The sequence below is a fragment of the Ovis aries genome, chromosome X (genome assembly GCF_016772045.2).
Source record: "Ovis aries strain OAR_USU_Benz2616 breed Rambouillet chromosome X, ARS-UI_Ramb_v3.0, whole genome shotgun sequence".
Lineage (NCBI taxonomy): Eukaryota > Metazoa > Chordata > Mammalia > Artiodactyla > Bovidae > Ovis > Ovis aries.
In genome coordinates this window covers 77,734,161-78,887,593 of record NC_056080.1, presented here as the reverse complement: position 1 = coordinate 78,887,593, position 1,153,433 = coordinate 77,734,161, and the positions used below count along the sequence as shown (strand labels likewise).

The following is a 1,153,433-nucleotide window of genomic DNA, read 5'->3' as shown; positions in this document are numbered from 1 at the left end:
CACAGAGACAAAAACACACTGAGAGACACACTGAGACACTCACACAAACACTAAAAACAGACACACAACCCTGAGGTAGACACACAGTGAGATAGACACACACACATTGAGAGACACAATGGGAGACACATGAACAGGGACACTCTGGGAGTCACACAGAGACACACACACACAGAAACACACTCTCAAGACACACACACACATACACCCTGAGAGTTCTCCACGAACAGTGAGAGAGAGACAAACACACACACGTTGAGAGACACAAACAGAGAGACATACACAGTGAGAGAGAGATACAGAAATTTTGAGACACACACACTTTGAGACATATACATAGAGAGAGAGGCACACACACACACTGAGAGATAGAGAGACATCCACACTGAGAGAGAGAAGCACACGCAGAGAAAGATTTAAACACTGAGAGAGAGACACAAAAACATAGAGACAGCATAGAGAAATGCACACTGAGAGACACACACTGAAACATATGCACATACAGAGAGAGACACACTGAGAAACAGACATACACACACTGAAAGAGACATGCACACAGACACTCACTGAGACATACAATGTCAGAGAGCAAGACACATACACCATGGGAGACGCAAACACTTAGAGAGACATACACAGTGAGAGAGAGACAAAGACATTGTGAGACATACACACTGAGAGATAGACATCCACACTGAGAGAGAGAAACACACACAGAGAAAGACTTAAACACAGAGAGAGAGACACACAAAAACAGAGAGATAATATAGAGAAATGAACACTGAGAGACACACATTGAAACATATGCACATACAGAGAGAGACACACACAAACAGACACAGACACACACTGTGAAACAGACACACACACTGAAAGAGACACACACACAGACACTCACCAAGACCTACAACATCAGAGAGTGAGACACACACACTGTGAGCATCACACACACTGATAAGAGAGACAAAAACACACTGAGAGTCACACAGACTGAGAGAGACACACAAAAGAGAGAGAGACACACATTCACAGGAAGACACACACATTGAGAGACATACACAGAGAGAGAGACACACAGGCTAAGAACCAGAAACACTCACACTGAACTAGACACATACACTGAGGGAGACACACACACTGAGAGAGAGACACAAACACACTGAGAGACACACATTCTGAGAGACACACAGAAACACACAAATTGAAGTGACACACATGCTGAGAGAGACACACACACTTAGAGACATACACATACAGAGAGAGATACGCACACATGCTTAACTAGAGAGAGACATGGACACGGAGAGAGAGAAACACACACAAAGAGAGACTTAAACACTGACTGAGAGACACAAACATGGAGAGGCAACACAGAGACACATAGAGACACACACACTGAGACACATACACATACAGAGAGACACACACACAGAGACACAGATACATACTGAGAAATAGGCATAAACACACTGAGAGTTACACACACCCAGGGACCCACAGAGACATACACACTCAGAGAGCACGACACAGAGACTAAGAGAGTCATACACATTGAAAGAGAGACACAAACACACTGAGAATCACACAATCTGAGGCACTCACACACACAAAAATAGACACACAATGCTGAGGCAGACACATAGTGAGACAGAAACACACACTTATGGGGGAGACACAATGGGAGACACAAGAAAAGAGACACTGTGGAGACACACAGAGACACACACACACAGAAACACACACACACTGAAAGATACACACACACTGAGAATTACCCATGCACATAGTGAGAGCGAGTAAAATGCACACATACTGAGAGACACACAAATTAGAGAGAGACACACACAATCACAGGGAGAAATACACATGGAGGGGCATACAACAGAGAGACACACAACCCCTAGGAAAAAGAAACACTCACACTGAAAGAGACATACACACTGACAGAGTCACACACTGAGAGAGAGACACAAACACACTAAGAGACACACATTCTGAGAGATACACACAGAGACACACACATTGAGAGTGGTACACACAGACTTAGAGACATGCACATACAGAGAGAGAAACAAACACACAGTGAGAGAGAGAAATGCACACTGAGAGAGAGAAACACACACAAAGATACACACACAAAGAGATACTTAGACTGAGAGACAGAAACATGGGGAGTAAACACAGAGACACATAGAGACACACACACTGAGAGACCCACACTTAGAGACACACAGACACTCAGAAAGAGACAGACACAGTGAGACACAGATACACACTGAGAAACAGACACACACACATTGAAAGAGACACACACACAGGGACCGACAGAGACACAAACACTCAGAGAGCAAGACATATATACTGAGAGAGTCACACACACTGATAGAGAAACACAAACACACTGAGAGTCACACACACTGAGAGGCCCACACAGACACTAAAAAGAGACACACTGAGGAAGACACACAGTGAGAGAGACAAACACACATTGAGAGACACAATGGGAGACACATGAACAGAGACACTGTGGGAATTACACAGAGATACACACACACAGAAACACACACCCTGAAAGACACACACCCATACACTGAGAGTTCTCCACACACATTGAGAGGGAGAGACAAACACACACACACTGAGAGAAACATACACAGTGAGAGAGAGAGAGACCCAGACTTTGTGAGACACACACATTGAGACACACAGACACACACACTTAGAGACATATACATACAGAGAGAGACACACACACACTCAGAGCTAGAGAGACTTCCACACTGAGAGAGACAAACACTCACAGAGAAAGACTTAAAAACTGAGAGAGAGACACAAAAACGAGAGACAACAGAGACACACAAACTGAGAGACACACACTGAGACACATAAACATACAGAGAGAGACACACACACACACTGAGAGAGTGACATCCACACTGAGAGGGAGAAGCACACACTGAGACACACATGCAAACAGAGACTGAAACACTGACTGAGACACAAACATGGAGAGGCAACACAGAGACACATAGAGACACACACTGAGACACAACACATACAGAAAGACACACACACACACAGACACAGATACACACTGAGAGGCAGAAACACACATACACAGAGAGACACACACACAGGGACCCACATAAGCAAATACACTCAGAGAGCAAGACACACAGACTGAGTGAGTCACATACACCCAGAGAGAGAGACAAACACACTGAGAGTCACACACACTGTGATACTCTAACAGACACTAAAAGGAAACACACAATGCTGAGGCAGACACACAGTGAGACAGACAAACACACATAGAGGGAGAGACACAATGGGAGAAACACAAACAGAGACACTGTGGAGACACACACAGACACAAACAGACACTCACGCACACTGAAAGATATAAACACACAGAGAGTTAGCTGTGCACACAGTAAGTGAGAAATACGCACACAAAATAAAGAGACACACACACTGAGAGGGAGACAAAAACAAACTGAGAGACATACTTTCTGAGAGACACACAAATTGAGACGGACACACATGCTAAGAGAGACACACACACACTTAGAGACATACACATACAGAGAGAGAGAGACACACACACCGAGTGAGTGAGACAACCACATTGAGAGAGAGAAACACTCACAGAGACAAACACACCAAAAGAGACTGACATACTGACTGAGAGTCACAAACACAGAGAGGCAACACAGAGACATAGAGAGACACACACACTGAGAGGCACACACTGACACAGACAGATACAGAGAGACACACACACACAGACAGAGACACAGTGAGAAACAGACACAAAAAAACTGAGAGAGACACACACACAGGGACCCTCAGAGACATACACACTCGAAGAGCAAGACATACAGAATGAGGGAGTCATACACACTGAGAGAGAGACACAAACACCCTAAGAGACACACACAAGAGAGAGACACACACATTCACAGGGAGACACACACACACTAAGAGACATACACATTGAGAGCGAGACACATACACACGCTAAGAACCAGAATCCCTCACACTGAATGAGTCACACACATTGAGAGAGACACACAACCTGAAATTGAGACACAAACACTCGGAGAGTCACACAATCTGAGACACACACACGGAGACACAAAAATTGAGACTGACACACACATTCACAGAGACACACACACACTTAGAGAAACACATGCAGAGAGAGATACACACTCACACTGAGAGAGAGACATTCACAGAGAGAGAGAGAAACAGACAGAGAAACACACACAAAGAGAGACTAAAACACAGACTGAGACATATACATGGAGAGGCACATAGAGACACACACACTGAGAGACACACACACTGAGGTACATGCACATAGAGAGAGAGACACACACACACGCTAAGAACCAGAAACATTCACAATAAAGGAGACACAGTCACTGAGAGACACACACACAGAGAGACACACACGGTGAAAGAGTGAATGCAGAATATTCAGAGACACAGACACACTTAGAAAGACAAAACAATGAGACAGTCATCCACACATAGAAAGAGAAACAGGCACTGAGAGACACACCCACTGAGAGAGAAATACACACTGAGTGAGAGGCACAAACATTGGGAGACACACATGGTGAAAACCACACACAGGCTTAGAGATATAGACATACAGAGAGAGAGATTAACAAACCCTGAGAGACACAAACACTCTGAGAGACAGACACACTGAGACACTCACACAATCACTAAAACCAGACACGCAACACTGAGGCAGACACACAGTGAGACAGACAGACACACATTGAGAGACACATGGGAGACACACAAACAGACACACTGTGGAAGTAACACAGAGACACACACACACACACAGAAACACACACCATAAAGACACACACACACACTGAGAGTTCTCCACACAAACTGAGAGAGAGAGACAAACACACACATATGCTGAGAGACACACACAATGAGGGAGACATACACAGTGGGAGAGAGACAGATATTGTGAGACACACACACTGAGACAGACACACAAACTTAGAGACATATACATACAGAGAGAGACACACACTGAGAGATAGGGTGACAAACACAGTGAGAGAGAGATACACTCACCGAGAAAGACTTAAACACTGAGAGAGAGTCTCCAAAAAGAGAGAGACAATAGAGACATGCACACTGAGAGACTCACACTGAAACACATACACATACAGAGAGAGACACACACACAGACACACATACACACTGAGAAACAGACACACACACACTGAGACAGACACACACACAGGGACTGACAGAGTCACGCACACTCAGAGAGCAAGGCACACAGACTGAGAGAGTCACATACACTGAGAGAGAGACTCAAACACACTGAAAGTCACGTATACTGAGAGAGAGAGACACAAACACACTGAGAGACACACACAAGAGAGAGACAAACACATTCACAGGGAGAAACACACACACTGAGAGACACACACCCTGAGAGAGAGAAACACATACACACTAAGAACAAGGAACCCTCACACTGAAGGAGTCACACACACTGAGAGAGAACACCACTTGAGAGAGTGACACAGACACACGGAGAGTCACACATTCTGAGAGACACACATGGAGACACAATAAGTTTGAGTGACAGACACACTGACAGAGACACACACACTTATAGACACACATACAGAGACACACACACACTGAGTGAGAAAGAGACATCCACAGAGAGAGAGAGAAACATAGTCACACACACAAAGTGAGACGAAAGCAGACTGAGAGACACAAACACGGTAGACAACACAGAGACACACACATAGAGACACATACACATACAGAGAGAGAGACACACAGTCTAAGAACCAGAAACACGCGCAATGAAACAGACACACTCACTGAGAGAGACACACAGAGAGAGACACACAGTGTGAAAGAGGGAACAGAGAATATATAGAGACATAGACACATTTAGAAAGACAACACAATGAGACAGTCATCCACACAGAGAAGGAGAAACAGGCACTGAGAGACACACCCACTGAGAGGGACTTACACACTGAGTGAGAGGTACAAACATTGGGAGACACACAGGGTGAAAACCACACACAGGCTCAGAGACATAGACATACAGAGAGAGAGACTCACACACATGAGAGATACAATCTGAGAGACAGACACCATGAGAGACTCACACAAACACTAAAAACAGATACACAACACAGAGGCAGACACACAATGGGACAGAATCACACCCATTGAGAGAGACAACTGGAGACACACGAACAGAGACACTGTGGGAGTCACACAGAGACACATGCACACAGAAACACACACCCTGAAGGATATACACACACACACACACTGAGAGTTCACAACACACACTGAGAGGGAGAGACGAACTCGCTGAGAGACACACACACACACAGGGACACACAGAGGCATTCACACTCAGAGAGCAAGACACACAGATTGAGAGAATCACATACACTCAGAGAGAAACACAAACTCACTAAGAGTCACACACATTGAGAGTGAGACACAGACACACTGAGAGACAAACACATAAGAAACAGACACACACATTCACAGGGGGACACACACACACTGAACGACATAAACACAGAGACACAGAGAGAGACAAACATGCTAAGAACCAGAAACATTTTCACTTAACGAGACACACACACTGAGAGAGACACACACTGAGAGACACACATTCTGAGAGACACGCACGGAGACAAACAAATTGAGAGTAACTAACACACTGAGAGACATACACATACAGAGAGAGATACACACACACAGAGAAGCACACAGTGAGACTCACACACAAAAAGAGACTGAAACACGGACTGAGAGACACAAACATGCAGAGGCAACCCAGAGACACATAGAGACACACACTGAGACCCAACACATACAGAAAGAGACACAGAGACACAGAGACACACTGAGAAGCAGAAACACACACACTGAGAGAGACACACACACAGGGACACACAGAGGCACACACACTCAGAGAGCAAGACACACAGACGAAGTAGGTCACATACACTCAGAGACAGACACAAACACACTGCGAGTCACACACACTGAGAGAATCTAACAGACACTAAAAAGAAACACACAACCCTGAGGCATACACACAGTGAGACAGACAGACACACATTGAGAGATACAATGGGAGAGACATGGACAGAGACACTGTGGGAGTCACACAGAGAGACAGACACAGAAACACACAACATAAAGAAACACCCACACACTGAGAGTTCTCCACACAGACTGAGAGAGAGAGACAAACACACACAAGCTGAGAGACTCACACACTGAGGGAAATATACACAGTGAGAGAGAGACACAGATATTGTGAGACACATGCACACACAAAAACATATACAAACACAGAGAGAAAACCACACACACTGAGAGATAGGGAGACAAACACAGTGAGAGAGAGATACACTCACAGAGAAAGACTTAAACACTGAGAGAGAGTCTCAAAACAGAGATAGACAATAGACACATACACTGAGAGACTGACACTGAAACACATACACACACAGAGAGACACACACACACAGACACACATTCACACTGAGAAACGGACACACACACTGAGAGAAACACACCCACAGGGACTGAGAGAGTCACGCACACTGAGTGAGAAAGAGACATCCACACACAGAGAGAGAAACAGTCACACACATAAAGTGAGACGAAAACAGACCGAGAGACATAAACACGGACAGGCAACACAGAGACACACACACAGAGACACATACACATACAGAGAGAGAGACACACAGTCTAAGAATCAGAAACACTCACAATGAAAGAGACACACTCACTGAGAGAGACACACAGAGAGAGACACACACTGTGAAAGAGGGAACACACAGCATACAGAGACACGGACACACTGAGAGAGACACACACAATGAGACAGACATCCACACAGAGAAGGAGAAACAGGCACTGAGAGACACACACACTGAGAGAGACGTACACACTGAGTGAGAGGCACAAACATTGGGAGACACACACGGTGAAACCCACACACAGGCTTAGAGACATAAACATACAGAGAGAGAGACTCACACTCCCTGAGAGACACAAACACTCTGAGAGACAGACAAACTGAGACACTCACACAATCACTAAAAACAGACACACAACACTGAGGCAGACGAACAGTGAGAGAGACAGACACACATTGAGCGACACATCGGAGACACATGAACAGAGACACTGTGGAAGTCACACAGAGACACACACAGAAACACACACCATAAAGAACACAGAAACACTGAGAGTTCTCCACACAAACTGAGAGATAGAGACAAACACACACATGCTGAGAGACACACACACTAAGGGAGACATACACAGTGGGAGAGCGACAGAGATATTGTGAGACACACACACTGAGACACACACACACACACTTAGAGACATATACATACAGAGAGAGACACACACTGAGAGATAGGGTGACAAACACAGTGAGAGAGAGATACACTCACAGAGAAAGACTTAAACACTGACAGAGAGTCTCCAAACAGAGAGAGACAATAGAGACATGCACACTCAGAGACTGACACTGAAACACATACACATACAGAGAGACACACACACACAGACACACAAACACACTGAGAAACGGACACACACACACTGAGAGAGACAGACACACAGGGACTGACAGAGTCACACACACTCAGAAAGCAAGGCACACAGACTGAGATAGTCACATACACTGAGAGAGAGACTCAAACACACTGAGACTCACACATATTGAGAAAGAGACACAAACACACTGAGAGTCACACACATTGAGAGAGAGACACAAACACACTGAAAGACACACACACACAAAAGACACACAGACACATTCACAGTGAAACACACACACATTAAGAGACTTACACACACAGAGAGCCATACACACACAGAGAGCCAAACACACACAGAGAGACAACACACAGGGTAAGAACCAGAAACACTCACACTGAATGGTACACACACACTGAGAGAGATACACAACCTGAGGACACAAAGAGACACGTACACATACAGAGAGGGCACACATACAGAGACACAGATACACACTGAGAAACAGACACAGAAAAACTGAGAGAGACACACACACAGGGACCCTCCGAGAGACACAGACTCAGAGAGCAAGACACACAGATGGAGAGAGTCACACACACTGAGAGAGAGACGGAAACACCCTGAGAGTCACAAACACTGAGAGAGACGCAAACACACTGAGAGTCACACACCTTGAGAGAGAGAAACATACACACTGAGAGACACACACAAGAGAGAGACACACACATTCATAGGGAGAAACACACACACTGAGAGACATAGACCCTGAGAGAGAGAAACATATACACGCTAAGAAGAAGGAGCCCTCACACTGAAGGAGTCACACACACTGAGAGAGAACACCACTTGAGAAAGTGACACGGACACACGGAGAGTCACACATTCTGAGAGACACACATGGAGACACAAGAAGTTTGAGTGACACACACGCTGACAGAGACACACACACTTATAGACAAACATACAGAGACACACACACACTGAGTGAGAAAGAGACATCCACACACAGAGAGAGAAACAGTCACACACATAAAGTGAGACGAAAACAGACTGAGAGACACAAACATGGACAGGCAACACAGAGACACACACACAGAGACACATACACATACAGAGAGAGAGACACACAGTCTAAGAATCAGAAACACTCACAATGAAAGAGACACACTCACTGAGAGAGACACACAGAGAGAGACACACACTGTGAAAGAGGGAACACACAGCATACAGAGACACGGACACACTGAGAGAGACACACACAATGAGACAGACATCCACACAGAGAAGGAGAAACAGGCACTGAGAGACACACACACTGAGAGAGACGTACACACTGAGTGAGAGGCACAAACATTGGGAGACACACACGGTGAAACCCACACACAGGCTTAGAGACATAAACATACAGAGAGAGAGACTCACACTCCCTGAGAGACACAAACACTCTGAGAGACAGACACACTGAGACACTCACACAATCACTAAAAACAGACACGCAACACTGAGGCAGACGAACAGTGAGAGAGACAGACACACATTGAGCGACACATGGGAGACACACGAACAGAGACACTGTGGAAGTCACACAGCGACACACACACAGAAACACACACCATAAAGAACACAGAAACACTGAGAGTTCTCCACACAAACTGAGAGATAGAGACAAACACACACATGCTGAGAGACACACACTAAGGGAGACATACACAGTGGGAGAGGGACAGAGATATTGTGAGACACACACACTGAGACACACACACACACTTAGAGACATATACATACAGAGAGAGACACACACTGAGAGATAGGGTGACAAACACAGTGAGAGAGAGATACACTCACAGAGAAAGACTTAAACACTGACAGAGAGTCTCCAAACAGAGAGAGACAATAGAGACATGCACACTCAGAGACTGACACTGAAACACATACACATACAGAGAGAGACACACACACACAGGGACTGACAGAGTCACGCACACTCAGAAAGCAAGGCACACAGACTGAGAGAGTCACATACACTGAGAGAGAGACACAAACACACACAAAGACACACACAAAAGAGACAGACTCACACATTCCCAGTGAAACACAGACACATTGAGAGACTTACACCGACAAAGAGACATACACACACACAGAGACAACGCATAGGGTAAGAACCAGAAATACTCATATTGAATGATACACCCACAGTGAGAGAGACACACACCCTGAGGTACACAAAGTGACACGTACACATACAGAGAGGGAGACACATACAGAGACACAGATACACACTGAGACACAGACACAGAGGAACTGAGAGAGACACACACACAGAGACCCTCCGAGAGGCACACACTCAGAGAGCAAGACACACAGATGGAGAGAGTCACACACACTAAGAGAGAGACACAAACACCCTGAGAGTCACAAACAGTGAGGGAGACGCAAACACACTGAGAGTCACACACTTGAGAGAAAGACACAAACACATTGAGAGACACACACAAGAGAGAGACACACATTGACAGTGAAAAACACACACACTGAGAGACACACACCCTGAGAGAGAGAAACACATACACACTAAGAACACGGAACCCTCACACTGAAGGAGTCACACACACTGAGAGAGAACACCACTTGAGAGAGTGACACAGACACTCGCAGAGTCAGATATTCTGAGAGACACACATGGAGACACAATAAGTTTGAGTGACACTCATGCTGACAGAGACACACACACTTATAGACACACATATAGAGAGAGAGACACACACACACTGAGTGAGAAGGAGACATCCACACAGAGAGAGAGAAACATAGTAACACACATAAAGTGAGACGAATACACAGACTGAGAGACACAAACCCAGACAGGGAACACAGAGACACACACACAGAGACACATACACATACAGAGAGAGAGACACACACACTAAAAACCAGAAACATTCACACTGAAAGAGACACACTCACTGAGTGAGACACCCACTGTGAAAAAGGGAACATAGGATGTATAGAGATATAGAGACATTTAGAAAGACAACACAATGAGACAGTCATCCACACAGAGAAGGAGAAACAGGCACTGAGAGACACATTCACTGAGAGGGACTTACACACTGGTGAGAGACACAAACATTGGGAGACACACACGGTGAAAACCACACACAGGCTCAGAGACATAGACATACAGAGAGAGAGTCTCACTCACATGAGAGATACATTCTGAGAGACAGACACCATGAGAGACTCACACAAACATTAAAAACAGATACACAACACAGAGGCAGACACACAATGAGACAGACTCACACACATTGAGAGAGACAATTGGAGACACCCGAACAGAGACACTATGGCACTCACACAGAGACACACACACAGAAACACACACCATAAAGACACACACACACAAACTCAGAATTCTCCATACAAACTGAGAGAGAGAGAAAAACACACACATGCTGAGAGACACACACACTGAGGGAGCCATACACAGTGGGAGAGACACAGATATTGTGAGACACACACACTGAGACACATGCACACACTTAGGGACATATACATACAGAGAGAGACACACTGAGAGATACGATGACAAACACAGTGAGAGAAAGATACACTCACAGAGAAAGACTTAAACACTGAGAGAGAGAGTGTCCAAACAGAGAGAGACAATAGAGACATGCACACTCAGAGACTGACACTGAAACACATACACATACAGAGAGACACACACACACACAGACACACATACACACTGAGAAACGGACACACACACACTGAGAGGGACAGACACACAGGGACGGACAGAGTCACGCACACTCAGAAAGCAAGGCACACAGACTGAGAGAGTCACATACACTGAGAGAGAGACACAAACACACACAAAGACACACACAGAAGAGACAGACTCACACATTCCCAGTGAAACACAGACACATTGAGAGACTTACACCGACAAAGAGACATACACACACACAGAGACAACGCATAGGGTAAGAACCAGAAATACTCATATTGAATGATACACCCACAGTGAGAGAGACACACACCCTGAGGTACACAAAGTGACACGAACACATACAGAGAGGGAGACACATACAGAGACACAGATACACACTGAGACACAGACACAGAGGAACTGAGAGAGACACACACACAGAGACCCTCCGAGAGGCACACACTCAGAGAGCAAGACACACAGATGGAGAGAGTCACACACACTAAGAGAGAGACACAAACACCCTGAGAGTCACAAACAGTGAGGGAGACGCAAACACACTGAGAGTCACACACTTGAGAGAAAGACACAAACACATTGAGAGACACACACAAGAGAGAGACACACATATTCACAGTGAGAAACACACACACTGAGAGACACACACCCTGAGAGAGAGAAACACATACACACTAAGAACACGGAACCCTCACACTGAAGGAGTCACACACACTGAGAGAGAATACCACTTGAGAGAGTGACACAGACACTCGCAGAGTCAGATAATCTGAGAGACACAGATGGAGACACGATAATTTTGAGTGACACTCATGCTGACAGAGACACACACACTTATAGACACACATATAGGGAGAGAGACACACACACACTGAGTGAGAAGGAGACATCCACACAGAGAGAGAGAAACATAGTAACACACATAAAGTGAGACGAATACACAGACTGAGAGACACAAACCCAGACAGGGAACACAGAGACACACACACAGAGACACATACACATACAGAGAGAGAGACACGCACACTGAAAACCAGAAACATTCACACTGAAAGAGACACACTCACTGAGTGAGACACCCACTGTGAAAAAGGGAACATAGGATGTATAGAGATATAGAGACATTTAGAAAGACAACACAATGAGACAGTCATCCACACAGAGAAGGAGAAACAGGCACTGAGAGACACATTCACTGAGAGGGACTTACACACTGGTGAGAGGCACAAACATTGGGAGACACACGCGGTGAAAACCACACACAGGCTCAGAGACATAGACATACAGAGAGAGAGTCTCACTCACATGAGAGATACATTCTGAGAGACAGACACCATGAGAGACTCACACAAACATTAAAAACAGATACACAACACAGAGGAAGACTCAAAATGAGACAGACTCACACACATTGAGAGAGGCAATTGGAGACACCCAAACAGAGACTCTATGGGACTCACACAGAGACACACACACAGAAACACACACCATAAAGACACACACACACAATCAGAATTCTCCATACAAACTGAGAGAGAGAGACAAACACACACATGCTGAGAGACACACACACTGAGGGAGACATACACAGTGGGAGAGACACAGATATTGTGAGACACACACACTGAGACACATGCACACACTTAGGGACATATACATACAGAGAGAGACACACTGAGAGATACGGTGACAAACACAGTGAGAGAAAGATACACTCACAGAGAAAGACTTAAACACTGAGAGAGAGTGTCCAAATAGAGAGAGAATAGAGACATGCACACTCAGAGACTGACACTGAAACACATGCACATACAGAGACACACACAGAGACACACATACACACTGAGAAACGGACACACACACACTGAGAGAGTCACACACACAGGGATTGACAGAATCACTCACACTCAGATAGCAAGGCACACAGACTGATAGAGTGACATACACTGAGAGAGAGCCACAAACACACTGAAAGACACACAAAGAAGAGACAGACACAGATATTCACAGTGAAACAGACACATTGAGAGACATATACAGACAGAAAGACCTACACACACAAGGAGACAATGCATAGGGTAAGAACCAGAAACAGTCACACTGAATGATACACACACACTGAGAGCGACACACGCTGAGGTACACAAAGTGACACATACACATTCAGAGAGGGACACACATACAGAGACACAGATACACACTGAGACACAGACACAGAGGAACTGAGAGACACACACACAGAGAGACCCTCCGAGAGGCACACACTCAGAGAGCAAGACACACAGATTGAGAGAGTCACACACACTGAGAGAGAGACACAAACATCCTGAGAGTCACAAACAGTGAGGGAGACGCAAACACACTGAGAGTCACACACCTTGAGAGAGAGACGCAAACACACTGAGAGACACACACAAAACAGAGGGACACACAGATTTTCAGGGAGAAACACACACACTGAGAGACACACACCCTGAGAGAGAGAAACACATACACGTAAAGAACAAGGAACCCTCACACTGAAGGAGTCACACACACTGAGAGAGAACACCACTTGGGAGAGTGACACAGACACTCGGAGAATCACACATTCTGAGAGACACAGATGGAGTCACAATAAGTTTGAGTGACACACACGCTGACTGAGACACACACACTTATAGACACACATACAGAGACAGAGACACACACACAATGAGTAAGAAAGAGACTTTCACACAGAGAGAGAGAAACATAGTCACACACATAAAGTGAGACGTAAACACAGACTGAGAGACACAAACACGGACAGGCAACCCAGAGACACACACACAGAGACACATACACATACAGAGAGAGACACACACAGTCTAAGAATCAGAAACGCTCACAATGAAAGAGACACACTCACTGAGGAGACTCACAGAGAGAGACACACACTGTGAAAGGGGGAACACACAGTATACAGAGACACGGACACACTGAGAGAGACACACACAATGAGACAGACATCCACACAGAGAAGGAGAAACAGGCACTGAGAGACACACACACTGAGAGAGACATACGCACTGAGTGAGAGCCACAAACCTGGGAGACACACGGTGAAACCCACAACAGGCTTAGAGACATAAACATACAGAGAGAGAGACTCACACTCCCTGAGAGACACAAACACTCTGAGAGACAGACACACTGAGACACTCACACAATCACTAAAAACAGACACGCAACCCTGAGGCAGACGAACAGTGAGACAGACAGACACACACTGAGTGACACATGGGAGACACACGAACAGAGACACTGTGGAAGTCACACAGAGACACACACACAGAAACACACACCATAAAGACACACAGACACACTGAGAGTTCTCCACACAAACTGAGAGATAGAGACAAACACACACATATGCTGAGAGACACACACACTAAGGGAGACATACACAGTGGGAGAGGGACAGAGGTATTGTGAGACACACACACTGAGACACACACACACACTTAGAGACATATACATACAGAGAGAGACACACACTGAGAGATACGGTGACAAACACAGTGAGAGAGAGATACACTCACAGAGAAAGACTTAAACACTGACAGAGAGTCTCCAAAGAGAGAGACAATAGAGACATGCACACTCAGAGACTGACACTGAGACACATACACATACAGAGAGAGACACACACACAGACACAGATACACACTGAGAAACGGACACACACACACTGAGAGAGACAGACACACAGGGACTGACAGAGTCACGCACACTCAGAAAGCAAGGCACACAGACTGAGAGAGTCACATACACTGAGAGAGAGACACAAACACACTCAAAGACACACACAGAAGAGACAGACTCACACATTCCCAGTGAAATACAGACACATTGAGAGACTTACACCGACAAAGAGACATACACACACACAGAGACAACGCATAGGGTAAGAACCAGAAATACTCATACTGAATGATACACCCACAGTGAGAGAGACACACACCCTGAGGTACACAAAGTGACACGTACACATACAGAGAGGGAGACACATACAGAGACACAGATACACACTGAGACACAGACACAGAGGAACTGAGAGAGACACACACACAGAGACCCTCCGAGAGGCACACACTCAGAGAGCAAGACACACAGATTGAGAGAGTCACACACACTGAGAGAGAGACACAAACACCCTGAGAGTCACAAACAGTGAGGGAGACGCAAACACACTGAGTCACACACTTGAGAGAAAGACACAAACACATTGAGAGACACACACAAGAGAGAGACACACATATTCACAGTGAGAAACACACACACTGAGAGACACACACCCTGAGAGAGAGAAACACATACACACTAAGAACACGGAACCCTCACACTGAAGGAGTCACACACACTGAGAGAGAACACCACTTGAGAGAGTGACACAGACACTCGGAGAATCACACATTCTGAGAGACACAGATGGAGTCACAATAAGTTTGAGTGACACACACGCTGACCGAGACATACACACTTATAGACACACATACAGAGAGAGAGACACACACACACTGAGTAAGAAAGAGCCTTCCACACAGAGAGAGAGAAACATAGTCACACACATAAAGTGAGATGTAAACACAGACTGAGAGACACAAACACGGACAGGCAACCCAGAGACACATACACATACAGAGAGAGACACACACAGTCTAAGAATCAGAAACACTCACAATGAAAGAGACACACTCACTGAGAGAGACTCACAGAGAGAGACACACACTGTGAAAGAGGGAACACACAGTGTACAGAGACACGGACACACTGAGAGAGACACACACAATGAGACAGACATCCACACAGAGAAGGAGAAACAGGCACTGAGAGACACACACACTGAGAGAGACATACGCACTGAGTGAGAGCCACAAACCTGGGAGACACACACGGTGAAACCCACACACAGGCTTAGAGACATAAACATACAGAGAGAGACTCACACTCCCTGAGAGACACAAACACTCTGAGAGACAGACACACTGAGACACTCACACAATCACTAAAAACAGACACGCAACCCTGAGGCAGACGCACAGTGAGACAGACAGACACACATTGAGCGACACATGGGAGACACACGAACAGAGACACTGTGGAAGTCACACAGAGACACACACACAGAAACACACACCATAAAGACACACAGACACACTGAGAGTTCTCCACACAAACTGAGAGATAGAGACAAACACACACATATGCTGAGAGACACACACACTAAGGGAGACATACACAGTGGGAGAGCGACAGAGATATTGTGAGACACACACACTGAGACACACACACACACTTAGAGACATATACATACAGAGAGAGACACACACTGAGAGATACGGTGACAAACACAGTGAGAGAGAGATACACTCACAGAGAAAGACTTAAACACTGACAGAGAGTCTCCAAACAGAGAGAGACAATAGAGACATGCACACTCAGAGACTGACACTGAAACACATACACATACAGAGAGAGACACACACAAAGACACACAGACACACTGAGAAACGGACACACACACACTGAGAGAGACAGACACACAGGGACTGACAGAATCATGCACACTCAGAGAGCAAGGCACACAGACTGAGAGAGTCACATACACTGAGAGAGAGACACAAACACACTGAAAGACACACACAGAAGAGACAGACACAGTTATTCACAGTGAATCAGATACATTGAGAGACATACACAGACAGAAAGATCTACACACAGAGAGAGACAATGCATAGGGTAAGAACCAGAAACACTCACACTGAATGATACACACACACTGAGAGAGATACACACCTGAGGTACACAAAGTGACACGTACACATTCAGAGGGGACACACATAGAGAGACACAGACCCACACTGAGAAACAGGCACAGAAAAACTGAGAGAGACACACACACAGAGACCCTCCGAGAGGCACACACTCAGAGAGCAAGACACACAGATTGAGAGAGTCACACACACTGAGAGAGAGACACAAACACCCTGAGAGTCACAAACAGTGAGGGAGACGCAAACACACTGAGAGTCACACACTTGAGAGAAAGACACAAACACATTGAGAGACACACACAAGAGAGAGACACACATATTCACAGTGAGAAACACACACACTGAGAGACACACACCCTGAGAGAGAGAAACACATACACACTAAGAACACGGAACCCTCACACTGAAGGAGTCACACACACTGAGAGAGAATACCACTTGAGAGAGTGACACAGACACTCGCAGAGTCAGATAATCTGAGAGACACAGATGGAGACACGATAATTTTGAGTGACACTCATGCTGACAGAGACACACACACTTATAGACACACATATAGGAGAGAGACACACACACACTGAGTGAGAAGGAGACATCCACACAGAGAGAGAGAAACATAGTAACACACATAAAGTGAGACGAATACACAGACTGAGAGACACAAACCCAGACAGGGAACACAGAGACACACACACAGAGACACATACACATACAGAGAGAGAGACACGCACACTGAAAACCAGAAACATTCACACTGAAAGAGACACACTCACTGAGTGAGACACCCACTGTGAAAAAGGGAACATAGGATGTATAGAGATATAGAGACATTTAGAAAGACAACACAATGAGACAGTCATCCACACAGAGAAGGAGAAACAGGCACTGAGAGACACATTCACTGAGAGGGACTTACACACTGGTGAGAGGCACAAACATTGGGAGACACACGCGGTGAAAACCACACACAGGCTCAGAGACATAGACATACAGAGAGAGTCTCACTCACATGAGAGATACATTCTGAGAGACAGACACCATGAGAGACTCACACAAACATTAAAAACAGATACACAACACAGAGGAAGACTCAAAATGAGACAGACTCACACACATTGAGAGAGGCAATTGGAGACACCCAAACAGAGACTCTATGGGACTCACACAGAGACACACACACAGAAACACACACCATAAAGACACACACACACAATCAGAATTCTCCATACAAACTGAGAGAGAGAGACAAACACACACATGCTGAGAGACACACACACTGAGGGAGACATACACAGTGGGAGAGACACAGATATTGTGAGACACACACACTGAGACACATGCACACACTTAGGGACATATACATACAGAGAGAGACACACTGAGAGATACGGTGACAAACACAGTGAGAGAAAGATACACTCACAGAGAAAGACTTAAACACTGAGAGAGAGTGTCCAAATAGAGAGAGAATAGAGACATGCACACTCAGAGACTGACACTGAAACACATGCACATACAGAGACACACACAGAGACACACATACACACTGAGAAACGGACACACACACACTGAGAGAGTCACACACACAGGGATTGACAGAATCACTCACACTCAGATAGCAAGGCACACAGACTGATAGAGTGACATACACTGAGAGAGAGCCACAAACACACTGAAAGACACACAAAGAAGAGACAGACACAGATATTCACAGTGAAACAGACACATTGAGAGACATATACAGACAGAAAGACCTACACACACAAGGAGACAATGCATAGGGTAAGAACCAGAAACAGTCACACTGAATGATACACACACACTGAGAGCGACACACGCTGAGGTACACAAAGTGACACATACACATTCAGAGAGGGACACACATACAGAGACACAGATACACACTGAGACACAGACACAGAGGAACTGAGAGACACACACACAGAGAGACCCTCCGAGAGGCACACACTCAGAGAGCAAGACACACAGATTGAGAGAGTCACACACACTGAGAGAGAGACACAAACATCCTGAGAGTCACAAACAGTGAGGGAGACGCAAACACACTGAGAGTCACACACCTTGAGAGAGAGACGCAAACACACTGAGAGACACACACAAAACAGAGGGACACACAGATTTTCAGGGAGAAACACACACACTGAGAGACACACACCCTGAGAGAGAGAAACACATACACGTAAAGAACAAGGAACCCTCACACTGAAGGAGTCACACACACTGAGAGAGAACACCACTTGGGAGAGTGACACAGACACTCAGAGAATCACACATTCTGAGAGACACAGATGGAGTCACAATAAGTTTGAGTGACACACACGCTGACTGAGACACACACACTTATAGACACACATACAGAGACAGAGACACACACACAATGAGTAAGAAAGAGACTTTCACACAGAGAGAGAAACATAGTCACACACATAAAGTGAGACGTAAACACAGACTGAGAGACACAAACACGGACAGGCAACCCAGAGACACACACACAGAGACACATACACATACAGAGAGAGACACACACAGTCTAAGAATCAGAAACGCTCACAATGAAAGAGACACACTCACTGAGGAGACTCACAGAGAGAGACACACACTGTGAAAGGGGGAACACACAGTATACAGAGACACGGACACACTGAGAGAGACACACACAATGAGACAGACATCCACACAGAGAAGGAGAAACAGGCACTGAGAGACACACACACTGAGAGAGACATACGCACTGAGTGAGAGCCACAAACCTGGGAGACACACGGTGAAACCCACAACAGGCTTAGAGACATAAACATACAGAGAGAGAGACTCACACTCCCTGAGAGACACAAACACTCTGAGAGACAGACACACTGAGACACTCACACAATCACTAAAAACAGACACGCAACCCTGAGGCAGACGAACAGTGAGACAGACAGACACACATTGAGTGACACATGGGAGACACACGAACAGAGACACTGTGGAAGTCACACAGAGACACACACACAGAAACACACACCATAAAGACACACAGACACACTGAGAGTTCTCCACACAAACTGAGAGATAGAGACAAACACACACATATGCTGAGAGACACACACACTAAGGGAGACATACACAGTGGGAGAGGGACAGAGGTATTGTGAGACACACACACTGAGACACACACACACACTTAGAGACATATACATACAGAGAGAGACACACACTGAGAGATACGGTGACAAACACAGTGAGAGAGATACACTCACAGAGAAAGACTTAAACACTGACAGAGAGTCTCCAAAGAGAGAGAGACAATAGAGACATGCACACTCAGAGACTGACACTGAGACACATACACATACAGAGAGAGAGACACACACACAGACACAGATACACACTGAGAAACGGACACACACACACTGAGAGAGACAGACACACAGGGACTGACAGAGTCACGCACACTCAGAAAGCAAGGCACACAGACTGAGAGAGTCACATACACTGAGAGAGAGACACAAACACACTCAAAGACACACACAGAAGAGACAGACTCACACATTCCCAGTGAAATACAGACACATTGAGAGACTTACACCGACAAAGAGACATACACACACACAGAGACAACGCATAGGGTAAGAACCAGAAATACTCATACTGAATGATACACCCACAGTGAGAGAGACACACACCCTGAGGTACACAAAGTGACACGTACACATACAGAGAGGAGACACATACAGAGACACAGATACACACTGAGACACAGACACAGAGGAACTGAGAGAGACACACACACAGAGACCCTCCGAGAGGCACACACTCAGAGAGCAAGACACACAGATTGAGAGAGTCACACACACTGAGAGAGAGACACAAACACCCTGAGAGTCACAAACAGTGAGGGAGACGCAAACACACTGAGTCACACACTTGAGAGAAAGACACAAACACATTGAGAGACACACACAAGAGAGAGACACACATATTCACAGTGAGAAACACACACACTGAGAGACACACACCCTGAGAGAGAGAAACACATACACACTAAGAACACGGAACCCTCACACTGAAGGAGTCACACACACTGAGAGAGAACACCACTTGAGAGAGTGACACAGACACTCGGAGAATCACACATTCTGAGAGACACAGATGGAGTCACAATAAGTTTGAGTGACACACACGCTGACCGAGACATACACACTTATAGACACACATACAGAGAGAGACACACACACACTGAGTAAGAAAGAGCCTTCCACACAGAGAGAGAGAAACATAGTCACACACATAAAGTGAGATGTAAACACAGACTGAGAGACACAAACACGGACAGGCAACCCAGAGACACATACACATACAGAGAGAGACACACACAGTCTAAGAATCAGAAACACTCACAATGAAAGAGACACACTCACTGAGAGAGACTCACAGAGAGAGACACACACTGTGAAAGAGGGAACACACAGTGTACAGAGACACGGACACACTGAGAGAGACACACACAATGAGACAGACATCCACACAGAGAAGGAGAAACAGGCACTGAGAGACACACACACTGAGAGAGACATACGCACTGAGTGAGAGCCACAAACCTGGGAGACACACACGGTGAAACCCACACACAGGCTTAGAGACATAAACATACAGAGAGAGACTCACACTCCCTGAGAGACACAAACACTCTGAGAGACAGACACACTGAGACACTCACACAATCACTAAAAACAGACACGCAACCCTGAGGCAGACGCACAGTGAGACAGACAGACACACATTGAGCGACACATGGGAGACACACGAACAGAGACACTGTGGAAGTCACACAGAGACACACACACAGAAACACACACCATAAAGACACACAGACACACTGAGAGTTCTCCACACAAACTGAGAGATAGAGACAAACACACACATATGCTGAGAGACACACACACTAAGGGAGACATACACAGTGGGAGAGCGACAGAGATATTGTGAGACACACACACTGAGACACACACACACACTTAGAGACATATACATACAGAGAGAGACACACACTGAGAGATACGGTGACAAACACAGTGAGAGAGAGATACACTCACAGAGAAAGACTTAAACACTGACAGAGAGTCTCCAAACAGAGAGAGACAATAGAGACATGCACACTCAGAGACTGACACTGAAACACATACACATACAGAGAGAGACACACACAAAGACACACAGACACACTGAGAAACGGACACACACACACTGAGAGAGACAGACACACAGGGACTGACAGAATCATGCACACTCAGAGAGCAAGGCACACAGACTGAGAGAGTCACATACACTGAGAGAGAGACACAAACACACTGAAAGACACACACAGAAGAGACAGACACAGTTATTCACAGTGAATCAGATACATTGAGAGACATACACAGACAGAAAGATCTACACACAGAGAGAGACAATGCATAGGGTAAGAACCAGAAACACTCACACTGAATGATACACACACACTGAGAGAGATACACACCCTGAGGTACACAAAGTGACACGTACACATTCAGAGGGGACACACATAGAGAGACACAGACCCACACTGAGAAACAGGCACAGAAAAACTGAGAGAGACACACACACAGAGACCCTCCGAGAGGCACACACTCAGAGAGCAAGACACACAGATTGAGAGAGTCACACACACTGAGAGAGAGACACAAACACCCTGAGAGTCACAAACAGTGAGGGAGACGCAAACACACTGAGAGTCACACACTTGAGAGAAAGACACAAACACATTGAGAGACACACACAAGAGAGAGACACACATATTCACAGTGAGAAACACACACACTGAGAGACACACACCCTGAGAGAGAGAAACACATACACACTAAGAACACGGAACCCTCACACTGAAGGAGTCACACACACTGAGAGAGAATACCACTTGAGAGAGTGACACAGACACTCGCAGAGTCAGATAATCTGAGAGACACAGATGGAGACACGATAATTTTGAGTGACACTCATGCTGACAGAGACACACACACTTATAGACACACATATAGGAGAGAGACACACACACACTGAGTGAGAAGGAGACATCCACACAGAGAGAGAGAAACATAGTAACACACATAAAGTGAGACGAATACACAGACTGAGAGACACAAACCCAGACAGGGAACACAGAGACACACACACAGAGACACATACACATACAGAGAGAGAGACACGCACACTGAAAACCAGAAACATTCACACTGAAAGAGACACACTCACTGAGTGAGACACCCACTGTGAAAAAGGGAACATAGGATGTATAGAGATATAGAGACATTTAGAAAGACAACACAATGAGACAGTCATCCACACAGAGAAGGAGAAACAGGCACTGAGAGACACATTCACTGAGAGGGACTTACACACTGGTGAGAGGCACAAACATTGGGAGACACACGCGGTGAAAACCACACACAGGCTCAGAGACATAGACATACAGAGAGAGAGTCTCACTCACATGAGAGATACATTCTGAGAGACAGACACCATGAGAGACTCACACAAACATTAAAAACAGATACACAACACAGAGGAAGACTCAAAATGAGACAGACTCACACACATTGAGAGAGGCAATTGGAGACACCCAAACAGAGACTCTATGGGACTCACACAGAGACACACACACAGAAACACACACCATAAAGACACACACACACAATCAGAATTCTCCATACAAACTGAGAGAGAGAGACAAACACACACATGCTGAGAGACACACACACTGAGGGAGACATACACAGTGGGAGAGACACAGATATTGTGAGACACACACACTGAGACACATGCACACACTTAGGGACATATACATACAGAGAGAGACACACTGAGAGATACGGTGACAAACACAGTGAGAGAAAGATACACTCACAGAGAAAGACTTAAACACTGAGAGAGAGTGTCCAAATAGAGAGAGAATAGAGACATGCACACTCAGAGACTGACACTGAAACACATGCACATACAGAGACACACACAGAGACACACATACACACTGAGAAACGGACACACACACACTGAGAGAGTCACACACACAGGGATTGACAGAATCACTCACACTCAGATAGCAAGGCACACAGACTGATAGAGTGACATACACTGAGAGAGAGCCACAAACACACTGAAAGACACACAAAGAAGAGACAGACACAGATATTCACAGTGAAACAGACACATTGAGAGACATATACAGACAGAAAGACCTACACACACAAGGAGACAATGCATAGGGTAAGAACCAGAAACAGTCACACTGAATGATACACACACACTGAGAGCGACACACGCTGAGGTACACAAAGTGACACATACACATTCAGAGAGGGACACACATACAGAGACACAGATACACACTGAGACACAGACACAGAGGAACTGAGAGACACACACACAGAGAGACCCTCCGAGAGGCACACACTCAGAGAGCAAGACACACAGATTGAGAGAGTCACACACACTGAGAGAGAGACACAAACATCCTGAGAGTCACAAACAGTGAGGGAGACGCAAACACACTGAGAGTCACACACCTTGAGAGAGAGACGCAAACACACTGAGAGACACACACAAAACAGAGGGACACACAGATTTTCAGGAGAAACACACACACTGAGAGACACACACCCTGAGAGAGAGAAACACATACACGTAAAGAACAAGGAACCCTCACACTGAAGGAGTCACACACACTGAGAGAGAACACCACTTGGGAGAGTGACACAGACACTCAGAGAATCACACATTCTGAGAGACACAGATGGAGTCACAATAAGTTTGAGTGACACACACGCTGACTGAGACACACACACTTATAGACACACATACAGAGACAGAGACACACACACAATGAGTAAGAAAGAGACTTTCACACAGAGAGAGAAACATAGTCACACACATAAAGTGAGACGTAAACACAGACTGAGAGACACAAACACGGACAGGCAACCCAGAGACACACACACAGAGACACATACACATACAGAGAGAGACACACACAGTCTAAGAATCAGAAACGCTCACAATGAAAGAGACACACTCACTGAGGAGACTCACAGAGAGAGACACACACTGTGAAAGGGGAACACACAGTATACAGAGACACGGACACACTGAGAGAGACACACACAATGAGACAGACATCCACACAGAGAAGGAGAAACAGGCACTGAGAGACACACACACTGAGAGAGACATACGCACTGAGTGAGAGCCACAAACCTGGGAGACACACGGTGAAACCCACAACAGGCTTAGAGACATAAACATACAGAGAGAGACTCACACTCCCTGAGAGACACAAACACTCTGAGAGACAGACACACTGAGACACTCACACAATCACTAAAAACAGACACGCAACCCTGAGGCAGACGAACAGTGAGACAGACAGACACACATTGAGTGACACATGGGAGACACACGAACAGAGACACTGTGGAAGTCACACAGAGACACACACACAGAAACACACACCATAAAGACACACAGACACACTGAGAGTTCTCCACACAAACTGAGAGATAGAGACAAACACACACATATGCTGAGAGACACACACACTAAGGGAGACATACACAGTGGGAGAGGGACAGAGGTATTGTGAGACACACACACTGAGACACACACACACACTTAGAGACATATACATACAGAGAGAGACACACACTGAGAGATACGGTGACAAACACAGTGAGAGAGAGATACACTCACAGAGAAAGACTTAAACACTGACAGAGAGTCTCCAAAGAGAGAGAGACAATAGAGACATGCACACTCAGAGACTGACACTGAGACACATACACATACAGAGAGAGACACACACACAGACACAGATACACACTGAGAAACGGACACACACACACTGAGAGAGACAGACACACAGGGACTGACAGAGTCACGCACACTCAGAAAGCAAGGCACACAGACTGAGAGAGTCACATACACTGAGAGAGAGACACAAACACACTCAAAGACACACACAGAAGAGACAGACTCACACATTCCCAGTGAAATACAGACACATTGAGAGACTTACACCGACAAAGAGACATACACACACACAGAGACAACGCATAGGGTAAGAACCAGAAATACTCATACTGAATGATACACCCACAGTGAGAGAGACACACACCCTGAGGTACACAAAGTGACACGTACACATACAGAGAGGGAGACACATACAGAGACACAGATACACACTGAGACACAGACACAGAGGAACTGAGAGAGACACACACACAGAGACCCTCCGAGAGGCACACACTCAGAGAGCAAGACACACAGATTGAGAGAGTCACACACACTGAGAGAGAGACACAAACACCCTGAGAGTCACAAACAGTGAGGGAGACGCAAACACACTGAGTCACACACTTGAGAGAAAGACACAAACACATTGAGAGACACACACAAGAGAGAGACACACATATTCACAGTGAGAAACACACACACTGAGAGACACACACCCTGAGAGAGAGAAACACATACACACTAAGAACACGGAACCCTCACACTGAAGGAGTCACACACACTGAGAGAGAACACCACTTGAGAGAGTGACACAGACACTCGGAGAATCACACATTCTGAGAGACACAGATGGAGTCACAATAAGTTTGAGTGACACACACGCTGACCGAGACATACACACTTATAGACACACATACAGAGAGAGAGACACACACACACACTGAGTAAGAAAGAGCCTTCCACACAGAGAGAGAGAAACATAGTCACACACATAAAGTGAGATGTAAACACAGACTGAGAGACACAAACACGGACAGGCAACCCAGAGACACATACACATACAGAGAGAGACACACACAGTCTAAGAATCAGAAACACTCACAATGAAAGAGACACACTCACTGAGAGAGACTCACAGAGAGAGACACACACTGTGAAAGAGGGAACACACAGTGTACAGAGACACGGACACACTGAGAGAGACACACACAATGAGACAGACATCCACACAGAGAAGGAGAAACAGGCACTGAGAGACACACACACTGAGAGAGACATACGCACTGAGTGAGAGCCACAAACCTGGGAGACACACACGGTGAAACCCACACACAGGCTTAGAGACATAAACATACAGAGAGAGAGACTCACACTCCCTGAGAGACACAAACACTCTGAGAGACAGACACACTGAGACACTCACACAATCACTAAAAACAGACACGCAACCCTGAGGCAGACGAACAGTGAGACAGACAGACACACATTGAGTGACACATGGGAGACACACGAACAGAGACACTGTGGAAGTCACACAGAGACACACACACAGAAACACACACCATAAAGACACACAGACACACTGAGAGTTCTCCACACAAACTGAGAGATAGAGACAAACACACACATATGCTGAGAGACACACACACTAAGGGAGACATACACAGTGGGAGAGGGACAGAGGTATTGTGAGACACACACACTGAGACACACACACACACTTAGAGACATATACATACAGAGAGAGACACACACTGAGAGATACGGTGACAAACACAGTGAGAGAGAGATACACTCACAGAGAAAGACTTAAACACTGACAGAGAGTCTCCAAAGAGAGAGAGACAATAGAGACATGCACACTCAGAGACTGACACTGAGACACATACACATACAGAGAGAGAGACACACACACAGACACAGATACACACTGAGAAACGGACACACACACACTGAGAGAGACAGACACACAGGGACTGACAGAGTCACGCACACTCAGAAAGCAAGGCACACAGACTGAGAGAGTCACATACACTGAGAGAGAGACACAAACACACTCAAAGACACACACAGAAGAGACAGACTCACACATTCCCAGTGAAATACAGACACATTGAGAGACTTACACCGACAAAGAGACATACACACACACAGAGACAACGCATAGGGTAAGAACCAGAAATACTCATACTGAATGATACACCCACAGTGAGAGAGACACACACCCTGAGGTACACAAAGTGACACGTACACATACAGAGAGGGAGACACATACAGAGACACAGATACACACTGAGACACAGACACAGAGGAACTGAGAGAGACACACACACAGAGACCCTCCGAGAGGCACACACTCAGAGAGCAAGACACACAGATTGAGAGAGTCACACACACTGAGAGAGAGACACAAACACCCTGAGAGTCACAAACAGTGAGGGAGACGCAAACACACTGAGTCACACACTTGAGAGAAAGACACAAACACATTGAGAGACACACACAAGAGAGAGACACACATATTCACAGTGAGAAACACACACACTGAGAGACACACACCCTGAGAGAGAGAAACACATACACACTAAGAACACGGAACCCTCACACTGAAGGAGTCACACACACTGAGAGAGAACACCACTTGAGAGAGTGACACAGACACTCGGAGAATCACACATTCTGAGAGACACAGATGGAGTCACAATAAGTTTGAGTGACACACACGCTGACCGAGACATACACACTTATAGACACACATACAGAGAGAGACACACACACACACTGAGTAAGAAAGAGCCTTCCACACAGAGAGAGAGAAACATAGTCACACACATAAAGTGAGATGTAAACACAGACTGAGAGACACAAACACGGACAGGCAACCCAGAGACACATACACATACAGAGAGAGACACACACAGTCTAAGAATCAGAAACACTCACAATGAAAGAGACACACTCACTGAGAGAGACTCACAGAGAGAGACACACACTGTGAAAGAGGGAACACACAGTGTACAGAGACACGGACACACTGAGAGAGACACACACAATGAGACAGACATCCACACAGAGAAGGAGAAACAGGCACTGAGAGACACACACACTGAGAGAGACATACGCACTGAGTGAGAGCCACAAACCTGGGAGACACACACGGTGAAACCCACACACAGGCTTAGAGACATAAACATACAGAGAGAGAGACTCACACTCCTGAGAGACACAAACACTCTGAGAGACAGACACACTGAGACACTCACACAATCACTAAAAACAGACACGCAACCCTGAGGCAGACGCACAGTGAGACAGACAGACACACATTGAGCGACACATGGGAGACACACGAACAGAGACACTGTGGAAGTCACACAGAGACACACACACAGAAACACACACCATAAAGACACACAGACACACTGAGAGTTCTCCACACAAACTGAGAGATAGAGACAAACACACACATATGCTGAGAGACACACACACTAAGGGAGACATACACAGTGGGAGAGCGACAGAGATATTGTGAGACACACACACTGAGACACACACACACACTTAGAGACATATACATACAGAGAGAGACACACACTGAGAGATACGGTGACAAACACAGTGAGAGAGAGATACACTCACAGAGAAAGACTTAAACACTGACAGAGAGTCTCCAAACAGAGAGAGACAATAGAGACATGCACACTCAGAGACTGACACTGAAACACATACACATACAGAGAGAGACACACACAAAGACACACAGACACACTGAGAAACGGACACACACACACTGAGAGAGACAGACACACAGGGACTGACAGAATCATGCACACTCAGAGAGCAAGGCACACAGACTGAGAGAGTCACATACACTGAGAGAGAGACACAAACACACTGAAAGACACACACAGAAGAGACAGACACAGTTATTCACAGTGAATCAGATACATTGAGAGACATACACAGACAGAAAGATCTACACACAGAGAGAGACAATGCATAGGGTAAGAACCAGAAACACTCACACTGAATGATACACACACACTGAGAGAGATACACACCCTGAGGTACACAAAGTGACACGTACACATTCAGAGGGGACACACATAGAGAGACACAGACCCACACTGAGAAACAGGCACAGAAAAACTGAGAGAGACACACACACAGAGACCCTCCGAGAGGCACACACTCAGAGAGCAAGACACACAGATTGAGAGAGTCACACACACTGAGAGAGAGACACAAACACCCTGAGAGTCACAAACAGTGAGGGAGACGCAAACACACTGAGAGTCACACACTTGAGAGAAAGACACAAACACATTGAGAGACACACACAAGAGAGAGACACACATATTCACAGTGAGAAACACACACACTGAGAGACACACACCCTGAGAGAGAGAAACACATACACACTAAGAACACGGAACCCTCACACTGAAGGAGTCACACACACTGAGAGAGAATACCACTTGAGAGAGTGACACAGACACTCGCAGAGTCAGATAATCTGAGAGACACAGATGGAGACACGATAATTTTGAGTGACACTCATGCTGACAGAGACACACACACTTATAGACACACATATAGGGAGAGAGACACACACACACTGAGTGAGAAGGAGACATCCACACAGAGAGAGAGAAACATAGTAACACACATAAAGTGAGACGAATACACAGACTGAGAGACACAAACCCAGACAGGGAACACAGAGACACACACACAGAGACACATACACATACAGAGAGAGACACGCACACTGAAAACCAGAAACATTCACACTGAAAGAGACACACTCACTGAGTGAGACACCCACTGTGAAAAAGGGAACATAGGATGTATAGAGATATAGAGACATTTAGAAAGACAACACAATGAGACAGTCATCCACACAGAGAAGGAGAAACAGGCACTGAGAGACACATTCACTGAGAGGGACTTACACACTGGTGAGAGGCACAAACATTGGGAGACACACGCGGTGAAAACCACACACAGGCTCAGAGACATAGACATACAGAGAGAGAGTCTCACTCACATGAGAGATACATTCTGAGAGACAGACACCATGAGAGACTCACACAAACATTAAAAACAGATACACAACACAGAGGAAGACTCAAAATGAGACAGACTCACACACATTGAGAGAGGCAATTGGAGACACCCAAACAGAGACTCTATGGGACTCACACAGAGACACACACACAGAAACACACACCATAAAGACACACACACACAATCAGAATTCTCCATACAAACTGAGAGAGAGAGACAAACACACACATGCTGAGAGACACACACACTGAGGGAGACATACACAGTGGGAGAGACACAGATATTGTGAGACACACACACTGAGACACATGCACACACTTAGGGACATATACATACAGAGAGAGACACACTGAGAGATACGGTGACAAACACAGTGAGAGAAAGATACACTCACAGAGAAAGACTTAAACACTGAGAGAGAGTGTCCAAATAGAGAGAGAATAGAGACATGCACACTCAGAGACTGACACTGAAACACATGCACATACAGAGACACACACAGAGACACACATACACACTGAGAAACGGACACACACACACTGAGAGAGTCACACACACAGGGATTGACAGAATCACTCACACTCAGATAGCAAGGCACACAGACTGATAGAGTGACATACACTGAGAGAGAGCCACAAACACACTGAAAGACACACAAAGAAGAGACAGACACAGATATTCACAGTGAAACAGACACATTGAGAGACATATACAGACAGAAAGACCTACACACACAAGGAGACAATGCATAGGGTAAGAACCAGAAACAGTCACACTGAATGATACACACACACTGAGAGCGACACACGCTGAGGTACACAAAGTGACACATACACATTCAGAGAGGGACACACATACAGAGACACAGATACACACTGAGACACAGACACAGAGGAACTGAGAGACACACACACAGAGAGACCCTCCGAGAGGCACACACTCAGAGAGCAAGACACACAGATTGAGAGAGTCACACACACTGAGAGAGAGACACAAACATCCTGAGAGTCACAAACAGTGAGGAGACGCAAACACACTGAGAGTCACACACCTTGAGAGAGAGACGCAAACACACTGAGAGACACACACAAAACAGAGGGACACACAGATTTTCAGGGAGAAACACACACACTGAGAGACACACACCCTGAGAGAGAGAAACACATACACGTAAAGAACAAGGAACCCTCACACTGAAGGAGTCACACACACTGAGAGAGAACACCACTTGGGAGAGTGACACAGACACTCAGAGAATCACACATTCTGAGAGACACAGATGGAGTCACAATAAGTTTGAGTGACACACACGCTGACTGAGACACACACACTTATAGACACACATACAGAGACAGAGACACACACACAATGAGTAAGAAAGAGACTTTCACACAGAGAGAGAGAAACATAGTCACACACATAAAGTGAGACGTAAACACAGACTGAGAGACACAAACACGGACAGGCAACCCAGAGACACACACACAGAGACACATACACATACAGAGAGAGACACACACAGTCTAAGAATCAGAAACGCTCACAATGAAAGAGACACACTCACTGAGGGAGACTCACAGAGAGAGACACACACTGTGAAAGGGGGAACACACAGTATACAGAGACACGGACACACTGAGAGAGACACACACAATGAGACAGACATCCACACAGAGAAGGAGAAACAGGCACTGAGAGACACACACACTGAGAGAGACATACGCACTGAGTGAGAGCCACAAACCTGGGAGACACACGGTGAAACCCACAACAGGCTTAGAGACATAAACATACAGAGAGAGAGACTCACACTCCCTGAGAGACACAAACACTCTGAGAGACAGACACACTGAGACACTCACACAATCACTAAAAACAGACACGCAACCCTGAGGCAGACGAACAGTGAGACAGACAGACACACATTGAGTGACACATGGGAGACACACGAACAGAGACACTGTGGAAGTCACACAGAGACACACACACAGAAACACACACCATAAAGACACACAGACACACTGAGAGTTCTCCACACAAACTGAGAGATAGAGACAAACACACACATATGCTGAGAGACACACACACTAAGGGAGACATACACAGTGGGAGAGGGACAGAGGTATTGTGAGACACACACACTGAGACACACACACACACTTAGAGACATATACATACAGAGAGAGACACACACTGAGAGATACGGTGACAAACACAGTGAGAGAGAGATACACTCACAGAGAAAGACTTAAACACTGACAGAGAGTCTCCAAAGAGAGAGAGACAATAGAGACATGCACACTCAGAGACTGACACTGAGACACATACACATACAGAGAGAGAGACACACACACAGACACAGATACACACTGAGAAACGGACACACACACACTGAGAGAGACAGACACACAGGGACTGACAGAGTCACGCACACTCAGAAAGCAAGGCACACAGACTGAGAGAGTCACATACACTGAGAGAGAGACACAAACACACTCAAAGACACACACAGAAGAGACAGACTCACACATTCCCAGTGAAATACAGACACATTGAGAGACTTACACCGACAAAGAGACATACACACACACAGAGACAACGCATAGGGTAAGAACCAGAAATACTCATACTGAATGATACACCCACAGTGAGAGAGACACACACCCTGAGGTACACAAAGTGACACGTACACATACAGAGAGGGAGACACATACAGAGACACAGATACACACTGAGACACAGACACAGAGGAACTGAGAGAGACACACACACAGAGACCCTCCGAGAGGCACACACTCAGAGAGCAAGACACACAGATTGAGAGAGTCACACACACTGAGAGAGAGACACAAACACCCTGAGAGTCACAAACAGTGAGGGAGACGCAAACACACTGAGTCACACACTTGAGAGAAAGACACAAACACATTGAGAGACACACACAAGAGAGAGACACACATATTCACAGTGAGAAACACACACACTGAGAGACACACACCCTGAGAGAGAGAAACACATACACACTAAGAACACGGAACCCTCACACTGAAGGAGTCACACACACTGAGAGAGAACACCACTTGAGAGAGTGACACAGACACTCGGAGAATCACACATTCTGAGAGACACAGATGGAGTCACAATAAGTTTGAGTGACACACACGCTGACCGAGACATACACACTTATAGACACACATACAGAGAGAGAGACACACACACACTGAGTAAGAAAGAGCCTTCCACACAGAGAGAGAGAAACATAGTCACACACATAAAGTGAGATGTAAACACAGACTGAGAGACACAAACACGGACAGGCAACCCAGAGACACATACACATACAGAGAGAGACACACACAGTCTAAGAATCAGAAACACTCACAATGAAGAGACACACTCACTGAGAGAGACTCACAGAGAGAGACACACACTGTGAAAGAGGGAACACACAGTGTACAGAGACACGGACACACTGAGAGAGACACACACAATGAGACAGACATCCACACAGAGAAGGAGAAACAGGCACTGAGAGACACACACACTGAGAGAGACATACGCACTGAGTGAGAGCCACAAACCTGGGAGACACACACGGTGAAACCCACACACAGGCTTAGAGACATAAACATACAGAGAGAGAGACTCACACTCCCTGAGAGACACAAACACTCTGAGAGACAGACACACTGAGACACTCACACAATCACTAAAAACAGACACGCAACCCTGAGGCAGACGCACAGTGAGACAGACAGACACACATTGAGCGACACATGGGAGACACACGAACAGAGACACTGTGGAAGTCACACAGAGACACACACAGAAACACACACCATAAAGACACACAGACACACTGAGAGTTCTCCACACAAACTGAGAGATAGAGACAAACACACACATATGCTGAGAGACACACACACTAAGGGAGACATACACAGTGGGAGAGCGACAGAGATATTGTGAGACACACACACTGAGACACACACACACACTTAGAGACATATACATACAGAGAGAGACACACACTGAGAGATACGGTGACAAACACAGTGAGAGAGAGATACACTCACAGAGAAAGACTTAAACACTGACAGAGAGTCTCCAAACAGAGAGAGACAATAGAGACATGCACACTCAGAGACTGACACTGAAACACATACACATACAGAGAGAGACACACACAAAGACACACAGACACACTGAGAAACGGACACACACACACTGAGAGAGACAGACACACAGGGACTGACAGAATCATGCACACTCAGAGAGCAAGGCACACAGACTGAGAGAGTCACATACACTGAGAGAGAGACACAAACACACTGAAAGACACACACAGAAGAGACAGACACAGTTATTCACAGTGAATCAGATACATTGAGAGACATACACAGACAGAAAGATCTACACACAGAGAGAGACAATGCATAGGGTAAGAACCAGAAACACTCACACTGAATGATACACACACACTGAGAGAGATACACACCCTGAGGTACACAAAGTGACACGTACACATTCAGAGGGGACACACATAGAGAGACACAGACCCACACTGAGAAACAGGCACAGAAAAACTGAGAGAGACACACACACAGAGACCCTCCGAGAGGCACACACTCAGAGAGCAAGACACACAGATGGAGAGAGTCACACACACTGAGAGAGAGACACAAACACCCTGAGAGTCACAAACAGTGAGGGAGACGCAAACACACTGAGAGTCACACACTTGAGAGAAAGACACAAACACATTGAGAGACACACACAAGAGAGAGACACACATATTCACAGTGAGTAACACACACACTGAGAGACACACACCCTGAGAGAGAGAAACACATACACACTAAGAACATGGAACCCTCACACTGAAGGAGTCACACACACTGAGAGAGAACACCACTTGAGAGAGTGACACAGACACTCGCAGAGTCAGATATTCTGAGAGACACAGATGGGGACACAATAAGTTTGAGTGACACTCATGCTGACAGAGACACACACACTTATAGAAACACATATATAGAGAGAGACACACACACACTGAGTGAGAAGGAGACATCCACACAGAGAGAGAGAAACATAGTAACACACATAAAGTGAGACAAAAACACAGACTGAGAGACACAAACACGGACAGGCAAAACAGAGACACACACACAGAGACACATGCACATAAAGAGAGAGAGACACACACACTAAAAACCAGAAACATTCACACTGAAAGAGACACATTCACTGAGTGAGACATACAGAGAGAGACACCCACTGTGAAAAAGGGAACATAGAATATATAGAGACACAGAGACATTTAGAAAGACAACACAGTGAGACAGTCATCCACACAGAGGAGGAGAATCAGGCACTGAGAGACACATTCACTGAGAGGGACTTACACACTGGTGAGAGGCACAAACATTGGGAGACACACACGGTGAAAACCACACACAGGCTCAGAGACATAGACATACAGAGAGAGAGTCTCACTCACATGAGAGATACATTCTGAGAGACAGACACCATGAGAGACTCACACAAACATTAAAAACAGATACACAACACAGAGGAAGACTCACAATGAGACAGACTCACACACATTGAGAGAGACAATTGGAGACACCCGAACAGAGACACTATGGCACTCACACAGAGACACACACACAGAAACACACACGATAAAGACACACACACACACACTCAGAATTCTCCATACAAACTGAGAGAGAGAGAAAAACACACACATGCTGAGAGACACCCACTGAGGGAGACATACACAGTGGGAGAGACACAGATATTGTGAGACACACACACTGAGACACATGCATACACTTAGGGACATATACATACAGAGAGAGACACACTGAGAGATACGGTGACAAACACAGTGAGAGAAAGATACACTCACAGAGAAAGACTTAAACACTGAGAGAGAGAGTGTCCAAACAGAGTGAGACAATAGAGACATGCACACTCAGAGACTCGCACTGAAACACATGCACATACAGAGACACACACAGAGACACACATACACACTGAGAAACGGACACACACACACTGAGAGAGTCACACACACAGGGATTGACAGAATCACTCACACTCAGATAGCAAGGCACACAGACTGATAGAGTGACATACACTGAGAGAGAGACACAAACACACTGAAAGACACACAAAGAAGAGACAGACACAGATATTCACAGTGAAACAGACACATTGAGAGACATATACAGACAGAAAGACCTACACACACAAGGAGACAATGCATAGGGTAAGAACCAGAAACAGTCACACTGAATGATACACACACACTGAGAGAAATACACACCCTGAGGTACACAAAGTGACACATACACATTCAGAGAGGGACACACATACAGAGACACAGATACACACTGAGACACAGACACAGAGGAACTGAGAGACACACACACAGAGAGACCCTCCGAGAGGCACACACTCAGAGAGCAAGACACACAGATTGAGAGAGTCACACACACTGAGAGAGAGACACAAACACCCTGAGAGTCACAAACACTGGGAGAGACGCAAACACACTGAGAGTCACACACCTTGAGAGAGAGACACAAACACACTGAGTGACACACACAAAACAGAGGGACACACAGATTTTCAGGGAGAAACACACACACTGAGAGACACATAACCTGAGAGAGAGAAACACATACACGCGAAGAACAAGGAACCCTCACACTGAAGGAGTCACACACACTGAGAGTGAACACCACTTGAGAGAGTGACACAGACACTCGGAGAATCACACATTCTGAGAGACACAATTGGAGTCACAATAAGTTTGAGTGACACACACGCTGACCGAGACACACACACTTATAGACACACATACAGAGAGAGAGACACACACACACTGAGTAAGAAAGAGACTTCCACACAGAGAGAGAGAAACATAGTCACACACATAAAGTGAGATGTAAACACAGACTGAGAGACACAAACACGTACAGGCAACCCAGAGACACACACACAGAGACACATACACATACAGAGAGAGACACACACAGTCTAAGAATCAGAAACACTCACAATGAAAGAGACACGCTCACTGAGAGAGACTCACAGATAGAGACACACACTGTGAAAGAGGGAACACACACCATACAGAGACACGGACACACTGAGAGAGACACACACAATGAGACAGACATCCACACAGAGAAGGAGAAACAGGCACTGAGAGACACACACACTGAGAGAGACGTACACACTGAGTGAGAGGCACAAACATTGGGAGACACACACGGTGAAACCCACACACAGGCTTAGAGACATAAACATACAGAGAGAGAGACTCACACTCCCTGAGAGACACAAACACTCTGAGAGACAGACACACTGAGACACTCACACAATCACTAAAAACAGACACGCAACACTGAGGCAGACGAACAGTGAGAAAGACAGACACACATTGAGCGACACATGGGAGACACATGAACAGAGACACTGTGGAAGTCACACAGCGACACACACACAGAAACACACACCATAAAGAACACAGAAACACTGAGAGTTCTCCACACAAACTGAGAGATAGAGACAAACACACACATATGCTGAGAGACACACACACTAAGGGAGACATACACAGTGGGAGAGCGACAGAGATATTGTGAGACACACACACTGAGATACACATACACACTTAGAGACATATACATACAGAGAGAGACACACACTGAGAGATACGGTGACAAACACAGTGAGAGAGAGATACACTCACAGAGAAAGACTTAAACACTGACAGAGAGTCTCCAAACAGAGAGAGACAATAGAGACATGCACACTCAGAGACTGACACTGAAACACATACACATACAGAGAGACACACACACACACAGACACACATAAACACTGAGAAACGGACACACACACACACACTGAGAGAGACAGACACACAGGGACTGACAGAGTCATGCACACTCAGAAAGCAAGGCACACAGACTGAGAGAGTCACATACACTGAGAGAGAGACACAAACACACTGAAAGACACACACAGAAGAGACAGACTCACACATTCCCAGTGAAACACAGACACATTGAGAGACTTACACCGACAAAGAGACATACACACACACAGAGACAACGCATAGGGTAAGAACCAGAAATACTCATACTGAATGATACACCCACAGTGAGAGAGACACACACCCTGAGGTACACAAAGTGACACGTACACATACAGAGAGGGAGACACATACAGAGACACAGATACACACTGAGACACAGACACAGAGGAACTGAGAGAGACACACACACAGAGACCCTCCGAGAGGCACACACTCAGAGAGCAAGACACACAGATGGAGAGAGTCACACACACTGAGAGAGAGACACAAACACCCTGAGAGTCACAAACAGTGAGGGAGACGCAAACACACTGAGAGTCACACACTTGAGAGAAAGACACAAACACATTGAGAGACACACACAAGAGAGAGACACACATATTCACAGTGAGAAACACACACACTGAGAGACACACACCCTGAGAGAGAGAAACACATACACACTAAGAACACGGAACCCTCACACTGAAGGAGTCACACACACTGAGAGAGAACACCACTTGAGAGAGTGACACAGACACTCGCAGAGTCAGATATTCTGAGAGACACAGATGGAGACACAATAAATTTGAGTGACACTCATGCTGACAGAGACACACACACTTATAGAAACACATACAGGGTGAGAGACACACACACACTGAGTGAGAAGGAGACATCCACACAGAGAGAGAAAAACATAGTCACACACATAAAGTGAGACGAAAACACAGACTGAGAGACACAAACACGGACAGGCAAAACAGAGACACACACACAGAGACACATGCACATAAAGAGAGAGAGACACACACACTAAAAACCAGAAACATTCACACTGAAAGAGACACACTCACTGAGTGAGACACACAGAGAGAGACACCCACTGTGAAAAAGGGAACATAGAATATATAGAGACACAGAGACATTTAGAAAGACAACACAGTGAGACAGTCATCCACACAGAGGAGGAGAATCAGGCACTGAGAGACACATTCACTGAGAGGGACTTACACACTGGTGAGAGGCACAAACATTGGGAGACACACACGGTGAAAACCACACACAGGCTCAGAGACATAGACATACAGAGAGAGAGTCTCACTCACATGAGAGATACATTCTGAGAGACAGACACCATGAGAGACTCACACAAACATTAAAAACAGATACACAACACAGAGGAAGACTCACAATGAGACAGACTCACACACATTGAGAGAGACAATTGGAGACACCCGAACAGAGACACTATGGCACTCACACAGAGACACACACACAGAAACACACACGATAAAGACACACACACACACACACTCAGAATTCTCCATACAAATTGAGAGAGAGAGAAAAACACACACATGCTGAGAGACACACAAACTGAGGGAGACATACACAGTGGGAGAGACACAGATATTTTGAGATACACACACTGAGACACACGCACACACTTAGGGACATATACATACACAGAGAGACACACACTGAGAGATACGGTGACAAACTCAGTGAGAGAGAGATACACTCACAGAGAAAGACTTAAACACTGACAGAGAGTGTCCAAACAGAGAGAGACAATAGAGACATGCACACTCAGAGACTGACACTGAAACACATGCACATACAGAGACACACACAGAGACACACATACACACTGAGAAACGGACACACACACACTGAGTGAGAAACACAGGGAATGACAGTATCACGCACACTCAGAGAGCAAGGCACACAGACTGAGAGAGTCACATACACTGAGAGAGAGACACAAACACACTGAAAGACACACACAGAAGAGACAGACACACACATTCACAGTGAAACAGACACACTGAGAGACATACACAGACAGAAATTCATACACACACAGAGAGACAATGCATAGGGTAAGAACCAGAAACACTCAAACTGAATGATACACACACACTGAGACAGATACACAACCTGAGGTACACAAAGTGACACGTACACATTCAGAGAGGGAGACACATACAGAGACACAGATACACACTGAGAAACAGACACAGAAAAACTGAGAGAGACACACACACAGAAACCCTCCGAGAGACACATACTCAGAGAGCAAGTCACACAGATTGAGAGAGTCACACACACTGAGAGAGAGACACAAACACCCTGAGAGTCACAAACACTGGGAGAGACGCAAACACTGAGAATCACACACCTTGAGAGAGACACACAAACACACTGAGAGACACACACAAGAGAGAGACACACACATTCACAGGGAGAAAAACACACACACTGAGAGACATACAGCCTGAGAGAGAGAAATACATACACGCGAAGAACAAGGAACCCTCACACTGAAGGAGTCACACACACTGAGAGAGAACACCACTTGAGAGAGTGACACAGACACGGAGAGTCACACATTCTGAGAGACACACATGGAGACACAATAAGTTTGAGTGACACACACGCTGACAGAGACACATACACTTATAGACACACATACAGAGAGAGACACACACACACTGAGTGAGAAAGAGACATCCACACAGAGAGAGAGAAACATAGTCACACTTCCACACACAGAGTGAGAAACATAGTCACACACACAAAGTGAGACGAAAACAGACTGAGAGACACAAACACGGACAGGCAACACAGAGACACACACACAGAGACACATTTGACATACAGAGAGAGACACACACAGTCTAAGAACCAGAAACACTCCCAATGTAAGAGACACACTCACTGAGAGAGACACACAGAGAGACACACACTGTGAAATAGGGAACACACAGTATACAGAGACACGGACACACTGAGAGAGACACATACAATGAGACAGACATCCACACAGAGGAGAAACAGGCACTGAGAGACACACACACTGAGAGAGACATACACACTGAGTGAGAGCCACAAACATTGGGAGACACACACGGTGACACCCACACACAGGCTTAGAGACATAGACATACAGAGAGAGACTCACACTTCTTGAGAGACACAAACACTCTGAGAGACAGACACACTGAGACACTCACACAATGACTAAAAACAGACATGCAACACTGAGGCTGACGCACAGTGAGACAGACAGAGACACATTGAGAGACACATGGGAGACACACGAACAGAGACACTGTGGGAGTCACACAGAGACACACACACAGAAACACACACCATAAAGACACACACACACACTGAAAGTTCTCCACACAAACAGAGAGAGAGAAACACACACATGCTGAGAGACATACACAGTGGGAGAGAGAGACAGATATTGTGAGACACACACACTGAGAAACACACACACACTTAGAGACATATACATACAGAGAGAGACACACGCTGAGAGATAGGGTGACAAACACAGTGAGAGATACACTCACAGAGAAAGACTTAAACACTGACAGAGAGTGTCCAAACAGAGAGAGACAATGGAGGCATGCACACTCAGAGACTCACACTGAAACGCATGCACATACAGAGACACACACAGAGAGACACATACACACTGAGAAACGGACACACACACACACTGAGAGAGACACACACACAGGGATTGACAGAATCATGCACACTCAGAGAGCAAGGCACACAGACGGAGAGAGTCACATACACTGAGAGAGAGACACAAACACACTGAAAGACACACACAGAAGAGACAGAAACAGATATTCACAGTGAATCAGAAACACTGAGAGACATACACAGACAGAAAGATCTACACACAGAGAGAGACAATGCATAGGGTAAGAACCAGAAAAACTCACATTGAATGATACACACACACTGAGAGAGATACACACCCTGAGGTACACAAAGTGACACGTACACATTCAGAGAGGGACACACATACAGAGACACAGACACACACTGAGAAACAGGCACAGAAAAACTGAGATTGACACACACACAGAGACCCTCCAAGAGGCACACACTCAGAGAGCAAGACACACAGATCGAAAGAGTCACACACACTGAGAGAGAGACACAAACACCCTGAGAGTCACAAACACTGAGAGAGACACAAACACACTGAGAGACACACACCATGAGAGAGAGACACAAACACACTGAGAGACACACACAAAACAGAGGGACACACAGATTTTCAGGGAGAAACACACACACTGAGAGACACACAGCCTGAGAGAGAGAAACAGATACACGCTAAGAACAAGGAACCCTCACACTGAAGGAGTCACACACACTGAGAGAGAACACCACTTGAGAGAGTGACACAGACACTCGGAGAATCACACATTCTGAGAGACACAGATGGAGTCACAGTAAGTTTGAGTGACACACACGCTGACCGAGACACACACACTTATAGACAGACATACAGAGAGAGAGACACACACACACTGAGTGAGAAAGAGACATCCACACACAGAGAGAGAAACATAGTCACACACATAAAGTGAGACATAAACAGAGACTGAGAGACACAAACACGGACAGGCAACCCAGAGACACATACACATACAGAGAAAGACACACACAGTCTAAGAATCAGAAACACTCACAATGAAAGAGACACACTCACTGAGAGAGACTCACAGAAAGAGACACACACTGTGAAAGAGGGAACACACAGTATACAGAGACACGGACACACTGAGAGAGACACACACAATGAGACAGACATCCACACAGAGAAGGAGAAACAGGCACTGAGAGACACACACACTGAGAGAGACATACGCACTGAGTGAGAGCCACAAACCTGGGAGACACACACGGTGAAACCCACACACAGGCTTAGAGACATAAACATACAGAGAGAGAGACTCACACTCCCTGAGAGACACAAACACTCTGAGAGACAGACACACTGAGACACTCACACAATCACTAAAAACAGACATGCAACCCTGAGGCAGACGCACAGTGAGACAGACAGACACACATTGAGCGACACATGGGAGACACACGAACAGAGACACTGTGGAAGTCACACAGAGACACACACACAGAAACACACACCATAAAGACACACAGACACACTGAGAGTTCTCCACACAAACTGAGAGATAGAGACAAACACACACATATGCTGAGAGACACACACACTAAGGGAGACATACACAGTGGGAGAGCGACAGAGATATTGTGAGACATACACACTGAGACACACACACACACTTAGAGACATATACATACAGAGAGAGACACACACTGAGAGATATGGTGACAAACACAGTGAGAGAGAGATACACTCACAGAGAAAGACTTAAACACTGACAGAGAGTCTCTAAACAGAGAGAGACAATAGAGACATGCACACTCAGAGACTGACACTGAAACACATACACATACAGAGAGAGACACACACAAAGACACACAGACACACTGAGAAACGGACACACACACACTGAGAGAGACAGACACACAGGGACTGACAGAATCATGCACACTCAGAGAGCAAGGCACACAGACTGAGAGAGTCACATACACTGAGAGAGAGACACAAACACACTGAAAGACACACACAGAAGAGACAGACACAGTTATTCACAGTGAATCAGATACATTGAGAGACATACACAGACAGAAAGATCTACACACAGAGAGAGACAATGCATAGGGTAAGAACCAGAAACACTCACACTGAATGATACACCCACAGTGAGAGAGACACACACCCTGAGGTACACAAAGTGACATGTACACATTCAGAGGGGACACACATACAGAGACACAGACCCACACTGAGAAACAGGCACAGAAAAACTGAGAGAGACACACACACACAGACCCTCCAAGAGGCACACACTCAGAGAGCAAGACACACAGATCGAAAGAGTCACACACACTGAGAGACACAAACACCCTGAGAGTCACAAACACTGAGAGAGACGCAAACACACTGAGAGACACAAACCATGAGAGAGAGACACAAACACACTGAGAGACACACACAAAACAGAGGGACACACAGATTTTCAGGGAGAAACACTCACACTGAGAGACACACAACCTGAGAGAGAAAAACACGTACACGCTAAGAACAAGGAACCCTCACACTGAAGGAGTCACACACACTGAGAGAGAACACCACTTGAGAGAGTGACACAGACACTCGGAGAATCACACATTCTGAGAGACACAGATGGAGTCACAATAAGTTTGAGTGACACACACACTGACAGAGACACACACACTTATAGACACACATACAGAGAGAGAGATACACACTGAGTGAGAAAGAGACATCCACAGAGAGAGAGAGAAGCATAGTCACACGCATAAAGTGAGATGAAAACACAGACTGAGAGACACAAACACGGACAGGCAACACAGAGACACACACACAGAGACACATACACATACAGAGAGAGAGACACACACAGTAAAACCAGAAACATTCACACTGAAAGAGACACACTCACTGAGAGAGACACACAGAGAGAGATACTCACTGTCAAAGAGGGAACATAGAATATATAGTGACCTAGACACATTTAGAAAGACTACACAATGAGACAGTCATCCACACATAGAAGGAGAAAAAGGCACTGAGAGACACACACACGGAGAGGGACTTACACACTGAGTGAGAGGCACAAACATTGAGAGACACACAGGGTGAAAACCATACACAGGCTCAGAGACATAGACATAGAGAGAGAGAGACTCACACACATGAGATATACACTCTGAGAGACAGACACCATGAGATACTCACACAAACACTAAAAACAGATACACAACAGAGTGGCAGACACTCAATGAGACAGACTCACACACACTGAGAGAGATAATTGGAGACACTCGAACAGTGACACTGTGGGAGTCACGCAGAGACACATGCACACAGAAACACACACCCTGAAGGATACACACACACACACACACACACACACACTGAGAGTTCAGAACACACACTGAGAGGGAGAGACAAACACAAACACGCTGAGAGACACACACACACAGGGACACACAGAGTCATACACACTCAGAAAGTAAGACACACAGACTGAGAGAATCACATACACTCAGTGAGAAACACAAAGTCACTAAGAGTCACACACATTGAGAGTGAGACACAAACACACTGAGAGAAAAACACATAAGAAAGAGACACACACATTCACAGGGAAACACACACACACTGAACGACATAAACACAGAGAGAGACAAACACGCTAAGAACCAGAAACACTTGCACTTAACAAGACACACACACTGAGAGAGACAAACACTGAGAGACACACATTCTCAGAAACACGCACGGAGACACACAAATTGAGAGTGACTAACACGCTGAGAGACATACACATACAGAGAGAGATACACACACACACTGAGAGAGAAGCACACAGTGAGACTCACACACAAAAAGAGACTGAAACACGGACTGAGAGACACAAACATGCAGAGGCAACACAGAGACACATAGAGACACACACTGAGACCCAACACATTCAGGAAGAGACACAGAGACACAGAGACATACTGAGAAGCAGAAACACACACACTGAGAGAGACACACAGAGGTACCCACAGAGGCACAAACACTCGTAGAGCAAGCCACACAGATGGAATAGGTCACATACATTCAGAGACAGACACAAACACACCGAGAGTCACACACACTGAGAGAATCTAACAGACACTAAAAAGAAACACACAACCCTGAGGCATACACACAGTGAGACAGTCAGACAGACATTGAGAGATACAATGGGAGACACATGGACAGAGACACTGTGGGACTCACACAGAGAGACAGACACAGGAACACACCACATAAAGTAACACACACTCACTGAGAGTTCTCCACACAGACTGAGAGAGAGAGACAAACACACACATGCTGAGAGACACACACACTGAGGGAGATATACACAGTGAGAGAGAGACACAGATATTGTGAGATACATGCACACACACTTAGATACATATACATAGACAGAGAGAGACACACACACACTGAGAGATAGGGAGACAAAAACAGTGAGAGATACACTCACAGAGAAAGACTTAAACACTGAGAGAGAGTATCAAAACAGAGATAGACAATAGAGACATGCACTCAGAGACTCACACTGACACACATACACATACAGAGAGACACACACACAGACACACATACACACTGAGAAATGGACACACACGCACTGAGAGAAACACACCCACAGGGACTGAGAGAGTCACACACACTCAGAGAACAAGGCACACAGACTGAGAGAGAAACTCAAACACACTGAGAGTCACACATATTGAGAGAGAGACACAAACACACTGAGAGTCACACACATTGAGAGAGAGACACAAACACACTGAAAGACACACACACACAAAGAGATACACACATTCACAGTGAAACACACACAGATTAAGAGACTTAGACAAACAAGGAGTCATACACACACAGAGAGACAACACACAGGGTAAGAACCAGAAACACTCACACTGAATGGTACACACACACTGAGAGAGATACACACCCTGAGGTACACAAAGAGACTCGTACACATACGGAGAGGGGCACACATACAGAGACACAGATACACACTGAGAAACAGACACAGAAAAACTGAGAGAGACACACACAGGGACGCTCCAAGAGACACAGACTCAGAGAGCAAGACACACAGATCGAGAGAGACACACATACTGAGAGAGAGACAGAAACACCCTGAGAGTCACAAACACTGAGAGAGACGCAAACACACTGAGAGTCACACACAAGAGAGAGACACACATATTCACAGGGAGAAACACACACACTGAGAGACACACAACCTGAGAGAGAGGAACACATACATGCTAAGAACAAGGAACCCTCACACTGAAGGAGTCACACACACTTAGAGAGAACACCACTTGAGAGAGTGACACAGACACACGGAGAGTCACACATTCTGAGAGACACAGATGGAGACACAATAAGTTTGAGTGACACACACGCTGACAGAGACACACACACTTATAGACACACGTACAGAGAGAGAGACACACACACACTGAGTGAGAAAGAGACATCCACACAGAGAGAGAGAAACATAGTCACACGCATAAAGTGAGATGAAAACACAGACTGAGAGACACAAACATGGACTGGCAACACAGAGACACACACACAGAGACACATACACATACAGAGAGAGAGAGACACACACACTAAAAACCAGAAACATTCACACTGAAAGAGACATACTCACTGATAGAGACACACAGAGAGAGATACTCACTGTCAAAGAGGGAACATAGAAGATATAGAGACATGGACACATTTAGAAAGACTACACAATGAGACCATCATCCACACAGAGAAGGAGAAAAAGGCACTGAGAGACACAACCACTGAGAGGGACTTACACATTGAGTGAGAGGCACAAACATTGGGAGACACACAGGGTGAAAACCACACACAGGCTCAGAGACATAGACATACAGAGAGAGAGACTCACACACATGAGAGATACACTCTGAGAGACAGACACCATGAGAGACTCACACAAACACTAAAAACAGATACACAACACAGAGGCAGACACACAATGAGACAGACTCACACACATTGAGAGAGATAATTGGAGACACTCGAACAGTGACACTGTGGGAGTCACACAGAGACACATGCACACAGAAACACACACCCTGAAGGATACACACACACACATGCACACACACGCTGAGAGTTGACAACACACAGTGAGTGGGAGAGACAAACACAAACACGCTGAGAGACACACACACACAAGGACCCACAGAGTCATACACACTCAGAGAGCAAGACACACAGACTGAGAGAATCACATACACTCAGCGAGAAGCTCAAAGTCACTAAGAGTCACACACATTAAGAGTGAGACACAAACACACTGAGAGACAAACACAAGAGAAAGAGACACACACATTCACAGGGAGACACACACACACTGAACGACATAAACACAGAGACACAGAGAGAGACAAACACGCTAAGAACCAGAAACACTTGCACTTAACGAGACACACACACTGAGAGAGACACACACTGAGAGACACACATTCTCAGAAACACGCACGGAGACACACAAATTGAGGGTGACTAACACGCTGAGAGACTTACACATACAGAGAGAGATACACACACACGGAAGGAGAAGCACACAGTGAGACTCACACACAAAAAGAGACTGAAACACGGACTGAGAGACACAAACATGCAGAGGCAACACAGAGACACATAGAGAAACACACTGAGACCCAACACATTCAGAAAGAGACACAGAGACACAGAGACACACTGAGAAGCAGCAACACACACTGAGAGAGACACACACACAGGGACCCACAGGGGCACACACACTCGGAGAGCAAGACACACAGATGGAATAGGTCACATACACTCAGAGACAGACACAAACACACTGAGAGTCACACACACTGAGAGAATCTAACAGACACTAAAAAGAAGCACACAACCCTGAGGCATACACACAGTGAGACAGTCAGACAGACATTGAGAGATACAATGGGAGACACATGGACAGAGACAAAGTGGGAGTCACACAGAGAGACAGACACAGGAACACACCACATAAAGTAACACACACCCACTGAGAGTTCTCCACACAGACTGAGAGAGAGAGAAAAACACACACGTGCTGAGAGACACACACACTGAGGGAGATATACACAGTGAGAGAGAGACACAGATATTGAGAGACACATGCACACACACTTAGAAACATATACATAGACAGAGAGAGAGACACACACACTGAGAGATAGCGAGACAACACAGTGAGAGAGATACACTCACAGAGAAAGACTTAAACACTGAGAGAGAGGCTCAAAACAGAGATAGACAATAGAGACATGCACTCAGAGACTCACACTGACACTCATACACATACAGAGAGACACACACACAGACACACATACACACTGAGAAACGGACACACACACACTGAGAGAAACACACCAACAGGGACTGAGAGAGTCACACACACTCAGAGAACAAGGCACACAGACTGAGAGAGAAAACCAAACATACTGAGAGTCACACATATTGAGAGAGACACAAACACACTGAGAGTCACACACATTGAGAGAGAGACACAAACACACTGAAAGACACACACACACAAAGAGATACACACATTCACAGTGAAACACACAGATTAAGAGACTTAGACAAACAAGGAGTCATACACACACAGAGAGACAACACACAGGGTAAGAACCAGAAACACTCACACTGAATGGTACACACACACTGAGAGAGATACACACCCTGAGGTACACAAAGAGACTCGTACACATACGGAGAGGGGCACACATACAGAGACACAGATACACACTGAGAAACAGACACAGAAAAACTGAGAGAGACACACACAGGGACGCTCCAAGAGACACAGACTCAGAGAGCAAGACACACAGATCGAGAGAGACACACATACTGAGAGAGAGACAGAAACACCCTGAGAGTCACAAACACTGAGAGAGACGCAAACACACTGAGAGTCACACACAAGAGAGAGACACACATATTCACAGGGAGAAACACACACACTGAGAGACACACAACCTGAGAGAGAGGAACACATACATGCTAAGAACAAGGAACCCTCACACTGAAGGAGTCACACACACTTAGAGAGAACACCACTTGAGAGAGTGACACAGACACACGGAGAGTCACACATTCTGAGAGACACAGATGGAGACACAATAAGTTTGAGTGACACACACGCTGACAGAGACACACACACTTATAGACACACGTACAGAGAGAGACACACACACACTGAGTGAGAAAAAGACATCCACACAGAGAGAGAGAAACATAGTCACACGCATAAAGTGAGATGAAAACACAGACTGAGAGACACAAACATGGACTGGCAACACAGAGACACACACACAGAGACACATACACATACAGAGAGAGAGAGACACACACACTAAAAACCAGAAACATTCACACTGAAAGAGACATACTCACTGATAGAGACACACAGAGAGAGATACTCACTGTCAAAGAGGGAACATAGAAGATATAGAGACATGGACACATTTAGAAAGACTACACAATGAGACCGTCATCCACACAGAGAAGGAGAAAAAGGCACTGAGAGACACAACCACTGAGAGGGACTTACACATTGAGTGAGAGGCACAAACATTGGGAGACACACAGGGTGAAAACCACACACAGGCTCAGAGACATAGACATACAGAGAGAGAGACTCACACACATGAGAGATACACTCTGAGAGACAGACACCATGAGAGACTCACACAAACACTAAAAACAGATACACAACACAGAGGCAGACACACAATGAGACAGACTCACACACATTGAGAGAGATAATTGGAGACACTCGAACAGTGACACTGTGGGAGTCACACAGAGACACATGCACACAGAAACACACACCCTGAAGGATACACACACACACACGCACACACACACTGAGAGTTGACAACACACAGTGAGTGGGAGAGACAAACACAAACACGCTGAGAGACACACACACACAAGGACCCACAGAGTCATACACACTCAGAGAGCAAGACACACAGACTGAGAGAATCACATACACTCAGCGAGAAGCTCAAAGTCACTAAGAGTCACACACATTAAGAGTGAGACACAAACACACTGAGAGACAAACACAAGAGAAAGAGACACACACATTCACAGGGAGACACACACACACTGAACGACATAAACACAGAGACACAGAGAGAGAAAAACATGCTAAGAACCAGAAACACTTGCACTTAACGAGACACACACACTGAGAGAGACACACACTGAGAGACACACATTCTCAGAAACACGCACGGAGACACACAAATTGAGGGTGACTAGCACGCTGAGAGACTTACACATACAGAGAGAGATACACACACACACGGAGGGAGAAGCACACAGTGAGACTCACACACAAAAAGAGACTGAAACACGGACTGAGAGACACAAACATGCAGAGGCAACACAGAGACACATAGAGAAACACACTGAGACCCAACACATTCAGAAAGAGACACAGAGACACAGAGACACACTGAGAAGCAGCAACACACACTGAGAGAGACACACACACAGGGACCCACAGGGGCACACACACTCGGAGAGCAAGACACACAGATGGAATAGGTCACATACACTCAGAGACAGACACAAACACACTGAGAGTCACACACACTGAGAGAATCTAACAGACACTAAAAAGAAGCACACAACCCTGAGGCATACACACAGTGAGACAGTCAGACAGACATTGAGAGATACAATGGGAGACACATGGACAGAGACAAAGTGGGAGTCACACAGAGAGACAGACACAGGAACACACCACATAAAGTAACACACACCCACTGAGAGTTCTCCACACAGACTGAGAGAGAGAAAAACACACACGTGCTGAGAGACACACACACTGAGGGAGATATACACAGTGAGAGAGAGACACAGATATTGAGAGACACATGCACACACACTTAGAAACATATACATAGACAGAGAGAGAGACACACACACTGAGAGATAGGGAGACAACACAGTGAGAGAGATACACTCACAGAGAAAGACTTAAACACTGAGAGAGAGGCTCAAAACAGAGATAGACAATAGAGACATGCACTCAGAGACTCACACTGACACTCATACACATACAGAGAGACACACACACAGACACACATACACACTGAGAAACGGACACACACACACTGAGAGAAACACACCAACAGGGACTGAGAGAGTCACACACACTCAGAGAACAAGGCACACAGACTGAGAGAGAAAACCAAACACACTGAGAGTCACACATATTGAGAGAGACACAAACACACTGAGAGTCACACACATTGAGAGAGAGACACAAACACACTGAAAGACACACACACAAAAGAGAGACACACACATTCACAGTGAAACAAACACAGATTAAGAGACATACACACAGAGAGTCATACACACACAGAGAGACAACACACAGGGTAAGAACCAGAAACACTCACACTGAATGGTACACACACACTGAGAGTGATACACCCCCTGAGGTACACAAAGAGACACGTACACATACAGAGAGGGGCACACATACAGAGACACAGATGCACACTGAGAAACAGACACAGAAAAACTGAGAGACACACACACAGGGACCCTCCGAGAGGCACACACTCAGAGAGCAAGACACACAGATGGAGAGAGTCACACACACTGAGAGAGAGACGGAAACACCCTGAGAGTCACAAACACTGAGAGAGACGCAAACACACTGAGAGTCACACACCTTGAGAGAGAGACACAAACACACTGAGAGACACACACAAGAGAGAGACACACACATTCACAGGGAGAAACACACACACTGAGAGACATACACCCTGAGAGAGAGAAACACATACATGCTAAGAACAAGGAACCCTCACACTGAAGGAGTCACACACACTTAGAGAGAACACCACTTTAGAGAGTGACACAGACACACGGAGAGTCACACATTCTGAGAGACACACATGAAGACACAATAAGTTTGAGTGACACACATGCTGACAGAGACACACACACTTATAGACACAAATACAGAGAGAGAGACACACACACACTGAGTGAGAAAGAGACACCCACACAGAGAGAGAAAAAGATAGTCACACTTCACACAGAGAGAGAGAAACATAGTCACACACACAAAGTGAGACGAAAACAGACTGAGAGAGACAAACACGGACAGGCAACACAGAGACACACACAAAGAGACACATACACATGCAGAGAGAGACACACAGTCTAAGAACCAGAAACACTCGCAATGAAAGAGACACACTCACTGAGAGAGACACACAGAGAGACACACTATGAAAGAGGGAACACACAGTATACAGAGACACGGACACACTGAGAGAGACACACACAATGAGACAGACATCCACACAGAGAAGAAGAAACAGACACTGAGAGACACACACACTGAGAGAGACATACACACTGAGTGAGAGGTACAAACATTGGGAGACACACACGGAGACACCCTCACACAGGCTTAGAGACATAGCCATACAGAGAGAGACTCACACACCCTGAGCGACACAAACACTCTGAGAGCCAGACACACTGAGACACTCACACAATCACTAAAAACAGACACGCAACACTGAGGCTGATGCACAGTGAGACAGACAGACACACATTGAGAGACACATGGGAGACACACAAACAAAGACACTGTGGAAGTCACACAGAGACACACACACACAGAAACACACACCATAAAGACACACACACACACTGAGTGTTCTACACACAAACTGAGAGAGAGAGATAAACACACACTTGCTGAGAGACACGCACACTGAGGGAGATATATACAGTGGGAGAGAGATACAGATACTGTGAGACACACACAATGAGACACACACACACTTAGAGACACATACATACAGAGACACACACTGAGAGATAGGGTGAGCAACACAGTGAGAAAGAGATACACTCACAGAGAAAGAGTTAAGCACTGAGAGAGAGTCTCCAAACAGAGAGAGACAAGAGAGACATGCACACTTAGAGACTCACACTGAAACACATACACATACAGAGAGATACACCTACACAGACACACATACTCACTGAGAAACGGACACACACACACTGAGAGAGACACACACACAGGGACCTAGAGATTCACACACACTCAGGGAGCAAGGCACACAAAATGAGAGAGTCACATGCACTGAGAGAGAGATACAAACACACTGAGAGTCACACACATTGAGAGAGAGACACAAACACACTGAAAGACACACACAGAAGAGACAGACACACACATTCACAGTGAGACACGCACACATTGATAGACATACACACACAGAGAGACAACACACAGGATAAGAACCAGAAACACTCACACTGAATGATACGCACACACTGAGAGAGATACACATCCTGAGGGATACAAACTGACACATACACAGAGACATAGATACACACTGAGAAACAGACACAGAAATACTGAGAGAGACACACACACAGGGACCCTCCAAGAGACACACACTCAGAGAGCAAGACACACAGATGTAGAGAATCACACACACTGAGAGAGAGACACAAACACCCTGAGAGTCATCAACACTGAGAGAGATGCAAACGCACTGAGAGTCACACACCTTGAGAGAGAGACACAAACACACTGAGAGACATACACATACAGAGAGAGAGACACACACACACAGGCTAATAACCAGAAACACTCCCACTGAAAGAGACACACACACTGAGAGAGACACAGACACTGAGAGACACACATTCTGAGAGACACCCACTGAGACGCACAAATTGAGCATGACTCACACACTTAGAGACATACACGTACACTGAGAGAGATACATACACACACACTGAGAGAGAGACATCCTCACTGAGAGAGAGACACAGACACTGACACACACACAAAAAGAGGCTTAAAGACTGACTGAGAGACACAAACATGGAGAGGCAATACAGAGACACATAGAGACACAAACACTGATAGACATACGCTTGCACATACACATACAGAGAGACACAAACAGATAGACCCTGATACACACTGTGAAACAGACACATAATCCTGAGAGAGACACACACACAGCGACCCTCAGTGACACAAACACTCAGAGAACAAGGCACACAGACTGAGAGGGTCAAACACACTGAGAGAGAGACCCAAACTCCCTGAGAGTCACACAAACTGAGAGAGACACAAACACACTGAGAGTCACACACGTTGAGAGAGAGACGCAAACACACTGAGAGACACACAGAAGAGAGAGACACACACTTTCACAGGGAGACACACACATACTGAGAGACATGCACTCGTGAGAGAGAGACACACACACGCTAAGAACCAGAAACCCTCACACTGAACGAGTCACACACTATGAGAGAGACACACAACCTGAGAGAGAGACACAAACAGTCGGAGAGTCACACATTCTGAAACACACACATGGAGACACGCAAATTGCGAGTGACATACATGTTGACAGACACACACACACACAGATACAGACACACACTGAGAGAGAAAGAGCCATCCACAGAGAGAGAGAGAAACACAGAAAGAGACACACACACAGAGACTAAAACACTGACAGAGAGATACATACACATAGAGGCAACACAGAGACACATAGAGACACACACACTGAGACACATACACATAGAGATTAACACACACACGAAGAACCAGAAACACACACTGAAAGAGACACACACACTGAGAGAGACACACAGGCACCCTTAGAGACACACACACACTCAAAGAGCAAGGCACACAGACTGAGAGAGTCACACACACTGAGAGAGAGACACAAACACACTGAGAGTCACACACAAGAGAGAGACACACACATTCACAGGGAGACACACACACACCGAGAAACATACACACTATGAGACACACATGCTAAGAACCAGAAACCCTCACACTGAACGCGTCACACACACTGAGAGAGACACACAACCTGAAATTGAGACAGAAACACTCGGAGAGTCACACATTCTGAGACACACACACAGAGACACAAAAAGTGAGAGTGACACATACGTTGGCAGAGACACACACACACTTAGTGACACTCATACACAGAGAGATACACAGAGAGATACACAGACACACTGAGAGGGAAAAAGCCATCCACACATAGAGAGAGAAACACAGAAAGAGACACACACACAGAGACTAAAACACTGACTGAGAGATACACACACGTAGAGGCAACACAGAAACACAGAGACACACACACTGAGATACATACACACACGGAAATTGACACAGACATGCTAAGAACCAGAAACACTCACACTGAAAGAGACACATACACTGAGAGAGACACACACAGTGAGACAGACATCTACACAGAGAAGGAGAAACAGGCACTGAGAGACACACACACTGAGAGAGACATACACACTGAGTGAGAGGCACAAACATTGGGAGACACACACAGTGAAACCCACACACAGGCTTGAAACATAGACATATATAGAGAGAGACTCACACACAGTGAGAGACACAAAGACACTGAGAGACAGACACACTGAGACACTCACACAATCACTAAAATCAGACACACAACACTGAGGCAGACACACAGTGAGACAGACACACACACATTGAGAGATACAATGGGAAACACACAAACAGAGACACTGTGGGAGTCACACAGAGACACACACAGAGAAACACACACTATAAAGACACACACACACACTGAGAGTGCTACACACACATGAGAGAGAGACAAAGATACACACGCTGAGAGACATATACAGAGGGAGACATACACAGTGGGAGAGAGATACAGATATTGTGAGACACACACACTGAGACACACACACATACTTAGATACATATACATACAGAGAGAGACACACACTCACTGAGAGATAGGGAGACAAACACAGTGAGAGAGAGATACACTCACAGAGAAAGACTTAAACTCTGGGAGAGAGTCTCAAAATAGAGAGAGACAATAGAGACATACACACTCAGAGTCTCACGCTGAAACACATACACATACAGAGAGAGAGACACACACAGACACACATACACACTGAGAAACAGAGACACACACACTGAGAGAGACACACACACAGAGACCCATAGAGGCACACACACTCAGAGAGCAAGGCACACAGCCTGAGAGAGTCACATACCCTGAGAGTGAGACACAAACCCACTGACAGTCACACACTTTGAGAGAGAGACACAAACATCCTGAGAGACACACACACAAGAGACAGGCACACACATTCACAGTGAGACACACACACACTGAGAGACATAAACAGAGAGAGTGACACACACACACATGGTAAGACCCAGAAACACTGACACTGAGAGAGACACAGACACAGAGAGACACAGACACTGAGAGACACACACACTGAGAGAGACACACACACTGAGAGACACACATTCTGAGAGTCACACACTGAGACACACAAATTGAGAGTGACTCAGACACTTAGAGACATACACATACAGAGAGTGATACACACACACACACACACACACACACACACTGAGAGAGAGACATCCACACTGGGAGAGACACACACACTGAGACACACACACAAAAAGAGACTTAAAAACTGACTGAGAGACACAAACATGGAGAGGCAACACAGAGACACATAGAGACACACACACTGAGAGACCCACACTGACACATACGCATACAGAGAGAGACAAACACACAGACACACATACACACTGAGAAACAGACATACACACTGAGAGAGACACACACACAGGGACCCACAGAGGCACACACACAGAGAGAAAGACACACAGACTGAGAGAGTCACATACACTCAAAGAGAGACACAAACACACTGAGAGTCACACAGACTGAGAGACTCTAACAGACACTAAAAAGAAACACAAAATGCTGAGGCAGACACACAGTGAGACAGACACACACACATAGAGGGAGGGACACAATGGGAGACACACAAACTGAGACACTGTGGAGACACACACAGACACAAACAGACACTCACACACACTGAAAGATACAAACACACTGAGAGTTAGCCATGCACACAGTGAGAGAGAGAATACGCACACAAAATAAAGAGACACAGACACTGAGAGAGACATACACAGTGAGAGAGAGACACACAGATATTGAGAGACACATACACACTAAGAACTAGAAATACTAACACTTAATGAAACATACACTGAGAGAGAGACAAAAACACACTGAGAGACACACTTTCTGAGACACACACAGAGACACAAATTGAGAGTGACACACATGCTGAGAGAGACACACACACTTAGAGACAAACACATACAGAGAGAGATACACACACATACTGAGTTAGTGAGACATCCACACTGAGAGAGAGAAACACAGAGACAAACACACAAAAAGAGACTGAAACACTGATTGGGAGATACAAACATGAAGAGGCAACACAGAGACACATCAAGACACACACACTGAGAGACACACACTGACACATACACATACAGAGAGAGAAATACACATACAGAGAGAGACACACAGACAGAGATACACAGATACACACTGAGAAACAGACACTCTTAGAGTCTTACACACTGAGAGAGACATACAAGTGAGAGATAGACACAGATATTGAGAGACACACACATGCTATTAACCAGAAACACTCACACTGAAAGAAACACACGCACTTAGAGAGACACACACACTGAGAGAGAGACAAAATCACTCTGAGAGGCACACATACTGAGAGACACAGACAGAGACACACAAATTGAGAGTGACACACACGCTGAGAGAGATACCCACATCAATGAAGAGAAACACATCCCAGAGAGTGAGACACACACACACACATTGAGGGAGAGAAACATTCACACAGAGAGCGAGACATGAACTCCCACACTGAGAGAGACACACAAAGACTGAGTGACACAGAGAAACATAAAAAATAGACACACATCACTGAGGCAGACGCATGAGACAAACACACACACACATTGAGAGAGAGACACACTGGGAGACACATGAATGGAGACACCGAGAGTCACACAGAGGCACACACAGAGAGAAACACACAAACACTGACAGAGACACATTATGAAAGCAGGAACCCACAACATACAGAGACACACACACAATGAAAGAGAGAGACATCCCCACTGAGAAGGAGAAAAACACGCTGAGAAACACACACACTGAGAGAGAGACACGAAAACAGAGAGACAACATAGAGACATGCACACTGAGAGACACACACTGAAACACATACACATACTTTGAGAGACACGCAAACACAGAGACACAGACACACACTGAGAAACAGACACACACACACACTGAGAGAGACACACACACTCACCGAGACCCACACTGTCAAAGAGCAAGATACACACACTGTGAGAGTCACACACACTGAGAGAGAGACACAAACACCCTGAGAGTCACACACACTGAGAGACTCACACAGACACTCAAAAGAGACACACAGCACTCAGGCAGACACACAGTGAGACAGACACACACACATAGAGGGAGAGATACAATGTGAGACACACTAACAGAGACAATGTGGAGACACACACAGACACTCACACACACTGAAAGATACAAACACACTGAGAGTTAGCCACGCACACAGTGAGAGAGAGAAAAATGCACACACACTGATATACATATGCACTGTGAGAGACATACACAGTGAGAGAGACACACAGATATTGAGAGACACAAACATGGTTAGACCAGAAACACTCACACTGAAAGAAACACACACACTGAGAGAGATACACACAGAGAGAGAGACAAAAACACACTGAGAATCACATACTGAGAGACACAGACAGAGACACACATGCTGAGAGAGACACCCACATCCAGGAAGAGAAACACACTCCTGAGAGTGAGACACACACACACACACATTGAGGGAGAGAAACATACACACAGAGAGCGAGACACAAACTCCCACACTGAGAAAGATATACAAACACTGAGAGAGACCTACCTACACAACTTGGAGGGAGAGACACACATACTGAGAGACACACAGAGACACTAAAAATAGACACACAACCATGAGGCAGACACACAATGAGACAGACTCACCCACATTGAGAGAAACACACACTGGGAGACACACGAACAGAGACGCTGAGAGTCACACAGAGACACACACACAGAGAAACACAAACACACACTGACAGAAACACACGCTGTGAAAGCAGGAACATGCAACATACAGAGACACAAACACACTGAGAGAGACACACACACACTGAGCGAGACAGACATCTGCACTGAGAAGGAGAAGAACACACTGAGAAACACACACACTGTGAGAGACATACACAATGAGAGAGAGTCGCAAACATTGTGAAATATGCACACTGAGACACACTCACACACATAGAGACACAGACATACAGAGAGAAAGACCCACACACACCGAGAGAAAGAGAGAGAGATCCACACTGAGAGACAGAAACACACACTGAGAGACACACCCCATGAGAGAGAGATACACAGTGAGAGAGAGACACAAACACACTGATAGTCACACACACTTTGAAAAAGACACAAATGAACTGAGACACACACATACTGAAATACACACAGACACTAAAAATAGTCACACAACATTGGGGTAGACAAACAATGAGAAAGACACACACATTAAGAGAGACACACCAGGAAACACATGACCAGAGACACTGTGAGAGTCACACATGGACACACACACACACACACACAGATACACACACACACACACATACACTGAGAGTTAGCCATGCACACTGAGAGAGAGAGAAAAACACTGAGAGACACACATTCTGAGAGACACACAAGAAACACACAAATTGAGAGTGACACACATGCTGAGAGAGACACACACACACTTAGAGATATACACATACAGAGAGAGAAACACACACACACTGAGAGAGAGAGAGACATCCACACTGAGAGACAGAAACACACACAGAGACACACACAAATGGAGACTTGCACAGTGAGAGAGAGACACAGACATTGTGAGACACACACACTGAGACACACACACACACTTAGAGACATATACATACAGAGAGAAACACACACACACTGAGAGACAGAGAGACATCCACACTGAGAGAGAGAAACACACACAGAGAAAGACTTAAACACTGAGAGACACAAAAACAGAGAGACAACATAGAGAAATGCACACTGAGAGACACACACTGAAACACATACACATACAGAGGGAGACACGCACACACAGAGACACAGACACACACTGAGAAACAGACACACACATACTGAGAGAGACACACACACAGGCACTCACTGAGACCCACACCATCAGAGAGTGAGACACACACCCTGTGAGAGTCACACACACTGAGAAAGAGACAAAAAACACCTTGAGAGTCACACACTAAGAAAGAGACACAAACACACTGAGAGTCACACACATTGAGAGAGAGACACAAACACACTGAGAAACACACACAAGAGAGACACACACATTCACAGGGAGACACACACACACTGAGAGACATACACAGAGAGAGAGACACACACACACACTCAGAATCAGAAACCCTCACACTGAACGAGACACACAAACTGAGAGAGACACACACACTGAGAGAGACACACAAACACACTGAGAGACACATATTCTGAGAGAAACACACAGAGACACTCAAATTGAGAGTGAGACACATGCTGAGAGATACACACACATACTTAGAGACATACACATACAGAGAGAGATACACACAGAAATACACAGAGACACACTGAGAAACAGAAACACACACACTGAGAGAATCTCACACACAGGGACCCACAGAGACACACACACTCAAAGAGTAAGACACACAGACTGTGAGAGTCACATATACTTAGAGAGAGAGACAAACACACTGAGAGTCACACACATTGAGAGACTCACACAGATACTAAAAAGAGACACACAACTTTGAGGCAGACATACAGTGTGTCAGACACATACACATAGGAGGATAGACACAATGGGAAACACACCAACAGAGACACTGTGGAGACACACAGACACACACACACACTGAATGATACACACACTGAGAGTTAGCTACACACACAGTGAGAGAGAGAAAAAGACACACATACTGAGAGACACACATACTGAGAGAGAAATACACAGTGAGAGAGAAACACAGATATTGAGAGACACACACACACTAAGAACCACAGACACTCACATTGAAAGAGACACACACACTGAGAGAGACACACACACTGAGAGAGAGACAAAAACACATTGAGAGACATACATACTGAGAGACACAGACAGAGACACACAAATTGAGAGTGATGCACATGCTGAGAGAGACACCCATATCCAGGAAGAGAAACACACTCCTGAGAGTGAGACACACACACACATTGAGGGAGAGAAACATTCACACAGAGAGCGAGACACAAACTCCCACACTGAGAGAGATACAAAAACACAGAGAGAGAGACCCACCTACACAACTGCAAGGGAGAGATACACATACTGAGAGACATACAGAGACACTAAAAATAGATACCCAACACTGAAGCAGACACACAGTGAAACACACACACACACACATTGATAGAGAGACACACTGGGAGACTCACGAATAGAGACAGTGAGAGACACACACAGAGAGAAACACACACACACTGACAGAGACACACAATGTGAAAAAGGGATCATACAACATACAGACACACACACACTTAGAGAGACACACACACACTGAGAGAGACAGACATCTGCACTGAAAAGTAGAAAAACACACTGAGAAACACACACTGAGAGAGACATACACACTGAGAGATAGACACAAACATTGTGAGACACACACACTGAGACACACACACACACACATAGAGACATAGACATACAGGGAGAGAGACCCACACACACTGAGAGAAAGAGAGATCCACACTGAGAGATAGAAACACACACTGAGAGACACATCAACTGAGAGAGACATACACACTGTGAGAGAGACACAGACACACTGAGACACACACATCCTGAGATACACACAGACACTAAAAATAGACACACAACCCTTAGGTAGAAACACTTAGAAATACACACACATTAAGAGAGAGACACACTGGGAGACACACGAACAGAAACACTGTGAGTGGCACACATAGACACACACACACAGAGACACGCACACAGAAAGAGACACACACATACCGAGAGTTAGCCATGCACACTGAGAGAGAGAGACAAACACAAACACTGAGAGAGACACACATGAGAGGAACACACACTGTGAAAGAGTGAACACACAATATACAGAGACACAGACACACTGAAAGAGACACACACAATGAGTCAGGCATCCACACTGAGGAGGAGAAACACACACTGAGTGACACACACACTTAGACATACAAACTGAGTGAGAGGCACAAACTTTGTGAGACACACACTGTGACACCCACACACACACTCTCTAAGTAGACATAGAGAGAGTGACACACACACTGAGAGACACTAACACACTGAGAGACAGACACAATGAGAGCCTCACACAGACACTAAAAACAGACACACAACACTGAGGCAGACACACAGTGAGACAGACACACACACATTGAGAGACACAATGGGAGACACACAAACAGAGACACTGTGGGAGTCACGCAGAGACACACACACAGACACACAACCTGAAAGAGACACACACACAGACTGAGAGTTATCCATGCACACTGAGAGAGAGAGACAAACACACACACGCTGAGAGACACACAGAGAGAGAGACATACACCATGAGAGAGAGACACATTCATTGTGAGACACACACACACACTTAGAGACATATACATACAGAGAGAAACACACACATACACTGAGAGTCACATATATTGAGAGAGAGACACAAACACACTGAGAGACACACACACAAGGAAGAGACACACACATTCAAAGGGAGACACACAGACTGAGAGACATACACAGAGAGAGAGACACACACACACACGCTAAGAACCAGAAACACTCACATTGAATGAGACACACACACTCAGAGAGACACACACTGAGAGAGAGATACAAACACACTGTGAGACACACATTCTGAGAGACAAGCAACAGTAGAACTCAACATGTAACAGACTTGTTCAAAATTGGGAAAGGAGTATATCAAAGCTGTAATTATCACCCTGGTTATTTAACTTATATGCATAGTACATCATGTGAAATGCCAGGCTGGATGAATCCTGTGCTGAAATCAAGATTGCTGGGAGAAATACCACTCTTATGGTAGAAAGCGAAGAGGAACTAAAGAGCCTCTTGATAAAAGTGAAATAGGAGAGTGAAAAAACTGGCTTAAAACTCAACATCCACAAAAATAAGATCATGGCATCTGGTCCCATCACTTCATGGGAAATAGAGGGGGGAACAATGAAAACAGTGACAGATTTTATATTCTTGGACTACAAAATCACTGCAGATAGTGACTGCAGCCATGAAACTAAGAGACACTTCTTCCTTGGAAGAAAAGTTATGACCAAACTAGATAGCATAGTAAAAAGCAGAGACATTACTTTACTGACATAGGTCTGTCTAGTCAAATCTATGCTTTATCCAGTAGTCATGTATACATGTGACAGTTGGACCAGAAAAAAGGGTGGGTGCCAAAGAATTGATGCTTTTGAACTGTGATGTTGGAGAAGACTCTTGAGTGACCCTCAAACTGCAAGTACATCAATCCACTCAATCCTAAACGAAATTGACCCTGAATATTCATAGGAAGGACTGATGCTGAAGCTGAAGTTCCAATACTCTGGCCACCTGATGCCAAGATTTGACTCACTGGAAAATAACCTGATGCTGCAAAAGACTGAAGGTGAGAGGATAAAGGGGCGACAGAGGATGAGATACTTGGATGGCATCATCGACTAATGGACATGAGATTGAGCAAGCTCTGGTAGATGGTGAAGGACAGGGAAGCCTGGAGTGCTACAGTTCATGGGATCAAACAGAGTCTATACAACAATTGTATTAAATCATGAAAGCTGTAACAACAAGATGAATTGACCTCTCCTGAGTGCCTTCTATGCATCAGGCACTGTGTTATGAAATCTACACCTATTAAGTGATTCTTATAGGTTTGATAATACTTAATAGATGAGAAAACAGGATTCAAGATGCAAAGTAACTCTATTTTTAGCTCTTTATTAAAAAAACTGAATCTGGCTTGTCATTAATAAGAATATGAAGACAAGCTTCACATGTACTTCAATTTTTATATTTAATTCAGCAAATATTTTAAAGGTAAACCTATTAAGCACTGAGATCAGACTTGGGGAAAGATCAGAAGAGTGAGATAATTGGTAAGACTATGGACTGTCCCCAGAGGCTGACTCTGTAACTGGGAGAGTGGAGAAATTGACCAGGTACAAGGAAGAAAGGATACATCCAGATGCAGTGCAAAGCCTTGGGAGAACTTTGGCCAAAAGGACACTGATCCCTACAGAGAGGAAGTGGGAAAGCTTGGAGGTGCAGTTCGTACTGAGCTGAGTAAATTGCAGGAGAACACATGGAAGCAGGCGAGTTCCCCGAGTCTCTCTCCATTCTTCAACAGCATACATTCATGAAGCTGAGCAGACAGTTTAAGCCAGGTGGGAGCACTTTCAGACAGAAGATCAAAGTCTGAGAGCAAATCCCTGGCAGGGGGCAAACTGTGCGGATCCAGTGCAGTAGAGGAAGGAGAGGGCTACTTGTAGGCTCTGCGTGAGTGGCAGGTGTAGGCAGCTGGTGTGGAGAGTGCTTTTATAAAATGAGGAGCCAACATTCAAAAACTGGGAGATCTCTTACTGAACTTCAGCTTTTTTGGCCATTCTAGATAAATCAAAAGTCCTGGCACCTGGCCCACACACCCTCCTATTATGAGTGGCGGCTCCTTCTGGGCTAGATCGTGTTCTCTGCATGTGTTCCAGCCCCCTTGCTTCCTGTGGTTTGTACCCACTGACCTCACTTCTTCAAGTTGCCTGCCAGGGCCCTGGAGCAACAGGGATGCTTTCACTTGGCTCAGTCTCATGCTGAGTCAGAGGACTAAAAAGGTCAAAAGGTTCTGTGCTTAAATCTTGTTAGTACGACTTTACTACCTGTTACCTTAGCTTCCTCATCTGTTAAGTGGGCATAACAGTATACTCAAATCTATAGCAACCACTCAGAATGTGTAATTTGCTTAACATAGCATCTGGACCCATCAGTTCAGTTCAGTTGCTCAGTCATGTCCAATTCTTTGTGACCCCATGGACTGCAGAACGCCAGGCTTCCCTGTCCATCATCAACTCCCAGGGCTTGCTCAAACTCATGTCCATCAAGTCAGTAATGCCTTCAAGCAACTCATCCTCTGTCACCCCCTTCTCCTCCTGCCTTCAATCTTTCCCATCATCAAGGTTTTTTCCAATGAGTCAGTTCTTTGCATCAGGTGCCAAAGTATTGGAGCTTGAGCTTCAGCATCAGTTCTTCCAATGAATATTCAGGACTGACTTCCTTTAGTATTGACTAGCTGTACCTCCTTGCAGCCCAAGGGACTCTCAACAGTCTCCTCCAACACCATAGTTCAAAAGCATCAATTCTTTGGCCTTCAGCCTTCTTTATGATCCAGTTCTCATATCCATACATGACTACTGGCAAAACCATAACTTTGACTACACAGACCTACGTCGGCAAAGTAATATCTCTGCCTTTTCTATGCTGTTTATGTTGATCATAGCTTTTCTTCTGAGGAGCAAATGTCTTTTAATTTCATGACTGCAGTCACCATCTGCAGTGAGTTTGGAGTCCAAGAAAATAAAATCTGTCACTGTTTCTATTGTTTCCCCACCTATTTGCCATGAAGTGATGGGACCGGATACCATGATCTTATTTTTGTGAATGTTGAGTTTTAAGCTACCTTTTTCACTCTCTTCTTTCACTTGCATCAAGAGGCGCTTCAGTTCCTCTTTGCTTTCTGTCATAAGGGTGATGTCATCTGCATATGTGAGGTAATTGATATTTCTCTTGGCAATGTTGCTATGCCAATAGCAAGCTGCTTAAAGATAGTCCTCAGAACCCCAGAGGGACACAACAGCAGGCTGGCAACAAGGTGGCTTGGAGCACTTTTTTTTTTCTGCCCTTGTCAGCCAATGGTAGGTCCCAAAAGCAAATGAAAGACCCTGGCATAATTTTCCTGGTTCCCTTCCCCATAACAACTTTGTGCACCAAGTTTAACCAAGCCTTTCAACTTATGGAACCCTCCCTGCTGTCCTAGTGACTGTGTACTGTTTATGCACCCAGCACACAGATGTGAAACTTGAGGCTGGAAAAGGGTCATCACTGGCTCCAGATCTTAAACCCTGGCCACTGAGCCACAATACCACAATGCCAAGGACAAACCCAGGCAAGGACACTGATCTGGGCTGCTCAGCCTTGCACTGTGAGGCTGATGGCCATATACCCTCATGGGTAACAGGGTACCTGGAGGGACACTGGGGCACAGAAGCTGGGGTGGGCAAGCAAGAGACAGCCTCCAGATAATGGGCTGATCGGAAATCACAATTTTGCATAGGGAAAACATGGCCTTTGCAATTTAGGGTCCAGGTTAATTCTAAGAATATGATTAGCTACCAAGCATGGAGTAGGTGAGGCCTGGGTGCCATGCCCTAAAGGTAGCTTTCCATCCTGTCCAAAGCTAACACACAGGCTTCTCTGAGACAGACGGGAATGCCCAGCAAGGCAAGCAGCGCCAGCAGCAGCACAATGCCCCTTCTCCTCATCTCCTCTACTCGCATTGCCTATTGGCGCTTGAGAAGTGTGCTATGAAAGCAAGTCAACCAGGTGAGCCTAATGCTGCTGAGCTTCTGGTGTCATTGCCTGTGTCTCAAAACCAGAGACTTCTGAATCACGTTAACACCCCAGAATTGTGTGGGTGGACCCAGGTTTTCTGGTGCTGTACTGAGAGACCGCACAGGGCTCTTTCAGCTCTTGTCCTGAAACAAGATGGTGGACAGGTGTCCAGAATTACAAACTAGTGAATACACTAGCTTGCCAAGCATCCTCCTTCTTTTTAGCTCTAGGTTCCACCCATGTCTACCACAGAAGACCGTGGTTGGTATCAAAAGATTCCACATTCTGAGGCTGTTTGGCAGATGGTGTGGTGTATAGTCATCCAGGTTGACCTGGAGCTGGCCCTCAGTCCTGCCTGTCCCAGGAAGGGCATCCCTCTAGGCCAAAGATTGGAGGAAGGTAACAGAACCAGTATCCCTGGGCCTCTGTCAGTCCTCTGAAAGCATTGGCTCTTATTGGGGCTAAGATCACTTGTGTCTAATGCTTTGTCCAAAACCTTTGGGGGCCACAAGAGTTTAGGGATTTAGAAATCATTAATAGTGACACAGAGATCAACACTAAGGCAGGTGCATGCAAACACTGACACAACTGCAGTGAACCATGTGACTGTTAATACCAAGTGGGCTACATAGCAAAAATTCAGGATATTATAAATAGCTTCTTGTTATCATTCATTTTTGGTTTTACTACCAAAAGGGTTTAGGTCAAGCTGGTGAAAACCCTTGGCTGCTGAGGTGTTCTGGGTGATGGAATGGTGGACAGTAGATCATGGACCTGAGGCAGCAGGCAGATGTTGACTCCTGCACAGTTCAGGGAAGAGGCTCACAGCTTCATGGATTCCTAGTCCTGCTAAGAACTTGTGATCCTAGCACTGGTCCCCCCAGTTAACAAATCCTGGCAGTTTGACTCAGCTCACAATGCCTCTGTCTCCAGGGGCCACTATATACATCCTTGCTCAAAATCCACCAATGGCCCTCAAGCCCAAAACCAGGCCACATCCTATAGAATCTTTGACACTGGGGGCCAATGGTGTCCATGTTCTCCTCCTTTCCTAATCTGAGGCTCCTCACTATCTCCCTGTCTCCCAGCTGCAGACTTCAAGGTACATGCCTGCATTCCCACTCATTCCGGGGAAAGCTTTCTTGGCAAAAGAGATGCCTCTTCAACCAGTATTCATAGTAGGTGCTTTCTGGTTTACAGACTGCTTTTGTGTGAATCATCCAGTGACTGCCTCACTCCCATCAGATACACAAACAAATAGTATTACTAGTAATGGGCACGTTACACACTGTGCTCATCCTTCAGATAAACAAATGGAGACTCTGAGAGGGAGTGATTTGCTGAGACTCACACTCCAGCAGTGGTGGTGCTGGGGACCAATCCACGTTTGAGATGGCAGAACAGAGTGTCTGCTTCCTCCCACAGCACCTCTGTGGAGGACCAGAGCATGCCCAGCCTACCTGGCTGCTGCACATACCTGCCTGCAGACTTGCCTCTGCAGGCAATGGATGAAACTTCACAGCACATCAAAGTCTCTAGAAATCCTTTGCCAAAAATCCCTCAGAGGACCTATACAGATGGTGTCAGGCTGCGGGCCTTCCATAAGCTCACCTGCTCCAGCTACACACCTGGGCTCAGTTCACTCCATGGGTCTAACCCTTGGGGGCCTTCCCCCATTTCCCAGCCAAGGAGACCCTCTTCACTACAAGACCCAGCTAAGATGGCCCTCCCATCTAAAAAGCTCTCCATGGTCCCTTGATGTGAGTCAGTGTTTGGTCCCCCACATTTCATGCTCCCCAACCTCTGCCTCGTTTCAAGCTCTGCACTTTACAGGTCTGCCTGGAAGATGCGCTCCAACCTCCCCACCCCCAGCCCTGAGTGATGCAGGTATGAGGGAACACCTGATGGCCTGCATGGTGGAGGAGCCTCTTACAGGACAGGTGTCCTTGGACTTGAATGCACTTTTTCTTTTGAGGTCTGGCACCCAGATCTGTCCTCTCCCATCAGATTGTGCTTACACCATGGCTAGCATATGGCTTGTGACCAGCACACTGGAAGCAGTTCTCTTGCCCAACCCAGCAGTCTTCTGATGCAAAAGATGCCAAGAGCCCCTCCCACCAGGCTGCATGCAGAGCAGAATGTGGTGCCACCTGGGCAAAAGCACTTGGCGTCCTGTATGTACACATAGCCACTGCTTGGGCACCAAATCCTGGTTTCAGTTTTCCTGCTTGGTCAATAGCAATCACGAGGCCTCAGGCAATGTGAGGGCCTGACCACCAGGGCTCACTGTGGACACCTCCAATGCCTGTCTGTCCTCTGAACGTCCCAATGGGCTGGCAGGAACTGTAAGGTCAACATCACAGGTGAAGGGATGCCCTGTTCAACCATGCCTGCTCCCTGTCCCCTTGGTGGTGAGTCCCCAGCCAGCCTCCAGAACCAACTCCCCACCCTCTCCACCCGTGCAAACAGTCTCATGAAGGACCCATCCCAAGAAGGCTGGCCCTGGAGTGGTCCAAGTAGAGGTGGCAAGATGGGGCCTTGGTACCGGGTTGACATCCCTGTCCCGCTGGTTATGAGGACCCATCCTGGGGGTAGTTGATGTGCACTCAGACCTGGGCTCAAGACTACAGTCCAGCTTCTAGAACTTTTCTGGGCTGGCAAGGGGAGAGGAATTCCCCAGCAAGTGAGAAGATCCAGGCGTGTGGAACGTGGGGTGAATTGAGGGGAGTGACTTCTTAGCTTTGCTGTATGCAGGCAGATGACCAGCCTAGGATGAAGAACAGTGAGAACCAAGCAAGGATGTGGCCAGGGTCTCTCCAGAAGCTGACAAAGCTTCAGGCAATGGACAAACATCAGCCCAAGATTTGATAGGAGTGGCTGAATCTCAAAGACACTGAATGTTCCGCCAAGGCAGACCTGAGCCACTGGCATTGGATGTCCTCTTGGGAAAACATGCATCCCTGACACGAAGGCCAGGGAGACTGGGAGGCATGTCCCAGAAGACTGGGGCATCCCAGACATCTCTGAACTTCTGAGCCTGCAGGAGCAGCCCATTTCCCCACCCCATAAAGAGCTGGTCCCCTGCCCAGGGAGCAAACTGGACCAGAGTCCTCCTTCACAGCCCCTCTGTCCCAGAAATCAGGGGAGCTGGCTGCCCTGATCTGCAGCAGGACCCATGGCACTACCAGCATGAAAACCAAGGAAGCACGGGAAGAGCTGATCATCTACTGCCCGGCTGCCAAGCAGAGCAAAGTCACTGTGCAACACGTGCTGGGCATTCCGGGCCTGGTGATGGAGGAGATGGACAACACCCATCTTCCCCCATACCTGCTGCCCAGGGGCTGCAGCAGAGGTCATGGGGTTGCACTGAGCTGCCAGGAGCCAGGGACCATGATGAAGGCTGCCACAGGGCAAGTGGTCAACACAGCATGGCCTCCTGGAGGCTTGATAGGTGAGTAACCAACCAAGGTATAGTCCCAATGACACTGAGGCCTAGAGCAGCCACCCCAGTAAACAGGTGAAGATCCCTCGCCCAGGTTCAGCCGCTGATCCAGTTCTCAGGTCTGGAACTGAGGAACAGGAATGGGGCAGGTCCCCAGGAGAAGGATGCTGCCACACCCCAGCAAACAAATATGGGAATGACCCCGTCCCCTCCCAAAGGGACCATGGGCTCTGAGATGGTGAACCCACATAGTGAGATGGGACCACCAGAGGGGTGGAGGTTACCAGACACACAGTCAATGTGACACCGACATGAGAGACATTGTTAACTCTGACTCTGCGGCCCCTTCTGGACAACCCCCTGGGCTGGGGTTTCTGGGCACAAGGGATCAAGGGGCAAGGGACACGGGGCCAGTCCCGAGGATTTGTCAGTTGGTCTTGAGCTGGGGGGCCTGGAATGCAGTATCCCCCACAGCCAGGTGCAGGGCTTAGTGAGACATCTGTCGAGGAGTCCTTCAGAATCTGGGGAAACGTGATATGAAGGAAAGATGGTAAGGCCGAATGAAAACCCAGTGTGAACTCCATCAATTAAAAGAGAAATGCATAGAAAAAGAAGGGGCATACACGCCCCATTCATGAACTGGAGAACCTTCTCACTTCTGGTGGTGCCTCATGGGCATCCTCTGCTCCTGACTCCTCACACCCTCTCTGTGCTTGGCCAAGTTGCCATGGTGGGCACACAAGTATTCAAAGAGTAGCCACACAGGGCTCCCTCCCAGAGCACGATAGTCCACTCACTGAAGTCCTCTCACCATGAGTATGGGATGGCAATGCACACTCTAGTCCACACTCCCTTCTTCTCATTCTTGCAAACTAAACAGCTGGATCCATTCTGTGGGCCACAGCCTGGTGTTCAGAAGCCCCCTCCAGTGCTGGTGGTTGTGGCACCCAAGTCATGGCCAACCTGCCCAGATGGAGGACAGTGAAGGCCACATAGACCCCAGAGCTTGGGAATGATGGACATGTGTAAACCAGTATCTCTCACCCCCGGGTCAGACATGATATAAAAGCCTGTGATGTGAATGCTAGCAGGGCAGCGTCAGATGGACACAGAATATCCCCCAGGCCCACTAGGTGGTGCCCCATCCCCTGGGCAGTCAGCACCCTGAGGAGGGGCAGCAGAGTGGCCACCTGTGTCCACAGGTTCCATGTATGCCATGTCCTCTCAAAGAACTGCAGCAGAACTGAGATGAAATCAGAATTACATCCAGCTCTCAGGCTGGCCCCTCCATCTGGGCCATATGGAGAGGGGTGCGGTCAACAAGAGCTGTCCTGGGAACAAAGGGGAAGTAGGTCTGGCTGACCTCCTGGAGCTACATGGCTACCCCTGGGCTTGTCCTGCACGTGGGAGTCTAAGGCCCAGAACCAAAGCTAAGTAGGTACCGAGGGACCAAAACAGATGTGAAGGAGCCCTCTCTCACGGGCAGAGTGCTGGATGCCAGGGCAGTGTCTCCTCAGGGACTGCTCGCTCCAGGTGCCAAGCCTGGGGTTGGATGGTGGCCCCTGGCGGGAGGACCTGACAGACACAGGCTGACCTGTGGGGCACTTATGGCTCTGAGACACCAGGTAAATACTGAGTCCATTGCTAGCCCACAAACAGAAGAGGGCAAATCTGCAATACAGACACCAGGGCAGGATGAGCACCCAGACCCTGAAAGAAGTGCCCACAACTTGGTACAAATAGGACATAGAGCTCAGCGGAGAGATGGGTAACAGACATTTTGGAGAGGAAACCACATCGGCCAAGGAGGACACAAGGGAAACCCAGAATCTGGGTTGAGCCTGTCCCAGGTCAGTGCTGCCCACAAACGTACATCAGGGACAAAGTGGAACCCTCACAAAGCCTCAGAGATCCAGGTGGGGTGGGAGGCAGCACTCCCCATGGCTCGGTCCTCACATCTGGGTATGTGAGGAGAGCTGGGGCCAGCAGCAGGGAAGGGATGGGTGTAGAGAAATGCCATGGAGCAGGGCCTCACAGCTGCCACCATCAGCAGGCACACTTCATGGTATCCAGTTCACTGGGCAAGGTCTAGTTCAAAACCAGGATGCAGGAAGAACAGCAGCAGCCCACCCACAGTTCACAGGACCCTCCCTCATGATCTGAAACTGCTACTGGTTTTGGATGTGTCTGGGGTGTCTGGAGGCAGCTGGTAACCAGTCTTAGGGCGAGGAGTAGGGCACCAGCATGAGGGAGTTTGTGGTGATCACTTGGGTCCCCACAGTGCTGAAGCCTCAAATTCAGGAGGCAGCCCCTGCCCCTCAACTCATGGTCAAGAGGCTTCTGCAAGGAGAGAGCAGGTTGCTTGCTGGAAGGGAAAGCACTGCTCCAACTCAACATTCCCACGGCAGCAGTTGTGTGGGTACCCAGCTAATAGGAACCAGGGAGATCCCGGCCTTGCCTTGCTGGGTCTTGGTGACCCTGTGGGGGTCTGGACTAGTGCACAGCTGCCACAGTCTGGGAGAAAGTAGGGGACAAAGGCGGGCAGCAGGAAGATGCAGGATGTCCCAGAACTCCCAGATGAGAGTTCCTGATACTTTGGCAGATGGAGAAATGGGTGTTACAGTCGTGCCTGGAGGGAGGACAGTAGGTGGTCAGGACAAGAGGAGCCAGAGGTCCAAGGGCAGGACAAGAGGAGCCAGTGGTCCAGGGGCAGAACTGCATGAGAAAGTTTGGGGGCTCGGATGAGCTCTGCACAGAGCCCAGGGCCAGCACAGCCACCAGAGTGCTGGGTGACAAGGAAGGAGACTTGGGACTACTGGAAGCCCCCCAGGGTACCACGGATGGGTTGGGGCTTAAATAGGAGAGGGCTCTGCTGTGCTTTCCATCCAGGGTTGAGGACAGATGTGCTTGCAGCATGACACAGAATTAATGGTGTGTGCAATACTGGCTGGAGGAGGAGAGACAAGAGGGGTCCAGACTGACAGGGGGCTGTAGGCTAACAGCACCAGCCCCAGGCCATGAGGCCTGAGCTCATCTAGTAGCAGTGAGGACAGGAAAAGGAATATTTACTGTGATCAGGCACTTGGGAAGCAGGGACACAGCAGGCAGGGTGGCGGTCAGGAGCAGAGTCAGGTGGCTGCCCTGGGTGGGCTGAGCCCCCAGACGAGAGGAAGAGGACAGGAAACAGTTTTGAAGGTGAAGCTGCCTTTTTCTGAGACATCTCAGGTTCCAGGGGCAGCAGGAAACACAGTGAGGATTTTCCTTCACATCTGCAAAAAAACAGATAGACTGTTGCTCAGCACTGGGCCAGCAGTCCCAGGGTGGCTTGGAGAGGAGCCAGCCTGGGCTTTCAGCCCAGGGATGGGAAATTGCACCCAGAGGCTGTGCCTCTACCTGCTTCCCTGGCCCCTGGGGTCCACTCTGAAGCTCAGATGCAGTTGCTGAAGACCCTGGGTGCGGTCATTTTGAATCTCACTGAGTCTCACGGACTGGACACCTATGGCAAGGACTCAAAAGGACACAGCCTGGCCTCTGCCATGAAGCTGGACAGGCCCACTCTCTATGGGTTCCCTGGGCCCACAGCTTCAATCCTGTCAGCCCCACCCACCTCTGATAGCTCCACCCAGGCCCAGCCCTGCCCCACCCTGCCTCCCTCTCCAGAAGCTCCTTCTCACCCAGGTCTTTCCCACACTTCAGCCTCTGACTCCTTGCCCTGTTCCTCCTGCCTCCGCCCCTCTCTTCTGCCCAGCCGCTCACTTCCTGGTCCTCCTCTGGGCTCTGCTCCAGGCCACTGATCTGGAGGATCCTCCTGGCCTGACCTTCCAGGTGCCTCAGGGTGTGGTGGATCCTGTTTCATCTCCTAGCAGATAGGGCTGGTGAGGGAATGCACCTTTGTTCATATGTGCATGTCTGCATATGTGTATGCCTATGTAAATGTGTGCATGTGTACCTGCATGTGTATGGGCAGCCGTACACACCAGAAACGACAGGTGTCAGTGTTTGTGGGTGCCATGCAACTGAGGCCAGCCAGTGCTCTCAGCAGTCTCAGTCCTGGTGGTGGACCACTGTCCTGCCTGGTGGCCACAGCCCGGCCATCCCAAAGTGCCTGTGACTCACTCTGTTTGCAGGAAGGGGGGGACCTGCTTCATGTATGGAGTTTACCTTCAGGCAGGGCTTTCCAGGCTCTGGGACCAGGAGCGCCTGCCATGCGGCCAAGCAGCACCTTCAGGTTCCCTCCATGGCCACAGTCCCCACCTGCTTTCTTTCCACATGTGTGTCCTGGTGATGCCTTGGGACACATGTGAAGGCATCCTTGACCTCCTTCCAGTCTCGTACTCTGCCCCCAGACTGTGACCCCAAGCGAGACCCACCTGCCCCCTATGTGCAGCCCCTACCCAGGCCTGACCCTGCAGGGCTCAGCTGCTTGTTCACAATTCCCCTCCTGGTGGGGCCCAACCATGAGTCCATGGAGGGCAGCCAACTGAATATGGTGACCCCAGGATCCTTCCAGAGTGGCAGTGTGAGGAGAGGAGTCATTTTCTCTGGTTCCTTGTGGGGGTCTCCTGGACTATAAATCACCATCATTCCTGGGGGATGGGTTTCTGTGCTGCTTACTGAGGCATCGTGGAGTCCCTACCCAGCCACATGAGGACAGGCCAGCTGCTGTGATGAGCAGAACCAAACCTAAGGGAACCTGCACATGTGTTTCTCATCAGTTGGGCCCTACTGTTTCCTTGTGGTCTGAGGCCTCTGCTGAGGAGCAGACCATGGTGGCTTGTTCTCCAAGATTTGTGTGTTGTCACTGATGATTTTCTTCCTGTCAGTCAAGCAGGCAGAAATGTGTTTTCTCCTCTGGCCACCAAGCAGGCACCCTCTGCTTCAAGTGGTAGAAGCACTTGAGCCCCTTCTTGCTCAGGGATTCCACCCACACTGATGAGATTTGGAGGCACCCAGGAGGGGATGAGTTGGCTGAGAAACTGAATGGTGGAAACTGGCAAGCCTGGGATCCAGTCACATACCCTAGTACAAGGCATAGCAATGGCCAAGCTCCAGGGGCCAACCAGGCTACCTGGGAACCAAACCAGACCCAGTGAAAAATGTGACCCTTTGTCACTCAGCAGGTGGGCAAAGTTTCAACCAAATGATGCTCAGGGCCAGCCAGGGCATGAGGACATAACACCCTTGCCTGTGGTTGCTGGAGTGGAAACAGGGGATGCCTTTGTGGAAGGCCATTTGCTGGTGTATGTCAGCACCTTGGATGTGTGTCCTTTGCCCCGGGCCTCCTCCTGCATGGCTCTTCAGTGAGTGTGTGGTCATTTTGAGTGACTGTATTGGCAGAATGAGTTTTCCCTTCCCTTCCATCAGGGGAAAGCATCAGTAACTTGTTGGATCCCTGAAACTGGGAGATGTAAACAGACACCATGTAAGATGAAAACATGCACATGAAGTTGTGCAGATGAGGAGGAGTGTACCCGAGGTCCTGGGACTGGAGAAGACATCCCCCACTCCCCCCTTGCCCTGGCAGAGAGATGTCAGAGCAGGGCTGATCGTCTGGCTTCATTTGCCGGCAGCCGCAACAGGATGGCACCTGGTGGCTCAAAGTAGAAACCTTGTTGGTTCAGGAGGCCGGCAGCCGAGGTTGAGGTGTTGGCTGACGTTAGCTCTCATGAGGGCTGTGGAGAGAGTCTGTCCCATTTCTTCCCCCCTCTCTTCCAGGGCATTGCTGGCCATGGTGAGACTGTCTGGACTTGGAGAGCTCTGCCTTCCTCTTCACCCCAGTTCTCCTGTGTGCCTGTCTGTCTCTAAATATGTCCTTTGTATGAGGACAGCCGTCCTGTTAGAGGAGGGTCCATCCTGTTGAGCTCACTTGACCCCATCAGCTCTGTGAAGACCTTTTCTTTGTATGTAATATCACACCAAGGTACTTGGGATTGAGACTCCAGCACCTGACTCTGAGGGGACACAATGTGATTCCTCACCCCCTACAAAGGCTCTGAGGAAGGAACACACTGGAATGTTCCAAGGATGGAAGGATGCCCTTCATGGCTACTGGGGGTAAATCCAGGGGCAAAGAGAGCAGGCTGCCAGGTTAGGAGCCAGATCATGTGGGGCCTTGTGGGCCTGTGATAACTATGGCTCTGCTGTGCTCAGGGAAGGAAAGGCCCCGGAGGCTCTGGGCTGGGTGCCTCTGGGACTGTATCCCTGTCGTCACAGCCACATGGAAACAGAGGCTTCCAGCCAGGTGCTGAGACCCTGCTCAGGTTCAGGCTGGCGCCTCTGTTCCTCCCCCTCCAACCCCTTCCAGTGAACAGGGACTCCCTTCCAGGTATAAGGAAAGAGGTGAGGATGGAGGTGCGTATGGTCAGGTCCCCTGCAGTCATGGGGTATTTCTCCGTCTTTTGGTGCCTCCTCAGGTGTCAAATGAGTTGACAGTAACCTAGCAGGTTATTTGAGGTTTGAATTCTGTGATTCCCTGCATGGTGCTGTCCCAGGCCCTGGCAAGGACAGGGAGTGCACTCATCCCAGAGGTTCCTTCTCTTTGTTCTTTCTCTAGGCTCTGGGCAGGGGCCAGGGCATCTGATGACAGTGGAGGCTGTGGTGTGGGAAGGGCTGGGAGGAAGGTGGCTCCCAAAGGCATGGTGAAGATAACTGGCAGGGCAGTCTGAGGTCCAGGGCAGCCCCAGGACTGAGGCTAGGTTGGTTAGCACAGATCTGCCCTCATCAACCTTGGTTTAAGATGGGGGATATGCAGAGCATGGGCAGGGATGGGCCCAGGAGCTGAGGGGTGGGGTAGCGTCTGGGGTGGGGGAAGTCAAGTCCAGGACAGTGCCCGTCTGTGCTGGGAATGGACCAGAGCCTGCCCACTGCACTGTGAAGCCAGGGAACCCACCCTCCCTCCTCAGTGCTTCTAGGGTTTCAGTGCCCTCTGTCTTGGAACTCACCAACTGCCTCTCTCCTGCTGTCCTGCCCTCCTTGTTGACCTCCCAACAGGCTGCATGTGATGGATGGGTCCTCTGGGTCACCACCCTCCTATCAGTGGACCCCGTGGAGACAGATGAAAAAAGCCAGACCTCTCTGACCCCCTCACAGGCTTAGAGGATGCTCGGGCATGTGGGGCTGAGGTCCGGCCCAGGGCTGTGAGCTTGGAGGCTACTGTGTCAGGCTCCTGAAGTTTGTGGTTCTGTGTGTCTGCAGCCATGTGAGGCCCTGGGAGCCCTGGGAGGTAAAATTCAGCTGTCTGTCCTTCTGACAGCCTTATGGAGTTCTCATCTTAAATGGTGTCAAGCTCCTGGAGCGGCAGTGGAGGCCCGTGTTACATGACCACTGGCACTGTACCCTGGCCGTCCACATAGCACATTGGTACTGGATGGATGTGGCCTGGAGGGACCTGCTGGGGCAGAGGCTGGGGATGAGCCCCACCCAGATCCAGGCCTTGCTGCAGGATGGGAACAAGTTCAGCCTCAGTGATCATCGGCAAGTGAGGCCCTGCCCCACGCTGCCTTCATGGCCCCCAGTGCTGACCTGGATCTCAGCCAGGTTGTGTCCGTTTGTTTTCTGTTGAACCAGTTGATGGGGGGTGGGGAGGCTAAGATTTCTTCAGAGGGACAACGAGGTACCTTGGCTGGGAGACAATGGCACGAGGTGCCTGACCACCTCCCTGGCCTCAGTCTCCTTTTGTGCTCTGAGCAGAGGCGGGTCCAGGTCTACACATGGCGCTTTGTATGTGTGTGCGTGTGTGTGTCCCCACATATGTCTGTGTGCCTGGCAGAGACTGTGAGAGGCAGGAAAGCACCCAGCCTGTGTTCAATACCCGCAGTGCCAGCAGCTGGGCCTGAGCAAGTCCCCTGATTCCCCAGGAGTGAGGCCCCACAGCAATACCTCTCTGCTGGTAAATCCCTTGGGGACCTGATGCCTGCCGGCTCTGCTGGAGCCCTCCTGCTCTGTCCCTGTAGCCTGCAGTGGTCAGACTGAGAGCTGCCCATGGCCAGATGGGTTCATGGAGCACCAGGCCTCAGTCTTTCATTTCGCCACCTCCCTGGCTTGGCCAAGGTGAGCCCATCTGAAAATGCTCATCCAGAGGACCCAGTTCACCTCAGGTTTCCTCCGTGATATGGTCTTAGTCTCTAGCAGGCATGACTTTGAATCACCTTGTTCTCCTTCTGTGTCCTGTCTTTGCACACAGGTCTCGTGGAAATTGGGGACACTTTACTGTGCCCAGAAAACCTAGATCCTGAAGAGGTAGAGGAGCTGGAGAATCAAGCCCTGCTATGCAACCTTTGACAGAAGTACCTGACTGTGCTCGACAAGCCCTGCTGGCTGCTGCAGCCCATCCCTGGGAGGGGTGGGAAGGACATCTTCCAGGTGGACATCCCCAAGCACCTGATCCCCTTTGGGCAGGAGGCCTGTCCAGGATCGGCTGTCAAGAGGAAGGTGACCAAGAGACCTGCACATGGTGACACTGTTCAGTCACCACTGCTCCCTGAACGTGCCCATCTGGTTCTGTCTCAATCGGCCCCACCCTGGGGTGTGCTGCCAACTTGATATGGGTCGGGGGTCTGGGATACCCCTTGTGTGGTGCTGCTTGGGACTCAGCATGAGTCTCTAGAACCTTGACTTTTATAATAAGATGGCATCGCCACTCATTTTGGCCCTGCTGGGTCTGGGTGGTTGAGAGAAATGTGTTGTTATGAAACCAATTAGTGTTTTTCCCTCTTTGTTCTGGTCCAAACTCCCTGATGTTGAAACAGTGTCTGGGGGTGATGGAGGAAGACCGGGGGTGGGGCTGAGCATGAGCAGCTGGTAAGGCTTCTGGCAGGTGGAGAGGCCCACAGGCCCAGAAACAGGCTGTGGTTTGTCCTTGCAGGTGACCCTTGCCCTGCTCTAATGTGTCCCTTGGCTCACAAAGCATGTGTGTTGGATGTGGTGCCTGGCCACCTCACATCCAAAGACAGACTCCTAAATACACCTGCGAGGGCAGAGTGACAAGGGCTGGTGTTCACTTTGTGGAAACCTTGTACTTGTCTTTGGGTTTGATGTCATGTGTTTGTAAGGCCCTTGGTGGGTAGGGTGACCCTGCTTTCTTGTCAGCCTCTTGAGGGGTGGCCCCTGGATCAACAGCTGGAGATGCTCAGCTACTGAACAGAGACTTGTGGCACCATTGGGGGACCCAGGAGAAGTCCCTTCTGCTTTAGGGTGCATGACTCAGGGAAGGTGACACCCCCAAGGTCAGAAGCCTGGCTGGGCCATCTGCTGAGCAGTGACCAGCCTGTCCTGGCTGGCCTCAGCACTTGGCTAGTGAGCCAGACTCTTGGCCAAGCATGTGAAATGCTGCTGCTTCAACTGAAAAGGGACCATGGGGGCCAGACAGAAGCCTGCATGGGGCGTGGGCTGCCAGCCTCATCTGGCTCGCCCTGTGCCGTGTGAATAGTGTGGACAGACAGAAAGAACACAGACTTGCAGTCCTCATTCTTTATTTACTCCTGTGTAGTTTTGTTCCACTTCATTAGAGCCAAAAATCGATTTTTGATTACAAGAGAGTACTTTTGAGTGTCCTTAGGAACGTGAGAGGTCAGGGATTGGGCTTGTCCTTGACCTGCTCACAGAGTACACATTTGTAATCTGAGGACTCTCCCTGCTCCTCCTCTGCCTCAGGGGCCTCATTTGGGGCCGTGAAGGAAAGAGCTGCCGTCAGGATGGAGTAACAGGTGTTGTACAAAGCCATCACTGAATCATAATCTGGGTACTCTAGGGGGCTCTCGGGCATTTGCCCTGTACCCTCCCTCCCAGAAGTAGCTGGGGGTGCAGACGTGGTATTGCTGGATGTGCCCTTTCCACTGGGGCCGCCCTCCTCCCTGGGGAGATGGTTTGCCCCAGCCTGCCTGGGTACACTGCCCATGGACCAAAGGTGAGAGAGCACAAATGATCGCCGGCTGGGGGTTCTGCGAACAGGTGGGGTTCTCTTCTGGACTTTCTTGTCGGCCTCTTGGGTGCACTGGTTGTGGTGGAGTCGAGGAGAGTGTCTGGTTGCCACCGCTCGCTTCTTTCTCTTTGGGATGTTCTGCAGGAGGAGAGGCTTGTCTTTCTGAAAATTGGAGTTGCGATAGATCTGAAAGAAAATGAATCACTTTAGAAAGCAAGGGGGAGAAGAGGCCTTCCTCGCTGCCCTCCTCCCCACCACCGTCCCAGCCATGTCTATGTATAGAGACAAGATCTCTTCATTCCGGAAGGTTATGAGGCTCTAGCATGTTTCTCCTTAGAGCACCCCTGGGGCCATCCTCACTTGAGGTATTACTGGTGGTCCCTGATATTCAGTGGCCACTCAGGATCTGGAGTCACCCCTGTGGATCCTGTCTAAGGTGGGTGGTGGAACAAGACAGACCTTGTGTTCTCCTCTCCTTAACCACCCTCTCATGAGAACAACATTCCCCTGGGAAATGAAACCCATCCAGCACTCAGCTTATCTAGTCTAGCCTCCCCAGAAGGACTTTCTACATTACCATCATCTTCTTCCCTGCAGAGTGACCCAAAGGGGAGATTTTACTGAAACCGTACAGGTTCAGTTCACGGATGAAGCTTTTGATGTTGTCTGTCTCAAAGATCTGGTCTGCACCTCTGCGCTGGAGGACCTCTGTCTGGAAGAGATCTGCCTCAATGACCACCATGTCTCCCTCATCGTTCCAGTGCACAGAGGTGAAGGCCTCATCCTCCACAATTCTCCAGAGCTTCCTGGGGAAGGACAGCCCGAGGAAGGTGTGGTTCTCTTCCTTGTTGGCTATTTGTGGCTTCAGGCCCTGTTGGGGCAGATTGTCATGGAGGCCTGAATCTGGGCTCTTGGGTTGGTCACCCTGCTTCTCCAAAGTCTCCGCTGAATCAACATTTGGATCTTGGGAGGACTCATGGGGGTCCCCTGCTGCAGGCTCCCCATAAGTTAATGGGGCCAGTGGGGCTGTGTGTGCCTTCTGGGAACTCTGACTAGCCATGGAGCCAGTCTAGCTCAGGAGCATTCTCTACCCCAGCGGTGAATGCTCAGGGCAGAAAGGCCTCAGGCAAGGCTCGGGGTGCCCCATAAATACTCTCTGGAGATTCTAGAATCTGGGTCATTGGCCAGGCAGCCAATTAAGTGGTTAGCTTCCTTAACTGTTTCATGATGTCACAGAGGTGATGTGGAGAGGCAGCCCTGGCTCAGTGTGGGGGAGGTGTCTGGGGACAGAGATGGATCCCCAGCTGGTCTCTTTTCTTAAAGAACAGAAAATAATGTTTCAGGTTGCCTGCAAAGGCTCACATCTGCTTCCAGGTGCCTTGTTCCAGGGGGCCAGGCCCTGTATGGGTTGACAAATGTGCCCCTGGCCCCACCCCCTCCCTACCAATGGGCAGGCCTGTGGTTGGCTTTTGCTTAAGGGCCAGGTCCTGGTGAGTCCTGGCTTGGTTACCACTGTGAGAGATCCCAGGGGTCAGATGGGCCCCTGGCAACTGTCCCTCCCAGAAGATGGAATCCATAGCGGGCTGGTTAGCCTAGCCTTTGTTGGTGGTCCCACCTCCCCACCCTCGGGCCTTGGCCTTGCCCCTTTTCTGGCTTTGTTGTCTTCTGGCTGGTGCTGCCGGTCGTTCTGTCCCACTCAGATGGCCCCAAAGTCAGAGTCCTGTTGTCCTGCCCCTCCACTCCCTAGGTTGAGCTCTCCCCAGAGTAGGGCTCTGCTTGAGCACAGTGTGAGCAACCTAACATTCCACTTGACTGTTCCCCAAGTACCTGAGACACAGACTCCCCAGGATGCCATGTGGGAAGGCAGAGCCATGTGCTTTGCTGAGTTTGCAGCCTCCCGAGCTCTGCCCACGTCTAGACATCATCCCACTGCAGATCATAGGCTGCTGTCTTCAGTTTCCATTTCTTCCCATAAAGACTGCTTTCCTGGCCCTAAAGTGCTCACTTTTGGAACACCTGTGTGTGTGCTTTTCTTGTTCCCTGCCCAGAGCCTTGGATTCAGCCTCCCTGGAGGCTGCCTCAAAATTATTGTTTCCTTCATCAGTGGGTTGATTGGGCTTCTGCTACTCCTGATCCTGGCCTCCCATGTCCAACTTGGGTGTCCATGGGTACCTGCCCTTTGAAGAACTTGATTGGGAGCTCAAGGTACAGCTTGTTCTATTGAAAACAAGCATTTCACTGGTCCTCTCTGAGGCCAGCTCTGATCTTGTCCACCCCTGCCCCTGTCCCCACCACCACTGTGGACCTGTTCTCCCTTACCTAGATGGGAGATACATCAAATGATTTTGTTGGCTCACTCGTTAAGCACCTTTCAAGGGGCTTCCTTTACAGACACTCACTCCCAGGGACATGTCAGACTTTTTGAGCTAGGTGTCACCAGAGGAAGCCCCCATCTACCTGTATTTGAAAATGGATGAGTGTCCATGTGTGGGAATGGACAAAACTCCATTGAGAGTCACCTGTCTTCAGCGCACATGGGTGATAGGGCAGTGGGTTTAGAGATGTCTTCTCTGACCTTTGTGGGCCACTGTTCTTCAAAATCACCATGTAGGGAGCAGACTGGCACCTTGGAAAGGCCCTTGTGTGAGGACCCTTGGGCACTGTCCCCCTAGAGAAAGCACCCCCCCAGTTCTGCCACTCAGCAGGGTCATTTGCCCTGTGTGAGGGCCACTGCCTGGTGTCTGAAAGGGGAGAGCTAAGAGGGTGTGGAAGAGGCTTGCCAAGGGGCCTTGCAGCCTGAGAACTGGAGGCTAGAATGGAGCTTGCAGGCCACAACCTGCACTTGCTCCCTTGCCTTCGTGCTGCTAAACAGGTTGACAAAACATTCCTTCAGGTCGGTTCATCTGACTGGGACATGACCCTGAAGGCTGTGATCATCAGTGGGGGTCCCTGGTGGCTCCTCTGAAGGGGACCAAAGACCGTGGTATCTGTGGCAGCCTGGCTTGATGGCCTTTCTTGCCTGACCCCTCTCTGGGCCCCTCTTCATCCCCTGTGTTCTGAGGCAGCTGCTTTTTCTGGTCCCCCTCCTCTAGGCACCATATGGGCCCTGGCAGTGTGTTTGTGTGGCATCAAGTTTTGTAAGCTGTGACTCAGGACACTTGTGTTGTGTACACAGAAGTACTCATGATGTCCAAGGCCTGCCTTTCTCCTCCTCACTCTCCTGCCTCTGCCCTTGGCATCCCCACATTGGAGTTCCCCAGCCCAGAGGCCCTCCAGCTACTCCCCACCCTCACTGCAGCTGGTATGAGGATCCCCATGTGTTGGGCTGCAGGATGCACCTGAGGGATGCGTTGCATCTGGCAGGGCCTGGCCTCTGTTGGCACTGTGATGGTGGGGCAAGAATCTCTCACACTGTTGTCTTCAGACACTCCTCCACTCTCCACTGTGGAAAGGGGTTGGTTGGTTTGTGTTCCAGGCCATGTCTGAGAATATGCACTTCAATAGGATGTGGAATAGCTAATCAGCCAAACATGATGATTCATATATAAAACTAGTTAACTTTTCCAGTTAGACCATAGTGGACCATAGTGTTATTAGCTCAGCTGTGTTCAATTCTTTGAGACTCCATGGGCTGTAGACCACCAGTATCCTCTGTCCTTGCAATTCTCCAGGCAAGAATACTGGAGTGGGTCGCCATGCCCTTCTCCAGGTGATCTTCCTGACCCAGGGCTAGAACCCAGGTCTCCCACAGTGCAAGCAGGTTTTTATCCTTTGAGCTATCCCAGAAGCCCCATTTCCAGTTAGAGCGCCCATTAACTTTGGTTGTTGAGGAGTGTTCCAGCAGGAAAAACTTGCTCCAGGAAAATCAAGAACCACTCTTTGTCTCTGTCCCAGCCTGTCTTCCATCCAAACCATTATATTCCTTCACTGCAGCCCCAACAAAAATCAAGTCGTTGATTAATGGCCAATTATAAAATAAGATAATTTAAAGCTGATTAACACATTAGGCTCTGGATCCCTGGCACCAGGAAAGAGAGGGTAGTTCCATGGATTGCTTGGGCATCACTTGAAAGGCAGTGTGGCCAAAGTTCTGCAGGATTCTTTGCAGATATGGGTGGAAAACACATTCTTTATCCCTGTGGTCAATAGCAATGTGCTAAGAGCCAGGACCCCTTCCTTCCTGCCCGAGAAGGAGATGTCGCTGGGGTTTATCCAAGATGCAAAAGGACACCTCACATCAATGATCCCTTTCATATTTTCCAATCACCCCTAAGACATTATGCAATACTGAAGGGTGCCACCACCCAGCCTCATCAGACTCACCCCTCACAGAAGAAACCCAGCTTTCCAAAGCCCCAAAATGACCTGGCTCAGACACCAACTCCAGGTTGCTTCTCCTGGAACCCCACTGCCCTGCCCCGTGTTGCCTTGTTCTGTGGGACTAGAGGATGTCTCTTCAACTTACTCCTGTGACTCTGGCTCCTAGACCATCGCTCTAGGAGTGGGGGTTGTCCTGCTTCTCCTAGCATCCTCACGGCTAACATGGCCTTTCAGGGAGCAGAGGTCTGTAAAGGTCTTCAGAATCAATGAGCCAGTGGGCAGGGGCTCAGATTAATTGCTTGCTACCTCCTTAAATAACCCAGACAAATCCAAGTAAAAAGAGATAATGTAGTTTTTTGAAAATGATACACAAAATGACAGAAACATAAATTCACTATGATCACCTTTATTATTATCTAAATCTCACCCATCAATATTGCTGTTAAGTAAGCTCACATTTCCAAAACAGTTCTAATTGCAATTCCAATGTATCCCTTTCAGGGTCACAAATCAAAATGGAAGAGTGCCCAATCTCTTTTACAAAGGAGCAAAACCCTTGTACCTGAACTGGGTAACCACAAACACATTTTGATCCTCATCATTCACAAACTAAGACATTAAAGTTTATTTAGCCTTCTGTTCAGAGAAGGCAATGACAACCCACTCCAGTACTCTTGCCTGGAAAAATCCCATGGACAGAGGAGCCTTGTAGGCTGCAGTCCATGGGGTCACTAGGAGTTGAACATGACTGAATGACTTCACTTTCACTTTTAACTTTCATGCAGTGGAGAAGGAAATGGCAACCCACTCCAGTATTCTTGCCTGGAGAACCCCAGGGATAGGGGAGCCTGGTAGGCTGCCGTCTATGGAGTCATACAGAGTTGGACATGACTGAAGCAACTTAGCAGCAGCAGTAGCAGCCTTCTCTTAAATTATCAGTTTGGAAATTTTCTAAAGAAAACAGAGATGAATCTCCATGTCATCGTAGAGAACAGGAACCCAAAGATGCTACACAGTGGTTCCCTCAACTGGCCCTGGCCCTCACTTCTGAAGGCTGACTGCTCCATCTTCAATCACAGAGGGAAGGATCACCTGGCTGCTGCTCTGACTCAGGCCCCCATTTCCTCCTCCCTTACTGCCACTGCAGACAGGGGTGGGAAGGCCCCCTGTCTTTGGTTGACTCTGAACAGAAACACCATGACTTGCCACTTGCTGGTCTCTGCCTAGGCTTGCAGACCCCACAGGAACTCATAGCAGCAGAGTGGCTGCCCTCCTCAGGTGCAGAGGAGGCCGAGGAGGATGCAGCCTCCACCCCCTCAGCCCCAAAGAGCTGCAACTCCACAGGGCCCTGAGCCTCTCCTGGGTCCTGAAGGTCTTCCTTGGCCTTGCTTGGCTTACTCAGGTCACTCATCTCGACCACAAGCATGATTTCTAGGATCAGACCACAGACAGGAGTGATTCAGGGGAACAGATCAGGACCACGGGCCTTGGCTGAGAAACGCACCCAGGATGGTCTGACACAGGCGGCTTAAGTCTCCTCTTGAGGGGTCCCCTAAGTTCTCCCCCAGGGTCCTCACCTAAATTCCTTCAGAATCCAAGAATCTCATCACCAGTCTATGAGGTCCCACTGCTTATATCAAGTCTTCAATGTTCCTGAGACCTTGTGCTTATGCAGCCACCAGAATTGCCCTGGGCTGACAGCAGGTCCTGGGACCTGTGGGGTCCCCTGTGTCCTCTTTCAAGGTCCTCATCTTGAGCCCTGGTATTTCCAGGGATGCCCCTTGTGTTGATCGGAGGTGGGGCCCTCACCCCAAGGCTGCCACAGCACCAAGACCCTTAGGGACAGTTGTGGACATGACATCAGGGTTCCATGCCCAGGGTTTCCCAGAGCTGAGAGGATATACCCGGCCATCTTCAACCCTCCTACTCTTCACTTTGACTCTCAGTAGGTCTGGGCACCTCTTTCTCACCCTGACATTGCTCCCCTTAGAACCAGGCCCTCCCCAGCCAGGACCCCTGAGAGGCAAGCGGGAGTAGGGGGCTCATTCCCACAACACTGCTGGGGACCAGGGTCTGAGAGCATTGAAAACCTGGATGACCTGGGGCCCAGAGCCCCCCACAGGGTTCTACCTTGACTCATAGCACAGCTGGATTCCTTCACTCTGCTGACCTGAACCTGGGCACCTGACCTAGGCCCTCACTTCTTCCCTCCCACTGGGATCAGTGACGTCACATCTGGACGCCATTCCCCCAGTCCCCCAGGTCTGTTGGGAGAGTAGTACATGTATCTCCTGGGGACCCTCAGTCTCCTCGAGTCTCCGCAGGATGTGGGCCCCTCTGTCTGCCCACCTGTGACTGCACCACAAAGACCAAGCCTCTGAATCCCTGAGTTCACTGAGGAAGTGAGGGGGCATGGGGTCTCAGCTTGCCAACCCAGACTGGGTCCCCCAGGATGCCTAGTAGGAGTGGAGTGTATTCTTTGGGACTCTCTGTTCTGTGGTGCCTGGACCCTCTTGTCCTCACTCAGGAGGGGGCCTCCTTAACCCTTGAAAGAAGGCTACAGTCCCAGCACAGATGCTGGATGGGACCTGCTGCACCCATGACCATGGGGGAGCACAGGGAACCACTCACCTTCACATGGGGGCCTCTCTTCAGTCACCAGATTTGTAAACTTTTGTAAAAAAGATGCTGTTTTAGCCAAACAGATTGAGGAGTGGCAGGTGAGTTAGCAAGAACTCAGCTGCCTGGAGATGGCCTTGGGCCCTCATAGTGACTTTAGACTCCCACTCTAGGTGTGGGGGTGTCCTGCTTCTCCCAGTGTCCCCACTGCTAACACAGGGCCTTCCACAAAACAGAGGATCCATGAAGGTCTGTGAAATAAATGATCCAGGGATCAGGGGGCTTATTAATCTCATCAATTTTCTCCTACTTTCTTAAATAATATCTGGCAAAATCCAACTAAACAGACATGGCTTAGCTGTAGAAAAGAACAGACTAAAAGTATAAGAAGAAAGATCACAGGGGCGGTCCTAAGATGGCAGAGGAATAGGACGAGGAGACCACTTTCTCCCTCAAAAATTCATCAAAAGAACATTTCAACTCTGAGTAAATTCCACAAAACAACTTCTGAATGCTGGCAGAGGACATCAGGCACCCAGCAAAGCAGATCATTGGCTTCAAAAACAGGTAGGAAAAAATATAATAAGATGAAAAAAGAGACAAAGGAGGTAGGGAGGGAGCTCCATCCCGGGAAGGGAATCCCGTCCCGGGAAGAGACTCTTAAAAAGAGAGGTTTCCAAACACCAGGAAACATTCTCGCAGCCAAGTCTGTGGTGAGCTTTGGAAGCACAGAGGGCAACATAACAGGAAGGAAAAATAAATAAATAATTAAAACCAACAGATTACGAGCCAAACAGTAATTCCCCCAGCGGAAAAGCAGCGCAGATGCTTACATCTGCACTAGCAAGTGGGGGCTGGGCAGGGAGGAGCGGGAGGTGCAGCCGGCAGTGCTTTTTAAGAATCAGGCCGTGGGAGGCGTGGGCTGCAGTGCTTTTTTGAGAATCGGGCCAGAACGCCCCACGGGTGGACAGAGTGAACTAACTTGGGCTAGCAAACCAGACTGTGGGATAGCTACCACGTGAAACACTCGAACATAAGACACCGCCAGGACCACACACAGAACAAAGGATGGATCGGATATAGCAGGCTGCAGACTATCCCCCTCCAGTGACAGGCAGCCAGAACCTTAAGGGCTGGAAGGGGGCAATCGCAGCCCAAGAGAGACATTACCTACCAAAATGCAAGCAGGCTTCTTTGTTAACTAAGACTTCTGGGGGTTCTGGACAGTCATCATCTGCCTGAGAAGGAACGCCAGCGGTACACCCTGAAAACTGAGCAACAGGGAAAGGCCATAGTTGCAGTGATTGCGCTCGCCAAACTCCTGAGCTACTCGGACCTGGGAAGGGCACAAAACGCAGGCCCAACCAAATCTGCGCCTCTGAGGGCTTCCTGAGCGCCGAGCCTGAGTGACTTAGACTGGGGAGGTGCATGAAGCCTAGGGCCGGCCTCAGACGGTTCCCCGGTGGAGCTACGTAGAGCCTGAGTGGTGTGTACCACGAGCAGGGGCAAGCCCAGAGTGGATGAGACACTGCAAGCACACGCCAGTAATATTTGTTTGCAGCATCCCTCCCTCCCCACAGCGCGACTGAATAGTGAACCTAGTGTGTCCAACACCACCCTCCCTGTGTCAAGATGGAAATCAGACACTGAAAAGACCAACAAACAGAGGAAGTTAAAAGGAGGGAACCGCTTTGGAAGTGACCCCACACAACCCACAACACCAGAGAAAGGGCCAGATATACCTTTACTACTTATACAAACTTTTTTTTTTTTTTGAGTTGATGGGGTTGCGTGATTGTTTTTTCTTCTTTTTTTTTGTTTTTCCTCTTTTTTTAAACTTTCTTAAAATTTTAAGTACTCTATTTCTCTAATTAACATTTTTAATAATAATTCTTGTGGCTTTTTTGTTTGTTTGTTTGTTTTTCCTTCTTTTTTTTTCCTCTTCTTCTTCTTTTCTTTAATATTGTATTTTTGAAAATACAATCTCTACTCCAGATTCTTAATCTTTGCTTTTTGGTATTTGTTGTCAATTTTGTACATGTAAAAACCCAATCTTCAGTACCCAATTTTACCTGATAGCGAGATTACTGGTTTGACCACTCTCTCTTCCTTTGGACTCTCCTTTTTCTCCACCAGGTGTCCTCTGTCTCCTCCCTCCCCCTTCTCTTCTCTACCCAACCCTGTGAATTTCTGTGTGTTCCAGATGGTGGAGAACACTCAGGGAACTGATTACTGGCCGGATCTCTCTCTCTCCCTTTCATTTCTCTCTTTTATCTCCTGGCCACCTCTGTCTACTTCCTCGCTCTCCTCTTCCCTGTATAACTCCATGAACACCTCTGAGTGGTCCAGACTGTGGAGCGTACATAAGGACGTGATTACTGGCTAGCTTGCTCTCTCCTCTTTTGATCCCACTTCATCTCATTCCAGTCACCTCTAACTACCCCCTCCCTCTTCTCTTCTCCATGTAACTCAGTGAACCTCTATAGGTGGCCCTCAATGTGGAGAAACCTTTCATCTTTAACCTAGATGCTTTATCATCAGTGCTGTATAGATGGAGAAGTCCTAAGGCTAGGGTAAAAATAAAATTGAAAACCAGAAACAGGAGGCTTAAGTTCAGATCCTAAGAACAACAGAGAAATCCTGAATCCAGGGAACATTAATCAATAGGAGCTCATCAAATGCCTCCATACCTACACTGAAACCAAGCTCCACCCAAGGGCCAACAAGTTCCAGAGCAAGACATACCATGCAAATTCTCCAGCAACACAGGAACACACCCCTGAGCTCCAATATACAGGCAGCTCAAAACTACTCCAAAACCATTGACGTCTCACAACCCATTACTGGACAATTCATAGCACTCCAGAGAGAAGAAATCCAGCTCCACCCACCAGAACTCCAGCACAAGCCTCCCTAACCAAGAAACCTTGACAAGCCACTGATACAACCCCACCCACAGTGAGGAAACTCCATAATAAAGAGAACTCCACAAATTCCCAGAATATAGAAAGGCCACCCCAAACGCAGCAATATAACCAAGATGAAGAGACAGAGGAATACCCAGCAGGTAAAGGAACAGGAGAAATGCCTACCAAACCAAACCAAAGAGGAGGAGATAGGGAATCTACCTGAGAAAGAATTCCGAATATTGATAGTGAAAATGATCCAAAATCTTGAAATCAAAATGGAATCACAGATAAATAGCCTAGAGACAAGGATTGAGAAAATGCAAGAAAGGTTTAACAAGGACCTAGAAGAAATAAAAAAGAGATAATATACAATGAATAATGCAATAAATGAGATCAGAAACACTCTGGAGGCAACAAATAGTAGAATAACGGAGGCAGAAGATAGGATTAGTGAAATAGAAGATAAAATGGTAGAAATAAATGAATCAGAGAGGAAAGAAGGAAAACGAATTAAAAGAAATGAGGACAACCTCAGAGACCTCCAGGACAATATGAAACGCTCCAACACTCGAATTATAGGAGTTCCAGAAGAAGAAGACAAAAAGAAAGACCTTGAGAAAATTCTTGAGGAGATAATAGTTGAAAACTTCCCTAAAATGGGGAAGGAAATAGTCACCCAAGTCCAAGAAACCCAGAGAGTTCCAAACAGGATAAACCCAAGGCGAAACACCCCAAGACATATATTAATCAAATTAACAAAGGTCAAACGCAAAGAACAAATATTAAATGCAGCAAGGGAAAAACAACAAACAACACACAATGGGATTCCCATAAGGATAACAGCTGATCTTTCAACAGAAACTCTTCAAGCCAGGAGGGAATGGCAGGACATACTAAAAGTGATGAAAGACAATAACCTACAGCCCAGATTACTGTACCCAGCACGGATCTCATTCAAATATGAAGGAGAAATCAGAAGCTTTACAGACAAGCAAAAGCTGAGAAATTCAGCACCACCAAATCAGCTCTCCAACAAATACTAAAGGATATTCTCTAGACAGGAAAAACAAAAAGGGTGTATAAACCCGAACCCAAAACAATAAAGTAAATGGCAAAGGGATCATACTTATCAATAATTACCTTAAACATAAATGTGTTGAATGCCCCAACCAAAAGACAAAGACTGGCTGAATGGATACAAAAACAAGACCCCTATATATGCTGCCTACAAGAGACCCACCTCAAAACAGGGGACGAGCCTACAAGAGACCCACCTCAAAACAGGGGACACATACACACTGAAAGTGAAGGGCTGGAAAAAGATATTCCACGCAAATAGAGACCAAAAGAAAGCAGGAGCAGCAATACTCATCTCCGATAAAATAGACTTTAAAACAAAGGCTGTGAAAAGAGACAAAGAAGGACACTACATAATGATCAAAGGATCAATCCAAGAAGAGGATATAACAATTGTCAATATATATGCACCCAACATAGGAGCACCGCAATATGTAAGACAAATGCTAACAAGTATGAAAGGGGAAATTAACAATAACACAATAATAGTGGGAGACTTTAATACCCCACTCACACCTATGGACAGATCAACTAAACAGAAAATTAACAAAGGAACACAAACTTTAAATGATACAATAGACCAGTTAGACCTAATTGATATCTATAGGACATTTCACCCCAAAACAATGAATTTCAACTTTTTCTCAAGTGCTCACGGAAACTTTTCCAGGATAGATCACATCCTGGGCCATAAATCTAACCTTGATAAATTAAAAAAATCGAAATCATTCCAAGCATCTTTTCTGACCATAATGCACGAAGATTATATCTCAATTACAGGAGAAAAACTATTAAAAATTACAACATATGGAGGCTGAACAACACGCTTCTGAATAACCAACAAATCACAGAAGGAATCAAAAAAGAAATCAAATTATGCATAGAAACGAATGAAAATGAAAACACAACAACCCAAAACCTGTGGGACACTATGAAAGCAGTGCTTAGAGGAAAGTTCATAGCAATACAGACATACCTCAAGAAACAGGAGAAAAGTCAAATAAATAACCTAACTCTACACCTAAAGCACCTAGAAAAGGAAGAAATGGAGACCCCCAGAGTTAGTAGAAGGAAAGAAATCTTAAAAATTAGGGCAGAAATAAATGCAAAAGAAACAAAAGAGACCTTAGCAAACATCAACAAAGCAAAAAGCTGGTTCTTTGAAAGGATAAATAAAATTGACAAACCATTAGCTAGACTCATCAAGAAACAAAGAGAAAAATCAAGTCAATAAAACTAGAAATGAAAATAGAGAGATCACAACAGACAACAGAGTAATACAAAGGATCATAAGAGACTACTATCAGCAATTATATGCCAATAAAATGGACAACGTGGAAGAAATGGACAAATTCTTAGAAAAGTACAACTTTCCAAAATGGAACCAGGAAGAAATAGAAAATCTGAACAGACCCATCACAAGCACAGAAATTGAAACTGTAATCAGAAATCTTCCAGCAAACAAAAGCCCAGGTCCAGATGGCTTCACAGCTGAACTCTACCAAAAATTTAGAGAAGAGCTAACACATATCTTACTGAAACTATTCCAGAAAATTGCACAGGAAGGTAAACTTCCAAACTCATTCTATGAGGCCACCATCACCCTAATACCAAAACCTGACAAAGACGCCACAAAAAAAGAAAACTACAGGCCAATATCACTGATGAACATAGATTCAAAAATCCTCAACAAAATTCTAGAAATCAGAATCCAACAACACATTAAAAAGATCATACACCATGACCAAATGGGCTTTATCCCAGGGATGCAAGGATTCTTCAATATCCGCAAATCAATCAATGTAATTCACCACTTTAACAAATTGAAAAATAAAAGCCTTATGATTATCTCAATAGATGCAGAGAAGGCATTTGACAAAATTCAACATCCATTTATGATAAAAACTCTTCAGAAAGCAGGAATAGAAGGAACATACCTCAACATAATAAAAGCTATATATGACAAACCCACAGCAAACATTATCCTCAATGGTGAAAAATTGAAAGCATTTCCCCTAAAGTCAGGAACAAGACAAGGGTGCCCACTTTCACCACTACTCTTCAACATAGTTTTGGAAGTTTTGGCCACATAAATCAGAGCAGAAAAAGAAATAAACGGAATGCAAATTGGAAAAGAAGAAGTAAAACTCACTGTTTGCAGATGACATGATCCTCTACATAGAAAATCCTAAATACTCCACCAGAAAATTACTAGAGCTAATCAATGAATATAGTAAAGTTGCAGGATATAAAATCAACACTCAGAAATCCCTTGCATTCCTATACACTAATAATGAGAAAGTAGAAAAAGAAATTAAGGAAACAATTCCATTCACCATTGCAACAAAAAGAATAAAATACTTAGGAATATATCTACCTAAAGAAACTAAAGACCTATATACAGAAAACTATAAAACACTGGTGAAAGAAATCAAAGAGGACACTAATAGATGAAGAAATATACCATGTTCATGGATTGGAAGAATCAATATAGTGAAAATGAGTATTCTCCCCAAAGCAATCTACAGATTCAATGCAATCCCTATCAAGCTACCAGTGGTATTTTTCACAGAACTAGAACAAATAATTTCACAATTTTCATGGAAATACACAAAACCTCGAATAGCCAAAGCAATCTTGAGAAAGAAGAATGGAACTGGAGGAATCAACTTGCCTGACTTCAGGCTCTACTACAAAGCCACATTCATCAAGACAGTATGGTACTGGCACAAAGACAGACATATAGATCAATGGAACAAAATAGAAAGCCCAGAGATAAATCCACACACATATGGACACCTTATCTTTGACAAAGGAGGCAAGAATATACAATGGAGTAAAGACAATCTCTTTAACAAGTGGTGCTGGGAAAACTGGTCAACCACTTATAAAAGAATGAAACTAGATCACTTTCTAACACCACACACAAAAATAAACTCAAAATGGATTAAAGATCTAAATGTAAGACCAGAAACTATAAAACTCCTAGAGGAGAACATAGGTAAAACACTCTTCGACATAAATCACAGCAGGATCCTCTATGACCCACCTCCCAGAATACTGGAAGTAAAAGCAAAAATAAACAAATGGGATCTAATTAAAATTAAAAGCTTCTGCAGAACAAAGGAAACTATAAGTAAGGTGAAAAGACAGCTTTCTGAATGGGAGAAAACAATAGCAAATGAAGCAACTGACAAACAACTAATCTCAAAAATATGCAAGCAACTCATGCAGCTCAACTCCAGAAAAATAAACGACCCAATAAAAATGGGCCAAAGAACCAAATAGACACTTCTCCAAAGAAGACATGTGGATGGCTAACAAACACATGAAAAGATGCTCAACATCACTCATTATTAGAGAAATGCAAATCAAAACCACAATGAGGTACCATTTCACACCAGTCAGAATGGCTTTGATCCAAAAGTCTACAAGCAATAAATGCTGGAGAGGGTGTGGGGAAAAGGGAACCCTATTACACCACGGTGGGAATGCAAACTAGTACAGCCACTATGGAAAACAGTGTGGAGATTCCTTCAAAAATTGCAAACGGAACTGCCTTATGACCCAGCAATCCCACTGCTGAGCATACACACCAAGGAAACCAGAATTGAAAGAAACACATGTACCCCAATGTTCATTGCAGCACTGTTTATAATAGCCAGGAAAAATACTGTTGGTAGTTTGATTGGGATTACATCTCTAGATTGCTTTGGGTAGTATACTCATTTTCACTATAGTGATTCTTCTGATCCTTGAACAGGGTAAATTTCTCCATCTATTTTTGTCCTCTTTGATTTCTTCCATAAGTGTTTTATAGTTTTCTATATTTAAGTCTTTTGTTTCTTTAGGTAGATGTATTGCTAACTATTTTATTATTTTCGTTGCCATGGTGAATGGAATTGTTGCCTTAATTTCTCTTTCTGTTTCTCATTGTTAGTGTATAGGAATGCAAGGGATTTCTGTGTGTTTAGTTTATATCCTGCAACTTTACTATATTCATTGATTAGCTCTAGTAACTTTCTGGTGGAGTCTTTTTTTTTTTTTAGTATGATTATATTTTAATATACAACCAAAATACAAAACACAGTAAATTGACAGCAATAAAATATGGTATTTCATTTGCACCACACTAAGACATTGATATACCAAGGAAAATGAAAAGGAAAAAAAAGAGAAAAATGAAATAATGCAAGAGACTGGTAAGGACTAAGCATATATGAAAATGATAGGCTCAACAGTAACAGAAGAAAAGGCAATTTCTTTGTAACATCATATTGCCAAAGAATAAAAATGTAACATTTATACACTTTTAGGAACTATATCCATATAAACACTTGTAGATAAGATTGATGAAATCCTGTCTATATAATAGAGGAAAATCTATTTTACTTTGGACTTGAAACTATAAATTTTGGGTATCCTTAGTCTTCATAGTTTCATTGGAATTATTTCAACAAATTAGTTGGATAAATTTACAATTCATATATAAACAATGCTTACTGCATAGAAAAATCTGTGGCTAGTATATACAGATCCCCCAAAATGCCATGTGTTAACTGATCAATAAACCCATAAGATATGCACAAAATTTCATCAATAAGTAGATAACATAGACAGAGGTGGCAGAATCAGAGGAGGAAAAACAGCATTTAAGAAGTAAAATGTTACACTTAAAATTTTCCATATCCTTTGAAATCTTGAAAATTGTGATTTTTTATGAATCAATTTTAAATTTCCCCATGATAAATGAAAATTTTAAATATATGCAATAATGCTTTTGGGTGCAATGAAACGAAGCTTTGACATTACAAGGTCCTGGGCATAACACTGTCTCCATCATTCAAGCTCCTGAGATTCAGTCCAATAGCAACAATGAAAACAGTCCACATGCCTGGTTACAATTCTCTCCAATATCACCCTTTAAATTTGAGCCTTCTCAGCCTGTTTTTCTGGTGGAGTCTTTAGGGTTTTCTATATAGAGGATCATGCCATCTGCAAACAGAGTATTCTTCTTTTCCAATCTAGATTCCTTTTATTTCTTTTTCTACTCTGATTGCTGTGGCTAGAACTTCCAAAACTATGTTGAATGGTAGTGGTGAGAGTGGGCATCCTTGTCTTGTTCCTGACTTTAGGAGAAATACTTTCAATTTTTCACCATTGCGGATCATGTTTGTGGGTTTGTCATATATGGCTTTTATTTTGTTGAGGTATGTTCCATCTATGCCTGCTTTCTGGAGAGTTTTTATCATAAATGGATTTTGAATTTTGCAAAAGCTTTCTCTGCATCTATTGAGATAATCATATGGTTTTTATCTTTCAATTTGTTAATGTGGGGTATCACATTGATTGATTTGTGAATTTTGAAGAATCCTCCTATCCCTGGGTAAATCCCACTTGGTCATGACAAGTATTATCTTTTTAATATGTTTTTGAATTCTGTTTGCTAGAAATTTGTTGAGGATTCTCGCACCTATGTTCATCAGTGATATTGGCCTATAGTTTTCTTTTTTGTGGCATTTTTGGTTTTGGTGTTAGGGTGATCGTAGAATGAATTTGGCAGTTTATCTTCATCTGGAATTTTCTGGAAGAATTTGAGTAAGATAAGTGTTAGCTCTTCTCTAATTTTTTGATAGAATTCACCTGTGCAGCTATCTCATCCTGGGCTTTTGTTTGTTGAAGATTTTTTATTACAGTTCCGATTTCTGCACTTATGCTGGGTCTGTTAATATTTTCTATTTCTTCCTGGTTCAGTTTGGAAAGTCATACTTTTATAATAATTCATCCATTTCTTCCAAGTTGTCCATTTTATTGTCATATAGTTGCTGATAGTAGTATCTTATGATCCTTTGTATATCTGTGTTATCTGTTGTGGTTTCTCCATTTTCACTTCTAATTTTGTTTATTGGACATGAAAATTTTTAACCTGAGGTGACCCTGAGTATCTGTCTCATGTGCTCTGAAAACCAGCCTCAGCATAATCGCAAAGAAGGAATTCCAAAACACCCTGACCAGTGACAGCAGCGTGGGGATAAGGCAACAGTGATAAGTGTGAAACCCACATACTCCTGTCTGTGTTCACCCTGTTCCGCCTCTTAAAATTGTAGTCACTTGACAGCAACACTTCATACAATCTTTTATCAGATAAAATCATGAGATTTCTTCTCCATATTTGTTTCTCTAATGTAATCGTGAGTTTAACTCAGCTGTGTGTTACATTTTCTTCTAGTTCTAACTCCAACCCTAAATAGCTGCTGAGGTGGGCTTCCAGAAGCCCTTCTACCAAGGGCTAAGGAAGCTGAGAAACACTTACTGAAGGAAAGGATTGGGACTCAACAGGGAAACCCACACAGCTATACCATCATCTGCATTACACACGGGACATTAACAATAAGCAGACAATGGACCAGGACCAAAAGAAAGTGAGAGTGCTGGGCACTCTAAAGCACTTTGATATTTTTTTTTAATCAAAGCCCTAAACAGTTTTAAGTGGTGCAAAAAAAAAGTGTGCTCTTTTGTCTATACATCATTAACTGCATGGTTATAATAAAATCATTGCACAAGATACTATATTTAGTATTTGATTTCTCATAAGTTTTAAATATTTCATAAGTAAAGCCTTCAAACAAACACATATGCCGCTCAAGGGTAGAGGCAACATTTTTAAGGAATGAGGTCTTTCAATGCATGTTTGTGGAGCTGCCTTCAACTAACAACGCCTGACACTGGATGGCAGTGAATGATTATAAAAGACAGATAAGGGGGAAGATGGTCTTTCCCCTCCCAACCACCCCTACCCCCTGCCCTCTGTATTAGTTTCTTTTTGTTGCTATAACATATTACCACAACATTAGTGGCTTAAAAGAACACAAACTTATTATCAAACAATTCTGTATTTCAGAAGCCCAACAAAGGCATCACAGGGCTAAAACCAAGGTGTCAGCAGGGCTGTGTTCCTTTCTGAAGGCTATAAGGGAGAATCTGTTTTCTTGACTTTTCTGGCTTCTCTCAGTTGCCTGATTCTTTGGCAAATGTCCCCCTTCCTTCATCTTCAGAGCCAGCAATGGCCAGCGGAGTCTATCTCACATGACATCACCATGACATTGACTCTTCTGCTGCTCACTTCCATTTTTAAGGATCCTTGTGATTACCCTGGCACCACCGAGATAAACCAGGATAACTTCTCTATTTTATGATCAGCCATCTGCATCCTTAATCTTCTGTTGTAACAACTTATTCACAGGTTCCAGGGGTTAAGGCATGTGCACATCTCAGGGGTCATTATTTGCCTACCAGACTGTCAAATAGATAACCAGTGATAAGTCTTCAAAGGCATGGCAGAGAAGTCAGAAAGAATTCACACATGCACTTCTTGCTCCTTATTGTCTACCTCTCTTCCTTCTTTGTCATTTAATATTGTAAAGAGAGCTTTCCAGAGCAAACTGAGTTGGGCTGCTGCTGCTACTGCATGTGCATCTTGACCAGTGCTGGCAGTGGGGAGTCTTGAGGACTCCATAGAGCAGTAACAGGAGAGATAAGAGAACTCACAGGCCGTTCATTCACTCGTGACAGTGTTCCTGACAGCAACCAAAGCAAACTAAGGCCCTGGGTTTCTGGAATGTACATTCCACGAAGGAACAAAGCAATAAAAATAAGTTGGTGAATTTTAAAGTCTATTAGAAAATGTTGAGAGCTATGGAGGACAATAAAACTTGGGAGAAGGTTAGGGAAGGTGGAAAGGGGACTAACCTCCTAAAAGGACACTCAGTGAGGTGTTCGTGTTATTTTACAGTGAGTCAGGCCTGGTGAAAAGTGCTTTACAAGATAACGCTCACCTCAGCCTGAATCATTCCATCTTCTAGATGAGGAAAAAGAGGCTCAGAGGTGATGTCCCACGAATGATGAGTGGCACAGGCTGGTTGCCATCCACATGTCCATCCTCCCCAAGCTATAGGGGTTTCCCAGCCCAGAGTCACATTCAGGAAAGCAGGAGGTGGAGGACTAGATCCCTATGCTGACACGTACCTGTTATTCCAGGGAAGAGGAAGTTCTGACTCCTGGGAGAGACGGTCTGGACACTGAGGCCCAGGGATGGGGCTCTGTTAGGGGGAACCACATGGCCACCTGGGATAAGGGAGCCATCAGGTTTCTGTTCAGTTCTTAACCTGGCTAATTCCTGGCTAAAAGACCACTAAAGGTTGGGTGGAAAAACGTGGGATGTATTCCTTTGTCTTATTTAACACGAATGTAGACAGTCCTTGCTATGTGTCCAGGTCTTCCCTAAGAGCTATACAAATAGGAACTGATTGTAATTTATATAATACACTACCAGGCCAGTGCTGCTATTGTCCCAGTCACAGATGAGGAAACCGAGGCCAAGACAGTTTCAAGTGTTTCCCTGGTCATGCGGCCATGGGAATTCCAATCCTAGTGGCACCAAAACGAACATTATGAGTTGCTACCACATATCAGGGACTGCGTGCTGTACCTTCAATGCATTCATTAACCTTAGTTCCAATTGTGGACTCATCTGGAAAAGTTACATGGCTAATCCATGGAGTCTCATCATTTCAGAACAAGGTATGAATCACTGAGTCATTGAGCCAAGGCTTGCATAGGTCCTTCCCGCTGTAGGCCCTGTATTAAATGATTTTCCTGGTTTTTCTCAGGAAACAGGTGCTGGAATAGGCACCATTTCATGAATGAAGGCACAGAGGCTCAGGGGCATGAACTGATTTGTCAACAAGGCTGAGTGGCCGAGTCCAGATGCGAGCCCAGGTATGGCTGTGGCTGGCCTCTGTGATGTTGATCTACACAACTACACAACGTGGCTTCGGAAGGTACCAAGTCCAGGCATGATGACAACATCAATCATAGTTGATGATTATTGCAATGGGGATCAGAACCGTCCATTTGCAGTCAGTGAACATCAGGCTGTGTTCTAAGCCTTTTCATACATTAGTTTATTAGCCCTGTCAACAGCCATGTGAAGTAGATAACATATTACCCCATTTTACCAAAGACATAACTAAGGCACAGGGAGGTTAAGTCACTTGTCCAGAGTCACAGAGCTCATGAATGGCAGAGCTGGGATTGGGCACCAGGCAGCGTGGCTGCAAAGCCCAGGCTCCTGAATGCTAATCAGGGAAGAAACAGCTCAGAGCCTGGCATGAGGCCAGCAGCTTTGGAGAAAGTGGGCCATAGAGATGAAGGACTGTGAGTGGGAGGATTCAGTTCTGGGAAAATAGGGGCCAGTGTGAGTGGCTAATATGGTGACTGCCAGAGCTCATGGGCATTTCATAAACTAGTAACAAAGTGGAGGCAAGAAATCCAGGGGTCTCAGAGTTAGAACTTGGATAGCCAAATCCTGCTTCAAATTCATTGCAGGAGAAAGAGCCACCCACCTAAGAGTACCACAAGTGACACAGAGAGACGCCCTAGTGATAGACCTCAGGGCCAAGGCAGATCACCATTCCATTCAGTTCTTGATTTCAGTCTTTCCAAGGCCTAGCTAGACATTTGGCCCTTGGCTTCTGGAATATACTGCACTATATCCTATTCCCTTCTACTAGTAATAAATCCTCCCTTTGTTTTGAATCATTTTGAAGGGGACTTGATTCTAGCCCCATCAGTCCATGGTAGAGACACAGGGAGACCAGGCAGGATGTGAGAGCCAAACAGGCCAGGAACTATAGGGAGGAGGGAGGGCCAACCGACCTGGAGCATGAGGCAGATTGGAGGAAGCTGTGGGTTCCCTTGGGAGGTGTGGAGGTGGACCTACCCAGTCAAAGCTGGTCCTCCAGCTCTGCAGCACCATCTCCTGCTACAGAGCCTTTGGGGCTAGGTTTTCTAGGCCAGGAACTTGAAATGAAGGACAAGGCCATATCCTCAAGGGTCACTGATCCCTAGAAAGTCAAAGAGAGGCATGGATGTCACCCTTGTGGCTAACAGAATGAGGCTAGAGTCAGTCACTCAGTCACTGGAACAATCTAAAAGGATCCTAGCTCTAAATCCCATGGAGGTGTGTACCTCCTAGGGGCCTGGCTCCGTGCTGAGCACTTTCTGTGCCACATCCAACTGATTACATGTCCCCAGCACTGGAGCCAGACTCCTAAGTCTGAACACAGCTTCTTCAACCTGACATTTGCCAGCTGTGTGGCCTTGGGGACATCACTTCATTTCTCTGAGCAGTGATTTCTGCATCAATACCCTCATCGTTCCCACTGCCAGGTTGCTGTGAGTGTGAAAGAGACAATGGTTATCAAGTGAACCCTGGTATGCCCAGCGTAAGTCTGGCGGTGCTTGATGTGTGTTTTTGTACTTGGATTGCCCATGAGGCCAACACTGTCAGCATGTCAATGTCACAGTCAGTGTGCTGAGGCTCAGGGACAGTCAACCAGAAGTCAAACAGAGTCAGATGTCAAATAAACAGTGATCTGAACTCAGACAGGCCTCTCTGGTTCAGAGCCAGTGTGTGTAACCCCCATCCTCTGCCAGCACCAAAGGGTGGGATGAATATCCAGGACATCATATCACAATCAACCTTCAGAGACACATCTCAGCAGATGGAGGGAGCAGTTAAACTCCATTCAGCACCCCGCAGAGGCCCTCTTCTGCCTCCTCAAACAATACATGTGATACTCTCTGCCTGGAAGGCCCCCTATAACATCCTCATACCTAAGCCTAAACCTGGCCTGCAAAGTTGACTTTAAGTGTTGCCCTGAGGCCTCCCCAGCCCGCAGTGGGTATTATCATGGTTAGAGTGGAGGCTCTGTTGACTGACATATGGATTTTGAATTTCTGCCAATGAAGAGCTGTGTGACCTTCAACAGGTAACTTTTCTAAGACTCAAAGTTTCTGTTCTGTAAAGTAAAGATGATCAGAAAAACTAATCCTAAGGAGATGAGAGTTAAGCGAGGAAGTCATTGTACCTTGGCGCATAATAAGTGCTCACTTCAGTTCAGTCGCTCAGTCATGTCTGACTCTTTGCAACCCCATGGACTGGAGCATGACAGGCTTCCTGTCCATTACCAACTGCCGAGTTTACTCAAATTCATGTCCATTGAGTCGCTGATGCCATCCAACCATCTCATCCTCTATCATTCCCTTCTCCTCCTGCTTTCAATCTTTCCCAGAGTCAGGGTCTTTTCAAATGAGCCAGTTCTTCATATCAGATGACCAAAGTATTGGAATTTCAGCTTCAACATCAGTCCTTCCAGTGAATATTCAGGACTGATTTCCTTTACAAGGACTGCTTGGGATCTTCTTGCTGTCCAAGGGACTCTCAAGAGTCTTCTCCAACACCACAGTTCAAAAGAATCAATTCTTCCGTGCTCAGTTTTCTTTATAGTCCAACTCTCACATCCATACGTGATAACTGGAAAACATAACTCTGACTAGATGGACTTTGTTGGCACAGTAATGTCTCTGCTTTTAGATATGCTGCCTAGGTTTGTCGTAGCTTTTCTTCCAAGGAGCAAGTATCTTTTAATTTCATGGCTGCAGTCACCATATGCAGTGATTTTGGACTCCCCAAAAGTAAAGTCGGCCACTGTTTCCCCATCTATATGCCATGAAGTGATGGGACCAGATACCATGATTATAGTTTTCTGAATGTAGAGTTTTAAGTCAACTTTTTCACTCTCCTCTTTCCCTTTCATCAGGAGGTTCTTTAGTTCTTCAATTTCTTCCATAAGGGTGGTGTCATCTACATATCTGAGGTTATTGATATTTCTCCAAGAAAACTTGATTCCAGCTTGTGCTTCACCCAGTCCAGGATTTCTCATGATGTACTCTGCATATAAGTTAAATAAGCAGGGTGACAATATACAACCTTGATGTACTTCTTTCCAGATTTGGAAGCAGTCTGTTCCATGTCTAGTTCTAACTGTTGCTTCCTGACCTGCATACAGATTTCACAGGAGGCAAGTCAGGTGGTCTGGTATTCCCATCTCTTGAAAAATTTTCCACAGTTTTTTTTTTTTTATCCACACAGTCAGAGGCTTTGGAATATTCAATAAAGCAGAAGTACATCACTTTCTGGAACTCTCTTGTTTTTTCGATGATCCAATAGATGTCGGCAATTTGATCTCTGGTTCCTCTTCCTTTTATAAATCCATCTTGAACATCTGGAAGTTCACGGTTCATGTACTGTTGAAGCCTGTCTTGGAGAATTTTGAGCATCACTTTTCTATCGCACTGGCAGCCCACTCCAGTATTCTTGCCTGGAAAATCCCATGGATTGCAGAGCATGGTAGGCTACTGTCCATGGGGTCGCAAAGAGTCGGACATGACTGAGCGACTTCACTTCTTCACATAACTTTCCTAAGGCACAAACTGAGACGAGCACAATTGTGTGGTAGTTTGAGCATTCTTTGGCATTGTCTTTCTTAGGGAATGAAATGAAAACTAATCTTTTTCAGTCCTGTGGCCACTGCTGAGTTTTCCAAATTTGCTAGCGTATTGAGTGTAGCAATTTCACAGGATCATCCTTTAGGATTTGAAATAGCTCGACTGGGATTCCAACAACTCCACTAGCTTTGCTTGTAGTGATGCTTCCTAAGGTCCACTTTACTTCACATTCCAGAATGTCTCACTCTAGGTGAGTGATCACACCATTGTGATTATCTGGTTTGTGAATATCTTTTTTGTATAGTTCATCTGTGTATTCTTGCACCTCTTCTTAATATCTTCTGCTTCTGTTAAGTCCATTCTATTTCTGTCCTTTATTGTGCCCATCTTTGCATGAAAAGTTCCCTGGCAATATGTAGTTTTCTTGAATAGATCTCTAGTTGTTCACATTTTATTATTTTCATCTATTTATTTGCACTGATCATTGAAGAATGCTTTCTTATCTCTCCTTGCTGTTCTTTGGAACTCTGCATTCAAATAGGTGTATCTTTCCTTCTCTCTGGAATGGGTAAATTTAACTCAGATGACCATTATATCTACTACTGAGGGCAGGAATCCATCAGAAGGAATGGAGTAGCCATCATGGTCTAAAAGAAGAGTCCAAAATGCGGTACTTGGATGCAATCTCAAAAACGACAGAATGATCTCTGTTCATCTCCAAGGCAAACCATTCAATATCACAGTTATCCAAGTCTATGCCCAAACCAGGAACGCTGAAGAAACTGAAGTTGAATGGTTTTATGAAGACCTACAAGACCTTTTAGAATTAACACCCAAAAAAGATGTCCTTTTCATTATAGGGGAATGGAATGCAAAAGTAGGAAGTCAAGAAACACCTGGAGTAACAGGAAAATTTGGCCTTGGAATGCAGAATGAAGCAGGCAAAGACTAATAGAGTTTTGCCAAGAAAATGCGCTGGTCATAGCAATCACCCTCTTCCAACAACACAAGAGAAGACTCCACACATGGACATTACCAGATGGTCAACACCGAAATCAGATTGATTATATTCTTTGCAGCCAAACATGGAGAAGCTCTATACAGTCAACAAAAACAAGACTGGGAGTTGACTGTGGCTCAGATCATGAACTCCTTATTACCAAATTCAGACTCAAATTGAAGAAAGAAGAGAAAAATGCTAGACCATTCAGGTATGACCTAAATCCAATCCCTTATGATTAAACAGTGGAAGTGAGAAATAGATTTAAGGGCCTAGATCTGATAGATAGAGTGCCTGATGAACTATGGAATGAGGTTTGTGACATTGTACAGGAGACAGGGATCAAGACCATCCCCATGGAAAAGAAATGCAAAAAAGCACAATGGTTGTCAGGGGAGGCCTTACAAATAGCTGTGAAAAGAAGAGAGGTGAAAAGCAAAGGAGAAAAGGAAAGATATAAGCATCTGAACGCAGAGTTCCAAAGAATAGCAAGAAGAGATAAGAAAACCTTCTTCAGTGATCAATGCAAAGAAATAGAGGAAAAGAACCGAATGGGAAAGGCTAGAGATCACTTCAAAAAAATTAGAGATACCAAGGGAACATTTCATGCAAAGATGGGCTTGATAAAGGACAGAAATGGTATGGACCTAACAGGAGCAGAAGATATTAAGAAGAGGTGGCAAGTATGCACAGAAGAACTGTACAAAAAAGATCTTCACAACCCAGATAATCACGATGATGTGATCACTAATCTAGAGCCAGACATCTTGGAATGTGAAGTCAAGTAGGCCTCAGAAAGCATCACTACGAACAAAGCTAGTGGAGGTGATGGCATTCCAGTTGAGCTTTTTCAAATCCTGAAAGATGATGCTGTGAAAGTGCTGCACGCAATATGCCAGCAAATTTGGAAAACTCAGCAGTGGCCACAGGACTGGAAAAGGTCAGTTTTCATTCCAAATCCAAAGAAAGGCAATGCCAAAGAATGCTCAAACTACCGCACAATTGCACTCATCTCACATGCTAGTAAAGTAATGCTCAAAATTCTCTAAGCCAGGCTTCAGCAATACGTGAACCGTGAACTTCCTGATGTTCAAGCTCGTTTTTGAAAAGGCAGAGGAACCAGAGATCAAATTGCCAACATCTGCTGGATCATGGAAAAGCAAGAGAGTTCCAGAAAACATCTATTTCTGCTTTATTGACTATGGCAAAGCCTTTGACTGTGTGGATCACAATAAACAGTGGAAAATTCTGAGAGAGATGGGAATACCAGACCACCTAACCTGCCCCTTGAGAAATCTGTATCCAGGTCAGGAAGCAACAGTTAGAACTGGACATGGAACACCAGACTGGTTCCAAGTAGGAAAAGGAGTATGTCAAGGCTGTATATTGTCACCCTGCTTATTTAACTTCTATGCAGAGTACATCATGAGAAACGCTGGACTGGAAGAAACACAAGCTGGAATCAATATTGCAGTAATAATATCAACAACCTCATATATGCAGATGACAGCACCCTTATGGCAGAAAGTAAAGAGGAACTAAAAAGCCTCTTGATGAAAGTGAAAGAGGAGAGTGAAAAAGTTGACTTAAAGCTCAACATCCAGAAAACGAAGATCATGGCATCCAGTCCCATTGCTTCATGGGAAATAGATGGGAAACATTGGAAACAGTGTCAGACTATTTTTGTGGGCTCCAAAATCACTGCAGATGGTGACTGAAGCCATGAAATTAAAAGACGCTTATTCCTTGGAAGGAAAGTTATGACCACCCTAGATAGTATATTCAAAAACAGAGACATTACTTTGCCGACTAATGTCCGTCTAGTCAAGGCTATGGTTTTTCCAGTGGTCATGTATGGATGTGAGAGTTGGACTGTGAAGAAGGCTGAGTGCCAAAGAATTGATTCTTTTGAACTGTGGTGTTGGAGAAGACTCTTGAAAGTCCCTTGGACTGCAAGGAAATCCAACCAGTCAATTCTGAAAAAGATCAACCCTGGAATTTCTTTGGAAGGACTGATGCTGAATCTGAAGCTCCATGGCTTTGGCCACCTCATGTGAAGAGTTGACTCATTGGAAAAGACTCTGACGCTGGGAGGGATTAGGGGCAGGAGGAGAAGGGGACAACCGAGGATGAGATGGCTGGATGGCATCACTGACTCGATGGATGTGAGTCTGAGTGAACTCCAGGAAATGGTGATGTACTGGGAGGCCTTGCATGCTGCAATTCATGGCGTTGCAAAGAGTCAGAAACGACTGATCGACCGAACTGAACTGAACTTGCCTTTCAATTCTCTTCTTTTCATAGCTATTTGTAAGCCCTCCTGGACAATCATTTTGCCTTTTTGCATTTCTTTTTCTTGGAGATGGTCTTGATCCCTCTCTCCTGTACAATGTCATGAACCTCAGTCCATAGTTCTTCAGGCACTCTATCAGATCTAATCCCTTGAATCTAGTTGTCACTTCCACTGTATAATCGTAAGTAATTTTGTTTAGGTCACATCTGAATGGTCTAGTGGTTTTCCTTACTTTCTTCAATTTAATTCTGAATTTGGCTCTAAGGAGTTCATGAAATGAGCCACAGTCAGCTCCCGGTCTTGTTTTTGCTGATTGTATAGAGCTGCTCCATCTTTGACTGTAAAGAATATAATCAGTCTGATTCCACTATTGACATCTGGCGATGTCCATGTCTAGAGTCATCTCTTGTGTTGTTGGAAGAGGGTGTTGCTATGACCAGTATATTCTCTTGGCAAAACTCTATTAGCCTTTGCCCTGCTTCATTCTGTACTCCAAGGCCAAATTTGCACATTATTCCAGGTATTTCGTGACTTCCTACTTTCGCATTCCTTCCCCTATGATGAAAAGGACATCTTTTTTGAGTGTTAGTTCTAGAAGGTCTTGTAAGTATTCATAGAACTATTCAACATCAACTACTTCAGCATACCAGTCAGGGCATAGACTTGGATTACTGTGATACTGAATGGTTTGCCTTGGAAACAAACAGATCAGTTCACTTCAGTTCAGTTTAGTCGCTCAGTCGTGTCCGACTCTTTGTGACCCCATGAATCGCAGCAAGCCAGGCCTCCCTATCCATCACCAACTCCCGGAGTTCACTCAGACTCACATCCATCCAGTCAGTGATGCCATCCAGCCATCTCATCCTCGGTCGTCCCCTTCTCCTCCTGGCCCCAATCCCTCCCAGCGTCAGAGTCTTTTCCAATGAGTCAACTCTTCGCACGAGGTGGCCAAAGTACCGGAGCTTCAGCTTTAGCATCATTCCTTCCAAAGAAATCCCAGGGTTGATCTTCAGAATGGACTGGTTGGATCTCCTCGCAGTCCAAGGGACTCTCAAGAGTCTTCTCCAACAGCACAGTTCAAAGGCATCAATTCTTCAGCTCTCAGCCTTCTTCACAGTCCAAATCTCACATCTATACATGACGACAGGAAAAACGGTAGCCTTGACTAGACAGACCTTAGCCGGCAAAGTAATGTCTCTGTTTTTGAATATACTATCTAGGTTGGTCATAACTTTTCTTCCAAGGAATAAGCATCTTTTAATTTCATGGCTGCAATCACCATCTGCAGTGATTTTGGAGCCGACAAAAATAGAGTCTGACACTGTTTCTACTGTTTCCCCATCTATTTCCCATGAAGTGATGGGACCGGATGCCATGATCTTCGCTTTCTGAATGTTGAGCTTTAGGCTAACTTTTTCACTCTCCACTTTAACTTTCATCAAGAGGCTTTTTAGTTCCTCTTCACTTTCTGCCATAAGGGTGGTGTCATCTGCATATATGAGGTTATTGATATTTTTCCTGGCAATATTGATTCCAGCTTGTGTTTCTTCTAGCCCAGCGTTTCTCATGATGTACTCTGCATAGAAGTTAAATAAGCAGGGTGACAATATACAGCCTTGACATACTCCTTTTCCTACTTGGAACCAGTCTGGTGTTCCATGTCCAGTTCTAACTGTTGCTTCCTGACCTGGATACAGATTTCTCAAGGGGCAGGTTAGGTGGTCTGGTATTCCCATCTCTCTCAGAATTTTCCACTGTTTATTGTGATCCACACAGTCAAAGGCTTTGCCATAGTCAATAAAGCAGAAATAGATGTTTTTCTGGAACTCTCTTGCTTTTCCATGATCCAGCAGATGTTGGCAATTTGATCTCTGGTTCCTCTGCCTTTTCAAAAACGAGCTTGAACATCAGGAAGTTCACGGTTCACGTATTGCTGAAGCCTGGCTTAGAGAATTTTGAGCATTACTTTACTAGCATGTGAGATGAGTGCAATTGTGCGGTAGTTTGAGCATTCTTTGTCAATGCCTTTCTTAGGGATTCCAATGAAAACTGACCTTTTCCAGTCCTATGGCCACTGCTGAGTTTTCCAAATTTGCTGGCATATTGCGTGCAGCACTTTCACAGCATCATCTTTCAGGATTTGAAAAAGCTCAACTGGAATTCCATCACCTCCACTAGCTTTGTTCATAGCAATGCTTTCCAATGCCCACTTGACTTCACTTTCCAAGATGTCTGGCTCTAGATTAGTGATCACACCATCATGGTTATCTGGGTCATTAAGATCTTTTTTGTATAGTTCTTCTGTGCATTCTTGCCACCTCTTCTTAATATCTTCTGCTTCTGTTAGGTCCATACCATTTGTGTCCTTTATCAAGCCCATCTTTGCATGAAATGTTCCCTTGGTATCTCTAATTTTCTTGAAGCGATCTCTAGTCTTTCCCATTCTGTTCTTTTCCTCTATTCATCCAAATACTGCCTTTCAGACTCTTTTGTTGACCATGATGGCTACTCCATTTCTTCTAAGGGATTCTTGCCACAATAGTAGATATAATGGTCATCTGAGGTAAATTCACCCATTCCAATCCATTTTTGTTTGCTGATTCCTAAAATGTTGATATTCACTCTTGCCATCTGTTTGACCACTTCCAATTTGCCTTGATTCATGCACCTAACATTCCAGGTTCCTATGCAATATTGTTCTTTAAAGCATCACACTTTACTTCCATCACTGGTCATATCCACAACTGGCACTGACTGACCTGGGGAATTCATTTTTCTTGTCCTATCTTTTTGCCTTTTCATACTGTTCATGGGGTTCTCAAGGCAAGAATACTAAAGTAGTTTGCCATTCCTTTCTCCAGTTTATCACGTTTTGTCAGAATTCTCCACCATGACCCGTTCATCTTGGGTGGCCCTTCACCGCATGGCTCATAGTTTCATTTTGTTAGACAAGTTTGTGGTCCATTTGATCATATTAGTTAGTTTTCTGTGATTGTGGTTAAGCACAATGAAGGCCAACTCTAAAGGCTGTTTTGTTATTAATATTTTCCCTATTTACTCCTTCAGCAACTTGAACAAGCACAACTAAACCTGCATTTTTGCTTTTGTTATGCCAAATTCCCTGCACACACACACACATGCACACAAACACAATTCCAAAATGAGGGCGGGTGGAACAGGGGATATTTTAGCTAGAACACTCTTCAAAGAGGTGACATTAGAACACTGGAAGGATGTGAGAGGGTTCCAGTGTGAGATCTGGTGACGGTGTCCCAGGTAAAGAGAACCCCAATGGCAAAGGCTGGGATGACGGGAAGAGCTTGGCACATTCAGCTCTGTGTGCCTGGGAGGCAGAGGGCAAAGGGAGAAGAGAAGGAGGCATGGTCAGAGGTGGTCCTCCAGGACACAGCATCAATTACTGACTGAGCACCTGGTTCAGACCATGCTTTTCCTGAATATGAGCTCACACTCCAGAGTCAGAGACAGATCATACATAGGAACTAAGCAAATGACCAAGAGAGTCTTTATGACAACAGAATAAGAATAAGGCAGCAAAGATTGGTCATCTGAGTTAAATTCATCCATTACAGTCCATTTTAGTTTGCTGATTCCTAGTATGTTGACGTTCACCCTTGCCATCTCTTGTTTGACCACTTCCAATTTGCCTCGATTCATGGACCTGACATTCCAGGTTCCTATGCAATATTGCTCTTTACAGCATTGGATCTTGCTTCTATCACCTGTCACATCCACAACTGGGTATTGTTATTGCTTTGTCTCCATCCCTTCATTCTTTCTGGAGTTATTTCTCCACTGATCTCCAGTAGCATATTGGACACCTAATGACCTGGGGAGTTCCTCTTTTGGTATCCCATCATTTTGCCTTTTCCTACTGTTCATGGGGTTCTCAAGGCAAGAATACTGAAGTGGCTTGCCATTCCCTTCTCCACTAGACCATGCTCTGTCAGACCTCTCCACCATGACCCACCCATCTTGGGTTGCCCCGCAGGCATGGCTTGATTTCATTGAGTTAGACAAGGCTGTGGTCCTAGTGTGATTAGATTGACTAGTTTTCTGTGAGTATGGTTTCAGTGTGTCTGCCCTCTGATGCCCTCTCGCAACACTTACCATCTTACTTGGTTTCTCTTACCATGGAGTGGGATATCTCTTCACGGCTACTTCAGCAAAGCACAGCTGCTGTTCCTTACCTTGGTCGAGGGGTACCTCCTTACCGCCACCATTCCTGACCTTCAACGTGGGATAGCTCCTCGAGGCCCTCCTGTGTCTGTGCAGCCACCACTCCTCGGGTTGCTCCTTCCGGCCTCTGGCCCTGGCCTCGGGTGTGGATGGCTCCTCCCAGCTGCCGCCCCTGGCCTCGGGCTCGGGGTGGCTCCTCAAGGTCACTGCCCCTGGCCTCGGGTGCCAGGTGGCTTCTCCTGGCCACCCCTTATCTCGGATGCAGGGTGTCTCCTCCCGGCCACCACTGACCTCAGATGCAGGGTAGCTCCTCTCCGCCGTTCCCGCGCAATTGCAGCCTGGCACTCTAGGCCACTGCCCCTGACTTCGGACGTGGGGTAGCTCTTCTCGGCCACGCTTAGCGAGCCGGCTTGCCACCGCCCGCACTTAGTGAGCTGGCTCGGGAGATCCCTCAGAAGAAATGAAGTAGCCATCATGGTCAATAAAAGAGTCTGAAATGCGGTACTTGGATGCAATCTCAAAAACGACAGAATGATCTCTGTTCATCTCCAAGGCAAACCATTCAATATCACAGTTATCCAAGTCTATGCCCCAACCAGTAATGCTGAAGAAGCTGAAGTTGAATGGTTCTATAAAGACCTACAAGACCTTTTAGAATTAACACACAAAAAAGATGTCCTTTTCATTATAGGGGAATGGAATGCAAAAGTAGGAAGTCAAGAAACACCTGGAGTAACAGGCAAAATTGGCCTTGGAATGCGGAATGAAGCAGGCAAAGACTAATAGAGTTTTGCCAAGAAAATGCACTGGTCATAGCAAACACCCTCTTCCAACAACACAAGAGAAGACTCTACACATGGACATCACCAGATGGTCAACACCAAAATCAGATTGATTATATTCTTTGCAGCCAAACATGGAGAAGCTCTATACAGTCAACAAAAACAAGACCAGGAGCACACTGTGGCTCAGATCATGAACTTCTTATTACCAAATTCAGACTTGAGGTGAAGAAAATAGGGAAAACCACTAGACCATTCAGGTATGACCTAAATCCAATCCCTTATGATTAAACAGTGGAAGTGAGAAATAGATTTAAGGGCCTAGATCTGATAGATAGAGTGCCTGATGAACTATGGAATGAGGTTTGTGACATTGTACAGGAGACAGGGATCAAGACCATCCCCATGGAAAAGAAATGCAAAAAAGCAAAATGGCTGTCAAAGGAGGCCTTACAAATAGCTGTGAAAAGAAGAGAGGTGAAAAGCAAAGGAGAAAAGGAAAGATATAAGCATCTGAATGCAGAGTTCCAAAGAATAGCAGGAAGAGATAAGAAAGCCTTCTTCAGTGATCAATGCAAAGAAATAGAGGAAAAGAACAGAATGGGAATGACTAGAGATCTCTTCAAGAAAATTAGAGATACCAAGGGAACATTTCATGCAAAGATGGGCTCGATAAAGGACAGAAATGGTCTGGACCTAACAGAAGCAGAAGATATTAAGAAGAGGTAGCAACAATACACAGAAGAACTGTACAAAAAGATCTTCACAACCCAGATAATCATGATGATGTGATCACTAATCTAGAGCCAGACATCTTGGAATGTGAAGTCAACTGGGCCTTAGAAATCATCACTACTAACAAAGCTAGTGGAGGAGATGGAATACCAGTTGAGCTGTTTCAAATCCTGAAAGATGATGCTGTGAAAGTGCTGCACGCAATATGCCAGCAAGTTTGGAAAACTCAGCAGTGGCCACAGGACTGGAAAAGATCAGTTTTCATTGCAATTCCAAAGAAAGACAATGCAAAAGAATGCTCAAACTACCACACAAGTGCACTCATCTCACATGCTAGTAAAGTAATGCTCAAAATTCTCTAAGCCAGGCTTTAGCAATACGTGAACCGTGAACTCCCTGATGTTCAAGCTGGTTTTCAAAAAGGCAGAGGAACCAGATATCAAGTTGCCAACATCTGCTGGATCATGGAAAAGCAAGAGAGTTCCAGAAAAACATATATTTCTGCTTTATTGACTATGCCAAATTCTTTGACTGTGTGGATCACAATAAACTGTGGAAAATTCTGAGAGAGATGGGAATACCAGACCACCTAACCTGTCTCTTGAGAAAAATGTATGCAGGTCTAAAAGCAACAGTTAGAACTGGACATGGAACACCAGACTGGTTCCAAGTAGGAAAAGGAGTATGTCAAGGCTGTATATTGTCACCCTGCTTATTTAACTTATATGCAGAGTACATCATGAGAAACGCTGGACTGGAAGAAACACAAGCTGGAATCAAGATTGCTGGGAGAAATATCAATAACCTCATATATGCAGATGACACCACCCTTATGGCAGAAAGTGAAGAGGCGCTAGAAAGCCTCTTGATGAAAGTGAACGAGGAGAGTGAAAAAGTTGGCTTAAAGCTCAACATTCAGAAAGCGAAGATCATGGCATCCAGACCCATCACTTCATGGGAAATAGATGGGGAAACAGTAGAAACAGTGTCAGACTCTATTTTTGTCGGCTCCAAAATCACTGCAGATGGTGATTGCAGCCATAAAATTAAAAGACTCTTACTCCTTGGAAGAAAAGTTATGACCAACCTAGATAGCACATTCAAAAGCAGAGACATTACTTTGCTGACTAAGGTCCATCTAGTGAAGGCTATGGTTTTTCCTGTGGTCATGTATGGATGTGAGAATTGGACTGTGAAGAAGGCTGAGTGCCAAAGAATTGATGCTTTTGAACTGTTGTGTTGGAGAAGACTCTTGAGAGTCCCTTGGACTGCAAGGAAATCCAACCAGTCCATTCTGAAGGAGATCAACCCTGGAATTTCTTTGGAAGGTATGATGCTAAAGCTGAAGCTCCAGTACTTTGGCCACCTCATGTGAAGAGTTGACTCACTGGAAAAGACTCTGATGCTGGGAGAGATTGGGGGCGTGAGGAGAAGGGGATGACCGAGGGTGAGATGGCTGGATGGCATCACCGACTCGATGGATGTGAGTCTGAGTGAACTCTGGGAGATGGTGATGGACAGGGAGGCCTGGCATGCTGCAGTTCATGGGGTCACAAATAGTCAGACATGACTGAGCGACTGAACTGAACTGAGGAAAGACTGGGGTCCATTTTCTACATGGTAACCAGGGTAACCATGCTAAATGCAGGCCTGGGTGAAGCACAAGCTGGAATCAAGACTGCCAGGAGAAATATCACTAACCTCAAATATGCAGATGACACCACCTTTATGGCAGAAAGAGAACTAAAGAACCTCTTGACGAAACTGAAAGAGGAAAATGAAAAAGTTGGCCTAAAACTCAACATTGAGAAAACTAAGATCATGACATGTGGTCCCATCACTTCATGGCAAATAGATGGGGAAACAATGGAAACAGTGACAGACTTTATTTTCTTGGGCTCGAAAATCACTGCATATGGTGACTGTAGCCATGAAATTAAAAGAGACTTGCTCTTTGGAAGAACAACCTAGACTGCAAATTAAAAAGCAGAGACATTACTTTGCAGAGAAAGATCTGTCTAGTCAAAGCTATGGTTTTTTCAGTAGTCATGTATGCATGTGAGAGTTGGACTATAAAGAAAGTTGAGCGCCAAAGAATTGATGCTTTTGAACTGTAGTGTTGAAGAAGACTCTTGAGGGTCCCTCGGACTATAAGGAGATCCAACCAGTCAATCCTAAAGGATATCAGTCATAAATATTAATTTTAAGGGCAGATGCTGATGCTGAAACTCCAATACTTTGGCCACCTTATGTGAAGACCTGACTCATTTGAAAAGACCCTGATGCTGAGAAAGATTGAAGGCAGGAGAAGAATGGGATGACAGAGGATGAGACGGTTGGATGGCATCACTGACTCAATGGATGTGAATTTGTGTAAGCTCTGGGAGATGGTGAAGGACAGGGAAGCCTGTGGTGCTGCAGTCCATGGGGTCGCAAAGAGTCAAACATGACTGAGCAAATGAACTGAACCAAGGAAAGCTTCTCCAAGGAAGGGATATTAGAGTGAGCCTGGACAAAGTGAAGCATGAAGTCATGTGGACAACTAATGAAAAAAAAGTAGGAAGGTGTAAATCCTGATGGCCATCACGGCTGTGGTGAGAGTAAACGAGATGACTGAGACTGGTGTATGTTTACATCCAAAGGGACACTTGGCTTCAGATTACAGCTGCATGAACTTGCATAAGGACTCAACCTCTCAGTCCTCTTTGAGGACTGTGCCTCAAAGTCCTCCTCTGTCTAATGAGTATAAAAATAGTTCCCATTTATAGGGCTGCTGTTGGTTTGAAACATGTACATGGCAAGTGCTACATATCAGCTTTTATTTTCCACAGGATTAGCACTTTGGTGAATGTTTTTGCTGTAAATACGGTAATGAAATTTTGAAAATGTGGGTGGCTTTCTTGCTTTTTAAGCATTTAAATGACTGTGATATTTCAGACTTTTGATTTTAAAATTTATAGGTACGGTAACTCTTCCAACTGTCAGTAAGAATTTGTCTACATTTAACTAGTTAAATCCATAAGCTTTAAATATCTTTTTTGTGTTTTTTCTTTGGAGAAATGTTTAAAGAAGCAATTATTTCATAAGTAAATTCTGGAGAATGGGTCTGGACAGACCAGTGGGATGCTAGATGTTTTACCACTGAAGGGTTGTTGTTGAATCACACAAAGACACCAGGATTCTTGGCCCCTGGAGGAGAATAATTCAATCCAGGGCCAGAGACAAGGCTTGATCGCTCAGAGCTTTTGTGTAATAAAGTTTTATTAAAGTATAAAGGAGATAGAGAAAGCTTCTGACATAGACATCAGAAGGAGGGAGAAAGAGTACCCCCCTGCTAGTCTTCAGCTGGATGTTATATAGTCACTAGCAGTCTGTTAATGAAAGAAAGGAATGTCTTAAAACTCAGAATGGCACCAGGCCCCTCGCCCATAAGATGTATTTTGGGATAATCTTGGCACCAAATGGTTCATCCTGGGCCATACAATGATTAAATTGAATCTTACAAAGGGCAAATCACCATTCAAATAGTTTCATTTACATAGATTAGAGGAACAATATCTGAGTATAACATACTGGTTTGTCAAGTAGGATCTGAGCCTAAACTTGAAGACAGAGTTTGGGGTAAATGCATAGTACATTAGCATAGTTTAAGATAAACATTTCCATAAGAAAAAGGCATTGATTATCTCTAGGTTTGAGAATAGTTAACTTCAGGTGAAACCAGGTGTTGTTATGGCAACACAGTATTTTAAGAGAAACCTCCTTTTAAATTTGTATAGAGAAGGAAAAAATGTCACTAGTTTGTTTCCTCTTGCCTCTGAAGAGAGATAAAAATGTCTGACACTTTGCCAGGAGCCAGCATAGGAGATCCCATCCATGACAAGGTCATGTGGAAGAGACCTGACGAGCAAGGTGGATCAGGACTCGAGGGACCCCCTGTACCTGTTCAAGCATCTACCCCGAAACCAGAATCTGTCTGTCTTACTATTTTACGCCTTTCACCAACTCTTCTGACATTAACAGGGGGCTATCCCCGACCACCTTTCTCTGGAAAAAATCAACTTAGGGCTCTAGTTAAGTCTCTTGAGGATGAAAGGAATATTTCAATTCAAACCCACCTCTGTTGGCATTCTAGCTTGCTTGGCAGTTTATCCAGACTCTTGCAGCTACACATGTGATTATTCACAGCCTCCAAACTGTGAGAGGCATGGGAAGCCCAAAACATTCTAAAAATATGGAGCCTTTTAAAGAGTTAAAAACTATTAGAATAGTGCTGGTGTAGGATTTCATTGTTGAGCCAATGATTGCTGCTAAGTTCCCATATCTCTTATCCATTGTGCACCTGGGAGTGCAACAATTAATGTAGCTGGAATTTAAGAAAAACAAGCAGTAGCCTTGGAATTAACCACATCAGACCTTTGAGCTAATTGGCTCTTTCTTTGTTGTAACTCACTGCACCTTTGCTCCATGAGAATGTAACTCTGTTTAATACTTTCTGAGGCTGACATAGATTAGAAATATAAAGAAAAAAAAAACACTTCAAGGGAAAATAAGTTTTCTGGTTGAGTAGCCTTTACCAAAAAAGGGTCATAAAATGTCCACAGGCCTCCAAGGCCAGAAGATAATGTACACAACATTGTTTATGGGAAAGGAATGCAGAAAAAATCCTGGTTTTGATAAAGACAAAACAGATGTAATGTTTGGGCTGACTGTGTATGACATTGCATCTTTCATTTCCCTCTATGTACAAGTCAAGGTATAAAAGTTCCTTTTGAAAATAAAGTTCAGGCCTCGCTCACCAAAGCTTGATCTCCCTGTGTCAATCATTCTTTCTCTCTCTTTCCCTTTGTCCCTCCCCCTCACTCTCTTTTTCAGGCTGATCCCTTGGAGCACAGAGCCTCTCTGTGCCTTCATTCTAGCTAGAAGGTGCTCTGAGTCTTCATTTCTGGATAGAAGGCACTCTGCATCTTCACTCCGGTGAGAGGGCTCCTGTGGCCTCTGTGAACAGAGCAAGTCCCTTGTCTGGGGCTTTATTAGCTTTCTGTGTGAACCAAGGAATATCAGGTTCTATTCTTTCCTCTCTCATTCATTCAATTGCCGACACCATTCATCCTGAGGGTATCCCTGGATCCTGAGGGGGCTGGACCCTGGCAACACTTGCAGGCTATTTCCTCCATTTTGAGACCCCTGGCCTTCCTGCCTGTTACCCTTTCACTACTGCAGCTGGCCTTGTGCATGTCCATCCCCAAAGGTCAGCCTGCTCAAGGAAATTTCCATCAGAACACTGGATCACTCCTCCTGACAAGGGGCTTGTTGTGGTGGAGGAGCTGACACACTGGTCTGGCCTGGCTGATGCTTCTCTTGTTCCCAGGGAGTAGATTCAATGTCTTGCTGAGTCCACACAGCAATGAACATAGGCCATTCCCTAGCTCTGGCTCCTGACGCACATGGGCCTCTCTTCCCTCAGGTAACAGCCAGAAGAACTGGGACTGAGGGCCCCTCCCTCCTGGTGGCAGTTTTGGGGCTGCCCACCTGAGGTATCTAACCTCCAGCCCCTCCCTCTGTCACTTCAGGCCCACTTGAAGCAACCTTAAGATTCCCTTGCCTAAATCTGATCCCCTGGCTATGCCCAGGTCCACATCTAAAGTTCTCTGAATATCTCCAGCCTAGACCCCTGCTAAAACTGCAGACATGCTTGTCCAGATGTCTATGTGACACACACACTTTTGGACATCTCAGAATCACCACATCCAAAAGTCAACCTCTGACCTTCCTCCAACACACAACCAGCTCCCTCCACCCAACTTCTCCATCTCCATTCTCCCAGAAGTTTGGGGGGGGGGGAGTAAAGGAAAAGAAAGAAAAAGAAACAAATAGAAAACAATGTTAGGATGGTCCTTCACTCCCTTCCTTCTTTCTTCACTGTATCTGATACAGCAGGGAACCCTGAAGGCTTGACTGTCCTCCCTGCCATCACTCTGGCCTGGCCCAGCCAAACTGCCAGAAGCCTCCTCTTTGGTTTCCCTGCCTCCAACTTCATCACTACTCTCTCCACCTCCTTATCTTCCCTGAGCAACCCTTGGGAAAATTTGAAAATATTAACCCAGATTGTGTCCGTTTTCTGATCACAACTCCCCAGGGCCTGCAAAGCCCTAGGAATGAAGGTTCCAGATGTGACTCTTCCCCTCAGGCTCAGTTCCTTGCAGATGGCACACAGATCCTAGGTTTGCCAGATGCCCCGACTCAATCACACAGCCAAGCCTTTGCACATGCTGGTCCCTCTGCTTGCAGCTGTCCCACATATTTTCTCACTGGCTGTCAGGAAGGGACATCACTCACGAGCACCACTCTGTCCTGGACACCGTCGCCTGCACTTTAGTGCCCTGAGCAGGCACTTTCATATAGGGGCTTTAGGATTTGGGTGATGATCTGGGAATGGCAGCACACAACTGTGCAGGTCTATCAGCACAGAGACTGCTACCAGAGCCAGCAGAGGCAGGTGACAAGGGCAGCGAACCGGGCTTTGTAGTTCCCAATACGGGACACGGGTAGTGAAGCTGCCAAGCCTCAGATCCACCTCTGTGCAGTGTGGACCATGCTTTCTCTTCCACCACCTTGGCTGTGACACTGCTTGGGAACCTCTGAGCCTCAGGACCCAACCAAGAAAAGATAAAGTAACCGCTTGGAGGACCCGGCCAGAAGCCCAGCCCCGAAGTGCCCCCCGGAAGGCATGGAAACGTACCTCCTCCACTTCCTCGTTGGTTCAACTATGCTCAATTGCAGCCCCTTCTGGGTGATGTAGTTCCCACAGCGCCAAGCTGAGGCCTTTGGTCTGGAGCTCACAGACCAATACACATAATCCTAAGGGTGAGAGTTTTGCAAAGTTCAGGATTTTCAGTCAGTGCAAATAGACTTCAGACAGGACCATGGTGGTGAATATGGAGGAGGTGTAGACTGAAGAAAAACACACAACCTAAAAGTTGTGAGTTATGTTTGGACTGTACTAGAGCCCAGGAAACAGCCTCTCAGAGGGCTCTGAGGAACTGTTCAAAGAGGTAAGGGAGAAGCCAGGGCATATACGAGTTTTTGGTGGGGAAAAAAAAAATGTAATGGAACAAGAAAATGTTACCACTAAGCACAAAATGAACATCCCTGTGAAAGGTTGTTGTTGAATCACGACACCAGGATTCTTGGTCCCTGGAGAAGAATTCAATCTGGGGCCAGAGACGAGGCTTGATCGCTCAGAGCTTTTGTTTAATAAAGTTTTATTAAAATATAAAGGAGATAGAGAAAGCTTCTGACATAGACATCAGAAGGAGGCAGAAAGAGTACCTCTTTGTTAGTGTTAGCAATGAAGTTACATACTCTCCAGTAAATCCAAAGAATGTCTGGATGTTGTAAAGACCTCACCAGACCTACTCCCATAATTTACATTTTAAGATAACAGAATTAGCCAGAAGATTTAATCCAGAGACTGTCCTCTGGCAGAATACATTGAAGTTATACAATCCTTATAAAGAGCAGGTCTACTCCCATAATTTACAGAATTAGCCAGAAGGTTTAATCCAGAGACTGTCCTCAGGCATAATACATTGTTGTTATATAATCCTAAGGAATGTAGAGAAGGAAAAAATGTTTGTCCTTTCTTCCTCCTTGAGAATTCCAGACCCCTCTCTCCTTGGGGACCCCTAGACTTCTTATCAACCTGCCTAGGAAATGACTCTCTCACCTGGTTGAGTAATTTAGTGCTTTTCATTCTATGGAAATATTCAAAAGCCTGGGCTCATGGAAATCATTCCTTTGATGTTCATCTCAGCTATCTAGGGCCAGAATCATGGTGTTTCCCACCCCGGGCCATTCAGGGTGCACCTTCAGGGACGGTTTCAGTGGCTGTTGACAGGCTGGACAAAACATCCTTTGTTTGCTGAACTGACAGGTGAGGTTGTTTGTCGATGGAGGCATGCCAGGTCATCCTGAAGCTGGTAGACAAGGGCGGCTCCTGCCTCTGCTTCTGTCAAAAAATAAAATCTCCCCTGTATAATTGTAAACTGTGTCACAGACCAGCGAGTGATACTGTTGTATCCAGGTACAGTTCTGTTTAGGAATATGAGAACTATCTCGGAAAAAAATGTGACTTACCAGGTGCCATTTCCTGTGGGGTAGTGGCTGCACTGGTCACAGTCAGCAGGTATGGAAAGCGGCAATTTGAGCCCTGAGTAAAAGTTGGGGACACCATGATCTCATTCCCTTGCTGGAAAGTGATTATAATTCCCCCTGAAATTTTAGTGACAGTGTCGGTGTTGTGTAGGGAACTGAGATTATCTCTGAAAAACCATTGTGCAATAGCTGCTTATTTAAAGCTATGGATCATCATTATGTAGTTATTCTAAGAGAGTAGCAGAAAGAGCTCTGGGTAAAAATGTCTGTGATATTTGAAAAGGTTAGGATCTCACTGAAGTTTGACCAGGGAACTCTGAAGCCTGAGAAGCTGAGGTCATGGTTACACTGGAAACTTGGCTATCCTGAGGCTTTGACTTTCTAAAGTTGATGTTTTTATCATTCTTGAGATCACTGAGCAATACTGTTTCAGAAACCAGTAATCGAGAAACCAAGCACCACACTTGGAGAGTTGGAGAACTCAGATTTATTATGCCAGTGGGCCCAGAGGAGTTAACACTCCAGCTCTGAGCCCTGAACAAAGGGGTTATAGGGTTTTTATAGACAGACTATAGTGGGCAACACTGCCTGTTAACAGGATGGTTTAACCTAAGGGGTTTCATGTGTGTGGGAACAGTGGTCAAGATGGGTAGGGGGATGCCTGACCTGGACAGGCATGATTAAGCAGGTTCACAGGGGATGGACGATTGTAAACAGCAGGACAAGGGTGAGTGAGATAAATTCCAGTTCCTAGTATTGCAAGTCCCCACTTTCTGAGACTACATGAGCTATGTGATCCAGACTTTGCAAGGAGAAGGCTGAGTTACAGAGGCAGAACAAGCAGGAGATTGTGTAAAATTTTAATTTTTCCTCTTCATTATCAACATGAAGAGAGAGGCAAAGTGGGAATTAGGAAAGATTTTTCAAAACAGTAATGGCTCACACAGTTAGCTACTCAGAACTTATCCATTGGTTTGTCTACTAACAAAATGCACAACATAAAAGTTGAGAATTATGTTTTACTTGCTGGACAAAACTGAGGATTTAAGCCCTGGAGACATCCTCTGAGATGGCTTTAAGGGACTGCTCCAAAGAGGTAAGGGAGGAGCCAGGATATATGGGAGTTGTGCAATGAAAACTAGGTAGCCAGAACATCAAAAGATGACTGTTAATTAAAGAAAGCCAGACATCTCAAGTTAATAAATGTACCACTTTTCTGTGTATAGGAAGATGCAAGAGTCTGGGCTCATTGAAGTCATTGAAATCATTCTTTTGATATGCATCTTAACTATCTAGGGCCAGAATCATGCTTTTCTCCCTCTTGAGTCCCCTCAGGGTGCACAGGGTTGGGAGGGGTTGGCTGCTGGCTTAATGGCTGCTGCATCCTTTGTTTACTGATGTGGCAGGCCAGTTTTCATCCACAGGTTTGACCAAATGTTATTCAGGCTTCTCTCCACAAACCCCACATTTTGGCTCACCCTCAAGCTTAAGCAAGCACTAAGATACAACTCACTGCTGGCTGTCCACAAGACAAACATTTTCTGTTAAACTACCCTACTCATGCTGCCTTCTCACCCCCACAATCTCCTCACACTCCAGCAAAGTTCCCACTAGTCCTACCTATCCCTCTATTAAAAAAAAAAAAAAACAAAAACAAAACTTTTTTGTTTAATTTTGAGATGCCTGCAGCTTTTGTGGTCAGTAGACTTTCCCTATGGCAATGGTCTTTTTGATTGACTGGATTTTTTTTTTTTTTGGCAGTTTCATATAGCCAGGAGTTAGATCAGAATTGGACTTTCCTTATGGGACTCTGTCATTCCTGCCCAGATAACTAACTGCACCTTGCAGATCCTTTGAACTCTCTTGTTCATGAATTTGGGAATCCAAGCAGTGCTCTGGAAGTCAAGTCTGTTACAGCATAATAAGGAGTTATTTTGATTCTTTTGAATAAAGAAGTTTTTTTCTGGCATTTTGAATGGGGACTCATTCCTTATCTCTTGAGCAGGAAACTTTCCCTACTCTTCAGTATGAAGACTCTAGTAGTTTTCCTTGACTCACCTAATGGGAATTGGGGGAGGAAATATTTTTGGCACTTCAGACAGGGACTGTGCAAAGGGATAATAGAGCAGGACTTTTTCCAGGCTCCTTTAAGGTCTTATCTCTGATTTGATTAATAAATCTGATCTCTGGTACCCTGGGCCTGCGATAACTTGAAGTGGGGCTTTGGTTCCCAGCTAGAGATTGAGGCTGGGTCACAGATGTGAGAGTACCAGATCCTAGCCACTAGATCAGTGGTCAGTGACAAGGGCCTGGCCCTTAGGCTTTGAAGAAAAGAATTCCCATAAAGACAAAAAGTAGTAAAACAAAGTATTTATTAACAGGAAAAGCATAGAGTACATATGGATAGGCACAAAGGCAGACACAGAGCGAGAGTTCCTGAGTTTGTGCCCTCACGGTAGTTTGAATTACTTTTATGAGGCATTTCTTCTGGGTTTCCTTTGGGACAATCATTCTGATTTGCCTGGTTCACAGTCCATTTTGGTATATCTCAGGATTCTCTCATGTGTATGCACACATCTCTTAACCAAGTGGATTTTACCAAAAAGGCATCTGGGTAGAGACAGCATCTCTTGACATTGTTCCCCTTTTAGCCTTCAAGGAGTCTTTTCTGTGCATGTGTGGCAAAGGGAGGTCTCCTGATTTCTTCAGGAATGAGAGATATGTGGTCTTGGCAGGGCCCAGCCTCCTCCCTTAATTGTCTTCCTATTATCCTCTCGGAGTTTAATTCAATAGGGAATTAATCTCCAACTGCTTTACCCTAGGAGGGCCATCAACCTCCTGACTCAAATCCTGTGGGTAAATCCTTACTCTATTCTGTTTGCTCCCTTTTATTTTTCTGCTCTACCATTATGACCTTAATTCAGTTCAAAATCTTTAAAAACTGGCAAAAGTTTTTGCTAAAGACAATTTAGAATTCCAGTGGCCTCAGAAACATGGGCTCTCTGCCTACTAACTTAACAAATACCTACCTCTTCCCATCTCCCTGCATCTTCTCCTCCTTCCTTCTTCTAGCCTTGGCCCAGGCCTTGAGAAGCAGTGAATCTCTCCACCATTCCTGTCTCTGCAACCTACTAGCAGTGGCCATCTTTCTGGGTCTCAGTCTTTGAGAACTGATCTCCCCATTTGGACGGCCTGAGGAGACTGAGGACCTATTGGGTAGAGCGCCTGGATCCGTCAGGCATGATAACTGGGCAGAATATGGGAAGTGGCCCTGAAGGAGCTGCTGACTGAGATCTGATTCCCCTTAACAAGGACTGGGATATTGATAGGTGAAAGCTGTGGCTTGAGACTTCCCTTTGTTGTCAAGACAGAGAATAACATTCATCTGGTAGAGATTTACAGGAACATCATTACCTGACCATGACCTTACCTTAAGAACTAAGGATCTGACACCAAGAAGTCTTCAACAACGAACTACACCCCATTCTCACATTTGCTTTTAAAGGGACTTGCTGAAACTTTGGGTTCTTAGGGCATGAGCCACCCTGCTCCATGTATGCATCTGTAATAAAGCTTTCCCTGTTCCAAACTCTACTGTTTAGTTTTCATGGGTCTCATTCTGTGCCAGGCACATGGACTTGTGATTTCAGTAACAACAATTGTGTCTAAGGACAGACTTTGCCTCTCTTAAATAACAGCAGAGACTGGCCAGTTCAGTTCAGTTCAGTTCAGTAGCTCAATTGTCTCTGACTCTTGGCAACACCATGGACTGCAACACACCAGGCTTCCCTGTCCATCACCAGCTCCCAGAGCTTACTCAAACTCATGTCCATTGAGTTGGTGATGCCATCCGACCATCTCATCCTCTGTCATCCACTTCTCCTCTTGGCTTCAGTATTTCCCAGCATCAGGGTCTTTTCAAATGAGTCAGGTCTTTGCATAAGATGGCCAAATTATTGGAGTTTCAGCTTCAGCATCAGTCCATCCAATGAATATTCAGGACTGATTTCCTTTAGGATTGATTGGTTGGATCTCCTTGCATTCTAAGAGACCCTCAAGAGTCTTCTCCAACACCACAGTTCAAAAACATCAATTCTTTGGAACTCAGCTTTCTTTATAGTCCAACTCTCACATCTATACATGACAACTTGAAAAATCATAGCTTTGACTAGACTAACATTTGTTGGCAAAGTAATGAAAAAGTAAAGTAACATGTGCAAAGTAAAGTAAAGTAACAAGTGAAGTAATGGTGAAGAGTCTGGCCAAGTGCTCACAGTTATCCATAAAATACCCATTGACTTTGCTTGACTCATCTTTAGCCAAGCTTCTCTCTTCTGAACTTCAGCTTTTTCCCAATCTTGAGCAAGCACTAAGATTCAGGCATTGCTGTCTCCCTTAACAGCTCATTCTGAGAATCATCTCACTACAGAGGGAAATACTTCTTGTTAAACTGTTCCATCGTACTGTCTGCTCATCCATTCCCACAACTTGTCCCATCTCAGACACACACACACACACACACACACACACACACACACACACACACACACACACACACACAGAGCGAGAGCGAGAGCGAGAGCGAGAGCGAGAGCGAGAGCGAGAGCGAGAGCGAGAGCGAGAGCGTTCCTGCTTGCCCTGGTTATCCTTCCGTGTAAAAGAAACTTCTTTTTCTGTTCTATTTCAAGACATGTGAAGACCTTGTGGTCAAAGTATTCTCCCTATCACTATCAGTTCAGTTCAGTCACTCCGTTGTTTTGGACTCTTTGTGACCCCATGGACTGAAGCACGTCAGGCTTTCTTGTCAATCATCAACTCCAAGAGATTGCTCAAACTCATGTACATCAAGTAGGTGATGCCAATCAAACATTTCATCCTCTGTTGCCCCCTTCTCATCAGACTTCAGTCTTTCCAGTATCAGGGTCTTTTCCAATCAGTCAGTTCTTTGCATCAGTTGGCCAAAGTACTAGAGCTTCAGCTTCAGCTTCATTCTTTCCAATGTATATTCAGGACTGATTTCCCTTAGGATGGACTGCTTGTATCTCCTTGCTGTCCAAGGGGCTCTGAAGAGTCTTACTCAACACCACAGTTCAAAACCATAAATTCTTTGCTGCTCAGCTTTCTTTATGCTGCAACTCTTGCATCCATACATGACTACTGGAAAAACCATAACTTAGATTATATGGAGCTTTGTTGGCAAAAGAATGTCTCTGCTTTTTAATATGCTGTCTAGGTTTGTTCTATTTTTTTCTTCTAAGGAGCATGGCTGCAGCCACCATATTCAGTGATTTTGAGCCAAAGAAAATAAATTCTGTCACTGTTTCCATTGTTTCCCCATCTATTTGCCATGAAGTGATGGGACCAGATGCCATGATCTTCATTTTTTGACTGATGAGATTTAAGCCAGCTTCTTCTTTGTTGCATTGACTAGTCTGTTGCATTTTTAGACACCACATACAGATAATATTACAGAGTATTTGTCTTTCACTTTCTCTAATTTGTCTTCTTTTACTGAGGAATTTTTCACAAAAGTCCATCCATATTGTTGCAAATAGCAAATTTTCATTCTTTTTTGTGACTGAGTAATATCCTATTGTGTGTGTGTGTGTGTGTGTGTGTGTGTGTGTGTGTGTGCATGCAGCTGTGTATACAATCAGTCAGTTTAGTCGGTCAGTCGTGTCCGACTCTTTCTGACCCCATGAATTGCAGCACGCCAGGCCTCCTTGTCCATCACCATCTCCCAGAGTTCACTCAGACTCATGTCCATCGGGTCAGTGATGCCATCCACCCATCTCATCCTCGGTCGTCCCCTTCTCCTCCTGCCCCCAATCCCTCCCAGCATCAGAGTCTTTTCCAATGAGTCAACTCTTCACATGAGGTGGCCAAAGTACTGGAGTTTCAGTTTTAGCATCATTCCTTCTTTTTTTTTTGTCAGAAAATTATTTTAATAGTTACAAAACTTTTTTTTTTTTACAGAGTCAGTATAAAATAGCAGTTGATTTCTCCATAATTATCAGAATTATTTATATGTGAGGTCTTGGCTAAGTGGGGCTGAAATCAAAAAAAGGTCTTGGACTGTTGGCTCAGAAAGCTTCCTGGGAAGCCCACCACGTTGATGTCTGTCATGCTTGACTCTTTATGAGATGACCCGGTCCATCTTAAAAAAAAAATATGTATCTTTTTATTCATTCTTTGGAGGCTTGAAGTGAATTCGGCAGCGTTCATTAAACACCTTCCAGCTCCTGTCATTTACCACTTCTTCAACATTCAGCTCTGACTGCATCCATTTCAACTTTGTCTGTTCTTTTCTAAGTTGCTTTAATAACGTTAAATCATCCAAATTATTTTCTCTCTCTTCTCGGAGCTGTTTTACTACTGATGAGGTCTGAGCTATACAGTTTTTTATGACTCTGTCCCTACTAGCGTGGGCCTCCATCAATGACTCGTAAAGTTGTTTACAGGTTTGGCTGGCATCAATTTTCCCTGCAAAGGAAGCTGTTGGAACCGTAGTGTTTAATTCATGTACTATTCTGTCATCAATCGTCCTCATCACCTTGAGTAATTCCTGGAACTCGGCGAACTCCTCACAGTTCACCAGCATCATTCCTTCTAAAGAAATCCCAGGGTAGATCTCCTTCAGAATGGACTGGTTGGATCTCCTTGCAGTCCAAGGGACTCTCAAGAGTCTTCTCCAACACAACAGTTCAAAAGCTTCAATTCTTCGGTGCTCAGCCTTCTTCACAGTCCAACTCTCACATCCATACATGACCACAGGAAAAACCATAGCCTTGACTAGACAGACCTTAGTCAGCAAAATAATGTCTCTGCTTCTGAATATGCTATCTAGGTTGGTCATAACTTTTCTTCCAGGGAGTAGGCATCTTTTAATTTCATGGCTGCCATCACCATCAGCAGTGATTTTGGAGCCCACAAAAATACTGATACTGTTTCCATTGTTCCCCCATCTATATTTCCCATGAAATGATGGGACCAGATGCCATGATCTTTGTTTTCTGAATATTGAGCTTTAGGCCAACTTTTTCACTCTCCACTTTCATTTTCATCAAGAGGCTTTTTGTTCCTCTTCACTTTCTGCCATAAGGGTGGTGTCATCTGCATATCTGAGGTGATTGATATTTCTCCCGGCAATCTTGATTCCAACTTGTGTTTCTTCCAGTCCAGCGTTTCTCATGATGTACACTGCATAAAAGTTAAAGAAGCAGAGTGACAATATACAGCCTTGACGCATTCCTTTTTCTACTTGGAACCAGTCTGGTGTTCCATGTCCAGTTCTAACTGTTGCTTCCAGGCCTGCATACAGATTTCTCAAGAGGCAGGTCAGGTGGTCTGGTATTCCCATGTCTTTCAGAATTTTCCACAGTTTACTGTGATCCACATAGTCAAAGGCTTTAGCATAGTCAATAAAGCAGAAACAGATGTTTTCCTGGAAATCTCTTGCTTTTTCGATGATCCAGCCTATGTTGGCAATTTGATCTCTGGTTCCTCTGCCTTTTCTAAAACCAGCTTGAACACCAGGAAGTTCACGGTTCTCATATTGTTGAAGCCTGGCTTGGAGAAATTTGAGAATTACTTTACTAGCATGTGAGAAGAGTGCAATTGTGTGGTAGTTTGAGCATTCTTTGGCATTGCCTTTTTTTTGAGTTTGGAATGAAAACTGCCCTTTCCCAGTCCTGTGGCCACTGCTGAGTTTTCCAAATTTGCTGGCATATTGAGGGCAGCACTTTAGCAGCATCAACTTTCAGGATTTGAAATAGCTCCCTTGGAATTCTATCACCTCCACTAGCTTTGTTCATAGCGATGCTTTCCAAAGCCCACTTAACTTCACATTCCAGGATGTCTGGCTCTAGATGAGTGATCACATCATCATGATGATCCGGCTCGTGAAGATCTTTTTTGTACAGTTCTTCTGTGCATTCTTGCCACCTCTTCTTAATATCTTCTGCTTCTGATAGGTCCAGACCATTTCTGTCCTTTATCGAGCCCATCTTTGCATGAAATGTTCCCTTGGTATCTCTAATTTTCTTGAAGAGATCTCTAGTCTTTCCCATTCTGTTCTTTTCCTCTATTTCTTTGCATTGATCGCCGAAGAAGGCTTTCTTATCTCTTCTTACTATTCTTTGGAACTCTGCATTCAGATGCTTGTATCTTTCTTTTTCTCCTTTGCTTTTTGTTTCTCTTCTTTTCACAGCTATTTGTAACCCTCCCCAGACAGCCATTTTGCTTTTTTGCATTTCTTTTCCATGGGGATTGTCTTGATCCCTGTCTCCTGTACAATGTCATGAACCTCATTCCTTAGTTCATCAGGCACTCTATCTATCAGATCTAGGCCCTTAAGTCTATTTCTCACTTCTACTGTTTAATCATAAGGGATTGGATTTAGGTCATATCTGAATGGTCTAGCGGTTTTCCCTACTTTCTTCAATTTAAGTCTGAATTTGGTAATAAGAATTTCATGATCTGAGCCACAGTCAGCTCCCGGTCTTGTTTTTGTTTACTGTATAGAACTTCTCCATGTTTGGCTGCAAAGAATATAATCAATCTGATTTTGGTGTTGACATCTGGTGATGTCCATGTGTAGAGTCTTCTCTTGTGTTGTTGGAAGAGGGTATTTGCTATGACCAGTGCATTTTCTTGGCAAAACTCTACTAGTCTTTGCCTGCTTCATTCTGCATTCCACGGCCAAATTTGTCTGTTACTCCAGGTGTTTCTTGACTTCCTACTTTTGCATTCCATTCCCGTATAATGAAAAGGACATCTTTTTTGGGTGTTAGTTCTAAAAGCTCTTGTAGGTCTTTATAGAACCATTCAACTTCAGCTTCTTCAGCATTACTGGTTGGGGCATAGAGTTGGTTTACTCTGATATTGAATGGTTTGCCTTGGAAACGAACAGAGATCATTCTGTCATTTTTGAGATTGCATCTAAGTACCACATTTTGGACTCTTTTGTTGACCATGATGGCTACTCCATTTCTTCTGAGGGATCCCTGCCCACAGTAGGAGATATAATGGTCATCTGAGTTAAATTCACCCATTCCAGTCCATTTTAGTTCGCTGATTCCTAGAATGTCGACATTCACCCTTGCCATCTCTTGTTTGACCACTTCCAATTTGCCTTGATTCATGGACCTGACATCCCAGGTTCCTATGCAATGTTGCTCTTTACAGCATTGGACTTTGTTTCTATCACCAGTCACATCCACAGCTGGATATTGTTTTTCTTTGGCTCCATCCCTTCTTTCTTTCTGGAGTTATTTCTCCACTGATCTCCAGTAGCATATTGGACACCTGATGACCTGGGGAGTTCCTCATTCAGTATCCTATCATTTTGCCTTTTCCTACTGTTCATGGGGTTCTCAAGGCAAGAATACTGAAATGGTTTGCCATTCCCTTCTCCAGTGGACCACATTGTGTCAGACCTCTCCACCATGACCCACTCGTCTTGGGTTGCCCCGCGGGCATGGATTGGTTTCATTGAGGTAGAGAAAACAGTGGTCCTAGTGTGATTAGATTGACCAGTTTTCTGTGAGTATGGTTTCAGTGTGTCTGCTGTCTGATGCCCTGTTGTAACACCTACCATCTTACTTGGGTTTCTCTTACCTTGGGCGTGGGGTATCTCTTCACAGCTGCTCCAGCAAAGCACAGCTGCTGGTCCTTACCTTGGACAAAGGGTATGTCCTCACTGCCGCCCTTCCTGACCTTCAACATGGGATAGCTCCTCTAGGCCCTCCTGCACCTGCGCAGCCACCACTCTTTGGACATGGGTTGATCTTCCCAGCCATCACCCCTGGCCTTGGACATGGGGTTGCTCCTCCTGGCCCCGCCCCTGACCTCGGACGTGAGATGGCTCCTCTCGGGCATTCCTGTGCCATCGCAGCCTGGCACTCTTGGCCGCTGCCCCTGACCTCGGACGTGGTATAGCTCCTCTTGGCCGCACCAGCCGCTTGCGCTGAGTGCGCCGGCTGTCACAGCCGATACTGCTTCTTTATTCATTTATCTGTTGATAAGCATTTGGTTTGCTTTCATATCTTGGCTAGTGTCTTAACTAGTGGAATTCTTCCTCTCCCACAAATTCTTTCTTCTTTTCTATTTAGAGAAGATCCTCTAACATTTATTTCAGGGTTAGTTTATTACTGATGAACTCGTAATTTTTGCTTGTCTGAGAAGCACTTTATCTCTCTTTTCTGAATGATAATCTTACTGGGTAGATATTCAGGTTGTAAGTATTTCTGTTTCAACACTTTAAATATCAACATAAAATGCCACTCACTCTGGCCTGCAAGGTTTCTATACAAAATTTAGCAGATAGCCTTACAGTGTTTCCCTTTTATGTAATTCTGTGATTTATCTTGCTGCCTTTAGAATCTTCTCTTTATTTCTAACTACTGTCATTTTAATTATACTGTGTCGTAGTGTGGGTTTGTTTTGGTTTATTTTGTTTGGTACCCTGTGTGATTTCTGTACTATCTTCTGGTTTGGGAAGTTTTCAGCCATAATTTCATCAAATAAAATTTACCATCTTTTCTCTCTTTTGTTTTTTTCAGACACCTATAATATGAATACTGATAAGGTTAATGTTATCCATAGGTCTCTTAAACTCTTGTCATTTTTTTTTGGGTGGGGAGGTTTCTTTTAGCTATTCTGATTGGTGATTTCCATTATTATTCACGCCTGTGTTATTGTCAGGTCTGCTGCTAATTCTAGTTTGTTTTTAATTTCTGTTAATGTATTCTTCAGCATTGTCTGGTACTTTTTTATATTTTCTGGTTCCTTGTTAGTATTTTCACTGTGTTTGCCTATTTTTTCTAGTTCAGTTAGCACTATTATTACTAATTCTCTGACTCTTTACCTAGTTAATTATTTATCTGTTATTTAGTTGTTTGGTCAGATGTTCAAACTGCAGCACAATTGCACTCATCTCACATGCTAGTAAAGTAATTCTTAAAATTCTCCAAACCAGGCTTCAGCAATATGTGAACCGTGAACTTCCAGATGTACAAGCTGGTTTTAGAAAAGGCAAAGGAATCAGAGATCAAATTGCCAACATCTGCTGGATCATTGAAAAAGCAAGAGAGTTCCAAAAAAAAGGTCTATTTCTGCTTTATTGACTACATCAAAGCCTTTGACTGTGTAGATCACAATGAACTGTGGAAAATTCTAAAAGAGATGGGAATACAAGACCACCTGACCTGCATCTTGAGAAACCCCTATGCAGGTCAGGAAGCAATAGTAGAACTGGACATTGAATAACAGTCTGGTTCCAAATAGAAAAAGGAGTACGTCAAGGCTGTATATAGTCATCCGACTAATTTAACTTATATGCAGAGTACATCATGAGAAACACTGGGCTGGAGGAAGTGCAAACTGGAATCAAGATTTCTGGGCGAAATATCAATAACCTCAGATATGCAGATGACACCACCCTTATGGCAGAAAGTGAAGAAGAACTATAGAGCCTCTTCATGAAAGTGAAAAAGAGAGTTAAAAAGTTGGCTTAAAGCTCTACATTCAGAAAAAAAAAAGATCATGGCATCTGGTCCCATCACTTTGAAAGGTTGTTGTTGAATCACGACACAAGGATTCTTGGCCCTGAAGGAGAAGAATTCAATCTGGGGCCATAGACAAGGATTGATCGCTCAGAGCTTTTGTTTAATAAAGTTTTATTAAAATATAAAGGAGATAGAGAAAGCTTCTGACATAGACATCAGAAGGGGGCAGAAGAGTACACCCTTGTTAGTGTTAGCAATGAAGTTATATACTCTCCAATGAATCCAAAGAATGTCTGGAGGTTGTAAAGACCTCACCAGACCTACTCCCATAATTTACATTTTAAGATAACAGAATTAGCCAGAAGGTTTAATCCAGAGAATGTCCTCAGGCAGAATACATTGTTGTTATATAATCCTTGTAAAGAACAGGTCTACTCCCATAATTTACAGAATTAGCCAGAAGGTTTAATCCAGAGACTGTCCTCAGGCAGGATACATTATTATTATATAATCCTAAGGAATGTAGAGAAGGAAAAAAGTTTGTCCTTTCTTTCTCCTTGAGAATTCCAGACCCCTCTCTCCTTGGGGACCCCTAGACCTCTTAATAATCTGCCTAAGAAATGACTCCCTCACTACCCCCTTTTTCTTTTAGGAGAATTATGTTGCCTAGGGAAAAAAGGCGTCATTTTTTTCCCATAACTGCTTCCAAGCTGAGAAGGGGGATTGTCCCTAAATTGGCGAGGCACCATATTCTCCTAATCCTCATATTGAGGATATCTGATCCAGGGGCCCCAAATAGAAGTTGGAGAAAGTTGCAGCAGTAGCAGGACTTTGAGCAACCATTTGTAACTTAAAAGCTTTCATGCAGCTAGAAACAAATCCAGTTATACAGTTACAGATGCAGGGCAACATAGTCATTAAAACAAGTTAGAAATCAAAATTAAAAGTGACATTATGTCCGTATTTAAAGTACAAAGTGTTGCACCAGTCCATTTTAGGGTTGGTAGATGTCATCAGATGAAGAAGAGGCATTGTATGTGATTGTTTTTGAAGGTATTCACAGACTTGGAGAAAGTTTTTTCCTTGAAGTGGAGATGTCCACCACGGGAATCCTTCCACTGATGAAGAGGGGAGTACTCCACAGACCCAGCATTTAGACTGATTGTGGAATGAGTGTAGGAGTGAGCCCAGGACAGGAAGGCATTGTCTTGAAAATCAAACAGCAGACTTAGGATATTTGGAGTCAGCAGAAGTAAGCTCACATAGGTTATCAGGCCCATCTGAAAAGTACAAAGTCAGAGCATAGAGAGTAAAGACATAAAAAGATGTCACTTAGTTCTGGTCAGGGTGCCACCTCTTAACTCAAGTATGACGTACCCACGAATCAATTTCTGGCACTTTGACAGCTGTGGGAGAAGAAAGAATAACCTGGTAAGGGCCTTCCCAGAGGGGCTCGAGGGATGGGCCCCCAGATCCCAATGTTTTTATGAGGATGTCAGCTCCTGGCTCAAATAGAGACTTGCTTGACTCAGAGTTGGGGTCAGGAGTTGTCTACCGGAATTCTGTTAATGCCTGTTGAAAAGCTGAGAGCCGAGTTACATAACTCGTTAATTCCAAAGCTTCAGGGTCTATAATGATGTCTGTATGTAAGAAAGGCCTTCCATAAATACATTCAAAGGTGGACAGTCCCTCCTTTTTTGGGGCAGTTCGAGCCCTCACTAAAGCTATGGGTAGGACTTTAATCCGATTGTCCTGCGTATCTTGAGTTAATTTGTGCAGATTTCTTTTGATAATGTCATTAGCTTTTTCAACCTCTCCTGAGGATTGGTGTTTCCAGGAACAGTGTAAGTGATATTCTGGCGCACTAAGCGCAGGTGGCTGTGAGAGCCAGCGCACTAAGCGCAGCCGAGAGGAGCTACCCCAGGTCTGAGGTCAGGGGCAGTGGCCTAGAGTGCCAGGCTGCGACAGTGCAGTAACAGCCGAGAGGAGCTACCCCGTGTCCGAGGTAAGGGGCGGCAGCCGAGAGGAGCTATCCCACGTCCGAGGTCAGTGGCAGCTGGGAGGAGCTACCCCGTGTCCGAGGTCAGGAGCAGTGGCCGGGAGGAGACACCCCGCGTCCAAGGTCAGGGGCGGCAGCCAAGAGGAGGTACCCCAAGTCCGACGTCAGTGGCGGCCAGGAGGAGACACCCTGCATCCAAGGTCAGGGCGGCAGCTGAGAGGAACTACCCCTCGTCCATGTCAGTGGCGGCTGGGAGAAGCCACCTCACATCTGAGGCCAGGGGCAGTGACCCTGAGAAGCCACCCCGAGCCCGAGGCCAGGGGCGGCAGCTGGGAGGAGCCACCCACGCCCAAGGTCAGGGCTGGTGGCCAGGAGGAGCAACCCGAGGATCGATGCCTGAGCAGGCACAGGAGGGCCTAGAGGAGCCATCCATGTTGAAGGTCAGGAATGGTAGCGGGAGGAGATACCGCTCGTCTAAGGTAAGGAGCAGCGGCTGTGCTTTGCTGGAGTAGCCGTGAAGAGATATCCCATACCCAAGGTAAGAGAAACCCAAGTAAGGTGGTAGGTGTCACAACAGGGCAGCAGAGGGCAACACACTGAAACCATACTCACAGAAAACTAGTCAATCTAATCACACTAGGACCACAGCCTTGTCTAACTCAATGAAACCAAGTCATGACTGTGGGGCAATGCAAGATGGGCAGATCATGCTGTAGAGATCTGACAGAGTACGGTCCACTGGAGAAGGGAATGGCAAGCCACTTCAGTATTCTTGCCTTGAGAACCCCATGAACAGTAGGAAAAGGCAAAATGATAGGATACCAAAAGAGGAACTCTCCAGGTCATTAGGTGTCCAATATGCTACTGGAGATCAGTGGAGAAATAACTCCAGAAAGAATGAAGGGATGGAGCCAAAGAAAAACAATACCCAGTTGTGGATATGACTGGTGATAGAAGCAAGGTCCGATGCCATAAAGAGCAATATTGCATAGGAACCTGGAATGTCAGGTCCATGAATCACGGCAAATTGGAAGTGGTCAAACAAGAGATGGCAAGGGTGAATGTCGACATTCTAGGAATCAGCGAACTAAAATGGACTGGAATGGGTGAATTTAACTCAGATGACCATTATATCTACTACCGTGGGCAGGAATCCATCAGAAGAAATGGAGTAGCCATCATGGAAGAGTCCGAAATGCAGTACTTGGATGCAATCTCAAAAACGACAGAATGATCTCTGTTCGTCTCCAAGGCAAACCATTCAATATCACAGTTATCCAAGTCTATGCCCAAACCAGGAATGCTGAAGAAACTGAAGTTGAACGGTTTTATGAAGACCTACAAGACCTTTTAGAATTAACACCCAAAAAGATGTCCTTTTCATTATAGGGGAATGGAATGCAAAAGTAGGAAGTCAAGAAACACCTGGAGTAACAGGAAAATTTGGCCTTGGAATGCAGAATGAAGCAGGGCAATGACTAGCAGAGTTTTGCCAAGAAAATGCACCGGTCATAGCGAAAACCCTCCTCCAACAACACAAGAGAAGACTCTACACATGGACATCACCAGATGGTCAACACCAAAATCAGATTGATTATATTCTTTGCAGCCAAACATGGAGAAGCTCTATACAGTCAACAAAAACAAGACCAGGAGATGACTGTGGCTCAGATCATGAAATTCTTATTACCAAATTCAGACTTAAATTGAAGAAAGTAGGGAAAACCGCTAGACCATTCAGATATGACCTAAATCCAATCCCTTATGATTAAACAGTGGAAGTGAGAAATAGATTTAAGGGCCTAGATCTGATAGAGTGCCTGATGAACTAAGGAATGAGGTTTGTGACATTGTACAGGAGACAGGGATCAAGACCATCCCCATGGAAATGAAATGCAAAAAAGCAAAATGGCTGTCTGGGGAGGGTTACAAATAGCTGTGAAAAGAAGAGAAGCAAAAAGCAAAGGAGAAAAGGAAAGATACAAGCATCTGAATGCAGAGTTCCAAAGAATAGTAAGAAGAGATAAGAAAGCCTTCTTCAGCGATCAATGCAAAGAAATAGAGGAAAAGAACAGAATGGGAAAGACTAGAGATCTCTTCAAGAAAATTAGAGATACCAAAGGAACATTTTATGCAAAGATGGGCTCGATAAAGAACAGAAATGGTCTGGACCTATCAGAAGCAGAAGATATTAAGAAGAGGTGGCAAGAATACACAGAAGAGCTATACAAAAAAGATCTTCACAACCCAGATAATCATGATGATGTGATCACTCATCTAGAGCCAGACATCTTGGAAAGTGAAGTCAACTGGGCCTTAGAAAGCATCACTACTAACAAAGCTAGTGGAGGTGATGGAATTCCAGTTGAGCTGTTTCAAATCCTGAAAGATGATGCTGTGAAAGTGTTGCACTCAATATGCCAGCAAGTTTGGAAAAATCAGCAGTGGCCACAGGACTGGGAAAGGGCAGTTTTCATTCCAATTCCAAAGAAAGGCAATGCCAATGAATGCTCAAAGTATCACACAATTGCACTCATCTCACATGCTAGTAAAGTAATGCTCAAAATCCTCCAAGCCAGGCTTCAGCAATACCTGAACCATGGACTCCCTGATGTTCAAGCTGGTTTTAGAAAAGGCAGAGGAACCAGATATCAAGTTGCCAACATATGCTAGGTCATCGAAAAAGGAAGAGAGTTCCCTAAAAACATCTGTTTCTGCTTTATTGACTAAGCCAAATTCTTTGACTGTGTGGATCACAATAAACTGTGGAAAATTCTGAAAGACATGGAAATAGCAGACCACTTAGCCTGCTTCTTGAGAAATCTGTATTCAGGTCAAGAAGCAACAGTTAGAACTGGACATGGAACACCAGACTGGTTCCAAATAGGCAAAGGAGTACATCAAGGCTGTATATTGTCACCCTGCAAGTTTAACTTATATGCAGAGTACATCATGAGAAACGCTGGACTGGAAAAAACACAAGGTGGAATCAAGATGCCGGGAGAAATATCAATAACCTCAGATATGCAGATGACACCACCCTTATGGCAGAAAGTGAAGAGGAGCTAAAAGCCTCTTGATGAAAGTGAAAGAGGAGAGCGAAAAAGTTGGCTTAAAGCTCAACATTCAGAAAACGAAGATCATGGCATCCGGTCCCATCACTTCATGGGAAATAGATGGGGAAACAGCAGAAGCAGTGTCAGACTTTATTTTTTTGGGCTCCAAAATCACTGCAGATTGTGACTGCAGCCATGAAATTAAAAGATGCTTATTCCTTGGAAGAAAAGTTATGACCAACATAGATTTTATATTCAAAAGCAGAGACATTACTTTGCTGACTAAGGTCTGTCTAGTCAAGGCTATGGTTTTTCCTGTGGTCATGTATGGATGTGAGAGTTGGACTGTGAAGAAGGCTGAGCGCCAAAGAATTGATGCGTTTGAACTGTGGTGTTGGAGAAGACTCTTGAGAGCCCCTTGGACTGCAAGGAGATCCAACCAGTCCATTCTGAAGGAGATAAGCCCTGGGATTTCTTTGGAAGGAATGATGCTAAAACTGAAACTCCAGTACTTTGGCCACCTCATGTGAAGAGTTGACTCCTTGGAAAAGACTCTGATGCTGGGAGTGATTGGGGCCAGGAGGAAAAGGGGACGACAGAGGATGAGATGGCTGGATGGCATCACGGACTTGATGGACGTGAGTCTGAGTGAACTCCGGGAGATGGTGATGGGAGGGAGGCCTGGCGTGCTGCGAATCATGGGGTCACAAAGAATCGGACACGACTGAGCGACTGAACTGAACTGAACTGAGAGCTTTAGATACCCCCTGAGTTACAGCAGCTTTAATTTATTTTTATTTTTACTTTATTTTAATTTACAATACTGTATTGGTTTTGCCATACATTGACATGAATCCACCACGGGTGTACATGCGTTCCCAAACATGAACCCCCCTCCCACCTCCCTCCCTATAACATCGCTCTAATGCGGAGCCTTTATCACTCTGAAGGCTCTTGGCAGGCCAAACCTGGGGATAATTTCATAGATTAAAATCTTTATAACCTCCTTCGCCTGTTCACCACGACAGGGAAAAGCCTCAATCCATTCAGTAAAAGTATCTACCCAAACTTGTAAGCAAGAATATCCAGTAGCTTTTGGCATATCAGTAAAATCAATTTCCCAGTCCCCCCCAGGATACTTCCCACTTCGTTGTAATCCAGATTATGCTAGCTTTTTAGTCTTTGGGTTATTTTTCTGGCAAATCTGACACCTTTTGATAATATTCTTTAAAGTTTTCATTACATTTTCACCTTCCAACAAACAAGAAGCCATTTGGTAAGTACTCTATGCACCCAAATGAAAACTCTGATGTAAACCCTTAAGAATTTCCCATTAAGCATTTTCAGGAATTATTAATCGTCCATCCTCAGACTGTAACCATCCTTTATCAGTAATCTTTGTTCCTCTTTTCTCATATATTTCTAATTCTTCCTCAGTATATTGTGGTTTTTCCTGTTCCACAGGATCTGTCCAGATCAAAGGCATCTGCAGTGAAGGGGTTTCATAAAGTGCTGCTTTTCTGGCTTGACAGTCAGCCAGCTGATTACCTTAGGCTACTTTACTCCTATCCCTGCTGTGCCCTTTGCAAAGCATAACAGCTACTTCTTTAGGACAATATATAGCAGTTAAAATTCTCTTGATCTCTCTGAAATGCTTAATAGGTGCTCCTGTTGCCCTTTTTAAACTGTCTTTCTTTCCATATTGCAGCATGAGCATGTAAAGTCAAATAAGCATACTTAGAATCCATGTAGATATTTACCCGCTGCTGTTTGCTTAACTCTAGAGCTTGGGTCAGAGCCACAGGCTCCGCTAACTGAGCACTGGTTCCCTGGGGGAGAGATTTTGCTTCCAAAACCTGTTCAGCAGTCACCAGGACATAACCTACTTTACGCTTTCCATCTCGAACAAAAGAACTGCCATCTGTAAATATTTCCATGTCAGGATTGTCTAATGGGGTATCCATTAGATCTTCCCGAGCTGCATAGTTTAAAGTTAGGAATTGAGAACAATCGTGATCAGGTGTTTCATTTTCCTTCTCAGGACGGAAAGTAGCAGGATTTAAATTTCCACAAACTTTAAGCTTAGTTATTGGTCCTTCTAACAACAATGACTGATATTTAAGAAACCTACTGTCTGTCATCCAAATATTAACCTTAGAATTTAATATTCCACTCACATCATGAGAAGTCAATACAGTAAAGTTTTGTCCATTAGTTATTTTTAAAGTTTCAGGTTCTAAGAAAGCCGCTGCCCCAAGTACTCATAGGCAGTGGGGCCACCCATGTGAAATTACATCTAATTCTCTGCTTAGATAAGCAATAGATGCTGGTGAGGCCCTCAGGGTTGTGTCAAAACTCCCAAGGCCATACCTTTCCTTTCAGTGACAAACAAATTAAATTCTGACCCTGTGGGCAAGCTCAGAGCTGGAGCTTGCAGGAGAGCAGTCTGAAGAACCTTAAAAGCCTTTTGAGTTTCTGGAGACCAAACCAGTTTGTCAGTTTGGGCCTGTTGAGTTTCAGCTATAAGTTTATATAAAGGCCGGGCAAGTTCCCCATAACCTGGAATCCAAATGTGACAGTAACCTGTGATTCCCCAAAATCCTCTCAATTGTCTTAAAGTCATAGGTAGGGGATGATTTAGTATAGGCTTAATTCTCTCAGGGCCTATGGCCCTAGTTCCTTCTGATATGATTAGGCCCAGATACCTAACCAATTGTTGACGAAGCTGAGCCTTTTCTCTTGATGCCTTGTAATCACAGTCTGCCAGAAAGTTTAAGAAATCTTCTGAGGCTCGCAAACAAGCTTCCTCTGTCTCAGCACAGAGCAAAATATCATCTACATATTGTAACACCACCGCTTCAGAGCTATTAAAATTTTGTAGATCCTGTGACAAACTTTGTCCAAATAAGTGAGGACTGTCACGAAATCCCTGAGGCAAAACTGTACAGGTTAACTGAGAAGCTGGCTGCGTAGGGTCTTCAAAGGCAAATAGAAATTGACTTTCCTCCGCCAAAAGCACTGAATAGAAGGCATCTTTTAAATCAATTACTGAGAAATATTTGGCTTGTTCAGGAATTTCAGACAATAGAGTATAAGGATTAGGCACCACAGGGTGTAAAGATACTACAGCCTCATTTATTATTTGTAAATCTTGAACTAGTCTCCATTTACCATTTGATTTCTTTATACCCAAAATAGGAGTGTTGCAAGGACTGTTACAGGGAATTAATAGTCCCTGTTCCTTTAAATTTTTGATGATGGGTTTTAACCCTTCCTTAACCTCAGGTTTCAGTTCATACTGCTTCTTATGTGGAAATAAGTGTGGGTCTTTGAGCTTGACAACTACAGGAATAGCATTTTGTGCTCGACCCACAGATTTTCTTTCAGTCCATACTCTAGTATTTACATTTTGTTCAACTAGAGAGAGAGAAAGGGAGGGCTCCATGCTGGCGACGCAATGAAACACCAACACTGCAGAGTGGTTTGAATCTTTCTACTTTAACCCCCTGATTCTTACAGCTGCTTTATTTTATATCCCTTGCACAACAATCTACAGGGAAAGTTGCCAAGCACTATGATTCAGTGACTATACAGTGTGCAGGTGCAGGGCAAGATAACCTTTACCTTGACTTATTTACTGCAGCTAAGACTTTGTTTTGGGGAACTTCCTTATCAACTTAGAATCCATTTTGTCCCTGGGTCTGTTCCTTTTGAGGAATCAGACAAACATCCTTGTGTGCAAGAAATGTTCTTTTCCCACAGGAACAAACAGAGGATTCTTAGCTGAACATCTCGTTTGCAAGAATGTTCAGCCCTGGTTGCAAGCACTTCTCAACCTTCCTTATACCTTGTTCCCTACATCTCCCCCTTTCTTTTCTTGTAGGTGCTGAATAAGCGCTTGAATAGGCAAAGCTTCTTCTTTCAATTGTTTCCCTTTTCGCCAGCGCTGGTAGACTATAAAAGCAATAAAACATAAAGCAACAATTAACAAAGTATTTACAAAGGATGTTGTTAACAACGTAGATACATGCCCTAAAGGATTAAGGTTATCTAATCCTTCTTGAAGACTCTTCAGTATATCAGAACCAAGAATATCAGGCAGCGTCTTACTAAAAGTTGACAATATAGTTTGTTCCAATTCTATAATTTTAGCAGTTAAATTTTGGTGTCCCACCAAAGACCTTTTCATTTTTTCCCAACCCTCACTCATATTAAAGGGAACAGGGGTTACACATAGGTGAAATGAGTTCCAATCACATTTTAACACACTTTGTAGCTAACACAGTAACTTGATCTCCTAACCAGGAAACAGTGTGTTGTAAATTTAATACATCAGTAGCCAATTGAGAGTCCAAATCATGCTGTTGTTGCCACAATAAATGAGCATCCTTATGCCACTCCCTGACAAAATCAGCAGTCTGGATGCCCTGATGCAAAGCAAGACCTGCTACAGTTGCTGTTGCTGTTACTGAAGCCACGGCAAGAATTGATGTGATGACAATGCCAAGCATTCTTCGGAATCGATGGAGAAGAGTTTGTACAGCATTCACAAGATGAGTGACAGCAAGCGTCCGACCGAGGTCGAGTAAGTTTAACAGGCAACCAGAGTTCAGTCCGTGCTTTCACAATGACCAAAGAGTAATTACTGGAATGGACCATCTTGTTTTCAACATTTTTCCACCAGGAACGGTTTATACATTGAATCAAGTTACAATCAGAACATGATATAACTCCCAAAATTTCATTCCAAATCCATTGCCCATACAGTAAAGAATAAGGAAATTTTATATATGCTGTAGCAGAGTAAGATTTATTAATATGCAAATGAACTTGAAATGGCCATCTAGGATCATTAATATTTAAAGTAAAGTTTCCCGTCCATATAATAAGGTTACCTGACACTGCACATGATTATACACTGGAATAGTAAAAGCAAATTTATTTTTATCTTTTATTTGCAAAGGAATAATAAAAAAACAATCCTTCAAATCTAAAACCATCAAAGACCAATTCTGTGGAATCAAGGCAGGAGAAGGGAGACCTAATTGCAAAGCTCCCATAGGTTCTATACATTTGTTAACTTTCCTTAAATCAGTCAACATTCTCCATTTACCAGATTTTTTCTTAATGACAAAAATAGGAGAATTCCAAGGAGAGGTGGAAGGTTTGATATGGCCAGACTGAAGCTGTTTTTCTACCAATTGTTCTAAAGCCTCGAGCTTCACTTTTGGAAGCCGCCACTGCTCAACCCATTTAGGGACATCAGTTAACCACTTCAATGGGAGAGCTCGAAGAATCTGAGCAGTGGCTACAAGTTTTCCAACGAGATGGTGAGCGTTGTTCCTGAAGAAAATAAAAGATCCCTTCCCCAGATATTAATAGGTATATTAACAATGTAAAAATAAATAAATACTTTCTTTCCATTAGACAATTGGCATGACAAAGATTGAGCGCTTCTCCACACATCTGCTATAGATCCTAAGCCTGTTAAAACAAGAGGACTTTTTTCTTTTTTCCAGTCATTAGGCCACTGCTGGAGAGAAATAACCGAAACATCTGCTCCTGTATCCACTAATCTTCCAAACTGTTTATCTTCAATAATCAGTGACATTAAAGGATGAGAGTCATTAATAAGCATTTCCCAAAATATACTTTGTCCCGTACTTCCAAAACCATTGACTTTCTCTCCCTACCTCAGCCTTGTCAGCAGCTACTGGAAATAGGGATGCGTAAGGTGGTGTAGAAGGGTTAACAGCCTTGGAAGTTCATTTTTTATTTAATAAAACCTTCCAAAAGGCAGCAGTCATTGCCTCTACAGAATCTGAATCCTCCCCAGAACTCACATCTCTATCTGTCTCAGTGGATGAATCTGTACTATCATCCGGAGGTTTGGGCGGAGGCCGAGATGAAGCCCCCCTTGACCTTCGTCTTCCTTCTCCTCACTCATAGGCACATCCTCATACAGGGGATCTTCCTTCTTAAGAGAACATGAGACGGCCTCACTATCAGCAGCCATTAATTTTAAAGCCTGTGTTATAGCGCTACATAGAGTCCACAGCCTTAAAGGAATCACATTTCCTTTTTGATGCTGCCTTCTTAAATCCTTCTGCACCACTTTCCATTCCTTCAAATTCAGCTGTACTTCTGTTTGATATTGAAATCAATAGCAATGCTGCTCTATAAGACAGAACAACTCACTCAAGCGGCGAGTAGACGTTTTAATTCCTATAGAATGCAGGAGTCCCTTAACCAGCTCCATATATTGTGACTTTAAAGACGGGGAATTCCCCAAGGTCTTTTCTTTTTCTTTTCTCTTTTTTCTGTTCTTTTTCTCTTATTTTTCTTTTCCCTGAAAGTCCCCCTTTCAGCGTTTCGCCCCGGGGTGCTTACCCTTTCGGTTCCGTTGTGCCCCGCGCTGGGCACCAGATGCTGGCAATGGAATGAAACATCAACACAGCAGAGTGGTTTGAATCTTTTTACTTTAAGCCCCTGATTCTTACAGCTGCTTTATTTTATATCCCTTGCACAACAATCTACAGGGAAAGTTGCCAAGCACTATGATTCAGTGACTATACAGTGTGCAGGTGCAGGGCAAGATAACCTTTACCTTGACTTATTTACTGCAGCTAAGACTTTGTTTTGGGGAACTTCCTTATCAACTTAGAATCCATTTTGTCCCTGGGTCTGTTCCTTTTGAGGAATCAGACAAACATCCTTGTGTGCAAGAAATGTTCTTTTCCCACAGGAACAAACAGAGGATTCTTAGCTGAACATCTCGTTTGCAAGAATGTTCAGCCCTGGTTGAGAGTCTCGTTTGCCAGCACTTCTCAACCTTCCTTATACCTTGTTCCCTACAGCTCCATATTCATGAAAATAGAAGCATAGACCTTGCTCACTATATCCCTCCCCAAAAGGGGTGAGGGAGATTCTGGCACAATCAGAAACTCGTGTGAAAATAGCACAGAATCCCAGTTGCAAGATAAAGAATAACTGAAATAATACCTTTTGGCTCATCCAGACAGTCCCATTACAGAAGCAGATGGGGAAGAATGTGGGCCAGAGGCTTCAGTAAGCACAGAGTAAGTTGCCCCAGTATCTAAAAGGAAATCGATGGATTGGCCCCCCACAATTATTAATACCTGGGGTTCCTCAGGTGTAATTAGGACGGGAGCTTGTGTGGGGACCCCCGGGCACCTTCAGGCCTGATTTTGAGAGTCTGACCCCGGAGACCTACACCTCTTAGAGCAGTCTCTCTTCCAGTGTGGTCCTTTGTAGACTGGACATGGAGCCAGGGGCGGCATAGATGCGTGAGGACAATCTCGCTTAAGGTGCCCCTCCTTTCCACAGTAATAGCAAGCCCATCCCTTTTCACCTGGGTCCCTCTGGGCATCTTTCTCAGGCTGTTCAAGGATGTTTTTCATAGCCATTGCAAAGGCTTCCACCTTTTCCTTTGTCTTTTTTTGCCTTTCTTTCTTTTCCTTATATTCCCTACCATAATAGACTGTCTGAGCCAGTTGTAACAGAGTATCTAAAGACTGTTTTGGTCCATCCCCCCTTTTTTGTAGCTTATGGTGAATATCTGGAGCCGACTGAGTGAGAAATCTATCTTTTAAGATCACTTTTCCTTCTTCACTTTTGGGATCAATCTCAGTGAATCTGCAAAGGGCTTCTCTTAGTCTATCTAGGAGTTTACCAGGAGCTTCTTTCTCCTCCTGTTCTATGCCTGCCAATTTGCTATAGTTTAAAGGCTTAGAACACACCTGCCTGAGTCCTTCAAGAATACATCTGACAAAATGACTCTGATCCCATCTTCCTTTAGCTGTGTTGTAGTCCCAGTCTGGTTCTATAGTTGGGACTGCCTGATTCCCAGTGGGGAGGGCCGCTATCTCATCCTCCCTCTTCCCTACTGATTCATTACCAAGCCATTCATCTCCATAAGCAACTGCTTTTCCCAAAACTTGAGTCTTTGAGTAGGGAGTCAGCATTTGTCCCAAGATATACATCACATCCTTTCAAGTAAGGTCATAAAGCAGAGTAACACCTTTAAAAGCTCTAATATATTTTTCTCGGTCCTCTAAATAGTCTCCCAGATCCTCCTTGATTCTTTGTATTTCTTGATAAGAAAAAGGCTTATTAACTCTCATAGACTGATTATTTCTCCCAGTGAGTGTTTCATGAAGAGGCAACACCTTGTGTGGTTGTTCCTGTCTGGCTGCTCTGTGCATATGATCCCAGGGATAGACTTTAGAAACCTGTTTTTCTTTTTCTCTTTGTCTCCTGTCCTCCATCTCATCTCTTACTTTGATGGTCTGAGTTTCTACTGAAACCAGAGTAGTCTGAGGTCATACTGAGACAGGAGTTGTTTGGACCTCCACGTGGGCAGTTTGAATCTCAATTTGGATTTCCACTGAGACCAAAACAGTTTGAATCTCAGTTTGGATTTCCACTGAGACAAAGGCAACCCTTCTGAGGGGGTTCTCTGGTTTTCAGTTTGCTCCGTGTGGAGCCCCAGGTACGGGGGCAAAGTAGGAGAACAGGAAGGAGCTGCAGGTTTCATACCCAAATCTATACCCTTAGGACATAAGTCTGGCATATTTCTCAGAGAGAAAAAGGGCAACACATATGCTACTTCTACCCACTTCCCTGTTCCTTACAGAACTGGTCTAATTGTAAAACAGTATTACACTTAAGAGACTTTCCAATGGGCCACCTTTTGCAGTCCTCCAATGGATACCGTGGCCATGCAGTATCACATAGGAAGACCAGGTGTGTCTTCTTTAAGCCCTGGGGATCAAATTTATCCCAGTTTTTCAGGATACAGTTCAAAGGAGTGAGGCTGGAATTGTTAGCTCCCATCTGAAAGAGAGAGAAAAAAGCGACCAGTGCCATTTTCTACCAGAGGTGTCCCTCGCTGCTGTAGATGTGGGTGTAGACAGACTTTACACCAAAAACTTTTCCTTCCTGGTCGAACTTAGTCTGTCCCTTACTGATGCAGGCGCCATCTTTGACCCTCTCGGTTCTACCACCGAGTTGAGGTGGGGATGTACCAGGGGTAGACCTGATAGCATCTCTACCTGACATCCAGCTCTTCAACTTTAACCTTTCTTGTCTCTGATGCCACCTGGGGTGCAATCAAAGTAACCTTCCGGAATGCCTCCCAAGCTAAGACCACTGGGCGAAACACTGGTCACCTGAGTGCCTGTGCACGACCCTGAGTATATTCCTGACCACAATAAGACTGGTATGAACATAAAGCAGAGATGTTCTTTTCAAGCATCACCACACCAGTATAAGAGCCTCCTCTGGTCCACTAAGAGCCAGCATTACCAAAGGAAAAAACCCATTTCAGTCCCAATCTGAGTAACCTTTGACCTCAGAGATGTTCTTGGGGCTAGAGCTCCATCTAGCTTCTGAACTTCTGATTCCTAGTGAGGCTAGGCGCTTTCTTGACTACCAATCCAAGTTTGGGACCTAAGTCACAGTACACAGTAACAGTATAGATCACAAGTCCCTTGAAAATCTATGATCTGATAGAGTAGGTTAGTAGTTCTAATTCCCAAGGAGTTATGAAATGGTCAAAGAGACCGAAAAGTTTGACTGAGAAAGGAGAGTTCAGTCCACATGTTTTGCCCATTTCTGGTCAGTTCCCAAAGGAGACATTGGGTGCCTCTTGGCATTGGCAGGTCAGTATAAACTCCCGACAGGTTTCTGCCATAAGCTGTATGAGATCACCGTGGAACCGCAGAGCAGGGCTCCTTACTTGGTTCATGCAGGACATGTCATTCATTCACACAAGCACACCGTAGAGTTAGTAAAGCACAGCAGAAAACGTGTTCGCTAAGAGAACAAAGAACTAGAGCTACAAGCATCCTTACCTTGTCCTGAAGGATCCCAGACGAGCCCCCAAGATGAAAGGTGGTTGTTGAATCATGACGCAGGGATTCTTGGCCCCGAAGGAGAAGAATTCAATCCGGGGCCAGAGACAAGGCTTGATCGCTCAGAGCTTTTGTGTAATAAAGTTTTATTAAAGTATAAAGGAGATAGAGAAATCTTCTGACATAGACATCAGAAGGGGGCAGAAAGAGTACCCCCTTGTTAGTGTTAGCAATGAAGTTATATACTCTCCAGTGAATCCAAAGAATGTCTGGAGGTTGTAAAGACCTCACCAGACCTACTCCCATAATTTACATTTTAAGATGACAGAATTAGCCAGAGGGTTTAATCCAGAGAATGTCCTCAGGCAGAATACATTATTGTTATATAATCCTTGTAAAGAGCAGGTCTACTCCCATAATTTACTGAATTAGCCAGGTTTAATCCAGAGACTGTCCTCAGGTAGGATACATTATTATTATATAATCCTAAGGAATGTAGAGAAGGAAAAAAAAATGTTTGTCCTTTCTTCTTCCTTGAGAATTCGAGACCCCTCTCTCCTTGGGGACCCCTAGACTTCTTATCAACCTGCCTAGCAAAGGACTCTTTCAACTAGGGGAACTAGATGGGGAAACTGGAAACAGTGGCTGACTTTATTTTTCTGGGCTCCAAAATCACTGCAGATGGTGATTGCAGCCATGGAATTAGAGGAAGCTTACTTCTTGGAAGGAGAGGTATGAGTAACCTAGACAGCATATTGAAAAGCAGAGACTCTGTGGGAGAGGGAGTGGGTGGAATGATTTGGGAGGATGGCATTGAAACATGCATAATATCATATATGAAATGAATCATCAATCCAAGTTCAGTGCATGATACAGGATGCTTGGGGCTGGTGCATTGGGATGACCCAGAGGGATGGTACGGGAAGGGAGGTGGGACGGGTGTTCAGGATGGGGAATACATGTACACCTGTGGCAGATACATGTTCATGTATGGTAAAACCAGTACAATATTGTAAAGTAATTAGCCTCCAATTAAAATAAATAAATTTATATTAAAAATAAAATAAAAAGCAGAGACATTACTTTGCCAACCAAGGTCTGTCTAGTTAAGGCTGTGGTTTTCCAGTGGTCATGTATGGATGTGAGAGTTGGACTGTGAAGATAGCTGAGCACCAAAGAACTGATGCTTTTGAACTGTGGTGTTGTAGAAGACTCTTAAGAGTCCCTTGGACTGAAAGGAAATCCAACCAGTCCATCCTAAAGGATATCAGTCCTGGGTGTTCATTGGAAAGAGTGATGTTGAAACTGAAACTCCAATAATTTGACCACTGAATGAGAATAGCTGACTCATTGGAAAAGACCCTAATGCTGGGAAAGATTGAGGGCAGGAAGAGAAGGGGAAGACAGAGGATGAGATGGTTAGATGGCATCACCAACTCAATGGACATGGGTTTGGGTGGACCCCAGGAGTTGGTGATGGACAGGGAGGCCTGGCGTGCTGTGGTTCATGGTGTCACAAAGAATCAGACACGACTGACTGAATGAACTGACTTTCTCTCAGTCTTTCAATGGAGACCAGTCATTTGGTCTTCCCATTTTTCTCTGCCTTTCTGAATTTAAGTGCATCAATTATCTATTATGGTCTTGAAGGGGTGATCTTGTGGGGGAGCATCACTGTACAGTCTGTACCATATTCAGCAGGGGGTGGGGGTGGGGTGCGGCTGGATTTGATGGACCACAAGTCACATCTTTCCTTAGGGTGTGCCAGCAGCTATCGCCTGGGAAGTTCAGCAGTGCCAGTTCTGAAGCAAGATGTGAGGCAGAGACTTCCTTTTTTCTCAGTGGCTTTCCCTGTCCTACTGGGGGCAGGGTGGGGTCCCAAGTTTCTGGGGCAGAAGCCCTCAATGTCAGGCCAGATCTGGCTGTGTTCCCTCAAGTATCTATGCTCCCTTCTCCAGCACTGCAACCCTTGCCACAGAGGGACAAGAGGAGCATGTTCTGGTTAGAAAAAAAAAGGAGCAAATCTACAGGCTGACTGCTTACAGAGGTCCAGGCTACCTCCAACTTGCCATCTGTGCCAGCATCAGCAATAGCGTTTCCTGCCCTGCTTAAACATAGCTTTTGGGCTGAGACCTCTTGGTCCCTCACAGCTGATCACTTCCCTCAGCCTCTGCTATCCCTGCCCTGTTGAAGAGGGGGTGCTATTGGGAAGGTGAGGCCCTCATGGGCTCTGGGCACATACTGGGTCATCTGTTGTGGCAGTCTGGCCTCCATCAGAGATCAGGACTTCTCCAGATACGCTGCCTATGTAAGTGCCCTCCATGAGCATGGCCCTGGCCCTCCCACTCAGATGCCGCCCTGGGCCAGATGCACCTCTGTTTCCCACATTCCAGCTCTCTGCCTCATCATGGCAGCCCCTGCTCCAGTGCAGATCGGCCACACGAAGTAAGCAGGGCATGTGTAGGGGTGGACAGTTGTGGGGAAAACAGGCATCCACAACTGCGGTCTCAATCTGTTCTCTTCACTGTGGCTTGGGAGCAAGCCCCAGAGCACATGCTCCTGGAGGGGGTGTCCAGGCTTCCCACAGACCTCCTGTTAGTCCGCATGGCCTTGCAACCAGCTAAGGGTGTTTCTCTTCCCTGTGTCAGACCCCAGGACTTGTGTGTCCAATATATGGCTCAAACCACTCACCCCCAGGGCATATCTCTAACCGTGTAATGTCCCTTATATCCTGAGTCCTCTCCCATGGGCACAGGTCAGGACTTGAATGATCCTTTTCCCTCCCTACCCTATTCCCCATGGATCTTTCTTTGAGAGTAGGTTTAGGAATTTTTCTGCATTTTTTGATTAGTTTTTTGAGCTCATTGTTCTACATGTTGATGTATTCTTTTTTTTTTAATTCGAGTGTATTTGATATACCATGTTGTATTTCAGGTGTACAGCAAAGTGTGTCAGCTTTACATATACGTGTATTCGGGCTTCCCACTTAGCTCAGTTGTTAAAGAATCACCCTGCAATGAAGGAGATTTGGGTTCAATCCCTGGGTTGGGAAGATATGCTTAGAGGGTCATGACAAGCCACTCCAGTATTCTTGCCTGGAGAATCTCATGGACAGAGGAGCCTAGCAGGCTACAGTCCATAGGATCACAAAGATTAGGGCACATCTGAAGCAACTGAGCTTGCACAGGCATGCATACATACATCTATTCCTCTACAAATTCTTTTTCCATTTATGTTGTTACAGAATGTCTAGCAGAGTCGTCTGTGGTTTTATAGTAGGTCCTTTTTGGTTATCTATTTTATAAATAGTGGTGTTTATATATATGTTAATCCCCAACTCCCACTTTATCCCTCTCACCCCAACTTCCCATTTGGTAACCATCCATTTGGCTTCTATGTAGATGTGTTTTTGATGTTCTTTGTGGGAGGCAGTTTAATCTTTTGAAGTAGTCCTACTTTTCTATGTTTGCTTTTGTTCCCTATGCTTTTGGTGTCACATACATAAAATGACTTCTAAGACCAATGTTTACAACTTCTCCAGGATGTTTTCTTCTGGTTGATTTATACTTTCAGGTCTTGTATTTAAATCTTTAATCAACTCTGAGTTTAGTTTTTTTTTTTTTTTTAACTTTACAAAACTCTAGTTTTTTATATGGTATAAGGTAAGAGTCCAATTACAATCTTTTGCATTCAGATTTCTAGTTGCCCACTGTGATTAATTGAAGAGATGGTGAGTTGAAATTTAATCATGATCATCTCAAGGCAGAAATGAGTGACAAGTCTATAGGAAAGGCAGTGGAGTGAGGGACTTGGCCAGGAGCATGTAAAGTTTGGGGACTCCCACTTAATTCTGGCTGATACGTGGATGTGATCCTGGGCAGATGGGGTCTGACTCTTGGCATATAGACTTGCTCTTGACCTCTGCCAAGCCAGAGAAGCCTCTGGGCCAGCAGTAATGTGCTCTTATCATGAGTCCATGGGCACTGCTTTGGCTTTTGCATTTGGTGTCATGCAAATGGGTGGTCTTAATACAAAGACATAGACTTCCTCTTGACTACTGATAAAATAAGCTTCTCATTTAAGTTCTTTTGACTTCTGATCCACTCTCTAGTTTATGGTTGTTACTAACAGATTTTCAAACAGATTCTTAGACATACCTGGCAGGGAGAGTGATTCTCTCCCTTACAGTCTTAGATAATTTAACTTCTGATAATATTTTACATCACCACACTGTTGATTTCTAATCTGTTTACCTCTCTGGCATGCATTTCTGATAAGATACATACTCAAAAATCTATCATACAAGCTTCATGTAATAAACTGCAAGTGATTAGAGAACGTGAAAAAATTAATACTCAGGAGAATGATTAAGAAAATTTCCTTGGGAGGTGACCATTAGGCTGGCCTCAGATGGTTGCTAGTTTCTGAGTCACAGAAGATAGGATGGACACAGGCATAGAGGAAAGTAGAAGGTCTTAGGGAAATCATTGTATCAGTCAATAGAGGTTGTTATGGACACAGCTAGAGAGGTCAGCAGGAATCTATTCCTTGGGAACCTGTATAAGTGGAAGTATAAAGAATTTCTACTACTCTTTGTAAGTGCTAATGACCAAACCCCACCCCCTCTCATAAAACACAGCTTTTGCAATAGGACCTGACATGTCTGAATCACAATATACCGTCCCTTTCCAGTAGAGCTATAAGCGTCTGGTATTGATTTATTGTTGTTGACTACTTGGATATACCCTTCCTCAACTCATGACTTATTATTTATGTTTTTCTCTTTTAACCCTAAGTGTCTTTGGATCCTTTTTAAACTCTATGCATCCTCACTTCTCTTTGCAAGGTGGCAGTATATCCATGGACATTAAAATATATACCAGTGCCACTTTAGGGAAACAAGGGCCTCTAACATCCACTTTTGGTCCACCTCAGAACTTTCCTGATAGCTCAGTTGGGAAAGATTCTGCCTGCAATGCTGGAGACATCAGTTCAACTCCTGGGTAGGGAAGATCTGCTGGAGAAGGGATTAGCTACCCACACCAGTATTCTTTAGCTTCCCTTGCAGCTCAGCTGGTAAAGAATCCGCCTGCAATGTGGGAGACCTGGGTTTGATCCCTGGGTTGGGAAGATCCCCTAGAGTAAGGAAAGACTACCCACTCCAGTATTCTGGCCTGGAGAATTCCATGGACTGTGTAGTCCATGGGGTCACCAACAGTCAGACACGACTGAGCAACTTTCATTTTCAGCTCTTCAGGCCTAGCAATCTGTTACCTTCCCCTAACAGCAAGTACTTCAGTAAGTCCTACAACAGGGCATAAAAGTGTGATAGTGTTAAATGGTGATAATATATACAGATCTGGAATCACAGCACTGACCTATATGTAAACATAAGGTCTCTCTGTCCATATCATCCTGGTAGCTCCTTTAACTGATTAATTTTCAACAGGCAGGGATGATAGTTCTCCCACTTCCTTTGAAAGGACAACAAACCCAGGGTCTCCTTCACTCTTAATGATTTTAAATCACATTCAGTGACTGACTTTGAATCATCAACTGTGTCTCTGAGGAGTTAAAGTGCCAGAAAGATTTAATTAGGGAGCTGCAGTTCAGATAAAAGATACAACATCATTGACTTAAAACCTGAACTCAACCCTTTTGATGCTGATGGTGAAACTCTGTGTGTTAGTTGTTTCTAAAATGTTTTCTGAAGACACACTGGATTCCTCTGGTAGAGACTCTGCCTTATGTATTTCCATATTTGATTGACTACTCCTTGAACCTGTTTAAACATTTCAAAATGAAAAATATTCCATACTCTTATTTTTAAACTACAAAAACTTGTAGAACTTGGACTAACAAAAGACTTTATTGGGGAAGAATGTTTTGACTGTAGTTATCCGATGCAGGATACAGCATGCTTGGGGCTGGTGCACGGGGATGACCCAGAGGGATGTTGTGGGGAAGGAGGTGGGAGGGGGTTCATATTTGGGAACGCATGTACACCTGTGGTGGATTCATGTCAATGTATGGCAAAACCAATACAGTATTGTAAAGCAAAATAAAGTAAAAATAAAAAATTTAAAAAAAGAAATACTAGGGGATGGCAATAAATATAAGATGAGCTTTTACTCAGTCTTATATTAATACTTGTATCAAAAGTCTGTCCTGACTTCTCTGGCTGTCCAGTGGTTAGGACTCCGTGCTTTCACTAGAAGGGGAACCAGTTTAATTCCTGATCAGGGAACTAAGATCCCACAAACTGCATGGTACCCTCACCCAAAAAAATTATCTGTGTGTGGTGATCCTGTTTATCATCTGCACCGGGATTGAGCCACCTCCTGCCCTGCCCTTGGGAACACACTGCTCCCACCAATTTCTTAGGATAACAGTGGCCTAATTGATATTTGGTCTGTTCCCTCCAAACATTATTTTAATCTTTGGGAGTCCTAGTTGTGGATTTTAGTTATATCAGCATTTTGTGCTTCCTGAGCACCTTTAGCTGACAGCATATGCAAGTGATGCTACAAAGCCCATTATGACATAAGTGGCCAGGATGTGATTTCTGCCTGCCTCTCTCAGGGGAAGTATGACATTCACTATCCCTATGTGAAACCCTCTTCCCATCTGGGTTCTGACAATCTTTACCCTAATGTCATTCCACACCCCAAACAATGGCAGTAACACCACACCACTACTCCTTGCCGCTGAGATCAATTGTTAAGCAGGGTTATCCATCTTCAGTGCAGACTCCTGACCCAGTCCAGACCTCTATTCTCTGACTAACTGGGGACCTGAGGGTCTGTTCCCCAATCTCTCGGGATGCCACGTCCCTCCCCACTCAGGTGCCCATCTATTTTCTTCCTTCCCTCCCTTCCCATCAGAAAATTCACACACACACACACAAATATCATCTTTTCACCATTTGATGTTTAATTTCAGCCATCAGTTTACTATGTTAGTGTAAGAGTCAGTCTTTTCCTGGCTGGCCATTTCTAAGAAAGCAGACCTCCGGAGATACAATTCTAAACTGTCTGACCTTTTCTATTCAGTTACTGGCTGCCCAGGGTCTCTCATTCTGGGGTGGCTGAGCTTATCTTCTCTTTTGACTCTGCCTCATATTTTGGTACCTTTTTCGGCTTTGATTCAGTTTCTTACGTGCACAGGAACAGAAAAAACAGTTTGGTTTTCTTGTTTTCTTCACCTTCTTCGACTGAGTGGCATACAATCGGATTTTCTTTCTCAAGGTTCCTTTTAGAGGTCTTCTGACCCTCATGGTCATATTTCGTGCCTTGAAAGACAAGAGAAAGGTATTAGTTTTGAGGAAAGAGTATAACAACTGAGTTGGAAGGGATATTTCGTGAAAAGGGATGTGGCCTGATGAGGACTTTTGTGCCAGGCAAGGGCAGTGTAGAGGTCTTGGGCAGTAAAGTCAATGGAGAACCTGGGGAGCATAGATGGAATCATCTTACCTTCACACTGCCTCTGTATCTCCGTTGACAAAGGGTCTTCTTTCTTCCTTTCATCCTTGAAGCAAACTGCATTGCAACTCTTCTTGGCTGCTGTGGCTTCCTGGTTACCTTAGTCATGATGACACCATGAAGTGGCCTAACCCAGAATCTCTGCCTCTGACTTCCCTATATATACCTTCTCAGGACAATGAGGAGCCACACCCTTCAATCTGATTGGTCAGCTAGGCACTCCCCCAGCCAATGGTGGCTTTGGGGTCTTAGACATCACAATGTACCACTGTGCCCATCAACATGGGTTAGTGGGTGCTGAGGGAGGCTATGACACACCTTTCCCACACCTGACACCTCTGTGTGTCTGATTCTGGGGAGTGGTGATTCAGGGGCATGGTGTTTCTTCTCATGACCCTCAGACTTTCCTTCCGTGCCCTTTATTCTTTGACTCATATGTCCCCCTTCAACACTCCTGCCTCCTCCATCCCTGTATTAACCTCTGCCAAACACTTTTCATTCCATTTCAGCACGTTAGAGTCCTCTAGTCACTTCATCTTCAGACCACCCTCTTCCTACTGGGGGCTCTTTAGAGGCTTAAGGAAATTTAGAGCAATCACTTAACATGGAAAAAAGTAATTAAGAACAGGTTGGATGTTATTTCTACTCCAATGAGCTTTAGAGATTCCAAGACTTAGTGAATCCTCAGTCTGTTGCCTCAAGGTCTATACACTGTCTCCATAAGATTACACATCAGAGCAAAAAAAGTGTTAAATGTCTCCTCCAGTAATATTGTTGGGGACACTTCAACTCTCATATTGAGTAGGGAAACTCAACTTGCCCCATCTACCAGAAATACATTACTGATTTAAAAAAAAAAAAAAAAAGTAAGGTGCCCAAAGGCGAGAGTCAGATGACCACTGCACCACTGACTCTTGACTGAATCAGTTCCCCAGTGTTGGCAAGTTACAACACAGCCTCTCAGTTTTCTTGGACTGCACATTTATTTCGAGTGTAAGATTTTCTTTTACAATTTTACAAAAACATTAGGTCAGAGGTTTGACATTTTCAGTTCCCTGTCACCCAGATTTATTATCTCCATAAATCAGTGTTGCCCTTCAAACAGAGATCCTGCTTCAGCAATTCTCTCAGAATCAGCTTTACCATCTATTATCTACTTCCTCTTATGTGTCCTATAGTAAACTTGTGATTACATTGTAACTCATGCTACATTCCTCAGTTTATTTCTTATCTTTCTAAATCCTGTTTGCCCCTAACATCCTAAACTCACTATCTCTTAAAAAGGCTTCTAGCTATTAGTATCTCTAAAATTCCTAACCTCTATAAGCTATAGTAAAATATGCCAATATTACAACATTCCTTAAATCTTTAATTTCTAACTATTTTAATTATTTCTAAGCCCTAAATTCAGTGAACTCCTTTGTCATAAACATTTTCCTCACAAATAGGCTTCAAATAGCAATCCCTCCCATGGCCTCAAGTTGCAGTCTATGTGCTCATCCTGGAACACTCTTTTGTAAAAGTCCTTGAACAAATGTCAATGATTAACTTTATGAATTATTCTCTGAGAAAAGCTGTAGAAGGCTCTGTGCCTTCTCATGCTCCTCTCAAGAACGATAAGCACCTTAATATTCCTTTTCAGTCACTCAGCTGAGGAGAGGAAAAAACAAGTCAGAATCACAAGGCCTAACTCTTTCATCCCGGGTCCATACCTGCGGGACAAAGAGAGGGGCTTGGGGCCATGCCTCCATTTTGTCAGTAGTGCCTAATGTGGCTCCTGACATGACTCTGTGCAACCTAATGGACTACAGCACACCAGGCTTCCCTGTCCATCACCAACTCCCAGAGCTTGCTGAAACCCAAGTCCATTGAATCCCCAATGCCATCCAACCATCTCATCCTCTGTCATCCCCTTCTCCTCTGGCCTTCATTCCTTCCCAGCATCAGGATCTTTTCCAATGAGTCAGTTCTTTGCATCAGGTGGACAAAGTACTGGAGTTTCAGCTTCAGCATCAGTCCTTCTAGTGAATAATCAGGACTGGTTTCCTTTAGGGTTGACTGGTTTGATGTCCTTGCAGGCCAAGGGACTCTCAAGACTCTCCTCTACCACCACAGTTCAAAAGCATCAGTTCTTCAGTCCTCAGCTTTCTTTATGGTCTAACAATCATATTCATATATGGCTGCTGAAACAACCTTAGCTTTGACGTATGGACCTTTGTCGGCAAAGTGATATCTCTGCTTTTTGATATGCTCTCTGGGTCAGTCATGGTTTTTCTTCCAAGGAGCAAGCGACTTTTAATTTCATGGCTGCTGTAAGCATCTGCTGTGATTTTGGGGCCCACAAAAATAAAAGTCTGTCACTGTTTCCATTGTTTCCCCTTCTATTTGCCATAATGTGATTGGAGCGGATGCCATGACCCTGGATTTTCAAATGTTGATTTAAGTTAGCTTTTGCACTATCTTCTTTCACCCTCATCAAGATGTTAGTTTCTTTATGCTTTCTGCCTTAAGCATGGTGTTGTCTGCATATCTGAATTTATTACTATTTCTCCTGGCAATCTTCATTCCATCTTGTGCTTCATCCAATATGACATTTAGCATGATGTACTCTGAATATAAGTTAAATAAGCAAGGTTACAATGTACAGCCTTGATGTACTCCTTTCCCAGTTTTGAACCAGTCCATTGTTCCATGTCCAGTTCTAACTGTTGCTTCTTGACCTGCATACAGATTTCTCAAGAGTCAGGTAAGTTGGTCTGGTATACTGATCTCTTTAAGAATTGTCCACAATTTGATGTGATCCACCCAGTCAAATGCTGTGGCATAGTCAGCAAAGCAGAAGTAGATGTTTTTCTGGATTTCTCTTGCTTTTTCTATGAACCAACCGATGTTGGCAATTGGATCTCTTGTTCCTCTGTCTTTTCTCAATGCAGCTTGAACGTCTGAATGTTCTTGGTCTATGTATTGTTGAAGCTTATCTTGGAGAATTTTCAGCATTACTTTTGTTGTGTGGGCAATGACCCTATCACCATTGTCATTTCAAATCAAGTTCCTTCTCACATTAGTCTGGATTTGTTTTATTTAATTGCAAAATTGGACATAAATTGTTTGGTGTAATGTTTATTTCCCCCTTAAAAGGTATTAATTAACTCCCAGTATGGAACACCAGACTGGCTCCAAATTGAGAAAGGAGAATGTCAAAGCTGTTTATTGTCACCCTGCTTGTTTAACTTATATGCAGAGTACATCATGCAAAATGCTGGACTGGATGAAGTCCAGATGATAAGCTGGAATCAAGATTGCTGGGAGAAATATCAATAATCTCAGATATGCAGATGACACCATACTTATGGTAGAAAGTGCAGAAGTAGTAAAGACTCTGTTGATGAAAGTGCAAGAGGAGAGTGAAAAAAAGTTGGCTTAAAACTCAACATTCAGAAAACTAAGATCATGGCATCTGGTCCCATCACTTCATGGGAAATAGATGGGGAAACAATGGAAAAAGTTATTGAATGTATTTATTTATTTTTTGGTCTCCAAAACCACTTCATATGATGACTGCAGCCATGAAATTAAAAGACCCTTGCTCCTGGAAAGAAAGTTTATGACCAACCTAAACAGCATATTAAAAAGCTGCGAGATCACTTTGCCAACAAAGGTCCATCTAGTCAGAGCTACGGTTTTTCCAGTGGTCGTGTATGGATGTGAGAGTGGTACTATAAAGAAAACTGAGTGCTGAAGAATTGCTGCTTTTGAACTGTGGTATTGGATAAGACTCTTGAGAGTCCCTTGGACTGCAAGAAGATCCAACCAGTGCATCCTAAAAGAAATTAGTCCTGATTATTGATTGGAGGGACTGAGGCTGAAGCTGAAACTCCAATACTTTGGCCACCTGATGAGAAGATCTCACTCATTTGAAAAAACCCTAATACTGGGAAAGACTGAAGGTGGGAAGAGAAGGGGATGATAGAGGATGAGATGGTTGGATGGCATCACCAACTCAGTGGACATGAGTTTGAGTAAGCCCTGGGAGATGGTGATGGACAGGGAGGCCTGGGATGCTACAGTCCATGGGGTCACAAAGAGTCAGACACAACTGAGTGACTGAACTGAACTGATTGAACCCTCTGCAGTAAAGGATAGATTATATCCAAACTTCTTAAACTGTTCCAAAAAACTGAGAAGATGGAGTGCCTCCAAATTCTACAAAGCCACCATTATCCTGACACCAAAACCAGACAAAGACACCATCAAAAAAGAAAATTAAATACTAATATTTCTGCTGAAGACAGATGATAAAATTCTTAACAAAATAGTAGAGAACCAAATTCAACAACACATTGAAACCATCACACACCATGATCAAGTTGGAGTTATTCAAGAGGTACAAAGATGGTTCAATATCTGCAAATCAATCAATGTGATACACCACATTAGGAACTAGAAGGAGAAAAATTAGATGATTATCTAAATAGATGCTGTAAAACCATTTGGCAAAACTCAATATTCATTCATTACAAAAACTCTCATCATACTTGATATGGAGGGAATATATCTGAACATAATAAAAGTCATTTATAACAAACACAATTAATATCATATTCAGTGGCAAAAGCTGAAAGCTTTTCCTCTAAAATCAGGAACAAGGCAAGGATGCCCACTTTTGCCACTTCTAAAATGATGGATGTTCTAGCCACAGTAATCATTCAAGGAAAAGAAATAAAAGTCCTCCAAATTGGTAGGAAGAAGTAAAACTGTCACTACTTGCAGTTGACATGATACTATAAGCAGAAAACTATAAAGCACCACCAAAATACTATTACAATTAATAAATGAACTCAAAATGAATTCAACCCCAAAATGAAAGATTGGAAACTATGAAATTCCAAGAAGAAAAATGTAGGGAGAACACTCTGACATAAATCATAGAAAAAAGCTTTTTTTTTTTTTTTTTAATCTGTCTCCTAAGGCAAAGGAAACAAAAGAAAAAAAATGAGATCTAATTAAACTTAAAAGCTTTTCCACAGCAAGCAAAAATTTGACAAAATGAAAAAAACAATCTATTGAATGGGAGTAGATATTTTCAAATGACAAGACAATAAGGGGGTCAACATAAAAAATATATAAACAGATTATACAACTCAATATATGTGTGTCTCTCACTGTCTTTATGTGTGTGTGTGTCTATCTATCTCAGCGGGTGTGTGTTTCGCATTGTGTGAGTTTCTCTCTCAGTGTGCATGTCTATCTCAGTGTGTGTGTGTCTCTGTGTCTGTGTCTGTGTGGGAGTAGTAGTGTGTGTCTCTCTTTAGGTATTTGTGTGTGTCTGTCAATGTGTGTATCACTCCTAGTGTGTGAGTCTGTGTGTCTGCCAGTGTGTGTGCGCACATCACTCTGTGTGTGTGTGTCTCAGTGTGTGGGACTCTATTTCAGTGTTTGTGTCTTTCTTTCAGTGTTTCCATCCAATTCAGTGTGTGTGTGTGTGCATATCCCTCAATATGTATGTTTTTCTCTTATTGTGTATGTTTCTCTCTAGGTGTGTCTGTCTCTATGTTTGCATCTCTCTAATGCATTTGTGCCTTTCTCTCGATCTGTGTGTCTCTCAGTGTGTGTCTCTTTCTGTTTGTGTGTCTCTGTGTGTGTGTCTCTGTCAGTAACTCTGTGTGTGTTTGTCCCCACTGTGTGAGTTTCTCTCTCAATGTTGGTCTCTGTGTGTGTGTCCTTGTCTCAGTGTGTGTCTCTTTCTCAGTGTATGTGTGTGTCTCTCCCTTCTTCTGAGTGTCTCTCTCACACAATGTGTGTCTCTCTCTCACTGAATGTATCTGTGTGTCTCTGTATATGTGTATGTGTCTCTCAGTGTGAGTCTCTCTCAGTATGTGTGTCTCTCTCTCAGAATGTTTCTGTGCATGTCGCTCAGTGTGTACGTGTATCTTTCAGTGTGTGTGTCTCTCTCTGTGTTTTTGTCTCCCTCTCTATATTGCATGTGTTTCTCTCATAATGTGTGTTTCTGTCTCTCATTGTGTGTGTCTCTCTCTGTTGTCTGTGCTTCCCATTGTGTGTGTCTCTCAATGTGTGTGTGTCTCTATTTGTATCTGTGTGTCTCTCACTCACTGTGTGTCTTTGCATCTCGCTCATTGTGTATGTGTGTCTTTCAGTGTGTGTGTCTCTTTCTGTGTATTTGTCTCCCTCTAAGTTGCATGTGTTTCTCTCTCAATGTGTGTTTCTATCTCAGTTTGTGTTTCTATCTCTCGTGTGTGTCTCTCTCAATGTGTGTGTGTCTCTATCTGTATCTATGTGTCTCAGTGTGTGTGTATGTCTCTCCCTGTGTGTTTGTATCTTCCTCAATGTGTGTGTGTGCCTCGCTCATTTTGTGTGTGTTTCTCAGTGTGTGTGTTTCTCCCATTATTTTGCATCTCACCCTGACTATGTGTGTGCCTCTATCTCAGTGTGTGTGTGTCACCCTCACCATGTCTGTTTCATTCTTTCACATTATGTCTCTCTCAGTGTGTGTGTTTTCATTCAGTGTGTGAGGGTCTCTCAGAGTGAGTTTGTGTGTTTCTCTCAGTATCTGTGTGTCTCTCAGGGTGTGTCTCTCTCTTAGTGTGTGTGGCTCTCAGTGTGAGTGTGTTTCTCTCTCAGTATGTCTTTCTATTCCATTGAGGTGTCTCTCTCAGTGTCTTTGTGCGTCTCGCTCAATGTGTGTGTCTCTGTGTGTTTCTGTGTGTGTTTAATGGATGTATCTCACTGCATGTGTGTCTTTCTCTGTATGAGTAAGTCTCCCACTGTGTGTGTGTCCCTCAGTGTGAATGCGTGTCTCAGTGTATCTCTCTCTCAATGTGGGTATGTCTGTCTCAGTGTTGTGTGTCTCTTTCCTAGTGTCTGTGTGTGTCTCTCACTCAGTGTATGTCCCTCCCTCGCAGCTGGACTGTGTACCTCTCTCTGCTTGTGTGTGTCTCTCAATGAGTGTGTGTATCTCTCAGTGTGTGAGTATGTGTCTCACGGGTTTTATATTCTTCTTCCTTTCAGTGTGTGTGTGTTGCTCTCAGTTTGTGTGTCTCTGTGTGTTGTCTCACTGATTGACTCTATGTGTGTGGGTGTGTCTCCCTTTCAGTGTGTATGTCTCTCAACATGTGAGGTTCTCTCTCAGTGTGTGTGTGTCTCTCTCTCAGTGTGTGTGTGTCTCTGCGTCTGTGTGTGTGGGAGTAGTAGTGTGTGTCTCTCTTATCGTATTTGTGTGTGTCTGTCAATGTGTCACTCCTAGTATGTGTGTGTGATGCTGGCTGCCAGTGTGTGTGCGTGCATCACTCTGTGTGTGTCTCAGTGTGTGGGATGCTCTTTCAGTGTTTGCAAATCTCTTTCAGGGTTTAGATTCAATTATGTGTACTCACATCTGCTTCTGTGTACACTGTCGCATGCTGACGCAGGAGCTGTGGTGGCCTCCTGCATAAAGAAATTACCTGTTTTTAAATCGAGATAGAATTGTCATTCCATACATGTCACTCTTTTGAAATGGAAAACTCAGGGGCATTTAGCACATTCACAGTGTTGTGTAGCCTTCATTCTGTCCAACTACAGGATATTTTCCTCCCCCCAAACAAGACTTCATCGGCATTAGGCAATTCCCATACAATTCCTGCCAGGCCCTGCTAACCACTAATCTTTCAAATTCTGGACATTTCACATTAATGGAATCAAACAATATGTTGCATTTTTCATCTTTTACAATATTTCCAAGGTTAATCCATATTGTAGCATATATTGGTACTTTTTATTTAATTAATTTTTAATATGTATCTCTATTCACATTTTATATTATTATTTTTAAATTTATTTAATTTATTTGAAGGCTAATTACTCTACAATATTGTAGTGGTTTTGCCATACATTGACATGAATCAGCCATGGGTGTACATGTGTTCCCCACCTTGATCCCCCCTCCCACCTCCGTCTCCATCCCATCCCTCTGGGTCATCCCAGTGTACCAGCCCTGAGCACCCTGTCTCATGCATCAAACCTGGACTGGCGATCTGTTTCACATATGAAAATGTATATGTTTAATGCTATTCTCTCAAATCATCTCACCCTCGTCTATACCCACAGAGTCCAAAAGACTGTTCTATATATCTGTTGCTATTTTCTTCTGCTGTCTCACATATATTGTTATCATTATCATCTTTTTAAATTCCATATATATGCATTGGTATACTGTATTGGTGTTTTCCTTTCTGGCTATTTCACTCTGTATAATACGCTCCAGTTTCATCCACCTCATTAGAACTGATTCAAATGTATTCTTTTTAATGGCTGAGTAATATTCCATTGTGTATATGTTCCACAGCTTTCTTATCCATTCCTCTCCTGATGGACATCTAAGTTGCTTCCATGTCCTGGCTATTATAAACAGTGCTGTGATGAACACTGGGGTACACGTGTCTCTTTCAATTCTGGTTTCCTCAGTGTGTATGCCCAGCAGTGGGATTGCTGGGTCTTATGGAAGTTCTATTTCCAGTTTTTAAGGAATCTCCACACTGTTCTCCATAGTGGCTGTACTAGTTTGCACTCCCACCAACAGTGTAAGAGGGTTCCCTTTTCTCCACACCCTCTCCAGCATTTATTTTTTGTAGATATTTGGAGAGCAGCCATTCTGACAGGCGTCAGATAGTACCTAATAGTGGTTTTGATTTGCAATTCTCTGATAATGTGCATCTTTTCATGTGTTTGTTAACCATCTGTATGTCTTCTTCAGAGAAATGTCTGTTTATTTCTCTAGCCCATTTTTTGATTGGGTCGTTTATTTTTCTAGAATTGAGATGCAGGAGTTGCTTGTATTTTTTTGAGATTAATTCTTTGTCAGTTTCTTCATTTGTTATTATTTTCTCCCATTCTGAACGCTGTCTTTTCACCTTGCTTATAGTTTCCCTCGTTGTACAAAATCTTTTAAATTTAATTAGGTCCCATTCATTTATTTTTGCTTTTATTTCCATTACTCTGGGATGTGGGTCATAGAAGATCCTGCTGTGATTTATGTTGGAGAGTATTTTGCCTATGATTTCCTCTAGGAGTTTTATATTTTCTGGTCTTAAGTTTAGATCTTTAATCCATTTTGAGTTTATTTTTGTGTGTGGTGTTAGCAAGTTTTCTAGTTTCATTCTTTTATAAGTAGTTTACCAGTTTTCCCAATACCACTTGCTAAAGAGATTGTCTTTTCTCCATTGTATATTCTTACCTCCTTTGTCAAAGATAAGGTGTCCATAGGTGCATGGATATATCTCTGGGCTTTCTATTTTGTTCCATTGATCTATATTTCTGTCTTTGTGCCAGTACCATCCTGTCTTGATGATTACAGCTTTGTAGTATAGCCTGAAGTCAGGCAGGTTGATTCCTCCAGTTCCATTCTTCTTTCTCAAGATTGCTTTGGCTACTCAACGTTTTTTGTATTTCCATACAATGTGAAATTATTTGTTCTAGTTCTGTGAAAAATACCATTGGTAGCTTGATAGAGATTGCATTGAATCTATAGATTGCTTTGGGTAGTATACTCATTTTCACTATATTGATCCTTCCAACCCATGAACATGTTATATTTCTCCATCTGTTTGTGTCCTCTTTGATTTCTTTCATCAGTGTTTTACAGTTTTCTATATGGGTCTTCTGTTTCTTTAGGTAGATATATTATTAAGTATCTTGTTCTTTTCATTGCAATGGTGAATGGAATTGTTTTGTTAATTTTTCTTTCTGTTTTCTCATTGTTAGTGTATAGGAATGCAGGGGATTTCTGTGTGTTGATTTTATATCCTGCAACTTTACTATATTTATTGACTAGCTCCAGTAATTTTCTGGTGGGGTCCTTAGGGTTCTCTATGTAGACCATCATGTCATCTGTAAACAGTGAGAGTTTTGCTTCTTCTTTTCCAATATGAATTCCTTTTATTTGTTTTCCTGCTCTGATTACTGTGGCCAAAACTTCCAAAACTCTGTTGAATAGTAGTGGTGAGAGTGGGTACCCTTGTCTTGTTCCTGACTTTAGGGGAAATGCTTTCAGTTTTTCACAATTGTGGATAATGTTTGCTTTGGGTTTGTCATATATAGGTTTTATTATGTTGAGGTATGTTCCTTATATCCCTGCTTTCTGGAGAGTTTTTATCATGAATGGATGTTGAATTTTGTCAAAGTCTTTCTCTGCATCTATTGAGGTAATCATATGATTTTTGTCTATCAATTTGTTAATGTGGTGTATTACCTTGATTGATTTGCAGGTATTAAAGAATCCTTGCAACCATGGCATAAGGCCCACTTCATCATGATGTATGATTTTTTAATATGTTGTTACAGTCTGTTTCCTAGAGTTTTGTTAAAGGTTTTTGCATCTATGTTCATCAGTGATATTGGCCTGTAGTTTTCTTTTTTTGTGGCATCTTTGTCTGATTTTGGTATTAGGGTGATGGTGGCCTCATAGAATGAGTTTTGCAGTTTTCCTTCCTCTGCAAATTTCTGGAAGGGCTTGAGTAGGATAGGTGTTATCTCTTCTATAAATTTTTGGTAGAATTTAGTTGTGAAGCTGTCTGGTCCTGGGCTTTTGTTTGCTGAAATATTTCTGATTACAGTTTCAATTTACATGCCTGTGATGGGTCTGTTAAGATTTTCTATTTCTTCCTGGTTCAGGTTTGGAAAGTTAAACTTTTCTAAAAATTTGTCAATTTCTTCCAAGTTGTCCATTTTATTGGCATATAGTTTCTGATAGTAGTCTCATATGATCCTTTTATTTCTGTGTTGTCTCTTGTGATCTCTCAATTTTCATTTCTAATTTTGTTGATTTGATTCTTCTCCCTTTGTTTCTTGATGAGTCTGGCTAATGGTTTGTCAATTTTATTTATCTTCTCGAAAAACCAGCTTTTACCTTTGTTGATTTTTCTATGGTCTCCTCTGTTTCTTTTGCATGTACTTCTGCCCTAATTTTTAAGATTTCTTTCCTTCTATTAACCCTGGAGTTCTTCGCTTCTTCCTTTTCTAGTGGCTTTAGCTGTAGAGGTAGGTTATTTATTTGACTTTTTTCTTGTTTCTTGAGGTATGCCTGTATTGCTATGAACCTTCCCCTTAGCACTGCTTTTACAGTGTCCACAGGTTGTGGGTTGTTGTGTTTTCATTTTCATTCATTTCTATGCATATTCTGATTTCTTTTTTGATTTCTTCTGAGATTTGTTGGTTATTCAGCAGTGTGTTGTTCAGCCTCCATATGTTGGAATTTTTAATAGTGTTTCTTTTGCAATTGACATCTAATCTTATTGCCATCAGGTCAGAAAATATGCTTGGAATGATTATAATTTTTTTGAATTTACCAAGGCTAGATATGGCTCAGGATGTGATCTATCCTGGAGAAGGTTCCATGTGCACCAGAGAAAAAGAGGAAATTAATTATTTTGGGGTTAAATGTCCTATAGATATCTATTAGTTCTAACTGGTCCATTGTGTCATTTAAAGTTTGTGTTTGTTAGTTAGTTTTCAGTTTAGTTGATATATCCATAGACGTGAGTGGGGGATTAAAGTTTCTCACTATTATTGTGTTATTGTTAATTTACTCTTTCATTCTTATTAGCATTTGCCTCACATATTGTGTTGCTCCTCTGTTGGGTGCTTATATATTTATAATTGTTATATCTTCTTCTTGGATTGATCCTTTGATCATTATGTAGTGACCTTCTTTGTCTCTTTTCACAGCCTTTATTTTAAAGTCTATTTTATCTGACATGAGTATTGCTACTCCTGCTTTCTTTTGGTCTCTATTTGCATGGAATATCTTATTCTAGCCCTTCACTTTCAGTCATTATGTATCCCTTGTTTTGAGATAGGTCTTTTGTAGACAACATATATAGGGGTCTTATTTTTGTATCCATTCAGCCAGTCTTTGTCTTTTAGTTGGGGCATTCAAACCATTTACATTAAAGGTAATTATTGATATGTACGATCCCATTGCTATTTACTTTGTTGTTTGGTGTTCAAGTTTATACCCCCTTTTTGTGTTTCCTGTCTAGAGAAGATCCTTTAGCATTCGTTGGAGAGCTGGTTTTGTGGTGTTGAATTCTCTCAGCTTTTGGTTGTCTGTAAAGCTTTTGATTTGTCCTTCATATTCGAATGAGATCCTTGCTGGGTACAGTAATCTGCATTGTAGGTTTTTCTCTTTTATCACTTTAAGTATGACCTGCCTTTCCCTTCTGGCCTGAAGTGTTTCTATTGAAAGATAAGCTGTTATCTTTATGGGAATCCCCTTGTGTGTTGTTTGTTGTTTTTCCCTTGCTGCTTTTAATATTTGTTCTTTGTGTTTGATCTTTGTTAATTTGATTAATATGTGTCTTGGGGTTTTTCGCCTTGGGTTTACCCTGTTTGGGACTCTCTTGGTTTCTTGGACTTGGGTGACTATTTCCTTCCCCATTTTAGGGAAGTTTTCAACTATTATCTCCTGAAGTATTTTCTCATGGTCTTTCTTTTTGTCTTCTTTTTCTGGAACTCCTATGATTCGAATGTTGGGGCCTTTAACATGGTCCCAGCAGTCTTGAGTTTGTCCTCATTTCTTTTAATTCTTTTTTTTTCTTTTTTCCTCTCTGTTTCATTTATTTCTACCATTCTATCTTCTACCTCACTTATCCTATCTTCTGCCTCCGTTATTCTACTGTTGGTTCCCTCCAGAGTGTTTTTCATCTCATTAATTGATTTATTCATTATATATTGCCCCCTTTTTATTTCTTCTAGGTCCTTGTTCAACATGTCCTGTGCACCTGCTCAATCCTTGTCTCCAGGTCATGTATCTGTAACTACGTTTTGTTTTCAAGATTTTGGATCATTCTTACTATCATTATTCTGAATTCTTTTTCAGGTTGATTTGCTATCTCATCCTATTTTGTTTGGTTTGTTGTGTCTTTATCTTGTTCCTTTACCTACTACCTTTTCATCTTGTTTAGATTGCTGTGTTTGGAGTACACTTTCCATATTCTGGCAGTTTGTGGTTTCTTTTTATTGTAGAGGTTCTTTGCTGTGGGTGGTGTGAACGGGTGGCTTGTCAAGGTTTCCTGGTTAGAGAAGCTTGTGTTGGTGTTCTTGTGGGTGGAATTGGATTTATACTCTCTGGAGTGCAATGAAGTGTTCAGTTATGAGTTTTGAGATGCCTGCGGGTTTGGTGTGACTTTGGGCAGCCTGTATATTGAACCCAGGGCTATGTTCCTTCGTTGCTGGAGAACTTGCATGGTATGTCTTGTTGTGGAACTTGTTGGCTCTTGGGTGGTGCTTGGTTTCAATGTAGGTATGGAGGCTTTTGGGTGAGCTCTTATCAATTAATATTCCCTGGATTCAGGAGTTCTCTGGTGTTCTCAGGTTTTGGACTTAAGCCTCCTGCCTCTGGTCTTTAGTCTTATACTTACAGTAGCCTCAAGACTTCTCCGTCTATACAGCACCAATGATAAAACCTCTAGGTTAATGATGAAAAGTTTCTCCACAGTGAGGGACACCTGGAGAGGTTCACAGAGTTACATGGAGAAGAGAAGAGGGAGGAGGGAGATAGAGGTGACCAGGAGGAGATGAGGGGGAATTAAACAGGGAGAGAGCAAGCTAGCCAGTAATTGATTCCCTATGTGCTCTTCACAGTCTGGATCCCTCAGAGTTGTTCATGGAGTTACACAGAGAAGAGAAGGGGGGTGAAGGAGACAGAGGTGACCAGGAAGAGAAAAGTGGGAATCAAAAGTAGAGAGACAGATCCAGCCAGTAATCAGTTCTTTAAATGTTCTCCACAGCCTGGAACACACAAAGAGATTAACAGAGATGGGTAGAGAAGACAAGGGGTAGGGAGGAGTTAGAGGCGACCTGGTGAAGAAACAGCTACTGCTGCTGCTAAGTCGCTTCAGTCATGTCCGACTCTGTGCAACCCCATAGACGGCAACCCACCAGGCTCCCCCGGGATTCTCCAGGCAAGAACACTGGAGTGGGTTGCCATTTCCTTCTCCAATGTAGGAAAGTGGAAAGTGAAAATTGAAAGTGAACCCGCTCAGTCGTGTCCGACTCTTAGCGATCCCATGAACTGCAGCCTACCAGGCTCCTCCATCCATGGGATTTTCCAGGCAAGAGTACTGGAGTGGGGTGCCATTGCCTTCTCTATGGTGAAGAAAAAGGAGAGTCAAAAGAGGGAGAGAGCATTCAAGCCAGTAATCACACTCCCGAGTAAAAGTGGGTACTGAAGATTGGGTTCTTAAGGGTACAAAGTTGATAACAAATACCAAAAAGCAAAAATTTTAAATCTAAAGTAGAGGTTACACTCTCAAAATTACAGTATTAAAAAAAAAGTAACAAAAAATTTAAAATATATATATGAAGTTTGTTTTAAAAATAGGGTCTTTTTTGTTGCAAGGTAATAGTAGGTTATAAAAATGAAAATTAAAGGCATAATGGAGGATTTAAAATAAAAAAATAAATTAAATAAATGATAATAGTAAAAATATATCTAGGAATTTCTCTGGAGCTGTTGTGGTCAGTTCAGTTTCAGATAGCTCCTTGATCCGTGTTATACTTTTCAAGATCTAAAGGCCCCTTCCAATGTAGTCAGTGCTAACTACAGGGTTTTAATCTGTTCCACCTGTCACTTCCAAAGCGGTTCTCTGTTTATTTTAGCTTCTTCGGTTTGGTGATCTCTTCAGTGTCTAATTTCTGCCCTGACACAAGGGGGCGAAGGTGCTCACTTATTAGGCTCACTTGTTCATTCGTGCTGTGGGGAGGGAGGAATGTTGCAAACAAATATCACTGGTATGTGTGTGTCTCGGCCTCACTGGGATTGCCCCTGTTCACGGTACGTGGGCTTTTCCAGTCTACACTTCTCAGGTTCTAGGTTGTTCTGCCAGGGAACTGTCTGAGGTGGGCCCTGGGTTGCATGCACTTCCCAGGTGCCACTCAGGTTCAGGTTCTTGGGTACTCCACAAAGGCACAGACTTGGTTGGGCTTGTGTTTTCTGCTCTTCCCAGGTCCAAGCAGCTCAGGCGACTATGTGCTTGGCAAATGCAATCTCCCACAGGTGGGGTGTGTGTCTTATCCCCTCCCCGTCCCAGCTGCTCAGTTTTCTGGGTGTGCAGCAGGCGTGCCTCCTGAGGTGTGCCATGTGTCTCTTCTGGGGAGCTGATCTCTGGCTGCAACCCTTCTGGAAGATGTTAACCACCCAGAATCCCAAGAAGTCTTGGTTAACAATGGAGCCTGCTTGCAGTTTGGTAAAGGATGCCTCTCTGGGGCTGAGATAGCCACTTTCTGGCTCTGGCTGCCCCCTGCCTGCATGTCTCTGGTTTGGGATCTGCTGGTATGCAGCCTGCTATCTCTCCTCTGGCATTCACTCAGTCCTTTGTTCTTGTAGGAGGCCTGGCAGTGCCTTACCTTAGGGCTTTTCATGGGATAGTTCTCTCTCTCTCTCTCTCTCTCTCTCTCTCTCTCTCTCTCTCTCTCTCTCTCTCTCTCTCTCTCTCTCTTTTTCTCTCTTTCTCTGGCTATCCCACAGTTTGGGTTTCTATCTCACCTTAGTTCCCTCAGACTGCCCTCAGAGTATTAGGGCCCGGTCCTTACCCTAAGTAATGCTGCCCACGTCTCCCTGTTCAGCCCCCACTTGCTGATGTCAGCTGTGAGCACTGGGAGTTGCCATTAGGCACTTAATCTGTGGGGTTTATTTATTTATTTATTTATTTATTTTTCCTCCCAGTTATGATGCTGTCTGAGAGTCCAAAACTCCCCACAGACATGCCAGTGGGAGTGTTTCCTGGTGTTTGGAAACTTCTCTTTTAAGACTCCTTTCCTGGGACTTATCTCCAGCCCTACATCTTTTGTCTCTCTTTTTATCTTTTATATTTTATCTTACCTCCTTTCAAAGACAATGGGCTGCCTTTCTGGGTGCCTGAGGTCCTCTGCCAGCATTCAGAAGTTGTTTTGTGAAATTTGCTCAGCGTTCAAATGTTCTTCCAATGAATTTGTGGGGGAGAAAGTGGTCTCTCTGCCCTATTCCTACACCATTTTAGGACTACCCCACCGTATTGGTACTTTTTAAATTCTTTCTGTTTGAATAAAAATTTGTGTGGATAAACTATATTTTATTCATCCCTTCATCAGTTACTGAACATTTGGATTGTTTTCAGGTTTCATCTCTTATGCATAATGTTGCTATGAACACCTTACTTCAAGTCTTCTGTAGACATATATTTTCATATATATGTCATATATTTATTTATTTATTTATTTCATGTATATGTTGACATATATATTTGTGTCAAAGTATGTTTTCATATGTACCCTTGCATAAGTACCTAGAAGTGGAATTGCTGGGTCCTATTAAACTTTATGTTTACCTTTTTGAAGAACTACCAGAGTATTTTCCAAAATGGCTGCACCATTTTATGCTCCCACCATTTTATGTATGAGAGGTCCAACTTCATCGCATCCTCACCAGTACAATTATTGTCCATCTTTTTGATTCCAGACATCCTGGAAGGTATCTGACTGTGGTTTTAATTTTTATCTCCCTAAAAACCAATGATGTTGAGCATCTTTAATCAATTGAGTTGGACACAACATAGCAACTGAACATCAACATTGAATGTAATTCCTGATAACACAGGGTTATATCTACCTTTCTTTTCTATATGTCATAGTGAGAGTTGCTCAGTCGTGTCTGACTCTTTGTGACTCCATGGACTATACAGTCCATGGAATTCTTTAGGATGGAATACCAGAGTGGCTAGCCTTTCCCTTCTCCAGGGTATCTTCTCAACCCAGGGATCAAACCCAGGTCTCCTGCATTGCATGTGGATTTTTAACCAGCTGAGCTACAAGGGGAGCCCTGCTATATGTCTTATGTCATTTTTATTCCATTGTTCCTCCATTATTCCTTTTTTGTGTTAAATAGGTCATTTTTAATGTACTCTGTTAAACTTTCTCATTTCTTTTACTATATTTTTGAGTTATTTTCTTAGTGGTCGTGCTGGTGAATAGAATTCAAGTCCTCTGCCTTCCTTCTGGAGCGTCTTCCTTCTCTTGCCCCACCCCAGCCCCAGGTCATGAGTCATGGGTGGGAGTCACTGGGTCTGAGGCTACAGCAAAGGCAGAGAGTGTGGGTGAAGGGACAGGACTGGGTCCTGCTTGCAGAGCAAGGATCCTAGAGGAAGGGGTGAGTTCCACAGGGTGGAGAGAAAGAAGCGGAGAAAGAGGAATGTGGTCTATATGGGGAAGGACAGAGGACCCTTCCAAGGAGTGACAGGGGCTGCCTGGACGATGCCCCTGGGCCTAGCTCTCTTCTCTGTGACCTTAGGAAGAGACCCTGCCCTCCTGCACCCTTGAGCCCTGTGCACAGCTTAGAGCTGCACCCCTTGGAGACCCAGGAGATGGAAGAATAGTCCTGAGCCATCAGAAATACACATGAGAAGTTTGGGTGGGGGGCAGGGAAGTGCCCTGGAGGCTGTGCCCAACAATGCTGAGGGCATCCAGGGATAGGGTATGTGCTTGGCTCTGGGTCAAGGAGGCACAGTTCTAGGAACATCAAGTACAGCTCAGGGGGACGGCAGCAACTTGTTTCAAACCACACGGGTGCTGCAGCTGAGGGCAGCCACCCATAGCCTGGCAGAATCACAGGGTCTGGAGAGCATGTGTGGGCAGTGGTTTGTCCCTGTTAGACCCGAGGCCCTGCTGCCAGTTGGAGCCTTCCCTAGGCCTACCCCTGGGACCAGTCCTGAACCAGGAAGGGCCCCACAGGCCCCAGGATGCTGTGGTCAGAGGCATCCCTTCAGTCAAGATCAGCCCAGCATGGGGACCTCCCCCATCAACTGCTGCCTTCTTGCAGAGCCTCACCTTACCCCATCCTCACTGGCCCCAGGCCCCTCTGACTACAAGGCTATGACAGGACCCTTCTTGTCCCCTTCCTTGGCCTCTACTGTGGAGCCTCACTCCCAAGATGGGTGGGGTGCAGGTGGAGTGCATTTGGGGGCCTGAGTCTTCCCTGCCTGCTGTGCAGGGCACACCTGCACCACCTCACCCTGGGCCCCCACAGAGCCCAGGCACTGGTCACTACATCCTGTGGCCTGAGGGAAGATGCAGCCTGAGATAGCAGGCCAGGGAGGTTGCGGGACACTCAAGGTCAAGATCAGGGGTCACAACCCATATCTAGAGGCCCCTAGCTGACATGCACTGTGCTGTCCAGAGCAGGGGCTCAGGTAGGTGAACTGAATGCCTGTCTCGGTTCCAGCTGAGCCCTCTGCTGCTCTCTTCCTTCCCATTTTCCATTTTCTGCAAGACCTGGCCTTCCTCGCTTGTCCTCACACTTGCACGGGGCAGTCTTGTGTGAAACAAGCTCAGCCTGCCTGAGAGCCATCTGGGTCATGTGCACAGAGTACAGAGCACAAGGAGACACAGAAAAGGGTCCTGAGTATGGGAGGGTTGAGAGCCCAGGGGATGCTGGAGAGACACCCCAACACCTGCCGCAGAAGAGGCAGCAGCAGGACTGGCTGGAGGCATTTGGCTGGCCACAACAGGGCCTTGCTTGGGAGCAGGCAGGCGCAGAAGGCCAGAGGCCACAACCCCTTTATCACCACTAACAATGTGCCCCACAGCCCTCAATTGCATTTCTGGATTGTCACTACTAGCCACGTGCCTCTAACCAGTCCTGTGGCTGTGTTTCCAGGGCCTGAGCCATGCAATGTGTGGGCCTGGACTGGAATCCTTGTGCCTCTGAGGAGGAGCTGGGGCATTTTGGACAAGTCTCTAAACCCTCCTGTCCCCACTGTCTTCAATAGGAGCAAGGGTCCTAACAGTGCCCACCTCCCCCCAGGGATCCTCTGAGGACTCAAACAGTGACTGCAGGCTGAAGGGGTCAGCCCATGGCCTGGTGCAGTGTCAGTGCTCAGAGACGCAAGCTCTTGGGGGTGGAGCCGATTCTTCTCCAGTGGAGCTGATTCTTCTCCCAGGCTCTAAATCTTTCAGCACCTAAGTAGTGGTGCAAGGCCATTAGTACCAGGTTTCTGCTGTCCCTTATTTGACCAGATGGCATTGTGGGTCTCAGGCTGCCTTGTGGGAGTGCCAAGGATGGCACTGTGATGAGCAGCACACAGAAGCACAGTGTGGTGGGCATACAGAGAGGGGATCACCCTATTACAAGGCCCAGGTAGGCTTGTAGTAGGACACCTGGATCTTGCCTCAGGGACAGGGTCAGTGTCCAGTCCTCAGCAACACAATGAGTCCTGGGACAGAGCCCCAGGTCACAGGGTTCTCAGTGGTAATCTGGGCTGGCTGGCAGCTCTGATGAGAGAAATTGGCCCTAGTCATACATACTCTGGCATAGGGAAACAATCTGCTTAGGAGCTAACCTTACATTATTGTGATGGGGACCAGGTGCTAGGGGATAGGGAGATATGGCTTTCTACTGTGAGAATGGGAGCCATTAGTTTGATCCCAGGGGGGTAGCTGGGAAAGAAGCAGGGCACCCAAGGAGCTATCAGGCCAAGTGCTCATGGGAAGGACTCCCAACCAAGCCCAGGGACAGCAGGCTCAGAATCTGGAGTCAGGGCCTGCTCCAGCTCAAGGAGGAGGATGGGATCTGCAGCAGGATGGTGGCCTTGAGAAGGGCTACATCCCCAAATGGGGACAGCAGAGCCAGCTCTTGGCCTGGCCAGGGGAGAATGTCAGGTGCACAACTCTGGGGGCCCCCAGGAACTAGGAGATATAGGTCCCTCTGCCAGGTCTGAGGAAGTGTCTCCAGATTGTCTGCTTTGAACCTTGCCTATTGGCCCTAGGTGAAGGAAACAGTGGGTATGGGGTGGGGGTGGGCCATTGGGCAAGGAGGGCGTGCTCCCACTGAACAGGCAAAGGAAGAAGAGCCAATGGGGGTAAAGTGAACATTTATCTTTTCAAATTCTCCCCCAACCAGGGAAAGGCTGGGAAGGAGTGGCCCCCACAGAGCTGCCAGGGATCCTAGAGCATGGCATCCTACCTGATGACCCTGCCCTTCCCCCACATCTAACCCACTTATTCCTGGGGGCTCCCTGAGGTTCCTGGGGACCCAGTCAGCCACAATCTCTGCCCACAAGTCCCTGTCGCCCAGCTCCGTCCAGTCCAGGGGGCCACACAGACCATCTCGGACCCTGATGGGACTGTACCAGATTGCTGACTCGGAGTACCAGGCCACTGCACCGCACCCCAGCAGCCCCTCCCCTCAAGTGTCCAAAGCAGAGACAAGACTCGCTTAAACTTTCAGGAAATTTTATTGAAGAGCAGAACTGACTGAAACCATTGAAGACAGGGAAAGACAACACAGAGAAGAACTTCTAAGGGCCACTGGAGATCATGGTCCCAGCCCCCCTTGTCCCAGGGTCACTAACAAGGTGCCCTCACTATGCCAAAACTTTCCCTTCCTGAGGGCCTCACAGGAGGCGTCTTGCCCAGATGGTAGGAGCTGGCAATGCCTGATCACCCCAGGGCAGCCCCTCCCACTCAGACCCACATGGCCTGTGGTAGGCACAGGACAGTCATACGGCAGGGCATGCTGGACCAAAGCTAGGACGTGGAGTCCTGAGGAAGAAGGGTTGGCTCAGCGGAGCACAGGTCCTGGGCGGGCCTCCCAAAGCCCCCCTGAGAAGCCCCAATGCAGATCTTCCTTCCTGAGGTCCCAGGGTGGGCGCTGGCCAAGCCCTTGTCTGTGCCCTAATTCCCACTGGTTTCTGGGAGTGGGTTGGGGTGTCTCTGTGCCATGGTGGGGGGAACTGCTCAGAGAAGAACACACGCACATCTCCAGGAGAACAAGCAGAACTGGGCCTGTATCTGCAATGGGGAAGCATATGCTGAGCAGAGGACATGGAACCACAGTGGGCAGGGCCTTGGCTATTGCTGAAGCTCAGGGCACATAGCAGGGCCCAAGGCCTTGGGGTATCTGTGCAGGGCCAACAGCTGTATCAGGAGAGCATTTGAGGTGTCAGTCAGTGTTGCCACCAGGGGACCTGCCTAGGAAGGGCTTGAGGTGGTAGGGCTTGGAGCCTCTAAAAGTAACAGGCACACCCATTGACCAGCAACAAAGTGGCCTCCATCAGCAACTGTCCCAAATGTGAGGGATGGGATGCTGGAAAGAGGAACCTAATAACAGGCCCCACCCTGCGCTCATATCCTGCCCTCAAGAAGCCTGGAGTCTTTTTATTTTTTTATTTTATTTTATTTTATTTTATTTTTTGCTTATTATAAAGGAACATCTTTAAACTCAAATTTATTTTTTTATTTTTTATTTTTTTGTGTGTAAACTGTCTTTCTTTCTTTTTTTTTTTAATCCTGTTTCTTTTTTTTTTTTTAAACACTTCTTAAACACACGAGTGCTGTGGACACTTGAGGGGAGGGGCTGTCGGGGTGGCAGTGCAGTGGCCTGGTACCCTGAGTCAGCACTCTGGTACAGTATCAACAGGGTCCGAGGCGGTCTGTGTGGCCTCCTGGACTGGACACAGCTGGGTGACAGGGACTTGTGGGCAGGGACTGTGGCTGACTGGGTCCCCAGGAACCTCTGGGAACCCCCAGGAATAAGTAGGTTAGATGTGGGGGGAGGGCAGTTTAATTCTCTTAAACATACAGAACTTGGGTGTTTCCAAGCCAGGAGCCCCACTACACCTCTCTGCATTTGAAAGTCTTACCTCAGTCAACCAGGGAGCTGCTGCATTAGATATGTGTGGGCTTTGGTTTACATGAACATAAAGTCTCCTGAAACCCGGCTGGCCTAAACAAGTCACTGAATATCTGGGCCTCACATGTGTATGACATCATATGCAGTATATATGATATCACATCCACTCTATAACATCATACCACTGTATTTATGACATCACATACACTGTATTCCTGACATCACACCCACTATATGACATCACATCCATTTTATATGACATCACATCCACTATACATGTGAAATCATATCCACTGTATCTATGACATCACACCCACTGTTGTAATGACATCATATCCACTCTATATGACATCACACATACTCTGTTTATGACAACACAACCACTATATCTGACATTACACCCACTATATCTGACATCATTTCCACTGTATTTGTGTTATCAAACCCACTGTATCGATGATATCAGATTCACTGTATGTATGACATTGCAGGCACTGCATGTGTGGGATTATATGCACTATAGATAACATCACACCCATTTTTTATGACATCACATCCACTGTATTCATGACATCACAGCCAATATATATGACATCATATACACTGCATATGACATCACATCCACTATACATGTGACATCTCATACTCTGTATCTATGACATCATGCCCACAATGTTTATGACATCATATTCCCTATAAATGACATTACAATGTGTTTACAACAACACAAACACTGTATCTGACATCACGTCCACAGTATCTTTGTCATCACAGTCTTGGTATAGCATCACACCTACTATATATATGATGTCATATGAAGTATGTGTGACAACACATCCACTCTTTATGATATACCATGGATTTTATGACATCACATCCACTGTATTTATGACATCACACCCCATATATATGACATCAAATCCACTGTATATGACATAACATCCACTACACATGGGACATCACAGTCACTTTATCTGTGCCATCACACCTAATGTATTGATAACGTCACAACCACTCTATGTATGACATTACACTTGCATACGTATGACATCATATGCACCATACATGATATCACACCCAGTTTTTATGACTTCAAACTACAGTATTTATGACATCACATCCACTGTATTTATGACATCTCAACCACTATCTATCACATCAAATCTATCGTATACAACATCACATCCGCTATACATGCAACATCACAGCCACTGTATTGAAGACATCAAACTGACTGTATGTATGGAGTCAACCTAACATGTGTGTGACATCATATTCACTATATGACATCACACCCACTCTTTATGACATCAGGTAATGTCACACACACTGAGAGACACACACACTGAGAGAGGGAGACAAACACTGACAGAGAGAGACACACACAGAATGAGTGACACACACATACAGAGAGAGAAACACATACACACTGAGAGACATAAACACACAGTGAATGCGATGGACTCACTGAGGGAATGACACACTCTGAGAGAGAGACCCACACACTAAGAAAGACACAAACACACACACTGAGAGACACACACATACAGAGAGAGACACAACATACACTGAGAGAGACACACACACTGAGATACACAAACACACACTGTGAGAGACACACACACTGAGAGACACACACAGAGACACTGAGAGAGAGACACACACAGTAATAGACAAACACAGAGAGACCAATACCCTGAGAAACAGACACACAGTGAGAGAGATACACACACAGTGAGAGAGATGCACACACACGCACACTGATATAGAGACACACAGTGAGAGAGACACAAACACACTGAGAGACACACATACACACATTGAGAGAGACACACACACATGGAGTGAGACACACACTGAGAGACACATATACACATACACATATACACACTGAATGAGACACACAATGGAGAGAGAGACACACACAATGGAGAGAGAGACACACACACACTGAGAGAGACACACATTGAGAGCCACACACATACAGAAAGAGATACACACATTGAGAGACAGAAACACACACACTGAGAGATACACACACTGAGACACACACACAAACACAGAGAGAGACACAAAAACATCAAGGTAGACACAAACACACTGAGAGATACAAAAATACACACTGAGAGAGACTCAGGCACACACATGAAGAGAGACACACACACTGAGAGACACATGCACAGGCTGAGAGAGATGCATACACTGAGAGAGCCTCACACACACTGAGAGAGATACACACAAACAGTGAAAGAGACACAAACACACTGAGGCATAGAGACACACACTGAGATACACACATATTGAGAGAGAAAAATGTACATTGAGAGAGAGAAGCACAGACACACTGAGAGAAACACACATACAGAGTCACACACACACTGAGAGATGCACACACACACTGTGAGAGAGACAGACACACTGAGGAACACAAACACTGAGAGAGACTCACACACTGAGATACACCCACACACCCTGAGAGAGAGACACAGACACTTACACTGAAAGAGATACACACACACTGAGATAGAAACATAAGCACACTGAGAGAGAGAGAGACAAACACACTGAGAGACACACACTCACACACTGAGAGGGATGCACACACTTAGAGAGAGACACACACTGAGAGAGACAGATACACAGAGACATACACACCCTAAGAGAGACACACACAGACACTAAGAGAGATACATAGACTTTCAGGGAGAGACACGGATACTGAGAGAGACACACACATTGAAAGAGACACTGCACACTGAGAGAAACACACACACACTGAGAGACATACACATACAGAGAGACACACATTGTGAGAGAGACACACACACTGAGAGAGACACACACATGCTGAGAGACACACAAACACTAAGAGACACACACATACATACAGAGACACACAAACACACACAACGAGAGATAGACAAAGACACATACACTGTGAATGAGTTACAAACTGAGACAGAGACACACACACAGAGACACACACAGTGGGAGAGACACAAAAACACTGAGAAAGAAGCATACAATGAGAGTCAAACACATCCACTGAGAGAGACATGCACATACACATTGAGAGAGACACAGACATACTCAGAGACACACACACTGAGAGACACATACACATATAGAGACACACACAGACATACACAGTGAGACAGAGACACACACACTGAGGTAGAGACACACACACACTAAGAGAGACACACACTGAGACAGACACACACACACAGACACACATGCTGAGAGAGTGACACACACACAAACACTGAGAGACACACTCAAAGACACTGAGAGATACACATATTGAAAAACACACACACACACTGAGAGACACACACATAGATACAGAGAGATACAAACATAGAGAGAGACACACACACTGTGAGAGAAACATACACAATGAGAGAAAAACACACACACTGAGAGACACACACAACCACTGAATTGGATGGAAACACTGGGAGAGAGATAAAAACGCTGAGACACACACACATACAGACCTACCCATGCACATACACTGAGAGACACACAAACTGAGAGAGACACACACACTGAGAGACACACACATACTATGAGAGATACACACAATGAGAGGCAAAAAGACAAACAGTGATAGAGATATACACACACACTCTCTCAGTTTGTGTATGTGTCTCTCTCTCTCAGTGTGTGTCTCTTTGAATGTGTGTGTGTCTCTGTGTGTTTTTCCTTCTCAGTGTGTGTCTCTCAGTGTGTGTGTATATTTGTCAAGTGTGTGTGTCTCTCTCACACTGTGTGTTTGTCTATCTGTATGTGTGTCAGTGTGTGTGTGTCTCTCTCAGTGTGTGTTTGTCTCTGTGCATGTGTTTCTCCCTCTGTGTGTGTGTGTCTCTCTCTCATTGTGTGTTTGCTTCCCAGGGTTTTTTGTCTATCTCTCAGGGTGTGTGTGCCTCTCTCAGTGAGTGTGTGTCTCTCTCTCAGTATGTGTGTGTGTCTCAGTGTGTTTGTCTCTCTCATTGTGTGTGTCTCTCAGAGTGTGTGTCTCTCTCACTCTGTGTGTGTTTATCTCACTCACTATGTGTGTATCTCTAAGAGTGTGTGTCTCTCTCTTTCAGTGTATATATGTGTGTCTCTGTTTCAGTGTGTTTTTCTGTCTCTCAGTGTGTATGTTTCTCTATTGGTGTGTGTGTCTCTCTCAGTGTGTGTCTCTCTATCTCTCTCAGTTGTGTGTGTCTCTCACTGTTTGTGTGCCTATCTCTAAATGTGTGTGTCTCTGTGTGTCTATATGTGTGTGTGTTTCTCTCATTATGTGTGTGTTTCTCTATCATTGTGTGTCTCTGTCTCTGAGTGTGTGTGTGTCTCTCAGTGTGTGTGTGTCAATTTAAGTGTATGTCTCTCTCACTATGTCTGTATCTCTCTCAGTGTGTGTGTCTTTGTGTGTCTCTCTATGTGTCTGTGTGTGTCTCTCAGTTCATGTGTCTCTCTCTCAGAGTGTGTGTGTGTCTCTCTAAGTTTCTATATGTGTGTTTCAGTGTGTTTGTGTGTCTGTCTCAGTGTTTCCATCCCATTCAGTGTGTGTGTGTCTCTAAGTGTGTCTGTGTCTCTCTCAGTATGTGTGCATCTCTATCACTGTGTATGCGTGTCTGTGTGTGTGTCTCTATCAGTATATTTGTTTCTCTCTCTCAATGTGTGTTTCAGTATTTTAGTGTGTGTCTCTCTCAGTTTGTGTGGGTTTCTCTCTCAGTGTGTGTGTGTATGCAACTCTCAGTGTGTGTGTGCATCTCTCAGTGTGTGTGTGCATCTCTCAGTGTGTGCATTCATGTCACTCTCTGTGTGTGTGCCTCTCAATGTGTGTGTTTCTCTTACTCAGTGTGTATGTTTCTCTCTCTCTCAATGTGTGTCTATCAGTGTGTGTTTGTCTCAAAGTGTGTCTCTCTCCATGTGTGTGTGTCTCTCTCATTGTGTGTGTCTCTATATGTTTCTCTCTCAGTGTCTCTGGGTTTGTGTCTCTCAATGTGTGTGTATCTCTCTCAGTGGGTTTTGTGTCTCTCTCTCAGTGTGTGTGTGTCCCTCTCTCAGTGTGTGTATCTCTGTCTCTCATTGTATGTGTGTCACTCTCACTCAGTGTGTATGTCTCAATCTATGGGTGTGTGTGTGTCTCTCAATGGTTTTTTATCTCTCACAGTGTGTGTGTCTTTTTGTATCTCTGTGTTTGTGTTGCTCTCTCAGTTTGTGTCTCTCTCACCCTATGTGTGTGTTGATCTCTCTCAGTGTGTGTGTGTGTCTCTCTTTCAGTGTATATATTTGTGTCTCTGTCTCAGTGAATTTTTCTGTCAGTTTGTATGTTTCTCTCACTATCAGTGTGTGTGTCTCTGTCTCAGTATGTGTTTCCGTCTCTGACTTTGTGTGTGTGTGTCTCTCACTCTGTGTGTGTGTCTCTATCTCAATGTGTGTGTGGGCATCTCTCATTGCGGGTGTCTCCCTCTCAGTGTGTGTCTCTCTCTCAAAGTGTGTGTGTGTGTGTCATTATATTTGTTCACTCTCCAACAGTGTGTATGTCTCTCTCAGTGTGTGATGCCAGGAGCCAGCACAGGAGATCCCACCCATGACAAGGTCATACAGAGAGACCAGACGGGAAAGGCGAGTCAGGTCTCAAGGGGTCCTCTACCCCAGCATCTACCCCAAAACCAAAATCTGTCTGTTTACTGTCTGCTATACTATACTCTTCTGACATAACAGGGGGCTATCCCCGAAAGAGTTAATTCAGAGCTCCAGTTAACAGTCTCCTGCATATAAAAAGAATGTCTCCGTTTAAAGCCCTCTGATAGCTTTCTAACTTACCTGACTGGTCTGTCCAAACTTTTCCAACTTGTGAATTGTTTACAGCCCCCCAACCATGAGAGGCACAAAGCTTAAAGCATCTTAAAGATACAGAGCCTTTCCTAAAGAGCTAAAAATTATATTGGTGATGGGTTTCACTGTTGAGTCAATGACTGCTGCCAGGCTTCCATATTCTTTATCTTTTAGGCACCTGAAGGATATTAATCAATGTAATTGGGATATAGAAAAAGGAATATAGTACTTTTGATGTTAGCAACACTAGACTTTTGAGGTAATTACTTTTCTCTTTGTTATAAATCACTGTACTCCTTTTCCTTGTTATAAATTGTTGTGTCCTTGCTATGTAAGAATGTAACTTTATTTAGTGCTTTCTGAGAATGGCACCAGACTTTGGGAAGAACAACACTAATAAGTTCTCTGGTTGACAGACCCTTATCAGAAAAGGGCCATAAAATGTTAATTGGCCTTCTGGCCAGAAGATGATGTAAATCACCTAAGACTTGTGTATACAACTTGGTATACAGAGAAAAAGCCTAGTCTCGATAAAAGTCAGGGCTGCTGATGCTGCACAATTTTGTATTATCCATTGATCTCTATGTACAATCAAAAGTATAAAAGGCCTTTCCGGACAACAGAGGATGGGCCAGTCACTGGAAAGACTGGATCCCCCGTGTCTTTTCTTACTCTATTTTCTGGCTGAATTCCCGTCTGAGGTGTGGAGGCTCGCCATGTCTACTTACTTGCCCTGGCTTCCTCTTAGAAGCCATGAGAGAAGGAGCCCAAGGTGGGGCACCCTCCACTATTCAAACGGGTGCTGGTGGCCTAACGTAGATGGTGAAAACCTCTTGTCTTGAGGTTTTATTATTTCTCCATGTAAACCAAATTATTCAGCCTCTTTTATCTACTAAATTTTCCTACTACACTATTTCTTCCTAATCTCTCTTTATATTTCTAAATAAATAAGTTTTTCCTTGCCATGCTGTCCCTGCTTTGAATTACCCTGGACCACTGGGGCTAGACCCCAGCAATGTGTGTCGCTCAGTGTGTGTTTCTCTCTCTCAGTGTGGATGTCTGTGTGTGTGTCTCTTTTATGTGTATGTCTCTCAGTGTGAGTGTGTGTCTCTGTATGTGTCACTGGGTGTGTTTCTCAGTGTTTGTGTCTCTCAGTGTGTGTGTCTCAGTGTGTGTGTCTCATTGTGTCTGTCTCAGTTGTGTGTCTCTATGTGTCTCTTGTGTGTCTCTCAGTGTTTAAATCTCTCTCCGTGTGTGTGTCTCTCTTGATGTCTATTTCTCTCAGTGTGGATGTCTCTCTCTCAGTGTGTGTGTCTCTCTCAGTGTGAGTGTGTCGCTGTATGTTGTGAGTTCACTCTTTCAAAGTGTGCGTGTCTCTCTCATGTATATTTCACTCTCAGTTTGTGTGTGTGTCTCTCAGTGTGTGATTCTGTCTCTCAGTGTTGATGTCTCTCTCTCTGAGTGAGTGTGTGTGTGTGTGTGCCTTTCTCAGTGTGTGTGTTTCTGTGTGTCTCTGCGTGTGTCTCTCTCAGTGTGAGTGTGTCTGGTTCTCAGTGTGTGTTTATGTCATTGTGTGTATGTCTCTCTCTGTATGTGTATATCTCTCAGTGTGTGTGTCACTCAGTATGTGTGCCTCTATGTGTCTCTGTGTATGTCTCTCAGTGTTTGTGATTCTCTCTCAGTGTTTAACTCTCTCTCCGTGTGTGTGTCTCAGTGTGCATTTCTCTCTCGCAGTATGGATGTCTCTCTCTTTCTCTCAGTATGTGTGTGTGTGTCTCTCTCTCTGTATGTGTATGTCTCTAAGTGTGATGTGTGTGTGTCTCTCAGTGTGCATGTCTCTATGTGTCATTGTGTGTGTCTCTCTGTGTTTGTGTCTCTCTCTCAGTGTGTATGTCTCTCTAAGTGAGGGTGTGTCTCTCAGTGTGTTTCTCTCTCAATGTGCATCTCTCTCTCTCCCAGTGTGTGTGCATGTTTGTTTCTCAGTGTGTGTATGTCTCTTTATGTTGTGAGGAATCCCTCAGAAGAAATGGAGTACCCATCATGGTCAACAAAAGAGTCCAAAATGCAGTACTTGGATGCAATCTAAAAAACTAAAGAATGATCTCTGTTCATCTCCAAGGCAAACCATTTGATATCATGGTAATCCAAGTCTATGCCCCAAGCAGTAATGCTGAAGAAGCTGCAGTTGACCAGTTCTATGAAGACCCATAAGACCTTTTAGAACTAACACCCAAAAAAGATGTCCTTTTCACTATAGGGGACTGGACTGCAAAAGAAGGAAGTCAAGAAACACCTGGAGTAACAGGCAAATTTGGCCTTGGAATGAAGAATGAAGCAGGGCAAAGGCTAATAGAGTTTTTCCAAGAAAATGCACTGGTCATAGCAAATACCCTTTTCCAACAACACAAGAGAAGACTATACACAGGGACATCACCGGATGGTCAACACTGAAATCAGATTGATTATATTCTTTGCAGCCAAAGATGGAGAAGCTCTATACAGTCAACAAAAACAAGACCAGGAGCTGACTGTGGCTCAGATCATGAACTCCTTACTACCAAATTCAGACTCAAATTGAAGAAAGTAGGGAAAACTGCTAGACCATTCAGGTATGACCTAAATCAAATCCCTTATGATTATACAGTGGAAGTGAGAAATAGATTTAAGGGCCTAGATATGATAGATAGAGTGCCTGATGAACTATGGAATGAGGTTTGTGACATTGTACAGGAGACAGGGATCAAGACCATCCCCGTGGAAATGAAATGCAAAAAAGCACAATGGCTGTCAGGGGAGGCCTTACAAATAGCTGTGAAAAGAAGAGAAGTGAAAAGCAAAGGAAAAAAGGAAAGTTATAAGCATCTGAATACAGAGTTCCAAAGAATAGCAAGAAGAGATGAGAAAGCCTTCTTCAGCGATCAGTGCAAAGAAATAGAGGAAAAGAACAGAATGGGAAAGACTAGAGATTTCTTCAAGAAAATTAGAGATACCAAGGGAACATTTCATGCAAAGATGGGCTTGATAAAGGACAGAAATGGTATGGACCTATCAGAAGCAGAAGATATTAAGAAGAGGTGGCAAGGATACACAGAAGAACTGTACAAAAAAGATCTTCATGACCAAATTAATCACGATGGTGTGATCACTCATCTAGAGCCGGACATCCTGGAATGTGAAGTCAAGTGGGCCTTAGAAAGCATCACTATGAACAAAGCTAGTGGAGGTGATGGAATTCCAGTTGAGCTATTTCAAATCCTGAAAGATGATGCTGTGAAAGTGCTGCACGCAATATTCCAGCAAATTTGGAAAACTCAGCAGTGGCCCCAGGACTGGAAAAGGTCAGTTTTCATTCCAAATCCAAAGAAAGGCAATGCCAAAGAATGCTCAAACTACCACACAGTTGCATTCATCTCACATACTAGTAAAGTAATGCTCAAAATTCCCCAAGCCAGGCTTCAACAACATGTGAACCATGAACTTCCTGATGTTCAAGCTGGTTTTAGAAAAGGCAGAGGAACCAGAGATCAAATTGCCAACATCTGCTGGATCATGGAAAAGCAAGAGATTTCCAGAAAAACGTCTATTTCTGCTTTCTTGACTATGCCAAAGACTTTGACTGTGTGGATCACAATAAACTGTGGAAAATTCTGAAAGAGATGGGAATACCAGTCCACCTGACCTGCCTCTTGAGAAATCTGTATGCAGGTCAGGAAGCAACAGTTAGAACTGGACATGGAACAACAGACTGGTTCCAAATAGGAAAAGGAGTACGTCAAGGCTGTATATTGTCACCCTGCTTATTTAACTTATATGCAGAGTACATCATGAGAAATGCTGGACTGGAAGAAACACAAGCTGGAATCGATATTGCCAGGAGAAATATCAATCACCTCAGATATGCAGATGACACCACCCTTATGGCAGAAAGTGAAGAAGAACTAAAAAGCCTCTTGATGAAAGTGAAAGTGGAGAGTGAAAAAGTTGGCTTAAAGCTCAACATTCAGAAAACGAAGGTCATGGCATCTGGTCCCATCACTTCATGGGAAATAGATGGGGAAACACTGGAAACAGTGTCAGACTTTATTTTGGGGCGCTCCAAAATCACTGCAGATGGTGATTGCAGCCATGAAATTAAAAGACGCTTACTCCTTGGAAGAAAAGTTATGACCAACCTAGATAGCATATTCAAAAGCAGAGACATTACTTTGCCGACTAAGGTCCATTTAGTCAAGGCTATGATTTTTCCAGTAGTCATATATGAATGTGAGAGTTGGACTGTGAAGAAGGCTGAGCACCAAAGAATTGATGCCTTTGAACTGTGCTGTTGGAGAAGACTCTTGAGAGTCCCTTGGACTGCAAGGAGATCCAACCAGTCCATTCTGAAGGAGATCTACCCTGGGATTTCTTTGAAAGGAATAATGCTAAAGCTGAAACTCCAGTACTTTGGCCACCTCATGCGAAGAGTTGACTCATTGGAAAAGACTCTGATGCTGGGAGGGATTGGGGGCAGGAGGAGAAGGGGACGACCGAGGATGAGATGGCTGGATGACATCACTGACTCGATCAACTTGAATCTGAGTGAACTGCTGGATTTGGTGATGTACAGGGAGGCCTGCCATGCTGCAATTCATGGGGTTGCAAAGAGTAAGACACGACCAAGCGACTGAACTGAACTGAACTGATTACCTTATGTGAGACTATTGTAATGAACGGGGGTCTATTACTGCTGACAGGGACTATTACAATAGGAAAGGACTACTGAAATTGAGGAAGACTATTACTATAGAGTGAGGACTACTATGATAGAGAAGGGACTATTAATATAGTGTAGGGACAGCAGAAGGGGACTGTTAGTGTACAGGGGAAACTATGACAATAGAGGCAAGACTGTTATAGTAGAAGTGGTACTTTGACTGTGGAAGGGGAATAGACAATAGACGGAGATTATTAGATGAGAGACTATTACCACAGAGACAGACTTATTACAATAGTGAGTGGACTATGGTAGTAGAAGGGGACATTTACTGTAGACAGAAATTATAGCAACGGAGAAGGTTTACTCAAGAAGGGGTAATTAGAGGCAGACTATTATAATTTAAGGGGACTACTACAATCAAGGAGGACTATTATAGTGCAGAGGGGACTATGACAGTACTACTGCAGAAGGGAAACTTTGACAATAGAGGGGGGACTATCACTATATCGTAGGACTATGGCATTAGAGAAGGGATTATTTCAGTAGAGGAGAGACTTTTACTACAGAGGGGGGATTATACAATAGAAAGTGAACTATGACAATAGAGAAAGGAATATTAGTGTATGGGGTAGAGGACTATGACAATAAAGGAGAACTATCACTCTATTAGTTCTCTAATAGAGAACTGTTACCCTATAGGGGAAACTGTTACTATGGCAATTGAGGGGAACTAATGCTGTGGAAGAGGAACTATTACTGTATGGGAGGCTATGACAATAGAAGGGGAGTAGTAGAATTAAGGAGGACTATTATTACTGAGGGGGTACTATGGCAGTAGATGATCACAGTTACTGTAGAAGTGTTGGTCATTCAGTCGTGTCCAACTCTTTGTGATTCCATGGACTGACCAGATGGAGCCCGCCAAGCTCCTCTCTCCATGGGATTCTCCAGGCAAGAATACTGGAGTGGGTTGCCATGCCTTTCTCCAACTGTTATATTAGAGGGGGCTATTACTATAGAAGGGGAACTATTACTGTAGAGGGGAGAGTACAACAATATAAGGGGAGTATTACTGTAGAAGGGGAACCATTACAACAGAAGGGATCTATTACTATAGAGAGGGGACCTTAAGAATAGAGACAACCCCAGTCCATGGAGAGCAGTAAACAAACAAAAAAAAAGGCCCAAGCATGTGTTTGCCATGAAAGGAATCCTGATGGCATGTGGATCACAGGCCCTGGCTCAGGAGGAGCTCTGAGGGGAGGCTTCTGCCCATGCAGGGACAGTGGCTGTAGTTGGGCCTGGGCAGGTGGAACCAGTGGGTCACAGGCCCATGTTCTGACTAGTCCTGGGAATGACTGGGTCAGCCCCGACTGATGATCCTGGTGAGGAACTGGTCTGTGTGGCTGGGTCAGGGAAGTGAGGATCTGGATCTGAGTCTCTGTAAGGATGGGTCTTTGCATGTGGGTGAGGGATGGTGTTCCTGGACCCTCAGATCACCTTCAATACCATTGAACAGGGCTCTGTCCCCTCTCCCACATGGAAAGACAAGGCACAGAAGCTTGGGAGTGAGATCGGGGTCTGGGTGGGTGGACAAAAGTCTGCAGCCACCACTCAGAAGTCATGGTTCATGTCTCCAGGTGATTGTGTTTTAAATCATCTCCTTGCATGATGGGATGGCCACGACGTCAGTAAAGACTCTATAGTGATTTTTCTCCTCTGTCCCTGCTCCACCAGGACACCCACCCATAACAGGAGAGAAGGGACACTCAAACTCTGACCAGAGGCATTCCCAGCTTCTTAGCTGCTCAGGTGGGTGCTTCATCCTGTGAGGCTATCCAGTCACTTTTACTGCAGCAAAACCCACCAGATGGAGAGAGCGCCTCTGGGGAATGAAGGGGATGTGACCTTGTGCCTGGGCTCCATCTGCCCCTAGGATGGAGCCTGGAGACCCCACAGGCTCAACTGGGCCCCTTTCAGCCCCAAGAGGAAGGGGCTGGTGCACAGCACAAGGAAGGGGGACCCTCTGGAGGGGGACGCCAGCTCTAGCCTCAGGGAGAACAGACTTGAGCTGCTGGGGTCTGTCTGTTGGTCCCTGTCTCCCCCTTCCCTTGCTCCCCCTCAAACCTTCACTTCACTTCCTGTGTCTCTCTCTCCCCTCGCTCTGTTTCTTTTCATGTCTCTGTCCATTTCCCTTTTTGTCTCAGTCTCTCTGTCTCTAGAGCTCTTCTCCCCTCTCCACCACCCCATCCTCATTTCTCTTGGACAGAAGTCCGCAGTTTCCCGTTTCTCAGAGCCACGCTTCCACACCACCAGCACCGAGTCTTCTGTATGTCCTGTTTTAATTATGCAATGCCTATTTCCTCCCCCAGATCTCCCAGGCTCAGCCTCCAATGGGCTGGCAGGTGAGCTTGCCTTGCTCCTTCCTGTGTCACCAAGGCGAATGCAGACTGGATATCAGTGCTGAGTTCTCGGCTCTGGGACATGCCCCTGCACCACCTCTCCATCCCAGGTGAGGCCCTGCAGGCTCGGCTTGGTGGGGATGTGGCTGTGAGACAGGCCCAAGTGTGGGAAGCCTCAATGCCAAACATGCACACATGCAGGCACACACAGGGACACTGAATACACACACACACACACACACACACACACACATGCATTCACACTGAACACACATGCACACATACACCAAACACACATGCACACATACTGCACACACATACATACACACACCAGTACCTTCCCTTGTCTGTCCACTTTATCCCATTTAACCTGGAAGGTACACGAACCCCTGAGAGCCTGTCTTCAGGACACATGCCAGCTACCCTAGGGGGAGGGGTTGTGTTTTCTCAGCCACTCTGTCCTACTCCTGGGGACCCCTCATCTTTCCACCCACGTTTTCCATCACAGCTTTTGCATCACCTTCTGCACTTGAGCCTGGAGTGCCCAAAGTATAAGGGGGCCACCTGCCCCCAAACAACTCAGTAAGTCATACCAGAACTATCTAATTAAAATGAGGAACCTCTGACTCCAGCCAGTTTGGTTGCAAAAAGTGCTGCAAAGCTCAGCCATGGGCGGGCATCTCGACTTGGGGATGCCCGGTGGTGACCAGGCAGGCAGGCACTTCCAAGGTGACACTGCTGTTCTCAGGCCATCAGAACGGTGGCCACCAGACGCCATGGCCTGGGAGGGAAGTGTCCCTGCCAGACAGCACTCTGCTCACCTCATCAAGGTGCAAACGTGCCCCATTCTCCACCAGCATTCCTCTGGCCCTGCAGACACTGGGCCCTGCCCTGGCTCTGTGACCCTGGGCACTGCCCGCTGGGAGTGTACATGGACAGTTGGACAAACAGGAAGTGCTTTTTTCTATGGAAGGCAGCTTTAGACTCTTTCTCACCCTGTCAACAGCTGTGGGGTTCTATGACGGCCACCCCCCACCCTGGGAGGAGGGGCCCCTACATGGCCCTTCCCTTGAGGGTGTGGAACAGACAGGGAACCATGGACCCAGTCTCACAGCCCTTCCTGGTGCTTCCCCATGGGGAAGGCTCTGGGGGCCCAACAAGGAGGAGGCTTCCAAGTCTTCAGGCCTCCTCAATCCACAGAGGGGCCCTTGATCTCTCTCCTTCCTGTACCCCTTACATAATAACTCATGATACCACTCCCCCAAGCCTGGGCACCACTCATCTGTTTCTGTCTTTGTAAATTTGCCTGTTCTGGACATTTCTTATAAATAAACACATAAAATGTATTTTTCTGTGTCTGCTTCTCTCACTGACCATCGTGTTCAAGGTCTATCCACGATGTAGGCTGTGTCAGAACTTCACTCCTTTTCATGGTGAGTCATACACCACTGTGTGGATGGACCACATGCTGCTGACCCACCCATCCATCCCTCCACCCACACACCCACCCATCCACTCACCCATCCATCTAACCACCCACTCATCTACCCACCCATCCATCCATAAATCCACCCACCCATCATCCACCCATCCATCCACTATTCCGTAAAATCATCAAATCAAATTATATTATGAACTTGTAAATCCTCCTTCCCATCCCTTGACCCTGAGAATAAATAAGAAAAAGAGAGAGAGAGAGAGAGAGAGAGAGAGAGAAATAAAGCTAGTCCAAACCTATGTTCAGAGATGGAAGGGTAAGATTTCTGGATTGTCCCCAGGTGACTGTTAAAGTGTGAACCTCTCCACACTGTCTCTAAAACAGGTGACACAGATTTAAAAGGAAAAAGAATAAGTGAAACCACATATAAATGACCATAAATAAATGACCACAAAACTGGCATCATAAAGCACCTGAAAATACTATGAGTAACTTCAAAGTACTTGTAACTAGAGAGGGTCTGTCTGTGCTCAGTCATGTCTGACTCTTTGCAACTCCATGGACTGTACCTGCCAGGCTCCTCTGTCCATGGGACCCTCCAGGCAAGAATAATGAAGTCGGTTGTCATTCTCTTCCCAGGGGATCTTCCCAACCCAGGGATCACCCCTGCATCTTTTGTGCCTCCTGCTTTGGCAAGCAGGCTGCTTGCCACGAGCACCACCTGGGAAACAACAAACCATAAAATCAAAAGTGTTTCCTGTCCAAAAACGAGATTCCTTAAATAAATTGACTTTCACTTTCTCACATCTGCAGAGACCCCATTTTGAGACAAGATTCAGTTCCCAGGACTCAGTGGATATGACTTTTAGGACTCCCCCATGCCCTGAGGCGCTATAGCTGTGCACCCTTAGGGCAGCTTGTGGGCACAGAGGACAGGCTCAGGGGGTGACGTGTCCCCCGCCTGGTTTGCCTGCAGGGAGCCACGGCACGATGATATACTGCCTGAACAAGAAGTCACAAGAAGTCTCTCACAAGGAGTCGAGGCTGCTGCAGCTTCTGGGCAAAGTACTGCCATGTGTCACACTGCCCATGGTGCTCAAGTGGTCCACCACCCAGGGAGGGTCTGCAGGCACGCTCAGGCCCTGGACCCAGTTCCAGCCGCTAGTGTCACCCACATGGGGCGGTGGCCTTATCCCTGTTGGGGAAATGGGATTGAGAACAAACCTGCTGTAAACCAGAATTGTTGTTCAGTCACTCAATCATGTCTGACTCATTGCAACCCCATGGGCCACCAGGCTTCTCTGTCCATGGGATTCTGCAGGCAAGAATACTGGAGTGGGTTGAAATGCCCTCCTCCAGGAGATCTTTCCCACCCAGAGAGCCTCCCAGAAACGTAGGAAAGGACACAGCTTTACTGCGGAACCAGCCTGAAGCCAGATCAGGGACCCATGGACTAACAGCATCATTGTCTAAAGTCACAGAGGCTAGGGGAGCTGGGAGGGGAAGGGGGAAGCTAGGTTCTGCCCTTTGTGCAGCTGAGCTGATACCAGAGCTCCTTCCTGGTCCCAGATAAGCAATAGCTGTGTTGAGGTGTCCTCTGAGGTGGGTTTGCGTTTGCACCCCGGCACCCCCTACAGGGAGACTTTCTTGGTGGTTCAGACGGTAAAGAATCAGCCTGCAATGCAGGGGGCCCGGGTTTGATCCCTGGGCTGGGAAGATCCCATGGAGGAAAAAATGGCACCCCACTGTAGTATTCTCACCTGGGAAATCCCATAGACATAGGAGCCTGGAAGGCTAAGTCCATGGGGTCACAGAGAGTGGAGATGACTGAAGAGACTGAAAACACAGGCATGCATTCACATCCCTCCCCTGTAGTGCTTCCCCAAGGTGGATCGGGGGTTTTATGGGGTGGAGAGAAGCCAGGGTGGGAGGCAGTCATTGTGGAGGATGGAGAGGAGTCAATGGCAGGGTCCCTGTCTGTGGGGAGGGGGCACCCAATTGACAGCAGTCCTATCACTGGCACACACATTAGCTAGGGGATGGATGCCAGATGGGGCAGAAAACTCTCCTGGGCCTAGGTGTCCACAGGAGCAGGGGCCCACCTAAAGGGGACAGATGGCCCCTGCGTTCCTGTACCCACACTTGAAGGGCACTCATATTCCTGGTTTTTCTGCTCCCAGGTTGGTCCTCCCAAGAGGATAAGAGGCTGTCAAGCACAGCTCTTGCCTTGTGTAATTGCTTCCTCCTGGGAGGTTCCAGGTTGCTGGAATCCTCCTCAGGGGATCTGATTGGCAGAGAGCCAGGGCTCGAATGTGGACAAACTGAATTCCTGCTTGCATCATGTGCCTGCAGCCTGGCCTTATGAGCTCACACCCAGAGGAGGGAGCAAGCAGGAGGGGGTCCACCAAAGCCCTGGATTCCTGCAGGACTGGGGTCCCTCTGCCCTGAAGGTCCCCTGGTGCTTGGCCCCTCTGTTCTTCATCCCTGCAGGGCAAGGTCCCTCCATCCTGGGGGGTCTTGGTGCCTTGGTCTCAAGTGTATGGCTGCCAAAGATATCTGGGAGTGTGTAGGGTGGGGGGGTTGGGTGGTGGTCTTTCAGGGGGTGTTGAAGATCAATGGCTGCAGCAGAACTTCATTTAAGCCTTGTAGAGGTTGATGGCAAGTACCTGTGTGTATCTGAGAATATTCATATGAATTTTTGCCTTTTCTTTTAATTTGGATGGGGGGGTGTGTGACTTTCTTTTCCACTTTTTATCCCTATATGTATATTTTTCTTTTTCCATTATGACTCTGTGTAGAGAACACAGTACCATTTTCTGCTACTGGTTTATGTTAATATTAGTTTTTGCTTTTTCTTTTATTTTGGATAGAGAGAATCTATTATTTTCTTTCCCATTTTTTTAATCCTTATGTTCTTTTTTCTTTTTCCATTATGACTCCTTGTAGAGGACACAATACATTTTCTGCTATGAGTTTATATTAGGACTTCACTGGTGGCTCAGTTGATAAAGAATCTGCTTGCAATGAGGGTGATATGGGTTCCATTCTTGGGTTGGGAAGATCTGGAGAAGGGAATGGCAACCGACTCCAGTAATCTTGCCTGGATAATTCCATGGACAGAGGGGTCTGGTGGGCTATAGTCCATCAGATCGAAAATAGTTGGAAACAACTGAGCAACTTTCACTTTTCAATTTATGTTAAAGTTATTTTTGTTTTTTTCCTATCTTGTTTGTGTGTTGGACAGATGTTTCTTCCCTTCATTCTCTCCCCTTGATTCCTTCTTGCCTTTACTAGTGCTGTTTGTGGGAGTGGGCACAGACCTCTGTGGGTCTTGTGTGTCATGTCTGAGGGTCCAGCTTGGGTGTCGTGGAGCCTGGGCTGTTGAACCCACAGGGAGCTTCCACCCAGAGACTGCCTGAGAGGAGGGTGAGGCTGGACTCTGCAGGAACACCACCCCCCCAAGACCACAATCTGGACCTGGGCTCTGTGCTCCATGTGACCAGTGACCCTGGAGACCCTGTTCCCAGAAGCAGGGCCTCAACCCCGGCAGCACCAACACTGTTGACTTCACATTGGACAATGTGGCCCTCAGTTGGGTGTCCTCAGTGCATGCCCAGCCCCTGAGGGGGGGGCGCCCTCTGTGCCCAGTACAGGTGACCAACCTCTGTGTGCAGATGCTGAGCATCATGAAGCAGCTGGATGTTGGTGGGAGGACCTGTGGATGGCACACATGGAGGAGGGCACTGAGAGGAACCTGCACTCTGTTCATATGGTGTACATGATGGCCCTCATGGAGGTGGGGGTGGGGGCAGGGGGTATGGATGGGGGGGGGTCTGCCAGCTAGGGACACCCACGTCTGGTCCAGGAAGGAGGGGGAGGGCCTCTGAGGGTATGGGCACACATCACTCAGATGGACATATGGCCACTCCAGGCAGGAGAGGCTGACATCTAAGGGGAGAACACAGGTCCACTTCCGTTAGAAGATGCTGACCTCTAAGGGGATGGACACACATCCACTCAGACAGACACACGTCCACTCAGATGGACACACGGTCACTCCAGGCAGAAGAGGCTGACCTTTAAGGGGACAACACAGGTCCACTTCCATTAGAAGATACTGATCTCTAAGGAGACAGACACACATCCACTCCAGGTAGGAGAGGGCTGACCTATGGCATCAGTCACTCAGAATTCCCTACCAACGTGCATTTCTGAACTCACACCTGTGCCCTTGGCCTCTGGCGTGTCTCCCAGAATTTGGCTATACCAGGTCCCTGACACGTCTTTTCCTGTGTCCAGTTTTGGGGTGTCCAGTCCATTCTCTCAGCCAATGGCCAAGTCACTTAATGTTCCACTCTGACCTCGGCCCCCTGTTTCCCCACCACAGAACCTAATGACCCTTGGGGTCTGGAGGTTCCGTCCTGGGCCTCAGTGTGCATGTACCCTGCTGGCCTCACATGCTCCCTGGAGTACAGACTTCACACAATATTAAAAGTACTGCTCTCTGCTGCTGTGCACACACACACACACACATGCATATCCATGCACACACAGACCCTGAACACATGCACACCTGTGCGTGCACCTTTACCTACAGGAGCGTGTACATACACACACAAATGCAAACACACACACACACAAAAGAGCAATGCCACGGCTCCCCACTGCCACTCAGAAGAGGCTGGGTCCCTTGGGAGCAGGCGCCATGCTTTATGTCTTTGTGTGTCAGGACCCCCCAACCCATCTGTAGAGTGGCTGTGCTGGGGGAAGTCCCCACCCATGAACCTCTGTCTCTCACTACAAGGCCCTTCTCCTCCACCCCCACCCAGAAAGCCCTTACAGAGATCTTGGAGAGGCTGGAGAACCATCCCCAGGAGGTGGTTATCCTGGTGTGCAGGAACTTCAAGGGCATGATGGAGGACCTGCACGAGTACCTGATGGGCTGTATCGAGAATATTTTGGGGGACATGCTGTGTCCCCGTGGGGTGAGCGGGGGCCACAGGCTCCCCATGCTCTTGGTAGCAGGGGCAGTGGGAGCACTAGGCTTCACTGTAATCAGACTATCCACTCGCTGTGTGAGGGTGATTCAGGCACCAGGTGATGCTGCTCACAGAACCCCAGTAATCGACCCACCACTGTCTCCACTCAAATACCCCAATAAACAGCCCATCACTGGTCACAGGCATCCCCAATAATCCATCCTGCCAAGTCTCTATTCAGATACCCCCCAAATCCATCAATCACACCTCAAGATGCCCCAGTACTCCTCCCGACATTTCTTATCAGAAACCCCAATAATCCACTCACCTCTGTTTCCACTCAGGCACCCCAGTAATTGACCCATAACTGCTCAAGACACCCAAGTAATCTACCCACTAGTGCCTCTACTCAGACATGCCAATAACCCACCCTTGACTGTGTCTTCTCACGGAGAACCCAAGAACCAGCCCATCTGAACTTCAGTTCAGTTCAGTCGCTCAGTCATGTCCGATTCTGTGACCCCATAAATCGCAGCACACCAGGCCTCTCTGTCCATCACCAAATCCAGGAGTTAACTCAGATTCAGGTCCATCGAGTCAGTGATGCCATCCAGCCATCTCATCCTCTGCCGTCCCCTTCTTCTCCTGCCCCCAATCTCTCCCAGCATCAAAGTCTTTTCCAATGAGTCAACTCTTCATATGAGTTGGCCAAAGTACAGGAGTTTCAGCTTTAGCATCATTCCTTCCAAAGAAATCCCAGGGCTGATCTCCTTCAGAATGGACTGGTTGGATCTCCTTGCAGTCCAAGGGACTCTCAAGAGTCTTCTCCAACACCACAATTCAAAAGCATCAATTGTTCAGTGCTCAGCCTTCTTCACAGTCCAACTCTCACATCCATGCATCACTGCTTATAGACACGCTAATAATCCATACACCACTGTAGCTCCTCGTACACCCCCAATAACTGACACATTGTGTCACAAGGCACCCCAATAACCCCTGTGTACACATCTCATGGGGACCTGGGTGATTCTCACCCAGAAGGTGCCAACTCTGCACCAGCTGTGGTCCCAGGGCCAGCAGGTCATCCTGTCATACAAGGACAAGACATCCATGAGTCAGCATGCAGAACTGTGGCCCAGTATCCCCTACTGGTGGGGGGACCAGTTGGAGCCCCAAGACTTTGTCCACTGCCTGGAGTGCATGAAGAGCTGCAGCCACCCAGGTGAGTGCTGCCTTCACACCAGGACACCTGGTCACATGCATATGCTAACACATGGGGCTGGCTTTGGGTTCAAGTGGAGAAATGGAACAGGATGTATTAGGGGACGTTATTCTGTTCACCACATGGGAAACAGGGTGTGGACATCCTTGGGGATGTTACTGTGCCTACCACAGGGGGTCAGGATGTAGACAGGATGTGAACATCTGTGCGGACATTATTGTATCCACCCCACGGGGCCAGGACGTGGACATCTTCGGGGTCACTGTCTAGCCCACCTGCCCTCTGTAACAGGAGAAATTCATTAGTCAATACCCCTGTGAGCCCCAGTTGTTTGAACTTTGGTCTCTGTTGGACATCTGAATCTCTGATTGCTGCAGAGGCCAGAAACATCTGAATCTCTGATCGCTGCAGAGGCCAGAGTCTGGGTGGGTGTTGGCACAGCTTGGTGACTGCATGGTCAGGTGACCCCATGGGTTAGGGGTCACGGGGTGGATGACTGAGTGGGTGGGTGACCCCATGGGTTACTGGTCACAAGGGTGGGAGACCATGTGGGTGGGTGACCAGTTTGAGTTGCTGACTGCAGGGTGGGTTACCATGTGAGTTGCTGACCAGTTAAGTGGGTGACCACGTGGGTAGGTGATGGTGTGAGTGGGTAATCATGTGGACAGGTGACCATATGACCTCGCAGGTTAGTGACCCCATAAGTGGGTGACCACGTGGGTTGGTGGCCACGTGGAGAGATCACCGCATGGGGTAGTGACTCTGTGGGTGGGTGACCATGTGAGTCGGTGACCACATGGTTTGGTTGGCCACATGACTCTGTGAGTTAGTGACTGCACACGTGGGTGGCTGACCCCACAGCCGGCACCATGAACAGCAGCCCCTCTCTTGTCCCAGGTAGGCTGTTCATGGCTGGCATCAACCTCACAGAGAACCTGGAGTTTATTTGCATCCACCTGGTCAGTGGAGAAGCTGGCCCAGTGGGGGCTCCCCTATCTATGTGCATGGGTGGGGGGCCAGCACCCAGGTTCAGCTGCTGGCTGTACCAACACCATTGCAGGCCACTTCATCTGGGCCGATGGGTTTGTTGGCGACCATCATCAAGTTGAACTGGAAGCTGCTTCAGGCTGACAGACGGTGTGTGTGTGTGGAGCTGGGCATCAAGGAGGCTGCGTCTCAGTCACGTGCTGTGACGTTACCCACCTGAACCAGAAGTCATTTAGGGGCTGATAGACAGAGAACTGAGGAGCTTGGCATTGCGAAGGCTGCTCCTCATTTGCATCCTGTGACATCACTGGGCTGAACCAGAAGCTGCTTTGGGGCTGAGGGACGGTGCAAGGGTGGAGCTGGGTATCGCAGAGACTGTGTCTCAGTCACGTCCTCTGATGTCACTGGCCTGAACCAGAAGCTGCCTTGGGGCTGCCAGAAGGCATGATGAGGAGCTGGGCATTGCAAAGTCTATTCTCAGCCCTGTCCTACAGGGCTGGTCATCTGTCTGCCCATCCACTGAATGTGGGTGATTGCAGAGGTGGGGCCAAGTGGCAGGGTCCATGGTCTCCTCGGTCCTCCGTGTGTCTCTCGGCGAATGCAGGGTGTGAGGTAATGATTAAAGGTGAGTGCATGATTTGTACAATCACATCCTCAGGGAAACACATGTGGGTCTCGGGTTTGTGGCCTCTCATTGGAGAGGCTGGGGTGCCCCCTCCCCCTGGGCGCTGAGAGTAGCAGACCATGACCCCTAGCTGGGGAGAGGAGGAGGCACTATGACAGTGTCCATAGGAGGGGAATGAGAGCATAGTCATCCCACTGAGAAATCCCTTTTATTAGATAAGTTGCTTCCCTGGTGGCTCACTTAAGAAGGCCTTCTTATCTCTCCTTGCTCTTCTTTGGAACTCTGCATTCAGGTGGCTATATCTTTCTGTGTCTCCTTTGCCTTTCTCTTCTCTTCTCATCTATTTGTAAGGCCTCCTCAGACAACCACTTTGCCTTTTTACATTTCTTTTTATTGTGGATGGTTTTGATCACACCTCCTGTACAATATTAGGAACCTCCATCCATAGGTGTTCTGGTATTCTGTGTGCCAGATTTAACCCTTGCATCTATTTGTCACTTCCAATGTATAATCACAGGAGATTTGAATAAAGCAAAGAAACAGGGGAAAACAATAGAATGGGAAAGACTTAGAGATCTCTTCAAGAAAATGAGACATGCCAAGGGAACATTTCATGCAAAGACAGGCACAATAAAGGACAGAAACGTTATGGGCCTAACTATAGCAGACGGGATTAAGAAGAGGTAGCAAGAATACACAGCAGAACTGTGTAAAAAAAAGTCTTAATTACCTGGATAACCATGATGGTGTAATCACTCACCTAGAGCCAGCCATCCTTGAGTGCAGAGTCAAGCGGGCCTTAGGAAGCAGCAGTACAAACAAAGCTAACAGAGGTGATTAAATTCCACCTGAGCTCTTTCAAATCCTAAAAGATGAAATTGTTAAAGTGCTGCACTCAATATGCCCGCCAGTTTGGAAAACTTGGCAGTGGCCGCAGGACTGGAAAAGGTCAGTTTTCATTTCAATCCCAAAGAAGGACAATGCCAAAAAATGTTCAAACTACCTCACAACTGCACTCATTACACATGCTAGCAGGGTAATGCTCAAAATCCTTCAAGCTAGGCTTCAACAGTATGTGACCCGAGACCTTCACAGTCCACACATTCAAACGGTTGATTCTAAATGCACAGTGATGCCACAAAGATGGTCAAGACAAAGACACATGATGTGATTTTATCTGTGTCTAAATCAGTGAAACAAAATATTCACTGCAAGGTACAAATTTTTTAGCATGAGAAATCTTATATTTGAATATGAAATATCCTGCTGAAATTAAAAAAAAATTGTTTTAAAGTGAAATTAATTCCTAATTGTCAATTATTTTGAAACTATGGAAAAAAGAAAATAAAAGTATGTTCATTGGGGCTGCTTCTGTTCAGTTCAGTCGCTTAGTCATGTCCAACTCTTTTCATTGGGGGCCGCTTAAACTTTCACAGATTTTTTTTTTCTTTAAAATTCCCTTACAGTTTTACAGTCTTAATTAGATATAAAATGATCTGTAGATTTTATACTATATTTGCTTTCTGGGCATTTTATGAATGTAAAATTTAATTTATGAATGTAACTAAAATGTTTTTCTATTGAGTGAGTATTAAAAATTACTACTCTCTCTTGTGTGGAACACACTGTTTACACTACTGTTAGGAGACATTTTATTGACTAAAACCTTTTATAATTCAGCTCTACAATCTAGGTTTTTTTGTTTGTTTGTTTTGCTTTTTTTCGCTGAGAATTTTCTCATCTATTTTTAGTATCTTCAGAGTTTCTGTTAGGAATATGTGTCTGCTGTTTTTTATTTGCACAGTCGTGTCCAACTCTTTGCCACCTCATGGACTGTAAGCCCACCAGTCTCTTCTGTTCTCGGGGATTCTCCAGGCAAGAATACTGGAGTGGGTTTCCATGCTCTCCTTCAGGGGATTTTCCTGACCCAGATATGGAATTCACATCTGCTACAGCTCCTGCATTGCAGGAGGATTCTTTACCACTAAGTGAAAATAGATCTTGTATACATGAAACTCACTTTAATTATGAAGATTCACAATTGGTGAAAAACAAAGATGGAGAAGCCCAAACAAGCATTTATCTTTTGCCAATTAATAATAAGAAAAAAACCCTTCATTTCAATTTGCCTTCATTTATTTTTTCAATTAACTTTTCATTGAAGGATAATTGCTTTCCAGAATTTTGTTGTTTTCTGTCAAACTTGTCTTTCTTTTTTTTTTTTTTTAGTATTTTATTTTTTTAATTTTGAAATCTCTAATTCTTACATGCATTCCCAAACATGAACCCCCCTCCCACCTCCCTCCCCATAACATCTCTCTGGGTCATCCCCATGCACCAGCCCCAAGCATGCTGTATCCTGCGTCAGACATAGACTGGCGATTCAATTCTTACATGATAGTATACATGTTAGAATGCCATTCTCCCAAAGCATCCCACCCTCTCCCTCTCCCTCTGAGTCCAAAAGTCCGTTATACACATCTGTGTCTTTCTTAACTCATAGTTTCTCTTCAATATCATCTTATTCTGTGTAAATAACTTCTTTTAACATTTCTTACAGACAAGGTATCTGCTGAGAATGAATTCCCCGAATTTTTGTTCATATGAGAATCTCTCCATCTCCTTTGTTTTTGAAGGATAATATTTCTGGAAGTAGAAGTTAATTTCAGTAGGGTTTTTTTTAACATTTTATTTATTGACAAATTGTACCTGTAGCTTTGTAGAATGAGTTTGGAAATGTTCCTTCCTCTGCAGTTTTTTTTTAAAGAGTTTTAGAAGGATAAGTGCTGGAGTCCAGCTCCAGCAGCCAGGGAATCAGCCTGAAGAGATGAGTGGTATTGGCAGAGAATGATGCAGCCTCTGACTCAAGGTGTGGGACTGCATGTTTATTTCAAGCATCAGGTTCTTCTTTTATACTTTGACAAAAGCATTAGGTCAGAGGTTTGACATTTACAGTTCCCCCTCACCCAGATGTATTGTCTCATTTTTGCCCTTCAAACAGAGTTCCTGCTTCACTGATTCTCTCAGAATCATGTTTACTTGTGATTACATTGTAACTCATGCTTATGTCTGGGCTGCATACCACATTCCTCAGTTTACTTCTTATCTTTCTAAATCCTACTTGCCCGTAGTATCCTAAGCTCACTTTCTCCTAAAAAGGTTTTGAGCTATTAATATCTCTAAAATTCCTAATCCCTACAAGCTATAATAAAATATGCTAACACTACAACATTCCTTAAACTTTTAGCTTCTAACTATTCTTAATTATTTCTAAACCCTAAACTCAGTAAAATTCCTTTCCCATAAACATTTCCTTTACAAACAAGTCTCAGATAACAATCCTTCCCATGGCCTCAAGCTGCAGGCTACATGCTCATCCTGGGACGTTCTTTGTAAAGATCCTTGAAGATCATTGGTTACTTTATAGATTATTTTCTGGGCACAACTGCAGAAGGCTTTGTGATTTCTCATGCTTCTCTCAAGAACAATAAGCATCTTAACATTCTTTTCAGCCAACTCAACGGACCTGACTCTTTCATCCTGGGACCATGCCTGCAGGACGAGGAGAGGGGGTTGGGGCCATGCCTCCATTTTGTCAGCAATGCCTAACGCAGCTCCTAATATCTCCCCCTTTCTTATTTTTTAGAGCATAAGTACGAAACTCAGTAGATAAAGCAGAAACACTTCTGTTGAGTCTTCTGAAAAGGCACGGGGCTATTACACAAATCAGAACCAACAGGCATAAGCACATAGCCACATTAATCTTTATTGTAAAAAAGGATCCATGGGAAAGATACCCCTCCAGATTTTTAAAATGGGAATTAGAAAGCTATTGAGAGGAATAGTCAGACCCCCATATACTTCATACTCTGAATATCCTGATGTAACTTAGAAATATCAATACTAAAATCTGAATTATTCCAGATGCCTAAAATATGATTCCTAATGTGTTCCCAAGAATGTATGGAATCATTCACTTGTAGAGGGGTAACGCACATCCATTTAATTTCAGCATGGCACTTTAAAGACAACTTAATTTTTAAATTTGTAATTTCTTGCCCTATAAGCAGGAATGCTTCTTCTAAAGCATTGACTTTATTTTCTATTTTCCCATCTATAACTTCCTGTGTAGTAAGAGCTACAGAGACATTTTTGGACAGCTGATCGACAAACGAGGCAATATGCACTTCTTTTGACAGGGCAACAGCAGAAACTGTAACTGAAACAATTATGGCAATCAAGGCAGTTATTCCCACAATTAGAGCTGCAATGAGTCTCTTAGGTTGAGAAATTAAGCCATTAAATTCATACAAAACTTTCAATGCATAATCATCAAACCATTGTCCCTCTAATTTTACAAGGAACGATCAAATATGGTGGTTGCTTTACAATCATCACAGTCTTATAATTACTATAATTCCCATCAACAAAATTTGATACAAAACAATTCACACATTCAACATTATAAACAGTTTCTCCTTCAAAAACTCCCAAATCACTCTGATTTTTGGCCAACAAAAAGGCATGCCCGTACAATATATTTTTGTTCATTTAAAGGTCTATGTTAAGTCACATGTGCCATAGCAGCCAATACTCTCTATAATTCAGGCTGCATGGGACCTGTTCCATCGAAACTCACTAAAGGAGGAACCCATCCATTAACATGCCACCTAGTAACTGCTAAAGGATAAGGGATAAATAAATCATTCCATATGGATCTATAAGACGGTTCAAAAGTCAAGCTCAATTGTTGATCTGAAAGATAGGGGCACCCTCATTCGATCAGAGAATGTCTGGTGGCAACAATGGGAATAGATAACTTCAGGGCATACATGCATTCTTTCCAACAAGGAAAGCCAGAAATTTTACTTATGCTTTCCCAGGCCTGTAGCTTTTGTTCATCAGAATCTGGAGGGGGTAGTGCACAGCTCGGAAAGTCCTTTAAATGAGGGGCTGCCTGTTTTATGACATCATATTGTTTTTCTTCCCCCCCGCACCCCCCCCCCCGGCATCAGCAGCTGTAAGGACCAAAAGTCTCTCTTGCCATTGCTTCTTGGAGAATCAGTAAGCATGCCTTTCAAGGAAGTGCTAAAGCATCCATTCAAAACCAGAGCTGATCCTTTTAAGGAGGAAGGTATGGCAAAGCAAATAGGTAGATAAACGGACAAGCCTGAAAAATTGAAGGGAGCAGTGACCACTCTTTAGGATAGATGGAAGCCCCGCCCAAAAGATGAGTATCATTAACAAAAACACGAATGGGCTCATTTATCCAATCAACAAGCTGAAAAGAAGGTGGATTAGGCAAATAGGCCCAATGAACTTTTTCTGTGCTGGAGGGCCTCGGCTGACAAGCCAACACAGCAAGCATAGCCACCAACATTGCCATAGGAGTGGCCTCATGTTTCCCCCTTTCTTTTAATTCTTCAGCCTGCTGAGTGAGATGTTTCAGCTGGTCACAAGTTGGCACTGTGCTGGAGGTAGTTGCATGAGTATGATGATGGTGACAAGATGGAGCAGAATGCGGTCAGACTCGATCAGCATGTCTCTCCTGAATTGCCAGGTGTACTAGTGGTGAAGCCTCAGGTGAAGGGTCACTCGCCCTTCGACTTCTCCTTGGCTCCCTCAGGTCTGGACTCAATGAGCTTCTGATCGCCCCATCTTCCCTCAGTCTCAAATTCTAGGACTCCAGGGATCTCAGTGACCTAGGGTGTCTTCGTGATCTTGGAGATCTCATGGGACTGGACATGTAGAATCAGTCTGTCAGGAATCCAAACAGAAGAAGTGGAATCCTGTGGAAACACACAAGCATACCCTCTCCTGCAGGTTGACAGCACATCTAGCCCTTTCCACTCTCTGGTAAGGAGGTCCTTCCACTTGATCAGGGGCCGAGTCATAGCCCCTTCAGGAATCCAGTGTCTCATCATTGCAGTCTTCCCCTGTGTGTCCACGTTTAAATGATTAATTATAAACAAAGCATGGTGTAGAACATTATGTGGAGAGGAATACTTAAATTTTCCCTGCCTTAATTTAGCTCTCTGATTTTTTAAAGTCTGGTGTGCCCTTTCCACTATGGCTTGGCCTTGGAGATTATAAGGTATTCCTATTGGATGCACTATAGAAAATTGTTGACAAAATCTCTTAAAAGCAGCAGAAGTATAAGCTGGGGCATTATCTGTTTTTATCTGTTATGGGAGTCCTATTTGGGAAAAGCACTGAAACAAGTGTTGAATTACATCTTTTGCTATTTCACCTGATCTAGCAGAGGCTGTAATAACATGAGCAAAGTATGCATGGTAACATGCACAAATGACAGTTTTCCAAAGGCTGGGGTGAAAGTTGCATCCATTTGCCAGAGAGCATTAGGCCTAAGGCTTCAGGGATTTACTCCTAATGGTGGAGATGGATTAGATGTTGGGCAATTTGGACATAACTTAACTATTTGTCTAACTGCCTCCCTAGGGATATGAAATTTATACCTTAAACTAGCTGTATTTTGATGGTGAATTTTGTGAGAATTTTTGGCCTTGTCAATCTTTTCATGTAAGTTTAAAGCAATCACTTTAGTTAATGCATCTGCCAAAGCATTTCTTTCATGTAAAGGGCCGGGCAAGCCGGAATGGGCTCTAATATGTCCCACAAAATATATCTTATCTCTATGCTTAATCTCCTTCTGTAAATCAAATAACAAGGAGAAGATGGTAGTCTTATTTTCTGGAATATTAGCAGTCTCAGTATGGTGGCTCAGAGGTTAAAGCGTCTGCCTGCAATCCGGGAGACATGGGTTCAATTCCTGGGTTGGGAAGATCCCTTGGAGAAGGAAATGGCAACCCACTCCAGTATTCTTGCCTGGAGAACCCCATGGTTGGAGGAGCCTGGTGGGCTACAGTCCACGGGGTTGCAAAGAGTCAGACACGACTGAGCAGCTTCACTTTCACTTTCTTTCAATATGAGGAAACAACCTTACAATGTATCAGGAGTCAGTCAAAAGATTGAAGTTACGGTCTCTCAAATGTTGAAAAGCCCAAATAACTGCTCTTAACTCAGCTCTATGGGCAGATGTCTCTTCAGTTACCTGAACATGGGATTTCCCATTAATAATTGTGACTGCTTTACCATTAGAAGAACCAGCGGTGAAAACTAAAATTGCCCCTTCCAAACGTTGAATAGAAAATGTCCTCGGAAAAATCACAGGATGTGTTTTCAAAAAATGCAAAAGGGGGCTTGAGGGCAAATGAAACAAATTTGACCCCTGAAACCTATCAGGGCAACTAACCAATCATCACTATTTTGAAAAAGAAATTGCAGTTGATCACTATTAAATGGAATCGCTATATTTGCTACTTCCTTTCCAAAAAGTTACACACTTCTTTTCCTACCTTTTATAATTAATTGTGCCACCAAGCTGGGATAAGGCAAAACTATTTTTCTTGGGGTCACTGGTAGATGGAGCCATTCCAATGAGCCTTCTTGCCACAAGCATCCTGCAGGTGTATGTTCTGTGGGGAGAATAATTAAATCCCACTATCTGGTAATATTACTCTTAATTAACTGATCATTCAAAGCCTCATCCACTTTGACAAGAGCCGACTCTGCCTCACTAGTCAATTCTCTCTTAGAACTGGGATTAGGATTGCCCCTTAAGCAGTCAAACAAAGGCTTTAAATCTGCATTAGTCAGTCTTAAATGTAGGTGTTTCCAATTAATATCCCCTAATAATTTCTGGAAATCATTTAAAGTTAGTAAACAATCTCTCCACAGCAGCAAAGGGGCATGACTCACAGTATGGTTATTTAACACCCTCCCTAAATAAGAAAAAGGAGGATTTACTTGCATCTTATCTGGAGCTATCTTCAAACCCCAGTTTTCCAAGGCTTCAATCAATTCAGATAAGATTTGTTGCAACAAGGCTCTATCCTTATGGGCAGCCAAAATATCATCCATATAATGTATCAAATATAGATCTTTATACTTTACTTTAACACTTTGTACAGCTTGAGCCACAAATTTCTGACACAAGGTGGGGGTATTTTTCATTCTCTGAGGCAAAACCTTCCATTCCAACCTTCTAAAGGGCTGTATAGAATTAGCTGAAGGGAGACTGAAAGCAAAGCTTTTACAATCCTGAACAGCCAGGGGGATGGTAAAGAAACAATCTTGTAGATCTATAACTATCACATTATATTGAAAGGGCACAGCTACTGGGGAAGGGAGACCTGGCTGAAGGGCCCCCATTTCTTCCATAGTTGCATTTATAGCTCTCAAATCTTGTAACAATCTCCATTTTCCTGATTTTTTTCTTAATGACAAAAATAGGAGTATTCCAGGGGCTATTAGAAGGCTCTATATAGCCGGTTGCCAGTTGTTCCATAACTAAATCCTCAGCTGCCTGCACCTTTTCAGCTGTTAAGGGCCATTGCTCCACCCATACCGGATCATCAGTTTTCCAGGTAATAGGGTCAGCAGCAAGAGCAACAGCCGCTAGGATAAATTTGACTATCCTAAACCGTCTCTATTCTTGTTAGGAACTGTTTCTAATGGAGAAACAATTCCCTGATGATCTTTACCAAGCCTCTTGTCAGTATTGCACCTCATTTGCAGCATTTGGTTAGTAACCTTTCCATCTGGGCTGTTTGAAAGCATTTCTATCTGAAATAATATATCTCTCCCCCATAAAGAAAAAGGTAGTGTAGGAATCACATATGGACAAAAGGTGTCCTGTGCCCCGTTCTCATCTGACCCTGTCAAAATTTGTGAGCTCTTAGCAACCGAGGGCACTGACCCTATTCCTACCAAGCCGGCATTGGTCAAACGTGTTGGCCAGGACAAGGGCCAATCTTTTCCAGCAATGCAAGAGACATCTGCTCCAGTATCCAACAGCCCTGACATTCTATTTCCTTGAATTAAAGGATCTTTCAAAGGCCTTGAAGCTGTAATTTCCTGCACCCAAAAGGCTAGATCATTAGATCCAAATCCTCTGAGGCCCCTAGCTTGAGAAGTCAAGGTTTTTCTTGTCTGATAATAAGGTAAAACCAAAAGCTGTGCTATTCTTTGACCTTTATTAATTTCAACAGCTTTGGCAGGTGGCAAGATCAAAACTTCAATTTCCCCAACATAATCAGGATCTACTGCACCAGGCACCACCAAAATTTCCTGAAGAGAGAGCGAGCTATGCCCCAGCACAAGTCCTACAATGCCCTCAGGTAGCGGACCAGCCACTCCTGTTGGAATCAGAGTAACCAGTATGTCTGGGGTCAATATTTTTGTGGTGGTGGAACTGAAGTCCAGTCCTGCACTACCTGGGGTTGCTCTGAGGAGTTCTGAGATGGAACAAAGGGGGGAAAGTGATTCAACACAACTGCCCCTATTATTGTTGGGGGCTGGGGCTGCCCCTGCTGCCTGTTTCCCTGAAACTGGGAAAAATTACTTCCTTGTACTTGGGGGGTGAGCATAGTCCCATCCTTATGGAATTTAGATCTACAGTCTTTTTGCCCAATGATACCCCTTCTGGCATCGGGGGCAAAGTGTCTTTGAAGGGTTTGTTTTAGTTTGTATTGGCATGGCTTGTTGTCCCTGCTTGGCAGGACATTGCTGGCAAAAAATGCCCCATTTGACCACAAGAGAAACACTTTTTATTTGTAGAATCATTTCCATTAGGATTAATCTTCTTTCTCATTCCCTGAATAACTTGGGCAGCAGGTTCTCCCCTCAAGGCTGTGGCTAAGGCACCCCCCTGCATAAAGGAAGTTCCTACTTCCTGGCAGGTCTGTATGTAAGTCTAAAGACTTCCTTTACTTCTAACAGGTCTAAGCAATGCCTGACAGGTAGAATTGGCATTCTCATGAGCCAGTTGTTTTAAGAACTATCTCTGGTGGCTTAGTACTCTTAATAGTTCTTTCTACAGCAGTTTTCAGTCTTGCCACAAAGTCTTCATATCTCTCACCAGGTCCCTGTTTGATATTACTCAAAGTGGATAATTTTCCATCTGAAGGGGGCAAAGGTTTCCATGCCAAGATACCTATGGCCATAATCTGATGAAGTGCTTCAGACAACCTTGCTTGGGCTATGTTAGATTCATATTCTCCCTCTCCTTTTAATGCCACAGATCCCACTGTCCTGAGCTGTGTATCATTAGAGGTTTTGTTTTCCGCTGACTGTAGTCTAGCCAACTTATCATACTCTGTCAACCACAGGAGGAACTCTCCTCCAGGAAAGCAAGCCTTTGCAACCATTCTCCAATCATATGGTGTCATCCATCTTCCAGTCAAGGCATCTAGCAGGGTGAGTGTATAGGGGGAGGTAGACCCATAATCATGACAAGCTTGTTTAAACTCTTTCAGTAGCTTATATGGGACAGGTTCCCATTTTCCCTCTTCCTTGTCTCCCTTTTCTGTTTTGGTAAAAACTACTGGAAAGGCCATAGAGAATTCCAAGTCCCCCTGTTGTTCTGCTTCTCTTCTAGCCTGGGTGAGGCCCCCCTGAGGGGGTTTTCTCCAGGGAGCATGCTCTGTATATTGTGCATGTGTCTGTTTCAAAAGCTCCTATGTTTTAGAAAACTCTTCATCTTCCTCAGCCTCAGACAATGCTCTTGGGAGGCTTTGGGGGCAAAGTGGGGAACTCCTGGGCCTGGGAGGCACAGAGGTGGCGGCAATCACCTTAAATCAGAAAATTATGGATAAATTTTCACAGGTTTGCATAGAGGAAGAGGGGTCTTGTTAGGGTGCTAGGCCGCAGCATCCTGCAAGTCTTCCCCCTCCTCAGGAGGTAGAGCACAGTCTCCCTCCTTTTCTTCGTCAATGGCAGAAAACATGATCTACGCAGAAGGCAGAGACCCACCATCCACCACTCTAGCCTCTCCCATAGGCTATCTAACAGCCTCATGCCAAAGGTCCAGGACGTCCCTAATATTCCACAGTGCAAAAGCATCCACAGGAACCTTTTCTGGCCCATGCAAAGTATAAAACAAATGTAACTGATCTCCAACCTTAGTCCAGTTTTCTAGATTTATGGTGCCCTCCTCAGAAAACCATGGGCATTGCTCTTGGACAAAAATTAGATATTTAGACAGTCTTCCATTGCTTACCTTAATGCCTCTATGGGCTAACATGTGAAGTAATATTTCAAGAAACATTTGTCTATTCTTGGATGCAGAAAGACCCATTTTCCTAGAGAATATTCTTATTCCTTCTGGACCCTCCTCACCTTGCCTAAACTTCAGAGGGGTGCCGGCCACCCACAGGTACAATGCTAACCACTCTGCATTGCAGTCACAAAGTTACTTAGCCTTCAGATGTCCCTGTTCAGGCGCCACTTGCCGGAGTCCAGCTCCAGCAGTCAGGGAATCAGCCTGAAGAGATGAGCGGTGTTGGCGGAGAATGATGCAGCCTGTGACTCAAGGTGTGGGACTTCATGTTTATTTCAAGCATCAGGTCTTCTTTTATACTTTGACAAAAACATTAGGTCAGAGGTTTGACATTTTCAGTTCTCCCTCACCCAGATGTATTGTCTCATTGTTGCCCTTCAGAGTTCCTGCTTCAGTGATTCTCTCAGAATTGTGTTTACTTGTGATTACATTGTAACTCATGCTTATGTCTGGGCTGCATACCACATTCCTCAGTTTACTTCTTATCTTTCTAAATCTTACTTGCCCCTAGTATCCTAAGCTCACTATCTCCTAAAAAAGGCTTCATGCTATTAATATCTCTAAAATTCCTAATCCCTACAAGCTATAGTAAAATATGCTAACACTATAACATTCCTTAAACTTTTAGCTTCTAACTATTCTTAATTATTTCTAAACCCTAAACTCAGAAAACTTCCTTTGCCATAAACATTTCCCTCACAAACAGGTCTCAGATAACAATCCTTCCCATGGCCTCAAGCTGCAGCCTATGTGCTCATCCTGGAACGCTCTTTGTAAAGATCCTTGAACAAATGTCAATGGTTACTTTATAGATTATTTTCTGGGCACAACTGCAGACGGTTTTGTGCTTTCTCATGTTTCTCTCAAGAACAATAAGCACCTTAATATCCTTTCCAGCCAACTCAACCAAAGAAAGGAAAAAACAAGTCAGAATCACAAGACCTAACTCCTTCATCCTGGGATTGTGCCTGCGGGACAAGGAGAGGGGGTTTAGGCCGTGCCTCCATTTTGTCAGCAATGCCTAACATGGGTCCTGACAGATAGGCATCTTGTTGATTTGATTCTTCTCTCTATTTTTCTTGATGAGTCTGGATAAAGGTTTGTCAATTTTGTTTATCTTCTCAAATAACCAGCTTTTACTTTATTATTTTTTGCTATTGTTTCTTTAATTTATTTTTCATTTATTTCTGTTCAGATCTTTATGATTCCTTTCCATGTACTAATTTTGGCTATTTTCCTGTTGTTCTTCTTTATCAGTTTTTTTAGGAGTCAATTGAGGTTGTCTATTCAATGCTTTCCTTGTTTCTTGAGTTAGGATTGTATTATTATAAACTTCCCTCCTAGAACTGCTTTTCCTGCTTCCCATAGGTTTTGAGTTGTCATGTTTCCATTGTCATTTTTTTTTCTAGAAAATTTTCGATGTCCATTTTGATTCCTTCAATAACCTGTTGTTTATTTAGAAATGTGTTGTTTAATCTCCATGTGTTTCTGTTTCTTACAGTTCTTTTTTCTTCTAATTGATATCTAGTCTCATAGTGTTGTGGTCAGAGAAGATGCTTGATACAATTTCAATTTTGTTAATTTTACTGAGGTTTGATTTGGGACCCAAGATGTGGTCTATCTTGGAGAATGTTCCATGTGCACTTGAGAAGGTGTATTCTTCTTCATTTGGATGGCATGTCCTGAAGATATCAATGAGATTCATCTCATCTCACGTGTCATTTAAGACAGGTGTTTTTGTATTAATTTTATGTTTTGATGATCTGTCCATTGGTATGAGTGGGGTGTTAAAGTCGACTATGATTGTTTTACTGTCAGTTTCTCTTTTAATGTCTGTTAGTGTTTGTCTTATGTATTGAGGTGCTCCTATGTTGGGGGCATAGATGTTTACAATTTGGGGGGGCATAGATATTTACAATGTTTACAATTGCTATGTCTTCATCTTGTATTGATCTCTTCATCACTATCTAGTGTTCTTCCTTATCTATTGTAATCTTCTTTAGTTTAAAGTCTGATATGAGGTTTGCTATTCCATTTTTCTTTTGATTCCCATTTGCATGGCATATATTTTTTCATCCTGTCACTTTCAGTCTACATGTGTCTTTAGGTCTGAAGTGGATTTCTTCTAGACAGCATGTACATGGGTCTTTTTCTTTTAAATTAATATATTTATTTTAATTGGATGCTATTTACTTTGCAGTATTGTGGTGGTTTTGCCATATATTGAGTTGAATTAGTCATGGGTGTACATGTCTTTCCCATCCTGAAACCCCTATCACTTTTCTCCCCATTCCATCCTTCAGGGTTTTCCCAGTGCACCAGCTTTGAGTGCCCTATGACATGTATCAAACTTGGATGGGTGATCTATTTCACACATTGTAATATACATGTTTCAATGCTAGTCTCTCAAATCATCTCACCCTGGCCTTCTCCCACAGAGTGCAAAAGTCTCTTCTTTATATCTGTGTCTCTTTTGGCACCTCGCATATGTGGCCATCATTACCATCTTTCTAATTTCCATATATATGTGTTAATATACTCTATTGGTGTTTTTCCTTCTGACATACTTCACTCTGTATATAGGCTCCAGTTTCATCCACCTCATTAGAAGTGATTGAAATATGTTCTTTTTAGTAGCTGAGTCATATGTACCATGGTTTTCTTTTCTGTTTTATGCTGAAGGACATCTAGGTTGCTTCCATATCCTATCTATTGTAAACAGTGCTGCAATGAGCATTGGGGTACACATGTATTTTTCAGTTCTGGTTTCCTCAGTATGCCCAGCAGTGGGAATTTTGGGTTGTATGGCAATTCTATTTTCAGTTTTTTTAAGGAATCCCCACACTGTTCACCATAGTGGCTGTTCTAGTTTACATTCACACCAACAGTGTAAGAAGGTTCCCTTACTCTGCAGCCTCTCCAGCATTTATTGTTTGTAGCCATTCTGACCAGCGGGAGATGATCCCTCATTGTGGTTATGACTTGCATTCCTCTGATAATGAGTGATGTTGAGCATCTTTTCATGTGTCTGTTAGCCATTTGTATGTCTTCTTTGGAGAAAAGTCTCTGCAGTTCTTTGTCCCATTTTTTTAATTGGGTCATTTATTATTCTGGTGTGGAGCTGCTTGTATATTTTTGAGATTAATTATTTGTCAGTTGCTTCATTTGCTATTATTTTTTCCCATTCTGAAGGCTGTCTTTTCACCTTGCTCATAGTTTCCTTCATTGTGCAAAAGCTTTTAAGTTTAATTAGGCCTAGTTTGTTTTCACTTGTATTTCCATGACTCTGGGAGGTGTGTCAAAGAGGATCCTACTGTGATTTATTTAAGGGAGTGTTTTGAATATGTTCTCCTCTAGGAATTTTATAGTTTGTAGTCCTGCATTTGGGAGAAGGCAATGGCACCCCACTCCAGTACTCTTGCCGGGAAAATCCCATCGATGGAGGAGCCTGGTGGGGTCGCGAAGAGTCGGACACGACTGAGCGACATCACTTTCACTTTTCACTTTCATGCGTTGGAGAAGGAAATGGCAACCCACTCCAATGTTCTTGCCTGGAGAATCCCAGGGACAGGGGAGCCTGGTGGGCTGCTGTCCATGGGGTGGCACAGAGTCGGACACGACTAAAGCGAGTTAGCAGCAGCAGCAGCAGTCCTGCATTTGAATCTTTAATCCATTTTGAGTTTATTTTTGTGTATGGTGTTAGAAACTGTTCTAGTTTCCTTCTTTTACATTTGGTAGACCAGTTTTCCCAGCACCACTTGTTAAAGAGATTGTCTTTTCTCCAGTGTATATTTTTGCATCCTTTGTCAAAGGTACGGTGTCCATAGGTGTGTGGATTTATCTGGGGGCTTTCTATTTTGTTCCATCAATCTATATTTCTGTCTTTGTGCCAGTGTCATACTGTCTTGAGGACTGTAGCTTTGTAGAATAGCCTGAAGTTAGGCAGATTGATTCCTCCTCTTCCACTCTTCTTTCTCAAGATTGCTTTGGCTATTCGAGGTTTTCTGTATTTCAATACAAATTGTGAAAGTATTTGTTCTCATTCTGTGAAAAATACCATTGATAGCTTGATAGGAATTGCATTGAATCTATAGATCACTTAGGGTAGTATACTCATTTTCACTATATTGATTCTTCAGATCCATGAATATGGGATATTTCTCAATCTATTTGTTTCATCTTTGAATTCTTTCATCACTGTTTTTATGTTTTCTATATAAAGGCTTTTTTTTTTTTTGGTAGTTTTATTCCAAAGTATTTCATTCTTTTCATTACAATGCTGAAAGGGATTATTTCTTAATTTCACTTTCTGTTTTCTCATTGTTAGTGTATAGAAATGCAAGGTATTTCTGTGTATAAATTTTACGTCCTGCAATTTTTCTATATTCATTGATTAGCTCTAGTAATTTTCTGGTGGTTTCTTTAGGGCTTTCTGTGTTGAGGATCCTGTCATCTGCAAACAGTGAGAGTTTTCCTTCTTTTCCAGTTTGGATTCCCTTTAATTTTTTTCTTCTCTGATTGCTATGGATAAAGCTTCCAAAACTATGTTGAATAGTAGTGGTGGGAGTGGGCACTCTAATCTTCTTCCTGACTTTAGGGGAAATGCTTTAAATTTTTCACCTTTGAGGATAAAGTTTGCTATGGTTTTATCATGTATGACTTTTATTATGTTGAGTTGTGTTCCTTCTATGTCTGCTTTCTGGAGTGTGTTTATCATAAATACATGTTGAATTTTGTCAAAGTCTTTCTCTGCATCTATGCTACTGCTGCTAAGTCACTTCAGTCATGTCCAACTCTGTGCGACTGCATAGACAGCAGCCCACCAGGCTCCCCCATCCCTGGCATTCTCTAGGCAAGGATACTGGAGTGGGTTGCCATTTCCTTCTCCAATGCATGAAAGTGAAAAGTCAAAGTGAAGTCACTCAGTTGTGTCCGACTCTTAGCAACCCCATGGACTGCAGCCTACCAGGCTCCTCCATCCAAGGGATTTTCCAGGCAAGAGTACTGGAGTGGGGTGCCATTAAATGGTTTTTATCATTCAGTTTGTTAATGCAATGTATCACATTGATTGATTTGCAAATATTGAAGAATCCTTGCCTCCCTGGGATAAACCCACTTGGTCATGATGTCTGACCTTTTGAATATGTTGTTGGATTCTGTTTGCTAGAATTTGTTGAAGAGTTTTCATCTATGTTCATCAGGGTTATTGGCCTGTAGTTTTCTTTTTTTGTGTGGTACCTTTGTCTGGTTTGGGGATTAGGGTGATGGGGGCCTCATAAAATGAGTTTGGGAGTTTACCTTGTGCAATTTTTTGGAAGAGTTTGAGTAGGATAGGTGTTAGCTCTTTAGTTGTTTGGTAGAATTCACCTGTGAAGTCAACTGGTCCTGGGCTTTTGTTTGTTCGAAGATTTTTTTTATTACAGTTTCAATTTCTGTGCTTTTGATGGGTCTGGTAAGATTTTCTATTTCTTCCTGGTTCAGTTTTGGAAGGTTATACTTTTCTAAGAATTCGTCCCTTTCTTCCAAGTTGTCCATTTTATTTTCATATAGCTGCTGATAGTAGTCTCTTGTGATCCTATGTATTTCTGTGTTGTCTGTTGTTATTTCTGTATTTCCATTTCTAATTTTGTTGATATGATTCTTCTCCCTTTTTTTCCTGATGTGTCTGGCTAATGGTTTGTCTATTTTATTCATCTTCTCAAAGAACCAGCTTTTAGTTTTGTTGATTTTTTTCTATAGCCTGGTTTGTTTCATTTCCACTTCTTTAAGCCCTAATTTTTATGATTTATTTCCTTCTACTAACCCTGGGGTTCTTAATTTCTTCTTTTTTTAGTTGCTTTAGGTGTAAATTTAGGTCTTTTTTTGATGTTTCTCTTGTTTCTTGAGGTAAGCCCTTATTGCTATCAACCTTCCCCTTAGCACTGCTTTACTGAATGACATAGGATTTGGGTTTTCATGTTTTAATTTTCATTTGTTTCTATGCATACTTTAATTTCTTTTTTAATTCTTTTGTAATTTGTTGGTTATTCAGAAGCACGTTGTTTAACCTCCATATGTTTTCATTTTTAATCGTTTTTTTTTTTCTGAAGTTGACATCTAATCTTAACTGATTGTGATGAGAAAAGTTGGTTGAAATGATTTCGATTATTTTAAATTTACCAAGGATAGATTCAAGGCCCAGGATGTGCTCTATCCTGGAGAATGTTCCATGTGCACTTGAGAAAAAGTTGAATTTCATTGTTTTGGGGTGAAATGTCCTGTATATATCAATTAGGTCTAACTGGTCCATTGCATAATTTAAACTTTGTGTTTCCTTGCTAATTTTCTGTTTGATCGATCTATCCATACGTGTGAATGGCATATTAAAGTCTTCTACTCTTATTGTGTTACTGTTAATTCCCCTTTACCTATTTGTTAGCATTTGCCTTATGCATTGAGCTTCTCCTATGTTGGGTACATAGATATTTATAATTGTTATATCTTCTTCTTGGTTTGATCCTTCTATCATTATGTAGTGTCGTTCTTTGTCTCTTGTCACAGCCTTTCTTTCAAAGTCTATTTTATCCTATATGAGTATTGATACTCCTGATTTCTTTAGGTCTCCATCTGCATGATATACCTTTTTCCAAAACTGTATGTTCACTCTGTATGTTTCCCTTGGTATGAGGTGAGTCTTTTGTAGACAGCATGTGTAGGGGTCTGCTTTTGTAACGATTTTACAATAATTCCTTTGTCATGTATATAACCATTTGTTCATGTCTCTGTCCAATCATGAATCAACCTCTTTCCTTGGTGCATTTTCTGGTAAATTGCAGACATCAGTATGTCTCTCCATAAGTATTTCAGTAAGCCTGCCATTAAGTAGTGAGCTGTGCTTGTTTACAGCACTTTTCTTTGGATATAAACTTTACATACACTGAAATATACAAATCTTCTTTTTCCCAGTCATGTTACATTTTAATTGAAGTATAGTTGATTTACAATGTTGTGTTCAATTCAGTTCAGTCGCTCAGTCATGACTGACTCTTTGCGACCCCCTGAACTGCAGCATGCCAGGACAACCTGTCCATCACTAACTGCCTGAGTTTACCCAAACTCAAATCCATTGAGTTGGTTATGGCCTCTAACCATCTCATCCTCTGTCATCCCCTTCTCCTCCTGCTCTCAAACTTTCCCAGCATGAGTGTCTTTACAAAAGAGTCAGCTCTTCGCATCAGGTGGCCAAAGTGTTGGATTTTCAGCTTCAGCATCAGTCCTTCCAATTAACACCCAGGACTGATCTCCCTTAGGATGGACTGGTTGGATCTCCTTGCAGTCCAAGGGACTCTCAAGAATCTTCTCCAACACCACAGTTCAAAAACATTTATTCTTCAGTGCTCAGCTTTCTTTATACTCCAACTTTCACATCCATACATAACTACTGGAAAAACCATAGCCTTGACTAGATGGACCTTTGTTGACAAAGTGCTGTCTCTGCTTTTTAATATGTTGTCTATGTTGGTCATAACCTTTTTTCCAAGGAGCAAGAGTCTTTTAATTTCATGGCTGCAGTCTCCACCTGCAGCCCCCCAAAATAAAGTCAGCCACTGTTTCTCCATCTATTTGCCATGAAGTGATGGGACTGGATACCATGATCTTAGTTTTTGGAATGTTGAGTTTTAAGCCAACTTTTCAGTCTCCTCTTTCACTTTCATCAAGAGGCTATTTAGCTCTTCTTCACTTTCTGCCATAAGGGTGATGTTATCTGCATATCTGAGGTTATTGATATTTCTCCCAGCAGTCTTGATTCCAGACTGTGCTCATTCCAGCCCATCATTTCTCATTATGTACTCTGCATATAAGTTAAGTAAGCAGGGTGACCATATACAGCCTTGATGTACTCCTTTCCCTCTTTGGAACCAGTCTGTTGTTCCATGTCCAGTTCTAACTGTTGCTTTTTGAACCTGCATACAAGATTCTCAAGAGGCAGGTCAGGTGGTCTGGTATTCCCATCTTTTTCAGAATTTTCCACAGTTTATTGTGACACATAGTTACAGGATTTTGCATAGTCAATAAAGCAGAAATAGATGTTTTTCTGGAACTCTCTTGCTTTTTCCATGATCCAGCAGGTGTTGGCAATTTGATCTCTGGATCCTCTGCCTTTTCTAAAACGAGTTTGAACATCTGGAAGTTCACAGTTCACATATTGCTGAAGCCTGACTTGAAGAATTACTTTGCTAGAGTGTGAGATGAGTGCAACTGTGCGGTAGTTTGAGCATTCTTTGGCATTTCCTTTCTTTGGGATTGGAATGAAAACTGACCTTTTCCAGTCCTCTGGCCACTGCTGAGTTTTTTAAATTTGTTGAAATATTGAGTGCAGTACTTTCACAGCATCACCTTTTAGGATTTGTAATAGCTCAACTGGAATTACATCACCTCCACTAGCTTTGTTCATAGAGATGCTTCCTAAGGCCCACTTGATTTCAGATTCCAGGATGTCTGGCTCTAGGTGTGTGATCACAACATCATGATTATCTGGGTTGTGAAGATCTTTTTTGTGCAGTTCTTCTGTGTATTCTTGCCATCTCTTCTTAATATCTTCTGATTCTTTAAGGTCCATTCCATTTCTTTCCTTTATTGAGCCCATCATTGCATGAAATATTCCTTTTGTATCTCTAATTTTTTTGAAGAGCTCTCTAGTTTTTCCCATTCTATTGTTTTCCTCGATTTCTTTACATTGATTGCTGAGGAAGGCTTTCTTATCTCTCCTTGCTATTCTTTGGAACTCTGCATTCAAATGGGTATATATTTCCTTTTCTCCTTTACTTTTAGTTTCTTTTCCTTTCACAGATATTTGTAAGGTCTCCCCAGACAGCCATTTTGCTTTTTTTGCAATTCTTTTTCTTGCGGATGGTCTTGCTCCCTGTCTCCTGGACAATGTCACGAACCTCCATCCATCATTCATCAAGCACTCTATCAGATCTAGTCCCTTAAATCTATTTTTCATTTCCACTTTATAAACATAAGGGATTTGATTTAGGTCATACCTGAATGGTCTGGTGGTTTTCCCTGCTTTCTTCAATTTCAGTCTGAATTTGGCAATAAGGAGTTCATGATCTGAGTCACAGTCAGCTCCCAGTCTTGTTTTTGCTGACTGTATAGAGCTTCTCCATCTTTGGCTGCAAAGAATATAATCAATCTGATTTTGGTGTTGACCGTCTGGTGATGTCCATGTGTAGAGTCTACTCTTGTATTGTTGGAAGAGGGTGTTTGCATGACGAGTGCATTCTCTTGGCAAAAGTCTATTAGCCATTTCCCTGCTTCATTCTGTACTCCAAGGCCAAATTTGTCTGTTACTCCAGGTGTTTCTTGACTTCCTACTGTTTCATTCCAGTCCTCTATCATGAAAAGGACATCTATTTGGGGTGTTAGTTCTAAAAGGTCTTGTAGTACCATTCAACTTCAGCTTCTTCGGTGTTACTGGTCGGGACATAGACTTGGATTACCGTGATATTGAATGGTTTGCCTTGAAAACGAACAGAGATCATCCTGTCATTTTTGAGATTGCATCCAAACTCTTTAGTTGACTATGATGGCTACTCCATTTTTCCTAAGGGATTCTTGCCCACATTAGTAGATAAAATGGTCATCTGAGTTAAATTCACCCATCCCAGTCTATCTTTGTTCACTGATACCTGGAATGTTGACGTTCACTCTTGCCATCTCGTGTTTGACCACTTCCAATTTGCCTTGATTCATGGACCTAACATTCCAGGTTCCTAAGCAGTATTTCTCTTTACAGCATCGAACCTTGCTTCTATCTGCAGTCACCTCCACACCTGTGTGTCGTTTTTACTTTGGTTCCATCCCTTCATTCTTTCTGGAGTTATTTCTCTACTGATCCCCAGTAGTATATTTTGCACCCACCAACCAGGGGAGTTCATCTTTCAGTGTCCTATATTTTTGCCTTTTAATACTGTTCATTGGAAATAGGTGGGGAAACAGTGGAAACAGTTTCAGACTTTATTTGGGGGGGCTCCAAAATCACTGCAGATGATGTTTGCAGCCATGAAATTAAAAGATGCCTACTCCTTGGAAGAAAAGTTATGACCAACCTAGATAGCATATTAAACAGCAGTTGTTGTTACTTTGCCAACAAACGTCCATCTAGTCAAGGCTATGGTTTTTCCAGTGGTCATGTATGGATGTGAGAGTTGGACTGTGAAGAAAGCTGAGCGCTGAAGAATTGATGCTTTTGAGCTGTGGTCTTGGAGACGATTCTTGAAAGTCCCTTGGACTGCAAGAAGATTCAACCAGTCCACTCTAAAGGAGATCAGTCCTGGGTGTTCTTTGGAAGGACTGATGCTGAGGCTGACTCTCCAATACTTTGGCCACCTCATGCAAAGAGTTGACTCATTGGAAAAGACTCTGATGCTGGGAGGGATTGGTGGCAGGAGGAGAAGGGGACGACAGAGGATGAGATGGCTGGATGGCATCACCGACTCGGTGCACATGAGTTTGGGTGAACTCCGGGAGATGGTGATGGACAGGGAGGCCTGGCGTGCTGTGATTCATGGGGTCACAAAGAGCTGGACACGACTAAGTGAATGAATTGACTGACTGACTGACTGTTTATGGGGTTCTCAATGCAAGAATACTGAAGTGATTTGCCATTTCCTTTCTACTTTATAGCGAAGTGATTCAATTATATATATATATATATATATATATATATGTGTGTGTGTGTGTGTGTGTGTGTGTGTGTTTGTGTGTATGCATTCTTTTATTTTATCTTTACTTTTGTTTTCATTTGGCTACACTTTTAACCATTTGGGATTAGTTCCCTCACCAGGGATTGAACATGCATGCCCTGCAGTGGAATGTGGAGTCATAACCACTGAACTGCCAGGGATGTCCCATATATATTCTTTTCCATCATGATTTATCATAGGATACTGAATATAGTTCTCTGTCCTCTACAGTAGGAACTTGTCAATCCATTCCATATACTCTAATTTAAATCTCTTAACCCTAATCTCCTACTTCATTGCTCCCCCAATTCTCTCAGCCTTGGAAACCACAAGTCTGTTCTCTATGTCCATGAGTGTGTTTCTGTTTCATACATGTGTTTATTTATCTTAGATTTCACATTTAAATGATATTACTTGTTGTTTGTCTTTCTCTGTGTGCCTCACTTCACTTAGTGTGGTCAGCTCTTGGTACACTCACGTTGACTCAAATGGCCTTATTGTTGTAGCTGTAAAGATTCTTGCATCCTTTTAACCATACATAGAGGTATTCATCTGTGGTTATTTACCCGGATATATTATGAAAACTTGTGTAATACACCACTCTTGTAATAGCATGTCCATTTTGAAGCTGTATTAGTATTTTATATGTTTATGTATGTCAGTCAGTTCAGTTCAGTCGGTCAGTCGTGTCTGACTCTTTGCAACCCTATGGACTGTAGGACACCAGGCCTCCCTATCCATCACCAACTCCTGGAGCCTGTTCAAACTCATGTCCATCGAGTGGGTGATGCCATCCAAACATCTCATCCTCTATCGTCCCCCTCACCTCCTGCTTTTAATCTTTCCCAGCATTAGGGGCTTTTCAAATGAGTCAGTTCTTCCCATCCATTGGCCAAATTATTGGAGTTTCAGCTTCAGCATCAATCCTTCCAATGAGTATTCAGGACTGATTTCCTTTAGGATTGACTTGTTTGATTTCCTTACAGTCCAAGGGACTCTCCCGAGTATATGTGGGTATGAATAAACATTTATTGTGTTTATGCTGGTCTCTCTTGGAGAAAGAGAAAATTGCTTATGAATGTAATTTGTAAAACCCAGATGTGTTCTCTCAAATGTATATGTCATTTCAGTTTATTTGCTCAGTGTGCCTGACTCTTTGCAACCCCACGGACGGCAGCACACCAGGCTTCCCTATCCATCACCTCTCTTGGAGCTTACTGAAACTCATGTCCATTAAGTCAGTAATGATATCCAACCATCTCATTCTCTGTCATCCACTTCACCTTCTGCCTTCAATCTTTCCCAACATCAGGGACTTTTCCAGTGAGTCAGCTCTTCACATCAGGTGGCCAAAGTATATGGGTATGAATAAATATTTACTGTACCTTTGCTGCCCTGTCGTGGAGAAATAGAAGAATGCTTATGAATGTAATGTATAAAATCCAGATGTACTCTTTCATAAGTACATGTGGTATGAATAAATATATACTGTGCTTTCTTTCTGCCCTCTTGTGGATAAATAGAAGAGTGCTTATGAATGCAATTTATAAAAACCAGATGTTTTCTTTACATGTTGAAAATGATACTGTACAACTTTTTGTACAACTTTTTAAAAATTAATACATGCTCATAACAGAAAATGTGAAGTTGCTAGAAAAATACAAAGACAGGAAAAAAATCACCCATGATTTCATATACCATTGGCCCAAAATTCTGAGTTCCTGGGAAAAGGAGATAAAAAGATGAGGGTGCACTAGTTCTTTCAGTATAAAATCATCTTTTCTGCTATTTGAATGCTAACCTAGAACTTGGTTCTGATACATGATTCTTGCTTTGTTTCCTTATCTTTAAGCTTCTATTTTTACAAATGCCTAGTAATTTGACCCCCTGTTTAGAGACACTTTGCTTCAAGATTTTTTTTTTCATTGTTGCTGTGATTAAAAAATGTTGCAAGTAGTAGCTATGGAAAATAGTGCTGCGATGAACATTGGGGTGCATGTACTTTTTGGAAATAAGGTTTTCTCCAGGAATATGCACAAGAGAGGGATTGCTAGGTCATATGGCAACTTTGTTTTACTTTTAAAGGAGCTGCCATACTGTTCACCATATTGGCTGTACGAATTTCCATGCCCACTGACAGTGCAAGAGGTTTCCCTTTTCTCCACACTCTCCCCATAAATTATTGTTTGTAGAATTTGTGATGATAGCTGTTCAGACTGGTGTGAAGTAAGACCTCATAGTAGTTTTGATTTGCATTTCTCTAATAATTAGTGATGTTGAGCCTCTTTTCATGTGTTTTATGTTCATCTTTAGTCTTCTTTGGAGAAATGTCTATTTAGATCTGCCTGTTCTTTGATTTAGTTTTTTTTTTTTTCTTTCTTTCTTTTTTTTTTTTTTTTGATACTTGGGTACATGAACTGTTTGTATGTTTTGGAGAATAGTGCCTTGATAACTAATGGGAACTACCTGTGTAGCACAGGTAACTGTCCTCAATGCTCTGTGGTGACCTAAATGCAAAGGAAATTCAAAGTATAGGGTATATATACACACACAAACACACAGCTGATTTAGTTTGTTGTACAGCAGAAAGTAACACAACAGTGTAAAGCAACTACATGTGTACATACTGTAGGCTCCATTTATAGGAAGTTCTAGATGAAGCAAAAGAATCGGTACTAATGGAACTGATAAAAGGGGTTGCATGGGGGAAGTGCAGTGTGGGCAAGTGTACCAAAGAGATTTCTTAGGTCACTGAGAAAAAATTGCACTGAGCATCATATATATAATCTTGGTGAAATTGCATAAATATTTTTGCAATGTAAATTCCAAACAAGGTCTTGCTAAGTAGCTCCATGTATTTATAAATTTACTAGATAATGTCAAATTATCCTCAGAAAGTTGCGTCACACTATGCTTTCACAACACTGCATAAGCACTCATTTTCCAATCCCTCATCCTCAATTTAGAGGAAACATTCGGTATCTTTCAACTTTCTCATTGAACTTTGGCAAATTGCATGGTGAGAAATCGTATTCCATTTTTGTTTTGGCTTACTTTTTTTTATTGCCAATTAGTTTCAACATTTCCTCCTGTTTTTCAGTAATTTTTCTCTTTTTTTCTTTTCAGTAATTTGTATTTGTTTTTACTCTATGGTAACTTCATGGTTGTCTTCTATTGGATTTTTCACTTTCTTTTCTTATTTTGACTTTTAAACTCTGCATAAATTAGGTAAATGAGCCCTCTGTCAGCTATCCTCCAAATATTTCTCAATTCTTTTTTTTAAAAAATAATTCCTTGTTTATTTACAGGATGCAGTGTAAATTTTCCCTTTTTAGCTTCTGGACAAAGATCACTCAAATTAAGAAATTTAAATAACTGAGAAAACTCCAGGAAGCTAGAGGATGTACATTAAAAGAATTATGGGGTGCTGGACAACTCCCGCTGAGTTCACCTGTGTGCCTTTCCACATGTACTTTTCAATAAACTATTTACTTTACACTGAAATATATATATATATATATATATATATATATATATATATATATGAGACAGAGAGAGAGAGAAAAGTAAGTGAAGGTGGGTAGTGCCATGATGGGCCAAGATGAAGCCAGGACGGGTGGGTCTGCACCTGGGACTCTTGTGAAGCCAAGAGGGACACGTCTCTCAAGCTGTGATTGGAGGACTCAGGGAGCCCCAGCACGTGCTCAAAGCCAAGGTCACAAGGAGGGAAGCACAAGCAGGGTGATGATGCTGCCCAGTAAGCCTGTCTCCCTTGGGCCAGAGGGAAGGCGATGCTACTTTTATTATGGAAAATGTAGTCTGTGGATATTGGGGAAAGAACTTGGTCAGTGCATGGAGTGTGAAAAAGTAAGCCAAAACCATGATTACTTTCACCACAGTGCATATTCTAACCCATTTCCTCCCCTCTATGTTTCAGCGCATATTTTAAAAGTTGCAATTATATTTCATGTGCATTTTGGTTTTCATTGTTCTTTTCTCTGTACTTTCCTGAATATTTTATTATAAAAATTTCCAAACATTCCACAAAGTTGAAAATTTTTCTAGCTAATACACAAAGACTTCCCACCCCGATTCTACTGTAACCATTTTATGGTACTTCATTTGTCATGTGATTATCCATTTGTCCATCTCTCTAGCCATCCATGAATCCCTCTTATTCCCTGGTGCATTTTGTGATAAATTGCAGACGTCAGTATGCATCTCCATAAGTATTTTAACAAGCCTGCCATTCAGTAGTGAGCTATGTTTGTTTACAGTAGTTTTCTTTGAAATAAAAACTTTATGTACAATGAAATACACCTATCTTTTTTTCCCCAGTTTTGTTACTTTTTATTTGAAGTATAGTTGATTTACAATGTTGTGTTAATTATTGCTTTACAACAAAGTGATTCACTTATAAACATATATGTGTTATATACATTGTGTGTATATATACATATATACATATTCATTTATGTATTTTTTATGGCTACAATGTGCAGCAATAGGAATAAATGTATAAAAAATATAACAGGTTTAAAAAATTTTTAATTAAAAATATGAAAAATTACAACAACAACAAAAAATGAAGAAGACAGTTAAAAGGAAAAAGAAAAAGAAAACTCCACAGAAAGGCAAAAGATCAACATAGAGGCAGAGGTTTATAACAACAATAAAAATTGTGACTGAATATCCAAATATACATATATACCCATAAGGAACATCAAAATAGTAAAACAAAAATAAGGTACACTAAATTGACCCAACAAACAAAGGAATCTAAAATTATATCTACAAGAACAAAATTAACTAAAACACAAACTGGAAAACAAAACTAGAGCAAGGTTAGAGTTGGAGAATAAAGCAATTAAAGCTAACATATTTTGAGAGGAAAGGAAAGAAAGAAAGAATAGATATGCACAGTTAAACAGAGAGAGATAAAGATGATTTATATACATTAATAATTAACTGCAAGGGGAAAAGAACAGTGGGAAAAGCAAACAAAGGAATAAATGTAGAATAATAAAAATAGGTTTAAAAAATGAAAAATTAAAATTAGAGAAAGATAAAAGAAAAATAAAAGGAAAACTCCACAGAACTGCAAAAGCCCAATGTAGAAGCAGAGGTTTATGAAAGCAGTAAAAAATTTGAGGAGAAAAAGGGCTCAAAAGCTTCAATAGATTTCATACGGCCAATAAAATCTACAACTACAACAGAGAGGGGAGGGAAATCCAAAAGAATCTACAGAGCAAGTCAAAACAGAAGAATAATATATATTTATCTTGAGTCACTGCTGTCAGAGTCCAAATCATAGCTGGAAGTCACAGTCCACCTCGCCTTCCTAGGATACCCTCCAATATTGTGCTGATCTCTGGACCTGCTGTGACTGCAGCTCAGGTACTAATCTGGTCTGACTCCTATGTGTTCTTTCCACAGCTATCAGAACTAGTACGTTTTCTTTTGTGGGAGCTCTCAATGACATTTTACATATTCTATAGACACAGAGTCTGCCTAGTTGATCATGTGGATTTAATCTGAAACTTGTACAGCTGGTAAAAAGGTTTTTGGGTCTTCTTCCTTAGCCACATTGCCCCTGGGTTTCAATTGTGGTTTTATTTCCATCTCTGCATGTAGTTTGTCCACTGGGGTTTGCTCCTGTGGCTGCCTTGGAGGACTTGGGTTTGTCCCTGTGAGGTCCAGGTGTGGAGGTGGGGCAGCTGCTTGGGACACAGGGTTTCTGGCAACACTAGGTACTCAGTGGGGTTGGCGACTACAGCAGCAGGAAATATAGTGCTCTAGAAGGGCACACAGTATTGGCCAGTACACTTCATTATTCTTGCCTGGAAAATCCCCTACTGACAGAGAATCCTGGCAGGCCACAGTCTACAGGGTAGAAAAGAGTCTCACCCTACTTAAGCAACCCACCTGCATAGACACAAAACATTATTTGCCTGTGGCAGCCCTTCCCCGGTGAGAGTTGAGCATGAAGTTGGCACAGCTGCTTGGCTTGCAGGGACCCTGGCAGCGCCAAGTGTGCAGGGACTCAGACTGCCTCCACCGCAGGAGTTATGGCCCTATCAGAGTCTTTTTTCCAGCCTCTTGTAGTTGGCTATCAGGAGGTCTCTTTGGTTAGTTTTTCTTCATGACTCTGCCCAATCAGACATTTAATCTGGGGTCCTTATCTGTTGTCCAGTGCATCAGGCACATAGAGGGGCCCCCTTCGCTGGGGTGCTACTCAGTAATTCGGCTCATCAGGCACTTACAGGGGCTCCCTGGGTGGAGTGCTACTCTGTAGTTTGGTGAGTCAGGTGCTTGATGGGCCAGCCTCTCTTGTTTACCTGCCAATGCTGGCATGTGGAAAGAGAGAGGATATTGTCACCCTGCTTGTTTAACTTATATGCAGAGTACATCATGAGAAACGCTGGACTGGAAGAAACACAAGCTGGAATCAAGATTGCCGGGAAAAATATCAATGACCTCAGATATGCAGATGACACCACCCTTATGGCAGAAAGTGAAAAGGAACTAAAAACCTCTTGATGAAAGTGAAAGAGGAGACTGAAAAAGTTGGCTTAAAGCTCAACATTCAGAAAACAAAGATCATGGCATCCGGTCCCATCACTTTATGGGAAATAGATGGGGAAACAGTGGCAACAGTGTCAGACTTTATTGTTTTGGGCTCCAGAATCACTGCAGATGGTGACTGCAGCCATGAAGTTAAAAGATGCTTACTCCTTGGAAGAAAAGTTATGATCAACCTAGATAGTATATTCAAAAGCAGAGACATTACTTTCCCCACTAAGGTCCATCTAATAAAGGCTATGGTTTTTCCTGTGGTCATGTATGGATGTGAGAGTTGGACTGTGAAGAAGGTTGAGCGCCTAAGAATTGATGCTTTTGAACTGTGGTGTTGGAGAAGACTCTTGAGAGTCCCTTGGACTGCAAGGAGATCCAACCAGTTCATTCTGAAGATCAGCCCTGGGATTTCTTTGGAAAGAATGATGCTAAAGCTGAAACTCCAGTACTTTGGCCACCTCATGCAAAGAGTTGACTCATTGGAAAAGATTTTGATGCTGGGAGGGATTGGGGGCAAGAGGAGAAGGGGACGACAGAGGATGAGATGGCTGGATGGCATCACTGACTCAATGGACATGAATCTGAGTGAACTCTTGGAGTTTGTGATGGACAGGGAGGCCTGGCGTGCTGCGATTCATGGGGTCGCAAAGAGTCGGACACGATTGAGTGACTGAACTGAACTGATCGTGATGGCTCCACCTCCTACACGTGACTCAGTAATATCGCCTTGCTTCCATGGCTGCCTGGCTTACCTCCGCAGGCATTTCCCACAGTCTCCTCCCACACATCCCCTCAATCCATCTCTCCATAGTCAACAGCAGCCCTCACACTGGGATTGCTCCACAATCACCACCTCCAGCTCCCAGCTGCTGTGCCTTCTCGGGGACCTGCATCCCTGTCTGTGGTTTGTATGGCTGCAGCAAGGCCAATGAAAATAATGTCTTATTTTCATTCCATTTAGGCTACCACAGATCAGCTCTTTCACTGTCGGCCTTAAATGTTTCTCCTCTGATCCAGACAATTGCCCCAATGTGGCGATTGGACACCTACTTCAATTTTCCCACCCACGGAGGGCAGGTCCAGTCCTACTAACACTTCTGTTTTTCCCCTTGTTCCTTCATCCTACTGAATTTTGTGGTTCTATATATTCTTTTCTGCTAGTCAGGTACTCCTGTCAGTTCTCAGCTGGTGTTCTGCAAGCACTTCTGTGTCTGAAGATGTATTCCTGACATGTCCCTGGATAGAGGTATTCCACGTCTACCTACTCCTCCACCATCTTGTTCATCTCAACTTTTTGACTTTAGAAATGACTGCTATGGGCATTAATGTGCATGTCTTTGGGCAAACATTTTTTTTTCATGCTTATTGATATAAACCTAGAGATGGGATAGCTGGGTCATATGGTAACACAAAGTTTGTCTTTTTAAGAAGCATCCAAACTCTTTTCTATCATGGCTGTATCATCTTGGATTCCCATAGCAGAGAATGAAATTCCAAATATTTTCACCTCCTCATCACACTTGTTCTTGTCTGTTCCCTCATTAGAGCCATCTTTTTGTTGTACCCTGCGTGCTTACCTGCCATCTGTATATCTTTTTTAGCGAATTTCATGTTCAAATTTTTTGTCCATTTTTTTTTGCATTGGTGCCTTTAATATATTTTGCCAGATTCTTAAGTTTTTCATACTTCAATGTTAGTTATTATTTTTTATTTTAATTTTCCATTGTATGTCCTACTGAAAGGTTGTTGAATTACAATGCTGGGATTCTTGGCCCCTGGAGGAGAAGAATTCAATCCGGGGCCAAAGACGAGGCTTGATTGCTCAGAGCTTTTGTGTAATAAAGTTTTATTAAAGTATAAAGGAGATAGAGAAAGCTTCTGGCATAGGCATCAGAAGGGGCAGAAAGAGTACCCCCTGCTAGTCTTTAGCTGGATGTTATATAGTTATCAGCAGTCTGTTAATGAAAGAAAGGAATGTCTCAAAACTTAGAATGGCACCAGGCCCCTCACCCATAAGATGTATTTTGGGATAATTTTGGCTCCAAATGGTTTATCTTGGGCCATAAAAGGATTAACTTGAATCTTGAAGAAGGGCAGAGCACCATACAAATAGTGTTATTTACATAGATTAGAGGAACAATATCGGAATATAACATACTGGTTTATGAGCCAGTATGAACCCAAAGGCGGAACCAGTCTGAGCCCAAAAGGTGGAACCAACTTGAAGACAGTTTGGGGTAAATGCATAGTACATCAGCATAGCTTAAGATAAACATTTCCATAAGAAAAAGGCATTGGTTAACTTCAGGTGAAACCAGGTGTCATGGCAACACAGAATTTTAAGAGAAACCTCCTTTTAAATTTGTATAGAGAAGGAGAAAATATCGCTACTTTGTTTCCTCCTGCCTCTTAAGAGAGATACACGTCTGACACTTGCAGGCTATTTCCTCCATTTGGAGATCCCTGGCCTTCCTGCATGTTACCCTCTCACTACTATATAGAAAATCAATTGATTACATTTCATATATCATCTGTATATCTTGCAACATTTCTTAAGTTACTTCTTAGCTTTAGTTATTCTGTGGTTGCTCTAGATTTCATTGGATATTCTACATAGATGTCACCAACAAATAAGAACAGTTTAATTCTTCTACTCCAAACTGGATAACTTCTCAATCATTTCTCAATTCATGACTTCATGGACAGAAATTCAGTATAATGGGAGTGGACAACTTTTTGTTGATTCTGATCTTAGTAGTAAAGCACTCAGTGTTTTACCATAAAGTGTGATGTTAGTTATACAGTTTATTACCTTCATCAGGTGTAAGAAGTTTTCTATTTCTAGTTTACTAAGAGTTTTATACAAAACGTGTTCATGTGTGCAGCTCTTTGTGTACTCATGGACTGTAAGCACAATAGGCTCCTCTGGCCTTGGGGATTTTCCAGGAAAGAATACTGGAGTGGTTTGCCATGCCCTTATCCAGGGGATCTTCCCAAACCAGGGATGGAACCCAAGTGTCCCACATAACAAGCAGATTCTTTACCAGCTGAGCCACAAGGGGAGCTAAGCAGAGCAAGGGCAAGTGCAGTCTCACAGCTTGAAGACAGGGGTTTCAGACTGGAAACTAGAAAACTGAGAAGAGCTACATGAACACTGAGAAAAGGTGGTGGGATGGGAAAGTTTTCTGGTAGGTGGCCCACAATTAAATGGCCTTCAAGGTGCTTTCAGACCACCTTGTAGGAGGAAAGTGGAATGATTCTCATTTCCACAGACACTTCAATACAGCCTAATTATCATGAAGTGATTTTAGACAAGATATTAAAAACTAGTTAATGGTGAAAGGTGAGAGAGAACAGAATGAAATGCTGAAATGTGAGGCAAGGTTTGGAGGAGACACACTCTCCCTGAAATGTGACCCATCAGAGTTGATTTAGAGAGATGAGGACGGCAGGAGAATTTGAAGGGCTCTTAAGGGCATTAAAAATGCCTCCTTTCTCTCACAAAATTATTGGAGTGGTTCCACCCTCCCATAGAGGTGTCAGGATGGGGCTTTGTGATATCAAGGCTCACTATTGGCAGGGGAAGTGACTTGCTGACCTCATAAAGCATAACGGTGTGGCCCCCTGGGGATGAGTATATATAGGGGTGCTCAGGGGCTCTGGAGCAGACCACTGGAAGTCTTCAAAATGACTAAGGTGACTGGGAAGACACAAAGCTCTAGAGCTGTTTTGGAACAGCCTACTCTAGATACCCAGGAGGAAAAGAAGACCTCCTACCAATTGAGGTCCAAAACAAGTCAAGGTGAGCTGAACCTACTCATGGTCCTCTTGCCTATTGATACTACCTCATAAGACCCCCTGCTCTGTCCTTGCCTGGCACAAAGCCCTTTCTCTGCCCACAGCCCTTCTCCATAAGCCATCATTCCCATCCATCTTCACCCTCTTCCCCAAACCAATGCCCTTCTGTGCTCCCTCTTTTGTTTTCCCCATATGGCCAGGGTAACCGTGAGGGTAAATAAGCACATTTAAGGAAATTTGACCAAGGAAGCTTCTCATAAAAGTCCCACCTAAAGAAACTGAAGAAATTCTGAGGCTCAAATCTCTGTAGCTAGTGTTCTAATGTGAATGAAGAGCTCAATCACCTTCACTGCCCTCTGAGGTCTCAGTCCCTGCTCCTGACTCTCCAGCACCTCCAGCACCTCCAGCCTCTGCTCTCTGACCCACTCAAGGCACTCTCAGGTATCCTACAGACTCTGTCCTATGGGAAAGTGACCACAGGTCATCTGTGGCTGAAGGAGGCCAGACAGCAGGAGGAAACACCACACCGCCAACCCCTGCCCTCTCAAAGCACAAGCCCAGCTCTCTGAAGTCTCCCAGACCCCCCAGAGCTGGCTGCCTCAGTTGCCCCACCTGTCAGACCAGGGGATAGGGTACCTGCCCCATTTTCTCAGGGCTTATGGGAGCCTAGCGTGCGTCAGCTGAGACTGGGAGAGCTTGGGTGTGTGAGACACGGAGTGGACTAGCCCTGCCCTCACCCGTGGCATCCTGCCCGCACTCCCCACCCCTGGCCCTCACCAGTAGTTGCAGCTGTCGAGTCTAGCCAGCTGAGCACCCGGATGGTGCCGCTCCCCGTTCAGCAGGTCCAGACAGCTGCAGTGACCCGGCTGCACGCAGACAGAGCAGTCGGCACTCAGCACCTGGCCTGGGGGGGCAGTAACAGCCGGGCTGGCAGCACCAAACGCAGTGCTGGGGGACAAGAGAGGGATGGCCCGGGTCAGTGGAAAGCGGGGTCTAAGGGGACTGCTGTGGGACAGAGGTGGTCGCCTGGGAGCCACGATGAAGTAAAGAAGGAGGCTGCAGGGGGCAGAGGGGTGGAGAGTGTGATGCTCCAGTTCATAGCTGTCTTTTCTAAACACAGTTTATGCCGAGTTTTCACTGGAGTTTCTCCTCCAGGGGAGTGGGGAAGAGACAGCCTGCGAGGAGCTTCCCTGTATGGCATATCTGCCAGAGGATGGGCCCCATGGAGAGTTGAGTGAGGACCAAGGTAGATCTCCTAGGATGGAGGGGGCCGGGGACCGCAAAGCGGGTGGGAGTGCTGGGCGTTTGGGAAGGTGCCAGAGCTCAATGTGAGAGGCCCGGACCGGGCACTGTGTCCTGTTCCTCCCTCCTCCGTGTGGAGCCTCCCGCCCTCGCACAGGTCTGAGCAGGGCTTCTCAAAGGGCCATCCCTTCGCCCTAGCTGTTTGCTCCAGTATCTTTTCACTCAGGGCCGCTTCCTCAGCACTGTGCAGGCGCCACTGGACCGTGCACCCCTGCGAGCTGCAGGCCTGCATCCCCTCTCCATGGTCCTGGACTGGCCGCGAGCCCCCAACACATGCATGCGCAGTCATGAGCGCACAGGGTCAAGGTCAGCACACCAACGCGTCCCACGTGGGGGGTTTCGGATGATCCACCAAGAGGACGGCCATTTTCCTGTGTGTTCCTGTTGTTTCTATCATAAAACTTGTCAACCGAGAAACGGATATGTGGTAAGGACGACAAGGGCTGCTGGATGAGGCTCACTTCCGCTGCTCTGGAGAACCAGGAGCCAGGCCAGTTGGGCACTGACCCCTATCCTTCCTTCCAACAGCGGACAGCCCCAGGTCACAGGGGCCACACCCTGCCATCCAGCAACGTCACCGTCAGGAGCCCAGACTCACCATGAGGTCATCGCAAGAGCGAGGGCAGGGAGGACCACAGGCGCTGTACTTGGCCCCTTCGATGGGGGTGCAGTTGATCACTGCATGGGGGAGGGCCCTGGGTGGGTAGCAGGTATGCGGGTCACTCCCCTGCCCCCCCCACCTCCCTGCTCGCCTCCCCAGAATGCCCCCTGCAGCTTTCCCACCTATATTCCTCTACCTCCACCGTCGTCCCTGGCAGGAAGTTACCTGGGCACAGCAGAGCCTGGCAGGCCGCCCCCTGGGTCTGAGGCCCTTCGCTGAGTAATCCCCCAGGCCCTGGGATGGGGCCTGGTCACAGGCTCAGGTCCAGCTCCGGGGACCCTCTCCCTTCGACAGGTCTGGCTACAGCTGGACTGGAGTCCCCAAGGGCCCCGGCCTCCAGCTCCTGGGCAATAGAAGAGGAAGCAGCGGCGAGGGTTGGGCTTGGCTGGGGCAAGGCGATGGGCACATCTGGGTTCCATGGGATGCAGGGTCACATTCCAGCAGGAGGCAGGGCTCCTCCTCTCCCTCAGGGCCTGGGCAAAGAAGGGGCGCCGAGGCCAGCAGGGGCAGTGGGGCCACGCTGGACGGTGCCCGGCTCGGGGGTTCGGGGGTTTGGTGTGCAAGTGGTGTCTATGGTGCTAGGCTGGGCCACAAGAGGCAGAGCACTCGCCCCATGGGGGTCCAGGGTGACCACGTGGGCTGACCTGGGGTACACAGCAGGGAGAGGTAGTGAAGACAACTGAGGCTGAAAGGGTCCAAAGGGCGGGGGGGTGTGGTACAGTGTGGTGCACAGGACAGGGCGACCCCTCCCTGCTCCCACCCCTCCAGAGGGCTTTCCTCCTCAGTGCTACCCCCCACCCCTGCACACACCCACTGTGGTGGGGCGGGGGCGGGGTGTGAAGTCAGGAGAGGCCCCCCTTCTCACCCTCCTCACAAGGCCATGAGGTGCAGTTAGTGATGAGCTCAGTGACACAAGACCTGATAGAGAAACAGCAGACGGTGGGGGTTCTTTTACAGGCTGAACGTGTCCCCACAAATTCATATGTTGGAGCCCTAACCTGTGAGCGAGACTGCAGAATTGTGACCTTGTTTGGGGGGAGGGTTCTTTTCAGAGTTGATCAAGCTAAATAGCGGTCATTAGGGTGACCCAAACCCAGTGTGACTTGTGTCCTTCTACAAAGGGCAAATTGGGACACAGTTGCAGACAGAGGGGATGTAAAGACCCAGGAAGGAGATGGTTATGTGAAGCAGGTGGGAAAGATGCAGCCACATGCCAGGGGAGGCCAGGAATTGCCCACAAACTCTGCAAGATGAGGGGGGCTGGGAACAGCCCCAGCAGACCGAGACGGGTGGGAAGAGTGAGACTGGTGAGGAGGGGGCAGGCGAGTGGCACACACAAGCTTGGCTCCAAAGAGCTGCACACTGTGCCTGTGAGAGTGGGCATCTCTGTGGCCCATGGAAGCCAACACCCCCTGCCCCCCCTTCAGAGGAGAGTCATAGGTTCCTCGGAGTCACAGGGCCATTGCAGGGGGCGTCAGCCTCACCAATTCTCACACGGACGAAGCACAAACCTGCCTCGGTGGTATAGGCATCCTCCGTTGGTACAGGATCAGTCCCTGGAGCAGACCACCGCGAAAACTCAAAATGGCAAAAGACAGCTTTACGTGGAGGAAAGGCACGTGTATTCAGTGCATTCTCACAGCCTGAAGACAGGGGTTTCAGACAGGAACCTGGAAACCTGAGGAGAGCTACATGAACGCTGAGAAAAAGAGGTGGAATGGGAAAGTTTTCTGGTAGGTGGCCCACAATTAAATGGCCTTCAAGGTGCTTTCAGACCACCTTGTAGGAGGAAAGTGGAATGATTCTCATTTCCATAGACACTTCAATACAGCCTAATTATCATGAAGTGATTTTAGACAAGATATTAAAATATAGTTAATGGTGAAAGGTGAGAAGGAACAGAATGAATGCCTGAATACTGTCGCTGTGAAGCCAGGTATATAGGAGAAACACTAACCCTGCCACTTTTCAAATAGTGTGGAGTAAGAGAGGTGAAGATCACACGTGAGTTTCATGGTCTCATAAGGGGCATAAATGCCCTTTTTATCCCACCAAACCATCTGAATTTATCGCCATCCTCCCCTAGAGGTGTCAGGATGAAGCTTTGTGATGTCAAGCCTAACACAGTGCCACCATTGGCTGGATGAAATGACTCGCTGACTTCATAACAAAAAAGGGTGTTGCCCCGTGAGGAGGGGTATATATAGGGGTGCTCAGGTGCTCTTGAGCAGACCACTGCGAGCCTTCAAAATGGCAAAAGACATCTCCAAGTGCAGCCAGGGCAAGGTTATTCAGGGCAATCTCACAGCCTGAAAACAGGGGTTTCAGCCTGGAAATGGGAAAACTGAGGAGAGCTAGGTGAACGCAGAAAAGGAGATGGGATGAAAATTTTCTGGTAGGTGGCCCAGAATTAAATGGCCTTCAAGGTGCTTTAAGACCTCTTTTTAAGAGGAAAATGGAATGATCTTTTGCACAGACACTTAAATAGGGCTGAATTATCAAGGAGGGATTTTAGGCAAGATATTCAAAACTAGATAATGTTGAAAGGTGAGAGAGAATGGAATGAAAGTCCAAATACTGTGACTGTGAAGCCAGGTTTGTAGGTGACACACTACCCCTGACATGTGACACATCAGTGTGGATTTAGAGAGAGGAGGATGGTGTCAGGATGAGGCTGTGTGATGTCAAAGCTCAGCCACAGCCACCACTGCCTGGGGAAGTGACTTGCTGACATCATAAAGCATAAGGGTTTTGCTGCCTGGGGAGGGGTCTATATAGGCATGTTGAGGGAATATGGAGCAGACCAGTGTGAGTCTTCAAAATGGCAAAAGACAGCTCCAAGAGGAGCAAGGGCAAGTGTATTCAGTGCATTCTCACAGTCTGAAGATAGGGATTTCAAACTGGAAACTAGAAAACTGAGACAAGCTACATGAACACTGAGAAAATAAAGTGAGATGGAAGTTTTCTTGTAGGTGGCCCAGAATTAAATGTTCTTCAAGTTGCTCTAAGACCACCTTGTCAGAGGAAAGTGGAATGGTCCTCATTTCCACAGACACTTAAATACAGCCTAATTATCAAAACATAAATTTTGTGGGTGCCACATTCAGACAAAAGCTGTAGGTTTGTGTATGTGTGTGTGTAGTTGAGCTGATTTCTGCTTTCACTTGTTACCTCATGAACTAAGGCTAGCCATGTACCAGTACTAGTTGTATAACAGTACTTCTCTATGTAAGTATGTCAGCTATCCACATGCTTTAAAAGGTAAGTATAGCCTTCATGCTCATTATTCTTTTTCAGAAACGTCCTGCTTCTTATTATGTGTTTATTTTTCCATATATGTTTTAGAATTAGCTTATTTCCCACACCAAATATATTAGTATTTTTGCTGAAATCTTATAGTAATTATAGAATAATTTGGGGACAATTGATACCTATATAAAATATTTTCATCTTCCCCAAAAGGAATCTTTCCATTTTATTGCATTTTCAGTGGCATTTCAGAATTTTTTTCAAATAGCTATTGCATATTTGTTCTTAAATATATTCTTAATATTTATCTGTTTGTAGCTATTATAAATGGTGTCTTCCTTTATAAACATAATTACTTGTTAGTATTTAGGAACACTGTTTTACATATTATTATTTTTATCCAACCATCTAGGTCAATTCCTTTAAAATAAAGCTTTCCCTGGATATCTGTGGGAGATTGGTTCTAGGACACCCCTGCCAAACATCAGATACTGGAATCCACAGACATTCAAGTCCCTTAAATAAGTAGCATATCATTTTAGTATTTGCATATAAACTACACACATCCTCCCATATACTTTAAATCATCTCTAAATTTCTTATGAACCTAATACAGTGTAAAATATATGTAAACAGTTGCCAGCACATGTTAAATTTGCAGCTTGACTTTTGGAACTTTCTGGAGTTTTTTTTTTTAATATATATTTTTAATCCACAGTTGAATGAATACTTGAATGTGAAACACATGGATAGGAAAGGCTAACTGTATAGAGTACTTTTCTCTTGGAGTCTCCAGATACATAATTATGTCATCAGGAAACAATGTTAATGTTGCCTTTATTGCGCTATGATTTGAAAATAAACTTTAAAAAACCTTGGAATGATTTTAGATTTACAAGAAAGCAAAGATATTTTCCTTATTATCAGAAAGTTCCCAAACATCACCCATATTGTTATAAACTAGAGTGCCTACATTATTTCTAAGATTTTTCCTGCTAAGGTTTTCTTAATTTTTACCTAACATCCTTTTTATATGCAAGGAACCCATCCTGGATTCCACATTGCATGTAGTAGCCATGCCTTTCATGTTCTTGGATGTGACAATTTTACATACTTCTCTTATTTTTTATGACCTTGATATTTTTGAGGAATACGCAGGTATTTTATAAAAAGTTTCCCAATTTGAATTTGTCTGATTATTTTCCTATTAGCTTGGGACTATGGATTTTAGGGGGGAAGTTCCCTTGTGGCTCAGCTGGTAAAGAATCTACCTGCAATGGAGGAAACCTGGATTTGATCCCTGGATTGGAAGATCCCTTAGAGAAGGGAAAGGCTACCAACTCCAGTATTCTGGCCTAGAGAATTCCATGGACAGTATAGTCCATGGTGTTTTGAAGAGATGGACACAACTGAGCAACTTTCACTTTCACCGTCACTTCATGGATTTTGGGGGAAGAAGGCTGCAGAGGTGGAATGTCCTTTTAATCATGTGATACGATCAACAAGCCTTATCACTGTTAAAGCTGATCTTTACCACCTGGCTGAAGTAGTGTTTGTCAGGTTATTCCACTGTCAAGTTACTCTTTTTCTTCCTCTCCATATTGTTGTATCTTTTGGAAGGAAGTCACTACGTGTAACTCACTCTTCAGGAACAGGGAGTTACACTCCACCTCCCTGAGAGCCAAGTTACCTATGTCAACTATCTGAAATTCTTCTGCATGAGAAATTGGTCTATTGTCTCACATGTATTCAATCATTTACTTATATCATTATGGACCCATAGATATTCATTTTATACTTTGGGGGATAATCCCAAAAGATGACTTACTTAATTTATTATATTGCTCATCTTGTTATAGTTTTGGCCATTGGAAGCTCAGTCTTGTCTTCTCTGACATAATCTCATTACTCTGGGGCTTTTTTTAAAAATTATATTTTTAGAATTTCCTTTTTGCTAGAATAAGTTCCTTCAGACTCCTCTTCTATATTTCCTCCCTGAGCCCTACAATCACTAGTTTCTCCAAGAAGCCTGGTCTCTTTTACTGGAAATTAATATTGGGAACCAAGATATGTGCTTATTTCTTTCATTATTTGGGAGTATCATTTCTCTTAGACCCTTTCAGCTAACTAGACAAAGAAATATATATGTATGAATATACATGTGCCATCTATGAAACTGTTTAAGTATGCATGTGTAACAGTATCAGGATTGTTAACCTATACTTCTATGAGAAAAAACACTATCAACTAGATTTCAATGATTTTATCTTTTGCTTTCAGTCTTGCAAAATCTATTCATTTCCAAAGTTACTTAATTCAGTGGATCTTAGTGAGGTGATTTCATACATTTGTAATATAATTTGATTGTTTGGTCAGATTCTGCATTCCATTCTTGATGTCAAAATGTTTTTTTTTTTAATATGCATACATTGATTCACTTTTCTTGCTGTTAAGATTCTATGGGTTTTGACAAATATATAGTCCCATGTATTTACCATAACATGACACAGAATAGTTTCACTGCCCTAAAACATCCCCTATGCCTGGAAAAGGAAATGGCAACCCACTCCAGGATTCTTGCCTGGGAAATCCCAGGGACAGAGGAGCCTATTGAGCTACAGTCCATGGGGTCTCAAGGACTCAGACACAACTTAGCGACTGACCACAGTCATTTATAGAAAGAGTGTAGTCCACACAAAACATATAAGTGGCTCCTAGTTTCTGACCTCTGCTTTAATATCTTTCTTTCTCACCTGGCTCTCTGCTCCACAGGGACCCATGCCCAAGGCTCCATTCTGCTCAGCCCAGCATCTGGATTCAACAAATGGATTAATGAGAGTAGAAGACATATCCACCCTTCCAGTAGAACATCAGGTTCAGAAAAAATACACTGGTAAGGAGATGGCATTTTGTCACTCCCCAACTCTTTTTCACTTGCCCACTGAAAATGTCCCCATTTCCCTTTAAGACCTACTTCCAGTTGGCCCTGCAAACCTCCTTTCACAATGGCCACATGGGCCCTTTATGACATCACCAAGGGCCCAGCCCTTCCTGGTCCTCAGTTTCCAGGTACCAGGGCAGACCAGCACACCAGGAGCCATTTCCTCTTGGCTCAGGGGAGCTCCAGGGTAAAGTCCTCTGTGGAGGACACTTTCTAGCAGAATTTGGCAGAATCTACCAGAGCATGCCCAAGACTTGTTTGAGGTACATTGCTCTGGCTTTTTTTCGTTGTGCTGATATATGTGACAGTGAAGTTGGCAGGAGAGAGTGGGAAGAGTAATCTGCAGACTCCTCCTGCCTGTTAAGGTGGTTCATTTGGCTCTCTGGAAAAGAAAAAGAAAAAAGGATTCCCCAGAGAAAGACTGTATGTTTGACACCTTAATCCTGCTTGAGATGGACCTTGTGAAATATGTGTCCAGGGTGTGGAATCTGAAACTACTAACCAGTGCTAAACTCAACCCTGCCAATGTTGAGGTTCCTGCAGACGCACAGAATAACATTACAGTATATGAGCTCTGGGGCAATGAAGACTCCAATTGAATGGATTTGTGTGTCAGTGTAGGAGAGGAATTGCTGAAGGTTGACATAGTATCCAGACTAATAGAACTATTGTGACACAAAAGAAAAAAGCCTCTGATATTTTTTATCTGCTCTGCAGTTTTATCTTTCCCAGAATGTTGTACAATTGGCTCCATGCAGTGTATAACCTATTTCAGACTAGCTTGCTTTACTTAATAACATTCACTCAGGTTTCATTCATTTCTTTTTGTGAGTTGATAGCTTGTTTCTTTTTATTCTTGAATAATATTCCATTATGTTGATGTACCATTGTTTGTTTATCCATATGTCTATTAAAGGACACTTTGAAAAGACTCTGATTCTGGGAGGGATTGGAGAAGGAGGAGAAGGGGATGAAAAAGGATGAGATGGCTGGATGGCATCACCGACTTGATGGACATGAGCTTGAGTGTACTCCGGGATTTGGTGATGGACAGGGAGGCCTGGAATGCTGCAATTCATGGGATCACAAAGAGTCGGACACGACTGAGCGACTGAACTGAACTGAACTGGTTGCTTGCAATTTGTGTGTGTGTGTGTGTGTGTGTGTGTGTGTGTGTGTGTGTGTGACAGAGAGAGAGTATGAATTAAGCTGTTATAAAATTGATGTGCATGTTTTTATGTGGGCATTAGCTATCAAATCATTTGTTGAACTAACTAACTAGGAGGGTAATTGTTAGATCATGTGGTATGACAATATTTAGCTCTGTAAGAGATTGCTTCCCAACTGACTGTACCATTTTGTAATCCCGCTAACAACAAATGAGAGTTCCTATTGTTCCTCATCTTTGCAGGTAAATGCTTTGTCAGATTTTTGTATTTGACCTTTCCGATATATGTGTAGTGGTATCTCATTGCTCTAATTTCACCAGTTTACTCTAAAAGGTGATCTTATTTCCATATTTCCACTGGAACATTTCCATTGTGTTTTATTACCATCAGTTCTTCAGATGTTTTATCTTTAATCTGAGGTTTAAATAGATCTGCTCAGCAAAATTTCTGCTGCTGTTTATGCCATCAGTGCTTGCTTTGCTTAATTATTTGCCAACAATATTTTCATGAAGGACTCATAACTTGAAATCATGTATATTGGAAGAAAATTATTTTCATTGAGCAACACTGACATTTTCTTTTCGTGAGTATTGCTTTGTCCACTATTGTTTAGTGGTTCTACAAGAGTTTCAGTTCAGCATGAACTTCTCCCCCTTATTTTTGGTTTGTTTGATTATCTTATATACTTACTAGATGTGAACCAAATAGATATTAATACCAGTTGCAGATGCAGTGGCACATTTATATATTTTATCAGAATCTTAACTTTATTATATTTCTTCTTCATATTGTTTTAAAAAGCTGCATGTTCATTATTCAAGTTTTGAATAGTCTGTGCTTCTTCTCCATTAACATTCAAATGAATCCATTTATATAATGTTAGAAAGAGAGAACAATCATAAAATATGTTGGTATAGTCATTGAAGAAAATATATTTCGAAAAGAATAGTAACTAAATTATTTGCTATTTGCTAACAAAATTAATTTTCTCTCAGGATATTTTGTAATTATGAAAGTCCAAATGCTCTTGCCTGTACTCTATAAGCAGGGAAGATAAATTAGCAAGCACCTGAGTCAAACATCAATTTATAGAAAATATAATGTTCGGTTTTAACTAGTTTAACTTAAATATAGTTCAGTTATTAACATTCTTGTTTTTCCTGTTAGTAAAGAGAATGTGCTACTTCTCTTTGGGGGAAGACCATTTTACTCAATACTTTCCTATGCTTTTGATCTTGAAGAGAAGAGACACTTGTGTTCAAATGTCTGGTATTGTGCCTAAGGAATATTTTACTAATTAATGTTACCATTAGTAAAATGTACATTCTGATTACTTCCCACGCTGATTTAAAGTGACTTATGATAAAAGACATTTATCAATTAAGTATGTTTTGGATTGATGTGTACACACTGCTCTTTTTAAAATGGATAACCTAAAACTCTATATCACAGGAACTCTGCTGAATACTCTGTAAGAACCTAAATGGGAAAAGAATTTGAAAAAGAATATATATGTATATATACATACTCATATATCTATAATTCAATCACTTTGCTGTACACTAGAAGTTAATGCAACATTGCTAACCAATTACACTCCAATATAAAATAAAGCATTAAAAAAGAAAATAAACTTTTCCAGAAGACAAAAATAGTGATATAAACTAAACATCATTGTTCAGTTCAGTTCAATTCAGTTGCTTAGTCGTGTCTGACTCTTTGCGACCTCATGGACTGCAGCACAGCAGGCCTCCCTTTCTATGACCAATGCCCACAGTTTACTCAAACCTATGTCCATTGAGTAGGTGATGTCATCGAACCATCTCATCCCCTGTGATGCCCTTCTCATTCCATCTTCAATCTTTCCCAACATCAGGGTCATTTCAAGTGAGTCAGCTCTTCACATCTCATGGCCAAAGTATTGATGTTGCAGCTTCAGTATCAGTCTTCCAGTGAACATTCAGGACTGATTTCCTTTAGGATGGATGGCATAGTTCTCCTTGCTGTCCAAGGGACTCTGAGGAGTCTTCTCCAACAGCACAGTTCAAAATATCAATTCTGTGGTCCTCAGCTTTCTTTATAGTTCAACTCTCACATCCATTTATGACTACCAGATAAACCATAGCTATGACTAGATGGACCTTTGTTAGCAAAGGAATGTCTCTGCATTTTAATACGTTGTCTGAAAGTGAAAGTGAAAGTGAAGTCACTCAGTCGTGTCCAAATCTTTGCGACCCCATGGACTGTAGCCCACCAGGCTCCTCCATCCATGGGATTCTCCAGGCAAGAATACTGGAGTGGGATGCCATTTCCTTCTCCAGGGGATCTTCCTGACCCTAGGTTGGTCAAAACTTTTCTTCCAAGGAGCAAGCATCTTTTAATTTCATGGTTGCAGTCACCATCTGTGTGATTTTGCCACCGAAAAACATAGAGTCTGTCACTGTTTCCACTGTTTCCCCCATCTATTTGCCAGGAAGTGATGGGACTAGGTGACATGATCTAAGTTTTCTGAATGTTGAGTTTTAAGTCAACTTTTTCACTCTGCTCTTTGACTTTCACCAAGAGGCTCTTTAGTTCTTCACTCTTTGCCATAAGGGTGGTGTCATCTGCATATTTGAAGTTATTGATATTTCTCCCAGCAATCCTGATTCTAGCTTGTAATTCATCCAGTCCAGCATTTCTCATGATGTACTCTGTATGTAAGTTAAATAAGCAGAGTGACAATGTATACCTTTGACGTACTTCTTTCCTGATTTGTAACTAGTTTGTAGTTCCATGGCAGTTCTAACTGCTGCTTTTGACCTGCATACAGATTTCTCAGGAGGCAGGTCATGTGGTTTGGTATTCCCATCTCTTTAATAATTTTCCAGAGTTCGTTGTAATCCACACACTCCAAGGCTTTGGCATAATCAATAAAGCAGAAGTAGATGCTTTTCAGGAATTTTCTTGCTTTTTCGATGACAACATATGTTGTCAATTTGATCTCTGGTTCCTCTGCACTTTCTAAATGCAGCTTGAATGTCTGGAAGTTCACAGTTCATGTACTGTAGAAGCCTGGCTTGGAGAATTTGGAGCATTATTTTTCTAGCGTGTGAGATGAGTGAAACCGTGTGGTAGCTGAGCATTCTTTGGCATTGCCTCTCTTTGGGATTGGAATGAAAACTGACCTTTTCCAGTCCTGAGGCCACTACTGAATTTTCCAAATTTTCTGGCATATTGAGTGAACCACTTTCACAGCATCATCTTTTAGGATTTGAAATAGCACAACTGGAATCCCATCACCTCCAGTAGCTTTGTTCCAGAGATGCTTCCCTTAGGCCTGCTTGACTTCACATTCCAGAATGTCCGGCTCTAGGTGAGTGATCTTACCATCGTGATTCTCTGGGTCATGAAGATCCTTTTTGTATAGTCCTTCTGTGTATTCTTGCCAACTCTTCTTAATATCTTCTGCTTCTGTTAGGTCCCAAAATGCTATGGACCTAATAGAAACAACATTGAGAATGGGGCAAAAGATTATTGTACAGCTTTATCAATATAAATATTAGTCATTTTTTGAAATGGGAGGAAATTAACTCAGCATTGCTCTTTCAGATGAACGCATTTAAATACATATACAGATACAGATACAAAAAACTCCTAGAGGAGAACATAGGCAAAATACTCTCCGACATAAATCACAGCAGGATCCTCTATGATCCACCTCCCAGAATTCTGGAAATAAAAGCAAAAATAAACAAATGAAATCTAATTAAAATTGAAAGCTTCTGCACAACAAAGGAAACTATAAGCAAGGTGAAAAGACAGCCTTCAGAATGGGAGAAAATAATAGCAAATGAAGCAACTGACAAACAACTAATCTCAAAAATATACAAGCAACTTATGCAACTCAAGTCCAGAAAAAATAAATGACCCAATCAAAAAATGGGCCAAAGGACTAAATAGACATTTCTCCAAAGAAGACATACAGATGGCTAACAAACACATGAAAAGATGCTCAACATCACTCATTATCAGAGAAATGCAAATCAAAACCACAATGAGGTACCATTTCACGCCAGTCAGAATGGCTGTGATCCAAAAGTCTACAGGCAATAAATGCTGGAGAGGGTGTGGAGAAAAGGGAACCCTCTTACACTGTTGGTGGGAATGCAAACTAGTACAGCCACTATGGAGAACAGTGTGGAGATTCCTTAAAAATTGCAAATAGAACTGCCTTATGACCCAGCAATCCCACCGCTGGGCATACACACTGAGGAAACCAGAATAGAAAGAGACACATGTACCCCAATGTTCATTGCAGCACTGTTTATAATAGCCAGGACATGGAAACAACCTAGATGTCCATCAGCAGATGAATGGATAAGAAAGCTGTGGTACATATACACAATGGAGTATTACTCAGCCATTAAAAAGAATACATTTGAATCAGTTCTAATGAGGTGGATGAAACTGGAGCCAATTATACAGAGTGAAGTAAGCCAGAAAGAAAAACACAAATACAGTATACTAAAACATATATATGGAATTTAGAAAGATGGTAATGATGACCCTTTATGCGAGATGGCAAAAGAGACACAGACGTGTAGAGCAGACTTTTGGACTCGGAGGGAGAGGGAGAGGGTGGGATGATTTGGGAGAATGGCATTGAAACATGTATACTATCATGTAAGAAATGAATCGCCAGTCTATGTTCGATGCAGGATACAGGATGCTTGGGGCTGGTGCACGGGGATGATCCAGAGAGATGATATGGGGTGGGAAGGGGGTTCATGTTTGGGAACTCATGTACACCCGTGGCTGATTCATGTCAATGTATGTCAAAACCAATACAGTATTTTAAAGTAAAATAAAGTAAAAAAAAAAAAAAGAAAAAAGAAAGAAAGGGGGAAAAAAAAGGCAATCCTGTCAGCCATTCAGCTCCTTTTATGTTGTTCATTTATAATAGAATGTGTATTTTTTCCTCTCTCTTACTATAGTGATGTCATTCGCTTTCATACATCTGATGATTTTTAAGCACCTACTGTGGGTCAGTGTTTTTCAGGTACTGGACATACAGCAGATAAAAAAAATCTATTTCCTCATGGATTTTATATTTTATTCCTAAATTAGGGAGAGATATCTAGTCCCATCACTTCATTGTAAACAGATGGGGAAACACTGGAAACAGTGTCAGACTTTATTTTTTGAGGCCCCAAAATCACTGCAGATGGTGATTGGAGCCATGAAATTAAAAGTCGATTACTCCTTGGAAGGAAAGTTATGACCAACCTAGATAGCATATTCAAAAGCAGAGGTATTACTTTGCCAACAAAGGTCCGTCTAGTCAAGGCTATGGTTTTTCCTGTGGTCATGTATGGATATGAGAGTTGGACTGTGAAGAAAGCTGAGCACTGAAGAATTTATGCTTTTGAACTGTGGTGCTGGAGAAGACTCTTGAGAGTCCCTTGGAAAGCAAGGAGAGCCAACCAGTCCACTCTAAAGGAGATCAGTTCTGAGTGTTCCTTGGAAGGACCAATGCTGAGGTTGAAACTCCAATACTTTGGCCACCTCATGTGAAGAGTTGACTCATTGGAAAAGACCTTGGTGCTGGGAGGGATTGGGGGCAGGAGGAGAAGGGGATGACAGAGAATGAGATGGCTGGATGGCATCACCGATTCGATGCACATGAGTTTGGATGAACTCCAGGAGTTGATGATGGAAAGGGAGGCCTGGTGTGCTGTGATTCACGGGGTTGCAAATAGTTGGACATAGCGTTGAGTGACTGAACTGAACTGAACTGATAAAATAAGCCAAGAAGCCAAATATATCATATAATCACTAAGTGCTACAGAGAAAAAACTGGGAGAGATAGAGAACTCAATTAAGATACATGGAAAAAGAAATAAGACTTACTTGTTCTATGTTTTTAGATTTTGTCACTAATATAGGAAATCTGAGACAGTGTAGAACTGACATTGAGAAAGTCATGCCCTGAATTTCATCTTGTTATTAGTGAATGCAGTGTTTAAAGTAGACATGGTGAGTTTTTAGCCACATCCTCAAAAGATACATGTTTTTATGTATTTTAAACACAATTTTATTTTTTAACTTGAAGTATAGTCCATGGGGTTGCAAAGAGGTGGACATGACTGAGCGACTAAGCACAGCACATAGTTGGTTTACAATGTGGTGTTTTTTTTTTTTCCTGTTTTTTAAAAACTTTTTATATGCAATATTTACCGTGTTATTGAAGACAAATTTCTCTTGCCCTGATGGCTATCTCTTGGTAGAATCATAATAAGTTTGAGAAAAAAACAAAGACTTTCCTGGGATGCATGTGGTCTTCTTTGGCACATTTCTTATTGGATGTTTTAAGTGATAAAAAATAACACATGTATCTTTTGAAAATGACAATATATCTTATTTGGGATTCACTCTGGAACTTCATGAAAGAAGCCTCTTTCATTACTGTTAATTTTGCATGTCAAAAAGCTTATATCATTAGTAATTTCCCTGGATTATATCCTTCAATTCTTAACTGAACTGAGTCTATCAGTTTGGTAATTTTTTCAGTAGAAAATAAGGTCTTAAGTGAATAAGACACCAAGAAAAAGTGAGGTTGGAGATAGTTTTGACTATAGGTATAGGCCTAGGATTCAAGATATTCCATAGTATTTCAAAAACATGTGGGAGATACTAGTTTTGAAAGGACAAGCCTTGAGTACTTTTTAAGGTTGTCTGGTGTTGGCTCATTTCTTGCTATGCAGTGAAAGTGAAAATGTTAGTCACTCAGTTGTGTCTGACTCTTTATGACTCCATGGACTGTAGGCCCCCAGGTTCCTCTGTCCATGGAATTCTGCAGCAAGAATACTGGAATGTGTTGCCATTTCTTTCTCCAGGATATCTTCCAAAGCCAGGGATTGAACACGGCTGTTTCACACTGCAGCCAGGCTCTTTACCCACTGAGCCACCAGGAAAATTCTTGCTATGCAGAAGGATCATTCTAATTTCATCCCTGAAAAAAAAAAAGGGATGAAGGATAAGAAAAAGCACATTTCTTCAGTCACCAAAATGTAAGGCAATTTCAACAAAGCTTGACCTTTAAAGGCTAGCTCGATTATTTGCACTGGGACTTTTATTAAAGACCAAATTTCAGCTATCAAATTTCACTACAGCCTAATATGATACACACATCTGGCTTACTGAGAGTTAAGAGATACACAGGGCACATTTATCTAATCACTTTATTAATATTTTCCTACTTTGTTATTATTAAAAAATCACAAGGACAATTGTGAAAGAAAATCATAAAAGAAAATAAGAATGGGGGTGGACTTCACCATAGACAGGGAAATGTTTGGCAACCCCATCCTTGGAGGCTGAGTGGATTTTCAGGACCTATTATTTCCATTGACCTGTTGAGACCATGCACAACAAGCTCTTCTAATCAAAGATTTATGGATTCCCTGCCATAAACCTAGAAGTCCCTACCACAATTGGCCTAATACACGGCATGTGCCAACCATGTGACACCAAATCTTCACAGTGTTGGGCCCTGCAAAAGGACCCCTGGAGCTCCTGACCCTATATCTGTAGAGATTTATTTACCTTTAAGTAATGTGACCCCAAATTTTCTAAAATTGTAGTTTTTAATCTCACTTTTTTTAAAATTGCTTTTCATTATGATAGGGCTTTAAAATATTGCACATTTTGCAAATGATTGGTCTATATACAGTGCCTTAAGCCATGTTCCCTCTCTTGGCCATCTGTCTTCTGTCTTCTAGGGCTGCCCTAGCCCCTTAGTTCAAAGCTTTGAACTCCCTCCCTTAGGCTTTCAGAGCAACTAAGGAATAACAGGAGGAGTTCCCTAAGATCCTACCCTTGGGCCAAAGTTAATTAAGATGGGCTTCATGGTTATGTGTTCTGTGCAATTACACCAGGCCCTATTCTTGGGTGCTTGGATGGGCCTCAACCATGATTTCATGATCTGCTGTGACCATCTTGAAAGTCTGAAGCATTTTTGAAGCAGGGGCCCCATATTTTATTCTTTATTGTATTCTGTTAATTATGTAGCCACTCCTGAGATCTAGCATCTATTATAATTAGTCTGCTCAGTGAAGTGAAGTAAGGTGAAGTGAAAGTCGCTCAGTCCTGTCCGACTCTTTACAACCCCATGGGCTGTCCATGGCATTCTCCAGACCAGAATACTGGAGTGGGTAGCCATTTCCTTCTCCAAGGGATGCTTCCACATCTCAGATTGGTGATCCTAGGCAAGTTGCCTGACTTTGTGTGCACCCACATACACAGATTAAACAAGTACAAATCTTTAAGCATTTGCTTTTGTGTGTTTGCAGCTAGAAAACTGGAACTACGGAATTTAATTAGGGAAGCATCCTGTCAAATTCCCTCTGTTTGGCATTGGAGTGCAAGATCTGAAAGATGGAAATCAAACTCTGACTTAAGCTTTGGTTTGGTAGCTAATAAGAAGGTATGGTACACAGTTTTAGCTGTTTGAGCTTCACTATCATACAGGTCTGTGATCTAGTCCTTACTATTGTTAAAGAAACGTATCAATGACTCTGCCTTTGAAATTTTTGTGCTTGGACTCTGAAGTGAGCTTAAGCAATGAATATATGTTCAATGGCTAATGGAAAATGCTTTCTTGGAAGTGAGGCAGCACAACTGTGAATATTTCTCTTTTTTCATATAAAGTTTGGCACAGGCTTGATCCTCATTTAGTGTTGGTGGACAATAATAGCAAAAATTATGGACAGGTATATATTTGAGAAAGAAGGTCTGTTAACTGTAGTGCTAAAAAGCAATTAATTATAACTGGGTACCAGCCAAAGCACAGCTTCCTTTAAGATGTTACCATGGGTTGGTCGAAAATGAGTATACTACCCAAAGCAATTTACAAATTCAATGCAATCCCTATCAAGCTACCAGCCACATTTTTCACAGAACTAGAACAAATAATTTCAAGATTTGTATGGAAATACAAAAAACCTCGAATAGCCAAAGCAATCTTGAGAAAGAAGAATGGAACTGGAGGAATCAACTTGCCTGACTTCAGGCTCTACTACAAAGCCACAGTCATCAAGACAGTATGGTACTGGCACAAAGACAGACATATAGATCAATGGAACAAAATAGAAAGCCCAGAGATAAATCCACACACATATGGACACCTTATCTTTGACAAAGGAGGCAAGAATATACAATGGAGTAAAGACAATCTCTTTAACAAGTGGTGCTGGGAAAACTGGTCAACCACTTGTAAAAGAATGAAACTAGATCACTTTCTAACACTGCACACAAAAATAAACTCAAAATGGATTAAAGATCTAAATGTAAGATCAGAAACTATAAAACTCCTAGAGGAGAACATAGGCAAAACACTCTCAGACATAAATCACAGCAGGATCCTCTATGATCCACCTCCCAGAATGCTGGAAATAAAAGCAAAAATAAACAAATGGGATCTAATTAAAATTAAAAGCTTCTGCACAACAAAGGAAAATATAAGCAAGATGAAAAGACAGCCTTCTGAATGGGAGAAAATAATAGCAAATGAAGCAACTGACAAACAACTAATCTCAAAAATATGCAAGCAACTCATGCAGCTCAACTCCAGAAAAATAAACGACCCTATCAAAAAATGGGCCAAAGAACTAAATAGACATTTCTCCAAAGAAGACATACGGATGGCTAACAAACACATGAAAAGATGCTCAACATCACTCATTATTAGAGAAATGCAAATCAAAACCACAATGAGGTACCACTTCACACCAGTCAGAATGGCTGCGATCCAAAAATCTGCAAGCAATAAATGCTGGAGAGGGTGTGGAGAAAAGGGAACCCTCCTACACTGTTGGTGGGAATGCAAACTAGTACAGCCACTATGGAGAACAGTGTGGAGATTCCTTAAAAAATTGCAAATAGAACTACCTTATGACCCAGCAATCCCACTGCTGGGCATACACACCGAGGAAACCAGAATTGAAAGAGACACATGTACCCCAATGTTCATCGCAGCACTGTTTATAATAGCCAGGACATGGAAACAACCTAGATGTCCATCAGCAGATGAATGGATAAGAAAGCTGTGGTACATATACACAATGGAGTATTACTCAGCCGTTAAAAAGAATTCATTTGAATCAGTTCTGATGAGATGGATGAAACTGGAGCCGATTATACAGAGTGAAGTAAGCCAGAAAGAAAAACACCAATACAGTATACTAACACATATATATGAAATTTAGGAAGATGGCAATGACGACCCTGTATGCAAGACAGGGAAAGAGACACAGATGTGTATAACGGACTTTTGGACTCAGAGGGAGAGGGAGAGGGTGGGATGATTTGGGAGAATGACATTCTAACATGTATACTATCATGTGAATTGAATCGCCAGTCTATGTCTGACGCAGGATGCAGCATGCTTGGGGCTGGTGCATGGGGATGACCCAGAACGATGTTATGGGGAGGGAGGTGGGAGGGGGGTTCATGTTTGGGAATGCATGTAAGAATTAAAGATTTTAAAATTTAAAAAATAAAAAACTAAAAATTAAAAAAAAAATAAAAATAAACAGTAAAAAAAAAAAAAAAAGTGAAACTGCAGTAGGCTGTAGGACTTACTCATTGGAGCACTGAAAATCTTCCCACCACCAGTGAAAAAGGCAGCTCAATGGGAAACCACTACTACTTGATTTTTTTTTCTTTTTTTCATATAATGTGAATCTCTTCCCATGTAATCTTTGATCTCTCAAATCTAAGGAAAAGAAATGAAAAATAAGGGCACACTAAAGGACAGAAACTGTATGGACCTAAAAGAAGCAGAAGATAATAAGAAGAGGTGACAAGAATACACAGAAGAATGATACAAGAAAGGCTTTAATGCCCCCAGATAATCACAATGGTGTGATCACTCACCTACAGCCAGACATCCTGGAAGGCAAGGTCACGTGGGACTGAGGCAGCATCACTATGGACAAAGCTAGTTGAAGTGATGGGATTTCAATTGAACTATTTCAAATCTGAAAAGATGATGCTGTGAAAGTGCTTCAGTCAATATTCTAGCAAATTTGCAAAACTCAGCAGTGGCCACAGGACTGGAAAAGGTCAGTTATCATTGCAATCCCGAAGAAAGCCAATGCCAAAGAATGTTCAAACTAACACACAATGGCACTCATCTCACTCGCTAGCAAAAGAGTACTCCAAATTCTCAAAGCTAGGCTTCAACAGTATAAGAACCGGGAAATTCCAGATGTTCAAGCTGGATTTAGAAAAGGCAGAGGAACCATAGAGCAAATTGCCAACATTTATTGGATCATAGAAAAAGCAAGAGAGTTCCAGACAAAACATCTACTTCTGCTTTCTTGGTTAGACCAAAGCCTTAGAGTGTGTGGATCACAACAAACTGTGGAACATACTTAAAGAGATGGGAATACCAGACCACCTTACCTCCCTCCTGAGAAATCTGCATATGGGTCAAGAAGCGACAGTTAGAACTAGACATGGAACATCAGGCCAGTTCTAAACTGGGAAAGGAGGATGACAAGGCTGTTTATTGTCACCCTTCTCATTTAAATTATATGCAGAGTACTTTGAGGGAAAGACCAGGCTGGATGAAGCACACGGAGGAATCGAGATTTCAAGAAGACAGACCAATAACCTCAGATATGCAGATGACGCCACCCTAATGGTAGAAAGCGAAGAACTATGGAGCCTCTTGATGAAAGTGAAAGAGGAGAGTGAAAAAGCTGGCTTAAAACTCAACACTCAAATGTAAAATGACTGTTTAAAAAAAAACCCACGAAGATCATGGCATCAAGTCCAATCACTTTTTGACAAATAGAAAAGAAACAATGAAAATAGTATCAGGCTTTATTTTCTTGGGCTCCATAATGACTGCAGATGGTGACTGCAGCCAGGAAATTAAAAAACACTTCTCACTGAAAGAAAACTCTGACCAATCTTGACAGCATATGAAAAAGCAGAGACATTAATTTGCTGACAAAGGTCCCTCTAGTCGAAGCTGTGGTTTTTCCAGTAGTCATGTATGTATATGAGAATTGGATGGTAAAGAAAGCTGAGCACTGAAGAAATGATGCTTTGAACTAGGGTATTGGAGAAGACCCTTGACAGTCTCTTGAGTTCAAGGAGATGAAACCAGTCCATACTAAAGGAAATCAGTGCTGAATATTCATTGGAAGGACTGATGCTGGTGTTGAAGCTCCAATACTCTGCCCACCTGATGTGAAAAACTGACTCTCTGGAAAAGACCCAAATGCCGGAAATTTTGATTGCAGGAAGCCAAGTTGATGACAGAGGATGAGTAGGTTGAATGGCATCACAGACTCGATGTACAGGAGTTTGATCAAGCTCTGGGAGTTGGTGATGGTCAGGGAACCCTGGCCTGCTGTAGTCCCTGGGGTCACACAGAGTCAGACAGGATTGAGAGACTAAAGTGAACTGAACACAGCAAAGATATGGAAGCACAGAGAGGTGAGGTAACTTGCCTAAGATCAGAGAGCTAAGAATGGGAAGCAAGTAGATGTCAGGCAACTTGCCTAAGGTCATAGAGCATAGATGTGGGAGCACAGTGCGGTTAGTAAACTTGTCTAAGATCACACAGCTCAGACGTGGAGGCACAGAAAGGTCAGGCAACTTGCCTAAGATCAGAAAGGTCAGAAGTGGAAGCACAGAGAAGTCAGGCAACTGGCTTAAATCATACAGCTCTTAAGTGGAAGCACACCTGGATCAGGCAACTTGCCTAAGATTACACAGCTCAGAATTGGAAGCACAGAGAGGTTGGCTACATGTCTAAGATCACACAGCTCATAAGTGGAAGTAAGAAGACGTCAGGCAGCATGCCTAATGTTGTTTGTTTTTATTTTGCCTAATATCATTTGATTGTCTTATAAACTTATTCAATGTTAACCAAATCTGTTACAACCAGTTGCAGTTGTACATTTACCCTGAAGTTTTACTTACAAGCATATATGTATGTTATCAGAATCTTGACTTTATTATGTGTGTTCTTTGTATGGTTTTGAGAAACAATGTGCTCATTACTCAAGGCTTTTAATTGTCAGATGGCTAGCACATTCTTCAGTACTACCCTTCTTGGGAATCGTGATGAGGATTGACCTTTGGCAGTCCTATGGCCACAGCTGCATCTTCCTTATTTGCTGACATATTGAATGCAGCACCATGAAGGCATCATCCTTTTGGGAATTGCATATTTCAACTGGAATTCCATCGCATCCTCTAGCCTTATTAACAGTAGAGCTTCCTAAGGCCCTCTTGACTTCCCACTCCAGAATGCCTGGCTCTGGGTGACTGACCACACCAACGTAATAATCTCATTCATTGGAATCTTTTTTGTACAGTTCTTCCATGTATTGTTTCCATCTCTTCTTGATCTCTTCAGCGTCTACTAGGTCTCTACAGTTGCTATTCTTCATTGTGCTCATCTACAGCCAAAATGCTCCCTTGATATTTCCAGTTTTCATGAAGAGATCTCTATTCTTTCCTCTGCTGTTGTTTTCTTCTAGTTTTATGCACTGTTCATTGATGAAGGCCTTCTTGTCTCTGGGTTCTCTTCTTTGTAATGCTGCCTTTAGCTCGATGCACCCTTCCTTTCTCCCTTGGTTTTTGCTTCTCTTCTTTCTTCAGCTATTTGAAAACCTCCTGAGATAACCCCTTTGCCTTCTTGCTTTTCATTTTCTTTGGGATGGCTTTGTTCACTGCTTCATGTACAGTGTTATGGACCTCCATACATAGTTTTTCAGGTGCACTGTTAACTGCATCTAATCCCTTGAATCCCTTGAACCTCCACTGCATATTCATAGGGGATTGGATTTCAGTCACACCTGGCTCTGCTAGTGGTTTTCCACACTTTCTTTAGTTTAAGCCTGAATTTTGCTATTAGAAGCTGATGAGCAGAGCCAGTCAGCTCCAGGTCTTGTTTTTGCTGACTGCATACAGCTTCTCCATCTTTGGCTACAAAACATGTAATCAATTTGATTTTGGTGTTGACCATTTGGTGATGTCCATGTGTAAACTCATCTCTTGTGCTGTTCAGAAAGGGTATATGCTATGATGAGTGCATCCTCTTGGCAGAATTTAGTGAGCTTTTGCCCTGATTCATTCTGTTCTCCAAGGCAAAACTTGCCAGTTACTCCAGGCATATTTTGACTTCCTACTCTGGTATACCCATCCCAACTGATGAATAGAACATCTGTTTTTGGTGATAGTCTTCTAGGTCTTCAAATGACTGATCAGCTTGAGCTACTTAGGCATCTGTGGTAAGCACATTGATTTGAATTACTTTGAGGAAAATGAAAGCAAAAACACATCACACTTAAGTTAGGGAATGTAGCTAACTGAACTCAAATAGGCAGATATAGTCAACAATAAATATTAGAGCAAAATAAAGTAAATAGAGAATAGAATAACCACAAATATACTCAACAAATAAAAGTTTGGTTACTTAGAAAGGTCAAAAAATAACACAACTTTAGCAATAATGATCAAGGAAGGAAGAAGACTCACATTACTAAAATTAGGAATAAAATAAGAAAAATAACTACCACTTAGAGAAATAAATAAAACTATAAAGGAATCAGTCAGATGGTTCAGTTACTCAGTCATGTCTGACTCCTTGTGACCCTCTGGACTGCAGCACACCAGGCCTCCCTGTCCATCACCAATTCCTGGGGCTTACTCAAATTCATGTCCATTGAGCCGGTAATTCCATCCAACCATCTCATCCTCTGTTGTCCCCTTCTCCTTCCAACTTCAATCTTTGCCATCATTAGAGTCTTTTCAAATGAGTCAGTTCTTCACATCAGGTGGCCAAAGTATTGGAGTTTCAGCTTTAGCATCAGTCCTTCCAGTGAATAGTCAGGACTGATTTCCTTTAGAATGGACTGGTTGGATCTCCTTGCAGTCCAAGGGACTCTCAATAGTCTTCTTCAACACCACAGTTCAAAAGCATCAATTCTTTAGTGCTCGGCTTTCTTTATAATCCAACTCTCACATCCATACATGACTACTGGAAAAATCACAGCTTTGACAAGGTGGACCTTTGTTGGCAAAGTAATGGCTCTGCTTTTTAATATGCTGTCTAGGTTGGTCATAGCTTTCCTTCCAAAGAGCAAGCATCTTCTAATTTCTTGGCTGCAGTCATCATCTGCAGTGGTTTTGGAGCCCCCCAAAATAAAGTCTCTCAGTGTTGCCATTGTTTCCCCATCTATTTGCCATGAAGTGATGGGACCAGATACCATGAATCTTAGTTTTTGGAATGTTGAGTTTTAAGCCAACATTTTCACTCTCCTCTTTCACTTTCATCAAGAGGCTCTTTGGTTCTTCCTCACTTGTTGCTGTAAGGGTGGTGTCATCTGCATATCTGAGGTTATTGGTATTTCTCCCAGCAATCTTGATTCCAGCTTGTGCTTCATCCAGTCCAGCATTTCTCATGATGTACTCTGCATATAAGTTGAGTAAGCAGGGTGATAATATATAGCCTTGTCGACCCATTTCCTGATTTGGAATATGCACTAATGAGAAAATTTATATGAAATGGACAAATTTCTAGAAATACATAGTTGACTGAAATTGACTCAAGAAGAAAATAAAAATCTGAAGCAAACAGAAAGGATTATTTATTTTTAACTCTGTGCCCATCCAACCTCACAAATGTCCCCCTACCATACCTAGCTCCAGATAGCCTCACTGCTGAATTCTACAAAATACGTAAAACAAAAGTCATGTTAATTCTCCGCACATGCATTATAAATGTACCTATAAAAGTGGAAAGAAAGATTTCCCAGTTCATTCTGTGATCCTCGAATGCCAAAACTAGAGGTTAGCTATTTTGTAATTCTCCTCAACTTTGCTCCATCCAGCATTTGCTCTTGATGAATATCATCTTTTGCATGTTTGACAGGAAAAGATGGAAATGATACTGTGTTCATATCATCTCATTCTATCAAGTGGTTCATGATTTCAATATGTCCCAATATTGATGATGTTCACTTGGATCACTTGATTAAAGTGGTTGCTGTCAAGCTTCTCCACTGTCAAGTTACTCTATCCTATCTTGTAATTAAGACATTCTTTTGTATTTCAAAGTACATACATATTTTATTCCTCACCAAAATTTAGATTTATCAATTTAATTAAATCTATTTGATTAACAGTCTTTTATTTTACTAAAGGAATCATGACTTGTCACTATCATTATTTATTTTGATGTTCATATTGTTTATATCATTCCAACCTCGGAGAGTGGAAACCTCCTTAAATAGGCTCTCTGGTTTTTTTTTTTTTTTTTTTGATATTTTCCTATCATTCTTCAAACAGTTTGATGCTTTTTGTAAAAGATATCCAGGCTCGTCTTGTTCTTTCCCTGAACTTGCCATGGAATTAACAGTTTCTCCCAGAAGTTCCTATAATTTTTAGGGGAAAATGGAATTCAGAATCCAATATATTAGACTTATATGTACTCATTATTTCTCAGTTCCCGTCATTGGACAGAGTCTGGGAATTGTACATGTGTGTGTGCATGCCTTTGTATGTGAATTATCCCTGCATAGCTCTGGCTCTGATATCACAAAATTCTGAATTGTCCCCAACCCATTGGAATGCCTTTCTCAACATATTCAGACTCTGACACCCACTTCAGGCAACTGTTTTATAAACATACTCCCCTTACCCTGCTTGGGCTTTGATACTCTGCAATGGGATACCCCCATGTTCAGGTACTCCCCTTATTCCACTCAGCCTCTAACTGCCCACACAGGGCTGCCCACTTCCATGCATGGATGCCCTTCTCCCCTTGATTGGCCTTTGACTTTCTACACAAATATGCCTCCTCCATGTGGATTTCTACTTCTCTGGGCTTAGGTTTTTACTCTGCATGCCTGGCCAGCCTCCTATCCTCTGGACTAAACTGACTCTTGTGGCAGACTTCTCTGCTCTGTGAAGGCCTCTTAATCCCACTTTGCCACTGACTGCCCATGATATATCCTGGGATGGATATCCTTTTTACCCTGCTCAAGTTCTCACATTTCATACTACACACCTCCCTTCCCTGTTCTTGTGGATCTTATCGTTTCACCCTATTTGAGTTCTGACTCCCTAGTACTCTGCAGTACTAGGATACTCTGTCTGCATTGATATCTTCTTCACCCCTACCATCTCATCTGGCCCACTACAGCACCATGCTCCCCTGTCATGGATGCCTGTTTTGGTAGATCTCACTGAATTACTTTATAAGTAGTTGCTTTATACTTTGGGGTATATATATCAAAGGATGATTTACTTAATTAATTACGTGGCTCTTCTTGTTCTAGTTTTGGCCATTGGAAGTTCATTCCTTTCTTCTTTGACATATGTCCATTACTGTGAGGATCTGTTTTTGTTCACTACCTTTTTGATACAATAAGACCCCCCAGACTCCTCTTTCATATTTCTTATCTGAGCCCTACAATCAGTAATTTCTCCTAGAAGTCTGGTTCCTTTTATTGGAAAAGAGTATTGGGCACCAAGTTCTGTGCTTTTTTCTACATCATTGTTTCTTTCAGATTTGGGGAATATCACTTCTCTTAGACACTTTCAGCTCACAGAACAAAGAAATATATGTATGTATACTCATGTGCCATCCTTTAAACTGCTAAATTCATGTATGCATGTGTAACCATAACCAGATTCTTAACCTGTACCCCTATGAGAAAGAACACTATCAACTAGATTACAGTGTTTTTATCTTTTGCTCTCAGTCTTGCAAACTCCATTCATTTCCAAAGTTACTTAAGTCAGGGGATCTGAGTGAGGTAGTTTTAAATATTTGCAATATAATTAGATTGTTTAGTCAAATTCAGTATTCCATTCTTGATGTCAAAATTTTTTTTAATATGTATACATTGATTCACTTTATATGCTACAAGATTCTAAGGGTTTTGACAAATATGCAGTGTCATCTATTTACCATAATCTCATACAGAATAGTTTCACTGCCCTAAAGCATATTCTATGCCTGCAGAATAAAATGGCAACCCACTCCAGTATCCTTGCCTGGGAAATCCCAGGGACAGAGGAGCCTGAGGGCTACAGTCCATGAGGTCTCAAGGAGTCACACATGACTTAGCAACTGAGCATAGTCATTTTTAGGAACAGTGAAGGCCACACAAAACACATCAGTGGCTCCTAGTTTATGGTCTCTATCTTTCCTTCATCTAGGGCTGATTTGCCTCACTATTGAGGTAATATCTTGCTGAGTAATGTACATGATACCTGTATATTATAAGTGTTTTCTTCCCTCTGGAAGGTAAGAAGAAGAACTATCTCCATCTCTCTGTGAGCTCTGGGATTGCTCCTCCCAATCCTTTTTGGTGGTTCTTTTCTTGGCTTTAGGTACATTCTGCACACATATGAGCTGATCAGAATAGAGCAGGGGACTCCGAGGGAACCCTGTGCAAATATCAATATCTCTCACTTCTGTTCTCTCTCTCTGAAGTCCTCCCTGCTCAGTGCAGCTCCCCTTTCTCTTGTCCTGTGTTCCAGGAATTCTAGCCTCCCTGAATGCTGTGCTCTGTTCCCTCAGATCTAGGAGAGTGCTGGTCTCTGGCTGAGTTCCTTCTTCCTGCACTAATACTTGGAAAGCTTCTTCAGGTAGTAAGCTAGGGAAAATTGGAGTTCTCACCTCATTTTTCCCCTTATCTCAGTCATCAGCGTCCTGCATGTTGTACTATGTATAAAAACAGTCACAAAATTTTAACTGCTTAAAGTGGGAGGATAAATCCAAGCCTGTTGATTTCTTATGGGTGGAACCAATTCCTAAGTCAGTCTTGTTGTTGTTTTTTAATTAATTTATTTATTTTAATTAGAGGGCAATTTTCTTGTTTTTTTTTTTAAGTTTATCTTTCATTGATCTCTTTGCAATTTACATTTGTGTTTATATTTTGCAATAAACATAATTTATTAGCACAATAGTAAACCTGTAACAAATAGAGAGTCAGTGCACCACAAGCAAAAATCTGAAACTCAGCTTGGGTTGCATGGACTCTCTAGTTTGTGCCACAGGCTCAGTGGCTGCAGCGAACCCGCATGCCCTGCACTGCAAGGTGAATTCTTAGCTATAGAATGACCAGGGAAGTCCCCTCAAGTCCATGTTAGTTAGTTATTGAATTCTGGGTTAAGAGGATCAGTTATCTTTCCCTATGGAGTGTGTGTGTGTGTGTATGTGTGTGTCCTGCAATGAAAAGGTTGAGGGAAATTCCCAATGAGTTTACATCAGTGCAAAGATGTAACAATTTTGCTGCGTCCTGAAGATTACCACTATTTTTGATGCAGAGGAGGTTGTCACGATGGTCTGGAGTCTGCACCAATCCCATCTTCTCTATTGTACCTATACCAGAAGCAGATTCAGCAGGGAACATTTACCATGGCCATGTGCTGCTCTTCCCTACCCTCACATGAGCTGGGTTCCCTTATGCACACTAACTGCCTGGCCCTGGGCCATGTAAGTTTGAGAACCCTGTTCCTGGACATCTTCCAGAGGCCCTCACATACAAACGTTCTGTGGTACAGATATTGTTTTCATCATATGACCTTGCTTTATATATTAATAATTATTCAAATATTATCTGAGTATGGGGCTGATGAAAGATTCCATTAGTATATCAGTACATGGACTACACATCTTACTCCATGTTCTCTGCTTCCAGGGCCTACCACTGGGGTTAGTTATCAGAGCCTCCTTGTTCCTTTCAAACACATTTCCCTGTATGTAAACCAGACACACACACACATACTGCTACCCTGGTAGCTCAGCTGGTAAAGAATCTGCCTGCAACGTAGGAGACCCCAGTTGGATTCCTGAGTTGGAAAGAACCTGGAGAAGTGATAGGTTACCCACTCTGGTATTCTTGGGTTTCCCTGGAGTCTCAGATGTTAAAGAATTCACCTGCAGTGCGGGAGACCTGCATTTGATCCCAGGGTTGGGAAGATACCCTGGAGGAGGGCATGGCAACCTACCCCAGCATTCTTGCCTGAAGAATCCCCATGGACAGAGAAGCCTGGAGGGTTACAGTCCATGGAGTCTCAAAGAGTCAGATGTGACTAAGCACAGCACAGACACACACATACACAGAAACAGACACACATACTCACACACAGCAGGCCCCACTCTGAGCATCTCTCATTTGCTTCCCCTCTCCACGACTATTAACAGCATGTCTTGAAGCAGTTCCATCTGATCAGTACACACTGGTCCCCTCATTATTTTCCATGGCCAGTGTGTGCTGCATGCTATACCATAAGCCCCTCACCATTCGTTTACCATCCAAAGATCATTGACAATTAATGGACATAAAAAGGTTTCGCACAGTTATTTGCTACCAACTTCCTTCTACACACAGGTCTATGAATGTGGGTGTGTTGATTATATATTTTTAAAGTAGAGTTGCTGGATCAAGTCTCAGTTGGTCACAAATCACCCAATTATCACCTACTCTGTGATGGGCACTGGGGTGACTAACAAAACCGGACAAAAAACGTCCTTCCCTCAGGGACAGGACAAGGGATTTGTCAGTTTTCACTTTGATAGGTGTTGCCACAGTGCTGTCCATCTGTGGTGCAGGAGAAGTCAAGCTTGCTTCCTAACACCTCACATCATTCTCAGGGAAGACAGAGGGGAAACCTCTTTCTCAGATGACCAGGAGGCTGTTCCAACCCCATTTTGCCCACCCCCATCCCCTGCAGATTTGAATACACTGGCAGCAGTGATTGGTTGAGGAGCTTGGGAGGCACAGAAACCTAGACTACTCTTTGCAGCCAATTTGGAAAGTGCAGGTACAGGCTCCCATGGGGTAAAGAGACAGAGGCCCCAGATCAGACCAGGGCTCACACAGTCAGGCACTGAGGCTGGTGAGCAAGAGCTTGCAGTGGGGACCTGGGGCCTGAGCACTGAAGTACCAGTAGAACCCAGTCTCCAGGAGTGTTTGCTGCCCAGTCAACAGGCTGGAGACCCTTCTCCGATCTGTGGCTGCTTTAGTGAGGTCACTCTAAGAGTCAGGTGGCATCTGTGACTGGGGATCTCAGTTTCAGGTAATCATCCTTCTGAATTGCAGTGTCTTAAGTTGATATATTAAGTTCTGTTTTGATAATATTTAAAATACATACTCTAAATGTAAATAGCCCTTTTAAGTCATTATAAAGTGTTGTACATTGTAGTTATTTTCTATTTATAGTTTACTCAGGAATAATTTCGGAGAAGGCAATGGCACCCCACTCCAATACTCTTGCCTGGAAAATCCCATGGACGGAGGAGCCTGTTAGGCTGCAGTCCATGGGGTCGCTAAGAGTCGGACACGACTAAGCAACTTCACTTTCACTTTTCACTTTCATGCATTGGAGAAGGAAATGGCAACCCACTCCAGTGTTCTTGCCTGGAGAATCTCAGGGACGGGGGAGCCTGGTGGGCTGCCATCTATGGGGTTGCACAGAGTTGGACACGACTGAAGCGACTTAGCAGCAGCAGCAAGCACTTCTAAGGTGCCATGTCACTTCTTCCTCACTAGGCCCCTTGAAGAAAACCCTGTTACACCTGTGGGACCTTGAGTCTAGCTCTTTCTCTCAGAGACCCTCACCCTTTCCCACCAGCTCTGAGGGAAGTGCCCTGGACTCCTGGCCTGGGTCTGGATTATCTCTGGATCCTGGAGAGAATTTCAGTTCCACCTTCACCAGAACTTTATGACAGTCACCTGTGTGTGGGCAAGAGAGAGGTGTCCTGAAGAATGCAGGAAGTAGACCGTGTCCTCAGGGGATCCTCTGAGGCAGTGCGGGTTCTGTGTGAGAGGACACAATTGGAGTGAGGGTGTAAATGAGGCCCTGGGAGTAGGGCTGGGGGAGGGGCTAAAGAGGCACCTGAGGTGGGAAGGGAGGCCTCTTGGAAGATGACAGGAGGGGTGGGAATTTGGGTGAGAGGGGAGTTGTGGCAGCTGTCACAAGGAAAGGGACTCTGGAAAATGACAGATGATTAGAGGGATGTAAGGGAGTTGTTATAGGCACAGTGAGGGGAAAACCTCTCCAATCTCCAGAATTGAGTAGCCCACAGTGGGTGCTGACATAGAGAAGACCAGGTCCCCAGGGCTTCTTCTGTGGATATGGGATTCACTCTGAACCTCCTATGGGGCAGGATACAAAGTTACCATACCAGAGGTGACTGGGGATAGGGGGAGGGTTAGGGCCTAAGTCAGGACCCAGACATGGGAAATTAATTTCAGAACCCGTCAGCTCTAAGGCACACCACACCCCTGGAATGAAACTGCCTTCCTCAGAATGACATGCTGGTGAATGCAGACTGCAGGGCTTGCTAGACTGGTGGCCTCCCTCCCTTGGGGTAGACTTAACAGAGCCTCGCTGCCACTGCCCACACAGAAGCCCAGAGGGAAAGATTTGGGGTTCTGTGTCCCAGGGTACAGCCTGTAGGCCCTGTGGGGTGGGGTGTGAGGCTTACGAGCTAAAGAGGGGCTGTTAGTTTGAGTAGTGTCTACTTAAAGAAAAACATACAGCAGAAGTGTTGTGATTGGTTGAATTAGGGTCTTCTGGGAACTAGAGCCCAGGACACAGATATTCTCTTAGCTCTGAGGAAACTGCTCTGAGGAGGTAGCGGAGAAGTCAATATGAGTTTGGCTAGGAAATACATACAGTCAAGCATGCATATTGGTAAAAGCTTACTGTGAAACACAGAGATCTGATATCACAAGATAATTCTTTTCATGCTTTTCTGTGTTTGGGAAGATGCAAGAATCTGGGGTCACTGAATTTTTTCCTGAGGCATCCAAGTAACTAAATAAAGGCCAGCTTGTCCAAAGTATAGTGTACCTCATCTTTCACTCTGAATTCCTTCAGAATGTCGTTTCATTCAGCAACCAAAGAGGTTACAACTTCACCCAATAGAACTGGCTGTGAGTAATGCCATTTATCTTTGGGATCCTAATTCATCTGAGGCCATAGTGGGAATTTCTGAGCAGCTTAGGGTCTGTGTCCTCAGGTGTGATGTATTTGAGCTGTTTGGGGTTGGTGTCCAGGATGAGCAGGCTCTGAACTAATTGTGGATCTCTGTCCCAGGCATGGAGTCTTTGAACTATTTGGGGGAGGGTGGTCTTTGTCCAGTGGGTTGGGCCTCTGATCTAATCATGTAACTGCAAATGAGAGTGTTATTGAGAGGAAGGCTGGATGGACCCCACTCTCACGGGTCTTAGAAGTAGATCTGTGATTTCACATTCATTATGATTTCTACCATGCCTCTCTACAGAGATAGAAGCTTGGGGCCCCATCCTCAAAGAGAGTAAGTGATGTGCAGTTCACAGGAGCCCATGGTAATAATCCTGATAAAAACAAACCTTGCCGACATGACTGCCATCCTTGACAGTGGCCCTGTGACCAAAACTGTGTTCACACATTCACTCACTCAATCTGCCCAAACCACAACAAGGAGGGCACCATTTGTAGATGGGAACCCAATCCAAAGCCCAGTGCAGAAGGAAAGTCTCAGCACATGAGGAGGGGAGGAACTGGATGTAAGTTTGGGTTCCTTGTAGGAGGAAGGAAGGACTTAGCACAACCCTGGACAGGTAGTGGGGGAGTGGGGCATTTGCACAGGGCCACAAGGGCCCTGTGACTGATGCACTGTCAGGATATGTCTCTCTGTCTCCCCATCACACATCCAGCTCATTACCAGATATATGGAATGCAACCTTCTAATTCCCTGGGAGGTGGTGCTGAAAGTCACAGAGGTGAGCCTCCAAGCAGGTGGGGAGAAACCTCACATTCCCCAGTTTGTATGAGGCTCCACCACAAATGCAGAGATCCCTGCCTCTCTTTCCACCATTAAAGCATTGGCACTGAGGTCAGCATGAGGGCAGTCTGAACAGAACAGTTTGTGAGGGACCCTGTGTACAGCATGAGCCTCCCCATGACTGGAACATGTCCTTGTCTTGATGGGCAGAGGCCCCTGATGTGTGTCAAGGGAGCATGACTGAGGCCCAGGCCATGGGCAACTGAGTCATTCCCTAGAGGCAGTCCCCTGGGAGGGGCCTCTTTTCTCCTGTAGAGACAGGTACATCATCCAGTAGCAGGGCTGGGGGCCCATAGGTGGGTGCAAAACTAAGTGGGGACTTTTTGCTTTCAGAAATAGTATTTCTGCTCATCTAATGCTCTAGCTTTGTCTTTCTCCCTGACAACTCAGTGCCTGTTACATCGTCCCTCTTTGCCTTTGCCAGACTGAATGTCACCTCACTCACACCATGAGGAGCCTTGTTCTCTCCTGAGGGTATCATCAATTGACATGGATGTTCACTGGGAGCAGTAGGGGTGATTCCCCTTGAGAGTGGGGGATTTGAAGAGAGGCACATTCAGCTTCAGAGGGCCTGTGGTTTTCTTGGGGTGAACCAGGCGTTCCTCAACAATCATTGTGAGATATGGGCCTCTGAAGGAAGCATGGGGCTTCTCTTGTAAGAACCCTCCTGGGGCTCAAGTCAAAGTTCTCCCCATGGCCATTAGGCCCTAAGGGAGCTGCCCCACATTACCTCTCTCATTGGATCTCCTGGCTCTCCCTCCATTATGCTGTGACAGTCATATCGGCCTCCTCACTGTTTTCACACACATGACACTGAGTTCTACTCTCCAATTTTTAAACTGACCATTATCTCTATCTGGGTTACTTTTCTCCCACATAGAGAGGCACAGCTAGACAGGCTGAGGATTCTGCTAGGAAACATATTCAGGGATGACAAGATAATGAGAAAGCTGTGGTCTTTATGCCACATACACGGTGTCCTTGTGTCCTCTTGGAGATGACCCCTTTTCTAACAGAATGGAAAGTCCTGTTGTCCTTTCACATATCACTTGCAGTCAGCGACAGAGGCCGTCCCCAAGCCAGGCTTTCAGATCCCATTCTCAGAAGCTTTATCTCTCCTGCCAGTTGGGGGACTGTGGCTGGTTTTCCCCATGAGACCTATTCTGTGTTAAACAGGAAAGTACAAACAAGCACCAATGCCAATGCCCAGCACAGAGAAATTTCTTTGAATGCTTGCTGTTACAATGGTGGCCACCACAGAGGAGTAATCTTCAGTTTATGAAGACTTTTTTCTGAGTCCAAGAATGTGGCCATCTGTGAGGTTTTCATCTTGACTGTCTTTCTACCCGTTGCATATCATCCTGGGATGGTAGGGGCATGTACTTCTGTTGTTTCCCAATTTCACCATCAAGTGGCGCTCCAGAACAAATAGTTCCGTCCTGAAAATGCCGCTGACGGGTAGCGGGAGGACCACCCACTCTGGAAGGTACCGTTGGGAGTGTGTGTGAAAAAACAGAGGGTGCCCTAACACCGCGTCGGGCATCGACCACAGTTCCCAGCGGAGGCACTCATGGCGCCACTAGGTCCAAATGCATTCGCTCCACTCCGTTTTCCTGCCGCATTTGAATTCGAGTGGATACCGATATTAAGCTGCAACTCTCTTTGTCTCTTTTCCAACTCCACCCCTTCGTTTCTACATGGGCTCAACCAACGTGGGGATGGCTACAGAGCGAGAGATTGGCTGCCGCTTTGAGGGTATGGCGACCAGGAGATTGCCAGAATTAGCTCTTCCAAAGCGCGAGTACACGTGGAAGCCTGGCTGCTGCCGACTTACTGTCTATCTTGCTCGGTTCCCGTAGGCTGCCTGTCTTAGACAGGCACTGAGGTCGCGGAGCTGGAACTCTGGGCGAGAGGCGTGTGTATACCAGTACGCCTACCTTCGCTTGCGCGGCTTTTCAGAGTGTGCGATTTTTCTTTGAGTTTTACCGCTTTTCCCGAAGGGGTTGAATCGCTGCCTTGGTTAGTGGCAAGGTTCGGCACAGTCAGTGGCTGTGCAGGGTTACGCTGTTTCAGGCTTAGCTTTCACTCAGTCTGGATCATATGACAAAGCGCGGTAAGTCGCACATATGAATGGGAGAGGTCTCTGGGCTTGGTTCCTGTCTCTCCCTGGAGAGTAGCTGTGTCAGGGAGCTTGGGTTGTGTATGGCTACGTATGACATCACAGATGCTGTTTTGGATACATTTGGTTTCTCTGAGTCATTGGCCAGGATCGTGGGTGATGGGATATTGGATCTGAGTGGATTTTGCAAGCCATAGTCCAAAGCCTCTAGGATATGTGTGCCTGTATGGCGGGATGTGCATTTTTGGAGCTTTCGGGCATTTGAGTCCCTGAGTGTGAGATGTCTGTGTAGGCGTCTGCTCCCCAGAATGTAAGATCTCTGAGCTTTTGATTCTGAGTCCCAAGTTGTGATGTCTCTGAGCTGTTTTGAGGAGAGGTTTGTCTTAAGGTGTGAACTATCAGCTGCTTGGGGTCTGTGCACAGGGTGCAGGCTTTCCATTTGTCTGGGAACTTTATCTTCAGGTTGTATGATGTTCTTGAGTTACTCAAAGTTCTGTCTTTCTGTTTAGGGTTTTCAGTATTAGGTTAGTAAGTGTCTGGAGTGGTTCAGAAGTCAGTCTCCGTGATGTGAAGTATCTGTGCAATTCTCATTTGTTTCTGTCTTGAAGACCTTGGTCTGTTTGGAGGCTCTTTGTTGCAGTGTGTTTGGTCTCTGTCGTGTTTGAGGGTCTGAGACTCGAGTTGTGAGCTCTCTGTGCAGATACTCAGTGACCTGTTTTTGGTGTCTCTGGATATCTACCTGAGCTGTGTGGAGTCGTTGTGTTAGAAGTAAAGCGTCTTCTACCTGAGCTGTGTGGAGTCGTTGTGTTAGAAGTAAAGCCTCTTGCGTTCTTGTCTGTGAGGTCTCTGTCCAGGAACTGAGGATTTGGAAGCTGGCAGGTATGATTTCGGAGTCTGGAACCTGACATGCTGACTGTGTGTTGTTGAGCGTGTCACTTGTCTCCTGGAATCTCAGTATGTATCATAATTAATACAGTGGGGCCAGTGTCCATCTTGGAGGGTACTTGTGCGTGATAGCAATGTGTGTAAAGGGCCTGGCTCCCAACTGTCCTTCAGCAAATGTTTTCTGAGCACCTGCCTTATGCCAGAGCCCTAATTCGAGGAGTTTGTGACAGGACAAAACGGACCAAGTCTCTCATTTCATAGACCTGATTGTCAGTAAGTAAATGAAGGTTGGCAGGCACTATGAAGAAAGATAATGCTAGATCAGGGGAAAGGGTGTGTGTAGGTATGATGTTATTATTTTATTCAAGATAATGAGGGAAATTCTCCCTGAAAGATGACAAATAAGCAGAGATGTGGAGGAAGTGAGGGAGCAGGCCATGGGCTTACCTAAGAGAAGAGCGTTCCAGGCAGAAGGAACAATAAATACAACAGTCCTGGCAGGGAAATCTATTTGCCATGCTTCTGAATGTCAAGGAGTCCTGTGATGCTCTGGGATTGGCATATTTCATTTTGTTTAGCACTCATTGAAAGGGTCCTGTGCTGCTGTCTCTGTTTTTCCCACAATTTGTGTTCATCTGCATTTCACAGATGAAGGACTCAAGGGTCCAACGTGTTCCCTGCACCTTCTCTCCTAGCTATACCTGAAATTAGGAGTGAAACCTTCTGGTCCATGATGAGAGACAGAGAGCTTGAGTATACAAGCTGCAGGGATGATAGCATCCATGCTGAATATCCGTCAACCAGGGGATATCAGTTATAATGTTGGAATCATGCCTCATAATTTTGCTACTCTTGATGGAGGGCAGGACTTAAGAAGGAGAAAGCAACTGGGGCAAAGGAGGGAGGCAGGCATGGGAAGCTGGAGGACAATGGGAAAATAAAAACCAATGGCTTCATCACATTGCTTGGACTTGCCCCGTTTTACCTTGAGTAACTGATTGTATTAGAATATAGTCACCTTTTCTCTGTCCCTATCCATTTTTCCCTCCTTTTCTTTTTTGTGCCAGGGATACCACCTGGGCCTAGAGATTTCTGTATATTTTTCAACTACAAGCTCAGTTTTTCAATAGATTATCTATTTCTTTTTGGCTGAACTTAGTTCTTTTCACTGAAATTGCCAGATGTCGTTATGTAGAAACATTCACAGAATCCTTTCAATTTCTGTGGGACCTGGAATCTATTTTACTCCCAATATTGGTAAGTGTTGTCTTTAGTTATCTAGCTTTCTTTTTTGTATATGAGTAGAAGTTTATGAATTTATATTGATCTTTTGAAAGAGCCAGCTTTGGGTTTTGTTGATCATCTCTATTTTTTTTTTTCTCATATCTTTTCTGATCTCTAGTTCCCTTGTTTTGCATACAGTCTCACTACTAAAGGGGTTTAATAAAGTCCCTGAGAATTTCCCAAGCATAATGAAAAGTGACAGATTCTAGGGCACTATTGTAGCTGCACTAATTGAGATTCACTGAATGCAGATCATGAAATCTGCATTTTTTTTTTTTAGAATTCCTCAGTTCTGATTGACATGGACAACTTGTCTAGGCTCTATCAGAGCAGAGGAACGGTCTTATTTTGCCTCCTGCCAGGCTTTGTCTCCATTTGGAGCTTGTGTATGTGACAGGAGTTTGCTGCCTTCTCTGATGCACAAACCCACAATCTCTGGTCTAGGAGACTCAATGACATGCTGTCTGCTGTTCTGAGGAGGCTTTCAGACCATCATTTCTACAAAACATCCTAGTTCCAGTCTTGCAAAGCCTGTATCTGAAAGATTTCTGAAGAAATCAGATTTCTATTTAGGGTGCATTTCCATGATGTAAGATCAATTTGTGTTATGTGGTAGCATTTATTCCACATATTTTGCCATAGCCATTGGATCTTACCCTTGACTGGAAATGCAGAACACACTGAGTTCTCCACAGTGCATCCAGACTGGTGGCTCCATGACTGCTGGGCGACACTGATCAAGTTACATAGCATCTCTGTGCCTCATTCCTCCATCAGCCACATAGAAGCACTAGCTTGGAGTAAATTTAACTACTTCATTGGGCACTGTAGAACACTGACCATGTTAAGACATGGGAAACTGTCAGAACAGTATGTGCCAGTTCCAGGTACGTTCCCAGTCCATTCTAGCTGTTGTCATTACTGTAGTTAATATTATTGCTGTTCCACATTTCCCTGGATAGTGTTCCAGGGACACAGTGTTAAAGACCACCTTGACTCACTGCATGGACCTTTCAGTGTCACTTCAGGGCCTCAAGAACCCAGTATATGAGGCATTGGGGGAGGATTTTTTTTTTTTAGCATAATGAGTATCCGCCGCTTCCAATGGGGATATTGTGAAGCCTAAATGCAACACTCAGGTTTCATTATGTGCTCGTATGGAAAAGTTTAGTGCATATTCTCAATGAAATTACAAGTCCAATAACCCCTTCATATGATCTGTATGACAGGAAATAAGTGGTCACTGAATGATTATAGAAAATAAGCATATAAAGTTTTAAAAAGCTTATAGAGGGAAATTTAAAGGCTGTGATCCTGCATCACATAGTTTTTTTCTTTTTTTTTGGCATTTTTTTATCAAGTCTAATTCTCCTGTATTAAATTCTAAAAATCTGAATCTGATAAAGACATGAAAATGTTAATAGTCAAACTTTCATCAGTAATGCTTTATTTCTTGTGTAGTTTTCACATTATCAGTTTTAGTCTGTTTCTTATTTTGTCTGCCAATATTCATGATTTTTAATCCAAAGGTGATGGTATGGATATTTTCTGAGGTAAATCATGAGGAGATTGTCAGCCATGTGTTTGGATGGAGAGTCTGAGGATGGGGCACAGGTGCTATTGAGTGGAGTTGGGGTGGGAGGGGAAAAGGGTGGGGGCAGGGACGGGGGGTGTGAATACAAGCAGAAACGGAAATGCAGAGAGGCAAGAAGATAAGCTCACCCTTCTGAACCGTGGTTAGCTCTCCATATGTACATGTATAATAAAGTCTTTGAGTACTCATCATAACACTATGAGGTAAGCATTTTTAATGCTATCATCCCTTTTGGCAGCTGAGGAAGCAGAAACATGTAGTAGTTAATGGGTGAATGAATTTTCCCAAAGTCACCTCCCTGGAAGAGCTGAGTCAGATTGTTGCCCAAGCCAGAGAGGAACAGAGGTGTTGTATCTGATGCCCAGTCTGAAATATATCGCAGTGTCTAGTGCACTCTGGATCAAAAGGCAGATCAACATGTCTATCCCCAGGAAATTTTGCTGTGTATGGATCTGTGTATGGATTGAACACAGTTTCTCCTAAGTGCATGAAAGACCATGGGGTGTCATGTCAGCATGTACATATCACAGAGAACAGTTCCTGGTCCAAATGGACATCTCAACATGTGTTTTCTCTGACCAACATTAGTGGAGCACCCTCATTATTATGAAAAGTAGCATAACCATTGTATAATATAATGACAAATAGAACAACAGATACAGAATCATGAAAACATTAACTCCCCTATCTCATACTTTTAAAAATGAAGAGAACAGGACCTGGAAGGCAACAGACCACATGTTAAGTTTTTTATTTTTTCTCTCAAGTGTGACATTCTAGATAATTTCCAAATAACTTTTTTTTAGTTTTTTAAACAATATTTATCATTGATTGCTTATTATTTACAGTATTGGTTTGATTTCTGTCACACTTCAACCTGAATTAACCGTAGGTGTAGGTGTACATATGCCCTTCCCTCTTGAATCCCTCCCACTTCCCGCTCATTCCCACCCCTCTAGGTTGTTACAGAGCCCCCATTTGAGTTCCCTGAGTCATACAGCAAATTCCCATTGGCTGGCTATTTACATATGTTAGTATAAATGCATCCATGCTACTCTCTCCATTTATCTCACCCACTCCTTCTTCTCCCCCATCCTTGTGCATAAGTCTATTCTCTATGTCTGTATCTCCATTGCTACTCTGTGAACAGGTTTATCAGTACCATCCTTCTAGATTCCATATATATGCATTAATACACGGTATTTGTTTTTTCTCCTTCTAACTTTCTTCACTCTGCATAATAGGCTCTGGGTTCATCCACCTCCTTAGAACTGACTCAGATGCATTCCTTTTTATTCCTATGGCTGACTAGCATTCCACTGTATATATGCACCACAGCTTCTTTAACCATTCCCCTGTCAATGGACATCTAGCTTGCTTCCATGTCTTGGCTGTAAATAGTGCTGTAAATAGTGCTGCATTGAACACTGGGGTACGTGTGTCATTTTTGGCTTTTTTTTTAAATCCAAATTTTTAATATCTCACTCACCAATAAAAGTGAGAGTTTTTGATGGGTATATGCCTAATAGTGGGATTACTGGGTGATATGGTGGTTTTATTCCTAGTTTTTTTTTTTTTTTAAGGAATTGCCATACTCTCTTCCATGGTGGCTATATCAATTAACATTCCAGCAGTGTAGGAGGGTTCCCTTTTCTCCACACCCTCTCCAGCACTTGTTGCTTGTGGATTGTTTGATGATGCCCATTCTGTCTGGTGTGAGGTGATATCACATTGTAGTTTTGATTTGCATTTCTCTAATAATGAGCTTCCCTGGTTCCTCAGATGGTAGAGAGTCTTCCTGAAGTTCAGGAGACCTGGGTTCAATCCCTGGGTCAGGAAGATCGCCTGGAGAAGGAAATGGCAACCCACTCCAGTATGCTTGCCTGGAAAATTCCATGGACAGAGGAACCTGACAGGCTACAGTCCATGGGTTCACAAAGAGTTGGACACGACTGAAAAACTAACACTCTAATGATGAGTGATGGCAAGCATCTCTTCATGTGTTTATTAGCCATCTGTATGTCTTCTTTGGAGAAATATCTGTTTAGGACTTTTGCCCACTTTTTCACTGGGTTGTTTGTTTCTCTGGTATTGACTTGGATGAGCTGGTTTTATGTTTTGGAAATTAATACTTTGTCAGTTGTTTCATTTGCTATTATTTTCCCCCATTCTGAGGGTGGTCTTTTCACCTTGTTTATAGTTTCATTTGCTATGCAATAACTTTTAAATTTAAATAGCACCCACTTATTTTTGGTTTTATTCCTTTATTCTAGGAGGTTTGTCGTAGAGGATCTTACTATGATTTATGTCATACAGTGTTCTGCCTATGTTTTCTTCCAGGAGTTTTATAGTTTCTGGTCTTACATTTAGATCTTTAGTCCATTTTGAGTTTATCTTTGTGTATGGTGTTAGGAAGTGTTCTAATTTCATTCTTTTGCATTTATTGCCTACTTCCAACACCACTTATTGAAAGTGCTGTCTTGTTCCCATTGTATGTTCTAGCCTCCTTAGTCAAAGATAAGGTGCCCATACATGTGTGGGTTTTTCTCTGGGCTTTTCTATCTTGTTTCATTGGGCTATAGTTTTGTTTTGTTTTGTTTTCTTTTCTTTTTTTTCCTGCCAGTAACGTACTGTCTTAATGATTGTAACTTTGTAGTATAATCTGAAATCAGGTAAGTTTATTCCTCCAGTTCCATTATTCTTTCTCAAGATTACTTTGTCTATTCAGGGGATTTTGTGTTTCCAAACGAACTCTGATTTTTTTTTTTCTAGTTCTGTGATAAACGCCATTAGTAGTTTGATAGGGATCACATTGAGTTTGTAGATTGCATTTGGTAGTCTAGTCATTTTCACAATATTGATTCTTCCTACCGAGGAACCTGGGATATCTCTCCATCTGTTTATCTCATCTTTGATTTCTTTCATCAAATTATAATTTTCTGTATACAGTTCTTTTGTCTCCTTAGGTAAGTTTATTCCTAGATGTTTTATTCTTTTTTGTTGAAGTGGTGAATGGAATTCTTACATTCTCATTCTGATTTTTCATTGTTAGTATGTAGAAATGAAAATTATTTCTGTGTATTGATTTTTTTTATCCTTCAACTTTGCTAAATTCACTGATTAACTCTAGTAATTTTCTGATGGGCTTCCCTTGTAGCTCAGTTGGTAAAGAATCTGCCTGCAGTGCAGGAGACCCGGGTTCGATTCCTGGGTTGGGAAGATCCCCTGGAGAAGGAAATAGCAACCCACTCCAGTATCCTTGCCTAGAAAATCTCATGGACAGAGGGCTGCAGTCCATGGGGTTGCAAAGAGTCGGGTACGACTGAGTGACTAACACTAACACTAGTTTTCTGATAGCATCATGGTTTTCTATGTACAACATCATGTCATCTGCAGTGCGTGCTATACTTCTTCTTTCCTGATCTGGATTCCTTTTATTTCTTTTTCTTCTCTGATTGTTGTAGATAGGACTTCCAAAACTAGACTGAATAGTAGTGGTGAAAGTGGACACCCTTGTCTTGTTCTTGATCTTAGGGGGCATGCTTTCAGTTTTTCACCATTGAAAATAATATTTGCTATAGGCTTATCATATGTGGCCTTTACTATGTTGAGGTAGGTTCCTTCTTTGCCCATTTCTTGAAGAATTTTAATCAGTGCCAATGGCTCCTCAGACTGAGGGGTCCACAGGTAATGATTTTAGAGCCCCACACCACTTGATTTATGCTGGCTGACTCTGCAAACCCTCCAACCCCTCTTATGGATACAAACACACTCACCAGCACAGCAGAAATTGTGAGCTTGTCTTTGTCTCCTGAGGTAATTGCAGATTTGTGGACTCACTACCCAGAGTTGTCACTGGCCATCCTTTACTCATTCTTGTCCTGGACAGGGGCACCACAGAGATGCATGGACCTGTCTCCCCTAGTCTGTGGATGTCTCCTGCCTCCTCTACTCATTGTTAGACATCTCATGTTCTTTTGCCTTCATATCCGTGTCAGCAGGGGCCTGGGCACATGAACACATACACAAACACAGATGACACAAACACACACCTGTACACATGCATGTGCAAGGCACAAGGACACAAACATGGAAGAAATGTGTCAGTACCTGAAGAACCAGTGATTCATATGAAATACAGTGATTTCATATTTCTTATAGGAAAATCTCTATTCTGATCTTCATATGTGAAATATACAGAATTCCAAGTTCCATGAAAGAGTGTTCAAGCATAGATTTTGATATAAGAAATACAAAGAATTCCATATTTCATGAAAAAACAGTGGTGTATATATTTTCATTTGTGAAATAGGGATAACTCCAATAACATATTGGTTCTTCATATCTGAAGAAAACTAAAGCCATGATTTTCATTTGTGAAATATAGAGATTTCCGTATGTAATGTAAGGAAGTCACCACCCATATATTCATATATGAAGTATAGAAAATACAATATCTCATGTAGGAAACTCAGCATACAGATTTTCATAAAATGAAATACGAAAAGTTCAGTGTTTCATGACATAAATTCAGCACTGACATTTTCACATGTAAAATATAGAGAATCCCATTTTTAACTGAGTAAAATTTCACCTTGATTTTCACATGTGAAATATAAAGAATTCCATATTTTAGGTAGTAATATTGGTGCACAGATTTTGATATCAAAAATATACACAATTCCAGATTGCACATGGGTAAATTAGCACCCAGTTTTTCATGTGTGACATACATAATGGTTCAGTATTTCCTAGAGGAAACTTTGAGCAGAGATTTTCATATATGATATATAGAAGATTTCATATTTTGTGGTAAATGGGTTGCCAGGTTTCAAATGTGATATATAGAGAATTCCACATTTCATGTGGGAAAATTGGCAACCGCATTTTCATATATGAAATATAGAGTTCAGTATTTTATTTTATGAATATCTGGGATGAGATTTCCTTACATAAAACATGAAAAATTTCTTATGTATAAAAATCTGTTCACTGATTAATATATGTGAAAAGTAGAGATTTCATGTTTTATGTAGGTCAAGTTTTTCCCAGTTTTGTATAATATGAAATGTAGACAGTTACATATTTCTGTAGTAAAATCTTAATTAAGATTTTTGTATATGAAAAATACAGAATCCCATGTGTCAGTATAGCAGAAAAACCTCTCTTCCAATTATCACCTGTAAAATATGCAGAAGTCCGTATTTCATCTAGAAAAACTTCTAATGTGATGTCCACATGCAAAACACAAAATTCTCCATTCACATTTGAGAATCTATGTCTACAAAACCCATGCTAATATTTTAATATATGAAGTTTAGGTCATTTATTATTTATTGTAAAAAAATGAATGTCTATATTTTCAAATGCTAAACAGAGAATTCCATCTACCATGTAGAAAAATGTGCAACCAATATGTATAAATGTAATAAGAAAAATTCAACATGTCATTTGTGAAATATAGAGAAATACATTATATTGTAGAACACACACTACCCATAATTTCATATGTGAAATATAAATTAGTCTATATTTAAATCAAGGAAATCTGTGGTCAGATTTTTTATATGAAATGTAAAGAGTATCACACATCATGTAAGAACCTCTATCTAGATTTTCATTTGTGAAATATACACATTTTGTATTTCTGGAATGAATATTTGCTTCTGGAATTTCATATTTGAACTATAGAGAATTGCATATCTCTTGTCAGAAAATTTAATTGAGAAATTCATTTATGAAAGTAGAATTCCATAATTCAGCAGGAAAATGGATGCTCAAATTTTCCTATGTGAATACTACAGGATTCTCTCTTCATATAGGAAGATATGTGCACATTTATCCATATGTGAAACATGCAATATTCCATATGTCATGACAAAACATGCACCTAGATTTTCAAACATGAAATACAGATTTCATACTTCATGTAGAAATATCTGCACCCATATATTCATGTGTGAAATATAGACAGTTACATATTTCCTGTAAGAAAGACATCATTCAAGCTTTCCTATATGAAATATAGAGTATTCCATATTTTAAGCAGGAAAATCTGCACTAATACCTTAATACAAGAAATGTACAGAATTTCATATTTCATATAGAAAATCGACATCTAGATTTTCAAATGTAAAATATAAAGAATTCCATCTTTCATAAAATTAACCTGTCCTCATATTTTGATAAAGGAAATACAGAGAATTCCATATGTCATGTGGGAAAATCTAGAACACGATATTCCTATGTGACATGTAGCAAATTGCACATACTATGAAGCAAAATCAGGGTCCACATTCCTATAGGAAACAGAGGGATTCTGTATTTCATAGAAGCATATCTAAGGTAAGATTTCCACATTTGAAACATAGAAAATTCCATATTTCATGCAAAAAACTCTGAACTCAGATTTTCATATCTAAAATATACACTGTTCATATGTCATGTAAGAAAATATGTACCCTGGTTTTCATAAGAGAAATGAGCAAAAATCCATATTTCATCTCAAAAATTCATCTTGTTTTTACTTGGGAACTATAGAGAGTTCCATATATTTTCTAAACTATCTGGTCAGAGATTTCCACATAGGAAATGTGAAAAATTTAATATGTGATGTGTGAATATCTGTACACAGATTTCAATATGTGACATATAGAGATTTCATATTTCATGTGGGAAAATCTGTTCCCAGATATCTATATGTGAAATTAGAATTACATATTCTATGTCAAAAAATTATAAGATTTTCTTATATGAAATATGCAGAATCCCATATAGCAATATAGCAGAAAATCTGCACTTAACTTATCATCTGTAAGATATACATGTTTTCATACTCAATTAGGAAAATTTGCACTGAGATGTCCACACGTGAATCATACAGAATTACATATTTTCACAGCTGAAAATCTAGGCCCACAAAACCCATGCTAATATTTTAATATGACTTCTATAGAGAATTTAATATTTAATGTAAGGAAAAGAATGTCGATATTTTCCAAATGTAAACACAGATAATTCCATATATCATGTGCAGAATGTGCACATAGATTTTAATAAGTGTAAAATAAAACATTAAATATTTAAGCAGGAAAACCTTTTTCCAGATTTTCATATAGCATATTGCATGTTTCATGCAGGAAAACCTGTATCTAGATTTTCAAATGTGAAATATAGAAAGTTACATATTTAATGTAAAAACATCAGCACCCATATTTTCATATGTGAAATATAGAGTATCCCAAAACAAAGAAATTCGTGTCCATATTTCTTCATGTGAAATGTGAAATATATAATATACCAACTTTCATGTAGGAAAATCTGTACCTAGATGATCATTTATGAAATGTACAAATTTTCTAGTTCAATAATGAAAATTTGCCTTGGTGTTTCATATTTGAACTATGGAGAATTATATACTTCATGTCCAAAAATCTTAACTGAGATTTTCATTAAAATATGCAAAATATTCCATAGTTTATTCAGGAAAATATATGTTCAAATTTTCCTATGTGAAATATACAACATTCCATATTTATGTAGGAAAAAGTGTGCATTGATATCCAGATATGAAACATACAATAGTTCATCTATCATGACCAAAAATATACAGCTAGATTTCCAAACATAAATACAGATTTCAAATTTAATGTAGAAAAGTCTACACCCACAACTCACATGTGATATAGAGAAAATTGCACATTTCATGCAGGAAAATCATCATTCAGGTTTATGTATGCATAAAGCAAGGCATTAAAAACCAGTGCTCTGGAAAAACCCATAGCAATATGGTGGGAAGGGAGGTGAGTGGGACTTAAAGATGTGTGGGCACTTGTATACCTATGGCTCATTAATATTGATATATGGCAATAACCATCACAATATGGTACAGTAATTATCCTCCCATTAAAACAAATAAATTACTTCGAATTAAAAAAAAGAAAAAATAAATAAGTAGAAGGAATTCTACTCAGTGCTTTGTGGTGACCTAAATGGGAAGGCAATCCAAAAATGAAGGGATCTATGTATGCCTGTAATAGATTTACTTTGATGTACAACAGAAACTAATATAAGATGGTAAAGCAACTCTATTCCAATAAAAATTGCTTTTAAAATATTACAATTCAACTATACCTCCAGCAGTGAATGAATAAGTGGTTCCCCCATTTGCTATATATATGTCCTAGGGGACATTATGCTTTTTAAGTATAATATTTCAGTTAGAGGAAGATAAAAACTGTATCATCACATGATATTGTTAGTTAATTTACCTGAGTTATGGAAACAGAGTAGAATGTGATTATCTCGGGCTAGTGGAAATAGACCATGATGGTCTAAGTTACCAACTTTCTGTCAAATTTTGAATAATCTCACCAAGGAAGATATGGTAATAGGGGCAAGAGGGGCATGGAGCTGCCATCCTCAGCTAAAGACCATAGAGGTTAGAAGACCAGGTCCACCAATAGCCTCTCAGCAGAGTGTAGTAAAAGGTATATTTCAGCCTTCATCCATGGCCCTGCAGGTGCTCTGGCCTTGGTCTGGGTAACAATGCATGGAGCCTGGGGACAGGCTAAAGGCTGAGTCTTGCAGAGGTCCAGAGACCTTTCTAGAGCCACTCACTGGCCTGGCCCAGGGTTCAGAGCAATAGACAACCTACCTGCCATCCCCACCTCCATGACCTAATGCTTGTGGCAATCTGATTGCATCAGAGTCTACAGGACCCAGCCCCTGCCCCTCCCCCCAATTAGGGTAGACTGAGCAGACTGAGGACAGCTGTGGGCTGGGCACCTGGCTCCCTCATTTAAGGTGGCTGGGCAGGGTATGGGGACCTTGGTAAGTCGAGGGCCCAGAGACTGAGAGCTGCCTCTTCAGCTGTGACTGACCACGGGTGGGAGGACCAAGACAGGGTGATGGATGAATGCTCTCAGACAGGATAATCAGCTTGCCCAGGAACCCCCTCCTCCTAACCAGGACCTTGGAATGTGAAAGTCAAACTTGGAATCTTACCTTTCAGCATAGAGAATAATATGTGTTCTGCTAGAGGTTTACAGGAACACAGTTACCTCACTGTGACTTTTCTTCACTGGGATGACCTAGAGAGATGATATGGGGAAGTAGTGGGAGGGGGGTTCAGGGTTGGGAACTCATGTACACCTGTGGTGGATTCATGTCAATGTATGGCAAAACCAATACAGTATTGTAAAGTAAAATAAAATAAAATAAAATATCTGACAGCAAGAAATTTGTCACAGCTAATCACATCCCTCCAACAAGTTTTGTTTAAATGGACATTCTTGAAAACTTTTGGGAAGTTCAGGATTTTTTAAGGCATAAGCCACCCATCTACTTGAATGGCCCTGCAGAAAATGCTCTCTTCTTTAAACTCCAATGTTCTGATATTGCTTGTATAACTTATGGGTACAACAGTTCAGTTGCTCAGTCATGTCTGACTCTCTGTGACCCCATGGTATGCAGCAGGCCAGGCCTCCCTTTCCATCACCAAATCCTGGAGTTTACCCAAACTCATGTCCATTGAGTCAGTGATGGCATCCAACCATCTCATCCTCTGTCATCCCCTTCTCCTCCAGCTTTCAATCTTTCCCAGCATCAGGGTCTTTTCCAATGAGCCAGCTCTTCTCAGCAGGTGGCCAAAGTACTGGCATTTCAGCTTCAACATCAGTCCTTCCAATGAACACTCAGGACTGATCTCCTTTAGGATGGACTGGTTGGATATCCTTGCAGTCCAAGGGATTCTCAAGAGTCTTCTCCAACACCACAGTTCAAAAGCATCAATTCTTGAGTGCTCAGCTTTCTTTATACTCCAACTCACATCCATACATGACTACTGGAAAAACCATAGCCTTGACTAGACAGACTTTTGTTGACAAAGCAATGTCTCTGCTTTTTAATATTCTGTCTAGGTTAGTCACAGCTTTCCTTCCAAGGGGTAAGCGTCTTAATTTCCTGGCTGAAGTCACCATCTGCTTGATTTCAGAACCCCCCCCCCCCCACAAAATAAAGTCTGCCACTGTTTCCCCATCTGTTTGCCATGAAGTGAAGGGGCCAGATGCCATAATCTTAGTTTTCTGAATGTTGAGCTTTAAACCAAAATTTTCCTCTCCTATTTCACTTTCATTAAGAAGCTCTTTAGGTCTTCTGCACATTCTGCCATAACGGTGGTGTCATCTGCATATCTGAGGTTATTGATATTTCTCCTGGCAATCTTGATACCAGATTGTGCTTCATCCAGCCCAGCGTTTCTCATGATGTACTCTGCATATATGTTAAATGAGCAGAGTGACAATATACAGCCTTTTTTTTTTTTTTCCAATATACAGCCTTGATGTACTCATTTTCCTATTTGGAGCCAGTCTGTTGTTCCAGTCCAGTTCTAACTGTTGCTTGCTGACTTGCATACAGATTTCTCTGGAGGCAGGTCAGGTGGTCTGGGATTCCCATCTCTTTCAGAATTTTCCACAGTTTGTTGTGTTCCACACAGTCAAAGGCTTTGGCATAGTCAATAAAACAGATGTTTTTCTGGAACTCTTTTGCTTTTTCCACGATTCAGCGGATGTTGGCAATTTGATCTCTGGTTTCTCTGCCTTTTCTAAAACCAGCTTGAACATCTGGAATTTCACAGTTTACGGATTGTTGAAGTCTGACTTGGAGAATTTTGAGCATTCCTTTACTAGTGTGTGAGTTGAGTGCAATTGTGCAGTAGTTTGAGCATTCTTTGGCATTGCCTTTCTTTGGGACTGGAAGGAAAACTGACCTTTTCCAGTCCTATGGCCACTACTGAGTTCTCCAAATTTGATGGCATATTGAATGCACTGCTTTCACAGCATCATCTTTTAGGATCTGAAAAAGCTCAACTGGAATTCCATCACCTCTACTAGCTTTATTTGTTGTAATGCTTCCTAAGGCCCACTTGACTTCACATTCCAGGATGTCTAGCTCTAGGTGAGTGGTCACATTGTCGTGGTTATTTGGTTTGTCAAGATCATTTTTGTACAGTTCTTCCGTGTATTCTTGCCATCCCTTCTTAATATCTTCTGCTTCTGTTAGGTCAATACCATTTCTTTCCTTTATTGAGACCATCTTTGCAGGAAATCTTCCCTTGGTATCTCTAATTTTCTTGAAGAGATCTCTAGACTTTCTCATTCTATTGTTTCCCTCTATTTCTTTGCACTGATCTCTAATGCTTTCTTATCTCTCCTTGTGTTTCCTTGGAACCCTGCATTTAAATGGGTATATTTCCTTTTGCCCTTTGCTTTTTGCTTCTCTTCTTTTCACAAATATTTGTAAGGCCTCCTCAGACAGCCATTTTGCTTTTTTGCATTTCTTTTTCCTGGGGATAGTCTTGATCCCTGTCTCTTGGACAATGTCATGAATCCCCATCTATAATTATTCAGGCACTCTGTCTATCAGATCTAACCCTTGAATATATTTGTCACTTTCACTGTTTAATCATAAGAGATCTTATTTAGGTCATGCCCATATGGTCTAGTGGTTTTCCCTACTTTCTTCAATTTAGGTCTCAATTTGGTAATAAGGAGCTCATGATCTGAGCCACAGTCAACTCCTGGTCTTGTTTTGGCTGACCCTATAGAGCTTCTCCATCTTTGGCTGCAAGGAATATAACCAATCTGATTTCAGTGTTGATGATCTGGTGATGTCAATGTGTAGAGTCTTCTTTTGTGTTGTTGGAAGAGGGTGTTTACTATGAACAGTGCGTTCTCTTGGCAAAACTCTATTAGCCTTTGCCCTACTTCATTCTGTACTCCAAGGCTAAATTTGCCTGTTACTCCAGGTTTTTCTTGACATCCTACTTTTGCATTCCAGACCCCTATAATGAAAAGGGCATCTTTTTTGGGGTGTTAGTTCTAAAAGGTCTTGTAGGTCTTCATAGAACTATTCAGCTTCTTCAGCATTACTGGTCGCGGCATAGACTTGGGTTACTGTGATATTGAATGGTTTGCCTTGAAAATGAACAGAGATCCTTCTGACATTTTTGAGATTACATCCTAGTACTGTATTTTGGACTCTTTCCTTGACTATGATGGCTACTCCATTTCTTCTAACGGATTCTTGCCCACATTAGGAGATATCATGGTCATCTGAGTTAAATTCACACATTCCAGTCCATTTTAATTCACTGATTTATAAATATTGATGTTCACCTTGCCATCTCCTGTTTGACCACTTCCAATTTGCCTTGATTCATGGACCTAACATTCCAGATTGCTATGCAATATTGCTCTTTACAGCATTGGACCTTATTTCCATCACCAGTCACATCCACAATGGGATGTTGTTTTTGCTTTGGCTTCGTCTCTTCATTCTTTCTGGAGTTATTTCTCTCCTGATATCTCCAGTAGTATTTTTGGCACTTATAAAGCTGGGGAATTCATCTTTCAATGTCCTAGCTTTTTACCTTTTCATACTGTTCATAGTATTTTCAGGGAAGAATGCTGAAGTGGATTGCCCATGAGTACATGGGTATTTGTTCATAGTAGCATCTTATCTCTCAGTTCTGTGGAGGGCAACAGACCATCTTAGTGTATGCCTGTTTCCACAGCTACATTTAGTCATACAATTATGTGAAGTTTATCCTCTCTAGAAACAGATTAGAAAACAGTGATTGTTACCCTAATTGCTATGTAAATTTAGGACAAAATAACTGTGATGAATGTTTTAATCAGGTCTTTTTGAGGACTGCTTCTTATTTTGAAAATTTTGTAATAAACAAGGCTTGCTAGGATCATTTCAGTCACCTTGTCGTTTCCAAATCTTTGCAACCCTATGGACTGTAGCAGGCCAGGCTTCCCTGTAATTCTTCATCTCCTGGAGCTTGCTCAAATTCATGTCCACTGAGTCAGTCATGCCATTCAACCATCTCGTCCTCTATCATCCCTTTCTTCTCCTGACTTCAATATTTCCCAGCATCAGTGTCATTTATAATCAGTCGGTTCTTTGCATCAGGTGGTGAAAGTATTGGAACTTCAGCCTCAGCATCGGTTCTCCCAATGACTTTCAGATATGATTTCCTTTAAAATGATTGGTTTTATCACCTTGCTGTCCAAGAGACTCTCAAGAGTCTTCTGCAACACCACAGTTCAAAAGCATTAATTCTTTGGCACTCAGCATTCCTTATGGTCCAACTCTCACATCCATACATGACTACGGAAAAAACCGTAGTTTTGACTGTATGGAAATTTGTCAGTAAATAATGGGTCTGCTTTTTAATATACTGTTTAGATATGCCATAGGATTTCTTCAAAACAGCAAAACTTTTAATTTTATGGCTGCAGTAACCTTCTGCAGTGATTTTGGAGCCCAAGAAAATACAGTCTGTACAGTCTGTCACTGTTTCCTTTGTATCCACATCTATTTCCAGGAAGTGATGGGACTGGAAGCCATGATCATCGTTTTTTGAATGTTGAGTTTTAAGCAAGCTTTTTCACTGTCCTCTTTCACTTTCATCAAGAGGCTTTTTTGTTCCTCTTCACTTTCTGCCATAAGGGTGGTGTCATCTGTGTATCTGAGGTTATTGATATTTCTCCCGGCAATCTTGATTCCAGCTTGTGCTTCATCCAGCCCAGCATTTTGTATGATGCACTCTGCATGTAAGTTAAATAAGCAAGATGACAATATTCAGGTTTGACGTACTCCTTTCCCAATTTGAACCAGTCCGTTGTTCCATGTTTGGTTCTAACTATTGCTTCTTAACCTGCATACAGATGTCTCAGGAGGCAGGTAATGTGGTCTGGTATTTCCATATCTTTAAGAATTTGTAACAGTTTGTTGCGACCCAAACAGTCAAACAGTTTGTTGTGACACAGTCAAAGCATAGTCGACAGTTTGCTAGGAAACATATTTATAATTCCTCTCTTCTCTTTGCAGTCTTTTAGTAGTTTGCTTGTCATGTGCGTCACATTATGGTTTAATACCTATTCAATAAAAGAAATGTTTCCCATCCATTCTGTCTTTGTGGAGAGGATTTCTCGATTGGTAAGAAATTTTTAATTTTGTTTTCATCTGTATTACTCATAAACAACCCATTTTTTCTTAAGCAGCTGCTTTCTGGGTTCAGGAAAGCTGGTTAGTGGGGTGAGCTTTGGGATACAGATGAATATTTAGCAGTAGCAAGTTGAGAGAAGACAATGAATATTATGAATAAACTGTATCCTCTCAAAATTTGTATGCTGAAGACATAACTCTCTGTACATTATATTTAGTCAAAATGTGAGTAGATTGTCTTTTCTTCTGACCTTATTTGGAAATAAGGCCTCTAAATAGGTAGTTGGGTTAATATGACTGATTCTTTATAAGAAAAGGAGATCAGTCACAGACAACACAGAGACATTACTGTGTGAAGACAAAGCCAGAAAATTCTGAACTGACACAGTCTAGAACAGAATAAAACTCCTGACCCTTTGATTATTGATTTGATGCCAAGAAGCTTGAGAAAACATTTTTAAAGCTACCTGGTATGTTTCTCATTGTTCTGGCAACCCTAGAAAACCAATACACCCACTACCTCTTGAAAAGAGGCTTTCAGTTTCAAATGAGGCCTCCTTTTCTTACTTAGGTTCTCATGGAAAGGAAGCTAGTAATGGAATCTCTAACACATAAACTGATGATCCTCACAGATACTTAACACTCCCTGAGAGTTTTCACCGTTTCTTTAGAGATTCAGCTAGGCTAGAACTTGATCCTATTTCATGGGTAAAGTTATCCTAGGAAGTACTAGAATGAGCATCATTTACAGTAAGTGGTAGAAGAAAATAAGCCTATCGTGAAGGAAGCCCCACCTTGAAATATAGATACAGTCCTCTCCTTTCATCTGTTAGAGGCAAAGGAAAGTGACCAAGATATTCTGCCTATAGCTTTAGTAATGTCACAGAGTCGTGATGTCATGGCAACCATGCCTCCCTAAATCTTCCCTAACCAAGACACTAGGCTGTAGTAGCCATGGGCAAGCCTAGAGGATCACAGTTCAGTTCAGTTCAGTCACTCAGTCATGTCCGACTCTTTGCGACCCCATGAATTGCAGCATGCCAGGCCTCCCTGTCCATCACAAACTCCTGGAGTTCACTCAGATTCACGTCCATTGAGTCAGTGATTCCATCCAGCCATCTCATCCTCGGTTGTCCCCTTCTTCTCCTGCCCCCAATCCCTCCCAGCATCAAAGTCTTTTCCAATGAGTCAACTCTTCGCATGAGGTGGCCAAAGTACTGGAGTTTCAGCTTTAGCATCATTCCTTCCAAAGAAGTCCCAGGGCTGATCTCCTTCAGAATGGACTGGTTGGATCTCCTTGCAGTCCAAGGGACTCTCAAGAGTCTTCTCCAACACCACAGTTCAAAGGCATCAATTCTTTGGTGCTCAGCCTTCTTCACAGTCCAACTCTCACATCCATACATGGCTACTGGAAAAACCATAGCCTTGACTAGACGGACTTTAGTCTGCAAAGTAATGTCTCTGCTTTTGAATATACTATCTAGGTTGGTCATAACTTTTCTTCCAAGGAGTAAGCATCTTTTAATTTCATGGCTGCAGATTACAAGCCCTCCCAAATTGTTGCAGGAAGGGGGACCACTTCCAGGGCCCAAAACTGGGCTCTTGTCTAACACTCAGAAATGAATTGTCCAAGGACACACATGTGCTGACAAAGCAAGAGATTTTATTGGGAAACGGCACCTGGGTGGAGAGCAATAGGCTAAGGGAACCCAGGAGAACTGCTCTGCTGTGTGGCTCACAGTCTCAGATTTTATGGTGATGGGATTAGTTTCCATGTGGTCTTTGGCCAATCATTCTAATTCAGTCTTTCTTGGTGGTGCACTCATCGCTCAGCCAAGATGGATGCTAGTGAGAGGGATTCTGGGAAGTAGACAGACACACGGTGTCTCCTTTAGACTTTTTCATAACTCTTCCAGGTGGTGGCTGCTTATTAATTCTGTATTCCTTATCAGAATCTCCTGTCATAAAACAACTCATGCAAATGGTTACTATGGTGCCTGGCCAGGGTGGGCAGTTTCAATCAGTGTGCTTTCCCTAACAACTCCCCCCTGAGAGACTTCATACTCAAGATACTTCTTGGGAATTGGGGCAGAGGTCTCTTTCTTCTGTAACTTCTTCCTGCTGTGCATGGGCGTAGGCCTGCCTAGCAGAGCAGAAGTCTCTCTCTACCTGATCTAAGTCAAGGTAGTTTTTTTTTTTTTTTTCTCGCCTGAAACCAGCAGTCACCCTTGTAATAACAGCAATTTAGTATGAAACTGTTGGCCCCTCTCAGAGATGAAATAGTCAGGGGCCAAACAGGAGACCTAACAGAATCCTCATCTCTGGTCCCCAGAAACAGAAGGCAACATTTGGGTTGAGGGTTGCAGGGTTTGTGATCCTTTTTGATTGGTTGATGGTGAGGCAACAGAACTGTGCTCCAGGAATCTTGTGTTCAGTTTGAAGTTACCATCCTCCACCTGGGTGGGGGCTCAAAACATTGTTATGCATATTTCTTTGAGTAGGAACCAGGACTCTGTCTGGAGGCTGTACCAACCTTTGATTGTTTCTCCTGTTTCTGTATCCCCTCCCTTCCCTGATTAGCAATTGTTTGAATCCACCCTTTGGAACTCAGGGAAGGTCAAGGAGGGTGAATGAAGCCTATATCTTACAGACAAGAAATGGAGAACACAAAACAGATCTGTACTCCAGAGCCCCACAGAGTTCTCCTCAGTTCTAAGTTAGGGAACTAGGCAACTATGACTGTGATAACTTCCTGTCAAAATGGAGCATAGGACTGCCTCAGCTTGGAGTATAGACACTAAATTGGAAGTATTTCTGAGTTCCAAGTTCTAGATCTGAGTCTTGCATGATCAAAATCGCAATCCCTTGGTCTGCCATTTTGGTGTAACAGACCCAACTAGAAGTAGTTGGAGGAGTGATAACTGGAATTTAGTAGACAAAATAAATCTCATTTATTTTTATTTTTTATTATTTTATTTTTAATATAAATTTATTTTAATTGGAGGTTAATTACTTTACAATATTGTATTTGTTTTGCCATACATCAACATGAATCTGCCACAGGTATACACGTGTTCCCCATCCTGAACCCCCCTCCTTCCTCCCTCCCCATACCATCCCTCTGGGTCATTTTTATATGAGTAATGTGATGTCTTTCTCATGACTGCTATTCACTAATGCCTGGAGCCTAAATACAGCAGGCTCTAAACTGGAACCTGTCTCTCACTGTCCTAGGGTCCCTGCATGCAAACACCCTGCTGTCCTTGCTTCATCCCTGTTCCCTCCCTCACAGGCAGACACTGGCAGTGGGGCACACACACACACCCCACACCTGTGCTTTCCTCACCTTTCTGCACTGCCAGGTAACTGGAAGTGTCTGGATGGATTCCATGCTCACACCCCATCTCTCCTAGGATGCCTGGGGGTTCACTCTGTGAGCCTAGCTTAGCATGTCATTTGTCTCGCATGGTGCCTATATGTAACACAACTGGAGAGGGAGTGTGCTGGCTGACAGGCTGATTCTAAGGAGCACTAGTCCAGGACTTTCCCAGATCTCCTTCTCACGTGTGTGGAATGATCTGCAGTGAAGCCAGCTCTCATTCCATTCCTCCTCCTTCCAGCCTCTTCTTTTTTCAAAAGGACCCTGGCCTCTTCAAAATCGGGGGTCCTGCCCTAGCCTCTTCCAGCATTTCTACAGGGTAGCCAATGCACCACCGAATGAGGGGTCCACAGACAGTGGTTTTAAATCCCCACATCACTTGATTTATTTCCTCTGGGTGACTCCTCAAACCCCTCACCACTGCTTACTGATAGAAACACACAACACAGCAGAAATTGTGAGCTTGTTTATGCCTCTTGATGTAACTGCAGACTTGCAGAGTCACTGTCCGCAGTTGTCACCTGTCATCATTTCCTCATTCCTGTCCTGGACAGGGGCATCACAGAGATACATGGGCCAGTCTCCCCTAGTCTGTGAATACCTCATGCCTCCTCCTCTGGTTTCTCCACATCTTATGTTCTGTCATCTTCATCTCTGTGTCTGCAGTGGGCAGGAACCATACACACACACACACACACACACACACACACACACACACACACATGCAACACAAGCACACATGTGTAAGGGACAGGGACATAAATGCAAACAGGGAACACGTGGCAATACATGAAGAACCACTGGTTCATACAAAATATAGAGATTTCCATATTTCTTATAGGAAAATCTACATTCTGATCTTCAAATGTAAACTATAAAGTCCAACTTCCATGAAGGAGCATTAGCACCTAGATTTTGATGTAGAGAATGTAGGGAATTCCATATTTTGTGGCAGAAAATCGTTGTCTTGATATATGAATGAGAAATGCAAAGAATCCCATATTTCATGAAGGAACAGTTGTGCCAATATTTTCACTTGTGAAATAGGGGCAATACCAATACCATACTGGGCCTCTGTATCTTAAGAAAAGCAATGCCTAGATTTTCATGTGTGAAATGTAAAGTATCCCAGATTCGATGTAAGAAAATCACCACCCAGTTTTTCATATAAGAAGTACAGAGAATTCCATATTTTATGTAAAAATCTCTACATACAGATTTTAATAAAGTGAAATAAAAAAATTCAATATTTCATGTAGTAAAATCAGCATTGAGATTTTCATATGTAACATATAGAGAATTCTATTTTTCATAGAGTAAAAATGTCACAATGATTTTCATATCTAAAATATACAGAATTCCATATTTTATGTAGTAAAATTAGTACACAGAATTTGATAGATATCTTAAATATACATAATTCCAGAAGGCATGTGGGGAGATAGGCACCCAGGTTTTCCTATGTGATACACATAATGTTCAATACTTACTCTAAGAAAATTTGAGCAGAGATGTTCATATGTAATACATAGATATTTGATATTTATGTAAAAAATGGATGGCCCTATTTCCAATAGGATATATAGAGAATTCCATATTTCATCTGGGAATATTGGCACTCATGTTTTCATATATGAAGCATAAAGATTTCCATGTTTTTGAACAAATATCTTGGCCAAGATTTTCTTATATTAAATATGAAAAATTTCATATGACATGTATGAAAATCTGTTCACAGATTTCTATATGTGAAATGTAAAGATGTCCTAATTCATGTAGGAAAATCTGTTCCCTGATTTCTATAAAGTGAAATATAGAAAATTACATACTTATATCAGAAAATCTTAATTAAGATTTTCATATATGAAATATACAGAATTCCATATGTCAATATAGCAGAAAAGTCTTTGTTCCCATTATCATCTGTAAAATATATGTGATTCTATATTTCATTTAAGAAAATCCGCACACTGATTGCCACATATGAAACATACAGAATTCTGTATTCCACATTTGAAAATCTATGCCCACAAAAGCCATCCTAATATTTTCATATGTGTTGTAGAGAAAATTTAATGTAGGAAAATGAATGTCCATCTATTCAAAGGTTTAACATGGAGAATTCCATATATTGTGTAGGAAAATATGCTCACAGATATTCATTAATGTAACAGAAAGAAGTCAATATTTCCATTGGGAAATCTTTTCCCAGATTTTCATAGAGTGTATTCCATATATTGTGCAGCACAATGTGTGCCTAGATTTTTAAATTTGAACTATAGATAATTACATATATTTAGTGCAGAAATAACAGCACTCATATATTCATATGTGAAATAAAAGAGTATTGCATATGTAAATCAAGGAAATCTGAACCCAAATGTCTTTATGGGAAGTATAAAATATACAATATTTCTGGTAAGATAATCTGTACCTTGATTTTCATTTTTGAAAAGTAGAAAGTTTCTATTTCATGAGTGAAGATTTGCATCATGCTTTCATATTTGAACTATTGAGAACATGTTTCATGTCAGAAGATCTTAATGGAGATTTTCATATAGAAAATATATAAAATTCCGTAATTCAAGCAGGAACATGTATGCTCAAATTTTCCTATGTGAGATATACACAATTCCATATTTGTGTAGGAAAAAGTGTGCACAGACATCCAGATGTGTAACATCCCATAAGCCATGGATCACGACCAGAAATATACAACTAGATTTTCAAAAGTGAAATGCAGATTTCGTATTTCATGTAGAAAACTCTGCACCTATATTTTCATATGTGAAACATAGAAAAGTACAAAAGATGCTTCATGCAGGAAAATCAGCCTTGAGGTGTACATATTCATGAAGCAGGGCATCCAAAACCAGTGATCTGGAAGAACCCAGAGGAATAGGGTGGGGAGGGATGTGCGGTGGGTTTAAGGATATGTTGGACACATGTGTACCTATGGCTCACTAAGCTTGATGTATGGCAAAAACCATCACAATGTTGTATAGTATTCATCCTCCCATTAAAATAAATCAATTTACTGACAAAATAAGAAAGAAAAACACAAGGAACTCTACTCAATACTCTGTGGTGACACAAATGGGAAGACAATCCAACATGAAGGGCTCTATGTAAGCACATAATTGATTCACACTGAAGTACAGCAGAAACTAATGCAACAATGTAAAGTAACTATAATCAAATAATAATTGATTTTAAAATATTACAATGCAACTATACCTCCAGCAATGAATAAATAAATGGTTTGCCCATTTGCAATATATATGTCTTTAGGGACATTACGCTAATTAAAATGTTTCAGTTAGAGGAAGACAAAAACTTTCTCATCACATAATATTGTTAGCTAAAATACCTGTGTGATAGAAACAGAGAGTTGAATGTGGTTATCGAGGGCTAGTGGAAATGGACCATGATGGTCCAAGGTACCAACTTTAGTCATACGTTGAATAATCTCACCAAAGAAGATACTGTAAGAAGGCAGGAGGAATATGGAGCTGCACATTTAGCTCATGTCCATTAGTGAAGTTTGAAATCCAACTCCACCAGAATCAGCCTATCAGAAGAGTTTAGTTAAAGATATATTGCAGAGTGTGTCTAGGGCCCTCCAGGTCCTCTGGCCTTGGGTTGGGGAGCAAGCCAGAGCACCTAGGGACAGGCTAAAGGCTGTGTCTTGCAGTGACCCAGAGCTGCTTGCTAGAGCCACTCACTGGACTGGCCCCAGGTTCAGAGCAATAGCCAAGCTCTCCCATCCCCATCTCCATGACCAAAAGTTTGTGACTTCTGCATGAGTCAGTTTACAGGACCCAGCCCCCACCCACTGGGTAGACTGAGGACACTGAGGGCCAGGTGCATGCTGGACACCTGGCTCCCTCATTGAAGATGGTTGGGCAAGGTATGGGGACCTTGGTAAGAGGAGGGCCCAGAGACTGAGAGCTGCCTCTTCAGCTGGGACTGGCCACTGGTCAGATGATTAAGAACTGGGTGCTGGATGAATGCTCCCAGTCAGGATAACCAGCCTGTCCAGGGTCCCCTTCCTCCTAAACAGGACCTTGGAGTGTGAAAGTCAAGCTTGGAAGCTTTTCTTTCAGCATAGGGAATAATATTTGTTCACTAGAGGCTTACATGAACACTGTTACCTCACCATGATCTTATTTCAGTAGCAGAGGATCTGACAGGCAGACATTTGCAACAGTTAATCACACCCCTCTCTCACATCTCCCAGAAGTACATTTTGCTGAAAACTCTTGGGGAGTTCAGGAATTTAAAGCCATATTGCCGGGGGGCAGTCCTAAGATGGCAGAGGAATAGGACGGGAGACCACTTTCTCCCCCAGAAATTCATCAAAAGAATATTTCAACGCTGAGTAAATTCCACAAAACAACTTCTGAATGCTGGCAGAGGACATCAGGCACCCAGAAAAGCAGCTCATTGTCTTCAAAAACAGGTAGGAAAAAATATAAAAGACAAAAATAGAGACAAAAGAGGTAGGGAGGGAGCTTAGTCCTGGGAAGGGAGTCTTAAAAGAGAGAAGTTTCCAAACACCAGGAAACACTCTCACTGCTGAGTCTGTGGCGAGCCTTGGAAGCACAGAGGGCAACATAGCAGGGAGGAAAGATAAATAAATAACTAAAACCCACAGATTATGAGCCCAATGGTAACTCCCCCAGCAGAGAAGCAGCACAGATGCCTCCATCCGCCACTAGCAAGTGGGGGCTGGGCAGGGAGGAGCAGGCTGCATTGCTTTACAAGGATCAGGCCTGAATGTCCCAAATTCCCTGAGTGTAACCAGAGCGAGCTAACTTGGGCTAGCAAACCAGGCTGTGGGATAGCTACTATGGGAAAAGATCTAACATAAGACACCACCAGGACCGCTCACAGAACAAAGGATGGAACAGAATTAGCTGGCTGCAGACCATCCCCTCTGGTGACAGGCAGCCAGAGTCAGAAGGGCCAGAAGGGGGCAATCACAGCCCCAGAGAGACATTACCTACGAAACTGCAAATAGGCTTCTTTGCTAACTAAGACTTCTTGGAGTTCTGGACAGTCATCACCTGTCTGAGTAAGCATGCCAGCTGTACACCCAGAAAACTGAGCAGCAAGGACGGGAAAGGCAATAAGTCACAGCAACCACGCTTGCCAAACACCTGAGCTACTCGGACCTAGGAAGGGCACAAAACGCAGGCCCAACCAGTCTGCGCCTCTGGGGACTACCTGAGTGCCTGAGCCTGAGTGCCTTAGACCTGGGAGGTGCATACAGTCCAGGGCCAGCCTCAGACGGTTCCCAGTGGAGCAACCTAGATCCTGAGCTGTGTGCGCCATGAGCAGGGGCAGGCCCAGCGTGGCTGGGACACTGCGAGCACTTGCTAGTGTTATTTGTTTGCAGCATCCTTCCCTCCTCACAGCACGACTGAACAAGTGAGCCTAAAAAAACTGCCCTCCACTGCTCCCCTTGTGTCAGGACGGAAATCAGACACTGAAGAGACCAGCAAATAGAAGAAACTAAAACAGAGGGAACCACCTTGGAAGTGACAGGTGCAATAGATTAAAATCCTGTCATTAGTACCCACTACATAGGAAGGGGCCTATAGATCTTGAGAAATATAAGCCAGACCAAGGAACTATCTGAAAATGAACTGATCTCACACTGCCCACAACACCACCAGAGAAAGTCCTAGATATATCTTTACCATTTTTATGATCATTCTTTTTTTTTTTGATGTTTGCTTTTTCTTCTTTTTTTAACACTTTTTAATATTTTTAAGTCCTCTATTTCTTCTTTAGTTTTCACTTTTATAATCTACTATTACTTCCCCCCCCAAAAAAAGACACTATTTTTAAAGCAAACTTCATATATATGTATATATTTTTAATTTTATTATTTTATTAAATAATTCTTGTGACTTTTTTCTTTTTTTTCCTTCTTCTATTTTTTAATATTGTATTTTTGAAAATCCAGCCTTTACTCTAGATTTTTAATCTTTGTTTTTTGGTATTTGTTATCAAATTTGTACCTTCAAAAACCCAATCTTCAGTTCCCATTTATACTTGAGAGTGAGATTACTGGCCTGACTGCTCTATCTTCCTTTGGACTCTCCTTTTTCTCCACTAGATTGCCCCTATCTCCTCCCTCCCCCTTTTCTTCTCTACCCAACTCTGTGAATCTCTGTGTGTTCCAGACAGTGGAGAACTCTTAGGGAACTGACTACTGGCTGGATCTGTCTCTCTCCTTTTCATTCCCCTCTTTTATACTCCTGACCACCTTTGTCTCCTTCCTCCTTCTCCTCCTCTCTGTATAATTCCGTGAACATCTCTGAGTGGTCCAGACTGTGGAGCACTCATAAGAAAGTGATTACTGGCTAGCTCACTCTCTCCTCTTTTGATTCCACTTCATCTCATTCAGGTCACATCCAACTCCCCTCTCCCTCTTCTCTTCTCCACGTAACTCTCTGAACCTCTGGGTATCCCTCAATGTGGAGAAACTTTTCATCTTTAACCTAGGTGTTTTATCAATGGTGTGGTATAGAAGGGAAAGTCTTGAGACAACTGTAAAAATAAAACTGAAAACCAGAAGCAAGAGGCTTAAGTCCAACTCCTTCGAACATCAGATAACTCCTGACTCCAGGGAACATTAATCGATAGGAGCTCATGGCCTTTCTTTTTGTCTTCCTGCCCCCAATCCCTCACAGCATCAGAGATTTTCAAATTAGTCAACACTTTGCATGAGGTGGCCAGAGTACTGGAGCTTCAGCTTTAGCATAATTCCTTCCAAAGAACACCCAGGACTGATCTCCTTTAGAATGGACTGGTTGGTTCTCCTTTCAGTCCAAGGGACTCTCAAGAGTTTTCTCCAACACCACAGTTCAAAAGCATCAGTTCTTCAGTGCTCAGCTTTCTTCACAGTCCAACTCTCACATCCATACATGACCACTGGAAAAACCATAGCCTTGACTAGACGGACCTTTGATGGCAAAGTAATGTCTCTGCTTTTCAATATGTTATCTAGGTTGGTCATAACTTTCCTTGTAAGGAGTAAGCTTGTTTTAATTTCATGGCTGCAGTCACCATCTGAAGTGATTTTAGAGCCAATAAAAAATAAAATCTGACACTGTTTCCATTGTTTCCCCATCTATTTGTCATGAAGTGATGGGACAAGATGCCATGATCTTCATTTTCTGAATATTGAGTTTTAAGCCAACTTTTGTACTCTCCTTTTTCACTTTCATCAAGAGGCATTTTAGTTCCTCTTCACTTTCTGCCATAAGGGTGGTGTCATATTGCATATCTGAGGTTATTGATATTTCTCCTGGCAATCTTGATTCCAGCTTGTGCTTCTTCCAGCGCAGTGTTTCTCATGAAGTGCTCTGCATAAAAGTTAAATAAGCAGGGTGACAATATACAGCCTTGACGTACTCCTTTTCCTATTTGGAACCAGTCTGTTGTTCCATGTCCAGTTCTAACTGCTGCTTCCTGACCTGCATATAGGTTTCTCCAGAGGCAAGTTAGGTGGTCTGGTATTCCCATCTCTTTCAGAATTTTCCACAGTTGATTGTGATCCACGCAGTCAAAGGCTTTGGCATAGTCAATAAAGCAGAAATAGATGTTTTTCTGGAACTCTCTTGCTTTATCCATGATCCAGCAGATGTTGGCATTTTGATCTCTGGTTCCTCTGCCTTTTCTAAAACCAGCTTGAACATCGGGAAGTTCACGGTTCACATATTGCTGAAGCCTTGCTTGGAGAAGTTTAGCATTACTTTACTAGTGTGTGAGATGAATGCAGTCATGTGGTAGTTTGAGCATTCTTTGGCATTGCCTTTCTTTGGGATTGGAATGAAAACGGACCTTTTCCAGTCCTGTGGCCACTGCTGAGTTTTGCAAATTTGCTGGCATATTAAGTGGAGCACTTTCACAGCATCGTCTTTCAGGATTTGAAACAGCTCAACTGGAATTTCATCACCTCCACTAGCTTTGTTTGTAGTGATGCTTTCTAAGGCCCACTTGACTTTACGTTCCAGGATGTCTGGCTCTAGGTGAGTGATCACTCCATCGTGATTATTTTGGTTGTGAACATCTTTTTTGTACAGTTCTTCTGTGTATTCTTGCCACTTCTTCTTAATATCTTCTGCTTCTCTTAGGTCCATACCATGTCTGTCTTTTATCAAGCCTGTCTTTGCATAAAATATTCCCTTGGTATCTCTAGTTTTCTTGAAGAGATCTCTAGTCTTTCCCATTCTGTTCTTTTCCTCTATTTCTTTGCATTGATTGCTGAGGAAGGCTTTCTTACCTCTTCTTGCTATTCTTTGGAACTCTGCATTCAGATGCATATATCTTTCCTTTTCTTATTTGCTTTTCACTTCTCTTATTTTCACAGCTATTTGTAGGGCCTCCTCAGACAGTCATCTTGCTTTTTTGCATTTCTTTTCCATGGGGATGGTCTTGATCCCTGTCTCCTGTACAATGTCACGAACCTCATTCCATAGTTCATCAGGCACTCTATCTATCAGATCTAGGCCCTTAAATCTATTTCTCATTTCCACTGTATAATCATAAGGAATTTGATTTAGTTCATACCTGAATGGTTTAGTGTTTTTCCCTACTTTCTTCAATTTAAGTCTGAATTTGGCAATAAGCAGCCCATGATCTGAGCCGCAGTCAGCTCCTGGTCTTGTTTTTGTTGACTGTATAGAGCTTCTCCATCTTTGGCTGCAAAGAATATAATCAATCTGATATTGGTGTTGACCATCTGGTGATGTCCATGGGTAGAGTTTTCTCTTGTGTTGTTAGAGAGTAGACTCTCAAAAATACAATATAAAAAAATTGCTAAATTTATAAAAATATATATGAATTTTGCATTAAAATAGGGTCATTTTTTCAAGGTAATAATAGGTTTTAAAAATGAAATTTAAAGGATTAATAAAGAAGTTAGAAATAAAAATTTTTAAAAAGTGTAATAATTGTAATAGTTAAATATATGTAAGGATTTCTCTGGAGCTATTGAGAGCAGTATGGGGTCACTTCAGTTTCATATAGTTCCTTTTTACAACTTATATTCTTCTCAAGGTCTATAGGTCCCTTCCAATGTAGCCAATGCTAACTATAGGGTTTTAATCTGCTGCACCTTTCGCTTCCAAAGCGATTTCTTCTTCTTTGTTTATTTTGGCTTCCTCTGTTTGCAAGTCTCTTCAGTATCTAACTTCCACCCTGACACAAGTGGGTGAAAGTGGTCAGTTATTTAAGGTCACTTGTTCATTTGTGCTGCGGGGAGGGAGGAACACTACAAACAAACATCACTGGCGTGTGTGGGGAGTGCTCGCAGTGTCCAGGCCACACTGGGTTTGCCCCCACTCACAGCGTGTGTGCTTTCCTGTTCTACACTGCTTAGGCTCCAGAATGCTCTGCAAGGGAACTGTCTAAGGCAGGCCCTGGGTTGCATGTACTTCCCAGGTCTAAGCCACTCAAGTTCAGGTTCTTCAGTATACCACAAAGGCACAGACTCGGTTGGGCCTGCGTTTTGTGCCCTTCCAGGTCTGAGCAGCTCAGTCGATCAGGTGCTTGGAGAGCACACACTCCCCAGCTGGTTGGTGCATCTTATCACCTCCCTCGTCCCAGGTGCTCAGTTTCCTGGGTGCTCAGCAGGAGCGCCATCTCAGGTGTGCTGTGTGTCTCCTCTGGGAGCTAATATCTGACTGTGACCCTTCTGGTAGATGTAAACCATCAAAGACCCCAGGAAGACTTGCTTAGCAACTGGGAGCCTGCTTGCATTTTGGTAGTGAATGCTGTTTCTAGGGCCGAGTTTGAACCTTGCCTTCTGGCTCTGGCTGTCGCCTGCCTGCCTCCCTGACTCTGGTGGGGGATGGGCAGGTCTGCTGCCGGCTAGCTTTCCTCTGGTATTTGCTCAGTCCTTTGTTCTGTGAAGGGGCCCAGCAGTGCCTTAGGTTGGAGCTTCTTGCGGGAAAGTTCTCTCTCTCTCTCTCTCTCCTCTTTTTTTCTCGCTCTGGCTATCCCACAGTTTGGGTTGCTATCTCACATGAGCTCCCTCAGATTGCCCTCAAGGCATTCTGGCCTGGTTCTTACCCTAAGCAATGCAGCTCACACTTCCCTGTTCAGCCCCCAGTTGCTGGTGGCTGACACGAGTGTCTGGGCTACTTCTCCACTGGGAATTGTGGTTAGGCACATAATCTGTGGGTTTTATTTATTTATTTTCCTCCCGCTTATGTTGCCCTCTGAGATTCCAAATCTCCCCACAGACCCACCGGTGAGAGGGTTTCCTAGTGTTTAGAAACTTCTTTTCTTTTACAACTCCCTCCCTGGGATTGGTCTCCATCCCTAACTCTTTTGTCTCTTTTTTTTTTTCTTTTATACTTTTCCTACCTCCTTTCGAAGAGAATGGGCTGCCTTTCTTGATGCCTGGTGTCCTCTGCCAGGGTTCAGAAGTTGTTTTGTGGTATTTGCTCAGCATTCAAATGATCTTTCGATGAATTTGTGGCTCCTTTCCTTACAAGGAGTAGTCTTTTAATTTTATGGCTGCAGTCACCATCTACAGTGATTTTGGAGCCCAAAAAACTAAAGGCTATCACTGTTTCCACTGTTTCCCCATCTATTTGCCATGAAGTGATGAGACCAGATGCCATGATCTTAGTTTTCTGAATATTGAGTTTATAACCAACTTTCTCACTCTCCTCTTTCACTTTCATCAAGAGGCTCTTTCTTCAAGAGTCTCATATGCATATGTTATGTGCATATAAGTTAAATAAGCAGGGTGAAAATATATAGCCTTGACAAATTTCTTTCCCAATTTTGAACAAGTCCATTGTTCTTGTTCTAACTGTTGCTTCTTGATCTGTATACAGATTTCTCAAAACACAGGTCAGGTGGTCTGGTATTCCCATCTTTGCATGAAATGTTCCCTTGGTATCTCTAATTTTCTTGAAGAGATCTCTAGTCTTTTCAATTCTATTGTTTTCCTATATTTCTTTGCATTGATTCCTGAGGAAAGCTTTCTTTTCTCTCCTTGCTATTCTTTGGAATTCTGCATTCAAATGGGTATTTCTTTCCTTTTCTCATTTGCCTTTAGCTTCTCTTCTTTTCTCAGGGATTTGCAAGGTCTCCTCAGACAACTATTTTGCCTTTTTTGCATTTCTTCTTCTTGAGGATGTACTTGATCATTGCCTCCTGTACCATAATACGAACCTCCGTCAATATTTCTTCAGGCACTCTGTTTATCACATCTAATACCTTGAATCTATTTGTCACTTCCACTGTATAATCATAAGGGATTATATTTAGGTCATACCTGAATGTTCTAGTGGTTTTCCCTACCTTCTTCAATTTAAGCCTGAATTTGGAAATAAGGAGTTCATGCTCTGAGCCACAGTCAGCTCCCAGTCTTGCTCTTGCTGACTGAATAGAGCTTCTCCATCTTTGGCTGCAAAGAATATAATCAATCTGATTTCAGTATTTACCATCTGGTGATGTCCATGTGTAGAGTCTTCTGTATTGTTGGAAGAGGATGTTTGCTATGATCAGTGGGTTCTCTTGGCAAAACTCTATTAGCCTTTGCCCTGCTTCATTTTGCACTTCAAGGCCAAGGCCAAACTACCTGTTACTCCAGGTATCCCTTGACTTCCTTGACTTCCTACTCTTGCATTCCTGTCCCCTGTGGTGAAAAGAGCATTTTTATTGTGGCGTTAGTTCTAGAAAGTCTTGTAGGTTTTCATAGAGCTGTACAACCTCAGCTTCTTCAGAATTAGCGGTTGGGGAATAGACTTGGATTACTGTGATATTGAATGGTTTGCCTTGGAAATAACGTGAGATCATTCCATTCTTTTTGAGATTGCACACAAGTACTTCATTTTGGACTCTTTTGTTGACTCTGAGGGCTACTTCATTTTTCTAAGGGATTCTTTCCCAGTGGTAATAGATATCATGGTCATCTGAATTAAATTCACCCATTCTGTTCCATTTTAGTTCACTGATTTATAAAATTGTGATGTTCACTCTTGTTGTCTCCTGTTTGACCATGTTCAATTTATCTTGATTCATGGACCTAACATTCCAGGTTCCTATGCTGTATTGTTCTTAAAGCATCAGACTTTACCTTCACCACCACTGGGTATTATATCCACTTTGGCTCAGCCTCTTCATTCCTTCTGGAGGTATATTTCCACTTCTCTCCAGTCACTTATTGGACACCTACCAACCTGAGGAGTTCATCTTTCAGTGTTATATCTTTTTGTCTTCTCATACTGTTCATCGGGTTCTCAAGGCAAGAATACTGAAGTGGTTTGCAATTCCCTTTTCCAGTGGACCACGTTTTGTCACTTAATGTGGATAATCATCTTTTGTACTATAATTTACTAATTTTTGATTTATTATTGTGACTCCAATCTTGCTTGTGACAGAATATTTTTCAAAATATTATTTTGTTTTTCTTTCCAGAAATGGCACACTAAAAGGGTGCTTTTTAAGTTAGAATATATTCTTGTTGAAATAACCTGATTTTTCCATTTGACAGAGTATTTGCAAATGGCAATCTTTTTTAATTAAAATCTTAAATGTTTCTCCATTATCTTTTGAAATGTAATATTGTAGAGAATAATTCTGAAATCAACCAGAATTTGTCCTTTTTATAATTCCATTATTTTCTCTATATTCATAAGATTCTTTTTTATCACTAAATTCAATTTTTTTCAATGTGTATATATATATGTGTTTGAATGCTGGTTTCTTTTTTATATAATTTTACTTAGTGTCTTGCAGATCACTTAAATATAAGATTTTTTCCATTACATCTTTATAGATAGATAGATAGATAGTTATCTTTATTAGCATCACCAGTTCCCTGTGTGTTGACTTCTTATTCTCTATCATTCATCTCAACCACCTTTCCTCTAATTTTCATTTTTTCTCATTTTTTTTTTTTCTAAATTCTGGTCATAGCTTCTCAAATTTTCTCTTCATTAGCATTGATTCAGTGTTTTGCATAATGTATGCTGTTCTATGTTGGTTTCCAGGCATTTTCAAAGTCTATTATCACAAATTTCATTTTAATGCATTTTCTTGGCTCTTTTACCTTTTTTCTATTCTTTCCTGTATCAATCAGTTTTGTTTTTGACTTACTCTCCTGTATTTTAATTTTATCTTTTTATCTATTATTTCACAGATACCATTATTTTTTCATTTTAACTGAGAATACTAAATAACATATGCTTGAAATACACCTTTGTTTCCTGCTGCAGGTTTTACATTTTCTCAAAAATTGTGTTGTTTATCTTTCAGTCCACTTACGTATACATACTTGAATAAGGAATATTTTATTGAGGCCAGAGTTTTGCTTCCAATATAGTATGAATGGATTGATTAATTCTTTCATAATTTTCATCTATGCTGTATAAATGCTCTTTTATATCTTAAATTTGAAGGGATGTTTACTATTTCAATGATCATCAATAGAACAAAGGAAACACTCTGTTCCCTTAGTTTCACTGCTAAATGATGAAACCATGTTTCCAAAGGATAGGCTTTTATTTGGATCAGGTCTTTCTCCAGAAAAGTTTCTGAATATAGCAGAGAAAAACTTTGACATTTTGAGAGGGAGATGGATTTGAGGTTCCTCTACAATGCCCTCAATTTTCTAATTGGGACTGGAGGTTTCCAGTACAGCTGCTTTTAATTGTTGCTAATATTGAATATCTAAAGGATGGTGTATTTTTCATCTATCTTTTATAGTCTCAAACATTTACTGGAATATTCACTTTATCTAGTTGAATTTTATAAAACCTAAAGGTCACCTGATGACCCATCTTCTTCTCTAAATTACTCAAGACTTGGATTCATACAGATTAGATTTGTTTAAAATCCATGATCATATACTTCATAGGGCCACTGAATGAAGCCACGAAATTTCATGTCCCTGTTAAAATGTTTTCTCACTCTTTAAGATAGCTATTTAAAAACTTGTTATTTTTCAAATATATGATATATCCACCAGCTCATTCATTGTCAGCTGAAGTCCTTGTTAAAATTTTATTGAGAAAACAGAAGACATCAGATATTTTCATTTTGCAGCATCAAATGTGAACCTTTATATCCAAATCAGTTTTTCCTTCATGTCAGTTATATCATTTATTGGTTCTACAACCTCAGAAAAATTGCTTAAACTTTCTCTGTCTCACTTTCTTCATCTCTGTAATATGGGAAATAATAGTAGCTATGAAGTTTAAATAAGTAGTGCATGTACAATGCTTGAACAATATCATGACAAGGAGTAGGAGTAAGCACTATATGCTTGTGTATGTTAGCTATCATTGTCATCACATCATCATCATCATCATCATCCTCTCTTTTATATTTGAGGAAATCTCTTCTTACACCAAAAGCTTACATCACCTATGTTGTTATCACTCAATCTCACTCAGTCTTCTTTTCTGCAGTGTATTTCCTTTAGCCTATAAAAAGGAAACATTCTAGTATCTATTTTATTGAAGAAAAATGCTTCCTTGACACCACATTCCCCTACCTTTTGTTCCATTCCTTTGTTCCTTTTATGCTTTTATTAAAATATTCATGTAGCACAGTGTCATTATTTTATTCATTCATTCATTAACAAGTTCATTGAGTGCCTATGTTGTACATTGGACTATTGTTTGACAAATATTCAGAAACCTTCCCACCTCCATGGATACAATGTATTCCACTGCTTCACTTATTTGGAGCTATCTTATGACTTACTATGGCCTCTTAGTGGATAGAGTGTCCATTCGTGTCTCATGATTTTGGACATTGCTATGTGAATTACTCTAGCTAATGAGTTATTTGCAGAAATAACACAATCATAGATTTAAAATGTATTTGCATAATTGAACTTGCCCTCTTGCATTTCTGCTAAAGCCATGAAAGGAGTATGCATATTATATCCTGAGACCAAGCTGAACAAAAGACTAAGCTGACTGACCTGGACACAAAATACAACCTGGAGTAAGGACCAACCAAGCCCAATCTATATTTAATCCATAAATACATGAATGAGAATATATATATATATATATATATATATATATATATATATGAAGAGTTTTTAGTGGGAGCTGGGGGTTGTTATGTGGAAAGGCAATGGCAACCCACTCCAGTGCTCTTGCCTGGAGAATCCCAAGGATGGCAGAACCTGGTGGGCTGCCATCTATGGGGTCACAGAGAATTGGACATGACTGAAGCGACTTAGCAACAACAGCAGCAGGGGGTTATTATGAGGCATCATCATAGTAAAAATGAACAAATAAAATGGTAATTTGGGTAAAGTGTTATTGTAAAAACACCTTCAAGATTTGTGATATTGGTTTTAAGACCAGTAGTGGAACATAAAATATTTCTTATAGGGCAGTGGGAAAACAGCAAGGAAATTGTTGTGTGAACTGGAGAAATGGCAAATAGTTTCATAATAGTAGTGAGTTATTTGGAACAATGACCACCTATAACAAGGCAAGAGATGAGATCAAGGAATAACTGGATAATTTGCAATCACAATTTATTATAAAGATAGGAAGTCTATAAATTAATTAAAAATAAAATTTATATTACTCAATCAAAATCACCAGAAAGTATGGGCCAAGAACAAATACAGGGTAAATAACTGTACTGAGATCCAAAATGGTGGAGGAGTAGGTGGACATGGACATTTCTCTCCATGAATATATCAAGAATACAATTCGAGACACAGATCTTGTGGAACACTAGTGGAGAGCCGGCAGGAGCACCTGAGCACCAGAAAAGTATATAGAACCACACAAAACTAAGTAGGACAAAGGAAGGAGGACAAAAAAGAGGAGAGTGGGTAGGACTGGATCTGTACCTGGGGAGTGAGCAAACCGAAGCAGGGGTCAGATCCCCACATCAGGGGAAATATTTGGGACAATGATGAAGCATTTGAGGCTGTTGGAGAATGAAGTAGTTGATCTATGACCGTCTGGATGGAATGAGAATCACATAGAAAATCCTTGCCACAGCCATATGTACTCCAGAGAGGGATTCAAGTCCCCTAGAAAGTGCAGCAGCTGTGAGCTGGAGCATAGAGTTTGGAGCACAATACCAGGAAAGGTCTGCTGTTGACTGAGGAGAAACAGCCTGCGGGGACCTGAGGGAGGAGATTACAGTGAGAAATGCTTGTGAAGGAAAGCCAGGCAAACATGGAGACAGGGTGACAGTGCTGAGTCACACACAGTTGGTGGAGCCATCTGTATAGGCTCTCGATCCACAGATGTTAGCAGTGGACAGCTGAAGAACCCCAGAGAGGATATCCCTTTAAGTGTCTGACATGCCAAACAACAGAGAAGGACTCCTGCCAGAGTGGCCCTTTAAGTGCCTGATGTACTGAACGAAAGAGAAGGACCAGCCAAAGAGGCCCTCTGATTACCAGCTGCTAGAGGCTAGGAAAAGACTCTAATAGGACTGTAGCTCCTGCAGCTGAGGATTGGTGTCCCTGCTGAGTTGATGCTGCCAGAGTTCCCACAATCCAAGCAGCTATGCCACCTCTACTCTCAGTCCTCACTGGGGGAAGAGCTGCCAGAAGCTATTAAAAAAAAATAATAGTGCCATACCTCCTATGACAGTAGCCACAGGCACCCCTGCAAATCCAGCATTGCCAGGGTCCCTGTGATCCAAGCTCTTGTGCCATCCCTTACACAATCCACACTTGGACAGAGCTGTCAGAGGCTAGAAAAAGTACTGCTGCTGCTGCTGCTGCTAAGTCGCTTTAGTCGTGTCCGACTCTGTGTGACCCCATAGACAGCAGCCCACTAGGCTCCTCTGTCCCTGGGATTCTCCAGGCAAGAATATTGGAGTGGGTTGCCATTTCCTTCTCCAATACAGGAAAGTGAAAAGTGAAAGTGAAGTCGCTCAGTCATGCCCAACTGTTAGCAACCCCATGGACTGCAGCCTACCAGGCTCCTCCATCCATGGGATTTTCCAGGCAAGAGTACTGGAGTGGAGTGCCATTGCCTTCTCCAGAAAAAAACACTAAAAGTACCATATTCCCTGCTGTCTTAGCTGCCAGCTCCCCTAAGTATCTGGTATTGTCAGGGTCCCTGTGATCCAAGCAGATGCACCACCTCCACACCTGGTCCTCCCTGGGGCAGACCCAACCCTCCACCCTGTGGACAACTCACACACAGAGGTGGAGACAAATCACAACTGAAACCCAGGGGCAGTGTGGCAAAGTAAGCTACCTCATAACCTTCCCACCAGTGATACAAGCTTCAGATTAATTCCACACAATTAGACATATTTGTGTCTATGGAACATGTAAAAGGACAATGAGAGGTCCTGCAAAAAGAAAGCACAATAACATTGGCAGATGTAAATATTAGAGGCAAGAACACACAGGAGTAGAACCAGATTAGAGTCTGAGCTGCCCTCACAACAGGTCCAGAGATCAGCCCAGCATTGGAGGATATCCTAGGGAGGTGAGGTCAGGAAGCAGCAGTTAGAACTGGACATGGAATAACAGATTGGTTCCAAATAGGAAAAGGAGTACGTCAAGGCTGTATATTGTCACCCTGCTTATTTAACTTATATGCAGAGTACATCATGAGAAACACTGGGCTGGAAGAAACACAAGCTGGAATCAAGATTGCCGGGAGAAATATCAATAACCTCAGATATGCAGATGACACCACCCTTATGGCAGAAAGTGAAGAGAAACTAAAAATCCTCTTGATGAAAGTGAAAGTGGAGAGTGAAAAAGTTGGCTTAGAGCTCAACATTCAGAAAACAAAGATCATGGCATCCGGTCCCATCACTTCATGGGAAATAGATGGGGAAACAGTAGAAACAGTGTCAGACTTTATCTTTTTGGGGCTCCAAAATCACTGTAGATGGTGATTGCAGCCATGAAATTAAAAGACACTTACTCCTTGGAAGAAAAGTTATGAGCAACTGAGATAGTATATTCAAAAGCAGAGACATTACTTTGCCAACTAAGGTCCGTCTAGTCAAGGCTATGGTTTTTCCTGTGGTCATGTATGGATGTGAAAGTTGGACTGTGAAGAAGGCTGAGAGCCAAGGAATTGATGCTTTTGAATTGTGGTGTTGGAGAAGACTCTTGAGAGTCCCTTGGACTGCAAGGAGATCCAACCAGTCCATTCTGAAGGAGATCAGCCCTGGGATTTCTTTGGAAGGAATGATGCTAATGCTGAAACTCCAGTACTTTGGCCACCTCATACGAAGAGTTGACTCATTGGAAAAGACTCTGATGCTGGAAGGGATTGGGGGCAGGAGAAGAAGGGGACGACCGAGGATGAGATGGCTGGATGGCATCACTGACTCAATGGACGTGAGTCTGAGTGAACTCCCTGTTGATGTACAGGGAGGCCTGGTGTGCTGTGATTCATGGGGTCGCAAAGAGTCGGACACCACTGAGCGACTGAACTGAACTGGCTGAGGGAGGTGAGGTGGACTGTGACTCACAGTGAGGGAAAGGATGCTGACAGCTGACATCCAATAGAAACTTTTTTATAGTTTATTGTGATTGGTGGTTGCTTCTGGATTTTTTCCTTCTTTTTTCGTTCTCCCCCACCCCTGTTGCTGTAGTTGTTGATTTTCTTAGTACTATTAAATCTATTTGTGTTTTGAGAATTTTTTTTAAGTCACACTTTTTATTTCCTTTAAATACGTCAGCCTCTATGGAGGCCATTTTTTTGGTTTGGCTTTTTCTTTCTTTCTTTCTTTCTTTTTTTTTTGCCTTAAAAAAATTTAATTAAAAAATCATTATTAATTTTCTACATACACTCTTTTGTCTGCTTTTCTTTTTCTTTTTCTGTGGTAGTTATTCTTTAATTTATATAAATCATCTTATCTACCTACATTTAACTTTGCTTTTCTATTCTTTCTTTTCTTATTCTTCTCTTTCTCTCACCATGTTTATTAGTCTGTTTTGTTTTCATTGCTTTATTCCTCAGTTGCCACATTGCTTTGGTTTTGTTTTCCAGCTTATATTTTTAGTAAGTTTTGTTTTTAACTGATTAATATCAGTTTTGCTTTCTTTTACTCAGATCAATCTCTTCTACTTTCTTTTTTTTGGACTATTTTGGTTTTGTTTATGTGTATATATGTGTGTAAATATTCTGTTACTTTTGTTAGAATTTCTCTGATTTTGTTTATGCCATTTGTCTTTTGTTTCTTGTTTTAGTTTGCTTGTTTTAATATCCTTTGATGCCATAACAAATTGCCTGTGGAATCAGCTCCCTGGCTATAAATTGGGCCCTGAGCCATTGGGGTGGGATTGCTGACAGTTAGATGCTAGACTGCCAGAAAACTCCTAACACCAGGGAGTATTAATTAGTGAGAACTCCCACAAAGACCTCCACCTGTATACAAGACCCAGTGTCACAAAACTGCTGGAAGCACCCAGTGCAAACAACAAGCAAGACAAAAACACAAACCCAATCATTATCAAACTGGATTACCGCCTCATACAGCTCTGTACTTCAGAGGAAGAAAAAACAACTTACCTCCTCCTGCCAGAGCACAGGCACAAGTCACAACCAACAGAAGCCTACACAAAGCGCTGGAACAATCTTACCTACCAAGGGCAAGAAATGAAAAGAAGGAATTTGATTTGAAAGTCTGAGGGAAAAACACAACCCCAATAAAATGAAAAGGAAACAGGCAAACTACCTGAAAAATAATTCAGAATAATGATAGTAAAGACGTTCCAAAACCTCAAAAATAGAATGGAGAAAATGCAAGAAGGAATCAACACAATTAACGCAATTACTAATGACATAGATGAAATAAGGAATAAACAATCAAAGATGAATAACACAATTGATGAAATTAAAAATACTCTAGAAGGAACAAATAGTAGATTAACAGAAGCAGAAGAATGGATAAGTGAACTGGAAGATAGAATGGTGGAAGTAATTGCTGAAGAGTAGAATAAAGGAAAAAATCGTGAAAAGAATTGAAGATAGCCTCGGAGACCCCTGGAACAACAATAAAAATACCAGCATTCAAGTTATTGGGGTCCCTGAAGAAGAAAAAATAAAAGCAGTGAGAACAAATTTTTAAGAGATCATAGTTGAAAGCTTCACCAGCATGACAAAGGAAATAATCAATCAAGTCCAAGAAGCACAGGCAGTTCCAAATAGTATAAACCCAAGGAGGAAAACATCAAAACAAAAACTAACCAAACTAACAGATTAAACACAAAGAAAGAATATTAAAAGCAACAAGCAACATACAAGGGCAAACCCATAGGTTTAACAGCTGACCTTTTAGCAGAAACTCTGCAGGCCAGAAGAGATTGGCAGGGTATATTTAAAATGCTGAAATAAAAAAAACCTACAGTGAAGATTACTCTGCCCGGCTACTCTATGATCTCATTCAAAACTGATGGAGAAATCAAAAACTTTACAGATAAGCAAAAGTTAAGAGAATTTAGCACCACAAAACCAACTTTGTAACACATATGAAAGGGACTTATATAGGTGGTAAACACAAGAGAAAAAAAAGAGACCTATAAAATAAATCCACAACAATTTTTAAAATTCCAATAGAAACATATATATCAATAACTACTTTAAATGTGAATGGATTAAGTGCTCCAACCAAAAGACACAGATTGGCTTAGTGGATGCAAAAACAAGACCCAAACATATGCTGTCTGAAAAAAAACCACTTCAGACCTACAGACACATGCAGACTGAGAGGAAAGGATGGAAAAAGATATTCCATGCAAATAGAAATCAAAAGAAATTTAGAGTGGCATTTCTCATTTCAGATGAAATAGACTTTAAAATAAATAATATTGCAAGAGATAAAGGACACTACATAATGATTAAGGCATCAATTAAAGAGGAAGGCATAACAATTGTAAACATTTGTGTACCCAATATAAGAGCACCTTAATACATAAGGAAAATACTAACGGACATAAAAGGGAAAAATTGACAGCAACACAATAATATTAGGGGACTTTAATATCCCACTTACACCAATGGACAGATCATCAAAACAGAAAATTAATAAGGAAGCACTGCTGCTGCTGCTGCTGCTGTTGCTGCTAAGTCACTTCAGTCGTGTCCGACTCTGTGCGACCCCATAGATGGCAGCCCATCAGGCTCCACCGTCCCTGGGATTCTCCAGGCAAGAACACTGGGGTGGGTTGCCATTTCCTTCTCCAATGCATGAAAGTGAAAAGTGAAAGTGAAGTTGCTCAGTTGCGACCCCCTGGACTGCAGCCCACCAGGCTCCCCCTGTCCATGGGATTCTCCAGGCAAGAGTACTGGAGTGGTGTGCCATTGCCTTCTCCAAGGAAGCACAAACCTTAAAAGAAACATTAGACCAAATGGACATAATTGATATCTTCAGGACTTTCTACCCAAATTCAGAATACACTTACTTCTCAAGTATACACAGAACATTCTCCAAGATAGACCACATGTTGGGTCACAAATTAAACCTCAGTATTTTCAAAAAAATTGAAATCATCAGGCATCTTTTCTGACCACATTGCTATGAGACTAGATATCAATTACAACAATAAAAACATAAGCACATGCAGATTAAATGATGTGTTTCCAAATAATGAACAGGTTAATGAAGAAATCAAAGGAATATCAAAAAAATTCTAGAAACAAATGACAAGGGAAACATGACAACTCAAAACCTATGGGATGCAGCAAAAATACTTCTACAGGTAAGTTTGTAGCAATACAATCCTACCTCAAGAAACAAGAAATAGACAACCTAACTTTACATTTAAAACAACTGGAAAAAGAAGAAAACAAACCCAAAGGTAGTAGAAGGAAAAAAGTGATAAAGATCAGAGAAGAAATTAAAAAGGAATGAAGGAAAAATAATAAAGATTAATAAAACTAAAAGCTGATTCTTTGAGAAGATATACAAAATCAACAAGTCATTAGCCAGATTCATCAAAAAAAAAAAAAGGAAAAAGAATCAAATAAACAAAATTAGAAACAAAAATGGAGAGGTTACAACAGATAATGAAGAAATATAATGAATCATAGGGGACTACTACAAGCAACTGTAAGCCAATAAAATGGACAAGTTGGAAGAAATGGATAGATTTTTAGAAACTTAAATCTTTCAAGACTGAGCCAGGAAGAAACAGAAATTCTGGAAAAAGCCAATTGCAAGCACTGAAATCAAAACTGTGATAAAAAAATCACCTCCCCCCAAAGCTCAGGAACTCGAATTCTGTCTAACATTTAGAGAAAAACTAATCCTTATCCTTCTAAAATGCTTTCAAAAAATTGCAAAGGAAAGAACATTTAGGATCTCATTCCCCAAGGCCATCATCACCCTAATACAAAAAACAGACAAAGACAATACAAAAAAAAAAAAAAGAAGAAGAAGAAGAAAGAAAGAAAGAAAGAAAATTCCAGGGCAATATCACTGATCAACATAGGTGCAAAACTCTCAGCAAAATTTGAGCAAACAGAATTCAACAACATATTGAAAGGATCATACACCATGATCAAGTCAGGTTTATCCCAGTGATGCAAAGATTCTTCTATATGTGCAAATCAATCAATGTGATGCATCATATTAACAAACTGAAACATAAAAACCATATGACAACCTCAATAGATGCAGAAAAGCTTTCAACAAAATTCAACACTCATGTATAATCACAAAAACTCTTCAAAAAATGAGCATAGAAGAAACCTACCTCAACATAATAAAGGCCATATATTATAAACCCACAGCAAACATTTATTCTCAATGGTGAGAAGTTAAAAGTATTCCCTCTAAGATCAGGAACAAGACAAGGGTGCCCACTCACACCACTATTATTCAACATAGTTTGGAAGTCCTAGCTACTGCAGTTAGAGAGGAAAAAGAAATAAAAGGAATCCAGATAGGCAAAGAAGTAAAACTCTCACCATTTTCAAATGATGTGATACTATATAGAAAATCCTAAAGATACTATCAAAAATTAGTAGAGCTAAACAGTGAATTTGGCAAAGCTGAAGGATGAAAAATCAATAAACAGAAATCACTCGCATTCCTATAACCTAAAAATGAAGTATCAGAAAGAGAAATTAAAGTATCAATCCCATTGACCATAATAAGAAAAAGAATAAAATATTTTGACATATACCTACCTGAGGAGACAAAAGAGTTGTATACACAAAACTATAAGACACTGATGAAAGAATCAAAGATGATATAAATAGATAGAGAGATATTCCATGCTCCTGGGTTGGAAGAATCAATATTTTGAAAATGAATATAATGTAATCTACAAATGTAATCTACAGATTCAATTCAATGCAATCCCTATCAAATAATCAATGGCTTTTTTCACAGAACTAAAGCAAAAAAAAAAAAGTATGCACTTCATTTTAAAAAGACCCTAAATAGCCAAAGTAATCTTGAAAAAGAATGGAGCTGGAGATTCAACCTTACTGACTTCAGACTATACTACAAATCTGTAGTCATCATGACAGTATGGAACTGGCACAAAAACAAATATATACCAATGGAACAAAATAAAAAGCCCAGAAATAAACCCACACACCTATGGATACCTTATTTTTGACAAAGGAGAGAAGAATATACAATGGGGCAAATATAGCCTCCTCAATAAGCAGTGCTGGGACGACTGAATGCCTACATGTTAAAGCATGAAATTAGACTACTTCCTAACACCATGCACAAAGATAACCTCAAAATGTATTAAAGACCTAAATATAAGACCAAAAACTATAAAACTCTTATAGGAAAACATAAGTAGAACACCCTATGACATCTATCATAGGAAAATTCTCTATGATCTGCCTCCTAGAGTAATGGAAATAAAAACAAAAATGAACAAATGGGACCTAATTAAACTTAAAAGCTATTGCATAACAAAAGAAATTATTAACAAGATGAAAAGAAAACCCTCAGAAAGGGGAAAAAATAGCAAATGAAACACTGATAAAGGGTTAATTTTCAAAATATAGAAGCAGCTCATACAATCAATACAGGAAAAACGAACAACCCAAATAAAAAGTGGGCAAAAGACCTAAATAAACATTTCTGAAAGAAGACATACAGATGGCTAATAAACACATGAAAATATGCTCAACATCACTCATTATTAGAGAAATGCAAATCAATATTACAATGATATATTATCTCACACCGGTCAGAATGGCCATCATCAAAAACTGCACTGTTGGTGGGATGTAAATTGATGCAGTTGATGGAGAACAGTGCGAAGATTCCTTAAAGAACAAGGAATGAAACCATCATATTACTCAGCAATCCCACTAATAGGCATGTACCCTTGAGGAAACAAAAATTGCAGCTCTACTTACAATAGGCAGAACATGGAATAAACGTAGGTATCCATCAACAGATGAATGGAAAAAGAAGCTTTGGTATACATACACAATGGAATATCCAGTTCAGTTCAGTCGCTCAGTCGTGTCCAACTCTTTGCAAACCCATGAATCGCAGCACGCCAGGCCTCCCTGTCCATCACCAACTCCCGGAGTTCACTCAGACTCACGTCCATTGAGTCAGTGATGCCATCCAGCCATCTCATCCTCTGTCGTCCCCTTCTCCTCCTGCCCCCAATCCCTCCCAGCATCAAAGTCTTTTCCAGTGAGTCAACTCTTCACATGAGGTGGTCAAAGTACTGGAGTTTCAGCTTTAGCATCATTCCTTCCAAAGAAATCCCAGGGTTGATCTTCAGAACGGACTGGTTGGATCTCCTTGCAGTCCAAGGGACTCTCAAGAGTCTTCTCCAACACCACAGTTCAAAACCATCAATTCTTCCGCACTCAGCCTTCTTCACAGTCCAAATCTTACATCCATACATGACCACAGGAAAACGATAGCCTTGACTAGACGGACCTTAGTTGGCAAAGTAATGTCTCTGCTTTTGAATATACTATCTCGGTTGGTCATAACTTTTCTTCCAAGGAGTAAGCGTGTTTTAATTTCATGGCTGCAATCACCATCTGAAGTGATTTTGGAGCCCCCCAAAAATAAAGTCTGACACTGTTTCCACTGTTTCCCTATCTATTTCCCTGAAGTGATGGGACCTGATGCCAGGATCTTCATTTTCTGAATGTTGAGATTTAAGACAACATTTTTCACTCTCTTCTTTCACTTTCATCAAGAGGCTTTTTAGTTCCTCTTCACTTTCTGCCATAAGGGTGGTGTCATCTGCATATCTGAGGTTATTGATATTTCTCCTGGCAATCTTGATTCCAGCTTGTGTTTCTTCCAGCCCAGTGTTTCTCATGATGTACTCTGCATATAAGTTAAATAAGCAGGGTGACAATATACAGCCTTGAGGTACTCCTTTTCCTATTTGGAACCAGTCTGTTGTTCCATGTCCAGTTCTAACTGTTGCTTCCTGACCTGCATACAGATTTCTCAAGAGGCAGGTCAGGTGGTCTGACCATAAAAAGGAATGTATTTGGGTCAGTCGCAGTGAGGTGGATGAACCTAGAGCATATTATACAGAGTGAAGTAGGTCAGAAAGAGAAAAAAACTAATATCATGTACTACCTACCTACCTACCTACCTACCGAAGTCACTCAGTCGTGTCCGACTCTTTGCGATCTCATGGACTGTAGCCTATCAGGCTCCTCCGTCCAAGGGATTTTCCAGGCAAGAGTGCTGGAGTGGATTGACATTCCCTTCTCCAAATATCATGTACTAGGGTCTATATATGGAACCTAGAAAGATGGTACTTGGAGAAGGTAATGGCACCCCACTCCAGTACTCTTGCCTGGAAAATCCCATGGATGGAGGAGCCTGGTAGGCTGCAGTCCATGGCGTCGTTAAGAGTCGGACATGACTGAGTGACTTCACTTTCACTGTTCACTTTCATGCATTGGAGAAGAAAATGGCAACCCACTCCAGTGTTCTTGCCTGGAGGATCCCAGGGACAGGGGAGCCTGGTGGGCTGCTGTCTATGGTATCACACAGAGTCAGCCATGACTGAAGCGACTTAGCAGCAGCCACAGCAGTAAAAAGATGGTACTGATGAACCTATTTGCAGGTGGCAGAGTAGAAAGACGTGCCCTCATCTTCTCCTGCAAGAACTCCAAAATTGCAACTAGCTGCTGAACAACCATCAACAGGAGAATGCTGAATCCCACCAAAAAAAGATACCCCACATAGAAGGGCAAAGGAGAAGTCCCAACAAGATGGTAGGAGAGGCAAAATCACATTTAGAATCAAACCCCATATCTTCCAGAGACGCTTGGAGGGCTAAAACAAAATCTTGTGTGCACCAGGACCCAGAGACCAGAAACCCCACAAAAGACTGAGCCAGACCTGTCTTCAAGTATTTGGGTGTCTCCTGTGGAGACACGGATCACCAGTGGCCACTGTGGAGATAGGAGATCTGGCTGCAAAAGACCTGGGAGGTGCTGCATGTGGCATAAATCTTCTTGGAGGAGGTCAATATTAGCCCCACTATAGATCCAGAAAGATGACCCACAAACTGGAAAACAATTATATCAAAGAAGTTCTCACACTGTGTCAAAATTATAGGCCCCACAATAGGGTCCCCAAACTGAGGATCTGGCAAAGGGACTGAGAACCCCCAGGAAATTTGACTTTGAAGGCCAGTGAGATTTGACTACAGAACTTCCAAATGACTGTGAAAACAGACTGCTGGGGGACAGAAACAAAACTTTCTGTGCACCAAGACCCAGGAGAAAGGAGCAGTGACCACACAAGAGACTGAGCCAAAATTGCCTGTGGATGTCCATGCATCTCTGGCAGGGGTGTGAGTTGACAGTGGCCTGCCCCAAGGTCAGGGGCATTGAATAAAGCAGTTCAAGGAGCCAAGGGGTGGTGATGGCATTAGTATTTTTCCTAGCATAGTTTGGCCTCAGGCAAAACTACAGGGAGGGAACACATCCCCACCATTCAACAAAAAATTGGATTAAAGATTTACTGAGCAAGGCCCCGCCCATTAGAGCAAGTCCAAGATTCTCCCACAGCCAGTACCCCCCATTGGGAAGCTTCCACAAGCCACTTGCCCTTATCCATCAGAAGGCAGACAGAATAAAAACTACAATCACAGAAAGCTAACCAAACTGATCACATGGATCAGAGCCTTGTCTAACTCAAGAAAACTATGGGCCATGCTATGTAAGGCCACCCAAGACAGACGGGTCATGGTAGAGAGTTCTGACAAAAAGTGGTTCACTGGAGAAGGGAATGTCAAACCAGTTCACTATTCTCACCTTGAAAACTCCATGAAGAGTATGAAAAGACAAAAAGATATGACACTGAAAGATGAACTCCACAGGTTGGTAGGTGCTCAAAATGCTACTGGGAAACAGTAAGGAAATACCTCCAGAAGGCATGGAGAGGCTGAGCCAAAGCAAAAACCAACACCCAGATCTAGATGTGACTAGTGACAGAAGTAAAATCCAAGAACAATATTGCATAAGAACCTGGGCTGTTACATCCATGAATCAATGTAAATTGAAAGTGGTCAAACAGGAGATGGCAAGAGTGAACATCAAAATTTTAGCAATCAGTGAACTAAAATGGAGCAGAATGGGCAAATTTAACTCAGATGACTATTACATCTACTACTGTGGCCAAGAATCCCTAACAAGAAATGGAGTAGGGCTCATAGTCAACAAGAGTCCAAAATGCAGTCCTTGGGTGCAATCTCAAAAACAACCCAATGATTTCTGTTCGTTTCCAAGGCAAACAATTCAATATCACAGTAATCCAAGTCTATGCCCCAACCACTAATGCTAAAGAAGCTGAAGTTGAACAGTTCTGTGAAGATCTACAAGACTTTCTAGAACTAACACACACACACACACACACACACACACACACACACACACACAAAGGTCTTTCCATCATAGGGGACTGGGATGCAAATGTGGGTAGTCAAGATATACCTGGACCAATAGTCAAGTTTGACCTTGGAGTACAAAATGAAGCAGGGCAAATGTTAACAGGGTTTTGCCAAGAGAATGCAATATTCATAGCAAACACCCTCTTCCAACAACACAAGAGAAGACTCTACACAAGGACATCAACAGATGGTAAATACTGAAATCTGAATGATTATATTCTTTGCAACCAAAGATGGAGAAGCTCTATACAATCAGCAAAAACAAGACCAGGAGCTGACTATGGCTCAGATCATGAACTCCTTATCATAAAATTCAGACTTATAATGAAGAAAATGGGGAAAACCACTAGACCATTCAGGTATGACCTAAATCAAATAGCTATTATTATACAGTGGAAGTGACAAATAGATTCAAGGGATTAGAACTGACAGAGTGCTTGAAGAACTATGGACAGATGTTCAAAACATTGTACAGGAGGCTATGACTGAAAACAATTCCCAGGAAAAAAAATACAATAAGGGAAAATGGCTGTCTGAGGAGGACTTACAAATAGCTGATAAAAGGAGAGAAGCAAAATGCAAAGGAGAAAGGAAAGATATACCCATCTGAATACATATTTCCAAAGAAAAGCAAGAAGAAATAAAAAAGTCTTCCTCAGTGATCAATGCAAAGAAATACAGGAAAATATTAGAAAAGGAAAGACTAGAGATCTCTTCCAGAAAATCAGAGACACTAAGGGAACGTTTCACCCAAAAAGGGGCACAATGAAAGACAGAAAGAGTATGGACCTAACAGAAACAGAAGATACTAAGAAGAGGTGGCAAGAATAAACAAAAGAACTCTGCAACAAATATTTTCATGACCTAGATAACCATGACTGTGAGATCACTCCACTAGAGCCAGACACCGTGAAGTGCAAGATCAAGTCGGCCTTAAGAAGCATCACTATGAACAAAGCTAGTGGAGGTGATAGAATTCCAGCTGTGCTATTTCAAATCCTAAAAGATGGTTCTGTGAAAGCGCTGCCTTCAATATGCCAGCAAATTTGGAAAACTCAGGAGTGGTCATAGGATTGGAAAAGATCAGTTTTCATTCCAATCCCAAAGAAAGGCAATGGCAAAGAATGCTCAAACTACCACACAATTGCACTCGTTTCAGATACTAGCAAAGTAATGGCTCCAAATTCACCAAGCTAGGCTTCAGCAGTACATAAGCTGAGAACTTCCACATGTTCACGGTGGATTTGGAAAAGGCAGAGGAACCAGAGATCAAATTGCCAACATCTGTTGGATCATCGAAAAAGCAAGAGAGTTCCAGAAAAACATCTTCTACTTCATTGGTTATGCTAAAACCTTTGATTGTGTGGATCACAATAAACTGTGGAAAAATTCTTTAAGAGATGGCAATGGCTGACCACCTTACCTGCCTCCTGAGAAATCTGTATGCAGGTCAAGAAAAAGTTAGAACCAAACATGGAAGCATGAACTGGTTCCAAATTGGGAAAGGAGTGTGTCAAGGTTGTATGTTGCCACCCTATTTATTTAACTTCAATGCTGTGCACATCATGTGAAATGCTGGGCTAGATGAAGCTCAAACTGGAATAAAGATTGCCAGGAGAAATATCAATAATCTCACATAAGCAGATGACACCACCCTTATGGCAGAAAGCAAAGAGGAACCAAAGAGCCTCTTGATGAAAGTGAAACAGGAGAGTGAAAAAGCTGGCTTATGTTCAACATTCAAAAAAAGAAGATCATGGCATCTGGTTCCATCTCTTCATGGCAAATTGATGGGGAAACAATGGAAACAGTGAGAGAATTGGGGGGGGGTCCAAAATCATTGCAGATGGTGGCTGCAGGCATGCAATTAAAAGACACTTGCTCCTTGGAAGAAAAGCTGTGACAAACCTAGATTGCAGATTAAAAAAGCAGAGACATTACTTTACCAACAAAGGTCCATTTAGTCATAGCTATGGTATTTCCAGTAGTCATGTATGGATGTGAGAGTTGGACCAAGAAGAAAGCTGCACTGAAGAACTGATGCTTTTGAACTATGGTGTTGGAGAAGACTCTTGAGAGTCCCTTGGACTGCAAGAAGATCAAAACAGTCAATTCTAAAGAAAATCAGTCCTGAATGCTCATCAGAAGGATTCATGCTGAAGCTGAAGCTCCAATACTTTGGCCACTGATGCCAAGAACAGACTCACAGGAAAAGACCATGATTCTGGGAAAGACTGAAGGCAGGAGGAGAAGGGGATGACAGAGGATGAGATGGTTGGATGGCATCACTGACTCAGACATGAGTTTGTGATATCTCCGGGAGTTGGTGATGGGCAATGGAAGCCTGGCGTGTTGCAGTCCATGGGGTCGCAAAGAGTCAGACACCACTGAGTGACTGAACTGAACTGAATGTAGACACAAACACTGAGAACAGACTTATGAACACAACTGGGTGGATGTAGGGCAGAGAGCATACAATGTATGGAGAGAGTAACATGGAACTATACATTACAATATGTAAATTACATAACCAACGGAAATTAGCTGTATGACTCAGGGAAATCAAACCAGGTGTCTGCAACCACCTAGAGGGGTGGGATGAGGAAGGAGGCGAGAGGGAGGGTCAAATGGGAGGGGACATGGGTAAATCAATGGCTAATTCATGTTGATGTTTGGTAGAAACCAAAATAATTCTGTAAAGCAGTTATCCTGCAATTAAAAATAAATAAAATTTAAAAAATATAACTGTACTATAAGTGCCTTTGTCAAGAAAATTTTCAGGAGGGAAGCTAGTATATATCTTAGTTGGACAAATAAAAAGCTCATCAAAAAATTTAAAGTAGTATTCTGATAAACCTGCTCTTAAAAATAAGCATATATCTCCCATATGGATTGCATGTTGATTTCATGATGTAAATGTAAACAGTTCAGACCATGGTCAAGATGAAGTTAGCAATGGTTTATCAAAAGCAGCCAAAATTCCTTAATATTTAAGTCATCTCTTGAGAGCTGATATAAGCTGGCTTCAGCACAACACTGGTAAGTGTATAGTCCAAAAGAAGATGACGTACTCAGTGTCTTAAACTGCCAACCTGTTTTTAACAGAAGCTATATTTATATTGCTTTTGACAAAGCATGACAATTACAGTTTCTACACATCACCAGAAACACTTTATTTTTCCCTTTCATGGTAATGATGATCATACTAGTGGGTGTGAAGTAGTGTCAGATTGTAGTTTTGAAGAGTATTTCCATAAGGATTAATGATATAGTGAATTTTCTCATCTCAGTTCAAAAACATCAGTTCAGTGCTCAGCCTTTTTTATGCTCCAACTCTCACATCTATACATGACTACTGGAAAAACCATAACTTTGAAAATACTGGTATCCATTGGAAAAGCAATGCCTCTGCTTTTTAATATACTATCTAGGTTGGTCATAGCTTTTCTTTCAAGGAACAAGACTATTTTAATGTCATGGGTGCAATCAGCATCTGCAGTGATTTTGGAGCCCAAGAAAATAAAGTCTGTCATTGTTTCCATTGTTTCCCCATCTATTTGGCATGAAATGATGGGACCAGATGCCATGATCTTTGTTTTTTGAATGTTGTGTTTTAAGCTGGCTTTTTCCCTCTCTTTCACCTTCATCGAGAGGCTCTTTAGTTCCTCTTCACTTTCTGCCATAAGGATGATGTCATCTGCATATCTGAGGTTATTGATATTTCTCCCGGCAATTTTGATTTCAGCTTGTGCTTCATCCAGACTAGCATTTTGCATGATGTACTCTGCATATAAGTTAAATAAGTAGGGCAACAATATATGGCCTTGACGTACTCCTTACCCAATTTGCAACCAGTTCATGGTTCCTTGTCCAGTTCTAATAGTTGCTTCTTCACTTGCACACAGGTTTCTCAAAAAGCAGGTAACATAATCTGGTATTCTCATCTCTTTAAGAGTTTTCCAGTCTGCTGTGATCCGCACAGTCAAAGGCTTTAGCATAGACAATGAAGTAGAAGTAGATTTTTTTTCTGAAATTATCTTACTTTTTCTATGATCCAATGGATGTTGACAATTTGATTTCTCTGATTCTCTGATTCCTCTGCTTTTTCTAAATCCAGCTTGAATATGTGGAAGTTCTCAATTCACATGCTGTTGAAGCCTAGCTTGAAAAATTTTGAGCATTACTTTGTTAGCATCTGAGATAAGAGCAATTGTGAGGTAGTTTAAAAATCCTTTGGCATTGCCTTGATTTGGGGTTGGAATGAAAACTGACCTTTTCTAGTCCTGTGGTCACTCCTGGGTTTTCCATCACCTCCACTAGCTTTGTTCATAATGATGCTTTCTAAGGCCCACTTGACTTTGCACACCAAGATATCTGGTTCTAGGAGTGTGATCACACCATCACGGTTATCTGGTTCATAAAGATCTTTTTTGTATATTTCTTCAGTGCATTCTTGCCACCTCTTCTTAATATCTTCTGTTTCTGTTAGGTCCATAAAATTTCTGTGTTTTATAGTGCCTATCTTTTCATGAAATATTCCCTTAGTGTCTCTGATTTTCTTGAAGAGATCTCTAGTCTTTCCTATTCTATTGTTTTCCACTATTTCTTTATGTCCATAACTTAGGAAGGCTTTCTTATCTCTTGTTGCTATTCTCTGGAACTGTGCATTCAGATGGATATATCTTTCCTTTTCTCCTTTGCCTTTCACATCTTTTCTCAGGTATTTGTAAGGCCTCCTCAGACAGCCATTTTGCCTTTTTGCATTTTTTCCTCTTTGATATGATATTTACCATCGCATGCTGTACAATGTTACAAACCTCTGTCCATAGTTCTTCAGGCACTCTGTCTATCAGATCTAAGCCCTTGAATCTATTTGTCACTTCCACATAAGGCTTTTGATTTAGGTCATACCTGAATGGTCTTGTGGTTTCCCCCATTTTCTTCAGTTTAAGTCTGAATTTGGCAATAGGGAGCTCATGATCAGAGCCACAGTCAACACCCAGTCTTCTTTTTGCTGACTGAACAGAGTTTCTCCATCTTTGAGTACAAAGATTTTGGTATTGACCATCTGGTGATGTCTAAGTCTAGAGTTGTCTTTTGTGTTGTTGGAAGAAAGTGTTTGCTATGACCTATGTGTTCTCCTGGCAAAACTCTGTTAGCATTTGCCCTGCTTCATTTTGTACTCCAAGGTCAAACTTGCCTGTTACTCCAGTTATCCCTTGACTTCCTACTTTTGCACTCCAGTCTCCTATGATGAAAAGGACATGTCTCTTTGGTGTTAGTTCTAGAAGGTCTTGTAAGTCTTAATGGTAGCATTCAACTTCAGCTTCTTTGGCATTAGTGGTTGGGGCATAGACTTGGATTACTTTGATATTGAATGGTTTACCTTGGAAACGAACAGATACCATTGTCATTTTTGAGACTGCACCCAAGAACTGCATTTCAGACTCTTCTGTTGAATATAAAGTCCACACCATTTCTTGTTAGGGATTGTAGTCCACAATAGTAGATATAATGGTCATCTGAATTAAATTCACCCATTCCTGTCTATTTTAGTTCACTGGTCCTAAAATGTCAATGCTCACTCTTGCCTTTTCCTGTTTGACCACTTCAAATTTACCTTGATTCATGGACTTAAAATTCCAGGTTTCCATGCAATAGTGTTCTTTACAGCACCAGAATTTACTTCCACTACCAGCCACATTCAAAACTTGGCATTGTTTTTCCTTTGGCTCAGTCTCTTCATTCCTTCTGGAGCTATTTCTCCACTCTTCTCCAGTAGCATACTGGACACCTACCAATCTGTGGAGTTCATCTTTCAGTGTCATATCTTTTGTTTTGTTTTGTTTGATTAAAATAGCTTTCACATAATTTTTGAACTTGGATATAAGAATTCTCCAACTTTAGTCTTCTTTTTCAAGATTGATTTGGCTTTCCTAAGTCAACTGATACTTCATATAAATTTTGGTATGGGTTTTTATGTTTTGTCAAGAACGTTGTTGCAAATTCATGGAATCTATAGATTGCTTTGATCATCAACTTCTTCATGATATTAACTTCAACTCCATGGATACAGGTGTCTTTCTATTTATGTAAGTTATTTTCAATATCTTTCAACACTTTTATAGCTTTTATTGCACAAGTCTTTTGCCTGTCTTATTAACTATTTCTAAGAATGTCATTTCATTCTACTGTAAATCAATTTTTTTCTTAATTTCTTTTTTGCATCATTCATTGTTCTTCAAGTTTCTTTGTGGATTATTTACATTTTATAAATATAAAATAATGTCACCTAAGGACAGGAATAATTTTTCTCTTACTTTTAAACTCTAAATGACATTTATTCCATTTTTGCCTGCTTTTTCTGGCTAAAATTTCAAATATTATGTTAAGTAGAATTAGCAAGATTATCTTTATCTTAGAGGAAAAATTTTCAGATTATCATCATTAAGTATGATATTAGCTTTGGACTTTTATATATGACTTCATCATGTTGAGAATTTCCCTCCTATTCCTAGTGTGACTAGTATTTTTTATCTTGAAAGGTTGTTGGATTTTGTCAATCTTTTTTCTTTTGTTTTTTTTTTTTCCTTGAAATAGGATTGACATGCAATATTATGCTAGCTTGAGGTGTACTACACAGTGAATTGACATTTGTATACATTGTGAAATGACCACTATAAGTAAATCTAACAAGCATCTGTTCCCATAGAAAGTTGTTACAATATTATAGTAGTTCTTAGATGTTATTACAAAATATTGAGTATAGATCCCCCTTCTATATGGTAAGTTCCTGTTGGTTATCTATTTTGTACATAGTAGTTTGTATATGTTAAATCTAAACTCTTAATTTTTCACCTCCCCCTTCCCCTTTTGTAAGCATAAGTTTGTTTTCTATTTCTGTGGGTGGGTCTATTTCTATTTTGTAAATAACTTTACTTATATCATTTTAAAAAGATTCCACATATAAGTGATATAATATGATATATGTCTTTCAGTCTGCATTACTTCTCCTAACATGATAAACTGTATGTCCATCTATGCTGCTGCAAGTGGCATTATTTCATTCTTTTGTATGGTTGAGTAATATTCCATTGTGTATCTGTGTCTGCATGCATGTATTTACCGTGTATTCTGTATCCATTCATCTGTCAACAGACATTTAGTTTGCTTCCATGTCTTGGCTTTGGAAATAATGTTGCAATGAACATTGGGGTGCATGCATCTTTTCCAGTTATGGTTTTCTCTTAATATATGCCAAGAAGTGAAATTACAGGATCAAATGGTAGCTTTAATTCTAGTTTCTTGAGGAATCTCCATACTATTCTCCATAGTTTCTGTGCCTATTTATACTTCCACCAACAGTGTATAAAGGTTCCTTGTTCACCACAACCTCTCCAGCATTTATAATTTGTAGACTTTTGATGATGGTCATTCTGACTTGTGTGAGGTGATAATTCATTGTAGTTTTGATTTGCATTTCTCTAACTAGTGATGTTGAGCATCTTTTCATGTGCCTTTTGGCCATCTATATCTCTTCTTTAGAGAAATGTCTGTTTAGATATACTGCCGATTTTTAATTTTTTTTAAATATATATATATATTCAGCTAAATGAGCTATTTGTATATTTTGTAGCTTAATACCTTGTTAGTTGAATAATTTGAAAATATTTTCTTATATTCTGTAGGTTGTCCTTTCATTTTGTTTACAGTTTGCTTTGCAAAAACTTTTATGTTTAACTAGGTCCTGTTTTTTATTATTTTTTTTAAATTTTCATTACTCTAGGAGATGAATTAAAAAATATATTGTTGCAATGTATGTCAAAAAGTGTTTTGGCTTTGTTTTCCTCTAAGAGTTTTATAGTATCTGGTCTCACATTTAGGTCTTTAATCCATTTGAGTTTATTTTTGTTTGTGGCATCAGAGATGTTCTAATTTCATTCTTTTTCATGTAGATGCCGAGTTTTCTCAGCACCCTATCAGAGATAGGGTCTGAACCCAAGTTACTAGAGTAGAAGCCCTGAGGTTCTGGCCCAAGCTATCTCTGTTTCTTTTAAGGGTATGTTTTCCTCTCTTCCCACATCAGGACACTTGCCACAGAGGGAAAGAATACTGAAGCTTTCCTCCAGTGCAAGCTCTTGGCTTGTGTCAGCCATAGATGGAAGTCTGAGCTGTCTCCAATGTGCTCCTGTGTAGATGCCAGTGTTTGCTTCCCTTGCTTCACTCAGAGGTAGCCTCAAATTTAAATCCCCTTTATCCCTTGCAACCAATCACTGCTGCCAGTGTCACTTGTCCTACCTTATTGTGGGGCCACATTGCAGGGTCTTCAGGGCCTGCATGAACTTTCAGCATGTATTGGGATATGAGATGTGGAGGAGCAGCTACTGTTAGAATAAGTGACAAGAATGGCTGCTACTGCTCCACCCAGGCTCTACTCTAGGACCCGGTCACCTCTGTGTCTCATAGTTGACTCTTCTTTTCAGTTATGTTTACCTCTGATCTAGTGTTGTGCTGTGACATGAAGCAAAGGAAGGGTAGTTATAAAGCTTGCTTCACTCAGGCTAGTGAGCACTCTGAGACAATGACAGGAAACCCAAAAGCAACAAGAGGAGAACTCTCCCTGTCTTACCTTGGAGGCAAGCCAGCAAATACACTTTTCATGGAAGAATCCAAACTCCCCATTGTCTTCCTGTTAAAAGTCTTAGCAGTCCTTCAACCAGCCAGGGGTATTCATCTCCCCAGTGTCAGACCCCAAGACTACAGTATTCAATATGTGTTTTTCACTGTTAATCCAAACGGTGCATGTTGCCTGTGTAACCTCCCTTTTTCTCTGAGTCCACTTCTAGGGGCACAGGTCCCAACTCAACCACTACTTTTATTCCCTTCCTACCCAAGTAGATCTAGGTGTTTCTTACAGCCATAGTTGTACTAGACTACTTTTCTAGTTTCCAGTTACTTTTCAGTGAGAATTGTTACACTGTAGATACATTTTTGATGTGCTTTTGGAGGGAGTTGAGCCCCATATCCTTTTACTCTGCTATCTTAATTGATCTTTATGGTCAAATAATTTGGTGGCTCAGACAGTAAAGAATCTGCTGGCAATGTGGAAGATCCAGGTTCAATCCATAGGTGAGGAAGATTCCCCAGAAAAGGGAATGGCTTCCTAATCCAGTATTCTTGCCTGGTGTATTCCATGCACAGAAGAACCTGGCAGGCTACAGTCTGTGGGATCACCAAGTCAGACACCACTAAGTGACTAACACTTTCCTTTTGAATTTACGATAAAGGAGCCAAGAATATACAATAGAGGAAGGATAGTGTTTTCAATAAATGGAGTTGGTAAAATTGAACAGCTATATGTAAAGAATAAACTCAAACCCTATCTTACATCATATTCAAAATTAACTTAAATGGATTTAAGACTTGTAAGACTTGAAACTATAAAACTGTTAGAAGAAAACATAATGGTAAGCTCCTTTACATAGAAACATAATGATAAGCTCCTTTACATAGGTCTTGATGATGATTTTTTTAATCTGAAACCCAAAGAAAAAGCAACAAAAGTAGAGACAAATAAGTGGGAGCACACAAAACTAACAGGCTTCTGTATATCAAAGGAAACTGTAACAAAATGAAAGTGCAACCTACTGAATGACAGAAAATACTTGCAAATCATATATCTGATAAGTGGCTAGTATTTGATATATATGGGGGTCCCCTGGTAGCTCAGATGGTAAAGAATCCACCTACAATGCAGGATACCCCAGTTTGATTCCTGGCTAGGGAAGATCCCATGGAGAAGGGAAATGCTCCAGTATTCTGGCCTGGAGAATGCCATGTCCAGGGGGTTGCAGAGTCGGACACGACTGAGTGACTTTCATTTCACCTGACATATATAAATAACTCGCACAACTCAATAACAACAAACAATGTGAATGAAGTTATGCAAAAGATTTGGATATCCTTTTTCCAAAAAAAGACATATGGATGGCCAATAGGTACATGAAGGTACTCAGCATCAGTAACTATTAGGGAAATGGAAATCACAATCACAGTGAAGTATCACCTCACACTTGCTAGAATAGCTATTATCAAAAAGACAATAAATAACAAGTGTTGGTGAATATGTGGAGGAAAGGGATCCTTCTGTACTGTTGGTGTTAATAGTACAGCCACTATGCAAAACAGTATTGGGGCTTCCCTGGTAGCTCAGCTGGTAAAGAATCTGCTGGTAAAGAATCTGCAGGCAATGTAGGAGACCACTGTTCAATTCCTGGGTTGGGAAGATCCCCTGGAGAAAGGATAGGCTAGAAGTTTCTCAAAAATTGAAAAGAAAACTAACATATGATCCAGAAATTCCATCTCTTGGTATGTATTGGATAAAATGAAGACACTAACTTGAAATAATATTGTGGTTTAGTCACTAAATTGTGTCTGACTCTTGTGACCCCATGGGCTGTAACCTGCCAGGCTCCTCTATCCATGGGATTCTCCAGGTGAGTATACTGGAGTGGGTTGCCGTTTCCTTCTCCAGAGGATCTTTTCAACCTAGGAATCAAACCTGGGTCTCCTGCATTGCAGGCAGATTCTTTAGTGACTTAGCTATCAGGGAAGCCTCTGAAATCATATGTGAACACCTTGTTCATTGAAGTATTATTGACAATAACTGAGATATGGAAACAACTTATGTATCCATTGATTGATGAATGAATGGATAAACTGTGAAATATATAGATAGACAGATAGACATATTATTCAACTTTTAAATAAAATGAAATCTTGACATTCTCAACAACTTGGATGCATTTTGATGGCATAATGTTAAGTTCAATGTCAGATAGTTATTAACTTTTTATTATGTAAAAATATTTTTTAAATATCAGGCTCATTGATACAAAGGATACTTAGATATGAAGGATAGATTGATGTTTTCCAGAGGTGGTATCTTTGTCCTGGGGATAAGATAAAGTGAATATTTGGTTTACATGAACTAAAGAAAAAACAAAAATGGTCAATTGGCTTGAGTCCCAGGAAGAGCCAAAATTTTGGTAAAAGTTAAGTTAAAAAAAAAATCTGTGTATACAGTGTTTAAATTCTGAAAAAGGGGGAAACATTATGAAGAATTATGAAACAAATATTAAAGGATAAAATTGACCTGTTTCCGATAATGGTTGGACATATAAGCACACTTTTATTCAGTAATTTGCAGAATAAGTTGAAAAGATATAAATAAGAATATAAAAGATTAAATAATATTTGCTTGACATAGATAGAGAACATCATGGAACAAATGCAGAAAACGTGCTTTTCTTGTTCATATGACATGTTCATATGTACATAAAACAACTTCAAAAAATATTTGAAATACACATGGAAGAGCAATAATAATGCTAGGTCATAAAGCAAGTTACAGAAAATTAAAAAAAAATAAAACCATACAATACAATTGGTACAATAAAAATTTTCCTCATTCTTTCAGAAAAAGGGATACTATCCCAACCTATTCTGTCATGCTGCAGTATACCTGATATAAATATCTAACAAGAATAATATTTTTTAAATAGAATGTACCTAAAAGTACAAATATTCCACATGAAAACAGACACAAAAAATACTAATGCTACTAACAAAATATTAGCTAATTAAATGAAAAAGTGCCGGGAGCCACAGTGAGGAATCCCACTCGTGGCAAGGGTCATGAGGAAGGAGGCCTGACAATATGCAAAGGCGGGATCAGGCCTCAGAGGTCCCCCTGGATTTTCCTGAGCATCTACCCCCAAAACCAGAGTCTGCCTACCTTACTGCATTATGCTTTCCACCTACTCTTCTGACATTATGGGGGGCTATCCCCCACCACACTTCTCTGAAAAAAGCTAACTTAGAACACCAGTTAATAAATCTCCTGGGTGTAACAAGAGTGTTTCAGTCCAAAAACTCCTCTGATGGCTCTCTAGCCTGCCTGACAGGTTTATCCAGCCACATGTGATTATTTACAGCCTTCCAACCATGAGAGGCATGAGATGCTTTAAACTTTCTAAAAACAGATCCTTTTGAAAAGTTAGAAAATTATTAGTATAGTATTAGTGAGTTAGTTAGAAATTGTATCAGTGGAGGGTTTCATTGTTGAGCCAATATTTGCTGCTAAGTCTCCATATCCCTTGCCCTTTATACACATTAATGAATATAACTAGCATATAAGAGAAATAAGTATTAACCTTGGTATTAATCATGTTAGACCTTAGGCTAAGTAAATTCTTTTCTTGATTATAGCCCACTGCACCTTTGCCCTGTAGGAATGCAACTTTATCTGGTGCCTTTGGAGGGTGGTGCCTGATTTAAGAAAAATCACCTTTGGAGAAAATAAGTTTTTTGGCTGACTAATCATCATCAGAAAGGGTCATAAAATGTTAGCAAGCCTCTTGGCCAGAAGATTAGGTAAATCACCTGAGAATTTTATATATCAGAAGGAATGCAGAAAGAAAGTGTGGTTTCAATAAGGGTCAGGACTGCTGACCCCACATGACTTTGTATCTTCCATTTATCTCTATGTATAACAAAAAGTATAAAAGCAGACCTGGAAAATAAAGAAACTGACCAGTTCCTGGAAAGACTGGTTTCCCCCGTGTGGTCTTTTCTCGTTTTCTTCTTTTCTGGCTGAATTCCCATTTGGAAGGCGGAGGCTCGCCAAGCCTGCTAATTTTACCTGGGCTTCTAAGATCTGAACGGGGAGGCACTTTGTGTCTCTGCTACTTTGGGAGACTGGCAAGACGCCTGTGGCCTACATAGGTGGTGCAAACTCCTTGTCTTGGAGTTTTATTGGTTCTCTGCATAAACCAAGTTATTCAGCCTCTTTTCTCCACTAATTTTCCTACTACACTATTCTTTCCTAATCTCTCTTTATATCTCTAATTAAATAGTTATTTCCTAGATGCCGACTCCATCCGCACTTCAAATTCCCTGGATCCATCGGGGCTGGACCCCAGGAAAAAGCATATAAAATGGATAATACATTATGAGCAACTTGGACTTTTTCCAGAACAGAGCTTGAACCTTTCTAAAAGCCTCAGGCCTCAGGATTCATAGAGCACTATAATGACTTACTTAAATAAGTTCTAATTCAATGAAGTGAAACATGATACATTTCAGCCATCAAAGAGCAGGAGCAAATTAGAGTCTGGCTCCACTTTTTTTTTAATACTCAGCTGCCCACAGATTTTGAGCTTTATTGCTCTGTATCTTTGTTCTGTTCCACATTTGGGAAAACAAATAAGAATGTATGGATTTTCACTCCATGCGTACTTATAAGAAGTGTGTATCATACATAGGAACTCTTATACCAGCCCCATCCCCTAAAGACCATAAAAATCCCAAGCCAGTATCTTTTCTCCATTCTCTTGAGCCATTTAAAGACTTGATTTGGAGCCAAACTGCTCTTCGCAGAAATTCCTATTACATGAATAAAAGAACTTTTTATGCCCTGAGAGGGAGATCAAGATGGCAGAGTAAGAGGACACATAAATCACATTACCCAAAACACACACACACACACACACACACACACACACACACATATATATATATAGACTATTCTCACTGAAAAATAACTGTAGACTGGAAAAAGGTCTCGTCTATAACCATGGCTGTAATAAAGATCCACACAGAATCATATTAGGAAAGGAAAAGAAGCCATCAGGTTAGACTTGTGCCTCTGTGATAGACTTAGAAGAGGGAAATTACATGGGCAGAGATCCTCTTTGAGGAATAAGTGGTTTAAGCCATGTTTTGGATGCAGCACCCCTGAGGTGCAACACAAGGAAGATGAACCACTTGGCTTTATTAGCCAAATACTGCTCTGCGCACCATTGGTACTGACAGCACGGCTATGGGAAGCCTGGGCTCCACTCATAAAGAGCGTACACATGCTTGCTTACTCTTGAAAAAGAATGGAGCTAAACTATTTCCTATGACCATCCAGGAATGTGCCCCATCCTGGGCCAAGTGCTCCCTCTAGGCCTACTTGCTTCTTGATGCAGCTCCACAATGGGATAAAGGTTGCTGTCCAAAAACAGGAGAGTTCAGTAGTAAGGGACAATGGTGGCTCATACCCAGAGCAACATCTGAGTGGGGTGGGGGCAGTCATTAATGCTGCTTACAGAGAAGGAGCACATCAGAAACAGTCTGACACTCTGACTTCACCTGGTTAACTGTAGTCTATGCTTAGACCAATATCAAGGGCCAACATTAGGTCCTTTTGGCACAACACTGCTCCCCTCTAGGGTGGGGGTGCTTGTGTTGGGAGTGGGGAGTGCACCCAGTTAAAGGTAATGGAGGAAGCTCAGACATGACCTTCAGGGCTTCAACCACAGCAACTTGGGACTCCTATACACACCTAATAGGGTGGTAGTAGCCAATTAGCAGAGCAGAAGCCCCAGCTCACACCTGGCTCTGGTCCTAGCCCCTCTATATCCAGAACTACCTCGTACCAAGGTGATAGCTGCCAGAATATCCTAGGGAAAGACATGACTCATGTTCACATTAAATTCAGGTCTCTCACCAAAGCTACTGGGTACATGCAGACTGTGTTAGGATGCTCCCACAGAAAAATACCCCTTCAAGAGCATAAAAGGTAACACTTTCATCTAATTTTATAGAAACTGAGAAAGTTAAGGAAAATTAGAAGACAGAAAGATATGTTTCAATTGAAAGAACAGTAATAGAGATTCAGATATAGAGAAAAAATATTTGGACAAAGAGGAGAAAGGAGAGGGTGGGAAAGGAGAAAGAAGAGGAGACAGTAGCATTGAAATATATACATTGCCATTTGTACAATAGATATTCAGTGGGACAACACAGGGAGCTTAGCCCAGTGCTCTGTGATGACCCAGAGTGTTGGGATATGGAGAAGGTTCAAGAGGGAGGGGATATATGCATACTAATTGCTGACTCACGCTTTTATACAGCAGAAACCAACACAACATTGTAACCAATTATCATTCAATTAAAAATAAATTAGACAACTTATTTGGTAATCGTATTGTTGAGACCTGCTACCTTTTATGGGATTCAAAAAAAAAAAAGAAAGGAAAGGGAACTCCAAAGAAACCAATGATCTTAATGATATATATTTATATATATACTGCTTATTTAACTTACATTCAGAGTACATCATGAGAAACACTGGACTGGAGGAAGCACAAGCTGGAATCAAGATTGCTGGGAGAAATATCAATCACCTCAGATATGCAAATAACACCAGCTTTATGGCAGAAAGTGAAGAAGAGCTAAAGGGCCTCTTGATGAAAGTGAAAGAGATGAGTGAAAAAGTTGGCTTAAGGCTCAACATTCAAAAAACTAAGATCATGGTATCTGGTCCCATCACTTCCAAATAGATGGGGAAACAGTGGAAACAGTGGCTGACTTTATTTATTTATTTATTTATTTTTTGGCCTCCAAAATCAATGCAGATATTGACTGCAGCCATGAAATTAAAAGATGCTTACTCCTTGGAAGGAAAGTTATGACCAACATAGACAGCATATTAAAAAGCAGAGACATTACTTTGTCAACAAAGTTCCATCTACTCAAGGCTATGGTTTTTCCAGTCGTCATGTATGGATGTGAGAGTTGGACTATAAAGAAAGCTGAGTGCTGAAGAATTGATGCTTTTGAACTGTGGTGTTGGAGAAGACTCTTGAGAGTACCTAGGACTGCAAGGAGATCCAACCAGTACATCCTAAAGGAAATCAGTCCTGAATATTCATGGCAAGTACTGAGGTTGAAGCTGAAACTCCAAAACTTTGGCCACCTGATGTGAAGATCTGACTCATTTGAAAAGATCTTGATGCTGGGAAAGACTGAAGGCAGGAGGAGAAAGGGACGACAGAGAATAAAATGGTTGGATGGCATCACCGACTCAATGGACACGAGTTTGAACAAGCTCCAGGAGTTGGTGATGGCCAGGGAAGCTTGGCGTGCTGCAGTCCATGGGGTCGCAAAGACTCAGAATGACTGAGCAACTGAACTGAACTGAATATAAACGTGATATATATGTATATATACTTGGAATATTATTAGATTCAGTTCAATGAATATTCAGGACTGATTTAATGAATACTATTAATCAATACAAAATTTTGTATTGATATATAACATATTATTTTGTATTGATATATTTATGGGATATTATTAATCAATACAGAAAAAATGCAATCTTTCCATTTGCCAAAACTTGGATGGACCTTGAGGGAATTACACTAAGTGAATAAGTCAGATAAAAGCAAATGCTATATGATCTCCCATATATGTGGAACTTAAAAGCAAGAAAGAACGAAAAAGCAGAACAACAAAAAGAAAAACCAGGCTCACAGATACAGAGAACAGATTGTTGGTTACCAGAGACAGGGGATAAGGGGGTGGTGTGAGTGAAATGGGTGAAGGGGGTAAAAGGCATAAACTCCCAGTTATAAAATAAATGTTATGGAGATGGAATGCAAAAATGAAAGAATAAGAAAAATCTCTGAAATAAAAACTAATAAACAGAAATTAATAATTTTTCAGAAAAATATTTCCAAGCATAGGTAGTAAGAATGATAGCAGAATTAAGGAAAAGAAAAGTAAATCAGTGGAATTTTTATCAATGAACTAGAAAATACAAATAGAACCAGTCTGAAATGAAAAATGCAGTAACTGAAATGAAAAATATGATAGAAAGAATTAGCAGCCTACTAGCTGATAATAAAAGAAAGTATAACTGACCTGAAAGATGGACTAATGTAAATGACCCAAGCAGAACAACAACAACAATAAAATAAATAATTCTCCTAATCTGAGATCTTGGAATATATATCCAGTTCTTTTAAAAATCTTCAATTTCCTTTATCAATGCTTCATAATTCTTAGCATATAGGTCGTTCAGCGCTTTATTTCTAAGGATATTAGTACTTTGACACTATTTTAAAAGGGGTTATTTTGTTTCATTTTTACTTTTACTTTCTGATGTTCCATTGCTAGCATAAAGAAATGCACAGATTTCTGTGTGTTAATTTTTTTATCTTGCTACCTTGCTAAATTTACCAGTTTTAGCAGTTTTTATGTGGAATTATTTTTACAATTTTTAAATAAATTAATTCATTTTAAATGAAGGCTAAGTACTTTACAATATTATAGGGGTTTTGCCATACATTGCCATGAATCAGCCACGGATGTACATGTGTTCTCTATCCTGAACCCACCTCCCACCTCCCTCCCCATCCCACCCCTCTGGGTCATCCCAGTGCGCCATCCCCGAGCATCATGTATCATGCATCGAACCTGGATGGTGATCCATTACACATATGATAATATGCATGTTTCAATGCCATTCTCCCAAATCATCCCACTCTTGCCATCTCCCACAGAGTCCAAAAGACTGTTCTATACATCTGTGTCTCTTTTGCTGTCCCGCATATACAGTTATCGTTACTATCTTTCTAAATTCCATATATATGTGTTAGTATACTGTAATCCAACTCATTAGAACTGTTTCAAATGTGTTCTTTTAAATAGCTGAGTAATGTTCCACTCTGTATATGTACCACAGATTTCTTATCCATTTGTCTGCTGATGGACATCTAGGTTGCTTCATGTCTTAGCTATTAAAAACAGTGCATGATGAACATAGGGGTACACATGTCTCTTTCAATTCTGGTTTCCTTGGTGTGTATGCCAAGCAGTGGGATTGTTGGGTCATATGATAGTTCTATTTCCAGTTTTTTAAGGAATCTCCACACTGTTTTCCATAGTGGTGGTACTAGTTTTCATTCCCACCAACAGTGTAAGAGAGTTCCCTTTTCTCCACACCCTTTCCAGGATTTACTGTGTGTAAAATTTTGGATAGCACCCATTCTGACTGGTGTGAAATGAAAACTTCATTGTGGTTTTGATTTGCATTTCTCTGATAATGAGTGATGTTGAGCATCTTTTCAGATGTCTGTTTGCCATCTGTATGTCTTCTTTGGAGAAATGTCTGTTTAGTTCTTTGGCCCATTTTTGATTGGGTCACTTATTTTTCTGGAATTGAGCTGCAGGAGTTGCTTGCATATTTTTGAGATTAATTCTTTGTCAGTTGCTTTGTTTGCTATTATTTTATTCCATTCTGATGGCTGTCCTTTCACCTTGCTTATAGTTTCCTCCATTGTACTAAAGTTTTTAAGTTTAATTAGGTCCCATTTGTTTATTTTTGCTTTTATTTCCATTACTCTAGGAGGTGGTTCATAGAGGATCCTGCTGTGATTTATGTCAGAGAGTGCTTTGCCTAGGTTTTCCTCTAGAAGTTTTACAGTTTCTGTTCTTACATTTAGATCTTTAATCCATTTTGAGTTTATTTTTGTGTATGGTGTTAGAAAGTCTTCTAGATCGTTGACTAGTTTTCCCAGCACGACTTATTAAAGAGATTGTCTTTTTTCCATTGTATATTCTTGCCTCCTTTGTTAAAGATAAGGTGTTCATAGGTGCGTGGATTTATCTCTGGGCTTTCTATTTTGTTCCATGATCTATATTTCTGTGTTTATGCCAGTGCCATACTGTCTTGATGATTGTGGCTTTGTAGTATAGCCTGAAGTCAGGCAGGTTGATTCCTCCAGTTCCATTCTTCTTTCTCAAGATTGCTTTGGCTATTAGAGTTTTTTTGTATTTCCATACAAATCTTGAAATTATTTGTTCTAGTTCTGTGAAAAATACCGTTGGTAGCTTAATAGGGATTGCATCGAATCTATAGATTGCTTTGGGTAGAATACTCATTTTTACTATATTGATTCTTCTAATTCATGAACATGGTATATTTCTCCATATATTAGTGTCCTCTTTGATGTCTTTCATCAGTGTTTTATTGTTTTCTATATATTAATCTTTAGTTTTTTAGGTAGATATATTCCTAAGTATTTTATTCTTTTCATTGCAATGGTGAATAGAATTGTTTCCTTAATTTCTCTTTCTGTTTTCTCACAGTTCAGTTCAATTCAGTTCAGTCACTCAGTCGTGTCTGACTATTTGAAAACCCATGAATTGCTGCACGCCAGGCCTCCCTGTCCATCACCAACTCCCAGAGTTCACTCAGAGTCGCATCCATCAAGTCAGTGATGCCATCCAGCCATCTCATCCTCGGTCGTCCCCTTCTCCTCCTGCCCTCAATCCCTTCCAGCATCAGACTTTTTTCCAATGAGTCAACTCTTCTCATGAGGTAACCAAAGTACTGGAGTTTCAGCTTTAGCATCATTCCTTCCAAAGAACCCCCAGGGTTGATCTCCTTTAGAATGGACTGGTTGGATCTCCTTTCAGTCCAAGGGACTCTCAAGAGTTTTCTCCAACACCACAGTTCAAAAGCAACAATTCTTCAGCACTCAGCCTTCTTTACAGTCCAACTCTCACATCCATACATGACCACTCGAAAAACCATAGCCTGGGCTAGATGGACCTTAGTCGGCAAAGTAATGTCTCTGCTTTTGAATATGCTATCTAGGTTGGTCATAACTTTTCTTCCAAGGAGTAAGCGTCTTTTAATTTCATGGGTGCAATCACCATCTGCAGTGATTTGGGAGCCCCCCCCCAAAAAAAAGTCTGACACTGTTTCTACTGTTTCCCCATCTATTTCCCATGGAGTGATGGAATCAGATGCCACAAGGCAAATTGGAAGTGGTCAAACAGTAGATGGCAAGAGTGAACGTCGATATTCTAGGAATCAGTGAACTAAAATGGACTGGAATGGGTGAATTTAACTCAGATGACCATTATATTTACCACTGTGGGCAAGAATCCCTCAGAAGAAATGGAGTAGCCACCATGGTCGATAGAAGATTCCGAAATGCAGTACTTGGATGCAGTCCTAAAAACTACAGAATGATCTCTATTCGTTTCCAAGGCAAACCATTCAATATCACAGTAATCCAAGTCTATCCCCCAACCAGTAACACTGAAGAAGCTGAAGTTGAATGGTTCTATGAAGACCTACAAGAGCTTTTAGGACTAACACCCCAAAAAGATGTCCTTTCCATTATAAGGGACTGGAATGCAAAAGGAGGAAGTCAAGAAACACCTGGAGTTACAGGTAAATTTGGCCTTGGAATATGGAATGAAGCAGGGCAAAGACTAATAGAGTTTAAGACTAATAGAGTTTTGCCAAGAAAATGCACTGGTCATAGCAAACACCCTCTTCCAACAACACAAGAGAAGACTCTACACATGGACATCACCAAAGGCCAAAACCAAAATCAGATTGATTATATTCTTTGCAGCAAAAGATGGAGAAGCTCCACACAGTCAGCAAAAACAAGACTAGGAGCTGACTGTGGCTCAGATCATGAACTCCTTATTACCAAATTCAGACTGAAAATGAAGAAAAACAGGGAAAACCACTAGACCATTCAGGTGTGGCCTCAATCAAATCCCTTATGATTAAACAGTGGAAGTGAGAAATAGATTTAAGGGCCTAGATCTGATAGATAGAGTGCCTGATGAACTATGGAATGAGGTTCGTGACATTGTACAGGAGACAGGGATCAAGATCATCCCCATGGAAAAGAAATGCAAAAAAGCAAAATGGCTGTCTGGGGAAGCCTTAAAAATAGCTGTGAAAAGAAGAGAAGTGAAAAGCAAAGGAGAAAAGGAAAGATATAAGCATCTGAATGCAGAGTGCCAAAGAATAGCAAGAAGAGATAGGAAAGCCTTCTTCAGCGATCAATACAAAGAAATAGAGGAAAAGAACAGAATGGGAAAGACTAGAGATCTCTTTAAGAAAATTAGAGATACCAAGGGAACATTTCATGCAAAGATGGGCTCAGTAAAGGACAGAAATGGTATGGACCTAACAGAAGCAGAAGATATTAAGAAGAGTTGGCAAGAATACACAGAAGAACTGTACAAAAAGGATCTTCATGACCCAGATGATCACGATGGTGTGATCATTCATCTAGAGCCAGACATCCTGGAATGTGAAGTCAAGTGGGCCTTAGAAAGCATCACTACGAACAAAGCTAGTGGAGGTGATGGAATTCCAGTTGAGCTGTTTCAAATCCTGAAAGATGATGCTGTGAAAGTGCTGCACTCAATATGCCAGCAAATTTGGAAAACTCAGAAATGGCTACAGGACTGCTAAAGGTCCGTTTTCATTCCAATCCCAAAGAAAGGCAATGCCAAAGAATACTCAAACTTCCGCACAATTGCACTCATCTCACATGCTAGTAAAGTAATGCTCAAAATTCTCCAAGCCAGGCTTCAGCAATACGTGAGCCATGAATTTCCTGATGTTCAAGCTGGTTTTAGAAAAGGCAGAGGAACCAGAGATCAAATTACCATTGTCCACTGGATCATGGAAAAAGCAAGAGAGTTCCAGAAAAACATCTATTTCTGCTTTATTGACTATGCTAAAGCCTTTGACTGTGTGGATCACAATAAACTGTGGAAAATTCTGAAAGAAATGGAAATACCAGACCACCTAACCTGCCTCTCAAGAAATCTGTATGCAGGTCAGGAAGCAACAGTTATAACTGTACATGGAACACCAGACTTGTTCCAAATAGGAAAAGGAGTATGTCAAGGCTGTATATTGTCACCCTTCTCACTGTTAGTGTATAGGAATGCAAGGGATTTCTGTCTGTTAATTTTATATCCTGCAACTTTACTATATTCATTGATTAGCTCTAGTAATTTTCTGGTGGAGACTTTAGGGTTTTCTATGTAGAGGATCATGTCACCTGCAAACAGTGAGAGTTTTACTTCTTTTCCAATCTGAATTCCTTTTATTTCTATTTCTTCTCTGATTGCTGTGGCCAAAACTTCCAAAACTATGTTGAATAGTAGTGGTGAGAGTGGGTATCCTTGTCTTGTTCCTGACATTAAGGAAAATGCTTTCAATTTTTCACCATTGAGATAATGGTTGCTGTGGGTTTTTCATATATATATTTTATTATGTTGAGGTATGTTCCTTCTGTTTCTGCTTTCTGGAGGGTTTTATCATTAATGGATGTTGAATTTTGTCAAAGGCTTTCTCTGCGCCTATTGAAATAATCATATGGATTTTATCTTTCAATTTGTTAATGTGGTATATTATGTTGTTTGATTTGTGGATATTGAAGAACCCTTGCATCCTTGGGATAAAGCACATTTGGTCATGATGCATGATCTTTTTAATATGTTGTTGGATTCTGATTGCTAGAATTTTGTTAAAGATTTTTGCAACTATATTCATCAGTGATATTGGCCTGTAGTTTTCTTTTTTGTGGCATTCCTGTCTGGTTTTGGGAATAGGGTGATGGTGGTCTCATAGAATGAGTTTGGAAATTTACCTTCCTCTGCAATTTTCTGGAAGAGTTTAAGTAGGATAGGTGTTAGCTCTTCTCTAAATTTTTGGTAGAATTCACCTCTGAAGACATCTGGGCTTTTGTTAGGTGGAAAATTTCTGATGACAGTTTTGATTTCTGTGCTTATGATAGGTCTGTTAAGGTTTTCTATTTCTTCCTTGTTCAGTGTTGGAAAGTTATATCTTTCTTAGAATGTGTCCATTTCTTCCAAGTTGTTCATTTTATTGGCATATAGCTGCTGATAGTAGTCTATTAAGATCCTTTGTATTTCTGTGTTGTCTGTTGTTATTTCTCCATTTTCATTTCTAATTTTGTTGATTTGACTCTTCTCCCTTTGTTTCTTGATGAGTCTGGTTAATCTTTTGTCTATTTTATTTATCTTCTCAAAGAAGAAGCTTTTAGCTTTGTTGATTTTTGCTGCGGTCTCTTTTGTTTCTTTGGCATTTATTTCCGCCCTGATTTTTTAAGATTTTTTTCCTTCTACCAACCCTGGCATTCTTCATTTCTTCCTTTCTCTAGTTGATTTAGGTGTAGAGTTAGATTACTTAGTTGACTTTTTTCTTATTTCTTGAGGTAAGCCTCTATTGCTATGAATCTTACCCTTAGCACTGCCTTTACTGTGTCCCATAGGTTTTGGGTTGTTGAGTTTTCATTTTTATTCATTTCTGTGCATATTTTGATTTCTTTTTTGATTTATCCTGTGATTTGTGATTCAGCAGCGTGTTGTTCAGCCTCCATATGTTGGAATTTTTAATAGTAATTGACATCTAATCTTACTGCACTGTGGTCAGAAAAGATGCTTGGAATGATTTCAATTTTTTTTTCAATTTACCAAGACTAGATTTATGACACAGGATGTGATATATCCTGGAGAAGGTTCCATTTGCATTTGAGAAAAAGGTGAAATTCATTTTTTGGGGGTGAAATGTTCTATAGATATCAATTAGGTCTAACTGGTCTGTTGTATCATTTAAAGTTTGTGTTTCCTTATTAATTTTCTGGTTAGTTGATCTATCCACAGGTGTGAGTGGGGTATTAAAGTCTCCCACTATTATTGTGTTATTATTAATTTCCCCTTTCATACTTGTTAGCATTTGCCATATATATTGCAGTGATCTTATGTTGGGTGCATATATATTTTTAATTGCTATATCTTCTTCTTGGATTGATCCTTTGATCATTATGTAGTGTCCTTCTTTGTCTCTTTTCACGGCCTTTGTTTTAAAGTCTATTTTGTCTGTATGAGTATTGCTATTCCTGCTTTCTTTTGGTCTCTATTTGTGTGGAATATCTTTTTCCAGCTCTTCACTTTCAGTCTGTATGCGTCCCTTGTTTTGTGGTGGTTCTCTTGTAGACAACATATATAGAGGTCTTGTTTTTGTATCCATTCAGCCAGATTTTATCTTTTGATTGGGACATTCAACCAATTTACGTTTAAGGTAATTATTGATAAGATTGATCCTATTGCCATTTACTTTTTTGTTTTAGGTTCGAGTTTATACTCCCTTTCTGTGTTTCCTGCCTAGAAAAGATTTGTTGGAGGGCTGGTTTGGTGGTGCTGAATTCTCTCAGCTTTTGTTTGTCTGTAAAGCTTTTCATTTCTCCTTCAGATTTGAATGAAATCCTTGCTGGGTACAGTAATCTGGCTTGTAGGTTTTTCTCTGTCATCACTTTAAGTATGTTCTGCCATTCCTTTCTGGCCTGAAGAGTTTCTGTTGAAAGATCAGCTGTTATCCTTATGGGAATCCCCTTGTGTGTTATTGGTTGATTTTCCCTTGCTGCTTTTAATATTTGTTCTTTGTGTTAGATCTTTGTTAATTTGATTTGTATGTGTCTTGGGGTGTTTCATCTTAGGTTTATCCCGTTTGGGCCTCTCTGGGTTTCTTGGGCTTGGGTGACTGTTTCCTTCCCCATTTTATGGGAGTTTACAACTATTATCTCCTCATGTACTTTCTCATGGTCTTTCTTTGTGCCTTCTTCTTCTGGGACTCCTACAATTCAAATGTTGGGGCATTTAACATTGTCCCAGAGGTCTCTGAGGTTGTCCTCATTAGTTTTAATTCTTTTTTCTTTTTTCCTTTTTGCTTCATTTGTTTCTACCATTCTATCTTCTACCTCACTTATCCTATCTGCTGCCTCTGTTATTCTACTCTTGGTTCCCTCCAGAGTATTTTTGATCTCATTTATTGCATTATTCATTATTGATTGACTCTTTTTTATTTCTTTTACGTCCTTGTTAACCATTTCTTACATCTTCTCAATCCTTTTCTCCAGGCTATTTATCTGTAACTCCATTTTGTTTTCAAGATTTTGGATCATTTTCACTATCATTATTCTGAGTTCCTTTTCAGGTAGGTTCCCTGTCTCTTCCTCTTTTGTTTGGTTTGGTGGACATTTATACTGTTCCTTTACATGATGAGTATTTCTCTGCCTTTTCATCTTGTTTATATTGCTGTGTTTGGGGTGGCCTTTCCGTATTCTGGCAGTTTGTGGTTCCTTTTTATTGTGGAGGTTTCTCGCTGTGGGTGGGGTTGGATTGGTGGGCTTGTCAAGGTTTCCTGGTTAGGGAAGCTTGTGTCCGTGTTCTGGTGGGTTGAGCTAAATTTCTTCTCTCTGGAGTACAATGAGGTTTCCAGTAGTGAGTTTTGAAATGTCAGTGGATTTGGTGTGACTTTGGGCAGCCTGTATATTGAAGCTCAGGGCTATGTTTCTGTATTGCTATAGAATTTGCATGGTATATCTTGCTCTGGAACTTGTTGGCCCTTGGGTAGTGCTTGATTTCAGTGTAAGTATGGAGGCTTTTGGATGAGATCTTATCAATTAATGTTCCCTGGAGTCAGGATTTCTCTGGTGTTCTCAGATTTTGAACTTAAGTCTCCTAACCTCTGGAGATCAGTCTTGTTCTTACAGTAGCCTCAAGACTTCTGCATCTATATAGCACCAATGTTAAAATGTTTAGGTTAATGATGAAAAGTTTCTCCACAGTGAGGGACACCCAGAGAGTTTCACAGAGTTTAATGGAGAAGACAAGAGAGAGGTGGGAGATAGAAGTGACCAGGAGGAGAAGAGGGGTAACCAAAAGGGGAGAGAGCTAGCTAGCCAGTTATCAATTCCCTATGTGCTCTCCACAGTCTGGATCCCTCAGAGATGTTCAAAGAGTTACACAGAGAAGAGGGAAGGAGGAGACAGAGGTGACCAGGAGGAGAAAAGTGGGAATCAAAAGGAGAGAGACAGATCCAGTCAGTAATCAGTTCCCTAAGTGTTTTCCACAGCTTGGAACACACAAAGAGATTCACAGAGTTGGGTAGAGAAGAGAAGGGGGAGGGAGGAGATGGAGGCAACCTGGTGGAGAAAAAGGAGTGTCAAAATGGGAAGATAGCAATCAAGCCAGGAATCTCACTCCCAAGTAAAATGGGTACTGAAGATTGGATTCTTAAAGATACAAAATTGATAACAAACACCAAAAAGCAAAGATTAAAAATCTAGAGTAGAGTTTAGACCCTCAAAAATACAATATTAAAAAAGCAAAGCAAAGTCACAAACATTATAAAAAATATATATGAAGTTTGCTTTAAAAATAGGATCTTTTTTGGGAAGGTAACAGTAGATTATAAAAATGAAAATTAAAGGAGTGATAGAAGACTTTAAAAAATGTAATTTAAAAAATGATAATAGTAAAGATATATCTAGGAATTTCTCTGGAGCTGTTGCAGTAGTGTGGGGTCAGTTCAGTTTCAGATAGTTCCTTGATCCAGCTCATACTTCTCAAGATCTATAGGCCCCTTCCAATGTAGTCGGTGCTAACTACAGGGTTTTAATCTGTTGCACCTGTCACTTCCAAAGCAGTTCCCTTTGTTTATTTTAGCTTCTTCTGTTTGCTGGTCTCTTCAGTGTTTAATTTCCGCCCTGACACAAAGGGGCGAATATGGTTACTTATCTAGGCTCACTTGTTCAGTCGTGCTGTTGGGAGGAAAGAACACTGCAAACAAATATCACTGGCATGTGTGAGGACTGCACTCAGTGTTTCAGCCACACTGGGTTTGCCCCCAGTCTTGACGTGTGTGCTTTCCTGATCTACACTGCTCAGGCTCCAGGTTGCTCTGCTGGGAACTGTCTGAGGTGGCCCCTGGGTTGCATGCACTTTTCAGGTCTAAGCCACTCAGGTTCAGGTTCTCGAGTACTCCCCAAAGTCGCAGACTCAGTTGGGACTGCGTTTTGTGCCCTTCCCAGGTCTGAGCAGCTCAGGTGACCAGGTGCTTGACGAACACGGTCACTCCCAGTTGAGGGCTGCATCTTATTGCCTCCCCCATTCCAGCCGCTCGGTTCTCTGGGTGTACAGTGGGCACACCTTAGGTGTGCCATGTGTCTCTTCTGAGGAGCTGATCCCTGGCTGCAACCCTCCCGGTGGATGTCAACTGTCCAGAATCCCAAGAACTTTTGGTTAGCAATGGAACCTGTTTGCAGTTTGGTAGAGGATGTCTCTCTGGAGCCACGATGGCCCCTTTTCTCTCTAGCTGCCCACCACTTGCTTGTCTCCTGTAGGGGATGGGCCGGTCTGCAGCCTGCTAGCTCTCCTCTTGTATTTGCTCAGTCCTTTGTTCTGTGAGCAAGCCTGGCAGTGCCTGAGGTTAGGGCTTTTCATAAAATCATTCTTTCTCTCTCTCTCTCTCTCTCTCTCTCTCTCTAGCTATCCCACAGTTTGGGTTGCTATCTCATTTTAATTCCCTCAGATTGCCCTCAGAGCATTGAGGTCCAGTCCTTACTCTAAGCAATGCAGCCCATGCCTCTCTGTTCAGCCCCCTCTTGCTGGTGGTGGCTCCGAGTGCTGGGAGTTGCTGTTAGGCACATAATCTGTGGGTTTTAATTATTTACTTATTTAGTTTTCCTCCCAGTTATGTTGCTCTCTGAGATTCTAAGATTCCCCACAAACCCGCCGGTGAGAGTGTTTCCTGGTGTTTGGAAACTTCTATTTTAAGACTCCCTTCCCAGGTTGGATCTCCATCGCTACCTCTTTTGTCTCTCTTTTTATCTCTTTTATTTTGCCCTACCTCCTTTCGAAGACAATAGGCTGCCTTTCTGGGTGTGTGATGTCCTTTGCCAGCATTCAGAAGTTGTTTTGTTGAATTTGCTCAGCGTTCAAGTGTTCTTTCAATGAATTTGTGAGGGAGAAAGTGGTCTCCCTGTCCTATTCCTCTGCTTTCTTAGGACCACCCCTATGTAGAATCTTTAGGATTTCTCATGTATAGTATCATGCCATCTGCATGTAATGACAATTTTATCTCTTCCCTTCCAGTTTGGATATAATTTCTTGTCTGATTGTTGTGGCTAGGACTTCCACTACAGTATTTAATAGAAGTGATGAGAGCAGGCATCCTTATCTTATTTCAGATTTTAGCCAGAAGGCTTTCATCTTTTCACAATTGAGTATTATGTGAGTTATGAATTTGCATAAATATACACATCATGATAAGAAATTTTATTATCATGAATAAATGTTGTTCAGTTGCTCATTCATGTCTAACCCTTTGCAACCCCATGGACAGTTGCACTCCAGGGTTCCCTGTCCTTCACCATCTCCCAGAGCTTGCTCAAACTCATGTCCATTGAGTCAGTGATGCCATCCAACCATCTCATTCTCTATTGTCCCCTTCTCCTCCTGCCGTCAATCTTTCCCAGCAGAAGGGTCTTTTCCAATGAGTTGGGCCTTTGCATCAAGTGGCTAAAGTGTTCGAGATTCAGCATCAGCATTCAATATCAATGAATATTCAGGAATGATTTCCCTTAGGATTGACTGGTTGGATCCCCTTGCTGCCCAAGGGACTCTCAATTGTCTTCTGCAACACCACATTTCAAAAGCATCAATTCTTTGGCACTCAGCTTTCTTTATGGTCCAACATCCATACATGACTACTAGAAAAACCATAGTTTTGACTATACAGACATTTGTTGGCAAAGTAATGTCTCTGCTTTTTGATACATTGTCTAGGTTTGTTATAGCTTTTCTTCCAAGGAGCAAGTGCCTATTAATTTCACAGCAGCAATCAGCATCTGCAGTGATTTTGGAGTCCAAGAAAATAAAGTATGTTACTCTTTCCGTTGTTTCCCCATCTATATTCCATGAAGTGATGGGACCATATGCCATGATCATAATTTTTTGAATCTTGAGTTTTTAAGCCAGTTTTTTTTTTCTTCTCTTTTTTCATCTTCACCAAGAGGCTATTTTGTTCCTTTTGCTTTCTGCCATAAGGGTGGTGTCATCTGCATATCTGATGTTATTGATATTTCTTCCCAGAAATCTTGATGCTAGCCTGGCATTTTGCATGATGTGCTGTGCATAGAAGTTAAATAAGCAGAGTGACAACATACAGCTTTGACATATTCCTTTCCCAATTTGGAACTAGTTCATTGTTCCATGAATATTACCAATTTTTTTCTTGCATCTACTGAGATGATTATGTGAGTTTTGCTTTTCTTTTTGTTGAAGACTATATTACATTGATTGGTTTACATATTTTGAACCATCTTTGTGAACCTGGGATGACATTTTCCACATATAATCCTAAAGTTTATATGGAACCTTAGAAGATCCAGAATTAATAAAGCAATCTTAGGTCAGGGGAACCTAGAGGAATAATCCTTCCAGACTTCAGACAATACTACTAAGCTGTAGTAATCAAGAGAGTGGACCATAAATAAGGCTGATTGTAAGGTGAGTGCAGAGAGAAAGAGAGTGAGATGGGCAGTCAGGCAAGAAAAAGGAAATTTATTAGAGGAAAAAAAGAAGGTGACTGGCCCTTAAGGAGAACCTGCATCCTCCCTTTCTGATGGAGTCCTTCTTATAACCCACCAATGAAAAATTCTCTGAAGGGATGGTCACATAGCCAAAGGTCATCTCACAGCTTTGAGAAGATAGACACCAGTGAGATAACAGTATGTCATTTGGGCAATTTGGTCAGTCTCAAGGATCACTGTGATTTATTCTTTGTTTGTGAGGTCAACATAATGAGCCATCTTATAAATGAGACCCCAAGTGGGCCCTATCATCCCAGCCTTTTTGATTTAGGATAAGGGCCAAAGGTCAATCTTCTGTAACTTCCTCCTGTGGGACAGGGGCATCATGGGGGTGAGATAAGAAAAGTCTGGAATGTGCATCAAGGGGATTCATGTGGGGTCAAAGTTTTTGATAATCTGAGTGAGTTAGAAGAAGCTTATGGATAGTTTGGTTGGTGAAGGCTTGTAAGCAATCCTGAAGAAATTTTGAAAAAAGATGCATTAAACATGGGCTGAAAGTTAGAATAAGGGTAAGTAGAAGGAGAGGGTCTAGAAAAGGTAGGACCCAAGGCATCTAATTCCAATCGCTTAACCAGTTTTTCCATGAATTACTGAGGTGTTGATGTATTCTCGAGGCCCTGTTTGTTAGATTTCTTGCTGCTTCCTTTACAATGCCTGATATGTTGGAGTAGGAACAGTAGGCTTCCCCCAAAAATAGGCATAGACCTATTTTTCTGCTGTGAGGAGGTCTAATCCTCTTCTGTCTTGGAGGACCACAGCTGCCATGGAATCTAGCTGGTTTTAGAAAGTGATAAGGCTGTTAGCTATTTCTTCTAGGCTGTCAGTGAAGTCTTTGCAAAGGCTTTGATAGCAATTTAAAGAGGTTGTGAGTGCTGTGGTCCCTGCCCCAATCCCAGCAGCTATTCCTAAACTGATTAACAATGGAATTAATTGAATTTCCCATCTGGGCCAATTATGAGTTAGTGAGATAGGAAGGGTCTTATTGTCAAGAGCAATAGAAATATCTGGGGCAAGATATACCAGTGTGAATGCTCCTATCCAGTTAGTTGGAAGACATAAATAGGTAGTGGTTCCACATAAGAAAAATATTCTAGGAGTAAGAAGACAACAGCTGAAATCGATAGCAAATAAAAGTCTTTCTCGGAACTTGTTAGTAGTCTCTGAAATAGACAGTGAACTCACCAGTGTAGCCCCTTGAAGAGGAGTATTTACACCATATGCAGAAGGAAGTCTCCATGAGAAAGTAAGAGAATGTCCTTCAGTTCCTGACACATGATGGACAGATCGGCCTGAGAGAAGGAGAAATGTGAAGTGTGATTACAGAGGTGTGGTGATATAGTTCTAAGTTGTGGGCAAGAATTGCTTATAGAGTTTTGTCTGGAAAAACAGAAAGGAGTTTGTTGTTGTAGATGAATGTCAGAAGTGGTGAGTCCTCCTATAGCTGGTCCTTTATGAATAGAAGTGAGATTTGTAAGGAGGGAGGTCAGTATCTTGTCAGGATTGTGAATTTGATCAATTGAATATAAATAACATAAGTATGATAAAAAGAGATATTCTCCTCTATATGTGTGATAAACAGAAACGTTTACATGAATTCATTTTTCTGTGGAAATGGGGAGTGCTGATCCTCTGGGCGAGGAGATGGATAAGCAAATCCAGCAATCACTGGCCAAGGTTGGGTTTCAGGTACTGAGTAAATGGTGGGTCAGATTTAGAGTTCTGAATAGGTAGGCAAGGTTTGGGGCAGGGTGAGTTATAGGCAGTGTATTAATATAAGCCAGGCCAGATCAGAGGGTGGGCTTGGGATAGTAATAGAGGCTTTGAACTTCGAGAAAAGGCCTCTCCCAAGAATAGGAGTGGGACATTTTGGGAGTATGAGAAAAGAATGGAGAAATGGGTAAAGGTATATGTTGGGTGCAAGGTAGAGTCTCAGTTATTTGTGGCATAGACATTAAACTGTCAACTCCCATAATGGAGACCTGAGAGACTTTGGTTTTTCTGGAGTAGGCAGGCATAGCAGAGTAAGTGGTCCCTCTGTCAGTGAGAAAGGAGATTGGCTTACCTGCCACTGTAAGGTAGAGGTGATGTAAGTCGGAGCCTGGGGCCCTGGGCACCTCCAGTCTTCAGTGGTGAGGAGGAGGCTGGGCAGAGCCTGGTCAGAGAACTCCTGCTTGGGACCAGGAGGGTATGTCCAGATCCCTAGAGGGGTATTTGGGCAGTTGACCTTCCAATGTCCCTTTATGCCACAGCTGGGACATGGACCTGGAGGGGGTCTTGGCTTTAGGCATGAGCAGGCCCAGTGGCCTTCTTTGCTTCATTTGAAGCAGGGCCCAGGAGGCTTCTTTTCTTTGTTGATTGATGGAGGCTTGGAGCCATGTAGGGCGTTGGCTAAAAGGTGGTATTTGGCCTGATCTTGTTGGGCATTCTCTAGGTTTACCTGTTCTTCCTGGTTATTGAAAATCTTAAAAGCTAAATTTAAGAGATCTTGTTGAGGGGTTTGAGGGCCTTCTTCTGCCTTTTTAGATTCTTTCAGATATCTGGGGATGAGTGGGAGATAAAATGGGTGTTAAGAACAGTGGTGCCCTTGGCTGAAGTGGGGTCTAATTTTGTATATTTTTGTAGTGCTTCTGTTAACCTGGCTAGAAATTGTGCCCAGTTTTTGTCTAGTCTTTGAGTTATTTCCTGAAGCTTATCAAAGTTGATGGCTTTATGCCCTGCCTTTTGAAGGCCCACAATGAGGCAAGCAATCATATGATTACTGGCTGCTCACCCAGGTCTCCATGCCTGATAACCCCAGTTGGGATCATCTTGGGAGACAACCATTTCTCCTAAGGGCTTAGAGTCGTCTGCCCTGTGTATCTTATTAGTATGCACCTGAGAGGCATGCCATATCTGTTTCTTCTCTTCTAGGAGAAGAATGGAGGAAAGGATGATGTAAATATCATGCCAGGTTAAGTCACAAGACTGGGTAACATATTTGAATTCTTTTAGATAATTGTCAGGGTCTGAGGTGAAGGAACCAAGATACTTTTCAATTTGAGATAGAACACTGAGGGAGAATAGGACATGAACCCAAACAATGCCTTCTGCTCCAGCTACTTCCCATAAAGGGAGGAATGGAACAGGGGAAAGAGGGGTGCTTCAGTGAAGTTTCCTGTTTTAAAGTTGTTCGGGACTGGGTACAGGGAGGGGATCTAGAAAGTTGGGGTAGAGCCTTCAGACTCTCAGGGTAGAGAGTGGGTTTGAGGTCTCAGAACTTATCTTAGACACAGGCTGGGGAGGGCTGTTGGGAGCTGCAGTGGTGGCTGAGACCTGTGCTTGAGAAAGAGGGAGGGAGGAGGGGACATAAGGTGGAGGTTGTGGAACTGGATCTGGAGTGGCTGCAAGGGGATTGGGAGAGCTAGGGGGTGGGCTGTGGTGGGAAGGGTGGAAGGAAGAAGAAAAGTCTGAACAGGGATCGGGAGACACTGTATTAGGAAGATGTGGCCCAAAGTGGGCTAAGAGTATTTGAGAAGTAGAACAGGATTCACAGAGAGAGGGTCGAGAGCAAAGAACAAAGAAAGCCTGAGCATAAGGGATTTCTACCCACTTGCCATTGTGGCAGCAGAAGTTATTGAGGCCCTGTAGAGTATTATAATCAAGAGTTCCATTTTCTGGCCATTGGGACCTGTTATCAAGTCTGTATTGCAGCCAGACGGTGTTAGAATAGTAAATAAGTCTTTTTGCTCTTATCTCCCCTTGGAAGCCCAGAGCTTTTAGGTTTCAGAGAAGACATCCCAGAGGAATAGATTCTGAGGTCTAAGACTGAGAATTTCCCATTGCAGCAGAATAGGAAAGGTAGACAAGGGTGAGGGAAAGTGAGGCGAAAGGTCCAAAACAAAAGGCATCCCCATTCTCAGGACCTTCTCAGAGAGTAATAATAGTCTACTTTGAAATAGGCGCCCCCTACTTCGAAGTCAGACGGGGCACAAGGCCAAGGGCCCGAGGGCCATGGGGATCCTCCAGCCTAGTGGTGGAACTTGGACACAAGGCAAGAGAGAGAGGATCAAAAAGAATGGGATTTCACTCACCCTTGTAACCGATGGATGAAATGTGAGCTCGTGTGTGGATGTCAGTCCAGCAAGGCAAGTGGAGCGTCCTGTCCTGGATCTCGTCTCAGTTTCTTGGCAAGGTGCAAGGGAGGGGACCACCAGAGGTGGGTTTGTGAAAGAAGCCCACCCAGTTGTGGTGGATCTTCCTTCCCAGGATCGGCACCAGAATATAAGGCAAGTGCAGAGAAAGAGAGAGTGAGCTGGGCAGTCAGGCAAGAAAAAGGAAATTTATTAGAGGGAAAATAGAAGGTGACTGGTCATTAAGGAGAACCTGCATCCTCCCTTTCTGTTGGAGACCTTCTTATACCCCTCCAGTGAAAAATTCTCTGAAGGGATGGTCACATAGCCAGAGGTCTGAAATCTAATGGTCTCACAGCTTTGAGAAGATAGGTTCCAGTGAGATAACAGGATGCCATTTGGGTAATTTGGTCAGTCTCAAGGATCACTGATTTATTCTTTGCAAAGTCGACATAACAACCCATCTTATCAATGAGACCCCATGTGGGTCCTATCACTGACCACCAAAGAATTGATGGTTTCCAATTGCTGTGCTGGAGAAGGCTATTGAGAGCCCCTTGGACAGTAAGGAGATCAAACTTGTCAACATTGAAGGAAATAAACCCTGAATATTCATTGGAAGAACTGATGCCAAAGCTGATGCTCTAATATTTTGGCCACCTGATGCAAAGATCTGACTTATTGGAAAGGACTCTGATGCTAGGTAAGATTGAGGGTAAGAGGATAAGGGGGCAATAGAGGATGAGATGGTTGGATGGCATCACTGACTCAATGCAGATGAGTTTGAGAAAACTCTTGGAGATGATGTAAGACAGGGAAAACTGGCATGCTGCAGTTCTTGGGGTTGCAAAGAGTCAGACACAAACTAGTGACTGATCAGCAAAAACCCTTCTCAGACAAGATAGCAGAATAGAAGAACATGAACTCACTTCTTCTTACAAAAACATCAAAATTAATAACTAATGCCTGCACAACCACTGACAAAAAAAAAATCTGGAACCCATAAAAAAAGATATCCTACATTCAGAGACAAAGAAGAAGCCAAAACAAGAGTTTAAGAGAGATACAATCATGATGAAATCAAATCCCACACTTGCTTGTTGGGTGGTCCACAAACTGGTAAATAATTATATCACTAAAGTCCTCCCACAGGAAGTTCTGATCCACACATCAGGCTCCCAAGCCTGGGGTCTGGCAATAGGATAAGGAGTCCCCAGTAAACCTGTTTGTAGGTCAGTGGAGTTTAATCACAAGAATCCCACACACTTGGATGACTCAGGCCAAAAAAATCAACAGTGTGGAATCACAGACCCAACCATCAGCAGACAGACTGCTTAAAATCTTCCTGAGCACATTACTGCCCTAAATACACCCCTTGACACAACTCTGCCCACCAGAGGGACAGGACCCAATACCATGCACCAGTAGGTAGGATCCAGTACCTCCCACCAGACAGCCTTCACTAACCTTTTAGACAACCTCATGCACCAAAGGACAGACAACAGAAGGAAGAAGAAGTACAATCCTAAAGCCTGAAGAACCACAATCACAGAATGTTAGATAAAATGAGATGGGAGAGGAATATGTTTTGGATGAAGGAAGAAGATAAAACCCTAGAAGAATAAGTAAATCAGGTGGGGATAGATAATCAACCAGAAAAAGAATTCAGGATAATGATAGTGAAGATGATCCAAGATCTTAGAAAAAGAATTGAGGTACAGATCAAGAAGATTAAAAAAAAAAAAATTAACCAAGACCGAGAAGAACTAAAGAACAAACAATTCATGCAGCTCAAGGTAAAAAAAAAAAAAAATCCAACCAAGAAATGGACAGATGACCTAAATAGACATGTCTTTAATGAAAATGAAATAAATTGCCAGTCAAGGATTGATGCATGAGACAGGGTGCTCAGGGCCAGTGCACTGGGATGACCCTGAGGGATAGGATGAGGAGGGAGGTGGGAGGGGGTTTCAGCATGAGGAACACATGTACACTGATGCCTGATTCATGTCAATGTGTGGCAAAAACCACTACAATATTTAAAAAGTAATTAGCCTCCAAATAAAATAAATAAATTACTTAAAAAAATAAAAAACATACAGCAAAGAGGCACATGAAAAGGTGCATATCATTGCTAATTATTAGATAAATTCAAATCAAAACTGCAATAATATATTACCTCACACCAGTCAGAATGGCCATCATCAAAATGTCCACAAACAATAAATGCTGGAGACAATGTGTAGAAAATGGAAACCTCCTGCACTGCTGGTGGGAATGCTTTGCATTAGTGGTACTGCCACTAATGACAGCAGTATGGAGTTTCCTCAAAAAACTAAAAATAGAGCTAGTAAATAATCCAGCAATACCATTCCTTGGTATATATCCAGAGAAAGTCATTGTTTGAAATTATATGCTCCGATGTCCATGGCAGTGTTGTTTACAATAGCAAAGAGCAACCTAAATGTCCATCAACAGGGGAATAGATAAGGAAGAAGTGGTACATATATACAATGGAGTATTGCTCAGCTTGGAATATTACTCAGCTATTAAAAAGAATGAGATAATGTCATTTGAAGCAACACAGATGGACCTTGAGATTATCATACAAAGCAAAGTAAGTCAGGCAGTGAAAGGCAAATGTAGTATGATATCATTTATGTGCAGAATCTATTAAAAATAATACAAATGAACTTATTTACAAAACAGAAACAGACTCACAGATTTAGAGAATGAACATTTGGCTACCAGTGGGAAAGGATAGGGGATGAGATAGATTCAGAGTTTGGAATTGAAGTATACTCACTGCCGTATTTCAATAATCAACAGGGACCTACTAATGCAAGGAACTCCATTCAATATTTTGTATTAACCTAAATGGGAAAATAACTTGAAAATAACTTGAAAAATATTAGATACTTGCATATGCACAAGGTATTCACATTGTTGTACACCTAAAACTAATGCAAAACTGTTAATCAGCTCTATTCTAATATGAATTTAAAAGACAAGAAAATATTAACTCTTCTTTGTATTTCTTTATCTTGAGGTTGTTTTAGTTCTTCTGGGTCCCTTCAATTTCTATATGATTTTTATGATCAGCTTGTTAATATCATCAAAGAAATTAGCTGGGATATTTTATATGGATTTGACAAAATCTGTAGGTCTGTTTCAGAAGTATTGTTATAAAAACAATGTTATCTTTAATGCATGAAAATGGGATGTATGTTTACTTAGTTATTTAGATCTTTACTTTCTTTCAACAAAGTTTTGTTATTTTTGGAGTCTAAGTTTTGCATTTAGTAGTTTGTTAAATGTATTTCTGAATATTTTCATTATTGTAGATATCATTTTAAATAAAGTGGTTTCCTAAATTTCATTTTGCATTGTTTGTTGATAGTGTGTAGAAATAAAATTTTTATTGTATATAGATCTTGTGCTCTACAAATTTGCTGAACTCATATTAGCTCTAATAATTTTTGTGTGTATGAGAGGATTTCATAAGAATTAGAGCATATGGGATAGGGACTCCAATGTTCTTGGGCACACCAGTTTTGAGTAATCTCTGTTACACTGAACTGGGCTGTAGAAAGAAAATATGTAGCTCATAGCTTAAGTGCCACAGATCCTTTATACCCTTCTGAACATTTTCTTGGATAACAGTTTATTCATTTTCCTTATCCCCTTAGGATTATTTTCAAAGACTTTAACACCACCTCCTACCACATACACATAGCACTTGCCCTCTCTCCTACTCATTTTGCAATGAATGCTCTTTAGAAAATCTGTTTTCAATTTTCTTTTCCACCATATATGGATGTTTCTATGAATAGCAAAATTTAATGCACATAGTTGAACTCTTACCATTTACAACAATATGATAAATTAAAATTTATCTTTATAAAACATAAAATTTAATAGTTCATTGAGTGAGAAAGGAAAACACATTTTGACATTCATTTTGCTGTAACATTGACTGGGCATTTGTGTCTTCTCCCCTTGGCTTATTTTTGCTGATGTGCTTATAAAGGCTTCTCTTGTGGCTCAGCTGGTAAAGGATATGCCTTCAATATGGGAGACCTGGGTTCAATCCCTGGATTGGGAAGATCCCCTGGAGAAGGAAAAGACTCCAGCATTCTGGCTGGAGAATTCCATGGACTGTATAGTCCATGAGGTCGCAAACAGTTGAACACAACTGAGTGACTTTTTTTTTTTTTTTAAATAAAGGCTAGGGCTGCATTTGTGCCTGTAACCAGGCAGTGCTCTTCCCAGGAAGCTCTGGGGCCACAGAGGATGAACAAAAACCAGTATGCTGCTTCTTGTTATATTATATTTTTATGTATGTTATCTCATTTAATTCTTACAGAAATTCTGTATGTAAATATGATGCCTAGGGCTTCCCTGGTGACTCAGTGGTAAAGAATCTTCTTGCCAATACAGGAGACATGGGTTCAATCCCTGATTCTGGAAGATTCCACATGCTGCAGAGCAACAAAGTTCATGAGTCACAACTATTGAGCCCATGTGCCACAACTACTGAAGCCCACATGCCCTTGAGCCCATGGTCTCCAACAAGAGAAGTCACTGTAATGAGACGACCACACACTACAGAGTAGCCCCCTGCCTCCACAACTACAGAAGAGTCCATGCAACAACAAAGACCCAAGTCAGCAAATCAAATTAAATAAATTTTAAAAACCCTTAAAAATATTATGTCTAACCTACAAAGAAATAAACATGCTGAGAAAAATTTTAAAAAAACTAGATGTGGAGGGAAAGGTTTATAACATTTTGAGGGGGGTTCAGGATAACATTACGATGTTCATTAGTTTGGGTAGGATTTATTTAATTATACACAAAGAAAGTACACATACAAAAAATGGAAAGTGATAAGTTGACCACTCTAAACTTAAATTATTCTTCACCATAAGACATCAAAACAAAATTGATAGTAGGTGACATTAGCAATGTACACTGCTGGGGCAGAATGAAGAAAGAACACTTCTAAATTAATAAGATAAACATAAATCAATAAAAGGGGCAATGTCTGCAAATAGGTAATTTTAAAAAAGATTGACCAATGAGCATAAAGATGCTCAACTTCTTTAGTAATCAAATAAATGCAAAATATAAAATGAAGATATCATTTCACATCCATTAATGCTAGTTAAAATATCAATCAGACAATAAATGTTGGCAATGATATAGAGAAACAGAAAGTCTAACATAATGAACATGGGATTATAATTTGGTACAATTATTCTCAAGAGCAATTTGACAATATCTAGTAAAGTTCAGGATGCACATATTTAATAACCTGAGATCTTCACTTATCAGTGAATTGCAATTTAATATATTTAAAAGCTGAACATTTATAGAATGAAATGTATAAAAATTTTCATACTAAGCCTTGTGGTGACAGAAATGAAAAGAAAAATCAATAAATTATAAAAGAATAATTGAGTCTAAATATGCATCAATTGAAAAGTGGATAAATATATTTTGGTATACATTTAATAGAATCTATTCAGCAGTGAAAATGAATGAACTAGATTAAATGTATCAATATGGATAAATCTTTACCACATTAAATAAAACATACATTACATATCTAAGTACAATATCATATCATGTATATAAAAAATTACAACATCAAAGCAATTCACTATACTACTAACCAATAAACAGATATACAATGAGTGATTATACAAATTCGTATATGTAGAATAAGCATACAATTCAATAATATTCAATAGAAAAACCATTGATGAGGAGAAAGACAAATAACATAGATGAGAGGAACACATGGCACTATAACTATGCTTATAGCATTTTCTTTCTTTTTGTTTTGCTTGACATTATTAGTATTTAATCATGTAACTTCCAGGTATACAGCATTATAATTCTACACCTGTACACACTACAAAGTGATCACCACCATGAATGTCATCACCCATAACCACACAGTTGACTTTCTTCACTCATTTTGCCAATCCCAAAACACCTTCTTCTCTGGTAACCACTAATTTGGTTATGTATTAGTTTCTTCTTGTTTTATTTTGTTTCTTCATCTATTGTATTGTTTAGATCCCTTATATGAGTGAAACCGTATATTTGTCTTTGACTATTTGCACTTGGCATAATACTATCAAGGTTCATCTATATTGTTACAAGTGGAAGGATTTTATTCTTTGTTACAGTGAATAATTTTTCCCTTTAGATACAAGTATCAGTTCAGTTCAGTTCATTTCAGTCGCTCAGTTGTGTCCGACTCTTTGTGACACCATGAATCGCAGCACACCAGGCCTCCCTGTCCATCACCAACTCCTGGAGTTCACTCAGACTCACGTCCATCGAGTCAGTGATGCCATCCAGCCATCTAATCCTCGGTCATCCCCTTCTCCTCCTGCCTCCAATCCCTCCCAGCATCAGAGTCTTTTCCAATGAGTCTGCTCTTCGCATGAGGTGGCCAAAGTACTGGAGTTTCAGCTTTAGCATCATTCCTAAGTGAAGAGGAACTAAAAAGCCTCTTGATGAAAGTAAAAGAGGAGAGTGAAAAAGTTGGCTTAAAGCTCAACATTCAGGAAACGAAGATCATGGCATCCAATCCCATCACTCCATGGGAAATAGATGGAGAAACAGTGGAAACAGTGTCAGACTTCTTTGGGGGGGCTCCAAAATCACTGCAGATGGTGATTGCAGCCATGAAATTAAAAGATGCTTACTCCTTGGAAGAAAAGTTATGACCAACCTAGATAGCATATTCAAAAGCAGAGACATTACTTTGCCAACTAAGGTCCGTCTAGTCAAGGCTATGGTTTTTCCAGTAGTCATGCATGGATATGAGTTGGACTGTGAAAAAGGCTGAGCGCTGAAGAATTGATGCTTTTGAACTGTGGTGATGGAGAAGACTCTTGAGAGTCCCTTGGACTGCAAGGAGATCCAACCAGTCCATTCTGAAGGAGATCAACCCTGGGGTTTCTTTGGAAGGAATGATGCTAAAACTGAAGCTCTTGTACTTTGGCCACCTCATGCGAAGAGTTGACTCATTGGAAAAGACTTTGATGCTGGGAGGGATTGGGAGCAGGAGAAGAAGGGGACGACCAAGGATGAGATGGCTGGATGGCATCACTGACTCGATGGACATGAGTCTGAGTGAACTCCGGGAGTTGGTGATGGACAGGGAGGCCTGGTGTGCTGCGATTCACGGGGTCGCAAAGAGTCGGACACGACTGAGAGACTGAACTGAACTGAACTGAACTTCCAACTCTCACATTCATACATGACTACTGGGAAAACCATAGCCTTGACTAGACGGACCTTAGTCGGCAAAGTAATGTCTCTGCTTTTGAATATGCTATCTAGGTTTGTCATAACTTTTCTTCCAAGGAGTAAGCTTCTTTCATTTATTTATTAAAAGAAATAAAAGGAATTTATTGATTAAAATTATTGATTAAAATCAAGTACTATAAAACTAAAATTAGTAATGTGATATTGAGGCAAAGGTGAACAATAAGCCAATGAAACAGCTTGGTTAACTCCGAAATTCAGAAATACATACACATAAGCACACACACATAACAGCTTGATCTTAGACAAAGGCGGCACTGGTATTTTCAATAAACAGTGCTGGGTAGGATGGTTACCCATGAGGAAGAAAACTAAGACATTACACTTACCATATATAATACAGAAAATAAATTCCAGGTAGGTTTTAGAACTAAACATATAAGATACAAGCAAATCTCCCAGAATACAAATTAGAGGATCTTAAAGTAGCAATATTTCTTAAACAGAATCCAAAAGAAGATTGTCTCATATCAATAGTATACATTCTGCCTGGATTTCCTTTTCTTTTTGGATTTCTAAATTTAAGTACAACACATTTTCACTTCAGTTAATATTTTTAACAACCATTTCTTTTCTTTTTTTTTTTGCTTTTCTTTTTTTGGTCTTTATTATTACTCATTTTATTGTAAGAACATTTCTTTTTTTAATTTTTATTTTTACTTTATTTTATTTACAATACCATATTGGTTTTTGCCATACATTGACATGAATCCGCCACAGGTGTACATGAGTTCCCAATCCTGAACCCCCCTCCCACTTCCCACCCCATATCATCTCTCTGGATCATCCCCGTGCACCAGCCTCAAGCATCCTGTATCCTGTATCAAACATAGAATGGTGATTCGTTTCTTACATGATAGTATACATGTATCAATGCCATTCTCCCAAATCATTCCACCCTCTCTGCAGTCACCATCTGCAGTGATTTTGGAGCCCCCCAAAATAAAGTCTGATGTATAGATATAGATATAATTAGGTATGCATACGTACACACCACATCTTCTTTACCATTAATTCTTCAATGAGCACTTATGTTGTTTTCATATCTCAGCTATTGTAAACAATAGTACAATGAACATGCAGGTGCACATATCTTTTTGAGTTAAAATTTTTGGATTTGATACCAAAAGAAAAGGCAAAAAAGGCAAAAATATTAAACTAAACTAAAAGCATCTGCACAGCATAGGAAACCATTGAAAAAATAAAAAGATAACCTACTGAGTGGGAGATACTATTTGTAAATCATATATCCAATAAAGGTTAATATTCAAAAAGTATGAAGAATTCATATAATTTAACAACTGAAAAACAAACACTTGATTTCAAAATGGACAGAAGATCTGAATAGACATTTTTCCAAAGAAGAAATACAGATGGCCAACAGGCACACGAAAAGATGTTCAACATCCCTCATTATTTTGGAAAATGCAAATCAAAACCATGAGATATTGCCTTGTACCTGTTAGCTTGGTAATTATCACAAAGATATGCCTGTGTGTGCTCAGTCGTGTTCAGCTTTTTGCAACCCCATGGATTGTAGCCCACCAAGCCCCTCTGCCCATGGAATTTTCCAGACAAGAATATTGAAGTGGGGTGCCATTTCTTGCTTCGGGGGATCTTCACAACCCAAGGATCAAAACCAGGTCTTTTGCATCTCCTGTATTGGTCAGAAGGATCTTTACCACTAGTGCCACCTGGGAAACCCATCAAAAAGATAACAAATGACAAATATTAGAGAGCATGTGGAGGAAACAGAACATTTTTACAGTTAATGGGGCAGTAAAGTGGTGGAGCCACTATGGAAAACAGTATGGAGGTTCTTCAAAAAAATAAGAATTAAACTATCATATGAATCAATGATTCTACTTTGCGGTATTTATCCAAAGAATGTGAAAACAGTAATTTGAAAAAATGTATGCATCACTACGGTCATTGCAGTATTTCATTCATTTAAGAAATAATTTGAAAAAATATGAGATAGTATTAAAGTTTTGAAGTTCATGCATGGTTGCTTGCTTATAAAATTATTTTTTACATGTTTTGCATTTGAAACGCCTCATAGCAAAAGCCATGTTAAAAATTTTGAAGAATTTCATATGTTAATTTGGAAAAGAGAACAGAAGATAAATATTATAGCTCTTTTAAATATTAGAAAATTGTCAGAAAGAATACTGATGAGTCTCATTCTGTGTTTATCTCAATGGTAGAATAGAAAAATGAAAGCTTGAAATTATATGGAGAAATATTAGGATGCAAAAGAATTTTTAAATACTTTGACTAGTAGAAATGAGTGTTCCTTTTCTCTAATCCAGCAGTCTTTACACTTCAAGGAGAAAATTTTAGGGATGCTATAGCAGGGATTCCTGCACTGGATGGAAAAATGTATTAATTTTTTTTTTATTATTCTCTATGGAAAAGCTCTATACAGTCAACAACAACAAAAAAGACCAGGAGCTGACTGTGGCTCAGATCATAAACTCCTTATTACCAAATTCAGACTCAAATTGAAGAAAGTAGGGAAAACTGCTAGACCATTCAGGTATGACTTAAATTAAATCCCTTATACAGTGGAAGTGAGAAATAGATTTAAGGGCCTAGATTTGATAGATAGATGCCTGATGAACTATGGAATGCGGTTCGTGACATTGTACAGGAGACAGGGATCAAGACCATCCCCATGGAAAAGAAATGCAAAAAAGCAAAATGGCTGTCTGGTGAAGCCGTACAAATAGCTGTGAAAAGAAGAGAGGTGAAAAGCAAAGGAGAAAAGGAAAGATATAAGCATCTGAATGCAGAGTGCCAAAGAATAGCAAGAAGAGATAAGAAAGCCTTCTTCAGTGATCAATGCAAAGAAATAGAGGAAAACAACAGAATGGGAAAGACTAGAGATCTCTTCAAGAAAATTAGAGATACCAAGGGAACATTTCATGCAAAGATGGGCTCAATAAAGGACAGAAATGGTATGGACCTAACAGAAGCAGAAGATATTAAGAAGAGTTGGCAAGAATACACAGAAGAACTGTACAAAAAGGATCTTCACGACCCAGATAATCATGATGATGTGATCACTAATCTAGAGCCAGACATCTTGGAATGTGAAGTTAAGTGGGCCTTAGAAAGCGTCATTATGAACAAAGCTAGTGGAGGTGATGGAATTCCAGTTGAGCTGTTTCAAATCCTGAAAGATGATGCTGTAAAAGTGCTGCACTCAATATGCCAGCAAGTTTGGAAAACTCAGCAGTGGCCGCATGACTGGAAAAAGGTCCGTTTTCATTCCAATTCCAAACAAAGGCAATGTCAAAGAATGCTCAAACTACTGCACAATTGCACTCATCTCACATGCTAGTAAAGTAATGCTCAAAATTCTCCAACCAGGCTTCAGCAATACGTGAAAGGTGAACTCCCTGATGTTCAAGCTGGTTTTAGAAAAGGCAGAGGAACCAGAGATCAAATTGCCAACATCCGCTGGATCATGGGAAAGCAAGAGAGTTCCAGAAAAACACCTATTTCTGCTTTATTGACTATGCCAAAGCCTTTGACTGTGTGGATCACAATAAACTGTGGAAAATTCTGAAAGAGATGAGAATACCAGACCACCTGACCTGCCTCTTGAGAAATCTGTATGCAGGCCAGGAAGCAACAGTTAGAACTGCACATGGAACAACAGAGTGGTTCCAAATAGGAAAAGAAGTATGTCAAGGCTGTATATTGTCTCCCTGCTTATTTAACTTATATTCAGAATACATCATGAGAAACGCTGGACTGGAAGAAACACAAGCTGGAATCAAGATTGCCAGGAGAAATATCAACAACCTCAGATATGCAGATGACACCACCCTTATGGCAGAAAGTGAAGAGGAGCTAAAACGCCTCTTGATGAAAGTGAAAGAGGAAAGTGAAAAAGTAGGCTTAAATCTCAACATTCAGAAAATGAAGATCATGGCATCTGGTCCCATCACTTCATGGGAAATAGATGGGGAAACAGTGGAAACAGTGTCAGACTTTATTTTGGGGGGCTCCAAAATCACTGCAGATGGTGATTGCATCCATGAAATTAAAAGATGCTTACTCCTTGGAAGAAAAGTTATGACCAACCTAGATAGCCTATTCAAAAGCAGAGACATTTCCTTGCCAACTAAGGTCGGTATAGTCAAGGCTATGGTTTTTCCTGTGGTCATGTATGGATGTGAGAGTTGGACTGTGAAGAAGGCTGAGCGCCGAAAAATTGATGCTTTTGAACTGTGGTGTTGGAGAAGACTCTTGAGAGTCCCTTGGACTGCAAGGAGATCCAACCAGTCCATTCTGAAGGAGATCAGCCCTGGGGTTTCTTTGGAAGGAATGATGCTAAAGCTGAAACTCCAGTACTTTGGCCACCCCATGAGAAGAGTTGACTGATTGGAAAAGACTCTGATGCTGGGAGGGATTGGGGGCTGGAGGAGAAGGGGACGACCAAGGATTAGATGTCTGGATGACATCACGGACTCGATGGATGTGAGTCTGAGTGAACTCCGGGAGATGGTGTTGAATAGGGGAGGCCTGGCATGCTGCGATTCATGGGTTCGCAAAAAATGGGACACGACTGAACGACTGAACTGAACTGAACTGAACTCTATGATTTGATTAAAAGATCATCCTCAAGGAGAGATAAGACTTTTAATACAACTAAAAATTTGGTAGCTTTTGTAATTCCTTTACTTTAAATTTTGTCTATAACTTCACAGCATGTTGGTATATTTTGTGACCAGAAGCAATATTAAATAGAAGGAAAAGGCTACTCACTCCAGAATTGTGGCCTGGAGAATTCCATGGACTATATAGCATCAAACATGTCTGACACATTGGACACATCTGACAGCGTTTATATAAGGTCACACACATCTGTCAGCATCAGACATGACTGAGAAATGTTCACTTTAACAGAAGAAAGTTTCAAATCATCTTGATGGGCAGAATAATGTGGCCTAAAATAACAAATAAACATATATCACATATAAAAATAGGACATTTACAACATGTATCCATGGCCCAATTAAAAAAGAATCTATACAATACAAAACAAGGAATATTTTCTTTTTCCCTTGTGAAGAAAACAATGGTAAACTCCATCCCAGACTAAAGATTGAGCAGAATGACAAGATGGTCATTCCATTCTTACTATGCACCAATATATATCATTGTCTAGAAAATGGAATTGATAGTACAACAGTTATAGACGACACAGTTAAAAATATGAAACCAGAGACAAATTACCTGATGCTAAGGGTATTCACAGAATTGATATATGAAGAAAAATTAGAGGAACTACAGAACTGGAAAAGGTAACTTAAAGGGAAGGGCAAGCAATAGCTCAGGCCAAAGATAGAAATGCTCTCCTGTGGAAGAAGTATTAGTTTTAAGAGTGATAATTATTTTTGATCAATTTAAAGAAAAATGTTCTGAAAATGTAAAGATATCCTACAACACAAGAGACAATCTATTTTGTGACATGGTAATCTTTTAATCATTGAGAGTGTTTAAGCTTATGTTGGATGACAATTTTCAGGATAGTTGTTTCAGGTATTTTTGCATGAGGTATGATCCACCATAAAGAACGAGATGAGCATATATTTGTACCAAATTATTGCCAACATTAGTGCTAAAAGTAAAAGTACCTTTTATGAAGTCTTGGAAGATTATTATTTATTTAAATCATAGAACCATTCCACTTTGCTTTATCAAAATGCTTTTGATTTTTATTTTATAATTAATTTTTGTTTTGAAAAAATATCATATATAATTTAAGAAATTAAGAAAGTGTATGTAGGAAAATGGAAATAACACAGAGTTTGTTGTACCAAATCAAATTATGCACATCAGCTGAATACAACAGACTGGTTCCAAATAGGAAAAGCAGTACATCCAGGCTGTATATTGTCACCCTGCTTATTTAACTTCTATGCAGAGTACATCATGAGAAACCCTGGGCTGGAAGAAGCACAAGCTGGAATCAAGATTGCCAGGAAAAATATCAATAACCTCAGATATGCAGATGACACCACCCTTATGGAAGAAAGTGAAGAGGAACTAAAGAGTCTCTTTATGAAAGTGAAAGAGGGGAGTAAAAAAGTTGGCTTAAAGCTCAACATTCAGAAAACTAAGATCATGGCATCTGGCCCCATCACTTCATGGGAAATAGATGGGGAAACAGTGTCAAACTTTATTTTTGGGGGCTCCAAAAGCACTGTGGCTGGTGATTGCAGCCATGAAATTAAAAGACACTTACTCCTTGAAAGGAAAGTTATGACCAACCTAGAGAGCATATTCAAAAGCAGAGACATTACTTTGCCAACATAGGTCCATCTAGTCAAGGCTATGGTTTTTCCAGTGGTCATGTATGGATGTGAGAGTTGGACTGTGAAGAAGGCTGAGCACCGAAGAATTGATGCTTTTGAACTGTGGTGTTGGAGAAGACTCTTGAGAGTCCCTTGGCCTGCAAGGAGATCCAACCAGTCCATTCTAAAGGAGATCAGTCCTGGGTGTTCTTTGGAAGGAATGATGCTAATGCTGAAACTCCAGTACTTTGGCCTCCTCATGCGAAGAGTTGACTCATTGGAAAAGACCCTGATGCTGGGAGGGATTTGGGGCAGGAGGAGAAGGGGATGACTGAGGATGAGATGGCTGGATGGCATCACTGACTCGATGGACGCGAGTCTGAGTGAACTCCGGGAGTTGGTGATGAACAGGGAGGCCTGGTGTGCTTCAGTTCTTGGGGTCGCAGAGTTGGACATGACTGAGCGACTGAACTGAACTGAGCTGAATGAATTAGAAAGACATAAAGGTAGATAGATTGATGGATGGATGGATAGGTAGGTATTCAAATAGATAATGATAGATATATAAATTAATAATAGAAAATGCTTTAAAAGTATTGGACCCTAATGTATGGATTATTAAAAAAAAACCGTATTGAATGGAAATTTATATGAATTTAGCAGAACAAGGAGGGCTTCTCCGATGGCTCACTGGGTAAAGAATCTGCCTCCAGTGCAGGAGACATAGGGGATGCGGTTTCGAGTCCTGGATTGGGAAGATCCTCTGGAGAAGATAATGGCTACCCACTCCAGTATTCTTGCCTAGAGAATCCCATGGACAAAGGAACCTGAAGTTCTTCAGTTCAAAGGGTCGCAAAGATTCAGACATGACTGAGTAACTACACACACACACACAAGAAAAACAAAAACAAACAAACAAAAAACATAGCAAGAAACTGAAAATGAAGGAAATGCTAAAGATTTTTTAAAATATTACTTCATCATAAGAAATCATTTCTTTGACTAATACCTCTCAGTATATTCTCTGCTTCTATGTGTTAAACTATTTTAGATTCCTCATGTGAGTAGTAGCATATAGTATTTGTCCTTCTGTATCTGGCTTATTTTACTTAACCTATGTTCTAGAGAACTACTATATAGCATTGCACCTATAGTTAATAACACCGTATTATATACTTTAAAATTAGCCAAGAAGGTAGATCATATATTGTGTTCTTATCACACAGAAATATTAATAGTAATAAAAAAATGACAGTAAGAGAAAACTTTTGGAGGTGATGAATATGTTTATGGCTTTGGTTTTATGGATGTATGAAAAAAGTGAAAATGTTAGTCGCTCAGTTGTGTCTGACTCTTTGTGACTCCATGGGTACTTGCTAGGCTCCTCTGTCCATGGAATTCTCCAGGCAAGAATACTGGAGTGAGTAGCCATTCCATTTCCAGGAGATCTTCCTGACCCATGGATTGGACCGAGGTATCCTGCATTGCAGGCAGATTATTTACCGTCTGAGTCATCAAGGATACCATGGATGTATATTTATCTCCAAACTCATCAATTTGTATTCATTAATTATGTATAGTATTTTAATATCAATAATATTTCAACAAAGTGTTTTTTAAAAGAAATTGCTTCTTGATATCTATCTGTAAATATAAGAAAATAGATTCTGAATAAAAGTTTTCATTTTGTATCTTTAATTACTCTTAAGTTTACAGAGTATCTGTTGGCTCTGTGGTATAAAAGACAGACACAGTATTCTTGCATGTTGTCCTACCTCCCTCTCTTTCTTTTCCTGACTTGATATTTATGTTATTACTTTTACACCATCAAGACTTATAGTATTTAAATATCTCTTGTTATTCTAATTTGCTCGTTTATAGCTATATGATTTGTTTTTATTTTGATATATCTCGTAACTCACTTGGTTTCATCATCAAGATTTTTTTTTCTTTTTCTCCAAAAGCTTTCACAAGTATTACCTCTTCAATTCTTTCATATCTTAGAATGCTTAGTGCCTTTATGTTTCACCATATTTTTTATTAAGGGGAGAATTCTTGGATCACATTTCCTTTAAGAACAAAATATTTGTCTTGAAATTCCATCACTTAATAATAAACATGTCTTACTGTGATCATTCCATGTCAATTTTTTCCTGGAAACTTTTTGTAGCATTTTCATCATTTCCTGGAAATTTTTTATGCTATATATTTTAATAATTTTCCTAATCAGTATGTTGAGTTCTTTATTTTAGAGACAGCAGTTATCCACATAGGAAATGTTTTTTGGCTTCCATATCTATTTATTTTCTGCTTATTTTGTCTTTCATAGTTGTGTTCACTGTAATCAAGACTTTCTTTCATATTAGTAACTTGCTTTTTATTCACATATATTCTTTACTCTTTCTAGTTTATTAATTATATAAAGAAATTTTGAATCTTGATTTATTGTCAATAATCTCATTTGTTTAATCCAATCTGATCTAAAATAATTACATTTATGGTGACTTTCCTTGTGTTCCTTGGCTTATGTTTTCTTTAGGTATAATTTCATTTTCTGTCTTTTGTATTAAAAGTGTCTCATATTTTTCTTCTTTTGCTGTAACACATTGCCATAATACCCATGCTAAATGTTTTTTTTAGCTTTTTCACACAATGGAATCCCTGGAGCTTTGTTCTCATTTAAGATGGGTGACTTTAACTCCCTTGCCAATGCTTTTGAGGGTTAAATATTTCCTCTAAGGACCATTTGCTTGAGACTGGTCCCATCCACTTTTTCTGTAGTCTGCTTTCATGGAGAGAAGAGAGAACAATTTTGTGCCTGGATTCCTTTTCCCAAGTTTTATCTGATACACCAAGATATACTCTCCTAATTGTCAAATGCATTCCATTCGTTTGACATATATCCTCCAACTTTAAATTTACTCTATTAATTCTTCAATTAGCCTTAGAATATTCACTTCTCTTAGAGAAATTCAGTCTCACAACTTCCTGTTTTACACTTGAGAAATGGAACATTTTCTGCTGTATCAATAAGCAAAGGATGCCACAGTCATCAGCAACTGTAGCCACAGTTGATAGTGAGATTGTGTGCCCTGAGGGAATGCAGGAAGTAAAGAAAACCTGCCACCTAGCAGGCACCAGACTGAAGCCACTCCTTATGATAAGACTTGAGGAAACTCAGGATGTGAACAAAACAGGATACTGGCTGGAAATAACTGAAGTGCATATCAAAGAAATTATTTCTGTAAGCCCAGATTCTTGCATCTTCTCATACATAGCAAAATGCTAAATTCCTTAATTTGGGATATCTGGTTTTAATTTATAATAATTTTTTGATGTTCAAACAACCTGACCTTTGTTGCAAAACTTCTATATAATCTGAATCCCCCTTCCCATCTCCTCAGAGCAGTTCTCTCAGGGTGGCTTGAGGTGCTGTCTCCTGGGATAAACTCTTAAAAATTCGTGCCAATTAAAACATAACTTTTAACTTTTAGGTGTTAAAAAGTTTTTTAAGGACACACATTTATATCTCCAGCATCTGTTTTCTCTAAGAAAGTCAAAATGTGCTGTGTACTTGGTTGCTCAGTGTTGTCCAACCTTTGCAATCCCATGGACTGTAGCCCGCCAGGCTCCTCTGACCATGGGGATTCTCCTGGCAAAATACTGAAGTGGGTTGCCATGCTCTGCTCCATGGGATTTTCCAATCCAGGGATTGAACCCAGGTCAGCCAGGCTTCAGCAATACATGAACCGTGAACTTTCTGATGTTCAAGCTGGTTTTAGAAAAGGCAGAGGAACCAGAGATCAAATTGCAAACATCCGCTGGATCATGGAAAAAGCAAGAGAGTTCCAGAAAAACATATATTTCTGCTTTATTGATATGTGGCTCAGAGGTTAAAGCGTCAGCCTGCAATGCAGGAGACCTGGGTTCAATCCCTGGGTCGGGAAGCTTCCCCTGGAGAAGGAAATGGCAACCTACTCCAGTATTCTTGCCTGGAGAATCCCATGGACAAATGAGACTGGTGGGCTACAGTCCACGGGGTCGCAAAAGTCAGACATGACTGAGCGACTTCATTTTCACTTTCACTTTCACTGCTTTATTGACTATGCCAAAGCCTTTGACTGTGTGGATCACAATAAACTGTGGAAAATTCTGAAAGAGATGAGAATACCAGACCACCTGACCTGCCTCTTGAGAGATCTGTATGCAGGCCAGGAAGCAACAGTTAGAACTAGACATGGAACAACAGACTGGTTCCGAATAGGAAAAGGAGTATGTCAAGGCTGTATATTGTCACCCTGCCTATTTAACTTATATGTAGAGTACATCGTGAGAAACGCTGGACTGGAAGAAACACAAGCTGGAATCAAGATTGCCAGGAGAAATATCAATAACCTCAGATATGCAGATGACACCACCCTTATGGCAGAAAGTGAAGAGGAACTAAAAAGCCTCCTGATGAAAGTGAAAGAGGAGACTTAAAAGGTTGGCTTAAAGCTCAACATTCAGAAAATGAAGATCACGGAATCCGGTCACATCATTCCATGGGAAATAGATGTGGAAACAGTGGAAACAGTGTCAGATTTTATTTTTCTGGGCTCCAAAATCACTGCAGATGGTGATTGCAACCATGAAATTAAAAGACGCTTACTCCTTGGAAGAAAAGTGAGCAACCTAGATAGTATATTCAAAAGCAGAGTCATTACTTTGCCAACTAAGGTCCGTCTAGTCAAGGCTATGGTTTTCCAGTAGTCATGTATGGATGTGAGAGTTGGACTGTGGAGAAGGCTGAGTGCCGAAGAATTGACGCGTTTGAACTGTGGTGTTGGAGAAGACTCTTGAGAATCCCTTGCACTGCAAGGAGATCCAACCAGTCCATTCTAAAGGAGATCAACCCTGGGATTTCTTTGGAAGGAATGATGCTAAAACTGAAACTCCAGTACTTTGACCACCTCATGCGAAGAGTTGACTCATTGGAAAAGACTCTGATGCTGGGAGGGATTGGGGGCAGGAGGAGAAGGGGACGACCGAGGATGAGATGGCTGGATGGCATCATGGACTCGATGGACGTGAGTCTGAGTGAACTCCGGGAGTTGGTGATGGACAGGGAGGCCTGGTGTGCTGCAATTCATGGGGTCGCAAAGAGTCGGACACGACTGAGTGAACTGAACTGAACTCCCACATTGCAGGCAGATTCTTTAATGATGAGCCACCAGGGAAGCCCAAGAATACCGGAGCGAGTAGCCTGTCCCTTCTCCAGAGGATCTTCCCAACCCAGGAATCGAACTAGGGTCTCCTGCATTGCAGGAGGATTCTTTACCGGCTAAGCTACCGGTAAAGAAGCCCAGGAGAGTCACAATATGGATACCCAATTAGTCTGCTTTCCCATTTGGCAAAATTTGTGAGAATTCTCAGGGTTTTGTGGAATCACCATTAGTTTCTAAAGGGTTGGAATGAGATAGACCTTGTTATGTTCCTCTCTAATAGCTGTTTCTCTACAATATCACTTCTTCCTTTTCTTGTTTACCACATTTAAAAACTAATTACATTGGGCTATGCCTCTAGTTTAGGTTTTGCTATTTTTTTTCTTATTAATTAAAAAAAATGTGTTTTTGTTATTTTCACCTTGTTAATATTTGTTGGGTTTTATTAATCATTCTTTTAAATAAGGGTATGAGATGGATTAGAGGAAGAATATTATCTTAAGGAGTTTTCTTCTTTTCCATTTAAAACTGAAGATCTGAAGATTTGCCTTTACATGATCCAAATTTAAAATTAGAAAATGAACTTGGGCCTTTTTTAAAAAAAAAACATATTTATCATTTTATTCAACTTTGTCTTATGACTAAGTGATTTTAAGAAAGTTTCATTGTAAATAACATCTTCTGAACTGTTCTAAAATATAAAGATGTGTTACTCAGAAAAGTATGAAATTTGATTCCCGTGGAGATAATGGATACCTAGATCACAAAAAAATTGTATGAAAAGTATAAGACTTTTCTAAGTGAACATGTTTCATGTGTGCAAGTAATGTTTTATTTAAAGACAAAAGGCAAAGGTCTATAGTTTCCTTGGAGTTATTTATATTTTCATTACTATTTTATTTTGTTCTTATACACTATATTTCCAATATCAAAATATTAACATTTATTCATATGATATCATTTTTTGTCTTTGATATAGCCTAATACAGCATGAATGTGAAAAAATGGAAAAAAAGATTTGCCACCTAATTGTATAAATTAGAGATGAAAAACATATATTGATTATCTTGTCCAGTGTTCTTCATTTTTTCTAATTATTTGTTTTTTTTTTTTATAAAAGTCATGGTTTTGCTTCTAGACAAAAGCACCTTTATTTGGTTTTATGCTGAAGGTTTAAATACAAATTCAACCCTATCAGACAATACAAAGTCCAATTTTAAGTTTATGATATTCAGCTATTTTATGCATTTTATCCTCCTAGCAGTCATGTGTACATGCTATCATTTTTTTTTTCATTAAGAAAATGCTGTGTATGAGTCCCAAGTTATTTCAATGTAACGTAAAGCCTGACTCAGTAAATATTCTGACAGGAAGAGTAAAGTATACATGATTTTGGCAGTGATAATATTATGCCCAATTGTTACAGCAGGCAACCTACTGGGTAAGAGTAGAGAAATGGGAGCAAGGGCCAGGTGGCAGGATCAGGCATCTTGTAAACAGCAGGGGTTCATGGACAGACAAAAAAAAGTAGGAAACCTCCAGACCCAGACTGACAGGAAGTTACACACTTTAGGTGATGAGTGTCCTGGTAGCAGACTAAGAAAGGTGGAGATAGGTGAAAATCTCCTGCACCCAAACATAAATTTTTGTTCCTTATGATGTCATTACAATAAAATTAGCCTTACAGATGAAAAGTACCCATCATGCTCTGAGGCCATAATACTTCTGATCTAAGCTAAATAAGGACAAAAATACCTCCTCCCCTGAGGAAGATGGAGCCTAGAGGAAAATCAGGGAATACGACCCCTATACTCGACCTTCCCCTGTAAATACTCTCCTCCTTCATTTGTATGTCCCTCATAACTGGCTTGCTAAGAAACCCAGGGCAGCAACTACTCACCTTCTTACCTGCTGTCCCTTTGAAAGTATCACTTCAGTTCAGTTCATTTCAGTCAATCAGTCGTCTCCGACTCTTTGCGACCCTATGAATCACAGCACGCCAGGCCTCCCTGTTAATCACCAACTCCCAGAGTTCACTCAAACTCATGCCCATCAAGTCAGTGATGTCATCCAGTTATCACATCCTCTGTCATCCCCTTCTCCTCCAGCCCCCAGTCCCTCCCAGCTTCAGGGTCTTTTCCAATGAGTCAACTCTTTGCATGAGGTGGCCAAAGTTTTGGAGTATCAGTGTCAGCATCAGTCCTTTCAATGAACACCCAGGACTGATCTCCTTCAGAATGGACTGGTTGGATCTCCTTGCAGTCCAAAGGACTCTCAAGAATCTTCTCTAACACCACAGTTCAAAAGCATCAATTCTTTGGCGCTCAGCTTTCTTCCCAGTCCAACTCTCACATCCATACATGACCACTGGAGAAACCATAGCCTTGACTAGACCGAAGTTTGTTGGCAAAGTAATATCTCTGCTTTTTAGTATGCTATGTAGGTTGGTCATAACTTTTATTCCAAGGAGTAAGTATCTTTTAATTTCATGGCTGCAATCACCATCTGCAGCGAGTTTGGAGCCCCAAAAATTAAAGTCTGACACTGTTTCCACTATTTCCCCATCTATTTCTCATGAAGTGATGGGACCAGATGCCATGATCTTAGTTTTCTGAATGTGAGCTTTAGGCGAACTTTTGCACTCCCCTCTTTCACTTTCATCAGGAGGCTTTTTAAAGTTTCTCTTCACTTTCTGCCATAAGGGTGGTGTCATCTGCATATCTGAGGTTATTGATATTTCTCCCAGCAATCTTGATTCCAGCTTGTGTTTCTTCCAGTCCAGCGTTTCTCATGATGTACACTGCATAGAAGTTAAATAAGCAGGGTGACAATATACAGCCTTGACGTACTCCTTTTCCCATTTGGAACTAGTCTATTGTTCCATGTCCAGTTCTAACTGTTGCTTCCTGACCTGCATATAAGTTTCTCAAGAGGCAGGTCAGGTGGTCTGTATTCCCATCTCTTTCAGAGTTTTCCACAGTTTATTGTGATCCACACAGTCAAAGGCTTTGGCTTAGTCAATAAAGCAGAAATAGATGTTTTTCTGGAACTCTCTTGCTTTTTCGATGATCCAGCGGATGTTGGAAATTTGATATATGGTTTCTCTGCCTTTTCTAAAACCAGCTTGAGCATCTGGAAGTTCACGATTCATGTATTGCTGAAGCCTGGCTTGGAGAATTTTGAGCATTACTTTACTAGCATGTGAGACGAGTAAAACTGTGCGGTAGTTTGAGCATTCTTTGGCATTGCCTTTCTTTCTGAAAGTATATTCTGCCTTAAATAAAATATCGCTTTACTTTCCTAAACTCTGTCCTTCTCTGAATTATTTCACTATGAAGAAAGAACCTCAAATTTAAAGGGAACAAAATAATAAATTGTACTTCTATGTAATTAATCTGTAGGACACATATTCTTAGGCAGTATATTAACAGCCAAAAGTATGTATAACTTCAAAAATGTTTTAATTACTCTCTCATAATGCTTTTTTTAAAAAATAGATGACCTTCATTTATTTTTTTATTTATTTTTTTAAATTTTTATTTTTACTTTATTTTTCTTTATAATACTGTATTGGTTTTGCCATACATTGACATGAATCCACCACAGGTGTACATGCATTCCCAAATATGAACCCCCCTCCCACCTCCCTCCCCACAACATCCCTCTGGGTCATCCCCATGCGCCAGCCCCAAGCATGCTGTATCCTGCATCGGACATAGACTGGCGATTAGATTCTTACATGATAGTATACATGTTTCAATGCCATTCTCCCAAATCATCCCACCCTCTCCCTCTCCCTCTGAGTCCAAAAGTCTGCTCTAAACATCTGTGTCTTTTTTGCTGTCTCACATACAGGGTTATCATTACCATTCTAAATTCCATATATCTGTGTTAGAATACTGTATTGGTGTTTTTCTTTCTGGCTTACCTCACTCTGTATAATTGGCTCCAGTTTCATCCATCTCATCAGAACTGATTCAAATGAATTCTTTTTAACGGCTGAGTAATACTCCATTGTATATATGTACCACAGCTTTCTTATCCATTCGTCTGCTGATGGACATCTAGGCTGTTTCCATGTCCTGGCTATTATAAACAGTGCTGCGATGAACGTTGGGGTACATGTGTCTCTTTCAATTCTGGTTTCCTCAGTGTGTATGCCCAGCAGTGAGATTGCTGGGTCATATGGTAGTTCTATTTGCAATTTTTAAAGGAATCTCCACACTGTTTTCCATAGTGGTTGTACTAGTTTGCATTCCCACCAACAGTGTAGGAGGGTTCTGTTTTCTCCACACCTTCTCCAGCATTTATTGCTTGCAGACATTCTGACTGGTGTGAAGTGGTACCTCATTGTGGTTTTGATTTGCATTTCTCTAATAATGAGTGATGTTGAGCATCTTTTCCTGTGTTTGTTAGCCATCAGTATGTCTTCTTTGGAGAAATGTCTATTTAGTTCTTTGGCCCGTTTTTTGATTGGGTCGTTTACTTTTCTGGAATTGAGCTGCATAAGTTGCTTGTATATTTTTGAAATTAGTTGTTTGTCAGTTGTTCCATTTGCTATTGTTTTCTCCCATCAAGAAGGCTGTCTTTTCACCTTGTTTATATTTTCCTTTGTTGTGCAGAAGCTTTTAATTTTAATTAGATCCATTTGTTTATTTTTGCTTTTATTTCCAGAATTCTGGGAGGTGGATCATAGAGGATCCTGCTGTGATTTATGTCGGAGAGTGTTTTGCCTATGTTTTCCTCTAGGAGTTTTATAGTTTCTGGTCTTACATTTAGATCTTTAATCCATTTTGAGTTTATTTTCATGTGCGGTGTTAGAAAGTGATCTAGTTTCATTCTTTTACAAGTGGTTGACCAGTTTTCCCAGCACCACTTGTTAAAGAAATTGTCTTTACTCCATTGTATATTCTTGCCTCCTTTGTCAAAGATAAGGTGTCCATATGTGTGTGGATTTATCTCTGGGCTTTCTATTTTGTTCCACTGATCTATATTTCTGTCTTTGTGCCGGTACCATACTGTCTTGATGACTGTGGCTTTGTAGTAGAGCCTGAAGTCAGGCAAGTTGATTCCTCCAGTTCCATTCTGCTTTCTCAAGATTGCTTTGGCTATTCAAGGTTTTTTTGTATTTCCATACAAATTGTCAAATTATTTGTTCTAGTTCTGTGAAAAATATCGCTGGTAGCTTGATAGGGATTGCATTGAATTTGTAAATTGCTTTGGGTAGTATACTCATTTTCACTATATTGATTCTTCCGATCCATGAACATGGTATATTTCTCCTTTTATTAGTGTCCTCTTTGATTTCTTTCATCAGTGTTGTATAGTTTTCTATATATAGGTCTTTAGTTTCTTTAGGTAGATATATTCCTAAGTATTTTATTCTTTTCGTTGCCATGGTGAATGGAATTGTTTCCTTTATGTCTTTTTCTACTCTCTCATTATTAGTGTATAGGAATGCAAGGGATTTCTGTCTGTTAATTTTATATCCTGCAACTTTACTATATTCATTGATTAGCTCTAGTAATTTTCTGGTGGAGTCTTTAGGGTTTTCTATGTAAAGGATCATGTCATCTGCAAACAGTGAGAGTTTTACTTCTTCTTTTCCAATTTGGATTCCTTTTATTTCTTTTTCTGCTCTGATTGCTGTGGCCAAAACTTGCAGAACTATGTTGAATAGTAGCGGTGAAAGTGGGCACCCTTGTCTTGTTCCTGACTTTAGGGGAAATACTTTCAGTTTTTCACCTTTGAGGATAATGTTTACTGTGGGTTTGTCATATATAGCTTTTATTATGTTGAGGTATGTTCCTTCTATTCCTGCTTTCTGCAGAGTTTTTATCATAAATGGATGTTGAATTTTGTCAAAGGCCTTCTCTGCATCTATTGAGATAATCATATGGCTTTTATTTTACAATTTGTTAATGTGGTGAATTACATTGATTGATTTGCAGCTATTGAAGAATCCTTGCACCCCTGGGATAAAGCCCACTTGGTCATGGTGTATGATCTTTTTAATGTGTTGTTGGATTCTGACTGCTAGAATTTTGTTGAGGATTTTTGCATCTATGTTCATCAGTGATATTGGCCTGTAGTTTTCTTTTTTTTCTGGCATCTTTGTCAGATTTTGGTATTATGGTGATGGTGGCCTCATAGAATGAGTTTGGAAGTTTACCTTCCTCTGCAATTTTCTGGAAGAGTTTGAATAGGATAGGTGTTAGCTCTTCTCAAAATTTTTGGTAGAATTCAGCTGTGAAGCCATCTGGACCTGGGCTTTTGTTTGCTGGAAGATTTCTGATTACAGTTTCAATTTCCGTGCTTGTGATGGGTCTGTTAAGATTTTCTATTTCTTCCTGGTTCAGTTTTGGAAAATTGTACTTTTCTAAGCATTTGTCCATTTCTTCCACGTTGTCCATTTTATTGGCATATAATTGCTGATAGTAGTCCCTTATGATCCTCTGTATTTCTATGTTGTCTATTGTGATCTCTCCATTTTCATTTCTAATTTTATTGATTTGATTTTTCTCTGTTTGCTTCTTGATGAGTCTGGCTAATGGTTTGTCAATTTTATTTATCCTTTCAGAGAACCAGCTTTTGGCTTTGTTGATTTTTGCTATGGTCTCTTTTGTTTGTTTTTCATTTATTTCTGCCCTAATTTTTAAGATTTCTTTCCTTCTACTCACTCTGGGGTTCTCCAATTCTTCCTTTTCTAGTTGCTTTAGGTGTAGAGTTAGGTTATTTATTTGACTTTTTTCTTGTTTCTTGAGGTATGCCTGTATTGCTATGAACTTTCCTCTTAGCACTGCTTTTATAGTGTCCCACAGGTTTGGGGTTGTTGTGTTTTCATTTTCATTAGTTTCTATGCATATTTTGATTTCTTTTTTGATTTCTTCTGTGATTTGTTGGTTATTCAGAAGTGTGTTGTTCAACTTCCATATGTTGGAATTTTTAATAGTTTTTCTCCTGTAATTGAGATCTAATCTTAATGTATTATGGTCAGAAAAGATGCTTGGAATGATTTCGATTTTTTTTTTTAATTTATCAAGGCTAGATTTATGGCCCAGGATGTGATCTATCCTGGAGAAGGTTCCATGAGCACTTGAAAAAAAGGTGAAATTCATTGTTTTGGGGTGAAATTCATTGTTTTGGGGTGAAATGTTCTATAGATATAAATTAGGTCTAACTGATCTAATGTATCATTTAAAGTTTGCATTTCTCTGTTAATTTTCTGTTTAGTTGATCTGTCCATAGGTGTGAGTGGGGTATTAAAGTCTCCCGCTATTATTGTGTTATTGTTGATTTCCCCTTTCATACTTGTTAGCATTTGTCTTACATATTGCGGTGCTCCTATTTTGGGTGCATATATATTTATAATTGTTATATCTTCTTCTTGGATTGATCCTATGATCATTATGTAGTGGCCTTCTTTGTCTCTTTTCACAGCCTTTGTTTTAAAGTCTATTTTATCGGATATGAGTATTGCCACTCCTGCTTTCTTTTGGTCTCTATTTGTGTGGAATATCTTTTCCAGCCCTTCACTTTCAGTCTGTATGTGTCCCTTGTTTTGAGGTGGGTCTCTTGTAAGCAGCATATAGAGGGGTCTTGTTTTTGTATCCATTCGGCCAGTCTTTGCCTTTTGGTTGGGACATTCAACCCATTTACGTTTAAGGTAATTATTGATAAGTATGATCCCATTACCATTTACTTTATTGTTTTGGGTTTGGGTTTATACACCCTTTTCATGTTTCCTGTCTAGAGAATATCCTTTAGCATTTGTTGGAGAGCTGGTGTGGTGGTGCTGAATTCTCTCAGCTTTTGCCTGTCTAAAGCTTTTGATTTCTCCTTCGTATTTGAATGAGATCCTTGCTGGGTACAGTAATCTGGGCTGTAGGTTATTGTCTTTCATCACTTTAAGTATGTCTTGCCATTCCCTCCTGGCCTGAAGAGTTTCTATTGAAAGATCAGCTGTTATCCTTATGGGAATCCCCTTGTGTGCTATTTGTTGTTTTTCCCTTGCTGCTTTTAGTATTTGTTCTTTGTGTTTGATCTTTGTTAATTTGATTAATATGTGTCTTGGGGTGTTTCGCCTTGGGTTTATCCTATTTGGAACTCTCTGGGTTTCTTGGACTTGGGTGATTATTTCCTTCCCCATTTTAGGGAAGTTTTCAACTATTATCTCCTCAAGGATTTTCTCATGATCTTTCTTTCTGTCTTCTTCTTCTGGGACTCCTATAATTCGAATGTTGGAGTATTTCATATTGTCCTGGAGGTCTCTGAGATTGTCCTCGTTTCTTTTAATTCGTTTTTCTTGTTTCCTCTCTGATTCATTTATTTCTACCATTCTGTCTTCAATTTCACTAATCCTATCTTCTGCCTCCGTTATTCTACTATTTGTTGCCTCCAGAGTGTTTCTGATCTCATTTATTGCATTATTCATTATATTTTGACTCTTTTTTATGTCTTCTAGGTCCTTGTTAAACCTTTCTTGCATCTTCTCAATCCTTGTCTCCAGGCTATTTATCTGTGATTCCATTTTGATTTCAAGATTTTGGATCATTTTCACTATCAATATTTGTAATTATTTCTCAGGTAGATTCCCTATCTCTTCCTCTTTTGTTTGGTTTGGTGGGCATTTCTCCTGTTCCTTTACCTGTTAACTATTCCTCTGTCTCTTCATCTTGGTTATATTGCTGCGTTTGGGGTGGCCTTTTTATATTCTGGTAATTTGTGGAGTTCTCTTTATTATGGAGCTTCCTCACTGTGGGTGGGGTTGTATCAGTGGCTTGTCAAGGTTTCCTGGTTAGGGAGGCTTGTATTGGATTTCTGGTGGGTGTAGCTGTGTTTCTTCTCTCTGGAGTGCAGTGGACTGACCAGTAATGGATTATGAGACGTCAAAGGTTTTGGAGTAGCTTTGAGCTGCCTGTATATTGAAGCTTAGGGGTGTGTTCCTGTGTTGCTGGAGAATTTGCGAGGTATGTCTTGCTCTGGAACTTGTTGGCCCTTGGGTGGAGCTTGGTTTCAGTGTAAGTATGAAGGCATTTGATGAGCTCCTATTGCTTAATGTTCCCTGAATTCAGGAGTTCTCTGATGTTCTCAGGCTTTGGACTTAAGCCTCCTGCTTCTGGTTTTCAGTTTTATTTTTACAGTGGCCTCTAGATTTCTCCATCTATACTTCACTGATGATAAAACATCTAGGTTAAAGATGAAAAGTTTCTCCACACTGAGGGACACCCAGAGAGGTTCACTGAGTTATATGGAGAAGAAAAGAGGGAGGGGGTAGTTAGAGGTGACTGGAATGAGACGCGGTGAGATCAAAAGAGGAGAGAGCAAGCTAGCCAGTAGTCACTTCCTTATGTGCGCTCCATGGTCTGGACCACTCAGAGGTATTTACAGAGTTATACAGGGAAGAGGAGAGGGAGGAAGTAGACAGAGGTGGCCAGGAGGATAAGAGAGAGGAATGAAAAGGAGAGAGACAAATCCTGCCAGTAACCAGTTCCTTCGGTGTTCTCCACCGTCTGGAACACACAGAGATTCACAGAGTTGTATAGAGAAGAGATGGGGGAGGAAAGAGACAGAGACCATCTGGTGCAGAAAAAGGAGAGTCCAAAGGAGGAGAGAGTGGTCAAGCCAGTAATCTCGCTCTCAGGTAAAATTGGGTAGTGAAGTTTGGGTTTTTAAATGTACAAAATTGACAACAAAAACCAAAAAGGAAAGATTAAAAATCTAGACTAGAGGTTGGATTTTCAAAAATATAATATTAATGAAAAGAAGCAGAAGGAGAAAAGAAAAAAGAAAACAAATAGCCACAAGAATTATTAAAAACTCCAACAACAACCACATAAAGACTATATATGGTGTTTGCCTTAAAAAAATAGTCTTTTTTTTTTGAAAAGTAATAGTAAGTTATAGAAATAAAAATTAGAGGAGAAACACAAGACTTAACAATTTTAAAAAAAGTTAGAAAAAAAAGCAAGAAAAAAAAAGCAAAAAAAAAAAGAGGAAGAAAAAAAAAGGAATGATTGTAAAAATAGTAAAGATATATCTAGCCCTTCTCTGTTGTTGTGGGCAGTGTGGGGTCACTTCTAAGGCACTTCCCTCTGATTAACTTCTTCTGTTTGCTGATTTTTTTAGGCTCACTAGTTCAGTAGCGCTGTGGGGACGGGAGGCTGCTGCAAACAAATAGCACTGTCGTGTGCACACAGTGTCTCAGCCCCGCTGGACCTGTCCCTTCTTGCGGCGCACAAACCACTCCAGTTCTACGATGCTCAGCCGGGAACCGTCTGAGGCTGGCCCTAGGCTGCGTGCACTTCCCTGGTCTAAGCCGCTCAGGTTCGGTGCTCAGGTAGCCCTCAGAGGCTCAGATTCGGTTGGGACTGCATTTTGTGCCCTTCCCAGGGCCGAGTAGCTCAGGAGTTTGGCGAGCCGGTCGCTGCGACTTGTCGCCTTTTCTGTCTCTGCTGCTCAGTTTACTGGGTGGACCACTGGCGCCCGAGGCAGATGGTGACTCTCCAGCACCCCCAGAAGACTTAGCAAAGAAGCCTGCTTGCAGTTTGGTAGGTAAAGTCTCTCCAGGACTGCAATTGCTCCTTTCCAGCCCTTACGGCTCTGGCTGCCTGTCCCTGGTGGGGGATGGTCTGCAGCCGGCTGTTTCCGTTCCATCCCTTGTTCTGTGTGCGGTCCTGGCGGTGTCTTATGTTTGAGCTTTTCGTGTGGTAGCTATCCCACAGTCTGGTTTGCTAGCCCAAGTTAGATCGTTCTGGTTATGCATGGGGCATTCCTGCTCGATTCTTACAAATCTCGGTAGCCCACGCCTCCCGCGCTTCCCTGCCCTGCCACCACTGCTAGTGGCGGATGCAGGCATCTGTGCTGCTTTTCCACTGGGGGAGTTACTGTTGGGGTTGTAATCTGTTGGTTTTAATTATTTATTTATTTTTCCTTCCTGTTATGTTGCCCTCTGTGTTTCCAAGGCTCGCCACAGACTCAGCAGGGAGAGTGTTTCCTGGTGTTTGGAAACCTCTCTTCTTAAAATTCCCTTCCCGGGACAGGCTTCCCTTCCCGGGATGGAGCTCCCTCCCCACCTCCTTTGTCTCTCTTTTCATCTTTTATATTTTTTCCTACCTGTTTTCGAAGACAATGGTCTGCTTTTCTGGTTGCCTGATGTCCTCTGCCAGCATTCAGAAGTTGTTTTGTGGAATTTGCTCAGTGTTGAAATGTTCTTTTGAGGAAATTGTGAGGGAGAAAGTGGTCTTCCCGTCCTATTCCTCCACCATCTTAGGACCGCCCCTCCTCACAATGCTTTTTAATATAAATTTCTATTCTGTTTCCAGTTCAGTTCAGTTCAGTCGCTCAGTCATTTCCAGCTCTGTGACCCCATGAATCCCAGCACACCAGTCCTCCTTGTCCATCACCAACACCCGGAGTTCAGTCAAACTCATGTCTTTTGAGTCAGAGATGCCATCCAGCTATCTCATCCTGGGTCGTCCCATCTCCTCCTGCCCCGAATCCCTCCCAGCATCAGAGTCTTTTCCAATCAGTCAACTCTTCATATGAGGTGGTCAAAGTACTGGAGTTTCAGCATTAGCATCATTCCCTCCAAAGAAATTTCAGGGCTGATCTCCTTCAGAATGGACTGGTTGGATCTCCTTGCAGTCCAGGGGACTCTCAAGAGTCTTCTCCATCACCACAGTTCAAAAGCATCAATTCTTCGGTGCTCAGCTTTCTTCACAGTCACACTCTCACATCCATACATGACCACAGGAAAAACCATAGCCTTGACTAGAGGGACGTTAGTCAGCAAAGTAATGTCTCTGCTTTTGAATATTCTCTCTAGGTTGGTCATAACTTTCCTTCCAAGGAGAAAGTGTCTTTCAATTTCAAGGCTGCAATCACCATCTGCCGTGGTTTTGGAGCCCAAAATAATAAAGTCTGACACTGTTCCCACTGTTTCACCATCTATTTCCCATGAAGAGATGGGACCAGATGCCATGATCTTCATTTTCTGAATGTTGAGCTTTAAGCCAACTTTTGCACTCTCCACTTTCATCAAGAGGCTTTTTAGTTACTCTTCAATTTCTGCATTAAGGGTGATGTCATCTGCATATCTGAGGTTATTGATATTTCTCCCAGCAATCTTGATTCCAGCTTGTGCTTCTTCCAGCCCAGAGTTTTTAATGATGTACTCTGCATAGAAGTTAAATAAGCAGGGTGACAATATACAGCCTTGACGTACTCCTTTTCCTATTTGGAACCAGTCTGTTTTTCCATGTCCAGTTCTAACTGTTGCTTCCTGACCTGCTTCTAGGTTTCTCAAAAGGCAGGTTAGGTGGTCTGGTATTCCCATCTCTTTCAGAATTTTCCACGGTTTATTGTGATTCTCACAGTCAAAGGCTTTGGCATAGTCAATAAAGCAGAAATAGATGTTTTCTGGAACTCCCTTGCTTTTTCCATGATCCAGCGGATGTTGGCAATTTGATCTCTGGTTCCTCTGCCTTTTCTAAAACCAGCTTGAGCATCAGGGAGTTCACGGTTCATGTATTGCTGAAGCCTGGCTTGGAGAGTTTTGAGCATTAATTTACTAGCGTGTGAGATGAGTGCAATTGTGCGGTAGTTTGAGCATTCTTTGGCATTGCCTTTCTTTGGGATTGGAATGAAAACGGACCTTTTCCAGTCCTGTAGCCATTTCTGAGTTTTCCAAATTTGTTGGCATATTGAGTGCAGCACTTTCACAGCATCATCTTTTAGGATTTGAAATAGCTCAACTGGAATTCCATCACCTCCACTAGCTTTGTTCGTAGTGATGCTTTCTAAGGCCCACTTGACTTCATTTTCCAAGATGTCTGCTTCTAGATGAGTGATCACACCGTCGTGATTATCCAGCTGGTGAAGATCCTTTTTGTACAGTTCTTCTGTGTATTCTTGCCACCTCTTCTTAGTATCTTCTGCTTCTGTTAGGTCCATAACATTTCTGTCCTTTATCGAGCCCATCTTTGCATGAAACGTTCCCTTGATATCTCTAATTTTCTTGAAGAGATCTCTAGTCTTTCCCATTCTGTTCTTTTCCTCTATTTCTTTGCATTGATCGCTGAAGGCTTTCTTATCTCTTCTTGCTATTCTTTGGCACTCTGCATTCAGATGCTTATATCTTTCCTTTTCTCCTTTGCTTTTCACTTCTCTTCTTTTCACAGCTATTTGTAAGGTTTCCCCAGACAGCCATTTTGCTTTTTTTGCATTTCTCTTCCATGGGGACGGTCTTGATCACTGTCTCCTGTACAATGTCACGAACCTCATTCCATAGTTCATCAGGCACCTTACTATCAGATCTAGGCCCTTAAATCTATTTCTCACTTACACTGTATAATCAGGTCATACCTGAATGGTCTAGGGTTTTCCCTGCTTTCTTCAATTTCAGTCTGAATTTGGTAATAAGGAGTTCATGATCTGAGCCACAGTCAGCTCCTGGTCTTGTTTTTGTTGACTGTATAGAGCTTCTCCATCTTTGGCTGCAAAAAAATATAATCAACCTGATTTCGGTGTTGACCATCTGGTGAGGTCCATGTGTAGAGTCTTCTGTTGTGTTGTTGGAAGACAGTGTTTGCTACGACCAGTGCATTATCTTGGCAAAACTCTATTAGTCTTTGCCCTACTTCATTCTGTATTCCAAGGTCAAATTTGCCTGTCACTGCAGGTGTTTCTTGACTTCCTACTTTTGCATTCCAGTCCCCTATAATGAAAATGACATCTTTTTGGGGTGTTAATTCTAAAAGATCTTCTAGGTCTTCATAGAACCGTTCAACATCATCTTCTTCAGCATTACTGATTGGGGCATAGACTTGGATAACTGTGATATTCAATGGTTTGCCTTGGAAACAAACAGAGATCATTCTGTCATTTTTGAGACTGAATCCAAGTACTGCATTCAGACTCTTCTGTTGACCAGGATGGCTATACCATTTCTTCTGATGGTTTCTTCCCCACAGTAGTAGATATAATGGTCATCTGAGTTAAAATCACCCATTCCAGTCCATTTTAGTTCACTGATTCCTAGAATGTTGACGTTCACTCTTGCCATCTCTTGTTTGACCACTTCCAATTTGCCTTGATTCATAGACCTGACATTCCAGGTTCCTATGCAATATTGCTCTTTATGGCATCAGACCTTGCTTCTATCACCAGTCACATCCACAGCTGGGTATTGTTTTTGCTTTGGCTCCATCCCTTCCTTCTTTCTGGATTTATTTCTCCACTGACCTCCAGTAGCATATTGGGCACTTACTGACCTGGGGAGTACCTCTTTCAGTATCCTATCATTTTGCCTTTTCATACTGTTCATGGGATTCTCAAGGCAAGAATACTGAAGTGGTTTGCCATGTATATCCATCAAACACAGAAGCAAATCTGTTGAGAAATCATTGGCTATATGTATCATTTAGACAGTTGATATACAGGAAATATACTCACCAAATAAACAGATAGGGATTGAAACAAATGATGTAAAAATAAAGCTGGGAATATCTGAAGATAAAGAATAGTGCATGTAATAAAAAGTATTACCTAAATAACTGGACATAACCTGGTGGGAAATAGTTGTGCTACTGATCTCAGGTGGCCTCAGCCTGTAGGAGCTTGAAGTGTGGTTTCAATTCCTAAGCCAGAGATTGAGGATTGAGGTCAGATCACTGCATCAGGAGCACCAAATCTTAGCCACTAGATCAGGGGTCAGTGACAAGTCCCTGGCCCATCAGCTTTGCAAAAATAGAAATCTGACAAAGATTGAAAGTAATGAAACAAGCAATATATTTATTAGGAGGAAAAAGAGTACAGTATATGTGGATGAACACATGGGGAAACTGAGTGTCCCTGAGTTCTACCCTAGTGGCAGTTTAAATCACTCATATGGGGCATTTCTTCTGGGATTGCTTTTGCCAATCATTTTGATTGCCCTGGTTTAGAGTTCATATTTGGCATATCTCAGGATCCTCCCTTGTGTGTACATGCATCTCTTACCTAAATGGATTCTACTGAAGAGGTCTATGGGTAGAACATCCCTTTTCATCACTCCCCTTTGCATCACTCCATCACATCACCTTCAAATAGTCTTTTTGTGTATGTGTAATCTTCTTACTTGGAGAAAGAGAAATATGTTGTCTGGGCAAGGCACAGCCTCCTGTCTCAATTGTCTTGCTATTCTTATCCTGGAATTTCAGTCCACAGGGAATGAATATCCATTCGCTTTGCCCGGGATGGGGGCATCTACCCCCTGCCTCAAATACCCCCTGAGACATGTAGACCCCAGTAAATTTTTAATGGATAGATGAAGGGTGAAGTTCTACTTTCTGTAGCTTCTTCAGGCTGGCAAGGGCTCGTAGACCCTACTGAGTTTGGTCAAGAACTCTCACCCTGTCTCATTCAAGGGACCCCAGAATGGTGGCTTCTGTTGTTGTTTCAGTAGGATCTGCTATGGGAAATGACTGGAGTCCCTGCATCATCATTGTCCTGTGATGTTCTAGAGAAAACTAACTAAATAATTAGATTAGGGAAGCAGGGGTTAAAGATCAGTAACTGACTATTATAAGCAGAGGCTCAAGGAAGGGTGGGAATCTGATTGAATGAGGTCAGCATATCTTTATTAATCTCAGGTTTGAAATTTAGTATCTTTCTCTATTCCTAAAGTGGAAGGTCTGAACCTGTTGTTCCCAGGCCTCCTTCTTGCACTGAAAGTTCTTAGTTGCAGATTTGCAACAGTTTGGAAAGCAATAAAGTATCAGGAGAAATACAGCATAAATTAGTATGACTGAGAAGAGGAAAGTTATAAGAAAATGGAAACCTCCCATCAGAAAATTGTCAATACTTTGTGGGATCAACGAAAAAAATTTAGAGAACCAGTTTTTAATTTTCATGCCCATATTGAATAGTGAAGATTGGTGGTTAATTGTTGAAGCCAGGTGTCTTGTCATTATTTATTTATTTATTTCAATACTGGCCTCTACCTGGGAAGAGCTGTTAATATATATGCAACAAGAAGTGTTGGCAATTGCACATATCCTTCCTTGTTCTGCCAACAGATAATCCAGGGCCAGATGGTTATCAAATATCACTTTGGCTAGTGAATCTAGAGACTTCTGTAAATTAGTAAGACAGCATTATTGTTAGCTGTAGCAGTAAGATTAAGAGATATGTTTTGAAGAACATGTTGGTGGGTGGCTACTCTCCACCATGGTAATAAGATTTACCCAATGAAATGGGCATCTCCACCTAGGATGCCACCAAGTAAATCTCCAATTAGTCAAGTAAATGTATTTAATGAACTAGACAAGTGCATGGATTTGTTTAAGGGATGGACTAAGAAAGGAGTAATCAAGGTTCCCAACATATACTGTGTGGACATGGAGTCATTGTTTAGGCAATTAGTGGCCCATGGTTTCTTATCTACCTGGCATACAAGAACGTATCCTGGCAGGGCACCAATGGGCTTCAGTAAGGTTTTAAGACCTAGCCGTGCCATCCTATTGTTATGGAAGTGTTCTTCAGCAATATACCAAATGCATTCCATCCATGTCCATCCTGATACCTGTTCCTTAAATGTGGATCATTCTTCCTTCTGGTAATGAGTTAAAGTTTGAGAACAAATATGTAACTGGAATCATGATTTAGAAGGGGCCATTAAAAAGTGCTGGGGTGCTTTATGCCAATTCTTCATCCTACCAGTTTGACTTCATATTTTCCTTCTGTTACTAAGGGGATATTTAAAATTATAATTTTCTTCACCAAGAAAATAAACAATTCTGACCCAGCACATAACTGTTATTAAGTCTTGGGTCTCTGGTAGAAGACCAATTTCCATGAAGAACTTGGTTAAAATTTCTTAGGCGATGGACAAATGGATCACCATGGCCCATGATGGATTTAGTTCAGGGTAAACAAATCCAGCATTCTGAGCAAAGGAAGCAAGATTTTGTGCAATGCAAAGCAATGTGTTGTCTGTCCATCCTGTGCTGCTGTGCTTAGTTGCTCAGTCGTGTCTGACTCTCTGCGAGACTATGGTCTGTAACCCGCCAAGCTCTTCTGTCAATGGGGATTCTCCAAGAAAGAATACTGGAGGGCTGCCAGGCCCCCCTCCAAGGGGACTTCCCAACCCAGGGGTTGAACCCAGGTCCCCACATTGCAGGCAGATTCTTTACCATCTGAGATACCAGGAAAGCTCATCCTGTAGATAAGGGAAACAGGCATAGAAAAGCTAAGGTAATTGGTAGCTTCATAGTAACACGAGTCAGGGTTATATGTAAATCACCTGGCATATGCACAGAGGTTCAGCGAATTCAAAGAGCAAAGGTGAGAGCAGAGACAACAATAGTTACATAAATCTGTCAAAGAATATTAATTATTATTCTGTAAGTGGATTGGATAAGCACCATGGTGTGATCACTCACTTAGGGCCAGACATCCTGGAATTCAAAGTCAAGTGGGCCTTAGAAAGCATCACTATGGACAAAGCTAGTGGAGGTGATGGAATTCAAGTTGAGCTATTTGGAATCCTAAAAGATGATGCTGTGAAAGTGCTGCACTCAATATGCCAGTAAATTGGGAAACTCAGCAGTGGCCACAGGACTGGAAAAGGTCAGTTTTATTTCAATCCCAAAGAAAGGCAGTGCCAAAGAATGCTCAAACTACCGCACAATTGCACTCATCTCACAAGCTAGCAAAGCAATGCTCAAACTTCTCCAAGTCAGCTTCAACAGTACATGAACTATAAATGCCCAGATGTTCAAGCTGAGTTTAGAAAAAGCAGAGGAACCAGAGATCAAATTGCCAACATCCGTTGGGTCATGGAAAAAGCAAGAGAGTTCCAGAAAAAACATCTAGTTCTGCTTTACTGACCATGACAAAACATTTGACTGTGTGGATCACAACAAACTGTGGAAAATTCTGAAAGAGATGGGAATACCAGACCACCTGACCTGCCTCTTGAGAAATCTGTATGCAGGTCAGGAAGCAACAGTTAGAACTGGACTTGGAACAACAGACTGGTTCCAAATAGGAAAAGGAGCATGTCAAGGCTGTATATTGTCCCCATGCTTATTTAACTTATGTGCAGAGTACATTATGCAATGAATCGCAAACTGGAATCAAGATTGCCTGGAGAAATATCAATAACCCCAGATATGCAGATGACACCACCCTTATGGCAGAAAATGAAGAAGAACTAAAGAGACTCTTGATGGAAATGAAAGAGGAAAGTGGAAAAGCTGGCTTAAAATTCAACATTCAGAAAACTAAGATCATGGTGTCTGGTTCCATCACTTCATGGCAAATAGATGGGGAAACAGTGAAAACAGTGACAGACAATATTTTTTGGAGGGAGGCTCCAAAATCACTTCAGATGGTGATTGCAACCATGAAATTAAAAGACGCTTACTCCTTGGAAGAAAAGTTATGACTAACCTAGACAGCATTAAAATGCAGAGACATTACTTTGCTAACAAAGGTCTGTATAAAGCTGTGGTTTTTCCAGTAGTCATGTATGGGTGTGAGAGTTGGACTATAGAGAAAGCTGAGCACCAAAGAAAAGAACTGATTCTCTTGAACTGTGGTGTTGGAGACTCTTGAGAGTCCCTTGGACTGCAACGAGATCCAACCAGTCCATCCTAAAGGAAATCAGTCCTGAATATTCACTGGAAGGACTGATCCTGAAGCTGAATCTCCAATACTTTGGCCGCCTGATGTGAAGAACTGACTCATAGGAAAGAACCTGATGCTGGGAAAGACTGAAGGCAGGAGAAAGAGATGACAGAGAACGAGATGGTTGGATGGCATTACCAACTCAATGGACATGAGTTTGAATCAACTCCTGGAGTTGAAAATGGACAAGAAGGCCTGGCGTGCTGCAGTCCATGGGGTTGCAAAGAGTCGGACATGACTGAGCGACTGACCTGAATCGTAGTGGATTGGAGTACCTGGAGGCAAAAGGAAGATAGTAGCTATTCGTTCTTAGCCTAGGGTCTAATAAGTTATTTTATCCTTTTTAAATAGTAGCTTCAGGTCTTGTAGTGACTCACTCTTCATCCACCTGAAATATTTAGCTTGTCCTGCAGATCCTGTGGAGACTTAGAAGAAGGGGGTGGATCCACAGGGATAGCTGAAATCTGGGCTTTCAGTTTCCTATAACATATTAGTGGAGGTTTAATCCTTGACAGATGAAACTATCTGATGATGCCTTGGGGTTTTACTGCCATAGTGGTGCTCAGCAAGACTTGGTAAGGACCCTTCCTCTTTGGGAGTAACTGATCACCAAGGGACTCATCCCATGGACAAAGGAGCAGAGCAGGATACAATCTACAGGGTCACAAAAAGTTGGATGCAAATGAAACATTTTAGCATTCTTGCAGGCCTAATATAGCTTGTTTTCTATATAGAGATAACTGTGTTCTTCTTGGGTTTACAATATATCCCATATATTTAACTTGTTGCTTAAGATTTATGTCTTTGTTTGAGAAACTCTGTAGCCCCAGGGCCCAAGGAAATTAAAGACTTCAATGGCATTTTGATCTGAGGCCTCCATGGAGGGCTATATATTAAAATATCATCTACATATTGTAGAGTGACAACTTCTTCAAGATGTATTTCCCTTAGTTCCTTTCCTAGGACCTGGGCAAACAGGTGTGGGCTATCCTGAAACCTCTGAGGCAATACTGTCCAGGTATATTATCGCATTTGGCCTGAGTCAGGATTAGTCCACTCAAAGGCAAACAAAAATTGTAATGAGGAATGAACTGGGGATACAAAAGAAGGTACCCTGGAGATCAAGTACAGTAAATCATTTATCATTATCAGGTATTTGGGTTAATATGATAAAAGGATTGGTTACTAGGGGATGTATGGGGACTACTGCATTGCTTACTATTCTAAGGTCTTGGACCATTCTATATCCCCCATTTAGCTTAACAGCTGGCAGAATAGGAGTGCTGGCTGACAGGGCACTAATGGGCCATGCCTTAAGAATTTATCCATGAGGGGTTATAAACCATTCTTCACTTCCAACTTTATAAGATATTGTCTCTTGTTGGGATAGGAAGTTTCTGGTCCATAATTCTTACAGTTTGGTCATTTATGACCTGTTCAGGGATTCCTTTGTCCCATCTTGAGTGGTCTACTCATTATAGAATGTGGTCCACTGGAGAAGGGAATGGCAAACCAATCAGTATTCTTGCCTTGAGAAACCCATGAACAGTATGAAAAGGCAAAATAATAGGATACTGAAAGAGGAACTCCCCAGATCGGTAGGTGCCCAATATGCCACTGGAGATCAGTGGAGAAATAACTCCAGAAAGAATGAAGGGATGAAGCCAAAGCAAAAACAATACCCAGCTGTGGATGTGACTGGTGATAGAAGCAAGGTCCAATGCCATAAAGAGCAATATTGCATAGGAACCTGGAATGTTAGGTTCATGAATCAAGGCAAATTGGAAGTGGGCAAACAGGAGATGGCACGAGTGAATGTCGACATTCTAGGAATCAGCTAACTAAAATGGACCATTATATCTACTATTGTGGGCAGGAATCCCTTAGAAGAAATGGAGTAGTCATCATAGTCAACAAAAGAGTCCAAAATGCAGTACTTGGATGCAATCTCAAAAACGACAGAATGATCTCTCTTCGTCTCCAAGGCAAACCATTGAATATCACAGTTATCCAAGTCTATGCCCCAATGAGTAACGCTGAAAAAAGCTGATATTGAACAGTTCTATGAAGACCTACAAGACCTTTTAGAACTAACACCCCAAAAAAGATGTCATTTTCATTATAGGGGACTGGATGCAAAAGTAGGAAGTCAAGAAACACCTGGAGTAACAGGAAAATTTGGCCTTGGAATACAGAATAAAACAGGGCAAAGGCTAATAGAGTTTTGGCAAGAGAACACACTGGTCATAGCAAATACCCTCTTCCAAGAACACCAGAGAAGACTCTACACATGGACATCACCAGATGGTCAACACCAAAATCAGATTGATTATATTTTTTGCAGCAAAAGATGGAGAAGCTATATACAGTCAGCAAAAACAAGACCAGGAGCTGACTGTGGCTCAGATCATGAGGTCCTTATTGCCAAATTCAGACACAAATTGAAGAAAGTGGGGAAAACCACTAGACTATTCAGGTTTGACCAAAATCAAATCCCTTATGATTATACAGTGGAAGTGAGAAAAAGATTTAAGGGCCTAGATCTGATAGAGTGCCTGATGAACTATGGAATGAGGTTCGTGACATTGTACAGAAGACAGGGATCCAGACTACCACCACGGAAAAGAAAGGCAAAAAAGCAAAATGGCTGTTTGGGGAGGCTTTACAAATAGCTGTGAAAAGAAGAGAAGTGAAAAGCAAAGGAGAAAAGGAAAGATATAAGCATCTGAATGGAGAGTTCCAAAGAATAGTAAAAAGAGATAAGAAAGCCTTCCTCAGTGATCAATGCAAAGAAATAGAGGGAAACAACAGAATGGGAAAGACTAGAGATCTCTTCAAGAAAATTAGGGATACCAAGGGAACGTTTCATGCAAAGATGGGCTCAATAAAGGACAGAAATGATATGGACATAAGAGAAGCAGAAGATATTAAGAAGAGGTGGCAAGAACATGCAGAAGAACTGTACAAAAAGATCTTCATGACCAAATTAATCACGATGGTGTGATCACTCACCTAGAGCCAGACATACTGCAATGTGAAGTCAAGTAGGCCTTAGAAAGCATCACTATGAACAAAGCTAGTGGAAGTGATGGAATTCCAGTTGAGCTATTTGGAATCCTAAAAGATGATGCTGTGAAAGTGCTGCACTTAATATGCCAACAAATTTGGAAAACTCAGCAGTGGCCACAGGACTGGAAAAGGTCCGTTATCATTCCAATTCCAAAGAAAGGCAATGCAAAAGAATGCTCCAACTGCTGCACAATTTCACTCATCTCACACACTAGTAAATTGATTCTTAAACTTCTCCAAGCCAGGCTTCAGCAATATGTGAACCATGAACTTCCAGATGTTCAAGCTGGTTTCAGAAAAGTCAGAGGAACCAGATATCAAATTGCCAACATCCGGTGGATCATCAAAAAAGCAAGAGAGTTCCAGAAAAACATCTATTTCTGCTTTATTGACTATGCCAAAGCCTTTGACTGTGTGGATCACAATAAACTGTGGAAAATTCTGAAAAGGATGGGAATATCAGACCACCTAACCTGCCTCTTGAGAAACCTATATGCAGGTCAGGAAGCAGCAGTTAGAACTGGACATGGAACAACAGACTGGTTCCAAATAGGAAAAGGAGTACGTCAAGGCTGTATATTGTCACCCTGCTGATTTAACTTCTATGCAGAATACATCATGAGAAATGCTGGGCTGGAAGAATCAGAAGCTCAAATCAAGATTGCAGGAAGAAATATCAATAACCTCAGCTATGCAGATGACACCACCCTTATGGCAGAAAGTAAAGAGGAACTAAAAAGCCTCTTGATGAAAGTGAAAGAGGAGACTGAGAAAGTTGGCTTATAGCTCAACATTCAGAAAACGAAGATCATGGAATCCGGTCCCATCACTTCATGGGAAATAGATGGGGAAACAGTGGAAACAGTGTCACACTTTTTATTTTGGGTGGCTCCAAAATCACTGCAGATGGTGACTGCAGCCATGAAATTAAAAGACGCTTACTCCTTGGAAGAAAAGTTATGACCAACCTGGATAGCATATTGAAAAGCAGAGACATTACTTTGCCAATAAAGGTCCATCCAATCAAGGCTATGGTTTTTCCAGTGGTTATGTATGGATGCAAGATATGGACTGTCAAGAAAGCTGAGTGCTAAAGAATTGATGGTTTTGAACTGTGGTGTTGGAGAAGACTCTTGAGAGTCCCTTGGTCTGCAAGGAGATCTCCTCCTCTCTAAAGGAGATCAGTCCTGGGTGTTCTTCAGAAGGATTTATGCTAAAGCTAAAACTCCAGTATTTGGCCACCTCATGCGAAGAGTTGACTCATTGGAAAAGACTCTGGTGATGGGCGGGGTTTGGGGCAGGAGGAATAGGGGACGACAGAGGATGAGATGGCTGGATGGTATCACCGACTCTATGGATGTGAGTTTGAGTGAACTCCAGGAGTTGGTGATGGACAGAGAGGCCTGGCGTGCTGTGATTCATGGGGTCGCAGAGAGTCGGATATGACTGAGCGACTGAACTGAATTGAACTGAACTGAACTCCTTGTAGTATAAGACTGGGAATAGGACCTTGCTATTCTGGCCAGTCTCTCTTATTTAACATCAAAATATGGGCCTGCTTGGGGCCTCGTAACTGAAGTATGGCCCCAAGGGAGCTCAGAAAGGCCCTCTCAAGGAGAGAGGTAGGACACTGTGGCACAACTATAAAGACATGTGAAATCAACCACTGCTCAAATTGGCAAGTGAAAAGCCCAGTAATTAAATGGGTGCAAGGCTTTCCATCGACACAGTTACAATACAGCTTTTGGAGGGAAAAGGTCCAACGTGAGAGATTAAAACAGAGTAAGTGGCTCCTGTATTAATTAAAAAATAAATTTTCTTACCTGTCATGTCAAGGAATACCTGGGGCTCCTCGTTGGAGACAGAAATCTCATTGACTGGAGATACCAGAATCCTTAGACCAACGGAGTTCATTCTAGCAATCTTGGCTCTGGTGGCCAGTTAACTTGTGTTTGTAGAATTCCCCCTTGTTGGTCCTACCTCTTGATGGATAGTTGGAATTTCTTAGTAGCTGGACTTTCCTGCCCCCCTTTGGTTGCCCAGAGATCAAAAGGCATGTCTGACAGCAATGGCTATCAGTTTTGCATGAGTGCTGGCCTGTACTTTCTCACATTGGGATTCTCTCTTCCTCCTGAGCTTGGTCTCAATTATTAAACACCTCAAAGGCCACATCGAAGAGGCAGGGCACAGGCATTTGCAGGCCAAACTGTAACTTTTGGAGTTTCCACCTATTATCAAGGGTAGACTGGCTAATAAAGTGCTGTCCCAGCAGGGACTGACCTTCAGAAGTGGAGGGATCTATATTGGTATGTTTCTTAAGTGCCTTCACAAACCATCCATGAATTTTCTTTTTCTTCTTGGATCACTCCTTTAACCTTTTCACTTTTTCATCCTTTCTGAAACACAATGGACCATGTGCTTCCTGGCTTTTGTTCCCTCCCTACTATTATAATTCCAAAAGGGTTTGTGATTTGGGACTGCTTCCTCACCTATAACATAATATTCTGCTTGTTCTCTGGCAAGCTGGTCAGTGTGAACCCTGGGATGCTATCCAGATTTTCTGTTTTTCTCAGGAGTAGAGCAGGTAGATATAACTATTTGGACATCCTTCCAAGTTAAATCATAGACCAGAGTGAGAGTGTGGAACACTTCAGCAAACTTAATCGAATCTTCAGAAAATGACCCAGTTTCTGTTTGCATTGGGATAAGTCAGTTAAAGAGAAAGGCACATGTTGCCATTTGCCTCTTCCCTTGTTGTTCAGTCGCTAAGTCGTGTGAGACTCTATGACTCCATGGGCTGCAGCACACCAGTCCTCCCAGAAGCTCTGGAGAAGTGAGAATGTCATCAAGAGTAGGAGGAGTGAGGTTTCTGTCCTGAGAGATGGGAGAGCTTAGAGCTTAGATGGGAGAGCTCTCCAACATCTAAAATGTTGGGAGAATTTTCTGATTCCCCAAGTTTTTAATTATAATAGCCAGATAGGGTAAGGTTTTCACAAAGGACCATGAAGCCTGAACATAGGTAGTCTCACTCCACTTTCCCATCCTGTGGCAATAAAGATCCAATTGCAGAATGGTATTATAATCTAGAAAACTGTTTTCAGGCCATTTTTCTCCATTTACCAACTTATACAAAGGCCAGACACTGCTGTAATAGATTTAAATTTCTTTTTTAACCTTTCAATTTTAAAAAAAAAATCCAATTCTTAAGGATACACTCCAGAAGGATTTGTTCTGGCTTGGTGGGGGATCTTTCCTTGTTGAGCAACCTACAACTGAGAACAAGAGAGTGCTCCAGGAATGAAATCCAGTGTCCTAGAAACATTTACCAGGAAGCTCTAACCTAAAGAGGTTCAGGTTGTCCCCTAAATTCCCTTTGAACCTGATGGAGTTTCAAGCATCCTCTACTCTCACCTCAATTTCTGGCCAGGCACCTGTGGCCCCTTTGATACATTATGCATGACACCCAGCCCAGCATGGCCCAAGAAGGGCCTTTGAATCTGTGTAGACCAGTTGCAAGGACTTTCCTCAGTAGGGATTCCTTGTCTATAGAGTTTATGTCCTATGATAAGTTTCCCTATGCAACTGTGCATCTATAAGGTATATGTCTGGGTATCAGCCAGATAGGCTGTCCGTAACAATATATAGCCTGCCAAGGCGTGAAGTGAATAGGGTCTGATGGAGAAATTGGAGTTGGGTGTTATGAAATATGGCACCAGATTCAAGGCTCAAGGTCAGCCTTCCAAGAAATTCTCATAGTAGATTTCTGGGCATTGAATGAGGTGAAAACTAAACAGCAGAAGAACCCCAAATCCTTTGTCCTATCTTCCTGACATCTAAGATAGAATTGGGAATCATCTGATGATTTCATCTAATACAAACAGAAAAAATTGTGACAGTTGCAGGGACAGAATTTAGAAATAATATCTAGGAAATCTTTCCCTAAAGGGGTGCAGAGATAAGAACTGAGAAAGAGAACTTGTTGTGCAAATAAAGTGGGAAAGAAAAGTGTAATTGAATTTTCCACATAGATCCATGAGAGAGGTAGAGCAAGAGTAACAGAATGAGCGAGAGAGACTCCTTGAGCAACTGCATGATAGGAAATTACATTTCCATCATGTCCCAGAGGACAGTGTCAACTGTCACCCAAGAGTTATTTGAATCTGCCTGACTTGGAGAATTTCCCTGCCACCTCCATTGTTGTTGAGGGGAGCCATAATGCTGCAAGGAGACAGAGGTTATGTGCTGTGTGTGTTGAAAAAAAAAGCAAAGGGGAGAGCCAGAGAAAGAAAGCAAGAGCAAAAGTCAGGTGCCTTAAACTGCAGGTGGGCAAAGTCGCTGGTTTACCTTGGCTTCCCAAATTCCCAGGCTTTGGCACCACTCTGACTTTATTTTAAATTATCTGTGTTCTAGTATAGTAACTTTAAGAGATTAAAGATTATACTTTCGCTTATAAATCATTTTACTATGTAAATTTTCACTCTTCATATATAGCATGCACAAAGAGAATAAATGACTTATATATTGGCCTCCTAAATAGTGTATAAATTGCTTAGTTTCAATTATTTGATAATCTTTAATGTTTCTGCATGTTGTGCACTGGAGAAATACGCAGACATTTTAATATGATGGAAAATCCTAATTTTTCTTTGAAAAATTGGCAGCAATATGAGTAAAAAACATGATAAAGCATCATAATCTATTTCTAAATGCTTTGCATTTTAATGTGGTTAAATTTAAGGCAATAAGTGATTTTATAGATTTTCCCTTGAGCTACATAGTTCTTTTCATATGTAATTATTCTCTGAGTGTGTTAAATAATGCTATGGTTCCCACAGCTGTATGCTGCTGCTGCTGCTGTGCTAAGTCACTTCAGTCGTGTCCGACTCTGCGCAACCCCATAGACAGAAGCCCACCAGGCTCCCCCATCCCCGGGATTCTCCAGGCAAGAACACTGGAGTGGGTTGCCATTTCCTTCTCCAATGCATGAAAGTGAAAAGTGAAAGGGAAGTATCTCAGTCGTGTCCAACTCCTAGCGACCCCATGGACTGCAGCCTACCAGGCTCCTCCATCCACGGGATTTTCCAGGCAAGAGTACTCGAGTGGGGTGCCATTGCCTTCTCCCTCACAGCTGTATACACATCTATCAATCATTAATGAGGCAGTTAACTGAAGCAAAACTATAAAAGATTTTCATTGCCCATCAGAGTCCTGCTTTAATTGACTTCTAAATATTTACAATTAAATTTTCTTTTTGAAATAATGATTGCAAATAATTTAGGATTCTCTTATTCACACAGAAATTAGAAGTTGTCTACTAATCAAAAGTGTTCTTTCTTTCTTTTTTTTTCCTTCTATGTAACAAAATCTTCAGTTACCACTATGGAGCCTGAGGAGATATTTTTACTAGATTTAAACCCCATCTCGCTTTCCATTCATACCCTCGCTATTTGTCTCCCTCGCACCTAAAATGGGACAAGGACATTTTGGGGAGGTCAGAAAGGGAAAGAAAACTCTTTTACCCCCCAATGGGATAAGGATAATGAGCCCAATGACAGATACTTTGGGAAAAACATTTATTGATTATGGTTTTGAAGGACCGCCTTTATTTCATTTTATTTATAATTGGAGGGTAATTGCTTACACTGTTATTTTGATTTATGTCATATAGCAACACAAATCACTCATAAGTATATTTAAATCCCCTCACTCTTGAACCTCCTTCCTCCCTTCCACCCCATTCTACCCTTCTAGGTTGTCACAGAGAACTGGTTTGAGCTCCCTGTGTCATACAGCAAATTCCCACTGGCTATCTACTTTATGTAGGATAATGTATATGTTTCAATGCAACTCTCTCAAATCATCCCATACTCTGCTTCCCTAACTTTGTCAACAAGTCTGTTCTCTGTCTGTGTCTTCATTGTTGCCCTGCAAATAGGTTCATCAGTATCATTTTTCTAGATTCTGCTTATATGTGTTAATATACAATATTAGTTTTTGTCTTTTTTTTACTTACTTCACTTTGTATAATAGGCTCTAGGTTAATTGACTTAATTAGAATGGACTCAAATGCATTCCTTTTTATGGCTGAGTAATATTCCACTGTATATGCATACAGTTTATTTTTCCATTCATCAGCCAATGGACAACTAGGTTGCTTACATCTTCTAGCTATTGTAAATAATTCTGCAATGAACATTGTTGTACATGTTTCTTTTTGAATTATGGTTTCTTCCTGCACAGTAGCAGGATTATTGAATCTTGTAATCTCCATATCATTTCCATAGTTATTGTATCAATATACATTTCCACCAACAATGCAAGAGGACTCCCTTTCCTCCATAAACTATTCAGCATTTATCAAGGGTTGAATTTTGATGATGGTCATTCTGACCAGTGCAAAGTGATACCTCCTTCTAGTTTTGATTTATATTTATCTAATAATGAGTGACACTGAGCATCTTTTCATGTGTTTATTAGCCATTAGTATGCCTTCTTTGAAAAAATGTGCTTAGGTGTTCTGCCAACTTTTTGATTGGGTTCTTGGTTTTTCTCATATTGAGCTGCATGAGCTGTTAATACATTTTGGAGATTAACCCTTTTGTCAGTTGTTTGATTTGTTATCATTTATTGCCATTCTGAGGGTTGTCTTTTTCCCTTGTTTATAGTTTTCATTGCTGAGCAAAAGCTTTTAAGTTTAATTAGGTCTTACTTTATTTTTGTTTTTAATTTCATTATTCTAGGAGGTGGATCAAAGAGGATCTTGCTGTGATTTATGTCAAGGAGGGTGCTGCCTATGTTTGCCTCTAGGAGCTTTACATTTTCTGGTCTTACATTTAATTCTTTAGTGCAGTTTGAGTTTATTTTTGTGTAGGTTGTTAGCAGGTGTTCTACCTTCATTCTTGTACATGTAACTATCCAGGTTTCTCAAACTACCACACAATTGCACTCATCTCACATGCTAGTAAAGTAATTCTCAAAATTCTCCAGGCCAGGCTTCAACAATATGTGAACTGTGAACTTCCTGATGTTCAAGCTGGTTTTAGAAAAGGCAGAGGAATCAGAGATCAAATTGCCAACATCCGCTGGATCATGGAAAAAGCAAGAGAGTTCCAGAAAACATCTATTTCTGCTTTATTGAATATGCCAAAGCCTTTGACTGTGTGGATCACAATAAACTGTGGAAAATTCTGAGAGAGATAGGAATACCAGACCACCCAACCTGTCTCTTGAGAAATCTGTATGCAGGTCAGGAAGCAACAGTTAGAACTGGACATGGAAAAACAGACTGGTTCCAAATAGGAAAAGGAGTACATCAAGGCTGTATATTGTCACCCTGCTGATTTAACTTCTATGCAGAGTACATCATAAGAAACTCTGGACTGGAAGAAACACAAGCTGGAATCAAGATTGCCAGGAGAAATATCAATAACCTCAGACATGCAGATGACACCACCCTTATGGCAGAAAGTGAAGAGGAGCTAAAAGCCTCTTGATGAAAGTGAAAGAGGAGAGTGAAAAAGTTGGCTTAAAGCTCAACATTCAGAAAACGAAGATCATGGCATCCGGTCCCATCACTTCATGGGAAATAGATGGAGAAACGATGGAAACAGTATCAGACTTTTTATTTTGGGTGGCTCCAAAATCACTGCAGATGGTGATTGCCTCCATGAAATTAAAAGATGCTTACTCCTTGGAAGAAAAGCTATGACCAACCTAGACAGTATATTCAAAAGCAGAGATATTACTTTGCCGACTAAGGTCCGTCTGCCCAAGGCTATGGTTTTTCCTGTGGTCATGTATGGATGTGAGAGTTGGACTGTTAAGAAGGCTGAGCACCAAAGAATTGATGGTTTTGAACTGTGGTGTTGGAGAAGACTCTTGAGAGTCCCTTGGACTGCAAGGAGATCCAACCAGTCCATTCTAAAGGAGATCAGCCCTGTGATTTCTTTGGAAGGAATGATGCTAAAGCTGAAACTCCCGTACTTTGGCCACCTCATGTGAAGAGTTGACTCATTGGAAAAGACCCTGATACTGGGAGGCATTGGGGGCAGGAGGAGAAGGGGACGACAGAGGATGAGATAGCTGGATGGCATCATGGACTCGATGGGCGTGAGTCTGAGTGAACCCGGGGAGTTGGTGATGGACAGGGAGGCCTGACATGCTGTGATTCATGGGGTTGCAAAGAGTCGGACATGACTGAGTGACTGAACTGAACTGATTCAGGTTTCTCAGCATCACTTATTGAAGAGTGTATTTTTCTCCATTACATATTCTTGCCTCTTTTTCTCAAAAATGTTTCCCATAGGTCCATGTGTTCATCTCTGGGCCATCTATCTTGTTCCATTGGTCTATATTTCTGTTTTTGTGCCAGTTCCATACTGTCTTGATGACTGTAGCTTTGTTGTATAGTCTGAAGTCATGGAGGTTGATTCCTCCCGCTCTGTGTTTCTTTCTTTAGATTGCTTTGGCTACTCAAGGTCTTCTTGGATTGATTCTTTCATCATCATGTAGTATCGATCCTTATCTGTTTTACATCATTTTCTTTTAGATTCCACGTATAAGGGATGTCATAAGATATTTCTACTTCTCTGTCTGAATTACTTCACTCCATATACCACTTTCTAGGTCCATCCCTGTTGCTGCACATGGCATTATTTTATCCGTTTTAATTACTGAGTAATATTCCATTGTATATACTTACCACATCTTCTTTATGCATTCCTCTGTCAATGGACATTTAGGTTGCTTCCATGTCTTGGCTATTATAAATAGTATGCAACAATGAACACTGGGTGTATGTATCCTTTTGGATCATGTTTTTCTCCAGATATATGCAAAAAAAGTGGGATTTCAGCATCTTACGGTAACTCTATTTTTAGTTTTTTAAAGGAATCTCCATACTGTTCTTCACAGTGACACTATAAATTTAATTTCTGTCCAAAAGTGTAGGATGGTTCCTTCTTTCCACACTCTCTCCAGCTTTTATTGTTTGTGGGCTTTTTGATGAGAGCCATTTTGGCTGGTGTGAGGTGATATACTACTGTAATTTTGATTTGCATTTCTCCACTAACTAGCTGTGATGAAGATCTTTTTGTGTGCCTATAGGCCATCTGTATGTCTTCTTTGGAGAAATGTCTATTCAGGCTTTCTGCTCATCTTTTGAGTGTTACTTTGATGTCGCTAAGCATCTTAACTTGTTTTAAATTTTGGAGATTAATCCCTTATCTGTCACATCATTTGCAAATATTTTCTCCCAATCTGTTTGTTGTCCTTTCATTTCATTTAGTGTTTCCTTTGCTGTGCAAAAACCTTTGAGTTTAATAGGTCCTGTTTGTTTATTTTTGTTTTTGTTTCCATTATTCTGGGAGATGGATCAAAAAAGATGTTGCTGTGGTTATGTCAGAGAGTGTTTAGCCTGTTTTCCACTAAGAGTATTATAGTGTCTCGTCTCACATTTAGGTCTTCAATCCATTTTGAACTTTTTTGTATTTGGAGTTAAAGAATGATCTAATTTCATTTTTTTCCATGTGAAAGTCCAGTGTTCCCAGTACCATTTGTTGAAGAGACTCTCTTTCTAACATTCTGTAGTCTTGCTTCCCTTGTCATAGATTAATTAACCTTAGGTGTGTGGACTAATTTCTGGCTTTTCTATCCTGTTCCATTTATCTATAGTTCTATTTTTGTGCCAGTCCTGGAAAATTCTGAAAGAGATGGGAATACAGACCACCTGACCTGCCTCTTGAGAAACCTATATGCAGGTCAGGAAGCAACAGTTAGAACTGCACATGGAACAACAGACTGGTTCCAAATAGGAAAAGGAGACGGTCAAGGCTGTATATTGTCACCTGCTTATTTAACTTATATGTAGAGTAAATCGTGAGAAACGCTGGAATAGAAGAAGCACAGGCTGGAATCAAGATTGCCGGGAGAAATATCAATAACCTCAGATATGCAGATGACATCACCCTTATGGCAGAAAGTGAAGAGGAACTAAAGAGCCTCTTGATGACAGTGAAAGAGGAGAGTGCAAAAGTTGGCCTAAAAATCAACATTCAGAAAACTGAGATCATGGCATCTGGTCCCATCACTTCATGGGAAATAGATGGGGAAACAGTGGAAACAGTGTCAGACTTTAATTTTTTGGGCTCCAAAATCACTGCAGATGGTGATTGCCTCCATGAAATTAAAAGATGCTTATACCTTGGAAGGAAAGTTATGACCAACCTAGACAGCATATTCAAAAGCAGAGATATTACTTTGCCAAAAAAGGTCCGTCTAGCCAAGACTATGGTTTTTCCAGTGGTCATGTACGGATGTGAGAGTTGGACTGTGAAGAAGGCTGTTTTGTTTTCATTTGTCTGATTTTGCATTTACCATTTGTCTTGGGGGTCATTATTTGTTTCTTGTTTTTGTTTGCTTGTTTTAATCTCCTTTATTGCTGTAACAGATGGCTTAAGGGATCTTGGTTCCCTGGCAATAGATTGAGCTTGAGCCTCTGGGGTGAGAGCCCTGAGTCCAGGACAATATACTGCCAGAGAACGCCTGGCCTCAAAGAATATTTATTAGTGAGAACTTCCAAGAATGGCACCACCTTTATCCAAGATCCAGCACCATTAAACTACTGGCAGCACCTACTGCAGGACAACTCATTAAAACAACAAGAACAAATAACAAACCCAATCATCAGCAAACAGGCTTCCCACAGAAATCCAAAAACAAAAACAAAATCGCCCATCAGGGGTAAAAGAAAGTTACCTCCTCCCACTAGAATGCAGGCACAAGTCCTTTCCAACTTGAAGCCTACAGAGGCCACTGGACCAACCCCACCCATGGGGCAGACACCAAAAGCAAGAGACACCTTGCTTGACCTTATAGTCTGGGGAAAGGAGATTTCAAGCATATTAATTTAGACAAAATAAAAAGAGAAATATGGGGCAGATGAAGGAACAAGGTAAAAACCCACAAGATCAAATAAATGAAGAGGAAATAGGAAAAAATCTGAAAAATAATTTAGAGAAATGATATTAAAGATGATACATAAATCTCAAAAATAGAATGGAGAAAATGCAAGAATGATTTAACACATTTAACAAATACCTAGAAGAAGCAGCAGCAGTAGCAGTAAAGTATAAATAAACAATGATGAACAACACAATTACTGAAATTAAAAATACTCTGGAAGAAAACAATAGCATAATAACTGAGGCAGAACAGATAAGTGAGCTGGAAGATAGAATGGTGGAAATAAACTGAAAAGAAAAATAAAGAGAAAAGAATGAAAACAATTGAGGATAGTCTCGGAGACTGCTGGGACAATAGTAAATGTACTGACATTCAAATTATAGGGATCTCAGAAGAAGAAGAGGAACAAAAAAAAGTTCTGAGAAAATTTTGAAGAGATTATAGTTGAAAATTTCCCTGACATGGGGAAGAAAATATTCACTCAAGTTCAGAGAGTCCCATACATGATAAACCCAAGGAGAAACATACTGAGACATACAGTAATCAAACTGACAGAAATTAAACATAAAGAAGCAGCAAGGGAAATATAAGCAGCAAGGGAAAAATCACCAAGTAAAATCACTGCAGATGGTGATTGCAGCCATGAAATTAAAAGACGCTTACTCCTTGGAAGAGTATGGTCTGGTATTCCCATCTCTTTCAGAATTTTGCACAGTTTATTGTGATCCAAACAGTCAAAGGCTTTGGCATATTCAATGAAGCAGAAATAGGTGTTTTCCTGGAACTCTCTTGCTTTTCCCATGATCCAACAGATGTTGGCAATTTGATCTCTGGTTCCTCTGCCTTTTCTAAAACCAGCTTGAACATCAGGGAGTTCACAGTTCATGTATTGCTGAAGCCTGGCTTAGAGAATTTTGAGCATTACTTTACTAGCATGTGAGATGAGTGCAATGTGCAGTAGTTTGAGCATTCTTTGGCATTGCCTTTCCTTGGAATTGGAATGAAAACGGACCTTTTCCAGTCCTGCGGCCACTGCTGAGTTTTCCAAATGTGCTGGCATACTGAGTGCAGCACTTTCACAACATCATCTTTCAGGATTTGAAACAGCTCTACTGGAATTAGATCACTTCCACTAGCTTTGTTCGTAGTGATGCTTTCTAAGGCCCACTTGACTTCGCATTCCAAGATGTCTCACTCTAGATTAGTGATCATATCATCATGATTATCCAGGTCGTGAAAATCTTTTTTGTACAGTTCTTCCGTGTATTCTTGCCACCTCTTCTTAATATCTTCTGCTTCTGTTAGGTCCATACCATTTCTGTCCTTCATCAAGCCCATCTTTGCATGAAAGGTTCCCTTGGTATCTCTAATTTTCTTGAAGAGATCTGTAGTCTTTCCCATTCTGTTCTTTTCATTTATTTCTTTGCATTGATCACTGAAGAAGGCTTTCTTATCTCTTCTTGCTGTTCTTTGGAACTCTGCATTCAGATGCTTATATCTTTCCTTTTCTCCTTTGCTTTTTGCCCCTCTTCTTTTCACAGCTATTTGTAAGCCCTCCCCAGACAGCCATTTTGCTTTTTTGCATTTCTTTTCCATGGGGATGGTCTTGATCCCTGTCTCCTGTAAAATGTCACGAACCTCATTTCATAGTTCATCAGGCACTCTATCTATCAGATCTAGGCCCTTAAATCTATTTCTCACTTCCACTGTATAATCAATCATAAAGGATTTGATTTAGGTCATACCTGAATGGTCTAGCGGGTTTCCCTACTTTCTTCAATTTAAGTCTGAATTTGGTAATAGGGAGTTCATGATCTGAGCCACAGTCAATTCCTGGTCCTGTTTTTGTTGACTGTATAGAGCTTCTCCATTTTTGCCTGCAAAGAATATAATCAATCTGATTTCGGTGTTGACCATCTGGTGATGTCCATGTGTAGAGTCTTCTCTTGTGTTGTTGGAAGAAGGTGTTTGCTATGACCAGTGCATTATCTTGGCAAAACTCTATTAGTCTTTGCCCTGCTTCATTCTGCATTCCAAGGCCAAATTTGCCTGTTACTCCAGGTGTTTCTTGACTTCCTACTTTTGAATTCCAGTCCTCTATAATGAAAAGCACATCTTTTTGGGGTGTTAGTTCTAAAAGGTATTCTAGGTCTTCATAAAACCCTTCAACTTCAGTTTCTTCAGCATTACTGGTTGGGGAATGTTATGCCCGAAGTCCGAGTCCTCAAAACTGAGAGAATAAGACGTCCACAGCAATGCAAAAGCATAAAGGGTTTTTAATGCTAGCTCGAGCTAGGGCTCCCGTCTCATCCAGCGCAGTGGAGTCTTGACGAGAGCCCTGAGCTCTGAATCACAGCTGCTTTTATACAGGTGGTTCTTAGTGAAGCTGGTGTGTACTGATTGGCTGAGCCGTAAGCCTGCACGTGATTTTCAAATCTTGCATCCCTATCCGGATTGGCTCAGGTTTGGCGCCAGCGGGGACTTTCCCAGGGTGTGGTTTCCCAGAATCATGACTCAGGTTTTACAAGAATCTGAATCTTAGGCCTAGCATAGATTGTTGAGCCTGTCATGGCTCAGGTCTGATCCCTTAACAGGGCATAGACTTGGATAACTGTGATATTGAATGGTTTGCCTTGGAGACAAACAGAGATCATTCCGTTGGTTTTGAGATTGCATCCAAGTACTGCATTTCGGACTCTTCGGTTGACCATGATGGCTACTCCATTTCTTCTAAGGGATTCCTGCTCACAGTAGTAGATATAATGGTCATCTGAGTTAAATTCACCCATTCCAGTCCATTTTAGTTCACTGATTCCTAGAATGTTGATGTTCACCCTTGCCATCTCTTGTTTGACCACTTCCAATTTGCCTTGATTCATGGACCTGACATTCCAGGTTCCTATGCAATATTGCTCTTTACAGCTTCAGATCTTGCTTCTATCACCAGTCACATCCACAACTGGGTATTGCTTTTGCTTTGGCTCCATCCCTTCATTCTTTCTGGAGTAGTTTCTCCACTGATCTCCAGTAGCATATTGGGCACCTAATGACCTGGAGAGTTCCTCTTTTTGTATCCTATGTTTTTGCCTTTTCATACTGTTCATGGGGTTCTCAAGGCAAGAACACTGAAGTGGCTTGCCATCCCCTTCTCCAGTGGACCACATTCTGTCAGATCTCTCCACCATGACCCACCCGTCTTGGGTTGCCCTGCAGGCATGGCTTGGTTTCATTGAGTTATACAAGGCTGTAGTCCTAGTGTGATTAGACTGACTAGTTTTCTGTGAGTATGGTTTCAGTGTGTCTGCCCTCTGAAGCCCTCTTGCAACACCTACCATCTTACTTGGGTTTCTCTTACCTTGGGCGTGGGGTATTTCTTCACGGCTGCTCCAGCAAGGCACAGCCACTGCTCCTTACCTTGGATGAGGGGTATCTCCTTACCGCCACCATTCCTGATCTTCAACGTGGGATAGCTCCTGTAGGCCCTCCTGTGCCTGTGCAGCCGCTGTTCCTAGGCTTGCTCCTCCCAGCCACCAGCCCTGGCCTCGGGTGTGGGTAGCTTCTCCCTGCTGCCGCCCCTGGCCTTGGGCTCAGGGTGGCTCCTCAGGGTCACCGCCCCTGACCTCAGCCACTGGGTGTCTCCTCCCGGCCGCCACTGGCCTCTGACATTGGGTAGCTCCTCCTGGCCGCTGCCCTGACCTCGGATGTGGGGTGTCTCCTCCCTTCCGCCACTGACCTCGGACCCAGGGTAGCTCCTCTCGGCTGCCGCCCCTGACCTCAGACGCAGGGTAGCTCCTCTCGGCCGTTCCTGCGCCATCACAGTCTGGCACTCTAGGCCCCTGCCCCTGACCTCGGACATGAGGTAGCTCCTCCTGGCCGCCGCCCTGACCTCGGATGTGGGGTGTCTCCTCCCGTGTGCCACTGACCTTGGATGCAGGGTAGCTCCTCCTGGCCGCCACCCCTGACCTCGGACGTGGGGTGTCTCCTCCCGTCCACCACTGACCTTGGATGCAGGGTAGCTCCTCTCGGCCGCCGCCCCTGACCTCAGACGTAGGGTGTCTCCTCTTTGCTGCCACCCCTGACCTCGGACGCAGGGTAGCTCCTCCTGGCCGCCACTGACCTCAGACCCAGGGTAGCTCCTCTCGGCCGCCGCCCCTGATCTCGGACGTGGGGTAGCTCCTCTTGGCCATGCTTAGTGCGCTGGCTCGTGGCCGCCTGCCTTTAGAATTTGTGTTTTGTTATTTATTTTCTGTCTGGATGATCTTTTCATTGGTTTGACTGGGGTCTTAAAGTCCCCCTCTATTATTGTGTTACTGCTGATTTCCTCTTTAATTGGTGTTACAACTGGCCTTGTGTATTGATTTGCTCCTATGTTGGGTGCATATATAATAGTTGTAACTTATTCTTGGATTAATCCTCTGATTATTGTATAGTGTCCTTCCTTGTCTCTTTTGTGGTTTCATATAAATTTTAGGACACTGTTTTTTTTCTTTTTCCGTTCTGTGAAAAATGTAATGAGTTTTTTTTTTTTTTTTTAATAGAAACTGTTAAATCTTTAGATTGTTTTGGGTAGTATGGACATTTTTTTTTTTAAGTTCCTTGCTTTATTTAACTGTGCCAGGTCTTAGTTGTGGCATACAGGATCTTCAGTCTTAGCTGAAGCAGACAGGATCTTTGGTGGTGGCAAGAGGGATCTAGTTCCCTGACCAGGGATTAACCCCAGGCCCCCTGTATTGGGAGCATGGAGACTTTAGCTACCGGACCACTAGCGAAGTTCTTAGTATGGACATTTTAACAATGTTACTTCTTCTAATTCCAAGACCATTGAATATCTTTGCATTTATTTTTAGCATTCTCACATTCCTTCATGAATGCTTTCTAGTTTCCAGAATATAGATCTTTTACATCCTTGGTTAAACTTATTCCTAGGGTTTTGTTGTTGTTGTTGTTTGCTTTACAATATTGTGTTGGTTTTGCTATACATTGACATGAATCCACCATGGGTGTACATGTGTTCCCCATCCTGAATTCCCCTCCTACCTTCCTCCCCATCCCATCCCTCTGGGTCATCCCAGTGCACCAGCCCCGAGCACTCTGTATCATGCATCAAACCTGGACTGGAGATTTGTTTCACATATGATAATTTACATGTTTAAATGCCCTTCTCCCATATCATCCCTTCCTCGCCCTCTCCCACAGAGTCCAAAAGACTGTTCTATACAATTATGTCTCTTTTGCTGTCTCTCATACAGGGTTATTGTTACTATCTTTCTAAATTTCATATATATGCATTGGTATACTATATTGGTGTTTTATTTCTGGCTTACTTTACTCTGTATAATAGTTTCCAGTTTCATCCACCTTATTAGAACTGATTCAAAGGTATTATTTTTGATGGCTGAGTAATATTCCATTGTATATATTTTTTTAATGTAATTTCAAATGTGATTTTCTAAAATTTTTCATATCTGATATTTTACTATTAGTGTATAAAAACACAAGATTTCTGCATATTAATCTTGCATCCTCCTATCTTGATGAATTCACTTGTTTGTTCTAATCATTTTTGAGTGGAGTCTATAGGATTCCCTATATAAAGTGTCATGTCATCTGCAAATAGTGACCGTTTTACCTCTTCCCTTCTAATTTGGATAGCATTTATTTATTTTTTCCTGTTTGATTTCTATGTCTATGACTTCCAATACTATGTTAAATAAAATTGGCAAGACCCTTGCCTTGTCCTTGAATTTAGAGGGAAGGTTTTCAGCTTTTCATGGATGATTATTATGTTAGCTGTTGGGTTTTGGAGAAGGGCATGGCAACCAATTTCACAATATTCTTGCCTGGAGAATTCCATTAACAGAGGAACCTGGTGGGCTATAGGAGTCATGGTGTTGCATGGAGTCATACACAGCTGAAGCAACTTGGCATGCACACAGCATGTGGGTTTGTCATAAGTGGCATTTATTATGTGGAGATATGTTATCTTCTATGCCCACTTTGATGAGAGTTTTTATCATGAGTGAATGTTGACTTTTATCAAATACTTTTTATGTGAAAATTGAAATGCTCATGTGATTTTTATCCTTCCTTTTGTTAATGTGCTGTATCACATTGTTTTGCAAGTGTTGAATCCTCTCTGTGATCCTTGAATAAATAGAACTTGATAATGATATTTGCAATTTTTGGTATTGTTTGACTCAGTTTGCTAATGTTTTGTTGATTTTTGAATGTATATTCATCAATGATATCAGCTTGCAGTTTTTTGGTAGTGTTTTTTTTTTTTTTTTCTGGTTTTGGTACCAGAGCAGTGAATGTCTTCTAGAATGATTTTTTGAAATCACTTAAGAAAGATAGGTATATATTTTTTCTTTATATATTTGATAGAATTCCTTTGTGAAGCTGCCTTGTCCTGGACTTTTGTCTGATGGAAAAAAGTTTTATTACAAATTCAACTTTACTTCTAGTGATAGGTTGTTTCAAGTTATCTTTTTTCTTGATTTAGTTTTTGAAGATTATATGTTTCTAGAAATTTGTTAATTTCTTCTAGACTGTCAAATTTGTTAGCATAATACTCATGATTTTTTTTTTATTTCTCTGATTTCATTTATTATCTTGTTTATATGGACCTTTGTTCCTCTTAGCGAGTCTGGCTATAGCTTCAACAATGCTATCTTTTCAAAAAACCAGCCTTTGGTTTCCTTGATCTTTTCTATTACTTTGAGGGTTGAAGTGTTTCTGAAATAGGGCAACAAATGTTTGTTTCTGAACTTGTCATTTGAAAGCAGTGTTTCTGATGGTCTTTGTTTATAGGAATGACAGAAATATATTTGGCAGATGAATGGCTGCATAACAGCTATCAGGAGATATATTAATTTGCTCAAGCAGTGAGGCCACATCTGGTAAGATAGCTGCAATTGAAGTCATCACATGGTTAAGCTTATGATAATTTGCTGTGTTTCTCCAAGATTAATCTGCCTTCTGTACAGGCGACATAGGTCAATCAAATGTAGAGGTGTTGAAGGAATTGTTGGGGAAAAAAAGTTTAAAAAGTTGAAAAATTTCAAGCACCTTTTAAGTCTCTGATGGTGGCACTAATCTCTGCAGTCCCTTTAGGACTGTAGTATGGATTTTCTTTTAAATTTTCTTTAGAGTAATTTATAATTATTTCTACTTTGCCTTCCCCACTGTATAACCATCACATGTCAGGAAATCAACACTATGGAGATGATGCCAGTTGCTAAATATGTCAAATTATTTTTTAAAATTTCTTTTGAGGTATAGGTGATGCGCAATATAAGTTTCAGATGTGGGAATCAATTGAGTTGTCATGCTTTAATGATTTTATGATTCTAGTTAGGCTTTTTCTCACTTGACCTTGACACTTCCACTATGCAGATTAACTATTGTTTTAGTTGACTTTTCATCTATTTTCCTTTTAGGAACATCAAGATCAACTAGCCAGTGTCACATATCTCTATTAGTCAAACTATTCTGACGGCTGCTTTGATAACATACAACCAAACAAACATTTTCCCTTTTCTAAGCTTCTGTCCTGCAACACTAAAAGCAGATTCTCTGTTAATAAAATTAATAAATTTATAATCAATTTGTCATGTTAATAAATTTGTCCTGATGAAGTTTTAAGGGTTTTTTCATCACTGTCCACATCTTGAATATCCAGAGTCTCCAGATTTCCATCCATACCAATGTAGTTATTTTGGAGGAAAATATGCCTCCTTATGGGCAACATTTTTACCTCACTTTTCATAGCTTTCTTGGACTTAAAAATAGCTATAGATAACAAAGAAGGATTTTGTGGATGGGTTATGAGAAGAATCCTCATTGTTTTGCAAGGCAACTAATTCAGTAGAATCAATAATAGTTTCCTGTGGAAAAGCAGGATTAATCTCCTTAGGCAGGAGTGGAATAGCTGCTTCCACTGACAGCGAAGGTTAATCAGAATTTAGGGGGTCAGTGCCCTCTGCTTCATCAACCTCTTTCCATACGTCCCAACATTAAGGATCCCATTCCTTTCCAGTCAGTGCCCTCACTTTAATAGCACACAACTTGAGAATGAAGATTAAATTTGTGCTATAATTTAGCTACTCAGAGGATGACAGTAGATTTGATTTTCAGCAATCTAAGTGCTATTTTTAGAGAAGGATTTCTTTTGAGTAGACATAAGAATTTTAATGTCAGGTATGAGGCGTTTGAGTTGTAAGTTAGAATTCATGAGCTCAACCTTTTCTTTCCTCACTTTATCCAATACACTTAGGAACAGCCATTCAATCTCACTATAATAATAAATTTGGTAAAATGTTATAATGTGTCAAATGTATGATCACTCTGAAAACAATTTTAATTAGTAATATCCAGTTGGGGCTTCCCTGGTGGCTCAGAGGGTAAAGAATCCACCTGCAATGTGGGAGACCTGGGTTCGATCCCTGGGTTGGGAAGATCCTCTGGAGGAGGGCATGGCAACTTATTCCAGTATTCTCACCTGGAGAATTCCCATGGACAAGAGGAGCCTGGTGGCTATAGTCTATGGGGTTGCAAAGAGTCAGACATGACTGAGTAACGAAGCACAGCACAATTATCATATTTTGTTTATCTCTATTGCCACATCATGCCAAAGACAGTGCTCTCTTCATTACTGAAAAGAGTCATTAGTTCCTTTAAATCTAGTAAAATTAGAGAGTTAATATCAGAAATCCAAGAGTCAAATCAGAAAACTCATTTTTATATCTATATTATATATCCATATATCTTTATCTGTATATCTTCCTAGAAGGAAAGAGAGGCTTAAGACATTGGCTCAAAAAATTAGGGGAAGTTGTAAGCTCCAAATCTGCAGGACAGGCTGGCAAGCTGGCAATTCTGGCAGACATTAATGTTGCAGTCTTGACCCCAAAGACAGTCTGCAGGCAAAAATACTTCTGCCTTAGAAGATCATAGTCTTTCTTAAAGCTTTCAAATTGATCGGATGAGGTCCATCTGCACTGTTGGAGTAATCTGCTTTATAACATGCAGACTATCATGTAAGAATTGAATCGCCAGTCCATGTCTGACGTAGGGTGCAGCATGCTTGGGGCTGGTGCATGGGGATGACCCAGAGAGATGTTGTGGGGAGGGAGGTGGGAGGGGGGGTCATGTTTGGGAACGCATGTAAGAATTAAAGATTTTAAAATTTAAAAAAAAAAATTCATCTGTAAAAATAAATAAATAAATAAATAATAAATAAAATAAAAAAAAATAAAGTCCATTGATTTAACGCTAGTCATACCTAAAAAATACCTTCATGGCAATATCTAGACTGGTGTTTGACCAAACCGATGGGTACCACCGTTTAACTAAATTGACAAATAAAATTAACCATTACAAAGCTTTAGAAAGGAAGAAAGACTCAGGAGAAGAATGAGTTTTCATAAGTTAAAAAAATACCAATGCCTACCAATGACTCTAAGCCTCAAAATTTAGAGGTCTACAGGCTTCAGTGATCCAGGTCCAAACTAAAAGATAGCTTCATGGTGGGCTATAGGTATTCCCTGAACAACTACAGCAATTATAAACTATATTTAACTCCAACTTTTTAGCTACAGAATGGCACTAGACATTAAAATGCCACCTTAATATTGTTTTGGCAAGGGTGTAAGAGACATTATTTTTACAGAAATGTACAAAACTATTCATTTATGACATCATTTGAAGCCTGATATTTACTTCAATTTAATATGAGACAGCTATGGGGGGGGAGTGAAGTGTAGATAAAAAATATATATTATGATGTGTAGATAATTTTCAAGATTGCATTATACGTATATATGCTTTTCCATTACTATTCTCTTTACATTTGTATGTATTTGAATTTTTTCATATTTAATGGTTTTCTTCACCCCCTTAAAGAAGATAGTAAACTACTCTTACTGTATGTCTTTGCTAAAGTTAGCCTCTTTGCCAGAAATCTCTAATATCCAGCCCTCTTTAACTCATTAGCTTCTAGTTGTGGTTTAAAGTGCAGGATTTGATGCATATGTCACTTCCTTTGGGAAGCCTTCCCTGACAAAAGATACTATGCTAGGTTAAGTGTCTGTGTTCTGTATTCCCAGCAGAAAATATTCCTTTATATTTAGCTATTGAATTAGCTCCCACCCTCCAATTCTGCCTACTAAACTGTGAATTCCTTGAGGAGAAGGATTTATTATCATGGTATAAAGCAAAGTGCTCAGCACATGGTAGATAGTCAAAGAGTTTTGAATAAAAGAATCAACATACTAAGAATCTATATTGATGTAATTGTTATAATTGCTAGGATTGCCAAAGGAAATAAAAATCAAAATGCCTGCCTACAAAAAGTTTACAACACAGTGAGGGAATACATGGATGTGAAAATATAAAAATTTATTATTGTAATAAATGAGATAAATGCTAGTTGAAGATATTTAAGATTTGGATGTGCTGAAAACAAACCTACTGAAATCACAGAGGTAAATGTTCAATGTGTCATCATGTACATATGTATAAATAATATGGATTTTTAGGAATCAACATTTTATTATAACACCTGAAGTAGCAACTGACATTAGTATGATGGATATATAGACAAGATGGACAAGTTTTGGTGGGAAAGTCTGGTTTGTAAAGAGAACATTTCAGAGTAACAAACACAATCTCAAGATTATAAGTGTGAATAAAGTAGATTACTACAGTGTGGTTTTATTTAGTATACTTCTTTAGCTTTTATTTGTTTTTCTACCCTTCCTCATTCCTATTCCCTCATCCTCATGTCAGTGCTTTGATGCTCTAGATTATTTTTTCATTTTTATGTAAATAGCCTTCTTCCATGGCTTAACTTGGATCTAAGAATTAAACTTTCTGAATAATAAATGGTATTTAGTTTTCATGAGATATTTTCTTGTCTTTATTTTTACCATGTATATATATTTATTTTCCAATTAAAATACAAATAATTTAAAACAACAACCATAAAATGCAATTTCTAACAAAGTAACTTCAGATGTCTTGCAAATGAGAAGTAGGATTTCTGGCATTGCTCCTGTCATTCTTTTTAGGCAACTGCTTTCTTTGCCAACATATGGAACACTGAAAACACTTCACCTATATCACATTTTAACCTCATGTTAAGTTAGCTGTGGGGCTTCCTTTGTGGCTCAGAATGGTAAAGAATCTGCCTGGAATGCAGGACACATGGGTTCAATCTCTGACTTGGGAAGATCCTCTGGAGAAAGGAATGGCAACACACTCCCGTATTCTGCCTGGATAATCCAGTGGACAGAGGAACCTGGCAGGCTATATCCCATGGGGTCACAAAGAGTAGGACACGACTGAGTGATTAACACTTTCACTTAAGTTAGCTATAATTAGCAATGTATACTAGAACTTCTAATTCTAAGTCACATTTTTAATATTGATGCCTTAAAAGAAAAACATTATGTTAGAGATTTAGAAAAACTTAATTGTAAAAAATAAATTTTATTTCCTGAATAAATTCAATTTTATTGCATGATTTTAGCTAATATATAAATGATAATTATATATATATATTTATAGATATCTTGGTAAATTAGTTAAAAAACAAATGATTTTGCTGTAGATACATTCAATCTTGATCATTAAATATAATTGTTCACAGGAGTGTTTTCAAGGTTCAGAGAATTACTTTTTTAATATAAATTTATTTATTTTAATTGGAGATTAATTACTTTACAATATTGTATTGGTTTTGCCATACATCAACATGAATCCACCACAAGTATACAAGTGTTGCCCATCCTGAACCCCCCTCCCACTTCCCTCCCTGTACCATCCCTCTGGGTTGTCTCAGTGCACCAGCCCCAAGCATCCAGTCCAGGTTCGATGCATGATACAGAGAATTACTTTTAATGAAAACATTGTGAGTGATTAGCAGATATCATGGCCTTTAAAAAAAACAGATTTCTTATTGGAGTTTTATTAAGTAATCATATTCACACATCTATAATTTTTTTGTGAATATGGCAAAGTTAGATTATGTTTTATTTAAATATTTGAAAGCTAACAATTCTCTAGCTCTACTTCATAACTGTCAAAGTGACTAGAGTCAGAGGAAACTAAAGTTCTTCTACTGTCAGAATATGAATACAGAGTTCCAAAGAATAGCAAGGAGAGATAAGCTTTCTTAAGAGAGCAATACAAAAAATAGAGGCAAGCAATAGAATAGGAAAGATTAGAAAGCTCTTCAAGAAAATTAGAGATACCAAGGGAACATTTCATGCAAAGATGGGCACAATAAAGGATAGAAAATGTATGGACCAAATAGAAGCATAAGATATTAAGAAGAGGTGGAAACAACACACAAAATAATTATACAAAAAAGATCTTAATGATCCAGATAACCACAATGGTGTGATCACTCACCTACAGCCAGACATCTTGGAGTGCAAAGTCAAGTGGGCCTTAAGAAGCATCACTATGAACAAAGTTAGTGGAGGTGACGGAATTCCAGCTGAGCTATTTCAAGTTCTAAAAGATGATGGAAAGTGCTGCATGAAGAGGTCACTTTTCATTCCAATCTTAAAGAAGGGTAATGCCAAATAATATTCAAACTACCACACAATTGTGCTCATTTCTCATGCTAGCAAGGTAATGCTCAAAATCCTTCAACCTAGGCTTCAACAGTACATGAACTGAAAAGTTACAGAACTTCGCAGGTCAGATCCCAAGGAGAGGATTGGATGGGCCACCATGAAGACAGTCTGAGGGGTTTAGTTGGACACAGCTGAGGGAGTCAAGGAAACAGTCTAGACTTGCCATAGAAGCAAAAGATTATTGTTGTGGGATGTGAGAGGAGAGAGATATGCTAGCCAGGAATCTTCCAACTTCATGTTGGAATGCCATCACAGATGCTATGCCATTACAGATGGCAGGGTGCTACCCTCATGAGATCCAGAGGTGGAATGAGCAGTGGTTGCTATCTCCCACCCCATAGGTGTGAAAAAGCACATATAACTGCCTATATCCTCCGTGGAACCTATGCAGCCTGGCACTGCTGACAGTCCCATGAACTGTGACCAACTACCCCAGGAGTACACATGGCCCACTTCAGGTCCAGACATCCCAAAACACACCTCTCAATATAGCACTGCCCAACAAAAGAACAAGATCCAGCTCCACCCACCAGAACACAGGCAGCAGTCCCCTCTACCAGGAAATCTTCACAAGGCATTGGTCCAAACCCTCTCACTGGGGACAGACACCATAAGTAAGAGGAACTATGACCTTGAAGAAAAGGAGATAACAAACACAATAAGTTAAATATAATGAGAAGAGAGAAATTTGTAGCATTAAATATAAATGCTAATTATATTAAATTATATTATATTAATTAAATATAAATTAATTAATTATATTAATTAAATATAATGAGAAGAGAGAAAAATGTAGCAGATGAAGGAGCAAGGTAAAAGCCTACAAGATCAAACAAAGGAAGAGGAAATGGGTAGTCTAACTGAAAAAGGATTCTGATTAATAATAGTAAAGTTGATCCAAAACCTCAGAAAAAGAATGGAGACACACACAAGTAGTTTGGAGGCACAGAATAAAAAGATAACTTATGACCAACCTAGATAGCATATTGAAAAGCAGAGGCATTACTTTGCCAACAAAGATCCATCTAGTCAAGGCTATGGTTTTTCCAGTGGTCATGTATGGATGTGAGAGTTGTACTGTGAAGAAAGCTGAGAGCCGAAGAATTGATACTTTTGAACTGTGGTGTTGGAGAAGACTCTTGAGAGTCCCTTGGACTACAAGGAGATCCAGCCAGTCCATTCTGAAGGAGATCAGCCCTGGGATTTCTTTGGAAGGAATGATGCTAAAGCTGAAACTCCAATACTTTGGCCACCTCATGCGAAGAGTTGACTCATTGGAAAAGACCCTGATGCTGGGAGGGATTGGGGGCAGGAGGAGAAGGGGATGGCAGAGGATGAGATGGCTGGATGGCATCACCGACTCGATGGGTGTGAGTCTGAGTGAACTCCGGGAGTTGGTGATGGACAGGGAGGCCTGGCGTGCTGCGATTTATGGGGTCGCAAAGAGTCGGACACGACTGAGCGACTGAACTGAACTGAACTGAAGTGAGTTAATTAGAGTTAATCACTGAATTTAGTAAAGTCATAGAATGCAGAGTCAATACATAGAAATCACTTGCATTCCTATACACTAACAATGAACTATAAGAAAGGGAAATTAAGGAATCCATCTCATTTACCACTGCATCTGAAAGAATAAAATATCTAGGAATAAGCCGACCTTGGGAGTCAAAAGAGCTGTATACAGAAAACTATAAGACATCGATGAAATAAATCAGACAATATGAGCAGATAAGAGATATACCATGTTCTTGGATTGGAAGGGTCAATATTGTGAAAATGGTTATACTACCAAAAGCAATCTACAAATTCAATGCAATCCTTCTCAAATTGCCAATAGCATTTTTCACAGAACTAGAACAAAATCATTCAGAAATCATATGGGAACACAAAAGACCCCAAATAACCAAATCAATCTTGAGAAAGATGAATGGAACTGGAGGAACCAACCTCCCTAACTTTAGGCTGTACTACAAAGCTACAGTCATCAACACAGTATGGTACTGGCACAAAACAAAAATATAGACCAACAGAACATGAGAGAAAGCCCAGAGATAAAACCACACACGTGTGGGCACCTTATCTTTGACAAGGGAGGCAAGAATATACAATGGGAAAACAACATCTCTTCAATAAGTGGTGCAGGAAAACTGGTTAACCACATGTAAAAGAATGAAACTAGAACAATTCCTAACACCATGCTGCTGCTGCTAAGTCGTTTCAGTTGTGTCCGACTCTGTGAGACCCCATAGACAGCAGCCGACCAGGCTCCTCCGTCCCTGGGATTCTCCAGGCAAAAATACTGGAGTGGGTTGCCATTTCCTTCTCCAATGCATAAAAGTGAAAAGTGAAAGTGAGGTCACTCAGTCGTGTCTGACTCCTAGCGACTCCAAGGACTGTAGCCGACTAGGCTTTTCCATCCATGGGATTTTCCAGGCAAGAGTACTGGAGTGGGATGCCATCGCTTTCTCCTCCTAACACCATAGACAAAGATAAATTCAAAATGGATTAAAGACCCAAATTTAAGACTAGAAACTATAGAATTCTTAGAGGTAAACATAGGCAGAACACATTTTTCTTACTTTTTTTAAATTATGAAAGTCACAGATGTACAATCCAGTGATTCAGAATTTTAAAAGGTTATACTCCATTTATAGCTATTATAAAATATTGATTGTGCTTCCCATGTTGTACAATGTATCCTTGCAGCTCATTTTACATCTAGTATTTTGTACCTCTTAATTCCCTGCCCCTTCTTTGCTCCTCTCCTTTCCCCTCTGGTAAGCACTAGTTTGTTCTGTATAGTTGTGAGCCAGCTTCTTTGTTTTTTATATTCTCTCATGTGTTTTATTTTTCAGATTTGTGTAAACTCCGGGATTTGGTGATGGACAGGGAGGCCTAGTGTGCTGCAATTCATGGAGTCTCAAAGAGTCAGACATGACTAAGCAACTGAACTTAATTGAACTGAATGATTAGCGATGTTGAGCATCTTTTCATGTGCCTGTTGGCCATCTCCATTTCTCTGGTAAAACTACCTATTTAGTTATTCTCTCTATTTTTGATCTTATTGCTTGGTTTTATTGTTGAGTTGTATGAACTGTTTAAAAATGCCTGGTATTAACCCCTTATCAATCATGTCATTTCCAAATATTTTCCCCCATTCAGTATGTTGTCAATTTTATCAATGATTTCCTTTGATATGTAAAACTTTTTAAGTTTAATTAAGTTCTATTTGTTTATTCTTTCCTTATTTCTTTTCCTTTAGGAGACAGAACCAAGAATATACTGTTGTGTGTTAGGTCAAAAAGTGTTCTACCTAAGTTTTCCTCTAGAAGTTTTATGGTCTCCAGTCTTACACTCAGGTCTTTAATCCACTTTGAGTTTATTTTTCTATTTGATGTTAGAGAATGTTTCAATTTAATCATTTTACATGTAACTGTCTAGTTTCCCCAGCACCACTTAGTGAAGAGATTGTCTTTTCTCCATTGTATTTTCTTACCTCCTTTGCCATAGTTTAATTTACCATAAGTGTGTGGGTTTAGTTATGGGCTCTCTATTTTTTTCCCATTGATCTAAATGCCTTTGAAATTTATAATCTCCCAAGACTGAACCAGGAAGAAATAGAAAATATGAATACATCATTACCAGTAATGAAATTGAAACAGTAATTTAAAACACTCAACAAATAAAAATCCAGGACCAGATGGCTTCACAGGTGAATTTCACCAAACATTTAAGGAAGATTTACTACCTATCCTTCTCAAACTATATCCAAAAATTGCAGGGAAATTCTATGGAGCCAGAATCATGCTTATACAAAAATCAGAAAAACATATTTTTAAAAGAAAATCACAAGCCAATTTCCCTGATGAACACAAACACAACAATCCTCAACATATTAGCAAACCAAATCCAACAGGATGTTAAAAGCATCATATCTTGGGTATGCATGGACCTTATAATTCCCACAAATCAATCAAGGTGATACACCACATTCACAAACTGAAGGATAAAAACCATGTGATCATCTCAATGAATACAGAAAAAGGTTTTAACAAAATTCAACATCCACTTATGACTGAAAACTCTCCAGAACGTAGGTATCGAGGGAGTATAGCAACATAAAGAAGGCCATATATATTTTCTGGTTTATTTCTGTGTTTTTGTTATTTTCTACTTCCTATTATGTTGACACTTTTCATAAAATTTTAAATCAAGTGCTTAGTTCACTTATTTTTTATTTCTAAAAAAAGCACAAAGATCTAAAAATTAAAAAAAGGCCACATATGACAAACCCACAGCTAACATCATACTCAATGGTAAAATTCTGAAAGCATTTCCTCTTAAGATAGGGAACAAGACAGTGAAGCTCACTGCTGCCTCATTTATTCAACATATTTTTGGAAATCTTAGCCACAGCAATCATAGAAAAAAAAGAAATAAAAGGAATCCAAATTAAAAAGGAAGAAACAAAAATATCACTGTTTTCAGAGGACATAATCCTATACATTGAAAATCATAAAGAAAACACACAATGAGTTCAGTAAAGTTTCATGATGCAGAAATTAATATACATAAATCTATTACATTTATGTACACCAATTAACTATAAGAAAGAGAAAATTAATATACAGAACTGAATGGAATTCCTGGTTGTTGTATAGACCCCACCTGCCAATACAGGAGATGCAAGAGATACAGGTTCAATCCCTGGTTCCAGAACATTCCTTAGAGGAGGAAATTGAAACCTATTCCTGTATTCTTGCCTGGGAAATCCCATGGGCAGAGGAGCCCAGCAGGATACAGTCCACAAGGTTGCAAAGAGTCAGACACTATTTTGCACACACAACAGAGCATGCACACACACCCTGGTTCATACCGCAATTCTGTTTTTAACTTTCTGAGGAAATTATAAACTGTTATCCACAGCATTTGTGTCTTGTGACATTTTCATCTGCAGTATACAAGGGTAACAATTTCTCTATATCTCTACCAACAAAACTAATTTTTCTTTTCTGTTGTAAATTATAGCCATCCTAGTATATGTGATGTGATATTTATATGTCTTTGTGTAATTACTGGTGTTGAACATCTTTTCACATAATTGACCATTTCTAGATATTCTTTGGAGAAATGTCTGTTTGAGTACTTTCTCTGATTAGTACTTGGGATACTTATCTTGTAGAGTTGTAAGAGTTCTTTATATATTCTGGGTTTTAAGCCATTATCTGATATATGATTTGCAAATATTTCCCCATTTTATGTGTTGCATTTCATTTTCTTGATATCTTTGATTCACAACAGTTTTTTTTTTATGAAGTCCAACTTATATATATTTAAAAATTTTTTATTTGTGCTTTTGTTACTGGCTGAATTGTGTCCCCCAACCATTCACATGCTGAAATCACAACTCCCAGTACTTTGGGATATGACTGTATTTGGAGACAGGGTCTTTATAGAGGTAATTAAGTTAAAATGAATTCATTAGGATTGGCCCCAATCCCATATGACTGACATCCTTTAAAAAGAGGATATTATGATACAGAGGCTCACACAGAGAATGTGAAAACATTTTACCATGTGAAAACACAGGGAGAAAATGGCCATCTACAATTCAAGGAGAGAGGCTTTAGAAGAAACCAACACTGGTGACAACTTGATCTCAAAATTCTGGCAAATAGAATAGTAGAAAATAAATTTCTGCTGTTTTAGCTGCCTTGGATGTGGTGTTCTGTTATGGCAGCCTTAGCACACTATTATTGTATCATATCTAAGAATGTATCGCCACATCAAAGTTATGTGATTTTTTGCCTCCTGAGTTTTCTTATAAGAATTTCATGGTTTTACCTCTTATATTTAGGCTTTCAATAAATTTTCAGTTAATTTTTTTATATGATGTGCCTAGGGATTCAAATTTATCCTTTTTCATATAGAAATTAGCTTTCTATCTCAACACCATTTGTTTAAGACATTATTCTTTACCCTCTGAATGGACTTGGCACCCTTGTTAAAAGTTAAATGGCCATGCATGTATGGGTTTACTTCTGGACTATCATTTATATTTAATTTGTCTATATATCATTTTTCCATTCCTATATTGCCATGATTAATGTAACTTTGTAGTAAGTTTTGAAATTGGGAATAGAAAGTCTTCCAAATTTCATATTTTTTAACACTGTTTTGGCTATTTGGAGACTCTTGTATTCCACATGAATTTGAGGACTAGCTTTTCCATATTAAAAAAATAGGCTGTTGGAATATACACAAGATGTATGAATTTGTAGATTATCAGAATATTGCTAATACTTCAAGAAAATTTAATATTCCTAACCATGACGATGGACTTTCTTTCCATATATTTAAGTTTCTGGTTTTATTAAAAAGTATTGTCTAGTTTTCAGTATACATGTTTTCACTTCCTTGGTCAATTGTATCCTTAGGTGTTTGGATCTTTTAAGTGCTATTGTATTGAGGTTACTTTCTTCAATTTCATTTTGATTATTCATTGTTGATTATACATTGATTATTCATTGTTTAGAATAGAATTGATTTTTCTGTGTTGATATTGCATACCACAAATTTACTGAACTTATATATTAAATCTAGTAGTTTTGTCGTGAAATCTTTTGGATCGTTCCATGTATATAAAAGTGTCAACTGAAAATAGGAATAGTTTTGCTTATTTCTTTCCAAATTGAATGCCTTTTATTACTTTTTCTTTTCTGATTTATCTGGATAGAATTTAAAGTGCAATGTAGAACAGCACCATTCTTGTCTTGCTCCTGATATTATAAGAAGGGTTTTCATTTTTCATCATTAAGTATGATGTTAGCCTTGGGCTTTTTGTTAGTGCCCTACAGTGTGTTGAAGAAGTACACTTTTATTCTGAAAGTTCTGAGTGTTTGCATCAAGAAAAGGTACAGCATTTTGTGTAAAAAAAAAAAAAGTCTCTTCTGCATGAATTGAGATAATCGTGTTTTTTACCCTTTGATCTATTATGTTTTATTACATTGATTTATTTTCCTATGTGGAGCCACTGTTGCATGTCTGAGATTAACATCACTTGTAAGGATGCATAATTCTTTTGTATGCTGCTGGATTCAAGTTTCTATTGAAAGGTTGTTGTTGAATCACGACGCCGGGATTCTTGGCCCCTGGAGGAGAAGAATTCAATCCAGGGCCAGAGACAAGGCTTGATCGCTCAGAGCTTTTGTGTAATAAAGTTTTATTAAAGTATAAAGGAGATAGAGAAAGCTTCTGACATACGCATCAGAAGAGGGCAGAAAGAGTGCCGGCTTGTTAGTGTTAGCAATGAAGTTATATACTCTCCAGTAAATCCAAAGAATGTCTGGAGGTTGTAAAGACCTCACCAGACCTACTCCCATAATTTACAATTTAAGATGACAGAATTAGCCAGAAGGTTTAATCCAGAGACTGTCTGTCCTCTGGCAGAATACATTGTTGTTATATAATCCTTGTAAAGAGCAGGTCTACTCCCATAATTTACAGAATTAGCCAGAAGGTTTAATCCAGAGACCATCCTCAGGCATAATACATTGTTGTTATATAATCCTAAGGAATGTAGAAAAGGAAAATAAGTTTGTCCTTTCTTCCTCCGTGAGAATTCCAGACCCCTCTCCCCTTGGGGACCCCTAGACTTCTTATCAACCTGCCTAGGAAATGACTCTCTCACTATTATTTAGTTGAGAATTATTCCATTTATGTTCATAAGGGATATTGATTTGTATATTATTTTAATGGTGTCTTCATACAGACCTGTTATCATGTTAATGCTGGCCTCATACAATATGTTAAGAAATGTTCTACAGTCTTCTGTTTCTTCCAAGAGTCTGATAAGTATTGATGCTAATTTTTAAATGTTTGGTAAAATTGATCAGTAATTCCAAAATCACTGCAGGTGGTGATTGCAGCCATGAAATTAAAAGATGCTTACTTCTTGGAAGGAAAGTTATGACCAACCTAGAGAACATATTAAAAAGCAGAGACATTACTTTGCCAACAAAGTCCCGTCTAGTCAAGGCTATGGTTTTTCCGGTGGTCATGTATGGATGTGAGAGTTGGACTGTGAAGAAACCTGAGCACCAAAGAATTCATGGTTGTGAACTGTGGTGTTGGAGAAGACTCTTGAGAGTCCCTTGGACTACAAGGAGATCCAACCAGTCCATCCTAAGGAGATCAGTTCTGGGTGTTCACTGGAAGGACTGATGCTAAAGCTGAAACTCCAATACTTCGGCCATCTCATGCGAAGAGTTGACTCATTGAAAAGACCCTGATGCTGGGGAGGGATTGGGGGCAGGAGGAGAAGGGGATGACAGAGGATGACAAGGCTGGATGGCATCACCACTCGATGGACATAAGTTTGGGTAAACTCTAGGAGTTGGTGATGGACAGTGAGGCCTGGTGTGCTGCGATTCATGAGGTTGCAAAGAGTCAGACACGACTGAGTGAATGAACTGAACTGAACTGAATTGAAGGCCATTTCGTGCTAGATTTACAGAAAAATTAGTGGGGTATAGTGAAGCCATATTTCCATGTATTTTCAGGTGTACAGCAAAGTGAATGAGTTATCTATCAGTCAGTTCAGCTCAGTCACTCAGTCGTGTTCGACTCTTTACAACCACATGAATTGCAGTACGGCAGGCCTCCCTGTCCATCACCATCTCCTGGAGTTCACTCAAGCTCACGACCATCAAGTCGGTGATGCCATCCAGCCATCTCATGCTCTGTCACCCCCTTTTTCTCCTGCCCCAATCCCCACTTCACTCCTTGCAGCCAAGGGACTCTCAAAAGTAATGTCTCTGCTTTTGAATATACTATCTAGGTTGGTCATAGCTTTTCTTCCAAGGAGTAAGCGTCTTTTAATTTCATGGCTGCAGTCACCATCTGCAGTGATTTTGGAGCCCCCCAAAATAAAGTCTGACACTGTTTCCACTGTTTCTCCATCTATTTCCCATGAAGTGATGGGACCGGATGCCATGATCTTCGTTTTCTGAATGTTGAGCTATAAGCCAACTTTCTCAGTCTCCTCTTTCACTTTCATCAAGAGGCTTTTTAGTTCCTCTTCACTTTCTGCCATAAGGGTGGTATCATCTGCATATCTGAGGTTATTGATATTTCTGCTGGCAATCTTGGTTCCAGCTTGTGTTTCTTCCAGTCCAGCGTTTCTCATGAGGTACTCTGCATATAAGTGAAATAAGCAGGGTGACAATATACAGCCTTGACACACTCCTTTTCCTATTTGGAAACAGTCTGTTGTTCCAAGTCCAGTTCTAACTGTTGCTTCCTGACCTGCATACAGATTTCTCAAGAGGCATGTCAGGTGTTCTGGTATTCCCATCTCTTTCACAATTTTCCAGTTCATTGTGATCCACACAGTCAAAGGCTTTGGCATAGTCAAAAAAGCAGAAATAGATGTTTTTCTGGAACTCTATTGCCTTTTCCATGATCCAGAGGATGTTGGCAATTTGATCTCTGGTTTCTCTGCCTTTTCTAAAACCAGCTTGAACATCAGGAAGTTCACAGTTCACGTATTGCTGAAGCCTGGCTTGGAGAATTTTGAGCATTACTTTACTAGGATGTGAGATGAATGCAATTGTGTGGTAGTTTGAGCATTCTTTGGCCTTGCCTCTCTTTGGGATTGGAATGAAAACTGACCTTATCCAGTCCTGTGGCCACTGCTGAGTTTTCCAAATTTGCTGGCATATTGAGTGCAGCACTTTTACAAATGATTTCTCTGTACTGCAGGCACAGATACACATTTTGGTCCTTTCTGTATTCATCACTGTGGGCTCCCTCAGATATAGAATATATAGAACATGAAAGAAGTTTCCATTGAGAAACATTACTATTATGGAGCTCTTTGGTATCTTGACATAGGAATATTTATCACCTAGAGATATTTTCTGGCAGCTTGTTTCACATGAGAGTTACACAAAGGCAATGTTTGGATTATTTTTAATTAATTTTAATATCACATTTAAGAATCAGTGGTTACTTGCTGATAATCTTAATTTGCTCATATTGAATGCATGAAAAAATTAAGCAAAACAAAATATTAATGTCATTTGCCAGTACCTTGATGTTTAAAATTCTTGGAATGGTAAGTTAGAAATCAATAATGCACTCACCGGGCTAATATCTATGCAGTTTAGAGGAATGTAAAGCAAGGTTTGAAGGAAGGTACCAAAGACTACAGCCTTCCAGGCTCCTCTGTCCATGGAATTCTCCAGGCAAGAATACTGGAGTGGGTAGCCATTCCCTTCTCCAGGAGATCATTCTGATCTAGGGATGGAACTCTGGTTTCTGCCTTGCAGGCAGATTCTTTACTGTCTGAGCTACCAGGGAAGCCCACTAAAATTACAATTGTGGGAAGTTAAAGAAAATTCAGGCAGGTGGCTCCTGAAGTACTTTATGAAATGCCTACCATTAAACTTTACTTTAAGGTCAGGAACGGCGGCAGTAAGGAGATACCCCTCGTTCAAGGTAAGGAGCAGTGGCTGTGCTTTGCTGGAGCAGCCATGAAGAGATACCCCACACCCAAGGTAAGAGAAACCCAAGTAAGATGGTAGGTGTTGCAAGAGGGCATCAGAGGGCAGACACACTGAAACCATATTCACAGAAACCTAGTCAATCTAATCACACTAGGACCACAGCCTTGTCTAACTCAATGAAACCAAGTGATGCCTGCGGGGCAACCCAAGACGGGTGGGTCATTGTGGAAAGGTCTGACAAAATGTGGCCCACTGGAGAAGGGAATGACAAGCCACTTCAGTATTCTTGCCTTGAGAACCCCATGAACACTATGAAAAGGCAAGATGATAGGACACCAAAAGAGGAACTCCCCAGGTCATCAGGTGCCCAATATGCTACTGGAGATCAGTGGAAAAATAACTCCAGAAAGAATGAAGGGATGAAGCAAAAGCAAAAGCAATACCCAGCTGTGGATGTGACTGGTGATGGAAGCCAGATCCGATGTTGTAAAGAGCAATATTGCATAGGAACCTGGAATGTCAGGTCCATGAATCAAGGCAAATTGGAAGTGGTCAAATAAGAGATGGCAATGGTGAACGTCGACATTCTAGGAATCAGTGAACTAAAATGGACGGGAATGGGTGAATTTAACTCAGATGACCATTATATCTACTATTGTGGGCAAGAATCCCTTAGAAGAAATGGAGTAGCCACCATGGTCAACAAAAGAGTCTGAAATGCAGTACTTGGATGCAATCTCAAAAATGACAGAATGATCTCTGTTCGTCTCCAAGGCAAACCATTCAATATCACAGTTATCCAATTCTATGTCCCAACCAGTAACACTGAAGAAACTGAAGTTGAATGGTTTTATGAGGACCTAAAAGACCTTTTAGAACTGACACCTAAAAAAGATGTCCTTTTCAGTATAGGGCACTGTAATGCAAAAGTAGGAAGTGAGGAAACACCTGGAGTAACAGGCAAATTTGGCCTTGGAATGTGGAATGAAGCAGGGCAAAGACTAAATAGAGTTTTGCCAAGATAATGCACTGGTTATGCCAAACACCCTCTTCCAACAACACAAGAGAATACCCTACACATGGACATCACCAGATGGTCAACACCAAAATCAGATTGATTATATTCTTTGCAGGCAAAGATGGAGAAGCTCTATACAGTCAACAAAAACAAGACAAGGAGCTGACTGTGGCTCAGATCATGAACTCCTTATTACTCAATTCAGACTTAAATTGAAGAAAGTAGGAAAACCGCTAGACCATTCAGGTATGACCTAAATTAAATCCTTTATGATTATGCAGTGGAAGTGAGAAATAGATTTAAGGGCCTAGATCTGATAGATAGAGTGCCTGATGAACTATGGAATGAGGTTCGTGACATTGTACAAGAGACAGGGATCAAGACCATCCCCATGGAAAAGAAATGCAAAAAGCAAAATGGCTATCTGAGGAGGCCTTACAAATAGCTGTGAAAAGAAGAGAGGTGAAAAGCAAAGGAGAAAAGGAAAGAGATAAGCATCTGAATGCAGAGTTCCAAAGAATAGCAAGAAGAGATAAGAAAGACTTCTTCAGTGATCAATGCAAAGAAATAGAGGAAAAGAACAGAATGGGAAAGACTAGAGATGTCTTCAAGAAAATTAGAGATACCAAGGAAACATTTCATGCAAAGATGGGCTTGATAAAGGACACAAATGGTATGGACCTAACAGAAGCAGAAGATATTAAGAAGAGGTGGCAAGAATACATGGAAGAACTGTACAAAAAGATCTTCACGACCCAGATAATCATGATGATGTGATCACTAATCTAGAGCCAGACATCTTGGAATGTGAAGTCAAGTGGGCCTTAGAAAGCATCACTACGAACAAAGCTAGTGGAGGTGATGGAATTCCAGTTGAGCTGTTTCAAATCTTGAAAGATGATGCTGTGGAAGTGTTGCACTCAATATGCCAGCACATTTGGAAAACTCAGCAGTGGCCACAGGACTGGATAAGGTCAGTTTTCATTCCAATCCCAAAGAAAGGCAATGCCAAAGAATGCTCAAACTACCGCACAATTGCACTCATCTCACATGCTAGTAAAGTAATGCTCAAAATTCTCCAACCAGGCTTCAGCAATACGTGAAAGGTGAACTCCCTGATGTTCAAGCTGGTTTTAGAAAAGGCAGAGGAACCAGAGATCAAATTGCCAACATCCGCTGGATCATGGAGAAAGCAAGAGAGTTCCAGAAAAACACCTATTTCTGCTTTATTGACTATGCCAAAGCCTTTGACTGTGTGGATCACAGTAAACTGTGGAAAATTGTGAAAGAGATGGGAATACCAGACCACCTGACATGCCTCTTGAGAAATCTGTATCCAGGTCAGGAAGCAACAGTTGGAACTGGACATGGAACAACAGACTGGTTCCAAATAGGAAAAGGAGTGCGTCAAGGCTGTATATTGTCACCCTGCTTATTTCACTTATATGCAGAGTACCTCATGAGAAACACTGGACTGGAAGAAACACAAGCTGGAATCAATATTGCCAGGAGAAATATCAATAACCTCAGATATGCAGATGACACCTCCCTTATGGCAGAAAGTAAAGAGGAGTTAAAGAGCCTCTTGATGAAAGTTAAAGAGGAGACTGAAAAAGTTGGCTGAAATCTCAACATTCAGAAAACGAAGATCATGGCATCCGGTCCCATCACTTCATGTGAAATAGATGGGGAAACAGTAGAAACAGTGTCAGACTTTTATTTTGGGGGCTCCAAAATCACTGCAGATGGTGACTGCAGCCATGAAATTAAAAGACGCTTACTCCTTGCTGGAAAAGTTATGTCCAACCTAGATAGCATATCCAAAAGCAGAGACATTACTTTGCCAACTAAGGTCCGTCTAGTCAAGGCCATGGTTTTTCCTGTGGTCATGTATGGATGTGAAAATTGGACTGTGAAGAAGTATGAGTGCCACAGAATTGATGGTTTTGAAGTGTGGTATTGGAGAAGACTCTTGAGAGTCCCTTGGACTGCAAGGAGATCCAACCAGTCCATCCTGAAGGAGATCAGCCCTGGGATTTCTTTGGAAGGAATGATGATAAAGCTGAAGCTCCAGTACTTTGGCCACCTCATGCGAAGAGTTGACTCATTGGAAAAGTATCTGATGCTCAGAGGAATTGGGGGCGGGAGGAGAAGAGGACGACCAAGGATGAGATGGCTGGATGGCATCACGGACTTGTTGGACGTGAGTCTGAGTGCTCTCCGGGATTTGGTGATGGACAGGGAGGCCTGGCGTGCTGCGATTCATATGGGTCTCGAAGAGTCGGACACGACTCAGCGACTGAACTGAACTGAACTGAAACTTTACTTTTAGTCTGTATATTATACTGTTGTAATTTCACATAGAGTTTAATCGTAAGAGAAATTAGTGCTACTTCTGTCAACACTGAGGGAAGTGACAAACTTATGCCCAAAGGCTCATCCTAACAGGTCATGGAATGTTAATGATACCGATGAGTCTGAATTCACATTCTAGGTGTGTTGAAATGTTGGCTGCATTGTGACAGAACTTCAGATGTCATTCCATCAACATTTTCTTTTTCCACTAATGCATAGCAGGGGTTGCAAAGAGTCCGACACGACTGAGTGACTGAACTGAACTGAACTGATATAGAAATTTAAAAAGTAATGTTCCTTTATAAGCATGTTGGATAGTTAACATTAAATGAAAAGGTAAAGACAACTTATCAAATGCCTATACAAATGTCTGCTATGGTAAAAGTCATTTAAGGTAAAACTAGTCTTCCTCATCATTGAGGATAGAGGATAAAACATTTTTCTTCTCACAGTTGCAAATATCATAAGAAATAAGGAAGGGTGACCTAATCTGGGAAGATGTTTGAGCGTTGAAGAACGGCAAGCTTTCAGGACCTTCAGAACCTTTCAAGCCCTATGGACTTTGGGGTGAGTACCTTGTATTTGGGGGTCATCTCTAATATTTGAGAAATAGTGGATCACAGAGAAGAGAAAACCAAAAGAAAAATAGAGATGAGAATATTTTAGTCTTATTTTATCCTAGATAAAATAAGATAAAGTAAGATACTGAAGGATTTTAAGGAACAGAAGTAGAGGTTTTTTTTTTTTTCTGGAAATAAATTTTATCTTTGCTCTAACACCTACCTAATGGTGCTCATCCTTCAGGTTGCAAATGAGATGTCATTTTTTCCAGGAAGTTCTCCTTGAACTCCAGGTCTTAGAAGTGTTCCCCAAGAAACCTTTATTCCTCACCTTCAGATCACACAAACTGTGTAATAATGTGTAAAAGTATTGTGAGGTTCCTGAAGAAAATGGCCATTGTTGTTTTATCCATTATAACATCGCAACATATACCAAAGAGCTCTATAAGTATTTGTTGTATGAAAGCATTAATGGAAGAAATGAGTGAGTAAATGGTCTATTTTGGAGGAATCTGAGTCTTTGCGTAAATGGGAGTATTGAATAGTTAGAGAACCACAGCAGAAGATTCTGAATGGAACAGATTTCAACTATCAAAAAGTAGGTAGAATGGACATTATTAAAAGCAGTCACAGAGACAGTAAAAATTATAGTTGTCTACTGGATATAGAAGGAAAAGTAAAGAAAACTGAAATGTGGATTTCCCAGCAAGTTAGCCCATTAAAAAAAAAAAAAAAAAAGCCACTCGGTTGTGTCTGACTCTTTGTGATCCCATGGATGGTAGCCTGTCAGGTTGCTCTGTCCAGGAATTCTCCAGGCCAGAATACTGGACTGTATAGCCGTTCCCATCTCCAGGGGATTTTCCCAAACCAGGGGTCAAACCCAGGTCTCCCACATTGCAGATGAATTCTTTACCATCTGAGCCACCAGGGAAGCCCAAGTTAGCCCATAAGAAAAAATAATTATGATCCTGAATCATAAAAAAAGAAAATTAGGCCTTAGAAGATGTGGAAGTAAGACATGTATGGTTTGTATGTGACTGCTTTTTTACCTCAAATAGTCCTTCCCCCAATATTTTAGTGTTTAAAATAATTTTAGTAATCAAAACAGTACTTTTTTGACCTAAAAAGAGACATACATATCAATGGAATAGAATATAGAGCACAGGAATAAATATATGTATATAGGATCAATCAATTTATAACAAAAGAGATAAGAGTATACAATAAGGAAAGGATAGGTTCTTCAATAAATAGTGTTGGGAAAACTGGACAGCCAATATAAAGAATGAAACTCGACCACTGTCTTACACAATACAAGAAAAGCAAGCAAAAATGGATTAAAGATTTGACTGTAAGACTTTAAACCACAGAATTCCTAGAAGAAAACATATAGTGTAAGCTCCTTGGCATTGGTCTTGCCAATGATTTTTTGGATTTTATACCAACAGCAAAAATAAAGGGACTACATCAAGGTAAAAAGCTTCTGTATAGCAAAGAAAACCATCAAAAAGAAAATAAAAAGCAATCTGTGCAATAGGGCTTCCCTGGTACCTCAGTGGTAAAGAATCTGCTTGCAGTGTAGGAGACTGCCTGCAATGCAGGAGTAGCGGGTTTGATCCCTGGGTTGGGAATGATCCTGGGGAAGAAAATGGCAAACACCTCCAGTATTCTCGCTTGGGAAATCCCATGGACAGAGGATCCCGGTGGGCTACAGTCCATGAGGTTGCAAGAGCTGGACAGGACCTAGTGATTAAACCACCACCAAAGCCTGTGGAATGGAAGAAAATATTTGCAAACTACGTCTGATATGGGATTGATATCCAAAATAGATAAAGAAATCATGTAACTCAGAAAAAAAATTTTTATTAAAAAATGGTCAGAGGAACTGAATAGACAGTTTTCTGAAGATATCCTAATGGCTAATAGGTACATAAAACTATGCTCAGCATCACTAAGCATCAGGGAAATGCAAATCAGAACCAAAATGAGATATCACCTCATACCTATTAGGATCAGTTCAGTTCAGTCACTCAATCGTGTCTGACTATGACTCCATGAATTGCAGCACACCAGGCCTCCCTGTCTCTCACCATCTCCTGGAGTTCACCCAAACTCATGTCCATCAAGTTGGTGATGCCATCCAACCATCTCATCCTCTGTCATTCCCTTCTCCTCCTGCCCCCAATCCCTCCCAGCACCTATTAGGATATCTATGTCAATGAATGACAAAACCAATACAGTATTGTAAAGTAAAATAAAGTAAAAATTAAAATTAAAAAAAAGATAAGAAATGTATTGGAGAGGATGTGATTTACAAAAGGAATGCTTATCCATTGTTGGTGAGAATGTTTCCAGTCATTATGGAAACCAGTATGGAGTGTCCTCAAAAAATAAAAATTAGAGCTACCATATGATTCAGCAATTCCACTTTTGAGTAACTGAGGGAAACGAAAGCATTATCTTCAAAAGATACCTGCACCTCTATGTTCATTTCATTGTTATTTACAGTAGATAAGACATAAAAACAACTTAAGTCTTCATCAAAGAATGAATGGAAAAATAAAACGTGATATAGTTCAGCCATATATAAAAAAAAGGAAACTCTGCCATTTGAGACAATTTGGATGGACCTTGATGGCAAGTGACCTTATGTTAAGTGATAAAAGTCAGACAGAGAAAGACAAATACTGTATTATCTCACTTATATGTGGAATCTAGATAACTTGAACTGATAGTTACAGAGAATATTATTAGCAGTTGCCATGATGGAGTGTGGAAGATAGATGAAATATGGGTAGGTGGTGAAAATATAAAAACTTCCAGATATAAGATAAATAAGTTCTGGAGATGCAATGTACAGCATAGTAACTGAAAATAATAATTTTATTTGTTGGAAGAATTTATTTATGACTCCACCTTGTTGCCTGTCAAAGTGGTATTGCTATTAGGCAACCCTTGATTTCCACCTGGAATGTGTACAAAGTTTCATTGGTGAGTAGGTTTTTCCAAATGAAAAATGCATTTTCCCTATCAGTCTTGTCATTTATAATGTCTATCTTTTTAAACCAACAAAAATAGAATTAAACCAATAGGATATCCAAACTGTAGGTAGAACCACACGTCCTTTAAAACTCCCAATTACAAACAGTCTTGTCCATGGGGAAAAATCAGCTTCATTTTGAGTTCTATATTAGACCTAAAGGATATAGCCATCAGTGCATATTTAGTAGCAGGATATGGAAAATATTGATAGTTATGGAAGCAAGGGGTTTCATTGGACTGGGAATGTTGTAGAGGCCCTGACTTTAGGGTTACCCTGAACATAGAGGTATGGGTGGTGGGGGATGGACAAGTCAGACAAAGTCTTCTCAGATGGTAAAACAGCCTACATCTAAAAGTAGCAAAAACCATGAAACTTTGGATAGTAGGAAAGGAGATGACAGAAAGCTGGAGCCATTTTTACACATTATTATGCTATGTAGAATTAAAGAGTTACTAGTATTAGTAAAAGTGAAATAATTAGATTGAGTCTTCAGTTGAAATGTTTATTTCAAATAAAACTCAGTTTATGGTTTATGATTTTATTGATTTTTGCAGAAGCTTAAATCCAAATATTAGATCTTGCCAAGAATATTTTCTTCACTTTGATTGACCCACATACATACCTCACATTTTCACAGTTGACTAGAATTTTAAACACTGGGAAAATTGACAGTAAGTGTGACATCCTTATTACCTTAATTACAATAAACACTGTTTACAAATTAGAAATATGTAGAGGAAATATGAAAGTTATTTTAAGGCTTGTTACTCTCTCTTCCTGTATCATTTCCATTTAAATTATTCTACACTACTTTCAGATTAATCTCTCAAAGGGTTCCTATGATATGCTTATTGCCTACCCATTCACTGTGGTCTGTGATTTATTCCCATATTAACTGATGGAACCCAGGTCTCCTGCATTGCAAGTAGATTCTTTACAGTCTGAGCCACCAGGGAAGCCCTCCATATTAACTATCAAATCTTATCTCCCACGAATTCCGTGTTTCCTTTTAGTTGATTCCTCAGTGTTTCATGACGGAGAAGGTAATGGCACCCTACTCCAGTACTCTTGCCTGGAAAATCCCATGGATGGAGGAGCCCAGTAAGCTGCAGTCCATGGGGTCGCTACGAGTCAGACACGACTGAGTGACTTCATTTTCACTTTTCACTTTCATGCATTGGAGAAGGCAATGGCACCCCACTCCAGTATTTTTGCCTGGAGAATCCCAGGGACGGGGGAGCCTGGTGGGAGCCTCGCACAGAGTTGGACACGACTGAAGTGACTTAGCAGCAGCAGCAGCAGTGTTTCATGAACAGTATCTACACTCCAATTTCTTACTCTTTGGTTCACCTGGTGCTAAACTCTTATCTTCAACCTCCCTCTTCAGTTTTACTTGTTCTTTAGTGCTCTATTCAAGTTTTATAAAGACTGTCCATTATTCTTGCATACAACATGTTCTTTCTCCTTTAGCCTTTGAAACGTGCATATTGATATTTAACTATAGCTCTTATAGTGATTTCTAATTATTTATAATGTAAACGCTGTTGCTTCAACTCTATTGGAATTTTTTACATAAAAATTATTTTCAATGTTAGACATTGAATTATACCTAAATACTTTTTAAATTTTCATTCTCCACCTTGACTAATTAAGATAGATTTTTTCTTTGGCATGTTCATGTCGCTTGGAAATTCAAAATCTTCACAGTCTGCTAATCTCAGATGGCATAGCAATCCAAGAGTCAAGCTCTAACATCTTTTAAAACATAAATTGTATCCAAAGTGTTTTGAGTTTAACTTGTTTTATTTAAAAAAAAATGTCATCCAAAAGTGAAGAAATATACTCCATCATCAAAATACAATGAATTATCATGGCATAGTCTGAAAAATTCATTCAGTTCAGTTCAGTTCAGTCACTCAGTCATGTCTGACTCTTTGCGACCCCATGAATTGCAGCACACCAGGCCTCCCTGTCCATCACCAACTCCTGGAGTTCACTCAGACTCGCGTCCATCGAGTCAGTGATGCCATCCAGCCATCTCATCCTCAGTCATCCCCTTCTCCTCCTGCCCCCAATCCCTCCCAGTGTCAGAGTCTTTTCCAATGAGTCAACTCTTCGCATAAGGTGGCCAAAGTACTGGAGCTTCATCTTTAGCATCATTCCTTCCAAAGAAATCCCAGGGTTGATCTCCTTCAGAATGGACTGGTTGGATCTCCTTGAAGTCCAAGGGGTTCTCAAGAGTCTTGTTCAACACCACACTTCAAAAGCATCAATTCTTTGGCGCTCAGCTTTCTTCACAGTCCAACTCTCACATCCATACATGACTACTGGAGAAACCATAACCTTGACTAGACAGACCTTTGTTGGCAAAGTAATGTCTCTGCTTACTAGTAGTAAGCAACTTAGGTAGTAATGCTCTCTAGGTTGGTCATAACTTTTCTTCCAAGGAGTAAGCGTCTTTTAATTTCATGGCTGCAGTCACCATCTGCTGTGATTTTCGAGCCCCCCAAAATAAAGTCTGACACTGTTTCATCATCTATTTCCCATGAAATGATGGGACCAGATGCCATGATCTTCGTTTTCTGAATGTTGAGCGTTAAGCCAACTTTTTCAGTCTCCTCTTTCACTTTCATCAAGAGGCTTTTTAGTTCCTCTTCACTTTCTGCTATAATGGTGGTGTCATCTGCATATCTGAGGTTATTGATATTTCTCCTGGCAATCTTGATTCCAGCACGTGCTTCTTCCAGCCCAGCGTTTCTCATGATGTACTCTGCATATAATTTAAATAAACAGGGTGACAATATACAGTCTTGACGTACTTCTTTTCCTACTTGGAACCAGTCTGTTGGTCCATGTCCAGTTCTAACTGTTGCTTCCTGACTTGAATATAGATTTCTCAAGAGGCAGTTCAGGTGGTCTGGCATTCCCATCTCTTTCAGAATTTTCCACAGTTTATTGTGATCCACACAGTCAAAGGCTTTGGCATAGTCAATAAAGCAAAAATAAATATTTTTCTGGAACTCTCTTGCTTTTTCCATGATCCAACAGATGTTGGCAATTTGATCTCTGGTTCCTCTGTCTTTTCTAAAACCAGCTTGAACATCTGGAAGTTCATTAGTTCAAGTCAATTGGATTTGTGTTTATTGTAGTGCATACTGGTCAGCAGAGCTATCTGATTAAAATAAGTGATGGAAGATGTTGATAGGTCTATTCCAAAAATTTTAATAAATATGCCTTATATCCCAGGCAGCCTTGCCATTGCTAAATCAGTACCTTTGCCTTCCTGGAATTTCTGCCTCCTGTACTTCTAACATATCAAGGTTTAAAACAGGGTCCCAGGTCTGTTTTCTCAGTTATGCTATCGTTTCTTTTAAAACTATAAATATTACAGAAGGATTGCAATACACATAGAAAATGTACAAAAAGGGGAAATTTTATATGGCTAGTGTGGGGCTAAAAAAGGTGACTTTTAAAAAACTTTTAAAGGGCCAAGATTCAGAATTATCATCATGATTTAGGCATTTTATATTTGAAATGACTACCGCTCTTCCCAGTGATATTTAACTACCTTTATACATGACTTTGTTTTTATATTTCATAATTTAGTTGCTCATAGACTTCAAGGGAGAGAAATTTTTTAAATTTCCAAAGTTGATTTTAATAATTCATTGATAAAAGAAGACATGCTTTGTGTGTATATACTGTGTGTGTGCACACATGCATACAAATGAATGAAAAGAAGAATGAAACAATGTTGAATCATTTTCTATTACCTGTAACAACAGATGGATTGCTGTCATTTAAAATTAGAACCCACTAGCTATGTGTGTAATTGGGAGTGGTTTTCCTTCACCAAATCCTAGTTCAAGTGGCAAAATTTTGGGTATCACCTTTGACCTTTCTAATATTGAGAGCTGTCTAACGAATAATAGTTCCATGACATTATAATTTTTCAAATAGTAATTGTGTGTTTATCTTTGAGAAGTCAGGCAGTTGATGATTTTCAAAGACACTCCCACTTATTCCCTAATCTAACATCCTAAGTTATTTTTGCAATGCTATACACACAGACACTTTTCCCTAAGTAAGAAGGCACAATGTTGGTATTGGTGGAGGGGACCTTCATGACCAGATCCCTTGAGGTTCGTTTATATATGTATTATTTAGATGGGCAGAATCAACAATTGGACCCCCTAAAAGGTTAGTTGCTTTGAAGGGTATGGTAAGACACTTATACTAAGACTGTAATTATACGTGAAGGTACTGTGAGTATGTGTGGAGGTGAGAGCAGTTGTATTCTCCAATCATTACTGCACAAGCAGTGAACTTGAGGTTAGAGTCCCTTAAATTTGTATAAGACTGATCTAGTTCCTTTACCCATAGTCTGAATATAATCTGTATGTTTTCCAAAGAGAGTGCAAGCAGAGTGGTGTAACACTAATCCTCCCAACTCTATAAGAAGGTATATACCTGAGAAAAAATTGACATACAGTGAAACCACTGCCCTGCAATGAAGGAATTCCTATCCTATACCTGGCTTCTTTCCTTAAGATTCTTATGTTGTAGAGAAGAAAAGAAGTAGTGAAGAGGAGGCTGTGAAAGGGTAGTTAAGGGTTTGCCTTGCAATTGTAAGCAGTTTTATCCCAGGAAACATGGTGGTGGAGGGTGGGTTTCATTCTCTCCAGGTGGACCAATTAAGTGGGCTTCATATAACCTGGAGATTCCTATAGTTGCTCTGCTACTAAGTCTAGTTATCTATGCAACCCTGAACCAAATCACCCCCATCAATGTTAAGCCAAGGTGAGTAACTTCTGAGTAAGCTAAACTATGGACAATATTGAGCACTTGGATCCCTGAAAGATGGGCAGCCAACGTCACAGATGTCCTCTGATGGTGACATTAAGCTTTAAATAATGTGACCATGAATATCATATGATTAACTATTTGGTACCCTGCTTATTGTGCTATGGTGAAGACAGGACATACTACCAGAGCAAACCTGTTTAATTAACAAAAATCCTTAGGAATTTTTTTCCTCTAGAGCAGAGGAAAAGCTTTAACCTTTTTAGGACTCTTAAAAATTCTATCATTAAGGATGGTGATGTGATAGTGAGAGGACATATTTGTGGAAGAAAGCAATCTGGTTCGCAAACAGAAGACCTACAGTCTTTGGCTGACAAGCTAGAAGCACTGTGAGATACAACACACCTTTTATAAGAAAGGATGAAGAGTGGAAGTGGCACTGTACAGGAAAAACTGAGGGTTCCTTGGTGAACCAGAATTTGGATGAGCTCCAGGATTTTAGTGGAAATGAGCTGAGGAGAAGGTAGAGACAGACTAGATAAACTGTAGGGCAGGGCTACGGTTTTAGCTTATGATTAGGTTATTTTTTAAAAAATTTGCTTTGTTTTTTCATTAGCCTACAACGCTTATTATTTGGAGATACAAGGATACTTGGATTTTCTTTGGGCCTGAGTAGATTTGTGTCCTTCATATTTCTGTTCTTCACTGAAAGTGGGAGAAGTTCTTTTGAAATAATAGATACTCAGAAAATATTTTCCAGCTCAATTCACCACATATTTCCTGCTTCTTAGTACAACCCTTCCTCCTGGAAGCAGGTTTACTAAGCACACACAGCCAGGAAAAGGAAATGTGGTGTGATTCAATAAGAACAATTGGAGACAAGAATATTGGGCAGTTTAAATAAGTTAAATGGAATAAGTTGATTTGTACTATGACTCTGTTTTAATAATTGCAGTTGGCAACTTGAAAATAAACACTCAGTTCAATTGACAAAGTCATAATGCTTTTATTTTACTGAAGTTTAGCAAGTACATTTTTAACAAAGATGCACTTTAACTTAATATATGGTAGAACAGAGAAACCATACATGTTTCTAGTCTCTAACACACTACTGCATTTTTTTCCCTTAAAAGACAAGAAGCCAAGCTGAAGTGAGCATAGAAAAGCATAAAATATGGTCAAGTTACTTTAGACATTAATATTTAGCTAATATTCTTAAACTGGGAATCTAATGCAAAAACAAAGCTTCCATCATTGTTTTTAAAATGTACACACATTATTTTTTATAAAAAATGTAATATATTGAATAACTTCTTCAGTAAACAAAGCTTTGCTGATAAAAACAATTAAAATAACTCCATGTTGAATAGTTCCAGAGATAAACTGGAATCACAAGCATCTTCATTTATGTAAAGCCAGTGAGGACCTTTCCGGCCAAATAAAACTGTTGTGCCATTGCTAAACAGTAATAGTTACCTCCTTTAAAAAAAAGAAAAGTTAGTTTTTCTGAGGAATAATTGTAATATGTGTTTTAAAATACTAAATTTCTATCTTTAGGAACTTAAATGATCTGATGTAACAGGCTTGATTTAATATTGGTAAAATTAAAATTTCTTAACATTTCTATATGCTAATGTGTCAGTTTTCAAAGATCCTTTAAGTTGCATGCTACAGCTCCTGTTTTTTCCACAGCACTGAAGACATCAAAGACTGAAAAGAATCTTCAAAAACTGTTATGTCTATGGTTATCAACATTACTTTTCCTTTTGTACAGAATGCCATGTTTGAGATCCTTTTACTTTGCCAAAACAAGGAAAAGAGAATATCTGGTTATGATCTAAAGGTGATGACAGCTTTAAAGAAACATTTTGTTTCCTCTCCCCAGGTTAAATGAGACCATGTATACTCCATGAAAAGAGACAAATTGTGAATATAATTTAAAACACAGTGTTTAGTCGAACTGGTATCTATTTAAATATTGATGATCAAAAGAATCCATTCCATCCTAGACTTAGAAAAATATTTCATGGTAAAAGTTATAGTTTGAAACAATTTTCAACAACAATTCCACCTCTTTGTCTAATCTGCCTCTTTTCCATAACCATGACTTATAGCCCCAATATCTATTCAGCTACCTCATAAAAATTGGCTTTTGGTGACAAAAGAAGAAGAAAAGAAAGTGTGGATGATCAGTACAAATCCATCACCCAGGCTTAAGAAACACTTAAAGTCTCTGTTTGCATCTTCTTCACATATAAAGCAGAATGCATTATCATTGTTGGAATGATATGCTTCGTGTAAAATATTAATTCAATCTAGTCAAAGCTGAGAATTGTCAGGATAATATACCCTTCTAATGTATGAACTCTTTAAAATATTTTCAAAGGTAAGGTAATAGAAGAATAAAGAATGTGGTTCTATGTTAGTCAGACCACCTGAAGGGTCAGACTTCATTAGAAGGCAACCAAGCATTTTGCCTTAGAGCCCATGGAATTCATTTGAACTTTTCCAGGGAAGAAGAAAACAAAGCTTGAATTTTGGGAAAATTCTCACTCTAGAAATTTGCTTAGACTCCTTTATGGTGTCTGATAATATTTATTTTAACAAAATTCACCAGATAGTTACTTGGTTTTCCAGTCTATCTCATCCTCTGTATACACAGCCTAAGTGTCAAAGGAAAGCACTTCAACATTAAACAGCAGACATTCATTTTACCAGACAAAACATTTATACAATATAACTAAAATTTAAATCATGCAATACAAATTGTGAACATTACAAATTTGAAAGCAAATAGTAAACAAAATAACATCCTGTTAAAAGAAAAAAATACATAAACACAGTAACAAATGGCAAAAAGCAATCACCATTTGCCCTTTAGCAAAATGCAGTTTTAAAAAAAATCTCCCTCAACGTTTAATTATTGTCTTTATTAAAAAAGACAAACATATTTGCCCACACTCTTCATTAAATGTGCCAGTTTATAAGGCTTATCAGGAATTGTTTCCACAGCAGTTCAAAAATCCAAAGAAAAACTAAGCCAGTAAAAGATAGTATTAATATGATTTTTTTTTTACTTAGAATACAGTAAGTTGATACACAGTAGTAAAACTTTCTTTCTCCTAATTTAGAGGTTAGTAGCAAAATAGACTCCTGTGCAGCTTGCTATACAATGTTGACATAGATTCTGTTACTCTTTTACATATGCCAATACTATGATCATAGGTAAGGAGACAATACTGACCTGCTAACTGACACTGATCCTTGGAGCAATCTCAAAGTTTGCCACATTTCAATCTCAAAATACATTTCAGCTATAATATGAGTGATTTATCACATAGTAGTAGCTGTCAAAGTAAACTCCGAGATAAAACAAAAACATCTGGAATCATAAAGAGAGGAGAACAGTAGCTGAATTTTAATCCAAACCTGGCATTCTCACTTAATTAGGAACAGGGAACAGCTAATTAGTATTTGAACGCTTCATGTTTTTAAAAAGGTTTGTACTTTAGCTCCAAACAGAGATGAGCTAATATGCATTTTGGATGTAAACAAGATTAAAGATCAGGAAGATCCATAAACATAGCCTCTCCAGAGGAATGTCAGGGAGTGTGGGAACTTACACAGGGTGACATACTTACATTTCAGGAGAGCTGGCAGTTTATTGCTTTAAGATTTATAAGATAATTAAAAGGGGGAATTCAAATACATACAAAATTGACCATTGTAAAAATAAAAGTAAAGGCCCACACAGTCCATTGCTTAGTACAGCACTGCTTGACATGGGCATACCCCATGACACAGGAGTCTGGTGTGTCCTCCATACAGGAGATGAGCCTCTACTCATCAGTTTTCTTTAAAGGGACATACCTGGTTGTTCCAAACTCAAGTAAGTGTGAGATTTGTCTTCTGTGGTACATATCTGATGCTTATGAAAAATAAAAAGCTAAAATCAGGCATCATAAAGAAGGTGGATATGTGGCAAAAGGCCAGAAGAAAATACATGGGGATTTCTTACAGTTCAACTGAAGTTAATTAAATATGTCTATTTGTAAAAAGATATAATTAGTTTATTTTTAAGTAGCAGTTAATTTGAAAATACTGTTCAGTTCCCCCTATCGTTCAATATAAGCTGTTTGACTATCAAATAATGAGACATTCCAGGATGTTATTTTTAAGCAACGCCTCTTTGTTATTCATTTCAAATAATTGATATTAATAAATTTCTCAAAAAATTATTTGCCTCAGTTCTTCTCCATGATTTATTTTTTTTTTAAATACGGGGAAGGAGGAGGGAGGTGGATTCAGGATGGGGAACATGTGTATACCTGTGGCGGATTCATGTTGATGTATGGCAAAACCAATACAATATTGTAAAGTAATTAACCTCCAAGTAAAATAAATAAATTTATATTAAAAAATTTTAATTTATTTAATTTTATTGGAGGCTAACTACTTTACAATATTGTGTTGGTTTTTGCCATACATTGACATAAATCAGCCACGGGTATACATGTATCCCCCATCCTGAACCTTCCCAGCACTATTTCACTGAATTGGGTTAAAGCAACATACCTGCTCCATACAAATAGATCTTCTACAGTATATAGAGAGAATCAGAAGACTTAAAAAATCCTTCAGAGCATGGACTGACTGGAATGTTACACTGATATGAATTAATGTGATGTTTTATAACGTGTAGGGAAAGCGGCAATTCCAGTAGTAGAAATTGTATGTACTGCCACAGGGAACTGGTTATTGGGGAAGCATAAAAATTCAGTTGGAATTTTGTATAGAATGTGTGGTACCTCTGTCATATCAGAACTTAATTCTAGGGCAGATGTAAAAATAACATAATGGACTAGTTTTTGCTTGGGTAAAGAGAGCACTTTAGGAGGGGAATTGATTTTTTTTTTTTTAGTATACTATTTAGCACATTGGACTACTGTTGTATTAGATTCTTTTGTTGTTCTTGTTTAGTTACTAAGCCGTTTCCAGCTCTTTTGCAACACCATGGACTGTAGCTCCTCCCCAGGTCTCTAGGCTCCTTTGTCCATGGGATTTCCTAGGTAAGAATACTGGAGTGGATTGCCATTCCCTTCTCCAGGGAATCTTCCTGACCCAGGGACTGAATTCACATCTCCTGCATTGGCAGGTGGATTTTTTTATCAGTAGGCCATCAGGGAAGTCCTGTTAGATTCCTGCTGCTGCTGCTGCTAAGTCGCTTCAGTCGGGTCTGACTCTGTGCGACCCCATAGATGGCAGCCAACCAGGTTCCCCCATCCATGGGATTCTCTAGGCAAGAACACTGGAGTGGGTTGCCATTTCCTTCTCCAATGCATGAAAGTGAAAAGTGAAAGCGAAGTTGCTCAGTCATGTCAGACTCTTAGCGACCCCATGGACTGTAGCCCACCAGGCCCTTCCATCCATGGGATTTTCCAGGCAAGAGTACTGGAGTGGGGTGCCATTGCCTTCTCCGATTAGATTCCTAGGAGGCATGAAAATAATGATGGGTATTTGCCAGCAGCCTTTGGTGGGTATCCATTAAGTAAATAGTTAAATATACTTGAGGCCATTTCTTGGGCATTTCAAGCAAAATGGCCCATTTGTTTCTAATCAGTGAAGCAGCTTAGGTATCTGGCCATGTCTAGACAGAGGGTGAGCAATGGAAAATATCCATGATGTGACTGACCCATAATCTGCCTTTCTCCTTTCATATATATATATATATATATATATATATATATACATATATATATATATATACATATATATATACATATATATATATATTTCTGGGTCTGTTTAATTGTTGATAGCTTAATGAAGAGGATTGAAGATGGGAGGCGAGTAGAAAATAATAAATGAGTATTTTTTTGCTGCTTAGGTATGTGTTTTTATTGTTGCCTTCTTTATATGTAAGGAACAAACTAGTATAAAGGTATTAAATAACTTGCTCTACCATCAACAAATCAAAGGAAGAACTAGGTGTGGTAAAACCTACAAACTAGAGCTCTCTATATTTCCTTAGAGAACTCTACAGACAATGTGCTTTTTTCAGAAAGGTGATCTTCAATGCAATGATAATAAATATTGATTATTTGCACATATGAATTACCTCCTCACATTAATTCCTATTAAATCTCAGGTCATCCAAATATAAAGCTATTTCATAGCAATTACAGCATAAACTGGGTTTGTCTGCATTTTGTCACACCATTTAGAAATAGCATTTTCTGTGTCTTAAAAATTCTTCCACCTACTTACTCCACTAGGATGATACAGGTTTAATGTGATAATGTTTATGAAGCACTATGAACTCCATGGAAGAAAATGGTTATGAAACTAATGTATCATGTTCAATCATCATTATGATTATCCCCTAAACATTGCGAAGCCCAATCTCTAACTTTTTACTGTACATGCAAGGTTCAAACTATCAGCAATGAACACATAGTAATTGATGGTTCCATATTTTAAGAATTTGAGTATAAATTTCAAAGAATTACAACACTAGATAAGCAGGTAACCGCTACAGCACCCTATTCGTGCCTATGATCAGTTGGAGTTCCGGCATCAGTGTTCAGGCTGCACAGAAAAAAACAATAAAACCTGGTCAAAATTTCATTCCAACAAACAAAATCCAAAATCTACTCCAAATTAAAAAAAAAATCCATAATGAATTTCATTAAAAAACACAAACTGACTTTCTAGTATTTTGCTGAGCTATACATTTTCAAGATTTGAATAAAGCTGTGTGCAATAAGTGTATTACTTCATTACAAATATCCCTTAATCATTTGTTCATTGATGTGACCCTCATTCTACTAAAAGCAAAATTATACAAAGGTTAGAAAAATTGTAGCTTTGCATAATTTAAAGCTCAATCAAATTATCTGGGTGTGATACTGACAATACAAAAATGGCCTAAATGACATTCCCTAACTCTAAAATATGCATTATGAGCCACTTGTGCATGTTCTACTGTTTTACTACCTGTAGTGAAATGCATGACTAGCTTAATAAGCAAGACATTTCAAAAACATATTTATTTCCCCTTCACAATCTAAAACATGAGTAAAGATTCACACCATTTTCTCTGAATCAAAATCTTTGTTAATGATTGCAATTTCCTTTCAGGATGAGATTTCTTTCCCCAACAGGATGGTTATTTAAAAGTAAACTCTCACTTAAAAAAAAAAAAAAGCTAAGAAACATTTAAAAGTAAACTCTCACTTAAAAAAAAAAAACTGCTAAGAAACATGTCTATTATGTTATTGAAGGCTCAATTTAAGTGTAGAAAATTATCTTTTCTACCCAGGACTCATATTTTCTTCCAAGTGTTGTCTCAAACCTTATTCACGACGGAGGGAGGGAAAGATGGCGGAGGAATAGGACGGGAAGACCACTTTCTCCCTCACAAATTCCTCAAAAGAACATTTCAACACCGAGCAAACTCCACAAAACAACTTCTGTAGGCTGGCAGAGGACATCAGGCAACCAGAAAAGCAGACCATTGTCTTCAAAAATAGGTAGGAAAAAATATAAAAGACGAGAAAGGAGACAAAGGAGGTGGGGAGGGAGCTCCATCCCCGGAAGGGAAGCCCGTCCCGGGAAGGGAATTTTAAGAAGAGAGGTTTCCAAACACCAGGAAACACTCTCCCTGCCGAGTCTGTGGCGAGCCTTGGAAACACAGAGGGCAACATAACAGGAAGGAAAAATAGATAAATAATTAAAACCAACAGATTACAACCCCAACAGTAACTCCCCCAGAGGAAAAGCAGCACAGATGCCTGCATCTGCCATTGGGAAGTGGGGGCAGGGCAGGGACGCGCGGGAGGCGCGGGCTGCAGTGCTTTGTAAGAATCAGGCAGGAACGCCCCACGCGCAACCAGAACGATCTAACTTGGGCTAGCAAACCAGACTGTGGGATAGCTACCACGTGAAAAGCTCGAACATAAGACACCGCCAGGACCGAGCACAGAACAAAGGACGGAACGGAAAAAGCCAGCTGCAGACCATCACCTGCCAGGGACAGGCAGCCAGAGCCGTAAGAACTGGAAAGGGGCAATTGCAGACCCGGAGAGACTTTACGTACCTAACTGCAAGCAGGCTCCTTTGCTAAGACTTCTGGGGGTGCTGGACAGTCACAATCTGCCTCACGGGGTGCGCCAGCGGTCCACCCAGGAAGCTGAGCAGCAGCGGCAGAAAAGGTGACAAGCCGCGGTGATCGTGCTCGCCAAACTCCTGAGCTACTCGGACCTGGGAAGGGCACAAAGCGCAGTCCCAGCTGAATATGTGCCTCTGAGGGCTGCCTGAGCGCCGAACCTGAGCAGCTTGGACCGGGGAAGTGCACGCAGCCTAGGGCCGGCCCCAGACGGTTCCTGGCTGAGCATCGTAGAGCCGGAGCGGTTTGTGCGCCGCGAGAAAGGACAGGTCAAGCAGGGCTGAGATACTGTGTGCACACGACAGTGCTATTTGTTTGTAGCATCCCCCCTCCCCACAGTGCGACTGAACTAGTGAGCCTAAAAAAACAGCAAACAGAAGAAGTTAAACAGAGGGAACCACCTTGGAAGTGATCCCACACGGCCCATAACATCAGAGAAGGGCCAGTTATATTTTTACTATTTTTGAAATCATTCCTTTTTCTGTGTGTGTGTTTTTTTTTCTTTTTTCTTTTTTTTTCTAACTTTTTTTTAATTGTTAAGTCTTCTATTTCTCCTCTAATTTTTATTTCTATAACCTATTATTACTATTTTAAAAAAAGACTTTTTTTTTTTTTTAAGGCAAACACCATATATAGTCTTTGGATGGTTGTTGGTGTTTTTTTGTTTGTTTGTTTTTAAATAATTCTTTTTTTCCTTTCTTCCTTTTTCCTTCTGCTTTTCTTTAATATTGTATCTTTGAAAATCCAACCTCTACTCTAGATTTTTAATCTTTGCTCTTAGGTTTTTGTTGTCAATTTTGTACATTTAAAAACCCAAACTTCACTACCCAAGTTTACCTGAGAGCGAGATTACTGGCTTGACCACTCTCTCCTCCTCTGAACTCTTTTTCTCCACCAGGTGGCCTCTGTCTCTTTTCTCCCCCATCTCTTCTCTATCCAACTCTGTGAATCTCTGTGTGTTCCAGACGGTGCAGAACACCGAAGGAACTGGTTACTGGCAGGATTTGTCTTTCGCCTACTCATTGCTCTCTCTTATCCTCCTGGTCACCTCTGTCTACTTCCTCCCTCTCCTCTTCCCCATATAACTCTGTAAATACCTCTGAGCGGTCCAGACTATAGAGCACATATAAGGAAGTGACTACTGGCTAGCTTGCTCTCTCCTCTTTTGATCTCACTGCATCTCATTCCAGTTACCTCTAACTACCCCCTCCATCGTCTCTTCTCCTTGTAACTCAGTGAACCTCTCTGAGTGTCCCTCAATGTGGAGAAACTTTTCATCTTTAACCTAGAGGTTTTATCATTGGTGCTGTATAGATGGAAAAGTCTAGAGGCTACTGTAAAAATAAAACTGAAAACCAGAAGCAGGAGGCTTAAATCCAAAGCCTGAAAACATTAGAGAACTCTTGAATTCAGGGAACATTAAGCAATAGGAGCTCATCAAATGCCTTCATACCTACACCAAAACCAAGCTCCACCCAAGGGCCAACAAGTTCCAAAACAAGACATATCACGCAAATCCTCCAGCAACACAGGAACACTCCCCTGAGCTTCAATATACAGGCAGCTCAAAATTATCACAAAACCTTTGATGTCTCATAACCCATTACAGGTCACTCCACTGCACTCCAGAGAGAAGAAACCCAGCTCCACCCACCAAAACTTCAACACAAGCTTCCCTAACCAGGAAACCTTGACAAGCCACTGATAGAACCCCACCCAAAGTGAGGAAGCTCCATAATAAAGAGAACTCCACAAATTACCAGAATATAAAAAGGCCACCCCAAATGCAGCAATATAACCAAGATGAAGAGACAGAGGAATACTCAGCAGGTAAAGGAACAGGAGAGTTGCCCACCAAACCAAACAAAAGAGGAAGAAGTAGGGAATCTACCGGAGAAGGAATTCCGAATATTGATAGTGAAAATGATCCAAAATCTTGAAATCAAAATGGAATCACAGATAAATAGCCTGGAGACAAGGATTGAGAAGATGCAAGAAAGGTTTAACAAGGACCTAGAAGACATAAAAAAGAGTCAAAATGTAATGAATAATGCAATAAATGAGATCAGAAACACTCTGGAGGCAACAAATAGTAGAATAACGGAGGCAGAAGATAGGATTAGTGAAATAGAAGACAGAATGGTAGAAATAAATGAATCAGAGAGGAAACAAGAAAAACGAATTAAAAGAAACGAGGACAATCTCAGAGACCTCCAGGACAATATGAAATGCTTCAACATTCGAATTATAGGAGTCCCAGAAGAAGAAGACAGAAAGAAAGATCATGAGAAAATCCTTGAGGAGATAATAGTTGAAAACTTCCCTAAAATGGGGAAGGAAATAATCACCCAAGTCCAAGAAACACAGAGAGTTCCAAATAGGATAAACCCAAGGCGAAACACCCCAAGACACATATTAATCAAATTAACAAAGATCAAACACAAAGAACAAATATTAAAAGCAGCAAGCGAAAAACAACAAATAACACACAAGGGGATTCCCATAAGGATAACAGCTGATCTTTCAATAGAAACTCTTCAGGCCAGGAGGGAATGGCAAGACATACTTAAAGTGATGAAAGACAATAACCTACAGCCCAGATTACTGTACCCAGCAAGGATCTCATTCAAATACGAAGGAGATATCAAAAGCTTTACAGACAAGCAAAAGCTGAGAGAATTCAGCACCACCAAACCAGCTCTCCAACAAATTCTAAAGGATATTCTCTAGACAGGAAACACGAAAAGGGTATATAAACCTGAACCCAAAACAATAAAGTAAATGGTAACGGGATCATACTTATCGATAATTACCTTAAATGTAAATGGGTTGAACGCCCCAATCAAAAGACAAAGACTGGCCGAATGGATATAAAAACAAGACCCCTCTATATGCTGCTTACAAGAGACCCACCTCAAAACAAGGGACACATACAGACTGAAAGTGAAGGGCTGGAAAAGATATTCCACACAAATAGAGACCAAAAGAAAGCAGGAGTGGCAATACTCATATCGGATAAAATAGACTTTAAAACAAAGGCTGTGAAAAGAGACAAAGAAGGCCACTACATAATGATCAAAGGATCAATCCAAGAAGAAGATATAACAATTATATATGCACCCAATATAGGAGCACCGCAATATGTAAGACAAATGCTAACAAGTATGAAAGGGGAAATCAACAATAACACAATAATAGTGGGAGACTTTAATACCCCACTCACACCTATGGACAGATCAACTAAACAGAAAATTAACAGAGAAACGCAAACTTTAAATGATACATTAGATCAGTTAGACCTAATTGATATCTATAGGACATTTCACCCCAAAACAATGAATTTCACCTTTTTTTCAAGTGCTCATGGTACCTTCTCCAGGATAGATCACATCCTGGGCCGTAAATCTAAACTTGATAAATTCAAAAAATCGAAATCATTCCAAGCATCTTTTCTGACCATAATGCATTAAGATTAGATCTCAATTACAGGAGAAAAACTATTAAAAATTCCAACATATGAAGGATGAACAACACAACACACTTCTGAATAACCAACAAATCACAGAAGAAATCAAAAAAGAAATCAAAATATGCATAGAAACTAATGAAAATGAAAACACAACAACCCAAAACCTATGGGACACTATAAAAGTAGTGCTAAGAGGAAAGTTCATAGCAATACAGGCATACCTCAAGAAACAAGAAAAAAGTCAAATAAATTACCTAATTCTACAACTAAACCAACTAGTAAAGGAAGGATTGGAAAACCCCAGAGTGAGTAGAAGGAAAGAAATCTTAAAAATTAGGGCAGAAATAAATGCAAAAGAAACAAAAGAGACCATAACAAAAATCAACAAAGCCAAAAGCTGGTTCTTTGAAAGGATAAATAAAATTGACAAACCATTAGCCAGACTCATCAAGAAGCAAAGAGAGAAAAATCAAATCAATAAAATTAGAAATGAAAATGGAGAGATCACAACAGACAACACAGAAATACAAAGGATCATAAGAGACTACTATCAGCAGTTGTATGCCAATAAAATGGACAACGTGGAAGAAATGGACAAATTCTTAGAAAAGTACAATTTTCCAAAACTGAACCAGGAAGAAATCGAAAATCTTAACAGACCCATCACAAGCACGGAAATTGAAACTGTAATCAGAAATCTTCCAGCAAAAAAAGCCCAGGTCCAGACAGCTTCACAGCTGAATTCTACCAAAAATTTTGAGAAGAGCTAACACCTATCCTATTCAAACTCTTCCAGAAAATTGCAGAGGAAGGTAAACTTCCAAACTCATTCTATGAGGCCACCATCACCCTAATACCAAAACCTGACAAAGATGTCACAAAAAAAGAAAACTACAGGCCAATATCACTGATGAACATAGATGCAAAAATCCTCAACAAAATTCTAGCAATCAGAATCCAACAACACATTAAAAAGATCATACACCATGACCAAGTGGGCTTTATCCCAGGGATGCAAGGATTCTTCAATATCCGCAAATCAATCAATGTAATTCACCACATTAACAAATTGAAAAATAAAAACCACATGATTATCTCAATAGATGCAGAGAAGGCCTTTGACAAAATTCAACATCCATTTATGATAAAAACTCTGCAGAAAGCAGGAATAGAAGGAACATACCTCAACATAATAAAAGCTATATATGACAAACCCACAGCAAACATTATCCTCAATGGTGAAAAATTGAAAGCATTTCCCCTAAAGTCAGGAACAAGACAACGGTGCCCACTTTCACCGCTACCATTCAACATAGTTCTGGAAGTTTTGGCCACAGCAATCAGAGCAGAAAAAGAAATAAAAGGAATCCAAATTTGAAAAGAAGAAGTAAAACTCTCACTGTTTGCAGATGACATGATCCTCTACATGGAAAACCCTAAAGACTCCACCAGAAAATTACTAGAGCTAATCAATGAATATAGTAAAGTTGCAGGATATAAAATCAACACACAGAAATCCCTTGCATTCCTATATGTTGAATAACGAGAAAGTAGAAAAAGAAATTAAGGAAACAATTCCATTCACCATTGCAATGAAAAGAATAAAATACTTAGGAATATATCTACCTAAAGAAACTAAAGACCTCTATATAGAAAACTATAAAACACTGATGAAAGAAATCAAAGAGGACACTAATAGATGGAGAAATATACCATGTTCATGGATCAGAAGAATCAATATAGTGAAAATGAGTATAATACCCAAAACAATTTACAAATTCAATGCAATCCCTATCAAGCTACCAGCCACATTTTTCACAGAACTAGAACAAATAATTTCAAGATTTGTATGGAAATACAAAAAACCTCGAATAGCCAAAGCAATCTTGAGAAAGCAGAATGGAACTGGAGGAATCAACTTGCCTGACTTCAGGCTCTACTACAAAGCCACAGTCATCAAGACAGTATGGTACTGGCACAAAGACAGACATATAGATCAATGGAACAAAATAGAAAGCCCAGAGATAAATCCACACACATATGGGCACCTTATCTTTGACAAAGGAGGCAAGAATATACAATGGAGTAAAGACAATCTCTTTAACAAGTGGTGCTGGGAAAACTGGTCAACCACTTGTAAAAGAATGAAACTAGAACACTTTCTAACACTGCACACAAAAATAAACTCAAAATGGATTAAAGATCTAAATGTAAGATCAGAAACTATAAAACTCCTAGAGGAGAACATAGGCAAAACACTCTCAGACATAAATCACAGCAGGATCCTCTATGACCCACCTCCCAGAATTCTGGAAATAAAAGCAAAAATAAACAAATGGGATCTAATTAAAATTAAAAGCTTCTGCACAACAAAGGAAACTATAAGCAAGGTGAAAAGACAGCCTTCTGAATGGGAGAAAATAATAGCAAATGAAGCAACTGACAAACAACTCATCTCAAAAATATACAAGCAACTTATGCAGCTCAATTCCAGAAAAATAAACGACCCAATCAAAAAATGGGCCAAAGAACTAAATAGACATTTCTCCAAAGAAGACATACGGATGGCTAACAAACACATGAAAAGATACTCAACATCACTCATTATTAGAGAAATGCAAATCAAAACCACAATGAGGTACCACTTCACACCAGTCAGAATGGCTGCGATCCAAAAATCTGCAAGCAATAAATGCTGGAGAGGGTGTGGAGAAAAGGGAACCCTCCTACATTGTTGGTGGGAATGCAAACTAGTACAGCCACTATGGAGAACAGTGTGGAGATTCCTTAAAAAATTGCAAATAGAACTACCTTATGACCCAGCAATCCCACTGCTGGGCATACACACTGAGGAAACCAGAATTGAAAGAGACACATGTACCCCAATGTTCATCGCAGCACTGTTTATAATAGCCAGGACATGGAAACAACCTAGATGTCCATCAGCAGACGAATGGATAAGAAAGATCGGGGACATATACACAATGGAGTATTACTCAGCCATAAAAAAGAATTCATTTGAATCAGCTCTGATGAGATGGATGAAACTGGAGCCAATTATACAGAGTGAAGTAAGCCAGAAAGAAAAACACCAATACAGTATACTAACACATATATATGGAATTTAGGAAGGTGGCAATGACGACCCTGTATGCAAGACAGGAAAAAAGACACAGATGTGTCTAACGGACTTTTGGACTCAGAGGGAGACGGAGAGGGTGGGATGATTTGGGAGAATGGCATTCTAACATGTATACTATCATGTAAGAATTGAATCTCCAGTCTATGTCTGATGCAGGATACAGCATGCTTGGGGCTGGTGCATGGGGATGACCCAGAGAGATGTTATGGGGAGGGAGGTGGGAGGGGGGTTCATGTTTGTGAACGCATGTAAGAATTAAAGATTTTAAAATTTAAAAAATAAAAAAGTAAAAAAAAAACAAAACCTTATTCACATATATAATATAAACAAAGAGATTGCCTTAAGAACTACTAGGCTTATTTTGAGCTATCAAAATAAATATCACAGGCATATTTTGAGCTATCAAATCTTTCTTTTAGTGGGTAGCTAACTTATTCATGAACAAATGCCAATATTTTGTGATTTACCCTGCTAAGTATTACATTTCTATTTTCTTGAAATTTGTTTAATTAGTAATATGCTTCTAATTTGCCAATGGGCATTATGCCCTTTGGTACTAAAATAAGATCACATTAAAAGATCATGTTATCTTAACTTGAATAAGAGAGAGATAAAGCATGCTGGTCAATGGTCCACTTTAGTCTTAGGTTCAATCCAAATTAATTTTATACAGTTATTTGTATGAAGTCGACTCCAATTCTGAAATGTGTTCAGAATGTGATAAATAAGCAACAGTAATGAGGTTACTTTGAGGTCCAGTTAGATATTAATACAGTAATATAAAAACAATGCTTCTAATCTGAGATTAGGAAAAGAAGGCCATTACAAGATAGTGGCAGATTAAAAAGAAAAAGTAACATTTGATTGCTCTTTCTCTAGAGAAAAGCATTGCTTTAGAATCATTTTCAGAACGGTGTAGTGCTTATTTTAATCATGTGGTGGTTCTGCGAAAAAAAAAATGGAGATTTAATGAAAATTATAACCACTTAGCCTTATTAGCCCTAAAAATTTCTGACTTACACGTTAGTCAAAACAAATACCAGTACAAGTCATCTTTTTATTGTAAATGGTATCATAATGAGTATCAATCTCTCTCACTTATATTTAACTCACTTTATTTTTGAGAATGAATTCTTTAATATACCATTTTCTCCTTTATTTAATCTCTAGTTCCTGTAAGAAATATCCTCAAAAGGGATATGGATACCTCTTATTCTCATATGGGGATAAAATACAAAATTATGTTTACCACAACTATATACTAAAGAACAGATGTTTTACATATCAATTATGGAATGCTAAATATTTCACTCCTATTAAAATCTATATACACAAACAGAAAGGCTAACTTCAAACGTATTTTATAAGGCATAGTAATAATATCTTGTACTTATATTTGTCAAAGAATATGGATCTAACTTATTGATGAGGAAGATCAAGCAAACATAATTTTAGTAAAATTAAGGCAGAGAAGTTGCATGACTTCTCAAGGTTAGTAACTGAGTTAGCCAGTTAGTAACTGAGAAATCCTGAATACTAGACCAGTCTTCTTTCCACTACTTCATTTTGCCTCCTATAGATGAGTTAAAAATAGCAATAAACTTTCATGTGTTCAACACAGAGACCTGAAAATTTTGAGCTATACTAAGAGTTCTAAAAGTTTTTGAATTTTACTTTCCAGAGAGGAAGAGAAAGAAAGGGAAAGGAGAATAAATAAAAACTATTATTCATGGGATGCTGACTATGTTAGAAGGCATACTAAGCCATTCTAAACATTTATGTCACATGTGGAATGCTATATTTTTCACTACTTCTTATTGTAGATCATACCATGGTAAAAGATGTAAGCTGCTTATGTGTCTATGCTATTGCAGTAAAAATTCTAGGGTCATATAACCCAACTTTTATACATATGTAAGTTACAAAATGCTTTGCAAAAGTCAAATTTACTTGAATTTTGTATAGGATGTACATTGGTGATATTTTAATGCAATATGTAAAAGTACAACTACGTTCTTTTCATAACTTTTAACTATTTACTTTTAATGCTTAATTGTTAGAAAAACACTATAAAACTCCAAGTAATCATAATATGAAATCAAAATATGGAGAAAATGACAATGAGAGTAATGTAAAAACATTAAATGTTTATTTGAACATTAAAAATGACCACTTCCAACATTTCCCATTGAAATGCAGTTATCAGGAGATTGTAAGATTTGAGTTGCAGGTTTTGACTTATTCATTTTAGTTACTCATCAATGGTGGGATCAACAAGACACTCATTTGTATTGTTTTGAAGATAGTGAGAGCACTTAAATTTGGAAGAATAGGGAATTAGAGAAGAAAAACATAAAAAAGATGCTTCCTTTAAAGCTAATAGAGGAATTGGTGAAATTGTTGTTCAAATAACCATTTGTAATATTGAGGTAGTATCCAACTTTAATATACAGGTTATTACTAGTGTTCAAGTATTAAATATGCAAATCATAAACTTTGGGGTTAATGGATTAAGGAGCATCAAGGAGGTCTGTAAAAAATTCTAAATAATATCTTTCTTTAAATTAATTTTTTAATCTTAATTGGAGGTTAATTACTTTACAATATTGTATTGGTTTTGCCATACATCAACATGAATCTGCCACAGGTATATACTTGTTTCCCATCCTGAACCCCCCTCCCACCTCCCTCCCCGTACCATCCCTCTGGGTCGTCTCAGTGCACCAGCCTCAAGCATCCAGTATCATGCATCGAACCTGGACCAACGATTCGTTTCACATATGATATTATACATGTTTCAATGCCATTCTCCCAAATCATCCCATCCTCACCCTCTCCCACAGAGTCCAAAAGACTGTTCTATACATCTGTCTCTCTTTTGCTGTCTCACATACAGGGTTATCATTATTTAATTTCCAAATAGAATGCTATATGGCTGTTAAAAATGAGAAAAATGTTCCTGTGAGCAACAAATAAACCTTTATGCTACTGTCCCACAGAAAGGAATTCTAGCATAAGATTAAATAAAAATCTGTTAAGGTCTAGTTCCAATATGGTGATGTGAATTTAGCCATGAATAGAAAATTTCTTTCTATTAGTACTTAAGCTTCTCTTCACAGTTTCAAATAGAAAAGAGAGATTGTATTTATGTAATTTTTAAGTATGACCCCAACCTATGCAAACTTTTAAGGCATAAGTGATTATTAAATTATAGTTGGCTTTAGTCTATTTTAGTTAATCAAATATTACACAGAAATAATCCTGTTAGCAGATCTGTGCATTAATAATGGCTCAAATACAGGATCCTCTTTCTAATGGAATGTGTTACTAATGGGTGAGCTAGCAGTAATCCCGGACTTGCAACATTTTGTGCAATGGAACAGGAAAACTTAGCCAGTCCAAAAAAAAAAAAAAAAATCTAAGTCTTCAAAGGGAAGGGATACTGGCACAAACTGAGAAGGGAGAAACCTTGAATGGATTTATTATTTGGGTTTCTAGATTCAGCCATACCTGAATCTATCCTTTGAAGTGTCAGTTAAGTCACTCCATAAGTTACCTTTCAAAATTAAGTTCCCCATAAAAGAAAAAATGGCACAAAGATCACCAGGTTATACAAATACTAGATAGTGCCTTTCTATTCTTTTTGTTCCACTTTTACAGCATCAACCATCATTGCAAGAGTGATAAGCATCTTGGTGTAGAGCCACCATATATTTGCATATCAGCAATAAAATAATTTTAGTTTTTAAGTGATGTGACAATAATGACATATGATTCTAGACTTCTATGAGAATGCTGGCTGTTTTCTTGGTAAAACACAAATGTGAAAGTGAAAAATAAAACTTAAAGTTTTAATTTAAGAAAGGCTTTCCTTTTGCATGTTCCTCAGGTGTATTTGGCTTGCCAACTGGGATAGGGTAACTCTTAAGCTAAAAAAAAAAAAAAATTGTTTTGCATGTGTAAGTAGGATGGAACATAAAGTGAGTGGTTAAATAGTTATGTGCATTGAGTTAACCCTCCTTAGATTATAGTCAAAAAGATCTGTTAATTAATGAATTAGCCCTGTAGACTCTAAAATGCTTAGTGGCAGATCAACCTATTTTGGTTTGTAAGTCTCACTAGCTTTCTCTCCCTACAACTACAATTTCACCTATTATGTGAGTGACATATAGCTGAAATTCTTAGATCTGTAAATGAGATTTTACATTATAATAGTTAGCATGATAGCTTTTAGTCACTGCAAATATTCTTTTAAAAATGCAGTGGTAAGTGGTGTAAACCAATTCACAAAAACCAGGCCTTAAGGTATAAAGTAATGTTTGTCACATCTTCCTAAGAAAGAAATAGAAGCATAATATATGCTACAATCTGACAAGTATTTCACAGGAAAGAAGTATGATATGAGTTGGGAAGTACAATCAGTTAAAATAATGATCCTATGGAGGATGAATAAAATTAGAGACAAATACTTTGTGGGAAAGAAAGTAAAAAGAAGGTGTCTGTCTAATGAACTGTACAAGGAAACAATACTGCTTTAAATAAAGATGCTATGCTAGGGTTTTTTCTGTGGGGTATGTGCTACAGCCTTTTTCCACTTATAATGGCAGTTGCAGTAAAGTTTCTCTGGGTGGTAATAGTCTCCCATTCTTAAAGGAAATATTTAAGAGGAAAGAGGACACATTTCTCACAATCCTTCTAATTTCTAACAAGCTATGCATTTCTGCTTTACAGGAGAACACTTCTACTTAACAATGGGAATAGTAGAGTGCCTATGTATATCTTCCAACACAGTACAAGACATCAAAGGGGAGGGAAACTAATGATTATGAGGGTAGGGCAGGAAATAGTCCATAAAAAGAAAGACGTAGACCACACCCTGGTAGGAGTTAGTATAAACAACTATAGAGAAATTCTATCTGTTCTCCTTATTTTTCTTGTCATATCACTTATGTGGCAAGAAATTATATGTAATTTCTCTTTTCCAGTCCACTTACTTGCTCCTACCATCACTTTCCTTGATACTTTATCAAATTCTTCAGTGACAATCCTAGCTCAAGGTAATTGTTTTCAATAATATTGATAAGTCATCTTAAGATCTTTGGAAAAGTGTTGTTTTGGTTACCAAGTGAGCAGCAAAGAGAGACGATAATGAGGTATAAAAGGTCAAGGAAGGAGAGGCCAATGCTCAAATTGATTTTGAGAAAATAAATAAGAATAAAATATTCATATATGTATTTCATAGTATAAATATATTTAAAATTCTGTATTATAAACATATATACATATATTAAATTACATCATAAAATATGTGTTCTTTTTAACATAGAGACATCAAGATTGTGTCTGCTACTTTTATAGTCAAACAACATCTTATTCATCTTGCTTTTAATTCTTCAGTGACATCTTCACCAAACACTGCATACATGAGATCATGAATTTTACATATTAAAATGGTAAGCTTAAATTCTTTGAATAAGCTCTCACTTTTTTTTCTGAACAAAAATCGTTCACAGGGGGAAATGGGACGTTTAACAGGTTTATCTTTTATACCAAAGTTTGGTTTACTTTTGACATTTAGGTTGGATTTAATATCCACTTCTGGTGTGTTAGTATCAAAAAGAAGGGAAAATCATTTAAGATTTCACCTTATTTATTGAAAATTATCAGATGAAAAATATATTCCAGTGTTAAATCATGTTTTGTCATTGTCAAACATGTAGGCAAAAAAGTAAATATGAAAATTATTCAAAGAGATTGACATTCCTTTTGCAAAAGCAATTCCTAGATTTTTTTGTTTTATTTTCTTCCTCAAACAAATGCACTGGCAGAAAAGAGAGCAATGTGTCACTGTGCCTTTGTATTTTATGATGTTATTGCAATAAACATTTAAAACTAATATTTTATTTTGTTACTAGAAAGCCAGTTCATGAAGATTATTTGTTTTGCAAAATTTAGGACCTTCATGTTCTGGATTTGTTTTATCTGTTATTAAGATGACAATATCAATTTTTAACATTTAAGAAACATGCACTGTACCAGTAGCTCTAAACAATGAAATACAGTCATACAAAGGTTAACTAAAGTATAAACATGCAAAAGGAGAAGTCTCCCTTCAATCATAAAGTGATGTTATTTTCTGTTCAGCAGTTCATCTTACTGCTGTTCATACTAATTAATTAAAGGAGCTATTGCTGTAATGTGCAAACAGGGAATCTGAGAAACTGAGAGGGCTTTTAGATCTCCAAGTGAAGTTAAGTCAATCTTGGCACAAGCAATCAAATGTAATGAAATCACTTGTCAGTGCTAAGCTTGTGAAAACTGTGAAGTTTGACTAGGGAGTAAAAGGATTATAATTAGATTTCCAATAGGATAATAACTAAATGGCAGACTGCAGTAAAGAGAAGATACCACTTTGTTAGCTAATGGTACTGCAGTTTGGCTTTAGTTTTTGCCATCTCACTTGTAGTTGTGCTAATTTAATTTGCTTTAATCAACAAAACAGCACTACACAAATGGTATTTGAGTGTCATTTGCAAAAATCATTGATCTGAAGGTACACTTAATAACAACCGATATGTTTATTTTATGTGAAAAGGAGATTAGTTGATAAGACAGTTGACGTGTGTCTTGCAGGCCTCTAGCTTTGTTATGAGAATCTGGGTTGGAGGATATTAGTATACATCCTTCACTTCCAGAAATAGTGGACACTGCTATCAGAATGGGTGTGTATTCATTTTTTGATCACCTTATAGTATCCAGGAGGAGTTGCTATATAGACCATTAAAATATAAGGAATGCAGAAATCCTTTTATCAGAAGGTGATCTATGAACAATAACTTGTCTGTCAAACAGCACTCAAACCATAAAAGCCATAAAATAACTAAGCTGAAGAGATTAAGAATACATATAAGTATAGCAGTACATGGACAGTTAGTGGAAATTATCATAAAACTATACAGAACTTTATCACTTCGAATGATAGCCAAGCAACATTCTTCCAAATCCTCTTTAAGCTCTCTTAAGGAAATGTCACAATGCAACTAATTGAATTTCAAAGAAAGAGCACTAAGTGAATGATGATTTCTATCCAACAGAGATATTGACAATAAAAAGAAAAAGGACGTCACTGATGCTGGAATTGTTTGCTGTGATGGAGATGGGTTGTGAAAATAGCATTGTGTTAGCATGCGTGAATTGACCCTCACAGATAATGCTAGGAAATAATCATCCAAGTTAAAAAATTTCCTGTTAAAGAATGTGGAACAAGCTACCACCAACCAGAAGGAGGGAAGTGAAAAAGATGAAAATAGTATCAAAGTAGTCACAAAAGAAAAGAAAGATAACACAAAAGAGCAAAATTATCAGGCAGAAAGGAAAAATAGAGGTTAAAATAGCATTTTATGTCCACCAAACATTAAACATTGTCTCAAGTTCATAGGTAGGTAAATATAAAAGTAATTTCTCAATTCTGAATATCTTAAACAAAAAAGTAATATTATAGGATGTTTTGATATTTATTTGAATGGATTGATTCAATGAACTATTTTTAAGATTAATTCTGATAATATTTTCAGGCATCTATTCACCTAGTTAATAGAATAAAACAATTTTTGCTCATAAAATCAATTCTTTTAGATATCAAATTGTGATTATATTATCATATTAATATAAGGAATTTACTCTAGTTTTTCATAAATTGATGAGATGAACTTTATCATTTATCATACTTATATATTGTGCTAAGGAAGGTGAGAATGTGAACTTTTTCATTTTTACCATATTTATCAAGAATACTATTCAACATAACTTAAATTACTGCACAGTTTCACTCATCTCACATGCTAGTAAAGTAATTCTCAAAATTCTCCAAGCCAGGCTTCAGCAATATGTGAACCGTGAACTTCCAGATGTTCAAGCTGGTTTCAGAAAAGTCAGAGGAACCAGATATCAAATTGCCAACATCCGGTGGATCATCGAAAAAGCAAGAGAGTTCCAGAAAAACATCTATTTCTGCTTTATTGACTATGCCAAAGCCTTTGACTGTGTGGATCACAATAAACTGTGGAAAATTCTGAAAAGGATGGGAATATCAGACCACCTAACCTGCCTCTTGAGAAACCTATATGCAGGTCAGGAAGCAGCAGTTAGAACTGGACATGGAACAACAGACTGGTTCCAAATAGGAAAAGGAGTACGTCAAGGCTGTATATTGTCACCCTGCTGATTTAGCTTCTATGCAGAATACATCATGAGAAATGCTGGGCTGGAAGAATCAGAAGCTCAAATCAAGATTGCAGGAAGAAATATCAATAACCTCAGATATGCAGATGACACCACCCTTATGGCAGAAAGTGAGGAGGAGCTAAAAGCCTCTTGATGAAAGTGAAAGTGGAGAGTGAAAAAGTTGGCTTAAAGCTCAACATTCAGAAAACGAAGATCATGGCATCCAGTCCCATTACTTCAGGGAAATAGATGGAGAAACAGTGGAAACAGTGTCAGACTTTATTTTTTCTTGGTTCCCAAATCACTGTAGATGGTGACTGCAGCCATGAAATTAAAAAATGCTTACTCCTTGGAAGAAAAGTTATGAGCAACCTAGATAGTATATTCAAAAGCAGAGACATTACTTTGCCGACTAAGGTCTGTCTAGTCAAGGTTATGGTTTTTCCTGTGGTCATGTATGGATGTGAGAGTTGGACTGTGAAGAAGGCTGAGTGCCAAAGAATTGATGCTTTTGAACTGTGGTGTTGGAGAAGACTCTTGAGAGTCCCTTGGACTGCAAGGAGATCCAACCAGTCCATCCTGAAGGAGATCAGCCCTGGGATTTCTTTGGAAGGAATGATGCAAAAGCTGAAACTCCAGTACTTTGGCCACCTCATGTGAAGAGCTGACTCCTTGGAAAAGACTCTGATGATGGGAGGGATTGGGGGCAGGAGGCAAAGGGGACGACCGAGGATGAGATGGCTGGATGGCATCACTGACTCAATGGATGTGAGTCTGAGTGAATTCCGGGAGTTGGTGATGGACAGGGAGGCCTGGCATGCTGCAATTCATGGGGTCGCAAAGAGTCGGACACGACTGAGTGACTGAACAGAACTGCAAAGGCAGATATTTAATAAGATTTATTAACCATCATATTTTACCATATATATGGAAAATATTAACCAAAAATGCTAGAAAATTTGACTTCTAATTTGAAAATTCTATATAAAAGTTAATCTCCTTACTTTAAAATTATTCTATCTCAATCCTTTTAAAAGTAGACCTAATGTTCTCATATTTAGCTAGCAAAAACTAAGAAAGTATATTAAACTTATGCTCACTGAATACAAATATTAAATGTGCCCTCTCCTAATCACAAGTTAATATCAAAAGCCATTCTTTGCACACTTCACTAAAATAAAAGACTGAGCCAAATAGTGATGTAACTTTTCCTTATATCATCTAATTCGCCTTCTATGAATAAGTTATCTGTTTGTTGCATTGAAATGAACTAACTCTAGGACAGTTCAAAATTTATATTTATTTCAGAGTTAGGAAAGTTGCTGTTACTGGGCACTAAAGGAATTTATATAAAATACAGATTGATATAGATAAAGATACATGGGCTTCCTTGGTGGCTCAGACAGTAAAGAATCCGCCTGCATTGTGGGAGACCTGGGTTGGATTCCTGGGTTGGGGAGATCCCTTGGAAAAGGAAATGGCAACGCACTGCTGGGGAATCCCATGGACAGAGGAAACACACATAGACACACATACACACACACACAGATATATATATATACACAACAAATAGCTGTGAATGGTGAGTATAAGATTCAGTTCAGCTCAGTTCAGTTCAGTCACTCAGTTGTGTCTGACTCTGTGATTCCATGAATCACAGCACATCAGGCCTCCCTGTCCATCACCAACTCCCAGAATTCACTCAGACTTATGTCTTTCGAGTCAGTGATGTCATCCAGCCATCTCATCTTCGGTCGTCCCCTTCTCCTCCTGCCCCCAATCCCTCCCAGCATCAGAGTCTTTTCCAAGGAGTCAACTCTTCACATGAGGTGACTAAAGTACTTGAGTTTCAGCTTTAGCATCATTCCTTCCAAAGAAATCCCAGGGCTGATCTCCTTCAGGATGGACTGGTTGGATCTCCTTGCAGTCCAAGGGACTCTCAAGAGTCTTCTCCAACACCACAGTTCAAAACCATCAATTCTTCCACGCTCAGCTTTCTTCACAGTCCAACTCTCACATGCATAAATGACCACAGGAAAAACCATAGCCTTGACTAGACGGACCTTTGTTGGCGAAGTAATGTCTCTGCTTTTGAATACACTATCTAGATAGGTCATAACTTTTCTTCCAAGGAGTGTCTTTTAATTTCATGGCTGCAGTCACCATCTGCAGTGATTTTGGAACTGCAAAAAATAAAGTCTGACACTGTTTCCACTGTTTCCCCATCTACAGTTGAGTTGTTTCAAATCCTGAAAGATGATGCTGTAAAAGTGCTGGACTCAATATGCCAGCAAATTTGGAAAACTCAGCAGTGGCCACATCACTGGAAAAGGTCAGTTTTCATTCCAATCCCAAAGAAAGGCAATGCCAAAGAATGCTCAAACTACCACACAATTGCACTAAAAGTAATGCTCAAAATTCTCCAGGCCAGGCTTCAGCAATATGTCAACTGTGAACTTCCAGATGTTCAAGCTGGTTTTAGAAAAGTCAGAGGAACCAGAAATCAACTTGCCAACATTCGCTGGATCATGGAAAAAGCAAGAGAGTTCCAAAAAAACATCTATTTCTGCTTTATTGACTATGCCAAAGCCTTTGACTGTGTGGATCACAATAAACTGTTGAAAATTCTGAAAGAGATGGGAATACTAGACCACCTAATCTGCCTCTTGAGAAACCTATATGCAGGTCAGGAAGCAACAGTTAGAACTGGACATGGAACAACAGACTGGTTCCAAATAGGAAAAGGAATACGTCAAGGCTGTATATTGTCACCCTGCTTATTTAACTTATATGCAGAGTACCTCATGAGAAACGCTGGACTGGAAGAAGCACAAGCTGGAATCAAGATTGCCAGGAGAAATATCCATAACCTCACGTATGCAGATGACACCACCCTTACGACAGAAAGTGAAGAGGAACTAAAAAGCCTCTTGATGAGTATAAGATTAAAGATAATAAAGATACAACCTGCTGATGGTTTACTGTCTACATTTCCAAAGATGACCTTATATCTCAGTTAAAGAAGGGCCCAATCAAGCTCAACACTCCTTAAAGACTCAGTGTACATTTGTGTTTTACAGATTCACAAGGGATCATATGCTTCAGACTTGCTTAGTCCTACCTTGGACCTGTTGTGGCAACCTTAAACAGTGGTAGCCCACAACTAGAGGGGAGTTATTTATAAATTTCACAGTGCCAAATTGATTGGATAAACACTGAGTCTCACTCATATTGGCTTTGCTCACACAGACACAGCCTTTAAGTTGAGAGAAGAAAGTAGGTAAGCTAAAGAGGCATAAAACAAAAATAAAGCTTTATGAGCTACACATGCATGTTTCCACACCTAGTAAAGTTAATACATTAGTTAAGTCTATCCAGCTGCAGCAGAATCAGGCATTCCCAGAAGATCCATGAACTTTGACACTCCTGAATTTGCAAAGATGATGTGCAAAACTTCATAAGTGAGGATTTCTAAATTTTCTGAAACTGCCACATAAAATGGTGATCCACAGACAAACCCGCATGGATCTTTTGGTCATATCTGGTTCTGTTGTCTTCATATTGACCCAGACATTACACCATGGAAAGGCACTGATCAGTTAAACCTCCAAAAGGCAACATTTCTATGGTTATTTCCTTTTTGAAAGTTAGATAACTGCTCTTTTTTTCTTTTTTTTTTTTATTAGAGTGAGACATGAATATGAAAATAAATGTAATCTTCATACAGAGGGCTAGAAAAGTGCATTAGAAAGACACAGAAAAACTCCAGTGGTCAAATTCAATTTTTATTTTCAGTCGTGTTTGCACTCCAATGAGACTCTATATTAATTTGTTTTGTCTATTTTCTTAGTACTAAATACTTTTAAATATTTTAAAGTATCTAAGCAGTTATGGGAATCCTACCAATTATGAATTACAAGTCCTGCTCTTATTTTCATATTTAGTCAGTTTCTAAAATATCTAAATTTGGCATCAGAACTTAAATATTGATAAAAATGTTGCCTAGAATACTTTGCAAATATTGATAGGTTATGATTATTGTACCAGTGTCTTAAAAACAGTAAAGTATACTGTATTGGTGTTTTTCTTTCTGGCTTACTTCACTCTGTATAATCGGCTCCAGTTTCATCCATCTCAACAGAACTGATTCAAATGAATTCTTTTTAACGGCTGAGTAATACTCCATTGTGTATATGTACCACAGCTTTCTTATCCATTCATCTGCTGATAAACACCAATACAGTATACTAACACATATATATGGAATTTAGGAAGATGGCAATGACGACCCTGTATGCAAGACAGGGAAAGAGACACAGATGTGTATAACGGACTTTTGGACTCAGAGGGAGAGGGAGAGGGTGGGATGATTTGGGAGAATGCCATTCTAACATGTATACTATCATGTGAATTGAATCGCCAGTCTATGTCTGACGCAGGATGCAGCATGCTTGGGGCTGGTGCATGGGGATGACCCAGAAAGATGTTATGGGGAGGGAGGTGGGAGGGGGGTTCATGTTTGGGAATGCATGTAAGAATTAAAGATTTTAAAATTTAAAAAAAAAAAACAGTAAAGTAGCAAGATTTAAAAACTGTATTATTGTACACTTTTAAAAAGGTAAATTATATTCACATTTTGTATTTTTAGAATATGCCCAACTTATACATTCTTTTAACAAGTAAACATACAAGAAATTGCTCACATTGTATATGTAAAATTATTAGTCCCTAAATACATAGTCTCAATACACATAGATTTTTACCCTATCATGAAGTAAGAAAAGTTTAACTTATTTATTTACATTACTTATATGAAAAGTATCAACAAAGGAGCTCATCCCCATCCAACCCTCTGGGATCACATATTAAGCAGTTGTAGAAACAAGTATGCTATTTACTGTACCTTGCATAGCAGTACTATCATGTGGAGTTCCAGCATTTTCTATTTCAATATCTGGAATCACAGTATCTGAAAGAAGTGACACTCAAGATTAAAGTATATTCTATTTTTCCTGACTCCATTTGAGTAAAAATTCTCAGCTGGCCAGGATCTTGGTCCTATAGTAAACATGAGACTTTGAGTGGCATTTTGATTTTTTTATTTATGTCAATATATTTTTAATGGTAGTGTTTAGAGAAACAGTGACTGAAACTTCCCGGCCTGGCCAGGCACTATAGTAACCACATGCATGAGTTATCTTACAAAAAGTGGTCCTGGTAAGGAATGCAGAACTAACAAGCTACTACCAACTGGAAGAATTCGGGAAAGGTCAAAAGGAGAGAGAGGAAATACCAGTCCATATGTCCTACCAACCTCCTAGAATCCTTCTCACTAGAATCTATTTATCTTTGCTGAGTGATGTGCATGCCACCAGAAAGGACCCTGAGTCAAGAGCGATTGGGCAGAGACAACTTGGAAACTAATCTAACTATCATAAAATCCAAGACTGTGAGCCACATGGCAAAGCAGTTCTCCTGTGTTCCCTTACCCTCCTGGTTTCCACCAAGGGGGCCCTATCCCAATAAAGTAACTTGTGCTTCCTTGGACAATCCATTGCCAAGTGTTAGGCAAGAGCTCACTCTTATACCCTGGAAGGGGTCCCCTTTCCTATAACAGTAAGAAGGAGGATTATAAACCTTAGCTAAATTCTACAACTGGGCATATATTTCCAGGTATATAGTAAATACTTCTGTATTCATTTTACTCTCTAGGGATAAATCTCAGGAAAATAATCTATCCATAAAAACCCCCTCAGACTATCAGGTAATATGCCCTGACTATGGAATAAGGAAAAAGTTAATATAATTACCCCATTCTTATGTGTATTTTCCATTTGTGAAATGTGATAGATGATGATTATCTCTATGGTAAATGTACATGAACACTAAAACACAAACTATGATTTCTGGTCTTTATTTAGTACTGGCTCTTGGGGCCAAGAGATACATGAATTGTTTAAAACAAATAAACAAAAAAACTTGAGGAGAAGAAACAAGGAGATGGGTTTCTTATTTTCAATTTTAAATATTATTATTAAAAGTTATTCATATTCATGAAACACAGTTTAATATGTCCATTTCTGTATATAAATTACTCAGACACCCTTGGATAATATGATAACAGAAGCCTATGTATCATCCAATATCATCAAGGATTAATGTGAGAAAGAAATGATTTGAATACAAGTTACCCACACGCTGTAAAGACAGACGCTTTTCCTTTATAACAGAGAACACTGGAGCTACAGCGGAATTCACATATGGGTGGATTTCAAATATATAAAAAAACTCAAGGGTCCTCAGAATTACATCTTCAGAGCTTCAGATAATGAGTGTACTGAACATTTGCTCCATTTCTGGTTGCCGTTGTCTAAGATGTTCCACAGTATGAGATATTGATGTATTATTATTTATCCTCTCTCTTCTGTGTCTCAAAGAGGCATGGCTGTCATGAGCTAATAATATAGTTCTGTATTCCTATTGATTGTGATGACAATGATTTAAGATAGTGACAGCAAAAAGGGAATTGAATTTTTAGGAGGTAAAAATATGATTGAACATTTGTATGGAATTCTCTATTCATTCTTAGTATATGGCACTTGAAGAAACACTCAGTTCATGCTTGTGTCATATCATGTATGGAATATGTGTCCATACATGTATAAAATTCTTAGGCTTATCCTTATTATATACACATATCAGTTAAATATACTGGCTGTTAATACGCTATGAAAGAAGAACTTGAATAGCCTATGAGATAAAATTATGTTATAGACTTTCATAATTTAAAACAGAATCAGAAAAATTTGGAATTAAGAGATTTTATGAGAAGCACCTCTTCTCATAGGAGCTCCAGTAATTTATTTAGAACATTCTTTTTCAGCCAGGCACTCTTGAAGCCCTCATCACTGATACAATCTGCATTAAAGGAACCAGCCTTCTAAAGCTCATTAAAATAAATGAAACATTAAAACAAACATTAGCATATTTTGACATGAATGAAGATAAAATGCATTTTAAGTGTAGGGAAGTTATCAATATTACTTCTGCAGAAACCAGGAGGACTTCCTGTTATTCCTAAGCTATTATATTTATATCTCCCAGAACAGGGATTATTTTGACAGATTTAATTAATGATCTAAAACACCTGGCTTCAAATTGATGTATTAATTGTGTGCTTAGTCACTCATTCATGTCCAGTTCTTTGTGACCCCATGGACTGTAGCCCTCCAGGATCCCCTTTCCATGGAGATTCTCCAGACAAGAATATTGGAGTGGATTGCTATGCCTTCCTTCAGGGGATCTTCTCAACCCAGTGATCGAACCCAGTGATTGAACCCAGTTCTCTTTCCCATTTGAGCCACTTGGGGAGCCATGACATATTAATTGTTCCTGGACAAAGTCTCTCTCACTCCATCTCCCTCCCTCAGCCCATCCCCTTTGTGTACCCTGATTGTGAAGTTCCAATTCACACATTACCTTTCAACATCCTTAGTCCACTGTCACTAGTAGTGGCTTGCTTAAGTGCTTGCTCCACTTGCTCCCTGCACTTTGATTCAAATTCCAAGGCTTCTTGTAGTTTTTTCTTTGCTTTTTTCTCCTTCTTTAGGCGCTTTTGCATGGTAGCTAAAATATGGAAAGGGAAGTAGTTTTCAAAGACTTGGTCATTGAAATCAAGTTGCCAGTTTTGATAAATTATAAAAAATAGACACAGATTCAGGTAGATATATAAATGTATGATTAGCTTCTTTTGATTCCAGTTATCATTAGACCCAACCAAAGAGTACTCAATCATATAACTGATTTGTTATTGCTTTCATATCTCTAGTAAGTAAGATCTATAATACACATGCATTTGTACAATGTTGTTGGTAGTACTGGAAAACTGTTTTCTACTTTCACTACATGAATTTAGTGATAACATGAAATATTTTATAAACTTGTTAAGAAAAGTATTCTTATTATTTATCAGGTTATTCCTATACATAATTAAAAATAGAAAAAAAATCCTGAAAATATTTATTGAGTTTCAAACATAGTATTTTTTTTTAAAACTTACAATGTCTAGGGTCTATTTCTCTGAGATATTACCTACTTTTAAGGGAAAATATCTATCTTTTTAAGTATATGCACATATCATCAGACTCTGCATCCCTCCATATATTTATATTTGAACCTATCTACACATTTTAAAGAGAATAATATTCAGCAATCATTTTGTTAAGCAATCTATAAAAGCACAATAGCATTTTTCATAAATAGTAAAGGAAATGAAGTGTTACAATTATAACTCAACTCTCAAGGCTTTATATCCTAACAAGAAAGTTTAACTGCCCTAATGTATAATTGTTACTATACTCCGAAACCTTGAAATCTGTGATAATTTCTCAAATAGAATTAGTGAACTTTAGTAATTATATTGGTACACAGCAGGGCTCTAACAGGGTTCTAAGCAAATCGACCTTCACATTCTTTCAAAATCAGTTTTTAAAAATTAAGAACATTAATATCATGGCAATAGAAAATTATTCAAGGAACATTAAGCAAAATTATAAATTATATGATATTTAAAAAGTTAAAATATATACATTTAAAATATTTCAATCACAGTAAACTGAATATGATGCTAATTTGAATTTCAATTGCTCTATCTCACATTTCAATGTCTTTTCATATAAATGACCTTCACAATTTGAAAAGAGTCAGTTACTCATCTAAATGTGTGTTTATTTCAGAGGACTAAGGTAATAAGATGAAAATCTTGAAATAAAGACACTGAGAATGTATGGCTCTTGTTCAATTTTTAATAAAAGGCTGATAAACAAGGATAAACATAAAAAAGATTTTACTATTATAATTGTACAATATTACATCTACTATGTCTAGGAATTTTTAAAAGAAAATAGATGTGGTATCAATTACAAAGATTGACCTGAAGAGTCTATAAGGAGTAAACAGAAATCAGTATAGGTAGATCCCTGAAAGTTAGATGCCAATTTTAATGTATGTAGTTTTTCATAAATCAATTTGTGAGTGTTAGTATATTAAACATATAATTATTTGGGTTTTGTTGTTGTTTAATCACTGTCATGTCTGATTCTTTTGAGACCCCATGGACTGCAACCTGACAGTCTTCTCTGTTCATGGGATTTTCTAGACAAGGATACTGGAGTGGGTTGTTATTTCCTCCTCCAGGGTATCTTCCTGATCCAGGGATCAAACCCATGTCTCCTGCATTGCAGGTGGATTCGTTATCACTGGGCCACCAGGGAAGCCCACAATTATTTGTTACTTTAGTATAAATAATTTTCCTATAAAAGAAATGTGCTTTTATGACTCTTAATCATAATAATTCATAATTGCCTTCTACTCTTTCACAGTAGCAGATTAGTCACCTTGCTTATTTACCTTATAAGCAGAGTACATCATGTGAAATACCAGCTGGATGAACCACAAGCTGGAATGAAGATTGTCAGGAGAAATTTCAACTGCTTCAGATATGCAGATAACACCACCCTAATGTCAAAAAGTGAAGAGGAGCTAAGGAGCTTCTTGATGAGGATCAAAGAGGAGAATGAAAGCTGGCTTGAAACTCAACATTCAAAAAACTATGATCATGGCATCTGACCTCACCACTTCATGGCAAATAGAAGGGGAAAAGTGGAAGCAGTGACAGGTTTTCTTCTTATGGGGCTGTAAAATCACTGCCAGAGAAGGCATTGGCACCCCATTCCAGTACTCTTGCCTGGAAAATTCCATGGACGGAGGAGCCTGGTAGGCTGCAGTCCATGAGGTCGCGAAGAGTCAGACACGACTGAACGACTTCACATTCACTTTTCACTTTTATGCATTGGAGAAGGAAATGGAAACCCACTCCAGTGTTCTTGCCTGGAGAATCCGAGGGACGGGGGAGCCTGGTGGGCTTCCTTCTATGGGGTCGCACAGAGTCGGACACGACTGAAGCGACTTAGCAGCAGCAGCATGTGGGTTGTAAATTTTCTCTCCCTTTTTTGCCTCTCCTTCATACTCTTTAACTCTTACTTAACGTTTGGTTTGTGATCATTCTATAGATTAAGCAAAGAAAGGAAAGAAGCTAAAAACACAATAACCACTTGCTGCTGTATAGTATTTTATGGAAACTATAAGGAAGAGGTGGAAATTGGTTAAAGTAAAATTTCGAATTTTCTTCGATTTTGATACAAGCTAGTCTCATTATCCATGTCTGCAGATTATCAAATGTCTACCCATTGTTGGAAAGTTATTTCTATTTCTGAACAGTAGTTCTTCGTTCTCTCCCTTTTGTATGCATATGCTACCTTATTTCAGTCCTCTTCACCACTGTCTTGTTGAGGGCAATCTCCTTTTATATAGCTTCCTTGTTTCTAACATTATTCTAAGTCCCCTTCTAATCTATTCCCAACACTGGAGTGTTCTATCTAATTAAAATCAGGCCAGATCATTCCCCTGTTTATCTCTTAATACTTCCCATAACCTACAGGTCAAAATCCAAAGTAATATTTTCCATGATTAAAAATCTCCTTTATAATTTAGCCTCAACTTTCTGCATCATCTCTCAGCATTTACTTTATAAAAGTCAAAGCCACAGTAAAAAAAAAAAAACAAAAAAAAACAAAACAAAAACAAAAACACACACACACACACGCAAAAACAAAACATATAGTTCCCCATGTTTGAGGCTTCTTGCCTCCATGCTTGTGCTTCTCTGGTGGCTCAGTTGGTAAATAATTCATCTGCAATTTGGGAGACTTGGATTTGATCCCTGGGCTGGGAAGATCTTCTGGGGAAGGGAACGGCTACCCACTCCAGTATTCTGGCCTGGAGAAGTCCATGGACTGTGTAGTCATGCTCATTGGTGCAGAATGAACAAATCGCTCAGGTACTTTCATGCCCTTTCTTTCTTGGCTTAATGATTCTTCAAGACTCAGATTCAAGTGGCAGCATCAGAAAGCCTTCCTCAACCATCAAATCCCCAGAGCACCAAGTTGAATTAACTATCCTCTCTCTATATAAACATATATAAATACATCATTGCTCTTGTCACTTTGTCTTAAAATTAATTGATTGGTTGTGCTAGTCCTTTGAAATGTAAATCTTTCAAGGATAGGAACTGAGTGTCATTTATCTTCTACCTTCAGAATCTAGTGCTTTTCTTGCCAAAGAGTAAGCATTTCATACATAAGGAATTTTTTTTTTAATAGTGAAAGATAGTTATCAGTTTTTACAATCAATAGCTACACAAAAAATAAAAGATAATTAAAATTGCAAGCCATAATGGGAACATGATTAACAACAATATAAATAATTACATACAATCTTGGGTGTCAACAAATGGAAGTGCATACATGCACATGGTTTCATACGCCCAGCCAGTCTATGTCTTCTGGCTGGTGCATTTAACCATTTACATTTAGGGTAATTTTCCTAGGTAATTATATGAACCTGTTACCATTTTCTTAATTGTTTTGGATTTATTTTTCTGTAGGTCTTTTCCTTCTCTGGTGTTTTCTGCTTAGAGAAATTCCTTTAGCATTTGTTGTAAAGCTGGTTTGGTGGTGCTGAATTCTCATAACTTTTGCTTATCTGGAAAGCTTTTGATTTCTTCATAAAATCTGAGTAAGAGTCTTGCTGGGTACAGTATTTTTGGTTGCAGTTTCTTCCCTTTCATCACTTTAAGTATATTCTGCCATTCCCTTCTGGCTTGTAGAATTTCTGTTGATAAATCAGCTGATAGCCTGAAGGGAGTTTCCTTGTATGTTATTTGTCATTTTTCACTTGTTGCTTTTAATATTTTAACTTTGTCTATAATTTTTGTCAGTTTGATTACTATGTGTCTTAATGTGTTCTTCCTTGGGTTTCTTTGGTTGATTATTTCCTTTCCCACGTGAGAGAATTTTTCAGCTATTGTATCTTCAAACATTTTCTCAGGTCCTTTCTCTCTCTCTCTTCTCCCTCTGGGACCCCCATAACGTGAGTGTTGGTGCATTTAATATTGTCCCAGAGGTCTCTTAGGCTATCTTCATTTTCCATTCTTTTTCCTATATTCTGTTCTGGAGCAACGATTTCCACAATTCTCTCTTCCAGGTTATTTATCAGTTCTTCTGCTTCAGTTATTCTATAAATTCCTTCTGGTGTATTATTCATTTCTGTTTCTTTTTAGTTCTCCTAGGTTTTTGGTGAACATTTCTTGCATCTTCTGCATTGTTTGCCTGAGATCTTGGCTCATCTTCACTATCATTACTCTAAATTCTTTTTTTCTAAAAGGTTGCCTATTTCCACTTCTTTTAGTTGTTTTTCTGTTTTTTTTTTTTCTTGTCACTTCACCTGGGACATAACTTTCTGCTTTTTCATCATAATTACTTTCTATAATTTGGTTTTTGTTTTAGCCACTGTGAAACTGTGCTTCTTTTTGCTTCTTCTGTCTGCCCTCTGATGGATGAAGCTAAGAGGCTTGTGCAAGCTTCCTGCTGGGAGGGACTGACGATGGAAAAAACTAGGTCTTACTCTGGTGGGCAAGGCCTTGCTCAGTAAAGCTTTAAACCAGTTACTTGCTGATGGGTGGCGTTGCATTCCCTCACTGTTAATTGTTTGGCCTGAGACAAGCCAGCCTTGGGGTCTATGAGTTCCATATCTAGGGTTAATAGTGAAGTCCATAAGGGTTTTAAGACAAGGGGGACATTCCTGGTCTAATGCTGCCAGTGCCCCCACCCCTGTGGTGAGCCCCTGTGAACTCACGCCTTCACAGGAGACCCTTCAACACTAGCAGGTAGATTTTGTTCAGTCTTCTGTGGGTTCTGACTATGTGGATCATAACAAACTGGAAAACTCTTAAAGAAATGGAAACACCAGACCGTCTTACCTGTCTCCTGAGAAACCTGTATGCAGGCCAAGAAGCAACAGTTAGAACACTGCATGGAACAAATGACTGGTTCAGGATTGAGAAAGGAGTATGACAAGGCTGTTTACTGCCACGCTGTTTGCTTAACTTATATGCAGAACACATCATGCAAAATGCCGGACTAGATGAGCTTCAAGCTGGAATCAAGATTGTTGGGAGAAACATCAACAACCACAAATATGCTGATGATACCATTCTAATGGCAGAAAGTGAAGAGAAACTAAAGAGCTTCCTGATGAGGGTGAAAGAGAAGAGTGAAAAACCTGGCTTAAAACTCAATATTAAAAAAAATTAAGATCATGGGATCCAGTCCCATCACTTCATGACAAATAGAAGGTGAAAAGGTGGAAGCAGTGACAATTTCTTCTTGGGCTCTAAAATCACTGGGGATGTTGACTGGGGACATGAAATTAGAAGACAATTGCTTCTTGGCAGGAAAGCTATGAAAAACCTAGACAGTGTGTCACTTTGCCAACAGAGATCCATATAGTCATGTCTATGGTCTTTCCAGTAGTCATGTATGGATGTGAGAGCTGGACAATAAAGAAGGCAGAATGCCAAAGAATTTATGTTTTCAAACTGTGGTGCTGGAGAAGACTTTTGAGATTCCCTTGTAAAGCAAGGAGATCAAACCAGTCAATCTTAAAGGAAATCAACCCTGAATACTCTTTGGAAGGACTGATGCTGAATCTCCAATAATTTGGCCACCTGAGGGAAAGAGTCGATTCATTGGAAAAGACCCTGATACTGGGAAAGATTGAAGGCAGGAGGAGAAGAGGGCAGCAAACGATGAGATGGTTAGATGGCATCACTGACTCAATGCACATGAACTTGGGCAAACTCCAGGAGATGGTAAAGGACAGGGAAGCACGGTGTGCTGCATTTCATGGGGTTGTAAAGAGTTGAACATGACAGTGACTGAACAACCTGTGGGCTCACTGCTCCTTTCCTCTGGGTCTTGGTATGTGTAAGATTTTGTTTGTGCTCCCCAACACTAGAGTCTCTTTTACTGCCAGTCCTGTGGAAGTCCTATAATCAAATCCCTCTGGCCTGCAAGGCTGGATTCCCTGTGGATTCTCAGTTCCTTTATAGATCCCCAGGCTGGTAATCCTGATATGGGATGCAGAATCTTCACAACATTGGGAGAACTTCTTTGGTATTATTGTTCTCCAGTTTGTGGGTCATCTACCTGGTGGGTATGGGATTTAATTTTATCATGATTGTGCCCTTTTCAGCAGTTCCAGGATATATCTGAGAATATTTCTATTACTACTGAAAATATTTCCAACACAATGTTAACTTTTTCGGTTATAGTGAGCTTGTTAAACTTACTTCTGCTTTGAAGCTCAACTGCCAGTTGTCTTTCAAGGTTTTCTCTAATTTCTCTCTCTCTATAGAGCTCCAGTCGCAGTTCCTTTTTTTCTTGTTGAATCTGCTTCTCTTGAATGTGAGCATTATCCAAAGCTACTTTCAGTAAACCCTGTCAAAGTACAGCAAATGACATACAGTTCATCTTATCTGTTTTAATTTCTCAAATGTGAAATAATTGATGTAGGTGCTAATGTCTTGTATTACATTTATTTTGTTTATAGAAATATTGTTGACCTGAATGTTGGTCAACAGAGTCTCCACAGAGGACAGACTATCAGCAAAAATGAATGGTCCAGGAAATCCAGAAGGCAGTGCCTGCCCAGGAGTCAGTTGGATCTTGTCCAAGGGTGACTTCATCATTGGAATTTGAACAGGTACCTTTTCTGCAAAAAAACAAAACTAATATCAGAAGGTTCATAAACTAATAGCTCAAAATTTTCACTATGTTTCCTTCACCTCTAATAGCATCTATAAAGATTTGTTTTAAAGCTAACTGATGGAAAACTCATAATTGGAGCCATACCTATTTTCCACCTGACTCTAATTTCTCAAGAATAAATACTTCAGTAAAGAATCTGTGAAAATGAAGCAACATATACTGCTAACAGGCATAAAGTTTTTAAAAACAAATTTAAGATATCTTCATTACTATCTATAAATTAAATAATCCAATCATTTCTTAGTAAAACATAAATTGCCTTATATTTTTCTCTTTAAATGTATCTATATATCTATGTCTATATCCATCTCTCTCCATGTTTTAACACATTTATTGGAGTATAATTTACATATAATAAAATTCACCTGTTTCAATATATGCATCACTATTTTTTACATTGTACAACCATTACCCAAACTCTATTTCAGAATACCTCATTCACCCCCAAAATAATCCTTATGCCCATTTATATTAATCTCCTCTTCCACTTCAAGCCCCTGACAACTACTAGTTTTTGTCTCTATAGGATTGCCTTTACTAGGTGTTTACATAAATAGAATTGTACAGTAACTGGTATTTTTGTCTGTCTTTTGCTTCAGTTCAGTTCAGTCTCTCAGTCGTGTCCGACTCTTTGCGACCCCATGAATCGCAGCATGCCAGGCCTCCCTGTCCATCATCATCTCCGGAGTTCACTTAGACTCACGTCCATCGAGTCTGTGATGCCATCCAGCCATCTCATCCTTGGTCGTCCCCTTCTCCTCCTGTCCCCAATCCCTCCCAGCATCAGAGTCTTTTCCAATGAGTCAACTCTTCGCATGAGGTGGCCAAAGTACTGGTGCATATATTTTTTGAGGTTCATCTATGTTGTGGCATGTATTGGTGGATTTTTTTTTTCCTTTTTATTGCTGAAAAGTTTTCTATTTCAAGGATATATTACTTTATGTTTAATCATTCACTAGTTTAGGATCTGGACAGTTTTCCAGTGTTACCTCTCATTTTGAAGACTATTTCTTAAGAAAAAAATAATAACCTACGATGTAAAGCCACAAAGTGTATATTTTCTCTCCTTTTATTTGTATATTAACTTCTACACACTCATGACTTTAATGAGATTCCTTTAAAGCTTCATATGAAGAGACAAAAATAGAATTTTTGTCTAATAAAATGTATTAGTGCCAGGTTTGGCACAGATACATCTAATTACAAAAGGAGTCTTCTGTTACTTTGAGAAGCTAACTAATTGATTATCTACTTGAATTCTGGTAGAAAACCTTTTGTGTGAGATGTGTGAACCAGATAGCAAAATTTTCTCTGCAATTAGGAATTGGAGATTTTTTGACATATATAAAAACAAACTGCTACAGAGGTAATCATGGAAAGTAATCAAAGTCTGATATTCTTAAATGGCTTCTATAGCAGTGTACAGTGAATTGAATCACAGCACCTCAAACAAAATTATTATATTCACCAGTTTCTTTATTTCAGTAACTGAGCACATGCAGACTTTGAAAATATGCACATCTCTGGTCATAAAAAATTTCAGTGACCCTATATATATTGAGACTTATTCAAAAATTAAAAAAAAAAAAACTACACTTGAATCTAGACTAGAAATCTAGAATTTTCACATGGTTTGAAAACAAAACTCTACCTATTGGTTCTGGTCCTTGTAAGGATAGAAATATGGATTTGTCATAGACCTCATTTTTTAATTGTCCAAGCAGCCTATATACTTAGTGTGCAGAGTCTTGAACCCCATTGATTTCAGTCATCATGGTTTGCTGTGGGATTTCCTGTGTGGAAACCTGTGGCATACAATTGTGGGAACTTCTGTGGGATTACTTAATGGGATAGCATTATCTCTGAATGAAGTACTCTTATGTAGATCACCTTTACAATTTCTAATTTTCTAAAGCCTATAGAGATAAAAATTCAAACAATTATTTTAGAGAATAAAGTTTTACATTATTTGAATCCAAAATGTTACAGGGCATTTGAATATTTGTTTTAAAGAATTCAATAATATGGATAAAATGTGAATTTTATTTTTGCACAGGAAACTATAAGGAACATATCTATAGCATTGGTGCAAAGACAGAAATATAGATCAATGGAACAAAATAGAAAGCCCATAGACAAATCCAGGCACCTGTGAACAACTTATCAAACACAAAGGAGGCAAAAATATACAATGGAGGAAAGACAAACTCTTTTAACAAGTGGTGCTGGGAAAACTGGTCAACCACCTGTAAAAGACTGAAAGTAGAATATTTTGTAACACCATACACAGAAATAAAATCAAAATGGATTAGATCTCTAAATGTAAGACCAGAAACTATAAAACTCTTAGAGGAAAACATAGGCAGAACACTCTCTGACATAAATCACAGCAAGATCCTCTGTGACCTCCCAGAGTAATGGAAATAAAAACAAAAATAAACAAATGGGACCTAAATAAACTTAAAAGTTTTTGCACAATAAAGGAAACTATAAGCAAGGTGAAAAGGCAGCTTTTAGAATGGGAGAAAATAATAGCAAATAAAGCAACTGACAGAACATTAATCTCAAAAATATACAAGCAGCTCAATACCAGAAAAATAAACTACCCAAACAAAAAGTGGGCTAAAGAACTAAACAAACATCTCTCTGAAGAAGACATACAGAAAAGATGCCCAACATCACTCATTATCAGAGAAATGCAAATCAAAACCACAATGAGGTACCATCTCATGCCAGTCAGAATGGCTGCCATCAAAAAGGCTATTAAAAAAAAAATGCTGGAGAGGGTGTGGAGAAAAAGGAACCCTCTTACACTGTTGGTGAGAATGTAAACTGGTACAGCCACTACGGAGAATAGTGTGGATATTCCTTAAAAAGCTGGAAACAGAACTTCCAGCAACACACTGCTTGGCATACATACCAAGGAAACCAGAATTGAAAGAGACACATGTACCCCAATGTTAATCGCAGCACTGCTTAAAATAGCTAGGACATAGAAGCAACCTAGATGTTCATTGGCAGGCAAATGGATAAGGAAATTGTACATATACACAATGGAATGTGACTCAGCTATAAAAAAGAATGCATTTGAGTCAGTTCTAATGAGATGGATGAAACTGGAGCCTATTATACAGAGTGAAGTAAGTCAGAGAAACACCAATACAGTATATTAACATATATATATATATATATGGAATCTAGAAAGATGGTCATGATGACCCTATATGTGAGACAGCAAAAGAGACACAGATGTAAAGAACAGTCTTTTGAACTCTGGGAGAAGGCAAAGGTGGGATGATTTGAGAGAATGACATTGAAACCTGTATATTACCAGATGTGAGATAGATGACCAGTCCAAATTCTATGTGTGAAATAGGGCATTCAAAGCCACTGCACTGAGACAACCCAGAGGGATGGGGTGGGGACAGAAGTGAGAGAGGGGTTCAGAATGCGGGTACATATGTGGCTGATTCATGTCAATGTATGGCAAAAACTACAATATTTTAAAATAATTATCTTCCAATTAAAATAAATAAACGTTTTTTTAAAAGGAACATATTCCCAGGAATTGCTTTTTAGTAAAACTAACAAATAATATTTTGAATCTAAATGCTCGATGCATGTGTTTTATAGAACTTGCTTATAAATTAACCCTAACTTCTTACAGAACTTGTCTTTCTTCCTTCCTTCTCTCCCTCCTTCCTTTCTTCCTTCTTTGTCAGTAGTAGCTTTGGAAGAGGCAAAGTATTCCAGAGAGAATGAACACAAATTCTGTGAACTATTTCAACTACAAGGTTTGAACACTGGAAATATCTCATTAAAAATCCAATTTATAAAATATGTCTTATATAGCAGCTGTAATATCTCAAAAGGCTTATTTCTCAACAACTAATGAAGCAATATTATGCTTTATTTACCAAAGTCTTGATTTAGCTAGCATTTTGTCTTCTGCATATGAGTGTATTAAGTGGATAGATAGAATGACTTCACAATGATCTATCAATATTAACAGTAGTTAGAGTTTCAACATATTTATATTGATGTTTATAAATCTTCAAGATGAATTTATGTAACCTCGTAGAAGATTTATTTTTACAAGATGAACCACTACAAAGTTAGAATGTTGACTTACTGATGATTCATAGATAACATAATGTTTCTCCTGAATAAATATTTTGTATCAAGGCAGAGTTCTTAAAAATACGGATTATTTGTCATTTCTTACTCTACACACACATATGTAACCTCAGTGGTCAGAATTGGAGGGGTATTCTATTAACAAAAATCTGAAAAGGGAAGCAGTAAATTAAGTATGCATAAAACAAAATTAAAACTATGTTAAAATCACTAGAAATCTTCTATTTGGAGATTAATGAAATTCCATTAAATTGGCTGAAAGGAAAATTGCTATTGACTATGAAGACAGGTTGCATGGTCTATGGTTTGTAATGTTGCTGTACAGTAGATTGAAGTTTCAAAATGGTATTGCTCTTCTTTAAAGAGACAGACACAGCTGAATTAGGTGCTACTTGCTGCAGTGAGGATCAAATGCAAAAGAATCATATATCATCAGACCTAGTCAACACCAGGAAAATAAATATAAATATAAGAGGTATGCAGGCAATGATTCATTTTGATAATCTGGCCCAAGAGAGACACACAGAGACAGCACACAGATCTAAGCTTCTACTAAAAGACAAATGGGACACAGAGGGTGGGAACTGACATGACAGTAGAGCAGAGATCATATCGATTTTCAGCAGCAGTTTTCACATGGACGAGATAACCCTGGACTCTATTTGGCCCATTGTTGATATCCTATCTGTCCCACAAGCAATGTATTTCCTAGTCCTAGAAAAGGGCAATAAAAAGGAAGGATTCTATTTATGACTTCTTATGATTAAGTTTCTGTGCAAACCAAACACGCTTTTCCTGACCAAGGTCATATTGCATGTTAAGGTCCATAATAGCCAAATACTAGTTGAAGTGTATTATATTTTGGTGTATATAAGTGAAAACTGTCAAACCACTCATCATTTTTTTTTTCTGATTTAAATCACAGGCTATAAAAATGAATGATCTGAGTAGCACTTACATTTTTCCAAGAGTTTGAATAGATGTACTTATATGTAGGAATTTATTAGGTCAGATTGGAAAATCCTAATTGCCAATGAAATTAAATATGGCAAGTACTAGAAATATATACTGTTAGTGAAATCGGAGAATCTCTTTTTAATCCAGGGAGAAAGTGTTTTGATTGAGAAATTTTATTTAAAAAGCTAATGTTCAAGACACATATAGTAAAACATTTAGCAAAACATATGATGCAATGGCATAAACTAAAATATAAAGATAGAACAACTGCTATCTAGCTGAGGATGTGAGCAATGCCTGAATTTATTGAAGAAAATTGGAGACTACTTTTATTGAACATGTTGGTTAAACCTGCCATACTTTGCAATAGCACTTGGAAATCCATTTAGAGAACAAGCTGTTAATTTTAATATTTTACTTTTAAGGCCCAGATGAATAGATATAAAAGTTGACAAGAAGTTTAATTTATAGAAAAAAAATATAAACATATGGTAAATGCTCAGGATGGAAAAGTCGTTCTAAAAATTAAAGTCAAGGATGCTGGAGACTTTCTACTTGACTCTAGTGTTTTTCCTCTTTTCATGGGGTTAAGTGTTTCTTCTTTCCTCTGGGCTTTGAGGATTGTGGTACAGGAATAGAAATTGAACACAGCTGAATCACTTAGCAGTGAAAAAATGGAGCCACCTACCAGGTCATCAGTTTTCATTCTTTAACAAATAAATTAAATTTCATTATTTGAGAGTTTTCCCCTAAATAGATCTTGCCCAGGGGACTCTCTTTTGTTGATGTCACTAGTATTACATTTGGCACATGCAAGACACCTGCTTCCCTCTTCCAAAATGAGGAACAACTACAACAAAATGACCAACTGTTGTGAAATAATCTGACCTGCATGAATATGAGGAAGTGTTCATGGTTTGAACTGAACAATGACTCAAGTGTTGCCATCATCAAATTTGAAAAGAAAAACTTGATCCCCAAATTGTTACATTTCTTTAGGGCATCAAAAAAATAATAATAATGCTGACAAATGAAAACAGAAAGTTAGTAGCAAAGGAATGAAGGGTCACCAGCCTGAGAAACTGAGGCAAAATACTTTTAAACCGATTATGGCCCTGTATTGCTCTAGATGCTTAAATTAGCAATTTGGTATAACAGACTCCTTTTATAAACTATTAATTAGAAATAAATCATCTTTCAGATAAAATAGTATGCTGATAATAAATATTATATTTAGTGAAGGATTTGGAGGAAGTATGATACTCAGTCCCTGTCATTAAGAAGCTGACACATTATTTTGGGAAAAAGTCAACAAGTTATAGAAGTGTACAATTATGTGTGAAATCATGTGGCATAGATTAAGTGCCCCTGTGAGTTCAAAGAACAAGAGATCACTGTGGTCTGGAGTAAGTACTCTAATCTATTGACTCTAGTTGAAAAGTGTTCCCAGTGTCCTTAGAATAAAGCCCCATGGAACTTCTCTAGGATATTAACTGTCCCAATAAGAAAAAGTTTCCTTGCTCAAACTAGTGTTAAAAAAAATTCTTTGAACACTATTAAGCAGTTTTCTTTAAAGCAAGAGCTGTCAGATAAGTTACAGGGTGCCCAGTCAAATTTGAATTTCAAATAAAGAATGAATTATTTGTTTACTATATTAATAAGTATGCAAAACATTCTATGGGACATCCTTATGCTAAATAATGATTTGTTTATCTGAAATTAAATTTTACTGAGCATATTGTTTTCATTTTTATTTGTTAAATCTATCAAAACAAAACATATCAGAACGTTTAAAATGCTAATTATAAATATTAACATAGTTACAAGTTAAAACAGATAGCTGAGACCATAGTGACAAAGAGTAAAAGATGCCAGAATTTGACTTTCTATGTTTCTAATACTGCTCTGTGATTTGCTAGCCCCTGGAAAATTTCCTTAATCTTTCTGTGCTTCAATTTACTCATCTGTAAAGTTAAGATAATAATAATATTTATATTATAGGGCTGTTATAATATTAATGAAGTAATATTTGTAAAGTTATTCAAAGTAAAGGCAATATACATGCTTGTTAAATAAATTGTTTATTGATAATTCCCAGGAGTGGAAGAGGAGACTACAGTAATGTATTTGATCAACTAAGCATCCACTAACACCTCATGAAATGACATGTTGAAAAAAATCCTCTTTTGGTAATAATTGGATGAGTCTGGCTTTACTCTAAATTAGGCCAATGTTACTTTCTCAGTTATCAAAGGTCTGAGAAAACCTCCTAAGCCAAGACCAGTGGTTCTCAGCTGGGAGCAATTTTCCTGCCCAGAGGACAGCTGGCAGTAGCTGGAGATATTTATGACTGTCAAAACTGAGGAGGTAAGAGTGTGTGCTACTGGCATCTAATGGTAGAGGCCAGGGATGCCCAGCCCCCTCCTCCATCCCCACCAAATAATTATCTGGCCCAAATGTCAATACTGGTTGAGAACCAGAACTGTTTCAAAATTATATAGGAAAATCTCAATAAATGAGCAGTTAACTAGATCTCCCTTTCTGTACTAAACTCCTAGAGAGTTTAATATGCTTAATAAGACAATAAGGTCAAGTCAGTGATTTAGAACTAACACAGTAATTTACGTGGTATGTTTTAGAGTTCTTAGACATTTAATTCCAGGTTCCTGACTTCATCAAATATCACCTTATTAGTTAAACTTATGTGAACCATCTGATTTAACATTGCAGCCTGAACCCCATTTCCATCCCCTTTACATGATTTTTTCCTATAAAACTGATCACCATTTATTATACAACATAACTCTTTTATTTGTTATTTTTGTTACATGTTTCAATGATTCCCAGCTAGCTCAGTTGTAATGAATCCGCCTGCCAATGTAGGAGACATAGGTTTGATCCCTGCATCAGGAAGATCCCCTGGAGGAGGAAATGACACTGCATTCCAGTATCCTTGCCGGGAAAATTCCATGGACAGAGGAGCCTAGTGGGATACAATCTATGGGGTCGCAAAGAATTGGACATGGCTGAGCATGCATGTGGTAGCAGTGGTTACTGCTGGGGTCCAGTCCCGGTGGATCCAGGGAATTCGAAGGGTGGACGGCGTTGGCGTGGAAAGACTTGTTTATTTATTAATATAAGATTAGATTAAGAAACTATAGTGTAGTAAGAAGATTAAGTGGAGGAAGAGGGCTGAATAGCTTGGTTTACGCGGAAGACCAATAAAATTCCATACAAGGAATTTGCACCATCTACGTTGGGCCACCAGCGCCCGCTTGAATATCTAAGGGTGCCTCGCCTTAAGCTCCCTTTCGTGAGGGTCTTAACAGCCAGGGCAAGTAAGTAGACCTGGCGAGCCTCCGCGCCCCAGGTGGAGATTCAGCCTGAAGTTAAAGTAAAGAGCAGAGAGAAGGAAAGGGAGAGAAGAAGAAAGAGAGAGAAAGGCATGGGGGGAGCCAGAGTCCCAAGAAACCAGGCCGGGAGACTAGTTCCAGAAACTGGTCCGAGAAGCTGGTCCCATCCTTTATTGTTCAGAAGGCCTTTTATACTTTTGATAAAACACAGAGATCAATGGGTAACACAAGATTATGTAGCGTTCGCAGCTCAGGCTCTTTCTATACATCATTTTGTATACAAAAGGTCTCAGGTGATTTACATTATCTTCTGGCCAAGAGGCTTGTAAACACTTTTTGGCTCTCTTCCTTAATGAATGTTAATCTTGTTTCCCCTGAAGTGTTTTTCTTTAATCTACATCTCCTTAAAGCATTAAAGTTACATCTCTATAGAACAAAGGTGCAGTGGGATATAACAAAGAAGGTACTTAACTCAAAGATCTAATGTTGCTAATACAAGGTCTACTACTTGTTTTTCTGTATACCAACTATATCTACAAATAAAGGATGTGAAAATTTGGCAGCAAATATTGACTCAACAAATGAAACCTTTAATCAGTCCTATTCTAAAGATTTTGACTCCTCTGAAGCTCCTACATTCCTAGGATGTTTTAAGCTTCCTGTGCCTCCTGCGGTCAGGAGGCCTCAAACAATCACACGCGCAGCTGTACCAGTCCTGCAGGCAGGCTAGAAAGCCATCAGAGGGTTTTTTGGATTGAAACACTCTTTCAAATGCAGAAGACTAAAGCCCTGAATTGACTTTTTCCAGAAAATGTCAGAAGAGTGGAAAAGCAGAGCACAAAAGCCGGCAGATTTTTGTTGGGGTACATGCTTAGGAATTTCCAGAGGGGTCCCTGAAGTCTGAGCACGCCTTGCGTATGTCAGCTTCCTTCCTCATGACCTTGTCACGGGCGGGATTCCTCACACTGGCTCCCGGCAGGTTACATTTCATTTTATTACAGTATACTCTCCATGAGAGTGGGGACCTTAAAGGTTTTTAATTTTCCTATTGCTGTCTATCTGGTATTTAATTAACTATCAGGTATCTACAGCAGTTGTAATGATTTTGAATACATACCAATAATCTTAAACCATGAGGTAAACCTTCAGATCGTCAGATTTATTCCTTTTTTTCTATTTAAAAAGGTAATATAGTACATGAATACATAATTATAAAAGTTTTTTTTTTGTACAAATATGTGGTGAAAGGAAGGAATAAATAGGGAACTGAAGTAGAGTTTCTTGTCAACTCTCAGCCTTTCCAATAGAATAAATTATTATTATAGTCTACAGATATTAAAACTGAAATCAGATTGATTATATTCTTTGCAGCCAAAGATGGAGAAGCTCTATACAGTCAGCAAAAACAAGACCAGGAGCTGACTGTGGCTCAGATCATGAACTCCTTATTGCCAAATTCAGACTGAAATTGAAGAAAGCAGGGAAAACCACTAGATCATTCAGGTATGAACTAAATCAAATCCCTTATGATTATACAGTGAAAGTGAGAAATAGATTTAAGGGACTAGAATTGATAGACAGAGTGCCTGATGAACTACGGATGGACGTTCATAACATTGTACAGGAGACAGGAATCAAGACCATCCCCATGGAAAAGAAATGCAAAAAAGCAAAATGGCTGTCTGGGGAGGCCTTACAAATAGCTGTGAAAAGAAGAGAAGTGAAAAGCAAAGGAGAAAAGGAAAGATATACCCATCTGAATGCAGAGTTCCAAAAGAATAGCAAGGAGAGATAAGAAAGCCTTCCTCAGGGATCAAAGCAAAGACATAGAAGAAAACAACCAAATGGGAAAGACTACAGATCTCTTCAAGAAAATTAGAGATACCAAGGGAACGTTTCATGCAAAGATGGGCTCGATAAAGGACCAAAATGGTATGGACCTAACAGAAGCAGAAGACATTAAGAAAAGGTGGCAAGAATAAACAGAACTAAACAAAAGAGATCTTCACGACCCAGATAATCATGACGGTGTGATCACTCATCTAGAGCCAGAAATCCTGGCATGTGAAGTCAATTGGGCCTTAGAGAGCATCACTACAAACAAAGCTAGTGGAGGTGATGGAATTCCAGTTGAGCTGTTTCAAATCCTGAAAGATGATGCTGTGAAAGTGCAGCACTCAATATGCCAGTAAATTTGGAAAACTCAGCAGTGGCCACAGGACTGGAAAAAGTCAGTTTTCATCCCAATCTCAAAGAAAGGCAATGCCAAAAAATGCTCAAACTTCCACACAGCTGCACTCATCTCACATGCTAGTAAAGTAATGCTCAAAATCTCCAAACCAGGCTTCAGCAATATGTGAACCGTGAACTTCCAGATGTTCAAGCTGGTTTTAGAAAAGGCAGAGAAACCAGAGATCAAATTGCCAACATCTGCTGGGTTATGAAAAAAGCAAGAGAGTTCCAGAAAAAAAAAAAAAAAAAAAAAACAAACATCTATTTCTGCTTTATTGACTATGCCAAAACCTTTGACTGTGTGGATCACAATAAACTGTGGAAAATTCTGAAAGAGATGGGAATACAGACCACCTGACCTGCCTCTTGAGAAACCTATATGCAGGTCAGGAAGCAACAGTTAGAACTGGACATGGAACAACGGACTGGTCCCAAATAGGAAAAGGACTATGTCAAGGCCCCATATTGACACCCTGCTTATTTAACTTGTATGCAGAGTACATGATGAGAAACGCTGGGCTGGAAGAAGCACAAGCTGGAATCAAGATTGCTGGGAGAAATATCAATAACCTCAGATGTGCAGATGACACCACCCTCATGGCAGAAAGTGAAGAGGAACTAAAAAGCCTCTTGATGAAAGTGAAAGTGGAGGGTGAAAAATTTGGCTTAAAGCTCAACATTCAGAAAACTAAGATCATGGCATCTGGTCCCATCATTTCATGTGAAATAGATGGGGAAACAGTAGAAACAGTGTCAGACTATTTGGGGGGGGGGCTCCAAAATCACTGCAGATGGTGACTACAGCCATGAAATTAAAAGATACTTACTCCTTGGAAGGAAAGTTATGACCAACCTAGACAGAATATTCCAAAGCAGAGACATTACTTTGCCGGCTAAGGTCCATCTAGTCACGGCTATGGTTTTTCATGTGGTCATGTATGGATGTGAGAGTTGGACTGTGAAGAAGGCTGAGTGCCGAAGAATTGATGCTTTTGAACTGTGGTGTTGGAGAAGACTCTTGAGAGTCCCTTGGACTGCAAGGAGATCCAAGCAGTCCATTCTAAAGATCAGTCCTGCATGTTCATTGGAAGGACTGATGTTGAAGCTGAAACTTTAGTACTTTGGCCTCCTCATGCGAAGAGTTTACTCACTGGAAAAGACTCTGATACTGGGAGGGATTGGGGGCAGGAGGAGAAGGGGACGACAGAGGATGAGATGGTTGCATGGCATCACTGACTCAATGGACATGAGTTTGAGTGAACTCCGGGAGTTGGTGATGGACAGGGAGGCCTGGCATGCTGCAATTCATGGGGTCACAAAGAGTCAGACACAACTGAGCTACTGAGCTGAACAGATGTTATGGACTTCCCTGTTGGCTCAGACGGTAAAGTGTCTGCCCTAAAGTGAGGGAACCCGGGTTCGATCCCTGGGTCAGGAAGATCCCCTGGAGAAGGAAATGGCAAACCACTCCAGTACTGTTGCCTGTAAAATCCGATGCATGGCGGTTCCTGGTAGGCTACAGTCCATGGGTTGCAAAGAGTCAGACACAACTGAGTGACTTCACTTTCACAGATGTTATGATAAACTGAAATTCTGCAATTTCAAAAAATAGTTGATATACTTATCAAAACATGCCTACTGTATATTTATTGAACGAGTCTGCATATCCTAGTCCTTTGAGGACTAAAAAGAGTAATAGCATATACATACTTTTCTTTCATCTTTGAGATGTATTATTGTATTAAAGCAAATCTGACTGCTTTTTTTTAAAGTACATCTGTAGTTTCTAGAACACAGAAACAGAAAAAAGCTGAGGACTTCGAATAGAAAGAAATTTCATACAGAGAATAGAATTTGATCTAAAAACTGCAAGACAGACAAGAATTTTCAATACAATCAAACAGCACTAGAGACAAGTACAAGTCTCTGCTTCAGAAAACAAGCCCGGTTGCCTCTCTGAAAAAGGCTGCAAAGGGGAGAACAATAAATGAGTGGAAAGCTAATATGTAGGAGTCTGCATTAGAAACTGGCAAACAGGAGGCAGGTGTGGTCACAGAGGTAAAGTGGGAAGGAAGCTGATGCTTTAAAGAGATGTGTTTAGGAAAAATGGGGGAGAGGGCACTTATTTCCATCAATCAGTTGATCCTTCCAGGTGATAATGTTTCATAGCCCAGGCTTATCTGCAAAATAGCCTCAGGGTTCTGATATAACCCTGCTTTTAAATGCTTACTGGAGGTTCAGTCATCTAGCTGACTGCAGATGCTATAAAGCAGATTTTTCATTTTGCTTCCCCGCCAGGGAATGTGCAATCATTTCCATCAACCAGGGAGGAAAATTCTCTTCTCAATCTGGGACAAATCAGGAAAAAAAATTTGCTGCTCTGACCTGGCAGTCCTGCTAACTTTAAAATCACTGTTGTTGTTGTTGTTTTTCCACTTAGTTAACATATCTAAGTAGATCAGTGGAAGGTACAGGAGAACAACTTATTAATCCAGTACCTTAACATCAGTGGTTCGTAAACTTTATCATGCATTGGAATGTCCTGAAGTTCTTTAAAAAATCGTTTCCAACTCCCAAATTTTCTGATTCAGTAAGTTTAGGGTAGGGCCTAGCAAATGGAATTACTAAGTGCCTAGCTGATGTTTTATGTTCCTGGTATGGAGATCACAGTTTGAGAAACCACTGAACTATATAAAAGTCAATTTTGCTACATTTAAAGATGATTAATATTGCTTCTTATTACAATATCTTTTAAAAATACTGGCCTTCACTACTTCAAGAAGTTTAAAAATGATACCTAATTTTAAACATGTATTTTCACAGCCTCAAGAAATTGCGTAAAATTAGAGACACATCAATTAGATTGTTCTACAGACTTAGAGATTCTGAAGACCAATTTACACTGCAGTAAAAAAAAAAAAAAGAGTATATAATGAAATCTTTTTGTAACAAAGGATCAGGAAACAACAGTTTTTTTAAAAGTGAGTCTATACAGGTAAAAGCAAAATACTTTTCCAAGAATAAATTTAACATAAGCAAATGTTCAGTATGGAAAACAGCAGTTATATGGATTAATACTTGAATACTATTTCATTGTATTTGTGAAAGATAGAAGTTGGATATTTTGGTAGGATCAAGATGAAAAAATTAAAGATGAGTTAAAGTTAGAATGACACTGTCATTTGAATGACAATGACATTTTGGCAAGAACAGTCTATGTGATGGATTATAATTTGTCACCTTGTATAAATTCTGTAATGAAGAATCTGTAGATAATTATACAGGTATGACACTTATATTGACATGATCACTAAGAACACTGCAATTGTACCCACTTATGGCCTGGAAATATTTATACTTTTGATGTTACCACAGTACCAATGATATAAAATTGAAAACATTTTTTATTCATTAATTAACTCTCTCCTCTCCATTCCTCTCTGTGTGTCTCTCTCAGACATAGAAAAATGTATGCACACACGTTGAAGAGAATATATACTGATCTTTCTGTTTTAGCTAGTAAATAAAAAAACTGAGGTACTGAGACATCATATTTTTATAATAAAAAACAATTGAGTTTTTTTCTAATAGATGAGTCTTGAAGTCATAATCAAAACACTATTGTAGATCTAGCCAATTCAAAATTATGCCAATCAGTTCAGTTCAGTTCAGTTCAGTCACTCAGTCTTGTCTGGCTCTGTGATCCCATGGACTGCAGCATGCCAGGCCTCCCTGTCCATCACCAACTCCCAGAGCTTACTCAAACTCATGTCCATTGAGTTAGTGATGCCATCCAACATCTCACCCTCTGTCATCCCCTACTGTTTCTGCTTTCAATCTTTCCCAGCATCAGGGTCTTTTCCAGTGAGTTAGTTCTTTGCATCAGGTGGCCGAAGTATTAGAGTTTCATCTGCAACATCAGTCCTTCCAATGAATATTCAGGACTGATTTCCTTTAGGATTGACTGGTTTGATCTCCTTGCTGCCCAAGGGACTCTCAAGAGTTGTCTCTGACATCACAGTTCAAAAGCATCAATTCTTCAGTGCTCAGCTTTGTTTATGGTCCAGTAATTTAATTATTTTACAAAACTGAATTTTCTTTAAAACAAAATTTAATTACTAGAGCAAAACACAGCAATTTTCACATTTTAAAAAATTTTCTGTGTAATGTTGGCATTAAGATCATCAAAACTGTTGCTTCTCCTTTGGAAATCGCTGAAGTTTTATCAAAGAAGCAAGTATCCATTAATAATGCTCAGTTTAACAATCTTCACCAAATGCACAATCTTATTTTTACATAGTGTCTATTGCCACGATAGCTTATACTATCTGCTGAACAAATTATTTTAGAAAATGATTTAAATAAATGATAACAATAATAATAAAAAAATAATTCATAGGATATAGCCAAGGAAGCAAGGAGGGCTAAACATCATCAACAGAACAATTTAATATGCCATTTTCTTTCATGTTGCACATTACCTCTTCCTCAACTATGTTTTGAGTTAGGTTGTATGGCTTGTTTCAGTTTTACTCACTTCTATTTCAATATTCACATCTAACGTTGTGACTTTTATCAGAAGCATTTATTGAGTACTCAGTTGTGCCTGGTATTGTTGTGCCAATTAAAATGAGTTCACATATTTGCAAATTTAAAAGCATTGCAGTGACTTCTTTTAATAATTATATTAGAAGTCTCAATTACAAAATGTTCACAAATGTATCATTCAGGGTAACTTCAATAGTTATTCAAAGGTTAATCACCAGATACCCCACTTTCTTATTTTAATTCCTTTCTTTTCTGAAATGTATGCTTCTGCTGTTCTATTTAAAACACAACAAAGTTGCCTGAATCTGTGTCTTAGAATGTTATATCTCTTAACTTCAATGGCCTTAATTATAGAATCGGAAGAATTACCTGAGAAGTGTTTGTGCAAGGTTTAAGTGGAAAAACAAACATGGAAGCACATAGCGCTGTACATAGCATATGAAGTGAAAAAATGAAAGTGTTAGTCGCTCAGTCGTGTCCAACTTTTTGTGACCCCATGGACTGCAGCTCGCCAAGCTCTTCTGTCCATGGAATTCTTCAGGCAAGAATATTGGAGTTGATAGCCATTCCCTTCTCCAGAGGATCTTCCTGGCTATAGTCCATGGGGTCACAAAGAGTAGAAGACAACTGAGCACATGTGTGTGTGTGTATGTGTGTGTGTGTATGTCAGTCAGTCAGTCAGTTCAGTCATTCAGTCGTGTCTGACTCTTTGAGACCTCATGGACCGCAACACACCAGGCCTCCCTATCCATCACCAATTCCCAGAGTTTACTAAAACTCATGTCCATTGAGTTGGTGATGCCATCCAACCATCTCATCCTCTGTCATCCTCTTCTCCTTTTGCCTTCAATCTTACCCAGCATCAGGGTCTTTTCAAATGAGTCAGTTCTCAGCATCAGGGGGCCAAAGTATTGGAGTTTCACCTTCAGCATCAATTCTTCCAATGAATATTCAGGACTGCTTTCCTTTAGGATGGACTGGTTGGATCTCCTTGCAGGAGATGATTATATTCTTTGCAGGGAAAGATGGAGAAGCTCTATACAGTCAACAAAAACAAGACCAGTAGCTGACTGTGGCTCATATCATGAACCCCTTATTACCAAATTCAGACTTAAATTGCAGAAAGTAGGGAAAACCGCTAGACCATTCAGGTATGACATAAATCAAATCCCTTATGATTATACAGTGGAAGTGAGAAATAGATTTTAGGGCCTAGATCTGATAGATAGAGTGCCTGATGAACTATGGAATGAGGTTCGTGACATTGTACAGGAGATAGGGATCAAGACCATCCCCATGGAAAAGAAATGCAAAAAAAGCAAAATGGCTGTCTGGGGAGGCCTTACAAATAGCTGTGAAAAGAAGAGAGGTGAAAAGCAAAGGAGAAAGGGAAAGATATAAGCATATGAATGCAGAGTTCCAAAGAATAGCAAGAAGAGATAAGAAAGCCTTCTTCAGCGATCAATGCAAAGAAATAGAGGAAAACAACAGAATGGGAAATACTAGAGGTCTTGTCAAGAAAATTAGAGATACCAAGGGAACATTTCATGCAAAGATGGGCTCAATAAAGGACAGAAATGGTCTGGACCTACAGAAACAGAAGATATTAAGAAGAGGTGGCAAGAATACACAGAAGAACTGTACAAAAAAGATCTTCACAACCCAGATAACCATGATGATATGATTACTAATCTAGAGCCAGACATCTTGGAATGTGAAGTCAAGTGGGCCTTAGGAAGCATCACTACGAACAAAGCTAGTGAAGGTGATGGAAGTCCAGTGGAGCTGTATCAAATCCTGAAAGATGGTGCTGTTAAGTGTTGCACTCAATATGCCAGCAAATTTGGAAAACTCAGCAGTGGCCACAGGACTGGAAAAGGTCAGCTTTCATTCCAATCCCAAAGAAAGGCAATGCCAAAGAATGCTCAAACTACTGCACAATTGCACTCATCTCACTCACTTTACTCATTCTAGTAAAGTAATGCTCAAACTTCTCCAAACCGGGCTTCAGCAATATGTGAACCGTGAACTCCCTGATGTTCAAGCTGGTTTTAGAAAAGGCAGAGGAACCAGAGATCAAATTGCCAACATCCGCTGGATCATGGAAAAGCAAGAGAGTTCCAGAAAAACATCTATTTCTGCTTTATTGACTATGCCAAAGCCTTTGATTGTAGGATCACAATAAACTGTGGAAAATTCTGAAGGAGATGGGAATACCAGACCACCTGACTTGCCTCTTGAGAAATCTGTATGCAGGTCAGGAAGCAACAGTTAGAACTGGACATGGAACAACAGACTGATTCTAAATAGGAAAAGGAGTATGTCAAGGCTGTATATTGTCACCCTGCTTATTTAACTTATATGCAGAGTACATCATGAGAAACGCTGGACTGGAAGAAACACAAGCTGGAATCAAGATTGCTGGCAGAAATATCAATAATCTCAGATGTGCAGATGACACCACCCTTATGGCAGAAAGTGAAGAGGAACTAAAAAATCCTCTTGATGAAAGGGAAAGAGGAGAACAAAAATGTTGGCTTAAAGCTCAACATTCAGAAAACGAAGATCATGGCATCTGGTCGCATCACCTCATGGGAAATAGATGGGGAAACAGTGGAAACAGTGTCAGACTTTATTTTTGGGGGCTCCAAAATCACTCCAGATGGTGACTGCAGCCATGAAATTAAAAGACGCTTACTCCTTGGAAGAAAAGTTATGACCAACCTAAATAGTATATTCAAAGGCAGAGACATTACTTTGTCAACAAAGGTCCATCTAGTCAAGGCTATGGTTTTTCCAGTGGTCATGTATGGATGTGAGAGTTGGACTGTGAAGAAGGTTGAGTGCCGAAGAATTGATGCTTTTGAACTGTGGTGTTGGAGAAGACTCTTGAGAGTCACTTGGACTGCAAGGAGATCCAACCAGTCCATTCTGAAGAAGATCAGCCCTGGGATTTCTTTGGAAGGAATGATGCTAAAGATGAATCTCCAGTATTTTGGCCACCTCATGCGAAGAGTTGACTCATTGGAAAAGACTCTGATGCTGGTAGGGATTGGTGGTAGGAGGAGAAGGGGACGACTGAGGATGAGGTGGCTGGACGGCTTCACGGACTCGATGCACGTAAGTCTGAGTGAATTCCAGGAGATGGTGATGGACAGGGAGGCCTGGTGTGCTGAGATTCATGGGGTCGCAAAGAGTCGGACATGACCTAGCGACTGAACTGAATTTATATATATATCCTATTAAAAACACATGACATAAAAGAATTTTTTGCATGATCCAAATTACTTTAATACTATACAAACTGATTAGAACTACCCAGGTAATTTCTTAGCTCTCAACATCCAGTGACAGCTTAGGTTCCTCTGATTTTCTCCATTTTCTTTACTTATCTGATCCCAAATTTATACATACTCATAATCAATGATATTTCCAATGAGGAAAAAATACATTTTTAAACTTTACTTTGTACAAAGCCCAACAAAAAAAACAGTAATTAATATTAAGTGTAATTCTCTATACCCTTCTGTATCTATGAATGATTAAATATTATGAATTCATCCAGAGGAATCATGTAGTGAGAACAAATAAAGTAAACACTTTTCCAATAACCAAAAAGACTGCTCTAAAAATTGACATCACCTGATGGTTAGGATTGAAAGCAAATTGATTATATTCCTTCCATTCAAAGATGGAGAAACTCTTTATAGTCAGGAAAAAAAAATTAAGCTGATTGTAGCTCAGATCATCAGCTCTGTATAGCAAAATTCAGACTTATATTGAAGAAAGTAGGGAAAAATACAAGACAATTCAGGTGTGACCTAAATAAAATCCCTTATGATTACACAGTAGAGGTGACAAATAAATTCAAGGGATTAGATCTGGTAGATAGAGTGACTGAAAAACAATGTCTGGTGATTCATAGCATTATACAAGGGGCAGTAATCAAAACCATCCCAAAGAAGAAGAAATGCAAGAAGGCAAAGTGGTTGTCTGAGGAGGCTTTACAAATAGCTGAATAAAGAAGAGAAGTAAAAGGCAAGGGAGAAAGAGAAAAATATACCCAAATGAATGCAGAGTCCCATAGCATGGCTAAGAAAGATAAGAAGGCTTTCTTAAATGAACAATGCAAAGAAGTAGAGGAAAACAATAGAATGGGTAAGACTAGAGATCTCTTCAAGAAAATTGCAGATATTGAGGGAATATTTCATACAAAGATGGGCATGATAAATGACAGAAACAGTAAGGATCTAACAGAAGCAGAAGAGATTAAGAAGAGGTGGTAAAAATACACAGAAGAACTATACAAAAAAAAAGGTCTCAATGACCTGGATAACCATGATGGTGTGGTCACTCGTCTAGAGCTGGACATCCTGGAGTGTGAAGTCAAGTGGGCCTTAGGAAGCATTACTATGAACAGAGCTAGTGGAGGTGATGGAATTTCAGCTGAGTTATTTCAAATTCTAAAAGATGATGCTGTTAAAGTGCTGCATTCAATATGTCAGCAAATTTGAAAAACTCAGCAATGACACAGGACTAGAAAAGGTCACTTTTCATTCCAATCCTAAAGAAGGACAATGCCAAAGAATGGTCAGACTACCATATAATTGGGCTCATTTCACACACTAGCAAAGTCATGCTCAAAATTCTTCAAGCTAGGCTTCACCAGTATGAATTGAGAATTTGCAGATGTGCAGCCTGGGTTTTGAAGAGACAGAGGAACCAGAGATCAAATTGTCCACATTAGCTAGATCTTAGAGAAACCAAGGGAATTCCAGAAAAATAATATTCTTCTGCCTCTATGTATATAGCCAATGTATATAGCCTCATTGGCTATGGTAAAGCCTTTGACTATGTGGGTCACAACACACTGTGCTAAATTCTAAAAGAGATGGGAGTACCAGACAACTTTACCTGTCTCCTGAGAAACCTGTATGTGAGTCAAAAATCAACAATTAGAACCAGACATGAAACAACTAACTGACTGGTTCCAAATTGGGAAAGGAATATGACAAAGTATTTATTGTCACCCTACTTATTTAAGTCATATGCAGAGTGCATCATGCAAAATGCCAGACTGGAATAATAACAAGCTGTAATCAAGATAGCTGGGAGAAACAGCAACCATCTCAGATATGCAGATGATACTACTCTAATAGCCAGAAGGTGAAGAGGAAGTAAAGAGCCTCATGATGTGGGTGAAAGAGGAGAGTGAAAAAGCTGACTTGAAATTCAACATTCAAAAAATTAAGATCATGGCATCTGATACCATCACTTCATGGCAAATAGAAGAGGAAAGTGGAAGATGTGACAGAATTTCTTTTCTTGGGTTTAAAATCATGGCAGATAGTGACAGCAGCCATGAAATTAAAAGACATTTGCACATTGGAAGGAAAGTTATGACAAGCCTACACAGTATATTAAAAAGCAGAGGTGTCTCTTTGCCAACAAAGATCTGTATAGACAAAGCTATGGCTTTTTCAGTAGAAGTATGGATGTGTGTGTTGGACTGTAGAAAAAAAATAAGGTTGAGCACTGAGGAAATGATGCTTTCAAATCATGGTGCTGGAGAAGACTCTTTAGAGTCCCTTGGACTGCAAGAAGATGAAACCAGTCAATCATAAAATAAATCAGTCCTGAATATTCATTGCAAGGGCTGATGCTGAAGCTCCCATACTTTGGCCACATAGTGCCAAGAATCAACTCACTGGAAATGACCCTAATGCTGGGAAAGAATGAAGACAAAAGGAGAAGGAAGTGGTAGAAGATAAGATGGCTACATAGCATCACTGACTCAATGAACATGAATTTGAGCAAACTCCTAGAGATAGTGGAGGGCAGTGGAGTCTAGCATGCTGCAAACCATGAGGCTACAAAGAGTCAGGCAAGACCTAGTAACTGAACAACAACAGCAATCAGAGTTGAATATATCACCCAAACTTTTATACTAGATTCCAATTCTATGCTTTTATGATTCATTTATTTGGCTAAAGTGCTTTAAGTAGCAACATTATAACATTAGATTCCAATGAAATTGTATTCATTTTAGGACCATATATCAACCATTTCTGCATATGACCTGTACCTGTCTTCATATTCCTTTGGTTTACTTTAAGGAGCATGATTTTATCCCCTGGTCAGATGTGTTTATATAGTTTCCTCAGAGATTGTCAGTTTCCCAATCTGAATTGATCAGTATGGAAAATCACTTTTCTCACTCCTTCTATGTTGACTGTCATCTCCCAGCCATCATTCAGCTCCCATTTGGCATTTTTCCAGAGTTAAAAAAAAAAAACAAACATATTGTTATATAATGCTGGAAATTACTTCCTACTATTAATTGCTGACAGTGCAATCCATCCTACCTTCAGTTAAAACACCTATGTTAACAGATAATGAAATGTGCCATAGTTAGCCTGTATTTTCAAGCACAATCTACATCACAGATTCTTGGGAGAATGTTTTAATAAACCAAGTAAATATTTAATTTAATTAAACATTGTCTCTGAGAAAATCTGATTAGAAAAAAAAACTTTCAGAGAGTAAAGTCTACACAATATGCTATTCTAGCCTGGACATTAATGCATCAATATAATTATTGCTTGCAACGTCCTCTGAGCTATCTGGACACTTATAATATTTATTATTTTTCCCACTTACTAAGAAATTGAGCTCTATGGTTAGCAAAATTCTATTAAAAATACTTCATAGCTTTTTAAACTTTGCCAACCCTTCCAAACATTTAAAGTAGTAGAGGCCAAATTTTCAGGTCCCAGGTAATATTTATTATTTACTTTTATAGTGAAACAAAACATCTTATAATGATAAATTTTGTATTTCCCTGCTTAGTCTTCTTAAATAGTATATCCCATGCCATCCACTGAAGCCAGAAAGTATATGCAGGCAGTAGTAGGAGTATTACACAGATGTAAAATAACCTAATAAAACAGAGGTATAAAATTGGAACAAATTACTCAGATCTACTATAATAAAAGACAGGCCTTAAAACTGTATTACACTAGTGATACTGGCATTCCTATGGGTATGTTGCAGATACACTTTCAAAGCTATATACCTTATTCAAATGACATGGCCTTTTTGTAACACAATTTAAGTCCAAGCAGATCCAATGCTTATAGAGAATATAATGTCTAGTGAGTCATAAAGCTGGTAAACATATTTCTCCATGATAGTTTAGTACTTTGAAAAATTCAATCGCAGGGAAAAATATTTTGCTGTAAATATCTTAAAAGCCTTATAAAGGCAATGGCTTCCCATAGTACTTCTTTAAATAATTTTAAGAGCTAGAATAAATCTTATTTATTACAGTTCAAACTCTTTTTAATTTCTTTTATTTTTCTCAGACTTTGTTCATTAATTTGAACAAATTTTAAGTGCAATGCAATCTGTATGCCAATATGATAGTGAATAATCTGGCTGCCAATTTGTAACATTACAATATTTACCAAAACAAAGCCAAAAATTGCATTTTCCCTCTGCATCGTGTTTAGTGTTCATTGTTCGATGACTATAATTTACCAAAGATTGACATTTTACATATCCACTGTACTATGTATGCTTTTGTAAGGTTGACATGAGTGAAAGTAGGGAAAAATGACCTATGTATTCCTCATGGTAGTAGAATTAGAGTGTAACTTAGAAGCAAAGACAGTTGAATCCTAAATTCAGGATTTGGAAAGTTGAATTTTGCAGTATATGTTTTTATTTACAAGCTTTTTCAATAAGTTATTAAAAAATTAAGTTCTTCACTGTTACATGTTGTCCCTGTTCAGGTCTCATAAATTTCATTTCCATATTTGTGAACAGGGAATGTAAGTATATGTGTGTTTGCATATTTATGCATATATTCTCCACTACCATTCAGTGAGGAGATCAAAATGGTCTAGTAAGAGGATGTGGAACTCAGCTCTCTCCACAACCACATCACAAATACATCTCCATGTGGAAGAATTCTCACTGAAAACTGGAAACCGAGAGAAGGACAAGCAAGTTGTACAAGTTGTACAAGCAAGAAGTACAAGCAAGGTTGCAAGAAAGATACACACATAATATAGGAAGGGAAGAGAAATGAGGATCAGATTGGAACCTGTGCCCCAGGGAGGGGATGCAGAGGGAGAGGGAGATTAAGTAAGTGGATATTCTCCTTGGGGAATGAGTAGTTCAAGTCACATATTGGGCAACTGAGTCCTGGGATTTGACATAGGAAACAAGTCACATATTGGGCAACTGAGTCCTGGGATTTGACATAGGAAAGATGAGTCCCCTTGGTCACTTGGAGGACTAGTCCTGGTGGGAGTAATAGGAGGGCTGGGGGAAGCTTGAGCTCTGCTTGTGAGGAACACACACACATAAACTTGTTGCTGAAGGAGGTCAGAGGGTAGATTAAAATTGAACAGGTGGCTGACTGGTTTCCTGTAACTACACTGGCACATGCCCTAGCTTGAGGCAAGAGAGAGCGCTAGCTCTGCATCTTCATTTTGCAGATCCACACTGGAGCAAGAGCTATGCGACCAAGAAAAGAGCTCGGCTGTGGACAAAGAAGTGATTAAGACCAAAGGTAGTGTATAAGAAGGATGAGAGTAGCCATTATTGACACTTACACAGGGAATACATCAGAAGCAGCCCAACCTCTGTGGTGGAACTTACACAGCCCAAGCCCTAACACATACTGACAGCCCACACAGACACTGACTACTCTGCAGCACAGTTCCGCACAAGAGCAGAGGCAGCAGAGGCCAATGGGAAAGATTGTTTAGGAAGGACAAAGGGGGCTCAGGCCAAAAAAAGGCATCTAGTTTGGCAGGGCAGCCACTGTAGGTGCTTACCAAGGCAGTGCATCAGAAATAGCCCTGACTTGTTTGCAGCTTGACTGTTACTGGCCATGTGACATGAGATACCGCATGAGCCTCTACTGCTCCAGCACTGGTTCCCTCAGACTCAAGGGGGCTAGCACTGGGAAGAGAGAGAGCATATACTTGAGGGGAACAGAGTAAGTTCAGACCTGAACCTCAGGGCTTCTAATCCAGCAACTGGAAACTTTCCCCTAAACCTAGTAATGCACTAAATAGAAGGAAGCCCCAGCTTCATCTTCTATCAAGGCAAGAGCTGCCAGAACACCCTGGGGAAAAAACGTGACTCACATTCATATCATATCCAACTCTCCCAACAAAGCTATTGGGCACAAGCAGAAAGTATCAGGATGCTCCCACATAAGGACACACTTTAAGACGTCATCAAGCAAATATTTTACCTAACTTCACAGAGACATAAAAAGTTAAGCAAGTTGAAATGATAGATGTATTGTTTTCAACTGAAAAAACAACATTAACAAAAAACCTGAAAAATCAAATAATGAAAAAGAAATAAATAATTTTCCAGGTAAATAATCCAAGGCACTAATTATAAGCATGCTAACTGAAAATTAGGGAAAATAATTTAAATATTAGTAGGAATTTTAATAAGAAACTAGGAAATAAAAAATAACCCATCAGAAATGAAAAATAGATATTAACAGCAGACTAGCTGATATACAAGAACACATAAGTGATCTGGAAGATAAAATAATGGAAATCATCCAAAGGGAACAGCAGAAAGAAAAAAATATTAAAGTGAATATGGTATAAGAAATCTTTGAATAACAATAACTGTACCAACATTCTGGTTCCTCAGAAGGACAAGACAGAGAGAAAAGCATTGATAATATATTTGCTAAAATTAGTTAAAATTTTCCCACACCTAACGAAGGAGCTTGTGATCTGAGCCACAGTCAGCTCCTGGTCTTGTTTTTGCTGACTATAGAGCTTCTCAGTCTTCTGCTGCAAAAATTATAACCAATCTGATTTTGAACTGACCATCTGAAGATGTCCATGTGTAAAGTTATCTCTTGTGTTGTTGGAAGAGTGTATTTCCTATGACCAGTGAAATTCTCTTGGCCAAACTCTTTCCACCTTTGCCCTGCTTCATTTTGTATTCCAAGGCCAAACTTGCCTGTTACTCCAGGTACCCCTTGACTTTCTATTTTTGCATTCCAGTCCCTTATGATGAAAAGAACCTCTATTTTTGTTGTTAGTCTTAGAAGGTCTTGTAGGTCTTCAGAGAACTCTTCAACTTCATCTTCGGTATTGGTGTTTAGTCATAGACTTGGGTTACTGTGATATTGGGGGCTTCCCTCATAGCTCAGTCAGTAAAGAATCTGCCTGCAATACAGGAAACCCAGGTTTGATTCCTGGGTTGGGAAGATCGCCTAGAGAAGGAAATGGCAATCTACTCTAATATTCTTGCCTGGAGAATCTCTTGGGCAGAAGAGCCTGACAGGCTACAGTTCATGTGGTCGCAAGAGGCAGACATGACTTAGCAACTAAATCACCACAACCACCACTGTGATATAGATTGGTTTACCTTGGAAATGAACCAAGATCATTCTGTTGTTTTTGAGATTGTACCCAAGTACTGCATTTCAGACTCTTTTGTTGATTATGAGGTCTATTCCATTTCTTCTAAGTATTTTTGCCCACAGCAGTAGAAATAATGGTCATCTGAATTAAATTTGCCCTTTCCCATCCATTTTAGTCCACTGATTTCTAAAATAGTGAAGTTCACTCTTGCCATCTCCTGTTTGCCCACTTCCAATTTACCTTGATTCATAGACCTAACATTTCAGGTTCATATGCAATATTGTTTCTACAGCATCAGACTTTACTTACACCACCAGACACATCCAGTGCTGGATGTCATTTCTGCTTTGGCTCAGCCTTTTCATTCCTTCTGTAGCTATTTCTCTGCTCTTCTCCAGTAGCATATTTGACACCTACTGATCTGGGTGGGTTCATCGTTAAGTGTCATATCTTTTTGCCTTTTTATACTGCTCATGGTGTTCTCATGGCAAGAATGTTGAAGTTGTTTGCCACTCTATTCCCCAGTGGACAGAATATACTCATATTCAACCTACAAGGCCACCATATCATATAAAAATCAGACAATGATACTACAAAAATTGAAAATTATAGTCCAATATATTTAATGAAAATAGATGTAAAAATCCTCAACAAAATATTAGCAAATGGAACTCAACAATACATAAGAAGGATCAACAACCATGATCAAGTGGGATTTATTCCAGAGATGTAAGAATTATTCAACACTTGAAAATCTATCAATATAATATTACCACATTAACAAAATGGACTACACAAATCACATGATTATCTCAAAAGATGCAGAAAAAGCATTTGACAAAACTCAGCATCCATTCACAATAAAAATTCTTCTCAAGACAGGCAGAAAAGGAATATAGATTGATGTAACAAGGCCTATTTATGACAAATCCACAGTTATCATATTCAGCTGTGAAAACCTGAAATTATTTCCTCTAAAATCATACACAAGTCAAAGATGTCACTTTCTCCACTTTATTTAACAGTCTTGAAGGTCCAACCCCAGCTGTCAGCCAAGAGAAAGAAAGAAAAGGCATCTAAACTGGTAAGGAGAAATATGAAAACAGGGAATTAGTAAAAACTAGAGGAAAGTTTAAGAGTCACTATTTGCAGATGATATGCTACTATGTTAAGAAAACTCTAAAGTATCCACAAAGAAAGTGTTAGAACTGAAAAATGAATTTAGTAAATTTAACAATGCAAGATCAATATCTATTTCTTTTCTATGCACTAATAAACTGGTATCAGAAAGATAAAGCAAGAATATAATACCATTTAAAAATACACCAGATAGGAAACCGAGTGGTTGGTAACAGGGAGGTGATTAAAACACACTGTATGCCTGGTACAGTGTGCTCACCAAGCATCTGGTTGCCTGAGCTCCTCTGACCTGGGAAGGGCACAAAATGCAGGCCCAACCAAGTCTGTGCCTTTGTGGAGTACCTGAGAAGCTGAACCTGAGCAGCTTAGACAGGGGAAGTGCATGCAACCCAGGGCCCACTTTGGATAGCTGCCCTTCAGGGGAACCTGGAGCCTGAGCAGACCAGGAAAGCACATATGACATGAGTTGGGGCAAACCCAGTGTGGTCTATATACTGTGAGTACTCCCCATACATGCCAGTGATATTTGTTTGCAATGTTCCTCCCTCCGAATAGTACAATTAAACAAATGAGCCTAAATACGTGACCAGCTTCACTCCCTTGTGTCAGGGAGGAAATTAGACACTGAAGAATCTTACAAATAGAGGAAGCCAAAATAAGCAAAGAAGAGGGAGCTGATCTGGAAGTGACAGGTACAACAGATTAAAACTATGTAGTTAGCATTTACTAAGCATTGGAAGGGGCCTACAGAACTTGAGAAGAAGTATAAGCTGGAACAAGGAACTATCTGAAACCAAACTGACCCCATGCTGTGCTCAACAGCTCCAGAGAAATTCCTAGATGTATTTTTACTATTATCATTTTATTTTTTTAATTTTTAAGTTCTTTACTATCTCTTTAATTTTCATTTTTATAACATACTATTACCTTGCAGAATAAGACCACATTTTAAAGCAAATTTTGCATATATATTTTTATACCTTTTGTGATTGAATTAGTTATGTATTTTTAATATTATATTTTTGAGACTTTAACCTCTACCCTAGATTTTTAATCTTTGCTTTTTGGTATTTGCTATCAATTTCGTACCTTTAAGAATCTAGTCTTCAGTACCCATTTTTACTTAGGGATGTGATTTACTGGCTTGATTGCTCTCTCCGCTTTTGACTCTCCCTTTTCTCCCCCAGGTCACCTCTATCTCCTCCCTACCTCTTTTCTTCTCTACTGAACTCTGTGAATCACTCTGGGTGTTCTGAGTTGTGGAGAACACTTAGGGAACTGACTACTGGACAGATTGTTCTCTCCACTTTTAACTGCTCCTCTTCTCCTCATGGCCATGTCTATCTCCCTTCTCCCTCTTCTTTTCTTTATGTAATTCCGTAAACCTCTCTGGGTGTTCCAGACTGTGGAGAGCACATAGGGAATTGAATACTGGTTAAATTGCTCTATCCCTTTTTGATTTCCCCTCTTCTTCTCCTGGTCGCCTCAATCTCCCTTCTCCCTCTTCTCTTCTCCATGTAACTTTGTGAACCTCTTTGGGTGTTCCTCACTGTGGAGAATCTTTTCATCTTTAACCTAAATGATTTATCATCAGCGCTATATGGATGGAGAAGTCTTGAGACTACTATAAGAATAAACCTGAAAGCCAGAGGTAGGAGGCTTATATCCAAAACTTGAGAACACCAAAGAACTCTTAACTCTAGGGAACATTAATCAACAAGAGCTTATCCAAAAGCCTCCATACCTACATTGAAAACAAGCTCCACTCAAGAGCCAACAAGTTCCAGAGCAAGACATACCAAGCTAATTCTCCAGCAATGCAGCAACGTAGCCCTAAACATTCAAATACAGGTGGCCCAAAGTCAAACCAAACTCAGAGACACCTCAAAACTCACTACTGGACACTTGCTTGCACTCCAGAGAAATGAAATCCAGCTCCAAAAACCAGAACACCAATGGAAGCTTCCCTAACCAGGAAAACTTTACAAGCTACTCATCCAACCCCACCCACAGGGAGAAATGTCCACAATAAAGATGAAACACAAACTTCCAGCATACAGAAAGGTCAGCCCAAACACAGCAATCTAAACAAAATGTAAAGGCAGAGAAATATTCAGAAGGGAAAGGAACATGATAAATGTCCACCAAACCAAACAAAGAGGATGAGATAGGGAGTCTACCTGAAAAATAATTCAGAACAATGATAGTAAAGATGATCCAAAATCTTGAAAACAAAATGGAGTTACAGATAAATAGACTAGAGACAAGGATTGAGAAGATGTAAGAATTGTTTAAGAAGGACCTAGAAGAAATAAAAAGGAATCAATCAGTAATGAAGAATGCAATAACTGAGATCAAAAGCACTCTGGAGGGAACCAATAGTAGAATAACTGAGGAAGAAGAGAGGATAAGTTAGGTGGAAGATAGAATGATAGAAATAAATGAAGCAGAGAGGAAAAAAGAAAAAAAAGAGTTAAAAGAAATGAGGACAACCTCAGAGACTTCTGGGACAATGTTAAAAGCCCCAACATTTGAATCATAGGAGTTCCGCAAGAAGAAGACAAAAGAAAGGCCATGAGAAAATACTTGAGGAGATGATAGTTGAAAACTTCCTTAAAATGGGGAAGGAAAGAGCCATCCAAGTCCAAGAAACTTAGAGGGTCCCAAACAGGATAAACACAAGGTGAAAAACCCCAAGAAACATATTAATCAAATTAATGAAGACCAAACACAAAGAGCAAATATTAAAAGCAGCAAGGGAAAGGCAACAAATAACACACGAGGGGATCCCCATAAGGAAAACAACTCATCTTTCAAAAGAAACTCTTCAGGCCAGAAGGGAATGGCAGGACATACTTAAAGTGATGAAAAAGAAAAACCTACAACCCAGATTATTATACCCAGCAAGGATTTCATTCAAATATGAAGGAGAAACCAAAAGCTTTACAGGTAAGCCAAAGCTGAGAGAATTCAGCAGCAGCAAACCAGCTCTTCAACAAATGCCAAAGGATCTTCTCTAAACAGGAAACACAGAAAACGTGTATAAACTCAAACCCAAAACAACAAGGTAAATGGCAAAGGGATCATACTTATCAATAATTACCTTAAATGCAAATGGGTTGAATGCCCCAGCCAAAAAATAAATAAATAAATAAGACTGGCTGAATGGATACAAAAAGAAGACCCCTAAATATGCTGTCTACAAGAGACCCACCTCAAAACAAGGGACACATACAGACTGAAAGTGAAGGGCTGGAAAAAGATATTTCATGCAAATGGAGACCAAAATAAATCAGAAGTAGCAATGCTCATATCAGATAAAATAGACTTTGAAATAAAAGCCATGAAAAGAAACAAAGAAAGACACTATATAATGATCAAAGGATCAATCCAAAAAGAAGATATAACAATTATAAATATATATGCACCCAACAAAGGAGCACTGCAATATGTAAGGCAAATGCTACCAAGTGTGAAAGGGGAAATTAACTGTAACACAATAATAGTGAGAGACATTAATACCAAACTGACACCTATGGACAGATCAACTAAACAGAAAATTAATAAGCAAACACAAACTTTAAATGATGCAGTGGACCAGTTTGAACTAATTGATATGTATAGGATATTTCACCAAAAAACAATGATTTTCACCTTTTTCTCAAAAGCACAGGGAACATTTTCCAGGGTAGATCACATCCTAGGCCATAAATCTAGCCTTGATAAATTCAAAAAAATTGAAATCATTTCAAGCCTCTTTTCTGATCACAATGTGGTAAGATTAGATGTCAACTACAGGAAAAAAAACTATTAAAAATACAAACATATGGAAATTAAACAACACGTTTCTCAATAACTAACAAATCACAAAAGAAATTTTTAAAAAAGAAATCAAAATATGCACTGAAATGAATGAAAATGAACCCAAAACCTATGGGATTCAGTAAAGCAATGCTAAAGAGAAGGTTCGTAGCAATACAAGCTTACCTCAAGAAACAAGAGGAAAATTAAATAAATAATCTAACTTTACAGCTAAAACAACTAGAAAAAGAAGAAATGAAGAACCCCAGGGTTAAAAGAAGGAAAGAAATCATAAAAATCAGTGCAGAAATTAATGAAAAAAGAAAGGTTATAGCAAAAATCAACAAAACTAAAAGCAGGTGCTTTGAGAAGATAAATAAAATAGACAAACCATTAGCCAGACTCATCAAGAAAAAAGGGAGAAGAATCAAATCAATAAAATTAGAAATGAAAATGGGAAAGTCATAACAGGAAACACAGAAATACAAAGGATCATAAGAAACTACTAATAGCAGCTATATGCCAATAAAATGGACAATGTGGAAGAAATGGACAAATTCTTAGAAAAGTATAACTTTCCAAAATTGACCCAGGAAGAAATAGAAAATCTTAATAGGCCCATCACAAGCACAGAAATAAAACTGTAATCAGAAATCTTCTAACAAACAAAAGCCCAAAACCAGAAGGCTTCACAGAAGAATTCTAATAAAAATCCAGAGAAGAGCTAAAACCTATCCTACTCAACCTCTTCCATAAAATTTCAAAGGATGGATAACTTCCAAAGTCATTCTATGAGGCCACCATCACCCTAATACCAAAACCTCACAAAGATGCCACAAAAAAAGAAAACTACAGGCCAATATCACTGATGAACATAGATGCAAAAATCCTTAAGAAAATTCTAGCAAACAGAATCCAACAACATATTAAAAAGATCATATATCATGACCAAGTGGGCTTTATCCCAGGGATGCAAGGATTCCTCAATATTCACAAATCAATCAATGTGATACACCACATCAACAAATTGAAAGATAAAAACCATATGATTATCTCAATAGATGCAGAGAAAGCCTTTGACAAAATTCAACATCCATTTATGATAAAAAATCCTCGAGAAAGCAGGCACAGAAGGAACATACCTCGACATAATAAAAGCCATCGATAATAAATCAACAGCAAATAGTATCCTCAATGTTGCAAATTTGAAAGCCTTTCCCCTAAAGTCTGGAACAAGACAAGGGTACCCATTCTCACCACTGTTTAACATAGTTTTGGAAGTATTAGCCACATGAATCAGAAAATAAAAAGAAATAAATGGAATCCAGATTGGAAAAGAAGAAGTAAAACTCTCACTGTTTGCACATTACATGGTCCTCTACATAGAAAACCTTAAAGACTCCACCAGAAAATTACTAGAACTAATCAATGAATATAGTAAAGTTGCAGGATATAAAATTAACACACAGAAATCCCTTGCATTCCTCTACACTAACAATGGGAAAACAGAAAGAGAAGTTAAGGAAACAATTCCATTCACTATTGCAATGAAAATTTAAATACTTAGGAATAAATCTACCTAAAAACTAAAAACTTATATATAGAAAACTATTAAACAATGATGAAAGGAAACAAGTATGACACAAATAGATGAAGAAATATACCATGTTCATGGATTGAAAGAAACAATATAGTGAAAATGAACATGCTATCCAAAGCAAATTATAAATTCAATGCAATTCCTAACAAGACACCAACGGTATATTTTAGAGAACTAAAACAAATAATTTCACAATTTGTATGGAAATACAAAAAAACCTTGAATAGCCAAAACAATCTTTAGAAAGAAGAATGCAACTGGAGGAATCAATCTGCCTGACTTCAAAGTATGCCACAAAGCTATAATCATTAAGACAGTATGGTACTGGCACAAAGACAGAAATATAAATCAATGGAACAAAACAGAAAGCCCAGAGATAAATCCACATATCTATGGACACCTTATCCCTACAAAGGAGGGAAGAACATACAATGGAGAAACACAATCTCTTTAACAAGTAGTGATGTGAAAACTGGCCAATCACTTATAAAAGAATGAACTATAATACTTTCTAACATCATACACAAAAATAAACTCAAAATGTTTTAAAGATCTAAATGTAAGACCAGAAACTAAAACTCCTAGAGGAAAATATAGGCAAAACATTCTCTGACATAAATCACAGCAGGATCCTCTATGACCCAAATAAATAAGTGGGACCTAATTAAACTTAAAAGCTTACAACAAAGGAAATTATAAGAAACGTGAAAAGACAGTCTTCAGAATGGGAGAAACTAGTAGCAAATGAAGTGACTGACAAAGAATTAAACTTAAAAATATACAAGCAGTTCCTACAGCTCAATTCTCAAAAAAGTAAAGGCCCAATCAAAATATGGGCCCAAGAACAACAATCAGAGCAGAAAAAGAAATAAAAGGAATCCAAATTGGAAAAGAAGAAGTAAAACTCTCACTGTTTGCAGATGATATGATCGTCTACATAGAAAACCCTAAAGACTCCACCAGAAAATTACTAGAGCTAATCAATGAATATAGTAAAGTTGCAGGATATAAAATCAACACACAGAAATCCCTTGCATTCCTATACACGAATAATGAGAAAGTAGAAAAAGAAATTAAGGAAACAATTCCATTCACCATTGCAACGAAAAGAATAAAATACTTAGGAATATATCTACCTAAAGAAACTAAAGACCTGTATATAGAAAACTATAAAACACTGGTGAAAGAAATCAAAGAGGACACTAATAGATGGAGAAATATACCATGTTCATGGATCAGAAGAATCAATATAGTGAAAATGATTTACAAAGCAATTTACAAATTCAATGCAATCCCTATCAAGCTACCAGCGACATTTTTCACAGAACTAGAACAAATAATTTCACAATTTGTATGGAAATACAAAAAACCTCGAAGAGCCAAAGCAATCTTGAGAAAGCAGAATGGAACTGGAGGAATCAACTTGCCTGACTTCAGGCTCTACTACAAAGCCACAGTCATCAAGACAGTATGGTACTGGCACAAAGACAGAAATATAGATCAATGGAACAAAATAGAAAGCCCAGAGATAAATCCACACACATATGGGCACCTTATCTTTGACAAAGGAGGCAAGAATATACAATGGAGTAAAGACAATCTCTTTAACAAGTGGTGCTGGGAAAACTGGTCAATCACTTGTAAAAGAATGAAACTAGAACACTTTCTAACACCACACACGAAAATAAACTCAAAATGGATTAAAGATCTAAACATAAGACCAGAAACTATAAAACTCCTAGAGGAGAACATAGGTAAAACACTCTCTGACATAAATCACAGCAGGATCCTCTATGACCCACCTCCCAAAATTCTGGAAATAAAAGCAAAAATAAACAAATGGGATCTAATTAAAATTAAAAGCTTCTGCACAACAAAGGAAAATATAAGCAAGGTGAAAAGACAGCCTTCTGAATGGGAGAAAATAATAGCAAATGAAACAACTGACAAGCAACTCATCTCAAAAATATACAAGCAACTTATGCAACTCAATTCCAGAAAAATTAAACGACCCAATCAAAAAATGGGCCAAAGAACTAAATAGACATTTCTCCAAAGAAGACATACGGATGGCTAACAAACACATGAAAAGATGCTCAACATCACTCATTATTAGAGAAATGCAAATCAAAACCACAATCAGGTACCATTTCACACCAGTCAGAATGGCTGCGATCCAAAAATCTGCAAGCAATAAATGCTGGAGAGGGTGTGGAGAAAGGAAACCCTCCTACACTGTTGGTGGGAATGCAAACTAGTACAACCACTATGGAAAACAGTGTGGAGATTCCCTAAAAAATTGCAAATAGAAATGCCATATGACCCAGCAATCCCACAGCTGGGCATACACACCAAGGAAACCAGAATGGAAAGAGACACATGTACCCCAATGTTCATCGCAGCACTGTTTATAGTAGCCAGGACATGGAAACAACCTAGATGTCCATCAGCAGACGAATGGATAAGAAAGATCGGGTACATATACACAATGGAGTATTACTCAGCCATTAAAAAGAATACATTTGAATCAGTTCTGATGAGATGGATGAAACTGGAGCCGATTATACAGAGTGAAGTAAGCCAGAAAGAAAAACACCAATACAGTATACTAACACATATATATGGAATTTAGAAAGATGGCAATGATGACCCTGTGTGCAAGACAGCAAAAAAGACACAGATGTGTATAGCGGACTTTTGGACTGAGAGGGAGAGGGAGAGGGTGGGATGATTTGGGAGAATGGTATTGAAACATGTATACTATCATGTAAGAATTGAATCACCAGTCTATGTCTGATGCAGGATACAGCATGCTTGGGACTGGTGCATGGGGATGACCCAGAGGGATGTTGTGGGGAGGGAGGGGGGAGGGGGGTTCATGTTTGGGATTGCATGTACACCCGTGGTGGATTCATGTCAATGTATGGCAAAACCAATACAGTATTGTAAAGTAAAATACAGTAAAAATAAAAATTTTAAAAAAGGAAAAATAATTTAAAAAAAAGAAAACTGCTTTTCCAACTCAAAAAAAAAAAAAAACCTACTCAAAGAAATAAGTCCAAAATCTTCTCAAATGTTGAAAGACATGCATGTACAGATTCAAGAAGCTGAACAAATCCCAAAGAGAATATATTCAAAGAAATCTTCCAAGATACAACATAGTCAAACTTCTAAAACTAAAGACAGAAAAAATCATGAAAGTAGTCAACCATTATGTATCAAAGGAAAAGCAATTCAAACGGCAATGGATTTCCCATCAGAAATCATGGCAGCCAGAAGGAAATGAAATAATATTTTTCAAGTGCTGAAAAATACTAATAATCATCAACTCTGAAATATGTGAAAATATCCTTCAGGAATGAAGGGGAAATGAAAACATTTTCTGATGAAATAAAATGAGGAAAATCTGTTATTAGCCAACTTAACATTAAGTGAAGTGAAGTGAAGTTAAAGTTGCTCAGTCGTGTCCATCTCTTTGTGACCCCATGGACTATACAGTCCATGGAATTCTCCAGGCCAGAATATTAGAATGGGTAGCTCTCCCCTTCTCCAGGGAATCTTCCCAACCCAGGGATCAAATCCAGGTCTCCTGTATTGCAGGCAGATTCTTTACCAGCTGAGCTACATGAGAAGCCCAACTTAACAATAACTGAATGGCTAAATAAAACTGTCTAAACAGAAAGTGAATAGGAGAATGAAATCTTGAACATCAAAAAGAAATAAAAAATAACATTGGGAAGAGCAAAAATGAGTAAATATTTATGAAACACTTTGAGTTGAGTGAAAATAAAATTACAAGACATCAAAATTAGTAGAACATAGCTAAAGTAGTATGGAAAGAAATTTTATAACGTTAAATGTTTATATTAGAAAAGAGAAAGTGTATAAAATAAATCATCTAAGCTCTCACTTTAAGAAACTAGAAAAAAATGAAGTAAAATAAAAACAAACAAGCATAAAAGGCACTAATAAAGGTAAGAGCAGAAATAAATGAAATTGTAACTGAAGGATCAATTTTTTAAAAAAAGCAAAGAAAAGCAGATTTTTTAAAAGAGCGATAAATTTTGGAAACCTCTAGCGGGAATGACAAGTATAGAAGAGAAGTCACAAATTACCATTATCTGTATTTCAGAAATATCAAAAGGATAAAAATGAATACTACAAAAAATACTATACACATAAATTCATCAAGTTAGATTAAATATGCAAATTCTTTAAAAGGCACAGGTAGCCATAACTTGTATAATATAAAACTAACCTAAGTATTGCCATAACTGTTAAAGAAATTGAAACCTGAATTTTTAAATATCTCTAAAATAAAATTTTTGCATTCAAATCGTTTCATTGAATAATTCTACAAAGCATTTAAAAAGAATTGGCACCAACTCTACAAAATTTTTTCCAAGAAATAGAAAGAAAAAATTCTTTCCAATGCATTTTATGAGACAAGTGTTACTATGACTCTAATTATAAAAACATTGCCCAGAATAGACTACAGGCCAATCCCTCAAGAATATAGATGCAAAACTGCAAGCAAAATATTAGCTAATCAAATTTAACAATATATACAAATAATTATATACTATAATCAACTATAGGGAAAGAACAAATTAGCCAAGATGGTGTGTTCATGTTCTCTCACCCCACGGCCTCTAGCTCTTGCCCCATGTTTTGTAAGTAATGATTATGTAACAGCTGAGATCATTTATAGCACTGTGCATGTGGGTCATGAGGTATTCACTTGCTCATGGGTTTTGCGCCATAGGGATTTATGAGCTCCACGTAGAATGCAGTGGAATTATTGCTATGTCATGGCTGTGTCAGTGGTGTCAGCCATGAGAGGAGAGAATTGTTGTAGGGCTGCTGCATCAGCTAGGAGAGAATGCTGCTATGGCTGCTGTGCCAGCCAGGAGAAAATAAATGTGTCTACAGCTCCTATGGCTCTTCCTCTTGTTAACTTCTTCCAGCCTCTTAGTTCACACCTTTCCTGCCCTGGGTTCAATGAATGGTGTGCATAGTGTGAACAGCAAAACAAGTGGCACTGTGAGCAGAATGAAAAACAATACACCAAGTGATTTATTCCAGGTACACAAGGTTGGTATAACATTGGAAAAATAATCAATCTATTTTACTTCATCAATAGACTAATTTTTTTTTTAAAAAAAGCATAGCATCCTATAAACATATGCAGAAAATACATTTGACAAAATACAGTACCCATGCATGAAACAAACTCAACTAGTTAACAACAGAGCTAAATTACCTCAACTAGATAAAGGGTATCTACAAAGAAATCAACAGATAATATCATACATGATGTTGAAAAACTGAATATTTTCCTACCATAATCAGGAAGAAATGAAGGATGTCCACATTCATCACTATTATTCAGTGTAGTAATAAAAGTCCTGGCCAATACAATAAGGCAAGAAAAAGAAATAAAATTTTCATAAATCAAAAAGGCAGAAATAAGTTGTTTTCATTTGTAGATGGCATAGCATCATTGCATATGTAGAAAATCTCAAGGATTAAAACCAGACAAAAACCTTTTAGAGATAATAAGTGAGGTTAAGTAAGGTGGCAGTATGCAAGGCCAGTATGTAAAAATCAGCAGTATTTAGATATATTAAGAAAGTTGTAGTGTGAAAGCTGTTTGAGAATACAAAACCACTTATAGTCAAATGAACAATTTGTAACTATAAAAATAATGAAATAGGTAGAAATTTAACAAATCTTGTACACAACTTGTATGCTAAAAGCTAAATTAGCTGAAGAAAGAAATCAAAGAAAACCTAAATAAATGGAAAGGCATACTGTACTCATGTATTGGAAGACTCAAAATAGTAAAGATGTACCTTTACCAAAGTAATCTGTAGTTTTAATGTAATTCCTATCAAAACCCCAGCAATTATTTGTACAGATACATGTTATATTTTATAAGATACATGGAAAAGACAGTCTCTAGGAGAGCCATGCAAATCTTTAAAAAAAAAGATTAAAGTAGAAAGAGTATTTCTGTAAGTTATTAAAACTTACTATGGAGCTTCAATAATCAAGAGTGTGGTACTGGTAGAAGGACAGATACATAGATAAATAAAACAGAAGAGACAAAAAGTCCTGAATAAGTAAAGATTACTGATTTTTTATAAAAAGTAATAAAAGAAATCCTTCACAGATCCTTCACAGATCACTGCCTTGTTGTGGTGAAAGGGCTTGCATAACTCAATGAAGCTATGAGTCATGCCATGTAGGACCACCCAAAATGGATGGGTCATAGTGGAGAGTTCTGACAAAATGTGATCCACTAGAGGAGGGAATGGCAAATCATCCCAGTATACTTGCTGTGAGAACCCCATGAGCTGTATAAAAAGACAAAAAGATATGACACTGAAAGATGAGTTCCCCAGGTGGGAAGGTGTCTAATATGCAACTGGGGAAAAGCAGAGGACAACTACCAATAGCCCCCAAAAGACTGAAGCAGCAGGGCCAAAGCAGAAATGACACTCAATTGTGGATGTGTCTGGTGATGAAAGTAAAATCCAATGCTGCAAAGAACAGTATTGCATAGGAACCTGGAATGTTAGGTCCATGAATCAAGATAAATTGGACATGATCAAGTGGGAGATGGTAAGAATAAACATCAACATCTTGGTAATCAGTGAACTAAAATGGACCAGAATACGTGAATTTAGTTCAGATGACCATTATTTCAATTACTGTGGGCAAGAATCCCATAGAAGAATTTGAGTAGCCCTTATAATAAACAAAAGAGATCTGAAATGCAGCACTCGGATGCAACTTCAAAAACGACAGAATGATCTCAGTTTGTATTCAAGGCAAGCCATTCAACATCACAGTAATTCAAGTCTATGTCCCTACAACCAATGCCTAAGAAGCCGAAGTTGAACAGTTCTATGAAGACCTAGAAAACCTCCCAGAACTAACATCAAAAATAAAAAAAAAGATGTTATACTTGTTATTGGGGATTGGAAAGAAAGAATAGGAAGTCAAGAGATACCTGAAGTAGCAGACAAGTTTGGCCTTGGAGTAGAAAATGAAGCAGGGCAAAGGCTAACTGAATTCTTTCAAGAGAACTCACTGGTCATAGCAAACACCCTTTTCCAACAACACAAGTGATGACGTTACACATTGACATCACCAAATGGTCAATACCAAAATCAAATTGATTACATTCTTTGTAGCCGAAGATGGAGAAGCTGTACCCAGTCAGCAGAAACAAGACCTGGAGCTGACTGTGGCTCAGATCATCAGCTTCTCATGGCAAAATTTAGGCTTAAACTAAAGAAAGTGGGGAAAACTACTAGACCGGTCAGGTATGACCTCAATCAAATCCTCTATGAATATGCAGTTGAGGTGATGAATAGATGCAAAGGATTAGATCTAGTAAACAGTGTGCCTGAATAACTATGGACAGAGGTCTGTAATATTATACAGGAGGCAGTGAACAAAGCCATCCCAAAGGAAAAGAAAAGCAAGAAGGCAAAGTGGTTATCTGAGGAGACATTACAAATAGCTGAAGAAAGAAACGTAGCAAAAAAACAAGGGAGAAAGGGAAAGGTACATTCAAATAAATGCAGAGTTCCATAGAATAGCAAGGAGAGACAAGAAGGCCTTCTTCAATGAACAATGGATAAAAAAAGAGGAAAACAACAGCAGGGAAAAACTAGAGATCTCTTCAATGAAATTGGAAATATCAAAATAACATTTCACCCAAAGATGTGTACAATAAAAGACAGTAATGATAGAGACCTAGTAGAAGCAGAAGTGGTGAAGATGAGATGCAAAGAATACACAGAAGAATTGTACAAAAAAAAAAGTCTTAATCAACTGGCTAACCATGATGCTGTGGTCAGTCACCCAGAGCCAGACATTCTGGATTGTGAAGTCAAGTGGGCCTTAGGAAGCACTGCTGTTGATAAAGCTAGTGGATGTGATGGAATCCCAGTAGAGCTATTCAAACCCCAAAAGACGAAGCTATCAAAGTGTTTCATTCACTATGTTAGCAAATCTGGAAAAGCCCAGCCACAGTATTGGAAAAGGTCAATTCTTATCCCAATTCCCAAGAAGGGCAGTACTAAAGAATTCTCAAATCATTGGACGATTTCACTCATCTCCCATGCTAGTAAGGTCATGCTTAAAATCTTGCATGCTGGGCTTCAGCATTACTCAAACCAAGAATTTTCAGATGTCCAAGCTAGGTTTGTAAAAGGCAGAGAAAACAGAGATCAAATTGCCAACATTCACTGAATCATAGAGAAAGCAAAGGAAATGCATAAAAAAAAATCTACCTCGGTTTTAAAGCTCTTGGCTGTGTGGATCATAATGAACTGTGGAAAGCTCTAAAGAGATGGGAATACCAGACCATCTTACCTGTCTCCTGAGAAATCTGTATTCGGGTCAAGAAGCAACAGTTAGTGCCTTGTATGGAACAACAGATTGGTTCGGGTATTGAGAAAGGAGTAGGACAGGGCTGTATGTTGTCACTGTGTTGATTTAACTTATAGGCTGAGCAAATCATGAGAAATGCTAGGCTGGATGAGTTACAAGTTGGAATCAAGATAGGCAGGTGAAATACCAACGACTTCAGATATCCAGATGATGATACCACTCTAACAGCAGAAAGTGAAGAGGAACTAAAGAACCCCTTGGTGAGGGTGAAAGAGTCGAGGGAAAAAGCTGGCTTGAAAATAAATATTGGGGAAAAAAAAACACTAAGATCATGGCATCTGGTCCCATTATTTCAAGGCAAACAGAAGGGGGAAATGTGGAAGCAATGGCAGATTTTATCTTCTTGGGCTCAAAAATCACTGCAGATGGTGACTGCAGCCATGAAATCAGAAGATGATTACTTCTTGTCAGGAAAGCTATGAAAAACCTACACAGTGTGTTGAAAAGCAGAAACATTACTCTGTTGACAAAGGTTTGTATGGTCAAGGCTATGGTCTCCCAGTAGTCACATATGGTTTTAACTGTTGGTCCATAAAGAGGGCAGAGTATGAGAGAATTGATGCCTTTGAATTGTCATGCTGGAGAAGACTCTTGAGAGTCCCTTGGACAGCTAAGAGATCAAATCAGTCAATCTTAAGGGAAATCAACTCTGAACACTCGTTGGAAGGACTGATGCTGAAGCTCCAGTATTTTGGTCACCTGATTCAAATAGCTGACTCATTGTAAAAGTCCCTGATGCTAGGAAAGATTGAGGGCAGAAAGAGAAAAGGGCATCAGAGGATGAGATGGGTGGATGGCATCACAAATGCAATTGACATGAACTTGAGCAAATTCCAAGATGGTGAGAGACAGGGAGGCCTGGCATACTGTAGGCCATGGAGTTGCAGAGAGTTGGACATGACTGGGTGACTAAACAACAACAACAACAAAAATAATTCAATACAGAAGAATAGCCTTTTCAACAAATGGTACTGGAGTAGAAAAACAGAAAAAACTTTGACTTGAGAATATGATCATAAATGTAAAAGGTAAAACCATAAAACATAGAATAGAAAACACTGGAGAAAATCTTCAGGACCTAGGCAAGGTGAAGTTATTTTAGACTTAACAGGAAAATTGCCATAAAAGGAAAAAAATCAGAAATTGAACTTTATCAAAATTAAAAACATTTGTTCTGCACGTGCCTCTTTTAACAGGTCATATAAATAAGATACAGAGTGGGAAAATATTTGCAAATAATATATTTGACAAAGGACTTGTATGTAGAATATATAAAGAGCTCTTAAAATTCAACAATATGAAAACAAACAAATCACTTATAAAATAAGGAAAAGACATGCAGACAGATATTTCATCAAAATTGATATATTACAAACAAGAGGTTCAAAATAACTAGTCACTACAGAAATGAAAATTAAAACTGCAATGAGACAGAAGAATGGATGTGAGCTACATGATAGAATGGTGGAAATAACTGCCAATGAGCAGAATAAAAAAAGAAAAGAATGAAAAGAAATGAGGACAGGTTTAGAGACCTCTGGAACAACACTAAGTATACCAACATTCAAATTAAAGTGGTCCTAGAAAAATAGGAAAAAGAGAAAAGATCTGAGAAAATATTTGAAGAGATTGGAGTTGAAAACTTCCATTATATGGAAAAGGAAATAGTCACGCAAACTCAGAAAGCACAGAGAGTCCCATCCAGGAGAAACACCTGGAGAATCATGCCCAGACACACATATTAATAAAAATTTAAAAAAGAGAGACAAAACTATTTAAAGTAGTGAAAGAAACAAATACCATGCAAAGGAATCCCCTCCTGATTTTTTCAGCAGAAACTCTGAAGGCCAGAAGGGAGTGGCAGGATATGTTTAAAGTGATGAAAGGGAAAAATCCACAGCCAGGATTACTCTAACCAGTAAAGATCTCTCTCAAATCTATTTGACAGAGAATTCAAAAGTTTTACAGACAAGCATAAGCTAACAGAACTCAGCAGCTCCAAACCAGCTTTAGAAAAAATGCTAAATAAAATTCTTTAGGTGAGAAACCAAAAGATAAGACCACCACCACCACCACCACCACCACCACCAACAACAACAACAACAAAAAACCAAAACAATGAAGAAAATGGCAATAGGATAACATATCCATAATTACCTTAAATGTAAATGGACTAAATGTTCTGACCTAAAAACACAGACTGGCTTAATGGATACAAAAATAAGACCCATATACATGTTATCTACAAAAGACTTGTTTCAGAACTAAGGGCACACATAGACTGAAAGTGAGGGGATGGAAAAAGGTATTCCATGCAAATGGAAATCAATATAAAGCTGGAGTAGCAATACTCACATCAGACAAAATAGAATTTAAAATAAAGGCTGTTAGAAGAGATAAGGAAGGACACTATATAATGATCAAGGAATCAATCCAAAAATAAGATATAACAATCACAATTATTTATTCACCCAACACTGAAGCTCCTCAAAACAAAGCGAATGCTAACAGCCATAGAAAGGGAAATCAACAGTAAAACAATAATAGTGGGGACTATAATATCCCACATATTATAGTGTCCATATATCAATGGAAAGATCATCCAGACAGAAAATTAGGGAAGAAACACAAGCCTTCACTGACAAATTAGATAGATTTAATTGATATTTATAGGACAGTCTATCCCAAAGTAGCAGAATGCAGTTTCTTCTCAAGTGTACACAGAACATTCTCCAAAATAGATCACATTTTGGGTTACAAATCAAGCCTCAGAAAATTTAAGAAAATTGAAATCATATTAAATATCTTTTGTGCTCACAATACTACAAGATTAGAAATCAATTTCAGGAAAACAAAACTGTAAGAAACACAAATACAAATGGAGTTTACATAATATGATACTAAATAACCAAGATATTACTGAAGAAATCAAAGAGTAATTCAAAAATGCCTAGACACAAATGAAAACAAAAAATACATGACCCAAAACCTACGGGATGAAGTAAAAGCAGTGTAAAAAAGAAGTTTCCAGCAATATAGTATTTCTTTTAAAATATCTCAGATAAACAGCCTAATATTACACCTAAAACAACTAGATAGAGAATAACATACAAAACTCAAACTTACTAGAAGGAAAGAAATCATAAATATTGGAGGAGAAAAAATGAAATAGAGATGAAGAAAATAATATCAAAGATCAATGAAACTAAAAGCTGGTTCTTTGAGAAAATAAACACAATTCATAAACTCATCAATAAAAAAGGGAGAGGACTCAAATCTATAAAATTTGAAATGAAAAAGAAGTTACAACTGACACCATAGAAATACAAAGGGTCATAAGAGACTCCAACAAGCAAGTATATGCCAATAACATGGACAACCTGGAAGAAATGAACAAGTTCTTAGAAAGATATGATCATTCAAGACTGAACCAGGAAGAAATAGAAAGTATGAACAAATCAATGTCAAGTAATGAAATTGAGACTGGGATTAAAAATCTTCCAACAAACAAAAGCCCAGGAACAGATGGCTTCAGTTGACTTTTATTAAACATCTAAAGAAGAGTTAATGCCTATCCTCAAACTCTTCCTAAAAGTCGCAGAGGGAGGAATAATCCAAAGCTCATTCTACAAGGCCAACATCATTGTGATAAAAAAGTCAGACTGATGTATCACCAAAATAAGGAAACTGCAGACCAATATCACTGACGAACATAGATGCAAAAATACTCAACAAGATATTAGCAAACAGAATCCAGCAACACATTGAAAGGATCATACACCATGATCAAGTTGGATTTATCCCAATAATGCAAGATTTCTTCAGTATATGCAAACCAATCAATGTGATATAACATATTAACAAATTGAAGAATAAAAACCATATGATCATCTCAATAGATGCAGATAAAGCTTTTAACAAAATTCAACACATTTATGATAAAAACTCTCCAGAAAGTATGCATACAGGGAACCTACCTGAAATAATAAAGGCCATATATGACAAACTCACAGCAAACAACATTCTCAATGGTGAAAAACTTAAAACACTTCCTCTAAGATCAGGAACAAAACAAGGATATCCGCTCTCATCACTATGTTCATCATTGTTTTGGAAGTGTAACAAGAGTAAAGAGTAAAGAGAGATGAAAAAGAAATAAAAGGAATTTAACCTGGAAAAGAAAAAGGAAAACTCTCTCTTTTGAAGATGACATAATACTATTCATTAAAAATTTGTAGGATTCCTCCAGAAAATTACTAGAGCTAATCAATGAATTTGGAAGAATGACAGGATACAAAATTAACGCACAGAAGTTACTTGCATTCCTATACACTAACAATGAAATATCAGAAAGAGAAATTAAGGAAACAATCCCATTTACCCTTCAAAAAAAATGATTAAATATCTCAGAATAAGTCTACTTAAAGAGGTAAAAGACTTCTACTTGAAAACCTATAAGATACTGATGAAAGAAATCAAAGATGACACAAACAGATGGAGAGATATGCTACACTGTTGGATTTCAAGAATCAATATTGTCAAAACAACTATACTATGTAAAGCAACGTACAGATTCAATGCAATCTCTTTTATATTATGAATGACATTTTTCACAGAACAAGAACAAAAAAAATCCTAAAATTTATTTGGAAACACAAATGACCCCAAATAGCCAAAGCAATCTTGGGAAAGAAAAATCGAGTGAAAGGGATCATGCTCCTTAACTTCAGACTATACTACAAAGCTTTAGTAATCAAGAAAGTATGGCACTGGAACAAAAACAAAAGTATAGATCAATGGAAACAGGTAGAAAGCCCAGAGTACCCATGTACCTATGGTTACCCAATCTATGACAAAGGAGGCAAGAATATACAATGGAGAAAACAGTTTTTTTCTACAAATGTTGCTGGAAAACTGGACAGTTACATGCAAAATAATAAATTTAGAACACTCCATAACACCATATACAAAAATAAACTCAAAATGGATTAAAGACCGAGATGGAAGGCTAGACACTATAAAACTCTTAGAGAAAAACATACACAGAAGACTCTTTGATATAAATTGCAGCAAGGTCTTTTTTTCCCCACCTGCTAGAGTAATGAAAATATAAACAAAAATAAACAAATCAAACCTGATTAAACTTAAAAGATTTTGCACAGCAAAAGAAACCATAAACAAGATGAAAAGACAACCATCAGAACATGAGAAAATATTTGCAAATGAAGCGACAGACAATGAATTAATCTCCAAAATATACAAACAGCTCATGCAGGTAAATATTAAGAAAACAAACAACCCAATCAAAAAATAGACAGAAGACCTAAACAGACATTTTCCCAAATAAGACACAGAGTTTGCCAACAAACACATGAAAAGATGTTCAACATCACTAACTATTAGAGAAATGCAAATCAAAGCTACAGTGAAGTATCAGCTCACACTACTCAGAATGGTCATCATCAAACTATCTACAAACAATAAATGCCAGAGAGAGTGTGGAGAAAAAGAAACTCTCTTACACTTTTTGGTAACATATATTCATTCAGCCACTATGGAGAACAATAGGAGGTTCCTTAAGAAACTAAACATAGAACTACCGAATGACTCAGCAGTCCCATTCCCGGGCATATTTCCACAGAAATTATAATTCAAAAAGATACATTTACCTCAATGTTCATTGCAGCATTCTACAATAGGCAGGACGTGGAAGCAACCTAAATGTCCATCAACAGAGGAATGGATAAAGATGTGGTACATATATACAATGGAATATTACTCAACAGTAAAGCAACAAAATTGTGCCCTTTGCTGAGATGTGGAGAAACCTAGAGATGGTCATCCAGAGTAAAGTAAGTAAAAAAAAAAGTTTTATATTAATGCATATAAATCTAGAAAAATGATATAGATGATCTTATTTGCAAAGCAGAAATAGAGACACAGAAATAGAGAACAAACATTTGGCTACCAAAGTAGGAAAGGGTGTGGGATGTGTTGGTAGGTTGGGATGACAAATATACATTACTATGCATAAGTAGATAATTAATGAGAATAAACTGTATAGCACAGGGAACTCTACTTAATACTCTGTAGTGATCTAAATCAGAAGGAAACACAAGGAAGTGGCGATAGATGTATATATGTGGTTGATTCACTATTCTGTACAGAAAAAAATAACACAACAGTGTAAAACACTATACTCCAATAAAAATGAATAATACCAATATAAGAGCAAAAAATGCAAGGAGATATTGCTACACACACCTCTGAGCAGAGCTAATTTGTTTTTTACAAAAAGACAACACACAATGCTGATGAAGATGTGGAGAACTTGGACCTATATAAAAGTAATATTTTTTAAAAAAGTAATAATTTCATCCAAAGAAGTTGCATTATTTTACCAATTGAAATGGAAACTAACATGTCAAATTTACAAAATTTGAATATGTCAAGTAATTAAATTACAAAACTTTTATAATAAAGCTGATGTTGAATTTAAAAAAAAGAAACACTTAAAAAATTGATCTGGCCACTCTGGGAGATAGTTTGGCATTTTGTTATAAAACTATTCATACACTTACCACATGACCCAGCTTTTGAGCATTTGTCCCAGAGAAATAAAGTTATATACATATAAACCTGTACATAAGTTCCTAGAAGCTTTATTTTTTAATATAAATTTATTTATTGTAATTGCAGTTTAGTTACTTTACAATATTATATTGTTTTTGCCATACATCTACATGAATCTGCCACAGGCATACATGTGTTCCCCATCCTGAACCTCCCTCCCTCCTCCCTCCCCATACCGTCCCTGTGGGTCGTCCCAGTGCACCAGCCCCAAGCATCCAGTATCATGCATTGAACCTGGACTGGTGATTCGTTTCATATATGATATTATACATGTTTCAATGCCATTCTCCCAAATCATCCCACCCTCTCCCTCTCCCACAGAGTCCAAAAGACTGTTCTATACATCTGTGTCTCTTTTGCTGTCTTGCATACAGGGTTATCATTACCATCTTTCTAAATTCCATATATATGCTAATAACAGACAACTAGAAACAGCAAGATATTGTAAAATAGATAAATGCTAACAATTCTGGTACATGCATACCATGGGGTAATAAAAAAAAACAAAACAGGAAAAACTACTGATACATCCAGTAATCTGAATTAGTATCAAGGAAATTTTGCTAAGTGAAAAAATTGTCATTCTCAAAATGTCATATACTGTATCATTCCAGTTTTAGAATGTTCTTATGATGATGGAATTATACACATGGAAAACAATGGTTTTAAGGGGTTAGGGATAATAGAATGGGGAGGGAGACAATAAAATAATAGCAGGAGAGCTTTTGGAGGGTGACAACTAATTCGGTGCAGCCACCCCAGGAGATGCACCTGCAGTATCCCCTCTTCCACATCCCATTGCAAACAATAAAGGCCATTTGTACCATTAAGGATACATGCAGACATACATATCAATGAATTCATGTAATATTGGTGAAATTTTTATTAAAGTCTGTGGACACACCTATGTCAAATTTCTGATTTCCACATTAGGTTATAATTATGCAAGATTAAGACATCAGGGGAAACTGGTTGAAGGGTACAAAAATCTGTATGTACTCTTTTTGCAACTTATTTTGAGTCTATATTAACACATGCATACTCAGTTGTGTTGAGGCTTTGCAATCTCATGGACTGTAGCCTGGCAAGCCCCTCTGTCTACAATTATTTCTAAATAAAAAGCTTAAGAATGAAAGTAATTCAGAGAGAAGTTCCAGTAAGATATGTCCCTTCCAGTAGTAATGTATGGATGTGAGAGTTGAACTATAAAGAAAGCTGAGTGCAGAAGTATTGGTGCTTTTGAACTGTGGTGTTGGAGAAGACTCTTGAGAGTCCCTTGAACCACAAGGAGATCAAACCAGTCAATCCTAAAGGAAATTCATCCTAAATATTCATTGAAAGTACTGATGCTGAAGCTAAAGCACCAATACTTTGGCCACCTGATGTGAAGAACTGATTCACAGGAAAAGATTCTGATGCTGGGAAAGATTGAAGGCAGGAGGAGAAGGGGAGACAGAAGATGAAATGGTTGGATGGCATCACTGACTCGATGGACATGAGTTTGAGCAAGCTCCGGGAGTTGGTGATGGACAGGGAAGCCTGGCACGCTGTAGTCCACAGGGTTGCAAAGAGTCAGACACAACTGAGTGACTGAACTGAATTGAGGATAAAATGCACAAAATTATATTATCTACTTTCTTTATGTATCTTAATGCCACTGTAAAGTTTATTTGTAATGATGTTTGTATTTTTTTGTCAAATATAGTAGTCTCTCTTATTCAAAAAATATAATATCCATCAGATATATTATCCTATTTAGCCAGGGTCACAATCATTTCCAAACACTTTCAAAAAGAGACTTAGGATTTCTGCTAAGATAGTGGAGGAATAGGATGGGGAGATCACCTTTGTCCCCACAAATTTATCAAAAGATCATTTGAACACAGCAAATTCCACAAAACAATTTCTGAATGCTGGTGGAGGACACCAGGCACCCAGAAATGCAAACCATTCTCTTCAAAAGGATGTAGGACAAACTATAAAAGATAAAAAGGGAGGAAAAAAGTTAGGGGTGGAGACCCATCTCAGGGAGGGAGTCGTGAAGGAGGAGAAGTTTCCAAACACCAGAAAACCCTCTCACTGGCAGGTCTGTGGGGAGTTTTGGAATATCAGAGGGCAACATAACCAGGAGGAAAAAAAAAAAAAAAACCCACAGATACAGGCCTAATGGCAACTCCCAGTGAAGAAGTAGCCTAGATGCTCACGTCCACCTGCAGTGATCAGGGGCTGAACAGGGAGGCGTGGGCTGCATGCTTAGGGTAAGGACAGGGCCTGAATGCCCTGAGGACAACCTAAGAGAGCTAACATGAGCTAGCAATGCAAAGTGTGGGACAGCCAGAGAGAGAGAGAAACCAAAAAAGAGAGAGAAAAAACTTTCCCATGAAAAGCTCTAACCTAAGGCACTGCCAAGCCTGCTCACAGAACAAAGGAATGAGTGAAAACCAGAGGAGAGCTAGCCTGCTGCGAGCTGGCTCTTCCCCCCACTGGAGGAAGAGAGGCAGGCGGTGGCGGGGGGGGGGGGGGGGCGCAGCCAGAGCCAGAAGGCGAGGGGCAATCTTGACCCCAGAGATGGTATCTTCCACCAAATTGTGAGCAGACTCGAAGTTGCTATCCAAGTCTTCCTGGGATTCTGGATGATTGACATCCACCAGGAGGGTTGCAGTCAGAGATCAGCTCCCCAGAGGAGACACACAGCACACGTGAGATGGTGCTCTGGTGGCGCAACCAGGAAACCAAGGGGCTGGGACCAGGGAGGTGATAAGAGGCACCACACACCTGGGACAGTGCACTCACCAAGCACATGATTGCCTGAGCTGCTTGGACCTGGGAAGGGCACAAAACACAGACCCAGATGAGTCTGTGCCTTTGTGAAGTACTAGAGAACCTGAAGCTGAGTGGCTTAGACTTGGGAAGTGCATGCAACCCAGGGCCTGCATTAGACAGTTCCCCTGCAGAGCAACCTGGAGCATGAGCAGTGTAGACCCGGAAAGCGCACACGCTGAAAGCATGGTCAAACCCACCACGGCCTAGACACTGCAAGCACTCCCCACACATGCCAGTGATATTTGTTTGCAGTGTTCCTCCCTTCCAACAGCACAACTAAACAAGTGAGCCTAAATAAATGACCACTTTCACCCCCTTGTGTCAGGGTGGAAATTAGACACTGAAGAGACTTGCAGAGGAGGCCAAAATAAGCAAAGAAGAGGAAACCACTTTGGAAGTGACAGGTGCAACAGATTAAAACCCTGTAGTTACCCCTGATTATATTGGAAGAAGCTTATAAACCTTGGAAAGAAGGATACACTAGAAAAAGGAATTATATGAAACTGAACTGACCCCTCAAAGTCCTCAACAGCCCCAGATAAATTCCTAGATATATTTTACTACTATCATTTTTATTTATTTTATTTTTTTTAATTTTTAAGTTCTTTACTACTCCTTTAATTTTCATTTTTATAACCTACTGTTACCTTGCACAAAAGACCCAATTTTCAAAGCACATTTCATACATCTATTTTTTATAATTCTTGTGATTTTTTAAATAGTATTTTTGAGAGTCTAACCTCTACTCTAGATTTTTAATCTTTGCTTTTTGGTATTTGTTATCAATTTTGTACCTTTAAAAATCCAGTCTTCAGTATCAATTTTTACTTTGGAGTGAGCTTACTGGCTTGATTGGTCTCTCCCCTTTTGACTCTCCTTTTCTTCTCTAGCTCACCTCTATCTTCTCCCTCCCCCTTCTCTTCTCTACCCAGCTATGTGAACTTCTTTGAATGTTCTGGACTGTGGAGTACACTTAGGGAACTGACTACTGGGTAGATCTCGCTCTCTCCTTTTGACTCCCACTCTTCTCCTCCTGGTAACCTTGATCACCTTTCTCCTTCTTCTCTTCACTATGTAATTCCTTGAGGGAATCTGTGTGTTCCAGACCGTGGAGAGCACATAAAGAATTGATTTCTGGCTAAATTGCTCTCTACTATTTTGATTCCCCCTTTTTTCCTCCTGGTCACCTCTCTCTCTCTCCTCACTCTTCTCTTCTCCATGTAACTCTATAAAACTCTATGGGTATCCCTCACTGTCTAGGATATTTCCCCTATTAATCTATATGTTTTATCATCAGTGCTGTATGGATGGAGAAGTCTTGAGGCTACTGTAAAAATAAGACTGCAAGCCAGAGGCAGGAAGCTTAAAACCAAAAATTGAGAACTTCAGAAAACTCCTGACTTCAGGGACCATTAATCAACAGGAGCACATCCAAAACCCTCGCTACCTACACTGAAACCAAGTTCCACCTAAGAGCCAACAAGTTTCAGAGCAAGACATGCCAAGCTAATTCTCCAAAAAATGCAGGAACATAACCCTGAGCATTAAACTACAGGGGGCCAAAAGTCACACCAAACCAACAGACACCTCAAAACTCATTATTGGACACTTCATTGCACTCCAGAGAGAAGAGATCCAGCTGCACCCACCAGAACACTGATGTAAGCTTCCCTAACCAGGAAACCTTGACAAACCACTGATCCAAACCTACCCATATGGAGGAACCTCCATAATTGGATGAATCAGAAACTTCCAGCATACAAAAAGGCCACGCCAAACACAAAGGGCAGAGAAATATTCAGCCGGAAAAGGAACATGATAAATGCCCACCAAACCAAACAAAAGAGGGAGACATAGGGAGTCTACCTGAGATAGAAATGATGGTAAAAATTATCCGAAATCTTGAAAACAAAATGGAGGTACAGATAAAACGTCTGGAGACAAGGATTGAGAAGATAAAACAAATATTTAGCAAGGACTTAGAAGAAATAAAAAAGGTCAATCAATAATGAATAATGTGATAACTGAGATCAAAAGGGCTCTGGAGGGAACCAACAGTAGAATAACTGAGGCAAAAGAGAGGATAAATGAGGTGGAAGATAGAGTGGTGGAAATAAATGAAGCAGAGAGGAAAAAAGAAAAAACAAAAGAATTAAAAGAAATGTTGACAAACTCAGAGACCTCTGGGACAATGGTAAATGCACCAAAATTCGAATCATAGGAGTCCCAGAAGAAAAAGACAAATAGAAAGGCCCTGAGAAAATACTTGAGGAGATAATAGTTGAAAACTTCCCTAAAATGGGGAAGGAAATAGTGACCCAACTCCAAGAAACTCAGAGTCCCAAAACAAGATAAATCCAAGGTGAAACACATGAACACATATTAATCAAATTAACAAAGATCAAACACAAAGAGTAAATATTAAAAGCAGCAAGAGAAAAGCAACAAATAATACACAAGGGGATTCCCACAAAGATAATAGCTGATCTGTCAACAAAAAAATCTTCAGACTAGAACAGAATGGCAATACATACTTAAAGTGATGAAAGAGAAAAACATACAACCCAGATTACTATACTCAGCAAGGATCTCATTCAAAGATAAAGGAGAAAGCAAAAGCTTTACAGACAAGCAAAAGCTGAGAGAATTCAAAACCATCCAACCTGCTCTTCAACAAATGCTAAAGGATTTTCTCTAGACAGCAAACACAGAAAAGGTTTATAAACTCGAACCCGAAACTACAAAGTAAATGGCAGTGGTATCATACTTATCAATAATTACCTCAAATGTAAACGGGTTGAATGCCCCAACCAAAAGACAACGACAGGCTGAATGGAATACAAAAACTGGACTTCTATATATGTTATTGAGAAGATACCCTCCTCAAAACAAGGGACACATACAGACTGAAACTGAAGGGCTGGAAAAAGATATTTCATTGCAAATGGAGACCAAAAGAACGCAGGAGTAGCAATACTCATATCAGATAAAATAGACTTTGAAATAAAGCCCGTGAAAAGAGACAAAGAAGGACACTGCACAATGATCAAAGGATCAATCCAAGAAGAAAATATAACAATTATAAGTATATATGCACCCAACATAAGAGCACTGCACTATGTAAGGCAAATGCTAACAAGTATGAAAGGGGAAATTAACAGTAACACAATAATAGTGGGAGACTTTAAGACCCCACTCACAACTATGGATAGATCAACTAAACAGAAAATTAGCAAAGAAACACAAACTTAAATGATTCAATGGACCAGTTAGACCTAATTGATATCTATAGGATATTTCACTCCATAGTGAATTTCACCTTTTTCTCAACTGCACAGAAAACCTTCTCCAAGATAGATCACATCCCGGTCCATAAATCTAGCCTTGGTAAATTAAAAAAAGAAATGAAATCATATCAAGCCTCTTTTCTGATCAAAGTGTGGTAAGATTAGATGTTAACTACAGAAAAAAAAACTATTAAAAGTACCAACATATGCAAGGTAAACGACATGCTTCCGAATAACCAATAAGCCACAGAAGAAATAAAAAAGGAAATAAAACTATGCATATAAAGAAATGAAAATTAAAACACAACTACCAAAAATCTCTGGGATTCAGTAACAGCAGTGCTAAAGGGTAGGTACATAGCAATACAAGCTGCCCTAAAAAAGAGAGAGAGAGAGAGAGAGAGAGAGAGAGAGAGAGAGAGAGAGAGAAATCAAATAAAGAACATAACTCTACATATGAGGCAACTAGAAAAAGAAGAAATGAAGAAACTGAGGGTTATTAAAAAGAAAGAAATCATAAAAATTAGGGCAGAAATAAATCCAAAACAAGGAGAACATAGCAAAATTCAACAAAACTAAAAGCTGATTCTTTGAGAAGATAAATAAATTAGAAAAACCATTAGCCAGACTCATCAAGAGAAAAAGGGAGAAGAATAAAATAAAAAAAAATTTGAAATGAAAATGGAGAAATTACAACAGACAACACAGAAATACAAAGGATCATAAGAGACTACTATCAGCAATTATATGTCAATAAAATTGACAACTTGGAAGAAATGGACAAATTCTTAGCAAAGTATAACCTTCCAAAACTGAACCAGAAAGAAATAGAAAATATTAACAGATCTATCACAAGCACACAAATCGAAACTGTAATCAGAAATCTTCCAACAAACAAAATCCCAGGACCAGATGGCTTCACAGGAGAATTCTACCCAAAATTTAGAAAAGAGCTAACACCTATCGTACTCAAATTCTTCCAGAAAATTGCAGAGGAAAGTAAACTTCCAAACTCATTCTATGAGGCCATCATCACCCTAATACCAAAACCAGACAAAGATGCCACACACACACACACACACACACACACACACACACACACACAAACAAATCTACAAAACAGTATCATTGATGAACATAGATGCAATAATTCTAGCAGACAGAATCCAACAACATATTAAAAACTTCATACATCATAACCAAGTGGGCTCTATCCCAGGGAAGCAAGGATTGTTCAAGATTTGGTAATCAATATGATGCACCATATTAACAAATTGAAAGATAAAACCATATGATTATGTCAATAGATGCAGAGAAAGGATTTGACAAAATTCAACATCCATTTATAATTAAAAAAAAAAAAAACCTTCAGAAAGCCTAAGGAAACAAAGGCTTATATACACAGAAAACTACAAAACACTGATGAAAGAAATCAAAGATGAAACAAATGGATGGAGAAATATACCATGTGCATGGATCCAAAGAATCGATATAGTGAAAAGTAGTATACTACCCAAAGCAATCTGTAGATTCAATGCAGCCCTGATCAAGCTACCAACAGTATTTTTCCTAGAACTAGAACAAACAATTTCACAATTTGTATAGAAATACAAAAAAACCTCAAATAGCCAAAGCAATCTTGAGAAAGAAAACTGGAACTGGAGGAATCAACCTGCCTCACTTCAGGCTCTACTACAAAGCTACAGTCATCAAGACAGTATGGTAATGGCACAAAGACAAAAACATAGATTAATGGAACAAAATAGAAAGCCCAGAGATAAATCTACACACCTATGGACACCTTATCTTTGACAAAGGAAGCAAGAATATACAATTGAGAAAAGACAATCTCTTTAAAAAGTGGTGCTAGGAAAACTGGTCAACTACTTGTAAAAGAATGAACTAGAACACTTTCTAACACCATACACAAAAATAAAATCAAAATGGATTAAGAGTCAAATTAAGACCAGAAACTATAAAACTCCTAGAGGAGAACATAGGCAAAACACTCTCTGATGTAAATCACAGCAGGATCCTCTATGACCCACCTCCCAGAGTAATGGAAATAAAAGCAAAAATAAACAAATGGGACCTAATTAAACTTTAAAGCATTTGCACAATGAAGGAAACTATAAGCAAGGTGAAAAGACAGCCTTCAGAATGGGAGAAAATAATAGCAAATGAAGCAACTGATGAAGTAGTCTCAAAAATATACAAGCAGCTCCTACAGCTCAATTCCAGAAAAATAAATGATCCAATAAAAAAAATGGGCCAAAGAACTCAAGTAATTTCTCCAAAGAAGACATACAGATGGCTAGCAAACACATTAAAAGATGTCCAACTTCACTCATTATCAGAGAAATGCAAATCAAAACCATAGTGAGGCACCATCTCATGCCAGTCAGAATGGTTGCTATCAAAATATTTACAAACAATAAATGCTGAAGAGGGTGTGCAGAAATGGGAACCATCTTACACGGTTGGTGGGAATGCAAACTAGTGCAGCCACTATATAGAATACTGTGGAGATTCCTTAAACAACTGCAGATAGAACTGCCATACGACCTTAGCAATCACATTTCTGGGCATACACACCAAGGAAACCAGAATTGAAGGAGACACGTGTTCCCCAATGTTAATTTCAGCACTGTTTACAATAGCTAGGTCATGGAAGCAACCTAGAGGTCCATCGGCAGATGAATGGATAAGAAAGCTGTGGTACATATACACAATGGAATCTTACTCAGCTATTAAAAAGAATGCGTTTGAATCAGTTCTAATGAGGTGGATAAAACTGGAGCCTATTATACAGAGTGAAATAAGCCAGAAAGAAAAACACCAGTACAGTATATTAATGCATTTATATGGAATTTAGAAAGATGGTGACAATGACCCTGTATGCGAGACAGCAAAAGAGACACTAATGTAAAGAACAGACTTTTGGACTCTGTGGGAGAAGGCGAGGGTGAGATGATTTGAGAGAATAGCACTGGAACATGTATATTATCATATGTGAACTAGATCACCAGTCCAGGTTTGATGCACGAGAGAGTGTGCTCAGGGCTGGTGCACTGGGATGACCCAGATGGATAGGATGGGGCAGCAGGTGGGAGGGGGTTTCAGGATGGGGAACACATGTACGCCCATGGCTGATTCATGTCAATGTATGTAAAAAACCACCACAATATTGTAAAGTAATTAGCCTCCAATTAAAATAAATAAGTTAATTTATAAAAGATTTAGGTAGCATCTGTGATTATCTCAGGAAAAGATTAAGATAACGAAGCACCTGTTTGAGTAGAAAATATTTACATTATACTGTCAGTATATACCCCAAAGATTTCCCTGAGGCTCAGGGTAAAGAATTCACTTGCAATGAAGAAGATCACAAGTTCGATCCATGGGATGGGTAGATACCTTGGAAGAGGGCATGACAACCCACTCCAATATTGTTTCCTGGAGAATCCACATGGACAGAGGAGCTTGGTGGGCTACAATCCATAGAATCACGAAGAGTATGACACCACTTGGTGACTGAACATATATATATATATATACACACACATACATACATACATAGTCCAAACATTCCTGAATGGATAGTCATTTCCTTCTCCAGGGGATCTTCCCAACCCAGGAACTGAACCCAGTTTTCCCACATTGCAGGTAGATCCTTACCATCTGAGCCACCAGGGAAACCCCAAACTGAAATTAGCCTATTTGTAAAAAAAATAAATGATAGTACCTTTATTTTCATTTATTTTTACACAGAAAGGCCAATTTCAGTTTAGCAGAGGGTTTAGGACATGTATTGACGCTATGATAGTATATTTATTTTGGGCTTGATATGATAAGATCTTTGTTTTAGGCTTCCCTGGTGGCTCAATGGTAAAGAATCTGCCTGCAATACAGGCAACCTGGGTTCGATCCCTGGTTCAGGAAGATCCCCTGGAGAAGGGAATTGCTACCTACTCCTGGATTCTTGCCTAGAGAATTCCATGGACAAAGGAGCCTTGTGGGATACTGCCCACGGCGTTGCAAAGAGTTGGAAACGACTGAGCGACTAATACTTTCATTTTCATCTTTATCTTAGATTAAATATACTATATGTTCTTAAGATCCTTAAGGATGTTCAAACCATTATCTTTTCATCTGTAGCCTATGGACTGACATAAAATGTAATGTTTTAGTGGACTCAAGTATTCGGGTTGATGATAAATTTATTGTTCCAATATTTAGATAGCATTCCAAAGTTTGATCATTGGCACTTATTTTACATATAAAGTTTTCAATAGATACAATCAATGTTAAATGTAAAATATAAAAAAGCCCCTATATTCCTGCTGGCAGTTTCAGAGGCCAATGGCTACCAAGGCCAGAGGGCCTTTGTGCCTTTGCTTCCACATGGGTAAAGTAGGGTGAATAGTCCCAAAGTCTCTACTCTGCTACTGCTGCTGCCAAGTCACTTCAGTCGTGTCCGACTCTATGCAACCCCATAGAAAGCAGCCCGCCAGGCTCCCCCGTCCCTGGGATTCTCCAGGCAAGAACACTGGAGTGGGTTGCCATTTCCTTCTCCAATGCATGAAAGTGAAAAGTGAAAAGTGAAAGTGAGTCGCTCAGTCGTGTCTGACCCTTAGCGACCCCATGGACTGTAGCCTTCCAGGCTCCTCTGTCAATGGGATTTTCCAGGCAAGAGTACTGGAGTGGGGTGCTATATTCAAACAAACTGACCAAATCAATTGCATGTTATGACATTGTTTTACATAGTTTTTAGCAATCGAATCCCAAAACTGATTGCTAAAAAACTGTGCAACACAATGTCATAACATGCAATTGATTTGGTCAGTTTGTTTGAATATATGTGGAAGATAAAATCAAAGTCTTTAACAGATCAGTCAGTTTAGTCAAAATATTAATACTTGAGTCAAAACTAAAATATGAATTTTGATAATTCATATTGGATACAATATAAAGGGACATCACTGCCAGGAAAGCCTAGATCATAGACTATGAAACGTCTGCATATGGAAACTCAAGGCAAAATGTAGATTATCATTTGAGATATATATCAAACTGTCTGTCACCTAATTTTATAAAATAGAGCAGGAGGCAGGCTACATGAAGCATATTCTAATGGTATTTCTTCATTTTCTGAAAATTTAGACATAACAGCAAAGCTGTCATTTTCTAATTTCCAGAGCCATGGATGATATTACTCAATAAAATCATAATGACATTACTCAAAACAGATGTGAAAACATATGTTTGCCACAGTTGTATAAACTGCCTACTTGTCAAACTTAATGAATGTTGAGACTTCTAATTTAAACTGCATTCCCTTTTAAGAACTAAAATCTATTTCAGGAAAATATATTTTATCTTAATACCACAAATGCAGCTGGTAGAACTTGACATAGAAAATCTTCATTTAAAAGAAACCTTTTGAATGACCCTGAGGGGGGTCATTAATGACTGAGGAATAGGACGGGGAGAACTCTTTCTTCCCCACAAATTCATCAAAAGACCATTTGAACGTTGAGAAAATTCCACAAAACAGCTTCTGAACACTGGCAGAGGACACCAAGCACCCAGAAAGCAGCCCATTCTCTTTGAAAGGAGGTAGGACAAAATATAAAAGACAAAAAGAGAGACAAAAGAGTTAGGGATGGAGACCTGGATGCAGGGAGGGAGTCATGACGGAGTAGAAGTTTCCAAACACCAGGAAGCCCTCTCACCAGTGTTGAGTTCTGGAATCTCAGAGGGCTAACTAGGAGGGGAAAACAAACAAACAAACAAACAAACACACAGAATACGCATCTAATCACAACTCCCAGTGGAGAAGTAGCCCAGATGTTCGTGGCCACCAGCAGAGAGCAGGGGCTGAACGCAGAGGTATGGATTGAATGCTTAGGGTAAGGATGGAGTCTCAATGTCCTGAGGACAATCTGAGGGAGCTAACATGAGATAGCAACCCAAACTGGGATAGCCAGAGAGACAAAAAGAGAGAGGGGGAGAGAACTTCCCTGAAAGAGCTCTAACCTAAGGCACAGCCTGGTCCGCTCACAGAACAAAGGATTGAGTGAATACCAGAGGAGAGCTAGCCAGCTGTATACTGGCCCATCTCCCCACCAGAAGAAGTGAGGCAGGCGTGCAACAGCCAGAACCAGAAGGCAAGGGGCAATCTTGGACCCAGAGATGGCATCCTCCACCAAATTGTGAGCAGGCTCTGAGTTGCTAACTAAGTCTTCCTGGCCTTCTGCACGGTGGATATCTGCCAAAAGGTTCACAGCCCAAGATCAGCTCTCCAGAGGAGACACATGGCACACCTGAGACAGCACTCCCATGGTGCAACCAGGAAACCAAGCAGCTGGGACCAGGGAGGTGATAAGACACACTGTATACCTGGGACAGTGTGCTCACCAAGCACCTGGTCATCTGAGCTGTTCGTACCTGGGAAGGGCACAAAACAAAGGCCCAAATGAATCAGTGCCTTTGTGGAGTACCCGACAACCTGAACCTGAGTGGCTTAGACCTGGGAAGTGCACACAACCCTAAGCCTGCTTTGGACAGTTCCCCTGGGGAGCAACTGGGAGTCTGAGCAGTATAGACCAGAAAAGCAGACATGCCGTGAGTGGGGTCAAACCCAGTGTGGCCCAGGCACTATGAGCACTCCCTACACAGGCCAGTGATATTTGTTTGCAGTGTTCCTCCCTCCCCAAAGCACAACTGAACAAGTGAGCCTAAATAAGTGACCACCTTTTCCCCCTTGTGTCAGGACAGAAATTAGACACTGAAGAAACTTGCAAACAGAGGAAGCTGAAATATACAAAGAGGGAACTGCTTTGGAAGTGAAAGGTGCAACAGGTTAAAACCTTGTAGTTAGCACTGACTACATTAGAAGGGGCCAATAGACCTTGAGAAGAAGTATAAGCTGGAACAAGGAACTATCTGAAACTGAACTAACCTCACATTGCCCTCAACAGCTCCAGAGAAATTCCTAGATATATTTTACTATTATCACTTTTTAATATCTAAATTTTAAAATTATTTATTATTCTTTTAATTTTCATTTTTACAACTTACTATTACCTTGCAAAAAAAGACCCTATTTTTAAACCAAATTTCATATGTATTTTTTTATAATTTTTGTGACTTTTTTTAATATTGTATGTTTTGAGAGTCTAAACTCTAGATTTTTAGTCTTTGCTTTTTAGTATTTCTTGTCAACTTTGTTCCTTTAAGAATCTAATATTCAATACCCATTTCTACTTAGAGGTTTGATTACTGGCTTGACTGCTCTCTCCCCTTTTGACTCTCCTTTTTCTCCCCCAGGTCACCTCTATCTCTTCACTCCCACTCCTCTTCTGTACCTAACTCTGTGAATATCTTTGGGTGTCCCAGGCTGTGGAGAACACTTAGGGAACTACTGGCTAGATTTGTCTCTCTCCTTTTGACTCCCTGTCTTCTCCTCCTGGCCAACTCTATCTCCTTCCTCCCTCTTCTCTTCTCTATGTAACCTGGTGAACCTCTCTGGGTGTCCTTCACTGTCAAGAATCTTTTCACCATTAACCTATATGTCTTATCATCAGTGCAGTATGGATGGAGAAGTCTTGAGGCTACTGTTAAGAATAAGAGTGAAAGCTAGAGGCAGGAGGCTTAAATCCAAAAATTGAGAACACCAGAAAACTCCTGATTCCAGGGACAATTAATTGACAAGAGCTCATCCAAAAGCCTCCATACCTATACTGAAACAAAGCTCCACCTAAGTGCCAACAAGTTTCAGAGCAAGACATACCAAACTATTTCCCCCAAAACACAGGAACATAACCCTGAGCATTAAAATACAGGTGGCCAAAAGTCACACAAAACCCACAGACAGCTCAAAACTCACTACTGGACACTTCATTGCACTCCAGAGAGAAGAGATCCAGCTCAACCTATCATAATACTGATGCAAGCTTCCCTAACCAGGAAACCTTGACAAGCCACTCATCCAATGCCACACATACGGAGGAACCTCCACAATAAGAAGAACCACAAAATTCCAGCACAGAGGAAGGTCACCCCAAATACATCAACCTAAACAAAATGAAAAGGCAGAGAAATATTCAGCAGGTAAAGGAACATGATAAGTGCCCACCAAACCAAACAAAACAGGAGGACATACGGAGTCTACCATAAAAATAAGTCAGAATAATGATAGTAGTGATGATCCAAAATCTTGAAAACAAAACAGAGGTACAGGTAAAGAGACTAGACACAAGGATTGAGAAGATGCAAGAAATGTTTAACAAGGACCTAGAAGAAATTTAAAAAAAAATCAATAATGAATAATGAAATAACTGAGATAAAGACACTTTGGAGGGAACCAACAGTAGAATAACTAAGGCAGAAGAGAGGATGAGTGAGGTGGGAGATAGAATGGTGGAAATAAATGAAGCAGAAAGGAAAAAAGAAAAAAGAATTAAAAGAAATGAGGACAAACTCAGAGACCTCTGGGACAATGGTAAATGCAACATTTGTATCATAGGAGTCCCAGAAGAAGAAAACAAAAAGAAATCCCATGAGAAAATACTTGATGAGATAATAGTTGAAAACATCCCTAAAATGAAGGGACAGAAAGGGAAGGAAATAGCCACACAAGTCGAAAAAACCAGAGAGTCCCAAACAGGATAAACCCAAGGTGAAACACCTCAAGACACATATTAATCAAATTAAAGAAGATCAAACACAAAGAGTAAACATAAAATGCAGCAAGAGAAAAGCAACAAATAACACACAAGGGGGTTCCCATAATGATAACAACTGACCTATCAATAGAAATTCATCAGGCCAGAAGGAAATGGAAGGACATACTGAAAGTGATGAAAGAGACAAACCTACAACCCAGATTACTGTACCCAGAAAGATCTCTTTCAAAGATGAAGGAGAAAGCAAAAGCTTTACAGACAAACAAAGGCTGATAGAATTCAGGACCACAAATCCAGCTCTTCAACAAATGCTAAAGGATCTTCTCTGGACAACAAACGCAGGAAAGGTTTATAAACTCGAACCCAAAACTACAAAGTAAATGACAGTGGTATCACACTTATCAATAATTACCTTAAATTAAATGGGTTGAATGCCCCAAACAAAAGACAAGGACTGGCTGAATGAATACAAAAACAAGACTCCTATATATGCTGTCTACAAGAGACCCACCTCAAAACAAGGGACACATATAGACTGAAAGTGAAGGGCTGGAAAAAGATACTTCACTCAAATGGAGACCAAAAGAAAGCAGGAGTAGCAATACTCATATCAGATAAAATAGACTTTGAAATAAAGGCCGTGAAAAGAGACAAAGAAGGACACTACATAATTATCAAAGGATCAATCCAAGAAGAAAATATAACAATTATAAATATATATGCACCCAACATAAGAGCACTTCACTATGTAAGGCAAATGCTAACAAGTATGAAAGGGGAAATTAACAGTAACACAATAATAGTGTGAGACTTTAAGACCCCACTCACAACTATGGATAGATCAACTAAACAGAAAATTAGCAAGGAAACACAAACTTTAACTGATACAATGGATCAGTTAGACCTAATTGATATCTATAGGATATTTCACCCCCAAAAAATGAATTTCACCTTTTTCTCAAGTGCATACGGAACCTTCTTCAAGATAGATCACATCCCGGGCCATAAATCTAGCCTTGGTAAATTCAAAGAATTGAAATATTTTCAAGCCTCTTTTCTGATCACAGTGCGGTAAGATTAGAGGTCAACTACAGGAAAAAAAATACTATTAAAAATACAAACATATGGAGGCTAAACAATATTATTCTGAATAAAAAACAAATAGAATAAATCCAAAAAGAAATCAAAATATGTATAGAAATAAATGAAAATGAAAACATGACAACCCAAAACCTATGGGATTCAGTAAAAGCAGTGCTAAGGGGAAGGCTCATAACATTAAAAGCTTACCTCAAGAAACAAGAGAAAAATCAAAAAAAGAACCTAACTCTACACATGAAGCAGCTAGAAAAGGAAGAATTGAAGAACCCCAAGGTTATTAGAAGGAAAGAAATCATAAAAATTAGGGCAGAAATAAATCCAAAACAAAGGAGACCACAGCAAAAATCAACAAAGCTAAAAGCGGATTCTATGAGAAGATAAATAAAATAGAAAAACCATTATCCAGACTCATCAAGACAAAAAGGGAGAAGAATCAAATCAACAAAATTTGAAATTAAAATGAAGAAATCACAACAGACAACACAGAAATACAAAGGATCATAAGAAACTACTATCAGCAATTATATGTCAATAAAACGGACAACTTGGAAGAAATGGACAAAATTTTAGAATGGCAAAACCAATACAATATTATAAAGTAATTAGCCTCCAATTAAAATAAATAAATTTATATTAAAAAAAGAAAAGTATAACCTTTAAAAACTGAACCAGGAAGAAATAGAAAATATTCACAGACACATCACAAGAACAGAAATCAAAACTGTAATCAGAAATCTTCCAATAAACAAAATCCCAGGATCAGATGGCTTCACAGGGGAATTCTACCAAAAATTTAGAGAAGAGCTAACACCTATCCTACTCAAATTCTTCCAGAAAATTGCAAAGGAAGGTAAACTGCCAAACTCATTCTATGAGGCCACCATCACCCTAATAGCAAAACCTGACAAAGATGTCACAAAAAGAAAACTACAGGCCAATATCATGGATGAACATAGATGTAAAAATCCTTAACAAAATTCTAGAAAACAGAAGCCAACAACATATTAAAAACATCTTACATCATGACTAACGGGGCTTTATCCCAGAGATGCAAGGATTCTTCAATATTTGCAAATCAATCAATGTGATGCACCACATTAACAAATTGAAAGATAAAAACCATATGATCATCTCAATAGATGCAGAGAAATCCTTTGGCAAAATTCAATATCCATTTAGGATTAAAAAAAAAAAAAAAACTCCAGAAAGCATGCATAGAAGGAACATACCTCAACATAATAAAAGGCTTATATGGTAAACCCACAGCAAACATTATCCTCAATTGTGAAAAACTGAAATCATTTCCCCTAAAGTAAGGAACAGGACAAGGGTGCCATTTTCACCACTACTCTTCAACATAGTTTTGGAAGTTTTACCCACATAAATCAGAGAATAAATAGAAATAAAAGGAATCCAGATTGGAAAAGAAGAAGCAAAACTCTCACTGTTTGCAGATGACATGATCCTCTACATAGAAAACCCTAAAGACTCCACCAGAAAATTACTACAGCTGATCAATGAATATAGTAAAGTTGCAGGATATAAAATTAACACACAGGAATGCCTTGCATTACTGTACACTAACATTCCTGTACACTAGCAATGCACTAACAATGCAAAGAGAAATTAAGGAAACAATTCCATTCACCATTGCAACAAAAAGAAAATAAAATACTTAAGAATAAATCTACCCAAAGAAACAAAAGACCTATATACAGAAAACTATAAAACAGTGATGAAAGAAATCACAGATGACACAAAAAGATGGAGAAATATACCACGTTCATGGATTGGAAGAAACAATATAGTGAAAATGAGTATACTACCCATAGCAATCTATAGATTCAATGCAATCCCTATCAAGATACCAATGTATTTTTCAGAGAACTAAAACAAATAATTTCACAATTTGTATAGAAATACAAAAATCTTTGAATAGCCAAAGCAATCTTGAGAAAGAAGAATGAAACTAAAGGAATCAATGTGTCTGACTTCATACTATACTACAAATCTACAGTCATCAGGATGGTATGGTACTGGCACAAAGAGAAATATGGATCAATGGAACAAAACAGAAAGCCCAAAAATAAATCCACACACCTATGGACACCTTATCTTTGGCAAAGAAGGCAAAAATATACAATGGAGAAAAGATAATCTCTTTAATAAATGGTTCTGGGAAAAGTGGTCAACCACTTGTAAAAGAATGAAATTATAACACGTTCTAACATACACAAAAATAAATTCAAAGTGGATTAAAGATCTAAATGTAAGACCAGAAACTATAATACTCCTAGAGGAAAACATAGGCAAAACACTCTCTGACATAAATCACAGCAGGATCCTCTATGACCCATCTCCCAGAGTAATGGAAATAAAAGCAAAAATAAACAAGTGAGACCCAATTAAACTTAAAAAGCTTTTGCAAAACGAAGGAAACTATAAGCAAGGTGAAAAGGCAGCCTTTAGAATGGGATAAAATAATAGCAAATGAAGCAACTGACAATTAATCTCAAATATATACAAGCAGCTCATGCAACTCAATTCCAGAAAAATAAGTGACCTAATGAAGAAATGGGCCAAAAAATTCAACAGACATTTCCCCAAAGAAGACCTACAGATGGCTAACAAACACATGAATAGATGCTCAACATCACTAATTATCAGATAAATGCAAATCAAAACCACAACGAAGTACCATCTCACACCAGTCAGAATGGCTGCTATCAAAATGTCTACAAACAATAGATGCTGGAGAGGGTGTGGAGAAAAGGGAACCCTCTTATACCATTGGCTAGAATGCAAACTAGTACAGCCATTATGGAGAACAGTTTGGAGATTCCTTAAAACCATGGAAATAGAACTGCTATACGACCCAGAAATCCCATTGCCTGGCATACACACCAAGCAAACCACGTGTACCCCAATGTTCAGCACAGCACTGTTTACAATAACTAGAACATGAAGCAACCTAGATGTCCATCGGCAAACAAGTGTATAAGAAGGTTGTGATACATATATACAATGGCATACTATTTAGCTCTTAAAAAGAATGCATTTGAATCAGTTCTAATTAGGCAGATGAAACTGGAACCTGTTATACAGAGTGAAGTAAATCAGAAAGAAAAACACCAATACAGTATATTAATGTATATATACGGAATTTAGAAAGATGGTAACGATAACCCTATATGTGAGAAAGCAAAAGAGACACAGATGTAAAGAACAGACTTTTGGACTCTGTGGGAGAAGGCCAGGATGGGATGATTTGAGAGAATAGCTTTGAAACATGTATATTCAGTTAAGTTCAGTTCTGTTGCTCAGTCATGTCAGACTCTTTGCCACCCCATGAGGAGGTCAGGCCTCCCTGTCCATCACCAAATCCCGGAGTTCACTCAGACTCCCATATGTGAAATAGATTGCCAGTTCAGGTTCGATGCATGAGACAGGGTGTTCAGGGCCAGTGTACTGGGACGACCCTGAGGGAAAGAATAGGGAAGAAGGTGGGGGGTGGGGTTCAGGATGGGTAACACATGATGTACACCCATGGCTAATTCATGTCACTTTATAGCAAAAGCCACTACAATATTGTAAATTAATTAGCCTTCAATTAAGATAAATAAATTAATTTTTAAAATAGAGAAATAAAAATTTAAGAAACAAAAAATAAAATAAAACAATGACCCTAAACCAAATAAATCAAGGAATGAATAAATCAGAAAAAAAGATAAGCTTTCCATTATAACTGAAAAAATGCAGTTTAATATGTCACTCCTGTCTATTAATATCTTCATCAGGATGTATGACCAACCTATTTCAAATGAGTATAACTGTGTCATTCCACAGCAAGAGACTCAGAAATGCCAGTGCATACCACTGTGTGTTTTTATGAAATTCAGTTACTGTATATCTGTACTAGCACTCCAGCTGATTTTTCATAAGGCATAGCATTGTGTCCTTGAGCATTGCAGCACCCAAGCCAGTCCTAAATGCCACTGTGACTTATTGGGTTTGCAGTTCTGATGGAATCATGTGTATCATGTACAGCTTGAGATTTTCCTAGAAAATCTGCTTTACTACCAAGCTGACCTTCAAACTGTCATGACTTGCTGGGGAAGAGGTTTCAGTAACAAATTGTTGCTGAGTTATGAATGAAGTTTCAACTTTAACTACAGTTCTATTACCTCTGTAGGTGTTTGGGTGGTTTAATATACAAAACTTGACTTCTCCCCCTCTGACAACTTTTCTGAAAGCAAGCATTTACAACTTGGGCCTCAGAGAGTATAGTCTTTGAATAAGAAAAGACAAAGTATGTGGCAAGGAAACCAAACACGGTTCAATGAAATCAAAATCCTAGACTGTTTCAAATTTAACTAAAATGCTCGTCTAGGTAATTAGAAAGCAAGTTAAGTCTAGGGAAAAAGTAAAAGAAAATTCTCCATCAACTCCTCAGCTGTTCATGGAGAGTATTTTTTTTTCTACATATTATGAATATCTTTATTAATTTAAGACAGAAAAAAATGCATCTTAATAGTGAAGTACAATCAGACCATCTGGTGATCTGACAAATTACCTATTAGCTTATGTTGTTTAGCTTAGAGTTAATAAATTCATGATGGCAATCATAGTGCACAGCCTATAACATATGCTGATATATTTTCCTTTACTCTTACCTTCAGTCTTTTAAATAAAGTTGTACTCAGTTTTCATATCAAGGAAGTGTGACTGAAATTCTTACTCTCCCTACTTTCTTCAAACAGATATCCTAAGAAAAAGTTGGATGCTGTGCAGAAATTACACATTTGTCAGTTGATTACAAGCCAGACTGATGTCATATCTATCATCATTCTAGGTAAATACCTGATTGGAGTAGCTTACTAAAATTTCACTTGAAATGTCCAAATCAGCATATACTTTTAAAATCACTTTTGCATGTTGAGGGGAACATCTCTCCTGAATGACAGCAACTCAAGTTTTTCAAACATAAGCATAAAATAGTGATTAATTTAAATATAGTCAACAAAGTACAAACATAATAAAAAGAAAATCAGATGTCTCTAATCAGGCATAATATAAAGAGCTTAGGGTAAAACTTCCAACCACAGGCACCAAGAAACTTTGGGTTAATATGTTATTTATAGTATCAAATAAAATTCAGGTAAATATTAATTTTTACTACTAAAAGAATTTATCCAAAGTCAGTATAGATCTATTCTGATTTGAGGGAAATGTGTATACAATATACAGCAATAGGGTGTTAAGTGAGTTAGTGTCCAATCTTTATATGTACATTAAATAAGCAAAAATTATTTTACCTTTATTTTCCCTTTGGAATTTTTTGCTAGTTGGTCCAGTATCCTGGTCAACAATAAGGTCCTCTCTATTGTTGGACATCATAACTACAATTAAAAGACTTAACTGAGTAATTTTCTTGCAAAACACCCAAAAGAAAAGCAGAAAAGCATTGCATAAATAACTATTTTACTCCATTAAATAACTAACATGAATTTTATACACTTTTACTTCTGAACCACTGAAAAGATTTTTGTTGGTATGATGATCATGCAATTTAAAAATCAATAAGCTGCTCAATCACATGATTTTTAAAGTATAATTAATGCATAGTCCATATATAATTTCTAACATATTTCTTTAAATCATTTAAAATATTTTCTCTTTTAAAATTCATGTGCAAATTAGCTATTTACCTCTATAATCAATAATTCCAAAAATACTTCTGAAATGAATTTTGCATTTAATCTTATGAGTTTAAAATGATTATGATTCTAATTTACCTTACAGAATTTTTGCAAATATATAGCAAAATTAATAGATATGATATAATTTTCTGTTCATTGTTGTAATTACTTCACAAAACATTTATATTAAAAGAGGAAAATCATGCTAATTTCAGTTTATCAATTAATTTTCTTTATTTATACTTTATTAAAATATTATATAGCACCATCAATAAATATGGTCACTATAAACAAATATCACCAAAACTTTTTATTCAGTTATAGACAATCTCATTATCATGCTTCGACAATTGTTGAATGTACATAAAGAGTATAATTACTGTCAGTGCAATTAGAAATGCTTTATGTTGTCAAGATTTTTTTTATAATACTGTATTGCTTTGATATATTTTATTTCTAAGCATAAGACATCCTCTAAAATATGTGTATCACAGAGTACCAATATTTCCCTATGTGCTCTGCTTATAACCAGTAGTCTAAATAATTCTCTCTCTCCTTTTCCTCTCCACCCCTCCCTCATCAATACAAAGATTATTCTAATAGAAGAGTATGTGTTTCTTGATTGCTTAATGGTCATCTGGCTATATCCTAAGACTCCCTTGAATCAATTGCACACAATATTGTAACAAGTAAATTAGGCTGTATCCACAGAACAGAGTAAAGCTAGAAAAACTCTGTCAATTCTTCCAGGAATTAAATTTACTCCAGTATGGATATTAGCTAAAAGTTCTAATTCAGTGGTTCTTAACTCTGGCTGCACATTAGAATCTTCTGAGGATATATTGAAAAGCAAAAGAGAACACTGCTGTTAGGCTCTATACTAGACCAGGTACATGAGACTAAGCATGTGGCCTGGGCATCCATATTTGTAAACTCTTCATAGGCGATTATAATGGGGAGACAGATTTGTGACTCACTGAGCTTACTATGAAGCTAAAGAGCTACAAAGAATATGTAATATTGACAAGCTAAATGAGACTTGGATGAATTTCCACAAGAGTGAAATCATCTTTGTCCTTTTCCAGAACAAATCCAGAATGTAAAACCTTCCCTAATCCCTCAAATTCCTTTCTTCCCCCATAAAAACATTATTTTGGAGAGACTTGAGATGATCATTATCATAAAGTGTAAAAATTTAGAGTTTACATGAAAAAAATGTCCCTATAATAAGATTAAAAGAAGAGCAGAAATTATTTTCCCTAGAGGAAATGGATACCTACAAAATTGGACTTGTGTAGGTATAGAAGATTAACAAAGATTTTACTTAGCTCACCTGACTCATAATATCATATATTATATGAGAATTTGTTATAGCTGAATGCACTGGGTAATATCTGTATACCTGAGTAGGATCAGACAGCAGTTGATAAGCAATCAAGGTAAAGCCACACAGAAAAAAATAATGCTTGACCCTCACATTTCCTTAGTGCTTTAAATTTCTGAAGTGTTTTCCCACATATTATTTCACTTGACCTCACAAAACTCAAGTGCAATAGGCAGAGCAATAATCATATCTATGCATTTGTGTGGGTTCCAGGTCTTCAGTCGTGTCTGACTCTGCAACATCTTGAACTCTAGCCTGCCAGGCTCCTCTGTCCATGGGATTCTCCAGGCAAGAATACTGGAGCTGGTTGCTATGCCCTTCTCCAGAGGATCTTCCTGAGCCAGGAATCGAACACACATCTCTATGTCTCTTGAATTGTCAGGCAGGTTCTTTACCACTAGTGCCACCAAGAAGCCCAATCATATTCATATATTAGGTAAAGATACTCATGGTGGTTAAGTGACATACCCAAGATCTCATAGCTAGTTAGTGCCAGACTGTGGCTAGATTAGAGTCTCCAGTATGCCAGATCACTGAAAATAATATTATACTATTTATGGAACAATGTCGTAGGTATAAGACTTCTGAAACAATTTTTAAAAATGTGTAAAAAATCATGCCAAATATTAGATCAAATATTTTTTATCAAAATTATTGTTATTGCTGTTCAGTCACTAAGTGATGTCTGACTCTTTGTGACCCCATGGACTGCAGCACACCAGTTTCCTGGTCCTTCACTATCTCCCGAAGTTTTTTCAAACTCATGTCCATTGAGTCAGTGATGCCATTCAACCATCTCATCATCTGTTAACATTTAAATTGTTGAGATTATTGCAAATCATATATTGATTCACTTTTTAATTACTCTTACATAATCATCTGCACAAAATATATTTTATCATCCATTATTCAAAGGGTGCTGTGAATATAGCAAGTGATTTGTGTCACACTAGCTGCTATATACCAACATATTGAATTAACCTATATTCTGTAAAACTCCCATCAAATTGTTCCCATCAGATCCAGTGATACATTAAGTTAAGACTCTTCGAGAGAACAAACTACTAACATTTTTTGTTGTTGTTCATGCGACTTCCCCAATAAAAATTCACAATTAAAAAATTAAATCAAGGAGGCATCAGCTCCCCCAGATTTTTTTCCCCTCACTATTGCCTAATGAAGAATTTCCTTAAAGATTATCTTTCAGTTCCTTGCTTCAGGTGAGATACTTACCTATTCTCTCTGAATGGTGATCCATCTGAGAGGGAGAGCTGGACATGCTGCTGCTGGGGTGGGAGGAGGTCTGGCTCCCAGGGCAATGACTCTCTTCCAGAGAGGGAGCAGGAGAAGGACTCTGTGGAATCCGTTCCTTACATAAAAGGAAATACAAAAGGAAATATCATCTTGCACTGAGTTTTTCATGTCGGTGGAGTCCATAACATTCGAAATGCTGACCTCTCATCTTTAAACCGAGTACATACTTGATTTTACAATACCTGATCATAAACATGTATCTTTAAACAAAACCATAGTTTTTGATCTTGGGAAGTTAATGGGATATTGTGAGGTTTAAATAAAATAAGAAAGTGAAAGGCCTCAGTGCTATGCCAGATACATGGCAGAGCTCAAGAAAGGTTAGCTTGCACTTCCTTTCCTAGGAAATCCACCAAGTGAATTTATGAAGTGAAGTGATTATTATTAGTGAAGGTTTGTTATTATAAGCTTCTACACTAATATAATGTTCAAGCCATAACTTGGAGGGTAAGCCTACTATCTGGGTAAGAAGATCTCCCAAAGGTAAACACTTGGAACCTTGGAATAAAACTCAGAAACAGTAAGAGGACCTGGTACATGTTGTGTCTTTCTGCACTGAAATCATTATGGCAATAATATATTTATAATCTATCACATTTTAGGAATTCATTTCTAATGTTGGTAACAAAACAGTTTGATGGTCACAAGACACAATGATGGGTGTTTGAAACTAACACTAAGACCTACGATCAATTTGTCCAGTACAGTCACTCAGTCATGTCTGACTCTTTGTGACCCCATAGACTGCAGCCCACCAGGCTTCCATGTCGATCACCAACTCCCCGGGCTTACTCAAACTCATGTCCATATAGTGGGTAATGCCATCCAACCATCTTATCCTCTGCCGTCCCCTTCTCCTCCTACTTTCAATCTTTCCCAGCATCAGAGTTTTTTTCCAATAAGTCAGTTCTTCACATCAAGTAGCCAAAGTATTGAAGTTTCACCTTTAGGTTCAATCTTTCCAATGAATATATAGGACTGATTTCCTTTAGGATGGACTGGTTTTATCTCCTTGCAGTTCAAGTGACTCTCAAGAGTCTTCTCCAGCACCATAGTTCAAAAGCATCAATTCTTCAATGCTCAGCTTTCTTTATAGTTCAGCTCTTAACCCCATACATGACTACTGGAAAAATCATAGTTTTAACTAGATGGACCTTTGTTGGCAAAGTAATGAATGTCTCTACTTTTTTAATATGCTGTCTAGATTGGTCATAGCTTTTCTTCCAAGGAGCTAGTGTCTTTTAATTTCATTGCTGCAATCACCATCTACAGTGATTTTGGAACTGAACTGATTTCCATCAAATTTATAATTTAAAACTATAAAAATTAAACAATACTAAAAGGATATTCGTTAATATTGTTTAAATTATTATAGTTTAAAATTAAAAATTTGATAAAAATCAGTTCAGTTCAGTCACTCCCTCATGTATGACTCCTTGCAAGTTCATGGACTGCAGTACGCCAGGCTTCCTATCCTCTTGCCTTCAATCTTTCCCAGCATCAGAGTCTTTTCTAATGAGTCAGGTCTTTGCATCAGGTGGCCAAAATATTTGAGCTTCAGCTTCAACATCAGTCCTTCCAATGAATATTCAGGACTGATTTCCTTTAGGATTGGCTGGTTTGATCTCCTTGCAGTTTGAGGGACTCTCAAGAGTCTGCTCAAACACCACAGCTCAGAAGCATCAGTTCTTCAGTGCTCAGCATTCTTGATGGTCCAACTCTCATATCCATACATGACTACTGGAAAAAAAAATAGGCTTGACTAGATGGACCATTGTCAACAAAGTAATCTCTCTGGTTTTTAACATGCTGTCTAGGTTTCTCATAGTTTTTCTTCCAAGGACTAGTTGTGTTCAATTCAGTTATTCAGTCTTGTCTGACTCTTTGTGACCCCATGGACTGCAGCATGCCAGGCCTCCCTGTCCATCACCAACTCCAGGAGTTTACTCAAACTCATGTCCATTGAGTCAGTGATGCTATCCAACCATCTCATCCTCTGTTATCCCCTTCTCCTCTTGTCTCAATCTTTCCCAGCATCAGGGTCTTTTCAAATGAGTCAGCCCTTTGCATCAGAAGGCCAAAGCATTGGAGTTTCAGCTTCAACATCAGTCTTTCCAATGAACACCCAGGACTGATTTCTTTTAGGATGGACTGGTTGGATCTCCTTGCAATCCAAGGGACTCTCAACAGTCTTCTCCAACACCACAGTTCAAAAACATCAATTCTTCGTCACTCAACTTTCTTTATAGTCCAACTCTCACATTCATACATGACTTCTGGAAAAAACCATAGCCTTGACTAGATGTATCTTTGTTGGCAAAGTAATATCTCTGCTTTTAAATATGTTGTCTAGGTTGGTCATAATTTTTATTCCAAGGAGTGTCTTTTTATTTCATGGCTGCAGTGATACTGGAGCCAATAAATAAATAAATAAATAAATAAAGTCTGACACTCTTTCCACTGTTTCTCCATCTATTTGCCATGAAGTGGTGGAACTGGATGCCATGATCTTTGTTTTATGAATGTTAATGGCTTTAAGCCAACTTTTTCATTCTCCTCTTTCACTTTCATCAAGAAGTTCTTTAGTTTCTCTTCACTTTCTGCCATAAGGGTGGTATCATCTGCAAAACTTAGGTTATTGATATTTCTCCCAGCAATCTTGATTACAGCTTGTGCTTTTTCCACCCCAGGGTTTCATGATGTACTCTGCATATAAGTTAAATAAGCACAGTGACAGTATACAGCCTTGATGTACTCCTTTTCCTATTTGGAACCAGTCTGTTGTTCCATGTCTAGTTCTAACTGTTGCTTCCTGACCTGCATACAGATTTCTCAAGAGGCAGGTCAGGTGGTCTGGTAACCCTGTCTCTTTCAGAATTTTCCACAGTTTATTGTGATCCACACAGTCAAAAGGCTTTTGCATAGTCAGTAAAGCAGAAATAAATGTTTTTCTGGAACTCTCTTGTTATTCTGATGACCCAGCAGATGTTGGCAATTTTATCTCTGGTTCCTCTGCCTTTTCTAAACCCAGCTTGAACATCTGGTAGCGATTTTGGAGAAATCAGCAGTGGCCACAGGACTGGAAAAGGTCAGTTTTCATTCCAATCCCTAAGAAAGGCAATGCCAAAGAATGTTCAAACTACTGCACAATTGCACTCATCTCACACTCTAGTAAAGTAATGCTCAAAATTCTCCAAGCCAGGCATCAACAATACATGAACCATGAACTTCCAAGGAGCAAGTGTATTTTAATTTCATGGTCTCAGTCACCGTCTGCAGTCTAGCCCAAGAAAATAAAGTCTGTCACTGTTTCCATTGTTTCCCCAACTATTTACCATGAAGAGATGGGACTGGATGCTGTGATCTTAACTTTCTAAGAATGTTTTCTTTTTTTGCATTCCTAAAGCACTTACTGTATCATTTATTTGCTTTATTCAAACACTAAAACTACCAATGCTAAACTGGTTTAGTTTTAAGCCTGCTTTTTCACTCTCCTCTTTCACTTTCATCAAGAGGCTCTTTAGTTCCATTTTGCTTTCAGCCATAAGGGTGCTGTTATCTCCATATTTGAGGTTATTGATATTTCTCCAGGCGCTCTTGATTCCAACTTATTTTTCATCCAGCCCAGAATTTTGCATGATGTACTCTGCATATAAGTTAAATAAGCAAGGTGACAATATACAGCCTTGATGTACTCTTTTCTCAACTTGAAACCAGCCCAGTTTTCTATGTCCTGTTCTAACTGTTGCTTCTTGACCTGCATACAGATTTCTCAGGAGGCAGGTAAGGTGGTCTGGTATTTCCATCCTTTAAGAATTTGCCATAGTTTGTTGTGATCAACACAGTCAAAGACTTTAGCATAGTCAATGAAATAGAAGTAGATGGCTTTTTTTTTTCTTTCTTTCTGTACTTATCTTGCTTTTTCTATGATCCAATGGATGTTAGTAATTTGATCTCTGGTTCCTCTGTCTTTTCTAAATCCAGCTTGAACATCCTGAAGGTCTCAGTTCACATACTTTTGAAGCCTAGCTGGGAGAATGTTGAGCTTTACTTTGATAGCCTGTGAGAATAGTGCAATTGTGCAGTGGTTTGAATATTCTATGGTATTTCCTTTCTTTGAGTTTGGAATGAAAACTGACCTTTTCCAGTCCTTTGGCTGTAAAATTATTGATAAAAATAAAATATTTATTTTATATAGCTTTACAGTAACTGTCATGATTCTCAGGATTTTTGTCATAATTAATATTGTTATAAAACTCTGAAATTATTCACTATCTTTATGAATCACAAACTGATGAATAAATCTGACATGTAGTTAATTTGATCAATTAAAAACACATTATTGTTTATCCACATATGCAATAAAAGTGACCAAATAATAGACATTCTGGGACAGAGAATATTTGTTTTATTATATAACTCACTCATAATGAATTTCCTAAATTAAAGTTCTGTATATTTATATGCAATTACAACATCAGTATTCTAATCACCATACCATTAAAAATTAGTTTGTCAAATATGTTTTTATATACTTTCACTTTGATTTTGCATAAGAAGCCCAAACTGATAAATTCTTTAAAGGAAAACTGTTTGCTCAATGCAAAATTAATAATATGAGAGTTAAAGTCTATTATTTCTTTAGTAGATGTTAAGATTTTCCAAAGTTTATCATTATGGCAGACAGAATAATCTCATCAGCTCAGCCAAAAATGTTTAGTCCACATCTTAATAGTTGAATCTGCACATATTTTATCTTACATGGCAAAATGGACTTTTCAGATCTGATTGAGAACCTGGAGATAGAGCTATTATATGGATTAACTTGAGGGTAGAAAGAAAAGTCAGAGGAAGATATGATTATTGAAGAATGATCAGATGGATAAGCTGGAAAAGGCAAGGAAACTGATACTTTCCTGGAAGTTTACAGAATGAAACGCAGTCCTTTGATTTTAGCTCAGTGATACCCATGTCAGACATCTGACCTACAGAACTGTAAGCTAATAAACTTGCACCATTTTAGGCTATTAAATGTATCATACCTCGTTCCAGAAGTAATAAAGAACTAATACAGTCATCAGTGTAGTATGTTCATTTTTAAATGATGTATAATATTATTTAGTATTCAGTAAATATCTGATAATTTTAATGAAATGAATAGTGGACTTTGCGTATATTAGCTGCAGTATCATATAGTTATTAAATACTATTAATTGTAAATATACTACATCTGAAAGGCTTTATAATTTTGTTATGCTTCAAACACAATACTTTATGACAGGGAAATATACATACAGTTATATTTAGTATTCAGTTAAATATACAGTTGCAATACTCTATATACAGGAAAAAAATAAAAAGATACATATAAACAAAGCAGAAGAGAACCATTTTTTTCCAAATAATTATATTTGTTGTTTAGAAGAATAGTATGGGCATGGATAGCAAATTATATATAGCTTTTATAATACATTTTTAAATTTTTTGAAAAGTTCACCAGTTGTGAAATTCAACCTAAAGTACAGTGATTAAAAGTATAATCCATAAATAGCATATGTACACACCCCAATGAAAGGAATTTCATATATGAGGTCAAAATTATTTTCTTACTTTTCACTGTTGTGTAGTCTCAATGATTCTATGCTAAAATATGTATATAAATTGTGGAACAGTCTTTCAATTCTAACATTGGCTATTTGCTGAAAAATATGTAACTTAATGAACTACTTTTATCTTTAATGGACCAGTAAGTGAATGGATAGAAACAAAGCACAGCAGTTATTGAGCAAAAAATAAAAGTGAACAAACAAAATCACTGTGTAGTGGTAAACAAGAATCATACATAGCAATATATCCTGCCATAATAAAAATGGAAAATTTGGGAGTGAATTATAAAGTTGATGGTTTAGAAAAAAAGAGAATTCAAGTGATTTGACCTTGCCCACTCTGCTTAAAAAATGAATGGTCTCTCTGAATTTTTTTTAAAAATTGAAAGAATATCTACACAAATAGAAAATGCTATAAATAATGAGGAAATTTTACAATGCTATAAAGAGGAATCATCCAAAATGTTTTAAAAGTACATATGATCAAATACTATGAACTCAAATAATTTATTTTAAAATTCATCCTTTGCCATTTTCAACAGCACATCAGGTGGATATTATTTCAAATAACTTTGAAAACATGATTTAGAGTTACAATAACATTTTGCATAAAACTACAGTTCATATTTAAGATTTGTAGCCAGCACTTACCAAATTCAATCAAGATTCAATCCATTGTTATTGTTTCCTAAGGCATCACAGAGGTCACATTTTTTTCACCATGTAAACATTAGATGAATCCAATGCCTTACACTGATTAAGAATTAGGTGGATTTTTAAAATATCTATATGGAACTGGAAACATTAATTCATTCTAAAATAATGAATAGTTATATAAGCAACTTCTACTTTGCAAGTAAACAGATCCATTTTTCAGCCCTGTAATCAGTATGCATCTATTTAGCTACTTAACTGCAATGTGCTTCGGGTCATTAGGTGACTACTGTTGTGTCTCAGCCTAGTTAAAATTTCACAGCAAGTTAATCTGTTTTATTACAAATGAGAAGACAAGGATAATGTCTTCACCACTTGCCAAATACAGGGTTAACAGTATTTTCAACAAATCAGTAAGGGCATTAAAATGGAAAATTGAAAATCTAAAACCCAAATCATTTTACTCATTCATGACTTAATTTTATTTGGCATTTATGACTTAAAATCCTGTTACTTTTCATATATTTCATTCAAGCCCCTTCAAAAACAGCTGTAGCTCTTCTAAATCACTGGAGAAATCCCCAGATTCAGTCACTGTAGCAGAGGAGGGAGATTTCCAAAACTGATACATACTTACCCAATGAAATCCCCACTTTCCCTTGCAATTAGTAAAATTATCTTCAATAATAACTCAAATTCTAGCATATACTTACATAGTTCAAGACCTATGCCCAAGAAGAAAATATTTCTAATTAGTACATGTTATTACTCCCTCTTCTATCATACTGTTTTCATTTTTGTCAGGTACATACGGTCAAAGGACATATACCTCATATTAAATCATTTAAGAGTACATTTGAACCTGGAATAAAGAGCAGGGTCAAAGCTAAGGAAAATTAGCTTTATATGGTTGAACACGGTCAAGAGAGTATAGAATTTATTTTATCGGCACTAAGGTATCAACTCCACCCTTGTTAATGGAGATCTTTTATTTCATCTCAATGTATCTCTTTACATCCCTAGATATGGCAAAACACAAAACTTGTAAAGTACCAATGCATGCATATTATACGAGTTCACATTTATGTATACACGCGCCCAGCACACTACGTGCAGGCGGCTGAGCCCGGTGCACTACCCGCGACAGAGAGGAGCTACCTACCCCACGTCCCAGGTCAGGGGCAGAAGCTGGGAGGACCCCATGCCCGAAGGGTGGCAACCAAGAGGAGCTACCCCACGTCCAAGGTCAGGGGCAGTGGTCGAGAGTGCCAGGCTGTGACGGCGCAGGAATGGCCAAGAGGAGCTACCCCACATTTGAGGTCGGGGCAGCGGCCGGGAGGAGACACCCCATGTCCGAGGCCATGGACAGCGACTGAGAGGAGCCACCCCACACCTGAGGCCAGGGGCAGCAGCTGGGAGGAGCAACACCACGTCCAAGGAGCGGTGGCTGCACAGGCACAGCAGGGCCTAGAGGAGCGATCCCAAGTTGAAGGTCAAGGAGGGCAGTGGTGAGAAGATGCCCCTCATTCAAGCTAAGAAGCAGCAGCTATACTTTGCTGGAACAGCTGTGAAGAGATACTCCAAGCCCAAAGTAACAGAAACCCAAGTAAGATGATAGGTGTTGCAAGAGGGCATCAGAGGGCAGACACACTGAAACTATACTCACAGGAAACTAGTCAATCTAATCACACTAGGACCACAGCCTTGTCGAACTCAATGAAACTAAGCTATGCCCATGGGGCAACCCAAGATGGGTGGGTCATGGTGGAGAGGTCTGACAATGTGGTCCACTGGAGAAGGGAATGGCAAACCACTTCAGTATTCTTGCCTTGAGAACCCCATGAACAGTATGAAAAGGCAAAAAGATAGGATACTGGAAGAGGAACTCCCCAGGTCATTAGGTGCCCAATATGCTACTGGAGATCAGTGGAGAAATAACTCCAGAAAGAATGAAGGGATGGAGCCAAAGCAAAAACAATATCCATTTGTGGATGTGACTGGTGATAGAAGCAAGGTTCACTGCTGTAAAGAGCAATATTGCATAGGATCCTGGAATGTCAGGTCCATGAATCAATGCAAATTCAAAGTGGTCAAACAAGAGTGAACATTGACATTCTAGGAATCAGCGAATTAAAATGGACTGGAATGGGAGAATTTAACTCAGATGAACATTATATCTACTACTGAGGGCAGGAATCCCTCAGAAGAAATGGAGTAGCCATCATGGTCAACAAAAGAGTCTGAAATGCAGTACTTGGATGCAATCTCAAAAATGACAGAATGATCTCTGTTCATCTCCAACGCAAACCATTCAATATCACGGTAATCCAAGTCTATGCCCCAACCAGTAATGCTGAAGAAGCTGAAGTTGAATGGTTCTATGAAGACCTACAAGACCTTTTAGAACGAACAAGCAAAAAAGATGTCCTTTTCATTCTAGGGGACTGGAATGCAAAAGTAGGAAGTTAAGAAACACCTGGAGTAACAGATAAATTTGGCCTTGGAATGCAGAATGAAGCAGGGCAAAGACTAATAGAGTTTTGCCAAGAAAATGCACTGGTCATAGCAAACACCCTCTTCCAACAACACAAGAGAAGACTCTACACATGGACATCACCAGATGGTCAACACCAAAATTAGATTGATTATATTCTTTGCAGCCAAAGATAAAGAAGCTCTATACAGTCAACAAAAACAAGACCAGGAGCTGACTGTGGTTCAGATCATGAATTCCTTATTACCAAATTCAAACTTATATTGAAGAAAGTAGGGAAAACTGCTAGACCATTCAGGTATGACCTAAATCAAATCCCTTATGATTATACAGTGGAAATGAGAAATAGATTTAAAGGCCTAGATCTGATAGATACAGTGACTGATGAACCATCGAATGAGGTCATGACATTGTACAGGAGACAGGGATCAAGACCATCCCTATGGAAAAGAAATGCAAAAAAAGCAAAATGGCTGTCTGGGGAGGCCTTACAAATACCTGTGAAAAGAAGAGGGGTGAAAAGCAAAGGAGAAAAGGAAAGATATAAGCATCTGAATGCAGAGTTCCAAAGAATAGCAAGAAGAGATAAGAAAGCCTTCTTCAGCGATCAATACAAAGAAACAGAGGAAAACAACAGAATGGGAAAGACTAGAGATCTCTTCAAGAAAATTAGAGATACCAAGGGAACATTTCATGCAAAGATGGGCTCAATAAAGGACAGAAATGGTCCGGACCTAACAGAAGCAGAAGATATTAAGAAGAGGTGGCAAGAATACACAGAAGAACTGTACAAAAAAGATCTACATGACCCGGATAATAACGATGGTGCGATCACTCATCTAGAGCCAGACATCCTGGATGTGAAGTCAAGTGGGACTTAGAAAGCATCACTATGAACAAAGCTAGTGAAGGTGATGGAATTCCAGTTGAGCTCTTTCAAATTCTGAAAGATGATGCTGTGAAAGTGCTGCACTCAATATGCCAGCATATTTGGAAAACTCAGCAGTAGCTACAGGATTGGAATATATCAGTTTTCATTCCAATCCCAAAGAAAGGCAATTCCAAAGAATGCTCAAACTACCACACATTTGCACTCATCTCACATGCTAGTAAATTCATGCTCAAATTCTCCAAGCCAGTCTTCAGCAATACGTGAAAAATGAACTTCCTGATGTTCAAGCTGGTTTTAGAAAAGGCAGAGGAACCAGAGGTCAAGTTACTGACCTCTGCTGGATCATGGAAAAAGCAAGAGAGTTCCAGAAAAACATCTATTTCTGCTTTATTGACTATGCCAAAGCCTTTGACTGTGTGGATCACAATAAACTGTGGAAAATTCTGAGAGAGATGGGAATATCAGACCACCTGACCTGCCTCTTGAGAAATCTGTATGCAGGCCAGGAAGCAACAGTTAGAACTGGACATGGAACAACAGACTGGTTCCAAATAGGAAAAGGAGTACGTCAAGGCTGTATATTGTCACCCTGTTCATTTAACTTATATGCAGAGTACATCATGAGAAACGCTGGACTGGAAGAAACACAAGCTGGAATCAAGATTGCTGGGAGAAATATCCATAACCTCACGTATGCAGATGACACCACCCTTATGGCAGAAAGTGAAGAGGAACTAAAAAGCCTCTTGATAAAAGTGAAAGTGAAGAGTGAAAAAGTTGGCTGAAAGCTCAACATTCGAAAACAAAGATCATCGCATCCGGTCCCATCACCTCGTGGGAAATAGATGGAGAAACAGTGGAAAGAGTGTCAGACTTTATTTTTGGGGGCTCCAAAATCACTGTAGATGGTGACTGCAGCCATGAAATTAAAAGCCGCTTACTCCTTGGAAGAAAAGTTATGACCAACCTAGATAGCATATTCAAAAGCAGAGACATTGCTGACTAAATTCTGTCTAGTCAAGGCTATGGTTTTTCCCGTGGTCATGTATGGATGTGAGAGTTGGATTGTGAAGAAAGCTAAGCGCTGAAGAATTGATGCTTTTGAACTGTAGTGTTGGAGAAGACTCTTGAGAGTCCCTTGGACTGCAAGGAGATCCAACCAGTCCATTCTGAAGGAGATCAACCCTGGGATTTCGTTGGAAGGAATGATGCTAAAGCTGAAACTCCAGTACTTTGGCCACCTCATGCGAAGTGTTTACTCATTGGAAAAGACTTTGATGCTGGGAGGGATAGGGGACAGGAGGAGAAGGGGATGACAGAGGATGAGATAGTTGGATGGCATCTCTGACTCGATGGACGTGAGTGTGAGTGAACTCTGGAAGTTGGTAATGGACAGGGAGGCCTGGCGTGCTGCGATTCATGGGGTTGCAAAGAGTCGGACACGACTGAGCGACTGAACTGAACTGAACTGTGTATAGTTGCCTTTTAGGAACTCCTATCTCAGTGTTGTAGCTATGATATTTCTTATATTGATTATTCTCAAGCATTGGTGGGGTTATGTAATATATAATTTGTCTTTTTTATTTAATTGCAATTCAATTCTCACTGTAATTGATCTTCCAAATGTTAATCTCTTAATAAGTTCCTAAAGAATTTAATGTCATTTCATTGCTGAGGAGTGGATTTTGAAAGTTTAACTGATACTAGATATTTTATTCACACATTTTTCGTGAGACTTTGTATAACTGATGTGTTCCTTCTGTAATGTCACCATAGCTCTAAAGAAACAGTCTTGATTATAACTTGACAAATTTATATAAGAAAATCAGGAACAAGACTATAAGTTTGTTAATTGATTTTGTTAACTTAGCTTACCACTAGTACTGAGAAAGAATTACATGCTCTGTTTTGTCTTTGAATATTTTTGGATGCATGACACTTTATGAATTTTTATGAATCAGTTTAAGAATTAATATATGTTCCACAATCATCAATTTACAATCTCATTTAGGTTAACACAGATGGATATGGCAAGTTTTCATGAATTTTCATATGAGAGAGTCCAAAATCATAAGCATGCCGTATCTGTGACCTATGTGTTAGGTGGCCAACGTGCCCTCTCACCTCTTCAATGTGATCAACTTGTTCTGGAAGAGGCTGACAGCTTAAAGGGAATCAGCTATAATATCTGTTCATAGAATGTAAATGCCCTCAAGTGGGAGAATGGATATTTCAGTGGAAAATATGTATGGCTTGTAAATTAGGTTGTAGGCTTGGGTCTCTGCCACCCACCCAAACACATACACACATACACAACAAACAGCCCTCAATTCTCACACAATACATCTTCATCTCATGTTCTAAAATATTGCAATAGCTTTTCCTTTCCACAGAGCACTTAGAATAAGATTCAACTAGTGACTTCTTTCAGTGAATTTGAATTATCAGAAAAAGTGCTCTCTGTGTTGAGTAATTTTAATGCCAGATGTTCACATGCTAATGCCATTGCCCTGTGACCATTTCCAATCAATTCATTAATCGCCAGCTGCTCAGGCAAACAAAAAACACAACTAATCAGATGGTATTGGTAAACAGCCAAATAATAGGCTTCCTACTTAAATTTCTTAAATTTGTTACAGAGAAAACTATGATGAACTTTCCCACAAATATAGAAAAAATGTACTATGAGATACTTTAATGTAAGAAAATATGTGTTCATATCAGTCAGATATTTTACCTATTCTGCTCTCAGGATTTTGCCACATTGTGTAATATAACAGAAAGATGTCTTAAAAATCTAATGATCATAATACAATTTCTAATTAATGTTATAGCTCTATTAATTATTAGCTACAAGTGCTAATAGCTGAGCCAACAGTTAAGAGATCTGAGTCAGACCTAAGGACTTTGTGCCCAGGCACAACGATATTCTCAAACTATTTTTGACCAAAAAACAGAAATAACAACAAAACTAAATATATATACATATATATATATATATATATATATATATATATTACAACTTACAACTTTTTTTTTGTTAGTTTTGAATTAACGTCTATATCATTAATGATCATCATGTTAAAAACACTCCCCAATGTTTAACATCCAATGAATCATTAGTTTTTACTCATTTATGCAACAAACATTTATGGAGTGTGTAATGTACCCATTCAGAGAAGGTAATGGCACCCCACTCCAGTACTCTTGCCTGGAAAATCCCATGGACAGAGGAGCCTGGAAGGCTGCAGTCCATGAGGTCGTGAAGAGTCAGACACGACTGAGCGACTTCACTTTCACTTCTTACTTTTGTGTATTGGAGAAGGAAATGGCAACCCACTCCAGTGTTCTTGCCTGGAGAATCCCAGGGACGGGGTAGCCTGATGGGCTGGCGTCTATGGGGTCGCAGAGTCGGACATGACTGAAGCGACTTAGCAGCAGCAGCAGCAGTAATGTACCCATTGAAAATGACAGAAAATCCTACAGGTGTCTTCATATGGTGTGTATATATGCATAGTTCAGACTACAGACTAAATAATCCACATAAAACATTCAAATAGATGGGGCAAACAGAAGGGGAAACAACATAAATAGTGAGAGACTTTATTTTGGGGGGGCTCCAAAATCACTGCAGATGGTGAGTGCAGCCATGAAATTAAAAGACGCTTGTTCCTTGGAAGAAAAGCTATGACCAACCTAGACACTATATTAAAAAGCAGAGACATTACTTTGCCAACAAAGGTCCGTCTAATCAAAGCTATTATTTTTCCAGTAGTCATGTATGGATGTGACAGTTGGACTATAAAGTAAGCTGAGCACTGAATAATTGATGCTTTTGAACTTTGGTGTTGGAGAAGACTCTTGAGAGTCCCTTGGACTGCAAGGAGATCCAACCAGTTCATCCTAAAGGAGATTAGTCCTCAGTGTTCATTGGAAAGATTGATGCTAAATCTGAAACTCCAATACTTTGGCAACTTGATGCGAAGAGCTAACTCATTTGAAAAGACCCTGATGCTGGGAAAGATTGAGGCAAGAGGAGAAGTGGATGACAGAGGATGAGATGGTTGGATGGCAACACCAACTAGATGGACATGAATTTGAGGAGAAGGTCATGATAGAGGATGAGATGGTTCGATGGAATCACCAACTGGATGGACAGGGAAACCTGGAGTGCTGCAGTCCATGAGTTTGCAAAGAGTCAGACACTACTGAGTGACTAAACTGAGTGAACTGAAACATTCAAAGGTAATTTAAAATAGAATAAAAATCAGATAAATTTTGATATTAATATGGGCATCTCTCTCCAGTTCCCACCAGATCCCTAACCTTCCTTTTGTGACATCAAGATCAAAGTACTAAAAGTTAACAGATTCTCTGCAGAGGGAGAGTCCAATACCTGTATATGCATCTAATGGTGGGGACCCCTTAGTCCTATTACTGATAAGAATTTGCACAGACAAATGTATATAGGAAAAGCTATTACTTTCTCAGTCTAGCTCTCTGCCATGATCTTGGTTTCTACTTATTACTCTTTCTATATGAATTCTTGAGTATAAAACATAATAAAATACAATTAGTTTACACTGAGTATTTACTAAGTATAAACACACTAAGTGTGTTAACAAGTTTGTCTCATTTAAGTCTATTTTAACACCCCATGTTATGAGGTAGATACAATTATTTTCCCCACTTCACTGCAAAAGAAGGCAAACTGATAGGCAAGTATGGACAGGTTAATTCATTTTCCTGAATTCACATTACAAGAAATGGTGCAATCAGAATTCAAATACAGGCATACAATCTGACTTCAGAGCTCATGCTCTTACCCATCATGCCATATTCCTCCACTGAAATCTTCTTCTTAATACATCTTACTTAATTAAAAAATTATGATATCTCTAGAGAGAAACAGTATATAATTCTATAAACTCTTTTGGGGATGGGGTATCTGTTTCTTTCTTCTTTTTTTTTTTTTTGTTTGATAAAGCAATGTAACATGATTATTTGCACATATTGGACCTATGCTAAATCAGTTAATTCTGTTCTTGCTCTCTGTTTTCTAATAGAAAATGATGACAATAATAATGGAGTAAGCCTCTCGATGAGGGTGAAGGGGGTGAAAATGAAGGAAGAGAGTGAAAGAGCCAGCTTAAAACTAAATTATTAAAACTAAATTTAAAAAATTAAGATTATGGCATCTAGCCCCATTACTTCATGGTAAATAGAGGGGGAAAAGATGGAAGTAATGACAGATTTCCTCTTCTTGAGCTCTACAATCACTGTGGATGGGGACTGTAGCCATGAAATCAGGAGACATTTGCTTCTTGGTAAGAAAGTGATGACAAACCTAGACAGTGTGTTGAAAAGAAGAGACAATAATCTGCTGACAAATGTCCATATAGTCAAGGCTATGGTCTTCCCAATGGTCACATATGATTGTGAGAGCAGGACCATAAAGAAGGTAGAGTACTGAAGAATTGATGCTTTCGAACTATCACGCTGGAGAAGACTCCTGAGAGTCCCTTGGACAGCAAGGAGATCAAACCAGTCAATCTTAAGGGAATTGAGAGGGTAACAGGCAGGAAGGCCAGGGGTCTCCAAACGGAGGAAATAGGCTGCAAGTGTCAGACATTTTTATCTCTTTTAAGCAGCAGGAGGAAACAAACTAGCGATATTCTTTTCCTTCTCTATACAAATTTAAAAGGTTTCTCTTAAAATACTGTGTTGCAATAATGACACCTGCTCTCACCTGAAGTTAACTATTCTCAAACCTTGAGTTAACCAATGCATTTTTCTTATGGAAATGTTTGTCTTAAGCTATGTTAATGTACTATGCATTTACCCCAAACTCTTGTCTTCAAGTTAGTTCCGCCTAATGGCTCAGAACCTACTTGACAAACCACTATGTTACACTCAGACATTGTTCCCTTAATCTATGTAAATGAAACTATTTGTATGGTAATCTGCCCTTCTACAAGATTCAAATCAATTGTTTTTATGGCCCGGGATGAGTCATCTGGTGCCAAGATTATCCCAAAATACATTTTATGGATAAGGGGCCTGGTGCCATTCTGAGTTTTAAGACATTCCTTTCTTTCATTAACAGATGGCTAGTGACCGTATAACATCCAGCTGAAGACTAGAAAGGGGGTACTCTTTCTGCCCTCTTCTGATGCCTATGTCAGAAGCCTTCTCTATCTCCTTTATACTTTAATAAAAATTTATTACACAAAAATCTCTGAGCAATCAAGCCTCATCTCTGGCTCCAGATTGAATTCTTCTCCTCCGGAGGCCAAGAATTCCAGTGTCTTTTCACGGTTTAACAACAATCTTTCAAAATCACCCCTGAATACTCATTGGAAAGACTGATACTGAAGCTGAAATTCCAATATTTTGGTCATCTGATGTGAACAGCTGACTCATTGGAAAAGTCCCTGATGCTGGGAAAGATTGAGGGCAGAAGGAGAAGAGGGAATCAGAGGATGAGACAGCTGGATGACACCAACAATGTAATAGACATGATGGTGTGGGACATAGAGGCCTGGGTGTGCTGCAGTCTATGGGATAGCAAAGAGTCGGACACAACTGGGCAACTGAACAACAATAAGGCAATATTAAGCAACAACTATCCTTTCTGGCCAAATTCAATGCTAATTGTGTTAGGACCAAACAGGCGCCATGACAGGCTTCAGGGGGCCAAGGTAGGCCTAAGTCTCCTTTACAGAGGGGCTGAGTTATTGCCAAGGAGGAGCTGAGATCATCCTCTGCAGGTGCCAGGACTCGACCAATCAGTATACTCCCTGTAGCCTGGTTCAAGCTTATCAGGGCAAGGACAAACCCCCCCCCCCCCCCCCCCCCCCCCCCCCCCGCCCCGAGAAAGCCTGCGCATGCAAAAATCTAGCCAATTAGCAGATGTTAAGGAGCCCTTGCAATCAATTCGCCCCTGCCAACGCCCTGTCTTTGTCTTAACCTTATAAATACTGCTGTAATTCAGGACTCGGGGCCCTTGTTCCACTCCATTGCATTGGATGAAACTTGGGTCCTGGCTCGAGCTAGCAATAAAATTCTCTTTTTGCGTTTGCATTGCTGTGGATGTCTTGTTCTCTCAGTCCTGGGGATTGGGACCTTGTGCATAACAATTGCAATACAGTTGCTGATTTTTCAAAGTGTATTATCTCTTTTCCCCAAAGATTATGAATGTTCTGAATTTTGCAACCATCCTATCTAACGTCTTAGAAACAGTGCTGTCTGATAAAATTTTCTGTAAATAGGCAAATGTTCCTTATCTGTACTATTTAATTAGAAGTTGAAATGTAACTAGTAGCCACTGAGGAACTGAAATGTTCATTTTATTTAATTAATTTTAATTGAAATAGCCACATGTGGCTAATGGCTACTATATTAAATAGTATTGCTGTAGTGGGTATGTGCTATGCATCTAAGATTATTTATTAATTGTTTACCACCATGAAGGTGGGAAATTTATTAAAACCTAAGTTTTAATACATATTTTCTTTAGATGTCTAAGATTCTAAAAGTCACATCACTTCTCAAATCTCTAAAAAGCTGTGGTTTTCTTTTCTACCTGTGAGAAGGAAATTCAAAAGATGAAACCAGGTCTAGTCTCCCTTGTGTTAGTTTTCACTATTTAAGAGCATTTGTAGAAGTCAACACCTCTATTCACCATTTTTTTTTTTTCACATTAGGATGTAAATATTTACACACTGGTAGAATAAGAAGGCATAAATGCAATTATGCTCTTTCCAATGTGATTTTATTTTATGTTAAAGTGGCATAACTTCAATAACAACAACAACAACAACAAAAAAACACGTTTACTCATTTTCATAGGGATCTCAAACCTTGATTTACATGTTATGCTTTTCTGAATAAATATAAGAGGTAAATTACTTTGAAAATATTTTGTTTGATTTACTGGATATGGGGGAATATTGGTGCAGAAAAGTTGATTTGATAAACATTTCATATAAGGCTTTAAAGGAGAGTATTATCTTGTTCAAATTAGAGCTAATTATTAAGTACACAGTAATTCTGTGAGTCAGGTGTTAAGCTGCTGTTAGCATGAAATCAGCTATGGTGGGAATTACTTATACCACAGAAATTGTCAAATGTTATAAATCAGAGGTTTTCACTTTCTTTTCTTTTCTTTCTTTTTTTTTTTTTTTCTGATCTATAGGCATACCACTGGATGTTGGCCCAAATACAAACTCTAAAACACTGGACTTTTAAGCCTATTACAGGAATCTGAAGGTTTTTATTTCATTCTAATATGCAATATTATCAGACTAGTCAAATGATATTATGAATAAGTACACTAAGTGGTGCATTCATTTGAGTCTATGAGCATTCAAACAAACAAAAGTATACTGTCACATTATAAAAATACATATTATATAAACATGCAATCATGGTTGTATGCATTTTATATTGGTCCTTTTAAAGAACCTGAAAAAAAAAAAGACAAACATAACACATTGATAATATTTACTACAAAAATTTTAAGCACATAGAATATAGGAAAATTTAAAACAATATATGTAGTTTTCACATGACTCAGGAATCCTGGCTTCAGATGGTATAAAACAAAATCAGCAAAAACATGTTTTCAAAATAGTACAAATTAGTTCATTTTATCTGTTTATATTTTAAATGAAAAACTTTATTTTTTGTCTCTCCCTATTAGGTCACAAGCCTTAAAAATCACATGATACATAATAGGGACTCAATCAATAGAAGACAAAAAATACAGATGGACCCACAATGTTTTTAAACCAGATATCACTGTCTTATTCTGATTCTCCAGAAAGTGAGCATATAAGGAATGTATTTCAGCATAATAAAGGCCATATATGACAATACTACAGCTAAGAGGAGAAGGGGATGACAGAGGATGAGATGGCTGGATTGCCTCACTGACTTGATGGACTTGAGTCTGAGTGAACTCCGGGAGTTGGTGATGGACAGGGAGGCCTGGTGTGCTACCTTTCATGGGGTCGCAAAGAGTCGGACACGACTGAGTGACTGAACTGAACTGAACTGCCAGCTAATATACTCAACTGTAAAAAGCTGAAAGCATTTCCTCTAAGATTAGTAACAAGATAAAGATGTCCACACTCCCATCACTTTTAGTCAAAACAGACTAATTCACTGAGGGCCACAGTCCTTATAGAAAGCATACTGCTACTTGGCCATGAAAATATAAATGGAGTTTAATAAAAATTTATCAGTTATTTCCCTTTCTGAAAAAGGTTATGTTTTAAATTTTCTTCATTCCTTTAGAAGTTCACCAAACAAGAAGCTAATTTAAAATTGAACGAATATGTCTAGAATCTCACATTTCTTCTGCCTTCAGTTCTTTTTCTCCCATGTTCACCTATTACAATAATAACAATATTGCAAAGCCCAGCTCAAATCCATCAACGGTAATGCCATTTGTAACTCCTGTTCCCTCTCTTCTCTAACCTAGATTTGCTCTCTCCCTCCTCTAAATTCACATAATGCTTGATGGATTGCTGTGCATCACAGTCTGTGTTGTTATGCAAGTTAAATGTTCATCTGTTATTCATCTAGAATTTAGGTTGCAGGTCCTGAAAGTCAGGAACTACATCCTAATTATTTCCCATATTGCCCTATGTGATGTCTACATATTGAGTATAATGCTTGTTGAATAAATGGAGGAACAAAGGAACAAATCAAGGGTTGCCCTGATTAACTATAGTATTTGATTTTCTACACCCTTATATTATTGTCTCCACAAACGGAAAAATGTATTACAAAACTTAGTTCATGTTATACTTGGAGGGCAAAGGGTCCATGTGACAAACTAATAGGAGACATAAGGAAGATTATAAAATATTTGTGCTTCATTACACAATGGTCCTGAAATTTTGAAAAAAATTATTCTAGAATATGATAATGATGAAACTCCAATACTTTGGCCACCTCATGCAAAGAACTGACTCATTGGGAAAGACCCTGATGCTGGGGGAGGTTGAAAGCGGGTGGAGAAGGGGATGACAGAAGATGAGATGGTTGGATGGCATCACCGACTCTATGGACATGAGTTTGAGTAAGCTCCGGGAGTTGGTGATGGACAGGGAAGCCTGGAGTGCTGCAGTCCATGGGGTCGCAAAGAGTCCGACATGACTGAGTGACTGAACTAAACTGAATACTGTAAATTATCATAAGGATTTGTTTAATATTTCACAATTTTAAACTGCATTTTACTCATATTACCTCCAGATGGCCAATGAAATAGATGGGTAGATTATGAATTTTATTTTACAGTTGAGGAAAAAGTTGAGGAAGGTTAATTGCTATATCCAAGGTCATTCAGATATTAAGTAGCAGAATCAGAACTGAAATGCAGGTCTTTTTAATTATAAATCTTTTATGATATATACTATTCCACAACTGCCTCACAAACACCAGGAAGATGCAGTGTTTACTTTGTTTCATCCCAGCAATAGGAATGGATTTTGCATATTCTTCTGCTCTCTCTTTAGCCTCCCACACACTGTGCTCATGAATACAAGACAGGATGCTAGAATTAAAGGTAGTATCTGTGGTCATTGAATGAAAACAAATGACAATAACAAAAACACCATAGCAGGCCTAGTCAGAAATCAAACTCATCAATACTTTATGCTAAGCAACTGAGTGAGTGAGCTATGTGTTTATACTTAAAATTTCATGAAATTATTATTTTATCAAAATTTACATGTTATTAACAACTTTATCCTCTTCTAAATTACGATTATTACCTTTATAACTGAAGCCCCCGCTCTGGAGAGTGGACTGTGAATCTGGGCGGCAGCAGCCATGTTGGCAATAGTATTAAGATGGTTCATCTGATTCATTGCCATGGCAACTGATGCAGGAGGTAAGCTGACTGGAAGTAGAGGATGAGGCATCATCATAAATGGCAGATCCAGTCCTAAAAGAGAAAGCGCATGTTAAATTATTATATTTGTTACATTATTTGGACAAAGGGAAATCATATTAAAATTGATGCTATTAAATAGTTAAGAAAAAAAGTCTTCACTCTTCTTGAATTTTAAGTGATTTTATCCTATCTTAGTATCTCCTTGAGCAATTAATAGTATCTATGGAATTTAACATGGTTTTATAATTTTAAAATGCACCTATATACAGACTTTTATTTAACAATATTCCTTGTTCTTGCTCTCACTTCCAAAATATTTATTTATAATGTTCAATTTTTTACTCATAAAAATAAACAAGAATCTTTAAGTTGAACATCAGTGTGCCTAATGAAAAGAAGCAACTTTCCTTTTAAACATTATAATGTAATGATATGTTTATAGTTTCTAGCTTAACTCTTTCTTTAGGAGCAAAGCGAGTGGAGGTGATGGTATTCCAGTTGAGCTATTTCAAATCCTGAAAGATAATGCTGTAAAGTGCTGGACTCAATATGCCAGCATATTTGGAAAACACAGCACTGGCCACAGGACTGGAAAAGGTCCGTTTTCATTCCAATCCCAAAGAAAGGGAATAGCAAAGAATGCTCAAACTACTGCACAATTGCACTCATCTCACATGCTAGTAAAGTCATGCTCAAAATTCTCCAAGCCAGGCTTCAGCAATACATCAACCGGGAACTCCCTGATGTTCAAGCTGGTTTTAGAAAAGGCAGAGGAATCAGAGATCAAATTGCCAACATCTGCTGGATCATCAAAAAAGCAAGAGAATTACAGAGAAACATCTATTTCTGCTTTATTGACTATGCCAAAGCCTTTGACTGTGTGGATCACAATAAACTGTGGAGAATTCTGAAAGAGATGGGAATACAGACCACCTGACCTGCCTCTTGAGAAACCTATATGCAGGTCAGGAAGCAACAGTTAGAACTGGACATGGAACAACAGACTGGTTCCAAATAGGAAAAGGAGTACATCAGGCTCTATATTGTCACTCTGCTTATTTAAATTATATGCAGAGTGTATCATGAGAAATTCTGGGCTGGAAGAAGCACAAGCTGGAATTAAGATTGCCGGGAGAAATATCAATAACCTCAGATATGCAGATGACACTACCTTTATGGCAGAATGTGAAGAGGAACGAAAAAGCCTCTTGATGAAAGTAAAAGAAGAGAGTGAAAATGTTGGGTTAAAGCTCAACATTCAGAAAACGAAGATCATGGCATTTGGTCCCATCAGTTCATGGGAAATAGATGGGGAAACAGTGGAAACAGTGTCAGACTTTATTTTTGGGGGCTCCAAAATCACTACAGATGGTGATTGCAGCCATGAAATTAAAAGACGCTTACTCCTTGGAAAAAAAGTTATGACCAACCTAGATAGCATATTCAAAAGCAGACATTACTTTGCTAACAAAGGTCCGTCTAGTCAAGGCTATGGTTTTTACAGTAGTCATGTATGGATGTGAGAGTTGGACTGTGAAGAAAGCTGAGTGCCAAAGAATTGATGCTTTTGAATTGTGGTGTTGGAGAAGACTCCTGAGACTCCCATGGACTGCAAGGAGATCCAACCAGTCCATTCTGAAGTAGATCAGCCCTGAGTGTTCTTTGGAAGGAATGATGCTAAAGCTGAAACTCCAGTACTTTGGCCACCTCATGCGAAGAGTTGACTCATTGGAAAATACTCTGATGCTGGGAGGGATTGGGGGCAGGAGGAGAAGGGGACGGCAGAGGATGAGATGGCTGGATGGCATCACTGATGCAATGGATATGAGTTTGAGTGAACTCCGGGCAGTGGTGATGGACAGGGAGGCCTGGCGTGCTGCAATTCATGGGGTTGCAAAGAGTCAGACAAGACTGAGCAACTAAACTGAACTGAACTGAACTGAATAGTGGTACAGGTATGATAAGATGTAGATTATTTAGGCTTCAGAATTATTGAAGAAAATAAGACTGGGAATATGTCCTAGACTTTTAGGTATAAATCTCTAAAGTGAATGCTTATAGTTCTAATTTGAAGACTTTGTCCATAAGGAATATGTCCTCTATCAAAATATCAACCTGTTTTCCAGTTTTAATAACAAATATCCACATATTTGAGTGAGGTGAAGTTGAGGTGAATTCGCTCAGTCGTGTCCGACTCTTTGCCACCCCGTGGACTGTAATCTACTAGGCTTCTCCATCCATGGGGTTCTCCAGGCAAGAATACTGGAGTGGGTTGCCATTTCCTTCTCCAGGGGATCTTCCCGACCCAGGGATCAAACCCGGGTCTCCTGCACTGGAGGCGGACGCTTTAACCTCTGAGACACCAGGGAAGCCCACATATTTGAGTAGTCTCAAGAATTCTATTTGTTTTATTTGTTTATTCTATTTGTTTAACAAATCCTTGGAGAAGGAAAGATCCCCATGAGAAGGAAATGGCAACCCACTCCAGTATTCTTGCCTGGAGAATCCCATGGGCGGAGAAGCCTAGTAGGTTACAGTCCACGGGGTCGCAAAGAGTCGGACACGACTGAGCGACTTCACCTCACCTTCACCTCACTCAAATATGTGGATATTTGCTATTAAAACTGGAAAACAGGTTGATATTTTGATAGAGGACATATGCAAAGTGAAATATATATATTTTTTAATTTCTTAAAGAATATCTTTCAAGTATTATGCATATAACTCTTGTGGTAGCCACAGATATGTCATTATGAAAAAAAAAAGTAACAAATTGAAATAGTTGTCTGCTTATCCTTCATAAATTTGGTATTTGTCAGGAAACACCTTTGAGTAGAGGCTAGGGAAAGTGAAATAGTTGTCTGCTTATCCTTCATAAGTTTGGTATATGTGAGGAAACACCTTTGAGTAGAGGCTAGGGAAAGTTGACCTAACATTACAGATGTTAACATGATTAGAATAAGTAAACCATAGCAATTTTTTTAATTTTAATTTATTTATTTTTAATATAAATTTATTTATTTTAATTGGAGGTTATTACTTTACAATACTGTATTGGTTTTGTCATACATCAACATGAATCCACCACAGGTATGCACTTTATAATGTATTTTAAACTCTTGCTTTGACAGTAATCTTGCCTTTTTTGGACATGATTCCAGAAACAAGTAATATTGAACAGATGTTCTAAAATGTGCTCCCTGTAATTTTCCTAAATTATTATAGGCTATTGAAATTCTACTATGGGCAATGTTCATGTTCATCTTACACACAATTATCAAATGTTAATAACATCCCTTTCCCCTCTTTGCATCTCATCATTTTTTTCTTGTTTCCAATATCACAACAGCAAGTGTACAATGAATCTGTAGGAAATATATTCAGAGCCTCTTAAATCTCATTCCTCAAAACAACAATAATGGTAATACAAAGACTCAAAACATAATTTTAGGACACAAACAGGGTTAGAGGGAAGAATGCTATAAATAAATCTCCTGGGCTCAACAAAGATGGCTGAGTTAAAGTCACTAACAAAGTATTCAAAAGTAGCACAATGAAACAAACTCCTAGATATGACAGGTCTCACACATTAAAATGATCACTCTATTAAAGAAATTCCTAAATAAAGAATGCAACAGTCATCAATACTTCTGATAAAGACAGACACAAAATATACTGTTATCAGAATTATTCAAGGATAAAAAAGCTGGAAACAAATTTTGTGTGGAATCCAAGAAGGGAAACATATTCTACACTTCCTATGACTCCAAGTCCCCAGAGAGTATTAATAAAGTATTTTAAACTTTTCCCCATCACTTCATTTATGGCTCACCCTCTGAATCACTTTTAGGAGCAATCTATTAAAACAGATTTTGCAGTTTTGAAACCTTTTTCCTGTGATTACTAATTTAAAGTCTCAATATAGTGCAAACACTGAACTAAAAATGGATTTCTATGCCACCTTTTAAATTAGTTTATTTTAAGTTAACTTTACAAAATTATGTAGATGTATATGTATTTTATGCTTTACCCATCATGCAGCTTTGCTGTAATGATGGGATATTCCATAACATAAATTAATCACTATTTATCTCTCCCTAAAATCTTCACCTCATGTTCAACATAATAGCAACCATCAATAACCTTCACCTTATGTTCAACATAATAGCAACTATCAATAACCCATTTATATAAGGTTAACATTTACCACAAACCCAAGATAATTGTGGATTTCCAATTTTTCTTTGTATAGTCAGTATTTTAATAGAAAATTGATCAAACTATAGATGAAAAGTAGCCATCAGTCCCTCCATTTATCACTCAAATGCTTTAACTTTTATTGAATTTACACTTCTGTTAACAGTATAATAATCTTTCCTCATCCTTGAAAGGTTTCCAGCATTGTCCAGATACCATTTGGCCATATCAAGTCATATGCCTACTTAAAGTCCAATTGACATGCAAACAACATGCAAACCACAAGCAGAATGTAAGAGCCCATTGACAGTTTTAAAATATAATTCATTCAAACATTTCAAATAACCATGAAGGACTTAAAGGCCACAACTTCAGATCATGACCTACAATAAACAACCATCATTTGACTATAATATCCTGGAATTTAAGCTAATATTTATATTACACGTGAGTTTAACAGTGACCCCACTTGAGATGGACATGCAAAGCATATGCAAATACTGAGTTATGCAAGTCAAACTTTTCCAAAAGCTGAAAACATTAAATTAAGAGCCATCAATAGTATATAAAATCCCAGCAATCTGGCTCATTGAGTTACATATCAGAAATGTACAGACTTTTAATAGAATGGTAATGAAAACAAACTATTTTCAAAAATCACCAAAATGTTATTTTTTTTCTTTCTTGTCAATCACAAGGACATCAGGTATACTACTATAAGCACTCTTTCTAATGAATCTTGGGATTGTGGCAACTCCTTTAACTTTTATGTAAGTGCATGGCACCACCTCCTTTCAGGAATCAAGGCTACAAATTTCATAATACTCTGATCTTTCCTCTAAAATTACACTGACATTTGGTTTCCAAGTCATTGTGATATGTAATATCTTGTATTCTACAGTCAGGCACCAATCCTTTCATGCCTAGATGGTAAACTGTCTTCCTGGTTGGTTTTCCTGTACCATTTAATTAGCCTTTCCACTTCAATATTTAAGACTTTCAGTGGCTACTCATTATCTCCGGAATAAAACAGAAGCTATCTGATTTCATATGAATTTAACTTTCTAGCTTTGATATCTCACTATATTCTTCTATGTATGCTCTACTATATCCCCTCTGGGCCAGCTGCAGTTCTCCACAATTTTAATTCATCTTAGCTTTCACTTTTTTGTTTCTTTTCTCATTATTATATTAATTTATTTATTTTAATTGGAAGCTAATTACTTTACAATGTTGTAGTGGTTTTTGCCATACAGTAACATGAATCAGCCATGGGTGTACATGTGTTCCCCATTGTGAATCCCTCTCCCACCTCCCTCCCCATCCCATCCCTCAGGGTTGTCCCAGTGCACCAGCTTTAAGTGCCCTATTTCATGCATAAAACTTGGACCGGAGGAGGTTAGCTAAGATGGTGGAGGAATAGGATGGGGAGACCACTTTCTCCCCCACAAATTCATCAAAAGAACATTTCAATGCTGAGTAAATTCTACAAAACAACTTCTGAATGCTGGCAGAGGACGTCAGGCACCCAGAAAAGCAGATCATTGTCTTCAAATACAGGTAGGAAAAATATAAAAGATGAAAAAAAGAGACAAAGGAGGTAGGGAGGGAGCTCCATCCCAGGAAGGGACCCCCATCCCGGGAAGGGAGTCTTAAAAAGAGATAAGTTTCCAAACACCAGGAAACACTCTTACTGCCAAGTCTGTGGTGAGCCTTGGAAGCACAGAGGGCAACATAACAGGGAAGAAAAATAAATACATAATTAAAACCAACAGATTACGAGCCCAACGGTAACTCCCCCAGCGGAGAAGCAGCACAGATGCCTGCATCCGCCACTAGCAAGTGGGGGCTGGGCAGGGAGGCACAGGCTGCAGTGCTTTTAAGAATCGGGCCAGAATGCCCCGAATGTAACCAGAGTGAACTAACTTGGGCTAGCATACCAGACTATGGAATAGCTACCATGTGAAAACCATGGTGTCTAACATAAGACACCACCAGGACCATGCACAGAACAAAGCCAGCTGCAGACCATCCCCATCTGGTGACAGGCAGCCAGAGCCATAAGGGCTGGAAGGGGGCAATCGCAGCCCGGGAGGTACTTTACCTACCAAACTGCAAGCAGGCTTCTTTGCTAACTAAGACTTCTTGGGGTTCTGGACAGTCACCATCTGCCTGGCAAGGGGCGCCAGCGGTACACCCAGAAAACTGAGCAGCAGGGAAAGGCGATAAGTTGCAGCGACCGTGCTCGCCAAACACCTGAGCTACTCGGTCCTGGGAAGGGCACAGAATGCAGGCCCAACTGAATCTGTACCTCTGAGGGCTACCTGAGAGCCAAGCCTGAGCAGCTTAGACTGGGGAGGTGCATGCAGCCCAGGGCCAGCCTCAGACGGTTCCCTGCAGAGCAACATAGAGCCTGAGTGGTGTGCACCGTGTGCAGGGGCATGCCCAGCATGGCTAAGGCACTGCGAGCACACGCCAGTGTTATTTGTTTGCAGCATCCCTCCCTCCCCACAGCGCAATGGAACAAGTGAGCCTAAAAAAAAAAAAAAAAGTGTCCACCACTGCCCCCCTTGTGTCAGGGTGGAAATCGGACACTAAAGAGACCAGCAAACAGAAGAAGCTAAACAGAGGGAACCGCCTTGGAAGTGACCCCACACTGCCCACAACACAAAAGAAAGTCCCAGAAATATCTTTACTATTTTTACGACCATTCTCTCTCTCTTTTTTTTGGTTGATGTTGTTGTTTTATTGTTTTTTCTTCTTTTCTTTTTCTTCTCCCTTTTTAAAATTTTTTTTAAATTTTTAAGTCCTCTATTTCTCCTTTAATTTTAATTTTTATAACCTACTATCACTTTTCAAAAAAGAAGACCCTATTTTTAAAGCAAATGCTGTATATATATATATATATATATATATATATATATATATGTTTTTCAAACATATTTTTAATATATATGTTGTTTTTTTAAATAATTCTCATGACTTTGTTTTTTTTCTTCTTGTTGTTGTTCTTCTTTTCTTTAGTATTGTATTTTTGAAAATACAAATTCTACTCAAGATTTTTAATCTTTGCTTTTTGTATTTGTTGTCAATTTTGTACATTTATAAACCCAATCTTCAGTACCCAATTTTACCTGAGAGCAAGATTACTGGCTTGACCACTCTCTCTTCCTTTGGACTCTCCTTTTTCTCCACCAGGTTATCTCTGTCTCCTCCCTCCCCCTTCTCTTCTCTACCCAACTCTGTGAATCTCTGTGTGTTCCAGACGATGGAGAACACCTAAGGAACTGGTTACTGCCTGGGTCTGTCTCTCTCCTTTTCATTTCCCTCTTTTATCCTCCTGGCCACCTCTGTCTACTTCCTCCCTCTCCTCTTCCCTGTATAAATCCATGAACATCTCTGAGCAGTCCAGACTGAGAAGTGCACATAAGGTAGTGATTGCTGGCTAGCTTGCTCTCTCTTCTTTTGATCCCACCTCATCTCATTCCAGTCACCTCTAACTACCCCTTCCCTCTTCTCTTCTCCATGTAACTCAGTGAAGCTCTTGGGGTGTCCCTCAATGTGGAGAAACTTTTCATCTTTAACCTAGATGTTTTATCATCTGTGCTGTATAGATGGAGAAGTCTTGAGGCTACTGCAAAAATAAAACTGAAAACCAGAAGCAGGAGGATAAAGTCTAAATCCTGAGAACATCAGAGAACTCCTGAATCCAGGGAACATTAATCAATACGAGCTCATCAAACGCCTCCATTCCTACACTGAAAACAAGCACCACCCATGGGCCAACAAGTCCCAGAGCAAGACATATCACGCAAATTCTCCAGCAACACAGGAACACACCCCTGAGCTTCAATATACAGGCAGCTCAAGTTACTCCAAAACTACTGATGTCTCATAACTCATTACTGGACACTTCATTGCACTCCAGAAAGAAGAAATCCAGCTCTACCCACCAGAACTTTGACACAAGCTTCCCCAACCAAGAAACCTTGACAAGCCACTGATACAACTCCACCCACAGTGAGGAAACTCCATCATAAAGAGAACTCCACAAATTCCCAGAATACAGAAAGGCCACCCCAAACACAGCAATATAACCAAGATGAAGAGACAGAGGAATACCCAGCACGTAAAGGAACAGGAGAAATGCCTACCAAACCAAACAAAAGAGGAAGACATAGGGAATCTACCTAAGAAAGAATTCCGAATAATGATAGTGAAAATGATCCAAAATCTTGAAATCAAAATGGAATCACAGATAAATAGCCTGGAGACAAGGATTGAGAAGATGCAAGAAAGGTTTAACAAGGACCTAGAAGAAATAAAAAGAGTCAATATATAATGAATAATGTAATAAATGAGATTAGAACTGCTCTGGAGGCAACAAATAGAAGGAGGCAGAAGATAGGATTAGTTAAATAGAAGATAGAATGGTAGAAATAAATGAATTAGAGAGGAAAAAAGAAAAATGAATTAAAAGAAATGAGGACAATCTCAGAGACCTCTGGGACAATATGAATTGCTCCAACATTCGAATTATAGGAGTCCCAGAAGAAGAAGACAAAAAGAAAGACCATGAGAAAATCCTTGAGGAGATAATAGTTGAAAACTTCCCTAAAATGGGGAAGGAAATAATCACCCAAGTCCAAGAAACCCAGAGAGTTCCAAACAGGATAAACCCGAGGTGAAACACCCCAAGACACATATTAATCAAATTAATAAAGATCAAAAATGAAGAACAAATATTAAAAGCAGCAAGGGAAAAACAACAAATAACACACAAGGGGGTTCCCATAAGGATAACTGCAGATCTTTCAATATAGAAACGCTTCAGGCTAGGAGGGAATGGCAAGACATACTTAAAGTGATGAAAGAAAATACCCTGCAGCCCAGATTACTGTACCTAGCAAGGATCTCATTCAAATACAAGGAGAAATCAAAAGCTTTCCAGACAAGCAAAAGCTGAGAGAATTCAGCACCACCAAACCAACTATCCAACAAATGCTAAAGGATATTCTCTAGACAGGAAACACAAAAAAGGGCATATAAACCCAAATCCAAAACAATAAAGTAAATGGTAATGGGATCATACTTATCAATAATTACCTTAAACATAAATGGGTTGAATGCCCCAACCAAAAGGCAAAGACTGGATGAATGGCTACAAAAACAAGACCCCTATATATGCTGCCCACAAGAGACCCACCTCAAAATAAGGGGCACATACAGACTGAAAGTGAAGGGCTGGAAAAGATATTCCACGCAAATAGAGACCAAAAGAAAGCAGGAGTAGCAATACTCATATCAGATAAAATAGACTTTAAAACAAAGGCTGTGAAAAGAGACAAAGAAGGACATTACATAATGATCAAAGTGTTAGGTAGGTAGAATAGGGAAAAGGAGTCCAAAATGGTGGTGGCTAAAAATACAAGGAAGGTCAAAAGAAGGTCCAAGGACCAGAGTGAAGACTTCAGCTAGAAGAAACAGCACTCCTCGCTAAGCCCAATTTGCATAGGGCAGGCCCAGGTGGCGGAAAACATAAAAGGAGGAGTCAAAGCACTCTCTCTCTCTCTTCCTCTCCTGCATGCATGCACTCTTTCTTTCTCTCTCTCCTCCCCACCCCACGCATTCCTCCATTCTCTTCTCTTCAAGTCTTTGGGTTGGCATGCCCTCACGCTTCGAGGATGTATTCTCCTGCTATCTTCTAAATAAAATAGAGCTGTAACACTGATTTGCCTGAGAGCTATAACACGGTTTGTCCAAGACCCGAGAGCTGTGACGTGCCAAGTGCTTTAATGTCCGTCACTCCAAATCTTTGTTGTGACGAGACAAAGAATCAAGGAACATACACTCGCGTGACATCTATGGTGCCATGACTCGGATGTAACCTGGCTGAAACAACCTCCGCATGGAAGAGGCCAAGCACAGCAGGAGCCCAACTCAGTGAAGCTCCCACGGTAGAGGTGGAACGTGAAGAAAATCCATCGCAGGGGAAGGCCCATCATGCTGGAAACCAGGACAGCGAAAAACAAACTCAGCAGAAAGGTCATGCGGCCCAGTCTCAGATCCCAGAAGACCTCCGGTTAAGGTAAGAGGTCCGCGCTGGAGGGACATGCCTAACGAAATCTTAATTCCTTTACAATCTCTCATTTTTGTTTCCTTGCACCTCCTGCAAACACGCGGGCGGCAGGGGGCACAACTGAGTGACTCTGGAGAGGCTACTCCTCAGCATGTCCCAAAAGCGCTATCTGCTGAGCCCCAGTAGCTGTTACACAAGCTGCTGGGGGTTCTTCTGTCCTTTCTCTTCTCTGTGCCAAGGATCAGACCAATGAAATTGTGAGCACCAGTCAGATATTTAGCAAATTTTCCAGCGGGCTATGAAGGGGATTCCTTGGCATGTTTTCCCCACTGTATTTTCCTCCTGTCCTTCGGCTCTCTCCTGGGACTCAAGCTCGGCCAAAACTAATGAAACTCAGGCCCTGATGTCTCATCACAAAAATTCATTGAGAGACAAAGCGATAATAGGTGGATTTGTTAGGATCCAGAGAGAAGACACTCTTCAGGGTGTGAACCATTGCCAAGGGCAAGGGGTGGTTAGGTTTAGTTAGGGGGTGGGATTCATATGTTAATGAGTGGGAGGATCATCCCTACCACTGGGGAACCACCCACTCCTCCCTCTTTTGCCTTGGTGCTGTCCTGCCACCTCTGGGTGTGTCTGTTGGCTTATAGATTGGGGATTAAGTACTTGAATTTTACTTTTCATCTTGGACCCAGTTGGTTTTAATTGGTTTACATCATCCCCTTGTGCTATGTCATTCTTTCAAAGGTTGTGCTCTTCCCCTTCCCTCCTGTTTCATGCTCTTTGCCTGAGCCCCATCCAGACCCACAAGGTTGCCTCTACTATCTTCTGGAGAGACAATCAGAAAATAGCTGGCCTTGGGAGGGAAATACTCTATAATATCCAACCCCCTAATCCTGCCCAGTACTGGTTACACTGGAGACCTTGGGGATGCCCAAACTCCAGTCCGGGGGTCCCAGGAGGTCATCACGCCTTGGCCTGCCTAGGGATCTGGTCCTCGAAAGGTTGTCATGCCTCAACCTGCTCAGAGATCTGCTAGTCCCGGGGGTCCCAGGAGGTAATCACGCCTTGACCTGCCTAGGGATCTGGTCCTTGAAAGGTTGTCATGCCTCAACCTGCTCAGAGATCTGCTAGTCCCAGGGGTCCCAGGAGGTCATCACGCCTTGACCTGCCCAAGGACTCAATTCTTGGGAGGCCGTCACGCCTCGACCTGCCTGGGGATTCGATCCCTAGGAGGCTGTCGCGCCTCAGCCTGCCTGGGGATCTGCACCCTGACCCGGGGATGCCTGGCTATCGGGTTGCAACAGTACTAGGTAGGATGAGCTTGCATCATATCTATTCCCATCCACAGTGGGAAAACTAGCAATGAGTTACAAACTCCTTAATTCTACCCAGCACTGGTCACACTGGAGATCTTGGGGATGCCCAACTCCAGTCCAGGGGTCCCAGGAGGTCATCACGCTTTGATCTGCCTAGGGATCAGGTCCTTGAAAGGTTGTCACACCTCAACCTGCTCGGGGATCCGCTAGTTCTGGGGGTCCGAGGAGGTCATCATGCCTTGGCCTGCCTAGGGATCTGGTCCTCAAAAGATTGTCAGGCCTCAATCTGCTCGGGGATCTGCTAGTCCCAGGGGTCCCAGGAGGTCGTCACACCTCAACCTGCCCAGGGACCCAATTCTCGGGAGGCCGTCATGCCTCAACCTGCCCGGGGATTCGATCTCTAGGAGGCTGTCACGCCTCAGCCTGCCTGGGGATCTGCACCCTGACCCGGGGATGGGTGGCTCTCAGGTTGCAACAGTTCTGGGTAGGATAAGCTTCAGAAAGACTCACCCCTAAGGAAGTCCACCCATGGAAACAGAAGGAAGCCTAACTTGTGGGACTATGTGCCCAATCTCAGCAATAACTCAGGAGCCCAATGAGAACCCCATTGCCTTTTTGGAAAGGCTGAAAGAAGCCCTCCAAAAGTTTACCAATCTGGACTTAGACTCTTACGAGGGACAGGTGATTTTAAAGGACAAATTCCTGTCCCAATGTGCATCAGATATCAGAATTAAGTTACAACAGCTACAACAGCAGGACCCCCTGCCTCTTTAGATGAGATGGTCCAGACAGCCACCAATACGTTTTATAACAGAGAACAGAAGGAGGCCAAGGCCCAGGAGAAGGAGAGAAAGAAAGACAAAGCATGCGCAGATGCTGGCCGCCCTCCAGAGAAGCCCTACGGCAAATCCCGAGTCCTTGAAGGACAAGGCATGAGACAAATGCCTGATCTGTAGACAGGTGGAGCATTGGGCCAAAGAGTGTCCTAACCATGACAAGTCTCCTAGAATGGCTTGCCACAAATGCCATCAATGGGGGCATTGGGTGGCACTCGGCCCTCGGGACCCAAGCGCCTCAAGGTCAAGCACCAAGCCTACCCTCATGATGGTTCAAGAGGACTGAAGTGGCCCACTCCAGCCAGCCCGCCTGTCACAGATAACCATCATCGGGCTGGAGCCAAGGGTGCAACTGGATGTGGCAGGTAGGTCCGAGAATTTCTTGGTTGACACAGGGGCTACCTACTCTGTCTTGATCTCCTACTCTGGAGCCTTCTCCTCCCAAACCTGTACCATTTTGGGTGCTACAGGAAAAGCAACTACTAAAAGATTCACCCGAGCACTTCTTTGTTGCTGGGATGGACAAATATTTTCCCACCAGTTTCTGGTGGTCCCTGAGGGTCCTACTCCCTTATTGGGAAGAGATATACTCACTAAACTGGGGACCACCCTTGTGATGGGAAGTTTTTCAGCCCCTAGAGCTCTAAAGCTCCTGGTTACTACTGAGCAACCCATTACACCTTCAATAGAGAGGGACCAAAAACCATGGGAAGACAAAATTAACCCCCAGATATGGGACCAGGGGATTCCTGGACGAGCCTACCAAGCTGAACCGATCATCATTGTCCTCCGAGATCCCACTGGGTTTCCTAACTGGAAACAATACCCTCTCAAAAGAGAGCCTCGGGAGGGACTACAGCCTTTAATAAATAAATTCCTTGCTTGTGGGCTATTGGTCCCCACCAGTTCGCCATGTAACACCCCAATCCTCTCAGTAAAGAAAAAAGACGGAACCTGGCGAAGGGTTCAAGATCTCCGGGTCATCAATGAAGCTGTAGTCCCCCTCCATCCCACAGTACCCAATCCCTATGTAATCTTGGGAGAAATCCCACCCAGTGCCAAGTGGTTTACAGTCTTGGATCTCAAAGATGCATTTTTTTTGCATACCACTAGCTAAAGAATCCCAATATCTTTTTGCCTTTAAGTGGGAGGCCCCAGGAGAAAAATGCCAACAGATGACTTGGACAGTATTACCTCAGGGGTTCAGAGATAGCCCCCACCTGTTTGGACAGGCCCTTAGCCGGGATCTCCTAGATCTGGACATGGGACCTAATGGAAAAATATTACAATACATAGATCTGATGTGGGGAACTCCTCAAAAGAAAGCAGAGGCTACACTAAAACAGGCTTTAACTCAAGCACCTGCCTTGAGGTTGCCAGACCCAGAAAAAGCATTCCAACTTTATGTCCATGAAAGAAAGGGAATAGCTTTGGGAGTGTTAACTCAAAGGTTGGGATCTGAGCCCCAGCCTGTAGCTTACTTATCCAAAAAGCTCAATCCAACTACCCGAGGCTGGCTCCTCTGCATTTGAAATCTTGCAGCTATTGCAATCATGATAGAATATGCTTTAAAACTCTCCTCTGGGGGCAAACCAACTATTTTTACCAGCCACCAAGTAAAACAACTCCTAAATGGGAGAGGCCATTTATGGATGTCTGATCAAAGAATCCTCAGTAATGCTGATGGAAAATCCAGGCCTCACTATATCCCCTTATGAGGTTCTTAACCCAGCCACCCTCCTGCCTACCCCTGAGGGCTCTCTCCCCTTTCACTCTTGTCTAAAAACCTTGGACCACTGGACAAAACCAACCTGGAGAGGGATTGTCAGAAGATCCTCTGATCAATCCTGAGGAAATCTGGTACACTGATGGAGGCAGCTTTGTCTTGGATGGAAAAAGAAGAGCCGAGTATGCAGTAGTCTCCAATTTCGAGACCATAGAGGCTAAGCCTCTGCCACCAGGTACTTCAGCCCAATTAGCTGAGCTCATAGCCCTGACTCGAGCTTTAGAGCTGGGAAAAGGAAAAAGAATAGCCATTTACATTGATTCCAAATATGCCTTTCTGAGGCTACATGCACATGCTGCTATTTGGAAAGAAAGGGGCCACTTGACCACCCGAGGGTCCCCGATCAAATATGATGATCAGATTCTTCAACTCTTGGAGGCAGTCCATCTGCCCACTGAGGTTTCAGTCTCCCACTGTAAAAGACACCAAAAAGGGAGCACAGAAGTGGCACGAGGGAACTGATCAGGCAGCTAGGAGAGCAGCATTACAGAACCATGACCTAATAGGGATTGCCACCTTAGTTCCACAAACTAATTTGCCAAAAACTCCTACATATACTGAAGGTGAGACTCTTAAAGCTAAGAGCGAGGGCTTTCAAGAAGATTATATGGGGTGGTTCCAAAAGAAGGGACTCCTTTTTCTGCCTGGGAACCTCCAGTGGAAGTTGGTTAACTCCTTACATGCCACCACTCATTTAGGAGAAAAGGCCCTCCAAAGATTACTAGAAAGGTCCTTCAGAGGAACAGGCTTCCAAACAACTATAAGACAGGTGGTTTCCTCTTGTCCCACTTGCCAATTAAACAACCCCCAAGGAGCTCGAAGACCCCAGCTGGCCCAGCCCATCCAACGACGTGGGGCCTACCCAGGAGAGGACTGACAGATGGACTTCACCCAGATGCCAGTTTCTCAAGGGTATAAATACCTATTAGTCGTGATAGATACATTCACAGGATGGATTGATGGCTTTCCCACCTGGACTGAGAAGGCTGAGGAGGTGGTAAAAAAAAACTGCTCCATGAAATCATTCCAAGATTTGGTCTGTCCTGGTCATTACAAAGTGACAATGGGACATCATTTACTTCCAAGGTCACCCAAGGGGTCTCAAAAGCATTGGGCATTACTTATTATCTCCATTGTGCCTGGAGGCCTCAATCTTTGGGAAAAGTAGAAAGAGCCAATCAATTATTAAAATCAGCTATAAAAAAGATAACCCAGGAGACCTCCCTGGGATGGAAGGAGGCTTTACCAGTAGCTCTCCTCCACACCCGCATTGCCCCTAAGGAACAGCTTGGTCTTAGTCCTTATGAGATGCTATATGGGAGACCTTTTGTTTATGTCAATGACCTCTTCCTAGATCCAGAGGTTCAGACCCTCCAGTCTTATACCATGGCCATTGGGCAATTCCAACAGGATATATGCTTGTGGGGTATAAACCAGGACCAAAAAGATTCTAAGGAGTCACCACTATATGCTCCAGGGACTCAAGTCCTAATTAAAGTCTGGAAAGATGGGTCCCCAAATGCTCAACTCCAGCCCACATGGAAGGACCCCTACCCTGTAATACTTTCTACCCCAACAGCAGTCAAGGTACCAGGACATGACTCCTGGATTCACTACTCATGAGTCAAGCCATGGAAGAAGACAGAAGAGGACACTCAATATACCTGTGAGCCCCTGGAAGATCTCAGATACCTATTCAGGACTACCAATGAGTGCCATTTTATGAACACCCCCAAAATCTGGTTTCTGGGGATAAGATTTCTCAGGATAGCTCTACACAGCCAACACAGCTTGACAGAGATTGTACTCCAAGACAGACAGGAAATAGATCTGATCCCTGAACAAGGAGGGACTTGAGCCATCCTGGCGATGTGAATTTAAAATTGACTAATGCCCCTACTAGTCCTTGTGATGCTTATGATTATTCCATCTACTGTCAGTTGTCTAACCTGTTTTGTCTCTGCCCAGGTCAACAAGCTACAACATGCAGTGCCAGTTCAACAAAGATATAAAACTCCAGCCAACCATGAAAAATATCATACCCTTAGATGGACACTGCTATAAGGACTCTGAGGCTTGAGACTAGCAAGAGGGGGAGGCCCCAAACCCCTCGCCACCCCAGTTCATCAGGAAGTAGCCAGAAAGACCTCGATGCCTCTATTCCCAAAGAATTGGGCCTCCCATCTCTTGAGGAGGGAATGTTAGCTAGGTAGAATAGGGAAAAGGAGTCCAAAATGGTGGTGGCTAAAAATACAAGGAAGGTCAAAAGAAGGTCCAAGGACCAGAGTGAAGACTTCAGCTAGAAGAAACAGCACTCCTCGCTAAGCCCAATTTGCATAGGGCAGGCCCAGGTGGAGGAAAACATATAAAAGGAGGAGTCAAAGCACTCTCTCTCTCTCTCTTCCTCTCTTGCATTCATGCGCTCTTTCTCTCTCTCTCCCGCCCCCCCACCCCCCGCCACGCACTCTTCCACTCTCTTCCCTTCAAATCTTTGGGTTGGCATGCCCTCAAGCTTCAAGGATGGATTGCATGTGCTCTTTCTATCTCTCTCTCTTCCTCTCTCTCTTCCTCTCTTTGTCTCTCCCATGTGCTCCTCAACTCTCTTCTCTTCAAGTCTTTGGGATGGCATGCCCTCACGCTTCGAGGATGTATTCTCCTGCTATCTTCTAAATAAAATAGAGCTGTAACACTGATTTGCCTGAGAGCTATAGCACAGTTTGTCCAAGACCCGAGAGCTGTGACGCGCCGAGGGCTTTAATGTCTGTCACTCCAAATCTTTGTTGTGATGAGACAAAGAACCCAGGAACATACACTCATGTGACAAATGGATCAATCCAAGAAAAAGCTATAGCAATTATAAATATATATGCATCTAACATAAGAGCACCACAATATGTAAGACAAATGCTAACAAGTATGAAAGGGGAAATTAACAATAACACAGTAATAGTGGGGGACTTTAATACCCCATTCACACCTATGGACAGATCAACTAAACAGAAAATAAACAAAGAAATGCAAACTTTAAATGATACAATAGGCCAGTTAGACCTAACTGATATCTATAGGACATTTCACCCCAAAATAATGATTTCACCTTTTTCTCAAGTTCTCACAGAACCTTCTCCAGGGTAGATCACATCCTGGGCCATAAATCTAACCTTGATAAATTGAAAAAAATCAAAATCATTCCTAGCATCTTTTCTGACCATAATGCATTAAGATTAGATCTCAATTACAGGAGAAAAACTATTAAAAATTCCAACATACGGAGGCTGAGCAACATGTTGCTGAATAACCAACAAATCACAGAAGAAATCAAAAAGAAATCAAAATATGCATAGAAACTAATGAAAATGAAAACACAACAACCCAAAACCTGTGGGACACTATAAAAGCAGTGCTAAGAGGAAAGTTCATAGCAATACAGGCATACCTCAAGAAACAAGAAAAAAGTGAAATAAATAACCTAACTCTACACCTAAAGCAACTAGAAAAGGCAGGAATAGAGAACCCCAGGGTTAGCAGAAGCAAAGAAATTCTAAAAATTAGGGCAGAAATAAATGCAAAAGAACCAAAAGAGACCATAGCAAAAAAAAAAAAAAAAAAAAAAAAAGCTGGTTCTTCGAAAGAATAGATAAAATTGACAAACCATTAGCCAGACTCATCAAGAAACAAAGGGAAAAAATCAAATCAATAAAATTAGAAATGAAAATGGAGAGATCAGAACAGACAACACAAATACAAAGGATCATTAGAGACAAATATCAGCAATTATATGCCAATAAAATGGACAACGTGGAAGAAATGGACAAATTCTTAGAAAAGTACCACTTTCCAAAACTGAGCCAGGAAGAAATAGAAAATCTTAACAGACCCATCACAAGCACAGAAATTGAAACTGTAATCAGAAAACTTGCAGCTAACAAAAGCCCAGGTCCAGATGGCTTCACAGCTGAATTCTACCAAAAATTTAGAGAAGAGCTAACACCTATCCTACTCAAACTCTTCCAGAAAATTGCAGAGGAGGGCAAACTTCCAAACTAATTTCTATGAGGCCACCATCACCCTAATACTAAAACTTGACAAAGATGCCACAGAACAAGAAAACTACAGGCCAATATCACTGTTGAACATAGGTGCAAAAATTCTTAACAAAATTCTAGCAATCAGAATCCAACAACACATTAAAAAGATCATACACCATGACCAAATGGGCTTTATCCCAGTGATGCAAGGATTCTTCAATATCCGCAAATCAATCAATGTAATTCACCACATTAACAAATTGTAAAATAAAAGCCATATGATTATCTCAATAGATGCATATAAGGCCTTTACAAAATTCAACATCCATTTATGATAAAAACTCTCCAGAAAGCAGGGATAGAAGGAATATACCTCAACATAATAAAAGCTATACATGACAAACCCACAGCATACATTATCCTCAATGGTGAAAAATTGAAAGCATTTCCCTAAAGTCAGGAACAAGACAACGGTGCCCACTTTCACCGCTACTATTCAACATAGTTCTGGAAGTTTTGGCCACAGCAATCAGAGCAGAAAAAGAAATAAAAGGAATCCAAATTGGAAAAGAAGAAGTAAAACTCTCACTGTTTGCAGATGACATGATCCTCTACATAGAAAACCCTAAAGACTCCACCAGAAAATTACTAGAGCTAATCAATGAATATAGTAAAGTTGCAGGGTATAAAATCAACACACAGAAATCCCTTGCAATCCTATACACTAATAACGAGAAAGCAGAAAAAGAAATTAAGGAAACAATTCCATTCAGCATTGCAATGAAAAGAATAAAATACTTAGGAATATATCTACCTAAAGAAACTAAAGACCTATATATAGAAAACTATAAAACACTGATGAAAGAAATCAAAGAGGACACTTATAGGTGGAGAAATATACCATGTTCATGGATCGGAAGAATCAATATAGTGAAAATGAATGTACTACCCCAAACAACCTACAGATTGAATGCAATCCCTATCAAGCTACCAGTGATATTTTTCACAGAGCTAGAACAAATAATTTCACAATTAGTATGGAAATACAAGAAACCTCGAATAGCCAAAGCAATCTTGAGAAAGAAGAATGGAACTGGAGGAATCAACCTGCCTGACTTCAGGCTCTACTACAAAGCCGCAGTCATCAAGACAGTATGGTACAGGCACAAAGACAGAAATATAGATCAATGGAACAAAATAGAAAGCCCAGAGATAAATCCACACACCTATGGACACCTTATCTTCGACAAAGGAGGCAAGAATACACAATGGATTAAAGACAATCTCTTTAACAAGTGGTGCTGGGAAAACTGGTCAACCACTTGTAAAAGAACGAAACTAGATCACTTTTAAACATCATACACAAAAATAAACTCAACATGGATTAAAGATCTAAACATAAGACCAGAAACTATAAAACTCCTAGAGGAGAACATGGGCAAAACACTCTGCGACACAAATCATAGCAGGATCCTGTATGATCCACCTCCCAGAATACTGGAAATAAAAACAAAAATAAACAAATGAGATCTAATTAAAATTAAAAGCTTCTGTACAACAAAGGAAACTATAATAAGGTGAAAAGACAGCCTTCTGAATGGGAGACAATAATAGCAAATGAAACAACTGACAAACAACTAATCTCAAAAATATACAAGCAACTCCTGCAGCTCAATTCCAGAAAAATAAATGACCCAATTAAAAAATGGGCCAAAGAACTAAGTAGACATTTCTCCAAAGAAGGCATACAGATGGCTAACAAACACAGGAAAAGATGCTCAACATCATTCATTATCAGAGAAATGTAAATCAAAGCCACAATGAGGTACCACTTCACACAAGTCAGAATGGCTGCGATCCAAAAATCTACAAGCAATAAATGCTGGAGAGGCTGTGGAGAAAAGGGAACCCTCTTACACTGTTGGTGGGAATGCAAACTAGTACAGCCACTATGGAGAACAGTGTGGAGTTTCCTTAAAAAATTGCAAATAGAACTGCCTTATGACCCAGCAATCCCACTGCTGGGCATACACACTGAGGAAACCAGAATTGAAAGAGACACATGTACCCCAATGTTCATTGCAGCACTGTTTATAATAGCCAAGACATGGAAGCAACCTAGATGTCCATCAGCAGATGAGTGGATAAGAAAGCTGTCATACATATACACAATGGAGTATTACTCAGCCATTAAAAATAATATATTTGAATCAGTTCTAATGAGGTGTATGAAACTGGAGCCTATTATACAGAGTGAAGTAAGCCAGAAAGAAAAACACCAATACAGTATCCTAACACATATATATGGAATTTAGAAAGATGGTAATGTAACCCTGTATGCGAGACAGCAAAAGAGACACAGATGTATAGAACAGTCTTTTGGACTCTGTGGTAGAGGCAGAGGGTAGGATGATTTGGGAGAATGGCATTGAAACATGTATACTATCATGCAAGAAACAAATCGCCAGTCCATGTTCAATGCAGGATACAGGATGCTTTGTGCTGGTGCATGGGGAAGATCCAGAGAGATGATATGTGGTGGGAGGTGGGAGGGGGGTTCAGGATTGGGAACTCATGTACACCCATGGCAGATTCATGTCAATGTATGGCAAAACCAATAGAGTATTGTAATGCAAAATAAAGTAAAAATAAACATGTAAAATAGAAAAAAAAAGTATATAAAATTATACAGAAGACAGTCATTGAAACCATCCCCAAAAAAACAAATGCAACAAGGGAAAGTGATTGTCTGTGAAGCTTTTACCAATAGCTGCGGAAAGAAGAGAAGTGAAAGTCAAGGGAGATAGGGAAAGATATTGCTAAGTGAATGCAGAGTTCTAGATAAAGCAAGGAGAAATATGAAGGCATTCTTAAATTAACAATGCAAATGAATAGAGGAAAACAGTAGAATAGAAAAGACTAGAAATCTCTTCAACAGACTTGAAGACATCTCGGAAACATTTCAAGCAAGGATGGGCATGATAAAGGATAGAAACAGTAAATACCTAACAGAAGCAGAAGAAATTAAAAAGAGATGTCAAAAGTACACAGAACTGTACAAGAAATGTCTTAATGATCCGGATAACAATGATGGTATACTCACTCACTCAGAGCCTGACATCCTGAAACATTAACTCATGTGACCCTAGGAAGCATTATTATGAACAAAGTTAGTGGCGATGACAGAATTCCAGTTGAGCTATTTTAAATCCTCAAAGATGATGCTTATAAAGTGCTACACTCAACATGCCAGAAACTTTGGAAAACTCAGCAATGGCCTCAGGACTAGGACAGGTCCATTTTCATTCCAATCCCAAAGAAGGGCAATGCCAAAGAATATTCAAACTACCATACAGTTTTGCTCATCTCACATGATAGCAAGGGTATGCTCAAAATCTTTGAAGCTAGACTTCAGCAGTACATGAACAGAGAACTTTCAGATGGACAAGCTGGGTTTCTGAAAGGCAGAGGAATCAGAGAAAAAATTGCCAACAATAATTGGTTCATGGAGAAAGCAAGGGAGTTACAGAAAAACATATTTCTGCTTCACTGACTACTCTAGGGCCTTTGATGTTTGGATCACAAAAAACTGAAAAATTATTAAAGAGATAGAATTGCCAGACATCCTACTTGTCTTTTGAGAAACTTGTATGTGGGTCGAGGCAATAGTTAGAATCAAACATGGAAAACCTGACTGGTTCTAAATTGGGAAAGGAGTACAAAAAGTCTATTTATTGTCACCCTTCTTATTTAACTCATGCAGACTACATCATGTGCAATGACAGGCTGGTTGAATTTACAAGCTGGAATCACAATTACTGGGAGGAATACTAACCACCTCAAATATACAGAAGATACCACTCTAATGGCAGAAAATAAAGAGGAAGTAAAGAGTTTGTTGACCAGGATGAAAAAGGAGAATGAAAAAATTGGTTGAAACTCAACATTCAAATAAGATCATGGCATCTAGGCTCATCATTTCATGGCAAATAGGGAAAAATTGGAAATGCATATTTTATTTTCCTGGGCTCCAAAAACACTGCGGATGGTGACTACAGCTATTATATTAAAAGATGCTAGCTCCTTGGAAGAAAAGCTTTGACAAACTAGACACCATATTAAAAAGCAAGAAATAATTTTGCTGACAAATGTCCATATAGCCAAAGTTGTTTGTCTAGTAGTTCTTTACAAATGTGAGAGTTGGACTACAAAGAAGGTTGAGCACCAAATAATTGATGCTTTTGAATTGTGTTAATAGAGAAGACAATATACAGCCTTGACATACTCCTTTTTCTATTTGGAACCAGTCTGTTGTTTCATGTCCAGTTCTAACTGTTGCTTCCTGACCTACATAAAGGTTTCTCAAGAGGCAGGTCAGGTGGTCTGGTATTCCCATCTCTTTCAGAATTTTCCACAGTTTATTGTGATCAACACAGTCAAAGGCTTTGGCATAGTCAAATGCATTCTTTGGCATTACCTTTCTTTGGGATTGGAATGAAAACTGACATTTTCCAGTCCTGTGGCCACTGCTGAGTTTTCCCAATTTGCTGGCATATTGAGTGCAGCACATTCACAGCATCATCTTTCAGGATTTGAAACAGCTCACCTGGAATTCCATCACCTCCACTAGTTTTGTTCATAGTGATACTTTCTAAGGCCCACTTGACTTCACATTCCAAGATGTCTGGCTCTAGGTGAGTGATCACACCATCACGATTATCTGGGACGTAAAGCTCTTTTTTGTACAGTTCTTCTGTGTATTCTTTCCACCTCTTCTTAATATCTTCTGCTTCTGTTAGGTACATACCATGTCTGCCGTTTATCGAGCCCATCTTTGCATGAAATGTTCCCTTGGTACCTCTAATTTTCTTGAAGAGATCTCTAGTCCATTTTGTTGTTTTCCTCTATTTCTTTGCATTAATTGCTGAGGAAGGCTTTCTTATCTCGCCTTGCTATTCTTTGGAACTGTGCATTCAGATGCTTATATCTTTCCTTTTCTCCTTCGCTTTTCACTTCTCTTAGAAAACTAAGATCATGGCATCTGGTCCCATCACTTCATGGGAAATAGATGGGGAAACAGTAGAAATAGTGTCAAACTTTATTTTGGGGGGCTCCAAAATCACTGCAGATGGTGATTGCAACCATGAAATTAAAAGACTCCTTGGAAGGAAAGTTATGACCAACCTAGATAGCATATTCAAAAGCAGAGACATTACTTTGCCAACAATTGTCTGTCTATTCAAGGCTATGATTTTTCCAGTGGTTATGTATGGATGTGAGTGTTGGACTGTGAAGAAAGCTGTCGAACAATTGATACTTTTGAACTGCGGTGTTGGAGAAGACTATTGAGAGTCCCTTGGACTGCAAGGAGATCCAACCAGTCTATCTTAAAAGAGATCAGTCCTGGGTGTTCTTTGGAAGGAATGATGCTAAAACTGTAACTCCAATTCTTTGGCCACCTCATGTGAAGAGTTGATTGATTGGAAAAGACCCTGATGCTTGGAGGGATTGGGGGCAGGAGGAGAAGGGGCCAATAGAGGATGAGATGACTGGATGTCATCACCGACTTAATGGGCATGAGTTTGAGTAAACTCCAGGAGTTGGTGATGGACAGAGAGGCCTGGCATGCTGCAATTCATGGGGTCGCAAAGAGTCAGACACGGCTGAGTGACTGAACTGAGCTGAATAGAGAAGACTCTTGAGAGTCTCTTGGACTGCAAGGAGATTAGACCAGTCAATTTTAAGGGAAATCAACCCAAAATAATCATTGGAAAGACTGGTGCTGAAGCCCTCATGCTTTGGCCACCTTATGTGAGGAGCCAACTCATTGGAAAAGACTAGATTGAAGGCAAAAGAGAAGGAGTGGAAGAGAATGAGACGGATATATAGCACTACTAACTCAATGGACATGAAACTGAGCAAACTCCTGGAGATAATGGAAGACAGAAGAGCCTTGAGTGCTGCAGTCCATGGGGTTCACAAAAGAGTCAGACATGACCTAACAACTGAACACCAACAATTTAATGGGTAGTGAAAGTTAACTTAGAGCAGATTATCTCCATAGCTCACTTTTGTGTTTTATAACATCACTCTCATCTCTTAACACTTATCCATGAAGTATAATCATCCATATTATCATTGCTGTTATTATTTGGAACAGTGTATTTGCTAGATTAAGAATAGAGACATAGATATTTTAATTTATTGCTTCTCTAACTCTCTCCTTTTATGTAGATCTAAATTTCTGACCTATATCATTTTTCTTCTCTATGAAGACTTTCTTTTAACATTTTTGCAAGGCAGCACTGATGGTATGGGCACAAATTCCTTTAAATTTTGTTTGTCTGAGAAACTATTTTCTCACTTCAAAAGGAAAATTTCAGTAAATCGAAAATTCTAGGTTGGTGGGTTTCTTTCATTATTGAGTATTTCATACCACTCTATTCTTTAGTGCCTGGTTTCTGAAGGTAATACTAAAGTAATTCTTCTCATACCCCTCCCTATCCTAAATGAATAAAGTGTGCCCCAATCAGTCACTACTTTCTCTCCCTCTCAACTCAGCAAGGAACAGACATATGAGGGTGGCACACACAAAGAGATGAGCCCCAAAACAAAGCTGAGCCCCATAAGTAGTGCAACTAAAGAAGAGGAATGGAAATCTCTCTGAAGCTTCACAAGCTGCAGATTGAATCCCTATGATTGGCATGGTAAATTCTGTTTCTTTGGAATGTATTAATAGACAGAGTGTTAGCAGCAGTGTACTTTGTGGTGAAATACACGTGGGAGTTGGCACAAATCAGAATCTGAGCTACCCCAACAGTGCCCACAGTGGGTCCAGAAACCTATCTAGAGGGTCCAGTGCTGGACATTTCACACAAACAGCCAGCAAGACAAGGACACAGCCCCGTGATCAGCAGATGGGCTGCCCAAAGTTGTACTAAGCTCACATACACCCCCAAACACACAAACTGATGTAGCCTTGCCCATCAGAAGGAAAACAGTAAGCTTCACCCACCAGATCTCAGACACCAGACCTGCCCACCAGGAAACCTACATAACTCTGGATCAATCTCACTCACCTGGGGACAGACATCAGGAACAAGTGGAACTATGACCCTGAGGGCTTTGGAAAAGAGATTACATAAAAAGTAAGACAAAATGAAATGACAGAGAAATATGTTGCAGAAGAAAGAGCAAGATAAAAACCCATAAAATCAAAAAGTGAAGAGGAAATAAGGTATCTACCTAAAACAGAATTCAGAGTAATGATAGTAAAGGAGATCCAAGATCTTTGAAATAGAATGGAGGCATGGATCAAGAAGATACAAGAAATGATTAACAAGGATCTACAGGAACCAAAGAACAATCAGTGATAAACAATACAATAACTAAAATGAAAAACACCCTAGGAGGAATCAACCACAGAATAACTGAGGTAGAAGAACAGATAAATGAGATGCAAGATAGATTGGTGGAAATAACCTTTGGGGAGCAAGTAAAGAAAAAACAGAGAAAAATAAATGAGGAGGGCAGCAGAGACCTTTGTAACAACAATAAACACAGAAACATTCGAATTATAGGTCTCCCAAAAGTCAAAGAGAAAGCACCTGAAAAAATACTTGAAGAGATTATAGACAAAAACGTCCATAATATGGGAAAGGAAACAGTTACCCAAGTCCAGGAAGCACAGAAGGTCCCATACAGGATAAACCCAAGGAGAAGTACACCTAGATACATATTAATCAAAATAATAAAAATTAAACGCAAAGAAAAAAAATTAAAAGTAGCAAAAAAAATGCAACAAAAACATTGAAGGTAACCTGCATAAGGTTATCAGCTAATTTTTCAGCAAACTCTGCAGGCCAGAAGGGAGTCACAGGATATATTTAAGTGATGAAAGGGAAAAACCAACAACCAAGATGATGCTAACAAGCAAGGATCTCAATCAGATTTGACAGAGAAATCAAAAGCTTAACAGACAAACAAACAAAAGCTAAGAGAATGGAGCACCACCAAACCAGCAATACAACAAATGCTAAAGGAACGTCTCTAGGCAGGAAACAGAAGAGAAGAAAAATACCTACAAAACAAACAAAATACAATTAAGAAAATGGTAATAGGAAAATATATACTGATAATTAACTTAAATGAAAATAGACTGAATACCCCAACCAAGACACAGACTGGCTGGATGGATATGAAAACAAGATCCATAAATATGTTTGCTACAAGAAACTCACATCAGATCTAAGGACACATACAGGCTGAAAATGAAGGGATGAAAAGATATTCCATGCAAATGGAAATTAAAATAAAGGAGGAGTAGCAATACCCATATCAGAAAATAAAATAGATTTTAAAATAAAGACAGTTATAAGAGACAAGAAATGACACTAAATAATGATCAAAGGATCAATCTAAGAAGATACAGCAACTGTAAATATTTATGCTTCCCAATATAAAAGCGCCTCAATACATAAAGCAAATGTTAATAGCCATGAAGCCTAGCATGTTGTGGTTCATGGGGTCGCAAAGAGTTGGACATGACTGAGTGACTGAACTGAACTGAATTGAACACAATAGTCATAAAAGGGGAAATTGACCACAACACAAAAATAGTGGGAGACTTTTGCATGGCAGTTTCCAATGGGCAGAACATACAGACAGAAAATTAATGAGGAAAGACAAGTCTTCAATGACACATTAGACTAGATAGAATTAATTGATATTTGTAGCACATTCCACCCCAAAGCAGCAGAATACACTTTCTTCTCAAGTTCACCCAAAACATTTTATCTAACAGATTACATCTTGGGTCACAAATAAAGCCTTGGTAAATTTAAAAACATTGAAATTGTATCAAGCATCTTTTCTGACCACAAAGCTATGAAATTAGAAATCAATGGCAGAAGAAAAAAAAAAACTGCAGAAAATATGAACACAGGGAGGCTAAACAATATGCTACTAATGACCAAGTGGTCACTGAAGAAATTAAAGAGAAAATAAAAAAATACCTAGAAATAAATGACAATGAAAACACAATAATTAAAAAGCCATGGGACACAGCAAAAGTAGTTCTAAGAGGGAAGTTTATAACAGTATAATCCTACCTCAAGAAACTAGAAAACCCTCAAATAAACAACCTTAGCTTACACCTAAAGCAGCTAGAGCCAGACATCCTGGAGTCCGAAGTCAAGTGGGTCTTAGGAAGCATCACTGTGAAAAAGCTAGTGGAGGTGATGGAATTCCAGCTGAACTATTTCGTGTCCTAAAATACGATGCTGCTAAAGTGCTGCACTCAATATGCCAGCAAATTTGGAAAACTCAGCAGTGGCTGCAGGACTGGAAAATGTCAGTTTTCGTTCCAATCTCTAAGAAAGGCAATGCCAAATAATGTTCAAACTACCACACAATTGCACTCATCTCACATGCTAGCAAAGTAATGCTCAAAATTTTCCAAACAAGGCTTCAACAGTATGTGAACCAAGAACTTCCAGATGTTCAAGCTGGTTTTAGAAAAGGCAGAGGAACCAGAGTTCACATTGCCAACATCTGTTGGATCATAGAAATGGCAAGAGAGTTCCAGGAAAACATCTATTTCTGCTTTATTGACTATGCTGAAGCCTTTGACTGTGTGGATCACAACAAACTGTGGAAAACTCTTAAAGAGGTGGGAATACCAGACGACCTTACCTCCCTTCAGAGAAATCTGTATGCAGACCAAGAACTAGCAGTTATAACTGGACATGGAACAACGGACTGGTTTCAACTTGGGAAAGGAGTACATCAAGGTTGTATATTGTCACTCTGCTTATTTAACTTATATGTAGAGTACATCATGCAAAATGCTTGGCTGAATGAAGCACAAGCTTGAATCAAGATTGCTGGGGGAAATAATAATAACCTCAGATATGCAGATTATACCACCCTTATGGCAGAAAGCAGAGAGGAACTGAAGAGCCTCTAGATGAAAGTGAATGAGGAGGGTGGAACAGCTGGCTTAAAACTCAACGTTTAAAAAAAACTAAGATCATGGCATGCAGTCCCATCACTTCATGGCAAATAGTTGGGAAACAATGGAAACAGTGACAGATTTTATTTTCTTGAGCTCCAAAATCACTGCAGATGGTGGCTGCAGCCATGAAATTAAAAGACAGTTGCTCCTTGGAAGAAAAGCTATGACCAACATAGACAGCATATTAAAAAGCAGAGAGATTACTTTGCTGACAAAGTCCATCTAGTGAAAGCTATGGTTTTTCCAGCAGTCATGTATGGATGTGGGTTGTACCATAAAGTAACCTGAGTGGTGAAGAATTGATACTTTTGAACTGTAGTGTTGAAGAAGACTCTTGAGAGTCCCTTGGGGTGCAAGGAGATCAAACCAATCCATCCTAAAGGATATCAATCCTGAACATTAATTGGATGGACTTATGTATGGATGTGAGAGCTGGACTGTGAAGAAGTGTGAGCACCGAAGAACTGATGCTTTTGAACTGTGGTGTCGGAGAAGACTCTTGAGAGTCCCTTGGACTGCAAGGAGATCCAACCAACCCATTCTAAAGGATATCAGCCCTGGGATTTCTTCGGAAGGACTGATACTAAAGCTGAAACTCCAGTACTTTGGCCACCTGATGTGAAGAGTTGACTCATTGGAAAAGACTCTGATGCTGGGAGGGATTAGGGGCAGGAGGAGAAGGGGACGACAGAGGGTGAGATGGCTGGATGGCATCACTGACTCGATGGACATGAGTCTGAGTGAACTCTGGGAGTTGGTGATGGACAGGGAGGCCTGGCTTGCTGCAATTCATGGGGTCACAAAGAGTCGGACATGACTGAGTGACTGAACTGAACGGAACTGATGCTGAAGCTGAAGCTCCAATACTTTGGCTACCTGATGTGAAGTACTGACTCACTGGAAAAGATCCTGATTCTGGGAAAGATTGAAGGCAGGAGGAAAAGGGGATGACAGAGGACTAGATTGTCAGATGGCATCACTGACTTGTTGGACATGAATTTGAGCATGCTCTGGGAGTTTGTGATGGACAGGGAGGTCTGACATGCTACAGTCCATGGGGTTGCAAAGAGTCAATCATGACTGAATGACTGAACTGAATTGAAAGTAACTAGAGAAAGAAGAACCAAAAAAAATTGGTTTAAGGAAAGAAATCATAACAATCAGAGCAGAGATAAGTGAAATAGAGATGAAGAAAACAAAAGCAAAGATCAATGAAACTAAAAGGTAGTTCTTTGAGAAACACAATTCATAAACCTTAGTCAAACTCATCGAGAAAAAAGAGAAAAGGACTCAAATCAAAATTAGAAATGAAAAAAGAGAAATTACAACTGACATCACAGATACACAAATGATCATAAGAGACAACAAGCAACTAGGACTTCCCTGGTAGTCCAGTGGTTAAAAATCTGCCTGCCAATGCAGGGGCCACAGGTTCAATACCTGCTTTTGGAAGATTCCACATGCATCGGGGCAGCTAGTGCACCACAACTACCGAGGCCAAGCTCTAGGAACCAAACTCCTCAACTGCTGAGTCCAAGAGAGACAACTGCTGAAGCTCACATGTCCTAGAGCCTGTGCTCCACAACATGATAAGTGCCTGCAATGAAAAGCCCGAGCAACACAACTTGAGAGTAGCTCCAACTTGCTGCAACTAGGGAAAGCCTGAGCAGTGTACAAAGACCCAGTACAGCCAAAAATTAATAAGCATTTTTTTAAAAAAAGATACAACTACAAGTGACTATATGCCAATAAGATGGAAAACATGGGGAAAATGGACAAATCTTAGAAAATTGCAACCTTCCAAGACTGAACCAGGAAGAAATAGAAACTATGAACAGACCAATCACAAGTAATAAATTTAAAACTATGAGTATAAAAGACTCAACAAACAAATTTCCACAACCAGGACAAGGGGGTTTCAGACACGAATATCAGCATATATTTTGAGAAGAATTTACACATGTCATTCTCAAACTCTTCCCAAAAATGTCAGAGGAAGGAACACTCCAAAGTTATTTCTATGAGGCCACCATCATCTGATATCAAGACTAAAGAAAGATATCACAATAAAAGAAAATCACAAGCCTTTGTCACTGATGAACATAGATGCAAAAATCCTTAACAAAATATTAGCAAACCAAATTCAACAACACATTAAAATGATCCTAAATTATGATCAAATGGGATTTCTCCCAGGGATGCAAAATTCTTCAACATGTACAAATCAATTGATGTGACACACCCTGTCTAATGATAGTGACAAATTGAAGAATAAAAACCATATCATTTAAATAGATGCAGAAAAAGCTATTGACAGATTTCAGCACCCATTTATGATAACAATGATAACAATTCTCCAGAGCATGGACAGAGAGGGAACCTACCTCAATAATAAAGGCCATATATGACCAACCCAGAGAAAACACTAATCTCAATGGTGAAAAACTGAAAGCATTTCCTCCAAGATCAGAAAAAAGACAAATTTAATGAATCTCACCATGATTATTCAACATAGTTTTGTAAGTCCTAGCCATGCCAATAACAGAAGAAAAAGAAATAAAGTAATCTAAATTAGAAAAGAAGTAAAACTGTTACTTTCTGCAGATGAAATAATAACAATACATTTACAATCCTAAAGATGCCACCAGAAAACTCCTAGAGATAATTAATGAATTTACAAAGGTTGCAGGATACAAAATTAATACAATGAAATATCTTGCATTTCCATGCACTAACAATGAATGATCAGAAAGAGAAATTAAGGAAACAATCCCATTCACCACTGCAACAAAAAGAATAAAATACCTAGGAGTAAATCTACCTAAGAAGGCAAAAGACCTACACTCAGAAAACTGTAGTATACTGATGAAAGAAATAACAGATGACGCAAGCAGATGGAGAAATACACCATGTTCTTGGATTGGAAGAATCATTATTGTGAAAATGACTGTACAACGAAAAGCAATCTACATATTCAATGCAATCCTTTTCAAATTACCAATGGCATTTTTTTTTGCAAAATTAGAAACAAAATTACACAATTTGTATGGAAACACAAAAAGCCCAAATAGCTAAAGTAATCTTGAGAAAGAAAAATGGAGTTAGATGTATCAGGCTCCCTGTCTTCAGGCTGCACTACAAAGTACAGTCATCAAGACAGTCTGGCAGTGACACAAGAATAAAAAATATAAATCAATGGAACAGGATAGAAAGCCCACAGATTAACCCACACTACCTACGGTTACCCAATCTAAGACAAAGAAGTCAAGAACATACAATGAAGAAAAGACAATCTCTTCAATAAGTGGTGCTTATTGTGGAAAACTGAAGAGCTGTATGTTAAAACATGAAATTAGAACACTCACTGACACTATACACAAGAAATAAACTCAAAATGGATTCAAAACCTAAATATAAGTCAAGACTCTATAAACTCATAGAGGAAAACATAAGCAGAACAGACTTTCACATAAATCACAGAAACATCTTTTTTGACCCATCTCCTAGAATAATGAAAATAAAAACAAAACTAAACAAATGGAACCTTATTGAACTTAAAAGCTTTTGCACAGAAAAGGAAACCATAAACAAGGTGAAAATAAACTGTCAAATGGAGAGAATATTTGCAAATGAAGCAACTCACAAGGGATTAATCTCCAATATATAAAATCAGCTTATACAGCTTAATATTAAGAAAACAAACAACCCAATCAAAAACTAGGCAGAAGACCTAGAAAGATATTTTTCCAAAGAAGACATACAGATGGCCAAGAAACACATGAGTAGATGCTCAACATAATTATTAGAGAAAGAAATACAAATCAAAACCACAATGAGGGTGGTCCTGTGGTTAAGACACTTTAATTCAACTACAGGGTCATGGACTCAATCTCTAATCATGGAGCTAAGATCCCATATGCCACACAGCACGGCCAACAACAACAACAAACCCAAAAGAATAAAATGAGGTATTACCACAAACACATCAGAATGGCCATCACCAAAAAATCTACAAATAATAAGTCTTGGAGAGGATGTGGAGAAAAGGGAGCCCTCTTGTACAGTTGGTGTGAATGCAAATTCAGACAGTCACTATGAATAACTGTATGGAAGTCCCTTTAAAACCTAAAAATAAAACTACCATACTACCCAGCAACACCACTCCTGAGCATATACCCAGAGGAAATGACAATTCAAAAAGATACATGTGCCGCAATGTTCATTACAGCAATATTTACAATGGCCAGGACATTGAAGCAACCTAAATTTACATCAACAAAGGAATAGATTAAAAAAAAATATAGGACATATATGCAGTGGAATATTCACTTCATTTCAGTTTAGTTCAGTTGCTCAGTCATGTCCAACTATTTCCGACCCCATGAATTGCAGCACGCCAGGCCTCCCTGTCCATCACCATCTCCTGGAGTTCACTCAGACTCACGTCCATCGAGTCAGTGATGCCATCCAGCCATCTCATCCTCTGTTGTCCCCTTCTCTTCCTGCCCCCAATCCCTCCCAGCATCAGAGTCTTTTCCAATGAGTCAACTCTTCGTATCAGGTGGCCAAAGTATTGGAGTTTCAGCTTTGACATCATTCCTTTCAAAGAACACCCAGGACTGATCTCCTTTAGAATGGATTGGTTGGATCTCCTTACAGTCCAAGGGACTCTCAAGAGTCTTCTGCAACACCACAGTTCAAAAGCATCAATTCTTTGGTGCTCAGCTTTCTTCATAGTCCAACTCTCACATCCATACATGACTACCGGAAAAACAATAGTCTTGACTACACAGACCTTTGTTGGCAAAATAATGTCTCTGCTTTTGAGTATGCTATCTAAGTTGGTCATAACTTTGCAACCAGTCTGTTGTTCCATGTCCAATTCTATCTGTTGCTTCCTGACCTGCATATAGGTTTCTCAAGAGGCAGGTCAGGTGGTCTGTATTCCCATCTCTTTCAGAATTTTCACAGTTTATTGTGATGCACACCATCAAAAGCTATTACTCAGCATCAAAAGTAATTAAACTGTGTAATTTGCAGAGGCATGAACGGACCTAGAGACCATCCGACAGAGTGAAGTAAGTCAGAAAGAGAAACACTATTTTATATTCAGGCACATATGTGGGATCTAGAGAAATGGTATAGATGATCTTATTTTCAAAGCAGAAATAGAGATGCAAAGAGCAAATGTATGGATGCCAAGAGAGAAGTGGGGGTGGTGGGATGAATTAGAAGATTGAAATTGACATATATATTGTTGTTTAGGCACTGTCATGTCTGAATCTTTGTGACCCCATGGACTGAAGCACACCAGGCTTGCCTGCCCATCACCATCTCCCAGAGCTTGCTCAAACTCATGTCCATTGAGTCGGTGATGCCATCCCTTTCTTCTCCTGCCTTCGATCTTTCCCAGGATCAGAGTCTATTCTGAGTCTGCTCTTCACATCAGGTGGCCAGACAATGGAGTTCCAGCTTCAGCATTAGTCTTTCCAATGACTATTCAGGACTGATTGCTTTAGGATTGACTGGTTTGATCTCCTTGCAGTCCAAGGGACTTTCAAGAGTCTTTTCCAACACCACAGTTCAAAAGCATCAATTCTTCACTGCTCAGCCTTATTTATGGTCCAGCTCTCACATCCATACATGACTACTGGAAAAACAATAGCTTTGACTAGACAGACATTTCTCAGCAAAGTAATATCAATGTTTTTTAAAACATTACCTACTTTTGTATAACTTTTCTTCCAAGGAGCAAGCATCTTTTAATTTCATGGCTCAGTCACCATCTGCAGTGATATTGGAGACCAAGGAAAAAAAACAGTCTGTCACTTTTTTTCATTGTTTCTGCAACTATTTGCCATGAAGTGATGGAACCAGATGCCATGGATTCCTTTTTAAATGTTCAGTTTTAAGCCATTTTTCACTCTCCTTTTCCAGCTTCAACAAGAGTCTCTTTACTTCCTCTTTGCTTTCTGCCATAAGGGTTGTGTCATGAGCATATCTGAGGTTATTGATACTTCTGCTGGCAATCTTGATTCCAACCTGTGCTTCATCCAATCCAGCATTTCGCATGATGTACTCTGCATATAAGTTATAAACAGGGTGACAATATACAACCTTGATGTATTCCTTTCCCAATTTGGAACCAGTTCATTGTTCCATGTCCAATTCTAACTGTTTCTTCTTGACCTGCATACAGGTTTCTAAGGAGGCAGGAAAGGTGGTATGTTTTTCACATTTCTTTAATAATAATTTCCCAGTTTGTTGTGATACATGCAGTCAAAGGCTTTAGCATTGTCAATGAAGCAGAAGTAGATGTTTTTTTTCTGGAATTATTTTGCTTTATCTAGTATCCAGTGGATGCTGGCAATTTGATCTTTGGTTCTTCTGCCTTTTTTAAATCCAGCTTGAACATCTGGGAGTTCTTAGTTCACGGACTGTTGAAGCCTGGCTTGGAGAATTTTGGGCATTACTTTGCTAGCGTGTAAATTGAGTGCAATTGTGTGGTAGTTTGAAGATTCTTTGGCATTGCCTTTCTTTGGTATTGGAATGAAAACTGACCTTTGCCAGTCCTGTGGCCACTGTTGAATTTTCCAAATTTGCTGGGATGTTGAGTATGGCACTTTAACAGCATGATCTTTTAGGATTTTAAATAGCTCAGGTGGAATTCCATCACCTCCACTAGCTTTGATTCTAGTGATGCTTCCTAAGGCCCACTTGATTTCACACTCCAGGATGTCTGGCTATAGGTGAACGATCACACCATCATCGTTATCTGGATTGTGAATATGTTTTTTGTATATTTCTTCTGTGTATTCTTGCCATCTCTTATTAATACCTTCTAGGTCTGTTATGTTCACACCAGTTCTGTCCTTTATTGTGCCATCTTTGCATGAAATATTCCCTTGGTATCTCTAATTTTCTTGAAGAGATCTCTAGTCTTTCCCATTCTATTTTATCCTCTATTTCTTTGCATTGATCACCGAGGAAGGCTTTCTTATGTCTCTTTGATATTCATTGGAACTCTGCATTCAGATGTCTATAGAAAGTGAAAGTGAAGTAGCTAGTCGTATCTGACTCTTTGCGACCCCATGAACTGCAGCCTACCAAGGTCCTCTGTCCTTGGGATTTTCCAGGCAAGAATACTGGAGCGGGTTGCCATTTCCTTCTCCAGGGTACCTTCCCAACCCAGGGATCGAACTTCAGGTCTCCCACATTGCGGTCAGACGCTTTACCATCTGAGCCACCAGGGAAGCCCTTCAGATGTCTATACCTTTCCTCTTTTCCTTTTATTTTTGCCTCTCTTCTTTTCTCAGCTATTTGCATGACGTCCTCAGACAACTGCTTTGCCTTTTTGCATTTTTTTTTTCTTGAGGATGGTCTTGATCACCACTTCCTGTACAATATTATGAACCTCCATCCATAGTTCTTCAGGCATTCTGTCTATCAGATCTAATCCCTTGAATCTATTTGTCAGTTCCACTGAATAATCATTAGGGATTTGATTTAGGTCCTACCTGAATGGTCTAGTGGTTTTCCTTACTTTCTTCAATTTAATTTTACAATAAAGGAGTTCATGATCTGAGCCACAGTCAGCTCCTGGTCTTATTTTTGCTGACTATATAGAGCTTCTCACATCTTTGGCTACAAAGATTATAATCAATCTGATTTTGGTACTGACCATCTGGTGATGTCCATGTGTAGGGTCATCTCTTATGTTATTGGAAGATGATATATTAAAATAGATCACTGATGAGAACATACTTTATAGAACAGGAAACTATACTTGGTGTTCTGTGGAGACCTAAATTGGAGGGAAATCTGAAATAGAGGGCATCTGTGTATATGGCTTTTTCACTTCGCTGTATAGCAGAAACTGATACAGCACTGTATAGCAACTATACTTCAATTAAAAAAAAAAATAAAGTTTGTGTTCAGTTGCTAAGTCCTGTCTGTCCCTTTTGTGACCCCATGGACTGCATTATGCCAGGCTTCCCTGTCCTACACTATCTCCCTGAGTTTGTTCAAACTCATGTCCATTGATTTGGCGATGCTATCCAACCATCTCATTCTCTGTCTTCCTCTTCTCTTCTTGCCATCAGTCTTTCACAGCATCAGGGTCTTTTCCAATGAGTCAGCTTTTCTCATCAGGTGGACAAAGTATTGGGAGCTTCAGCTTCAGTATCAGTCCTTCTGATGAATATGCAGGGTTGATTTCCTTTAGGATTGACTAGTTTGATCTTCTTGCTGTCCAAGGAACTCTCAAGTGTCCTCTCTAGTACTACAGTTCAAAAGCATCAATGTTCTGTGCTCAGCTTTTTTATGCTCTAACTCACATCTCTACATGACTACTGGAAGAACCATAGCTTTAACTAGACAGACTTTTGTCACTGAAGTGATGTCTCTGCTTTTCAATATGTTGTCTAGGTGTGTCATAGTTTTTATTCCAAAGAGAAGCATATTTTAATTTCATGGCTACAGTCACAGTCTGCAGTGATTTTGCAGCCCAAGAAAATAAAATCTGTCACTGTTTCCACTTTTTCCCTATCAATTTGCCATGGATTGATGGAACCAGATGCATGATCTTAGTTTTCTGAATGTTGGGTTTTAAGCCAGCTTTTTCACTCCTTTTTTACACTCATTAAGAGGCTCTTTAGTTCCTCTTTGCCTTCTACCATTAGAGTGGTATCATCTTCATATCTGAGGTTGTTACTATTTCTCCTGGTAATCTTGATCCCAGTTTGTGCTTCATCCAACCTGGTATAAAACAAGTAATTCTTCTGTTCATTCCCATATGCATAAATAGAGATTTTCCCCTTCATGTTCCTTCAAGATTTTTCTTTTTAATTTTCCATTTTGAATATAATGTTCATACCTGTAGATTTAAAATATTTCTCCTTCATAGTGCTTTGTGAGCTTTTTGAATTTGTAGTTTGGTATCTCTCATTAATTTACAAAACTTTTCAATCATTGTTATTTCTTTCTTTTTAATATTTATTTATTTTAATTGGAGGCTATTTATTTTACAATATTGTATTGATTTTGCAATACATCAGCATGAATCCACCACGGGTGTACACGTGTTCCCCATCCTGAAGCCCCCTCCCACCTCCCACCTCATACCATCTCTCTGGGTCATCCCAGTATACCAGCCCTGAGCATCCTGTATCATGCATTTAACCTGGACTGGTGATTTGTTTCACATACATGTTTCATGTTTCACATACATGTTTCACATACATGTTTCAATGCCATTCTCCCAAATCATCCCACCCTCGCCCTTTCCCACAGAGTCCAAAAGACTGTTCTATATATCTGTGTCTCTTTGGCTGTCTTGCATACAGTGTTATCGTTACCATCTTTCTAAATTCCATATATGTGCATTAGTATACTGTATTGGTGTTTTTCTTTCTGGCTTATTTCACTCTGTATAATAGGCTCCAGTTTCATCCACCTCATTAGAAGTGATTCAAATGTATTTTTTTTTAAGGCTGAGAAATACTACATTGTGTATATGTACCACAGCTTTTTTATCCATTCATCTGCTGATGGACATCTAGGTTGTTTCCATGTCAACTGCAATGAACATTGGGGTACAAGTGTCTCTTTCAATTCTGGTTTCCTCAGTGTGTATGCCCAGCAGTAGGATTGCTGGGTTATATGGCAGTTCTATTTACAGTTTTCTAAGGAATCTTCACACTGTTCTCCATAGTGGCTGTACTAGTTTGCATTCCCACCAACAGTGTAAGAGTGTTCCCTTTTCTCCACACCCTCTCCAGCATTTATTGCTTGTAGGCTTTTGGATAGCAGCCACTCTGACTGGAGTGAAATGGTACCTCATTGTGGTTTTGATTTGCATTTCTCTGATAATGAATGATGTTGAGCATCTTTTCCTGTGTTTGTTAGTCATCTGTATGTCTTCTTTGGAGAAATGTCCATTTAGTTCTTTGGCCAATTTTGTGATTGGGTCTTTTATTTTTCTGGAATTGAGCTGCAGGAGTTGCTTGTATATTTTTGAGATTAGTTCTTTGTCAGTTGCTTCGTTTGCTATAACTTTCTCCCATTCTGAAGGTTGTCTTTTCACCTTGCTTATAGTTTCCTTTGTTGTGCAGAAGCTTTTCATTTTAATTAGGTCCCATTTGATTATTTTTGCTTTTCTTTCCAATATTCTGGGAGGTGGGTCATAGAGGATCCTGCTGTGATTTATGTCAGAGAGTGTCTTGCCTATGTTCTCCTCTACGAGTGTATAGTTTCTGGTCTTACATTTAGATCCTTAATCGATTTTGAGTTTATTTTTGTGAATGGTGTTAAAAAGTGTTCTAGATTCATTCTTTTAAAAGTGGTTGATCAGTTTTCCCAGCACCACTTGTTAAAGAGATTGTCTCTTCTTCACTGTATATTCTTGCCTCCTTTGTCAAAGATAAGCTGTCCATAGGTGCATGGATTTATCTCTGGCCTTTCTATTTTGTTCCATTGATCTATATTTCTGTCTTTGTGCCTGTACCATACTGTCTTGATGCCTGTGGCTTTGTAGTAGAGCCTGAAGTCAGGCAGGTTGATTTCTCCAGTTCCATTTTTCTTTCTCAAGATTGCTTTGGCTATTTGAAGTTTTTTATATTTCTATACAAATTGTGAAATTATTTGTTCTAGCTCTGTGAAAAATACCGCTGGTAGCTTGATAGGGATTGCATTGCATTTTATTGGCATATAGTTGCTGATAGTAGTCTTTTATGATCCTTTGTATTTCTGTGTTGTCTGTTGTGATCTCTCCATTTGCATTTCTAATTTTATTGATTTGATTCTTCTCCCTTTGTTTCTTGATGTGTCTGGCTAATGGTTTGTCAATTTTATTTATCTTCTCAAAGAACCAGCTTTTGGCTTTGCTGATTTTTCTATGGTCTCTTTTGTTTCTTTTGCATTTATTTCTGCTCTAATTTTTAAGATATTTTTCTTTCTACTAACCCTGGGGTTCTTCATTTCTGCCTTTTCTAGCTGCTTTAGGTGTAGAGTTAGGTTATTTATTTGGCTTTTTTCTTGAGGTATTCCTGTATTGCTATGAACTTTCCCCTTAACACTGCTTTTACAGTGTCCCACAGATTTTGGGTTGATGTGTTTTCATTTTCATTCATTTCTATGCATATTTTGATTTCTTTTCTGATTTCTTCTGTGATTTGTTGGTTACTCAGCAGCGTGTTGTTCAGCTTCCATATGTTGGAATTTTAAATAGTTTCTCTCCTGTAATTGAGATCTAATCTTACTGCATTGTGGTCAGAAAAGATGTTTGGAATGATTTCAATTTTTTTGAATTTACCAAGGCTAGAGTTATAGCCCAGGATGTGATCTATCCTGGGGAATGTTCTGTGTGCACTTGAGAAAAAGGTAAAATTCATTATTTTGGGGTGAAATGTCCTATAGATATCAATTAGGTCTAACTGGTCTATTGTATCATTTAAAGTTTGTGTTTCCTTGTTAATTTTCTGTTTAGTTGATCTCTCCATAGGTGTGACTGGCGTATTAAACTTTCCCACTTATTGTGTTATTGTTAATTTCCCCTTTCATACTTGTTAGCATTTGCCTTACATATTATGGTGCTCCTATGTTGGGTGCATATATATTTATAATTGTTATATCTTTTTCTTTGATTGATCCTTTGATCATTATGTACTGTCCTTCTTTGTCTCTTTTCACAGGCTTTATTTTAAGGTTGATTTCATCTGATATGAGTGTTGCTACTCCTGCTTTCTTTTGGTCTCTATTTGCATAGAATATCTTTTTCCAGCCCTTCACTTTCAGTCTGAATGTGTCCCTTGTTTTGAGGTGGGTCTCTTGTAGACAACATATATAGCAGTCTTGTTTTTGTATCCATTCAGCCAGTCTTTGTCTTTTGGTTGGGGCATTCAACCACTTTACATTTAAGGTAATTATTGATAAGCATGATCCCATTGCCATTTACTTCATTGTTTTGGGTTTGAGTTTATACTCCCTTTTTGCGTTTCCTGTCTAAGGAACATCCTTTAGCATTTGTTGGAGAGCTTGTTTGGTGGTGCTGAATTCTATCAACCTTTCTTGTATGTAAAGCTTTTCATTTCTCTTTTGTATTTGAATGAGATCCTTGCTGGGTACAGTAATCTGGGCTGTAGTTTATTTTTTTTCATCACTTTAAGTATGTTCTGCCATTCCCTGCTGGCCTGAAGAGTTTCTATTGAAAGATCAGCTGTTATCCTTATGAGAATCCCCTTGTGTGTTATTTGTTGCTTTTCCCTTGCAGCTCTTAATATTTGATTTTTTGTGTGTGTTTGATCTTTGTTAATTTGATTAACATGTCTTGGGGTGTTTTGCCCTGGGTTTATCCTGTTTGGGACATTCTGGGTTTCTTGGACTTGGGTGATTATTTCCTTCCCCATTTTAGGGAAGTTTTCAACTATTATCTCCTCAAGGATTTTCTCATGGTCTTTCTGTCTTCTTCTGGGACTCCTATGATTTGCATGCTGGGACGTTTCACATTGTCCCAGAGGTCTCTGAGATTGTCCTCATTTATTTGAATTTGTTTTTCTTTTTTCCTCTCTGATTCATTTGTTTCTACCATTCTACCTTCTACCCCACTAATCCTATCTTCTGCCTCCATTATTCTACTATTTTTTCCCTTCCAGAGTGTTTTTGATATCACTTATTGCATTATTCATTATATATTGACTCTTTTATTTCTTCTAGGTCCTTGTTAAACCTTTTTTGCATCTTCTCAATCCTTGTCTCCAGGCTATTTATCTGTGATTCCATTTTGTTTTCAAGATTTTAGATCCTTTTCACTATCATTATTTGGAATTCTTTCTCAGGTAGATTCCCTATTTCTTCCTCGTTTGTTTGGTTTGTTGGGCATTTCTCCTGTTCCTTTACCTGCTGGGCATTCCTCTGTCTCTTCATCTTGGTTATATTGCTGTGTTTGGGTGACCTTTCTGTATTCTGGCAGTTTGTGGAGTTCTCTTTATTGTGGAGTTTCCTCACTGTGGGTGGGTTTGTACCAGTGGCTTGCCAAGGTTTCCTGGTTAGGGAAGCTTGTGTCGGTGTTCTGGTGGGTGGAGCTGGATTTCTTCTCTCTGGAGTGCAATGAAGTGTCCAGTAATGAGTTATGAGATGTCAGTGGGTGTGGAGTGACTTTGGGCAGCCTGTATATTGAAGCTCAGCGCTGTGTTTCTGTGTTGCTGGAGAATTTACATGGTATGTCTTGCTCTGGAACTTTTTGGCCCTTGGGTGGTGCTTTGTTTCAGTGTAGGTATGGAGGCGTTTGATGAACTCCTGTTGACTAATGTTCCCTGGAGTCAGGAGTTCTCTGGTGTTCTCAGGATTTTGACTTAAGCCTCCTACTTCTGGTTTTCAGTCTTATTTTTACAGTAGCCTCAAGACTTCTTCATCTATACAGCACCATTGATAAAGCATCTTCTTTCAAAGACAATGGGCTGCTTTTCCAGGTGCCTGATGTTTTCTGCCAGCATTCAGAAGTTGCTTTGTGGAATTTACTCAGCGTTCAAATATTCTTTTGATGAATTTGTGGAGGAGAAAGTGGTCTCCCTGTCCTATTCCTCCACCATCTTAGGACCGCCTCTCCAATCATTGTTATTTCAAATATTTCTTTTGTTCCATTCCAGTCTTATCCTTCTTGTATCTCCATTACATATGTACTACACCTTTTGTAATTGCCACACAGTTCTTGGCTATTCTGTTGTATTGTTTCTGCATTCATTTCTGTTTTTCTTTTTCAGTTAGAAAAATTTCTGTTGACATATCTCCAAGTTTCCTAATCCTTGCTTTGACCCTGGCCAGTCTACCTATGCCCATCTTAAGCATTCTTCATTTTGTTGGAGTGCTTTTAATTTTCAGTATTTCCTTTTAATAGTTGAATTCTCCCTTTCTCTGATTAAAATTTCCATGAATAATTTTGATTTCCACTTTTTCTATTCTCTTAGTATACTGTGCTAAGTTACTTCAGTCGTGTACAACTCTTTGCAAACCTATGGACTGTAGCCTGCCAGGGTCCTCTACCCATGAGATTCTCCAGGCAAGAATACTGGAGTGAGTTGCTATACCCTTTTCCAGGGCATCTTCCTGATTCAGAGATTGAATCCATGTCTCATGTCTCCTGCATTGGCAGGCGGGTTCTTTACCACTAGTGCTCCCTGGGAAAGCCATATTAGTCATAATTATATAAAATTCCTAATCTGATAATTCAAAATATCGACTATATCTAATTCTGGTTCTGTTGTTTGCTTTATATATTCATACTATGTTTTTCCAGCCATTTATGTCTTGCACATCTTGTTTAAAGCTAGAAAATGTATATTGTGTGTATTAGGAAGTGACATAATCATTTAGTGGGAAATTTTATGTTTTCTGGCAATGAGTTAGGATGTTTGGTGTAGCTGTCATATTAGTAACTGTATTTTCCTATCTTCCTTGTTGTCTTTGTTTTTTCCCTTGAGATTCCATATTAAATAGAGTCTGAGGCTTTCTGTTCCTTCAATAGTTACCTCCTGGTATTATGTAGAGCCCCAGTGTGATATTAGTACAATGTGTAGAGAGATGCAGCAGTCTATAATTTTATGATTAAGTCTCAGTCTCCTATTGAGACTGAGTGTCCTTGGGTTATGACTTTCACAAGTGCTTTTCAGCTTCCCCCCTCCTGTTAGGTTGGCCAAGAAGGCTAGATGGGACTATAGGTGACAATTTCTCCTTTTTAAATATAAATTTATTTATTTTAATTGGAGGCTAATTACTTTACAATATTGTAGTGGTTTTGCCATACATTGACATGAATCCGCCATAGGTGTACATGTGTTCCCCATCATGAACTCCCCTATTTCTAATTCTCTACGTGAGAACTAAAGGGGCTGGAATTTTATAACCCTGTTCCCTCATATTAACAGCTACAGGATACTGGAGTTTAGTGTATCCCTTCCTCCAGGTCATGCTGTGGTAAAACCAAATAGCTTAAGCTCTGGGAAAATAGTTTCCTTTGAGGATGGGCCTCTCTGTTAAGGAGAATAGAATATTCTGGACATATTTTGAAATGGTTACTTTTCTTTCCCTTTTCCAGAACATGAGGACAGTTTTCTCAGATTTATATCTGAGAACCTCATGGGGCTTCTGGAAGTAAAATTCATGAAAATGTAGAGGATCCTTTAAGAATGGCCTCCTAGGAATCTGAATCTTCAGAACTGACTCAATTACTCTTAAATGCTTCTATCAGTCTCCAGCTATGGCTTCGTTTCCCAATAAGCTGTGATTCTCTGTATCTGCCTATCTATTTAGTTTGGGAGATAGCTGTGTCCTACGTACTCAACCTTTGATGAATTTAAAAGAGTTGTTGATTTTCAGATTGTTTCACATTTTTTTCTTGTTGTGTGAACAAAAATGACATTTTATAAGCTCTTTACATGTCAAACAAGAATTCAGAAGTCTTCTAGGTTCCTCTTTGTTTATGACATGCCTACCTCTAAATCAGCTGTTTTTTACTTCTCGTAACATAAAATTTACAACTTTTCGGGCATTCATTTTATTTGCTTTTGCTTAACATTACATTTTTATAAGATATTTAACTGTTTAGATTATAATATCCTTAAAGCATGACACTATAACTTATTTTATATCATTAATAATTGATGAATTTCATTACAATTTAGATTATGTTAAAGTTTCTCAGAATTCCTGTTTTCTTCATTCTAGTGAGAGACGGAAAGTCTTAGAGAGAGGAATAATGAAACTTTTCTGTTATATTTCTTGTCTGTAGGAAAAGTAAGAGTTTGTCCAAGTAATGTATATAAGGCCTGCTTTCCTATAGAAAGATTTCTGAGTCTTTGAAGTTTCTAAAAACATCTCTAAACGTGAATTTCTATAATTCAGCTGTAGTTTGACTACTGAATAATAAGTACTTACTATATGCAAGTCACTGCTAAACAGTTTTTCGTTTATTATTTTTAGCCCTCTCAATAGCCTTAATGATTGGGTATATTTGTATTCCTATTTTACAGTTGTGGAAACCGAAACTTGAAAAAGTTATCTAACTTCTCCAAACCAAACAGTGATACAGGATTCAAAAGATGTAGAATTCAAATCCAAGTTTATGTGACTATAGCCAGAATTCTTAATTACTCTGTTACATATCCTCCTATGTACCTCTACTCTGCTACATGGCCACTCAATCTATTTCTGCTCTAAAAACCTCACCCTGTCAAATGAATCCCTCTCTATATACCTCCTAACTTCAAATTGTTAAATCTTATTGAAGAGAAATAAATTATCCCTGATATCCCAAGTTGTCCAGTGGATCTTGGGTGGTATTTTTCTTACCAAATTCTGGGAGGACAGTATACATACTATTGGTCAGCAGGTGGTTCTGCTGCAGTGGATTGAGGGTAGGAGTACCCCCAAGGCCTGGCTGGCTAGCCAGGGATGCATGAGCAATTCCATGTTGGGGTCCAGGAGCAACAAGAGGAGACTGCATCTTATCCTTATCCCAGGAGGATTCACTTCCACCTGAAAAACATTCATATAAACAGATTGCAAGTTGACAACTTTCTAAGAGAAAGATTTATAAACTCCCTTTGTAAGGTTGTAATTATTTTATTTTATTTTATTTTATTTTTTACTATTAGATGCATATCTTTTTTATTTATTTATTTTTTTATTTATTGTCTTTTAGTTTTTAAATTTTAAAATCTTTAATTCTTACATGCGTTCCCAAACATGAACCCCCTCCCACCTCCCTCCCCATAACATCTCTCTGGGTCATCCCCATGCACCAGCCCCAAGCATGCTGCATCCTGAAAGTGACTCATTTTTATCATGGTTTCAAAACTTTCAATAGCCTTGGATTTAAGCTGACTCTGGGAAGACTAAACAACTCTCACTAATAATATAGGTTCATTTGCCTACAGATAGTCTAAACAAGTCTGGAAACATAATGAATAACTTTAGAAAGCATGTATATGTTGAAGACCATTAACTGAACACTACTGCCTCCTCCTGCAACCCTCTAAAATACATGCACTATATCTTAATGACAAGCAGTTGCTATTCACTCAAAAAGAACACATTTAGAAGAGCATGATGACATGCAAAAATATATGGTAAGAATCAAAATGGTCAGTTATTTTGTTCTGAGATACAGCCCTCAAAAAGCTAATCTCTTTATACACAGCAGGCTTTTATGCAAAATAAACTGGATAAAACATAAAACCATGGCTCTCAACTTGAAATTGTGCTTTACTTTGATCATCCACACTATAGAGTGAAGTAAAATATGCATAAATGCAGACTATTATATTATCATAATAAATTATAGTGGCATAGCTATTACATCTGGCACTTAGCATATTATGGGACAGAATCATTGCTTAAAAGCATATAAGAAACAAAAAAAAAATATTTCCAGGGTGTCCTTTTAAGAGGAATACTTTAAACAGACTGGTCAGGGATTGAATTACAGTAGCAGTAGCAGACAATCTGGCTTTAGAAAACAAGGTGGTTGTGTAGGCAGCCCTATTGATTCAGTTGATGTGTTTCATTACTTGAGAGATCCGTGCTTCTGTCCCTATTCCCATACTGGAATTGTGACATTAGGATCTCTACTTGGCTGACTCTGTCCCATCTCTGCCCAAAACATATATCCTGTTGTGTGGAAAAATTTAGGTCTGAAAATCTTACACCTACTGGTCTAAGAAAAAAATTAAAAAGAAATTAAGGTGCTCACATCCCTAACATTAAACATTGTAACTTTTTCACTTCTTTGAGTTCCCTCAAACATCTCCGCCATTTTGCTTCAGGTATTATATTTAAAAAGTATAATGGCTATATAGTAGTCTACTGAGTTAATGTAATATAATTTATTAAAAATTGGGTTTTGTTTTAAATTTGTCACTATTATAATAAGAGCATTCGTTTGAATATTTTCTTAGACTCAAACAACTCCTTAGAGTGGGATTTCTGGGTCAAAGGAAATGAATATTTTTTTTCATTTATAAGGTATTTATTTATTTTATACTTCTGCTTTCTAGCATCACATTTGTAAAAATCAGCTTTTAGTATTGCAAACTTTTTAGGGAAATGTTTTCAAGGCAAATTGGAGTTCCCCCTGAAGATTCTAAATATATTTAAGCAAACTGCTAAAACTCTGAGAGGTTTTTGTTCGTTTGCTTTTGTTTTGTTTTTTCAACTATTCTACCTATCCATCTACTCTTTCCCCAGATCTGGGATTCAATTGCTTTTGCAGGACTCTTTCAAGCCCTCTTGAGTCCAGAGTCTAATTTTAATCCAAAAGTGGGAGTCTTGGCTAACCTCCAACTAGGTAAGTTCCAGAGAAGGAAATACCAGATTCTCCATCAGCATATGTAAAGGCTGAGGGGTACCTGGCCATGATTATAAAGACAAAGTTATTCCAATCAAATGGGGAAGATATAAGTAGCTAATTGTTCAGTTTCTGATTTATGTGTGTACATGTGTTACCCATCCTGAACCCCCCTCCCTGCTCCCTCCCCATCCCATCCCTCAGGGTCCTCCCAGTGCACCAACCCTGAGCACCCTGTCTCATGCATCGAACCTGGACTGGCGATCTGTTTCACATATGGTAATATACATGTTTCAATGCTATTTTCTCAAATCATCCCACTCTCATCTTCTCCCACAGAGTCCAAAAGTCTTTACATCTGTGTCTCTTGTGCTGTCTCGCATATAGGGTCATTATTACCATCTTTCTAAATTCTATATATATGCATTAATATAGCAGTGAGATATTTCATGGTTGGTGCATTGAGATAATTTAGCATTCACAAATTTGAAATTCCAATTAAAATCAATATGATATTGTTATGCTGTAATGAACAGAAATGGTGGAGGGGAATGAGGACATTATCTTAATAAATGATGAAAGTAACCACATTGCAACACTGAGATTCTTTATAGTAACATTGGGCCAACAAACATGATTAATACCAGAAAATGCAAAATTTTGAAAGATCAATTGCTGAGCAAAAAACAGAACCACTTCATCATTTTAGTACTATGTCCAAAATATGAATTACCTCACCATTACAGAACTGTAATTTGTAAAATGACGAACAATACATTGACAAAGAGAGATACATTTTGAAGATACTAATATTATACCTTTGATATTAACATGATATTGTACCATCACAACAGCAACAGCATATAGCAATACTAGTGCTGAGACTGTCAATATTTATTCTATAAAGTGAAAATCCTTTAGTCAATTTTCAATAACAAATGTACATTAGGTATTAGTTTAATATTTTATATATTATATATTCCAAATAACTTGAATATAAATTATTTTTAAACTGCATTAAAAGATTCCAGGTGTTATAGTGTCTGCTTTGATGAGAGCTTTAGATGAACTTTTCCTAACAACTCTCAACTTTTTAACTACTGTGTTAAAAATAATACAAGGAGGCTGGTTACCAGGTATGTCCATCTTTGCCAAGTATAAATATATGAAATTATCTTGCATTCTTAAGGTAACTATATATAAAGCAAGTGAAACCAGAGTATGGGACATCCTTGATGCTTGCATAAGAAGCTCTGGACACATTTTTGACCTAAAACACTTACCATTTTAAAGTCTATACAAATTGACTTATGAATCAGTATTGAGGCTTTGGTAGCCTGAAACTTTATATTTACTTAGGCCTTTGTGCCAATCTGTAATAACATCCACTGAACTTAAAGTTAACAAAATCTTTCTACCAATCTAATCTAGAGTAAGCCTTTTTTGTTACTACTATGTGACGGGCTTGGATATTCATCTTCTTTTTTCTATCTATCTAATATATACACATATGCATATATATATATATGTGTGTGTGTATGTGCATATATATATATATGTTTGCTAAGGCTGCCAAAAGAAAATATATACTATAGACTGAATGTTTGTGACCCCTCAAAATTCATATATTAAATACGTATTCCTGATGTGATGGTATTTCAGGATGGGTCCTTTAGGAGGTGATGAGGTCTTGAATGGGATAAGTGTCTTTATAAAGGAAATCTCAAAGAATTTCTGAGCCTCCTTATACGATGTGAGGACACAGCAAGAATATGGTTCTCCATGAACTAGGAACTGGGTCCTCATCAGATACTAAAAGGGCCATGATATTGATCTTGGTCTTCCAGCCTCCAGAATAGTAAGAAATAAATTCCTGTTGTTTGTAAATCACCAACTCCATGGCATTTCTGTTATAGCAGACCAAATGGACTAAGATACCATAGAGTGCATAGATTAAACAACCAACAACCAAACTTATTTTTATTAGAGTTCTAGAGGCTAGAGGTCCAAAATCAAGATGTCAGTAGATTTGATTTCTCCTGAAGCTTCTCTTCTCCCTGTGTCCCTTACATGGTCTTTCTTCTGTGTGTTCAAATTTCATCTACTTATAAAGATACCATTCAGATTGGATAAGGGGACACTCTAAGAGCTTCATTTTAACATAATCACCATTTTAAAGATGTTATTTCCATATATGGGCACATTCTGAAGCACTGGGTGCCTTCAATATATGAATTTTGGATGCGTACAATTCAAGCAATAACCCTAGAGTATGTACCGTTTACTGACTCAGATATTAGCTTTATGAAGGAATTCCTCTAATAAAGAGAAGAAAAACTGGATAATAATTCAACAAAGCAAGCCTAAGAAACAAAGTACACAGTAGGTTAAGGCAAACAAAGAAGGCTCATCAAAGGTTTCACCTTTACTTCAAGGAACTTTATATTAGGTATAAAACTAATACAACACAGTCCTAAGTAGAGAAAGATAATGTATAAAACACAGAAAATTCTTAAGAAATGAATAAAGGACAAGCTTTCCCATATAATCTAATTATCACTACTTTAGCTTGATGTTTAGAAAAACTAAAACTAGGAAATAAGAAGGACAGGGACTGTTGCTACATTAATACTATACTTAACTAATACGGTCACAATCTTTCCAATGAGAAAGAGAGAACTACATTTTTATAAGGTTCCACTAAGTAGAAAGTTATAATTAATTAGAATCAATGTAAGAATAATTAAGTGATGAACGATGAGGGAATATTATTTTGACAAACCATTTGACAAACTTTCATTGCCAGAGTTAAAAACTCTTAAGTTGCAATTTATTTTTTCCTTCAAGACCCATTGCAAAATGTTAGGGTTCCCAGAGGACTGTTTATTTTTGCTGCTTTTTCTTTGTGGGAGAAGTGGCCAGAAGAAGGAAATTTCTGAATCATGCAGACTTTGTGATAGATACATAACATTTCAGAGATAGACAGATTTTTATATCCATTTACTTAAAAATAATAAATTTGACAAGGAGAATGACTATGAGTAGGGCCCAAGGAAGTATTTTAATTCACCAAAATTTTGCCTAACGTATTCTTTCAACCCTGTTCTTTTGATACACTTAATAACTGAATGCTTTCTGTGGTCAGGTTCATGAAAAGTAATGGAAATAAGTGAATATTTCAAACAAATCAATATAGGCCTACAAGCCAAAACCCCCAACTTATTTCAAATAAGTATAAAAGAAATCCAGCAGTAAGGCCCTAAAGACTGTTACAAAATATCATTCTTAACCTTAACACTCTCATTTTACCAGACTACTGGTCTTCACTTAATGTGCTTTGCTCTTAAGAATGAAAAGAGATAATAAAACATTGACAGAAATCACAGTGAAGAGTCTCAGAATAATTTAGTAATCAGTGATCATTTTCCCCCTTAGAGTGAGTAATTCTCTATAAATGCATAAACTACTACTGTGGGTTTGAGTTTTTAAGACTACTAGATTTAAGTGAGATATCTATAAGGAATTTATACTTAAAAAGGGTCTCCGTCTTCTGACTAACATTGAATGTGTCTTGAAGTTTAAAGGAATAATATAGTAGGAGTTTCTATTATAAATTGGAAAGCAAAAATATAAAAGCTACTTTTTAGAAAATATAAATTAATTATTAATTGTAACAGTTTGCTCTTGCTATTCAGTTGCTCGGACGTGTCCGACTCTGTGACACCATGGATAGCAGCACACCAGGTATCAAAAAATGTAAACATTTATGACAAGCTACCCATACTTTCAGAGTTTTATAGCTACAACAAAACATATAACTCTGATTATTTGCAATATGGATCTAAATTAATCACATTTCCAGTAATCTTGTATATGTAAGGCACAAAGCAAGCAGTCAAATAGGAAGAAAAATCTATGTAGCATATGACCTAGTCAAGCTTGTTTTCTTATTCATAGGATATTTTGTTTAGCTAGAGTCTTAAATGAAAGTACATTGCTTGATGAATCTAAATAGCATGTAGCCTTTAGGATTAAAATAATAAAAGTCACAATTAAACCAGTAAATTGGAAGTGACCTAAAAAATATGGAGTTTTTCCTGAGTAGTAAGGAGTTTGTACTCAACATCAGCATCCCAAACATTGAGAATTACACTGAAGAGATGCGCCCTCAACATGTTTACCTCTAAAATCCAATGAAGTTTACATGCAGAATAACCAAAGGGAAATTGGGAACTGAGAGTCTACTCTTAAAGCACTCACTCACAGTCTGACTTACCTCAGAACTCAGCACAAAAGCAGCAGTTTGAATAGAGCCTAAGCTATATGTGAAGGAGATTCAGTTGCTAATTTAAAACACATGGTGAAAGAATAAGGGTCTGTTGGTACTCTCTTGAGAAGCAGAGACACTGGAGGGTACCATTTTTGCACTCTTACCTGGCTAGTACTGACACTGGCAGGCACCATTTTTGCACTGTTCCTCTTCCATGGTAGCACCAACTGGGATTCTGAGTCACAGCACTCTTCCAATGTCCCACTTAAGCCTGTGGGCATGCCCTGCCTCTGTGCTCTCCCAGTTGCTTATTAAAACAGGTGCCAGCCCTTGCTTATTAAGCTCCAGGCCTACACACTCTGGATGCCTTGCTAAAGCCAGCAGGTGCACCCTGACTCTGTGCTTTTCTGCTGCCTCACTAAAGCTAAAGCCAGCAGACATGCCCAAGCCCTGCACTCTCTCTATGTCTTGGTAAAGCCAGCAGACACACAGAGTCCACACAGGGGATGCTCCTTGCTCACCTGGCTCTTTTGGCCAAGGGGTTTTGTGTTGCCAAGATAGACATGACTTAAACAATTGGAGAGACAGTTCTTGGTGGGGGTACCACCTACAGAACACTTCAGAGCAGACTGACACATCCCCAGTTTTCCTGTGAAAAGATCTATTTACTAACCTAAGTGGTGGGCTTCAGGTTTGCCACATTTCTGGAGGCTAGAGAGGAGCTCTCAGGAAACAGGCTAGGAAATGCCATCTTTTCATTTTTTCCTTGGCCTCACTACAGCTTGGCGGCTCCCAGAAAGGAGTGCACAAGTTTTCACCTGGAACAATTCACCTCAATTTTTGAAACTGACACTCAGGAAACACCTCCAGATAACCTAGTGAGGAGGCAAGCAGGATTTACAACTGGGACTCACAGGAATTTACATATTTGCAGAGTTTAAAAGTTGAAGGCTGAGAATCACTTCCACTCAACCTGAATGTAGGTTCTGACTGAGATTCCTCTCTTTGCAACACTGACAAGTATTGGCACACACTCAATAACCAAGACCTATCAAGAATAAAACAAGCTGCTTAGACAATCACAAGATTTCAGAAGACAACCAAGAGCTAGAGCAAGGTTGAACATCAAGGTTCATAGGTTCATATACTATACAAGTACACTCCTTCAAGATTGGGAGATGTAGCTGTTTCACCTAATACACAAAAACAGAGATTCTAGCAAAATGAGGGAACAGGAATATGCAACAATAAAAGGAAAAGATAAAACATCTAGAAAAAATCCTAAAGAAACAGCCATAAATTACATGATAAGAGTTCAAAGTAATGATCTTAAAGATGCTCACCAAACTCAGGAAAAGAATCCATGAACACAGTGAAAACTTCAACAAAGACAGAAAATAAAAGAAAGCACAAAACAGAAGTTACATAACTAAAGAATACAATAAATAAACTGAAAAAAAATACACAAGAATAGTTCTACAGAAGATTAGATGAAGCAGAAGAAATAATCATTGATCTGGAAGACAGGGCAGTGGAACAGCAAAAAGAAAATATGAAAAATTTAGCTAGACTCACTATTTAATAAAGAGAGTGAGAACTTAAATAAAATCAGAAATTAAAACCCGTGGTGGACTCATGTTGATGTATGGCAAAACCAATACAGTATTGTAAAAGTAAAATAAAGTAAAATAAAATAAATAAATAAATGAAAAAGAAAAAAAAAAGAATTTTTAATTGGCCCCAGAGAAATGTGAATTACATAAAGTACTGCTTTGAACAATTATATGCCAACAAATTGAACCAGCTAAAGAAATTAACAAATTTCTAGAAACATATAGTCATCTAAGACTGAATCAGGAGAAAATAGAAAATCTGAATAGAGTGATTACTAGTTAAGAGGTTGAATCAGTAATCAAGTATTTTTCAACAAACAAAAGTCCAGGACCATACAGCTTTGCTAGTGAATTCTACCAAATGTTCAGAAATTTAATACCTATCCTTCTTATATTATTTTAAAAAACTAAAGAAGAGGAAATGCTTCCATACTCATTTTACTAGGTCAACATTACCCTGATACCAAAGCCAGACAAGGACACCACACACACACACACACACACACACACACACACACGCACATACACACAAAGCCACAAGCCATTAATGATGAGAAGCATAAATGAAAAATCCTTAACAAGATAATAACAAATTAAATTCAAGAATACATTAAAAGGCTCATAAAATAAAATTAAGTGGGTTTTATCACAGAGTTCCAAAGGTGTTTCAGTATTCACAAATCAATCCTTGTGATAAACCACACTGACGAATTGAAGAATAAAAATCATATGATCATCTCAATAGATGCAGAAAAAACATTAGACAAAATTCAACACCCTTTTATGATTAAAAACTCTTAACAAAATGCATATAGAGGGAACGTACTTCAACATAATAAAGGTCATATAAGTCAAGCACACAACTAACATCACACCCAATGTTGAAAAGCTCAGAGGTTTCCCTCTAAAATTAGAACCAAGATAGTTTAACTAAACATAGTAGTAAAAGTCAGCCAGAGCCAATAGTCAAGAAAAAGACATAAAAGACATCAAAGTTAGAAAGGACAAAGTTAAATTACCAATGTCTGCTGATGACATGATTTTATATATAGAAAATTCTGAAGACTCTAAAGAAAAACTGCAAGAATTAATAAAAGAATCAGTAAAGTTTTAGGACACAAAATCAATATATAAACATTAATTTTTTTCAGTTCTATAAGTAACAAATAACTATGAGAAAGAGAAAGCAAGAAAACAATTTCATTTACAAATGCATGAAAAAGAATAATATAGCTGGAAGTAAATTAAACCAAGATCTGTACACTGAAAACTAATACACTGATAAAAGAAATTGAAGAAGACACAAATAAATTATGTGCTCATGGGCTGGAAGAATTCATACTGTTAAAATATCTATATTACTCAAAGAAATCTACAGATTCAATACATTCCCTATCGAAATCAATGACTTTTTAAAAACAGAAATATAACCGAAATATCCTAAAATTTCTATGGAAACACAAAAGACCCTGAATAGCTGAAGCAATCTTGAAAAGGAAGAACAAAGTTGGAGGTATCATGCACCCTGATTTCAAACTATATTGCAAAGCTACAATAATAATAAAAAATTGATATTGGCATAAAAGCAGATACATAGATGAATGGAACAGAATCAAGAGTATAGAAATTATCCCATGCATATGTGGTCAATTAATTTATGACAAAGGAGGCATGAACACACAATGGGGAAAGAGCAGTCTCTTCTATAAATAGTGCTAAAAAACTAGACAGCCACATTCAAAAGAATAAAATTAGATTATTATCTTACAACTTACACAAAAATTAACTCAAGATGGGTTAAAGACATGAATGTGATACCTGAGAGAAGGGTATGACAGAGGATGAGATGGTTGGATGGCATCATCAACTTGGTGGACATGAGTCTGAGCAAGCTCCAGGAGTCAGTGATGGACAGGGAAGCCTGGTGTGCAGCAGTCCATGGGGTCGCAAAGAGTCAAACACGACTGAGGGACTAAAGTGAACTGTGATACCTGAAACTATAAAACTCCTAGGAGGAAGCATGGACAGTAACACTTTGACATTTGTCTTGGTGATGATGTTTTGGATTTGACTCCAAAAGTAAAGGCAACAAAAGCAAAGACAAATGGGTGGGACTATATCAAGCTAAAAAGCTTCTGTACAGCAAAGAAAAAAGAAATATATATATATATATATTATATATAAAGAATAAAATGGCAACTTATTGAATGGAAAAACGGAAATCATATATCTGATAAGTGTTTAATATCCAAAGTATACAAAGAACTGATAAAACTAAACCTCAAAACAACAACAACAACAATAACAACAACACTGGATTAAAAATGGCCAGAGAACCTAAATAGTTATTTTTTTCCAGAGAAAATATACAGATGGCCAATATACGCATGAAAAGATGTTCAACTTCACTATTCATCAGGGAAATGCAAATCACAACCACAATGAGATATCACATCACACCAGTCAGAAATGTTATTTTCAAATTGATACCAAATAACAAGTGTTGGTAAGGATGTTAAGAAAAGCCAACTGTCATGCATTGGTAGGAATGGTAAATTGGTAGGAATGTAAACTGGTGTAGCCAGTATGGATAATAGTATAGATGTTCCTCAAAAAATTAAAAATAGAACTACCACATGATTCAGAAATTCCATTTATGATATTTATCTGAAGACAACAAAAACATTAATTTGAAAAGATACATAGACTCTTGTTCATTGCAGCATTACTTACAATAGACAAGATAGAAAACAACCTTCATGTCCATTTGTAGATTCATGGATAAAAAAGATTGGTATACAATGGAATACTAGCCAGAAAAAAAAAATCTTACCATTTGCAACAACACGGATGGATCTAAAGGGTATTGTGTCATGCAGAAAGAGATAAATACAATATAATTTCACTTATATATGGAAACTACAAAACAAAACAAATGAAAACAGAAAAATAAAATAAAAGTTATATATATACAGAGAATAGGTTAGTATCTGCTAGACAGGAGGGCTTAGGAAGCATGTTGAAAAGGTTCAAGAGGTGCAAACTTCCAGTTATAAAATAAATAAGTCATGGGAATGTAATGGACTGCATAGTGACTATAGTCAATAATAATTTATTGCATATTTGAAAGTTGCTAACAGAGTAAAAGTTTTCAAAAAATTTTGTAGCTTTGAATGGCGATGAATGGTATCTAGACATATTGTGGTGAACATTCTGCAGTGCATGCAAATATCAAATTATGAATGTGTACACCTGAAACTAATATATTGCTATACATCAATTATTCCTCAATTTAAAAAAGTACCATGTCCTGGCTATTATAAACAGTCCTAGAAAGATGGCAATGATGACCCTGTATGCAAGACAGCAAAAAAGACACAGATGTGTATAGTGGACTTTTGGACTCAGAGGGAGAGGGAGAGGGTGGGAAGATTTGGGAGAATGGCATTGAAACATGTATACTATCATGTAAGAATTGAATCACCAGTCTATGTCTGATGCAGGATACAGCATGCTTGGGGCTGGTGCGCGGGGATGACCAAGAGGGATGTTGTGGGGAGGGAGGTGGGAGGGGGGGTTCATGTTTGGGATCGCATGTACACCCGTGGTGGATTCATGTCAATGTATGGCAAAACCAATACAGTATTGTAAAGTAAAATAAAGTAAAAATAAAAATTAAAAAAAAAATAAAAAGGAGTTTAAGGTAAAAAAATAAAAATAAAAATAAATTTAAAAGTACCAATATATGAATGGAAAGTTAGGAGTATGTGTGCAGACCTGCTATAATATACATATTTTGTTATTATGCTTTTATCTGGTATTCTTACATGCTTCACAAAAGTGAACATTTAGCAATTTTCTAGATTGGTCTAGATTGGTAATGCAAAATATGCACTGTTTCTGGACTTCCAACTGATATTTATAGAGTATAACAAGTAACTATTCAAAAATGTTGAAGAGGTCTCTAAATCAGCTTGTCTTCTATATGATTTGAAATGTCTATAGGAACAACTACGTCCTGGAGATATAGGCTAGGAGTTTCAAGTTTCCTCAGAGGTAAAAATGGTGGTTCAGATTTCTAGGGCTGTAGTCTCAAATATAGTAGCCAGTCTTCACATGAGGCTATTTAAATTTTAATTTTAATAAATTTAAATGCAATAAAATAAAAAAATTCAGCTTCTTAGTTGCACTAAGTCACATTTCAAATGTTCAAAAGCCATATGTGCCTAGTGACTACCATATTGGAAGGTGCAGATATTATTCTCTTTGCTGCAGAAATTTATATTAGATAGCACTATTCTAGAGTATAAGGAGTCAGCAGTTTGTGTAAAACAAATACACAGAGGTATCCATAGCATATTTAGTTCATCTTTAGTTATGAAAGTGAAAAGGGGAAATGCTAGTCACTCAGTCCACCTCTTTGTGACGTTATGGACTACAGCCCATCAGGCTCTTCTGTTCATGAAATTCTCCAGGTAAGAATACTGGATTGGGTAGCCATTCTCTTCTCCAGAAAATCTCTCCTGGTGTAACTTTGCATTTCCTGGAGCCAAATTTTTAAAAGAATCCTGCAATTTCATAAAAAAAAAATGTATGCTATGGCTAGTACAGAACATTTTTGTCTGTGATGTGACCTTGGACTGCAAGGAGATCAAACCAGTCAATCCTAAAGGAAATCAATCCTGAATATTCATTGGAAGGACTGACTCTGAGGTTGAAACTCCAATACTCTGGCCACCTGATATAAAAAGCTGACTCACTGGAAAAGACCCTGATTCTGGGGAAAGATTGAGGGCAGGAGGAAAAGGGGATGACAGAGGATGAGATGGCTGGATGGCCATCATTGACTCAATGGACATGAGTCTGAGCAAACTCCAGGAGATGGTGAAGGACAGGGAAGCCTGGTGTGCTGCAGCCCATGGGGTCACAAAGAGTCTGACATGAGTTAGTGACTGAAGGACAACAATAACAGGTTTTTTTTTTGTAATATAAATTTATTTATTTTAATTGGAGGTTAATTACTTTACAATATTGTATTGGTTTTTCCATACATCAACATGAATCTGCCACAGGTACACAGTAACAGTCTTTTTGAAATTTGGATTCATCTCTTGCTAGTGTAAGTAGTACAAGTAGAAAGATCCTCAAAAATTAATATAATTTTAAGCCACTGACAGTACTTTCTTATCTGAATTTCAGTTTTCTCTGTCACCCTAAAGGCATGTGGTCTGTCTAAATGACAACCTTATTATTGTCACTTTTTAATAAATAATCATGTAATACCAGTATACATCTTATCCCTTTTCTGTCATATTTTAAGAAATATGAAAATACTGAATATCTACTGTTGAGAATAAATTCTAAAAGTTTATTTTAAAGATATGGGTACTAGAATTCCTAAATTGTGACATTTTTTTTTTTGTGAAATATATTTTAAATTGGAGATCCCTAAAGTGAGGCGTGCATATCCCAGGAAATACAAAAGATGAAGATAAAGCAAGATACGCAGATTTTATTTTCTAAATAAAAAGAAAGTACAACATTATATTTCACTAATTTTTGAGATATGGATAACCACCAATGCCCTCATCAGTCAAGTACTAGAAGTATCTCAAAGGAAAAGTGGGAGTTTGAAGCAGAGCAATTGGTTGGCAATTAGCTACTCCAGTCTTATGCTTACCTCATTGCAATGTGATCTACATATGCCCCACTGGGTGGATAAATGGGCTACCTTATTTATTTTTAACCAAGCCATATTACTTAATGGATAACACAACCACAGACTTAACATAATGGAAGCACAGGGGTAAACCAATAAAATAGCAGAGCTGATATGTCTTCTTTTAGTAGGAAGTCTTTGTCAACTTTATTTTCAGGGTTACAAGATAAGACATATTAGTTGTATTGTTCTTACTGCTATCAATAATATATTTTAAATTTTTTATATCATTGATAAATGCATTGGTTAGAATCTTTTAAAATCCTAGTCTAAATATCTAATTTCTGCCTTGTATATATACATATATATATATATATCTTATAATTCAATGTGTACTATGAAAATAGAATGCTTACTATTTATCTGACGGGGTATATGAGCAAAAGATTTCAGAAAATTGCCTTAAATTGAAAAAAAAATTAAAAAGAAGCAGAAACTTAAATTTCTTTTCACAGTCTATCAGAAATCCTCTCAAAATATACATTAAGGATTATCAGTGTTACTAATTTCATTTTTCATTTTTTTATACAATAGAACTATGATCTACAAACCTTCCATTTACATAATTTAAGTACTGTTTCTATTACACTATTAATTTAATCAAATGAGCCACTCTTTTGAAGACAGTGAGCTACATCTAAAAGCATAAGACAAGACTGGCCACGTGGATTAAGGCAGGAGAATTCATCTTTTCTGGTTTTAACCCCTCCTGAATGGTGATATATTATACATAATTATCATATGTATATATATGATTAATATGTGTAATGAATACATGCTAAGTCACTTCAGTCATGTCCTACTCTTTATGACCCTATAGACTATAGCCAGACAGGCTCCTCTGTGCATGGGATTCTCCAAGCAAGAATATTGGAATGGGTTGCCATTTCCTACTCCAGGGGATCTTATGTCTCTTGTATCTCCTGCATTTGTAGGTGGGTTCTTTACCATTAGTGCCACCTGAGGGGGCCGAGTATGTATAATATATATGTATTAATATTATCTCTACAAGTAATACTATTTTTCTGTCAGAATAATCCTTACAATTGTCAATAATTATTTGGGAGAACCATAAAGTGGTTTCTAGATAATAGAATTAATTTATCCCAGGAAACTGAAGTGAAGCCATTATGACTATTTGGAGATAATAAGGAGAGTTAATTATTACTCACACAATTACTTTTCTTGTTGGGACTTTTATGCCTTTGCATGTGAGATTAGAGTGATCTTACTTGATTGGCAGTTGAAAACTAGTGAGTGTTTAAGAAAAAGTAGTGGCAGATAGAGACAGACATTAAATAGAGAATGAAGAACTGTATCCTCCCCAAACTAGAATAGCACACTAAAAACAGCATCAAGCAGACTTAAGGTTGAATCTTGGCTCCTCCAATTAATAGCTATGTTGTTTTTATATCTAGTTTGTGCTAAGTCACTTCAGTCGTGTTTGACTCTGTGTGACCCCATAGACGGAAGCCCACCAGGCTCCCCCATCCCTGGGATTCTCCAGGCAAGAACACTGGAGTGGGTTGCCATTTCCTTCTCCAATGCATGAAAGTGAAAAGTGAAAGTGAAGTCACTCAGTCATGTCCGACTCTTAGCGACCCCATGGACTGCAGCCTACCAGGCTCCTCCATCCATGAGATTTTCCATGCAAGAGTACTGGAGTGGGGTGCCACTGCCTTCTCCGTTATATCTAGTATGACGATCATTATATCCACCTATTTAACGGTTGGTGTAAGGATGAAATGAGATATAACAGAAGACACATAGGTTCGATTCCCGAGTCTGGAAGATCCCCTGGAGAAGCAAATGGCAACCCACCCCAGTATTCTTGCCTGGAGAATCACATGGACAGAGAAGCCTGGTAGGCTACAGTCCATTTGGTTGTAAAGTGTCAGACACAATTGAGCTCAAACACACACACACACACACACACACACACACACTCACTCATACATGTAAAACAGCACACTATCTGGACATAATAAGCACTAAATTAAGTGTAAGCAATTACCATTTCAATTACTTTAGAATATAAAATAAAAATATATAAAATGTTATTTTACTTAATAATATCATTAAATTATCTATAGGATAAATATATTTTTAACAATAATACCAATATGATGAAGAGCACCAGTGACCCCAAAGACTGAATAAATAATCCATAAAGGTAAAGTTTCATTATTTTTGCAGGTAGAACGTTTATTTGCATGGCCATATGCATTTTAATATATTGTCCTTAAAATGATCTGTAAAGCACTGAAAACCAAAAACTCCAGATAGGATTTTACTGGGCTACTTCCAACAACATATCAAGTGGTTCAGCAGAAGTAATTACCACCAAACCTTGCCAAGGTTTTGAAATATGCCCATTAATCAGCAATTCCCACTCTGTTCATCAGCCAGTCATACTTTAAAAATATGCCTGTCACCATGTAGGTGAAGGAATCTATTGATTATTATACAATAAAATCCTTTTGAATATTTAAATATATACTCTAAACTTTTTTTTTTTTTAATCATCCCACTCTCTCCCTCTCCCACAGAGTCTAAAAGTCCATTATATACATCTGTGTCTCTTTTGCTGTCTCTCATACAGGGTTATCATTACCATCTTTCTAAATTCCATATATATGTGTTAGTATACTGTATTGGTATTTTTCTTTCTGGCTTACGTCACTCTGTATAATAGGCTCCAGTTTCATCCACCTCATTAGAAGTGATTGAAATGTATTCTTTTTAATGGATGAGTAATACTCCATTGTGTATATGTACCACAGCTTTCTTATCCATTCATCTGCTGATGGACATCTAGGTGGCTTCCATGTCCTGGCTATTATAAACAGTGCTGCAATGAACATTGGGGTACATGTGTCTCTTTCAATTTTGGTTTCCTCGGTGTGTATGCCCAGCAGTGGGATTGCTGGGTCATAAGGCAGTTCTATTTGCAATTTTTTTTTTTAATTTTTTAAGAAATCCCCACACTGTTCTCCATAGTGGCTGTACTAGTTTGCATTCCCACCAACAGTGTAAGAGGGTTCCCTTTTCTCCTCACCCTCTCCAGCATTTATTGCTTGAAGACTTTTGGATCACAGCCATTCTGACTTGTGTGAGATGGTACCACATTGTGGTTTTGATTTGCATTTCTCTAATAATGAGTGATGTTGAGCATCTTTTCCTGTGTTTGTTAGCCATCCGTATGTCTTCTTTGGAGAAATATCTATTTAGTTCTTTGGCGCATTTTTTGATTGGGTCATTTATTTTTCTGGAATTAAGCTGCATAAGTTGCTTGTATATTTTTGAGATTAGTTGTCTGTCAAACAAACAATAAACTTTTTCTTTAAAAAATCCCATTAGTAAAATCAATCTTTGTCTCAGGAGCAGGTACAAAAAGAGATACTGAAAATAGTGAGCAATTCAGAAAGTTATTCACAAAACAACTGAATGTGCTGAGGTTGAATAATATCTAAACAACCACTTGTATTTTGTATCCTCTTGGGAAAGCATTATTTTGCTAACAAAGGTCCGTCTAGTCAAGGCTATGGTTTTTCCAGTGGTCATGTATGGATGTGAGAGTTGGACTGTGAAGAAAGCTGAGTGCCGAAGAATTGATGCTTTTGAACTGTGGTGTTGGAGAAGACTCTTGAGAGTCCCTTGGACTGCAAGGAGATCCAACCAGTCCATTCTGAAGGAGATCAGCCCTGGGATGTCTTTGAAGGAATGATGCTAAAGCTGAAACTCCAGTACTTTGGCCACCTCATGCGAAGAGTTGACTCATGGAAAAGACTCTGATGTTGGGAGGGATTGGGGGCAGGAGGAAAAGGGGACAACAGAGGATGAGATGGATGCATGGCATCACCCACTCGATGGACATGAGTTTGAGTGAACTCTGGGAGTTGGTGATGGACAGGGAGGCCTGGTGTGCTGTGATCCATGGGGTCACAAATAATCGGACATGACTGAGCGACTGAACTGAACTGAACTGGGAAAGCAGAAGCAAATTGTTTGTTTTTCTCTCTCTGTACACAGGAGACTAAGTTTTGTTGGCAGAAAGTTGATATTAATCCTAGAATTTCCTGAAAGAAAAATCATAAGAAACAGCAACATACTTACATAGTTAATAAGATGAAATAAGCACTAATATGAAAATAATCTTGGTAGAAAAAGTGGATTATAACCTTTTAAAGTTTTTTCATGTCACTCTAAAGGAATGCAAAGCAGAATAAAAGATAAGAGAGGAAAGAATCAGCAAACAATGTAAAACTACAAGATCTAGAGGAAAGGAGAATTTCACCAGGAATAAAACCATAATTTTACTTAAATAAAGACAAAGTCTACACTAGAGAAATGAGATAACACATTTAGGGCCTTTAGCTTCACAGATCAAACTTCACAGAAAGCTATAAAGTTGGGCAAAATATAATAAATTGAAATACAAGGCAGAATCTAGGATAACAAATACAAAGGGAAAAACATTTTGTTAACTGGAGACATTAGAGTGAATACACAAAAATCTATTTTATATGGAAAAAAGAGATGCTAGAACACAGCTTTTTAAAAGGGAAAAATAGAAAGGAGAAGGAAATAGAATAGGAGAAAAGTAATGAATATAATATAATCAAAGTAACATAACAGTACATACCAATTATGAATTTGACAGGAGACATTTACTAGGTCTGAGGTCTTAATTCTTACAAATACATGGCATTAGTCTTTCACTTTTATTATGAGGGGATTTGTGAGTTATTGCTGATGGTACCAAATAAGTTCATAAATGTACTTTATTATTATGCTAAAAGTTAAAACTATAATTAACAGTTATGGGCCACTACTTAGAATAAATATAATGCATATCTAATATCTGTGGGAATCACATTTATTAAATGCTTATTATGCACAAGAAAAATGTTCAAAGAATATTGAGTACTTGATATGTGCCAGAAACTACTCATCTAGTACTCAGGACACCCCTGTAGGTTAGTACTATAATCAGTCACATTTTATAGAGAAAACTTGGGCTTAAAAAAATTCTGTAATTTTCCCAAGCTTACACATCCAAGAAGGAATTGAACCAAAATGGGCTCCAGAATGCACACACCAAACCACCATCATCAACTGTTGTTAATATAAGACATATTGATGTAAATACTTTTAACTGAAACTATTTTTACATGTGCACCCTGTTTCAACTCTGAGTAACAAAATGAGGCACTTGGTGAAGAGAACTGAGAAAGTAGGGGTTTTAAAGACAGGCTTACTCATGTGGAATCTAATTTAAAATTATACAAATGAACCTATTTACACAACAGAAACAAGTGCACAGACTTTGAAAACAAACATATGGTTACCAAAGGGGAAACTTGGGTGAGGGGAGGAATAATTAGGAGCTTGGGATTAACATATATGTACTACTATATATAAAACAGATAACCATAAGAACCTATGCATAGCACAGAAACTCTGCTCAATGTTATGTAACAATCTATTTTGGAAAAGAAGCTGAAAAAGAATGAACATATATATATTTATAACTAAATCACTATGCTGTAGACCTGAAACTAACACAACACTGTAAATGAACTATATTCCAATAAAATTTTAAAAAGAGAGACACGCTTACTAGACTTGGCCAAGATCTGTAGTGAGCAGACCCATGAGTCATGAAGTACAAAAACTTTACAGAAAACCTCTCAATTGCAAGTAAGCAGGAAAGCTGCATGTGTATTCAGGTTTCCCTTTTAAAAGCAAGTCTTAAAAAATACAAATCATATGGGCTGACTCTGGGTAGTATTTTCTCTGTCTTTTGAAAACAAGGGAGACTACACAGCATCAAGAATAAAATGGCCATCTTGATGCCTAAAGAGGAAACGAAAGAGTGGAAAAATAATGGCATTTCTTAGAAGTCAATCGTTGAAAAGAGGACAGAACATATAAGAGCTAATACCACAACTGAAAAATATAATTCAAGCGGAAAAGGCAGCATTATTACATTCAATATGATTGTCAACACTTACTTAATTTTCAGGAAAAATGATAAAATCCATGGGTTTAAAGTAATGAAAATATACCAAATTCAAAATACAATAAAAATGCCATAAGTAGAGAGAATATCTTGATAGTTTTGTTTTTTAACCTCAATTCCCAACCTCTATTTAACCAACAGGAATTATTTTTCAAGAAGTATACAAGACAGATATTAGAAATAAACAAGAGAATACATCCTTTTAGTAGCTGTATTCTTTCAATATATCTAAGCATATCATAAAGAAATAAATTCAAGAAAATCATATGAAGCATGACAGAATGGAGTCAGACATACATATGGATTTATGAGTTTGAAATATATTGCCTCAATTCCCTGCAAACTGAGTCCTAGATAAATAAATGTCCTGTTTTAAAATTAAGGGGAAATGAGTCATTAACTGGCTTTAAAGTCGCTAAAATTTTTTTAAAGAAAATAATGAAGAGTGTAGTCAAGATATTCACTACATTTTTAAGCCATTGGGAGAAGCACTATTTTGCTCTCCAAATATATAAGATATATATTTTAACTTGTGAATTATTAGTAGACCATATATATTTTTTCACATGCAAGCCCTTATCCAGTTACATAATATAATTCAGTATGATATTTTCTATTTATTGTGCACAGGCTACTAAATCCCAAATACATAACCACTATTAAGTTCAGACTCGTTCCTGTAAAAATGAAAGGTTCAATATGCACCAGCACACCACAGAGGTTCAGCTTATTAGGGCTGGCAAAGCAGCATGGTGGCTGCAGTGGTGCAGGAGCACAGCAGCTGCAACAGCACAGGAGCATGGCTGAGAGGAACTACCCCACGTTCAAGGTCAGGGGCAGTGGCTGAGAGGAGCTACCTAATTTCAAGGTTACGGGCAGCAGCTGAGAGGAGCTACCACATGTCCAAGGTAAGGAGCAGTGACTGCACTTTGAGGAGTAGCCGTGAAGAGATACCCAATGTCCAAGGTAAGAGAAACCCAAGTAAGATGGTAGGCGCTGAGAGAGGACATCAGGGGGCATACAGACTGAAACCACAATCACAGACATCTAGCCAATCTGATCACATGGACGACATGCTTGTCTAACTCAATGAAACTAAGAGATGCCATGTGGGGCCATCCAAGATGAACATGTCATGGTGGAGAGGTAAGACAGAATGTGGTCCACTGGAGAAGGGAATAGCAAACCACTTCAGTATTCTTGCCTTGAGAACCCCATGAACAGTAGGAAAAGGCAAAAACATAGGATACTGAAACATGAACTCCCCAGGTCAGTAGGTGCCCAATATGCTACTGGAGATCAGTGGAGAAACAACTCCAGAAAGAATGAAGGGATGGAGCCAAAGCAAAAACAACACCCAGTTGTGGACAAGACTGGTAATAGAAGCAAGGTTCAATGCTGTAAAGAGCAATATTGCATAGGAACCTGGAATGTCAGGTCCATGAATCAAAGCAAATTGGAAGCGGTCAAACAGGCAATGGCAAGAATGAACATCAACATTCTAGGAATCAGCAAACTAAGATGGATTGGAATGGGTGAATTTAACTCAGATGACCATTATATCTAATACTGTGGGAAGGAATCCCTTAGAAGAAATGGAGTAGCTATCATAATCAATAAGAGTTTGAAATGCAGTACTTGGATGGAGTCTCAAAAATGACAGAATGATCTCTGTTCGTTTCCAAGGCAAACCATTCAATATCATAGTAATCCAAGTCTATGCCCCAACCAGTAATGCTGAAGAAGCTGAAGTTGAAAAGTTCTATGAAGACCCATAAGACCTTCTAGAACTAATACACCCAAAAGATATCCTTTTCATTATAGGGGACTGGAATGCAAAAGTAGGAAGTCAAGAAACACCTGGAGTAACAGGCAAATTTGGCCTTGGAGTATGGAATGAAGCAGGGCAAAGGCTAACAGAGTTCTGCCAAGAGAATGCACTGGTCATAGAAAACACCCTCTTCCAACAACATAAGAGAAGACTCTACACATGGACATTAGCAGGTGGTCAACACTGAAATCATATTGGTTATGTCCTTTGCAGCCAAAGATGGAGAAGCTCTATAAAGTCAGCAAAAACAAGACTGGGAGCTGACTGTGGTTCAGACCATGAACTCCTTATTGCCAAATTCAAATTTAAATTGAAGAAAGTGGGGAAAACCAATAGACCATTCAGCTATGACCTAAATCAAATCCCTTATGACTATACAGTGGAAGTGAGAAATGGATTTAAGGGACTAGATCTGATAGAGGGCCTGATGAACAATGGACGGAGGTTCGTGACATTGTACAGGAGACAGAGAGCAAGACCATTTCCAAAAAAAAAAAAGAAATGAAAAAAAGCAAAATGGCTAAGAAGGCCTTACAAATAGCTGTAAAAACAATAGAGGTGAAAGGCAAAGGAGAAAAGGAAAGATATGCCCCTTTGAATGTAATGTTCCAAAGAATTTCAAGGAGCGATAAGAAAGCCTTCCTCAGCGATCAATGCAAAGAAATAGAGGAAAACAACAGAATGGGAAAGACTAGATATCTCTTCAAGAAAATTAGAGATACCAAGGGGAAATTTCATGCAAAGATGGGCTCAATAAAGGACAGAAATAGTATGGACCTAAGTGAAGCAGAAGATATTAAGAAGAGGTGGCAAGAATACACAGAAGAACTGTACAAAAAAGATCTTCATGACCCAGATAATCATGAAGGTGTGATCACTCACACTCACCTAGAACTGGACATCCTGGAATGTGAAGTCAGGTGGGACTTAGGAATCATTACTGTGAACAAACTAGTGGAAGTGATGGAATTCTAGTTGAGCTATTTTAAATCATCAAAGATGATTCTGTGAAAGTGCTGCACTCAATATGTCAGCAAATTTGGAAAACTCAGTAGTGGCCACAGGCGTGGAAAAGGTCAGTTTTCATTCCAATGCCAAAGAATGCTGAAACTACTGCACAATTGCACTCATCTCACACACTAGTACAATAATGCTTAAAATTCTCCCAGCCAGGCTTCAACAACACATGAACTGTGAACTTCCAGATGTACAAGCTGGTTTTAGAAAAGGCAGAGGAACCAGAGATCAAATTGCCAACAATAGCTGGATCATTGAAAAAGCAAGAGAGTTCCAGAAAAACATCTATTTCTGCTTTATTGACTATGCCAAAGCCTTTGAATGTGTGGGTCACAATAAACTGTGGAAAATTCTGAAAGAGATGGGAATACCTGACCTACCTCTTGAGAAATCTGTATGTAGGTCAGGCAGCAACAGTTAGAACTGAACATGGAACAACAGACTGGTTCCAAATAGGAAAAGGAATATGTCAAGGCTGTATATTGTCACCTTGCTTATTTAACTTATATGCAGAGTACATCATGAGAAATGCTGGGCTGGAGGAAGCACAAGATGGAGTTAAGATTCCCAGGAGAAATATCAATAACTTCAGATATGCAGATGACACCAGTCTTATGGCAGAAAGTGAAGAACTAAATAGCCTCTTGATGAAAGTGAAAGAGCAGAGTGAAACAAAGCTCAACATTCAGAAAATGAAGATCATGGCATCCAGTCCCATCACTTCATGGCAAATGGATGGGGAAACAGTAGAAACAGTGGCTGACTTTATTTCTCTGGGCTCCAAAAACACAGCAGGTGGTGATTGCAGCCATGAAATTAAAACACACTTACTCCTTGGAAGGAAAGTTATGACCAACCTAGAGAGCATGTTAAAATGCAGAGACATTACTTTGTCAACAAAGGTCCATCTAGTTAAGGCTATGGGCTTTTCAGTGTTCATGTATGGATGTGAGAGTTGGATTATTAAGAAACTGAGTACAGAAGAACTGATGCTTTTGAACTGTGGTGTTGGAGAAGACTCTTGAGGGTCCCCTGGACTACAGGGAGATCCAACAAGTTCATCCTAAAGGAGATCAGTCCTGGGTGTTCATTAGTAGGACTGATGTTGAAGCTGAAAGTCCAATACTTTGGCCACCTATGTGAAGAGCTGACTCATTTGAACAGACCCTGATGCTGGGAAAGATTGAGGGCAGGAGAAAGAGGGGGTGATGGAGGATAAGATGGTTGGATGGCATCACCGACACAATGGACATGGGTTTGGGTGGACTCCGGGAGTTGATGATGGACAGGGAGGCCTGGCGTGCTGCAGTTCATGGGGTCACAAAGAGTCAGACACGACTGAGCGACTGAACTGAACTGAAAGCAGCAAAGGTAGTAAAGGCTTATAGCTAAAGAATGTCTGGTACTTTTGGCCTATTTACAGACTTCCATTTCCAAGGCTGATAATCTGATGTGATGAATACATTTGGAAGAAAACAATATATCACTGATGCCTGGCACTGTAAGCAATGTCCATATGTTAAATTTGAAAACTAACTCTTTAAAGTTTTATAAAATAATAGTAGCTTCAAACTTATTAACATCAACTTATAGGCATCTATACCTATGGCAGATTCATGTTGATATATGGCAAAAACCATCACAATATTGTAAAGTAATTGTTCTCCAATTAAAATAAATTAATTACTTTTTAAAGTTTGAATTTCTCTAAAATTTTGCATCAAGTTGTGAATAGTAGTCATATATATTTTCCCCAGATTTTAGAACAGAAAACAGCACAGATAGGATCTCCAAATAAAGAGTGGAATGAGCTCTTGTTAGATCTGTGGGAGGGCAACTTATCCCTGTGCATTCACACAAATTTCTTTAGTACTCCCAACCTAACACTGAACATTACAAAGTAGTTTTAAAAAATGGGTTTCAAATTAAGGAGCCACAAGAACATGTGTTTTTTAAAAGGCTAGAATTTATTATTTCCCAAGCTTTATTAACAGCTCAATTCATATCTGTTTACTTCATGCAGTCTAGATAGTTCAGACACAATTTATAAAGTAAGCCTGAAAAATTTAAATTACTGTAGAAAGTGAGATCAGAAGGAACATACCTGGGGTGTAACTTGCATAAGACTGTAAGAGATGGATGATGATGTAAGATTAATGCCCAAGAGTAATCTAAGAAAAGTACATAGAGATCAGAAACCTTTGATACCAAGGGAGCAGGTAGCTCCATATATTTGTCCTTATTCCCTCTTCTTTTTCACTGACCAAAGGGATCTAATTTGCAATCATTCAGTTAAATTTAGCATCTAGTATGTAGGTGACAAAGATGAAAGAGACACCTACTCCTTAAGGAGGTCAGAAAAGTTCAAAGATAAATCCAATAGCTCTTTTTTTCTTTCTTTTTCTTTTTTTAATATAAATTTGTTTATTTTAATTGGAAGTTAATTACTTTACAATATTGTATTGGTTTGGAATTAGCTCTTGTACATATGTTTTCAACTTAATAAAACACACTTAAGTGGTCTATTTTACTATTTTATATTCTAAAGGTTACTCTTATTTGTTTCACCATTCAGTTCAGTTCAGTCACTCAGTCGTGTCCGACTCTTTGCGACCCCATGAATTGCAGCACGCCAGGCCTCCCTGTCCATCACCAACTCCCAGGGTTCACTCAGACTCACGTCCATCGGGTCAGTGGTGCCATCCAGCCATCTCATCCTCGGTCATCCCTTCTCCTCCCGCCCCCAATCCTTCCCAGCATCAGAGTCTTTTCCAATGAGTCAACTCTTCACATAAGGTGGCCAAAGTACTGGAGTTTCAGCTTGAGCATCATTCCCTCCAAAGAAATCCCAGGGCTGATCTCCTTCAGAATGGACTGGTTGGATGTATCTGAATGTTAAATTTATAAAATGTACTCATTATGCAATTATTGCTGCTGCTGCTGCTGCTAAGTCACTTCAGTCGTGTCTGACTCTGTGTGACCCCATAGATGGCAGCCCACCAGGCTGCCCGTCCCTGGTATTCTCCAGGCAAGAACATTGGAGTGTGTTGCCATTATCTTATCCAATGTATGAAAGTGAAAAGTGAAAGTGAAGTCACTCAGTCGTGTCCAACTGTTAGCGACTCCATGGACTGCAGCCTACCCTCTGCCTATGGGATTTTCTAGGCAAGAATACTGGAGTAGGTTGCCATAGCCTTCTCCAGCAATTATTGCTACCAGTCAACAAATGTGTTGATGAAATGAAGTTATTTAATTTTCTGCTACTGATATTTTGTAAATATGAAACATTGTTTCTTATTCTGTCTCATTTTTACGAAGTAAAAAAATTTAATGTTTTGAAACACTGTTTTCTCACTAATATGTTTTCTTTTTGATATTAAGTTCGTTTTCCAATTTTGAAGCATATTTTCAGTTTGGCAACATAAACAATAGATATTCTCATTCTGTTATCTGATTGTAAAGAAAATTAAACAATAGTTTGTCTTTGAATAAAGAATGTGTGTACTTTCCTTCAAATGAAAATAGGTCACTTATTATCATAAAATATCATAGCCTGAAAGGATTCATGGCTACAGTGATCAGTAGGAATATAACATCTAAAAATGTATTAATCATCTGAAATGTGAAAATCTGCACCTTTGTATTTTCTCCTTAAAATATGGGTTTATCATGTACCATCTTCACTATCTATTAAAAAAATATTGACAACTTGCCTCCTCATTCCAGTGCCCAGTTACAAATTCCAAATATTTTATCTCATTTCTTGTGAGCAATGCCATCTGCCAGAGGTGGCATTTCATGGCTGTTTACCCTAACTCCCTCCAAGAATTCATCTGCCACTATCCAATGCTGCCTGAATAAAGGGGATTAAGACTCTGATGCAACAGAGACTATTGATAATTTGGTATAATTGGGAAGAAATTAAGATAAATGAGGTTGAGGATGCAGAGGCAATTAGTTGCACTCCCTGTACAGCTGTGTTCTCGGCCTTGCTCCCCTGGCCTTTTCTTCAATGAGATTGTGCAAATTAACCATAATGGCAAACACACACTTCACAAAGCTCTTGTACTTTCTAAAACTTAAGAATTCACTTTTCACTTCTGAAAACTGAGTTGGTTGTTTGGTAAATTTGTTTTAAAACAGTCTCCTAAAGTCCTTATAACACAGGACTACTGCACCTGCTCTATTTCAGGAATCATGTCCCAGCCCTACACACACACACTATATTTTGGTTTTAGTTGATCTCAGGCTACTATTTACTACCTGAGTACATTGAAGACCCAAATCCTTAATTATCTTAATTTTAATCCAGAGTTTAGGACAGAGTGTCAGTGTTTTCATTTTTAGATGATTAGAAGCCAAGAGAACTCTTTAGTCAATGAAAAACAGCTTCTCATTATTTTTAGGAAACAGTCTATAAATAAATTCTTTTTGACAGTTTTCAACGAAATGGTAGTGATAGCTTTATAAAGAAGCTCTAAGGGATCTTTAAAGACTGGCAAAACCAGTATTTCCAAGGATAAATTTTACATATTCATATAAAGAATTATTGTCATTATCAATATGTTTTCTAAATGAAAAAAAAAATAACACCTTAGTACAAAGTTATCCAATAAAATGTTTAGGCACTAATAAACTTAATTCTAAGATCCCTTTTTCTCAACACAGAAATGGTTATGCAGGGTATTTAGTTAAGGATGCTATCATAGGAACTAAATATTTTGAGGTCCATATTTCTATTGGCAGCTTTTCCTCTATTTTGTTTTTGAAATTATTCTTATTATTCCTTGTTTTAACTGGGAATCATATCACTGTGTCTCTCAGTTGTTACACAAGAATGACAAATCTATACTAATAAATAATAAAGTGTGAGATGATGGATGTCTTTCCTCATTATATAAAAAGAAATGAATGAAAATAAACACTTCTTCAGAGGGTGGTTCTAAGATGGTAGAGAAATAGGATGGGGAGACCACTTTCTCCCCCACAAATTCATCAAAAGATCATTTGAATGGTGAGCAACTTCCTCAAAACAACTTCTGAATGCTGGCAGAGGACACCAGGCACCCACCCAGAAAGGCAGCCCATTTTCTTCAAAAGGAGGTAGAACAAAATATTAAAGACAAAAGGAGAAACAAAAGAGTTAGGGACAAAGATTCGTCCTGGGCAGGGAGTGGTGAAGGAGGAAAAGTTTCCAAACATTAGGAAATTTTCTCACAGGTGGGTCTGTGGGGAGTTTTGGAATCTCAGAGGGCAACATTACTGGGGGGGAGGGGGGACAGAAGATGTACCTAATCCCAACTGCCAGCAGAGAAGTAGCCCAGACTCTCAGATCCACACCAGCAGGTGGGAGCTGGACAGGGAGGCTCGGGCTGCATCATCAGTGCTATAGGGTAAGGACCCAGCCTAAATGCCATGAGGACAATCTGAGGGAGCTAACATGAGAGAGCAACACAAACAATGGGATTGCCAGAAAGAAAAAAAAAAAGGAGAGAGAGAGAGAGGAAAAAAAAAAAACCTCCCTATGAAAGGCTCTAATGCTCAGCCTGGCCTACTCACAGAACAAAGGTTAGAGTGAATACCAAAGGAGAGGTAGCTAGCTGCATACAGGCCCCTCCCCCTTGCTGGAGGCAGAGAGGCAGGCATGAGACAGCCAGAGCCAGAAGTTGAGGGGCAATCTCCACCCAAGAGACTGGCATCCTCCACCAAACTGTGAGCAGGCTCCCAGTTGCTTACCAAGTCTTCCTGGGACCCTGCACGGTTGACATCTGCCAGGAGGGTCACAGCCTGAGATCAGCTCCCCAGGGGAGACACATGGCATACCTGAAATGGTGCTCTCACCACACACCTAGGAAACCAAGTGGCCAGGACTGGGAAGGTGATTAAGATTCACGGCCCACCTGGGACAGAATTGTCACCAAGCACCTGGTCGCCTGAGCTGCTCGGACTTGGGAAGGGCACAAAACACACGAGCAACCAAGTCTGTTCCCCTGTGGCATACCAGAGAACCTGAACCTGAGTGGCTTAGACCTGGGAAATGCACAAAATGCAAGGCCAGCTTTGGATGGTGCCCCTGAAGACCACCCTGGAGCCTGAGGAGTGTGGACCCAAAAAGTACACTCCACGAGTTGGGGCAAACCCAGTATGGTCTGTACACTGCAAGCACTTCCCACACATGCTAGTGATATTTGCTTGCATTGTTGCTCCCTACATACAACACAACTGAACAAGTGAGCCTAAATAAGTGACCACCTTCACCCCCTTTTGTCAGGGAGGAAATTAGACACTGAAGAGACTTGCAAACAGAGGAAGCCAAAATAAACAAAGAAGAGGGAACCACTCTGGAACTGACAGGTGCAACAGATTGAAACCTATAGTTAACATTCACTAAGAACTGGAGGGGGGCTATAGACCTTGAGAACAAGTATAAGCTGGAACAAGGAACTATTTGAAACTGAACAGAATCCACAGTGCCCACAACAGCTGTAGAGAAATTCCCAGATATATTTTTACTATTATCACTTTTTAATTATTTAATATGTTATTTATTACTCCTTTAATTTCCACTTACAACCTATTACCATGCAAAAAAAGATCCTATTTATAAAGAAAATGTCATATATATATATTTATATTTACAATTTGTATGACTGATTTTGCTTTGTATTTTTAATATTGTATTTTTGAGAGTCTAACCACTATTCTATATTTTTAATCTTTGCTTTTTGGTTTTTGTTATCAATTTTGTACCTTTAAGAATCTAATCTTCAGTATCAACTTTCACCTAGGGGTTTAATTACTGGCCTGATTGCTATCTCCCTGTTTTGACTCTTCCTTTTATCCCCCAAGTCACCTCTATCTCCTCCCTCCTCCTTCTCTTTTGTACTAAACTCTGTAAACTTCTGAGGGTGTTCTGGGCTGTGGAAAACACTTAGGGAACTGATTACTGGCTAGATCGCTCTCTCCCTTTTTGACTACCTCTCTTTTCCTGGTCGCCTCTATCTCCCTCATCCCTCTTCTCTTCTATGTGTAACTCTGTGAGCCTCTCTGGCTGTCCCTTATTGTGAAGAATTGTTTCACGTTTAACCTAGATGTTTTATCATCTTTGCTGTATGGATGGAGAATCCTTGAGGCTACTGTAAGAATTAGACTGAAAGCTAGAGTCAGGAGGCTTAACTTCAACACTTGAGACCATCAGAGAACTCCTGACTCCAGGGAACATTCATAGACAAAAGCTCACCCCTAAGTCTCCATATCTACACTGAAACCAAGCTCCACCCAAGAGCCAAAAAGTTCCAGAGCAAGACATACCATGCTAATTCTCCAGGAAAGGAGGAACACAGCCCTGACCATAAAAAGACAGGCTTCCCAAAGCCATGCCGAACCCATAGACACCTTAAAACACACTACTGTACACTCCACTGCACTTCAGAGAGAAGAGATCCAGCTCCACCCACCAGAACACAGATGCAAGTTCCCCTAACCAGGAAACCTTGACAAGCCACTAGTCCACCCCCACCTACAGGAAGCAACATCCACAATAAAGAGGAACCGCAAACCCCAGCCAACAGAAAGGGCACCCAAAACAAACCAATCTAAACAAAATTAAAAGATAGATAAATATTCAGCAGGTAAAGGAACATGATAAGTACCCACCAAACCAAACAGAAGAGGAGGAGATAGGGAGTCTACCTGAAAAAGAATTCAGAATAATGATAGTAAAGATGATCCAATATCTTGAAAACAAAATGGAGTTACAGATAAATAGACTAGAAAGAAGGATTGAGAAGATGCAAGAAATGTTTAACAAGGACATAGAAGAAATAGAGAAGTGTCAATCAATAATGAGGAATGCAATAACTGAAATCAAACGCACTCTGGAGGGAGCCAACAGTAGAATAACTGAGGCAGAAAATAGGATCAGTGAAGTGGAAGATAGAATGGTAGAAATGAACGAAGCAGAGAGGAAAAAAGAAAAAAAATAATTAAAAGAAATGAGGAGAACCTCAGAGACCTCTGGAAAAATGTTAAACACCCCAACATTCAAATCATAGGAGTCCCAGAAAAAGAAGACAAAAATAAAGGGCATGAGAAAATACTTGTGAGATAATAGTTGAAAACTTCCGTAAAATGGGGAAGGAAGTAGCCACCGAGGTCTAAGAAACCCAGAGAGACCCGAATAGGAAAAAGCAAGGTGAAACACCCCGAGACACATATTAATCAAACTAACAAACATCTACCACAAAGACCAAATATTAAAAGCAGCAAAGGAAAAGAAACAAATAACACACAAATGGATCCCCATAAGGATAACAGCTGATCTTTTACTAGAAACACTTCAGGCCAGAAAGGAATGGCAGGACATACTTAAAGTGATGAAAGAGAAAAACCTAGAATCCAGATTACTATACCTAGCAAGGATCTCATTCAAATATGAATGAGAAATTAAAAAAAAAAAATTCCAGACAGGCAAAAGCTGAGAGAACTCAACACCACCAAACCTGCAACAAATGCTAAAGAATCTGCAACAAATGCTAAAGGATCTTCTCTAGACAGGAATCAAAGAAAAGTTTTATAAATTTGATCCCAAAACAACAAAGTAAATGACAATGGGATCATACTTGTCAATGATTACCTTAAATATAAATGGGTTGAAAGGCCCAAAGAAAAGAGAAAGACTGACTGAATGGACACAAAAACAAGACCCCTATTGTATGCTGTTTACAAGAGACCCATCTCAAACCAAGGGACGCATACAGACTGAAAGTGAAGGGCTGGAAAAAGATATTTCATGCAAAAGGAGACCAAAAGAAATCAGGAGTATCAATACTCATATCAGATAAATAGACTTTGAAATAAATGCTGTAAAAAGAGACAAAGAAAGACACTACATAATGAACAAAGTATCAATCCATGAAGAAGATATAACAATTATAAATATATATGCACCCAACATAGGACCACCACAATACATAAGGTAAATGCTAACAACTATGAAAGGGGAAATTAACAGTACTACAATAATAGTGGGAGACTTTAATACTCACTCACACCTATGGGTACATCAACCAAACAAAAATTAACAAGGAAACACAAACTTATATGGTACAATGGACCAGTTAGGTCTAATTGATATCATAAGATATTTCACCACTAAACAATGTATTTCACCTTTTTCTCAATAGCACACAGAAGTTTCTCCAGGATTGATCATATCTTGGGCCATAAATCTAGCCTTAAAAAAAAAAAAAAGCAAGCATTTCAAGCTTATTTTCTTTCTGATCACAATGCAATAAGATTTGATGTCAACTACAGGAAAAAAAATTAAAAACATGAACATATGGAGGTAACTAACAAATCACAGAAGAAATAAAAAGGAAATCAAAATATGCATAGTAACAGATGAAAATGAAAGCATGACAACCCCAAACCTATGGGATTCAGTAAAAGAAGTGCCAAGAGGAAGGTGCATAGCAATACAAGGTTACCTTAACAAATAAGAGAAAAAATCAAATAAATAACCTAACTTTACACCTAAAGAAAATAGAAAAAGAAGAAATGAAGATCCCCAGGGTTAGTAGAAGAAAAGAAATCATTAAAATTAAGGTAGAGATAAATGGAAAAGAAACAAGGAGACTGCAGCAAAAATCAACAAAACTAAAGCTGGTACTTTGAGAAGATAAATAAAATAGACAAACGGTTAGCCAGACTCATCAAGAAACAAAGGGAGAAGAATCAAATCAACAAAATTGGAAATGAAAATGGAGAAATCACAACAGACAACACAGAAATACAAAGGATCATAAGAGACTACTATCAGCAACCTTATGACAATAAAATAGACAACTTGGAAGAAATGGGCAAATTCTTAGAAAAGTCTAACCTCCCAAAACTGAACCAAGAAGAAATAGAAAATCTTAACAGACCCATTCACAAGCACAGAAATCAAAACTGTACCAAAAAATATTCCAGCAAACAAGAGCCCAGAACCAGAAGGCTTCACAAGTGAATTCTAGCAAAAGTTTAGAGAAGCACTAACATGTATCCTACTCAAACTCTTCTGAAAATTGCAGACGAAGGTAAACTGCCAAACTAATTCTATGAGGCCACCATCACGCTAATACCAAAACTGGATAAAGATGCCACACACACACACACACACACACACACACACACACACACACACTATATATATATATATATATACACACTATATGCCAATATCACTGATGAACACAGATGCAAAAACCCTCAACAAAATTCTAGCAAACAGAATCTAACAACATATTTAAAAGATTATACATCATGACCAAGTGGGCTTTATCCAGGAATGCAAGGATTCTTCAATATTCACAAATCAATCAATGTGATACACCACATTAACAAATTCAAAGATAAAAACCATATGATTATCTCAATAAATGCAGAAAAATTCTTTGACAAAATTCAACTCCCATTTATAATAAAAACTCTCCAGAATGCAGGCTTAGAAGGAAAATACCTCAACATAATAAAAACCATATGGAATAAAGCAACAGAAAACATCCTCAACGGTGAAAAATTGAAATCATTTCCCCTATAGTAGGGAACAAGACAAGTGTTCCAACTCTCACCACTACTTTTTAACATAGTTTTGGAAGCTTTAGCCACAGCAATCAGGGAGGAAAACGAAATAAAAGGAAACTAGATTGGAAAAGAAGAAGTAAAGCCTGTATTGTTTGCAGATTACATAGTCCTCTACATAGAAAACAATAAAGACAACATCAGAAAATTACTAGAGCTAATCAGTGAATAAAGTTACAGGATACATAATACACAGAAACCACTTGCATTCCTATGCACTAATAATGAGAAAACAGAAAGAGAAATTAAGAAAACAATTGAATTCACCATTGCAAAAAAAGAATAAAATACTTAGGAATAAATCTACCTAAGGAAACAAAAGACCTTTATATTAAGCACTGATGAAAGATATCAAAGATGACAGAAATAGATATAGAAATATATCATGTTCATGGATCAGAAGAATCAATATATTAAAAATGAATTTACTATCCAAAACAATCTACAGATTCAATGCAATTCTTATCAAGCTACCACAAGTATCTTTAACAGAGCTACAACATAATTTTACAATTTGTACGGAAATACTAAAAACCTCGAATAGCTAAAGCAATCTTGAGGAAAAATAGTGGAACTGGAGGCACCAACCTTCCTGACTTCAGACTATACTACAAAGCTATAGTCATCCAGAGAGTATGGTACTGGCACAAAGACAGAAAGATAGATCAATGGAACAAAATAGAAAGATAAAATGAACAGAGAGAGAAAATGAACACTCCTATGGACAGCTAATCTTTGACAAAAGAGGCAAAAATATACAATAGAGAAAAGAGAATCTCTTAACAAGTGATGCTTGGAAAACTGGTCAGTTCAGTTCAGTTCAGTTGAGGTGAGTCTCTCAGTCGTGTCCAACTCTTTACCATCCCATGAATCGCAGCACACCAGGCCTCCCTGTCCATCACCAACTCCGGAGTTCAAACAGACTCATGTCCATTGAGTCAGTGATGCCATCCAGCCATCTCATCCTCTGTCGTCCCCTTCTCCTCCTGCCCCCAATCCCTCCTAGCATCAGAGTCTCTTCTAATGAGTCGGGCTTTCGCATGAGGTGGCCAAAGTACTGGAGTTTCAGCTTCAGCATCATTCACTCCAAAGAAATCCCAGGGCTGATCTCCTTCAGAATGGACTGGTTGGATCTCCTTGCAGTCCAAGGGACTCTCAAGAGTCTTCTCCAACACCACAGTTCAAAAGCATCAATTTTTCGGTGCTCAGCTTTCTTCACAGTCCAACTCTCACATTCATACATGACCACAGGAAAAACCATAGCCTTGACTAGACGGACGTTTGTTGGCAAAGTAATGTCTCTGATTTCAATATGCTATCTAGGTTGGTCATAACTTTTCTTCCAAAGAGTAAGCGGCTTTTAATTTCATGGCTGCATTCACCATCTGAAGTGATTTTGGAGCCCCCCCAAAATAAAAGTCTGACACTGTTTCCACTGTTTCCCCATCTATTTCCCATGAAGTGATGGGATCAGATGCCATGATCTTCGTTTTCTGAATGTTGAGCTTTAAGCCAACCTTTTCACTGTCCTCTTTCACTTTCATCAAGAGGCTTTTTAGTTCCTCTTCACTTTCTGCCATAAAGCTGGTGTCATCTGCATATCTGAGGTTACTGATATTTCTCCCTGTAATCTTGATTTCAGCTTGTACTTCTTCCAGCCCAGTGTTTCTCATGATGTACTCTGCATATAAGTTAAATAAGCAGGGTGACAATATACAGCCTTGACGTACTCCTTTTCCTATTTGGAACCAGTCTGTTGTTCCCTGTCCAGTTCTCACTGTTGCTTCCTGATCTGCATACAGATTTCTCACGAGGCAGGTCAGGTGGTCTGGTATTCCCATCTCTTTCAGAATTTTCCACAGTTTATTGTGATCCACGCATTCAAAGGCTTTGGCATAGTCAATAAAGCAGAAATAGATGTTTTTCTGGAACTCTCCTGCTTTTTCAATGATCCAGCAGATATTGGCAATTTGATCTCTGGTTCCTCTGCCTTTTCCAAAACTAGCTTGAACATCTGCAAGTTCATGGTTCACATATTGCTGAAGCCTGACATGGATAATTTTGAGCATTATTAGCATGTGAGATGAGTGCAATTGTGTTGTAGTTTGAGCATTCTTTGACAGTGTGTTTTTTTTGGGATTGGAATGAAAACTGACCTTTGCCAGTCCTGTGGACACTACTGAGTTTTCCAAATTTGCTGGCATATTGAGTGCAGCAGTTTCACAGCATCATCTTTCATTATTTGAAATAGCTCAACTGGAATGCCATCCCCTCCACTAGCTTTGTTCCTAGTGATGCTTTCTAAGGCCCACTTGACTTCACATTCCAGGATGTCTGGCTCTAGTTGAGTAATCACACCATCGTGATTATCTGGGTCATGAAGATCTTTTTTGTACAGTTCTTCCGTGTATTCTTGCCACATCTTCTTAATATCTTCTGCTTCTGTTAGGTCCATACCATTTCTGTCCTTTATTGAGCCCATCTTTCCATGAAATGTTCCCTTGGTATCTCTATTTTTCTTGAAGAGATCTCTAGTCCTTCCCATTCTGTTGTTTTCCTCTATTTCTTTGCATTGATCGCTGAAGAAGGCTTTCTTATCTCTTCTTGCTATTCTTTGGAACTCTGCATTCAGATGCTTATATCTTTCCTTTTCTCATTTACTTTTTGCTTCTCTTCTTTTCACAGAAAACTGGTCAACCACCTGTAAAAGAATGAAACTAGAACACTTTATAACACCATACACAAAAGTAAACTTAAAATGGAATAAAGATATAAATGTAAGACCAGAAACTATAAAACTCCTAGAGGAAAACATAGGCAGAGCACTGGCTGACATAAGTCACAGCAAGAATCTCTATGACCCACCTCCCAGGGCAATGGAAATAAAGGCAAAAACTTTACAAATGGGATTTAATTAAACTGAATAGCTTTTGCACAATGAAGGAAACAATAAGCAAAGTGAGGCGACAGCCTTCAGAATGGGACAAAATACAGCAAATGAAGCAAATTATAAGGAATTAATCTCCAAAATATACAGGCAGCTCCTGCAGGTCAATACCTGAAAAATAAACGACCCAATCAAAAAGTGGGCCAAAGAACTAAACAGACATTTCTCCAAAGAAGACACACAGATGGTTAAGAAACATGAAAAGATGCTCAACATCACTCATTATCAGAGAAATTGAAATTAAAAAAAAATGAGGTATCATCTCAGGCTAGTCAGAATGGCTGCTACCCAAAAGTCTACAAACAATAAATGCTGGAAAGTTTGTGGAGAAAAGGGAACCCTCTTTCACTGTTGGCAGGAATGCAAAATAGTACAGCCAGTATGGAGAACAGTGTGGACATCCCTTAAAAATCTGGAAATATCATTGCTATATGACCCAGCAGTCCCACTGCAAGGCATACACACTGAGGAAACCAGAACTGAAAGAGACACGTGCACCTCAATATTCATCACAACACTGTTTACAATAGCTAGTACATGGAAACAGCCTAGATGCCCGTCAGCAGACGAATGGATAAGAAAGCTTTGGTACATATACACAATCAAATATTACTCAGCCATTAGAAAGAATGCATTTGAATCAGTTCAAATGTGGTGGATGAAACTGGAGCCTGTCATACAGAGTGAAGTAATTCAGATAGAAAAACATCAATACAGTATATTAATGCACATATATGAAATTTTGAAAGATGGTAATGTTGACTGTATATGAAAGTGAAAGTGAAGTTGCTCAGTCGTGTCTGACTCTTTTCAACCCCATGGACGGTAGCCTACCAGGCTCCTCCATCCATGGGATTTTCCAGGCAAGAATACTGGAGTGAGTTGCCATTTCTATCTCAGGAGATCTTCCCAACCCAGGGATGGAACCCAGGTCTCCCACATAGTAGACAGACACTTTACAATCTGAGCCACCAGGGAAGACTTTATATGCAAGACAGCAAAAGAGACACAGATATAAAGAACAGACTTTTGGACTCTGTAGGAGAAGGCAAGGGTGGGATTATTCGAGAGAATAGCATTGAAAATTGTATATTACCATATGTGAAATAGATCACCAGTTCAAGTTCAATGCCTAAAACATGGCACTCAAAGCTGGTGCACTGGGACAACCCATAGGGATAAAATGGGGAGGGAGGGGGGTAGTGGTTTGGCATGGGGGACACATGTACACCCATGGTGTCTGATTCATGTCAATGTAAGGTAAAAACCACCACAATATTTAAAAGAAATTAGCCTGCAATTAAAATAATAAATTAAATTTAAAAAGAAGAAAATAAACACATCTTCAATTTTTATTTTATTTACATGAGAAACTAACCTAAATTTATTTATTAAAAAAATCATGATGATTACAAATGCATATCAACTCAGACAAACATGCCCAGTAGGATGTATCTTTATAATTATAACCTTATTTCTTGCATAGCTACCAATTAGCCTTTTATTAATTTTTATCTGATATTTCCTGATGGTTCAGATGTTAAAGAATCTGCCTGCCATGCAGGAGACCTGGGTTCCATCCCTCGGTTGGGAAGATTCCCTGGGGAATGGAATGGCAACCCACTCCAGTACTCATGCCTAGAGAATACCATGAACAGAAGAGCCTGGCATGGCAGGCTACAGTCCATAAGGCCACAAAGAGTCGGACACAGGTGAGCAACTATCCCTTTCATTTGATATGTCCAATAAAGCAGCCATAAGCCACATGTTGCTAAGATATTAAAATAAATTAAAAATTCAATGCCTCAATCACACTAACCACATTTTAAGTGCTATAGAGTCCCATGTTTGGGGGTATGTAAAAACATTTCCATCATTAAAGAAATTTCTGTTGGTCAATCAGAGTGAAAGTCACTCAGTTGTGTCCAACTCTTTGCAACCCCATGGACTATACAGTTCATGGAATTATCCAGGCCAGAATACTGGAGTGGGTAACACATTCCCTTCTCCAGCAGATCTTCCCAGCCCAGGGATTGAATCTGTCTCCTACATAGCAGGTGGATTCTTTACCAGCTGAGCCACAAGGGAAACCAATTGGTCAGTGTTGGTCTATATTTCAGACTTACTACCTCCCTATTAATACAAAATGGTGATGTTGAACTTTAGGCAAAACTATGATTTTAAGACAAGATATACCAAAAACTGAAAATTCAATTTGCAAGAGTATTCAGAATTCCTTTCCTCGGGAGGTGGGCAAACATTATAATCTGATTTAAAAACACCAGTGTCTTTTTAAGATTTCAGAAAACTTTAGCAAGACTATTTAGCAAAATCAGTGCCATTTTACCCACAATGCCCCTTAAATGAATCCAGAAGCCAAGAAGAAGGAAAAGGGATCAGAAATAAGTCTTAGGTTATCAATTCTATAAGGAGATGACTGGGATGTAATAATGTGTTACAATTTCTAGGAACTGTTTTGGAAATTAATACTCTAGTTTCCTGGTCTGAGAATATACACACGTACTTGAACTCATCACATTCATTCACTAGTTCACCACACTGTTTTAATGTGTGCAGTGATATAATTTAAAGAAAATCAGCATAGATTAATATTTTCATCAGAAATTATTTTTCATTGAGATATTTATTCTATAAGAATTTACTACACATTTTAAAGTTTGCTACGATCAAATGAGATGGATACTGTGTTTATATATAAATAAGAGACTAATATATAATATATACATCTTTAATTTATAATCAGCTTTTCTATAAATAAGTCTTTATATAGTTTATATATTTTAACATACAAAGATTTCTAAGTTGAGAAATATTAACACCTACCTTTACTAAGTATTCACTATCAATTATTATAATGGGGTTATCACTGAATAGATAGTGGATTCACAGAATATTAGTATTTTTCCAACCTCCAGATGATGACAGTATTCTCACTTAAAAGCTAGATATTCTCATTCTACCTTCTGTGAAGTTGAGTTTTCTTTTAAGAAGCATTGTAGCTCTGTTATTCTATAAAGAGGAAAGTAAAAGGCTGGGAAAAGATATAGGCAAATAAATAAATTCAAGTTTTGGATATTTTAGTTCTTGGGTTGCTTGATGGGTTTACTGATACTTATATTATTATACTTTGTAATTGCATATATGTTATATATTTGTTTTCTATATTTTAAATATTTTAAAAATAATAAAGGGAAAATACACACTGGCCTCTGGCAAACCCATTTGGTTCTAAGAATCAAATTATTTAGTGTTAAGATGTGGTACATTAATTTTAGGGCAAGACTGCTTTTAACCAAATATTGGTGGGAGAGGAGTAGATATGTCCAGATATCACAGAGTGAGCAAAACTAACTTAAAATACTTGTTATTTCTTATAAGGTAGAAATCTTATATTTTTATCAATTAAGACAAGCCAAAATGCAGAAGAGTAACAGATTTTTAATTTGTGGAATGTCGTTCCTCAGCCAGAGAAGATAAACACTGAAAATCCAAAAGATTTGTATTTACAATGATGTTACTTATCCTTAAGATGTACTACATCTTAATGAGTGAGTCCTAATTTATATTAAACTTGATTCTATTCTGCATTTTGGACCACTCAGTTGTAAAAGATCAAAATCAACTGTCCGTATACACCAATAAAAATCAATTCAGATAGAACAAGTTAGACACTGAGGTCACAGCCTTCTTTGCTGGTAGAACACTTGGACATTTACAGCTCCTAAATTTCCAATCACACATTTCCTGAGCCCTGTGGCCAGTAAAGTCTAATGAATTGTGACTTCCAAAGTTGTCAAATCCTTTATGGTTATACAGTGGAGGTGACAAATAGATTCAAGATATTAGATCTGGTACACAGAGTGCCTAAAAATCAATGGACAGAGGTTCATAACATTGTAAAGAGGCAGGGACCAAAACAATTCCAAAGAAGAAGAAATGCAAGAAGGTAAAATGGTTGTCTGACAAAGCTTTACAAACAGCTGAGAAAAGAAGAGAAGCAGGAAGCAGTCCTAAGATGGTGGAGGAATAGGATGGGGAGACCACTTTCTCCCCAACAAATTCATCAAAAGAACATTTAAACGCTGAGTAAATTCCACAAAACAACTTCTGAATGCTGGCAGAGGACAACAGGCATCGAGAAAAGCAGCCCATACTCTTTGAAAGGAGGTAGGAAAATATATAAAAGACAAAAAGAGAGACAAAAGAGGTAGGGATGGCGCTCTCCTAGGAAGGGAGTCTTAAAAAAGAGAGGTTTCCAAACACCAGGAAACACTCTCACTGCCGAGTCTGTGGTGAGCCTTGGAACCATAGAGGGCAACATAACTGGGAGGAAAAATAAATAAATAATTAAAACCCACAGATTATTTGCCCAATGGTAACTCCCCCAGTGGAGAAGCAGCACAGACGCCAGCACCCGCCACTAGCAAGCGGGGGTTGGGCAGGGAGGCACAGGCTGCATTGCTTAGAGTAAGGACCCAGCCTCAATGCCCCGAGGGCAATCAGAGGGAACTAACTTGGGCTAGCAAAACCAGACTGTGGGATAGCTACCATGCAAAAAGCCCTAACCTAAGACACTGCCAGGCCTGCTCACAGAACAAAGAATTGAACAAAGGTAGCCAGCTGTAGACCATTCCCCTCTGGTGACAGACAGCCAGAGCCAGAAGGGAGCAAATGCAGCCCCAGAGAGACATTATCTACCAAACTAAAAGAAAGCTTCATTGCTAATTAAGACTTCTTGGGATTCTGGATGGTAAACATCCGCCTGAGAAGGCATGCCTATTTTACACCCAGAAAACTGAGTGGCAGGGACAGGGGAGGTGATAAGTCACAGCGACCATGCTTGACAAACACCTCATCACCTGAGCTGCTTGGACCTGGGAAGGGCACAAAACGCAGGCCCAACAGAGTCTGCACCTCTGAGGACTACCTGAGTGCCTGAACCTGACCGGCTTAGACCTGGGAGGTGCAGGCAGCCCAGGGCCAGCCTCAGACGACCCTGGTGGAGCAACCTGAGCAGTGTGGGCAGGGAGGGAACATGTGCCGTGACCGGCGTCAAGCCCAGTATTGCTGAGACACTGCGAGCACACACTGGTGTTACTTGTTGGCAGCATCCCTCCCTCCCCACAGCGGGACTGAACAAGTGAGCCTAAAAAAGTGTCCACCACTGCCCCCTCGTGTCAGGGCAGAAATCAGACACTGAAGAGACCAGCAAACAGAGGAAGCTAAACAGAGGGAACCGTCTTGGAAGTGACAAGTGCAATAGATTAAAAACCTATAGTTAGTACCAACTACATAAGAAGGGGCCGATAGATTTGAGAAATATAAGCTGGATCAAGGAACTAGCTAAAAATGAACTGATCTGACACTGCCCACAACACCACCAGAGAAACTCATAGATATATTTTTACTATTTTTACAATCATTTTTTAATTTTTTTTTTACTTAAGTCCTTTATTATATCCTTAATTTTCATTTTCATAACTTACTATTACTTTGCAAAATAAAGAGACCATATTTTTAAAGCAAACTTAATATATATATATATTTATAATTTTTGTGACTTTTCTTTTCTTTTTTTCTGTTCCTTAATATTTTATTTCTGAAATTTTCATTTTTATAACTTACTATTACTTTGCAAAATAAAAAGACCATATTTTTAAAGCAAACTTAATATATATATATTTTTATAATTTTTGTGACTTTTCTTTTCTTTTCTTTTTTTTTTCTGTTCTTAATATTTTATTTTTGAAAATCCAACCACTTCTTTAGATATTTTAGCTATGCTTTTTGGGATTTGTTATCAATTTTGTACCTTTAAAAACCCAATCTTCAGTTCCCATTTTTACTTGAGAGTGAGATTACTGGCTTGACCACTCACTCCTCCTTTGGACTCTCCTTTTTCTCCACCAGGTTGCCTCTGTCTCCTCCCTCCCCCTTCTCTTCTCTACCCAACTCTGTGAATCTCTGTATGTTCCAGAAGGTGGACAACACTTAGGGAACTGGTTATTGGCTGGATCTGTCTCTCTCCTTTTCATTTCCCTCTTTTATCCTCCTGGCTACCTCTGTCTCCTTCCTCCCTCTCCTCTTATCTGTATAACTCTGTGAACATTTCTGAGAGGTCCAGACTGTGGAGCGCATATAAGGAAGTGACTACTGGCTAGCTTCCCCTCTCCTCATTTGATTCCACCTCATCTCATTCGGGTCACCTCTAACGCCCTCTTCCCTCATCTCTTCTCCATGTAACTCTGTGAACCTCTCTGGGTGTCCCTCACTATGGAAAAACTTTTAATCTTTAACCTAGATGTTTTATTAATGGTGCTATATAGATGGAGAAGTCTTGAGGCTACTATAAAATAAGATGGAAAACCAGAGGCAGGAAGCTTAAGTCCAAATCTTGAGAACATCAGAGAACTCCTAACTCCAGGGAACATTAATCGACAGGAGCTCATCAAATGCCTCCATACCTACACTGAAACCAAGCACCACTCAAAGGCCAACCAGTTCCAGAGCAAGACATACCACGCAAATTGTCCAGCAACACAGGAACACACCCCTGAACTCCAATATACAGGCTGCCCAAAGTCACTCGAAAATCATTGACATCTCATCACTCATTACTGGACACTTCATTGCACTCGAGAGAGAAGAAATCCAGCTCCACCCACCAGAACACCTACACAGGCTTCCCTAACCAGGAAACTCTGATGAGTCACCCATCTAACCCGACCCACAGCCAGGAGCCTCCACAATAACAAGAACTCAACAAACTGCCAGAATACAGAAAGACCACCCCAAACAGAGCCATATAAACAGAATGAAGAGAGAGGAATACCCAGCAGGTAAAAGAACAGGATAAATGCCCACAAAACCAAACAAGAGAGGAAAAGATAGGGAATCTGCCTGATAAATAAATCCGAATGATAGTGAAAATGATCCAAAATCTGGAAATCAAGATGAAAATAGATAAAAAGCCTTGAGACAAGGATTGAGAAGATGCAAGAAAGGTATAACAAGGATTTAGAAGAAATAAAAAAGAGTCAATATATAGTGAATAATGCAATAAATGGGATCAAAAACACTCTGGAGGGAACAAATAGTAGAATAATGGAGGAAGGAGATAGGATCAGTGAAGTAGAAGATAAAATAATAGAAATAAATGAATCAAAGAGGAAAAAAGAAAAACGAATTAAAAGCAATGAGGACAATCTCAGAGACCACCACGCCCATGTTAAAGGCCCCAACACTCGAATCATAGGAGTCCCAGAATAAGAAGACAAAAAAAAAAAAAAGACCATGAGAAAATACTTGAGAAGATAATAGTTGAAAACTTCCCTAAAATGGGGAAGGAAATAATTATCCAAGTCCAAGAAACCCAGAGAGTCCCAAACAGGATAAACCCAAGGTGAAACACCCCAAGACACATATTAATCAAATTAACAAAGATCAAACACACACACAAAAATCAAATATTAAAAGCAGCAAGGGAAAAACAACCAATAACACAAGGGGATTCCCATAAGGATAACAGCTAATCCTTTTTTTTTAATTTTTATTTTTACTTCATTTTACTTTACAATACTATATTGGTTTTGCCATACAGCTGATCTTTAAATACAAACTTTTCAGGCCAGGAAGAAATGGCAGAACATACTTAACGTGATGAAAGAAAATAACGTACAGCCCAGATTACTGTACCCAGCAAGGATCTCGTTCAAATATGAAGGAGAAATCAAAAGCTTTCCAGACAAGCAAAAGCTGAGAGAATTCAGCACCACCAAACCAGCTCTCCATCAAATGCTAAAGGATCTTTTCTAGACAGGAAACACAAAAAGGGTGCATAAACTCGAACCCAAAACAATAAAGTAAATGGCAATGGGATCATACTTATCAATAATTAACGTAAATGTAAATGAGTTGAATGCCCCAACAAAAAGAAAAAGAATGGCTGAAAGGATACAAAAACAAGACCCCTATGTATGTTGTCCACACAAGACCCACCTCAAAACAGGGGAAACATACAGACTGAAAGCGAAGGGCTGGAAAAAGAAATTCGATGTAAATAGAGACCAAAAGAAACCAGGAGTAGCAATACTCATATCAGATAAAATAGACTTTAAAACAAAGGCTGTGAAAAGAGACAGAGATGGACATTACCTAATGATCAAAGGATCAATCCAAGAAGAAGATACAACAATTATAAATATATATATATACACCCAACATAGGAGCACCACAATATGTAATACAAATGCTCAGTTCAGTTCAGTTCAGTCACTCAGTCATGTCCGACTCTGAGACCCCATGAATAGCAGCATGCCAAGACTCCCTGTTCATCACCATCTCCTGGAGTTCACTCAGACTCACGTCCATCAAGTCCGTGATGCCATACAGCCATCTCATTCTCTGTTGTCCCCTTCTTCTCCTGCCCCCAATCCCTCCCAGCATCAGAGTATTTTCCAATGAATCAACTCTTCACATGAGGTGGCCAAAGTACTGGAGTTTCAGCTTTAGCATCATGCCTTCCAAAGAAATCCCAGGATTGATCTCGGTCAGAATGGACTGGTTGGATCTCCTTGCAGTCCAAGGAACTCTCAAGAGTCTTCTCCAACACCAGAGTTCAAAAGCATCAATTCTTCGGAACTCAGCTTTCTTCACAGTCAAACTCTCACATCCATACATGACCACAGGAAAAACCATAGTCTTCACTAAATGGACCTTAGTCGGCAAAGTAATGTCTCTGCTTTTGAAGATACTATTTAGGTTGGTCATAACTTTTCTTCCAAGGAGTAAGCTTCTTTTAATTCCATAGCTGGAGTCACCATCAGCAGTGATTTTGGAGCCCAAACAAATAAAGTCTGACACTGTTTCCACTCGTCCCCATCTATTTCCCATGAAGTGATGGGACCGGATGCCATGATCTTCGTTTTCTGAATGTTGAGCTTTAGGCCAACTTTTTCAGTCTCCTCTTTCACTTTCATCAAGAGGCTTTTTAGCTGCTCTTCACTTTCTGCCATAAGGGTGGTGTCATCTGCATATCTGAGGTTATTGATATTTCTCCCGGCAATCTTGATTCCAGCTTGTGTTTCTTCCAGTCCAGCATTTCTCATGATGTACTCTGCATAGAAGTTAAATAAGCAGGGTGACAATATACAGCCTTGACGTACTCCTTTTCCTATTAGGAACCAGTCTGTTGTTCCATGTGAAGTTCTAACTGCTGCTTCCTTACCTGCATGCAGATTTCTCAAGAGGCAGGGTAGGTGGTTTGGTATTCCCATCTCTTTCAGAATTTTCCACAGTGTATTGTTATCCACACAGTCAAAGGCTTTGGCATAGTCAATAAAGCAGAAATAGATGTTTTTCTGGAACTCTCTTGCTTTTTCCATGATCCAGCAGATGTTGGCAATTTGATCTCTGGTTCCTCTGCCTTTTCTAAAACCAGCTTGAACATCAGGGAGTTCACGGTTCACATATTTCTGAAGTCTGGCTTGGAGAAATTTGAGCATTACTTTATTAGCATGTGAGATGAGTGCAATTGTGCAGTAGTTTAAACATTCTTTGGCATTGCCTTTCTTCGGGATTGGAATGAAAACTGACATTTTCCAGTCCTGTGGCCACTGCTGAGTTTTCCAAATTTTCTGGCATATTGAGTGCAGCACTTTCATAGCATCATCTTTCAGGATTTGAAACAGCTCAACTGGAATACCATCACCTCCACTAGCTTTGTTCATAGTGACGCTTTCCAAGGCCTACTTGACTTAACTTTCCAAGATGTCTGGCTCTAGATTAGTGATCACATCATCATGATTATCTTGGTCGTGAAGATTTTTTTGTACAGTTCTTCCATTTATTCTTGCCACCTCTTCTTAATATCTTCTGCTTCTGTTAGGTCCAGACCATTTCTGTCCTTTATCGAGCCCATCTTTGCATGAAATGTTCCCTTGGTATCTCTAATTTTCTTGAAGAGATCTCTAGACTTTCCCATTCTATTGTTTTCCTCTATTTCTTTGCATTGATCATTGAAGAAGGCTTTCTTATCTCTTCTTGCTATTCTTTGGAACTCTGCATTCAGATGCTTATATCTTTCCTTTTCTCCTTTGCTTCTTGCCCCTCTTCTTTTCACAGCCACTTGTAAGGCCTCCCCAGACAGCCATTTAGCTTTTTTGCATTTGTTTTCCATGGGGATGGTCTTGATCCCTGTCTCCTGTACAATGTCATGAACCTCATTCCATAGTTCATCAGGCACTCTATCTATCAGATCTAGGCCCTTAAATCTATTTCTCACTTCCACTATATAATCATAAGGGATTTGATTTAGGTAATACCTGAATGGTCTAGTGGTTTTCCATACTTTCTTCAATTTAGGTCTGAATTTGGTAGTAAGCAGTTCATGATCTGAGCCACAGTCAGCTCCTTGTCTTGTTTTTATTGACTGTATAGAGCTTCTCAATCTTTGGCTGCATAGAATATAATCAGTCTGATTTCGGTGTTGACCATCTGGTGATGTCCATGTGTAGAGTCTTCTCTTACAAATGCTAACAAGTATGAAAGGGAAAATTAACAATAATACAATAATAGTGGGAGACTTTAATACCCCACTCAAAACTATGGACAGATCAACTAAACAGAAAATTAACAAAGAAACATAAATGTTAAATGATACAATAGGCCAGTTAGACCTAATTGATATCTATAGGACATGTCACCCCAAAACAATGAATTTCACTGTTTTTCTCAAGTGCACATGGAACCTACTGCCGGATAGATCACATCCTGGGCCATAAATCTAGCCTCAGTAAATTCAAAAAAATTGAAATTACTCCACGCATCTTTTCTTACCACAATGGAGTAAGATTAGATCTCAATTGCAGAAGAAAAACTAAAAATTCTAACATGTGGAGGCTGAACAACACGCTGCTGAATAACCAACAAATCAAAGAAAAAAATCAAAAAAGAAATCAAAATATGCATAGAAACTAATGAAAATGAAAACACAACAAACCCAAAGTCTGTGGGACACTGTAAAAGGAGTCCTAAGGGGAAGATTCATAGCAATACAGGCATACCTCAAGAACAAAGAAAAAATTCAAATGAATAACCAAACTCTACACCTAAAGCAACTAGAAAAGGAAGAAATGAAGAATCCCAGGGTTAGTAGAAGCAAAGAAATCTTAAAAATTAGGGCAGAAATAAATGCAAAAGAAACGAAAGTGACCATTGCAAAAATCAACAAAGCCAAAAGCTGGTTCTTTGAAAGGATAGATAAAATTGACAAACCATTAGCCAGACTAATCAAGAAACAAAGGGAGAAAAATCAAATCAATAAAATTAGAAAAGAAAATGGAGAGATCACAACAGACAACACAGAAATACAAAGGATCATAAGAGACTAATATCAGCAACAATATGCCAATAATATGGACAACTTGGGAGAAATGGACAAATTCTTAGAAAAGTACAACTTTCCAAAACTGAACCAGGAAGAAATAGAAAGTCTTAACAGACCCATCATAAGCACGGAAATTGAAACTTTAATCAGAAATCTTCCAGCAAACAAAAGCCCAGGTCCTGATGGCTTCATAGCTGAATTCTACCAAAAATTACAGAAGAGATAACACCTATCCTACTCAAACTCTTCCAGAAAATTGCAGAAGAAGGTAACCTTCCAAACTCATTCTATGAGGCCAGCATCACCCTAATACCAAAACCTCACAAAGATGCCACACAAAAAAGAAAACTACAAGCTAATGTCACTGATGAACATAGATGCAAAAATCCTTAACAAAATTCTAGCAATCAGAATCAAACAACATATTAAAAAGATCATACACCGTGACCAAGTGGGCTTTATCCCAGCGATGCAAGGATTCTTCAATATCTGCAAATCAATCAATGTAATACACCACATTAACAAATTGAAATATAAAAGCCATATGATTATCTCAATAGATGCATAGAAAGCCTTTGACAAAATTCAACATCCATTTGTGATAAAAACTCTCCAGAAAGCAGGAATAGAAGGAACATTTTTCAACATAATACAAGCTATATATGACAAACCCACAGCAAACATTTTCCTCAAATGGTGAAATATTGAAAGCATTTCCCCTGAAGTCAGGATCAAGACAAGGGTTTGCACTCTCACCACTACTGTTCAACATAGTTTTGGAAGTTTTGGCCATAGCAATCAGAAAAAGAAATAAATAGATCCAAATTGGAAAAGAAGAAGTAAAACTCTCACTCTTTGCAGATGACATGATCCTCTACGTAGAAAACCCTAAAGATTCCACTAGAAAATTACTGGAGCTAATCAGTGAATATAGTAAATTTGCAGGATATAAAATCAATGCACAGAAATGCCTTGGATTTCTATACATTAATAATGAGAAAATAGAAAGAGAAATTAAGGAAACAATTCCATTCACCATTGCAACAAAAAGAATAAAATACTTAGGAATATATCTACCTAAAGAAACTAAAGACCTATATATAGAAAACTATAAAACACTGGTGAAAGAAATCAAGGGGTCACTAATAGATGGAGAAATATACCATGTTCATGGATCAGAAGAATCAATGTAGAGAAATGAGTATACTACCCAAAGCAATCTATAGGTTCAATGCAATTCCTATCAAGCTACCAGCGGTATTTTTCACAGAACTAGAACAAATAATTTCACAATTTGTATGGAAATACAAAAAAATCTCGAATAGCCAAAGCAATCTTGAGAAAGAAGAATGGAACTGAAGGAATCAACCTGCCTGACTTTAGGCTCTACTACAAATTCACAGTCATCAAGACAGTATTGTACTGGTACAAAGACAGAAATAAAGATCAATGGAACAAAATAGAAAGCCCAGAGATAAATCCATGTACTTATGTGCAGCTTATCTTTGACAAAGGAAGCAAGAATATACAATGGAGAAAAGACAATCTCTTTAACAAGTGGTGCTGGGAAAACTGGTCAACCACTAGTAAAAGAATGAAAGTAGAATACTTTCTAACACCATACACAAAAATAAACTCAAAATGGATTAAAGATCTAAATGTAAGGCCAGAAACTATAAAACTCCTAGATGAGAACATAGGCAAAACACTCTCCAGCATAAATCACAGCAGGCTCCTCTATGACCCACCTCCCAGAATATTGGAAATAAAAGCAAAAAGAAACAAATGGGAGAGGGGCACTCCTAAGATGGCAGAGGAATAGGAAGGGGAGGCCACTTTCTCCCTCACAAATTCATCAAAAGAACATTTCAACACTGAGTAAATTCCACAAAACAACTTCTGAATGCTGGCAGAGGACATCAGGCACCCAGAAAAGCAGATCATTGTCTTCAAAAACAGGTAGGAGAACATACAGAAGACGAAAAAAAAAGATAAAAAGAGGTAGGGAGGGAGCTCTGTCCCGGGAAAGGAGTCTTAAAAAGAGAGAAGTTTCCAAACACCAGGATACACTCCTGCTGCAGAGTCTGTGGCAAGCCTTGGAAGCACAGAGGGCAACATAACAGGGAGGAAAAATAAATAAATAAATAAAACCAACAGATTACGAGCTCAACGGTAACTGCCCCAGTGGAGAAGCAGAGCAGATGCCTGCATCTGCCACTAGTAAGTGGGGGCTGAGCAGGCAGGCATGGGCTGCAGTGCTTTGTAAGAATCGGGCCAGAATGCCCTGAGTGTAACCAGAGTGAACTAACTTGGGTTAGCAAACCAGACTGTGGGATAGCTACCACATGAAAAGCTCTAACATAAGACACTGCCAGGACTACATACTGAATAAAGGATGGAACAGAATTAGCCAGCTGCAGACCATCCCCCTCTGGTGACAGGCAGCCAGAGCCAGAAGGCCCAGTAGGGGGCAATCACAGCCCAGAGAGACATTAGCTACCAAACTGCAAGCAAGCTTCTTTGCTAACTAAGACTTCTTGGGGTTCTGGACAGTCACCATCCACCTGAGAAGGGGCGCCAGTTGTACACCCAGAGAACTGAGCAGCAGGGATGGGAAAGGCGATAAGTTGCAGCGACCATGCTGGCCAAACACCTGAGTTACTTGGCCCTGGGAAGGGCACTAAACACAGCCCCAACCGAGTCTGCACCTCTGAAGACTACCTGAGTGCCTGAGCCACAGCGGCTTAGAACAGCAGTTCCATGCAGCCCAGGGCCATGCTCAGATGATTCCCGGTGGAGCAACCTAGAGCCTGAGCGGTATGCGCCATGAGTGGGGGCAGGCCCAGCGTGGCTGAGACACTATGAGCACATGCCAGTGTTATTTGTTGGCAGCATCCCCACCTCCCCACAGCACGACTGAACAAGTGAGCCTAAAAAGAAGTGTCCACCACCGTCCCCCTTGCGTCAGGGTGGAAATCAGACACTGAAGCAACCAGCAAACAGAAAAAGCTAAAACAGAGAGAACCGCCTTGGAAGTGACAGGTGCAATAGACTAAAACCCTGTCGTTAGTACCAACTACATAGGAAGGGGCCTATAGATCTTGAGAAATACAAGCCAGACCAAGGAAATATCCAAAAATGAAATGATCCCACACTGCTCACAACAACACAAGAGAAATCCCAGATATATCTTTACTCTTTTTATGATCATTCTTTTTGTTTTGCTTTGTTTTTTCTTCTTTTCTTTTTCTTTTTTAAACATTTTTTAATTTTTAATTCCTCTATTTCTTCTTTAATTTTTATTTTTATAGCCTACTATTACTTTTCAAAAAAAAAAAGACCCTATTTTTAACACAAACGCCATTTATATTTTTTGTGGTTGTTGTTGTTTTTTAATAATTCTTGTGACTTTTTTCTTCTCTTCTTCTTTTCTTTAATATTTTATTTTTGAAAATCCAACCTCTATTCTAGATTTTTAATCTTTGCTTTTTGGTATTTGTTATCAATTTTGTACTTTTAAAAACTCAATCTTCAGTTCCCATTTTTACTTGAGGAGTGAGATTACTGTCCTGACCACTCACTCCTCCTTTGGACTCTCCTTTTTCTCCACCAGGTTGCCTGTCTCCTCCCTCCCTCTTCTCTTCTCTACCCAACTCTGTGAATCTCTGTATGTTCGAGAAGGTAAACAACACTTAGGGAACTGGTTACTGGCTGGATCTGTCTCTCTCCTTTTCATTTCCCTCTTTTATCCTCCTGGCCACCTCTGTCTCCTTCCTCCCTCTCCTCTTCTCTGTATAACTCCGTGAACATCTCTGAGTGGTCCAGACTGTGGAGTGCACATAAGGAAGTGATTCCTAGCTAGCTTTCTTTCTCCTCATTGATCCCATTTCATCTCATTCAGGTCACCTCTAACTAGCCCCTCCATCTTCTCTTCTCCATGTAATTATGTGAAACTCTCTGGGTGCCCCTCAATGTGGAGAAACTTCATCTTTAACCAAGATGTTTTATCAACGGTGCTGTATAGATGGAGAAGTCTTGAGGCTACTGTAAAAATAAGATGGAAAACCAGAAGCAGGAAGCTTAAGTCCAAATCCTGAGAACATCAGAGAACTCATGACTCCAGGGAACATTAATCAATAGGAGCTCATCAAACACCTCCATACCTACACTGAAACAAAGCACCACTCAAAGGCCAACCAGTTCCAGACCAAGACATACCACGCAAATTCTCCAGCAACACAGGAACACACCCCCGAGCTCCAATATACAGGCAGCTCAAGTTACTGCAAAACCACTGACATCTCATAACTCATTATTGGACACTTCATTGCACTCCAGAAAGAAGAAATCCAGCTCCACTCACCAGAACTCCAACACAAGCTTCCCTAACCAAGAAACCTTGACGAGCCACTGATACAACCCCAGTCAGAGTGAGGAAACCCCATAATAAAGAGAACTCCACAAACTGCCAGAATACAGAAAGCCCACCCCAAACGTGGCAATATAACCAAGATGAAGAGACAGGAATACCCAGCAGGTAAAGAAACAGGAGAAATAGCCACTAAACCAAACAAAAGAGGAAGAGATAGGGAATCTACCTGAGAAAGAATTCTGAATAATGATAGTGAAAATTATCCAAAATCTTGAAATCAAGATGGAATCACAGGTAAATAACCTGGAGACAAGGATTGAGAAGATGCAAGAAAGGTTTAACATGGACCTAGAAGAAATAAAAGAAAAGAGTCAATATATAATGAATAATGCAATAAATGAGATCAGAATCACTCTGGAGGTAACAAATGGTAGAATAACGGAGGCAGAAGATAGGATTAGTGAAATAGAAGATAGGCTGGTAGAAATAAATGAATTAGAGAGGAAAAAAGAAAAACGAATTAAAAGCAATGAGGACAATCTCAGAGACCTCCAGGACAATATGAAACGCTCCAACATTCGAATTATAGGAGTCCCAGAAGAAGAAAACAAAAAGAAAGACCACGAGAAAATATTTGAGGAGATAATAGTTAAAAACTTCCCTAAAATGGGGAAGGAAATAATCACCCAAGTACAAGAAACCCAGAGAGCCCAAACAGGATAAACCCAACGCAAAACACCCCAAGACACATATTAATCACATTAACAAAGATCAAACACAAAGAACAAATATTAAAAGCAGCAAGGGAAAAACAACTAATAACACACAAGGGGATTCCCATAAGGATAACTGCAGATCTTTCAATAGAAACTCTTCAGGCCAGGAAGGAATGACAAGGCATCCTTAAAGCGATGAAAGACAATAACTTACAGCCAAGATTACTGTACCCAGCAAGGATCTCATTCAAATATGAAGGAGAAATCAAAACCTTTCCAGACAAGCAAAAGCTGAGAGAATTCAGCACCACCAAACCAACTCTCCAACAAATGCTACAGGATATTCTCTAGACAAGAAACACACAAGGGTGAATAAACCCAAACCCCAAACAATAAAGTAAATGGCAATGGGATCATACTTATCAATACTTACCTTAAACGTAAGTGGGTTGAATGCCCCAACCAAAAGGCAAAGACTGGCTGAATGGATACAAAAACAAGACTTCTATATATGCTGCCTACAAGAGACCCACCTCAAAACAAGGGACACATACAGACTGAAAGTGAAGGGCTGGAAAAAGATATTTCATTGCAAATGGAGACCAAAAGAAAGCAGGAGTAGCAATACTCATATCAGATAAAATAGACTTTAAAACAAAGGCTGTGAAAAGAGACAAAGAAGGTGACTACATAATGATCAAAGGATCAATCCAAGAAGAAGATATAACAATTATAAATATATATGCACCCAACATATTGCAGAGCACCACAATATGTAACACAAATGCTAACAAGTATGAAAGGGGAAATTAACAATAACACAAGAATAGTGGGAGACTTTAATACCCCACTCAAAACTATGGACAGATCAATTAAACAGAAAATTATCAAAGAAACATAAATGTGAAATGATACAATAGACCAGTTAGACCTAACTGATATCTATAGGACATTTCACCCCAAAACAATGAATTTCACCTTTTTCTCAAGTGCTCAAGGAACCTTCTCCAGGATAAATCACATCCTGGGCCAAAAATCTAGGTTTGATAAATTTTAAAAAATTGAAATCATTTGAAGCATCTTTTCTGACCATAATGCATTAAGATTAGATCTCAATTACAGGAGAAAAACTATTAAAAATTCCAACATATGGAGGCTGAACAACACGCTTCTGAATAACCAACAAATCACAGAAGAAATCAAAACAGAAATCAAAATATGCATAGAAACAAATGAAAATGAAAACACAACAACCTAATATTGTGGGACACTATAAAACCTATGATAAGGGGAAAGTTGATAGCAATACAGGCATACCTCAGGAAGAAAGAAAAAAGTCAAATAAATAAACAAATTCCACACCTAAAGCAACAAGAAAAGGAAAAAATGGAGAACCACAGAGTTAGTAGAAGGAAAGAAATCTTAAAAATTAGGGCAGAAATAAATGCAGAAAAAATGAAAGAGACCATAGCAAAAATCAACAAAGCCAAAAGCTGGCTCTTTGAAAGGATAGATAAAATTGACAAACCATTAGCCAGACTCATCAAGAAGCAAAGAGAGAAAAAGCAAATCAATAAAATTAGAAAAGAAAATGGAGAGATCACAACAGACAACACAGAAATACAAAGGATCATAAGAAACTACTATCAGCAATTATATGCCAATAAAATGGACAACATGGAAGAAATGGACAAATTCTTAGAAAAGTACAACTTTCCAAAACTGAGCCAGGAAGAAATAGAAAATCTTAACAGACCCATCACAAGAATGGAAATTGAAACTGTAATCAGAAATCTTCCAGCAAACAAAAGCCCATGTGCAGATGGCTTCACAGCTGAATTCTACCAAAAATTACAGAAAAGCTAACACCTATCCTACTCAAACTCTTCCAGAAAATAGCAGAGTAAGGTAACCTTCCAAACTCATTCTATGAGGCCACCATCACCCTAATACCAAAATTTGACAAAGATGCCACAAAACAAGAAAACTACAAGCCAATATCACTGATGAACATAGATGCAAAAATCCTTAACAAAATTCTACCAAACAGAATCCAACAACACATTAAAAAGCTCATACACCAATACCAAGTGGGCTTTATCCCAGGGATGCAAGGATTCTTCAATATCTGCAAATTAATCAATGTAATTCACCACATAACAAATTGAAAAATAAAAGCCATACGATTATCTTAATAGATGCAGAGAAAACCTTCGAAAAAATTCAACATCCATGTATGATAAAAACTCTCCAGAAAGCAAGAATAGAAGGAACATACCTCAACATAACAAAAGCTATATATGACAAACCCACAGCAAACATTATCCTCAATGGTGAAAAATTGAAAGCATTTCCCCTAAAGTCAGGAACAAGACAAGTGTGCCCACTTTCACCATTACTATTCAACATAGTTCTGGAAGTTTTGGCCACAGCAATCAGAGCAGAAAAAGAAATAAAAGGAATCCAAATTGGAAAAGAAGAAGTAAAACTCTCACTGTTTACAGATGACATGACCCTTTACATAGAAAACCCTAAAGACTACACCAGAAAATTACTAGAGCTAATCAATGAATATAGTAAAGTTACAGGATATAAAATCAATACAAAGAAATCACTTGCATTCCTATACACTAATAATGAGAAAGTAGAAAAAGAAATTAAGGAAACAATTCCATTCACCATTGCAACGAAAAGAATAAAATACTTAGGAATATATCTACCTAAAGAAACTAAAGACCTATATATAGAAAACTATAAAACACTGATAAAAGAAATCAAAGAGGACAGTAATACATGGGAGAAATATACCATGTTTATGGATCAGAAGAATCAATATAGTGAAAATGAGTATACTACGCAAACCAATCTACAGATTCAATGCAATCTCTATTAAGCTACTAGCGGTATTTTTCACAGAGCTAGAACAAATAATTTCACAATTTGAAAGGAAATAAAACCTCAAATAGCCAAAGCAATCTTGAGAAAGAAGAATGGAACTGGAGGAATCAACCTGCCTGACTTCAGGCTCTTCTACAAAGCCACAGTCATCAAAACAGTATGTACTGGCACAAAGACAGAAATATAGATCAATGGAACAAAATAAAAAGCCCGGAGATAAATCCACACACATATGGAAACCTTATCTTCCACAAAGGAGGCAAGAATATGCAACAGATTGAAGACAATCTCTTTAACAAGTGGTGCTGGAAAAACTGGTCAGCCACTTGTAAAAGAATGAAACTAGAACACTTTCTAATACCATACACAAAAATAAACTCAAAATGGATTAAAGATCTAAATGTAAGACCAGAAACTATAAAACTCCTAGAGGAGAAAATAGGCAAAACACTCTCTGACATAAATCACAGCAGGATCCTGTATGATCCACCTCCCAGAATACTGAAAATAAAGCCAAAAATAAACAAATGGGATCTAACTAAAATTAAAAACTTCTGCACAACAAAGGAAACTATAAGCAAGGTGAAAAGACAGCCTTCAAAATGGGAGAAAAGAATAGCAAATGAAGCAACTGACAAACAACTCATCTCAAAAATATACAAGCAACTTATACAGGTCATTTCCAGAAAAACAAACGACTCGATCAAAAAATGGGCCAAAGAACTAAATAGACATTTCTCCAAAGAAGACATACAGATGGCTAACAAACGCAGGAAAAGATGCTCAACATCACTCATTATCAGAGAAATGCAAATCAAGACCACAATGAGGTACCATTTCACACCAGTCAGAATGGCTGTGATCCAAAAGCCTACAAGCAATAAATGCTGAAGAGGCTGTGGAGAAAAGGGAACCCTCTTACACTGTTGGTGGGAATGCAAACTAGTACAGGCACTATGGAGAACAGTGTGGAGATTCCTTAAAAAACTGGAAATAGAACTGCCTTATGACCCAGCAATCCCACTGCTGGGCATACACACCAAGGAAACCAGAATTGAAAGAGACACGTGTACCCCAATGTTCATCCCAGCACTGTTTATAATAGGCAAAACATAGAAGCCACCTAGATATCCATCAGCAGATGAAAGGATAAGAAAGCTGTAGTACATATACACAATGGAGTTTTCCTCAGCCATTAAAAAGAATACATTTGAATCAGTTCTAATGACGTGGATGAAAATGGAGCCGATTATACAGAGTGAAGTAGGCCAGAAAGAAAAACACCAGTACAGTATACTAATGCATATATATGGAATTTAGAAATATGGTAATGATAACCCTGCATGCAAGATAGCAAAAGAGCCACAGATGTACAGAACAGTCGTTTGGACTCTGTGGGAGAGGGAGAGTGTGGGATGATTTGGCAGAATGGCATTGAAACGTGTAAAATATCATATATGATATGAATTGCCAGTCCAGGTTTGATGCCTGATACAGGATGCTTGGGGCTGGTGCACTGGGATGACCCAGAGGGATGGTACAGGCAGGGAGGTTGGAGGGGGGTTCAGGATGGGGAACACGTATAGACCCGTGGCGGATTCATGTTGATGTATGGCAAAACCAATAAAATATTGTAAAGTAATTAGCCTCCAATTAAAATAAATAAATTCATATTAAAAAATGAATAGAAGTGAAGGGCAAAGAGAAATCAAAAGATATACCCAACTGAATACAGATACTAGCATGGAAAGATAAGAAAGCCTTCTTAAGCTAACAGTGCAAAGAAATGGAGTAAAACAATAGAATGAGAAAGACTAGATATGTCTTCTAGAAAATTTGAGATACCAAAGAAATATTTAATGCAAATATGGGCACAATAAAGAACAGAAATGACAATGACCTAACAGAAGCAGAGATTAAAAAGAGGTAGCAAAAACACAGAAGAACTATACTATAAACACAGAAGAACTATAAGACAAAAGGTCTTAAGAACTAGGATAACCATGCTGATGTGGTCACGCATCTAAAATGAGACATATTGCAGTTTGAAGTCAACTGGGCCTTAGGAAGCATTAATATGAACAAAGTTAGTGGTGGTAATAGAATTCCAGTTGAGCTATTTAAAATCCTAAGTGATGATGCTCTTAATCTGTTGTGCTTAATATGCACCAGTGAACCAGTGAAGTTGCTCAGTCGTGTCCGACTCTTTGCCATCCCATGGACTGTAGCCTACCAGGCTCCTTCATCCATGGAATTTTCCAGACAAGAGTACTGGAGTGGGTTTCCATTTCCTTCTCCAGGGGATCCTCCCAACCCAGGGATTGAACCCAGGCCTCCTGCATTGCAGGCAGACGCTTTACCATCTGACCCACCAGGGAAGCCCACCAGGAAATTTGAAAAGCTCAGCAATCATCACAGGATTGGAAAAGGTCATTTATTTCCAATCCCAGAGAAAGGCAATGCCAAAATATGTCCAAATTACTGTACAATTGTGCTAATTTCACATGCTACCAAGTTAATGCTCAAAATCCTTCACACTAGGCTTCAACAGTACATGATACAAGATCTTCCAATATAAAAGCTGGGTTTAGAAAAGGTACAGGAATCAGAGATCAAATTGCCAACATTTCTTGGATCATAGAAAAACAAAGGGATTTCCAGAAAAAAACATCCACTTCTGCTTCATTGACTATTCTAAAGTCTTTGGCTGTGTAGATTACAACAAACTGTGGATAATTCTTAAAGAGATGGGAATAGCAGACCACCTTACCTGCCTCCTGAGAAACCAGTATGCAGGTCAGGAAGCAGCAGTTAGAAATGGACATGGAACAATGGATTGGTTCCAAACTGGGAAAGGAGTAGTCAAGGCTATATATTGTCACTCTGCTTATCTAACTAATACACTGAGCACATCATGCAAAATGCCAGCCTGGATATGTTATAAACTGGAATCAGAATTGCTAGGAGAAATATCAATAACTTCACATATGCAGATGATACCACCCTAATGCCAGATAGAGAGGAGAAACTAAAGAGCCTCTTGATGAAGCTGAAAGAGGAGACTGAAAAATCTGGCTTAAAACTCAACATTCAAAAAATGAAGATTATGGCATCTGGTCCCATCACTTCATTGCTAACAGACAGTGAAAAAGTGGATACAGTGGCAGATTTTATTTTCTTGGGCTCTGTAATCACTGCAGATGGTGACTGCAGCCATGAAATTAAAAGACGCTTGCTCCTTGGAAGAAAAGCTATGACAAAACTAGACTGGGTATTAAAAAGCAGAGACATCACTTTGCTAACAAAGGTCTGTATAGTCTGCCAGGGTCCAGCCCCGGTGGATCCAAGGTAATTCGAAGCGGGGATGGAGGGAGCATCCTTGGAATTAATTGCTTAATTAAAGATATAGAGGGAGATTAGAAAGAAATAGCATAGTAGGAAAATTAGTAGAGAAAAAGAGGCTGAATAACTTGATTTACGTGGGATACCAATAAAGCTTCAAGACAAGAAGCTTCACCACCTATGTAGGCCACTGGTGCCCACTTGAATATCGGAGGGTGCCCCGCCTTGGGCTCCCTCTCACGTGGAACTTAAATGCCAGGGCAAAATTAGCAGGCTTGGCTAGCACCCATGCTCCAGATGGGAATTCAGCCAGAAAACGGAGAACAAGAAAGAATGACACAGGAGAATCAGGCTTTCCAGAAACTGATCCGATTTCTTTATTTTTAGGTTTGCTTATATACGTTTTGTTACACATAGAGACAAATGGAAATTTTAAAGTCATGCGGGGGTCAGCAGTCCTGACCTTTATCAAAATCAGGTGCTTCATATAAAAGTATACATAAAGGTCTTAGGGGTTTTACATCATCTTCTGGCCATGAGGCCTGCTGACATTTTATGATCCTTTCTTTCTGATAACCAAAAAACTTATTTTCCAGGGGTGATTTTTCTTAAACCAGGCACCACCCTCCAAAGGTACCAGATAAAGTTGCATTCCTATAGGGTGAGGGTGTAGTGGGTTACAACTAAGAAAGGAATTTACTTAGCCTAAGGTTTAACATGATTAATCTTAAAGGTTAATACTTATTTCTCCTATATGCTAGTTATATATTCATTAACATGTATAAGGGCAGGAGATTTAGCAGCAAATATTGGCTCAATAAATGAAAAACCCTTCACCAATATAATTCCTAATCAACCCAGTATACTATACTAATAGTTTTATAACTTCTCAAAAGAATCTGTATTTAGAAAGTTTACAGCATATCATGCCTCTCACAGTTGGGAGGCTGTAAACAATCACATGTGGCTGGACGAACCTGTACAGGCAGGCTAGATAACCTTCAGAGGAGTTCGTAAGTTGAAACACTCTTGTTACGACCAGGAATTTTTATTAACTGGAGCTATAGGTTAACTCCTTCTCTGAGAGAGGTGATGAGGGAGACCCCCCCTTAAAGTCAGAGGTTTAGGTGAGAAAATAAAACAGTAAAGTAGGACTCTGGTTTTGGGGCTAGATGCTCGGGAACAGGGGGTTTCCTAAGGCTCGATCCCGCCTTTGTGTATGCCAAAGCCTCCTTCCTCATGACCTTTGCCATAGGCAGAGTTCCTCACGCTGGCTCCGGCAATAGTTAGTATGGTTTTTCCAGAAATCAGGTACAGATGAGAGAGGTGGACCATTAAGAAGGCTGGGCACCAAAGAATTGATGCTCTTGAATTGCGGTGCTGGAGAAGACTCTTGAGAGTCCCTTGGACAGCAAGGAGATAAAACCCTGTCAATCCCAAAGGAAATCACTGGAAGGACTGATGTTGAAGCCAAAGCTCCAACACTTTGTCCACCTGGTGCGAAGAGGTGACTCATTGAAAAAGACCCTGGTACTGGGAAAGATTGAAGACAGTAGGAGAAGGGGGCAGCAGAGGATGAGTTGGTTAGAAAGCATCACTGACACAATGGATATGAATTTGAACAAACTCTGGAAAATAGTGGACAACAGAGGAACCTAGCGTGCTACAGTCCATGAGGTCACAAAGAGTCAGATGTGATTTAGCAAGTGAACAACAACAATAACACTCTTGGTGCCAATGTTAATGAGCTAGAATTAATCAAATTCTTATTACTAAATTAATGCTTTTTAATGCCAATTGCTAAATTAATGCTAGTACAATGAATGTATTTTAACAAGCTAATATGGAATATAGCTGAGCCTAACTGAAATAGAAGTTAGTTCAGTTCAGTTCAGTCGTTCAGGTGTGTCCGACTCTTTGTGACCCCATGAATCACAGCACGCCAGGCCTCCCTGTCCATCACCAACTCCTGGAGTTCACTCAGACTCACGTCCATCGAGTCAGTGATGCCATCCAACATCTAATCCTCTGTCGTCCCCTTTTCCTCCTGCCCCCAATCCCTCCCAGCATCAGAGTCTTTTCCAATAAGTCAACTCTTCGCATGGTGGCCAAAGTACTGGAGTTTCAGCTTTAGCATCATTCCTTCCAAAGAACACCCAGGGCTGATCTCCTTTAGAATGGACTGGTTGGATCTCCTTGCAACCCAAAGGACTCTCAAGAGTCTTCTCCAACACCATAGTTCAAAAGCATGAATTCTTCGGTGCTCAGCTTTCATCCCAGTCCAACTTTCACATCCATACATGACCACAGGAGAAACCATAGCCTTGACTAAACAGACCTTTGTTGGCAAAGTAATGTCTCTGCTTTTCAATATGCTATCTAGGTTGGTCATAACTTTCCTTCCAAGGAGTAAGCGTCTTTTAATTTCATAGCTGCAGTCACCATCTGCAGTGATTTTGGAGCCCCCCCCCCAAATAAAGTCTGACACTGTTTCCACTGTTCCCCCATTTATTTCCCATGAAGTGATAGAAGTTAGTATGTATACAATTAAGATCACTGAGAACTATGGTGTTTAAAAATGTATCTATTTTATTTTTTGCTTTATTTCACCCATTTGGTACTCATATAGTATATATGACATACAGAGATTTTTGTCACTATACCAAATGATATTCAATTGGTTGTGTCACTAAAACAAATGAAACAATTCAATCAAGTTAATACACATTAAGAATTTTGATTGTGAGGCAATTACTATATCATATTTAATATATCTCACCCCATCCCCATTGATTTCTGTCACCAGCAGTTCTATCTGTACCAAGTAGCACTAACTCCTCAGAAAAGAAAACTGAGTCACAATAAGGGGTAATTTAAAATATACTGGCTAGCTTTGTAACTATAGCATTTGTTGTTGTTTAGTCACTATGTCACTTTCAACTCTTTGAGACCCAATGGGCCTCTGTCCATGGCAGAAGATTTTACAAGCAGGAATACTGGAGTAGGTTGTCATTTCCTTCCCCAGGGGATCACAGATCAGAGATTGAACTCTTGTCTCCTACATTTGCAGGTGGATTCTCTACTGCTGAGTCACCAGGGAAGCCAACTATCATATTGTTGTTGTTCAGTCAGTTAGTCCAACTCTTTGTGACCCCATGGACTGCAGCACACCAGGCTTCCCTGTCCTTCACCATCTCCCAGAGCTTTCTCAAACTCATGTCCATTGAGTCAGTGATGTCATCCAACCATCCTGTCCTGTTGTCTCCTTCTCCTCCTGCCTTCAATCTTTCCAAGCATCAGAGTCTTTTCTAAGTTGGCTCTTTGCATCAAGTGGCCAAATTATTGGAACTCCAGCTTCAGCATCAGTCCTTCCAATGAATATTCAGGATTGATTTCCTTTCGGATGGACTGGTTGGGTCTCAAGAGTCTTCTCTAACACCAGAGTTCAAAAACTACAGCATACCTTCATGTTAAACGTAAAGAAGAGAAACAACAAATTCTAATTTGTACTCATAGTAACAGTATATTTCAGTTGGAAGGAACTTTTAAAATTGGTACATATACACAATGGAGTATTACTCAGCCGTTAAAAAGAATTCATTTGAATCAGTTCTGATGAGATGGGTGAAACTGGAGCCGATTATACAGAGTGAAGTAAGCCAGAAAGAAAAACACCAATACAGTATACTAACACATATATATGGAATTTAGAAAGATGACAATGACGACCCTGTATGTAAGACAGGAAAAAAAGACACAGCTGTGTATAACGGACTTTTTGGACTCAGAGGGAGAGGGAGAGGGTGGGATGATTTGGGAGAATGGCATTCTAACGTATACTATCATGTAAGAATTGAATCGCCAGTCTATGTCTGACGCAGGATACAGCATGCTTGGGGGCTGGTGCATGGGGATGACCCAGAAAGATGTTATGGGGAGGGAGGTGGGAGGGGGGTTCATGTTTGGGAACACATGTAAGAATTAAAGATTTTAAAATTAAAAAAAATAAAAAAAGAAAAGAAAACATGAAATACCTGTGATAAACCATAATGAAAAGATTATGAAAAAGAATATATATGTGTATAACTGATTCACTTTGCTGTACACCAGAAATTAAACACAACCTGTAAATCAACTATACCTCAATAAATTTTTTTTAAAAAAGAAAAAAAAATAAAATCATGTTTTAGATAGGAGAAACTGAGAGTCATACAGAGGAGAATGAAGACCCCACTGTCACTTAGTGTTTGGACTAATAATTTACTGCTAAAACATCTTTCTGTTCATCAGTCAAAAAATATAAATACATAAATATATCTGTACTAGGATGCAGGGTCAGGATAGGAATCAAGCTTAGGTTGGCAAGTAGATAGATTTCATAGAGGATATGAAGGTGGTACCTCTCCTCTTGGAGAAAAACTATCTGCATTCTCAGGTAAATAATTACCACTCATATATATTTTATAATTAGAATATATAAAATATATTTCACACCCATAATCTCATTTGATTGTCACAACACGAACTCTTAAGACAATGGATATAAAACTGCCTTGAAATTTAAAAGTTCTATATAACCTCTATAACTAAAAAAATTATTGTAGCTATACAGAAAGATTGCTATCCATTTTCCTCCCACTTATATTTCCCAGAAGTACCTTAAAAATAAGAAAAGTATAGTCATGAGGCCTAATTCATTCAGATGAACTGTCTGTATGCACTATCCAAGTTTACGAAATAGTCATCACACATATTTGGAGTTTGCAATAAAAATACTTAGCATTTGTAAAATACTTTTAGTTTTTGAAAGCACCTTCAAAGCCATTATTTCATTTATCTTCACAACAGTTCTATGGGTATCTCTAGGAAACAGACTCTTACTTTCCTTTACATCAATGTCACAGAGTAGGCAATCGATAAATATTTATTGAAAGAATACATGAGTTAAAGGAAAGAAGAATAGATGGATTGTGTGAAAACAAAGGAAATTTCATTTAATATGAAGTCAGCAAGCCAGTAATGGGAAACTATCAGGCACCAGCACTCAGATCCCAGGAAGAGAAAAGAAGAATTTCTTATCCATTCATCTGCTGATGGACATCTAGGTTGTTTCCATGCCCTGGCTATTATAAATAGTGCTGCAATGAACATTGGGGTACATGTGTCTCTTTCAATTCTGGTTTCCTAGATGTCCATCAGCAGATGAATGGATAAGAAAGCTGTGGTACATATACACAATGGAGTATTCCTCAGACATTAAAAATAATACATTTGAATCAGTTCTAATGAGATGGATGAAACTGGAGCCAATTATACAGAGTAAGTAAGCCAGAAAGAAAAACACCAATAGAGTATACTAACACATATATATGGAATTTAGAAAGATGGTAATGATGACCCTGTATGTGAGACAGCAAAAGAAACACAGATGTGTAGTGCAGACTTTTGGACTCTGAGGGAGAGGGAGAGGGTAGGATGATTTGGGAGAATGGCATTGAAACATGTATACTATCATGTAAGAAATGAATCGCCAGTCTATGTTCAATGCAGGATACAGGATGCTTGGGGCTGGTGCACGGGGATGATCCAGAGAGATGATATGGGGTGGGAGGTGGGAGGGGGGTTCATGTTTGGGAACTCATGTACGCCCGTGGCGGATTCATGTCAATGTATGGCAAAACCAATACAGTACTGTAAAGTAAAATAAAGTAAAAATAAAAATTAAAAAAAAAAAAAGAATTTCTTCTTGCCCAGTCAGTCAATTAGAAGCAGAGTTGGACACGACTGAGCAACTTTCACTTTCTACTTTCACCACCCTCTTAGAAATAGCAACTCCCAACTCACTCTTCTCTATAACAACAAGCCCTTTTCCTCCATTCTTCAGACTTGCCTATAATGCACCATAGTTTGCTTGTCCCAAACTGCAATTCTCTGCTATTTCTGAATAAATTCATTTTGCTAGTAAAGAACTGATTCTTTCGCCTTTTTTTTTCCTTAAGGTCAACAGTTTCATGGATGTGTAAATTAATAAAAAAGAAGCAGTTATTTATTTTTATTCTATTTCTTGGCAATGCATCTATAATCTGTTTCTCCAACTCTATATATGTAATAATGTTTTAGATGATTAAGTATTCAATCTTGCCTTTATTTTTTAGTACTATAGTTTGAAATCTATTTCCTTTCTGACTTATATTGCCTTCCTATCTTTAGAAAAATCCTAATTCAGTATACTTTGCATAACTGAATTAACTCAGACATGAGATTATCTCAATGCTTCCATAAATGGGTGAAAAATATAGATATGCCTACACTTGTTTTTATTTTTTTCTTGCTTATTTTATTGACTATTCTAACTCAGTATTCCTGGATTTTATTTTATTTGAGCCTCTTTATATTCAATATCATGACTTTTCACAGGTTTCCAGTGATTTCATTTCAACCATCACATGATTTTTGCTTTTGAGACAGCTAGGCACCACTGGTTTGGTTTAAGTTGTTCCAATTTTGTCTGGCTTTGTATCTACTGGCCAACACCAGTTTACTCCTCCATTTACCCTGACACATGCTATCAAAACTATCAGCAGCAGGTCAAAATATATTAAAATCATGTGCTCTCAGTGATTTGATTTTTTTCCCAAATTTTCTATGATCAGCTTTTTATGTTACATAGTGTTAGTCACTCAGCCATGTCTGATTCTTTGGAACCCTGTGGATTGTACAGGCTCCTTTGTCCATGGGATTCGCCAGGCAAGAATACTGGAGTGGGTCACCATTCCATTCTCTAGGGGCTCTTCCCAATCCAGGGATCAAACCTGGGTTTCCCACATCACAGGCAGATTCTTTACCATATGAGCCACTAGGGAAGTCCTTTTATGTCACCTTGCATGTCTAATACCTAAATTTCCCTTTACTAATGCTTCCAATCACCAAGACAAGCTTATCTTTCAAATTGGAAGTGACTCACAATAATCCATTGGTAATTACTCTGTGACTGACTTTGCTTTACTGTGGTTGTTGTTATTTATTTCTTAACTAGTTAATTTATTTTAATTGGAGACTAATTACTTTACAATATTGTGGTGGTTTTTGCCATACATAGATATGATCTAACTTAAAAGCTTTTGCACAATGAAGGAAACTATAAGCAAGGTGAATAGGCAGCCTTCAGAATGGGAAACAATGATAGTAAGTGAAACAACTGACAAAAAATTAATCTTCAAAATATACAAGCAGCTCATGACTTTGTTTACAGTAGCAAATCACAGCAACAAATTCAACTTTTCCTTTGAAGTTTCTAAGTTGAAACTAATTACAAAATCGTTCATTATAGCTATTTTACCTTTAAGTATATTTTTTCTGAAGGATGTTTAGAAGGAAAAATAACATTAGTCATAAAATTTCTGTTTATGTACTTATTTCAGACTTCAAAGGGAAGTGCAGTCTTTTGTTTTTATTGACAAAAATATCTTTGTCAATAATGAAGACAGAGCTAGAATGACAATACAGTGTAGTAATCCATAGGACTCCAGTGTAATATATAAAATATGATGCACATTACATTATCAGCATTCAGTAAACATTTGGTATTATTCAGTAAACCTACTATGTGCTAGAAACATACATTAAGCTTGACATAATTGATCTATCTTTTATATATTTATCATACCAACTTTATATTAAGATATTATTTTAGGCTAATGAATATAAACAGGAAAATTAGACAATTGCTGTATTGCTGCATAAGTAAAAAAAGTTTTCTCATATTTAATAATGTAGCAGCTCAAATCCCTACAGTTGATTTGTACTTTGGAGCTCAAACAGGTCATTTTATTAGCCCTTATAGCTTACTGACTATGTGTACAAATAACAAATAAATTAATTTTAAAAGTAGGAGTTCAATTCAGTTCAGTTCAGTCGCTCAGTCGTGTCCGACTCTTTGCGACCCCAAAAGAAAATCAAATTAAAACCTCCAATGCATATATGTTGGTGTTTGCAATAAATTGCAATAGGAGTGGTAAAGTGCACATGCTTTATTTTTAATCTTATGAAACAAGCATTTTATAATTGTTGCTTTGCCATTGATATGATCTTTAATTTCTTTTGCAAGTAATTAGTCAGCAATCTAGTGGTGATCCTATGTTTCATGCAAAAAATGCTAGTTATCATAACAAATAAAATATTCTGTTCATCAACAGCAAACTAAATCCACTCTATCACTTTGAAATGTGAGCAGAGTTATGAACCCACCTTTGGTGGGTATTCCAATTCTAATTACACTGTGTTCTTATTTGGAGTCACCAAGATCTATTAACCTGTATATTGATGGAACCATATGCATTCTCAGTGCATTCTCAATTTTATTTCTTCACAGTGAGTTATTTTACCACAGAAAAATGTTGGCTTTGGCATTAAAAGTAATGTATTTAACAGTATATTATCTGCTTGAACTTAACCAAATTTTTGACCCTTTTGTGGCTCTAGTTTCTTCAACTAACAAAAAAGGGATAATGATAATACCTGCTCTGCTTACTTTATAGGAATTTTGTGATAACCAAAGGAAATAAATAAATGTGAAAACTGCTTTGTAAACTAAATTGCTAAACAAATTTGAGCTTCTGAGGAAATGATCCACTATATTTTTCCTCTTTTGCAAAGTCTTAGATCTACTGAGTCCAACATATGAATTAGAAAGCAAAGGAATGCAGTAACACCTCAACTGATGAACATATATTATTGAGTACATACTAGTCAGGGCTTCTCAGGTGGCACTAGTGGTAAAGAATCCGCCTGCAGATGCAGGAGACACAAGAGACTCTGGTTTGATCCCTGGGTCAGGAAGATACCCTGGAGAAGGGCATGGAAATCCATTTCAGTATTCTTGCCTGGAGAATCCCATGGAAAGAAGAGTCTGATGGGCTATAGTCCATAGGATTGCAAAGAACCGGACACAACTGAGTGACTTAGCACACAGAGACATACTAATAAAAATCTCCAAGAAAATGTCTGGGTGTACTTACTATTATAAATGTCAATAACACACGTGTTTGAAGAGACAATGAACCCTATCCATGACACAACTAATTTCTTTGTATGTATTTTTTTGGTTCTTGGAATCCATTTAGCATTGAATGTAAAAACATCTAATATCTACAAACACTACTAAATTTTCAGTGCCCAGTATGATTTGTGACAGTAGCATTTACTGACAATGAATAAAACGATGTACAGAAGAGCTGTTGCTTTCACTCTGCCCACTCTTTAAATTCTTTGTATAAATCTAAAATTTGTTTTTTTTAAGATGATATTAATTATTTTGTATATTTATCCTGACACCAAGTATATGCTGCAATGATATGATCTCTGTCACTTAATCAAACTTCTCTACCTAGTCTTTGCAATAACATTCAAAGATCATTATCAGGAACAAAACAACAAACCTAAAACTCTTGTTCCCTAAAATTAAAAACAAGTTACATGGTCTTTCCCTCCCTCGCTGAAATATGTTGAAAATAAAACTAAAATATTTAGATTGGAAATTTTTATTAGATCTTATTTTCTTTTAAAAATCAACTTCTTTGCTCCTTGTACATATCTCCTGTCAATAAAATGAAAAATGATATAGATTTAGGAGGATAGTGGTCTCAGCGTAGTATCTCTCATATTATATCATCTGTTACAAAGTAAGTCCAATTCCCACATCTAATTACAAACAGGATTTCAGAGTCATTAAACAAAATACATTTCCATTAGTGCTGCTGTAAGAAGATAGAGGAAAAAATGAAGATTAGTTCATGCTGCACCTCTGTTTTTTTAAGTTTTGAAGATTTAGACCCTGTACTCAGAGAAAATAAATTTATAGATCAGCAAGGTTATAGACATGTGAAAGTGTTAATTATAAACAGTTTAACAGTGCTACTTGCATTTTTATCACTAGTTTTTGTTGCACTACATTTAGTTCTTATAGTAAATATATCATGAAACTGAGAGGTTCCTTCCCTATTACTTGGAAGGTGCCTGGAGTATCTCCTTGTACTCTACAAAGGCGTGTTCCTTATACTTCAAAGTAAATCTGGTAAAACAAAACTTACATATGAAAATAAATTACTTGTAAGCAGATAATTTTGATTTAATGAGACAAAGTTGTTTTTTTATGCTATTAAAACAGATAGTTCTTAAATATAAGGAAGGTTACAAACTAGATAAATCAAGTAAAGTAGATCATTTGATTATGCCTAAACTGCTGAAATACAAGCTAAAAGGTATATATCTTCCTTCAATGAGTGCGTGAAGTTCCCATTAACGTTAATGCATTCAGGGAAGAGTATACCCTGAACCACTGCAGAATAACTGAAATGCACAATCTAGTGTGCTTTATCTAGTTACAATTTTTCTTACAGAAAGCCTGTTCAGGTAGTTCAAAGAGAGCTTGAAAGTTTTGCTCTCCACAGTATGTTAAGCCATACAGTCCATGGAAATCAGAATTATTCTAAACTGAAGGAGATAAACACAGCTGACCTGGTCCTACAAGCAAAGGAGATAGACAGCTTCTCACTTAACTCTTTGAAGAACAATGCCAAACCCAGTTGTTCTTCCAGCATATATTATATTAATCCTTGTACCTTTTTATTGTGAGTACAGGAGGATTTGGGTGAGGATCACTTTATCATGTACTACTGAGATGCATTACATAGCAGTTCAGCATTATCTAATACATATGAATTCAGATGTATTCTAGTTACACTCAAATTCTAGAAAAGAAACAGGGTTCACAATAAAGTCATATCTGAATTATTCCTTTTCTAAAATCTATTTACAGGCAGTCTCTGAACTAAACAGCAACACTTACCTATACACAGAACACTTTCCTTGCCCCCTTCTGAAATCAGAGTGCCAGAAATAAGCACTTAGCCTGTACACAAAGGTGAATCACCACAGCTGGAATTGTCCTTAAATGTCATCTAGTTCCACTTTCTATTTTCACATGTCAAAAAGCACAGGGTCAAATACAAGAAGAGAATTGCTTAAGGTCTCATAGCTACTTCTTGGCAGAGTTGATTCTAGAACCCATATCTTGTAACATTTAGTAATCTGACGGCTTTTCCAACTTAGCCTCAAATGCATCCTCTTTTTTGTTCCTTTCAAAACCATCCTGGGAGTTCTTGTTTCTTGCTTGAGGGCAGAGCTTCAATTTGATCAAATATAATCCATTTATGTTCAATCAACACAACTACTTGATAAAATGAAGTATGTATCAAATAAATTTTTTAAAGCGACTGTAACAGATAATGATACCATTCAAAGTGGAAAATAATCAGAAACAATTAGGAAGACTTTGCCTAGGAGGGACATCTTTCTCTCCTCTTTTCTCTCCCTTTCTTTCACACAAGCCTCCAGAAATATTACTACAGGATAAGAAATGCTCTTATGAATGTATATGGTTGTTAATGACAAAGGTAGACACAACTCAGAAAGAGGGTAAAAAGAGATTGTTGAAGAAGAAAAAGAGATAGAGTCTGAAAACATCAACAAGAGACAAAGGAGCCAGGTAAAGTGGTAATTTAGACCTCAGACCATTCCATAGGTAGAAGTGAAAATATTGTTAACTCTCTGCAAATTTCACTATTGTGATTTTTTCAGTAGAAAGAGCAAGTAATGGTAATGATGATGAATTTTTTGTAAATAAGAAATGCAAATTGATGTCCCTCTTAAAGGATTCTTTGTAACACAAAACTCACAAGAACTTATGGAAAAAGAGTTTAATCATCTATATGTCAATATATGCACATCTCTTTCCACAGAAAGGCTGTATGTATGCATGCTCAGTCGCTAAGTCATATCTGATTCTTTGCGACCCCATGGACTGTAACCCACCAATCTCCTCAGCTCCTGGCATTTTCCAGGCAAGAATACTGGGTGGGTTGCCATTTTCTACTCCACAGGATCTTCCCAACCCAGGGCTTGAACCTGTGTCTCTTGCATTGGCAAGTGGATTCTTTACCACCGAGCTACCAAGGAAGCCCCCATAGAAAGGTTAGAGACCCAGAAAATGGAAAATCATGCATTTTATAAATTACTCATATTCATTATTTCCACTGGTAATAATATCAAATACTTATCATTTTCTACCAAGGTAAGATGCAGTTTTAAATTGGACCACCTCATTATCAATTTTACTTCTACAATCTATCTGCATAGACTTCTAAAATATAGATGAAACTGAAAATCTTATTTTCCAATTTCATGCCATTATCACCAGTTACCTCGTTATGTGGTTTTTTTCTTCATTGTCTATAAATTATCAGCTAATATCCAGTCAATCCTAAAGGAAATCAACCCTGGATATTCACTGGAAGGACTGATGCTGAGGCTGAAGCTCCAATACTTTGGCTACCTGATAAGGGCAGACTCATTTGAAAAGACCCTGATGCTGGGAAAGATTGAGAGCAAGAAGAGAAGAGGGCAACAGAGGATGAGATGGCTGGATGGCATCACTGATTTAATGGACATGAGTTTGAGCAAACTCTGGGAGACAGTGAAGGACAGGGGAGTCTGGTGTGCTGCAGTCCATGGGGTCAAAAATAGTAGAACATGACTCTTTGAACCACAAGACACAGAGGCAAATTGAACACTTATAAATGCACAGCAACTTACAGAGGAAAGTCTGGGTGTAACAATGGCATAGAAAGTCCACTAGGCTCAGTAGACTGAAACATAAAATCTTGTCTCTATTACCATTCATTTTCTCCTATTATTAAGATTTGTAACTTTAGGGAAGGTACTGGATTTGTTTGTATCTTTCTTTTATACAATAATAGGAAGAGTATTGCCTTCTTACCTGTCTCAAAGGAGTAATACAAGGGCATGAGGGGGTCAAGAACTATATTTTTACAATATAGTACCTAGAGAGATGAAAATTATGTATTTAATAATAACAGAATTATTTTAAATGTGGATTTCCTTGGTGGCTCAAATGTGAGAGTCTGTCTGCAATGCTAGCAGACCTGGGTTTGATCCTTGGGTTGGGAAGATTCCCTAGAGAAGGGAATGGCAACCCACTTTAGTATTGTTTTTTTACATATATAAATTTATTTATTTTATTTGGAGGCTAATTACAATACTGTATTGGTTTTGCCATACATTGACATGAATCCGCCATGGGTGTATATGTGTTCCCCATCCTGAACCACACTCCCACCTCCCTCTGCATCCCATCCCTCTGGGTTATCCCAGTGCACCAGCCCCAAGCACCCTGTCTCATGCATCGAACCTGGACTGGCAATTTGTTTCTCATATGATAATATACATGTTTCAATGCCATTCTCCCAAATCATCCTACCCTCTCCCTCTCCCACAGAGTCCAAAAGACTGTTCTATACATCCGTGTCTCTTTTGCTGTCTCGCATATAGGGTTATCGTTACCATCTTTCTATATTCCATATATATGTGTTAGTATACTATATTGGTGTTTTCCTTTCTGGCTTACTTCACTCTGTATAATAGGCTCCAGTTTCATACACCTCATTAGAATTGATTCAAATGTATTCTTTTTAATGGCTGAGGAATACTCCATTGTGTATATGTACCATAGCTTTCTAATCCTTTCATCTGCTGATGGACATCTAGGTGGCTTCCATGTCCTGGCTATTATAAACAGTGCTGCAATGAACATTGGGGTACACATGTCTCTTTCAATTCTCGTTTCCTCGGTGTGTATGCCCAGCAGTGGGATTGCTGGGTCATAAAGCAGTTTCATTTCCAGTTTTTTCGAGGAATCTCCACATTGTTCTCCATAGTGTCTGTACTAGTTAGCATTCCCACCAACAGTGTAAGAGGGTTCCCTTTTCTCCACAGCCTCTTCAGCATTTATTGCTTGTAGACTTTTGGATAGCAGCTACTCTGACTGGCATGAAATGGTACCTCATTGTGGTTTTGATTTGCATTTTTCTGATAATGAGTGATGTTGAGCATCTTTTCATGTGTTTGTTAGCCATCTGTATGTCTTCTTTGGAGAAATGTCTGTTTAGTTCTTTGGCCCATTTTTTGATTGGGTTATTTATTTTTCTGGAATTGAGCTGCAGGCGTTGCTTGTATATTTTTGAGATTAATTCTTTGCCAGTTGTTTCGTTCCACTCCAGCATTCTTGCCTGCAGAATTCTGTGGTCATAGGAACCTACAGACTGGGTACAGTCCATGGAATCACAAAGAGTTGACTACAACTGAGTGACTAACACTTTCAGTTTCTTTCATGTACGCTATCTACATTTTCATTTTTAATACTTACAGAGGATAAAACTTTCCAAGTTTATAAATGACATGCTAGTGTGGTTAAAGCAGTAAAACGAAGTTTTTCCTCCTGTTCTTTGAAAGGAAAATAGCCTTAAAATATTTTAACCATGATATAAATATGTAAAAATAATATCTACCTTCAGTTCAGTTGAGTTCCGTCGCTCAGTCGTGTCCGACTCTTTGCGACCCCATGAATTGCAGCACGCCAGGCCTCCCTGTTCATCACCAACTGCCAGAGTTCACTCAGACTCACGTCCATTGAGTCCGTGATGCCATCCAGCCATCTCATCCTCTGTCGTCCCCTTCTCCTCCTGTCCCCAATCCCTCCCAGCATCAGAGTCTTTTCCAATGAGTCAACTCTTCGCATGAGGTGGCCAAAGTACTGGAGCTTCAGCTTTGGCATCATTCCTTCCAAAGAAATCCCAGGTCTAATCACCTTTAGAATGGACTGGTTGGATCTCCTTGCAGTCCAAGGGACTCTCAAGAGTCTTCTCCAACACCACAGTTCAAAAGCATCAATTCTTTGGATCTCAGCCTTCTTCACAGTCCAACTCTCACATCCATACATGGCCACAGGAAAAACCATAGCCTTGACTAGACGGACCTTAGTCAGCAAAGTAATGTCTCTGCTTTTGAATATACTATCTAGGTTGGTCATAACTTTTCTACCTTAACAACTGTAAAACATTCCTGGGAAACATGCATAGCACTCATAAAGATTAAAAATTCTTTCTTTGGTATTGTCATCTTTACTCAACAGTAAAATAATAGCCTAGACATATGCTTTTTTCAGAATAAAAGACCTACCTCTTTTGCCTTTTGAAGCACTTCAAAATTTAAAAGAGAGAAAAAAAAAAAAAAGAAAAAATGCTGACCACATAATAGCTCACTATTCATGGTGGGTGTAGACATGAAAGGTTACAATGTGGATCTGTGCCTATCCTTTTCTTTTCAACTTGAGCAGCATCCTGATGCTTTTGCTAACTCGGCAATCATACAGCTGACAGATTTCTGTTTTTTCTAAATAATGCATGGGCTTTTCTTTTAACATGTCAGTGCTAAAGTGTCAATTCTGCCCCAGTGTCATTGGTGATGCTGATTTGACTTGACAGCATTCCATTAAACCAATGAGTGTTTCTCTTCCTGATGGTTCCTTAAATATTCCTCTGAATGATGCATTTGTGGATTTAAAAAAAAAAAAAAAACAGATTTTGAAGGATGCTTGCATTTATGAGAAAACTCCATGGCAGGTGGATTTGGAAAAAAAGGTACAACAAAAAAACTTTATAACAGGACATTTCTCCCCATTCTCTGGATTCCTCAAATGTCACTCCTCTTACCCTCTCCAGAAAACTTTCACATTTAAAACATTTGAACTTCATTAGGAAACACCACTGAAATATTTAGTACTGCTTAATATCTCACCTGGGAAAGTAGAAATACATTTAGTAAATCATGCATGTTAACTTCAGAGCCTACACAAGGAAAACAAATGCTTTATTCACTGCTCAGTTCTTTATGGAAGCAGGTTCAATCTCTAGCACAATGCATCAATGCTTCATTGATTATTATCCAAAAGGATAAAGCAGTCCAAAAGCCAGAAAATTTAAATGAAAGAGCATTTGCCCTCTATTTTTAGTACCAAGCAAACCTTGAGCATCTAGGGGAAGAAAAAACAAACAAACAAACAAAGAAACAAAGAAAGAAACCTTTGCCTCTTGGCTAGGGATGATTTAGATGCAAATAAGCCCTGGGGGTTTGTAGAGGTTGCTTTGCAAATTTCTACAAGCCATTTAAATAAATATTAGGAACTTAAAATGATCACCTAGAGAAAAAATTTTTTGTAAACATTCATGACCCAGCTAGAGAGGCTCTACAATTTGATTCATATAGAAAACAACAACAACAATAACAACAACAACAACAACAACAACAACATGGTCTGGGAATATATTAGGTATAGTAGACATAGACTCAGTTGCATGCCGAGGACAATTCTTGTGAAAAGACTTTCATATTTTTTTGGCAGGAAAGAGAAGCTAGTCATTTTCAAATTTAGAAATTTTTAAAAATTTAGATGTAACAATTCTTGCGACTTGTTGGTTTAGAAAAGAAAGAGGTAAAATGTGAGTGTCATTTAAAAGAGACCACCAAGTGTTTGTGGCCCTAACCTGCAATTCTCTCTTCTGGTTGCACACAATCTCTGTCAGGCTTTACCAAGAGAACTCCTTCTCCTCATCAGCATCAATTCTCAAACTTTCATTGACTAAGATTTAAAAAATAGATAAGTGTGAAAATTATAATACCCTGGAGAGCTTTGAAATGAACTTTATACTTTTGGATTAGATAGGTACTGTGAGTGTTGACAATTGCATAAACATTGATGTCATTTCCCAGAGTCCATGGAATCATCTTAATTACAGATCAAGCCAGATCTGATGAAGTGTCTTATATTACTTGAGTAATCAAATTTTGCTAAAATAAACATGTTCTATGAGAATCCAGGCATAATCAATTTCTCTCAGTAAGTCGGAAAACAAAACTCTCACATGTAATTGAAATAAATATTTCCTACAGTGAGTACTTATATTAAGTTTCTACCCTGAGCTTCTGCCCTAAGAACCAGTGGTCTTAATTGAGATTTCTGGAAAGTTTCTCCAAATATATTCTTCTGTTATTCCTGAAGACTGACTCATTTTTACTCTGTACACTAAGATTTGTGATTTGTTTTTTTTTGGCTTTCTATGCTACTGCTTAATTATTTGTTCACAACATTTAAGTAGAAATATACTGACAGTATTTTAATAATTACTTATGTGTACATACCAGAGAATTGCACTCATCTCACACGCTACTAAAGTAATGCTCAAAATTCTCCAAGCCAGGCTTCAGCAATACATGAACTGTGAACCTCCAGATGTTCAAGCTGGTTTTAGAAAAGGCAGAACAACCAGAGATCAAATTGCCAACATCCACTGGATCATGGAAAAGGAAGAGAGTTCCAGAAAAATATCTTTTTCTGCTTTATTGATTATGCCAAAGCTTTTGACTGTATGGATCACAATAAACTGTGGAACATTATGAAAGAGATGGGAATACCAGAACACCTGACCTGCCTCTTGAGAAACCTGTATGCAGGTCAGGAAGCAACAGTGAGAACTGGACATGGAACAACAGACGGGTTCCAAATAGGAAAAGGAGTACGTCAAGGCTATATATTGTCACCCTATTTATATAACTTATATGCACAGTATATCATGAGAAATGCTAGGCTGGAAGAAGCACAAGCTGGAATCAAGATTGCTGGGAGAAATATCAATAACTTCAGATATGCAGATGACACCACCTTTATGGCAGAGAGTGAAGAAGAACTAAAGAGCCTCTTGATGCAAGTGAAAAAGGAGAGTGCAAAAGTTGGCTTAAAGCTCAACATTCAGAAAACGAAGACCATGGCATCTGGTCCCATCACTTCATGGCAAATAGATGGCAAAACAGTGGAAACAGTGGCTGACTTTATTTTTTGGGTCTTCAAAATCACTGCAGATGGTGCTTGCAGCCATGAAATTAAAAGATGCTTACTCCTTGGAAGGAAAGTTATGACCAACGTAGACAGCATATTAAAAAGCAGAGACATTACTTTGTCCACAAAGGTCTATCTGGTCAAGGCTATGTTTTTTTCCAGTAGTCATGTATGGATGTGAGACTTGGATGATAAAGAAAGCTGATTGCAAAGAATTGATGTTTTTGAACTATCGTGTTGGAGAAGACTCTTGAGAGTCCCTTGGACTGCAAGGAGATCCAACCAGTCCGTCGTAAAGATCAGTCCTGGGTGTTCTTTGGAAGGACTGATGTTGAAGCTGAAACTCCAATATTTTGGCCACCTGATGCGAAGAGCTGACTCATTGGAAAAGATTCTGATGCTGGGAAAGATTGAGGGCAGAAGGAGAAGTGGATGACGGTGGATGAGATGGTTGGATGGCATCACCAACTCAATGGACATGAGTTTGGGTAAACTCCGGGAGTTGGTGATGGACAGGGAGGCCTGGCATGCTGCAGTTCATGGGATCGCAAAGATTCAGACATGACTGAGAAACTGAACTTAACTGAACTGATGTGTACACCTTATCCTTTTATCATTAAGATGATATATGTGCTTACTTACAGATAAAAGAATATTTGTTTGTGATTTTGGGTGAGACAATCATCTTGAAAGGGGTCTTATTTAATTGTTTTAGGGCTTAAGATTCAGGCCTAACTCCATGGTAAAATGGGAGAGAATGGAAAAACCCTAAGAAGATATAGTAACTCCCTTGAGAATATACCCAAATCCATGAAAAATGTATCTTAAAACATTCAGCCAGTGACAACTCCTAGCATATGAATTCTTCTCTCCTCTTTCATGTTTTTCAGTAGGAAAGCATTTTACAACCAAGTCAAATATGTGTGAGTTTATCCCGGTTAATAATACTCTTCAAAATCCTTTGACTAACATTTTTCCCTCTGAACAATCTTAATTCCAGCTGTAATCAGCAGGCAAGAGTTAAAATGCCAGACTAATTCTAGGATGATTTTATCCCTGAAATCACCAGTTTTGATGACAACTTGCTATAATAATCTGTTTGTTGTATGATTTATTTCTCTCTTGTATTTATATGCTATAAACTAGAAAAGTAAGGGGTCAATTCTGTTCTCCCTAAGTCAACAGAAGTATCATATTTCACTTCTTAAATTATCTAACAATTCATAATATTTGCTCTTCTTAGCAGTCTTGGGAGCACTTGAGTTTCTGCTACACAGCAGGATTAGCTTCCATTTAAGGGGGGCAGGGTGGTTAATGTTGGAATATCATGAAAATTACACAATGAAGACCACAGAGTAAAGAGTATCCAGTAAATTTATGGTCTATCAAAATGTAATTTTTGAAAACAATCTGTGGATACATAAATCACAAATGTACTTTAGGAATGTAAGATGTTGCAGTCATTTTGGAAAACAGTTTGAGATTTCTTAAAAATGTTAAACACAAAGTTACTATTCAATCCAGCAATTCCACTTACAGATATATATGGAAATAAATGAAAACATGCTGCTGCTGCTGCTGCTGCTGCTAAGTCGCTTCAGTCGTGTCCAACTCTGTGCGACCCCATAGACAGCAGCCCACCAGGCTCCCCCACCCCTAGAATTCTCTAGGCAAGCATATTGGAGTGGGTTGCCATTTCCTTCTCCAATGCATGAAAGTGAAAAGTGAAAGTGAAGTCGCTCAGTTGTGTCCAACTCTTAGCGACCCCATGGACTGCAGCCTACCAGGCTCCTCCATCCATGGGATTTTCCAGACAAGAGTACTGGAGTGGGATGCCATTGCCTTCTCCAAAATGAAAATATATGACCACCTAAAATTTGTACCTAAACATTATTTATAATGAGCAAAAAGTGGAAACAACCTAAATATCCATCATCACCTTAACTGGAAAACAAAATGTAGAATAGAATATGTAGAATGTTCATATGATTGAATATTATGCAGGCATTAAAGGCAATGAAGTACTGAAAAATGCTAAAGTATGGATGAGCCTTAAAAACATCATCTTGAGAGGGTAACAGGCAGGAAGACTGGGGGTCTCCAAACAGAAGAATAGGCTGCAAGTGTCAGACATTTTTTATCGCTCTTAAGTGGCAGGAGGAAACAAACTAGTGTTATATTTTTCCCCTTCTCTATACAAACATAAAAAGAAGTTTCTCTTAAAATTTTATGTTGCCATAATGACACCTGGTTCCACCTGAACTTAACTTTTCTCAAACCTTGAGCTAACCAATGCAATTTTCTTAGGGAAATGTTTGTCTTAAGCTATGTTAATGTACTATGTATTTACCCTAGACTCTGTCTTCAAGTCAGTTCTATCAGTTCAGTCCTGTTTGACTCTTTGCGACCCCATGAATCACAGCATGCCAGGACTCCCTGTCCATCACCAACTCCCGGAGTTCACTCAGGCTCACGTCTATGGAGTCAGTGATGCCATCCAGCCATCTCATCCTCTGTCATCCCCTTCTTCTCCTGCCCCCAATCCCTCAAAGCATCAGAGTCTTTTCCAATAAGTCAACTCTTCGCATGAGGTGGCCAAAGTACTGGAGTTTCAGCTTTAGCATCATTCCTTCCAAAGAAATCCTAGGTCTGATCTCCTTCAGAATGGACTGGTTTGATCTCCTTGCAGTCCAAGGGACTCTCAAGAGTCTTCTCCAACACCACAGTTCAAAAGCATCAATTCTTCAGTGCTCAGCCTTCTTCACAGTCCAACTCTCACATCCATACATGACCACAGGAAAAACCATAGCCTTGACTAGACGGACCTTAGTCGGCAAAGTAATGTCTCTGCTTTTGAATATGCTATGTAGGTTGCTCATAACTTTTCTTCCAAGGAGTAAGCGTCTTTTAATTTCATGGCTGCAGTCACCATCTGCAGTGATTTTGGTGCCCCCCCAAAAATAAAATCTGACACTGTTTCCACTGTTTCCCATCTGTTTCCCATGAAGTGATGGGACCAGATGCCATGATCTTCGTTTTCTGAATGTTGAGCTTTAAGCCAACTTTTTCACTCTCCACTTTCACTTTCATCAAGAGGCTTTTTAGTTCCTCTTTACTTTCTGCTATAAGGGTGGTGTCATCTGCATATCTGAGGTTATTGATATTTCTCCCAGCAATCTTGATTCCAGCTTGCGTTTCTTCCAGCCGAGTGTTTTTCATGATATACTCTGCATATAAGTTGAATAAGCAGGGTGACAATATATAGCCTTGACGTACTCCGTTTCCTATTTGGAACCAGTCTGTTGTTCCATGTCCAGTTCTCACTGTTGCTTCCTGGCCTGCATACAGATTTCTCTAGAGGCAGGTCAGGTGGTCTGGCATTCTCATCTCTTAAAGAATTTTCCAGTTTATTGTGATCCACACATTCAAAGGCTTTGGCATAATCAATAGAGCAGAAATAGATGTTTTTCTGGAACTCTCTTGCCTTTTCCACGATCCAGCGGATGTTGGTAATTTGATCTCTGGTTCCTCTGCCTTTTCTAAAACCAACTTGAACATCTGGAAGTTTACGTTTCACATATTGCTGAAGCCTGGCTTGGAGAATTTTGAGCATTACTTTACTAGTGTGTGGGATGAGGGCAATTGTTCGGTAGTTTGAGCATTCCTTGGCATTGCTTTTCTTTGGGATTGGAATGAAAACTGACCTTTTCCAGTCCTGTGGCCACTGGTGAGTTTTCCAAATCTGCTGGCATATTGAGTGCAGCACTTTCACAGCATTATCTTTCAGGATTTGAAATAGCTCTACTGGAATTCCATCTCCTCCACTAGCTTTGTTCATAATGATGCTTTCTAAGGCCCACTTGACTTCACATTCCAGGATATCTGGCTCTGGATGAGTGATCACACCATCATGATTATCAGGGTCATGAAGATCATTTTTGTACAGTTCTTCTGTGTATTCTTGTCATCTATTCTTAATATCTTCTGCTTCTGTTAGGTCCATACATTTCTGTCCTTTATCGAGCCCACCTTTGCATGAAGTGTTCCCTTGGTATCTCTAATTTTGTTGAAGAGATCTCTAGTCTTTCCCATTCTGTTCTTTTCCTCTATTTCTTTACATTGATCACTGAAGAAGGCTTTCTTATCTCTTCTTGCTCTTCTCTGGAACTCTGCATTCAGATGCTTATATTTTTTCCTTTTATCCTTGGCTTTTTGCTTCTCTTCTTTTCATAGCTATTTGTAAGGCTTCCTCAGACAGCCATTTTGCTTTCTTGCATTTCTTTTCCATAGGGATGGTCTTGATCCCTGTCTCCTGTACAATGTCACGATCCTCATTCCATAGTTCATCAGACACTCTATCTATCAGATCTAAGCCCTTAAATCTATTTCTCCCTTCCACTGTATAATCATAAGGGATTTGATTTAGGTCATACCTGAGTGGTCGAGCAGTTTTCCCTACTTTCTTCAATTTAAGTTTGAATTTGGTAATAAGAAGTTCATAATCTGAGTCAAAGTCAGCTCCTGGTCTCGTTTTTGTTGATTGTATAGAGCTTCACCATCTTTGGCTACAGAGAATATAATCAATCTGATTTTGGTGTTGATCATCTGGTGATATCCATGTGTAGAGTCTTCTCTTGTGTTGTTGGAAGAGGGTGTTTGCTATGACCAGTGCATTTTCTTGGCAAAACTCTATTAGTCTTTGCCCTGCTTCATTCTGCATTCCAAGGCCAAATTTGCCTGTTACTCCAGGTGTTTCTTAACTTCCTACTTTTGCATTCCAGTCCCCTATAATGAAAAGGACATCTTTTTTGGGTGTTAGTTCTAAAAGCTCTTGTAGGTCTTCATAGAACCGTTCAACTTCAGCTTCTTCAGCATTACTGGTTGGTGCATAGACTTGGATAACCGTGATATTGAATGGTTTGCCTTGGAGACAATCAGAGATCATTCTGTCGTTTTTGAGGTTGCATCCAAGTACTGCATTTCGGACTCTTTTTTGACCATGATGGCTACTCCATTTCTTCTGAGGGATTCCTGCCCACAGTAGTAGATATAATGGTCATTTGAGTTAAATTCACCCATTCCAGTCCATTTTAGTTCGCTGATTCCTAGAATGTCGATGTTCACCCTTGCCATCTCCTGTTTGACCACTTCCAATTTGCCTTGATTCATGAACCTGACATTCCAGGTTCCTATGCAGTATTGCTCTTTACAGCATCAGACCTTGCTTCTATCACCAGTCACATCCATAGCTGGGTATTGTTTTTGCTGTGGCTCCATCCCTTCATTCTTTCTCGAATTATTTCTCCACTGACTTCCAGTAGCATATTGGGCACCTACTGACCTGGGGAGTACCTCTTTCAGTATCCTATCATTTTGCCTTTTCATACTGTTTATGGGGTTCTCATGTCAAGAATACGGAAGTGGTTTTCCATTCCCTTCTCCAGTGGACCACATTCTATCGGACCAAGTGGGTTCCACCTAAAGGCTCAGAACCGACTTGACAAACCAGTATGTTATACTCATACATTGTTCTCCTAATCTATGTTAATGAAAGTATATATTTGTATGGAAATCTGCCTTTCTTCAATATTCATATCAATAGTTTTATGGCCTGGGATGATTCACCTGGTTCCAATGTTATCTCAAAATGCATGTTGTGGTGAGGGGCCTGGTGCCATTATCCGAGTTTTGATACATTTCCTTTCTTTAATTAGCAGACAGCTAATAGTTATATATCATCAAGCTAAAGACTAACAAGGGGGCATTCTTTCTGCCTCCTTCTGATGTCTATGTGAGAAGCTTTCTCTATCTCTTTTATACTTTAATAAAACTTTATTACCCAGAAGCTCTGAGCCATCAAGGCTCATCACTGGCCTCTGATTGAATTCTTCTCCTCTGGACGCCAAGAATCTTGGCATCGTTTGTGGTTCAACAACAACCGTTCAATGTCAAGTTAAAGAAGTCAAACTTAAGAGATATATGTTCTATAATTCCATTTATATGAAATATCTAAAATGGGCAAATCCATAGAGACAATATAATGCATTAATAGATTAGTGGAGGACTGGAGGGACTGGAGAGTGAAGAAAAGTGAGGTAACTCTTAATAGGTATGAGTTTCTCTTAGGGGTAACAAAAATTTCTGGAATTGGATAATTGTAATTTATTTCACAGATCTAAACTCTCAAAAGCACCTGAACTGTGTACTTTAAAAGGGTGAATTTTGTGTTATATGAATTATACTCTAGTAAAGCTTATAAGAATTCGCTTTGTGACAACACAGATGGACCTTGATGGCATTATGCTATGTGAAATAAGTCAGACAGAGGAAAAAAAAATATGCTATGATCTCATATATCAAACAAGAAAATGCTCATAAATATAGAGAACAGATCAATAGTTGCTGAGGCTAGTTGGAGGAATGGGCAAAATGGGTGAAGGGGATCAAAGGTAAAAACCTCCAATTATAAAATAACTAAAGTCATATGGTTATAATGTATAGCATAGTGACTATAGTTAATACTATACTGCATACTTGAAAGTTGCTAAAGAGTATTAAAAATCCTCATTGCTAGAAAGAAAATTTTTTTAACTGTGACAGTGACAGACTGTTAACTAGACATATGATGGTGATCATTTTGCAATACACACAAATCCTAAATCATTATGTTTTGCACCTGAAACTAATACAATGCTATAAAATAAGAGATACCAAGGGAACATTCAATGCCCATTTCACGGGCACAATAAAGGACAGAAAGAGTATGGACCTAATACTAAGCAGAAGATATTAAGAGGAGATGGCAAGAATACTCAGAAAAAAAATACAAAAAATTTTAATGACTCAGATAACCATGATAATTTGATCACTCACCTAGAGCCATATATCCTGGAGTACCAAATCAAGTGGGCCTTAAGAAGCATCACTATAAATAAAGCTAGTGGAGGTGATGGAATTCCAGCTGAGCTACTTCAAATCCTAAAAGATGATGCGATTAAAGTGCTACACTCAATATGCCAGTGAGAAGGTAACAGGCAGGAAGGCCAGGGGTCTCCAAACGGAGGAAATAGCCTGCAAGTGTCAGACATTTTTATCTCTCTTAAGTGGCAGGAGGAAACAAACTAGTGATATATTTTCCTTCTCTACACAAATTTAAAAGGAGGTTTCTCTTAAAATTCTGCGTTGCCATAGTGATACTTGGTTTCACCTGAAGTTAATCAATGCCTTTTTCTTATGGAAATGTTTACCTTAAGCTATGCTAATGTACTATGCATTTACTCCAAACTCTTCAAGTAGGTTCCCCCTTTTAGGCTCAGAACCTACTTGATAAACCAGTATGTTATACTCCTATATTGTTCCTCTAATCTATGTAAATGAAACTATTTGTGATCTGCCCTTCTTCAAGATTCAAGTTAATCATTTTATGGCCCAAGATAAATCATTTGGTGCCAAGATTATCCCAAAATGCATCTTATGGGTGAGGGGCCTGGTGCCATTCTGAGTTTTAAGACATTCCTTTCTTTCATTAACAAGATGCTTGTGACTATATAACATCCAGCTGGAGACTAGCAGGGGGGTACTCTTTCTGCACCCTTCTGATGCCTATGTCAGAAGCTTTCTCTATCCCCTTTATATGTTAATAAAACTTTGTTACACAAAAGCTCTGAGCAATCAAGCCTTGTCTCTGGCCCCAGATTAAATTCTTCTCCTCCAGGGGCCAAGAATCCCGGCATCGTAGTTCAACAACAACCTTCCACCAGCAAACTTGGAAAATGTCAGTTTTATTCCAATCCCAAAGAAAGGCAATGCCAAAGAATCTTCAAACTACTGCCCAGTTGCACTCATTTCACACACTAGCAAATTAATGCTCAACATTCTCCAAGCTAGGGTTCAACAGTATGTGAACCAAGAACTTCCAAATGTTCAAGCTGGATTTAGAAAAAGAGAGAGGAATCAGAGATCAACTTGCCAACTTGTATGATATACAAAAGGGAAGAGTATTCTGGAAAAACCTACTTCTGCTTCATTGACTATGCTAAAAGCTTTGGCTGTGTGGATCACAACAAACTTCAGAAAATTATTAAAGAGATAGGAATACCAGACCACCTTACCTGTCACCTGAGAAATATGTATGCAGGTCAAGAAGCATCAGTTAGAAGCAGACATGGGACAACAGACTGGTTCACATTGGGAAAGGAGTACGTGAAGGTTGTTTATTATCACCCTGCTTATTTAACGTATACGCAGAGTACATCATGTGACATGCCAGGCTGTATCAAGCACAAGCTCCAATCAAGACTGCCAGGAGAAAAATAACCTCAGAAATTCAGATGACATCACCTTTATGGGCAGAAAACAAAGAGGAACTAAAGAGCCTTTTGATTAAGGTGAAAGAGGAGGGTGAAAAGGCTGGCTTAAAACTCAACATCCATTAAACAAAGATCACGGCATTCGGTCCCATATCTTCATGGCAAATAGATGAGGAAACAATGTAAACAGTGACAGACTTTATTTTCTTGGGCTCCAAAGTCACTGCATATGGTGACTGCAGCCATGAAATTAAAAGACATTTGCTCCTTGGATGAAAAGCTCTGACAAACCTAGGCGGCATATAAAGAAAGCCAACAAAGGTCCAGTAGTCATGTCTGGATGTGGTAGTTGGACCATAAAGATGGCTGAGCATCAAAGAATTGATGCTTTTGAAATGTGGTGTTGGAGAAGACTCTTGAGAGTCTCTTGGACAGCAAAAAGATCAAACCAGTCAATCCTAAAGGAAATCATTCATTCATTGGAAGGACTGATGCTGATGCTGAAGCTTAAGCTCCAATACTTTGGCCACCTGATGCGAAGAACTAACTCATTAGAAAAGACCCAGATGCTGGGAAAGATTGAGGGCAGGAAGAGAAGGGAATGACAGGATGAGATGGTTGGATGGTATCACCGACTCACCGTACATGAGTTTGAGCAAGCTCTGGGAGATGGTGAAGAAAAGGGAAGCCTGGCATGCTCCATCCATGGGGTCTCAAAGAGTTGGACTGACTGAGTGACTGAACAACAGCAATGTCAATTACATCTCAATTTAACAAAAGTTACATGATTCTGTTTTCTAGTCCCAAAATATAAAAAAGAGTACTCGTGGTTGATAGATTAACATTAATTTGAGTCATAAATGACAGAAGCTTTCTGAACAATTTCTTTCAAAATTGTTTTTGTATAGTAAAAGCTGCTTTTGCAGGATAAAAATTCATTTTACATAATAGAAAATCTTTAAACTTGCTAATAAAGATACTGAATTTAGATTCAGTGCATGCATTTAGTTTCACTGCATACACTGGTCTTATTCATACTTCAGTACTGATGATATCCAAGTATGACAAAACTATAAAGGATGGAGTTTAGAAAAACTAGGGATTATTTCCAAGTCCCTTAGACTAATATGTTCACTAAATGTGTGTGTGTATTTGTGTGCTCAGTTGCTTCTGACTCTGAGACTCCATGGACTGTAGCTTGTCAGGCTCCTCTGTCCATGGGATTGTCCCTGAAAAAACCAATACAGTATTGCAAAGTAAATAATAATAATAATAATAAAATTAAAAAAAATAGAAACAAAAAAAAAAAACCCCACTTGTATGGGTTGCCATTTCCTCCCTCAGTGCATCTTTCCAAAGCAAAAATCAACCCCAGGTCTCCTGTATCTCCTGTATTGCAGGATTCTCCACCAGTGAGCCACTGGGGAAGTCTCAATAAATGTGAATCTTCATTATATGTGAGAGAAAATTTAATATGCCCAGTTATATAAAAAAAAACTTTATGTATATTAACCTGCCATTTATAAAAGAAACAGGAACAATTATGACAGTGCACAGTAGTTGTTATTTTAATTTTTAAGTTACACATATAATTTTAAGAGGCAGATATATGCTGTAAATCAGCTTTTGAAATCTGGCTCTGCAATAAGCAAAATTACTATTGAATTTTTTGTCAAGTTCCAATTAGTTCACAGATGACCTTCTTCAAAATGATAAAATGTACCCACAGTCAGCTATTATAAACTCTATATATGAACACAATCTCTCAAGTAACATATAGAACCAATTATTTACAATAATTTCTCCAAATGTTTTAGAGAAAGGAGTTAAAATTCTATTTTTTGTCCAGTTTAAGAACTATCACTTACATTTTCCTTTCCTGTTATTTTTCACCTGTTTGCACTTAATCTGTATGGAAAACATGCATTTTCTAGATGATACTGCAAATAAACTTGCAAATACCTTGAAGAGAAAAGTCTGCTGGGTAACACCCAGCATGGTTTCCTAAAGATCAAGTATTGTCAGATGAATCTAATCTCCTTCTGTGACAGAATGACAGCTTGAGATATTGAGGGGAAGTGATAGACATAATTTATTTCGACTTTATCAAGGTTATTGAGACCAGTCTAAAATATTGGCTCATCAATAAACTGAAAATCCAAGCAAGTGATACACCTACAAAGCGTTCTCAGGAGGCAGGAAATGGGCACTCTAAGAGTGGTCACCCATGGATCAATGTCAGTCTGGGGTTATGATACAAAATATCTCCCAAATTCCCAAGGGTAGGCAAATATTTGCATCAGTGCCCTGAACATGGACATAGGCATAATTTTGATCATGTGACACTAGCCCAAAGCTTCTGAAGATCAGTTTAGAATTTGAAGTGTCATCACTAAAGGAAGATTCAATAAGAAATTAATGATACAGAAAGTCAGAGCACTGGATTCAAGAGAGCACCCATTTAGTAAAAATAATGCAAACAGATTATGGGGACAAACAATGTTTGAGAATCATAGAAATGAAATTAGAATTCAAAAGCAATAATGATCTTTCAAATTCCTTTATTGTATCTAAGGCACAAAGAGAGGAAGGGACTCATTCAAAATCACAGGACAAAACTGCACCAGAGCTAAGCATTTAGTATTAGAAATATTTAAGGAGTATATAACATGTAGGAATCAAGACAACAAACCTAATACTGGTTAGATTCTTCCTCAGAAGTAGATTTCTGCCCATTATTCTATTGATATTGTATATGAGGGCAAGAGGAAGTTGGGGGATTAAGAAAAAAATCAGAATGATTATAGTATGGCAAATAAGATCTATACGGAAAGATCACATCATTTCAAATTATTCACTGTAAAGAAGATGAAATGGTTAGCCTAGCTTGGAGGTATTATTATATAAACTATCTTAATAACACTGACAAAACAAGTTCTTAATCCACTGCATGAGTTACTGAGAGTAGACACTGTAATTCTCCAACAGTGAGAGTTACTTATTCTTGGAATAAGTTTTTAGAAGTGTCCTTGAAAGTACAATTTCTCCTTGTCTACATCCTTTTGAAGGAGCTATGGTGGTTCAGATGGTAAAGAATCTGCCTGCAATGCAGGAGACCTGGGTTCAATCCCTGGGTTGGGAAGCTTCCTTGAAAAAGGGAATGGCAACCCATTTCATTATTTTTGCCTGGAGAATTCCATGGACAGAGGATCCTTGTGGTGGTAGTCCATGGGGTACAAAGATACAGTTCTTACTATTAGGATCTAATGAACACAAGCATGCCTCACTTGATTCTCTAGAAACATCTTATTTATCCAGTGGGGTGTTTAGATAACATAAAGAAGGTAACCTTGAGATTTTCTAATTCTACTTTGCAAGTGAATCACATATACTTTGATTATTTTCACTATAAATGCTGTTTTCTAAAAGGCAAAATATTAAACATCTGCTCAGTAGATAAAGCAACAAAAAGTCAGAATAAGCAGGGACTCAGAAGTTAAAGATTTCCATGACTATCATCTTGGATTCTCCAGTGAAAGTTACTGTGCACGGTTCTTCCTGAAAAAAAACAATGCAGTTAGAAAATACTCCGTTTATTTCTACAAGTAAATGGGCATGTGTCGAAATCTTTGTTAGAGTAAAACAAAAATTTATTGATGTATAACTATATTTCTGATTTGACAACTACAGTTAAAATCATTCAGGTATCTATTTCCCATAAACTCTCCACAGCCATGACCTTTAGCAATTAATTATAAAGTTCCAGGAGCAATAGTACACAGACTAATTTTCTAAAACAATAAAAGACAGAATTTCTCATTTGGAGCTGAATGAAACACGAACAGGTTTTTATTCACGGAAATCTTGATGCAGGGTCATGGTGCAGCCATTAGAGAAGCTATTAAACAAAACCTCAAATCAAAGAAAGTAGAGGTGTTCAAAAGAGAAAATGTTTTTCCTGCCAAAGAATCCTCTAAGTGCTATGATTGCTTTTCCTTTTAAACTTATGAACTATGTTTTCAACTTTTCTTGCCTCTATTCTTTCAGAATCATCCAATAATATCAATATTAACCAAACAGAAGGAGATATAAGAATTCACAGAAGGAAAATTCCTATTACATTCAAACATCTCAACTAAATACAGGCTGTTTTGCTTATTTCAGGATATATCAATAGATTTGTAAATTACCCTGGGGCGTATTAAGCGTGGGCGGCTGCGACCCGGCGCACTAAATGCAGCCGAGAGGAGTTACCCCACGTCCGAGGTTAGGGGCAGCGGCCGAGCGTGCCAGGGTGCGACGGCACAGGAACGGCCGAGAGGAGCTACCCAAGTCCAAGGTCAGGGGCAGTGGCCGGGAGGAGCTACCCCGCTCCCAAGGTCAGTGGTGGCCGGGAGGAGACACCCCGCGTCTGAGGTCAGGGGCGGTGGCTGAGAGGAGCTACCCTGTGTCTGAGGTCAGTGGAGGCCAGGAGGAGACACCCCGTGTCCGAGACCAGGGGTGGCAGCTGTGAGGAGCTACCCCGGGTCCGAGGTACAGGGCGGCAGGGAGAAGCCATCTCGCACTCAAGGCAATGGGCGGTGGCCCTGAGGAGCCACCCCATTCCCCAGTCCAGGAGCGGCAGCCGGGAGGAGAAACCCAAGGAGCGGTGGCTGTGCAAGTGTAGGAGGGTCTAGAGGAGCTATCACACAATGAAGGTCAGGAAGGGCAGCGGTAAGGAGATACCCTTCGTTCAAGGTAAGGAGCAGTGGTGGCGCCTTGCTGGAGGAGCCATGAAGAGATACCCCACGCCCAACGTAAGAGAAACCCAAGTAAGATGGTAGGTATTGCAAGAGGGCATCAGAGGGCAGACACACTGAAACCATACTCACAGAAAACAAGTCAATCTAATCACACTAGAACCACAGCCTTGTCTAACTCAATGAAACCAAGTCATGGCTGCAGGGCAACCCAAGACGGGCGAGTCATGGTGGAAAGGTCTGACAGAAGTGTTCCACTGGAGAAGGGAATGGTAAACCACTTCAGTATTCTTGCCTTGAGAACCACATGAACAGTAGGAAAAGGTAAAATGATAGGATACTGAAAGAGGTACTCCCCAGGTCAGTAGGTGCCCAATATGCTATTGGAGATCAGTGGAGAAATAACTCCAGAAAGAAGGAAGGGATGGAGACAAAGCAAAAAAAAAATGGCCAGCTGTGGATGTGACTGGTGCTAGAAGTAAGGTCCGATGCTGTAAAGAGCAATATTGCATAGGAACCTGGAATGTCACGTCCATGAATCAAGGCAAATAGGAAGTGGTCAAACAAGAGATGGCAACGGTGAACGTCGACATTCTAGGAATCAGCGAACTAAAATGGACTGGAATGGGAGAATTTAACTCAGATGACCATTATATCTACTACTGCGGACAGGAATCCCTCAGAAGAAATGGAGTAGCCATCATGGTCAACAAAAGAGTCCGAAATGCAGTACTTGGATGCAACCTCAAAAACGACAAATGATCTCTGATTGTCTCCAAGGCAAACCATTCAATATCACGGTTATCCAAGTCTATGCACCAACCAGTAATGCTGAAGAAGCTGAAGTTGAACGATTCTATGAAGACCTACAAGAGCTTTTAGGACTAACAGCCAAAAAAGATGTCCTTTTCATTATAGGGGACTGGAATGCAAAAGTAGGAAGTTAAGAAACACCTGGAGTAACAGGCTAATTTGGCCTTGGAATATGGAATGAAGCAGGGAAAAGATTAATAGAGTTTTGCCAAGAAAATGCACTGGTCATAGCAAATACCCTCTTCCAACAACACAAGAGAAGACTCTACACATGGACATCACCAGATGGTCAACACCGAAATCAGACTGATTATATTCTATGCAGCCAAGGATGGAGAAGCTCTATACAGTCAACAAAAACAAGACCAGGAGCTGACTGTGGCTCAGATCATGAACTCGTTATTACCAAATTCAGACTTAAATTGAAGAAAGTAGGGAAAACCACTAGACCATTCAGGTATGACCTAAATCAAATCCCTTATGATTATACAGTGGAAGTGAGAAATAGATTTAAGGGCCTAGATCTGATAGAGAGAGTGCCTGATGAACTATGGAATGACGTTCATGACATTGTACAGGAGACAGTATTCAAGACCATACCCATGAAAAAGAAATGCAAAAAAGCAAAATGGCTGTCTGGGGAGGCCTTACAAATAGCTGTGAAAAGAAAGGAAGCGAAAAGCCAAGGAGAAAAGGAAAGATATAAGCATCTGAATGCAGAGTTCCAGAGAATAGCAAGAACAGATAAGAAAGCCTTCTTAAGTGATCCAGTGCAAAGAAATAGAGGAAAAGAACAGAATGGGAAAGACTAGAGATCTCTTCAAGAAAATTAGAGAAACCAAGGGAATATTTCATGCAAAGGTGGGCTCGATAAAGGACAAAAATGGTCTGAACCTAACAGAAGCAGAAGATATTAAGAAGAGGTGGCAAGAATACACAGAAGAACTGTACAAAAAAAGATCATCACGACCCAGATAATCATGATGGTATGATCACTAATATAGAGCCAGACATCCTGTAATATGAAGTCAAGTGGGCCTTGGAAAGCATCACTATGAACAAAGCTAGTGGAGGTAATGAAATTCCAGTTGAGCTGTTTCAAATCCTGAAAGATGATGCTGTGAAAGTGCTGCACTCAATACGCCAGCAAATTTGGAAATCTCAGCAGTGGCCACAGGACTGGAAAAGGTCAGTTTTCATTCCAATCCGAAAGAAAGGCAATGTCAAGGAATACTCAAACTACCACACAATTGCACTCATCTCACATGCTAGTAAAGTATTGCTCAAAATTCTCCAAGCCAGGCTTTAGCAATACGTGAACCATTAACTTCCTGATGTTCAAGTTGGTTTTAGAAAAGGCAGAGGAACCAGAGATCAAATTGCCAACATCTGCTGGATCATGGAAAAGGCAAGAGAGTTCCAGAAAAACATCTATTTCTGCATTATTGACTATGCCCAAGCCTTTGACTGTGTGGATCCCAATAAACTGTGGAAAATTCTTTAAGAGATGGGAATACCAGACCACCTGACCTGCCTCTTGAGAAATCTGTATGCAGGTCAGGAAGCAACAGTTAGAACTTGACATGGAACAACAGACTGGTTCCTAATAGGAAAAGGAGTACATCGAGGCTATATATTGTCACCCTGCTTATTTAACTTCTATGCAGAGTACATTATGAGAAACACTGGGCTGGAAGCACCACAAGCTGGAATCAAGATTGCCAGGAGAAATGTCAATAATCTCAGATATGCAGATGACACCACCCTTATGGCAGAACTTGAAGAGGAACTAAAATCCTTCTTGATGAAAGTGAAAGTGGCGAGTGAAAAAGTTGGCCTAAAGCTCAACATTCAGAAAACGAAGATCATGGCATCTGGTCCCATCACTTCATGGGAAATAGATAGGGAAACAGTGGAAGCAGTGTCAGACTTTATTTTGGGGGGCTCCAAAATCACTGCAGATGGTGATTGCAGCCATGAAAGTAAAAGACGCTTACTCCTTGGAAGAAAAGTTATGACCAACCTAGATAGCATATTCAAAAGCAGAGACATTATTTTGCCAACTAAGGTCCATCTTGTCAGGGTTATTGTTTTTTACTGTAGTCATGTATGGATGTGAGAGCTGTACTGTGAAGAAGGCTGAGCACTGAAGAATTGATGCTTTTGAACTGTGGTGTTGGAGAAGACTCTTGAGAGCCCCTTGGACTGCAAGGAGATCCAACCAGTCCATTCTGAAGGAGATCAGTCCTGGGATTTCTTAGAAGGGAATGATGCTAAAGCTGAAACTCCAGTACTTTGGCCACTTCATGTGAAGAGTTGACTCATTGGAGAAGACTCTGATGCTGGGAGGGATTGGGAACAGGAGGAGAAGGGGACGACAGAGGATGAAATGGCTGGATGGCATCACTGACTCGACGGAAGTGAGTCTGAGTGAACTCTGGGAGATGGTGATGGACAGGGAGGCCTGGTGTGCTGCGATTCATTGGGTTGCAAGGAGTCGGACACGACTGTGCGACTGAACTGAACTGAACTGAACTGAACTGAAGCATCAGATGTTCTTTGACTGCCTTTATTAGTTTTTTTTTTTTTTTTTAAGTGAAACAAAATAGGCAATAGTTGATCCTATACCCTGGATGAAGATGTTCCATTCTGTACATTTTCGTGTTAAGTATGGAAAAGGCTGTGTTTCATTCCTTATTTTGATAAAATTTATCACAAACAAACTTTTTTTTTAAGTTATATGGCAAGAGTCAAGTATGTAATGAGGATTGGAATAAGAAGTTATGAGAAATGTGCAGAAAAAATAAAATGTAATTATTTTAAAATGACAAAATTGTAAACATATTAACACCAATACAATAATTTAATTGACTACTATATTTTTAGTTTTCATACTTTACCTTCTGGGGATTTAGGATCTAGTAACAATGATAAAGCTGAATCGCAATCCTGCTACAATATGATGTTTAAAATAGAGTATGTTCCTCCTAAAAAAAAAAATTCTCCTTTTTGAGGTTTCTGGTTATATAGATCATTGTGGAAATGGCTTATAGGAAGTAAACATCTTTCTCTAAGGTAAAATGCTCACATGGCCACAAATAAACAGAACTGAGTGGCTATTCATTTCTATTTATAATTTTGCCTTATAAAAAAGTGTTGCCCAGGAGGGGAAAATCAAAACATTCACTCAGATTGATTTGAAAGCTTAGATCTTAGTTATTGAGCCACATTTTTTAAATGATAGAAAATTATAAATAATTTTTCATCATTTGTAATATTTGTGATTTTAGAGTATTTTACTTCAGTCGCGCAGTCATGTCCAGCGACCCCATGAACTGCAGCACATCAGGCATCCCTGTCCATCACCAACTCCCAGAGCTTACTCAAACCCATGTCCATTGAGTCAGTGATGCCATCCAACCAGCTCATCCTCTGTCGTCCCCTTCTCCTCCCACCTTCAATCTTTCCCAGCATCAGGGTCTTTTCAAATGAGTCAGCTGTTTGCATCAGGTGGCCAAAGTATTGGAGTTTTAGCTTCAACATCAGTCCTTCCAATGAATATTTAGGACTGATTTCCTTTTGGATGAACTGGTTGGATGTCCTTGCTGTCCAAGGGGCTCTCAAGAGTCTTCTCAAACACCCCAGTTCAAAAGCATCAATTCTCTGGTGCTCAGCTTTTTTATAGTCCAACTCTCACATCCATACATGACTACTGGAAAAACCACAGGTTTGACTAGAAGGACCTTTGTTGGCAAAGTAATGTCTCTGCTTTTTAATATGCTGTCTAAGTTGGTCATAAGTTTTCTTCCACGGAGCAAGAGTATTTTAAGGCTTAATTAATTGAACCCAGTTTCAGAACTATAAACATTTCTTTTCTATCCATACCACATTAATTTAGGAGAAATAAGATAATATCAAGAAAAAAATCTATCAGAAATATAGTTAAAATATAATGCCCACAGTAGATCCTGAGGTCAGGCCAAGTCTGACCTTGTAAACTGAACTTTATTCAGTCTGAATTAGGGACAATCTCCTTTTCAGCCGTATCAATCTCCTGGCCTATTGATTGATTGATATGATATAAAGGAATGGAATTTCCTTATATACCTTAGACTACACTGTAAAATCAGTTGAAATATCAGAAGTATAATGTTATAGCAGAATCACTGCCAGCTCTTTCATTACCTGTCTGTGCGACCACAAATAAGTCAATTTCTCATCCTGCAAGTACCATCTGTAATAAGAGATTGTGTTAATTATTTCAAGTCACTTAGATCTCTAAAATTTAACTTTAGAAATACTTGCCAATAAGAATATAAACAATAAGTGTTTTATTGATAACCTAAGAATGCAATTAATCAAAACTTTCTAGTTATCAAATGTAATATTTCCTCAAGCAAATAGTCAACACTTATCTGACTCCTAGAGACAAGCTAAGGGCGTTAGGAACTACTCTTTGAAAATGAATGACATGGGGAATCACTCATACAATCTCCAAAATGCATTATTTAACACTATTTATTTTTCTCATGTTCACTTTGACATCCTTCAAAGACCAATTCAAATGTCACATCCTAAGCTTGAATTCCTTCCTTATTCGGTTACTCAGATTTTCCCCTTTCTCTATATTCTCACAGCACTTTGTCCTCTCATTGCTTTTATCACATTTCTTCTCAGAGTATGATCATTTATCAGTTCAGTTTAGTTCCCTTGCTCAGTCGTGTCTGACTCTTTTGGACCACATGGACTGCAGCATGCCAGGCTTCCTGGGCCATCACCAACTTCCAGAGCTTGCACAAACTCATCCATTGAGTCAATGTTACCATCCAACCATCTCAACCTCTGTTGTCCCCCTCTTCTCCTGCCTTCAAGCTTTTCCAGCATCAAGGTATTTTCCAGTGTCAGTTCTTCACATCAGGTGGCCAAGTATTGGAGCTTCAGTTTCAGCATCAGGCTTTCCAATGAATATTCAGGACTGATTTCCTTTAAGACTAACTAGTTTGATCTCCTTGCAGTCCAAGGGACTCTCAAGAGTCTTCTCCAACACCACAGTTCAAAAGCATCAGTTCTTCAGCACTCAGCCTTATGATCATCTATGCATTTATAAATGTATGATTATTTACATATTTATTCATTTTTAACGTTTCTTCTCCTAGATCATAAGCATTTGAAAGCCAATAATCCTTGTCTTTTCTCCTCATAGTGTCAATGTATAGATTTTTCCATTGCTGGAATATTGTACATTGCATATAAATGGATATTTTTAAAAAAACTATATAAGAATTAAGCTAATTAGCTTCCAATTTAAATAAATAAATTTTAAAAAATTAAGCTTATTCTTGTGGAATGGCTGTTAATGGTCACTAGCTACATTTCATTCACATACTGAACCTCCGAGTATGTCTATCACTATCATTTGCTAGTCATTTTTATCTATACAAAAGAAAGGCAGTGCCAAATAATGTTCAAGCTACCACAAAATTGCATTCATTTCACACACTAGCAAAGTAATGCACACAATTATTCAAGCTAGGCTCCAACAGTATGTGAACCGAGAACTTCCAGATGTTCAAGCTGGATTTAGAAAAGGCAGAGGAACCAGAAATCAGATTTCAAACATCTTTGTCTCATAGAAAAAGCAAGAGAATTCCAGGAAAGCACTTACTTCTGTTTCATTGGTTATGCTACAGCCTTTGATAAAAGCCTGTGTGGATCACAACAAACAGCAGAAAATTCTTAAAGAGATGGGAATATCAGACCACCTTACCTGCCTCCTGAGAAATCTGTATGCAGGTCAAGAGTCATCAGTTAGAAGTGGACATGGAAAAACAGAGTGGTCCACATTGGGAAAGGAGTACATCAAGGCTGTATATTGTCACCCTGTTTGTTTATCTTATATGCAGAGAACATCATGTGAAATGCTGGGCTCAATGAAGCACAAGCTGGAATCAAAATTGCTGGGAGAAATATCAATAACTTCAGATATGCAGATGACACCACCCTTACACAGAAAGCAAAGAGGAAGTGAAGAGCCTCTTGATGAGAAAGAGGAGAGTGAAAAAGCTGGCTTAAAACTCAACATTTAATAAAACTAAGATTACGGCATCCAGTCCCATCACTTCATGGCAAATAGATGGGGAAACAATGGAAACATTGATAGACTTTACTTTTGGGGCTCCAAAATTATTGCAGATGATGACTGCAGCCATGAAACTAAAAGACACTTGCTCTTTTGAAGAAAAGCTATGAGAAACCTAGACAGTATCTTAAAAAGCAGAAGTATTACTTTGCAGACAAAGGTCTATCTAGTCAAAGCTATAGTTTTTCCAGTAGTCATGTATGGATGTGAGAATTGGAACATAAGGAAAGCTGAGCACTGAAGAATTGATTCTTTCGAACTGCGGTGCTGGAGAAGCCTCTTGAGAGTCCCTTGGGGTGCAAGGAGATCAAAACAGTCAATCTTACTGGAAATCCTTCCTGAATATTCATTGGAAGGACTGATGCTGAAGCAGAGGCTCCAATACTTTGGCCACCTGATGTGAAGAACTTACTCACTGTAAAAGACTCTGATGCTGGGAAAGATTGAAGGCAGGAGGAGAAGGGGATGACAGAGGATGAGATGGTTGGATGGTATCACTGACTCAATGGACCTGAGTTTGAGCAAGTTCCAGGAGTTGGTGAAGGTTGGGGAGGTCTGGCGTGCTGTAGTCCATGGGGTCGCAGAGTCAGACATGACAGTGACTGAACTGAACTGAGAGTTGCCATCCTTCTGTATTTTCTGATTTTAGAGGGAAAGCTTTCAAGTTTTCATGATTCAATATGATGCTTGCTTTGAGGTTTTCTTTTATTTTTTTATTATGTTTTTAAATTTTACTTTATTTTATTGGTTTTGCCATACATCAACATGAATCCACCACGGGTGTACACAAGTTCCCAATCCTGAACCCCACCTCCCACCTCCCTCCCCATACCATCTCTCTTGGTCATCCTGGTGCATCAGCCCCAAGCATCCTGTATTCTGCATCGAACCTAGACTGGCGATTCATTTCTTATATGGTATTATACACGTTTCAATGCCATTCTCTCAAATCATCCCACCCTCTCCCTCTCCCACAGAGTCCAAAAGACTGTTCTATACATCTGTGTCTCTTTTGCTATCTCGCATACAGGGTTATCATTACCATCTTTCTAAACTGCATATATATGTTTTAGTATACTGTATTGGTGTTTTTCTTTCCGGCTTACTTCACTCTGTATAATCAGCTCCAGTTTCATCCATCTCATTAGAACTGATTCAAATGTATTCTTTTTAATGGCTGAGTAATACATTAACAGTCTTTAATATATTGAGATATATCCCTTCTATCCCAACTTTATTGAGGGTTTTTATCATGAATGGATCTTGAATATTGTCAAATGTTTTCCTGCATCTAGGGAGATGATCATGACTTTTAGACTTCATTTTGTGAATGTAGTGTATCATATAGATAGAAATGTGGCTATTGTACCATGTTTGCATCCCTGGAATAAATCACATTTGTCATGGTATATGATCCTTTCTATACATGGTGGAATTCTGTTTGCTGGTATATTGTTAAGGATATTTCCATCTACGTTCATTTGAAATATTGCTCTGTAATTCTTTCTTTTTTGGTAGTGCCTTTTTTTTTTCTGATTTGGTATCAGGGTAATGATGGTCTCATAGTATTAATTAGGAGTGTTCCCTTCCCTTATTTTCAATTTTTTGGAATAGTTTGAAGATACGTGTTAACCCTTCTTTATATATATGAATTCCCCTGTGAATCTATCTAGTCAAATTTTTGCTTGTTGGACGGTTTTGTTTATGGATTCAATTTCAATAATATTAATGGACAGAGTCAATTCCTAGGCAGACTGATAAGAAGTTCAGGGTGCCAAAGGAGGAGAAAGGGGTCTGGGGCTCTTGAAGTGGAGATTGGGGGTCTGGAATTCTCAAGGAGGAGCAAAGGACAAATGGTTTTCTATCCTCTGCATACTTTTAGTTCAGTTCAGTCTCTCAGTCGTGTCCAACTCTTTGCGATCCCATAAACGACAACATGCCAGGCCTCCCAGTCCATCAACAACTGCCAGACTCCACCCAAACCCATGTCTATCGAGTCGGTGATGCCATCCAACCATCTCATCCTCTGTCGTCCCCTTCTCCTCCTGCCCTCAATCTTTCCCAGCATCAGGGTCTTTTCCAATGAGTCAGCTCTTCGCATCAGGTGGCCAAAGTATTGGAGTTTCAGCCTCAACATCAGTACTTTCAATGAACACCCAGGACTGATCTCCTTTACAATGGACTGGTTGGATCTCCTTGCAGCCCAAAGGACTCTCAAGAGTCTTCTGCAACACCACAGTTCAAAAGCATCAATTCTTCAGTGCTCAGCTTTATTTATAGTCCAACTCTCACATTCATACATGACCACTGGAAAACAATAGCCTTGACTAGATGGACCTTTGTTGCAAAAGTAATGTCTCTGCTTTTTAATATGGTGTCTAGTTTGGTCATAAGTTTCCTTCCAAGGAGTAAGCGTCTTTTAATTTTATGGCTGCAGAAAACATCTGCAGTGATTTTGGAGTCTAGAAAAATAAACTCGGCCACTGTTTCCAATGTTTCCCCAACTATTTACCATGAAGTGATGGGACCAGAGGCCATGATCTTAGTTTTCTGAATGTTGAGCTTTAAGCCAGCTTTTTCACTCTCCTCTTTCACTTTCATCAAGAAGCTCCTTAGTTCTACTTCACTTTCTGCCATAAGCATGCTGTCATCTGCATATTTGAGGTTATTGATATTTCTCTGGACAATCTTGATTCCAGCTTGTGCTTCCTCCAGCCCAGTGTTTCTCATGATGTACTCTGCATATAAGTTAAATAAACAGGGTGACAATATACAATGTTCACATACTCCGTTTCCTATTTGGAACCAGTCTGTAGTTCCATGTCCAGTTCTCACTGTTGCTTCCTGACCTGCATACAGGTCTCTCAAGAGGCAGGTCAAGTGGTCTGGTATTCCCAAATCTTGAAGAATTTTCCACAGTTTATTATGATCCACACAGTCAAAGGCTTTGGCATAGTTAATAAAGCAGAAATAGATGTTTTCCTGGAATTCACTTGCTTTGTCGATGATCCAGCGAATGTTGGAAATTTGATCTCTGGTTTCTCTGCCTTTTCTAAAACCAGCTTGAACATCTGGAATTTCACAGTTCATGTGCTGCTGAAGCCTGGCTTGGAGAATTTTGAGCATTATTTTACTAGTGTGTGAGATGAGTGCAATTGTGTGGTAGTTAGACCATTCTTTGGCATTGCCTTTCTTTGGGATTGGAATGAAAACTGACCTTTTCTAGTCCTGTAGCCACTGCTGAGTTTTACAAATTTGCTGGCATATTGAATGCAGCACTTTCACAGCATCTTCTTTCCGGATTTGAAATAGCTCAACTGGAATTCCATCACCTCCACTAGCTTTGTTTGTAGTGATGTTTTCTAAGGCCAACTTGACTTCACATTCCAGGATGTCTGGCTTTAGATGACTGAGCATGCCATCCTAGTTATCTTGGTCATGAAGAACTTTTTTGTACACTTCTTCTGTGTATTCTTGCCACCTCATCTTAATGTCTTCTGCTTCTGTTAGGTCCATACCATTTCTGTCCTTTATCGAGCCCATCTTTGCATAAAATATTCCATTGGTATCTCTGATTTTCTTGAAGAGATCTCTAGTCTTTCCCATTCTGTTGTTTTTCTCTGTTTCTTTGCATTGATAGCTGAAGAAGGCTTTCTTATCTCTCCTTGCTGTTCTTTGGAACTCTGCATTCAAATGCATATATCTTGCCTTTTCTCCTTTGCTTTTCACTTCCTTTCCACAGCTATTTGTAAGGCCTTCTCAGACAGACATTTTGCTTTTTTGCATTTCTTTTCCATGGGGATGGTGTTGATTCCTGTCTCCTGGACAGTGTCACGAACCTCCGTCCATAGTTCATCACGCACTCTGTCTTCAGATCTAGTCCCTTAAATCTATTTCCCACTTCAACTGTATAGTCATAAGGGATTTGATTTAGGTCATACCTGAATGATGTAGTGGTTTTCTCCACTTTCTTATATTTCAGTCTGAATTTGGCAATAAGGAGTTCATGATCTGAGCCACAGTGAGCTCCCGGTCTTGTTTTTGCTGACTGTATACAGCTTCTCCATCTTTGGCTGCAAAGTGTATAATCATTCTGACATTGGTGTCGACCATCTGGTGATGTCCATGGATAGAGTCTTCTCTTGTGTTGTTGTAAGAGGGTTTTTGCTATAACCAGTGTGTTCTCTTGGCACAAGGTTCTATTAGCCCTTGCCCTGCTTCATTCTCTACTCCAAAGCCAACTTTTCCTGTTACCCAAGGTCTTTCTTGACTTCCTACTTTTGCATTCCAATCCCCTATAAGGAAAAGAGATCTTTCTCGGGTGTTAGTTCTAGAAGGTCTTGTAGGTCTTCAGAGAACTGTTAAACTTCAGCTTCTTTAGCATTACTGGTCTGGGCATAGACTTGGATTACTGTGATATTGGATGGTTTGCCTTGGAAACAAACAGAGATCATTCTGTCCTTTTTGAGATTGCATCCAAGTACTTCATTTCAGACTCTTTTGTTGTAATTGACTCTCAGTCAATTACATAACTCAGTTTAAACTCTGTACTAGGGATTACACAACAACAGTGTATCTGGCTGGAAGAGGGTTTCTCCTTCCTGAAAACCTTCTGACTAATCCTGATATCTTAGAATGTATATTATGGGAGTGGGTCTGGAAGATCTTTCTGTTGTTAAATTCTAATCTTGTTATCCTAAAATGTAAATTGCTGGAGTATGTCTGGTAAAATTTTCACAAACTTGAGACATTCTTTTGATTCATTGTAAGAACTAATTAAAAGGTATATAACTCCATTGCTAACACTAGTAAGGATACATTCTTTCTGCCCCCTTCTGATGTCTATGTCAGACGCATTTTCTAATCCTTTTACACTTTAATAAAACTCTATTACACAAAAACTCTGAGCGATCAAGCCTCGTCTCTGGCCCCGGATTGAATTCTTCTCCAGAGGCCAAGAATGCCAGGGTCTTTCATGGTTCAGCAACAACCTTTCATAACTGTTTAGATTTTAGATTTCCAGTTTATTCCTGTTCAGGCTTGGAAGTTTGTATGTTTCTAGGTACTTATTCTTTCTTCTAGGTTGTCAAGTTTGTTGTCTTCTATTGTCTATATCTCTGTGCTATTTCTCCTATATCATTTCTTAATTTGTTTATTAGTGTTCTCTCTTTTTTCCTTAATGTGTCTAAAGGCTTGTCAATTTTAACATTTCAAAAAACTGTTTACTTTTTTTTGGTCTCTATTTTATTTATTTCTTCTGTAGTCTGTATTATTTCCTTGCATTTATTTTCTTTGTGTCCATTTTTATTTTTCTAATTCGTTTATGTGGTAGGTTATTTTTTGTTTCTTTTTTTTTTAGATTTCTGTTTCTTTAAATAGACCTATAAACTTTCCTCTTAGAACTGCTTTTACTGCACCCTATAGATTTTGAAAAGTTATGCTTTCATTTTCATTTATCTCAAATATATTTTGATTTCCTCTTTGATTTTTTCACTGGCACATTTGATTTTTTAGTAGTATTTTTTATACTTCACCTGTTTCTCTTTCTCCCATTTTCTCCTACTAATTGATCTATGTTTTATACAATTTTTGTCAGAAAAGATGCTGGATATAATTTCTATCCTCAGCATTTGTTGAAAGTTGTTTTGTGATCTGTCGTGATCTATTCTGGATAATGTTTCATGTCCTATCCGATAATAGTAAATAGATGGGGAATCAGTGCAAACAGTAGTTGACTTTATTTTTGTGGGCTCCAAAATCACTGCAGATGGTGACTGCAGCCATGAAATTAAAAGATGTTTACTCCTTGGAAGGAAATTTATGACCAACCTAGACAGCATATTGAAAAGCTGAGATATTACTTTGCTAACAAAGATCTGTGTAGTCAAGGTATGGTTTTTCCAGTGGTCAGGTATGGATGTGAGAGTTGGACTGTGAAGGAAGCTGAGCACCGAATTGATGCTTTTGAACTGTGGTGTTGGAGAAGACTCCTGAGAGTCCCTTGAACTGCAAGGAGATCCAACCAGTCCATCCTAAATAAGATCAGTCTTGCGTGTTCACTGGAAGGATTGATGCTGAAGCTGAAACTCCAATACTTTGGCCACTTCATGTAAAGAGGTGACTCACTGGAAAGAACCCTGATTCTGGGACGGATTGGGGGCAGGAGAAGAAGGGGATGACAGAGGATGAGATGGCTGGATGGCATCACCAACTCGTTGGACTTGAGTTTGAGTGAACTCCAGGAGTTGGTGATGGACAGGGAGGCCTGGCGTGTGTGATTCATGGAGTTGCGAAGATTCAGACACAACTGATCAGCTGAACTCAACCGAACTGAAACTTTTCTAAAAATTCGTCCATTTCTTGCGAGTTGTCTATTTTACTGGCATACTGTTGCTGATTAGTAGTCTCCTATGATCCTTTGTATTTCTGTGTTGTCTGTTGTGATTTTTCCAATTTCATTTCTAATTTTATCGATTTGGTTCTTCTCATTTTTTTTTCCTTTATGAGTCTGGCTAATGGTTTGTCTCTTTCATTTATCTTCTCAAAGAACTTACTTTCAGTTTTGTTATAGTCTCTTCTGTTTCTTTTTCATTTATTTCTGCCCCCATTTTTATCATTTCTTTCCTTCTACTAACCCTGGGGTTTTTCATTTCTTCTTTTTCTAGTTGCTTTATGTGTAACGTTAGGTTCTTTATTTTATTTTTCTCTTGTTTCTTTTTTTTCCTTTTTTTTTTTTTCTCTTGTTTCTTGAAGCAATCATGTATTGCTTTGAACCTTCCCCTTAGCAATGCTTTTACTGAATCCCACAGGTTTTGGTTGTCGTGTTTTCATTTTAATTTGTTTCTATGCATATTTTGATTTCTTTTTTGGTTTCTTCTATTATTTTTTGTTATTTAAAAACACTTTGTTTAGCCTTCATATGTTTGTATTTTTAATAGTTTTTTTTTTCCTGTGGTTGACATCTAATCTTACCACTTTGTGATCAGAAAAAGATGCTTCCAATGATTTCAAATTTTTTGAATTTTCCAAGGCTAGATTTATGGCCTAGGATGTGATCTATCCTGGAGAATGTTCCTTGTACATTTGAAAAAGAGGTGAAATTCATTGTTTTGGGGTGAAATGTCCTAAAGATATATAATTAGGCCTAACTGGTCCATTTTATCTTTTAAAATTTGTGTTTCCTTTCTAATTTTCTGCTTGGTTGATCTATCCATAGTTGTGAGTGGGGTACTAAAGTCTCCCACTATTATTGTGTTACTGTTAATTTCCCTTTTCATACTTGTTAGCATTTGCATTACATATTGCAGTATTCCTATCTTGGGAGCATATATATTTATAATTCTTGTATCTTATTCTTGTATTGATTCTTTGATCATTATGTAGTGTCCTTCTTTGTCTCTTTTCACAGCCGTTGTTTTAAAGTCTATTTTTTCTGATATGAGTACTGCTACTCCTGCTTTCTTTTGGTCATAATTTGCATGAAAAATCTTTTTCCATCCCTTCACTTTCAGTCTGTATGTGTCCCTTGTTTTGAGGTGGGTCTCTCGTAGACAGCATATATAGGGGTCTTGTTTTTGTATCCATGCTGGGAAAACTGGTCAAGCACTTGTAAAAGAATGAAACTAGAATACTTTCTAACACCATACACAAAAGTAAACTCAAAATGGATTAAAGATCTAAATGTAAGAACAGAAACCTCTAAACTCCTAGAGGAAAACATAGGCAAAACACTCTCTGACATAAATCACAGCAGCATCCTCTATGACCCACCTTCCAGAGTAATGGAAATAACAGCAAAAATAAACTATGTGACCTTATTAAACTTAAAGCTTTTGCACAGTGAAAGAAACTATAAGCAAGGTGAAAAGATAGTCTTCAGAATGGGAGAAAATAATACCAAACGAAGCAACTGACAAAGAATTAATCTCAGAAATGTATAAGCAGTTCCTTCAGCTCAATTGCAGAAAAATAAATGACCCAATCAAAAATTGGCCAAAGAACTAAACAGACATTTCTCCAAAGGAGACATACAGATGGCTAAGAAACACATGAATACATGCTCAACGTCACTCATTATCAGAGAAATCCAAATCAAAACCACAATGATGTACCATCTCTCCCCAGTCAGAATGGCTGCTATCAAAAAGTCTACAAACAATAAATGCTGGAGAGGGTGTGGAGGAAAAGGAACCCTCTTACACTATTGGTGGGAATGCAAACTAGTCCAGCCACTATGGAGAACAGTGTGGAGATTCCTTATAAAACTGGAAATAGAACTGCCATATGACCCCGCAATCCCACTGCTAGGCATACACACTGAGGAAACCAGAATTGAATGAGACACGTGTATCCCAATGTTCATCGCAGCACTGTTTACAATAGCTAGAACATGGAAGCAACATAGATGTCCATTGGCAAATAAATGCATAAGAAATTTGTGGTACATATACACAATGGAATATTACTCAGTATTAAAAAGAATGCATTAGAATCCATTTTAATGAGGTGGATGAAACTGGTCCTATTATACAGAGTGAAGTAAGTCAGAAAGAGAAACACCAATACAGTATACTAACACATATATATGGAATTAAAATGATGGTAACAATGACCCTACATGTGAGATAGCAAAAGAGATACTGATGTAAAGAACAGACTTTTGAACTCTTTGGGAGAAGACGAGGATGGAATTATTTGAAAGAATAGCATTGAAACATATATATTACCATATGTGAAATAGATCGCCAGTCCAGGTTCAATACATGAGACAGGACACTCAGGGCCAGTGTATTGAGATGTCCCTGAGGGATGGGATGGGGAGGGAGGTGGGAGAGGGGTTCAGGATGGGGGACACATGTGCACCCATGGTTGATTCATGTCAATATATTTGAAAAACCACTACAATACTTTAAAGTAATTATCTTCTAAGTAAATTAAATAAATTAATTTAAAAATTTATTCCAAGGGTTAAATAAAATAAAATTCCTCTTACAAAACAACATTGAAGTAGAGGAGAATGTGAAAATGGTACATACTTTGGACTTAACTATATATGGTTGAAACTGATCTCTGCCACTTACTAGCTTTGTGATTATCAGCAAAGCTGAAACACTGTGTGCCTCTGTTTCACCATCTGCAAAATGGAAATTTTGAAAATTCCATTTTCCCGTTAATTTGGTAAGAAATGAATCAGTTAACATGAGAGATAAAAGATGGATAATTTCAAGAGATCAAATGCACAACACTGTGACTGGAATTAACAATATGGTATTATATACTTAAAAGTTGCTAAGAGAATTGGTCCTAAAAGTTCTCACTACCAAAACAGAAATGATAAGTATGACATAATAGAGGTGTTAACATTATTGTTGATAATTATATTATAATATATAAGTGCATCAAATCAACACTTTGTACATTTCAAACTTACACAACATAAAAATGAGCATGTTTCCATTTATTCCCCATTGTGAACACTGGTTGAACACCAATTCTCACTTCATAATTCTCCATGAACACTTCAACTTTAGATGAGTTTATCATGTTGATTTGATTCAGTAATTTATTTCTTTAGTTTTTCTTTCCTTTTCTCTTCAAAAGAAAGTCCCAAAATGCTTGAAATTTTATGAGCCTAATAGAAGAGAGCAAACGCTGCTACCTATTTGCCTATCAAATTATATTGAATTTAACTGCAAAAGCATATTGGAAGCTTGTTGCTCCAATGGCCATTATTGGTTGCCCCTTATTATTCCCTAATAAAAGTACACTTTATTTATTTTTCTATTTATTTATCCATTCATGTGTGTTAGACAGATAGTTATAATCCCATCTACTTCTTAAAGAGATCTTGAGGGTGATCTTATGATCAAAGTCAAGGTACAATTATTACAGGGCAATGGGAAAAAAAAAAAGTTACTGAGAAGGAAGAGGACATTCCACTTCACAGGCATTTTTCTCATCTCCTTTTCCCCCAATCTTTTTTCTTTGCTTTCTTCTTATTCTACCACATTTATTTAGCCCCTACTGATAATGCTTCGTAGCCAAGCACCTCAAAACAAAGGTAGATTCTCAGTGCTGCATTTCAGTGTTAAATTTAGAAAAAAAAAAATGAAGAAGGCTGAGGTGAAACTGAAGGAGGCATCATTTAGTAAGCAAAGGGTTCAATAGGTAGCACTATAAAAATTAGAATTTAAACACACCACAACAAACAATGGAGATACTAAATATTTCCTGAAATGAGGTTTTGATCTATAATAGTTTTCTAATTTCAATGTACAAGTTAGAGGTAGGATTAAGCCTCCTTTTGTGTGTGCATGTGTGCTAAATTGCTTCAGTTGTGTCTGACTCTGTGTGACACTGTGAACAGCAGGCTGCCAGGCTCCTCTGTCCATGGGATTCTGCAGGTAAAAATACTGGAGAGGGTTGCTGTGCCCTCTTCCAGGAGATCTGCCTGACCAAGGGATCAAACGTCTTTTACATCTCCTGCATTGGCAGGTGGGGTTCTTTACCACTGAGCAACCAGGGAAGCCCTCTCCTTTTGGAGTAGCTGCTTATAATCAAAGTATACATGTTATTCTCTCCCTTCCTCCTCTCTCCATTTCCAAAATGAGTCAATGAGAGTCACCTGCCTTGGATTCCTAAAGACACTCACCTGTATTAGAATTAAGATCATCAGGCTCTGATTCATTTCCATTTTGGCTTCCTTTTCCCTGAAGAGTGTTCATGGCTATAAGCTTCATTTTCTGCAGCTTCATTGCCTCAGCCATTGCTGCAGCTGTTATACCTAAAACCAGAACCATTCCTTTTAAAACAGGGATCATTTCTTAATGTAATTGAAAACAGGATACATTTAATAGGCCTATACTACACAGCACAAGCCAAAAGGAAACCCGAGTCTAATTTATGAACAATACCCCTTCAAAATTTAATTTTCTACTCTTGTAATAACTTCATCTTACAATGGACAAGTTGAAAATCTGAAAAAAGAAAAAAAAACATTAAATATGGGTCTGATTCTCAATTCAAAACAGAGAAAACATTGAGCAAAACATGAAAAATTTGGGAAAATACCAAAACTTGCTAATGTCTTGTGGTGTCTAGTAAGAGCTCTTGATAGTGGTTTAAGACAGAATTCACCATGCACTAAAAACCCATCTAAGACAACACTGTCAGAAGAGGCACTCTGAAATTCTAGAGGGGATGACTTTCTAGGGAATATCCTTGTTGACCCTTCTGCTGAAGAATGGGCTATTTTGCCTCGAAAGTTACCTTAGAAAAAATGAATAAATTGGAGTAAACACTTAAATAGTCATCATACTTTTACCAGCCTCCTTCTTATATGCTGAGAGAAAAAAAAAAATGAAAACATAGCAGATCACTGCAGAAACTGTGCTAGCCCTTGCAATATAATTACATACTTTTATTAATATAAAGCAATTTTTACAATGCTTGTGTAAACTCACCTATATTCATAGACAAACCTCCACACACAAACACCACACCTACTTCTATACCCACGTGAACTCACAAATACAGACACATGTGCATATTACATTCACAGGTCAGATTTGCCAATTTAGAAAGAATGTGTGCAAATGGAGAAATGGAAGAACGTGTGCTAACCTCTTCTTATAAGAACATCAGAATCACAGTTAACTGCTAAACAACCATTCATAAAAAGACACTGAAATGTACCAAAATGATACTCTACAGCCAAAGAAAAATCCACAACAAGATGGGAAGAGTGACACACTCACAATAAAATCAAATCCCATAACTGCCATGTGGAAGATTCACAAAGTGGAAAACAATTATACCACAAAATCTCTCCCACTGGAGTAAAGGTTCTGAGACCCACTTTGGGCTTCCCAGCATGAGGATCTGGCAACAGGTAGAGATGACCCCAGAACATCTGGCTTTGAAGGCTAGCAATGTGTGCCTGCAGGAATTACACCAGACTGGGGGAAAAAGGCTCTGCTCTTGGAGGGTACACACAAGGACCCATGTACACCAAGACCCAGGGAAATGAAGCAGTGGCCCCATAAGAGACTGGGTCAGACATACTGGCTGATATTGGAGGGTCTTTCATGGGGTGGTAGGGCTGGGGAACACTGTGGGGGCAAAGACACTTGCAGCAACAATTATCAGGGGCACTCATTGGTGTGAGATACCCCAAAGGTTGCAACTAGCCCCACCAACAGCCTGTAGGCACCAGTATTGGGAAGCCTCTGGCCAAACAAGCAAAAGGGTGTGAAACATAGCTCCACTCATCAAGAGAAAAGTGGCTAAAAGTCTTACTGAATACAGCCATGCCCACCAGAAGGACAAGAACTAACTCCATTTCTCACCAATCTCTACCTTCAGGAAGGCTACACAAGTCTCTTAGATAGGTTCATCAATCAGAGTACAGATAGCAGAAACAAGAAGAACTTCAATCCTACAGCCTGCAGAACAGAAAGAACAATCACAGAAAGTTAGACAAAGCAAAATGGCAAAGAAGTATCTCCCAGATAAAGTGACAACTATCAGAATAACTAAATGAAGCAGGCTACCTTCAGAAAAAGAATTCAGAATAATGACAGTGAAGATGATCCAGGATCTCAGAAAAAGAATAAAGGTGAAGATCAAGAAGACATAATAAATGTTTAAGAAAGATCTAGAAGAACTAAAAAACAAACATGAAAAATACAATAACTGAAATGAAAAATACACTAGAAGGAATCAATAGCAGAATAACTTTGGCAGAAGAATGGATATGGAATACAGAATAGCAGAAATCACTGCCACAGAATACAATAAAGAAAAAGAAATGAAAACAGCCTAAGAAGCATCTGGAAGAGCATTACATGAATCAATATTCACATTACAGGTGTTCCAGAAGTAGAGAACAGAGAGAAAGGATCTGAGAAAATATTTGAAGAGACAGTAGCTAAAAAATTCTCTAGCATGGAAAAGGAAACAGTCACCCAAATCCAGGAAGCACAGAGCTTCAGGCAGAATAAATCCAAGGAGGAACATACCAAGACCTGTAGTAACCAAAATGACAAAAATTAAAGGCAAAGAAAAATATGAAAAAGCTACCAGGAAAAAGCAACAAATAATATACAAGGGAACTCTCATAAAGTTATGAGTTGATTTCTCAGCAGGAACTCTGCAAGCGAGAAAGGAGTGGCAAGATGTATTTAAAATGATGAAAAGGAAGAAACCACAGCCTAGAATACTCTACCCAGCAAGACACTCATTCAAGTTCAATGGAAAAATCAAAAGGGTCACAGACAAGCAAAGTTAAGTGAATTTAGCACCACCAGACAAGATTTACAACAAATGCTAAAGGGACATCTATAATTGGAAAAAGAAAAGGCCACAACTAGAAACAAGAAACTTACGAATGGAAAAGCTCATCAGTAAAGACAACCACATAGTAAAGTTAGGAAAACATCCACACACAAATATGGTATTAAAACCAGCAATTGTTAGAAGAGAAGAACACAAATGTAGGATATGGGAAATGCATCTGAAATTAAAAGACCAGCAACTTAAAACAATCTTATTCATATATAGATTGCCATATATAAATGTCATGTTAATGGCAAGCTGAAAATCAACAATAGACACACACACACACACAAAGGAATCAAAACACAACACTAAAATTAATTATCAAATCACAAGAGAAAAGAACAAAAGAGGAAGGGAAGAAAATATACTTATAAAAACAAATCCAAAACAATTGACAAGATGGAAATAAGAATATTCATATAGAAAATTGCCCTAAACATAAACAGATGAAATGCTCCAATCAAAAGACACAGATTGGCTGCCTGGATACAAAAACAAGACTTGTATATATGTTGCTACAAGAGGCCTACTTCAAACCTAGGGACACATACAAACAGAAAGTAAGGGGGTATGAAAAGATAATCCTTGCAAACAGAAAGCAAAAGAAAGTTAAAATTGCAATACTAAAATCAGAAGAAATACTTTAAAATAAAAACCTTTACAAGAGATAAAAGAGATACTTTATAATGATCAAGAGATCAAGCTAAAAATAAGATATTACAAATATATATGCACCCAGCATAGGAAAACCTTGATATATAAGGAAAGTATCAATAGCCATAAAGGGAGAAATCGACAGTAACACAATAATACCAGGGGATTTAGCCCACTTACACCAATGGACAGAACATCCAGACAAAAAATCAATAAGGAAAAACAGGCCTTGAAAGACACATTAGATCAGATAAACTTAACTGATTTTTATAGAGCTTTCCAACCGAAAGCAGCAGAATACATATTCTTCTCATGGGCTCAATGAACATTTTCCAAGATTGACCACATACTGGGCCACAGAAAGAGTCTTGGTAAATTTAAGAAAACTGAAATTATATCAAGCATCTTTTCTGACCAAAACACTATCAAATTAGCAATTAACTACAAAAAAATAAAAACTCTAAAAATCACAAACATGTGGAGGCTAAATGATATTGTACACAAGAACCAATTGGTCACTAAAGAAATAAAAGATATAAATAAAATAATAATATAAATAAATAATAAATAGTATAAATAAAATAAAATAAAAAATAACTAGATACAATGAAACAAAACCACAACATTCCAAATGCTATGCAAAAACAGTTCTAATATGGAAGTTTATAGAAATACACTCTTACCTCTGGAAATGACAAAATCTCAAATAAACAACCTAACCTTATCCCTAAAGCAACTAAAGAAAGGAAAACTAACAACACCAAAAGAGAACATGAAGAAAGAAATTTAAAAATCAGAGCAGAAGTAAATTAATAAGAAATAATTAGAAATAAAGAACATGATAGAAAAGATCAATGAAATTAAAAATGGGTTCTTTGAGAAGATAAACAAAACTGACAAACTTTTAGCGAATACTTTTGCTTTTCATACTGTTAAAAGAAAAAACAAGGGAATTCCACAAAAATATCTACTGCTGCTTCATTGACTATGCTAAAGACTTTGACTGTGTGAATCACAACAAACTGTGGGGAATTCTTAAAGAGATGGGTATACCAGACCATCTTACTTGCCTCCTGAGAAACCTGTATGCAGGTCAAGAAGGAACAGTTAGAACTGGACATAGAACAAGAAACTGGTTCAAAATTGGGAAAGGAGTACATCAAGGTTATATATTGTCACCCTGCTTACTTAACTTATATGTAGAGAAATTCATGCAAAATGCCAGCTTGGATGAATCACAAGCTGGAATCAAGATTGCTAGGAGAAATATCAATAACCTCAGATATGCAGATAACACCAACTTCATTGCAGAAAATGAAGAGGAACTAAAAAGCCTCTTGATGAAGGTAAAAGAGGAGAGTGAAAAAGCTGGCTTAAAACTCAACATTCAAAATACTAAGATCATGGAATCTGGTCCCATCACTTCATGACAAACAGATGGGGAAACAATGGAAACAGTAATAGACTTTATTTTCTTGGGCTGCAAAATCACTGAGTGTGATAACTGCAGCCATGAAATTAAAAGACACTTGCTCCTTGAAAGGAAAACTATGACAAACCTAGACAACATGTTAAAAAAAAAAAGAGAGACGTCACTTTGCAGACAAAGGTCCATATAGTCAAAGCCATGATCTTTCCAGCAGTCATATACAGATGTGAGAGTTGGACCATAAAGAAGGCTGAGAGCCAAAGAATTGATGCTTTTGAACTGTGGTGCTGGAGAAGACTCTTGAGAGTCACTTGGACTGCAAGGATGTCAAACCAGTCAATTCTAAAGGAAATCTATCCTTAATATTCATTGGGAGGACTGATGCTGAAGCTGAAGCACCAATATGTAGGCCACCTGATGTGAAGAGCCAAATCATTGGAAAAGACCTGACACTGGGAAAGATTGAGGGCAGGAGGAGAAGGAGGGTGATAGAGGATGAGATGGTTGGATGGCATCATAAACTGAATGTACATGAGTTTGAGCAAACTTCAGGAGATAGTGAAGGACAAGGAAGCCCGGGGTGCAGTAATCCATGAGTTTCTAAAGAGTTGGATATGACTGAGCAGCTGAACAACAACAAACCTTTAGTAAGACTCATGAAGCAAAAAATAAAGGTGAGGGCTCAAATCAATATAATTAGAAATGAGAAAGGAAACGTTACAATGGACATCACAGTAATACAAATGATCATAAGATACTACAACAAGCAGCTATTTATCAATTAAGTGGTCAAACGGGAAGAAATGGACAAATTCTTAGAAAGGTACAATCACCCAAGACAGAAACAGGTAGAAACATAAAATATGAACAGAGCAATCAAATCTAGTGAAATTGAAACTATGATTTAAACACTCTCAACAAACAAAGTTAAAGGGCCAGATGGCTCACAAACAATGTCTATCAAACATTTAGAAAAGAGTTCACACCTATATTTCTGAAATGATTCCAAAAAGTTACAGAGGAAAGAACACTCTCAAACTCAGTATATTAGGTGACCATCACCCTGATACACAAACTAGACAAAGATAGCATTCACAAAACAGAAAAGTACAAGCCAATATCACTGATGAAGGCACACATGAAAAACCACAACAAAATTCTAGCAATCTGAATTCAATAATATAGTAAAGGGATTATCCACCATGATCAAGTGGGAATCATCCCATGAATGCAAGGATTTTTCAATATCCACAAATCAGTGTAAAACACTGTACTGAAGAATAAAAACAATGTGATCATCACAATAAATGCATGAAAAGCTTTGACAAAATGATTTATGATTTAAAAAAAAAACCCTCCAGAAAGTTGGCTTAGAAGGAACATAATATAGTAAAGGCCATATAAGACAAAACTACAGATAACATGGTAAAAAGTTGAAAGCATTTCCTCTACAATCAGTGAGAAGACACTCTCCATGATTGTACAGTATCAGTCAGTTTAGTTCAGTTGCTCAGTTGTGTCCGACTCTTTGAGACCCCATGAATCACAGCACGCCAGGCCTTCCTGTCCATCACCAACTCCCAGAGTTTATCCAAACTCATGATCATCAAGTCAGTGATATGATATAGCCATCTCATCTTCTGTCATCCCATTCTCCTCCTGCCCCCAATCCCTCCCAGCATCAGGGTCTTTTCCAATGAGTCAACTCTTTGCATGAGGTGGCCAAAGTACTAGAGTTTCAGCTTTAGCATCATTCCTTCCAATGAACACCCAGGACTGATCTCCTTTAGGATGGACTGGCTGGATCTCCTTGAAGTGCAAGGGAATCTCAAGAGTCTTCTCCAACACCACAGTTCAAAAGCATCAATTTTTCGGGGCTCAGCTTTCTTCACAGTCCAACTCTCACATCCATACCTGACCACTGAAAAAACCAAAGCCTTGACTAGACAGACCTTTATTGGCAAAGTAATATATCTGCTTTTCGATACACTAACTACATTGGTCATAACTTTCCTTCCAAGGAGTAAGGTCTTTTAATTTCATGGGTGCAATTGACACATGCAGTGATTTTGGAGCACAAAAAAATAAATGACACTGTTTCCACTGTTTCCCCATTTATTTCTCATGAAGTGATGGGACCAGATGCCATGGTCTTCGTTTTCTGAATGTTGAGCTTTAAGCCAACTTTTCCACTTTCCTCTTGCACTTTCATCAAGAGACTTTTTAGTTCCTCTTCACTTTCTGCCATAAGGGTGATGTCATCTGCATATGTGAGGTTATTGATATATCTCCCGGCAATCTTGATTGCAGCTTGTGCTTTTTCCAGCCCAGATTTTCTCATGATGTACTCTGCATATAAGTTAAATAAGCAGGGTGACAATATACAGCCTTGATGTACTCCTTTTCCTATTTGGAACCAGTCTGTTGTTCCATGTCCAGTTCTAACTGTTGCTTCCTTACCTGCATATAGGTTTCTCAACAGGAAAGTCAGATGGTCTGGTATTCCCATTCTTTAACATTTTTTACAGTTTACTGTGATCCACACAGTCAAAGGCTTTGGCATAGTCAATAAAGCAGAAATAGATAAATTTCTGGAACTCTCTTGCTTTTTCGATGATCCAGAGAATGTTGGCAGTTTTATCTCTGGTTCCTCTGCCTTTTCTAAAACAAGCTTAAATATCTGGAAGTTCATGGTTCACGTACTGCTGAAGCCTGGCTTGGAGAATTTTGAGCATTATTTTACTAGCATGTGAGATGAGTGCAATTGTGTGGTAGTTTGAGCATTCTTTGGCATGGCCTTTCTTTGGGGTTGGAATGAAAACTGACCTTTTCCAGTCCTGTGACCACTGCTGAGTTTTTCAAATGTGCTGCCATATTGAGTGCAGCACTTTCACAGCATCATCTTTCAGGATTTGAAACAGCTCAACTGGAATTCCACCACCTCCACTAGCTTTGTTCATAGTGATGCTTTCTAAGGCCCACTTGACTTCACATTCCAGGATGTCTGGCTCTAGATTAGTGATCACACCATCGTGATTATCTGGGTTGTGAAGATCTTTTTTGTACAGTTCTTCTGTGTATTCTTGCCACCTTTTCTTAATATCTTCTGCTTCTGTTAGATCCAGACCATTTCTGTCCTTTATTGAGCCCATCTTTGCATGAAATGTTCCCTTGGTATCTCTAACCTTCTTGTAGAGATCTCTAGTCTTTCCCGTTCTGTTGTTTTCTTCTATTTCTTTTCATTGATTGCTGAAGAAGGCTTTCTAATCTCTCTTTGCTATTCTTTCGAACTCCGCATTCAGATGTTTATATCTTTCCTTTTCTCTTTTGCTTTTCACTTCTCTTCTTTTCACAACTATTTGTAAGGCCTCCCTAGACAGCCATTTTGCTTTTTTGCATTTCTTTTCCATGGGGATGGTCTTGATCCCTGTCTCCTGGACAATGTCACAAACCTCTGTCCACAGTTGATCAGGCACTCTGTCTATCAGATTTATTCCTTTAAATCTATTTCTCACCTCCACTGTATAATCATAAGGGATTTGATTTAGGTCATACCTGAATGGTCTAGTGGTTTTCCCCCACTTTCTTCAATTTCAGTCTGAATTTAGCAATAAGGAGTTCATGTTCTGAGCCACAGTCATCTCCTGGTCTTCTTTTTGCTGACTGCATAGAGCTTCTCCATCTTTGGGTGCAAAGAATATAATCAATCTGATTTCAGTGTTGACCATCTGGTGATAACCATGTGTAGAGTCTTCTCTTGTGTTGTTAGAAGAGGGTATTTGTTATGACCAGTGCTTTCTCTTGGCAAAACTCTATTAGCCTTTGCCCTGCTTCATTCTGTACTTTAAGGACAAATTAGCCTGTTACCCCAGGTATTTCTTGACTTCTACTTTTGCATTCCAGTCCCTTATAATGAAAAGGACATCTTTTTTGGGTGTTAGTTCTAAAAGATCTTGTATGTCTTCATAGAACTGTTCAGCTTCAGCTTCTTTAGCTTTACTGGTTGGGCCATAGGCCTGGATTACTGTGATATTGAATGGTTTGCCTTGGAAATGAACATAGATCATTATGTCATTTTTAAGACTGCATCCAAGTACTGCATTTCGGACTCTTTTGTTGACCATGATGGCTACTCCATTTCTTCTGAGGGCTTCCTGCCCACAGTAGTAGATATAATGGTCATCTGAGTTAAATTCAGCCATTCCAGTCCATTTTAGTTTGCTGATTCCTAGATAGTTTTCAATATTCTAAGACAATCAGAGAAGCAAAAGAAAAGGACTCCAAATTGTAGAAGAGGTAAAACTGTTACTGTTTGCAAATGACAAATAAAATCCTATAGATGCTACCAGAAAAATACTAGTGCTCAACAATGAATTTGTTTAAGTGGCAAAATTAATACAGAGAAATATATTGCATTTCTATACACTAACAATGAAAAGTCACAAATAAAAAGTAAAGAAACAACCCCATGTACCATTGCATAAAAAATAATAAAGTATTTAGGAATAAACCTATTTAAGGAGACAAAAGGCCTGGTCTCTGAAAATGATGATGCTGATGAAAGAAATCAAAATCAACACAAACAGATGGAAAAAATTATACCCCATTCTTGGATTGGAAAAATCAATATTGTTAAAATGCTTACACTAAGACAATCTACAAATTCAATTCAATCCCCATCAAATCACCAATTGTATTTTTCACAGAACTAGAACAAAATTTTTAAATTATCTATGGAAATACAAACGACCCCAAATAGCACAAACCTGAGAAAGAAAAAGAGAGCTGGAGGAATCAGGCTCCCAGACTTCAGACTATACTACAAAGCCATAGTCATCAAAATGGTATGGTATTGGTACAAAAACATAAATATAAATTAATGGAACGAGAAAGAAAGACCAGAAATCAACCCACAAATCTATGATCAATTAATGTACAATAATGGAGGCAAGACTAATATAGTGTAGAAAAGACAGTTTCTTCAATAAATGGTACTCGGGAAACTGGAGAGCTACATGTAAAAAAATATGAAAATAGAACATTCTTTAACATCACTCACAAAAAATAAGCTTAAAATGGATTTAAGACCTAAGTGTACATTTGGATATTATAAAACTCTTAGAGGAAAACATAGAAAGAAGACTCTCTTTGATATAAATCACGGCAATATCCTTTATAACTCATCTGCTAGAGTAATGAAAATAAGAAGAAAAATAAACAAATGGGGTCTAATTAAATTAAAAATCTTTTTCACAGTAAAAGAAACTACAAACAAGATGAAAAGACCACCCACAGAAAGGAAGAAGAGATTTGCAAATGATGCAAGTGAAAATGGATTTATCTCCAAAATTTACAAACAGATCAGGTGCCTCAATATCAATAAAACAAAAAACCTAATCAAAAAATTGGCAGAAGAACTAAATATGGACATTTTTTTCTAAAGAAGACATACAGGTGGCCAAGAGGCACACGAAAAGATGTTCAAAATTGCTAATTAAAGGAATGAAAATCAAGACCACCATGAGCTATCACTTCACACCTGTCATAATAGACACCATTTAAAAATCTACAAACAATAAATGCTGGAGAGGGTATGGAGAAAAGGGAATTCTCCTATACTGTTTGTGGGAATGTAAATTGGTATAGTTACTATGGAGAACAGTCTGGAGGTTCCTTTAAAAAACTAAAAATAGTACTATCATATGATAGACCAATCCCACTCTCAGGCATATATTCAGAGAAAAACTTGATTTGAAGTTATGCATGCACTGTAATATTCACCAAAGCACTTTTTACAGTAGCCAATACATGGAAGTAAGATATATGCCCTTCTATAGATGAATGGATAAAGAAAATGTGATACATAAATATAACAGAATATTACTCAGCCATAAAATAAAAGAATGAAATAATTCCATTTGTAGCAACATGAATGGATCTGGAGACCATCATACTAAGCAAGTCAGGGAGACAAAGACAAATGGTATATCACTTACATGTGAAATCTAAAAGAATACAAATGAACTTCTCTAAAAAACAGAAACAAACTCATAGGCTTAGAGAATAAATTTATGATTACCAGGGAGGAATGTGGGGGCAAGGAGATAGACTGGAAGTTTGAGATTGACATGTACATACTATTATATTTAAAATAATCAACAACTACCTACTATAATATATATACAGCAATCTTTTTAACTCTATGTAAAAAGAGATAGGAATAAAAACCCCAAAGATATAATATGAATGCTCAGGTTTGAAATTTTTCCTCCTACAAAGTCTGTATCAGGCTAAACCATAGAAATATATCAGGAAATAGGTACTAAAAATAGATCAATCCATACTTCACCAATGCTCTCCAAAATATCTAGTGAATTCAACTACATTATTTATATTTTACATTAATTAATTCATTTAGTTTTGGTGGCACTGGGTCTTTGTTGCTACATACAAGGCTTTCTCTAGGTGAAGCAAGCAGGGGCTACTTCTTATTGAGAAGCATAGGCTCTAAAGCCTATGGGCTTCAGTAGCTGTGGCTCACAGGCTTTAAAGTGCATGCCCAGTAGTCGGGGTGTGCAAGTTCATTTGCTCTGCAGTAGGTGGGATCTTAGCTTCCAGACCAGGGAACAAATCTACAATCCACATCCCCTGAATTCCACGCCATATTCTTAAAAACGGAAACACCAGGGAAGTGCCTAAATTATTTATAGATATTATTAGAATCCCTAACCATCTACTGGTACACTGGTGCCATGAGCCAAAAAGAAAATGAGTTCTTGCCAATTTAAAACAGTATTTTAGAATTCAGTCAAACCCATTCTCCCCTGCAAATGCAAATCAAAGAACACATGTATTGATTGTTGCAAAAAGAAAATATAGCTACTATTATTATAAATACAGATTCTAAGGGACAGGTGAATTCTTATCAAAGGTATAAGGGGAAGTAAATACAGCCTGGAACATCTGTCTATGTTTGGTAGAATCAATGAGCTCTAATTTTCCCATTCTGTACTTTTTGCAATACATGGAAAACGCAAAATAAAGCAAACTTGTCCCCACATTAGCTTGTCTATGAATCATGGCAACCAAAAGATCTGAAAGAAAAGTGCTTTAATCTCTAAAATGATGGTACACATTAGTGCATTTTCTAGATAGTCAGAGATTTTCTTGCCATATTTAGCATTGCTGAATTCCAATTGCTCAAATAGGCCTATCCAACATCCAAGGGTTACTATGAACAGAAAATATGATGACAATGATTTAAACAAAGAGATCCTGCGTAGAACTGCCAGGGCTGAGTGCCTCAAAACTAAAAATGTATCAGGAAAAGTTTCCGAAATTTATATCCGATCTCCTAACTACCAATTCAGAACTGGATCTTAACTATAATATTGAATTATTGGTTGTTTCATTATCGGTAGTATAAATAGTGTATTTTTGTGTACAATATGTGAATTCTTATGATATGAAAAATAAAAGTTGACATAATATCTTATAGTCAGATAAGGTAAATGTGTATCTAATACAATGACATTAAGAATTAATGAACAAGACTCCCCACTATTTTTTTATTTCATAAAAAGATGGTAAGTTCCAATATCAATTCATTTGTTCAAGAAAATGCTATCTGTATGTCACTGCAGAAAAAAAAATCAGTACATTCAGAGAGTAATATTAAGGTGGTGAAGAATCATGGTATAATAGCACTACAAAGACATTTAAGAGCCATCTGGCTCAGTCTCTTCATTTGAAGATGAGGAAACTGTCTCACCGTGATGTGTCATAGATAAGCTATTTAGGGGAAAACATGGAGCAAAACTCAAGTTTCCTGATGTGATCTAGATGTGTTTAAGTATTAAGGTTGTTCAAATATGAAATAATGAAAATCTCTAAAGGTGTATGATCCCCTCATAACACCACTGTCTCATACTTGTATTTTTATACCTCCTTACAATTTATTTGAGGTTTAGAGACTCAGCCTCTAACACATGTTTTGTATTGCCTCACGGTTCATATTACAGTGACTTTAGCCTTAAACAAAATCTTAAACCCTACTTGTTGAATCTTCAGTACATCATTTGAATATCTGTCTTCAGGGAAAACCACAAACACATGAAAAGCAGTGGAAAAGATGTTATGGTTTATTTGGTATTTCACTAGCAATTTCTCCTCTCATTCAACTGATCAATTACATTTTTAACCTCATGATATGGCTCAGATGGATTTAGAACAGACAATTAGTTCCAGACACCAAGTTCTCAAAAAATAGCTCTGAAATAGAACATAAAAGGAGCAAGCTGATTTAGGAACTGCTGAGTTAAATTTTTACTTAGGAACCAGAATTTCAGCTCATATCAGACAAGTATGAAATGGTAAGCTTAATGAGAATGAAGTTTTATGAAGACCTAGAAAATCTTATAGAACACCCAAGAAAGATGTCCTTGTCATCATAGGGGATTGAAATGCAAAAGTAGGAAGTCAAGAGATGCCCAGAGTAACAGGCAAGTTTGGCCTTGGAGTACACAATGAACAACAGACTGATTCCAAATTGGGAAAGGAGTACTTCAAGACTATATTGTTACCTTGCTTATTTAACTTATATGCAGAGTACATCATGTGAAATGCTGGGCTGGATGAAGCACAAGCTGGAATCAAGATTTCCAGGAGAAATATCAAAAACCTCAGATACACAGATGACACCACCATTATGGCAGAAAGTGAAGAAGAGCTAAAGAGCCTCTCGATGAAAGTGAAAGAGGAGAGTGAAAAAGCTAAAGCGCCTCTCAATGAAAGTGAAAGAAAAAGTGAAAGTGAAAAAAAAAGAAAGTGAAAGAGGAGAGTGAAAAAGGTGGCTTAAAACTCAACATTCAAAAAACAAACATCATAGCATCTGGTCTCATCACTTCATGGAAAACAGATGGGAAACAATGGAAACACGAGAGACTTTATTTTGGGGGGTGCAAAATCACTGTAGATGGTGACTGCAGCCATGAAATTAAAAGACACTTGCCCTTTGGAAGAAAAGCTATGACCAACTTGGATAACATATTAAAAAGCAGGGACATTATTTTGCTGACAACGGTCCATCTAGTCAAAGCTATGGTTCTTCCAGTAGTCATGTATGGGTGTGAGAGTTGGAATATAAAGAAAGCTGAGTGCTGAAGAACTAATACTTTTGAACTGCAGTGTTGAAGAAGACTCTTGAGTGTCCCTTGGACTGCAAAGAGATCAAATTAGTTAATCCTAAAGGAAATCAGTCCTGAATATTCACTGGAAGGACTGATGCTGAAGCTGCAACTGCAGTACTTCAGCCAAGTGATTCAAAGAGCCGACTCATTAGAAAAGACTGATGCTAGGAAAGATTGAAGGCAGGAGGAGATGGAGGACAACAGAGGATGAGATGGTTGGATGGCATCACCAACTGGATGGACATAAGTTTGAGCAAGCTCTGGGCGTTGGTGATGGACAGGAAAGCCAAGTGTGCTGCAGTCCATGGGGTCACAAATAGTCGGACACAACTGAGTGACTGAACTGGAACTGGAATAAGAATGAAAGATGCCTTTTAAAATGAAAGTGCTATAATTATAGGTAAATATCTACATAAACATCTAGAAGTATAAAAGTTGTCTTCAGTAACTGAATTTGAAAGTGGTAACTTTTACATTATGTTTAAATTACATATATTTAGCTGATTGAAAATGGTTTGGAAAGGCAGAGATTCATTGATACTGGGCAAATATTCACCTTCTGCATTTTCTAATACTTGTACATTTACTCCTATAACCATAGCACCTTTCATACTTGTTCACCTACTTTCATAACTGGTTCATGGCTAGTCAGTATAATTATTGACCAAGCCATAAAAACAGCCCTTATAATCATTTACACTCACTCCCTAATCTACAATTCAGCATAATAATATGAAAATGCCCAAAATATCATAAATTCATGCACATGCACATGTGCCCCTTGTGTGTGATTATTATTATTGTAAGTGTACAGATATTCAAACTGCAACTTCAGATTTAGAGTGGTGTAGAAAATTCTTAAGAGTAACAAGAACTTTAATGAATATCTAAACCAACCTCTCCATCTTACAAATGAAAAACTGCATCCTAAAGAGGATAAGTGAGAGACAATACAACATAGACAGTAGGACTAGGATAAGAACTCAAGTATCTTGAGGCAATTTTATAGTTTCCAATTTGGGTGAACTGTGCCCATCTCTTCATATATTTGAAAGCTTTTCTGTCAAAACTGTGAATAAGTAAATTAACTAAAGGAGAACTATGAGTAATCAAATTTTGAGGTTTACAATTACTTAATGAAATGATGGGTCAGTTTATTGCAATACAGTTTTGTTATTAAAATAGCATTTAATTAAAATAATGGTGTTGTATTAATAATATCACTCCAAAAATGAAAAGCAGTTTATATCTCCCTCATTATTTCTCTCTACAGTCAAATACTGCATGTTAGCTTGTTTATTGTTTACATTCAAAGCTACTTTGGGTTAAGCATGATGTACTAAAATATAAATAATGAAACATCTGGAGATATGAAATGTTAATGTGGTATATCATGTTGAATCTAACGGAAACAATTTTGAAATTTCCTATAAATCAACTGGGTTGACGTAAGCCTTTTGAGAGGTAGTATTCAGACTCATTTTCAGGAAATGCTTATGCTCTGAACTCTGTTATTTGGAAAAATATTTGGACTCCAAAAGATTTAGAAGTCAACTAACAGGAAGGCCATACAAATATAAGAATAGAATGAAAGAGCAGAGAAGCCACAGGCAAGTAGTTACAGACCACTTAAGTGAAGAGCAAATATTACAGTGATTCTTAGGAATCACCACTCAGGGATAGATACAAAATTAAAAACTACTCAGCTCAGCACCATGGCTATGAGGGAAAGGCTGTCATAGGTATATGCAGAGTCTGTAAAACAATTGCAGCTGTATGTGGGCTATACATCAGCAAAGCCATCAAATGGTGTGAGACTGGAAATCTCCTATATTGGCATGAACAGTTTTTTCAGTTCAGTTCAGTCACTCAGTCGTGACTGACTCTTTGCAACTTGCCTCCCTCTCCATCACCAACTCCCAGAGTTTACTCAAACTCATGTCCATTGAGTCAGTGATGCCATCCAACCATCTCACCCTCTGTCATCCCCTTCTTCTCCTGCCCTCAATCTTTCCCAGCATCAGGGTCTTTTCAAATGAGTCAGCTCTTCACATCAGGTGGCCAAAGTATTGGAATTTTAGCTTCAACATCAGTCCTTCCGATGAACATTCAGGACTGATTTCCTTTAGGATGAACTGGTTGGATCTCCTTGCAGTTCAAGGGACTCTCAAGAGTCTTCTCCAACACCACAGTTCAAAAGCATCAATTCTTCAGCACTCAGCTTTCTTTATAGTCCAACTCTAGTTTGTACATTTTGCTAAGTCACAGATAGATATGAAGAGAAGATACACTCAATCTTTGCTAAAGTTCAGCTTATTCTACACAAACAGCAGATTGGAGAATGCACAATAAGGCAGTGAATTTGCCATTCAGAATGGAGCCAGAGATAGGAAAATGATGATTAGTAAGGGTTGGGAGGGCAAGCAACATAGCACAGTAGAGTGCAACCAAATCAGGAACCCAGGAGAAGGCTGACTTCTGCTTTGAGCAAACTGCTATCCTGTAGCCTGAACTGCCTAACAAAATTTGAGGTTGCCAAGCAACTTTTTATTTTCCTATAGACTATCATGAAAATGAATAAAAAGACATTTTAAATGCCTTTGAGATTCTAAGAACCTCTTCAAATGCTCCAATTACATCTAATGTTAAAAGATTAAAGGCAAAAAAGAAACATATTGAACTTATACTAATATCTTTAAAATTATTTTCCATTTACCTGCTTGTTCCATGAAATGTTAAGAAAATTGCTGAAAAAAGTGAGGACAGTTAGGAAGGTGAGGGAGTTTCAGGACCAATTGAGTTAACACTAGGTTGGAAACAACAGACTTTATATAGCACTTATCATATGCCACACAGTTGTAAGTTCTTTACATATTTGCTTATTTAATATTTACAAAACACTTCAGAGGGAAGTAGCATCAGTATTTCCATCTTTCAAATGAGAAAACTGATTCACAGAAACTGAAAAATCTGTCAAATGTCAAATGAAAAACCTGTCGAAATTAACCTTCACAGCTAATAAGCCTTGAAGTTGGTATTTAAACTCAGGTATATTGACTCCAGGTTTCTTTAATGCAGATATTTTCAAAGTTTATAATATGCTAATATTTTCTGTGACTTTCCAAAAGAGGTAGAGAACACACTATTTTCTAAACTTTTGCAATAATGGAACTTGTTTTTACAGAATATCTATTAAAGAATCAAAAGACACCACTAATCCATAGAATGAAGTTTAAGAAAGGTCAGGGTCCAGGATCTAGAGGTACCCTCAGGAGAGACGGCATCGGCGGAGAGATTTAGAGAGAGATAAAGAATGTTGCAGATAAGAAAATAGAGGAGAGAAAGAGGCTGATACTCCTTGGTTTACACAGAAAGCCAATAAAGGCCCAAGACAAAGGACTTGCTCTGTTCACGTAGGCCGCAGGGAAGACTCCCTGTCTTCCGAGGGAGTAAAGATGCAGAATGCCTTCCCATTCAGGTCTTAGAAGCCCAGGCAGGAAAGTGAACGCAGAGAGCCTCTATGCTCCAAGGGATCAGCCTGAAAAAGAGAGTAAGAGAGAGAAAGAAAGAAAGACACGGGGGAACCAGGCTTTTGTAAAACTGGTCCTGGTCCATCACTTTATTTTTCAGGGAAGCTTTTATACCTTGACTTGTACATGGAGGGAAATGAAAGATGCAAAGTCATACAGAGTCAGCCCAAACATTATATCTGTTTTGTCTTTATCAAAACCAGGATTTTTTCTGCATACCTTTCCCATAAACAATGTTGTGTACATTATCTTCTGGACTTGGAGGCCTGTGAACATTTTATGACCCTCTTTTGATAAAGGCTGCTCAACCAGAAAACTTATTTCCCTTGAAGTGTTTTTTCTTTATATATCTAATCTATGTCAGCCTCAGAAAGTATTAAACAGAGTTACATTTCTCACGGAGCAAAGGTGCAGTGAGTTACAACAAAGAACAAACCAATTAGCTCAAAGGTCTGATGTGGTTAATTCTAAGGCTACACTTGTTTTTCGTACATTCCAACTATGTTAACTAATGTACTCCCAGGTGCACAGTGGATAACAGATATGGGAACTTAGCAGCAAGCATTGGCTCAACAATGAAATCATACACCAGCACTATTCTAATAGCTTTTAACTCTTTGAAAGGCTCTATATTTTTAGAATGTTTTAGGCTTCCTGGTGCCTCTCACAGTTGGGAGGCTGTGAATAATCACATGCGTAGCTGCAAGAGTCTGGATAAACCTGTCAGACAAGCTAGAATGCTAACAGGGGTGTTTGAATTGAAATACTCCTTTCATGCCCAAGAGACTTATTAGCTAGAGCCCTAAGTTGATTTTTTTCCAGAGAAAGGTGGTCAGAGATAGCCCCCTGTTAATGTCAGAAGAGTTGGTGAAAGGCATAAAATAGTAAGACAGACAGGTTCTGGGTTTGGAGTGGATGCTTGAGCAGGTCCAGGGGGCTCCCTCAAGGCCTGATCTCGCCTTTGCCCGTCAGGCCTCTTCCACATGACCTTGTCATGGGTGGGATCTCCTGTGCTGGCTCCAGGCAAAGAAATACTGTTATAAACCTTTTTTTTTTTTTTTTTAACTTGGATGCATGCTTAACTTAAACTATTTTGACACTATTTATTTCTGTTTTTGAAATATATATTTATATAAATACATATCAGGAATTTTTACATAGTTGTAAATTAAAACTTAGGAGTTTTCAGTTTACATAATGTTAACTACTATCTCAGTTTTCACAGTTTACATACAATTAAATGGCAATCCACTCCAGTATTCTTGCCTGGAGAATCCCATGGACAGAGAAGCCTAGTAGGTTACAGTCCACGGGGTCGCAAAGAGTTGGACACGACCGAGTGACTTCACCTTAATACAATTAACTACTACCTCATTGGGTTATACTTCCCCTTGGTGATATATTTTTAAATTAGAAATGTTCCAGGTTTTTAAGCATAGTCACTGACAATTATTATATTGCTTGTACCTCTTAATAGACCGTTTCTTTTTCATGAAAATTTGAGCTATAAAAATTATTCAAATGGTACACACAAGTTCTTATAGGTTATACATATCTCTAGGTACTTTATTTGAGCATTTTTATATAGTATTATAGAGTAGACATGTTGAGAGTTTCTAAGGTCTTGCAGCCCTGACCTCCAATTGGTCTGATTTTCAAACCAGAATTGGCACATCCAGCAAATATCATTGTAACTCTAGGGGAGGGTTGCATTAGACATAGATTAATGGTAACAAAACACCTCAAATTTCTGACATTAGGGCAAAGAGTAGCTATTCCCAGGAAGGCAGGGACCCAAGACAAGTTGAAGCAGCTCCTTCCACAGCCCTTCCATCCTCAAGTGCATGATTTTCCCATATAGACCATTCCACCAAATAAGAAACCAACCTACTAGTCTATGAAATAGACTCTCAGATATCAGTCAACTTCAAAAAGCTACAGAAATAATTAAAAGATAACACTTCATATACCAGAATGACCTTGAAAACTGTTGGACTAGTCAACTTATTTTACTTTTTCTATTTAATTTCATAGATATCCTTGACACTTTAAAAAATATATTTGGGTGTCAGCTTCAATAGCTCATCTACTAAAATTAGAACAAGACAGAGAAAACTGCCATGGCTCCTGCACAAAGATAAAATGTGAATTTGTGGGTTGGTCAATATTTTTGGTGATAGTTGCACAACAGTGTGACTGTACTAAATGCCACTGAATAGCAGTCATTTGTTACAATATAAATGTAGTAGTACAGTTGTTAAATTTGTAGACTTTATACCATGTATATTTTATCAGAGGAAGAGAAAACATAATTGGTCAAGTTAGTGACCTCTTACAAATTAAAAACAGATCAACATGGATGTAAAAGAAGAAAAATATTATTAACTTCTGGGATACTGCAAAATTTGTGGCTATTTTCTCCCATAGTTGCTCAAAGAAAGAATTTAAGTTTCATGTTGTGTGTGTTGCTGTTTGTTGTTCAGCTGCTGAGTCATGTCCAGCACTTTATGACCCTATGGACTGCAGCACAATAGGCTTCCCTGTTCTTCACCACCTCCAGGGCTTGCTCAAACTCATGTCCATTGAGTCGGTGATGCCATAAAAACATCTCATCCTCTACCGTTCCCCATCTCGTCCTGCCTTCAATCTTTCCCAGCATCACAGTCTTTTCTAAAGAGTCAGCTCTTTGCATCAAGTGGACAAAGTATTGGAGCTTCAGCATCAACATCAGTCTTTTCAGTGAATATTCAGGACTGATTTCCTTTAGGATTGACTGGTTTTATCTTGCACTCCAAGAGTCTCTCGAGAGTCTTCTCCAACACCACAGTTTGAAAGCATCAATTCTTCGGGGCTCAGCCTTCTATATCATCCAATTCTGACATCCATACATGACTACCAGAAAAATCATAGCTTTGACTAAATGAACTTTTGTCAGTAAAGCAATGTCTCTGCATTTCAATATGCTGTTTAGGTTTGCTATAGCTTTTCTTCAAAGGAGCAAGTGTGTTTTAATTTCATGGCTGCAGTCACCATCTGCAGTGATTTTGGAGCCCAAGAAAATAAAGTCTGTCACTGATTGCTCTATCTATTTGCCATGAAGTGATGGGACTGGATGTCATAATCTTAGTTTTATGAATGTTGAGTTTTAAGCCAGCTGTTTCAATCTTCTCTTTCACCTTCATCAAGAGGCTCTTTAGTTCCCCTTCGCTTTCTGCCATAAGGATGTTGTCATCTGCATGACAACATCTGAGGTTTCTGATATTTCTCCTGGCAATCTTGAATCCAGCATGTGATTCATCCATTCCAGCATTTCTCATGATGTACTCTGTGTAGGTTAAATAAGCAGGGTGACAATATACAGCCTTGACATACTTCTTTGCCAATTTTGAACAAGTGCATTTTTCCATGTCCAGTTCTAACTGTTGTATCTTGACCTGCATATAAATTACTTAGGAGGCAGGTAAGGTGGTCTAGCATTCCCATCTCTTGAAGAGTTTTCCGCAGTTTCTTGTGATCCACACAGTCAAAGGCTTTAAGTAGTCAATGAAGAAGAAATAGATGTTTTTTCTGGAATTCTCTTACTTTTTCTATGATCCAACAGATGTTGGTAATTTGATTTCTAGTTCCTCTGCCTTTTCTAAATTCAACTAGTACATATAGAAGTTCTCAGTTCACGTGCTGTTGAAGCCTCACTTGGAGAATTTTCAGCATTGCTTTGCTGGCATGTGAAATAAGTGCAATTGTACAGTAGTATAAACTTTCTCTGGCATCGCTTTTCTTTGGGATTGGAATGAAAACTGATCTTCCCAGTCCTGTGGCCACTGCTGAGTTTTGCTGGCATATTGAGTGCAACACTTTTACAACATCATTTTTCAGGATTTGAAATATCTCTACTGGAATTCCATCACCTCCACTAGCTTTGTTCATAGTGATGCTTCCTAAGACCCACTTGACTACACACTCCAGGATGTCTGGCTCTAGGTGAGTGATCACACCATCGTGGTTATCTGGGTCATTAAGACCTTTTTTGCAGAGTTCTGTGGATTCTTGCCTTCTCTTCTTATCTTCTGCTTCTTTTAGGACCATACCGTTTCTGTCCTTTATTGTGCCCATCTTTGTATGAAATGCTCCCTTCATATCTCTCATTTCTTCCCATTCTATTGTTTTCCTTTATTTCTTTGATTGATCACTGAGGAAGGCTTTCTTATCTCTCCTTGTTATTCTTTGGAACTCTACATTCAAATGGGTACATCTTTCCTCTTCTCCTTTGTCTTTCACCTCTTTTCTTTTCTCAGCTATTTGTAAGACCTCCTCAGACAACCATTTTGCCTCTTTGCATTTCTTTTTCTTGGGGATGGTTTTGATCACTGCCTCTTGTACAATGTTACAGACTTCCATCTATTGTTATGTATGCACTCTCTCTTTCAGAACTAACCCCTTGAATCTATTTGTCACTTCCACTGTATATTCATTGAGGATTTGATTTAAGTCAGACCTGAATGGCCCAGTGGTTTTCCCTACTTTCTTCAAATTTGAGTCTGAATTTTGCAATATGGAGTTCATGATCTGAGCCACAGTCATGCATGTTAGGCAAAATTAACTTCTATTTTAAAACCTCCTTTACTCTAACAATGGTGCCAGCAAGAATATATACAATATAACATATAGCCATTTGAATGTTAACTTTAATTTACAGAAACATGCAGCCACAGACAAGAGTCATATTCCTAGAAGAAAGCTAAAACAAATAGTGATCCATTAACTAAATTCAATTTTAGTTTACAAATCAATAATAAGAGTAATCAATCAAAGTGAAACATGCATTTAAATGATTTGGTACTGCACTGCAGCAGGTATCACCAATTAATAGAAAGGAGAGAGCATTAACAGAATTAATAAGAGAGAAAGAGAAACCAACCTAGCCAAGTTCAAATTTATAACAAAAATCAACTTTCCCTTAAGATAGCTTCCATATTAAAAGGAGGACCATATTTACTAAATTTGGTCACTTCAATTTACTAAATGTATTTTTGAAATGTGTATTTCAGGAACTCAGAATGTGTTTAAGAGAGATAGACTTATCACTGAGGATATTAATATGAAAAAGTTATCAATGGTTGTTATGGAATTTCATTTTCTCTACATGGTTTGTTCTGCTCACTGCAACTATAAGACTTTTCTTCCTGATGCATTTTGGAAAGCTAGTTTGCCTATGTGAAAAACCAGCAACATGCTTAAGAGTTAGATAAAGTAAAATATTTTATGTCTAGAAGACAAATTCAAGAGGAAAATTTCCTATCCATTTTCCTTTAGAAATAGAAGAAATGGGAATTTAGCCTCAAACAAAAATGTATTTTTGTCTAACATTGAACTTAAATTCTAACTCCTGTGTAGCAGCTAATGAAAACTCAAATATATTTTGTATTCATTAAAAGGTATCAAATTGCTACTACAAGAATATTGTTGTTTAGACACTAAGTCATGTCTGACTCTTTTGTGGTACAGACTCATTTACTGTTGCTAACCAGCCTTCTCTGTCCTGGGATTTCCTAGGCAAGAATACTGAAGTAGGTTGCCTTTTCCTAGTCTAGGGGATCTTCCTGACCCAGGGATTGAAACAGTGTCTCCCACATTAACAAATAGATTCTTTATCACTGAGCCAGCAGAGAAAATGAACATCTTGGGAACCAGTGAATTAAAATGGATGGGAACTGGGTGAATTTAATTCAGATGACCATACCTACTGCCGTGGGCAAGAATCCCTTAGAAGAAATGGAGTAGCCCTCATAGTCAACAAAGAGTCTGAAATTCAGTACTTGGTTGCAATCTAAACATGATAGAGATAATTTCAGTTCCTTTCCAAGGCAAACCATTCAACATCACAGCAATCCAAGTCTTTGTCCCAACCACTACTGTCAAAGAAGCTGACACTGAATGGTTCTCTGAAGGCCTACAAGACCTTCTAGAACTAACACAAAAAAAGGATGTCCTTTACATCATATGGGACTGGATTGAAAAAGTAGGAAGTCAAGAGATATCTGGAAAACAGGCAAGTTTGGCCTTGGAGTACAAGATGAAGCAAGACAAAAGGTAACAGGGTTTTATCAAGAGAACACTAATCACAGGAAACATCCTCATCCAACAACACAAGAGACCACTCTACACATGGACATCACCAGAAGGTCAGCACTGAAATCAGATTGACTATATTGTTTGCAGCCAAAGATAGAAAAGCTCTATATAGTCAGTTAGAAAAAGACCTGGAGTTGACTGTGCAAAGACCATGAGCTCCTTATTGTAAAATTCAGGCCTAAATTGAAAAAAGTAGGGAGAACCACTAGGCCATTCATGCATTACCTAAACCAAATCCCTTATGATTACATAATGGAGATGATGAATAGATTCAAGAGATTAGGTCTGATAGACAGAGTGCCTGAAGAACTATGGACAGAAGTCTCTAACATTCTACAGAAGGCAGTAATGCAAATCATTCCAAAGAAAAATAAATGCAAGAAGGCAAAATGATTGTCTGAAGAGCCTTTACAAATAGCTGAGGAAAGAAGAGAAGTGAAAGACAAGGGAGAAATGGAAACATATACTCAACTGAATGCAGAGTTCCAGAAAATAGCAAGGAGAGATAAGAAGGCCTTCTTAAATGAACAATGCTAAGAAATAGAGGAAAATAATAGAGTGGGAAAGACTAGAGATCTCTTCAAGAAAATTGGAGATATCTTGGGAACACTTCATGCAAGGATGGGCATGACAAAACAGTAAGGATCTAACAGAAGCAGAAGAGATTAAGAAGAGGTGGCAAGAATACACAGAAGATCTATTAAAAAAAAAAGTCTCAATGACCTGGATAAACACAATCGTGTGGTCAGTCACCTAGAGCTGGACACTCTGGAGTGTGAAGTAAAGTGGGCCTTAGGAGGTATTACCATGAACAAAGCTAGCAGAGGTGATGGAAGCCCAGTAGTGCTATTTAAAAGCCTAAATGATGACGCTATTAACTGCTGTACTCAATATGTCAGCAAACTTAGAAAATTTAGCAGTGGCCATAGGACTGGAAAAGGTCAGGTTTCATTCCAATCTCAAAGAAACACAATGTCAAAGAATGTTCAAACTACCATACAGTTGTGCTCATTTCACACATCAGCAAGGTTTTGCTCAAATTCCTTCAAGCCAGGCTTCAGTACTATGTGAACCAAGAATTTCCAGAGGTACAGGCTGGGTTTTCTAGAGACAGAGGAATCAGATCAAATTGCCAACATTCATTTGATCATGTAGAATGTAAGGGAATTCCAGTAAAACCTGTACTTCTGTTTCAGTGACTATGCTAAAGCTTTTGACTGTGTGGATCACAACAAACTCTGGTAAATTATTAATGAGATGGGAATACCAGACCACCTTGCCTGTCTCCTGAGAAACCTGTATGTGGGTCAAGAAGCAACAGTTAGAACTAGACATGAAACAATGGACTGGATCCACATTGGGAAAGGAGTATGACAAGGCTGTATATTGTCAGCCATATGTAACCCTGATTATTTAACAGATTGCAGAGTACAATCTGTGAAATGCCAGTCTGGATGAATCACAAGCTGGAATCAAGATTACCTGGAGAAATGTCAACAACCTCAGATATGCAGATGATACAACTCTAATGGCAGAAATTAAAGAGGAGCTAAAGAGACACTTGGTCAAAGTGAAAGAGGACAGTGAAAAAGCTGGCTTGAAACTCAACATTCAAAAAATTAAGATCACAGCATCCATTCCCACCATTTTGTGGCAAATAGAAGCAGAAAAACTGAAGTAGTGACAGATTTTATTTTCTTGGGCTCCAAATTCATTGTGGAAATTAACTGTAGCCATGAAATTAAAAGACACTTGCTCCTTGGAAGGAAAGCTATGACAAACCTGGACAGCATATTAAAAAGCAGAGAAATCACTTTGGAGACACTCTGTATAGTCAAAGCTACATTCTTTCCAGTAGTCATGGCAGGTAGGAAGATAGGCATGGACAATGAGAGGAGCCTAGCTGAAAAGGATGCAAACTGATCTCTAAACCCCACCTGACACACCCTGCAGAGCTTACAGATAGACTACAAAAATAATCAGAGACTTTGCAACTTCTGCACATGCACCCTAGGCACACACTGGATACAAACTAACCACTGGGGCTTCCCCAACTCTGGCACATGCACCCTTGATGTATAGCTGTGTCCTCAAGTAACCTTATGCAGCTAGATTAAAGTTTCGTAAATATTCTATACATACGTACATCTGAGTAAAACAGACTGAATTATGGGAAAGACCTGTGCAATCGAGCCTATTGCTATGTAACTGGCAACTGTCAATCAAAACTCTCAGTCCATGCCCATGTAGATGAATATGCAAAGGCCTTATTTTGCATGTGCCTAGATATGCTCCTTTCTCTGATTAGCCTTGAGTGCATGCCTATTTGCATTTTGCACAGGGCAGAAATAAGAGAATGAGACCAGGCATAGAAAAAGGGAAGCCAAGAAGGATTGTGACAACTCCTTCAGGGTCGGCCCACTCCCACATCTCGGGAATGTACTATCTGCTGTCTGTTTAATAAAAGATCTGTCTGCTTGAGCTGTAACTGAGCTGTAAACCACTTTGTTGTTTTAGATCCTTACTAAGAGGAGACAGGAGCAGAGAAATCCTGCCTGCTTGAGCTGTAATTAGTCTGTTGTTCCAAATCTTAGTTACAATAACATAAGAACTGAGTGAGAGAAATAAACCAACCTGACAGTGGGATACAGACGTGAAATTTGAACCACAAAGAAGGCTGAATACTGAATAATTGATTATTTCAAATTATGCTTCTGTAGAAGACTCCTGAGTGTCCCTTGGACTGCACAGAGATCAAACCAGTCAATCCTAAAGAAAATCAACCCTGAATGTTCACTGGAAGGACTGATGCTGAAGCTCCAATACTTTGGCCATCCCAATGCAAAGAGCCAACTCATTGGAAAAGACCCTGATGCTGAGAAAGATTGAAGATAAAAGGAGAAGGGGAAAGCAGAGGATGAGATGGTTAGATAACATCATCAACTCAATGGACATGAATTTGAGTAGACTCTGGGAGACAGTGGATGGCAGAGGAGCCTGGCATGTACATTCGATGGGGTTGCAGTCTGACACGACTTAGCAACTCAATAACAACAAGGAGAATATTAAACTTGATTGCAAATCACTTCTGTAAAGGTAATTGGTTTCCAAAAGATAATTGCCACTCATGGCTTGTAAGTAGATGGTTTTCACTTGTATATGCCATAAGTGCCAGAGAATCGGGTGTGCAATAAATTCTCCAATCTTATACTTATACTATCTTATACTCCAATATAGTAGTCCTCAAACATTGCCATGCTCTGTTGCTCAGAGAGCTACTACAATGATTCTGTTATCTGTGTTTAAAATTATAACATTTGCAGCCTAAATATTTATGTACTACTTAAATTAAACCCCTAAAATCTATCAAAGCATCTAGAAACAATGGTTGGTAAAAAAAATACTTTATGATAATTTGCATATTTATAAGAGTCAAGATATAACATATAACATCAAGAAAGACCTGAGAAAATTGCAAGGAGAGTGTTTCTTTCATGTGCCAAATTATGTCCCAAATTATGATTTTAAAAATACTGCAGGAGGAATCAGAAGGGATGCACCATAAAATTGGACTTTTCTATAGCTAGTTATATGCCCATATTACCCTCTTAAAGAATCTATATTCTTGTCTTAAAAATTAGGTTCACGGAAGCAGACATGATGTCCTTCAATAGGTAAATGGATAAAATAAAACACGGTACATCCAGGCAATGGAATATTATTTAGTGCTACAAACAAATGAGTTAGCAAGTCATGAAAAAACACGAAGGAACTTTATTTTTTACTTTTCTTAATGTTTATTTTTACTTTATTTTACTTTAAAATACTGTATTGGTTTTGCCATACATTGACAGCAATCTGCCACGGGTGTACATGAGTTCCCAATCCTGAACTCACCTCCCACTTCCCACCCAATATCATCTCTCTGGATCATCCCCATGCACCAGCCCCAAGCATCCTGTATCCTGTATCACTTTGTTTCTTACTTGATAGTATACATGTTTCAATGTCATTCTCCCAAATCATCCCACCCTCTCCCTCTCCCTCAGAGTCCAAAAGTCCGTTCTATACATCTGTGTCTCTTTTGCTGTCTCACATACAGGGTTATCATTACCATCTTTCTAAGTTCCATATATATGTGTTAGTATACTGTATTGGTGATTTTCTTTCTGCCTTACTTCACTCTGTATAATCGGCTCCAGTTTCATCCATCTCATCAGAACTAATTCAAATGTATTCTTTTTAATGGCTGAGGAATACTCCATTGTGTATATGTACCACAGCTCTCTTATCCATTCATCTGCTGATGGGCATCTAGGTTGTTTCCATGTCCTGGCTATTATAAACAGTGCTGCAATGAACATTTGGGGTACATGTGTCTCCTTCAATTATGGTTTCCTCAGTGTGTATGCCCAGCAGTGGGATTGCTGGGTCATAAGGAAGTTCTATTTCCAGTTTTTTAAAGAATCTCCACACTGTTCTCCATAGTGGCTGTACTAGTTTGCATTCCCACCAACAGTGTAAGAGGATTCCCTTTTCTTCACACCCTCTCCAGCATTTATTGCTTGCAGACACTGGATTGCAGTCATTCTGACTGGTGCGAAATGGTAGCTCATTGTGGTCTAGATTTGCATTTCTCTGATAATGAGTGATGTTGAGCATCTTTTCATGTGTTTGTTAACCAGCCGTATGTCTTGTATGGAGAAATGACTGTTTAGTTCTTTGTCCCAGTTTTTGATTGGGTCATTTATTTTTCTGGAATTGAGCTGCATAAGTTGCTTGTATATTTTTGAGATTAGTTGTTTTTCAGTTGCTTCATTGCTATTATTTTCTCCCATTCAGAAGGCTGTCTTTTCACCTTGATGATAGTTTCCTTTGTTGTGCAGAAGCTTTTAATTTTAATTAGATCCCATTTGTTTATTTTTGCTTTTATTGTCAGTATTCTGGGAGGTGGATCATAGAGGATCCTGCTGTGATTTATGTCGGAGAGTGTTTTGCCTATGTTCTTCTTTAGGAGTTTTACAGTTTCTGGTCTTACGTTTAGAGCTTTAATCCATTTTGAGTTTATTTCTGTGTGTGGTGTTAGAAAGTGATCTAGTTTCATTCTTTTACAAGTGGTTGACCAGTTTACCCAGCACCACTTGTTAAAGAGATTGTCTTTACTCCATTGCATATTCTTGCCTCCTTTGTCGAAGATAAGGTATCCATAGGTGTGTGGATTTATCTCTGGGCTTTCTATTTTGTCCCATTGATCTATATTTCTGTCTTTGTGCCAGTACCATACTGTTTTGATGACTGTGAGTTTGTAGTAGAGCCTGAAGTCAAGCAGGTTGATTCCTCCAGTTCCATTCTGCTTTCTCAAGATCGCTTTGGCTATTCGAGGTTTTTGTATTTCCATATAAATCTTGAAATTATTTGTCTAGTTCTGTGAAAAACACCACTGGTAGCTTGATAGGGATTGCATTGAATCTGTAGATTGCTTTGAGTATACTCAAAATGAGTATACTCATTTTCACTATATTGATTCTTCCAATCCATGAACATGGTATATTTCTCCATCTATTAGTGTCCTCTTTGATCTCTTTCGTCAGTGTTTTATAGTTTTCTATATATAGGTCTTTAGTTTCTTTAGGTAGATATAGTCCTAAGTATTTTATTCTTTTCGTTGCAATGCTGAATGGAATTGTTTCCCTAATTTACTTTTCTACTTTCTCATTATTCGTGTATAGGAATGCAAGGGATTTCTGAGTGTTGATTTTATATCCTGAAACTTTACTATATTCATTGATTAGCTCTAGTAATTTTCTGGTGGAGTCTTTACGGTTTTCTATGTAGAGGGTCATGTCGTCTGTAAACAGTGAGAGGTTTACTTCTTCTTTTCCAATTTGGATTCCTTTTATTTCTTTTTCTGTTCTGATTGCTGTGGCCAAAACTTCCAGAACTATGTTGAATAGTAGCGGTGAAAGTGGGCACCGTTGTCTTGTTCCTGACTTTAGGGGAAATGCTTTCAATTTTTCACCATTGAGGATAATGTATGCTGTGGGTTTGTCATATATAGCTTTTATTATGTTGAGGTATGTTCCTTCTATTCCTGCGTTCTGGAGAGTTTTTATCATAAATGGATGTTGAATTTTGTCATAGGCCTTCTCTGCATCTATTGAGATAATCATATGGCTTTTATTTTTCAATTTGTTAATGTGGTGAATTACATTGATTGATTTGCGGATATTGAAGAATCCTTGCATCCCTAGGATAAAGCCCACTTGGTCATGTGTATGATCTTTTTAATGTGTTGTTGGATTCTGATTGCTAGAATTTTGTTAAGGATTTTTGCATCTATGTTCATCAGTGATCTTTTTTTGTGGCATCTTTGTCAGGTTTTGGTATTAGGGTGATGGTGGCCTCATAGAATGAGTTCGGAAGTTTACCTTCCTCTGCAATTTTCTGGAAGAGTTTGAGTAGGATAGGTGTTATCTCTTCTGTAATTTTTGGTAGAATTCAGCTATGAAGCCATCAGGACCTGGGCTTTTGTTTGATGGAAGATTTCTGATTAAAGTTTCAATTTCCGTGCTTATGATGGGTCTGTTAAGACTTTCTATTTCTTCCTGGTTCAGTTTTGGAAAGTTGTACTTTTCTAAGAATTTGTCCATTTCTCCCAAGTTGTCCATATTATTGGCATATTGTTGCTGATATTTCCAAGGCAGTTCCCTCTGTTTAACTTCTTCTGTTTGCTGGTCTCTTCAGTGTCTGATTTCTGCCCTGACATAGAGGGGGCGGTGGTGGAAAAAAATTTTTTTTTTAGGCTCACTTGTTTAGTCGCACTCTGGGGAGGGGGGGATGCTGCAAACAAATAACACTTGTGAGTGCTCGCAGTGTCTCAGCCCCACTGGGCTTGCCCCTGCTCGCTGCACACATGCGCACACCACTCAGGCTCTACGTTGCTCTGCTGGGAACCATCTGAGGCCAGCCCTGGGCTGCATGTACCTCCCTGGTCTAAGCCGCTCAGGCTCGGCACTCAGGTAGCCCTCAGAGGCGCAGATTCGGTTGGGCCTCCCAGGTCCGTGTAGCTCAGGTGTTTGGTGAGTGCAGTCGCTGCGAATTATCACCTTTCCCATCTCTACTGCTCAGTTTTCTGGGTGTACCACTGGCATCCCTTCTCAGGCAGATGATGATTGTCCAGAACCCCCAGAAGTCTTAGTTAGCAAAGAAGCCTACTTGCATTTTGGTAGGTAATGTCACTCTTGGGCTGCAATTGCCCCCCTTCCAGCCCTTACGGCTCTGGCTGCCTGTCACCGGAGGGGGATGGTGTGCAGCCGGCTATTTCTGTTCCATCCTTTGTTCTGTGTGCGGTCCTGGCAGTGTCTTATGTTCGAGCTTTGCTCATGGTAACTATGCCGCAGTCTGGTTTGCTAGCCCAAGTTAGTTTGCTTTGGTTATGGGTGGGGCATTTCAGCTCAATTCTTACAAAGCACTGCAGCCCACACCTCCCGCACCTCCCTGCCCAGCCCCCACTTGCTAGTGGTGGATGCAGACGTCTGCGCTGCTTCTCCACTCTAGGAGTTACTGTTGGGCTTGTAATCTGTTGGTTTTCATTATTTATCTATTTTTCCTTTTGCTCTCTGTGCTTCCAAGGCTCGCCACAGACTCGGCAGCGAGAGTGTTTCCTGGTGTCTGGAAACCTCTCTTCTTACAATTCCCTTCCTGTGACGGGACTTCCTTCCCAGGACGGAGCTCCCTCCCTAACCTCCTTTGTCTTTTTTTTTCATCTTTTATATTTTTTCCTACCTGTTTTTGAAGACAATAGTCTGCTTTTCTGGTTGCCTGATGTCCTCTGCCAGCATTCAGAAGTTGTTTTGTGGGATTTACTCAGCATTGAAATGTTCTTTGGATGAATTTTTTGAGGGAGAAAGTGGTCTCCCCCTCCTATTCCTCCACCACCTTCTAATTAGTCAACATGAAGGAACTTTAATACATATCACTAAGTGAAAGAAACCAGTCTGAGAAGGCTACATACTATGTGATTCCAACTATATGACATTCTGAAAAAGGACAAATCACTGAAATAATGCAAAGATAAGTGGTTGTCAGGGATGGGGATGTGGACAAAAAGGCAGATCATGGTATTTTTAGGGCAATGAAAATTCTGTGTAATATCATAATGGTGTATGTATGTCATTCATTTGTCCAAAACAACAGAATGCACAGCACCAAGAATGAACTCTAAGGTAAAGTGTAGACTTTGGATTATAATGATGTGTTAATGTAGGTTTATCCTGAGTAACAAATGAACCATTCTGCTGAGTGATATTGATAATAGGGGAGGCCAAGTGCTTTTGTGAGGATGTAGGAGAGAAATCGGGATAGTATAGAGTATACAGGAAGTCTCTATACTTTTCTCTCAACTTTAAACATAAAACAGCTCTAAAAATACTGTCTTTAAAAATATGAGATTCAATTCATTAACTTTCAATGAGTCTACATAGAAAAATTACTTCCAAGATAGCCATTTATTGAGTTGTTATGTATTCTTTTTTTATTTTTAATATAAATTTATTTATCTTAATTGGAAGTTAATTACTTTACAATATTGTGTTTTTTATTTATTTTAATTGGATAATTGCTTTACAGTAATTTGTTGATCTCTACCAAAGATCAACATGAATCAGCCATAGGTTTGCCTATGTCCCCTCCCACTTGAACATCCCTCCCACATCCCTCCCCATCCTACCCCTCTAGGTTGTTACCAAACCCTGGTTTGAGTTCTCTGAGTCACACAGCAAATTTTCATTGGCTATCTATTTTACATAGGGTAATGCATGCTTATTTATATATTTATATATATATATGTTATATATACTGTGCATACATAATTATAATTATATGCTAATCATGTTGCTCCTATATAGGCTGTAATCTCTTTACGTGAAGAAATTATGTATTATTATTTTTTATATTATTCTTAACTATCTTACATTCCTTGGTGCTTGCCATAGTAGTGGGTACTTGGTAGTGCCCAGTAAACAACTGCAAAATAATCAAATGTGTATTCGAAGGGACAGGGCCAGGAGGTAGGAAAAGGTATAATTAAGTTGCTGAACAATAGTAATTTTGCATGATTCTCTAGTTTAGTTCAGTTCAGTTCAGTCGCTCAGTTGTGTTCGACTCTTGGCAACCCCATGAATCACAGCATGCCTCCCTGTCCATCACAAAATCCTGGAGGTTACTCAGACTCATGTCCATCAAGTCAGTGATGCCTTTGAGCCATTTCATCCTCTGCCATCCCCTTCTCCTCCTGCCCCCAATCCCTCCCAGAGTCAGAATCCCTCCCAGAGTCAGAGTCTTTTCCAATGAGTAAACTCTTCGCATGAGGTGGCCAAAGTACTGGAGTTTCAGCTTTAGCATCATTCCTTCCAAAGAAATCCCAGGGATGATCTCTTTCAGAATGGACTGGTTGGATCTCCTTGCAGTCCAAGGGACTCTCAAGAGTCTTCTCCAACACCACAGTTCAAAAGCATCAATTCTTTGGATCTCAGCCTTCTTCACAGTCTAACTCTCACATTCATACATGACCACAGGAAAAACCACAGCCTTGACTAGATGGACCTTAGTTGGCAAAGTAATGTTTCTACTTTTGAATATGCTATCTAGGTTTGTCATAACTTTTCTTCCAAGGAGTAAGCGTCTTTTAAATTCATGGCTGCAGTCACCATCTGCAGTGATTTTGCAGCCCCCCAAAATAAAGTCTGACACTGTTTCCACTGTTTCCCCATCTATTTCCCATGAAGTGATGGGACCAGATGCCATGATCTTCGTTTTTGGAATGTTGAGCTTTAAGCCAACTTTTTCACTCTCCACTTTCACTTTCATCAAGAGGCTTTTTAGTTCCTCTTCACTTTCTGCCATAAGGGTGGTGTCGTCTGCATACTATATCATCTTGATGATGAGACAAGGAGCTCCATCTTTTGGGGGCCTGTGAATTTCCACAGCTTTTCTACCTGTGAATAAGATACTATGTCTAGAACCAATAAAAAAAGAACAGAAACATCATCCCAGATTCGAGTTCTCTAAACTATGTTCTATCTATTCCCTTTCAATTTATTTTTTCCTTTTTCTTTGTTATCCTCCTATATCTTTGATATTGATGGAAGATTATGTTTCCATACCGTACTAATTTGTAGAAACAGAGTGGCATAAATCATGGCTTTCTCTAGTATCATTTCAATGTGATCTGTACCACCACTCTGTACCATTATTCTTTAGTGGTGCCAGTAACGAAGCCCCTTCAACTCTTCCAAATTAAACATCTTTTAACAAGTTATTACTCTCTACTTTTTTAAAAAAATAAAAAAAAACAATCTTAGTTTAGTTACATGTACTGTATGTTTTTTGACAATTGCCATACGTCTTAGAAAGACTGACACATTAAAAAAAAAAGTTACTCTTGCTGGTTACAATTGAATTGAGGGCATAAAAATTCTAAAATATTCCATATAAAATAATCAGATATTTTAGTTAGAATTTCTGCTACCCAAAATTTCAAACACATCAGAGTTTAACCAGCATTACTACAAACTCATACGTCATGAATCTAAAAGGGGTATCTTGAGTCCATAAAATGAACTAAGAATTTCACAACTCACATTTTTATAGTTCTACATTCCTTCTTAGACTGACTACCTAAAGAATGTCCTAAGTGATACCCCAGCCTCTAATTCTTCCCCTGCTGTATATCTAATACATATTTCTCAGTAATATTTTAATAGCATTATTTTCACATTCCTCACTCACACCAAAAATGTTTAGAAGTTCACTACTGCCTATAGAATAAAGTCCAAAACTGTAGTTACAACTTCCCACAGTGTGTTCCCACCCATCTCTACAGGTAAAGCTCCACTTTTTTCCATTATATACCACATATTATAATTAGACTGAACACTCTGTTGCCCATACAAACTCAGTACTAGCTCATCTTCACATCTTTATAGATTATATCTTTTCTCTGGAATGCTTTTATTCCTGTCTTGACAACTTCAGCCTAAACAATCTTTAAAGCACAGTTTAATGCCATTCCCAAAAGCTTTAATTCCTACTACTGGAAATCTCTTCTTTGTAGGTTCCCACAGTACTTTACATAGACACATTCATATGAACATACTTATTACTTTCTGCCCTATTATGAGTATGTCTATAAGGAGCCCTCATTTTCCTACCTAAAACTAAAAGTAAATTTTTGCAACCTAAAAGGTTGTGATATTTTAGTTTTGTACTCATAGCAGGATACAGAATGCTGTCTTGCAGTAGGCAGTACTTGATAAATATGTGTCTAATGAATTTACCATTCTATAGAAAGAAGTTTATTAAAAACATTATAAAGATCTTTGATACTCAGAATGTAGTCATATAGGTGGGTAAACAGTACTCACATACACTCATATGTACATTGACCTCAAACACCACTTTTTTCTATTTAACTAAGCTAATCACAATGTATTCTCATGTCTCTTTTTTCTTTTACGTATCATACAAATTCCCTTATAGTTTACTTAAAATAGGAAATAAAGAATGAAAAATATATAACATTCCTAGTGGTTTTAAGATATTTTTTAAACGAAGTTTTTACTAAAATAATATCTATGGAGAAAAATTGTTTTCCCTTGATTAGTCATGGAGTAGCTATGACTAGTGAGGAGGAAATTATATTACAAATGAACAGCTTTCTGTTATCAAATTACAAGGTATCTTCATCCAAGGACCTAAAAAAGGCAGCAAACTGACCAGTTAACATGCTTCCACTGACCTGGAGGGATTTTTTTCCTGTTAATAGTTTCTTAAAAATGCTTCCTTTTGATTCTTGTCTCTGACACAAAAATGATTGTCCCATTTAACCAGTCTTCTATCACATATATCAGAGAATCCTATTTACTCACACACTACTGGAACATTAAACACAATAGCATGATTCTCTCTAGAAGAAAAATTTAAAGATTGGCTTTTTTTTTTTTTTTACCCTAAAAGGGGGTTGAGATCAAAAGCTAACTTTAATAGATGTTTGACTAAGGTCATACTCCCAGGAAATGGAACACAGAAGATGAAGGAAAAGAAATAGGTTTTATTTTTGATCTCAGTCAAATCCATTTGACATTGTTTATCTTTTATATAATACTTCAGTTTTAGGTGATATTATGACTGAAATGAATTAGCTTTTTTCTTGAGGCTTTAATAGCTCGGTATTACTTTGATGTTTAGCAAAGTTTAGTAAAACAGATTCTTGCTTTTTTTAGCTAGTAATGCAATAATAGTTGCAAATATGTTTTCTTAATCTACAAGTGCCACTATCATATGATAAACATGATATATCTTCAAAAATGTAAAAGAGAGCTCAAAATCCAAAATTTTACTATGAAATACTCTTCAAAGAAAAGCATCATTGAAGCCGCCACAAATTTGTAAATAGTAAAAGATATTCTTATTTTTGAGTACACTTGATTTTTCAGAACTGGAATGCGTTTATTGTTACTTTGTAGCTCATCATTGGACAATGCCAATGTAAAAGAAAAAAACAAAAGCTATTATTGAACACCCACTACTATACATCAAGCACCATTTAGGAACATTATATACATTATCTCATTTAATCTTCAAAACAACTCTGTGAAAATGCAAGGATTATTACACTAATAATAAAAATGAGAAAAAGTGAGAGTGAAATAAACTGATTAGATTTGTCAGATCATATAGTGAATAAGCGATAAGGCATAACTTTGAATCAAGCTTTATCTAACTCTAAAGTTCTATTATTTCCATTCTGCTCTTTAGAATTGTTGTTACAGTGGTAAAGATAGCTGCCTTCCATTCTGCTTTTTAACTATTAAAATGATAAAACAAAAATGTCTTTTTCTTAGTTCCATGAATTAGGTGAATTAAAACTACACTATATATATATATATATATATATATATATGTATGTGTGTATATATATATATATATATATATATATATATATGGGGCATTATTTGAGATGTGTGGAAGAGTTATACTGTTTATCAAGCACTTGTCAAAATAATCCATGCCCCTGAAAATTTACTTTTGTCAAAGGCTTACAGATTATCACCCTTAAAATTTAGGATATTGTGCTTTATTTAATTATTCTAGTAATTTTCTCAATGTGCCACTTCTCTTTAGCAGGTGCAAGCTGTCTATAAATATCTACATGTCATAATGCTTTATAAAAAATAAAAAGAGATTTCTAGGTGACAGCTTCCCATAATCCATCAGAAGACTACTCAGTGGAGATTTTTTTAAGAAAAGGATCACCACAAAGATAAGTTACAGTAAAAAGGAGCTTGAGTTTCCAAATTAATAGATTAGCAAATGATTTTAGAAGTGGAAAAAAAAGTCAAATGAAATATCATATACAATAGCCTCTTTTTAACAGATTTTAAACTTCTGAACTTTATTAAAAGAGAGACCCACAGATCCTATGTCACACTAACCTCGAAAATTATGGATGTCAATCAAAAAATTGAGGACTCTCTGTACTGAAAATTGACAGCTACCCAGAATTGGAGGTCCGTGCAAATCTACTTGTCTTTGAAAAACATATAGTGGATTAATATATTCTCTTTTCTCTCCCTTCTTTTATTTACTTTGCTTGTCAAAAGATTATGCAGTGCCATTTTTTATTCTCCTGACTGTCCCCACTCCGCAGTCCTCTATCCTAGCACTTTCATAGTCCATCTCAATCACAAATCAGAAGGCACAGTGGAGAAAATAGCAAAAGAGTTTTCTGACTCTTCTCTGAAACAAATTGAAATTTAAACATCCTAAGGATACAAGGCTCAAATTAAAATACTTTTGAAACTCAGATATTACAATGTTTGGCATTCCCATTTTCAAAAGAAAAACAGACTAATAGGTCAAGGAATCATTGAGAGTTTTTTTCCGACTCTTCAAGGTGAATAAACTCTAGTAGAGGGAAGGATGTAAAAGACTGAAAGCATACTATTAACATACACTGGTTATCTTCTCTGATGCCTTTTTTATGAGAATGATGGTGAGCCAGCTAGGAAACACTGCTATCTATGTTGCCCATGGAGAAGGAAGAATTATTCTCCATATTTCAAAACAATTAGCCAACTCTAATTCAGAAAGTGACAGGGAGCCAAGCACAAGTGACAGTCTCAGCAGTTACTTGATTGATGAGAAAAGGCCATTCAATTTCATATCCTTTGTCTATGTAGAAATTTAAAGGTAACTAGATTTTCCATTTTAAAAGTTATGACCATAAAGGAACAGTTAACAGTTGACTGGAATGATTTTACCTTTAATGACAAATGGTGGAGGTGGGGTAAAGGGAAATGAAATATATCAATCAGTAAAGATCTGAATAAAGCTAAATTCAACCACTTTAACCCTATGGATATTTGACTGAATAAGCCTGAAAAATTATCTTTCAAATAATCATTGTTATGTTTCCCTTATCAGAGTTAAAATTTGCAACCTACATAAAGCAGTCACTGAGTAAAAAACAAAACAAAACAAAACAAAACAGCTTTTGTTGCAATTTTTTGAATAAAAAAACTAGTCATGAAGATGGTGGAGGAATAGGATGGGAAGACCACTTTCTCCCTCACAAACTCCTCAAAAGAACATTTCAACGCTGAGCAAACTCCACAAAACAACTTCTGAATGCTGGCAGAGGACATCAGGCAACCAGAAAAGCAGACCATTGTCTTCAAAAACAGGTAGGAAAAAATATAAAAGATGAAAAAAAGAGACAAAGGAGGTGGGGAGGGAGCTCCATCCCGGGAAGAGAAGCCCGTGCTGGGAAGGGAATTTTAAGAAGAGAGGTTTCCAAACACCAGGAAACACTCTCCCTGCCGAGTCTGTGGCGAGCCTTGGAAACACAGAGGGCAACATAACAGGAAGGAAAAATGAATAAATAATGAAAACCAACAGATTACAAGCCCAACAGTAATTCCCCCAGCAGAAAAGCAGCACAGACGCCTGCATCTGCCACTAACAAGTGGGGGCAGGGCAGGGAAGCACGGGAGGTGCGGGCTGCAGCGCTTTGTAAGAATTGGGCAGGAATGCCCCACGCGTAACCAGAATGATCTAACTTGGGCTAGCAAACCAGACTGTGGGATAGCTACCACGCGACAAGCTCAAACATAAGACACCACCAGGACCGCGCACAGAACAAAGGATGGAACGGAAACATCCGGCTGCAGACCATCCCCTGCTGGGGATAGGCAGCCAGAGCCTTAAGGGCTGGAAAGGGGCAACTGCAGCCCCAGAGAGACTTTACCTACCAAACTGCAAGCAGGCTTCTTTGCTATGACTTCTGGGGGTGCTGGACAGTCACCATCTGCCTCACAAGGGGTGCCAGTGGTACACCCAGAAAACTGAGCAGCAGACATAGAAAAGGCGACAAGTCGCAGCGACTGTGCTTGCCAAACTCCTGAGCTACTTGGACCTGGGAAGGGCACAAAACGCAGTCCCAACCGAATCTGTGCCTCTGAGGGCTACCTGAGCACTGAACCTGAGTGGCTTAGACTTGGGAGTTGCACGCAGCCTAGGGCCAGGCTCAGACAGTTCCCGGCTGAGCATCGTAGAGACAGAGCGGTTTGTGCACCGCGAGAAGGGACAGGTCCAGTGGGGCTTAGACACTGTGTGCACACGACAGTGCTATTTGTTTGCAGCATCCCCCCCTCCCCACAGCACCACTGAACTAGTGAGCCTAAAAAACCAGCAAACAGAAGTTAAAGAGAGGGAACCGCCTTGGAAGTGACCCCACACTGCCCACAACATCAGAGAAGGGTGAGATATATCTTTACTATTTTTACAATCATTCCTTTTTTTATTCTTTCTTTTTTTTCTAACTTTATTCTAAATTGTTAAGTCTTCTATTTCTCCAATAATTTTTATTTCTATAACCTACTATTACTTTTCAAAAAAAAACCTCTTTTTTTAAGGCAAACACCATATATAGTCTTTGTGTGGTTGTTGTTGGTGTTTTTAATAATTCTTGTGGCTTTTCTTTTTCTTTCTTTTTTTTTTTCCTTCTGCTTCTTTTCTTTAATATTGTATTTTTGAAAATCCAACCTCTACTCTAGATTTCTAATCACTGCTTTTTGGTATTTGTTGTAAATTTTGTACATTTATAAACCCAACCTTCAGTACCCAATTTTACCTGAGAGCGAGATTACTGGCTTGACCACTCTCTCCTCCTTTGGATTCTCCTTTTTCTCCACAAGGTGGTCTCTGTCTCTTTCCTCCCCCATCTCTTCTCTATCCAACTCTGTGAATCTCTGTGTGTTCCAGACGGTGGAGAACACCTAAGGAACTGGTTACTGGCAGGATTTGTCTCTCTCCTTTTCATTCCTCTCTCTTATCCTCCTGGCCACCTCTGTCTACTTCCTCCCTCTCCTCTTCCCCGTATAACTCCGTAAATACCTCTGAGCTGTCCAGACTATGGAGCACACATAAGGAAGTGACTACTGGCTAGCTTGCTCTCTCCTCTTTTGATCTCACTGCATCTCATTCCAGTCACCTCTAAGTACCCCCTCCCTCTTCTCTTCTACATCTAACTCAGTGAACCTCTTGGGGTGTCCCTCAGTGTGGAGAAACTTTTCATCTTTAACCTAGATGTTTTATCATTGGTGCTGTATAGATGGAGAAGTCTAGAGGCTACTGTAAAAATAAAACTGAAAACCAGAAGCAGGAGGCTTAAGTCCAAAGCCTGAGAACATCAGAGAACTCCTGAATTCAGGGAACATTAATCAATAGGAGCTCATCAAACACCTCCATACCAACACTGAAACCAAGCTTCACCCAAGGGTGAACAAGTTCCAGAGCAAGACATACCATGCAAATTCTCCAGCAACACAGGAACACACCCCTGAGCTTCAATATACAGGCAGCTCAAAGTAACTCCAAAACCTTTGACGTCTCATAACCCATTACTGGTCAGTCCACTGCACTCCAGAGAGGAGAAACCCAGCTCCACCCACCAGAACTCCAATACAAGCCTCTCTAACCAGGAAACCTTGACAAACCACCGATAAAACCCCACCCACAGTGAGGAAGCTCCATAATAAAGAGAACTCCACAAATAACCAGAATATTAAAAGGCCACCCCAATTGCAGCAATATAACCAAGATGAAGAGACAGAGGAATACAGAGCAGGTAAAGGAACAGGAGAAATTCCCACTAAACCAAACAAAAGATGAAGAGATAGGGAATCTACCTGAGAAAGAATTCTGAATATTGATACTGAAAATAATCCAAAATCTTGAAATCAAAATGGAATCACAGATAAATAGCCTAGAGGCAAGGATTGAGAAGATGCAAGAAAGGTTTAACAAGGACCTAGAAGAAATAAAAAAGAGTCAATATATAATGAACGATGCAATAAATGAGATCAGAAACACTCTGGAGGCAACAAATAGTAGACTAACGGAGGCAGAAGATAGGATTACTGAAACAGAAGATAGAATGGTAGAAATAAATGAATCAGAGAGGAAAAAAGAAAAATGAATTAAAAGAAATGAGGACAATCTCAGAGACCTCCAGGACAACATGAAACGCTCCAACATTCGAATTATAGGAGTCCCAGAAGAAGACAAAAGAAAGACCATGAGAAAATCCTTGAGGAGATGATAGTTGAAAACTTCCCTAAAATGGGGAAAGAAATAATCACCCAAGTCCAAGAAACCCAGAGAGTCCCAGACAGGATAAACCCAAGGTGAAACACCCCAAGACACATATTAATCAAATTAACAAAGATCAAACACAAAGAACAAATATTAAAAGCAGCAAGGGAAAAACAACCAATAACACACAAGGGGATTCCCATAAGGATAACAGCTGATCTTTCAATATAGAAACTCTTCAGGCCAGGAGAGAATGGCAAGACTTACTTAAAGCGATGAAAGAAAATAACCTACAGCCAAGATTACTGTGTCCAGCAAGGATCTCATTCAAATATGAAGGAGAGATCAAAAGCTTTACAGACAAGCAAAAGCTGAGAGAATTCAGCATCACCAAACCAACTCTCCAATAAATTCTAAAGGATATTCTCTAGACAAGAAATACAAAAATGGTGTATAAACCCGAACACAAAACAATAAAGTAAATGGCAATGGGATCATATTTATCAATAATTACCTTAAAGGTAAATGGGTTGAATGCCACATACAGATTGAAAGTGAAGGGCTGGAAAAGATATTCCACGCAAATAGAGACCAAAAGAAAGCAGGAGTGGCAATACTCATCTCTGATAAAATAGACTTTAAAACAAAGGCTGTGAAAAGAGACAAAGAAGGCCACTACATAATGATCAAAGGATCAATCCAAGAAGAAGATATAACAATTATAAATATATATGCACCCAATATAGGAGCACTGCAATATGTAAGACAAATGCTAACAAGTATGAAAGGGGAAATTAACAATAACACAGTAACAGTGGGAGACTTTAATACCCCACTCACACCTATGGACAGATCAACTAAACAGAAAATTAACAAAGAAATGCAAAGTTTAAATGATACATTAGACCGGTTAGACCTAATTGATATCTAAGGGATATTTCACCCCAAAACAATGAGTTTCACCTTTTTCTCAAGTGCTCATGGAACCTTCTCTAGGATAGATCACATCCTGGGCCATAAATCTAACCATGATAAATTCAAAAAAATCGAAATCATTCCAAGCATCTTTTCTGACCATAATGCATTAAGATTAGATCTCAATTACAGGAGAAAAACTATTAAAAATTCCAACATATGGAGGTTGAACAACACACTTCTGAATAACCAACAAATCACAGAAGAAACCAAAAAAGAAATCAAAATATGCATAGAAATGAATGAAAATGAAAACACAACAACCCAAAACCTGTGGGACACTATAAAAGCAGTGCTAAGAGGAAAGTTCATAGCAATACAGGCATACCTCAAGAAACAAGAAAAAAGTCAAATAAATAACCTAACTCTACAACTAAAGCAACTAGAAAAGGAAGAATTGGAGAACATCAGAGTTAGTAGAAGGAAAGAAATCTTAAAAATTAGGGCAGAAATAAATGCAAAAAAACAAAAGAGACCATAGAAAAAATCAACAAAGCCAAAAGCTGGCTCTTTGAAAGGATAAATAAAATTGACAAACCATTAGCCAGACTCATCAAGAAGCAAAGAGAGAAAAATCAAATCAATAAAATTAGAAATGAAAATGGAGAGATCAGAAATACAAAGGATCATAAGAGACTACTATCAGCAATTGTATGCCAATAAAATGGACAACGTGGAAGAAATGGACAAATTCTTAGAAAAGTACAACTTTCCAAAACTGAGCCCGGAAGAAATAGAAAATCTTAACAGACCCATCACAAGCACGGAAATTGAAACTGTAATCAGAAATCTTCCAGGAAACATAAGCCCAGGACCAGACCACTCCACAGCTGCATTCTACCAAAAATTTAGAGAAGAGCTAGCACCTATCCTCCTCAAACTCTTCCAGAAAATTGCAGAGGAAGGTAAACTTCCAAACTCATTCTATGAGGCCACCATCACCCTAATACCAAAGACTGACAAAGATACTACAAAAAAAAAAAAAGAAAAGAAAACTACAGGCCAATATCACTGATGAACATAGATGCAAAAATCCTCAACAAAATTCTAGCAATCAGAATCCAACAACACATTAAAAAGGTCATACACCATGACCAAGTGGGTTTTATCCCAGGGATGCAAGGATTCTTCAATATCCACAAATCAATCAATGTAATTCACCACATTAACAAATTGAAAAATAAAAGCCTTATGATTATCTCAATAGATGCAGAGAAGGCCTTTGACAAAATTCAACATCCATTTATGATAAAAACTCTCCAGAAAGCAGGAATAGAAGGAACATACCTCAACATAATAAAAGCTATATATGACAAACCCACAGCAAACATTATCCTCAATGGTGAAAAATTGAAAGCATTTCCCCTAAAGTCAGGAACAAGACAACGGTGCCCACTTTCACCGCTACTATTCAACATAGTTCTGGAAGTTTTGGCCACAGCAATCAGAGCAGAAAAAGAAATAAAAGGAATCCAAATTGAAAAAGAAGAAGTAAAACTTTCACTGTTTGCAGATGACATTATCCTCTGCATAGAAAACCGTAAAGACTCCACCAGAAAATTACTAGAGCTAATCAATGAATATAGTAAAGTTAACAAATTCCAACAACATATTAAAAAGATCATACATCATGACAAAGTGGGCTTTATCCCAGGGATGCAAGGATTCTTGAATATCCACAAATCAATCAATGTAATACACCACATTAACAAATTGAAAAAAAAAACCACATACGATTATCTCAATAGATGCAGAGAAAGTCTTTGACAAAATTTAACATCCATTTATGATTAAAAAAAAAAACCCTCCAGAAAGCAGGCACAGAAGGAATATACCTCAACATAATAAAAGCTATATATGAAAAACCCACAGCAAACATTATCCTCAATGGTGAAAAATTAAAACCATTTCCCCTAAAGTCAGAAATGAGACAAGGGTACCCACTTTCACCACTACTATTCAACACAGTATTGGAAGTTTTGGCCACAGCAATCAGAGAAGAAAAGAAACAAAAAGAATCAAAATTGGAAAAGATGAAGTAAAACTCTCATTGTTTGCAGATGACATGATCCTCTACAGAGAAAACCCTAACGACTCCACCAGAAATGAATGGTGGAGTATTCAATGAATATAGTAAAGTTGCAGGATATAAAATCAACACACAGAAATCCCTTGCATGCCTATACACTAATAATGATAAAATAAAAAGATAAATTAAGGAAACAATTCCATTCACCTTTGCAACGAAAAGAATAAAATACTTAGGAATAAATCTAACCTAAAGAAACAAAAGACCTATATATAGAAAAGTATAAGACACTGGTGAAAGAAATCAAAGAGGACACAAATAGATGGAGAAATATACCGTGTTCATGAATCAGAAGAATCAATATAGTGAAAATGAGTATACCCCCCAAAGCAATCTAAAGATTCAGTGCAATCCCCGTCAAACTACCACTGGTATTTTTCATAGAGCTAGAACAAGTAATTTTACAATTTGTATGAAAATACAAAAAACCTCGAATATCCAAAGCAATCTTGAGAAAGAAGAATGGAACTGGAGGAATCAATCTGCCTGACTTCAGGCTCTTCTACAAAACCACAGTCATCAAGACAGTGTGGTACTGGCACAAAGACAGAAATATAGATCAGTGCAATAAAATGGAAAGCCCAGAGATAAATCCATATACCTATGGACACCTTATCTTCAACAAGGGAGGTAAGAATATACAATGGGGGAAAGCCAATCTCTTTTAACAAGTGGTGCTGGCAAAACTGGTCGAACACTTGTAAAAGAATTAAACTAAAACACTTTCTAACACCATACACAAAAATAAACTCAAAATGGATTAAAGATCTAAACCTAAGACCAGAAACTATAAAACTCCTATAGGAGAACATAGGCAAAACACTCTCCAACATAAATCACAGCAGGTTTCTCTATGAAACATCTCCCAGAATATTGGAAATAAAAGCCAAAAATAAATAAATGGGATCTAATTAAAAGTAAAAGCTTCTACACAACAAAGGAAACTATAAGCAAAGGGAAAAGACAGCCTTCTGAATGGGAGAAAATAATAGCAAATGAAGACTGACAAAGAATTCATCTCAAAAATATACAAGCAACTTCTGAAGCTCAGTTCCAGAAAAATAAATCACCCAATGAAAAAATGGGCCAAAGAACTAAACAGACATTTCTCCAAAGAAGACATACAGATGGCTTACAAATGCATGACAAGATACTCAACATCACTCATTATCAGAAAAATGCAAATCAAGACCACAATGAGGTACCATTTCACACCAGTCAGAATGGCTGCGATCCAAAAGCTACAAGCAATAAATGTTGGAGAGCATGTGGAGAAAAGGGAACCCTCTTACACTGTTGGTAGGAGTGCAAACTAGTACAGCCACTATGGAGAACAGTGAGGAGATTCCTTTAAACTGGAAATAGAGCTGCCATATGACCCAAGAACACCACTGCTGGGCATACATACTGAGGAAACCAGAATTGAAAGAGACACGTGTACCCCAATGTTCATCACAGCACTGTTTATAATAGCCAGGACATGGAAACAACCTTGATGCCCATCAGCAGATGAATGGATAAGAAAGCTGTGGGACATATAAAAAATGGAGTATTACCTAGCCTTTAAAAAGAATACATTGGAATCAGTTCTAATGAGGTGTATGAAACTGGAGCCTATTATACAGAGTGAAGTAAGCTAGAAAGAAAAATACCAATACAGTGTACTAATGCATATATATGGAATTTAGAAAGATGGTAATGATAACCCTGTATGCGAGACAGTAAAAGAGACACAGAGGTATTGAACAGTCTTTTGGACTCTGTGGGAGAGGGCAAGGGCAGGATTATATGGGAGAAGGGCAGTGAAACGTGTAAATTATCATATGTGAAATGAATCACCAGTCCCAGTTTGATGCATGATACAGGGTGATCCCGAGGGATGGGATGGGGAGGGAGGTAGGAGGGGAGTTCAGGATGGGGAACACATGTACACCCATGGAGGATTCAAGTCAATGTATGGCAGAACTAATACAATAATGTAAAGTAAAATAAATAAAAAATAATGGATAACTAACATGTACATACTGTATAGCACACGGAACTCTTCAATGATATGTGGCAGCCTGAATGAGAAGGGAGTTTGGGGGAGAATGGTCACATATATCTGTATGGCTGAATCCCTTCACTGTTCACCTGAAAGTAACACAATAGTGGTAATTGGCTCTATTCCAACACAAAATAGTAAACAAAAAAAAAAAAAGAGAGAGAGAGAATTTAAATCATATCAAGCATATTTTCTGTCCAAAATATTTATGAGACTGGAAATCAACTAAAAGAGGAAAACACACACACACACACAAAGATGAAAGCTAAACTATATGTTTCAAAAAAACCAATGAATCACTTAAGAAATCAGAAAGATAAAAAAGAAATTAAAAAACTACCTGGAGACAAATAAAAATGAAAATACAACAATCCAAAATCTATGAGATTCAGCAAAAGCAGTTTTAAGTGGGAAGTGTAGAGTGATACAGACCTCCTGAAAAAAGAAGAAAAAACTCAAACAACCTAACTTTACACCTATAAGACATGAAATAGAAGGAAACACCAAAGCCTAAAGTTTGTAGAAGGAAAGAAATCACATAAAGACCAGAGTAGAAATAAATGAAGTAAAGATCAAAGTAAATAAATAAATAAAATAACAGAAAAGGTCAATGGAATTAAGAGTTGGTTCTTTGAAAAGATGAACAGAATCAATAAACCTTGAGCCAGACTCATTAAGAAAAAAGAGCTCAAATCAATAAAATGAAAAGAATTTACAACCAACATCATAAAAATGTAATCACTATGAACAACTATATACCAATAACATGGAAAAATTCCTCGAAATGTACAACTTCCCAAAAATAAATCAAGAAAAAATAAAGAACATGAACAGAACAATTACCAGTAATGAAACTAATAAAAACATTTCAACAAAAAAGACCCTGGATGGCCACATCAGTTCAGTTCAGTCGCTCACTCATGTCCGACTCTTTGCGACCCCATCAATCGCAGCACACCAGGCCTCCCTGTTCATCACCATCTCCTGGAGTTCACTCAAGACTCCAGTCCATCGATTCCATGATGCCATCCAGCCATCACATCCTCTGTCGTCCCCTTCTCCTCCTGCCCCCAATCCCTCCCAGCATCAGAGTCTTTTCCAATGAGTCAACTCTTCGCATGAGGTGGCCAAAGTACTGGAGTTTCAGCATTAGCATCAGTTTTTCCAATGAACACCCAGGACTGGTCTTCTTTAGGATGGACTGGTTGTATCTCCTTGCAGTCCAAGGGACTCTCAAGAGTCTTTTCCAACATCACAGTTCAAAAACATCAATTCTTTGGGGCTTAGATTTCTTCACAGTCCAACTCTCACATCCATACACGACTACTGGAATAACCATAGCCTTGACTAGATGGACCTTTGTTGACAAAGTAATGTCTCTGTTTTTAATATGCTATCTAGGTTGCTCATAACATTCCTTCCAGGGAGTAAGCATCTTTTAATTTCATGGCTGCATTCACCATCTACAGTGATTTTTGAGCCCAGAAAAATAAAGTCTGACACTGTTTCCACTCTTTCCCCATCTATTTGCCATGAACTGATGGGACCAGATGCCATGATCTTCGTTTTCTGAATGTTGAGCTTTAGGCCAACTTTTTCACTCTCCACTTTCACTTTCATCAAGAGGCTTTTAGTTCCTCTTCACTTTCTGCCATAAGGGTGGTGTCATCTGCATATCTGAGGTGATTGATATTTCTCCCAGCAATCTTGACTCCAGCTTGTGCTTCTTCCAGTCCAGCGTTTTTCATGATGCACTCTGCCTTAATAAGCAGGGTGACAATATACAGCCTTGACATACTCCTTTTCCTATTTGGAACCAGTCTGTTGTTCCATGTCCAGTTCTAACTGTTGCTTCCTGACTTGCATATAGGTTTCTCAAGAGGCAGCTCAGGTGGTCTGGTATTCCCATCTCTTTCAGAATTTTCCACAGTTTATTGTGATCCACACAGTCAAAGGCTTTGGCATAGTCAATAAAGCAGAAACAGATGTTTTTCTGGAACTCTCTTGCTTTTTCCATGATCCAGCGGATGTTGGCAATTTGATCTCTGGTTGCTCTGCCTTTTCTAAAGCCAGCTTGAATATCTGGAAAACTGGTTAACTACATGTAAAAGAATGAAACTAGAATACTTTCTAATACCATTAAAAAATAATCTCATAATGGGTTAAATACCTAAATGTGAGGAAAGAAGGCATAAAACTCTCATAAAGAAACCTAGGCAGACCACCCCCTGACATAAATCACAGCAAGAACCTATATGACCATCCTCCAAGAGTAATGGAAATAAAAACAAAATAAACAAATGGGACCTAATTAAACTTAAAAGCTTTTGCACAATGAAGGAAACTATAAGCAAGGTGAAGAGACAGCCCTCAGAATGGGAGAAAATAATAGCAACTGAAACAACTGACAAAGAACTAATCTCAAAAATATACAAGCAGCTCATGCAGCTCAATACAAGAAAAATGAGAAATACAATCAAAAGGTGGGCAAAAGACCTAAACAGACATTTCTCCACAGAAGATATATAGATGGCTAACAGTCCATTCTGAAGGAGATCAGCCCTGGGATTTCTTTGGAAGGAATGATGCTAAAGCTGAAACTCCAGTACTTTGGCCACCTCATGCGAAGAGTTGACTCATTGGAAAAGACTCTGATGCTGGGAGGGATTGGGGGCAGGAGGAGAAGGGGACGACACAGGATGAGATGGCTGGATGGCATCACTGACTCGATGGACATGAGTCTGAGTGAACTCTGGGAGTTGGTGATGAACAGGGAGGCCTGGTGTGCCACAATTCATGGGGTCACAAAGAGTCAGACATGACTGAGAGACTGAACTGAACTGAATAAACACGTGAAAAGTTGCTCGACATCACTCATTATTAGAGAAATGCAAATCAAAACCACAATGAGGTATTATCTCATGCCCATCAGTATGTCCATCATCAAAATTCTACAAACAATAAATACTAGAGAAGGTGTGGAGAAAAGGGTACCCTCTTACACTGTTGGTGGGAATACAAGCTGGTACAGCCACTATGGAGAACAGGGTGGAGATTCCTTTCGAAGCTTGGAATAGAATTGCCATATGACCCAGAAATCCCACTGCTGGGCATATGGGATTGCCCCGAGGAAATCAGAATTGAAAGAGACACATGTACCCCAATGTTCATTGCAGCACTGTTTACAATAGCTAAGACATGGAAGCAACACAGATGTCCATCAGCAGGTGAATGGATAAGGAAGTTGTAATACATATAAACAATGGAATCTTACTTATCTATAAAAAAGGAATGCATTTGAGTCAGTTTTAATGCAATGCATGAACCTGGAGCCTATTATACAGAGTGAAGGTAATCAGAAAGAGAAAGACAAATACTGTATATTAATGCATATAAATGGAATTCAGAAAGACAGTACTGATGATCCTACATGCAGGGCAGGAAAGGAGACACAGAGGTAAAGAACAGACTTTTGGACTCAGTGGGATAAGGTGAGGTTGTGATGATTTCAGAGAATAGCACTGAAACATGTACATATATTCGTGTAAATTAAATGACCAGTGCAAATTTGATGCATGAAGCAGGGCACTGAAAGAAGCTGCTCTGGGACAACCCAGAGGGATTGGGTGGGGAGGGAGGTGGGAGAGGGGTTGTGGATGGAGGGATACATGTATACCTATGGCAAATCCATATTTATGTATGGCAAAAAGCCACCACAGTATTCTAAAGTCATTATTTTCCAATTAAAATAAATAAATTAATTAAAAATAAATAAATAAAATAATTATACTACCAAAGGTCATCTAAAGATTCAGTACAATCCCCAAGTAGCAATGACATTTATCACAGAACCGGAAAAAAAAAAAAATCCTAAAATTTGTGTGGAAATAAAAAAGACTTAAAATAGAGAACATAATCTTCAAAAGAAGAACAGATCTAGGGGTATCATTCTCCCTGAGTTCAAACTTTATTACAAAGCACCAGTAGTCAAAACATCATGGTACTAGCACAAAATCTGACACTTGATCAATGGGAAAATAAAAGCTAAAAATAAAACCATGCATGTATGGTCAATTATTTGATAATGGAGAAAATAGATAGCTACATTTAAAAGAATGAAATTGGAACATTTTCTTACACTATGCACACACACACACACACACACACACCCTTAAAATGGGCTAAATACTGGAAAACATAGAACTCCTAGATGAAAACATAGGCAGGACACACTTTGACATAAATATTACCAATAGTTTTTTTGGATCTATTTCCAAAGGCAAAGGAAAGAAAAGAAAAACTAAACATATGATAACTAGTTAAACTTTAAAGTTTTTCAACAGCATAGGAAACCACTGACAAAACAAAAAGTTAAACTAAGAATGGGAAAAATATTTGCAAATGCTTTGATGGATAATGGGTTTACTTCCAAAATGCATAAATATCTCATGCAATTCAATACCAAAAGACCAAAGAATCCAATTAATAAGTGGCTAGAAGACCTGAAAATATGTTTTCCCAGAGAAGAACTATAGATGGTCAACAGGTACATGAAGAGACAGTCAACATTACTAATCATCAGAGAAATGCAAATCAAACCAACAAATATCACCTCACACATGCCAAAATGGTTATTATTAAAAAGACTACAAGTAGCAAATATTGGAGAGGATGTGGAGAATAGGAAATTCTATTACACTGTAGGGAGGAATGTAAATTAGTGCAGCACCAAAGAAAGGCCATGCCAAAGAATGCTCAAACTACAGCACAATTGCACTCATCTTACACGCTAGTAAAGTAATGCTCAAAATTCTCCAAACCAGGCTTCAGCAATACATGAACCATGAACTTCCAGATGTTCAAGCTGGTTTTAGAAAAGGCAGAGGAACCAGAGATCAAATTGCCAACATCCACTGGATCATGGAAAAAGCAAGAGAGTTCCAGAAAAACATCTATTTCTGCTTTATTGACTATGCCAAAGCCTTTGACTGTGTGGATCACAATAAACTGTGGAAAATTCTGAAAGAGATGGGAATACAGACCACCTGACCTGCCTCTTGAGAAACCTATATGCAGGTCAGGAAGCAACAGTTAGAACTGGACATGGAACAACAGACTGGGTTCCAAATAGGAAAAGGAGTATGTCAAGGCTGTATATTGTCACCCTGCTTATTTAACTTATATGCAGAGTACCTCATGAGAAACGCTGGACTGGAAGAAGCACAAGCTGGAGTCAAGATTGCTGGGAGAAATATCAATCACCTCAGATATGCAGATGACACCACCCTTATGGCAGAAAGTGAAGAGGAACTAAAGACCGTGTTGATGAAAGTGAAAGAGGAGAGTGAAAAATTTGGCATAAAGCTCAACATTCAGAAAACGAAGATCATGGCATCTGGTCCCATCAGTTCATGGCAAATAGATGGGGAAAGAGTGTAAACAGTGTCAGACTTTATTTTTCTGGGCTCGAAAATCACTGTAGATGGTGAATGCAGCCATGAAATTAAGATGTTTACTCCCTGGAAGGAAAGTTATGACCATCCTAGATAGCATATTAAAAAGCAGAGACATTACTATGGTTATTCCAGTAGTCATGTATGGATGTGAGAGTTGGACTATAAAGAAAGCTGAGTGCCAAAGAATTGATGTTTTTGAACTGTGTTGCTGGAGAATATTCTTGAAAGTCCCTTGGACTGAAAGGAGATCCAACCAGTCCATTCTAAAGAAGACCAGTCCTGGGTATTCATTGGAAGGACTGATGCTAATGCTGAAACTCCAATACTTTGGCTACCTGATGAGAAGAGCTGACTCATTTGTAAAGACCCTGATGCTCGGAAAGAGTGAGGGCAGGAGTAGAAGAAGACGACAGAGGATGAGATGTTTGTATGGCATCACCAACTTGATGGACATGAGTTTGGGTAGGCTCCGGTAGTTGGGGAGGGACAGGGAGGCCTGGCGTGCTGCAGTCCATGGGGTTGTAAAGAGTCGGACACGAATGAGCAACTGAATTGAACTGAACTGAACACCCAATGTTCACATCAGCATTATTTATAATAGCCAAGGTATGGAAGCAACCTAAGTATTCAACAGCATATAAATGGATAAACATATGGCATATATATACAATGATATATTGTTCAGCTATAGGAAAAGAACAAAATTTTGCCATTTGCAACAACATGGATGGACCTGGAAGGTACTATGCTTAGCGAAATAAGTCACATAGAGAAATATAAATAATCTGTCATCACTTACATGTAGAATCTAAAATATATAATATACAAGTCAGTGTATACTTTTGAGCAAAGAACTGTTCCAGGTGCCCTTGCAGTCTTCCAGGGAATTGAAATGTTTTCTTTTCTTTTTTTTTTTTTTTAATTTTTTCAACATGAATCTGCCACGGGTCTAGAAAACCAAAATAATTGTAAATTCAAAAGTACAATGTCTGATGAATAAGGTGGATGAATCAGAACTTTCTGGTCAAGCTACAGCTTACAAGAGTTTTTTTTCCTGATCATCAAAGAAACATGAGGTCTTGTGTTCTCCTGATGGAAGATTATGCATTTTCTGTTGACTAATTCTGGAGGTTTTTTGCCAAGTTGTGCTTTCAGTTGGTCTAACTGGCAGCAGTACTTGTCCGAATTAATCATTTGGCTTTCCAGAAGGAGTTCATAATAAAGGACTCTCTTCCAACTCCACCATATACACATCATCTTCTTTGGATGTAGATTGGCCTTTCGTGTGCCTGGTGGTCGTACATGTTGCTTGCCCCATGATTTCTTCTGTTCTATCTTATTGTACAGTATCCAAATTTCATTGCCTGTCACAATTTGTTTTAAAATGGAATGTTTTCCTTAACTTTAAGTAGAGGTTTAAGTAGAGAATCTCATGTGAAAATACAGTCAATTTTTTTTTTTCACTTATGAGAACCCAAACATCAAAGTGGTGAACATAACCAAGCTGGTTTCTCAAGCTTGATTTGGGTATTTTGCATGTGTTGGCTATCTCCCACATGGTACAAAGTTGGTTGTTCTCAACCAATGTCTGAAATTCAGTTCAGTTCAGTCATTCAGTCATGGCTGACTCTTTGCGACCCCATGGACAGCAGCACGCCAGACTTCCCTGTCCATCACCAACTCCCGGAGCTTACTCAAACTCATGTCCTTCAAGTTGGTGATGTCATCCAACCATCTCATCGTCTGCCATCCCCTTCTCCTCTTGCCTTCAATCTTTCCCAGCAGCAGGGTCTTTTCCAGTGAGTCAGTTCTTTGAATCAGGTGGCCAAAGTATTGGAGTTTCAGTTTCAGTGTCAGTCCTTCCAATGAATACATCTTCAATATTAAAATGGCTACACAAAAAAATCACAAATTCTGATGTTTTTTAAAATGAAGGCAAATATGACAGTTGTCATAATACACCCGAACAAAATTGTTTCAAATGAAGTTGAAGACAACTAAGCACTATTGGAGCCATATTACAGAAACAAACTGAACAAACTTTTGTGCCAGTCGAGCATTATTTTGGGCTTCTCGGGTAGTGCAGTGGTAAAGAATGTGCTTGCCAATGCAGGAGATGCAAGAGACATGAGTTCAATCCCTGGGTCAGGAAGATCCCCTGGAGGAGGAAATGGCAACCCATTCCAGTATTCTTGCCTAGAAATTTCAAGGGGCAGAGCAGCCTGGCAGGCTATAGTTCATGGGGTCACAAAGAGTCAGACATGACTGAACATGCATGCACATTATTTCATCTAAATTAGATGTTGCATTCTTTACAATACCTGACATACAAAAAGTGAATATTTCTTGAATGTAACTTGTATAATAATGAGCACTAGTTATTAACTATTAATAATGAATCCTAGTTATTGGTTATGACTAATTATTTGTTATAACTAGTTATTCATTACAACTAGCATAATAATGAAAGTAAATGATGATATCACTTGATATGAGCCTCAAACTTACTTTTGAAAGACTTTTAAGCCTTATCATGCAGATGAGGGAACAAAGTGGCTAGATTAGAAATTATCAATTGGTATAAACAGTTCCTAACCCAAATCTATTCTACACATTTTGTCCTGTATTCTATACTGTCAATTAATTCAGGGACGAATCATTTATTTTAACATATGCCAATAAAATGTATGTTAAAAAAAAGATACCTGTGTAAAGTTAAGGAAAAATATGTTAAGGCATATTAGGCAAAATCAGATACCATTCTCATATCTAACTTCTTAATATCATCTTTATAATACGTGTCCTGATCCCCTCACAAATATCACTCTTTTCTTTGCTTCTCACTTATAGAATTTATATTCAGTCTTGGCTATTTGTGACTTTTAGACCCCTAAAAACTTTAAGCTCTTTAACGGCAAATAAAATCCTTTATATTAATGCTCTGTATTTAGCACAGTGCTTGGGTCTTAAAGGTAAAAAATATATGTTAAATAAATGAACTAGTGGATGAATATATGAATAATTATTGCCATGTTATTTATTTTGAACATTTGGCTTCATAAAGTAACACTGCAGCTTCATTGTGCATCTATATATGTATATGTGCAACAAATAAGTGGTTTTCCAACCTAGATGTCCATCAGCAGATGAATGGATAAGAAAGCTTTGGTACATATACACAATGGAGTATTACTCTGCCGTTAAAAAGAATTCATTTGAATTAGTTCTGATGAGATGGATGAAACTGGAGCCAATTATACAGAGTGAAGTAAGCCAGAAAGAAAAACACCAATACAGTATACTAACACATATATATGGAATTTAGGAAGATGGCAATGACGACCCTGTATGCAAGACAGGGAAAGAGACACAGATGTGTATAACGGACTTTTGGACTCAGAGGGAGAGGGAGAGGGTGGGATGATTTGGGAGAATGACATTCTAACATGTATACTATCATGTGAATTGAATCGCCAGTCTATGTCTGACGCAGGATGCAGCATGCTTGGGGCTGGTGCATGGGGATGACCCAGAAAGATGTTATGGGGAGGGAGGTGGGAGGGGGGTTCATGTTTGGGAATGCATGTAAGAATTAAAGATTTTAAAATTTAAAAAATAAAAAACTAAAAAAAATAAAAATAAAAAAATAAAATAAAAAAAATAAAAAAAAAAGTGGTTTTCAACACTAATGGAGAAAGATTTTAACTGTTCCATCTTTAGTTTATATAGTTCATTCTTCTGTGACCAGCACCACATATTTTCAAAATAGCTAGTTGAGGGGAGCCACGATTTATGACCATGGAACTAACTGCCCCAAAAGTCTTATAATCTATCCTTAACTGTATAGTGTGAAGCCTCATTGAACTGAACAGCCATACCTTAATGTCAAAATACACTGAAGCTTTGTTTAACATTGCACTTCAATCAATATTAACTTATTTATGAACTTGCTTAAGTGAGCAGCCTTGTATTTCCATGGTGTTCTAATGTATTTTTCTTTTATTATTTCAATACCTACCCATTTCTAGGCATAAGACAGATTCAGGATTTAGTGAATTCTGCTCTGATTCAAAATTATGTTATAGTGAAGTTTCAAGGAATTTAAGAAAAAGTTAAAGCACTACAGAAAATTCATTTTCAAAATAAGTAGAGTACTCTTCAAGGTTAAATCTCCTGGTTAGGCCCTGTCTGTTAAATGGCACATACAATTCAACTAAAACTCTGGACTTGCCAACTTTCATTGAAATCATATTCATTGTTTGGTTTTTAAGCACCCTCCCTCAAATTGCAGCTGAATATAATTAACAATTTGTTCTAATTTGGTGTAACTCAAAAGCAAGCCAGATCAATTTTTTGGTTATTAAAAGCTGTAAAGAATGAATTACTCTCAAGTGTCAAATCTATTATAGAAAGAGTTTAAAGTTGGCATCAGTCTTTTTAGTTTATTTTTTAACTCACTATGTCAATAACCTCAGATATGCAGATGACACCACCCTTATGGCAGAAAGTGAAGAAGAACTAAAGAGCCTCTTGATGAAAGTGAAAGAGGAGAGTGAAAAAGTTGGCTTAAAGCTCAAAATTCAGAAAACAAAGACCATGGCATCTGGTCCCATCACTTCATGGCAAATAGATGGGGAAACAGTGGAAACAGTGGCTGACTTTATTTTTGGGGGCTTCAAAATGACTGCAGATGGTGACTGCAGCCATGAAATTAAAAGACGCTTACTCCTTGGAAGGAAAGGTATGACCAGTCTAGACAGCATATTAAACAGAGACATTACTTTGTCAGCAAAGATCCATCTAGTCAAGGCTGTTTTTCCAGTGGTCATGCATGGATGTGAGAGTTGGACTATAAGCAAAACTGAGTGCTGAAGAATTGATGGTTTTGAACTGTGGTGTTGGAGAAGACTCTTGAGAGTCCCTTGGACTGTAAGGAGATCCAACCAGTCCATCCTAAAGGAGATCAGTTCTGGGTGTTCATTGGAAGGAGTGATATTGAAGCTGAAACTCCAATACTTTGGCCACCTGATGTGAAGAGCTGACTCATTTGAAAAGACCCTGATGCTGGGAGGGATTGGGGGCAGGAGGAGAAGGGGACGACAGAGGATGTGATGGCTGGATGGCATCATGGAATCGATGGACTGGAGTCTTGAGTGAACTCCAGGAGATGGTGATGAGATGGTTGGATGGCATCAAAGACTCGATGGACATGGGTTTGTGTGGACTCCAGTAGTTGATGATGGACAAGGAGGCCTGGAGTGCTGCAGTTCATGGGGTCGCAAAGAGTCAGACACAACTGAGTGACTGAACTGAACTGAACTGAAAATGATGTTTATAATGGAAACACAGTTCCTTACCAACAAGTATCCAACATGACACATCAGCAAACAAATGTCCCATTTTCAAATAAAAAAGAAATCCCTTCCATCTATTAAACAAATATTTTTCTCACCTATTTTTTCATATTGATATAACAATAATGATAACACATTAATCACAAAGTAACTGTTAGCAACAAATGTTTATGTACTATTATTTTTTTACCAGGAGATTTTTTTAAACTTGAGATTTTCTTTTTTTTCCATTAGCTACTAACAAAGATAGTTGTTTTTTTTTTTTTAGTTTATTTTTTTAATTTAATTTTATTTTTTATTTATTTATTTTTTTAATTTTAAAATCTTTAATTCTTACATGCGTTCTCAAACATGACCCCCCCTCCCACCTCCCTCCCCACAACATCTCTCTGGGTCATCCACAGAGACAGAATAATTAACTGAGTTTATCAGAAGGCTCTAGTCAGCTTCCCCTGCCTCTTTGATTATCTGTCTCAATCACTACCTTAAATCTCTTGGTATTTCAATCTAAAGGACTTCCTAGGAAATAGTGACAATCATTTTGAAATGAAAACAAAACTAAAATTATGTTTGATAGTCTTATTAAGAGAAAAGGAAAAACTTCTCAGGTTCTGAAGTAGAAATAAAATAACCACGGAAAAGTAGTATATGTAAATATCTGATCATAACCTTACCTTTCAAACTTTTACACATTCAGTGTCCTCCACAATAAAAAGATGAAATTAAATAACTTTCCTGCCTGTATCCCGAACAAACAATTTACTTTCATGAAGTAACTATGGCATTGAAAATCTATGATTTCTTTTCACTTTTGCAGGCAACCATCAGCTTGCACAAGATCATGCTAACATGAATCTGTATTGTATGCTCTGCTCTGTGAGGCTTTGATGTGCACATCTCATCAATACTTGATGGGCTCCTCATGACAGAGTTCAGGTGCCAGAAATTAAATCTAAAGTCTTCTTACTTTCTCTATTTGGGTCTTATTTCAGGATAAGAGCATACTAGAGTCCCCAATCTGATTTGATATACCTATTTAATAAATACAGTTGATGCTTGAACAAAGTAGGGGTTAGGCGTACTCTCCAGCAGTTGGAAAATCCATATATAACTTTATATTTGTCCCTACCTATCTTTGTCCCTTTATATTTGTCCCTCCCTATCAAGGATTCAACCAACCACAGATTATGTAGTAGTGTAGTATTTATTGGAGAAAAAACTCACGTATAAGTGGACCCCCACAGTTCAAGCCAGTGCTCAAAGGTCAACTGTAATGCAAAACTTCTATATGTAACACTATCTTCTTTTATCTTAATATTTAAAACACTTACCTTAAGTTTAAAATGTGAAGAATGTATATGTATAGTTTTCAATTCCTGCTCATACAGATGGGCAGCAAAAGAGACAGTTGTATACAATGAAAATCTCAAAAATGACAATATGCTTATCTATATGCCTGGACACATGCATTTGTTAATATAAGGGATATCTGTAGGTTTAATCTTTCAATTTGTAATTATAAAGACCAGGTAGTAATAGTAATGGCTCAGGCAGGGCTAACCAACTAAATGTCATCACATCAAGCAATATCAGCCCATAATTTTTTAAGTAACTGCAAAAATTATGGCAACTGACAGACACTGTTCATGTAGCTACTAAATAAGAGCTATTTTGGTACAGAAGCCTGAAAGCTGCTTTTGTCTCCCATGCTATGCAGCCTAGACCCCAGATACAGAAACCATCTTTAACCATCTTCTCTTTTGCTCCCCCTGCCTCAGTTATCTCCTTCCTTTTCTTCATTTCTCCCTTCCTGTCTTCCTCCCAGGCCCTCCTTCCTTTCCTCCCTTCCTTTCTCATTCGCTTCTTTCATTCTTTCACTCTAATTGAACATTTGCTATGTGCTTGAGTTAAAAAAAAATAGAGATAAAACTCAAGGCCCATAGCCACAGTAGCTAAAGTTTGATAAGAGAAGAAGGAAAAGAAAATTACCAGACATATGAAGGACTATACTTTCAGCAAACACATGGTCCTCAGGGGAGGATAAATGAAGAACACAAGACAGATAGCAGTGGGAAATGAAGAAATGTGTGGGCAAAGGAAATATTAAGTGAAATCACTAAAGTTTTCCCTGAAAAGGGGAGCATACTGAGGTTAACAGTAAAGAATTTATAATTAGCTATGTAATGCTAAGGGCACAATATTCCAAACAACACATCAATAAATTTATATAAAGGAAGTTTGAAACACTATGGCATGTTCAGAATTACAACGTGTACATATAACAATGAAAAAATTGTGTAGAGGATGAGAATGAAGAGTCATGCAGAAGTCAGATTATGAAGGGCCTTGCTGCTGCTGCTGCTGCTGCTGCTGCTAAGTCACTTTAGTTGTGTCCGACTCTGTGCGACCCCATAGACGGCAGCCCATCAGGCACTGCCATCCCTGGGATTCTCCAGGCAAGAACACTGAAGTGGGTTGCCATTTCCTTCTCCAATGCGTAAAAGTGAAGTCGCTCAGTCATGTCCGACTAGTAGCGACCCCATGGACTGCAGCCTACCAAGCTCCTCCATCCATGAGATTTTCTAGGCAAGAGTACTGGAGTGCCTTGCCATTGCCTTCTCCGAAGAAGGCCCTTACAATGACTAAAACTGACCTAAGAGGAAAGAGAAAACAAAAACAGCTTCAGATTAAGTAAATTAAATCTGAATTAAAACATTTCCAAAATCAAAATGCCTGCCTAAAATAGCTTCACTGGTGAATCTGATTAAACATTTAAACAGCAATAATAACAATCCAGAAGAGCAACTGGATCACCTGCGCTGCTGGTAGGAATGCAAATTAGTTGAGCCACTTGAGAGATTTGCCAGTTTTCTTCTAAAGTTACATAAACTTACCATATGACTGAGCAATTCTGCTCCTAGTTTTACACTCCAATAGAAATGAAAACATATGTCTAAAAGATTGTAAGTATAACCCTATAAGATCAGAGTACCATTAATCATAATAGCAAAACTGGTAGCAAGCCAATCATCATCAATTAATGAGTGGATGAACAAATTTTGGTGTGTCCATAAAAGAAAATTTAATGAATTACTAATGCAGGCAGTGTCATACATAAATCTCAGAAAGACTATGCTGAGTAAATGAAGCTAGAAACAAAAGACTACAAATTGTATGCTTTCAATGGAAAGCAATCAGTAGGCTGAGATCAGGGGAGGGGACTGAACTGCAAAGGGGGTAAGAAGTATTCTGAATCTTGATTTTGGTGCTTATTACTTCCTACATACAATTGTGAAACTCATTATGTGGTACATATAAATTGGTAATATTTATCATTTGTAAATTATAACCCAGTAAAGGTGGGGGGACTTCTATACAGGTCCATTAAAGGGGCTTTAAGTTGTTGCCTATGGAAACAATGAAGAGTATTTTTAGGGTATTGGCAGTGAGAACAGAGGGGAAGAAACAGATATAAGAGGGCTAAAAGATAAAATCTATAGTATAAGTTGATTGTTCACTTGAGTGAGAAGTTAATGATGACTTAAAGATTTCTGGCTTGGCCAGAATTGTATCACCTTCTTTGAGAAAGAAAACTCAGCATATATGATAAAATATTGAAGGTAAAGACAATGGATTTGGTTTTGTATATGTTGGATTTAAGTGGCATTTTAGACACAGAGGTATCCAGAAAGGAAATGAACATATAGTCTGGAGCTTAGGTGAGAGAGGTCTAGAATGGTGTTTAGTCACTTCCTGTTACTTTTTTAGGAATGGTTAATTTGCATTTTATTTTGGTTAGTTTGTTTTGAATAGTGCAATTGACTGAGAGCTTACAGAGCAAGCATAATGACAATTATAATTTTGTCACAAAACATGGAAGATTCTTTAATTTCAGAGCCTATAAGATTTGTATAACATTAAAGTGAGCTGCCAAGGAGTTCCCTAGGATAACTGTGGAGCTCACCGAAAATGAGAAATATTTGCCTTAGCATGTTGTCATCATAAACCAAACCTAATCTACTGTGGAGATAATGTGCTTGATGCAATGAATATCAACCAGAAATAACAAAAAAAAATTGCCTAATCAAAGCTCTGAAGAAACAACTCAGAGTACCATTTGGTAGTAATACATCCAAAGATTCAGCTAAATCCTGTCTGTCACATTGGACTTAAAAATAAATGCATGTATTTTAAACCTTTTGAGCTTTAAATCTGTTCAGATATATACGAGATTCTATACTGAAAATAAGGGAAAACTAATACCCTATAGGGAAAAATCCAAAGGTGAAACTGTGAGTGATCATGACTGACATCTTCCCAAATCCATTTCTCAATAACTTTAGATGTTTTTTATTTTTATTTATTTTTATTATTATTTTATTTTACTTTACAATACTGTATTAGTTTTGTCATACATTTTATATTCTATTTACCTACTTATTTTCCTTCCCACATATCAATCTTTGTTAATGACAGAATCATCGTATTTATTAGTGTGTGTGTTAGCCGCTCAGTTGTGTCTGACTCTTTGCCACCCCATGGACTGTAGCCTGCCAGGCTCCTCTGTCCATGGGATTCTCCAGGCAACAATACTGGAGTGGGCTGTCATTTCCCTTTCCAGGGGATCTTCCCGACCCAGGGATCAAACCAGAGTCTAGTATTTATTAAATGGCTATCATTGGATATCTAGGAAGTTTTGGTATAACTTTTTTTAAAAAGAGGTAATTCAGACATTCAGTGTACATTTCCTCTCTAACCTTAATGTCCCTTGATTCATATGCAAACTAAAACTAAAGTTTCGGTAACAAATGGAATTTAAAAAAATCTCAACTACAAAGTCCAATCCCAAAGTTATAAAAATAAATACCTTTATTACCCCATCTACTTTAAACACAATGAACATTTCATGCAGCTAGCTAATCAACAACATTTGTCAGACATCTACAATAAGCAAAGCACTTTGTTTGACAAGCTTTATGAGAAACATGTATAAATTTTTATTTTTAAAATTTAAATATATTTATTTTAATTGGAGGCTATTTACTTTACAATATTTTATTGGTTTTGTCATACATCAACATGAATCTGCCACGGGTGTACACGTGTTCCCCATCCTGAACACCCCCCTCCCCACCTCCCTCCCCGTACCATCCCTCTGGGTCATCCCAGTGCACCAGCACCAAGCATCCTGTATCCTGCATCAAACCTGGACTGGTGATTCATTTCTTATATGATATTATACATGTTTCAATGCCATTCTCCCAAATCGTCCCACCCTCTCCCTCTCCCACAGAGTCCAAAAGACTGTTCTATACATCTGTGTCTCTTTTGCTGTCTCGCATATAGGGTTGTTGTTACCATCTTTCTAAATTCCATATATATGAGTTAGTATACTGTATTGGTGTTTTTCTTTCTGGCTTACTTCACTCTGTATAATCGGTTCCAGTTTCATCCACCTCATTAGAACTGATTCAAATGTATTCTTTTTAATGGCTGAGTAATAGGAATCATCAGGATCTTATAAACAGGGAAAAAAGGCAGCACACTCCACACATGTACAGATAAAGAATGTACATATCACTCTTTTCTTTTGTCACTACTGAGGTTCTAGCTCAGGCCTTATCTCAAATTGGGATCATGGCAACCTCTAATTGAGCCCAAACTCTAGACACTCTTCCCACCTACCTCTCTGTTTCAATAAAATTACTTATAACTGCCAGATAAATCATACAATTTTTATTTCACCATCCTCTATTCATAAGAGATTCATTGGCTTCCTATAAAGTTCAAGCATCACTTTGAAACAGGACACTTATCATAACTAACCTTAATCTATCTTTCCAATTTCCCACTTCTTTCTCTCCAAAGTGCATTTCATTAATTACACATTCATCAATATTACTTGCTTAAAGAAATACATCTCTTTTTATTATAACTCTTTTTATTATAACTCCAACCTAGACTTGTTTGCTTTTTACTTAATACCCTACAAGACATTGGAATGTATCATATAAATATACCAAGCATAATGTCTGACGGACAGTAGTCAGTCTATACATTTTAGGTGAACGGAACTGAATCTGTACAGGTATGGGAGAAGTATAATAAAGTGGAAGAAGCACTTGGCTAGCATTCAGGCAACTTAGGTTCTGTGGCTGGCTTTGTCATTTTAGTTATCTGAGTCTTGATTTCTTCATCTATAAAATAGGAATTATACCTGTTTCAACTGCCTTATAGGATACTGTGAGGATGAAATAAACTGAATATCAAAGTATTTTGAAACACATAAAGGTTTTATCATGACAGTATGATGATGAAGATATTCATGTATATATAAAAATGTGTCTATTTTTAAAAGCCACAATAAATATAACCATATGGTATGGGCATACACATAAATTCATATCCCACAAATAAATGCTTTTATCTGCATGTACATGATGAATATGATTTATGATGTTCCTACACAATTGCTAAATACTGTTTAATCTTTCAAGGCTTATTTTTTGCTTCTGAAAAGCACATATTCTCTAAATGGAATGACAAAAAGGTTATATTATAATATCATTTGAGTTTGTTTGATTTTTCTATCTGAAAGAGCTCCTCCTAAAATACATTATATTCCTAAGAAATGTGTTAAAAGTCTAGAAGGAAGCTGTCAAAGTAGATTCATGTCATTGATATAAACAAATTTTAAAGCTAATAGAGAGGAATAAAGAACACTTAACCATTGTTAACATACATTATTTATTTTATAGCTGAGATTAATGTAATTTAAGATATAAAATGAACTTTTCCATGACTTCAATGTAGTTTGATACTGTCTATATTTTTCTGGTCCCATTTATCTATATATTACTTATCTGTATTAATGTATTCACTTGATAACAAATCGATTTTATAGAACCTCAATACCCACAGTCAAAATACCAGGAATATACAACATATGCTATACCATGCAATGCTCAGGTGTTAGCAGAAATTTATGAGTTTAACTAAAGAATGTTAATTTTAACATTTAAAATAGACTATCTTGGCTGCATTACATGGTCAATGTTTTTGTTTTTACCCAAAACTTTACTTCCAAAGATAAACAATATAAAACTTCTGAGAATATCAGTAATTATATAAACATATTTTTGTGGGATTCATTTTTGTTGCAAAGACAGAATTGACATATTGATCTTTTATGACCTTGATTTCACTATTTAAAATACAGAATCTACACAAATAGTGAGACAGATTTTTCACTTTATTTTGAAAAAGGGGCAATTTGGAAGTCACTTGATTTTTCATAGCTTCTCTAAGATTTGCCATTTTTGCATACAATTTATTATATCTTCCCATAACACATTCATTGAAAAAAAATATTCTTACTTACTATGTGCTATTATTGGTCATGCAATGAAGATTTTTCAAGTAAGTAAGTTGTCACTATGCTCGCAAGGTGCTCACAATCTAAACGATTCTCAAAATCCATCAGAATCACCTGCATGGCTTGTTAAAACAGATTGCAAAACCCCAAACCTGCAGTTTCTGATGCATTAACTATGGGATGAAGGCTGAGAATTTGTATTATTAACAAGTTTCCAGATGATGCAGATATTGTTGATCCCAGAACCACACATTGTAAACTGTTAGTTCAGTGGTTGGAGGCAAACATGCTAACAGAAATAAGATGCAGTGAAGTAAGTGAAATAATAGGAGAGTCTAAAGTGATGAAAGTGAAAGAAGAGAGTGAAAAAGTTGGCTTAAAGCTCAATATTCAGAAAACGAAGATCATGGCATCCGGTCCCATCACTTCATGGGAAATAGATGGGGAAACAGTGGAAACAGTGTCAGACTTATTTTTTTGGGCTCCAAAATCACTGCAGATGGTGACTGCAGCCATTAAATTAAAAGACGCCTACTCCCTGGAAGAAAAGCTATGACCAACCTAGATAGTATATTCAAAAGCAGAGACATAACTTTGCCGACTAAGGTCCGTCTAGTCAAGGCTATGGTTTTTCCAGTGGTCATGTATGGATGTGAGAGTTGGACTGTGAAGAAGGCTGAGATCCAAAGAATTGATGCTTTTGAACTGTGGTGTTGGAGAAGACTCTTGAGAGTCCCTTGGACTGCAAAGAGATCCAACCAGTCCATTCTGAAGGAGATCAGCCCTGGGATTTCTTCGGAAGGAATGATGCTAAAGCTGAAATTCCAGTACTTTGGCCACCTCATGCGAAGAGTTGACTCATTGGAAAAGACTCTGATGCTGGGAGGGATTGGGGGCAGGAGAGAAGGGGACGACAGAGGATGAGATGGGTGAATGGCATCACTGACTTGATGGACGTGAGTCTGAATGAACTCTGGGAGTTGGTAATGGACAGGGAGGCCTGGCGTGCTGCGATTCATGGGGTCGCAAAGAGTCGGACACGACTGAGCGACTGAACTGAACTGACAGTGTTGAAATAGAATAGGAAAAACAAAAGGTGATGAAATTTGAGGAGTGTCAAAGAAAACCTCATAGAGGTGATGATAAATAAGCAAGGAAATGGTTGATAAATCAGGAAAAGGAACTGTAGGCAGCAGAATTTATCTTCTTCATTTATCTTCCAAGTTGATAATTAAGTTTTAAACAGTAAATTAAGGGCCAGAATATGAGAATTCTTAGGTTATACTAGGATATTACAACTTTATCTTCTGGACAATAGGTAGCAATGAAAGTTTATATCCAAGATGGCTACAAGATAAGATTTGTATGTACACTGAGGGTGGGTTGGTGTTGGTGTTGGGCAGATAAGTAAAAAGAGATAATAGTTGTATTAAGTCAGTGGCATTAGAGATGCAAAGAATGGGATGGATTTATCACCTGTTTTCCCTATTCTTCCCTATATAAAGTCAATAAAATGATTATTTTCACATGGCACACCTGTTTTCTAAAACTAGAGGAACAATTAAATGAACTTTAAATCTAAAGTGCAACCCCTGGTTGTGTGGGAATATACATGGTTGCTGTTGGAAGATTTCACATTATGTCTTTCATTATGGGCATTTAGCACACAGCCTCTTATTATTAAGATACTGCTGACTTTTATTGTCAATGTGGCCACAGGACAAAGCTAATAATTACCAGCACCAGAAGCAGCTTGTGGTTTTATATTATACTGAGGTAAATTACACTGGAATTATAGTGGATTACTTTTATCAAATGGGGAATAAACTGTTAATTAACTTCCTGCTGTAACAATCTTTTTCTGAGCTTGCAACTGTTATTAAGCCCAGATTAAACTGTTCAATTAATTTCCCACTTACTATTTCAAGAGTTTTTAATTTAACTGGCAGCAGTTTTAATGGGAAATTGCATTAGTGAGTATAAATTGTTTTGGGGAAGGGTAAATAGTTTTTGATAATGTTTATTAAGTCGTTTTATTTGAGCAAAAATATAATTGCAGTTTTAATTAGTGCATGGTTGTTGGAGTATTAGGTTCCAGATTACATTATGGCTTCCTGAGAAAACACTCAGGTAATCCCAGCATTTATAACTGATAGCAAATAGAAAAACTATGTCAATGAGGCACTGACTTGGATTTTGTACCATAGTTCAGGAAGGAGAATGGGAAAGTATCTAAGTGTTCTTCCTTCAATTACCTTAAGATTTATTGGCTGCTCCTGAATATCACTGTCCCCTGTGACAGGTATATAAGATATAGTACATATGTTGCTGCTGCTGCTGCTAAGTCACTTCAGTCGAGTCCGACTCTGTGTGACCCCATAGACGGCAGCCCACCAGGCTCCCCCGTCCCTGGGATTCTCCAGGCAAGAACACTGGAGTGGGTTGCCATTTCCTTCTCCAATGCATGAAAGTGAAAAGTGAAAGTGAAGTTATTCAGTCATGCCTGACTCTTCACAACCCCAGGACTGCAGCCCACCAGGCTCCTCCATCGATGGGATTTTCCAGGCAAGAGTACTGGAGTGGGGTGCCATTGCCTTCTCCATAGTACATATGAAGGGTTAACTAAAAAAAAAAAATTAATTAAAAGGTACAGTTTCTTTTAAGGTAAAACAAATATGGAAATCAGGAATTTTTTTAGATGATCAATAAACTTTGTGTGCTCTATTATTGGTTATAATGCTGGCATTACTATTTGTCTTAAAATACCAACAGTAATCATGCATTACGTTAGTATGTGTTTTACAGAAGTGAACTAATGGATAAAGAACTTAGGAAGAACTTGGGAGATAACAGTGCACATTGAAAACTGAGGTCTAAAGAGAATAAAAAGATCTCCCCCAGGATATAAAGCTAGTGACTGAAGTAAAACAAAACATGGGGCTATTTGCATGACTACAAATAATATCTCGGTCCAACATTTAGGCTCTATTCCTTCCCCAAATTAGAGTTGGCTTTCATTGTAAATAACAAGTAAAATTTTATATCCCATAGCAGTCTAAAATCTTTCCCTTTGCCACTGTTAATATTACACCTTCAAATTAATATTATACTTGTTTTAAATGATACAATTGCCTGATTTATACAATAGTATTTTGTAGTCAAACTCTTAATAATAAGCAGTGGAGGGGCGGTCCTAAGATGGAGAAGGAATAGGATGGGGAGATCACTTTCTCCCCCACAAATTCACTGAAAGAATATTTGAACGCCAAGCAAATTCCACAAACCAACTTCTGAATGCTGGTAGAGGACATCAGGCACCTAGAAAGGCAGCCCATTGTCTTTGAAAGGAGGTAGGACAAAATATAAAAGACAAAAAGAGAGACAAAGAGGTAGGGATGGAGATCCATCCCAAGAAGGGATTCTTTAAAAAAGGGAGAAGTTTCCAACACCAGGAAACACTCTCTTCGGTGAGCCTCTGATGAGCCTTGGAATCTCAGAGGGCAAAATAACCAGGAGGAAAAATAAATAAATAATTAAAACCCACAGATTACATGCCTAACAGCAACTCCCAGTGGAGCAGCAGCCCAGACGCTCGCATCGCCCACTAGCAAGCAGGGGCTGGACAAGGCGGCACAGGCTGCACTGCTTAGGGTGAGGACCAGGCAAAAATACCCCAAGGGCAATCTGAGGGAACTAACTTGAGATAGCAACCCAGACTGTGAGATAGCTATCCCCCGAAAAGCCCTACCCTAAGACACTGCCAGGCCCACTCAAAAAACAAAGGACTGAGCAGAGCTAGCCAGCTGCAGACCAGCCCATCCCCTGCCAGAGAAAGGCAGGTGAGGGCAGCCAGAGCTGGAAGGGGGCAATTGCCGCCCCAGAGAGGCATCTTATACCAAACTGCAAGCAGACTTCATTGCTAATCAAGACTTCTTGGAATTCTGGATGATTGACAGCCGCTGGGAGGGTCACAGCCAGGAATCAGCCCCCCAGAAGAGACACACTGCACACCTGAGAAGGCACGCCCGTTGTACACACAGAAAACTGAGCAGCTGGGACAGAGGAGGTGATAAGACACAGCCTTCAACTCAGGGCTACTGTGTTTGCCAAGAACCTGGTCACCTGAGCTGCTTGGACCTGTGACAGGCACAAAACACAGGCCCAACCAAGTCTGTGCCTTTGTGGAGTACCCAAGAACCTGAAACTGAACCTGAGTGGCTTAAACCTGGAGAGTGCATGCAAGATATACCACACAAATTCTCCAGCAACACAGGAACATAGCCCTGAGGTTAAATATACAGGCTGCCCAAAATCACACCAAACCCACTGACATCTCATAACTCATTACTGAACACTTCATTGCACTCCAGAGAGAAGAAATCCAGCTCCACCCACCAGAACACAGACACAAGCTTTTCTAACCAGGAAACCTTGTCAAGCCACCCATCAAACCCCACCCATAGTGAGAAACCTACACAATAAAGAGAAACAACAAAGTTCGATAATTCAGAAAGGCCAGCCCAAACACAGCAATATAAAAAAGATGAAAAGGCAGAAAAATACCCCGCAGGTAAAGGAACAGGATAAATGTCCACCAAACCAAACAAAAGAGGAAGAGATAGGGAGTCTACCTGATAGACAATTCCAAATAAAGATAGTGAAAATGATCCAAAATCTTGAAAACAAATTGTAGTAACAGATAAATAGCCTGGAGACAAGGATCTAGAAGAGGCAAGAAAGGCTTAACAAGGACCTAGAAGAAATAAAAAAGAGTTGATATATAATGAGTAATGCAATAAATGAGATCAAAAACACTTTGGAGGGAACCAAGAGTAGAATAACAGATGGAGAAGATAGGATGAGTGAGGTAGAAGATAGAAAGGTACAAATAAAAGAAACAGAGAAGAAAAAAGAAAAAAAAAGAATTAAAAGAAATGAGGACAATCTCAGAGACCTCTGGGACAATGGTAAACACCACAACATTTGAATCATAGGAGTCCCAGAAGAAGAAGACAGAAGGAAAAAAAAAAAAAAAAGACCATGAGAAAATACTCGAGGAGAAAATAGTTGAAAACTAACCTAAAATAGGAAAGGAAATAATCACCCAAGTCCTAGAAACCCAGAGAGTCCCAGACAGGATAAACCCAAGGTAAAACACCCCAAGAAACATATTAATCAAATTAACAAAGATCAAACACAAAGAACAAATATCAAAAGCAGCAAGAGGAAAACAACAAATAACACACAAGGGGATTCCCATAAGGATAAAAGCTGATCTTTCAATAGGAACTCTTCAGGCCAGAATGGAATGGTAGGACCTACTTAAAGTGATGAAAGAAAATAACCTACAGTCCAGATTACTGTAGCCAGCAACGATCTCATTCAAATATGAAGGAGAATCAAAAGTTTTACAGACAAGCAAAAGCTGAGAAAATTCAGCACCACCAAACCAGCTCTCCAACAAATGCTGCACGATCTTCTCTAGACAGGAAACACAAAAATGGCATATAAACTCGAACTGAAAACACTGAAGTAAATGGCAACGGGATCATACTTATCGATAATTACCTTAAATGTAAATAAGTTGAATGTCCCAACCAAAAGACAAAGAGTGGCTGAATGGATACAAAAAAAAGACCCCTATATATGTTGTCTACAAGAGACCCACCTTGAAACAAAGGACACATACAGACTGAAAGTGAAGGTATGGAAAAAGTCATTTCAGGCAAATAGAGACCAAAAGAAAGCAGGAGTAGCAATACTCATATCAGATAAAATAGATTTTAAAACAAAGGCTGTGAAAAGAGACAAAGATGGACACAACATAATGATCAAAGGATCAATCCAAGAAGAAAATATAACAATTATAAATATATATGTACCCAACATAGGAGCACCGCAATATGTAAGAAAAATGCTAACAAGTATGAAAGGGAAATTAACAATAACACAATAATAGTGGGAGACTTTAATACCCCATTCACACGTATGGATAGATCAGCTAAACAGAATATTAACAAAGACATGCAAACTTTAAATGATACAATAGACCAGTTGGACCTAATTGGGATTTATAGGACATTTCACCCCAAAACAATGAATTTCACCTTTTTCTCAAGTGCACACGGAACATTCTCCCAGACAGATCACATACTGGGTCATGGTCCTGAGCCTTGGTAAATTCAAAAAAATTTTAAATCATTCCAACAATCATTTCTGACCACAATGCAGTAAGAGTAGATGTCAACTAAAGGAGAAAAACTATTAAAAATTCCAACATATGGAGGCTGAGCAACATGTTGCTGAATAACCAAAAAATCACAGAATAAATCAAAAAGGAAATCAAAATAAGCAGAGAAATGAATGAAAATGAAAACACAACAACCCCAAACCTGTGAGACACTGTAAAAGCAGTGCTAAGGGGAAGGTTCATAGCAATACAGGCATACCTCAAGAAACAAGAAAAAGTCAAAAAGCAACAACAAAAGAAGAAATGAAGAACCCCAGCATTAGTAGAAGGAAAGAAATATTAAAATTAGAGCAGAAATAAATGCAAAAGAAACGAGACCATAGAAAAAATCAACAAGGCCAAAAGCTGGTTCTTTGAGAAGATCAATAAAATTGACAAACTATTAGCCAGACTCATTAAGAAACAAATGGAGAAGAATCAAATCAACAAAAAATACGAAAATGGAGAGATCACAAAAGACAACACAGAAATACAAAGGATCACAAGAGACTACAATCAGCAACTATCAGTTCAGTTCAGTTCAGTTGCTCAGTCGTGTCCGACTCTTTGCGACCCCATGAATTGCAGCACGCCAGGACTCCCTGTCCGTCACCAACTCCCAGAGGTCACTCTGAGTCACGTCCATCGAGTCAGTGATGCCATCAAGCCATCTCATCCTCTCTCATACCCTTCTCCTCCTGCCTGCAAACCCTCCCATCATCAAAGTCTTCTCCAATGAGTCAACTCTTCGCATGAGGTGGCCAAAGTACGGGAGTTTCAGCTTTAGCATCATTCCTTCTAAGGGAATCCCTGGGTTGATCTCATTTAGAATGGACTGGTTGGATCTCCTTGCAGTCCAAAGGACTCTCAAGAGTCTTCTCCAACATCACAGTTAAAAAGCACCAATTCTTCAGTGCTCAGCCTTCTTCACAGTCCAACTCTCACATCCATACATGACCACAGGAAAAACCATAGCCTTGACTAGACAGACCTTAGTCAGCAAAGTAATGTCTTTGCTTTTCAATATGCTATCTAGCTTGGTCATAACTTTTCTTCCAGGGAGTAGGCGTCTTTTAATTTAATGGCTGCAGTCACCATCTACAGTGATTTTTGAGTCCAAAAAAATAAAGTCTGACACTGTTTCCACTGTTTCCCCATCTATTTCCCACGAAGTGATGGGACCGGATGCCATGATCTTCGTTTTCTGAATGTTGAGCTTTATGCCAACTTTTCACTCTCCTCTTTCACTTTCATCAAGAGGCTTTTTAGTTCCTCTTCACTTTCTGCCATAAGGGTGGTGTCATCTGCTTATCTGAGGTTATTGATATTTCTCCTGGCAATCTTGATTCCAGTTTGTGGTTCTTCCAGTCCAGCGTTTCTCATGATGTACTCTGCATAGAAGTTAAATAAGCAGGGTGACAATATACAGCCTTGACATACTCCTTTTCCTATTTGGAACCAGTCTGTTGTTCCATGTCCAGTTCTAACTACTGCTTCCTGGCCTGCATACAGATTTCTCAAGAGGCAGCTCAGGTGGTCTGGTATTCCCATCTCTTTCAGAATTTTCCACAGTTTATTGTGATCCACACAGTCAAAGGCTTTAGCATAGTCAATAAAGCAGAAATAGATGTTTTTCTGGAACTCTCTTGCTTTTTCCATGATCCAGTGGATGTTGGCAATTTGATCTCTGGTTCCTCTGCCTTTTCTAAAACCAGCTTGAACATCTGGAAGTTCATGGTTCACGTATTGCTGAAGCCTGGTTTGGAGAATTTTGAGCATTACTTTACTAGCGTGTGAGATGAGTGCTATTGTGTGGGAGTTTGAGCATTCTTTGGCATGGCCTTTGGTTGGGATTGGAATGAAAACTGACCTTTTCCAGTCTCAGCAACTATATGCCAATAAATTGGAAAACTTGCAAGAAATGGACAAATTCTTAGAAAAATACAACTTTCCAGAACTGAACCAGGAAGAACTAGAAAATCTTAACAGACCCATCACAAGCACGAAAATTGAAACTGTAATCAGAAATCTTCAATTAAACAAAAGCCCAGGACAAGACTGCTTCACAGCTGAAATCTACCAAAAATTAGAGAAGAGCTAACACCTATTCTACTCAACCTCTTCCATAAAACTGCAGAGGAACCTAAACTTCCAAACTCATTCTATGAGGCCACCATCACCCTAATAGCCAAACCAGGCAAAGATGCCACAAAAAAAGAAAAATACAGGCTAATATCACTGAGGAACATAGATGCAAAAAACCTTAACAAAATTCTAGCAAACAGAATCCAACAACATATTAAAAAGATTATACATTATGACTAAGTGGGCTTTATCCCAGGGATGCAACGATTCTTCAATATCCACAAATCAATCAATGTAATATACCACATTAACAAATTGAAAAATAAAAACCATATCATTATCTCAATAGATGCAGAGAAAACTTTTGACAAAATTCAACATTCATTTATGATTAAAAAAAAAAAAAAACCCTCTCCAGAAAACTGGAATAGGAATAACATGCCACAATATAGTAAAAGCTATATATGACAAACCCACAGCAAACATTATCCTCAATGGTTAAAAACTGAAAGCATTTCCCCTAAAGTCAGGAACAAGACAAGGGTGCCCACTCTCACCACTATTATTCAACACAGTTTTGGAAGTTTTGGCCACAGCAATCAGAGCAGAGAAAGAAATTAAAGGAATTCAAATTGGAAAAGAAGAAGTAAAATTATCACTGTTTGCAGATGACATGATCCTCTACATATAAAACCATAAAGACTCCACCAGAGAATTACTAGAGCTAATCAATGAATGTAGTAAAGATGCAGGATATAAATCAAAACACAGAAAAGTCTTGCATTCCTATATGCTAACAATGAGAAAACAGAAAGAGAAATTAAGGAAACAATTCCATTCACCATATCAACAAAAAGAATAAAATACTTAGGAATATATGTACCTAAAGAAACAAAAGACCTACATATAGAAAACTATAAAACACTGGTGAAAGAAATCAAAGAGGACACAAATAGATGGAGAAATATGCCTTGTCCATGGATTGGAAGAATCAATATACTGATAGTGGGTATACTATCCAAAGCAATCTATAGATTCAATGCAATCCCTGAAAAGCTACCACCGGTATTTTTCATAGAATTAGAACAAATAATATAATTTTTATGGAAATACAAAAAGCCTCAAATAGCCAAAGCAATCTTGAGAATGAAGAATGGGACTGGAGGAATCAACCTGCCTGACTTCAGGCTCTACTACAAAGCCACAGTCATCAAGACAGTATGGTACTGGCACAAAGACAGAAATATAGATCAATGGAACAAGATAGAAAGCCCAGAGATAAATCCACACACCTATGGACACCTTATCTTTGACAAAGGACGTAAGAATATACAACTGAGGAAACCCCATCTCTTTAACAAGTGATGCTGGGAAAACTGGTCAACCACTTCTAAAAGAATGAAACTAGAACACTTTCTAACAGCATACACAAAAATAAACTCAAAATGGTTTAAAGATCTAAACTTAAGACCAGAAACTATAAAACTCCTAGAGGAGAACATAGGCAAAACACTCTCTGACATAAATCACAGCAGGATCCTCTATGACCAACTTCCCAGAATAATGGAAATAAAAGCAAAAATGAACAAATGGGACCTAATTAAAATTAAAAGCTTCTGCACAACAAAGGAAACTATAAACAAGGTGAATAGACAGCCTTTAGAACTGGAGAAAATAATAGCAAATTAAGCAATAGACAAAGAATTAATCCCAAAAACATACAAGCAACTTATGCAGCTCAATTCCAGAAAAATAAACGACCTAATCAAAAAATGGGACAAAGAACTAAACAGACATTTCTCCAAAGACATACTGGTGGCTAACAAACACATGAAAAGATGCTCAACATCACTCATTATCAGAGAAATGCAAATCAAACCACAATAGGGTGCCATTTCACACCAGTCAGAATGGCTGCTATCCAAAAGTCTACAAGCAATAAATGCTGGAGAGGGTGTGAAGAAAAGGGAACCCTCTTACACTGTTGGTGGGAATGCAAACTAGTACAGCCACTATGGAGAACAGTGTGGAGATTCTTTAAAAAACTGGAAATAGAACTGCCATATGACACCGCAATCCCACTACTCAGCATTCACACTGAGGAAACCAGAATTAAAAGAGACACGTGTACCCGAATATTCATCCCAGTACTGTTTATAATAGCCAGGACATAGAAGCCACCTAGATGTCCATCAGCAGACGAAAGGATAAGAAAGCTGTGGTACATATGCACAGTGGAATATTACTCAGACATTAGAAAGAATACATTTGAATCAGTTCTAATGAGTTGCATGAAACTGAGCCTATTATACAGAGTGAAGTAAACCAGAAAGAAAAACAACAATACAGTATACTAATGCATATATATGGAATTCAGAAAGATGGCAATGATAACCCTGTATGCGAGACAGCAAAAGAGACACCAATGTACAGAACAGTCTTTTGGACTTTGTGGGAGAGGGCAAGGGTTTGATGATGTGGAAGAATGGCATTGAAACATGTAAAGTATCATATGTGCAACAAATTGCCTGTCCAGATTCGATGCATGATAGAAGGTTCTCAGGGCTGGTATATTGGATGACCCAGAGGGATGGCATGTGAAGGGAGGTGGGAGGGGGGTTAGGATGGGGAACACGTATACATCCTTGGTGGATTCTTGTCAATGTATGGTGAAACCAATTCAATAGTGTAAAGTAATTAGCTTCCAATTAAAATAAATACATTTAAATTTTAAAAAATAATTTAAAAAATAAAATTTCCTTAAAATTAGGTCAGCAGATCTGACTCCATAAAAACCATCTACTCCTCTACATAAATTTAATTTCTAGTATCTTCTGTATATCTGTATCAGATATTATACTATTCTATTTCATAAAAGAAGATAAATTTCCCATAAAAGAAGAGTAAATTTCCTTTACTCTTTTAAGAAACCCAGATCAGTCTAAAACCTTGCACAATGAAATATACTCATCATGTCCAAATCCTCTGCATATGCCTGTCAAGTTAATATTGGCTATTTATCATTTATATCTTTGAATACTTAAAAAAATGGGAATATAGTCATATTTTTGTTATTGAATTATTTTCATCCACTTACTTCCCAATACATGTTGGATTTTGAATGAGGAAATTAAGGTGATAAAAATGCCTTAATGATACAATACAGACATGACCAAGAAATTCTGTAGTTTTTAAGAATAATTACCTATAAGAGGAGTGCCTGGGAAACTGTGAGCCCTTTTATAGCTGCATATCAATTAAATTCATTTAAACACAAACCTCCTGGGTTACCATTCAAATTTAGGATTAATTTTAGAAAACCATCTTAATGGTTTTCTTTGGATTAAAATTATAAGATTTAAAGTTTAATCTTTTGATTAAAATTATAAAATCATTTGTTTTGATTTTTGTTTGTTTGAAAGTTATACGTCATAAAAAATGTTACTGGTCTGAAAAAGTTTAATTAGGAAATAAGAGATTTATATATATATATTTCCATTCCAAACTAATAAGAACTTTCCATGTTTTCCATTAATTTGCTATTAATGTATATGTGTTATATGTATACATAATTTTAAATAACATTAAGCAGGTGGCTCAAATATGAAATGTAGGTCATTTATGTTAAGAGGTTTCAGAAAACCTTGATATGATTAGGTATACCATTTATCATTATAATGATAAAAAGAAGAGCTCTTCATTGTTCAAACCTTTCTGACCCTTCTTTTAAAGCTATGAACCATTCATAAGAATCATGTAACTGGGAAAGCACCCCAAGTTGTTTCCAATAAAATGAGGTTGTGTTGTCTCTTCATAGTGAAACAGACAATCTCAGTGTCACAGATTAATTGAGAGGAAAAAAAGAATAACCAAAACAAATCTTACAGGCAAAAAAAAAAAAAAGCACCTTATCCTTGAAAACTCAACCTTCCAGACAGGCAGCAATATAATAGTACTCATCCTCATGAACAATAAAATAATAAAATACCATCTCACTCTTAAATATTGAAAAATGAGGAAAATAAGAGAAGCATGTTATTGGGATGTTTTGCCTTAGTTTCTAAGTTCATTTACAAGGCCACTGACTTCTGGATATAAATGTATTTTTCAGAGCCCACTCATGTGTGTGTATGCTAAGTTGCTTCAGCAGTGTCTGACTCTTTGAGACCCTATGGATTATAGCCTGCCAGGCTCCTCTGTCCATGGGATTTTCCAGGCAAGAATACTGGAGTGGGTTGCCATGCCCTTCTCTAGGGGATCTTCCCGAACCAGGGATTGAACCCGCATCTCGCATCTCCTGCATTGGCAGGTGGATTCTTTACCAATAGCGCCAGCTAGTCTCTCACCAAATTTTGTTCTCCCAATGACCTACAGACAGAGATATCATTCCCATTAGATAGATGAAGAAATGAGACACAATGAAATTAATTAAGCAATTTGTCCCAGTTCAAAATGGACTATAGGCACAGCAGGAAAAAAAAGGTACTTGTTCTTTTTGCTATTCCAGTATCCCACAGTGACTGGCAGATACTACATCTGGGATTTAGAACTAAAGAAAGGTAATGTGACTCAGTAGTTAAGATAAGGATCTTGGAAAATTCAGATAGATTTAACATGGATTCACTAGCACTGTGACTTCTCTTAATTGGTTTCTTCATCTATAAAACAAGGATAATGATGACTATCTCATAAGTTTTTTTTTTTTTTATCTGCCACACAGGTATATATATTTATTTATTTATTTATTTATTTTTACTTTATTTTACTTTACAATACCGTATTGGTTTTGCCATACATTGACATGAATCCACCACGGGTGTACATGCGTTCCCAAACATGAACCCCCATCTCTCCTCCCTCCCCATAACATCTCTCTGGGTCATCACCGTGCACTAGCCCCAAGCATGCTGTGTTCTGCATTGGACATAAGTTTTTGTAAAAGTTAAGTGAGATAATGGATAGAAATCACCCAGCACAGTTCCTGACATATAGTAAGCCTTTGTGAAGCTACTTCTATTGTTGTTACTTTATTGCTATGGACTGAATGTTTGTGTCCCCCCAAATGCATATGTTGAATCCCTAATATTGAATGTGAGGCCTTGAGCAGTTAATTAGGTCATGGGGTCGGGGGGAGCCCCATGATGGGATTAATATCTTTATAACAAGAGAAAAAGCACTCCTTTTCACTCTCTCTCTCTTTATTTCTCTCTCCACCTCCACTGGCCATGTGACAATACAACGAAAAGGCAGTTGTCTATAAAGCAGAAAGGCAGCCCTCACTAAGAACTGAATCTCTTAGCACCTTGATCTTAGACATCCTAGAACTATGAGATTTAAATACTTGTTGTTTAAGCCACCCAATCTATGGGTACTTTTTATAGCCCAAACTGACTAAGATAATGATTATGCTAACATGCTTTTTAAATTAAAAAGAATTGCCTATTCTGACTATAGAGTGCCCAACAATTTTCATTTAGGCTATGAATTAGTATCATCTCCCTGCTTCTATTGAGTGACTTACCCGTGTGAAAAAGAGAAGAATTTTCCCTATTGTAAACTTCCATCACTCTCATTCTCCAGTACTGGAGTTTGGCACTGTGTACTACATGAGTGATTGCAAACTCTAACTTTTTAGGATTCTATAAAAGTTCTATTATCAAAATAAATACAAGCATAATTAGCATAGAGAAGATATGCCTTTAAATTGGATGACTTACTTTTACTTATTATCATTTAAGGTATTTTGAGAGCCTGTGGGTTGAAATAACTATTACACAAATCATAGTTTCTGTATTGGTTGGGAAATTATGCTGATCAAATCTAATTTAGATATTGTAGATTCTGGAGTTAAAGTGTATATTAACTTAGTAAACACACTGGGTTTAAAAACTGAAAATAAATGGTGCTTCACACAACATCGGCACTATTTTCCCTTGTACTGCATTAAATTTGGGTGGGATGAACAGGTTAGCCACTGTCACTAGCTCTGAAAAGTCTACAATGCACTTTTGAAAATGCATACAAAAACATAAAAATAAAAAAAAGATTCAATTGGAGTTTATTCAATTAATTATAGCTTCTAATTCATAAAGTTTTTATTATTTAATCAAAGGAAAATGAGAATTAAAAATGTGTTTGAAGACATGATGTGCTGACACCCAGCACAATTATAAAGCCTTTTTAATACTGAAGTAATTTTAAAAATAATAGGCTTCAAATAGAAGAAAAAAATAATAGTTCGGCTAAATTGTATTTTTATTACATGGTTTCAGTTAGCATTTTTCTTCTCAACGATAAAAATTATGCTTTAATTTCTACTGGACTAAATTATACGATGATAGAAACATGAAGACATTTTCCAAATGGTGGCTGACTGCCCAACTGATAGCATTTATAGCATCTATGGTTTCCAGAATGATTTGCTCTTATAAATATTGAAAACATTAACTCTCCTTTTCCTCCCTTTTTAATTTATTATTATTATTTATTTAACTTTACAATATTGTATTGGTTTTGCCACACATCAACATGAATCCGCTATATATATACACGTGTTCCCAATCGTGAACACCCCTCCCACCTCCCCCCTACACACACACCATGCCTTTGGATCATCTCAGTGCACCAGCCCCAAGCATCCTGCACCCTGCATTGAACCTAGACTGGTGATTCGTTTCATATATGATATACATGTTTCAATGCCATTCTCCCAAATCATCCCACCCTCTCCCTCTCCCACAGAGTCCAAAAGACTGTTCTATACATCTGTCTCTTTTTCTGTCTCGCATGCAGGGTTGTCATTACCATCTTTCTAAATTCCATATATATGTGTTAGTATACTGTATTGGTGTTTTTCTTTCTGGCTTACTTCACTCTGTATAGTCGGCTCCAGTTTCATCTACCTCATTAGAACTGATTCAAATGTATTCTTTTTAATGGGCGAGTAATACTCCATTGTGTATATGTACCACAGCTTTCTTATACATTCATCTGCTGATGGACATGCGCGAGCTTCAAAATATATTTCTCATATATGGAAAGGAATATCTTTCTATAAAACTCATCTCTTTTACATTTAATATAGAAAATCCACAAAATTACAAATAACAAAATGTTTTCAGGATGCATGTGATTTTGGATAGGCCTGAAGTCATTAGAAGTATGCTTTGGTATTAATTAAGTATTCTGCTATGGCATGAGGAACCTGTTACATGGCAGGTGTGTAGAAAATTTATTCCATATGCTATTAGCAATCTGGGTTATAAACAGTAGATGAGTGATATGTTTTTGGTGGTAATGAAATGTATTTTATAGGTCAGGGAAAAAAAATCATTCAACTCATGAGTTAGTGTATGAGAGCCACAAAACCAATATAGTTTCTTTCATATTACAAAGTATCTATATCTTAATTCTGTAATATAGCATATATTCATATTAAAATACTGACAGAGTAAAAAAAAATCAAAGTATAGTAAGAATAGTACTGAATAAAGTTATTTTGTATCATTCAATGTATTTTCAAACACCATTCATTTGTACCACATAATAACTTAAACACGGCAAGGGTGATAATGTACATCTTACAGATGAGAAAAATATTTCTTGGAGAAGATAAATATGACTTACCAGAAATGACACTTAATTGGTTGTTCAGTTCAGTTCAGTCGCTCAGTCATGTCCGACTCTTTGCGACCCCATGAATCGCAGCACGCCAGGCCTCCCTGTCCATCACCAACTCCCGGAGTTCACTCAGACTCACGTCCATCAAGTCAGTGATGCCATCCAGCCATCTCATCCTCTGTTGTCCCCTTTTCCTCCTGCCCCTAATCCCTCCCAGCATCAGAGTCTTTTCCAATGAGTCAACTCTTCACATGAGGTGGCCAAAGTACTGGAGCTTCATCTTTAGCATCATTCCTTCCAAAGAAATCCCAGGGCTGATCTCCTTCAGAATGGACTGGTTGGATCTCCTTGCAGTCCAAAGGACTCTCAAGAGTCTTCTCCAACACCACAGTTCAAAAGCATCAATTCTTCGGCGCTCATTCTTCTTCACAGTCCCACTCTTACATCCATACATGACCACAGGAAAAACCATTGCCTTGACTAGACGGACCTTAGTCGGCAAAGTAATGTCTCTGCTTTTCAATATGCTATCTAGGTTGGTCATAGCTTTTCTTCCAAGGAGTAAGCGTCTTTTAATTTCATGGCTGCAGTCACCATCTGCAGTGATTTTTGAGCCCAAAAAAATAAAGTCTGAACTGTTTCCACTGTTTCCCCATCTATTTCCCATGAAGTGATGGGACTGGATGCCATGATCTTCGTTTTCTGAATGTTGAGCTTTAAGCCAAATTTTTCACTCTCCTCTTTTACTTTCATCAAGAGGCTTTTTATTTCCTCTTCACTTTCTGCCACAAGGGTGGTGTCATCTGCATATCTGAGGTTATTGATATTTCTCCCGGCAATCTTGATTCCAGCTTGTGTTTCTTACAGTCCAGCGTTTCTCATGATGTACTCTGCATATAAGTTCAATAAGCAGGGTGACAATATACAGCCTTGACGTACTCCTTTTCCTATTTGGAACCAGTCTGTTGTTCCATGTCCAGTTCTAACTGTTGCTTCCTGACCTGCATACAGATTTCTCAAGAGGCAGGTCAGGTGGTCTGGTATTCCCATCTCTTTCAGAATTTTCCACAGTTTATTGTGATCCACACAGTCAAAGGCTTTGGCATAGTCAATAAAGCAGAAATAGATGTTTTTTCTGGAATTCTCTTGCTTTTTTTAGCTAGGACCCAATCCGGTCTCATTCTATAGCATCACGCTGCCATAACAGAGTCAGAAGAAAAGAAATATCATGATACTCTCTAAGTAAAAATAGAAGCTAGGATAACTACTTTCTCTTGTCCAGCTCCATTCCAACTTATAATTTATGAGTAAAATAACATATGCCCTCATTTCTATCATAAAGATATATTAATACAGGGTAATAATGCCCCTGTAAAAAAATCTGTTCAGAAGTAGAACTCTTCATTTAATACAGTGTTTCATTTTGTATATGTACATGGAGAAAATATTAATAATAAAATGAACTGACAGTAAAGCAAAACATATATTTCCAATAAGAAAATGTTTTATACTTTGTATAATATATTATTATTATTATGTTATACAGACTTCCTCTGGATGATATGATTACACCTTTCCTTTTGATAGTTATGAAAACAATAACAAACCCAACTAAAGCATAAAATCAATTGTATTACCTTCTCATTAAGGTCTGTAAAACCTTTATATAATAAATATATCAGTTATCAAATGTTTCTAAATTAGCTGCATTAGGGAAATCAAATATTACTATGCACATGCACATACACACACACACACACATACACACAGAGACACACAAGAAATCTGTTTTAAAGCACATTGGCAAACAAAAAATTTGTCCTGAATAGTTACTGAATGTGGTGCTCTGACCTCAGTAATCAGGCATGTTGTTTCTTCTTCCTGTTGTTGTCCATGAATGATTTATACTTGGTGAGTGAGTAAAAATCACTCAGTCATGACAGACTGTTCGCGACCCCCATGGACTATGGCTTGCCAGGATCTTCTGTCCATGGACTGTAGCCTGCAAGGCTCCTTTGTCCATGGAATGCTCCAGGCAATTCTATTGGAGTGGGTAGCCATTCCTTTTTCCAGGGAATCCTCCCAACCCAGGGATTGATCTAGGTCTCCAGCATTGCAGGCAGATTCTTTACCATTTGAGCCACCAAGGAACCCTTATAACTTGATACATACAGTTAAAGAGTGTTTTTCAACTGATGGTCAAGAAAGGCTATTTGCTACCAAGAAGATCTAAGCAATCTGGAAATAAGAATCAACTGTTCATTGCATTTAGACTTACAACTAACTGGATGAAATAAGTTATATCCAGTATATTTGACTTCTAAACTTATCTAACTACTTACTTTTTTTAACCTATCTACTAAACATCTAAACTCACTTACTTATCTATCATTGCTATGTACATTTTTTTTTCTTTCTTTGAAATAAACTCTGTCCCCTAAATGTGTCTGTTGCTTGGATCTTGATTATATACTACACAGTATATTATCTGATGTATATTTAGTTATTACAATATACTACATTAGTAACAATAAACATTATGTTAGGAACACTTTTGTATTCCTATGGGACTTTCAATGCTGTCAAGCTGCTACTATACACTAAATATAGAATACAGGAAAGTCCTTTTTTTAATTTTTTTTAAGTTGGTGGGGGGGGAATTAACAATCATCGGATTAGATTAGATTCACAATAACTTTACATTTTGTGTAACAAATCCTGCTATAAATTTAATAAAGACATTTTCAACCAAATTATAGCACATTTTACATCATATGTAGCTACAGTCAAGCATACCATGCATTTGCATAGCATGGATTGTATTGTTTACCTTTAAATTTTTAAATGTTCAAAATTTCTGATTAAAGAAATTCATACTTTCTTTGCATTTTGTTTTTCCTAAGAACAGACCCATCTTTAGCTCCCTCATTAGTTGTGCTGCCTGGGGTGTTTTGCAATAATGCCAAATGCCTAATACAATGAATAGAAACATATCATTATTTATGTCTTAGCATTTCACAGTATGATGATCAAGAGGAAACTTGGAGTACTTAAAGTGCTACATTACAGCTAGTTCAGCCACTGGAAAGGGTGAGGATCAGTGGTGGGTACAAAAATTTGTAAGACCCCTTTTAGCATTCCAATTGTCTCCACATGAGTATCTAAAATGAGGTGGCTGCTATGCATAATATGCCTCTTTTTTTCTTCCAGTCAGAAAAGTGTTAATTGATAGGTATTGGCTATGGAAGTGACAGGAACAATAAATAATATTAGAATTTACTTCTATCCATGTTAAACTTCAAAAGGCACTAAGATAAATTTATTTATATAAAGATTAGATGGCTTAATAACTGTAATTTATCTTTCAAATAAAGCCCCCCCCCCTTTTTTTTTTTTTTTGCAATTTTGAGAGTAATAAAACACAAAAGAAGACATGGAATCAGAACAATCACAGACCAAGAATATCCCAGGAAAATGAATCATCTTCATTTTAACCCATAGATCTCCTCTTAAAATTAAATTGAGATGGAATCAAGAAGCACTTGGAATCAGGCCTGCAAAAGCTGAAAGCTTCAAGGTCCCACAACCTTGAAAAAGCATTCTCAGGTCACATTTTCTACTAACCACTTAAGCCACTTTCACAAGATAAGAAATGATACAGATTGGATTTGTGTCATCAGGAAGATAAACTTCATATATTGAGGTAAAAAGGAAAAATAACAACATGAAACAAGTTACTGATTCACTGAAAAAATAAAAATGTTCAGCTACAGAAAGAATGTACTTAGAATTACCTATGTAAGAAGCTTCACATACAATATCACGCCTTCCTAATGTAACTCATAAGAAGGGAAGGAAGTTTTAATGTAGTTAGATACAAAGTACTGACAGAAAGTCTCCTTGGTGAAATTTAACAACAATGCTAGAAATCCTCAAGGGGCAGAGGCATCAATCTTCTATTATACCTTGGTGTAAAATCTTTTTCAACTCAATAGACGATTTGTAATCAGTTTCCTACATTAGTTACTGAGTGATGTGGGAGATCATGTGGCAAAAAGCTGTCAACATAATTCAGAATCACAAATATTCTGTATGAGGCAGGTATGCTGTAACACTTCAGTGATGTCTTTAAATTATAATGGTTTCAAGCTGCTTCAAACTCCTGTAGCAATCAAAAATATTCTGTCATGGGAATAAGGGCTATGAACATCATGTCATAGCCATTCTGCTTTTAGATTTATTAGAGGGTAAAGCATATCATTTATGCACCAACTCACAGGGGAAAAAAGCAATCCCTATGAAGTTAATCTCATAATATACTAGAAAGCAATGATTACCATTTTATGTACACTATCTATTTGTAGCAGTGGTTACCCTAATTCTTCAGGTAATCAAGTCACCTGCTCAGTGATTCCTAGGGCCAAGTCAATAGTACTTCAATGAGCACTGTTTGCAGGGAGTAAAAAGAACAGCTTTTTGCATATACGTACAGAACAACTGAGTTAATAATAGTGGGAATTAACTCTTCCTAATGCATTGTATCTACTACTGCGGGCAGGAATCCCTCAGAAGAAATGGAGTAGCCATCATGGTCAACAAAAGAGTCCAAAATACAGTACTTGGATACAATCTCAAAAATAACAGAATGATCTCTATTCGTTTCCAAGGCAAACCACTCAATATCACAGTAATCCAAGTCTATGCCCCAACCAGTAATGCTGAAGAAACTGAAGTTGAATGGTTCTATGAAGACTTACAAGACCTTTTAGAGCTAACACCCAAAAAAGATGTCCTTTTCATTATAGGGGCCTGGAATGCAAAAATAGGAAGTCAAGAAACACCTGGAGTAACAGATAAATTTGGCCTTGGAATGCGGAATGAAGCAGGACAAAGACTAATAGAGTTTTCCCAAGAAAATGCACTGGTCATAGGAAACACCCTCTTCCAACAATACAAGAGAAGACTCTACACATGGACATGATGGTCAACACCAAAATCAGATTGATTATATTCTTTGCAGCCAAAGATGGAGAAGCTATATACATTCAACAAAAACAAGACTGGGAGCTAACTGTGGCTCAGATCATGAACTCCTTATTACCAAATTCAGACTGAAATTGAAGAAAGCAGGAAAACTGTTGGACCATTCAGGTATGACCTAAATGAAATCCCTTATGATTATACAGTGGAAGTGAGAAATAGATTTAAGGGCCTAGATCTGATAGATAGAGTGCCTGATGAACTATGGAATGAGGTTCATGACACTGTACAGGAGACAGCGATCAAGACCATCCCCATGAAAAAGAAATGCAAAAAAGGAAAATGGCTGTCTGGGGAAGCTTTACAAATAGCTGTGAAAAAAAGAGAAGGGAAAAGCCAAGGAGAAAAGGAAACATATAAGAATCTGAATGCAGACTTCCAAAGAATAGCAGGAAGAGATAAGAAAGCCTTCTTCAGCAATCAATGCAAAGAAATAGAGGAAAACAACAAAACGGGAAAGACTAGAGATCTTTTCAAGAAAATTAGAGATACCAAGGGAACATTTCATGCAAAGATAGACTCGATAAAGAACAGAAATGGTATGGACCTAACAGAAGCAGAAGATATTAAGAAGAGATGGCAAGAATACACAGAAGAACTGTACCAAAAGGATCTTCACGATGGTGTGATCATTCATTTAGAGCCAGACATCCTGGAATGTGAAGTTAAGTTGGCCTTAGAAAGCATCCCTACAAACAAAGCTAGTGGAGGTGATGGAATTCCAGTAGAGCTGTTTCATATCCTGAATGATGATGCTGTGAAAGTGCTGCACTCAATATGCCAGCAAATGTGGAAAACTCAGCAGCGGCCACAGGACTGGAAAAGGTCAGTTTTCATTCCAACCCCAAAGAAAGGAAATGCCAAAGAATGCTCAAACTAACGCACAATTGCACTCATCTCACATGCTAGTAAAGTATTGCTCAAAAGTCTCCAATCTAGGCTTCAGCAATACGTGAACTGTGAACTTCCTGATGTTCAAGCTGCTTTTAGAAAAGGCAGAGGAACCAGAGATCAAATTGCCAACATCTGCTGGATCATGGAAAAAGCAAGAGAGTTCCAGAAAAACATCTATTTTTGCTTTATTGACTATGCCAAAGCCTTTGACTGTGTGGATCACAATAAACTGTGGAAAATTCTGAAAGAGAAGGGAATACCAGATCAGCTGTCCTGTCTCTGGACAAATCTGTATGCAGGCCAGGAAGCAGCAGTTAGAACTGGACATGGAACAAGAGATTGATTCCAAATGGGAAAAGGAGTGCATCAAGGCTGTATATTGTCACCTTGCTTATTTAACTTCTATGCAGAGTACATTATGAGAAACACTGGGCTGGAAGCACCACAAGCTGGAATCAAGATTGCCAGGAGAAATATCAATAACCTCAGACATGCAGATGACACCACCCTTATGGGAGAAAGTGAAGAGGAACTAAAAAGCCTCTTGATGAAAGTAAAAGAAGAGAGTGAAAATGTTGGCTTAAAGCTCATCATTCAGAAAACGAAGATCATGGCATCTGGTCCCATCACTCCATGGGAAATAGATGGAGAAACAGTGGATACAGTGTCAGACTTTATTTTTTTGGGCTCAAAAATCACTACAGATGGTGATTGCAGCCATGCAATTAAAAGATGCTTACTCCTTGGAAGAAAAGTTATGAGCAACCTAGATAGTATATTCAAAAGCAGAGACATTATTTGCTGACTAAGGTCCATCTAGTCAAGGTTATGGTTTTTCCAGTTATCATGTATGGATGTGAGAGTTGGACTGTGAAGAAGGCTGAGCGCCGAAGAATTGATGCTTTTGAACTGTGGTGTTGGAGAAGACTCTTGAGAGTCCCTTGGACTGCAAGGAGATCCAACCAGTCCATTCTGAATGAGATCAGCCCTGGGATTTCTTTGGAAGGAATGATGCTGAAGCTGAAGCTCCAGTACTTTGGCCACCTCATGCGAAGAGTTGACTCACTGGAAAAGACTCTGATGCTGGGAGGGATTGGGGGCAGGAGGAGATGGGACGACAGAGGATGAGATGGCTGGATAGCATCACTGACTTGATGGACGTGAGTCTGAGTGAACTCCGGGATTTGGTGATGGACAGGGAGGCCTGGCGTGCTGCGATTCATGGGGTCACAAAGAGTCGGACACGACTGAGTGACTGAACTAAAAACCTGAACTGAATGCATTGTTGTGTTTTCCTTTCCATGTTATATGTAATGTGAAAAACAGGTAGCCACCTTATATCCTCAAGTTACCACCCATTCCAATCAGTGCAAATGGTATTTTTGCTTCCTTTACTAATAGATTTTAAAGTACATTTTTAAAATCAACCAAAAAAGGTACAAATGAAAATAATGTGACACCATCTTTCCCTCTATACTGAATCATGTCAATAATGTATTTTACTGTAGGCAGCTGTGGGGTATGTGTTTGGCAGTGGTGGCGGTGGTGTGTGTTTGCTGCCACACTTTAGGCTTCATTTCTTCTAAAAGATGACTGAGGCAATACCATCTCAACACAAAGCAAAAATATATATCAAATGACAAGATTTGATCATAGAAACAATTAAGAAAACAACAAGAATGATTTATAAATACAAACTTCGATTCATAAATGTGACCTTTACAAAATGTATTTCCATTCATTACCAATGCATAACAGACATTCCCACTGGCCAATGAATTTATAAATGCTATCTTAGGAAACTCCGAGGGTTTACTTTAATTGCTACCCACTTAGTAAGTGTTCATTAACATTTCAGTGAATGTACTCATATTTGCATTTACAAGTTAACCTCTTTATTTTATATAATAGATATTCTCTCTGGTATGTCAAAAGGGCATCAGGCAAAACAACTAGATTAGGGCATTGGAGAATTTTCATTACTTTCACTCTTTCACTAAAAACAAAAGCCTCTAATCCCCAGACATGTGGCCCCAATTTTCCTACACTCTATGGATCCAATATCTAGATAAAGGGGCCTCAGGAGTGAGGTTAAGGTTGACAATATCAAGTCAAGGGAGGAGAGGGTCAAGTTCCACAGTGCTAATATTAAGGAAATAAAAGAGGACACAGTTCAATTGATTTATATCAGCAAAAAATAGATAAGTAGGTTCTGGCAAACAATGGCCCAGAGGATTGTAGCCCCCCTCCATTATCCACAGTTTGAAAAGGAGGTGTTACAGATGCTTCAGATGCAAGACGATCAGCTCAGCAAGACAACCACTGAACACTGACCACCTTATGGTTGAATCCATCTGATACAAAAATTTTACAAATACTTCGTATGAAAGGCATAGCCAGTCAATCAGCACATGAATTGCCCCCACATTAATTGAGTCATTCAAGGGAAAAACCTGCCACAAAAATAATTGAAAAATAATGTATACTATTACATTCCATCTAAATTGCTACTATTTTAACCCATATTTTATTTCTTATTCTGTGATACAATTTATCCACTTTTTCCCTTAGGAATAAAATACACAACCTCGCAAACCATTTATATTAGTAAAATGAAAAGGTGACCTTTTAAAATTTAATAAAAATGTATAGAAATATTCTTTCAATATGCTAAGACTTATGAACGACTGCATCTTTCATTTCTTGAGGTTATTCTTTCCCTTTAGGATTCACTTTTTAATCTACCCATATTTCTCAGATACAAAAAAAAATGAAATGTGATCTGACCTTACTAAATTTTTCTGAAAATATATCTCATTTCTAATTTAAGTTACAGGCATGAAAATAGCAGTAACATTATATATTAAATTTGCCAAAATGGACTTAAGATTTGGAAGAAATTTTTGATGTTTGCAAAAAAGAACATGAGCTCTAAATAACTTTAAAAGTTTTCCCCTTAGTTATGTTTATCATCCTGGAGGGATTATATTAATTCTAGATTATCTGTGTTATTGAGCGGAAAAGTGATTGAAATGCAAAGTTAAATCTGATATTTTATTCTTGCTCCAGGTATTTTTTTTCTTTTCCTACCCTTATCTGTCTAGTGGAGAAGCAAACAGAGAAACAGCCAAAAGGCAGACAAGTAAGATGGAAGACAGTATGTGAGATTATCCTATATCTTTATAGCACTACCTCTGCAATGAAACAAACAACTTGTTCATAATGAAATAACCGGGCAAGTACTGGCTAGAGATGGGGTGTGTGTGTATATGAAAAATTATATTACATCATGAGAAATGCTGGACTGAATGAAGCACAAGCTAGAATCAAGATTGTCCAGAGAAATATTAATAACCTCAGATATGAAGATGATACCACCCTATGGCAGAAAGTGAAGAACTAAACAGCTTCTTGATGAAAGTGAAAGAGGAGAGTGAAAAATTTGGCTTAAAGTTCAACATTCAGAAAACGAAGATCATGGCATCCAGTCCCATTACTTTATGGCAAATAGATGGGGAAACAGTGACAGACTTTATTTTGGGGGGCTTCAAAATCACTACAGATGGTGACTGCAGCCATGAAACTAAAAGACACTTGCTCCTTGGGAAAAAAAAAAAAAACTATTACCAACCTAGACAGCTTATAAAAAAGCAGACATTACTTTACAGACCAATATCTGTCTAGTCAAAGCTATGGTTTTTCTAGCAGCCATTTAAGGATGTGAGAGTTGGACTATAAAAAAAAGCTGAAAGTGAAGTCGCTCAGTCATGTCTGACTCTTTGCGACCCCATGGACTGTTGTCTATCAGGCTCCTCTGTCAATGGGATTTTCCAGGCAAGAGTGCTGGAGTGGATTGCCATTTCCTTCTCCAGGGGATCTTCCCGAGCCAGGAATTGAACCTGGGTCTCCCGCTTTGCAGGCAGACGCTTTACCGTCTGAGCCACTAGGGAAGCCCCAGCCCGCCCAACACCCCCCCCCAAAAAAAAAAAAAAGCTGAGCACCAAAGAATTAATGCTTTTGAACTGTGGTGTTGGAAAAGACTCTTGAGAGCCCCATGGACAGCAAGGAAATCGAACCAGTCCATCCTAAAGGATATCAGTCCTGAATATTCATTGGAAGGACTGATGTTGAAGCTGAAACTCCAATACTCTGGCCACCCGATGCGAAGAACTGATTCATTTGAAAAGACCCTGATGCTGGGAAATATTGAAGGTGGGAGGAAAAGGGGATGACAGAGAATGAGATGGTTGGATGGCATCACCAACTCAATGGGCATCAGTTTGAGTAAACTGCAGGAGTTGGTGATGGAGAGGGAGGCCTGGCAGGCTGCAGTCCATGGGGTTGCAAAGAGTCAGACACAACTGAGTGACTAAACTGAACTGAAAGTCGTTCAGTCATGTCCAACTCTTTGTGACCCCATGGACTATACAACCCATGAAATTCTCCAGGCCAGAATACTGGAGTGGGTTGCCTTTCCCTTCTCCAGGGGACCTTCCCAACCCAGGGATCAAACCCAGGTCTCCCACATTGCAGCCAGATTCTTTACCAGCTGAGCCACAAGGAAATACCACAATGGGTAGCCTATCGTGTCTGACTCTTTGCAACCCAATGGACTATACAACCCATGGAATTCTCCAGGCCAGAATACTGGAGTGAGTAGCCTATCCCTTCTCCAGAGGATCTTCCCAACCCAGAAATCAAACCAGGGTCTCCTGCACCATAGGCAGATTCTTTACCAACTGAGCTATCAGGGAGAAGGGGCATTTCTTTTAAATTTTACCAAATTCTTTACAGTGATTAATCATCTCCTAACACTCAAAAGTTCCTTTTTTTTCCCAAAAATGCAAGCATTAACTGCCTTATGACCCAGCAATCCCACTGCCGGGCATACACACCGAGGAAACCAGAATTGAAAGAGACACGTATACCCCAATGTTCATCGCAGCACTGTTTATAATAGCCAGGACATCGAAGCAACCTAGATGTCCATCAGCAGATGAATGGATAAGAAAGCTGTGGTACATATACACAATGGAGTATTACTCAGCCATTAAAAAGAATACATTTGAATCAGTTCTAATGAGGTGGATGAAACCAGAGCCTATTACACAGAGTGAAGTAAGCCAGAAAGAAAAACACCAATACAGTATACGAACACATATATATGGAATTTAGAAAGATGGTAACAATAACCCTGTATGTGAGACAGCAAACGAGACAGATGTATAGAACAGTCTTTTCGACTCTGTGGGAGAGGAGGAGGGTGGGATGATTTGGGAGAATGGCATTGAAACATGTATAATGTCATATATGAAACAAATCGCCAGTCCAGGTTCGATGCATGATACTGGATGCTTGGGGCTGGTGCACTAAGATGACCCAAGGGGATGGTATGGGGAGGGAGGAGGGAGAGGGGTTCAGGATGGGGAACACGTGTATACCTGTGGCGGATTCATGTTGATGTATGGCAAAACCAATACAATATTGTAAAGTAAATAACCTCCAATTAAAATAAATAAATTTATATATTTTTTTAAAAAAAGAGTGTAAGCACCAGGGTCAGGACTTCTTGCCTGAAATCTTATAGCAAATGTATATGGCAGATTTTTTTCTTCGGAAAATCACATTACCATCCCCCATACTAGTGGTATAATATCTTGATCTATAACATTAGAATAACAACAGGACCCATCTCACATAGTTGTACAAATTAAATGAGATGGCGTGTGTGTATAGTACAGTATTAGACATTCAAATTATTCAATAAGTGTTATCTATTATTTTATAAATATAATCTCAAATAAATTTAGTATTATTGATCTATTTGTTTTTTTAATAATAATTCTTGGACTAAAATCAGACATTTCTTTTTTTCTATTTTATAAACTAAGGGGTATAAATGTTAACTCAAGGAAGCCTGGGTTCTAATAAATAATCAAGTTAATAAGTGACCAAGTTTCACTTCTTTTTTTGAATTTTGCCTATTTACATGCATATTTCCATTTAACAAACATATATTTAGTAACTATTAAAGGTGATATATAACGTTAGCCACTGGCAGGGAGGGGAGATGGCAGGGAATAAAACAAACTTGGATCACAAACAGCCCATAAACTTAGGTAAGAAGAAAGCAATTATTACATTATTCAGTATAGCTGTAAAGAATCATTATCACAGAGGCCAAATTTAAATGTATGGAGAACATATTCTAATATAATCAAGTAACAATTGTATTTTCTTGCATTTTGTAAATTCAGTACAGTACATCCTATCAGCATCCTATCAGTAGGAATGACCTGGCATATCCTCAAAAAGTAATTTGAGAGCAAGAAAGGAAGTCTGCTTTGCATACCAATGTGTTTCTGATTTATAGGGTTAACCAAACATTGTAATCATTATATTCAGTGCAGTTCAGTTCAGTCGCTCAGTCATGTCTGACTCTTTGCAACCCCATGAATTGCAGCACGCCAGGCCTCCCTGTCCATCACCAACTCCCGGAGTTCACTCAAACTCACGTCCATCAAGTCAGTGATGCCATCTAGCCATCTCATCCTCTGTCGTCCCCTTCTCCTCCTGCCCCCAATCCCTCCCAACATCAGAGTCTTTTCCAATGAATCAACTCCTCACATGAGGTGGCCAAAGTATTGGAGTTTCAGCTTTAGCATCAGTCCTTCCAAAGAACACCCAGGACTGATCTCCTTAGCACCCATATTTTTGCAATATATTGCTTTTTCACAGGTAAGCATTTGGTCCTGAATATTTCAGTCCTTTGGCTCATTAGGACTATAGAGTAAAAGATGAAATTCATTTTGGGTGAAAAATTTGTTTAGTCCTAACATTCCTGGGTGGCAACCAGGCATCCTATCAGCATTCATAAACATATGGACTATTACTTCTCTAGCACAGTAGTTTCCATTAATTTATTATACTTTTATGTAGTAAAGATCCAATATCTCTTTCATAGCCTGTCAGAACAGCAACAAATGATAGCAATCATAATGCTAAAAATTACAGCATAACATAAATATTTATCTAATTTGGAGTTTGTAATTTTGAAACTAAGTGAATCAGCTCTATGCTACATAAAATGAGTGAATGAACGAATAAATGAATACCAGTCCAGCAATTTAATTTCCAGATCAGCAGCCACAATTTCGATATTCCCCAAAAGATGTCACTGTACTGAATGTGCCAGCAGACTAGATCAAGACACATGTTGTAATTTTTCATACTTGACAATGACTCTGCTGATTGGGCTACTTCTTATGCATATAAATGTGGTTATAGAAATGGATGTGAAGCTGGTAATGTTTTCAACACAGTTTAGATGATTCACTTTTTCTTTCTATTATGATCATAGCCTCTGCCCTCAGGATCTTTCACATTCTATATACTGTTTCTTAGTTTGTGGTCTTCTTGGCACTTATTTCAGATACAGACTGCTCAATATTTACATATGCTGCCTACCCTTGATTTGCCTCAAATGTGGAAAAAGGTCAATTGAGATGTATTTAGGACTATTTGGAAATTGGCAGGCAGCAAATACCCAACAGTGGGAAAATGAGGAATCAAATGCATTCTCTAAAATACTATGACAAAAAAAATCAAATAATGTCATATTCAAACAGAATTTTTAGAAAGATATTTTGAGTAAATTATAGCTAAATACAACATTATTTTATAATTTCTTAGGTTGAAAAAAAGTGGGATTGCTTTATGACCATAATTTCACAATCAATTATTTTTTAATAAATCATTTTGCTGTTTCTTAAACTTCCCCAGTCAAGTTGTAAATGGAAAGCCTTTTTTTTTTTTCAGATATATCAACTGTCTTTATGTCATGGCCATATAATTTTAAGTCAGATTTCCCAAACAATAATAATAATAGTAATGGCTGACTATTATTGACTGTTTATTATATCAGACACTATGCTAAGTTATTTATATGCATAATGTCATTTAATTCTTACATCACACTTATTAGGCGAATAGTATTGTTACCTTCTTTTTAAAGGTAAGGAAAGTCATGTACAGAAAAGAAAAGAAAATAGGCTCACAGTCATAGAAATAGTTATATAACATCTTTGTGTGCCTACATCTAAATGCATTCACTCAGTATTCAATATAGCAGCTTTCACCTTTCTGTCATTGTAAAAGCACTAAATATGGACTCAGAAAAGTTATATTTCTATTCTGATTCTACTGCTAATTCCATACACTTGTATTCATGCTTAGTCACTTCAGCCATGCTCAACTCTTTGCAACCCTATGGACTGCAGACCATCTGGCTCCTCTGTCCATGGGGTTCTCCAGGCAAGAATACTGGAATGGGTTGACACGCCCTTCTCCAGGGTATCTTTCCAACCCAGGGATCGAACCCCCATCTCTTTCTTGCATTGGCAGGCTGGTTCTTTACCAACAGCACCACCTGGGAAGCCCTCCATATTCAAGCATACAATTTCATAGTCTATGACTCAGTCGCATTATCAGCAAAAATGTTAAGATAAATACTCCACTCTGTCTACCTCAAAGGATTTAATATGTTAATAGTCACCAAAAATTTTTAAAATTTATATGGTACTATGTATGCTTAAGAGACTAATCATCATCAACAAGAAAATGGGAGGGGGTGGTCCTAAGATGGTGGAAGAATAGGATGGGGAGACCACTTTCTCCCCCAGAAATTCCTTAAAAGATCATTTGAATGCTGAGCAAATACATCAAAACAACTTGTGAATGCTGGCAGAGGACACCAGGCAACCAGAAAGGCAGCTCATTCTCCTTGAAAGGAGGTAGGACAAAATACAAAAGACAAAAAGAGAGACAAAAGAGTTAGGTATGGAGACCCATCCTGGGGAGGGAGTCGTGAAGGAGGAAAAGTTTCCAAACACCAGGAAACCCTCTCACAAGCAGGTCTGTGAGGAGTTCTGGAATCTCAGAGGGCAAGATAAACGAGAGGCCAAAAAAAAAAAAAAACACAGACTACACACCTAGACGCCACTCCCAGTGGAGAGGTAGCCAGGACACTTGTGTCCACCAGCAGAGAGCAGGGGCAGAACAAGGAGATTCGAGCTGCAAGGTTAGGGTGCAGACTGGGCCTGAATGCCCTGAGGACAATCTGAGGTAGCTAAAGTGAGACAGTACTCAAAACTGTGAAATAGCCAGAGAGAAAAAGAGAGAGAAAACCTTCCTGCAAAAAGCTCTGAGGCACAGCCTAGCCTGCTCACAGAACAAAGGACTGAGCAAATATCAAAGGAGAGCTAGCTGGCTGCAGAAGGCCCCTCCTCCTGCCAGAGGCAGACAGGCAGGCGGGCCACAGTCAGAGCCAGAAGATGACGGGTCATCTCAGCCCTAGAGACGGCATCCTCCACCAAACTGTGAGCAGGCTTCCAGTCACTAACCAAGTTTTCCTGGGATCCTGGATGGTTGACATCCACCAGGAGGGTCACAGTCAGAGATCAGGTCTGCAGAGGAGACACATGGCACATCTGAGACGGCACTCTCGCACCACACCCAGAAAACCGAGGGACTGGGACCGGGGAGGTGATAAGATGCACCAGACACCTGGAAGAGTGCTTGCCAAGAACGTGGCCACATGAGCTCCTCAGACGTGGGAAGGGCACAAAATGCAGGCCCAACCGAGTTAGTGCCTCTGTGGAGTACCCGAGAAAAGGAACCTGAACGGCTTAGACCAGCAAAGAGTGTGCAACCCATGGCCCGCTTTAGACATTTCCCCTGCAGAGGAACCTGGAGCCTGAGCAGTGTAGAATGGGAAAGCACACAAGCCATGAGTGGGGGCAAACCCAGTGTGGCCCAGACATTGCAAGCACTACCCGCACATGCCAGCGATATTTTTTTGCAGTGTTCCTCCCTCCCCACAGCACAACTGAACAAGTGAGCCTAAATAAGTGATCTCCTACACCCCCTTGTGTCAGGGTGGAAATTAGACACTGAAGAGACTTGCAGAGGAAGCCAAAATAAACAAAGAAGGAATTGCTCTGGAAGTGACAGGTGCAACAGATTAAAACCCTGTAGTTATCATTGACTACATTGGAAGGGGCCTATAGACCTTGAGAAGAAATATAAGCTGGAACAAGGAACTATTTGAAACTGAACTGACCCCACACTGCCTTCAACAACTCCAGAGAAATTCCTAGACACATCTTACTGTTATTATTTTTTAATTTTTAATTATTTTTAAAAATTTTAAGTTCTTTACTACTCTTTTAATTTTCATTTTCATAACATAATATTGCCTTCCAAAAACATCCTATTTATAAAGCAAGTTTCATATATATATATATATATTTTATAATTTTTGTGACTTTCTTTTTTTTTAATCTTGTATTTTTGAGAGTCTAACCTCTACTATAGATTTTTAATTTTTTGATTTTTGATTTTTGTTATTAATTTTGTACCTTTATGAATCCAATCTTCAGTACTCATTTTTATTTAGGAGTGTTATTACTGGCTTTATTGCTCTCTCTCACCCTTCTGACTCTCCTTTTTCTCCCCCAGGTCACCTCTATCTCTTCCCTTCCCATTCCCTTCTATACCCAACTCTGTGAATCTTTTTGGGTGTTCTGAGCTGTGGAGAACACTTAGGGAACTGATTACTGGCTAGATCTCTCTCTCTCCTTTTGACTCCCCCTATTCTCCTCCTGTTCACCTCTATCTCCTTCCTCCCTCTTCTCTTCTCTATGTAAATCTGTGAACTTCTCTGAGTGTTCAAGACTGTGTAGAGCACATAGGGAATTGATTACTGGCTAGATTGCTCTCTTTCCTTTTGATTCCCCCTCTTCCCCTCCTGGTTACCTCTATCTCCCTCCTCCTAATTTTCTTCTCCATGTAACTCTGTGAACCCCTCTGGGTGTCCGTTGCTGTACAGAATCTTTTTTCACCATTAATCTAGATGTTTTATCATCAATGCTGTATGGATGTAGAAGTTTTGAGGTTACTGTAAGAATAAGACTGAAAGCCAGAGGCAGGAGGCTTAAATCCAAAATTTGAGAACTCAGAGAACTCCTGACTCCAGGGAACATTAATTGACAAGAGCTCACCCAAAAGCCTCCTTACCTACACTGAAACCAAGCTCCACCCAAGAGGCAACAAGTTTCAGAGCAAGACATACCAAACTAATTCTTCCACAATGCCAAAACATAACTGTGAGCATTAAAATACAGGCGGCTAAAAGTCATATGAAATCCATAGAAAGCTCAGAACTCACTACTGGACACTTCATTGCACTCGAGACAGAAGAGACCAGCTCCACCCACCAGAAGACCAATACAAGCTTCCCTAACCAGGAAACTTTGACAAGCCACTCGTCCAACCCCACTCAGAGGGAGCAACTTCCACAATAAAGAACCACAAACTACCAACATACAGAAAGGCCACCCCAAACACAACAATCTAAACAAGATGAAAAGGTAGAGAAATATTTACCAAGTAATGGACCATGATAAATGCCCACCAAACCAAACTAAAGAGGAGGAGATAGGGAGTCTACATGAAAAAGAATTCAGAATAATGAGGGTAAAAATGATCCAAAATCTTGAAAACAAAATTGAGTTACAGATAAATAGTCTGGAGACAAGGATTGAGAAGATGCAGAAAATGTTTAACAGGGACCTAGAAGAAATAAATAAGAGCCAATCAATAATGAATAATGCAATAACAGAGATCAAAAGCACTCTAGAGGGAACCAACAGTAGAATAACTGAGGTAGAAGATAGGATAAGTGAGGAGGAATATAGAATGGTGGAAATAAATGTAGCAGAGATAACAAAAGAAAAAAATAATAATTAAAAGAAATGAGGACAACCTGAGACACCTCTGGGACAATGTTAAATGCCCCAACATTTGAATCATAGGAGTCCCAGAAGAAGAAGACAAAAAGAAAGGCCACAAGAAAATACTTGAGGAGATAATAGTTGAAAATTTCCCTAAAGTGGGGAAGGAAATAGCCACCCAAGTCAAAGAAACCCAAGTTAAAGAAACCCAAACAGGATAAACCCAAGGCAAAACACCAGAAGACACGTTTATCAAATTAATTAAGATCAAACACAAAGAGCAAATACTAAAAGCATCAAGGGGAAAACAACAAATAGTACACAAGGGGATTCCCATAAGGATAACAGCTGATATTTCAACAGAAACTCTTCAGGCCAGAAGAGAATGGCAGGACATAGTTAAAGTGATGAAAGAGAAAAACTTACAATCCAGATTACTGTGCCCAGCAAGGATGTCATTCAAATATGAAAGGGAAATCAAAAGCTTTACAGACAAGTGAAAGCCGAGAGAATTGAGCACCACCAAACCAGCTCTTCAACAAATGCTAAAGGATCTTCTCTAGATAGGAAACACAGAAAAGGTGTATAAACTTGAACCCAAAACAACAAAGTAATTGGCAACAGGATCATACTTATCAATAATTACCTTAAATGGAAATGGGATGAATGTCCCAACCAAAAGTCAAAGACTGGCTGAATGGATACAAAAATAAGACCCCTATATATGCTGTCTACAAAGACCCAATGCAAAACAAGGGATACATACAGATTGAACGTCAAGGGCTGGAATAAGATATTTCAGGCAAATGGAGACAAAAAGAAAGAAGGAGTAGCAATACTCATTTCAGATAGAATAGACTTTGAAATACAGGCCGTAAAAAGAGACAAAGAAGGACACTACATAATGATCAAAGGATCAATCCAAGGAGATATAACAATTATAAATATATATGCACCCAACATAGGAGCACCACAATATAAAAGGCAAAAGCTAATGAGTATGAAAGGGGAAATTAACAGTAACATGATAAGAGTGGGAGACTTTAATGCCCCACTCATACCTATGGATAGATCAACTAAACAGAAAATTAACAAGGAAATACAAACTTTAAATGATATAATGTACCAATTAGACCTAATTTATATCTACAGGAAAATCACCCAAAACAATGAATTTCACCTTTTATTCAGGTGAATATGAAATCTTCTTCAGGATACATCACAGTCTAAAGATGGCAGAGGAATAGGATGGGGAAACCACTTTCTCCCCAACAAATTCATCAAAAGAACATTTAAACCCTGAGTAAATTCCACAAAACAACTTCTGAATGCCAGCAGAGGACATCAGGCACCCAGAAAAGCAGCTCATTGTCTTTGAAAGGAGGAAGGAAAAAATATAAAAGACAAAAAGAGAGACAAAAGAGGTAAGGACGGAGCTCCATCCCAGGAAGGCAGTCTTAAAAAGAGATAAGTTTCCAAACACCAGGAAAACACTCTCACTGCTGAGTCTGTGGCAAGCCTTGGAACCACACAGGGCAACATAACTGGGAGGGAAAATAAATAAATAATTAAAACCCACAGATTGCATGCCCAACGGTAACTCCCCCAGCAGAGAGCAATGCAGATGCCTGCACCCACCACTAGCAAGTAGGGGCTGGGCAGGGAGGTGTGGGCTGCATTGCTTAGAGTAAGGACCAGGCCTGAATGCCTCGAGGGCAATCTGAGGGAATAAACTTGGGCTAGCAAACCAGACTGTGGGATAGCTACTACCTGAAAAGCCCTAAGCTAAGACACCACCAGGCCCCTCAAAGAACAAATGACTGAGCAGAGCTAAAGCTATGACACCGTCCAGCCTACTCAGAACAAAAAACTGAACAGAGGTAGCCAGCTGCAGATCATCCCCCCCCCCCTCCACTGGTGACAGGCAGCCAGAGCCAGAATGGGGCAATGCAGCCCCAGAAAGGCATTATCTACCAAACTGCAAGCAGGCTTCTTTGCAAACTAAGACTTCCTGGGGTTGTGGATGGTCAACATCTGCCTGAGAAGGCGCACTGGTTGTAATCCCAGAAAACCGAGTGGCAAGGACAAGGGAGACAACAAGTCACAGCAACCGTGCTCGCCAAACACCTCATCACCTGACATGCTCGGACCTGGGAAGGGCACAAAACACAGGCCCAACTGAGCCTGCACCTCTGAGGACTTCCCAAGTGCCTGAACCTGAGCGACTTAGAACTGGGAGGTGCATGCAGCCCAGGGCCGGCCTCAGACGGTTCCCTGCAGAGCAAACTAGAGCCTGAGCAGTGTGGGCAGGGAGGGCAGATGCGCCGTAAGCAGGGGCAGGCCCAGTATGGCTGAGACACAAGGAGCACATGCCTGTGTTATTTGTTTGCAGAGTCCCTCCCTCCCCACAGAGCGACTGAACAAGTAAGCCAAAAAAGTGTCCACCACCGCCCTTTTATGTCAGGGCAGAAATCAGGCACTGAAGAGACTAGCAAACAGAAGCTAAAGCAGAGGGAACCACCTTGGAAGTGACAGGTGCAATAGATTAAAACCTTGTAGTAAGTACCAACTACACAGGAAGGGGCCTATAGATCTTGAGAAATATAAGCTGAACCAAGGAACTATCCAAAAATGAACCAACGCCACACTGCCCACAACACCAGAGAAAGTCCTAGATATAATTTTATTATTTTTACTATCTTTTTTTTAAATTATTTTTAATTCTAAGTCCTCTATTACTCCTTTAATTTTCACTCTTATAACCTACTATTACTTTGGGAAAAAAAAAGAGACCCTATTTTTTAAAAGCAAACTTCATATATATATATATATATAGATATATATATATCTATATATATATATATAAAATTTTTGTGACTTTTTTTCATTAATATTGTATTTTTGAAAATTCAACCTCTACTCTAGATTGTTAATATTTGCTTTTTGGTATTTGTTATCAATTTTGTACCTTTAAGAACCCAATCTTCAGTACCCATTTTTACTTGGCAGTGAGAATACTGGTTTGACTGCTCTTTCCACCTTTGGATTCTCCTTTTTCTCCACCAGGTCACCTCTATCTCCTCCCTCCCCCTTCTCTTCTCTACCCAAATCCGCGAATCTCTTTGTGTGTTCCAGACTGTGGAGAACACTTAGGGAACTGATTACTGGCTGGATCTGTCTCTCTCCTTTTAATTCCCCCCTTTATCCTTCTGGCCACCTCTGTCTCCTTTCTCCTTCTTCTCTTTTCTGTATAACTCCGTGAATATCTCTGAGAGCTCCAGACTGTGAAGCACACATAAGGAGGTGATTACTGGCTAGCTTGCTCTCACTGCTTTTAATTCTATCTCATCTCATTCGGGTCACCTCTAACCCCCTCCTTCCTCTTCTCTTCTCCATGTAACTCTGTGAACCTCTCTGGGTGACCCTCACTGTGGAGAAACTTTTCATCTTTAACCTAGATGTTTTATCAATGGTGCTGTAAAGATGGGGAAGTCTTGAGAATACTGTAAAAATAAGACTGAAAACCAGAAGCAGGAGGCTTAAGTCCAACTCCTGAGAACACCAGAGAACTCATGACACCAGGGAACATTAATCGACAGGAGCTCATCAAATGCTCCATACCTACAGTGAAACCAAGCCCCACCCAAGGGCCAACAAGTTTCAGAGCAAGACATACCACACAAATTATCCAGCAACACAGGAACACAGCCCTGAGCTTCAATATACAGGCTGCCCAAAGTTACTACAAACCCACTGACACCGCATAACACATTACAGGACACTTCTTTGCACTCCAGAGAGAAGAAATCCAGCTCCACACACCAGAACACTGACACAAGCTTTCTTAACCAGGAAACCTTAAAAAGCCACCTATACAGCCTGACACACAGCAAGGAAACTCCATGATAAAGAGAACTTCACAAACTGCAAGAATATAGAAAGGCCATGTGAAACACAGCAATAAAAACAAGATGAAGAGTAAAAGGAATACCCAGCAGGTAAAGGAACAGGATAAATGCCTACCAAACCAAAAAAAAAAAAAAAAAGAGGAGGAAATAGGGAATATAACTGATAAAGAATTTCACTGAATAATGATAGTGAAAATGATCCAAAATCTTGAAATCAAAATGGAATCACAGATAAATAGCCTGGAAACAAGGATTGAGAAGATGCAAGAAAGATTTAACACAGACTTCAGTTCAGTTGAGTTCAGTCACTCAGTCGTATCCGACTCTTTGCGACCCCATGAATCACAGCATGCCAGGTATCCCTGTCCATCAACATCTCCCAGAATTCACTCAGACTCACGTCCATCGAGTCCGTGATGCCATCCAGCCATCTCATCCTCGGTCATCCCATTCTCCTCCTGCCCTCAATCCCTCCCAGCATCAGAGTCTTTTCCAATGAGGCAACTCTTCACATGAGGTGGCCAAAGTACTGGAGTTTCAGCTTTAGCATCATTCCTATCAAAGAAATCCCATGGTTGATCTCCATGAGAATGGACTTGTTGGATCTCCTTGCAGTCCAAAGGACTCTCAAGAGTCTTCTCCAACACCACAGTTCAAAAGCATTAATTCTTCCATGCTCAGCCTTCTTCACAGTCCAACTCTCACATCCATATATGACTACTGGAAAAACCATAGCCTTGACTAGACAGCCTTAGTCGGCAAAGTAATGTACTGCTTTTGAATATGCTATGTAGTTTGGTCATAACTTTTCTTCCAAGGAGTAAGCGTCTTTTAATTTCATGGCTGCAATCACCACATGCAGTGATTTTGGAGCCCCCAAAAATAAAGTATGACACTGTTTCCACTCTTTCCCCAATATTTCCCATGAAGTGATGGGACCAGATGCCATGATCTTTGTTTTCTGAAAGTTGAGCTAGATGAAATCAAAAAGGGTCAATATATAAAGAATAATATAAAGAATAATATAAAGAATAATAAATGAGATCAAAAACACTGGAGGCAACAAATAGTAGAGTAAATGAGGCAGAAGATAGGATTAGTGAGGTAGAAGATAGAATGGTAGAAATAAATGAATCAGAGAGGAAAAAAGAAAAGAGAATTAAAAGAAATGAGAACAATCTCAGAGATCACCAGGACAATATTAAACACCCCAACGTTAAAATCATAGGAGTCCCAGAAGAAGAAAAAAAGTAAGACAATGAGAAAACACTTGAGGAGATAATACATTAAAATATACCTAAAATTGGGAAGGAAATAATAACCCAAATCCAAGAAACCCAGAGAGTCCCAAACAGGATAAACACAAGGCAAGTTCAGTTCAGTTCACTTCACTTCAGTAATTCACTCGTGTCTGACTCTTTGCGACCCCATGAATCACAGCACGCCAGGACTCCCTGTCCATCACCATCGCCTGGAGTTCACTCAGACTCACATCCATTGAGTCCGTGATGCCATCCAGCCATCTCATCCTCGGTCGTCCCCTTCTCCTCTTGCCCCCAATCCCTCCCAGCATCAGAGTCTTTTCCAATGAGTCAACTCTTTGCATGAGGTGGCCAGAGTACCGGAGTTTCAGCTTTAGCATCATCCTTCCAAAGAACACCCATGGCTGATCTCCTTCAGAATGGACTGGTTGGATCTACTTGCAGTCCAAGGGACTCTCAAGAGTCTTCTCCAACACCACAGTTAAAAAGCATCAATTCTTCGGTGCTCAGCTTTCTTCACTGTCCGACTCTCACATCCATACCTGACCACTGGAAAACCATAGCCTTCACTAGATGGACCTTAGTCGGCAAAGTAATGTCTCTGCTTTTTGATATACTATCTAGGTTGGTCATAACTTTTCTTCGAAGGAGTAAGCGTCTTTTAATTTCATGGCTGCAGTCACCATCTGCAGTGATTTTGGAGCCCAACAAAATAAAGTCTGACACTGTTTCCACTGTTTCCCCATCTATTTCCCATGAAGTGATGGGACCAGATGTCATGATCTTCGTTTTCTGAATGTTGAGCTTTAAGCCAGCTTTTACACTCTCCTCTTTCACTTTCATCAAGAGGCTTTTTAGCTCCTCATCACTTTCTGCCATAAGGGTGGTGTCATCTGCATATCTGAGGTTATTGATATTTTTCCTGGAAATCTTGATTCTAGCTTGTATTTCTTCCAGTCCAACGTTTCTCATGATGTACTTCGCATAGAAGTTAAATTAGCAGGGTGACAATATACAGTCTTGATGTACTCTTTTTCCTATTTGGAACCAGTTTGTTGTTCCATGTCCAGTTCTAACTGTCGCTCCCTGACCTGCATACAGAAAAGAAATGTAAAAAAGGAAAATGGCTGTCTGGGGAAGCCTTACAAATAGCTGTGAAAAGAAGAGAGGCGAAAAGCAAAGGAGAAAAGGAAAGATATAAGCCTCTCAATGCAGAGGTCCAAAGAATAGCAAGAAGAGATAAGAAAGCCTTCTTCAGTGATCAATGCAAAGAAATAGAGGAAAACAACAGAATGGGAAAGACTAGAGATCTCTTGAAGAAGATTAGAGATACCAAGGGAATATTTCATGCAAAGATGGGCTCGATAAAGGACAGAAATGGTATGGACCTAACAGAAGCAGAAGATATTAAGAAGAGGTGGCAAGAGTACACGGAAGAACTGTACAAAAAAGATCTTCACGACCCAGATAACCATGATGGTGTGATCACTAATCTAGAGCCAGACATCGTGGAATGTGAAGTCAAGTGGGCCTTAGAAAGCATCATTACAAACAAAGCTAGTGGAGGTGATGGAATTCCAGTAGAGCTGTTTCAAATCCTGAAAGATGATGCTGTGAAAGTGCTGCACTCAATATGCCAGCAAATGTGGAAAACTCAGCAGCGGCCACAGGACTGGAAAAGGTCCGTTTTCATCCCTATTCCAAAGAAAGGCAATGCCAAATAATGCTCAAACTACCGCACAATTGCACACATCTCACATGCTAGTAAAGTATTGCTCAAACTTCTCCAATCTAAGCTTCAGCAATACGTGAACCGTGAACTCCCTGATGTCCAAGCTGGTTTTAGAAAAGGCAGAGGAACAAGAGATCAAATTGCCAACATCCACTGGATCATGGAAAAAGCAAGAGAGTTCCAGAAAAACATCTATTTCTGCTTTATTGACTATGCCAAAGTCTTTGACTGTGTGGATCACAATAAGCTGTGGAAAATTCTGAAAGAGATGGGAATACCACACCACCTAACACAAGGCAAGACACATATTAATTAAATAAACAAAGATCAAACACAAAGTACAAATATTAAAAGCAGCAAGGGAAAGACAACAAATAACACACAAGGGGATTCCCATAAAGATAGCAGCTGATCTTTCAATAGAAACTCTTCAGGCCAGGAGTGAATGGCAAGACATACTTAAAGTGTTGAGAGAACATAACCTACAGCCCAGATTACTGTACCCAGCAAGGATTTCATTCAAATATGAAGGAGAAATCAAAAGCTTTACAGAGAAGCAGAAGATGAGAGAATTCAGCACCACCAAAACAGCTCTCCAACAAATGCTAAAGGGATCTTCTATAGACAAGAAACACAAAAATAAAATCAAACCCAAAACAATAAAGTAAATGGCAACAGGATCATATTTATCAATAATTACCTTAAACGTAAATGGGTTCAATGCTCCAACCAAAAGACAAAGACTGGATGAATGGATACAAAAACAAGAACCCTATATATGTTGTCTACAAGAGATCCACCTCAAAACATGGGAAACATACAGACTGAAAGTGAAGGGCTGGAAAAGATATTCCATGCAAATAGAGACTAAAAGAAGGCAGGAGTAGCAATACTCATATCAGATAAAATAGACTTTAAAACAAAGGCTGTGAAAAGAGAGAAGAAGGACACCTCATAATGATCAAAGGATCAATCAAAGAAGATATAACAATTATGAATACATATACACGCAAAATAGGAGTACCACAATATGTAGGACAAATGTTAACAAATATGAAAGGGGAAATTAACAATAACACAATAATAGTGGGAGACTCTAATACCCCACACAAACCTATGGATAGATTAACTAAACACAAAACTAACAAGGAAACACAAACTAAATGATACAATAAACCAGTTACACCTAATTGATATCGATAGGACATTTCACCCCAAAACAAATTTCACCTTTTTCTCAAGCGTACATGGAACCTTCTGCAGGATAGATCACATGCTGGGCCATAAATCTAGACTTGGTTAGCTCAAAAAAATGGAAATTATTGCAACCATCTTTTTTGACCACAATGCATTAAGATTAGATCTCAATTACAGGAGAAAAACTATTAAAAATTCCTACATATGGAAGCTGAACAACACACTGCTGAATAACCAACAAATCACAGAAGAAATCAAAAAGGAAATCAAAGTATGCATAGAAATAAATGAAAATGAAAACCGAACAACCCAAAACCTGTGGGATACTGTAAAACAGTGCTAAGGGGAAGGTTCATAGCAATCTAGGCATACCTCAAAAAACAAGAGAAAAGTCAAATAAATAACCTAACTCTACACCTAAAGCAATAGTAAAGGAAGAAATGGAGAACCCCAGGATTAGGAGAAGGAAAGAAATATTAAAAATCAGGGCAGAAATAAATGCAAAAGAAACAAAAGAGACTGTAGCAAAAATTAAAACTCAAAAGATGGTTCTTTGAAATGATAAATAAAATTGACAAAACCATTAGCCAGATTCATCAAGAAAGAAAGGGAGAAAAATCAAACCAATAAAATTAGAAATGAAAATGGAGAGATCACAACAGACAACACAGAAATACAAAGGATCATAAGAGACTATCAGCAATTATATGCCAATAAAATGGACAACATGGAAGAAATGGACAAATTCTTAGAAAAGTACAACTTTCCAAAACTGAACCAGGAAGAAATAGAATATCTGAACAGACCCATCACAAGCACAGAAATTGAAACTCTAATCAGAAATATTCCAGCAAACAAAAGGCCAGGTCCTGATGTCTTCACAGCTGAATTCTACCAAAAATTTAGAGAAGAGATAACACCTATCCTACTCAAGTTTCCAGAAAACTGTAGAGGAAGGTAAACTATCAAGCTCATGCTATGAGGCCACCATCACCTTAATACCAAAACCTGACAAAGACGCCACAAAAAAAGAAAACTACAGACCAATATCACTGTTGAACATAGATGCAAAAATCCTTAACAAAATTCTAGCAATCAGAATCCAACAACACATTAAAAAGATCCTACACCATGACCAAGTGGGCTTTATCCCAGGGATGCAAGGATTCTTCAGTATCCACAAATCAATCAACGTAATACACAACATTAACAAATTGAAAAATAAAAGCCATATGATGATCTCAATAGATGCAGAAAAGTCTTTGACAAAATTCAACATCCATTTATGATAAAACCCCTCCAGAAAGCAGGCATAGAAGGAACATACCTCAGCATAATAAAAGCTATATATGACAAACCCACAGCAAACATTATCCTCAATGGTGAAAAATTGAAAGCATTTCTCCTAAAGTCAGGAACAAGACAAGGGTGCCAACTTTCACCGCTACTATTTAACATAGTTCTGGAAGTTTTCGCAACAGAAATCATAGCAGAACAAGAAATAAAAGGAATCCAAATTGAAAAAGAAGAAGTAAAACTCTCACTGTGTGCAGATGACATGATCCTCTACATCGAAAACCCTAAAGATTCCAGCACAAACTTACTAGAACTAATCAATGAATATAGTAAAGTTGCAGGATATAAAATAAACACACAGAAATTCCTTGCATTCCTATACACTAATAATGAGAAAATAGAAAGAGAAATTAAAGAAACAATTCCATTCAGCATTGCAATGAAAAGAATAAAATACTTAGGTATATATCTATAAAGAAACTAAAGACCTATACATAGAAAACTATAAAACACTGTGAAAGAAATCAAAGAGGACACTAATAGATGCAGAAATACACCATGTTCATGGATCAGAAGAATCAATATAAGGAAAATGAGTATACTACAGAAAGCAATGTATAGATTCAACACAATCCCTTTTAGGCTACCAATGGTATTTTTCACAGAGCTAGAACAAAGAATTTCACACTTTGTATGGAAATACAAAAGAACTCGAATAGCCAAAGCAATCTTGAGAAAGAAGAATGGAACTGGAGGAATCAACCTGCCTGACTTCAGGCTCTACTACAAAGTCACAGTCATCAAGACAGTATGGTACTGGCACAAAGACAGAAATATAGATCAATGCAACAAAATGGAAAGCCCAGAGATAAATACACAAACGTATGGACACCTTATCTTTGACAAATAAAACAAGAATATACAATGGAGTAAAGACAATCTCTTTAACAAGTGGTGCTGGGAAAACTGGTCAACCACTTGTAAAAGAATGAAACTAGAACACTTTTAACACCATAGACAAAAATAAACTCAAAATGGATTAAAGATCTAAACATAAGACCAGAAACTATAAAAGTCCTAGAGGAAAACATAGGCAAAACACTCTCCGACATCAATCAGAGCAGGATCTTCTATGACAACCTCCCAGAGAATTGGAAATTAAAGCAAAAATAAACAGATGGGACCTAATTTAACTTAAAAGCTTCTGCATGACAAAGGAAATTATAAGCAAGGTGAAAAGACAGCCTTCAGAATGGGAGTAAATAATAGCAAATGAAGCAACTGACAAAGAACTAATCTCAAATATCTACAAGCAACTTCTGCAGCTTAATTCCAGATTAATATACGACCCAATCAAAAAATGGGCCAATGAACTAAATAGACATTTCTCCAAAGAAGACATACAAATGGCTAACAAATACATGAAAGATGCTCAACATCACTTGTTATCAGAGAAATGCAAATCAAGACCACAATGAGGTACCATTTCACACCAGTCAGAAAAGCTGCGATCCAAAAGTCTACAAGCAATAAATGCTGAAGAGGCTGTGGAGAAAAGGGAACCCTCTTACACTGTTGGTGGGAATACAAACTAGCATAGCCACTATGGAGAACAGTGTGGAGATTCCCTAAAAAACTGGAAATATAACTGCCTTATGACCCAGCAATCCCACTTCTGGGAATACAAACCGAAGAAACTAGAATTGAAAGAGACACGTGTATCCCAATGTTCATCGCAGCACTGTTTATAATAGCCAGGACATGGAAACAACCTAGATGTCCATCAGCAGACAAATGGATAAGAAAGCTATGGTACATATAGACAATGGAGTATTCCTCAGCCATTAAAAATAATACATTTGAATCAGTTCTAATGAGGTGGATGAAACTGGAGCTATTATACAGAGTGAAGTAAGCCAAAAGAAAAACACCAATACAGTATACTAACACATATATATGGAATTTAGAATGATGGTAATGGTAACCCTGTATGTGAGACAGCAAAAGAGACATAGATGCATAGAACAGACTTTTGGACTCTGTGGGAGAGGGAGAGGGCGGGATGATTTGTGAGAATGGCATTGAAACATGTATACTATCATGTAAGAGACCAATCACCAGTCTAGGTTCGATAGAGGATACAGGATGCTTGGGGCTGGTGCACTGGGATGACCCAGAGAGATGATATGGGGAGAGTGGTGCAAGGGGGTTCAGGATCGGGAACTCATGTACATCCGTGGCGGATTCATATCAATGTATGGCAAAACCAATACAGTATTGTAAAGTAAAAATAAATAAATAAAATAATAATATTAAATAAATAAAAATTAAAGAGCAAACACACAAAAAAAGTGGGCCAAAGAACTGAACAGACATTTCTCCAAAGAAGACATACAGATGGCTAACAAACACATGAAAAGATTCTCAACATCACTCATTATCAGAGAAATGCAAATCAAATCCACAATGAGATACCATTTCATGCCAGTCAGAATGGCTGCAATCCAAATGTCGACAAGGAATAAATGCTGGAGAGTGTGTGGAGAAAAGGGAATCCTCTTGCACTGTAGATGTGAATGCAAACTACTACAGCCACTATGGAGAATGGTGTGGAGATTCCTTAAAATCTGGAATTAGAACTGCCTTATGACCCAGCAATCCCACTACTGGGCATACACACCAAGGAAACCAGAATTGAAAGAGACACATGTACCCCAATGTTCATTGCAGCACTGTTTATAATAGCCAGGACATGGAAGCAATCTAGATGTCCATCAGTAGATGAATGGATAAGAAAGCTGTGGTACATATACACAGTGGAGTATTACTCAACCATTAAAAGGAATACATTTGAATCAGTTCTAATGAGGTGGATGAAACTGGAGCCAATTATACAGAGTGAAGTAAGCCAGAAAGAAAAACACCAATACAGTATACTAACGCATATATATGGAATTTAGAAAGATGGTAACAATAACCCTGTATGCAAGACAGCAAACGAGACACAGATGTATAGAACAGTATTTTGGACTCTGTGGGAGAGGGAGAGGGTGGGATGATTTGGGAGAATGGCATTGAAACATGTATAATATCATATAAGAAACGAATCGTTAGTCCAGGTTCGAGGCAGGATACAGGATGCTTGGTGCTGGTGCACTGGGATGACCCAGAGGGACTGTATGGGGAGGGAAGTGGGAGGGGGCTTCAGGATGGGGAACATGTGTACACCCGCGGCAGATTCATGTTGATGTATGGCAAAACCAATACAATATTTTAAAGTAATTAGCCTCCAATTAAAATAAATAAATTTAAATTAAAAAAATAAAAGAAAATTTAAAAATAAAAGGAAAATTAGGAATAGTGTACAATCATAAAGCATATAAGATTTTCAAGAAGAAATAGACTGTCAAATACTGCAGATCCATAAAGAAAAATATACAATTTAAAAAGAGAAAGCATTTTATTAAAATCATGGGGCTACATAAAATAGAATTTTAGTTCATTATTAGATGGATCAACCATAGAAAAAGGAATACTCTTGAGTCTTGAAAGAAGGATAATTATAATCAAATGCATGATACAGCCCAAGTTGAATAGAGTTTGGCCTGTAGAACTCAAATACAAAATGTTGGGCATATAATCTCCAATACCCATGGGTTTTTATTTTTGTTTGATTAATATGGAAAAACTAATGAAAGAGGAAACCTATTATACTTTTCAAATAATTTAATCCCTTATTTGTTTGCCATTCTACTGTACCCAGCACAGGTGATAAAATTTATTTCTTCTGTTTCCTGCCCTGTAAATGGAAATACAGCATACAACCCACAATATTTACTAGCTAGACAAATACAACTGGCCAATTAACTTCTTCCTTCCCTTTCTATAACTCCATGCAATGATAGCCACACTGTGTTGAAATTTCATCCTTAGGTACTTTCCCACTACCATCTTTGATTTCTAGTTTCCTTCCAGGTGCTCCCCAACTCCATCATGCAATACTACAGACAAATGGCTGTGGCTTCAAATTAATAGATTAAAAAGTTTAAAGCAATGAGGCTACAGGGAATCTGCCAGCAGATAAATCAATGTTCCAGAGTAATTTTACTAGTCTCAAGTTGCCAGTTCATTTTTCAGGGTAGCAGAGCATGTTCACTAAGTAATTCCTAGCAGTTTACAAAGGTTGGCAGTACCTTTTTTCAAGTAATGAGATCAATGGAAATTGTATCATAGAAGTTACTGCTTTTGCACACATGTGACACAAAAGAGATATCATTTGGCTTATGTTTAATCCTTAATCCTGACGTTCTGGAACCAAAACCTTAAAATAGTATATAATTAGTGATATCAAAGAGGTTATTAGAGTGAAAAATGTAATTGAAGCTTAGTATGTATTCACTAAATACTTTTTTAAAAGAGAGCTCTAAGCAAGCATTTATTCTAATATCCTCATTTTCAGAATCTTAATCTGGCCTTGAATAAATTAAATATTAGGATAAATCACACTTAGAAAGAATCAAGACTGGAATTATATGAAATCACATGTTTTGTCTTATTATTTCTGTTGTACACTCAAGTAACATTTTGTTTTGTATTCTCACCAGAGTATCAGCCCCTCAGTGATCAAACCAATCTTTGTTTTCTCTATATTTATAGTAGATAAAATATTTTGATGTCATTAATGAATGATATTAAATACTTCTGTTAAAAGAACTTGATACTCAAAGCAAATTGACAAAATTTGTCACACTATTCAAGTATTTTATTTTTATTTTAAAGAGAATAAAATATTTGTATGCAATTACCATCTTGCTGTACTAATTTAGACAGTCCTATGTCAAAAGTGATTCTGTTTTGACCATAATAGCCTTTGCTCACCTTTGTAAGTAAAGCACACCAGACGGCAGAGCTTACACAAAGACAAGGATGTGGGGAAGAGCATGGGATAGTTGAAGAATAGAGAGAAGTTTAATAAGGTTATATGATACACAGTATCTGAGGAAGAAGTTGTAGATGATGATAAAAATCATGCTGAGGCAGGACCAGAAAGACTCTTTCTCCGTGTTAAGGAACTTGAACTTTACTGTCAATAACAAGGCATAGAAAAATTTCAAGCAAAGAATAATAAGAGAGGGTATTTCTGAAAGATCTGAAATGCTACTGAGAAGGTAATAGGCAGGAAGGCTGCTGCTGCTGCTGCTAAGTCGCTTCAATCATGTCTCACTCTTCAACCCCATGGACAGAAGCCCACCAGGCTCCTCTGTCCCTGGGATTCTCCAGGCAAGAATACTGGAGTGGGTTGCCATTTCCTTCTCTGGCAAGAAGGCTAGGGGTCTTCAAATGGAGGAAATAGGCTGCAAGTGTCAGACACTTTTTCTCTCTCTCTCTTAAGCAGCAGGAGGAAACAAACTATAAGTGTCAGATTTATTTTCACTTCTCCATACAAAATTAAAAGGAGGTTTCTTTTAAACGTCTGTGTTGGCATGACAACACCTGGTCCCACCTGAACTTAACTTTTCTCAAACCTTGAGCTAACCAATGCATTTTTCTTATGGAAATATTTTTCTTAAGCTATGTTGATGAACTATGTATTTACCCTAGACTCTGTCTTTCTTCAAGTCGGTTCCGCCTAAGACTCAGAACCAATAATGTCTCAACAAACCAATATGTTTTATTCATACAATTGTTCTCCTAATCTATGTTAATAAGACTATGTATTTGCTTGGAACCCGGCCTCTCTTCAAGAGTCATGTAAATCATTTCATGGCCCAGGAACACTCACCTTGTGCCAATGCTCTCAAAATGTATGTTGTGGGTGAGGGGCCTGGTGCCACTCTCTGAGTTTTGAGACATTTCCTTTCTCTAATTAGTAGCCTGCTAGTAGGTATATAACTTCCGGCTAAAGACTAACAGGGGGGCACTCTTTCTGATCCCTACTGATGTCTATGTCAGAAGTTTTCTCTAACTCTTTTATACTTTAATAAAACTTTATTACATAAAAGTTCTGAGCAATAAAGCCTTCTCACTGGCCCCAGATTGAGTTCCTTTCCTCTGGAGGCCAAGAATCCTGGCATCATTCATGGCTCAGCAACAAGTTTTCACTACAGAAGGTTGATCTGTAGACTACAACTAGGACTGATGTTAAAGTACAGTCCTTTTGGGATTTTAAACATGGACAAAATTATGGAAGCTATGCATTTTATCTTCAGTTAATGCTTATGTTTAACTTTTGGAAAACCACAATATATCAGTTCCTATTAGTTGGAAATTACTAATATAAAATCAATATAAAATAAATCTGAATATGTAAACTTAAAGGAGTGTTCATTGCTATTGAACTGAACAAAACTAATATTTAGGCAAACATTTTTATTTGGAACTCCTGAAAAACATACAAAAGGAAACAAAGAATTTTATTTTACATAACTCTTTTAAAAATGCTATTTTTATCTTTTATTGCCTTTTTTTTAACAGAAACTTGACATTTATTGTGCAACTTTATCTCCAACAGAACATGTGGCATTCTAGAGGTATATGAAGTAATAAAATCAATACTCCAAATAGAACACCTGAAATAACTGGCTCTAGTAATAAATGTTTCTTATAATTAAAAATATTGAATGTTTAAAAAACTCATAACATTTTAAGTTCCTAAAAGAAATGTGCATAACACTTAAAAAACAACTTACTCTTCTATATAATTTGCTTTATAATACTGTGCTGGTTTCTGCCATACATCAACATGAATGAGCCATAGGTATACATATGTCCCTTCCCTCCTGACCTCCCTCACAACCCCACCCCTCTAGGTTGTCACAGAACACTGGGTTTGAGCTTCCTGTGGCATACAGCAAATTGCCACTGGCTCTTTGTTTTAAGAATTGATGATTTTGAACTGTGGTGTTGCAGAAGACTCTTGAGAGTCCCTTGGACTGCAAGGAGATCCAACCAGTCCATTCTGAAGGAGATCAGCCCTGGGATTTCTTTGGAAGGAATGATGCTAAAGCTGAAGCTCCAGTACTTTGGCCACCTCATGCGAACAGTTGACTCATTGGAAAAGACTGTGATGCTGGGAGGGATTGGGGTCAGGAGAAGAAGGGGACGACCGATGATGAGATGGCTGGATGGCATCACTGACTCGATGGACGTGAGTCCGAGTGAACTCCCGGAGATGGTGATGGACAGGGAGGCCTGGCGTGCTGCAATTCATGGGGTCGCAAAGAGTTGGACACGACTGAGCGACTGAACTGAACTGAACTGAATGTGTAGGTTTCAATGGTATGCCCTCAATTCATCCAAGCCTCTCCTTCTGCCACCGTATTCACAAGTCTGTTCTCTATGTCAGCATCTCTACTGCTGCCCTGCAAATAGGATAATCCATACCACCTTTCTAGATTCCATATATATGCATTAATATACAATATTTTAAAAAAAAATTTATTTCTTATTGAAGGAAAACTGCTTTACAGAATTTTGCTGTTTTCTGTCAAACTTCAGCATGAATCAGCCATAGGGATACATATATCCCCTCCCTTTTGAAACTCCCTACCATCTCCCTCCCCATCCCATCCCATCCCTCTAGGTTGATACAGAGCCCCTGTTTTAGTTTCCTGAGCCATACAGCAAATTCCTGTTGGTAAACTATTTTATACATGGTATGAAAAGGCAAAATGGTAGGATACTGAAAGAGGAACTCTCCAGGTCAGTAGGTGCCCAATATGCTACTGGAGATCAGTGGAGAAATAACTCCAGAAAGAAGGAAGGGATGGACCCAAAGCAAAAACAATACCCAGCTGTAGATGTGACTGGTGAGAGAAGCAAGGTCCAATGCTGTAAAGAGCAATATTGCATAGGAACCTGGAATGTCAGGTCCATGAATCAAGGCAAATTGGAAGTGGTCAAACAAGAGATGGCAAGAGTGAATGTCGACATTCTAGGAATCAGCGAACTAAAATGGACTGGAATGGGTGAATTTAATTCAGATGATCATTATATCTACTACTACAGGCAGGAATCCCTCAGAAGAAATGGAGTAGCCATCATGCGCAACAAAAGAGTCTGAAATGCAGTACTTGGATGCAATCTCAAAATGACAGAATGATCTCTGTTCATTTCCAAGGCAAACCATTCAATATCACAGTAATCCAAGTCTATGCCCCAACCAGTAATGCTGAAGAAGCTGAAATTGAACAGTTCTATGAAGACCTATAAGACCTGTTAGAACTAACACCCAAAAAAGATGCCCTTTTCATTATAGGGGACTGGAATGCAAAAGTAGGAAGTCAAGAAACACCTGGAGTAACAGGTAAATTTGGCCTTGGAATGTGGAATGAAGCAGGACAAAGACTTATAGAGTTTTGCCAAGAAAACGCACTGGTCATAGCAAACACCCTCTTCCAACAACACAAGAGAAGACTCTACACATGGACATCACCAGATGGTCAACACCAAAATCAGATTGATTATATTCTTTGCAGCCAAAGGTGGAGAAGCTCCACACAGTCAGCAAAAACAAGACCAGGACCTGACTGTGGCTTAGATCATGAACTCCTTATTACTGAATTCAGACTGAAATTGAAGAAAGCAGGGAAAACCACTAGACCATTCAGGTATGACCTAAATCAAATCCCTTATGATTATACAGTGGCAGTGAGAAATAGATTTAAGGGCCTAGATCTGATAGATAGAGTGCCTGATGAACTATGGAATGAGGTTCGTGACATTGTACAGGAGACAGGGATCAAGACCATCCCCATGGAAAATAAATGCACAAAAGCAAAATGACTGTCTGGGGAAGCCTTACAAATAGCTGTGAAAAGAAGAGAAGTGAAAAGCCAAGGAGAAAAGGAAACATACAAGGATCTGAATGCAGAGTTCCAAAGAATAGCAAGAAGAGATAAGAAAGCCTTCTTCAGCGATCAGTGCAAAGAAATAGGGGGAAACAACAGAATGGGAAAGACTAGAGATCTTTTCAAGAGAATTAGAGATACCAAGGAAACATTTCATGGAAAGATAGGCTCGATAAAGGACAGAAATGGTATGGACCTAACAGAAGCAGAAGATATTAAGAAGAGACGGCAAGAATACACAGAAGACCTGTACAAAAAAGATCATGACCCTGATAAACACGATGGTGTGATCACTCATCTAGAGCCAGACATCCTGGAATGTGAAGTCAAGTGGGCCTTAGAAAGAATAACTATGAACAAAGCTAGTGGAGGTGATGGAACTCCAGTTGAGCTATTTCAAATCCTGAAAGATAATGCTGTGAAAGTGCTGCACTTAATATGCCAGCAAATTTGGAAAGCTAAGCAGTGGCCACAGGTCTGGAAAAGGTCAGTTCCTATCTCAAAGAAAGGCAATTCCAAAGAATGCTCAAACTACTGCACAATTGCACTCATCTCACATGCTAGTAAAGTAATGCTCAAAATTCTCCAAGCCAGGCTTCAGCAATACATGAACCATGAACTCCCTTATGTTCAAGGTGGTTTTAGAAAAGGCAGAGAAACCAGAGATCAAATTGCCAACATCCGCTGGATCATGGAAAAAAGCAAGAGAGTTCCAGAAAAATATCTATTTCTGCTTTTTTGACTATGCCAAAGCCTTTGACTGTGTGGATCACAATTATCTGTGGAAAATTCTGAAAGAAATGGAAATACCAGACCACCTGACCTGTCTCTTGAGAAATCTGTATGCAGGTCAGGAAGCAACAGTTAGAACTGGACATGGAACAACAGACTGGTTCCAAATAGGAAAAGGAGTACGTCAAGGCTGCATATTGTCACCCTGCTTGTTTAACTTATATGCAGAATACATTATGAGAAATTCTGGACTGGAAGAAACACAAGCTGAAATCAAGATTGCCGGGAGAAATATCAATAACCTCAGATATGCAGATAACACCAGCCTTATGGCAGAAAGTAAAGAGGAAGTAAAAAGCCTGTTGATTTAAGTAAAAGAGGAGAGTGAAAATATTGGCTTAAAGCTCAACATTCAGAAAGCGAAGATCATGGCATCTGGTCCCATCACTCCATGGGAAAAAGATGGAGAAACAGTGGAAACAGTGTCAGACTTTATTTTTGGGGGCTCCAAAATCACTGCAGATGGTGATTGCAGCCAAGAAATTAAAAGACACTTACTCCTTGGAAGAAAAGTTATGAGCAACCTAGATAGTATATTCAAAAGCAGAGACATTACTTTGCCGACTAAGGTCCGTCTACTCAAGGCTATGGTTTTTTCCAGTAGTCATGTATGGATGTGAGAGTTGGACTGTGAGGAAGGCTGAGCACTGAAGAATTGATGCTTTTGAACTGTAGTGTTGAAGAAGACTCTTGAGAGTCCCTTGGACTGCAAGGAGATCCAACCAGTCCATTCTGAAGGAGATCTTCCCTGGGATTTCGTTGGAAGGAATGATACTAAAGCTGAAACTCCAGTACTTTGGCCACGTTATGTGAATAGTTGACTCATTGGAGAAGACTTTGAATCTGGGAGGGATTGGGGGCAGGAGAAGAAGGGGACGACAGAGGATGAGATGGCTGGATGGCATCACGGACTTGATGGACGCGAGTCTGAATATACTCCAGGAGATGGTGATGGACAGGAGGCCTGGCGTGCTGCAATTCATGGGGTCACAAAGAGTCGTACATGACTGAGTGACTGAATTGAACTGAACTGAATGTAAGTTTCCATGTTATTCCTTCCATACATCTCACCCTCTCCTCCTCTCTCTCATGTCCGTAAGTCTATTCTCTATGTCTTCTTCATTTCTTCGTTGTAACTAAATTATTCAGTACCATTTTTCTAAATTCCACATATATGTGTTAGGATATGGTATTTTTCTTTCCCTTTCTGACTCACTTCACTCTGTATAGTAGGTTCTAGGTTCATCCACCTCATCTGAACTGACTCAAATCCATTTCTTTTTATGGCTGAGTACTATTCCATTGTGTATATATACCACTACTTCTTTATCCATTCATATGTCAATGGACATCTAGGTTGCATCCATGTTCTAGCTATTGTAAATAATGCTGCAATGTACAATGGGATACATGTGTCTCTTTCAGTTTTGGTTTCCTCAGGTTATATGCCTAGGAGTGGGATTGCTGGTTCATATGGTGCTTTTATTCCTAGGTTTTTATGGAATCTCCATACCATCTTCCATAGTGACTATATCAATTTACATTCCCACTAACAGTGCAAGACGGTTCCCCTTTCTCCACACCATTTCCAGCATTTATTGTTTGTAGCCTTTTTGATGAGGGCCATTCTGACCGGTGTGAGGTGATATCTCATTGTAGTTTTGATTTGCATTTCTCTAATAATGAGAGATGTAGACCATCTTTTCATGTGTTTGTTAGCCATCTGTATGTCTTCTTTGGAGAAATGTCTGTTTAGTTCTTTGGCCCACTTTTTGATTGGGTCGTTTATTTTTCTGGAATAGAGCTGCAGGTGTTTCTTGTATATTTTTGAGATTAATTCTTTGTCAGTTGCTTCATTTGCTATTATTTTCTTCCATTCTGAAGGCTGTCTTTTCACCTTGCTTAGAGTTTCCTTTGTTGTGCAAAAGCTTTTTAGTTTAATTAGGTCCCATTTGTTTATTTTTGCTTTTATTTCCAATATTCTGGGAGGTGGGTTATAGAGGATCCTGCTGTGATTTATGGCAGAGAGTGTTTTGCCTATGTTCTCCTCTAGTACTTTTATAGTTTCTGGTCTTATGTTTAGATCTTTATTCCATTTTGAGTTTATTTTTGTGTATGGTGTTAGAACGTGTTTTAGTTTCATTCTTTTACAAGTGGTTGACCAGTTTTCCCAGAACCACTTGTTAAAGACATTGTCTTTCCTCCACTGTATATTCTTGCCTCTTTTGTCGAAGATAAGGTGTCCATAGGTGCGTGGATTTATCTCTGGGCTTTCTATTTTATTCCATTGGTCTATATTTCTGTCTTTGTGCCAGTACCATACTGTCTTGATGACTGTAGCTTTGTCTGAGTCAAAGCTTCAGGCTATGACTGAGCCTAAAGTCAGGAAGGTTTATTCCTCCAGTTCCATTCTTCTTTCTCAAGACTGCCTTGGCTACTTGAGATTTTTTGTATTTCCATACACATTGTGAAATTATTTGTTCTCGTTCTGTGAAAAATACCGTTGGTAGCTTCATAGGGACACCTTTCTTTTGTTATATCTCTAACAAGACATGCAAGGATGATTTGTGGTAAATTGTGATCGTTTACTCCAACAAATGTCACCTTTGTGGGTGATGGGAATGGGCTTATCATGAACAGTCCTAAAATTTCTTAATCATTCTCCATGACATTTTTATATGGATAAGTTCTAACAGACCATTCACTGGACTATAATTGAGACAAACTTCTAAACCAGAAAATCAATCTCTCTCTCCTTTTCAGCCTATAAAATTTTCAAGTATTATTCCTTTATCCAAATATGAGTGAAATCACACAACACCAAGATATTTTGTAATTAAAATAGTACAAAAATAAAAAGAATACTAAATGGAAGCAAGGGAAAACCAGAAAGTTATATACAAGGAAATGACCATAATAGGAAATCTAAAAACCAGAGGAAGTGGCATGATATTTGCACATATGAAGAGGAAAATCTACAGAAAAAGAATTTTTGTTTAGTCACTAAGTCATAACTGACTCTGTAACCCCATAGAGAGCAGCACACCAGTCTTCCCTGTCCTTCACAATCTCCCAGAGTTTGCTCACACTCATGTCCATTGAATCGGTAATGGCATCCAACCATCTCATCCTCTATTGTGCCCTTCTCCTCCTGCCTTCAATCTTCCCCAGCATCAGCGTCTTTTCCAGTGAAATGGCTCTTTGCATCAAGTGGCCAAAGTATTGGAGTTTCAGACTCAGCATCAGTCCTTCCAATGAATATCCAGGACTGATTTCCTTTAGGATTGACTGGTTTGATCTCCTGGCACCCCAAGGGACTCTAAAGAGTTTTCTCCAGCATCACAGTTTGAAAGCATCAATTCTTTGGTACTCAACTTTCTTTAGGGTCCAACTCGCACAACTGTATATGACTACTGAAAAGACCATAGCTTTGAATATGGACCTTTGTTGTCAAAGTAATGTCTCTGCTTTTTAATACACTGTCTAGGTTTGTCATAACTTTTCTTTCAAGGAGCATGTGTCTTTTAATTTCATGGCTGCAGTCACCATCTGCAGTGTTTTTAGAGCCCAAGAAAATAAAGTCTGTCACTGTTACCCATCTATTTCCCATGAAGTGATGGGACTGGATTCCATGATCTTAGTTTTTTTAATGTTGAGTTTTAAGGCAGCTTTTTCACTATCCTCTTCCAGCTTCATCAAAGGGCTCTTTAGTTCCTCTTCACTTTCTGCCATAAGGGTGGTGTCATCTGTGTATCGGAAGTTATTGATATTTCTCACAGCAATCTTGATTCCAGCTTGTGCTTCATCCAGCCTGGCACATGATGTACTCTGCATATAAGTTAAATAAGCAGGGTGACAATATACAGTCTTAACATACTCCTTTCCTAATTTGGAATCAGTCTGTTGTTTCATGTCCGGTTCTAACTGTTACTTCTTGACCTGTATACAGATTTCTCAGGAGGCCGGTAAGATGGTCTGATATTCCAATCTTTAAGAATTTTCCATATTTTGTTGTCCTCCACCCAGGCAGACTTTTAGCATAGTCAATGAGGCAGAAGTATATATTTTTGTAGAATTCCCTCCCAACTGATGTTGGCAATGTGATCTCTGGTTCCTCTGCCTTTTCTAAGGTTATACATGTGGAAGTTTTCGGGTCACATACTGTTGAGCCTAGCTTGAAAGATTTTGAGCATCTATACAACAAAGATTTTATTCAGATTTGATGAAGAGAATAAAAGGTTTACAGCACCTTTGCAAGAAAGAAACAGACCTCTCTAAGTTAAAAACAAAAGGACATAGATAGAAATATGACAGTTAAGAAAGGAGAAATATCACAAGTATAGGCAAATATGCAGTTGTTATTACTGTTTAGTCACTAAGTTGTGTCCAACTCTTTGCAGCCCCATGAACTGCAACACAGGTTTCCTGGGTGGCTCAGTAGTAAAGAATCTGCCCGAAATGCAGAAGTCGCAGGAGACGCAGGTTCAATCCCTGGATTGGGAAAATCCTCTGGAGGAAGGCATGACACCCCACTCCAGTATTCTTGCCTACAGAATTCCATGGATAGAGGAGACTGGTGGGCTACAGTCCATAGGGATGCAAAGAGTCAGACACAACTGAAGCAATTTATCACACATGCATGGCCTACAGCATTCAGGCTCCTCTTTTTTCACTATCTTCTGGAATTTTCTCAAAATCGTGTTTATTGCATCATTGATACTATCTAACCATCTCATCCTCTGCCACCCCCTCCTCTTTTGCCTTCAATCTTTCCCAGCATCAGGAACATTTTCAATGAATCAGCTCTTTCTACAGGGTGGCCAAAGAACTGGAGCCTTGCCTCAGCATCAGTTATTTCAATGAATATTCAGGGTTGACTTCCTTTAAAATTGACTGGTTTGATATCCCTGTGACGAATTTCTCCAGCACCACAATTTGGAAACATTAATTTTTTGGTGCTTACATTACTTTATGGTCAAACTCTCACATCCATATATGACTACTAAATAAAAAACCATAGCTTTGACTATACAGCTCTTTGTTGGTAAGGTGATGTCTTTTCTTTTTAATATGTTTTCTAGGTTTATCAGAGTTTTCCTACCAAGGAGCAAGTGTCTTTTTATTTCATGGCTCCAGTGATTTTGGAGCCCAAGAAAGGAAAATCAGTCACTGCTTCCACTTTTTTACCTTCTGTTTGTGATGAACTGATGAGACCACATGCCAGGATCTTAGTTTTTTTAAAGTTGAGTTTCAAGCCAGCTTTTTCACCCTCTTCTTTCATGCTCTTCAAGAGGCTCTTTAGTTACTCTTTACTTTTTTTTTCCATTAGAGTGCTATCATCTGCATATCTGAGGTGGTCTATATTCCTACTGGAAATCTTGATCCCAGCTTGTGATTCATTCAGTCTGGCATTTTGGATGAGGTACTCTGCATATAAGCTACATAAGAAGGGAGACAATACACAGCCTATTGTATTCCTTTCTCAGTTTTGAACCAGTCAGTTGTTCTATGTCTTGTTTTGTTGCTTTTTGACCCACATATAGGTTACTCAGGAGACAGATAAGTTGGTCTGGTATTCCCATCTCTTTAAGAATTTTCCAGTTTGCTGTGATCCCCAAAGTCAAAGGCATTAGCATAGTCAATGAAGCAGAAATCAATGTATTTTTCTGGAACTGCCCTGCTTTCTCCATGAGCCAACAAATGTTGGCAATTTGATCTCTGGTTCCTCTGTCTCTTCCTCTGACCCAACTTGGACGTCTGAAAGTTATTAGTTCATGTAATGCTGAAGCCTAACATGAAGGATTTTGAGCACAACCTTGCTAGCATATGAAATGAGCACAATTGTATGGTAGTTTGAACATTCTTTGGCATTGCCTTTTTGGGGGATTGGAATGTAATCTGAACTTTTCCAGTCCTGTAGCTACTGCTGAGTTTTCCAATTTGCTGACATATTGACTGGAGTGCTTTAACAGCATAATCTGTTAGGATTTTAAATAGCTCAGCTGAATTCCATCACCACTACTAGCTTTGTAGTAATGCTTCTTAAGGTCCACTTGAGTTCACATGACAGGATGTCTGGCTCCAGTTGAGTGACCACACCATCATGGTTATCCAGCTCATTAAGACCTTTCTGTATAGTTCTTTTGCATATTCTTGCCACCTTTCCTTAATCTTTTCTGTTTTTGTTAGGTCTTTACTGTTTTTGTCCTTTTTCATGCCCATGCTTGTATGAAATATTCCCTTGATGTCTCAAATTTTCTTGAAGAGACCTCTAGTCATTCCTTTTCTTGTTTCTGTCTATTTCTTTGTATTGTTCATTTAAGAAGGCCTTCTTATTTACCTTATTAATCTCTGTAACTATGAATTCATTTGGGTATATCTTTCCCTTTCTCCCTTTCCTTTTGCCTTGCTTCATTCCTCACCTATTAGTAAAGTCTCCTCAGATGACCACTTTGCTTTCTTGCATATCTTTTACCTTGTGATAGTTTTGGTCACTGCCTCCTGCAAAATGTTACAAACTGCTGTCCATAGTTCTTCAGGCACTCTGTCTATCAGATCTTATCCCTTGATTCTATTCATCACCTCTACTTATAAGGGATTTTATTTAGGTAACATCTGAATGGCCTACTGCTTTTCTATATTTTCTTCAACTTAGGCTTACATTTTGCATTTAGGATCTCATGATCTGAACCAGTCAGCTCCAAGTCTTTTTTTTTTTTCTGACTGTATATAGCTTCTCCATCTTTGTCTGCAAAGAACATTATTTATACGATCTCAATATTGACCATCTGGTGATTTCCATGTGTAGAGTCATCTCTTGTTGGAAGAGGGTGTTCACTATGACCAGTGATTTGTCTTCACAAAACTGTATTAGACCTTGCTGCTGCTATTGCTAAGTCACTTCAGTCATGTCCGACTCTGTGCAGCCCCAGAGATGGCAGCCCACCAGGTCCCCCTTCCCTGGGATTCTCCAGGCAAGAACACTAGAGTGGGTTGCCATTTCCTTCTTCAGTGCATGACAGTGAAAAGTGAAAGTGAAGTCATTCAGTCGTGTCCGACTCTTAGTTACCCCAGGGACTGCAGCCCACTAGGCTCCTCTGTCCATGGGATTTTCCAGGCAAGAGTACTGGAGTGGGGTGCCATTGCCTTCTCTGCTATTAGACCTTTCCCTGCTTAATTTTGTTCTCCAAGGCCAAACTTGCCTGTTATTTCAGGTATCTCTTGACTCCCTACTTTTGCATTCCAATCCCCTATGTTGAAAAAGACATCTTTTTGGTTGTTAGTTCTAGAAGGTCTTATAGGTCTTCATAGACCCAAACAACTTCAGTTTCTTCTGCATCAGTTGTTGGGGCATAGACTCAGATGACTGTGACATTGAATGCTTTTTCTTGGAAATGATTCAAGATTATTCTACAGTTTTTTGAGACTGCACCCTAGTACTGTATTTCAGATTAATTTGTTGATTTCCTCCCAAAGTGGCTACATGGATACAAAAGACTTGTATATATGCTGTGTATAAGAGATTTACTTCAGATCTACAAACACACACACTGAATTTAAGGGAATAGAAAAAGTTATCACACCAAATGGGAATTAAAGCCAAGATAGCATTATTTATATGAATCAAAATAGACTTTAAAATCAATATTGTAATGAGAAACAAGATGAACATTACATAATGACCAAGGCATTGATGATACAACTTTTAAGTATATCTGCAACCAGCAAAGGAACACGTAAACACATAAAGCAAATATTAACAGACATAATGTGAGAAACTGAAAGTACAGTAAAAGTAGGAGCCTTTAATACCCCTATTTCATCAATAGACACATCCAGAAAGTAAACCAATAAGGAAACACTGGTCTTAAAGATAGGAACACTTGTCTTAAAAGACACATTAGACCGGATGGACTTAACAAATATATATAGACTATTCTACCCAAAAGTACACATTTTTTTTTTCACATACACATGGAATATCCTCCAAGTCAGATTATGTGTTAGTCCACAAAATGTCTCATTAAATTCAAAAACTATGAAAATACATCAAGTATCTTTTCTGGCCACAATACTACAAAACTAGAAATCATCTTCAAGGAAAAAAGACTACAAAAAAAAAAAAAAACACAAACATGAAGAGGTTACACAATATGCTACTAAACAACCATTACTGAAGGAATTAAAGAAAAAAAATTTAAATACCTGGAGACAAATAGAAATAACACAACAATATAAAAAGCATGGACAAAAGAAGAAGCAGGTAAAAGCAGTTCATAAAGGAACTATATAACAAACCAGCCTAACTCAAGAAACATGAAACATATGAAACATTCCAAATTTACACCTAAAGTAACAAGAAAAGAAGAACAAACAAAACTCCATTATTCTTGCCTGGAAAACCCCATGAATGGAGGAAGGAGCCTGGTAGGCTGCAGTCCATGGGGTAGCTAAGAGTCAGACACAACTGAGCGACTTCACTTTCAATTTTCACTTTCATGCATTGGAGAAGGAAATGGCAACCCACTCCAGTGTTCTTGCCTGGAGAATCCCAGGGACGGGGGAGCCTGGTGGGCTGCCATCTATGGGGATGCACAAGGTTGGACACGACTCAAGTGACTTAGCAGCAGCAGCAGCTTTCATTCCTATACACTAAGAATGAATGATCAGAAAGAGAAATCAAGGAAACAATCCCACTTACTGTTACATCAAAAAAGAATAAAAGAAATAAGAATAAGTCTACATAAGGAGGCAAAAGATCTGTAGCTGGAAAACTGTAAGATGCTAATGAAAGAAATTAAAGATGACACTAAAATCTCTGGAAAGGTATACCATGTTTTTGGATTGGAAGGATAGATATTTTCAAAATGACTATACTACCCAAAGCAATGTACAGATTCAATGCAATCTCTACTAAATTACCAATAGCATTTTTCACAGAATTAGAACAAAATATCTGTACAATTTTTATGGAAATACAAAAGACCCTAAATAGCTAAAGCTATCTTTAGAAAGAAAACAGGAGCTAGAGGATTCAGGTCCCCTGACTTCAGACTATACCACAAAGTTACAGTAATCAAGATAATATGTTACTGGCACAAAAACAGAAATATAGATCAATGGAACAGGATAGAAATTCCAGAGGTAAACACATGCACCTATGGTCAACTAATATATGGCAAAGGAAGCAAGAATATACAATGAAGAAAAGACAGTCTCTTTAATAAGTGATGCTGGCAAAAAAGGACAGCTACATGTAAAAGAATGAAGCTAGAACATTGTCTAAAACCATAAACAAAAGTAAACTCAAAATGGATTAAAGACTTAAATGTGAGAGCAGGTACTATAAAACTCTTAGAGGAAAAAACAGGCAGAACATTCTGACAAAAATCACAGCAAGATCCTTTTTGATCCACCTCCTAGAGTAATGAAAATAAAAATAAAAATAAACAAAACACATGTACACCCGTGGCAGATTCATGTCAATGTATGGCAAAACCAATACGGTATTGTAAAGTAAAATTTTAAAAAAAATCTTAAAAATTTAAAAAATAATTAAAAAACAAAAACATAACATAAAGAAGGTTTACCACTTATCCTTCTCAAATTATTCCAAAAGATTGTTGAGGCAGGAATGCTTAAAATCTCATTCTATGTGACCAGCATTACAGTGATACCAAAACCTGACAAAGATATCACACAAAAAAGGAAATTACAGGCCGATACCACTCATGAACATAGATGCAAATATCCTCAACAAAATACTAGCAAACCAAATTCAACAACACAAGAGGATCACATACTCTGCTCAAGTGGGATTTATCCCAGGGATACAAGGATGGGCCAATATCTGCAATTCACTCAATAACATACACTATATTAACAAACTGAAAAATAAAAATCATATAATCATCTCAATCGATGCAGAAAAAGCTTTTGATATAATTCAACATCCAAATAACAAGGTCCTATTGTATAGTGCAAGGAACTATATTCAATATCCTATGATTAATCATAATGGAAAGGAATATGAAAAGGAATGTGTGATATATATGCATGTATAACGAAATAATTTTTATAAACAGTAGAAACACAAAAAACATTGTAAAACCACTGCATTTCAATAAAATAATTTTTACAAAATTCAACATCCATTCATGATAAGAATTATAGAAAGTGAGTATAGAGGAAACAATTTGATATAATAAAAGCCTTATATGACAAGCTTACAGCTTGTCAACTGTGTCAACATCATACTCCACTGTGAAAAGCTGAAAATATTTCCTCTAAAATCAGGAACAAGACAAGGATGCCCACTCTCACCACTTTTATTCAACATAGTATTGGAAGTCTTAGCCACAGCAACCAGAAAAATAAAATAGAATCCAAGTTGAAAAGGAAGAAATAAAATTGTCATTGTTACTATGCATACAACATGATACTATACATACATAAAAAATCCTAAAGACCCTAAAGGCATGATACTATACACAGAAAATCCTAAAGACACCAGAATAGTACTGGAATTCATCAAAGATTTAGTAAATTTGCAGGATATAAAATTAATATATATAATTCTGTTGCATTTTTAGACACTAAAAATGATCAGAAAGAGAAATTAAGAAAACAATCCCATTTACAATCACTTCAAAAAGAGTAAAATTCTATGGAACAAATCTAAGAAGGAAAAGACCTGTTCACTGAAAACTATAAGACACTGATGAACAAAACTGAAGATCACATACACACACACACACACACACACACACACACACACACACACACACGAGGAAAGATATATCATGTTCATGGACTGGAAGAATTAACATTGTTAAAATGACCATACTACCCAAGACAATCTACAAATTTAATGCAATCTCTATCAAAGTACCAGTGGCATTTTCATAGAAGTAGAAAAAATAATTCTACAACTTGAATTAGAACACAAATTCTAAAATTTGTGTAGAAGCACAAATGACCCCAAAGAGCTAAAACAATAGTGAGGAAAAAATAAAAAACTAGAGATATTCACACTCCTGATTTCAAACTATACCATGAAACTGTAGGGAAATCTAAACTGCATACAATTCCACATCAAAAGAGCAAACAACTCAATTAAATCTGTGTAGACATTTTTCCAAAAGAAGACATACAGATTGCCAATAGGCATGTGAAAAGATGCTCAACATCACTAATCAAATAAAACCCAAAATGAAGTGCTCGCATATACTAAACTTTGAATAATACAGAGAAGATTAGCATGGCCCCTGCCAAAGGATGACACGCAAATTCATGAAACATTCCATATTTTTACAATACTGTAAAGTAATTATCCTCCAATTAAAATAAATTTAATTTTAAAAAACCACAATGAAGTATCAGCTCACAGCTCTCAGGATGGCTATTTCAAAAAAGGCAACAAATAACAAGCATTGGCAAGGATGTAGAGAAAGTAAACCCCCGTGCACTGTTGGTGGGAATTAATTGATATGGCCATTATGGAAAAATTATGACATTTCCTCAAAAAATTAAAAATAGAACTACCATAAGATCCAATAATTCCACTCCCTGATATGTATCCAAATAAAAGAAAAGCACTAATTTGAATATATATTTACACACCTATGCTCATTGCAGCATTATTTACAATAGCAAAGATATGGAAGCAACCTAAGTTCCTATCAATACATGAATGATTAATGTAGAAGTGTTATACATATAAAATAGAATACTACTCAGCCATAGAAAAATATAAAAACCTGCCATTGGGACAATATGGATGGACCTTGAAAATTGTTCTTTTTAAAACTTAAGGTTTAACATACATACACATAGACAGGTTTCTTCAATGGCTCAGTAGTAAAGAATCCACCTGCTAATGCAGGAGACACAGGTTCAATCCCTGGGTCAGAAAGATCCCATGGAGAAGGAAATGGCAACCCACTCCAGTATTCTTGCATGGGACATTCCATGAAGAGAGGAACCCAGCAGGCCACAGTCCATGGGGTTGCACAAAGAGCTGGACAGGACTTAGCGACTAACCAGAAACAACAATACACATTGACACACCTTAAAGATGTGAGAGTGGTTTATGAAGCACTATACATTTTTATCATCATCATCACCATAATCCTGCAAGGTTTCCTTAAATTCCAAGTTTTCCCTTCCACCTACATTGAAAATAAGCAATGGGTTTTTCTCTATGAGTCTTCAAGGCAGTACAAAAATTGGTAGGATTCAAAAAAAGTGGGTGGGGATACTTTTTAGGTTAGGATATTTATACAGAGGAAAAAAGGCACTGAAAGATATTAAAATAAAAATATTTGGAAACCCACATTTAGCTAAAAAAATGGATGGAGTTCCTGTTATTAAACTGATAAAATTAACCTTTTTGGTTAGTAGAGAAACAGTAATTGTAGTCTAAACTAACCATTAGAAAATAATAGTCATTCAACTCTGGCTCCTATCAAGACAATGATTCTTCCTGGGCACATGAGAAATAATGATAATAGTTACTACCATTTCTGACATAAAAGCAATCTCCATTTATGTGACATAAAGAATGCTTTACAATATTAATCTTTGAAAAAGTCAAAGATAGTCATAGGAAAAAAAAAATTTTTATTCAACCGTTAAAAAGGTTGGTTTGTTTCTTTCTAGATAGATTTCTCCTGTGTTACACTCACAGAAGAAAGGCTTAGGATCACTCTGTCCTACTTATAACCACTTCTTAGCAATCAAACTAACTGAGTAATTATACAAAACATGTCTTGTAAAGGGAAGGTGATTCCAATCATGCTATCAGGCTAACTGACATTATATCATGTCGTAAAATTGACATATCACTATGAAGATTTGGCAGGATTCTACTTATAGCTCTGCCAACCCTGAGTTGATTTTTGAAGCTACTATTACTGGATTGGATATTCATAGGCTCAGTTTCCCAGGAACATAGATGGCAGCTGAAATTCCTAAAAATATTTTACCACAATAGAAAAAAGAAAACAGCTGAATAATCTTCTACTTTTAAAGAAATGAACACTATAGAAATTTCATTTGAAGCACTTTATTACTTCCTTGTAAGATGTCAGTTTAAATCTCTCTCAGGCCAAATTCCACATCTGTCTGTCTGAACCAGTTCATAAGCCAAGGAAAGGGGAGAAGTCATCTTTTGGGATGTTCAAAGATACATATGACAAATCCATCCTTTGAGTATGATTCAGGGATATTAGCACTTTTGCAGTTTTTCAGAGAAAGATGGGGATAAAAGTCTTTCCTTTTCCCCTCTATAACACAAAACATTTTTTAAAAAATACTAGGTAATAAGATTATTATATATTAATGACCTAACAAGGAATTAAGATTGTTTCTATTGTACAGATACAATAGAAATAGAGGCAGAAACGTGAGATGAGAATATCAGCAGTGCAATATATGAAGGCAAAATACAATTAAATTTCATCATTTTGTAATTACTCAGTAAAAGGTTGGATGGAATTTGAGAAAACTCTGACTCACAAAATAAATGTTAATACATTGTAATGTTTTTTTTTTCATATTGTTTGGTGCAGAATGGTTGTTCAAGAAACATTATATGTTAAATGAAAACCATAAATTCGTATGTATCTTTATCTAAAGATAGATATTAATCAATAGATAGATATTAAAAGATACTTTATCTCTGGGTCTATAGTTACATAGATAGTCTTGAAATGAATACCAGACAACATTGTCAAGAATACCTCCCAAGGATCCTATCTCAGTGAAAAAAGTATTATCATCAGTAATTAGTAAGTTGATTATTTTATATAGAAATAAATTATTTAAAGTAATTGTTAGATACTTAAGTACATTTAAATTTCCCAAGTATTTTAATATGGAATATGGAATGCAGAATGTGTTCAGTTGTGTCTGACTCCTTGCAACCCCATGGACTGTAGCCCACCAGGCTCCTCTGTCCATGGAATTTTCAAGGCAAGAATACTGGAGCAGGTTGCTATTTTCCTACCCCAGGGGATCTTCCTGATCCAGGAATAGAGCCTGCATTTCTTATGTCTCCTGCATTAGCAGGTGGATCCTTTATCACTGGAGTCACTCAGAGAGCCAAGTATTTTAGTAACTCAATACCAATATATACACACACATTTTTATTTATACTTTTAATTGGCCAAATAAGATACATTTAATATCAGAGACTTTAGCATAGCGACTCTGAATTATCTCAAAATTTTAATTAGTGGGGTTGAATGAATTGGTTTCTATTATATAGGGGAAATATGACCAAGAGGAAAATAAACACATTTGAAATGAAAATAAAACAAATCAAAAAGGAATAAAGTCATATAAAATAGAAATTTTAAAAATTACCCATATGCTAAGCAGATAAAAACAACATGGCATACCTGACATTATTCAATATTATTCTACATTGTTAAGAATTTACATGTCAAGGTATATGAATAGAGAACTCTTCTTAAATCTAAGAATGATGACTTAACCATTTCTAAATCTTTTCACTTGCATGTTTTTGCTTGCAACTGTTGGCGGGGATTTAAAAGCAAAATAATACAAAAAAAAAACAGAAGAGAGGGTTGTATGTGACAATAAAATGACAACATGAAGATTAAAAAGAAAGCAAAATAATATACAAAAAACATCACTATATTTAAAAAGGAACATTGTGATCATTGCACTTTGTTACCCTTAGACCCCATTTTCAAATTACAAATGCAAAGAAACAATATAAACAAATGGAAAACAAGTTTCATTTACTTAGGCAAATTCAGCAGTATTCAAACTACGTTCTCCAGACATATGACATTGAAACAGAAGGTAGCAGCACACTCACCAATAATTATTCAGTTTTATGTAAAATTATACACAGCTGTAAAATATTATCTCATTCTTTACATATAATGTTGAGACTTAAGACCTGAAATTTTATTGGAAATCATTTTGATAATCATTTGAGAAAAAAGATAATTCTCAACCCATAACATACCATATTACTATCAATTAAATTCTTCAAAAGTATATTTAAATAAATTAATGAAAATTAAGCTTGCAATGAATAATAAGTATAATATCAAATATGAAACTTGCTGATAGCTAAATTGAGAATTGATTTTATCTCAACTATCTTTGCTAATGGAGGGGTTAAATGGTGTATCTAATGTAAAATAATGTATAATCCCAGAATTATCTCTACTTGGCTCACAGAGCATTTTTTTTCTTATATGTCTATAGTTGAGTAGGATATCCTTAAGCATGTAAAATAAGTTAATGTATTCTAAGAAAATAAATTACTACAGAGCTTTGCAGACTCCTCTTCCTCCCTCTATTAAATGATTTTCTGTCTGCCATTTAGACAGAAGTATTCATGCCTTTTCCTACTCAATCCCTTATCTATCTCTATCATCTCTTTCTAGGTACAAGCAAAGGGTTTTGAATTGAGGAGTCTTTTTTTTCACCCAATGTTTCTCAATATGGTAAACTCAAGTTGTAGGAAGGCAGGCCAAGATTTTAACCCAAGGAAGGAGCCTCCATTATCTTGAAGAAGTTGAAGCATACATGCCAAGTACATTAGGAGCAGATGAATACTTCAAAATGGATTTTAATATGTACTATAAGACATCAAGATAAGGAGGGAAAAGTATTGGCCCTGGACTTTAAAAGACCTGAGTTTGAAACCCAGTTCTGTCACTCAATTGCTCTATAATCTTAAGCAATTATTATAAATACACTGAGCCATGTATTATTTACTTGAAAAATGAAGACAATATTCATAAACCTACTGTGAAGATTAAATGAAGTACATATAAAGCACCCATGTCTGGTACATAATAGAAACTTAATATATATTACAGGTTTTCCTCAACAGATAAGGTACCAAAGTTTGCTTGAGTAAATTAGCTTCAAGGCAATCATAAAATCCTTTCTTTTATTTCATCTACACAGGACACATCTTTGATCAGGACATAGATCTGATTATTTATATGGTAATGATTTTAGGCTCTGTCAATGTGTTTTAAAAAGCAGAGACATTACCTTGTCAACAAAGGTCCATTAGTAAAAGTTATGGTTTTTCCAATAGTCATATATGGATGTGAAAGTTGGACTATAAAGAAAGCTGAGCGCTGAAGAATTGATGCTTTTAAATTGTGGTGTTGGAAGATTCTTCAGCGTCCCTTGGACTGCAAGGAGATCAAACCAATCAATCTTCAAGGAAATCAGTTCTGAATATTCATTGGAAGGAATGATTCTGAAGCTGAAACTCCAATACTTTGGCCACCTAATGCGAAGAACTGACTCATTGGAAAAGACCCTGATGCCGGGCAAGATTCAAGGTGGGAGGAGAAGGGGACAACAGAGGATGAGATGGTTGGATGGCATCACCGACTCGATGGACATGAGTTTGAGTAAGCTCTGGGAGTTGGTGATGGACAAGGAAGCCTGACATGCTGCAGTCCATGGGGTCGCAAAGAGTCAGACATGACTGAGTGACTGAACTAAACTGAACTGAATGTGTTTTAAGTTAAGAAATAGATTATCATTTATTGAGCATCCATGATAATATATTTCAGGGGATGATATGTTATCCCTTCTATATTCATTTATATGTGAAGGGCTGCTTTCTTCTTGTATCAGAATTTGTTTATAAATATTTAAAGTCTAAAAAAATTATCTAATCCCCAAAGCCTCTTCCTAAATTCTCTATCTTAGCTAATGACATTATCATCCAACTGATAACATGAATCATCCTAGACTTCATCTTCTCACTCTCTATTTTGATCAAGCATCAACTGTGATTAATTCTAATTATGAAGCAACTCTGAATCTCTTTTTTACTCTATTGAATTTTCCTTAGTTCAGGTCCTCGGTATTTCTCCCTTCATTGCTACTTTCCTTCAACAGCAATTGTTTTTAGAGTATTTACTCATTTACTTAGCAGTTGTCTTTTAACCTATAAGAGTTTTTTTTTAATTTGAACAAAATTCTATATGAAAAAGAACATGTAAAATTCTGAGACAGAAGTGGGAAACCTAGAAGTACTTCTGCAGTTCTGTGTAAGCCAGTAAGGAAAGTGCTTGAAAGACACTTTGGAAAACCACTGGCCCAGGGAAAATCCTAAACTGGTAAACATGATAGCTTCACAAACTTTTATCTTCCCCACTTTAACTGTATTGTCTGTAAGTCTCCCATTTTAAATCTCTCCTATGATCCCTGCCACTTAATTGCTATTGCCCCTAGCATACTAGGCTTTTTCTCATCATTGGACATCTACATTCTACATTCAGAGGATGCTTTCCCTCCTATTATCCATCTGCCAAACATTCAGCCTATAAGACGTAGCTCAAATCTCTGTGAGCTTTACCCAACATAACAAATTGTTTTAGTTGCTACCATTCTGTGATATTATAGCACCTTATATATACTTGTATTGTAGTCTCCATCATACTTCAATGAAATTATTAGTTTACATGAACTTATGTGCCAAGGACTGCTATTCATGTAATTTTGCATTACCTAGGACTTAATACCCAAAACACAGTAGGTATTCTTTTTTAATTTTTTGTATCACTGAAGGTATAAAGATAATATTATCATTAAATACATTTTCTTTCATATAGTAGTCTTAATGATTTTCAAAACTTCAGTTAGAGAAATAGCAAGCAGGTTTAAGTGTTTTGTGTGCTTTTCTTTTTTTAGAAAACAAAAAAAAATATTAAGTGCTAATTTCTAAGACTGGTATTTTTAAGGGAGTAGTGTTTATCACAGTGTTTGATGAAAAACAGTGAACCATTATTTAAGACAATGACTATTTGCACTTTCTTGTCTAATCGTAATGTGTTACCAGGGATGATACATATTATTTTTACATTTTGCCCTAGAATATTAACATAGAAAAGATACACAGATGCCCAGAACTTTTAAAAACAAAAAGAATATTATTGAGACATATCAATAAGCAGGTACAGTACATCCCATCAGAGGCTTTGAGAAAATACTAGTTTGGCCAGTGACACCCTCCCCCAATCTCTGCCCTCAACATACAAAAACACACATACATACACACAATAAGGCCATGAAAGAGATTTCCTACAAGGAAGTGACAATCAATTTTTAAGTCATGTCCATTTGATTTGAGTCATTGGAGTAACAAAACTGTTTTCATGAATATTCAAAAATTCAATAATGTAACCTTTAATAGAGCTTTAAAAGCTCTGAAGGACAAGGCAGTTAGATCTATATTAGTTTATTTCAAATGTTGGGCAGTATGAAGAGACAAGGCTGATCATTGGATAGATTTTATTACCTGTTGGAGTGATAAGCCCTGGTGATAAGAGTCCTGGGATTGAATGGGACAGAAGGCGAGCACTGTCTTGCAACACTCCCAAAGAACGCTTAGGAGGCCTGCCAGGCCTTGAACTGTTGGAGAAAAAGACAAAGATCAGGTTAAAATACACTCTTTGGAAACACCATCACTTGTTACATTCACCTAAACCTTGCTTAATTTTCAAAAATGATAGAATTTTATATTAAAGACTATTTTCATTTATTACTAAAAGACCAATACTTTTCTTTCTACTAAGCTTCCCCAGATACTTATGGTTGTATGTGTGCTCAGTTGTGTCAAGATTCTCTGCAACCTCATGGACTGTAGCCTGCCAGGCTCCTCTGTCCATGGGATTTCCCAGGCAAGAATATTGGAGTGGGTTGCCATTTCTGATGCCAGGGAAATTTCTCGACCCAGGGATCAAACCCGCATTTCTTGTGTCTCCTGCACTGGCAGGCAGATTCTTCAAAATGTAGTTATGGCAAGCTTTAAAACCATAAGAGATCAATTTCTAGCTTAGATCTATTTATACGCCAGCACTTTGCAATGTGGCTTACCTGTTGTGAGAAACCCAAAGTTACCTTCTGCTCTTAAAGCTACACTTCATCTCTGGTATAAATACATGCAACTGAGATAGGGACTCACAGAATTAAGATGGTACAGAATGTGAAGTGATTAACTCTCTGCTCAGCATGCCAGAGGTAAGGGGTAGAAAGCTGAAATGTAAAATAAAACCTGATGTTTATTAACATTTCCACAGCTTTCACAGCCCACAAGGAACAAAGATCTCCTACCCTCAGTAGGTTTTTTTCCTACCTAGTATTTAAACCAAGCTGTATAACTGGCAGTGTACTCACCTGGAATGACTTTAGTATGGAAACCTACCACCTTTGTAATCTAGGGTGTATTCTCTCACAGATTGCTTGGTATTTTTAAGTGAGTTAACATTAAACTGAAAACACTAACCTATTCTATTTGCATTCTTTACCCCGGTGTGAGTAGTCCAGGAATTGCAATTATAAATGCTAATCCATAAAATAATGAAATAGAAAGTCAGTATCAGGCTTCCATCTTGTACTCTAACACAGTCAGTGTCTGGAATACATTATTTGGAAGCTGTCACTACAATAAGGAGACTTATAAGTCATTGAACATTAGGACCAAGTCATTCTCAAGTCATGCAATATATCTCAAATATTTTCAACATTTTTAATGCTACCTAAACTATTGCTGTTGTTTCTTGGTAGAAATGTAATTTACAAATCTGAATAATAGGTATTTCCATAAAATACTCTAAAATAATACATTAAATAACCCAAGCCACAAAAATTTATAAGGTTCGGATAGAGAACATTTCCAAAAATGACTTTTGTATACAAAGAAATTGAAGTTAAAGATCACTCTATCAACTTTGCAGTAATAAAGTTCTCCATTAATGTAAGACAAGCTCTGCTTTTAAATGAAGACAACTTTTAACAACCTTGACCTTACACAGAGGCACTATTACTCAGTTCATTTTTCATTTACCATGCTGATGCTATTTCTTTTTACTATACATCAATACTGTATATCAATCTAGTATGAAATGTTCATTTTTCTCATTTAATATTTCAATTTTATAAACTGAATCTCTTCTTTCTACTCGTTTGGGCTATAAATTTTTTAAAGAAAATTTTTTACTTTATTTTACTTTACAATACTGTATTGGTTTTGCCATACATTGACATGAATCCACCACGGGTGTACATGAGTTCCCAATCCTAACCCCCCCTCCCACCCCATATCATCTCTCTGGATCATCCCCGTGCACCAGCTTCAAGCTTTTATTTAATTCAGTGTTGTTATTCTGTTTGTCCTTGTCCTGTTTATGGCTTCCTAACTCTTCTTAACTCTTCCTAATACTGAAGATTTAGATTCCCACTCCACCTTTCTTCCCTTTGTATTCATGCATTTATTCTCTCATCTGTATCTCTATATCTGCTTTTACAAATAAGTTCATCATTTTAAGGACACTCTACTCCTATATAGTCAGTCATCTTCTGTTATAATATTTACTGTCTTTCAGGAAAATCCTTTATAACGTTTGAGTCTTATTTTAATAGTCATAGGGGAGACAACATCAGATCTGGCTATAGAGTCTCACACCACGTTTTACTGTGTTGGAAGGAAATTTTCAAAATTGTTTGCCTAGTTAAGCAATTAACTACAGAGAAGTCTATACTTTCTAAGTGCTTCTCTATGTCTTTCTATTTATCAGAATTCAAGCCTATTAACTTTATTAAAGCCTACCTGATAACTCTTTGTACTCGCCCAGCATAAAAGTTTCAGTGCTGTCTTTATGCTTACAATCACTGAGCTTTATGCTCTCTTTCTGATGCTCTCTCTGTCTATGAGCCAGTTGTTGACAGTATATTTTGGAAGCTATGAGATTTAAACAGTTATTTTCCAAATTTCTTGGTCAATCTCATGATTTGATGTAGTAATGACAGCATCGCTTATTCAAACATCCAATAAACAAACATGCACTAAGTGCCCATTCAGTTTGTGTCTGGCATTGAAAATAGGTATCAGGGTTACAGAGATTAAAATGTAAGCTTGACAATGGCAATGGTTTTGGTCTATTTGTTCAGTGATATATTGTGAGAAACTAGAATATAGTTTCTTCTGCTTTTGAAGAGCTTAAGGTATAGTGATAGAGATGTGTATTTGACCTGCTACTTAAAATTTACGATTAATTCTTTAGTGAGTATCATCGTGTGATAAATACTTCCAAACTTGTTTAAAGTTATCAATGAACAAAACCATATTCAGATTCCTTTGTTTATATTAGTGGAAAGAAGACTTGTGTCCTTAGAGTAAACTAATTAGAATCAAGATTGTGAAGATGCTTTATAATCAGTAGCATTCTAAAAGATAGATTTATTCTTACTTTTAGAACAAATAATCCTCAGTAGTAAGATATCCCTAGCACTTAAAGTTCCGGCACTACTTTTCAAAGAACACAAGACTTACAACATAAGAAAAGACTATGGAGGACACGGTAGAAAGATGGAAAAGATTATTCTTGATAGATGATCTTGCCATACTTATCTTTAAGAGCTTTATTAGCATCAGGCAGATGTTTACATATTAATCAAGAAAAAATAAACATGTGGTGGTTTAACTAGAAAATTGTTATTTGGATGACAAATAGGTTGAAAGGTCCATCATTGAAGCACCCTGTTTCTGCTAAAATATTAATTGCATTACTAATTTCTGTAATGATTTATTTTAAAGGGCACAAATAACCATGTAATTACTCTTTAACTGAATGATAATTGCTTGTTGGCAATTATTTGTTTTCAGTTTAATTACAAGGTTATTTGTACTCTATAAAATAAAACAGGGCCTTTTTAAAGTTTCCACCCAAATGACTCAGTGGATATGTCACCCAAGAACACTATTAACAAAAGTTTATGGACCTTGGCCAACAATCCCCCAAAGAGCAAAGCCCCTATTAAACAGCTCAGCTAAATCTTTGAGAGCATTATTTTTTTTTTAGTCAACATTTATAGGTGGTTTGGAGGGAAATTATACCAAAGAATCATTATTTTCTCTGGGTCCAGGCCATTCTGTAACACAATGTATCCTGTTATGTATTTTACCATTCATTCTGTAAACTTCTTCAGGAGAAATGAAATAGTAACTAAGCTTCCTGAGATTAAAGAATAAACCAATTGAAATATGTATCAACAATATTTCATTTTTCTGCAGTTAAAGTGGATTACCATCAGAGTTTACAAACTCTGTAGAGTTGACAGGTCCCTAAGAAAAAAATCCGTAGGTCTTCTGGTGTCAACAGTTTGTAAGATATCCATTCCAAGTTGTAGTAACATAACTGATACTTTGCTCATTAAGATTATTAAATTTCACATGGAGCTACTTTCATTTTGTGTGATCAGCTATTTGTATATGAATCAAGAACTAAGAATTGAGAAAGGTAATTTTATTTCAAAGAAAAAATCTTGTTAATGAATTAATTAGTGATTTCATGAGCCTTCAATATATTTAATATAAACCATACAGTTAGCACATGATTTAGCAAAGAATCACAAGATCATATTATCGTCTTCAATGAAAGTTTGGCTTACTACTCTTTAAAGAAACACTCATAACATTTTGGGACAAACTGAGAAAATTGCTGAAGTTATAGTGGCAGTTAAGTGTGGTATTAGCAGCAACTTGTAAAGATTGCTGCAATTGGATTCCCAAAGTGAATATAGTAAAGTTGCAGGATACAAAATCAATACACATAAATCACTTGCATTCCTATACACTAAAAATAAAAATCAGAAAGAGAAATTAAGGAATCAGTCCCATTCACCTTTGCAACAAAAAGAATAAAATACCCAGGAATAAATCTAAGGAGACAAAAGAGCTGTATATATAAAACTATAAGACACTGATGTAAGAAATCAAAGATGACATAAACAGATGGAGAGATATACCATGTTCTTGAATTGGAAGAATCAAGAGTGTGAAAATGACTATATTACCCAAACCAAAATACAGATTCACTGTAGCTCTTATCAAATTACCAATGGCATTTTTCACAGAACTAGAACCAAAAAAATGCACAATTCATATGGAAACATAAAATACCTTGAATAGCCAAAGCAAAAAATAAAAGCAAAGATAAACAAATTGGATCTAATTAAAATTAAAAGCTTCTGCACAACAAAGGAAAATATAAGCAAGGTGAAAAGACAGCCTTCTGAATGGGAGAAAATAATAGCAAATGAAGCAACTGACAAACAACTCATCTCAAAAATAAACAAGCAACTTATGCAGCTCAATTCCAGAAAAATAAACGACCCAATCAAAAAATGGGCCAAAGAACTAAATAGACATTTCTCCAAAGAAGACATACGGATGGCTAACAAACACATGAAAAGATGCTCAACATCACTCATTATTAGAGAAATGCAAATCGAAACCACAATGAGGTACCACTTCATACCAGTCAGAATGGCTGCGATCTAAAAATCTGCAAGCAATAAATGCTGGAGAGGGTGTGGAGAAAAGGGAACCCTCCTACACTGTTGGTGGGAATGCAAACTAGTACAGCCACTATGGAGAACAGTGTGGAGATTCCTTAAAAAATTGCAAATAGAACTACCTTATGACCCAGCAATCCCACTGCTGGGCTTACACACCGAGGAAACCAGAATAGAAAGAGACACATGTACCCCAATGTTCATCGCAGCACTGTTTATAATAGCCAGGACACGGAAGCCACCTAGATGTCCATCAGCAGATGAATAGATAAGAAAGGTGTGGTACATATACACAATGGAGTATTACTCAGCCGTTAAAAGAATTCATTTGAATCAGTTCTGATGAGATGGATGAAACTGGAGCCAATTATACAGAGTGAAGTAAGCCAGAAAGAAAAACACCAATACAGTATACTAACACATATATATGGAATTTAGGAAGATGGCAATGACGACCCTGTATGCAAGACAGGAAAAAAGACACAGATGTGTATAACGGACTTTTGGACTCAGAGGGAGAGGGAGAGGGTGGGATGATTTGGGAGAATGGCATTCTAACATGTATACTATCATGCAAGAATTGAATCGCCAGTCTATGTCTGACTCAGGATACAGCATGCTTGGGGTGGTGCATGGGGATGACCCACAGAGATGTTATGGGGAGGGAGGTGGGAGGGGGGTTCATGTTTGGGAACGCATGTAAGAATTAAAGATTTTAAAACTAAAAAAATAAAAAACTAAAAAAAAAAAAAAAGAAGAATGGAGCTGGAGGAGCCATTCTTCCTGACTTCAGGCTATACTACAAAGCTACAGTCATGAGACAGTATGGTGGTGGTGGTGTTCAGTCGCCCAGTCATGTCTGACTCTTTGTAACCCCATGGACTGCAGCATGCAGGTCTCCTTGTCCCTCACCAGCCCCCCCAGTTTGTCCAAGTTCATTTTCATTGTGTCGATAATGCCATCCCGACATCTCAACCTCTGACACCCCCTTCTCCTGTCCTCAATCTTTCTCAGTATCAGGAGCTTTTCCAATGAGTTGTGTGTTCTCATCAGATGACCAAAATATTGGAGCTTCAGCTTCACCATCAGTCCTTCCAGCAAATATTCAAGGTTGATCTCCCTTAAGATTGATTGGTTTGAATTCCTGTCCAAGGGACCTTCAGAAGTCTTCCCCAGCACCAAAACAGAAATATAGACCAATGGAATAAGAGAGAAAGCCCAGAGATAAACCCACGCACCTATGGACACTTTATCTTTGACAAAGGACGCAAGAATATACAATGGAGAAAAGACAGTCTCTTCAATAAATGGTGCTGGGAAAGCTGGAGAGCTATGTATTAAACAAATGAAATTAGTATACTTCCTAACACAATTTAATATAGGCTTTCTTGAATTAAAATAATGTGTCACTGTTCAAAAGTCTGATGAAGAGAATAGTAAGTTAATACTCACATTTGGATACATTCCAAAGGCAAAACAAATTCAGAATTTGCCTCCTCAAATTCCACCACCTTGTTTTATCAGTAACAGAAGCATGCTTTCAGTTGACAAAACTGTAAAGTTGAGGGTAATTTTGATCTCCCTCCACCTCTCCCTTCATTTTCAGTCTCCTATATTTTTATTCCATTGTAATATGTGTTGCAGATTTCCATCTCTATTCATTCCTGTTTTTAACACCCTACTTCAGGCCTTTATCACTTCATGCCCAGGTTATGTTTAACAGGTTTTCATTGCTTCAAGCAATTCTACATAAACTGTACTCTGATTTTTTGTGAAACATCCCTTTCACCATGTCATCTTTTGTTCTTCAATACTTCCTGACTGCATCCAAAATAAATTCTAAATGCTGTAGTCTCACAATCTGCCCCAATATACCTTTTTTGTCTTTTTTTATCGAAGTACTTGTTAAATTAATGTTTTACTCCAGCTAGCTGGATGAGTATATTCACTATCTACTAAGCATAGTACTTGATCTTAGAATCCTTCCATTCGGAAATATCTTCAAAGTATTAGGATTCCTGGGGACAAATTTTATTAAGCTCCACTGTCTTGGAAAGATTTCATTATAATATGCTGTGAATACGCTGTTTTTCTGAAAGACTACTGTCTTTTACTTTGTGTCATCATGCAGGCTATCTTGAATGATGATCACAATGGGAACTTGAGCACCAGAATTAAGTGTGTGTTCAGTTCAGTTCAGTTCAGTTGCTCAGTCGTGTCTGACTCTTTGCGACCCCATGAATCACAGCAGGCCAGGCCTCCCTGTCCATCACCTACTCCCAGAGTTCACTCAAACTCACATTCATCGAGTCGGTGATGCCATCCAGCCATCTCATCCTCGGTTGTCCCCTTTTCCTCCTGCCTCCAATTCCTCCCAGCATCCGAGTCTTTTCCAATGAGTCAACTCTTCGCATGAGGTGGCCAAAGTACTGTAGTTTATTCCTTCCAAAGAACACCCAGGGCTGATCTCCTTCAGAATGGACTGGTTGGACCTCCTTGCAGTACAAGAGATTCTCAAGAGTCTTCTCCAACACCAAAGTTCAAATGCATTAATTCATCGGTGCTCAGCTTCTTTCACAGTCCAACTCTCACATCCATACATGACTACTGGAAAAACCATAGCCTTGACTAGCCGGAATTTGGTTGGCAAAGTAACATCTCTGCTTCGCAGTATGCTATGTAGGTTGGTCATAACTTTTCTTCCAAAGAGTAAGCGTCTTTTAATTGCATGGTTGCAATCACCATCTGCAGTGATTTTGGAGCCCCCAAAAATAAAGTCTGACACTGTTTCCACTGTTTCCCCATCTATTTCCCATGAAGTGATGGCACCAGATGCCATGATCTTCGTTTTCTGAATGTTGAGCTTTAAGTCAACTTTTTCACTCTCCTCTTTCACTTTCATCAAGAGGCTTTTTACTTCCTCTTCACTTTCTGCCATAAGGATGGTGTCATCTGTATATCTGAGGTTATTGATATTTCTCCTGGCAGTCTTGATTCCAGCTTGTGCTTCTTCCAGGCCAGTGTTACTCATGATGTACTACACATATAAGTTAAATAAGCAGGGTGACAATATACAGCCTTGACATACTCCTTTTCTTATTTGGAACCACTCTGTTGTTCCATGTCCAGTTCTAACTGTTGCTTCCTGACCTGCATATAGGTTTCTCAAGAGGCAGGTCAGGTGGTCTGGTATTCCCTTCTCTTTCAGAATTTTCCACAGTTTATTGGGATTCACACAGTCAAAGGCTTTGGCATAGTCAATAAAGCAGAAATAGATGTTTTTCTGAAACTCTCTTGCTTTTTCCATGATCCAGCAGATGTTGGCAATTTGATCTCTGGTTCCTCTGCCTTTTCTAAAATCAGCTTGAACATCTGGAAGTTCATGGTTCACGTATTGCTGAAGCCTGGCTTGGAGAATTTTGAGCATTACATTACTAGCATGTGAGATGAGTGCAATTGTGCGGTAGTTTAAGCATTCTTTGGCATTTCCTTTCTTTGGGATTAGAATGAAAAAACCTTTTCCAGTCCTGTCGCCACTGCTGGGTTTTCCCAATTTGCTTGTATTATTGAGTGCAGCACTTTCACAGCATCATCTTTCAGGATTTGAAATAGGTCAACTGGAATTCCATCACCTCCACTGGCTTTGTTCGTAGTGATGCTTTCTAAGAACCACTTGACTTCACATTCCAGGATGTCTGGCTCTAGGTGAGTGATCACACCATCATGATTACCTTGGGCGTATAGATCTTTTTTGTATAGTTCTTCTGTGTATTCTTGCCACCTCTTAGTATCTTCTGCTTCTGTTAGGTCCAGACAATTTCTGTCCTTTATCAAGCCCATCTTTGCATGAAATATTCCCTTGGTATCTCTACTTTTCTTGAAGAGATCTCTAATCTTTCCCATTCTGTTGTTTTCCTCTATTTATTTGCATTGATCACTGAGGAAGGCTTTCTTATCTCTCCTTGCTATTCTTTGGTACTCTGCATTCAGATGCTTATATCTTTCCTTTTCTCCTTTGCTTTTCACCTCTCTTCTTTTCAAAGCTATTTGTAAGGCCTCCCCAGACAGCCATTTTGCCTTTTTGCATTTCTTTTCCATGGGGATGGTCTTGATCCCTGTCTCCTGTACAATGTCACGAACCTCATTCCATATTTCATCAGGCACTTTTTCTATCAGATCTACTCCCTTAAATCTATTTCTCACTTCCACTGTATAATCATAAGGGATTTGATTTAGGTCATACTTGAATGGTCTAGTGGTTTTCCCTACTTTCTTCAATTTAAGTCTGAATTTTTCAATAAGGAGTTCCTGATCTGAGCCACAGTCAGCTCCCGGTCTTGTTTTTGCTGACTGTATAGAGCTTCTCCATCTTTGGCTGCAAAGAATATAATCAATCTGATTTCGGTGTTGACCATCTGGTGATGTCCATGTGTAGAGTCTTCTCTTGTGTTGTTTTATAAGGTTGTTTGCTATGACCAGTGCGTTCTTTTGGCAAAACTCTATTAGCCTTTGCCCTACTTTATTCCGCATTCCAAGGCCAAATTTGCTTGTTACTCCAGGTGTTTCTTGACTTCGTAATATTTGTGTTCCTTCTTTGTGCGTGTGTTAAAACTAGCCAAAATAATATTTTTCGTGTCTGGCAAGAAAAATCATATTGGTAACTATTAGTAAGTGCATAATCCCATGATGATCTCAAGAGTTAACATTTCATGTTTGTCAATCAGAAAATTTATAAATGTGCTGTTAACATCACAATTCTGAAGACATTAGGAATAAAATTTTTAGGAAGCTGATCACTATTAACATCAATCTATGATTAGGAATTGTACTCAGAAGCATACATTCAAATGATAAATACAGAAACCAACTTTCTTGCTGATTTAAAATCTTCTTAAAATTTGCTCAACATGGATTAGTATTAGCAACCAATATTAAAATAAAACTACTTTAAACAATCTTAGATATTCAGTGTGGTGCAGTGGAAAGCACTAAGACTTAAACCTGAGTTTGGTAGGCAGAATTCCAAAATTCTCCTCCATCCCAAGATTTCCAGTCCTAATTGCTAAAACTATGAAAGTAATGAAATATTATGTTATGTTACATGGCAAAGGGGATTTTCCAGATGTGATTAAAGTAACTAATCAGATGACTCTGAATTAATGGGAAAGAAAATCTTGGCTCAGATGGTAAAACGTCTGCCTATGATGCAGGAGGTCTGGGTTTGATCCCTGGGTCAGGAGGATCCCCTGGAGAAGGAAATGTCAACACACTCCAGTACTCTTGCCAGGAAAATCCCATGGACAGAGGATCTTTGCAGGCTACAGTTGATGGGGTCCCAAAGAGTCAGACGTGACTGAGAGACTTCACTTCACTTTCAAGATTATCTAGGTGGACCCAATCTAATTGCATGAACCCTTTAAAAACTTAGAAAATCACAGAACATACCATTACTGGTTTAAAAATGGAGAGGGCTGTGTCAAGGAATGCGGGTAACTTCTAGAAGCCAAGAGCAACCCTGGACTGATACCCAGCTAGGAAATAGATACACAGGTCTTACAATTGAAATGAACTAGATTCTGTCAACAAGGTCAATGAGCTCATAAGCAGATTCTACCCCAGAGCTTCCAGATAAGAGCCCACCCTGAATAGCACCTCAATTTCAGCCTTGTAAGACTGTGAATACAGTCAAGCTTCTCCAGACTCATGACAAATAGAACTGCGAGTCAACAAATGGATGTTGTTTTAAGTTGCTAAATTTGAGGCAACTGCTTGCACAACAGAAAACTAATATACTAGTTTTGACATTACTGAGCTGTGTGGCCTCTGGTAAATTACATGACTATTTTAAATGTGTTATTTCATTTGACAGTTGGAAATGTAACCTAAATAATCCATGAGTCTGATCACTAGAACTATATTTCTGGTAAAAAGTAGATAATTCATTAACTTCTAAGTATATGTAGTTCTCTATCTTCTCATACATCTATTTTAGTTCATATTTTAAGTAAAGCTGTTGGGTTGCTTATATGCAAAATTACTCCAAAAATGGGCAAAATGTGTACAAAAAGCAATAGCATTGTCTTCACCTTATTGTTGTGTGCAGAAAACTCATCAATACATATGAACACCAGTTTGAAGGCTAAAAGTTCTATATAACTTAAAAGAAGGAAATTATGACACATGCAATAACATGGATGAAACTTGAGGACATTATGCTAAGTGAAATAAGGAAGTCATAAAAATGCAAATGCTATGATTCCAGTTATATACAAGGTATTCAGAATAACTGGGCTTCCCTGGTACTCAGGGGTGAAGAATCCACCTGCAATGAGGGAGACTTGGGTTTGATCCCTGAGTCAGGATTTTTCCCACTGCTCCCCACCCCCACCCCCACCCCCACTGCCCAGAGAAGGAAATGACAACCAACCCGTCTTTTTCTTGCCTGGGAAAATTTCATGGACAGACGAGCCTGGCAGGCCACAGTCTATGGGGTCACAAAAGAGCAGGACATGACTTTAGTGACTAAACAACAACATCTAGAAGAATTAAATACTCATGGAAGCAGACAGTAGAAATATGTTTTCCAGGCTCTGGGAAGCAGGGGAAATGAGAGTTGTTGTCCAACGGGCATAGAAATTTCGTTTTGCTAGATCAAAAAGTTCAGGATTGACACAAACACACTAAGAACTCATTTCAGTATTCTATAAACCTAACCCTTACCCTATCTCTGTAATGGCCTATATAGTAAAAAGTGAAAGTGTTAGTTGCTCAGTCATGCCTGACTCTTTGAGACCCCATGAACTATAGCCCACCAGGTTTCTCTGTTCATATGGGGAAAAAATCTTTAAAAAAAACAACAACAAAAAAAGAGTGGATATATGTATAATAGATTAACTTTGCTGCAAACCCGAAAGTAACACAACATTGTAAATGAACTATACCCAAATAAAAATTATAAAAAATAGAAAAACAATTTTAATAAGTTGAGATCTGTTTCACAACTATGTGATTATAGTTAAAATTCCTGATAGTTTGTTGGTTGGTTAGTCACTGTCATGTGAGACTCTTTTGTGACCCCACAAACTGTAGCCCACCAGGCTTCTCTGTACATGGGATTTCCAAGGCAATACTGGAGTGGGTTGCCATTTCCTTCTCCAGGGGATCTTCTCAACCCAGGGATTGAGCCCAAGTCTTCTGCATTGGCAGGCGGATTCTTTACCACTGAGCCACCGGGAAAGCCTTAACATTATTGAACTATACATTTAAAATGGTATAGAGGATAAATTATATATTACACATATTTTACAAAAAAAGTCTTAAATAAATAAAATGGTTAAGATGATATACTTTATGATATACTTTGTTATACATATTTTGCCACAATTTTTAAAAGTGCTATATAAATGCAACACTAATATTACTACGTGAGTGAAAGTTGCTCAGTAGTACCCAACTCTTTGCGACCCCATGGACTACATAGCCCATGGAATTCTCCAGGCCAGAATACTGGAGTGGGTAGTCTTTCTCTTCTCCAGGGGATCTTCCCAACCCAGGAATCAAACCCAGGTCTCCCTCATTGCAGGTGAATTCTTTACTAGCTGAGCCACAAGGGAAGCCGAAGAATACTGGAGTGAGTAGCCTATCCCTTCTCCAGCAATCTTCTGCTTACAGTTAAAATCTCCAATGAAATCATTTTGAATACCAGAAATGTCTAGCCAGAGAGATATATCCTGCATTACATATTAGAAAATTAGTTTTCTCATCTGAATGCTAGTACTAAAAGAATTACCAACTATCTCCTACTACATACTTAATTTACATCCTGAAATATCCTTAATTGTCAGGCAAAATTCAAGAGTTCAACCTTTACATTTTAATTTCACAACTCTAATTTTTCTTAAGGTAACTGTTAATACATGTTTATGCAGATTTTTTTCTCATTTTCCTACCCTATTCCTTACTTTGACAGGAAAACTTTTAAGGCATTCCTCCCCCTCAAAAGTTTGCCCCTCCATCACTTTCTTGCTTTGAAATTAAAATTCTCATCAATGAGAGAATAGCTCATAGCAGTTGACTAGGAAATAGAGAGCTAAATTTTAATTTATTTTGTCACTGATTGTGACATAATCATGGATAAGTTACTAAATTTTAGTAAATTGGCATGAAGATCTTCAAGGTGGCCATGGCAGTCAACATTAATTTATAAGGTTCCCTGCCCTCCTCATTTTCATTTTGAAGTCAGGTAAATTTGGGCTTCCCTGGTGGCTCAGATAGTAAGGAACCTGCCTGTGATGCAGGAGACCTGGGTTCAACCCTGGGTCAGGAAAACCCCCTGGAGAAAGAGGGCATGGCAACCCACTCCAGTATTCTTGCCTGGAGAATTCCATGGACAGAGGAGCCTGGCAGGCTACAGTCCATGAGGTTGCAGTCCGACATGAATGACAGTCTAACACTTTTGCTTTCAAATTTGGGAAGATTCAACCATCACAAGTATATCTTGACACAGTATAGCCTGGATACAGATTACACGTTTTTCTAAAAATACATTTTTCTTCCTAAATCAAGATTCCCATGAAGCAACACAATTCAATAGGCCAGCAAGAAACTGAACCCAGAAACTGGATTTATCTTTGCCATTGATTCAGATTATGACCCTGAGAAGCAACTTCCCCATATTTCAGTTTCATCATCTGCTAAATGGAGATAAATAAATAAAAATAAATAAATAAATCAAATAAATGAAAATTATTTGATTCAAGGAATTATGAAGAATTGGAAACTCCCCTAAGTTCCTCCACAGTAAAAGAAACTGCAAGAAGAGAAACAGCTAATATGTGAGCACATTTGAGGAGAATTTTCTAATTTAAACAGATTTTTACTTTATTACAGTAGTTGTGTGGTACACATCAGTTCAGTTCAGTCGCTCAGTCGTGTCCGACTCTTTGTGACCCCATGAATCGCAGCACGCCAGGCCTCCCTGTCCATCACCATCTCCCGGAGTTCACTCAGACTCACGTCCATTGAGTCCGTGATGCCGTCCAGCCATCTCATCCTCTGTCGTCCCCTTCTCCTCCTGCCCCCAATCCCTCCCAGCATCAGAGTCTTTTCCAATGAGTCAACTCTTCGCATGAGGTGGCCAAAGTACTGGGGCTTCAGCTTCAGCATCATTCCTTAAGTGATACACATATACCACTTAAAATGACAAAATTTTTCCCAACATAGGGAGGGAAAGGGTGTAAAAATACATTAGAAATCTTTTCAGTTTACGTGAGGGAACTGTGATTATAAATGAGACATGAGAGTATGCATTTATTTGGTGTGGTTTTCCTCTTGTTTTTTGTTTCATATCATTATCTAGACCATTATTCTTGGTGGTGGTGATGGTTTAGTCACTAAGCTGTGTCTGGTGCTTACAACCCCCTGTGCTGTATCCCACCAGGGTTCTCTGTCCATGGGATTCTCCAGGCAAGAATACTGGAGTGGGTTGCCATTTCCTTCTCCAGGGGATCTTCCTGACCTAGGAATCAAACCTGGGTCTCCTGCATTGTGGGCAGAATCTTTACTGACTGAGCTAAGAGAGAAGCCCTAATCATTACTCTTATATTAATATTATTATAATTATTATATTAGAAAATACTTTTGTGACAGAATCTGACAGTGTATATATTCACTGTCTTTGGACTTTCTCTTTCTGGAGGTTATTTGTTTTTTGCTTTGAAAGTGAAACTGAAAGTCGCTCAGTCCTGTCCGACTCTGTGACTCCATGGACTATACAGTCCATGGAATTTTCCAGGCCAGAATACTGGAGTGGGTAGCTTTACCCTTCTCCAAGGGATCTTCCCAACTCGGAGAATGCTATTTTATGGCACAGAAGGATAGATAATAACACACATGCAGTTAAATAACATTCCCCCTTAAGGCAGAAGAGTATAGATAGAAATAAACTTTTATATATTAAAATTAAAAGTATTTCATCAATGATAATTTTCCTAAGACAAATTCAACTAACCTGTTTCTAATACATAATTGCAAAATGTAATTCAAAACCTGCTCTAAGCAGTGAAAACCTGTTATTTATACTTTTTGAGAAGAAAAAAATAACATTTATCAAGGTCAGAACCACAGAAGATTTAAACTTCTTAAACAATCCTGGCAATTTAACCCCATCATTGGGGTATACTGAAAGCAATGTTAGTATCCACCTCATGAAAGAGCTGGCGATAACCTCGCTCTAACCCTCTTTCCATTTTCAGAATAGCAGAGCATTTCCTGCATGTGTACAACACTTTAATCCTTCCAGGCATTGCACGAATGTAAATTAAATTCATCTCAGTACCATGGTAAAGTTAGCATCTTGTCCCAACCTTTCTGTTGAAAAAAAAAATAGATGTAAATAATAGACTATAGCTACTTATCTAACTCTAAATTTCTTGTCAATAGGGACTATCCCTTACTGAACATGTAGTGTTTGATAGTGCCTAACAAAATCCTTGGTACAAAGTAAACATTATCTAGGAAGGAAGGGATGGAGGGAGAATTATCTTTCATGTTTTATCAGGATGCTTTGTATTGTGCTATGTAAGCATTTTGTGAGATTCATTTGGAGCTTTGGAGGTAGAAGCAAGAGCTAAATACATTGATTTTCTCCTGAACTCTCCCAGAACTGGTTTAAAATACCAAAATTAATGGGTGGCAGGGTTATCAATTAGTGGAACAAGAGATAATTACACTGAATATTTTTGCAATGTAAACTTTTGAAAGAAAGCTTTTTTTGAAAATTTGCAGAATACAAAACCCAAAAAGTATTTTCCTTTAGTTTTCATGTAATATTTAAATAAAAGGATTGATTCTTTTCACTTGGTTAGAAAAGCCATCTACAAGTTTAGTTTGAAAACTGGAGAAGCAAGGTCACTGAAGCAACACAGTTTCTATTTAATTCTCAATTTACATTAAGCCACAGGAAAATTAATCATTCCAAATAAACTTCAAAGTAACAGTGAGGAAGGAAGGGGTTTTGCATTCTCCTAAACCCTTGCTGAGGGCTTCCCTGGTAGCTCAACTGGTAAAGAATCCACCTGCAATGCAGAAGACCCCAGTTTGATTTCTGAGTTGGGGAGATCCCCTGGAGAAAGGACAGGCTACCCACTCCAGTATTTGGGGGCTTCCCTGGTGGTTCAGTAGGTAATGAATCCACCTGCAATTCAAGAGACCTGTGTTCAATCCCTGGGTTGGGAAGATCTCCTGGAAGAGGGCATGGAAATCACTCCAGTATTCTTGCCTGGAGAATCCCCATTGCCAGAGGAGCCTGGTGGGCTACAGTCCATGGGATTGCAAAGAGTTAGACACGACTGAGTGCCTAATTACAAACCCTTGCTGAAAAGTTATTGTATCCTTTATCTCCCTGTCTTCCAGAAAGTTACTGGTTGTGTTAAAGTAGTCATTTACACTTTAGATATAACATTATGAGATGCTTTTCAATGACTATTTGCCGCTAAAGAGTACAAACTCTCTGTACAGCTTCCTTTAAATTCTTTCATTTAGAGGAGCATTTCACAAACCTAGCTTCACAACCACACACATTATCATTTACACATTAACTACAACAGTGCTTCACCTTAGGTCTGTTGCCAAGCATAATCACTTTAAATCTTAATCCTTTCTTAAAAGGATAATTATAAATGTGAAAAAAGCAGCAAAGGAAAGATGTTAAGAAAGTATTTAGAATAATCTTTTTCATTTGAATACAGGAGAGCTGATAAAATAAAGAATTAGGGGGTGAAAAAATTAACCAAATGAATTTTTTGGTGAGAGGTAACATATCAAATGCAAGGCATGATATATTAAACTGAAGGTGTGATAGATCTATCTAATTGTCCCAAGCACACCCAACCTGCCTTTGTACTGGAAGGACAGGAAAGCTCGCAAACATTCTTCATTGGAATCTACTGGTAAAAAACCAGCAATGAAATATACATGCAAAAGGATACTTACTGCTTGTACTTCCCATGAGTTGGGGCTGTCCAACAACTTAGCAACTATATTTCCCTAAAGATAAATAGCATGCTTATTTAAATGGTCTTTTGTTATAAACTGAATGCACATAGTCTAATCTTGAAGTCACTTCTTTTATACTACAGGCGCTTCCCTTTAGCTAATTAAGCATAACATTGTGCAATTATCAGTGTTCTAAAGTTGCTGGTTAATCACCTCTGACTAAGAGTACTACAGAAGGTCTAAGAAACTTGTGTTCCAGACAAATTGCAATGAACTGCATTTTCCATCCATCCGCTAAAGCACTACACTGGAAGTTCATAGCTTAGTTTTCAAGATTTCTACTTTAAATGGCATTGTTTTCTTTTTCACAACTTCATTCCTTGAAGGAGTGAACAGTAGTGTGGGATATGAATAAAGGATGTTCTTAGAGGAATGTGAGTCAAAGACATGGGGATTTTGCTCAAATATTCCTAATTGTAGTGTTGGGAAATTCCCTTTGTTTTTTTTTTTTTGTTGTTGTTGTTGTTGTTGTTGTTGTTTTGTTTTGTTTTGTTTTGTTTTTTAACCAAGAAATGTCCTGATTAATGTTAAGGTTTATATCCTCCTATGAGCCAGCATCTATTACTCAAAGTAATATTTTTAATATATACAAGAATTGGTAATCCATTACCAAAGTGATGGATATTGTGTTTAAATAGAATATAGACAAAATCATTAAATTCACAAGTCAAATGTATGTATCTGTGAGTATGTATGGACAATAAACTGAAACTCAGAACCCAAGTGAGGAAAAAAAGACCTTGACTCCGATCCCCAGTCTGTCATTTGTGCTCTCCTAGCATTGATACGCTAAAACCAACTTTTACCAGCTTTCAAGTGCCAGTTGCATGAACTCCTAACTTTACATTGAGGATATCATGTTGGTAGCTTGAAATAGGCTGTGATGGGAGTGTTAATACCACAGAAGTTAGCAAACACTACAAAGCAGGGCTCCATTCCCACCCTAAACCCTAGCCAGTTATTAAACATTTACTAGCACATAACTGTCTGAAAGGAAAGCATGGTGGTCATGTCTTCTAAATCAAGTAATTGCTTATTTGACCAGATAATTTTCATATTTTATATAACTGAAGATAAAACTATTCTACCTGCAATGAAATATCATGAAGAAATACAATGTAAATTGTCTGATTTTAGTAAAACTTAACTGTAACATATTCATATACAAAAATATATGGAAAGCTGATTTCCTAAATATTTAGCAGTAGTGAAAATAATCATATTTAGAAGCATGAGAGTGTTACAACAAACTTGGAACCACCATTATAATCTCCACAATCTTGGGAGAGCCACTTGTACATTATTCCTCTATATTTGTAAGCTGAATATACCAGCCTAAACGACTTCTTCTGTTCCTTCTATGTAACATTATAAGGATATTTGTGATACTACCAAGAAGCCTTCATTTGCCTCCATATAGATAATTTTTTCCTGTCATTTTATGGGGAAAATAGTAGTCAGGGTGGCTTATGGAGACTTTGATAGCAACTCCCACCCTTTGGAGTATCAGGGGCTTTTTTGTTTGATCTTCCTACATTTTCAATAATTCATCTTTTTTGTTTACTAACTATCCACAAAGGTAGATGGGTAGCACACTAAACCAACTGCATTCTGAGCAACAATGTCCTTACTTATAGTAAACATTAACTTTTTCAAATTCAAACTTGTTTCTTATAATCTGAGTAGGATATTTCAAAAGAAATAAGCTGCCTATGTATCACTCATAGTTAATAAATAAGCTGCCTATGTATATACTCTAGTTAATCTTATACACTCTAGTTAATGTTATTAGATTAAATTTTTGATATGATGCAAACATTCAGAGTACTGATCATTTTTTAAAGCTAAGTATATGTCAACAGAATACATCATGTGAAACGCTGGGCTGGATGAAGTGGAAATGCTAGCATTTCCAAAACATTTAATGCTAATGTTCCTGGAATCAAGATTGCCAGGAGAAATATCAATAACCTCAGATACGCAGATAATACCACCCTTATGGCAGAGAGTGAAGAGGAACTGAAAAGCCTCTTGATGAAAGTGAAAGAGGAGAGTGCAAAAGCTGGCTTAAAGCTCAACATTCAAAAAACTAAGATCATGGCATCCAGTTCCATCACTTCATGGCAAACAGCTAGGGAAACAATGGAAACAGTGACAGAATTTCTTTTATTGGGCTCCAAAGTCATTGCAGATGGTGACTGCAGCCATGAAGTAAAAAGATTCTTGCTCCTTGGAAGAAAAGCTATGACCAACCTAAACAGCATGTTTCAAAGCACAGACATCACTTTGCCGACAAAGGTCTGTCAAAGCTATGGTTTTTCCAGTAGTCATGTATGGATGTGAGAGTTGGACCATAAAGAAAGCTGAACACTGAAAAATTGATGCTTTTGAACTGTGGTGTTGGAGAAGACTCTTGAGAGTCCTTTAGTCTGCAAGGAGATCAAACTAGTCCATCCTAAAGGAAATCAGTCTCGAATATTCATTGGAAGGACTAATGCTGAGGCTGAAACTCCAATACTTTGGCCACCTGATGTGAAGAACTGACTCATTGGAAAAGATCCTGATGCTGGGAAAGATGGAAGGCACAAAGAGAAGGGGACGACAGAGAATGAGATGGTTGGATGGCATCGCTGACTCAATCGACATGAGTTTGAGCAAGCTCTGGGATTTGGTGATGGACAGGGAAGCCTGGAGTGCTGCAGTCCTTGGGGTCGCAAAGAGTCAGACACGACTGAGCAACTAAACTGAACTGATATGTCAACAAAGAAATACAAAGCAAGTGAGTTATCAACCTTTAACCATAAACAATTACTTATAAGTAATATATAAATTAAAACTGACTAGATTGAGAGTGATAAGGACAATAATGAATTGATTTAATATTTCAGACTCTGAGATTATATACTTTTGAGAGAAATTTTATTTAACAGGCAGGCAAAAAAAGTAAACATCCAAGTGCTAAAGAGAAAATATTGGCATATGAATGAATTGGTTTATGCCTGGTATGATTTCTATAATCATAACTATAAAACCAGCAAGTCATAACAATGAAACAGGTATAATTCTTACTTACATTAAAATCCAAAGTAAAAAAGGTCAAGGTTGACTGCTGAGTACAATAACTGCCAGTTTCCTAAACAGGGACAGTTCTGAGGAACGTTTCACACTATGTATATTGTGGAATGTACAGATAATGTAATGTACAGCAATTAAAAGCATTTCCACGACATTTAATGCTAATAATATGCTAATATCATGTCTATTTCAGGAACATAGCTATCAATGTTTTGGTAAATCATCTAACTGTAAATGCCAACTATATTTGCACAGTCATTGTTCAGACATATGCTAAAACTGTGATTACTCACTTACCTGTTTAATAATAATGGATTTGGTATCAAAGAAATAGTTTATCATAATTCTAGCTTTTATAAGTAATTCACTTCTTTCATTTAAACTATACTTTTACTATAATAGTTACAATTTAAATACAGAAATTTACACATCAAAATGTATAGTGGACTTTTGGACTCAGAGGGAGAGGGAGAGGGAGAGGGTGGGATGGTTTGGGAGAATGGCATTGAAACATGTATACTATCATGTAAGAATCGAATCACCAGTCTATGTCTGATGCAGGATACAGCATGCTTGGGCCTGGTGCACGGCGGTGACCCAGAGGGATGTTGTGGGGAGTGAGGTGGAAGGGGGGTTCATGTTTGGGATCGCATGTACACCCGTGGTGGATTCATGTCAATGTATGGCAAAACCAATACAGTATTGTAAAGTAAAATAAAGTAAAAATAAAAATTAAAAAAAAAAACTCTTATTTTATGTAGCCCCATTTGGTTATTGAGCAATTGAAATGTGGTGAGTACAAATTGAGATGATGTGAAATAAAAACACACACTGGATTTTAAAATCTTGGTACAAAAATTAATAATACAAAATGTATCATTAATTTTATTACATGTCACAATATTATTTATTACATGACACAATATTATTACATGTCACAATGGTATCACTTTGGATATATTGGGATCAATAGAACATATTACAATTAATTTATCTTATTTCTTTTTACTTATTAAATGTGGAAACTAGAAAACTTAAAATTTCACTAGACATCACATTTGTGGCTCACATCATATTTCTACTGGACAACACTGGTCTAGAATATACATATAGGTATTCATCTGTAAATATTAGTGCATCAAATGATGCTTTTGTTTTTTTAACCTCATTTAACTGATATTTTTTAAAAATCTGAGAAAGACAAGATAAAGAGCAATAAAAGTGTTACTTGGTGATTCAGAGGAAGAAAAGAAATATATATATATAGTGGCTTATTCCAGAAAAAATACAAGATTAAGTAATTTGATCAAAGTTGGGATGTTTGATGTCAAAGCTGGGAGTTAGGTTCCCAACCACAGCTCTAAATTTTATTTATTTATTCATGCTGAACACTTCATACATTCATGCCACTCATCTTTATTGTGACATTTTTATATCCTAGTCAGATATATTCATGTAATTCTCCAATTTAAAATTTAATTAATGTTTTATTTCCATGTCTTTCTTTCTATTTACTTACATACATTATTGATGCTAAAAAAAAATGAGACGACCCAGAGGGATGGTATCATGGCATCCGGTCCCATCACTTCATGGGAAATAGATGGGAAAACAGTGGAAAAAGTGTCAGACTTTATTTTTGGGGGCTCCAAAATCACTGCGGATGGTGATTACAGCCATGAAATTAAAAGACGCTTACTCCTTGGAAGAAAAGTTATGTATATTGAAAAGCAGAGACGTTACTTTGCCGAGTAAGGTCCGTCTAGTCAAGACTATGGTCATGTATGGATGTGAGAGTTGGACTGTGAAGAAGGCTGAACACCAAGGAATTGATGCTTTTGAACTGTGGTGCTGGAGAAGACTCTTGAGAGTCCCTTGGCCTGCAAGGAGATCCAACGAGTCCATTCTGAAGAAGATCAGCCCTGGGATTTCTTTGGAAGGAATGATGCTAAACCTGAAACTCCAGTACTTTGGCCACCTCATGCAAAGAGTTGACTCATTGGAAAAGACTCTGATGCTGGGAGGGATTGGGGGCAGGAGGAGAAGGGTACGACTGAGGATGAGATGTCTGGATGGCATCACTGACTTGATGGACGTGAGTCTGAGTGAAGCCCGGGAGTTGGTGATGGACAGGGAGGCCTGGCGTGCTGTGATTCATGGTGTTGCAGAGTCGGACATGATTGAGCGACTGAACTGAACTGAAGTGATTCCTACTATGGTAAATAGCATGTATGCATAACTGGAAATATTAATTCAGGTTTCAGAATACTATGCTTGTTTTATTTGTTTATTTTTATTTATTTAAATAAAGCACAAGGGCAAGAGAATTCACCATTAGGGAAAAATTTATGACATGGGCCATATTTTATTAAAAACTGGAAGTAGAACTGCCTTATGACCCAGCAATCCCACTGCTGGGCATACACACCAAGAAAACCAGAATTGAAAGAGATACGTGTACCCCAATGTTCATCGCAGCACTGTTTATAATAGCCAGGACATGGAAGCCACCTAGATGTCCATCAGCAGATGAATGGATAAGAAAGCTGTGGTACATATACACAATGGAGTATTCCTCAGCCGTTAAAAAGAATGCATTTGAATCAGTTCTAATGAGGTGGATGAAACTGGAGCCTATTATACAGAGTGAAGTAGGCCAGAAAGAAAAACACCAATACAGTATACTAACGTATATATATATGGATTTTAGAAAGATGTCAATGATAACCCTGTATGTGAGACAGCAAAAGAGACACAGATGTATAGAACAGTCTTTTGGACTCTGTGGCAGAGGGCGAGGGTGGGATGATTTGGGAGAATGGCATTGAAACATGTATAATATCATGTAAGAAACGAAGTGCCAGTCTATGTTCGATACAGGATACAGGATGCTTGAGGCTGGTGCACTGGGATGACCCAGAGATATGGTATGCGGAGTGAGGTGGGAGGGGGGTTCAGGATTGGAAACTGATGTACACCCATAGCAGATTCATGTTGATGTATGGCAAAACCAATACAGTATTGTAAAGTAAAATAAAATAAAATATAGACAATACATAGATCTTTGTTTTCTTTTTTAATATAAATTTATTTATTGTAATTGGAGGCTAATTACTTTACAATATATACTATATGATATATATTTTCATATATGATATTATACATATATATTATGATATATGATATATATATTATACATATATATATACATATATTCCATATATGATATTATATATGTTTCAATGCCATTCTCCCAAATCATCCTACCTTTGCCCTCTCCCACTGAGTCCAAAAGACTGTTCTATACATCTGTGTCTCATTTGCTGTCTCACATACAGGGTTATCGTTGACATCTTTCTAAAATCCATATATATATATATATACGTTAGTATACTGTATTGGTGTTTTTCTTTCTGGCTTACTTCACTCTGTATAATAGGTTTCAGTTTCATCCACCTCATTAGAACTGATTCAAATGTATTCTTTTTAACGGCTGAGGAATACTCCATTGTGTATGTGTACCACAGCTTTCTTATCCATTCATCTGCTGATGGACATCTAGGTGGCTTCCATGTCCTGGCTATTATAAACAGTGCTGCGATGAACATTGGGGTACATGTGTCTCTTTCAATTCTGGTTTCCTCGGTGTGTATGCCCAGAAGTGGGATTGCTGGATCATAAGGCATTTCTATTTCTAGTTTTTTAAGGAATCTCCACACTGTTCTCCATAGTGGCTGTACTAATTTGCATTCCCACCAACAGTGTAAGAGGGTTCCCTTTTCTCCACACTCTCTCCAGCATTTATTGCTTGTAGACTTTTGGATCACAGCCATTCTGACTGGCGTAAAATGGTACCTCATTGTGGTTTTGATTTGCATTTCTCTGATAATGAGCGTTGTTGAGCATCTTTTCATGTGTTTATTAGCCATCTGTATGTCTTCTTTGGAGAAATATCTGTTTAGTTCTTTGGCCCATTTTTTTATTGCATCATTTATTTTTCTGGAATTGAGCTGCAGGAGTTGCTTGTATATTTTTGAGATTAATTCTCTGTCAGTTGCTCTATTTGCTATTATTTTCTCCCATTCTGAAGGCTGTGTTTTCACCTTGTTTATAGTTTCCTTTGTCATGCAGAAGCTTTTAATTTTAATTAGGTCCCATTTGTTTCTTTTTGCTTTTATTTCCAATATTCTGGAAGATGGGTCATAGAGGATCCTGCTGTGATTTATGCCAGAGTGTATTCTGCCTATGTTCTCCTAGATCTTTGAAGACTCTTGTATTCGATAGATATTTTACCAAAATGCAAAATGTAGATTATATGGCATTTAGTAAAACTCCCTCATCTTGATGATTAACAAACTGAAAGCTGAAGAGAGGTGAACTGATCAGTTAGAGATCACCTAAAAGTAAGCTACTGAGTCAAAGCTAATATCTAGTTTCATCACTTCTAGCATTCTTTCAACTGTACCATTCAATCTTCTTTCTTTAATCTTCCTTAAACTTTGACAGCATCCTTCTAACACTTACAAAGACAACATTTTCAAAATGTTTTTGCTCTTTTCATGGTTAAAATATGTTCTCAAAGTATTTCCATAGGGTGATTGGTGGGAAGGAGAGGGGCTCTCTTTGTGAAAATAAAGGGTGGAAACATTTTGAAAATGCTCTGAAAACATTTGGCTGCCTTAACAGACTTCAAGAAAACATTTATTTTGGCCACAGTGACTAAAACATTTGCTTCCTTTGGAAATGCTTGCTGCCAAAATAAAGATTTGTTTCTTTTGTCATATAGAAGCAAACATTGTGTTAAATGAAATATTTTGTGTTATTGTATACATTATTTGAATATTGATTATGACCACTCTTGGTGACATTAGTGTGCATAGAGGTTGTTCTATTAAGAAATTAGTGATCCTTGTATTTCAAAAAAGATTTAACATTCTGAAGTGGCAACTGTAGTACAACAAAATACCTACATGAGTAATGAAAAATTCAGTCATCCTGTTAAAGAAGTTTATCCTGTACAATGGTTATGTTCATGCAAGTAAAACATCTGGAATAAAATGCACTCTGTACATTAAATAGCCAGAAGACAGACTGACTGACTAAACTTTTCACATTTTATGCTATAGTTGTATTTTCTTGTGGAATTATTCTATATTCTAAGGATTTCTGTATATTGAGTGCATAATACATATTAAGAAACTCAATTTGCATCTACCTGGAGGTTATTTCTGATATCTAGGCTGATTTCAATGTATTTTACATATGTTTTAATTTTGGTTAATGGTCTTCAGCTCCAATCCTCCAGATCAAGTCACCTACAATTACATTCATGAATCTATGCAGGCATTAATTGAAAGGACCCACTACTTCTATAAGAGATGCACTACAATCCACTACTGTAAAACATACCAATGTTAAGACTTTGAGGCTTACAGCAAACCATTACTCACTTAATTTATAGTCTCACTGGGAAAGTAGTTCATCCTGAAGAAAATGGAAAAGGGAGACAATTTTTATTATAGAAATGAGTAACCTGGTGATTCTCAATTCAAGAAATGCATCTGAATTACATGTGAGGCTTTTAAAAATCACAACTGCCTAGGTCTTGCTACAGACCTTCTGAATCTCTCTTTTTTTTTTTTTTTTTGTAAATTATTTTTTTTTTTTTTAATTTAAAGGTGAGTTTTAAGCCACAGGAAATCATTGTAGAACCAAACCAGCACATAGCCACCTCAAACTTGGATATCTAATAGGGGCTGAAGTATCTAGGTTTGGTCTTATTCTACTAGAAATAAACAAACTTGACCTAAGTCAATTGATGGTAACCAGCATTACATTTCTTGGCATTATTATTCAGGAATAGTCAGACTGACATTATATATATATTTCTGAGAGTCATCAGAAATGGCTTTCATATTATGTGTTGCTTCATATCATGAGATCAGAAATGTCACATTGTTCTAGGATCCACAACTGCCCCCAGCACAGGGATTAGTAATGGAAGTTTACATTTTTTCACTCACTGTTACATTCTCTAAAGTTAGCCTGGGCTGTTTGTTTTTAGAATGAGACCTACAATATTTTAAGGAGATGTCTGCACTTATTATTTTTTCTACTTAGGAAAACAGAATACACAACAACTAGTCTCCATTTTACAATGAATGTTATGAAAATTATAACAAATGGAGAGGAAATAAGTAGCAAAATGAATAAGAAAATACATGGATGTGCTTTGCAACTATGTCCAAATGGCAGCAAGCAAAAGAGCTTAAGATTCTTTCTAAAGTAAACTGTGACTTCCTGACTTTGATTATATAGCTTTTCCTTAAGTAAACATTAATGACAGAGTAAATATTCTTGTTTTCCAAAGAAGCTAATTTCAAGTAATTTTCTAGACTATTTTTTTAAGGCTTCATGCATACCATACTAAGTAAACATTCTAAATAATAATAAAGAATAGATTTAGAGAGACTTTCTAATTCTATCAGCAGAGAATTTTCCTCTTCTAACAATAAGACAATATTTTTCCAAACTTATAGCACAACAATGAGCATTTAGTATATAGGAATATATTCCTATATGCAAGGATAAGTTATTTGGGGAAACATTAATCAGAAATGTGATAGTGAAAGTAGTCTAGGCTAAAATATAATTTATTAAGTGAGGTCATCTATAATCTTTATCACCCATATTGCCCAATATTGTTATCTGTTCATCATGATTCAGGGTGCATTCTTCCATACATATGTATCTAGAGTCATACTAAACTTAAAAATGAGAACTTTGGATTTTTTTAATGCAGCTACTCCAGAAAGGATTAAAATCTGTATCATCAATCAACTATTCCTAAGCAGCTACTTGGGCAAGGTCTAATGTCAGGTGATCCGAATGAGGGACGATAGGAAGTATAAGACGTGAATGTTGTCCTCAAGTAATTTCAAAATGTAAGATATGAATTCATGAAAGGATATCTAATGATATAGGAAAATATAACATTAGGCCTAAATACAGGTCATTTAGTTTTGTGCATATTCAAATTAAGATCCCAATATCAAAATATATAGATGAAGTACCATGCTGAATTACTGGCTATATTCACAGACCCACTACCTTACGGATATATGCTTGTATCATCAGGATGTGAGATAAGCAGGAACATATTTCATTAGTATATGTCCTCTGTAATTTTGCATAATAATAACATGTAATTTTTACCAGGTACTTATTATATATCAGGAATTCTTTGAAGTTCTTTATGTATGTCAAATCATTTAATACTTTTAACAACATTATGAAGTGTATATAATTGTTATCCTGCTCATTTTAAAGATCAGGAAACTGTGGCTCAAGGGATATAAGTGTCTTTCCCAAGTTATACGGCTCTTATGTTGGGAATCAGATTAGAGCCCACGCATACTGAATCTCCAGCATACTGACTTGCTATGCTATAAGAACTCAAGACTCAAAGAATCTAAGAATACTAAAAATTAAACCTGTAAGAATCTTAGGGGACAGTGAAAATTACTCCTCATACACATAGGGAAACTAAGCTCAAAGAGGTGAAATGGCTTGCCTATCTGTAATCACTTAGCTAGTCAGAGACCATGATAGCAAACTATGTTTGCTGATTTCCAGCCCATGGGTCTTTCCATAACAATCATTATAAGCATTTCCCCTTTGCTTCATTTTTCCAATCTGGACTATTAAAAATGATGCATGTCTAAAATCATCTGAGTTGAATTTGATTGTATAAAAGAAAAATAAATGGAAACATAGAGATATAAAGTGTGATATATAAAGTATGATAAATGAGAGATAGATGATAGAGATATAGAAAATATATGGATATATATATATATATATAAAATAACTGCCAAAGCTCTGCTAGCATATACTATTATCTTCAATTTACAGATTAGGAATTTAAAGAACATAGAGATTAGATAATCAGCCTAATGTCATACTACTAGTAAGTAAATTCAAAATCAAGTCTGCTTGACTTTAAACTCTTATGTCATTTGTACTATCTAAGTAGTGGTTGCAATAGGAAAATATTTTACAACTTTTACTCCATAGAGAAAAAACTTTGTGCACTGTTCTGCTATGACAAACATCAAAATTTATTTCCTATTATATGTAGTTGATAAGAATGGTTTTAGTTAAGAAATCATTTATAACTAGACATTTTATTATTTCTAAATTTTATTTTTTACTAAATGTATGTTATGATGAGGAAGAGAAAAATTTTTTTTTTTGTTTACATCAATTTTATTTATTTTTTTTTCTTTTTTCTTTTTTTTTTTAATTTTATTTTTTTTTTTTAGTTTTTTATTTTTAAATTTTAAAATCTTTAATTCTTACATTGAATCGCCAGTCTATGTCTGACGCAGGATGCAGCATGCTTGGGGCTGGTTCATGGGGATGACCCAGAAAGATGTTATGGGGAGGGAGGTGGGAGGGGGGTTCATGTTTAGGAAGAGAAAAATTTAAACAAAACTTTCATTGAATATTTTCAATAAAAATTGTCATGTATAAGAAAGGTGATCTTGAAAAATAAACACAGGCATACACGCATGGCAAAACCAATACAATACTGTAAAGTAATTAACCTCCAATTAAAATAAATAAATTTATATTAAAAAAGAAAAAAGAAAACAAGAAAAATAAATACAGGCAAATAGTCTTATATGTATGCTCTGTGAAAGAGATCTATTCTTTAGGAACTGAAATATCAAACTGAATAGATTTAGTGAGACCCTAGCTAGTGCAAAGTGCTCTTTAAGACCTCCTCACCACATTAGGTTTACATGGCCAGTTTTGTGTGAGGCTTACCACTTTCATCATTGGGCCTACCACAGTTTCTGACATAGTATCTTACACGCAAATAAATGTAGGCTGAGTTAGATTACAGAAAAAAATATACTCAAGTCACAAAATCAAACAGAAAACAGTCAAAGAGTTGAAATGATTACAGTCAGAGAAATTATACTTGGAAGTGAGTTCAATTCCAATGAGCCACAGTGGAGAAGAGCTTTCTTCTTTGAGACCTGGAAATACCTAAGTGTTTATGCTTAGCCAGCTTCCATATTCTAACTGAAAAAAAAAAAAAGCTTCAAATAGATGCATCCTGATCTTGGTTCTATTTATTTTCTTTAAAAAATGTATGTGTTAAAATTAGGCACCTATACACTCTGGTTCCAGGAGAAGAAATTTGAAAATTTAGTCACACAGTACTTGTGAACAAACTCTTTGTCCTTCCCCAGATTTCAGTTAAGGAAGAGTTTTAAGTTCACTGCACAGACATTATTATGAGTTTCGTTACTGTTGTTGGGTAATTAAAAGGAAGGAAAAGGACAAATGAACACCTACTATGTGCTGTGTGTGCATGCTAAATTGCTTCCGACTAAATTGTGTCTGACTGTTTGCAACCCTATGGACTGTAGCCCACCAAGGTCCTCTGTCCACAGGATTCTCCAGACAAGAATACTGGAGAGGGTTGCTGTGCCCTCTACCAGGGGATCTTCATGACCTAGGGATCGAACCCATGTCTCCTTTAGCTCCTTCACTGTGGGCGGCTTCCTTTTAGTTATCAGTTATTTTTTAATTGAAAGTTAATTGCTTTACAGAATTTTCTTGTTTTCTGTCAAACATCAACATGAATCATCCATAGGTATACACATGTCCCCTCCCAATTATCTCCCTCCCCATCCCACCACTCTAGGTTGATACAGAGCTTTTTTGCTGGAAGGTAGTGGGTTATCTCAGTTGAATTTTCACAGTCAGTTGCAGGCAGATTCTTTACTGTTGAGCCACTGGGTTATGTGCTGAGCATTATGCTAAGGTTTACATTAACTTAATGTGTGTGCTTAGTCATTAAGTCGTGTCTGATACTTTGTGACCCCATGGACTGTATCCCGCTAGGTTTCTCTGTCCATTGGGATTCTCCAGGCAAGGATACTAGGGTAGGTTGTCATGCCCTCCTCCAGGGGATCTTCCCAACCCAGGGATCAAACCCAGGTCTCTCGCATTTCTGGTGGATTCTTTACTATATGAGCCACCAGAAAGTCCCAAGAAGGGAATCACAACTTAATGGAGGCATTTGTAATTATCTAAGTAATTCCATATGATGGGTACTATTGTCCCTATTTTAAGATGAGAAGCTAATCTTCAGAAAGGCTAAGTTGCTGAAGACGAGTGAATAAATCCACCCTGTACCTATCATCTGTCTGACGCTGAATCCACTATATCATATGCATGTATTTCTCAACCTGTTGTTTTTGTTTAGTCTCTAAGTCATGCCTGACTCTCTGCAACCCTGTGGACTATAGCTTGCCAGGCTTCTCTGTCTATGGGATTTCTCAAGCAAGAATACTGGAGTGTGTAGCCATCCCCTTCTCCAGGGGATCTTCCTAACCCAGGGATCAAACCTGTGTCTCCAGCATAGGCAGGCAGATTCTTTACTGCTGAGCCAACAGGGAAACCCATTTCTCAACATAGTGGAAGACAGAAGAGCACTTCCTCAAAGTGGAAGAAACAAACTCAACCATGATGGAACAGAACAAGCAGGGGCCTGAAAGTGGGAAGTTGTGTATGGTCAGCTCATCTCACTTGAGGCTTGAAATATGTTGCAGCTCCATGATTTATCAAACTTGGATGAAAGCCAAACAGATAAAGGGAGCTAATACTTCACACTAGGAGTAATTTTTAAGTTACATTGCAGAAACCAAATTGGAAAAGGCAATGGCAACGCACTCCAGTACTCTTGCCTGGAAAATCCCATGGACAGAGGAGCCTGGTGGGCCGCAGTCCATGGGGTAATGAAGAGTCAGATATGACTGAGCGACTTCACTCTCACTTTTCACTTTCCTGCATTGGAGAAGAAAATGGCAACCCACTCCAGTGTTCTTGCCTGGAGAATCCTAGGGATGGGGGAGCCTCCTGGGCTGCCATCTATGGGTTCACACAGAGTCGGACACAACTAAAGCAACTTAGCAGCAGCAGCAGCAGAAACCAAATAACTAGACCCTAGGTTTCACACCTGTAAGCTTGGTGCAAACAAGGGAGATAAGTAAATGATTAAACAAAGACTGTGATAGAGGAAAACTAAGAGAAAGTGGAGATAGTTAAGAGGAAAGAGTCAATGAAGATTTTACGGAGGAAAGGAGCCCTTAGCCAGGTCTCAAGTTTGGATGGGTCCTGGACAAGAAGAGGATACATGGTAGACCCATTCCAGACTAAATCATAGAGATAAGAATGAAGCTGAATTGGGACCAGAGATAGGCTTGAATGGCAAAAAAAAAAAAAATGAGAGCATGACAGAAACAGTGGAAACAAATAACAACATAAGTTGCATGGAGCTTACCAAGTATTGGGGACATTTCTAAGTGATTTATATTGTCACCTCATTCCGGCAGAAATCCTGAAACTTTGGCACAGTTAAATGATCTGACCAAAGTCACACAAAAGGTAGTGTTAGAACTGGGATTTGGAACCTATGACATATGATTCCAGAGTTTGTACAATTAACTACTACAGTGACACATTAGAGGAAAAGCATATTCAAGCAAAGACATATAGGTACCATTTCTCTAAAGTCAACAATTAAACTTTTCAATGTAAATTAAGAGAAAGAAAATGTATAGGAAAAACAGGTAAGAACTAGATATAGCCCATAACTGTGTGAGATTTATAAATTACTTATGGGCAACGTGATTTACTATAAACTATAAACAGTTGAAACATATTTTAAAAGAAAGAACAACATTTACAGTAAACTTTAAGTGGATCTATTAAATTTACATCCTTTTAATTCAAAATGTGATCACATAGAAAGATTAAGTGGAAAGTTTCAAAGATTTTTAATTTGCCTCTTTTATAATAATCTTTATATTACAGGATGTTAGAAATACTATGATCAAACAGAGGTTAAAACTATACGTACACAAAGCTACATCTATACACACTACGTATCTAAGAGCAAAGGCAGATAGTCAGCTCTGCCTCTATTGACTCTTTTAAGTATTTTTAAGATAGTAACATATAGGAAGTAATGTAAAGTATTAATATTCCAAAAGTCTATACTAAGAAATGTCATCTGTAATTACCATTGTCCAATTTGGCATACTAAAATATATGGTAGTATCTGAAATATGTTTAAAATTACATTTAAGTTTTAAGCCATTACCTTTTAAACCAAATATTTTTCATATCTATCATATATGACAAACTGCAACCATTGTAATATAATAGCAGTGTTCTTATAATTAAAGGCAAATGCCTTTTTTCTTTAAATACCTTGATTTTTCTATGAAACAATGACCACATAGTTGAAAAATGTGGATAATATGTGTAAAATTTTGATTTAGACCTTCTCCCACTTCTTTCTAAAGACATCAGCCAAAAAACTGAATAAGTCAGGGTGCCTTTGAAGATATTTAATTAAAATCTAATCCCACATTCTTAAAAGCTCGCATAAATTAAGTTGTCATTCAGGAGATTTATGCATTCACATTTGCATATTACATACAATTAATCAATTACTCATGTTTGAAAGCAATGCCTTTCCCAGGGTGCTGAACTGCCAACAGTGCCAACAGGCACATGCAACTCACAAAACCATACCTACTCATAACTTGGAGAAATCTACCTCCATATGGTCCTTTGTTTGCACATCCATAGAGCTCCAAACACACTTAGAAAACTACTACTACTGTTTGATGGACTCTATTCAGCTAAATTTAACAGAGATGAAAATTTCAGTTAATATTGGTGAAATTGTATAGTGATGGCAATTCAACAATCTTTACTCCACTTATGGAAAGTTTTAAGATTACAGGAAAGATACAGAATCATTGCTGAGCTTCAGCATCGCCAGTCAAACCAGTTAAGCTAAAAATATTCTCTTCAAGTTGATAGAAGACAACCATTTGTTTAACATGACATATGTCAGTAAGGTTAAAAAGTAACAGATATATCCCTTTGTGTCTACATACATACATACATTATACATAGATATCCATACACAAGGAGAGAGAGAGAGAGATGAAGGTGAAAATATTAAAGTGAGGAATCAACCATTCAGAACACTTGGAAAGTTTCAGATATGGCAAAAACAAAATGCCCATAGCATTTCCAGAATGCATTTTTTCCTAAATACTTTTTGGGTGGAAAATGGAGATTCTTTCATAGCACAATGTCTACAAGCAAGCAGATGCAAAGACATAATTTCCCCCGTGAGCTATAAGCTGTTACAAGATACCTTTAACCTTTCATACATACTGAGAAAAGAGGTCACTCCAGTAGACCCAAAGGGAAAATGGTACACTTACGAGTCACCACATAAAATAAAAAGAATGACACAAACATAATGGGGTAAGCTGAACAACTGCCACAATATTTTACTTGAATCTATTTCTTGATAGTCAGGATAATTATTTTAGAATTCCAAATACATGCTTGCTTTAAAAAGCGAGGCCTGAACCAGGGACATTTCTTCTTTCATGCATAATGCCTTCCCTTCTCTAAAATTCGTCACCAATTACTTCATCATTTAGACATTCAGAAATCTCCCAAAATTAAAGCACCTGGTAAATTAAAATTATTGTCTCATATTAATTTTATATAACTCATAAGTCTGTGTATTTGCACAAGTGCATACTGCAGCTAATGTTCAGCAAATGACTCATAAAAATTTAACTCTATAAAGATGTTTCGAGTGCCCGCTATGCACAAGGCACTGTGCTAGATGTTGGGGAGTATAAAGACGAATTATACATGATCAGAAATTTTTTTTAAAAAGTGAGAAAAACACACATGTACACTAATGACTAAAATGCTAACATAAACAATACATTTTGAGCATAAAATGAAATATTCATCATAAGGTAGCATTTGATCTGGTCCTTAAAGATAAGTAGAATAACTATAAAGACTGTTTCATAAATATACATGTCCTGATAAGAGGCCATGCTAATCCTTCCCTGTACCATTCCAAGTTCTAGCATATGTTGCTAGAAAAACATAATCAAAACTAGCTTGAGAATCTGGCCCATGTTCAAAGAAGGAAAAGAACAATAGGAATACAGGAGATAAACATTGTATCTTCTAGTTATATCCTATTTTCAATTGTACTTTCAGCTGGTTTAGTGTAAACTGTGCTTTTACATATATCAAATATTGACCATTAGACAGTCTTAAAGTCAATTTATCACTGGGTATTAACTTGTTGTTGAACATTAGCTGGAATATAATGACAGCAATAATAGTGGATTTATTCTATCAGAAAACAATATTTGTCTTTTATTCCTATCATCCTCTTCAATTTGCAAAATACTGATTTTCCCCAACAAGTGATAGTAAACAGTGTATATTACTTTTGTCATATAATTTTAATGTAATACATTTCTATAAGAGATAGTACATTTACTGTCTGTAATGGGAGTAAAGAATACTGTAGAATAGAAAATTTAATGTGTGTGTATATGTATGTGTGTGTGTGATGTCACTCTCTCTATCTGTAATTTAACCCTGAGGAAAAGCATTTGAGTTTGGTTCTGTATGAAAAAATAATCTCTCTCTTGAGTTATCAGGTTCAGTTAACAATGTTAGCAAAACAACTGATATTCAATGTGTCCAATGCTCTAGCATTCAGCTTTAGTTTTCAGGCCTTCTTCAAATCCTCCACCTGTAAACCCTATAAAACCTACATGAGTTTCGATTATGATCAGTTCAGTTCAGTCGCTCAGTCGTGTCCGACTCTTTGCAACCCAAATCACAGCAAACCAGGCCTACCTGTCCATCACCATCTCCTGGAGTTCACTCAGACTCACATCCATCGAGTCCATGATGCCATCCAGCCATCTCATCCTTGGTCGTCCCCTTCTCCTCCTGCCCCCAATCCCTCCCAGCATCAGAGTCTTTTCCAATGAGCCAACTCTTCACATGAGGTGGCCAAATTGAACCGTGAACTCCCTGATGTTCAAGCTGGTTTTAGAAAAGGCAGAGGAACCAGAGATCAAATTGCCAACATCCACTGGATCATGGAAAAGCAAGTGAGTTCCAGAAAAACACCTATTTCTACTTTATTGACTATGCCAAAGCTTTTGACTGTGTGGATCAAAATAAACTGTGGAAAATTCTGAAAGAGATTGGAATACAAAACCACCTGACCTGCCTGTTGAGAAATCTGTATGCAGGTCAGGAAGCAACAGTTAGAACTCGACATGGAACACCAGACTGGTTCCAAATAGGAAAAGGAGTATGTCAAGGCTGTATATTGTCACCCTGCTTATTTAACTTCTATGCAGAGTACATCATGAGAAACGCTGGACTGGAAGAAACACAAGCTGGAATCAAGATTGCCAGGAGAAATGACAATAACCTCAGATATGCAGATGACACCACCCTTATGGCAGAAAGTGAAGAGGAACTAAAAGCCTCTTGATGAAAGTGAAAGACGAGAGCGAAAAAGTTGGCTTAAAGCTCAACATTCAGAAAACGAAGATCATGGCATCCGGTCCCATCACTTCATGGGAAATAGATGGGGAAACAGTGGAAACAGTGTCAGACTTTATTTTTGGGGGCTCCAAAATCACTGCAGATGGTGACTGCAGCCATGAAATTATGATCAAGAAGCTTAAAAAAAAAAAAAAAAAGAAGCTAACAGTAAAAAAAAAAAAAAAACCTATATGGACAGATTTTAGAATAATTAATTATTCATTGTAACAATTCAACTAATTAAATAATGTTTGAAATGTGTTATTTTAAATATTGTTGTATAGTACGGATATGTACAATATAAGGTGATTATATCTGGACAGTTAGTGATCATTTACCATCATAATGTTTTTGCCTTACAGGGCAAAAAAAGGTCTTGACTTAAATCATAACTGCTATTTACAACTGAAAGTTGTCTTATTGTAATATCTTTTCAAATATGAAGAGCAATGTATTATAATTGCCATCTGTCTCTCTTCAAGAAATATTTCTCTCTTCTTTCAGGAAAAAAAAATTACACACTATAATCTCACAATTTTATTTATTCAGTTGCATATAGCCCTAATATTGAATAATGCCTTATTGAATGATTAGAAAATAGTTCTTCATTTCTTATGTATACTGTGGGAAGTTCCTATTTTCATAAAGGGAGGAAAATCTTTCCTAGGTGAAAAATCATAGCAGAATTCAAACCAAAGGGAATTCAAGCTATTTTTTAAAAATAAATAAATAAAACTGACATAAAGCCAAATAATAAGGCTGACAATAACCAGATATATTAAAGAACAATCCATCCTAAGTTACTCACTATTCTCAATATTAAGTTAAACTAACTAGAGAATTAAAAGTTATTGTAAGCCAGAATAAAGAGGAAAAAAACCTCTTAATTGTCAGGAGCCGAGTTAGACATTACTGACAAAATGGAGGCACGGCCCCAACCCCTTTTCCTCATCTTGCAGGCATGGCCCCGGGATGAAGGAGTTAGGCCCTGTGATTCTGACTTGTTCTTTTCTTTCTTCAGTTGAGTTGGCTGGAAAGAATGTTAAGGTGCTTGAGAGAAGCATGAAAAACCACAAAGCCTTCTACAGTTGTGCCCAGAAAATAATTGCATGAATAGCCATTGATATTTGTTCAAGGATCTTTACAAAGAATGTCCCAGGATAAGCACATAGGCTACAGCTTGAGGCCATGGGGAGGATTGGTATCTGAGACCTGTTTGTGAGGGAAATATTTATGGCAAAAGAAGATTGCTGAGTTTAGGGTTTAGGAATAATTAAGAATAGCTAGAAGCCTTTTTAGGGGATAATGATCTTAAGATGCTAGGGGCAAACAGGATTTAGAAAGATAAGAAATGAACTGAGGATTGTAGCATGTCAGGTTCAGTTCAGTTCAGTCACTCAGTCCTGTCCGACTCTGCGACCCCATGAATCGCAGCACGCCAGGCCTCCCTGTCCATCACAAACTCCCGGAGTTCACTCAGACTCTCATTCATCGAGTCAGTGATGCCATCCAGCCATCTCATCCTCGGTTGTCCTCTTCTTCTCCTGTCCCCAATCCCTCCCAGCATCAAAGTCTTTTCCAATGAGTCAACTCTTCACATAAGGTAGCCAAAGTACTGGAGCTTCAGCTTTAGCATCACTCCTTGCAAAGAAATCCCAGGGAAGATCTCCTTCAGAATGGACTGGTTGGATCTCCTTGCAGTCCAAGGGACTCTCAGGAGTCTTCTCCAACACCACACTTCAAAAGCATCAATTCTTCGGTGCTCAGCCTTCTTCACAGTCCAACTCTCACATCCATACATGACCACAGGAAAAACCATAGCCTTGACTAGATGGACCTTAGTCGGCAAAGTAATGTCTCTGCTTTTGAATATGCTATCTAGGTTGGTCATAACTTTCCTTCAAAGGAGTAAGCGGTTGTTTGTTTTTTTTTAAATTTCATGGCTGTAATCACCATCTGCAGTGATTTTGGAGCCCCCAAAAATAAAGTCTGACACTGTTTCCACTGTTTTCCCATCTATTTCCCATGGAGTGATGGGACCAGATGCCATGATCTTTGTTTTCTGAACGTTGAGCTTTAAGCCAACTTTTTCACTCTCCTCTTTCACTTTCATCAAGAGGCTTTTTAGCTCCTCTTCACTTTCTGACATAAGGGTGGTGTCATCTGCATATCTGAGGTTATTGATATTTCTCCAGGCAATCTTGCTTAGAGCTTATGTGTCTTCCAGGGGGGCGTTTCTCATGATGTACTCTGCATAGAAGTTAAATAAGCAGGGTGACAATATGTAGCCTTGACGTACTCCTTTTCCTATTTGGAAGCAGTTTGTTGTTCCATGTCCAGTTCTAACTGTTGCTTCCTGGCCTGCATACAGATTTCTCAAGAGGTGTGTCAGGTGGTCTGGTATTCCCATCTCTTTCAGAATTTTCCAGTGTATTCTGATCCACAGAGTCAAAAGCTTTGGCATAGTCAATAAAGCAGAAATAGATGTTTTTCTGGAACTCTCTTGCTTTTTCTGTGATCCAGTGGATGTTGGCAATTTGATCTCTGGTTCCTCTGCCTTTTCTAAAACCAGCTTGAACATCAGGAAGTTCACGGATCACGTATTGCTGAAGCCTGGCTTGCAGAATTTTGAGCACTACTTTAAGTACAATAAATCTGGATGGGGGAAACTAAAAACCTCAAACCTCTGACCTAATGCTTTTGTCAAAGTATAAAAGAGAACCTGAAGCTTGAAATAAACATGTAGTTCCGTACTATGTGTCAGATGCTACATCATCGTCCGCCAATACTGCTCACCCCTTCAGGCTGATTCCCTGGCTGCCAGAGTTGGACTCCGGCACTTAATCACTATAAAATATACCAAAGTGACAAAATTTACAAAGTTTTTAGTGTTCTAAGCCTATTTTTAAATGTATCTTAATGATAGGTTTAAGGGGCTTCCCTGGTAATTCAGTTGGTAAAGAATCTACCTGCAAATCAGGAGACCCTGGTTGGATTCCTGGGTCAGGAAGATCCGCTGGAGAAGGGATAGGCTACCCACTACAGTATTCTTGGGCTTTCGTTGTGGCTCAGCTGCTAAAGAATCCACCTGCAATGCAGGAGACCTGGATTCAATCCCTGGATTGGGAAGATCCCCTGGAGAAGGGAAAGGCTACCCACTCCAGTATTGTGACCTGGAGAAATCTATGAACCATAAAGCCCATGGGGTTGCAAAGAGTCGGATATGATTAAGTGACTTTTACTTCACTTTTACAATGATAGTTATACTACAAAAATATTTTATGCTACAGATATGTGAAATGAATGATATATGCTCCATTTAGAGGCTATTCTGATACACAGGTTTTGTTCTAGTCCAATAGTTACAGAAAATCTATAAATTCAATTCCAGTTCTAGCTCCATCATTGGATTAAACAAAAAAAAAACTTTAGCTCAGCTTTTGATTGAGTAAAAATTACAATGATAATAACTTGGAGAGTTAGTAAGGCTTACTGCATTTTTTTGATGATCATTTAGTTTAATTCAAATCCTTATTTTAGATAATAGCAAAGAGCTAGACTCATGACTAAATTATAGCACTGTTCAAAAATATCTTTAATCTTTTGATATATAATGTGTAAGCATAATATCCTTCCCCACTGCATTAATTTTCATTTTACTTCCTCTTTATATTTTATATCTAACAAAACTGTCTTAAATTAATTTATGCAACAAATATGGTACATCATAGTTGTCTTCAAGAGTCTAATGATGTTATTATATGACATACAACAGGCTATACAACTTCTGTACTAGAAAAGGCACCACCTAATAACAGAGATAAATGCCTTGTCCACTGTGAAACTCTATTATATGTATGATGTTTAGGCAAGAAAGTCATTGAAAGTGAAAGTTATTAAAAATGCTTAAATACATAGATTGATATCCATACTATGTTAAAAGAAGCTCAATAAGTAGAGCATTTACTATACTATAAATTTAAGAAAGGTCATAATTCTTGCCCCAAACATGCCTAAATGTGAAACCTTCTTACTACTTTTTTGCAACAGTCTCACCATGAGCACCCATCAATTTTGCTGTCCACAATGCTGTTTCAATCAAAATAAGATTAAGAGTGCCACAGCAGAATATGAATGAAATCTCTAACTTACTGAGAGCACCTGTCAGGACAGAATGAGACAGAGTTTAGATAGAAAACAGACACTGCTAAACTCTCAAAGTTGGAGGATAAGGCAATAACAATATCAACTTATTCAATGTGATATAGTAAATGTTTACTGAATTATTAATATTTAGCACTGATTAGCACTTTATAGATCTAGTAGAATTTGGAAACTTTACACACAAACATAGGTGCATGCATAAAGTACATGTGTATTAACTCTCACATCACCAGAGCCTAGTAGAATAAATGGCAAGTGGTAAGCACTTAATAAAGGTTTATTGAATGACAATGATTTAATCAATTATGGTTTTCTACAGAAAACTTTCTACAAATGTATTGTCACATCTCTTCTACCAATAATGTTATCTTTGTGAGGCTTATTGCAGACTATTGGTTAAAATGGAGGATGTAAAATAACTGCTGGGCTTTATTGCTTGTCCTTACCCCTCATAAGACACACAGGCTAAACTAAAGAGCTAAGTTTTTAATTTTCAACATATTAGACAGTATCACATAATAACTGTCTTTGGGGTTTCATTGGACTTTGAATACAAGTCTTTAACATGCTGACAAGATACACTCCCTAACCTTGTTTGGTGTGTGCATTAATTTCCAGCAGTAACAAGCTTGGAATCAACAAAAAGAGTGGTAATTTACAGATGATCTAACTAGAAATGAGATGAGTTTACATCTTCAGCAAAAAGCTCAAAAAATAATTAGGAATATGCCCACTAGCTTTAAACTAAAATTAAGAGAGTCTCTGACACCTTAAAAAAGGAGTTAGAATTAAATCAGAAAGTGAAGACATGCTCAATGAGAAAATGGAATAAGGACAGTGGTAGATGTCATACTAATAAGTAATAACAAGAAAATAGTAAGATAAATAAAATGGGCAATAGCTTACAAAGTTACAAATGTAACCAAATGAAGAGGAGAACTCTGTAAATGGTATCCAAATATTCGGAACATTATTTTGGTCAACAATACTCCAACATCAAAATGTAAACATGTGCCATTATCTATTTCATGGCATTTTGCTTATATTTTATTATCCAAGCACAAATGAACTTGACTCATGACCATTGATAGTTACTATATATTTCTAGATTGATAGTTTCTATATATTTCACTCAGTCACATCCAACTCTTTGTGACCCCATGGACTATAGCCTATCAGGCTTCTCCATTCATGGGATTTTCCAGACAAAAATACTGGAGTGGGTTGTCATTTCCTTCTCCAGAGGATCTTCCCGACCCAGGGATTGAACCCGGGTCTTCCACATTGTAGGCAGATGCTTTACCATCTGAGCCACCAGGGAAGTCATTCTAGATTGAAATACTGTCCAAATAAGAATGCAGTAACCAAGGCTTGCTCTGTCAATTCTTTTACATCTTTCATTCTTAAGCAGAATTGGAACTTTCTAATCATTCCTGGTTATTGATAACAAGAAGCAGTAAGTTACTTAGGAAAAAAAAAAAAAAGAGTTTGGCATCATTTCTGCTGCCGCCATGATTGCACCCTTAAAACAGCTTCTACATTAAAAGGTTAGGTATTTGAAACCAGTTACCCCAACATGTAAAAAGTAACACATGACAACAGCTGTATGAGCTTGAAGAAGCCTCACCAACAACATTCTATCATTGTAAAGTACCAACCCCACTTTTACCATTCAACAACTTATCCATTTAGCCTACTAGTTTAATCTACCATGTTAGATATGCATTTAGATTGTGTGCCCATGGGGAACCATATAGCACAGTCTTGAACCCCTCCAGCCTCCTTGCCCCAAATTTGCAAAATAAAATTATTCTCTCAAGGTCTTTATGGTTACCTTTAAAGGTCATAGTATAGGAAATTAGTAACATATAGACAAAACAAATACATTATTCAATTTTTGTAATACTATACAGAGAGCTCCAACCTTTGAGCCCAAACTCAAAGCTCTTTAGATCATTCATTCTGAAAAAAACATTGAAAATGAATATATTAAAGCAATTTTTCTATGTTTTGAGATTATCAGTAAGTAATTCTTTTTGAAGTAATAAATACTCTAAACCATCTTTTTAAAGCTAATAGGAATCAAGTCAGGGCACAAAAGAGTTAAGACATCAAAGTGATATCCTACAACATCATGTACATATCTCTTCTACATACCCAGAGTTATGGTCAGTTTCATTGGATCTGGTGCCTCTTACTTCAAAGAACCTACAGATATCTGTCCTAATCTATGACATGTGAATGTGTATTCTTCTAGTCAAGAATATCACAAATTCAAAGCCATAATCTTGGGTGCTCTAAGCATTTAAGCACGATCTGATGGACACCATAGGCTCCTTTCAAAATGGAGCTGCTAGGAACATGCAAGTATCCCTTGACAGTATCAAGGCACAGAGCTTGCAAAGGAAGCAAATATAGTTCACCTCTTTCATGGACATTGGCATCCATGCAAATCTCTATCCATACCTCTATTCTGAAAGGATGGAAGAGTTCCAAATATACCAAAAATTCCCATTTGCGTACTTTGACTTTAGTTAAACTTTAAGACATTATCAAATATTTTGCATTTTGTCTCTCTTTCTCTGAATTTAAAGTTGTACTATATTTCAAGTTTTATATTTCCACTAGAGTAAAAAACAAATATTGCCATGGAATATCCCTGAAGAAAACGATCCGTATTTTTTTTTTACAGAGAAATGCAGCAATGTAAATTTATAAAATTTATTTAGCTTTCAATTATGATTTGTAGAAATTTAGGAGTCAAGAAAAAGTATAATACTGAGTTCAGCTCTATTCTTTTCTTAATATAATATATATTTCTTGTCTTAGTGACACTGACTTTCAGTAATTTTTATTCATTGTAAGCCTTTCTATTCTTAGCAGCTAAAAGCTGTTCATCCTTCTAAAACTTCTTTACCTGCTGTTTTCTATCTTTTTCTATATCTATCTTAAGTAGTTACACTTCTTACCTTTTATTTAATAATTAATATAGAAATATATGAATTATTTCTCCTACTAGATTCATCAAGGGACAGGCAGGAGAAATATGTGCCTTCAAATACTCCTATACTGTCCAGTATAATTCTTTGAATATTATCATATGCATGAAAATAGAATTATACACATATAATACACTTAACAATAGCTAACATGTTTTCCAAAGTAAAATAATTAGCTGAATTGTTCAGGGAATGGAATATTATAGTTAGCACATTATAGAACTTTGCTAAATCTGCTCAAAATGACTATTGAAAGAATGTTTAAAGACTGGTAGTTTAATATCTTTAGAAATATGTTTGAAAAAATTTCTACTTTTATAAATATGTTTATAAATTGGAATATTTTTTAGATGACCAGAGATCTGGCTATAACTTAGTGTCATCATTGCGAATGTAACCAACCACTGTGCCATAATAGCAATGCAGAGAGAAAACAAAGTTGAAACGGGAAAAAATAGATTTTATTTTCTTGAGCTCTAAAATCACTGTGGACAGTTACTGCAGCCATTGGAAGAAAAGCAATGATAGACAGCATATTAAAAAGCAGAAGCATCATTCTGCCAACAAAGGTCCATCTAGTCAAAGCTATGGCTTTTCCAGTAGTCATCTACGGATGTGAGAGTTGGACCATAAAGAAGGCGGAGTGCCAAAGAATTGACACTTTTGAATTGTGGTGCTGGAGAACACTCTTGAGAGTCCCTTGGACTTTAACGAGGTCAAATCAGTCAATCCAAAAGGAAATCAACCTTGAATATTCATTGGAAGGACTGATACTGAAGCTGAAGCACCAATACTTTGGCCACCTGATGCGAAGAGCTGACTCATTGGAAAAAACCCTGATGCTGGGTAAGACTGAGGGCAGGAGGAGAAAGGAGAAACAGAGGATGAGATGGTTGGATAGCATTACCGACTCAATGAGCATGAGTTTGAGCAAACTCTGGGAGACAGTGAAGGACAGAGAAGACTGACAGGCTGCAGTCCATGGGTTTGCAAAGAGTCAGACACAACTTAATGACTGAAAAACAACAACTGATCCCAAGATACTTAATGCATTGCCTTATCTTACCATATTCTCCTCAAAGTTAAGTACAACTCCCCAGAGAAATTTGCTTAACTGAGGATTTCAAGTAGTTGTTTTTCTGTAACATCACCAAGAATAGCATTTCCTACCAGCTCTACAGAATGAGCAGGACATCCATGTTCCATTAAAAATATACTATGCAAGTATATATGTATATATATGTATGCACACTCAGTTTATTCAGTCATGTTTGACTCTTTGCGACCCTATGGACTATAGCTCACCAGGTTTCTCTGTCCATGGGATTCTCCAGGCAAGAATACTGGAGTGGGTTGCCGTGCCTTCCTCCAAGGAAATCTTCCCAACCCAGGGATCAAACCTACATCTTCTGCATTGCAGGCAGATTCTTTACCACTGAGCCAAGGGGGAAGCCCCATATATATGCATAATGTATAAATTATAAATGTATAAATACATATATACAAAAGTTACAAATGTATAAATACAAAATATAAAAGATCATATAAATACACATATACAAAATAATTCAAAACTATTATGATAACAAACAACTATAACAATGAATAGGCATTTTGCAGTTCTTCATGTTACTGTGGGCTTGTGAATTTGCAAAAAGGAGCAAAGAATGTAATTAGGTGAACAATACATGTACAATCCCTTTTCTGCAAAAATGCTCTTATTTGAATGGTAAAATCTAATGATGCCCACTCATTTTCAACTTTTAGTTTTGTATTCTCTACTATTCATTTCCCACTCATCATCTTAATTTCACTCTATTCATTCTCCTTTCATGTCAATATAATGCAAAAAATACAACAACCAAAACATCATTCCCAAGGAAGGATTTTACTGTATTCTAAGCTTGCCTGGAGAATCCCATGGACAAAGGAGCCTGGCAGTACATGGGGGTCACAAGAGTCGGACATGACTTAGTGACTAAACCACCATGACTTAGTGACTAAACCACCAACAAGGATAATGTTCATTTTATACAAAAATATATCTAGGAGAAATGTAAAGAAATTATTCAAGTCAGAGTGAGCTACTGAAGTACCCTTACATATTTATAGTTTAATCTGTTATTTTCCTTCCCTCTTATCTCTATCTTATTACATTTGTTTTAACATCACAAACATTTTCAATTAAATGGAAAATCAACAATGCTTTCTTCTCCCTATATAGAGATGGGAACCCTTCAGTGACATTTCTATATGGATAGCCTTCCATAATTTGTACATAATGTTTTTTGGTCAAGGTCTTACAAATACTTTCCAAAATAATTACCTTTTTGCCAAGAAGTCCTGAGTGTATATTACTTTTCCATATGTGAAAGAGAAAACTTATCCAATAAATAAGAGACCAAAACTTTGAAAGGGTAAATGTCAAAAGTAAATTAGACCTCTGATGACATGAACTCCAAGGAAAATCGAATACAATATTTCTACTATGAATTTGCAATTGCACACCAGAAAGTAAAAAACAAGATAAACATTTTTCTGTTTGTTTTTCACTTTCACAGAAACTCCATCCTTATATGCTTTTAGATGGTTACATTTTGCTGACATTTACAAACATTTCATGTTGATCTTACATGGGTCACATCAATCATCTATACAGTTTCAATGACACTTTGTTAAATAAACTGTCATGAAAGATTTATAGATAATTTGATAAAAGTAAAGAAGATGTAGTTTAGCTTTTAAAGATGCATTACCCCTTTTCTGAAGGGTAATATCACTTCTAACATACCAGTAAGGTTTTCTAGCAATAAATACAGAAAGAAAAAAATAACTCCTTTCCCCCATACTTTTATTTGCATAACATTCCTCTTCCAAATGTAGGAGGTGGAAATGAGGAAAGAACCATCCCAATTCAATGCTCCTTAGATTTAATGGTTGTGCATTGATCCCATTTTAAGAAACATTACACGTAAATTAACATGAGGGAAGCAAACAAGTACTTCCCTCAAATACCTGAATACTTGTATTCTGAATTGGATGCTATATGATGACAAAAAATGACACAAATTACTCCTCACATATTATTGAGGTATTCAAGTGGAAAAGGGTTACAATGAATTTCATAGATTTTTTTAGCATGAATAATTACAATATGCAACCATTTAATTGAATTTTAAGCTACCAGCTGCCTTAGGCACGTGGCTAGTTTCATTGTTTGTTTTCTCATGAAATTAAAAACAGGTTATTTTGACTTTGACTTGTGTAGTCACTCAGCCTCTAGCAGGCAAGCAATAATGAAGCCATGCTACAATAATGTTTGCAATTATATATCTCATTGCGACAGCAGAGTAGGCAAGAAAGATGTTGCTAACATCATGGATATCATTTTTTTTCTTTTTTTTTACTTTACATGTGAATTTGTTGAAAAGTATCAATACTATTTGGAATATAATCCCAAATTGTGGCACCATTCTAGACTCTCATGCAAGTTTCCTTGCCTAATTATATACTTGCTGAGATATTTCCTTTTCTACCAATTCTCAGGAAAATTTTAAATCTTTCAGATAACTGAATTTTCTTGCCTGCAAAACAAGGATATAATCTGATAAAGAATAATTTATAGCCTAAAAATTTCAGATGCTTATATTTAAGGTGGTAAACTATATATGCTAGAACTAAAAAAATAGATGCTTAGTACAATATTTTACATATGTTAAATGCACATGATTTATTAAATATTAAGGCATTTACTTCTTATGTTTCAAAAGATGAGTATAGACCTGTTGTGTGATCAAATATGTGTTTTAAAAATAAGCTCTACCATAACAGAACTCAATTCTGTAATTGGTTGAAGTACACTAAGCATACTTTATAAAACAAAAGCCCAGAGACAGTGTACATTTGAAACAGCATTCATAATCCATTTACACATGAAAGTGAAAGTCACTCAGTCATCTCCGACTCTTTGTGACCCAATGGACTATACAGCCCATGGAATTCTCCAGGTCAGAATACTGGAGTGAGTAGCCTTTCCCTTCTCCAGGGGATCTTCCTGACCAAGGAATCAAATCAGGGTCTCCTGCACTGGAGGCAGATTATTTACCAACTTAGCCATCAGGGAGGGCCCTCATTTACACACAGCAGTTTGAAATTTACTAATCATATTAAAAAGCAGAAACATAACTTTGCCAACAAAGGTCCATCTGGTCAAAGCTATGGTTTTTCCAGTAGTCATGTATGGATGTGAGAGTTGGACTATAAAGAAAGCTAAGTGCTGAAGAATTGATGCTTTTGAACTGCGGTGTTGGAGAAGACTCTTGAGAGACACTTGGAGACCCAACCAGTCCATCCTAAAGGAAATCAGTCCTGAATATTCATTGGAAAGACTGATGCTGAGGCTGTAACTCCAATATTTGGCCACCGAATGTGAAGAACTGACTCATTTGAAAAGAACTTTATGCTGGGAAAAATTGAGGGCAGGAGGAAAAGGGGATGACAGAGGATGAGATGGTTGGATGGCATCATCGACTCAATGGACATGAGTTTGAGTAAACTCTGGGAGTTGGTAATGGACAGAGAAGCCTGGCGTGCTGCAGTCCATGGAGTCACAGAAAGTTAGACACAACTGATCTACTGAACTGAATCTTGTAATAATAAGATAATATCGTATATAGATATAATATATAAAAATTATTTTTCTATTTCAAAGGTTACATTTCTCCTCTGATAAGAGTTACTAAATTTTTCTTACACATTTTAGTGTCAAAATATCTTTCTCTTAAGCATCTTTCTTTATGAAACCACAATGATCCGTAACATGTTTTACTCCTGTGAGAGTAGGCTGTTTTCCGCTTTTGGTTCTTTTATTCTTAAGTAACCAGCTCTTTACTTACTATGAAATTAAGGGAGAAGTTTCTGAATTGATAAGTTTGAAGGAGGAGCATGCTTAATTTTAAATTAAGTCTTGACTTAGCATTTCAGTAGTAGAAATACATTTTGAGAATCATTGGACAATTTTATTCTTCCCAGGTGGCACAGTGGTAAAGAACTTGCCTGCCAATGAAGGAGAAGCAGGAAGATCAGGAAGATCCCCTGGAGTAAGAAATGCCAACCCACTCCAGTATTCTTGCCTGGAAAATTCCATGGACAGTGGAGCCTGGCAGGCTAAAGTTCATGGGGTCACAAAAGAGTCAGGAACAACTGAGAGACTGAACATGGACAATTTTATAGTAGTTAAAAAGTAAGTAATAAGGGCATTATTAATATAATACAAAGGCAGATTATTATTATACTCCTATACATAAAAAGACATTCACTATCCTGTTCATGGCATTTTTATTTTATCAGAAGAATTTTGAGTAAGAGAACTTAACTTTTGAAATAGAAAAAGCTAAATAAGCACTCTACTTAATAGCACCATATCTGTACCCTTACTATCTTGTCTGAGTTGTTTTCATTACAAAACTATTACAATTTTAATCATTAGCTTTAGTAAACTGAAATTTAAGAGATTCTTATTCCAAGTAAAACTAAGCATTATCTATGAAAGTAGAGACTACAAAAAATGAAACATGGCATTTTAATTATCTTTAATATTTACAAGTTAAGGTTGCTAAGTTGAAGTTCAGTGTAATATATTTGCATCCTATATTAGTTTGTCACACAAACTTAGAGGTTAATAAAATATGTTTGAATCCTCATGAATCTGAATGAGCAAATATATAAAGCCTACAGCATGGTGTCAGGTACACACTGAGTGCTCAAAGGTTGATTTTAAATAACTAAAAGGATTCTCTCAGGAAACATTTTAAAGAAACAGCTAAAAGTCTTGCAAAAAGCACAATTAATTTTTCATTAAATTTTTGAAAAGCATCCAGATGCCTTTTAATTTTCTTTAAGAGTTTATACAGCATCTATAAATATCTCTCCTGATCTACAGTGTTAATTTCTTTTGGAAACAAGTTTTACAGGTCAAAACGTGTTATAAAACAAATAAAGAACAAAATAGCATGTTATTTTCATGTCTGATGTGGGAAAAAGTTTATATTTGGAATGTTTACATGATTTGAAAGCAATTATTTATAATTAAACCTCATTTCTATATTTTAAAATAGTTTAAGTCCTTATATGATAAGTAATTCTTCTGTACAGTAAATTTTACCTCACAATGCTTAACCCTTTATCTACGGAAAATTCTAAAACTTGTCCAATTATACTATATCTGACTCTTATAAATTCTTTGGTACAGACTTGAACATGAAACCAACTTCTAAAATCCATTGTAAGCATATCTTATTTATGCATACTGAATATTCATTGAAAACTAAAATGTTGTATTATTTCATGACCACATCATCACTATCAGCAGTCCTGGGTGGTCCCAAGATGGCAGAAGAATAGGACAGGGAGACCACTCTCTCCCCAATAAATTCATCAAAAGATCATTTGAATTCTGAGCAACTTCCACAAAACAACTTCTGAGCACTGTCGTAGGACACCAGGCACCCAGAAAGGCAGTCCATTCTCTTTGAAAGGAGGTAGGACAAAATATAAAAGACAAGGAAAGGAAGGAAAGGAAAATTAGTTTCACAATGGTATCTGACTCTTTGCAATCCCATGGACTGTAGCCTGGCAAGTCCTCTGTCCATGGAATTCTCCAGGCAAGAGTACTGGAGCGAGATACCATTCCCTTCTCCAGGGAATCTTCCTGACCTGGGGACTGAACCTGGGTCTCCTGCATTGTAGGCAGAGTCTTTACCAGCTGAGTTACTGGAGAAACCCCAAAAAGGCAAAAAGAGAGACAAAAGAGTTAGGGATGGAGACCTGTCCTGGAGAGGGAGTCATGAAGGAGAAACAGTTTCCAAACAGCAGGAAACTCTCTCATTGGCTGGTCTGTGGGGAATTTTAGAATCTCAGAAGGCAACATAACCAGAAGGGGGAAAAAAAAAAAAAAAAACAGAAAACATGCCTAACCGAAACTCCCAGCAGAGAAGTAGCCCAGACACTCTTATCTGCCACCAGCAAGCAGAGGCTGGACAGGGAGGCACAGGTTACAGGTTTAAGGTAAGGACAGGGCCTCAATGCTCTGAGGACAATCTGAGGGAGACAACTTGATACAGCAACCCAAACTGTGGGATGAAAGAAAGTGAAAGTGAAGTCGCTCAGTCATGTCTGACTCTTTGCAACCCCATGGACTGTAGCCTACCATGCTCCTCTGTCCATGGGATTTTCCAGGCAAGAGTACTGGAGTGGGTTGCCACTTCCTTCTTCAGAGGATCTTCCCAACCCTGGGATCGAACCCAGATCTCCTCCATTGTAGGCAGATGCTTTACCATCTGAGCCACCAGGGAAGTCAGCCAGAGAAGGGTGCGGGAGGTGGGCAGAAATTTCCCACAAAAGGCTCTAACCTAAGGCACAGCCTGGCCTGCTCACAGAACAAAGGATTGAGAGAATACCAAAGGAGAACTAGCCGGCTGCATATAGGCCCCTCCCATGCCACTGGAGGCAGAAAGGCAGGCATGCAACAGCAACAGCAAGAGCCAGAAGGCAAGGGGCAATCTCAGCCCCAGAGACCTGCATCTTCCTGGGATCCCGGACGGTTGACTTCTGCCAGGAGAGTCACAGCCTGAAATCAGCTCCCCAGAGGAGACACACGGCACACCTGAGACGGTGCTGTCCAGGTGTACCTGGGAAACTGAGGGGCCAGGACTGGGGAGGTGATTAAGAAGTATGACCCACCTGGAACAGTGTGCTTGCCAAGCACCTGGTGTCATTAGCTCCTTGGACCTGGGAAGGGCACAAAATGCACACCCAACCAAGTCTGTGCCCTTGCAGAGTACCCAAGAACCAGAACCTGAGCATCTTAGACCTGGGAAGTGCACGAAATGTGGGGCCTGCTCTGGACAGTACGCCTGCAGAGCCACCTGGAGCCCGAGCAGTGCAGAATGAGAAAGCACACGAGCCATGAGCTGAGGCAAACCCAGTGTGGTCCAAAAACTATGAGCACTCCCCACACACTCCAGTGACATTTGTTTGCAGTATTCCTCCATCCTGGCAACACAAATGAACAGGTGAGCCTAAATATGTGACCACCTTCACCTCCTTGTGTCAGGGTGGAAATTAGACACTGAAGAGACTTGCAAACAGAGGAAGCCAAAATAAACAAAAAAGAGGGAAGTGCTCTGGAAGTGACAGGTGCAACAGATTAAAACCCTGTAGTTAACATCAACTAAGCATTGGAAGGGGTCTATAGACATTGAGAAGTACAAAGTGGAACAAGGAACTATCTGAAACTGAACTGACCCCACACTGTCCACAACAGCTCCAGAGAAATTCTTGGATATATTTTTACTATTCTCAATTTTCAATTTTTTTTTATTTTTATGTTCTTTATTACTCCTTTAATTTTCATTTTCATAACCTACTGCTAACTGCTACTGCTAAGTCACTTCAGTCATGGCCGACTCTGTGTGACCTAATAGATGGCAGCCCACCAGGCTCCCCTGTCCCTGGGATTCTCCAGGCAAGAACACTGGAGTGGGTTGCCATTTCCTTCTCCAATGCATGAAAGTGAAAAGCAAAAGTGAAGTCATTCAGTCATGCCCGACTCTTAGCGACCCCATGGACTGCAGTCTACCAGGCTCCTCTGTCCATGGGATTTTCCAGACAAGAGTGCTGGAGTAGGGTGCCATTGCCTTCTCCAATTACCTTGCAAAAAAGTCCCTATTTTTAAAGCAAATTTCATATATATATATATATTTATATATATAGATATATATATATATTTATATATATAGATATATATATAATAATTTCTGTGATTGATTTTGTTTTGTATTTTTAATATTGTATTCTTCAGAGTCTAACCTCTAGATTTTTAATCTTTGCTTTTTGGTATTCATTATCAATTTTGTACATTTAAGAATCTAATCTTCAGTATCCATTTTCATTTTGGGGTGTGATTACTGGCATGATTGTTATTTCCCCTTTTGACTCTCCCTTTACTCCCCCAGGTCACCTCTATCTCCTCCCTCCCCATTTTCTTCTCTGCTTAACTCTGCGAATCTCTCTGGGTATTCTGGGAGAACACTTAGGGAACTGATTACAGGCTAAATTTGTCTCTCTCCTTTTGACTCCCCCTCTTCTCCTGGTCACCTCTATCTCCCTCCTCCCTCTTCTCTTCTCCAAGTAACTCTGAACCTCTCTGGGTGTCCCTCACTGTGGAGAATTTTTTCACCATTAACCTACAATATAATCTGTGCTGTGTGGATGGAGAAGTCTTGAGGTTACTGTAAGAATAAGACTAAAGCCAGAGGCAGGAGGCTTAAATCCAAAACGTGAAAACACCAGAAAACTCATGATTCCAGGAAAGATTAATCCACAAGAGCTCATCCAAAAGCCTCCATACCTACACTGGAACCAAGCTCCACCCAAGAGCCAACAAGTTCCAAAGCAAAACATACCACGCTAATTCTCCAGCAAGGCAGGAACATAGCCCTGAACATAAAAATACAGGCTGCCAAAAGGCATGCCACACCCATAAACACCCCAAAACTCACTACTGGATACTTCATTGCTCTCCAGAGAGAAGAGATCCAGCTCCACCCACCAGAACTCAGACACAAGCTTCCTTAACCAGGAAACTTTGACAAGTCACTAGTCTAACTCCACCCACAGGGAGCAACCTCCACAATAAAGAGGAACTACAAACTTCCAGCCTACAGAAAGTGAGAGTCAATTCCCTAGGCAGACTGATAAGAAGTCCAGGGTCCCCGAGGAGGAGAAAGGGAACTGGGGCTCTTGAAGGGGAGATAAGGGTCTGAAATTCTCAAGGAGGACGAAAGGACAAACATCTTTTTTTCCCTACATTCCTTAAACTTAGTCACATGAAAATGTTTTTTTTCTTTAAGCCCGGAATTGATGATTACACAACAAACAACTCAATTTAAACTCTGTGCTCCATTCAGTTAAGTCACTCAGTCGTGTCCGACTGTTTGCAACCCCATGAATTGCAGCACGCCAGGCCTCCCGTCCAACACCAACTCCCAGAGTTCACCAAACTCATGTCCATGGAGTCGGTGATGCCATCCAGCCATCTCATCCTCATCCCTTCTCCTCCTGCCCCCAATCCCTCCCAGCATCAGTCTTTCCCAATGAGTCAACTCTTCGCATGAGGTGGCCAAAGTACTGGAGCTTCAGCTTTAGCATCATTCCTTCCAAAGAAATCCCAGGGCTGATCTCCTCCAGAATGGACTGGTTAGATCTCCTTGCAGTCCAAGGGACTCTCAAGAGTCTTCTCCAACACCACAGTTAAAAAGCATCAATTCTTCAGGGCTCAGCCTTCTTCACAGTCCAAATCTCACATCCATACATTACCACTGGAAAAACGATAACCTTGACTAGACGGACCTTAGTCGGCAAAGTAATGTCTCTGCCTTTGAATATGCTATCTAGGTTGGTCATAACTCTCCTTCCAAGGAGTAAGCGTCTTTTAATTTCATGGCTGCAATCACCATCTGCAGTGATTTTTGAGCCTAAAAAAAATAAAGTTTGACATGGTTTCCATTGTTTCCCCATCTATTTCCCATGAAGTGATGGGACCAGATGCCATGACCTTGTTTTCTGAATGTTGAGCCTTAAGCCAACTTTTTCACTCCCCACTTTCACGTTCATCAAGAGGCTTTTTAGTTCCTCTTCACTTTCTGCCGTAAGGGTGGGGTCATCTGCATATCTGAGGTTATTGATACTTCTCCTAGCAATCTTGATTCCAGCTTATGTTTCTTCCAGCCCAGCATTTCTCATGATGTACTCTGCATATGCGTTAAATAAGCAGGGTGACAATATACAGCCTTGACGTACTCCTTTTCCTATTTGGAACCAGTCTGTTGTTCCATGTCCAGTTCTGTTGCTTCCTGACCTGCATATAGGTTTCTCAAGAGGCCGGTCAGGTGGTCTGGTATTCCTATCTCTTTAAGAATTTTCCACAGTTTTTCGGGATCCGCCCAGTCAAAGGTAAGGATTATATAACTACAATATATCTGGCTTGAGGACAGTTTCTCCTTCTTGAAAACCTTCTGGCTAATCCTGTTATCTTAAAATTTAAATTATGGGAGTGGATCTAGTAAGATATTTACAACCTTGAGACTTTTTTTTTATTTATTGTAATCTAATTAAAGTATATATTAATTAAACTAATTAAAGTATATAACTCCCTTGCTAACACTAGGGAGGGGGGCATTCTCTGTCCCCTTTCTGATGTCTATGCAAGAAGGTTTCTCTATCCCTTTTCTTACTTTAATAAACCTCTGCTATACAAAATCTCTTGAGTGATCAAGCCTGGTCCCTGGTCCTAAAGGTAAATCTTCAAAGATCATGAATCTGACATCGTAAACCATAAGTTATCATCTTGGGGACTCATCCAGGATCTTCAGGACAAGGTAAGAACACTCAGAACTCTAGCCTCTCTGCTTTCTCAGTATGCACATTTTCTGCTTTACTTTGGTGTGCTTTTGTGAATAAATGACACGCCCTGCGTGAAGCAAGTGATGAGCCTTACTCTGCAGTTTTGTGCCTCATAATTACTGAAGGCAGCCCCAAAAAGGGGAGCCTTGTTGGGGGTTTATACCAACCTGCCAAGGCCAAGGGACACCCAAGGTCTCTGCTAAGGGAGTGGCCAGAGACGGGCAAAGCATGTAGACCAAACTTTCCTTTCTTGGTCACCTTTTCCTGGTCTCTGGCCATTTCATAACTGTGTGGGGAATTAGAACTACTAACCTAATCTGTCGGATCATAGACTTTCAAGGGAATTGTGATCCATGCTGTTGTTATTGTCAACTACAAATTGGCACTTACCAAGAGCATTGCCAATGACTGAACAACAAAGGCATTTGCCATCTGCCTCTATGGATATTGAGGACTTCCCTGGTGGCTCAGAGGGCAAAGCATCTGCCTGTAGTGCGGGAGACCTGGGTTCGGAAGATCCTCTAGAGAAGGAAATGGCAACCCACTCTAGTATTCTTGCCTGGAAAATCCCATGGACAGAGGAGCCTGGTGGGCTACAGTCCGTAGGGTCACAAAGAGTTGGACAAGACTGAGTGACTTCACTTTCACTTTCTATGGAGATTGAACCTCATGCTACTATAGCTATTGACCTTCAACAACACCTGAGGGAGTTCAGGGTGGAGTGAGGCACTCTGTGTTCCAGGGAATCTGGTGGGACAGATCTTTAGATAGTTGGATGTTTCTAGGAACAGATTTTATGATCTCAATCCTTACATCTCCTCATATCTAGAGAATCACTAAATCCCTTCATGGTGATATCAGATCCTCATGACTAACAAAAAGCCTTTTGTAAAATGAGTGCTTCATGGTTTTCAACTCCCCCTTCACCAAAACCTTATATATTGTCTTTCCCCCACTACCGCTTGGGAGCAGTCTCTCAGAGTTATCTGACATGCTGCCTCCCAGGCTGCAGTCCTCATTTTGCCCCACATAAAACTTTAACTCAAAACTCTCAAGTCATACTTTTTTTTTAGTCAACACTATGTACTTTTACTTAGACCCCAAGTATGGAAGTGCCTAGCCTTGCTGGGCAGAGAAGGTAAAGGCAACCCACTCCAGTACTCTTGCCTGGAAAATCCCATGGATGGAGGAACCTAGTAGGCTGCAGTCCATGGGGTCGCTAAGAGTCAGATATGACTGAGCAAATTCACTTTCACTTTTCACTTTCATGCATTGGAGAAGGAAATGGCAACCCACTCCAGTGTTCTTGCCTGGAGAATCCCAGGGATGGGGAAGCCTGGTCGGCTGCCATCTATGGGGTCGCACAGAATTGGACACGACTGAAGTGACTTAGCAGCAGCAATAGCAGTCTTGCTAGGAGCTGAAAGTCACAGGAGCACATTTGGGAGCAAGTGGAACTCTAGCTCTAGGAACTTCTCTCAGGCTAGAGATCACTCTCTTGACTACCTGCTTCAGGAGACAGTCCTAAAAGGTGAGTCTTTGTCACGGCTGTGTCTCCTATCTATGTGGATAGAAGCACTGCTAGTGTCCATGAGGTTTTTGAGGACACAGACCGGGAATAGCAGGATCTGGTCAGATTGGAAATGCAATGCGCTTCTTCCTTTGGTAGTGCTAGCTCTTAGTGGACCAGAGAAGGCTCTCTGATGGTTTTTGTCTCAACTCCTTAGATATTTCTTTCTGTGTAATCTGTGGAAATGAACTGGAAGGATTGGTCCTAGTAGCTCAAGGACAAAAAAATCACTTTTTCCTCACTGGCCAACCCTCCAACACCTCTTTTGCTATACTGGTCTGGTGATATTCAGAGAAGGGACATCTTGGTTGTTGTTCATCCTTTTATAACTCACTGCTTCTACCGCAGTTAGGACTATACTCAGGAGTGTTCATGGGCACATGTAAGCTAGTAGTCCCAGCTTGGGAAACATTCTGGGAAACTACTCTGGCAAATCAAACAAAGGTCTTGGTGGTATGGCACTCAGTCAATCTGAGATGCCATCAGGTCTACCCTGGTGCGTCTCCACCCCACCTTGGTGGTATAACTGGGAGGGACGAGTAAGGCACCTGCATCGGTAAGGGACAGACTAAGTCCGAGCAGGGAAGGAAAGCTTTGGTGGAGAGTCTGTCTACACTCCTACCTAGAGCAGGAAAAGATGCTTCCAGTGGGGGGGGGGGGGAGCCATGGCTATGGATGCCACTTTTTTCTCTCTTACAGATGAGAGATTGCAGTTCCAGAACCACTTCTTTAAAAGGTACTTAAAAAACTGGGACAAGCTCAATCTAAGAATTTAAAACTAGACCGGTTCTGTAGAAAATAAGAGAAATGGCTAGAAGTGCTATATGTGTTCCTCTTTCTCTCTCTGCAAGACATGCCAGATTTATGTCCTAAGGGGGAAGGTTTGTATCTGGAACCTTCAGCTCCCTCCTGTCCTCTACTTTGCTCCTGTATCTGGGACTCCCAACTGAACAGGCTGGGCATTAGGGCACTCTTCCAGGAGGGGTTGTCTCAGTCTCAGTAGAAATTAAAACAGTACCAATTGTGGTCAAGACTATCTAGATAATCCAGAAAAGTACATAGATACCTTTACGGGAAGCCACCTTTACTCTATGACCTTACTTGGAATGATGTAATATATGTCTTGGGACAGACACTGACTCCTGACTCAAAAACCCGAATTTCAGGGGAAGCTCTTACTTTTGGAGATGAGTGGCTTGAACATGAGACAAGGAGAAAGAGGGAACATGAACTAGCCCTCCTTCCTACTAGGAGCCAAACAGTTCCCATAACAGACCCACTTTGCCAGATGTATTCTTGTAGGACTTAAGCAAGTGCATGCTAAGACTTTAAACTATGCTAAGTTGGCTGACAAAGAACAGGGAGAGAAGGAAACTCCTGGTAAATTCCTAGATAGACTCTGGGAGGCTCTCCACAAGTTTACTGATGTTGACCCTGAAAGTGCAGAGGGAGAAATTATGTTAAAAGATAGATTTCTCACTCAGTTGGCTCCAGATATCTGCTGTAAGTTACAAAAACAGGCATTTGGACCAAATTAGCCTTTAGAAAAATTGTTGCAACTGGCTCAGACAGTATATTATGGTAGAGGATATGAGGAGGAAAAATCGAGGCAAAAAAGGAACAGGCAAAAGACTGAAGCCCCAACAATGGCTGTTAGACATGCTCTGAAACAGCCTGAGAAAAATTTCCAGAGGAACCCAGTTGAAAAGGGATGGATTTTTTATTACTGTAGAAAGGAGGGGCATCTCAAGTGGGATTACCCTCAGGCATCTAAGCCACCCTCAGCTCCAGGTCCAGTCTGCAAAGGACCACACTGGAGAAGAGACTTCCCTCTGAGGTGTAGGCCCCAGGGATAAGACTCAAGACAATCTGGACTGAAGGTGCCTGGGGGTCCCCAGTCAAGCTTCCATCCTAATTACACCTGAGGAACAGCAGGTATTAATAACTGTGGAGGGCCAATCAGTTGAGCTCCTTTGGACACTGGGGCAACTTTCTCTGAGCTCACTGAAGCCTGTGGTCCGCTTTTCTCCCGATCCACTACAGCAATAGGACTATCTTGATGACCCAAACATTATTACGTTAGTCATCCTTTAAGAGGAAACTGGGACTCTGTGCTATTTTCTTATGAGTTTCTAATTATGACAGAGTCTCCCTCACTCCTTCTGGGCAGGAATATACTGAACAAGTTCCAGGCCTCTGTTTTCATGAATATGGGACCAGCTCTTTTTAATGGAACAAACTATAAATCCAAGAGTGTGGGCTAATTAAAAAAAAAAATGTGAGTCAAGCACAAAATGTTCCTGTCGTTATCAAGCTCAATGACCCTCGCCTATTTTCACATCAAAAAGAAGTATCCATTAAAGTCTGAGGTCTTAAGGAAGGGTTAAAATCCGTCACTGAAAATTAAAAGGAGCAGGGGCTATTAATCGCCTGTAGTATTTCATGCAACACTCCTAATTTGGGTGTGAAAAAGTCAAATGATAAATGCAGATTAGTTCAAGATTTATGAATAATAAATGAGGCTGTGGTTCCTTTTACTCGTATGCAAAAAAAAAAAAAAAAGGATTTTCTTGCTTACAGGTCTGGGTAGACACTTACTGGATGGATTGAGGCCTTTCTCTGCCATAGTGAACGGGCTAAAGAAGTTGTGAAATTTTAATCCATGAAATTATTCCCAAGTTTCGGCTGCCACAGAACCTCCAGAGTGACAATGGCTCCGCTTTTACAGCTACTGTAACTCAAGGGGTGTCAAAAGCTCTAGAAATATAATATGACTTACACTATACCTGGAGACCCCAATCTTCAGGAAAGGTAGAAAAGGCTAATGACATTATTAAGAGATATCTGTGTAAGCTAACTCAGGAAACACAAGACAGCGGGTTAACAGTTCTACCTAGAGCTTTAATAAGGGCTCTAACTGCCCCACCACACACAAAAGAAGGGATAGTCTCTATGATAGACTGTTTCTGTGCACAAATCTTGTCATAGATCCTGAAGCCTCAAAATTAACTATGTGACTCAGCTTTTAGCTTTTCAACAGACATTACCAGGAGGTTAACTCCTGGCCCAGCCTTTGAGTCAAACAAGCTGCTGTTTGAGTCAGGAATCAAGATAGGCCTAAGAATCTAGGTGGGCTTGCTTCTGCTGTATCCAAAAGTCCTGAGTCTGCCATTTGACCCTCAAGACAGTGCCTTCCTGTCCTGGACTCATTCCTACACCACATTCAACAACTGACATAATTGCTGGGTGAGCACTCCCCTCCTCATCAACTGAAGACTTCCCATGGTGGGTTTGTCCACTTCAAGGAAAGGAATTTCTTCAACTCTGAGAATACTTTCACCAACAACAATCATATGTGATGCCTCTTCTTGATCTGATGACATCTAACAATCCTAAGAAAGAATGATGTAACTATGGACATAATGTAACTTTTAATTTTGGTTTCATTTTAACTTGGTTTAATGGCTCTTTTGCCCTACATCTATAACTATAAAATGGGGTTTGTTTCTAACCATATGAAAGTTACAAATGGTTGTCCAAGCTCCTACAAGTACCACAACCTTCTCCAACTATTATTTGGGGCCCCTGGATTAGAGATCCTCAATACGAGGGTTAGGAGAATATGTTGCCTCAACAATTTAGGGATCATGCCCCTCAACAGTAGAAAGTAGTTATGTAATGAAAACGATGCCCCTTTCCCTTGGCAACATAATTCTTCTAAAAGAAAAGGGGTGAATGAAAGAGTCAATTCCTAGGCAGACTGATAAGAAGTCTGAAGTCCCCAAGGAGGAGAAAGGGGTCTGGGGCTCTCAAAGCAAAGATAATGATCTGGAATTCTCAAGGAGGAAGAAAGGACAGACATCTTTTTTTCTCTACATTCCTTAGTCTTAGTCACATAAAACACTTTTTTTTTTTTTTCATTAAGCCTGGAACGGATGATTACACAACAAACAACTCAGTTTAAACTCTGTACTAGGGATTATATAACAACAATGTATCCTGCTTGAGCATAGTTTCTCCTTCCTGAAAACCTTCTGGTTAATACTGTTATCTTAAGATGTAAATTATGGGAGTAGGTCTAGTAAGATCTTTACAACCTTGAGACATTCTTATGATTAATTGTAATAACTGGCTTCCCTGGTGGTGCAGAGGTTAAAGCGTCTGCCTGCAATGTGGGAGACCTGGGTTCGATCCCTGGGTTGGGAAGATCCCCTGGAGAGGAAATGGCAACCCACTCCAGTATTCTTGCCTGGAGAATCCCATGGACGGAGGAGCCTGGCGGGCTACAGTCCACGCATCGCAAAGAGTCGGACACGACTGAGCGACTTCACTTTCACTTTCAATTAAAGTATACAACTACCTTACTAACACTAGCAAGGGGGCACTCACCATCCACCTGCTGATGTCTATGTCAGAAGCTTTCTCTATCCCTTTTCTTACTTTAATAAAATTTTGCTACACAAAAGTTCTTGAGTTATCAAGCCTGGTCCCTGGTCCTGAAGCAACATCTTCCTTGGAGATCATGAAACCAACATCATTCACCATAAGCTATCAAAAGGCCACCGAAACATAGCAATCTAAACAAAATGAAAAGGCACAGAAATATTCAGCAGGTAAAGGAACACAATAAGTGCCCACCAAAACAAGCAAAAGAGGAGGAGATAGGGAGTCTACCTGAAAAAGAATAAAGATGATCTAAAATTTTGAAAACAAAATGGAGTTACAGATAAATAGACTAGAGATAAGGATTGAGAAGATACAAGATATGTTTAACAGGGACCTAGAAGAAATTTTAAAAGAGTTAATCAATAATGAATAATTCAATAACTGAGATCAAAATCACTCTAGAGGGAACCAACAGTAGAATAACTGAGGCAGAAGAGAGGATAAGTGAGGTAGAAGATAGAATGGTGAAAATAAAGGAAGCAGAGAGGGAAAAAAGGAAAAAGAATGAAAAGAAATGAGAACAACCTCAGGAGACCTCTGGGACAATGTAAAATGCCGCAACATTCGAATCATAGGAATTCTAGAAGAAGAATACAAAAAGAAAGGTGATGAGAAAATACTTAAAGAAGATAATAGTTGAAAATGTCCTTAAAATGGGGAAGGAAATAGCCACCTAAGTCAAAGAAAGGCAGAGTCCCAAACAAGATAAATCCAAGGCAAAACACCCCAAGTCACATATTAATCAAATTAATGAATATCAAACACAAAGAGCAAATATTAAAAGCAGAAAGGGAAAAGCAACAAATAGCACACAAGGGGATTCCCACAAGGATAACAGCTGATCTTTCAATAGAAACTTTTCAAGCCAGAAGGCAATGGCAGTACATGCTTAAAGGGATTAAAGACAAAAACTTACAACCCAGCTTATTATACCCAGCAAGGATTTTATTCAAACATGAAGGAGAAATCAAAAGCTTTACAGACAAACAAAAGCTGAAAAAAAATCAGCACCACCAAACCAGCTCTTCAACAAATGCTAAAGGATCTTCACTAGAGAGTAAACACAGAAAAGGTTTATAAACTTAAACCCAAAACAACAAAGTAAATGGCAATGGGATCATACTTACTAATAATTACTTTATAGGTAAATGGCTTGAATGCCCTAACCAAAAGACAAAGACTGGCTGAATGGATAAAAAGACAAAATCTCTATATATGCTGCCTATAGGAGACCCACCTCAAAACAAGGGACACATACAGACTGCACGTTAAGGGTTGAAAAATATATTTCACACAAATGGAGACCAAAAGAAAGCCAGAGTAGCAATACTCATATCAGATATAATAGACTTTGAAATACAGGCCATGAAAAGAGAAAAAATTGACACTACATAATGACCAAAGAACCGATCCAAGAAGAAGATATAACAATTATAAATACATATTCTGAAAGAGATGGGAATACCAGACCACCTGACCTGCCTCTTGAGAAACCTATATGCAGGTCACGAAGCAACAGTGAGAACTGGACATGGAACAATAGACTGGTTCCAAATAGGAAAAGGAGCATGGCAAGGCTGCATATTGATACCCTGCTTATTTAACTTATATGCAGAGTACATCATGAGAAATGTTAGGCTGGAAGAAGCACAAGCTGGGATCAAGATGGCCAGGAGAAATAACAATAACCTCAGATATGCAGATGACACCACCCTTATGGCAGAAAGTGAAGAGGAACTAAAAAGCCTCTTGATGAAAGTGAAAGTGGAGAGTGAAAAAGTTGGCTTAAGGCTCAACATTCAGAAAATGAAGATCATGGCATCTGGTCCCATCACTTCATGGGAAATAGATGGGGAAACAGTAGAAACAGTGTCAGACTTTTTTTTGGGGGGGGCTCCAAAATCACTGCAGATGGTGAGTGCAGCCATGAAATTAAAAGTCGCTTACTGCTTGGAAGGAAAGTTATGACCAACCTAGATAGCATATTCAAAAGCAGAGACATTACTTTGCTGACTAAGGTCCATCTAGTTAAGGCTATGGTTTTTCCAGTGGTCATGTATGGATGTGAGAGTTGGACTGTGAAGAAACCTGAGCCCTGAAGAATTGATGCCTTTGAACTGTGGTGTTGGAGAAGACTCCTGAGAGTTCCTTGGACTGCAAGGAGATCCAACCTGTTCATTCTGAAGGAGATCAGCCCTGGGATTTCTTTGGAAGGAATGATGCTAAACCTGAAACTCCAGTACTTTGGCCACCTCATGTGAAGAGTTGACTCATTGGAAAAGACTCTGATGCTGGGAGAGATTGGGGGCAGGAGGAGAAGGGGATGACAGAGGATGAGATGGCATCACCAACTCGATGGACATGAGTTTGAGTGAACTCCGGGAGATGGTGATGAACAGGGAGGCCTGGTGTGCTGCCATTCATGGGGTCACAAGAGTCGTACACAACTAAGCAAATGAATTGAACTGAACTGATGCACCCAATATAGGAGCATTGCAATATGTAAGGCAAATGCTAATGAGAATGAAGGGGGAAATTACCAGTAACACAATAATAGTGGAAGACATTAATACCCCACTCCCACCTATGGATAGATCAACAGAACAGAAAATTAGCAAGGAAACAAAAACTTTTAATGATATAATGGACCAGTTAGACCTAATTGATATCTATAGGACATTTCACCCCCCAAATAATGATTTTCAACTCTTTCTCAAGCGCACAAGGAACATTCTCCAGGATAGATCACATCCTGAGTGATAATACTAGCCTTGGTAAATTCAAAAATATTAAAATCATTTCAAGCATCTTTTCTGCTCACAATGCAGTAAGATTAATGTCAACTACAGGACAAAAACTATTAAAGATACAAACATATGGAGGCTAAGCAACATGCTTCTGAATAAGCAGCAAAGCACAAAAGAAATAAAAATATGCATAGAAAAAAATGAAAATGAAAACACAACAACCCAAAACCTATGGGATTCAGTAAAAGCAGTGCTAAGGGGAAGGTTCATTGCAGTACAAGCTAACCTCAAGTAACAAGAGTAAAATGAAATAAATAATGTAATTCTATACCTAATGAAACTAGAAAAAGAAGAAGTGCAGAACACCATGGTTAGTGGAAGGAAAGAAATTATAAAAATTAGGGCATAAATAAATGAAATAGAAACACAGGAGACTATAGCAAAAACCAACAAAGCTAAAAGCTAATTCTTGGAGAAGATAAAGAAAAGAGACAAACCATTAGCCAGACTCATCAAGGAAAAAAGGGAGAAGAATCAAATCAACAGAATTAGAAATCAAAATGGAGAGATCACAACAGACAACACAAAAATACAAAGGCTCATAAGAGACTACTATCAGCAACTATATGCCAATAAAATGGACAAATACTTAGATAAGTAATCTTCCAAAACTGAACCAGGAAGAAATAGAAAATATTCACAGAGCCATCACAAGCACAGAAATCGAAACTGTAATTAAAAAAAAATCTTCCAACAAACAAAAGCCCAGGACCAGATGACTTCACAGCTGAATTCTATGAAAAAATTTAGAGAAGAGCTAATACCTATTCTACTCAAACTCTTCCAGAAAATTTCAGAGAAAGATAAACTGCCAAACTCATTCTATGTGGCCACCATCACCCTAATACCAAACCAGACACAGATGCTCCAAATCCTCAACAAAATTTTAGCAAACAGAATCCAACAACACATTAAAACCATCATATATCATGATCAAGTGCGCTTTATCCCAGGGATGCAAGGATTCTTCAATACTCGCAAATCAATGAAATACACCACATTAACAGATTGAAATGTAAAAAACATAATTACCTCAACATATGCAGAGAAAGCCTTTGACAAAATTCAACATCCATTTATGCTAAAGACCCTCCAGACAGCAAGCATAGAAGGAACATACCTCAACATAATAAAAAAAAACCACATATAATAAACCCACAGCAAACATTATTCTCAATGATGAAAAATTGAAAGCATGACAGCAGGCATGGAAGGAACACACCTCTCAACAAAATAAAAGCCATATATGATAAACCCACAGCAAACACTATCCTCAATGGTGAAAAATTGAAAGCATTTCCCCTAAAGTCAAGAGCAAGATAAGGGTGCCCATGCTCACCACTACTACTCAACACAGTTTTGGAAGTTTTAGCCATAGCAATCAGAGCAGAAAAAGAAATGAAAGGAATCCAGATTGGAAAAGAAGAAGTAAAACTCTCAGTGTTTGCAAATAAAATGATCGTTTTCATAGAAAACCCTGAAGATTCCACCAGAAAATTACTAGAGCTAATCAATGAATATAGCAAAGTTGCAGGACAGAAGATTAACACACAGAAATCCCTTGCATTCCTAAACACTAACAATGAGAAAACAGAAAGCGAAATTAAGGAAACAATTTCATTTACCATTGCAACAAAAAGAATAAACTACTTAGGAATAAATCTACCTAAAGTAACTAAAGACTTATATATAGAAAACTATAAAACACTGATGAAAGAATCAAAGACCATGTTCAGGGATCGGAAGAATCAATATAGTGAAAATAAGAATACTACCCAAAACAATAGATAGATTCAATGCAGTCCCTATCAAGCAAGCAACGTTATTTTTCACAGAACTAGGAAAAACAATTTTCACACTTTGTATGGAAATACAAAGCAACTTGAATAGCCAAATCAGTCTTGAGAAAGAAGAATGGAACTGGAGGAATCAACTTGCCTGACTACAGACTATACTACAAAGCTACAGTCATCAAGATCATATGGTACTGGTGCAAAGACAGAAATATAGATCAATGGAACAAAATAGAAAGCCCATATACACCTACAGATATTATATCTTTGACAAAGGAGGGAAGAATATACAATGGAGAAAAGACAATCTTTCAAAAGTGGTGCTAGCAAGGGAATATTACTCAGTTATTAAAAAGAATGCATTTCAATCCGTTCTAATGAGGTGGATGAAAATGGAGTCTATTATACAGAGTGAAGCAAGTTAAAAGGAAAATACCAATACAGTATATTAATGCACATATATATAATGTAGAAGGATGGAAATGATGACCCTATATGTGAGACAGCAAAAGAGACACAGATGTAGAAAACAGACCCTAGGACTTTGTGGGAGAAAGCGAAAGTGGTACAATTTGAGAGAATAGCATTGAAACATGTATATTAACATATTTGAAACAGATTGTTAGTCCAGGTTCCATGCATGAGACAGGGTGCTCAGAGCCGGTGCAATGTGATGACCCTGATGGATGGGGTGGGGAGGTAGGGGGGAGGGAGGTTCAGGATGGGGGACACAGGTACACCCATGGCTGATTCATGTCAATGTATGGGAAAAACCACTACAATACTGTAAATTAATTAGCCCCCAATTAAAATTAATTACTTAATTTAAAAAATAAAAATAAAAATTGGAGCTGGAAAACTGGTCAACCACTTTTAAAAGAATGAAACCAGAACACTTTATAACACCATACACAAAAATAAACTCAAAATAAATTAGAGATCTAAATGTAAGACCAGAAACTATAAAACTCCTAGAGGAAAACATAGGCAAAACACTCTGACATAAATCACAGGAGGATCCTCTATGACCCACCACTCAGAGTAATGGAAATAAAAGCAAAAATAAACAAATGGGACCTAACTAAACTTAAGAGCTTTTGCACAACTAAGGAAATTACAAGCAAAGTGAAAAAACAGCCTTCATAATGGGAGAAAATAAATGCAAATGACACAACTGACTTTTAAAGAATTAATCTCAAAAGCATACAAGTGCCTTATGCAGCTCAATACCAGAAAAACAAATGACCCAATCAAAAAATTGGCCAAAGAACTGAACTGAGATTTCTCTAAAGAAGACATATACATGGCTAACAGACACATGAAAAGATGCTGAACATCACTCATTATCAGTTCAGTTCAGTTCAGTTCAGTCATTCAGTCGTGTCCGACTCTTTGCAACCCCATGAAGCACACCAGGCCTACCTGTAAATCATCTACTTCCGGAGTCCACCCAAAGCAACATCCATCGAGTCAGTGATGACATCCAACCATCTCATCCTTTGTTGTCCCCATCTCCTCCTGTCCTCAATATTTCCCAGCATCAGGGTCTTTTCAAATGAGTCAGCTCTTTTTATCAGGTGGCCAAAGTATTGGAGTTTCAGCTTGAACATCAGTGCTTCCAATGAACACCCAGGACTGACCTGCTTTAGGATGGACTGGCTGGATCTCCTCGCAGTCCAAGGGACTCTCAAGAGTCTTCTCCAACACCACAGTTCAAAAGCATCAATACTTAGGCACTCAGCTTTCTTTATAGTCCAACTCTCACATCCATACATGACCACTGGAAAAACCATAGCCTTGACTAGATAGACCTTTGTTGGCACAGTAATGTCTCTGCTTTCTAATATGCTGTCTAGGTTGGTCATAACTTTCCTTCCAAGGAGTAAGCATCTTTTATTTTCATGGCTGCAGTCACCATCTGCAGTGAATTTGGAACCCAGAAAAATTAAGTCAGCCACTGTTTTCACTGTTTCCTCATCTATTTCCCATGAAATGATGAGACCAGATGCCATGATCTTAGTTTTCTCAATGTTGAGTTTTAAGCCAACCTTTTCACTCTCCTCTTTCACTTTCATCAAGAGGCTCTTTAGTTCTTCTTCACTTTCTGCCATAAGCGTGGCAAATCAAACCACAGTGATGTACCATCTCACTCCAGTCAGAATGGCTGGTATCAAAAAGTCCACAAACAATAAATGCTGGAGAGGGTGTGGAGAAAAGGGAACCCTCTTACACTGTTGGTGGGAATGCAAGCTATATAGCCATTATGGAAAGCAGTGTGGATATTCCTTAAAAAACTGGAAACAGAACCACCATAAGACCCAGCAATAACACTGCTGGGCATACATACCAAGGAAACCACAATTGAAAGAGACATGTGTACCCGAATGTTCATTGCAGCACTGTCTAAAATAGCTAGGACATGGAAGCAACCTAGATATTCATTGGCAGATGAATGGATAAGAAAGCTGTGGTACATATACACAATGGAATATTACTCAGCTATTAGAAAGAATGCATTTGAATCAGTTCTAATGAGGTGGATGAAACTAGGGTCTATTATACAGAGTGAAGTAATTCGGAAAGTAAAACACCAATACAGTATATTAATGCATATATATGGAATTTAGAAACATGGTAATGATGACCCTACACTCGCGTAGCAAAAGGGACACAGATATAAAGAACAGACTTTTGGACTCTGTGGGAAAAGGCGAGGATGGGATGATTTGAGAGAGTAACACTGAACCATGTATATTAACATATGTGAAACTGATTGCCAGTCCAGGTGCAATGCATGAGGCTGGGTGCTCAAGGGCCAGTGCACTGAAACAACCCTGAGGGAAGGGAGGGAAAGGAGGTGGGAGGGGGTTTCAGCATGGGGTACACATGTACACCTATGGCTGATTCATGTCAATGTAAGGCAAAAACCACTACAATACTGTAAAGTAATTACCTCGAATGGGAATAAATAAATTAAATTTTTTTTAAAAAAAGAATTCAACCTTGAAGCCTGGGAAAAGGAGACCTCAACCACAATAAGTTAAAAAAATAATAATGAAAAGGCAAAGAAATACTACACAAATGAGGAACAAACTAGAAAAAGTGAAGTCCAAATAAATGAAGAAAAAATAGGCAAACTCCCTAAAAAATAATTCAGAATAATGATAATAAAGATGATCAGAGACCTTGAAAATAAAATGGACCTGGATGAATTAAGGAACAGAAATACAGACACAAACAACACAATTACTGAAATTAAAAATACTCTATAAGGAATTAATAGCAGAATATGTGAAGTAGAAAAATGCATCAGTGAACTGGAAGATAAAATGGTGGAAATAACTTTTGAAGAGCATAATAAAGTAAAGAGTGAAAAGAACTGAGGATAGTCTCAGAAAACTCTGCGACAATGTCAAACATTTGAATTATAGGGGTCTTAGAAGAAAAAGATCAAAAAAAAAAAGGAGCATGAGAAAATTTTTGAAGAGAGTATAGCTGAAAATTTAAAGTACTGAAAGGGAAAAATCGAAAACCAAGATTACTGTACCTGGCGAGGATCTTATTCAAAATTGATGGAGAAATCAAAAGTTTTTCAGATAAGCAAAAGTGAAGAGAATTCAATACCACCAAACCAGCTTTACAAAAAATGTTAAAGGGACTTACATAGTCAAGAAATACAAGAGAAGAAAAAGGATCTACAAAATCAACACAAAACAATTAAGAAAATGAAAACAGGAGCATACATATCAATAATAACTTTAAATGTAAATGGATTAAATGCTCCAACCAAAAGACACAGACTCAATGAATGGATACAAAAACAAGACCCATGTATATGCTGTCTACAAGTAACCCACTTCAGATTTAAAGACATACATAGAGTGAAAATTAGAGGATGGAAAAATATATTCCATGCAAATGGGAAGCAAAAGAAAGCTGGAGTAGCAATTCTCATATCAGACAAAATAGAGCATAAAATAAAGATTATTACAAAAGATAAGGAAGGATAGTACAAGAGGAAGACATAATAATTGTAAATATCTATACACTCAACATAGGAGCACCTCAATACATAAGGAAATCACTAACAGACATAAAAGGAGAAATTGACAGTAACACAACAATAGTAGGACATTTTAACACCCCACTCACACCAATGGACTGATTATCAAAACAAAAAATTAATAAGGAAACACAAGTCTTAAATGATACATTAGATGAGATGGGTCTCATCCAAATGTAGAAGAATAAATCTTCTAAAGTGCATATGGAAGATTCTCCAGGATAGACTACATCTTGGGTCACAAATGAAACCTCAGTAAATCTAAGAAAACTGAAATCATACCAAGCACCTTCTCTAAACACAACACTATGAGACTAGACATCAATTACAAGGAAAAAAAAACTGTAATAAACATGAACACATGCAGATTAAACCACACTTTTCTAAATACCCAGCAGGTTACTGAAGAAGTCAAAAAAATTCTAGAAAAATAAAATGACAATGAAAACACGAAAACTCAAACCTTATGGGACACAGCAAAAGCAGTTCTAAGAGGGAAGTTTACAGCAATACAATCCTACCTCAAGAAAGAAGAAAAACATAGAATAGACAACAGCTGGAAAAAGAAAAAAAAAAACTCAAAGTTTGTACAAGGAAAGAAATAATAAAGATCCAAGCAGAAATAAATGGAAAAGAAATGAAGAAAACAATAGTAAAGATTAATAAAACTAAAAGCTGGTTCTTTGAGAAGATAAACAAGATTGACAAGCCTTTAGCCAGACTCATCAAGAAAAAAAGAGAAAAGAATCAAATCACCAAAATTGGAAATGAAAAAGGAGAAGGTTACAACAGACAATGAAGAAACAGAAAAGATTATAAGAGACTATTATGAACAACTATATGGAAATACAATGGATAATCTGGAATAATTGGACAGATTCTTATAGACTTCTTATAACATTCTTATAGACTTCTTATAGACGTCTTCCAAGACTGATCCAGGAAGAAGTAGAAATTATGAAACCCAATTACAAGTACTGAAACTGAAGCCATGATCAAAATCTCCCAAAAAACAAAAGCCCAGAACCAAATGGCTTCACAGGAGAACTCTATCAAATATTTAGAGAAGAGTTAATGCCTATCCTTCTAAAACTCTTTCAAAAAATGGCAGAGGATGGAATACTTCCAAACTCATTCTACAAGGCCACCATCACCCTGATACCAAAGCCAGACAAAAACAACACACACAAAAAAAACAAAACTACGGGCCAATATCACTGATGAACATAGATGCAACAACCCTCAACAAAAGTTTAGCAAACAATTCAGCAACACATCAAAAAGCTCATACACCATGATCAAGCTGGGTTTACTCCAGGAATGCAAGGATTCTTCAATATATGCAAGTTAATCAATGTGATACATCATATTAACACATTGAAAGATAAAAACCATATGATCGTCTCAACATACGCAGAAAAAACCTTTGACAAAATTCAGCATCCATTTATGATTAAAACTCTTCAAGAAATGAGCACAGAAGGAACCTACCTCAACATAGTAAAGGACATATATGATACACCTAGAGCAAACCTTATTCTCAATAGTGAAAAACTGAAAGCATTACTCCTAAGATCAGGAACAAGACAAGGGTGTCCATTGTCACCACTATTATTCAACATAGTTCTGGAAGTCCTAGCTACAACAATAAGAGAAGAAAAAGAAATAAAAGGAATCCAGATCATAAAAGAAGTAGAGCTCTCACTGTTTGCAGATGATATGATAATGTACATAGAAAACCTTAAAGATAGCATCAGAAACTTACTAGAGCTAATCAGTGAATTTAGCAAAATTTCAGGTACAAAATCAGTACATGGTCATCACTTGCATTACTATACACTAATGAAAAATCAGAAAGAGAAATTAAGGAATCAATCCCATTCCAAAAAGAATTAAATTCCAAAAAGAATTAAATATCTGGGAAAAAACTTAACTAAGGAGACAAAGAACTGTACAAAGAAAATTATAAGACACTGATGAAAGAAATAAAAAATGACATAAACAGATGGAAAGATAATTCATGTTCCTGGGTAGGAAGAATTGATATTGTAAAAATGTCTATACTACCAAATGCAATCTACAGATTCAACATGATTGCGATCAAATTGCCAATGGCATTTTCCACAGAACTAGAAAAAATTTCACAATTCATGTGGAAACACAAAAGATCCCAAATAGCCAAAGTAGTCTTGAGAAAGAATAATGAAGCTGTAGGAATCAACCCTTCTGACCAGATTATACTACAAAACTACAGACAAAAGGACAGTATGGTGCTGGCACAAAAAAAGAAATATAGACCAATGGAACAAGACAGAAAGCCGAGAAATAAACCCATGCACCTACGGGTATCTTATTTTTTATAAAGGAGGCAAGAATATACAATGGGAAAAAGACAGCCCCTTCAATAAATGGTGCTGGGAAAACTGGACAGCTATGTGTAAAAGAAATGAAATTAGAACACTTCCTAACACCATACAAAGATAAACTCAAAATGGATTAAAGACCTAAATATAAGACCAGAAACTATAAAACTCTTAGGAGAAAACATAGGCAGAACACTTGATGACATAAGTCAAAGCAAGATCCTCTATGACTCACCTCCTAGAGTAACAGAAATAAAAACAAAAGTAAACAAGTGGGACCTGATTAAACTCAAAAGCTTTTGCACAGCAAAGGAAACTAGTAGCAAGGTGAAAAGACAACCCTCAGAATGGGTGAAAATAATAGCAATTGAAAAAAACTGACAAAGGATTAATTTCCAAAATGTTCAAGCAGCACATACAACGCAATACCAGAAAAACACACAACTCAATCGAAAAGTGGGGAAAAGCCCTAAATAGACATTTCTCTAAAGAAGACATACAGATGGCTCACAAACACATGAAAAAATATTCAACACTGCTCATTATTAGAGAAATGAAAATTAAAACTACAAATATCACCTCATACCCGTCAGAATGGCCATCATCAAAGTCTACAAAAAATAAATGTTGGAGAGGATGTAGAGAAAAGGGAACACTCTTACACAGTTGGTGGGAATGTAAACTGATACAGCCACTATGGAAGACGGTACGGAGATTCCTTTAAAAACTAGGAATAAAACCACCATATGACCCAGCAATCCCACTCCTAGGCATATACCCTGAGGAAACCAAAATTGAAAAAGACACATGTATCCCATTGTTCATTGCAGCACTATTTACAATATCTAGAACATGGAAGCAACCTACATGTTCAGCGACAGATGGATCAAGAAGTAGTGGTACACATATACAATGGAATATTACTCAGCCATAAAAATGAACACATTTGAATCAGTTCTGATGAGGTGGATGAACCTAGAACATATTTTACAGAGTGAAGTGAAGTCAGAAAGAACAAAATAAATATTATATTCTAATGCATATATATAGAATCTAGAAAAATGGTACTAAAGAATATATTTACAGGGCAGCAATGGAGAAACATACATAGAGAATAGACTTATGGACATGGGAACAGGGGATGGTAAATACATGCTTACTGCTTAGCATGATAAAAATGATGACTCTGATCATTATGATTATTGTCCATTATACAACATTCTTAAGTGTATGAAGTTATTGCTGAAGGCTACATGCATGAACTCTTTGAGGACAGTAGGGCAGTATAATAAATAATGATTCAAGTGTAATAATGGTTCGCTGAGGACTTGCAATTAAGCATTTGACTCATCATGAATGCAGATGAACACTAGGTTAAGCCAAAGCAAAAGTGTAGTTCCCTACATGAACCAAAAATTACAGACTGTCTCCTAAGTCAGTTTTCTGCAAAGGCACATCACTGAAAAAAGTAGGTAGCCCAGATGAGACAACATAGACTGAGCTAAAACAAAATAACTTTTTAAGAAACATCAAAAGCAACATTCAAAAGGGTGATTTTCATGCATGAGAAACAATCAATTATGAAGTAACCTTCCCCCATAAATATCATAAAAGATTCCAAATACGGCAACACTATTCTGTCACCTTCCTCCAGAAGAGGAAGGAAAACTTTAAGCAAAGAAAAGTAAATAATGAAATCATAATACAAAACAAACCAAAGACAAATTAGTCTTTTAAAACTATCCTATCAGAGTTGATTCAAGGAAAAGATAAATATCAAACAGAAACTTGGATATGCAAATTCCTTCCCAGTAGAATATTTATTTGACTCATTTTGCCACGTGTACTATAGATGCCAGTTCTTTTCTGATCTGTACTAACTTCACTAACTTAAGAAAAAAGTGTCTTAATTGTGAGGATGTCATATCCCTAAATACTAACAATGAACTATACTTACACAGTGAGAGGTTTTCTTCCAATTTTCATTGTAGCTCCTACATACACATTATTGGCACAAGTTAAAATTTTTCAGCTTTATTCTGGCCCATTACCTCAACACTCCCCAGGAGGCTTCCCTAATTTTCTATGAAACTATGAAGCTATTTACATAGCTGAAATGTAAATGGTAAAAGAATTTAAGTATTATAAACACTATCCTATATGACTAAGCAAGTTTTATTTCAAGTTAGAACTTTAAAAAGTACTTAAACAATAAACAACCTTCCAGAATAAACAAAGTGAAGATTTTTTTCCCTCTAACTAAAAGCTAAGCAGCATTCCAAAACAGGAATTATTTTTATAATATAAGTTGATTTTACAAAGAAAGGTAATACCTATACATTTATACTACAAAAGGGTTTTAAAATTAATTTAGAAATTAGTTATAAGTCAATAATCTGAAAAATTTCCACTAAGACTCTTTTCAAAACAATAAATTTCTATGTTGAGAATTTGGATTTATCTTTAAAGAGATTAACAAGGCAAAGAAAATTATTTTACCAGGTCTCTACTCAAAAACCTTTTCTTTTTAGCCAAACAGAATTGTTTTGCATTTCTATGGTTTTTCATCACTTCACTCTTACTTGTGCAATTCTCTCCACCTGGAATATCCTTAATCCTAATTTACACCCATTCAAATCAATTACTTTTTAGGGTACTGCTCAAATATTATGTTTTGGGGGTTTTTTAACCTTTTCTTTAATTTATTTTTTGGAGGCTAATTATTTTACAATATTGTATTGGTTTTGCCATATATTGACATGAATCTGCCATGGGTGTACAGATGTTCCCAATCCTGAACCCCACCCCCCCCTCACCTCCCTCCCCATCCCATCCCTCTGGGTCATCCCTGTGCACCAGACCTGAACACCCTGTCTCATGCATTGAACCTGGACTGGTGATCCATTTCACATATGATAATATACATGTTTCGATGCGATTCTCCCAAACTATCCCACCCTTGCCCTCCCCCACAGAGTCCAAAAGACTGTTCTATACAAACACAGATAAATATGATGATGTGATCACCAAAGTAGGGCCAGACATCTTGGAATGTTAAGTCAAGTGGGCCTTAGAACACATCACTACGAACAAAGCTAGTGGAGGTGATGGAGTTCCAGTTGAGCTGTTTCAAATCCTGAAAGATGATGCTGTGAAAGTGCTGCACTCAGTACGCCAGCAAATGTGGAAAACTCAGCAGTGGTCACTGGACTGGAAAAGGTTAGTTTTCATTCCAATTCCAAAGAAAGGCAATGCCAAAGAATGCTCAAACTACCACATAATTGCACTCATCTCACATGCTAGTAAAGTAACGCTCAAAATTCTTCAAGCCAGGCTTCAGCAGTACGTGAACTGTGAGCTTCCAGAAGTTCATGCTGGTCTTAGAAAAGGCAGAGGAACCAGAGATCAAATTGCCCACATCTGCTGGATCATGGAAACAGCAAGAGAGTTCCAGAAAAACATCTATATCTGCTCTATTGACTATGCAAAAGCCTTTGACTGTGTGGATGACAATAAACTGTGGAAAATTCTGAAAGAGATGGGAATACCAGACCACCTAACCTGCCTCTTGAGAAATCTGTATGCAGGTCAGGAAGCAACAGTGAGAACTAGACATGGAACAACAGACTGGTTCCAAATAGGAAAAGGAGTACGTCAAGGCTGTATATTGCCACCCTGCTTATTTAACTTCTATGCAGAGTACATAATGAGAAATGCTGGACTGGAAGAAACACAAGCTGGAATCAAGATTGCTGGGAGAAATATCAATAACCTCAGATATGCAGATGACACCACACTTATGACAGAAAGTAAGAGGAACTAAAAGCCTCTGATGAAAGTGAAAGAGGAGAGTGAAAAAGGTGGCTTAAAGCTCAACATTCAAAAAACGAAGATCATGGCATCTGGTCCCATCACTTCATGGGAGATAGATAGGGAAACAGGGGAAACAGTGTCAGACTTTATTTTTTTCGGGCTCCAAAATCACTTCAGATGGTGACTGAAGCCATGAAATTAAAAGACGCTTACTCCTTGGAAGAAAAGTTATGACCAACCTAGATAGTATATTCAAAAACAGAGACATTACTTGGCCGACAAAGGTCTGTCTAGTCAAGGCTATGGTTTTTTCCTGTGGTCATGTATGGATGTGAGAGTTGGACTGTGAAGGAGGCTGAGCGCCAAAGAATTGATGCTTTTGAACTGTGGTGTTGGAGAAGACTCTTGAGAGTCCCTTGGACTGCAAGGAGATCCAACCAGTCCATTCTGAAGGAGATCAGCCCTGGGATTTCTTTGGGAGGAATGATGCTAAAGCTGAAGCTCCAGTACTTTGGCCACCTCATGCGAAGACTTGACTCATTGGAAAAGACTCTGATGCTGGGAGGGATTGGGGGCAGGAGGAGAAGGGGACAACCAAGGATGAGATGTCTGGATGGCATCACGGACTAGATGGACGTGAGTCTGAGTGAACTCCAGGAGATGGTGATGGACAGGGAAGCCTGGCGTGCTGCGATTAATGGGGTCACAAAGAGTCGGACATGACTGAGGGACTGAACTGAACTGAACTGAACTGATACAAACACATGAAAGGATGCTCGATATCACTCATTATCAGAGAAATGCAAGTCAAAACCACAGTGAGGTACCATTTCACACCAGTCAGAATGGCTGCTATCCAAAAGTCTGCAAGCAACAAATGCTGGAGAGGGTATGGAGGAAAGGGAATTTCTTACACTGTTGGTGGGAATGAAAACTAGTATAGCCACTATGGAGAACAGTATGGAGATTCTTTAAAAAAAAAAAAACAAACTGGAAATAGAATTGCCATAGGACCCAGCAATCCCAATGCTGGGCATACACACCGAGGAAACCAGAATTGAAATGGAAATCCAATGTTCATTGCAGCACTGTTTTTAATAGCCAGGACATGGAAGCAACTTAGATGTCCATCAGCAGACAAATGCATAAGAAAGCTGTGATACATATACACAATGGAATATTACTCAGCTATTAAAAAAGAATACATTTGAATCAGTTCTAATGAGGAGGGTGAAAATGGAGCCTATTATAGAGTGAAGTAAGCCAGAAACAAAAGCACCAATACAGTATACTAATGCATATATATAGAATTTAGAAAGATGGTAACGATAACCCTGTATGTGAGACAGCAAAAGAGACACAGATATATGTTTTAAATCTTCTTAAAGTCATTAATAATCCTGGCATCCTTAATCTGTCACACTAAAATGACTCAACGTTACGCTTAGGGCTGCTTTAAAGATCCATGAGATAATGTATGCCAAACTTACTAAATTATAAAGCACTATACAATTGTGAACTGTTGTAAGTGCTCTAAAAAATACTTGTTGGGTACATGTATGAAAGCATCTGGTCATACTCATGAAATATTTTAATCTTCATGTTTTATAGTGAAATGAAAGTTGCTCAGTTGTATCTGATTCTTTGTGACTCCATGGACTATACAGTCCACGGAATTCTTGAGGCCAGAATACTGCAGTAGGAAACTTTTCCCTTCTCTAGGGGATCTTCCCAATCCAGGGATCGAACTCAGGTCTCCGACATTGCAGGTGGATTCTTTACCAGATGAGCTATCAGGAAATCCTTCAAGCTTTGTAAGGATATGCCATAAAACTTACATTCATAATCTACAATTTACATACTGAAAATCAGGGTTCATGTGCATAGTATAAAGCTTTGTCTGCTTTGGTGCATGATAAATGGATAGAACAGGAAAAATCTAGAGGAGAAACATTCACTCTATGGTTGGATAAGTGGCTGAAAATTAGTTTCCACCATCAGTTCCTAAAAACTCCTACATAATTATTTATATTTAATAGTGTATATTTTCTTTGTATGTGATTCATTTTGTAAAAAGTCATTAAAAATGTAAAGGCAGTATACAACATACTAAACTTCTTTAAAACTATTCATAGTGTTATATGGTTAACAAATACAATCAAAATTACTAGAGTATAGGAGACAGAATTCATAAATTCAAAATCTTGATTAATTTGTGTCTTAATGAAGCAAATAACTTTAAGTTTATAATTTCTAATATTCTTTCAATTTTACATTAATGTAAATGAGATATATTATTATTATTAACTTCTGACATTAAGCAATACAGTTTAGGTGCATGTGAATATAATTAAGGGTTAGACAGAGGGTAAAATTTCTATAACCCCATTATAAAATAAAAATAAGCTGCTGAGAAACTGTGACACGTTCTGGTTTGTGTTTATGTAAATGTGTTCTACTACAAAAAGAAAAATGCTTGGGCACAAATACATGTTCAGTACTTGGGATTTTATTAGACAAGGCATCAGTTCAGTTCAGTCGCTCAGTTGTGTCCGACTCTGAGACCCCATGAATCCCAGCACACCAAGCCTCCCTGTCCATCACAAACTCCCGGAGTTCACTCAGATTCACGTCCATCGAGTCAGTGATGCCATAAAGCCATCTCATCCTCTGTCGTCCCCTTCTCCTCCTGCCCCCAATCCCTCCCAGCATCAGAGTCTTTTCCAATGAGTCAAGTTCTCGCATCAGGTGGCCAAAGTACTGGAGTTTCAGCTTTAGCATCATTCCTTCCAAAGAAATCCCAGGGCTGATCTCCTTCAGAATGGACTGGTTGGATCTCCTTGCAGTCCAAGGGACTCTCAAGAGTCTTCTCCAACACCACAGTTCAAAAGCATCAATTCTTCAGCGCTCAGCCTTCTTCACAGTCCAACTCTCACATCCATACATGACCACAGGAAAAACCATAGCCTTTTTTCATTTTGCAGCTGAGCTTACAGAATGTGAGAATTTTTCATTTTGCAGCTGAGCTTTCAGAATGTGAGAATTCTGCACCAGTTCACAATAGCCAGGGTTTGAATTAATGTTTCGCTGGTGTCAAAATCTATACCCTTTCTATTAGACGATGCTAATTCCTTGAAGTGTATCAAGGAGTATACACTTGTATGATCTTATGGCTGCTTCGCCTCAATCCAAGAATCAGGAGCTCACTTACAAAAGCAATTAGTTAGTGGTGTTATTTTTCCACAAAATTTTCTGAGACTCCCCAACAGCTACACTTTCTTGAAATTCCCACTTAACTTTGCACAAGCTAAACATGAGAAAGTTGTCTTTTAAATAATTAAGTATATTTAATAGAGTTCTGCATTCCCACCTTCCTAATGAACAGATATTTCTGCATCTTTTTTCTGCTATTATAAAGAAATTCAATTTGAAGGGACCCAAGTCTCTGTTAAGTAATAGAAAGCTCATTTATAGTTAATGAGTATACACAAACACACACTTTTTCTTCACACACACTTTTATATTTAAAAGTATCACATGTGAACTGCAACATGAAACACTATATATACATATATTCAAATTAAGGCAATGAAAATACTAAAACCAGAGGATAAGTAACTGGAATCCACTTATTGCAAGTCAATATTCTGAGCTGTACTCCTCCCACCCTACCCAAGTCAATCTCCCCAGAACTTAAACTGACAATTTACTTCATCAAATAAGTACAAAGTCACATTTATTTCATATCTCTGTGGAATCTCATTTCAGGGACAAAAAAAGAAAGAAAGAAAGAAAGAAAGGTTTCTGTATATATAATCTTGTTAATTTCCTAAAATATGTCCTTCAATCTCCCACATTTTGCTTGACTTTCATGTTTCCCAGTTATGACTCTCATTTGGCCCACCAGCTTAACAATAAGGACCAGCAAACATTGTTTGACTGCAAATCGGGAATATGAACAGAAAGAGATTGAGAATCTTTAAAACAGGAATAAAACTAATGAGCCCATTTTCTTTCTTCCCCTCAGAAACCTGGTAGTTTATAGAGATAGTAATATCTTCTTATACATAGAAACTATTTTGGCAGCGTTTCTCAGTGTATTAGATGGATAACTCTCTCAGATATCCTCTGACTAACTATTTCCTTCTGGTTAGAGAAAATATTCTAATTTCTCTCTTGCTAGAAATTCTGGATTTGAGCCAAGGTACAGTAAGGAGCCATACATTTTCTGCATATGAAATTTTGTGTTGAGTACAAATCACTAGTAACATTTTATACTTTATAAACGTGAAGGAAATCAATATTTTATCTTCTATAAACTTGAGGGAAATCTTAAAAGTATTCTCATATGATGCAGAAAGTTGAAAGTCAGTACCAAGAATGGAGGGGAAAAGAGAGAGTAAATGAGGAAGAACTTTAAGATAAAACTGCACTGAGCCAAACTCAGAAACAAGATAATGTCCTGGACTAAAGTAAAAAATTCATGACATCTTGTTGTCCAAAATTAATATATTACTATTATGAAAGCAAGCAGTCAGTTCCAACTAGGAACAGCTGTTATTTTCTAATTAAAATTCACAAGACCAAAATATTAAGTTATTAGTCAACAATGTTTAATTTAGGCAATCAGAACAATATTTTCTAGCAAAGTATTATTTTTAAAAAGGAAGCTGTCGTGATTTTTGGCATAAATAATTTAATATGACAAAACAATTTATTGTTTGCTGTTAATATGTAAACAACTTTATCCCATATTGTGAAACAACTACTTAACAGGAACCCGAGTTTAAAAGATTGATCCTTAGTAAAAACTGAACATCATTGACAGCTTCTTAAATATTTCATTCAGTAAAGTATTGCTGTTTTAGACAGTGGAAAGATTATCTTTTGCTATCAAAGAAGCAAGTTAATAAAGTGGTAATAACAAAGTCATGTATCTGTCAAAGTTTATAGATACAGTTGTCAAGCTATAGGTTATCACCCTACAGCGTTGACACTGTTCATATATCACAGCTCCCCAGTACACTCTGTAAGCATTGTTTATTTTCAGTCAGGGGTTAAATAATGACCATGTACTAAGAATGCCTTTGGGGAACTGCTTTGTCTTACATTCACCTGTTTACTTCAAAGCAAGTTTTCAGTTGCTTTTGTTTAGTTTTTTGTTTGGACAGAGGCATTTAACAATTTTAAAGAAACTTAAGGTCAACTATATGAAAAATATGTTTTACTCTTTTTCTGTATTTACAAATTACTCTTTGCATATCAAAATGAACTGCTACTCTGCCCAGTTATTGCTCCAAATGCTTCAGTTATCATCACTTAATTATGAGTGGTTTTCTTTTTATTTTTAACACTTGCCTCACATACCATATCTATATAACCTAAGAAGGATGACAGGATATGTGATAGTCTATAAAAATAACTAAAAAGTATTTGGACGTGGCTTCCCTGGTGGCTCAGAAAGTAAAGAATCTGCCTGCAATACTAGAGACCTTGGTTGGGAAGATCGCCTGGAGGAGGGCATGGCAACCGAGTTCAATATTCTTGCCTGGAGAATCCCCACAGACAGAGGAGCCTGGCGGGCTACAGTCCATGGTGTCACAGAGAGTTGGACATGACTGAGTGACTAAGCACAACAGAGTACACATTTGGCCTTGTATAAGTAACTTGACAAGCCATCAGAAAAGAAGAGTTATGGTTAGTTCTTGCTATTCAATAGATAATTAGCCAAATATTCTTCTCATTTTACTAACCTCAAAAACTAAACTTATCCCTCAGATTATTCTGGATGTAGAAAAGAAGGTAGGCTATTGAAGGACCTGGGATAAAGCCTCAGGATACATCTATTTAATTCAATGTCACCTTCTGCCCTAGTTCAACCAGTTTTTAGTCAATTTGTATTTATTTGATGATGCATTTACTTTTATTCATTGAACATCTATTAATGTGCACATTATTGAATCTAGGTTATCAAAACAGGTTTCTTAACACCTCTTTTCCAGAGGTTTATAGTGAAGTTAGGGAAAAGAAAAAAAAAAAACATTTATGGCACATGTGACTAAAAGTAATTCAAGTGTTGTCATGGGTCGAGATCCTAACAGAAATAGCTAGGAAGCACAAATCATCCCAGATATTTTCTTTCTACTTCAATTCAACTAGTTCTTCTCAAATCCCAATGTCCTCACACAAAATGCAGCTGATTTACCTGTGGGGTTAGTGTTAAATTTTTTAAATGAAGGAATTCTAGTAAAATTATCTGTTATTTTTGCTATAAAACACAACTTTTATATAGGAACAGTACTTTTAGGGACTTCCCTCATGGTCCAGTGGTTGAAAAACCACTTTACAATGCAGAGGATTCCTGACTGGAGAAGTAAGAGCCTACATGCTGCAGAGTAACTAAGCCTGTGTGTTGCAATTACTGAGCCCAAGCTTCAGAGCCCATGTGCCATAACTGGAGAGCCTGCATGCTGCAATTAATGAGCCCACATGCCACAACTAGAGAGTCCATACGTTGCAATGAAAGATCCCACATGATGCAATGAAGATCCCACATGCTGTGACTAAGACTCGACAAAGCTAAACAAATAAAAAATATTAAAAAATGAAAAATAATGTCACATTTAAAAAAGAACAGTACTTTTAGAGAAGCAGTCATGTTATCTACTTAATGTGTGTTTGAGTTTCTTTTACTAACTTGAAAGTAGGGAGAGGAATCCTCTCATGCCTCCCCATAGCCCTTGAATCATAAACCACTAGCATACAATTTAACATGCTTATATAAAAAAACTTTCCCACAACTTCTCTTTACCTTCCAACTATCTGAACCCAACATTCACAATATGTCGAGCTACTGGACAATATAGAACAACTTATATTCATCTTTGTATCCTTTCTATTCAACACAATTTCTGGCATATTAAATATCTGTCACAGACTGCCAAATCTGGTCATAGTGTATTCAAATATTATTACAGGCTAGACTTTATAATATCTAAAGGATGCAATCGAGAATCCATCACTATCTAGTTGTATATAGTCCCAATAGTACTATTTTGTTCTGAAACCAGAGCATGTGACATTAAATAGAACTAAGGTTGTGCAGTACAGTGAAAGGGGTATTATGCTGCACTCAAATGGTATGTGTTTAAGTCCCAACTCTGCCAGTTACTAATTATGAAAGCCATAGTGTTTATTTCCTTATCTGAAAAAAATAAGAAAAACTATCATTATTGCCTTCTTCACATAAATAGCCTGAGAAACAAATGGGTTGGGAGTAGAAAAAAGCTTAGTAAAATAGAAAAAAAACAAGTCAAAGATGTACGATTTTCAACTGCTAAAATTTTTTTTCTGAAAAAAACTGTTTAAATCTGCTGCAAAATCTTCATGCATCCTTGATAGTGATTATTATACCCATGCTTTTCATATGTAATACGCATGCTCTGAAACCTTTGGGCTTCAAGGATGTAGAAAAAAAAATTGTCGCAACTTCCTTATCAAAATTTGCCTCCTCAAAATTGTAGCAATGTTTTTGTAGGTCAGTCTCCCAAGGCAATAGAAATAAGAGCAAAACTAAACAAATGGAACCTAATCAAACTTGTAAGTTTTTACAGCAAAGGAAACCAAAAAGAAAAGACAACCTACAGACTGGGAGAAAATATTTGCAAATGATGCAATCAACAAGGGCTTAATTTCCAAAATACATAAACAGCTCAACAACTCAACAACAAACAAAACAAATAACCCAATCAAAAAACAGGCAGAAGACCTAAGTAGACATTACTCGAAAGAAGACATACAGATGAAAAAACAAAAAAAAAGAAAAAAAAAGAAACATGAAACACATCACTAATTATTAGAGAAATACGATTCAAAATTACAATGAGGCATCACCTCACACAGGTCAGAATGGCCATCATCAAAATGTCTACAAATAAATGCTGGAGAAGGTGTGGAGAATAGAGAACCCTCTTGCACTGGTGACAATGTAAATTGGTGCCGCCACTATTGAAAACATTATGGAAGTTTCTTAACTAAAATAGAGTTGCCACATGATCCAGTAATCCCACTCCTGTGCATATAACTGGAAAAACTCTGATTTGAAAAGATATATGTACCACCAATGTTCACAGCAGCACTATTTACAATAGCCAGGACATAGAAGTAACCTGAATGTCTATCAACAGATGAACAGACAAGGAAGATGTGGTAGATATATAAAACAGATTGAGTTCTCCCACTCAGACATGTCAGACTCTTTGCAACACTTTGAATCGCTGCAAGCCAGGCCTCCCTGTCCATCACCAACTCCAGGAGTTCACTCAGACTCACGTCCATCGAGTCCGTGATGCCATCCAGACATCTCATCCTCGGTCGTCCTCTTCTCCTCCTGCCCCCAATCCCTCCCAGCATCAGAGTCTTTTCCAATGAGTCAACTCTTCACATCACGTGGCCAAAGTACTGGAGTTTCAGCTTTAGCATCATTCCTTCCAAAAGAAATCCCAGGGCTGATCTCCTTCAGAATGGACTGGTTGGATCTCCTTGCAGTCCAAGGAACTCTCAAGAGTCTTCTTCAACACCACAGCTCAAAAGCATCAATTTTTTGACGCTCAGCTTTCTTCACAGTCACACTCTCACATCCATACATGACCACAAGAAAAACCATAGCCTTGACTAGACGGAATTTTGTTGGCAAAATAACGTCTCTGCTTTTAATATGCTATCTAGGTTGGACATAACTTTTCTTCCAAGGAGTAAGCATCTTTTAATTTCATGGCTGCAATCAGCATCTGCAGTGATTTTGGAGCCCAGAAAAATAAAGTCAACCACTGTTTCCCCATCTATTTCCCATGAAGTGATGGGACCAGATACCATGATCTTCGTTTTCTGAATGTTGAGCTTTAAGCCAACTTTTTCACTCTCCTCTTTCACTTTCATCAAGAGGCTTTTAGTTCCTCTTCACTTTCTGCCATAACGGTGGTGTCACCTGCATTTCTGAGGTTATTGATATTTCTCCTGGCAATCTTGATTCCAGCTTGTGCTTCTTCCAGCCCAGCATTTCTCATGATATTCTCTGCATATAAGTTAAATAAGCAGGGTGACAATATACAGCCTTGACATACTCCTTTTCCTATTTGGAACCAGTCTGGTGTTCCATGTCCAGTTCTAACTGTTGCTTCCTGACCTGCATACAGATTTCTCAAGAGGCAGGTAAGGTGGTCTGGGATTCACATCTCTTTCAGAATTTTCCAGTTTATTGTGATCCACACAATAACATTTCCCTGGTGGCTCAGACAGTAAAGCGTCTGCCTACAATGCAGGAGTCCTGGGTTCGATCCCTGGGTCGGGAAGATACCCTGGAGAAGGAAATGGCAACCCACTCCAGCATTCTTGCCTCAAAAATCCCACAGATGGAGGAGCCTAGTAGGCTACATACAGTCCACGGTGTCGCAGAGTCGGACATGACTGAACAACTTCACTTGTGATCCACATAGTCAAAGGCTTTGGCATAGTCAATAAAGCAGAAATAGATGTTTTCCTGGAACTCTCTTGCTTTTCCATGATCCAGCGGATGTTGGCAATTTGATCTCTGGTTCCTCTGCCCTTTCTAAAACCAGCTTGAACATCTGGAAGTTAACAGTTCACGTACTGCTGAAGCCTGGCTTGGAGAATTTTGAGCATTACTTTACCAGCGTGTGAGATGAGTGCAATTGTGAGGTAGTTTGAGCATTCTTTGGTGTTGCCTTCCTTTGGGATTGGAATGAAAAGTGACCTTTTCCAGTCCTGTGGCCACTGCTGAGTTTTCCAAATTTGCTGGCATACTGAGTACAGCACTTTCACAGCATCATCTTTCAGGATTTGAAATAGCTCCACTGGAATTACATCACCTCCACTTGCTTTGTTCATAGTGATGTTTTCTAAGCATTCCAGGATGTCTGGCTCTAGGTGAGTGATCACACCATCATGATTATCTGGGTCATGAAGATATTTTTTGAACAGTTCTTCTGTGTATTCTTGCCACCTCTTCTTAGTATCTTCTGCTTGTGTTAGGTCCATACCATTTCTGTCCTTTATTGAGCCCATCTTTGCATGAAATGTTCCCTTGGTATCTCTCATTTTCTTGAAGAGATCTCTAGTCTTTCCCATTCTGTTGTTTGCTTCTGTTTCTTTGCATTGATCACTGAAGAAGGCTTTCTTATCTCTTCTTGCTATTCTTTGGAACTGTGCATTCAAATGGGTATATCTTTCCTTTCCTCCTTTGCTTTTCGCCTCTCTCCTTTTCACAGCTATTTGTAAGGCCTCCCCAGACAGCCATTTTGCTTTTTTTGCATTTCTTTTCCATAGGGATGGTCTTGATCCCTGTCTCCTGTACATTGTCACGAACCTCCGTCCATATTTCATCAGGCACTCTATCTATCAGTTCTAGTCCCTTAAATCTATTTCTCACTTCCACTGTATAATCATAAGGGATTGGATTTAGGTCATACCTGAATGCTCTAGTGATTTTCCCTACTTTCTTCAATTTCAGTCCAAATTTGGCAATAAGGAGTTCATAATCTGAGCCACAGTCAGCTACTGGTCTTGTTTTTGTTGACTGTATAGAGCTTCTCCATCTACTAACCATAAAAAGAATGAAATAATGTCATTTTCAGCAACATGGATGAACTATGAGATAATCATACTAAGTGAAGTAAGTCAGAAAAAGAAAGACAAATATGGTGTGATCATTTATATGTTTAATCTAAAATCTGTAACAAATAAGTTTATTCACAAAACAAAAGCATACTCACATAGAAAACAAATTTATCATTACCAAACAGTGGGAAGGGGTGTTGGGGAGGCATAAATTGCAGGTTTGGGGCTAGCAGGTACAAGCTACTGTATATAAAATAAATAACAAGATCCTACTGTATAGCACAAGGAACTGTATTTAATGTCCTGTAATAAGCCATAATGGAAAATATGAAATAGTGTATATATATATATATATATATATATTTATATATTTATATATATGTATATATAACTGAATCACATTGCTGTACACCAGAAACTAATACAACATTGTAAATCAATTATACTTCATTAAAAAAAGAATTAACTTGTCTCCCTTCCTTTCTCTGCATTTTTGAGTACAGTGTACCTTCACTTAGAAGCTTTTCCTCAACCATTAACAACTGAATACAATTCAACATTCAAAGTTCAATGTCATTTCCTCATCTATGGAGTCACAAAGTACTGTAGGCCACTGTGATCTCTCTCTCCTCAAAACTTTTGTCTGTACTAATCATGTCATGTTTGTAATCACAGACAATGAATTGAAATATAAGGAGAAAGCCAACTTTTGTAGGTGGAGTACTGAAAGACAGATACTTTACATGCATTATATATTCCCACAACAAAGCAGTTTCATAGAGAATATTATTATCCTTTTCTATAAATAAGAAAACTGAGGCTCGACAAGATTATGTAACTGGCAAAAAGGTCATAAAAATACGGCAGAGCTGGGGATATAAATTCAGGTCGGTCATGCTCATTCAATTTTGCTATATTGTCTTCCTAATTAGATTTCCAATGTTCCAAGCTTTGTTTCCTGAACTTAGCACAGTATTATCAGTTCTCAAAACTGTTGATAAATGAATAGATGAATGCACTGTTTTAGTTGATTATTACATTATCATATTAACTAAAACTTTTCAGAATAAATCATGTTATTCAATTTTCTGTGTTCAAAGAGCTTTACTCTATGCCAATAAAAGAAGAAAAACAATTAATCCAGGCTGACACTAATTCTAAAGTTTGTGTTTCATGAGTTGATTCACATGCATTTCCCCTCCTCTATTTTTCCCTTTTAGGTCTTTTTGTTGTGTTAGTGGCTCAGTCGTGCCCAACTCTTCGCGACCCCATGGGCTGCAGTCCACCAGGTTCCTCTATCCATGAGATTTTTCAGGCAAGGATACTGGAGTGGGTTGCCATTTCCTTCTCCAGGGGATCTTCCCAACCCAGGGATCGAACCCAGGTCTCCAGCACTGCAGGCAAATTCTTTACTGACTGAGCTACAAGGGAAGTCCCATTTAAAGTTGTTCTCATAGGAAGTTTTCATTTTTAAAAAATCCAGAGTGATTAACTCTAACTAGTTAAAAAAAAAAAAAACTTGTATCTAAAAACTTAGACCATTAAGCAAATATACACACTGTTCTCTGCAGATACTTCGAAAATAGAGATGTATATCTGCTTCTGACATAAGAACTTAGGCGAAAATCTGGAATATATTTTTCCTAGCAGTCAACTCAAAGTTTATTATAGGGATTAGTCATTCTCTCATATATTATAGGCATATATTAGCATTTCTGAAATAACATAAATTGTCTCTGTTTTAATGAGGCCAGTTTCATTATCAACACCTTTAACAGACTTCTTAATTAAATTTATAGTACTGTCATTATCACATATTAGTGTTACTTTTCATAACGTTATTCCTGTTATTTTCCCTTGCTAAAAAAACTCAGTGTTCTTTGGATAAAGCATTTTCCTATTTAAGAAGAAGCAATAAACCATACATATGACATGTCTTATTACTCAAACTTGTTTCAGGCTCATATTGCTATAAGTAACAGAAAATATTTTTATATTTACTTTTAATTGCTTGAATAACTCATGGCAAAAGTACTTTTTTTTTTCTTTCTCAAGGTTCTCTGTATGCTTATGTAACTTCATTCTGTCATAAAAGAACTTTATTTTCTCTCTTTTTGGCACTCTATTGTGATCTATACTACTAATACTTTTTTAAAGCAACTTTGTTCTATGAAGAATACACCAAGGATATTATGACTTATCATTTTGTTGTATTTTTGCTTTTCTTTTTTTTTTTTTTTGGCTGTACCATATGGCTTGCAGGATCTTAGTTCCCTGACCAGGGATCAAACCAGGGTGCCCAGGAGTGGAAGCATGGAGTCCTAACAACTGGGCTTCCAGGGAAATTCCTGATTCATTATTTTAAAAGACAACTATGTGTGAAGTTTTGTTTCTTTTACAAAGAACTTCCTGAACAATGACCTTCCCTTTGTCCCCAGGAGTTTACAAATACAGTGAGGTAAGTGTACATATTATACATTTAACTACATGATCTGGAAACCTGTGCATTTCCACACTTTTATTCAATCTTATTTGTAGGACTTGAAGTGTGTTTGAGTGTATAAGACCTACGTGTGTGTGTGTGTGTGTGTGTGTGTGTGTGTGTGTGTGTGTGAATGTTAGTCGCTCAGTGTGTCCAACTCTTTGTGACTCCATGGATTCCTTTTTCCATGAGATTTTTCAGGCAAGAATACTGCAGTGGGTTACCATTCCCTTCCCCAGGGATCTTCCTGACCCAGGAATCAAACGCAGGTCTCCTGCATGGCAGGCAGATATTTTACCATCTGAGCCAACAGGGAAGGAATAGCTACCCATTCCAGTATTCTTGCCTGGAGAATCCCATGAACAGAGTAGCCTAGTGTGCTGCAGTTCATGGAGTCGCAAAAAGTTGGACAAGACCTACATAGAACCACCAGTTAAAGGTTTTATTACGTGGTTAAAATATATGAACCTACTCAAGTGTTGGATGCTTACTCTTCACACACTTCATACTATTGGGCCTAAGGTAATGTAGGTGTCTTCCTTGTTCCTCATTATTGCTTCAAGGTCATTTCTACTTTTTCCATAAACATTCAGCTTTGAGTCACATGTTATCAAAAGATTCATCAAATAGTCTTCCCTTTAGACTCATCTACTGATTTATAGGTTATTCTTTTTAATCTCTTGAATATTGTAGAGACCTGGATCATTCTCTGACTTTATATATATTTGTTATAATCCTTGGTTAAATATCCTAGTAGACAAGATCTTTCCACAGAATAATTCTATTAAAACTTAAGTAATAGCATGACACTCCTCTTTTCAAAACCCTTCAATGGCTTCTCATTTCCTTAAAATTAAAAGCAGGGGCTTCCCTGGTGACACAGTGGTAAAGGATCTGCCTGCCAATGTAGGAGACACAGGTTTGATCCCTGGTCCAAGAAGATCCCACATGCCTCAGAGCAACTAAGCCTGTTTGCAACAAGTATTGAGCCTTTGCCCAGGCTACAACTACTGAAGCCCATGTGCCATAGATCCCATGCTCCACAACAAAAGAAACCACCACAATGAGAAGCCTGTGCACTGTAGCCCTCAATCACAACTAGAAAAAGTCTGTGCTGCAACGAGGACCCAACAGAGCCAAAAATAAATAAAATCACTTTTATAAAAAGTAAAAGCAAGACTCTACATATTCTACTCCCTTGTCTCCTCTTTCATCTAATCTCTTACCACTGGTCCCATCTTTCACTCCACTCCAGCCACACTGCACTTCTTGTTCTTTGGATAACTCAGTCAAAGCCCCTGCCTGAGGGCTTTTGTGCTTACTATTCCTTGTGCCTGGAGGATTCTTCCCCCAGATATCCACATGGCTGGTTTCATCACATCCTCAGGTCTTTCCTCAAAAATCAACTGAGAAAGCATTTCCGAGGTCACCTTATCCAAAATTTCAATTCTCCTCTTTCTTAAATTTCAAATCCCCCTTTTCATCTTTTTTCTCTTTAGCGTTTATTACTGCAAAATAATATAATATATATTTTACTAGATTATCTTATTTGTTGTCTGTCTCCATCCACTAAAACATAAGTTCCTTGTATGTAGAGCTTTTCTTTTTTCTACTTTGTTCATAACTGTATGTCAACTACCTAGAACAGTACCTGGCACATATATGTTCTCAATAAATGTTTTTTAATAAACTGAAAAATGCAATAAATATGAATGATACACAACAAAGACTATAAGAAGACTTTAGAGAAGGAGGAGTATATATATATATATATATAGTTGTTCCCTTCCCTTCAAGAAGGGTACATGGAGGAAGTGACTTAAGAGTAATTACAATAGAAGGCACTTTTCCCTTTATAATTCAAGAAGTTGAATTTAACTATGTTTAAATATCACTCACGTTGCTTAAAGAAACAGTTCAATAATAGGATGTTTTCTGGTCTATAATGTGTTTATACATTTATGAAGTTACATTTATTTGTAGCCCTTGTCTCTTACCTATTCTGAGAAAGTCAACCAAAAATTTAGATAGATATTTATGGAATACTGCCTTATTACCTTACCTCTTTTAGTTACCTTTGAATCAACTAAATGTCACTGCTTATTGATGCAAGTTCATGCATGGTGCAATAAATAATATTTTTCCATGCAATGATCCCTATTTATGCAACATCCAGGTAAGTTCACCCTTTCCATTCTTGGAAGAAACTATCAACTTCTTCTGAAGTATGTGCATCTGCCTAATAGTAAATCACATCAAAGAAACTATCCCAAATGTCAAAAATAACTTGATTAATGATGTACCTCTTAACTAAGGCTACTGAACACTTGGAAAGGTTCTGTTTTTATATGATTAGAGTGACACTGCTTGGAAGGAAATGCTATAACATTAAAACTACATCTTCTAAATGGTGCTTCACCTAGTCCTTTGATGTTATATATTAGAGCTGGTTATTATAAATCAGAGTATGGTCATTGTAGCCTTTCAGTTAAGACTCGTTTATTGTATTTCCCTGCTTATACATGTAAACCAAAGGCAAAATATGTCCCTAAGATGTGCACTTGAAGTCCCAATTAAATTCAATGGTTGCTGAAGGCTGGTCCAACTAGGAATCATGAAAGTGAAAGTTGCTCAGTCATGTCCGACTCTTTACAACTCCATGGATTATACAGTCTATGGAATTCTCCAGGCCAGAATACTGGAGTGGGTAGCCTTTCCTTTCTCCAGGGGATCTTCCGAACCCTGGGGTTGACACCAGGTCCTCTACATTGCAGGTAGATTGCTTACCAGCTGAGCCACAAGGGAAGAACAAGAATATTAGAGTGGGTAGCCTATCCCTTCTCCAAAGGATCTTCCCAACCCAGGAATGGAACCAGGGTCTCCTGCATTGCAGGCAAATTCTTTAGTAACTGAGATATTAGGGAAGCCCAACTAGGAATCATATCCACATATAAAAAATTACAAACAGAAAACACTTCCTTAAGCACAAAGAAATTTATTGAATCACTGAATCAAAGTAAATTCTGTCTGAAAGACATCAATGAACATCTTATACTGAAGTTCTTAAGTTATATAATGTAACTATAAAACTTTTCAAATATTCTTGGGCTGTATTTTCTGAACTTAGATCCGAACACTTACCTACGTGATGTTTTATATCTTAAATCTCAAGGGAAGATCATGTCATCCGGTCCCATCACTTCATGGCAAATAGATGGGGAAACAGTGGCTGACTTTATTTTGGGGGGCTCCAAAATCACTGCAGATGGTGATTGCAGTCATGTAATTAAAAGATGCTTACTCCTTGGAAGGAATGTTATGACCAACCTAGACAACATATTACAGAGAAGGCAATGGCAACCTACTCCAGTACTCTTGCCTGGAAAGTCCCATGGATGGAGGAGCCTGGCGGGTTGCAATCCATGGGGTCGTGAAGAGTCGGACACGACTGAAGCGACTTAGCAGCAGCAGCAGCAGCAGACAGCATATTAAAAAGCAGAGACATTACTTTGTCCACAAGGTCCGTCTAGTCAAGGCTATGGTTTTTCCAGTGGTCATGTATGGATGTGAAAGTTGGACTACAAAGAAAGCTGAGCACTGAAGAATTGATGCTTTTGAACTGTGGTGTTGGAGAAGACGCTTGAGAGTCCCTTGGACTGCAAGGAGATCTAACTAGTCCATTCTAAAGCAGATAAGTCCTGGGTATTCATTGGGAGGACTGATTCTAAAGCTGAAACTCCAGTACTTTGGCCATCTCACGCGAAGAGCTGACTCATTTGAAAAGACTCTGATGCTGGGAAAGATTGAGGGCAGGAGGAGAAGGGGACAACAGAGGATGAGATGGTTGGAGGGCATCACTGACTCAATGGACCTGGGTTTGGGTAGACTCTGGCAGTTGGTGATGGACAGGGAGGCCTGGCCTGCTGCCGTTCATGGGGTTGCAAAGAGTTAGTCAAGACTGAGCAACTGAACTGAACTGAACTGAACTGAACACTTGTTGTTTAGTCACTAAGTTCTGTCTGATAATTTGTGGCCCTATAGACTATAGCTCACCAGGCTCTTCTTTCCATAGAATTCTCTAGGCAAGAATACTGGAGTGGATAGCTTTTCCTTTCTCCAGGGGATCTTCCCAATTCAGGAATCAAACCTGTGTCTCCTGCATTGGCAGGAGATTCTTTACCACTGAGCCCATGTAATCCATATAATCACCCAATTAGGTAGGTACTCATACTTTCCCCATTTTACAGATAAATAAACTGAGGTTAGATAATCACAGAGCCAGTAAGTTCACTCAGACTGCAATACTTTTCCTGCTGTATATAGATATTAGTAAGTCAATGAAAGTATATTCTCATTATCTGACTCCTCAAGATTAAGCTTCCTTCCTAACTCCCCCATTTCTGTTTCTAGTCCCGCAGCCTACCTGGTTTGTAGAAATCGTCTTTGGCTCTCCTGTCACAATCCACATCAAATCATTTAGCAATCTAAGAAAAGTCTCCCTTTGCAGTCTCTCTCAGATTTACTTTTTCTTCTTCATCCCCCACGGGGGCTTCCCTGATAGCTCAGGTGGTAAAGAATGCACCTGCAATGCAGGAGATCCCGGTTCAATCTCTGGGTTGGGAAGACTCGCTGGAGAAGGGATAGGCTACACACTCCAGTGTTCTGGCCCAGAGAATTCCATGGACTACATAGTCCATGGGGTTGCAAAGAGTCAGACATGACTGAGTGATTTTCACTTTCACTTTTGGGCATTACAGAATTTTAGCAGTATTCCTGGCTTCTTCTCACTACATGCCACAAGCATCACCCCTCTGTGTGACAACTGGAAAATATCACCAACATCACCAAATCTGAGCAAAATCACCTCCAGATGAGAACCATTGATATAAAAATCTTGAAAGTCATGTTAAGATACTTGGACTTTATTCAAGTGTCAGGGGGAGTAGTGTGCAGCAGTGTGGAGGACAGAGTAATTTTCAAGATCAGTAAAGAACAGAGGTAGAGAAGCAAATAAGGTGACTATTCAATATCAAAGTGCTGTTCTCACTGTTCCCCAGTGCTAGCCCTTCAGTGTAAGTCTGGTAGAATTTTACAATGTTCCTATCATATGCCATGATTATGTATATCTCTGTGCCTTTGTTCATGTGGGCTCTCAAAACCTAGAGTAGCACTTTTTTGACAATTCAAATGTCCCAAATTTATTTAAGGTCTAAGTTGAAATATTCTTACTTCCTAACTTATTATCCTCTATGAAACCATTTCAGACTTTTATGCTTATCACAAACAGTTTCATTACTTATATTTGTGATCTATATATACCATAACATTACGATTTCTCAATTTAGTACTTTGGATTTATTTTCGGGTTGATTCATGCTTATAGTTAGTATCTTGGTCAATTAAGTTATAAAATCCAAGAAAATAGAGACAATGTGTTCTACATTTTATGTATTAATATATTCCAAATCACTGAGTAAAACCCTGATCCAAAGAAAGGTGTCATTTTAAATGAAAGACATGTTCTCTTGTGATTTCTCCACCATCTAGAAGAAAATTGACAATCAAAATTAACTTATTTTCTTATATAAACTTAGACAAATCACTATGACATTAAATAGTAAACTCAACTTTAACTAATTAACGAGGAGAAAATTACTAACTCTGAGAACAGTCAGTTAATTAAGGACTTTATATCCCTTCCAAAGCCTTGTAGGAAATGTATAAATAAAACATATTAATGAATAGATACAAGAGATGTTACTCAATATACTTGGCTTATCTGATTCTCTGAATGAAATGAATACTGTGGATTTTTATCCTTAGAAACGTTTAAATTATATAAGAAGTATTTGGAGAATTCCTTACATTCATAATTTTAAAGCCTGATGTATAAAAGCTTCATTAATTTTTATACACATGTATATTATATACTTGTAATTAAAAGTTAGTTTCAGTATATTTTGCACTCAATATCTCCAATTCTTGATGTTTCTACAGTTCAGTTCAGTTCAGCCACTCAGTCGTGTCTGACTCTTTAAGACCCCATGAATCGCAGTACGGAGGCATCCCTGTCCATCACCATCTCACGGAGTTCACTCAGACTCACATCCATCGAGACCGTGATGCCATCCAGCCATGTCATCTTCAGTCGTCCCCTTCTGCTCCTGCCCCTAGTCCCTCCCAGGATCAGAGTCTTTTCCAGTGAGTCAACTCTTCGCATGAGGTGGCCAAAGTACTGGAGTTACAGCTTCAGCATCATTCTTTCCAAAGAAATGCCAGGGTTGATCTCCTTCAGAATGGACTGGTTGGATCTCCTTGCAGTCCAAGGGACTCTCAAGAGTCTTCTCCAACACCACAGTTCAAAAGCATCAATTCTCTGGCACTCAACCTTCTTCACAGTCCAACTCTCACATCCATACATGATCACAGGAAAAACCATAGCCTTGACTAGACGGAACTTAGTCAGCAAAGTGATGTCTCTGCTTTTCAATATACTATCCAGGTTGGTCATAACTTTTCTTCCAAGGAGTAAGTGTCTTTTAATTTCATGGCTACAGTCACCATCTGAAGTGATTTTGGAGCCCCCACCCAAAAAAAAAGTCTGACACTGTTTCTACTGTTTCCCCATCTATTTCCCATGAAGTGATGGGACCAGATGCCATGATCTTAATTTTCTGAATGTTGAGCTTTAAGCCAACTTCTTAGCTCTCCTTTCACTTTGATCAAGAGGTTTCTCAGTTCCTTTTCACTTTCTGCCATAAGGGTGGTGTCATCTACATATCTGAGGTTATTGATATTTCTCCCAGCAATCTTGATTCCAGCTTGTGTTTCTTCTAGTCCAGCGTTTCTCATGATGTACTCTGCATAGAAGTTAAATAAGCAGGGTGACAATATACAGCCTTGACGTACTCCTTTCCTATTTGGAACCAGTCAGTTGTTCCATGTCCAGTTCTAACTGTTGCTTCCTGACCTGCATACAGATTTCTCAAGAGGCAGGTTAGGTGGTCTGGTATTCCCATCTCTTTCAGAATTTTCCACAGTTTATTGTGATCCACACAGTCAAAGGCTTTGGCATAGTCAATAAAGCAGAAATAGATGTTTTTTTCTGGAACTCTCTTTCTTTTTCCGTAATCCAGCTGATGTTGGCAATTTGATCTCTGGTTCCTCTGCCCTTTCTAAAACCAGCTTGAACATCAGGAAGTTCACGGTTCATGAATTGCTGAAGCCTGGCTTGGAGAATGTTGACCATTACATTACTAGCACGTGAGATGAGTGCAATTGTGCGGTAGTTTGAGCATTCTTTTGTGTTGCCTTCCTTTGGGATTGGAATGAAAAGTGACCTTTTCCAGTCCTGTGGCCACTGCTGAGTTTTCCAAATTTGCTTGCATATTGAGTGCAGCACTTTCACAGCATCATCTTTCAGGATTTGAAATAGCTCAACTGGAATTCCATAACCTCCACTAGCTTTGTTCGTAGGGATGCTTTCTAAGGCCCACTTGACTTCACATTCCAAGATGTCTGGCTCTAGATTAGTGATCACATCATGATTATCTGGGTCATGAAGATCTTTTTTGTACAGTTCTTCTGTGTATTCTTGCCACCTCTTCTTAATCTCTTCTGCTTCAGTTATGTCGATACCATTTCTGTCCTTTATCAAGCCCATCTTTGCCTGAAATGTTCCCTTGGTATCTCTCATTTTCTTGAAGAGGTCTCTAGTCTTTCCCATTCTGTTGTTTGCCTGTTTCTTTACATTGATCGCTGAAGAAGGTTTTCTTATCTCTTCTTGCTATTCCTTTGAACACTGCATTGAGAGGCTTATATATTTCCTTTCCTCCTTTGCTTTTTGCCTGTCTTCTTTTCACAGCTATTTGCAAGGCCTCCCCAGACAGCCATTTGCTTTTTTGCATTTCTTTTCCATAGGGATGGTCTTGATCCCTGTCTCCTGTACAGTGTCACGAAGCTCATTCCATAGTTCATCAGGCACTCTAGCTCTCAGATCTAGGCCCTTAAATCTATTTCTCACTTCCACTGTATAATCATAAGGGATTGGATTTAGGTCATACCTGAATGGTCTAGCGGTTTTCCCTACTTTCTTCAATTTGAGCCTGAATTTGGTAATAAGGAGTTCATGATCTGAGCCACAGTCAGCTCCTGGTCTTGTTTTTGTTGACTGTATAGAGTTTCTCCATCTTTGGCTACAGAGAATATAATCAATCTGATTTCAGTGTTGACCATCTGGTGATGTCCATGTGTAGAGTCTTCTCTTGTGTTGTTGGAAGAGGGTGTTTGCTATGACCCATGCATTTTCTTGGCAAAACTCTTAGTCTTTGCCCTGCTTCACTCTGCATTCCAAGGCCAAATTTGCCTGTTACTCCAGGTGTTTCTTGACTTCCTACTTTTGCATTCCAGTCCCCTATAATGAAAAAGACATCTTTTTTTGGGTGTTAGTTTTAAAGGTCTTGTAGGTTTTCATGGAAAGGTTCAACTTCATCTTCTTCAGAGTTACTGGCTGGGGCATAGACTTGGATAACTGTGATAGTGAATGGTGTGCCTTGGAGATAAACAGAGATCATTCTATCGTTTTTGAGACTGAATCCAAGTACTGCATTTTGGACTCCTTTGTTGACCATGATGGCTACTCCATTTCTTCTGAGGGATTCCTGCCCGTAGTAGTAGATATAATGGTCATCTGAGTTAAATTCACCCATTCCAGTCCATTTTAGTTCGCTGATTCCTAGAATGTCGACGTTCACCCTTGCCATCTCTTGTTTGACCACTTCCAATTTGCCTTGATTCATGGACCTGATATTCCAGGTTCCTATGCAATATTGCTCTTTACAGCATCGGACTTTGCTTCTATCACCAGTCACATCCACAGCTGGGTATTGTTTTTGCTTTGGCTCCATCCCTTCATTCTTTCTAGATTTATTTCTCCACAGATCTCCAGTAGCATATTTGGCACCTAATGACCTGGGGAGTTCCTCTTTTAGTATCCTATCATTTTGCCTTTTCATACTGTTCATGGGGTTCTCAAGGCAAGAATACTGAAGTGGCTTGCCATTCCCTTCTCCAGTGGACCACATTCTGTCAAACCTCTCCCCCATGACCTGCCCGTCTTGGGTTGCCCCACAGGCATGCTTGGTTTCATTGAGTTAGACAAGGCTGTGGTCCTAGTGTGATTAGATTGACTAGTTTTCTGTGAATATGGTTTCAGTGTGTCTGCCCTCTGATGCCCTCTTGCAACACCCACCATCTTTCTTGGGATTTTCTTACCTTCGGCATGGGGTATCTCTTCATGGCTGCTCCAGCAAAGCACAGCTGCTGTTCCTTACCTTGGACGAGGGCTATCTCCTTACCGCCGCCATTCCTGACCTTCAACATGGGATAGCTCCTCTAGGCCCTCCTGTGCCTACGCAGCCACCACTCCTCGGGTTGCTCCTCCATGCCACTGCCCCTGGCCTTGGGCTCTGGGTGGCTCCTCAGGGTCACCACCCCTGGCCTCGGGCACAAGGTGGCTTCTCCTGGCCACCACTGGCCTCAGACGTGGGGTGTCTCCTCCCGGCTGCCGCCCCTGACCTCGGACGCGGGGTGTCTCCTCCCAGCTGCCGCCCCGACCTTGGACACAGGGTAGCTCCTCCCAGCCACCACTGACCTCGGATGCAGGGTACCTCCTCTAAGCTGCCGCTCCTGATCTCAGATGCAGGGTAGCTCCTCTCGGCCATTCCTGCGCCATCGCAGCCTGGCACTCTAGGCCGCTGCCCCTGACCTTGGACGTGGGGTAGCACCTCTTGGCCGCACTTAGTGCGCTGGCTCGCAGCCGCCTGCAACTCCTTACAAATCATAGACTCATCCCACTGACTCTTTTGTTGACTACGAGGGCTACTGCATTTCTTCTAAGGGATTCTTGCCCACAGTAGTAGATATTACGGTCATCTGAGTTAAATTCACCCATTCCAGTCCATGTTAGTTCGCTGATTCCTAAAATGTCAATGTTCATTCTTGCCAGCTCCTGTTTGATCACTTCCAATTTGCCTTGATTCATAGACCTAACATTCCAGGTTCCTATGTAATATTGCTTTTTACAGCATTGGACTTTACTTCCATCACCAGTCATATCCACAACTGTGTGTTGTTTTTGCTTTGGCTCTATCTCTTCATTCTTTCTGGAGTTATTTTTCCACTGATCCCCAGTTGCATATTGGGCACCTACCGACCTGAGGAGTTCATTTTTCTGTGTCCTATATTTTTGCCTTTTCATACTGTTCATGGGGTTCTCAAGGAAAGAATAGTGCAGTGGTTTGCCATTCCCGTCGCCAGTGGACCATGTTTTTTTCAATGAGTTAGACAAGGCTGTGGTCCATGTGATTAGATTGTTTCTTTTTCTGTGATTGTAGTTTTCGGTCTCTCTGCCCTCTCATTGAGAAGGATAAGAGGCTAATGGAAGCTTCCTGATGGGAGAGACGGACTGAGGGGGAAACTGGACTATAAAGCAAGCTGAGCACTGAAGAAGTGATGCTTCTGAACTGTGGTGTTGGAGAAGACTCTTGAGAGTCCCTTGGACTGCAAGGAGATCCAACCAGTCCATCCTAAAGGAAATCAGTCCTGAATATTCATTGGAAGGACTGATGCTGAAGCTGAAACTCCAATACTTTGGCCACCTCATGCGAAGAGGTGACTCATTGGAAAAGACCCTGATGCTGGGATGGATTGGGGGCAGGAGTAGAATGGGACAACAGAGGATGAGATGGCTGGATGGCATCACCGACTTGATGGACATGAGTTTGAGTGAACTCTGGGAGTTGGTGATGGACAGGGAGGCCTGGCATGCTGATTCATGTGGTCACAAAGAGTTGGACATGACTGAGCGACTGAACTGAACTGAACTGAATGGATTAAGAGAGGAGTAGACTTTCTTATATGTCATGTTGGATACTTTTCACAGGTACCAGCAAGCCCTGATATAAAAGTAACCTAGGGGTGCCAGTGATGAAAGACTTTGTTGCCATGGTGTCATCTCATAAATCATCAATTATTGTCTGTTATTATAAATGTGATAGCCACATACTGTCATAAAAAGATTCGCATTTTTATCTAGTTTCCAGAATTTTTTCCAGGCATCATTTGCTTTGTAAAAGAAATGTCATGACAACCACTGAACCATTCATTTTTTGGTATGTCCTCATCCCAACCTCTTTTGCATTATTGAGTAGTTCATAGTTCATAAATGTATCTAAACATGTGTATATAGCATAATAGACTAATACAGAAGCAATGGAACTCTTTTGGTTGCTATGACAACCAAAACTGATCGACATCCTGTCACTGTTTTAAAAGAAACACTCTCCAATGACCGTAAATACTAATTACAAATGCAAGCCATTTGCTAACATGTTCAGTTTACAGATTAAAACAGTTCATGCCTAATTTATCATTTGACATGTCTTCCCACATTTGTAGTGTGGTACAGAATGAATAATAACTTTACTTGTTTACAAAATTTCCAACTTTATTTAACTATTTTTGCAGTTGTTGGAATCTAGCTGTGCCACCATAAATTCAAAAAAACTCAATGAATTTTAAAAGTGCAAGGAAAGATTCTGAAAGGTAACTTCTGGATTACTCTTGAAATGTTTAACTCTTTCCTATAAATCCTTATATTAAAGAAGACTATTGTATTTTATGTAAAAAGTTGCAAAATTTCAAAAGAACATGTGAAAGAATATCTTGTCCCACAGTCTATTCAATTAAATAGCTAGTAAAATTCATTAAAATCTGCAATGATTTATTTAGTGAAGGTACCAGCTGAAACTCTGAGAAATCCACCTTTTGAAAGAAAACAGTAGATTCAGGGGAAAAAATTAAAAATCTATCAGGCAATACAGTTATAGTACTGTATAATCTAACATTATGTCCTCCCTTCTCCACTCACACACATTTTATACAGGCTTTAAAGTATATACTTCATCTTTTCATGGGGAAGGAGACATGGGACAAGTATTTCTATTTAAGAGAGTAAATAAGAGCAGTGCTAACAAATTATTAAATTATCTTTGGAGGATTTCCATGTCTGACTAACATTTGTGAAAATAACAGGATACCATTATCCTATATAGAGTTTTTTTTTTTTAACTAGTTATTTTTTCAGCATTCATAAATCACATGATGAAAATACTTTGCTAGTGTACATCATTTTGATTTAAATATTAAGAAAGGAAAGAACCCTGTACTGATCTTATCGATTGTTTTACTAATTAACAAATCTAGAACTTGATTAAAATATTTTCCAAAGCTAAATGGATTCTTCCTAGACTTCGAATAATCACCTAGAATTTCTAGAGAGGCTGATAATTTTTCTAAATTAAATATAATACATATGATCCAGTTGATTCCCTAAAAAGGAGAAACTGCAACTTAAAATGTTCGCCTCTGAAAATACCTACAGAATGTGCTGTTTTGTGGAGGATTAGGCAGAACAGATGATGTGAGATCCCTGTCCCTGTTACTATCTGAACAATACTATTCTTACCAAAATTTATTGCTTAACAGGGCCTGTCCTGTCATTCCTATGACAGTCCCACCCCATAACTCCTGTTAATCAACACAGATTATACATCCAAAGAAAGTAAAAACCCTTTAGCGGGGTCTTCTTTGGTTGCACAAGAAGGAGTGACAAAGTGCTTCCAACTGCTTCTTAACCCAGCATCTGTAGCCTCAACACTCTAGGGCTCAGAAGGCCTTCTGACAGCCCATGCTCACAGATGCTCCTCTTCTTCTAGCACCAGCTCAATGACTCAGAAGCAGTAATTTTATATCACCACAGTGTTTAAGTGAAAGCTCCAGTGCCCTTATTTCAAAAGGAAATCTGATCAGCTTGAAGCAATGAAAACTAATCTGAACATAGCCAGTCATTGGCTGGCTCAGTAAAACAAAGACTGAAATAAAGTTTTTTTTCTTTTCTTCTTCTTCTTCTTCTTCTTCTTCTTCTTCTTCTTCTTCTTCTTCTTCTTCTTCTTCATATATATAGCCACTTCAACTGTGCCTATATCCTGTCTTTTGTTTGTTTGTTTTTTGCATAGACTCCTCATTTCAGAAACAACTTACAAAATGTCATAAGCGCTATACAATGCTATGAAATAAATAGAAAATAATGTAATTGATAGTAACATTCAATTGCTCAATAAATACTTATTGGATTTGAAGACTAAATGTCAGGAAAATTTGCTGGATACTGGAGATAACAGAGGGCAGCAAAACAAAGGCATGGTCCCCACCTTCACAGAGATCATTAAATTTTGTAAGACATGACAATCTTGTGAGAGACATCCACAGGTCCATCTGATCAATAAGAAAACAAAGACTTAAGAGATGTTCAGTGGTTAGCTTGTGATCAGAGAGCTAGTTATTTACAGTGACGGATTAAACACAAGATTTCTGACTACAAACTAAGGAATCCTACCACTATAACAGTATTTTCAAAAGTGTATTTCATGGGATACCAGTTTTCTAAACAAAAGGTTCTTTTAGTCAAAATACTGAGAAATCGTGTATATTACATCTTATAGATTTATAGAGCAAATTAATGAATTATAAGCCCTGAGAAGACCTGTGATAAACGAACTTGTTTATTTTTATTTAACACCATATTTCCCAAACTTACTTGACCAAAAACTCTCTCTGAGGCAAAAAAGGATCGACAGTGACTCAGGAACTGATGATAAATTCAGTATATTGCATGGGGGGGGTGTGTTTTACAGAAAGGACATGTATGCTGGAGAGGTGCACAGTACCTTTTAAAATCTATGCATGACCATGGATGTGTGTGACTATAGAAGACTATGATATATTCTAGATATCATAGATGTAGTATGAAATTACTAGATATTATGAAAGAAATGAAGATATATATGTGGTAAGATAATGAGGTCTAAGTATTTTACCAGGATGATGGAAAAATTAGGGTATAAACAAGAAATGGAACTGAAGAGTTCCCCTGACTTTTTTAGCCACTTCCAACACTTACTCAGGATTGAGAAGATCAAATCTTCCCCTAATCAAACTTTCCCCTCATGGCTGATTCTAGAACTAGAGCAGTAAATATACAAAATGAGCTTGGGGCATCTTATAGTACTAGAAAGTAAAGAAGTGCTCAGAAAAATATACAATGACAGGGACATGTAGAAAGTACACAGCAGCCAGCTGAAACAGCACCCAATGTCAAAAGCTGGAAAAATTTAAGGAATAAAAGGAATAATGTTGTATTGTATTACAAGCCAAAATATAAATTAAATACCTATGAAACCATAGTGAAAAAAATGAGTGAATAAATAATAAGAGGCAAATCTCCCTTCCAAAAGAATTCCAAATAATTTCTGCAAATGCTTTGCCCTTATGAACATGAAGCATAAATAACTCCCTACTCCTTAACTGTGGGCTGCACATAGTGACTTCCTTCCAAAAACTTCAGAAGAGTACAGTATAGACAGGGAAAAGGAAAAAAAATAACTTTATATAGGGGAGAAACTTAGTAAACACTACAGGAGCCAGGTGATCAAGTCAACCCCAAAAATGATAAGTCGTAATGATAGTATGTATCTTTGATGTGTTGAAAATGGCACATTACTGCTGAGATCTTCTTTCCAAAGACATAATTTAACAATGAGAAAAACATCAGACAAACTCCCATTGAGGGGCATTCCACAAATACCTGACCTATACTTCTCAAAATGGTTAAGGTCATCAAAAACAAGGAAAGTCTGAAAAACTGGCAAAAGGCAAGAAGAGTTTAAGGAGACATGATGACTAAGCGTAAGGTGGTATCTTACTTCTTGGTCTTCCCTTGTGGCTCAGCTGGTATATAATCCACCTGCAATGCGGGAGACCTGGGTTGGGTCCCTGGGTTGGGAAGATATCCTGGAGAAGGGAAAAGCTACCCACTCCAGTATTCTGGCCTGGAGAATTCCATGGACTGTATTGTCTATGGGGTGGCAAAGAGTCGGACATGACTGAGCAGCTTTCACTTTACATCCTAGACTAGAACAACGACATTAGGGGGTATTGAAGAAGTCTAAATAAACTATAAACTTGAACAATAGTATATCAATACTGGTTCACTAACTGTGACAACTGATTCATTAATTTTAAGATATTAACAATAAGGAAACTGGGTACAGGGTATATGGCAAGTCTCTTGTACTCCTTTTACAATTTTTTTTTTGTAAATCTAATAAAACTATTTTAAAATTAAAACTTCATTAAAATGTAAAATCATCATCTCTAACCATTTTGGTACCAAGCTCAACTTTATTAAAAACTGCTTTGTCTCTACATGAATCTCTAACTTAGCCCCAAAATCACAAGGAGTGATTTTTGAAGAGGGAGGGCTGGACAAACACGAATTAAAGGAAAGCACTATTTGTTTATAATGTAACTGAAAAGTAAAATATGTATATACAATTTTTTAATGGGCTGCTTCAAACAGATGTCACCAATTCCCTTTATGTAATGTTTTGAATACAGTGGGAGCTTTATTGTCACAAGTAAACCATGATTAAACAATAAAAACTACTAACTATTTTATATTTAATATGTTGGATATATCAATATCAATATTATATCAATATATTGATGCACTATAAATTACACCAATGTAATTTAATGGGTTTTTGTAAAATGCTTACAGAATAAAGAATATAAAATAACTATTTTTGTTATTTATGTTAATTACAATTTAAAGCAGCATAAGCATACAGCTCTGTTGATTATATTGCAGAAACATACTACTTAGCTAGAAATAGCCATTTTATTTTTTAATATAAATTTATTTATTTACTTTTCACATTATCTTCATTTTACTTTTTAATATAAATTTATTTTAATTGGAGGTAATTACTTTAGAATATTGTAGTGGTTTTGCTATATATTGACATGGATCTGCCACAGGTGTACACATGTTCCCCATCCTGAACCCCCACCCCCACCTCCCTCCCCTTCCCATCCCTCTGGGTCATCCCAGTGCACAGCCCTGAGCACCCTGTCTCATGCATCAAACCTGGACTGATGATGCATTTCACATAAGATAATATACATGTTTCAGTGCCATTCTCCCAAATCATCCCACCCTCGCCCTCTCCCACAGAGTCCAAAAGACTGTTCTATACATCTGAGTCTCTTTTGCTGCCTTGCATATAGGGTTATCATTACCAACTTTCTAAATTCCATATATATGCATTTGTATCCTGTATTGGTGTTTTCCTTTTTGGCTTACTTCACTCTGTATAATAGGCTCCAGATTCATCCACCTCATTAGAACTGATTCAAATGTATTCTTTTTAATGGCTGAGTAATACTCCATTGGGTATATGTACCACAGCTTTCTTATCCATTCATCTGCTGATGGACATCTAGGTTGCTTCCATGTCCTGGCTGAAATATTCATTTTAAATGAAAATGTCCAAATCATCTGACCGCCATCAAACAAAAATCAATGAATAATTTATATATATACATAAAAATATTGTCTATAGGGAGAATCTTTGGTAATAATAAATCAGTTCAAAATGTTTTAAATTCTTCTAATTGTAACAAATCAAAGCATGGCTGCTACTATTAATAGGCTTGAATATTTTATATGTTTTCACATCATTTACATATTTTTTAAAATCTATAACACTACATATCAGATGATCTATCACTTTGTATCATGAATTATGAGCTATCACTTTACATGAATCTATTGATTGAGCTACATATAATTTTAACATCTTAGTTTTCTAGTGGATTTATTTAGACAATCTTTTCATTTTATGGCTGAATCATTTTGTACTGGCCCTCTTTTTAACATTATAATTAGTTAAAAAACAAAAATTCCCAATAATAACCCAAAGTAATGGCAGATCTTTGAAGTCCTAATATACTGGGAGGAGGTGAACCCTTTGAGCAAGTATATTTTTTGTATTGAAAACTTGAGTGTTATCAAAAATAGAAAGCAGGGCATGTCTTTAAGGCTCTTCACACACATCTGCAGGACTGTTGACCATGTTGCCATGGAACATAATTCCTTCAAGGACTACAAACCAAAGAACGGCCATTTTGGCATAATAGTCCCACTTCCGTGGTGGATTCATGTTGATGTATGGCAAAACCAATACAATATTGTAAAGCAATTAGCTTCCAATTAAAATAAATTTATATTTAAAAATTAAAAAAAAAAAGAATGGCCATTTTGGTATAATAGTCCCATTTCTGAACATTATTTTGTAGCGTTCATCAAGATGTATTACAAACCCTAACAATTTAGGGACAATGCACTGCCTTTTCAAATGCATTCATACTGGGTCTTAGAATCAATTCCATTTTAGTAACAAATTAGTTACACTGACAAACTTTTAAGAATAGGTCTATACAATTTTAGAAAATGTACCACTCTCTTTGTAAGTTAATATGTTCCCCATTTCACAATAATAAGTGGTTATCACCCTTTCTTCTTTATCTTGTCTCATTCATTTAGTTAAATCTACCCAGCACCCTCCAGAGAAATTCATGGTCTGTCACCTTTCTCACTGTTGTCTAGATTTATGGATATTTTAGAATTCCCTTCATTTTCATATCCCTAGGCAACTCTTCTATGGTTTTTCCTGTGGTCATGTCTGGATGTGAGAGTTGGACTGTGAAGAAGGCTGAGCACCGAAGAATTGATGCTTTTGAACTGTGGTGTTGGAGAAGACTCTTGAGAGTCCCTTGGACTGCAAGGAGATCCAACCAGTCCATTCTGAAGGAGATCAGCCCTGGGATTTCTTTGGAAGGAATGATGCTAAAGCTGAAACTCCAGTACTTTGGCCACCTCATGCGAAGAGTTGACTCATTGGAAAAGACTCTGATGCTGGGAGGGATTAGGGGCAGGAGAAGAAGGGGACGACTGATGATGAGATGGCTGGATAGCATCACGGACTCGATGGACGTGAGTCTGAGTGAACTCCGCAAGATGGTGATGGACGGGGAGGCCTGGTGTGCTGCGATTCATGGGGTTGCAAAGAGTTGGACACGACTGAGCAACTGAACTGAACTGAACTGAACTGAGGCAACTCTTCTAACTATATTAAAAAAAAAAAAAGGACAGACTTCACCTGAACATTGAGACAAGTATCCTACTTACAAGTCTGTTTTCCTTCTATAAATCCACTTTCCTTTATATTAAAGAGACACACAGCCTGAAACCTAATGCATTGTACCTTGACATTATTAAATGTAACATGCAGAACATTACATTATTATGCTACACATATCCAAGAAAAAATTTCATGGGACTATGGCAATAAAGACTTCCTTCACTTTGGGTGATGTGACACTGACTTGACTGTAATGTCACTCTACTTAAAGTCTGTGTAAACAACATTATCTTAGTCACTCTGCATTACATTTCCAACTGTCAGCAAAATTACAAGGTCACAGTGGGCAAGAATGTAGGTAATCCCAAGGAAGCATCATGTAAATTGCTTGCTCAAGGTTCAAACTGGATTTTCAATAATAGCAAAAAGGAATCTTTTTATACTAATATTATAGTATTAGTATCCAAATGCCATCCATGGCAAAGCATCTGGGTATTCTTGGAGACAGTAGTTAAGACAAAAGTGTCTATGATTTTGGTGTTTTGTGGATAAAAGATAAGTGTTTGCCCAGGCTTCCTTCAGGCTAACAAAAGCATCTGCACTGAGTAAGGAGTAGTAATAGAACCATGGTAAATGGTTTTGTGAAGCTTCCCTGGTAGCTGAGACAGTAAAGAATTCACCTGCAATGCAGGAGAGCCAGGGTCCATCCCTGGGTCAGCAAGAGCCCCTGGAGAAGGGAATGGCTACCCATTCCAGTATGGCCTGGAGAATTCCTTGGACAGAGGAGCTTAAGGGCTATAGTCTATGGGATTGCAGAGTCAGACATGACTGAGCAACTAACACTTCACTTCAAATAGTTTTGTAAAGATCCATTGACATCACAAATGCAAACAATACTTTTTCATGAATGTGGATGAAAAGGCAAAATAGGAATGCTTATATTTCCTACTTTCCTGTTTTTATAAATAAAAATGCATGACCTGTGGCAGATTCATGTTGATGTTTGGCAAAACCAATACAATATTGTAAAGTAATCAGCCTCCTATTAAAATAAATAAGTTTATATTAAAAATAAATAAATAAGGTCTGTCCCACTTTAAAAAAATACATGATTTTTATTTTCTCAAAAAAGCAGAGTGGTAATTTCCCAACAGTCTTCTCAGTCACTTTTTTTTTTTTTTTTACACTCAAGATGTGCTCTCTTGAACATGCTCTCACCTATAGAAACTAGCTGAAAGGTTTTGGGATATCTCTGTTTTGAGTGATTTACTTAGTCCTTATTGAAAAAGTTAGATAACTTGACTACATCTCCACATAGGATAGGTATGATCAGCGAAAAAATAATCTAGATTAACTTGTTCTTCTTCACAAGTTCTTCTTCACTGAACTAGTGGAAGTAATACAGTAAGCAAAATAGCGGTTTTCAGAGTATACTTAAAGTTTAAGGCAGGATGCCAATTAGCAAAAATTAGCAATGGAAGTTCTTAAATATGGGCCCAAGGGTCAGTCCACAAATACACCAAAATGGGTAAAAACAATCAAAGGCAACTTATGTGGGATTTTCTAGGCTGATTGTCACATTTGGACAATGAAGGATGCACATGTGAATTGTATTAATCTGGAGGTCATTTGAACAAAGTGTGTGAACCACAATTTTCTTGAAATATCTGATACTGAAACTCTGTAGGAGGTCAATTCACTTCCCAGGAATGCTACAGTCAAACATTTTTCTCAGGACTATTCATAAAAAGAGAGGTCTCTAAAAATGTCTTCATCACCAGAGATTAACTGATTTAGATTCTGTTTGCCAGAACTGAAAACTTCCATAAGTAGAAGCTTCACTAAAAACGTAACTATGTTTAATATTCTCATAGATAAAAAAAGTTTCCTTTTTAAAAGTCATTGGAAATAATAGGTATTCTGGGTATTCTGTGCTTGAGATAGTATATATACTTGTGTTTGGACATGTGAGTGTCTGTGAGTGTGTTTTATGGTATATTTGCAATTCTGGGAGTTTAAATAAGATCAGTTTCAAGTCTCTCCATTTTATATTTTAACCTCATAATATTAGATAGTTATGCTTCTGAGTGTTCTTTCTGGTACACATAGAATCTAAGAAATCCTGAAAACTCTTTGTTAAACCTCAGGTTAAAGATCCAGATCTTCCCAATGAAAAGTCTCTCCAAATGCAAAATCCAATTACTTACTCTCCCTCTATCCAAATAGAAATACAGAATATACAGAATAGTCAACCTGAGTCTTCTCAATACTTTAAGTAGCTGTGTGCAGCACTGCTAGAAACAAATCTTAAGTGAGCAGAAAATACTGAATAGTCTCTTCTTTGAATCTGAAATCTGCATAAAGTGAATTTGAAAAGAAACAAAAGCCACAACAGTGGTGGAACTTTGATTGCATTTTCAGCATTTGAAATATGATGCTTCAGAGTATGCAACATTGAAGATTAATTCAAGATGGCGTGTTGTGACAGTCTAGTCCTTCTAATGCTGAACACCCACTTCCATCTTCTATCCCACCCACACCCCTAATTGTCCTTGAATTAAGAAGCACACAAGATAAACAGGATAAACTCATAATCTTAAATAAGAGAGAGTGTTACATCAATTTTCACAAATTGATAAAATTCAATTTTGGCTTTATACTTTATGCACAATAAGTAAATTGGGGTTCAAGGAAAGTGGGTGATATGTATCATAGATCAATGGTTATACTTTGTTTCTAAGAGATTGCTTAATAAAACATCCTAATTTTAAAGATGTAGCAATTGACGTCCCAAGCCACAGAGTGATTTTCAGGGTTGTTAGGCCATGAACTTCTGACTTGAGATTTTCCAGAGCTCTTCCTGGTACACCACATTATTTCATCAAATGAGGCTTTATGAGAAAGTGCTTTGTAACCTGGAAAATAGTTTACAAAATTTTACATACTATTTGTATGCTTATCAGAACTTCATATATTTTAAATGAAAAATAGTGACACAAATAGTGTCAGTAAACATTGTTATGTGCACTAAGTGATCAGAATCGATGTTTAATCTGTAATGTATAATCATGATAGAGAATCAATTTTAAAAATCATTTTTTCTTCAAAGAAATATTTGTTTTAAAAAATACCTACTACATTTGCAAGAATGTTGAGAAATAGGAACTCTCATATAATGCTAGTGGGAGCGTAAACCAGATCAGCTTTAAAGAGAAATTTGGCAGTAACTATTAAAGCCCACAATTCAAAAATCTCACTTATCACTTATACACCAGAGAAATTCTCCCACATGGGCACAAGAAAATATGATGTTCATTACATTACTGTTTAAACGAAAAAAAGCTACCCAAGGTTTATTTTGAAAATTCTGTCAATCTAATTGAATCTCCTTTTATAGGTGCTGTCTGATTTTCTTTTTACAAACATTTATTTTAAGTTTAGCAAATATGTTTTTTTGGTCCCTCTAAAAGTAGTCATGTATGGAGGTGAGAGTTGGACCATAAAGAAAGTGGACTGCCAAAGAATTGATGCTTTTGAACCGTGGTGTTGGAGAAGACTCTTCAGAGTCCCTTGGACTGAAAGGAGATCAAACCAATCAATCCTAAAGGAAATCAATCTTGAATTTTCATTGGAAGGACTGATGCTGAAGCTGAAGCTCCAATACTTCAGCCACCTGATCCAAAGAGCTGACTCATTGGAAAAGACTCTGATGCTGGGAAAGATTGAAGGCAGGAGGAGAAGGGGACGACAGAGGATGAGATGGTTGGATGGCATCACCAACTCGATGGACATGATTTTGAGCAAGATCTGGGAGTTGGTGATGGACAGGGAAGCCTGGAGTGCTGCAGTCCATGGGGTTGCAAAAAACTGGACATGACTGAATGACTGAACTAAACTGAAAACTAGATTGGCTCTCTTGAGTCTGGCATGGTAAAACTGTAGTTCCTGATTTTGAGACAGTGGAACAAAACAATAATTTCAAGCATAATTATGATTTTTTTAATGTTATAGTACACAATATATTTCAGCCTCATGACCTCCTCTGAATGTACGGTAAGTATGTAAGTGGGCAGCCCCATGGCAAATAGATGGAGAAACAATGAAAACTGAGAGACTTTATTTTCTTGGGCTCCAAAATCACTGCAGATGGTGACTGCAGCCAGGCAATTTAAACACCCTCGCTCCTTGGAAGAAAAGCTATGACAAACCTAGACAGCATATTAGAAAGCAGAAATATTACTTTGCAACAAAGGTCCATAGAGTTTTCCAGCAGTCATATATAGATGTGAGAGATGAACCATAAAGAAGGCTGAACACCGAAGAATTGATGCTTTTAAACTGTGGTACTGGAGAAGACTCTTGAATGTCCCTTGGACAGCAAGAAGATCAAACTAGTCAATCCTAAAGGAAATAAATCCTGAATATTCATTGGAAGGACTGATGCTGAAGCTAAAGCTCCAATACTTTGGCCATATGATGTGAAGAGCTGACTCATTAGAAAAGACCCTGATGCTAGGAAAGATTGAGGGTAGGAGGAGAAGGAGATAACAGAGGACAAGATGGCTGGATGGCATCACTGACTCAATGGACACATTTGAGCAAACTCCAGAAGATAGTGAAGGACAGGGAAGCCTGGAGTACTGCAGTCCATGGGGTCATAAAGAGTCAGACATGACTGAGTGAATAAACAAAATATACATATATACACACATATAATGAAATTAGGTGTTTTGGTAATTAGTCTGATTCTAGTTGTCAACTTATAAAATATATTGATCCAATGTATATGAACTTTGAAATCAAACAGCCTTGATTCAAATGCTAGCTCAGTATTTGTAGGCTGTGTGGCCTTAGATAAATCACTAACCTTCATTGTACCTCAATGTCATCATCTGCAAAACAAGGATCACAATAATAGCCCTTGCTTTATTGCACTGTCATGATGATTAAATGAACTAATACATGAAAAATCACCAGGGGTATCATATTTGAAAACTGTTAGATACTATAATGTTCTGGCAAAAAAAAAAAAAATCTAGTTCATCAAAATTTATCCTGAATAACCTTATTTATATGTCTATATTGGTCAAATGCATCAAAAAGTCACTTATTTCTTAGATTATCTGCCTTTGAGGATTAACCAATTAACTAAGAATCTCCACTTGTTAAAGTTGTCAGGGAGTGGTTTTAATTAATTACTACATTTAAACATAGTTCATCCATATCACACAACAGATTACTTGTGATCAAAACTATCTGCTGATCTAGAAAGGGCAGCACTGTCCACCCAAATTTTATTTATGTAAATAAACATCAGCTGTTTTATACCGTGTCATATCTGTTGACCAGTTGTCTAACAGTTTCTCATCTTTCATATGTGTCTGTATTAAATCTCCAAGTAGAACAATATGTAAACAAGTGAAAGGTGGGGATTTTTTAGTTAAAATTTGATATTTGTCATTCTTTTCTTTCTTTTTTTTTTTTTTTTTTTTTTTTTATTTATTTATTTATTTTTTTTAAATTTTAAAATCTTTAATTCTTACATGCATTCCCAAACATGAACCCCCCTCCCACCTCCCCTCCCCATAACATCTTTCTGGGTCATCCCCATGCACCAGCCCCAAGCATGCTGCATCCTGCGTCAGACATAGACTGGCGATTCAATTCACATGATAGTATACATGTTAGAATGTCATTCTCCCAAATCATCCCACCCTCTCCCTCTCCCTCTGAGTCCAAAAGTCCGTTATACACATCTGTGTCTCTTTCCCTGTCTTGCATACAGGGTCGTCATTGCCATCTTCCTAAATTCCATATATATGTGTTAGTATACTGTATTGGTGTTTTTCTTTCTGGCTTACTTCACTCTGTATAATCGGCTCCAGTTTCATCCATCTCATCAGAACTGATTCAAATGAATTCTTTTTAACGGCTGAGTAATACTCCATTGTGTATATGTACCACAGCTTTCTTATCCATTCATCTGCTGATGGACATCTAGGTTGTTTCCATGTCCTGGCTATTATAAACAGTGCTGCGATGAACATTGGGGTACATGTGTCTCTTTCAATTCTGGTTTCCTCGGTGTGTATGCCCAGCAGTGGGATTGCTGGGTCATAAGGTAGATCTATTTGCAATTTTTTAAGGAATCTCCACACTGTTTTCCATAGTGGCTGTACTAGTTTGCATTCCCACCAACAGTGTAGGAGGGTTCCCTTTTCTCCACACCCTCGCCAGCATTTATTGCTTGCAGATTTTTGGATCGCAGCCATTCTGACTGGTGTGAAGTGGTACCTCATTGTGGTTTTGATTTGCATTTCTCTAATAATGAGTGATGTTGAGCATCTTTTCATGTGTTTGTTAGCCATCCGTATGTCTTCTTTGGAGAAATGTCTATTTAGTTCTTTGGCCCATTTTTTGATTGGGTCGTTTATTTTTCTGGAGTTGAGCTGCAGAAGTTGCTTGTATATTTTTGAGATTAGTTGTTTGTCAGTTGCTTCATTTGCTATTATTTTCTCCCATTCAGAAGGCTGTCTTTTCACCTTGCTTATATTTTCCTTTGTTGTGCAGAAGCTTTTAATTTTAATTAGATCCCATTTGTTTATTTTTGCTTTTATTTCCAGAATTCTGGGAGGTGGATCATAGAGGATCCTGCTGTGATTTATGTCTGAGAGTGTTTTGCCTATGTTCTTTTTCACTATTCTCTTTTTAAAAGTTCCTCTTCATCTCAGCACTATTTATAATAGCCAGGACATGGAAGCAACCTAGATGTCCATCAGCAGATGAATGGATAAGAAAGCTGTGGTACACATATACAATGGAGTATTACTCAGCCATTAAAAAGAATACATTTGAATCAGTTCTAATGAGGTGGATGAAACTGGAGCCTATTATACAGAGTGAAGTAAGCCAGAAAGAAAAACACCAATACAGTATACTAACACCTATATATGGAATTTAGAATGATGGTAACGATAACCTTGTATGTGAGACAGCAAAAAAGACACAGATGTATAGAACTGTCTTTTGGACTCTGTGGGAGGGAGAGGGTTGGATGATTTGGGAGAATGGCACTGAAACATGTATACTATCATATATGAAACAAATCGTGAGCCCAGGTTCAATGCATGATACTGGATGCTTGGGGCTGGTGTACTGAGATGACCCAGAGTGATGGTATGGGGAGGGAGGAGGGAGGGGAGTTCAGGATGGGGAACACGTGTATACCTGTGGCAGATTCATGTTGATGTAAGGAAGATCCAATACAATGTTGTAGGGTAATTGACCTCCAACTAAAATAAATAAATTTCTATTTAAAAAATAAATAAATAAAAATTCCTCTAAGTTTCTCATCAAAAATGACAATGTTAATTTACCATCCTGATTAAGGATTTATGGTATAGATCATAGGGGTTGTTAAAGCAAGCTTAGCAGTGGGTATTTTTCTTCTTTCTTTTATTTTTTTCCTAGAGAGATTGGAATTTAATTGTTTCCTTTTTAGACAAATATTCTTTTGGATTGCCAGTGATGAAGGGGTATACAGATGTCCAAAGCAATGTAGCACAGTGGGATTATGTGCTAAGGACCAGGGCAAGACAGAAAAACAAGCAAAGTCCAGATCAGTCCAAGCTACTTCTTAGTAAAATCTCAAATGACCAGCTTTTGTTTTATCTTTACCAATTCCTGTCTAAAGTTCAAATGAAGTTTCATTGTGTTAACTATTTGCATTTCTTTTATTTCTTATTTTAACCATTTGTAAAAACAAAGGAATTTCACTAGATAAAATTGGGAATTTGTTTAAAGGCAAGCCAATTTAAAATAAAACAACACATGCTAATATACATGGCTTTCTTCCTATTAAAGCACCATAAAAAGGACTTTATATAGTAGCCTTAATTATATGACAGAATCTATACCTAAACATTCTCTTTTGGACATAGACAAAATGATCTTTCATACCACATTTCATTGATAAACATGAAAACAAAAACTTCATGATTTTATCTTAGTTTTCAAACCACACTGAGGTAAAACTATCTTGTCTATTTCTATATACCAAGAAAAATATCACAAAGTACATAACCACAATTTTTAATATCAGGAGAATTATTTACAAGCATTCCACTTATTATTTATTTACTTTATATGAATTTTCCATCATCAAGACCTTTGGGTGCATTTATAACATACTGTGATTTTTTTTTTTTAATCACAGAGGACTTACAATTTAAACTAAAGATTGCAAACTAAGTCCATAGGCTAAATTCAGACCATAGTTGAGTTTTGCTTTGTCTGTATAGCGTTGCTTTTTTTTTGGGGGGGGGGGAGCGGTTATTGACTTTGTTACCAACATTTAAGAATTGGAGAGTTTCATATAAAATTCTGGATTCCCAGCTTCTCTTAAACAGTCAGATATTAACAACACTGAAACTGAATTCCCATTCTGGTAGTAATCAGCTGAGTTGAGTAATAGCTGCTACCTTTGGAGAAGGAAATGGCAACCAACTCCAGTATTCTTGTCTGGAGAATCCCATGGACAGAGGAGCCTAGTGAGCTACAGTCCATGGGGTTGCAAGAATCAGACACGACCAAGCAACTAAACCTACCTTGGAAAGAATATATGTTCTCCTGGTCACCATAGTTCCCACCACTCCCTATTGCTTATTGCCTTTCATTTATCCTACCATCCTTGCTTCAGTAGGTATTAGAATTTGTGAGTCTCCAGTTTCTCTGTAGTTTGTGTGTCAGTACATATACTTTCAAAAATATTTCACAGTTTTTCTCAGATTACAGCAAATGTAAAAACTGCATATATAATGTGTATTTTGGTTAATATATCTGCATATGTAATGTGTGTTCTGATTAATCTAAAAGTAAATCTATACAGTTTTAAACTGTTTTAATTTAGAGAAAAAAGTTGACATTAATTTGCATGTCCTTTTACTTTTAAAAAATCAATTTCAATGCCTGAATTCAATTGCATTTATATAAGATCAAAAACACTTATTTTCAATATCCCAAACCTAACCTCAAAGCTCAATCCATTTAAACTTTTTCAGTTAAAATCATTCATTAATTAAATCTAGTGAGTTCTAGTCTTCCTAACATTGAAGTTACAGTTGAAAAATAAATTTAGCACTTAAGGAGGCACATCCACTGCTTCAGGTCACTTGGATATTCTTTAGTGTGCATGATATTTGAGAGTAACATTTAGTACAGAAAATACCCCAGATATTTGAAACACCACCCTGATGATTTTCATTTTCCATGTTGAAAACCCAGGACAAATCATATGGTATGGCCCCCATCTTTCCAACAACCCTGTGAAATTTTCCTTGTAGAAAAAAATACAGATAAAACATGCATCATGAGCAGCCCTGAAGGAAGGAGTCAAAAGTCACCAAAGAGTGACTTAACCTAAAGAGGGGGTGCTACTGTCAGGCAATATCAAAATGTACTTTAGAATTATGAGTTGCCCTCCTTGTCCCTTAAATCTCTGTTAACTGCCAATTCTTTGTTCCCATTACAACCTAAAAGGTATGAAGCCTTGAGCAATATGGTGTCTCTGGTTGCAATTTAGCTGAAATTGTCATATATATAAAGTATAAACCTTAAGAGTTTCAAATACTTTAAAAATGTATTTTTAGAGTAAAATTAATTTCAAATATTTTAGAACTAATATCATGCTTACAGCATATATATCTGTGCCTAATGCTTAGCAAGATTCCAGGAGATTAGAATGCCTGGGTTATTTTTTGTTTTTTTGTGGGTTTTTTTTTTTTTTTGCATTATTGCTATAGCACACTTAATAGCCTGTGCTGCCCTGCAAAAGTGAATGTACCTTCCTAAGCATTTCAGAGCCACAGGGCAGGTGAATTACTTTCCCATGATTTTACATAGGTGACATTATTTTTATGTCAGTGACCTTACTCAACCCCCACCAACTTTGTAGCCTTTCTCTAGCTTCTGCTTTAGTTCTCAGGAAAGGAGATGCTTTCTATGGTGGAAGTCATTTCCCACCTGTGTGACCCTGGGATCCACTCTCAGTTAATACAGTATATATGAATGATCATTAACTGGCAATAGTGAAACTGTGAAGACCCCAATTAACTAAAACCCTCAAATAGATAGACAGGTTCTAATCAGGTATTTGGATTTTATTATTAATTAAGGATTAAGCAAGATTCAATATTTGCTGCTAAAAATTTTTAACAGTTCTACTTTCCTACCTTAGTAAATATAACACAGGGAACAAAATTATCGAAGTTGGGCTGAATCTGTACAGGCTCCAGGACATTCTCAGGAAGTTGATTTTTAAAAAATAAATACATAAATACCTGTTAACAGCTTGTTTTCTTGTCATTTGCCTCTTCCTTCTAAAAGGAGAGTGTAGCAAAAAATAAATAAATAAAACTGGTTAATTGAGAGCTCTGGTTAGTTAGTTTCCAATTAATCAAGGCTTTATTATATTTTAAAAAAAATCTTAAATTCTGCAAAAATTTTAGATAGGTTACACACAATGAAACACCAGCAGGGAAAACACCAAGAAAGTAGGAAAGCCTGAATTGCTATCAGATAGTATTTTAAATATATGAATAATCTTATTACATTTCTGGTCTAATCTCCACTGAGTAAAGAATAATGTGAAATGTCATGTAGTTTAGGGCTTTTCTATGTATGAAGGCAAGGAAATATCATTATAAATTTATGTTGAAGAAAGTGGCCTAGGGTCATAACAATTTCAAAAAAGGATTCAGGAATATTGTGTCTTTTCCCTTTCTCTCAAGAGCCTTTCTTCCCATCCCATTGGGTATGCCAATACTTTTTAGGGAAAATAATCCTTTCTAATTTTTTTTTCTCCTTTTTATCAGGCCAACAGGATGATAAAAGTAAGCCAATATCAATGCTATGCCTTAATTTCCTAAACATGGAGCCATTAATCACACAGCTCACTATACACTTATTTCTGAAGTAATACTGAACTATCTTACATCTTCCCCAAAAGGATTATGTGCACACACACACACACACTCAGACACATACACATACACAGTCATACACACATTCGCACAAAATAAGTTAAACATAAAAAAGAGATTGATAAAAACCAATATAATCATCTTAGTTAACAAAACAACCATTATTTCTAACAGTATAATAGTTCCCAGTGCTCCTATACACTTTAAGAACAATGAAATTTAAAATGATAAGCAAAAAAAAAAAAAAAAAAAAAACCAAACCTGTAAGTAACGTAATTTGGCTATTTTGAGCCTTACTGCATTTCTTAGTACTACAGAAACAGGAATTTCCCTCTAATACCCACTACAAATATATATGGTCAGTTCATCACCTCTTCAAAATCTCTCCTTCTAATAGCTTTTTTTTTTTTTTTTTGAAAGGCAACTGCTTTCCTGCTTAAAGGTCTATAGAAAGATTTTTTAAATAAACCACAGTTGCAAACATATATCTGAGGTTGCTGGGGAAAGGAGGCTACAGTGAAGGAAAGAGAGAATTTTTCACCTACTCTTGTGTCTGTCACTCAATTGTCAGAACTATTTGTTTTTGTTTTATAGTTCACTTACCCAACCTGTTTTGAAATTACATTTTCTTAAAGTAGAATATACCCATACTTACCAAGTCAATGATAATGCATACTTCCTTAATCTAGTGGGCTTTATGTTGGAGGACATTTTTCCCTTTCACCAGAGATCTTCCTTCTTTAACTATAAAACTTTCTGAACTCAACAGAACTTTTTTGACTGTCACCATATGTACATAATTATACTAAGTTAAGAAAACATAGTTTAAATCTTCTATAGCTTAAGTTTCATAGATTATTTAAAATATTCTTGTTAGAATTATCCAATAAATATATAAATATCCATGAGCTAACTGTCCTTTTATTAAGGATTTTTTAATTTATTAGAAAATTAGGAGTTTACCTTGACTTTTGAAAATTTCTCATTTGTCTTGTCAATTGTTTAAGAATGTATTATACAATACTGCCTAACACTAGTTATAATTCCAGGACCTTAGGGACCACGAGATAAATACATATACTTTATTTTTGACATTCAAAATAAAACATGATCTCTACATTTCTGAATTTGTTCAGAAACAGTATCATTCAATCAAAGTAGTTGCCATATATTCAAATTTCCAAAAGATCAATAAAATATTTTCTATGCTTTAATAAATGTAAAATGATTGTACACCTTAAAAACACACAAATTGGGCTTCCATGGTGACTCAGTAGTGAAGAATCCACAGGAAACATGAATTTGATCCCTGGTTTAGGAAGATTCTACATGCCAAAGAGCAACTAAGCCTGTGTGCCACAAATATTGAGCCTGTGGTCTAGACAATGGGAACTGTAACTACAGAGCCCACGTGCAGCAACTACTGAAGCTCCTGTGCCCTACAGCCCAGTTCTGCAACAAGAGAAGCCAACACAATGATAAGCCAGCACACTGCAACTAGTGAGTAGCCTCCACTCATCATCTCAAGTAGAGAAAGCCCATATACAGCAACAAAGATCAGCCAAATAAATAGATAAATAAAATGATTATTTAAAAAACATACAAATTTTGTTAGCTACCTCAATAAAACTAGAAAAAAAATGTTTCCTATGCTTTTAAATAAGTCAGTGATTAACTTGCACATATTGCCATACTTTAGAGACTACTAAATTCTTTAGCTGTTCCTCATGCAGACAAGATAAAGTAATCATTGAATGTGTTTTCCTGGCCCAATGCAATAAACAAAATGCTGATTTGGGAAACAAATGTAATAAATATGTCCTACCCTGACTCTACCTCTAACTTTATCTATAGGGGATAAATGACAAGTAAATCTGTGTTGGTAATTTTTTTTAGTTTCTCTTTGGAGATGTGATTACATCATGGTAACGGGTAACTATTGCATTTCCACTGTTGGAGCCTTTAGGAAACTTTCTTCACTCTAATAACTTTCTTCATTTTATATGCCAACTCTTACTCCACAGCAGCTTTTATAAACCTGTTTAATCTCTTTAGGGATCCTGGAAATTCTTTGACAAGAATGTATGTTAAAAGAAAAAGGAGCTGAACCCATCTTTCATTTTAAAAATATAAAAATAGAGGCCTGGATATTTTAGGCCTACATAAGTTTCCAGAGGGCATCCAAACAGCCTCTTTTTTTTTTTTTCCAATACAATTGTCTCATTAATTTATTCATTCATTCCACAGTATTTTTTTTTAAAGTTTGCTTTAACAAATTTTATTTTATTTTTTTTATTTTTTTAAATCTTTAATTCTTACATGCATTCCCAAACATGAACCCCCCTCCCACCTCCCCTCCCCATAACATCTTTCTGGGTCATCCCCATGCACCAGCCCCAAGCATGCTGCATCCTGCGTCCAAACAGCCTCTTGATCACTTAAGTCTCCAAAGGCATGATCTTCTCATTCAAGAACCCAAACAATAAAACAACTTCCGCCTTTCCTCTATAAAATTCAGAAATTTATTTTTCCTAGAACTATTTAAGGATAACAAAAACTTTGGTCATATTAAATATGTTTCTTCTGAAATACTTTGGTGCATGAGCTTGACTCTTTAAAAAGTCAGTCGGATTTAAAGTCAACCTAAAGGGAAGAAAAGGAAAATTAAATATGGGATGGATTGGTAGTTAATAAATGAGCTTACAACATTTAAAATTTTTGTAAGAAGGGGTCATCGCTACATATATATTGTAAATAGTAACATAAATGAATTCTAATTATTAGATAACGTATCTGAAATTATTCCTATTTTATCAAGCTTTAAACATCAAAATTCCTCAAAACCCTCATAAATTTTAAACCATTTATTGTTGTGGCATATTTGTCCACAATATTTCTGTTGGACATTTTTTTCCTTGCAATCTTGTTATCAATGATTGTAGGTTTGGCTAGAGAAAACATGAGTGACCCTTTGAATCCTGTTCTTGGTCCATTTGGGAATTCTAGCCAGCCTTTCATAAGAGACTTTTTAAACCTTGTTTACATTAGTTATATTTCATGTCTGCTGGTTGATGATTATGTCTTTCTATAGTATGTTTAGTGTGACTCACAGAAAACACTAAGGAAATGCTCTAGAAGCCAAAGCAAACATTTATGATAGAAGTACATTAAAGCCCCTGAGACACTGGGTGCAATCACTGCTTTATCAGCTTTTAGTTAACCTGTTTTTGATGATTTGATAACACACTGAGGCAATAGTAAATTGGCCTACTTCTAAATAGTATGTCAATGTATGGCAAAACCAATACAATATTGTAAAGTAATTAGCCTCCAAAATAAATTAATTAAAATAAATAAATAAATAAATAGTATGTTGCCTACATAAAGAAGTTAGTGGCAGTCTCCAATTCTGAATTACTGAACAAAATGGTGTTTCCTTCATAGCATTTATAGTAATGTGTAAATATTTTATTTATTTTTTGTATTTTAGCTCTATTTTTCTTTTTTATATAAATTTATTTCTTTTATTGGCGGTTAATTACTTTACAATATTATATTGGTTTTGCCATACATCAACATGGTTTGAAGTAGAATTTCCATTGAAGAATGAGTTTAGGTTTCTTGTTCACAAAGTAAGCATTCAGTAAAAAGTTGTTAAATGAACAGGAAATTAGTTATGTAATGGGACAATTTACTCATTTAAATCCATCATTGTAGAGTCTTCAAGCTTATTTTAATAAAGTATATCTTAAGGACATATTTCTTCTATGCTACACTGATTTCCATCATTCACGATGGGGCTTAATTTCTATAAGGACAGCCAGGGTGTTTTAGAATTAGTACACTTTCACTGAGTAGCTAAAGTTGATTAGAAATATCATGAGCTCAAATTTAATTGATGGCATCAAGTATTCTGAACTTTTGATAGGTAAAAATATAGAATCATTATGAAGTTACTCAGGAGAGAAATAATAGTTTAAAATTTATTGTAATTATACCTTTACTTTTTTTTTAACATTTGGCTTATTTGCTTAGTGAAGTTTAAATTAAATGTGAAACACTGAAGTTCTATAGGCAGAACTCAGCTAAGCTGTTTCTACCAAAATGAGGTCATTTGCCAGTTGATCATTCTGGTAATCCTATCTGGTTTAGCCTTGCTGCAGATGAAGACAATCAAGCACTATCAGAGCAAAGAAATCTTGATCTGGATATGCTCTCAATGTAATGGTAAGGGGCAGGAGTGGAAATGAAGAAAATTATGTATCTGAAACTCTATTAAGTCCCTTACATTCCTCCCTTGATTTAATCTCTGACAAGGACCATTCTACCATCATAAAATAAAATAAGATTAAACTAAAAGCATATTATCACCAATTAAGACATGAGAGGCAAGTACTTAACATTACAAATTATTACATTTTGATATAGCTCCTTTTTGAATTCAGAATTCCACTAAATAATAATACCTTATAGTTACATAGATTTACAGTAACAAAACACCTTACTGTTACACAGTTTTACAGTTCTCATCATTAACTAATATAGTACAACTACTCTATATGCAAAAGTGGGTTTGAAACACTGTCCCATTTGTATATATGTAGAAACTGAGATTGAAGGATTTTTAATCCGATTCAGTGTTCTTCCACTTCCTATTGTTGACAATATTTATCTGAGTATGAATGAAATACCCCCTTTTCCTTGATATTTCTTCCTTGATCATTTTATCACTTTCATGATATGTAAAGAACCAACTTCTTTAAGAGTTAAGGGAAGCTCTTCAAATAGTTATAATTGATATCTAACAGTTTGTGTACTGATCTTACAGAGGCCACTTTCATCTCCCTGATAGCAGCTTCTTAGCTCAACATATATCTACAAATATTTACAGATCATCAACTATGTACTGCCTGGAGCCAGCGTGAGGAATTCCACCCGTGACAAGGTCATGCGGCAAGAGCTCTGATGGCAAGGCTAATCAGACCTCAGGTTTTCCCCCGGGAATTTCCTGAGCATCCACCCCCCCCCAAAAAATAAGAATCTGCCTGCTTTTCCACTCTTCTGATATTCTCTGGAAAAAAGTCAATTCAGGGCTTTAGTCTTCTGCATTTGAAAGGGATGTTTCAGTTAAACCCCCTCTGATAGCTCTCTAGCTTGCCTAACAGGTTCCCCCTGAACTCTTACATCCTGTGAATTGCTTACAGCCCCCCAACCAGGAGAGGCACAAAGCTTGAAACCATCTTAAAGATACAGAGCCTTTTCTAAAGAGTTAAAAATTATATTGGTAGAGAGTTTTCACTGTTGACTCAATGATTGCTGCCAGGCCTCCATATTCTTTATCTTTTAGGCACCTGGAAGGATGTTACTCATTGTAAGCAGGATGTAGAAAAAGATACATAGTAGTTTTGATGTTAGCAACACTAGACTTTTGAGTTAATTGCTTCTCTTTTGCTGTAAATCACTGTACTCCCTCTACTTGTTATAAGTTGTTATATCTTGGCTGTGTAAGAATGTAACTTTATTTAGTGCTTTCTGAGAGTGGCACCAGACCTTGGGAAGATCAACACAAATAAGTCTTCTGGTTGACAAACCCTTACCAGAAAAAAGGCTGTAAAATGTTAATTGGCCCTTTTGGCTGGAAGATGATGTAAATTACCTAAGACTTGTGTATACAATTAAGTATGCAGACAGAAAAGCCTTGTTTTGATAAGAGTCTGGACTGCTAACGCTGCATAACTTTGTGTTACCCATTGATCTCCATGTTTTATCAAAAGTATAAAAGGCCTTCTGAACAATAGAGGACAGAGCCAGTCGCTGGACTGGTTTCCCCCATGTCTCTCTCTCCTTTTCCTCTTTACTTTAACTTCAGGCTGAATTTCCACCTGGGGCACGGAGGCTCACCAAGTCTACTTACTTGCCCTGGCTGTTAAGACTCACATGAAAGGGAGCCTAAGGCGAGGCACCCTTAGATATTCAAGCGAGCGCTGGTGGCCCAACGTAGATGGTGCAAATTCCTTGTCTGGAATTTTATTGATCTTCCGTGTAATCCAAGCTATTCAGCCCTCTTCCTCCACTTAATTCTCCTACTACACTATTTCTTCCTAATCTAATCTTATATTAATAAATAAACAAGTCTTTCCTCACCAACGCCATCCACCCCTCGAATTCCCTGGATCCACTGGGGCTGGACCCTGGCAATATACAAAAGGCTTTTAGCTATGGGGCTATGGAGAGTACAAAAATCTTCAAGCATAGTCCCTGTTATCAAGTATGTTATAATCTGAAATAAGAAATATAGTCACAAATTATTGCACTGAAACTGTGAGTAGTAAACTCCACATGTTTTCCTAGCATAGAATAGTAACTCAAAAAATCTGATGAATTAAAGTTGAATGCTATAAGAAAGCTGTGGTACATATAAACAATGGAGTATTCCTCAGCCATTAAAAAGAATACATTTGAATCAGTTCTAATGAGGTGGATGAAACTGGAGCCTATTATACAGAGTGAAGTAAGCCAGAAAGAAAAACACCAATACAGTATACTAACACATATATATGGAATTTAGAAAGATGGTAATAATAACCCTGTATGCAAGACAGCAAAAGAGACACAGATGTTTAGAACGGACTTTTGGACTCTGTGGGAGAGGGAGAGGGTGGGATGATTTGGGAGAATGGCATTGAAACATGTATACTATCATGTAAGAAATGAGTCGCCAGTCTATGTTTAATACAGGATACAGGATGCTTGGGGCTGGTGCACGGGGATGATCCAGAGAGATGATATGGTGTGGGAGGTGGGAGGGGTTTCAGGATTGGGAACTCATGTACCCCGTGGCTGATTCATGTCAATGTATGGCAAAACCAATACAGTATTGCAAAGCAAAATAAAGTAAAAATAAAAATTTTTAAAAATATATGTTAAAAAATCCACTGAGAGAAAACTTAAGATGTGCATCCTCTCTTACTATATATATGTAACATTACAATAAAGATGGAAAAGAAATGGGAAAAAAAATAAAGTTGAATGCTAATAGCTTAAGAATTTAATAGCTAAAACAAACTAATAGCTATACGAATTTAGATGAAGGCATCACTTATATCTAGAGTGATAGCTATAAGAATTTAACAGCTATAACAAACCAATAAGCTGTACAAATTTAGATGAAAGCATCACTTATATCTAGAGTGATAGCTATAAAAACTAAGAGCTATACGAATTTAGACGAAGGCATCACTTATACCTAGAGTGGTAAGTGAAATTATGATGAAAGAGACAATCTTTGATTTCAGCCTTGAAGAATAGATAGATTTTGGAAAACAAAGAAAGAGGAAAACATGCTTTAGGAAGTTGAAACTGACAAGATGGGCAGAATGAATTGCTATGAGTGTTTGGAGGTGAGATCATGTAGGAGGTAACTGCAATGTCCTCTGCATGAGATGACCAGATAAAGATGAGAGTCAAAAGGAATGGACATGTGCAATAGAAAGTCTAAAGCTAGCATTAATATGACTTAAAGGTTAAATTAGCATGGAAGCAAAGTATAGAATGGAGCAAAGGAGAACTCTTAGCTTATGACTATATTTCCATGAAATTTGATTTTCCAAATTTCATGAAACCTAGCAATAAATGAATTTTTAAACAACAACCTCTTCTGTAAGCAATAGTATTAACAGAAAGAACATTGAACAAGACATAAGGAGACCTGAGTACTGGTATCAAATATGCAACTGTATGATGCTATATGTATGAACTGATGATGCTGTTAAAGCACTCCACTCAATATGCCAGCAAATTTGGAAAACACAGCAGTGGCCACAAGACTGGAAAAGGTCAGTTTTCATTCCAATTCCAAGAAGGGAAATGCCAAAGAATGTTCAAACTACTGCACAATTGTACTCATGTCACATGCTAGCAAAGTAATGCTCAAAATTCTCCAAGCCAGGCTTCAACAGTACATGAACTGCGAATTTCCAGATGTTTAAGCTGGATTTAGAAAAGGAAGAGGAACCAGAGATCAGATTGCCAAATTCGTTGGATCATAGAAAAAGCAACAGAGTTCCAGAAAAATATCTACTTCTGCTTTACTGACTACGCCAAAGCCTTTGACTGTGCAGATCACAATAAACTGTGGAAAATTCTTCAAGAGTTGGGAATATCAGACCACCTAACCTCCCTCCTGAGAAACCTATTTGCAGGTCAAGAAGCAACACTTAGAACAGAATATGGAACAATAGATTGGTTCCAAACTGGGAAAGGAGTATGTCAAGGCTGTATATTGTTACCCTGCTTATTTAACTTACATGCAAAGTACATCATGCGAAATGCTGGGCTGGATGAAGCACAAGCTGGAATCAAGATTGCCAAAAGAAGGATTAGTAACCTCAGATATACAGGTGACACTACCCTTATGGCAGAAATTGAAGAAGAACTAAACAGCCTCTTGATGAAAGTGAAAGAGAGTGAAAAAGTTGGCCTAAAACTCAACGTTCAAAAAACGAAGATCATGGCATCTAGTCCCATTACTTTAAGGCAAATGGGGAAACAATGGAAACAGTGACAGACTTTATTTTCTTGACTCCAAAATCACTGCAGATGGTGACTGCAGCCATGAAATCAGAAGACGCTTGCTCTTTGGTAGAAAAGCTATGACAAACCTAGACAAACCTATGACAAACCAGTGTATTAAAAAGCAGAGACATTACCTTGCCAACAAAGTCCACCTAGTCGAAGCTAGGTTTTTCCAGTAATCATGTATGGATGTTAGAGTTGAACCATTAACAAAGCTGAGCACTGAAGAACTGATGCTTTTGAACTGTGGTGTTGGAGAAGACTCTTGAGAGTCCCTTAGACTGCAAGGAGATCAAACCAGTCCATCCTGAAGGAAATCTATCCTGAATATTCATTGGAAGGACTGATGCCAAGTCTGAAACTCCAATACTCTGGCCACCTGATACAAAGAACTGACTCATTGGAAAAGACCCTGATGCTAGGAAAGATTGAAGGCAGGAGAAGGAGACGACAGAGGATGAAATGGTTGGATGGCATCACCAAGTCGATGGACATGAGTTTGAGCAAGCTCCAGGAGTCGGTGATGGACAGGGTAACCTGGCATGCTGCAGCATATGGTGTCGTGAAGAGTTGGACACAACTGAGCAACTGACCTGACTGATACAACTGTATGTGTGACCATGAGCAAATGACTTGCCCTTTCTAGATCCCAATATCCTTATTTGTAAAACTGGGGTTGGATAAATTGACCTCTCCAGCCCATCAAGCTCAAATAACTTGTGGTCCTCTGACTTTTGAGTTGCCAACTACTTGCCTAAAATAAAAGCAAAAATAAACAAATGGGATCTAATTAAAATTAAAAAGCTTCTGCACAACAAAGGAAACTATAAGCAAGGTGAAAAGACAGCCTTATGAATGGGAGAAAATAATAGCAAATGAAGCAACTGACAAACAACTGATCTCAAAAATATACATGCAACTCCTGAAGCTCAATTCCAGAAAAATAAACGACCCAATCAAAAAATGGGCCAAAGAACTAAATAGACATTTCTCCAAAGAAGACATACAGATGGCTAACAAACACATGAAAAGATGCTCAACATCACTCATTATCAGAGAAATGCAAAATGACAATGAGGTACCACTTCATACCAGTCAGAATGGCTGTGATCCAAAAGTCTACAAGCAATAAATGCTGGAGAGGGTGTGGAGAAAAGGGAACCCTCTTACACTGTTGGTGGGAATGCAAACTAGTACAGCCACTATGGAGAACAGTGTGGAGATTCCTTTAAAAATTGCAAATAGAACTGCCTTATGACCCAGCAATCCCACTGCTGGGCATACACACCGAGGAAACCAGAATTGAAAGAGACACATGTACCCCAATGTTCATTGCAGCACTGTTTATAATAGCCAGGACATGGAAGCCACTTAGATGTCCATCAGCAGATGAATGGATAAGAAAGCTGTGGTACATATACAAAATGGAGTATTACTCAGCCATTAAAAAGAATACATTTGAATCGGTTCTAATGAGACAGATGAAACTGGAGCCAATTATACAGAGTGAAGTAAACCAGAAAGAAAATCACCAATACAGTATACTAACACATATATATGGAATTTAGAAAGATGATAATGACAACCCTGTATGCGAGAAGGCATAAGAAACACAGATGTGTAGAGCGGACTTTTGGACTCTGAGGGAGAGGGAGAGGGTGGAATGATTTGGGAGAATGGCATTGAAACATGTATACTATCAAATAAGAAATGAATCGCCAGTCTATGTTTGATGCAGGATACAGGATGCTTTTGGTGCATGGGGATGATCCAGAGAGATGATATGGTGTGGGAGGTGGGAGGGGGGTTCATGTTTGGGAACTCATGTACACCCATAGTGGATTCATGTCAATGTATGGCAAAACCAATACAGCATTGTAAAGTAAAAATAAACATTAAAAAATATATTAAAAAATAAAAATAGATTAAATTAAACCTTATCTGAGAAATTAGTAGCTATTGCAACATAGTTGCCACTCCGAAGACATATTTCTTTCTTAATTCATAAAAAGTTATTGTGATGCCTGTCAGTGGTATTCAGCTAAGGGACATATCCTTTCTATGTTCCAGAAAAGTACTGAAGGAAAATCCTTCAGATATTTTACCTCACAAAGTAAATCAGTAGAGCATTGTTCTGTTTGATGCTACAGAAAAATTGACTTGAAATCCTGAGAAATACAGATAGTTTGTTTCAGCAAATTTCACTTCCACTGAATTTATACATCTCTTTTACAATTATCTGTATTGTAATAAAAACAGAATTGGGACTCTCTTGTTGCTCCAGTGGCTAAAATTCTATGCTCCCAATGCAGGGGGCCCAGGTTCTATCCTTGGTCAGGGAACTAGATTCCAAATGCTACAAGTAAGACCCAGTGGAGCCAAAAAAAAAAAAAAAAAAAACAGAGCTGACATTATGTTGAAGTGAGTTTATTTTCAATTAAATCTTCTTCAACTATTCTCTTTAAAGATTATAGAAATTCATAATTCTATTCTGTTCTGGGTTCTATTTTGTCTTCACAGCTAATATCTGGTAGCTCTAAAGTCAATCTAATTCCATTTTTCCAATGCTACACCATTTCTAAACATATAGTATGACCCAGAGGGATGGTACGGGGAGGGAGAAGGGAGGGGTGTTCAGGATGGGGAACACGTGTATACCTGTGGCAGATTCATGTTGATGTATGGCAAAACCAATACAATATTGTAAAGTAATTAACCTCCAATTAAAATAAATAAATTTATATTAAAATAAAATTAATTAATTAAAATACCATTAAAAAATATGGTAACTAGAACTAAGCATAACACTCTAAGTGAGGTTATAGGAATGTTGTAATCTCATCATCTATCCCACAGAATTTTAGATTTTTCTTTTAACCCTGAAAAAGTGAAAGTGAAAAGTGAAAGTGTTAGTTGCCCAGTTGTGTCCAACTTTTTGCGACCCCATGGACTGTAGCCTGTCAGGTTCCTCTGTCCATGGAATTTGCAAGGCAAGAATACTGGAATGGGTAGCCATTCCCTTATTCAAGGGGTCTTCCTGACCCACAGATTGAACCTGGGTCTCCTGTATTGTAGGCAGATTTTTTACTGTCTGAGTGACCAGGGATAACCCTGAATGTAGGTAAAAACAAGCTGTCATTCATCAAGAACATCATAGGTTGTTTTTTTTTTTTAATTTCTTCTTTAGACAATTAGTTTTATTTGGAACCTCTTGATTGGAAATTTTCCAGAAATTTTGATGATGCTTTTATTGGCTATACAGGTTTTTTAGCCTGATATAGTCCCACTTGCTTATTTTTGCTTTTGTTTCCCTTGCTTTTGAAGTCAAATTCACAAAATTATCTCTCAGATTGAAGTAAATGTGGTTATCACCTAGATTTTCCTCTAAGAACTTTATGGTTTCAGGACTTACATTCAAGTCTTTAATCCATTTGAATTAATTTTTGTGTATGTTATAAAAGGACAGCTGTCCTTTTACAATATATACAGTTTTCCCAACACCATTTAAGAGACTGTCTTTGCTCCATTATATGTCCTTTGCTCCTGTATCATAGATTAATTGTCAATATATGTGTGGGTTTATTTCTGGGCTCCCCATTGGGTTCCATTAAACTTGTCATTTCTGTGCCACAGATTTAATGTTCATGTATGTGTGGGTTTATTTCTGAGATCCCCATTGGGTTTCACTAAACTGTCATTTTTGTGCCAGTGCCACACTGTTTTTCATTACTGTAGCTTTGTAGTGTACTTTGAAACCAGGTGATATAATACATCCAGCTTTGTTCTTTCTCAAGAATATTTTGGCTATTCAATGTCTTCTGTGGTTCAATAAAAATATGATGATTATTTGTTCTAGTTCTGTGAAATGTGCCATTGATATTTTCATAAGGATTGTATTATATCTATAGATTGGGTAGAATGGATATTTTAACAATATTAATTATTCCAATCTATGAGCACAGAGTTTTTCAATTTTGGTCTCTTCAATTTTTTCCATTAATGTCATTAGTTTTCAGCATACAGGTCTTTCATCTCCTTGGTTAAACTTTTTCCTAGGTATTTTATTCTTTTTTGATGGAATTGCAAATGGAATAATTTCCTTAATTTCTCGGAGAGTTTGTTAAGAATGTATAGAAATGCCAAAGGTTTCTGTGCATGGATTTTCTATTCTGAAATTTTACTGAATTTCTTCATTAGTTGTACCAGTCTTTGGTGTAATCGTTAGGGTTTTCTATATACTATCATCTCTGTAAGAAGGGCTTGCCTCATAGCTCAGTTAGTAAAGAATCCACCTGCAATACAGGAGACCCCAGTTCAATTCCCTGGGTTGGGAAGATCCGTTGTAAAAGGGATAAGCTACCAACTCCAGTATTCTTGGACTTCTGTTGTAGCTCAGCTGGTAAAGAATCTGCCTGCAATGTGGGAAATCTTGGTTCAATCCCTGGGTTGGGAAGATCCCCTGGGGAAGAGAAAGGCTACCCACTCCAGCATTCCGGTCTGAAGAATTCCATGGATTGTATATTCCATGGGGTCACAAAGAGTCAGACATGATTGAGCAACTTTCATTGCACTTTCACTTTCATCTGTAAAAAGTGACAGTTTTACTTCTTTTCTATTGTAAATGCCTTTTAATTTCTTTTTTCTTGCCTAACTGCTATGGTTAAGACTTCCAATACTATTTTGAATAAAAGTGGCGAGAATAGGTACCTTTGTCTTGTTCCTGACCTTAGAGGAAAAGCTTTTAGTTTTTCATCATTGAATATGATGCTAGCTGTGGACATGTCAGATATGGCCTTTATTATGTTGAGGTATATTGACTCCATGACCACTCTGTGGAGAGTTCTTACTACAAACGCATGTTGAATTTTGTCAAAAGCTTTTTATGTATCTATTGAGATGATCATATATTTGTATCCTTCATTTAAAAAAAAAATTTTTTTGAAAGTTTTGGCCACAGCAATCAGAGCAGAAAAAGAAATAAAAGGAATCCAAATTGGAAAAGAAGTAAAACTCTCACTGTTTGGAGATGACATGATCCTCTACATAGAAAACCCTAAAGACTCCTTCATTTTTTTAATCACACTAATTGATCTGTAGATTTTAAACCATCCTTGCATCCCTGGAATAAATCTCACTTCTTCATGGTGTATTATTATTCTAATGCATTTTTGGATTACGTTTGTTAGTATTTTGCTGGAGACTTTTGCATCGTGTTCATCAAGGATACTGGACTGTAACTTTCTTTTATTGTGGTCTCCTTGTCTGCTTCTGGTATCAGGGTAATGTTTCATAAAATGTGTTTGGAAGGTTTCTCTCCACTTCAATATTTTTTGTAAGAATGTGAGAAGGATTGGTCTTAAATCTTCTTTTAATGTTTTGGGGAATTCATCAGTGAGGCTATCTGGTCTTTGGCTTTTGTTGGCTGGGAGCTTTTCGACTACTGTTTTAATCTCCTTATTAGTAATCAATCTATTCAGATTTTCTATTTCTTCATAAAGAGTCTTGGAAGATTGTATGTTTCTATTAATTTACATCTCTTAGAGGTTGTCCAACTTGTCAGTAGAATCATTTCTACACAGAAATATTGGTGTTAAGCAAATATTAAATAATACACTATACCAGAGTTTATTCAACTCATAATCTGAAACAAAACTCTGTAGGGGAAAAACAGGGGTGAGGTAGGAGGGGAGGTGACAGGAAGAATGAGAAAAGATAAAATAGGTTGTGAAGAAGAGAGCAACCCATAACTCTGGTGTCTTCACTGCCTATAATACCCACCTCCCAATACACACACACATGCACACACACATACCCTTTGTCTGCCCAGCAAATTCCTAACCATCCTTAAAAACCCCACTCAGATATCACTTTATCTGTCTCTAAGACCTTTGTTTTCGAATAAAGGGGAGAAGATTGCTATCAATACATTTGTCTGATGGGTATTCAGAGGAAAAGAAAATACAGAAATACATAAACAGGATATTTATTGGCATCCTTTCATTGGTTCACTCCATTTAATCAAGCGTACATAGGTATAGCAATTCAGTTTCTTCCTTTGATTTGCAGGTGAATAAAGAATGAATTTAAAAACACAGAGGTAATACCCAAGCATTAACTTATTAAGGTTACGTGTTTGGGAAAACCATGGAAAAGTTTAGCAAAAATAATATTATTCTGTTCTAATGTATTTAAATATATGATGAATGTCACAACATAGAATCTTACTCTAAAGATAAGAGCATTACTTTTTTTCACCTGATCCTATAATTGTAGTGGCTTCTATAAGAGGAACATTTACCTACACATTTCCTTATGGAGAGCTCAGATTGTTTCTGTTTTGTAATGCATTGTGTGCTCAGGCATTTCAAAGCTCTAAAAGTCAGGAAATAGTTTTCGTGCCTATTTCTTAGAACTAAAACACAGAACCAAATGCAAAATGATTTGTAATCCTGTTTGTACATAATAAAAATAATAAATGCTATGCATTAATAAAAATACTGATTAAATATAATACAGACAAGTTAATGCAACTAAGAATATACAGAGAAAACCACCTCAGAGTACCACTGTTCAGCTTAGCTTCCACAATTCATTATATTCTGGTTATGCTTCTAAAAATGATTATGCTACATGAGATGCAAAAGAACTATGATGAGAAGATTCACAGAAAAACAAAGATAACTGTAAAAATGAAGCTTCCTTTCTGGCTTACTTCACTCTGTATAATAGTACGGGGAGGGAGGAGGGAGGGGGGTTCAGGATGGGGAAAACGTGTATACCTGTGGCAGATTCATGTTGACGTATGGCAAAACCAATACAATACTGTAAAGTAATTAACCTCCAATGAAAATAAATAAATTTATATTTTAAAAAAATGAAGCTTCCCATTCAAACTTAACACCATAAGCTGAATGAGATTAATTTGATGTGTAAGAATATTTAATGAATTACCTTGAAAAAGTCAACTTGCTCTTTTCTATTTTATGTTTTTTCCATTTAAAAAATTAACAGGGCTAGAGTCCAAAGCTGACCAGAATAAAGCTGTGTCTGTAATGGCAAAAATATTAAAGATGGAAATGCTTTTTTAAACAAAGTCCAAATTATCAGGTTCACAGAAGCTAATTATGTCCTCACTATTAAGGGAACATTTCCTTTATTCCATTTTGAAGAAAACTGTTTTGTATATTTCACAAAAAGAAAACCTTACCTCTACCTCAAAAATCTAAAATATACTACAATTTTCCTCATATCAAATTTAGTAAATGTGAATTTTAGAGCAACGAGGTAAAGGGCTGAACAAATAATTCTGTAAAAAATTAGATGCATTGATAATAGTATAAAGGTGGCACAAAATACCTTTTTAAATCTATACCTTTTTAACTCTATAGGACTGGTACATACTAGAGACAAAAGACAAAAGGTTTTATAAACAAGATTTTCTTTAAAAAAATTTGTAAGCAGTGAAAAATATCACTGGAATATTTGAACCTAATCATAGCTTTAAAGAAGGGTTCAAACTGAGGCTGTACTCATCTTCACATTTGAATTAAGCTCTGAGGTCACCATTCATAAAAATGCTTTGATGTCTTTTGATTATCACTCAATAAATACACCTACAATACTAAAGGTTAAAAACCTACACATCTTGAGTTAATAACACAAAATGTAGATATCTATCATATTAAGAAATCTAAGATACAGCATCACTCACAAGCCTAGTGGCAAAGCATGTTAATTTTAACAGCACTCCAAGATGACAAGAGTCTGAGTAGAAGGTTTGTTCCCAGATTCTGTCAGTACATGAGACAGCCTTCAAATAAGAAAAAGACAGATTGTGGGACACTGACTTGTAAATAATACCTCCACATTAGAATTCCTGAGCTTGAGTCTCTCTAGAAAAATCTCTGCATTCATAGCAATGGGTGGTCTTAAGAGTACTTTGCCTAAAGTGCCTTCTTGAATATATGTTTAAAAATTGTGTATTCATAAAAATGAGATATTAACAGGTTTGAGTATCAATCCCTAATATTCAGAAGCAAAAGGTGAGGGGTAAATAAGACCTTAAACAGAAAGCTTAAGTTATAAATATTAAGGAACTTTTCCCCTTAGCAAAAACTGTTGGGTGGAGCAGGGGCTGGGGTCAGGGGTGGTGGCAGGAGGGGAGGCATGCAGTACTAGTATCCCAAGGCATTGATTTGATACTGATTAATAGAATAAAAACTGTATTTGAATTCAAAATGTTGATATCCCAACTGCAACAGTAGCATTTATGTTTCTTTGAAAGACGATGGTGAGCCTTTAATTATTAAAGCAAACGTATTTAACAGATGGTCAAAGAAAAGTACTTTTAAAAAGTTGCCCAGAGGGTTATATAAATGAACAAGCTAAAACATCTGGCAGCTGGTGCATGAAACCAATAATAAGAAAATGACTTCTACTGTATCTTTGTTTTCATTGCCTAGTTGAAGACAGAGAAGACAAGAGAAAGAGCAAGAGGGAATCAACTTGTGAACTTCACAAATAGGCTGAATGGATTATGAGTATCTAATCAGAAAGAGAGAAACCTCTTGAAGTGAGGCTATAAAACTAAGGAAATAGGGTTGTGTGTGTTTGTGTATGTGTGTGTGCACACACGCTCTTGTTTGTATGTGTGTGCAAGTGTATCAAGGTGCTAAGTGGACAGGAATACAGAAATTAAACTCTCCTGACTACTTCGGCTACACTGTTGTGAGTGATTGCTGATTTTATGGCCTCAAAAAGTCCAATTTGCACTTCTGTTCAGTTCAGTCATTCAGTCGTGTTCAACTCTTTGCAACCCCACGGACTGCAGCAAACCAGGCTTCCCTGTCCTTTACTATCTCCCAGATTTTGCTCAAACTCATGTCCATCGTGTCAATGATGCCACCCAACCATCTCAAATTCTGTTACCCCCTTGTCCTCCTGCCCTCAATCTTTCCCAGCATCAGGGTCTTTTTCAATGAGTCAGCTCTTCGCATCAGATTCCCAAAGTATTGGAGCTTCAGCAAAGGTCCTTCCAGTGAGGATTCAGGGTTGAGTTTCTTGAGGATTGGCTGATTTGATCTCCTTGCTGTTCAAAGGACTCTCAAGAAAGACTCTTCTCCAGCACCACAATACGCAAGCATCAACTCTTCAGTGCTCAGCCTTTTTTATAGTCAAATTCTCACATCTGTACATGACGACTGGAAACAGCAGTACCTTTGACTATATGGACTTTGGGGCAAAGTGATGTCTTTGCTTTCTAGTATGCTGTTTAAATTTGCCATAGCTTTCCTTCCAAGAAGCAAAGGTATTTTCATTTCATGGCTGCAGTTACCATCCACAGTGATTTTGCAGCCCAAGAAAATAAAATTTGTCACTGCTTCCATTTTTTCCCCTTATATTTGCCATAAAGTGATGGGACCAGATGCCATAACTTAGATTTTTGAATGTTGAGTTTTAAGCCAGCTTTTTCATTCTCCTGTTTCAACCTCATCGAAAGGCTCTTTAGTTCCTCTTCACTTTCTGCCATTAGAGTAGTATCATCTGCATATCTGAGGTGGTTGATACTTCTCCAAGCAACCTTGATTCCAGCTTGTGATTCATCCAGCCTGGCATTTTGCATGATGTACTCTGCATATAAGTTAAATAAATAGGGTGACAATATACAGCCTTGTCATACTCATTTCTGAATTTTGAATGAATAAATTGTTCCAGCTTCCTGACTTGCATACAAGTTTTTCAGGATACAGGTAAGGTGAGGGTATTCCTATCCCTTTAAGAATTGTTCAAAGTTTGTTATGATGCACACAGTGAAAGGCTTTAGCATAGTCAAAGAAGAAGAAGTAGATGTTTTTCTGGAACTTCCTTGCTTTCCCCATGATCCAAGCAATGTTGGCAATTTGATCTCTGGATTCTCTGCCTCTTTGAAACCCAGCTTGTACATCTGGAAGTTTTCAATTCACATACTGCTAAAGCCTAGCTTGAAGGATTTGAAACATATCCTTGCTAGCATGTGAAATGAGCGCAATTGTCCACTAGTTTGAACATTCTTTGGCATTGCTCTTCTTTGGGATTGGAATGAAAACTGATTTTTTAATTTAAATTTATTTATTTTAATTGGAGGCTAATTACTTTACAATATTGTATTGGTTTTGCCATACATCAACATGAATCTGCCATGGGTGTACACATGTTCCCCATCCTGAATCCCCCTCCCACCTCCCTCCCTGTACCATCCCTCTGGGTCACCCCAGTGCACCAGCCCTAAGCATCCTGTATCCTGCATCAAACCTGGACTGGCAATTCGTTTCTTATATGATACTATACATGTTTCAATGTCATTCTCCCAAATCATCCCACCCTCGCCCTCTCCCACAGAGTACAAAAGACTGTTCTATACATCTGTGTCTCTTTTGCTGTCTCACATACAGGGTTGTTGTTACCATCTTTCTAAATTCCATATATATGTGTTAGTATACTGTATTGGTGTTTGTTTTTGTTTTTTTTTTTTTTCTGGCTTACTTCACTCTGTATAATAGGCTCCAGTTTCATCCATTTCATTAGAACTGATTCAAATGTATTCTTTTTAATGGCTGAGGAATACTCCATTGTGTATATGTACCACAGCTTTCTTATCCATTCATCTGCTGATGGACATCTAGGTGGCTTCCATGTCCTGGCTATTATAAACAGTGCTGTGATGAACATTGGGGTACACGTGTCTCTTTCAATTCTGGTTTCCTCGGTGTGTATGCCCAGCAGTGGGATTGCTGGGTTATAAGGCAGTTCTATTTCCAGTTTTTTAAGGAATCTCCATACTGTTTTCCATAGTGGCTGTACTAGTTTGCATTCCCACCAACAGTGGAAGAGGGTTCCCTTTTCTCCACACTCTCTCCAGCACTTATTGCTTGCAGACTTTTGGATCGCAGCCATTCTGACTGGTGTGAAATAGTACCTCATTGTGGTTCTGATGTACATTTCTCTGATAATGAGTGATGTTGAGCATCTTTTCATGTGTTTGCTAGCCATCTGTATGTCTTCTTTGGAGAAATGTCTATTTAGTTCTTTGGCCCATTTTTTGATTGGGTCATTTATTTTTCCAGAATTGAGCTGCAGGAGTTGCTTGTATATTTTTGAGATTAGTTGTTTGTCAGTTGATTCATTTGCTATTATTTTCTCCCATTCTGAAGGCTGTCTTTTCACCTTCCTTATAGTTTTCTTTGTTGAATATTGATCTTTTCCAGTCCTGTATCCACTGTTGAGATTTCCAAATTTTTTGAGATATTTAGCATAGCACTTTAACATAACAGCATTGTCTTTTAGGATTGATGAGGATAAGTAGCTTAGCTGGAATGCCATCACCTCCACTAACTTTGTTGGTAGTAATGTTTCCTAAAGCCCACTTGACTTCACATTCCAGGATGTCTGCTCTAGGTGAGTGACCACACCATCGTGGTTATCCTGGGTTTTAACACATTTTTGTACAGTTCTTCTGTATATTCTTGTCACCTCTTCTTAATATCTTCTGCTTCTGTTAGGTCCTTACAATTTCTGTCTTTTAGCATGTCCATGCTTGCATGAAGTATTCCCTTGATGTCTCCAATTTTCTTGAAGTAATCTTTAGTCTTTCCCAGTTTATGTTTTTACTCTTCTTCTGTGCATTGTTCTTTGAAGAAGACATTATTATCTCTCCATGCTATTCTCTGGAACTCTGCATTCAGTTAGGGATATCTTTCCCTTTCTCCCTTGCTTTTCACTTCTCCTCTTTCCTCAGCTATTTTTAAAGGCTCCTCAGACAACCACTTTGCCCTCTTGCATTTCTTTTTCTTTGAGATGATTTTGATCGCTACTTTCTCTATGATGTCATGAACTTCTGTCCATAATTCTTCAGGCACTCTGCCTACCAGATCTAGTCCCTTGAATCTAATCATCACCTCCACAAGGAATTTGATTTAGGTCATACCTTTCATCATTTCATGTGTGAAACAGTAGGCTCATGATGCTATTAAAATGTACTCTATTGGCTATAGAAAAGAAATTGTGACACAACTTCAACACTTCCGACTTCCTGAGTCCATAAGGATAAAGAAGCTATAGCTGACCTATCAATTTCATCAGGAGAAGGACATTGTTTACATTGATTTAATTAACCCTTATTGGTTAATTAAAATTAAATTTTTCTCTGAATTACCTCTCACAGAAAGAAGGGAGAAACTTTATAGAAATATAGGAAATAGTTGGAAAAGTTTAATGATTTAAAATGAAAGAAAAAGAATATCATTGTAATACTGCTCATAATTCTCTGGAACTCCTGGTCATATCTACATTACAGTCTCCAAAAGATATCATCAGTAACATATAATCCAGGAAACAAATAAAATTGCAAGTATTTTAAATGCAATACTCATTGAAGGTGGTTGAGTTTAATTAGGATTTATGGGTCCAGAAATGAATGCCAAACAGAGATGTAGTTGCTCAGATGTGTGTGCTCTCTTGGACCAATGAGACAAGGGGAAAGAGATCTGTAAGAAAGCCCTGAATGTCAGGCAGGAATCTTTAGACTTGTCACCACAGGTATTTGAGCACAGAAACAACATGGAAGAAATGAAGTGTATGCAAAAATACCTTTCAATAGGACTAGAAAGGGAAAATGACTGTGGATAGAAGGAGGTATGACTAGAAGATGGTAAAAGAAGTTCCAGATGTACAGTGAAAACAGTCTAAGTCAGTATAAGAAAATAAAACTAAAAGATAAGTTTTTTCTAAAACATAATACAGGAAAAAAATTGGTAGGTGTTGTTGATATACTGATTGAAACCAAAGAAAAAAACTAAAGGCGTGGTTTCAGGTCTAGAGAACTAAAAAATTAATGATGTAGAAGAAATGGGCAACGGAACCAAAGAGGATCTCAATTTTCAACATGATGTATATTTCTATATAGATTCACAGTTACGGTTACTTTTTGATTAGGCCAATATCATTAAATCCTTGAAATTTGTTGCTTCTTTCTAGAATTCTAGGATTCTAGCATTTTGAAAATACCAATCTAAGCTTCCACTGTCTGTCCAATATATAATAGACTGTAGAATGTTTTAAATTATATCTCCCAAGAGCATCACTATAGTGAACACTATTTCACAAATAATTTCACGTGCTAGTCTTTATTATGTACTCCCAATCTCTAGCTAAATCCTTGAAGACCTTACCCTTATTCTTGAATTCTCTAAAACCAAACTTTAATGCTTAAAATGCCAAGGGTATTATTATCACTTTAGTTGTTATTTTTCACCTTTTCTACTTGGGCTACATTCTCTCTTGTGCTCTAGACAACAGATGACTACAAGAATCCTGTCTTTTAAAAAAAAAGGATACTTCTTCCATTGGATATGATTATAAGGCTGCATTATTATCATTTACTAGGCTCCACATCACCCTACAGTTTTGGGTAAAGATGATGCAAACTGGAATTGAGGCTATAAACATACTCAGATAAGCAGCTGACAGGATTAAGTCTCCAATTTCCAGGTCAAGAACTATTGTTATAAAATTAGTATCTGAAGTACCAAAAAAGATGTCAAATAGCCCCCCTTCAAATATCTCTCCAACAGAAGCAGACTCTCTTTCTATTCACTGATGTATATTTGATTGATATCTATCTTCTTGGATAAAGAATAAGCCAGTAACCATATTACACAGTAATCTAAGGCATTCTAGGAAAATCAATCAGGCCAAAACCATTTGCCAGGTAAAAGGTAAAAAATAATATTTTTACTGACTTTTATTAACTGTGCAGGTAATAAGGTGATGACAATATTTCCAATCCTTTTTAAAAGGATTTTATGAATGTTGGCAACTATTTATTAAGAAAATTTACAAAGGTTATTAATGTACTTTAAATAGTCAACAAGTTTTTGATATGTTTTTCTGAAAAAAACTTAATGTTGCAATATCAAGGTATTTCAAGTTTCATTTAACCCCATGAAGGAAAGAAACACAGTACACATAGTGAATCTACATCACATTAGCATTTTTACAGAATCTTTTAGAAAAAAAGTTTTTAAAACTATTGCAGACCTTCAGACTCCTTCCCTTTTCCTGATTTCTTGGCAAATTTGCACCAAACCTAAGAGGCACTGTGGTGCAGAAATAAAGAGCATGGAATTGGAAGCCAGGATTAGGAACTTCATTCAAAAAATTCCACAATGTTTTAGCTGTCTGAGGTTGAGCAAGTAATTCAGCCTTCTGCGCCTCAGTATAGAGTGGGATGTCATTCCCTTCTCCAGGGGATATTCCCAACCCAGGGATCAAACCTGTATCTCCTGCTTTGGCTGGCAGATTTTTTACCACTGAGTCACCAAGAAGGCACCTTATTTGCTGTATGAGGATAGAAAGTCTATAAATTTTCCATACTTATTAAATGAAACTACAAGATGTAGAAATCTGGCTGGTAGGTATTTCTTATAAAACAATGTTATAAGGCATAAATTCTTGTCCCACCAGGTATTGCAATTGCTGCTTGAGAGAGTACCAGCTTAAAAGATATTTTCTGTTTCATAGTTTGCCTGCTAAATATTCATTTTAATGTTAAAATAACTATCAAAGACTAATATTTCAATCAATATTAACTTATAGAATTGTACCTCTCATTATTTTTTCTCAAATATCTACTGCTCTTTTGAGAAAAAGCTGGTACATAAAGGAGTGTCAAGCTTCTTTGATTTAAGTCAACAAGGGTACCTTTTGCCTATGTTTAGACTTGCCCACTAGTTACTAAGTTTCATTGTTTGCTTTCAAGCTCTCTTAACCATCCCCTTGCTTCCAGTTCAGACTAAATAACCATGCTTGCTACTGTTAAGAGTGTGAGAAGGGCAACAAAGGTTGCTCCTCCCCATAGACTCACTGGAGAATTCACACAAAGATGGGGAGTAAACCTCTATTGCATTTTCCCTCCAACAAAATGCAGGCTTTCAGTGATACAGCCTTTTGAAATTATCCAGCAAGTTCATCTTTATTTTAAAGTGTGCATGATTTTTAAATATGTAATTACTTCAACTTTTAAGTTTTCTTTCATTTGAAGATTCAGGAAATGAGATAAAATGGTCATTGCTAAATATGAAAAACTCAAAAATGGGAAATCAACAGAATAAGAGAAAAAAATTATGAAAATATAAGAAGTCTCTATCTGGAGGCATTAAATCATAGAGTAATCTCTGGGTATTGAATATTCTAAATCACAAAGTACTTTCGTATGTTGTTTTCTTTTCTTTGCAAAAGAGTTAATATAATATCAATTTATAAATTACTATTCATAGCAACAAATCAATGAGAAACTAATAAGCACAAATTATTGAACATTTGTTTAAATTGGCAGCATTAAGCAAAATATAACACATGCACAAACATATATGTGCTTTTCTAACTCTCAATGTATTTTACCTTACAAATTTGACGAGATAAAAGAAATAGGTTATAGTATGTTACATTGATGAAATTCTTTAGCCTGCCATTATGGAATTTTAGTCTTCTAATCTTAAACACAAAAGATAGAGAAATAGAATTTAAATCTATCTTTTAAAAATTGTTAACTTCAGCTTAATTATACTATCAAAGCTAATCCTCTGATAACAACAGTACAGCATTTTCTCAGGTCCCTGTATTTTAGACATGTTAATGTTATGTGTCTGTAACAATATTTCCTTAAATAACTCAAAATGATCTTCATATATTGTCTCAATCAAAAATAGTAGCTGAAGACAGATACTATTATAATCATTAATATACAGATTTACTAACTCTCATTAAGAAGTTAAATTCTGTAGTAAAGGTGAAACTGCAGTCAAAATTTTCCTCATTTTACTCTTTACAAATTAAAGTACTTATTGAAATACACTGGTTACTACTAGATCTGATCATATACAAATATAACTAACAGCTGACAGTCTGAGGCCATACCAACAATATGATCCTTAGAGACAATTTAGTATTCTGGAAAGTAGCATTTATTATCTGTACTGATCTTGAAGAATCAAGGTGTTTTCAAAATAAAATTGTTTAATTTAATACAAAAACAATAGTAACAACTGAGTAGCACACAGCCCTAAGACACATAGTCTAATATGTCATAAAAAAATTTACCCACCACTTGTATAGTTTTCTAAATATTACACTCGGTGGCTATAGAGTCATACATTTAAAACACTTTACCATCATTTTACAATGAAAACTTAGTTGCCATACTCATTAGACAAATGTGAATTTTCAGTTAAGCTTAATTTTCAGGTTAACTGAGTGTTATTTAGAAAATTCCCAGTTGGTGAAAATCTTTTCTTTTTTTTTTTTTCTTTTTCTTTTTTATTTTATTTATTATTATATTATTATTATTTTACTTTACAATAGTGTATTGGTTTTGCCACATGATGTAGTCTTACAAGCTCAGAATGGGAATGTATTTAAATCCCCTTTTTCTCCCCTAATGGATCAGGACCTCCCAGGGTCTCACTCTGCACATGTATCATCATGTGCAGATAAGAACCTGCAGATTTGAGAAGGGTAAAATCCTGGACTTGTGTCATGTCTCTAACTCTCTTCCTCCAAACCACACCCATTACACTCACTGCAAGTTGAAAGAGTTGATATCTATATTAGTATATTTTAATATTAATCTATATGATTTTTTAATTGTGAGAGAAAGCAGACATTTGATAGCAAAAAAATCACACAGAATCAAGTGCTCATAGTTTCCATAATAATTCACTGATATGTTAATTTTCCTGCCAATTTACCTGTGTGTAAATTGGAGGGCAGATAAAATTCCCTAAATGATAGCAATGTTATGGAGAAGGAAATGGCAGCCCACTCCAGTACTCTTGCCTGGAAAATCCCATGGACCGAGGAGCCTGGTAGGCTGCAGTCCATGGGGTCGCTACTAGTCAGACAGGACTGAGCGACTTCACTTTCACTTTTCACTTTCATGCATTGGAGAAGGAAATAGCAACCCACTCCAGTGTTTTTGCCTGGAGAATCCCAGGGACGGGGGAGCCTGGTGGGCTGCCGTCCATGGGGTCGCACAGAGTCGGACACAACTGAAGCGACTTAGCAGCAGCAGCAGCAATGTTAAGCTGGAGGACAGGGAGCAGTCAGTGATGATTAGACTCCAGACAGATTTGCTTCTGTTTTTCTTCAGAGATTTACACTGTAATTTAGACTATTTAATATTCTGAAACTAGACGTAATACCAAGGTTCTAGAAAAAAAGCTCTTGTCTGGAATATTATGCAAGTGGCCTTACTGTTATTTTAAACTCCTGTTGTCCTCAAACGGTATAATTAACTGTATTTGGTTAGTTTTTGTTGATGGAACCTATATTTACTGACACCAACAGCCTTGCTCCTTGTAATTGCCCCAACAATAGTAACTTGATAAACCTTTCATCCAGTGATGTATGAATCAAAAACTTCACTTTGACATGTACAAACTCTAGGGTAAATGGACAAGCATTGAAGTAGCTTTCCATGTTCAAATACAAAGCTGGTTTACAGTACAATCAGTTTGAATCACAATTCTATAGTAAAAAATACACTCCCTCATTCTCAGAGTAATGTGAAATTGTGGTTTTGTAAGTTAAAATGTATGTATATATTATAAGTTCAAATGATCTCTGTACATTTGAAATCATTTTCTCCATAGATATTCAAATAATGAAGTAGGGACTAAATCCAGGTAGTAATGTTCTAAGCAATCTAAATGATTCATTAATTAAATTAACACTTTTCCTCAAGGGATGAAGGTAAAAGTGTTAAAGATGTTTTATACCTCTGTATGTCTTAAGATCTCATATGTTTATTGTCAAAAGTACTGTAACAAGTCTGCTTACTTCACAAAAAACATGTAAACATATCTTCCATCAACTTCCATTGAAGGAAGACCTAAATTAAATAACTTGATTATCTATAATTCAATTAGCTAGAATAACTAATACCACCTATTTAATTATATACTATCATTAGGAGAAAATATTTTTAATCAATAAGAGGTGATATTTTTAATTGTTGTATAAAGCATCACTGACAAGCATATCACAATATAGTAAAAACCAAACTTTTATCTACCCACATAGCTGCACAATCAAAATGGTGAGTAAAATGATGATTCTGAGGTTCTAAGAATTTAATCACCCAAATAAAGTTATATATATGTTCACGACATAAGACAGGCAATAAAATGGACCAATATTATTTAAAAGATTTTCAAAAAGGATTAGCAACACAAATAATTGATTAACTTCAATTAGCTGGAACCTCCTTATCTGATTTGTCTTGTTAACCAATTTTTTGATGTAAACAAGTCTACATTTCACAAAAGAATTCTTACTTGGAACAAATAAGGTTTTGATGATCTACAATCAGTTGTACACCCTGCTAGGCGAATTCCTGTGAGGAAAACAGCTATCTAGTTGTATCAAATTTGCTTTCTTTCTTAAAACAAGAATGAATAACACATCTCTTACCTGAAGCAAATATTCTGCTTAATACAATGGCACATGACTGCTCAAGGAATTTCCACAATTCCAGTTGTTCTCTCATCAAATACATATATTTCTCTATTTTCCAAGAAAAATCACTTCCAATGAATTTTCAAACACTAGCCCAAAATGAAAGCATTCCCAGAGAATTTCTGTACACTGGAATCCCATACCAACTACATGGTATTAATATCGTCTAAACACTCAGATTAACGTCAACAGTGGTTTGCAATAAATGAGTCCTAATGAATTCTAATGGGGTTCCAAATACCACTGGCTGTTGAAAGACTATCATCAAAATTCCCCTAACATGATCAAAATAATGTTATACTTCTCTATTGTCCTTGAAGATATTTTACTCTTCCATTGTTTTTCTGTGAACGGAATGCTCGCAGATTTACACAGCCCCCTACTCAACCACAACCAAACCCAAAGCTCACTAGTACTCACATACAGCAAGGTCAGAATTCTTTTAAGTAAGAAAAAAATCTTCTTTGATTAATGCTGAGAGCTGCAACATGTTTAGACAGGGTCAAGACCCCAGGCATCCATTTAATCAAATTTCTCTGCTGCCTGTCCCAGTGGAGCCATTACAACAAGAAACTCTCTCAGTGAAAAAGGATCGGGGAAGGGGGGCAGTGGGAATCATTGTTTACATGCTGTTAGGTAATTATTTCACTTGTCCACCCACACTGGCCATAAATAGACAAATCACTTCCCTGGAGACTCTGAAAAGCCATTCAGCTGTATATTGCTCTCCCCCTCTCCATAGTGAAGTTAACTGCTTAACTTAAAGACTTCTTTGTGGATACTAAAGTATGCTTTGTCCATATTAATGATCTCACTAATTATAAGGGTATTTATCATATAGATGCTCTTGGTTTCTCTTTATGAAAACCACTGTTACTCAACTACTCTAGAGTAATCATTTCTGAATAATTTGTCCATTGCCAGCACATCACTTCAGTACTATAAGGTGAATACACACGCACACATACACAAGAAACCTGTTTTTCCAAGGAATTGTGTCATTGGTTGAGTGATCAAACAAGTTATTATTTTTTAGGAGTTTTCAACAACACTCTGATCTTTAACACAGCTCTTCTCCAGGACAAAGAGCAGAAAAGAGGCAGACAGATAATAGAGAATTACAGTTTGCCTTTACTTAATAGCTCTATAAGTCAGAATAATACAGATGTATAAAATGGTAACCTACCTACACAACCCTTCCAGTTTGCTGTCTTAAAAAGCAAAATGGGAAGTGGGGACAAGAAAAGATGTTTGTATCTAATTGAAGTTCAAGAATTAAAGGTAAATAACCTGAAAGCTAAGTATAAACAGAATCTTCCCAAATCCAAATGGAAACAGTCTACAAAATACACTATTTTTAGAGACTGAAGAGAAAACTGAAAGACAGGTGTCTCAGACCTCAAAATCAGAGGCCATTTTTCTTTCTGAATTTCTTGTTTTCCTGCAACTTCTGCTGAAATAAACATTTCACACCATTTTGTTCATATTGGAAGATAAAGAGAAAAAATGCAAAGATTTTTCTGATTAAAAAACAAAGCTTCAAGGAAGTTAATAAATTTCTTATAATTTTTACTAGAAAACAGTTTCAAGTGAGCACTTTTCCTTATTTTGTTGCCAATATTACTTTCTGGTTAATGGTCACCAATGAAAGTACAATTATCCATGCCTCCAATATTACTTTCTGGTAAATGGTCAACAATGAAAATAAAGGTATTAAAATTTATCCCAAATGATACTCCTAATACCTTATTAGATTATTGATAATAATCTTATAAGTATAATACATGCTTCTCTCCCAAGAAAATTAATACCTAGGATACAGTTGGACTAAGATTTCTTTCCTTTCAGTCTTTGTACAATGTCCATTACTAAAAGGAAAACAGTACACTTTTTGATCCATAGAGAGATTAAAACCACAAAATTACCATAGTGGATGTGAATGAAATTGTTTTTGTGTTTTCTTATGTGGCTATAGAGAATATAGAGAAGGAAATGGCAACCCACTCCAGTATTCCTGCTTGAGAAACCCCACAGACAGTATGAAAAGGCAAAAAACTATGACACCAGAAGATGAGACCCCCTGTTCGAAGGTGTCCAATATGCTACTAGGGAAAAGTGGAGGGAAATTATGAATAGCTCCAGAAAGAATGAAGCATCTGGGCCAAAGTGGAAATAACACTCAGTTCAGGATGTGTCTAGTGGTGAAAGCAAAGTCTGAAGCTGGGAAGAATAATATTGCATAGGAAACTAGAATGTTAGTTCCATGAATCAAGGTAAATTGGACGTGGTCAAGGAGGAGGTGACAAGAGTGAACACTGTCATCTTAGGAAGCAGTGAACTAAAATGCATGGGAATAGGCGAATTTAATTCAGATGACCATTATATCTACTACTGTGGGCAAAAATTCCTTAGAAGAAATGGAGTAGCCCTCATAGTCAATATAAGAGTCTGAAACACAGTACTTAGGTTCAATCTCAGAAACAACAGAATGATCTCGGTTCATTCCAAGGCAAACCATTCAATATCACAGTAATCCAAGTCTATGCCCGAATGACTGATGCCAAAGAAACTGAAGTTGATTGGTTCTATAAAGATCTATAAGACCTTCTAGAACTAACACCAAAAAATATGTCCTTTTCATCATAGGGGATTGGAATGCAAAAGTAGGAAGTCAAAGAGATACTTGGCGAAACAGGCAAGTTTGGTCTTGGAGGATAAAATGAAGCAGGGCAAAGACTAACAGAGTTTTATCAAAATAAAACACTGGTCATACCAAACATCTTTTTCCAAAAACACGAGACATGGGTATTATCAGAAGGTCAATACTGAAATCAGATTGATTATGTTCTTTGCAGCCAAAGATTGAGAAGCTCTGTACAGTCAGTAAAAACAAGACTGGAGCTGACTATAGCTCAGATCGTAAGTTCCTTACTGCAAAATTCAGGCTTAAATTCAAGAAAGTAGGGAAAACCACTAGGCCATTCAGGTATGGCCTAAAATGAACCCCTTATGATAATACAGTGGAGGTGACAAATAGATTCAAGGGATTAGATCTGGGAGACAGAGTATCTAAAGAACTGTGAACAGAGGTTTGCAACATAGTACAAGAGGCAAAAATAAATAGTGGAAAAGTATAGAATGGGAAAGACTAGAGATATCTTTAAAAAAAATTGGAGATACAAAGGGAACATTTTATCCAAGGATGGGCACAATAAAGGACCAAAATGGTAAGGACCTAAGAGAACTTCCCTGGTAGCTCAGCTTATAAAGAATCCACCTGCAATGCAGGACTCACCTGTTTTAGATTCCTGGGTCAGGAAGATCCCCTAGAGAAGAGAATGCCTATCCACTCTAGTATTCTGGCCTGGAGAATTTCATGGACAGAGGAGCCAGGCAGGCTACTCTCCATGGAGTAGCAAAGAGTCAGACACAACTGAGTGACTTTCACTTTCAATTTCTAAGAGAAGCAGAAGAGATTAAGAAGAAATGGCAAGAATATACAGAAGAACTATACAAGTCTTAATGACCAGGATAACCAGGATCATGTGGTCACTCACCTAGAACCAGACATCCTGCAATGTGAAGTCAAGTGGGCCTTAGGAAGCTTTACTATCAGCTAAGCTGGTGGAAGTGATGGAATTCCAGCTGAGATATTTCAAATCCTAAAAGATGATGCTGTGAAAGTGCTGCACTGAATATGCCAGCAAATTTGGAAAACTTAGCAGTGGACACAGGACTCGAAAAGACAAGTTTTCATTCCAATCTCAAAGAAGGGCAATGCCAAAGAATGTTCAAACTAGTTGACAACTGTGCTCATTTCACATGCTACCAAGGTTGTGTTCAAAATCCTTTAAGCTAGGCTTTAGTAGTATGTGAATTGAAAACTTCCAGATGTACAAGCTGGGTTTCACAGAGGCAGAGGAACCAGAGATCACATTGCCAACATTCCTTAGATCATGGAGAAAGCAAGGAAGTTCCAGGAAAACATCTACTTCTTCTTCATTGACTATGCTAAAGCCTTTAACTGTGTGCATCACAACAAACTGTGGAAAATTCTTCAAGAGATGAGAATACACCTTACCTATCTCCTGAGAAACCTGTATGAAGATCAAGAAGCAACAGTTACAGTCAGACATAGAACAATTGACTTGTTCAAAATTCAGAAAGGAATGTGACAAGGCTGTATATTGTCACTCTGATGATTTAACTTATATACAGAGTATATCATGCAAAATATTGGGCTGGATGAGTCATAAGCTGGAATCAAGACTGCTGGGAAAAATATCAACCACCTCAGATGTGCAGATGATACCACTCTTATGGCAGAAAATGAAGAGGAACTAATGAGCCTCTTGATAAGGATGAAAGAGGAGAGTGAGAAAGCTGGCTTGAAACTCAATATTCAAAACACTAAGATCATGGCATCTAGTCCAGTCACCTCAAATAGAAGGGGGAAAAGTGAAAGCAGTGACAGATTTTATTTTCTTGGGCTCCAAAATCACTGTGGATAGTGACTGCAGCCATGAAATTAAAAGACCCTTGCTCCTTAGAAGAAAAGCTATAGCAAACCTAGAGAGCATATTCGAAAGCAAAGACATCACTTTGCTGCAAAAAGTTCATATAGCCAAAGGTATGGTGTTTCCAGTTGTCATGTATGGATGTTAGAGCTGGTCCATAAAGAAGGCTGAGTGCCAAAGAATTGATGCCTTCAAACTGTGGTGCTGGAGAAGACTCCCGAGAGTCCCTTGGACTGCAAGGAAATCAAACCAGTCAACTGTCAAGGAAATCAGCCCTGAATATTCATTGGAAGAACTGTTGTTGAAGCTGAAACTCCAATACTTTGGCTGCCTGAAGCAAAGAGTTGACTCACTGGAAATGACCCTGATGCTTGGAAAGAATGAAGGCAAAAGGAGAAGGGGGCAGCAGAGTATAAGATGATTAGATAGCATCACTCACACAATAAACATGAATCTGGGCAAACTCTGGAAGACAGTGGAGGACAGAGGAACCCAAAGTACTGTGGTCTATTGGGTTACAAAGAGTTGGACACGACTTAGCGACTGAACAACAACAATAGTAAACATTTCCAATGAGGAAAGAAAAAGAAGAAAACCAGTTAAGAAATAAAGTCACCAAGGAGGGGGGAAAATGCAGTGTAGAGTGGGAAAGAGCAAGGTTGGAGGTGGGAGGGAGGTTTTAGAGAGGGGATAAATGGCTGATTCACATTGTATGACAGAAACAACACACCGTTGTAAAATGTTTATCCTCCCAAATATATATATATTTTTTAAAGAAATAGGGAAAAGCAGTAAGTTATAAGGAATATTGGGAAATATATAAATGCAGAAAACAAAGTAAAAACTAATGAAATAAAAATTTAATGTGGTTTGACAATAAAGATATGTTCTAGTTAACCTTTATAGCCATGAAGATAAGTGAAATAATAAAGGAAAATTGAGGAGAGTGTCCCAGAAAATACACTGGTCTGAGTCTCAATAACTAGATTCCAATGACTATTACTAAATATCTGAACTACAAAAAGCAAGTCATTTCCTTTTCTTTTTAGGTTTAGTTTCCTCATCTATAAAATCAGAGATCAAACTAAATGATCTTTAATGTTCCTTCTGTCTCTTAGTGAAAGTTCTAAGATAACTGAAACCACAAAAATGCATTAATGCTTGCTATTTCTTATCTTATACATTCATGATAGCTTCATTTTTTAATGGGAATAGAGGAAAGATAATCTATTATTGACTTCACTACTATTCAATATTGGTATTTAGTAAAGAATATTGGACCCAGAGGGGTGGTACAGGGTGGGGGGAGGGAGGGAGGTTCAGGATGGGGAACACGTGTATACCTGTGGCAGACTCATGTTGATGTATGGCAGAACCAATACAGTATTATGAAGTAATTAACCTCCAATTAAAATAAATAAATTTATATTTAAAAGAAAGAATTGGCTTAAAAAAAGAATACTGATTTACAGGAATCACCAATAATTGGAAAACTAATAGGAATCTCAATCTAATACCTATTTTTCTCTCAAAGCCTAGGGTGTAAGACTGGTTTGACAATGATATATGTTTTTCTGTTTTTTTTGTGTGTGGTTTTTTTTTTTTGGTGAAAAGTAAAGCCAGAGGTGGAGAAAAAACAAGGATCAGCAAGTGATTAGAAAAGGGGTATTTATATTTAACATTTCCTTCCCTTCATGTCTCACCATCTGTTTAAAAAATGTCCAATATTTCATAGTGACAACTGAAGGAATATTGGAGAGATATCTTGAGGGAAGGGAAAGCAAAAGATTTCCAGGTCTCTGACCTAATCTGTATCTAACAGCAGAGAGCCCTTATTTTAGAAAAGCAATTGTGTAATTTTATACTTTAAGGTGTTTACTTACTCGAGTTCAAACATATATTCCATTTTCATCCACTTACCTAGAATTGAGTGGCTATGATAGTGTCTAGTACACAGCCAACTTTTGAAAAATATCAGTTAAATGGAAGAATGGAGGATGGATAGGTAGATGGACAAATTGATCATTATTTCCTTCATTTGGTTTCTTCATTACTCACAAAAGGCAGTACCAAATAAAAATTAAAAAAAAAAAAAAAAGAAATGTTCTGAACACATCCAATCTGAAATTTAAGTCTTTATTATTTACAAAGTAAAAGTCCATGTTGATGTATGGCAAAACCAATACAATGTTGTAAAGTAATTAGCATCCAATTAAAATAAATAAATTTATATTAAAAAATTTTAAAAAACAAAGTAAAAGTCCTTTAATAAAGAAAATTTAAACATCTAAATAATGGCAAAGATTGCATAACTGTAAGTTGTGCCATTCATATCATATTTTGATTCCTGGAGAAATTTAAGAGAATAGCCTGACAAGTTGGGAAATTTTCCTAACAGTAACCTTAAGGGCTATGTCTCTTATTACCTCCATTTTACAAATGAGAAAAGTAAGATTTGAAACATTAAATTATTTTTCCAATTTCACAGAGAGTAATGGTAAAGCCTTCACTTAAATCTAGACAATGTTTCTCCAGGGCGCATACTTACAGCCACTCTGTTGTATATAATTAAGGTATAAGGAAGGAAGCATCATCATTATTATTATTATCATTAGTATTTTGACTCTAGCACATTCAATCTCTCCACTGAGGAAAGAAAAACAATATAAGCCTCTTGTTTATACATAGCTATTATAAACTGCACTCAAATTTCTCTTAAAAAAATTTTTATCTTTAGCAGTTTATTAATCTTCTGGCCTGAGCAGTGACTTGGGTAAACTTTCTGATTTGGGGTACCAAAGAGGAAAACTTTTCTCCTTGGCACACCCAGGAGTGTTAAAGCACACTCTAGAGAAGATATAAAGAAAAGTTGCAAGAAAATATTTATAAAAGAACAACTCACAATTATAAAGGACCTTTTATAAAGGTCCTTTCCAATTCCAGAAGAAAGTTTGCAAAAGCATACAATTAATTCTCTGTAATTCAAGTCAATGGAAACAGTAGCCATCTAAGACTTTTTTCATGGTCTTTCTCAATGAATAAATGTCAACCACCAAGTATAAACTCATGGCTAGATCACTTCACACATAAATCTATTATTAATCTACTCATAGAGATAGTTATCCTTTCTTAGATTAACTGGAACATTTCACAGCAGAAAGAAATCAGATACTAAGGAGATCTATATTCTAGAGTTATACAAAGTTAAGAAATGAAAATGAGGCAACTGACAACTAATCTCAAAAATATACAAGCAACTCCTGAAGCTCAATTCCAGAGCTATAAACGACCCAATCAAAAAATGGGCCAAAGAACTAAACAGACATTTCTCCAAAGAAGACATACAGATGGCTAATAAACACATGAAAAGATGCTCAACATCACTCATTATTAGAGAAATGCAAATCAAAACCACAATGAGGTACCATCTCACGCCAGTCAGAATAGCTGCGATCCAAAAGTCACAAGCAATAAATGCTGGAGAGGGTGTGGAGAAAATGGAACCCTCTTACACTGTGGATGGGAATGCAAACTAGTACAGCCACTATGGAGAACAGTGTGGAGATTCCTTAAAAAAAAAAAAAAACTGGAAATATAACTGCCTTATGACCCAGCAATCCCACTGCTGGGCATACACACTGAAGAAACCAGAATTGAAAGAGACACGTGTACCTCAATGTTCATCTCAGCACTGTTTATAATAGCCAGGACATGGAAACAACCTAGATGTCTATCAGCAGATGAATGGATAAGAAAGCTGTGGTACATATACACAATGGAGTATTTCTCAGCCATTAAAAATAATATATTTGAATCAGTTCTAATGAGGTGGATGAAACCAGAGCCTATTACACAGAGTGAAGTAAGCCAGAAAGAAAAACACCAATACAGTATACTAACACATATATATGGAATTTAGACAGATGATAATGACAACCCTGTATGCGAGACAGCAAAAGAGACACAGATGTATAGAACAGTCTTCTGGACTCTGTGGGAGAGGGAGAGGGTGGGATGATTTGGGAGAACGGCATTGAAACATGTATAATGTTATATATGAAACGAATTGCCAGTCCAGGTTCAATGCATGAAACTGGATGCTTGGGGCTGGTGCACTTAGACGATCCACAGGGATGGTACGGGGAGGGAGGAGAGAGGGGGGTTCAGGATGGGGAACACGTGTATACCTGTGGTGGATTCATGTTGATATATGGCAAAATCAATACAATATTTTAAAGTAATTAACCTCCAATTAAAATAAATAAATTTATATTTAAAAAAAGAAATGAAAGATTTTGTCTACAGCTATTTAGATTAAATACTCAAATTGTATCTCTGGCTATTTAGAAGTAATTACTGAATTATGATTCATTTTGACATAAAAAGTGGATCTACTTTATAAAACACTTGTGCAAAATGTTTGGAAAATACAATGTGTTCTTCCAGAGAGTGAGAAGAGTTATAGAATAAAATAAAAGAGAAAAAGATAAGACCAAGTCCATTTTCCTTAATTTACCTGACCTCTTGAAGTAGAAGATATTTAAGCCAAAAAGCCTTAAGAAGACAGAAGCTTGGTGAAGTAATAAGCATGTTAACTACATATTAACACTGGGTCAGGTGGTAATTACTAATTCTCCTTATTTTAATGCTTTATAAAATAGCAGAGGAGAGAAGAGGAAAGAAAATAAGTGGGATCAAAAATACAGATATGCTGGCTCCCATCAGTATAGATGTCTTTTGAAAATTTTCAGAAATCTTTCTTTGTGCCATATTGGGGACAATTAACATGGTGCAGATATAGATAAAAATTCCAACCATGTAACAACAATGCAGTTGACAACTTGTATATTATGCAATTATGACAGTCATTTTATTACCGTTATTAATTTATTAGTATAACTGCAATTTTTCAATGTCATAATGTGATAATAAAGGACTTGTCATGACTAAGTTAACCTCTGAACATCTCTGACCTCAGGGGAGGTATTTGCATGCTTTCAGTCCAAAACGAGCTGTCAGTTACCACAACGACATTTTGATGACTACATTATCTTGTAATTAAATGTCTCACCAAACTTCTGCTTTTGATTGACAAGTAGTTAAGACTATCATTGACCACAGGGCAGTTATTTTATATTTCAAGAATAGTTTTCTATACATTTCAATAATAATTTTTATCACTGATGCAGTAAAATAAGGTTTTAAAAATTAAATGTTTTCAATAATAAATTTATTAATCTGTTTGGTTCTGGTAAAAACAAAAAATATATACTGCTATGTTGATCTGTTGCCTAATCCATTTTATTGCAGTGAAAACTTCAAGGAATTTCTATAGTATTCTTTGTTAACACTACAGAAAATATAGAATAATCTCATTACACTTCTCTCTCATGTTCAATTTTTTCCATGACTGAAATAATTGAAACCCACAGATAATGTATGCTTGTATATGTTTTATGATCATCATTCCTCTTACCATTCTTGAGTTCAGTGTGTTAGTTCAATATTCTAAGGGCAAGACAGATCACATATAACACAGATACTGCATTCCTTCTCCTTTTCCTTGTTAGCCTTCCTTAATATATGCACCATTCAAGAAATCCATTTCATATTATATCACTCACAAACTGACATTAACATTTGTATTATTTCAGATTGAAAGACAATTTTTGTTAGGGTAAATAATTGCTCCATTTTAATAATTTTTAAATTGCAGGAAACTGAATGAGCAAAAAACCAGCAAAAATAGAATTGTCATGTACCACACCTTAAGATTACCATAAATTGTATAGTCAGGTATTCAAAAATAAAGCCACTGAGAAGTTAAATTAAGATGAGCCTCTTGGATTTTATTTTGGGTGTTTTATTATTATTATTATACTAGCTTTGAAAAGTTTTATTTTAAAAACTGGCATATTTATAAAGGAATTTATTTAAAAATAAAGCTCTCTCATGGCTAAAATATGTTAGAAGTAACATAACCTGAGAATTTCTACTCATAAAGTGAAATCCAATTAAAACCCAACATTATCAGCACTGAATTATAGACGCCATTTTTCACTCCCCATGATGATTTTTTTTCTTCACAAAGAAGTGTAGTTCCTTCAAGTTTCTTCACTAAGTGTTTTATTTGGAATGACTATATACTAAACAAATATAGAATGAGAATCTCTAAAATATGTTTTATGTTGTTACTATCAGCAACCTGTAAATTTTATGGAAAGACTACTTGCATGCAAATACACACACCCTTCTCAAAATGCCAAAAAATGAAAGAAACAAAAAGGGGAGAAACGTTACAAATGGCTTTGATTTTAAGCTAAGCTCTATGTGTATACAGATTACTTGGAAATATTTGCTTCTTTATTTGAATGAGCAGTATTACCTTTTTCAAGTTATTGAATAACCTGACTTATCAGAATATAAAACAGATTTGGGGGAGGTATTCACCTTTTTCCCTTACTACAGGCAAAAGCTAACCTAAAGCAACCATCACAACCCCTAGTAGTCCTGAATATTCCTTATGTAATCATATCTAAGCATACAAATCTTTGTGACTTACGAAAATAAACTTTATGACCAAATCACATTCAGCAGAGAAGCATCTAATTTGTGCTAAGCACTTTCACAGTCACTACATAGTTAAACACAACCATTATTTTCACATGTCACCGGATATAAAAAAGCTGAAATAGAATGAAAATCTTCATTTACAGTAGGGAAGTGAGGTAAAGAGAAGTGACCTTAATTGCATGTAACATAGGAATAATAATAAAACTGCTTCTTATTTACTGTGGAAAGGTTGATTAAGGTAACAATTATAAAATGCAACTGGCACTACCTAGTCTCCTTCAAAAGAATTATACTGCATATTCAATTTATGAAAAATGATTGTATAACTTACATAACTAATGTTTGAGGCTTAAAATATGTGGGTACAAAGTAGGAACTTATTTAAAAAGAGACAAAGATGTTGACAGAGTAAAGAGGAACTTTCCAAACTTGACACATCTCAGAATCTAAAGATACAAATTAAGAAATAATGCAAAGTGGGGCTGACTAAGAGAAAACATTGATGATTACATTTCTTATTAGCCAATGAAGAGGGTAGAGTGGCCTTATCTTTCAACAGAATAGTTACACAGTCAGAAAGATTTTAAATTGAATTGTGTTTTTCCTCAAAATGTTATGGAAATTAAGTCTATGAGTTATACATTGAAGGTGCAGAATGAGAAACAAATAAGAACTAGCCAAGCAGCTCCCAGATAAAATAACTTTTGCCATCATGTTACAAGTTGCACCTGAACTTTGAAACCTTTCTCTAAGAAAATAACTCAGAGTCACTGGAATAACTGATCAAACTAGGTCTTTTCAAAGTTGGAAAAAATCTTTTCAACAGCATTTTGAACAGAGAATTAATGACTTGTGGTTGACTGTTTCACCTGTAAAGGACTTAGCTTGTGGTTCTATTGATATAATACTACTCCACATGGCTATATTGTCTTTCAGCTGAAAAAAAATCCAAGGAAGGTGCACTCACAGCTTATTTTATTATTAAACTTCATAAAGATGTTAACAAAACCACTTGGTGATTTGTCTTAGAGGCCACAGTGAAACAGCATCAGAACAAACAAGAGAACCAAGAGTGTTTCTCTCAAGCTTCTCTTTTAACTACAATAACCGTATTAGTCAGACGTGCAGAAAAAAATAGTGTTCAAAAAGGAAGTAAATAAAACATACTACATTTTGTAAGACTGTAAATCAATCTCAAACAAAAAGTCTAAGGAGAAGGAAACAAAAGTTGGAAGTAGATAAAAAAGGTAAAACACTAGTAGAAATTATGGAATTATATCATGTTTGATGGCAGCCATTGTTATGAATCATTTCCATCCAATGATACTCCAAAGACCTACCACATTCAAACTTCTTTAGGGCTCAGAAGGAAAAATCCATGGGCATAACTTGCTCAGGAACTGTACTATATCATCATGTTATAAAGTGAATATACAGCAAATGGAAATTGGTTCATTAATTCAAAAGTCTGGTGACTTCAGAACCAGGCAGATGATAACAGGTTTCACTATCGGTCAGTCCTGAGTCACGTGTGGACTGTCTTGTAGTTTTACATCTTATTCTTAAGGTACTTTTATATCCTAATTTGTCAAAAACAGTCCTTTCTGATTTATGCCCACTGAATTGATGTAATTACTAGTAGAGGATCCTGTTTCACCCTCAGAAATCTTGCAGTTTAGAAGATAAATTATATGGCCTCCCTCTTAATATTTCATTGTTTTTGTTCTTTAGTCAGTAAGTCACCTCTGATTTTTCTGATTCCATGGACTGTAGCCCACCAGACTCTTTCCATGGGATTTTCCAGGCAAGAATATTGGAGTTGCTAGGGTATCTTCATGATGCAGGGATTTAACCCATATCTCTTGTGTTTCCTGCATTGGCAGGAGGATTCTTTATCACTGAGCCACCAGAGAAGCCCAAAGCCAATATCTCATTGACCATATATAAATAGGTAAAATTATCTACTAAGGAAATAGCTTCACTTACTCTTTTATCCAGCTATTATTCTTCTGACACCATCATGATTATCTGGGTCATGAAGATCTTTTTGGTACATTTCTTCTGTGTATTCTTGCCACCTCTTCTTAATATCTTCTGCTTCTGTTAGGTCCATACCATTTCTGTCCTTTATTGAGCCCATCTTTGCATGAAATGTTCCCTTGGTATCTCTCATTTTCTTGAAGAGACCTCTAGTCTTTCCCATTCTGTTCTTTTCCTCTATTTCTTTGCATTGATCGCTGAAGAAGGCTTTCTTATCTCTTCTTGCTATTCTCAGGAACTCTGCATTCAGATGCTTATATCTTTCCTTTTCTCATTGGCTGTTCGTTTCTCTTTTTTTCACATCTATTTGTAAGGCCTCCCCAGAGAGCCATTTTGCTTTTTTGCATTTCTTTTCCATGGGGATGGTCTTGATTGCTGTCTCCTGTACAATGTCACGAACCGCATTCCATAGTTCATCAGGCACTCTGTCTATCAGATCTAGGCCCTTAAATCTATTTCTCACTTCCACTGTATAGTCATAAGGGATTTGATTTAGGTCATACCTGAATGGTCTAGTGGTTTTCCCTACTTTCTTCAATTTGAGTCTGAATTTGGCAATAAAGAGTTCATGATCTGAGCCACAGTCAGCTCATGGTCTCGTTTTTGTTGACTATAGAGCTTCTCCATCTTTGACTGCAAAGAATATAATCAATCTGATTTCAGTGTTGACCATCTGGTGACGTCCATGTGTAGAGTCTTCTCTTGTGTTGCTGGAAGAGGATGTTTGCTATGACCATTGCATTTTCTTGGCAAAACTTTATTAGTCTTTGCCCTGCTTCATTCTGCATTCCAAGGCCAAATTTGCCTGTTACTCCAGGTGTTTCTTGACTTCCTACTTTTGCATTCCAGTCCCCTATAATGAAAAGGACATCTTTTTTAGGTGTTAGTTCTAAAAGATCTTGTAGGTCTTCATAGAACCATTCAACCTCAGCTTCTTCAGCATTACTGGTTGGGGCATAGACTTGGATAACTGTGATATTGAATGGTTTGCCTTGGAGACGAACAGAGATCATTCTGTCGTTTTTGAGATTGCATCCAAGTACTGCATTTCGGACTCTCTTGTTGACCATGATGGCTACTCCATTTCTTCTGAGGGATTCCTGCCTGCAGTAGTAGATATAATGATCATCTGAGTTAAATTCACCCATTCCAGTCCATTTTAGTTCGCTGCTTCCTAGAATGTCGACCTTCACTCTTGCCTGCCTGGAGCCAGCGTGAGGAACTCCGCCCATGGCAAAGGTCATGAGGAAGGAGGCTTCGGCATACACAAAGGCAGAATTGATCCTCAGGAAACCCCCTGTTCCCGAGCATCTACCCCCAAAACCAGAGTCTACCTACTTTACTGTTTCATGCTCTCACCTACACCTCTGACTTTATGGGGGGCTGTTCCCCACCAGTTCTCTCAGATAAGGAGTAAACTTGCAGCTCCAGTCAATAAAAATTCCTGGGCGTGACAAGGGTGTCTCAGGTCAAACCTCTCTGCTGGCAGACTAGTTTGTGTGACAGGATTATCCATACTCCTGCCACTATGCACATGATTGTTTACTACCTCTCAACCATAAACAGCACAGAGAGTTTGGAGTATTTTGAAAATCTTAATTAGCATAGGGCTTTTCTCATTGTTGAGTCAATGATTGCCGCCAGGCCTCCATATCCTTAGGCACCTGGGAATATATTGATCAATGTAATTGGAATATAGAAAAGGAAATATAGTAGTTTTTTATGTTAGCAATACTAGACCTTTTGAGTTAATGAATTTTCTCTTTTGTAATAGATCACTGTACTTTGTTATAAATCACTGTGTCCTTGCTATGCAAAAATGTAACTTTTTCACTATCTTAAGACTAAGTAGATCTTAAGGGGAACATTGGTGAAGGGTTTTCATTTGTTGGGTTGATGTTTGCTGCTAAATCTCCATATTCTCTGCCCTTATAATGAGTATAACTAGCATATAGGAGAAATACGTATTAACCTTTCAGATTAATTATGTTAACCTTAGGTTAAATAAATTCCTTTCTTGATTCCCTGGTGGCTCAGAGGTTAAAGCGTCTGCCTGCAATGCGGGAGACCTGGGTTCAATCCCTGGGTCAGGAAGATCCCCTGGAGAAGGAAATGGCAACCCACTCCAGTATTCTTGCCTGGAGAATCACATGAACTGAGGAGCCTGGTGGGCTACAGTCCATGGGGTCGCAGAGTCTGACACGACTGAGCGACTTCACTCACTCACTCACACCCTCACCCTATAGGAATGCAACTTTATTCGGAGGGTGGTGCCTGGTTTAAGAAAAAACACCCTTGGAAAAAAATAAGGTTTTTGGTTATCAGAAAGAAAGGATCATAAAATGTCAGCAGGCATCATGGCCAGAAAATGATGTAAAACCCCTAAGACCTTTTTATATACATTTACGTGAAGCACCTGATTTTGATAAAGGTCAGGACTGCTGACCCCCGCATGACTCTGTATTCATCCCTATGTATAACAAAAGGTATATAAGCAAACCTAAAAATAAAGAAATCTGATCGGTTTCTGGAAAGACTGATTTCCCTGTGTCATTCTCTCCCCCTCTGGCTGAATTCCCAGCTGGTACGTGGGTACTCACCAAGCCTGCTAATTCTGCCTGGGCTCCTAAGACTGGACCAGGGAGGCCTCAGTGCCTCCTCTCCTTCTGGAGAACAAAAAGACGCCTGTGGCCTACGTAGGTGGTGATTGGTATTCCACGTAAACCAAGATGTTCAGCCTATTTTTCTCCGCTAATTTTCTAATCTCTCTCTATCTGTAATTAAATGTTTTTTCCTAGGACACTGATTCCATCCCCATCTTCGAATTACCCTGGATCCACAGGGGTTGGACCCTAGCACTTGTCATCTCTTATTTGACCACTTCCAATTTGCCTTGATTCACGAACCTGACATTCCAGGTTCCTATGCAATATTGCTCTTTACAGCATCGGACCTTGCTTCTATCACCAGTCACATCCACAGCTGGGTATTGTTTTTGCCTTGGCTCCATCTCTTCATTCTTTCTGGAGTTATTTCTCCACTAATCTCCAGTAGCATATTAGGCACCTACTGACCTGGGAAGTTCCTCTTTCAGTATCCTATCATTTTGCCTTTTCATACTGTTCATGGGGTTCTCAAGGCAAGAATATTGAAGTGGTTTGCCATTCCCTTTGCCAGTGGACCACATTCTGTCAGATCTCTTCAAGAAAATTAGAGATACGAAGGGAATATTTCATGCAATGATGGGCTCGATAAAGGACAGAAATGGTATGGACCTAACAGAAGCAGAAGACATTAACAAGAGGTGGCAAGAATACACAGAAGAACTGTACAAAAAAAGATCTTCATGACCCAGATAATCATGATGGTGTGATCACTAATCTAGAGCCAGATATCCTAGAATGTGAAGTCAAGTGGGCCTTAGATAGCATCACTACGAACAAAGCTAGTGGAAGTAATGGAATTCCAGTTGAGCTGTTTCAAATCCTGAAAAATGATGCTGTGAAAGTGCTGCACTCAATATGCCAGCAAATTTGGAAAACTCAGCAGGGGCCACAGGATTGGAAAAGGTCAGTTTTCATTCCAATTCCAAAGAAAGGCAATGCCAAAGAATGCTTAAACTACCACACAATTGCACTCATCTCACATGCTAGTGAAGTAATGCTTACAATTCTCCAAGCCAGGCTTCAGCAATACGTGAACCGTGAACTTCCAGATGTTCAAGCTGGTTTTCGAAAAGGCAGAGGAACCAGAGATCAAATTGCCAACATCTGCTGGATCATGGAGAAAGCAAGAGAGTTCCAGAAAAACATCTATTTCTGCTTTATTGACTATGCCAAAGCCTTTGACTGTGTGGATCACAATAAACTGTGGAAAATTCTGAAAGAGATGGGAATACCAGACCACCTGACTTGCCTCTTGAAAAATCTGTATGCAGGTCAGGAAGCAACAGTCAGAACTGGACATGGAACAACAGACTGGTTCCAAATAAGAAAAGGAGTCCGTCAAAGCTGTATATCGTCACCTTGCTTAATTAACTTCTATGCAGAGTACATCATGAGAAACGCCGGACTGGAAGAAACACAAGCTGGAATCAAGATAGCCGGGAGAAATATCAATAACCTCAGATATGCATATGACAACACCCTTATGGTAGAAAGTGAAGAGGAGCTAAAAAGTCTCTTGATGAAAGTGAAAGAGGAGAGTAAAAAAGTTGGCTTAAAGCTCAACATTCAGAAAACGAAGATCATGGCATCTGGTTCCATCACTTCATGGCAAATAGATGGGGAAACAGTGGAAACAGTGTCAGACTTTATTTCTCGGTGCTCCAAAATCACTGCAGACGGTGAGTGTAGCCATGAAATTAAAAGATGTCTACTCCTTGGAAGAAAACTTATGACCAACCTAGATAGTGTATTCAAAAGCAGAGACAATACTTTGCCGACTAAGATCCGTCTAGACAAGGCTATGGTTTTTCCTGTGGTCAAGTATGGATGTGAGAGTTGGACTGTGAAGAAGGCAGAGCGCCGAAGAACTGAAGCTTTTGAACTGTGGTGTTGGAGAAGACTCTTGAGAGTCCCTTGGACTGTAAGGAGATCCAACCAGTCCATTCTGAAGGAGATCAAACCTGGGATTTCTTTGGAAGGAATGATGCTAAAGCTGAAACTCCAGTACTTTGGCCACCTCATGCAAAGAGTTGACTCATTGGAAAAGACTCTGATGCTGGGAGGCATTGGGGGCTGGAGGAGAAGTGGACGACACAGGATGAGATGGCTGGATGGCATCACTGACTCAATGGATGTGAGTCTGAGTGAACTCCGGGAGTTAAAAAATCTCCTTGTTAGTCACTCAGTCGTGTCAAACTTTGTGACCCCATGGACTGTAGCCTGCCGGGCTTCGCTGTCCATGGAATTCTCTTGTCCTTTCTTTCAATTTGCCTGTAAGCTGAATAAATCTTTGCAAAAGGTATATCTGATATAGGCTATCCAGAATAGATGTTGCTGTTCAGTCATTAAGTCATGTCCAACTCTTTGGGTCCCCGTGGGTTGCAGCACATCAGGCTTCCTTGCCCTTCTCTATCTCCTGGAGTTTGTTCAAACTCATGTCCATTGAGTCAGTGATGCCATCCAATCATCTCATCCTCTGTTGTCCCCTTCTCCTCCTGCCTTCAAACTTTCCCAGCATCAGGGTCTTTTCCAATGAGTTAGTTCTTCACATCAGGTGGCCAAAGTATTGGAGTTTCAGCTTCAGCATCAGTCTTTCCAATGAATATTCAGGACTGATTTCCTTTAAGATTGACTAGTTTGATCTCCTTGCAGTCAGTCCAAGGGACTCTCAAGAGTCTTCTCCAACACCACAGTCCAAAAGCATCGATTCTTCGGTGCTCAGCCTTCTTCACAGTCCAAATCTCAGATCCATACATGACTACTGGAAAAACCATAGCCTTGACTGGACGGACTTTAAAATAAGCAAATAGAAATGGAAATTAAGGAAACAATTCCATTCACCACTGCAACGAAAAGAATAAAATACTTAGGAATAGATCTTCCTAAAGAAACAAAAGACCTACAGGTAGAAAACTATAAAACACTGGTGAAAGAAATTAAAGTGGACCCTAATAGGTGGAGAAATATACTGTGATCATGGATTGGATGAATCAATATAGTGAAAATGAGTATACTATCCAAAGTAATCTATAGATTCAATGCAACCCCTATCAAGCAACAGTATTTTTCACAGAGCTAGAACAAATAATTTCACAATTTGTATGGAAATACAAAAAAACCTCGAATAGCCAAAGCAATCTTCAGAAACAAGAATGGTACTGGAGGAATCAACCTGCCTGACTTCAGGCTCTACTACAAAGCCACAGTCATCAAGACAGTATGGTACTGGCACAAAGACAGAAATATAGATCAATGGAACAATATGTACCTATGGACACCTTGTCTTTGACAAAGGAGGCAAGAATATACAATGGAGAAAAGACAATCTCTTTAACAAGTGGTGCTGGGAAAACTGGTCAACCACTTGTAAAAGAATGAAACTAGAACACTTTCTAACACCATACACAAAAAGAAACTCAAAATGGATTAAATATCTAAATGTAAGACCAGAAACTATAAAAGTCCTAGATAGGCAAAACACTCTCCGACATGAATCACAGCAGGATCCTCTATGATCCACCTCCGAGAATATTGGAAATAAAAGCAAAAATAAACAAATGGGATCTAATTAAAATTAAAAGCTTTTGCACAACAAAGGAAACTATAAGCAAGGTGAAAAGACAGCCTTCAGGATGGGAGAAAATAATAGCAAATGAAGCAACTGACAAAGAATTAATCTCAAAAATATACAAGAAACTCCTGCAGCTCAATTTCAGAAAGATAAATGACGCAATTAAAAAAAAATGGGCCAAAGAACTAAAAAGACATTTCTTCAAAGAAGACATACAGATGGCTAACAAACACATCAAAAGGTGCTCAACATCACTCATTATCAGAGAAATGCAAATCAAAACCACAATGAGGTACCATTTCACACCAGTCAGAATGGCTGCAATCCAAAAGTCTACAAACAATAAATGCTGGAGAGGGTGTGGAGAAAACGGAACGCTCTTACACTGTTGGTGGGAATGCAAACTAGTACAGCCACTATGGAGAACAGTGTGGAGATTCCTTAAAATACTGGAAATAGAACTGCCATAAGACCCAGCAATCCCACTGCTGGGCATATACACCGAGGAAACCAGAGTTGAAAGAGACACGTGTACCCCAATATTCATCGCAGCACTGTTTATAATAGCCAGGGCATGGAAGCAACATAGGTGTCCATCAGCAAATGAATGGATAAGAAAGCTGTGGTACATATACACAATGGAGTATTACTCAGCCATTAAAAGGGATACATTTCAATCAGTTCTAATGAGTTGCATAAATCTGGAGCCTATTATACAGAATGAAGTAAGCCAGAAAGAAAAACACCAATACAGTATACAAACATATATATATATGCAATTTAGAAAGATGGTAATGATAACCCTATATGAGAGATAGCAAAAGAGACCCAGATGTTTAGAACAGTCTTTTGGACTCTGTGGGAGAGGGCGAGGTTGGGATGATTTGGGAGAATGTCATTGAAACATGTATATTATCATATGTGAAACGAATCGCCAGTCCAGGTTTGATGCATGATACAGGATGCTCAAGCGTCAAGGATACTTGGTGTCTATAATGTGAATACATTTAGTGCAGTCATCCACAAAGGTAAAGAACTAAGACAGAATACTTCTGCAAAGAATATTCTTCTAACATCATTGTTTGAAGTTATTTTTGGTAAGTGAGATAAAGTCCATTTTAAAAAGCATTGGCTACTTAGGTGTTAAGCATAAGCAGTAAATTCACTTTTCTAAATTGTCCCATTTATTATATTTAATCCTCTTTATATAATTAGGAGCACAGAAGTACACATTCATAGTTGCTTTTCTTTATAAAAGACACAGTTCTTTTTTATTACTGTCTCTTTTCCTTACATAATATCCTGCAGCAGCTGGCCTATTATTACCATACTTTTTCTCCTGTCTTTTTCTTTAGCAGTTTCTCTAGCACAAATAAATGTACTTACCTTCACTGTTTTGGCTGCAACTAAGGGTGCTTTCAGAGAAGGCAATGGCACCCCACTCCAGTACTCTTGCCTGGAAAATCCCATGGGTGGAGGAGCCTGGTAGGCTGCAGTCCATGGAAGGGTCAGACACGACTGAGAGACTTCCCTTTCAATTTTCACTTTCTTGCATTGGAGAAGGAAATGGCAACCCACTCCAGTGTTCTCGCCTGGAGAATCCCAGGGACGCAGGAGCCTGGTGAGCTGCTATCTATGTGGTCACACAGAGTCAGACACGACTGAAGTGACTTAGCAGCAAGGGTGCTTTTGGTGCATATCTCTGAGAGTGGAGTTGTGGAAGGGAGGTTTTTTAGTGTTTGTTTTGTTTTTTGTTTTTGTTTTTGTTTTTTTTACAAGTCTAGACATTTTCTATTTTAGTTATTCGGTTAATTCTTTTCCAATATAAGTAAATTTACTGAGTCTTAAATACGTAACTCAAATGCCAAGAGTACTGCCAGGAGTATTTCTATGAGTTAAGTACTATTGTTAGCCTCATTTTACAAGTTAAGGCTAACAATAGTCCTCAAAATCACATAGCTAAGGAATGGCAGAGCCCTGACCCAAATTCATATTTCTCTAGTTCCAAAGCCCTTATTTTTACTAGGCCATACTGAGTTCTCAGTTCAGTTCTGTTGCTCAGTCGTGTCCAACTCTTTGCGACCCCAGGACCGCAGCACACCAGGCTTCCCTGTTCATCACCAACTCCCAGAGCTTACTCAAACTCATGTCCGTTGAGTCAGTGATACCATCCAACCATCTCATCCTCTGTTGTCCCCTTTCTCCTGCCTTCAATCTTTCCCAGCATTAGGGTCTTTTCCAATGAGTCAATTCTTCACATTAGGTGGCCAAAGTATTGGAGTTTCAGCTTCAGCATCAATCCTTCCAGTGAATATTCAGAACTGATTTTCTTTAGGATTGACTGGTTGCATCTCCTTGCAGTTCAAGGGACTCTCGAGAGTCTTCTCCAACACCACAGTTCAAAAGCATCAATTCTTTGGCTCTCAGCTTTCTTCGTAGTCCAACTCTCACATCCATACTTGACTACTAGAGAAACCATAGCTTTTACTAGATGGACTTTTGTTCGCAAAGTAAGGTGAAAAGACAGCCTTCTGAATGGGAGAAAATAATAGCAAATGAAGCAACTGACAAACAACTCATCTCAAAAATATACAAGCAACTTATGCAGCTCAATTCTAGAAAAATAAATGACCCAATCAAAAAATGGGCCAAAGAACTAAATAGACATTTCTCCAAAGAAGACATACGGATGGCTAACAAACACATGAAAAGATGCTCAACATCACTCATTATTAGAGAAATGCAAATCAAAACCACAATGAGGTACCACTTCACACAAGTCAGAATGGCTGCGATCCAAAAATCTGCAAGCAATAAATGCTGGAGAGGGTGTGGAGAAAGGGAACCCTCCTACACTGTTGGTGGGAATGCAAACTAGTACAGCCACTATGGAGAACAGTGTGGAGATTCCTTAAAAAATTGCAAATAGAACTACCTTATGACCCAGCAATCCCACTGCTGGGCATACACACCGAGGAAACCAGAATTGAAAGAGACACATGTACCCCAATGTTCATCGCAGCACTGTTTATAATAGCCAGGACATGGAAACAACCTAGATGTCCATCAGCAGATGAATGGATAAGAAAGCTGTGGTACATATACACAATGGAGTATTACTCAGCCGTTAAAAAGAATTCATTTGAATCAGTTCTGATGAGATGGATGAAACTGGAGCTGATTATACAGAGTGAAGTAAGCCAGAAAGAAAAACACCAATACAGTATACTAACACATATATATGGAATTTAGGAAGATGGCAATGATGACCCTGTATGCAAGACAGGGAAAGAGACACAGATGTGTATAACGGACTTTTGGACACAGAGGGAGAGGGAGAGGGTGGGATGATTTGGGAGAATGACATTCTAACATGTATACTATCATGTGAATTGAATCGCCAGTCTATGTCTGATGCAGGATGCAGCATGCTTGGGGCTGGTGCATGGGGATGACCCAGAAAGATGTTATGGGGAGGGAGGTGGGAGGGGGTTCATGTTTGGGAATGCATGTAAGAATTAAAGATTTTAAAATTTAAAAAATAAAAAACTAAAAAAAAAAAAAGAAAAAGAAAGCTGTGGTACATATACACAATGGAAGGGAGTTTTAATGTAAAGGGGAGCTGGGACTCTTTGTTTCTTTTTATTTCTGAACAATGATATATTGATATTTCAGATAATAAATCATTCCAGTTTGTTCATCCCTGCAAGCAATGGTTTTAATCTTCATTTATGAGTTGCAAAGTCCGCTTTGTTAGAAGCACTTGATAAAATACTCAGTTACCATTTTTTTATACTGTAGTTCAACTGCTGTGTGACAAAAGGCTCCAGCTCAGAAGATAAACTGCAAATAATTCCTGAAGAACAAATGTCATATGTGTTTTACAATGAATGGGACTTTTTAAAGCAGATTATTCCCTCACCAAAGTGACAGGGTAGTTCAATACTTATTTGGTTGTGAATGTCATTTAAGTATTTTTTGACACCTCCTCCCTATAGTCAGCTACTCATCACATTACAATTTCAAGGGATTTAAAAGTGAGACTTAACTCTATCTCTATTCAGAGAAAAAGAAACTCATCTATAAAACAAGAGGATATTATACTGCTGAGAGTATGCAAATTATTTAAATAAAGCAAAATGCAATCGATCCAGTTTTGTGGGGTTATGTGGGAGAATATTTAAGCTTTGACACTCTTTCCTGCCCTTAGCTATCAAGTGATTATGTTTTTAAACATAAATTTATTTATTTTAATTGGAGGTTAGTTACTTTACATAATTGTATTGGTTTTGCCATACATCAACATGTATGCACCACAGGTATACACGTGTTCCCCATCCTGAACCCCCCTCCCACCTCCCCTCCCCATACCATCCCTCTGGGTCATCTCAGTGCACTAGCCCCAAGCATCCAGTATCATGCATTGAACCTGGACTGGCGACACACTTCACATATGATATTATACATGTTTCAATGCCATTCTCCCAAATCATCCCACCCTTGCCCTCTCCCACAGAGTCCAAAAGACTGTTCTATACATCTGTGTCTCTTTTGCTGTCTCGCATACAGGGTTAACATGACCATCTTTCTAAATTCCATATATATGTGTCAGTATACTGTATTGGTGTTTTTCTTTCTGGCTTACTTCACTCTGTATAATAGGTTCCAGCTTCATCCACCTCATTAGAACTGATTCAAATGTATTCTTTATAATGGCTGAGGAATACTCCTTTGTGTATATGTACCACAACCTTCTTATCCATTCGTCTGCTGATGGACATCTAGGTTGTTTCCATGTCCTGGCTATTATAAACAGTGCTGCGATGAACATTGGGGTAGACGTGTCTCTTTCAATTCTGGTTTCCTCCGTGTGAGTGCCCAGCAGAGGGATTGCTGGATCATATGACAGTTCTATTTCCAGTATTTTAAGGAATCTCCACACTGTTCTCCATAGTGACTGTATCACTTTGTATTCCCCCCAACAGTGTAATATGGTTCCCTTTTCTCCACACCCTTTCCAGCATCTATTTTTGTAGACTTTTTCATGGTGGCCATTCTTACCGGCATGAGATGATATCTCACTAAGGTTTTGATAGGCATTTCTCTAATAATGAGTGATGTTGCCCATCTTTCCATGTTTTTATTAACCATCTGTATGTCTTCTCTGGAGAAATGTCTGTTCAGTTCCTTTGCCCACATTTTGAGTGGGTTGTTCGTTTTTCTGGTATTGTATTGAGCTGCATCAACTAGTTACATATTTTGGAGATAATTCTTTGTCAGTTGTTTCCTTTGCTATTATTTTCTCCCATTCTGAAGGCTGCCTTTCCACCTTGCTTATAATTTCCTTAATTGTGGAAAAGATTTTAAGTTTAATTCAGTTCAGTTCAGTCGCTCAGTCGTATCCGACTCTTTGCGACCCCATGAATCGCAGCACACCAGGCCTCCCTGTCCATCACCAACTCCCAGAGTTCACTCAGACTCGCGTTCATCGAGTCAGTGATGCCATCCAGCCATCTCATCCTCTGTCGTCCCCTTCTCCTCCTGCCCCCAATCCCTCCCAGCATCACAGTCTTTTCCAGTGAGTCAAATCTTCGCATGTGGTGGCCAAAGTACTTGAGTTTCAGCTTTAGCATCATCCCTTCCAAAAAATCCCAGGGTTAATCTCCTTCAGAATAGACTGGTTGGATCTCCTTGCAGTCCAAGGGACTCTCAAGAGTCTTCTCCAACACCACAGTTCAAAAGCATCAATTCTTTGGCGTTCAGTCTTCTTCACAGTCCAACTCTCACATCCATACCTGACTACTGGAAAAACCATAGCCTTGACTAGATGGACTTTAGTCAGCAAAGTAATGTCTCTGCTTTTCAATATGCTATCTAGGTTGGTCATAACTTTTCTTCCAAGGAGTAAGCGTCTTTTAATTTCATGGCTGTAGTCACCATCTGCAGTGATTTTGAAGCCCCCCAAAATAAAGTCTGACACTATCTACTGTTTTCCCATCTATTTCCCATGAAGTGATCAGACCAGATGCCATGATCTTCGTTTTCTGAATGTTGAGCTTTAAGCAAACTTTCTCACTCTCCTCTTTTACTTTCATCAAGAGGCTTTTAGTTCCTCTTCACTTTCTGCCATAAGGGTGGTGTCATCCACATATCTGAGGTTATTGATATTTCCCGGCAATCTTGATTCCAGCTTGTGTTTCTTCCAGTCCAGCGTTTCTCATGATGTACTCTGTATATAAGTTAAATAAGCAGGGTGACAATATACAGCCTTGACGTACTCCTTTCCCTATTTGGAACCAGTCTGTTGTTCCATGTCCAGTTTTAACTGTTGCTTCCTGGCCTGCATACAGATTTCTCAAAAGGCAAGTCAGGTGGTCTGGTATTCCCATCTCTTTCAGAATTTTCCATAGTTTATTGTGATCCACACAGTCAAAGGCTTTGGCATAGTCAATAAAGCAGAAATAGATGTTTTCTGGAACTCTCTTGCTTTTCCATGATCCAGCGGATGTTGCTTAGGTCCCACTTATTAAATTTTGCTTTTATTTCCATTACTCTGGGAGGTGGGTCATAGAAGATCTTGCTGTGATTTATGTCAGTGTTTTGCCTATGTTTTCCTTTAAGAGTTTTATAGTTTCTTGTCTTACATTTAGATCTTTAATCCATTTTGAGTTTCTTTTTGTGCATGGTGTTAGAAAGTGTTCTAGTTTCATTCTTTTACATGTGGTTGACCAGTTTTTTCAGCACCACTTATTGAAGAGACTGTCTTTTCTCCATTGTATATTTTTGCTTCTTTTCTTAAAGATAAGCTGTCCATAGGTTCATTTATTTATCTCTGGACTTTCTATTTTGATCCCCTGATCTATATTTCTGTCTTTGTGCCAGTAATATACCATCTTGATGACTGTAGCTTTGTAGTATAGTCTTAAGTCAGGAAGGTGATTCCCCCAGTTGAAACATGTTGAAAACCTTAAGTACATCAATTTAAATCTCACTACGGACTTCCCTGGTGGCTCAGACAGTAAAGCTTCTGTCTGCAATGCGGGAGACCCGGGTTCGATTCCTGGGTTGGGATGATCCCCTGGAGAAGGAAATAGCAATCCACTCCAGCACTCTTGCCTGGAAAATCCCATGGATGGAGGAGCCTGATAGGCTACAGTCCATGATAGGCTATAGTCCATAGGGTCGCAAAGAATCAGACGTGACTGAGCAACTTCACTTTCACTTTCTTTTCACATCTTCACTACAAACTTGAAAGGTATTTTTTTAATTACATGATGCAACCTATTTCAATCCTTCAAATATATAATATATCATATACAAATAAGCAAAAAGAAAATATCTTCTCTTGCTATGGGTATTGCTTAGTCATGTCCAACTCTTTGTGACATTGCATCAATATGGACAAGAATATCAAACAAGGGCACAAGAATGGATAGAAAGAAAATTCAAGGAGACTGGTTCAAGATGGCAGAGGAGAAGGACATGTGCTCACCTCCACCTGTGAGAGCAGTGAAACTGCAATTAGCTGTTGAACAACTATCAACAGAAGGATGCGGGAACTCACCAAAAAAAGATATCCCATGTCTAAAGACAAAGTAGAACTGTAACAAGACAGCAGGAGAGGTACAACCCTGATAAAAATCAAATTCCATACTCGCCAGGTGGGCCGCCCACAAAGTAGAGAATAATAATACCAAAGAAGTTGGTATTATTTTCATGAACGTTCTGAGCCCCATATCAGGGTTTCCAGGAAGGGGATCTGGCAAAGGGACTAGAAAACCCCAGGGAATCTGACTTTGAAGGTCAGCAGGATTTGATCACAGGACCTTCACAGAAGTGAGGGAAACAGGGACTCCACTCTAGGAAGGCGCAAAGTCTCGTGCACACCAGGATCCAGGGAAAAGGAGCAGTGATTCCACAGGAGACTGAACCAGACCTACCTTCTAGTGTTGGAGGTTCTCTTGTGAAGGTGTGGGTCAGCAGTGGTTCACCATGGGGATGGGGGTACTGGCAGCAGCAGTCATGGAAGGTGCCCCTTGGTGTAACTCCTCTTGGAGGTTTCCATTAACCCTACCATAGAACCAGAGACTCCAGGACTGGGTCATCTCAGGCCAAACAACTAAGGGGAGGGAGTACAGTACCATTGAATTAAGGTTTTATGGAACACAGCCCTGCCCACTGGAGGAAGACCCAGCTTTTCCTACAGTCAGTTCCTCCCGTCAGGAAGTTGACACAAGCCTCTTAGACTCATCCACCAGAGGGAAGACAGAAGAAGCAAGAACTACAATCCTGCAGTCAGCCACCAGAAAGAACATCACATCACAGAAAGCTAATTAAAATGAAAGGCAGATGGTTATGTCCCAGATGAAGGGACAAGATAAAAACCCCAGAAAAACAACTAAATGAATTGGAGATGGGCAATCTCCAAGAAAAAGAAATCAGAATAATTGTAGTGAAGATGATCTAGTTTCTTGGAAAAAGAATGGAGATGCAAGAAATGTTTACCAAGGGCCTAGAAGAACTAAAGAACAAACAAGCAGAGATGAACAATACACGAGAAGGAATCAACAGCAGAATAACTGAAGCAGAAGATCAGATAAGTGACCTGGAAGGCAGAATGCTGAAATCACTCCCATAAAACAGAATATAGAAAAAAAAAAATGAAAAAAAAATCCAGCCTAAGAGACCTCAGAAACAACATTAAACACACCAACATTTGCATGATAGGGGTCCCAGAAGGAGAAGAGAGAGAGAAAGGACTCAAGAAAATATTTGAAAAGGTAGTAGCTGAAAACTTCCCTAACATGGGAAGGGAAATAGTATATCAAATCCTGGAAATGCAGAGAGTCCCAGGCAGGATAAAACCAAGGAGGACCATACCAAGACACAGAGTAATCAAATACACTAAAATTGAAGTCAAAGATAAAATATTGAAAGCAATAAGGGGGAAATGACAAATAACACACAAGCTAACTTCTATAAAGTTATCAGCTGATTTCTCAAAAGAAATTCTACAATTCAGAAGGGAATGGCATGATATATTTAAAGTGATGAAAGTTCAATTCAGTTCAGTTCAGGCACTCAGTTGTGTCTGACTTTGAAACCCCATGGACTGCAGCACATGAGGCCTCCCTGTCCATCACCAACTCCCAGAGCTTGTTCAAACTCATATCCATCAAGTCGGTGATTCTATCCAACCATCTCATCCTATTTGTCCCCTTCTCCTCCTACCTTTAATCTTGCCCAGGATCAGGGTCTTTTCCAATGAGTCAGCTCTTCAAATTAGATGGCCAAAGTATTAGAGTTTCAGCTTCAGTATCAGTACTTCCAAGAAAAATTCAGGATTTATTTCCTTTAGGATAGACTGGTTGGATCTGCTTGCAGTTCAAGGGACTCTGAAGAGTCTTCTCCAACACCACAGTTCAAAAGCATCAAATCTTCGGTGCTCAGCTTTCTTTATAGTCCAACTCTCACATCCATACATGACTACTGGAAAAACTGTAGCTTTGACGAGATGGACCTTTGTTGGCAAAGTAATGTCTCTGCTTTTCAATTGTCCTCCAATTAAAATAAATACATTTAAAAAAATAAAATGTAAGATAATACTGTGACTAATTTTTAAAACTTGGACAAAAGCTAGAACAATATAATCTACCAAACAGTCCCAGGAAGAATGGAAATATAAATTGACAGCCTGGCAGGCTACAGGCCATGGGGTTGCAAAGAGCCAGATATCAGTTAGCAACTAACACTATCCTTTCCTATGTATAAAATAGATTACTAATATGAACCTGGCTTCCCTGGTGGCTCAGTGGTAAAGAATTCGCCTACACTGCAGGAGACACAGGAGATGTGGGTTCAGTCCCTGAGTCAGGAAGATTCCCTGCAGGAGGAAATGGTAATCCATTCTAGTATTCTTACCAGAAAAATACCATGAACAGAGGAGCCCTACATAGGGTTGCAAAGAGTCAGATATGACTGAGCAACTGAGCAGAATGAGTACCTATTGTATAGTACAGGAATTCTATTCATTTCTCTGTGGCAACCTAAATGGGAAGGAAATCTAAAAAATAGAGGCTATACATATATGTATAATTGATTCACTTTGCTGTATAGCAGAAACTAACACAACACTGTATAGCAACTATATTCCAATAAAAATTAATTTAAAATATCTATGCAAACACATATTTTCCCTTCTGATAATTTTAAATGTCTTCATTATATACACATAAGAAAACTAAAACAAACAAACAAACAGAAAAGATTGATTACATCAAGTGTTAATAATTAACTGGAGAGTGGGAGGGAGGCTCTGGGGGTGGGGGGGGTGGAATACGTATAAATACAGCTGATTCACTTTGTTGCACAGCAGAAACTAACACAACATTGTAATTGAAACGTGTGTATTACCATATGTGAAATACATCACAAATACAAGTTCAGTGCATGAAACAGGGCACTCGAACCCTGAGGGATGGGATGGGGAGGGAGGTGAGAGGGGGGTTCAGGATAGGGGACACAAGTACACCCTTGGCTGATCCATATCAATGTATGGCAAAAACAAAACACTAAAATATCATAAAGTAATTAGCCTTTAATTAAAATAAATCAATAAGTTAAAAGAAAACTATATTCCAATAAAAACAAATAAGATTAAAATGAAACAAATTGATAAAATTTTTAAAAAACTGGACTATGTGATGATATTTTATCCAGTTTATTCTACTTTTTCTATTTCATTGTCAGTGGTCACATATCATCTCAGTTCAGTTCACTCAGTCGTGTCCAACTCTTTCCGATCCCATGAACCACAGCAAGCCAGGCCTCCCTGTCCATCACCAACTCCCAGAGTTCACTCAAACCCATGTCGATCAAGTCGGTAATGCCATCCAACCATTTCATCCGCTGTCATCTCCTTCTGTTCCTGCCCTCAATCTTTCCCAGGATCAGGGTCTTTTCCAATGAGTCAGCTCTTTGTATCAGGTGGCCAAATTACTGGAGTTTCAGATTCAACATCACATCTTCCAATGAACACCCAGGACTGATCTCATTAGGATGGACTGGTTGGATCTCCTTTCAGTCCAAGGGACTCTCAAGAGTATTCTCAAACACCACATTCAAAAGCATCAATTCTTCTGCACTCAGCTTTCTTTAGAGTCCAACTCTCACATCCATACATGACCACTGGAAAAACCATAGCCTTGACTAGATGGACCTTTGTTGGCAAAGTAATGTCTCTACTTTTTAATATAATATCTATTTCTGCTTCATTGACTATGCCAAAGCCTTTGACTGTGTGGATCACATTAAACTGTGGAAAATTCTGAAAGAGATGGGAATACCAGACAACCTGACCTGCCTCCTGAGAAATCGGTATGCAGGCCAGGAAGCAACAGTTAGAACTGGACATGGAACAACAGACTGGTTCCAAATAGGTAAAGGAGTATGTCAAGGCTGTATATTGTCACCTTGCTTATTTAACTTCTTTGCAGAGTACATCATGAGAAACGCTGGACTGGATGAAACACAAGCTGGAATTAAGATTTCTGGGAGAAATATCAATAACCTCAGATATGCAGATGACCCCACCCTTATGGCAGAAAGTGAAGAAGAACTAAAAGCCTCTTGATGAAAGTGAAAGAGGAGAGTGGAAAAGTTGGCTTCAAGCTCAACATTCAGAAAACTAAGATTATGGCAAGCAGTCCCATCACCTTATGGCAAATAGATGAGGAAACAGTGGAAACAGTGGCTGACTTTATTTTGAGGGGCTCCAAAATCACTGCAGATGGTGACTACAGCCATGAAATTAAAAGACGCTTACTCCTTGAAAGGAAAGATACGACCATTTCATTTAGTCTTTCCAATTTCTCCATCTCTTTTTCTCTTGTTTTCTCAAGGCTTTATCAAATGTAGCAGAAAATGTTTTGTGTGTGTCTATATATATATATATATATATATATATAGAGAGAGAGAGAGAGAGAGAGAGAGTATAATATATATTAGAAAACAAGAATTTTTGTTTAGCTAAAAATGTATGACACTTTGGCTAAGTATGAATAGAATGCTAGATTTTATAATTTATATTCTTTCAAAACTTTAATATGGTTCCATTTAATCTAGTATTACTGCAAAAAGTCTAGAAAGCTTATTATTTTAGTGATTCTCTTAAAAATTTTTGAATGAGGATTGAAACATCCAATCCTCTCTGAGAATATAAAGAAATACTGAAAAAGAAAAAAAAAACATAGGAATTTAACATGCAAAACAGTATTATTAATTGAAGTATAGATTTTATTCAAATTTCACAAAATCTTATGCTAGTGTTCATTATTGCTTTCCATAACTTATTCAAGATTCCACACTGTGTGTAGTTGCATTGAGCTGCTTCAGCTACATGCAACAAATTCTGATAAATTCTCTTTCCATTTGCATTCTGTTACAGATATTTTCTAATTTTCCTTGCTGTGACTTCTTAGACACAACCATCATTTAAAAGTGGGCATTTAATTTCCAACTCAATCTGATTGATTATATTCTATGCAGCCAAAGACGGAGAAGCTCTGTAGAGTCAACAAAAACAAGACCAGGAGCTGACTGTGGCTCAGATCATGAACTCCTTATTACCAAATTCAGACTTAAATTGAAGAAAGTAGGGAAAATCGCTAGACCATTCAGGTATGACCTAAATCAAATTCCTTATGATTATACAGTGGAAGTGAGAAATAGATTTAAGGGACTAGATCTGATGATAGAGTGCCTGATGAACTATGGATTGAGGTTCGTGACATTGTACAGGAGACAGCGATCAAGACCATCACCATGGAAAAGAAATGGAAAAAAGCAAAATGGCTGTCTGTGGAGGCCTTACAAAGAGCTGTGAAAAAAAGAGAGGCGTAAAGCAAACTAGAAAAGGAAAGATATAAGCATCTGAGTACAGAGTTCCAAAGAATAGAAAGAAGAGATAAAAAAGCCTTCTTCAGCGATCAATGCAAAGAAATAGAGGCAAACAACAGAATGGGAAAGACTAGAGATCTCTTCAAGAAAATTAGAGATACCAAGGGAACATTTCATGCAAAGATGGGCTCGATAAAGGAACAATATGGTATGGATCTAAAAGCAGCAGAAGATATTAAGAAGAGGTGGCAAGAATACACAGAAAAACTGTACAAAAAAGATCTTCACGACCCAGATAATCATGAAGATGTGATCACTAATCTAGAGCCAGACATCTTGGAATGTGAAGTCAAGTGGGCCTTAGAAAGCATCCCTACGAACAAAGCTAGTGGAGGTGATGGAATTCCAGTTGAGCTGTTTCAAATCCTGAAAGATGATGCTGTGAAAGTGCTGCACTCAATATGCCAGCAAATTGGGAAAACTCAGCAGTGGCCACAGGACTGAAAATGTCAGTTTTCATTCCAATCCCAAAGGAAGGCAACACGAAAGAATGCTCAAACTACCGCACAATTGCACTCATCTCACATGCTAGTAAAGTAATGGTCAAACTTCTCCATGCCAGGCTTCAGCAATACGTGAACCGTGAACTTCCTGATGTTCCAGCTGCTTTCAGAAAAGGCAGAGGAACCAGAGATCAAATTGCCAACATCCGCTGGATCATGGAAAAAGCAAGAGAGTTCCAGAAAAACATCTATTTCTGCTTTATTGACTATGCCAAAGCCTTTGACTGTGTGGATTGCAATAAACTGTGGAAAATTCTGAAAGAGATGGGAATACAGACCACCTGACCTGCCTGTTGAGAAATCTGTATGCAGGTCAGGAAGCAACAGTTAGAACTGGACATGGAACAACAGACTGGTTCCAAATAGGAAAAGGAGTACATCTAGGCTGTATATTGTCACCCTGTTTATTTTACTTCTATGCAGAGTACATCATGAGAAACGCCCCCCTGGAAGAAGCATAAGCTGGAAGCAAGATTGCCTGTAGAAATATCAATAACCTCAGATATGCAGATGACACCACCCTTATGGCAGAAAGTGAAGAGGAACTAAAAGCCTCTTGATGAAAGTGAAAGAGGAGAGCAAAAAAGTTGGCTTAAAGGTCAACATTCAGGAAACGAAGATCATGGCATCTGGTCCCATCACTTCATGGGAAATAGATGAGGAAACAGTGGAAACAGTGTCAGACTTTATTTTGGGGGGGGCCCAAAATCACTGCAGATGGTGATTGCAGCCATGAAATTAAAAGACGCTTACTCCTTGGAAGAAAAGTTATGACCAACCTAGATAGCATATTCAAAAGCAGAGACATTAGTTTGCTGACTAAGGTCCGTCTAGTCAAGGCTATGGTTTTTCCTGTGGTCATATATGGATGTGAGAGTTGGACTGTGAAGAAGGCTGAGCGCCAAATAATTGATGCTTTTGAGCTGTGCTGTTGGAGAAGACTCTTGACAGTCCCTTGGACTGCAAGGAGGTCCAACCAGTCCATTCTGAAGGAGATCAACCCTGGGATGTCTTTGGAAGGAATGATGCTAAAGCTGAAACTCCAGTACTTTGGCCACCTCATGTGAAGAGTTGACTCATTGGAAAAGACTCTGATGTTGGGAGGGATTGGGGGCAGGAGGAGAAGGGGGACGACCGAGGATGAGATGGCTGGATGGCATCACGGACTCGATGGACGTGAGTCTGAGTGAACTCCGGGAGATGGTGATGGATAGGGAGGCTTGGTGTGCTGCGATTCATGGGGTCGCAAAGAGTTGGACACACCTGAGCTAGTGAACTGAACTGACTGAACTGAATTTCCAATTACATGGTGTTTTAAAGAATTTTTATATTAATTTCTCATTTTGATATATCTTGCTCACTTAAATGCCTTCTTCTCTGCAATCATTCTGTTTGTGTGTATTTTTTTTTACTTTTTTAACTTTATTGAGTCTTTCAATGGCTAAGTCAAAGATCTCTCTTGGTAAATGTCACACTAAAGTTCAAAATATGTGCATTATTTTCAAATATTTTTTATATTGATTTCTAACCTAATTTCATAGTGATAAGAGAACCGACTCTGTATGATTTCAATACTTTTAGGCCATGAAATTATTGCACCTTGTTTTATGTTCCTGGATATGTTCGAGTGTCTTCTGGTTTATAGTCTGTGGGAACTTGAATAGAATTTATATCCTGTGGTTACATGAAAATTGTATAAATCTTAATTATGCTGAATTGGTTCATAGTGCTTTTCAGGTCTACTATATCTTTGTTTTGTATATTCATTTTATTAATTTTTGAGAGTTTCATATTGAAATTCCAGGTAAAAATCTTAAATTTATCTATTTAAAAATGATTGTAATATATAGTAGAACTATATATTTCTTTGTTCTGTATTTTCCAAGTCTCCTATAAATGTGAGATCATATTTTAAAAATTAAAAAAGAAGTAAAAAATTAAAAAATAGAATCTTAAAAATATGTGGGTATCTGTTGTGAGGTAACAAGGTTCATTAACTGAAGTCAATTACAAGAAATTGCTTAAAACTTCTCAAACTTAAATTTTATCCAGACAAAAACATATCATGATCTTCAACTTTAAGTCATTGCAATTTAACAAATGTTACAGTACTTACTATGTGCAAGGCACTGATCTAGTTGGTTAAATTCCCTCCTCCCCCATGCTTAGTATTGTCAGACTTTTAAAGATCCATTATTGCTTTTCACTTGCCTCGCAGAGAGTATTAAATATAATGAATTATGTTTCCAAATGTTTCTCATTTTCCTCTCAACTTTTGTAGTTCAATACAGACATCATTACTTCTCTACTAATACAGTGATTCTGTTTGTCATGCCTGAAACAACTACAGCACAGAGATTAAATACAATCTATACTCACATAAATCACTGATTAAATGAATCATGAAATTAATATGTAAATTGTGTATTTAACCTCTATTTATACAGCACTGTCTGTCACCATGTTGTAAATCTAAAACTAATTTCAAATTCACAGTTCTTCAAAAAGAACACCATGATAAAAGCTTGACATATTTATTAACTAAATGTTGAACTATATTGTGTAAGTAATTAACAGTCACGCCAGAACAGGGAGAGAAAAATTATATTTAAGCACACATGTCACCTGTATGAAATGGCTAAAACTATTTTAGATTAGATTTTGATATTAGCCAAAGAATACTGCTATTTAATTTTTGACAGGCAAATCTGTTCCCATTTATTCACGATTCCATTAAGTATTTCACATTTAAATGTGCATGTCACAATCATCCATAGAAACAAAAATTCCCTTCAGTTTCCTTAAAGAAAAGAAGGTTCCTCAAAAATTAGATGATAATAAACCCATTCAAAGTTTAGTCAAAACTTCCTCAACTCAGCACATTAATAATACTTTATTTCTGATGTAAGGATAGACCACCTAAAATAAACAATGTGTATATGTATTTTAATGATATACTGAATAACATTATCTAAATGTTTGATGAGTCTTGTCATGACCAACATGGTATTTTCTGAAAAAAGTATTTTATTCCATAAAGTTGTTCAAAGAATACAACTCTGAAGTTAAGCATAGCACAAAAATACGTACCCAAGAAAATGTGTTAGACTAAGTATTCTTGTTCCCTCATGAATTTTATCATTGATTTTAAGAACTCTTTCTTACTCCTAGCTGCTATACTTCTAATCTGATTTTCTCTTAAGAAGTTACATTTAAAAAAAATACATGCATAAACTATAGGATATGGTATTTAAAATATTTATAATATATAATCTTGATCACAATGAAAAATAATCACTTATTTCAAATGGTATTCCACATGCACATGAGAGGCAAAATCTGGTTTGTGTCTAATTTTCTTTTATTTATTATTATTATTTTTAATATAAATTTATTTACTTTTTTTATCTAGTTAAATCAAATTAACTGGTTACATTGACAAAGGGCAAAATATAACAAATTTCAAATTCAGCTAAAGAAAACTGTTTCTCAGAGTTTTACCCTTCAATAAACCTGTGCTTTAAGTTTCCTCATGTCTGAGCCATTTCAAATGTGCCTAAATACTCTCAAAAAAATCTAAGGTCCAAAGTCAAGTTTACAAAGTATGAATAACTTTCTGATAAAATATTTCAAAAAGAACTGTATAAAAAATGAGGCAATCAATACTCATAATTTCTATGTTGGCACCTTATCTTGGAAAATGCTTCTATTTTTTAATATAAATTTATTTCTTTTAATTGGAGGTTAATTACTTTAAAATATTGTAATTGGTTTTGCCATACATCAACATGTATCCACTACAGGTATACACGTGTTCCCCATCCTGAACCCCCCTCCCTCCTCCCTCCCCATACCATCCCTCTGAGTCGTCTCAGTGCACCAGCCCCAAGCATCCAGTATCATGCATCAAACCTGGACTGGCAATTCGTTTCACATATGATATTATACCATTTCAATGCCATTCTCCCAAATCATCCCACCCTCTCCCTCTCCCACAGAGTCCAAAACATTGTTCTGTAGATCTGTCTCTCACATACAGGGTTATCATTCTTTGTTCAATTTGTAGTAAATGTCATTAATACTCCACAACCCTCATGGATAGCTTGTCCTGAGCCATCCATATTCTCCTGCCTGATTGGCCTTATAACCACTTGAATACGTTCTTAACACAGTTGACTGGAATTATCAATACACTTCATATTTATGAGGTGGAATTTCTCTGCGTTTAAGGCTTCCTGGTCCCTACCAGATCTGCACCCATATCTGTGCCATTTCCAACCAAACTAAATAGAGCAAATTCCTCCATCCCAGGAATCCTGAAGAGGGGGCCGGGGAGGGAGAGAGGGCCTTAGCTAATCACATTAAATAGAAGCAGACAAAAGAAAAACATAATCACAATATTTTTATATAGATAGCATTCATTAGAATGAATTAGAGTGCAATAATTAGTCATTTTCCCTTTGCTTCTTATTTACTAAAAGAAAGAGATGGTCCAATATACTTCACTCCCTTTTACATATGATCTGTCAAGTATATCTCATGATAGAAAGATTTCAAGGGACACAAAGTAAGATAATTTCCTAGATGAAATAGCTAAACACCTTAAAAATGAATTAAATGCAATAAGGCATGTTAAGAGTTTAGCACAGTGCCTAGACCAACACTAATATTCAATAAGTGTTGAATATAATGATGAGTGATGATGATGATGATGATGAAGATTATAATGACATCATGTTTATTAATAGAATGTTAAAGCTGACACATAAGGAAGCATTATATCATTAGTAAAGAGCATGTTTCTGAAGATTATGAAAACATGCTGCAAAAGTATAATTATATGAAGTTAAATAAAAAAAGAATGGAGAAATATGTATACCCTGTAATTACAATATTGCTTAAATAAATAGGTAGATATATGCATAGAAGAAAAGAAGGAAGATCATGCAGTACCTCTGGATGGTAGAAATATAGGCTTATATCTGCATTTCTATAGATCCTCAAATGTCTCTAACATATTTTACTTTTATAATCAGGATATATATATATATATATATATATATATGCAAATTATGAGATGACATAACCTCTAAATACAAATAAAAATACTTGTATCTTATTTTAGCAGTTCTGAGAAGTTTTTGGTCTTAGAATCACTTTCCAAATTATTAATTTATTTAAAATAACAATAATTAAAGCAATATATATTAACAAAAATAACATATATTATGAAAAAACTTATTTTACAAATCAAAAAATACATTTTCTAACATTTTGTGAGAATGACTTTCTTTTACATTTTCGTAAATCTAGAAGAGAGATGGATCGTCTATCGACTTCTATACTCACTCTAATGCATGATGATGTTGTGGATGAAACACAGGGAGAAAATTCAGCTTTATTAACATGTGTAATTGGAAAAGCAAGGAAACTTGTGGACCTCCTGGACATCCTGGAAGTATCTTAGGGGCTCCCAGGCATATCTTAAACCATACTTTGAGAACTTCTGTCTTAACATGTCATTTTACAAGAATTTTTTCCCATAATTTTACAATAACTCTCATATTGGAGAGGAAATAATGACATTCAGTTCAGTTCAGTTCAGTCGCTCAGTCATGTCCAACACTTTGTGACCCAATGAATCGCAGCATGCCAGTCCTCCCAGTCCATCATCAACTCCCGGAGTTCATTCAGACACACGTCCATCAGGTCCGTGATGCCATTCAGCCATCTCATCCTCGGTCGTCCCCTTCTCCTCCTGCCCTCAATCCCTCCCAGCATCAGAGTCTTTTCCAATGAGTCAACTCTTCACATGAGGTGGCCAAGTACTGGAGTTTCAGCTTTAGCATCATTCCTTCCAAAGACATCCCAGGGTTGATCTCCTTCAGAATGGACTGGTTGGACCTCCTTGCAGTCCAAGGGACTCTCAAGAGACTTCTCCAACACCACAGTTCAAACGCATCAATTCTTCGGCGCTCAGGCTTCTTCACAGTCCAATACTCACATCCATACATGACCACAGGAAAAACCATAGCCTTGACTAGATGGACCATAGTCGGCAGGGTAATGTCTCTACTTTTGAATATGCTATCTAGGTTGGTCATAACTTTTCTTCCAAGGAGTAAGCGTTTTTTAATTTCATGGCTGCACTCACCATCTGCAGTGATTTTGGACCCAAAAAAATAAAGTCTGACACTGTTTCCACTGTTTCCCCATCTATTTCCCATGGAATGATGGGACCAGATGCCATGATCTTAGTTTCCTGAATCTTGAGCTTTAAGCCAACTTTCTCACTCTCCTCTTTTACTTTCATCAAGAGGCTTTTTAGTTCCTCTTCACTTTCTGCCATAAGGGTGGTGTCATCTGCATATCTGAGGTTATTGATATTTCTCCCGGCAATCTTGATTCCAGCTTGTGTTTCTTCCAGGGGGGCGTTTCTCATGATGTACTCTGCAAAGAAGTTAAATAAGCAGGGTGACAATATACAGCCTAGATGTACTCCTTTTCCTATTTGGAACCAATCTGTTGTTCCATGTCCAGTTCTAACTGTTGCTTGCTGACCTGCATACAAATTTCTCAAGAGCAAGTCAGGTGGTCTGGTATTCCCATCTCTTTCAGAATTTTCCACAGTTTATTGCAATCCACACAGTCAAAGACTTTGGCATAGTCAATAAAGCAGAAATAGATGTTTTTCTAGAACTCTCTTGCTTTTTCCATGATCCAGTGGATGCTGGCAATTTGATCTCTGGTTCCTCTGCCTTTTCTAAAACCAGCTTGAACATCTGGAAATTCGCGGCTCACATATTGCTGAAGCCTGGCTTGGAGAATTTGAGCATTACTTTACTAGCGTGTGAGATGAGTGCAATTGTGCGGTAGTTTGAGCATTCTTCGTCATTGCCTTTCTTTGGGATTGGAATGAAAACTGACCTTTTCCAGTCCTGTGGCCACTGCTGAGTTTTCCCAATTTGCTGGCATATTGAGTGAAGCACTTTCACAGCATCATCTTTCAGGATTTGAAATAGCTCAACTGGAATTCCATGACCTCCACTAGCTTTGTTCGTAGTGATGCTTTCTAAGGCCCACTTGACTTCACATTCCAAGATATCTGGTTCTAGATGAGTGATCACACCATCATGATTATCTGGGTCATGAATATCCTTTTTATACAGTTCTTCTATGTATCCTTGCCATCCCTTCTTAATATCTTCTGCTTCTGTTAGGTCCATACCATTTCTGTCCTTTATCGAGGACATCTTTGCATGAAATGTTCCCTTGGTATCTCTGATTTTCTTGAAGACATCTCTAGTCTTTCCCATTCTGTTGTTTGCCTCTATTTCTTTGCATTGATCGCTGAAGAAGGCTTTTTTATCTCTTCTTGCTATTCTTTGGAACTCTGCATTCAGATGCTTATATCTTTCCTTTTCTCCTTGGCTTTTCCCTTCTCTTCTTTTCACAGCTATTTGTAAGGCCTCCCCAGAGAGCCATTTTGCATTTGTTTTCCATGGGGATGGTCCTGATCCCTGTGTCCTGTACAATGTCACGAACCTCATTCCATAGTTCATCAGGCACTCTATCTATCAGATCTAGGCCCTCAAATCTATTTCTCACTTCAGCTGTGGATATGGCTGGTGATAGAAGTAAGGTCTGATGCTCTAACGAGCAATATTGAATAGGAACCTGGAATGTCAGGTCTTTGAATCAAGGCAAATTGGAAGTGGTCAAACAGGAGATGGCAAGAGTGAACGTCAACAATCTAGGAATCAGCAAACTAAAATGGACTGGAATGGGTGAATTTAACTCAGATGACCATTATATCTACTACTGCGGGCAGGAATCCCTCAGAAGAAATGGTATAGCCATCACGGTCAACAGAGGAGTCCAAAATGCAGTACTTGGATGCAATCTCAAAAATGACAGAATGATCTCTGTTTCCAAGGCAAACCATTCAATATGACAGTAATCAAAGTCTATCCCTCCACCAGTAACGCTGAAGAAACTGAAGTTGAACGGTTCTATGAAGACCTACAAGACCTTTTAGAACTAACACCCTAAAAAAGATGTCCTTTTCATTACAGGGGACGGAAGTGCAAAGGTAGGAATCAAGAAACACCTGGAGTAACAGGCAAATTTGGCCTTGGAATACGGAATGAAGCTGGGCAAAGACTAATAGAATTTTGCCAAGATAATGCACTGGTCATAGCAAACACCCTCTTCCAACAACACAAGAGAAGACTCTACAAATGGACATCACCAGATGGCCAACACGGAAATCAGATTGATTATATTCTTTGCAGCCAAAGATGGAGAAGCTCTATACAGTCAACAAAAACAAGACCAGGAGCTGACTGTGGCTCAGATCATGAACTCCTTATTGCCAAATTCAGACTGAAATTGAAGAAAGCAGGGAAAACCACTAGACCATTCAGGTATGACCTAAATCAAATCATGACATTACTTTTCTAATAATAGAGTAGATCACGGAACAACATGTTAATCTTCCAGGAGTAAAAATTTGGCATAATTTGGCTGAAAAGTATGATGACTAATTTATATGTAGATCAATTAGGATTTCCTGATGCTTTTCCTGTTTTCCTAAAAGAGATACCTGATTCTTTTTTATTTTAAAGAAAATCCCTATGTGAATCTAGCTTGCCCAGTTACAAATCATATAAATCAAACAAGATTGCACTGGATGGAAAGAAAAACAATTCTCTGCTCATTTCTAACTCTGCTAATAATTCTCTCTGTGGTTTTATGCAGGTCATTTAAAATCAATATGTGGCTAAAATGATGATGAATAAAGCTACTATCCTCCTCATATTACAAATTTACTCAAGATACTTTGTTAGAATTTTTTCTTCTATAATTTAAGTATATTTCATTTTGTTTATTAAAAATGCTATCGGTTTTGGTAACTTGGTTTTATATATATATATATATATATATATATATATATATATATATATACACACAGAGAGAGAGAGAGAGAGATTGTATTATATTGATGACATAATATTAATTTTTAAAAATAACCAGAAAAGAGGTGATTGTTGTCATTTAACCATTTCTAGAAAAATGATGGCTATGTAAGTTATTAGCCTAGTGGAAAGGGAAAGAGACTAACATTTTTCAACTAGTTATACTGCACAAAGCACTGTGCTTGGTTCTTTTGACATGTCATCCCAGGAATTTTCCCAGTAATTTATCTTCACAATTTACTGATCAGGAGAACTACACTCAAAAGGGATAATAAGTAGCTTACTTAAAATTGCAGGGTTACTGATGTAGAATCACAGTTAGCCAGAAATTGAGACCTGGGCTCTATACATTTTACTACATACAGTACCTTCTTATAACTGAATGTCATTCCAACCCAACATATCTTTCATGCTAAACTAAAAGTGCGAATTCTTTAAAATTTTTGTTTCTGATATTTTTAATTAAGAACTAAATTACATCAAATCAAGTAGAAAATTTTTATCATCACTTACCTATTCTGCTTGCTAGGATGAGAAGGAATTATTAAAAGGGAGCATTTTCTTCACCTCATGGTTAAGTTCGAGGTTGGCACTGCACCATCTTTCTGCCCCTCCTGGAGATTTATGTTAAAGACATAATGTTCTCCTACTTTTTTTGTTTTCATCTGTTTTCTGTCTCTGTCTGACATTTCATTCTGGGAAGGAGAAAGAGCTGCTCATTTCAGTGGCAGGAAAGAACAATCTTCGATTTATAACATGCTAGCAACAGGGAGAAATATCAATAACCTCAGATATGCAGATGGCACCACCCTTATGGCAGAAAGTGAAGAGGAACTAAAAAGCCTCTTGATGAAAGTAAAAGAGGAGAGTGAAAAAGTTGGCTTAAAGCTCGACATTCAGAAAACAAAGATCATGGCATCCAGTCCCATCACTTCATGGGAAATAGATGGGGAAACAGTGGAAACAGTGTCAAACTTTATTTTGGGGGGCTCCAAAATCACTGCAGATGGTGACTGCAGCCATGAAATTAAAAGACACTTACTCCTTGGAAGAAAAGTTATGACCAACCTAGATAGCATATTCAAAAGCAGAGACATTACTTTGCCGACTAAGGTCCATCTAGTCAATGCTATGGTTTTTTCAGTAGTTATTATGGATGTGAGAGTTGGACTGTGAAGAAAGCTGAGCACCGAAGAATTGATGCTTTTGAATTGTGGTGTTGGAGAAGACTCTTGAGAGTCCCTTGGACTGCAAGGAGATCCAACCAGTCCATTCTAAAGGAGATCAGCCCTGGGATGTCTTTGGAAGGAATGATGCTAAAGCTGAAACTCCAGTACTTTGGCCACCTCATACAACGAGTTGACTCATTGGAAAAGACTTTGATGCTGGGAGGGATTGGAGGCAGGAGGAGAAGGGGACGACTGAGGATGAGATGGCTGGATGGCATCACGGACTCGATGGACGTGAGTCTGAGTGAACTTCGGGAGTTGGTGATGGACAAGGAGGCCTGGCATGCTGTGATTCATGGGGTCGCAAAGAGTCGGACACGACTGAGTGACTGAACTGAACTGAGGAACCCATCACTGTGATAGAGCAATCTTTCCCCCAGATGTCTCTCCATTACTGAAGCTGATGCCTCCCTGCCCTGATGGCACTTCAGTACTGATCTCTCAGTCCCAACAGTAGAGCTAATGGTACCACCTCTCCCTGTGTGCATTTTTCATCTTTATCTCAGAAAAAAAAATAATAATAAACTTCTTTTGTGAGTTCTTTAAACAAACTGAAAATATATTTCCACTATTTTTGTTTTACAAACCTCCTCCCTCGCATATATATTTGAATGCCAAACCACAAACTTGGCAGTGTACCTTAGGTTGTACTTGCTTTCCTTTCTTCCTTTCATTAATGAGTGCTTTAGTTCTTGGGAATGCAAGAAAAACTAAGTAGAGAAAATTCATTTGCTGAGAACTGCAGAAATAGCAAATCAAGAAATTATTTAATTACCATTGGGAAGTCACTGGAATAGATACAAGGATTCTTTGTTAAAAGCCTCTTTGCTAAAGCTGAGTTTTATTCTTGGCTATCAGTTTTGAATTTGGAATATGGTATAAATTAGATACTGAAATAAGGCTTTTAATTGCTTTTCAAAAAGTACTGAAGAGTGAACCCCAGAGAAAGAGAGCATCACATGAGAATCTCAAGTTTCTAGGAAGGTAATGAATAAGAGAAAGAAAAGAAGAATAAACGGTCATTTACGTTTAGGCAGTCAGCAACAATTCTGAATATTATATCTGTCTTACTCTGAAGTAGACAGAAGAATATTAAAGTGATGCTGTTACACATACCTGTACAAGGATCATCTAGAATACATGCTCAAATTCATTTAAATGTGTTAGAAAGTATTAGCCACCTGTCAGAAAGCCTATATTTCCCCATGTTTTGAAATGTAGATACTATATTCAAAGTAAAATATATTTTGATTAAAGCTGATCATCTAAAAAACTTTTAACGTCCCCCTTATATCCAGAGATTGCTCTTACACTTGATTCTTTTCAACTTAGTATCCCTTGACTTAAAATATTCATAGAGATCACTTGAAAATCTAATCAATTATACAAAATATTTGTTCAGTTCAGTCACTCAGTTGTGTCCGACTCTTTGTGACCCCATGAATCACAGCACGCCAGGCCTCCCTGTCCATCACCAACTCCCGGAGTTCACTCAGACTGACATCCATCGAGTCCGTGATGCCATCCAGCCATTTCATCCTCTGTCGTCCCCTTCTTCTCCTGCCCCCAATCCCTCCCAGCATCAGAGTCTTCTCCAACGAGTCAACTCTGCGCATGAGGTAGCCAAAGTACTAGAGTTTCAGCTTTAGCATCATTCCTTCCAAAGAAATCCCAGGGCTGATCTCCTTTAGAATGGACTGGTTGGATCTCCTTGCAGTCCAAGGGACTCTCAAGAGTCTTCTCCAACACCACAGTTCAGAAGCATCAATTCTTCAGCGCTCAGCCTTCTTCACAGTCCAATACTCACATCCATACATGACCACAGGAAAAACCATAGCCTTGACTAGATGGACCTTAGTCGGCAAAGTAATGTCTCTGCTTTTGAATATGCTATCTAGGTTGGTCATAACTTTTCTTACAATTTAATATATTTCTCTGTAAATATAAGAAGTATACTGACCAGAGTGTCAAAAGCACAGATAACATAATCTGCAAATATCTGTCACCTCCTTGTTAGAATAGCCTCCCTAACACAGTAAACATGAAGGATCCAACCACATTTCTGGATGACTTGTATAGTGTTTATGAATTTAGCCTTTCTTTATCTTTCCATCCACCTCAGAGCTTCCTGGGTTTCAAAGTCCATCTGGTTCTTAAACTAAAGACAAATGCAAATAGAGGGTAAATGTTAAAAATTTTTTGTTGATGAGTAGCACATTCCTCTGTGTCACATTTATCCTAATTTCCTTTAGAACTCTTAACTGATGCCATAAAAACTATTATTTACCTCTGACGTCAAAATTGGTTTACAACTCTATTTTCCAGGGCTATTTAGATGTTAAATTTTAATCTTGCTAGTCTTGTTTGAAGTTTTTTTTTTTTTTTTAAGAAATTCTTAGAGTTGCATATCAACATGCAAAAAAAGCAACACACATTAATCATCTGGGAAAAGACAGTTTAATACAAGGGAATTTAGGAAGTAGTCATTTAAGAGGTGACAAGATGGTCAGTGAGAAGTCTGAAAACAGGCTAAAATATTTCTTCATTTAGTGAAACAGATAAAATTTTCTGCTTTTACATCTTTGATACTTCTATGAGACTGTGAAGACAGATCATCTTCAAGATTCATTTAAAGTATATATCTATTTTCAATAGACAATTGTGCTTTATATAAATTCTTTTAATGATATATTTGTAATATTCACAGCAAATTAAGATACATCACATAACTGGAAAGGTAACTGTACAAGTTAGGAGTCAGAAATCTTACAGGGAAATGTGCCTTGTTGAAACTAACTGGAAACCTCACATTGGTGCTCTAATAAGTTAATCACCTGAGTCAAAGGTAGGCTGCCTTTTATTTTATCTTAGAAGTAAACCAACAGCAGTGAGGCTTTTACAATGACACTGTAATGATCAATCCTGTAGCCTCAGGTGTTAATGCTTAATTTACCGTTAAAAGCAAATGCAATAACCCAGAGACATCAATACTATAAGCTCTTTATTTGGTGTTAAATTACCATGGATTCACTGAATTATTATATTGCAGAGATTTTTCAGTGACGTTAATTTAAAAACCAATTAAATGTTTTTCAGAATGGTGTATCTAATTTCTTTGTAAGAACTTTGTAGTTACCTATACAAGATTATAATAAGAATGTTTAGAATTCAGATAACATGTTCAGAATTTATATTAACCTAAAATGAACAAAATGAGAAAAAATGTAAAATGATGAAAGAGTACAGTCATAAAATACGTAATATCTTTAATAATTGGTTTTATAACTCCAGTTAATTGTATGTATCCATATAACATCATGAACCCATTTCCCTAGAACAAAACAATACTCTGAGCTAGAAATATCCAAGTGATATGCAAGTATTTGATATTCCTCCTGAACTAGTACCAAAATAATAATCAGTTGTCAAACATAACTAGCCATTATATATACATGATCCCGCTAATGACATTTTAATTAGCTTTTCTTTGATCATCTTGAATTTTCACATTTATTTTACCTCCCTTGCCATGGATGGGAAGAATTGGTGGTGGAGAATTCATAGTGAGTTTTTTTTTTCCAATATTTCCTCAAAGTAAGACAGTTAAAACAATATTTTTGCTTTACTGGTTTTATCACATTATATCCTATATTATTTTCTACAATATTAATTTTGTTCTTATAGTCTTGCATTAAATCCTTTATGAGACTAACTCTTACTGACAATGCAAAGCTTTATTAAATAATTAAAATTGTATAAAGTATATAACACAAGGTACGAATGTATTTTTCTGTTTTATGTTCTATGGTTATGCCAGTTATCATATATAATGTGTACTCAACAGAAATAAAATTTTCTTCTCTTCCTGTAAAAATTTTAGTAGCAATCTCTATAACTTAAATATGTAAAATCCTAGTAACTGTACTATGTTTACAAAGTGCTTAAAATTTGTAAATCTTTTTATTGCTTATGATAGACATATAAGATAATAAGAATAAATATTTCTCCTTCTTTTACAGATGCAGAAGCTAAGATTGAGGAAGCTAATGACTTGCATAATGTTACACAGATAGCAATAAGACTAGAAATGTTCTGCCAGCTATTTCAGTCTTCCATCTGCTACAACATCAGCCTCAGTCTAATCAAGTCTTTTCTTGCTAAATCTATGATTGGTTATAACCATATCTTTCTAAGATATTTATTCAGTATTAGTAGTATTAGGATAATTAATTGAGTCAGGAAGATTATACAATAGAAAGACTTCTATTCTCTTTTTACATTCAATGTAGACATAGAATAAACTCACAATGATGTAAACAATGCTCTTGAGTGGCTTTGCAATGTGACCTCTCTCAGGAGCTAATAACAGATTAAACTCTTTTATTAAAACAAGATAATCAATCTTAAAATATAATATACTGTAACATTCACTGAGTTTCCCAGATAGTCAGATATTGACATATGATAAAGTAAAAATGAATTATTCTAAATTATTGACACAAAAATTTTAGCAAATATTAAACCTAATGCTACAAAAATACTGCCAATTGCCTAATGTTATGGAGATGGGGTGAAAATGTAAATAACCTGGTGGTTCCAGACAGAAAAATGTAATAGATTCCATGACTCTGAAAACAATGCCACCTCATGGTTAATTTATGACCTGATGGAATATTATACATTAGCCTTCATAAACAATGATCAGGTATTTTTCAAATATCTCCTCTTTATATGCTATAATTCTAGATTTATTCTGATAGATTCAAAAATATAACCAGAGACAGTGGAGAACACATATTTCTTGGAAGAAACCCTGAGTGGTAAAAACATCAAAGAAAATATCCTCTGCCTCTGTAAAAATCCACTTCAAGTAGTGGGCAACCTATCACATCAAGATAATCAGCAGATGAAAAATAATCTCTCTTAAAGAGGTAATGATCAGAAAATTAAGGCTGACAGAGTATCTCTTCACTGTCATCTAGTTGTTGTTTTTTTTTTAATTTTTATTTTTACTTTATTTTTACAAAGCCACAGTCATCAAGACAGTATGGTACTGGCACAAAGACAGAAATATAGATCAATGGAACAAAACAGAAAGCCCAAAGATACATCCACACACCTACGGACACCTTATCTTCGACAAAGCAGGCAAGAATATATCATGGAGTAAAGACAATCTCTTTAACAAGTGGTGCTGGGAAAACTGGTCAACCACTTGTAAAAGAATGCAACTAGATCACTTTCTAACACCACATACAAAAATAAACTCCAAATGGATTAAAGATCTAAATGTAAGACCAGAAACTATAAAACTCCTAGAGGAGAACATAGGCAAAACACTCTCCGACATAAATCACAGCAGGATCCTCTATGATCCACCTCCCAGAATACTGGAAATAAAAGCAAAAATAAATAAATGGGATCTAATTAAAATTAAAAGCTTCTGCACAACAAAGGAAAATATAAGCAAGGTGAAAAGACAGCCTTCTGAATAGGAGAAAATAATAGCAAATGAAGCAACTGACAAACAACTAATCTCAAAATATACAAGCAACTTATGCAGCTCAACTCCAGAAAAATAAACGACCCAATCAAAAGTGGGCCAAAGAACTAAATAGACATTTCTCCAAAGAAAATATATCGATGGCTAACAAACACATGAAAAGATGCTCAGCATCACTCATTATCAGAGAAATGCAAATCAAGACCACAATGAGGTACCATTTCACACCAGTCAGAATGGCTGCAATCCAAAAGTCTGCAAGCAATAAATACTGGAGAGGGTGTGGAGAAAAGGGAACCCTCTTACACTGTTGGTGGGAATGCAAACTAGTACAGATACTATGGAGAACAGTGTGGAGATTCCTTAAAAAATTTCAAGTAGAACTGCCATATGATCCAGCAATCCCACGCTGGGCATACACACCGAGGAAACCAGAATAGAAAGAGACACATGTACCCCAATGTCATCTAGTTTTAAAAAACATTTTGGCTGAGTAATACTCCATTGTGTATATGTATCATAGCTTTTTTGTCCATTCATCTGCTGATGGACATCCAGGTTGTTTCCATGTCCTGGCTATTATAAACAGTGCCGCGATGAACATTGGGGTACATGTGTCTCTTTCAATTCTGGTTTCCTCGGTGTGTATACAGAGTGAAGTAAGCCAGAGGAAAAAAAACACCAATACAGTATACTAACACATAGATATGGAATTTAGAAAGATGGCAATGATGACCCTGTATGCAAGACAGCAAAAAAGACACAGATGTGTATAGCAGACTTTTGGACTCAGAGGGAGAGGGAGAGGGTAGGATGATTTGGGAGAATGACATTGAAACATGTATACTATCATGTAAGAATTGAATCGCCAGTCTATGTCCAATGCAGGATACAGCATGCTTGGGGTTGGTACACTGGGATGACCCAGAGAGATGTTATGGGGAGGGAGGTGGGAGGGGGGTTCATGTTTGGGAACGCATGTACACCCGTGGTGGATTCATGTCAATGTATGGCAAAACCAATACAGTATTGTAAAGTAAAATAAAGCAAAAATAAAAATTTAATAAAAGAAAAAAATAAAAAACATTTTGGGAAGAATGAAGAAGAAGAAATAAAATAATAATACCCTGATATAGTAGCCACAGTGATTACTGTATTCTCTTTTTATATCCAACTGAGAAATACATGTAGCTTAAAGGAATAAAGTTTGAGAATATCCAATTATGACATTTCATAGACTTTCAAAATGCATATCCTACTTATTGATCAACAAAATACAGCAAAACTCTGTACTGGTGAGTTATGTTTAAAATTCAGAATTGAGATTAATCAAATTAATCCTTCAAGATTATTGAATATTTCACTTCCAGGACTGCACCAGCTTAAAAGGCTGGTTTCAAATGAGTTTAAATAGAGTCATTTTGGAAGTTGTTTGCTTTAGTTGTAATTGGTGAAATGAAAAGATTTAAATAAAGTGAATAACATTGAGCTTTTTCATGGAGAAATGATGACCCTGAGTAGGATACTGGTTCTTCCCACCTTGGGGACTGCGCAGTCAATATCAGGCTATCACATATAGATCCTCACTGAAAAAAATTTTCTGTATTTAAAAATCCCTAAGCAATACAATCTCACCTCTAGAAACAAGAAACATCTCAAATAAACAACCTAACCACTAGAGAAAGAAGAAAAAACAAAACTCAAACCTAGTAGAAGGAAAAAGAATCATAACGATCAGAGCAGAAATAAATGAAATAGAAATGAAGAAAATGATAGCAAAGACCAATGAAACTGGTCTGGTTCTCTGAGTAGATAAAATAAATAAATCTTTAACTATATTCATCAAGAAAAATGAGAGAGGATTCAAATCAATAATATTAGAAATGAAAAAAGAAAACTTACAACTGATAACAAAGAAATACAAAGGACCATAAGAAACTATATGCCAATAACAATGACAACCTGGAAGGAACTGACAAGTTCTTTGAAAGAGCTTCCAAAACTGGACTAGGAAAAAATAAAAATATGAACAGACCAATTACAATTAATGAAACTGAAACTGTGATTAAAAATCTTCCAACAAGCAAAAGTTCAGGACCAGATGGCTTCACAAATTGTATCAAATATTTAGAGAAGAGTTAATATTTATCCTTCTCAAGCTCTTCTAAGAAACGGGTACAGTCACATGTAACAAAATGAAATTAGATCATTCATTAACTCTATACACAAAAATAAGTTCAAAATGAATTAAAGACCTAAATGTTAGATCAGACACTATAAAACTCTTAGAGGAAAACATATGCAGAACACTCTCCAACATAAATCACAGCAGTATCTTTTTCAGTCTACCTCCCAGAATAATGGAAAGAAGGGCATAAATAAACAAATGGGACCTACTTAAACTCAAAAGCTTTTTCACAGCAAAGGAAAAATAAAACGAAAAGACAACACACAGATTGGGAGAAAATATTTGCAAATGATGTGACTGATAAGGGAATAGTCTCCAAAATTGACAAATGGCTTATGACACTTAATAGCATAAAAATAAACAACTCAGTCAAAAAATGGGCAGAAGACCTGAATAGACATTTCTCTAAAGAGGACATCCAGATGGCCAATAGGCACATGAAAAGATGTTCAACATTGCTAGTTATTAGAGAAATGAAAATCAAATCTGTGGGAGGAGAGGGTGGGATGATTTGAGAGAATAGCATTGAAACATGTATATTACCATATGTGAAATAGATCGCCAGTTCAGGTTCAATGCATGAGACTGGGCACTCAGGGCTGGTACACCAGGACAACCCTGAGGATTGGGATGGGGAGGGAAGTAGGAAGGGGTTTCAGGATGGGGGATACATGTACACCCATGGCTGATTCATGTCAATGTATGGCAAAAACCACTACAATATTGCAAAGTAATTAGCCTCCAATTAAAATAAATTAATTCATTAAAAAAACTACAATGAGATAACATCTCACACTGGTCAGAATGCCTATCATCAAAAAATCCACAAACAAATACTGGAGATGATGTGGAGAGAAGGGAGCCCTCCTGCACTGTTGGTGGGAACGTAAATTGGCACAGCCACTATAGAGAACATTATGGATGTTCCTTAAAAAACTAATACAGAGCTACCATATGACCCTGCAATCCCACTCCTGGGCATATATCCAGAGAAAAACATGGCCCAAAAGATACATGCACCCCAATATTCATTGCAGCACTGTTTACAATAGACATGGAAACAACCTAAATGTCTATCAACAGAGGAATGGATAAAGAAAATGTGGTACATATACACAATGGAATATTACTCAGTCATTAAGAAGAATGAAATAATGCCATTTGCTGCAACATGCACAGACCTAGAGATTGTCACACTGAGTGAAGTAAGTCAGAGAGACAAAGAGAAATATCATATGATATCCCTTATATGTGGAATACAAAAAGAAATGATACAAATGGACCTATTCACAAAAAAGAAAGAGACTCATAGAAAAAGCTCATGGTTGCCAGAGGGGAAGGGATAGTTACAGACTTTGGGAAAGTCATGTGCACACTGCTATATTTAACATGGATAATCAACAAAAGCCAATTTTATAGCACATGGAACTCTGCTCAATATTATATGCCAGCCTGGATGAGAGGGAGGTTTGAGGGAGAATGGATACATGTATATGTATGGCTGAGTCCCTTCGCTCTTCATTTGAAATTATCACAATCTTGTTAACTGGCTATACCCCAATACAAAATGTTTTTGCTGTTAAAAAATAAAAATAATGTTTTTAATGCATAAAATGGGTAGTACTACCATTCTTTGAATGGAAGCATTAATATTGTGAAATGGCTACACTACTCAAAGCAATCTACAGAATCAATACAATATCTATCAAATTACCAATGGTATTTTTCGCATAATTAGAACAAAAAACTTGCAATTTGTATAAAACACAAAAGACCCCAAATTGCCAAAGTAACTAGAGAAAGAAAAACAGAGCTGGAGGAATCAAGTTCCCTGACTTAGACTGTACTACAAAGTTACAGTAATCAAAACAGTATGGTACAGGCACAACAACAGAAATATAGGTCAATGCATCAGGACAGAAAGCCCCATGATAAACCCATGTACCTATAGTCACCTAATCTATGAAAAAGAGGAAAGAATATACAATGGAGAAAAGACAGTCTATTCAATAAGTGGTGCTGATAAAACTGAACAACTATGTATAAAAGAATAAATTTAGAACACTCCCTAAAACCATACCCCAAAATAAAGTTTAAATGAATCACAGGCCTAAATGTAAAGCCAGACACTACAAAACTCTTAAAGGAAAACATATGAAGAACACTTCTTTTTTTTTGTTTTAAGGAAAACTGATGATTTATTGGTAATTCAGTTTTATATGATACAAGCCTTAAGAGACATAATTTCACTATCTCATAAGTTTTTTAAAAAATTATAATCCTTATAATTTGCTAAATTTTATTCAATAAACTTTCACTGTAAACTTACTATTTATGCTAGATACTTTGTATTCTATATTTTAAATTTATTAATGTTTTGAATAGGTATTAATTTTTACATTATTTATTAAATCATTGAATTCTAGAGATATTTTTATAGGGTATTTTATGAATAATTAGAAAGAAAACAAATACTACTTCTTGGTTCCAGTTCACATGTACTCTTTTCTGGACTCCTATTTTATTTTATTTTTTTTTCAGGGTTGTTTTTGTTTGTTTGTTTGTTTTAAATTTTTATTTTTACTTTATTTTGCTTTACAATACTGTATTGGTTTTGCCATACATTGACATGAATCCACCATGGGTGTACGTGAGTTCCCAATCCTGAACCCCCCTCCCACCTCCCACTCCATATCATCTCTCTGGATCATCCCCATGCACCAGCCCCAAGCATCCTGTATCCTGTATCGAACATAGACTGGCGATTTGTTTCTTACCTGATAGTATACATGTTTCAATGCCATTCTCCCAAATCATCCCACCCTCTCCCTCTCCCACAGAGTCTAAAAGTCCATTCTATACATCTGTGTCTCTTTTGCTGTCTCGCATACAGGGTTAACATGACCATCTTTCTAAATTCCATATATATGTGTCAGTATACTGTATTGGTGTTTTTCTTTCTGGCTTACTTCACTCTGTATAACCGGCTCCAGTTTCATCCACCTCATTAGAACTGATTCAAAGGTATTCTTTTTAATGGCTGAGGAATACTCCATTGTGTATATGTATCACAGCTTTCTCATCCATTCATCTGCTGATGGACATCTAGGTTGCTTCCATGTCCTGGCTATTATAAACAGTGCTGTGATGAACATTGGGGTACACATGTCTCTTTCAATTCTGGTTTCCTCAGTGTGTATGCCCAGCAGTGGGATTGCTGGGTCATAAGGCAGTTCTATTTGCAGTTTTTTAGGGAATCTCGACACTGTTCTCCATAGTGGCTGTACTAGTTTGCATTCCCACCAACAGTGTAAGAGGGTTCCCTTTTCTCCACACCCTCTCCAGCATTTATTGCTTGTAGACTTTTGGATCGCTGCCATTCTGACTGGTGTGAAATGGTACCTCACTGTGGTTTTGATTTGCATTTCTCTGATAATGAGTGATGCTGGAGCATCTTTTCATGTGTTTGTTAGCCATCCATATGTCTAGTGGGTAGTCTTTCCCTTCTCCAGGGGATCTCCCCAACCCAGGGATCAAATCCAGATCTCTCCCACTGCAGGTGGAATCTTTACCAGCTGAGCCAAAAGGGATGCCCAAGAATACTGAAGTGGGTAGCCTAAACCTTCTCCAGCAGATCTTCCTGACCCAGGAATCAAACCAGGGTCTCCTGCATTGCAGGCAGATTCTTTACCAACTGAGCTCTCCGGGAAGTCCACTAATCACTAATCACTAGAGAAATACAAGTCAAAACTACAATGAGGTATCACTTCACACTAGTCAGTATGGCTATCATCAAAAAATCTACAAACAAAACATGCTGGAGAGGGTGCATTCCTATATTGTTGGTGGAAGTGTAAATTGGTACAGCCACTATGGAGAAAAGTATGCAGGTTCCTCAAAAACCTAAAAATAGAACTACTATATGACACAGCAATCCTACTACTGGGCATATACTATGAGAAAAACATGACTCAAAAAGATTAATGCAGCCCAAGTTTCATTGCAACACTATTTACAATAGCCAGGACAGGGAAGCAACCTAATGTCCATCAACAAGGAATGGATACAGAAGGTGTGGTACATATATACAAGGGAATATTATGCAGCAATAAAAAAGGAACAAAATTGTGCCATTAGCAGAGATGTGAATAGACCTGGAGACTGTCATACAGAGTAACATAAGTCAAAAAGATTTTTTTTTAATCATATAATATCACTTATATGTGGAATGTAGAAAAATAGAAAAAATGAACATATTTGCAAAGCAGAAATACAGACACAAATGCAGAGAACAAACTTATGGATACCAAGGGGGGAAGTGGAGTAAAATGGACTGGAGATTGGACTGACATATGTACACTACTATGTAAGAAATAGGGCTTCACTGGTGGCTCAGATGGTAAAGAATCCATCTACAATGCAGGAGACCCAGGTTTGATCCCTGGGTTGGGAAGATCCCTTGGAGAAGGAAATGGCAACCCACTCCAGTATTCCTGTCTGGAGAATCCCATGGACAGAAGAGCCTGCCAGGCTCCTCCAGGGAATCTTCCTGACTCAGGGATTGAACCCGCATCTCCTGTGTCTCCTGTGTTGCTGGCAGATTCTTTACCACTGAGCTACCAGGGAAGCCCAAGTTCATATTAGTAATCTATTTTATACATAGGAAAGGATAGTGTTAGTTGCTAAGTGATGTCTGACTCTTTGAAGTCCCATGAATGGAGGTGCTTGGTAGGCTACAGTCCATGGGGTCACAAAGAGCCAGACACAACTGAAAGACTTCATTTTCACTTTTCACTTTCATGCACTGGAGAAGGAAATGGCAACCCACTCCAGTATTCTTGCCTGGAGAATCCCAGGGATGGAGGTGCCTGGTGGGCTGCTGTCTATGGGGTCGCACAGAGTCAGACACGACTGATGTGACTTAGCAGTGGCAGCAGCAGCAGCAGTGAATAATAGGAAGAAAGAAGCAGACTCACAAATAACAGAACAAACTAGAGGTTACCAGTGAGAAGAGGGAAAGGCAATGTAGGGGTAGGGGATTAAGAGATACAAAGTATCATATATACAATAAGCTATAAGGATATAGTATACAATACACAGCCAACATCCATAGTAACTATAAATGGAGTATTACCTATAAAAATAATAAACAAATATATAATGATAAATATAAGAATATAGCTTAACCTTTAGCAGGGTGATAGCATCTGAAAAGGGCCAAAAGGGGGGAGGTTTGGGGATGCTGCTGATGCTCTAATTCAGGGTGCTGGTTTTACAAGCACAGGTGCATTTCACTTGTGAAAATTAATCAAGCTGTATACTTGTGATTTGTGCATTCCTCTATAGGTTTATTTCATTAAAATGGAAAAAAAGAAAATTAACAATCTGAATTAGTTACCTCAAAATTCACCCCAGTAACCATGAGTGCTTTATCTCATCACTCTTAGCTGTAATAATACTACGTTAACTATGATATAAACTATGATGGATAAGATTTGGTATTGTGGCCTTACTATTTTCTCTATTAGCAGAGAAGTGACTCACTGACACCAAAAATGCAAACCTAAAGATCTTTGTTTTTTTTTTATTTTTAGTACTACTAACTTTCAAGCAGTTATCTATTAATTGTCATAAATATACACACACTAAAGCCATCCTGTCATAGTTGAATGATTTATAAATATGATTTGTAAAAGATTTATAAATATCATGATATATCTGGTTGCTTTGTTTAAATAACAATGTTAAAATACTTTTAATAAAAACCCTCTTTCTTGAATTTTAATATAAAAATTAGTTACCCCATGAATCAACTGAACTCAAGACAAAAGCATACACACAATATTGGACACTTTAAAAACCTAAATTTTGAATTATTTCATGTTCTTGCATTATGTACTGGGAGGGACACACATTCATTATGTCATGCAAACTGTTATTGTATCTGAACTGCTCTTTTATATTTATGTAAGTATAGGTACAATCAGAAAGAAGCAATGGAAAATTGTATTAAAGTAAACACTATCCAAATGTTGAATTTTCATTAAGTAAATATTAAGTATTACTCTTGTAGAAGATTAATAAGTGGGCAATGACTTTTGCTGGAACATTATATTTTTACCAACATATACATTATTTTCAAAGTTAAAGAACAGGTTTAACAACCATAAAAGCTGCTGCTTTGGCATTTGGGGTCTTTTGCTATGAAGAACTTAATTACGTCCTTGTAGGAATGTATCATGTGTGTCTAGTGCTACCAGATAGCCATAAAAATATTTGAAGGCTTTCAAATAAGGAAATAAAGCTGTATTTAAATCTTATCAATACAACAAAAATTTTTTTGTTATTTTATTTATTTTTCAGATTTTATTTTATTTTACTTTACAATACTGTCTTGGTTTTGCCACACATCAACATGAATCCACCATGGGTATACACATGTTCCCAATCCTGAATCCCCCTCCCACCTCCCACCCCAAAATATTAAATCAAGGCTAATGTCCCCTCCTCCTTTATTTTTAACCCAGTCTGGATTGCTGGAAACATATTATGAATGCTTCCCATATCATTAGGAAAAGCTTGACGATGTTGAGACGGGGAACATACCAAAAGGCATCTAAAGACTATCACACAAAAATGAGGCTAATGAGGTAAGAAAAGTAACTGCAGACAAATCACTAGAATTAAAAAGATACTTATTATAGCACTGTGAATATGACCCTACAAAATCTGTCAAGTAAAACTAACAGAATCTCAATTAGCCAAAAAGATCCACAAATGGATTAATCTGATATAGGAAATTTTGATTACCTTGGGATTAAGGTGAAAACTGCTTTTGTTTTAAAACTTGAACAACATCAGTCTAAAATGATTAAAGATCTCACAAGAGCACATGATCATAATCCTGCATGTCAATGACCACACAATGTAGAAAAAGAGAGAGGACTAAATATGTACTGCAAAACAATACTCCATCAAAGTCATCTGTTCTAGATTTTCAACAAGTATCAGATACATGTCTTTTTCCTCTTTTAAATAGGCTTCCTTCTAACAGTGAATTATAGGGGAAATAATTATATGAGACATAATAGATGAGTTTATGTTAACTTTCAATTTCACAGTTCTTTTACTAACTCCTTCATTCATTTATTCTTTTTTTTTCTTTTTCAGATTCTTTTTCTTTAATTTTTATTTTTACTTTATTTTACTTTACAATACTGTATTGGTTTTGCCATACATTGACATGAATCCACAACGGGTATACATGCATTCCCAAACATGAACCCCCCTCCCACCTCCCCTCCCCATAACATCTCTCTGGGTCATCCCCGTGCACCAGTCCCAAGTATGCTGTATCCTGCATTGGACATAGAATGGCGATTCGTTTCTTACATGATAGTATACATGTTTCAATGCCATTCTCCCAAATCATCCCACCCTCTCCCTCTCCTAAGCATTCACTGTGTGCCCACAAAGTATGAGATATTATTTGATGGTTGAGGATACAAACTCAAGACATGGTTCCTTTTTTTTTTTTTTAATTTATTTTCAACTGGAGGATAACTGCTTTACAATATTGTGTTAGTTTCTGTCATACATTAACATGAACCAGCCATAGGTATACAAATGTACCCTCTTTTTTTTAACCTCCCTCCCACCTCCCACCCCATCCCACCCATCTAGATTGTCAGAGAGCACCAGGTTTGAGCTCCCTGTGTCATAGAGCAAATTCTCATTAGCTATCTGTTTTACATATGGTAATGTATATGTTGCAATGTTACTCTTTCAATCCATCTCTCCCTCTCCTTCCACCATTGTGTCCACAAGTCTGTTTTCTATGTCTGTGTCTTCATTGCTGCCCTGCAAATCGGTTCATCAGCACCATCTATTTAGATTCCACATATATGTTAATATACAATATTTATTTTGCTGACTTACTTCACTCTGTATAATAGTCTCTAGATTCACCCACCTCATAAGAACTGTCTCAACTGTGTCCCTTTTTATGGCTGAGTAATATTCCATTGTATATATGTACTACAGCTTCTTTATCCATTCATCTGTCAGTGGACATCTAGGTTGCTTCCTTGTTCTGGCAATTTTAAATAGTGCTGCAGTGAACATTGGGGTACATGTGTCTTTTTCAATTATAGTTTCCTCAGGGTATATGCCCAGGAGTAGGGCTGTTAGATCATACGTTATTTTTATTCCTAGTTTTTTAAGGAATCTCCATACTGTTCTCCACAGAAAGTGAAAGTGAACTCACTCAGCCATGTCTGACTCTTTGTGACCCCGTAGACTGTAGCCTACCAGCCTCCTCCATCCATGGGATCTTCCAGGCAAGAATACTGGAGTGGGTTTCCATTTCCTTCTCCAAGAGATCTTCCTGACCCACGGATGGAACCTGCATCTCCTGCATTGTTGGCAGACACTTTACCATCTGAGCCACCAGAGAAGTCTATAGTGGCTATACTAATTTACATTCCAACCAACAATGCAAGAAGGTTCCCTTTTCTCCACACCCTCTCCATCATTTATTTGTTTGCAGATTTTTTTTTAAATGATGGCCATTCTGACTGATGTGAGGTGATATATCATTGTAGTTTTGATTTGCATTTCTCTAATAATGAGAGGCGTTGAGCATCTTTTCATGTGTTTATTAGTCATCTGTATATATTCTTGTCCTGGACATAAGGTCCAGTGGGAAAGTCAAACGAGTAAAAACAGCTATTGAACAGCTTAGTAAGTGCTCTATAGGAATATGGACATTGTTATTTCAACAGAGAAGAGGCTCATCTAAATCTGACTGAGCAGAGGCACCTCCAGAGAAGATATGAACTGCATGAATACATGACTTAAGTGAAGAGGGACAACTAAACAGAAGAAATTCGTGCCTAAAAAGGTGAAACAGCATAAAGTACATGAAGTTCAATCAAGGCTGGTAGCAGCAAATGGTGGAAAGGAGAAAAGACAGGAAGCTAAATCAAAGAGTTAAAATTTTACCCCCAAAGGACAAAGTTAATAGTTATAACCATGTTGATAGTATATATTCTTGATATGATGTGATGAAAATGGCACTTTATCTCTTTGGTCTTCCTCCCAGTAACTTATAACCCAAACTTATGAGAAAAACATTAGATGAATCTCATTAAGAGATTTTTGCTGGGAAAACTGGTCAACCACTTGTGAAAGAATGAAACTAGAATGCTTTCTAACACCATACACAATAATAAACTCAAAATGGATTAATAAATTTAAGACCAGAAACTATACAACTCCTAGAGGAAAACATAGGCAAAACACTCTCTGACATAAATCACAGCAGGATCCTCTATGACCCACCTTCCAGAGTAATGGGGGAAAAAGCAAAAATAAACAAGTGTGACCTAAATAAACTTAAAAGCCTTTGCACAATGAAGGAAACTATAAGCAAGGTGAAAATACAGCCTTCAGAATGGGAGAAAGTAATAGCAAATGAAGCAAATGACAAAGAATTAAGCTCAAAAACATACAAACAGCTTCTGTAGCTCAATTCCAGAAAAATAAACGACCCAATCAAAAAATGAGCCAAAGAACTAAACAGACATCTCTCCAAAGAAGACATACAGATGGCTAACAAACACATGAAAAGGTGCTCAACATCACTCATTATCAGAGAAATTCAAATCAAAACCACAATGAGGTACCATCTTACACCAGTCAGAATGGCTGGTATCAAAAAGTCTACAAACAATAAATGCTGGAGAGGGTGTGGAGAAAAAGGAACCCTCTTACACTGTTGGTGGGAATGCAAACTAGTACAGCCACTATGGACAACAGTGTGGAGATTCCTTAAAAACTGGAAATAGAACTGCCATACAACCCAGCAATCCCACTGCTGGGCCTACACAACGAGGAAACCACAACTGAAGGAAACACGTGTACCTCAATGTTCACCACAGCATTGTTTACAATAGCCAGGACGTGGAAGCAACCTAGATGCCCATCAGCAGATAAATGGATAAGAAAGCTGTGGTAGATATACACAATAGAATATTACTCAGCCATTAAAAAGAAGGCATTTGAATCAGTTCTAATGAGGTGGATGAAACTGGAGCCTATTATACAGAGTGAAAAAAGTCAGAAAGAAAAACAATACAGCATATTAATGCATATACATAGAATTTAGAAAGATGATAACAATGACCCTATATGCAAGACAGCAAAAGACACACAGATGTAAAGAACAGTCTCTTGGACTCTGTGGGAGAAGGCAAGGGTGGGATGATTTGAGAGGGTACCGTTGAAACTTGTATACGATCATATGTGAAGGGGATCGCCAGTCCAGGTTTGATGCATGAGACAGGGTGCTCAGGTAGGTAGGTGCACTGGAATGACCCTGGGGGATGGGATGGGGTGGGAGGTGGGAGGGGGGTCAAGATGGGGAACACATGTACACCCACGGCTGATTCATGTGAATGTATGGCAAAAACCAGCACAATATTGTAAAGTAATTAGCCTCCAATTAAAATAATAAAAATAAAGTATAAATATTGGTTCATTATTTTAATAAATGTATCTTACTAATGTCCAAAAGGGGAGCTGAGGTACGGGGTATATAAGGTATGTAATGTAAAAGTAGCTCAGTTGTGTCCAACTCTTTGTGATCCCATGGACTGTAGCCCACCAGGCTCCTCTGTCCATGGAATTCTGCAGGCAAAAATACTGGAGTGGGTTGCCATTTGCTTCTCTAGGGGCTCTTCCCAACCCAGGAATTGGACCCACATCTCCCGCACTGGCAGGTAGATTCTTTAACGCTGAGCCACCTGGAAGCCCTATAAGAGGTATGGGGCTTAACTCTCTGTATTATCTACTCACTTTTTTTCAAAAATAAAAAAACTGTTCTAAAAAATAAAATATATTTTTAAAAGGGGAGTTCGGTTCAGTTCAGTTCAGTCACTCAGTCATGTCCGACTCTTTAAAATTTGGTAGCGTCCTACATGTGCTCAGGAAATGTGGAGTACTTCAGGTTAATTTGTAGGCAGAGTTCATGTTGCAAAATAATAATAGCTAGAATCAGAGAAATAAGCCCCATCGTGTTGGACAAGCCTGAAATTTCTCACAAGACATTAAATTATACTAAGCTTTCTTGACTAGGTCACCACTCATTCTGTTTTCACATGTCATTGCCCACGGGGTTCAAATGATACAATTTGTACCACTTTAAAAATTCTTCCTCATCCAAAGTTTATGTCCTCTAAGTTCTTCTCCCTGAAAAATATATTCCCAAATGAGTCAAATGCAGAGATGTTTATATCTTGAATCACAAACACCTACACTGAAATCGACTCACTATTTTCCTATAATGCATTCCCTCTAATGTCCTCCTCTTGCTTACCTTAAGTTCTCTGAGAGGCACAATCCTTTATTTCCCTAGGTTTATCCTTACTACTATCTCCCACCCTAGAGGACAGAATTTACTCCAGAGGGGGAAAAATTGTGCTTGCTCCTTTCCAACTATGAATATTCATCAGTTAAATTAATTTGGGGGCTGGAGTCTTTGGTATCCTGTTTTAGCACCTGCTAAGGCAATGGCACCCCACTCCAGCACTCTTGCCTGGAAAATCCCGTGGACAGGGGAGCCTGGTGGGCCACAGTCCATGGGGACGCTAAGAGTAGAACACGACTGAGCGACTTAACTTTCACTTTTCACTTTCATGCATTGGAGAAGGAAATGGCAACTCGCTCCAGTGTTCTTGCCTGGAGAATCCAGGGATGGGGGAGCCTCATGGGCTGCCATCTAAGGGGTCGCACAGAGTCGGACATGACTGAAGCGACTTAGCAGTAGTAGCAGCAGCAGAATTTTGCACCACAGCTCTGGATTCATGGCCCTCATTTAGCCATCATGGTATTCAAAACGCTGGCTTTAAATATCTGCCACACAGATATGAGTAACAAAAAGAGACAGAGTATAGTCAATGTGACTTCAAAGAAGAGCAATAAACCATTCTGCTTGCTTTCCTTCGTGTTCTTTAATTAATTTCATTTAATTTTAACTACTCAGAACAATTTCACCAGCCATTAGTCTGGAATGAAACCTTACAAAGGATGATTGTTGTTATCAAGATGGGTCTCAACTCTCCATCCCCCTCTTTTTAATAAGTTTTGGGGCAAATAAGCAACTTTGTAGCCCAGACTTGTTTTTTCAATGGAGAAAACTTGTGAAGCAAAAGGTAGACATATTTCAGATCTAGGTTTCAAAATTTCAAACTAATATCCTCTGAGAAAAATTTTGTGTCATATTTTATAAATCCAGAACAACTTTATGCAAAACATAATAACAGGAGGAAAATTTCTTCGGTAAATTCTAAAGCTAGATAACCCCCAGTTAGAATCTGAAATGAAAACATCTCAGCTACTAATTACCAGAGTCATGAATATCAGCTAATTAAAGATGGAGAACACACGTACACCAATGCCTGATTCATGTCAATGTATGGCAAAAACCACTACAATATTTTAAAGCAACTAGCCCTCGGTTAAAATTAATAAAATTTTTAAAAAAGAATTTTTTGAAAGAACACTAGCCTCCTAACATGGTAATAGGGGAGGATTAATATTTTGTAATATTGAACTTGAACAATAAAAGTAGTTGTTGAAAGTTATATCCAGAATGATATATCTAAGTTCACTACACTTCTGGATGCAGGCGATTAGCATATTGGAAATATAAATTAGCTGTCATTTTAGAGTGTTCATAGATTTTTCAAGAGAGTTAATACAAAATTCACAATTTTATTGCAGAAATATTAAGGCCAGAGCTCACTAGGAAGTGAAGAGTATCTCTGACTTTGTTAACAAAGAACACTTCCATTCCCTGTCAGGACTGTCAGCTCTAACCAGTCATTTAGAACCTCAATGAAGGCTCCTGCCACATGCAGGAACTAAACTCTCCAAGGGGGAGGCACATGGAGCTGGGCGTTATATTCAATTCAGTTCAGTCGCTCAGTCGTGTCCGACTCTTTGTGACCCCATGAATCGCAGCACGCCAGGCCTCCCTGTCCATCACCAACTCCCGGAGTTCACTCAAACTCACGTCCACTGAGTCCGTGATGCCATCCAACCATCTTATCCTCTGTCGTCCCCTTTTCCTCCTGCCCCCAATCCCTCCCAGCATCAGAGTCTTTTTCAATGAGTCAACTCTTCTCATGAGGTGGCCAAAGTACTGGAGTTTCAGTTTTAGCATCATTCCTTCCAAAGAACACCCAGGGCTGAGCTCCTTTAGGATGGACTGGTTGGATCTCCTTGCAGTCCAAGGGACTCTCAAGAGTCTTCTCCAACACCACAGTGCAAAAGCACCAAATCTTCGGCGCTCATCTTTCTTCACAGTCCAACTCTCACATCCACACATGACCAATGGAGAAACAATAGCCTTGACTAAATGGACCTTTGATGGCAAAGTAATGTCTCTGCTTTTCAGTATTCTATCTAGGTTGGTCATAACTTTCCTTTCAAGGAGGAAGCGTCTTTTAATTTCATGGCTGCAGTCACCATCTGCAGTGATTTTGAAGCCCCCAAAGATAAAGTCTGACACTGTTTCCACTGTTTCCCCATCTATTTCCCATGAAGTGATGGGACCAGATGCCATGATCTTAGTTTCCTGAATGTTGAGCTTTAAGCCAACTTTTTCACTCTCCTCTTGTACTTTCATCAAGAGGCTTTTTAGTTCCTCTTCACTTTTTGCCATAAGGGTGGGGTCATCTGCATATCTGAGGTTATTGATATTTCTCCCAGCAATCTTGATTCCAGCTTGTGTTGCTTCCAGTCCAGCATTTCTCATGATGTATTCTGCATATAAGTTAAATAAGTAGGGTGATAGTATACAGCCTTGACGTACTTCTTTTCCTATTTGGAACCAGTCTGTTGTTCCATGTCCACTTCTGTTGCTTCCTGACCTGCACATAGGTTTCTCAAGAGGCAGGTCAGGTGGTCTGGTATTCCCATCTCTTTCAGAATTTTCCACAGTTTCTTGCAATCCACACAGTAAAAGACTTTGGCATAGTCAATAAAGCAGAAATAGATGTTTCTCTGGAACTCTCTTGCTTTTTCCATGATCCAGTGGATGTTGGCAATTTGGTCTCTGGTTCCTCTGCCTTTTCTAAAACCAGCTTGAACATCTGGACGTTCACGGTTCACGTATTGCTGAAGCCTGGCTTGGAGAATTTGAGCATTACTTTACTAACATGTGAGATGAGTGCAATTGTGCGGTAGTTTGAGCATTCTTTGGCATTGCCTTTCTTTGGGATTGGAATGAAAACTGCCCTTTTCCAGTCCTGTGGCCACTGCTGAGTTTTCCAAATGTGCTGGCATATTGAGTGTAGCACTTTCACAGCACCATCTTTCAGGATTTGAAATAGCTCCACTGGAATTCCATCACCTACACTAGCTTTGCTCATAGTGATGCTTTCTATGGCCCACTTGACTTCTCATTCCAGGATGTCTGGCTGTTATATTACAAACAACAAAGCCCCTTTATTGAGTAAAGTGTATTATTTGTGACGCCAATACCAGGGGAACTCTTTTAGGTTTTCTTGAAATCTACATATTTTCCTATTCTTAAACTGTATAAAATGGGTGCATATTAAATCATTATTTTAGGAGTATGATTAACAGAATGCTGAATTAGTTGAAAAGAAAATTCAGTTCTCAGCATTTGAGAAAATCCTTTTCTCTTATAAATGTTTTATTCATTATATTTGCAAATTTCACCTCACAATAAGATGGTAAGAAAAAAATACTGATTTCAGAAAAAGCCTTGTCATATCACCTGACTTTTAAAGTAATTAACATCCATTTCAAATGGAAAAATAAGAATGTTTAATAACCTTATTCTGAAAGATCTGGGTAACTTGGGTCATCTCCTAATATTTGTACAATTAAGTGTGGAAGATGGTGGTTTGTGATTAATAAGTTACAGAATACACATGCATCAGTGTTAACCATCAGATATGTATGGAGTATGTTTATCAGGCAAGAGACAGTGAGCACACTAGCAAATACAGACACAAGAATCAAATACATTCCCATGATACTTCTCAAGGCTTTTATTCTTTAAAAAGATGAGTACAACTTTACCGAAAAATGCACATGTTCTTTAAAAACTTCTTAAAGTTGAACTCATCTCTAGATAAATGTACATACTTCAGCCCATTTTCAGTTCCTAAGTGAAAAAAATAAAAATAATAAATTTAGAAACTCACATTATTTCTAAATGACAATTTTCCTTCTTATGGGAAAGGGCAAAGAGCAGATCAATAGCCCAAGACAAAACAGAAACTACATTCCAAATATAGAGAAAAGATTGATGGGGAAATCTATGAAACTAGAATTTCAAAGAGAACCCTTTTTGATAAATGATGAAACACCTTTCCATGTTACCAAAACATACAAGCTACACAGCAATACACCAAGGCCCTACTTCTCAGAGATGGTCAGCATCTAGAAATGAGAACATTTCTAGCATTCAATGCATTGGAATGTGTGCACAAGAGAAGATAAATAGCTACAACCCCAACAATGAGATGAACAGAAAAAGGTTATTTCTCCTTAAAGCTCACGTCTATCTTTTCCTTGGGCAGGGACACAAACTGTGATGTCCCTTTCTGTTTGAATCTTCCCTTGAAAACAGAAGTTGTCAGGATGATCTATGCTCTGACAGTGAGCTCCTCATTATAAAGACATCTCCCAATTCTATTTTCTGGTATAAGAAAAAGGGCTTTGTTTTATTTAGGGCCAAATAAAAGATAGAAAAAAAGATGTACTTTACTGTACACATAAAAATAATATACATTTACTTACATAATATACATAACTATGTAAGGTTAATTATTCTCATCAAAATTCAGAATATACTTGCATTCAGGAAGGGGAATTCTTCATGGCTAATGTCATCATGCTAATGTAGGAGATTTAACAAAAAGGGTACCAGGCTATAATTTTTAAAGGCAACAACAGAAACCAAAATTTAGAGATAAGAAAGAGAACATTTTTTTGAGTTTGATGAACTTTGAAGCAAAGTTCTCTATTAAGGACGTTACCTTATACATTAAAAATATGAAGTTCAAAAACATGATTATACTTCAGTTCCTTACCTTGGACAGGATAATTGGCTATAGAGTAAAGGCCAGTGACTAAATATCACTTATATATTATTTATTAAGTTCTTATTGTTTACAAAGCAATAAGCTATTAATTCATCCAGAAGTTATGATATAACTATTCAATATTATGCTTTGTTTTTTGAATACTCCCCACTTTGTAAGCAGGAGTTATAGCTATCTGGTAGCGTAATTTTTGAGGTAGGTTCACATTGCATCATAACACAAAGTCTGTACTCTCTTTCCTAAACATTCAACATTTTTCCCTTCCCCCACACATATCCCTTTTTACAAGGGATTACAATTTAAGGTATTTTCTTCTTTCTTGATCATTTTTAACTGTGGGCTAATAAACAATTGGACTCCCTTCATATAGGAGCATTGCAATTTTCCTTGTTTCATGTCATGCCCTCAGTCTTTTCTCTCCCTTCCCATGCTCTCCTGGTTGGTAGCCATTCTCACTGATCCAATTCTGTTGGTTAAGTAGTCTGCTTTGTGTCCCACTCCCAGGTGCTGCATTCTCTTCTTTATGCTTCCTTTTAGCACCCTTGGGTAAAATCATGAAATTAAGTCTGCCTTTTGGGACTCTTGAAATACCATTTTACTGTAAGCTTCTCCTACCTAGTACCTACCAGTTCCAGTATCTTTCCGTTATCCCTGATTACCTTTAGGCAGTCATCCAATAAATGACGCCATGCCCCAGAGCTCTCTTTCTCTAGCTGACATATGGTTGTTACCCAACTCCCAAGGAAATCCACTCTTTACCAACTGATAACTTTATCCCTTTCTTGCACTGTTGGCTCTTGGGTCATTTGTTCGTGTTCTCCTGTTAAGCTATAATAGATATTGTCCATCCTGTACTTCCAGAATGGTATTCTAAATAGACTATATGCAGATTATTTTATGCAACACAGTTCATCAACTAGAACTGACCTAATACTCCGGTCTGTCATATTTTGAAGCAAAAATTTCTAGAGGCCCAACTTATCCTGCTAATAATTGAGAGAACTGAGAGATTCCTATTCTTATATGTTAATCCAATTAAATTGTTATCTTAGAAAGTTTAACTGATATGGACTGAATTATGCTCCCCAATTTTTGTTGAAACCCTAAACCCCAATGTTACTGTATTTGGATATATGGCTTTTGCAGAGGTAATTAAGGTTAAACAGGGTCATAACAGTATACTTCCAATCCAGTATGACTGGTGTCTCTATAAAAAGAAGAAACATCAGAGATTTCTCTCTTTAGCACTGTGCATACACAGAGGAAACGCTATCAGAGGACAGAGGGAGAAAGCAAACACTGCAAGCCAAGCAGAGAGGCCTCGAGAGAAACCAAACTTGCTGACACCTTGATCTTGAATGTCCAGCCTCCAAAACTGTAAGAAAATAAATTTCTGTTCTTTAGTTCATCCAGTCTGTTGTATTTTTGTTATGGCAGCTTGGGTAGACATACATCTGACTTTATAGACTTAAGTATTTCTCTAGTTTGCTATTTACGTTAATAAATACTTGTTTTAAATGTGACTATAAATGCACCAACTATTGGATGGCAGAGATCATAAGTTTCCCTCAAGGAAAAAGAACTAGAACTCACTACATTCCTATATTCTCATTTAACTTTTTATTTTAATGTAATGTCATTCTATGTCCTAACTTGGTCCACAAATTCTATTATATAAGATTTAATGCTATGTTAAAATATAAACCAATATAATATTGTAAAGTAATTAACCTCCAATTAAAATAAATATATATTTTTTAAAAAATTCATGTTTCAACTTACCAAATATTTTTACTTAAAAGTAGTTCTGTTACAAGCCTTTCTGCACTAAACAATATAATATAAAAAATGATTACATGAAAGTTCCCTTGCTAAGTTGTTGCTAAGTCTCTTCAGTCGTGTCCGACTCTGTGCAACCCCATAGACAGCAGCTCACCAACCTCTGCTGTCCCTGGGATTCTCCAGGCAAGAACACTGGAGTGGGTTGCCATAAGGGATCATAAACTCTCTTCTCAGCAATTGTTACAGGAGAAATCTATTTCATATGAAGTGTCCCATATCAAAAATAATGCAGAAACCCAAATATTACAATCTTGATGCTTCAACTTACATTCTGAGTTTGTACAAATGTTATGTTAGAAAACTGACATTAAGTAGTTCATCATAGTGCCAGTTTTTACTAAAATATAAAGATGAATCATACATCTTATTTCTATCAATGTGTATTTGTCAGACACTCAAACTATTTTCCCAAGTTCTTTCAGGATATCAAATAAGAAATCAGAACAGGTCAATCTAGTGTGTATTTCTTTAAATATCCTACTATCACATGTCTAGTAATTACAACCCAGAGATAAGAATTCGGCTTTTGTGTGATTGGGAAACTATTTCACTTTAAACAGTTTTTTTTTAATAAAATTAAAATTTTAACCAATATGGAATACACATAATATGTTATTTTTAACTTTTGAGATTTACTCAAATCTCAGAATTCATACAACATGCAGATCCTAATGGAAAGTCACAAAAAGAGTTAAAGAGGAGAGATGGTATAAGCCCTCATGAACTTTAAGTTTCACAAGTAAACTGTCCTCCAAAGAATTTTGCTTTATTCTTTTTTAGATTTCACGTAATTATATATTTTGGTTTTACTATCAACCATCACACTTTAGCACAAAGGGTAGTCAGAAAGTATTAACCATGCATGAGGAAGGAATTTGAAAAAAAAATACATATAGGAATTCCCCTACATATGAATGAATTCTGTTTCAAGAGTCCATTTCTAAGTCCAATTTGTTTGTAAGTCCAATAAAATTAGCCTACGTACCCAACTGTCTATATAGTACTACACCATAATAGATTTATAATACTTTTCACACAAATGATACATAAGAAACAAACACAAAAAATAAAGAAAACATTTTTTATCTTACAGTACTGTAAAAGTACAGAAGTATAATACAACAGCTGGCATACAGGGGCTGGCATCAAATGAACAGAAAGAAGAGCTAGCTACTGACTAAAGGAGGGAGAGAAGGTGGAAGATGGTAGAACTGAAAGACTGTCAGCAATAGGAGACGGAGGGCAAGGTTCAATTTCACTCACATCTGAGACTGATGGAACACACATGCACATCTTTGAAAGTTCACAACTTGAAGGTTCATATGTAGAGGACTTATGTACATGCACATGCATAACTGAATCACTTTACTGTAACTAATACAACATGGTTAATCAACTACACTCCAGAGCAGAATTTTAGTCTCACTAGGAAAGTTTTCTGCTGTAGTCAATTTTAGAAAAATCAATAAATGGAAAATATTTTTCAACAATTGAGGAAAAATTGACAGTAACTTAACAGTTATTTTGAGGAAAACATGTATATAATAATCACTAAAGAAAACACAAATCATTAGCATAGCAAGACAAATATTTATTAATAAACTTTTAATACAAAATAAAATCTAATTTTGAAGACTAAAATGTTTTTGATATATAATAAATTCATATATTCTTCCTGTGTTATTTTTATTTATACACTATCCTAGCTGTAATATACAGCATGATATTCATGCCTTCCCCTCATATTATCTGGGCAGTCACCTAGTATAAAAAGAGACAGAGACAAAAATACAAGGAGATTGAGGAGATACACCATTATATCCTTAATCTAAGCAGTCCTAGCTGGAAGCCCAACATGTAATAGAACTACTCTAATTAATGTGCTTTTATAACCATCAGACCCCATCTCACTCCACAGCCTCTGAGGTGACTCTGCATGATATTGGAATTCCAAGAACCACAGTGGGAAAAGCACTGGATCTGTTCACCTTTGGATATGCAACCTGGGAGTTTTTAAGATACTGTATTTATTATCTGTATTCACTCTGTTTACAAATTCTAACTATTTTGTTTCTTTTGCATTCTACATGATCTTTCCTTCTTCATCTACCTGATTTACTCTATAATGTAATTAATATTTAAGTTTTTATTTCCTTTTCTAAATTACTAGTATTTCTTTCTAAAAATCAGTTTTACATGTAGTAAGACTCTCAATATTTTTCTATTTTTGTGGTTTTTATATTATCTGTCATTCTCAAGAACAGGCCCATATTGAAATGCCAGATTTGATTATTGACTTGACTAACATTTTATGCATTTTGCATGAATGCTACTATGCTCCTTGAAATACTAGTACACTATTCAAATTAATAGTCATTTTATTCTATCAGTACTTATCACTGTCTCAGATTGCCATAGTAAATATTTAGATGTGATGAGTGACATTTTCTGTACTTTTATTATTAACAATGAATTTACAGCTTACACATTAATTATCTAAAAAATTTCACTTATTGAAGTTCTGATGTATAACTGTTTTCTTATTAGGCTAAGAGTAGAAGAGCAGAATGGGGCAGAGTGGCTTTCAAATTAACTTATTTTTTTAATAGGATGTTTGGTGTTTTTTTCAATGTTTATTTTACAATTATCTGACATTTATTGTTTTCATCAAGCTTTTTTTCAACATTTAAGTCTAAAGTCAAGTTACAATTTTCTTTGTGCAAGATTTATAAGTGACACAGTCACCTTATTATTCTATATTCTATATGGCTGTCCAGTTGGCAGAACAATGTATGAAAACAAAGAATAATAACATGCTACACATTCTAAAAATAGAACCAACAACATACCTGATTAACATGGCATTTAAGTTACTGTGTTTATTCCATTCTTAACTTTCCCAGTCTTTATATCCCTTTTATGTTTCTTTTATTATTATATTATTCTAAAGTAAAATTTAGTATTTCAATATCATATTGAATAAAGAAGTACCTGCATAATTATTATAGTCCTGTTATTTTTCAATGTTTATGACTATTGCTATTCATTTTTGCTATCTACCAAGAACACAAGAACCTAGCCCTTGTGCCTACATCCTCACCAACCTCTTCTCAGGCTACTCAGCTAATTAGCAAGGGGTGGGTGTTCAGAACCGAAGTGCCACAACCTCCAATAAATGTAACCCCAATCAAAGGGAACTGGATGACAGGCAAACAGGGATTGATTGAAGGAAGATTTCTTTATAACACCATAACATTTTGTAATTTTTCTTAACACATGCATCCACTACCTATTGAAAAAGAATCTCAATTTTATAGAAGTCTATTTATATTCTGCAACGTAGTGCATCCACTGTTTGGATGAAACTAGATATGACTGAAATACTTCAAAATTGTCTTACATAGTTTTTAAAATAATACATATTCAGTCTTACCATTATTGTTTTGCTTTGCAAAGTCTTCCCAAGGAGAATACCTAACAAACTTCAGTCTGTTCTGGGTATATATTATGAAGAATTCTTAAACGGTAGAATTTCTGAGATTGAACTCATGTTTTACTTAGATCCAGATTTACAAGATTCTAGAGATGTGATCCAATTTGTCAACTATTTGCCTTCCAAAGGGTAACTTACTTCCCAAAATGTGCAGAGAAAAAACTAAAGTGGGAAAAGAAATATCCCCAATAAGAAGGAAATAGTTAATTATAGGGAATACTGTGGATTATAACCAAGAATGAGACAGAGAGAGGAAAAAGAGAAAGGAAACTATCTTATTCCCTACACCTTATGCAACATCCTGACATCATAAAGTTTTTCTTCATAATTTAGTGTCAACCTTATTTTTCAGAATGTTAATTTACTGCAGCCATGAAATTATAAGATGCTTACTCCTTGGAAGGAAAGCTATGACAAACCTAGACAGCATATTAAAAAGCAAAGACATCACTTTGCCGACAATGGTCCACAGTCAATATACATGTATGGATGTGACAGTTGGACCATAAAGAAAGCTGAGTGCTAAAGAATTGCTGCTTTTGAACTGTGGTGTTAAAGAAGACTCTTGAGAGTCCCTTGGATTTGAAGGAGATCAAATCAGTCAATCCTAAAGGAAATCAACCCTGAATATTCATTGGAAAGACTGATGCTGAAGCTGAAGCTCCAATATTTCGGCTACCTGATGCAAAGAGCCAACTCACTGGAAAAGAACCTGATGCTGGAAAAGACTGAAGGCACAAGGAGAAGGAGACAACACAGGATGAGATGGTTAGATGGCATCACTGACTTAATGGACATGACTTTGAGCAAGCTCCGGGAGATATTGAAGGACAGAGAAGCCTGGTGTGCTGCAGTCGATGGAGTCACAAAGAGTTGGACACAACTTAGTAACTGAACAACAAATAATCGAATAAAATAAATTTTGTTTTCTATACAAGAAGTTTAGGTTTCTCTCGTTCTATCTTTTACATGATACAAATGCTAAATGACTGTGAAATTCTCTAAACAGATAAAGAGATGTAAGAAAATTCAGTTCAACCATAAGTTCCTTCACTGTGAACCCAAAGACTCTGAAAACTATGAAAGCTGCTAATTTTCATTATCTTGAATCTTAAACAGACAAGACGTAAAATCCCATAAAAATGTTGATGTATGGCAAAACCAATACAATATTGTAAAGTAATTAACCTCCAATTAAAATAAATAAATTTATATTTTTTAAAAAAGACAAAAAAAAGAAAAAAATTCTAAATTCAATAAATCTTAACTATGCCATTGGAGGAATGGTGCCTCCAAAAGAAAATCAGGATAAATAAAGGTTTACTTCCAAACATATGTGATGTTAACATCAAGTTTTTTAAAAGAGTCTATAAAAAGAGACCAAGCTGATAGGGAAGAAATTAAGAAAATTATTCCAAAGAAGCCAAAATAAGAAAGAATGCCCAGAAACCATTAAATGCCCAACTCTGCTGAAAGGTTAAGGAAAATAAGGAATATTTTGAGAGTTCTTTCTTCTACTTGTTAAAAACAAGAAATACAAACAAAAACATTTATCTTTTAAGGATGAGGAACAGTAGTATACTATTTGTAGCTTGCATAAAGAAAAATTTATAATAAACTGAATAGAAACAGAGGAGGATCTAAAACTAACACAGAAAGCTCTTTGGATTTCATTACACTTGTAATATATATGTTCATTCATGGAAATAAAGATAACTATACTTAAATAATCATATATAGATAAAACACTTTAAGACAGTATTTTAATTCAATCAGCATTTTTACTAAGTATCTTCTGCATGCACTGTAGACATCTCTGACTTATACATGCTTACTTGGCTAGAGGTAAAATCAAGTGACTTGATTCTCCAGTTTCATCATTCTTCTACAACATCAAACAAAAGGCCAAATAAGTTTTTATAGGATGTTCAGTCACTCAGTCATGTGTGACTGTTGCACCTCTTTGCAACCCCATGGACTGGAGCACTTCAGGCTTCCCTGTCCTTTACCATCTCTCAGAGCTTGTTCAAACTCACGTCCATTGAGTCAGTGATGCCATCCAACCATCCTGTCCGCTGTTGTCCCCTTCTCCTGCCTTCAGTCTTTCCCAGCATCAGTGTCTTTTCCAATGAGTAAGCTCTTTGCATCAAGTGGCCAATGTATTGCAGCTTCAGCCTCAGCATCAGTCCCTCCAATGAATATTCAGGACTATTTTCCTTTAGGATTGACTGGTTTGATCTCCTTGCAGTCCAAGGGACTCTCAAAAGTCTTCTCCAACACCACAGTTCAAAAGCATTAATTCTTTGGTGCACAGCTTTCCTTATGGTCCAACTCTCACATCCACACTTGACTACTTACAGGTAGGAGATAATCAATATGGAAAGGACTAAATAATTAGCTTGGGAGTTCAAATTTAATGCTAAAGGCAACTAGAAAGTCACTAAAAATTCACTAAATATTCTAAAGAAAATAACAGCATTCCATAAAATTTTAAAAATTATCATTCTGGAAATAATATGAAGGATAAACCAGAAAAAGAGGCTGAAAAAGCCAAGAAGATCTTTCAACGTTAGAGTTTTTGTGTGTTAGTGTTGCCTGGAAATAGAAAGTAGGAAAGGAGAGAAAAGGGGTGAATGGGGTCAAAAGTCAGGAAAGTGTGAGTGGGAATCATAAATTTTTAAATGAAATCAAGAGATGCTATACACAACTATGAAAAATATATACATTATTACATTTACAATCAATATTAACAGAGGAAATTATGAATAGAGGAAATAGATGAAAATTCTAAAGTTCAGTTTGGGATATATGAAGTAGGATACGATAGAAGGCAGATAGAATTTTAAGACAGAAAACAGAAGCTGTTGTTTCTGGAATTTGCAGATCATTTCTGAAGAGGTAACAGTTAAACTCACAAACTCTTCAAAGAAGTGAATTCAGAAGCAGAAAAACAGAGAACACAGGAGAGAATTTTGTTATTCATTAGGCATGAATTATGTTATTCATTAGGTTACGATGAAGAGTGATGAAACAGGCCAAAGAAAACCAGAAAATTAAATTGTCACAGAAGGCAAGGAAGAAAGAATTCCAATCTTTACAAAGGCAGCAAAAAGAACACGTAAAATGAGATAGAAAAAGATTACTTGAGGTTTATATTTTTTCACTAATATGTACATTTTCTGATTTATAATGAAAGATAAGCCATACTAAAAGAACTGACATCACTAAGAAAAATAAAATACATGATTAGAATATAATCCCCAAAATGGTGACTCAAAAATGTTATAAGCAAAAGCACTATGAGTGGGAAATATTTATATCTAAATAACTAATTTAGATACATAAATTCTGATTTATTCATTATATATCACAACATAGACACAATTCATAGGCAAGTGTCTACTCCACCTTTATTCCTTTGTCTATCAGTAGCCTTTTAAGTGGAGAAGGCAATGGCACCCCACTCCAGTACTCTTGCCTGGCAAATCCCATGGACGGAGGAGCCTGGTAGGCTGCAGTCCATGGGGTCGCTAGGAGTCAGACACGACTGAGCGACTTCACTTTCACTTTTCACTTTGATGCACTGGAGAAGGAAATGGCAGCCCACTCCAGTGTTCTTGCCTAGAGAATCCCAGGGACTGCGGAGCCTGGTGGACTGCCGTCTATAGGGTCACACGGAGTCAGACGCGACTGGAGCGACTTAGCAGCAGCAGCAGCAGCAGCCTCTTAAGTATGTTCATTCCTTTACTGGATCAACCTTCCAAAAGTATTTAATTCTGGTTTCTTAGTCTAACCATAGTAAATGGAATTTAAGTGATTTACTTCTATATTTTTTGTTGTTGGAGTTTGGCCATGGACACTAATAGAATGTTGTCAGGAGATTGCACTGAAGAAAGAGCTTGTGTAAGTTTAATCACGTCCATTCATTTATTTTTGCTTTTATTTCTTTTGCCTGAGGATACAGATTAAAAAAAAAAAATCTTTGTTACAATGTATATCAAAGAGTGTTCTGCCTATGTTCTCTTCTAGGAGTTTTATGGTTTTAGGTTTATGGTTTTATGGTTATGGGTCTTACATTTAGGTCTTTAATCCATTTTGAGTTTCTATTTATATATGGTACATAGAAATGTTAGGATGTTGCTATGGTACATAGAAAGAGACACGTGTACCCCAATGTTCATTGTAGCACTGTTTATAATAGCCAGGACATGGAAACAACCTAGATGTCCATCAGCAGATAAATGGATAAGAAAGCTGTGGTACATATACACAATAGAGTATTACTCAGCCATTAAAAGGAATGCATTTGAATCAGTTCTAATGAGGTGAATGAAACTGGAGCCGATTATACAGAGTGAAGTAAGCCAGAAAGAAAAACACCAATACAGTATACTAATACAGATATATGGAATTTAGAAAGATGGTAACGATAACCCTGTATGTGAGACAGCAAAAGAGACACAGATGTATAGAACGGTCTTTTGGACTCTGTGGGAGAGGGAGAGGGTGGGATGATTTGGGAGAATGGCATTGAAACATGTATAATATCATATATGAAATGAATCACCAGTCCAGATTCGATGCAGGATACAGGATGCTTGGGGCTGGTGCACTGGGATAGCCCAGAGGGATGGTACGGGGAGGGAGGAGGGAGGGGGGTTCAAGATGGGGAACATGTGTATACCTGTGGTGGATTCATGTTGATGTATCGCAAAACCAATACAATACTATAAAGTAATTAACCTCCAATTAAAATAAATAAATTTATATTTTAAAAAAAAAGTCAATGACCTAGATAACCACTATGGTGTGGTTACTCATCGAGACCAGAAATCCAGGAGTGTGAAGTCAAGTTGGCCTTAGGAAGCATTACTACGAACAGAGCTAGTGAACTATTGGAACTCCAGCTGAGCTATTTAAAATCCTAAAAGATGATGCTGTTAAAGTGCTACACTATGTTAGCAAATTTGGAAAACTCAGCAGTGGCCACAGGATTGGAAAAAGTCAGTTCTCATTCCAATCCCAAAAAAGGAAAATATCAAAGAAGGTTCCAACTACCAGATTACTGCACTCATTTCACATTCTAGCAAGGTAATGCTCAAAATCCTTCAAGTTAGGCTTCAGCAGTACATGAACTGAGAACTTCCAGATGTACAGCTGGGTTTAGAAAAGTCAGAGGAACCAGAGTCAAATTTTCACCATCCATTGGATCATAGAGAAAGCAAGGGAATTCCAGAAAAACATCTACTTCTACACTAAAGACTTTGACTGTGTGGATCACAATGAACTATGGAAAATTCTTTAAAAAACAGGAATACCAGACCACCTTACCTGCCTCCTGAGAAACCTGCATGCAGGTCAAGAAGAAACAGTCAGAACTGCACATGGAATAATGGACTGGTTCAAAACTGGGAAAGGAGTACAACAAGGCTGTATATTGTCACCCTATTTATTTAACTTATATGCAGAGTACATCATGGGAAATGCCAGGCTGGATGAATCACAAGCTGGAATCAAGATTGCTGGGAGAAATATAAACAACCTCACATATGAAGATGATGCCACTCTAATGGTAGAAAATTAAGAGGAACTAAAGAGCCTCTTGATCATGGTGAAACAGGAGAGTGAAAAAGCTGGTTTAAAACTCACTGTTCAGAAAACTAAGATCATGTCATCAGTCCCATCACTTCATGGCAAATAGAAAGGAAAAAAGTAGAAGCAGTGACAGATTTTATTTTCTTGGGTTCCAAAATCACTGTGGATGGTGACTGCAGCCATGAAATTTTTTAAAGACTCTTGCTCCTTGGAAGGAAAGCTATGACAAACCTAGACAGTGTACTTGCAAACAAAGATATCACTTTGCTGACAAAGGTTCTATAGTCAAAGCTATGGTTTTTCATGTGTGAATGTGACAGTTGGACCATAAAGAAAGCTGAGAACTGAAGAATTGATGCTTTCGAATTGTGGTGTTGGAGAAGGCCCTTTAGAGTTCTTTGGAAAGCAAAGATATCAAACCAGTCCATCAAGAAAATAAACTCTGAATATTCACTGGAAGGACTGCTGCTGAAGCTGGAGCTCCAATACTTTGTCCACCTGATGCGAAGAACTAACTCATTGGAAAAGACCACTGAGGCTAGGAAAGATTGAAAGCAACAGGAGAAGAAGGAAGGAGAGGATGATATGGTTAAATAGCAATATCAACTCAAATGATATGAATTTGAGCAAACTCTGGGAGACAGTGAAGGACAAAGGAGATTCACATGCTGCAGCCAATGGGGTCACAAAGAGTCATATACAGCTTAGTGACTGAACAACAACAAAGATTCCACAGATGAGACATTCCACATGCCACAACTAAAACCTGGAACAGCCAAATAAATAAATACATAAAAAGAAATATTAAAAATATTCAAGCCAAGCTGGTTTGATAAATCAAAAAAATCATAGTTTCATGAGTATGTACATTGGTGATGATGGTTTAGTCACTGAGTCATGTCTTAGTGACTAAACTATCTTGTGACCCCATGGTCACAAGTCCATCATCCTCCTCTGTCCATGGGATTTCCCAGGCAAGAATACTGGAGTAGGTTGCCGTTTTCTCCTGACCCGGGGATTGAGTCCAAGTATCCTGAACTGCTAACTCAGCTGGCAAAAAGGCTGCGTGCAATGCAGGAGACCCTGGTTCTATTCCTTGGTCAGGAAGATCCCCTGGAGAAGGTATAGGCTATCCACTCCAGCATTCTTGGACTTCCTGGTGGCTCAGATGGTAAAGACGGAGAAGGCAATGGCACCCCACTCCAGTATTCTTGCCTGGAAAATCCCATGGATGGAGGAGTCTGGAAGGCTGCAGTCCATGGGGTCGCTGAGGGTCAGACACGACTGAGCAACTTCACTTTCACTTTTCACTTTCATGCATTGGAGAAGGAAATGGCAACCCACTCCAGTGTTCTTGCCTGGAGAATCCCAGGGACGGGGGAGCCTGGTGGGCTGCCATCTATGGGGTCACACAGAGTCAGACACAACTGAAGTAACTTAGCAGCAGCAGCAGATGGTAAAGAATTTGCCTGCAATGTGGGAGTCCTGGGTTCGATCGCTGGGTTTGGAAGACCCCCTGGAGGAGAGCATGCAACCCACTCCAGTATTCTTGCCTGGAGAATCCCCATGGACAGAGGAGCCTGGCGGGCTACAGTCCACAGTGTTGCAGAGTCGGACATGACTGAGTGACAAAGCACACAGCACTCCTGCACTGCAGGCAGATTCTTTACAGACTGAGCCATCAGAGGAGCTCATATGTACATTAGGTATACATTATGATAACACAACTGGGGGTGCTATTTAAGCTTAAATTCATTCTAAAATATTCTCATTTCCCTTTACCCACAAAATTATCCCATCTAAAATATTCAGGATATTAGTTAATGAAATTCACTATAAATAAAATAATAAGTTGTTGATCTACACATGCAAAAAAATGGAGACATACAAACCTCAGTTTATTTACACATGAAGATTTTCAATATTCTAGACCTTATAATAATTTTTTGAGAAAACATTACAACCTTGACAAAGAAATTGCAGTGCCACTGCCTGTTAGGCCTCAGAAATAAAAGTGAAATGAGAAAGAAATACAGTAAGATATGAAGTCTGCAACAGAAAATGAGGTGACAGTCTCTCAGCTGACTTGATCCTTGACTTTCTCCCAAACAAACTATACATAAATACCATTCAATGCAAGCCAGATCTCTTCTAAGAACCTTTGAGATACAGGTGTTTTCCTGCTTTAGTAACTTTTTAAATAGCTTACAAACAATTAACTGTATTTATAAACTGGACAGGGTCAATGTTTCTTGCAATCAGCTCCAACAACTAAAGTTAGTGAGTTTGTCACACAATACTACAGAATCGCTTCTGTAAACTGCTGGTTGAACTATAAAGTAAAACAGGTATGTGATGATTTGAAGATCATAGTTTTAAATATACACTTTAGATGAAAACCCAAAGGTGCTACATTATTTTCAATATATAGAATTTTCATACTCAACTCCATTTTACCAGGATAAAAGGCATACAAATAGCACAAAAAAATCCAAAATTTATCAATTAATTTGAGGCAAATTCTGTAACTTTAAGGAAGGGAGTTAATACAATGAATACAAATGGTCATTGCAGTTTTGATCTTCCTTTCTTTAATTTTAATATTCTGAATCATTGATAAACACAAAAAAACCTGCTGGTCATCAAGAGAACTATGTCAGAGCCAAAACCTCCCCTCTGACTTTCAATTCAAATTATACTAATTAGCTATCATTTAATGAAGTAGCTATGCTAGGCATCCCATGGTTCCATCCAAATCAGCCTCAATAATTTATTGAGGCACACTAGTAAATGCCAACATCTATTCACAGAATTAAGGCTTACTTAAAAGGAAAAAGACAAAAATATATCTGAAGAAAAATTAGCAATAATTTATAAGCAGCAAATAATCAGAACTGCAAACTTTTCATGTGTAAAAAAAATTTAGTTTCCACGCCAACAATGTATCTCAAATGACTTCACTGTGTTCTCAGTACAGATAAAATACTTTTTGTTTGATTATTTCTTTTAAAAGCACCTTTTTTTGGAATTCACATGAAAAGAAAAGCCCCAAGGTCAACCGTCAATAACAGAACAAACCCTCAGTAAATCACAGTGCTTCACAAATAAATTCCTCATCAGTAATTAAAACCAGTCCTCTCTGGCCCTGTGTTATCAGCTCATCAAATTCATTGCTCATCTAGAATAACAGATCCACATCTGCAGTCATTACAGCACGCCAGATAAATCAATCCCCTCAATGATGCTTTGAGCCATCTCTGCTCCCTTTTAACCAGCCCGATATTTATTTCCCCCTGACACTTCTGACATTCTATTTACTGTAGGCAAATGGAAGTCATACAGCACCTTGTAATGGCTTTACCAAATCCCATTGTGGGGAATATCTTAGAAGACTGATGGTTGCAATAAACAAGGTTTTATGGTATAAGTGTGAGCTTCCAACTTTTTCCCCCTAGAATTTGACTTCTGCTGTGAAGGTTTATTATACTTGATTGCAGATGGAAGACTAGTAACCATTTAGAGCTTTGTTAACTAAACGTCAGCAAAAAAAAACTTTTGAGTTGATGTCAGTGTTTCTTGTCCCTCTTTTAAAATTTTTCTTTTAATTTCATTCTCTGTCAAAGGAATCTTGAACAGAAATTTGCAGAGCTAAAGTCCACAGTCTAACAACAATAAAGCTACAACTAATTCATTCCTTTACTTTTGGGGATTTTTTTAAAAAAATTAAACTATCACAAGATTAAAAGTGATTTTTAAATTATTCTTAAAAGGATATAATCACGCAGAAAAATTATACACATCCTAAAAGCAAACATCCATGCATTTAATACAAACTAGCTTTTTTATTAAAATATATATTGTGTAAACATTGTATAATAGCAATTCAAGGAAAATACAGATAGTAGTCATGCTTTTGAACAAAGTGGACATTTTTAGAGAGCCCCCTTTTTAATCTTCACAAATGAGTCAATACTGTAAAGGAAAAATAAAACTAGAAATTGTACCCATTGTGTTATTCTAGTCAGCCAGACAAATCTGGGGTAGCTCTGCACAAACCATTCTTCACTGAGCTGCACTACCTTTCTTGGCAGCACAGAGCTCAAAGAGATTTGCATTAAATTAATATCACAATGTTACTGGAGCTCACTCTTGGCATATGTTAAAGTTATTTCTTATGCCACAATAATATTTGAAAGAAACACTGTAAGTTTATTTTCTGTTCCTTTCTTTTCTTCACCAGCAAAAAGCTAAAGCACACAGTAGGTTGTAAATGCAGATATCACCTTCTGAACATTGATTTAAAATTACAGAATGTAGTGTTTATTTATCTTTAATGACAATTCTATATTTATCGCTCTATTCTTCTGGTGTACTAATTCAATTGCTCCCAGAAGCCAAAGTTTGAATATATTGGATTTTCAAACAATCACCTAAAGCAAGGAGTTGAGTTACTGGGCCACGATACACAAGTGGTAGGATACTACCCCTCCCCCATTACCTTCCTGCTAACCACATCAAGTAGGGAAAGAAAAATACAGATTCTAAGGTGAAACTTTTAGGAAGCCTGTGTTATCTGCACTGAAATGGAAATTATGCATGGGTTTTCTTAGGACTCCAAGGAGTACAAACAATAAGGATATTCTGAGCAAGATAAATCTGCTTACAAGAAAGATAGAGTAAATCACACAAAGTCGTCTGTTTGAAAAATAAAATGTTTTATTTCTGCCCTCACTTAACACTGCACACAGCAACAACCTCAAAAATCCCAAATTTTGCTGATCCTCTAAATTAAAGAAATTTAATCCAAGACAATAAATTCAGCTTGAGAGATTGTGTGTGTCTATGGTGGGCTAGATAGGATCACTAAGCTCATCATTTCTCTTTACACACATGATGAAAAGTGTTATTTATTCAAGGGTTGATAGGGGACCTTTCATCACAGATATTCTTCTTCAATCTTGATTGTCTAATAAGGCTAACCAAAAGAAACTCCCTTGCTTTTATGAACCGCTATCTTACCTATAGAATGATGACAGAAACTCATAGAAACACAGAACTAAATGAAGTCTTAAAGATAACAGATGAGAAAACTGAGATGCAAAGGAGCTAAGCTAATTTGCCCAAAGTTACACAGCTAGATAATACATGAAAATTGGAAACTAAGAGCCAGCACCTCAAGCTTCACTCCTGTGAAATAATAGACATGATCATTAATAACTTCAACTGGGCATGCTTTGTTGGGCCCTGTCAACATTCTGCTTTCTTGCATGTACCTGAAGAACAGCAGGACTCAGCTGAAGAAACTTGTGACCTATACCTCTAAGTCTTCCAAAAGCACAGATAGGGAAGCACCACTTTTGAACTTCCAGCACTAAGCCCAATTCCTGCCACACAGTAGTATTCAATAAATATTTGTACAATCAGTGAAATAAAAAATATTTCAACTTAAGTCAAAAATACAAAATTCCTCTATCAGGTCCATGAGTAAGGATAGGGAAAACAGAAGAAAGACATATGAAAAATTTTCTAACTACATACTAGAGAGAAGATTTTATCTCTCTTATTTATGCATGCTTGGAGAAATATTAATAACCTCAGATATGCAGATGACACCATCCTTATGGCAGAAAGTGAAGAAGAACCAAAGAGCTGCTTGATGAAAGTGAAAGAGAAGAGTGAAAAAGTTGGCCTAAAGCTCAATATTCAGAAAACAAAGATCATGGCATCTGGTCCCATCACTTCATGGCAAATAGATGGGGAAACAGTGGAAACAGTGGCTGACTTTATTTTTCTGGGCTCCAAAATCACTGCAGATGGTGACTGCAGCCATGAAAATTAAAAGACGCTTACTTCTTGGAAGGAAAGTTATGACCAACCTAGACAGCATATTAAAAAGGAGAGATATTACTTTGGCAACAAAGGCCCATCTAGTCAAGGCAATGGTTTTTCCAGTAGTCATGTATGATGTGAGAGTTGGACTGTGAAGAAAGCTGAGCACAGAAGAATTGATGTTTTTGAACTGTGGTGTTGGAGAAGACTCTTGAGAGTCCCTTGGACTGCAAGGAGATCCAACCAGTCCATCCTAAAGGAGATCAGTTCTGTGTGTTCATTGGAAGGACTGATGTTGAAGCTGAAACTCCAATCTTTGGCCACCTGATGCAAAGAGCTGACTCATTTGAAAAGACCCTGATGCTGGGAAAGGTTGAGGGCAGGTGGAGAAGGGAATGACAGAGAATGAGATGGTTGGATGGCATCACCGACTCAATGGACATGGGTTTGGGTAGACTCTGGCAGTTGGTGATGGATAGGGAGGCCTGGCATGCTGTGGTTCATGGGGTTGCAAAGAGTCGGACACAACTGAATGACTGAGCAACTGAACTGAACTGATGCTAACACTGTCCACAAAGATGCCAGTGAAAATAAAATGTGATAGTAATTGTTATGGGCCTTTATATTTGAGAATCTCAAAAAAGGAAAGTTAAGCTTCATAACATCCTGTATGGTGTAGTTAAATATTATTATCCACATTTTACAGAACGTAAATTCAGGAACAAAAGGTATGAAGTTGGATGTTCACAGTCAAATAGGAAGTTTATGACAAAATTGACAATGTAATCCATGAACCCTGATCTTCATTGCTTAACAAACCAACTGTACAAGCTATAATGGCTATGTGATTATACTAAAAAGCTCAAGTTTTTTATAATTCTTTTCCTGCTAGGAGTTCAAAGTCCTGTAAAAACACATTGTGTGCCCAACAGTTTTGTAAATACCAATCTACAGATGGACAAAGAAAAGTAACCCCAGTCCCAAAACCATACTAAGGTACCTCTAAATTTTAACAAAGTTATTATTGTTTGTGATCAGGAATCATTGTTATATTCAGACCTTGTATTAGGAACTATGGGCTTCCCAGGTAGCTCAGTGGGAGAGAACCTGCCTGCCAATGCAGGAGACAACAGTTTGATCCCTGGATCAGGAAGACCCCCTGGAGAAGGAAATGCCAACCCACTCCAATATTCTTGCCTGGAGAATCCCATGGACAGAGGAGTCTGGTGGGTTCAGTCCATGGTGTTGCAACTAGTCAGACACAACTTAGAAACTAAACAGCAGCAGCAGCATTAGGAACTGTAGTTTTTCTAATTGTTAATTATATGAATTTTGAATAGCAAAATATCATTACCTAACTGTATTCCAATATATTTTTTAAAATTATGTCATTGCTGCTGCTCCTGCTAAGTCGCTTCAGTCATGTCCAACTAGTTGCTGCCCCATAGACAGCAGCCCACCAGGTTACCACATCCCTGGGATTCTCCAGGCAAGAATACAGCAGTGGGTTGCCATTTCCTTCTCCAATGAATGAAAGCGAAAAGTGAAAGTGAAGTCGCTCAGTCATGTCCGACTCTTAGTGACCTCATGGACTGCAGCCTTCCAGACTCCTACATCCATGGGATTTTCACCCCACTGCAAAAGTACTGTGGAGGACAAGCTGAAACACTTAACTTGCTAGGATGAGTTACGTTTTTCTGTTCGTATCTTTTTCATAAACTCAAATCAAATATGCTAAGTTATAGGGGTTTCTTCCAAGCAATGAAAATGAAAATTATTCAAAAGTAAAATAGGGACTTCCCTGGTGGTCCAGTAGTTGAGACTTCACCATCCAATGCAGAGGGTGCACGTTTGATCCCTGGTTGGGGAGCTAAGATCTTACATACCTTGTGGCCAAAAAAATCAAAATATAAAACAGAAACAATATTGTAACAAATTCAATAAAGACTTTTTCTAATGGCCCATATTAAAAAAAGTCTTTAAAAAATGAAAAATAGGTGAATTTACTTTCAAAAAGTAAAATAAAATATAGTTGATATAAGTATCACAGTATTGGAAATGTTTATGTCCAAATTTTTACCTCAAAATTACTTATGACATGACCAGGCATTTTTCTTCCTTTTTAGGGTGTGTAATGCTGGGCTGGAAGAAGCACAAGCTGGAATCAAGATTACCAGGAGGAATATCAATAACCTCAGATATGCAGATGACATCACCCTTATGGCAGAAAGTGAAGAGGAGCTAAAAAGCCTAGAAGAAAGTGAAAGAGGAGAGTGAAAAAGTTGGCTTAAAGCTCAACATTAGAAAAGGAAGACTGTGGCATCTGGTCCCATCACTCCATGGGAAATAGATGGGGAAATAGTGGAAACAGAGTCAGACTTTATTTTTCTGGGCTCCAAAATCACTGCAGATGGTGACTGCAGCCATGAAATTAAAAGACGCTTACTCCTTGGAAGAAAAGTTATGACCAACCTAGATAGCATATTCAAAAGCAGAGACATTACTTTGCCGACTAAGGTCTGTCTAGTCAAGGCTATGGTTTTTCCAGTGGTCATGTATGGATGTGAGAGTTGGACTGTGGAGAACGCTGAGCGCTGAAAATTTGATGCTTTTGAACTGTGGTGTTGGAGAAGACTCTTGAGAGTCCCTTGGATTGCAAGGAGATCCAACCAGTCCATTCTGAAAGAGATCAGCCCTGGGTGTTCTTTGGAAGGAATGATGCTAAAGCTGAAACTCCAGTACTTTGGCCACCTCATGCGAAGAGTTGACTCATTGGAAAAGACTCTGAAGCTGAGAAGGATTGGGGGCAGGAGTTAAAGTGGACGACAGAGGTTGAGATAGCTGGATGGCATCACCGACTCAATGGACGTGAGTTTGAGTGAACTCCGGGAGTTGGTGATGGACAGGGAGACCTGGCGTGCTGCAATTCATGGGGTCACAAAGGGTCAGACACAACTGAGCAACAGACACACAACCTTCACGTTTGACTAAACCATTTTACTTCCTTATTCCTTGATCACTTCATGCGTAAAACACAGTTTGTAAGAGTGACTTTCCCACTCTAAACCACTGAATATTTGGTGACAAATGTATGTTTAAGAAGATCTACTGTAGACTGTGATGTTCTCTAAAGTTTGAGAATCACTGGTTTACAACGTTATCAGGTGACATTCATTGAGTTCAGTCGCTCAGTCTTGTCCGACTCTTTGTGACCCCACAAACCACAGCACACCATGTTTCCCTGTCCATCACCAATTCCTGGAGCTTAATCAAACCCATGTCCATTGATTCAGTGATGCCATCCAACCATCTCATCCTCTGTCATTCCCTGCTCCTCCTTCCCTCAATCCTTCCCAGCATCAGGGTCTTTGCAAATGATTCAGTTCTGCACATCAGGTGGCCAAAATATTGGAGATTCAGCTCCAGCATCAGTCCATCATTGAATATTCAGGACTGATTTCCTTTAGGATTGATTGGTTGGATCTCCTTGCAGTCCAAGGGACTCTCAAGAGTCTTCACCAACACCACAGTTCAAAAGCATTAATTCTTTGGTGCTCAGCTTTCTTTATGGTCCAATTCACATCCATACATGACTACTGGAAAAACCATAGATTTGACCATATGGACCTTTGGCAAAGTAATATCTCTGCTTTTTAATATGCTGTCTAGATTTGTTATAGCCTTTCTTCAAAGGAGCAAGTGTCTTAATTTCATAGCTGCAGTCACAATCTGCAGTGAATTTGGAGCCCCAAAAAACAAAGTCTGTCACTGTTTCCATTGTTTCCCCCATTTATTTTCTATGAAGTGATGGGACCAGAAGCCATGTTCTTAGTTTTCTGCATATTGAGATTTAAGCCAACTTTTTCAGTCTCCTCTTTCACTTTCATCAAGAGGCTCTTTAGATCTTCTTCGCATTCTGCCATAAGGGTGGTATAATCTGCATATCTGAGGTTATTGATATTTCTCCTGGAAATCTTGATTCCAGCTTGTGCTTCATCCAGCCAAGCATTTGACATGATGTACTCTGTATATATGTTAAATAAGCAGAGTGACAATATACAGCCTTGATGTACTCATTTCCCGATTTAGAACCAGTCTGGTGTCCATGTACAGTTCTAACTGTTACTTCTTGACCTGCATACAGATTTCTCAGGAGACAGATAAGACTGTCTGGTATTCCCATCTCTTTCAGAATTTTCCACAGTTTGTTGTGATCCACACAGTCAAAGGCTTTGGCATAGTCATTAAAACAGAAGTAGATGTTTTTCTGGAACTCTCATGCTTTTTCTATTATCCAACAGATGTTGGCAATTTGACATCTGATTCCTCTCCCTTTTCTAAAACCAGCTTGAACCTCTGAAAGTTCACAGTTCACATACTGTTGAAGAGTGGCTTGAAGAATTTTGCATCACTTTGCTAGCCTGTGAGATGAGTGCAATTGTGCAGTAGTTTGAACATTCTTTGGCATTGCCTTTCTTTGGGATTGGAATGAAAACTAACCTTTTCCAGTCCTGTGGCCACTGCTGAGTTTTCCAAATGTGCTGGCATATTGAATGCAGCACTTCCATAGCATCACCTTTTAGGATTTGAAATAGCTCCATTGGCATTCCATCACCTCCACTAGCTTTGTTCATAGTGATGCTTTCTAAGGCCCACTAACTTCACATTTCAGGATGTCTGGATCTAGATGAGTGATCACACCATCACAGTTATCTGGGTCATGAAGATCTTTTTTTGTATAGCTCTTCTGTGTATTATTGCCACCTCTTCCTAAGATCTTCTGCTTCTGTTAGATCTATACCATTTTTGTCCTTTATTGTGCCCATCTTTGCATGAAACAACGTTCTTTGATATCTCTAACTTTCTTGAAGAGATCTCTAGTGTTTCCCATTCTATTATTTTCTGCTATTTCTTTGCAGTGACCACTGAGTAAGGCTTTCTTATTTCTCCCTTCTATTCTTGGAACTCTGCATTCAAATGGGTGTATCTTTCCTTTTCTCCTTTATGTTTCATGTTTCTTCTTTTCACATCTATTTGTAAGGCCTCCTCAGACAGCCATTTTGCCTTTTTGCATGTCTTTTTCTTTAGGATGGTCTTCATCACTGTTTCTTGTCAATGTCATGAACCTCTGTCCACAGTTCTTTAGATGCTCTGTCTATCTGATCTAATCCCTTGAATCTATTCATCACTTCCACCGTATAATCATAAGGGATTTGATTTAGGTCATACCTGAAAGATCCAGTGGTTTTCCCTACTTTCTTCAATTTCAGTCTGAATTTGGCAATAAGGAGTTCATGATCTGAGCCACAGTCAGCTCCTGGTCTTATTTTTGCTGACTCTATAAGCGCTTCTCCATCTTTGGCTGCAAAGAGTATAATCAATCTGATTTTGGTATTGACGATCTGGTGATGTCCAAGACTCTGGTGCAGAGTCTTTTCTTGTATTGTTGGAAGAGGGTGTTTGCTATGACCAGTTCATCCTGTTGTCAAAAGTCTGTTAGCCTTTGCCCTGCTTCATTTTGTACTCCAAGGGCAAATTTGCCTGTTACTCCAAGTGTCTCTTGACTTGCTACTTTTGCATTCCAGTCCCCTATAATGAAAACGACATGTTTTTTGGGTGTTAGTTCTAGAAGGTCTTATAGGTCTTCATAGAACCAGTCAACTTCAGCTTCTTCAGCATTACTGGCCAGGGCATAGACATGGATTACTATGATATTGAATGGTTTGCCTTGGAAAAAAACAGAGATCACTCTGTCGTTTTTGAGACTGCATCCAAATACTGCATTTCAGACTCCTTTGTTGACTATAAGGGCTACTCCATTTCTTCAAAGGGATTCTTGCCCACCGTAATCAATATAATGGTCATCTGAGTTAAATTCACCCATTCTAGTCCATTTTAGTTTGCTGATTCCTAAAATGTCAGTGTTCATCCTTGCCATCTCCTATTTGACCACTTCCAGGGTCCTATGCAATATTGCTCTTTAAAGCATCAGACCTTGCTTCTATCACCAGTCACATCCACAACTGGATGTTGTTTTCGGTTTGGCTCAATCTCTTCATTCTTTCTGGAGTTTTTCCACTGATCTCCTGTAGCATATTGGGCACCTGCTGACCTACAGAGTTCATCTTTCAGTGTCATATCTTTTTGCCTTTTCATGCTGTTTATGGGATTCTCAAGGCAAGAATACTGAAGTGGTTTGCCATTCCTTCTCCAGTGAACCACGTTTTGTCAGATCTCTCCACTATGACATGTCCGCTTGGGTGGCCCTACATGGCATGGCTCATAGTTTCATTGAGTTAGACAAGGCTGTGGTCCATGTGATCAGTTTGGTTAGTTTTCTGTGATTGTGGTTTTCATTCTCTCTGCCCTCTGATGGATAAGGATAAGTGGCTTATGGAAGCTTCATGATGGGAGAGATTGACTGTGGGGGAAGCTAGGTCCTGTTCTGATGGACAGGCCCATGTTCAATAAATCTTTAATCCAATTTTCTCTTGATGGGTGCAGCTGTGTTCCCTCCCTGTTGTTTTACCTGAGGCCAAACTATGGTGGAGGTAATGAAAATAATGGGGACCTCCTTCAGAAGGTCCCATGCACACACTGCCCCCAACCCTGCATCAGTCCACTGTCAACCTACACCTCCACCAGAGACTCCTGGACACTCACAGGAAAGTCTAGGTCAGTCTCTTGTGGGGCACTTCTCCTTTCTCCTGGGTCCTGGTGGGAACAAGGTTCTGTTTGTGCTCTCTGAGAATCTGTTTCCCCAGTCCTGTGTAAGTTCTGGAAGCTCTGTGGTGGGGTGAATGACATTACCAGTTTTCAAATGAATTACAATAAAGATTATAAGGGGATTACCCAATATTGCACCTAAGTTTCCCTTGTAAAATATGAAAACAAACATCCCAAGTTATAAAAGAGCATTAACCTTTCAGGCCACTGGTCCATTTAGTGTCTGGGCAGTGCTCTAGGTTAGAAAACTGCTATAGGGGTAGGTCCAAGGACAGACTCTCTAACAGTAAACTGTGAGGAAAACAAGACACTTTATATTCAATGAGGCATAATGGATAGTTATAATTATTTCCATTTTATAAATGAGTATTTACCCTTGCTAAATAACTCTGCCATGGCTACATGTTGATAAGTTCTAGAACCATGACTTGAACTCAGGCCTCCTGACTCTTGTCTAGCTTCTTGTGTCTTTCTATTATATCATGATGTCCTCCCAGTAAGTTGAAGGCATTTTTTGTATTTTCATTTTCAGAAGACATGTACAAATCAGTCTACATTTTACGAATGCATTATGTATCTTACCAAGAGTATTCATTGAGACAAGCAATGCAAGAGGGAAAGCACTAAACAGATTCAGACAAACCATCACTTGGTCCCAAGGATTCCCAGTGAAGTTTTCTTTAGCATGTGCCAACAGAACACTAACGAGGAGAGAATTTGAAAAGCAAGTAAACCTAGTTTCTTCCTTTTGGAATATATCCAAGTGAAAATAACTTAAGAAAAAAGTTGCATGCATATACCAAGGAATGCAAATTCATATGTTATGCTGACTAAACAAAATTATAAAGAGGGTATGGTTTTACCAGGGACAGATTCCTAGCAAGGGATTGGTCAGTCTGGCTTTCAACACACATAGGATGGATTATACTAGTCTTTTTATCATTTGTTCGCAGTAGAATCCAGGCCAGTTTTCTTTTCCCTCCCTATGAAATGAGGGAAAACTCTATTCTTCATAGGGTATTATGAAGATTCAGCAAAAGAATAAATGCAACAGCACTTTGTAAAGCATAACAGCTATTGATTTGTAGTAGGCAGCAGGTTAAGAGCTTACAAATCCACTATAGACTTTTGAACATGAAGAAGCAAATACTAGCTATCTTGGAAATTTCCACAATGCCTTATTCATATGGAACATTATATATGCAAATTGGCATTTATTCTTTTTTGCATTTGTTTCCTTTACTAAAAAAACCTATTTATTGAATTAAGTTGTTAATTGAATAAAATACTCTAAAAAATGAAAACATATTTATTCCCCAGAGGTATCATTCTAGCACCTTTTAAAGCATTTTAACTTACTTTTACGTATCCAAGGGCTAGAATACACAGTTCTGTTTTTATAAGTAAAAGCATACATCATATATGGACTGCCTTCTTTATTAACAAGGAGTTAAATAAAAATTATGTTATAATACATGTCATGTATGCCTACACAAAAGCCTTGTTTTTTATCAAGGTCAGCTAAATAGGACTTCCTTTCAAGTATAATCAGCCCTACCTATCTCCAGGTTTACATCCACAGATTCAACTAACTGAGAATGAAAAATATTTGAAAAAAAATCCAGATAATTTGAAAAGCAAAACTTGAATTTGCCACACTCTGATAGCTATCCACATGACATTTACACTGTATTTACAACTATTTACATAAACTTCATATTGTATCAAGTATTACAAGTAATCTAGAGATTATTTACAGTATGTGGAGGATGTGTGTAGGTTAGACTTGAACAACCTCAGAATTTGAGTATCTATGGTGGGAGTGTACTACTCCCTCAAGGATACTGAGGGATGACTGTACTTCTCTTTTAGATAAAATCCTTCCTCTACTGCAGTGTCATTTCCCCAATTTAATCTGGATTACAAACGATTTTCAAGTGCCATCTGTTAAAAAAAGAAAAAAAAACACATTGCCTGAGGAGCTTGATAAAAATACATATTCCTGGGTCTCATTGAAAAACTGAAATCAGAAATGAGGGAGAAATGTTTATTTAGCTCTTTGGCCCATTTTTTAATTGGGTCATTTATTTTTCTGGAATTGAGCTGGAGAAGTTGCTTGTATATTTTTGAGATAAGTTGTTTGTCAGTTGCTTCGTTTGCTATTATTTTCTCCCATTCTGAAGGCTGTCTTTTCATCTTGCTTACGGTTTCCTTTGTTGTGCAGAAGCTTGTAATTTTAATTAGATCCCATTTGTTTATTTTTGCTTTTATTTCCAGTATTCTGGGAGGTGGATCATAGAGGATCCTGCTGTGATTTATGTCGGAAGTGTTTTGCCTATGTTCTCCTCTAGGAGTTTTATAGTTTCTGGTCTTAAGTTTAGATCTTGAATCCACAGACATTTCTCCAAAGAAGACATACAGATGGCTAACAAACACATGAAAAGATGCTCAACATCACTCATTATCAGAGAAATGCAAATCAAGACCACAATGAGGTATCATTTCACACCAGTCAAAATGGCTGCTATCCAAAAGTCTACAAGCAATAAATGCAGGAGAGGGTGTGGAGAAAAGGGAACCATCTTACACTGTTGGTGGGAATGCAAACTAGTACAGCCACTATGGAGAACAGTAAGGAGAGTCCTTAAAAAACTGGAAATAGAATTGCCTTCTGAGCCAGCAATCCCACTGCTGGCCATACACACCGAGGAAACCAGAATTGAAAGAGACACGTGTACCCCAATGTTCTTCGCAGCACAGTTTATAATAGCCAGGACATGGAAACAACCTAGATGTCCATCAGCAGATGAATGGATAAGAAAGCTGTGGTACATATACACAATGGAGTATTACTCAGCCATTAAAAAGAATACATTTGATCAGTTCTAATGAGGTGGATGAAACTGGAGCCGATTATACAGAGTGAAGTAAGCCAGAAAGAAAAACACCAATACAGTATACTGACACATATATATGGAATTTAGAAAGATGGCAATGATAACCCTGTATGCGAGACAGTAAAAGAGGCACAGATGTATAAAACAGATTTTTGGACTCTGTGGGAGAGGGAGAGGGTGGGATGATTTGGGAGAATGGCATTGAAACATGTATACTATCATGTAAGAAACGAATCACCAGTCTAGGTCCTATACAGGATACAAGATGCTTGAGGCTGGTGCACAGGGATGACCCAGAGAAATGATATGGGGAGGGTGGTGGGAGGGGGGTTCAGGGTTGGGAACTCATGTACACCTGTGGCGGACTCATGTTAATGTATGGCAAAACCAATACAGTAATGTAAAGTAAAAAATAATAATAATAATAAAAATTAAAAAAAAAAAAGAAATCAGGGAGATTCCTGACACTAAGATCTACTTGCTCTTTACAGCATCAGATCTTGCTTCTATCTCCAGTCACATCCACAACTGGGTATAGTTTTTGCTTTGGCTCCATCCCTTCCTTCCTTCTGGTGTTATTTCTCCACTGATCTCCAGTAGCATATTGGGCACCTAATGACCTGGGGAGTTCCTCTTTTGCTATCCTACCATTTTGCCTTTTCATACTGTTCATGGGGTTCTCAAGACAAGAATACTGAAATAGCTTGCCATTCCCTTCTCCAGTGGATGACATTCTGTCAGACCTCTCCACCATGATCCACATATCTTGGGTTACCCCACAGGCATAGCTTGGTTTCATTGAGTTAGACAAGGCTGTGGTCTTAGTGTGATTAGATTGATTGAGATTAGGGGCAGCCAGGAGAAGCCACCCCAAGCCCGAGGCCAGGGACAGTGACTTGATTAGCCACCCCGAGCCCCAGGCCAGGGGCGGCAGCTGGGAGGAGCCACCCATGCCCGAGGCCAGGGCCGGCGGACAGGAGGAGCAACCCCAGGAGGGCCTAGAGGAGCTATCCCACGTTGAAGGTCAGGAACGGTGGCAATAAGAACATACCCCTTGTCCAAGGTAAGGAACAGCGGCTGTGCTTTGCTGGAGCAGCGGAGAAGAGATACCCCACGTCAAGGTAAGAGAAACCCAAGTAAGATGGAAAATGTTGCAAAAGGGCATCAGAGGGCAGACACACTGAAACCATACTCATAGAAAACTAGTCAATCTAATCACACTAGGACCACAGCCTTGTCTAATTAATGAAACCAAGCCATGCCTGCTGGGCAACCCAAGACGGGCGAGTCATGGGGGAGAGGCCTGACAGAATGTGGTCCACTGGAGAAGGGAATGGCAAGCCACTTCAGTATTCTTGCCTTGAGAACCCCATGAACAGTAGGAAAAGGAAAAATGATAGGACAGCAAAAGAGGAACTATCCAGGTCATTAGGTGCCCAATATGTTACTACAGATCAGTGGAGAAATAACTCCAGAAAGAAGGAAGGGATGGAGCCAAAGCAAAAACTATACCCAGTTGTGGATGTGACTGGTAAGAGAAGAAATGTCCAATGCTGTAAAGAGCAATATTACATAGGGACCTGGAATGTCAGGTCTATGAATCAAGGCAAATTGGAAGTGGTCAAACAGGAGATGGTAAGGGTGAACGTCGACATTCTAGGAGTCAGCGAACTAAAATGGACTGGAATGGGTGAATTTAACTCAGATGACCATTATATCTACTACTGCCGGCAGGAATCCCTCAGAAGAAATGGAGTAGCCATCATGGGCAACAAAAGAGTCTGAAATGCAATACTTGGATGCAATCTCAAAAACAACACAATGATCTCTGTTTGTCTCCAAGGCAAACCATTCAATATCACAGTTACCCGAGTCTATGCCCCAACCAGTAACGCTGAAGAAGCTGAAGTTGAACGGCTTTATGAAGACCTACAAGATCTTTCAGAACACCCCAAAAAGATGTCCTTTTCATTATAGGGGACTGCAATGCAAAAGGAGGAAGTCAAGAAACACCTGGAATAACAGGCAAATTTGGCCTTGGAATGCGGAATGAAGTGGGGCAAAGACTAATAGAGTTTTGCCAAGAAAATGGACTGGTCATAGTAAACACCCTCTTCCAACAACACAAGAAAAGACTCTACACATGGACATCACCAGAGGGTCAACACCAAAATCAGATTGATTATATTCTTTGTATCCAAAGATGGAGAAGCTCTATACAGTCAACAAAAACAAGACCAGGAGCTGACTGTGGCTCAGATCATGAACTCCTTATTACCAAATTCAGACTCAAATTGAAGAAAGTAGGGAAAACTGCTAGACCATTCAGGTATGACCTAAATCAAACCCCTTATGATTATACACTGGAAGTGAGGAAGATTTAATGGTCTAGATCTGATAGATAGGGTGCCTGATGAACTATGGACTGCGGTTCGTGACATTGTACAGGAGACAGTAATCAAGACCATCCCCATAGAAAAGAAATGCAAAAAAGTAAAATGGCTGTCTGGGGAGGCCTTACAAATAGCTGTGAAAAGAAGAGAAACGAAAAGCAAAGGAGAAAAGGAAAGATATAAGCATCTGAATGAAGAGTTCCAAAGAATAGCAAAAAGAGATAAGAAAGCCTTCTTCAGCGATCAATGCAAAGATATAGAGGAAAACAACAGAATGGGAAAGACTACAGATCTCTTCAAGAAAATGAGAGATACCAAGGGAACATTTCATGCAAAGATGGGCTCGATAAAGGAAAGAAATGGTCTGTACTTAACAGAAGCAGAAGATATTAAGAAGAGGTGGCAAAAATACACGGAAGAATTGTACAAAAAAGATCTTCACAACCCAGATAATCATGATGGTGTGATCACTAATCTAGAGCCAGACATCTTGGAATGTGAAGTCAAGTGGGCCTTAGAAAGCATCACTACGAACAAAGCTAGTGGAGGTCATGGAATTCCAGTTGAGCTGTTTCAAATCCTGATAGATGATGCTGTGAAAGTGGTGCACTCAATATGTCACCTAGTTTGGAAAACTCAGCAGTGGCCACAGGATTGGAAAAGGTCAGTTTTCATTCCAATCCAAGGAAAGGCAATGCAAAAGAATGCTCAAACTACTGCATAATTGCACTCATCTCACATGCTAGTAAAGTAATGCTCCAAATTCTCCAAGCCAGGTTTCAGCAATACGTAAACCATGAAATCCCTGATGTTCAAGCTGGTTTTAGAAAAGGCAGAGGAACCAGAGATCAAATTGCCAACATCCGCTGGATCATGGAAAAAGCAAGAGAGTTCCAGAAAAACATCTATTTCTGCTTTATTAACTATACCAAAGCCTTTGACTGTGTGGATCACAATAAACTGTGGAAAATTCTGAAAGAGATGGGAATACCAGACCACCTAACCTGCCTCTTAAGAAATCTGTATGCAGGTCAGGAAGCAACAGTTAGAACTGGACATGGAACAACAGATTGGTTCCAAATAGGAAAAGGAGTCCGTCAAGGCTGTATATTGTCACCCTGCTTATTTAACTTATATGCAGAGTACATCATGAGAAACGCTGGACTGGAAGAAACACAAGCTGGAATCAAGATTGCCAAGAGAAATATCAATAACCTCAGCTATGCAGATGACACCACCCTTATGGCAGAAAGTGAAGAGGAGCTAAAAAGCCTCTTGATGAAAGTGAAAGAGGAGAGTGAAAAAGTTGGCTTGAAGCTCAACATTCAGAAAACGAAGACCATGGCATCTGGTCCCATCACTCCATGGGAAATAGATGGGGAAACAGTGGAAACAGTGTCAGACGTTAGGTTTTTGGGCTCCAAAATCACTGCAGATGGTGATGCAGCCATGAAATTAAAAGACGCTTACTCCTTGAAAGAAAAGTTATGTCCAACCTAGATAGTATATTCAAAAGCAGAGATATTACTTTGCCGACTAAGGTCCGTCTAGTGAAGGCTATGGTTTTTCCTGTGGTCATGTATGAATGTGAGAGTTGGACTGTGAAGAAGGCTGAGCGCTGAAGAATTGATGCGTTTGAACTGTGGTGTTGGAGGAGACTCTTGAGGGTCCCTTGGACTGCAAGGAGATCCAATCAGTCCATTCTGAAGGAGATCAATCCTGTGATTACTTTGCAAGGAATGATGCTAAAGCTGAAACTCCAGTACTTTGGCCACCTCATGCGAAGAGTTGACTCATTGGAAAAAACATTCATGCTGGGAGGGATTGGGGGCAGGAGGAGAAGGGGACGACAGAGGATGAGATGGCTGGATGGCATCACTGACTCGATGGACGTGAGTCTGAGTGAACTCTGGGAGATGGTGATGGACAGGGAGGCCTGGCGTGCTGTGATTCATAGGGTCACACAGTGTTGGACACGACTGAGCGACTGTACTGAACTGAACTGAACTGAAGATCTACTAGCTGTCCTCCTTAGAGAAGTTATTTTACCTTTTCAAGTATCAGTATTCTCAGCTATAATATGAATGTAATAATATATTTTCTCTCAACTTCAGAGGACATTTTATGAGAATTACCTATGGCTTGCCAGGTGGCTTGGTGGTAAGGAACTTGCCTGCAAATGCAGGAGACACAGGAGATGCAAGTTCTATTCCTGAGTTGGGAAGATCCCCTCAAGAAGGAAATGTCAACCCACTCCACTAGTCTTTTTTTTTTTTTTTACTTTTAATTGAAGGATAACTGCTTTACAATATTGTACCCATTTCTGCCACAAATCAACATGAATCAGCCATAGGTATACATATGTCCCCTCCTTCTTGAACCTCTCTCCCACCTCCCACCATATTCCACCCCTCTAGGTTGTCACAGAGCACCAGTTTGATTTTGAGCTACCTAAGTCATACAGCAAATTCCCAATGACTATCTGTATATATGTTTCAATGTTTAACTCTCTCAATTCATCCCACCTTCTCCTTCTCCCCTGTGTCCACAAGTCTGTTCTCTATATCAACCACAAATTGGCACTTGCTAAGATGTTTGCCTATGACTGAACAACAAGGGCATTTGCCATCTGCCTCTGCAGAGACTAAACCCTGCACTGTTGACCTTCAATACCCTGTGAGGGAGTTCAGGGTGGAGTAAGGCACTCTTTGCTTCAGGCAATCTGGTGGGACAGGTCTTTAGATAGATGTTTTAGGAACAGATCTTTTGATTCCAATCCTAGGATCTCCTCATATCTAGAAAAGCACTAAATCCCTTCATGGTGATATCAGGTCCTCATGACTAGCAACATTAGTTTAGTTCAGTTCAGTTCAGTCACTCAGTCGTGTCCGACTCTTGGCAACTCCATGAATCGCAGCACGCCAGGCCTCCCTGTCCATCACTAAATCCTGGAGTTCACTCAGACTCACGTCCATTGAGTCAGTGATGCCACCCAGCCACCTCATCCTCTGTCATCCCCTTCTCCTGCACCCAATCCCTCCCAGCATCAGAGTCTTTTCCAATGAGTCAACTCTTTGCATGAGGTGGCCAAAGTACTGGAGTTTCAGCTTCGGCATCTTTAGGGTAATTAAATTTTTGCAAATGTAATATTTTAATTAATACTATAAATCTGTATAGCAAGTTCTTTTATCAGGTATACTGAAAAGATAAACATCAACCTAGTTCTGTTCCCACAATAACAATTAACAAGTTTCTGAATATCTCTACCTATTCTTTCCTATCTTCAATAATGAGGAAGTCAATTAGTAAATTGTTCATGGTTTTGTTTGAAAAACAGACATATTTTTGCCCTTGGAGACCTTAATAATCATGTAATAGTAAATCTAATACTCTTAAAATTTGTTCATATGGCACCTGCAGAAACAAGAAACTAAAGTCTCATCTTTATGATGATAATACTAATAATATCTTCTAGAGAAGAGCTTCAGTCAATCCAATTAGACAACAAATTAATGGCCCCTTACTATGAACGAGGCACTTGCATGGTTCTGATCATAAGACCCAAAAAGCCTCTCTCTATTTTTTCATTCAGTTCACAAGTACTGTTCAATGTTACTTCAGAGATGGCTCTCAAACAAATCAATTCTCCATTCCCACTTCCAAGTCCTCAAAATCTCTTTCCAGAGCATTACAGTAGTCTCCTAGATAATTTCCTAGCCTCTCATCTCCTTTCCTTCACTCCATTCTTTCTTCTTAGAATATTTTTCCATGCTTTTAAAAACTTACTTAAATTTAGCCAACTTCTGTAGGATTTCGAATCAGTTCCCATGAATCTATAATGCACCTCAATAAAACCAGTTACTCAGTCTCTCTAGAATATACCAAGTATTTCCACAAATTTCTCCTTTCTCCAAACTCTTCTCTCTTTACAATTTTCTTTCTTTGTAATTCTGCCTGAAAAATAAAAATCCTACCCATGCCTCAGAAACCAGTTCTAAAGCTATCTTTAAGAAACTATCTGCATCTCTCAAGTCAGGATCAATAACTTTCCCACTTTCATATTTTTCACATGCCTCTATGGCACAGCTTTATAGAAGTATACTGGATTACCCAAAGAGTTCATTTGAGAAACCCAAATATTTAGTTGAATATAGTATAATAGATTTTCTGAATTTAATAGGGATCATGATATTGATCCATGGTATTGATACCACATTCATGATATGAATAATAAATATACTCAAATAAAATATACTTTAATCCAGTAAAAATAATTACTCTGAATAAGTTATATATTATTTATTAGCCCATAATTTTTTAGTTTCATTCTATAACATTTTTTCATGTAAAATATTTAATACTTGCTCCCTTGAAGAACATTTTAAGAAATCACAATAACAGAGTAGTTTAGGATGAACACCAACTGAAATAAATAATTTTAACTAAGTGTATAAAATGATATTTGTCAAATATTTCTACTTAGTTATATCTTGGAGGGAGACCACATTATAATGAGCTTATAAATTTCTTCATGAAGAACATGCAGGGTTTTTCCCAAAATGCACTAAATTACTCAACATAAGATGGATTTCACTTTAACCAAGTTCTCCATGGCTTTGATATTAAAAAAAAAAAAAACTCAATGCTAGTCTCCTTCAATCAAATTAACTGAACTGGGGCAGTCTGGTTTCTTTCTATGTCACACAGAATCCTAAACAATTCCATCTATCTGTCAATTTCAAGTGATATACGTAAAGATTACTAGCAGGGCAGGAAGATGACATGATAATGATATAAACAGCAAAGCTGACTTATGAAAAACTATCAGAATTTTCAGTATATTCCCTTCAACCTATGTTCACTTAAAAAATGATATGAAGATCTTTGAAATACTAATGTCATATACAGGTCTCTAAAGAAAACAATAGAGTTATTCACAAATGGTAGATAGACCCTGAAGTTAGTTGTTCTGTGACTAACCACATATAAAGCGATTGTCCAACTCTTTGCGACCCCATGGACTGTAGTCTGTCAGGCTCTACCGTCCATGGAATTCTCCAGGCAAGAATACTGGAGTGGGTTGCCATTTCCTTCTCCAGGAGATCTTCCCGACCTAGGGATCAAATCCAGGTCTCCCGCATTGCAGGCAGATTCTTTACTGTCTGAGCCACCATGGAAGCCCTTATACCTTTTATATACCTCTTAGGTATACATTCCTTTTATATACTGCATACACCTGTTAGTAAATAAACTGTCTAAAGGAGTTCTTAGTACCTAGACAAAATAATTGCAAAGGATGTTTACTGTTCTTTTAAAATATTCACTTTGTTTGTTTTGGTGAAGTTTGGTTTACTCCTTGAAAAAAGTCAAGAATTAGGCTGAGGTCATTAAAAGTCTATACTGAAATTCTTAAAATATATCTGTATATTTTCCCTGACTTGCTATGTTGTTACAAACCACTTTCAACACCAGATAGCTTCTAGTTAAGTCCAAAAAGAAAGTAGATTCTACCTCTTTAAGCAAGCATGTTATAAAGAAAAGGTTAACAAAATTCATGGCTTAAATATGGGGGAAAATATTGCAACCCAATTTTGACCTGTGATATTTGAGCCTGCAGATCAAATGCTTTCCCCTGTAGAATAATACCTTCATTGACATTGTTATATTTTATTGCAGTATCAGTAACAGTACAACCTCTTTAAGAAATGCAGAAGTAGTGACTGACAACACTATCAATAAGTGCATGGAGTTTAATTTACTTCTCACACAGGAAGGTAATGGGAAAAAAAAAAAGGCAGGCAAATTTTTATTGTCCTGATTAGAAGAAATTTATGTGGGCTTCAGCCACAATCATTTGAAATTTTTATTATAAATCAAAATATTGTCTTTCTCTTATTCAATATGTCATTATTTTCTGGAAACTGATGAGCAGATAGAATTTATTTTCCAATAATGTTGAATGGAATAACTGATTTTACAAAAAAAAAAAAAATCAGTGAAATAGAATTCTTACACTGGAATGCACATTTCACCAGAGGGCACTATATTGCATAAAAAAGATAAGCCAAATTCTTGCTAACAGTGTATAGTTAACATGTATAAGGATAAGGAGACTGTGATTCTCTACACTACCCCAAAATAAATGAAAAGCAGACATGTTTTTAAAAGAACTGAAAATATCAAGATCCTTTTCTAAACTTCTACAGAACCTATAAAACATATTTGATAATTATATGCATTTGTTATTTCATGTGTGCACATATTGTTTATCCAATGGAATTCACTGAAGGTAGGAAATATGAAAAGATCATTTACATCTTTGAAATCTATCATCTCTGAATTAGTGCTAAATATATTAATGAAGCTTACTTGTTAAATTCATTGTAGTAGGTTAGATGGAGTTATATGAAGTGGGATGTGTAATAATACGTGGAGCTAAAATTTTTAAATCCCTAAGAGACTTTCTTCCCCCACAAAGTTTTGGATCTGAAACTAATAAAAAATGAGACTTGTCTATGGAGATTTGAGTTCACAATAAAACTGTCCCAATGGCCAAAAAAAAAAAAAAAAAAGTTTACACGGAGTTAACCAAGACAACAACTTTTAGCAACAATCTACCAAATGCCAATCTCATATCCCATAAAGGAAGACTGGATTTTTTTCAAATATTACTCTTATTAATTACCATTAATTTAGCATTTATTATGTGACAGGTCCTGGGCAAAGATACATAACACACACATACACACACACTTACTTATACAAAATATTGAATTTTCACTATATCATGATTTCTGCAGTATTTTTTACTGGTAAAGTCAAGCTGATTACAAACAGATTGAATGGTAAAAGCCAAAGCAGCTATTTGCATCATTTAATTATTAGTAAAATATTCATTATAGTGTTTCAATTAAACTCAATACTTATTGAGCACCTCCTGTTTGTAAGGCACTGTTTTGTGCAGAAATCAAAACACACAAGGCTTCTTACTGATTCCAAGGTGATAACAACCTAGAAAGCAGCAATCAGGTGTATAAAGTGCTCTTTTCTTTGCCTAGGGTTTTTTGGATTCTTTTTCAAATACAATTGTTTAATTCAAGATTATTCATAATAATGAGAATATGGCATAATATTTTGGACATTGTTCTATGAAAGTTGACTTTGCATAAATCTGCAATTGCATCCAAGAATACCCAACAAATACTAGACATGTCTGGGACACTGATAGAAGTAAGGTGAACCAAGCACCTAGCAAAAAGAGTGTCATAGCATGAATATGGGCCAGCACTGCCTCACCTACAAAGCACAAGTCAGAGAATCCACAGGTGTTGGAAACTACAGAAAGAATAAAGAGAAATCCAAGTTGAGTCTTGAAGCTCAAACTCCAATAGTTTGGCAACCTGATGTGAAGAACTGACTCAATGGAAAAGACCCTGATGCTGGGAAAGATTGAAGGCAGGAGAAAAAGGGGACAACAGAGGATGAGATGGTTGGATGGCATCAGAGACTCAATGGACATGAGTTTGAGTAAGCTCCAGGAGTTGGTGATGGACAGGGAAGCCTGGCATGCTGCAGTCCATGGGGTTGCCAAGAGTCAGACATGACTGTGTGACTGAACTAAATGTTCCTGGCATCAGGGTCTTTTCCATTAAGTTGACTTTCCATTGAATTTCCTTTAGTCTTGACTGGTTTCATCACAGCCTTGTCATGGTGAAGGGGCTTGCATAACACAGTGAAGCTATGAGCCACGCTGTGCAGGGCCATTCAAGACAGACGGGTTAGAGTGAAGAGTTCTGACAAAACGTGGTCCACTGGAGAAGAGAATGGCAAACTACTCCAATATTCTGGCCTTGAGAACCCCATGAATAGTATGATAAGGGTCCTCATATAGACCATTTAGTATTGTATATAGTATATAGTATTGAAGGAGGGGCAATAGAAAAATTATAAATTTTATTTTTATGATGTTTCACTGCCAGAGGGACATTAAAATATGAATATCAAAAACTATCATTTTAATATTTTGTATTTCTAATTCAGCTATAACCTACATAGTAACACTTTTACTTAGAATTTTGGTATCACAGCCTAAGAAAAGGCTTCCCTTTGGGTTAGTTTTGGGTTGACTTTTATTCTTTGGGTTTAGTTACTTTACTTAATGACTATTATGCCCTATCTGAGAGCATTCAGACTAAACTGAAAAATATAGTAGTTTATAGAACCCATTCTGAGGCTGTTATAGAGCCATACAGGCTATTATTATTTTAGCATGCCTATCTGTGATGTGCTCTTGTCTATTATTTGAACCTATCAAAATTACGGAGTCTTAATAAGCAATTAAATAAATTGCACTTGCTCACTGACATAGTTTATGAAAATGAATGCAACCAAGCCCCCCAACCACCCCCAAGTTATCATTCTTCCTATTTAATATAATTGGGTTTTAATTCCAGTGATAAAAATAGCAATGTGAATTTAGTTCTTTGGCCCATTTTTTGATTGGGTCATTTATTTTTCTGGAATTGAGCTGCAGGAGTTGCTTGTATATTTTTGAGATTAGTTGTTTGTCAGTTGCTTCATTTGCTATTATTTTCTCCCATTCCAAAGGCTGTCTTTTCACCTTGCTTATAGTTGCCTTTGTTGTGCAGAAGCTTTTAATTTTAATTAGGTCCCATTTGTTTATTTTTGCTTTTATTCCCAGTATTCTGGGAGTTGGGTCATAGAGAAGGCAGATTCATGTTGATGTATGGCAAAACCAATACAATATTATAACAGAAAAAAAGCTAATAATAATAATTTTTTAAAAATAGTAATGTGGATTGTCTACAGCACTCAGACAGTTCTGCCACAGTTAAATGATAACTAAGTCAAAATATCTAATAACAACTAACTTCCTATACTTTCTAAATATTTGTATGAATATGGAGACCTGTAGTATTTTGCATAGAATATAGCTACCTTAATCCTTAATCTGTCTAGGGAAAATTCTAGCATTTCACAAAAATTTTGAAGATTTCCTGAATCTTTTCAAAAACTGTCTACTAATTATATAAAGATTCTCAAAGTCACTTCTAGTTAATCTTTACCTAGCTTTTCTGGAAATCTAGCCAAGCAAATTTTGATTTTTTTTTTTTTTTTTTTTACTATCTACCATGTACTGAGTCATGTAATAGGTGTTGCAGGAGAGACAACTGTATTTAAGGTATGTATTAGTTTCCTACTGCTGCTGTAATAAGTTATCACAAACTTAATGATTTGAAACAGCATAAATGCATTTTCTTATACTTCTGGAGGGCAGAAGTCTAAATTCAAGCTATCATTATGCCTGGTTTCTTCAGAGGAGAATCCATTTCCCCGCTTTTTTTCAGTCTCTAGAGGCCACCTGCATTCTCCTTCCTCACATCACTCCCACCTCCTGCTTCCATCATCACATCACCTACTACTGACTGATCCTCCACCTCAGTTTTATAAGGTCCTTTTTGATTATACCAGATCCACTCAGATAATCCAGGATATTTACCTCATTTTAGGGTCCTTAACCATAACTGAACTGAACCATAATTGCAACAGCAAAACCCTTTTCCCATATAAGGTAACATTCACAGGTTCTGGGGATTAAGATGTGGAAGTCTTTGTGGAGTCATTATTCACCCAACCACAAGGTTTATATTGAAAAGATAGAAACTGATGTCAAATATCTTATCTGATAAGATCAATGGTGTAGCCACAGACAAATACTCTTATCATGGTCACCATCAAAGAATACCTCCTTACCTGTAACTAGACAGAAGGTTGGGAGTAGAGGGCAACACAACTCTTCTCACCTACTGATTTGTCCTGAATTCCAATCACTATCCTGTCTTCCCTTCAGTTCAGTTCAGTAGCCAGTTGTGTCTGACTCTTTGCGACCCCATGAATCGCAGCACGCCAGGCCTCCCTGTCTATTACCAACTCCTGGAGTTCACTCAGATTCACGTCCATCGAGTCCGTGATACCATCCAGCCATCGCATCCTCTGTCGTCCCCTTCTCCTCCTGCCCCCAATCCCTCCCAGCATCAGAGTCTTTTCCAATAAGTCAACTCTTCACATGAGGTGGCCAAAGTACTGGAGTTTCAGCTTTAGCATCATTCCATCCAAAGAAATCCCAGGTTTGATCTCCTTCAGAATGGACTGGTTGGATCTCCTTGCAATCCAAGGGACTCTCAAGAGTCTTCTCCAACACCACAGTTCAAAAGCATCAATTCTTCGGCGCTCAGCCTTCTTCACAGTCCAACTCTCACATCCATACCTGACCACTGGAAAAACCATAGCCTTCACTAGACGGACCTTAGTCGGCAAAGGAATGTCTGCTTTTGAATATGCTATCTAGGTTGGTCATAACTTTTCTTCCAAGGAGTAAGCATCTTTTAATTTCATGGCTGCAGTCACAATCTGCAGTGATTTTGGAGCCTCAAAAAATAAAGTCTGACACTGTTTCCACTGTTTCCCCATCTATTTCCCATGAAGTGATGGAACCAGATGCCATGATCTTCGTTTTCTGAATGTTGAGCTTTAAGCAAACTTTCTCACTCTCCTCTTTCACTTTCATCAAGAGGCTTTTTAGTTCCTCTTCACTTTCTGCCATAAGGCTGGTGTCATCTGCATATCTGAGGTTATTGATATTTCTCTTGGCAATCTTGATTCCAGCTTGTGTTGCTTCCAGTCCAGCATTTCTCATGATGTACTCTGCATATAAGTTAAATAAGCAGGGTGACAATATACAGCCTTGACGTACTCCTTTTCCTATTTGGAACCAGTCTGTTGTTCCATGTCCAGTTCTAACTGTTGCTTCCTGATTTGCATACAGATTTCTCAAGAGGCACGTCAGGCGGTCTGGTATTCCCATCTCTTTCAGAATTTTCCACAGTTTATTGTGATCCACACAGTCAAAGGCTTTGGCATAGTCAATAAAGCAGAAATAGATGTTTTTTCTGGAATACTCTTGCTTTTTCCCTTACTTCTTGATTTATAGCATTTATATAGTGGAACAGAAAAAAGAAAACAGGGACTAGAGAAAAGAAATGGACTTAAAAATTCATGCTAATTACATTCTCAGCAGACTTAGCTAATCTGAAATTACTATTGAGTATCCGTTTCATGTCATCAACTGTACAGATAAAAATACCTAAAATGCTTCAGACCACATAAAATTTTATAAGATCCCTTTCTTTGAGGTTAAACAGACTATCAAACTGATAAAACAACCTCCTTCTCTACTGACATAGTATTTCTTTACTAATAGCTGCCCAAAGACAGGTCATTAATTATATGCAAGCAATTTTAGATGTATATGACAATATCAAACTTAGAAACCCATTATCATTTATTCTATCCCATCTTCTTGGCATATATATCCTTTCTACTCTAATCCTATTACTACATTTCTGATATTCTATGTCCTAGAATTTCCTTCTTTCTTATAGTGGAATCTCAGATATAGATACATACTGGTACCTTCCTGGTCTCAAATTGGAAAAGCTTTATCAAATATTTTCCCCAAAATCATCTAAGTCAAACTGCAAGTTACCTTATTAGGTACTGCTGAAGAGGAAGTATATTTCAACTAAAATATGTTGCAGTTTCTTTCTTATACAGTAAGATTTGAAACAGGGACCATTGCTAAATCTTTTCATATACAATCTTTTTTTTTCTTTTTTTCTTTGAATTGGAGGCTAATTACTTTACAATATTGTGGTGCTTTTGCCATACATTCCCATGAATCAGCCATGGGTGTAGATGTGTTCGCCATCCTGAACCTCCCCATACCATCCCTCAGGGTCATACAAGTAAACCAGCACTGAGTACCGTTTCATGCATTGAAACTGAACTGGTGAAATATTTCACATATAATAATATAAATATTTCAATGCTATTCTCTCAAATCATCCCAACCTCGCCTTCTCCCAGAGTCCAACAGTCTGTTCTGTACATCTGTGTCTCTCTTGCTATCTCACATATAGGGTCATCATTACCATCATTCTAAATCCCATATATATGCGTTAATATACTATATTGGTGTCTTTCTTTCTGACTTATTTCACTCTGTCGGCTCCAGCTTCATGCACCTCATTAGAACTGATTCAAATGTATTCTTTTTAATAGCTGAGTAATACTCCATCGTGTATATGTACCACTGCTTTCTTATCCATTCATCTGCTGATGGACATCTAGGTTGCTTCCATGTTCTGGCTATTTTTTACAATGTTGAGATGCACATTGGGGTACATGTATCTCTTTCAATTGTGGTTACCTCGGTGTGTATGCCCTGCACGGGGATTGATGGGTCATATGGCAGTTCTATTTCCAGTTTTTAAGGAATCTCCCCACTGTTCTCCATAGTGGCTGTACTAGTTTGCATTCCCACCAACAGTGTAAGAGGGTTCCTTTTTCTCCACACCTGCTCTAGCATTTATTGTTTATAGACTTTATGATAGCAGCTATTCTGACTGGCATGAGATGGTACCTCATTATGGATTTGATTTGCATTTCTCTGATAGTGAGTGATATTGAGCAACTTTTCTTGTGTTTCTTAGCCATCTATATATATTCTTTGGAGAAATGTCTGTTTAGTTCTTTGGAGAAATGACCCAATTTTGATTGGGTCATTTATTTTTCTGGAATTGACCTGCAGGAGTTGCTTGTATATTTTTGAGATTAATTCTTTGTCAGTTGCTTCATTTGCTATTATTTTCTCCCATTCTGAAGGCTGTCTCATCACCATGCTTATAGGTGCTTTTGTTGTACAAAAGCTTTTAAGTTTAACTAGGTACAATGTGTTTACTTTTGTTCTTACTTCTATTACTGTAGGAAGTGAGTCATAGAGGATTCTGTGGTGATTTATGTCAGAGAGTGTTTCGCCTATGTTTTCCTCTAGGAGTTTTATAGTTTCTGGTCTTACATTTAGATCATTAATTCATTTTGAGTTTATTTTTGTGCATGGTGTTAGAAAGTGTTCTAGTTTCATTCCTTTACAACTCGTTGACCAGTTTTCCAAACCACGACTTGTTAAAAAGATTGCCTTTAATCCATCATATATTCTTGCCTCCTTTGTCAAAGATAAGGTGTCCATCAGTCCAGTTCAGTTCAGTCACTCAGTCGTGTCTGACTCTTGGCGACCCCATGAATTGCAGCACACCAGGCCTCCCTGTCTATTACCAACTCCTGGAGTTCACTCAGATTCACGTCCATCGAGTCCGTGATGCCATCCAGCCATTGCATCCTGTGTCGTCCCCTTCTCCTCCTGCCCCCAATCCCTCCCAGCATCAGAGTCTTTTCCAATGAGTCAATTCTTTGCATGAGGTGACGAAAGTACTGGAGTTTCAGCTTTAGCATCATTCCTTCCAAAGAAATCCCAGGGCTGATCTCCTTGCAGTCCAAGGGACTCTCAAGAGTCTTCTCCAACACCACAGTTCAAACACATCCATTCTTTGGCACTCAGCCTTCTTCACAGTCCAACTCTCACATTCATACATAACCACTGGAAAAACCAGAGCCTTGACTAGGTGGACGTTAGTCGGCAAAATAATGGCTCTGCTTGTCCACTGTTTCCCCATCTATTTCCCATGAAGTGATGGGACCAGATGCCATGATCTTCATTTTCTGAATGTTGAGCTTGAAGCCAACTTTTTCACTCTCCTCTTTCACTTTCATCAAAAGGGTTTTTAGTTCCTCTTCACTTTCTGCCATAAGGGTGGTGACATCTGCATATCTGAGGTTATTGATATTTCTCCCAGCAATCTTGATTCCAGCTTGTGTTGCTTCCAGTCCAGCGTTTCTCATGATGTACTCTGCATATAAGTTAAATAAGCAGGGTGACAATATACAGCCTTGACGGATTCCTTTTCCTATTTGGAAGCAATCTGTTGTTCCATGTCCAGTTGTAACTGTTGCTTCCTGACCTGCATACAGATTTCTCAAGAGGAGGTCAGGTGGTCTGGTATTCCCATCTCTTTCAGAAATTTCCACAGTTTATTGGGATCCACACAGTCAAAGGCTTTGGCATAGTCCATAGGTGTGTGAATTTATCTCTGGGCTTTCAATTTTGTTCCATTGATCTATATTTCTGTCTTTGTGCCAGTACCATCTGTCTTGATCACTGTAGCTTTGTAGTATATCCTGACGGTAGGAAGATTGATTCTTTCAGTTCCATTCTTCTTTCTCAAGATTGCTTTGGCTATTTGAGGTTTTTTTGTATTTCCATACAAATTGTGAAATTATTTGTTCTAGTTCTGTGAAAAATACCATTGGTAGTTTGATAGGGAGTGCATTGAATCTATAGATTGCTTTGGGTAACATACTCATTTTCACTATATTGATTCTTCTGATCCATGTACATTGAATATTTCTCCATCTATTTGTGTCATCTTTGACGTCTTTCATCAGTGTTGTATAGTTTTCTATACGTAGGTCTTTTGTTTCTTTAGGTAGATTTAGATGGGGAAACAGTGGAAACAGTGTCAGACTTTATTTTTGGGGGCTCCAAAATCACTGCAGATGGTGAGTGCAGCCATGAAAGTAAAAGACGCTTACTCCTTGGAAGAAAAGTTATGACCAACCTAGATAGCATATTCAAAAGCAAAGACATTACTTTGCTGACGAAGGTCCTTCCAGTCAAGGCTATGGTTTTTCCAGTGGTCAGGTATGGATGTGAGAGTTGGACTGTGAAGAAGGCTGAGCACTGAAGAATTGATGTGTTTGAACTGTGGTGTTGAAGAAGACTCTTGAGAGTCCCTTGGACTGCAAGGAGATCCAACCAGTCCATTCTGAAGGAGATCAGCCCTGGGATCTCTTTGGAAGGAATGATGCTAAAGCTGAAACTCCAGTACTTTGGCCACCTCATGCGAAGAGTTGACACATTGGAAAAGACTCTGATGCTGGGAGGGATTGGGGGCAGGAGGAGAAGGGGACGACAGAGGATGAGATGGCTGGATGGCATCACTGACTCGATGGACGTGAGTCTGAGTGGACTCTGGGATTTGATGATGGACAGGGAGGCCTGGCATACTGCAATTCATGGGTTCGCAAACAGTCGGACACGACTGAGCAACTGAACTGTGTACTGAACTGATTCCTAAGTATTTTATCTTTTCATTGCAATGGTGAATGGAATTGTTTCCTTAATTTGTCTTTCTTTTTTCTCATTGTTATTGTATAGGAATGCAAGGGATTTCTGTCTGTTAATTTTATATCCTCCAACTTTACTATATTCATTGATTAGCTCTAGTAATTCTCTGGTGGTATCTTTAGGGTTTTCTATGTAGAGGATCATGTCATCTGCAAACAGTGAGAGTTTTATTTCTCCTTTTCTAATCTGGATTCCTTTTATTTCTTTTCCTTCTCTGATTGCTGTGGCTTAAACTTCCAAAACTATGTTGAATAGTATTGCTGAGAGTGGACATTCTTGTCTTGTTCCTGCCTTTAGGGGAAATGCCTTCAATGTTTCACCATTGAGAATAATGTTTGCTGTGGGTTTATCATATACAGCTTTTAATATGTTGAGATATGTTCCTTCTATGTCTGCTTTCTGGAGGGATTTTATCATAAATGGATACTGAATTTTGTCAAAGGTTTTCTCTGCATCTACTGAGATAATCATATGGTTTTTATCTTTCAATTTGTTAATGTGGTGTATCACATTGATTGATTTTCGGATATTGAAGAATCCTTGTACCCCTGGGATAAAGCCCACTTGGTCATGACGTATGATCTTTTTAATACGTTGTTGGATTATATTTGCTAGAATTTTTTTGCATCTATGTTCATCAGTGATACTGGCCTGTAGTTTTCTTTTTGTGTATGTGTGTGTGGCATCTTTTTCTGGTTTTGGTATTAGGGTGACGATGGCCTCATAGAATGAGTTTGGCAGTTTACCTTCCTCTGCAATTTTCTGGAAGAGTTTGAGTAGGATAGGTGCTAGCTCTTCTCTCAATTTTTGATAGAATTCAGCTATGAAGCCCTCTGCTCTTGGCCCTTTGTTTGCTGGAAGATTTCTGATTAGTTTCAATTTTCATGCTTGTGATGGGTCTGTTAAGTTTTTCTATTTCTTCGTGGTTCAGTTTTGGAAAGTTGTACTTTTCTAAGAATTTGTCCATTTCTCCAAGTTGTCCATTTTTTTGGCATATAGTTGCTGATACTAGTCTCTTATGATCCTTTGCATTTCTGTGTTGTCTCTTGTGATTTCTCCATTTTCATTTCTAATTTTGATTTTATTCTTTTCCCTTTGTTTCTTGATGAGACTGGCTAATGGCTTGTCTATTTTATTTATTTTTTTTTTCATTTTTAATATTTATTCCTGTATGTCATTTTAACATGTGTTCTTCCTTAAGGAGATTCCAAGGATTGACCAATTAAATTGCAGAGTTAACACAGTAAAACTTAGATGGAAAATAGAAAATACACATTTAGATGATACTTTAGTAAAGAAACTATACTTCAGGAAGTACAAAAATTCTTTTAGGCTATATCAGTACCATTAAGCAAAATATGAAAATAACTGGTTAAATGATAACCTACTTACTTTTGAAGTTCTATACCAAGCATCTATTGTCTATGATGGGAAGAGTAAATAACCTTAACTTTAGCTGATTTATAAAATAAATTTAGCTCTCAAGTAATTTCATATAGTACCATACACAAGAATATAAAAGTTATTTTCATGTGATAATAATGTCAATTAATGGTAGCTTCAGGGAACTTTCTTTTAAAAAATGCATACTAAGAATTTTACCTAGTATCTTTTAAGCCAAGAATTAACTAACATGAAATTTGCCATTAATGATAGACTTTTCTGTGAAAAAAAAAAAAAAGTGCAGAAGAAGTTGTCCCTCCCCAAACTATGGAATTTCTGTCTTCTAAAAACTATCGAGCAGATAAGTAAACTTCCCTCTATTAACCTATCATACACTACTAGTTGACTGTAAATTCCTGATTTTGATATTAAATAATAATTGAAAATGGTCCATTCATGCACATTTGGTAAGACTTAACATTTAAACATACAAAAGTCCAAAATAACCTTCAAAGTGTTTAATATCTTACAATTTAAAGGAAAACAAATCCATTATATAAATTTCAGTAAGACCCACAACTACAAAAACTGTACAGGAGGATTATGGATTGTATAGAAACCGATGTACATCAATGGTATCAGTTTTTCTCAAGTACATTAATATTTTCACAACACTATTAACAATATAAACAAAAGTTCAAAAATTATGACATTTTATTCCTTCTAAAGTTGCTGCATAAAATCTTTCTCTAAATATAACCACATTTAAACAGAAAATCTAATTATAACTGGTTCTTGAGTTTAACAGCAGTGTATAAGAAAGCATGTTATCTTTTCCCTTGGGGTGTGCTATAACTTCATCAATGAAATTCCTCTACTGACAAAATGTCTCTTAGGAGACATTAAATAGAAGGGAACTGGTGGAAATTCATGCCACAAGATGAAACAAAAAAATTTTGATTATAATAATGAGTATACTTTCAACTTAGAAAGGAGATTGTTAATGAAAAAAATGGACAGCTCCTTGAGTAGCTCTATATATGAAATATGAGGCTTGTCTATTTTATCTATGTTCTCAAAGAACCAGCTTTTAGCTTTATTGATTTTGACTATGGTCTCCTTTGTTTCTTTTGCATTTATTTCTGCCCTAATTTTTATTATTTTTTTCCTTCTACTAATCCTGGGGTCCTTCATTTCTTCTTTTTCTAGTTGCTTTAGGTGTAGAGTTAGGTTATTTACTTGATTTCTCTCCCGTTTCTTGAGGTAGGCATGTATTGCTATGAACCTTCCCCTTAGCACTGCTTTTACTGAATCCCATAGGTTTGAGGTTGTTGTGTTTTCATTTTCATTCGTTTCTACGATTATTTTGATTTCTTTTTTTATTTCTTCTGTGATTTGTTGGTTATTCAGAAGTATGTTTTTTAGCCTCCATATGTTTGTATTTTTAATAGTTTTTTTTTTCCCTGTAGTTGACATCTAATCTTACTGCACTGTGATCAGAAAAGATGCTTGGGATGATTTCCATTTTTTTTTTTTAATTTACCAAGGCTAGATTTATGGTCCAGGATGTGGTCTATCCCAGAGAAGATTCCATGTGCACTTAAGAAAAAGGTGAAATTCATTGTTTTAGGGTGAATGTCCTATAGATATCAATTAGGTCTAATTGGTCCATTGTAACATTTAAAGTCGGTACACTCTTATAGTGGTTTGAAGTGAAAGTTGCTCAGTTGTGTCCAACTGTTCGTGACCTCATGGACTACATAGTCCATGTAATTCTCCAGGCCCAAATACTGGAGTGGGTATCCTTTCCCTTCTCCAGTGGATCTTCCTATCCTGGTCTCCCACATTGCAGGCAGATTCTTTATCAGCTGAGCCACCAAGGAAGCCCATAGTAGTTTATGCCATGCCAAAGATTTAGGAGACATTTTCCTCTGATGGCATCAATTATAATTTTGAGGTAGTCGATACCTCTGACTAGGTTTTCACAATATCTAGTCAGATATCTCACCCTGCTATAATGAAATACTCCTCATTAAATTTTATTGTCATCTTATATAACTGTAATACTTCACTAAGGAAAAGGAGTACGTCAAGGCTCTATATTGTCACCCTGCTTATTTAACTTATATGCAGAGTACATCATGAGAAACACTGGACTGGAAGAAACACAAGCTGGAATCAAGATTGCTGGCAGAAATATCAATAACCCCAGATATGCAGATTAGACCACCCTTATGGCAGACAGTGAAGAGGAACTAAAAGCCTCTTGATGAAAGTGAAAGAGGAGAGTGAAAAAGTTGGCTTCAAGCTCAACATTCAGAAAATGAAGATCATGGCATCCGGTCTGATCACTTCATGGGAAATAGATGGGGAAACAGTGGAAATAGTGTCAGAATTTATTTTGGGGGGCTCCAAAAACACTGCAGATGGTGAGTGCAGCCATGAAAGTAAAAGACCCTTACTCCTTGGAAGAAAAGTTATGACCAACCTAGATAGCATATTCAAAAGCAGAGACATTACTTTGCTGACGAAGGTCCTTCTAGTCAAGGCTATGGTTTTCCAGTAGTCATGTATGGATGTGAGAGTTGGACTGTGAAGAAGGCTGAGCACCGAAGAATTGATGCATTTGAACTGTGGTGTTGGAGAAGACTCTTGAGAATCTCTTGGACTGCAAGGAGATTCAACCAGTCCATTCTGAATGAGATCAGCCCTGGGATTTCTTTGGAAGGAATGATGCTAAAGCTGAAACTCCAGTACTTTGGCCACCTCATGTTAAGCGTTGACTCATTGGAAAGGACTCTGATGCTGGGAGGGATTGGGGGCAGGAGAAGAAGGGGACGACAGAGGATGAGATGGCTGGATGGCATCACTGACTCGATGGATGCGAGTCTGAGTGAACTCCAAGAGTTGGTGATGGACAAGGAGGCCTGGTGTGCTGCGAATCATGGGGTCGCCAAGAGTTGGACACGACTGAGCGACTGAACTGAACTGAACTGTTAATAAGCTATCCCAAAATCCTTAAGTAAATTGAGCTATATGGCAATGAAAATATTATAGAAAATATTGCCCAATGACTAGAGAACTCTAAGTACATTGCACTTTCTTTTCTACCATCACCATTGCCAGTCTGGCTTTGATAGGACACAGTCCCTTTAAGACTTTGTTTTTCTATTCATAAAATGAGATAGTACTAACTTGACAAAGTGTCAAGAAAAAATATGTATGAAGAAGGAATTCCATATATGCCCTACAATTTAGATCACCACTATCATTAGGAAAGTGTTAATTGACTTATATATCCTATAACCCAACCTGGCATCTGGACCCTAATTTATATGGATTCTCACTATTCTTTTCCCCAACATGCTTTCTTTGTGTTGAATGAAATGTTATCTTTCCTTCTCCTTGAAGTTTCAACAAATAGCATAATTAAATCCTGCACAGTAGAAATGTAAGACTTTTTCCAGTTTATAGCTCCCTAAAACATCCTACTTAACACTCAACACCCTGAATTATTTTTTAAGGATTGTTGCCACTTGTCTTCTAAATACCATTTTATCATTTAAAGGTGGTAGACAAGAGAAACAGAACAATGATAGGTTCAATGACTCTACTTCCCCTTGAAATACATTTTTCAGTATTTGGAATGCTTACTCATAAGTTCAATGAATAAATGATATCAAAATAAATAGATATTCATTATAAAGATGACAATCTCTATTCCATTTATAATCAGAGCCTGATGAGAACATATCTGAAGAAAACTAGCATTTGCCAATACCCTTCAAAAATGTGCTAGTATATCAATGATTAAGATGTGTCCTATATTTTAAGCAATCAAATATAAATCATTTCAATTTTGTCATTATTTCAAATATCTTTTCCTCAAGTCTGATCTAGTTGGTGGCTCAATTTGCTGATCTTTAATTAATGTATTGTTTTAGTTAGTACAGAATAGAACAGTCAAAAAGAGCATAGGTTTGGTGTCAGAGAATTTCTGGCTCTCCATTGACTAGCTCTTTTACCTAATTTTCCTTAGCTTCGGCTTTCTCAAATGTAAAAAGAGATTAGCAATGGCAAACGTGTATGGTAGTTGTGAGGATTAAATTGGGTAATGAATGGAAAGTCCCAAGCACTATGTCTGCCTTATATATGATGCTCAGTAAATTGAAATTATTATTATAACTTCAAACCCTATAGAAAGATTTCAGGCTTATTTTTTCTAGGAACTTTAATCTACAAATTTTCATTAAATCATAATGCAGCAGCCATGTCTGTTTGGGTACAGATATGTGGTAATGAACGTCATTTAGTAAATCAGGTTTTGAAACAAATGTTATGGGGCATTAGAAATTACTCAAAAGTCACTCAAAGTTTATTTAATAATCTCTATATATATATATATATATATCAATAGAGTGGGTATGAAAGAAAGCTATATGATGCTCTACACTGAATAAATATCACTCTGAATGATTTATTAGAACTGAGAAAATGAGTAAACTTCAAAAGCAACTACAAAAAATATAGAAATTAATCACTACCACAAAACTGGTATCAACCAAGGGCAAGATTCTAGAGAATCAGGCATGCCAGAAGGTTAAGTATGCACTGCATAAGGAATCAGGCCCTTTAGCAAAATAAAAGACATGTTCTTCCTCTGCCTCAGCCTCTTAAACTAATTATCTAGAAATTATAGCCTGAAGTTAAGTCCAGTCCCATCTCATTAAGATTCCCTACCACTATACAGTATAAACAACTGGAGAAAATAAATAGTCACGTGAATGAGAGGAACACTGAGTAAAACTACTGATGGTGCTTCCCTATATTCTGAGGGAATATAGAAAGTTGCCTCGTACAGGTAGGGTTCACCAGAGGCATATATTCTTCACCACCAGATGTTTTACTAAGGTTTGACTGAAACGAAGTCTCTGTACATGTATGGCCATCTCAGGTTTTCCAAAGACAACTCACCATTTCCAATCATTGAAGAAGAGGAAAAATAAGATTGTAGCACATTAATCTTCCATTTCTTGAGTCCTTCTGAGGTATATTACAAGCTCAACTACTTATAGCTTGGGATTTTAAGAAAGTGATCCCATTATTCTGGCTATAATATAACAGCATATGATAAACTTCTCTGAGTATTTTTTTTCAGTTCTCAGAGAAGATAAGCTCCCTGTAGAGGGTACCTAATCTCTCATTTGGATAGTTAGCTTGTTTTATGCATCCCTTATCCCAGCCCTTGAATGAAGAAAAATTAGTGGAGTTTTAGATTCAAACTGCTTTCCAACTTTCTTGATAATACTTAAAAAGCACTTAATTGCTCCAAACTCTGTTTTAAAATCTGTTTCTCATAACTCTAGGATTCTGTGAAGGTGTTTTAAGAGCCCAGGAGATATGGGTAACACTTGATATTGTGACTGAGTTTCTTAATCAACTAAAGTAGATCTCCTGTTAATTTTCTATGTAAAGAACCAAACGATAAGTCATAAATATATTTTTTATTATAACAACTAAAATGAGTTTGAATATCACAATTCTATCATCATGTACAAATGACATGTAGAAAACTTACTAGAAGCCAGGGATTATAAAATCACTTATTACTGTTCCTGATATTCAAATCATCCTTCTTCGGCTCCTTTAAAACCAAGGGAAGGTCTGTTACACTTAGACTCATTTTAAAATCACAACAGTGGTTAAGAATTAACTCAGTCTCAAAAAAGAATGTATTAATAGGGACATATTCAGTTCACTGTTTTCTATCATATGATATGGTAATGCCCGACTTTCCAGGGGTTAGGGAGTTGAGAAATGTAATAATCATGTTAGTTTTCAAAGGGAAAAGAGAGATAAAGCTTCATGGGATGGAAATGTAGTGTTATAAAGGACTCACTCTTCATTTCCACAAACTAACCTTAGCCCTTCTGAATTGAGTGCAATCCTGGAGGCAGTGGTCTCTTCATTGTAGAAATCTATAAATGGCTGTCCTCTACAGGAATGTATGTCAAATCTCCATCACAAAGTTCAAAAGTGTCAACCTTGGAAAGTCCAATAAGTTAGACTCATTGGTTTCAATTGTCCAAATAAATAGCTTAAATAGTTTTCCTCAATAAAAGCAGATAAACTATAGTCTGATGCCTACTCTTAACAAGAAAAGATGTTAAATAAATGCTTGTATCCACTTGGCATCAATATAGTAAGGACCTACAACACTCCAATAAATAGTAGCTGCTGGTGATCAATGGGGTCTTCTCAGTGAACTGAATCAGCACATGCAGAATAGCTCAGTGACAAATAGAATGATAGCACTCATTTCAAGAACTTGAGAAAATTTATTTGGTACAAATTTGGTACAAAAAAATTTTATTCTATTTAGGATATACTTCTTGAGATTTTGTTCTCACATATGTTTGGAAATGGTTTACATTATATAAAGAAAACACCCTGGAGTTCACTGTAATAACCAGCACAGAAATCAAATCAATAAAAGACTATATTAAAAGGACATAAACATTATGATTTCTGACTCCCACAAATGTACCTATAAGAAAGACTTTTAGGAGGCTCTAAAATATTCACAGTAATTTTATTGGTATAGCCTGATTTATTATGTTTTGTTTTACATTATTATCAGAACTATGTTAACATATAAAATTTGACATGGTATTGACTAAACAACATCCATAATACTATTTTTTACTATTATAGTTATTAACTGTTAACATAATAAGTATTATTGATAAAGAGATAATCTCTATATTGGATAGAATAATTATGGCCATAACTAATAGAATGATTGTGCTAAAATCTCTTCACAATCAATGTCTAGAAGCAGAAGCACAAAACTTAAAAGGTAAGATCTTGCAAATGTGTATCTGGGATGCTACTTGGAATTTATACCTAAGTTCCCTAATAGGAGGACTATATTTTTCCTAGGTTTGTATGTCCTGATTTGGTTTTATTTTTCAGGGAAAAGGGGACTACTTTTGATAAAGTAGCAATCTGAAAAACCTAGTGTATGTTCAGAATCAATGTACAGTCCCATTCTTTTGCTGCAGATTAAATTCCATGGACTAAAAGAGCAAGTCAATTACTTCATTGGGTGAGATAATAAAACTCCCAGATCTCTTGAGTGTTCAAGAACACAGGAAATTTAACACATGCCTTACTAAGAGTTTAGAGTTAATCTCAAAAAAAGATATCATCATAGATAAGGAACTATATTTTCTGCCAAAGGAGGACACATGTCGGATCTATGGAGGACACATGTCGGATCTATGGATAATATGTATGAGCCTTCCCATCTCTTTTTGTACCATATATGTAGATTCATCTACTACACATTATTGTACCTTCAGTGGTTTCGCTGTCAGCTTCCATTTTCTGCTTCCAGCATTCATCCTCCTGATTCAAAAACATCCCTTTAACACATCATTCCTAATTAGATGATTAGTTCTTGGAAGGGCAGGAGATAAGTTATTTGCATAATTTAATCATAAATAGAAGTTAAAGATACAAATTTTACCGTTCGTTTGTACAATTATCTTCCTCAGCCTGGGGGGGGGGGGGGGGGGGGGCTTAGACATTAATGTGATTAAACAGTATTTCTGCAAACAGGCAACTGTGTGTCCTCTATTAAAGCAAGGCTAGAGGCAAATGAAAAATTAATTTTAGAAGACAATCAATTTTATTCTACATGACTATAATAAATAACAGCCCATCTGTAGACAACTGATTAAGCCTTGGGAGGGTACATGTGTCACAAACTCTAAATGACACACAAGGCTGAATTTTGCACCAAAATAGAACTAGTAATAAGTGGCCTACCAGCTGCCATATCAGCCTAGAAAGTCAACAGACAAGAATTTCCTATAAAATGAAATGCATACAGTGTTACTCACAGTCAACAAGTTAATTACTACTAGTAGCAAAAGCTATTGAAAACTGGTTCATTTTATTCTGGGATTTGCTCTTTTTCTTGTGTTCTGAATGTATGTATATGTGTATGTTCACACATATTACTGTGATACCACTTTCACTAACAAGAGCTAACATTTACTGAGCTCTTATTATATGCTAAGTATTTTGTGTACATGATCTTAATTAACCTTCTTAACCCCGTAAGTTATGTAACTAATTTAGTATCCCCATTTTAGATGAAAAAAAAAAAAAGAAAAAAACTGAGGCTTAAATGATCGTACATCTAGAAAGTTTTAGAACAAATGTGGCTATCTAAGACAGAATAATTCCCTAGGGTTTCATTGTTCAAAAGGAGCTATCAGTCAGAATCAGAAAAATACACCTCTTTGGTATAACAATAAATTTCCTTAAAATATGAACAGTTCCCCTAAGTAAATACATTAAATTATAATAAATCATAGTTACACTGTCAAAGCAGCAAACTGAATGCATTTTGAGTGCTTACATCCATGTACCACATTAGGCACTATGAATGATAAAACAACACATCAGACTATTCTTGAAGTTGAGTAATTTTGAAGCTATTTGAGGAGGGAGAAAACATATGCAGCTTAAAACAATTTATAAAATGAGAAGGAGAACCAGGGGGAGGAGGTGGAGAAGGGGAAGGGGAAGAGAAAGGAGGAGGAGAGGAAATAAGAAGAATAGCTATCTGCAGATCAAAGTTTGGAGAAGCAAGAGATCACTGCATGTGATAAAAGAAGTCCTTATAGAGGAGATAAGGCTTTAAAGACAGCTGTTTTTCAATAAGACCTTGAGTACTTTCTATACTGTGATTCTTCCTGGAAAGGAATCTTAACCTTAACATTTTCTGATATCAGTTTTCTTTTTATCTCTCTCTCTCTGATGGAGCAAAGGTGTTTTAATTAATGTGGTGTGTGTATAAATACTGTCTTACAAAGTTGTTATTCTTAGCAAAGATAAAGATTAAAATTTCAGACTTACAAAACATAGGCAATCCACATTAAAGAGAGATTTGTAAACAATCACTTTTACAATAAGGTTCACAAGGAGGAAGAGGATGCTTATCACTCAGTTTTCTTAAGCAGTTTACATACTTCAGTTCACTTCCATTCAGTTTTAACAAATCTGTCAATGATTCATGCTTGAATAAAATATTCATTTGAAGTTCTAATATCATCAAATTTAAAATATGGGGCAGGATGAGTAATCACTTGTTCCTTTTGTGGAATACATATTAATTAGGGCCCTCATGCCTAAAATAGTCTTTCCACAACACTTTGCACAGACTATCCTGATTGAGATAACCCAAAGTCTAGTGTATGCTCATGTCTCTCTTCAGTGTTATATAAAGAAGGGAAACAAATTTTTTAAATCAACCCAATGGCTAAAATCAAATTTTAACAATGGAACTGCATTTTTTCCCTAAACAAGAGTCTTAATAGCAGATGTTACTACATATGGCTTCCCTTGCTCTTCTCCAGCTGCAGAAATTAAAACTCAGAATCAGTGACAGAATCTATTAGTTTGCAAATACTGACCAAACTCTTCTTCCCAACCACTCTATTAACATACCAGGTGAAGGTCTGGGCATGCCCCATCAGAGAAACTTTGTTTCCTAGGTAATTGATAAGGAATTAAGATTGAGATCACCAACTTCTTAGCTTTGCTCTGCTATGATTTCACATGAGAATCTCATGTTTAAAGCTTAACTATTTCATCATTAAACCTCCAAGGTCACAGAAATCCCAAGAGTAGTCAAAGAGTAGTGAGGAGAAGTAGTGACTATAGCAGAAGCTGTTGAAGTATTTAGACTCCATGTGAGGTTGATAATGCATGAATCAGAGAACAGCAGGTGTTAAACATACATTGATTGGGTTTCTGCCATTTTGAAAGCATTATAAACACATTATAGGTAAAGAACTATGACAATTTCCTAGTTCTGGACCATGCCTAGCAGCTTTGTAGTACTCCACTTAGAAAATACTAATGTGTTGAAATGAAGGTAGAAACTTAATGCATTCCTTCTGAGTATATGACATACTAATAAGATCAACAAACACAGCCTAGGACCAAGAATGCTTCTGGTATAAAATCAGTTCATAATAAAAATGAAGTATATCACCTATTATAAAATAATGTTAATTACAGATGAAATAAACCAAACATTATTGCAATTATGAGGTGGATGAAACTGGACCCTATTATACAGAGTGAAGTAAGCCAGAAAGAAAAACACCAATACAGTATACCAACGCATATATATGGAATTTAGAAAGATGGTAACGATAACCCTGTATGTGAGACAGCAAAAGAGACACAGATGTATAGAACAGTCTTTTGGACTCTGTGGGAGAAGGAGAGGGTGGGATGATTTGGGAGAATGGCATTGAAACATGTATAATGTCATATATGAAACGAATCACTAGTCCAGGTTTGATGCATGATACTGGATGCTTGGGGCTGGTGCACTGGGACGACCCAGAGGGATGGTATGGGGAGGGAGGAGAGAGGGGGGCTCAGGATGGGGAACACATGTATACCCATGAGGGATTCATGTTGATATATGGCACAACCAATACAATATTGTAAAGTAATTAACCTCCAATTAAAATAAATACATTTATTAAAAAAAGAAAATATTATTTTCACCATATTCTTCAAGACAGCTTAACTGAAACACAGCATACCCAAGGCAAAACAGGAATTATTAAATATTTGTACCTTCATAATATAGTGAATGTGGTTATTTTTAAAGAATGCATTTGTCAAATTGAGCTCCCTGAGTTCTTAATTCCAGTAACTTTAATTTTAAATTTTTTAGAAATTAAGTTAAATAGTTTTTAACAAAGCATACTCTAATAGCATTACTATATGTACTACAAAATTTGAAATACATCAAGACTCCTCTCTTACTCCTTACAAATTTCAGTGAACAATGTATACATAGATGACATGACCAACACTCTAGTCTTTCAGTTTTGATGACATGACCAACACTTCTCTCCTTCAAAGATCTTGTTCTCTTTACTCTGTCACTCATGCTCATGAAATTGAAGTTGCTCAGTCGCGTCCAACTCTTTGCAACCTTATGGACTGTAGCCTACCAGACTCCTCCATCCATGGAATTTTCTAGGTAAGAGTACTGAAGTGGGTTGCCATTTCCTTCTCCAGGGGATCTTCCCAACCTGGGCATTTGACCCTGGTCTCCTGCGGGCAGACACTTTACCATCTGAGCCACCAGGGAATCCCTAAAAAGTGAAAGCTGCTCAGTCATGTTGGACTCTTTGTGACCCCATGGGCTATACAGTCCATGGAATTCTCCAGGCCAGAATACTAGAGTGGGTAGCAGTTCCCTTCTCCAGGGGATCTTCCCAATCCAGGGATTGAACCCAGGTCTCCCACATTGCAGGCAGATTCTTTACCAGCTGAGTCATGGCTATACCCTAAATTCTGTAATTACCAGTAATTTCAACTCTTCCATATTCTTAATTTCAGGCATCCTACCCTCTGACCACAACTACTTTTGCTTCATTCCTTCTAGTACTCCAACTCCAAAAATTCTTTGACCTCTTTTGGGAACCTCCAATTCATTGATATTACCAACCTTTCACTGTATCTCACTTTCTTGAAATCCTCTTTTTTCCTTACCAGTTTAAAACTTGTCACTCATTATAATCACCTTTTGCATAAAGCCTCAACTCTCTTGCACCCTCTGGTTTTGCTATACTCATAGGACTTAGCAAAATCACAGTTCTTATTAAATTCAATTATTTGCCTTTGCAGCAGAACTGATGCAGCTCTATATGGTGGAAATAAAATACACAACCATACTGACCATCTTGAATTTACGATCAAAAACCTCCGTGGGCATTTAATATGGCCTGGCAATCATACTAAACTTTTAAGTAGTTTATACTACTCATATAGATGGCTATTTCACATTTTGTCTTTCCCCTCAAATCTCCAAAACTTCCTTTCCAATCCTCATTCTTAACAAATGACTTGTTTCCCACTCCACTGGGAAAATTGAAACAATCACAAAAGGACTTTCATGGAGTCCTTAAACCAGAGCAACCAAAATCTCCACCATCTGTTAATGAAAATACACTAACCTTGCTCCTACCTAAACCCAATGCCTCTGCTTGTGCACTAGATCCTATATGCTCTCTCCTATTCAAGAATATCACTTCAGGGACTTCTCTGGTGATCCAGTGGTTAAGAATCCGCCTGCCAAGGCAGGGGACACAGGTTGGATCCCTGGTCTGGGAAAATCCCACATGCTGCAGGGTAACCAAGCCCATGCATCATGACTACTGAATCCTTCATGCTCTGGAGCCCACTCACCACAACTACTGAAGCCAGCATGCCCTAGAGCCCATGCTCTGCAACAGGTGAAGCTACCTCAATGAGAAGCCTGCACCACAACTACAGAGTAGCCCCCGCTCGAGGCAACTAAAGAAAACCCAAGCAACAAAGACCCAATGCAGCCAAAAATAAAATTAATAAATATTCCCTTTTTTAAAAAAAGAATATCACTTCAGCAATACTACAACATCATTTTTCTTAATTTCTAATGTATTATTCCTAATAGCACATGCTATAACCTCTTATTTCATTCTTTTTTTTTTTTTCCTTACCTGACTGCAGCAGGTTTAATAGCGGCCCCAAAAGTATGCCCAAGTTGTAACCCCCAGAACCTACAAAGAGGACCTGATTTGGAAAAACAATCTTTGTACACGTGATTGTGGATTTTGAGAGGAGATCAATCTGGATTAAGGTGGGCCCTTGTTTGTGCTCTGCTGCTCAGTTGTGTCGACTCTTTGCAACCCCATGAGCTGTAGCCTGCCAGGCTCCTCTGTCCATAGACTTTTACAGGCAACAATACTGGGGTGGGTTGCCATTTCCTACTCCACTCTTATTTCATTCTCCCCTACTCTCAAGCTACTCCGTCCCACCTGGAAACAATTATCTATACACTCTGCTTCCAATTCACCTCCTCCTGATCTCTCTTAAACACATCACTTAGAGACTTTTCATTCTTATTATTCTACTAAAACTGCTCTCATAAAGCTCACTAATGACTTCCATTTCCACATCCAATGGCCAATGTTCAGTCATGGCTTTTGGCTTATCAAAACAGCATTATCAAAACAGCTTATCAAAACAGCATTTGATATGGTTGATCACTGCCTCCTTTTTGATACATTTTTTGCGCTTAGCTTTCAAGAACATCATTCTCCCTTGGTATTCCTCCTACTTCACTGCATGTTCCTTCCTAAGAAGGAACTTTTGTTAATTTCTCTTTTCCCTAATCTCTTTATCTTGGTGAGACCCAGAACTTAGTACTTAAAACTCTTCTTTTTTCTATGTATAGTCACTCCTGTCCAAAATTTGTATTTCCTGATTAGATATTTCTTTCAAACACCAGATTATATATATATATATATATATATATATCTCCAATGACTACTCTAAAAGGCTGAAAAGGCTAAAATGTATCTAAAAACTAACACATATAAAACTAAACACCTGAACTTTCTCCCCAAACCTGCTCCACATATAGCCTTCCCCTTCACAAATGATGGAAAACTCATCCTTCCAGTTGCTCAGACCAAAATCTTGGGAGTTTTCTGTGACTCTTCTTTTGCTCACACTCAGTGTCTAGTTCCTAGCTCAGTCAGGAAATTCTGTTGGTTTTATTTTCAAAACTTATCCAGAATCTGACCAATTCTTACTATCTATACTCTATCACCAGAGAAGGCAATGGCACACCACTCCAGTACTCTTGCCTGGAAAATCCCATGGATGGAGGAGCCTGGTAGGCTGCCATCCATGGGGTCGCTAAGAGTCAGACACAACTGAGTGACTTCGGTTTCACTTTTCACTTTCATGCATTGGAGAAGGAAATGGCAACGCACTCCAGCGTTCTTGCCTGAAGAATCCCAGGGACAGAGGAGCCTGGAGGACTGCCGTCCATGGGGTCGCACAGAGTTGGACACGACTTAAGTGACTTAGCAGCAGCAGCATACTCTATCACAATGGTCTAAGCCACCACCATCTCTCTCCTTGTTCACTGCAGTAGCATCATAACTGCTTCTACATTGCCCCCATTTGAAGCCTGTTCTCAATCTAGTAGCCAGTCATCATTTAGAAACCTAGGTCAATTCATGTGATAGCCATACTCAAAAGTCTGCAGTGACTCCCTATTTCATTCAAAGTCCTCAAAATGACCTAAAAGGTCCTATATAACCCCCTCCCAACATTACCATTTAAATCTTGTTCTTACTATTCCCCTCAATCACTTCACTCCAGCCAAACTAGCCTCCCTACTATTCCTCAAATCCACTAGCCATGCTAGTAGCCAAAGCCATGTTTTAGGGCTTTTGGTCAAACTGTTTTCTCAGCCTGAAACACTTTCCTCAGATTTAGCTAGGCTAACATCCCTCTGTGAACAAAGCTCATGTTCTCAATGAGGCCTATAGTACCCATTCTATCTAAAACTGCAACCAACTCCAATCCTGCCTGCCATACCCTTACTTTGCTCTATTTGCTCTATATTTTCCATAGCACTTACCACCTTCTAACATACAGTATAATTTACTTATTTATTATGCATACTGTTTATTGTCTTCCTCATCCATACTACCAGGTGGCTCAGTGTAAAGAATCCACTTGCCAGTGCAGGAGACATGGGTTCAATCCCTGGGTCGAGAAGATCCCCTGGAGGAGGGAATGGCAACCCACTCCAGTATTCTTGTCTGGAGAATCCCATGGACAGAGGAGCCTGGAAGGCTACAGTCATGCAGTCACAAAGAGTCAGACACAACTTAGCAACTGAGCCACCCACACACATCCATACCACCATACCCTAGAATATAATCCTCTTCTCAGGGACAAGAATCTTTATTTTTAACAAATATATCCCAAGCACCTAAAAGAATGCTTGACATAGAATAATCACTCACAGCTATCTGATGAATGAATGAACAACTAGTAATCTTTTTTATGTGTTTATGCCTTGTCTCTACAGTAAGATTTAAATCTCTCTGAACTTACCAACCGATGCTAGCATAGTATTTCAGACACGAGACAATTCGTTATTTTAGTAACTATTAATAGATCCCATCATCATAAATTCTTACAATATTATGCTTTGATGAATTACTGCCATTTCTACATGCTTTCTTGAATTACTATTCCTTTCACTTTTCCTTTCAAAATGTTTTTTTTTGATTCCCAAAATCTTTCTGTACATGTATATGGAACTGAGTCTCCACAGAGGGAGTTCAGTTACTGTATTTCTGAAAACATCATCATTAAAAATCAGTATGTCCCATCAAACATGCATCCTGAAGACATTCTAGGGAAGCTCCTGTGTAGTGCCTCTCTTTCCTACTAGTTTATTTCTATCTCCTACCACTAGTTTTTCCATAATTTCCTGACTAACTGCAACAATCCACCCCTAAACAAAACTTTTTTTTTTCAAGTCTGTCTCTCAAGACTTAATACTTCAGAGACAACATAGCATAATAATGTACCAGAGGAGATAAAACAGAAGTTTAGGTTCAAGGACTGTATCTGCTTGTACTAGATTCTATGGCCTTAAGCAATTCATTTTCCTTACCTATATTTGAATTTTCTCTCCTAAATTCACAATCAGATGACATGCTTTGTAGAATTGCTGTGAGGATAAATGCAGATAGTGTACGATTAAGCTTTGCATCCTGTGAACTTTTGCACAAATTTAAGTTACTATTATTCCCTAGAAGCACTATAAGTTTCATTATAACTATGGATGATGCTGATTTAGCATTGAGGGGAAAAAGAGTCTAAATGAGATTAAGTGATGCCCAGAAGTATCATGTTGTACAGTTATCAGCCATCTGTTTATTAAAAATTTAGAAATTTCACAACAAAATTATAAAAATAAACTAAGGATTAGATTAAATGAGCTTATGTATATGAAATCACTATATAAACTATAAACCAGTACATAAATGTAAAGTTTTTACTATTACACCTAGCTAGTAATTTTAAACTTGCAGATATATTTTCAGGGAGAAGGCATGAAGGAAATATTTAAACTTTACTGTACTTATTAACTATAAAAATGCCACTTTGATGTTCTTTAATTCAAATTTTAATGTTCATTAAACAATCTTGAATGCAGTGGTTCAAATTACTCCCTAAAATGCAAACTTAATCTTAAATACCATAAAAACTTCACACACATACCCAAAGGCAAAATGTAACCCTTTTTAATAAATTCATACTCAACATGTATTTCAAAAATGTGCTATGGCAAGCTAGAATCAGGCTGATAGACCAATAATAGTAAGGCAACTTACAGAGGAAATATAGTTGGACACTGCATAAAATATTTTAGAAACTAATGTAACATTTACTAGTATAGTAAAGGAATATTATTTTAGTGACAACACATATGCAAATATTCTGTCATGGTTTCAAATATTACCAGCTCACCTCAAATAGAATAACATTTCCACATTTTGCCATTAGTGTTTTTATTTTTACTCACAGCTAATATTTTTATACTTTCTGTTCCTATTCATGAATCTGCTTAAACTAACCACTAGAATAAAATGAATGCAATTAAAGGAAATAATTCATTCAACAGATCTGTGAAAAGGCCTTCTTCAGTCCACATTATACTACCTACTTCTCATCTGTCATCTAAATATCAATAGTTCCTGATTCATTCAATATTTCCATGAGAAATATTTTCTCAAGTTTTCTTCACTCTTATTTAGCTTCATTCCTTTGTTCATGCCTAAATGGTACTACATCAATGCTAGCATCATCACCCAAAGTATATAGTTCTATGTTTAAAATCAAGAGTTCTCCTAATTGGACAGAAAACTTTAAAGTATTGAGCTCCACGGCCCCTTCTTTGATGGACACTTTTACATTTTTTCCACTAAGACAGAAAAAGATCTAAAAATCTGAATTTCTTGAGTTGTATTTACATTTAAAAACTGAGAGCCTGCTTGGGGAAAAAAAAAATGAAACAATACACAGAAGAGCAGTTATTCAATTCACTGGGGCTAAACTGAAAAGAATAAGAAAAGCTTTAGACTCTGACAGAATGGAGATTATGTAAACATACAACCTCACGAAAAAGAATATGGCCCTAAAATAACAAAAATCTGTCAGTCTTCTAGTATGACAAGGACCAATCCAAAACAAATGCAAGAAAGTGGCTATCCTACAGTACTTGTATCAATTAATCTCTGGAACAGTTACTACTCTCTTCAGAGACCACAATCCTCAACATGTACCCATCATCAAAATGGCCACTCTTATAGGACATGATCAGCATCACATTTTTCAAACTGCAAGTGGAATGTCAATTATTCCAATCATAGAATAGAAACACTTCACAAAAATTTGATTTAGCACTATACTAATCAGTGTGTTTTAACTCAAAAGCCATGATTCCTCTGATGTCAATACATGTTTATTTAATTTATAGTGACGGTCGCTTGGTCATGTCCAACTCTTTGCGACCCCATGGACTATACAGTCCATGGAATTCTCCAGGCCAGAATACTGGAGTGGGTAGCCTTTACCTTCTCCAAGGGATTTTCCTATCCCAGGGATTGAACCCAGGTCTCCCATATTGCAGGTGGATTCTTTACCAACTGAGCCACAAGGGAAGTGAAGTCGCTCAGTCGTGCCCGACTCCTAGCGACCCCATGGACTGCAGCCTACCAGGCTCCCCCATCCATGGGATTTTCCAGGCAAGAGTAGTAGAATGGGTTGCCATTGCCTTCTCCGAGCCACAAGGGAAGCCCCTATTAAATGGAAGATGGTTGTTTAGGGGTCCAAAGCACAGGAAACAAGGTTAAAGCCAACAACTGAACTCATGCAGTTTTCCAGGTTTTGATCTACTAATAGCTATAATGAGTACCGCATCCATTAAATGGATAAATGTTTACATGGAGAATATGAAAATAAATTCAAACAAAACATACTAATTTAGTTAAGCACTAACATGATCCAGTACACAGCTGTTAGCTATGACATATAAGCTCAATGTCTGTTTATGTTTTGTTCATTTCAGATGTTTTCTACATGAAGCATTTAATTTCAGATTGAATTCAACCTTAGTATGTTTCTGGTCTATCTCTCCTTCCCACCAGTGAATATTTATAAAATGTGAATACAATTTAATAGTAGAATAAGCAAGATAAATTTAGACAGGTACCATAAACATTTCATAATGTACTACAAAGCCTAATTAATGTTATGCTAATTTTCCACAATTTTGAATTGTATACATCATTTACTGTTCTTTGCATTAATGTAGGTTAGCTGAGAGTCAACCATATAACAACAAAATTTTACCAAGGTAATCTGGAGATGAGACAAAGAATTTGGATAATTCTTAAGATTACTCCTCTCCCCTTGATAAGTAGCCCAGTACAGACTAATAGTAGGAACCTATTTAATATTTGTTAAAGTGAGGTGACAAATGGGTTGAATTGGAAATATATAATATATATATTATTACATATACATACACACACATATATACACTATATATATAGTATGTATATGTATACGTGTATTCAAATTGAATATTCTAATTGAGTTATAAAATTAGAGCAAAAATTTGTGTACTGTGCATAAAATGTACTATGCAGTAAATTTCTTTGTATGAATGCACTCCCCTTTTGTCTTCCTCAAGTAAAAATCCAGAGGGTACTCATAAACATTTTTATAAAATACATTTAGAAGTTTAGCAGATCATAGGCTATTTTCAAGGCAGAAAGCTTAATATTAACATGTAATTATAGATGTTTATAATTTTCCAGAGTTATTTATGTTTAAATGTAATACATGTAAGGGTCAATGTACTCTGAACAAATAAAAACAAACAATTTTTTCTCATCTCTGTTTTAATTTTTGGCACATAATATTGTATAGGACTACATGTAAAAGCATATCAAACTCTTAAATTGAGAATTTATTTAAAACTAACATAAACGAAGGCAAGCTTCTTTATATGGAGGAAAAAACCCATGTTTTTCTAATCCACAGTTACACATTCTACTAAAAAACTTGTGCCTCATAGAATAACTTGTGCCTCATAGAATAGTGAATTAACTGCAGCCATTCTTAAATGGAAATATATATTTTATTCCCAGTTCCTCTTGATGAGTACTTTATATATTTATATCGTAAGTAAAACATAAAACTAAAATATTTTATATATTAATAACTTTTTAGTTTGACCATTCTGGTATAATTCTAAAGACTGAAAAAATTCTAGTGTTCCTGATATAGCACACAGGCAGATACAAGATATTTAAGGATTACTCAACAATGGATAAGGCAAAAATTTGTAATCTCAAAGATTTCACAATTTAACAAATATAAAAGGGGGGATATAGACTTTATATACCCTAAGCTAAAGACAGCATGATTCCAGAATATAAGCTCCATGAGAGAAGAGACTGTGGTGTTCACTCTCTTCACCTAGAACACCACCTGGCACCACAGAATATACTGTATACACACACACACACACTCCATTACAACAAATCTAATCATGAGAGATCAAAATTATTGTGAATATATTTTTATTTATTTAAATTCTAATAATTAAGTGGACAGAATAAGTTTTCCAAATGTCTACAGATTAAAGACAATATTTCAATAAAGATACACTAGGGTTTAACTTATGTCCTCCAGGGAACTATTTCAGATGAATTCCTCTTGAGATTTTATAACTAAAATTCCTTGGATTGAATTCAAGGGGGAAACCATATCATAAAGCATCCCACCATATTGTCTATGGTGTTATATAAAGCAAGCCCTCAGTGTCTGAATGTTTATTATCCTTTCAGAAGGATCAAGGCCTAACATACATATATAATCACATTTTATGGATGGTCACATTGCAATTTTTATACCATTTCTGTGAATTTGATGTGCTTTAATATGGCATTAAACTCAACATTCTTAAAATAGGTACTGTGTAAATAGCACCTATGTCTCCTACTGTCAAAAGCCATTAAGAGATAGTATAGTCTTATATGATAATTAAGTCTGAATTTTTTAATGTTTTTATTGCAATAAAACAATTGATGTATAATGTAGATAATGTACTAACAAATAAATTTATTTAAATATTGTTTATGATGATATTACTATACTTCTTAAATAAGCAAGTAAGAGACAAACTTCTTCCAAAATAACTAAAAGCTCCAAATCATATTGCTGTAAGCTATAATGGTTATAACTGTTAATCCAATACACCTTTTATACAAACCCATAAACACATGAGTGGAAAAATAGCACAGATGTTCATCTCTAATGCAATTTCCATTCAATTTCCTAAGTGTAGTCCCTGTGTGCAAACTAGCTTAACGTTATGTTTAGCTTGCAAATTCTTTAAATAAATAATGAATGCAATAAAACTAGGAGATCAATAGCAAGCTGAGAAATCATAAAAAAAAAAAAGCCCTTTGTATTCAGGCTGTTGCCCATTTCAAACTTTAATCTGGAGACAGATCAATATTACTTTTTTCCAACATCACATAAATAGCAGATAGACTAAACGTAGACTAAATGCTGTTACCAGCTAGCAGTTGCCAGCAATCTGATAAGATCATTGGACACAATTACAATTGAATGTTTTATACCTTAACATACACACTATATTATACACTATTAAGCAGCTTGTTTAAAAATAAAAAGGTTATTTAGAAATAAAATTAACATGGTTCATTATTTTTTAAACTCCAGCAGTTTAATTACAAAGTTTTCACCACGATTTGATCTAACAAACTAAATAATTATAATGAGTTAGAATAGTACCTGCATATGAGTAGTTTCTACCTCAGGGGTCTTAGATGAAAGGAAATGTTACTCTTCAAAATTAATTACAGCTGAAAAAGTTAAGCTATTTATTTAAATGGGGGTGGGGGGGGACACTTCATGCAAATTTTTGTTGCAATTGGATGGGTCCTGAGATTATTCAAGAAGAAAATAAATCACTATACTTAAGTATTCCTCTTTCTATTCACAAACTATAGAAAGAATGGAGGAAAACACTCTTGTTGGCAACTCATTTTTTATAAACACTTTGAAAAAATATCAAAAGTCAACTGTCTGGTTTAGTGTTGATATCAAGTAGTATAAATCAAAATAGTTAAGCATCATTTTATAGTAGTATTAGAACATCTCCTATGAGTTTTCACTAAAAGAAAATATCAAGAAGTCATACTTTCTTTACAGATATATTTCATTTAAACATTCTAACTTCATATAATAGATTTGTATAGCTTTAATGTACTTGTGAAAATTTTATGGCATGATTACAAATGGTTTTATAAAGGAATTAAATTTTAGGATTAGTGTCTTTTTATAATTGTACATTTTATGTAACTACTTAGTGTTTTTTTTTAAGCACAGCGATTTGTGCAAAGAATTCTAATGAGAAGAGTAAATGTGTATGTGTCCATGACTGTATTCATTAAACAAATGTGAATTAGGTTCCTAAATGTATATGACACCAGGCTTACTAAAATTTTACTATAAATATTACTGAAGTTAAAGATAACTCCTCAGAAATTATTATTACAAATCCAAGGTTTTGTTTCATGTGACAAATTCAGTTTTATTCTAGGGATATCATTTTAGATAGTGATAAATGTATCCATTTGCTGTTTAGCTATGTTATATTCAATTTTGCATAAATCAATGTATATCGCATCTTATATTCACATTCTCAATATAATAATTTTACCAATTCTAATATATAAATTTATCTTTAAAGAAGAATGTGGCAAGACTTCACAATGAAGACATTCCCACAGTTTAAGCAAAGTATGAAAAAAAAAAGCTAACTCTTAATTTAAAGTCAACTTATAATTTAGTCAACTTACTTATAAACTTCTTTTTAAATTATACTGCATATCATAACATGTGTCCTAAGCTTCCAAGATTAGCCTAACACTGCAGATAAAAATGTCCTGAAGAATTTGAGACCTCAATAATATCAGTTAATAGTTACCTATTTTCCTATTCTAATAAAGCTAACAGTAAAAATTTGATGGAAGAATACTGTAAAGGCCTGCAAAGTGAACTACCTCTGAGAGCTGATTTTTAAAAATATACATTCTTCAGAAAGTTGAAGAAGAAAAAAAAACTGAATATCCTTTCTAAAATTTGTATTTTCAAACATCAGAAATTAACTTTAAAAGTTATAACACTGACAACATTAAACTCAAAATATTTCACAACAATTAACACAATTGTTTCTCTCCAAAAACCAAGGCAAGGATGCCATGGATGAAATGAAAAAAAAAAAATGACAGTGATGATAGTAAATGCAGGTAGGTAATAAAGTTCACTAGAGTTATACAAAGTACCTTTCAGTGTGCATATGTGTTTCTATAGTTTAAGAAAGTATGTTATAAAAGTAGCATTTATTGTTACTGAATGATTTTTAATTTATAATGACCCAAAATATAAACATTTGCGATATACTAAAATAAAATAAACTTTTCTAAGATTTTCAGCACTGTAAAGTGAGGAAATGATGAATACACAATGGACAAGCTGTCTCCTTACTACTAAAAAGAAATATTAAATCCTGACGTTCTAAATCCTTTGGTAAGAGTATATTGCAGCTGCATTAAGCCAACAAGAAGCTTATTAGTAAGGATTTAAAAACTAACACCCTTCTCTAATCAATTTGGATACAGCATTATTCTATTTATAGTGATACTTTCAATGTGTCCCAATCATATATTACTTATTCTCATTTTTCCTACCATGATTAAATATTAATGTGGAGGCACTATTTATTAAGCAGCTACCCTATATTTAGGTTTTAAGATATTGATTTCCACCATTTTGGAAGAGTTAATATAGCATGAAAATTAAGAATCTTTCCCATGAAGAAACTTATGATTGGTTTGATATTTTTCTTTGATTCCTAAATAAAATAAAATAAATTTAGTTGTCCTAAAGTAGAAAATGGAAAAAGGGATGCCGCCACTTTAAAAGCTTCGATCTCTTTGACATTGCTGGCAGTGTATGGGAACATTAATGCATCTGTCATGATAACAAGCTAAGAATAACATCTAGACATCAAACCGAGCAGAGAATCCATCTGAAGTGATTCATTCAGATCTGTCTCATTGATTTATTAAACACAAGGCAACATCTGCAGCTTCACAGAGCTGCTTGGTGAAATTAATGCAAGATCAATTCAAAAGGAAAAAAGTGTAAAAGAGATAAATCAAAACACAATTTGCATGCAGTTCCACAATCAGGCTTATTGGGTGCAAATGTTCAATTTCCCTAGCAAAGCAAATGTGTTTAAATGTTGTTTTATCTTTTTAGAATCGTGTGATCTGAAGTGACAGTGAAGAGTTTTGCAGGTTGAGATGGTGAAAGGGAAGAAAAGGAAGAAAAAAATGCTACCAAAGACCTTTTGAATATGCAACAAGAATATTATCAATACATAATTGTTTTTCTTTTGGGAGAAAGGTTTGATGTCTTTCCTCTGAAAACATGATATTTTCAGTTTTTGTCAATTAGGGCAGTTTTAATGTATATCTGAAATGTATAGAGTGGATAAGTCGAAGTCATTTGTTTCTTGAAATGCATCAGATAAAGCGCCACTGTAGATATAGGTTACCAACTGAAATATAATGTACTATGATGAGAATGTCTCACAATTACATTTGCCTGCTGGAAGCACTTTTAAAACACCTAGAGATTTCACTCGGAGAAGGCGATGACACTCCACTCCAGTACTCCTGCCTGGAAAATCCCATGGATGGAGGAGCCTGGTGGGCTACAGTCCATGGGTTCGCGAAGAGTCGGACACGACTGAGCGACTTCACTTTCACTTTTCACTTTCATGCATTGGAGAAGGAAATGGCAACCCACTCCAGTGTTCTTGCCTGGAGAATCCCAGGGACGGGGGAGCCTGGTGAGCTGCTGTCTATGGGTCACACAGAGTCAGACACGACTGAAGCAACTTAGCAGCTTAGCAGAGATTTCATTAAGACAAAATAAGTTTATTTAATAATGCATCAAACAACTCAGACTTGCTATTTTATACAAGTATTAGAGAATTTCTGTATGAAAACACCTAAACATTAATGTCTGAAGACCATCACTTCCTAATGACTTTTTAGCATTCATGTACTATATACACTGAGATTAAAATCATACATAAATATCCAAAAATATTCTCTATCATACCATGCATCATATCTTTAATGTAATACCCACTGCCTATTAATGAGTTTTGGGGCAAATATGAAATCCAGCAAAAGTATTAGATAAATACAACAGTTATTATTGATGCAGAAGTGTAATTTTAAAATGAATGTACACGTAGAAGTTCTGTGGACTGGTATATGAGTATACTGCTTTAATTATAATATTGACATCATTCTCTAATAAAAGACAGTGCATTGTTGACTATGTGACTGCTTTTAACAGACATGACTACCCCCCTCATTATCCCATGAATTAAAATGCCTGCATTTATTGCCCAGATTAATTTCTAAAACCTTTTTATCATTTCTGAAAATGTAAGTCATACAAAATATTAGCCCAGGAAAGTGATGCAAGTTCTTCAAAAATTTGATTTTGCTTAACTTTACAATGAATGAAAATATCTATTTTCAAAGTTGTTATGCTTTGTGGATTATGAACGATATTCATCAAGTGTGAGTACAAAGCCAAACTCATTGACTATTTTAAAATATTTGTAGCATTTGAAAGTAGTAGGTTTAAATTGTTGTAAAAGTCACTATAAGTCACATAAAGTTATTCTAACATGGAAGCCCATTTATGTTCTCTTCACACAGTCAGAATAACAATAAACCGTGACTGGAACATTTAAATTTTTAATTAAAAAACTGAATTATATTAATTTGAATATATGTTGAATCATGTCTCCAAATGCATTAAAATATTTTCTTAGTCATACATTGTGGTCTAAGCATCCATTTAACTATATGTAAATGACTGAATAACATTTAATCAGTTGGTCCTCAAATGAAATTAAATGCTGATTATGAAATTTAACAATGTTACTTTTATATAGATAGGTAGATAAAGAGAGATAACACTAAAATGTTTTGGTTGCTTTTTCACATTTACTGAATAACAATTTTTAATTTAATATTTTACTGCTATTTTAAACTTTGAAGAATTCAGTAAGGAAAATCCATTGCATAAGAGTGAGATATTTTAGACATTTGCTTTCTGAATCTGCCCAGACTCTATAATATTAAAACTCTAAGTTCTCTTGGACAAGAAATGGAAAATAATCACAGTGCTTTATCTGCAAAAACAAAGATCTAAAACAAGATAACAAGTTTTCCTATTTGGTTTGGGTCTTTTTAATCATAATTTTCTTAATAACCCTCAAAATAATCTTCTTTACAATTAATTTCTGAAGCTAAGGGGCATCAAGGAAAAATACCTGGTAGCCATTTTCAACTGCAGCGATATAAAGCCTGACATTTACTAGAACAATGAATAGTCAAGAGTTTCAGTCTTTCTATTCTCTAGTAGCTGAGGCAAGTATTATTTTCCAACATCTTTTCTGGGAAGAGAACTTTGAATATTTTAATAATTAGTTAATTAAAGTTGTTAATATAAGGCACTGATTGAGCTATTTTTGTGACTTAGTACTATCAAAGAAACAATTATGTAAGTAAGTATTTTACTCATTCATTTTCAGTGGCAACACCTCAAGGTCTCTGAAAACAACCAATTTTAATGGTCTATTTAGTGTGTTCTGGAATAGTGTAGGAAAAATTCCAAATTAAAATATCCTATATTAGGCCTTGTATCCTTCCGTAGTCACCTGACAAAGAAGGGCAGAAATGTTTATTATGTAGGAAAAGAAAATTGCCAACAACACCATTACAGATAGGCCTTCCATTCAACAATACAGTATGGAAATTGATCCATTAGGAGAAGAAGGTGAATCGCTTTTTTCAAATAAGAACAGTAGTACATAGGTGTTCCTTGCACTTCTCCCCTCTTTTAGCTTAAAATGCTAGGAAATCATGAGTCCTAAATGACAATTCTCTTTAGCCAAGTCTCCACTGGTATTTCGCTCATCTTCTTTGGGCATCTCTATAAGCTCCTCTGATCCATCTTTCACTCCATCTTAGGCATCATTCTGCTCATATCCTATATCTCTTTTCTCTTACTGTCTCTGTCTCATCTACTTTATTTTGTCTCTTGGGCCTCATTCCTATTTACATCCTTCACCTTTCTTTTCACTGAATAGAAAAGTCATGGAAGTAATGTTTACTTAAATACTAATTTCACAGATGGAAGGAATGATTTAAGGTACATGCATCTGTAAATAATGTTACCTCAAGTCATAAGGCATCCATTATAAGCATTATCATATTTTGTAGTTTTTTAACTATATGATTATGAGGACAAAATGTGGTAATGTTAATTAGATTTTTTCCAGAAGTTTTGAGGATTTGTTTACTGTCTAGAAATTGCAACATAGGGGTTTCTAGTAGTTTTCCTCATCTTTATTTTAGATAGAATTCATAGAATATATTTCATAAATTTTTTTCAATTACATATTGCAAAACTTGTAACACAATTATAGAATATGTATGCAATAAAATACTCATAAAGAAAAACTGCAGTAGGAAGCACATGCATCATATTTCAGATATGCTTCCTCTTATATTTTTAATATTTATCTATCACTTTTATATGTGCACATACACAAAAGCAATCTAAGCCCTCAAAAAAGTTGGCATTGTAAATGCTTGATAAGGAATAAATAAAACATAACTGAATAGAAATAATAACCTAAAACACATCATATAACAGGGTTAAAAAGCATAAGAACATTTGACTCTGGGAAATTTATTATTTTCTCCTTTAGTAAGTAGCTCTAATAAAAATTAAAGTTTCTATTTACAGAGGGAAGCATCAAAATGACATTAAAGTGTTAATCTATTTATTTTTTTAATGAAAATTATAGATGTTGCTCAAGGATGTATAAATTATTTATTAAAGAAAGTAGAATTTCCTATGTGTAATAATTATACATTTCTCTTTAAGAGTGGGCATTTGCAAGAGAAACCAGGGAAAGGAGAAAGGAGGAGGACAGAAGATAGGTTTTCAGGTCTACAATTGTTCAAGTCTTTTCAAATGACAACAAATAAACTAGATGACCCTCATCTGAAGTCCCTGGTAATCCTCTGAGTTTGGGTATTAGCATAGTGTTTTGTGGTCAAAATAAAATATCCTTTCTACTCTTAGAACCTATAATTGCTTCTTTTATTGAGGGAACAGGTATCCTTTGTGTTTTAAGGCCATCTATCTTCCTTAGGAAAATGTGATCTAATAAGCCAGGTTTTTAAGCCCCAGATATGATTCAGGTAGGAGTTCTTATATGAATAAGTTTCTGCTTAATTGCTAGATCCCAGGAGAACACTGCTCAAAGAGAAAAAAAAAGAAAAACAAAAGGTTCCCTTGTAAGTTTTGTAGCATTATCTTATTGTAGCAGTCAGCAACAGTTTGTCTACAAGTTGCCAGTATACTTCGACTATACATAGTAATTTGGATTTTACAGCAGATGTGTCAACTGGGTTAGTTTTGGTTCATAAACTCAGAGATCTTATGATTTAAAGTTGCATTGTGAGAAAATCTACCTCTGCAGATGTTTTCTGCAAAATAACAAACAGCAGTGTTGTTTCACAATAAAACCGTTTGCCCCCTTTAGCTTGGTGATGGTGGTTTGGTTTGTATGCTAATCACACCTACCAAATGTGTACTTTCCTAACAGATGTTATTATACTAGAGATGGAATAAATACTAAGAAAACTAATTTAAAAGTCTTTAAAAATTAAATGATCTTGAATATACTTTCTTAAAACTCAAACATTGGATAAAATTTACTTATGGACATATGCAAATGAATATTTGTTCTACAATGTAATTCTAGGCTGTACTACGAAGGAGGTGCATTTACAACCAGAGAAGCTGACCATCATCATTTAGGGAATCCTCTCTTTGGGGGAATGGGATCCTTCCAATTGTTTGCCTGGGGGAAGAGCTGAAAGCACCCTCTCTAGAAAACCTGCCATCTTTTATTGCACTCCCCACCAGGTCCCGGCCCCGCCGCTCATGCCCCACACTGCCCTCTGCAGATGACCCAAAGGGTCGATCCCAGGAAAGTTACACTTGCCATCCTTCTTTAAAAAAAAAAAAAAAAAAAAAGGCTCCATTGACTTTTCTGTATCGTGTACGGGGAAGCTTTGCGCAGCAGGCATGAGCACTCATCTTCATGAGCTCCTACTGGCTCTCTCTCACAGACAGACACACACACACCACCACCACCACTACCACCACCACACACCAACGCATTCTCACAACAAACATACAGGATGGGGAACGAATCATCCTCTGGGATGGACTCTAGACTTCCGACCCTCTGCATCCCCCAAATGCTGTGTTCTGGATTGCTAGCTTAGGAGCACAGTTTACAGCTCAGCCAGCCCTCTCCTCCGGAAAGCCCTTGTTGTCGGTGTTCAGGAGAAAAATCTATCCGACCCATATGGCCACAAGTTAACAGGAAAGAAAACCAAATAGAGAAATTAACAAATAATCACAAGCAGCCAGAAAGCCGTGCAAGATAAGGGCGAAAGGCTAGAAACTTTCAATATAGGACCGCAAACCGAAGTTTGTACGAGACTTTCTTAGACCCAAGCCCTGCCCCTGAGCTTGGACTAGAAGCGACAGGAAATTAGTCTTTCTAATCCTCTTTTTCCCACCGACTTAGAGCCTGAAGAGTAGAGCAAGCTAGTTAAAACTCACTCTACAAAGTTGGAAGAGGATGAGACACGCAGAAGAGGGCAAAGGGGAAAGAGAGAGCTAAGAAACGAGAATCTCACCTGGCATTGGTGCAATCGATGAACAAAGTTTCGAAGTCTTTCCTGGTGATGAGTTTGCAGCGGTTGACCCCGGGCTGGATGGCCCCCAGCCCGCGGAGGATCCGGACCTGCTCAACAGTACACACCACCGGGGATATGTCCAGTCTCTTCAGCTTGGTGTACACCGTATGCAACCCTCCCACCAGGTGTTTGAGGAACAGATCAAAGACTTGCGGCAGGCAAATCAGTTCCTGGCCGTCCATCAGGAAGGAAGCCACCTTTACCCCATGCATGTCGACCATCCGGCACTCGTTGGTGTTGGTATTGCCGCTGCCTGCGCTGGTACTACCGACCCCTCCACCCCCGGCGCTGCCGCCGTGGTTATTGGCCATGAAAGAGTTGATCACATTGGGGGTGAGACGAGGAGGCTCTCCAGGCGTCGAGTACAGGGGTTCCGCCCGAAACAAGCCCCCCGGGACGCCTGCGCCGCTGGAAGTTGCAGAGATTACCGGAGGTGCGGAGACAGCCATGGTCATTCAGTCTCAAATCTTTGGTCCTCAGGCCTTTGCTTTCTCGCTCAGTCTCCTCTAGGTCCCCTAATACCCGCTCCCTCACTCTCTCACTCTCTCTGGCTCGCTCACGCTCTCTCCGAACTGTTTGCAAGTCTACGGTATCGGAGCTCACGCTACACTCAAGCTCACTCACCACCCTGCGAACAGTGAGCTGCCTGGACCTGCGGCGGCCCAAAACCCCACCCCCACCACGCCACACTCCCGAGACTGGCAGCGCCCCCCAGCCAATGGGTCCCAACCCCTAGGCTCCCGAGCGCGCCGAATGGCTGCCGCCCGTGAGTAGGTGGAGACTCCCTGGCCAGCCTCCCGACTACCTGAGGCAGTTAGGGGCCAAACGGTGAATGAGGATGGAGCCGGAAAAGGGGGCAGTGCAGTTCCTCTGCTTCAAGCCTAGCAGTCTGACTAGAGAACATCCAATTGTTACTCAGAGCTCCCAAAGTGGCCTCGAACACCGAACTACTCCCCTCGGCGCCCCAAGAGTGTCGAGGTGGGAACACAAAGGGGAATTCCAGACTGTTCCTCGCCCCAATCTGCTGCCACCCCGCACCCGGGATCAATCAAGGAAAGGGAGATGACAGCTCCAATTCATTTGCACATTGTTCCTAAACTCAGCGGTGACTAAGAAACGGCTTTGCCCAACTTCCAAGAGGAAGAATCCAGTGAGTTCCGAAGTAAACAGCCTTCTCCTGCCCACCTGGCGCGCTTGGTGTAAATTCTCCCACATCCAGTGCACAAAGAAACTAGCGTCCAATACCGCACTCAAATCACAGTTGCAGGTTTTTAATCCGCTCCTACGCACTGACAATCAGTAGGCGCAGAGAGCTTGTGAGCATTTTGGAAAACAGCAGAGACTTGGTATTTGGGTGGCGGACGGACACTTTCTACAGAACTTCCGCCACGGTGTCCTGAACAGACGGCTTTCTGCGTAGCCGGCTATCCCTTAGTTTCAAGATTGTAGTGTCCCATTCTCTGCTAAAATTGATAAGAAAAGTTCCCTTATGACTCAAGACAGTCACTACAGAATATGAGAGAAGAGCGAAGGTTTGTGCTCTTTAATATTGCATTTTTCTTTCTTCCTTCGTCGTGGGCTTGGATGGTTCAGTGATTAGAGCTCCACGTCCTGAACTGTAGCTCAAAATTTCTCCTTCCCCACTTGTCAAGTGTCCCTAAACGCACTGTAGAGCTCATAATAAGCAAAATGTCTAGGCAAGGTACGTTCCAGGGCAAAGGAAAGGGTCTTTTCCACAGTCACATGGTGGTTAGATCACTGTAGCAAAGTTGTTTAAAGACTCCTTGTCGTCCTTTCAATTTTTTGATATCAAGCCATCTCCTTTCCTGTAGTCCTCTCCTCTAGAGGCTGTTATTTGGAAAGTGAAATCCATGCTTTCCTTACAAAACGTTATCAATGATACAGCTAAGACGACTTATCCAATGCTCTTACAGAATGTAAATAATTTTAGGAACTTACTGAATTTTATTCTGATCTCCTTGTACTTACATTGTCAAAGAGTGGGAATAAGCGGGCTTTCCCCCGCTGAGTTGCTAAGTAGGACTCTTTTGCAACCTCGGACTGTAACCAGCCAAGCTCCTCTGTCCATGGGATTTTCCAGGCAAGAATACTAGAGTGGGTTGCCATTTCCTTCTCCAGGGGGAAAAAAAATAATAATCTTCCCGACCCAGGGGTTCTTCCCCACCCAGGGATCTAACCGGTGTCTACTGCATTAAACAGGCGGATTCTTTACTACTGAGTCATCAGGGACGCCCTTAATAATACATAAATGCCCGAAATAGGATTTATCAGCCTCTATATTCAATACATTTTCTCCTTTTGTCTTTTCATCAACCAAGTAATAAGAATTGTCCCTTGAGTCACTTTAAAGTTTCAGTTTTTAATTGTATGGAGTCAAAATGGTAAGATGTTATGATGATTTTTTTTGGAATACTGTAAAAAGTGACTCTAACATAATAGGCTGGAATGGGTGCAGCCACAAAATACTTATAAAAGACATTGGATTGGTCTTGCTAATTGGCTACTGTTGTGGAAAGAAAAGAAGGCGCAAAAAGAGACAATTGAGAAAGACAAGTACAGGCAGAAAAACTTCCACAAAAGGTGGGAAGATTTCAAAAAAGAATAGAAAAGCACTAACAGAAATGTTGGTGTTTACAAGTTTTTTTTAAAGATAAATCCCAATTGTGTTCAACAAGTTTTTTGCTTTAGAAATGTCTATTAAGCTGTGTGCTGAAATAACTTTGATAACTGATTGTGATTGAAGTTTCAAGATGAATAAGTTTGACTTTAAAAGGGAAGTGTTTTTGGTTTTGAGTTTGTTTTTTTTTTTTTTAAAGAAATTTCTCTAACTGCATTAAAAACCCCAAGGCCAAGCTGCTTTCTTGTGTATTGCTGTACTTAAATTATCAAATATTTTTTATTTGCACAGTGGTTTGGAGTTTTCAGGAATAGGATGTTGCAGAGATGTTTTGATGTTTCAAATTTAAAATCTGATATATCAAAAAGATAATTAGAAGTTAGGTTGCAATCACTGTTTGTAATACTGAAAAGCAAACATGTGAACAACTTTTGAAAAGGCTCAAACTAGATATGTCATATACTCAATGTGTCATATACTCAATGTGATATATCAGATATGTAGTTATATTTTAATTATCACCATAGATTAATGTTCAAATTCTAGTAGAAATACTAGAGACTAAAATTGGTCATTTGATCATTGAAGGGTTAATGTGCCTTGAATGCTTGAAATACACAAAAGATACTTCACTTCATTATTTGAATCCCCTCCCATCTGCAGCTTTATAGAAAATAAACTTGGTAATTTTCATAAGAGATATTTGTAATTTAAAGATTTAGTCAGTTAGATCTAATAGGCCATGTGTTATCTCTGGGTTTTCTTAATGTTTTGATTACTCTTATTTTTTCTTTTATTATTATCTAGGTTTTGAGATTGAGACAATCAAATTCCACATGGAGAGTTTGTTTTCATCCCTTTCTGAGTATAATGTCTTCCATAAACCAAACAGATTTCTAAATAAGGCTGGGTTTCTTTTGTTTTTAGGGCTGGGTTTCTACAATGCCAGAGGAAGCCTTGCATGTCAACACCCAATAAGTTGGAATTGCATGAAACAGTATAAAATCATAAAGGTTGCAATAAACAGAATACCCTTGGGAGATGATTCTCTATGGAGAGAGGTACCAACAAAACTATGGAAATACTCAAAGTGTGTGAATTCCAGACTCTCCAGCAAATAAGAACAAAATTAATATGAACAGATATCTTATCAGAACACGAAGTTCTAGATGCCACTATTCAGTGGAATGATTTGGGCCTAAATGTAGCTTCTCATACACTGAAATGCTGTAATCTTCTGAAATTTAATTAGCAATTGACATTTACTCCTAATTCATGCTCAGTTTGGAGGAGGAACTCATTTGTGACGTTAAGCAAAACATTCCACTTTGTTCCACATTGTCAGTGAAAGCAGGTACTATTTTGATTAAAAATAAATAAATACATTGGCAGTCTAATGCAGGATTAGGAAATGTCTAGAACCATTTGAAGGGGGTGGCTTTTGGAATGGGCACTCAAGCAAAACCCAAGGTAATGAATGGTATTATTTGAAACCTTCAGCCCACTGAGGGTTTGTGGGCTCTAATATGGCCTCTAATCAGAACCTCTCAGGAGCCCTCTAAGGTTCATTTTCAAGCAAACAATAAAAGGAAGTTCATTGGGCAAGGCAATAAATGTGAAGTGAAAGCATTCATATAACCAAGAGTTTAACAAGCTAGAGCCTATAGGTATACCCCACTCAAAGGAATATATGGTTTCCTGGGAAACTAGCTGTAAAATGACCTTCTATAATATAAATTCTTTTTTTTACTCAGTTCAAAATTAAATTGAATATGAGTTCCAAGGGAGGCAAAGATGGAGAAGGGGGACCACTGGAGCAAGAAGAAAACTGGTCAAAACTTAAGGAGTAACACTTAAAATCAGATGCTTAAAGGAAAAAAAAAATGAACATTTGCTAACTGAAATATAAAAAGAAACTCTCAAAGCACCTGAGAAAGTATAAGCACTTGCCAACTTTCAACATATCATGCCCCAAACTGCACTCTTCTAGGAAAGATGTGTTGACTTTAATTCCATCTCTGTCTCTCTATGTATTGTTCCTTTTTAAATCCTTTGCTTTATAAGGGTCAAATTCAAGCCACTCTAACTTCAGCTGGACTCCCACTGCTACTTAGTATCCTTTTATTCATTTTGTTGCCTCCCTGTTGAATTTCCTGCAGCAGGAACTCCAACCCTTTTCTACTCTGCAAATCACCTTCCTCCCTCCTTCTTTTCAACTATTGCCTCCTACTTCTCTATGATTTAACCACAAAGTTATTCAAAAGGAACTCCATCAACCTCTCTCTTCCTCTAAAAAGCTTTGTCTATATTCTCTCTTATCTTCTACTCCCTCCCTCATTCCTCAGAAAATAAGTCTTCTCTGCTGCCTTCACTGATTTTCATGACCCCTTTCTCCTCGAAATCACTAGTCTACCAAATGTATCCCCCCATCACTCTCTTTGGTATCTCCAATCTCTCCCTCTCTACTTGATCTTTCCCCTTTTAATATTAACAATGTTCAAGGCTGGGAATCCTTAAAGGTAAAACTTTCCTCAGCTTCAACCAGTGGCTCTCAGAGTGTGGTCTCTGGACCACTCAGTTCAGTTCAGTTCAGTCCCTCAGTCGTGTCTGACTCTGGAAACCCATGAATCGCAGCACACCAGGCCTCCCTGTCCATCACCAACTCCCAGAGTTCACTCAAACTCATGTCCATCCAGTTGGTAATGCCATCCAGCCATCTCATCCTCTGTCGTCCCCTTCTCCTCCTGCCCCCAATCCCTCCCAGCATCAAGGTCTTTCCCAATGAGTCAACTTGTGGCATGAGGTGGCAAAGTATTGGAGTTTCAGCATCAGCATCATTCCTTACAATGAACACCCAGGACTGATCTCCTTTAGGATGGACTGGTTGGACCCTTGCAATCCAAGGAACTCTCAAGAGTCTTCTCCAACACCACAGTTCAAAAGCACCAATTCTTCTGCTCTCAGCTTTATTCACAGTTCAACACTCACATACATACATGACCACTGGGAAAACCATAGCCTTGACTAGATGGACCTTTGTTGGCAAAGTAATGTCTCTGCTTTTGAATATGCTATCTATGTTGGTCATAACTTCCCTTTCAAGGAATAAGCATCTTTAAATTTCATGGTTGCAATCACCATCTGCAGTGATTTTGGAGCCCCAAAAATAGTTTGACACTGTTTCCACTGTTTCCCCATCTATTTCCCATGAAGTGATGGAACCAGATGCCATGATCTTAGTTTTCTGAATGTTGACCTTTAAGCCAACTTTTTCACTCTCCTCTTTCACTTTCATCAAGAGGCTTTTAGTTCCTCTTCACTTTCTGCCATAAGGGTGGTGTCATCTGCATATCTGAGGTTATTGATATTTCTCCCTGCAATCTTGATTCCAGCTTGTGCTTCCTCCAGCCCAGTGTTTCTCATGATGTACTCTGCATATAAGTTAAATAAGTAGGGTGATGTACTCCGTTTCCTATTTGGAACCAGTCTGTTGTTCCATGTCCAGTTCTAACTGTTGCTTCCTGACCTGCATATAGGTTACTCAAAAGGCAGGTTAGGTGGTCTGGTATTCCCATCTCTTTCAGAATTCTCCACAGTTTATTGTGATCCACACAGTCAAAGGCTTTGGCATAGTGAATAAAGCAGAAATATAATTTTTCTGGAACTCTCTGGACCACTAGAATCAGTATTAATTGTCTGGCCTGACCCCAGACCAATCAAATGTGAAACTCTGGGAGTGAGGTCCAGCAATCTTCATTGTAAGAAACCCTGATGATTCCAAAGCCTGTAAAAGTTTGAGATCCACTTGCCTTGAAGTTACCAACATTTCCCACACTTATTGAAAATCTATAATTGTTTCTCTTTTTCCTTACCAAACTTTCGTGCCTTAACCTTTTTCATGCTTAATTTGATTTCTGCTCACTACTTGGCTGAAAGTAAGTACTTTCACAGAGGTAATCATTGATCTCCTAAATGCCAAATTCAAAGTCATTTTCAAAATCCTCATCCTTTGAGATTCTACAGCTTTTTACACTACCGACATCATTCTCCAACACCTAGCCTTGGCTTTCATGTTTCACCAATAATCTGTTCCTCCTCTTCCTTACTCTCCTTTTCCTTTTCATGTCCTTGCTGTTGACCCTAAATGCTAAAATTCCTAACGTCTATACTCTTATTTGTGGCAATTTCATTAACTTTATACAGCTTCAACAACCACCACTTTACAAATTACCCCAAGTCTTACTTCCAGCTTTGTTAAAACTCTGCTGGCAAATTGGGCATTTCCACTTGAGAAATCTGTATGCAAGTCAGGAAGCAATAGTCAGAACTGGACATGGAACAACAGACTGGTTCCAAATAGGAAACGGAGTACATCAAGGCTGTATATTGTCACCCTGCTTATTTAACTTTTATGCAAAGTACATCATGAGAAACACTGGACTGGAAGAAACACAAGCTGGAATCAAGATTGCAGGGAGAAATATCAATAACCTCAGATATGCAGATGACACCACCCTTATGGCAGAAAGTGAAGAGGAACTAAAAAGCCTCTTGATGAAAGTGAAAGTGGAGAGTGAAAAAGTTGGCTTAAAGCTCAACATTCAGAAACGAAGATCATGGCATCTGGTCCCATCACTTCATGGGAAATAGATGGGGAAACAGTGGGAACAGAGTCAGATTTTATTTTGGGGGGGGCTCCAAAATCACTGCAGATGGTGATTGCAGCCATGAAATTAAAAGACACTTACTCCTTGGAAGAAAAGTTATGACCAACATAGATAGCATATTCAAAAGCAGAGACATTACTTTGCCAACTAAGGTCCGTCTAGTCAAGGCTATGGTTTTTCCAGTAGTCATGTATGGATGTGAGAGTTGAACTGTGAAGAAGATAGAGCGCCGAAGAATTGATGCTTTTTAACTGTGGTGTTGAAGAAGACTCTTGAGAGTTCCTTGGACTGCAAGGAGATCCAACCAGTCCATTCTGAAAGAGATCAACCCTGGGATTTCTTTGGAAGGAATGATGCTAAAGCTGAAACTCCAGTACTTTGGCCACCTCATGCGAAGAGTTGACTCATTGGAAAAGACTCTGATGCTGGGAGGGATTGGGGGCAGGAGGAGAAGGGGACGACAGAGGATGAGATGGCTGGATGGCATCACTGACTCGATGGACATGAGTCTAAGTGAACTCCGGGAGTTGGTGATGGACAGGGAAGCCTGGCGTGCTGCGATTCATGGGGTCACAAAGAGTTGGGCACGACTGAGTGACTGAACTGAACTGAACTGAACTTGGATGTCCCATGGTCAGCTCAAACTCAGCATGCCTCAAATTGATTAATTATCTCTTCCCTTCAAATCTGTTCTTTGTTTTTTCACTTCTGGTATATCTTAATACTTTCTCCATGTAGCTAGTCACCTGATATAGAAACTTGGAAGAAACTTTTGATTTCTCTGTATCCATTATGCCCTCACTCAATCAGTTAGTCACTAGGTTTCATGACTTCCCTTTCAGCAATATCTTTTTCCATTCCTTTCCATTCTCAATGTTGCCAACTTAGTTTTGTCTATTGTTTTTTACTTCTACCACTACAATTACCTCTTATCTATGTACTTTCAGGTACTTCCTTCTCCAATCTAGTGAGTATATCAGGTTCTTTTTTCTACAGTTTCATCTACTATTTAAATATGTTTATTATTAGCTCTCTGGCCATTAGATAAATTCCAAACTTTTAAGAGTGACATTTATCTTTTAGTTACTTTTCATACTTTACTCTCATACTCTTGACATGTTGCCTGTGCACTGGTAAATGGGTATTACTTTCTACTATTCTCAAACCCCTTATACCCTCCCATCCTGGTACTAATGCTTATGTCATTCTTTCCACATAGAATATGCTGCTGCATACCACCTCACCTCCACCCATCCAAATACTAATCATCCTTTAAGACTTTTCTCCAAGTGACCTTCATAAAGAGCTCCATTTTTTTTCCTCAGCCAGAAAGGAGCTCCCTTCTGAACTCTCATAGCACATTGTGCCTCTCTTAACGCAGCTAAAACATGCTGCCTTGTATTACAGTCTTTTGTATTAGGTTCTCTCATAGAATAAGGCTCAGTCAGGTTAGGGGTCACATGTCTCTAACCAATATGCCATTTCTTTTTTTTTTTTTTAGGTCACATTTTTTTTCTAGTTGTCATATTTTTTTTGTTTATTTTTAATATATATTTCTTTTTTAATTGGAGTATAATTGGTTTGGAATGTTGTGTTGGTTTCTGCCATACTACAACATAAATCAGCCATAATTATATATATCCCCTCCCTCTTAAGCTGCCTTCCTCTCTATCATACCTCCCCTCTAGGCGTTGTGGTTGGCTCTTGAAGTGGAATATTGCATAGGACTGCCAGCCACAATGCCTGGCTCATTGTAGATGCCCATACATTTATTAAATGAATGATAGGTGATAATCATCCATAAGCTATTGAATTATATAAATTTTACCAATTCTGAAGCAGAGTCTAAGAGGTTGATGTGCATTAAAGATATATTCTTGTTAAAAAATTATGATTTGCTGATTAGTATTAATAGTTTCTGCATCATTTTAGTGATGGCTAGATTCTCAGATTTCTTAAGAATTACTCCAATTTTTATTTAAGCATTAATTTCATCACAATATCTTTTTTAAATGTGATTAATTTTTATTGTGTTATATTTGCTTCTATGAACCCTAAAGAATCTGTTATACATGTACAATGAATATAAAACAAAATAAATATAATAAAATAGATTTAATTTACATATTTGCATAATAAAACATTTAAATCTCTGAAACCTTATTAAATTTTTTATTCTACATATTTTGTTTTATGTAAGGGTACAGTACTTAAACTAAGGAAGTATGCCATTGAAATAACTATTGTTAATCATTGCTGAAAAGTGTCAAAAATACAAAGTTAATGTAAATGTACTATTGTATGCAAAATAACAAGCTCTGACTTGAGAGATAAAAAGAAAGACTATACCCCTCTTTATCTTGGGTAGCAGAGAAATAGGTACCTTTCTCTGATGTGAGGAAAATGTGAACATAAGGGCGTTTATACTCCCAGAGGCATCAGAAGGAAATTATTACCTTTTGTTTTTGTTATTTTTCCTCTGCAAAAGATGAGTAAAGAAAGCAAAAACTCTTAAGTGTGGTGTTATTGAAAACATAGTTGAGGCCTTCCTTAGGTTTTGCTAGAACAATTCGGACAAAAATGACTGAACCATTTTTGGCTGAGCCAGACATCCTGGAGTGTGGAATCAGGCAGTAATATGAACAAAGCTAGTGAAGGTGATGGAGCTCCTGCTGAGCTATTTCAAATCCTAAAAGATGATGCTGTTAAAGTGCTGCACTCAATATGCCAACCTCCCACTGGAGAAGGGAATGGCAAACCACTTCAGCATTGCCTTGAAAACCCTGTGAACAGTATGAAAAGGCAAAAACATATGACACTGAAAGATGAACCCCCCCGCCAGGTCAATAGATGTCTAATATGCCCCTAGAGAAGATCAGGTAAATAGCTCCAAAAAGAATGAAGAGGCTAAGGCAAAGCAGAAATGATGCCCAGTTGTGGGTGTATCTGGTGGTGAAAGTAAAGTCCAATGCTGTAAATAACAATATTGTATAGGAACCTGGAATTTTAGGTCCATAAACCAAGGTAAATTAGAAGTGGTCCAACAAGAGATGGCAAGACTGAACATCAACATTTTAGGAATCAGCAAACTGAAATGAACTGGAATGGGAGAATTTAATTCAAATGACCATTATATCTACTCCTGTGGGCAACAATCCCTTAGAAGAAATGGAGTAGCCCTCATAGTAAAAAAAAAAAAAAAAAATCCGACATGCAGTGCTTCACTGCAATCTCAAAAACAACAGAATGATCTCAATTTGTTTCCAGGGCAAACCATTAAACATCACAGTAATCCAAGTCTAACCTTGAGACACCCATGATGCAGGCAAAGGAGACAGGAGACATATTTGTCAGAGAACTTCTACCTATAATTCTGCTTCTTCTTAGTCTGTTTCCATTATTGCAATAATCTTCATCAAGTGCATAAATCGTTTTGTATAAACAAAAGAGCTATATATATATATGCTTGTTCCATAAAATAACTCAATTCTCAGTTAATTTTCAAGTTAGATGTAGAACATCAAATATTGTTCAGTGTCTTAACTTGTCCTGTGCTAAAGCAGAACTGATAATATTGACAGTGGACAGGAAAGCCAAGGAGACCCTGAACATATATACACAATGTTCTTCTCTAGAAATTTCTATAAATGTATACATGTTCTAAGTTTCTGTGAACAGTAATTTATGTAGGGTATAAGAGATATGGAAAAACTAACAGAAAACAGGCTTCCGGAAAGAAGCTTATTTAAGTAATGGAAGCCCAAACAGTACACCTTTACAATTAAGTGAGTTACATCCCCAAAAAGAAGTGGAGACAAATATAGGAAAGAGAGGTTGTAATTCTCCAACACCCTTTTGCCAACTAGAATGCTGATTTCTCCTTTGTTTACACTTAGAATCATCCATTTTCTTTTTCTGAAAATGATTATAAAAATAGTTTCCTCTCAGAACTAAAAAGAAAGCTATGGCTTGTGGTATTGGGAGCAGTTTCATCACAGTTTTGGCTTTACTAGTATTATTGAAATCAAACTCAGTTTCATAGAAATCTTAAAGGTAGGAGAAATACTATCTTACATTATAAGAAAAAAAAAAAATAAGACCCTTGCTGTCTCCAAAGACCTACACCAAATAGAATAATTTGTTTTTAAAATTCATTTATACATACAATATTAGATTGAGCCAAGACACCAAGCCAAGGGACTACTTGTGGCCTATGGGAAGAGAGAAGAACATTTATAAGGATAGCAATGCTAAGTAATGGAATTTGTTTCCACTATGAACTCCCCTCTTCTAGACACCCTGCTTACCTTATTCTACTCCCTAACCTGGACCCTGTGAATCATCACACTTTGTTCTCACTACTTTCCTACAAGTCAAACTGTTGTAGTCAATATCCTCTAAGCCTACATTTCTCTTCTGTCTTCAAAACTTCGTGTATGCTATTACTCTGCCTAAAATTATCTCAGCTTATGAAGATCTATCTTGCAAAGTATCAATATTTGGTCTTCCCTGACTGCCACAGGCAAAGGTGATACTACTTTCTTCAAAAACCTTTAGAATACATTTCCATCATAAAAATTTCTAACATTTTTTTCAAGATCAACATTTAGACAGCAAATATTTGTTGCATTCCTATACTGTACACAAGATATTCTTTTAGACAATGTGCAGGGTGTGTGTTTAAGTGCTGAAAACTGCCCAGTTCTAGGAAGTGATGAATCATTGGTGATCTCAGAGATATATTATTGAGCAGGATATCAAAATTAATGTAATCTTGCTTAAAACGTCGTATTTCTTAGGCATCCTTTTAAAGGAGACAGAGTTGGTTTGATATTAATATCACAAGTACATTCTTATTTCAGTTTGGATCAACCTTTATTACTCAAATTTTTTTTGTTGTTTTTAAATAAAAACTGATGAATTCAAATGTCTGTATATGGACAGGAAAATGAACCTTTCTTCTGTTCAATTAAGTGCATTGTTTCAGTGTGTGCATAATATAAAATCAATAAATAATGATTATCACTGATTGCAATTGAATGTTTTCATAATTTTATTGTCAGCCATAATAAATAATCAGTACATTTATACTTCATTAAATTAGTGTGTTATTTCTATTATATACATCAGCAGTGAAGTAATGCAGTGACATCTGTTTTTAATGTTTTAAAGATGGAATACCCCTTGTTAAGTAAAAGGAGTTACCAGAGATGTTTTTAATGATTGGCATTTATGGTGGTATCTTCATACAGGTCTAATAAAGGCATTTATAATTCTTACAATAACTACATTTTAATCAATTATGAGCAACAATACTCAGGCATAAACTCTGTTGAAATAAATTGAGGAACTCTTGTTACATTGTTCTATCACATTGAAAGCTTATCAATTAACCATGGTAGGCTATTCCTCTGCCCTTCTAAGATATTGCTGAGTAAACACTATAAACTTTATACAGTTTACAGTTATACTATAGTCTGAGTACAGACTATAAACTATAAACATAGTTTCAGTTCAGTTCAGTCACTCAGTCATGTCCAACTCCTCGCGACCCTGTTCATCACCAACTCCTGGAGCTTGTTCAAACTCATGTTCATTGAGTCAGTGATGCCATCCAACTATCTCATCCTCTATCGTCCTCTTCTCCTCCTGCCTTCAGTGTTTCCCAGCATCAGAGTCTTTTCCAATGAGTCAGGTCTTCACATCAGGCCGCCAAAGTATTGGAGCTTCAGCTTCAGCATCAGTCCTTCCAATGAATATTCAGGACTGATTTCCTCTAGGATTGACAGGTTTGATCTCCTTGCAGCCCAAGGAACTCTCGAGTCTTCTCCAACACCAGAGTTTGAAAGCATCAATTCTTCGGTGCCCAGCTTTCTTTATGGTCCAACTCTTATAGCTTAATCAGTTTGAAACATAGT

General features: G+C 39.1%; 3 protein-coding genes, 2 non-coding genes and 3 pseudogenes across 7 annotated transcripts; 4 read left to right on the top strand and 4 right to left on the bottom strand.

Moving 5' to 3' along the window:
- The first annotated feature begins 72,635 nt into the window (after nt 1–72,635).
- On the top strand, nt 72,636–81,575 carry LOC121818339 (uncharacterized; annotated as a pseudogene).
- Nucleotides 81,576–82,456: 881 nt separating this feature from the next.
- On the bottom strand, nt 82,457–83,867 carry LOC101103041 (heat shock transcription factor, X-linked member 4-like). The gene is made up of 2 exons (XM_004022235.4): nt 83,385–83,867; nt 82,457–82,993 (listed from the first exon to the last, which is right to left on the bottom strand). Exons 1-2 carry the CDS (start codon nt 83,865–83,867, stop codon nt 82,457–82,459), a joined length of 1,020 nt encoding a protein of 339 aa, XP_004022284.2.
- A 45,543-nt stretch (nt 83,868–129,410) lies between these two features.
- Nucleotides 129,411–129,851, bottom strand: LOC114111203 (protein MIX23-like). Its single transcript, XM_027962888.3, has one exon. It carries the CDS (start codon nt 129,849–129,851, stop codon nt 129,429–129,431), a length of 423 nt encoding a protein of 140 aa, XP_027818689.1. The 3' UTR covers nt 129,411–129,428.
- A 60,968-nt stretch (nt 129,852–190,819) lies between these two features.
- LOC106990654 (PI-PLC X domain-containing protein 1-like) lies at nt 190,820–200,715 on the top strand (annotated as a pseudogene).
- Nucleotides 200,716–443,111: 242,396 nt separating this feature from the next.
- On the bottom strand, nt 443,112–1,140,849 carry DACH2 (dachshund family transcription factor 2). Of its 3 annotated transcripts, none has more exons than XM_042241740.2 (13): nt 1,140,151–1,140,849; nt 971,306–971,344; nt 854,586–854,698; nt 719,006–719,137; nt 611,800–611,958; nt 567,050–567,222; nt 546,539–546,674; nt 543,538–543,621; nt 474,802–474,980; nt 474,559–474,706; nt 467,790–467,936; nt 465,214–465,279; nt 443,112–443,897 (listed from the first exon to the last, which is right to left on the bottom strand). In XM_042241740.2, the coding sequence occupies exons 1-13, from the start codon at nt 1,140,663–1,140,665 to the stop codon at nt 443,893–443,895; spliced, it is 1,896 nt and encodes a 631-aa protein (XP_042097674.1). In that variant the 5' UTR covers nt 1,140,666–1,140,849; the 3' UTR covers nt 443,112–443,892. The 3 variants fall into 3 exon arrangements, with proteins under 3 accessions (XP_042097674.1, XP_060263414.1, XP_060263415.1); XM_060407431.1 differs by having other exon boundaries at nt 474,832–474,980; XM_060407432.1 differs by lacking the exon at nt 971,306–971,344.
- Nucleotides 738,563–738,665, top strand: LOC114111807 (U6 spliceosomal RNA). Its single transcript, XR_003587550.1, has one exon. It is a non-coding gene; the product is annotated as a U6 spliceosomal RNA (small nuclear RNA).
- Nucleotides 809,320–809,391, bottom strand: TRNAC-GCA (transfer RNA cysteine (anticodon GCA)). Its single transcript has one exon. It is a non-coding gene; the product is annotated as a tRNA-Cys (tRNA).
- Nucleotides 847,488–847,581, top strand: LOC114111874 (U6 spliceosomal RNA; annotated as a pseudogene).
- Nucleotides 1,140,850–1,153,433: the final 12,584 nt, after the last annotated feature.

What these genes read in the sequence shown, in the direction of transcription:
- LOC101103041 (XM_004022235.4), bottom strand. Translation starts at nt 83,867, where the DNA reads ATGGCTAGTCAGAGTTCCCAGAAGGCACACACAGCCCCACTGGCCCCA. An exon ending in CTGCAGGGAAGAAGATGATG is followed by an intron (nt 82,994 to 83,384) that starts GTAATGTAGAAA and finishes ATTTTCTTTCAG; the next exon opens with ATCTATCGCAACTCCAATTT.
- LOC114111203 (XM_027962888.3), bottom strand. Translation starts at nt 129,851, where the DNA reads ATGATGCTGGTGAACTGTGAGGAGTTCGCCGAGTTCCAGGAATTACTC.
- DACH2 (XM_042241740.2), bottom strand. Translation starts at nt 1,140,665, where the DNA reads ATGACCATGGCTGTCTCCGCACCTCCGGTAATCTCTGCAACTTCCAGC. An exon ending in AGTTGAGCTTCAAAGCAGAA is followed by an intron (nt 467,937 to 474,558) that starts GTAAGTTTAACA and finishes TCCATATTTTAG; the next exon opens with CTACCATGCAAAAGCGCCTA. An exon ending in TGGACTAAGGATGTTGAAAG is followed by an intron (nt 465,280 to 467,789) that starts GTAATGTGTGAA and finishes CACTTCTTTCAG; the next exon opens with ATACTGTGATTCCAGATATT.